Source organism: Pan paniscus, chromosome 2, assembly GCF_029289425.2.
Source record: "Pan paniscus chromosome 2, NHGRI_mPanPan1-v2.0_pri, whole genome shotgun sequence".
Lineage (NCBI taxonomy): Eukaryota > Metazoa > Chordata > Mammalia > Primates > Hominidae > Pan > Pan paniscus.
The window spans coordinates 65158137-66099854 of NC_085926.1; the positions used below are offsets into that span (position 1 = coordinate 65158137).

Here is a 941718-nt window from a genome sequence, read left to right on the forward strand (position 1 = left end):
GCAGCACACCAGCATGGCACATGTATACATATGTAACTAACCTGCACAATGTGCACATGTACCCCAAAACTTAAAGTATAATAAAAAAAAAAGAGTCTCTCAATACACACACACACACACACACACAAAAGAAACGGAAGATAATGGAATGACAAGAGATGAAGCAGCTGGTTCCTGCAGAGGCTCTTGTTTGATAGAAAATAGTAACAGTAGATTTGTCCTTGGATCTAGTGATAGGTTACCATTTACTAAGTCTCACTAGGTGTCGGGCCATATGCCAAACACAATTGTTACACGTTGTCACTTAAATTGGGCAAAGATATGATGCAGGCATGTTTGTGATCAATACCTCCATCTCCCTGAAACTCTATCCTTCTTAACTACATTATTCCCCTCCCCTTCTCCATCCTCCACCTCCTACTCCATGCCCTACTCTGAAACCTCCAGACTGGGCTGGGCGTGGTGGCTCATGCCTGTTATCCCAGGACTTTGGGAGGCTGAGGCGGGTGGATCACCTGAGGTCAGGAGTTTGAGACCAGCCTGGCCAACATGGTGAAACCCCGTCTCTACTAAAAATACAAAAATTAGCCATGCGTGGTGGCAGGCGCTTATAATCCCAGCTACTTAGGACGCTGAGGCAGGAGAATCGCTTGAACCCGGGAGGCGGAGGTTGCAGTGAGCCGAGATGGCACCTTTGCACTCCAGCCTGGGGGATAAGAGAGAGACTTCGTCTCAAAAAAAAAAAAAAAAAAAAAACTCTCCAGATTGGATGTTGAGTGCCACTGTTCTGCCCTTTCTTTCCCTGAAATCACTGCCTCATCTCTACTAGTCTAAAGCATCTGCTGGTCTAGACCTTGTCCCCTGACTCACACTTATTTACGCACAACAAAATCATTCATTCACTCTTCCATTCGACATGGAGTTAAGACTCAAACCCAGGCAGGCCAGCTCCAGCATCATGGTCTTCATCTCTCTGCTCTGCTAGCTTTAGTACACACCCAAGCTTTGATTTACACAAATCCAACATGGGTTCAAATCCCTGTGCTGCCAATTTCTAGCTGGATGGGACTTTTAGCGAGTCACTTAGCTCCCTAAGCCACACTGCCCTTATTTGTAAAAATGGGTTTACTGATGGTAACTATTTCATAGGGTTAATATGAGGGTTAAATTAAACAAGACAGGATAGCAAAAGCTCTTGCACAGAGGCTAGCAGATAGACATATTTAATATATAGAAGTTAACTATAAGCAAACTGCAATGTTGGCCATGAAATCAGGTTTCTGAGAAAAAAATTACGTTAATTGCAATATTTGGAAAGAGTTTGAAAACAACCCACATAAATGGTAAATATGTAAATACAGGGTTTCTATTGAGGTCAATTTTTCCCAAATCTTCCCCAATTATCATTTTATAAGGGACTAATTGAGGGCCTTCTGTTCCAAGAAGTAAGCATCTCCTCTGGTAAATTTTTCTCTGACCTGCTTTACTCTCTGAGGTATAATCTTCTGGTCTCCTTGATTCCTCCCAATAAGATTTAACATGGGAGATTATGTTATCATATCATATTCAAAACTTTGGCACAGTATTTGAAAAAAAAATAAAAGGATCCTCCAAGATCATCCCATCTGTTGTTTCTCAGTCTTTAATGTGCGTATAAATCACCTGGGGTTCTTGCTCAAATGAAGCTTCTGATTCAGCATATATGAGTTTTAGCCTGAGATGCTGCATTTCTAAGAAGGTCCCACACGATGTGATACTGCTGGTCTAAGGACCCCACTTTAAGTAGCACAGCCAGAAAGCCCTAGCTCTCAAATGTCCCTATGAATTTGAATCATGCAGACGTTTATAAAATACTGATGTCAGATTCTCACTCCCTCACCCTCAAGATTCTGATTTCACTCATGGAGAGGCCAGCATAAGCAATGGCAGTTTTTGTTGTTTGTAGCCGCACGTAGGCTTTCAGGTGAGAGGGCAGCACATTTTTTATTGGAGTATTTACAGATCATAAGTGCACAGCATGATCCTCCAAAACCAGAAAATAGATGTCAGCACGGAAATAAGGTCCAAATTGCTTTCTGCCAGGTGAAATCTCCAACCCACAGCTGCCACTTATTGGTTACTTACTGTGTACTATTAATTCTCTGCTAGAAGATACATATATTTCACTTGGCTCTACAGCAACCCTCTGGGGTAGGTATCATTAGACTCATTTCACATGTGACACTCAAAATGTTAAGCGATTACCCAAGTGAACAATAGTGAGAGCCAAGCTGGGATTCAAAACCAGGTCTTTCTGATGGCAAAGTTTGGTGAAGTTTTTGTTGTTGTTGTTGTTGTTTGTTTTTTGTTTTTTTGTTTTTTTAATTTTAAGTTCCAGGGTATATGTGCAGGATGTGCAGCTTTGTTACACAGGTAAACATGTGCTATGGTGATTTGCTGCACCTATCAACACATCACCTAGGTATTAAGCCCAGCATGCATTAGCTATTTTTCCTGATGCTCTCCCTCCTCCATCCCACCCTCCAACAAGCCTCAGTGTGTCTTATTTCCCTCCCTGTGTCCATGTGTTCTCATTGTTCGTCTCCCACTTATAAGTAAGAACATGCAGTGTTTGGTTATCTGTTCCTGTGTTAGTTTGCTGAGGATAGTGGCTTCCAGCTCCTTCCATGTCCCTGCAAAGGACATGATCTTATTCATTTTTATGGCTGCACAGTATTCCATGGTATATGTTTCACTCTTATTGCCCAGGCTGTAGTGCAATGGCATGATCTCAGCTCACCGCAACCTCCGTCTCCAGGTTTAAGCAATTCTCCTGCCTCAGCCTCCCAAGTAGCTGGGATTACAGGCATGTGCCACCACACCCAGTTAATTTTGTATTTTCAGTAGAGACAGGTTTTCTCTATGTTGGTCAGGCTGGTCTCGAAATGCTGACCTCAGGTGATCCCCAGCCTCAGCCTCCCAAAGCACTGGGATTACAGGCGTAAGCCACCGCACCTGGCTGTACCATATTTTCTTTATCCAGTCTACTATTAATGGACATTTGGGTTGATTCCATGTCTTTGCTATTGTGAATAGTGCCACAATGAACATATGTGTGTGTGTGTCTTTGTAATAGAATGATTTATATTCCTTTGGGTATATACCCAGTAATGGGGTTGCTGGGTCAAATGGTATTTCTGGTTCTGGATCTTTGAGGAATAGTCACACGGTCTTCCACAATGGTGGAACTAATTTACATTCCCAAAAACCATGTGAAAGCATTCCTATTTCCCAACAACCTCTCCAGCATCTATCGTTTCTTGACTTCTTAATAATCTCCATTCTGACTGACATGAGATGGTATCTCATTATGGTTTTGATTTGCATTTTTCTAATGACCAGTGATGTTGAGCTGTTTTTTGAGTTTTTTGGCCACATGAATGTCTTCTTTTGAGAAGTGTTTGTTCATGTCCTTTGCCCACTGATTAACAATTTTATTGAACTACAGTTGGCAAATCCATTGTATATATTTAAAGGGTATTATTTGGTGAGTTTTGAAATATGTTTATACCTAGGAAATCATAATCACAATCAACAGAATGACTATATCCATCTCTTCTAAAAGTTATCTCATGCTCTTTGCCATCCCTCCCTCCTTGTCTTCACCCCATCCCCAGGCAACCACTAATCTTTCTGTCATGATACCTTAGTATACATTTTCTAGAGATTTATGTAAATGGAATCATACACTACATACACTTTTTGGCTTATTTTACTCAGCACACTGATTTTGAGATTTATTCATGTTCTTGGATTTATCAATGGTTTATTCTTTTTCATTGCTGAGTAATCGTTCATTGTATGGATATACCACAATTGGTTTATCTGTTCACTGTTCATGGACACTCAGATTGTTTGCAGTTTTGGACTATTAGAAATAAAACTGCTGTGAGCATTCATGTAATATCTCTATGTTAATGTATGCTTTCATTTCTTTTGGGTAAACACCTAGGAGTGGAATGACTGAAACTATATATTTAACTTTTCAAGAAATGGCTAGACTGTTTTCCAAAGTGGCTGCACAATTTTCCATGCCCACCAGCAGCTTAGGGAATTCCATTTGCTCCACAGCCTTGCCAACATTTGGTAAGACCCAGGTCTTTTAATTTTAGCAATTCTAATAGATATGTTGTGATATCTCATTGTGGCTTTAATTTGCATTTCCCCATTAAATAAATAATGATGTTGAGCATTTTTTCATGTGCTTATTTCAAGTGCAAGCTTTTACACTCAACATCACTGTTTCTCAAACACATACAGTATGATTCTTCTTAAAAGAAAAAATAAAACCATATCAATCCCCAAAGTTCCTTTACTTTTATAATGATATTTAATTTTATTATAATATGAACAAAATACATAGCAACATAAAACCAGGCATTTTTATTTATAAGTTATACTTTTATTTATATGACTATAAAAAATTAAAACTTCAAACAAAACTAAAAATTCCCACTACTAGTAGTAATAATATGAAAGATGATGATTTTGCTGACCCTAAATCACCACTCGTAAATTTACATAAGTTGCTTATACAGTACCCCACAATAGTATATGGCCTTCCCTTGGCTAAAATTCATCATTTATGTGTAAGATCTGCCTTCGTTTTAGCCTGTGATAATCAAAGTGGTCTTTCTTGTCTTGGTTCCAACACTGCTGTAAACACCAGTGCAAATGTAGGCACTGGCATTGCATGGCAGTACTTGGTTATAAGGAGAACCAGATGATCCAAAACAGGCTTATATTGTTTTTGTTAGATTTTCATCAAAATGAAACATACAGTATTGAAATACCCTCATAACAAACAAGTCACCCTCCAAAGACAGGGCTACATTTCCAAACTTTAGCAAATCCCCTAGTTAGAAAAGCTCCACTCTATGATTCGACCCGTGCTGTCTTCACTTGACCACACACTTCCTCTGTCCCCTGCATCCGATACTCTTTGCTCTATTCCACAGCTCATTCCACAGTGCTAATGACTCTTCCAACAATTTATATCTCATTAAATCACTTGATCACCCCCACCAAAGAAATCCTGCAAGGAAAGTAGAGCATCACCCTAAAGTGCAGATGAGGAAACTGATGCTGATGACTCTAAGTGGGCCCTCCCATATTCACACAACAGAGCCTGGTGGATTCAAGACTCAGGTTAGATCTTCCAAGTTACATCTTATTTCCTACATCACATGACTTCCTGGCATTATTACTAAGAATAAATATTCTGGAGAACATACAAACCTGGGGCTTTTTAAAATAGCTCTCCTTATGATCAAACAACCAAATGTTTTCCACCCATTTTATTTCCACTAATCCAAAACAGACCCAGCATCCTTTTGCCTATAATTCATGTCTATTTTTCTTTGATTGTCTCTTTGTCCTCTCCAATAGAAAACACAAAGCTTTGGGCACACAAATGGGTATGACACAATCTAGCTGCCACCCACCACGTGGCTACTGTCCATCATGTGAAAACAAGGACCCCCTACCTCCCTCATTCCCACAGACGAGCCCCTGCTGTTCTTACAATCATACCGGCTTTCAATAGCCTCAGCACATTCACAACTGTCATTAAGGATGCTGTATTTCTTTTCCAGGTGGAAGTTTTCAAATAAAGCTCTAAAAACAATTACAACAAAACCACGACATCTGTCATCCATTGAGCCTTCATGCCAGGCCTTGTGCTGAGGGACCGCACGTGTCTCATCTCCATGCCACATCCCTATGAGGCAGATACTATATTACTCCCACTTAGGAGATATGGAGATGAGTTCAGAGAGTATAACTTGCCCAGTGTCACACAGCTAATAACCAGTGGAGCCAGGATTCAAACCCTTGTCTTTTAGGGACCAGTAATGTATGTGTTTAATCATTATGTCAGCATTACCTCTAAGAAGTCATCTCTAATTTCCCCAGCAATAGGAAATAACTCTTTCCTCTAAAAATGTGTAGCCTTTCATCTATACCCGTCTTCCCCTTCTTGGCACTTCTGATTTTGCATTATCTTTATTTGTGAGATCTATTTGCTCCTAAATGGCAATATTTGTGCCCAACACTCCTTGGGAGTCTCACACAGAACTTAGCACGTTGCCTTACCTATAGTAAGATTTTAGTACATGTCTATTATTTTTGCTTGTTTGTCTTAGCTGGCAAAATGGATGAGTAGGTAGGTAGAGGGCCTTGCTGTTTTCATCTGCCAAACATCCTCATTTCTTATTTCTCCACCACCATTACCACCTACTCCAAGAGTGGTTGAGCATGGTGTCCACTACCCTCCCTGATCACCTGGGCAAAATTGTTTCCTGATTTCCCTGCAACAGCAATTGATCCACAAGGGCTAGATGGTTCAAGAAGATGCCTTCTCTGTAGTCATAAATGGATACAGGTAGAGAGAAGCACCTCTTATTGCTGAGATGACTTAACTGGGACGATGTGACTCTGGAATGGTCACAGTTCTTTTCCTTTCATCTCGAGGAGGGATATTCTGCATATCCTTCATGTAGGATGAGGGAAATACAATTTGAACGTGTAAATTCAGCTCCTCAACACAAAACCTACCAGTTAAGTGAGCCACGTTTGGCTTATAGTCATTTGGGCATTGATGACTTCCAACTTCAAGCTGCCTGACAAACACCAGAAAACAAAGACCTAGATAAGGATAGTGTTCTTATTATAAATCATCACTCTCTGTATTATTATAAAACTGATGATGGCACATGAAGAAGACAGGTATGATATATGAGCATCATTCACTCTGTCATCGTTCACAGACCAAATGCCATTTAACACACCTAAGATGTCATGGCACTCACGTGGGTCCTCTCCACTGGTCTTTTACTGACACTCTTAAGTATTTTCCAAAAAAAAAGGAAATTATTTTCTTACCTAAAAGAAAAGTCTAAAGATGATTTCAGGGGAGATGCAAACAATGCCATCAAGCACCCAAGTCCTGCCTGTCTCTACAATCTGATTCCTCCAGTGCTGCCTGTCTCATAGTGGGCCCTTGGCAGCTCTGAGCTCTCTGTTCATGGATGTAAAATGGCTGCAGCAGTTTGAGCATCACTTCCTTGTACTGCACCATCCAGAGAAGGAAGCGAAGTCTTCTCTGGTAGTTCCTGCAAAAGAGCTTGCCAGAATTGAGGCCGTCAATCCCCCAAAGGCACATTACTAAGAATGGGTAATCCATTTCCCTCAAAGCAAAATTCATGTATTTTAATGTGAAGAGGAAGCAGAAGACACACACGTATACACACACACACACACACACAGAGAGAGAGAGAGAGAGAGAGCAAGATAGAGAGGAGCATAAATATGGCAAAAATTAACAATTGTTGAGTCTAAACATAAATGGCATATGGATGTTCCCTGTATTCATTTTCAATGAATGTTGAATGTCGGTAACTTTTGTGTTACAGGGAAAAATGTCACAGAGGTCATGAGCACCATTCATTAAAATTTTCAGCTCTCTGCTACCAAAGAACATGGTGAGTTTATACTTCCCAACTTCTTTGAATTTAGATATAGACAAGTGACTTGCTTTGGCCTATGAGATATGAACTAGTATCATTTCTAGAAGAAGCTTTGTAGGCCAATTTGTGATTCTCTATGTTCCCACCCACTGTTGCAGAGAGATCAAAGAAGCATATATCAAGATGAAATCTCCCTCAACCGCAGTCTCTGAGAGACCACATGAGAACAGCCCTCAGACAAACCGCTATGGTCATGCATGTAAGCAAGAAATAAGTCCTTCTTGTTATGCACCACCAAGATTTGGAGGTTGTTGGTTACAGCAGCAAAACCTGAATTATCCTAACTGATATAGAATAGATACTGTGCAGAAAAAACAATACTCCATCCTCTAAATAATTGGAAGCTTTAACCATGAAGTTTTAACTCCTAGACCCTTAGCTCAAATAGGAGCCTTCAAGCACATACTCAGAGCAGGCTAAAATATTGATTTTCTTCTTGTTGTTGTTTCAAAGTTACAATTAAATTGTAGCCCAATACCAAACACCATGTGATCACTATTTTAAGATAACTGTGCTGTTAAATAATACTAGGAAAATGATTCCAATTGCTGTTTCCTTCTTTCCTAACCACCAAAAATACATTCTAGAGTGGTGTCAGAGCAGTGTCAAGAACATTTGCAAAACTCTAGAATCTGTCCTCTTAAGCCCCATTGCCTGTCAGTGAGCAGGGAAGAGAAGTGGGAACATTGTAAAGTAAAACACTGTCCATTAAATCTCTGAAACTGTGAGGCAAAGAAAAAGGGAAAATATACCCGGTTCTTAGGAAGTTTCTAAGGAAGAATTATAATAGGCTAGTGGGATTGGAGTGAACTCATCAGCAGTACCAACCAGAGAAGTAAATGACTTCTCTTAACTACTTAGAGAGCATCTTTCTTAACCACTCAAAACTCTTTGCACAAGTCCACAAGCATTATCCACTGTGGCAAGAGGCCCTAGATAGGCCAGTATTGGATTTCTTAAAAGTAGCACAAGTGATCTCTCCAAAGAGAAATCATTAAAAAGTGGAGAAGTCACTTGGAGTCCGAACACAACCTGGAAAAAAAGATTCTCTGAGAACAGAGGAAGAATAGGCAGATGACTTGGTGGATAGGTCTGCATTTTTTGGAAGGAAAAGCTCATAAAATTTTTCGCAGTGATGGTCCCATGTTAGTTGCAGCATCTGAGTGGCTCTCATCTACTTCAGGCCTCATTGTCTCTGTTACCTCTCAAAAGTTCCTTCTGTAGCTCTGTCTGGAACAGTCAGCATTGATCTAAATTAACTTAGCAGAGGTAGAATCTAAGGCAAGCTGCCCCAAATCTGTAAGCCTCAGTTTCCCCATCTCTAAACCAGAAATAAAGCTGTTGTGATATTAAATGAAATAAAAAGGTAAAGTGCTTAGCAAGGTCTGGCACATAGCAAGAGCTCAATAAATATTTAGTTGTTATCATTATAAATTGTATGTCTTGCTTGGAAGAGTCCTGTAGGTCTCTACGTGAGTTGGCTGGCCTTTTCCTTTCTAACTCTTCAAGGGCTCCAGTCATTATTTTCTTCCTCCTTTAAGTCAAGGATATTAAACTGTGTGTCAGCTACTGTCCTCCTGGTTGGTGACAATGATGAATGAGACAGAGTTCTTGTCCTCCATGGACAACACACACAATGTGACGTGATCAGTGCAAAAAAGAAAAAGAAAGAAAGAAAGAAAAAACAAACCCATGGGCCACAGAGGAGGGACACTGGAGTGGGCTTAGATTCAGGTAGTCTTACCCTGAATGGGTGTTATTTAAAAGGCCTCCTCTCCCTAGGCCTAGCTCTTTTCCCAAGAGGATCTGCAAATACCACTCCACAGGTGTCAGGAAACAAAAGCACGACTCCTTACCCAGATTTAAGGGCTATGAAAACTGGAGTGAAGAAAATATCACCAGAAGGAGAAGAAACTCCTATTTTTTAAGGCATTGGGACCGGGGGATCGAGATAGGGATGTGGCCATGGATTTTTTTCCTTGGATATGAGAGATATTCATACCAAAAGCCCTAAGGATAGGGCTTCTATCCCAACAGACACTTCCCATTGCATGCTTGTGCACTTAACAGTCCCCCAGCATTTCAACTCTGAATTTATTGCTTCAGTAAAACCTGCACATTATATTAGCATGGCTATACATCCTGATTGGGCTAGGATAGTCCTGGTTTATACCTGTTGTCCTAGTGTAATTATTACTAGCGTTACTTTTCACTTTCAAAGTTGTCCCAGCTTGAATGATAAATTATACCTATAGAATCAACCTAATCGTAGTAAATCTCCTTAAATTTTTTTTACAGCTTATGAGTGTTTGGATGCTGAATTTTTTCTTTTTTTTTTTGAGATGGAGTCTCATTCTGTCGCCCAGGCTGGAATGCAGTGGCGTGATCCCTGCTCACCGCAAGCTCTGCCTCCCGGGTTCATGAAAATATTTTAAAATATAAGAGAAGTTAAACTCATTTGCAACATCATCTATATTATAGATTGACAGTCATGGTAATAATAAAATTGTTTACTATTTATTAAAAAGAAAGTATATCCTAGTCATTCTGACAGGTGCTTTCCTCATTTTATCTCATGTGTAAATATTATAGCTTCATTTGGGGCCATTTTCCACAAATGTGGAAATGAAGCACAAGGAAGTGACTTGTGGAATCTTCAGGGAGCAAATGGGATACTGTGGAGGAAAGATAAGGCATCCAGGAGGAAATGAGGAAGATAGCAGAAGAGACAGGGCAAGAGAGACAAAGCAAAGACAAGGAAGTTGGCTTGGTTCAAGGCCAATCATACTCCTTGGCTAGCACCTTGCAGACGTGGGAACACCAATGCTTCCTGGCTTTGGAGCTTGAATGAAACCTTCAGCTGCCCAGAAGCTAAGTGAAGCCCTGGAACCCTCTGACCCTAAAACACTGATAGCAAACACTTTCATCTCAACCATTCATCTTCTCCCTTCTTCTTGGCCCTGTACCAGCTCTCTAGAGCCCTCTAAAGCAATATCAAATTATCAAGAAAAGCAAGACTTCCAAAATCCAAGGGTCATGAGAAATGTATTCTAGAGGTCATGGCCTGCAAAATCCCTGATATGGCTCAGTTGCAGAGGGCTAATGTCCTATCTCTTCTCAGATCTCTGTCCACTTGCCAAGGTCACAAAGCACGGTCAACAGATCTGAGCCCTGGGACTTGGGTTCTGATCTCTCCTTGTGCACTATTCACCTATTCACATTCTCACTGCCACTAGCACAGAAGTTGCATTTCCAACACTATGATTAATTGAATCCCTCCAGGTTTCCACAACTAATCACATCTTCATAAAGTTTAATTTAACGTAATTTAACGTAACACTGCCCTCTTGTGCCTCACCACACAAGGGGCCTTTGTGAGGAAAAATTTATTTTCAATTAAAAATAAAACGTAACATTTCAGCACCCTATGGAACATTATGCTGGAGAAGTGGATGTCTTTCTTGTTTTTCTCCCTTCATGGTTTACCCAAGTCTTTTGTTACATTGATTTCCATCACTGATAACTGCTGGCCAAGGAAACCAATGCTAAGGACAGACTTCAACATAAATCCACATGTGATTATTTTAAAGTAGCATATGGACGGAAATAGCAAACAATGAATCCAGGCTGCCCGGGAATGAGGACTGCAGGAGAAACTGAGTAAAAAATCAGGAAATGAAAATAAAGTTATTAAATAGACTTGCCACAGCTGGCTTAGGGATTGCAATAGACTTGGTTAATGGGAAAAACAATCATAGAGAGCCCCTTAATTGCTTTTCTGCTGAGTTCCTTTCCACATCTCCATGTTTGCAGAGATTAACTAGGAGTTCTAATCACAACCTAAAACTCAACTCAGTCAGACAGATCAGAGAATTCTTTTTTTAAATGGGGGCATGCTCTGGAGACTTCTGAGCAGTGTGTCTCCTAAAATTGACAGTCAGTGATTCTGGTTTGCAAAAAAGTAAAGTATTTGTAAGGAATAAGTAATTTAAGGGCATAACCCAACATCAGATAACGCACAAATTGCCACTTTTTGAGCCTTATTTCTAGCTCAAAAATTGGGTCTTAGTATTTTTCTCTTGATTAGTCACTCCTCAGCACTCTGGGCAAGAAATGACGGGTAGGAAAATGATTCTGAAAATGCTGAACGTTCTATAAATCACTGAGGCAGAAAAAATGCAGCCGAGCTGACCTCTAAGATAAGAAGATAAAGACAGGAATTGCATAAGCCATGCCTCTGGAGGTGTGCTGCTCGCTCTTCCAGGAGAGCAGAGCTTCTGACGACTGTTCCATTTCCATTCGGTTTTCTTTATCTAGCCTCCATCCCCATGATTATCTTTGAAAATGTATGCTTTGGTCAGTGATGGATGTCTGAAGATTATGTACTTAGAAAAAAGGGGCCCATGAGTTTTTCCCCCCTCCCTTTTAGGTCATGCTTTGCTTTATGATCAGTTCTTTTTACTATGTCCAGAACTTTCAGCTTTGCCTAAGGCTCTGAAAATTTTCAATGTCTTGAACTACCAGAAAGCCTCTTTGGATAAAAATGATAGTATTTATCTGGGAGAGAGCCACTAAAAAAGTGTTTTTACGTGTTTTGTTTTGTTTTGTTTTGTTTTTGCCTGGCTTGTATTTACTAATGCTTCAGTAATGAACATAAAATGTTTATGCAATAAGAAAAACAAGCAAGTTTTTAAAACTTTTTTCAAACTTTCCATTTTTCAAAGACTTTTTATGGATTTGGATACTTGCAATTTTTTGCTTAAGAACTTTGTACCAAATTTGGGATGTTAAAATCATACCTTTCCCTTTATCATATATTATAGACATTTTTCTTTTGCAGCAGTAGCTATTACTATTAGATGTAGGGTGATAATCATATTCACCCAATAAATCATTACCTATTATGTATATAGCACTGAGGTAGTCAGTGTATGTGTACTGGGAATAGGAGAAATGACAGAGACTAATGAGATTCAGAGTTTTAAATACAGAAAAGCAGAAGAGTCATATCCACTGATAACTGCATCACCAAGTAGAAAAGCATCAGTACCACCAGAGAGGTGGAGATCGGTGGATCTTAGCCTTCCGTATGCATCAGAATCACTTTGAGAGTTTTAAAAAATATATACATGCAGATGCCTCTGTCCCTCCCCTGGAAATCCTGATTCCATCTGTCTGGGGCAAGACTCTGAATATTTGTTTTTAAAGTATCCTCAGGTAATTCTGATGTGTGGCCATGTTTGAGAATCATCAGTATAGCTAGACAGATATGGAGATTCAGAAAAACATGAAGTTATTTGCTCTAGGAAAGAATGAGAGGGTGGCTTCATTGAAAAGATGACATTTTAATATGTGTATATGCTGGTAGAACATATATGTGATATCATCCATATACCCAGGCCCAGATAAGCAAATTACTAGTTATCCTTAGAGAACTAAATAGACACAGTAATCATTCAGTGAAAGATATTAGAAATACTTAAAGACAATTATCAAACTCAGATATGCAAGGAAGCACTTGATATTCCATCCACCAAGGGTAAAGCACTGCTTGATGGAAAACAGAAAGGACTTAAAACTGTTGGAAGTTTGGAATTAGTACAGCTCTGCAGTTTAGAATTATAAAATGGTAAAATGAAAAAGTAGATCCTGTTGTTAACAGAAATGTTGCATTCAGCCTTTCAGCTGAGAAAAGGGGGCAGATGGATGATGTGACTGTGACAGCAGGACTGACATGTGCGTTGTCCTCCATGAATATCCCAAAGTGAGTGAGGGAGCTCTGATTGCTTCTCTACGCTTCTGCATTGCTGAGAGGGAGAGGAAATACAGGAGAAGGCAGCCCAGACTCTGCCATCAAAGACAACTGTGTTTACATCACTACAATTTTTTAACCCTTCTTGAAATTCACAAAAGCATCAAGGTGAACCTTCTAAATGTTGGAAGATGAATCTAGTTCCTAATCTCAGATGAGCAAGAAACGGTTTTTTCTATTTAAATCAAATTGTCTGATTCCCAGTGCCCATCTGACCATGGGCTCAAATACCTCTCAGTGCTTATTGCTGTTGCTGCCCTCCCAGGGATGCACCAACATCCCAGGGTCTTACCCAACCCCAAGCAAGAGAGTGGGAGGTGACACTTCGTCTACCCAATAGGGCATCTGTGGCACACTGTTTCCAAGGAGAGGTTCCGTGGCGGCTGTGCCATGCTGGTGACTTGACAATCTTGGGCTAATCCTGAGTCCTGAGTTTATGACCCCATCTCTGGGTGCCTTGGGTAGGCATCACTCCTCCCCAGTCTAGGGAAAAAACCTTAGATGGATCTGCTAACCTCAGTTCCGGCAGAGCTTCACCATCTTTAGGCACTTCCAGTTCCTACAAACACATCCTTACCTTCAATCCTTGACCTTGAACACCCTCCCTCTGCTCTACATGCTTAGACCCTTTGTCTCATCTCTTCTACAAACTTAGGCTTTTTGGAGAGGCAGAAACAGTATTTTGTTTAGGCAAATTTGGCTCTCAATCTAGGAAAACAAAAATGAAAATTAAAAAAGCTTAGTTAAGGAAATATCAAGGGCATGACTCCTCCTTGGAACAGAGAAAAGGGAAAAGGCAGGGAGAATACAGACTCCTCAAAAAAAATTTTTTTAAATATTTAATTTAAAGAGCAAACTGAACCACACAACTCCCTCAACTACAGCTTTTCACTGACTTGCCATCACCTATTATATAAAGTATCTCACTATTATTGATAAAACCATTTAAGGTGCTTTCCCTGCCTGATAAAGTGCTTTACAAACTTTAATGTGCATCAAATCACCTGGGAGTCTTCTTAAAATGCAGATTCTGATTCAGAAGTTCTGGAGTGAGGCCTGGGATTCTACCTTTCTAACAAGCTCCCAGGGGATGCGAAGTCTACTCCTTCAAGGACCACACTTTGAGTAGCAAGGGACCACAGCTTTCGCTTCAGATATACCACATATAAAACTGTCTCTGTAACATCACACAATTGTTTCTTAGTGGACTGTAGAATAACCACCTGCCTGAGAATTATCTAGGGCCTTTTGTGTCAAATGCTGGTTTTCTGGACCTCATCCCAGATCCACTGGTTCAGAATCTCTGTGGTGGGTCATGGTGTCTGTATTTTTTTCAAATATATTTTGTGTGTGTATCTGCATTTTAACAAGCTCTCTTGGTGCCTTCTATGCTCAGTAGCATTTAGGATGCATTGCCCTTGGTTTATCCATGATTAACTACTCAGTGTGTTCCTAAGGTGTCTTTCACCTGCCTGCCCCCAGGCCTTTGCATTGACTGGGGATTCTACTGCCAATGTCCTTACCAGCATCCTTCTCCACCTCTTGTCTATACATTTTACCTGGATTCTTCTTACTAACCCTTCGGAAGCCTTCTCGGTCCATTGCCAATCTGCAGTGGATACCCTCTGTGCTGCATTAAAGCATCCCATGAATACTTTGGTCCTCTTGTTTTGTCTATTGGAATGTCTCCCTCCAAGCTTAGGAGCAACTTGAGGGCAGAAAGTTCTTTATCATTTACACCCTATGGACATAACCAGATGGATGGATGATGTATGAAACAGATAGACAGACAGACAGAAAGACAAGACAAGACTAGATGGATAAGATAAGATAAGATTCTTAGATAGTGTGAGGTGGGATGAAATAAGATAGGTGATGGATAAAATGAATCAAGGGCAGATCAGTATTTCCATCCAGATACATATAGAAGTTTTACATTGAATAAAATTCTTAGGAGTTGTTTAAAATAAGTTTTGCTAAATGCACCAACAGATGTCAAGGTCAAAGCAGGGCTCTTCCTCCCAAGAAGAGTGCTGCACCCTCTGTTTTATCTTCAACACTGCCAGAGAAGTGACAATATAATCTCTCTTAAAAAGGCATTTGAGACTACCTTCTTCCAAAGTCCCATGCATGCACTTTTATTCACCTTTCTGTCATCCACAAAGTGCATCTCAGTTTCTGCCACCATAGCTGCTGTGTTACAGACTAAAATTTCAGGAGAAAGAACAGCTAGAATTTATTAGGCGTTTTCTGCCATCTAGGGACTCTACCAATCACTTTTACGTTAAATATGTCTTACAAGCTGCACAATGTCCCTAATGTATATTGCCAATGGGAAACTGAGTCTAAAGAGGTTAAGTCAGCTACTTCAGATCAAGGAGCTAGGAAAGAGGACGCAACTTGAGACCCAGGACTGTCTCACCCCAGAGGCAATGCTCTGAACCTCTGTGTCACTTCCCAGGGAATATGCTTTGGTCACGCATGGGCACAGCATTCAAAGCCTTTGGGACATTCACTGGGTAGACTTTCAGACTGTCACCTTTTCACTGGATGACTATGGGTCATTTTCATCATGGAAAACCTTGTGACTGAGAAATCTTTGCATCACTTCCTAGGAAGTAAATCACACTTCACCTAGCCCAGTTCCCATCCATACTTCTAGGATCTCACTCTCCCAGACGGTCTTCTATTTCTTGACTTCCATGTCTTCTTTTGTCAACACAAAGGGAAGAAGTCAAAATCAGCATGTGTTTTGTGGTTAGCAAATGGTACATTAATTAAACTAACCAAAGAATTCACCCAGCCCCAAGGTTTTGTTCTCAGTATTACTTACAATTTCTGGAAGAATTATGCTATCAGGTTAAAATCCACACAGTCTGTGGCTGCCATCTTGTTACCCAGGTGGTTGCTGAGGCCCTGTCTGCAACCACCTGTGATGTGTGCAACCTGTCTGCAACCTGCAATGTAGATTAACTTGGCTAAAACCCAACTACACTGCCCTCCCAATGGCTTCTACCACTTCCCTAGATCTCCTCTATCCCTAGCTCCTGCATTTGTTCCTTTTCCCTCCTTGTCAACCTAGATGAGAAATTCAGCCCCTTGCCAGTTTGTACAAAAGCAGTCTGAGAAAGAAGAAGAATGTATTGAAGGACACGGAACTGAGAGAGCAGTCACCTCAGATCTCCTGCCACATCACCCATCTTTCTCCTCACAGTCCTCCTCACTCAGTGCCCAGAGAAACCAACTTAGTTCCTCCTGAGTACATACAGTAACTACACCAGACCCTGCTGCACAGATACCAGACAACACTTCCCTCTTGCATCCTAACAGAACCCTGAAATTTTTTAGAGATTCACATGTACAAACAGCTGTGTGCTCCAGAGGACATTGCCCCTTACCAGCCTCAGGGACAGGTTTGACTTGTCAAACAGCAATCCCATTTCCCTTTCAGGGATTGCTACAGAAAAAAGCATGTGATCCAAATCTGGCCAATGAAACATAAGGGAAGATTTGCTGGGGGCTTCTGGGAAAAGTTTCCTCATTCATGGGAGACACACAAATAAGAAATTATTTCTTTTCTTCTCTCAGCTGTGGTAGTTGGATAGGGCACCTGGAACTGCTGCAGCCGTCTTGCTACCAGAAGAGAAGGAGTGACTTTGAAAATGACAGAGCAGAAAAGGAGAAAAAGCTCAGGAGATAGAGACAATGAATTCACCAAACCCATTTTATTTTTCTCCTGAGCACACAATAAACTACAGTTAACAACCACCCCGCCCCCTCCCCTGAAGTCAGGCAGTACCAGAAAATTGAGTCCTGACCAATGGATTGTGTATGAAAGTAATGTTTACAGCTTCTAGGCCTGGCCTTTAAAATGGCCTCGTTCATCCTCCCTATCCTTACTCTTTCTCCATCTGCAGGCTGAATGATGATAGGGTGATTGTGAAGCCATATTGAAGATGACAGAGCTATCACATAGAAGACGCCAAAGTTCTTGAATGTAGTAGAGGCCTCTATTTACATTAAATGATTACATGAATGACTAGTGTCTTTTTGTGTGTTAAACCAGTGAGATCTCAGGACTAATTTGTTGTTATAGCACATATCATTACTCAACCTGATTAATACAACCACATTCCTTGACTCCTGAATCAACAAACTCTGAAGTCTTTCAACCCCTAACCTTCCTCTTATGAGATAATACTTTACTTAATCCTTAAGCTCATTTGGGGCATTGTTTTCCTTTTTTCAGCCTAAAACATCTTAACAGTAATTCACATCTCTACAGTTCTGACCTTCATACTTGTATAACAAACCCATCAAGACGTTCATAGAACCAAGGCCAGGATCCACTCTGTTAAAGAAGATTATCAATGAATCTAAGAATTTTTTTTAACACTCTCCAGGGGTGGTCTGGTTTCTTTTTCTTTTTCTTTTTTTTTCAATTATACTTTAAGTTCTAGGTTGCATGTGCAGAACATGCAGTTTTGTTACAAAGGTATACAAGCGCCATGGTGGTTTGCGGCACCCAACAACCCTTCACCTACTTTAGGTATTTCTCTTAATGCTATCCCTCCCCTAGCCCCCCGCCCACCGAAAGGGCCGGTGTGTGATGTTCCCCTCCCTGTGGCCATGTGTTCTCATTGTTCAACTCCCACTTATGAGTGAAAACACACAGTGCTTGGTTTTCTGTTCTTGTGATAGTTGGCTGAGAATGATGGTTTCCAGCTTCATCTGTGTCCCTGCAAAGGATATGAACCCATCCTTTTTTATGGCTGCATAGTATTCCATGGTGTATATGTGTCACATTTTCTTTATCCAGTCTATCATTGATGGGCATTTGGGTTGGTTCCAAGTCTTTGCTATTGTGAATAATGCAGCAATAAACATACGTGTGCCTGTGTCTTTATAGTGGAATGATTTATAATCCTTTGGGTATACACCCAGTAATGGGATGCTGGGTCAAATGGTATTTCTAGTTCTAGATCCTTGAGGAATCTCCACACTGTCTTCTACAATGTGTAGAAGACACTCCCACCAACAGCGTAAAATCTTTCCTATTTCTCCACATCCTCTCCAGCATCTGTTGTTTCCTGACTTTTTAATGATCACCATTCTAACTGGCATGAGATGGTATCTCATTGTGGTTTTGATTTGCATTTCTCTAATAACCAGTGATGATGAGCATTTTTTTCATATGTTTGTTGGCTGCATAAATGTCTTCTTTTGAGAAGTGTCTGTTCATATCCTTTGCCCACTTTTTGATGGGGTTGTTTTTTTCTTGTAAACTTGTTTAAGTTCTTTGTAGATTCTGGATATTAGCCGTTTGTCAGATGGATAGATTGCAAAAATTTTCTCCCATTCTGCAGGTTGCCTGTTCATTCAGATGACAGTTTCTATTGCTCTGCAGCTCTTTAGTTTAATTAGATCCTATTTGTCAATTTTGGCTTTTGTTGCCATTGCTTTTTGTGTTTTAGTCATGAAGACTTTACCCACACCTATGTCCTGAATGGTATTGCCCAGGTTTTCTTCTAGGATTTTTATGGTTTTAGGTCTTACATTTAAGTCTTTAATGCATCTTGAGTTTATTTTTGTATAAGGTGTAAGGAAGGAGTCCAGTTTCAGTTTTCTGCATATGGCTAGCCAGTTTTCCCAACACCATTTATTAAATAGGGTATCTTTTCCCCATTTCTTTTTTTTGTCAGGTTTGTCAAAGATCAGATGGTTGTAGCTGTGTGGTGTTATTTCTGAGGCCTCTGTTCTGTTCCATTGATCTATATCTCTGTTTTAGCACCAGTACTATGCTGTTTTGGTTACTGTAGCCTTGTAGTATAGTTTGAAGTCAGGTAGCATGATGCCTCCAGCATTGTTCTCTTTGCTTAGCATTGTCTTGGCTATGTGGGCTCTTTTTTGGTTCCATATGAAATTCAAAGTAGTTTTTTCCAATTCTGTGAAGAAAGTCAATGATAGATTGATGGGGACAGCATTGAATCTATAAATTACTTTGGGCAGTATGGCCATTTTCATGATATTGATTCTTCCTATCCATGAACATGGAATGTTTTTCCATTTATTTGTGCCCTCTTTTATTTTCTTGAGCAGTGGTTTGTAGTTCTCCTTGAAGAGGTCCTTCACATCCCTTGTAAATTGTATTCCTAGGTATTTTATTCTCTTTGTAGCAATTGTGAATGGGAGTTCACTCATGATTTGGCTCTCTGTTCTTGGTGCATAGGAATGCTTGTGATTTTTGCACATTGAGTTTGTATCCTGAAACTTTGCTGAAGTTGCTTACCAGCTTAAGAAGATTTTGAGCTGAGACAATGGGGTTTTCTAAATATATAATCATGTCATCTGCAAACAGAGACAATTTGACTTCCTTTCTTCCTATTTGAATACCCTTTATTTCTTTCTCTTGCCTGATTGCCCTGGCCAGAACTTCCAATACTGTGGTGAATAGGAGTGGTTAGAGAGGGCATCTTTGTCTTGCGCTGGTTTTCAAAGGGAATGCTTCCAGTTTTTGCCCATTCAGTATGATATAGGCTGTTTTCTAATGGGATTTTCTTCACCTTTGGGAAGATCTATTTCTGTGCTTTTTTCTGCTTGATGGGTACAGTGAATTTTCCTAAGCAGCATCCTCTTCCAGCTAGCCAAGGAACCTATAGCAATGTGAATTTTAACAGTAGGCATTCTGAGATATCCCTCTAGATAAATTCACTGACGAGAGCTCCTTGAGCACTCACCTCAGATCTAGCATAAGTTAAATTTTCTCCTGAGTCTTATCTTCTCTGCACTTGGTTCAATAGCTTCCTCTTGTGAGGAGGGTCTTTGAATGATGCTACCTTCCTTCCTTGGTGGTTGATATGGTTTGGCCATATCCCAAATGTCATCTTGAATAGTAGTTCCCATAATCCCCATGTGTTGTGGGAGGGACCCAACACCACAAATCCCCATGTGTTGTGGGAGGGACCAGGTGGAGGTAATTGAATCATCGGGGGTGGTTTTCCCTATGCTGTTCTCATGATAATGAGTGAGTCTCATAAGATGTGATGGTTTTATAAGCATCTGGCATTTCCCCTGCTGGCACTCATTCTGTCTTGCCTGCCACCATGTAGGATGTGCCTTTGCTCCTTCTTCACCTTCTGCCATGACTGTGAGGCCTCCCCAGCCATGTGGAACTGTGAACCCATTAAACCTCTTTTTCTTTATAAATTACCCAGTCTCAGGTACGTCTTTATTAGCAGCATGAGAACAGACTAATACGGTGATGCACTTTTATCTGCTGGATGAAGGCCACAGAGTTGGCCTTACTCCCAATGCAAGTGTTCCATCCTTCTCAGCCCAGTGGCTCCATTGTCCCACCAGACACTGATACATCTGTGGGCCCACCCACACTCGAAGGGCTATCAGACTACCTCAATTGGTCCTCTTGCAGCTCCCATGGAATATTGGGACACAGTAGGCAGATACAGGACAAATAGAAAATAAAATATTTCTGACAAGCCAGAGTTACAGTACTGTGGGTATGTATGCCAAGCATCTACATATTCTCCCTCCTTATTGGACTTTCTCTTAAAATTAAATAATTTTTTGAGTTCCAATGTCTTTCCTGAAACTCCTCTTTTCTACTCCCTTCCCACATTAGAGCTTACCACTTCTTCCTTTGTGAATCCTGTCCTGGAACCTACTGTTCTTTGATGTACTCCTTGATGCAGCAGAAAATAGAGATTAGGAGCTTGGACTCTGGAGACAGACTGCCTTGTCTTGATTCCTAGTTCTACCACTTACTGGCTAAGTAACCATGGACAAAGTAACCTCTCTGTGCCTCAGTCTCCTCATCTGCATGAAGGGATAATAATAATACTACTGATTTCATTTAGGTAATGGTGAAAATTGAGGAAATTCACTGAGCATGGTTTGAAGAGTGATTGGAACAGTTAAGTGCTCAATAAATACACATGTAGCTATTTGTATATCTGTCTGTGCTTTCTCTTAGATTATAAATTCCTTGAAGTAAAGGACAAAATCTTATCTTTGTATTCCCAGTGTTAGGCCCTAAGTAATGCTCAGTATGTGTTGAATGAATGAATGAGAAATAAGTAACGGAATAAACTTCCAGGTGTATCTATGACTAATAAGCAATTATATGGAGACTTTCCCACTGACAACCATAGCTTTATAGCAAACAATTCCAGTATTTGTGTCATCTGTCATAACCCAAGCTGAGCTTGTCTTAGTTTTCTCTGCATCTGTGAGCTTTCTGATGCCAGTATGGATATTTCAGTCCTTTTTTGCCCACACCCTCCCCACCCCCTTCCCCAGCCCAGGTGAAAACATTCTGCCTTTCCAACCACAAAGAAATGAGTAAGCAAATTAAATTCTACTGTGAGGTCATTAAAAAAGATGGGTTTGCTCTCTCATCCTTCTATAGAAAGATGTTTGTAATAAAATGATAAAGATCGGGTAATAAAACTATATTATAGAATGCCCATTTTGGTAAAAATATACATTTTATACACTAAATGTCTAGACCCGTGGTTTTTCACCTATGGCTACATATCAGACCTTAAAAAACTAGTCCTGCACACTCCAGACTATTTGAATCAGAATCTCTGGGAATGGGCAACAGACACTGATATTCCTTAAAAGCTCCCCAAGTGATTCTAAAGATACAAACAGATATGTTATCAGAGGCTGTCTCTGCCTGGTGGAATTGTTGGTGTTTTTATTTTCTTCTCTTTCATTATCTTTTTTTTCCCCTCCTATAAACATGTATTGCTTTTGTGATAAGAAAAGAAAAAATCCTCACACACCATCAAAGTACAAGCGGAGACAAGGGTAGAATGGAGAAAATTTTCAACATCCACTAGCCCCTTACTAGACGGGAGAGAACACTGAAACTTCCTGCTGCACTGCTCGAATTGCAATCCCACACGGCCTCCTAGGAGGAGGTGGGGCACAAACACAACACTGTTGTATTAGGCTGTTTTTGCATTGCTATAAAAAAGATACCTGAGACTGGGTAATTTATATAAATTTAATTAACATATAATTTATATGTTATATAATTTATATAAATTTAATTAACATATAATTTATATAAATTACCCAGTCTCAGAGTTTTTGTTGGTGGTGGTTTTTTGTTTGTTTGTTTGTTTGTTTGTGTTTTGGAGACAGAGTCTCGCTCTGTCACCCAGGCTGGAGTGTGGTGGCATGATATGGGCTCACTGCAACCTCCACCTCCTTCCTAGGTTCAAACGATTCTTGTGCCTCAGCCTCCCGAGTAGCTGGGATCACAGTCATACACCACCACACATAGCTAATTTTTGTATTTTTTTGTAGAGACAGCATTTCGACATGTTGGCCAGGCTGGTCTTGAACTCCTGGCCTCAAGTGATACACCCATCTCGGCCTCCCAAAGTGCTGGGATTACAGGCATGAGCGACCATGCCTGGCCAGTCTCAGGTATTTTAATTAATTGGCTCACGGTTCTGCAGGCTGTATAGGAAGCATAGCAGCATCTGTGTCCGGGGAGGCCTCAGGAGACTTACAGTCATGAAGGAGGGTGAAGAGGGAGCAGGCACATCACAGAGTGAAAGCAGGAGCAAGGGAGAGAGTGGGGGGTGGGGAGGTGCCACACAGTTTTAAATGACCAGACTTTATGTGAACTCATTCACTGCCTCAAAGATAGGACCAAGCCATGAGGGATCTGCTCCCATAACTCAAACATCTCCCCGCAGGTCCCACCTCCAGCATTGGGGATTACAATTAAACATGAGATTTGTGCAGGGACAAACATCCAAACCATATCAACCATCCTGCAGATCCATGCCAACCAATGGAGAGGGCATTAAAGTATATACTAGCCGGCCCTAAAACACTGGACTCACTTTTGAAGTTTATTAACCCTCTTGTTAAAGCTCAGCTTCAACTGTTAATGGCCATCAGACCTTCCCCAAAAGAAGATGAAATGTGCACAGAAGTCCCCTAATAGTCCACAAAGCTATCTGATGATGAAATAGATGCCGATGGCTACTCTACAGACAAAAATATCCAATCCTATCTGATGCACAGAATTTGAAAATAATATGAGTTGTCCCCAGAGTTCAGGATCATCATAAATCTAGGTAGTTACATAAGTGGTGGGGTGGGTAGGGGGTCTGAGAAAGCTCACCCATAACACTTGCAGAGCCTGGGGTAAGAATTCAAATGGAAGCCCATAAGCTGTATGTCTATTTTATAAATCAGGCTTAAAAACTGTTAAATAAAATGTGTTCTGTCTCCCTACCTTGATGACTATTTTTTCCACAAAGATGAAATGGAAAATATGTAAAACCATGGCTTTTAAGTGACCACAAATCAATAACATATCAAAGGTGACTGAATGGAAAGATTATTGTACAGCTCTGAGTATTCTGTAAATGGGCCAGCAGCATTTGAATGAGTAATAAAATAAAGCCATACATAGTCATAAATTGTTACCTATCTATCCCATAAGCTTTACTTTTCTTGCCCTTATTTCCACAGAATCACTTTTATAATTATTTCACTAATATTACTATCAAGATTTTCACATTATCTATGTTCTACTAACAATAATAATTTAAAGAATTCTAGATAAAATGTAAATTATATTCACAATACACAAAATTTGAGAATATTTTTATTCAAAAGTTATATTAAAGTAAATGTAACAAGGTAAAAAGAATTATTTAAATTATTACTTAATGTTTTATCATTTTTATGTCTATTATACATTATTTAATAAACTATTTAATATTACTTAAAGTATTGCCTTCACATTTTGTCTTCTAAAATGTTTTAAATTATCTACTAAAATTAAAAGACAAAATTTAAAATAATTAATGGAGTATTCAAATTTTAAATCAACACTAAATAAAACAAATATTTTATTTAATTTTTTAAAATTCTTATTAAATATTTAATATTTCTTTTAAATCTCATTAAGCATGTAGAAATAAAACTACTCACAATTCTAATGCTTACTATTGAAGTGTGCAAATAATTGGCATTATGCTTCATTCACATTTTATCTAGAACTAAATAAATTGAAAATTGTTTAATATTGTACATTATCCCTTAGCTGCCTTATGTGACTGTTACAAATCCACAGCTGACTCATAAGTAGCCTTAAAACAAGATTCTTGGTATGCAAAATCTATTCTTGCATTTATGTTATCCAAAAGGAAGAATTTTACATGTTAAATAATATATCTGTTTTCTTACTTCTGTCTTACCTTCTGTCACTTAAGCCCTCCCGTACCGTGGAGCAGTGTCCCTGATGTAGGCAGTAGCACAATCCACAAAGCTCCAGGTTCAGCGACGTTCAGATTCAGTCATCTTTTGCTTCAGGAACCTTGGGCAAGAGAAGTTGCGAAGTGGTTCTCTGAGACCTGAGAGGTGCTAGTCATGGCAGTTGACGTTTAGGATTACAACTCTCCCTGTAGCAAAGCTGAGCACTGGATCATAAATGACAGATGTACTCATATATACTAATCGTGTGTGTGTGTGTGTGTGTGTGTGTGCAATGAAAATAAAAATTGATAACTGGGATCTACATTAAGAAGTTCTGTGTGTGTATGAGAGAGGAAGGGAAGGGAAAGGAAGGGTAAGGGAAGGGAAAGGAAGGGAAGGGAAGGGAAGGGAAAAGGAGATGAGGTTCCTTTAAATTAAGGGCTCACCCATAGCAAGGAGTCCCTCCTGTCTAAGTCTAAGGGTAAAACTGCATCTGAGAATGCCAGAAAGGATTCTTTGCTCAAATATATCTCCTTCACTGAAAGTTTGGTGAGAAGTGAAATATTTGCATAACCTCAAAGTCCCTTTCCTTAAAAAAATACTTAATTATAAAAGGAAGAAAAAGAAAAACTTTACAGTGAAGAAACCACTGATCAAAGTAAACTTCTCTTGTAATAGGAAGCAATGAAAAGAACACAGCACTGCTTTCTGTGATACTCCTGCCAATGAGGCATGAACTGAATCTAATCATGAGAAAACATCAGGCAAGCAAAAATCAAGGGAACCTTTACAAAGTAAATGAAGTGTAATATTCAAAAATGTCTCCAGCTTATGAAAACCAAGGAAAGACTAAGGAACTTTTCCAGACTGAAGACTTAAGAGAGATATGACAACCAATGTACCATGTGATCCAGGATTAGATCAAGTTTCATCAATTTTTTCAATAATATCCTTTATTGGATAATCCTTTTGCTACAAAGACATTACTGGAGCCACACAAAAAATAAAATACCTAGGAATACATCTAACCAAGGAAGTGAAAGATCTCAACAAGGAGAACTATAAAACACTGCTAAAAGAAATCACAGAAGACACAAACAAATGAAAAAGCATTCCATGCTCATGGATTCAAAGCAAAAATATTGTTAAAATGTCCATACTGCCCAAAGCAATCTACAGATTCAATGCTATTCCTGTCAAATTACCAATGTTATTTTTCACAGAATTAGAAAAAAACTATTCTAAAATTCATATGGAACCAAAAAAGAGCCTGAATAGCCAAGGCAATCCTAGGCTAAAAGAAAAAAACAGAGGTATGATATTAAATGTCAAAATATACGATATACGGTTTCAAAGTATACTATATACGGTTTCAAAATATACTATAAGGCTACAGTGAACAAAACAGCATGGTACTGGTACAAAAATAGATACACAGACCAAAGGAACAGAATAGAAACCACTGAAATAAAGGCTATCCTACTTCTTGAATAGGATACTCTTTCTGCATTGTTTATTTTTATCAACACAGGAAAGGACGCTCTATTCAATAAACAGTGCTGGAGAAAACTAGCTAACCATATGCAAAAGAATGAAACTGGACCCCTATCTCTCACTATATACAAAAATTAACTCAGGATGGATTAAAGACTTAAATGTAAGACCTCAAACTACACAAATCCTAGAAGAAAACCTAGGAAATACCCTTATAGACATTGGCCTAGGCAAATAATTTATGACTAAGTCCTGAAAAGCAAATGCAACAAAAATAAAAATTGTTAACTGGGACCTAATTAAGGAGCTCTGTACAGCCACGTCAAATATTAACAGAGTAAACAAACTACAGAATGAGAAAATATTTGCAAATTATCCATCCAACAAAGGACTAATATCTATAATCTATAAGGAACATAAACAAATCAGCAATAAAAAATGACCCATCAAAAAGTGGACAAAAGACATAAAAGATGAACTCAAACACATTTACAAGAAAAAAACAAACAACCCCATCAAAAAGTGGGCAATGGATATGAACAGACACTTCTCAAAAGAAGACATTTATGCAGCCAAATGACACATGAAAAAATGCTCATCAACACTGGCCATCAGAGAAATGCAAATCAAAACCACATTGAGATACCATCTCACACCAGTTAGAATGGCGATCATTAAAAAGTCAGGAAACAACAGGTGCTGGAGAGGATGTGGAGAAATAGGAACACTTTTACACTGTTGGTGGGACTGTAAACTAGTTCAAACATTGGGGAAGTCAGTGTGGCGATTCCTCAGGAATCTTGAACCAGAAATACCATTTGACCCAGCCATCCCATTACTGGGTATATACCCAAAGGATTATAAAACATGCTGCTTTTAAGACACATGCATACATATGTTTATTGTGGCACTATTCACAATAGCAAAGACTTGGAACCAAGCCAAATGTCCAACAATGATAGACTGGATTAAGAAAATGTGGCACATATACACCATGGAATACTATGCAGCCATAAAAAATGATGAGTTCATGTCCTCCGTAGGGACATGGATGAAACTGGAAACCATCATTCTCAGCAAACTATCGCAAGGACAAAAAAACAAACACCGCATGTTCTCGCTCACAGGTGGGAATTGAACAATGAGAACACATGGACACAGGAAGGGGAACATCACACACTGGGACTTGTTGTGGGGTGGGGGGAGGGGGGAGGGATAGCTTTAGGAGATATACCTAATGTTAAATGACGAGTTAATGGGTGCAGCACAACAACATGGCACATGTATACATATGTAACTAACCTGCACGTTGTGCACATGTACCCTAAAACTTAAAGTATAATTTAAAAAAAGAAGTTAAAAAAAAGACACTTCTCAAAAGATATACAAGCAGCCAACAAATATACCAAAAAAAATCCTCAACACCACTAATCACCAGAAAGATGCAAATCAAAACCGCAATGAGATACCATCTCACACGAGTCAGAATGGCTATTTTTAAAAAGGCAAAAATAGATGTTGGCAAGGTTGAGGAGAAAATGGAACACTTTACATGCTGCTGGTGGGAATGCAAATTAGTTCAGCCCCTGTGGAAAGCAGCTTGGAGATTTCTCAAAGAACTAAAAATAGAATTACCGTTGGACCCAGCAATCCCATTACTGAGTATATACCCAAAGGAAAAGAAATCATTCTACCAAAAAGACACGTGACCTTATTTATATGTTTATTGCAGCACTATTCACAATAGCCAAAATATGGAATCAACCCAGGTGCCCATCAATGGTGGACTTGATAAAGAAAATGTGGTATACACCATGGAATACTACATAGCCAAAAAAAAGAACAAAATCTTGTCCTTTGCAGCAAAATGGACGCAGCTGGAGGCTGTTATCCTAAGTGAATTAATGCAAAAACAGAAAACCAAATACCACATATTCTCACTTATAACTGGGAACTAAACATTGGGTGCACACAAAAACAAAGATGTGAACAACAAACACGGAGGATTCCAAAAGCAGGGAGGAAGAGAGGATGGCAAGGCTTGAAAAACTGTCTATTGGGTACTATGTTCACTACTTGGGCAACAGGATCTTTAGAAGCTCAAATCTCAGCATCATGCAATATGCAACAAAACCATACATGTACCCCTGAATTTAAAATTTAAAAAAGGAAAAAAAATAAATTTTTAGCCTGATGACTGGGAAAAAAAGACATTATTGCAACAATTGACAAAAGCTGAATGGGGCCTGTGGATTAAATGGTAGTCATTTATTAATGTCAATTTCCTGATACTGATGGTTGTATTATAATTATATAGGGGAATATTCTCCTTTAGATCAGATATACTCAAGTATGGGAGGATGACTGGGGACTATTTGCAACTTACAGGGGGAAAAATCTTTGTACTCTTTTTTCAACTTTTCTGTAAGATAGAAATTTAAACATTGTTTTTAAATCACCTAGGGTCTTATGGTACCTGAAATTCCACTAATAGTGACATTACTGGTCCTTTCCATTAGAAGAAAACTCCTCCAGGCTACTCTTTTTAAACTACTAGTATTCCTGAAGGGGATTAACACAGTCTGTTATCTATCATCCATCCATTTATTCAACAAAGATTTCACTCATCTCTTCAATAAATGTGTTTAGCACCTACTGTGTGTCAGGGACTACACTAGGCAGTAGGAATATGTTGGCAAGCAAAATTAGTCATGACCCTACCCCTTTTAGGCTTTTGATCTAGTAAAGAAGACACAAATTAATCCAAAACTCACAAAAACAACTATAAAATTCCAATCTTGACAAATATTACAAAGAAATAAGTGATGCTATAAAAGTGTATAATTGAGGAATGAGGAATTGACCTAGTATTTGTTTTGAGCACTGAAGATAAAAGGGTGAATGAGGTACTACATTTAGTTTTTAGTAGTTTACAGGGTAATAAAGGAAAAAACAAGAATAAAATAACATCATTGGGATGTGATAAATCTAATAAGAGTGACATGAAAAAAATACATTGGGAGCACAAAGGAAAGGTTGATCTTAATGTAAAGATCAGGGCCTGAAATCAGTGCCACCTGATCCAAATTATGAAAAATGAATAGGCAAGGAAATGCATCTGTATCCAAGAATCATGTAAGCAAGGGAGTGGGGGTGTGGGTGGGAATTGTGGCTCCTTAGGAGAGAGGTGACTATCACAGAGCACCTGCCACATAGAAATGAATATCACAGAGGGCCTGCCACAGAGGTGAATATTACAATGCTTGCCACGTAGAGGTGAATAGCACAGCGCCTGCCACGTAGAGGTGAATAGCACAGCACCTGCCACGTACTGGTGAATATCACAGTGCCTGCTACATAGAGGTGAATATCACAGAGCGCCTGCCACATAGAGGTGAATATCACAGTGCCTGCCATATAGAGGTGAATATCACAGCACCTGCCACATAGAAGTGAATATTACAGTGCCTGCCACATAGAGGTGAATATCCAAGTGCCTGCCACATAGAGGCGAATATCACAGTGCCTGCACATAGAGATGAATATCCAAGTGCCTGCCACATAAAAGTGACTATCACAGAGCACTTGCCATATAGAGGTGGATATCAAAGTACTTGCCACATAGAGATGAGTATCACAGTGTCTGCCACATAGAGGTAGCTATCACAGTGCCTGCCACATAAAGGTAATATCAAAAAGCACCTGCCACATAGAGGTGAATATCACAAAGCGCCTGCCACATAGAGGTGAATATCACAAAGCACCTGCCACATGGACCCTCTAGAAAGGTGCAGGCCAAGATATCACTGCAAACGCAGGTCAGGCTTGGATGCAGAAGGATCTGGATGTTGGCCATTTTCCCCAGGCAGCATGGAGCCACTAAAAGTTTGTAAACAGTGGAGTTGGATAGCCATTTCTTTGAAACTTAATTGCCCTAAGCTACAAAGTGGAGACTCCAAAATGTTAAATGAATAAATGAACGAATGCAGAAACAAGCCTTATATCAAAATAGCTGAATTCTTGAGAAAACTCCTGAGACAAGTACAAGATATAATGTAAGGCTTATTGCTGGTCCGGTCACCCCAGTTTTAAATGGCACAACCTCACTTGCCAAATACTTTACTACCACAAAGAGTTGGATTGTTCAGACTCCCACCCACAGGGAGGTCCAGGATAGGCCTGAAGGGAAGCTCTCAGAATCCCTCCCACAGACCTCTGACCAGTACAATGTAGATTTCTACGGGAAATAAGATGCCACAATCTTTACGTCAGTTTTACAAAGAGAGATGTTTTCCAGCTGTAAAGATGGTGCATATCAAAACACATTAGCTCACATAATTCCTAATCAGAACTCTATATCGCAGATGACAGAAACCCAACTCATACTAGAAAAAGTGAAAGAGAATCTATAGGATCATATAACTGAGGAATCAAAAGGGGAACAGGCTTAGGCACAGTTTGACCCAGGGTTCAAGCAAAATCAAAGGAACACTCCCCACTCCCATTTCTTTTCTCTTCTGGAATCTACTTCATTTCACTTTCAAATATGCCCTCGATTCATGGTGGGAAACCACCAACAGCAGCCCACATTCATATCCTGCATGTTTAGGATTCTTGGTAGTAAGAACAAGTCTCTTTTCATAGCTTTGGCAGAGGAGCCTTGGGGACGAGTCTTACAGAACCAAAATGGATCAATGGCACATCTATAAACAAATTACAGTGTCTAGGGGACAGATTAGTCTAACTGGTAGATCTGAGTCAGTGTGTACCATTGACTGCATTATTCCCTTACAGGAAAAAAAAAAAAAGTTCTGTTTCCATAAGAAACAGGATGATGTGGTGCCAGGCAAACACAAACAACAGATGTGGTAGATGTGGCGGATGGACTCATGCCTCTTTATTTCCTCCCTTTGTAGTATGCCTTACAGATGCTAGAGGCTAAGAAGCTAAAAACTACTCATTCAAGGTTCCCTCCAACTCAGGTTCACAATGGGCAGCCTCTGCCAACAGACACAATCATGCAAAATCTAGCTGCTTACACTACTTATTCTAGCAAGAGCATTCATGGACACACTTGTGAGATCCTTACAGATGGTCCCAGCTTCACGTGTAACAAGAAATAGAGCTCAGGAACCTAATTTGCTACTAAGGGTCATGGCTAAGGCAATGTAGTCTTGGAGCCACCAGCTGTGGTGGTGGCTTCCTAATCGTTACAAAAGATGAACTTTTTTTGGTAAACCACCTCTGTGACCGTTTGGAAGCCCAGCCTGCAGCCTGTTTGCTTAGTCTTTTCAATTATTGTGTAAGCCCCTAAATCTCTGTATATTTAATCCCTTTCAATTTGAATCAGGTAGAATATGGATCCTAACGCAGGTATCCACTACAATTTCTGAAGAATGCTGTACAAATAAAAGTTTGTTCTCATTCCTTTTTACAAATGATAGATTCATGGAATCCATCTTAGCAGAATCAGGCTATACCTTCCATGAGTTCATCCCACCATTTGTGGCCCCCAGCAGTTTTGAGATACCGTTTTCTTTTTATTTTTGACACCTTACAGTTCTATAATTCTCTCTTCTTCTTTATAATCAACTGTTAAACTCATCTCTTAAGATGTTAATTTTGGTTATTGCTATTTTCAATTTCTGTATTTCTGTTTTGTTTTAAAATACATTGTGTCATTTTTCCAATTTTCTGACAAAACATTTTAATTTTCTAAGCACAGTTATTTTTAAATGTTTTTGAACTTTCCAGCATCTGGGTGGGGCCTATCTCGTGCCAGCTGTTCCGTCTGTACTCACTCAATGTGTAGTCTTATGTGCCTGACTATCTGTGAGTTGTGTGCCTATAAATGCATTTTAAAAAGTGTTTGTAGAAATAATTTGAACTCAAATCATGCTATTTTCTTCTAAGGAGGATTTTTTATTTATTTTTGTCAGGCAACTAGAGGCATTAGAAATCTGGAATAGTACCTATCTGATTTCAGGAACCACCCAGATAATCCAAAGATGCGGATTCTAAGAATACAGTTTTGCTTCTGGTACACACTTTCTAATTAAGGGGCAGGCTTTTACATTCCCAATTCAATGTGTAGAGCTCTTACTAGGTTTCTACCATAAGCAGGTCCTGAACTATGACTTTTGCCACCTACTTCCAACTCCATTAGGCTGTTGAAAGTGCTGCTCCGGTCTCAGCTGCCTCTTCTGGAATCTGCAAGCCCACCCAGGGTTACAGCAGCCAAAAATGTTATTGTGCCTCTTTTGAGTACTTCTATTTCTTACATCTGGGCTCAATAATTCCTCACAACCTAGTTAGTTCCCTAAAGCCTTAAAACAGATTTTTTAATAGATGATATTTTGTCCAGCTTTCTGGTTTGTCATCAGTGAGAGGGTGGGTCCAAATTACAAAATCTGCCATAATCCAGGGGCATTTTACTTTTCTGGGATCCAGAGATAGCATTTCAAACCCATTCCAACTCAGATTATACAGCGAAACAACAAAACATTAGAAAGTTGTATAGAATGTCCCAACAATTTTATCCAAAGTGGTAGAAAATAAGTCTGGATACAGTCAAGGGATGAACCGTTTTGAAAAACTTAATGATATGGTTTGGCTGGGTCCCTACCCAAATCTCATCTTTAATTGTATCTCCCATAATTCCCATGTGTTGTGGGAGGAACCCAGTGGGAGGTAATTGAATCATGGGGGGCGGGTCTTTCCCATGCTGTTCTTGTAATAGTGAATAAGTCTCATGAGAGCTGATGGTTTTATAAAGGGAAGTTCCCCTGCACACGCTCTCTTGCCTGCTGCCATGTAATATGTGCCTTTACTTCTCTTTTGCCTTCTGTCATGATTATGAGGCCTTGCCAGCCATATGGAACTATAAGTCTATTAAACCTCTTTCCTTTTTAAATTACCCAGTCTCGGGTATGTCTTTATTAGCAACGTGAAAATAGACTAACACACACAATAACCAAAACTTTGGTCTTCCCTCAAACAAAACAGTGATTAAAACACTGTTGTCAAGGAGCAGCCTTTTCATGGTGAGACAGGCAATTCTCACACGTGAGGCAGCTGCTAGGAATGACTTCATTTCTGACAACTGCTCTGTTTCCTCCTTACTGCTAATAAGCTGAGAGATTCTGGAATGATTCTCTCAGGAAGCTTTGTGTGTGTGTATATGATCATATTTCATTTTTATTTGGCAGAACAGAAAAGATGATTGGGATAAAAACAATTTCTGCTCAGTGAGCAAAAAGAAAACAATAAAAGTAAGTAGGAGACTTCATTCAAACATGTTTTACAAAGAATTTAAGGTTTCAAAATATAGGAAATTTCACCATCTTGTGTATGTTTTGCTTTGGTATTTTGCAAAAAAATGCTTCTCCAGAGAAAGCCATGCCTACTTTTAGTATTCATCAAAGATCAGACCTGGACTAAGCCTAGATCTCTGAACAGTCACTTGAGAAATTATTTGCTTCTGCTATGACACTGAGGAATGACAATCACAGAGCTTAAAACCATTTGAGCGGTGAAAAAATCATAAAATAGCACCAAGGGAAGTCCCAGATTTTCTGGTTTTGCTTTATGGGCAAAATTTTTCATTCTGTTCTACAAGAAATAGAGTCCCCCAAGGCTATTCCTCTGGTAGATGGATTCATTATTGCTGAGAAATTAGAGTAGTTTCCACAAAATGCTAAAGGTTGTAGCGTTGATTATATTTATTAAACAACCAAAGATAAAATATCAGTTGCAAGGTTGTGGAAATCACATGAAATGGTTCATGTAACTTTTAACAGGTGGGGGAACAGCTAGACAGGCAGGTCATCACATTTGCATAGAAAAAAGAGCATTACTATTTGTTGTTATTGAGAGGTCCTGTAAATTATTGACAAGGAGATGATACTCAGAGCAGTGAGACACAGTCAAAGGACTAGCAAGTTAAAAGCCATATAACATAAATTTCAGAAAACTTAAAAATCTAGGCCTTTAAGGCCTTTGACAAAATTCAACAACCCTTCATGCTAAAAATTCTCAATAAATTAGGTATTGATGGGACGTATCTCAAAATAATAAGAGCTATCTATGAAAAACCCACAGCCAATATCATACTGAATGGGCAAAAACTGGAAGCATCCCCTTTGAAAACTGGCACAAGACAGGGATGCCCTCTCTCACCACTCCTTTCCAACATAGTGTTGGAAGTTCTGGCCAGGGCAATTAGGCAGGAGAAGGAAATAAAGGGTATTCAATTAGGAAAAGAGGAAGTCAAATTGTCCCTGTTTGCAGACGACATGATTGTATATCTAGAAAACCCCATTGTCTCAGCCCAAAATCTCCTTAAGCTGATAAGCAACTTCAGCAAAGTCTCAGGATACAAAATCAATGTGCAAAAATCACAAGCATTCTTACACACAAATAACAGATAAACAGAGAGCCAAATCATAAGTGAACTCCCATTCACAACTGCTTCAAAGAGAATAAAATACCTAGGAATCCTACTTACAAGGGATGTGAAGGACCTCTTCAAGAAGAACTACAAACCACTGCTCAATGAAATAAAAGAGGATACAAACAACTGCAAGAACATTCCATGCTCATGGGTTGGAAGAATCAATATCATGAAAATGGCCATACTGCCCAAGGTAATTTATAGATTCAATGCCAGACCCATCGAGCTACCAATGACTTTCTTCACAGAATTGGAAAAAACTACTTTAAAGTTCATATGGAACCAAAAAAGAGCCTGCATCGCCAAGTCAATCCTAAGCCAAAAGAACAAAGCCGGAGGCATCACACTACCTGACTTCGAACTATACTACAAGGCTACAGTAACCAAAACAGCATGGTACTGGTACCACAACAGAGATATAGATCAATAGAACAGAACAGAGCCCTCAGAAATAATGCCGCATATCTGCAACTATCTGATCTTTGACAAACTTGACAAAAACAAGCAATGGGGAAAGGATTCCCTATTTAATAAATGGTGCTGGGAAAACTGGCTAGCCATATGTAGAAAGCTGAAACTGGATCCCTTCCCTACATCTTATACAAAAATTAATTCAAGATAGATTAAAGACTTACATGTTAGACCTAAAACCATCAAAACCCTAGAAGAAAACCTAGGCAACACCATTCAGGACATAGGCATGGGCAAGGACTTCATGTCTAAAACACCAAAAGCAATGGCAACAGAAGCCAAACTTGACAAATGGGATCTAATCAAACTAAAGAGCTTCTTCACAGCAAAAGAAACTACCATCAGAGTGAACAGGCAACCTACAAAACGGGAGAAAATTGTTGCAACCTACTCATCTGACAAAGGGCTAATATCCGGAATCTACAATGAACTCAAACAAATTTACAAGAAAAAAACAAACAACCCCATCAAAAAGTGGGTGAAAGATATGAACAGACACTTCTCAAAAGAAGACATGTATGCAGCCAAAAAACACATGACAAAATGCTCATCATCACTGGCCATCAGAGAAATGCAAATCAAAACCACAATGAGATACCATCTCACACCAGTTAGAATGGCGATCATTAAAAAGTCAGGAAACAACAGGTGCTGGAGAGGATATGGAGAAATAGGAACACTTTTACACTGTTGGTGGGACTGTAAACTAGTTCAACTATTGTGGAAGTCAGTGTGGCGATTCCTCAGGGATCTAGAACTAGAAATACCATTTGACCCAGCCATCCCATTACTGGGTATATACCCAAAGGACTATAAATCATGCTGCTATAAAGACACATACACACGTATGTTTATTGAGGCACTATTCACAATAGCAAAGACTTGGAACCAACCCAAATGTCCAACAACAATAGACTGGATTAAGAAAATGTGGCACATATACACCATGGAATACTATGCAGCCATAAAAAATGATGAGTTCACGTCCTTTGTAGGGACATGGATGAAACTGGAAATCATCATTCTCAGCAAACTATCGCAAGGACAGAACACCAAACACCGCATGTTCTCACTCATAGGTGGGAACTGAACAATGAGAACACATGGACACAGGAAGGGGAACATCACACTCCAGGGACTGTTGTGGGGTGGGGGAAGGGGGGAGGGATAGCATTAGGAGATATACCTAATGCTAAATGACGAGTTAATGGGTGCAGTACACCAACATGGCACATGTATACATATGTAACAAACCTGCACATTGTGCACATGTACCCTAAAACTTAAAGTATAATAATAATATAATAAAATAAAATAAAAATCTAGGCCTTTAAAGTTGGTTGTTTTCTTATGGATGTCTGTAATAGAAAAAATATTTTCCTCACAAAAATGGAATAAAGGTAAGCTTTATGCCCAGCTTTGTCACTCACTAGTTGTACGAGTTGGTAATGTTTCAGTCTCTCTAAACCTCAGTTTTCTCATCTTTAAAATGGAGTTTATCACAATGAGATACCATCTCACACCAGTCAAAATGGCTATCATGAAAAACTGAAAAAATGACAGATACTGGCGAGGTTACAGAGAAAAGGAACATTTATACACTGTCGGTGGGAGGGTAAATTAGTTCAACCATTGTGCAAAGCAGTATGGCAATTCCTCAAAGAGCTAAAAGAAGAACTACCATTCAACCCAGCAATTCCATTACTGGGTATGTACCCAGAGGAATACAAATCATTCTACCATAAAGACACATGCACACAAGTGTTCATTGCAGCACTATCCACAATAGCAAAGACATGGAATTAACCTAAATGCCCATCAATGTCAGATTGGATAAAGAAAATGTGGTGCATATACCCCATGGAATGCTATGCATCCATAAAAAAGAACAAGATCATCTCTTTTGAGGGAACATAGATGGAGCTGGAGGCTGTTACCCTTAGTAAACTAATGCAGGAACAGAAAACTAAAACGGCATGTTCTCACTTATAAGTGGGAGCTAAATGATAAGAACTTATGAACACTATGAAGGAAACAATAGACACTGGGGTCTACTTGAGGGTGGAGGGTGGGAGGAGGGAGAGGAGCAGAAAAGATAACTATTGGGTACTGAGCTTAATATCTGGGTGATGAAATAATATGTATAACAAACTCCAGTGACAAGTGTTTACCCGTGTAACAAACCTTCACATGTACCCCCAAACCTAAAAAAAATTTTTTTTAAACTTATAAAAATTTGGTGAATGCAGCAAAGGAAGTGCTTAAAGGGAAATTTGTAGCATTGAATGCAAATATTAGAAAAGAAGAAAGATCTGAAATCAATAATCTAAGCTTCACCTTAGGAAACTAGCAAAAGAAGAACAGTTTAAATCCAAAGTAAGCAGAAGAAAAGAAATACTAAACATCAGAGAAGAAATCAATGGAATTTAAAATAAGAAACCAATAGAGAAAAATGATGAAATCAAAAGCTTGTTCTTTCACAAGATCAATAGGATGTTAAACCTCCGGCCAGGCTAACTAAGGATAAATGAAAGAAGATACAAATTACTAATATCAGAAATGAGAGAGGCCATCACTACTGATTTAATGGATATTAAAAGGATAATAAATATTAGGAAGAACTCTATGCCCACAAATTTGATAAATTAGATACCTCTTAAAAATGTAACTCTTAAGATTCAACAATGAGAAAATACACAACCCAATTAAAAAATGGGCAAGAAGTCTGAGTAGATACATCACCAAAGAAGATATACGGATGGCAAACAAGCATCTGAATAGGTGCTCGACATTATATGTTACCAGGGTACTGCAAATTAAAACAATATCGAGATATCACTACCACCTATAGAATGGCTAAAATCCACGATATTGACACCAAATGCTGGCAAGAATGTGGAACAACAGGAACCCTCATTCATGGTTGGTGAGAATGCAAAATGGCACAACTGCTTTGGAAGAGTTTGGTAGTTTCTTACAAAGCTAAACATGCACTTACCTTACAATTCAACAGTCACGATCTTTGGTATTTGCCCAAATGAGATAAATACTTATATCCAAACAAAAACTTGTAAATGAACGTTTATAGCAGCTTTATTTATAACTGTCAAAACTGAGAGGCAACCAAGATGTCCTTCAATCCGTGAATGCATAAGCAAACTGTTGTACAGCCATGCAATGGACTATGTTCCAGTGATTAAAAAAAATGAGCCACAGAGTCATGAAAAGATATAGAAGAACATGAAATGCATATTACTAAGTGAAAGAAACCAGTGTGAAAAGGCTACATATTGGATAATGCCAAGTATATGACATTCTGGAAAAGGCAAAACTATGGAGACAATAAAAAGACCAGTGGTTTCCAGGCATTCATGTTGAGGGAGGGAGGAATGAATAGTTGGAGTACAGGAGAATTTGGGGGCAGTGAAACTATTTTGTACCATACCATGATGGTAGATATATGAATCATACTTTTATAAAAACTCACAGAACTGTACAACAAAGAGTGAATCAATATAAACTATGTGCTTTAGTTAATAATATTGCATTAATATTAGTTCATCAACTATAACAAATTTACTACATTAATGCAAGATGTTAATAATATAGGAAACTGTGGTTAGGGGTGATAAATAGAAACCCTCTGTACCTTCTGTTCACTTTTTCTGTAAACATAAAACTGCTCTAAAAAGATAAAGTCGATTAATTAAAAAAGCAAAAAATAAAATAAAATAGAACAGGGTTTATAATGGTGGTCATCTCACAGGCCAGTTGCATACAGAGAGCTTAGAACACTCTTGGGCATGGAATAAGTGATTAATATTGTTATTGTTTATATTACCACATTATTAAGTTAGCTTGCCATGAAATCCAAAGTGCAAATGACAAAATAAAGTGGTCCCCAGACAAACTTGTAGTAATTAAGGAGGGAGGGAGTACAGTGTTTTAAGATAGGTTTGGGGGCATTTTGATAAACCTTCTTAAATCAAAATCCACTACTTCAAATTCAGTGATGTTAAGGAAAATGCCTCACTGACACTTCCCTCTGAAGTGCTGATTTTAAAAAAATGTTTTTTAAGCAAATAAAATGGTGAAATGCAGATTATATAGACTGAATAGGACCAATCTGAACAGAAACAAGAAGCCAGAATGCAAACGTGATTCTGCTCAGACATACTTAAAAGGAAAAGCTATATTCAAGTTGTCAGAAAGCTCTCTGTACAAGCAACTGTCTGGGTTCTCCTCCCATTTCTCTGACATTTCCATCTTTGCATCCTTGGTGAAGTCCTCTGCATCCACTCACTTCTTAGTTTGCACTGTTTCCAAGAGTCCTCGTGGCTCACTCTGCTGGATGACATGAGCTCATTGGGTTTCCTTCACTTGCACACTCTAGGCCCTGCCCTTGATTTGGCTTAAACTGAAAAGTGTATTGTTCATATAATTTTAAAAACCCCAGGGTATATGGGCTTTGGCACAGTGGAATCCAATTGCTTAGATGTATCTATCAGTAATCTATTTTTGTTATGTCTCAACTCTGCCTTCCTGAATGGTGGTTGGTTGGTTGGTTCTCCTCACAATAGCAAGTTGGCCAACAGGGGCTTAGCCCCATCAGCAGAAAAAGAGAGGGTTCCTTTTTCCAATGTATCCATCATGTATCTTGGAGCTGATTCTTACCAGACTGACTTGGGTCCATGCCTATCTTGGAACCAATCCCTGTGCCAAAGCAACAGAGGATACATTTACCCAGACCTCGGTTACATACCCACCTGCATAACAGGAAGTGGGAGTCATCACCTCCAAACTACCAGTCTGAGAGTAGAGAGGTAGAGTAACCCAAAAGAAAGAGATACATTCTGTTAGCAGAAAGAATGCTGTGCAGACAAAATAACAATTATTGCATATGCCAGATCTTCCCTGTTCTTGCCTCACCCTCTTCTCCCACTCCTCTGGGCACTCCCTGCCAGTGAATCTCAGTGGACACCCTGCCTCACCCCCACCCCTTCATAAGGGTAATACCCACTCATCCTGTAAGACTCAGCTCAATTATCCTCCCTCCAAGGAGTTTTCCCTGACTAATTATATCACCATAATCCCATGCTGGATTAGGAGCCCCCAACAATCCTGTGATTCTGTTTGCTTATCTCTGTCATGACACTTACACATTGATGTGTCAGTCTCCACTCCTGGACTAAACTCCTTGAGCGCAGGGACTATTTAACTCAACTTCATATCCCCTGAAATTAGCAAAGTATCTTGCATATAGTAGGCAAGCCTCACTGTGCAGATGAATTAATGAAAGAAATCAGCCTCGTCAGCCTCACTGTGCAAATGAATTAATGAAAGAATTTTCAACATGAGGTCAAATCCCAAACATTTACACACATGCACACAGGTGGTATTCAAAATGGCTAACAACCTGTAAATTCACAGACTCATCAGAAAGGACTCTGGCTGTAGAATCAGGACAGAGGCCTGGAGGCATCCTTCAAGAGCCAAGTGTTTCCACTTGGACACATCAAGCAGATCAAGGGGAGCCCCAGAGGGTACAGCAGGTAGCCAGAGGGGTACTCAGGGGCAGCATCTATTTACCAAATGCAATGAAAATATTTCAATATGTCATCAACTGGTACAGGTGTACTGATGCATACTTGGTGATTACCAGATGTATAGCTATTTGTGTGGGTGTTCATGTGTATAACATATTTAAATATATTGCATACACAGGTATGTATGCAATATGAGATTTCCATTAGCTTGTCTTTTACACATTTTTTATAATAAAACTTCTAACAGTACCCAGAAAGATTTCTGGGAAATGTGTCTTGGCCTAGAAAGATACAATAACTCCTTTTCCCAACCTAGTCTCCATCAGAGAAGCATCTGCTCTGACTTCAGCTCCCAAAACCAGAGTCCCCAAAAGATCCCGTGCAGATGGCTCCAAAATGACACTATTCTCAGTGCACATGCTCCTCTTATAAGCAATGTAGTCATACTCACAGCCTTCCCCCAAACTGGCATTTATTTCCCAAGAGGGTTCTGTACTCTTCTCTAAAAAGATGGAACGAACATTAAAGGTCTTAAGTGATCTAAAGACAACCAGGGTTAGGGAAACCTTCAGAGAAGCTAATTTTGTATTCACAAAGAAGGTAGCAGTGGTCAGGTCCTGCCAGTGGGTGAATTTACAACATATAATTCTTTCAGAATGAGATATGCAAATTAAATCAATTAAATCCTGGCTGTGCTTGGCCATTCTAATATTCACACTCACCACCACATTAATTGAAACAGCGCTGAAGGAGTCTTAAATTCAGGGTAATAAGTTGTGTCTGAGATAATCAACAGGCATTGCATTCATATCAAGGCTGAGTAAGAAATGCTGATTCTAAATCACTCAAGGATCCAGCACTGCATGCGAGAGAGGCTAGTCGCGTGGTGCTGATACCCGAGAAGGAGCTCTGTTTTTTAATTCTATTGACAAGAGACACAACTCACTCAGGAGAGGAGCTGTTTTTTTTTTTTTTTCTGACCACCAAGCAGGCATGAGGGTGACAAGAAGAGCAGTGCCTGAGACCTTGACTTAGCAAGAGGTGAAGGGAATAAAATTGCAGAATTTAAAAACGGGGCCAATGGCTAGAAGGCAAGCCAGAAAATGACTGCTACATACCAGTAGTAGCTCAAGACAGAAATGTGGGTGTTATCCTAGATTTATCTCATTCTACTGATCCCTCTGCACCAGCCAATTCATCACTAAATCCTCTTTTTCTGCCTCCTAACTATACCCTTAATCCGTCGGCTTCTATTGACAACCATTGGCCACCTCCCTAGATGAAACGCTTACCACATCTCCCCTACACTTTCGTAATTGCCTTTTTACTACTTTGCCTGATTTCATTTTTGTTTTCCTCCAACATATTCTCCTTGTAGAAGCCACAGTGGCATCTTATAAATAGAAATTTGATCATGTCACTCCTTGCCTTAAAACTCCTCCATGGCTTCCTGTTGCACGTCAAACAAAATCCCAGCTTTGTATAATATCATGATCCAGCTAGCCAAAATAATGGGCCCCTTCCTACCTCTCTACCTGGGTCTCAGTACCAAATATCCCCACTCCCCACCATAATCTTCACCCTCTAATTCCAGCCACATTGGTCACCCTTCACTTCCTCAAAGATTCCAAGCTCTTTCCTCCCCCAGAGTATTTGCAATGCTCTGTCCCTTCTTCCTGGAACATTCTTCCTCACTTCTCCCAGCCTCACTCTTGGTGTCCTTCTACGGCTTCCTCCTTCTGATCTTACTGGTCACAACCTAGATACTACCTCGTAAATGAGCCTTTCTCTGACCACCCATCCCAAAGAACATGTGTTTCCTCCTCCAAAACCCAACATCTTGCAACACCACCTCCCCAAAAGAGAAAGCTTAGTACCTTCTTCTAGGGTTTCCTCCTTATTCCCTTGCTTCAAAGAGACCAACAAACAGAAATCTCAGTTTTTACCCTAGCCATCTCAAGCCTGTGGATGCTGCAACAGTAGCAATGGGAGATTAAATACTCAGAAATCTGCTCCCGCTGGGATCCATTTCCTCTGTCAGCAGGCACACTCCAAAAGGGATGGCAGGAACCCACTTGAGCTGATTTGCTTTGAATCCAGTCAACAAGGCAAGGCAATTTAGCCTCATGTTTAGTACCACTTGCTTTACTAAGTACATTCTGACGAAGTTTTAATGACCTAACCCAGGGAGCACTCTATCTACATGTAAGTAAATTGGTTGAGAACTTTGATTTTCCCACTGGAAATCTCACTATTAATCCATGATTTATTAAGCCATTAGTCAAAGATTTCAACACCCTAAACATGCTGTCATTAATACTTAAACTACCTTCCTACTTCTCACCCTCCTGTTCCACTTCTTGGAATGATTTCTGGAGGCTGTTGCCTCTGGGTATCTGCTATACACCTTACTGGCATCTCCATCTCACCTTATGTTCTGCACACATACTCTTCAGCCTTGAACTCTGCATTATCCAAAGGGGCCTTAAAAGAATTGCCACCGTAGTCTTCGTGAATTTTTGTACTTCTTAATTGACTTCACCCACCTTGGCCCTGTAAGTGATTTTAAAATGCCCAGTAGTGGCTTCTCATTTTTCTCAACTAATTAACCTGTTTAGTGAGATCTGTCTTCTGCAAACTCATTCATTTTTACAAACAAGCTTGAGAATATGATGCAAAAGAAGTATATATAATGGAGAGTATCTCTTTGCCAAGCAGCCTGTCAAAAGAGATAAGATTCTGTATATATATATATATATATATATATATATATATATATATATATACACCCTTCTCTGGGGTTAAAAAATGAAACTCTTGAAGGAAAATAATAATCAAATTACTATTACCACTGTCATATTCTATTGAAAGGTATGATACCTCCTTTGTACTCATACTAGCATAGATAATAAGCATTATTCTAAAATTTAATGTTCTTTCCTTTTCTCTTTTGTCATTTATTCCCTTTATCAGAGTTCCTTAGTTTTAAGAAACCAAAACCAAGCTTCAATGTCTAAAGATAAAATGAAGTTTACCAGAAAGAAAGAAAAGACTCACAACATCAACCAGAGATTTAAGACCAAGGATTAGAAAATATTAAGGAACCACAGGACACTGGCAAAAGCTGTGTTTCAGGAATATTTTGGCCAGCTACTACTGCCACAAAACCGAAAAGATAACCATGCCTACTACTGCTGCCTAAGTGAATGTTATTGGATCTTTCATCTTTGTGTTATCTACTCAAGATAAAGTCCTTGGTGAGAGAATCTGATGGGCCAAACCTAGCTCATGTGCCCTTGACCCAGCAGGCAGGCAACATGGAGAAGGGGAAGCTGACCCTTGGTGGGGATGCTGTGGTACACTGACAGATCTCTCAAGACCCAGGCTCTCAATTCCCCCAGCTGCTGGGGATATTGCCTGCTGATGGTTCCCAGATAAATCCCTCCCCTGGAATTGTCCTCCACTGGGAGAAGCTGCCTCACCCAAGAGTACACTCTCTACTGGGGGCAGCCTGCATTCAATGCCTGGGTATGTTACTGGAAAGCGGTCCTGATCCAGATCCCAGGAGAAGGTTCTTGGATCTCATGCAAGAAAGAATTCAGGGCGAGTCCAAAGTGCAAAGCGAAAGCAAATTTATTAAGAAAGCAAAGTGGTGAAAGAACAGCTGCTCCATAGACAGAGTAGGGTGTTCCCGATAGTAACAGGAAGAACGCACCCAGTCTAGGTACAATGCTTGTTTATATACATGATAACAACAACAACAACAACAAAAAGTCATGGGGATAAGTGCTCTGCTACAAGGGTTTGTGATAAAGAATTTATTTTATTACTATATTTTGCAAGAATCGATATTATTATCTTTAAAGCAAAATTAGGAATGCTTCTGTTCTCAAGGTATTGGGATATCAGGACATTCCTGAGTCTGGGTCTGTTTAGTAAACATTATCAATCTGTTCCCTTAATCATAAACATCTAGAGGCTAGGAATACCTCACTTTCTGTGAATGCATTCCCGCAAGCCCCAGCCTCATTTTTCCTAGCCCTCACTGAAGATGGATTCCCCTCTGATTCTAATGCCTCTGACAGTTGATAAAGGAATACAAACGCCTGCAAACTGTGCCTCAATTTGGGATATCTCTGAAGAGCCATCTTAGTCTCAGAGCTCCTTGTGGAGTTGACTGAGGCCTTTATGCAAACTACATTACAGTTCAACTTCACCCTCTGCCCCATCCAGCTTTCCTCACTCCCCTACCTGTGTTGTTCCTAAGAGTACTCCCCCAGCGAACCACCTGCAGGCAAACATCTGTCTCAGGATCTGTTTTGACAGCCTCCTTCAGTTTTCCAAAAAGAACTACACATAATAGGATATTTTGCATAAATAAGACAGGGCATGGATACTGGGCAATCAAATAAAATGGCATATGTCCACTGCATGCTCAAATACTTTTCTGTATCAAGTAAGATGCTGCCATTAACAGTTGACAATTTAGAGTTTCATTTAGAACTTTTCTATGGAGTCAAGTCAGTTTCTCTACCCCCATTCATCCATTCCCTTCCCCCATTCTCCCTAGCTCACTCTTTCATATATTTAGATCTATATATTTCTCTCCATTAGCTCTTTCTCTAGAGATGATAGAAATAGCAATCATAATGGAAATAGAAATTAGATAGATGTGGAGATCAAGAGACTCAGAGATTAAGAGAGAGAGCCCTGAAGGCATTCTACTTCTCTCTGTCCTTATGCTCTTCTCCCTTCCTAGAATTCCTTCTCTTTTTCTCTCTCTCTGGCAGTATAAAATCCTACCTATCCTTATTTATAAAATCATTCCCTCACATTTAGAAAGCACTTAGATAGTTCAAAGTTCTGTAACACACTTCAATCGATTTGATCTCACAAAATGACCATGAAGAAAGAAGAACAAATATTGTTACTCCTATTTTACCTATGGGGATCCCTGTCTTGGAGAGCTTAGATAACTGGACCAGGTTCCCTTAGACCTCCTCCTCCATAATGTCCTTTGAGAATCATCCAATGCCCTTTGACTCTTCTCTAAGCTAGTGTAGTGATGGGAATACACTAACTGGATTCAGAGTCAGGTTTTGTTCTCCTGCTATTCCTTGGGTGGTTGTGTTTTGTTTCTGCCTAGAACTCCCATCCACCAACCCACCTGACTCTGCCCTGGGCTAGATATATGCTTCTTGAGGGCCAGGGCTGCATCTTTACTCCTACCACAGAGTACAGAATAGTAGAAGTTAGAAACCCAGGGTCCAGTCCTCGTATTAGTATTTCCCAGCTGGGTGACCTTGCAAGTCACTTAACCTTCCTGAGTCTTAGTTCCCTCATCTGTAAAAGAACAAATGCCTACTTTGCAAAATCATTGTGAAAATTACATGAAATAAGACATTTGGAAAAACTTACATGATCTGCCACACAGAGGTCACTTAATAGGGGATCATTTTTCCATCATTTTCACTTTCACAGTGCTAGGCATACCAAAGTCATTTTAATGAATATTAATTAACTATTAAGGGAAATGATGGTCATGATCATGTTAGAAAGAAAAGGTATGTAAAGAGACGAGCAATGGGCTTGAAAACAGCTGCTAAAAATGTTTAGTATTTACTATATGCAAGCCTAAATATATATTTCTATCACATCACCTTTTACAAAGCACCAGCTAACCTGTTTGCCTTTCACCCAACTGTGTATCAAAAAAATGGCCCCCATTTGTATGCTGGCTATTGTTACAGACTGTCAAGGTTCATTAATACAGTTTGCACTGTAAGTGTTACTGAAACAGTATTTTACGAACCGGGAGGGATATGGTTTGAATGTGTTTCTCAAAGTTCCTGTGTTGGAAACTTAATCCCCAATGCAACAGTATTAGGAAGTGGGACCTAATTAGAGATGAGTAGGTCATGAGGGCTCTGCTCTCATGAATGGATTAATGTTGTTATCTTGGGTGTAGAATAGTCATTGTGAGAGTGGGTTGTTATAAAAGTGAGTTTGGCACCTTCTTGCTCTCTCAAGCATACTCTCTTGCCCTTCAGCCTTCCAACATAGGAGGATGCAGCATGATGGCCCTCACCAGATGCTCCTGGACTTCACCTCTGGAAACATGAACCAAAGAAATTTCTCTTCTTTATAACTTTCCCAGTCACATATATTCTGTTATAGCAGCAGAAAATGGACTAAGACAGGAAGCAACTTTTATTTTAAGGATGTGGTAATGTCAGCCCACGGAATAAGTGATTCTCCAAAGTCACACAGTCAAAAAGTAGCAAAGTGGTAGCTAAAATTCAGATTATAGGAGTCTAGAACCCAAATCCTTTCCTCCATCCCACAAATGGGCCACATCATTTCATAGCCAGTTTACCTTTCTCTCAGACTCATGGTGAAAACTTTAGGTTGCACATCAAAAAAGATGAGATAAATGTTAATTTCATTTTGGCAAAGATTCAAAGTCACATGGTTGCCAGAAATGGAAACCCACTCAGGCTGCCTTAAATAAGAGGAGATTCATTTTAAAGAATCAGGAATATTTCATGTAATCTCAAGGCTCTTGAGAAACTGAAAACCAAAGGCTAACTCAGACTGAGGAAGCTATTTTCTCCATCTTGCTTTCTTCCCTTTTTGGCTGCCACATCGTCTCCTGGTCTCTCACTTTTCTCTCTCTCTACGTGTGCACATTTCCTCAAACCCAGCTTTCTCTGCCTCTTCAAAAACATGATTAAAACGTGGCTGCCTGGATGCCTTCCACTGCTTTCCAATTCTAATGCCTCCAATTAGCTAACTACCATTCCTGCATCCCAGTTCCAAATTCCCAGGTGAGAAAATCTGATTGGTTGACACCAGCCAATAGATGGACTCACCTTATTCAGCTCTCTATCCTCATCCAATCTGTTGGAGTCAGGGAGGAGTATAATTAGGTAATGTAATCATGTCTACAAGGTCATGTTTCTTTGTGTGAGGAGAATGACAATTTCTCAGAAAACGGGGCAGCCCAAAAGTAGCCCCAAGAATACCCTTAGATGTTAAAATGAATGTTTTGTCTCAATCATCTGGCTTCTCTTAAACAGCTCAATGATGGGCATCTTCACTTACACATTATGACAATCCATCCAAAAAAGAAATGTGCACTCTAACAGCACTGCAGCCATGGGGTTACACTACTCAGATGTCCCTTCGAGAGAGATGCTGGCGTCTCAAAGAGATACTCGCATATTCATGTTCACTGTGCAGTAAACACGGCACAAACAGCCAAGAGATGGAAGCAATGTAAAGGCTCATCAACAGATAAATGGATAAAGAAAATGTGGTATATACATACAATAGAATATCATTTTACCTTAAAAAGAAGAAACTCCTGTCATACATTACGACATGAAAGAAACTTGAGGATGTTATGCTAAGTGAAATAGACCAGTCACAGAAAGACAAACACCGCATGATTCCACCCATATGAGGTATCTAAAATAGTAAACTCAGAAACAGAAAGTGCAATGGTGGTTGCCAGGGACTAGGGAGAGTGGAAAAGGAGCAGTCGTGTTCAAAGGATGTAGAGTTCCAGTTTTGCAAGATGAAAAAGTTCTAGAGATCTGATCTGTTAGACAGCAAGTTGCAAATAGTTAACCCTATTGTATGTAAACTTACAAATAGTTAAGATGGTACATTTTACGTTATAGGTTTTTGACCATAATAAGAGAGAGAGAGAGAGAGAGAGAGAGAGAGAGATGTGGACTCAAGGAGTGCTATTAAGCTGTGAGTGTTTCAGAATCTGCACCAGTTTTCAGCCAAGACCACCCAGTTCCCAGGCACATTCCAGCCAAGCGCTCACTAACATTAGATGCCTCTACAGCCAATCTTCATGCCACTTCTCCCTGTGGGCTGTTCTGCAGTCTGTGGCTCTTCCTCCTTCTTTTCTCTTTACCTTTCATAGATGACAGACCTACTTCAAGGTCTGAAGCCTTTACCTGCCTGCTCCTGCCTCCTTCCTCTTTACCACTCATAGGCATTATCCCCAATAATTCTCACACTTCTACCTGTATCTCCTTCTCAAAGAACCTGTCACACATCACTCAACAGACCTATAAGTTCTCCTATACACCCATGAGAGAAAAAGGTATTTGTGTGCATGCACACTTGTGGCTAAGTACACTGGATGAAGCAAGCTAAACCCACACCCCAGGCAGCTTTAGCTCTTCTCTAGTCCCTTTGCACCTTTCATATGTCTGTGTTAACACTTAGTGCACCATGTCATCATTGTTCACAAGTCCATGATCTCAACTTGAACATGCTCCTCCAAGACTAAGGGCACACCCATATTTATTTCTGTATCCCCCAACACCTGTCAGAGTACCTGGTAGATGAGACACAAATAGCAAATATTGGAGGAAGGAAAGGGCAGGAAGAACAGAGTGAAGGAGGAAGAGTTAAAGGATGGGAACAATTCTTGGCATAACTTAGCTCACAGCTGATGTTTAAAAATGCTCTTCCACAGGCTGCATGTATACAGTAGCCTGCCCTTTTCTGTAATCCACCCAACAGTTAACAAATATATATTGAGCATTTGCTATGTGCCAGATGGAAAGATAACATGTGACTTACATATGTGGTCTCCATCCTGGGCATGGAAATACAGAGGCATTTGATTCTACCGTATGTAATGGATATCCATGTTTTCCCCTGCACAATTTGGTCAACAAAAAATCCCATGCACACGGTGCATTTTGACAAATGTGTGGAAGAGTGAGGATTATCACTCAGGAAAATGGACGTTGATGTCACTGACTGTCCTCCCAGGATGGTACTGGGAGATGTTCCACTTAGTGACTCATTAATCATTTTCAGGTATAGCCTGAGTTTTCTCTTCACTAATTATGTTGACCTTTCTGGAGGCAAAGATTTACACTGTGAATATATTTCCTGTTTCAAAAATCATCTGTTTGTAAATGAAATGGTGCTGTGGTGCCTCGGAGCATTCCTTTCATTTGGAAGGTTATCACATTTAAGTCATTTAAGACTTTAAAAACAATTGCCACACTCTTTCAAAACCTTGGGACTTTCTTCAAGAACAAATACTACTAAATACAGCTCGATTTTAGCTCAATCTTTAAAATTTGTTTTGCTGACTCATCCCTGCTCTGGGTGGATTTCTGAGTTGCAGAGTGGAGTGACCAGCAAGTGATGGAGATTTCTTTAGTTCAGTGTCCCTTAGCAACCATAATTTCACTTTCCTGTTGCCATAACAACTATAGCATGAACATCAAGGTCATCAAGCCCACAGAGCCTCTTTCAGGAAGCCAAGTCTCTCACACTTTCCAGGCTTCTCTTCTGTTTGCTCTCACAGGAGATGTTTTATAGAAAATGGCATTTGCTCCTCCCTTTCTCCACTCCACATTACTTTAGAAAGCAATCTATTTAAAGATGCAAGATAATCCATAATAAAAAAAGATGCAAAGACCTCCCCTGGTAGATTGAAATAGCCATTGCAGTCACTCATTTAAACTGTGCTACATCTTCAAATGGGTCTGTTTTAAAAGAATGAAAAGACAATATAGCAGGGGGCAGGATTTTGACATTCTCAAAGTCTTGGATTCCAGTATGACATTTGTCACGATTCTTAGTATCCAGGTTGTCTAGCTTACAGTTTCTGGAAAAAGGGGGAGGCTGAATTTGATGATCTCCAATGTCCCTTTCAGTTCTCACATTCCGTGAATCAACATTTAACACATCAGATTTTGCAAGAGCTTGCTTTTTAGATGGTAAACCAAAAGTAGTCCCAGCATAGGCTTGTCCACCTCACCGAAAACAATCAGCTTCATGGAACAAAAGCTAACAGCCCCTCTTGATGGGGGCTTTTGTGTTTATTCCTGCATGCCAGCGGTAGAACTGGCACTCCAGAAACATGGAATCACCTCGAATAGTTATGCAGCAAGGAAACTTTCTCTTCTTTGTGTTCTCTTTAGAATTATAAATAGTCGACATTAAACATAGTTCTTCATCCCAGCTACCAGGTAAAATTCAGGGGGATTAGCTAGATATTAACATTTGAAGATAGTGTAATTTCATAGCTCTATTAAAGCAGACAAATAAATCTCCCAGCTAAATTGTCTCTACTTTTGACTAGGAAAGAAGAGACCACTTAGGCTCTCATAGGAGTAGGAGATACTTAGTACATTCCAAATAAATCCTACTTGCCGAGCTTTCCCAGCCATCATTGTTAACCACAACCCTCTTCTGAAATTCTGAATGCTTGCTCACATAATGTAGCTCTCAATGTGTATCAAAGACGTTTGATTTCAGGGCACGTGCCCTGTACTCATTAATTGAATTGAAGTCCTCGCCTCTTTTTTCCTCACTTTTTGTCGACTGTTAACTAAGCAATAAAATTTTAAAAAAAAAAACTTCATTAGTTAAGAATAGTTCTTCTGGTATCGTGCTTAAGAGGCTGGTTTTTATTTTTTTATTTGCCAACGTATTTATGACATTGTTACATGGTTTTTCTTTTGTTTCCAAAAAGCAGTGTCAGCTGCGGTTGATGTTTGAAATTATCATCTGCCCCTCACTGGCTCTGCCAATCCTTACTCACAACAGAGTCATAACGCTTGCTAATCATGGCCTTCTCCCCTGGGCAGCAAGCACACCTTCAGAAGCTGCCCGAAGGGAATATGGCACCAAGAAAGCCACTTACATCTTGAAAGATTTTCCTGGGGAAAGGAAGGATATTGCAAGAAAGAAAGGCTGCTTCCTGGTTGCCTTTGTTTATTTCATCAGTGTTTTCTCTGGAGGAAAAAAATGACTCTTGGCAAAAGAGGCAAGACACCTGTGAAGTAGTCAGCGTTTCCTCCTGTAGGCATAGAGAGCTGAGTAATGTGTTCCATAGAACTGGAAGAAGATGACAGACAGACAGCAGATGATCGATATTTCATAAAAATTCTAACTAAAAGCTGATATCTTGCACATAGTGGGTATTTAATAAATTTCTCTAGAATGAATTCATGAATCTCAATGTCAGTAATTAGCATGCAGTGGGTAGAGGTAGAGTACAACTGCAACACTAAAGGATTAAATCAAATCCATCCACTTATGGATGACCCATATAATTGCATTGCACATTTATAATTGATATGGCATTTATGTTTCTCATGGCTCTGCCACACTGTCTCACTGCCACTCAACAGCCCCACAAGCAGAAAATTTTCCAACTCTCATTTTATAGGTGAAGAAACTGAGATGGACATTAAATAACATAATGGAAATTGGATTGCTAAAGGCCTACCGAATTGTGGTTTAAATTCAGTTCTACTGTTTCCCAGCACAGTGGCTTTTTCTTAAAGTGGAAGTTTGTCTACGAAATACAGTTAAGCAATTTTTTTTAAACTAACTGCGGCTGGGCACAGTGGCTCACGCCTGTAATCCCAGCACTTTGGGAGGCTGAGGCGGGCAGATCTCCTGAGGTGGGGAGTTCAAGACCAGCCTGACCAACATGAAGAAACCCCGTCTCTACTAAAAATACAAAATTAGCCAGGCATGGTGGCACATGCCTGTAATCCCAGCTACTCAGGAGGCTGAAACAGGAGACTCGCTTGAACCCGGGAGGCAGAGGTTGTGGTGAGCCGAGATTGCGCCATTGCACTCCTGCCTGGGCGACAAAAGCAAAATTCCATCTAAAAAAAAAAAAAAAAAAAAAAACTTAAGTGTATCAGTTTGGATTTCCCAAGAGAAACCATCTGTAACCACCTTTAGAGAGAAGGGTTTACTGGAAGAATATAAATATAAACAGCTCCATATCAACAGATGGCTGGAAGGAGAGGTTTAGGAATATTGGGATTCTGGGGGCCGATTTTGTGGGAGCAGGAAGCACAACAACGGTCTCCTTTCAGAAATAGTTTGATCAGAATATTGCAGCTAACAGCACTTGTTACTGTCATTACCCCCAATTGTCGTGAAAGTTCCTCCAAACATTTTCTTTATGTTTTTATCACTAGTTCAAGATTTAATATCTCAGATGAAAGTGCCCGATTGGTTGAGCTCAAGTCACAGATCCAGCTCCTGGCCTTTCAGGAGTAGGCAGAGGCAGAATTAGTTCTCTCTTTCCCACCTCCATGTTCAAGCTTCTGTAATAAGACAGAAGCCCACACCTCATGGAGAGGGAGTAATTCTCTAAAACGATAAAAAAAAAAAAAACTGTTAGCACTAAGCTTTAGGAAGATGAATGATTATTGAGCCAATCAAAGTCAAGTGCTTGCTATTCTAGGTTATACATAAATCTATTCTCCAAGATAATTTTACTAGGAAGTTAAAGTCTAGAAGCAGAGAGCTGGGCACCTGCCATTACATGGATACTTCTTGGGGTCCATTAGTTAAAGTAGTGAATACAGAAGCTAGTAGGACACATGAAACCCCACAACACCTTCCTAGCCTTGTGAGATGTGCTGGAGTCAGAGAAGAAGACATTTTCAGTGCTCCTTAAAGAAATAAGCTTTTACAAAGGCTTGTGTTGGTTAAGCCCTGCTCTGCACTGCAACATCTATCACCATGCTCTCCCAGTTCAGTCCACTTCACTTCACCATAAGAAGCCACAGCTCATAACTATAGTGGGGTTCTTAATAGGAAAGAAGTGAAGACTAAACCTTCACAGTTCATTTTTCCCTCTAATTTGGAGTTTGTCATTGTGGGCCTCACCCAGTGATCTAGTGAGGCCTGGATTGCACCAGCCTATCAGCTCTTCTTGCTAATGGCAGGTCCACACCCAGTGATCTAGTGAGGCCTGGATTGCACCAGCCTATCAGCTCTTCTTGCTAATGGCAGGTCCACACCCAGTGATCTAGTGAGGCCTGGATTGCACCAGCCTATCAGCTCTTCTTGCTAATGGCAGGTCCACACCCAGTGATCTAGTGAGGCCTGGATTGCACCAGCCTATCAGCTCTTCTTGCTAATGGCAGGTCCACACCCAGTGATCTAGTGAGGCCTGGATTGCACCAGCCTATCAGCTCTTCTTGCTAATGGCAGGTCCACTTCTTGGCTTCAGGGATATTTATCAGATGTGGAGGCATTTTGGCACCACATTGGAGACATATTAGTTTTGCCTATCCAGCTCCCTTTGGTCTTCCTTCCAGAAATAGCATCTGAGTCTGCCAGGAAGGAAACACACCTCCTCTACTCTCAGACCACATGGTCCTGGTGGGTCTGACCACACCTTCTTTTAATCGTGGCATAGGCATGAGCAAAACCGGACAACTGTCATCATCCTTCCCTCTGGCAATAATGATTCATTCAGGAAATGGGCATATTGTCCAGATTGGGCCAGTGGTATTTAAGTCTGGGATTTCTGATGGAAGATTTGAAAAACAGTCACTTTTTTACATTCAGATGACTAAAGTCTGAGGATGCTATCTCAGCTAGTGGCAATCTATTCACCATATGGTAATAGACTGCCTCAGAATAAAGATAACAAAGAGAGGCAGAGCTGAGAGATGGAGGAAAGCAGATTTTGAAACTCCCTACTTGAGCATTAGGACACATTCATTAGTGCATCCATTCCTGAGTCTACACCTGAATTTTCAATAGTGTGAGTCAATAATTCCTTTTTCATAATAGAGCCAATTCGAGTTGTATTTCTGTCCACACTTGTTCTCCACAAATAGAAGAATGACAAATTCATTCACTCATTCAGCAAATATTCACTGAGCACCTGTCACACACCAGGCCCTCTGGTAGGTACCGGGATGCTGTGATGTGCAAAACAGACATGGAGACTGGGGCTGGAGGGAGACATTAGTCAGGTAAACATACAGATAATATGCTTGGAGTGATTACGATGAATGGCAATGAGAAATAGAGTGCTATGAGACTGTAAAGAAGGCCCCTCTGACCATCCCCAGACACAAAAGAAAATTATGAAATGTCTGAAGTTAAAAAGAGAATGTTGATGTTAGAGAGCAATAGAGAGTCAGCTCTAGGACAGACCAAGGGCAGTGAGAGGCAAGCCAAACCAGCTAGGTAAGTTTCATTTGAGAATCCTCCTTTTTAAGACTCCCAACATAGACCTTGGATATAGTTGAGAATAAGAAAATTTAAGTCTTCCAGAGCAAGGAACACCGTCTACACTCTGAATAAAGACCTATCAGACAGAAAATCCTTAGCGACCCCAAACATGGTTAAGTTTGCTCTCAAGGAAGAACTCCATGAGCAACTGCCCATTTTCTCTTGTGTCCCCAGCATGGGGCAGGGCCCCAGTGCCTCCTGTGGGAGGCTGAAGAACCATAGAGCACTATCATTGTCCTTAACAGGCTCACAGCAATGAACAATAGGAGTAATGCATTTATCCAAGAGCATAGCTGTGAAATAGACAAATCATGTTCAAGGACAGTGACTCTCAGCAGAGAGAAAGGAGACACGTGAGATTTGAAAAAGGATTCCATATCATAAACCAAAAAAAACGACAACTATTTGGCTGGTGCAGAAACACAGAAGAAAGTTAAAAATATAGAGGAAACTTGGGTTTTAAAAAGGCCTAGAAATGCCTCATCTAGAGGAGAGACCCAGGGTAGTGATGGAAAGTAACCTTGTTGGGGACAAGGTCTTTGGGGTCAGTCCAATAGACCAGTGTCTGAATGCCAACACTGCCACTCACAAGCTTCAAGAGACAGGACTCTGGACATATTACTTCACTTTTCTGAGCATCAGACACCTCTTTTAAATAACAGCAATATTAATACTGCCTACTTCAGTGACTAGTCATGATGAAGAGAAAATAATTGGAAAGAACTTTGTGTTTACTGGTACACAGTAAACAAGGACTCTTAGCTATTGCCATTGTTATCATTGGCACTTTGATGGGTAGGGACTTTGATGGGTAGGGAAGGTATGGATAGATTGGGCTCTTAAGGACTAATATCACCTTAATAGCCAAATAATAGTTATCTTCTACAGAGAATTGATTGAGTGCCAGATATTATGCTGAGCTCTTTCCAACATTCGTCCTCAGTCCTTGTATGGTGAGGATGTTCTATTATAACCCCCATGTACAGATGCCATCACTGAAGTATAAAGAAGTTAGGTTACTAGTTTAGGCTCATACAGCTGAGAAGTAGCAAAGCAGGGATTGACTCTGTACATCTAATTCAAACTCCCCACACTTCCTCAGGTCTGTCCAAACCTAGGAATCCCCCTGGAGACTTTTTCAAAGACTTTATCTCAAGGCCCAGATCTAGAGCCTCCCATTCAGTAAGTCTGCTGGGAAGCCCAAGAATCAGTATGTTTAAAGCTCTCCAGGTGATCCTAGAGATAAAAAGAATCCAGAAACCCCAGCTGTAGGAAACCAAGGCCCTGGAAGAGAGTTAACTGTAGCCCCCCTCCTTCACCATGGCCTTCAGAGTAGACAGAGCCATGTCTCCCACCAATATCAAAGAATTGTTTTCCTGCAGTACAAACTCACTTGGGACCAGGTATAACTCAGCAGGCAGGGACTCACTCCAGGTGCCAATTCTCTACATCAAAGGCAAGAGTTTTCTCTGCCCAGGCATAAGGGCCACTCAAATATTAATTTCAGTCCCATTATAAATCATGAGTTGTAGCTTGTGACCATAGTCCTTTAAAATATCTTGAGCTTCATAGACAGATGAAGTCTGTGACCTAGCTCTTCCTCCTTTCATCCCACTCCCTCATACAATGTTAGGCTACCTATTAAAAACCATCCCTGGTCCCCCAGATCATGTTCGGGCCAAGGAGATAACCAATCTTCTCCACGTGACTCAAGGCCAAAAGGTCCCATTGTGATTCTCCATGCAGGCTCAGAGCAGAGGAGTTAATGGTGTAAGTGGTCTTGTTGTATGCTTGGCACAAACTCACTGCAACAAGTAAAAGCTCTATTGATTTTCTGGAAACACTTAAAATGAACTTTGCTCTCAGCAGGCAGATAACCAAGACTAGAAGTTGTTCTCTATAATCTGTAAAACCAACAGAGCTGAGGGCTGTGTACATGTGGCTGTCAGCTCAGTCCAAACGAAGCTACCATTTTCACCATATGATCCCAGCAAGTCATTAAAGGTGTGTGGCACCTATACTCATAGATTAATAACTCAGGAAAATGCATCCAACAGCATCCAAAGTCAATGGGCACCAGGTTAATCCAAGCCTGGACTGTCTATGCAGTGACACCACTCAGCTGCTAAATTCTTTCCCCCTTTTCTAGTATAACTTCCCAGCAGTCATTGCTGCTGCCTGCACAGCAATAAACCTTGTTTAGACAAGTGTTTGAAGCACATTGTTCACACAACAATAGAAAGAGAGACACTGAGAAAAAGTTCCCAGCTTTGACTGATGTGTGAAACAGCCCAAGGTGACATATTATAAAATATTTAGTTGAAACAATGCATATAGCTGGAGCCCTTGAGCAAATATAAACACTAGCACCTTCGTGGCAATTTCTTCATTATCGGCTGGTGGTTTTTCCATACTATTACTTTTGCTTCATCCTTCTTGATAGAGTACATTTTGAGACTTCCTCCACTGACATTCATGGATTTTTCATACAGATGTTTAACTCTGTTCAAGAAGCATAGGGGCAATGCCCTTTGAAGGCTCAAATGCCTTATTTTCTGCACAAGGGAAGGTTTGAGGGTAAGCAATGCTATTTGATGGCAATTTACTTCAGTCTGTGAGATGGAGCTCTTCAGGATGTGAATAGGCAGGAAAGCAAACTGCCTTTCAGCTCTATTCCCTCCACTCCTGCCTGGAATATGTATTTAAAACAAGCCACCAGCATGTTAAATACCCCATCCCTGAATTTCAGATGAACAAGCAAAAACCATGAAAGTAAATATAAGCAGGCAAACTTAGGGGATAGCTACTATAATATTTTTCTATCCCTATTTCTCTTTTCTCTACATAAATGTGCTAAATATAACTATGTGTCCTAAACTTACACTTTTGTGCCATTGGGGAAATTTATTCTCTTTTAGTAAGCGTTATTTCCATATTTTTACAATCTATTCCTTGTCTCTATTTTAAGCACATTCGAGTGACAAACATGTACTGAGCATATCCTTTGTGAAGAACACATGGCTCCTACTCATAAAAACCTAAAATCAAGGTAAAGCGTGCATCTCAGTCTTCCTTAGTTCTGCTAAAGAAGCAGCGGTCTTCAAATAATCATTTGAGTATTGCCATTTTCCAAGATATTGGGGCAACCTCCTGGTTTTTGTGTTGTTTGCTTGTCTGTCTGAGCTACTTAAGCCAACAACAATCTGTGGGTTGCAGGCAAAGATGGTCATGGGTATTAAAACCAAAATAACAGAGATAGAGAAAGGAAAAGAAATGAGCAGACAGTTGATGGTCATCTCCCATGCTTCCTCCCACTTCCTTCTCTACAGGCTTCCATTTTCATTTAGAGACCCACATGGCTCTGGGAAGCTGAGCCCACCCACCCCAAGCCACACATTCCATCCACTTGGTCACAATTCAGGAGTAGGTACGTATTTAAGAAAGAATGTTGGTTTGGCTATGAATGGGACAGAGAGCCAAAGTTACCATTGGCTTAAACAAGACCAAAGCTTATTTCTCTGTCACATAAAACTCAAGTTCGGACAATGGCTATGCTCTGTGGAGTCATCGGGGGCCACAAGCACCTTCTATCTTGTTGCTGTTCCATTCTTAGAGTGCTGCTCTTGTCTGTGTGGTCTCAGGATTGCTTACAACTAGGAAAGCTCCCATGTTTCCTCTTCTTTAGTTTAGGGGCAAAACACCAGAATTGCACACAATACCTTTCACTTATATCTTATTGGCTAAAACTTAGTCACATGGCCATGCTAGCAGCAAGGGAAGATGGAAAATATAGTCTTTTTTTTCAGGCATTTATGTGCCTGGATAAAATTCTATTACTAGAAAAGAAGCGGATAGAAGATATGAGAGGTCAACCCAGTAGCCTTTTCCAGGCTTGTGGCCTAGACTATTTTAGGTCCTCATGTTTTGGTTTGGTATCCTGAAAAACAGGTGCGTATTCTCCCCCAGGATGTATGGTTTACTGAAGTGGGAACTTGGCCATTGTTGCAGTCATAAGGAAAATGATCTTAGGATGATGACGACAGTAGAAGCAAGTGAATCTTAGAGAAAAGGATCTGGTTATCAGGTGATATTATAAACTTCTGGATCAAACTACATCTGAAGCTCTATCTCTAGACTTTTCACATATGCCAGCCAGTAATTCTCCTTATTTTCAAAAGCAGCTTGAACTAGGATTTTCTTACTTTCAGTTGAGATATCCTAAGATATATAGAGGAAAAGGGATAGAGAAAGAGATGGGGAGAGAGACTGCAAGAGAAATAGAGGAAGACACCAGATGGCCACTAACCCAAAATTTTAACAAAAGCCACTTTCAGACACAGGAAGGGTGTAAACTACTTACAACAGATGAGCTAAACATTAACCAAAACACAGAATGATCCAAATATTAGCAAAACTCCTTAGAACAGAGAATAGATGACAAAGAATAGCTGGTATTGAGCAGCCAAAAAGCATAATGTTTTAAATAATTATTTCCAAAGCTGCTCATATGAATTGAACTCTATTATCACATCACCCTCTTCTCTACTTCCTTCCATAGAGAAGAGTTTGTTGGGTGAAATAATACCCTTAATATAAAAGCCTCATTAGATTAGCAATTATTTTAGATCAAAGCCTTGGGTAGATGCCCCTGGCCTTGATTCTTTGACAAATTATATTGTGGTGGCCAATGTGAGGCCCTGAAAACTAGTTTTGTAATCTTCCAAGTATTTAGTCTAAGGCTCCTTCAACTCTTAGCCCTGAGGACAAGACCAAGCAATTACAACCCTTCTGGACTTTATTTTTCCCTAAGATCATCATCAGGAATTTATTAAGCAAATTTTACAATATAAATGCTGATGAAATAGGCACCATTTTTAGAAAACTAGGAAAAGAGTTTGTTTTTATTCTTACATAACTCAAGACTGAGTGAGACAACATGTTTGAGAAAATGCAAATCTAAGAGATGACAAAAATTAGATGAAAGAGATTGTGTTCTTTACACAATGAACTAGAGGTACAGCTGGAGTTAGAATTCAGATCTGCTTGTTTTGGTAGATATCTCACCTAAAATTCTTTCCATTTTATTGATGTCTAGACTAAGAAGATATAAGAGGAGGAGTAAGAACTGACAGTCATGTGGATTAAAATTAGTATTCTCCTATTGCAAAAGGGTTATTCAGATTCAAAAACAAAAGTCTGACATGCCAGTGGATATTTTTATGTATTATTTTGCATGTGAGACAGGTGGGAGATGGAGCCAGGCTGTTGAGTGCAGGTTACGGAACAAAACGCCCATTCATTTATTCCCCAAATATTGCCTCTAGCATGAACTGCTCTGGGTATTGAAGCTATGGCATTAAATAAAACAGAGTAAAACAACACTGTTCTCAGGGACCTTAGTTGGTGCTAAGGGCTAAGGAGAAGAAAATGTTGTAAGTAGTTTTGTGATAGCAGGAGAGGGGAGTCTGTTTTAAGTAGAGCAGAGAAAGGCTCCCAGAAAAGGTGACACATCCACAGTAAAGGAAGGGATGAGGGTGATATCAACAAGCCCTGCTTTTTTCCAAGATGCTTTAGCACACTTTCCTTTACTTGATAAGTTAGAGCTTTGTCAATGGTTATCCTAGCACAAGGGTAAGTGGCAAGGGTATTGTTTAAGTCAATCACGATTCACTCCCTAGGCTTCAGCACGTTGCTGCCCCAGTGGTTTTTTCTGAAAAAAAACATTTTTTCAGAAAAGCACCCATAAATTATGATGGTTTATTCCACTCCTGCCAGGCCCAACTCATCTAAAGTGAAATACTTTCATGATAACTGAAAAGAGTTACCATAATTGACAAGCTTCTATGTCAGAGAGACAAAACTTGCAGGTGAGCCATAGGGCAAATGCACATTCACCCATCGGAAGAATCTAACCTTGTTTACATCATTATTTCTCAGAGGCAGACAGATAAGTGAAATCTGGCTTCTTCTTGCTGAAGGCTCTTCAAGGACATCAACCAATAAAACCACTTGACAATTCAACCAAAGCATACTGTCACTGCCCCTACATACTTCTGATCTTGCTTCACTCACCATCATAATTCAGGAGACCACTTCATAGTCTGGGGAGGTACACAAAATGTTCTCACATTTCAAAACCACAGATACCATGCACCTCAGCATTTAGCATAGAATGAATCCCTTTTTTCATTATTTTTCAAATTTGATTTTTTGGGTTACTATTTCTCATTCCTTGTTGGGCCAGAGAGACTCTAGAGATAGAGTCTACAATGAAAAACATTTTAAAATCTAACAAAAGTGCAAGACATAGAGTTTTTTAAGTTAATTCAGGAAAAGTAGATGCTTTTTAAGAAACCTTCTTACCAATGAAGTCATGAGGTGGTATGGTGTGTTAGAAGAGCAGAGAGCATCTGAATCCTTGAATCCTAAGCCCCATGTTTCCAGGTATAAGCCCTTAGGCATGAAGCAATTCATCTGTGTGGGGTTGAGATATTTCCTGCCAAAATTATGGGTTTGGGTGGTGGGCTGGGATTGACCAAAAAACATGGTATTTTGTGTGGAAGTGCTTTCTAAATAGCTACATTTTATTGTGTGACCCGTATGTGAGAGATGCTACAACGCACCGTTTACTCTCACCTTATTTAAGCCCAAACTCTGTGGCAGGTACTGTTATCGCTATTTTATAGCTGGGGAAAATGGGTAATCAGAATAAATACACAGAAAATTATGGAGCCAGGATTCCAATTTGGATTTGTATGGCTCTTTCCACCAGTGGCTTATAATTTTCAATTCAGAATCTCAACAGGCAGAGTGGCACATGCCTGTAATCCCAGCTACTTGGGAGGATGAGGCAGGAAGATCGCTTGAACCCCGGAGGTAGAGGCTGTATTGAGCTATGATCATACCATTACACTCCAGTCTGGGCGACAGAGTAAGACTCTGTCTCCAAGAAAAAAAAAAAAAGTCTTACTAACACAGGCCATTTGGGGTTTCATAGTTTGGGGTGAAGTTTTAGGAGGGGAATAAAGTAACTGAAACAGACATAAGTTAAAAAAAATAAAGGGATTACACAACTGAAGTTACAACAATTTCAGAAGCCAACAATCTTCAGACAGAGAAGCATATTGACATTTTTGGACAGATATGGAAAACCAAAGACATGGGAATTACAAGGAGAAAATGTGCCTTTTAGAAATGAGGGGCAGGAGGAGGGAAGAACAGCACAAGCTGGGGGAGTAATTACAGCAGGACACATTTAGTCTCAGACAGTTCTTTGATAACCAGAAAACAACACATTATAAAGTTAGAGATTTAATACTCATAAGGCCATCATAGATAGAATCTTTACCAATGCTGGAAATAACTGAAAAACAGAAGCATGCAATTGACCACTTTCTGGTTTCTTTGATTACTCCAAGCTGTTTGAAGAGCTGATTTCTGGAAAGCATTTGAAAACTGGGCATACCAACCCTAACCATCTAATTGCCAATGAAGAAGAATGAATTACTCTGCAATTCTATTAAAGGTGAAAGAGGTCCCAGGGAACAATTCTAACAAAAATTATATTGACTTGGGATAAAAGCTTGACTGGTGACAGCCCAGACTACTACAATATTGAGCCTGAGTTCAAAGAGAGTATAAGAGCAACTTTATGTTTGGCCACTTTTAGACAAGGTTACAACCCTCTACCAAGTATATGCCAACTTATTCAGATCGGCATTCCATTTCATATACCCTGTCCTTTCCTTACCCACCAAAGAAAAAAAAATGCTACCATATTTGTTTACCCTGACATTTACCTGGCTGTGTTCTTAAGTTTTGCATTCAAGTCATTATTTTGGCCATTGTCTAGTGTCAGATAAATTTATGATGGAGCAGCACCGATGGAACCACTCTTCTGAAGTTGTGGGTGGTTGGTTACCTTATGGAACTCATTAACACCAAAATTGGATACAGCCTGAAAATAGAGGTAGATTGCAAGCAGATTCTGACAATTCTTGGATAACAGATCTTAATGGGTTATCAAGAAAAAAAAAAGTTCAACGATTGCCTATTGAACGTCTATTAGGGTTGTCACATAAGAAACAAGACATCCTCTTAAATTTGAGTTTCAGGTAAACAATGGGTAATATTTAGTAAAATAAGGTCCCAATGTAATAAGGTCTTAGTATAAAAAGATCCCAGTGAGTATATGGGGCATACTTCTACTAAAGAAAGGTACTGTTTGTCTGAAACTTGAATCTAACTGGTAACTGGCTTGCTTGTCTGCTTGCTTGCTTGCTTGTCTGTTTTTGCTAAATCTTGCAACTCCAGTCTCTGCTGGTATAAAATGCTATCTCACATGGGGTTGGTTTCTTAATTGGTAAGTATGGCAAAAATTGCCTATCTTAAAAAATTATCATGTGAAATCTTTTAAATTACTCAAAATCAAGTCTACTTGATTTTATATCATTGTGCTACTATATCTCTCAGTGATTCCAGAACAAATTATCTTACTTGAGTGTTGAAAAACTTCTCAGCTGAACACCAAATAAAGTTTTTAAATTGTATATTCAAATATGCTGTATAAAATGCTGTATTAAAAACATACATTGGCCGGGCTCAGTGGCTCACGCCTGTAATCCCAACAATTTGGGAGGCCAAGATGGGCAGATCACAAGGTCAGGAGTCCAAGACCAGCCTGGACAAGTGACCAGCCTGGCCGACACGGTGAAACCCCATCTCTACTAAAAATACAAAATTAGCCAGGTGTGGTGGAGGGCGCCTGTAATCTCAACTACTCAGGAGGCTGAGGAAGGAGAATTGCTTGAACCTGGGAGGCAGAAGTTGCAGTGAGCCGAGATGATGCCATTGCACTCCAGCCTGGGTGACAGAGTGAGACTCCGTCTAAAAAAAAAAAAAAATACATTGTCTGTTTCTTAGATTAATTAATGTTTATCAAACTAATGTAGCACTTTGTTTCAAATACTAAATAGCATACTTAATGACTTATAATGAAAAATGGCATTCCTCTACCCAACCTCTCTGGATACTTCAGTCCAATTCTCCATAGGCAACAAGCCCTCAATCCTTCTAGCTTTTTCCCTTAATATTTACTTTCATATTTATTTTAAAAAAAAAACTATGCCTTTTTGCTTTTTTTCTGGTATAATGAAAATTTTATTGTTTCTATTTGGATAACTGATTAAATGAAACACTGCAACATTTTCCTAACACTAAATGGAAAATTTTCAATTGCTCTATGAAGTTAAATTACACTTATGTCAATTTTTTTTTTAGATGGTCTCACAGTCTTACTGTGTTGCGCAGGCTTGAGTGCTATCATGACCCACTACAGCCTCAACCTTCTGGGTTCAAGTGATCCTCCCACCTCAGCCTCCCGAGTAGCTGGGACTTCAGGCATGCACCACTACACCCACCTAATTTTTGTATTTTTGGTAGAGACGGGTTTTACTATGTTGCCCAGGTTGGTCTCGAATTCCTGAGCTCAAGCAATCTGCCCACCTCAGCATCCTAAAGTGCTGGGATTACAGGTGTGAGCCACCATACCAGCCAACTCCTTTTTTCTGTGGAGTACAGTATGATATTTCAATACACATATGCAATGTACAATGATCAAATCAGAGTAATCAGCATATCCAAAACGTCAAACATTTATAATTTCTTTGTGTTTAGAACACTGAAAGTCCATTCTTCTAGCTATTTGAAAATATGCAGTAAGTTATTGTTTATCATAGTCACCCTCCAGGGCTATGGAACACTAGAACTTATTTCTCCTGTCTACCTGTACTTTTGTACCCATTAACCAATCCGTGTACTATTGTTTCTTAACTTAGCAATTTCACACATTATCTATACATTTTATATTACTTTTGAATCAATCTGTATACTGTCACCATAACTTCTTCCTTGGGCAATCCTTCATTTTTCCTGGAGGCAATCATTGTCTCAGAGTTGTCTTCTTTTTTTAATTTGTCTGATTTTCTAAGCCCAAATTGCTAATATTTTCCAAATGCCTCAACACCTCTGCCTTCACACCTATGAATAATGTTTTCCATTTACTTAGACACATCAGTTCCATTATTTTCTTTCCCAAAGACCTCCCTCCCAGAACTTCACATCCATTTCCTCTACTCGGGACCTGTCTTTCCGTGCCTGCTGTCCAGGTCACATCCTGGGTCCTGTCCTTTGCAGTTCTCCTGTCTTGAAGTGTCTGTTTCTGAATTCCATGTTTGCTTTTGTTGTCTTTGTTGACCCCATTATTAAACCACATCCTCCAGAATCTTCCTAAGGAAGGCTGCCCTAAAAGCAAATATTTTGAATCCTCACAAGTATGACAACACCATTTGTCTATCCTAAGTTCATAGGCTGAGTAGAATTTTAGCTTGAAGATTGAAGATTCTTTTCGCTCAAAATTCTGTTGCTCTATTGCTTCCAGTTTTCTGGATTGCTGCTGATGAGAAATGACTCCTGATACCCCATACGTGACTCCCGATACCCTGTACATGACTTATTTTCTTCTCTTAAAGCTTGCAGAACTGGCTCTTCAATTTTGGGGTTCTGAAACCTCATGATGATGTGCTTTCATGCAGGTCTGATCTCATCCATCGCACTGGGTGCTTATATTCATTTCCTAGGGCTGCTGTTACAAAGAACCACCAGCTGCGCGGCTTAAAGCAACAGAAATGTATTCTATTAAAGTTCTGGAAGCTGGATGTCCAAAATCAAGATGTCAACAGGCCTGGCTCCTGCTGGAGGCTCTGAGGGAGTATCTGTTCCATGCCTCTCTCCAAGGGTTGATGGTTGCTAGCAATGCTTGCCATTCCTTGGCTAAATTCGCATTATCACTCCAGTTTCTATTTGTATGAGGACTTCTTCCCTGTGCCTCTCCTCTATTTCTCTGTATGGCCTTCTTATAAGGACACCAGTCACTGGATATGGGCCCCATGCCAATCCAGTGTGACCTCATTTTAGCTACACTGATTACATCTGCTACTTATTTGGAAAGACTATATTTCCAAATAAGATCAAGGCGTGGAAAAACTCAAACTGTCTTATCCTCTTCTCTCACACCACCAACAACCACCAACACAGAATACCTCTGTGACCAAATGAGTGGGAGTTTTTCCTTACTCACCAAGCAGCAGGCACCAGCTGAGTGTCCCCTAATTTAATTCTGACACCCTCTACCTGGAGATAGAGTAAGATCCCACAGGTTGAGGGCTGTCCCTCAAGACTGCCTCCCTCCTCCCCCAGACCCCAGTGGCAAGTCCAGGCTTCTGGAACTTTTCACCAACTGCTCCAAGTTGGGGTTCCCATGCTTCCCTCTTTGGGTTTGATTAATTTGCTAGAGTGATTCACAGAATGCAGGGAAACACTTACATTTACTGGTTTCTTATAAAGGATATTACAAAGGATACAGATGAAGAGATGCGTAAGGTGAGGTATGGGAAGGGGTATGGACCTTCCATGCCCTCCCTTGGTGAGCCATCCTCCAGTAGCCTCCATGATGTCCAGCTATCTGGAAGCTCTGCAAACCCTGTCCTTTTGGGTTTTTATGGAGGCTTCATTACATATGCATGATTAATTAAACCAGTGGCCATTGGTAATCAACTTGCCCTTCAGACCCTCTCCCCTCCCTGAAGGTTAGGGGTGGGGCTGAAAGTCCCAGCCCTCTAATCCTGCCTTGATCTTTCTTGTGATCTGCCCCATCCTGAAGCTACCCTTGGATGGCCAGCCACCAGTCAATCAGTAGCATATAAACAGACATCATTTTGGTAATTCTAAGAATTTTAGCAGTTTTATGCCAGAAAAGGGGGTTGAAGACCAAATATATATTTCACAATATCACAATCACATTCTGAAGTTACAGGTCAACATAAATTTTGGGGGGACACTATTCAACCTGAGACAGGAATAATACAGGATGGTCACAGAATAGAAAATTCCAGGGGCAGTTTCACATGACTAGCAAAAGGAAAGTGTTGAAATATCTGCAGAACCTAGGGGCTAAGACCCTAAAATACAGAGTGTGGACCAAGCTGGCTAAGACCAACTGGACTCAACATGGCACTGAATTTGTCCTAGGTTTCACCTAGAACCTCATTATACGCTCATTAACATACTAAACATATACCCACCAGCACCATGACAGTTCCAGGAATACCCACATTTGGTGTAAAAATGGGTGGCATCAGTTTTGAGAAATCTCCACCTTTTTCCAGGAATCTTCGTGAATATTCCACCCTTTGGTTAAAAAAAGTCCATAAAGGTGAAATCCCATACCCTCTTGTATGTCTCTTATGTGATTCTCTCTTGAGTATGCCCACACTCCCCATTTTTTTTGTTGTTTGTTTTGTTTTGTTTTGATACAAGGTCTCGCTCTGTTGCCCACACTGGAGTGCAGTGGCAGGAACACGGCTTGAGTATGTATTTTTCACTTTGCAATAAATGTCTGTACTTTCAATATTTTTTTACTCATCCTTGAATTCCTTCTTGTGATGGGGTCAAGAGCATGGACACTGGCTGGCATCAAGGTCCCACCGGCATTTGGGACCATATCAAAGCCACTGTAGTGTTCATGAGTTCCTTTCATTCTGGAACTCACCTCCTTCACTTCCAGACATTTTTCTTGATTAATTGATGTTTTCCTTTCCTCTCTTTCCTCTAGTTTTGCTCCCTGAAATTTCTGTAACTTGCATCCCGAACCTCCTGGAATTATCGTCTAATTTTCCTATCCTTGCTCTCTTGTCCATTTCTTTTTGTTATGCCCATCTATGGAACTTTACATTTCAGCTTTAGTTTCCATTTCATTTCAGCTTTTTAATTTCCAAAAGTCTTTTCTTTTTCTCAGATTTCTCCCTTTTTTATAGCCTCTTGTTCTCATGTCATGGATGCAGTATCTTGTAATATCTCTGAGGAAATTAATTACTGGTTGTTGTTGCTGCTGCTACTGCTGTTATGTTTTTCTTTTCAAAGTTTTCTTGGGTTCTTACTTTGTTTCTGTTTCTTCCAGGAAGATAGAAATGTCTCTGTCTTTCAAGTTGAAGGCTTTCCTCAAACGTGTTGATCTTTTGATGTCCTTACTAAAAAGTGCAATACTAAAAAATCACATTAGAAGCTCTGTATGAATGGGAGAGTTTCACTTCAGTGTGCTGATACAATAACCTAATTCTCACATTCAGTTTCTCCAGAAAAGGAACACCTGGTCTCAGCCAGTCAGAGTGCCCCACACCTGTAATCCCGGCCCTTTAAGAGGTCAAGGAAGGAGGATCACTTGAGGCCAGGAGTTCAAAACCAGCCTGGGCAACATAGTGAGACTCCATCTCTAAAAAATAAAAATAAAAACAAAATTAGCAGGGCATGGTGGTGCACACCTGCAGTCCCATCTTCTCAGGAGGCTGAGGTGGGAGAATTTCTTGAGCCTAGGAAGCCAAGACACCACTGTATTCTAGCCTGAGCAAGAGAGTAAGACCCTGTCTCTAAAATAAAAAAATAAAAGAGCTCTTTCCCATCTTGCAAGATGGCGGGTGAAAAAGTTGAGAAGCCAGATACTAAAGAGAAGAAACCCGAAGCCAAGAAGGTTGATGCTGGTGGCAAGGTGAAAAAGGGTAACCTCAAAGCTAAAAAGCCCAAGAAGGGGAAGCCCCATTGCAGCCGCAACCCTGTCCTTGTCAGAGGAATTGGCAGGTATTCCCGATCTGCCATGTATTCCAGAAAGGCCATGTACAAGAGGAAGTACTCAGCCGCTAAATCCAAGGTTGAAAAGAAAAAGAAGGAGAAGGTTCTTGCAACTGTTACAAAACCAGTTGGTGGTGACAAGAACGGCGGTACCCGGGTGGTTAAACTTCGCAAAATGCCTAGATATTATCCTACTGAAGATGTGCCTCGAAAGCTGTTGAGCCATGGCAAAAAACCCTTCAGTCAGCACGTGAGAAAACTGCGAGCCAGCATTACCCCCGGGACCATTCTGATCATCCTCACTGGACGCCACAGGGGCAAGAGGGTGGTTTTCCTGAAGCAGCTGGCTAGTGGCTTATTACTTGTGACTGGACCTCTGGTCCTCAATCGAGTTCCTCTACGAAGAACACACCAGAAATTTGTCATTGCCACCTCAACCAAAATCGATATCAGCAATGTAAAAATCCCAAAACATCTTACTGATGCTTACTTCAAGAAGAAGAAGCTGCGGAAGCCCAGACACCAGGAAGGTGAGATCTTCGACACAGAAAAAGAGAAATATGAGATTACGGAGTAGCGCAAGATTGATCAGAAAGCTGTGGACTCACAGATTTTACCAAAAATCAAAGCTATTCCTCAGCTCCAGGGCTACCTGCGATCTGTGTTTGCTCTGACGAATGGAATTTATCCTCACAAATTGGTGTTCTAAATGTCTTAAGAACCTAATTAAATAGCTGACTACAAAAAAAATAAAAAAAATAAAAAATAAATAAAAGAAACAGCTAGTCTCTCGTCAAATTGGATAGAGAGAGTGGATAGAGGAGAGTATACTGGTGAAGCAGAATGGACAGGGAATCTGGGCTTTTATTGCTCCATTTTTTTTTTCAAATAGTCTCTCTGTGTGTTCAACCCCATTCATTACCCCTGCCCTAAGTAGTGATGTGTTAGATGAATACAGAATAAAAAAGGAAAGTTAGTATTTTTTAGGGCTTAATGTATACCAGGTATTTTCGCTGACTTTTAAAATTTTTATTTCTTATATTTGAGGGCTGCAATCAAACAAATCTTCTCCTCAAATATTGCCATTTGAGTGGATAAGAACGATTTTAAAAGTGTCTTACCTTATATATGATGTGGAAAGGAAGAGATGGCATTTGTTGGTAACTCGTCAAAGCTGTGTGGGAGAATTGTGGAACAGGTGTGGGATGAGGCTGCAGTAGTAAGTGGAGTTGAGAAATCCCTATGTGGTGAGGCATGCAATGCCAGTTGGGAAACAATATTGGTCTCGGACTATAGCTAAAGGCAATTCACGGGGTGAGAAGGACGGAGCCAACATGCTCAGAACACTTGTGGTTAAGAGCATAGCACTTGGTTTGCCAGGAGTCTGGGTGTGAGTCCATGTCTTCTCACCAACTCACGCTCCCATTCCTATCCATTCTGAATTCTCCATCACTGCTTTGAATCGCCTTCCTGCCTGAGCTTTTCTGAAGAGTGTCAGGCCTCACTGGACACCACCCCAATGCCTTCACTCCACATCACAACCCAGACAAAGGATAGTATATGCGTTCCTCTACAGATGGCTTAGAAAAGAGTGAACGGGCAGAGGGCAGAGGAGGGGAAGTGTACCCACAGCACTTCACAGAGATTGGCTGAAGATTGGATTTTGGCCATCCATGGTTTTTTAGTTGTCCTATTGGGGTTTTTTGTTTTGGTTTGGTTTGGTTTTGAGACAGGGTCTCGCTGTGTCACCCAGACTGGAGTGCAGGGGCGCGATCTCGGCTCACCACAACTTCCGCCTCCCAGGTTCAAGTGATTCTCCTGCCTCAGCCTCCTGGGTAACTGGGATTACAGGCATCTGCCACCACAACTAGCTAATTTATTTTATCATTATTATTATTATTTTGGTATTTTTTTAGTAGAGACAGGGTTTTACCATGTTGGTCAGGTTGGTCTCAAACTCCCAACCTCAAGTGATCCACACACCCCGGCCTCCCAAAGTGCTGGGATTACAGGTATAAGCCATTGCACCCGGCCAAAATTCAGTTATCTTTGTTTCCATTTTCTACCTTAAGAATTGTACAGAGACCATCATTTTACTGATAAATATATTTTGATAAACAAATCCAGAAACAAATGTTGCCATCCCTTAAAAAGACAGATGTGACTGCACATTTTTTTAGTACAGTTTGTCTTTTCTCACATCTACATATAGTTTGGACACATTTTTATAAATATATATGTATGTATGCACATACACATACTTCATATATGTATTTATATATGATGTGCTATATATATTATATATGTATAGATATATATTACATCTACAGTCATGTGTTACTTAACAATGGGGAATCATTCTAAGAAATGCATAGTTAGACAATTTTGTCCTTGTGTGAACATCAGATTGCACTTACACAAACCCAGATGGGCTAGCCTATACACACCCAGGCTGTATGGTATAGTCTATCGCTCCTAGGCTATAAATCTCTACAGCGTGTTACTGTACTGCATACTGTAGGCAACTGTAACACAATAAGTAACACAATTATGCATTATGTATATCTAAATGGTACAGTACATATTGTATAAAAGATTTAAAATGGTCCACCTGTATAGGGCACTTACCATGAATGGAGCTTGCAGGACTGGAAGTTGTTCTGGCTGAGTCAGTGAGTGAGCTGTGAGCAAATGTGAAGGCCTAGGACATGACTGTACACTATTGTAAGCTTCATTAGCACTATACGCTTAGGCTACATTAAAGGTATAAAAAAATTCTTTCTTTAATAAATTAACCTTAGCTTACAATAACTTTTTAACTTTATACACATTTTTTAACTTTTTGACTCTTTTGTAATAACACTTAGCTTAAAACAAACTTTTTGTACAATTGTACAAAAATATTTTTTCTTTATATCCTTATTCTATAAACTTTTTTCTATTTTTAAAACTTTTTTTAGGCCGGGCGCAGTCGCTCACGCCCATAATCCCAGCACTTTGGGAGGCCGAGGCGGGCGGATCACGAGGTCAGGAGATGGACACCATCCTGGCTAACACGGTGAAACCCCGTCTGTACTAAAAATACAAAAAAATCAGCCGGGCGTGGTGGCGGGCGCCTGTAGTCCCAGCTACTCGGGAGGCTGAGGCAGGAGAATGGCGTGAACCCAGGAGGCGGAGTTTGCAGTGAGCCGAGATTGCGCCACTGCACTCCAGCCTGGGCGACAGAGCGAGACTCCGTCTCAAAAAAACAAAACAAAACAAAACAAAACTTTTTTTTTCTTTTTACTTTCTAGCCTTTGTTGTTGTTGTTGTTGTTGTTAAAAACAAAGACATACACACACACATTAGCCTAGGCCTACAAACGGTCAGGATCACCAATATCACTGTCTTCCACCTCCACATCTTATCCCACTGGAATGTCTTCGGGGGCAATCAGACGCATGGAGCTGTTGACTCCTATGATGACAATGCCTTTTTCTAAATACTGCCTGAAGGATCCACTTGAGGCTGTTTCACAGTTAACTTTTTTTTTTATTAAGTAGGAGTACGCTCTAAAGTGATGATAAAAAGTAGAGTAAATGCATAAACCAGTAACATAGTCATTTATTTTATGTACTGTAAATAATTGTATGTGCAAGACTTTTATACTACTGGCAGCACAGTAGGTTTGTTTATACCAGCATCACCACAAACACGTCAGTAATGCATTGTGCTGTGACATTAAGACAGCTACAACGTCACTAGATGTCAGGAATTGTTCAGCTCCATTATAATCTTGTGGGATCACTGTTGTACATGTGGTTCATTGTTGACTGAAACAGCTTTATGCAGTGCATGACTGTACACATCTGTGTGTGCACGTGTGTATCATAAATTTACACAGATATATAGAGAAGTCAAAGTGGAGTTTGGAACGGTATCTACCAAAACTCTTAATAAAGGTTCATGGTAATTATCTCTGGAAAGGGCTGTTAGAGAAGATGTCCTTTTCACAGAAATACATCACTCAAATAACGAGAAAATAAAAGCAAAACTATTTCCATTTAGGAAAAAAAAGGCAAACTGAATATATGTGAGATGAGTAGTGAACATAAAACATCGAAGCAGAACCACAGAGAATTTAAAAGGGAAGGAAAAAAGACATTTATAATAGAGAGTGAAGGAAAAAATCATACTCTTAAAAAACTCACTAAACAGAAGATAACACAGCTTATGTAACATTCTCATAACAACAAAACTGAGGTCCTAGGTGTACTTCCTGGAGCATATTAAAAATACAGCTACAGGTTAATGAAAAGGCTGAGTGAAGGAAGTTAGTTTTAAGACCTGCAAAATCTGCGCAACCTGGAATTGCATTCCTATTAAGGAAGTGGGTAGCTCATACTTCCCCTCCCAATGTACCTCTTCATGGATATTTCTGACCACTTTCATTCTGATAACATGTTAAATTAGCCAATTTGGCCAAATTTACAAAAATAAATGGGGCTATGTATGCAATCCCACATCCAGTATAGAAGACAGCGAAGCCCAGATCTCTCTGCCGTAGTTCCCATATGTTCACCTCATCTCCCGTTAGTGTTCTGAAATGGATGGCATCATTGGAAAATAGTACAGGTCCCAAGAAGTAGAAAATCATCTCCAAGTTAGAAAAAAAAAAAAGACTGAGCTATAAATCACATAAAGGATGGAAGAATTCCCTAATGTCTTAGCTTTTTTCTTACTTTCTAGTCAGGAAAAGTTACTTTTACAGGAAAAAATTATTAAAGTTTTTAAGCTTTTAAAAGTTGATGAGTCAACAATGACAGATTAGGTTATTTGGACTAACTCTTCCACTAAAAACAACTAAAACTGACGTAGTAAACATTTTTAGTCCTTTTAACAGCATCAAAGAGCTGGCAAAATGAAAAAGGAAATACCAAGTACCAAAATAAAAGATGTAAATGGAAAACTTTGTAGTTGCTTTAGGTCTGAAGCCATTTGCCAATTTGGAAGGAACTAAGCTGTCCTTTTAATGGACTTGTGGTATGGAGGAAGCAATAACTAAAGGATGAGGCCCATTCAGTGTCGTGTGTCTAGTAAATCACCTCCATCTATAATACCCCAAGCTCTCAAAGGTATACAGTATTGGGGAACGGATAAATCAATATATCCAGCTATCTCCTTCCACCCGGGTAGATTGCAGGGAGAGATACCTTGGACTAAGAAGAGCTGGAGAAGAGAAATAAAGAGGAAGGAAGGAAAGAAAGAGAAAACATAGACAAATTGTCCCTGAGAGGAGGCGAAGCATGGGCACTTTCTCTCTAGGATTTACATCACCAATTTTGCAGCACCTAAGTGATCCAAGAAGTATAAACTATGATTTTAACTTAAATAGTTATTCAGTCATTGGGAAATACCCCATATAGAGTTGTTTAAGGGAAATAAACACTTCACAAAGACAGCAAAGTACTTAAGGAAATAATACGCCATGGGTGAAAACCAGCAGAAATAATGGACACCTAAGTATTTCAGATATTGCAATTATTAGACATAAATTATTAAACATTATGTTCTATGTTTAAAAAATAAAAGACAAACTTAGAAATAAATGCAGGGTATAGGAAACTAAACAAAATATCATAGCAGATTTGAAGAAGAACACGATTGAACTTCCATAAATAAAATGTACAATAACCAAAATTTAAAACTTAATGTATAGTATTGGGCCGCAGATCAGATGAAAAAGAACTAAGTAAACTGAAAGAGAGAATAGAAGACATTTATCCAGAATGCAGCACACAGAGCACATAATTGAAAAGAAAAAAGGCTCAGGAACAAGAATATAAGGAGGGGAAGTAAGAAGAGAGGGGAAGAGAAAACCTAATATACATTTTTAAAAACCTTTTTTAAGTGATATAAAAGAAAATGAGGTGGTGGCTCACACCTATAATCCTGGCACTTTGGGAGGCTGAAGCAGGCAGATTGCCTGAGCTCAGGAGTTTGAGACCAGCCTGGACAACATGATGAAACCCTGTCTCTATGAAGAAATACAAAAATTAGCCAGGCATGGTGGCGCATGCCTGTAGTCCCAGCTACTCAGGAGGCTAAGGTGGGAGAATCATCTGAGCCCAGGAGAGGTTGAGGCTGTAGTGAGTTGTGATCATGCCACTGCACTCCAGCCTGTGTGACAGAGAGAGACAGGAAAGAAAGAAAGAAAGAAAGAAAGAAAGAAAGAAAGAAAGAAAGAAAGAAAGAAAGAAAGAAAGAAAGAAAGAAAGAAAGGGAGAGAGAAAGAAAGGGAAAGGAAAGGAAAAGAAAGAAGAGAAAGAGAGAGATTGAGAGAGAAAGAGAGAGAGAAGGAAGGAGACAATATTTGAAGCATTAATGAAGAGAGAATTTTCTAGAACTGGTGAAAGATGTCAGTCCACAGATTCAAGAAGCTAAATGACTTCCAAACAGGGCATTTAAAAAAAAAAATCTTAACCTAAATATACCAGAGTAAAATCGCAGGAAACTAAAGTTTAGAAAAGTTTAAAAGCAAAAATATTTTTTTGGAGAAAAAAACACAGCAGTTGACTGATAGCTGACTTCTTAACAGAAGACAATAGACGAGTGGAGCTGTATTGTCAATTTACTGAAGACAAATAACAGCCAACTAAGAATCCTCTACCCACCTCCACCAAATCATTCAAGAACAAAAGTGAAGACATTTTTAGACAAAAACTAAGACTGCCTACAAAAATCTAATTCTAAAAGATAAACTTTAGGCAAAAGAAAAGTGACTTCAGATGGAAGAAGTATTAGCAAGAAGCGATGGAGAGCAAAGAACATGTAACAAACAAAGACTGAAGCATCTTTTCTTGGAAAGTTTGTAAACACATTTAAAAGTCTTGAAATAAACTAAAAGCAACAGCAAAACTTTAAATTCAAGCAGAAAGACTTCAGTAGTCAATATGGGGCTTCCAAACATGGGTGAAATAATTTTTAAAATGTGTTTTTAAAGGTTTGCAGGGGAAGAAAGGCAGGATTAAAATCATCATTTTTGAGACTTAGCTGTCTCCTTGACATTTGTGTTTTCTTAAATTTTCTTAATGGGTGTATTTTCCTTTTACTGATAACATTAGCCTTCCATTGGAATATGTCGCATTCATTATTTTAATAACGATTTCAAGAGAAAAGTTATAAATGAAGAAAGATGTACAGACTGTTTTCTGCAATACGTCATGTTCCCTTGAAGATTAATTGTTTAGATTCCAAGTCTGAACTTTTATATACGTAAATCAAGTTCTAGCTTAAAATTGCCCCAAATTAAATGCATAGCCCTTACCATGTCCTAGAAGGATATATCTGGTTCCTGCCTTTGGGTACGCTGTCTCCCAACAACCCTCCCTCTTCCTCACTGTCCAGATCTACGGCCTGTTGCTCAAGTATCCCAAGCCTGTAATTGCTTGAGGACCTTTGCACAGTTTTTGTTTTTGTTTTGTTTTCACAGCCAGGAATGCTCTTCTGGTTCTTTCTATGGTTGGCTTTTCCTCATCTTTCAGTCCTCATTTTAATGGTGTCTCCTCAGAAAGCCTTTCCTGACTATCCTCTCTAAAGCAGCCTCCCTCTCAGGTCATTATACCACTGTGCTGCTCATTTCCTTGGCACACTCATCATTCTCTCCAGTTGTCATCTTCACTTGTTTACTAGTGTCTTGTCTGTCTCTTTCCCATAGAAAATAAGTTCAGCTTCATGAACAAAGGACCTTTCCTGAGGTGTGTGGCATTGTACCTTTAGGTCCTAGCACTGTGCCTGACTCAACATAAGTGTGCAACAAATATTTGTTGAATATCCTTAAAACTGAAGACATTCTCATATTACTGACATTATTGTCTGACTTCAGGTGTGAGCCGCCTGTTCTGGATTGGGACTTAAAGAGATACCTGTAAAAGGAGCATCGAATTCAGTAGCTACGATGAGAAAAGCAGATATGATCAGCAGACATTTCCTGGGAGCTTACTTTAGCATCAGAGTTTTTTAAAAATATGTTATCATATATGAAAGATATATATAAGATTTCCTGTAAGAATAAAGTTTTATAAGGACTTTGTAAGGTCAAGATGGGCCTGAGTTCTAATTTTATTCTTCTACTTCCTTGCTGTGCAAATTTAGATAACTTAAGTAAACTCTCTCAGACTCATTTTCCCTATTTGTGAAATGAGGACAATAGAAATGACCTCATAGAGCTATGAGAATCAAAAGAGATAATGCCCGTAAAGCAATGGCTATGTGTGTGGCATATCATAGAAGCTCTGTAAATGTAAATATTCTTGCCTCGTTCCATGAAATAATGTTTGATGCACTCTGCTAGAGAAACTTATAAATAATATTTAATTCACACTTATTTTGAATCTATATAACCTCCCAAACCAGTGAAGTACTAACATTTTTTTTGACATGGTTATCTAACAATCCATGGAGAGCATTGCCCTACCAACATCCATACCCCACTCTTCCAAAAGAACCCCAAATTTATTTGTGGTAGTAATGTGCTGAGCTAATGCTTTAGCTCCCAGACCCTCAGAAGCTAGAGGTGTCCATGTGGCGTGAACCTGGCCAATGACATATATAAGTAGCACCCTCACATGAGACTTCCTGCAAGCTCCTTTGGCCTTTTGACCTTCCATCTCCTTCCTGCCTGGAATGTGAACACAACTCCTGGATGTACAACAACCATCCTGAGAGCATGAGAACAAAGCCACACAAAAAGGTATGGAAGGAAGGTAGAGGGAGTCGGAGTCCTTGATGCTATCACTGTACTGCCATGTCCAGCCCTGTACTGCCTAGTCCTGGATTACTTCTCATGTGACAAATAGCCGTCTTATTCATTTAAGTTTACTTGATTTTTTTTGTTACAAGTTAGGGTTTTGTTACAAGTTGGGATTCTCCAGAAAAGCAGAACCAAAAGAGATAGAGATAGAGATGGGGATAAATACAGATACAGATATATACAAAGAGATTTGTTATAAGGAATGTACTTACATGATTACAGAAGCTGCGATGTTCCAACATCTGCATTCAGTAAAGTGGAGATCCAAGAGAACCAATGGTATAAGTTAAGTCTAAGTCCAAAGGTCTGAGAACCAAAACAGCCAATGTTATAAGTTCCAGTCTGGAAGCCAGTAGGCTCAGACCCAAGAAGAGTTGAGGTCTTAGTTGGAGTCCAAAGGCAGGAAAAGACCAGTGTTCCAAGCTCCAACAGTGGGGCAGAGGAGTCTCCCCTGACTCCTGGGTAGGTCAGCCATTGTGGTGTATTTAGTCCTTCAACTGACTGGATGAGGTCCACTTACATTAGGGAGGCAATCTGCTTTACTCAGTCTACCAATTCAAATGTCAATCTCATCCAAAAGCACACCCTCACAGACTCACTGGGAACAATATTCAACCAAATACCTAGCACTCCATGGCTTAGTCAAGTTGATACATAAAATTAACCATCATACCTGCAGCCAGAAACAATGCTGTGATGTACCAGTCCAGACCACCTCATGGGCACCTGCAAAAGAAAATCCAAGGGTTCTTTTAAGAACACACTTTTTAGTTATGTGTTCTCTCCTCTTCCCATTTTATGTTTAGAAAGCCCACAGGAAGTGGAACGTGAACATAATCATAAAGGAAGTTAAGAATCATGAAGGAAATCAGGCTATGGTAGCTTAAAATGTGTCTAACCCCCAAAGAACAGCTATTGCAAAAATCTTGAGAATAGGTAGAGAGAGCACTGCCATCTCCTTCCCCAATGAGTCCCTTTATAACTGTTCCCAAAGGAACTTTGAAATCTCCAGTGTTGAACCCAGAGAGTGAGACATGAGCCACAGGTTCCCCTGCTGGCCCCAAGAGAAACAAAACGAAGTGTCTCATCAGCATTACAAAAGCTTTTACAATGTAAAATTCAACATTATTTTTGATCATTTTCTCTGATACTTTTGAATTTGTGTATAATGAGCACGTAAAGCACACCCTTATTAATACACCAGAAGTGGTTTTATAAGCCCAAAGGAAAGGTCCTAATTTACATGTGATGCTTGCTCACTCATTCATTTACTTGTTGGATAAATTACTGAATGCTTCCTAAGTGTCAGGCTCTGGGGACACAAAGCCAGGCACTTTGTAAAGAGGTTTAAAGAGCCAACTCTATCCTCTAAGAGTTAGTAATCTAATATTGACACTGATACACATGCAAATACATCCTGGCACAGAAAAAAAGAAAGAATCCTGGACATTCTTGAACCATGAAGTACTTATGTCACATACAAATTAGTTCACATGGAAGTCAATGTTTACAAATAAGAGTAATTGGAAATGGAATGAAATGTATGCGTATGCATACTTCCATTTCCAGTCTAGCTGAGCAGCCTTGAGTAAGTTACAAAGCCTCTGTGAGCCCCATTCTCCTCATGAAGAAAACGAGGGTAATAATATCCAACAATGAAGGAGTCTTTGATAATTAAAAAGCTAGTAAAGCATATAGTACAGTGCCCAGCACAGAGCAAGTGGAAAATGCTATTTACAGCTACTTCTACAGTGATGATGATTGCTCAAACATTAATTCCACTAATAAAGGGTTTGCACATTACAGGTATTTTTTTTTAACTTTTATTTTAGATTCGGGGGTACATGTGAAGGTTTGTTACATAGGTAAACTCATGTCATAAGGGTTTATTATACCGATTATTTCATCACCCAGGAATTAAGCCCAGTACCCAACAGTTATCTTTTCTGCTCCTCTCCCTCCTCCCACCCTCCACCATCAAATAGTCTCCAGTGTCTGTTGTTTCCTTCTTTGTGTTCATAAGTTCTTATCATTTAGCTCCCACTTATAAGTGAGAACATGCTGTACTTGGTTTTCTGTTCCTGCATTTCTTTGCTGAGGACTATGGCCTCCAGTTCCATCCATGTTCCTGCAAAAGAGATGATCTCATTCATTTTTAGGGCTGCATAGCATTCCATGGTGTTTAGGTACCATATTTTCTTTATCTGATCTGTCACTGATGTGCACTTATGTTGATTCCATGTCTTTGCTAATGTGAGTAGTGCTGCAATGAACATTCATGTGTATGTGTCATTATGGTAGAATGATTTATTCCTCTGGGTATAAATGGTAATGGCATTGCTGGGTCAAATGGTTGTTCTGCTTTTAGCTCTTTGAGGAATCACCATACTGCTTTCCACCATGGTTGACTGGTATTTTTAATTGATCAGGTTTATCCTTTTCCTACCAAAAAGTCAGGGTCCCAAAACTGTCCCTAATGACTCAGTTCTCATTAAGACAAAGTGTTTTGTTTAAGTAAATAAGTAGGGGGACTGGAGGTATAAAAAGAAACCAAATTAAGTGATTACTTGAATGCTTTTGCCATTATGGATTTAGCCACATCTGTTTCATGTTAACTACTGTGGTCTGCTAAAATTCCTGTCATCTCATTTCTCTTTAAATGAGCAATTCTGTATTGCTGAAATGTATTTTCTAGATCCTTCTTTTAATGTACTCATATTTCTGTTTAACACACTATTTATTTGTTCATTCATTCATTAAAAGTATTTTTCAGCACCTACTAAGAACCAAGCACGGTTCTGAGTTTAGCATTGTTAAATAATATCAACAAGGTAGACAGGTTCCTGATCCCAGGTATCTTAGTCAAGCCTATGTTCCACCAACAGTCCAAAATGTCTTTCTAGATCCTTTCATATCATGTACTTTCTGGTCAATTCTTATAACATTTCATCCCTTAAAGATGGTTCATATCATCTTTACCTATAAAATTTCTGTCTTTATTTATGGAATATGATTCATTAAGATTATTTTATTTCACTTCTGTTCTCTAATTCATGGTTTCTCAAGTTAGTGGGTCCCCTAACAAACCCTCTACAACATAAACCACAATTGATGTTTAATTTTGGTAGTTGAAAAACCGTTCGTGTCAAGGTTTGATTTAAAAATAAGTCATCCTCTGACACAAATTACATTCCTAATGTAATGTGATGGACACATTAAAAGAAGGCTTTCCAGTAAATTCCTTAGAGTTTCCATCAGCTCAGCATACAGGAGAGATTGAATATCTGCTCAAAGCATATGTTTATCAGGGACATATGTACTAACACGTGAGTTATTTTTTCAAGCAAGATTTTAAATTCCAAGTATTTTTATGTTACAAGACATTAAAGGCACTGATCATTCACCATATGAATTACAGCCGTGTACTGTGTGGGGAACCAGTGGGTAATTCTTTGCACATCAAAAGATGTTGTCTCTAAATGTACCACCCTCCCTCTCGGTGTTAATGCTGGCCTTGGCTGATCCCTCATGAAAGACTAGTATAATGTCTTTTTAAATGACTTTTTTTTTTTACTTATGTAATATTCACAAACTAGGTATTCAGGAAAAAAAACAAAACCTTAGCAAGTTTTTGGGAAGAGATGAAAGCATGTTCTGTTTTAAATGTTCATCTAATCCTTCATAGAGGGATAAAATAAACACATTTTCAAAAGTTCAGCAAAATTTTTCAGAAGTTCAACAAAAAATTCCTGGAAAGCTAAGAAGTGTCAGTTCCTTTCAGCCCAGCAGCACTGTCCCAGACAATGTTTAACACAGGTGGCACAAGGCCAGTAGTAATGTCCTTTCTGAATCATTTAATTTTTACCCATGAAGTAATTCATCTAGCAAGCTCTTGCCTCTTTAATCACCCACCAGCCCCTACCTGGCCCTATCATGATGATAAAATGCATTGCTGGCATCCTACTATCAGCCAACAGATAGGAGCACCCCTGGGTGCTCATTGGTTTGAAAACTCTCTGCCTTTCATACTGCCTGTCTCTTATGTTTGTCTGTCCATATTCCCAACAATCTGACTGTCTTAGTTCATTCAGACAGCCATAACAAAATGCCTTAGACTGGATCATTTATAAACAATAGAAATGTACTGCTCACAGTTCTGGAGGCTGGAAATTCCAAGATCAAGATAACAGCAGATTCTGTGTCTGGTGAGGGCCCCATTCCTCACAGATGGTGCCTTCTAGCTGTATCTTTATATGGCGGAGGGGGCAAACAAGCTCCATCTGGCCTCTTTTATAAGGGCACTAATCTCATTCATGAGGGCTCCACCCTCATGACCTAATCACCTCCCAAAGACACCATCTCTCAATACTACTGCATTGGGGATTAAGGTATTAACTTATGAACGTTGGGGGAACACAAACATTCAGATCATAGCACTGACTGATTGAATCTCTGTCTCTGTCTATTTCTATGACTGTTTCTTCCTTTCCCTTTAACTCCACTTCTCTGTCACTATGTGAGTTTCCCTCTGCCTCTATGTTTGCATATCTCTCTCTCTGTGGTCCTGTCTGTATGTATTTCTCTCTGCTCTTCTCTGTTTCCCTTCATCTCCCTTTCTCTTCTCACCTCTCTCTCTCACTGACTCTCTCTCTCTCACACACACACACAGCCACGCACACAAACACACACACACACATGCATGTGCACACAAACACATAAGGGCATTGTTGTTTTATCTTTATCATCAACCCCAAATAGACTGTTACATGTCTCCCACACTATTACAATAAAACTTCTGCCTGAAAAACAAGTTTCTATGTAGAGAAATTTTGAACATTATTAGAAAACAAAATTCCAATACCAGCACAAAGAAGTTCTTTATAGTCCTCTACATCCAGAATTTGACATGAGAACTTCAAACATAAAATAAAATCTGTCACTTAGACCATTGGTCCAAAATAGCCGTGGAAAGATTCTCAAATCCATAGGACATCTATCACTGGGTACAAACTGAGTCAGTTATACACCTTATATGTGGATTTACTATAATTTTCAAAGATATGTTATTCAAGGTTTCTCAGTGTCAGATTTGTGGAGGTCCACAATGGATGATTTCAGGGGGCTCATGAACCTCTTAAAACTCTATGTAGTTTTCTGTATATGAGCATTTTTCAAGAGAAAAGTCCATAGCTCCCACCAAGATTCACAAAGTACTAATAATAAGATTCACCAAAATACTAATAATAATCAGCCATGTGATTGTCATCTTCAAAAAATTATAAATTCATTGTAAAGATTTTACTTTTGGTCAATATATACCTTATCAACCAAGGGATGCTAATAGTCACATACCACCACCATCATATGGAAGTTCACAAAATATTTGACAATTAAAACAGGGCTAATCACAGTATTAAAGGCTTATAAATTCCACCTACAGGGAACTGTTTATTTGGCACTGCAGTTATTTTTTAATCTTTTTTATATTTGAGAACAATTTCTGACATAATTCAAATGCACCCCATCTCCATGCATTTTTACCTTCCTGAATATTTCCATTAGAATCTTTAATTTTCTAACATAGCTCTTTAAACAGACACTGATAAGAGAGGATAAAGACATGATGCATTTAGCAAGTAGCTCATTCTATTCTCTACAATTAGTCCCACTGAGGAGTTGAGTTAGATAAAAGTTGGGAAGGTTACCTATTATCTTGCTTCTCAATGCTTTCATTTGTGTGTACTGCTTCAACAACTCCCCAAATAATGAAACTATAGAAAATGGTCAAGGTTAATTCGATGCAGATACTGCACTTTAAATACAATTATCATTTCGTTTCTAAAACGCTTTTTAAAAGAAATGATTGCTTAGGAAATGAGTGAGAAGAGAATGGAAATGAAAACTGTATTTCTTAGCAAGTATGTGGGCTTCAGGAAGCAACAGGAGGCCAAGGTTGGAAGAGTACATTCATGGGTTCCACAATGCCAAAGGGTAAAGCTCTCAAACTGGCCTTCAAGGTTCTTCTGCAGGATGGAGCCCCAATCTTTAGATCCATCCTTATATCTAATGTTCCTCAACAGCCAATTTATCCCTTCTCTTCCTCCTTGAACCCAATATTCTAATAACCCTTCATGCCTGTGCCACGTGGCAAACTTCAAGGTGGCCACCATAACCCCCAACACCTGGTGCTCACCTTTCTCTCGTCCTGTCCCTTTGCATGTGTGCTCCTAACAAATAGAATGTGGTAAAGGTCATGAGATGTTACTCCCGTGATTATGTTATGCTATAAACTCTGTATGGTTAGCGGATCCATTTTGGAGTCTCTCTCTGTCTTTCTCATTCACTTTTCTGTCTGCTTTAACAAGCTGCCACAAACCCTGCAGCCACATGGGAATGAATCCTGCCAATAATTTAAGGGAACTTGGAAGTGGATCCTTTTCCAGTCACATCTCTGGTGAGAACCCAGCCATGGCCAACACCCTGACTGCAAACTTGTAAGAGGCTGAGTAGAGAACCCAGGTTCCTGCCCTATAGAAATTGTGAGATAATTAATGTATATTGCTTGAAGCTGCCAAGTTTATTACACAGACAAGGAAACAAATTAAGCTAGTGCTGTGCTGTCCTTCTAGAATGCTCTTCTTCTTTGGAAATCCTGCCCCTTTTTCAAGAATCAGATCTGAAATCTCTCTTTCACCTTTTTCTCACCTAAAACCTGACAATTTATCCAAGGACCTCCCAAGCAGTTTGATTTTCAGCCTCTTTTCAACACCGTTTTCCCACATGGATGACTCTGGGCCTTAATGTCTCACATGGTACTACATATTCCACAGGGATCATCACGAATTCATATGCTCAGTACTCCATTCTCTCTGCCTGATCGTTTCCTCATGATCTTTTGATGGTGCTTCCCTGGGCCTATCACACCTCCTTTTCCACCACTCAACCCTTCTCCTCTCTCTACAACAAAAGCAATCTCTAGCAACATTCCAAATTTTAGTGACACCCCCAGATTTAGACTTGTGACCCAGTTTCTTCTTGGCTTTGAATCCATGCTAATTTTCCCCAGCCAACCAAACCCTCTCTCACATGCTTAAATGGAGGCATGAGGGTTTAATTAGGAATCCTCCTGTTAGTCAGCAGCCTCTCCAGTCATCTCAACAAGGCCCTCGCTGTTGGCTCACTGGAGCAAACAGCTGTGAGACTGGTCTCTCACCAGCTACCTGGCTGCCACTTAAAATATTTCATGCTCAGAGGCACAAAAAATAAGCTCAGGTCTGAGTCCATATGCAGATCATGACAGGTCTACCTCACTTCACTCCACATGAACCTGTACACATCAGATGAGTGCAATGCCCACAAAATAGTACCTGGTATGTATTAGGATGGGTAAGAATTTAAACTGGGAAAGCCTTTTTGGAGGGCAATTTGGAGTACCTATCAAAATATAGGCGTTTGTATAGGGTGATACTCAGCAGTTCAAAAGAATGCTAGGACTTTTGCTTGCGGGAAGAGAGATTAGACACACTTTTTCCTATTTTTCCTGTTTAGTAAACTAAAAGCTCCGGACATTGTATATAACACAAATGTAAGTAAATTCTGAAAGGAGGAATGAAGAAGGCAAACCAGCTAGGGATCTGCGATCAAAGGAATGACATGGTGAGAAATGCCCTGGGTTTTCTTTTTGGCCTTATTTAATAACCCAAGATTTGGAGCTGAAGATGCTGACAACCCAATCTCCACATTAATATTTGTAACAGTCCTAATGGTCAAAACCTGGAAACAACCAAGATATTCTTCAATGGGTAAAAAGGTTAAACAAACCATAGTACATCTGTGCTATGGAATACTACTCAGCAACAAAAAGGAACTACTGATACATGCGACTACCTAAATGAATCCCCAGAAAATTACACTGATTGAAAAGGGTCAATACCAAAAGGTTAACTACTGTAATATGCCATTTATATAAAGTCTTTGAAATCACTAAGTTATACAAATAGAGGACATAGAGGACATTTAGTAGTTGCCAGGGTTTGAGGAGCAATTGGGGGGTGGGAGGGAAGTAGGTGTGCCAATGAAAAGAAAACAGGAGACATCATTTTGGTGATGGAAATGTTCTATATCTTTACTGTATGATGTCAGTATTTTGGTTGTGATATTAATTTAGTTTTGCAAGATGTTACCATTGTGTAACACTTGTGAAAGGGTACAAGGGATCTCTGTGTTTTTTTTTTTTTTTTTTTTTGTGGGAACTGCCGGTGAATCTACAGTTATTCAAAATTAAAAGTTTGGTTTTTTTTAAAAAAAGGAATACTATCTCTAAGCTCTCCAAGATGTACTGTTTAAAGAAAATTAAGTTGTAGAACATTATTTACAGTATGGCCCCTTTTATGTCAATATTAACTAACCTTTATAGGTACTTACAGTGTGGCAGGCACTATTCCAAGCCCTGTACACACATTCATTCATTTAATCCTCCTTATAAGTCTATGAGGCAGTCACTATTATTATCCGCATTCTACAGAGAAGGAAACTGAGGATCTGAGAGTTTCAATAACTCAGTCAAGGTCACTTAGCATATGACAGAGACAAGACTTGAACTCAGGCAGTCTGACTCCAGGATTTGTGCTCTCAGCCACTAACTGCATATTTCTACTATCAGTCTGAAATCAATTTTTACATGTACCTTAGTAGAAAAGGATCTTAAAGGATACACACAACCAGTGGTGTCCCTGTAAGCAAGCTTATTCTTTTGGAGGGGAAGTGGCCTGTAGTCTTTGCCAATGTCTATGATGCAAATATGCTCAATTTCAAGCTATTAACATGCTGTCACTAAACACAAGGGTTGCTATAAGCCAGCTCCAGCACATCACTGTACATTGTGTCACTGTGTGTGACACAACAAATCAAAATTATGGTGTCCTCAGAAGGGAAAAATGGGAAATTAAAGAGTTTAAAATGTGATTTTTTTACTTTGTATTAATTATTTGTTTACAATGAAAATATACACATTACTCACACATTTTAAAAATACAAAAAGAAGTAAATATTTAAAGGTGTATCCTACTGGCTTTGACCTTAAAATCCTTTATGGCACACCTCCTCCCAACATATTCCAGTGCTCAAAATACTTCAGTGTACCCATTACCTACAGGAAAATCTCTCAGGCCCCTTCTCAGGACACACAAAGCCTCTCAAGGGTTTGTCCTTGGCCTGATCCCAGGCTCAACCCCTTCCATAAACATCTATGCCTCAGATGACCTGCCATGCATTGTCACATTACCATTCCTTTGGTCATGCCATTTTCTGTTCTTGGAATGTCTTTTTCATCTCACTCTCATACTTAATGCTCCACAGCTGATATAAAACCTCCCACTAGGCTATACCATCCTTGATGGGAGGAGTCATTTCTTATTCATCTTTTTCTCATTTAATCCTCACCAAACCCCTACATGAGATGTATTTGTTAACTACTGCTGCCTAACAAATTACTTCAAAGTTAGTAGCTTAATGATATTTATTGTTTATGTTTCTATGGGTCAGAAATCTGGGTGCAAATGAATCTCTGCTTTACATTGTCTCACAAAGCTACAAGACAGGGTCACTGGGGCTGCAGTCTCATCTGAAAGCTTGACTGGGGAAGAATCCACTTCCAAGCTCACCCATATAGTTCTTAGCAGGACTAGATTCCTTGTAGGCTGTTGGCCTAAAGTCCTCAGTTCTTCTGTTGGCTGGAAGCCACCCTCATTTCCTTGCCATGTGGACTTCTCCATAGGGCAGCCCATCACATGGCAGCTGGATTCATCAGAAGCAGAAAGCAAGAAGAGTCAGAGAGAAAAAGTACAAGCAATCCAGAAGCCACAGTTTTTTTTTAAACCTGTTCTGTTTGTTTGTTTGTTTGTTTTAGAGAAAAGATCTTGCTCTGTCATCCAGGCTAGAGTGCAGTGGCACAATCTCTGCTCACTGCAACAACTCCTGGGCTCAAGAGATCCTCCTGCCTCAGCCTCCCAAAAAAACCTCTCTTGAAAGCGCTATTCCATCACTTTAGCCACATTGTGTTCATTAGAGTAAATCATTAGGTCCAACCCTCTGTCAAGCGGAGGGGAGTACACAAGGGCATGGACATCAGGAGGCAGGGGTCATTGGGATTTGTTTTAGAAGCTGCTGACTCCACAAGACTCCACAGCTGCTGAGGGGCAGGACAAATATGCATAACACTTCCAATATTTCTATACTGCTACACTACATCTGCCTGTGTGCATGACCTAAAATTCTCTATTTGCCATATGCATCAGGTTTTTTTGTTTTGTATTTTGAGACAGAATCTGGCTCTGTCATTCAGGCTGGAGTGCAGTGACACGATCTTGGCTGTCACTTGACTGTCACTTGGCTGCAAACTCCGTCTCCTGGGTTCAACTGATTCTTGTGCCTCAACCTCCCAAGTAGCTGGGATTACATGTGAGCACCTTCATGCCTAGCTAACTTTTGTATTTTTAGAAGAAATGGAGCTTCACCATATTGCCCAGACAGTTCTTGAATTTCTGGCCTATGTTATCCACCTGCCTCAACCTCCCAAAGCCTCCCTAGGGCTCCCAAACATGGCTCACATTACAGGTGTGAGCCACCGGTCCCGACTAGCCATATGCATTCTTTAAACAAATAAGTCTTGGATGCCTATAATGTGCCAGGTACTGTTCTGGGTGCTGAGGGACAGTAATAATGAAGCAGAAGAAGTCCCATCATCATGAGCTTACATACTAGGTGAAGGAGACAGACAACAAACAAACAAACCAAAAAATTAAATTACATCAGGTGGTAAACAGAGTAAGAATTGTAAAAGATGTTGGGGGGGATAATGGTCAAAGAAGGCCTCTCTGAGTAGAGACATGAAGGAAATGAGGGAGCAAGCCAGGAGGAAATGTAGGGAAAGAGAGTCAAGCAGAGGGAACAGCAAAGGCAAAGGCCCTGCAGTACGACCATGCCTGGTGTGCTCCGGGAACTGCAAGGAGGCCAGTGAGGTGCAAGGGAAGTCAACAAGCAAAAGAGAAGGTCAGAAAGATTGGCAAGGCCTTGAAGCTCATAGGAAGGATTTTGGTGTTTTAAGTGTGTCAGGAAGTTGCCAGAGAGTAAGGAATTTCTTTTCAAGATCCACTCATGTAGTGAGAGACCAAAGTATTATATTTCATGAGCTCTTTCTGACTCTTACTGTTGTCCTGACTTTGTACTGACAGTTTCTCTTCCATCTGTTTCAGAGGATGGAGGACTTACAAAATCGTCAGCCTGTGGCGTTCCCACAGGGCAAGGCTCACCATCATGAACCTAGTCTACTTGTCTCCTTGCACCAAAGCCTTTGTCCCTTTTCTCCTCTTGGATTCATTTGTGAGGTCAATGGCAAGTTTCCAACAAAACAGCAAAAACCTTGTTTTGTTTGTTTGTTTGTTTTTCTTTTTTTTGAGAGAGGGTCTTGCTCTGCCACCCAGGTTGGAGTGCAGTGGCACGATCTTGGCTAATTGTAACCTCTGCCTCCTGGGTTCAGGCAATTCTCCTGCCTCAGCCTACTGAGTAGCGGAAATTACAGACACGTGCCACCACACCCAGCTAATTTTTGTATTTTTAGTAAAGACAAGGTTTCACCACGTTGGCCAGGCTGGTCTCAAACTCCTGTCCTCAAGTGATCTGCCCACCTCGGCCTCCCAAAGTGCTGGGATTACAGGCATGGGCCACCATGCCCGGCCTCCTTTTTCTTTTTCTAAGCAAACCTCCTGATTTTTCTCTGAACAAACACCATCTAGTTTGGCGCAGAACACAGAAACACAGCCAAAACAAAGTCCAAACCCTGGTAAGACGAAAACAAAGTTGAGCCATCCGGAGCACCTGGGTCAGCAAATACTTCCACACTCTCCAGAGTGGACATACAGGGTGTCCTCGTATTTTAAAGATGCAAAGTGTCAATATATAAGTTTCTGAAACTATACTTCTTGCTTCGTCCCCTCCTTCAGATTCAAAAAAAAGTAAATCCACAACGCTGATGCACTATAGGGTAGACATGAAGCTGGATTTCTCAACCTTGGAACAATTGACACTAGGGGCTGGATAATTCTCTGTTATAGGGGCTGTGCCGTGCACTGTAGGAAGTTTAGCAGCAATCCTGACCTCTAATCACTAGATGCCCGTAGCATCTTTCCAGCTGTGACAGCCAAAAATGTCTCCAGACATTGCTGAATGTCCCTTGCAGCTCAAAATTGACCCAGTTGAGACCAATTTCCATAAAGGCTCAGGTGCATGTTCTTGGGCAAGTTACTAATTCTGTTTGGCCCTCAGTTGTTTGCCTAGAAAACAGAGAATAGACATGCCTAAGGACAGGAAGTCTGAGATCTCTGTCCAAGATCCATGCTTATGTGAATCTGTGATACTCAGTGAAACAATTACACTACATTGAGAGCCTCCATGTTTGAGCAACATGAAGGCACAAATTGAATCTTACACAGCTCTGTGTATTGTCTCGTCTAGTTTGTGACATACAGTAGGTTCTCAATAAATATTGGTTTAATTATGATTAAATATCACCTATATGGGTTTTCTCACACTTGGCACTATTAGATGTCCCATATCCAGCACATAGTAGATATTTAATAAAATTTTAATAGTGTTATTAAATATGGTGAGGTCACCTTAAAATCAGGTCCTTTTTAAATTCAGAAATGTTCAAGTTAACCAGCATTTACTGATCATTTACAATGATCCAAGCACTGGGGAGAAGGATATGAATGAAAATGGTTCTTGCGCTTTAGAGAATCATGATACAGTGGTACAAGTCAGCCCCGCATCACAGGAGACTCCACTCGACAATGAAAGATGCTATAGTCAGGTAACAGAGGGTTCCAAGTTTTGGTGAATCTTTTACTTGCATTGGTTCTCTGGAAAAATGTACTTTGGAGAATCCAATCCCATTAATATAAGCAATTATATTATATACAAATGAAGTCATTCTGTTCGAATGCTTCATGAAATGAATCACATCTTTCCTCACCTTTCTCACTCGATTACATGCATAATTAAATCTAGTGATGGTTTTATCTTGAGTGCCAACTTAGACACATATTGGTTTCCAGGAGAACTATGTTAAGGATTCTGAGGCCACATTCAAGCCCATTCTTAATGTCTGCCACGGATGCAGCATGAAGAAATAACTTCACTTCCAAGTATCTATCATACCTGATTTAACCTCTTCTTGATAAGTCAAGATTATATTATAATTATGGTCCATCATATCAGGAAATTACTTCATCATTCTACTTGCATGGATTCAAATCATTGGAATCATCCTGAACTCATCTTTTATTCTTATACATCACAACGAAATTGTCAACAAGTGCTAATGGCTCTACCATCAACAAAGACTCACCCCCACTGCTGCCACCCTGGCATGAGTTAACATCATGTGTCATCTCCTCCTATTCTTTTTACTGCCATACTCCTCCAACTGCTATTCCTTGAACCTGCCAGGAGCCCTCCCTACTCAGGACATTTTAACTCACTGTTCCCTATAACTTGCATGCTCTTTCTTTGCCAGGTAACCTCAGGGTTGATCCTTCCCTTTTGTATTTCCTCACTGAGGACTTCCCTGGTCTTCCTCTTTACAGTTGCAACTCCCACATCCTCCCCTTCTCCCTATCCCTTCTTGCTGACTTGTACATATTACTTGCGATCAACTGACATCCTATATATTTTGATTATGTATTTGTTTAGTGGAGACATCCCTTCAGGAAGCTGCATGAAAGCAGGATTTCTATCCATTCCGTTCACTGTTACATCTCCACCACCTAGAACAGTGCAGGCTCATGGTAATTGCTTAATAAATATTTACCAAATAAAAGAATGGATAAATAAGTGAATTATCAGAGCTATAACTCAATGAGATTTAGGAGTTCTTGGAGTTTTAGAAGCCTCTTTGTCTCTATACTAAATAACCTCATACCATGGTGCTGTGGTCATTTCACTACAGTCAATGAGTCTATCTAGAACTGCACTGTCCAACATGAGAGCCACTAGCCACATATGGCTATTTGGATTTAAATTTAATCTAATTAAAATTAAGTAAAATAAAAATTCAGCCCCTCAGTTGTACTAGCCACATTTCAAGTGCTCAATAGACCCATGTGGCTGGCCACTACTATACTGGACATTTCCATCACTGCAGAAAGTTCTATTGGCCAGTACTGGTCTAAAACATCCACTCCAGCTACCCCCAAAGTAATTAATTTTGTAATTTGAGGGACCAACCAAACAAGCTTGTTAAAACCATTCATAGTAAGAGCAAGCTGAATATCAGTCAAGGCCTGATGAATTTTCCTAGGAGGTTCTGTGCCTGTGCTTTCTGACCTATGCTTTATCCTTCAGGATCTTTTATTTCTTGGCTTTGATTTTTCATTGATGTTCCGGATGAGGTGTTAGGTAGATGGCCTGCAAATAGCAAGCTGCTACAGTATCACATCTTCCATGTAAAAAATGCCTCCTTGACTCAGAAATCTGTTTTGTCGGTCTTTGGAGATAAAGGACATGTGGCACAACTGTCAGAAGTAAAGATGGGACTGGAATAAGACCCTCTTTACGGCTAGGGATCAGAAAAGGGGTAAGTGGATAGGAAAATAGGAAGTGGACCGATTATGAAGATAGGCAGACAGAACATTATAACTCCAGTGGTTGACATTCACATTGTGAGAGAAACAAGTAAGAGGAATGTAGGGTACACTTACTATTTACAGCTCAAGGATTCTGGAAGACTCAGGAAGAAAAGGCATATGAATTTGAATGATCATCATCAGTTTTCATTTTAGTAGATCATGGGGCCCACGTCCTGGTTCATCACAGACATCTCCCATACATGTTATCTCTAATCCTCTTTAAATAATCCAGCCAAGCCATTTGCAGAGGTCAGGATGGGCAATGCTCCCTGAAAAGGAGTGATATGGTTTGGCTGTGTCCCCACCCAAATCTCATCTAGAATTGTAGCTCCCACAATTCCCACTTGTCATGGGAGGGACCCAGTGGGAGGTAATTGAATCACAGGGATGAGTCTTTCCTGTGCTCTTCTTGTGATAATGAATAAGTCTCATAAGATCTGATGGTTTTAAAAGGGGGAGTTTCCCTGCACAAATTCTCTCTTGCCCAACACCACGTAAGAAGTCCCTTTGCTCTTCCTTCATCTGCTGCCATGATTGTGAGACCTCCCCAGCCATGTGGAACTGTTAGTCCACTAAACCTCCTTCCTTTGTAAATTATCCAGTCTCAAGTAGGTCTTTATTAGCAGCGTGAGAATGGACTAACACAAGGAGATATTTTCCCTAGCCTGTGTTCCACTCTCTGCTCTCCAGAGGACAAATGAATCTATCACTGCTGAGAGAAGTCCACACTGCAACACTTGTAACTGTCATCTTCAGGAACAAACAAAGTCTTTCTCCCTCTTCTTGCTTAATTACAAACTGCTTTCAGATCCATGAAGGAACTGTAAATATGTCCTGATTGACAACAAGCCTTGAGATTGTGCAAGGCTAACATCAGAGGTTGAGTTCAAATGAGCTACCGATACAATCTGATCTGATTTTAAACCTGTTAAATAACCAAAGGAAAAAGTTAAGTACACTTCTCAAAAAATAAAATCTCAAGATGACCTTTAATTTGAAACTAAATTGTTATTTATTTAAAAAACATGCCGTGTTTTACCCTCCTCTTTTTTTCCAGTTCAAGACATTCTTTTCTCATGTCGCAGTCAAATGTTCCTATTGTTTTCTGAAGGTCATAGTCTTACATAGCCTTAACATGGTGACTTTTCACTATTTAATGTTTGTTTCATGAATAACATGATTGTTTCCTAATTTCTTTCCATGATTAATGGGTTCTTCCCTTATCTATGCCTCAATTTTCTATTTTAATAGGCTTGCCAGTGAATTTGTAAGGATTCTGAATAAATCTTGTTCATCTTTCTGTGTTCCCTATGGTACTTCATACAGAATCTGACAATGAATTGGGGTGTAATTGTTGAATTAATGAACAAAGAAATGAGTCGATGAATGGATGTCAGATTAACTAGGTGAAGAAATCATCACAAGTGCCTACGCATGGCCAGTCTCAGCATGGGTGTCCTCACTCAGATCCTACAGCCAGCAGCACATTTACCAATGGAGCTTCATTATCGTGCAGAAAAACCCTGCTTGCCCTGGTTCGGGAGTAAGTGGCGGCAGATGAAGGATGGGTACTATGAGAACACTGGAAGGCAACACAGCATTCAAACAATCCTAAGGACCAAGGGAGATGCCATGTCCCTGAATTGGTTAAAAAACAAAAAGTCTCTTTGGACTTTACCCAACTTTCAGACAAAGAACATTTGCAATAAGTAGAACATACCAGGAAACAAAGATGACCTGGGAATGCTCCCTTTTAAGTCACATATCGACAATTGATAACCTTGACTAAAATGGCTCTCAGTCACTCCTTCCCATCGCTTTCTAGGTGGCACAGTGAAATGAAGTCCAAGCTCTAACTTAGCAGGCCACCATGCAAATACAAATGCCACAGTGGCCATGCATCTGAGCCTTTGGAAAGGTAGACTTGTGGTAGGGGAAGAACTATGGTTTCTGGTGCCAGACTCCTGGCTCTGCCACATACTAGCCATGTGACCCAGCCAAACTACTCGACTCCTCTGTGCTTGGGTTTTCTCATATGCTAAATGGGGGTAATAATTGTAACTACCTTATGGGGTTAGAGTACAGACTGAACAAGTTGATATGTTCAGCGTTGTAATGTCAAGCACTGAGAACAGTGCCAGGCATGTAGTAAGCCATCAAAAAGTGACTGACACTACAATGATAGTGATGACGATGAGGATGATCTTGGGAAAACTGTACCTCAGTTATCGATTCCCAGAATGGGACACAGCTCATAATATAGATGTCTACTGAACAGACCTGGAGTGTGTTTATAATCCATATGTCCCACGGCACATTATAGAGCAACCGGTTCCACTGTATTTTCACATAAATATTCACATGTGCGAAGATTCTATATCACAGATGTTCTGGGCTGTCACCACAAAAGTAGGAGGCAGCAGAATATAGTGCTTATGACTCAGAATGGCATGAGCTCAAACCCCAGCTATATCACATATTGTCTATGCAGTGTGGACAAATTAATCAACCTTGCTTTGTTTGCTCTTTTACAAAATTGAGATAAAAACAGTGCCTGCTTTCATAGTGCTGCTGTGAAGATGAAATAAAATACTCCATTATACTTTTAAGTTTGTTGCAAGGACTTGTTCAATAGAATATAGCTATCACAATCTATCCTTTAGTTTAAAATGCAGAGGTAGAAGATCGATCTGTTTGAGTCCATCACAAGACTTTGATTCAAAGAACCATGGACCCTCTGAGCCAGAAGGGGTCTTCAGAATCATTTACCCCAGGCTCTTTCCTTTACAGTTGAGAAAACTTCCCTTCTCTGGAGAAGGGAAGTCGCTTACCCAAGCTTACCCAGCTGAAGAGAGGTAAACTGGGATTAGAAAGCAGTCCTGATTTCCTGGCCTGGGACTCTTTTACCAAGACTGCACTGACTCCCTGATAGAATTCAGCCCTCTTCATTCCCAGACTCTATTTTCTTTACCTTGTCCAACGTAACAGATGCTTCTAGTGTTCCTGAACCATTATCACTCAGCTTTCACCTCTCAGCTGGTGGCTTCTACTACTGGCGGGACATCTCAGAGATATGTTCTGTGCTGCCTCCCTGGGATTCATCCCTAGGGACTAAGCCAGTTTCCCCCAGAGGTAGCCTGCTCCCTAACATTCGTTGTAATGGCTTCCTTCTTTTCTCTGTCTCAATTCTTCATCCCCTTCCCAGTGCTTCCTAGGATCACCTTCCACATATACTACTTGCGCACAATTCCTTGCCTCACAGCCTGCTTCTGGGGAAGTACAACCTAAGACACCCACAAATTGAATAAATGTTTTTAAGAGAGAAAAAATGGAGGAATAAAATAACATGAAATAGTATAAAATAAAAGACTTTGGGAGAGTATATAGATGCAATCCATGCGTCACAAAGAGGTGAATCAGAAGCTACATGCGGGTCATTGGTGGCTACTCAGACTAGATCAACTCAAGCTCAGATATCTTCACATGTCTGTGGGTCAGATATTCAGTCAATGGCAAAGTCAACATACTTACTCCTCCTATGGACAACCCTGCAACACAGCACAACACAACACACAACTCTCTTTATCAACAACTATACCCACAACTCCACCATCCATAAAATATTCTGTCTGTTTTGCTTCTCCTAAAAGTCTTCCTCCTGCTATGTATTCTTCAAATAGAAATTCCTACCTTCAGGGAACTCAGTTAACTATTTGCCTTCCCCAACACACCAGTGGGGAGGGAAATCTATCAGACTGGTTCTGAGCTCTAGGTTTAGAAGCCAGGCAAGTTGCTTCAACTCCAGGCTTCCGTGTCACTACTAACTAGGATAAGCTATCTGGCCTCTGCAAACATCAGTTTCCTCACCTGTAAAGTGCAATAGTAATGCTTGCCCTAATAATGCTGTGATGATTTAGTAATACATTGTCTGTAATATACATACTGGCATAAGGGAAGAGTTTAACAAGCAGGAGCAGTAATAGCAGCTGTGGCTGTATTGTTATTGTTGTTCTATAAATGCCTCCCTCATTCCCATTGTCATGGCCTCCTGCAACTCTTTCCTGGGTGCCAGGCTCTCTCAGCTAAAGATTGTACAAGCAAGCCTTCCTCCCCTTTCATCACAAAAAACTCATTTGGAGTCTTTCTTTGAACCACTGAGGGAGAAGGGAAATACAGAGTCCTCTGAGAACACAGATGGCACACTAACCTTAAGGGAAAAGGCCTTGGGAACCGGACCAAGGGCCATGGAAAACTCAAGAAAAAAGCTATTGTGATGAAGTTGAAAGCTTCTTGCAAAAAATGATGCATGGCTTTCTGCTTCTAGTTTCAATTTCACTGTAGTGTTGCTAAAGATCTTGAAGAAATGATGTCATTTCTCCCGTCTTTGTATTCAGAGCAAAGCAAACTCACAGAGGAAATTCAACAGGGAGATGAACAGTGAGATATCCGTTTCAAAATACAATCACCATGGTGTCTGAATTCACCTATTTTGCATTAAGAAAATGAAATATTATTTGCAATCCTACATAAGCCCATCTAACAGAATAAGCTTGGTATAGTGAAACAAACTAACAGGCAAACAACTTCTGATTGTTAGGGTGGGCTAACTGGCATAACCAATAGACCCCAAACATTAGAGGTTTACTTCTTGCTTGTATAACAGTTTGGATTATAGGGTGCCAGGGGTACTTTCCATGCAGTCATTTGGAGGAGCCAAGCTGGCAGAGCAGCTACCATCTTCAAGATGTAAATTCCATGGTTGCTTGGGAGTTGTCCCCGTTTGAACCAGAAGGAAGAAAAAACAGCCCAGAAGAAGTGGGGGAGGCTCATGGGCTAGTGCTGAAGTGGAGTTCATGGCTTCCATGGACAGTCCATTGACTATCCCAGGGTCTCACAGAACTGAAACGAAGAAGAAAATATGACTGTTGGTGTCTAGTCAACAGTCTCTTCCACAGAAGTCCAGATTTTGATTCAAGAGCCAGGACTTCTAGACCTAGCTACTAAGTAACTATGAAAAAGCAACTCAACATCTGAATCCAAAGGAAAGGCTTGGGCTGCTTGACAACATGGATGGGGAGTATATGAAAGTCTCCTGGATGAACTGATCAAACTCCACAGTGAGATCCCAGTATTACTCCACAGATGTGTGTTACTGGCTGGGAATCACCAGAGTTGGGCTCCTGGCATGGGTGGCACCATGTAGCATCTTAGGTGGCTGAGGTGGAAATTATCTGGTAATATCAGATTCCTTTTTTTTTTTTTTTTTTGAGACAGAGTCTCACTCTGTTGCCCAGGCTCAGTGCAGTGACATAATATCAGCTCACTGCAACCTCTGCCTCTCAGGTTCAAGCGATTCTTCTGTCTCAGTCTCCCAAGTAGCTGAGATTACAGGTGTGCGCTATCACACCCGGCTAATTTTTATATTTTTAGTAGAGATGGGGTTTCACCATGTTGGCCAGGCTGGTCTCGAACTCCTGACCTCAAGTGATCTGCCTGCATCAGCCTCCCAAAGTGCTGGAATTTCAGGCATGAGCCACCGAGCCCGGCCTGGCAATAGCAGATTTCTAAGGTTACTCCCAGCTCTAACTTTCAACGATGAAAACTCATGCATCTACAAACAATGCATGAGAAGATATCAGTTTCTGTAGAGGATGGTAGAAGCTGTCATCTGTGCTTGTCAAGCACGTTCTTGTATCTCCTAGTTACAGAACACAAAGATCTCAAGTTGCACTGCATGCAAGCAGAACCTAGGTAAGGAGAGAGGGAGATAGATTCCTGCTGATATTATTTGAGATCCTAGATTCCAATGTGGCTGAAGGCAACAAATATTCAAACTTCCTCCAAGCGCACTTTGAATTATCCTCCTAATAAATCCTTCTCAACCTCAAGACCTGCCTCTGTTCCCCCCTCTATGTCCTCACACTGCTTTGTGAATCCCCCTACTATAACATTTGGCTTATAGAACTGGAATGACTTGCTTTTCTGGCTATCTTCCCCATAAATTCACAGCCTCTCCAGCACCTAATACAGTGACGTCTGCCCAGAACCTAATGCAGTGCTGGGCATCTAGCAGGCATACAGGAAAGTTTTTCTGAGTGGGTTTGTCCATTGAAAGTTTAAACTATGGGCCAGGCATGGTGGCTCGCACCTGTAATCCTAGCACTCTGGGAGGCCGAGGTAGGCAAATTGCCTGAGCTCAGGAGTTCGAGACCACCCTGGCAACGTGGCAAAACCCTGTCTCTACAAAAAAATATTTAAAATTAGCCGGGCATGGTGGTATGCACCTGCAGTCCCAGCTACTCGGGAGGCTTAGGCATGAGAATTGCTTGAACCTGGCAAGCAGAGGTTGCAGTGAATCAAGATTGCACCACTGCACTCCAGCCTGAGTGACAGAGAGACTCTGCAAAAAAAAAAAAAAAAAAAAAAAAAAAAAAAAAATTTATTACTGCAGAACAGCATTGAATTGTGAAGCATATGGGCTTTAGAATCCGAGCTCTACTCCTGGCTTTTCCACATACCTACCACGTGATACTGGACAAGTGACCCTGCCTCTCTGAGTCTTCGTTTTCTCTTTCATCACATGGGGATAGATACACAAGTTTCTTCATGGAAGCTCTTCTGCATGATGAAGCTTGTGAAAGGAGTTAAATAAGGTCACTTTTGTTGAGCACTTACCACAGTGCCTTTGAAAGTCCCGAAAAAAACATTAGCTGCTATTACTCTCACCATCACCATCATTATTGTCCATTCATGCTCTCTCAAAAGGCATCCAGGCCCTCTGTTAAAAAGCCATTACTGACTGCAAATTGCAAACAAGGAGAAACTACCCAGGTTTGAAGAGGTGATGCTTTAATAGAGGCTAAACATCAGCACAATGTCAGACTGTTCTGAGCCCCTGGAGCCAAGGCATCCATCAATCTGAACATGAAGACCACCATATGTACACTGTAATGAAGAGGCCAGTGGGGTGGGAGATCTGGCTTTAATCCCTTAACTGTCCAAACTTGGGCAAATCATTACACTCCAAGGCCTCAGTTTCCTCACCTACAAAATGGGCACAAAATGATCATATACACTTCCTAGGGTTATATGGGATTATAAATGAGAAATTGTATTGTCATGCCACTTTACAAAGCTTTAAAACTCAATACAAACGTAAGGGCTGTTGTTTTTCAAAGCCAGTTGTAACTGTTCTTCAGCCGATGCCCAGAAGAAAAGACTGGGCTGAGGCAATTCAACCTTAGCCAGGCCCAGAGTGCTCAGAGAATGAGGCTAGAAACTCAGTCAATTACCCAAACAATTTACCACAAACAAAGCCATGAGGTTGAGGGGATCCACTAATTAGCACACCCACTAGAAAGACATCTCAGATTCCTTAATGAGTGGCATCTCAGAGGCCCAGGGAAGGGAAGTATATGAGCCCAGGTCACAGACATAGGTACTGAAAGAAGCCTGATTAGAGCCCACTTGTGACTGAATCTATATGGAAACATAAGCACTAGGCTGGGGTTTTCACAGAGAGTAACAAGCCATATTTAAGATTTTCACTGTAATCCCAACACTTTGGGAGGCCAAGGTTGGAGGATCACCAGAGCCCAGGAGCTTAGACAAGATGGTGATACCCCGTCTCTACAAAAAATGTAAAAATTAGCCAGGCATGGTGGCATGTGCCTATAGTCCCAGCTACTTGGGAGGCTGAGGTGGGAGGATTGCTTGAGCCCCGGAGTTCCAGGTTTCATTAAGCGACGATGGCACCACTGTCCAGCCTGGGAGACAAATACTGTCTCCAAAAAAAAAAAAAAAGATTTTCAGTAAAAAAAAAATAGCTCCTAATAACAGTCCGTCACTTTAGTAGGTACTATTCATACTCTATTCTGAATCCTTCCACAAACTCTAAAATGGTAGCGTAAATCCCATTTTGTGGGGGAAATCGAAGCCCAGAGAGGTTCAGTGGCTGACAGTGGGTCACGCAGTGTTTATACATTTGAATCGAATTTGACCCAACACCTTACAAAAGCTTGAATTATTTCCACTCTGTGACCTCCTGCCTCATGTTCCATATATACTACTTCCTTGAAACATTGATTTTCTTAGTCACTTTCTCCTGGGCTTGGCTAATTTAAATTTTGCAGCCAACACAACTGCTGCTCAAATGTGATTCAAAGAGCTTCAGGGCTTCTCTCAAGTCGAAGACCTCAGAGGGATTATGGAGAGGGAACAAATGCAGCTTGTCTCCTAAGAAAGAAGTAATTCAGCCTAAGTGAGGCTAGAATCAGGCTAGTCTGCAGGCTACTTTCCCAGCAAGAGCCAAGGGAGGTCAAGGTTGACAGGAAATCCTAAGTGAGAAACTGAAGTGCTCAGCTGCACACTGTGAGGGTTGCCAAGAAATTAATTCATTGAGGAACAGGCTTTGGAGCAGAGAAAAGTACACCACTTTTGATAAGGGCAAAAAAGCAAGCCGACAGCAAAAGTCTGGGACCTTCTTCCAAGGAGAGAGTGGCATCCTTCATTTTGCAACCCTGGGGGTGTCCAGCTGGGGGCTCCCTCTAACAACCAGCCATCCTTCATCAATTTCCATAGTAATGATGGCTATTTATTCAGCATGAGAAATGAGCAGTCAATTGGTGAATGTGGGGAGGAGGGAGCTAGAGAAGCAGGGGTGAAATGGAATAGAAAAAATAAAATCTATAGAAACATTCAAAGGCTGAAGTTAAAATGTCCAATGTTAAAATACTGAAATGCCAAGTCTTTGAAAAATAAAACTGGAAGTAATCTTTAAGTTCAGAAAAGTCAAGAAGGCAAACGAAATGACTTTTTTTTTAAGTGCATCACTTTTGCAAGAACAAAGGACACTCACAATTTTACGTTCCTAAAAAAGAGCCAGGAATTCATGCTGTCTTTAAGTTAGGATAATCATTTCAAGGCTTCCTCTTATTGCCAAGTTGGCGCTGAAGGAGACTGGTAATTTTGTCTCGGAGGGGAAAGCTACAGAGAATGTGAGGTTATGCAAGCAATTAATCCAATATTGACAGTGGGGTTTGCTGATAGACAGACAGCTCATGTGTGATCGGGCTCCAGGCTGCCTAGCATTTCCACCTCACTTGTAGCCATATTTGAATTAGAAAGACAAATCAGAGGTGTTCAAGAAATAAGTATTTGGCGGGGAACTGGGAGTGGTGAGAGTTTCTGGATTTTAATGAAAATAGAATTTCTACATAGGAGGGACTGGCAACAGGGCATGGGGAAAGCATGGAAAATTGGAAGAAGAAAGCTAGGAAAATTGCCTTAAATTTGAATTCTCATAATCAGCACAAACTTTTCCTTGGATTGTATGTATATGTGCAGTAGCTTAAAAGGACTGATAGAAAACCCGGTGGCTTGTCTTCTCCCTAGCCTTGTGTGATCTTGAGCAGGTTAGCTAACCTCTCCAAGCCTCAGAGAGCTGTCAGCATATTTTGAAGGCCCACTCTGTGCTGGATATTGGCCTGGATGCTGAAGAACCAGTGGCAAACCAGGCAGAGCTTCTGCCCTCAGGAAGCTTATATTCGAGTGGGGATGAGAGACAAAAAACAGAAATATATGCTCAAATTCCAGGTAGTGTCAAACTGGATGAGGAACTACAGAGTGATGGAGGAAGAAGAGGGGAAAAGCCCTTTTGGAAAGAGTAGGTGGAAAAAGTTTTCTCAGAAGAGAAAATATTTGAGCAGAGAACTCAACAGGGCAGGGCTTCTCAACCTCCGCACTGCTGATATAAGGCCAGATAATTCTTTATTATGGGAGCTGTTCTGGTTAATGTAGGAGGCTTGGCAGCATCCCTGGACTCTACCCACTAGAAGCCAGTAGCAACCCCCTGTCCCAGATGTGACAACCAAAAATGTCTCCAGACATTACCCAGTGTGCCCTGTGAGGGCACTCCAGCTGAGAACCACTGGAAGTACAGTAGGAGAGAGAATGAAAGAGTCAGTTTTCCAGGTAGAAGGAAGGGCCAGTGAAAGGCATATAGGTGGGAATAAGCTGGGTGATTTAGAAGAACAGGAAGAAGTTTAGAGCACGTAGACTGCCGAAGTCAGAGGAGAAGGAAATGGTCAAAGGGAGAGTCAGAGAAGTAGTGAGGAACCAGATCACATAGGGCTTTGTAGATAGCAGTGGGAGGTTTGGAACTCGAGTGGCAAGAGAAACTACTGTAAGGTTTGGGCAGGAAAAGGATTTGACCTGATTACACCTTGAAAAGCTCACTCTGGCTGCTGTGTAGAGAACTGAACACAGGGCAGAACAGAAGCAACAGGACCACGTAGGAGGCTTGTCCAGGCATCAAAGCGAGACACTCGTTCTATAGACTGTGGTGATGGCAATGGGGATTTGGAGACGTTGCCAGATTTGAATTCTACTTCAGTGGAAGGACTGATAGAATCTGATGATGTATTGGATGGGAAATAAAAGGAAAGGAAGCCAAGGAATTGCCTAGGACTGGACATGAACAACTGGGTGGGGCTGCTGCCATCAAATGGGACTGGGGAGAACTGAGCAAAAGCAGGTTTGGGTGGAGGAATCAGTAGGCTGTCTTCTTGGGCAAGTCTACTTCGATATGCTTCTTCAGCATTCAGGTGGGGGGTTTGCACAATGCTTGACACATAGCAAGGGATCAGTCAAGGGGGCAAGAAGAGGGGAAAAGCAGACATGCCTGGACAATAACAGCATAAAATGATTTACATGATTTACTTTACCATGGTTTATGAACTCCTCATTTAAAGTATGCATCTCTCTCATATATTTCAATTAAGACAAATTTAGATAGAATTTTTTGTTTGTTGGTTTTGTTTTGTTTTAAACAGAGTCTCGCGCTGTCAAACAGGCTGGAGTGCAGTGGCACGATCTTGGCTCACTGCAATCTCCACCTCCCGAGTTCAAGTGATTCTCACGCCTCAGCCTCCCAAGTAGCTGGGATTACAGGTGTGCACCACCATGCCTGGCTAATTTTTGTAATTTTAGTAGATACACGGTTTCGCCATGTTGCCAAGCCTGGTCTCAAACTCCTGGCCTCAAGTGATCCACCCGCCTCAGCCTCCCAAAATGCTGGGATTACAGGTGTGAGCCACCTCACCCGGCCCAAAAATTTTATCTGTCTCATTCACCTGTACATTTTTGCTTCCAATCTTTTCCTTAAATATGAGAGTTGATAAGAGAAATTATTTGGGTATCTGGAATCCATCATCCACGAGAATCTTGGTTAATCTTCATGACTCTCCCTCTGTTTATTTATTAAGGAGTAAATCAATGGCAGAGTTAATTGAAACAAATCTCTTTAGAAAATTTTCCCTATGGTTTCTCACATTCCAAAAAAAGTTACACTCCTGGGAGAAAGATTACACACTCTGAGCTGTTAACTACAGAAAAAAAGTGATTTTTAAGGAGTTTAAGGGTGATGTTTATATTTAGAGCAAACTGGGCTCCCTGTTGTTGAGTCGAGAAATTGCTATTGGTCATTATTTAAATAACCTCCTGCTGATTCTCCATGGAGCATGCTGCACACACATGTCTCTGTGCAAAGCATCTCCATCCCAAGTGGGTGGCTGCAATTAAGAGCATCTACCACTGCAACTTCAGGTTTTTGCTTTTTATTTGAAATCATTGTTTTCTCTTCCTTGGCCATCTTAATCCATACAACACAGCTCTTCCAATTATTAGCACATGGAACCTTAATTTCAGATTCTCTGGGACAGGAGTTGGCAAACCTTTTAAACGAAAGGCCAGAAAGTAAATATTTTAGACTTTGCAGGCTGTACAGTCTATCCCAATTATGCAACTCTAATGTTGCAGTACAAAACCAACCACAGACAATATGTAAATCATCGAGTGTGACTGTGTTCCAATAAAATTTTATTTACAAAAACTGGCCATGGCTAGGATTTGGGCCATGGGCTGTAAATGGCCACTCGCCTCTGCTCTGGAGGATTAATCTTTTAGATGATATCCAAGTGTCTGTAGAGTGACTTCCAGGTACACAGTATAGCCCATATTAAGTCAGTCATTTAGAATACAGCTTCCAGCCAGGCGCCATGGCTCACGCCTGTAATCCAAACACTCTGGGAGGCTGAGGTGGGTGGACCACCAGAGGTCAGGAGTTCGAGACCAAGCTGGCCAACATGGTGAAACCCCGTCTCTACTAAAAATACAAAAATTATCCAGGCGTGGCAGTGCTAGCCTGCAATCCCAGCTACTTGGGAGGCTGAGGCAGGAGAATCGCTCGAACCCGTGAGGCAGAGGTTGCAGTGAGCCAACATCATGCCAGTGCACTCCAGCCCGGGTGACAGAGTGAGATAACATCTCAAAATAAATAAATAAATAAAACAAAACAAAAATACAGCTTCCAATAGACCTGTTGAAAATCTTTCGTAATACCTATAGGTAGAACTATAATATATTTTCCTTTCAAGTTTCATGTTAGGGATTTAGGCATTTGAAATTCCAATAGAGTAAGTATTTGGTGGTATATCAGTTATGCTTGTTATTACAATAGGGCTATATAATAAATCACTCCAAAACTTTGTAGCCCAAAACAACAACCATTTATCCGAAGTCTATGGATCACCTGAATTAATCTGGCCTGGTTTGCTAATCTTAACTGGGCTTGCCCAGCTGTCTGCAGTCAACTGGTAAGTTGGGTAGGGCTTGCTTGTTTCAGATAGCCTTGACTAGAATGACTTGGTCCTGCTCCACCTGGTCTCTTGTGCCCCAGCACACTATCCAGGGATTGTTCTCATGGCATGGCTGGAGTCCAAGAGTGAGCAAGACCAACTGTGTCAGAGAGCATGTGAAGTGTATAAGACCTTTTGAGACTTAGACCCAGAACAGTCATGCTCTCATTTCCACTGCATTCTTTTGGTTACAGTAAGTCACAAGGTTAGCCCAGAATTGTACTGAAACAGGACTGTAAAGGTTCAGGACAAAAAGAATTGAATACAGAGAAGCCCTTAACTGGGGTCATCAGTGGAGCCAGTCTACCACCATGACCACTCCAACACCAGCTCATTACTGGCATGCTTTCAGGATAGGAATACCACTTAAGCAGGGAGAGGGTGGGAGAATTAACTGATTGATGGATTCTTTGAAAACCTATGTTCTAATACATTAGATTTTTAGGATAGCTGAAAGATGGCATTGCTCATTTTCCCATATTTAACCACGCTTAAGAGAAGTGCTTTATAATTTTAAGGATGATTGCCACAGGATATGTCTATGTCGCAATGTTGGGTCTTAATAGAGACATCTTAAGAAGCCAAATGGCACCAAAATACTCCAGTTGTATGGTCAAATTAAAGGAAGAAAAAACAAAAAACAAAAGCCTGTCGGGAAACAAAAACACAATGCACTGTGCTCCCCACCTTCCTCCAGACAGCCCCCCTTGGGCATTGGATGCTTATTGTTGGCCACCTCAGTAGTCTGGACAAAAATCTTCCAGCAGGAAATCACATCAAAGATGTCTCACTTCTTTTGTAGAAAGCTCCATGGAAACATTATTTATTAGAACCCCTTGGCTGCAAGTAACAGAAACCAACTTGAGCTAGCTAAAGTGCTTAAAGGAGGAAGAAAATAAAAACACATCACAAGGATACAAGTTGTCTCTCAGAAGCCATGGACAAGGATGCGGCTGAGCTTTAGGAAGGGGCTGGAAAGCAGCCAGGGACCAAGAGAGTACTTTCCTCCTCTCATCTCTGCCTCCTTTATTTCTCTCTCTGCAAACTAGCTTTAGCCTATGTAGTGATAACTATGTGATGGAAAATGGCTGTCTCATTGTTCCTAGGTTTTATTTTTCTCAGCTGGGATTGAGCTAAACTGTCTTAAGTCCTAACTCCATATCCCTGAGAGATCGGACTTTATTTGCCCAGCTTAGCAAATAAAGTCCACTCTGGTTCAATCATCTATAGCCAGGGTCAGAGACAATAAACAAGGTTCCCAGGACCCCTCCTTTGTGGGTGAAACAGGCACTTAAGGGGTTGTTGGGAGTCACATAAGTATACGTCAAAAGAGCTTATGATAGGAATTCTCTCCAGTTTTAGGAAGAGATTTCAATAAGAAGGAGGAAAAGAGGTCAACCCTGTGATGTCATCAAAAGTCATGTATTCAAACTCTCTTGATTCCGCACAGCCCTTCAATTTTGTATGTTCTCCCACTCATCAGGCGCATTTGTGAGGATGATCTAACACACTGAGAAGATTACTAACAGTTTACCAGTGTCTTAGTTTGGGGGCCCTAAGCAGAAGCCTTCGAGTCAGAGATTCGAGGGCAAATTGCTTATTTGGGAGGTGAACCCAGTAAATGCCAATATGGGAAGAACAGAAGGAGCCAATGAACAGTATTAACAAGCAAATCATCCCTGTGGGCAACTGCGCTTAATCCTGCTGGGGAACTCTGAGAACAGTGTGGATTATCCACCCAAGGTCTGTCGATCATGGGTTGAGGGCTACTGGTCACTGCCAGCCTGCTGCCTGCATGAGGAGAGCTGGCTCCACCAGCCAGAGAAAGCTCACAGGCAGTGAAGCTCAGAACCTGGCCATGGGATGGAGGTCCAGTCGGTGTATTCTGAAACAGTTGCTGGCCATACCAGCAAGGGGAGTGGGTGTAACAAAATAGGGAAGGCGAACGTAGGTACATAGGTGACAAGATCTTACCTGCTTAAAAAGGCCCACACGAGGAAGAGGCAAGTGTAGAAGCAGTGAGACCGACCAGAAAGCTCTGTCATGAGTCCAGGCGCAAGATGCCAAAGTCTTGAAAGAGCATTAGTGGGGAGAAAGGAGCGAGCTGGTGGGCAGCTGGAAAGAGTTATAAGGAAGGAAGTGTTCACAGGAATTACTAATAGATCAGAAAGTGAAAAGGGTGACTCCAAGGTGGATTTGGTTTTGTTGGTTTTTATTTTGTCCTCTCTGGCCTTGAATGAGCAGAATTTTGTGAGGTAGTCCAGGCCAATTAGAAGCCAGGATGCAGGAAAGGGCCAGGCCATGCTCTAGGACTGGAGGCCTGGATCTGGGGTGAGTTGGGGTCTGATTCTGTGAGGCACATGCTGCCCTGTCTTTCAGCAATCAGTGGCCATCAGAAGCTTTTATGGGGGAAGGGTGCCATGATCAGATGTGTTTTAAAAGGTTATTTTGGCCAATCATGAAAATTGGATTGTTAGAGGGAAGTGTAGAGGCAAAGGGATCCAGGTACAAAGTTAACATAATCCCGAAAGAATGAGATGAGAGAGGAGGGTAGACTTACAGCAATGACATTGGCATTGATGCAGAGGGGTGGTCAAAAGAGTAGGTGATTGATTGTATGTGAGGTAAGTGAGAAAGAAATGGGTTAAAGAAGGCTCTGAGGTTCACCACTGGGTTGATAGGGAGGATGGTAAAGCTTTTCCCTGAGCTACCAGGCACAGGCAGAGAGGCAATTCCAAGAGAAGTCATTTTCTCTTTGGGAGGGCTGCCAGATACACTGCAGGAGGCCCAGTTGCATTTGAGTTTCAGATAAACAACAAATCATTTTTTAGGGTAAGTATGCCCCTATGAAATAATTAGGATATACTTACCCTAAAAGTATTTCACCTATTTCCATGTATTAGATCAGTGTTCCTAAACTTTGCTGCAGATTAGAATCACCTGGGGAATATTTTAAACTTCCAGACTGCACCATGCAGTACTTGGGACATACCCTCAAAAATGACTTGTTTATCTGAAATTCAAATGTAACAGAGCCTTCTGTATTTTTAATTACTAAATCTGACAACCATACTCTTTGGATGTGCTGAGTTTAAAGTGTCTGTGGGACAGAGTAAGCAGGTGGAGATATAGGTCTTGCATTGAAGGAAGAGGTCCGGGCTAGAAGTGCACACCTGAGAGTCACATATAGCAGATTATTCAGCCTCTGGTTTGCACACCTGATTGCACTTTGGAATCACCAGGAAAGATACGGGGAAAAAACAAAACTACTGATGATCAGAGATTCTCCGTTAATTAGTCTATGGTGCAGTCTGGAAGTTTGAAAGCTCCCCCATGTGATTCTAATATGCAGCAAAGTTTAGAACCACTGATCTAAGCAATGGAAATAGATGAAATCACCAAAATGGAAACGAATGCCCAAGAGGGATTCCTGGGGAGCCATCAGTGCATAAAGCGGGCAGAGGGACCAGGAGAAAACAAAGGGAGGGCACCCATCACAGGGGGAGGAAGGAAACATCAAAGCCAAGGGGAGAGAATCCAGGAGGCAGTGGTCCCCTGTGTCCAGGGCTGCAGAAAGGGAAGAGAGGAAAGGTAGCACTAGACTTGTCTATTAGGACAGGTGGCCTTGGTGGCTGAGGGCCACCAGGGGGCGATGTGGAAGCCAAATTGCAGGGGGTGAGGTGTGTATGAGTGGTGAGCGAGGCGATGCACCAGCTAACTTGGTATTCATAAGCAAACCCTTTTACTCCTCTTTTTCCTTATCTGAAAAGCAAAGAAGATGCCACCTTCCCTACTAGACTCCCAAGAGGACGAAAGTCAGATGAAAAACAAGGTGCTGTGAAATTTCTTTTAGCTTGAGGTTCCGGAAAGAATACAACACCGACTTTAGAACAAGCACTCCCAGCATCATCACCTCCCAGGTCAGTGACCATGGTCTTGATAGCAGTCTCTGAACCTCAGTTATCACAACTGTAAACAGGAGGTAATCGTACCTATCTTAATAGGTGTTCTGAGGAATAGATGGAGTCCCAGGACAGTGCCTGGCACATTGGAGGTGCTTTTTGGCTTCAATTTTTGTTTTTTTTTCAAACTGCAAAGGGCTGTGCAAATACAAGATGATGATAATAACAATGATGATGGTTATAAATGAAGAAGGAGGCAAACTCTAGAGGAGTTAAAAGATAGAAGCCACACAGAAAATGAAGATTTCCTGGATGTAACCTGTGGTTTACTTGATATTCAGCAGAGTCTTGTCATCATGCTTTCCTTTTCTCAAAAGGGCAGGGGCAGTAAGAAGGGAAAGAGGGGGAAGAGACAGAATGAATGAATAACTATGAGTGAGAGAATACACCATTTCTCTAATTTACCTGTTGGGGTTTCAGGGGTAATAACGTGAAGTCTTCCATCACTACTAAGGGATATTAATTTCCCTTGGGGTGTTTTCCTCTTCATCTCACCATTAAAAGAACCTGAAAATAGCTATCACAAATGAGGTTTGCATTTTTCCACTGCTGACCATGACTGCTTATTCCAATACCCTTCCTCCCACCGAACTGCTCACGTATGTGAGACGGCAGGCAGGATCAAAGCCACTACTCGGGTTAAAAATTGCCTAATTTGCCAAATTATAATAGAACTCAGAGTGGACTTCCTGTCTTCAAAGCACCTTACAAAAGTTAACTAATTAATCGTCATAACACCATGTGAGGTGTGCATTATTATTAAATTCAAGGTGAAGCTTTAGTTAGTGGCTGAAATTTAAATAAGGCCACTTGATAGAAGTAACCCAACTGAAAATGTAACCAAACATAGAATGGCTTTGGATTTCACAAACTGCTCTCCAAGAATCCTGTATGTTATGACTAAGAAATTGAAGACTCCCTCAGCAGCCATTGGAAACATAGAAAAGGAAATCGTTTACTGAGATACCCGCTGTTTCAAAGAAGCATTCAAATGAGCAATTTTGGAGGGATGCAGACTTACCTAAAATTACATCTTCCGCAAAATTAAGTTGTCAACGTTCTTTGAAATTATTCTCCCAATTGCAAGGCCCCAGCAAATCTTTATCATTTGGCTTAGAGCAGAGTTTCTCAACCTGGGCACTGTTGACACTTGGGGCTTCATATGGTTTGGCTCTGTGAGCCCACACAGATCTCACCTTGAATTGTAATAATCCCCATGTGTCAAGTGTGGGACCTCGTGGAGATAACTGAATCATGGGGATGGTTTCTCCCATGCTTTTCTAGTGAGAGCTGATGATTTTATAAGGGGCTTCCTCCTCTGCTCGGCTCTCATTCTTTCTCTCCTGCCACCCCGTGAGGACGTGCCTTCCACCATGATCATAAGTTTCCTGAGGCCTCCCCAGCCATGTAGAACTGTGAGTCAACTAAACCACTTTTCTTTATAAATTACCCAGTCTCAGGTATTTCTTCATAGCAGCATGAGAATAGACTGATACAGAGCTGGATCATTCCTCATTATGGGAGGCTTTCCTGTGCATTGTAGGGTGTTTAACAGCATCCCTGGCCTCTACCTACTGTATGCCAGTAGCCCACCAACCTCTTCCCCAAGTTGTGACAATGAAAATGTCCATAGATATTGCTAACTGTACCCTGGAGGCAAAATTGCCCCTGAGAACTACTACCTTAGACAAGAGGTCAGAGTATTTCTCTCCAGTATTGCACATATCCAGAGAGCCCCTGTAGATTTTTCAAAAAAAAGAAAATGTTTTTGTCTTCCCTGAGCCATTACTCTGATCCAAATGAACAAAGAATTTCAGATTTTCCCATGACATGAGGGGACTTGGGTGAGCCAGCACAGAGGGTCCTTAAAGATGCACAAAATGGTAAATGCTGAATTTTGGTAACTGGTTGCTACTCACCTAGACAACTCAGTCTGCAGAGCGACTGGAAAGAGAGCTGGAGGTGTCTGCCTGGGGCCCAGAGCTTTTTAAATCTTCCCAGGCTTCCCACTGGCAATGCTAATTTTCAAGGAAGGCTTGCATCCCACACAGGACATTTCTGGCCTTGCCTGCCTCCTCCAACTTTGCATCCTCAAATGCCGAATTCTCCCACTTTGTAGCTTAGCAGGCAGAGAAGCAGCTGAAAACCCTGTGGGCTATTGAGAATGAGTAATTGGATATCAGCCTTAAAAATAATCAATCCCTTCCCCCCAAATCCCTTCCCATCTCCATTTCCTCTCTTGCCTCCCCCTACCCTCAGAGGTAAAGGAAATCTTAATCACTTTTAGACCAAGGAGGCAAAATCATACTATATTAAGCTTTTTAAGAAAAAATGTAAAGGAATTTATCCCATGGCAGACAAAGTACAAAGTATTAAAGTATAGGAGATATATACATCTGCTATGTACTAAACTACCCCCAAAATTCATATGTTGCAACTCTAATCCCCAATGTGACTGTATTTGGAGATAGGGCCTTTAAAGGAGGCAGTTAAGGTTAAGTGAGGTCATACGGGTGGGGCCACAATGTGATAAGACTGGTGTCTTTATAAGAAGAGGAAGAGACCCCAGGGGTACGCACAAAGGGAAAAGGCCACCTAAGGACATAGTGAGAAGGTGGCCATCTGCAATTCAGCAAGTGGGCCCTCACCAGAAACCAACCCTGCCAACACCTTGATCTTGGACTTGCAGCCTCCAGAACTCTGAGAAAATCCATTTCTGTTGTTGAAGCCACACAGTTTGTGGTATTCTGGTATGGAAGCCCTAGCTGACTAATATGCTATAGAACACAGGTGACCCTCCATATCTGTAGATTCGACCAATCGTGGATCAAAAATATTTGAGAAAAAAAATTGTCTACTGAACATGTGCAGACCTTTTTCTTGTCATTATTCCCTAAATAATACAGTATAACTATTTACGTAGCATTTAGATTGTATTAGGTATTATAAGTAATTTAGAGATGATTTAAGGTATATGGGAGGATGTGGGTTATATGCAAATACTACACCATTTTGTGTCAGGGACTTGAGCATCTTTAGATTTTAGTATCTGCAGAGGGTCCTGGAACCAGTCCCCCATGGAGACCAAGGGATGACTGTACAATTTAGCAGTTAAAAAAAAGGCATAGATTCAAAAGATGAATTAAGTGGGAGAAAATAACACCACTGAACAATAGGTACATTACTATGCACTTGTAATTTTAGAACCCCACAGACAAAAAACATACACACACACACATATGCTTTTGTGCATTAGCAGATATCCTGACATGTCTGGAAGGAGCGTTCCAATATGGCAACAGTGGTTAGCTCTGGGAAGAGACTGGAATTGAGGAAGGGAGTGGTTAAGAGTTTTTATCTTACACTATTTGGACTTTTTTAAAAAAGCAAACTAATGTAGTATGCATTACTTGCATCGTAAAACAAAATATTAAGGGTTTTTTTGTTTGGGGTTTTTTTGTTTTTTTGGTCTCAACTGCTCTTCTTAGTCTTCTCAAAGCCTGAATCATGTTCTTGGTGACACCCACATCTGGCCCCTCCTGAAAGTAGCATAAAATCATAGAGAATATGGCATTCTTTCTGGTTTAAATTCTATAAATGGAGCAGACCATTTCCCACTGTTTCAGTGTAACCATCAATGACATAGTGGGGGAGGCGCACGAAGAAAGAACAGTTTCCTCAAAATCCAAAATAAAGCTCATTAATAGGAACAAGGATTGAGACATTTTAATTATCCAGGCATGCGCCTGTGGAATTTCTCATCCATTTTAATGGAATCCAGGAAGGGAGAGGGAATACATTTTTAATAAAAATAAAGAGTGAAACAAAAACCAATCCAGACAAAATACACCAAAGTAATAAAAATAACCCCCATGAAATAGGTTTCAAAAATAAAACTGAAATAAGTTGAGGGGAGAAAACATCATCAGCCAGACTCCTGGGGTGATTTCACAGGGCCCGTGACAGTGCACAATAATTTGGCACATCTAGCTACAGGAAATGGTTCCCGTGTTACAAGTTTCCAGTAAGACCAGTTAAAAGAAAGCAACTGGAAACAAAGGTACTCCCAGCCCAAATGTGTTCTCTGGAACCCAATTGTTGGCTCTGGTAGCAAGAATAAATAAAATATTTGCTTCTTTCTAAAAAGGAGAGGAGCACATCATTTTCCTTTCACATAGTTTGTGGTAATTCTAAGAGGTTTTAGGATGATCCACATGTTGAATGTGGGTTGTTCTCACTGCTTTTTATTTTAGCAATGGGGAGGGTCATTTGGTCCCCTCTAAATAGCTTTTTTTGGTCTCTCCTTTCTTCCTCTATGGGAATAGGCAGTGAGTTTTTGTCCCTAAGGCTCACAGACACATTTCAGTTCTTGCTTCTATTTCTCCCCATGGCTATGGTAGATCTTTAGTCTCATGGGCCTTCCCTCCATGCGTGGAATAAAATACACACCCTTGGCCATGAGGCCTTTGCTCAGGTCTTGCTTCCTCCTTGGAAAGAGCTCTTCCTTCTTGCCTCCCTTTTTTCTTCTATCCAGATTAAGTCCTCCAATTACAGACACTCAAGGGCACCACATACACTCCATAGCTGTTACCACAATTTAACTCAATTATCCAATGTCTGTCTTTCCTGGCAGATTCTGAACTTCAGGAAGGCTGAAGTTTTATTGCTTATGTTTGACGCTGAGTGCCCAGCATCAAGCCTGGAAAATAATACTCAGTACATATTTGTTAACAAACTGCTTTGGCCTGATTTATATTTTTAGAAGACAATGGAGTGAGTTAAGGTCATCTAAGGTATAATTTCCCAGGGATAAGTGGAAAATCTAAATCATAAAATTCCTCCTAGAAGGGGTGGCTATAGGGAGGACTGTCAAATAGATGGGTTGGAGAGATAGATGACATTTTCACTAGTCTTGACACATTCTGCAGCCAGTAAAAGAGATACTATCTAGTTCTAGATTTCATGACTATCTCAAATGTACTCTTGATTTCTCCTTTGGTCCCAAATTAGGGCTGGTCATATCAATGGTACCTTCTGGGTCACTGGACTGGACCAGTGTTAGAGTTGCTTACATAAATACTAGAGCTTCTAGGTAAATGACACTTTTTGTCAGTAGCATTTTCCCAAGAATATTTTTCCCCTAAATTTTAAGGCTTGTATGTTATTTTGGTCATAGGAATGTCACACTCCACTCATTCACTCATAACACAATTATTTTTCAGCCCCAAAGTTGCCTGCTAAAATTATTTGTGGGTAGAGATGGGGGCAGAGACATCATAAATACTTTGGAAACCAAGAACTTGCTAGAAATAATTTTCCCTCTTCATGACTGCTGATTGTTAACTATTCAATATTCTCTTGTTAAGTTTTAACATACCACATGTTCTATTTAAATAAGAACATAAAATATTTCTCAAAAGAATTTAAGTGAAAAAATACTATAGCTTAATCTTGATTAAATGATGGTGTTTCTGACCTGTTCTTGAGAACAATTGTCCTTATTAGTGAATAAATTCAGTGGTGACAGGAATGTAAAACAGAATTCACAACTGATATATACATGTCCATTATGTTTCTATTTGGCTAATAATTTTGTGCAAGTAGGAAGGTTTTTTAGTTTACTTTCGGAAAATAATCTCACACCATCTTTTCTTTGAGCTGCTGCATCATCGCAACCTTAAAAAGGCAAGCATAGACACCTTATGAAGAAAAGAGAAAGCAAAGCAGACACATTCAATCCCCATCAGGCTATGGGGTTAAAGCTGATGGACAAGGGCATGGCTCTCTATTAAAATCACCTGGGGCCTTTTATAAACCCCGGCTACACCCAGAGCAACCACATCAGAATCTCTGGAAGTGGGCCCAGGCATCAGCGCTTTTCAAGCTCCCCAGGTGATTCCAATGTGCACCCAAGGTACGAACCATTGGTTCAGCGGCTCCGCTGAGCCTGGTAACTCTCATCTGATGGGAAAAGGTCCCACAGACTGCAAGCACTTTGCTAAAAACAGCTGCTCCCAATAAAAGAATGCAAATTCTCAGTAACATCGGTGTCACCAGAAAAAAGGAGGATTAGGAGTCACAATTTATCTCTTCAAAACTATTTAAACAAACCACTTAACAGTACCAGGTTTTAAAGTATAAAGTTCTTCACTGCAGCATGTTTTTGTAATAACAATTGCGTGTCCATAGGGGATTGGTTAAGTAAATTGTGGTCAACTTTAGAATATGCAGCTATGAAGAGACAGCACAATACTTTTGTTTACTGAGTATACAAACTATGTCCTGGGCGCTACTCCAGGACCTTGGAATTCATCAGATTCAGGACAAAGATTCTTGCCCTCATGAAACTTAATGAAGAAACTTATACTAGAAGAGGCCAGCTACGTAACTGGCAAGACTTGGTGCAAATTGAAAATGTGGGGATCCTTATTCAAAAATTACTGAAAATTCAAAACCATGAGAGCAGAGCATTAAATCAAGCAAAGGGCCCTTCTAAGTGCAAGGCCCTGTGTGAGTGCACGGGTTGCATCTCCACAAAGCTGGCCCTGATTATAAAGGAGACAGGTGATAAACAATAGACATCTTGGGAGGCTGAGGTGGGCAGATCACCTAAGGTTGGGAGTTTGAGACCAGCCTGACCAACATGGAGAAACCCCGACTCTACTAAAAATACAAAATTAGCCTGGCATGGTGGCGCATGCCTGTAATCCCAGCTACTCAGGAGGCTGAGGCAGAAGAATCCCTTGAACCTGGGAGGCGGAGGTTGCGGTGAGCTGAGATCGTGCCATTGCACTCCAGCCTGGGCAACAAGAGTGAAACTCCATCTCAAAAAAAAAAAAAAAAAAAATAGAGAGACCATGAGTAAGCACATAGATTACACACCATGTTAGAAGGTGTTGAGTGCCGCGGTGGGGAAAAGAGTAGAACACGGGAAACAACTTGCAATTTTAAATAGGGTGATCAGGGTAGGATGCATTGGAAGAATGACAATTGAGCGAGGATTTGAATAAAGGGAGGGAGTCAGCCATGGATATCTGAGGAAAGACCAGTCCCAGGCAGGGGACCAGCTAGAGCAAAGCCCCTAAGGCTGAGTGTGCCAGAGTGGAAAAGAGGGGCCAACCCCATCCCGGAGGACCTCAGAGCCTACTCTAAGGACTTTGACCTTTCACTTGACATTTTAAAAGAGTAGCTCTGCCTGCTACAGGGAGAGGAATCTGTAGGTGGCACAGGGAAAAGGCAGAGAGAACCGTAAGGAAGCTAATCCAAGAGTAGGGGAGAGAGAAGGACAAAGAATGGGAATGAGTGACGTATAAGAGGCTTTATTTTTATGTGTGTGTGTATATCTATATATCCTAACTTGAAGAAATACCCACAATATGTAAGGTAAAGGAACAGTTCATAACATAGTAAGGGCTAATGGCCCATTTTTTCATAAAAACTATATATACGTACACATATACCCATACAGTTATACACACACACACACACACACACACACACACACACACACACACACACAGAGAAAGACTAGAAATGTCACGAATCAAGCTGCTAATAACAGTTATTTCTGTGGATTGGGATTGACAGGTGTAAGGAAGAATGTCACTTTTTATACTTTCCTGAAATGCTTGAATCTTTTATTGTAAATATGCATTTGTAAATATGCATTCGTATTGTAAATATGAATTCGTTTTGTAAATAAAAACTCTGCTTTTAAAAATGGGGTATCATAGGATTGAGTGGTTCCTTTCTTCACACTCAAACATGGGGAATGGCTAGCAAAGACTGGATAGTACATAGACAGGCTTCTGTAACTTGAGAAAGATGTGGTCAACTTAAAAAAAATGAAAATAAGATTAGGTTTGAAACAAGGATCTGGAAAAAAAAAAGGCTAGTAAGGTGGGAATTTGTAAACCTGTAGAAAACCCAGTAGAATAGTAAATGATGGACCTTACCTAACAGAAGAAATTGGGTACAAAGTGTTCTGCATGTATTAATTAAGGTATAGGGAAGAGAAGCTGAAGGATTTAGGGTGGAAATAAAATGAACTCTTTTAATAAGAGGAAGGTAAACATGGGCTTGGGGACTTCTGAACTTTGAGAACTGCATGGTACAGGAGGGGTTTTCATGGTAACAATTGCTGCCCTGGACAGCCCCGGTGCCTAACTGGATTCTTTCCACCTCTCTCCAAGTCCGCTCTCCCATGGTGCTGTGAGGCCATCTTCCTCAAACTTAAACCTGAGCTGGTCACCTCTCCCTCCCCGAACACACACACAGCTCGCCGGAGGCCCTGTTAAAACTCTTCAGTGGTCTTCTGTTATTCTGAAGTCTACAATCTGGAACAAGGCCAGCCTGGCACAACCCTTATTCCCTTCACAATGCAACCCTTCCCTTCTAGACCACACTCCCTTGCACTTGGGCCTTTGCTCAGCCTGCACTTTGTTCCTTCTTTCACTGATTAGCTTCCTCTTCCTTCTGGCCTCACTTGAATTATAACCTTCTTCAATCTGGCTAAATTTCCTATTAGTTGCTATCAGAGGACCCCGTGCTTCTGCTTGGTATGCAGTTTGCAAGCATTTGTCTTCTCCCCACCAACTACGAGCACTTGAGACCAGGAACCAGGCATTTCTAGCCCCCACCATGTACCTGGCACAGAGCTGATCTTCAATAAATGTGTTGAGGAAATGAGAAATAGAGTAGCAAGCCTTGCCTATTACACGTGTAGGAATGAGCAGCCTTTCTGAGATATTTTCCCTTCAATTCCACAATCTTATGAGACCAAAGAGAATTTATTCTCTGAGGGATAAATATAAAGTACAGCACTTAATGGAGTGGTGTTTAGAGCTCTGGGCTATGAAGACCATGCCTTTATTCCCTCCAGAGACATGACAATAAAGACTTTTCAGTTAGGTGGAAAGGTGATGCAGTCAAGGGTAGCAGTCGCATGCAATACTTGAGTATTTACTGTATAATTCAACAGTTATCACTACTTTGCTTAAATCCATGTGCTTGCCAAGAGATCTTGTGCTTTGGATCCATTGGACACCTAATAACTACACTAATGAAGGAAAGCCACACTCCTCTTGCCTCTGACAATGACCACAATGCATAAAGACATCACTTAGGGGTGGGAGGAAGTAGTCAAACAATTTTCACAGAAGATCCACTCCTGCAAAAAACACCCTAAATCATTGTGTTGGAGAGGGCATTTCCCTTCACATAAGCCTCTAATGATTTGTATTGCCAAAGCACTTGGATCTCACTGTGCTAAACATCCACGATGCTGATGGTGTTGCCTCAAAGGAGAAATCGCTTGGAGGAACTTGAAAGGGCTTTTCCTTTTATGATTAATGCAGGCCACCAAAGGTGGTCTCGGATTGCCCCCAGCTGGAAAAATCCTGACGGCATAATTGAGTCTCTGCACATTTGGTGTGGCTGTTTACGGCGGGCAAAGAACTGGCATGACATAAGGGCTTTACAAACAGCTTCAACTGTTGGTTAAGCCAGGGACCACTTTGAGATGCCATCTTTTATAAAGGAGATACTAGGGAAGTGAGCAGAGTTCATAATTACCATCCTGGTGACAAAGCAAAATACAGCAAAGGAGATGGGTTGGAGGAAGGCGTACTATTCAACAAAATGCCTTTTGAATGCCCAGGAGCTTAGGTCCTGGAGGAAAACCCCAAACACTAAGTCATAAAAAGGAACAACCAAAAACTGTGTGAAGGAAACTGGAAAGTTATTCAACACTACCTGATCCACCCCCATGAATGTTAGGTCACTTGAGAATGGTTAACTTTCGTATCTAGTGTGACTTGGGAGTATATCTAATTCCACACACATCTACCTCCTGAAGTTAGACTTAGAGATGACTTTGTCTCAGTTTTCACAGCACAGCATTTTGGTTTCATATTCCTCAGCAACGGTTAAGTGTAGTATTTTGTTGAATAGTATGTACTATACTATTCATAATTAAAAGGCCTTCTTCCCCATTTTAATAGAGTGAGAAAATAATTTTTTCTTACAGGCACGGTGGCTCATGCCTGTAATCCCAGCACTTTGGGAGGCTGAGTTGGGCAGATTGCTTGAGCCCAGGCATTTGTGACCGGCCTGGGCAAAAGGTCAAAACCCCATTTCTATAAAAATACCAAAAATTATTTGGGCATGGTGGCATGCCCCTCCAGTCCCAGTTACTCGGGAGGTTGAGCAGGGAGGATCACTTGAACCTGGGAGGTTGAGGCTGCAGTGAGCTGCGATCATGCCACTGCACTCCAGCCTGGGCGTCAGAGTGAGACCCTGTCTCAAAAAAAAAAAAAAAAAGTTTTTTTCATTTATTTTGATTGGAAAATAAACCAGGACAACAAAAAGAGTAGAGTACTCATTGCCACGCAGAAATCTTCCTCAATTAAAAAAAAAAAAAAAAAGTTTGTGTCATTTACTGAGGACTCTTCTGATTGCCAAAGATGTGTATCTATTCTTAGCTCTGTGAAGTATGTCCTTTTACAGATGAGGAAATGGAGGCTTCAGAGGAGGTTAAGGAATGTGCCCAAGAATCACACCAGAAGTGATGAAGCTCTTAGCTTGGCAGGATTTGTTTTATTATCAGGGTTCTGTGCTATACTGTGCTGTGCTGTTTAAACTTTCATGTGCATACGGCATAGCTGAGGATCTTATTAAATGTACATTCTGACTCAGCAGGTCTGGAGTAGGGCTGAGAATCTGCATTTCTAACAAGCTCCTCAGTGATGATGAGGCAGCTGGTCCACAGACCACACTTTGAGTAGCAAGGCACTATGCTATTGCAATGGCGTAGATCCTGCTCTTTCAACACAACGGCATTTCATCAAGTAGGAGTCAGGGGCCCTCAATTGATTACTTGACCCTGATGCATTTGAGACAACATAGAGACAAGGAAGATATCAATCCAGAAGCAATAGTGGTTGTGGAATGCATACATTTCCATGTATTTTTACAGTAAAAATGCATTAAAAAATCTTTCACAAAAGAAACTTAAAAAATACAATTAGGGTGTTGAGTCCTCCCCCCCCCAACATTCTTTCAGGCATCAACTGTGTAACGGAGGGAGACAAATTCCTAAATCATTTGATTTCATCATACAAAATACTCATCCATTATCTCTCATCAAGACATTTACATTAAGTGGGGGAGGGGGGCGGCGGGATTAAGGAAAGTAGGCTCACAAGAATCAGTTTCCAATTTAAGGTTACAGCAGTTCAAAGAAAACTATATCTTTCTGCATAATGCATAGTCCCTGTACAGTACAATATTTCCAAACAAATCTGATGTGTGGAATTCAGGTGAAACTGCCACACCAAAAAGTCCACGGATTGAGACAAGCCCAGGTGGGTAGCACATAGATTTTAAATTGTCAAATATCATCTTACAACAAGAAGGACATCAAGATGTTAACTTCAGGATATATTCCCAAAATCCACCTTGATTTCATTTATTTAAAACTCTGGATCACAATTGAGAGCATCAGTCATTTAACATCACAGATTTTGTTAGAACTAGTGAGAAGAATCCTAGCAGTGGAGCCCTGGGAATAAAATCTCCAAGTCAGCTCTTAGGAACTTGATGAAAAAGAACATCATTATTCAGTTGTACTCTTCCTCAGCCTTACTACAGCTCAATGTATGCTTTGTATGGAAAACTTTAATAATAAAAATAGCATTCACAGACTTTTCCCTCCTTTTTAGCTACAGAATGTATATTGTGTCTGTTCCAGGAAAGGAACTTGTTTTATAAATGTCCACACAACTACAGCTACTCATTCTAATGTTATGTATAAACCCATAAGTCAAATAAAGCTATGAACAATGTAATATTTATATATGCATAGTGTTTTATAAAAAGATTGGCCCACATACTGCTTTTCATCAATACAGAAAGAGCATTAAGTCCATAGCACACTGCAAGAAATAAATGAGTGAAGAACAGAGAATGCAAACAAGTGCTTAATAATTCGCAAGCAGGCTCACCATGGAGGAAATGATGATATTCAAACCAACTAAAGCTTTAGAGAATTACTTATATAGTCTCCCATTTTAAAACAACTTTACATACCTGATTTAGTTTACATTAAAATATATCCCCATGAATCAATTTGTTCCATATTCAGAAATATAAACACATATCACATTCCTCACAGCTAAATTTTGTCATAAATTCTCTTTTATACAAGAAAAAAAGGCAACAGTTGTTTTCTTTTTTTTCCCAACAGGCTCTATTAATTACAATTTTTAGCTCTGTACACGCAATGATTGGCTGGTTTTCTTTTTTTTTTCTTTTTCCTTTTTTTTTTTTCTTACAGTACCATGGGAACAACAGTGATTGACTTGCAAAGTTTTCTGTCTGTATGGAAAATGCAAAACAGTACTACAGAAATACACAATGCACTGTAAGCAGCGGTTTGCTGTAGTGGTCCAACAGGTATAAGCAAACATTTTGGCTCAGCTAGGCAGTAATCCACTTAAACCACATCCCGGGGCTACGGCCGACCCAACCACAGCTCCTGTGGGATCAAAAAGAATGGGTCTGTTTAAAAATAAAAATTGTTATGTTTTGTGCTGCTGTCCAAAGGACTCAAAGGACAGAGTCATGAGGCAGAAGTTTCCCAACCAGATCTAGAACCACTGGGACCACTTCCTTCCTTTCCCTTCTACCAACCTAGAGACTTGGACTATGGTTTCAAAGTGAAATTGGCATTTCTAACAATGAATACCCACAGCCCTCACTTCTTTAAATATCAACAGAGAGGTTCCTTCCACCAAGGCTCATTGCCTCCTCCCCAGTTTGGCAAAGGGCAACCATGGGCTTCTACTAAAAGGGAGGCGGGCATGCTCTCCAAATTGGGGATCTTACGTCTTCCTCACACCAGGCACACTGTCCCCCATTCCATCTACTATTCAGCCTCCAATCAGACGAGACAACACGAAAGATGCTTGTTGTCTCTTCCTCGTAGTAATTGAGCAAAGCTGTGATGGCATTGCCTTCAATGAGATTTTATCAGATGTCGGAGATGATCACGAACCTGACTGTCTGTGCTTGGGCTGTATTTGGGTAAAGATGGCCGACATTTTTGTCTCCGTGCCTTCCTGGGCCAGGGAGAGTACAAACTGTTTTCTGAACCAACTATAACTCACAATATAAAACTTCTTTGTGCTGCGCAGTTTAGCTATAAATATCCTTCATTTGCAATAGTAGTCTTGTCATAGAGTTTGCTTACTTTTAGGATCATCGGCAAACCTAATCCATCCCCAAGGGTCCTCAGCTTTTACAAATAAAACTTTGCATTTTTGCTCTTTGCTTTTAAGAAAAACTTCCGACTACAGTATAGCACTATATCACTACATGACAGTCTATATCAAATTAATTAAACTTAATCAATAAATTCCCTTACTTAGAGAAAATGATCAACAGCCCCATTTAACCAGGAGAGAAAAAGATTGCCCAAAAACGGGAACAATTCTTGACGATTCTACAGGTTACGTAGAAACAAAATTTATATCCCTTTGGGCCAGCATTTGGCAAATAATTTCCAAAAAAGTATGCATTTAAAAATACTTTCTTTAATATGATACATCAGGCACAATACTTTTCATATATATTTTTTCTTATAAGATTTCAAATGCATAAAATGTTTGTTGTTATTCATAGGATCACCAGGTGTCAGATGCTTCATTAGGTAAGAAACTAAATAATTTCAGGTTTGTGACTTTCCTCTTAGAACCTTTGACACGGTAAAGGTTGGAATGTGACTCAGCATCTCAGATACTGAGGTCGGTGCTACATTCTTTGTAAGGTCGCCTTCTCTGCTCCGGGGGATGTCTGGAACTTCTGCCGGCATCCTGTTTCAGATTCGCCTCTTCCCTTTCTCGGTGGCTGGCTCTGTCCTCTCTGTTCCTTTTGTCCAGGGACCGCTCTCTCCTGCGCTCGGGGGAGCGTGCGCGCCTCCGGTCGGTGGACTTGGCCCTGCGCTCGGGCGAGCCCCCTCTCCTGCGCTCGGGGGACCTCCTCTGCTCCAGGAGTCTCTCCAGAGACCGTCTCCGCCGGCTGGGGGAGCCGTCTCTCCTACGGGTGGGTGACCGCTCTCGCCTCCGCTCCGGAGAGACGTCTCGTCTCTTCTCGTGCTTCTCCCTCCTCTCCAAAGTGTTGTCGGCGCTGCGGGTGCCCTCCCTCCGCTTCTCTGGGGACCGCCTCTTGGGGCCGTTGGCGGCTGCCGCGCGCTCGGCCTGCGCGTCCCTCCGTCCCTCCGGCGCCCGGTCCTTGGGTCGGCATGCCCCGCTGTCGGGTTTCCTCGAAGTCCCATTCCAGGTGTGGTGTTCATTGGGTTGTCTGCTATACTCTCTGCTGCCTTTCGGATCCCTTGCGTGTGCCCGCTTTTCCCCATGTGGTGATGATTTGTGAAGATCGGGTGGGTAACTGGACTCCAATGACGGATGCTGCCGGCGGTCGGGCCCGGCCCTCACTTCCGGAACACCTTGTGGACCGGTGGCGGGGCCGTGGCGGTCGCTGCTGGGGTCTGCCAGGAAAATAAACGAGAGCAACAGTTGGGTACGAAGGTCCCTCGGCTCCTGTCCCCGTTCCCACCCACACTCGAGACCTCATTAGTCACAACAAGCAAACAACTGTTAAAGCAGTCAGACTCAAAGCCAACTGAATCTTGTTAATTTAAGGATAACTGCACGTAGTTAGGGTTAAAAACTAGTACTTGTGGCTTTCAGCGTCTGGCTGACTGAATGTTCTCCATACCCGAGACATAGATCATTAAAGAACTGACAAAAATCAGTCATGATTTGAGTCTTTAAAGGCACAATCCAAATAGTCTGTCTAGAGGCATGAAAATTTCCTCTCTGTAGCTATCCCTTGTTCTTCCTTTCCCACCCCCCAACCCTTTTCCCCTGCGCCCACCCCTCTCCCACCCCCAAGAAAATATTCTTTGCTTTAAAGAATACTTGTTTTGATTTACTTAAAAATAATTTAGGGTATTGATGTGAAGAAGGGGCACCTGGGAAGCTTTCTGGAGCAGGGCAGGAATCATCTACATCTTATCTGGGTGGTGATTAAATGGGCGCATACAGAAGTGAAAAATCTACTGCACTGTATATTCAGGATTTATGCATTTTACCATATGCAGAAGTATACTTCTATTTAAAAAAAAATCCAGGGTAGCAGGCAAAGGGGATTACAGAGGCAACATGCTGGCCAGATGTTGATGACTGGCAAATGGGATATGTACGCAAGGGCCCATTAAACTGTTCTATCTGTATTATTCAACTACTTTCTCTACTTTTGCACACATTAAAAAATAAGGAACTGTTTTTAAAAGGTGTTTTCTGATAGATAAAAGGTAGGGGAAGAGAAGCTGCTAGGTACACATTTGAGATTGGATGGGGGTCAAATACAATTTTTGGTTTAGAGGCACTTTTTCTTTATGATATGGGAGGCAGTCATAATGACATCTAAGAGCTTGGAGTCACTGGGCTGCTTCCTATAACATCAAGGTTTCTACAGGTTTAAAAGCAGGGCAGCCCATAATGGCCCCTATTTGTCATTATTCAATATTTGAAATGACAGTGCAAATGTTTTAGGCAGTGTCCTGAATTGAGGAGAGCTCTTTTCAAAGCTAGGATGCTTTGTTGCAACTAAACCCAACAAGTCATCCACATGACACCATTCCAAGCAAAGCACCTGAAACAAGGCACTGCAGTCTGGAGGGCAGACTTGTATGACAGTCAGAGACTAAGGGGTCACTGGGGCTCTTTAAGGATCTTTCATGAGCCAACAAGGTCAATATTTAGCAATTAACCTGTTTCATGACAACTTCCCAAAACCTAGAGTGGGTTTTTAACAAAAAGCAAGTGAAAAGCCAAAAGCAGGGGTCAGCCAACTTTCTCTAAAGGGCAATAGTAAATAATCTGGGTGTTTTGGGCCACACCATCTCTGTTACAGCTATTCAGCTCTGCCACTGTGGTATAAAAACACAGGCAACACAAAAGTAATGGGCGTGCCTATGTGTCAATAAAACTTTACTTACAAAAACAGGCTATGGACAGGATTGGGCCCATGGACTGCAGTTTGCAAAGAGATACCTGACCAAGCAGGAAATCTCGTCTTCCTATCTAGCAAAGCCCTATGATACAGGGCTCCATGATACAAGGTTCATTCTTTCTAAATACTGGGTTGGCTACGAGAATGAACAAAGAACAGGTTCTTAACAAAGGTCATTTGAAGATGTGGATACAGGAAGGCACTTGGATCACCAGTGGATTCTTATGCCTACTTTTAAGACAAGGGAAGGCAACACTTCAACAGGGTCAGCGTTGTACTTACAATTCAAAGAACGCAGGGTGCTCAGAATGAATTGCCAAACATATCAAAACAGAGCTAAGCAGAAGCAATGAGGAAATTAGGCCACAGCACAGAAACACCTAGTATTGATTGAGCTACAAACCGTAGTTTGATTATGGCCCATAAGGTAGAAGCAAGCCTCCCCGAGCTTTTCATTTCTCATACATGCAGCGATATTAGGAGGTATCATCGCTGTGGAAGGGAGGGCCCAGCACCAAGAACAGTCAGAGAGAAAGAGAAAGAGAGAAAGAGAAAAAGTTGAACATTTAGATTCCCTATAACACAGAGGAAAGAAAAAAAAATCTACATTTGTTAACATAGGGCAAAGAGAGTTTATTTGTCCAGTCAGACAGTCTAAGGCAACACTCAAATAAGGCTGCAGAGACCGCAATCGGAACAGTGACATTTTTAGACAGCCATAAGGTGACTCGAGAACCCAGACAATGAATGCATCCTTTTTTGTTTTGTTTTGTTTTGTTTTGTTTTTTCAAACAACTGGAACAATGACAGGCTGGCATAGGAGAGCATTAACAATAAACAACAAAAGAACAAAATCCCTTCCCACCCCCACCAAAGACCGCGGCAGTTAAATTAAGTACAAAAAACTCATTACAAAAATAGCCTCACAGAGAAGCAGGTTCCAATCAAGTCAGAAAAAAATTGGAACTTAACATATTATAACCCATTTGTGACTCTAATCAATGGAATTAGAGAGATTTAGTCCAAGTGACGCATGGAGACATTACAGTAGCACAACCCTGGCAGGTTCAACCCTTCTTGGAAAACCATGTATTTAAATGATCTTTATTTTTAGCCCAAAGAACATTTGTTAGTGTTGGATTTTCATCCTCAGTGCAACAGACATAGGTTTTGAGAAGGTACACAGGTTACTGACGATGACTCTCAAATGAAATATCACATCCAACAGAAGCATAGGGAAGACAGAAAAGGGAGACGATGTTACACAGTTTCAGTGGTATCAATACACCTAATGGTCAGAAGTTCAGTACAGTGCACAGCCACGGCATCTTAATGTTGTCAAAATACTTCCCCTGTGGTTGGCCATGTCTATAGGGGCCTTGTCTAATACCCACCCTCCCCCTGTACCTCGGACCCCTCGTATTTTGCACCTGTACAAATGTCCAACACCTGGGAAGGCTGGCCCTCCAAGGAGCTATCCTTCTCCTTGAGCTGCATCTGAATTAAACATCTCATCAAGTCCAAAATGCAACTGAGAATTGTGCAGAATGACTTTCAGAAAAGAGGGTGATAATAGATAAATCCCTAATAAAGGGGACCAACGTATCTGGGGACCATTCAATCACAGTTTCTATAGAAACTTTTGTAGACCTTTGGTTGGGAAAAAAAGCCCTACATCTAGGGCATAGCTTCTTTTTTTTTTTTTTTTTAATTTTAAACACAAATCTCAAATAAATAGGACATAATTATTATCATATACAATATTTTGCCATCAGAACACTAAGCTATGTAAAGATCATTGCTGTCTACTCAAATCAAGTCTAAAGATATGACAAAGGAACTCTATGTATAACCTGGCTTTCCTCATAGGAAAGGTATAGTCACATGTTTCCCTCATGATGAGCACTGGGAATTTATTTCATCCTTTATCATTTAAAAACATTATGGCTAATATATTAACAGTTTTTGTTTGTTTGTTTGATAGTAGTGGGCTCAGATGGTCTGATTTGGGGTAAGACACCAGTTGGGGGATGGAGAAGTGTTGTATACAGAGCATAAAGGAGGTGAGCAAAGCCCCCAAATCTCTCAAAATTTCATGCCTCTTAAATAAAGACACCAAGTAACCAAAAAGGAAAAAATAATTGTGCCTCAACATATCACTCAGGAAACCTGCTTTCCTGCTTCTTAAAAGGAGTATATAGTCATTTTGTGCTAACAACTGGATCTGAGGAACAGTTTGGCACAGTACAAACAAACATTCCTTCGCTCTTGGTCGGACTAGACAAAACGTTCTCTCTGATTATCAGAAAGGGGGCTATAAAGATCTTGTCTTAGGCCATGCCCCAGTCCACGTAAGCAAGCAAAAGGATGAAATGTGTAGAGATTTCAGAACAAGCGAGGCAAATAATCACATGGTGCGAGAGGCTGGTAAGACACTGGTGAATAGGGGAAACAAAAAAGACTTTCCTGCTGCCGTTCTGGAGACAAATTCATGGAGTCATGCCAGGGAAGGAAGGAATGTTTTCATAGTTTGACCCACCATATTCTGGTACTGAGCCGTCTCCCCGCTTCAGAAACAGACGAACTCTGCGGCCACCATTCTTAATCAGTTCTATAGCTCGAGAATGCTTCATGTTTTTGGTGGTCTCACCATTGATCTCTAAAATTTCATCACCAATCTGCCAAAGCAAAAGAAAACTAAGTGAGATTTGAAATTCATGTACGGATTCACCAAATGTTTATTAAGCACGTGGCAGAACATCTATTGCTTTGGAGGTGGCAGTGACAAAAACAAACAGAAATCCCTGCCCTCATGGAGATTATATTCTAAAGAGGGAAAGACAATTTAAAAAATTAGAAAACTACATATATGCCAAATTACATGAGAAAGGGGGGGAAAAAGCAGTAAGGGCATGTTAATGGTTGGGGTAGGCAGCTTTTAAGAAGGCTCCCATGATTTCTGCCTCCTTGCATTCACAACCTGTGTAACCTCCCCCTGCCTTTGAATGTGAGCTACGTCAAGTGACTTGCTTCTAATAAACAGAATATGGCAAACATGATATCAGTTCAAAGATCAGGTCATAAAACGATTTTGTCATCTGTCTTACTTGCCCTCTTTTCTTCTCTCACTTGTTTGCCCTGATGCATGTTATGAGCTATCCTCTGGAGTCCCATGATAATGAAATGAGGGACTGCCCTATAAGGCACTGAATCCTGGTAACAACCATGTGAGTGAGCTTAAAAAGCAAACCCTTCCCCAGGTGAGACTTCAGATGAGACCATAATCCTGACTGATATATTGAATGCAGCATTCACTTTGTGTCAGCCACTATTTTAGACACTGGAAATAAAAGAATAAATAAGACGAGGCAGATCCCCACTCAAATAGAGCTTATATTCTAAAAAGAGGAGGAATGGCACTGGCTTTCAAGTCTACAGTCTTTAATTTGAATCCTATCATTTGGTAACTGATTTGCTCCCAGTACTTTAACTTCCTGGAGTCTACTTTCTTACTTATAGAAGAGGCTGATAATACCACTCACACCTACCAAGCTGCTGGCATCAAATCAGGTAATACATGTAAACCTGTCATGTAAACTATACACCATTATACAAAGTAGCATAATAATATTTCATTTGATTAACTTTTTAAAGTGATTAAATTTTTAAAGTAATTTAAAGTAAAGTAATTTAAGGTAATTAACTTTTTAAAGTGATTAAAAGGCAAGGGAAAATAAATTCCTTATATCTGAAATTTCAAACAAAAAAAATATATACCACCATGTATCTCCCCTTGAATATATACATGCAAAAGAAAAGAATATGAGAGAAAGTGGTATACTGTTTGGCCCTGGACACTGTATTTTTACTACATTTTTCACTGTTTAATTTTCTTAAAACACATTCAATGCTCTACCTTCTCAATTTTAAATGTTAAAAAATTCACTCTGAAGAAACTTAAACATCAAGATTGTGGCTTAAGTGCAAGTGTTACGATCCTCACCCTTAATCAGTTTTTCCCTTTTTCTGCTCAGGCCCAACTGCATTCACTTTTTTCCTTTCCTGGCCTGACTGTCTTGATTTCTTTTAATTTGTTGTAAATGGCTCTCCATGGGCAATTCCCAATCTATGTGACCTATCTATGGGTAGATGATTTATGTTTTCTTAATCATCTAATCTGCCCAGGAGAACAGCACATTCATCTACAGTAACAGATATTAGCGAAACAGAGCAGAGTGGACTTTTGGCATTTATGTATTAAAAATTTGTAGCTCTTACTACAGAGCAACTCTGAATATTCATGCCACAGAGCCCTGGCTCTTTGCTAAGGCAGAGAGTAGACTTGCTGTCTCTGAGCCTAAGGTAAGACCACTGGTAACCAGCTAGAGGATAAGTAGACCTCACTGCCCAGAATCTACAGGGCCATATGGCTTTCCTGCTTTCTAAGCATCCCAGGGTACCCCAGAATTCCTGTCAAGTGATGTGCCTGCCCCATGACATTAAGCACAAAAACTACAGAAATGGGCTCTGAAAAATATCTACTTTAATATATTTGAAAGTAATTTAAATCCTTTATTCCCTATATCAACCCCAAAGAGTTGGAAGTGTTCACCTAACTTTAGCATCTATAATTAATTGTGCTTTAGGCAGAAATATTTGGTAGGGTAGGAGTCATGCACTTAAGAGAATCATGAAAGCTACAGAAAATGTAATTCTTATGAACATGAACATTCTAACCATATATGACAAGAATTCACTGCAGATGGTTTATTTGCACCTACCCCAGACTCCTCTCTCCACTTACCCTCATCTTTCCACACCTCTCCGCAGGACCGTCCTCTGCTAAGCGCAGAACATAGAGGTCCATGTTATACTCTCGGCCTCCTCGAAGGCTAAAGCCAAATCCCTTGGCTCCTCTTTCCAGTTCCACAGTGTAAAAATCTTGCTCCTATTTAAAGAAATTAAATGCAATCATTCTAGGAGAACTAATATCCATAGGACCCTTCCTAAACATTCTTGGCAAAAAGGCACAATCTCTATCCCCCTCTTGGTGACTCTTGTTTATTAATAATCTTGATTCATCCTCATTAATCTCAGAAGTCACAGATCCAGAATTTGAAAACAGTTATGAGCATGTCTATATGCATCTGTGTATTTATTATAACATATGTGGATTAAAATTTAATCAGTGAGGCTGTGATTTGCATTTGGGGAAGGACAATTCCTCATTACATGATACCAGCCACCTGGCTGCTGGATGCCCAGCCTCCCTGACCTGTGTCCAATAAATGCTGGCTGCGCCCATCATGAGGATACCAACAAAACCTCTCCAAATCCTGATCAAGGAAAATTATGAAGGGACAACTGAAAGCCCCCAGGCAACCAGTAAAGAAAGAACCCAGCTGGGCACTTGTAATACCAGCTACTCAGGAGGCTGAGACAGGATGATTGCTTGAGCCCAGGAGTTTCAGTCCAGTCTGGGCAGCACAGTGAGACCCGTCTCTTAATAATAATAATAATAAAAGGAATCTGTTTAATTTTGCATCACCCAAAGTTCCTCAAATTTGTTTCACCTGCTAGTATTTTCACACTCTCCCTCGCCATCCTGAGGACAGGCATTTTGGTCTATGGATCTCACCTTAAATTCTCAAGCCTGAAAAACACCTTATCAAAAAGACATTGGCAGAAGCATGTTTATGAATACTATGAGTAGATATTGGTTGCTTTGCTTTCTCTAACTGCCGATCTTTGTGACAATTACTGCTTTTCATTTTTTTTCCCCTAGAAAAGGCTATCTAGGAATATTTTAAGGTAGTAAAATAAAATGTTATTTCCTAGACAATCAAATGTAAGTATACTTTTGGTAAATCACCTCACAAAAGGTTATTTCTTTTAAATTAAAGGTGCTTCAAAAAATATCCCATAAAAGTAGCTTGAGAAAGTTGGAAGGAAATGTGCAAAGTATAGAGAAAAAAGAGACATGGTGCTCACCTGTGTTGCTTGGGGTGCTTTGAACTCAAATTGAGATTCCTGCTTTGGTTTGGTGGTATTCCTGCCAAAGTGAAAGAAATAAATATAAGAGCAACCCATTAGCAAACTGAGAAAGAATCAAGGACATATATTGTCATGCTGGGAGTTACTTTTTTCCCCTTTAACAAAGGAAACCAAAGTCATGTCTGACCTTGTCTCCTGGGTCCCTTGCTGAGAAGGGGTGTGTGTGGTGGTGATGGTGGCAATCTTCTCTGCATTGGTCAGCAAGGTGGCATTCGAGGACTCTGCAAAGAGGGACAGAGCATAAAGAAATGAAGACCCCAGAGAAGACATCCTCCAGCCAGGAGGTGTGCAGAAGCCCTGTATCTGAATAACAAGTGTGACTTCTCTGTCCCCATTTCAAGCAGTCTGACTTGAATTTCTAGACAATTAGGAGTTTAATAAACCATTTTAAGATCTTCTCTGATGTGGGTCATGTATGTCCCCATGACCCTCCTCCCAAACAGACACCTCCACAAATAAAACAGAGTTTGCCAAAGAAAACACTGCTCTAAAATTCTAGCCAAGGTATATGTTTCTCACTCCTCCCCTGCCACTGAAAAAAGGCAGTCCCATCAAAGTGCTGCACCACAGCAGAATTCTCTTCCAGAACTTTAAAGTCTGATAATTAATGTCTCTACCCATGTTTCCTGCAATTTATCAGCAATATTTAGTGAGTCGGCTTAATTTCCTCAACTGAATATTAAAATCAGAAGTGTACTAACAACTTGTTAAACACACATATAATATCCACTTTCTTTCCCACTGCTTTTAATAAAGCACACCTGAAAATATGGAACTCTTGACAGATCTTGTTTGGTATCACTCATGAAAAGTCCTATAGTAATAGCTATATGTTCTTTACTAATAATTTCTTCATTAAGACCAAGGCAAGTAGCAACCAACTATGAGCAAGTTGTATTTTTAATATTTAATTGTAGGTTGACTGAAACTCGTCATACATTTTCTAACAAAGAAAATGCTAAATGTGGTGTTAGGTTCCATTATAAGATTCACCTGTGCATGCCCATTTAATTCAGTGCACCATCAAATCTAGAAGTTACCAGGAGACCTATGGCTTATAGTAGGCACTTTCGTGTTTACTGAATACATGTATCTTCCCATCACATTTAACTATTATATGGGAAAATATGTTAACTATTCCAAACTGAGATACCTATAATAAATATCTTTCCACTGGAGTCCTGGAACAAAAGACATCCCACAAATCCCAACTACCTGTGGTCTATCTTCCATTTACATTTCCCAAGGATCTTACTCAGCTTTGGTCCGGCTTCCTGCTATTTTATTTTCATGACACATAGTGGTTAAAAGCATGGGCTTGAGATTCAGACCTGGGATCAAATCACCTTTTTTTTCTACTCATTAGCTGTGTGCCTTATTTTTCTCATCTGTTAAAATGGGGTGATGACAATAATTCCCCTCTCATGGATAAAAGTATATGCAATGTTTAAGCTCTGTGCCTGACATACAATAAGCACTCAATACACATTTATTACAGCTACTACTTTTTATTACTATGAGACCTTGTATAAGTTATTTAAGCTCTCTGCAAAAGGAGAAAGTCGAAATATGATTTCAACAGTTAATTTACTGCAGCCATAAAAGCCCATTATTCTTCTAGCTAAGGCACAAGAGTAAGAAGAAAATAACTAAATCAAGTGAATTGTTAGGTGAATCCCATTCATGTTTTGGGACAATGTTTCCCAAAATCTGTTTTACCAATCATTTCCTATGCACTCCTCTGAGTCTTTACTACACCAATATGCCTGTGACCGTCCAAGCTGGGGAGGTGGTGTTTCTCAGGCTTACTGGGAGACAGTTTAGCACAATGGTGACTAGGTCAGATTCTGGAGTCAGACTGTCTTATCTGACTTTGCATTCTATGCTCTTCAATTTCCTGGATGGGACTTAAGCAAAGTTACTTAAATTCTCAGTGCCTCAGTTTTCTCATGTGCACATTGGGAATAAGAGAATTATCTAAGGAAATTGGGGCAAAGATGATCCAAGAAGATTGTTTGGAATAGTGCCTGGCACACAAAATCTGCTCAGAAGTGATTAGCATATTTTTGGTACCATGTGTTTATTATTGTCATCATAATGTTAAAAGCATATTGTTCGTCTATTTTAATGACACTATTTTAACAGCAAATTATTTTCAGAGCTTTTGGAGGAAAACTAGCTCCTTCATATGACTCCCATTTGAGGGCAGTTAACCAGCAGAACCAAGGTGATGAATCAGTGATATTTTATAAAGTACGCTCACTGTGTCACTAAATAGGACAAACAAGCTGTATAGCCCATCGCTGTGACTCTCCAGAACTTTCATAAACACGTGTATTGGTCTTTTAGCAAACTTCATATTGCTCATTGCAATTAATTTTATGGAGACTCTCAGAAATCACCAGGTTGTTCAGGCCATGGGGAAATCACAATCAGGATACTAAAAAGAATGTCTCCTTGTAATCAAAGTGATTATAATCATTGAATTGTACAGAGTTTCCTCTTTACAGTTCTTGTGTGTTGTTGGTAGCCAGAGTTTTCTGAGCAGATCAGATTCCATTCTCAAACTATTTTTATTTTTCTGCTGCTTTCATAATTTGATGAGATAATCACCCAATACACAGAATTCCTTTATTATTTTTATTCCTATCTTTATTTGCTATTTTTTTTCCTCATCTGTATGTCTGTGAAACTCTTTTTTGGGTTGAAGCTTAATTTTAAGCATAGTAAAATTAACATTTAGCATGCAAATGTCGATTTGACCTTGCTGAATTTTCCTCATTTGTTGTTTATCTTAATCTATGAAGCACCACCATTTAATGATCGTTTAAACGTGCCAAGCACTGTGCTAAGTCCATTACCACATACTTCATTTGACTCTCACCACTCAATAAAATAGGTGCAATTATGGCCCCAGTTTACAAATGAAGACACTGGGGTGTAGAAAATGTGGGTAATACGTCTAAGGTCACTCAGGCAGCAGGTGGAGATACTGGGAATTAAACCCAGGACCTGCCTGACAGTGAACTTTTAGTTTTCAGTTTACATAGGAATTATGTGTTGGTATTGAGGAAATCATATCTAATTGGAACATTCCTTTCAAAAAAGAAATAATTTTATTTTACTGTATAAATACTACCAACTTCACCAAGCAGTATCAGAGATGAATTAAAATATGAAACACCCTGCTTTGATGGCTAGATTTTATAAGCCATCCTCAGAGCAGCACCAAAATAATTTTAGGTATACCCTAGATTTCCAGGATGTTTTTATACTATCAATAAAGTTATACTTGTTTTAATGAACTTTTACTTCTTCATTTGGAATTAAACCAGGATTGTATTTGCTGAAATGCTCTCTAGCGCTTTAAAATATAAAGATGAGCCCATTATAAAAAAGAGCTTTATCCCAAAGCAAAATTGACCACTTACAGTGGAAAAAATATAAAAGAAGGGCCTGAAACAAGAGTATGAGTCTCCCTGCCCTCCAGAAACAGTATTAGAAAGAGGTGTCAATTTATTTGACTTTTAAAACTGCAAGGCACATGGACAGATTAGGTACTTTATGACAAATTCCAGAAAGTACCCAACATCCTTTATTAAACAGTGTTTATACCTACTTTAGCTCTCCCAGAGGAGTGAAAATGGAGATTACTACACTTTCAATAGCAGTCATGTATCAAGAGAAGCAAATCCCAGCTCTCACAGCCCTGTCCAGGGACTATTCCAAATCTCGGCACTTACTCTTTCAACAGCAGCTTCCATCTTGGGTTTCAACCTATCTATCTGTGACAAGCAATTACAATTCTAACCTTGTTCCCATATTAATATCCTCAGCCTCCCCTTACGGAATCCACATTGAAAGCCAAGCAAATCAACAAAGGATACAATTATTCCTGTTGTAAATATTTTACTGGATAAACACGTATGTAATAAATATCTAAGGGCAGCATGGGAAAATTTGAATCCCATAAATATTTGAAAAGTTTTGGGAGACTTTTTACTATTCTAATGCCTTTGCCAAGGAAACAGCAATATCTATATGTTGCCAAGCTCTACCTCCTACATAAGCAAATACTTTGAATCAGAGTGATCTGAAGTGCAAATTTAGGACCATTATTCAAATAAAGCATTTTTAAGCTTCTAAAGATTTTCATTATATTGAACTTGATTCAATCTGATGGTTCCATGTTACCTGGCTCAGGGATCTTCTGTCCTTGTCTGATTAAAGTCTCTCTCCCACTCCATGGGGCATCTCCATACAATGCAAATGTTGTTTGACTTCTTAGATTTCAAGTTCAGATTCAGTAAGTTCAGCTATTCTCTGGGCCCTTCTGTGCTGCCATTGTGTATTTATTCATTCATCCCTTGCCCATATCTCACAGGAGAGAAGGTTCTGCCCTCCCCCATTGTCCACCCTGGTCCCAAAGAGAATCAAAGCAGTGAAGGTAAGGACTCCCCCAACCTTGGCCTGACCAAGGCTGTGAAAACACTCCTGCCAGACCTTCTAACATACAATAATGCCAAGGAAAGAGGAATCACATTTTGGAGGTTTTGTTGGAAAAGTCAGAGAAAAATGTGGGAAGCAGAGTGAGGGAAACTAAAGACTGAGATAAGTGAAACTGGAGAAAGAATAAGGCTACCGATGACAAGAGCAAAGAATTAGATAGCATGAACTAGACATGGAAATGGACTCAGAGTAGACTCAAGCACTGCACAAAGGACACAGCATCTTTTCAAAGGGCCTGCTGGGGTTTCGAGAACAGTGTCCCAGACGTGATGGATTCTTTTTTTTTTCTGGAGACACAGTCTCACTGTCTCCCAGCCTGGAGTGCAGTGGTATGATCTTGACTCACAGCAACCTCCGCCTCCTGGTTTCAAGCAATTCTTGTGCCTCAGCCTCCCAAGTAACTGGGACTACAGGCACGCGCCACCATGCCTGGCTAATTTTTTGTATTTTAGTAGAGACAGGGTTTCGCCATGTTGCCTGGGCTGGTCTTGAACTCCTGAGCTCAGGCATTCTGCCCACCTTGGCCACCCAACGTGTTGGGATTACAGGCATGAGCTACCATGCCCGGCCCCAGACGTGATGGATTTCTAAGAGCTTAGAAACCACTCTGAGTTAAGACCTTCAGTCTCCTTGTAGACATCATGAAACAAATGGTCTTTGGGCCACTTGATGAAGTAAATATTAGAGTAAAAGATCTGAAAGAGACCTGAGGCATAGGCACCTCCATTTTACCTTGGAATCAACTATGTCCAACACGCTTTCACAGAAAGGAAGTGGATCCAGTGTGATTATCTCTTCACTGAACTGTAATGCTCACTCTTTGTCTTCTAGGGGTTTGCAAAATCCTCCTGGATCTCCCACATCTTTTGAGAAATCTAACTCCCCTGCTTCAACTCTAATTTCCAAAATGCTGTTTCTCAGACCCACTTAAAATATGAGCATCACCATGAACCCGGGAGGCAGAGCTTGCAGTGAGCCGAGATCATGCCACTGCACTCTAGCCTGGGTGACACAGCGAAACTCCGTCTCAAAAAAAAAAAAATTGAGCATCACATATTCACCCTCTGCCAGACTTGATTCCCTTTACCTGGCTTCTGGCACTTACAAAGTAACTAGAGAAGAGGCTTATCATATCAACCAAATTCCTGAAACATCTTGGATGAAATCACATGCTCAGCAGAACATGTATTGCCTTAAAAAATATCAATCCTCAACTATGTTGTACCAGTTTTATGTTTACTTGTTTCTAACCAAGGTAGCACAAGATGTCTATGTGAATTTTATATTTCCTACGTATTTAAATTTTAAAATTGCCTTTATAATGCCAACTGTTATTGGATAATCCACCTTGCATGATAATTTTTGGTGTTCAGGCTTAAAAGTTTTTTTTCCAGGGTATTTTATTTTGTCTGTTCTGAGACATGGTCTCAGTCTGTCATCCAGGCTGGAGTGCAGTGGCATGATCAGGGCTCAATGAAGCTTGACCTCAACCTCCTGGGCTCCAGCCATCCTCCTGCCTGCGTATCCTGCCCGTTGCCCCAAATAGTTGGACTACGGGTGCAAGCCACCTCTCCTAGCTAATTGTTTTGAATTTTTAGCAGAGACGACGTCTCGCTATGTTGCCCAGGCTGGCCTGGAACTCCTGAGCTCAAGTGATCCTCCTGCCTCAGTCTCCACAAGTGCTGGGAATACAAGCGTGTGCCACCGCACCCAGCTGTGTATTTTATTAAATTAAGTCAACATCTACTATCTACACTGCAGAATAAGTCGCTTCTGAGTATTTATGTCTTTACTGACTTCAAACTTTTTCTAAGCTCTTCACTCAGGGAGTACTTTCTTTCCTTCTTTTGGATGTTCTCGTTCCCACAATAAGATTGACCAATTACAAACCCAGCAAGTCAATCCCTGGGTCCCGTTCTTTTGGGTTAGTCTGTTTGATATCTTTCCTTGATACGTTGATAAACGTGTCTAAATCCATACACAAAGCATACCTCGGAGATATCACGGGTTCAGTTCCAGATCATGGCAATAAAAAAGCAGGTATTCCAGTAAAGTGAGTCATGCAAATTCTTTGGTTTCCCAGTGCATATAAAATTCATGTTTACACTATACTATAGTCTATTAAGTGTGCAATAGCATTATGTTTTAAAAAACTACATACCTTAATTTTAAAATACTTTATTGCTAAATAATGATCACCTGAGCCTTCAGTGAGTTGTAAACTTTTTTTGCTGATGGAGGGTCTTGCCTTGATGTTGATGCCTGCTGACTGATCAGGGTGGTGGTTGCTGAAGGTTGGGTGGCTGTGGCAACCTCTTAAAATAAGACAACAATGAAGTTTGCTCTTCCTTTAATGAAAGATTTCTCTGCAGCATGTTGCTGTTTGATAGCATTTTACCCTAAGTAGATTTTTTTTTTAAATTGGAGTCAATCCTCTCAGACTCTGCCACTCTTTATTAACTTAAGTTGATTTAATAATCAAAACCCTTTGTTGTCATTTCCACAAAGTTTGCAACATCTTTACCAGTAGATTCCATCTCAAGAAACCATTTTCTTTGTTCATCCGTAAGAAGCAACTCCTCATCTGTTCAAGTTTTATCATGAGATTACGGCAATTAAGTCACATCTTCAGGCTCCACTTCCAATTCTACTTCTCTTGCTATTTCCACCACAAAGGAACTTCTGCAGTTTCTTCCTCCACTGAAGTCTCGAAACCCCTCAAAGTCATCCATGAAGGTTGGAATCAACCTCTTCTAAAATCTTGTTAATGTCAACATGTCTCCCATGAATCATAAATGTTCTTAATGGCATCTAGAAGGGTGAATTTTTTTCCAGAAGATTTTCCAAATCTTTCCAAATGGATTTTCCAAATCCATTAGAGCCATCACTATCTATGGCAGGTATAGCCTCACAAAATACATTTCTTAAATAGTAAGACTTAAAAGTCAAAATGACTTCTTGATCCACGAGCTGCAGAATGGATGCTGTGTTAGCAGGCATGAGAACAACATTCATTTCCTTGTACATTTCCATTAGAACTCTTGGGTGACCAGGTGTATTGTCCATGAGCAGTAATATTTGAAAGAAATTTTTTTCCCCTAAGCAGTAGGTCTCAACAGTGGGCTTAAAATACTCAATAAACCACAGCACAACATATGTGCTGTCATCCAGGCTTTGTTGTTCCATTTCTAGAGCACAGGCAGAGTACATTTAGCATCATTCTGAAAGGTTCTAGGATTTTCAGAATAGCCAGATGAGCACTGGCTTCAGCTTAAGGTCATCAGCTGCATTAGCCCCTAACAAGAGAGTCAGCCAGTCCTTTGAAGCTTTGAAACTAGGCATTGATGTCTCCTCTCTAGCTAGGAAAGTCTTAAATGACATCTTCTTTCAATAGAAGACTGTTTTGTCTACACTGAAAATCTGTCATTTTGTGTAGCCACCTTCATCCATGATCTTAATAATTAAATCCGCTGGAAAACTTGCTGCAGTTTTATATTTGCACTTGCTGCTTCCCCTTATACTTTTATGTTACGGAGATGGTTTATTTCTTTAAATCTCATGAACCAACCTCTGCTAGCTTCAAACTATCTTCTCTAGCTTTCTCCCCTCTCTCAGCCTTTACCGAATTGAGGAGTTAGGAACTTGCTCTGGATTGGACTCTGGCATAAGGGAATGTTGTGGCTGGTTTGACTTTCTATCCAGACCACTCACACTTTCTCCATATCAGCAATAAGGCTGTTTCGCTTTCTTAAAATCCATGTGTTCTCTGGAGTGGCACTTTTAATTTCCTTTAAGAAATTTTCCTCTGCAGTCACAACTTGGATAAATGTTTAGCATGAGGGATCTAGCTTTTGGCCTATCTCAGCTTTTGACATGCCTTCCCTCACTATGCTTAATCATTTCTAGCTTTTGATTTAAAGTGAGAGATGTGTGACTCTTCCTTTCATATGAAGAGTTAGAGGCCATTGTAAGGTTATTTATTGTCCTAATTTCAATATTGCTTTATCTTGGAAAAGGGAGGCCCAAGGAAAGGAACAGAGATGGGGAATGGCCAGTCAATGCAGCAGTCAGAACACATATGACATTTATTGTTTGTCATCTTATGTGGGTATGGTTTGTGGCACCCCCAAACAATTACAACAGTAACATCAAAGATCACAGGTCATCACAGCAGATATAATAATAATTAATACTAATAAAACTTGAAATATTGTGAGAATTACCAAAATGTGACACAAAGGCACAAAGTGAGCACCCGCTGTTGGAAAAATGACACTGACAGACTTGCTCGAAGCAGGGTGGCCACAAACCTTCAATTTGTACAAAATGAAGTACCTGCAAAGCGCAATAAAATGAAGTGCAATGAAAGGAGGGATGTCTGGACCGCATTTGGCTCTCTCAATCACTTCTCACTATATTTTCTGGCTTCCTTCATCCTTCCTATTAGGAACCTATGTTCTATCATCTTGTGACCACTTTCCTAAATTGTAACAGCTTTCCAGAGTGCTGAATTGGTGGAATGAACTCCAGACCAGTTGGTAAGTCACTAACCATGCATTTGAAGGAGGGTCAAGTAGACCATCATTCAAGAGGCCAGTGTTTTCCTCCACATTTAGTGTGGGATATTTTTGGTGCAGAGAAAGTTCTCTGTTCTTGGAATCAACAATTTTAAATTTTTACTGTTTGGTTTTGCATTTACCTTTTCCGTAAGGCACCGGCCATACCTTTCAAATCTTGAACTATAAAGTTCACTTTCTAGCAATTAGTATATAAAAATACTCATTTGGTAAATAACTTTCAGATGAAACCCTAATTTTCTTATTTTATAGATATATGGCATAGAGTTTTTATCACACTATCTTCATAAACTAGATTTTTTCTTGAGAAATACTCACTTTTAGAATATATATTTTACAACATGTATAGCAAGACTGAAAAAAGACATTTAAACATTTTGGGACAAGTGTCACTTTCCTCCCAAGAGCAAAGTCAGCTTAGAATAAAGTGAATATTCAGGAACTAATTCTCTAAAGGATCTATACTTCCTGACCTTAGTGTATCAACTTAACTTTTTTTTTTTTTTTTTTTGAGATGAGTCTCGCCCTGTTGCCCAGGCTGGAGTGCAGTGGCGCGATCTCGGCTCACTGCAACCTCCGCCTCCCAGGCTCAAGCGATTCTTCTGCCTCAGCCTCCCAAGTAGCTGGGACTACAGGCATGTGCCACCATGCCAAGCTAATTTTTATATTTTTAGTAGAGATGGGGTTTCACCATGTTGGCCAGGCTGGTCTCAAACTCCTGACCTCAGGTGATCCACCCGCTTTGGCCTGCCAAAGTGCTGGGATTACAGGCGTGAGACACCGCATTCAGCCTCAACTTAATTTTTATTAAACATGAATAATACAATGAGTATTGGTATTTTGTGCTGGGTAACTTTTTATTGTGAGGGCTGTTCTGTGTTCTGTAGGATGTTTTGAAGCATGTCTGACCTAACTAGATGCTACTCACACCCACTGCAGACAATGCCAATGTTCCCTGGGGGGCAGAATCACCACTTATATAAAAGAACCAAAGATTTGAATTTAACTAATCACACAAACAAATAAGGACAGGCCTAGTTTAATGCAGATACAATTTATCAAAAATATAGAGATTTCATTCTTTCTTCATTCACATCCAAAAATTAGGGACAAATCCAGTAGACACAAACTCTTAGATTCTCCCATTAAATAAAAAACTTTGATATATTCACTTATTCTAAAAAACCATAGTACTGGCTCTGAATTGCCACCATGCAGGTTTTCTCATGTCACCATATAATACAGTTCATATTATACATATCAGAGGATCTGTACCACCTGTATTAAAACTATTTTAGTGTTGAAGACAAGGACACAAAAAGCTAAATAAGTTGAGGAAAGGGTGAAGATTTTTCTGAAACTTTTTTTTTTTTTTTTTTTTTTTGAGATGGAGTCTCACTCTGTCGCCCAGGCTGGAGTGCAGTGGTGTGATCTCAGCTCACTGCAAGCTCCGCCTCCCGGGTTCACACCATCCTCCTGCTTCAGCCTCCCGAGCAGCTGGGACTACAGGCGCCCGCCACCACGCCCGGCTAATTTTTGTATTTTTAGTACAGATGGGGTTTCACCGTGTTAGCCCGGATGGTCTCGATCTCCTGATCTCATGATCCGCCCGCCTCGGCCTCCCAAAGTGCTGGGATTACAGGCGTGAGCCACTGCACCTGGCCTGAAACTTTTATATTTGCAGCAACACAGGGTCACAGGGCTAGAGGATTAATTACATAAGAGGGTGAGGTATGGGTTAGTAACAATGGCTCACGTTTACCTGATGGGTGTATTTAGTTAGGGATGAATAAAGCTGCCACTAAATTAATACTATTCAGTTACATGAACACTAATGAAAGAGAGAGAAAGAGAAAAGGAAAAGACAGAGACAGAGAGAGAGAAAAAGAGAGAGAGAGAGAGATAATAGGTATACTTTACCATCCCCAGGAATGATGCGGAGGGTAACTGTGTTTCCCGCTTCCTTGATTAGGTTCACAATGTCTGAATGGGATTTGTTGGTGATGGAACATCCATTTACTGCCAAGATCCGGTCTCCTACTTTCAGCTTGCCACAGCGGTCAGCAGGGCTCCCCTCAATAATCCGACCTATTTTGTGAGGCATAGCCACACATGCATTGCCTGCTTTGATATTGAGTTTTAATTTTTTTAAAGTTACGTGGGAATATAGCAAAGGGAAGAGAAAAAGGGTTGAAAAGGGAAAGAGAAGGTTAAGTGTTAATAAATTAAAGCATTAAGCAAATGTTATTAAAGGAGAGCTCTGCACCGATGGTCAAAACATTGGCAATACTCAGGGTGTCTGTATAAGGAGCTACTGCCCTGAAACTAGAATTCATTGCTGCCATCCTTTCCAGATTCAAAATTAGGGGAATCCCCAGCTTTCCTCCTTAAACCAATTACAAAATTTGGGATAGTTGGCAACTTCAAAGATTTTTAAGAGCCCCAAAACAACTGGCTGTTTGCTTATTTTGGGACTGCAAATGTGAAACCCAAGGCTGGGATGGATGCTTTTACTCATTCTGTGTTCATGTCACTTCATTTTTGCCAGCTGTTGTTTAAGCTTCTGCCAATGTTTTGTTCTTTCTCCATTTAGAAAAATAATCACTGGGCATCTGGTGAGGCATAAGAGTCTGCTAGCACCAAAAATTCAACCTGAAAACACCTGATGAACAAACACTCAGACTTTCTGCCTTCTCCCCAGAATGATGAAAACTTTAGAAAAAGGGTGTAATTATAAGAGATGAGCCAAGAAAGCACCCAACCTTGAAGCTTATTTTTCCTTTTAGGACCTTTGCTCAAGCAGCTAGTCTTATGTGCTTTCAGAGCGTGGCCCGACTGGTTCATTAGCTCTGAAATCATTCTCCTGCCTCACAAAAATCCCCTCAAAGGACTATGAAAATCTAGTACCTATTCGGGCTGAGGACATTGATCCAAAGCTAGGTTCAAATCATTCCTCACCCTTTTTCCTTTAATCATCTCCTTTCTCATCATCAGTTACTGCACATCCACAATATCAAAGACCGAGAAAAGTGCATTTGGAGAGAAAGGTTTATCGTGCACTTTGAGGCACTGCATGTCATTGCTAACTTCTAGAGAGAGGTGGTTGGCTTTGAGGCCTGACATAGGATTTCTAGTTAATCTAGTTAATCATGTATTGAGTTTCAAAGTTCTTATGCATATTCACCTACTTTAAGAATTTGTCTTTCTGGGGACTATGAAGGTAGTTATGCAGTTGAGTTACCTTTTGGAAAGGGTGACAAATAACATGAGGGACATTACAACTAACTGAGTAGGCTCTTCTGTCATAATTTGGACCTTAAGGGTAAAGTGTGTGGGAAAATGCACTTTAATTCCTTTGAATTTCAGCAGATTTGCCTGAGCTTGTATCACAGAACGGAACATCAAGGTAAGATAATTTTTAAAAGTTAACAGTCTATTAGAATACAATAGGTAGGTGTGCTGGAATGCTCCCATACTCAAATTCAAGGTCTTGACTAAGTTTAGTTGATCTCCAAGGACAACTGGTATAACAAAGGTATCGAACAGCAGGTCTGAGGAAAGCTCAGCAAAGCTCAGAAGCCTCATGCAAGGTATTAGGGAAAGTTTAATTTGTTCGTTGTAAGAGCCAAAAGAAAACAATCAAAGACCAAATTGTGAGTGTGAATACAATATTCATTATATAACACATAACCTGCCACTTGACATATTTGCTATTTCTTTCTAGAAGGTGAAACTGACAATTCTGAAATAGTTAGGAACGTCACAGGATGCATGGAGACAGTCAAACTGTAGATCTGAAGAAAATAATTTGGGATTTCTTTCTCCCCTCTTCCTTCTCTTTATTTTTATATTAAGCAAGAAAGTCTCTGAAATTAATTTTAAAACAAAACCAAAAAACCTTGCTTTGATGTCAGGTCATCCATCCATAACATGCTATGATGACTTTATTAATGTAGCTCAAAAAGCACTGTTAGTAATAGGCGTTTGTTACTGCAGCCACACATGCATAGACCTGGCTGAGTCACTGTCCCCTGTTAAACATAAAACTTACGGGGAGACAGCTCCAGCAGGAAGCAACACACCAAGATTAAATGGAGGCCAAGTGAGCTCTACTGGATGAGAATGCTAAAGGGTTGTAGCACCTTGCTGATTCTAGCCAGTTTCCATGTGGATAAGTCATTCAGGGATAGAGCTGAGGTACATGAAAAGCCCACACAGCCTGCACAGCCCTTCCCCTTCTCCCCTTGTATTCCATAGTAAGTAACAAATGTGCTTGGGAGATAACAAATGACTTTTTACCCAATCAGGAAGGTGGATCATTTTTGGAGTGTACATCTATAATCAATCCATTGCAATGGGAAACAGATTCATATATCACTAGTTTCTGCAATCATCTGGGTTTCTATTGGTCTTTGCTAGTGTACCCAGAAGAGAGTGAATCCTTCTGAGAAAGTGACAACTGTGTTTCTCCATACTTTGCTGAAACCCTCAATGTCTGGACGAGACAGGAAAATCGAATGACTCTTAACTCAGATTTTAACCAGACTTTAAATCAAGCAACAGTAAAAATATTATTTAAAATTAAAAAAAAAATTCCTATCGGGATAGAGTAGAGAAAGAACACAGATGAGGCAGACTAGCATCTCATGTAGTATTTTTACTCCTTACACCTCTGTTTTTCCTAGAGCATTTTTACAGCCGTATGCTCCTTGTAAAAAATCTTAAGACATTCTTAAGACCATTCTGAGGCCCTTGCAATTAGTGCTATTCTATTCAAGACCTTTCAAAAGCCTTGCTTTGGCAAAAACTGTAGACTCTGTATGCTGTCCAGGGGTTCCTATTCAAATTTCTTTTCTTTTCTTTTCTTTTTTTTTTTTTTTAAGACAGAGTCTCGCTGTGTCACCCAGGCTGGAATGCAGTGGCACAATCTCGGCTCACTGCAACCTCCACCTCCCAGGTTCAAGCGATTCTCTTGCCTCAGCTTCCCAGGTAGCTGGGATTACAGGCATGCACAACCACGCCCAGCTACTTTTTGTACTTTTAGTAGAGACAGGGTTTCACCACGTTGGCCAGGTTGGTCTCAAACTCCTGACCTCAAGTGATTCACCCTCCTCGGCCTCCCAAAGTGCTGGGATTACAGGCGTGAGCAACAGCGCCCGGCTGCTATTCAAATTTCACGCAAATCTGATGTATGCTTTAAGTTGTGTATGCGTGATCACATTCTCAGTGTGGAAGTTGAAAGGGTTGAACAAATATTCCCAACCTTCAAAAGGGAAAAAGCTACCAAATCAACTCCATCTCCAATTAAGTCTTTAATTACCCAGAGCAAGAAGCTATAAAGCATTTCTGCACGTGAGGTCTGAGTCAGCTTTCACTCGCAAGAGAACAAAAACTCCCAGGCATGGTGGGAAACCCTGGGTAATTTCACGTTCAGCACTCACCAAAGGTCGTGCCTGCTTCGGGCCTGCTCACCGAGGACACGATGACGAAGCCGAAGCCCTCGTTCTCCCCGCGCCGGATCTCCACGTCGTAGGGCTGCACCACGGTGCTGACCACGCCGCTGCCCCCGCCGCCGCCACTGCCGATGCCGCTGGTGCTGCCGCTGCCCGAGCTCACCGTGTTCAGCGAGTTCTGGCTGCCCTGCGGGGTGCGCTTCTCTTCTGTCAGCGAGGCCGGCTGGTTGCTACTGTGATGAGAGGAGGCTGGCGAGGGCACCTCGTTCTCGGTTTTGGGCACTGTAGCAGAGAGATGCACGCGTACATCACCGTGTCCTGCAGCCCCTCCATCCTGCTGCCCCTCCCTCCTTCCTGCAACTCCTGCTAGAAATCAAACGTGAACCGAGGGGAGGAGACAGCACCTGGTTTCACAAAACCTGGATATACGGATTGAAAGCAGCTTCTCTTGACAAATATTAACCATTCAGTATCTACGAACATTGATCCCACCTAACACCAAATGGGACTCCCAAATAGCGTTTGTTGTTTATAGCATGCTATATGTCGACATCCACACTCAGAATCAAGTTTGCAGCAAGATCAGCCTGCTGTGAAATATTTCCCCATTGCACAAAGGGAAGGGCCTAAGCGTAGGTGAGGGCTACACCCGTGAAGACCGCCATTTTGGCTTCATAGATACAACCTTGGATGCACGCTCACATTGTCATTACTTTCCAGTCACATTTCCACTCAGCTTTTTCCATCAGGCAACAAACAGTAAGGTGATGGTAACGTTGAGGCTACCCGCCCTATGTGGGGTTCATGACAACACCTGTGAGACATACACATGCTTCTCTTCTTAGCTTCCAGGTGTCAACATCGACTCTGATCACAGAACTGGATACACTGGCCTCCTTCTGAATTTAGTCACCATTCTAGTGTTACCATCAGACTGCGAGGTAAAGCACTCCTAAATAGCCAACACCGTAGGTGGAACCAACTATGCCAAAAAAAAAATGTGTGTTGTTTCCAAGTTTTGGATCAGACTGTATTTATTTCCAAAAGCTTCTCTTTTCATAGATTGTTTTAATTTTGGAAAAATAAGCATAACAAATTTTTAAACCATTTTTAAGCATATACTTGAGTGGTATTAAGTGCATTCTCATTTTTGTGCAACCATCATCATCATCCATCTCCAGAATTTTGTCATTTTCCCAAATTGAAACTCTGTACTCATTAAAAACTAATTCCCCTTCCTATTTCCTCCACACCCCACCAACCATCGTTCTGCTTTCTATCTCTATAAATTTGACTACCCTAGGTATCTCATATAAAGGGAATCAATATTTCTCCTTTTGTGACTAGTTCGCTTGCATAATGTCTCTTCATAGATTTGACACGCCTTTTACACAGAGCTAAAAATCCAAAATATTTAAGATTTAAAAAAATAAACCTGAAACAAACAAACAAAAAAATCACATTGCCTTACTATTTCTATTTGGGCCAGGGAAGCGAGATAGTTAGTTTCCATCTCATCTCAAAAACTGGTTCTAGCTGACTGCTTTTAGCTGCATGGAATAGTATGTTAAGGATTGTGAGGTCATAAACACACTGGAATTTAACATCTTAATTCTATAATTAATCATATACCATTTAAAATGGGTTATACTCTTTTTTTTAAAGAAGTTACCGATTAATTTTATCTGACAGGTATCTGTTTCACTAATATGAATGCCAAGAGAATTCATAATATTTCAGGTCATATTTCTCCAGTAATTCCACTGATATAAGACAATCACCTCTGCTGCATTCTGGGTTCTGCCTTAAAGGTTTCAAGGTGGGAGCTGCATCCAAAGGTGAACAACCAAGGTGTGTTCAACGTGAGCTTTCAAGGGAAAGGACAGACACTCACACAATTCACTGTCTCAAAATGGCAGGTTCTGATACAGCAGTAAACCATGAGTCACTAGAATGGCAAGGAGGGAATGCTAAAATCTGAAGGCAGTTGGAGGAAGGAGGAATTTCCGAGGGAAGAAAGTTATATTTGAGCTGAGCCTGAAAGGATATGTAGTATTTTGAGAATTAAAGTTCAAAGCTTATGGGCAGGAAGAAGGAATCAAAGCTGACCTAGAACTGGCCAGCTCTACAACTTTCTTGTAGAAAGAAAAAAAAAAAAATCTTGGTTTAATACATAGGACAGTAAGAAATCAGTAACTTTTTCATGAGCTTATTTTGTAGCACAAACCCGATTTTTGTTCCCTTGAGAGAATGAAGCTACAACTCTTCTGACTTTCATAATGACCTCATTTGCTGAGGATTAGCATCAAATGAAGAGGATGGCTAAGTTCTGATTTGCAAGGAGATAGAAGGGAAGTAATATATATTCAACTAGCCTTCCTCTGGAAGCCTTTGTTGAACATATGCAAACGGCACATTAAAGTACTTTAGAATGACAGTAATTTTTGCAGGGTTTGAGAGAAGCAAGCCATCTGGAAATTCTGAGCTTGATCACATTTGCAAACATTTGCTAAAATAGACGCTCAAGGAGGCAGACGCAGGAAGGAGGCCTTTTCTGTGAATAAAGTGACAACGCACTGTCTGAAGGAATGAATGAAATACATACCCGCAAAAACCACTTTACGCCGCACCGTGAGATTGACGTGGCCTTGCTTGGCAGCTTGTTGCATAAGCTGGACCACAAGCTGGTGTGATTTTCCAATTACTGGCGTCCCATCCACACAGATTAATTCATCTCCAGACCTCAGGCGGCCGTCAGTATCAGCAGCACCCAGTGGTACGATGTGACCAATATAAATCTGTTGAGTAATTGAACGATGGATGAAACATTGCTCTCCTATGTTTACTGTTACATCAATAGCCTTCACATCTCTGGGAACAATTCATTCATTCATGTCTGCAGGCATGCCGCAAACATTTATTGAGCACCCACTGTGTACAAGACATTGTGCTAAGCACTGCAACAATTCTTAAATGGTGGAAAGAATATTTCTTGCTTAGTTTCCAGATGTTTATCTGTGGCCTATTGATGACTCACTCTCTTTTTCCCCTTTGCAGATATAAATTACTTTTCTCCCTTCATTGTATACCCTATTCTTCTTTGGTAGCTACCTAAAAACTCTCTTTCCATAAAACTCTGCTAATTAAAATATTAATATTACTTTTATTTAAGGGTCTAGCATCATGCCTAGGAATAGGGAATCTGTAATAAATACTCTTAAATGAATGAATGAAGCAAAAGTTGGTTGGACATCTCCATTTTTGAAGTCTTTTAGCACCTGAAAGCAGAGCACTCTTTATAGTTAGTGTCTTGCTGTTATATTTGCCATTCACTAAACCTTAGCTAAAATATTTGTGCCTGCCTTGCCTTTCCAGCAGACAATAATGCTATAGTTACCTTTACGTGGCATTTATAGTTTACAAAGAACTTTGACAAAATAGTTGCTAAGAACATGAACTCGAGTCAGACCTTATTTGTCAGTCCCTCCATTTGGTAGCTCTGTGATCTTGGGCAAGTTAGTTAGCCTTTCTTTTCCTTGATGTGAAAACGGGATAAACTGGTGGGTTTGATGGATAAATGAGAGAATGTATGTTAAGAGCCTTTAGCACAGAACCTGGCACATAGTAAGCGCTCGATGAATAATGGCTGTTATTATCACAAGGAAATTAACAATACCTATTTCAGTTTTCTTTTCTTCCTTCAAAGGAACCCTGTTATGTTATTCTAAATTTATTCCAAAGTGGAGGACACTGAGGCCCAGGGAAGTTCAATGTTTCTTGACCCTTACTCAGGGTTCTTTCTCAAGTTTTGTAAAGGCAGGGGTCTGACATTCTCCAATCACTGTCTCATAAGGCTTTGCAAAGTACTCTCTGCACACCAGCAACTCAACATACAAAGCCTACTACCTGCTGGCAGAGTGAAGGGACCTGGCCAGAAGGACCAGGCCACTGTGATATTAGGTGATGCCTATTCCTGTTTTGCTTTCTGTTTTCATCTCCCTTGGGGGAAAGGGGTGGTCTACAGAGGCAGCTGCCACTTTTCACAAACACTCATACAAACTTTTTAGAAAGAATCTAGTCTCCTCTTCCTCAAGACAAAGAGAGCTCCACAAAACCCAATGAAAAACCCACACTACTCAAGATTAAAGAGTCAGTGTTGCATCTAGCTGGACTTAAATCTTGGTGATTTGTCACTGTCGCCAATTTGCTTTGAAGCCTTAGAAAAATATGCTGGGAAGAGAGACAAGCAAAAGACTCACAGGTTCCCCTGGTTCATTTCCACCCAGAATCCTAAATCCAAATCCAGTCTCTTTTCTCCAGAGGAAGATGTCCTGTTCCTGGTAATCTGGAACTGCAGAGAGGGGAGAAAAAAGAGAAGGATTATTTTACTGATAAGAGCAATGATACCCCCAAGATGAACACAGTTGCAGGACAAGAATGGTGGTGCTTGATCAGATGGAAGATTTTCAATATAGGCAAAGAAACAAAATACTCTGGACAGGTGAAATAATGGAAGACACAGGGATAAACAGTGGGAATAGTCACTGAGCCCTAAAGTTCTTCACAGGACTCATCACTGTTTGATAATTCTGAATCAAGCCCAAGCCATGATCCTTAACTACAAATAGTCAGCATTAACTGCTTTCCTCAGTATTCTTGCAAGGAGAATTAAGTAAATTAAAATTATTATGTGCCACACCACAAAGCAGGTGTCCATGTCCAAGAACACTCAGGCTAAGTCAGAGTCACCTCTGAAGCCAGATCTAAGGATTCTGAAGTCATGTTAAGTCACCAGATGTTTCCTCTACTAGAGGATGAAAGAGAACAGCTTGGTTGAAACAGACTTTCTGATTTATCTTTAAGTCACTTTCTTCTTCCTTAAAATAATTAAGGCTAGCAATGCTAATAGGCTTTGTTAGATCATTTTTGCCAAAAATACTCTAAAACATCCTAGTATTTCTGCATACAGTCAGTCCTCCATATCTGTGGGTTCTGCATCCTTAGATTCAACCAATCACAGATAGAAAATTTGTTAGACCTACAATGGTTTTAGCTGTGATGAATACGTACAGATTTTTTTCGTGTCGTTATTCCCTAAGTAATACAGTATCACAACTATTTACATGGCATTTGCATTGTATTAGATGTCATAAGTAATGTAGAGATGATTTAAAGTATATAGGAGGTGGGGTGCAGTGGCTCACAGTGGCAATCCCAGCACTTTGGGAGGCCAAGGCAGGCGAATCGCTTGAGCCCAGGCATTCAAGTCTGGGCAACATAGTGAGACCTTGTCTCTACAAAAAATAAAAAATGAGCCAGGTATGGTGGTGTGTGCCTGTAGTCCTAGCTACTCGGAAGCTGAGGTGGGAGAATCATTTGAGCCAGGGAGGTTGAGACTGCAGTGAGCCATGATTGCCCCAGTGCACTCCAGCCTGGGTGACAGAGTAAGACCCTGTCTCAAATAAATAAATAAACAACAAACAAACAAATAAATAATATAGGAAGGGGTGTGTGTGTGTGTGTGTGTGTTACACACAAATATTAGGCTATTTTCTAGGGATTTAAGCATCCATGGATTTTTATATCCTTGGTGGGGGATGCGGGTGTCCTGAAACTAATCCCCAGCAGACACTGAGGGGTGACTGTACAAATTTTATTAGGATTTCAATACTATTACCAAAATCAGCCAGGCCTCCAAATCCTTAAGATCAATGGTGATGACAAAAAGTCTATGTTAATGAATCATATATCTCATTGCCAAAATGACTGCTTTACTCTAGAATTTGCCTATGATATTTCAGCATTAAAAGTATTCATTCATTTTCCAGTAACCTGATATTTTACTTTCAATACTCAGCAATGGTCCAGGGCTTTAAAATGAATATCTTGTTTTTTAAAACAAATGCAATTTCCATAAGAAAATACTTACTATACATGAAATTGTTCTATACACCACTCTGTTACTTCACTAAAGTAAAAGAGTTATTTCTATTTAATTCTTATGTAATATTTTAATGTATACATAGGGTGTTTTATGACCTATAAAATGACATATCTTTTTTTTAAAGAGAAAAAAATCTATTTCAGTTGCAGTGAATCCTAAAGGAGATTTTCAAATGCTATAGTGCATACCTTCTTATTTAATTGACTGGATTTGGGGCTGAAGGAAAGCGCAGGCCTGATAATTTAATTCTTTTCTTCTCCAGTTTTGTACAATGGAATAGGGAAGAAGAAGGTGGATGTTTAGATTTCAGGTTGGCGAAGAGATGTCCCTTTTTAGTGATTCACCCACAAACTTAAAATGTATAGTGAATGAATACAGCAACAGAGAAGAAACCAAGTGACCAGTAAGTACAAGTCAGAGGAGTTTGAATCTGATCTTTTTACTTGAGCTATCTCAGTGCCAGGGCTGTAAATGGGTGCTTTCTATCCACTGCTTTTATTATAATTGCTGAGGCTAAGCTGCAAAACACCCAGAACATGGAGCTAAGCTACTGCACAGGACTCCCATAAACACAATTTGAGAATAATATTTTCTTGAGCACGCTAAGGTAACAATATTTTCTTTCTGTTCGAGTAGCTGGCTAAAGGATATTTGCTGTAATAGCCTCAATGCAACGACAAATTAAATCAAGTTGTGTCTCCGTCTTTGATTCACTCAAGCAAGAGGATTATTACTGAAATAGACCACTGGTGCTTTCCAGCCAGCACTGGGTTCCTGGCAGAGTCTGTTTCAGGTCTGCTGAGTGTGTGGCCTTTCTGGGAACAACGAAAGGGCCTCTGCAGAGACTTCCAGCCCAGACCCATTTTTCTCAGCATCATTTAACACCAGAACATTTGCCCATCCTACAGTGACACCAAATGTAACAAGTTTCTGCCTACTGTTGCTCATTTAGGTGTGAGCTAGCATGGTATGGGAGGTTGTGGCCAACAGATTTAGGCTTATCACACCGTTTAGGCCACATGGAAAAAAAAAAAAAAAAGCTTCGTTTCTTTCTGAGAATCAGTGGGAAAATGGCAAATTTATTTAAAGGTTTTCTGTTGAAAAGGAAGATGCCCACTGACACTAGGGATGTTAAAGACACAACAGTGAGCCAGGAAACACAGACATAAACGTCGACACACAGACATGTTACAAAGAAAGTCTTGCTACTTTAATTTTGGCATTTTAAGAATTCTACTCTTCTACCAACTAAATGCCATTTACCCCAATATATAACTTTGGCAGTAAATCAGTACTGAAACACATTATGGGATTATAAAATTTCTCTCTTCTGTGTCCTCTGAGGCCACCTCTTCTTAGAGGCATTGAAGTTTCTAAACTACTTCCCCCAAAATGGTTTTCTTCCTTACTTCAGGCAGATTTTATTAGAATTAAGTTTTTAGGCGGCAGTAAGGTAGAACCATTTTCCCAATATTAATATCACTTTTTTTGAGTGAGGCTAAATCAAATAGAGCTAAGAAAACCTTGTCCAATTTTCATTTGTAAGCCCTTGCATATGAACAGTTTCTGCAGTTAGTCTCCTTTGGGTAATGCCAGTGACAATTCAATAAAGCAGTCAAAAGACTTCCTTTGATAATTAGAAAGAATGGACCCACCAGATTTGCAGAGAAACTGCCTGGTGTCTCCATTACTACAGACAAACTAACACATTTCCAGACTTGACAAGGGCATGCAAAACCCTTTTTATTCCATCTTGTCTTTGGTTTGCGTTTGGTCAACAAGAGCTCCAAAGCACTTCCCTTCATGCCCCTTTTTTCTTCCCTCTCTTTTCTGAACTTCTCCCCAGGCCCCCAGACCAATGAGAACATCAAACAAGATGAATGAAAATGGAGAGACAAAAGTTTTCAGCGGATCCTTACTCGGACATTCTCCAAAATTCGTGGAATTGATTTCTCTCTCTCTCTCACCCTTGCTCAATCCTGATGCAGGTGAAGGTGACATAGCTGGAATATTAATTTCACAGTTTTGCAAAGCTTAATGTACATTCTTTCTCTTAGTTCACTTTAATTTAGTTTTGATTGATAAGGAACAGTCAGTTCAGCTTTCACAATAAAGGTCATGGCTGTTATTTTAAAAGACTATAGTTTGATTCCATTTTTTCTTTCTTTTTTTTCACAGTGCTTTACTTGTAAAAAAGGTAGAATTTACAATTGCACCATTGAGAGTTTCCTGTAACTCCTATTACTATCTTAAACTCTCCTTATTTAATGACATTCTAAAGTACACATTCTTGAATGGCCTTACTTCAATCATGGTTTGTCTAAACCCTTACTGCTTTTTGAAAAATTTAAGAATATTTGTGCTACCAATATACTACAGCATTTATTCAAAAGTGTATCAAGTCCAGGATGAAATTCATTCTTGTACTAATATCTGTTCAGGTGAATTCTAAGCATTTCAAGCCAGAATAGTCTTATATTTAGAGATGCAAATCAACGGATCTATCCGAGAACTGAACAAACACACAAATACAAACTCATAATTGCTCTTAAAATCTGGAGGTATATCTAAGCTTCTTAAGCTCACTATGATAAAGAAGCTCAATCGCCACTTCCAAACTTGTAAGCATGTCTCTCCAAGGCAGGACAGATTTACAATGTTGGTTAATAGGACAGTTTTCAGCTTTTTCTTTCCAAACTATATAGTGAACAGGCAAAGTTTCAACTATAAGCCTTATAATTTCTTTTGTAGTAAATGCTACTGGATAGGATCTGATTTTCCTAACATTTACTAATAACACTGCATCGCTGTCGTTTTTAAGATGTGCACAATTCTAGAGAAATCATAAAACAGGCAACATGGCTTTTAAAGGACTTCAGTGCTTGTCTTTGTTTTTAATTAAACATCGAAACCCTTCAAAAGGATTCATGAACACATTTGTAATTCAGACTGATTCATTCTAATACTGCTGCCTTGAGAGATGGCCATATCAAAAATATGGTACATTGCAACACATTTAGACCATATGAAGGAATGCGTTCACAGATTGTGTTAATCTCCACATTGCCCCTAATAAAAGAAAATAAAAAGAAAAATGTATTTCCAACAAAAAGAGGGTAATATGGCACAGTTAAGCTGCTGTTGCTGACTTCAATTTTCCTGTTTTTCCTGGATTACTCTGCTCATTTTACTGTCTTGGGGGGAGGGGGCAGGGAATCACATCTAACAAGGCTATACACTTTTTTCTCTTTGAAAGACAAGATACAAAACAACCTAAGAGAATGGCAGAAACTGATCTCAGATAAAGAAAAATACTGATTCAAAGACGAGATTGATGCAGGTTCATTCCTAGGTGCTGTGAAAATAAGAAAATCTGTGACAGATACTGAATAATTACCATGGGGGCCAGGGGGAGGTCTCATCATTATCCTCATTTAGTAGTGAGGAAGAAATCCATGTGAATGTTAACATCAATTAGGTTGCTACTATCTATCCGTCAACTACAGAGACTCCAATTACCAAAAAGGAACAGGTTCTCATTTGTGCTGCTCTATCCGATTCCTCAGATGTTAAAGAAAGTGAAGGAACAAAACTGGCACCATTCCTTTTTTTTTTTTTTTTTTTTTTTTTTTTTTTTGAGACAGTCTCGCTCTGTCGCCCAGGCTGGAGTGCAAGTGGCGTGATCTCGGCTCACTGCAAGCTCCGCCTCCCAGGTTCCAGTGATGCCTCCTGCCTCAGCCTCCCGAGTAGCTGGGACTACAGGCGCACGCCACCACGCCCGGCTAATTTTTGTATTTTTTTTAGCAGAGACGGGGTTTCACCATATTGGCCAGGCTGGTCTCCAACTCCTGACTTCGTGATCCGCCCGCCTCAGCCTCCCAAAGTGCTGGGATTATATGACTGAGCCATGGCGCCTGGCCCCGAATATTTCAGTCCGGCTGCCACCTGAGCAATTTCAGTACTTACAGTAGCTGGCTATGGCCACATTACATATTTTCCTTATTTTTTTTTCCTAGTGAAAACTTTTTAGACACATTTGATTAAGTCAAATTCTTAAGAAAATTTGCCGCCACCAGGGTAAAAATGGCATTTGAGCAAGAGCCTTCTATTAAACGGATGTTTTACAATTGTCCTGTCAACCCAGGACACCCCCGCCAGCCCTTCAGAATGCAATTCATTTTATCACAAAAAGATTCATACAGGAAAACTCAATCATAAATGTGTACTGTATTGAGGAGAGCAGGAGTTCGGTCAATAAAGCAATATCTCAACATTAACTGAAGTTGGGCCATTGACTGCACGAGCCACAAGCTCAGAGAGAAATGTGCGGGGAATGTGAAAATGCTCCTCTTTGGAAATATCTCTTAAATGGTTTTCTTCAGTGAAATCACTACAGTGAGCGAGGAGACACAATGAGGACAGAACCTGGTTCCTGGTTAGCATCCACTGCATATGAGGTCATTCCAAATGGAACTTCATTTCCTTTAGTCAGGCCTCAGGGGTACTTTAGGGGTGTCTTTCTAGTCAAGCAACTAAATAAGTCCCTGCTCAAATTAGTGGGCTTTTTGTCAGCAGAGTGAACTTGTAGCCAAAACAGCCTATTTAATTCCATGCATTGTGGTAGCAAGAAGGCAGTAATATTTCTCCCTTGAGGAGGAAAAGGATGAAGCCCTGAGTGACTCCTAACATTTGATAACCAGCAAGACTCCAGGCTCACCTCTGCCCCCCAACTGCTGAGCATCATTCAGTGGACTGACCAACTTTCCTCCTCAGACAAGGATGCTGGCCTTACTGCCCCATTTTGCTTGGGTCACAGAGGAGTTGACTTTCAGCATGCACCTCGGCCGGCAAAGGAAGCACAGCATGGCCAAGTCTGTGTGGTGGACAGGAGGCCGGGGACCCACACCTCACACAACCTCTCTGCCACGACTCTCGATGGGGACCCTGCTGAGCAGTGACCACATTTGCAGCTAGGAATGAAACCTGTGCTGAGGGGAGGATGAGCAAAATGATTCCCTTCACTCTTCCAGCTTCTCCCAGACCCTTCAACAAACCGAATCTCCACCATCACAACACCTCTCTCCTACCCCATACCAAAAAGAGAAAATGAGCCATCTGTCCTTCATAGCTGCCTCACCCTGACCATTATAAGAAAACATCAGAAAACAGCCACCCAACAACAACAATCAATTTGCATCGCCTAAAATTAAGGCATTTTTAGGAACTTTCATTGGTAAGATAAATGAATATTATTTATGGTGAATAGTTTTTGGAAATCATTTCATAATAAAAAGAGGTTAAACATGAGGGTGATATTATGTTTATACAAGCCAAGAAGATACAAAGTATACTATCACTGGCTCATATTTATAGAAAAGGTAAAGCACTGGATAAGTAATTAAAGCACAACCACTCACTGCTATGGTTTTTTCCTTTTTGTGGGGAATGTTTAGAGAGATTATAATGGTTAAAAAAAATTACCAGTATTTTTAAAAATCAAGAGACCACTTAAAAAGCATTTAATTTCTTCTCATTAGCCCAAAATCCCAGTCAAACATGTTTAAGTTCTATTGCATATCAGATTTGTGCTCAGAGCACATCACAATCTCCACTCGGAGAATTAATGAGACAGCAGCTCTTATCTACCATTCCTTTTAACTGAAGGGACGAAAAAAAAACCATTTTTACCCAGGGCATTTATGTGATAACCATCCACTTCTACCCCCTCCCCAAAGTGAAGGCATAGTGGAGACTCCATGAATAGCCAGCAGAGTCCACTCCCTCTGTGATACTTTTGCCTCTTGCGGATTTCACTTTATCCAGTTTACACACTGCAACTCATCTATTTTCAATAACCTTCAAGAGAAAGGTAGAGCCCTGCGGAGGGGTCAGGGTAAGACAGAGGCCAGGATGCTACTCACGTCGGTTTTCATACATGCTCCTGGACTGGGCCCAGATTTTAAAAGGATCTGGTTTTTTCTGGCCAGAGCTGTCAGTTTGATCTGGAGCTTGGGCCTCTGCAGGTGGGAACTCGGGGAGCACCTGTGTGCTGTGGCTTGGGGATGCTGTGTGCAGGCTTCGGTGGCTGGAAACACTGTGCTGAGAACTATTCTGACTGTCTTTCCTTTCCAGTGGTTGCTGAAAGTAAGCAAGTGAGAGGGGCAAGAAGAAAAGATTATTATTGGTTCTCTGAATGGGTGTTTTCCACCAGCTTGTCTTTGTTTAGCACTTTTGCATACATATACATATCAACAGTATTTTGGCTCCCACCTTTCTCCAGCTAATGCTGAATGTAGATAAATCCCCAGGTGATTGGCAGACAAACAGAGGGGTGGGCCAGATAGGAAGACATAATCATAACCCATACTGCTCTCTGGGCTACAGCGGAAAACAAATCTGATATTCATCACAGGTTCTCAGCTAAGACGCTATGCTCGTTTACTGCAAGATGGATCAGTTTTAACACTTTCATTTTCACAAAAATATGTGACACCAAATACCATGAGTGGTTTACGATAAGGCTATAATATCCAGAAGAAATATAATCAGGGCTAAAGATGCTCCTCAGGACTCCATGTCTTGTACCTTTTAATAATAAAATACCCAATTCCTCTCTAAGAGTTTGCTATCCATTCTTTTCGACTATTAAATAAAAGGAGGTCAGATCTTTTAAAAATCATGCCTAGTATTATATGTTTACTGATATTTCTAGGTGTAGAAATTACTAATATATGAAGAACTTCCATAATTCTTAGCTAATCAATTTTGCAAGCATTACACTTCACCTCTTAAACTGCCGATAGTACTGTTGGTTGAAAACCAAGATCAAACTTTGTATATGAGTTGGCCTCTGGGGGCCAGCCTTCTTAGATTTGCAACTTCTCCAAAGTCCAAGTATTATAATATTCAAAGGGGAAGAGTTCCATTTAAATTTCAGTTGAATAACCGAGTCCTTCTTCATTAAAATCTGCTCAGCAAAGACCCTTCTCATTTTACAAAAAGCTCTGTCAGAATGGGGAATGAATGGAGAGTAAGACTTAATGGAAAGGAAAATAGTGGGTAGAACAGAAAATAACTGTAGTTCTTATTTTCTCCAATAAAAGACTGTGGTAATCTCAGGTGTTTAGCATTCCCTATTCAAAACAAACAATCCTGCAGTCATGCCTCATATACCATAGACACCATGTCACTATACTTAGCTGATTTAAAGCATTGTATGGGGTAGAGGACAGGAAGGGGCTCTCCATTCTCTTTTATAGATCCTGTAGAGCTCGTGGTTTTAAAGTACTTTATAAGAGCTTTGACCTTGATCATTCTAGATCCCTGAAGTTCTTTACAGAGCCCAAATCTTCCACCAGGTGTTCCGATCAATCCTATCAAGGCCATTCTTCCTTGCTGTCTCCCCAAGTATCCTTCATCTTTCATTCCCCTGGAATTCTGCTGGAAATTTGCAAGGTCCCTTAATTTAATTCTCAGGTCCCTATACTTCCTCTCCTTCCAGTAATTGCTTTGAAACAAGTATCTGAAGAAAGCCCAAGGAGGACAAAAACTTCATTTGCTCTTGACTATTACAGATTTGAATGCAGGTATTGGCAAGGATTCAAAATTGAGAACAACTGGACATGGATTCAATGAAGGCAAGATAGACCGTTTAAAATTATACTTGATGTGCCTGCAGGAGAAATTTGAGGACCATATTCTAAGCTATCCTGGAGGTCTTGGGAAAACTGTTTGAGAGGCTTAATTCACTCCAATTCAAGGGGAAAAACATACACTGTTGCAGATGCCAGGAAAACACGCTGATGTTTGGGTGGGAACAAACACCATCATAATCCCACGTCACCATTTTTCTCTTTTGAGGATCAAGTGCTCAGCTGAGATTTGGTTGCCATTCCAGAGTTGATAGAACCTGGCTCTGCCAACTTCAACAGTTTCTCCTCCAACAGTGAATTAAGCTCCCAGGGCCAGAGTGAGAAAATGTAAATGATGGATACTATACTCATTTTCTTTTGCATGCACATGGGACTGTTGTTTTTTTTCCCCTCCTCTTCAATGTGGTCTTTACAAGGGTCTTGATTATAAACAACCATGTATAACATCAGCCCTTTTTTTGTGTGAACCTACATAACAACACATAGAAAAAATGGGATTATGGGTGGAGTTTTTCCCTCTTATCATTATACTTTCCCATATTACCTACCTTTTTTACTTTTATGGTGCATAGAGAATACTTTTTATAATCAAGACAAAATTTAAAGTCATTTTCATTTCAAAATGAACCTTGGTAAATAGAATTAACAGGAACTGCTACTTCCTATTTTTTTACATTTTAGTAATGTTTTACTTTTGTTCCCCTCTGAAGGGGAAAGATATTTTAAATGTAAAAGCAAAAAACTCAATAAAAGACCTCTGCATTTACCCTGAGAGTGGCATGCCTCCCTTCAAAGGACCACTCTCTTTTGGTTCCTCAAATTAGTAGATGCCAGATTGATTCCAGGGTCGGCCTATGAGCACTAAATTCTGACCCTGGAAGCTCTGGTCTCATCGTGTTGAAACTACGCTTCACAAAGGTGTGCACACTGCAGGATTACCTGCAGGAAACAGCCTTGTGCTGCTGCTTCTTTTGTAGGGTTATTGGCAGTTTCTGTTCCATTGTCTTCTTGGGCCATTACCTCCTGAAGCCTAACTCAAACCTTTTCCACTTGATCCCTCTTCCTGAACTGGAGAGAAATATCCTTCTGGCATCCCTGACCCACTGAGAAAGTCTGATAAAAGTACTGGACCTGTCTCCCAGAGAAAATGCGTATGTGCTTTTACATACATACCTGTACATGCGTGTGCAGAGATTCAGCATGTCACGTCATGGGTTTTTGAAACCCTCTCATGTCTGTCCCAGTATAATAAATCCCTGACATGGAAGACCTAGATCTCTTACATTTAACTGAAGAGATGGTTCCACCAGAAATAGAGAGTGCAAATGAAGTCTACTGGAAATGCTTGGGCCATTTTTCAAATTATAACACCCTTTCTCACCTCCCCAATAAATGACTCATTTAGGTCCAATTTAACACCAAATGACAGACACAATCTGGAATGAGTTTGCAAAACTGCCTCTCAGTCAAACTGCACCTCTGAGTCTCTTTTAAATGCCATCTAAACTTTATACCTCAAACTGGAAAATAAAAGTAAAGGAGCATCCTGAGAATGTGCTCTAAAAACTGTGCCCCCACTCAACTATCTCTAACTGGCATATATAAATGGCACACTAATGGGCTAAATACACAATAATCTGGAAGCTTTTTGGATGTTCTCCCTGCTAGGACTTAACCTCACTCTATGTTCCTTCTCAAGTTCAATTATGAAAACTCATTAATTTGAAGATATATTCTGTAATTTAATATCTTGTTGGCACTCTGGATTTTTTAAAACTATGCTGTGGGTGTGAGGGGAGTTCAAAGTAATTTTTTTTATTTTCTGTTAGCATGCTAATTAGCTATGAGGTTGTCCTTTATCTGGTTAGAGCCCAGAACTGTCCAGGAGAAAAACCATGTTTATATATCTCCCAAATTAAAGTCAACTTGTATGCATTTTCAGCAGTCTGGATCACCTCCCAGAAGACTAGGGGCATGAGAATACGTTCACTTCTGAACTATTTATGACACAGGAGCAGATTTGCATTTAATGCAATTGTATTTCACCTCATTTTCCTAGGTGAGACACTAGCCCAAAGACAAGTAGCTGTAGTTAAAAGTATACTTTTAAGCCTGTTAACGAAACCCTGTGCATACTAAGAACATGGAAAAATGGAAAAACCTAGTACACAAATGATATAACATCCAGCCCAGGCCTTCCTAAGTGTGCTGCCCTACCTGCAATAGATTTATTCACTTAACCCAATAAATACATAGGATCACCTGCTGTGTGCCAGATACTGAGGGAAACAACATGTAAATAAGGAATAGATGGTACCTGAGCTCTTGAAATTTATCCCTGGGAACATATCTAAGTGTGTGTATACATAGTGTGTGTAGATGAATATTAATCAAATATAATCTATTGATAGCAACACCCTGCAATGTCCTTTAGAAAGGTGGTAAAGAGAGGACTCTGGAAGAACCCTACTAACAGAAAGAGAAGGCTGGGCATGGCGGCTCACACATGTAATCCCAGCACTTTGGAAGGCCGAGGAACACAGATCCCTTGAGGTCAGGAGTTCGAAACCAGCCTGGCCAACATGGTGAAACTCCATCTCTACTAAAAATGCAAAAATTACCCAGGTGTGGTGGCATGCACCTGTAATCCCAGCTACTTGGGAGGCTGATGCACGAGAATGGCTTGGAAAGGTGGAGCTTGCAGTGAGCTGAGATCACACTACTGCACTCCAGCCTGGGTGACAGAGCGAGACTCCATCTCAAAAAAAAAAAAAAAAAAAAAAAAAAAGAGGGTGTGCTAAGTGGACTTTCTGAAGAACAAAAAAGCTAGTGTGGCACAGCAAGGGAGGGTGGCCTGAGAGGAACTGGGAGGCCACATAATGCATGAGCCCTGTGGGCTACGTAAGGAGTTTGGGTTTCATTCTTAGTTTCAAGAGGGGGAATCCATTAATGAATCTCAAGTGGGGATGTTCCAAGAGCCAACATGTTTCCAGAAAGTTTGGTGTCGCTACTGGGTGGTGAATGGATTGGTGGGGAAGAGGAGTGAATGCGGAGAGGCCAGTCAGGAAGCCCCAGGTGCAGTCAATGTGGGGAGCTGAGGTGGGCAATACCAGGGTAGCTGGAGTTACCCAGGAAAAGAACAAGTGAGGTCAGAAGACACTTTGTTGCCAAATTCAACAGGGATTGCTGACAGACTGAATGGAGGAGGCTTAGGAGCAGGAGAATGGAGGGGACAGGAGAGAAGGGAGGTGAAGAGGATCACCAAAAGGAGGAGAGCTTAGAAACAAGGATATCCATGCACCACATCTCTACTGTGAGTAACTGGTTGAGAAGGGGTGCCATATATGAAGATAGGAATTTCCAATGCTAATCGTTGTCATTATGCTGATATTTTTGAAGCAAGAGTCTTATTGCTGAGTCTCAATTCATAGCCAACTAGGAATATGGAAATGGGCTCAATTAAAAAAATTCCATAAAGGTCTTTGGCCACATGTTGGCCATGAACCTGTATCACAAGACCTTTTAAACTAAAACTGTACCAACCTCTCTGAAATGAATGATTCCCTTACTTACTGTCAGGCCAGGGAAATTGGGAAGACATAATGGTTTTTATAAATGGAAATGGGAAAAAAATCAACTCATCAGTATTTCCCAGAATGATTTCAAAATGTAGGTACTTAGAAAGTGAACTGAAAATATTTGCTTGGAAGAGCAAATGAATACAGACAGCACTTAGGAGCTTAAATGATTAAAAGAATTCATGTGGCTTAAAAATGACAAATCGATCCATTTTAAAGCAAAATTATTTACAGTTCACTTATCTGCAAAGAGCGAAGGCTACTGCAGCAATTTACATGGACAACAGGAAAAACTCCAAGTGCTGATGAGGTATTAGGCCAATGTCATTAAAGGGTGTGTGAAAATCAGAGACTCGAATCCAAGCCAGTGCAGAGGATGGTCATTCCTTTTGTTTGTTTCTTTTATCATTTATGGGTCTAAGTCAAACGATTTCTTCCAAAAAGGTGGGCGAGAGGAGTTAATGGAGAAGAAAAGGCAGGCACTGACTGGATATGAAAATGGGTTCTGGTTCACATTGCATGTTTTAAAGGAATGTAATACAATGGCAAAGTCCATCTTCCAGGGCTCCAAAAGGCAGAGAAGGAGAGTTGCCACGGGAAGTGAGAGGCAAGGAGACTGACTTAAGTGATCCTATGCCTTCACCCATCTACTACTCTCACTGCTTCTTCTTGTAGGCTGTAGAAGCTTTGATGGGATCAATCATCATGCTGGTTGTCACACAAGTGGCATCAGGGAAAAGGAAGACAGGTGCCACACAACTGTGTGAGTCTCAGAAAGAGGCAGGGTACATAAAACGGAATGATCTAGGCCAGGGTCACTCAGTGTGTGTGTGTAAAAGGAGTCTCTCCCTCACATCTCTTAATGACTAGTTTTCAGCAATTTCCTTTAGCATCTCTTGCAGGGGAAAGGGACAGAGAGGATAGTGGAACAAAAACCTATCACTGTGGCTACCCTGCAGACAGCTTGCTATGTCTGCTCTAAAGAGGCTGTTGAAGAGACTGCCTCTTCAATGTGGATGGGCACTGGATGCTTTGCCCACCATCCAGGGTCCTCTATATAAAAACTTTTTGTAGGATTTTTTTTTTTTTTTTAGTAAACAGGAAACTCTTGTCTCTTTAGTGAATATGGTACACTTTCTTTCATCTGACAATAATAGCTAAGTAAAGAATGTGGTTTCCTATGTTGCCTAGGCTGCTGGGGAACTCCAAAGTACTCCACACCTCAATCACAGCACTTATTCAATCGTGGGTATTGGCATTTTATGATGACTTATAAGTTATTATAATTAAGAGTGGAATGATTACATTATGTGCGTACTTGCTTCCATGTTATATTTCTGCTTTATTAATGCTCATCACACTTTAATCCCTATGAGGTGAGGATCTTTGTAGATCTGCCTGTTAATGTGGTTATTATTTCTCCCTCCCCATTTCCATGAGGGCAGGGATGTTTTCTGATTAATTCTTATCCAATATTGGCACTGGGTCTGGCACACATAAAATAATAAATACTTATTGATGAAATGACTGCATAAACATTTTGGAAATTTGTGACAATTAATCTTTTTTTTTGCAAGGAGCAATCAATACACGGTTTGTTTGCAAACTGCAAGAAGAGAGGTGCCATGACCACCTTATTTATTATAGTATTTCCAGTGCTTCACACCAAACCTGTTATTTAATGGGTTCTAAATACTAGTTTTCTGAATAATGGATGAATGAATGGATGAAAGATGAATATGTAGGTGGAGGAACAGATGGATAAATAGAAGATGATAGCTAGGTGTGGTGGCACATGACTGTAATCCCAGCACATTGGGAGGCCAAGATAGGAGGAGCACTTGAGACCAGCGTGGGCAAGGTGGTGAGACTCCCGCCTCTACAAAAAATATAAAAATTAGCCAGGCATGGTGGTGCATACCTACAGTCCCAGCTACTTGGAAGGCTAAGGCAAGAGATTGCTTGGGCCCAGAAGTTCGAGGCTGCAGTGAGCTATGACTGTGCCACTGCACTCAGCCTTGATGACAAAGTGAGACTTCATCTCAAAAAAAAAGAGGGGACAGATTAAGGGAGAATAGTTGGGAAATGAATTCATAGGAAAACGGGTGGATACTGACTTAAAATTCAGGGTTTGGTGTGATATTTAGTTTTAAATTCTCATACACAACATCCTTGTGGGTGATTTAGACTGAGAGTCTCAGTGAAATGAGTTTTCAGTCAGGATGATTAAGTTGGGCCACAGAATCAGTTTCCCAGAGAGGTCTAAAACCTGACAGAAAATATGTCTTGTTTTTGTCTCTGCTATTTGGCAGAAAAATCCCTGATGTTATGAAAGTCCAGGTATTAAATTAATAAATTTTTATTAAGATACTGCCATTGTCCCCAATGAGTATATAAACCACAATTTCAACATTTAAACTAAATCTTGCAGGTGAAATTGCTTATTAAGAGTAAGCTACAGGGACTATCCAGGAGAAGAAACAAGATAAAAAAAGATAAGTCCTTCTGTTCTAATAAAAACCCAACTACTTAATTTTTGAAAACCTTAAAAAAAAAAAAGGTATGAGGGCAAAAGGAAGCTGCCAGTCACATGAGCAAGCCAACATTGTCAGGAGCCTCTAATAAAATAAACAAAACAACCATAACACAATGGTCCTGAGCTAAGACCACTGTGCACATATGCACAGAGCTATTGCCAAATCTAAGTGAGTCACAACCCAGGTACAATCAGTGTGCTTTTAATTATGCATCCTGCATAATTCACCTTATGTGTCATTACTTGAATGGCTTTCTGGTACCAGGACATCCAGCTTCCCTGTGAATTCCCTCTGACCCCACCAGAAAAATCCCATGATCATCTGTCTCCCTGGCAGGACATCATCAAAATTCAAACTGGAAAAGGGAAACCACTTTCAAGCCACCTGTACAGAACTCTCACTGATCACAGACGTTAGCAGCACTTTGCATCCAACAGCAGCCCTTGGCCGACAGCTCCCAAATTTTGTACAGCAACTACCAGTGTGTGCCAGCAATGCTGTGAAAACCCTCAACCCTGTCCTGGCACAGAAAACAGGTAAGGACAAGCCCCAAGCTGGGGGCTTATTATTTTCTAACCCAGCAACACATCACTCTCTTAGCTTGTGGTAATTAAGAACCAGCAGACTATGGGTAAAGCAGTTGAGAGCTTCTTTCTTAGGAATGCAGCCCAAGTAATTGGCTTGCTGCTTGCTAATGATATGGCTTCTGCAAAAATTAACTGTCATAGGGAATTCTCTTAACTGACTTGGTGAATGCAGGTTCAATAGCTATTTGATAGCCTTTGAGTTCACCAGGTAATTCCAAAACACTTGGGGGAAACAGAAATGCAAATGAATTACAAAAATCCTTTTGCACACTAAATTTAAATGGAATGCAAAATGGAAAAGAACACCTTGCTACTTGACGTCATGCTACCTGTGCAAAACTACTATGTCTCCCTCAGCATACTCCTTGTTAAGACTCCATTCCATGTAGGGTGTGTAAAATAAGCCCATGTATCAACGTAGCATGGCTGGGGTGGGGGAGAAAAAAGGATGGTTCGTGCTAACTCAAGCTTATGAGACACATCTTCTGGATTTCCTTCCATTTTTCTGAAGGCAGATGGGTTACTGGCTATGACCAAGGGACAGGGAGACACACATGCACACATGCACACACTTTGGCATCTTTGTGGTTCCAATGTGGGCACCAACCAGCACTTTTCTGCCTGGACATTAACACACACTGACAAGGAAACCAGCCCTGAAGTCAAAGTTCCAATCACCACGGCACTATGCCATCGGAATCACATCAATTATTGCAGGTTTTTCTCTTTGGAGAACTTAAGAGTGAGGTTTAAAATGCAGGAAGCTCCCTCTCTCATCTCCTTAATAAACTTCTGCCTCATGCTGCCAGGCTTGGAGACAGGTGGAAAGAATTCAGCTGCAGCGCCGTAAGCCGCAAAGTTTTCAAGGTTCTCCCTTCCTGGATGGCACGAGGCTGTACATTTTCCCTCCCCCAAATCTTCTAAACCACATGGAAACATCCCTCTTTATCCTAATGTTAATGAATTGGGAAGCCCCTTCCACCCAGATCAATTTCACAGGCACTGGAGTTCCAGATTTTGAGTTAAGCAGCATTTTAATTTGTCATTAGTGCCCCGGGAGCATAAACCCATACCACCAAGCAAAACACTATAGCCTCTAAGCTATTAGCTAACATGTCAACTAGGTAATGCATCTTCAGGGAAACCAGATTGGAAAGGACAGCAAAACATTGATTTTTTTTTTTTTTTTTTTAAGAATCCTATACCTGCAGCATAATGCTGCTAAAGCTGGCAAAACAACAAAGGACATTTCTACAGCAAGGAAATGTCTTATTCTCAGTGCTGGGGCAGTGAACATTGTTTCATCTGAGCATGGTCACATATATGGGGCAGAGCAATTCTTCCTTAAACCTACAGGCTTTTTATTTTGTAAATAATTCATCCTCCGGCACCTAAGAAAGCTAAGGGAGAGAATGGGTAGACATGTGAACGGCTGGGAACACCAGTTGAGAGCAATGCTACTCACGGAGCAGGTGGAGCTTTCTTTTTTTCTCTCCTTCCAAAGGAAACAATAGCATTTGTATCAAGTTAAAACGGCTAAGAAACTCATCCCTTTGAAGGAGAGTGTGGATGCATTTGTATAGAGAAGATTTCAAACATGCATTCTTTATCCTGGCTCCTGCAGCCTGCCCACAAATCACTATACAGTTAAAGACAAGCCCAAATACCTTGTATAACAAACAGATCCCCAGAACTTAAGAAAATGAGCCCCGGCTCCTGTCTCCCCCATCCACTGTAAAACACATTTAGTGAAGTGAAGCCACACAGAGTACCCTTCCACCTCCAGCCCCCCACCATCCACCCCGGCCCCAACAAGCACCAAGTAACTGACAAGTCCTTACCGACTTTGGGCTCTTCTTGGGAACTGGCAGCCCTGGAAAAAATGCAACAAGGAGGAGAGGGGGGAAGAAATCATTAGCATATAAATGTTACCTTTTCCTTAAAGAACAATCCCCAGGTGTTCCATGGCAACCTAGCCATCTGCAGAGTTATGTCAGATTTCTCCCCAGCATCGGAGTTACCAGGCTGTTCATATCGAATCAAAGCAGAGGGAGGAGGAGAGCGAGAGGCAGGAGATCTATCTGCATTAGCTATGCTGACTTGTACTGCAGCAGCCTGGAGGCTGGGAAAAGAAATTCACAGACCTCAGCGGCCTGGGAAATTGAACACTTGGACAGAATCTCAAATGCTCTTCTGGATTAAGAGAGACTTAACTTACAATTAAGTCCAGGATATTTCCTTTCCACACGATCCACTTGTCAATTGAAACGGACCAATCAGGACAGAGGAAAGGGTATATATTTAGTTTCAAAGGAGTACATGGTTAAAATTAAAAAAATTTTTTTGGTCTTTTCTTTTTTTTTCCTCTGCCTTTCGGAAGAGGAAATGCTTTCTTTATTTGGATGAGCTCAATACCAAAACAAAGACGGATGCTCTTTTGCCAACACAGAATGCTAACAAATGAACACAAATCCAAGTTGGTCTAGGGTCCCCTCTGGATCATCAGCACATGTCTGTCTCAACGTCTGCCAGTCATCCAAGCAACCTCCTACTCACAGCTTGTTGGAAAGGAATGGAGCAGGACTAGCCCTCAGGAGGGAAAGCATGTCATTTGGGAGTGAAAAAGAAAAACTGCACAAAGCTGAAAGAAAAAGATAATAATGGAGAAAGAAAGGCAAAGGTGGTCATTGAATCCAGCTGGCTCTTCCAAAACCCTGTCCTTAGTGGGAGGGCTGGAGCTGGAAGGGACAAGTGATCTCCTCAATTCTAGGGAAGTCAGGAGCAATTGGGGGCAGACTTATGGGAAATCTACCACCAGGGAAGGGTGTGAAAGACAGGCGAGAAAGGAAAATAAAGCGTACACTGGTGTTTCAAAAGTAATCATTTCTACAAGCTGTTGCCTCTTTTGATTTTTTTCTTTGGGCAGGAGTTAGAATGCAAAATACAGATTCTATCTGTATAAAGCACACAAGAGATGCTTGGGATCTGGTGATGCTGCACTGGAGATTTCAACCTGTTTTTGAAAGTGATTCCTAGGGAGTGTGACGATCTCAACTCTTTTGGAAGTGACTTGTCAAACCATGAGCCATGCTGAGTTCAGCACAAGTAATATGAGGCGAGGCAAGGCAAGTGGGTGAGTAAGGAGGAAGCAGCCCAGATGAGCCGGCAGAGTGCCCACTGGGAGTGAGGCATGATGAGGATTACTCGTCGTGGGAGGCATGAGGGCACTCTCTGGCAAGGTTCCTTGCATCACCAAAATGAGGTCACCATGGAAGCCTGGCTCCCAGACCTCAGAGGGCATAAGGCACACTCAGTAGTTTGTCAGAAATGCAGCAGCCCAGGTCCCACCGCTGTGGGCCGAGGAATCCGCAGTATTAACAAAAATTCCAGGAGATTCTGATACAGAGAATCTGAGGACCATATTTAAGGAAACTCTGATATGGTAGAGTATTACTCTTTCAAATCAGGCAAACTCAGATAGGCATCCTTTAACAAAGTGCTTTGGGGCCCTCTCTGTCTCAGTTTCTCCATTTATAAAGGGAAAATAGTAAGACTCACTTCACAAGATTATTAAGATAATGAAACAAGAGAAAATGTTTAAAAGCCTCCTACCTGGCACAGAGGAGTTACTCCAATGTCTACACCTTTTCACCTTGCTTAGCTAATTTACATCATTCAGAAAGGAAGTGGTATAGTTATCTTGCACTAACTAGAGAAAAATCATCTGCTAAGCATATTAAAATATAAAAAAGATTATAGGAGAAAATATTTTACCTATGGATACAAATAACTGCGTTGAACAATTTTGATATGTCTTTATTTTTTAAAATAACGATTAAGTGCTTTTTTTGGCTTATTAATATGATTCCCTTAAGAAATTTTATTAGGTTGTATAAGTGTGGGTCACTGTATAAACTTCAAAATTATATAAGATGACATCTTTAAATTCATATTTTCCCCTAATTAAGAGAGACCTTCTTAGTTAATTGGAATCAGCAAGGTTTCACCATAGTTATCTTTTACTGCACTTGACTCTGCCCAGGATCCCAATGACCTACATGAAAATTTGGAAACAATCCCCCATTAGGTAAGCAGAGTCAGGGAAAATGGTTTCAATCTATACTCTGCTAATCATTTGTAAGACTCTGGCTGATCTTCAAATCCCTTCTCTTAAGAGCTTCATATATAAAATAAAGGGCATTTTTCATTCTCTAGCAATGCACATTCAAAGGTGCATTCACAACGATGTTCAGTGCAATATTGTTGGTAGAAAAGAAAACTGGAAACAACTGGAAATTCTAAAAAACTGTGGGGCAGCCAACCTACAAAGCTAGGTTAAAAGGAATGAGCTATCTCTACAGGTAACAACATAGTCTTTAAAACATAATGTTCAGTAAAATGCCACACTGCAGAATGGCAGGCACAGCAGGAGACAGGTGTTCCACACACTCAAACACATGTGTGGCTTTTGCCTTCCATGAACGTCCACATCAAATGGATAATGGGGATATGTTCAATAGTGGCAAGGAGGGGCAAGGATCAGAGGGACTCATTTAAGGAGACTTTAGCCTTATTTAGAATTCTTTTTTAAGACCAGCATTTTCACATATCACTGATGCAATAAAATACTAATTCAAAAATAAATATTAATTAATTAATGGCCTCTTCATTGTTAACTACACAAAGCCAACCAGTCTGAAGGATATGGGGGTAACCAGTTAAGGTCTATTTCCTCTGAGGAAGTAGTCCATGGAATATTCCAGAAGATCCCAGCTCAACTGACACAACAAACCGTATATTACAACAAATAAGAAAACCTTTGTTTAAAGAGGCATTTGTTCCTCTTTGCTGGCTAGTTGCTGAAAACCTTCATTTTAAAAAGCCACACCTTTTACAGCAGCCCAAAAGCAGGTTACGACCACAAATTAATATTTAAATAGTCAAAATCAAGAGACTCCACTTGATTGCTTTTTTAAAAAAGAACTCAAAGATTTGTTTTAGGCCCACATGGTCATTAAATCTTAAAATCTAATACATATGAATGCTGGAAAAACCTTACTAGTTTATAATTTATTTTAGCCCAAGCTATTCAGACGGATTGAAAACAGCTGGGAGACCTAACAGAAAAGACTCAAAAGGTCACTGCTTGCCAAGACAGAATGCTCCAAGACCTATCAAAGGAGATAGCGAGTATGTAACTGGTTAACTGCAGACATATCCCTACCAGCCAGGCCATAGGAAGCAACATCATCCCATACTTCATGGCATACCAGTGGTCTTCCCTAGACAAGCAAACACTTTGTATGCCTTGTGGCAGCAGGAAGTTTGTGTTCTACAAATCATGTCACATATCACATATAAGGCATACATATAAGGCATACGGCACCTGTCTTAATGGGCTTGTCTGGTCCATTCAGGGTAAGGAAGGGGAACTTTCAAAAGAGGCAGAAGAAAGAGTTTATGGATGGCAGCATCCGCTCTTAGGGCCTTAGAAGGCAGCAAATATTACTTCTAAGGGATCCCAGAAAACTTTTCCAGGGAAGTGTATGTTCACAGTGTGATCTGCAGGAGCGAGAAAAACTTGGGACTTGAGTATCTAAAGTTCTCTATTAAAATGGTGTCATTTTGGAAAAAACGAATGGCAAATTCTTTGCTAGTGACTGAGACCTGACCAACTAATGTAAGGAGGAGAAATCTGTTTTCCTCTAAATATCAAGGCCATAAACTATAACTAAATGGCAGCATGTCATAGTTGGTGAAATTTTATAATGCTTGTACACAAATAATTTATATGAAAAAAGTAAAGCTGTAACAGAATACATACCATTTTGCAAAGAAAGGCTAGAAGGTTATGCGCGAAAACAGTATTTTCTTTGGCTCATGGGATTATGCGTGACTTTATTAACTATTTTTAGTATCTCTACATCAAGAAAAGCTTTATTTATTTATAAATACACACATACATATCCACAGATACCACAATAAACAAAACTCTATACTGCTTCTTTTTTCTTTTTTTTGGACAGTCTCCTTCTGTTGCCCAGGCTGGAGTACAATGGTGTGATCTTGGCTCACTGCAACCTCCGCCTCCCGGGTTCAAGCAATTCTCCTGCCTCAGCCTCCTGAGTAGCTGGGATTACAGGTGCACGTCACCACGCCTGGCTAATTTTTGTATTTTTAGTAGAGACGGGGTTTCACCATGTTGGTAAGGCTGCTCTCGAACTCCTGACCTCATGATCCACCCACCTCAGCCTCCCAAAGTGCTGGGATTACAGATGCATGTCACCACGCCTGGCTAATTTTTGTATTTTTAGTAGAGATGGGGTTTCACCATGTTGGTAAGGCTGCTCTCGAACTCCTGACCTCATGATCCACCCACCTCAGCCTCCCAAAGTGCTGGGATTACAGGCATGAGCCGCCACGCCCGGCCTCTATACTGCTTTTTAAGATAAATGCAGCATATTTCAGAATATTTTGTTGCATTTTAAAATCCCTTGAGCATCACTGATCTCTATATCCTCAAAGAGTTGCTTACTTTTCCCCAAAATGAATGCATACATACAGTTTTATTAAAGAACCCTCATAGATTAGGACCTGTGCTTGTCCTACTGATTAAATGTAAATTCGGAAGAAGTAGGAGAGCTCAGCTGGGCTGTTGGGGAAACCAAGCAGAAGCCGAGCATTGCCATTTCAGCACTGAGACAAACAAAACCTGAGTTGCTGGGAAAGAGAGTGGACCTCTCTGGACCTAATTTCCTCCAGGTTTAAAGGAAGTGGGAATGCCAACCAACCTCACTAACTGAATGAATCAAGAAAAACTGCACAAAGAGGCTTTGAAAGGGTGAATCCTAAAGTGTCTGTCACATACAAAATGGATCTACGCATAAGAAAAATGTACTATTTATGTCATCAATTTACATTTTTTCATTGTGATATTCATTTCCCTCTGCATTTGGGTCTCCTGACTTCAGCATTTTAGTGGAAACATTTTGCTTTCCTCCTAAGCATTCCAACAAATGCTGTGTCACTAATCCACATGTCACTGAACACATGGGATACCTTACAGTTTCGCAAGGCAAATGTTGCAATAAAAACTGTCCTGGAGTTGGATTAGGTAATACAGTGTGCAAGGGGCAGGGAACCGTGTGTGTGTATATATATGTATACACACATACACACACAGTTATAGATCTCTCTCTCTATATATATATCGAGAGAGAGAGAGAAGGTGGGGGGAGAGAGACAGAGAGAGTAGGAGCTAGAGAGGGAGTCATCAGGGACCACTGAAAGCCACTGAAAGAAAATGACTGTGAGGTCTTGGTCAAGGGCTGGTCTTAGATACCAAAGAAGATAAAAGTACTTCTGAGCACAATCTCAGACCACATGAGCCTTCTCTGTTATTCGAAAACCTATCAATGCATAATTCTAAATGCAGGACTTTAAATTTACAATTAATTTTAACTCAGTAAACTGATCATTAGGAGTTTGTATTAAGGAAATAATCAGTCTTGCAAAAATTCCTATAAAAAGATGGTCGACACAGCACTATTTTAAGAAGATAAAAAATGGAAACAGGCAGGGCGCGGAGGCTCATTCCTGTAATCCCAGCACTTTGGGAGGCTGAGGCAAGTGGATCACCTGAGGTCAAGAGTTTGAGACCAGCCTGGCCAACATGGTGAAACCCTATCTCTACTAAAAATACAAAAATTAGTTGGGTGTGGTGGCAGGTACCTGTAATCCCAGCTACTCGGGAGGCTGAGACAGGAGAATCACTTGAACCTGGGAGGCGGAGGCTGCAGTGAGCCGAGATCACACCACTGCACTCCAGCCTGGGCGACAGAGTGAGACTCCATCTCAAAAAAAAAAAAAAAAAAAGGAAACAATCTGAACTTCCAAGAGCGGAGGACTGAGTAGAGAGATGTGTTATATCAATAAGATGAAAAATTATGAAACCATTAAAAATGAGCACAACAAAGAATATTCAGTGATTGGGAGAAATAATAATGATATAAGACATGAACAGCAGGGTAAAAACTGTGCATAGAATATATAAACTCATTGTTAAAAAGTGGATATACATATATATTCACACACATCATATACCCAAAGACTAAAGGAAATGCACTAAAATATTTTTCTAAACACTAGGATTAATAAGTAATTCATATTCTTATTTTCAGTATTTTCAAAGATTGCTGGATTTTACATATAATGTGGCAATAATCATCAACAGGATCAGTACTGCAGCCAATATGTAGCATGCCTGGACAATGGCACATACTGGCCTTAGCACAGTGCTAGATTAAAAAACAACTGGAGTTTGTTCTATCTCTCCTTTGGCTCAATGACTCACTACCATTCTACTGAAGTGTTTATGCTCCTAAATTACTGGGTCATGGCCTTGATTGAAAAATGTGATACAAAGCTGTTATAGCCCCTCTCAAGCAAAGCTGCACAGAAGCACATAATTTTGCATATAATTTCAGGGAGTCTTTGAAACCTTCACTAGTGACCCTCAGAAACCCACTCTATTGGGGCCTATAGTCCTTAAGTTAAATCATCCTTGTCCAAGTATATGGCTATAGCATTAGAAGCAATTCCTAGGGTGAGATTTACTTTAGCTAAGTTTTTATTTTCAGTAAGAGCAGCATATAAGTAGAGGGGCCAATGGGAAGGATCAAACAGAAAGGTAAAACTTGCATTGCTTACTTCGCCTTCTTTCTTGGAAAGATTTAAAAGACACAACTGAAAAAATTATGAGGAGAGGAACTGTATTAAAGAACACAGGTAATTTTCAGCAAAAGTGCTGCTCCCTGGTAAAAGGAATGTGCCTCCTAGGCCATGCTTTTATTTGTTGGGGGTAGTCGGATGATGAGTCAAAACAGTAAGAGATTATCGAGGCAAAGTCGCAATGGGGTGCAGGAAAGACAAATTGAGAACAATCTGAGACTTCCCCAGCCAATCAGAATTGATGATTATTTGACTGCAATCCAGTGGTTCTAAACAATGAACATGAATGGCCGGCAACCCTTCTAAAAAAAAGCCATCTGCATCATTTCCTGCCAACCAGTTTTTTGTTTTCTTTGTTTAATAGAGAATCTATAAGCCATGAAATAAATTTAAACTGTTCTCTCTGTACCAATAAAAAGCTAACGACAGTCCAGAAAACAGGAAAAGGTACATTCAGCCTTCACAGTTTCCACTGAGGGTAGGAAGGAAAACAGGGAAAATTCACTCACTCATGTAACCAAACTGTGCTGACAGCCTAGGAACTGGCATGAAATAAAGCAATGGGCAAGACCTACAGGGTCCTGCTTTCACAGCGCTCACATTCTGTGGGGAGACAGAATAAACAACTTAGCAAACAATTTCAGAGAGTGGTAACTTCTGTGATGAAAATGACGCAGGACAATGGAACAGGCTGTGCCGGGGATGCACAACTACTTTATGTTGGGTGATCATGCCAGCCTTTCTTGAAGAGACCGTATTTGAGCTAAGAGCTGAAGTATGAGAAGGAACCAGTCATGAGACCATTCATTCATACAAGATTTATTGAGCTCTGCCATATGCCCAGCAAAGCATCACTAAGAGATAAAAGTAAATCAGACATGGCCCCTGCCCTGGAGGAGCTCATAGTCTATTTTAAAAGAGAAAAAGTGAAGCAACCGTTTTATAATTCACAGTGGTAAGTGTTACATGCCAGGAGAGAAGGGAGCACTGTTGCTTTCAGGAATACAGGGAAGAGAAATCTAATCCGATATGAAGAAGGGGGCAGAGGGAGGAGCTGAAGTGAAGAATGGCTAGCATTTAATCGTGGGGTGGGGGAGTGGGTGGAAGCACATGCAATGATTGATGCTTGAGTGAATAATGATGATAAGCTTTTCTTGTTGTTGTTTTGTTTTAGCTAAATCAGTGTACCAGCATAAACTCAAGGCCAAGCTGAAACCAGAGTACATTTTCACTGAAGGACTTTATAAACACTATATATCACAAAATTGAACCCATAAAAAGGAATGAAAAAACGATCCCAGTTTGGACATGTTTGATTTTTTTTTTTCTCCTTCTTCTGGCTAAATACCATCATAACCCCGTAGCATAATTTTTCAATACAAATATGATACCAGCTGCCAAGAACATAAGTATCAGACCCAATGTCTCCAAAAAGATGAAGACATTCTTTCCTTTGGGGACTTAATAATGGTCATTATGAAGTATTTTGACCATCATAATTTAGAGAGATAGTTGGACTTCAGATGTCTGAAATAAGTAGCTCCCAAGGCAGTGTCAGCTGGCATTTTGTGAAGAAGATTAAGAACATAGTTGTACTGGTTTTACAGCTACAGAGAAGTCTGCTTCAATTACACAGTACACATAGTCTAATAAATATGTCCCAGTAGAAATAAATGGTTTGCAAAGCTGGTGATTCCTGATGGCTTACAGAGCCTTTCACCTCAAAGTCACAAGCCTTGACCTGGCACAGGTAAGAAAGACCTAAAGTCATAAATACCTTGGACTGCTCAAAGACCTGGGTAAGATGGATGAATTGTCTTCATGCAATTCCTGAGAAATAAATGGTCACTCCAGAGAAGGTGTCATTGAAATGATATGGATGATCCTATTGTTGCTACTCTTGAAAACATGTGAAGTATACCTAAAGGTTGAAAGCTTAGTGCAAAAATAACTAAAAAGTATTCAGAGCCTGTCTTTGACATAAATTTATTCTTCGTACCTGTGCTCTAAGTACTAATATCTTCTCATTCTGCAGAAGAGAAAACCAAGACACTGATGGTCAAGTAACATGGCCAATGTCACACAGTCAGGTGAATAGCTGGGGATACTTGGTCTAAAACCAAGCCTGTGCTTTTAAACTATATGCTGTCATTCAAAGGTTCCTTAATTATTTTGGTTTAGAGTCTACTATGATAACATTAATCCTATAGCCATTCATACATACCAAATGCATTTACAGAAAATTTTTAATATAGTTTTATGAAATACATGGACCTACCACTGACAACTGCTAGGTCAACGGGGTCAAGGTATCTAGGGCTCATAACTGCGACATGCATTTGGGAAGACAGTTCTTTTCTACAGATAGCCGAAGAGTGTATGCACAGTCAATCAATTTCTTAACACATCCCTGATATTTTACTCCAAGTCTCAGTACCTAAATCACTGGTCATTCAAGGCTACACATGCTAAAAATACAACGAGATCAGTCTCTGATTTGGGACAATGAAGCATGTCTTTAAAGCTACACAACTAACAGGTTGACTGGCCACAAAAACTCAGTTTCAAAGTGGGCAGGAGTTTTTTCTAGCTTGCAAATGTTTCCTGACACTACCTAATAACAAAATTTCTTTTTTTTTAATGGGCTTAGAGAAAAGATATGGAATGAGTCAGAAGTGGAGTGAACTATGCCATCTTCTCTCCAGAAAGGAAAGAAAAAGAACCGTTAACTAAAAACAACCACTAATTTGTCAAGATGTACCTACCACGAGGTCAATCTTTCTACCCTAGGTAATATTCCTACCAAGATCTACTTTTTAAGGGTAGAATTAAGCTAGTTTCTCATATAGTTCTAGGAAAGCTCTCTAACTTTATGTAAGTTAAAAATATTTGTAATTGTGGCATTTAGAAGTCGGGTCTTGTCTTCATCTAAAAATGCTTCTACCTCTAAGGAAGACTCCTTAACTACCATACCGACAACTTGAGGCTTCTAGTACCTATATTTCAAATTTGAATTGCTTTTTATGCAAATACTTAAGGGTTGACCATGTAACCCATTCCTCTTATCAACAGCTCATTCACAGAGGTCTCCCTAAGATAGGTGAAACTATGGTGGCCTGATAGCCCCATGCAGTTCCTACAAATTTGAGAGGGTGATTTTTAACTACATAGGATGTACGGGGGGATTATGAAACAATAGCTCAAAATAGCTCACCAAAAGAAAACACTGATAAGGATTCCTTTTCTGGGTTGGAAAAACAGGATGCTGTGTGGGCCCTTATTTTAAGGTCACCGGCCCCAAAGGAAAACCTATCACTGTAATTGGTGCTGAGAAGCTTGTAGGTTAAAAAATACATGCTGGGGCCCTTTTCTTTTGCTTTTCTGACTTTTAGGTTGTTTCTTATCCCAACTGCTTATTTTTAGTAATGTAAGTTAGGCTCAGGACCAAGATAGAAACCCAGAATAATATCCGGGCTTTTAACCTTATAGGACACCAAACCCCTGAAACCTAAGACCCTGCCTGAGGCTTCTTTTTCTCTCTCCCACCATATCCGTCTCCAAACGCATTCTGAATCCATCCAAGTTCATCTCCACTGCCACTACCTTCTCTTGCCTAGATGACCACATGAGTCCAGAAACTGGTCTCTGCTTTATGGTTTATCCTCTTTATTATCCGCACCGAGGCCAGAGACAACTTTATACAGCAGAAATCAGATTGTACTGTCTCCTGGCTCCATGTCCCTATGGCTTCCCAAAACCATTTCAATTAAAGACAAACTCTTTGTTCAGTGTCCCACTAAGCCCTCCTGGATGTGACCCTTCCTATCTCTTTATTTCCTCCTCCTGGACACACACTCCAGCCAGGTTGGCACCCTCCACTGCGGAACTGCCTCCTTGCAATTCTCCGGGCATTTTCTCTGGCTGCTCCCTCTGCCTGGAACTCTATGCCTGCAGATCTATGTGTGGGTGGCTCCTGCCTTTCACTCAGGACCCTCCTCAAAGGTGACTCTTTCAGAGAGCCAACCAGAGATCCAGGCAGGCTACCAGCAGATCTGAAGTGGCCCTTTTCTGACCCACTTTATTCACACAACCCAGTTTCTTTGTTTTCATTGAGCCTATCACTCTCTAAAATGACCTTGTTTACTTGTCTATTATTTATATTGTTTATTGTTTACTTATTGATTGTCTCTATTTCAGGGACCTATTCTATTTTATCGGTCTATCCCTAGAACAGTATCTGGTCACCAGTTCAATAAACACCTGTATCTCTCAAATGCATGTATGAATGTGCAGAGCTCATGAAATGAGTTTACACCTTGAAAGCCGCAGGAAGAGCTGATGAGGCAAAGGGGAGGAGCTGCTTGGCCTTTCTTTTTATAGCCATCATTGCTGCAGTGACTGTTTAACAGCTCTTGATCCTTGGTCTGTTCCTTGATTTATTGGTGAGCTGCCAGGTTCGGCTCAACTCACAACTGCCTCACTCAGCACAGAGAACAAGGTTCCGCTGTGCCACCTTGTGTCCTGACTTCCCATCACCACAGATGAGCTTTGGTCTCAGAACAAACTGAAAGCTCAGAGGGAAACACCAAACCCTATAAGCTCCCCACTCCAGCAAATGGATATGTTCTCAAGGATTCTTTGAGATCTAAATCTTCAGGTAAGGATAGCTTCATATCCTTACTTACTAAAGCAAACTTTTATTACAGCACTGGGTTCAATGCCTCTCAATGCCTCACTCTTCCCTACAAAAAGCGAACACATGCTGATGAAAAAAAAAATCTCAGGTCCTTTTCTCAGGGCAAATCCATGAATCTCTTGAGCAGTTTCAACAGACTGATTGATGTGATGGTCACTTTTTGTCACAAGATACTTCTGCAAAATAGGAAAATTTTCCAGCTTGCTCTGGAGGGGGGTACATTGTTTGGCAATTTCAATTAGCTTTATTACCAAACTGCTTAATTGCAACAGAGGCCATGCCTGGTACCATATCAAGCTTTACTCCAATATCTTAAATTTAAGAAATCATATAAGCCTTAGAAAACACAGGTCATGGTTAACAACAGCAAGGCGATCGGGCTTCAAGTCCTGCCGCACTGCGTTATTCAAAGTGTCTGCAAGTCAGACCTAAAGAAGTCATTTACTGAGGGGTCAGGTTTTCCAAAGAGCATGGACATACAGTGGGCAGCCCCATTCATCTCCCATGGAGATATTAAATGTCTTCAAAATCCTCTTGCTGAAAGAGTATCTGAACTGGTCTAAGTGATTATGTGACTTAGAGGAAAAAAGCTGTTTCCTTGACTATGTCAATTTCTAATGAATTGCTGCCCCATATAGCTATGAAGGGCAGGAGACGCTTGGGCTTTGTTCAGCTATTAGATTTCAGGTTTCGGTGAGGCAGTGCTCACCGTACCAATTGGATTTGCTTAAAGGCTGAGTACAGGAATCAGTTTCACCCACATACACCCCAACCCACACACTATCCCAGTTAGGACAAGCCTCAATTAGAAGTAACTTTTATAGGTCCAGTACATTGGAGATGCAGGAAAATGCAAGAACTGTGAGGCCCTTTAATGAAATATTTTAGTTGGGAACAAGATGTGTAACAAAGCATTGCATTTATGGCAGGGAAGAGTAAGTACAATGGAAACGAAATACATGCTGACCCAGTAAGCACTCAAGTCAACAACTTTCTCACTGTGGAAAATAAATGCCAAGATCCTTTTGCTTTCTCTCTTGTCTGATTCTGGCTATTTCCTATTGTTTATTTATTTCTTGGTAAATGAAGCTCTAATCAGGCTTTGAGTCAATGCAGATGGTGATCTTAATGCAAGCAAATACAACTTGAAATGAATTTTTGAAAGCTGCCATAAAGTTTCTGAGGCTGCTTTTTACATACAAGAAACCAGCTATGGATATTTTGGGGTGCCCTCGAGCACACTAAATGTGCTTGGTTCACCCAATTTTTGTCTTGCTTTTGGATTTCACTTCTCTGGGTTACCCCGATAACTTATATAGGACAAAAGAGTTTCATAAAAGGGTGTGACTAATAAATGCTGTATTACATAAGAGTGACGAATATAACCCTGGCCTTGAATCCGAACTCTTTCTTCTTGAATGAAGATCTAGGGGAAGCAATGATCAAAGAAAGAGGGTAGCTCCCATTTGCTCTTCCTGAGGTTTGGATGCCAGAGCCCCACTCACACATTACTTCGGCAGCTCTGCTTTCGTATCCTGTTCTATTCTCAACCTCCTGTGGGCCTTTCCCTAGAGCAGTGATTCCTGGATTTTACATTTCATAAGCCAGCAGATTTTGAAAACGTAGAACTGAGCAATTGATCCTAAGTTGCCAATTCTTTCTTTTGTGAACTAAGAACATTAAAAAGGAGGAGATAAATGATAACAACCTTTTCATAAGAAAAAAAAGAGGCACTGGGTGTGGTGGCTCATGCCTGTAATCCCAGTACCTTGGGAGGCTGAGGCAGGCAGATCACCTGACCAGCCAGATCAACATGGAGAAACCCCGTCTCTACTAAAAAAAAAAAAAAAAACAAAATTAGCCGGGTGTGGTGGTGCATGCCTGCAATCCCAGCTACTCGGGAGGCTGAGGCAAGAGAATCGCTTGAACCCGGGAGGCAGAGGTTGTGGTGAGCCGAGATCATGCCATTGCACTCCAGCCTGGGAAAAAAAAAACAAAAAAAAAAAACAGAAGAAGAAGAACATCATTACCTATAAAGAAGAATCTTTCATATTGGAAAATCTTCACTTCATGAAAAACCTACTACTCCATCCTGGTTTTTCTCATTATTGTTTACTGAAGGAGCATGCTGTCACAGACCAAAAGGAACACATCTCCTACCACCTTTCCTTCCAGGCTCTTCCTTTTCACCTTCCCTAACCTTTTCTCTACTCCAGACAACTAAGTCAAAGGTACTGAAAACAGGAGGTCTGCTTCAGCCTCTCCTCCACCTCTTTTCTCTTAAGCTCCACTCAATATGACAGAGCAAGGGGCCAGAAAATAAGAAACTCTTCATCAGAACAGGGCAGCGCTGAAGGTGTAACAGGCCCTCTTCTTATTCCATCGTCATGACAGTGCTGAGAAGGGTGCAGTCCTACCCATACTTCAGATGATAATCTGGAGGCTCATGGACATAGCCCAGGGCTGACTCAGGCTGCACTGCTGGGTGACAGCAGAGATCACGCTGGAGACCCTCACAGCTGACTACACTGCCACTCCGTTACTGAGGAGATGCAGAGGCAACACTAAGAAGAAGTGGGGAATTCTCCAATAAAATTTCTTCAATCCATATTCCACAAAAAATAACCCAGAAGTGGATTTCATTTGTACCTAAACAAACAGAACACAGAGTTTCTAACAAGCAAAACCAAATGGGTGTTGAAGGGGTTAAAGCAGTGGTTCTCAAGCACATCTAATTTTGCTCTTTAAAGGACATTTGGCCCTGTCTGAAGACATTATTGGTTGTTAAAACTGGGGAGACGGGGGTGCTACCGGCAGCTAGTGCTAGGTTATAAAACAGCCTTCTCTTCCTCCTTTAGTTACCAAAGTCTACGTGAAAGTTGATTTGCAGATGCAGACAAACTATATAAACATAGAATCCCATTAATTCATGGGCAGTGCTGTTATTTTTTCAATGCAATCATCTGCCATTTTGGTAAGTGGTATCTATGGCAAAAGTAACTACACAGAATGCAAGCCATTTTTAAATTTAGAAAAAACAAAAATACCTAAGAGCGTGTAGACCTAATTCCAACTATTTCCAAGCGATTTTTGAAAACAAATTCATGTTTATGTAACTATAAGAAAGCTTTTTAAAACACAGCTTTTACACAGGTTCATCATGCCAAGACCCCTTTTGCATACCGATTGCAAAAATAAAAGCCTAATTAAAAACTCAGGTTGCTGAATGAGTGGAGTCAACAGCCAATGCTAGGGAAAGAAAGGGATTCCCTCCATCACAAAGTCATAGCTGGTCCATGTTGCAGCTTCATAGTTATTATGAGTGCTATTCTATGACACAGTGGAAAAGGACCTTTAAACAACCTTGCAACAAATACAAAGATCACAAAAAGGGTCTATTAGAATTTTTCATGGCAAAGGTAATACACCAAATGAGATTTCTAGAAAAAGCATTAGGCATGAGACAGTGGGGAAGCTGTGATTAACCACACTGTATTTTTGATGTTTCCTTCACGGCACTCCTCTATAATGAGAGAATAGCACAGTGCTAAAGTTTGTTGAATGAATGAATGAATGAATGAATGACACTTATTGCATATGGTGAGGAACCAAAAATGTTGAGAACATTAGAAATGCAAAAAGGAACACTATTAACAAGAGTCTGAAATAAGCCCAGGCAACAACTTGGCACACAATAAAGGGCATTTTCCACGTTGCCAGTGGAATCATATTACTCCTAAGGGCTCCAGGCTATTTTTGAAGACATTAAGATTCTACCAGCAAGATGTCTGAACCAAAAAGGATTATGTTCACAAATAGGGGACATGATTAATATTTAAGCAGAAATACAAACAAAGGAAATACCAGGTAAGGTAGAAGTTTTAACTTTACAGGTGACACTGCAAAGACAGACTCAGTAAGCACCATGGCAAATACTTCCCTCCAGATGGTGGTAAAGAACGTGTGATTTCATTTGAGGGAAATGAAGGAAGGTGGGAACATTTTACACAAGGTAAACTCTGTCTCAGATAACGGTTTCAAAAATGCTCAGAACTGAAAAATGCTTCCGATAGAAGTAGGATGATATCTCTTGCAATAAAGAGAAGTTCAACAAAGTGAGGCTGCAAGCACACACTGGGGCCTGTCGGAGGGTGGCAGGGGTAGTGACAGCATCGGGAAGAATAGCTAATGAATGCTAGGCTTAATACTTAGGTGATGGGATGATCTGCAGCAAACCACCATGGCACACATTTACCTATGGAACAAACCTGCACATCCTGCACATGTACCCCTGAACTTAAAGTTGGGAAAAAAAGACTGATATAATGGAGGATGCTATCATAATAATATTCCTCATAGCAAAGACTTTTCAAATGGGAAACATTATCCAAAGTTGCTGACAACTAATAAACTAATTTTCACATGGAACCAAAGTAAGGGTAGGAAACAAACTCCAAAGTTAAGGGGGGAAATGTCTGATGATATATGGTTTCTCTTTTTTTTTTTTTTAAAGCATAAATTAAACCAAAAAGAAAAGAAAAGTTGCCAGTTACTGGGATTTTGAGATGATGGTGAAAAGAAAGTCCTAGGAAATGGATCCACAACAGGCCTGCACATTCATGTATGATATCCTTGCCTTTCTTGATGTTTTTGTGTATGCTGTCTTTGGGTCTCAAACTCAGGTGATTTGTGGGCCACAGGCACACAATGGGCAAGAGTAAGGACAGATGTAAGAAACAGCAGGCCAGGGGAAAGCTGGAATTGTTGGCTCCAGCTAAATGCATTCAGATCTGAAAATATTTTTTTTAAGACTGATTAAAAAATACATGATGAGTCATGTCAAATACTGCCCATGGACCAGTTGGTAACTTTAAATCCTTCCTATATTTCAAAGCACTGCTTTAGTCCAGCTGTTCTTAGCAGAGGGCGATTTTGCCCCTTAGGGGACATCTGTCATTGTCTGGAGATGTTTTTGACTGTCACCATTGGAGAAAGGGGGCAGGTATGTGACAGGTACCTACTCAGTAGAGACCAGGGATGCTGTTAAACATCCTACAAGGCACAGGAGGAGTTCCCGCAACAGATAACTGTCTGGCCCAAAATGACAAACTGTGGAGGCTGGGGCACTCTGCTCCAGTTCCAGTAGACTGTTGTCCATCCTCCGTACCCCACCATTCACCTATTATCCAAATATGTATGGCACAGACTCAGACTACATATTACTGACAGTAAAGCTCACTTGTTAGTCTTGCCTCCCTAACTAGACTGTGAGTACTATTTTCTCCTTATTTCAGAACTGTGCACAAACAATATCCTCAGTCCTTCATGAAGAACAAGAATGGGTCAAATGGAAAGAGGCTTGTGGCTATTACTACTAGGACTATGAAATTAAATAGGAAAGCCTCAAATAAATAGAAATTTCAATAGTTTGCTTTTAGAGGGAAAAAGAATGATCAAATCTAGTTCCATCTTCTGCACAGTTTACACAGACTAACCCCAAGGCCTACCCCTTCTCACCTATGTTGCATCCCATCTTCTTCCCCTTCTTAAATACTTCACTCCTGCAAAGAGGGAGTGCAATGAATCCTCCTTTCTCCTCCAATCATTACTTTCTTCCTGTCTTTTGAGTCATCCCTATCCATACACAAGAACGTTGTGGTATCTCTCATCTTCAAAACAAAGCAAAGCCCTCTCCTTTGACTTCACACCCGTCTCCAGGACTTGTTCCACTGCACAGCAGATCTTCTTCAACAGCTTACCCCAATCCCTATCCCACCTCCTCCCCTCTCCAGCCTCTCCAGCCCGACTGCATTAGTAGCCACACTTCATGGGTCCTGCCCTCAGGGGACGTTATGCCACAGGCAGTGTTTTCACCTCTGCAGGCCTCCACCTCTTGACCCATGAATGCTGCTACAATGGCCTTGTGACACTGTCTTCTCCTGGGTTCTGTGATACAACGCTTTCCTGTTCCTTCTTCTATCTGCGCTGGTCGCTCCATCTTTACCGGGGCCTCCTGCTCAGTCTGACCCTTGAATGGTGATGTGCCTCAGGGTTCTGTCTTGCACTTTTTCTCCCTCCTTCCTGCTCTTTCCCTCAGTAATCTCATTCAGCCCCATGGCTCTAAATAACCTCTGATTCTATCTTTTACAAACTTATGTGACTATGTTCCACAATGGGAAATACATTTTATAACACGTTCATACACACACACACACACACACATATATACACACACACAAGTGTATGAATGTGTTACAAATTGTATTTCCCATTTTATGAAATGTGTGTGTGTGTGTGTATGCATGTATGCATGCGTGGGTATACACACACAGTAAATATTTCATAAAAAAGGACTTATCTTCAGTGAGTGTGATATACTCTAATGTTTTGTGTTTCACTTCCAAGAAAAACACTGGGTGTAGCCCAATACATTGATTTCACAGCCCAGTAATAGGTCACAGCCCACAGTTTATAGAATACTCATTGAGACAATAATGGCTCATAAATGCGTATTTTTCCTGACCTAACCTCACAACCACCAAATCCCAGATTCCAGACAACTGCCTACATTTCTGTTTCATTTGGATGTCAAATGGGCTTTCACAATTAACAAGTGTGAGAAGAAACCCTTGATTTTACAGCTCAAGTCCTACCTGTTTCTACCCTGGGATCCACATCTCAGCAAAGATTCCTCCCAGGTCAAAAATTCTGGGGTCATTTTGGCTCCCTCCCTTTTCCTTTCCTTCACTTGGGGTCAGCAAATACAGCCCATGGGACACATACAGTTTTCTTGGAACACAACCAACCCATTCCTTTACATATCGCCTGCTACAAGGGCAGAGTAGAGTAGTGGGGACAGAGACTGCAGGGCCCACAAAGCCTAACATGTCTACCCTTCGTCTCTTTATAGAAAAAGTGCGTCCCCCCACTTTACAGTCAACCTATGGAGTCCTGCTGACTATTCTTTAGGCGTCCCAAGTCCCCCACTGCCGTGATCCTCTGTCTGCCCTACAGTCCAAGTTGCTAATACTCTTGCTTGAACTACTGCAAAAGCCCTCACAGGTCTCCCCTTCCCCTCCTGTTCCCCTAAAATACATTCTTCATATATATGCCACAGGGACTATCTGAACATGTTACTGAGAGCCTGTCCCTTCACCGTGTGAATCTGGACCTCACACTGCAAATGGAATTCGAACTCCAGGTCCTGGCCTCCAGTCTCTGACTTCAGCCATCCCCATCCCCTGCTCCCCTTTCTCCAGGCACACAGGTCTCTGTTCCAATTCTTTCTTAGGGTCTTTGCACTAACTGTCCCTTCCTGCTGGAGTACCGTTTCCTTCTCTGTGGTCACTCAAGTTTCACCTCTAATCTACAAGAGCCCCCTCACTGCCAGGCCTGCCACACCTGTTCACTTTACCTGCTCTGATTTGCTTCACAGCACTTTTCTTTGGCTGGCATGATTTTGTTCATTTGTTTATTTTTGCCCTTTCTCCCCTTCCCCTAGAATAAATGCCTCATGAAATCAGGAGCCTGTTTGTTTCATTTGCAGATGACGCTGCTCTATTCCCAGTGCCTAGACGATGACAGGCACATGATGTTAATGAACTTGTCCCCCAAAAAGAGACAACAAAGCAACTTCTTTATATTCAAATTCCACACTTAAATAAAAGCACAGAATAATAATTCTACAGCCTGCCAGCCAAGGGAATGAAATTCTACCACTCTTCCAGAAAGGGGAAGGGATGACACCACACCTTAATGAGAATTATAAATCACACACGAACACATTTGTAATAAATAATGCATATAAGTAAGTAACTCAATGCATTAAGTTTACCTTCAAGGAGAATGAGACATTGCTTTGTAGAACAAAAGTAAAAGTTTTAGGTGTGCCAACCACTTTGCATTGTGAATATAACAGAAATAAACCTCAAATCATCCAATAAAGTCTGAGTTGCATACAAATGTTAAATAAGTAAAGCTTGCTTAAGTTTAAAAACCATGAGATCAAAAATCCGTAAAGAAACCAGAATTCCTTAAGATGTGAAAGTGAGGAATAATTTTTATGCATTATATAATGAAAGACAGAATCAAAATAGAAACATTTTTATATTTATCTCATCTCTTGCTGTAAGTCATCTCAAATATAAATGTGACCTGTCAGTCTACAAAGAATTCTCAAATAAAATCCCTGATAACTTTAAACCATGGCAATAAATCAAAATAGCAACTTAAAACTGCATTATGAATAAAGGCCAGAAGGCTCCTTTAATACCAAATTGGAATGCCATCCTGTTTAGCATGGTGGAAGTGCTAGAAAATTTGCTAATTTTAACTTGAACAACTTTTAACAGCTAGAAGATGTTAGGCAGCACGTTGGATGTGACAAGAGGACTCAACTTACAAAATTATTAGAAAATACAAGCACCACAGATAGTGGTGAGTGAGGTCAATGAGTTTGAGATACTGAATCAATGAATCAGATAAATACACCAAGGAGACTTCAAAGTCTCCCCTTTAAAACAGACTTCTGACAAATTGTAACTTGCTGATAGCTCATATGGCAGATTATACATATTTGATATATAAAAATTTTAGTTGAGTTTTTCTTGTGTTTTGAGGTTTCTTCCATTTTTTAGATTAAAGGTATTTTAATTTAAGCTCCTTAAATAACATCAGTCTAGTATAAAAGCTGAGATGCTTCCCAGCCAGGTGGAGGTCCTGTAACCCGCTTATAAACTTGATGACACCATGCCAGGATTGAGAAAGTGGAGACTGCCCCCAAGCACTTACACTTTACAAGTCTTAAATCCTCTGAGTGTGAATTCCTTGCATCCCCTAACATCCAGTTAACACATATAAAGAACTCAGAGCAGTTACTAAACATGGAAATGATGTAATAAACAGGACCTATGTTTATTACTCTCTGCATAAAAATAAATCCATTAACTATGCACGTGCCTTCAATTTCATATTTTTCTTCTATTCAAATGTATAAAAACAAAAGAAAGGGTAAAATAAAGGATATCCAGCTTCTCACTTCTGAGGGTGCAATAATTAAAATCTCTAGAACTGTGCTGTGTAACAGTACTTCCTGCAATGGTGGAAATGTTCTCTGTCTACACTGTCCTATATCGTAGCCACTCGCCCCATGTGGCTATTGAGCTGTTGAAGTGTGGACAGATGGACTGAGAAACTGAAATTTAAATCTTACATAATTTTAATCATGAGATAGTGGCTACTTGACAAGATGCTGGAGAACAGGCTTTGGAACCAACATGATTCACTGACATGAAGCTCCCACATCTTGGCCTATGGACACAATGAACAATGCATCTACTAGCTGTTTAGGGCAGCCTGTGAACAGAGCACACGGCTATTGCAAACAAACAGACCCGGGTTCAGAGTCAGGATCTGTCACTTTTTAGCTGTGTGACTGGGGGGTGGTCAGTCTATTATAATGCTCACAACCTCAGAAAGTTCTCTCAGGATTAGCACTTATGAAATCAAAGGGTCCTGCATTAACTCATCTTTTCATTCAACGCAGATGATTTTCTGAATACCTATAATGGACTAGGCACCATTTTAGGCAGCAGGGATAAAGTAGTGATTGCAACCAAGTCCCTTATCTGAGGGGGATCACAGGTAGGTATAGTACATAAGAAGATCACGAGAACAGACAGTGATCGTGGGAGATGCTCCTTGATTTATGAGGAATGGTCACGGCAGACTCCTCAGATGAAAGGGGATGAAATAACCTCCGAGCCGAGGCCTGAAAGATGTGAGTGAGGAGGTCCTGTGGCTACCTGGGAGAAGAAAAATACAGACAGAAGGAGATGTAAGTGCTAGGGCCCTGACACAGGACTTTGGAGTTCACGCTTAATGATGGGAAGCTATTCTGACATGAGGACTGCCTTGATCTGATGTACTTTAAAGCACTGTAGCTGGAGGGCAGACTGGAGGAAGCACTGAGACCTGTTGCGAGGCCACTGCAAGGCCAGGTGCCCTACAATGGGTGGTAAAGGCCAGGGATGGGGTGAGATGTAAACCAAGTTTGAGTACACTGAGAAGGGAGAACTGGCAGTATTTGCTGATGGGAACATATAGGACTCCAACATTATTAAGATATCACTCTATACACAACCTGAATTCCCCTTTCTGGGGCCCTACAGCTCAATCTGAGACATTGTGGCAGTCAAGCACTTAAGCAGTATAATGTACAATTCATTCTCTGGTCCAAGACCAGAGGGCAAAGAGGAGAAGTGCCTGATCACTTGGGTTTAACTCTCTGTGCATGGCTTACCGTGGTTCTAATTATGATGGTTTTGTATCATTTCAGAAACACACACGTGCGTGCACACGCACACACACACACAGAGAAGAGCTAATGCTAATGATGCACTTAGCTAACGAGATTAGATACTGCTTTCTCTGTTTGGATCAATGACGATTTAATGAACTAAATATCGTCAGTAAATTTTGATGAGAATTAAGAGGCATTACTTTGCCCACAGACTTCAGGCTTTACTCATTTCTTTATGCATAAGATATAGTCCTCAATAATTATGGTACTGGAGCAATTTCTTGCCTGTAAGGAAGGAGGCTTTTGGGCAGAGTGTTTAAGCACTGTCTGGAGCCAGTCTTCCTAGGTTCCAATCCTAGCTTTGCCACTAACCAGCTAATTTGGGTAAACCACAGAAACTCCCTGGGCCTCAGCTTCCTCTTCTCCAAAATGGAGCTAAGATTGTATTTACTTCAGAGGACTCTTATGAATTATGATATGTAAAATGTCTAGAAGCATGCCTGGCACATTGTAGAAGCATTTATTGTTTTCATTCTAAATCTTATGCAGGTTTTCCCAACTAAAACAGAATTTTCTCCTTTGCTTTATACTAATTTATACCAAATTAAGCTGTGGGAAAATAAAAACAATTCCTTCTTGTATTTTGTCCTAGCATAGAAGCTAACAATCACTGCCTTCATTTCACAAGGATCCAACCCATCATCACATTGCAAATTGGTGGCAGTTTCAATGTGGTTGCAACAATGAAGTCTTGAAAGGTTTTATTTACCTTCTTGGGCATGTGTGTGTGCATGAATGTATGTATGTGTATTGCATGTATCATGGCAACACAGCTGGAACATAGTAAGTACTCAGGAAATGACAGTAGTGACATTATCATTACCATCACCACCACCATTTTCTTATCTAAGTTTTGCCTTTTAACTCTCATTATCATTTTTCTAGAGTTACAAAGTGTGCTTATAAAGCTAGAGGATTAATCTTCCATTGTGACTGGTGGATCAAGTTTAATTTATTCAGCTATGATTTACTGAGACCTTATCACTTGCCAGGTTCCCCAGGAAGTGCCAGAGACACAAGAGTAAGAGTCAAACACATTACTGCTCTCTAGGAATTTTAACATTTCATGAATTTATAATCAGACCCTGAAATTACTTAGCGGCCTGACCAAAGTATTCAGTATATGGTTTGTGCAAACTAGAAAGGAAAATTTCACTTCCATTACTGTTGTGATCAGCAAAAGCCAGTGGGAGATGGCACTCTAAATGAGCATCTCCAATAGCAAGTCCCCTTTCTATTCTCCTTGGAAGTAGAAAAATGTAGAATGTGGGAGCTGAAATGGACCTTAGGGAAGACTGAAAAGTCTGTCACTTACAAAACAGACTTTAAAAGATGAACATTACTCAGAAACGAAAATATTAAAATAAGCTTTATAAACTTATTTTCATCCAACTTATAGGTCAAAGAATCGAAACTAGAAGGGACCGTAGAGGCAGAAGCCTAACATTTTTTGCAACTCTGGTTGTATATCAGAATCACCAGTGGTACCTGGGCAACACAGTGAGACCCTGTCTCTACAGAACAATTTTTTAAAAGAGATTAGCCTCACAAGATGGCACATGCCTGTAGTCCTAGCTATTCAGGAGGCTAAGGTAGGAGGTTCACTTAAGCCCAGGAGTTTGAGGTTGTGATGGGCCATGATCATGCACTCCAGCCTGGGCAAAAGAGCAGGACCCTGTATCAAGAGAAGAAGAAAAAAAAACCTACTAGTAGAACTTCTAAAAAACAAAAACAAAAACAAAAAAACACACATGCCTAAACATCATACAATCTGTATGGCCCAGCTAGAACTTTTTATAAAAAATAAAATATTAATGCTTCCCCACCCAACTGCCACTATTGCTTTATCATGTGATGACTACTACGTCAGGAATTGGCACAAATGCTACCTTATTTAATCTATGTACATCATGCCCATTTTTTTCAGAAGTCTAACTAAGCTCAGAGAAGGCAAGTGACTTGCCTAAAGTTACAATGCAAGTAGAGCAGAAGCCAGGATTTAAACTTGCATCCTCTGTCTCCAGAGTCCTGTGGTCTTTCCTCTATACAACAATAAGGTCATCCCCTTGCATAAAATTTGAGCCAGAATGGAGTGCCTGAAAGATTCTCTAGCTCAAAACATTCATCTTTTAGATTAAAAAAATAAGTGTCAGGGTAGAAGTAGTACCCTTCTGAAGCATATGCAGAAGCTTACGGGCAGAGTTTGTACTCAAGGTCAGCTCCTGGTATCACAAGTTCAGTTTTCTTTTTAATACATGCCTTCTCTCAAAAGTAAAACATAGGATCTTCACTTGCATACAGTGCTGCCAAATCTTTTCTTGAAACAGAGTGTTGTGACTCAACATGAAATTACATCTTAAAGAGTGTCACACCTACTGATAGGTGTGAATTTGCCGAATATCCAAAATATTTGACACAGAGGGGCACAGGTAGTTACGCTATCTATATGAGCCTTTTTTAAAAAAAGTAAAAAGTCCTTATGGGACAAGTTCGATAGCTTTTACAAATTAAAAATAAAAATCCACAAACTAGTTTGATTTTCCAAACACTTCAAAGAAGTCTCTAGATGCACACTGATGTCAGGTGACAGGATTTCTGAATGCAGATGCTATGTTCAAAATAGAAGGGTAAAAAGCACTTTCCTGACTGGACAGCAGAGGGAGAAGGAGTAAGGACACACAATTGGAAGAGGGGAGCCAGACACAGAGAGGAACTGCCCTTTAAAAACCCGAGTGATCGACTGGCAAGCAGGGAGATGTTGATGAAGAGGAGATTTGTAAGCAAATCAGGACTGGTCCCGGCTACTTGGGAGTATGGATGAACACTGCACAGCAGCTCTAAGCCTGACTCAGGAAACTGTCTGACCCTGGACATTTACAAATGATATTTCAACCTTCAGCTCGATTTCCAGATGAGGGAAGGGGGATGGACTAAAAATACTAAAAATGAAATGTATCAGATCTTGACAAGAACAAATGTCAAAAACGAGCTCTAGAGACGAGGAATTAAAATGGGTGCTACAAACACAGCAGCCAGTTCTGTCCCAAAGTAAAAATGGCCCGTTCTTTAAAGCATAGAAAGCCACAACCTCACGACAGGAATTCCTGAGACTCATGGAACAGTGTAGATGAGTTTATCAGTCATCTTACTAGCAGTTACAAAATAAACTAGATTCATTAGAAAGAATCGGTAAAGTGGCCATTTACTTTCTCATTCAACCTAGCTGTTGTCTTGAAGCACCTTCATCAAGCCTTCTCATTACATCCCCACTACACAGAAGAGATGATTAAATGTCAGCCCTGATTCAAGCAACTAATGTATGGCAGAAACAAATATATTTATATGCCTTCCAGAAAGATTAATAGTATCTGGTGCTAGCCTGCCAACTGCAGATGTACAAACTTTCTATCCTATACATAAATCAAACACAAGACATATGGTGTATTTTAAAGACTGCTGATGTCACAGTGATTTTAAATTACTCATGTTCTGAAATAAACCATGTAGATGTTGATGAATATGGTAATATATTCCGGATTTTTCATATAAATGTTATAAAATGTAACAGCATTAATAAGAAGATGGCATTGGGAATTAAGAAGAGAGAATGCAAACATATTTAAAATCAAGGAGTATAGTCAGGTGTGGTGGCTCATGCCTGTAATCCTAGCACTTCGGGAGGCTGAGGCAGGTGGATCCCTTGAGCGCGGGAGTTCGAGACCAGCATGGGTAACATGGAGAAATCATTTCTACTGAAAATACAAAAATCAGCCGGGAGTGGTGGCATGCACCTATAGTCTCAGCTACTTGGGGGGCTAAGGCAGGAAGATCGCTTGAAACTAGGAGGTTGAGGCTGCAGTGAGCTGAGATGGCACCACTGCACTCCAGCCTGGGTGACAAAGTGAGACCCTGTCTCAAAAATAAAAATAAAAAATAAAATCAAGGAGTACGTTTCTATAATCAGTTGTTTGCTGGCTTAGGCGAATTCATTACAATATGGTTCTAATAAATGTGTAAGTTAGTTGGCTATAATGAAACTTTATGTTTGGTCTCCTTAGAAGTGAATCTAATGGGATAATAAACAACACATCAGTAACAGAAATGGGAAAGAGGATAGATGAGTTAGGAGAACAAGGTGGTTTGTGTCTGTCAAATGAGCAGTGGCTGAATCAGAGGTGCACCTGATGTACCAAGAATTATTTGAAAGTTTCCAGGTTGTCAGCCACAGTATTAAGCAATTATACAAAAATCAGTGTTATTCAGTTAAGTAGGGCAGAACATTGGACTGGAAACCACAGAGCCAGGATGAACAGCTCAGAACTACTGTGGGGTGGCACCTTCCTACCTCACAGGGAAGTGACAAATATCAGTGGAGAGGCACGTGCAGGTATGAAAGTGCTTTGTGTATCACTGATTCTTCTATAAGTGCCAGGTTTCATCATCACCATCATCATTATTGTCATAATCGTTCTTATACCCAAGTCATTTCCTACTGCATACATCTTGGCTACTGTTTAAAACCAGTTCCCTGAGCAGTCAAGTGATCTAGGTACAAGAAGAGACTTGAAAATTAGTTGGTGGAAATGACATTTTTAAAAAAATAAAATTTGCACAATGCCTTTTATAACTGCCTAAGCCAGGCTCATTGAGCATTTCAATTCACATAGACAGCTACTCTGTATTTTGGGTTTCCTTCAAATGACCCCAGCCATTCTGATCACAGAACACACAGGTTCATGAAAACATGAGAATCTGGCTGCTGTGACATAAATGAGCTCTCCTGTTGCAACAAACCAAAAAGAAGTCAAAGTCTGGTTCTTGATCTCTTTTCAAAAGGCCTGAATATGTTGTTCATGAAACAAATCATGGTAGCAAGGATCAGGGAAACAGCCATTCTCAGGCCCACTGTGTAAAACTATCAGTCACAACTAATCACATATAAGTATATATTCCAGGAGCAAGATATTTCAATATGGTGGAAAATATTGCTCAGTGTGACGTCCTGTGTTTTCTGGTGAGGCAGAGGGTGGGATACGGACTCAAGGAGAAAGGAGGAAGCTTAATGCCTCGAGATTTAGAATAACCCAGATCTCTGAGATCCTAAACTACTAAACGTGAGCATGTTGAGGGAAGTGTTTAATATGATTAGCAGACCTCTTGTTTCTGCCAAATAGAAATAATCACATACCTATTCACCTAATACCTATTCATTCATAAATACCTAAAAGCAGTCAGGTGTTGTGTTAAATGCTGGGGATAACAGCTGTCCACATGCATACATGGGCCCTGGCTTTATGGAGCTTTATATTCTAATGAAAGACAAATAATGAAAAATAAATAAAAGCATGAAATAACGTCTTGTGCTAAAAAGGTGATGATGATCAAGGTTATGAAAAACTGTGATAAAGATTATGCGGAAGTTTCACCATGGGAAAGGACCATTCCAGGCAGAAGGGACAGTAAATACAAAGGGCCTGAGGCAAGAAAAGGCTTGAAGCATTAAAGGAGCTCCATAAAAGCAGCCAGTGTGGCTAAAGCACCATCAGATGGAGGAGAGGAACATGAGACAAGGTTGGAGTGACCATAGCCACATTTTGCAGGCTATGCAGGCCAAGTTCAGGAGATTTAAAGATAAAGGTTATTATTTTTTATATATATATAAAAAACCTTTTTAGAGAATGGGGTCTCAATATGTTGCGCAGTCTGGACTCAAATGCCTGGGCTCAAGCGATCTTCCTGCCTCAGCCTCTCAAGCAGCCAGGACTACAGGTGGGTACCACCACACCCAACTTAGGTTTTTAAATCTTAACATTTTAAAAAGGCACAATCTGATTTCTGTTTTAAGGTATCATTCTAACTGCATATGTCTGTCATAATGTATAAACCACAATTTTTATGCTGAAGAGGTTAGTATTTGGAGAAATCAGTAGGCATTTTGAAACATTTAAATAAATTTAAAAAGCCCCCAGTGGTCATCTGAAGATGAGTAAGTTAAGCAATGAATTTGGGATAAAAAAAAAAATTCAAAGAACAAAACAAACCTACTTACCTCCTCGTTGCACCAACAATGTGACCTCACTTCCCTTAGGACACTCAACCAGCATATCCACCACTTGGTTGTGAGTTAGGGCCTGCACGTTCTTCTTATTAACTTCCACTATGAGATCCCCTTCTTTCAGGCCTCGGCACCTTGGGCTGTCGACAATCTGTTTCACTCTTTGGCCACCCCCACCAGGACTGTCTGCGATAGTAAAACCAAAGCCCATTGGCCCTTTGACAATATGAACAGTTATGAGTTCTGGCTGAGTGGCTATGGAGGAAGCCAAAGAAACAGTGTCATTAGGATAACCATGAGAACTATTTGAAGCCGCGTCCGCTGGGCTGCTTGGCCTGGCATCCTTCATGCCATTGACTTTGCCTGTTTTACTACTGTGGCTAGCTGGTGAATCATAGGTCTCTTGCCCATTCACAATAATTGGTTCTTTATCCAAAATGGCTACCGAGGTCACTAAACTTGTATTGGGGTCATCTGGATCAAAAGGCAATGGATAACCTCGGCAGAGTTCAAGGTCCACGCTGGCACCAATGGGGATGGACTGGAAGATCTTCACAACTTGAGCATGTGTGTGTCCCAAAACACAGGTGTCATTCACACTTACAATCACATCCCCTGTAGAAGGCAAGAGTGTGGGGGTTAAGAAAACAGCACCCAGAAAATTGCCATCAGTATTATAATATCTTCCACTAATATAAAGCTGAACTGAAACTGCATGTGGGTGTGATACTATAGGGTATAAAGTGCTTCTATTACTGATTTTAACAGCTAATAAAGTGTTCTTTCAGCACCTAGTGTCTTCCCTGCTAATGAGAATGTAATAATCACTCACAGAACATTGGAGCTTTCTCCTAAAAAAAAAATCTCACTGCAGAAATCCAAGTTTAGAATTCATTTATTTAAATGGGGATCTACATTTTTAGTAACTTATTGCTTTACTGTACTCAAACAGTTTCCCAAAGTTAAAATGACTTCACAGGTTTTAATCTGTCCCAAGGGATGAATTTATATAATGTGGAGACCTGGCTCATTCTCAAGGTGTTTAAAGGTATAAACATGTGCAATCATGACGTTGTTTGGTCTTGCTCAAACAAACAACATCATGATTGCACATGTTTATCTCCTGGTTTGGAGTCTCACCACACAGAACACACTAAGGCCATGTTGACGCTACCTGTTTCCATCTTGCCATCCAATGCAGCAGGACCATCTAGGACCAAGCTCTTGATCTGGAGAAACTCATCAGGTTCATCCCCTCCAACCACCGTGAAGCCAAAGCCACGACTGCTTTTCCGTAGCTTTGTGTGAATGAACTTGCCTTTCAACTCAGAAGGGTTTCGTGTAAAAAAGGGTTTGCCTGGATTAAAATAAGAAACGCATAAGGAATGTCACCACTGGTGAAAAGGAGAATTAAACAAGATTTGAGAAAACATATAGATAATTCTTCAAGCTTATGCCCTAGAGCCTTTGGGCATATAGCATCTTAAGAAAGTCCTCTCTTAATTTGAGGAATAAGGATGTTCCTAGGCCCCAATGTTGATGGAGGGAGGTAAAGCATTGAGTATGTCAACTCCAGGGTCCAAAAGAAACTACAAGAGAGGGATGAAACTAGTCCCTGTCAGGTGACACACTTCTTGGTTTCCATTCATGTACTTTGACAGGAAGTGAGCTGCCACAAACCCCTTCACAGAAAGTGGAACTGGTCTGTTTTATGTCTTTTGTTTTGTTTTAATTTTATTTTGCTATATGGCTTCTGATGTGCTGCTTTGGGCCTGGCTTCCACTTGAAAAACCAACAGAACAAAAACTTAAGTTTTAATCAAATGGAAAATCCAGGCTGAAAATGCACAGATAATACCAGAAAACATATTATAGTCACAAATAATAATTTGACAAAAATGTAGAATGACTATTTTCAAAATTAAGGGTCATCACTTTGAATTGAATTCTAAATTCAACTGATTTTTTCCTATTTATCTGCATCTTTTATTAAATTTGTGATATAGCCAACGTATGCCTACGGCTAAGATTTACTGTTTAAAACAAGTTTAGGATATTTGTTTAAAAAACACAAACCAAAAAAACAAACAAAGAAACCCCACACACACACACAAAAAAATCCCTAAACTAAGTAGTTACTAACAGTAGCCACACAGCTCCAAATTCAGCTGTCTTATTTAAAATAAATTAGGCTGGGGGTGTGGTGGCTCATGCCTGTAATCCTAGCACTTTGGGAGGCTGAGTCAGGTGGAGCACTGAGGTCAGGAGTTCGAAACCAACCTGGCCAACATAGTGAAATCCTGTCTCTACTAAAAAAAAAAAAAAAATACAAAAATTAGCCAGATGAGGTGGTGGATGCCTGTAATCCCAGCTACTTGGGAGGCTGAGGCAGGACAATCACTTGAATCCAGGAGGTAGAGGTTGCAGTGAGCTGAGATTGCGCCATTGCACTCCAGCCTGGGCAACAAGAGCAAAACTCTGTCTCAAAAAGATAATAAAAATAAAATAAATTTACAGATAGAGATATCGCTAAATTACTTCCAAACATGCTACCTAAGGTTTTATTGAGTTTTCTTGATACATTCACAAATAACATTTTGAACATAAACCAAAACGTTTTCTTTTGGGTTTTACTAGGCACTTCTCTGTAATTGAGAAACTTACTGGAACTTCTCTGATTATCCCAAGTAGTAGACCTAATTTCATGAGAAGCTTCTTTCATCTCTTCTAACTTTACTTACTTCTTATACCCTGTCCTTGCCACACTCAGCTTCTCCATCTGCCCTGTTTCTTTTCTATCAAAAATGTTATCCAAAACAAAAAGAGAGAGAGGAAGAGGGAGACATTAGTCCCCTACACCCCTGCACTAGGAGCCTGGCACCTAGGAAAGAAAGTTATTTTTGGTTAGTTATATCTAAAAGAGTTTAAAAGGTCTCTGGGCATGCATACAATTTTTGATTGCATATTTTAAAAGTTTCTGGCTCTTGCAAAGAAGGTTCTTTTAAATTGCCTGCAATCAGAGGTCCTTTCGCTAACCTGCTCTCTAGCGCAGTCCCAAAGCTTATTGGAAGGTTGACAAACTACAGCCCTGTCATAGTGGCTAAAGAAAGGCAAGACTTACAAGGATTCGCCACGCAAAGTCATCTGCCAAGGCGTTGGGAGGGTGGTGTCACTTGCACCAAGAGCTTTGGGGAGACAGCTGCCAAGACAATTATCAGATGGAAATTGAGGTGAGGTAAGATAACCCCCAAAGTTTACTTTAGGGGGAGGAGGGTGACTGGCCTACACTCTTGTAGCAGGTGCTGCTAGGGCATTCCAGGGCCCTGAAGGGAAACACATTTCAGTTATGCAGAGACATCAACAGCCATTACCTTCGCAGCAAGACCTTCCCTAACCACCTTACTAAAAATTGCAGTACCTCCAACATTCCCAATCCCTTTTTCCTGCTTTATTTTTGTCCTTAGCATTTACCACCTTCCAAAAGAATATACATCTTACTTATTGCTTTGGTTTTCTTACCATCCCCAACTCCCATGCATGAGTGGCATTGATATGCAGGTACATAAAACCACTAGAATGTTAGCCCCATGAGGATTTTTATACGTATATCAAGTATCTAGAATATTGTCTGGTACATTTTATGTGCTCCAAAAATTTCTGTTGAGTGAGAGAATGAATGAACAAATAAAAGCACACAGAAATGATATTTATCATGTCTTTGAGAAGGCTGAAAAGAGGTGTTTGGTTGTTGGAGCTTTTCACTCTTACTATAGGCTAAGTTAGAAAACGTGAAAATGTGCCTGGCAGTTTATCTAATTTAAAAAAAATACATTAGCATATTTTGTGCTGAGAATGTTAACTTAATAAAGACATGAGCAGAGCTTTGAATTTATACGACTGACTTCCTTTTCCAATGTTTAACAAGGGAAGGAAAATCAGAGGGTTTCACATTTATGCACATTTTATTACTTTTTACGTATGGGTGGATCATTAGTTAATGTAGCTTTTGGAAAGAAATGCTTTTCACCCCATAAGCAGTGGAATTTGGAGCTCTCAGCTGCAGCCCTGTGGTACATGTAATTTTCTAAGATCCTAACCTCTGTTTACCAGTCACCAGCGGTAAGACTTGGTTGTGTCTTACCCAGGGAAAATCCCCTGGGTAGCTTTTTAAAATGTACTCATTTTCAGTTCCTTCCTTAGACTCACTGATCAGGATGTTCTGGGTCTTGGCCCAAAACTCTGCACCTGAATGAACCTTAGGTGCATGTTTCCCTGCCAGGCTGGGGGGAGGGGGAAGAAATGTCACTTCTTGACACTAGTGTTTAAATACCCTAGACCAGTACCATCTAATGGCACTTTCCGTGATGATGGAAATGCTCTGTACCTGCACTGTTCAATATGGCAGCCACTAGTCACATGTAGCCACTGAGCCCTTGAAATATGGCTAGTGAGACAGAAAAACTTAATTTTTTGATTTTTTAACTGTAATTCATTTAAATTTAAATGGCAACATGTAACCAGTGGCTTCCATACCGAACAGCATAGATTTAGACTACACAAATGAGGTATCCCACAAAAACTAAAACAACCAAAAACCTTTCAACCAGAAGTTAAACTATTCCTCATGTATAGTGTTCAAATTTGTGCTCTGCTACTTAGTGGCTATATGGCCTTGGGCAAGTTACTAAACCTCTCTGCCTGAGTATCACAAGTATAAATGGAGGTAATGATGATACCTATTTCACATGATAGTTGTGAGAAACAACCATGGCAGATAATGTAGGTAAAGTGCCTGGGAAGGTACCTGGCACATAATAAGAGCTCAATAAGTGAGTTATTGTTTTGATGGCGGTGGTGATAGAGTGAGTGTGGTGGAGGGGTAGCTGCAAAAATCTCTCTCCAAGCATAAGCTTGAAGCTGGAGAGTTTTCATAAGAGCAAATCTCCAAATTATCACTTGCTGAGATTAGAAGTACACTCTTGATCAGGGGAGAATTTAGTTGGCCTGTGAACTCGGCAAAATTGCTACCAAACAATCTCACCAAATTAGCTATATGGCTTCTTCCTGACAGTCTATCAACACTAGATACTGCCCAAGATACAAGACACTAGACACTAGATGGCTAATCAAGACACTTAACCGGTAGGCAGGTAACCCAGAGTTATAACCAATGAGGCTAAAGTCTAGGTTAATGTTTATTGAAATCACAGCTTGGAGCCAAATGGTATGGATTTTAACTGGTTTCTTTGGTATCAGTTATATTCCAAAGATTATAAAAGTGCTTGAAACGTGTGGATCAACAGAGAGACTACACAGTAGAAGGGTGGTAAGAATAAACGAGTCAATCTCAAGGAGAGTTCAGTGAGCCTGAACCTTCAGACACTATTGAATGGTATTTGGAAGTGGGGCCTTTGGGAGGTGATTATACCATGAGAGTGGAGCCCACATGATGGGCTAATTCTTATAAGAGGAAGAGAACTAGTATTTTCTCTCTCTACTCTGCACCACATGAGGATACAGTGAGAAAATGGCCGTCTATAAACCACGAAGTGGACCCTCATTGGACATTGGATCTGCCAGCACTTTGATCTTTGACTTCCCAGTCTCCAGAACTGATAGATAAATGTTTGGTGTTTAAGCCACCTAGTCTATGGCAACTTGTTATAGCAGCCTGAATGAAGAACCAGTGGATGTCTTAGTCAATCATTAGATGACTAAAGAAACAAGGAAGAGATATAAGGAAATAAGGAAGAAGAGAAAAAAAGAAAAAGAAAAAAAGGCTGAGTTAAAGAAAAGTAAGAATCTGAGATGAAGTGTCTAATACAGACAAATACCGTCTCAATTCTTAGTTGGTGCACTAAGCATTTGGCACTCAGAACCTGAACCTTTACAGCTTTAATTTATTTAATTTCTAAGATAATTATGTAAGAAAGTCTGGTTGGCTATTCTATATGTATATGTGGATGGATGGATGGATGGATGGATGGATGGATGGATGGAAAGATGGATGGATACTGTTTCACTCAATAATAATGTCATCAGAAAATGGATATCAAGGGATTATGCCTAGTTTGGGATTATCTCACAGTGAAAAAACAAAAAACAGAGAATCATAGTCTCTTGCCTCCATGGGATTTAAAGTCTAATGAGGAAACTATTGTTAAATAATAGCACACAAATGAACACTAGTTATAATGGTTAAATTTCATAAATGTGAAGTACAGGATGGTTAAGAGTAAACATGGTAGGGTAATCTAGCAAAGACCTGAGGTGAACAGGAGTTAGCAGAGTAAGAAGTAGGAGGAAAAGACAACTGCAAACAGAAGGAACAGCCTCTGCAAAGGCTCAGAAGCGGTTCACAGTTTTGCTGGTTAAAAGAACTGAAAGGAGGCTAACTTACTGTGAGAGAGGGGAAGGTAAGAAGGCATGAGCCTACAGAAGGAATTTTATATTTACAAAAAACCCCACAAAACTGAGGACTCCACGGTCATGTTGATACTAATCAACATTATTATCTACTATATCCCATCTTTATTAAAGCCATTATCACCATTAAAAAGTGCATTCATGCCAGAAGAAATTATTTTACATAAATTGATACTAATTCTAATCTAGTGACAATGTCAGCTAGCAGAGAAACAATTTCTTTCTTATGAAAATTATAATGAATTAAAATTAAAGAAATGAATTATTCTACTTATCTTTTATATGTAACACAATTAAATCTCTTTTAAAATGTAGAAAGGAAGACAAATTTTATAGTATTTTTATTGTTTCTGTACCACAAACATTCCCCAACTCTGTCAAACATGATGCTTGTTTAAAAGAAAAAGAAAAAGAAAACTAAACACAAATATTTTCTATAATTTAAGAGTAATGAGGCCTGAAAGTTGCAAGGCTCTGGAACTTCCAATTTTCAAGAATAATCCTCTATAAAGGCCTCATCCTATGTGTGAATGTAAACAAACAAGACCTATTGAAACGTTGTAAACATGCATAAATACCAAAACCGCAGCAAGAATAGGGAATGAGAACTGAAAACACAATATCAAACCATTTTCATTTATAGGAAAGTCTTAGACAAAACCTAATATGTTGGCTAGACTCTTGAAATATCTAATGCTGAGTTTCAGATTTATCTTTTTTAACATACTATTAAATATCTGTGGTCTCTAAGTCAGTGATTCCTATCTCTGGGATGGGTTTGCTCCCCAGAGACATCTGGCAATGTCTGGGGACAATTTCCTTGTCACAATGAGAGGTGGGCTGTGTGCTACTGGCATCTAGTGGCCAGGGGACATCTCACAATGCCCAGGACAAACCCACACAACAAAGAATTACTTACCCCAAAATGGCAATGGTGCTGAGATTGAGAAACGTTGGTTTGAATGATCATTTAACAAGTAGTCTTTATTTTTAAAATATTACAAATAGTTGGAAAAAAAATATTCAGGAAGATTCCTAATTTTTCTTGACAAGTCTAACAATACATTTATCATTGTTTTCATTATTTATGGTTTTCACTATCAAAGGAATGACTTGGGAGTTATGAGATTCCACTTTTCAAAATACCTTTAAAAAAATTAGATTTTGAGCTAAAACCATGACACAATTAGAAAGACAAGTACTTTACCCTGAAGTGGAGCTTCTCTGGCTGGCTCTGGATTGCTTGGAGGGTGGTTTGGAATAACAGGAGGCACAAGGGCTGAGTGATCTTCTGTCCACTCTGTGAAAAAGAAAAGAAAGTTTCCTATTTTTCCTTCAAATGGCTCATTGAGTTACTTATGATTCACCTTATTATTAATAATACTCAAGGCAATAAACCAAGGGCAGATAGCTTAGATTAAAAAGAAGTTGTTATCTGACCTCATTCTATGAAGCTCTTTTTTTCTTGTCTAAGACGTTTTGGGAAAGAAATATTACCATACAATGAATAAGAACTCCAGTTCTCTCTGGCTGGAAAGTCCAAAGTGAAGTCAGTTAAAAAATGTCAGGAAAGACATACAGTCAACTAATGGCAGCTGTATAAGGGAGAAATTTCTCTAATGTGATTCAGACATAAGCTGGGCTGCTGAGGCCAGCTTGTCTTAGGTAGGGAGGAAGATGAAGGTAGATTTCAGCAGTTTGCTAAGGGTGTGCTCTTCTGTTATCTCTGAATCCAAATGAGACCTATTACAAATACTCCTGGGTCCTAATTGTAGTCTTATTCACCTTGGAAGGCCAGACATAACTCACAGTGAGTGACCCTTGAGATGGCACCCCAGAATCACTTCCAGCTCAGCTAACATATTCAATTGTACATTCTCATTTGCAAACTGCACTTTCTAACACTACCAAGTTTCATCAGCTCAGGAAAGATACATTAAAAAATTATTTTTAGACAAAAAATAACAGATGTTGATAAGGATGTGGAGAAAAGGGAATGCTTATACACTGTCGATGAGAATGTAAATTACTGCAACCTCTATAGAACCACCATACAATCCAGCAGTCCCACTACTGGGTATCTGAAGAAAAAGAAATTATTCTATCAGAATGATACCTACACTTGTATGTTTACCGCAGCACTATTCACAACAGCAAAGATACAGAATCAACCTAAGTGTCCATCAGTGGATAACTGGATAAAGAAAATGTGGTATGTATGCCATGGAATACTGTTCAGCCATAAAAAAGAGAATAAAATTATGTCTTTTGCGGCAACATGAATGGAACTAGAGACCATTATCTTAAGTGAAACAACTCAGAAACAGAAAGTGAAACACCACATGTTCTCACTTCTGAGTGGGAGCTAAATAATGTGTACTTACGGACATGAAGTGTGGAATAATAGACCATGGCAACTCGGAAGGGTTGGTGGGGGATGAAGGATGATAAATTACTTAATGGGTACAATGTATACTATTTGGGTAATGGTTACACTAAAAGTCCACACTTCACCACCACTTAATATACCCATGTGTCAAAAGCTGCACTTGTACCCACTAAATGTATATAAGAAGAGTTCTTTTTAGCTAGAAAAGAGACTAAGGTAGATAACATTTCAATGGGTGAATGTACACAGACATACATACCTACTCTCTCTAAATTGTACAGTCCAGGGCAGTGGTTGGCAAACTATGGCCCACTAGCCAAACTGGGGCCAATTCCTGTTTGGATACAGCCTGTGAGCCAAGAATAACTTTTATTCTCAAATGGTTGAAAAGTAATAAAAAGGAGAATACTTTGTGACATATGAAAATTACATGAAGTTCAAATTACAGTGCCCATAAAGTTTTATTTGAACACAGCTACACCTATTCATTTACATAATGTCTACAGCTATTTGCATACTACAATGGCTGAGGTGAGTAGTTCTAACAGAGATTGACTGTTTGAATCACGAAGCCTAAAATCTTTATTATCTGGCTGTTTACAGAAAAAGTTTGCCAACCTGTAGTCTATGGTTTATATTTATTATATTCAATATTATAGTAACAGAGGCATTATACTTGATATTCTATTTGATATTCACATATTATATTGATGGGAGTATTAAGTCTATGATTCTAAAAGATCACAATGAAAAACTGGGGAAAGCCAGAGTATCTAGTAATAAACGAATGGCTAAATAAAGCAGAGGCATTCATGAAATGGAATATTATGTCACCATTAAAAAGTATAAGCTAAATCTATATTAGCCAACTTAGTAATATGTGCAAGAAATAAAAAGTGAGAAAACAGGTCTCACATACATACTATATACGTATAAATTATTATCAGATTTTTGTTAAAATATGCGTATATGTATATCCCTAGAAAATTTCTGCACAGGGCTTATCTCTGAGAATGGGAAGGGGGCAACCAGGGGAGAATTTAATGTTCTATACTCCCGAATTGCCCATATTTTTACAAAGAGCATGAATTCGTCTGTAATTTTTAAAAGCACCCAAAACTACCAGCTCTTTCTGATTCTTTACATGTAATGTTCCTAAAATTAAAAGTTAGTTTCATGCCCAGTAACTCTACTTAAAGTAAAAATGCTAAAAGTGGTTTGGATTTAGCTACCAGTTGCAATGCAAATACTGCGGGGGCAAGAGATTTCCTCCCCCATCAGAAAGTTCTCTGATCTAATGATGCTCCTTTCTAAATTAAAATGGAGATTTGAGTGACTTTGAATTAGGATCTCCACTTTGGCCATCCAGAGGAACATGGAGAGGGGGTTCTCTTCCTCCCCACAGGACATCAACTCTTCAGTGTGGCAAGAGAGGACTCAATCATCAAGGCCAGTTCTTACCACACGAGGGTGTCAGCGCTCAGATTTCACCCCATGCTCCCCTGATCAAGAAAAAGCCTAGAGGAAAGAGGCCAACCTTCTGTCTGCTGCTGCTGCTGCTGCTGCTGCTGCTGCTGCTGCTGCTGCTGTTGCTGCTGCTGTTGCTGCTGCTGCTGCTGCTCAAGCTGCTTCTTCCGTTTGGCTTCTAGAACCGGGTTCTCATATTGTGTCTTCCTGTTGATGTGGCTGGGGAAGACAGCAAATAGTATTCAGCTTGAAACAGTTCATTCCACCAGCAAAATGCCAATCAGACCAAGTCCCTGGAATCAAACTGAGCAGAGCAGGTGGCCTGAGATGCTAACCCTCGTGTGTTAAAATGCTCAGTTAGAAAGAGGAAATAAAAATGAAGTTTCCATTACTGACTGCTTATATGCACTAAGCACTGGGCTACCAGTTTTATATGCATTTTATTTAAAAGTCCTCAGTAAATGCCAGGAGGTAAGTCCTATTTTTATTCATATCTTATGAATAAGGAAAGTAAGTGTCTGGGCAGTTAAATACTTCACCTAGCATAATATAGCTAGTTAGCAGGAAACAGACATGCAAGCTCAGGGTTGTCTGCTTTCAAATCCCAGGATTTTAACCACTGACCCCCCTCCAAATGTCCAAGATACCACCTGACAGGGGAAGCTGCTTTAATTCAATAAGAAGTAGATTAAGGAATTATTGAGACATAAGATTAAAGTGGCTATGTGACATTGTCTGTAACATACAATGCCAGAACTGCTGTGTAACTGTCTGCAGTAGGGTTCACAGAAGCATAAGCATTCATCCAAACAATGAAGTTAAACAAAGAACTCGACTCACATCTGTTAACTATTTTGATCACTAAACATAGAGGCACAATTAAAAGTACAGGCCTTAGGCAGAGAGAATCCAAATAAAGTTAACCTAAGTAGATGTGATGTGCTCAAAATGACAAAGATCCAAACACTTAGACGGCTACAAAACTAATTATATATATACACATATGTATGTATACATATGTATATGTGTACATGTATACATATACATATATACATATATATGTATACACACATATGTACATATATATGGTACATATATGTGTGTATATATATACACACACACACATATACAAACACACACAAGCATATACGTATAAATATACATTATTATTTTTTTTTTTTTGAGACAGTCTCTCTCTGTCACCCAGGCTGGAGTGCAGTGGTACGATCTTGGCTCACTCCAACTTCTGCCTCCTGGGTTCAAGCAATTCTCCTGCCTCAGCCTCCCGAGTAGCTGGGATTACAAGCGTGCATCACCATACCCGGCTAATTTTTGTATTTTCAGTAGAAATGGCGTTTCACCATGTAGGCCAGGCTGGTCTCGAACTCCTGACCTCAAGTGATCCACCTGCTTTGTCCTCCCCAAATGCTGTGATTACAGGCATGAGCCACCATGCCTGAACTTATTTTTCTTAATTCAAAATAATAGTTTATTAGAAATTTAGGAGCATACTATTGTGATTATTTAGAACTCTAAGTTTTTTAAAAAGCTAGGCTTTATTTTTTTAAGCAGGCTTATCAATAGAAAGGATAGACTGATTGCTCTTAATTTCTATTAAAGGCCTACATGTTTATTTCCTAATTCTTGTAGCAATTTCATCCTAAGAAATGGTCTACCATTAACAGGCACATGAATCTGAAAAGACAGATGGAGAACTGTGTGGTAAGATAAAAACTTGCCCCTCAAACTAGTGTCTTCACCCTTAAAAGCTTTTGTCATCTGTTCCTGCTCTCTCTTAATGCATAAACTAGTTGAGGGACAATTCAAAATGAGCTTCAAATAGCAAAAACCCTACAGTACATCTGTGAGAAAGATGATCTTTGGGGCACACAAAAGAAATTTATTTTCTGAGGGTCAGAGGGGCAGCCAAGTTTGCCTCTCCGATGCCCCATATTACCAATCCCTCTTGTTAGGCAAAGTGGAGGTAAAAGTTAGTACTGGCCAAGGACACTTGCTATATTGAACTCATAATTTCTACAGTAAGATGCTGGGCATCTATTTTATGGCCTGGCACTTTTTTCGTCTTGTGTTCATATCACCAGGGTATTATACAAATGACTTTTCATCACCAGCAGCATAAAGGAAAGAAAATATGACAGTTACATCTTCAGTGTGGCAGGTACGATTATGTTTCTACAATATTTATATGGCATTTGCTTCTTTCGAAGGGACTTTTATTAGTTACCTCTCATTTTTCTCAGAGGAAACTATATAATACAAAGCTTTTCTTTTTTTCAATGTCCTAACTTAGTATCATCCTATCAATCAACAGTTTTGATGAAAGGAAAAAGTGGGAGCCCAATGCTAGAATAAGGCACACAGTAAAGTCACGAGGGTTTTAGACTTTTAAAAATGGGAAACCAGAACCTCAGGCAAGAGAGAAACAAAGAAACACACAAAGTCTGCATCCTAGGCTAGTTCTCCATTTTCTCCTCAATCCTGGCAACATTTCATAAATTACCGTGGCTGAACCTTTTGAAATGTATGAATGAATAAAGAAGTAATTGCTAAGGAGTTCAGATCTGGGTAGAGCAAAAAGTAGACAAATCAGATACTCCTTGTAAAGATAAACAATCCCTCTTTATCTGGTCTACTGAATCCTGGCTTTTCTCATTCATTCATTCATTCAACTAATACTCATTAAGTACCTGCCATATGCCAGGACCATGTTGGGCCTTTGTGATGCAGTGGTGAACAAAAGACATGGATCCTGACCATGTGAATTTAATAATATGATTTGCTATTTTCAGATTTATTGAATATTTTCTCATTCATTAAAATATGCATACATATTTTCATCATAAAATTAATATTGTTAATTAGTTTGTGCCTTATAATGATGTCAGGCTGTACTTAACACAAATGTACATAATTACAGAGAGGTATAAACTAATGTGTGGATTGTGAATGGGCACTTACTCTACATAGTAGATACCATAGACAGGGTCTTCAATCTTTTCCCAACCAGCAGGCAGTTCTGAAAAATAAAAGAACACTTAGGGCAAGAAGAGCATATTCTTGAAGAGCCTGGGTGTTTTCAACAATTGAGTTAGGCAAAAAGGGAAAGACTCATAAAAATGCTTTAAATCCAATTAAAACTGTTTATCCTAACCAAAAAAAAAAAAAGTATCTATTATTTTATCAGTGTATTTTTCTACATGAACAGCAATTCTTTATCTACTGGTATTTTATGCAAGAAAATAAAACTTAATAAAATGCAGCCTTTATTCTAAATCACTATTAAATTAGATTTTAGTGAAAATATAGGTTAAACTTGCCTTGAATGCCTAGTTCCTATCTTAAATGTTTACGGTTTTCTCATTTTGTTCCTAGGCCATCTTATGACACAAGCAAAAATGGATGAAAATTAATGTTTCATTTTCAATACAATAGTGTTGCTTTGCTCTCCTTGAAATAAAATAAAATCTGCATGTTATCTTCTCCTTGTTCCTAATGAAAATGCAGTTGGGTTTTTGAACTGCACACAGCTATCACTCAATTGCTATCTCTGGGCTGGCCCATCTTTCTCAGCACTTAACCTGTGAAAGCAGTAACACAGCTCCTGATCCCTAAGAGCTCACTATCTAAGGTGGATGATTTTATTTCTTTAAATGTGGTGGTACAATGGCACTGGGGGATGTATGTGCCTTTCTGAAAACTCAGCCATGCTCTACAGAACTTCCTAAGGTTTCATATCAAAGGCCAAAACTTTATTAAACAGGTAATAGTTCTGTCTGAACAAGAATCTGTTGTGGAAAGGCCCACTGCACCATATTATTTTACTTGGTGAAAGAAGGGACTAGGTTGTGGTTTTTTTTTTGTCATTAAACAATCCTTTCAGGCAGAACAACAGTTATTCAACTTAATTTTAAAGCTTCCCTGATACACGTAGTCAAGGCAAACTTATGTAACACCACACTCTAAAGTGAATAATTAGTCCTAGAAGTAGCTATTAAGACCAACTTTGATAGAATACTACAAACTTGAAATATTTGAAATAGATGTTTGTTTAATTCAAGGAATCATGTGGTCACTAATTTAAATAATGATGTCATCAGGGCAGAAGGCTTACATATACCACAAACAGTTCCAGACTGAGGTGGAGGCATGCACATGCACACAAACACATACAGGCTAATTACTCAAAGTTTATGTTTTGTTCAGATTTGGCTGCACATCAAGAGACATTAATTTCATGGTTTTTGCTCCACATGTTACTTGTTTGCAAACAAAGGGACAGGTTTTCCCCCCTTTTCTTCTAAATTAAAAAGAAAAAACATTTAGCAAGTTTTAAAGAAGTCTTTGACTTGTAGGAGACATAAGCTACTAAAATGCAAGACAGGTCCAATTTGCAGATGTTGATACAACTTGGCATTTGTATATACTGAGTCTTGCGGACCGATGCAAATTGAATGCCTAGGAAATGCTTTCCCCTTACAAAGCTGGAAATTACCATTTAAATGAAAATGAACCAGGAAAATATTACCAAAGAGTTGGGAAATCGAAGATTAAAAAAATGCAAATTGGTGCACAGTCATACATTTGTATAGGGCAGAAGGGTGGGTGGATGTGAGGAGACCACATTAAGTTTCATAGAAACACCATCTCTTTTCAAAATCTGCAACCTGAGATATGTGGCCTGATTATCTTTAGATAAAACAGGGGAAATACTAAGCTTTCAAGTTACTCAGTTATTAATTTGACAAACATTTGTTGAATGCGTACTTTTTGCCCGAGGGTGTGTTAGGCACCAGGGACACAAAGACAAACGCAAGTGCATCATCTAAGCAGAAAATTCAGCCACGTGGTATGTGCTTTGATGGAGGGCTGAGGAGGGTACTAGAAAAGAAGGTACCCGTGACTTCTTTTCTAGTGCCTAGTCAACAACTTAATATTCTAGAGTTGAAAAATGGGTCCAGTCAACTGGCATATCTGGACATTTGTCAGTTTAAACACATCTTTTGGAACAGATGAGCAAACTCCAGAAATTGGAAAGATAGTTTCTCACTTCCAATGTGGTCATTAACTTAATCATAGAAATTAGTCTCCTAATGCTTAAAATAGAAATGGGTCATCGATTTTAAATAGGAAGATGTTTGTCCTAGAATTTGCCATTTGGTTCTAAAAGACTGAAAAAGGCAGAAAATATTTAAGTCCAGAATGACATTATAATTTTTTAAGCAAACACTCTAAAGACTCTTAAAAAGGAATCCTCGTATGACTAACCACAGTCAGGGAGCAGATTAGACTGTACAACCTATCACAGAGATTTGAAGTGGCTAAGATCCTTTTGGCATTGCCCAGATATAAGATTGAGCCTTAGTTCTTTCATTTATCTCTACTACTCTGTGGCCTTGGGCTACTTACTTAACATCTCTGAACCACATCTTTCTCCTGGATTTACCTCAAAAGTCAATGGTGGATTAAACAAAGATACTTCTGAACACTTAGCACAGTTCCTGGCACATAGAAAGTGTCCAACAAATGGCAGCTGTTCCAGGAAAGCACAAAAGGAATAGGACAGATGTCTGTGGCCTGTGTACTTGCTACTCCTGCCTCTGAAAATCTCATGCTGCACTGTTTTGTCTCCAAAGAGCAAACATTGAGCAGTCAAAGGTTCTAAGTTCTTTTCAAAGAGATTTCTCTGTATATAGATTGAAAATCATGTTCAAAATCAGAGATACATTTCAAAACTGTGACTTAGTTTTGGGTGGGAGGAGAACTTACTTTCTTGGCTCTATCTCCCCTAGTTGGTTTCACCACATGAATACCCTATAATTCCAAAAGAAGGTTCTGCAGGTGCTTTTTAATTCTGGGGAGATGTCTGCAGAGGACGTGATAAATTCTGCAAACCAAAGTACATAATGGAGCAACTGACCCAGCTCAAACAACAGAGTTCAGAAATGACAACTCTATAATCAAATGATCTGTGTCCAATACCCAAGCCAACTGCCCACGCCTCTCAGAGGGCGATTACAAAGAGGGTTTCCTTGTCACATCTGGAATTACATTGTTCACTGAAAACCTGACAGTTGCTATTGTTTGAAATTAGGACCCTCTTATTAAGAAAATGAGCAGTGAGCTTGTCAACAGAATCTGGAGTGAATGCAACAGAAAACAGTGTGTGTGCACGTGTGCTACTCTTTACACAGTGGACATGTGCAGGCAAAAATCAAAGGTTTTATCTCTACCCTTCCTACAAGAACACATTTGGGCCATTTCTATAATATAGAACACATTCCTCCCTTGTGTTGTGTTAATGGAAAAAAGTACCATAAGAAAGTACTGAAAAATCCAAGAAGAGGGAATTAGGTAATAAATAACAACACTGTAAATAGCTAATAGAATGTGCTGATCACAGGGACAAATATTAAAACACGCTTTCATTAAGTCACCTCATAAGCACCATGGGAGCTACTCTTTTGGCCCCTCTTTATGGATAAGGAAAGGGAAGCTAAAAGAAGGTGAATAGCTTCTCTAAGTTTGCATAGCCAGTAAGCAGGGGAGCCACACAGTTTGATCAGAACCCAGAGAAAGCCAAGAGAACTCATGTTTAGAGTCTTTAACAGCATAAGCAAGTCACCACGATATCACAGTTACATGTGGGTAAAATGCAGAAACTTCTTTCCTGAAAATTTCAAATTCAAATTTCCAGAGAAGCAAATAAGGTTGTGCTCCTGTACACAGCTGTGCTATCTCCACTGGCTGCCAGCAGACAGCAGAGTGATCTCTCACACCTATTACTCAGGTAGCAAGAGTGGTTGAAATTGGCTGAACAAATGATTAAAACACTCATTTTGTGTCTGGAAAACCTATTTCTGTCTCTTTCAATTACTTTATCTAATATCATTGGATTGACAAATTCTTTTTTCGATCAAATTTAGTTTCAGATTGTTCTATCATTCAGGGTGAACCTTAAGTCATCCCTCTCACAATGACCACAAAGGCAACTTATTAAACATCTTTAAAAATAGATCCATCAATAGTTATTGACCATTGTTGGCATGTGCATCAATTACAACAGACTGGTTCCAAATGTTAAGAAAAACAGAGCTTGGTTCTATTCTATCATAATTCTAGCCAACCATGACTGATTATCTTTATCTCACGTAACAAAAATAAAGAAAACCAAATGAATGCAATAATCTGTACTAAATAGACTTACATTTTCAGGTCTTTAGGCAATCTCAAAAATGCCAGGCAGATTCAATAATCTTAGTACAGTTCCACTCATACTGATGTTAAACAATCTTCTACTTAAACAATCTTCAATTGCTAAAGAATCTTCCATCAGCCGAGGCTTTCATCAACAATTTAGCTGAAACTTATGCTTTCCTATGTATCCATCAGCAAATGTATCAGACAGAATGCAAACTAATTTTAATGTTGTTCAAGGTTGAACATAAAGGACTGAACGTAATAGCAAACATAATTCAATATATTCCAATAGCAAAGAAACAAGAATTTGGCATCATCTGCTAGTATAAATTATTCCTAAGCAACAATAACTAGAGTAGTCAAGACTTGATTTGCATTGACACAACTCTAAGGCAAACAGTACATATAGGTGTTGCATCACTATATAAACAACCACTCACTATAATGGCAAGGTCAACAACACGTGGTCTGTGACGTAATAACAACACAATCCTAAGACTTAACTATTCAATTCCTCAGTGACCTTCTTTTATTGCAAGTGCTCCTATAATGCTCCTTAAACTAGTCTTAATTGATTTTTGTTTGTTCTGCTTGGCTTTTTTGTATTACCCAAATAACCATCCGTACTAAACAAATAAAGAAATAAGACTGAGACAGGTTATGCCAAAGTTCAAGGGACACAGCGAGCATCTCTTGGGTTCTTTCCCAATCCTCACTTTACAAGACTACCCATTACCAATTTGCTAACTCTCGTTCTAGTCTCTGTTCAGTCAGACATTTTCTTTGTAAACATAATGTATTACAACTCCGCGTGATGTCTGCAGCCAGACATGCAGGTTGTAAGACTGACCTTTCCTGGATAAGCTAGAATGAAAATCATAATTGGAGGAGTGCAAACTAAAGAAACAGAGGGATTAAGCAATTCACTGGGGAAGAAAACCATGCAGGCCATGTCATGCACGTGTCATGCAGCAGCAGCAGGCAGGGAGGGTTTACCTAGTTCACTGTCCAGCTCCTCGGTGTGTACCCCTTCTTCTCCAAAGGAATAGCAGGAATGAGACAGAAAAGAGAGAAAGCAAAATTCAGACACCAGCACCAAGAAAGGAAATCTCCTCAGGAAAACAGCAGCAAACACATCACTCTAGTTCATCCTTACCTGCATTGTGGCTTATTTCATTGGCTTGGATAGTAAACTTGCGACCTCAGTGTAAATCACAAAACGGGAAGAGCTGATATTGGCAAAATAATTACATGGCTCATTTCCTTGCATGTCAAAATAGGATTTGATTGGTTGTAAAAGATCACAAATACCTTTGCGGTTTCAATGTTCTTAAGTGGGAAGTCACTTATTACAGACCTTATTGGGAGTAAACAAAGCTGTTAGACCTTTCATTATCAGTCCTTTTAATCCTTCAATAATCCTCTAATCAGTGAGGCAATTATACTCACAATTAAAGCATTATTTAACTTACAAGTAACAGTGCTGCTTGAAAAATGGAAGGTGAGGTCAAATTGAAAGTGCAGACTGTATAATGAGCTAACTTTGATGTCTTTCAAAAAGGAGCTGGAAAGATGAATTACGTCAAGATAAAATATATCAAAGAAGAAAGCCTTGAAAACTGCCCTGAAGGAGTGTTGGGAGGCATTTAACTGGTTTTGTGAGAAAACACATACATACACACACACACACACACACACACACACTTTCTAAGTCAAGCAGCTCAGAAATATTAGAATTAAAATGTCCTCAAAAATTTCAGGGAGCAAAACAAGTCCAAATCCTTTCTGTTCTTGACCTCGTCCTCTTGCTGTCAGTAAAACATTTTCTTATTATTGAGAAGAAAACATGGGAGAACACACAAAAATCATTTCATACATAATGTTTCCCCAGGGTCAGGGCAAGTGGCTCCTATAAGCTTCACAAACACAGGAATTGAGCCTGTTTTCAGTACCACAATATGCTCAGTGCCCAGTGTAGCCTTCTGCACATGTTAGGTACTAAATATTTCTTGATGAATGAATGAATGAACCAATCAATCAATGATTGACTTAAATAACCAACATGGGCCTAGACACCTTGTAAACTCTTGATTTGTTGTGGGGTGGGGGGAGGGGGGAGGGATAGCATTAGGAGAAATACCTAATGTAAATGACGAGTTAATGGATGCAGCACACCAACATGGCACATGTATACATATGTAACAAACCTGCACGTTGTGCATATGTACCCTAGAACTTAAAGTATAATAATAATAAAAAAATGATCCCACTGCCAGCGGTAAGTTTTGATTGGCACCGTTTCTTAAAAGGAGAATCTAATTTACACAAAGTCATCTGTGAAAATGCCCATTTGGATATTATCTAATGTCTTTGGGAACATTTGTTCACTTCTTCAGTAGTTATTTATCAAGACCTATGATGTGCCAGTCACTGTGCTAGGTGACATATCAAAATGAACACAATCAGGGGCCAGGCGTGGTGTCTCATGCCTGTAATCCTAGCACTTTGGGAGGCCAAAGTGGGTGGATCACCTGAGGTCGGGAGTTCGAGACCAGCCTGGCCAACATGGTGAAACCCCGACTCTATTAAAAATACAAAAAAATTAGTCAGGCAGGTGGCGCTCACCTGTAATCCCAGCTACTCGGGAGGCTGAGGCAGGAGAATCGCTTGAACAGGGAGGCAAAGGTTGCAGTGAGCAGAGATCATGCCACCACACTCCAGCCTGGGTAACAGGGCGAGACTCCATCTCAAAAAACAGAATCAGACATCTCTACTTTTCCAGAACAGGAGACAAATCCAAAGCTCACACAAATAAAACTAAAATTAAAACCATGATAAGTTCTCAACAGAGTAAGATACATGAGTGACCTAATCATATTTTTGGGGGCAAAGTCATGGAAAAATTCCCTGAAGTATAACCTGAAGGATATGCAAAGTTTAATGTCTGTTGTATTCATGGACACATTCGAATACCTAGGATGCATGTGACATACAGAAATTGTTCAATAACTATTGTGAAATGTAAGAGTATAGTGAAATGTAAGCGTATTCTAAGAGAGAAATGCACATTTAACTGACATGAGGCAGGAACTCAATGAGGACTAGTGGGAATGAAGAGCAGAGAGCAGAGAAATAGTGTGAGAAAACCTAGAGAGGCTGACCACACAGGGCTCAGAGAAGCAAGCTATGGACCTGGCATTTCCTAAGCAGACCCTGTGGAGGTTGTCGGCGATAACATCATCACATTTACATTTTAAAAGATTTCTCCGAGTGCAAAATAAAAAGGAGAGTGAAAAGAGTCTGTATGGGAGATGAGCATGATCCCAGATGAGAATGGAAGATGCGGTGAAAAAAATAGTGAATGGATCCAAGAGATATTTAGGATGCCAAGTGAATTCAGCTGGTTCACGGGTTAGAAATAGGTGTGAAGAAAAGTGACATATCAAGGGGGAATTTTGAGTATGCATAAATTTACCATGAATGGAGACAGGAAACACTTTGTATATTATGTAATTTGGGGGGAAAGATCATCAGTTTTAATGGTTTTAATATGACTAAGTCGAAGTATCTTTGAGACAATCGTTGACATTATCAATCACATGGATTACAATATTGGTCTGGAGTTCAAAGGCAACACTGAGGGCTTCTAACTGAACTGGACACAGCAGTGACAGAAGGAGTCATTCACTAACATCAAAATCTCAAACCAGTTTCTCGATTTTCTGAGATAGGAAATAGAACATATTAAATCTTTATAATAATTAAGTATGATGCTATACTGTTACACCTCATATGTATGACCTACAGAGAACAGAAAGAAATACAGGGACAATATTTGCAACCAATATGTTTTTCTGCTTTGTGTTATAAATAATAACAAGGCAGCTTTGCGTTAACTGGCAACAGAAAATGCAAACTGATACTTACCATAATCTGATTATATATTTATACTGTTTGTGTGTACAGGCACACAGATATACATAGAATTTCTACTAGAAACAGAATATATGAATTCTAATATTAAAGAGATAATTATAAACTAACTGCATTTGGTATGAATACATTCTTGTTCCAAAGGAAATAACATTAACACAAAAAGATAAGAATTTTAAGAATTAAAAATTACTAGATTTGGTAACAAAAATGTCAATTCAATACTTTTACTCTATGTAGTTTTTCTCAGTAAAAGCTATTGCAGTATTCTATCACTTATAATATTGTATTAACAAGCATTTTCATACATTCCCAGAATAATTACAAAAGGGATATTGACATTGAAGACCCTATGGTAATAAGTGCCTAAATTGCTTTCAAAATCATAAGGCATCAAATAATGATTATTGTTCCATGAAATTTTAGGGTTGAATGTGTTTTATGCTATGATCTTTGAAAACTGGTTATTTATGTTCAGGTTGAGTAGTCATTATCCAAAATGGTTAGAATCAAAAGGGTTTCAGATTTTGCATATTTTCAGATTGGAGATACTTGTGTAATATACTTACTGGCTCAGCATTCCTAATCCGAAAATCCAAGATCCAAAATGCTCCAGTGAACATTTCCTCTGAGCATCATGGTGACACTCAGAAAGTTTTGGATTTTGGAGCCTGTTGTTGCTTTGTTTGTTTCTTTTAAGACAGGGTCTCTCTCTGTCACCAAGGCTGGAATGTAGTGGCACAATCACAGCTCTCTGCAGCCTCCTACTCTTGGGCTCAGGTGATCCTTCTGCCTCAGCCTCCCAAGTAGCTGGGACCACAGGCACATGCCAACACGCCTAGCTAATTTTTGTTTTATTATTTGTAGAGTCAAGGTCTCACTACATTGCCCAGGCTGGTCTTGAACTCCTTGGCTCAAGTGATCCTCCTGCCTCAGCCTCCCAAAGTGCTGAGATTACAGGTATGAGCCACACCATGCCTGGCCAGTTTTGGAGCATTTTGGACTTCAAATTTTGGGATCAGGGATACTTAACCAGTATTACATGTTAAACAGAATACTGAAATAATCAGTATAGTCTATTATCTCCCAAGCATGCAAAATACCAGAGCTGAATGAACCTGTTCTATTCCTTCTTCAGGAATCAAACAAAGCAACCAAGATAAAACAAACATCTTGGTCATGCCTCCTAAGTTAGAAGGACTTTTGTTTCCATTTGAAGTAACTCAGATAAATACCGACACAATAGTCTATGTCATTTAATGTAATCTGCAAACCATGTATAATAGAAGGATCATGGAGTGCAAGGTTTTGACAGTACTATACTATAAAATACTGCCTTGCATTTTCAAAAAATCTTCAAGTTTATATATACAACCATTCTGCACCATAGGACAAATAATAAAGTTCTGTTATCTTACAGTAAAATACATATTTAATAATTATACTACTAATTCACATGCCCGCATTGAATAATGAGTAGCAAAGCAGAGCGAAGCAAACCATTTCCCTTTTCATTCTTCCACATCAAAAAATAATTTTGGTAGAACTTGGGATAGACGTTGGTGTACTGAAAAGGGACACACTAGCTCTGTTTCAATTTTTTTTTTTTTTTTCATTTTGGAGAAGTAGTTAGAAAACCCAAAGCCTTGAAATGAACTTTTTCAACAAAAGCTCTTACAGCCAGTTAGTTCATTTCCAAGATTAACAGGGAGAGTGGTGCTCTAGGTAATACCTCAACCTCTGTCTCAAAAGAATACACTTACTACATATTGTGGGTATACTCTAAGTTACACAGAGATTCTCAAACATGTCTAGATCTGTTTCCCCTACCTCCAAGACTAGGGAAGTATGTGAAATATGTACAGTTCAAGAAAAACTCCCAACTTTTCCCCCTAAGACTTTTATAAGATAGGGTTAAACCTGAGAATGTGTGACTGACCAGACCATCTTTGGTTTCTTTATTCCTAGAGACTTTCTAGAATTTACTCTAAGTTCCTGAAGACAGAGGACGTATCTTCATTTGAACAGTTTCTGACTGTTCTGCTTCTAATGGAGATATTAGTAAGCATCTGTCTTTATGTGTAAACAAATTCTTCTCTTGAAACAACTCTGACTTTCTTCTTGCTTTTGTAAACCACAGTCCATTTAGCAGAAATTGGATTACCTTTTAAAAACTCAACATAAGACCGGACTGACCTGGCTACGACTCTTTAAAATTTGCACATGTGAACAGTGCCCCCAATTCACTTAACCCAAGACCTGCCTGGCCCCTTACCATCATCTTCACACTCTTCCAGAGGCTTCTGCTGCTTGTTTAGGCACCGAGGGTCTAACCAAGATGTTGTTTTCGTGTTATGGCTGCAATCCAGAAACAAAAATAAGAAATTTGTTTGAAAAAAAAAAAAAAAAAAGCAAGAAGCCCAATGACAGAATTACACACTCTTGAATATTTCTTCCTTAACTACAACAAAGATGCTTTCCAACAGCAAATCCAGAGCAGAAGAGAGCCTGAGTTTAGAATTATAAAATGGCTTGGGGAGGGTCTTAGGTAGGCTTTTTACTTACCTAACATATGATTATTCAATTACTGAAAGCTTAAAAAATAATACCAGTTTTATTTTTGAAAAATAAGTTACAAATGATACCACTTGCGTATACCATCTACCCTTGTCTAGATTATTTTAGGCTTTGCATTTGCCACAGAGAAAACTTCAATTTATTTTAAGTTTATCTATGACTCGAGTCTTGGATGCTGAAACTCACAAAGAGGGCTGATATTTCATTCATTATATTACATAAGAATTCTCATGACAGCATGAAACTACCTTAATTCACATAAATGACTCAAAACTACCAATACACATCATTAAATCACAATGTCCTAAATTATGCTTTGGACATAATGAAGGCAGCCCCAAATTACTCTTCATAAATAGAATCTGGACCAAGGATAAGCTTGGAGAGGCTAAACATGTCACTCAACTGCCTTTTAAGGGATAAAGTTCAATTCTAGATGAAGTATTTCAACAGATGGTGACTGGGGCCCTGCAGATTTGAAAGTGTAGAGACACATTCCCAAAGATATCGCCATTCAATCATATTAGAAATGTCACCAGAATGGCTGGAAGCATTCAGCTTTTGTGCTTCCCAAAGCAGTGGCTGGGACAAAGTTCTGCTTGAGCCCCCAGGGCACCATGCAGCTAAGTGGGTGGGGCAAACAACTCCAGTCCAGTAGTTCTGGCTACAAACTAGACATGAAAACAAATTGGAAATCATCATTCTCAGTAAACTATTGCAAGAACAAAAAACCAAACACCGCATATTCTCACTCATAGGTGGGAAATGAACAATGAGAACACATGGACACAGGAAGGGGAACATCACACTCTGGGGACTGTTGTGGGGTGGGGGGAGGGGGGAGGGATAGCATTGGGAGATATACCTAATGCTAGATGACGAGTTAGTGGGTGCAGCGCACCAGCATGGCACATGTATACATATGTAACTAACCTGCACATTGTGCACATGTACCCTAAAACTTAAAGTAAAATAATAATAATAATAAAATACTTGTTTTTTTTTTTTAAAAAAAAAAGAAGTTTTTTAAAAATTAAGTTCAGGCAGTAACTTAAAACTTTTTTTGAACTGTGACATTTTGGTTGTAAATTTGGGAGTTGGCAGGGAAGAGGGGTTGCCAAAGTTCTTTATTTTTGATTCAAACCTTATTAATTGTCAAAAAAAACCATATGGCTTAAGGAAAAAACAGAATCTGCGAATGTATACACGTCATATCAACTATGTTAAAATAAAAATAACAAAAGCTAATATAGCAACCACCACCATCACCACCACGTATGACTGCCAGAATCTGTTCTTACAATAACCCTATGAGAGAAGTATTATTAGCATTAAAATTATTGCTCCCCATATTACAAATGAGAAAACTGATAATAGAAAGGTAAAGCAATTTGTCTAAGGACACCCTGCTGAGACATCACAGAACTGGGAATTAAACCCAGAGAGTTTTGCACTAGAATCCACAGTCTGCACTACTCCTACACAGTAAGATAGTAACAAGGATCATTGTTAGGAGAGGAGATTATGCAGGATTAAGAAAAAAAACTGTGTTTAAAACAAAAATAACTGTAGATTCACATTCAGTTAAAAGAAAGAAGAGAGATCCCACACACCCTTTATCTAGAACCCATCAATAATAACATCCTGCAAAACTATAGTACACTGTGACAACTAGGATACTGATACTGACACAGTCAAGATACAAAACATTTTCATCATCACCAGGGTCCCTCACGTTGCTCTTTTATAGTCACACCTGGTTCCCTTCCAACCATTCCCCCCAACCCTCTTCTTAATCCCTGGTAACTACGAATCTGTCCTCTATTTCTATAATTTTGTCATTTCAAGAAGGTTATATAGCGCTGGGCATGGTGGTACATGCCTGTAACTCCAGCACTTTGGAATGTCAAGCCAGGTGGATTGCTTGAGCTCAGGAGTTCAAAACCAGCCTGGACAATGTGGTGAAATGCCATCTCTACAAAAAAATACAAAAAAATTAGCCAGGTGTGGTGGCGCACACTAGCCAGGTGTGGTGGTGCACACCTGTGGTCCTAGCTACTGGAGAGGCTGAGGTAGCAGGATCACCTGAGCCCAGGAGGCAGAGGTTGCAGTGAGCAGAGATTGTGCCACTGCACTCTAGCCTGGGTGACAGAGTGAGATGCTGTCTCAAAATAAAATAAAAATAAAAATAATTTTAAAAAGAATGTTATGTAAATGGAATCATTGTATGTCTTACTTTATGACTGGCTTTTCCCCTCAGCATAATTCTCATCAAGATTGTTGTATATATCAATAATCAATTCTTTTCATTGCTGAGTAGTATTCCATGGAATGAATGTATCACAGCCTGTCTAACCACTCAAAGACATCTGGATCATTTCTAGTTTTTGGCTATTTGGACAAATTTATTATAAACATTCATGTACATATTTTTGTGTGAATTTAAGTGTTCACTTCTCTGGGATAAATGATTACGTGTGTCATTGCCAAATGGTATGAGCTGCATGCTTAGTTTCTTAGGAACTGTTTTCTAGAATGCCAGACAATCCCACCAGCAATGGATGAGAGATCCAGTTTCACTGAATTTTTACCGTCACTTAGTGTTGTCACTATTTTTTACTTTAGCCATCTTAATAAGCAAATGACATCTCATTGTGGTTTTCATTTCCATTTCCCTAGAGCTAACTAATTCTTTCCCTAGGGCTGAACTAATTTTTTCATGTGCATATCTTCCATCTATATACCCTTTTCAGTGAAATGTCTGTCCCTCTGTCCCTCTCTTTAGTTCACATTCTAAATGAATGGTTTGATATTTTTTTTCACTCCGGAGTTTTGAGAGTCCTTTGTATATTCTACATACCAGTCCTTTTTTAGGTGTGGAGTCTGTAAACATTTTCTCTGTAGTTTGTCCTTTCATCCTCTATCAGACTCTTCCACAAATCAAAAAATTTTCATTTTAATGATGTCAAATTTATCATTTTTTCTTTCTCAGGGATCTTGCTTTTGATGTCTCTTTGCCTAGCCCTGTATTTCAAAAATTTTCTGGTTTTTTGGTTCCCTAAAAGTTTTATTGTTTTATGTTTTACATTTCAGAGTCTGAATTATTTGGGGTTAATTTTTTGATATGAAGTGTGTGGTTTAGGTGGAGGTTAGCTTACATGCCTCTGGTCGTCCACTTGCTCTTGGACCATTTACTGAAAAGGCTATCTGCCCTCCATTGGATTGCTTTCAAATTGAATTGCTTTTGTCAAAAATCAGTTGGGCACACTTATGGATCTATTTCTGGGTTCTGCCTTCTGTCCCATTAGGTTATGAGTCTATTCCTTCACCAACACCACACAGTCTTTATTATTGTGACTACATAATAAAGTCACAATATGTAAATTAGTACATTTGATATCAAGCAGACTAATTACTATGACTTCATTCTTCCCTTTTGTAATTGTTTTAGCTATTCTCTTTCCTCTGCCTTTCCATTTATATTTTAGAATAAACTTGTCTGTATCTACAAAAAGACTGAGATTTTGACAGAAATTACATTAAACCTGTATATCCATTTGAGGAGCACTGACATCTCTATCAATTCTGAGTCTTCCTGTCTGTCCATGAGACATTGTCTCAAAATAAAATAAAAATAAAAATAATTTTAAAAAGAATGTTATATAAATGGAATCATTGTATGTAATACTTTATGATTGGCTTTTCCCCTCAGCATAATTCTCATCAAGATTGCTGTATATATCAATAATCAATTTTTTCTATTGCTGAGTAATATTCCATGAAATTAATGTATGACACAGCCTGTCTAACCACTCAAAGACATCTGGATCATTTCTAGTTTTTGGCTATTTGGACAAATTTACTATAAAAATTCATGTACATGTTTAAGTATATCTCTCCATTTATAAGGAACTTCTTTGACCTCTTTCATTAGCATTTTATAGTTTACAGTATATAAGATCCACTATATGGTTTGTTAGATTGACACCTGTATTATGTTTTTGAGCAACTTTAAATTATATTTTATTTTTGATTTTGGTAACCAAGTATTCTAATATATAGATATACACTTGCTATTTAATAAATTTTAAATTTTTGTGGGTACATGGTAGGTGCACATATTTATGAGGTGTAGAAGATACTTCGATACAGACATACAATGTGTAATGATCACATCAGGGTAAATGAAGTGACCATCTCCCTCAAGCATTTATTCTGTGTTACAAACAACTCAATTATATTCATTTAATTATTTTTAAATGTACAATTACATTATTATTGACTACAGTCACCCTGCTGTGCTATCAAATACTAAATCTTATTCATTCTTTCTATTTTTTTGTAGCCATTAACCATCTCCACTTCCCCCTTACCACCACTCCACCACCCTTCCCAGCCTCTGGTAACCATCATTCTACTCTATCTCCATGAGTTCAATTGCTTTAATTTTTAGTTCCACAAATAAGTGAGAACATGTGAAGCTTGCCTTTCAGTGCCTGGCTTATTTCACTTAACATAATGACCTCCAGTTCCACAAAGGTTGTTGCAAATGACTAGTTCTCATTCTTTTTTATGGCAGAACAGTACTTCATTGGGTATATGGACTCCATTTTCTTTATCCATTTATCTGTTGATAAACATTTAGGTTGTTTCCAAATCATGACTATGGCGAATAGTCCTGCAATAAACATGGGAGTGCAGATATCTCTTCAATATACTGATTTCCTTTAGGTATGGGTACATCCCTAGCTGAATCATGTGATAGCTCTATTTTTAGTTTTTATGTTTTCTTTCTTTTTTTTTTTTTTTTTTGAGGAACCCCCAAACTGTTTCCCATAGTGGTTATACTAATTTACATTCCCACTAACAGTGTGAGAAGGTTTCCTTTTCTCCACATCCTCGCCAGCATTTGTTATTGCCTGTCTTTCGGATAAAACCCATTTTAACTGGGGTAAGATAACTCATTGTAGTTTTGATTTGCATTTCTCTGATGATCAGTGATGTTGAGCACCTTTTCACATATCTATCTGCCATCTGGAGTCTTCTTTTGAGAAAGGTCCACTCAGATCTTTCCCTCATTTTTCAATCAGACTACTAGATTTTTCCATAGAGTTGCTTGAGCTCCCTATATATTCTCGTTATTAATCCCTTGTCAGATGGACAGTTTGCAAATATTTTCTCCCATTCTGTGGGTTGTCTCCTCACTTTGTTTCCTTTTCTGTGCAGAAGGTTTTTAACTTGATGTGATCCCATTTGTCCATTTTGCTTTGGTTGCCTGGGCTTATGGGGTATTACTCAAGAAATCTTTGCCCACTCTCATGTCCTGGAGAGCTTCCCCAATGTTTTATTTTAGTAGTTTCATAGTTGGAGGTCTTAGACTAAAGCCTGTAATCCATTTTGATTTGACTTTAGTATATGGAGAGAGATATGGGATAGTTTCATTCATCTGTATATGGATATCCAGTTTTCCAAACACCATTTATTGAAGAGACCATCCTTTCCCCAATGTGTGTGCTTGGCACCTTTGTCTAAAATGAGTTCACCGTAGATATATGGATTTGTTTCTGGTTCTCTATCCTGTTCCACTGGTCTATGTGTCTGCTTTTATGCCAGTACTGTGCTGCTTTTGTTACTACATCTCTGTACTATAATTTGAAGTCAGGTAATGTAATTCCTCCAGTTTTATTCTTTGACTCAGGATATATTTGGCTATTCTGGGTCTTTCGTAGTTCCATATAAATTTTAGAATTGTTTTTTATATTTCTGTGAGGAATATCTTTGGTATATTGATAGGGATTGCATTGAATGTGTAGACTTCTTTGAGTATATGGACATCTTAACAATATTGATTCTTCCAATCCATGAACATAGAATACAACTACTATTTATATGCTTATCTTTTATCTTGCAACCTTGCTGAACTCGCTTATTATAAAATTTTCTTGGTACGTTTCTCATGATTTTCTACTAAGATAACCATATAATCTGCAAACAGGTAGTTTCATTTCTTCCTTTTCAAACTGTATGGCTTTTACTTCTTTATCTTGATTCATAACCCTGGCTAGAAATTCCAGCATGATGTTGAATAACCACGGGAACAGCTCAGCACTTTGGGTGGCTGAGGCGGGTAGATTTCTTGAGCCCAGGAGTTGGAGACCAGCCTGGGCAACACAGAAAAACCCTGTCTCTATAAAAGCTACAAAAAATTAACTGGGTGTAGTGGCATGTACCTGTAGTCCCAGCTACTTGGGAGGCTGAGGTGGGAGAATCACCTGAGCTCAGAGAAGTTAAGACTGCAGTGAGCTGCGTTCACACCACTGCACTCCAACATGGGCAACAGGAGTGAGACCCTGTCTCAAGAAAAAAAAGAAAAAAAGAAAAAAGAGTGGGGACAGCTGACATCCTTGGCTTGTTTTCACACTTGCAGGGAAGGCATTTCATCTTTTCACTATTAAGTATAATGTTGGCCATTGGTTTTCTGTAGATGCTCTTTAACAAGTCAAAGAAATTTCCCTTAATTCCTATTTTCCCATGTGAAGAGTGCTGAATTTTGTCAAATGCTTTTTCTGCATCAATTAACATGAGCATTGATTCTTTAGCCTGTTAACATGGTGGGTTACACTGATTGATTTATTTGAATACTGAGACAGCCTTGAAGCACTAGAACAATTCCCACTTGATCATGGGAAATTGCTGATTACTACTTACTAAATTTTGTTAAAGATTTTTTGCGTTTATGCCTTTCTTGTACTGTGTTTAGTTTTGTTATCAAGGTAATATTAGCTTCATAAAAATAACTGTAGAGTGTTCTTCCTCTTTTATTTTCTGGAAGACATTATGTAGAAATAGTGTAATAGTTCAATATTCCTTTTTCAGGAGTTCTTAAATATACAAATTCATCCCTCATTATCTTTTTTTTTTGTGATGAGTGACTCCTCATTTAAGCCTGGGAATACTACTTGCATTACTTATTTCTTCTTCTTTTTTAAAAAAATTATACTTAAGTTCAGGGATACATGTGCAGAACATGCAGATTTGTTACACAGGTATACATGTGCCATGGTGTTTGCTGCACCCATCAACCCGTCATCTACATTAGGTATTACTCCTAATGCTGTGCCTCCCCTTACCCACCACCCCCCGACAGGTCCCCTAGTGTGTGATGTTCCCCTCCCTGTGCCCATATGTCCTCATTGTTCAACTCCCACTTATAAGTGAGAACATGGGGTGTTTGGTTTTCTGTTCCTATATTAGTTTGCTGAGAATGAGGGTTTCCAGCTTCATCCATGTCCCTGCAAAGGACACGAACTCATTCTTTCTTATGGCTGCATAGTATTACATGGTATATATGTGCCACATTTTCTTTATCCAATCTATCACTGATGGGCATTTGGGTTGGTTCCAAGTCTTTGCTATTGTGAATAGGGCTGCAATAAACATACGTGTGCATGTATATTTATAGTAGAATGATTTATAATCCTTTGGGTATATACCCAGTAATGGAATTGCTGGGTCAAATGGTATTTCTAGTTGTATATCCTGGAGGAATTGCCACACTGTCTTCCACAATGGTTGAACTAATTTACACTCCCACCAACAGTGTAAAAGCATCTCTCTGGCATCTGTTGTTTCTTGACTTTTTATTTATTTATTTATTTTTTGCGATGGAGTCTTGCTCTGTCGCCCAGGCTGGTGTGCAGTGACACGATCTCGGCTCACTGCAACCTCCACCTCCCAGGTTCAAGCAATTCTCCTGCCTCAGTCTCCTGAGTAGCAGGAACTATAGGCTCGTGCCAACACACCCGGCTAGTTTTTTGTATTTTTAGTAGAGATGGTGTTTCACCATGTTAGGCAGGATAGTCTCGATCTCCTGACCTCATGATCCGCCCATCTTGGCCTCCCAATGTTTCTTGACTTTTTTTTTTTTTTTTTTTTTTTAAGACAGAGTCTCACTCTGTCGCCCAGGCTGGAGAGTAGTGGCGTGATCTCGGCTCACTGCAAGCTCCGCCTCCCGGGTTCACGCCATTCTCCTGCCTCAGCCTCCCGAGTAGCTGGGACTACAGGCGCCCGCCACCACGCCCGGCTAATTTTCTGTATTTTTAGTACAGATTGGGTTTCACCGTGTTAGCCAGGATGGTCTCGATCTCCTGACCTCATGATCCACCCGCCTCAGCCTCCCAAAGTGCTGGGAATACAGGCGTGAGCCACCATGCCCAGCCTGTTTCTTGACTTTTTAATTATTGCCATTCTAACTGGCATGAGATGGTATCTCATTGTGGATTTGATTTGCATTTCTCTAATGACTAGTGATGATGAGCTTTTTTTCACATATTTGTTGGCCACATAAATGTCTTCTTTTGAAAAGTGTCTGTTCATATCCTTTGCCCACTTTTTGATAGGGTTGTTTTTTTCTTGTAAATTTGTTTAAGTTCCTTGTAGATGCTGGATATTAGCCCTTTGAATGGATAGATTCCAAACATGTTCTCCCATTCTGTAGGTTGCCCATTCACTATGATGATAGTTTCTTTTGCTGTGCAGAAGCTCTTTAGCTTAACTAGATCCCATTTGTCAATTTTGGCTTTTGTTGCCATTGCTTTTGGTGTTTTAGACATGAAGTCTTTGCCCATGCCTATGTCCGGAAAGGTATTGCCTAGATTTTCTTCTAGGGTTTTTATGGTTTTAGGTCTTACGTTTAAGTCTTTAATCCATCTTGAGTTAATTTTTGCATAAGGTGTAAGTAAGTGATCCAGTTTCAGTTTTCTGCATATGGCTAGCCAGTTTTTCCAACACCATTTATTAAATAGGGAATCCTTTCCCCATTGCTTGTTTTTGTCAGGTTTGTCAAAGATAATATGGTTGTAGATGTGTGGTGTTATTTCTGAGGCCTCTGTTCTGTTCCATTGGTCTATATATCTGTTTTGGTACTGATACTATGCTGTTTCGGTTACTGTAGCCTTGTAGTATAGTTTAAAGTCAGATAGCATGATGACTCCAGCTTTGTTCTTTTTGCTTAGGATTGTCTTGGCTACATGCTCTTTTTCTGGTTCTATATGAAATTTAAAGTAGTTTTTTCTAATTCTGTGAAGAAAGTCAATGGTAGCTTGATGGGGATAGCATTGAATCTATAAATTACTTTGGGCAGTATGGCCATTTTCACAATATTAATTCTTCCTATCCATGAGCATGGAATGTTTTTCCATTTATTTGTGTCCTCTCTTATCTCCTTGAGCAGTGGTGTGTAGTTCTCCTTGAAGAGCTGCTTCACATCCCTTGTAAGTTGTATTCCTAGGTATTTTATTCTCTTTGTAGCAATTGTGAATGGGAGTTCACTCATGATTTGGCTCTCTGTTTGTCTACTATTGGTGTATAGGAGTGCTTGTGATTTTTTGCACATTGATTTTGTAGCCTGAAACTTTGCTGAAGTTGTTTACCAGCTTAAGGAGTTTTTAGGCTGAGACGATGGGGTTTTCTAAATATATAATCATGTCATCTGCAAACAGAGATAATTTGACTTCCTCTCTTCCTATCTGAATACGCTTTATTTCTTTCTCTTGCCTGATTGCCCTAGCCAGAACGTCCAGGTGGTGAGAGAGGGTATCCTTGTCTTGTGCCAGTTTCAAAGGGAATGCTTCCAGCTTTTGCCCATTCAGTATGATATTGGCTGTGGGTTTGTCATAAATAGCTCTTCTCATTTTGAGATATGTTCCATCAATACCTAGTTTATTGAGTGTTTTTACCATGAAAGGGTGTTGAATATTATTGAAGGCCTTTTCTGAAACTGTTGAGATAATCATGCGGTTTTTGTCATTGGTTCTGTTTATGTGATGGATTATGTTTATTGATTTGCATATGTTGAACCAGCCTTGCAGCCCAGGGATGAAGCTGACTCGATCGTGGTGGATAAGCTTTTTAAAGTGCTGCTGGATTCGGTTTGCCAGTATTTTATTAAGGATTTTCACATCGATGTTCATCAGGGATATTGGCCTGAAATATATGTGTGTGTGTGTGTGTGTGTGTGTGTGTGTGTGTGTGTGTGTGTGTGTCTGCCAGGTTTTGGTATCAGGATGATGCTGGCCTCACAAAAAGAGTTAGGGTAGAGACCCTCTTTTTCTATTGCTTGGAATAGTTTCAGAAAGAATGGTACCAGCTCCTCTGTGTAACTCTGGTAGTATTTGGCTGTGAATCCGTCTGGTTCTGGGCTTTTTTTGGTTGGTAGGTTATTAATTACTGCCTCAATTTCAGAACTTGTTATTGGTCTATTCAGGGATGCAACTTCTTCCTGGTTTAGTATTGGGTGGGTGTATGTGTCCAGGAATTTATCCATTTCTTCTAGATTTTCTAGTTTATTTGCATAGAGGTATTTATACTATCCTCTGATGGTAGTTTGTATTTCTGTAGGATCAGTGGTGATATCCCCTTTATCATTTTTTATTGTGTTTATTCTATTCTTCTCTCTTTCAGGGATGCCCTGGCCAGAGAGGAGGAATCTCCGCCCCTTATTATCTTGAATGACTTTAGGGTCCATAGTGACTCCTTATTTAATTCCTAATATTGACAATTTGGTCTGCTCTCATTTTTTCTTTGTCAGTCTTATTAGAGGTTCTTCAATTTTTTTAATCCTTTTGAAGAATCAGCTATTTCTTTCATTGATTTTTATCTATTGTTTTTCAGCTCTTGACAATTTCTCCTCTTATCTTTATTATTTCCTTCCATCTTTTCGAGCTTAAGTTATTCTTCTCTTCCCAGGTTCTTGCATTGGGAGTTTAGATTGTTAATTTGAGACTTTTCCTCTTTTCTCATATATATGTTTAGTGCTGTAAATTTACCTCTCATCACTGCCTTGGCTGTGTCCCACCTATTTTAATGTGCTGTATTTACATTTTCATTCAGTTCAATTTATTTGCTTATCTTTAATTTCCCTTGAGACTTCCTCTTTGACCCATAGATTATTTAAAAGTATGTTGTTTAGTTTGCTTCTAATTCATTGGAGATTTTCCTACTGTATCTGACATTAATATGTCAACTCTTGCTTCTTTCGATTAACATTTGCAAGATATATTTTTCCATCCTTTACTTTCAACATACCTATATTGCTACATTTGAAATCATGCATCATAGATAGCACACAATTAGGTCATGCTTTTTAATTCACTTTGCCATTCCCCATCGTTAAAGTGCTGTATTTAGTTCAATTTATTAAATGTAGTTATTGATATGTTAGGGCTTAAGTCTTCCATTTTGTTTGTAATTTTCTTTTTGTTCTGTTTTTCTTTCCTCTGTTTTATTTCTCTGGCCTTTCTGTGGGTTACATGAATATTTTAGAATTCTGTTTTTATATATCTACAGTACTGTTGAGTATATCTCCTTTGTATAGCTTTTAAGTGGCTGCTTTAGGTACTACATTACATATATATGCACACATTATATATATATATATAATCTATAAATATATTTTATATATCTTATAGTCTACTGGCATCATCATTTTACCGCTTTGACTGAAGTAGATAAACCTTATCTCCATTGATATTCTTTTACCCTCCCTCACTTATAATGAATTATCTTAAATATTCTCTCTACACACATTTAGAAACATTAAACAGTATTATTGTTGCTTCAACACTCAAACCTAATTTGGAAAATTTAAAGAGATGCCAATTATATCTCAATAAAAATGGGAAAAAAGAAAACTCAAAAGGTGAAGAAAAGTATTTTATTTATCTATAGTTTTACTTTCTCCATTCTTCTCTTTTCCTCATTGTTTTTTTTTTGTTTTTTTGTTTTTTTTTAGAATTTTGGTATTGTTTTAGAATTCTCTTTTTGTTTAGAGAACATCCATTGGCCATTTATTGAGAGTAGGCCTGCTGGCAGCAAATTTTCTTAGTTTTCTTTCGTCTATTTTCATTTTCCCTTGATTCCTAAAGGTTATTTTCACTGGATGTAGAATTTTGGGTTAATTCTTCTTTTCTTTCAGCACTAGAAAAATGCTATGCCACTTCCTTTCGGCCTTTGTTGTTTCTGATGACAAATATGCTGTCATTTTACTTGTTTCACTAACACACATAGGGTGTCATTTCTCATCGCTTTCATCCTTTTTCTGGTTTTAGTTTTCAAAAATTTGACTATGAATGTGTCTTGCTGTAGTTTTCTTTGGGTTCAGCCAGCTTATTGAATCTGTAGGTTTATTTCTTTTGCCAAATTCAGAAAATTTTCAACCATTAGTTCTTCAAGTACTTTTCTTTTCAGTCCTACCCACTTTCTATTCCCCTGGGACTCCAATGAAATAAATGTTAGATCTTTTGTTACTGTTCCAAATGCCCCTGAAGCTCTGTTTGTTTGTTTGTTGGTTTTCTTCCCCCAGTTGATTTTCTCTCTGTTGTTCTTATTGGGTAATTTCTATTTTCAGGTCCACTGATTCTCTCCTCTCCCCACTCTCTTCTGCTGTTCAATCCATCTACTAAGCTTTTTGTTTTGGCTACTGTATTTTTCAGTTGAAAATTTTCTACTTTTTTAAAATCATCTATGGCTTTGCTGAGACTTTCTATTTTTGGCTGAAACATTCTAATTTTCTACTTGGCTTAAGCATGGTATAACTGCTTGCTGAAGTAATTTTATGATGGCTGCATTAAAATCTGTTAGGTAATTCTAACAGTGCTATTATCGCTATGTTAGTATCTACTCATTGCCTTTTTTCACTCATTTTGATATCTTCCTGATTCTTAGGATAATAAGTGATTTTTTTTATTAACATGGATTTTTTGGTATTACATTATAGGGGTCTGGATCTTAAACCTTCTATGGGCTTTTCCTAATATGGCCGAAAAGAGGAAAGGGGGCTATCTGTTACTTTTAGGTGGGGTCTCCATTTGGCTTTTGTTGACACCGGAGAGGGGAATGGGCTCCTTCTTACCGCTGGGTGGGGATGGTGGCTTGAGCTCCCCACCAGGCCTTTGTTGATACCAGCTAGGCTGGGAGGGGTAGGACTATCTCACTATTGCTCCCAAGCTGGCCTCTCTGACTCCACAGGGAGAGGGTGGGCTCTTCACCATTGGATGGGGGTAAAAATCCTGATTCTCCTCTAAACCTCCTCTGACACCACACCAGTGGGGAGGAAGAGGGTGTTTCATTACTGCCAGGTGGGGTGGAAGTCCTGAGTTCCTTCAAGTGGTCTCCACTAAATCTATGTGGAAATAAGGGGAATTTCCTTACTGCCTGGATGCAAAGTGCCAGCTCTACACTTGGCCTTTTCTGACGCCACCCAGCAGGGAGGTTTCAGCTCCTAGTCCCACAGCCTGTCAAGCTTCTACCCTTGGGGCGTAGCACCACAGGTTTTTCTGCGCTGTTGCTGGAGTAGAATGGTTGTTGGATAAAAGTTTTCTGTTTTGTAGGATGCCCCTTTCCTGATCCTTTGGCTAGAGAGAGCAGGCTTTTATCAGGGCTTTATTTGCCTCTATCTGTAGGCATTTCTGGGTTGCTGGCTCTTTAGCTTTAAGTCTGGATAAATGGAGTAAAACAGAAAGGGAACTCACCACCTAGTATTCCTTTGATCCCATGCTCCCTAGCCAGTCTGTCTTATTTGCTCTTCCTTTCAAAGTCTTCTTATGTTTGTTTTCTATACAATGCCAAAGGTTTATAAATCCATGCTTGATTTTTTAATGTTCTTTTAAATTTCTACTATTTCTTCAATTTCCCAAAAACTATAAAACAAATGTGTATATATTTGCATGTGAGTGTACATACACGTACATGCATAAACAAGGTAGATCTGGTTCTAATGCGGTTTAATTTGCTATTCAATGGAAGATATCCTAAAAAGAAGTGTTTCGGAATGAAAAACACATGAAAACAAAGTAACAAGTATATATAATTTAGGCTAAAATATAAATGATATGTATCTAATCACTTAATATATATGAAATTTGATAGTTGCAGCCCAAATCCCATAATTATCATTAGCCACATTTTTGTATAAGTTTTCTACTAAACTTTAGGTAAATGAAACATTGGCTTCACATCAGCTAAAACCTAAGTTATAAAAAGTAGGCAAATCACTACATTCTCTTGTAAGCCAGCCATAGTTTAGGAGGCCAGCATCCTGCTAACCATCAAGATATCCAACTTCCCTTTTTCCAATATATCAAGTCAGTCTTGAACAAAATTACTGGTACATTCTTTTCTAAGAATCTGAGTTTCACAGATTATTCTGTACCAGGAACACCTATTATCCTTCCCTTTTCTCAGCGTAATTCCTCTTTACTAATGTGACATAATTTCGAAGGCAATTTATTGCAAAAGCTAAGTAAAAAATCCTGTTTATGGTTGGCAACCATTTTTATAACAATGTTTAAACTCCTCAGAATAACCACAGACAATGATGATGAAAATGGTAACAATAACGATAGTGATCACTAATTAGTACTAGCCCAAGAACTTTAGCTTCTCTATCTCCTCTAATTCTTACAACAGTCTGACAAGGTAGGTACAATTCATAATATTCAAGTCCTCTTTTTATATATATGTATAGAAAGCTGAGATGCAAGAAGTAAACTCAAGTTCCTAAGGTCAAATAAATTGTAAATGATGGAAACAACATGACCCTTTAGTTGAGCTCTTAACTAATACACTTCTTGACTCTCAAGAAAAGACTGCTTCTTTTATCCTTATCTTTAAAAAGCATTTGTCATTAACATGAAGACAGAAACATGGGTTGTCCCCTCCCTCTGGCTGGAAAATAGCACAGAAGCTCTATTTCACTTATCTCAGAACTCTTCCCGGGTAGGTTCTCAAAGAGGGTATTCTTTTTTTTTTTTTTTTTTTGAGACAGAGTCTTGCTCTGTTACCCAAGCTGTGCAGTGGTGCAATCTCGGCTCACTGCAACCTCCACCTCCCAGGTTCAAGTGATTCTCTTGCCTCAGCCTCTCAAGTGGCTGGGACTATAGGCATGCACCACCATACCTGGCTAATTTTTGTATTTTTAAATAGAGATGGAGTTTCGCCATGTTGGCCAGGCTGGTCTAGAGTTCATGACTTCAGGTGATCTGCCTGCCTTGGCCTCCCAAAATGCTGAGATTACAGGCGTGAGCCACTGCACCCGGCTGTCAAAGAGGGTGTTCTGAGATCCAAGCCTTTTCTCTAACTCTCATATGTTTAGAAAAATCATACTACCTAATTTTCATTGTTTTTTCTAATTATAAAACATATGCTAAGTATGTCAGGCTTGGTGACTCACACCTGTAATCCCAGCGCTTTGGGAGGCTGAGGCGGGAGGATCACTTAAGCCTGGGAGATAGAGGCTGCAGTGAGCTATGATCATGCTACTGCACTCTAGCCCAGGCAATACAGTGAGGCCCCATCTCAGGAAGGGAAACAATATATAAATAAATAAATAAATAAATAAATAAATAAATAAATGTGTGTATACACACACACACAAAGTATAAAAAATTCACAATGCATATCAATGAAAAATGTGGTTAGAAAGTAAGTTATTTACTTAACTCAAACCCAACTGTTAATAGATACTTCTAGAACTTTCTGTGCCTAGAACTTGATCTACATATTAACAGAAACAAATGTTCACAGAGAATAGATGTAGGATATGTGTGTATACATGTATAATTTGCAAAATTGAGATCCTTCTCATAGTTTTGTGCAATGTCCTCCCCTTTGTTATTGTTGACTTAACAGTAGATCAATTTCAATCTATACGAGTATAATAGATGAATCTGTGGTTTTTTTTTTTAATTTAATCAGCCATTTTCTTTTTCTTTCTCAGTGGTACATTAAAACATGGTGAATCTCAATGATAGGATAATAAAGTCAAAATACTGCATTTAAAAACTGACTACTGTTGGTTAGGAAAACCACATTATCTTAGATTTTCCAGAATGGTTTCAAATGTCGGCTTTTTTTTTTCCTTTTCAGAAAAGCTAGTATTTACATTTTATAAATCTGAAAGACTTTCCTGTCTGTCTGTTCTCAAACCTAATTCATACACCTTGCACCATGTAAAAATATTAACTTGCGCATTACAGACCTAAACACAAAATGTAAAAAATGAAAATATTTACGACTCTGTGTTAGGCAAAGATTTCCTAGCTACTACAGCAAAAGCACAATTGACTAAAAAGAAAACTGATAAATGAGACTTTATCAAAATTAAGATTTTGATGGAGACAATGAACAGAAAAGCCAGACTTAGAGAAAATGCATACAAATCACATATATGATAAAGGAATTATATCCAGAATATATGAAGAAGTCTTAAAACAATAAGGACACTGTAGTTCAATTAAGGGAAAAAAAGCAATATATTTATTTTTAATATATTTATTTTTAAATATATTAAAATATTTAAATATATTTAAATATTTATAAATATGTTTAAATATATTTAAATATTTATAAATATATTTAATATATTTAAATATTTATAAATATATTTAAATATTTATTAAAATATTTAAATATATAAAAATATATTTATTTTTAATGGTTAAATATGCTCTTTGAATATTATGTCATAATTTCTATATACCATAATTTAGTTGTCTAAACCTTTAGGGAAATGATTAACCTTATGCTTCCTCAAACTGTTGAGAATCGATAAGCAGATAATAATTAATTACCTTTTTATGCAAAACTTATTAAACCTTATTAAAAAATACCATCAGTGGGTGATCAATCCCTTAAATGTAATTTACATTGGCAACTGCTAGACAGAGGGAAGGAAGGGAAAAGAAAGAGAGAGAGATTTAGGTAGAAATAATGGTATACTTTACTCTATAAAATAGACTTCTCCATTTTCAGTATAGGCCATCTCCCAGTTTTCAGGTAGAGGACCTAAATTATCCTCTGCAGAAAGAGGTAGGTATTGAGGGAACTTCTGAGAAGGGTCCGTGATGGGAGCAGCGATGATGCTACTATTCACAGGTGGTAATGCTGTTTCTTGGAGAGTGTGCTCGTCTTGTTCACCAGAATCGGCTGCTTAATCATGTGAAGAGGTGAGAGAGAGAGAGAGAAAAAAAAAAATGGTATTCAGCAATCATACCCCATACCCGGGAAGTATGCAACTATACACATCTATATTCTTAAGTGCTCTTATCCTTTCCTAATTCCTGGCCATTAACTCTTACTTCTATTTTATTTAGATGTCTGTGCCTTAATTAGAAAGCATCAAAATGATCAATGAAATTTATTTTACTTAAAAAGAAGGGGGAAAAAATCCCAAGTAATGCATTGCTCACAATCCTGGAAATGTCAAAGAAGAAACCAATTCATGACTCAAACTCTTAAACTAAGAAGGCCATCAAAACACAGATGGATCTGCACCCTCATTCCATAGGTATCATTTGATTTCATTAGTCAGAAGATGTTTGGGCACAAAAAAGTATCCAGGGTGAAAACACAGACACAGTGGCATTACTATCCACTCTTGTATAAATGATTTTATAAGTTATTTTTATATTTGTATAAATATTTTTGGTAGACACTGGCAAAGATCAAAGAATGGTTAATTAAGCTGAAACGTATACAAAAGTTTAGAATATGGAGAGAGCTATACCAGTGAGTCAGATTGGAACCTCTTTTGAAAAAGTTATCTTCCTGTGAAAACCAAGAGTTACCCCCAGAACAGTATCATGTGGGTGGACTGATATGACTTGAGTCTTAAAAGAAGGCTCGAAATACTTGAGTCTCCTTGCCTTCTTATTAACTAGAAACATCAGGGGTGATGTCATCAAAGTATCCCCGAATGGCATTATTGACATTCTGGTTGAATTTTTATAGAGGCCGATGATATTAAATGTCAATCTCCACGGGGCTTTAAAACTGAATAATCAGGGTATGTAGTGAATTTCTATCTCCCACAGTAATTCTGTAGACATTTCTGATTTAGCAAAAACAGAGTGAAGAATGATAAAAGGCTGTTTTCAAAGCTTTCTCTGATGAGAAGCTCCCAATGACACACATGAGAGTAAAGGTAATCTGAAAGCTGGATGGAAGACATGCCAAGCCTACTAAACTACCACCACCACCACCAATAATCTACCACCCTTGAGGAGGCTGCCTGTAGGTATTCCCAGCCCTGCATCTATTTGCTCTTCTCCTGCTAGCACCACTCAGGTATCCTTGTGGTGCCCCTCCCCACTCCAGGTCCACATGGTCCAGGACGTGACCTACTCCTGGCTCTATATCATACTCCTTGCCAATCAGGAGTATTCTACCATTTTTGTCTTTGTTATTAGGTCAGGAATAGGTACATGATCTAAGGCAAACAAATTTGAATGTCAGACATGGAAGATTTACTGGAACCATGAAGCCAGAGGTGGTCGCTTGAGGCTGGAGCCTATTTGCTAATAGGTTCTCATGCTGCAGGTGCTGGAGCCATCTTGACAAAGCTTGACATGACCTGCCAGAGAATTAAGTCCACACAGAGGAAAGGAGAGGTGAAAGATGAAGAAAGTCATCTAATATCCCTGACTGAGCCTCTGATCTCTGATTTCATACCTGAAATCAAGGATGCCCCTCATTTTGTTTGCTTGAACCCCCAAATTCACTTTCCTGCTTAAACCAATTTGAGTTAGTTTTGCAACTTGCACCCAAGAGTGCAGATTAATAGATCAACTATAAGTAAGGGAACAGAAAGGAATTAGGCCAACATAGAAGAAAAATTTAGAAATGACTAATCAATAACAAAATAAATTCAAAACCCGGCAAGAATTAAAGGAGTCGCCTTTAATTCTCTAGAAGCCAACAAAGATTCATTTCTGGCATATCTTTGGAAGGTAGACTTTTCACACTTAAGTGCATAAAAGAATCACCTGGAGAGATTGTTAAAATGCATATTTCTGGCTCTGTCCTCCAGGAAACAGGTTTGGGGTAAGGTTCCAAAATGTACACTTTTTAAGTACCCAGGTGATGAATATTCAGGTGGTATAATAACTACATTTTAAAGACAAAGACACTAAGAGTTCTCCCATGAACTAAAAGAAAAAATGATGTAGAAAACCAATTGTTTAAAAAGTTCTAATTTCAGTTGGGAATTACTTTACCTGCTTCTTGGTTTGAACCTGTCATTTTCCAGAATCACCAGAACCTCCAGCTCTTAGGACAGGTGTTGCCCTGCCGCCAATGAGCAGAGAGTGGTGCAGTCTCTGGCTACACACTCCTCCATGCACCAGTGCCAGGCCAGAGATGCAAATGAGACGTGTAGAGAGTGGGTCTAGGTTGAAGGGAGCTGGGCACTCAGTGCCAGACAGTTTGTGCCCTGGAGGAGAGTGCACCTGGGGTTGCCAAACTTCTGATTTTTCAAGACAAGTTGGAAATCTGTATTTTTATGTAAAATCTCCCAAGTTTTCAATCTTAATTTCTTTAAAAAATAATGCAGTATGACATCAGTGAAAAATGAAAGGTCATGATTACAGACACTGACCCTGGAGCCACACTATCCGAGTTTGAATCCTGGCTTTACCATTTACTGATGTGGGCAAAGTACTTAACCTTGTGTGCCTTCACTTGCTTAGCTGGAAAATGGGGACAAAAACAATCTCTACTTCACGGGGTTGTGGGGAGGATTAAATGGATAAGGTGCTTAGAATAGTGTCTAGCACATAGTGAGCCATAGTAGGTAGTTGCCAGCAGCAAAAGTACCTCTATCTTCATCAAAATTATGATTAATTTTGTCTTCAGGCCAGACCTGTCCCCCAGCCTGCAAATACATTACAAATAGGTAGAAGAAGGATAGGTTATAACATCAGACCACAGATTATAGTCTTGTCTGCTTCTAGCTGTGTGGCTTTGCCTTTCTGAGCACATATTTCTCGACCTGTAAAATGGGCACAATGTACATGGCATAAGAACAGACTTAACACATGCAAAGTGCCTGGCACCTGGGGCATGCTCAATGGGTGCTTGGGACTGAGACTTCTTATTGCAACTACAACTGTCCAAACTCGGTGACAGCCTTTTCAATTAGGAGGCAGTAAACTGTTAGGATGATAAGGAGAAAGAATAATTTCATTTGAAAATTTTAATTAACCTATTTTAATAGAAACTGGATATAACAGGAAAAGGGTAGTGCCACTACATATGAAATGAGATGCACTCAATTTAACACTGAGTGTCTACATGTTTACAAAAAAAAAAAAAAAAAAAGTCCTGCCAATGTTCCCAGACAATGCGTGAAGATGGAATATTAGCTCTCTGGGAAAATCTCTTAGTAATTTTAATTTCCTGGAGGAAAAAAAAAATCCCTTCAGCAACGAGATCTTACTTTAAATTATCCAAGTATTTGTTTTTATTTTATATGCTTTCCATATCTTCTTCTCAGCTCAACAGAATCTGAATCTCATTCTCTGAAAGAAAATGGAAAGTCCAAAAATGAGCTGCTGGCACAGACACACGGCAGACTCAAGAATTCACAGCCTTAGTCATGGTTTTGACTCTGACACATGCTGTGATTTCAAAAAAATCTTTTGTTGGGCATGGGCATGTGCCTGTAATCCTAGCTATTTAGGAGGCTGAGGAAGGAGGAGTGCTTGAGCCCAGGAGTTTGAGACCAGTCTAGGCAACATAGTGAGACCACATATCTACAAAAAATTAAAAATTAGCCGGGTGTAGTGGCACGTGTCCATAGTCTCAGTTACTGGGGAGGCTGAGGTGGGAGAATCACTTTAACCTGGGAGGTTGAAGCTGCAGTGAGCTGTGATTGAGCCACTGCACTCCAGTCTGGGTCACAGAACGAGACCCTGTCTCAAACAAACAAACAAAACCTTTCATTTACCAAAGATTTAGGAGCACAGCCACCACTTTCTTACTAAAGGTTACCAGTGAATCCAAAGAGGACAGGTAGAATGGAATACTGGAACAAGATGGAATGGGGAGACAGGGAACCTGGTTTTCCCATTGTTCAGTGGTGTAACAGGTACACAGTCTTTCAGGGTTCTCATCTGCAAAACTGGGAAGGTAATATATGGATTGCTTCTCTCTCAAGATTTTCAGGTGGTTTATGGAATACACGTAAAAATCGTTTGTAAAACAGAAACGAACATGAATGACATTTTTATTAATAGTAAATCAGAAGCTTCCAAGCATCTATACACACACACACACGCACACGCACACTCACTCACTCTTGGGGACTTTTCAAGGTGACTTCAACAACATAAGCCAAGTCAAAGAAGATTTCTGAAGCTCGTTTTAAATTATACATGCTTTTAGGTTTATGTGTATCTCCCACTGTGTACAACCAATCATGATCTCTGAGGCTCCATAAAGCTGACGAACTTGATTTAAAACACAAATAGCATACTAGGTGTGCACTCAGGCTGTGGAATCAGACTTTCTGGGTTGCAGTGGCAGCTCTGACCCTCCCTCACCGGTTTTGCGATACTGGACAAGGTATTTGACCTCCCTGGTATATGCATAGAGAACTCAGCAAAGTGCTTGCCATATAGTCCATACTTGAGAAACATTAGCTCTTATAGAAATGATTGTCTCTTAACTTTCCAAAGCAATGCTTTATCACTCTCTACCAACAAAAAAGAAGTGTCAGCAACCTAATGTTTAAGAATATCAGGGATTATTGGGAAAAAAAAAAAAGCCTAGAAACATGATTAAGTAATGTTTTGATGTCTCTCAGAGGTGTTCATGAATGAATCTGTTACTTTTTAGTTGTGGTGATTTGTTACACATTTTCTTTCTTCTTTCTTTTTTTTTTGAGATGGAGTTTCACTCTGTCACCCAGGCTGGAGTACAATGGCGCAGCCTCGGCTCACTGCAACCTCTGCCTCCGGGGTTCAAGTGATTCTCCTGCCTTGGCCTCCTGAGTAGCTTGTATTACAGGCACCCGCCACCATACTCAGCTAATTTTTGTATTTTTAGTAGAGATGGAGTTTTACCATGTTGGCCAGGCTGGTCTTGAACTCCTGACCTCAGGTGATCTGCCCGCCTCAGTTTCCCAAAGTGCTGGGATTACAGGCATGGGCGACCATGCCGGCCCTTGTTACACACTTTCTAAGTTGTCTCTCATAAACACAATATTTTTGCAAAAGTCTTTGTTTGTGTATATATCTGTGCTTTGGCCAACAGTGTAACTCTACCTTCATTAAGCCCACATAGGAAGTGTTCTTTCTCAAGGGCTCTTTTTAGGTCAATAATTTGGGCACAATTTGTAGAAGACTGTCCCATTGCTTTGTGTTCACAGTCAGTTCCATGGTGAGCATCTGGGATGACTGCTCACTGTTCAGCTTCTGCCTTAATCAATGACTGCAGAAAGGAGGGGTGGGCTGCCTTCCCAGATGCTTCTGGCCAATAGGCTCCTTGATCTTTTGTCTGCACAGTCCCAACGTTACTTAGGCGTCTTAGTGAGACATACCTTCTTCAAAACACTCAAGCAAAAGGCAGCTAAGATAGAAACAGCAGCAAGTTATTAAAAATATCCTGGTAAATATAATATTTAATGGCTTCATAATATTTCTACATTTTGATATGATGCTCATGCCTTTATCATAGCTGGCCCAAGCAGAAGCCGACACCTCATTATGCCACTGTCACTTTACATGCAAACTGGCTGGTGGATTCCTATTTAATGTGGTTCGGAACACAAAATGCTTTGATACCACTAGTTTCACATACTTATGGACTGGGTAGTGATAATTATTTGAAAGATTTAGCATGAGTTAGTGTATGACACATTGTCAGCTGTCGCAGGTATACTGTTGTAAGTGAGGGGACAGTCAACATGCTCCATACATTGTGAAGAGGTCCCATCACGTCCATATCTCAAGGCCACTTTTTCCTCAGTGCACCCTATTGGCCTTCTTGGTATCAGAGAAGAACGTGAGGAACACAATCAGGTGTCACCTGGCTTTCTGTTTTGTGTGGAAACTAATCATCAGACTGATTTTGGCCATGATGATCTGGGCCCACAAGTTGTTCTAAGATGCCAGGATTTCAAGTGGGGATTTTATGAGGTCAGATTTTCTGAGGCATGGCTTCTAGAGAGAGAGATTGATAGTAGTTAGAAACAGGAAATTGCATCTAGACTTACAGTAAACTACCTCTACTTTGTTCCTTCTTTCTACCAAAAAGTCTATTTAATAAATAGAGGACAAATACAGGCACACAAGCTTCTTGGGGACCACCCAATCTGCTTGGCAGAACTGTTTTGCTGCACACTACCCTCAAAGTCTTCTGTTTCTGTGACCACAACTATGGTTTAGGTTATACCATGATTTGCTATTCTTATTATCAAAATATCAAGGCATTAAAGTATGAGATTTTTTGAAAGAAATGTTAACATGTTTCATGATCTGTTTTCATTTTGGTAAGGGCCACTATAAACAGATGAAAGATTCCTAAATGAATGAAAACAGCTGATTTCAATTAAAACATAGGTACAAGGTGGCAAATTTCTTCTAGATATTACAACTATTGGGCAGGCACTGGCCTAACCCATTCTAATTGAGAAAATAGAAATTTTCATGGAGTCAAATTCATACAGCTAAAAGGGGAAACTCAGAAATGATCCAATCCTAGCGAGTCATTTTACATATGGATGAGTTAGGCATAATGTTTCTAAAAAGACAACTACCAAGAGCCAAGCCAGGGTAACAAACAAATCTCCTCTGTCTTTACCTAACACTTCTTGCACAAATGTTTGGCTATCCTACTGCTATGACAATAAACTCATCCAAAAAATTTTATTTCCATTTGATAAATTTTAGTCCTCTGAGCTCAGCTAATAAATTTTTAAAAACCTAAGTGAGGCCCATACAGGTTGCAAACAGCATTCATAAATAACAAACTTTTCCTAAATATTCTGTTAGAGTTGGTAGCACAGGGGAAAACAGTCTACTCATCTCCACCTTCATTGGGGCTGATGCTAATCAAACAATGACCAAAGTATGATAATGTGAGAAAAGGCCACTATGGGAGAGGATAATCTCATATGTTGAAAATGGATAACTTATTCATGGCTATAACTCTAAAATATTAAAGGCAATATTTAAGTACAGTAACAACAGAAGAAACAAGGTGTTCTTCTAATCCACAACACTGTAGACTGAAGTTACTCCTATCTTACTCAGCTGTTACATTTGGAGTTACTATGTAAAGTCAAATCTTCATATAGTAAAAAATATTCTTGAGCTCTTCTGGGTCACTGCACTAACCCAAGGAACACGCAACATTATTATTATTATTATTATTATTTTTTTTTTTTTTTTGAGACAGAGTCTTGTTCTGTCACCCACACTAGAGTGCAGTGGTGCAATCTCGGCTCACTGCAATCTTTGCCCTTCAGGGAACACACATCATACCCTGTGAATGGTACCCCCTGGAGTTGTGCAGTACTCAGCCTGTATGGCCTTACCCAAAGGCCTTGTCCTTGAAAATCCCTTCATAAAATACAACATACCTAAGCTCGGAGGTAGACAGCCCTGAATATGGATAAAATATATATAATACAGTCAGTAATACATAGGCTATATAATATAGAATGCATATATAGATATAATGTTAGAATGTTACTTTTCCATCTTTCTCCCTTTTAAGGCATATAGCAATTTTGCGTAAGTTAACTGAACACATAATATCCTTCCATTATATCTCTGCTTTCAAAGATATAAGAGGATGCTGCTGGCCTTCTATACAGCATCAACTGACATTAAACTGATAAAACACATTCTCATATTTTGCTTCATAGCAACCAGCCATAATGATAGAGATGCTGCAAGTTACCCCCACCAAAAAAAATCAATGAACAAAATACAGGTATTTATATACATATATCATTTTGAAGAGAAAGAAACCATGCTGATTTCTCATTTGCCTTCTTCATACATTCACCCCCAGCTCCTTTAAGGTATTCTGATGAAGTTAAAATATTCCTGTAAAGGGGCATGAAAAGAAGACCAGGGAAAGGACCATCTCTTCTGCAAGCACTGTGTGGTCCAAGTTTGAATTTTGGCGACTCTACAAAATCCCTCTTGAGAACAGCATCCTTTTCAAAACTCTATGCAGAAGCCTCCTCGTCATCCCTTCCCCAGGTCCATTGAGGGCAACATGGTCTGACCTTTACCTGTAAAGCTGCTGTTCATTTCAGGAACGTCATCCTCCTCCTCATTCTCCGCATGGACTATGCCAGCATTTTGCATATCATTGTAGGACTTGGTTCGCTTCGGGGTCGACTGCTTAGAGCCAGACTGAAGGCTGTGCAAGGCATCCGTCGTGATCACTTTCCCACTGACTGGCTGGCTAGGAGGCTTGGGTGTCCCATAATAGTTTCCTAGGTGATGGAGAGACACATTTGCATGTTTCAAAAGGAATACTTTGTGTTTTTTTTTAAGACTTCACATCCAAATCTCTAGGCACATTAAAAAAAAATTAAACTAGAAAACCAGAACAAACTGTATTTTATTTCTGGAGTGGGTTAGAAAAGATGTCTTTCCTATCCAGCTAGACACAGTAATTTCAGATGGGAAGAGGAAAGCTGTATTGTTTTAGTGCAAAGAACCTACTAGGGCTAAAAACAAAGGAGGCTATGCTGAATAGTAAACCTTCCTCCTCATTACATTTGAATATCAATTGGTCATCTTTTTACATATATGCACCAGCATAATGCTGAATCCAATTTAGAGCAAGCCTCACAGAAGATAAAAAATTCATTACTGCCGGCATCCTTACAGGCCTAAAAAGTTGAGGTCACTTTCCCTTAATAAGGGGACTCGTCAAGAGGGAACCAGGGCAATATTTAAAAAGGAGGACAGTAAACCCCACGTGGAGCCTCTTTAGCTGAATGGCAGGCTTGACTCTCAGAGTCGTGCGGGGTAGGAAAAAACCCTTGCCAAGCTTTAACAGAAAACCCTGTGTCAATGGTGGCACCCAGTATGGGTCACTCTTCCAGTAGTGGCCCATCTTCACTTTCAGCCACTCTTTCCCAGTTTGATTTAGGTCCCACTATAGTGTGCTATGTGACTCTCACTTATACATAAATAGATTTTTACATTTTAATTTTTTTATTTTAATAGATACGTATATTTTTAATTTGCCATAGAGAAATCTCACTGGTAAGTTATGATAGCAATATAAAGTTTGCCTTTAGAATTTAAGAGAAAAAGCAATACTTTAAAAAATTGACTTATTTTTCACTTGAAGTTTAAAAAGACAGTTTTATATAATAAGAAATTAATCAGCTGAATACATAATAGGGATGGTAGTAATAAGAGTTTCCTTTTGAAAAGTTAAAAAGTAAGCTATTTTTTAAAAGTTATTTTAAAGATAACATTAAATAAATAATACATGTTCTCATATGAACAAAATCATAAAGGGTGGTTCATCAAGATCAAAGTTTGAAAAACACAGTTGATAATCAATAATATTCAGTGGCTACATAATAAAAGACATCAACCTTAGAATGCCATCGATCCATTTACCACTTCACATCTTTTAGAGTAAGGCCAGGAAGACAGGAAATGATTCTGAGAAGCTGAATCAATCCTAACTAATGTTTGTAATTCTATGCTTAGTAAAACAGAATTTGTAAATAATAATAAATCCTGTACACACTGTATCTTCCCAAGGATCCAACCCCATTGTCTAACCTCAGTACATAGTTACATAACAAACACATTTTATTACACAAGCACCAAAAAAAAACCCAAAAAACCACAAAAGGAGACGGTAATAGCCTGGTCTCCGTGAGACATACAGATAATAAAGAATTTGCTTCTCAGCAGGGTACAGTGGATCATGCCTCTAATACCAGCACATTGGGAGGCTGAGGCGGGCTAACCACCTGAGCTCAGGAGTTCAAGACGAGCCTGGGCAACATGGTAAAATCCTGTCTCTAAAAAATATACAAAAATTAGCCAGGCTTGGTGGTACTCTCCTGTAGTCCCAGCTATTGGGGGTGCTGAAGAGGGAAGGATTTCTTAAGCCTGGGAAGTCAAGGATGCAGTAAGCAGAGATCGTGCTACTGCACTCCAGCCTGGGTGAAAGAACTAGATCCTGTCTCAAAAAAAAAAAAAAAAAAAGTGCTTCTATCAGGCTTTATTCTTATAAATAAGGTTTCTTTTTTTTTTTTTTTTTTTTTTTGAGATGGAGTCTCGCTGCATCACCCAGGCTGGAGTGCAATGGCACGATCTCAGCTCACTGCAACCTTCACCTCCCAGGTTCAAGCGATTCTCCAGTCTCAGCCTCCCAAGTAGCTGGAACTATAGGCATGCACCACCACGCCTGGCTAACTTTTTTGTATTTTTAGTAGAGACGGGATTTCACCATGTTGGCCAGGTTGGTCTGGAACTCCTGACCTAAGATGATCCACCTGCCTCAGCCTCCCAAAATGCTAGGAGTACAGGCGTGAGCCACCATGCCTGGCCAATAAGGTTTCTTTTTTAAGATAAAAAGTTTTAAAATTTTTAAAAATGTTTTTTGAATCATGAAAATTTATAGAGATACACACCCACTTTCTTTGAGAGGAGTGTAATACTCTGTATCAGCAGGAAAACTCAACATACACATTTTTTTAAATGCAGTACATGAAAGAGCATCACGTTCAAATTTGAAGGGTGCCAGGTAGAAACCTGATACGCACATTCTGGTGGCTTATACTCAACTCAATCATTCAAGTGTTTTCATAGGAAGTAATCTATCCTTATCTTCAAAAATCTTCTTTCAGGTTTCCAACTTACAGGCGCTAGAATTGAGTCGAATCACCTTGAAGAAAGGCATCTCACATGTGTCTTTAGGGGCTAACACTTGAGCAAAGAAGAAATTAGCACGTGTCAAACAAGAAATGCACTTAATCTTGCATTTCTACAGTGGTTGTATCAAAGGATGTCTCCTGCCTTCATTGAAGGTGTAAGTAACTAGGCCAAACTGTTAACTTTCTCATTAACTGAAGACTCTTTAGTGAAGTTTAGGAAAGTACGATGGTTAACTATTTTAAAAATAATCTGCATAGTGAGAAAAAAAGGAGAGAGACAAAGCTCTAATGAATTTAATTTTCATTCCTTAATCATTATTATATGACGACATCATGTACATTTTCAAGTTAGATGTTAAATTAAGGCCAATGTCTATAAATAAGAAACTTCTACTGAAAGATGTGGAACCCCTCCCTCGTAATTTTTATATGCATAATTTCCTAACCATATCACTCAGTTTCAGTGCCATTAAACTGAAGTAGCATTCATAAAATTATTAATCACTTAAAATCAATGAAAACTTCAACATCTGCATTTATGGCAGAAATAATAAGTGCTTGGAGAATAAAAATTCCACTTAACTTTGACAAATATGTGTGGATTTTCCATTAGGTACCTACCCTCACTTTTCAAGTTCAAAATCTTTCTTAAGTTAATAAATGATTAGCAGATTTGTTAATGCAATTACATACAACCCAAAACAATCCACTTGTTCACAATGGTTTCCTGTTTCTGAAAATTAGTTTAACATTGACTGGAGGCAGATAAAGTAGATAATATTAGATTGAACCATATGAAATTGCTGTTGTAGAAGATATAAACTGTCAAACATAAGCAATTTCACTGGCTTTAATCTAATGAGTGGCCCATGAGCAATACTGCAGAGCCTTGGCACACCATATCATGGGGTAAAAGGCTTGGAAGAGACAGCTCAGAGTTGAAAGCCCACTACTACTAACTGGCTGTGTGACTCTGGGCCAGTCTTTGTCCTCCTTTAACTTGGGATTCTAAGAGAACCTAGTTTACACCTAGAATAGCTGTTAGGAAGACAAAATGAGACGGTCTGCCTTTAACCTATGCTGAAGTCTGCCACTATGGTGAGGGTAGATAAATGCTACCTAAAGTTGCTATCACATGTTTTCAGTCTTTAAAATGACACCCATACTACATTGTTTTGAGGATCAAAGAGATCATGTATCCAAAGTGCTGCACATGGTAACTGAGCACTAAGCAAGCAAACCTGTCAATAACCAAATAACCAAGTCTTCTAACACTCAGTCTCTCTAGTACTTTCTCTGTGAAATGGGAATGGTAGCACCAGCTGTAGCAACCTCATAGGATTATTGTGAAAATTAACTAATGCAGAGTTTTCAAAGGCACTCTGTAAACTATAAGGTGTTAAATATGAGATAGTGTTATTATTATCCAAATCTCTCCACTATTTCTTATTTCCCATACTGAAACCTACAACCTTTACAGAAAAGTTTCTGTCTAGTGGTTTTCTAACTGCAGAGTGTTCAAACTTTCATACAGCACTGTTTTAAAATAATTTGGATTAGTGACCAACATTTAAAATTAGAAAGCTTCTAGTTAAGTCTGGATTCTCAATGCTGTTTGACAAACTGTAAAGTCTGGTTCCAGGGACTCCATCTCTTATAGGGGATGTTGAAAAGCAAGTATGTGTCTAAAGCCAATTCACATGAACATACTAAATCAAGGATTTCTGCAGAGAAATTTTTGCTCCTCCTCTTGGTTTTGCCTGACCCTTGACAGACAAAGATCTTGGACCCCATCTAGAACAGTGCCCTCAGGCTACTGCAATGCAAGGGCATGGGCAGATACAGGGGCATGAGCAGAGGCATGAGTAGATGTAAGAAAACCTTAAACTTCAAAAAGTCTTCAATAATTCACAGATTAGCCTTTGAGTGAATTGATTTTTGGAGAGCTTGCTTTCGGCCCTGGGCTTTTGGACAAAAACTCTGGCTGTCTTATTTCAACTCTGGCTGTCTTATTCTGCTGTGAACTGCCCTTACCATGCAGCAATGGGCAGGATGGGTCATGCTTGCTCCAGTTTGCCACAGTCACCAGTGGTCTTCTTTGCCTCTATGTACCCTCTTACCTGACCTGTCTGGCCCCTCAGGCATTTGAGTTCATGACTCTAACCTTCCAGAGAGTATTCCACCTTTGCAATGGTTTGCACTCTCGTCACAATCAAGCAAAGTCTAGCCACAGCAGAAACACAAACCTTACAAAGTCTAGCCATGTAGAAACACAAACCTTACAGACAGTATGCACGACTTAACGGTATTAAATAAAAATCATCTGAAAAATTGTAAGTGATTAAAAACTTAATTGGGGCTATCACTTGGCAGGCTGCGCAGTGTCTAGGAGCCGTGAGGCTGATTGTCCCACAGGCTCTGCGTTATCCAACACACGTTTCCTGCAGTGGCTGGGCTCCCTCCCAAGTGGAAACTTGTTCTCTCTGCTGCTATTTTCAGAACTGGTTCTACAACAAAACTCAACAGGGAAGGTAGCCAGGGAGGAAAGCTGAGGGCAAAGGAGGACTTAAGAGGAAGCCACTGCTGGCCTTAATTAACAAGCAAAATCTCTGGCCAGGACAAAGCCAAAGAAAATATTTTTCTGACACACATTTAAAAATTAATAGGCACTGCAAATCAATTTTTAGGACTTTATAAAATATTTAAGGAGGATTGTAACCCTGGAATTTAAGCTAGGACGAATCAAACCTGTATGGTTTTCAAATTATACAAATTTACTATTCATTCATTCATTTCCTTACAAAAAACCTTTTTAATGCCAGGCATGGGAAATACAAAGTAAAAACTGGACTGAAACACGATCTTCACAACCATTCTATATGGCATACATCAGTTTTGTCAAGCTTCAATGTGCAAACAATTAAATTACATTAAGTAATGATCAGGGTGGGCCTGAGATCCATGGATCACTGTTTGTGTAGCAAAGCCATTTGGGACAGAGAAAATCATTCCTCTTTTGCAGATGACAAACATAGAGGCCCAAAGTGGCAGAAACGCCTGCCATGGAGTTACATGGCTGGTTCAAGGTAAATGGGGGTGGGAATTGCAGGTACTTGTCTGTCTTCTTCCTATGAGACAAGCTTTTGCAAATAAGCCTGAGAACAGGATGGTAGTGACCACCTATGGCTGGGAATCTACAGCATGCATTTTCAACAGGGGCAATATCACCCCCAAGGGGGCAAAAATTGTTTTCTTTTATGGGGGGGAGAGAGGTACAAAAACCTTACTCTCTTTATGTATAGTGCAAATATGTATAGAGTACATGAATACATGGACATCCAGCATATCTGATTTTGCCTTGGCCTCAAGGTCCTGAGTGGTCTGCCCCATGCCCACTCTCCAAGCACTTGTCCTGATTGCCTTCACCTTGTTCTTTTCGCTCTGACCTCACTGGTTGCCTTTCAGCCCTCAGAATGTAAACTATGCCCCCTTCCCCCATCTCACAGCTCTTGCACCCACTCCTCCCTCTGCTGCTCACCCTGTTACTACCTGCTCATCCTCAGCAACAGTATCTCTGACCCCACAGACTAGATCAAAGCTGTCCTTATCAGTTCTTATATGTTCTCAAGGAACCACATACCTCCCCTTCCTAATGCCCTTTATTGTATATAGCAGACTGTTTAATTAATCAGTACCTGTCTTCACCTCTAGACTATAAACTCAAACAGGCCAGGAGCCACATCTGATTTTGTGTACCGCTGTGTTCTCAGGCCTGACGCAGTGCCAGGCACATACTATTACCCAGTAATTCACTGCAGAATGAGTAAATGAATAAAGGCAGATAGTGCACATGACTTCCAGCCTGGGATCCTCCTAAAAACCTGTATTGTGGATCCAGTTTTTAATAGCATGACTCACAACACTTTCTTTCCAGTCCGTCAATTACATTTGAATTACCAAGATCTGCATCACTTCGCTTTGCTACTTGCTTGCTCAGCACATGATAGTTCCTTCATAAAACTGCAATACTTTCTTTTTACTCTTCCTTTTCCTACCTGCCCCACCCTACAAAAATAGGATGTTCATGCACAGAAGGACAATAAACCACTGTTCTATAATTAGCAGTTTGTTCTTGCCAGTGCCATTTGGTTTCTAATACAAGACCAAACAGGACAACATAAGAGTTTCACGACCCTGAGTGAGGTAAGGGACCTCTCTCTCTTCAGCCTCACTTCACACAGTATAAAGACAAAAATCATGGCAACCTAATAGGTTTTTGTCAAGATTAAATTAGATAATGTGTATAAAGCACCCAGCACTGTGCTTGGCACAATGTTAGCCTATAATCAACTCTGCCAGTCTGCAATCAGGCCTGATGTTGTAGACAGATAATAGGGTTAATGTGTAAAAGAGTGTATTATCACAACACATATTCAAAGAACAACATTTTTTAAAGTTACCTTTATCGTGCACATATTAAGTGTCACTATGCATATATTCACTTACTCTAATCTTTATAAACAATCTTACAGAAAAAAAGGCATCAATATTCCCATTTTCACATAAAGAAACTGATATTTACACAAGTCAAAGATGATGACTGGCATTTAAACACAGATTAGTCTGTCTCTGACATCTACGCTTTTAACTCCAGGAATATTTGGGGATCTCTAAGCAGGGAATTAAAGAAAACTTCACCAGCTCCCCCCATCTTCATAAGCAGAAGAACAGCCAATTATAGCACAGATTTCATTTGGTCACTTTCAATATCAACAGAAAACATTCTACGACAGAGTTTGCCAACAGAGCTCATCACAACAGACTGCTTCTAAGGCCTGCCAAAGAACAGGACTCTAGACAGTCTCACTTTCTTTAACCAGAAACAAGAACTCTCTTCACCCCTATTTTATCTCTGTGTCCCCAAAAATTATACCATTGGCAGCTGCCTTTTTGCAGACCTTCTAGGAAGCAAAACAATAACATTATTGAATGCTGACATCCTCTTCCCAATTAACATGCAGAAATATGCAACCCATAACTCCAATTTGAAATGTCACCCTGGCACTGCACTTCTATGCTGAAGGAAAACCTTTGCAATGCTCAAAGTGTATAATCAGCCTCTTCTACCCAGAGGCATTTGTAAAACAGCCATGTCTGGACCCCCACCCTCCACTGAATAGTTCATCCCTTGTAAACTCTCTCCTAGAGAAGTCCCAAGGGCTGGCTGAGGCAGTGACCTGTCTTGCAGAGCAAAAATGTCAACAGAAAAAAAAAGAAAAGCAAGGGAAAAGGGAAATGGTTCAGCTGATTTATTTTAAGCACCATATCAAATAAATAAGCTCAGTGCCACAATTAGGAAGTTGGGCCAAGTTGGAAAGATGTGCTTATTCTTGTCTTCTTTACCTTGCTTTGATGCCAATTCTGTTCAGTGACAGAATGAGGAGCTGGTTCAAATTGTAAAGCAGAGATCAATGACAAACTCTACTAATAACTTCTATGCCTTGTGAGGGATGATAATCAGATTCTTTACATAGCCAGGAAGGGGCTCTACTCTGTTGGGAGTATAATGCTACTCTCAGCATTACAGCTGTCGGTGGATAGAAAGTTTCAGGATGGAGTCCCTGCCCCACAAACCTACCCCAATTATAGTATTTTTTATTTTCACAAATGGTACCACTATCTATCCAGTAATAGAAGACAGAAACTAGGAGTTATCTTAGGAGGATTGTCATCATCTGTCTTTTCTACCTCGTTCTCACAATAACCAATACATTAACAAATTCAGCTTTTCACATAAATATCTCCAGATTCAGCTGACTATTTACCACCACCATCACCAACGTGGTTCAAAGCCAACTCCAACTGTGGTTGCCAGATGAAATGCAAGACAGGGTGTTCCGCGTTTTTATTTGCTAAATCCAGCAACCTAACTCCAGCTCAACCATCAGATCTCACTTCAATTACTACTTCTACAGAGGTACTTTTTCTTGATTCCACAGACATCCACTCTCCCTGTCTTATGGTCTCCTTTAAAGACCTTCGCACACTTACAATTGGATATTCGTTTATTTAAATAAAGTGTCTTGTTCACTAGACATTTAAGACCCATAAAGACCGTGACCACAACCATATCTGCTTTTGTTCGCATTTTATCTTTAATGAATAAATGAATGAACTCACAAACTAGTAACTGAGGCTACAAAAGAAGCATTACTTTTCAGGCAAAGGGAAATAAAAGCATCCCAGTCCTGCAACATTTGGCCAGGCTATGTCCCTAACTCCCTGAAGTATCTTAAAGCAAGCTCTCTCTGGATTTCAGTTCTATCATCTGAAGAAACTAACTTTACTGCATTTCCAGCTGTAAAGTCCTACAACCGACCAATGTAAATCAAGCAAATATTGGGCCTGAAAGAGAATTCTGAAGGTTACTGGGCCTTGAGGCTTCACTGGTTCACTCTATTTGTCTGCCATCTTGCCTGTCATAGAATGTATCCACAAAAGAAGATCACCACTCCTCTGCATAACATCCTCTTTGGGAAGATTCAACATGATGATTCTTTTTTAAAGGAGCTTAACTCTTAAGACCTGCTTTGCTTTGTGAAGTCAGCTGGTGAGGACAGAGATCTTGTTGAGCAGGTCCTCAACCTTCCTTTCAGAAGCTTTTATTCTAAAACTGGAGCCACCAGCCATGTGTGGCTACTTAAATTTAAATGAGTTTATATTGAATTAAAGTTAATTTGAAACTTGGTTTCTCAATCACAAGAGCCACTGGCTGCCATAATGGACAGCACAGAATACTGAACATTCCCAGCATGGAAGGAAGTTCTTACGGGATAGCAGTGGTTCTAAGGGAAACTGGGTGTGCTTGCTTCCCCTCCCTTTCTAGAAGCCATCCTTCTAGTCCTCTCTTGGTTCATCCTCACATCGTTCTCTGTGGATTCAGGCCCCATGGCCCATGCTGATTACTAAACTCAAACACCATCTCCCAGCCTCTCACCTGACCTAACACAGTCCTCCCACAGCTTCGCCTCCTCTAGGGAGTCTGCCAAAACTAGATGAAGCTTTCTATAAGCTTCTGGAGCGCTGTGTAGTTTCTCTCAAAACACTCATAACCTTTTTTCTTTTTTTTTTTTGTTTTTTGAGACAGGGTCTCACTTTGTCGCCCAGGCTGGAGTGCAGTGGCACAATCTCAGCTCACTGCAACATCTGCCTCTTGGGTTCAAGTGATTCTCCCACCTCAGCCTCCCAAGTAGCTGGGACTATAGGCATGCACCACCAAGCCCAGCTAATTTTTATATATTTTTTGGTACAGAGGGGATTTTACCATGTTGGCCAGGCTTGTGTCGAATTCCTGACCTAAAATGATCCGCCTGCCTTGGCCTCCCAAAGTACTGGGATTATAGGCATGAGCCACTACACCCGGCCTACTCATCACTTTTCTTAAAATTGTTTACATTCATTCATTCATATATTACACAGAGTCTTGCTCCTGTTGCCCAGGCTGGAGTGCAGTGGTGTGATCTTGGCTCACTGCAGCCTCGAACTTCCCAGGATCAGGTGATTCTCCCACCTCAGTCTCCCGAGTAGCTGGGATTACAGGTGCACGCCACCGTGCCCAGCTCATTTTTGTATTTTTTTATAGAGATGGGGTTTTGCCATGTTGCCCAGGCTGATCGCGAGCTCCTGAGCTCAAGCAATCCTCCCACCTCAGCCTCCCAAAGTGCTGGGATTACAGGTATCCGCCACCACGCCCAGCAAAATTGTTTATGTTTAATCTGCCTCATAAGACTGAGTGCAGGAAGAGTGTAGACTCTGTGGCCAGAGTGCCTGAATCTGAATCCCAGCTCTATCTTTGATTTACCATGTGAACTAAGAAGAGATTACTGGCATTTCTGGGCCTCATACTCCTCTTCTGTAAAATGGACATAAATAGAACCTACCTCATAGGCTTGTTAGGAAGATTAAATGAATTTGTGCGTACAATGCACTTTGAAGAGCACCTACTGGGTGCCACACAAGCACTAGCAAAAATAATTAATTAAAAAACATAAGCACCTTCAAAGTCAGGTAGTTTTGGTCTACTGCCCTGTACATCATATCCCTTGCCTCACAAAAAAGTCTGACCTGAAATAAAAGCTCAATAAATATTTGTTGAAATAAACTATATATGCATTAAAAGGCTTGCTTTAAAACTGCGCTACCAGAAACTTACCCTATAGTTATGCTCATAATTGCGTAACAATATACTTGAAGCACTGTTTATAACACCACCACCAAAAACAGAAGGGGGAGGTGAGGCAGGGGACATTTAAAATGTCCATCTGCAGGGGGCTGGTTAAGTAAGTTATATATTTACAGATAGACAGACAGATAGGTAGGTAGATAGGTAGATAGATAGATAGATAGATAGATAGATAGATAGATAGATAGATGTAGATATATATATACTCATTCACTGGGACACTATGCAGCATTTATAAAGAATGAGGTGAAACTGTATGGGGTAATGTGGAAAGATCTCCAGGGTATGTTAAGGGCAAACGGCAATAACAGAGTGAAGTGAACAAGATATACATATATGTTGTGTACATATAAGTTTTCTGAATATTTGCACTAGCATCTTTAATAATGGTTACCTATATGGAAGAGGGGAAACAAGTAGGACTTAGCTAGTTTTAAGGCTTTTACTGTAGGAACTATTCCATCATGTACACTTATTACTGTTACTTAAACATTTATATATGTCTTGCTTTAAAGAGTGCTTTGTGTTGTTGTGGTAGACTTTTCCTCTCTGGAACCAGCAGAGGTCTGGAGAAAGCAATTTCAGGAGGGGAAAAAAGATGGTGAGTACCTGGGAAGTAAATAAAGACATTTTACTGGCAAATCTGCTGGTTTACTGCCTAGTAGAGGGGAAAGGGATCCACTATGGGAGCAATTTTGAACTAGGTGCGTGTAAACACAAGAGCTAATGCTGAAGGAGAGCTTACATGTGTCAGACACTCTGCTAAGCCCTTTCCAATTATTGTCTCATTTAGCCCTACCTCTGAGGAAGCACTATTATTATCCTCATTTTACCAATGGGAAAATGGAGACATGCAGCATTAAGTAACTTGCCGGAGGGCACACAGCTCAATAGCAAAGGGGCTGAGAATCAAACTCAGGCAGTGTGACAGCAGGGCTTGCATGCTTGTTAGCGTCCACCAATAGACAGCAGCCACCATCAAGGGACTTGTCCAGGGGAGGCAAAGACAGAGGAAGTTCTCTAAATGTCTTTCCAGCCCTACTCCGATGAGGGTATATGGCATTTAATAAACATTCCATTTGGCTCTCAGCTTTTAAGAGTCAATATGATATACTCTGGTCAGTTCCAAAAAATTATGAGCCATCTCGGCCAGGCTCGGTGGCCCACGCCTGTAATCCCAGTACTATGGGAGGTCGATGCAGGCGGATCACGAAGTCATGAGATCGAGACCATCCTGGCCAACATGGTGAAACCCTGTCTCTACTAAAAATATAAAAACTTAGCCAGGCACAGTGGCATGCACCTGTAGTTCCAGCTACTCAGGAGGCTGAGGCAGGAGAATCGCTTGAACATGGGAGGCGGAGGTTGCAGTGAGCTGAGACTGCGCCACTGCACTCCAGCCTGGGCGACAGAGCGAGACTCTGCCTCAAAAAAAAAAAAAAAAAAAAAGAAAAATTATGAGCCATCTCATATGGTAAGGAAATTTCGCTGCTAATAGGCCAAAGGCTGAAGAACGCTGTACAAATGGGTTAGAACTGGAAAAGATTAATCCTGCGCCTAAGAAAATTCCAATTCCAAAATAACTATGCAACATTCACAAAGGCACCGTTTTCTATAAGACAATCAGACATTTTCTGAAAACCATTCCTCTACTGCTATACACCAGGAAGTTAGCTTCAAGTACTAATGGGTTATTTTCCTTAGCTTCTTAGTTATATCTAGGATATTCTTTGGGTTTTTAGGAAAGAGTGTAGGATCTGAGAGTCACACTGAGCTGGGTTTGGTTCCTTCTCTAGCATTCTAGAACTGGCTGTGCAACTCTGAAATAGTTATTTAATACCACTTGGCTTCAGTGTCCCCATCTAAAAATTCAGTGAAGATAATAGCCGCCTCTGTTGCAATGATAAAATTAAATGAGAAAAAGAACTGACTCCACCTATATATCATTTGTTCCATTAACATCGAATAAAGCGAGTTTACTTTCCATCTTCCAAGTTTTTCCTTTCCGACCCAATCCTCTTTTGCTTTGTACAACCACTCCCACCCCAGCCTCTCCAAAAATGCAAATAGATGTTTTATATATTTGACGACTGAAGCCCCCCAGATGGGCATAATAACTGATTGCAGATGAGGACAATTCTCTCTCTGCTAACCAAAGAGGAGTCACACATGCTCTCCTCTTCACATGTACAACATGTGAGGACAGCATGCTGACAACATGTTGAAGAAGCTCCTTGTACCTTCCCGCAGCCCCCCTCCCTTCCCTCTATACACTCCTAGACCTCGATTATTCTCAGACCCCTGCCCAGCCCACCAGCCACCCAGTCACATCCCAACATGTAGTTTCAGGAAACTAAGCCAACTGATAATTAGCAACACTCAAAAACAAACAAACAAAAATTCCGGATTCATGAGCAGGAATTTGATTAATATACACTGTCTACTGTATATTCACAATTTGGAAAGGAGCAGTATGTACAAAGACAATGCTCCTTCCCGTCTTCTCCAAAGAACATCAAACCAGAAACAGCCATCTCTAAGATTCATGATCATGATATGAGTGTTAGTCACTGTAACAGGAGCAATTATCACATTAAAGCTATAATGTCCCTAATAAAATAATAATCTACTTTGTATTTACCCTTTATGTTTAAGTCTAAACTTTAAAATGCCCCTGTGAATGCCTAATAAATCCAAATTTTAAAGAGTTTGTAAAGAGATACACATAATAACTTGACCAAGTTAATAATCTGCCCTAGTTAATAGTATCATTACACCCCTTCTGCCTCAAATAATAACACTCCAAAAAGTAATCAAGCTATAATACTGTTTTCAGAAAAACATGACTTTTTTCCACCACATTTGGCTTTGACCCAGCAATGGGATCTGATCCTATGGATATGTTTGCACCTGTATGAAATGATACATCCATGTCATTCAACTCAGCAGTGTGTAGAAATATGAAACATTGAAACTGACTCAAATATTTGTTCAGAGGGAAGTGGTTAAATAAATTACGGTATGCCCATACAAAGGAATTATAATTTTTATAATTATATTTCAAAAAGAAGAAAACCAGAAGTGCTTTATTACTGAATTGCAATGACCTATTAAGACATACTGTTAAACAAAAAGAGCAAGGTCCAAACAGCATGTACTATATACTACCTTTTGGGGAAAACTGGGAAGAAATGGGACTATCCATACAATAGGCATGCACACATGTACATATGCATGTGCACACGCATGTCTGTATTGACATAAACTTCAGAAGAGTAATCAGATTATTTATAATATTGAATGCTAAATCAGGCAGGTGGGAGACAGGTATATGAAGATTACTTAGCTAAATATTTTTAAAATAATCTGCTTTCCTGTAATCCCAGCACTTTGGGAGGCCAAGGCGGGCGGATCACGAGGTCAGGAGATCGAGACGATCCTGGCTAACACGGTGAAACCCTGTCTCTACTATAAATACAAAAAATTAGCCGGGCGTGGTGGCAGGCGCCTGTAATCCCAGCTACTCGGGAGGCTGAGGCAGGAGAATGGCATGAACCCAGGAGGCAGAGCTTACAGTGAGCCAAGATCACGCCACTGCACTCCAGCCTGGGCGACAGAGCGAGACTCCATCTCAAAAAAAAAAAAAAAAAAGTTTGCTTTATGAATCACATAAAAATACATTAAAAACCAATCAGTAGGAAAGTGATATTTTATTTCTTCAAGATTAAAACAACACTACTTATAGGGTCACATTTTGTGATTAACCATGATTCTTCCTTCTCTCCTAATACCATACATGTCCATATTAAAAACAAAACACACCCACATACTTGAATAGGTAAATTAAAAAAGAAAACTCCTAGTGAAAAACTAAAACTATTTTTAAAGAACTCCACAAAGCCTTATTCCATAGACTTTATCTATTATTCGTCATATTAAGGTGAACTGCAATCTCCTGTTATTTGTTTAGACCTCCAGATTCCACCAAACATTTTTGCCTGGATGGCTCTGGCTCCTCTCAAGTACCCAGGAGAGAAGCGTTTTATGCTGTCATACAAGTAACTCACCTTCATAGGTGCCGACTTCCAGAAGAGTCCCGCTCTGCTCGAGGTCCAAGAACTCCTTCACAGTCAGAAAGTTATAGTCCACGCCAGGCACTTCTCCTTCTCTGGGAGATCGGGTTGTGCCTGTAGCAGAAAATACAAAGGCACAGCAAACCATCAATCAACTAAAACAGGAAGTTCCACATCCAGGTGTAATTAAAATAACCTGTTCAGTAAGAGGGCGTACCTAAGACTCTGCCGCCTCATCTGCCCAGACAGGGACACAGTAAAGGCAACTTCTTTCTAATACAACACAACAGCATTCTCATTTCCACACTCTAGTGCCTGGGACCCCAAATGGGAGAGAGAGAAAACCAAGCACAGCTGGGTAACCTAGAGAGAGTTTTATACCATTTTTGATAATGCACTGAATAAAAAAGGTGAACTGGATTTTATACAGACAACATTCACAGTCAGCAGCTTTTACGACTCCAGTAAATACTAAAAACGTATCCACCTTAAGCTCAGAGCCTAAGGGGTTTGTGTTTTTATCACAGGCCTTGAGATTCTTGTATTCCTCAATACAACCGGCAAGTTCCAAAGCCCTTTAAAGAAAACGACACTTGCTGCATAAACACATCACCAGAGAAATATGATTGCCTGAGATCTGTGGTTGGACATCTCCCAGGGATTAAAATGCTGCTGCTCCTCATGTAATTAATATGTTGGGCAAAAAGAGGCCATCCATGAATTCTGACTAGGGAGAAAGGACGCTGCATTTGCTAGAAAATTCTCCCCCTGAATTAATCTGGTCATCTTCTCAGTGGCTAACAAATGTAACGCTTCCTCTTATGAAATAATGCAGAGCATCCAGAGTAAAAAAGTCACCCAGCTCAGGTGCTGGGCTATGGATCTATCATTTTAGCCCAATCTCAGTCAACAAAGTGGAAGCAATGAGCAGAATGTGGTTTACACATAAGTCAAGAAAGGAAAATAAACCAAACAGCAATTATGTACCATGTACTAGGAGCCTATGTTAAATATTATGAGACGAAAAAAAAAGCAAAAAATGTGATTTCTGCTGTTACATTCAACAGAGCTCATTTTGCAAGGCATTATTACCTGTGGTGGTGATTTAAGGTCAACGTTTTCCTATATAATAAGCAACGATATTTCCCTATGTCTAGGATCTCTTCGTTGAAATGTAATGCAATTAAATAACCAACTATATGTGCCTAGTGGCGCTGAAGTTCTTAGCACTGTGCAGTCTCTGATCACCTGCCCATGTGAATAACCGCATCCACGCCTACACTGGATATTCACAATTTTCATAAGTCAAAAACACTCAACACTTAGTACACACTTTACTCAGGCAAAATGTATTTTTAGTGCACATAATTCTTCTATCTGAAATCAGAATATTTTAAATAGCTGCAAATTGGGCATAGGATGGTTATAGTATAGATGTTTGCTTCTCATAATCAGCATGCTAGAACCTTCAGGTTAAAAAGTCTACTCTTACACTGTTTCCTAATTTGTTCCCGTTTCATGCCTCCCCTGGCAGGTGATGACAAATCCCTTGAGGTAGTTCACAACTTTTAAATTTACATCTCAAGTGTCAGGCACAGGAAACATAGAGACAGTATCATATACTGTTAAAGAACAGTGGTCTGGAGCGGGAATCCTAGGTTCATGGTCTGCCTCTCCAACCTGTGGTCTTGGACAGGTTCCTTAGTGTCTATTTCTCAGTATCCTTGTTTGCAAAATAGGGATAGTAATAGCACCTAATCCATAAGTTTGTTGTGTGTATTGAATGAGATAATCCTTTTTGAGGGCTTTGCTCAATAATTTTTAGTAGACATTATAGTTTATGTTTTTGTTAGAATGAATTGATAGAATCTTATCGTTCAAATCCCACTATAATAATCTGTTATTATATACATATATATATATCTGTTTATGTATATGTGTGTGTATTCATGGCATTATATATTGTATTTATTCAACAAATATTTACTGAGGCCCCAACACATGCCAGGCACTGGGAAAACACTGGTGAACAAGACAAAGCTCATGCCCTGATGGAATTTATATGTTACTGTGAGACACAGAAAACAAATATGTATATAAATAAATATAGCATATAATATCAGGAGGAAATCATTCTTCTACAGACTGAAAGATTAGAAAGTATCTCAGAGCAACATAGGTTAAAGGTTTAGACAGTGTCTTGGAGGGAGGGAGCAAGGGAGAAGTAGGGAAGCTATATTAGCTAGGTGATGAGGAAGAGCCTGGCTAATAGAAAAGGTGATGAGGAATGCATCCAGGCAGAGGGAAGGGAAAAGGCTTTGATACGGGTGTGATCTGGTGTGTTCAGGGAAGGGCAGAAAGGCCAGCATGGTTGCGGTACAGTGACGAAAAAAGGGCTGGAAACGAAAGCAAGCGGCAAGATTACGTAGGCTATAGAAAACACTTCATATATTATTCTAAGGATAATGGAATGTCATCCTTAGAATGGTTTTCAGCAAGGGGGTGCCTTGATTTGGTTTTTCTTTTATTTTCCTTTTCAGAGACAGAGTCTCGCTCTATCGCTCAGGCTGGAGTGCACTGGAGGAATCACAGCTCACTATCTCCTTGAACTACTGGGCTCAAGAGATCCTCTCACCTCAGCCTCCTGAGTAGTTAGGACTACAGGCACATGCCACCACACCCAGATAATTTTTTTTTTTTTGTACAAATGGGGGGTCTCACTATATTGCCCAGGCTGGTCTCTAACTCCTGGCTTCAAGCAGTCCTCCTACCTTGGCCTCCAAATTACTCGGATTACAGGCATAAGCCACCACACTCGGCTTAGTTTTCCTTTTTAAAGCTCTTTGACTTCAAGGAGAACAAGTTTTTGGAGAGTAGGGCGGGAGGTGGGCAAGAATAGAAGCAGGGGGACCAGTTGGGTGGTTACCATAGTGTCCAGGTGAATGGTAATCAAGATATGGACTAGAATAGGACAGAAGTGATAAGAAGCAGTGAGATTTCTATTACAAACATGAGTATTTTAAAGAGCTACAGCATAGTCCATAGAACAGACATATTAAAAGTAAAACCCATCATCAAGGTATTAAGCGCCACATGCATTAGCTATTTATCCTGATGCTCTCCATGCCACCCACCGATGGAGGACAGAGAGCATCAGGGGGATGGAGATGCACCAGGATAAACAGCTAATGCATGTGGGGCTTAATACGAAGATCAGGTGCAGCAAACCACCACGGCACATGTTTACCTATGTAACAAACCTGCATGTCATATGTAAGTATCCTAGCACTTAAAATAAAAATAAATTTAAAAAAGTATGTCAGCTCATCACACCATGCTAGGTCTATATTTTGAAGACAAAACTAATAGAACTTGCTGATGGATTGGATGTTATATGTAAGAAAGACAGAATAAAGACAGAAATACCTATTTTGTGACCTGGGCAAATGGGCTGTGCCATTTGCAGAGATTGAGAAGGCTGAGGGGAAAGGTTTTGGGAAAAGGGAAAATCAAAAGTTCACTTTTGGACATGTTAGGTTCACTAATAGACACCTACGAGCAGAGAGTTGGAGCACAGCTGACCTTAAAAGTCTGAAGGTCAGAGTAGAGGGTGGAATGTAAACTTAATAATAATATTAAGAGTGATCAGTTGATTAGTAAACCAATGGCATTTGAAGGCAAGAGACAGAAAGATAAAATCTACAGAGAGAGTTTAGGGGAAAACAAGCCAAGAAGTTTGGATTGAACACTAAGAACTTTTAACTTTTCGAAGATGAGAATAAGAGAAAGATCGTCAAAGGAGACTAAGCAGCAGTAGCCAGCAAGATAGGAGCAAAGGAGGAGGGTGTGATGTCTTGGAGCCAAGTGAAAAAGCTGTTCAGCCAGCTACCTCTAAAACACAAACAGTCTACATCACACTGGGAATTCCAGTGCAGTGCAAGAATAGAATCTCTTTGAAACTTGCTGTGAAAGGATCTGTCCTAAATATGTTCTATATGGCAACTCTCATATTCAGCCTCCATACCAAAGTTCCATTAACTTAATCCATCTTGAAAAAAAATGAGGACAAAATAAAACAAAACAAAAAATGTGTTGAGTTTCATAGTCTTGCCAAACTAGACAATGTTAATTTTTTTCTCCTTCTGCAGCCATCTTTGCCACTCTTTCAATGATGTTTTCAGATCCAATTTGTCAGGTTTACGTTAAAGACAACAATCACCCTGGGGTCTTAATTTCCTGAGAGGATTCAAAATAATCAAGAATGTCAAAAATGCTGCATTTCAGCAGAAACATCAAACTAGCAGATACCATTTTTCCATGTAAATAAATATGCTTAGGATGCCTTAGAGCAGCAGGGGAAGGGAGTGGGAGGGCGGGCAACTCTCCACCCACAAAACGTTCAGGGTTTATTACCCAGACAAAACCTTTCCATGCTCAGGCTAGCAGGAGGTTTCCCAGCTATCCTCTGAGCAGCCCGCCCTGGGTCTGGGCCAACCTGACCAGGCTCTATTCACCGATGTTGTGGAGAAAAGGACCCAGGGAGGGGACCCCGCCTTCTCTTTTCTTGTAGCAGAATGACAGGCTGCTGGCTGGACACACGCCTGGCAGATGGCATTTCAAAGGGTTTTCAGGAGCCATCTGGGTTGGGTACAATTATTATAAACCATGCTTCTAACAAAGCCAGAAGGGTTACTTCCTGACAGAAGACGAGTAAAACAAATTCTACCATGTTTCTCAGGGACAGCGTACTAATATAAAAAAAAAAGAAAAAAAAAAAAGCGACCAGGCTGACAAACTGGGATTTTCCTTAGCCTACAATACTGCCTTCTCTTTTTCTAGCTAGAAATTGGGCCAACGATATTTTGCAGTTATTAGCTTTAAGCTAATAATAAGCACAGCGTCCAACCCCCCAAAAAAGAAAAAAAATATATAACTCTGGGAAAAAAATAATAGCTTCCATTTCTCAGATGTTCACTTATGTCCCAAGCAAGCTGTTAAGCACTTAATCAATACTATTATTGTATATAATCTTCACAAGAAACACAGAAGTAAGGATTATTATTACCCTCATTTTATTGATGAAGAAGCTCAGACTCAGAGAAGTAACCTGCCCAAGGTCACATAACAAGTTGGGCAGAGCCATGGTCTGTCTGAACACAGGCAATGTGACAGCAGCATCCCTCATCCTTAACCATCACTGTCTGATGGAACGTGTCTTCATGGAAATGTTCCATATCTGTGCTGTCTATCCTGGTAGCCCCTAGCCACATGTAGCTATTAAAAAGTGGCCAGTGTGATTAGGAAACTGAATGTAAACTTTTATTTAATCTTAATAACTTTAAGTTTGAATAGCCACATGTGGCTAGTGGCTACTGGACTGGTCAGTACAGCTCTCAACCATGAGAATATCTGAGTTGCCTTCATTACACTACATCCAGTACCATGTCCCAAACAACTTCTAGCACTCAAAATAAGAACAAGAAACATACTTACCTGAAACAGCATGACATCTCAAACAGATAGAAGAAAACCACTCTTGAAAAAAAAAAAAAAAAACTCTCATATGCTTTGAAAAACTATCTACGCAACTCCACGATTTGTTTTAAAAATTCTATTGATTCCTATTGGCTGTGGTCTCCAGGAAAAACAAAAATGTTCTTAGATATTTGTGACAGCATGGTTTGTAGCAAACAAAACAAAAAAGACCAAAACAAAAGCAGCCCTCCAAGACACAGAAAAAATGAGTGTCCACGAATATGGAAATGATTGAATGAAATATGGTTGATCCACCCTTGGGAAAATGTTTTAGCTATGTAATGGTAAATGGTAAAGAATGGTTAAATTGGCCAGTTGCAGTGGCTCATGCCTGTAATCCCAACACTTTGGGAGGCCGAGGTGGCCAGATCACGAGGTCAGGAGATCGAGATCATCCTGGCTAACACGGTGAAACCCCATCTCTACTAAAAATACAAAAAATTAGCCAGGCATGGTGGCAGGTAACTGTAGTCCTAGTTACTTGGGAGGCTGAGGCAGAGGTTGCAGTGAGCTGAGATTGCGCCACTGCACTCCAGCCTGGGCGACAGACTGAGACTCCGTCTCAAAAAAAAAAAAAAAAAAAAAGAATGGTTAAATCTACATGCAGTTACCTGAAGGAATGCCTTTAATGTGCACTGAAGTGATACAAACAAATTACAGAATAAGATGTAAACTATCACTGCATTTCACTGAAAAACAGAATATGGCTTGTTTTACAAGTTTATGAGTTTTATGAGTTCACATATTTAAATGGGTATAATAATACTATTCCCTTAACAGTGGTAACCTCAGGAGGGTAGCTTCAGAAATGGGAAGAGATGAAATGATTGTTTAAACAACTCTCATGCTCCAAATGGTATCAGTAGGCAGGTAACTGTCTTGGCATTTTATAAACTGAATGAAATCATTATTTAAGAAATATTTTAAGACCTGATTCTTGGGTATTTTATTCAAGTACTTTCAACAGTAACTTAGTCCTCACAAAAAAACATGCAAACAACTTATAGACTCCAGCTGAATCACACAAACAATGTTTCAAGGTTTCCTATCTCATAGAAAGCCAGCCTCAAGGTCAACAATACTTTACTTGCCTTACCGATGAATAGGAATATACTACAAGTAGATTTGAGAAAGTGGTACTATTTTTTCCACTTGATTTTATTTTTAAACCCCAAACTGCTCATCACTTAAACAGATTGCTTTTTAAGTATTTAAGTACCTCCAAGATTTGTACTAGAATAGTGAATATCAACCCTTCCCACCACTAGATAATAACTTAAGTAATTAATTTGAGCTATGTCCTAGTGAGTATCTCAGAATGAATTAGCAATGCCCCCAAACCTCATCCAGTAAAGCTTGAGTGGCTATCTGCTTCTTACACACATTTTATGGTTCATAAACTTGCAGTGTATCTGGCTTCAGAGACTCGTACTGAGGAAATGATAAAGTGACCTTCCTTATCACTGAAATCCACAAACCATGACTACAAAAAGGAAACTGGACTGGGAACTTGTCCGCGCTATCTTTTTATTCTAGACATTCTCTTGAAATATCCAGTTGAGGCAGAAAAAGAAAAATCCTACTGGTGAAATTCTGATAAGCCATTTCCCAGTGCTTCACCTTCCCAACGCCATCCGGTTTCAAGATGTTGAGATCTCACTCAGCAACTGTCCAAACGGTCTTATGGCCAGACTGTTAAAGGAAAATAATCATCCCACAAAGATTAAATTGTCAATATTCCATGATATCACCTGCTGTTAAATTAATCAGGGTCCTGCTTGTCAAAATCTAACAAGATTTCAAAAAATGACAGTCACTGCAACTGCTTACGTGTTAAGAACAGATCATCATTTTCCTATTCTAACACAATCATTTGCATCTGATAAATATCCAGAGTATCAGTTGGATATCCAGGACAGCCTCATGCAGTTCATTCTTTAGCTGATAGAGCTAGAGCACAGCAGAATGTATTAGTCCTCCAAATTCACTCAGTTACCTACCTCTTGCACAATTTTTGCCATATATGACAATCAGCGCTACAATTTACTTGATATCTATCCCTCAAATCAAACTGCCTTTTGTGGTGAAACAGACATCTTATTTAATATTAAAAACCCCTTCTGAAACTGCTTTTAAAAAAAAATTAAACAGGCCAGGTGCGGTGGCACACACCTGTAATCCCAGCACTTTGGGAGGCTGAAGTGGATGGATCATGAGGTCAGGAGTTCAAGACCAGTCTGGCCAAGATGGTGAAACCCCGTCTCTACTAAAAATAGAAAAATTAGTGGTGGCAGGCACCTGTATTCCCAGCTACTCAGGAGGCTGAGGCAGAGAACTGCTTGAACCTGGGAGCTGAGATCGTGCCACTGCACTCCAGTGTGGGCAACAGAGCGAGACTCTGTCTCAAAAAAAAAAAAAAAAAAAAAATTTAAACATATTTGGGTAAAAAGGAAATACTTAGCCACCACAAACCTATTAGAATGTTTAAAAATGTTTCTGTAATACCAAATGCTGGCAAAAATATGGAGCAACTAGAACTCACATGCCTTATTGGGAAGAATAGAAAATGGTACAACCATTTGGGGAAAGAGTTTGGCAGTTAGTTAAAAAGTTAAACATAAATTTCTCATATGACCTAACAATCCCACTCCTAAATGTTTACCCCCAGAGAAATGAAAACATATTCACACAAAACCCCATACACAAATGTTTAGAAGAGCTTTATGCATAATCAACCAAAACTTTATGAAAACAACCAAATGTGGTTCAATTGGTGAATGAATTCACTGTGGCACATCCCTACAAAGAACTACTGCTCAGCAAAACTACAGATACACACAGCATGGACGAGTCTCACATACATCATGCTCAGGGAAAGAGAAGCCAGACTCAAAGATTACACACTGTATGATTACTCCATTTATATTCTATATATTCTATAGAGATGGAGAATCAAGCAGTGGTTACCAGCTATGTAGGGTGGGAGCAGCACAGGTAATTAGGGAAAGGAGAAGGACACTGTTTTGTTTCCTGCCTGCGGTGGTGGTTGCACGACTGTGCTTTGGTCAAAACCCATAGTGCACACCACGAATGGTGAATTTTACTGTGTATAATTTTTTAAAAAAGGAAACATTTAGCTTTACCTCAAATGGAAAATCAGTTTCATCCTGCCATAAACAGTAAGTAACTAAAAATAAATGCAACAAAAATAAAGCCATTTTGTTTTATCTGTAGCCTAAGGCTCTGAGCCTGAGGTCTGAATTATCCTATTATCACAAAAGGGGATTGACAAACATTAGAAATATCTTAGATGCCTATTAATGTCAATTTGAGACTTTCTGCTTAGCATAAGTATAAGGATTTGTCTTCCTTAGTTTGGACTGTTATAACAGAATACCATAAACTGGATGGCTTAAACAATAAGCATTGTTGAGACAGACACCTGGAGTCCCAGCTACAAGGGAAGCTGAAGTGGGAGGACTGCTTGAACCCAGTAGTTCAAATCCAGCCTGGGTAACATAACAAGAACTGTCTGGTGAGAGGACCCTCTTCTTGATTTTCAGACAGCTGCCTTTTTGCTGTATCTTCACATGGCAGGAAATGAAAGCCCTTCCCCTTTTTACATGGGGCATTAATTCCATCATGAGAATCTGACCTTTGGTTAATTAACTCCTAAAGGCCCCACCTCCAAATACCATTACATTAGGAATTAGGGACCCAAAGGTGAGAGAGGGAGACAGAAGGGTGCGTTGAAGCAGAAACAATTCCAATGTGAAAAGAAAAGGTGTGTGGGTAAGGTGGTCATGGTGCCAAGGAAAGGGCTGAAAGAAAATCTATGGCTCATACTACTTTGGAGGGTGGGAGTGGTTAGAAAACGAACAGTGGAGAGAGGGGGTAAAAATCCATGATACAGGTAATCCCAGATGAGACAGCTATGCAGACTCAAAAGGGTCATGTGAATAAATGTGACTCAAATTGTTAGTGTCACTAAGCAACACACACACACATACACTGCCCCCTCCCCACTCCCAGGTGTGCTGTACCTCCAGCAGAACAAAGTTGAAAAGGTAAGATCCTTGTCTTCTAAGAACTTGGAATCAGTTTAGGTCTGTGTCTAATCAGAATTGATGCCTCATTGTAAACGAGAAAGCAGCTAAAAGAGACTTGACTGATTGTCATCCCTATAACACATTATAAAATAAACACGAATAAAGAAGGCCAGCCTCCTCCTCAGGAATCAGGGGAAGTTGTTGAGTTATTTAACACTTTATATGTGGTGATCTACAAATCACTTCACAAGGAAGCAAGGCCACTCACGGCAACATAAATGGATCCTTTCTAGAAGCACCATTTTGAATAATGGGGCATTCTCTGTCCAAAACTCTCAACTATGATAACAAAGGTCAGAAACAGGACCCTTATTTTTTCTATCCCAGATCTCAACACAGTAGTGTCAGTAATTGTGTCTCATAAATGGAATAATGCCAAGCCATTCAACAGCAGGTGTGTAAAGACAATTATTTTATTCCAGCTATAACTTGCATGTTTGGGATCAGCAGACCCTTTCAGGTTCCATCTTGCATGGAAGAACACTGTGTGATGAAGGTATTGGAATCTCATTTTAAAAACCACACCTACAATACCTGAAATAAATAAGGACTTGGCATTTATTCCATTGTGCTGACGATTTGCAAAAGTGGCCTAGACATGAGAGATGGGAAGCATCTGATCTGGTTTTCATGATCCTACTTCTAGCTCTTTTCTCTATAGCTATGACATGGGATGAAGGAAAAGAAGTTTTGAGTGCCAAATCCAAGTAGCTCCACAGGAACTATTCAAACCGTCCATGTATCCTTTTCCTGGAAGCCAGGTGCTCTCAGTTAAGTGTAAACATGTTACCTTTCAAGGAGATCCACATTATGTCAAAGAAAAATGTGAACCTTCCAGATTGTTGAATGAATCATATAATACAAAAAGAGAGTATATGTCTGTCTAGGGCAAGCAAATGGTTCCCAGTAATAAACAAAAACAGCAGCTCAAGGAGCTGATGTAAGAAGAACCAGTCTTGATCCAGCTCTGCCACTAAATTAATTATGTGACTACCTTGGAACATTCCCTTTTATGCACTCAATGTCCTTATCTGTAAAACAAAAAGGGTAACTACTGCTCTGACTATATCACAGAATGATTGTGAGACCAAATACATTCATGTGCAAGGATACAAACCCCTCAGCAAATTAAAGGCATTAGAAAATTATGTTCATTTAAAAAATCTGTATTTAGGTCAACGTCTATTCTTTATATGCGTTATCTCAGTTAATCCTTGCAACAACACTATAAAGTAGGTAATATTATTATCCTATGTCACAGATGAGAAAACATGCACACATTATGTGACTTGCCAAGAATTACACAGCTGGTAAGTGGCAGGACCAGGACTTGAAACCAGGTTTTTGTTCCTAGGTGGGAACTTCTGTACACAAAAGAAGACATTGGGGAGGGGTGGGAGGATAAACTAGTGGAGGAGCGAGGTGCAGCTGAATTTCCACAGCTCTTCACCCAGGGTTGAATAAATCAACACTGTCTTCATCCAGGAAACATAGCGGGGAGGTGATGGAGTTGACGGTCTGGGAGAAGAAAGCTGGTAAAACCCTTCCCCACAAGCTCTTTGATCCCAAACCTAAACTGTCAGGAACTATGTCTTACTGCCTCTTAACCAGAATACTGAGGAGGACCAGAAAACATTCCACAGGAAAGTCAACTTGAACCTGAACATTAACCATTTTTCCTCATTTTTCAGGGAAGGGAACTTTGGCACATACAAACTCATGGAAACCTCGCATTCATTAAAGTCAGGAACATGAGAGTTCTCAGGTTGTAATTGATTCATTTCAAACAGTATTAAAAAGCATCCAGGAAATAAAGGATAAGAATCTTCAGCATTAGATACACATTTATCAGAAATCAACTTTTGAGGATTATCCTTGAGGCATTTTTGTTCCAAGAGGGATTCAAGAAACCATTAACGCTATATCCTAGCGCTAAAAGTTGTCTATGAGAAAAGGGGATGAGAGCGGATAGACTCTCTCCATTATGGCAGGTAATAATACTTTCACTTTCTCCGATTAATTATAGCAATTGTTTGTGTAAAATGGAATGAACTACTTCCAACGATTTCAACCAGATAATTTTCAAAAGCATATTAAAAGAAAATAATTATTTTGGTGAAAAGCTGTGATTAATTAAGAATATCAAGTTTCCACAAATTAGGTGACTTTGCATGCTCAATGCTAAATACTGAACGTTTCTAATATTCGGCAGCTTTCTTGCTTAGTTAAAAAAAAAAAAAATAACTGGGGCCAGGCATGGTAGCTCACGAGTTCAAGACCAGCCTATGCAAATAGTGAAACCTTGTCTCTAAAAAAATTTTTTAAATTAGCCAGATATAGTGGCACGTGCCTGTAGTCCCAGAAACTCGGGAGGCTGAGGTGGGAGGACCACTTAAGACCAGCAGAGGTTGAGAAAGCAGTGAGCCATGATCGTGCCACTGCACTCCAGCCTGGGCGACAAAGTCTAAAATAATAATAATAATAATAATTGGGAATGACTGCTAATAGCTACATGGTTTCTTTGGGGAATAATGAACATTATTTAAAATTACATCGTTTCAATGGTTGCACAGTTCTGTGCATATAATAAAAACTAAAGAATTATATACTTTAAAGGAGTGAATTTTATTATGTATAAATTGTGTATCAATAAAGTTGTTAAAAAAACTATTACACTGCAGAGATATAAAGATGGGCAAAACATGATCACTGTTCTCATAAATATTATAATTTAGTTGAGGCATTGTTACATTTCCATAAATAATAATAAATAGCATAATTTACTCTTCATCAATTTAACAGCTGCTTTCATTAGTCCTCCCAATATGGGAACTTAAAGAGTGAGATCAGCAATCACTGACCATGTTATGTCATTTTCCTAAAAATTGCAGGGATCTAAAGCTCTTTCAGAATGTCAGTCTAGAGAAACTGTTACAAAATCTACAACCAGATTTGGTGAGTTCAAATCTCAGCTCTGGTATTTGCAAACTGTGCAACCATAGACAAGGTAAACATTTTGGGTCTTGGTTTCCTCATCTCTAAAATGGGAATAATAATAATGCATGCCTCATAAGACTGTGTGAGGATTATATGAGATAACACAGGTAAAATGCTTAACCTGGTCATAATATGCATTCGGTAAGCATTAACCATGACAACAACAGTATCTGCCCACGCCCGCCCCCAACAACATACTCTGTGCTTCTAAAGGGAAACGGTTATGGAAGAAGGAAGACTATGGATCACTTACTATATCTCTAACAAAGAGCACAGGTTTTCTATACATAATGCCTAATTTAATTCTTCCAAGAGGGGTATATTTTCCCAACCTTGAAGAAATTTTCCATCCCTAATCACCATTTTTCAAAGTCACGCAAGAATCTATATAGCTCCTAACCACAACTTTTTGGATTATCTTTCAATAAGAAATCACAAAGTCAACACATTCTATAAATACCATCATTCTAGTCATTAGCCACTAGCACGGATCCATAAGAAAATGCCTACTTATTGAAATATAATGTCTAAATTTGAGGATCTCAATTGCCCTAATTCCATGTTAACCATGTTATTCTTCACATAATCAAAGCCTTCTATAATTAAATGAATGTGATATTTATTGAGCAAATATTATATAACTGGATATAAAGCGAGAAATAAATTTGTATCAAGTACTAAAACAAAGCAATTACAATAGCAATTCAAAACAGATAAAAGAAAAAAGGAGTTTATGTCCATTTAACAAATACATTCGTTCTCAGTTGACATAGGCATGATAGTTCTGAAGCCTTCTCAAGTGTACAGCCAAATAGTCACGAACATGTAAATTTTATTTTCACTCCCATCAAGTATACATATGGCTACATCAAAGTAAACAAGAGGAAATATCACAGAGTGCAACATAGAACTTGTTGAAAAAATAAAGAAGAATTGGGTACAATACTAAGCCTACACCAAAGAAAGGTACACTATAGTACTACCTATGCATGGTCTTCATAGTATTGAAGAAAACTTACTGGGGCAGTAAAATTTCTAGCCACACAGCAGTATCATGTTGAAGCAGGTCTACAGAGTAAGTAGCACAAAACTGAACATATCTTTCCATTTGTTAACACATGCTTTTTTCCCTCATATTTATAGTGGTATTTACCTTGAAGGGGGTTTAGATTTGGCATCAAAAACTCAAACATTCAAAAAGTGTCTCATGAGCAAAGGCTGAGAAACATGAGCATTTAAATATCACATAAAATTGTATGAGGATTATATGAGACAACACATGTGTTAGCCTGGTCATAATATGGGTTCTCAGGCAGTTGATTTCACTCTTGGGACTCTGGTGTTGTTTGTAACATGCTTATGTTTTCCCCCATAAATAATGACATCAGCAGATTCCTAGAAAACTAAACTATAGCTTTGATTCCCAGCCCCTTCCATTACCTTATCTAATGTTTGCCAATGATCTCTATAACTATAAATCACAATCCAAAAATATATGGACTTGGAGCAACAGCAAAATCATTTAGACCCAGCTGATTAACTGTTATTGCCCTCATTTCAATTAGTTCATGTCTCAGTGAGCAATTACATTCTCACATTATGTGGTACTTCTCTGGCTACAACTATAGCTCATTTTATGTTATGGACTATATAGTTTCTAGATAGATGAGTCATAGAAATTATTTTTTTTCAGTCTCATTGTTAAGCCAAATTAGGTAGCTTTTAGAGGTGATTTTTTTTTTAACAACAGCAACATAAAAAACCCAATTACTAATGCTTCTAAACATTTGCTTGGAAAATACAGACAGTGAGGAACAGAAGCCTGTGCTGATGTGATAAACCCAAGTTCTGGTCTTTACCCACACTGACTTTAAAAATAACTATCTCATTAGAATACTATATGAGGTATCAACGGTATTATCAGAAAAGTAGTGGCCAATTTTTAAAAAATAAAATCGGCCGGGCGCGGTGGCTCACGCCTGTAATCCCAGCACTTTGGGAGGCCGAGGCGGGTGGATCACAAAGTCAGGAGATCGACACCATCCTGGCTAACACGATGAAACCCCGTCTCTACTAAAAATACGAAAAAGTTAGCCGGGCGTGGCAGTGGGCGCCTGTAGTCCCAGCTAGTCGGGAGGCTGAGGCAGGAGAATGGCGTGAACCTGGGAGGCGGAGCTTGCAGTGAGCCGAGATTGCGACACTGCACTCCTGCCTGGGTGACAGAGCGAGACTCTGTCTCAAAAAAAATAAAAATAAAAATAAATAAAATCAAGTAGCTTTTATTATTATAAGTTACTTTGAATTATTATGTTATATAAAGACAATAGTCTTTAAATAGAATCTAATAGAAATTGGGCCTTTTCAAACAAGCCTTCCTTATTTCAGAGATGTCAGGTGAGTGCTTTGCCTTCTAAGACAGTCACATTACTTTAAGCCTATAGGATTCTCATTAATCCAAGAACGCAGATTATGCCTTTGTCGTCTATTCAAACTGGACCCAATGTGAGTCCAGATAAAATCCAGTCAATGAATCTGTATTAGAGATAATTTTCATTAGAAGGAAATGGGTACCTTTGTTGTGACATATAAATAACAAAAGAAAAAACTGGGGAGTTTTGTTTTTGTTGTGTTTTGTTTCATGTGTATTAAGTGAGTGTCATTATCACACAATGCTTACTGGTTCTCACTCTTGGGTTCCATCTGATTTGTCATCCCTGTCAACAGCAACTGCTGATCAAGGGCAAAGAGAGGGCAGAGGCAATCTTTATTTCCTCCATTTGGCAGCAGGGTAAGACTGCCATTAGCTTCCTGTGAGCCAGGGAAGACCTGGTGATACGATGGATGATCCTGGAGCTCTTACAAGAAGTTTTCACCAGATACTTGCCTCTTAACCTATTTACCTAGCAGTGAGGCTCTCATTTTCTGGGAAACCCACATTTTTGCCCAGAGGGAAGCAAAGAGTCAAAGTGTTTAATTGAAGCTATTGCCTTGGCCTCCAATGGGTTTATTGTTTCAAAACAAAACAATCAAAATAAACAAACAAACAAAACACAGGTATTTAAATGAACCAGTAGGGAAATCCAGAGAGCTCCTAATCTCAACACATAACATATGTTACATTTGAAGAGAGCAATTTTTTAAATTAACCACTTTATAAAATGTTGTGCAAGTATTTTTTGTTTTGTTTTACATAAGCAAAACAGAAAATGAGACATCTAAGAAAAAAGAAGTGGCTTTCTAAATGCTTAAATGAATACTAACTAATGTCAATGAATGACACTTACACTAAAAGCAAGCCATGGAAAATAAAAAATTCACACAATAGGGCCTGATCAAATTTTTGGTAGTTGTCCCTTATTTCTCTTTTCAGATATAAAAAGTTAATGCTGTAGACAATGTAGAATCTACGAAAGAACACAAAGACAACAAGTACCCCCACCATCCAGAAATAAACCCTATCAACAGTTAAGTATCCAAAGTCCATGGCACCAACCCATGGCCCAGGATGAATTCTGGGAATCTTCAACCAAACTCTCAGCCATCAGAATTGTCACTTGCCACTTCAGGCTTCATTGTAATCAACACCAAATCATATGGTCCAATACTTTACAGAGAAAAGGTATTGCTATTTTTTACAACCATAACAGCAAGCCTGGCACTTACATGCTTCAGGTTACACAAATACTGAAAATGAGGGTGAGAACACATCATAAAGTTTATTGGAGAAGTCAGTACTGACTGATGCACAGTCAAAAATCTTTACAGGGGCACGGGGAATTGAAACAGCAGAAATTATCAAAAACAATTTCTTGCCCTAGTTTTCAAGCTCTGGGTCCTTTAAGAAGTGTAATAATAAGCTGGGTGCAGTGGCACACACCGATAGTCCCAGCTACTCAAGAGGCTGAGGGTGAGAGAACTGCCTGAGCATAGAAGTTCAAGTCCAGACTGGACAACATACCAAGACCCTGTCTCCCTCTCTCTCTCTCTCTCTTTTTTTTTTTTTGAGATGGAGTTTCGCTCTTTTGGCAGGCTGGAGTGCAGTGGTCCAATCTTGGCTCACTGCAACCTCCACCTCCTGGGTTCAAGCGATTCCCCTGCCTCAGCCTCCCAAGTAGCTGGGACTACAGGCATGCGCCACCCCACCCGGCTAATTTCTGTATTTTTAGTAGAGACAGGGTTTCACCATGTTGGCCAGGATGGTCTCGATCTCTTGACCTTGGGATCCGCCCGCCTGGCCTCCCAACGCATTGGAATTACAGCCATGAGCCACCGTACCTGGCCTACCCTGTCTCTTTTTAAAAGTATAATAATAGTAAATAGTAGCATGCACTTAACTAATAATAGAGGTCTGTTAATATCACTATCACCACAAAAGAGTTATAAAGCACTTACTACATGTCAGGCACTGCAAGTACTTTGTACTCTCTTTTCCCCTACAACCTTATCATAATCATGAGCAAAATACTAAAATAAGCCCACTTTTCAAATGAGGCTTTGGAAAGAAACATAGTACATCCCACCTCTTTAAGGGGGCTGAACTGGGATTAAAACCCAGGTTTTCCTACTCTGGAAGCTAAGCTCTAAAATTTTACACTACCTGGCTTCATATCTCATTCTGCATCAAGCATGTTGGCCTCTATTCTTAGACTACTCCAGAAAGAATCCTGCCTCAGGGCCTTTGCACTTGCTATTACTCCTCCCTACAACACTCTTGTCTCAGTTGGCCACTCTTTCTCAAGACAGCCCCAATGGTTGCTCCCAAACTTCCTTCAAGAATTTGCTCCAATGTCACCTTCTTGGTAAAGAGCTTCCTAATGGCTTATTGTAAACTGTAAGCTCTTCCTCCCACCCTTGAACTACCTATCCTGCTTTATCTTTCTCCACAGCACATATCAACATCTGTGCTGGTTATTAAACTAGTGGCTTGGCTCCAAATCTACCCTTCCAAACACTCTTCTGCAATGCTCAAGTTAGGAGTCTACAAACCGTATTTCCTAGGATTATTCTGCAATAGGGGAAAACTGAAGAAGGTGGGAGGTCAGAGTGGACTAGCTACTTCCCATATGTTTGCTGTTCCTGTCAGTATGTCCCCAGCAGAGGCCCTTCGCCCTGGCAGCATAAGTTGGTTCCAGTCTCCAACTCCTGAGTCAGTCTCATCGCATCCTAAGAGGTACCAGTGCCACCTTCTCGGACATCTGAGCTCTCTGCCACAGGGATCCCTCCTCTGAGCCTCGAGACTCAAACAACTCCAAACTCTTTTGATCCTCCCACACAACCATGCAGGCTGCTTTCTGAAGTTATTTCCTTTGTGTGACCTCAGAGCTCTCTTTCTGCTTTTTCAGATCTCCAACACCAATTCCCTATAATAGAGTCCCTCTGTTGAAAAACCTAGTACGATTTTTGCTTTCTTGACTGGACCCCAAATGATATACTTAATATGTAATAACTTTAGATTTTTAAACAAAATTAAGAAAGTAATCCTTCCACAGTAGCATTAGAACAGAGGGTTTTGTCTGTCTCATTACTGTTGAATCCTAAGCACCTGGAATAGTATCTGGTCCATATTAGGTGCTGAATAAACATCAGCTGAATGAATGTATCCCTCTAGTTAGTAGCTTAAAACTAACCAGAAGACATTGTCTAGGTTTCAGCCTAAAGACTATCTTAACCCCAAGGGCTTCTCTGACCCTAACTAAAGTAGATCCCCTCTAGTTCTCCTTCACAGACCACTGCATAAGTCTACCACGGCACATTTTACAATCTGTAAAATGACTTTCTGTATCTGTATATTTATTTATCTTTCTTATTCACCATAATATTAACATCATAAGAGTTAGAATTGTGTCTGTCCCACTACATCTTCAGTGACTAGCGCAGGCTAGGCACGCAGTAATTGCACGATTTTTTGTGGAAATAAAGGCACACTGGGGCTTAACTTCACGAGAAAATAATCATTTGGACATTTTATTGCTCTTCCCACAAGAAAAGGTAGGAGATGGGAATTAGTAGTGATCTCAGTGGGATCCTGTACCCTAAACTCCTTGATGTGACTTGGAATCCCAAATAGCTGTTAAGCCAAATTTGATTTGATGGTATTATGAGACATTGTTATAGTCACAAATTAAAATACTTCACAAACATCGACACCATGAAAAATTAAAACTTGTGTTGAAATCCTCTATGGTTTCAGCAAATATGTACTAAACACATACTATGTGCCAAGTAATGTTGAAGATGGTAGATGCAGCAAAAAATAAATAAATAAATAAACCGAGTTTACGTCTCCATGGAGTTGATATTCTAGTCAGTAGAGATACACATTAAATAAACTAGTAAATATGCAATATGTCACTTAACGTGAGGGAGAAAAAGCAGAATAAGAGTGGTAGGAAATTTTCAATGGTAGAAGTAGAATTACAATTTTACATGATGAGGGAATTCCTCACTGAGAAGGTAAAATATGCACAGAGGACTAAAGGAAATGAGAGCAGGAGCCATGGGCCAGGCCTGGAAGTGTTCTAGGCACAACAGGTAACACCAAACGCAAATGTCCTGAGGCAGGAGCAAGCTATGTGTTTGAATTACAGTAAGAAGCAGAGTGGGTGGGGTAAGAGAAAGATGTTATTAGGTTAGGGCAAACATAATTGCGGTTTTTGCCATTACTTTCTTTATTGCACCAACCTAATAGATCAGAGAGACAATGAGGACTTGACAACACAGAGAGATAGGGGCCACCATAAGGACTTTGTATCTTATGAGGAAGATGGGAAGCCACTGGAAAGTTTTCATCACAGGAGTATCATGATCTGACACACACACACACACACACACACACATATATATATATATATAATTTTTTTTTGAGATGGAGTCTTGCTCTGTTGCCCAGGCTAGAGTGCAGTGGTGCGATCTTGGCTCACTGCAACCTCAGCCTCCTCAGTTCCAGTGATTCTCCTGCCTTAGCCTCCTGGGTAACTGGGATTACAGGCACCTGCCACCACGCCTGGCTAATTTTTGTATTTTTAGTAGAGATAGGGTTTCACCATGTTGGCCAGGCTGGTCTCAAACTCCTGACCTCGTGATCCACCCACTTTGGCCTGCCAAAGTGATGGAATTACAGGCATGAGCCACCTCACCTGGCCCTGACTTAGATTTTAAAGAGATCACTCCATCTACTGAATTGAGAATAAACTCTATGATGGACTAGAGTGGAAAGAGGAACAACAGTTTGGTGGTTATTACAGTAATTGAAGTTACAGATTGTGATAGGTTATTCTTCCCATTAAGATGTGGAGTCCAATTCCACCCCCTGTGTATTTGTGTTGGCCTTAGTGGCTTGCTTGATTGAAGGAATAAGGCAGGCATGGTGCTGTGTTACTTCCATGGCTAGGTGAGAAGAATACTTGCAGCTTCTGCTTTGGTCCTTTGGCACAGCAGCTCTTAGAACATAACTGCCTCACTCGGAGAAAGCTGAAGAGACCCACAAGGAGAAAAAAGGAGGCTCCCAGCCAACAACCAGCACAGCTTTGCAGCAAAATGAGTTGGCCATCTTAGAAGTGGACTGGCTAGATCCCGTTGAACCACCCCACCTACTCTTCCTGAAACAGACACAAGCCATCCCGCTGAGCCCTAGTCAAATTACAGATTCATATGCAAAATAAATGCTTATTATTTTTTAAGCCACTAAGTTTTGGAGTGATTTGTGATACAGCAACAGATAACCAAAAAAAGAATTCATGATAGCTCAAACTAGCCGTAAGGGAAAAGATAGTTCCTAATGCACTTATGTGGAAGATCCTTCAATAATATGGTTAAGAACTTGGGGTTTTGGAGCCAGAAAAACTTATATTTGAACACAGTTGTATCACTTAACAGGTAACCCTTGGCAAATTAATTAGTTTTCCTGAACCTCAGTCAGTTACCTCATCTGCAAATGGGAAGAGTAATGGGGCCTAGTTTCTTGAGATGTTGTGAGGTTACGAGGAGATAATGTATGTAAAATGCTTTGCCCCATGCCTGACACTTAATGAGTATTCAAAAAAAGTGAGCTATTAATAGGATTGATTTTTTACCATTTTAAAAATGGCACCATATCATTCAACATTCTCAAAAATGGAAGCTTCTGTGGCACAACTCCCGGATTTCCATTACATTAAGAGGCCAGATGCAAAAAGAGTTATAGTCCCAGGAGAAACAAGAGCCACAGTTGACTAGCCATCTTCTATGCATCAACAGTGTTTATTAAGATGTCATAGGATTAACTGCCAGACTGCCTTTCAGAAGCCTTTCGTGACTTATAAACCATGGTAGTCCTGGGAGATAACTCAATATTACCAACCCTCAGCAAAATAGCTTTCCAAAATTGTAACACTATCACATCTATTTTGGCAAACATATTAGCCAATTCAGTGGAGGGCAAACTATTATGACACCAACTTAAGAGATTCTGCAAATTCAAGGAGAGGAAAAAGGGCATGATTTTATCAATCCATCCCAAATCTTGCTGCTGACAATTAGTGCAAACCCCATTATATAAGTCTAGATGTGAGATGTAATATCTACCACAGAGAGTGGAAGGGACTTCAAACAGAAGGATCAATTTACCACTTTATTAACCTAAGCTTGATAACAGATCTCTGTTACAGATACTACTCACATCCCACTTCCACTTTATTACAGAGATTACGCTGAATAGAGAGCTGATTTTTAACAATAAAAGTCTTTCTATGGCCTTTAGCCAGAAGCAATAAAATTCTGACCTCACAGCTATAACAAAACAGAGAAACCTCCTAGCATATATCTCTATATTAAACAACCAGCCTTCAAGATATATCACTGGAAGGATGTTGGAAAGAAATGCTGCTTTAAAAATATCAATAGCCCACGATTAAGGAGCAAGTACAAGAGATGTTTAGAATTGGTTTAATAAATATTTAAATACATATGCCAACATGCCATTAGTTTATGAAATATAGATTTCAGGGAATATTGACTTGAGGCCTGTATTACTTACTGAGTATTAATATACAATACAATGAATATTCATGGACAATGAAAATTCACTATTTTAATGTAAATATGCATACCTGAGTTCCTGAGTGATTTACCTTCCTCTTGGGTCGTTGTTACATGGTAATAAATGTTATACTCTTTGCCATACATTAATGAGTCATTTCAGGCCCAAGAGCTTTATGAAAAGTTGAATGTTATGTTGTAAGGCATTAGAAAGTCATTATAGGATAACAATCAGAAAACTCAGTTTTTACAAAGAAGCTACCATTTCTCTGCTGATGCATAAACCATAGCTTTGCTATTTTAAAAAAATTATAATGGTGATTAATCTAATTGCTTATTTCAATGGGACTTAATGTATCTGGGATGTGTTCCTCTGACATTTCTATTCTTCTTCATAGCTACATAAGCTTAAGGTAATGATGAGTTCCCAAATCTCTATTATAACAGAAAAGTAGCAATACAGAGGGAATACTATCACAGAGGAAAAATATCCAAACAGAATTTCGTACCCTCCTTCACTCTTACAACGGCCTTCACCAAGAGCAGTATTTTCTGCCACAACATGGCCTAAAAGTGTTAATATATATCCAGCAACAATGAGATATGAGTCAAATAATGTCAAAAAGCACTGAGTTCAACCCAATTAAAAAGAATTCTTCACTGCAAGACTTCTCAAAGGTGTTGAATATGCTGATATTAATTGAGAGTTTCCCAAAAGAATAAACTATGCTGTGTTTACCCAACTCTTTCTTCACGGAGCATTTCATAGGACTAGTGTTCTATAAGCACAAGCATAGGCTGCTGGAGTTTAAGTACCACTTTCCCTAATCTCATAGGTAACTTACTTGGGTTTTTAAAGGATCTCTAAATCAAGAAAGGATTCCTGTTCTCATTTTCTCCCCTCCATAAAGCCAAGTTTAGGATGAAATCTCACAATGATGTATGAGAAAGGGCACACTTTCTAGACCCAGTGTACAACAACAAACACATATTTAATTACATCACTTACCGGTTTAAAGTCCCTCCAGTAGCTTCCCAAACTCTACATAGTAAAACACAAATTCTGTCAATCAAGCTTTTGAAAGTTTCTTTATGACCTCCTCATCGTTTCTTCCTCAGTCATAGGTGTCAGTACTCAAGACTTCAATTTGGGTAGTTTTAGCTCCCCACAAACCTCTCCCCAAAGTAAATGCTTCAAAGGCAGACGAGCCCTGGCTAATTTAGCTGAATGTGGTACTTCTGGCACTTACTTTGATTGTCTGCACTTGGAGATTCTACACCTATAATTCCACTACCAAAAAAATATTTATGCCACCAATTCCTGCTGCAGTAGGGGTGGGAAGACTCCCATATGTTTTTTTGGCTTCAGGCTCAGCTTACACATCACTTCCTCCAGGAACCTTGTCTGATACAAAAAGGTTGGGCTTAGTATCATTACTATGGGTCCTCAGAGCATTCATTCCTTTCCCACACTTTAGAATATCCCACTCTCCATTGGAATGACACCCTTACTGATCTCCTCAACCAGAATGTATATTTCCTGGGTGCTAAAGATGGAGTCTAAGCACACATATTATGTTTGCCAAAGAGTCTTTTATACCACAGTCAACCAATAAAATACATATAATCTTACTGTGTATGATACTATTACCATATTAGCCAATTATTATTGAACTAATGCATGCCCACCATTTATCTCAAGAGTAGAAAACTCTAATTCAGATAATAGGAATGTTTCATGAGGCCATGCTCTAGTTTACACAACTGTGAAAGTTCAACAGAGGGTTACTGGAGTCACTATAAACACCATTTAATGTGGCAACCTTAATAATATAAGCAAGGTCAGAAATTTTAAAAAGGAAGAGAGGGAGGCGAAGAGAGGGAGGCAAGGAGTGGGGGAGGGAAGAAAAAGCAAAGAATGCAAGAAAAAAAAGAAAGTTAAAGAGTAGTGTTGTTTCTCCCTGTAAATGAACTTCTGTCCTGGAGTGACCAGGTGACTGGAGGCTGTTCTCCCACTAGTCTCTGTTTCACATGCATCCTGTTCCATGGAGTGTTAGATATTGCACAGATTAAGAGAATTTCAAGGGAAATCTTGACCTCAAGCAATTTTGTTTGCCTCATGTGCTTGAAAAGGAACTCATATGTAAGTTAGAACTCAACTGCACAAGTATTTTAAGAAAGAATTTTTCTCTCAGTCCTGGAAATAACTGGAAGTGGTTAGAAGTGAAACACAAACAGTAATTAGCCTTAGGGGTAAAAATATCCCTTCTACAATTTTGTATCATTTAAAATCACCAGCACAAATACTTTCAGAGTAGGAAGGCTGGGAGTGCACGCTACAGAAGAGCTTATGATGTCCTATTACTGCTGTCACCAACAGAAATTCAAACGCAAAGATCACATGAAACACAGACCTCAAGTTACTACAGTGTTTGTTACAAAGCAAAGGCTCAATGAAACTTTGAAAAAGGAAGAGAGGAAAGCAGAAAGGGAAGGAAAGCAAGAAGAAAAGGAAGGAAAAATGGGAAGAGAAAAGGAAAAAGAAAGAAAGGTAGGAAGGAAGAATGAAAAGTTGATTTTGGTCTTTGGGAAAGTTTTGACAGCAATCTTTCATAACGAACATTTTACTATATACTCTCAAATCACAAAGTTGGTGTACAATGGCAACAGGCAATACTACCCAATGGAAAATATCTGATGCATTCTATCTGGAAACGATGGAGTCTCTCATAGGTTTCAAGAGAAGAAAAACAATTGCCATAGGTAAAACAGAAGTACTCCTTTCTAATCAGCAGCTCATAAAATTGCTGTAAGAATGTCTAAGCAATAATGAATAGAAAGTTTCTCTCACACAGGACTGGGAACTTACAGGACTTAATATATGTTAGTCATGTTTCATTACTCTTATAGAAAAGTGAGACATGTAGGGTAAATTGGACTGTCTTTTGTCAAATTCCCAAAGCAAATATGGAAGGGTTTCAGTGCATCATTCAATTCCACAGTGGACCATGCTCAAATAGAAACGAGGATGTAGAAACAATGAATAAATGCATCCCAGTCGACAAAGTGTCAACACATCCTACTCTGCTGCCCTGGTGTGTGAGTCTGAAAATAGTGAAGGGCATTGAAGTTATGTAGACTCTACTGCAGAACCAAGATAGGCTGAACGATAGATCGCAACAGGTGGATATCTGATACATACAGAATTCCTAGTGGTCACTCACATTCTAACTCTCTCTCAGCTCCAAGGGGCTCTCTCTGGAGGTTGGATCTCATCCACAAGGTTTTGGCCAGGATCCAGAAACATGTAATAGGAAAACTGGCAAAGGTCCCAACCCAGCCCATTAATGATCTGCAAATGGTACCCTTTAGATCAAATACTCAAGCCACAGGACTTGGAGGTGCAGCCTCATGTTTGTCTTCCAGAAACAATTATTTCACCATCAAGGTTCACTTGTGCTGCTTGCTAGAAATCATTCTCCTCTCCCCTTGGCTCCAGCACCCTCAGTCATAATTTCAAACACCTACTTGGAATTGCATCCCTAGACTCAAATTTACACATTCTCATCTCCCTATAATGCACCCATTTCCAGCTCACTGCCATCAATCAGCAAGACTGCCAGACGCTACTATCCCACTGCACCGATGTCAAAGCCACACCACCTCTCTATGGACAGACACATGCTGAGCAGAGGAGTACCTTTCTCAAATCTGCAACTCTGCTTCAATATGACCCTCACAAACACCCTCAATCATCAGTAGGTTTTTCTTTTTCTCTCTTCTCCTTTACAGTATTTGTAGCCAAACACATTGTCTGCTGTACTGGGATAATCTGCAGAGAAACAACTGACTAACCTTTGGAATGCTTTTAAAATCTGTAGAACTAAGATACATACGTGCTACCCAAAGATTTCATCCTCACTGAGGAATCAACAGTAATTTGAGAAATGTTCTGTTTGGAATGTTGAGTTTTTAAGTCCACTAATATGGCTTCTAAAATGGTAAAATAAAATGGCATCTTTACTTTCAACGAATGCTCTGGTCTGGAATAAGCACTGTATAATCATCTGAGATTATAATTACATGGTCATTCAATTACAGTCACAGAGAGCCCCTGAGTTGTAAAAATTTATGAAAAAACAAAAGAACAAAACAACTTACCTTGTCAATAATATAGCGGTAGAATGTGCTTAACTCAACATCTGGGTTTTGATGGTGGGAAGCCACTTATTAATTATACAATTAGGTATCACAATTGTACAAGTATACAATTAGTAGGTATTATTTCCTGAATACCCACTGTGTTCAATCAGCATGCCCCATATAAGGGAGGCACACATTGTCCCCTGTTTTAATTGCTTACTTTGCTGGGGACTTCAGTAACTTCACCAAGTCACAGGGGGAAATCACAATTTATAGAAAATGTACATGGAAAAAGGCTTCCTAATCTTTGCAAAAACAAAGAATCTTTTGTTATATGTAATTAGTTTTTAAATAACTCATGGTAAATTCTCCACTTTTATCATAATCTACATCACCTAATAAATGTGATTTGCAAGTGAGAAATATTTATTGTGCTTTTCCACTCCAGTGGCGGCAGGGTGGGATATATGCTTGTTTCATTTTTCTTTTTTTCCTGCCCTCCTTGATGTTCAGTTCACTGTGAAGGAGTTGTTGACATCTTTGCCATTTTTTGCCAAAATGACTGCTCAAATTAAGGTAACTTGGGAAGTTACTGCCTGTAAAACAAATGGGGTGTCACTGAAATGGCTATTCCTTGATTGTATTTCATTTGAAATTTAACAAAGTCAGAGAGATGGGTCCCACGAGCATACCTCTAGTAAAAGCTCCAGCTCTTACTTGCAACGTATGTTATGCAGCAATTATGCTACCAAGCTGCCCAGAATTCTTTATCTGCATGCAAATTAGTTTATATGTGCTACAGCTGCCATTATGACAGTATTAAAGAAAGAATTTGGTAATGAAACTATCCTCTTTATGGAAATGCAGTTCAATTACCTTAATAACACATTGGACATACCTGCAATTGCTTATAAAGTGAAAAGCCCAATTCTCTCCTCACATGCCCAGACCACTGTATTTAACCCACCTTCTCATCACTTTAAATACAAGAACAACCAAGAGGGGGATTTCCAGGCCACCTTTTACAGGCCTGACTCTTTCAGTGCTATGATGGGAGCATTCCCTCAACTGACATTGTGAGTAACTTGGTGATTAAACATTCCTACAATCCTCCAATAGTTAAAAAATTAAACGGTCATCCAACCCACAGCTGTTAGCTCCCAGTTTTGCCATCAATCATTAACAGTAACTCCTGGGACCTTCAAAGGCCACCAGCAGGCAGGAGTGAGAAAGGAAAAAAGAATATTAAGTCCTTAATTCCAGGCCTGAAAGATACATATAAAGCAAAGAAAGCAGGCTTTAAAAAACTCTAGAATGGTTATGATATTTTAGGAAGGCTAAGATTCACGTATCTTCTCTTCTTCCATTGGTGATTGTCTTGACTTCTCAAACAGCCAACCTAAATCACTGCTTTTAGGCTGAGATTGCAGAGGATGAGCAACAGCTCCTTTGTCACACCAGTGGCTCCTTTTAGGAAGCAAAGTCCCAGCCCTTAACACTGGCATTTCCACAGCTTGCCGAACTTGGGATGCTACCATAAGAGCACTGAGTCTCACACCTAACTTACATTGTTCAGAGTTAATTATATTTCAGGGCTGGGTACGGTGGCTCATGCCTATAATCCCAGCACTTTGGGAGGCTGAGGCAGGTGGATCACTTGAGGTTAGGAGTTCGAGACCAACCTGGCCAATATGGTGAAACCCCATCTCTACTGAAAATATAAAACTTAGCCAGGAGTTGGCCGGGCGTGGTGGCTCACACCTGTAATCCCAGCACTTTGGGAGGCCAAGGCGGGTGGATCATGAGGTCAGGAGACCGAGACCATCCTGGTTAACATGGTGAAACCCCATCTCTACTAAAAATACAAAACATTAACTAGGTGTGGTGGCAGACGCCTGTAGTCCCAGCTACTAGGGAGGCTGAGGCAAGAGAACAGTGTGAACCCGGGGGGCAGAGCTTGCAGTGAGCCGAGATTGGGCCACTGTACTCCAGCCTGGGCAACAGAGCGAGACTCTGTCTCAAAAAATGTATATAAAAATAAAAATAAAAAATAAAAACAAAAATAAATTAGCCAGGAGTGGTGGCGCATGCCTGCAATCCCAACTACTCAGGAGGCTGAGGTAGGAGAATTGCTTGAACCCAGGAGGCAGAGGTTGCGAGATCATGCCACTGCACTCCAGCCTGGGCAATAGAGCAAGACTCCATCTCAGGAAAAAAAAAAAAAAAAAAGTTAATTATATTTAAGAGAGATCATAAGAAGTACCAATTGGCAATTTTTTAAAAAGTGGGGTGGGGAGTACTGATCTTCACATAAAACAAAGGTATTTTTACAGACTGCTTTTTTTCAGTTGGGTGAAAGACTACAAAGATTTTAAGAGTATCATAAGTTAACAAAAAATGGCTTTTTAATTTCTCCTTGCTCCACTGCTATCATTTACATCAAGAAAAAAACTGAAACACCTTGAAAAAGGTGTTCTGAAATTTAGACTGAAAACTAACAAAAGCACTTTATTTTTACCTCGCTTTTCTTTCACTCCACGTCAACTGTCACAAATTGATATAACATTGCAAAATTCATCCAATATTGCAAAATTTATCTAAGCGTTTCTCAAAACTAAGATTTTCAACACAGCGAAATTGCTGTCAAACATGGTGCTACTTTACACAGCCGAAGTCCTTCATTCATTCATGGAAGAGATTCAATAGATACACCATGGCAGGACAGGGACTAGGGCCTAAAGTCACCATGGATATATAAGGAGATGTAGTGTCTGTCCCCATGGAGTGGAAACTCCAATGAACTTATACCTCTCTTTAGTAAGATACAAGGCGGGTCACAGAACCATCTGTATCTCAATTTCTGAACCTGTAATGTGAAGAAAATATCACCTATCACAAAGGGCTGTTGTGATCATTTCAATTTGATAATCTATAAGAGTTAAGCACTTTGCAGGATGTGTAGCAGAGAACAAATGCTCAGCAAATGTCAACTCCCAATATTTCCCCTCTTCTCAAGGTAAAAACTGGCCCCTGTACCAAAACATTATTTTACCATTCAAAATACTATGGAGTCAGGCGTAGTGGCTCACACCTGGAATCCTAACACTTTGGGAGGCCAAGACAGGAGGATTGCTTGAGCCCAGAAGTTTGAGACCAGCCTGGACAATAGAGTGAGAACTTGTCCCTACAAAAAAATTTAAAAATTAACCAAGCATTGTGGCACACATCTCTAGTCTCAGCTACTCAGAAGCTGAGGTGAGAGAATCACTGGAACCCTGAAAGCAGAGGTTACAGTGAGCTGAGACTGCACCACTGCACTCCAGCCTGGGCAACAGATGGAGACCCTGTTTCAAAACCAACCAACCAACCAACAAAAAACAAAAACAAAATATTGCCATTAAGTAATGCCTAATTGGTAAATATTCTCTTTTTAAAATAAAAAAAAAAGCCTTGGACTTTCTGCTCCCAGGTTAAAAGAAAGAGATTTTGAGTAGATACTTTTCACATTTTGGTAAAATACACTTAGCATAAAAGTCATCATTTGAGCAATTTTAAATTGTATAATTCAGTGACAGTACATTCATAATGTTGTCCAACCATCATCACTATCTAGTTCTGGAACATTTCATCACCACAAACAGAAACTCCATACCCATTAAGCATTAATTCCCTGTTCTCCTCTCCCCCAAGTTCCTGGCAACTACTATGAATTTGCTTATTCTGGATATTTCATACAAATGGAATGATACAATATGTACCCATTTGTGTCTGTCTTCCTGCAGTGTGATGTTTCTTATAGTGAAACGTTTTCAAGGCATGTAATGTGGCATGTATCGGTACTTAATTCCTTTTCATGGCTGAGCAGTTGTATTCTCTCACATGGATATACCACGCTTTGTTTATCTATTCATCAGTTGATGGACATTTAAGTTGTTTCCAACTTTTGGCTACTGTGAATTATGTGCTGTTATGAACATTCATGTATGAGTTTCTATTTAAAAATCTTTTCAATTCTTATGAGTACATACCTAGGAGTGAAATAGATTTTACCTATGTATACACACACATAGATAATATATGGGTACAGACATAACACACATAAAAATGTATATACACATATAATATACACACATATATACATAAATATAATATATACACAGTAGCTCATTTCTGCAGTAGTAAGCCTTTGCTATACTTGCCTGGTTAAGGCCTTTCCCTCTCTTTCTCCATCATTAGCTGATCTTGACCCTCTCCCACCTTCACATTTGGAATGTCTTAAATGACTTTAAGTCCTCTCCATATCCCACCTGTTTACATATTACCCATATATGTGTGAGAGTGCCTAGCTAGGGATTCAGTAGGTATTTGTTGGAAAAAAAATGCATGAATGAATGAATGAAGCAATACCTTGCATATAGCACAAATACAGCAAGCACCTGTAGCAAGATCAACGCCATAATCATATCCAAGGTTAAAATAGAGACGGTGATCCCTAGTGTTCAGAGTGCTACTTTGAATGTCACTTTCTGGATACCTGTCATTAATGTCATCCATGTCATTGAATTAGGCGAGTGCTAATTCATCCACGTCATTGAATTAGGCGAGTCTTTCACTCCTTTTCTCCATCACAAACTCCTCCAGAACCATATAGCACAGTGGCTAAAAATATAGGTTTGGAGAGGCTGAGGTAGGTGTATTGCTTGAGCCCAGGAGTTCTAGACTAGCCTGGGCAATGTAATGAGACCCTGTCTCTACAAAAAATACCAAAATTACCCGGGTGTGGTGGTGTGTGCCTGTAGTTCCAGCTGCTACTGGAGAGACTGAGGTGGGAGGATTGCTTCAGCCCAGGAGGCAGAGGTTGCAATGAGCCAAGATTGCACACGACTCCAGCCTGGGCAACAGAGCAAGACACACACGTATGTGTGTGTGTGTGTGGTGTGTGTGTGGTTGGTGTGTGTGTGTGTGTATATATACATATACATATATATACATATATATACACATATATATACACATATATATACGTGTATATATATATATATATATATATATATGGAGAGAGAGAAAGAGGAGGGGTGGGGTTTGGAGAAAAACAGCCCAGTGTTGGAATCCCCATTGGCTCTGTTATTATTCATAGTTCCCATAAATTTCTATTTGCATCTCTGAAAAATAAGGACAATAATCCCCATGCTTTGAAGTTGCTATGAGAATTAAATGACATAAGTCATGTGTAATGCTTAACAAAGTGCCTGGCCCACAGATTAATGGTACTGCTTACCATTAATTAAGTAGGTTCCTAGCATAAGCAAAATCTCTTTTTTTACATTAAATTCTCTCAGGACACAAAAAAAAAAAATCTGAAAAAAATCAACCCCAAATGCTCCAATCCAGACCTACAGCTTTATATCAATATACTAATGGATCTCAAATTGTATCTCAAATTTATAGCTAGGGTTGTCATCTGAGCAACAGACTTGCCTATCATCCAACTGCCTACATGAAATTTCCACTTAGACCCGTAAGAGACAGCTTAGAATTAATACAGTGCATGCCTAATACATTATCGTCAGGGGAACTCGGGTGAAGGGTACACAGGAACTCTACTATGCTTGCAACTTTATATGAGTCAAACTATTTCAAAATTTAAAATTATAATATTTATTTAAAATAATAGTTATAACACACAATTATTATTTATAGTATAATACTTATTTCTAGTAATAATAAGATTAACATTCTCAAACTGAACTACTATAGGTTTGCTCTCTGGCTCCAATTCCCTATCCATCTTTGTAAATGAACCACTGTCCAAACAATTGCTCAGATGAAGCACTTAGGGCATCACCCTCAAGTGGAATAAAATAGCATTAAGAACATACATGCCTTGGGGCCAGACTGCTGGGTTTGAGTCATGGCTCTTCCAGTTTCCAGCTAAGTGACCTCAGGCCAGTTCCCTGACTTTTCTATATTTCAGTTTCCCCATCCATAAAATGAGAATAAATAGAACCTATAGCACACAGTTATTATACAGATTAAAAGAGTGAGTTAATACACTAAAGTGCTTCAAATGGTCCACTTCTCATTGTAAGTTTTCAATAAAGAATTAGCCATCACTATTATTATTTTCCCTTAGCCCTGCACTTACATCCAACATGTATTCTAAACCTGAGCACTTCTCACTCTCTCAGCGGCCAACAACTCTAGTATAACCCCACCACCATCATCAATTCCTATAAATCCGTAGAGTTCCAATCATATCTCTGTTCCCAGCCTTCTCCTTCTAGGATTCATTTTCTGTAATAGTTAGAGAAAACTTTCTAAATCCTAAACCAAATCATCTTATCTTTTACTCCAATGGTTTCTATTCAATGTTCCAATCATTTCCTATTGGGAGCAATTTTTTTGAAAAACTCTTAATAGTGGCCTAAAAAATTCTCTATGATCTCACTCCTGCTTTCTTCCCTGACCTCATCTGCTTTTGTTCTCTTCACTAAGACACAATGGCTTTGAGCATGCCAAAGCTTTTGCACTTGCAGTTTGTGGCATGGACTGCGACTTAATCTCCAACATTCATTCTCCCGTGCTTTCGAACACTCAATTTGTCAGGGCCACATGATGCCCTGGAATACAGACTACATATGTGGCCTACTGGCAGCTAGACATAACCAAACAATTACATTCTATCAATGGGATCTAAGCAGAAGTATGTGTAACTTTCAGGAAAAGACCTTAAATAGAGAAGGCACATCTCTCTTTTGCTCTTTCTGGGTCAGACTGGCTACAGTGCAAAAACAGCAGCCCAAGCTTGGAGCGTGTGTTTGGAAAAATGCAATTAACAAGAGAGAAGGAGCCAAAATCTGTGGAGGGAAAGGCAAAACTACAGAAGGAATCTGGGTCCAGGTGATCATCAAGCTGCATCATCAGCTCTAGGTTACTTACCTTGGAGAAGAAGAAACATACAACGCACTCCTATCCTGTAAGCTGCTTTAATTTATGATCATTCCCCTTTTCTTTGCAGAGCAATTTTCCCCATGGATCCATGTGTGGCTGCCTCCTTCTCACTGGCCAAGTCTCCCATCAAATGGCACAATGTTAGGGGTGTCGCTGGTTTAGCAGGACCTTCTCTCTCTCCTGATCTATACCATGTGACTCTATGCTTTCTTGTTTGCAGCATGTGATAGCACAGGAATTCTTTATCTACTTTGTAAATGTCTGCCTCCTTCCACCTAAAGATAAACTTTTGGGGGGCATCCACTGTAGCCCCGCACACTTAGAACAGCTCCTGGATTGCAAAAAGAATGCAATCCCTATTTTTTGACTGGCTTACTTATGGTATGTTGAATGACCTGGCTTTGTGTTTCTTCCAAATACTGGGTGGTTTTCCTTCTCATCTCAAATTAGTAGATTTAACTCAGTCCAACATTTATGGAGCACTTATTGGGTGGAGACACTGTGGTAGACACTGGAGAAATAAAGACAAAAGGAGGTGTGGTCACTGACCCCAGGGGCTTCATAGTAACACTGCAATCTGCTCTTCTCATCACAGAATCAAATACTGAAGGAATAGATAAGTTGACAGTAACTTTTGCGTTGTGTTTACTGAGGAAGAAACTCAGACTGTACCCATAATTGTCATTTTTGGATCCATTTCTTAAACACACTGCAATCATTACTTTAGTGTTGTGACTATCACAAAATATGGACAACTTCCAAAATACAGTTTCAAAAGGTCATTAAATACGTAATTATTGAAAAATTCCATCAGTGTACCATGATCGCCTCAAAATCACTTTCTAGAATTCAAAGACTTTCACTACCCTCTGAGGAAAGTGACATGTAGAATTCTACCAAAACCATGTAGAAAGCTATATACAGAGTTCTTTTAACAAGACCAAATATTCCCCCAATGAGGCAGCTTCTAAAAGATCTCCTCTATCAAAACATTCTCTGAGCATTAGAATCCATGTGGTTAAGACCATTTCTTGGTGGAGGCTTTAAAAATTCAACCTGCAAAGTCTCATGAAATCATCCCAAATATTACATCCACCCAATCCAAAATTCTCCACTACTAGGTAAGATCATTCATGAGACCTTATATGGCTTATGTAAATTCTAGACTCAGAATGTTTTATAAAAAGCACAAGCACTAGCTTAGAAGTGGATTCTCTGGCCATACTCAAGACTGGAGATGACTGAAGCCTGACAGCTTGATTGCAAGCTTGTGAGACAGAGAACTACCCAGAACTACCTAAGCCAGATTATGGATTCCTGTTCCTGGATTCCTGACCCTTAGAAACCTGGTGAGAGAATAAATGTTTGTTGTATGTTTGTGTGTGTGTGTTTCTACAGCATGATCACTGGCAGTCCTATTTCCAAATTATACACATACCATAAGTGCAGGGCTCATGCCTGTAATCCCAGCACTTTAGGAGGCCAAGGTGGGAGGATCATTTGAGTCCAGGAATTTGGGACCAGCCTGGGCAAGATGGCAAAACCTCATCTCTACAAAAATAAATAAATAAATGAAAATCAGCCAGGCGTAGTGGTGCACACCTGTAGTCCCAGATACTCAGGAGGCCGAGGTGGAGGATTACCAGAGCCCAGGAGTTCAAGGCTGCAGTGAGCTGTGAATATACTGCTGCACTCTAGCCTTGGTGAGAGAGTGAGACCCTGTCTCTAAAAAAGAAAAAAAGAGTGCGGGATTTGGAAAGAGAGAGAGATCAGAGTTTGAAACTAGCCCAAGCCATGTTACTTGGGCAAGTGTCTTCATAACTATTCCATGCCACAGTTCCCTGAGAGTGCCTGGCATACACATACAGTAAGCACTCAATTCACATTGACTGTGATGTCAGTGAGAACACTGACGATGATGGCAAGAGAGCACCAAGATTTGAACCCAGGTCTGGCTGCCTCCAAATTCAATCCCATTTCACTATTTCTTGTTCAGTTTTTTCATTCTTGGCCACCAATCCAGGGCATCAGTAGGAGGTTTCAGCTCTGATTTCTAAGGCATGGATGCTGCCGAGCCTCTAGGGGGTGAGTTTGCTCAACCCCATCACCATGGCAGGTAATTTGTGCAACAGAAAGGATAGAGATTGAATGGAGGGGAAGTGCCAACTCTCCATGTGGGGGACAAGGCACCATATGGCCCAGCAATTAGGAAGGAAGAAGACTGCCAAGGACAAAAATAACTCTGGCAGAATCCAACACGGCTGGTAGAAGTCAGCCCAGGTCAGCTCCTTCTTGGTGGTGTTGTTCTTGTTCCCCAAGGGACTCTACTGACACTCCTTACCATGAATTTGAAAAAGATATGAAAGAGGAAAAGGAAGTCTGATGATAGTGGAGAGTTCTAATACCAGCTCATTAAAACAATTTTCCTTTTTCCTAAAAGCCTGGTGCACGAATAGCTCTTCAAAGGGAAGACGTGCTTCAAGAGATTATTGTTAACTTTGAAGAAGCTTAACAACCTCACTCTCCTTGTCTCTAAAAGAAGGCAGGTGAACTAAATGAGATGCCTTGTCTCTTGCAGCTCTGAAATAAGCTGCTGACTCCAGTCAATAAGCCAGAGATAGCAACAGGAAGAGGAAGAAGGAAGCTGTATAGATTCAACCCTACCCATTTTCTACAAGTAAAGTTTGTGTTCAAGAAAAAGAACAGGGAACAAGGACTCAGTGAATTTCTGTAAGAATTCAGGCATGCTTCACACCAGGAAAACAATGAACACCATACTCTTTCAAATCTAAAAAGCAATCCAAATGTTCAGTTTCTTTCTCTTCTAATGGAATGAAACTATCAATGGCATTCAAATACCATCACTCATTCAGCTGAAAGCTATTTTATGCATGTAACTACAAGGGGATGATTCAAAGGAAAAAATGTAAGGTTTTATTTGGCAAAATGAAAATTAATATTTCTTAAAATAGAGATCAGTTAGGTAACCTCTATCTTAATTATGACACTTCAATATTTTTTCTTGACAGCTTAAAGTCAAAATCACCCTTCATTGCTGCTTCTTTGGTTAAACAGCAGCTGAGGAAGCTGGCTTGAGTTTAAGGACCATGTTGAATTTTTTAAAATATAGAGTAAGACACTAGAATAAACACCCACTTGGTGAGGTGCTCACACCATGAGAGGCACATGGGAACTGAAAACAAATGGAGAAATCCAACTCATGCCTAAACTCCTGTTCACTTTGGGACCTTTACACACCATATGCAAAGGCAGCTGGCATGGACTGTGTTATTTACATTTATATGTTTTCCCCTGAACTTTAAGTTAGTACACACTGTTGATTTTGTGTCTGTTACATACATATATACTGATGTTTCCCTGTATATTTTTGTTGTTGTTCTAATCTTATCATCCCTACTAAGCTACAAGTTCTGTGAAGCCTAGATTCATCTTTGTATAATAACTCCTAGCATACTATAGATTCCTAGCTTCTAGAACTTCCCATATCGGAAGGTCTCAGGAAACCTGCATGGGATAATATGAATGAAAATAAAAAGTGACCTGGATACATACATATCTCTCTCCCTGAAATATTGCTAGAGCATACCCTTCCTGGGCATTTGTACAAAAAAGATAATGAGCATTCTGGCTGGCTCCTTTGCAACAGTTATAAAGGCAAAAGGAATAAAAAAAGGATTCCAGGGTCTTTTCAAAGGAGCTAATAGGGTAGGGTGGGATTTATATTAGAAATGCACTGTTTCAGTCTATCTAGTCACTATTACCCATTTTCTGGCCACCAGTTCCCGGCTCCTGAGGTGCACGTGACCCTGAGCAAGCTAATCAGCATGATCCATTCTCTAGTCAAAGTGTTCAGGGCTGGCCATATGATCCTGGTTAATCTAACCAGATTCAATCTTGGGACACTGGTTGTAACCATTGAGAAAAAGGAGAAAAAGAAATTCACTTTCCATGAAGGATGCTAAGCTTCAAGGATGGGACTCTAACACTGCTAGGAACAATCCTCTTCCCACCAGAGATAAGACTGAGAATGGCACCAATACAGCAGAGGGCAGAAGACAGATACAAGGACAGATTGCTAACATGTTTTGGGTACCCAGAGACAGCCATGCCTGTAGGTAGTTTATCTTTGGACTTTTTCATTAGGTAAGCAAATAAATTCTCTTTTCTGTTTGAGTTTGAATTCTTCTGGCTATGACAATGGAGTGAATTTTAAGTGAAACAGAAGTGTTATGGAGGATTGCACAGGCTCATAAAACTCAAGTCCTTTACAATATATCCCAACCTACGCTGTCTAACCTCCTCTGCCATCATCCCTCATCCATTCTGTGAATTTCAGTTCTAAATGCACTCCACTATACACTGTCCGTGAATAGATCAAACACATTTATTCCAACATGCCTTTGCTCAAGCTATTACCTCTCCCTATGAGATCTTTCCTTCTTTCTCTGCCCAGGAAACTCCTATTGATCCTACAAAGTCCGTTTTTCTGTGGAAGCCATACCACTCATAAGCAGGAGCAGGCACTCCCTTCTCCATGTTCCCTTTCACTCCTTTCTCTGTGTTCCCTTTTGCATTTTCCCCATAATTTATGGCACCTTGTGGCATTTGCCACATTGGTTCACTGTTATTTATTCATGTGTTTCTCCCCAAACTGTAACTTATTCATCTTTATCTCCTCATAGTTTAATGTTCAATAAGTGAGAAGGAGGAAAGAATGGCAGTGGGGGAATGTTATGGTCATGCAGAGCAAAGAAGGATAAACTCTGAACAAGAGTCTTCAGAACTTGGGTATACCTTGCAATAAAAACAATAATCAGGAAATCATTGCTGGATTAAAAATGACCTCCCAACTTTTCGCCTTCCACTGAAAAAAATCACTAGATTTGTTAAGTGAATGCAAAGGAAACAATTGTTATTTAATAGTCAAATTAGGATCTCATGCTGTTCCCCAACCCCCTGAAAATTACACATTTAAAGAGACAGATTATGAAGATAATTATCTTTTAAATGTATCAAACATGGTGGCTCACACCTGTAATCCCAACACTTTGGGAGGCCAAGGCGGTCGGATCACCTGAGGATAGGAGTTCAAGACCAGCCTGGCCAACATGGTGAAACCTCGTCTCTACTAAAAAAATAAAAAATTAATAAAAAAATAAAAATCAGCCAGTGTGGTGGTGGGTGCCTGTAATCCCAGCTACTTTGAAGGCTGAGGCAGGAGAATCGCTTGAACCCAGGAGGCAGAGGTTGCAGTGAGCTGAGATCACACCAATGCACTCCAGCCTGGGCAACAAGAGCAAAGCTCTATATCAATAAAAAATAGAGACATAAATAAAATAAATGTAAACAGTTATGTTTACAACACCCTCTGCCGTTTCCACTAACTTATAGGTTGGAGTATAAGGATAAAATCAGAAGACAGCATTATTGGGAACCAGAAAAACAATGACCTCAAGACTTGTAAATTCTCCATATAAACACAAAATACCACAGCTAAGAATAATGCTTTCAGTGGCATGGACTCAGGGGATATTCTCTGGCCAGATTAAAAGATACACACCATCCTTCCATGTGGTGATAAAAAACACTGATCTCTATCTACCTCCTTCTCTGTCATCCAAAAACATTTTTCTCATGTGTTCAGCATTTTCTAAAACAAGTAACTATGCAGAAATTAATTCCCTACAGTTAAATTTATACCAAGTTAGGCTGGCATTGAACTGCAATATACTAAAGCTCTTAGAAATCTGGCAAATACAATATGAAGGATATCAAAAGAAGCCTGTAATTGAGCTGAAAAATTAATTATAGCCCTAATGTGATTCTCTTCAATCAGGAAGGTCCACTAGATGCCATGCTCTCATCTAACCCTCAGAGCAACATTAATATCCACACCAGACGGACAGGAAGGGCAGCAGTCAGACCCAGAGCAGACTCGTTTCTCTGTTTGATCCTCAACATTTTTCTTTTATTAACTAAGACACACATACCAACCATAGTCAAGCAGTCATACAAACCAACTACCAACAAACAGACACACATACCAACTGCCTACTGTCAACCAGAAACACATACTAACACCGGCAAACAGAAACACATACCAACTACCGTCAACCACAAACATGTACTAACTACCATCAAACAGACACATATACCAACTACCATCAACCAGAAACACATACCAACTACCATCAAACAGACACACATAGCAACTACCATCAAACAGAAACATATACCAACTACCGTCAAAGAGACACATGTACCAACTACCGTCAAACAGGCACACATATCAAGTACCATCAAACAGGCACATGTACAAACTACCATCAACTGGAAACACATACCAACTACTGTCAACCAGAAACATGCACCAAGTACCAACAAACAGACATACACACCAACTACTGTGAAACAGAAACACATACCAACTACCATCAAACAGAAACAAATACCAGCTACTGTCAACCAGAAACACGTACCAACTACATCAAACAAACACACATACCAACTACTGTCAAACAGACACATACCAACTACCATCAAAAAGACACACACCAACTACTGTCAACCAGAAACACATACCAACTACTGTCAAAGAGAAAACCTCTTCTGCACAATATTGCCAAGCAACCATCTGAAATGGATACCGTGTTCTCTGGGACCAAGAACAAACAAAAAAGATGCCTGTGTCCTTTTAACCTGTATCCTCATTTGTGATCATGGCCAAAGCAGAAGTGCTCAATGAGGAGGGTGCAAGGAAATATACTTGTATCAAAAGCCTGGCCAGGCTTTCCACACTATTCCTAGACACAAAGGGAGCTGGTTTCCTGGGCACTCTAGCAGACTGTGGCAACTATTTAGCATATGAAGAGAGGCCTGTGCCTTTACCCACTTTCTGGAAACAAAAGCAGTCTGTCGTCAATATAAATACAGTTTACATACCAATGCTTTCTAATTAACCTTTCACCACAGTAGTTTTGACCACAAGTGCATTTTCCTTCTTAGCCTCAGGAACCTGGGAGAGCACTAACCCTAGGCTTCTCAGTCCTTGCTAATGATAGGTTTCCAGGGGCTTTAAACAAAGTTTGGATTTCAGGATCAGCTCTGCCACTTACTACCTGAACTCAGGCAAGTAAGGTAACCTCTCTCACTTCCCCTACACTCACTTCCACAGAAAAGGCTTAACAGCTTTCTCATAAGATCAATGGGAATATTAAACATATGGAAAGTGCTTAACATCAAGATAGGCTCAAAGGAAAAGTCACAAACCACATACAACAGCAACTTATGCTATTAACAACTTATGCTATATGTTATGTTCAGTAACTTCTAAGCTAAAAGGAATATTCTAGATCAGTAATCACAACCAATAGGAGACAGACTTCTTAGTTTATACATGCCTTCCTGGACTACTGTATCTAAAATTACATCAAACCCCTTTATTCTCTACCCCCCTCACCCTGATTCATTATTTTACATAACAGCATATATCACTTCCTGGCATTTTATATTTATTTTGGGTGTTTTTTTCTATATTCATGCTCCATAATGCAAGCTTGGTTGAATTCACTACTATATTCCCAGTGCCTAAAAAAGTGCCTGGCAAACAGAGACCCTCAATAAATACCTGCAGGATGGTAGAATGAATATATATTTTAAAAATATAGGGGGCTATCAATTTTTACATTTGTTTTGAGAGTGGGTTGTATTTTATTAAAAGGATTTTTGATACTGCAGGTTGCTTTACATCTAAAATGGACTTCTTATATTTATTCAAAAACTATCTATTGGACAGAGCATTTCACAAAGCTGCTTGCCAGGTGCTAAGAAAGAGGTAATGATTCATCAGAGTATGCCCTTAAAGAGGTTTTAGTTCATACACACTGGGTTGCATCCTCAATGCACAATCATTCTTCCTTCACTGGTAAGTGCCTCTCTCCCTTCTTCCACGTGGTGACTGCAAATGCAGCCATGTTGGTAAAATATAATAACCAGTCTGCTGTGAGAGAGGAAGGAAGCAGATGTGCTGGGAAAAGCAGCCAGGCTGAGAGAGGGATTCAGGGCTCCCCGTGATGCAGCAAGCCCCAGGGCCCAACTGTTACTAAATCTGGATGGTGTATGTATCAAAAACAATTTTTAAAAAATAATCAGACAAGACATAAAAAAGTTTGAAAAGATATATACTTTCCAAGGGAAATCTATCCTAAAGAAAAAAACTGAAATCTGAACATATATTAAAACACTGATCACACAGAAATATAAACTACCATCAGAGAACACTATAAACATCTCTACACAAATAAACTAGAAAACCTAGAAGAAATGGACAAATTCCTGGACACAAACACCCTCCCAAAACTAAACCAGGAAGAAGTCGAATCCCTGAAAAGACCAATAACAAGTTCTGAAATTGAGGCAATAATTAATAACCTACTAACCAAAAAAAGCCCAGGACCAAATAGATTCACAGCCAAATTCTAACAGAGGTACAAAGAGGACCTGATACTATTGCTTCTGAAACGATTCCACACAATAGAAAAAGAGGGACTCCTCCCTAACTCATTTTTTGAGGCCAGCATCATCCTGATACCAAAACCTGGCAGAGACAAAACAAAAAAAGAAAATTTCAGGTGCATATCCCTGATGAACATTGATGCAAAGTCCTCAATAAAATACTGGCAAACCGAATCCAGCAGCACATCAAAAAGCTTATCCACCACTATCAAGTCAGCTTCATCCCTGGGATGCAACTCTGGTTCAACGTACGCAAATCAATAAATGTAATCTATCACATAAACAGAACCAATGACAAAAACCACATGATTATCTCAACAGTTGCAGAAAAGGCCTTTGATAAAATTCCACACCCCTTCATACTAAAAATTCTCAAAAAACTAGGTACTGATGGAATGTATCCAAAATAATAAGAGCTATTTTTGACAAACCCACAACAAATATCATGTTGAATGGGCAAAAACTGGAAGCATTCCCTTTGAAAATGGGAACAACACAGGGATGCCTTCTCTCACCACTCCTATTCAACATAGTGTTGGAAGTTCTGGCCAGGGCAATCAGGCAGGAGAAAGAAATAAAGGGTATTCAATTAGGAAAAGAAGAAGTCAAATTGTCCCTGTTTGCAGATGACATGATTGTATATTTAGAAAACCCCATCGTCTCAGCCCAAAATCTCCTTAAGCTGATCAGCAACTTCAGCAAAGTCTCAGGATAGAAAATCAATGTGCAAAAATCACAAGCATTCCTATACACCAATAATAGACAAAGAGAGCCAAATAATGAGTGAACTCCCATTCACAATTGCTACTAAGAGAATAAAATACCTAGGAATACAACTTACAAGGGATGTGAAGGAACTCTTCAAGGAGAATTACAAGCCACTGCTCAAGGAAATAAGTCAGGACACAAACAAATGGAAAAACATTCCATGCTCATGGATAGGAAGAGTCAATATCGTGAAAATGGCCATACTTTTCAAAGTAAGTTTTAGATTCAATGCTATCCCCATCAAGCTACCATTGACTTTCTTCACAGAATTAGAAAAAACTACTTTAAATTTCATATAGAACCAAAAAAGTGCAATCCTAAGCAAAAAGAACACAGCTGGAGGCATGACACTACCTGACTTCAAACTATACTACAAGGCTATAGTAACCAAAACAGCATGGTACTGGTACCAAAACAGATACATAAACCAATGGAACAGAACAGAGGCCTCAGAAATAACACCACACATCTACAACCATATGACCTTTGACAAACCTGACAAAAACACACGATGGGGAAAGGACTCCCTATTTAATAAATGGTGCCAGGAAAACTGGCTAGCCATATGCAGAAACTGAAACTGGACCCCTTCCTCACACGTTATAAAAAAATTAACTCGAGATGGAGTAAAGACTTAAACATAAGACCTAAAACCATAAAACCATAGAAAAAAACCTAGGCAATATCATTCAGGACATAAGCATGGGCAAAGACTTCATGACTAAAACACCAAAAGCAATGGCAACAAAAGCCAAAATTGACAAATGGGATCTAATTAAACTAAAGAGCTTCTGCTCAGCAAAAGAAACTACCATCAGAGTGAACAGGCACCCTACAGAATGGGAGAACATGTTTGCAATCTATCCATCTGACAAAGGGCTAATATCCAGAATCTACAAGGAACTTAAACAAATTTACAAGAAAAGAAAACAAACAACCCCATCAAAAAGTAGGCAAAGGATATGAACAGACACTTCTCAAAAGAAGACATTTATGTGGCCAAGAAACGTGAAAAAAAGGTCATCATCACTGGTCATTAGAGAAATGCAAATCACAACCACAATGAGATACCATCTCACACCAGTTAGAATAGCGATCATTAAAAAGTCAGGAAACAGCAGATGTTGGAGAGGATGTAGAGAAACAGGAACATTTTTACACTGTTGGTGGGAGTCTAAATTAGTTCAACCATTGTGGAAGACAGTGTGGCAATTCCTCAAGGATCTAGAACCAGAAATACCACTTGACCCAGCAATCTTATTACTGGGTATATACCCAAAGGATTATAAATCATTCTGCTACAAAGACACAGGCTCATGTATATTTATTGCAGCTCTATTCACAATAGCAAAGACTTGGGACCAAACCAAATGCCCATCAATGATAGACTGGATAAAGAAAATGTGGCACATACATACCATGGAATACTATGCAGCCACAGAAAAGGATGAGTTCATGTCCTTTGCAGAGACATGGATGAAGCTGGAAACTATCATTCTCAGCAAACTAACACAGAAACAGAAAACCAAACACCACATGTTCTCAGTCATAAGTGGGAGTTGAACAATGAGAACACATGGACACAGAGAGAGGAACATCACACACTGGGGCCTGTCGGGGATGGGGGGGCTACAGGAGGGATAGCATTTGGAGAAATACCTAATGTCGATGACGGGCTGATGGGTGCAGCAAACCACCATGGCACGTGTATACCTATGTAACAAATCTGCACATTCTGAACATGTATCCCAGAACTTACAAGTATAATAATAATAAAACACAGGAAGATGTTTATCACAGCTATTTAAAAAGGAAAAACCAATCATTTTAGACAGAATAATGAATGAACACCTTTCTATTCTCATATGACAAGATACTATTGATTAAAGATATATTTGGAGGAAAATCAGATTATATAAGAAATAGTCATGATAATCATGTTAAACAAAAAAAGCAGGATAAAAAACTACATACACAGGATAATACCAATTATCTATGTCTTATGTGTACAAGTGTGTATATGTGTGTGAGTATATATGGGGAAAGGGAGAGGTGTAGTAGACACAGAAGCAGATATATAAAGTAGATATATCCAGATATTCATGATTATTACTGGATTATAAAATTAATGCATATTTTTCTTTTATTCTTGGTGCCTTTTATATTTTTATATTTTACAAATTATAATAAATGATGACTACTTTATTTTAAAATGCTGTATTTTACCATAAAATACTACCCAATGACTCTGCAAAGTTCTTCTGTTTGTAAACAACTAAACAGCAAATGCTTCCAAGACCATTAGGAACATACCTGTAGTTGTGCTAGTCAACGTATCACTCAATGCAGCAGGGATAATGCACACTGTGGGGAACTGGGGGATCTCAGAAAGAGGAGATTGCAAAGAACTTTTATAGGATTTGTGCATGTGTTGGGTAATTTTATGTGATTTGGGGGAGGGTTCAAAGAAGTAGGGCTTTGTTCTACACTAGATGCTGTTAAGACATGGAGGTAATTCCATGATTGTGTTTCCTAATACATCTTAGCTAGCATGCAGAAAGAAGGAAGCAATGCTACAACTCTAATATTTAAAGAAGCAGCAGTCACTCATACTAGCCAGAATGGGAGGATGTGTGGTCTTTTTTGTGGTTTGGACAATTTTCATGTTTTGTCTGTGTTAAGGCATGATTACCAGGGGTCTCGTTTTTGTTCTGATCCATCACCAAGCCACGAGCAACCCCAATGCCTAACTGATAGCACCGGGCCAGTTCCTGAATAGCAAAGAATATATAAGCTGTCAGAAATATTCAGAGGCAGGTAGTATGATTAGGGTTATTTCTGAAAACAAACATAATGCAAACCTGATGGGGTTATTTTGTAGATTAAGTAATACATGTGAGTGTGATTTATAAATATAAACAGCCACATGCATGTTACCGTGTTGCTAATATCTTCACCATCACTGTCATTTATATCAATCCCATCTAGTGCAGGAGGATCTATATCTTTGGAAAGGGGCGGGCTGCAACAGAAACTTGTGCATTAGTTTCAGTTTACCAAAATGGTTAGAGATGACGGAAATTAAGACCTAAATCTTAGAAATGGACACATATGAAAATTTCAGACACAACTCTTAAAATACGCATCCCCTCATAATGTGTCACTTCTGACAAATCCATGAGAAAGCAAAAAATTTAACACCTATCCCAAAATAGAGTAATTTAAAAGAAACTTGAGAAATGGAAAATGTGGGCAAAGGTGAAGTGGCATAATGTCAGCAACTTACTTTTGATGGTTCAGCCAAAGAGAGAGAGAGAGAGATGGCATACCAGTAACATGTGGTGTATATATGATATTAAAAAGGTAACATTTTAAAAATGTATATACATGGAACTCCTGAGGACTTCTTCCTGTATTCTCATGGGTCATTTCACACTTTGGAGACTACCTTAAAAGACCTAATTACAAGAGGTCAGAATAGTGGAATTGTACATAAGATGTGTGTCAAAGGCCAGGAAGTACCCATAGTGACGTAAAACTTCCTTACTTTCAGACAGGCCTTTATTGTGATGAAATTATAAATTCTTAGATGACTCATATTGTAGCTATCTATTCAGTCTTAAGTATCTACAGAGTTCCTAAGAAGGACCAAGCTTGATCTAAGGTGTCAGAGGTCCATGAAGACTTCTCCAGAGGCCTCCCTCATGAGCAATCTCTACAGGCAGGATGATGCACCATTTATTTTATAGGAATTCCATCTAGTAGACACCCTTCCCCTCAAAAAAATGTGATGATCCCATCAAAAGCTTGCAGGCACTTAGCCATGGCGAGAAAATTAAACAGCCTGTATGTAGTAAACGGGTCACAGAAAGGGTAGGTTATGCAGAATAAAAAATAAGACCAAACTCAGGGGAACCAGGTCCTCTGAAATTTTATTTTTAATTAGTACATGGGCATAATGGGGTATGATAACACACACACACACACACACACATACACACACACACACTCAAACTACAAAAATAAATCTCCCTCTGTCCCAACCCTAGCCTTCCAGTCCCTCCCCAGAAACAACCAATGTTTTCTATGCACACGCACAATTGCATATAAACATACATTTAAAATCATAAATGGCCACTAACTATAGACGCTGTTAAATACTTTGCTTTGTCTCGTTGAACAATATTCACTCGTTCATTTACTTGTCATTCAGCAATTATTCTAGGAACCACTAAAAAAGCAGTCGAAACAGACAAAACTCTTGCCCCCATGGAGGTGGTATCTCAATGGGCCATTCCATACAGCATATAAACAATACGTCATTATTTCGATAACTGCATATTCACTCTATTGTAAGTACATGCTACAATGTACAGTCCTTTATGGATCAACATTCAGTTTGCTTTCTACTCTGCACATTCTTTTTTATAAACATTGGGCTTGCAGCATCCTCTTCTTTTATAAGCAAATATTTTGGCCAAACCCTGAACAACTGTTGAAAACACGTTCATCTATGTCAAGGCTGTATTTTGAAAATGCCTCATTCAATGACTTAGTTTTCACTTATCAACATCTATAAAACCACATCAGAGAAGATATTCATTCAAGAATTGTTTAACTAAGTTAAGATTCCAGTTGATTATTTGCAACAGTTTAGCAAATTACCTTACAGTTTTTAACAGCCTATGAAGAAAGTAAATGTCATAGTCAATCCATTTTTTTTCCTTGCAACTGTTAGGTGTGGTGTTAATTCTCCCAGCTGGTTTTCAGACAGCTTTAAAATTAACTTTGAAGTTTCTCTAACCCTTAAAAAAAAGTCAATGATTGCTTTGCCAAGAAAAACAGAGCCCTTACTGAACAAGTCAGAATTCACTAAGGTCTTATAATTTCAAATGTAGACCTTCTGGGCACTGTGTATGTGTATATATGTGTATATATGTATGCATTTGTGTATATGCATACATGTGAGGATGCATGTACATGTATGTAAGCTAACATTCATAGAAGGTCTATGATGCACTGCAGCTGAAGTAGTAACGCTGAACCACTGTTACATCAATCCATCTTACAAAATAAATACATAACCAATACAAGAGTCCATGCTGACTTATAAAACAATAACCCCAAGATTTCTTGAGCACCTAAAATGTGTACCAGGCTCTGTGCTGTTTTAAGTGCATCTCTTATGCAAAATAACTCAATGTAAGGATAGGAAAGATGACTCTTACAGTGGCTTAGATACTTTGCCACGTTAATTCAACCCCTAAGCGATAGAGCTGAATGTCAGCGTAGACAGCCTCTGCTTTAAAATCTCTATAAAGGGTATGACACTATTGTAACTTCTAAATACATCTGATAATATCTGCTTATAAATTATGAGATGGCATTTTATATCTATTATCAGAGTATAACATATCATGTAGGATTTATACAGGTTACCTTATGATTTTTATAAATGTGGGATCCATTATTCAACCCACATCTACCTACTCCACAGCTGGGTATTCTTTTTTGTCACCTCAAGGTACCCCAGAATGAAACCATGGAGAAGTTGTACTGCCCACTTTCTGCAAAGAAGCAGGGTTAAAAGCAGGAGCTCTGGAGGGCTACTGCCTAGATTCAAATCCGAGCACAGTCACATGGTAGCTGTGTGCACTGGACAAATCCCACTTCTGTTTATCTGTTTAGTGGGAACGATATTCTTGGTGGCTGAGTGTATTGAAGAGGAATACATATATGAAGAGCTGATAGCAGTGTTTGCCCTATGTTTAGGTACTCCATACAGCTTGCAACTATGGTTATTTGCCCATATTCACTCCATAACAGAATTACAATCAGGTATGTTCTATCCCAGACTCAGGGCAGAGCCTGGAGTTCAAACATACCACATGTTGAGAAAAAAGGTCAACTATGAAGTTCATTAGGAGCTTAGAACAATGAAGAAAAGTTAAGAACAATGTTCAAATGAGGAGTAAATGAAGTAATTGAGGAACTCCAAAACTACCATCCCAGAGCTCCTCAAGCAAAGGTCTCCAATAACCTCCTGCAGCCCTGTGGCAATAACCAGCAATAACCAGCTCTGCAGACTGGAACCCACTCAGTCTGATGTGAATACGCTTTGCTCTGGAGGAAGAAGCTCTGCTCATGGCAAACAGGCCTGATTGCCAGAAGTTACATTTCCTGTGAGTGAGCAGGGAAGCCACAGAAACTAGAGCCATGGGGTATTGGGGGCATCCCAGGTGAAATGAGACTCTCACCACCTCAGAGGAGCCTTCCGCCCACAGATGAAGCATCCCAATGAGGGACAAGAGGGGCAGCTGGCACACAGCTCGCAAGAAGGCCTAGGCACCCTACCATCCCCTCTCCCTGCACTGGGGACCACCAGAGACTCAGGGCCAGGGGAGAAAAGTGGCTCTACAATAAGGCTCTGCACAAAAGGGCCTCCCTTTTCAATTCCTCTCCATTTGCTCCAGCTGAGCCCAGCTTTATGCAAACAACACTCTTTTTTTTTTTTTTTTTTGAGACGGAGTCTCTCCGTCTCGCCCAGGCTGGAGTGCAGTGGCGCGATCTCAGCTCACTGAAACCTCTGCCTCCCAGGTTCAAGCTATTCTCCTGCCTCAGCCTCCCTAGCAGCTGGGACGACAGGCATGCGCCACCACGCCCGGCTAATTTTCGTATTTTGAATAGAGACGGGGTTTCATCATGTTGGCCAGGCTAGTCTCGAACTCATGACCTCAAGTAATCCGCCCAACTCGGTCTCCCAAAGTACTGGGATTACAGGTGAAAGCCACCATGCCCGGCTGCAAACAACACTCTTAAGCTCAAAATGCAGGCTACTGGACGGGTGGGGTGAGCCAACAGTTCATTAAGTGGCAGCAGGCCAGGGAAGCGGGGACGGCGGGAACGGGAGGCAGCAAGGGGGAAGGGAACCTGGCTCTCAACCCACTGGAGCCAAAGTAAACTGTACTCCAAGGGACCCCGGCCCTAGGCGGAACGAGCCTGCGGCTGATGGGCCGCCCGCGTCTCCTTGCACCTGCCCTGGCGCCGCAGCCAAGGCGGCCCCTGCTCGGGCCCTGCGCTCTGGGGCGCGGGCCGAGATGCTCGCCCAAGAAACATGGCTGTCTGGAGCCTCCGAGCTGCGAGCGCCGGGTGCGGGAGGGACGCGACCGCCAGCATGGGGAGGCGGGAGGGGGGAACTTGAACGCCCGGGCGGGCGGCAAGTGCAGCGCGTTCCAGCCGCTCCCCGGCGCGGCCACTTCCTCGCCTTCTCCTTCCTTCCCTTTCCTCCCTCTTTCCGTCTTCCCTCTTCCTCATTCCCGCCCAGTCTCCTTCCTCCCTTCCTAACCCCCTCCCCTCCCCTCTTCCTGCTGTCACTTCCAAACCCAAGGACAAAACCGTTACCTGCGCGCCCCGGAGCGGCCCCGAAGTTCGCCTCGGTCACTGCCGGAGCCCAGGCGCGCGCTCGGTGACCGCCCGCCTCATCCCCGCGCGTCTGAGCGGCCCGGCAGCAGCTGCTCCTTTTATGGGGCTCGCAGGCAGTAGGCTCGGCCAGGGTGTCCCCAGCCCGCTCGGGCGGCAGCGGCGTCAATGAGCGCTATTCACACTCCGGGCTGCGGCTGGTACCCCTCTACACGCCCCCCGGGAGTGCGCGACTGCCTGCCCGCCCCTATCCACAGGGCCTTGGACGGGGGTGGGGGTGGGGGACAACTATGGCTTTCAGGGCACCCACTAGGGGAGGGGAGTCACATGGTTCTGGCCCTGGGTAGCCAGGGTAAGAGGGGCCCACCAAGAGCTGCTACCACCTTGAAATGAATAGGGAGGTGCCGGTCAAACACTGGAGTGTGGGGTTGACTTCGAAATACAGCAGGAAGAGAGCTGAACCTTTCATTATCATCATCATCATCACTATTTTACTTATGATTATCATTAAATAGCATCTGCCATTTTATTAAGTGATTACTATGAGCCAAAAAATTATCTTCTGGTACAGAACATTTTAAAAGCCTGTGTGTTCTGGGTCCACCACCTGGCAGTTTGGTTAATACAGACAGAATCACATCTTCCCTCTTCTCAGTGGAAACCTCTGCTGGCCCCATTCCATAGAAGAAAAGCTACCCACATTAGCTCTGCATTCAAGGGCCCTTAAGTTTCTATCCTGGTCCTACTCTTTAGCCTCAAATCTGATGAATCTTACCCTCAAGAGACCCCAGGAGGGGGTTAAGTATTTGTCTTTTTATTAAAGATCAGAAAGACAAAGCTCGGAGAGGTTAAGTAATTGCCAAAGGCCACTCAGCTAAGAAATGCTGGAGCAATGCCCCAGGTCAGTCCAAGTTCAAAGTCCTGGATGTTGGTCTCTCCATGCTACTGTTTTTAGTAAACTTCTAAGGCCAAGAGGGCATCACACCCTTTTGAGTTCTGGATGATATCTCACCTCTTCACTGGCAAGAATAAAACTTGAAAGAAATTGGACTCTCTAGGCCAAGAAGAAAATCCCAGAGAGCCCTGTTTGAACCTGTCACGTCCGGGCAGCTCTTCCTTTTATTCATATACAACTTTAGTTTTAGTTTCAGGTGGACCACAGCAATAGTGATGGGAAATAATCAATTTGACTAAACTGGGATTAACCCCCAGCATGCTCACATCACTGCCTGGAATGGCAAGAAGAAATAGAATTCCCAAGGCTAAGCACCATAGCTCATGCTTACAATCCCAGCAATTTGGGAGGCCAAGACAGGAGGATCACTTGAGCCCCCAAGTTTGTGACCAGCTTTGACAACAGAGGGAGACCCCATGTCTACCAAAAAAAAAAAAAAATACAAAAATTAGCTGGGCGTGGTGGCATGCACCTGTAGTCCCAGCTACTTGGGAGGCTGAGGTGAGAGGATTGCATGGGCCTAGGAGTCTGAGGCTGCACTGAGCTGTGATTGTGCCACTACACTCCAGCCTGGGCAACAGAGAACCTGTCTTAAAAAGAAATGGAATTCCCAATGATAGGTTTGGCTCGGTGTCCCCACCCAAATCTCATCTGGAATTGTAATCCCCATGTGTCCAGGGAGAGACCTGTAATCCCCATGTGTGGAGGGAGACAGGTAACTGGATCATGGGGGCGATTTCTGCCATGCTGTTCTCATGATGGTGAGTTCTCAGGAGATCTAACAGTTTTATAAGGGGCTCTTCTCCCTTCGCTTGCTTCTCTTTCCTGCTGACTTGTTAAGGCGCCTGCTTCCCCTTCTGCCGTGATTCTAAGTTTCCTGAGGACTCCCCAGCCATGAGGAACTGTGAGTCAATTAAACCACTTTCCTTTTTTATTTTTATTTTTTGAGACGGACTCTCACACGGTCACCCAGGCTGGAGTGCAGTCGCACGATCTTAGCTCACTGTAGCCTCTGCCTCCTTGGTTCAAGCGATTCTCACGCCTCAGCTCCCCGAGTGGCTGGGATTACAGTCACGCACCACTGCGCGTGGCTAACTTTCTGTGTTTTTAGTAGAGACAGGGTTTCACTGTGTTAGCCAGGATGGTCTGGATTTCCTGACCTCGTGATCCGCCCGCCTCGGCCTCCCAACGTGCTGGGATTACAGGCGTGAGCCACCACGCCCGGCCCACTTTCCTTTATAAATTACCCAGTCTCAGGGAAGTTTATAGCAGTGTGAAAATGGACTAACACACCCAAGAAGAAAGCCAAAAGCAATTATTTGTTATACTTCACATAATACTAGAATGATTTTTCCATGTGACTTACAGAAGCAGAAGACTATACAATCCACACTAAGCATCTGAAACAGACCTTCCTTCACAAGTGTGGAAATGCATAAATGCATTAGCTAAGAGAGTGAGTAACATCACATTTACTCCTGTCTCTTTTTAAAGCAGACAAAGAGGAGTAATTTGACATGAGAGGTTCACCAAAGCAAAGCTGGCACAATTTCCCTGTGTGAGGCTCATCAGAGGACTAGATAAGCCTGATGCTGATAAGAGGCAGAAAAGGAATGTGTAAGTTGCTAACTCCAAAGTGGGGGAGGCAGTGAGATATTCCTGTCAGAGTGAAAGTGATTTTCAATTTCAAATAATTATATTAGGTCATTCATTGTGTGGAATGGAGTGTCTGTAGTACACGGCATTCCTGCTGAGAGGGTTCTCAAAGGCTGAGGGTTAGGAGGCAGAAAGCCTGTAATTAGAAGCCCTGAAGCACCCACCCTCTCTGATGAAGAGGATTGGAGTATAGCCTGTCCAGGTAATAGGGCTCAGCTCAGGAGTGTGTATATGTGTGTGTGTGTGTGTGTGTGTGTCCCTGTTCCAATTTCCCAACATGAACATCTAATTATGCCAAATCTTATAAGCTTCAGGGGAGTGGGAAAATGAGAATTAAAAGCAAACAGTGATTTAGAGAAGAAAGGTATTTGAACCCATTTCCAAAAGAAGCTTCCATTTAATACAGGGGTAAAAGAGTGGCTTATCCTTTGAAGCAGCCAGCAAAATTCCTAACCACTCTTGGATTCTGAGCTACACAACTTGCTAGTTTCATTTGCACTCATGATAGATTTTCTTAGAAGCCCTCTCAAGACTATGGGTAAATGCAACTGGGGACAAGAAAATGAGGGCTTGGTGGTGATGTCACCATTCTTTTGTCTGTCTGCACTCATATAGATGAAAATGGGCCTCCTTTGAGCAAATCTAGCTTTTCTTGGGGCCCTGATCCTATGAATTACTTACTTCGGGAAGGGCCTGTGAAAACTGAAATTTGCATCTGCCTATAGAGGGAAGTTTAGGAAATCTAACTTAATTCATTCCACAGCCACTCTTGACATGACATATGAACCTTCAACCAGATGCATGTGTTATGCCTTGGTTTAATTATGAGATGAATTCATAGGTTTTGTGTAATATCCTGATTAACTTATGTCTCCTGTTCACAGATGGTAAACGTAAAATTTCTCCAGGAGAGGGAATTATATCCTCCAGCAACTTGAGGTTTTTGCTGATCTGTTCAGTGTGGTAATACATCTAAGGGATGTTTAGTCCCCACTTCAAACATAAATAGCTATTCCTGATACTCAGATGAAAAAGAAAAAAAGATGCCTTAATTATAACTTCACTCAACTGCATTAATACCATTCTATTTAAAATAACAATACTGAGTTGTTGGGTTTTTTTTTTTTTGAGCCCCTGAAGATGGATGGAAAAATTAAGTCTGATTTAATCTATCAGCTATGCATGGTATAACAATATTAAGTCATACATTTGGAGTGTAAGTAGCTAGAGGTAGTTTCCACATCAAACTCACTTGGCCACCCAGAACTTACATTCTCTGTGGTAGGTATGAGTCTTGTCCTACATTTTGGTCATGTTCATTTATTTTTTAAGTGTAAACAGTATTGCCCTAACATTAAACAGAATGAATTCAGTTTGGCTTCAAAAAAAAATTTTTTTTAATATAACATCCTGTCTCCTTTATTCACTCAACACATTTTTTTAAAGCACTTCATATGTGCTGCATTGTTCTAGACAATGGAGATGTAACAGTGAACAGACACGGTGATGATGGTCAGACCTGTGCCTGACCAGAATCCTGACATCAATGTTGCAAGTGTATATAGAGTGCACTATAATTATCAGCCCTAATAACAGTGGTGCAAGGGGACATATTAAGACAAATGAATGAATAAGCGTCCAAAAGTTTTTCCCTGGTTTTAGGATATGCTATATATTTTTTCCATGGACTTTCTATTTGTTTTTTAATGTGAGTAAGGTTACAAATGGACAGCAATGAACTATGTTTAGACCTTGGACTCTGCAGTCTGTCTGTCCTGAGTGGGTATCCCCATGATCCATACTCACTTGGGCTAATTCTCAGTTTCGCTAATTCTCATTATCTCTATTACAAAATACAAATGAAGAAACTGAGAATACTTTCCTCGAGGTAATGTTATAAAATTAAATGAGACAATATAGGCAAATCATTTGGACTACAGTAGTGTTGCTCACCCTTTTCTTCGTTATTGCTCTAAGCAATGAGCTTTTTTAGATTTTTTTCTCCTAATCAACCCCTGCTTTCCAGTGAAATTGTAATACCACAGATATACTGTGTATCTGTTTAGGTATTGTAGGTAGATCTGTACTTTCTACATAAAAAGGGTAAGTTTTGTTTCACTCCCTAAGAACCAGTATTCACCTCCCTTAGGAGAGACATCACTTCCCTTTGAGAAGGCATGGTCAAGAGTCACTTTGGACACTATGTGATATAGAGTCATGCAGTGCTTGCTAAATCTTAGCAAAATAACAGTAATAATCATCAAAATAAACATATGATTCTATATCCCTAGACTAGAGAAGATCTGAATAAAGTCTGGTAAAAGATGACAAGAGGCACATCAGCTCTGACACCCAGGAAACCAAAGCCTGAATCCAACAACAAAGAGTCTGTTGGAGGCTGGGGTTGAGCATAAACCAAGAAGACCTTCTTACTTTCTTACCGATGGGAAAAAGAGAAGACGCAAAGCATCAGGGCAGCTGGACAAGGGTGATCACCTCTTAATGAGTCAGCTAAGATTACCCATCATTTACACATGCAAAGAAGAAGCAACACGACACCAAAGTGCTCCAGAATAGATACTTTTAGGCACAGTTCATTTTGCCTGAAAAATCCTCTTTCTACCCTTCTGTCCATCCAAGTCTCATACCTACATCAAACCCACCAAAGGTCCCACTTCCTTCATGAAATCTTTCTAGCACAAAGAACCCTCAGTCATCAGACAACCCTGATTTAAATTGAAGGGCATTCTATGGAATAACTAACCAGAACATTTCTTCAAAAGTGTCAACATCATGAAAGAAAAGGCAAGACTAAGGAACTGTCTCCGTTGGAGACATGACAAAGATATGCAATGTGAGACACTGGATTGGATCCTGCAACACAAAAAGGACATTAGTGGAGGGGAAAATGGTGAACTCCAAATAGTCACGGTTTAGGTAATAGTACTGTACATGTTAATAGTACATGGTTTAGTTAACAGCCAATGTTAATTTCCTGATTTTGATCATGATACCATGGTTATGTAAGATGTCAACATTAGGGAAAGCTGAGAGGAGAATAAATGGGAACACACCATACAATTTTTGTAACTTTTCTCTAAGTCTAAATTATTTCGAAATTAAAAGGTTTTTTTAAATGGTGATTTACTCATTCAATTTTTTCAACAAAAGTATTTTAAAGGCCCACCCATGCTAGGCCCTTCCAGAGGCTGGGGAATCAGCTATGAACAAAACAAGACAATAATCCCTAATATCATGGTTAACATAGTATTTTCCGGATTCCCTTCTGCCTCAGAATAGCTATGAGGCCATGCTTTATAAGTCTTATCCTGTCCACTACTGCCATGTCAAATTCATCTGCTCTTGTCATATCTCCTCACATTAGGGACAGGATATGGCTCCTGTTCTCTGCCTTTTGCTCATAGGAGTGGATGGGGAGGTGAGCTCCTATGTCCAATGCCTGATATGTAGCACATGCCTAGAACACTGCTTGAACATAGTAGATCTTTGATAGGTGAGAGGTGGTGCCATTTAAAAAAATATGAACACCCAGCCTGGTATGGTGGCTCATGCCTGTAATCTCAGCAATTTGCAAGGCCAAGGCTGGAGGAACACTTGAGCCAAGGTCAAGACCAGGCTGGGCAACAAGGTGAGACCCCGTCTCTACAAAAAAATAAAAGAAAATTGCCAGGCATAGTGATGCGTGCCTGTAGTCCCAGCTACTTGTGAGGCTGAGGCAGGAGAGTCGCTTGAGACCAGAGGTTGAGGCTACAGTGAGCCATGTTCATGCCACTGCACACCAGCCTGAGAGAGCAAGACCCTGTCTCAAAACAAAACAAACAAACAAAAAACCAAACACCCTTGATACAGAGCCTGATGGAAAATAGGCATTCACTTAACATGTTTCTTGCCTAGAATGTAAGAATGATCAGCTGTTGGTCTCTGCGGACTCTCAAATGTTATAATTTTATGACACGTTATGCTTGATTCTTTGACAAATAAGAATGTATGTGTGTTTCTGTGATAGGGAGAGATTGTATGAGAGAGAGTTAGTGAATTAGTTTGGAAGTAGTGGAACAGAGAAATAGAGACCTGAACTAGTACATCCCAATGGACCTTAACACTTCAAAACATAAGCTGGTACTTAAAAGATTGCATCTTCTCACTTTGAAAGACAAGAATGATCATCAAAAAAGAAACACCAAGAAATCTCTGATGTACTTTTTCAGACATTAGCTACTTACACAAATTAAAGTTAAAAACCAAATTTGTCATATGGCTTTAAAAATGCAACATGCTTTTGTCGCTTAGACTAGAATTACATTTTTCTTGGAAACACCTCCCTGCTGGTCCCCATGCCCTGAACCACCTGAGACATTTACTCACTACATATAGTGATGTCTCTAATTTCAAGATCAGTTCTGTAATGTATTTCATAAGCCTGGTCCGCTTTCAGAGTTCTCATTATCAGTGAATGTCATTTGCATCCATCTCATTATAAAAGCTAAAGCCTGAGAATTCATCCTGGACAACTCTCTTCACTTTGTCTTTAAATTCTGACAATTTTCCTCCTACATATATTTCATGCATTCACTACAATTTCTCCTGCCAATGTTCTCATCCACCATGATCTTTTGCCTAGACTACTATAATAGCTTTCAAGCTGGCTTTCCTACCTATAATCCACACTGTTACAGAAAGCAGAGAGATCTTTTTAAAAAGTAAAAACCAACACAAAGTAAATCTGATTATGTCATTCCAACAGCTTGAGTCTCCAAAGAACAAGATCCTTAATATGACCTAAAAGGACATGTCTTTTTATGGTCTGGTCTCTGCCAACTGCTGCAGCATCATCTCTCAGTATATGATTCCAGACTTGTTCTGCTCAATCCGCACTGGCCTTCGTTCACTGTTTCAGAACATTCCATGCTCTGACCACCTGGGAAAGGCTCTCTACCAAAGTACCCTTCCTTCCACCTATTTATTCTTTGTGTGTCAACTTGAACAGCAACTTATCAGAAGAACTTTCCAACAAATCCCCAGACTCGGTATGTTGTTGACCTCCAAGATGGCCATTAATGAGCCCCATTTCCTGGTATTCAGACTCTTGTGTATTGTCTTCCCACAGTGCACAAAACTGGTCTGGATGACTAATAGAATATAGGAGAAGTGACAGTATACCACCCCTAAGATTAGGTTATAAGACACTGTCCCTTCCACCTTGGTTCTGTGCATTCTCTCTGTCTTCCTCTTGGAGTATTCACTTTAGGGGAAGCCTGCTACCACGTGGTAAGAGCCACACATAGTGAGGAACTAAAGCCTCCTGTCAACAGCCATGTAAGTGATAATCAAAGTCCATCCTTCAGCCCCAGCCATGCTTTCAGATGACTGTATCCCTGCCTGACAGCCAGCTGTATCCTCATGAGAGTTCTTGAGCCAAGACCACCCAGCTATACCACCCCTGGATTCCTGACCCTCAGAAACTGTGTGAGATCATTATATATATCGTTTTAGCTTTCTCAGTAAGCAATTACCTTAAAACTTAGCAATAGATAATGAATATGCTTGGTTAGATGCCTCTGTCATATCCTCTTGTGGAATCTTGCTCCTTTTGCATATCTCACTTGGTAATTACATATTTGTTGAACTAAATCGATCAGTGCCAGTCTCCTCATCAGTTTTGTCTCCTAATCTTACCACAGTATTTCCAGAACTTTGTGACAGGCCTCAAAAACATTAGGTGGGTGAATTAATTGTCCTAGCAATACAACTGGAAGACTTCCCTTCAATCACTTAATTGCTCTGATAAATTTGCTTTTGGTAGGGAGTTAACATGTAATGTGAGCCCTAAAATCAGTCAGTAATTAATAGAAGATAACCATGTAGAGAGGTCCCCCAACCATGGCCTCATCCACCAACAGTTTCAATCTGCAGTATGCCTTCAATAGGGAGATAAACTGCCTTCTACCCACGAGTCAATTAATAACAATAAAATAGGATCTGATCCAGGTCTGTCCAGACTGCAGTCTCTCTACTGTCACTGTCTTACAGATCTATGAGTCCAGGGCACCAATAGGCTTTCTCACCCTTGAAGGATAATTATCATCATTCTCATGTTAAGTACAATGTCCTGCTTATTAATAGACGTAGAGGCTATCAATACCCAATCAGGAGTCCAAGTGCCCCCATCTGTTTCTAAACGTTTCCATTTTTAATTGGTTGATTTTTATTTTTCATGGATGACAGACACTTTATTGGCCTCCTCTCTGGAATATTATGACTATTGGTTGCAAGTGGAAAGAATTACTAAGCAAAATACAGCCAGTAGTATCACGAAGAGAGCAGACAGGCCATCAGCACACAATGTTTAATCAAAGCTGATGATAGCTGAGGCAAGAGGATCACTTGAGACTATGAACTTGAGACCAGCCTGGGCAACATAGCATGACCCTGTCTCTTTATTAGAAAAAAACAAAAACAAAAAAACAGCTGACATTAGATCCTGTTATCTTCTTACATCATTCTCTCTCATTCGTTTCCTCAAATTCAGGTATTATGGTACAGAAAAGCTAAGTTTCACTTCCACGAAACCCATGAGTTTTAGCCAACACTTCCAATGGGTTGGCTGATTTTCAAATGGGGTGCATGCTAAAAACAAACAAACACACAAAAAAAACCCTGCAGATTTGGGACCCCATCCTGATCTACCGAATCAGAATTTCCAGAGGACGAGCCTGGCAATCTACAATTTTAACCACCAACTCAGAAAATAGATTATATTACCAGACATAAAAGCTCATATGTCACCTAAAACCACTTCCATTATAATAAGCTACAAATCCAAATATTTGTTCTAAGTCATATGACAGAAAACTGAGGAAAACAATGAATCTTCTAAAGCAAAAAACTTAAGTAACTTCATTCTCAAGTACTACTCCTCTGCTAGATTAGGCTTCTCACAAAGGAACTAAAGGGCCAAATTATACATAGTGCACACGTGACAGCTCAAGTCCTTTTCACAATAGGTGAAGTTTAAAAAAAAAGTCTTACAACAACAAAGAAGACAACAGAATTCTTGTTGGAGTCCATTTTCCTCAGTGAACTCACAAAAAGCTGACTTTAGTATCTCTTTAAGAAAATCCCTTTCAGAAGCTGAGCATCTAAGGAAAATTAGCAGAAATGTTATTTTCTCATGTCAGTTATTCATTACATTAAATAACATTATGTTCCAAATTAGAGGATTAAATAATCCTAACAGTTTTCTTAGCCAGTCTTTCTCATCCTTCATGGGTCATGAAGAAGAAGGAGGTTTTGACCACAACTCTCAAGCTACTTTTAAATCAATCTATCTGAAAATTTCAGGGATACTTCCACCTGATTGAATGAGTCCATAATATTTTCAGTTTCCAAAATACTAATCATAACTTGAAAATATTTATCTACATATTATTTTAAATTTTTTAATTTAATTCTACTTGTTTTTCTTTGCCCTCTGTTGAAATAGATTTCTCTCTAATATTCTAACATTCATACAGTGCTTACTGTGTGCCAGGGGCTACACTATGTGATTTCATCCACTACTTCTTTTAATCAGTCCACACTCCTACAAGGTAGGGATCGTTATTCTCTTTTTATAGATCAGAAAGTGGAAGCCCAGAAAGGCTACAAAACTTGTCTAACTTCTCTTGGCTCATGGGTGACAAACCAGGATTTAAAACACATCTTGGCCTGGCATGGTGGCTCACGCCTGTAATACCAGCACTACGGGAGGCCAGCAGGAGGATCCCTTGAGCTGAAGACTTCGACACCAGCCTGGGCAACATAGTAAGACCCTATGTGTATAAAATATACAAAAAGCTAGCCAGGTATGGTGGCATGCAACTGTAGTCCCAGCTACTCGAGAGGCTGAGGTGGGAGGATCATCTGAGCCTGGGAAGTCATGGCTACAGTGAGCCAAGATTGCACCACTACACTCCAGCCTGGGCGAGAGAGTGAGACCCTGTCTCGAAAAACAAACAAATGAAAACACACATCTGACTTCAAAGCTTGTCTGTTTAGCAAAATACAAAACTCCATATATATATAGGATAAAATATTTAATATCTTCCCACTGTGAAATGAATAATACTATTTTAAGAGAAATATTTAGGGGATTCCCTGGTACATATCAGTGTTGATTTTCTATCACTTTAGTGAAAGTATCACATTACTGCCGCTAAATCAGCCTGTTTTGAATTAAAAGCGTCCATTATGATGGTGCACTGAAAAATGTACTCCTCTTAACTGGATTGTTTGTAATACAAAGGATAAACGCTTGAGGGAAAAGATACTGATTTTCCATGATGTGATTATGATGCATTGCATGTCTGTGTACCCCATAAATACATATACCTACTATGGACCCACGAAAATTTAAAATAAAATTTTTAGAGAATTTTTTAAATGTACTCATCATCTTTTCTATCCTTTAATAAGGAGATACTATAACTGCTAGAACAAATTCTAAAGATAGTTCTAGATTCTAAAGGAGCCGGTCATCTGCAATTAATTTAATGAAACTGGAGGAAATGTAAACTGTTTCCTGCTACTCCCACTCCTCTCCCCCTCCAGATAGGAAAAGAGGGACATAGGAAAGAAACAGCTCTGCAAAGGACAAAGAAAAGCCACCAAGTGAAACCCATCTGGTACAAAGTCACAATGATGAGGCAGGCCAATGTGGGTGGGTTTTCTACTATGGTGCCCACTAAAAACAACAAAAGACATGTGGCAAAATCTCCAAACACTAGGGAAGTCTGGGAGGAAGACTGCTCAGTGATTAGTCCAGATGGGAACTACTACATTCGCTAATATGAGCATCAGAGAAAGTGATCCATAAATTTTTGCATCAGCACAAACGAAGCCCACTTTTTAAAAATGGTTACGCCAGTAGATCCTTCCTTCAGTAATTCTTAGGGATACAAAACAATCAGTATGGCAGATATACAGGGAATAAATAAAAACAAGCTGTCCAAGGCACTTAGACAGCGTTAGACCTGGTACTTTCCCTGTTTCCCTAATGGACTCTGTACCTGAGGTTTTTGTCAAGACTTTGCACCTCCAGGTAGAAAAAGCTTTTATAGATCTTCAAACACTGCTAGGAAAACTTGGAAATGTGACAGCTATCTTCTTTTTCTATCAATAAATCTTCCCTATTTGGCAGAGCTATGAGTTATTCATAGCAGAAAGATCATTTTATTAAAGTATTTTGAGAGCTTTTGTTTCCCCTGTATTGTTGTATTTTCTCCCTCACCCTTAACAACAGGACACCCAATCTATGGCTGGAGCAAATGGTACTAAGAACTCTAACAGGACTAAGGAGGGGATTATTTGCAAAGTCTTGAGCCTTAAGGAACGAAACCCACCACTCAGAAAAATCTAAACACAAGAAGCAAAATTCAAGGAGGTGCTTAACTTGAACTCAAAGGATCCTGAAGTGTTCAGGAACAAGCTTAGGGGGTCTATGAACACCCTGAAAATACATGAGACATGAGACAGATTAAGTATGAAGTTCTGGTTTCTTCTAGAAAAGACTCAGAATCTTGAGATGCACAAGCTGAAAAGGAGTTTTAGAAATAATTTACATCAACTCTCATTTTATACATGACAAAACTAAGACATACAGATGTGATATTTACCACCTTCATTGAAAGAAAATCAAATGAGTTTCTCACTTCTTAAATCAAGCCATTGCTTTATAAAACTTTATTAGCAAGTTGAGACAGAGTCAGTCAAACTACAGCTGGGCAGAAATACGCAACTCAACTCTAACAAACCAGTGATTCACATTAATTTAACATACAGTAATCCCCCCAATCCAGTTTCACTTCCTGTGGTTTCAGATACTCTCGATCAACCACAGTTTGAAAATAGGTGCTTATGGTACAATAAGATATTTTTCAAGAGAGACCATATTCACTACATGTATTTATTCACAATAAATTTTATTACAGTATATCATTATAATTGTTCTATTTTATTAATAGTTGTTAGTCTCTTACTGTCCCTAATTTATAAATTTAACATAGGTATGTATGCATGTCATAGGTATGTATGTATAGGAATAAACAGAGTATATATAGGGTTATGTACTATCTGCAGTTTCAGGCTTCCACTGGGAGTCCTGGAATGTACCCCTGTTGATAAGAAGGGGACTACTGTATTTTCTAAAAAACAAAACCATAAAACTTACCACGTTTTATCAAATCTGAGGCAACAATTATAGCTTATGAAGCAACAAGGCAGAAGAAATACTGCCAATTAAGTTACAGAATGCCACTCATCGTAGAATGCATTTTGATTTCTGAAATGTTAAAATGTAGAACACTATGCATCTTAGAATTGATAAATATAGTATTGTAAAAAAGTAATGACTTATAGGACTCTTGGCTTGTTTTGTTATGCTTTGTTCTTTGTTGTGTTTTTTGTTTGTTTTTTAGAGACAAGCTCTTTCTCTGTTTCCCAGGCTATAGTACAGTGGCAAGATCATAGCTCACTGCAGCCTTGAACTTTTCGGCTCAAGCAATCCTCCCATCTCAGCCTTCTGGGGAGGTGGGATTACAAGTGCAAGCCAATTTGCCAAACTGATTTATGACTCTTGAAAGAACACAATATGGTAAACTTCCTTTTGTAATAATTAACAGGTAAGAAAGAACTTGTGGGACATCTCATAAATTAAAAGCCCTTGTTCCAACACAAAAATGAGACCAGTAAACGATGAGTTAATTCTTGCACAAAGCAAGAAATCATATAAAATTATTCATACGTATTTAAAGCATTTTATTTTAACACACACAGTGTTCATTCTTGCATCCATCTTTTAAAGTAGATTAACTTTTTTTGAACCTAGGTTCCCTGTTGGGATCTGTAGTATCTTTCATGATATAAACCATACTTATAATTCAGTGTCTATGATTTCTAATTTGGGCTTATTTGAAACACAGTGATAATGTAAACACACTTGCAAACCAATTTGAGTGCTTTAGATTTTTTATGACTTCCCTTTATATTTTACAGTCTTTACGTACACCTAATTTAACAGCAATTTTTAAGCAAGAGAACTTTATTAAGTGTCCTAATGGATTCCAATAAATTTTCAGGGAAATATCAGCTTTCCCTCCCCACTTACATTTCATTGGTTTACATAATATTTAATTAAATTATATTGTTAGAGTAACAATGATATAAGCAGGTTTGAGAACAAACAACAGACTATTGGACAGCTTGCAGCTCACAGTGGGAACATCAGTATGCAACTGAACACCAGCTTTCAAGGTGACACTCAATGATTCTTGCCCCCAGGTGTTCAAGCTCCAGTGTAGTTAGTCCCCCTCCCACATGAAGAGAGCTGGACTGATGTTGCAGAAATGATGGAATGTGATTCCTGAAGTGAGGTCATAAAAGACATTAAAACTTCCAACTTGCTCTGTCTTTGGTCTTTTGTTCTAGGGATGCTGCCTGCCATGCCATGAGATCCCTCAAACAACCCTAGGGAGAAGTCCACATAGCTTCCTGCCAAAACCCAGTGTGAACTGACCTGACATGTGAGTGAGACACCTTGAGAGTGGATCAAACAGTCAAATCAGACCAACCTGGATTTGAACCCAGACTCAGCCACTTAGTAGCAGAGTAACCCTGGGTAAGGTTACTCTGCTCTCTAAGATTCAATGTTCTCTTCAGTAAAATTGGTTGATGATGGTGCTGATTCATTAGGTAGTTACTAGGAGTTGTTACAAATTCAAGACAAATATTGCTGGCAATTGATAGTTACTGACTGCTTACTTGTATGAGACCAGTATGCCAAGCCTTTATATTCATATTCATTATTATCATGGTCATAAGCCTTCACAGTCCTTCTCATTTACTGAAGTAGATAATGGTGCCTGGCACATGGGAAATACTTAATAAATGTGGCTTCCAGCAATGGCACATGTAATGACATTTAGGCTTTCATGCAACTGGAAACTGGGCTCCTAGGGAACAAGATGCATATCTCCAGAGGCTGAAAGGGCCATCGGAGCTCCTACATTTACGCTTTCCCATTGTTTCACTCTTCTCAAAGCCGTCCTCCTGACTAGGTCAGGAAAAACCAACTGGAACGGAGTGCAGGGCTGGCAAATGACCTCATGAAGCCTGGACCAGCTCTCCTGCCTTAGACAAGGCTACGAAAATGGATAACAAATCTTCTAAGAAAAAAAAAAAAGGCAGAACAAATCTATTTTCAAGATTCTTTCCCTCCTTTTACAATTACAATGTGCTGCATGAATGTCCTGATTTTAATAATTCCACTGCCATCTTCTGCCCCTGTTTTTGGCCTTCTTCCATATCTAATTCTGATTTTTCTTGTTTGCTGAATAGATCTAGCCAAGGCAAAGAGACAATGAGATGGCATAAGAATGAATGAGATTTTAAAAAGAGATGGCTTATAAATAACTCCCTGCAGAAATCTTGAAATAACTGTGGACAAAGAATTGTCATCCAATTTACAATAGTAACAACATGAAGACCAAAAATAAATAAATAAATAAGTAAAAATTGTAGGCCATGCAGTGGCTAGTCCTGAATCCCCTGGGAAATTAAACATAGACACAGCCTTGTCTCATGTTCAATAGCAACGGAAAGATTTATTTGTGTGCATTCCGATGTCCTAACAGTACTCTAACCTGCAGCTAGGGTCTTTAGCAGAGGGACTAGTTGTCAAAAGTGCTCTTAAATGATATCTCAGTTTTTTTCTCATCATTAAATGCCTGTGTGAGAATAAGTTTACTGGCCCCATTTCTGCCATCAATGGCAGAAACACAATATGCTTCCAAAGCCTGTAGACCAAGTGAGGTGACAACTTAGAGATGAGCCAGTGGGGGCTCCATCTCCTGAATACTCTTACCCAGAGGACCTAAAAACAATCGACCTTCAGTCAAGGCCAGCTGAACTGCTGAGATATTGTGACGATTATTTCATTCTTTCCAAACCTAGATAACACGAATAGGCTCCAAAACAAGCCTGCAAGCAGATCAGCATACACACGGGTGCACACACATATATACGGGCACAAACAATTCATTAAAGGTGAAACACATCTCTAGTGACAGCTGAGCAAGAGAAAAAAGGTGCATGATTTAAGACATCTTTTTCCATTCCCTTTTCTTCAGTATCTGATGCAGTAGCTTATGTCAGGTGCAGGCTAATTCCAATAGAAAATAATTATTTTTATCAATAGTCTATCATATTCCTTAATGTTAATCCACAATATATAGCCAAACCTAGTATGTCAATACTAATTAGAAATACATAGGACCATTCATGGCCAGAAAATATTTCAAGACAGTAGTAGTTAAGAAAATCAAAAGCAAAACAAAAAACAAAACTCAGTGGTCATTTGTGTTCACGGTTGTTAAAGTCAGTGTTTTGAGTGACTTCACTTCTCAGATCCTCAACTTCTCCAGTATGACAGTGTGGCTCAGTTTGGACAACACTACTCTCATTAAGAAACATTGCTTATGGTTGGGCATGGTGACTCATGACTGTAATCCCAGCACTTTGGGAGGCTGAGGCAGGCAGATCACTTGAGGTTAGGAGTTCAAGACCAGCCTGGTCAACATGGTGAAACCCTGTCTCTACTAAAAATACAAAAATTAGCCGGGTGTGGTGGTGCACACCTGTAATCCCAGCTACTCTGGAGGCTGAGGCAGGAGAATCGCTTGAACCCAGGAGGAAGAGGCTGCAGTGAGCCAAGATCACATCACTGCACTCCAGCACTCCAGACTGGGTGACAGGGCGAGACTCCGTGTCAAAAAAAAAAAAAAAAAAGAAACATTGTTATCACACAACGGACAGTGGATTTGGAGGAAGTCCTTACCATATGATGCAACAGTAATATTTACAGGCAGAGAAAAATGTCATAATATTTTAAGTTTGTGGTGGCTCACGCCTATAATCCCAGCACTTTGGGAGGCCGAGGCAGGAGGATCACAAGGTCAGGAGTTCGAGATCAGCCTGGCCAATATGGTGAAACCCCATCTCTACTAAAAATATGAAAATTAGCTGGGCATGGTGGCAGGCACCTGTAGTCCCAGCTACTCAGGAGGCTGAGGCAGAAGAATCGCTTGAACCCGGGAGGTGGAGGCTGCAGTGAGCCGAGACTGCACCACTGCACTCCAGCCTGGGCAACAGAGCAAGACTCTGTCTCAAAAAAAATAAAAAATAAAAATAAGGACATAAAGCAAGTTTGGTTAATATAGGCACATGTTACTTATCTACATATATTATCTATGTACTCAGAAAGGCATGAAGGCTATTAACATCAGAACATTAACAGGGACTAAGTAGTAAGATTCAGGGTGATTTTTATGTCTGCTGTTTTGCTCACCTTTTTTTTTTTCCATAGTTAACACAAATGATCTCTGTAATAGTTACATGTAAATGGCAGCAAAAGCAAAAAGCATATACCTCCCACTAATAACCCAGGGAAATCTGGTTCCAAAGTTAAGGTTTTGTCTAAGGTGGCATACATACTCAGAAGTCAGTTTTCCCAAGTCCGTGTTACTGGGTTTTTGTTTGTTTGTTTGTTTTGGAATGTGGATCATATAATTGTGTCGAAGAGTTTAGTCATTCAGCAATAAATAACCCAAAAGACAATACATTTTTAATTGTATTTTTAAATGACATTGCTTCTGAAAGCAGACAAAACTGGCAGGACCTCTGAGATGTCAGAAGAGGCCCAGGACACTCATAATTTTTGAGACCTCTCCTGACCCGGTGATCCACCCGCCTGGGCCTCCCAAAGTGCTGGGATTATAGGCATGAGCCACAGCATCCGGCCATCTTTAGATATATTAATTAAAATCTTGTGAATGCATCTACATGGCTGTACATCAACATTGTTTGGAGATCATGATAAAAGTCTACATTTGAGGCCATTCCTGCTCCCTGTTCCCTTCACAGGGAGGGAGCTGACTTGTAAAAAGTATGAAAAGGAATGACATACAGACACTTTTAAGTGGCATTGCTTCTGAAAGCAGACAAAACTGGCAGGACCTCTGAGATGTCAGAAGAGGCCCAGGACACTCATAATTTTAAGACCTCTAGTATGAGATAGCTAAATGTGGTTTTAAAAGATGAGCTTTTTTTAGATATATTAATTAAAATCTTGTGAATGTATCTACATGGCTGTACATCAACTTTTGTTTAGAGATAATGACAAAAGTCTACATTTGAGGCCATTCCTGCTTCCTGCTCCCTCCACACTCACGCTGACCATGTAAAAAGTATGAAAAGGAATGACCCCCACTGACCATGAAAAAAAAAATTACACAGGCAAGGCTGATGGATAAAGACCAGAAAATAGCTCTAACAGAAGGACAACTACTAAAATTTAAAAATAAAAAAAGTCCTACTACGGAAAGCATTGACGGAAAGCCCTGTAATTGTATCCCAAATCATTTCATCACATCTAACCAAAGAAGAAAGAGGAAAAGGATGGCTGGGCACAGTGGCTCAAACCAGTAATCTCAGCATTTTGGGAAGCTGAGGCTGGTGGATCACTTGAGGTCAGGAGTTCAAGACCAGCCTGGCCAACATGCGAAACCCCATCTCTACTAAAAATACAAAAATTAGCTGGGCGTGGCAGCACACACTTGTAATCCTAGCTACTTGGGAGGCTGAGGAAGGTGAATCACTTGAACCTGGGAGGTAGAGGTTGCAGTGAGCCATGATCATGCCACTGCACTCCAGCCTGGGTGACACATGGAAACTCTTTCTCTAAAAACAAAAACAAAAAAAAAAGGGAAGCTCATGCAATCTTCATACGTTGCTGTAACGTATCCCACTGGCATGTTATGTGATATTTATATTTAATTTAGGCTGAACATGACTCTAACAAATCTCTTTGGTAGTTAAATGTTTCCTTCAAAGGGATATCAGGATATAAATCCTGAGGTCAGAATCCATGTCAATTCCAACACAGAAACCTTTCAAAGCACAATCCTAAGGGAATCTATTTACCGGGTAAAGGACACAACCAGAGGCACTTAACGTGGAAGACTGGTGAAGGGCCAAACTCCCACCCAAAGACCAACTCATCATTCATTCTTCACACATCTGGGTAAGGAGCAGGCCAGGCACTTGTTGATATTGAAGCAGGAATTGTTTCCCCATCTCATTTCCCTCTCATTTCCCCAGTTCGTATCTCAATCTTCGTGGCAATAAAAATATTTTTTGACTGGACACTTTTTTTTTTCTTTTTGGTTGTGCACAGGAGCTAGAAAGCCCTTGTTATATCCACGCAAGCAATATAGGTGATTCCTTGTTATGGTTGGTCAGGTAAAACCTTAACCATCATCAAATCGGGGCACATAATAGTGTCAACTTGGTGAAACGGTGAGTCGGGGAGTCACTGCATATAAGCAAGGAGCTCTCACTTGATTATACTCATGCTCTGCTCAGGTTGGCTGATTTGCCAATAGATTTAATTTCTATAGCAGTGTACTGGATAATAGGGACTGCACACTCAAGTCTAAAATGTATTCATTCGTTCTACACCTGTTTAGCGCCTGCTCTGGGCAAAACCTTGTGCAGGGTGCTGTATGTTGGCTCCCAAAGGAGAAGGATTGCTGCCAAGTTTGCTCTAGGGCTTGAGCCATGTTGACTATTAAATACCAGTTCAGGGTGTTCAGTAAAGTCTCTGATAATGCTCCATAAATTTCTAATTAGTCAAGCCTTTAAATAGAAAGAGGCCTGTCATTTTATTGTGATTTCCAGGGTTACTTTATCCTCTGCATTTCCAAAGTTTCTATGCCCTATAGCAATGAGTTCATAATAATATCCACGTATAATTTTATTTTCCATATAGAGCAGTTGACATCAAATAGCAGCCCATGTGCTAAATCCAGCCAGCTGATAAATGTTTTGTTTGGCTCACACAGTACTTTAAATTCTTTTTAAAAATAACTTGCCAAGCAACCCAAGTGCCTATAGATAGATGAATAGATAAACAAAATGTGGTACATACAATTCAGCCTCAAATAAGAATGAAGTTGTGACACATGCTACAACCTGGATGAACTCTGAAGACATTATGCTAAATGAAATAATCCAGACACAAAAGGAAAAATATTGCATGATTCCTCTTATAAGAAGTACCTAGAATAGTCAAATTCATAGAGACAGAAAGGAGAATTGTGGTTACCAGGGGCGAGAGGGAGGAGAATGGAGAACTGTCATTTAATGAGTACATAGTTTCAGTGTAGGACGATGAAAAAGTTCTTGAGTTGGATGTTGATGATGGTTGCACAATAGCATAATGTATTTAATGTGACTGAAATATGCACTTAAAATGGTTAAAATGGTAAATTTTTGTTATGTATATTTTACCACTATAAAAAAGATTGAAAAAACCTTCTCCACTTATACAAATGAATATGTGTGCACTGTGGAAATCAAAACAGTAGGTAAGTTTAAAGTATATAAATCCTTCCACAATTTTTAAAGGATCCTTTAAGATTTAAATGTTTAAGATGGCAGGCACGGTGGCTTGTGCATGTAATCCCAGCACTTCGAGAGGCCAAGGTGGGAGGATTGCTTGAGCCCAGAAGTTGGAGACCAGCCTGGGAAACATAATGAGACCCTGTCTCTAAAACCAAAAAATAAATTAGCCATGCATGATGGCATGCGCCTGTAGTCCCTTCTACTTGGGGGGCTGATGGGAAGATCTCCTGAGCCTGGGACGTCAAGGCTGCAGTGAGCCATGATTGTACCACTGCATTCCAGTCTGGGCAATACAGCGAGACCCTGTCTCAGAAAAAAAAAAAAAAAAAAAGTTTCAAGAATATTTATCTGGTGAACTATTTTTACTGAAATACTTGAATTATTTTGACTGAAATACTTAGATGGGACAAGGCAAGGAGGACTTTGCAACATTAGAAAGATGAGAGGTAGTATACTCTCTCAACCACTAGGTGAGCTCTTTCCATTCCTACAATGCTTCTTTCTTCTTTATTATTATTATTATTATTATTCTGAGACACAGTCTCACTCGGTTGCCAAGGCTGAAATACAGTGGTGGGATCTTGGCTTACTGCAACCTCAGCCTCCTGGGTTCAAGAGATTCTCCTGCCTCATCCTCCAAGTGGCTGGGATTACAGATGTGCACCACTATACCCAGCTAATTTTTATGTTTTTAGTAGAGACAGGGTTTCATCATGTTGGCCAGGCTGGTCTCAAACTCCTGACTTCAAGTGATCCACCAGCCTCAGCCTCCTAAAGTGCTAGGATCACAGGCATGAGCCACTACACCTGGCCTTTCTACAATACTTCATAAAAAAAAAATGTTTAATCAGCTCAGATTAAAAATATAACAATGAAGAAAAATTATATATAGCTTAGAAATTAAAAGTTGCACTAAAGTATAAAGAATGTCAAATATTAGGAATGCCATTTATATTTAAGGCTTATAAATCAGATTGAACACATGGAAATGTTTAAAAATGAAATTATATGATATCCAGGATTTGCTACAAAATAATTCGGTGGCAGGAAAATAAACCAGAATGGTGATACAGATGAAATAAGATTGGCTAAAAGTTGACCACTGTTGAAGCTACATGATGGGCATCTGGGCATCTAAGTTCATTGCACCATTCTTTTGACTTATGTGGAAAAAATCCAGATCATGTTACATATAAAAACAAAATAAGCAAGAAATAGAGACTAAACTCTTTTTCTCACTCTCCTACCCCGTTTCAGGCTGCCTGGTTGTTTGGGGGGCTCTTTCAAATACAATGGTTCAAAAGAACTGCCAGGACAAAACAAGCAAACCAAACTCAATTACCGAATAACACTCAATTTTGCCAATGGTATCTGTAGAAACGGAAGCTTACATTTTTTTGGAAAGCCTCAAAATCAGATGCACTTACTAATTTTGTTAACTTGAAGAGAAGAAACAGAAAAGTCATCTCTTTTTCCAAAAACCTATAAACCAGTTTGCTTTTTATTGCTTTTCCGTACAATTTTGAACATGAATTATTTCCAGAAAATGAAAAACCCAAATGCACCTGCCCACATTTGGGATTAACGGCTTGGAAAATTCTATTTTAAAAATTGCAGTGAACGAAACAGAAGGTCATTTTCCTCCCTTTACTCAACTGTATACAAATTATTTTATATAAGTTTTCATCAAGGCAATACAAATATATGATACAAATTTTTCCTCAAATTTTGTGTTTCAGAAAATGTGGAAGAAATAAATGCTCTTTAAATGGTATTTTAAATGACGAATACATGTAATGAGGGCTTATCACTCAAAGAAAATGGTATAGTGTTATTTATAAAAGGATCCAAATGATCTTAAATTGAATCCCTAGCTAAAATTTCAGAAGACTAACAAGTCTTACTACTTAATGAGTTCACTAAATGTATCCTTTAAAAGCAAGTAATGATTACTAGAATATACCATAGGTTTATTCAGAAAAAGCGATAAGCAACCAACTTCTCTGAGTAATTTATTACACTTTATTTTAGACAATAGGTCAAATAATATAGCAAAGGGCAACTAGATTTCAAAAAGACGTTTGGTAGGGTTTTTCTATAAAGGAGGAGCCATGAGTAACAGGACAACTACACCCATAGGTGTAGTTGATGAATACGTTTTGAGAGATGTCACTGGCCTCTGTGTTTGATTTTGTCCCATTAATAATGTGCACATGTATTAAACAAAAACATAAATGGCATGCTGACCAAAAATAGCTATAAGACAGTACTGATCATTTGATGCACAAAATTAGGCACCAAATGAGGGCTTTAACTCATTTTTTCAGTTTTGGCAAATATAGCCAACCTCATAACAGATTAAAAAACAAAAGTTCTACTCTTTGGGTGGAGATAAAAAATAAGCATATATGCAAAAATTAGAAAAAAGTATACAGGAGAAAGGGACAGAAAAAGATTATCCTTTAACAGGACAGTAATGTGAAAAACGAGGAAGGTAATCATCCTATTTAATTCTGACTAACAAAAATGAGGCAGAGTAGACTAGTTTACAATACTGAGCATTTATTATGTGCCAGGTACCATCCTCAATACTTTAAGAATAATATCTTATCAATATCACCCTATAGAAAGGAACTATTATTATCTCATTTTTATAAACAATTAAATTAAGACTCTAAGAGGTTAGAGGATGATCTAAGGTCAAATGACCTTAAATGAGGAGAGCTGAATTTGCCAAGGCTAAGAGGGCAGTTAATGTAAACACCAGGAACTAGGAACAAGCGAATGGTGTTAAAGGGAAAGAAAGCCAGCCAATGTTTCCAGAGTGCATTCTATTGCATTGCACAAAATGAGGGGAAACTGAATAACCAGCTGGGGAGTTACTACTGTCCACTCCAGGGGAAGAAAGACTGCATCACAGGGTCACAGACATCTATCCTTCAAAGTAGTTAAGCAGAGGCAAGAGGCTGCCTGTCAAACACGGAGACAGGACTCAGGCATTGAGTGCAAAGTTGAACTAGAGACCTTGAGTTTCTCTGATCCTATAAGTAGAAGCAGCCATAGTAGTGGTAGTAGAAATTACCATTTATGATATGGTGTTTTCCTTTATTATCCTTTAACCTTATAACAATATTGTCCCATAAGTATTATTATGTTCATCTTAAACGCAGAGAAATCAAAGGCCCACAGCAGGTCCAGGATTCAAGGTCAGACCTGACTAGTTACAAAAACCCATGCCCACTACACTACCTGTTTTCCCCAAAGCAGCAACTAGATCATAGGAACATTCGATTTGTTTTCAGAAGGGCCAAACTCTGGCCAAAGAACAGATTGTTTCTCTCCAACATTTACATTTCTCAGAGGTGTAGTCTATTCAAGAATTTTAATTTAGACTTGCACGTATTTTGACAAGTAAAAAAAATGTTATACAGATATGAAGACAAAGTTACTCATATTATCCCTACCTGCCAATTACATTCCCCAAATAACCAGTGTTAATATTTTTGTGTTTGATATTCATTCCTTTCACAAAACTATAAACATAGATACATATATAAACGGTTAATTTATTTTAATCAAAATAAAAACAAACTGCACATATTATACAACTCATTTTTCCTACTTAATATTATAGACATATTTAAAATCATTAGAACAAAAAAACTGCAAACCAATATTTCACATGAACAAAGATGCAAAAATTCTAAATAAAAATTTAACCAATCATATCCAACAATAAATAAAAAGCATAATACATCATGAGCAAATAGGGAAATAGAGTTTATCCCAGTCATGTAAGATTATTTTAACATTGGAAAATCTATTAACATAATTTATCACACTAATAAATTATATATCACACTAATAAACTACATAAAATCCACATAGTCCTCTCAGTAGACACAGAAAAAGTATTTCAGAAACTCCAACATTTATTCCTGATTTAAAAAAAAAAAAAAACTCCTGGTAATCTATAAATGGCAAAGAACTTCTTCAACCTGATAAAAAGAATTTATGAAAAACCTACAGCTAACATCATAGTTAATGGTGAAAGAGTGAATATTTTTTCCCTAAAACTGAGAACAAGAATATCTTCATTACCCTTTTCTGTCTAACACTTTACTAGAGGCTATAGCCAGTGCAATAAAGCAAGAAAAGGAAATAAAAAGCATTTAGAATAGAAAAGGAAGATGTAAAACTTTTATTATTTCTCAGATGGCATGGTTAGCTGTGTCAGGGTTTGGCAAAATGTGGCAGTTTTGTTATTAAGTTTCATAAGAACACAGTCACACCCATTCACTTGTGTACTATCTACAGCTGCTTTCATCCTACTAACTACTCAACTACCATGGGCAGTTGAGTAATTGCCACAGAGACACACAAGCTTAAATTATTTACTACCTGGCCTTTTAAGAAAGTTTGCTGACCCCTGATCTATGTAGAAAATCTGATAAAATCTACAATAAAACTACTGGGAGTAATAAGCAAGTTTAGACACACTACAGAATACAAGATCAATATATAAAAATCTATTATATTTCTTTCTGCTTGTAACTTGTAATCAGAAATAGAAATTTTATTTTTTATTTTTTAACTTTTATTTTAGGTTCTGGGATACATGTGCAGGTTTTTACATATATATATGTATATATATACATATATACATATATACATATATATACACATATATACATATATATACATATATATACACATATATATACATATATATATATACACATATATATACGTATATATATGTAAACTGCATGCCATGGGGGTTTGCTGTACAGGTAATTTCATCACCTGGGTAATAAGTATAGTACCCAATAGATATTTTCAGGAACAAAAATTTTAACACAGCATTTATGACAGCAACAAAATATATAAAATACCCAGCAGTAAATCTGACTGGAGATGTAAATGACCTGCATAGAAACTAAAAAAAAAAAAAAATGTACTGAGAGAAATTTTAAAATCTACCCTATTCATGGGCAATACTTTTAAAATGTCCATTCTCCACATATTCATCTGTATCTAGATATTCAATGCAATCCCAACCAAAATCCTACCATACGTTTTGTCAAAATGGACAAAGTGATTCTAAAATTTACATGGAATATTGAAGGACCTAGAATAGCCAAAACAAATTTGAAAATGAAGAATAAAGTTGGAAAACTAATAGTATCTAACTTCAAGACATTATAAATCTCCAGTAATCAAGACAGTGTTGTACTGGTGTAAAGGTGAGTATATGAGTGAAATAAGCCCTCACATATATGGACAACTAATTACCAACAAAGATGCAAAGACAATTAAGTGGAGAAAGGAAATCTTTTCAACAAGTGACACTAAAACAATTGGACTTCCACATTTTAAAAAATTAACTTCAACTCGGAATGGATGATAGACATAAAACTAAAACCGAAAACTATAAAACTTATAGAAGAAAACTTTTGTGACTTTAGGTTAAGTAAAAACAGATATCACACCAAAACCACAATCTATTAAGGAAACAATTGGTAATTTGTATTGCTTCAAAGTTAAAAATCTCTGCTCTCCAAAAGACACTGTTAAGAGGATGAAAACATAAGGCACATATTGGGAAAAAGTATGTACAAATCATATATCTGAAAAAGGTCTTATATTCAGAATCTACAGAGTTCCAAACAAAACACCAACTAAAAAGAGAGTAAAATATTTGAATTAAACACTTTAACAAAAAAGACAAACGCATGGCAAATGAGCACATGAAAAATTAGTCATTATAGAAATAAAAATTAAAACCATAATGAGGTACCATGATATACTATTAGAAAGGTTAAAGTTAAAAAGACTGACCAAAGTAAGTATTGATGAAAATGTGGAAGAAGTGAAACTCTCCTACACTGCTGGGCAGGAATATAAAGTGATGCAATCACTCTGGGAAGGTTAAGAGATTTCTTAAAAAGAGAGATGACCATGTGACCCAGTAATTCCACCCATAGATATTTACTCAAGAGAAATGAAAGCATACATCCATATAAAGACTTACACACAAATGTTCACAGCAGCTTAATCTGTAATAGACAAACTAGAAACAAACCAAATACCTATCAATGGGTGAATAAACAAACAAAAGATGATACATCCATACCATGAGATACTACTCAGCAACAAAAATAGTGAGCTGTTGCTATATGCTACAACATGAATGGCTCTCAAAAAATTGTGCTAGTGAATGATGTATAATTCACTATTATGCTACGAATGAAGTCAGATTCCTCATGCCACAAAAAGAATACATACCACATGATTACATTCACATATAATTCTAGATAAAACAAACTTAGCACCAGATAACATATTACTGGTTGTCTTGAAATCGGGAGATACAGGGTAGAGGAGAGTGATTATAAAGGAGCACAAGGACATTTTTGGGGGAGCTAATGTATGTTCGTTTTCTTAATTGTGGTGCTGGTTTTATGGGTATATGCACAAGTCAAGACTTATCAAATCAAACATTCTAAGCATGGACAGGATATTGTATATTAATTCTACCTCAGTAAAGATGTTTTTAGAGTCATTAGATATTTGTCTAATTTTGTTTTCTAATTACTTTATGTATATATACACACAGATTTTATAAAACGTAGAGCATGCATACTTAGCATTTTTAGCAGTTTTCTGTTTGCTTCTTGTTTCTAAATATCTAATTAATCAAGTAACACGTATTAATAACCTGTTTGATAATAATTCTAACAGTGGCCCTCTGAAAATTCAGCTCAGGGTGCTAGAACAATCAATATAGTGACACCAATATCATGACATGTGTGACACATTAGCATGAAATTAGTGGTGATCCTTGTCAATCCTACGTAGACAATGCTAATCAATCCCCGCACTCTTCCTCTCCGAGCCTGAATAAAAGATTCCAGCTCTAACAGGCTGGAGCTAATACAAATGGTGAACCCGCTCTGCCGTCCAGGGGTCTTGTTGATGATGCTGATGATGCCTGACTGAAGTAGGCAAATACGTTTTTATCTTCATCTTTTTACCAGGCTGTCTCTGTGCTGTCTTGTTGCTTTGCTTAAATCAAGAAAAATGGGCGTTGTATTGCTATCTGCATTTTGTCTTGCATTTAAGTAATGGTTTCCTTTAAGAGCCAATTCAGAACTCGTACATTCCAGGAAGCCTCCTATTGACTAAGCTCAGGTCATAATAAACTTGACTTTTTCTGAATCCTTTCAATACTAGATTCCTTGCTAGACAATACCACATTGAGGTATCTGCCGCCAGGATTATTCTCTGAGCTTCACTTTTCTTACCTGTAAATTGATACTTATACTGCAGAGTTGTCTTCAGGACTAGAGATGATGTATGGTTACCCCTGGGATGTAAACTCCACAAATTCAGACATTTTGTCTAGTTTATATAACCCTAGTACCTAGAACAGTGCCAGACACAGAGTAAGTGTTCAACAAATAGCTGTAAGTAAATATGTAAGTAGTCTTTCACATATCATGGCACATTAAGTTCGATCTACATACACACTTAATACTCTGTAATAACTCAGCTACTTGAAGACAGTCACCCTGGCTGCTCTTTTTGTCCCTTGGAGTTATATTTTACTCAGGTTTCTATAGTTAGAAGTCAAGGCAAATAACAAGGCAGAGCTGGACTAGAGTGAAACAAATGAATCATAATCCTGGAATGTAAATTTAAAGGATACGCCAAAAAAACCCTCCACATATGAGAGAAATAATATTTCATGCAATATTTTTTAAAATAAAAATAATGCAAAGAATCCATTATGAACAAAACATCAGTTTTAAACAAAGGCAAAATCAGAACAGTGCAGGACTGAGCCATATCAAAGCCTGAGGCAAAATGAAAAATCAAACACGGCTCCTATCTTCACTTAAAAATAATTTTGATTAAAAAATATTACATTAAAATATTATTTATCCTGATTACTGAGGTTTCTAGCACTCCCTTCAATTATGTGCCGGAGGTGAGTGCCTCCCTCGTGTCACCCCAATCCTGGCCCTGCACAGCTGTCAAAACAGTCCTTGAAGAATCCCTTAAACTATCCACAAAATATAATATTCTACTCTCACTAAATTCAACACCACCAGTTTGCCTTTAGTGTTAGAACAGTGCTACCATTCTCCAGGTGAGCCCTGGATGAAGAAGATGGCTTACACTTAAGGAGCCAGGCTGTATACAAAATGTGTGTCTTTACACAGCAGACTCACACTTGGCTCATCAAGGTGCTGATGCCATGGGAGGCTCCTGGGAACTGAGAACAGTCGAACCATGTCTCTCATCTCACCCTGGCTCAGGCACAGACTCCAAGGCAGGCAGAATCAACCACATTCTTTTATTTGTCTTTATTCGCTCCTGTTTGTGCTCTGTCTCTGTCTCTCTTTCTCTCTCTCACACACTCTCACACACGACTTGTGTAACTTGAATGAATAAATAATGTGATTCTACTGGAAATGCAATGCTGCCTGCCCCTTGGCCTTCTACCCAGCATGCCTGCTTGTTGAGCGACTGACGGGTTCTGCCTCCATCCTCAGGAGCCTCAGCTCCCACAAATCACTAGTGATTTCCTCCAGCCGCCAAGACAAAGGCGACTCTGGCAACCAGGCTATGTATTCCTTTTGCTTTCCCTAAGCACCCATACCATGTTGCTTCCCATAAATTCACAGTTTTATCCTGAGATGAAATCGCACCATTTCTGCCAGGAATCACACACAGAAACATGGTTCTGTTTTGTTTCTGGACATGCTGTATTTGATAAAATTAGAAAGAAATCACCCTACCAACATTTGCACACAAGAAGAAAGGGAAAAAAAAGAGGAGGGTGAAAAATCAACCAGCTATGAGATCCAGTATAGAGAAGATATCAGAAAAACATTTTTTGCAGGTTCCAAATCTTGAAGTATAAAACTATCCTCTCCTATTCTTCTTTGTTCCCACTTGTGGCATCTAGCCAATCACTAACAAATATAAGAGCTGCATGCCAACTTCAGTAAACATATTTAACCCTACAAGGAGAGACAGTCATGGGGGAAAATGAAATCTTCATGGGTCCAAGTCTCTCAATGAGAACAGATATTCAGGCCGGATGCCATGACTCACGCCTGTAATCCTAACACTTTGGGATGCCGAGGTGGGTGGATCACTTGAGGTCAGGAGTTCAAGACCAGCCTGGCCAATATGGTGAAACCCCATCTCTACTAAAAATACAAGAAATTAGCGGGGCGTGGTGGCACATCCCTGTACCCCCAGCTACTTGGGAGGCTGAGGCATGACAATCACTTGAGCCTGAGAGGTGAAGATTGCCATGAGGTGAGATCGCGCCACTACAATCCAGCCTGGGTGACAGAGTAACACTCTGTCTCCAAAGAGAGAGAGAGAGAGAGAGAGAGAGAGACAGAGAGACAGACAGAGAGAGAGAGAGAGAGAGAGAGAGAGAACAAACAGATATTCCCTGCAAGCTCTCCTAAAGCGATGCATTTTTTTTGCGGGGGAGGGGTGGGGGTCACTAATACAAAATATAGACTTGGCACTGAGCCTCCCAAAGCAGAAAGAAGATTGGATAATTATGTTCATACACATATCCATTGTGTATGAATCACATTGTCCAGCCCCACCACTGTGCAAATCCTGGAGTCAGAACATCTCAGATTCTACCAGCTCATCCCAAGTATTTTCCAGATAAGGTAACAGAGGCTTAGCAAGACCAGGTGACTTGTCTTACCTAGGTCATGATGGCAGCAGGTGCAACCATCTACCCAAGCTTCTGCCAAAAAACTAGGATGCTTTCTGCTGCTCTGTGGTGGGACCATTTGATCCCAGGACTGCCACATATTTGGGCCTTATACAGTTCCTTTCTGTGGTTAAGTGAAGTGATTCCCCATGCCCTATGACTACCAGATACACCACACTACACAAGTGACTTCCAAAATGCAGCCAGGAGTCCCCACAGTCACAAATGTCTGTTCTTAGACCCTCTGAGACAACTGTAACAGGGATAAACACAAATGGAGAATGATCCATAAAGAACTCACTCACTGGCCGGACGCAGTGGCTCACGCCTGTAATCCCAGCACTTTGGGAGGCCAAGGCGGGTAGGTCACCTTAGGTCAACAGTTCGAGACCAGCCTGGCCAACATAGTGAAACCCTGTCTCTACTAAAAATGCGAAAAAGTAGCCGGGAGTGGTGACAGGAGCCTGTAATCCCAGCTACTCGGGAGGCTGAGGCAGGAGAATCACCTGAAACTGGGAGGTGGAGGTTGCAGTAGGCCAAGATCGCACCATTGCACTCTGGCCTGGGGAACAAGAGCGAAACTCCATCTCAAAAAAAAAAAAAAAAAAAAAACAACTCGCTCAGTATCATTGGGACATTAAAAAAGCCAATGAAACTAGACAAGCTCACTGGCACTCTTTTTTCATTAATTACTGTATCTTTTTTCTGATTAAAAATTATAACAATTTCACATGATCTTATAAGACTATTAGCTCTCTGAGGGCAAAGACTTTTTCTGCCTCGTTCACTGGTCTATCCCGAGTCCAGGTCTTAACTCCATATTAAATAAACATTTCCTGAACAAGTTTTAAAAAGAAAAATGTATCTGTTCATTGAGAAAGTCCTGAAAACATAGAAAAAAAATTTAAAATGAAGCAAACTCTCCCATCAATTAGCAACACAGAGATAGCAACTGTTAGCACTTTCCAGAATGTATTCTGTACATGTACATACAAGTTTTCAATCTAATTTGAGATGAGACTATATAAATAATTTTGTATCCCATTTGGTTTGTCTTTTCTTTTTTCTCCCTTTTTTTTTTTTTTTTTTTTGGCCAAGTAATCTCGCATCTTGCTTTTAATTTTAACCTTCTCTTCAGTTCTCTCTTCTTCAATTCAAGTGCAATGACAGCTACAGACATCAGAAATGAGCAAATCGATACACAGTGACCCAAACACCAAAAGTTCTTCCTGGAGTCAAACAACTTTTGCAGAATGAAAAGAATCCTCTGAACCAGTTCTTCCTTACTCCTAACGCAGGTTATTTTTTTCAATTAACAAGTCACGCAAACACCAGGACAATCACAGCTGTACTGAACTTTGTGGTATTTTCTGCACAGAAAGTAAATATATCTTTCTACCAAAGCATGAATAAAGAAGTGAAGGACAATAAAAAAAAAATATGTGGCAGATACCAATCTTGGGCTATCAGATTACTCAAGCACCTCTGAATGCTTAAGACTGACAAGTCGCTTCTGTAAGAATCACAAATTTTTTTGTCAGTTGTTTCTCTTACAGTGTGCACACTGGTTTCCACACATTAATGTGTACATTTCAATTCAGCTGCCTTCCCTGGTGATACCTCTGCCTGCATATCTAATAGATATTTAGATTCAAAATACCCAGACTTAAACAACTATCTTCCCCTTCAAATGGGCTCCACCTGCAAGCCTGTCCCATCTCAGTAAAGGATGACTCCAGCCCTTCTCTGAGCTTAGGGCAAAAGTCAGGATTTAATATCATCCTTTTCTCCTGTCTTCCTCTCATACCTCCCATCAAAAATATCTACACACCCTGTGCCAGCTCCCATCACCACTCACCTTGATAGCTGTGCAAGCCTCATAACTGGTCTTCTGCATCCAAGTTTGACTCCCTACAGTCTGAGAGGCACACTCTATATCCAAAGAGCATCCAGAATCATTCTTTGAAATGTTGAGTCAAAAAGGGGGCAGCACAAAGGACTTTTCTGGAATGATGTAGTGACGATATGACTTGAATATGAACCTTTACTAAAGATCACAGAAATGTACATGAATAAGAGAATTTTACTGTCCAGTAAAAAGGAAAATTACTGTAAAAGAAAAAAAAGGCAAATGAGGCCACGGAAGTTCTCTGCTCAAAAACCTATATTGTACATGCTGAAGTTGCCACATGACCCGATTCTCTATTACTGCTTTAACTTCATCTTCTAGTACTTTCACTTCCTCGGCTCACTTTGTCCCAGCCACACTGTCCCCGCCCCCTTGCTGCTATTCATACAATTTAGGCATGGTCCTCCCTTAGTGACCTGGCACTGGCTGTTCCCTTTACCTGGAATCCCTCTTCCCCTGCCATTTGTGAAGTTAATACTCTCCACTCTATCTCTTGCACAAACATCACATTCCTAATTAAGCCCTACTGAAACCTGCCATTCATCTCCCATCAGCATTCCCAATACCCCTTACCTTGCTCTACTTTTCCTTTTCCATTCACAGGTATTATCATTTTCAGATATACCATATAACTCACTTACTAATACTTTGCAGTCCTTATGTAACTCTCCCTTACTGACCTCCAGCTAGAATCTTAAACTCCTTGAGAACAACAATCTTCCTTCCAATCCTGAATATATTCCTGACACTTAGAAAAGTGCCAGGAACATAGTAGATGTTTGATAAATATCTTTTGAAAAAAAGTGTACACAACTGGAACCTAGTGTATGTCAGGCATTGCACTAGCCCCTATGGTAGATTCAACATGTAAAATGACTGTTATTTTGTTAAATAAATGGGTTGGCCTACATCATCCCCCAGTCCTCTCTAGCTCATAAATGCATTCCAAGTGAGTGTTTTAGACATGACTATAGGCTGTACTCGAATGTAAGTGCCCTGAAGGCAAGGATTTTAGGCTGCTTTCCAGCTACTGCATTCCCTGCCCTAGAACAGTACATGGCATAGAGAAGCATGCAATATTTAGTGAATGAGTAAGCTCCCTGTGAACAAGGAATAAGAGTCTTGTATGTGTTATGTTTCTGATTCTACCCAGCACATAGGAAGAGCACCAGGCACGTGGGAGAGGCTCGGCCCTGGTTATGTACTCTACCTAGTCTCCTCATGGTTGGTTCAAAAAAATCACAGTTAGCAACAATATGCACAGGCCTTCCTCAATATTCTCAGGAGTAGTAATGGAGAGGATGATTTTAAACATGCTGCATAAGCGCTTTACTTCAGGTGGCAGCTCTTTGGAATTCCTATTAGGTGCATCACATCAAAGAGCGGCTCTCTGATGTTGACATGCCTGACGATTCTGAGTACAAAATCCAGGTCAAATAAGACTTCTGTTGAAAGCAAGCTTCTCCAGAGAAATTGCAGGGATTTCCCTTTGCATCCTGGTTACTTCAATTCTCTGTCTTGAACTTTACACCAAGGCCACTACGACCCCAAAGCCTCATGGAAGTCACCTCAGCAGTCACCTACTCCAATCACCTCTGACTGGCCATGACTGTTAAAGGTTTTGCTTCCATGAATGTGTGTTTTCCAAAGATACATACACCACATCAGCAAATGAACGCTGACATGAGACATGACTTCTCCTTCTACAACTTCTAGAATTACAGGTATCATTGTCACACCAGTCCATGAGCACTGTGCAACACAGACATAATGTAAACCACATATATGATTTTAAGTTACATAATGTTAAAAATAAGTCAAACCAAACAAGTGAAATGCACTTAATAGTGTATTTTCTCTAACCCAATATATCCAAACTACTGTAATTTCAACATGAAATCAATATAAAATTATTAATGAGATATTTTGCCTTTTATCTCTCATACTAAGTCTTCAAAATTGGGGTCCACTTTATACTGACCACATATCTCAATGGCCCCAACAGTCACATGTGGCTAGTGACCACTGACCTGGACAGTGTGAGTCCAGATGTCAAGCACCTTCTCTCCCAAGTTGTTATTGCTGCTCTTAGATTTACACTATTTAGGGATCTTACAACTGATTTTGAAAGTCTTCTAACCTATGATGACACTACTTTCATTACTCTCTGCACCAAAACATGCATCTTGCAAGACAGTTGAATGAAGCAATGTTACAGTGGGAGAGGGCTGCTAACTAGGATAGACTTACCCTGTCTCTCAGAGTCATAAATAATATATTTGTTTCTCTAATCTCTAACTAGAACCCCATTTTGTTGAATTCCAATGACATTCCTAAGATTCTAAGAATGATGTTTCTTACTGAAAGCAGGGAAATGGGAACTAACTACAAGGTTTTTTTGAAACAGCTCTGCCAACACCACCACCAAAAGATAAACTGAACAGCAACAGAAAGGAGGTTGAAAGCAGGAGAAAGTTCAAGTACAATCACCTTCTCACTATAAACTGCACTCCCGTGGACCAGCTCTTAGTGTTTGAACAGGTACAAAATGAGGCTGAAGAAGAATAGGGCTCTTTAAGGACTCAAAGGAATGATCTAACCAAGTTTTAAATGAAGAAGAACTAAAGAACACATTCAGGTTAGGTGCTAATTCACCAGGTGAAAGTTGTTTTGAAAATCTATACTAAGAAAAGCTCTGTCATTTTCTCCCTGAAGATGAGATTGTGGCCTCTACTAGTCTTTCAAAGGTGAAATGGATCACAAGAATATGAAAGGCAGTTCAATCTGGAGAACTTTCCACAGTGACAGTGGTGTGAAGTTCACAGCAATAAAATAATAATTAACACATCACAGCACATCCAGACTCTGACATTCTCTACCCCTATTTCCATTAGTCAGGGCCTCAAAAATCTACTCTTGAAAAAAAAAAAAAAAAAAAAAAAAGGCAAACTGGCTTAAAGTGAATTTTTTTCCTTTCCAAGGAAGGTTGTTATCAAGCATTGCCCAGCCTACAGAATGAGCTACTCTGGCCTAATTCTGAAAGCTGACTCAGCAGAGACCAGTTGGAACAATGGTTTTCAGGAGGCCAATGCTGGAATTGGTGAGGCTCTGACAGTATCCTGCCAAAGTCAGCAATTTCTTTAAAATAGGGTCAGCTTATAGGAACCCAGATGCTATATCTACTGGCCTGGTTTCTTGGAGAAAGAAAAAAACCAGACTACAACATACCCACTATCCTAAAAACAGCCAAGACACAACTGGCAGCAACCTCAGTAGACCTGAGCGATAAGCAGTGTTTGACACAAAGCTGGGAAGCCATTGATTTACTTCGCAATTACTCAAAGATTTCACATTCAAGTGGACGAGAAACCTAGGAACAAGACACAGGTCACAGCTCTTTTGGCCTTTGAAAAAACATATAAAAGCAGAAGGAAGGAAGCAAGTACATCACATCCCCACATCTTTATGCCCTCAGCCTACCTAAAAATAAATTTGAAGTGTGTGGTACAAAGATTATCAATGACTACAGCACTAAAATAAATGGAAAATGTAATAAAGATATAGTTCAACAAACATTTCTAGATTCAGGATAGTGCCTCGCAAAACTATATTTGTGATATTCTTGCCAAGTCAAGTATAACAGTACTCATTTTTATCTCATTCATTTATCCATTCGACCAGTTCATTTAAGTCTTTCTTGTACCAGGTACTGTGCTAGACACTGGTGCTATAATGGGAAACTGAACCCAACAAGGACCCGCATTCAGGGACTTTCATATCCATTGTGAGAAAGGCAGACGGGCCAAATTGATTCACATAAGTCAGTAAGACTTATTGATGTGTAATAAGAACTACCATTCAGTGAATGCCTATCATGTTTCAGGTTCTATGTGAGAGACTCATTTAATCCTAACAACATCAGCAATTAGTCATTAAGACCATTTACAGATGAGGTAACTGAGCCTTACAGAGGTCAAATGATTTGCCAGGGTCATTCAGACAGTCAAGGACAGAGCCAAGATATAAACCCAGATCTGTCCAACTCCTATCATAAGCTTAATGTCTGAAAATAAGATATCATCTTGGTATTAAAAAAATCAGGCAAATCAATGGTGAGCAGGACTGACTGACAGCTTGTGCAATGCATTAAAATGTATGATTATAAACAACCCAATTTTAAATGTGGATAAAGGATTTGAACAGACACTTCACAAAAGAAAATATACAGATGGCAAATAAGCAGATGAAAACATGTTCAACATCCTTAATCATTTCGAAAATGCAAGTTAATATCACAGTGAAATATCACCACACTGCTAGAAAGGCAAAGAAAAAATGTTTTTAATTTTAATACCAAGGGCAGATGAAGATGCAGAGCTTCTGTAACTCTTAGATGTTGCTGGTGAAAATGAAAAATGGTACAGTCACTTCGGAAAAAGCTTGAGAGTTTCTTATGAAGTTGGACATATATGTGCCATACTACACAGAGATCTCACTTCTAGGTATCTACCAAGCAAAATGAAAACCACTGTTGACACAAATACCTATCTAATACATATTTAGTTATCTCTCTGGCCCTCTGAACCTATTCTCTTGCTGTCTTTGAAGTCTCCTTTAGCAACTTTATTCTTAATTCCCAAAAATGAGAACAATTCTACTGTCCTTTAACTGGTGAATGGCTACACATACTATAGTATATTCATACAATGGAATAATATGCAACAATACAAAGGAACAAAATAATGACACAAGCAAAAACATAGGCCGAGTGCAGTGGCTCACACCTGTAATCCCAGTACTTTGGGAGGCTGAAGCAGGAGGATCAGCTGAGCCCAGGAGTTCGAGACCAGCCCTGACAATATAGTGAGACCCTGTCTGTACAAAAAATTTAAAAAATTATCAGGGCGTGGTGGCGCATGCCTGTACCCTCAGCTACTTGGATTACTGTGGTGAGGGTATCGCTTGAGCCCAGGAGGTTAAGGTTGGAGTGAGCCATGGTCATGCCACTGTACTCTAGCCTGAGCAACAGAAAGAGACCCTGTCTAAAAAAAAAAGCAACAACATGGATGAAGCTTAAGTCCATTTTATTAAGTGAGAAAAGCTAAATCTAATACTTTTATACACTAGATTATCCCATTTACATGATATTCAGAAAAAAGGCAAAATTATTAGGAATAGAAAATGGATATAATTGCTTGGAGGAGGTAGAAAGGATTGACTACAAAGGGTCAGTAGAAAATAATTTTAGGAATGCTGATTTTTAGGGGTGATAGTATTATTATTCTATAGTTTGAATGAAGTGGTAGTTACATGATTGTATGTAACTGCTGAAACTCAGAGCACCGTATATCAAAAAGAGTAACTTTTGTTGCAAGTTAATTTTCAAAATGAATACAATTTGCTTCAACAAATGTGATTTGAACGACAGAAATTAAACACAAAGATACACAAAAATACACAAAAATACTAAATACACAAAAATACACAAAGATACACAAAAATACTAAAATTTTGCCTAAAGCCATCCCAAACTACAAGACGTATTCTTAATGACAAAATGTTGGAACATGAACAATTTCAAATTGGCAAGTAACAGATTTTTTTTTTTTAACACCTTCTCACTGGTTGGCAAGCAGAACAGTTCGCTCCAATATCTTCATTCTGCATTCTGGAAAATGCAAACAGGCCACAGGGAAGCTTCTGGTATGGGCGAATGAAGGTTTCTCCTTAGCCTGTAACAGGTCACAAAAGCTGATGCAGAGTTTTTCTTCACAGGAGAAGCTAAAATTTCCCAAAGGCTTGCTGCTTTCCCATTATGGAAGAGGCACTGTAAGAACAACCTGGTGAATTGCCCCCGAGATCCCTATCTATTGCTGTGTGAGGGCTTTGCTTTTGAGGTTGGGGTTGAAGCTCATTTGAAATCTTTGACATTCCCCAATAAGATATTGCTGGGCCCAAGACTTTGCTACTTTTTTCTTAATGCCATTGGGATACAGATGCTCCTCGACTCACTTTGGAGTTATGTCCCAATAAACCACTGGTTTACTGGGAACACACCTAACCTACTGAACATCATAGCTTAGGCTGGCCTATCTTAAACGTGCTCAAAACATTTACGTTAGCCTAGAGCTGGGCAAAATCATCTAACACAAAGCCTATTTTATAACAAAGTGTTGAATATCACATGTAATTTATTGAATACTGTACTGAAAGTAAAAAACGAACAGTTGTGTGGATACTCGAAGTATGGTTTCTACTGAATGCATATGGCATTTCTTTGCCATTTTATTTTATTATTACTTTTTTCTTTTTTTTTTTTTTTTTTTTTTTTTGAGACAGGGTCTCGCTCTGTCGCCCAGGCTGGAGTGCACTGGTGCGATCTCAGCTCACTGCAACCCCTACCTCCTGGGCTTCCACCTCCCAGCTTCCACCTCTCAAGTAGCTAGGACTACAGGCACATGCCACCATGCCCAGCTAATTGTTCTTTTTTTTGTAGAGATGAGGTTTCACCATGTTGCCCAGGCTGGTCTCAAACTCCTGAGCTCAAGCAATCCACCCGCCTTGGTCTCCCAAAGTGCTAAGATTACAGACGTGAACCAAGGTGCCCAGCCTACTTTACCATTTTAAAGTTGAGAGATTGAGTTGTAACTCGACCAGCTGTATTAACCACACCCTCCCTCCCTTCTTCGCATTACAACACAATGAAACAACAGAAGCACTCAATCAGGGAGTAACTCTACAAAATGTATGGCAAGCCTGACAGAAGCTCAACTTCCCAGTGTTGGGATCCATCTGGATCTCAATTCTCCAGCACACATTTGGTTCTTTCCCCACGGCTCTAGAGCCTATTCTCCAGCTTTCCTTAGAGGCTCCTTTTCTGAACAGCCCCAAAGCGCTGGCTCATCTGCCTACCAAAGGCTCGCTAAAAACCCATATTACAAGCAATTCAAAGCATGAAATGAAAATTGATGCTTTCAACTCCTATAACGATGAAAACGGGAAGCTGCCGGAAACTCTATGCTCCTTTATTTTCCAAGAATATAGATAGCCTTCCAAGAATATAGATAGTCAGTTTTCAAGAATAGAGATAGCAGCATGTTATATGAGATAAGCACTTGCTCTAAGGGTGAAGCATTCCTCCCTAAATTTGACCCCATTAAGGTGGAGCGTTTGCATTCAAAGGCAAGTCTGGTAGGGGTGTATTAATAACAAAAAGAAAAAATGCTACCTTCAGAATCAACACTGACCAAAGATGACAAACTACTCCCCATATGTAAAAGGCACATTAAAACAATGAGTGACTATGCCCTTCAGTGTGAATCAAATCACATTTTTCAATCTAGGCAATGTAGATGAAAGTCTCACCACTCTAATGGTGAGATGGGCAGTTCTAATTCTATCTCTGTGCAGGTTAAGTATCTGTAAAATGAGAGGATTGAACAGAAATAACACCTCTGAGTTCTCTTGCAATATTATGTTCTATAGTTCTAGGACTTAAGGAAGTACAAAGGGCAATGTACTGTCTGTCATTCTCTACCAAAACAAAAGTTCCCCAAGGGAAAGAAGTGTTAATTATTGTACCCTTGGTACCTTGCAGAGTGCTTGGCATATACAACATGCTCAATAAATTTTTATTGAACGAATGATGAATTATACTAGAGTCAGGATAAGTTTGCCTGGCTCCATCATTTGATTATCGGGTTCCGTAATTAAGAAATAAATATTTATATACCTAAATTGTGACTTCACGACAGACCCTAGGAACACAAAAATGTATGAGACACTGAAGTTATCCTTAAACTTGTATTCTAGATAGTGAAACAAGAAATGTTAGCTTAAGAAGAGAACCATCTAGGAAGTAAAGAGTTTTCTAATGTTGTTAGGTTCAGAGCAGGGATAGGTCAGAGTAAACAGTTTACAGTATGCATGGACGGCTTCCTGCAGTATGTGGACAGAAAACTAGGGAGACAGGAAACTTGAATAGTTGAAAATGATTTAAAATGATGGCAAGAAGGATTCATTTCCTTACAATGGGGCAGTGAAATAAGGTGCTTCTATATTTTTATATATTAACAAGATACTATGAAAACAGGTTCAAACTTAAACACGCTGTTTTGGACAACCAGTTAGGCCACTCCCAGGCTTATAGATCCCACACTCTGCTGGACAGCCCACTTGCATGCCCCTTGTGACTTTCCCATCTACTAAGTCACCCTTCCTAGGACCATGCATGTCATCTTGGACCTCTTCCTCTCCCTTGCACTTCCTGCTCCAGTATTCACCAAGTCTTTTCTCTCCCTAAATATTTATTTATTGGGTATCTCCCCTATCTTTCTTGCCTTAGCTTGGGCTTTCACTTTGACCACAGCTTCCTTGTTGACCCCCCCTGCATTAACTTCATTCCCTAAATCAAGGGTTGGGAAATTTTTTCTGTCAAGGGTCAGATAATAAATAGAAAATAGGCTTTGGAGGCTGTGTAGTCTCTGCCACAACTACTCAACACTCCCACTGTGGCATAAAAGCAGCCATAAAAAAAATACAATAACCAGATGACCAGGTTCCAATAAAACTTTATTTACCACGACATGCAGTGGGCCAAATCTGACCTCAGGACCCTACTTGAATGACCCTTGCTTTAGATGGTTGCCAGGGTGGTTTTCAAAAAAAAAAAAACAAATAGTACCATGTGACTCTCCTAAACTCTTCCAAGACACCCATCACCCTCAGGATAAGTTCCAGGCTCCTTGGCATCTCTGTGTCCATCCCAGAGTCTGTGTCTCATAACTCTTAAAACTGCACACTCAACGATCCATGACTTAATCCCTTCCCAGAAACACCAGCCTCTTATGACTTGATATACACATGGTTGGGTCCTCTTCCAGGAATGTCTTCATTCCCTCTGAAAAACTCCCATCCAGCCTTTAAAACGCATCACCAGTGTCTCCTCTACTATGAAATCTTCCCTGACCTGAATTCTAGACAAAGACAGGTCAGTCTCTGTGCTCCCCCAGCACCTTGACATACTTCTCTTACAACCCATGTGACGGTGGGATGTCATTGGCCATGTATGTGTCTCTCACCACCACCAATTCCCCAGTGAGGGTAAAGCTATTTTGTACATCTTTGTATCTTTAACACCCAGCATAATATCGGGCTCATAAACATATTTGGGTCATAACAACTATTTGTTTGATTAATCGGTAAAAAAATCGTAAAGATTTCAACTTGGTACTCCTTTGACCTTGTATAACTGTAAAGAAATCTGAATTCACTCGGTGCTCTTAACTATCTTGGTTGGGCCAACTATTTTAATTCAACACTTGCTATTAAAACTTGTCCAAATGTCAGAATAAACTGTTTTTTCTGAGGATGATATAATTCAAAATTTCCCCTTTTAAAGGAGATGTACTTTAAAACTGCTACTTAGCTGTCCCCCCCATTCGTCTTTAATTAGCTGCTTGAACAATGCTGAATATATTACATCCTTGCAGAGAGCTAAGTCCTCAAGCAATTAGTCTGTCCTACCAAATGTGACCTACATCACTACTGTGCCCAGGATAGGCAAACCTTCACAGGACAGGATAAATTCCTACATCTTCCAGAATCTGGACAGAGCCTCTAAGGCCAAAGGAAACATGAACTTGCGGTAAAGACTATAAAAAGTCCATGTTTTTTCACCTATCAAACCAGCAAAACTTTAAGAAACAAGAGAATGAACATGCTTACACATGCTGATGAGAATGTAAATTATATAATTCTTTTAGTGGAACAATTTGGGAGTTTTTCAAATCCTAAAATGTGCATTCTCTTTAACTCAGTGATGCCACTCTCAGGAGTTTAACTTACAGAAGAATTCACAATACACACAAAGCTATGTGTGCAAGGATGTTCCTTTCATCACCATTTCCATCATTCAAAAACTGGGGAATGTTGGGCTAAATCATGGTACAGCAAAATTTTCCATGAACTCCACCATCTACAACCACTGCCTTCTTGAGAGTCCTGACTGTCAAGCTCACCATGTCCAAAATGAAACTCCTGATCTTAAACTAAGAGATGACCCACCCCCGCCTGGTGTCCCCCATCTAGCAAATGACTATTCTGTCCTTCCAGTTGTTCATGTTAAAAAGCAAAAAACCAAAACCCTTGGAGTCATTCTCAATTCCTCTCTTTTTCTCACACCCCTCAGGTCATCCATCAGGCATGAGTCTACTCTCAAAATATATATAACCACTTTGTACACCTCCACTACCATTACTCTGGTCTGGCCACTATAATCTCACACCAGGATTATAACAACTTCCTGTCATAACAACTTCCTGTCAGTGCTCTCTGCTTCCGCTCCTTCGGAAAACCTCATCCTACTACCTTCAGTGAGGCTCTGCGAATGTTCATTGGGAGCATGTTACTGCCTGGATCAAGACTCTGCAATGGCTCCTATTTCATTCTGGGTGGCGTGGTTGGTTAGGGTCTAAAATGTCTAGCATAATCTGTCATTCTTCCTTATACTCTGACCTCTCCTCCCATAGTTCTAACCCTTGTTCACTCTATTTCTGCCACTCTGGCCTCCTTGCTGTTCCTCTGAAAATGCAGGTACCAGTTCTGCCACAGGGCCTTTGCACTGGATTGGCTTTTACCCAGTTATGCACATGGCTCCTTCCCTCATGCATTCAGGTTTGCGCTTATATGTTACTTTTCCAGTGAGGTCGACCCTTGACACCTTGAAAACTCTATTTAAAAACTGCAACATGCCCAATCTCCACACTCAACCCCCTTACTCTGCTCTGCTTTTTCCCTCGTATAATGTCCCACCTTCTAATATACGAAATGATTCACTCAACTATTACATGTACTGTTTTGATTTCACCTGACTAGAACATAAACCCTATAAGGGATCTTCATCTGTTTTGGTTGATCATATATACCAGGCAGGCAGAACACAGTTCCTAGCACATAAAGGTTGTTAAATAAATACTTGTTGAATAAATAAATATATCTTAGTGTTTCTGTGAGGACTAAATCAGCCAGCCCTAGCACATAGCAACCTAACAAAAGTAGGTTCCAGTTATTATTAGAAAGAATAAAGTAGGCATGCATCTACTGACATGGAAAGTTGTCCAGATGTAAAGACAATAAGAAAAGTCAAGTTGTAACTGAATACAAAGTGTGCAACTGAACTAGCATGCAAAGGAGAGTTAATAGAGCATTATCAATAATACTGAAAAAATAGAAACATGCTAACAGGTCACCATCAGGGCAAGGGTTAAACATATTATACCATCTTCCCACCATACTTGGGGACATTAGGTGGTTGTCACCAGGAATAAGGTAGGATATTTGTGTTACATATTAAGATGTCAATTTCAGATGGGGAAAAGAAATTGACTTACTGAACAGGAGGTAGAGTGTGATAGCATCTTCTTTGAAAGAAAAAAGAAAAAAGCTATGTGCATATATATATTAGTGCAGAAAAGTTAGGAGGGAAACAAAGGAACACACGTACATGCAATTACTTTTGGAGAGTTGGACTTCAGAAAGAATGAAGACTAGTATGTAATTTTATGCTGCATTTTTCCATTGTGCTTGACTTTTCTGCAAGCAACCAACCCAACTTTTGTTTTGCCAACCACAGTAACTTCTGGGAAAAACTTCCCATAGTGGAAAGATCTCATTTTAACTAATCATTTCTACCTTATTCCCTATTCCCTGATCTTATTAGAAGTAAATTAAGATGCGTTCTAATACAAGTTACAGGAGGGCAGGGGGTTTTTATATTTTGTTGATGGGGCTATGATCCCCAGTGCCTAACAAGCGCCTACCACATAGTAGGCACTCAAATATTATAAGTTATTCTCAATATAAGGTCACCTTGAGGTAAAATTATAAGTAGTAAATTAAAAAGTCCCAAGCTAGAAAGGGATATAGCAAAAGCATGCATAAACTGGAGTGTTAAGCCTCATAAAAAGGAGTTTAAATGTTTACAGACTTTTTTTGCTTCCCTTTCAGGTCACTATCTATAATCATGTATTTTTAAAGCAACTCTCTTTGGCATGACTCCACAATTAATGAGAAAATTATAGCACTTACTGTCTTATAGCCAAGTTATTTCATACAGTCGTTGTCAAATTTGTAGATTCCCACTGATCTAATCTTTATTGTGGCAAAGAAATATACCCAGTGCAATAATTCAGATGCGAGGACTAGTAGATTGTGAAGGATTGGGGGGAAAGGAGATTCTTTAATCAGGCGAGCAGTATCAACTTTTCAGAACAATTCAACAGTGAGCAGAAATCTAAATGCTTTTTTACTTCCAATAGAATATAGGATAAACTATCTGGTTGGTGGAAAATAATATCTATCATTAAATACAAACAAACCTATGTTTCATTTTCTATTTTCAAAATGATTTTTCAAGGAGCTGTACTTTTTTGCATTGCTTTGATAATTACAATAGCACTCTAGGAAACAGCCTGAACTTCATAATGACTGCATAAGGTCAAAGTTCTTAATGTGTCCATTCATTCAAGTATTTATTGAACATATATTACCTGCTAAGCATTGTGCTTAGGACTAGATATAGAAATACTGGAAACATATTGATATCTCATTATATGGATATAGATATATTGGGATATTGAAAGAGAAATAATTTAAAAATCTCCACAAACAAAAGCCTCACAGAATGGAATTAAAAGAAATATGTTTTTTTTTTTTTTCCTGCCCTTTCAGGTCAGATAATCATTTAAAAATCTTTTCACTCAAGAACATTCAGCCTGATGAGTCACTTTCAAGCCCAAGACCTCCCCTTTACTCTCATGCCTCAGATCTTCTCAAACATTTTGGTAAAAGTCAGGTAACATTTTCTCCATCCTGTTTTTATTCTTGAATCTGGCCACCTATCAAAACTTTAAGGATGTCAACCTCCATGGATGAAGAAATAATAATCAGCAACAGCAGCTCAAGGACTGTATTTGAAAAAACAAAACCAAACCAGATATCTAGATGGCATCAGTCATCAACTCACTGGATTCTTGAAAAGCAAATGGATTGAGTGCCATTTTTATCAAATGGAATCACTTGTCAAACAGGTTTACCAATAACAAAATGGCAAATCCCAGATCCCACTATTTAGAAACATTGTTTAGTCATAATTTTCCTGAGTGTTGACATCCCAAATTAGTCATGTAAATTTACTGAAGGCCAACAGTAGCAGAAACTTGTCAACAAGACCAAGGAAGCAAAGGAAGGCAGCATCTTTACATTTTTAGTGTTTATAACACTTCAAAAGCCTAAAAGTCATCAACAGCTGGCCTACTATCAGACACAGAGATCAGCAGAGTTACTGAATTAATGGCTGGCATTGTTGCTTTCTTCCCACCAGACATCTCAAAAAATGCTATGACAGTTTTTCTGGTGCCAGAGGGTGTCAGTATGACTGCGAGGGATGTGCTTACATTCAAATATTTGGGGTCTGATTATCAACATAAGAAATTTTTTTTTCAAAGGAAGAAACAAACATGCTGAGAAAATGGTGATTACTAAATGAACAGAATTTTGTTATGCAAATACAGTTGCAAAGAAAAAGAAATCTCTGCAGTATTCTGATGGGGGGGTGTCTTTTGATTTAGCTTTTTCTAGTACTATCAACTCTATATTTACTTTCAGCTTTAGAAACCCTTTTACCTTCAGTGCTCAGTGTCTCCCAAATTCTATTCCATGCAAGCCTAATAAGCCAACATCAGAATAATGCATGGGTCTGTGTATTTATTTACTGAAATCATTAAACAGGCAGTTTCAGTTGGTATCACATCACCTGCTTTATATTACGCAGCACAGGGTCAAAGAGAAATTACAATTAAATTTTTCAATAACTGGTGTCAATTAAGCACGGTGTTTAGCTCCTTTGTAAATATGGAGATCTTATTCTCTCTGTCTTCTTTTTCCACTCCTCTACCCCCATCCATATGCCAAGAATGAATAGAAAACAAGGGGAAAGGAGAGGCTGCCTCATCAGAAGCCTTTGCTAGATGTGTCTTAGTAAAATCAGCTATAGTCATTACTTCTATTGCACCATTAATTCATGGGCATAGTTTCTGTTCTTATACACAAGAATGTCAAAGATCCATACAACTGTTTATCACAAAAACAGTCTTGGGTATCAAACGTATAGGTTCAAAGAGCTCCTTTCTGTTAATAAAGCCCATGTGAAACTGTTTTGCCACAAGCTTTTAGAGAATCTAGACTCAGGGTTGGTAATTCCAGTGGACACACCAGGGGCCACCTCACAAATTGCCTCTTCTGGCCACAGTTAAACTGAAGAGGCAGTGAGGCTCTAGTCTCCCCTGGGGGTGGTTTCGTATCAAACACACATGCCCATGCTTTTGCTCAGCAAGGATCAGGAGAGGAGCCTCAAGTCTAATCATAAGAACAGACCGATTTAAGAGCCATAACTGAGTAAAAAGAATAACGGACCGATTCCACGTCTCTCTAGCAGAAACACAACGAATCCAAACACCAAACCTCAAGCATCTTTTTAAACACAGAAATACAACTTGAAATATACAGCCTAAGAAAGAAACTACATAGGGAAGCAAATGGGTAAGCTTCAGTTTTTAACTCCCTGGGGTGGGTAAGGATGGGGGTGAGGAGTTAGGAGTATCCTCATCAAGAATCCTTTCCCTCTGCCCCATCCCCTTTCCCAAAGCCAAAAGAGGAAAGGCATTGAGAGACAGGGGCAGACTGCTTCTGTTTGCTCAGTTGAGAAATGGAGGAATTGAGTCTCTGTTGATACCATTAATCTGCTAAAGCTTTCAACAGCACTAAAATTCATTGGCAAGTGACGAGCTGCGCCTTGTTGATGAGTTTCAGTGCAAGTTAAATCACGAAAAGAATCCGACTTCATATCTAATTAATACAGGCTTCCAAGTGATCAAAAAACAACAGTTTTTCAGAAAGTATGAGCCCTATAGATGATAAAAGACAAGCTTTTCTCAACTAAGAAATGCATTTATTTTCCCAGAACCCCAAAGACAGTATGTCATTCCGTGGGTTACCATGTGCATATGGAGTTTTTATGTTTTCAATATAAAAGTCACAATGCCCTCATGCAAAAGCTTCCTGTTTTACTGAAACCCCCAACAAATATGTCCGAATCTTTTGAAAGCACTGAATACTCATCCAAGAGGAGTAGTAAAACAAACAACACTATAAACCAGCAAGGGTTATTTGGCTAGCACACACTCATAAGTAGTCTCCTAATTGATTCTCAATTGACAGGGTGTTGAGCACGGTAAACTCTGGGAAAGAGAAAAGGGCCCAACATACCTAATCCTTATAAATAAGCTATATATACCCTCAAATAATTTAGTTCAGGCACAAATCCACTCCCTTTGAGTGTGAGACAAAGTCTATATACCAACACTGTGGACAAGACAGCTTCCTTGTACACTCCATTGCCCCCTGGTACCCAGGTCAGTTAGACTTAGGACTTAGGAAGAGGAAGGGAGGCATAGCCTTCCTGAATCTTCAAAAATCCCCCAGCCTTCCGGGTTTGGCCCATTCACTTACAGAACCAGACAGGGAGAAAAGCCTTTTAGCTCCCAAGCACTCAGCAAGCCAGACTCTGGATTCTGTTTTCTGATGCCCACAGACATACATCTCTTACCTAGATAACACAGTGCTCTAACATACAAATGTTAATTTCCAGGAAGCAAACTTAAAAAGCCTTCCGCATGTACATTCTTCCTTTTAGAAATAGGAAAAAGGACAGAGGAGAATCGCAGCCCTTCCGTTTCTTATTTTCCCCGAGAGCTTACAAAGCCCTCCAAAGTGCAAAGGCATTTGCCCACCGCGCTGCCCGGGGAAGCAGCTCTCCCTCTCCCCCGCCTTCCCCAGCCTGGGCGCCGGAACAATGCAGCAACATACATTTACCAACACCTGCTGGAGCCTATTAATATGCACGGGGACGTATTGATTTTTCCCCCCTCCCTTCCCCTGCCCTCCACACTGAGCAGGCTTTCATCTCCTCCTTTACCATCCATCAGGAACTCATTTCGCCGGCCCCCTCCCCCTCCCACCCCCAGTCCCCATTCAGCCGAGCCCCTCGCTCCAAAAGCCCGGGCTGACGAGCACACTTTGGAATGCACTTCATTAAAATTTAGCTGCCCGATTCCAACCTGCAATGCGGAGGAGGCAATACAAAGCGCGCGCCACACTTCCTCCAGCATCCCCTTCAAAAGCCCCATTGTTCGCCAGGCATCTGCTCCAGAGCCCGGCCTCTCCCTATCCACTGACCTCTGATTTTTTTTTCTCCCCCCTCCCCCTTCCTCCCAGCCTGGCCAAACGGGCCTGCCTGGTGAATTAAAACGCAGCCGCAGCCATCTGGCCCTCCCAAGCTGGCCGGGTTTCTCCCCGCCCCTCCTCCCTGGTCCACACACCACACACGGCATCTTCACCTCCATGGATGTTCCCACAACCCAAGCTCAAACCTCCGGTGGCAGGGAGCCTCTGCCGCCGCCTGCCTGTCTCCAGGCTTCCTCCAGCAGCGGAGCGTTCGAATCCAGAAGTGGGCAGGGGGCGGTGGAGGGGTGGCGAGAGATCATGGACCACTTGTACTTGCCTGCAAACCCCAGCCCAATCGCCAAGATTAATCCTTCCCTTTGTGAGCCTGAAACCGCCTCCCACCACGCTGGTCCTCGGCTCTGCAGCGGCTGTAAAGAGAGGCGGGGGTGGGGGGGTGGGACCGAACCCCTTCCTAGGAGAGCTGGGGGCGCCTCGGCCACCTGACCACAGAGCGGTTTTTCGAGGGAAGAGGTGCTGGCAGCAGGAGCAGCTGATGGTGCGAGAAGGGAGAGAAGATGCCCAGGCTTGCGCCTTTTATATTACTGGCGACATTTCTAACACATGACAACAATTTCCATCTGTATTTAAGCCGGGAGTGTGAAAAAAGAGCATTACATCACAGAGCCCGGGCTCCTAGAGGCTGCCGGATATCTAGGCCGGGGGGATTAGGGGGCTGCACCTGCGGAGGGGGCGGGGACTGAGCGAGCCTCTCCCTGCTGGGGCGTGTCAGGTCCCCATCACCCGCATGGCCCTGTGGGAGCCCCTGGGCATGGAAAGGCGGGAAATAGGGTTGCCCCATTTGCGACATGCTGGAGGCTGAGTGCATGAGTGGGTGGGTGAGGGCGAGGGAAGGGGCGTGACTCCCTTTCTTGGTTAGGGATACAACCCTGACTTCCCAAGAGCAAGGGACAGAAGTCCCTTCTGATGAAACTGACTTCTGCCTTTCTGCCTCTTCCCCAACTTTGGAAGGAATTCCAATAGATAATAACTCTTATGTTTGAAATAATTGTCTTCCTTTGGAGTTAAACTAAAGACGATGGAGTGGCTTAGAAAATGAATTTGAAGGATCCACTTTCAAGGAATTGACACTTCAAGAATCAAGGGTACAATCTGACTCAGAATCAAGCTGCTTCTTTACTGCGCAACTCTATGTCATTAAAACTCACTGTTTTTAAGGAGTGATAGGATAGTGGATAGGGAGAGGCTGGCCTCTGGAGCAGATGGTTGGCAAACCTGCCTCTTTAAAAGATTCTCTAAGAGCCGGCGGTATCACCTCCACCCTGTTTCTTTTGAGGGATCCTTCCTCTTCATCCACCTTAGTGAGAAAACTTTATTGAGAGACCTCTAGCTTTGGAAAGGTAAGTTTTCTCTATTTTCAAATGGTCAGTCATTGCTGAAGCTACACCTTGTAGCAAGAGAGTGAATGCCTCCAGACTGTCAAAGAAAGGACGCTATCCACTGCCTTCCTTCTCATAATCCAGGTGCTACAGAGTCACGTGCAAGCATCCTCCAAGAATTCATTACTACAACTTGGACAGGAGGAGATGTTCTGAGAGGAAGAATGCCAAGAAAATAGGGCAAGAGGGGAAAGGAGGCAAGGGCATACCTCCTTCTGGGGTATGTTGGGGGAGGCAATGCAGAAGCTAGATTACAAATGGGTGGATCATAGGATGGCAAAGCAGGCTTTACGGGTGCGGGAGAAAGGTGAGAGGGCAGTGGGCCATTTAGATAACAAGGCAGCATAGATCTTTCCTTCGAATGCAGTATCGGCTGGATTTCATAGCAGATGAGAAAATAAATGTTGTTCCTTCATATTTGCTACTCAGTAAACCTAGGCATGTCCATCTGAAAAATCCAGGGTGTGGAAGGACAGCATGTCTAAGGCCCCTTTTCCTTCTAGTCACTCACTGTGGTCAAAAGACTCAATACTGGAGTCAGACTCACTAGGTTCCAACCCCATCTTTCCATTTTCCAGCTGTGTGACTGTAGATAATTACTTGCCTGTTTCCCCTGGTGTACAAAATGGAACAAAAACTCTCTACTTGTTATACAGATCACACATACAAAGTGCTTGGTACAGTTCACCATACATAACAGGTGCTCACTAAATGTCACCTATCACTACTGCTACTATTATGATTGTTTCTATATAAAACATCTCAACCAAATGAAAGTGCTCATCTTCTACTACTGAGGGGACCTGCAAAATGGAACAGCTCCCAGGGCTTCAATTAGTGAAATGCAAACACCAGAACCCTAGACATCCTGGACCTGCCAGAAAAAAGTGAGTAAGATGTCTCAGAAGAAACACAGATTCACTGGCTTCATTCTTGATTCACATCTACTTGCAGGAAGGTGAAAGGCCTTAAGAGTTACATGCAAAGTATTTGCTTACATGTTTTGTTTGAGAGAAACAATAAACTTAAGGGAATACTTTATCAACCATGTACATAATACATACGAGGGCATTTACATTACTTTTCCTCTCAATCATTATTTTTAAAAATGGAAAAAGAAAAGCAGATACTACATAAAACTTTCAAAAGCCTTTAGCCACAAGCTAATGCTGAAAAATGGAATTTGTATTTTATTAGTTTTCCACAAGAAAATGATTGTACAGTACAAATTAAATTGCTCTTTTGCAAGGAATCTGCATAGAGACTTCCCTGAAGGGAACAAAAATACAAAAGGCATTCTTTTTATGAGAGAAAGAAGGGAACTTTTCTTCAATAAGTATTCAAGGATGTAGCTTTCCAGTCTTCAATAGGGAGAGAAAAATAGCTGTCATTTTGGTTAGGAAATATCCCTAATAATAACAAATTATTTTCAATCAGAGCTCCAAAGACCAGGTTTCTCTATGTGCAAGAGAAGCACAAGGAAAAGAGTCCATGAAAATCTACTTGGTTTTTCTCAGAGGTGTAGTATCTTGACACACTCGATCTCAAAAACCAAGGCTCTCCCAGCTTGTGTGGTCTCCAGCATAAGCCAGGAGAGATGCTTAGTTGCATTTCTTTTAAAGTCTCTTTTGTCGCACACACAAAATTAAAACTAGTAGGTCCTGGGCTAGCCAGCTTCATGGGTGCCTGGCTTATAGAGCCCAAGGGCAAGCTATGGCTTCAGTGCCTTGAGAGCACAGTTTAGAGAGGCAGTGAAATGTAGACACTTCTTTACTGGCAATTTTTGAGAAATAACTGTGAGAAAAAGGCCAAGAGTTTCTCTCACTGAACACATTCAAAATAATTAGAGAAATGTTTAGGAATCAGAATAAATGCTGTGGAAAAGTGACCACTTGCGAGGCAGTAGAACATACTGGTTATGAGAGTGGGATGTGGGGCCAGACCAGTTCAAAACCCCACCTCTGGCTTTCTCAGTGTGAACCACTGGGCAAAGTTGACCTTACAATGACTCTACTTTTTCACCTGTAAAATGAGAGTAAAAAGAGTTCCTGCCTCATGGAACTGTGATGAAGACTAACTGGGTGAATAGAGGGCATGGTACTTAGATCTGAGTTCCTGGCACAGAGAAAGTGCTGACTAAGTATTATTACTGGCACATCAACACGCTAACTCTTAGGTGTGGATTCCCTCTAAATGCTTGCTCTGCATATGTTTTTCCACAAATATTTATTGAGCACATACCAAGCATATAGCTCTGTTGGATATAATAAAGAGGTAGAATACATCCATGGGGTCAGAAAGGGGTTTTATAGTTTGTTTTTTTAGCAGAAATGTCCTTTGGATAAAATATGAACTCACATAACACAGGCCACATTCACTGACTAAAATGCAGTAAGAACAGCCATTAACAGTCAAAGGGAAAGCAAAAATTCATAATAAAACCTGCAGGATGTACCCATATGCCCACACAGAAGGAAATTATAGCCTTAAATGCATTTATTAGAGAATAAGAGAGACAGAAATTAATTATGCTTTCTACGCATGATGCTATAAAAGTTAAAATGAAATAAATTAAAAAACGAAAGTAGAAAATTCAACAGTGTTGGGACAACTGGATATCCACATGCAAAAGAATGAAGTTGGACCCCCACCTCCACACCAAACACAAAGATTAATTCAAAATGCACCATGGATCTAAAATTATAAAACTCTTTTAAGAGCAAGATAAAAAAGCAGTAAATCTTTTTTATCCTGGGTGACACCAAAAGCACAAAAAAAAAAAAACAACAGAAATTAGACAGATTAGAGTGTATTAAAATTTAAAACTTTTGTGCTGAAAACAATATCACCAAGTTAGTGAAAAGACACCCATGGAGAGAAAAAAAATACTGGTGAAGCATTTATCTGATAAGGTGCTTGTATCCAGAATATGTGAAAAACTTCTACAACTAAACAATAAAAAGACAAATAATCCAATTAAAAATAGGCAAAGGAATTCAATAGGCATTTCTCGAAAGACAATACACAGATGGCCAACAAGCATACGGGAAGATGCTCAACAAATCAAAACCACAATGACATCCCATTCATACCCACTAAAATGGCTATAATCAAAAGGACAAGTAAGTAAAGATGTTGATAATTGGAAGTGTCCTGTATGCTAATATAAAATGGTTTAGCCACTTTGGAAAACAGTCTGGCAGTTCCTCAAAAAGTTAAATTTATGATATGACCACATGATTCCCTCAGTATACAGCCAAGAGAAATAAAAACATACATCCACATAAAAACATATACATGAACGTTATAGCAGCATTATTACTCATAATAGCCAAAAAGTGAAATAATTCAAATGTTCACTAACTGATGAATGAATAAAATGTGGCACACCCATATGAGAGGATACTATTGGGCAATAAAAAGGAATGAAATACTGATACAACATGGATAAACCTGAAAACATCACGCTGAGTAAAAGAAGACACAACATGTCACATATTGTGTTATTCCATTTATATGAAATCCACACCATAGGTGAATGTATAGAGACAGAAGGTAAATCAGAAGTTACCTATAGCTGTGGGAGTTAGAAGGAAATGGGATGTGACTATTAATGCGTATAGGGTTTCTTTCTCGGGGTGATGAAAACATTCTATAATCTTGTGGTGACAGTTGTACACCTTGAGAATAAAAAGTAACGATTTTTTAAAATAGGTCAATTATGTAGTATGGGAACTATATTTCAATAAAACTGTTTTTAAAAGGTAGAAAGAAGAAATAATGAAATTAAGGTAGAAATTTATACTGGACACTGTTGGCAATAAGGAAAAAATAGAGAGAAAAACTGTTTCTAGGGAAGCACTATTAAAATAGAAAAACCTTTGGCAAATAGGACCATGAGTGGGGAAAGGAGAAATCATATATAATCAACCTTAGGAGCAAAAAAGGAGGCAATACAAATATTAAAAAGATTTATTTTCATGTATAAGAGAATACCATGTACAACTTTATACCAATTAATTTAAAATCTAGACAGAATGGATCATTTTCTAGAATAACAAATTAATGAAACTATCTTAAGAAGCAATAGAAAATGTGAATAGAGCAATGACTGTAACTAAAATGAAATTAAAGAACTATCTCCCCCTTCCCTTTTCCTAGCTACTGCAAAGAAAAAAATACATACCAGGCCAGGATATTTTATGGACAGATTTTACCAAGCTTTCAAAGAAAAGTGTGATACCCTTTATGCAACTCCAAACACACATACTTTCCATACTGTTTATTATATATTTTCTACAGGTTCATACATATTAAGAATAATTAGAAAAAGATCTCAGATGAATATTTAAAAAATGATAATCTATGATTACCAGACCAAAAAATATATATAGCACAGTGTTGAGATGGTCAAAGGGGACAATGAAATTCATGATGCTGCTTCCATTTTGAATAAAAAAATTTATATGACAATCTACATAATAAAAATTTGACAGTTATTTGGAATAAAAAATTAAGGTATTATTTGGAAACATGCATTAAATTTTCTGTCTAGTTGATTGAACCATAGAGCATAGATAAAAGGGAGGCATTACTGCCATCGAACAGAAAGTTATTCTAATTGTAGGTAAAATCCCTAAGAAACTGAAAAGTCTCCTACAGGCTGGTCTTGTAAACCTGAATATAAAGTTAAAGCAGAACTAACAAAAAAGAATAGCCTTGTCTTTCTTTGTGTTGCTATAAGAAAATACCTGAGACAGTCATTTATAAAGAACAGAAATTTATCATAGTTCTGGAGGCAGGGAATTCCAAGATCCAGGTGCTGGCAAGTTTGTCTGTTGAGGGCCTGGTCTCTCCTTCCAAGATGGCGCCCTGTTACAGCATCCCCCAGAGGGGTAATGCTGGGTCCTCACATGACAGAAGACTGGAAGAAAGGAAACCCACTCTCTCAAGTCTGTTTAAAAGGATCCTAATCCCATCCATGAAGGTTCCACCCTCATGACTGAATCACCTCGGAAAGGCCCCATCTCTTACTACATATTGGCCATTATGTTTCAACACGTGAATTTTGGGTGATACATTCACATTATAGCACTTTGTAATTTTCACAATATCAAAATTTCCTTAGTTCTAAGATGTGATTAATTATAAGATTCAACTTTCAATTTATGGCTTTTCAGGAGAAAAGAAAACTACGGCATTAAATATGCACATCTATGTTTAAAAACATCCAAATGCAAAAAAAAAAAGTATCTGAGGATCAAGAAATATTGGTGTTATATCACAAAGAAGACACTAATAAAAATGAAAAACACTCTTCCAATGATAACATTTTAAGCTATGTTGGATTCTACAGCAAAGTTGTGCCTGGATAACGATGTTTAGTTATATATTGACATTAATGTATAATGATTATTTAAGAAATAGCAAATACTGCTGGAGAAAGGCAAGCAAAACAAAAGTGCCTCAATTTATCTGATGCTTTTTAAATTGGCCAAGGGCCTAAAAATAATAACAGAGAAACGATATCAGAGTTGCTACTGTGGATGTTTTTCCTGGCTTGTGGAATACGATGACTTTCATATAATGTCAAAGACAAATAATAAATCACTTCACAGTTATTTATATATTCACAGAGATGGGGGTTTTCCTTATAAGAACCTTTGATTTCCACCATATAAGAAAAAAGAAACCAAAAACACCAACTTGAAATGCTATTTTCCTACTGGATTTTAACTTGAATTGCCACAAATGTGTGAAGAAGTGAACTGCTTATTTTAAAAAAAAAACTCCATTGACAAGTCTCTGGCTTTTATTAGTCAACTGGAAAATCAAGCAGCAAATGGGGAATAAACAAAATTCCTATGACTGTAAATTTCAACAAGAAGTGAAAATAGAACAGATGTGGAACATTTTCCTTAATGTGTCACTATTTAGCATTACTTCCCTCCAAGGTGCAAAAGATGACCATCTTCTTGGAATGTACTCAAATGGGCTCTTTTACAGGCTTTCCAAGAAAACACAAAAGCAGCAAGCTTCCAGTTGTTATGCCTGAAAATGACTCATGCCATGAAAATATGCAACTTAAGATAGCTAATGAGAGAAGAACCATTCTACAACAGCTCTATCAAAGATAAAGTTCCAGAAACTTCAAACATTTATTGTACAAGGGATGTCATAACGACCCTTTAAATTTGTATGACGAGACCTCACTATAAATGACCTGTTTTACAAGACCACATCCACTTATCCTTAAAATTGCACAATTTACAATGAACCTGTGCTGGTATCATCCTTTTGTATTTTGTGTTGTGACTCTTGCTGGCTTCAGAACACAAATTACGGCTCTCGACATCATGCTCACCGTGTGCATCTTTGAAAAATTTCACCTGTGCAACTTTACACTACACTCACATACCAGCCAAATGAGTTCCTGAAAAAATCTGCCACAGTGAATAAATAAAGGGGGGAGAAATGATAGATTTGATACTTGCTGGGGAGTATGATGTGAAAGTAATTGTGCTTCCTGTAGGCCATGCACAACTGTAGGAAGTGCTCATCTTCCTGCAGACAGACAAACTCAATGATGGAGACCCTAAGAGTTGGCAAAAAAAGAAAAACCAGCCCTTGTAGGCCAACCAGACCCTTCTAGAGTGTCTGACCTACTTTTAAAGCATGCTGAAGGGCTTTCAGCAGATAAGAGTTAATGAAGGAGAGAGAAAAAATAAGTCTACAATATCACACTTACTATTTAAGTGTGCCCATCAGTGTGCCTTATATTAGTAAAGTATACATTGTCCAACTCAGGTTCAATGGTAGATTGCTTATATAGGAAACGTATCTCAATTGCAACTGCTCTAGGAAACATCAAATATTTTGACGAAAGAATTACAGAATCAAACTCTGAAATGAAAGTCCACATCTACCCACAACCCAGAGAGGAGATCCAGCGAGTCCTACTGTGTGCAGGGTAGTTACATGTAAAACATCCCTTCCCTCCTCCTTTGCATCCATTCAACTCTGCCTACTAAATGATTATTTCAATTAGCACAGAATGTGCATTTCTACTCATCAGATACATGGACATATTTTTGCAGTTTGAGCACCTACTATGTGCCAGAGCCTCTCTTGGTGCTTTTCATGTATTATGTTAATTAACTCTCCCTACAAGTCTATGGGGATAATACTATTGTCCCAATTTTATAAATTGCAAAACCTCGGGAAGGAACTTATCCAAGATCACAAAGCCAGAGAACAGAAGGGCTATGAGTCAAACACGTATCTTTCCACATCCAAAACCTATGTTTACTCAGCAACCACTGCACCGTGCCTCTCAGTGCCCTGAAGGTTATTTTACTTTTACTTTCTTTATTTTTTTATTTTGTTTATTTATTTATTTTTTTGAGACAGGATCTTGCTCTGTCACCCAGGCAGGAGTACAGTGGCACAATGTTGGCTCACTGCAACCTGTGCCTCCCAGGCTCAAGCAATCCTCCCACCTTAGCCCCCAGAGTAGCTGCGATTACAGGTGTGTGCCACCACACCCGGATATTTATTTATTTATTTGTTTGTTTATTTTTGAGATCGAATCTTGCTCTGTCACCCAGACTGGAGTATAGTGGCATGATCTTTGCTCACTGCAACCTCCACCTCCAAGGCTCAAGTGATTCTCCTGCTTCGGCCTCCTGAGTAGCTGGAATTACAGGCACCCACAACCATGCCTGGCTAATTTTTGTATTTTCAGTAGAGATGGGGTTTCACCATGTTGGCTAGGCAGGTCTCGAACTCCTGACCTTAAGTGATCCACCCGCCTCAGCCTCCCAAAGTGCTGGGATGACAGGTGTGAGCCGCTGCACCCAGCCCAGCTAATTTCTGTATTTTTTGTAGAGATGGGTTTTCACCATGTTGCTTAGGCTGGTCTCAAACTCCTGAGCTCAATCAATCCACCTACCCTGGCCTCCCAGAGTGCTGGGATTATGGGTGTGAGCCACCCTCCTGACCTAAGACTACTTTTCCTGACAATTCTCTTGAAACCCAGATTCTGGTCAACACTGATATGGGTTTTTAAAGCAAGCTCCAATAACTGCCTAAGTCCCTATGATTTTTTTTTCCCATTCTGACATTTTCTATATATTTTGAAAATATATGTATATGTTAAATAAATAACGATAACATAATTCACTGTAATATGGTTTGGGATGCCCGGGTAATCCCCAACACTCATGAATCTAGTGTGCAGATGGACATCCAAGAATAGTGCCTCCCTGTCAAATAGCTGGTACCTACCCCAGTCTCTTGCAGAGAAGAAAATTCTTTTCTCCTGACTTTCCCCTTCCTGCTACAGGTCACATCACTCCCTGAAACTGCTATTGTATATGCCCCTGAAGCAACTTTTCAACAGGCAACAGTAAAGGCAGGCAATGCCTCTGTTAACAGAAGTGGTATCTTCATCATCTTCAACATCATCCTCACTCCCATCATGACCATTACACATCACAGCAGCCCCCATTATATAAAGTGCTTACAGGAGTCCAAGCACTGTTCTAGGCCTCACAATAACCCTTTAAAATAGGCATTGTTATCTTTGCTTTGCAAATGAAAAAAACTGAGTCTCTGAGAAACTGACAAGAGAGTGAGAGGAAATAAAACACAAAGGCCACTGACTATTCTTATGTGCTCCCTACTACTACCCTGGACAGGTAAATTTCTTTAATTGGGTCCTATGTCTATATTTTATCTTATTCTCTCTTTTTGGAAACTCACTTCTGGTCCTCATTTGTTCCCATTACAAGAAAAATTTCTTAGGGGAATTGACATGACCTCAAGTGTTCCTTTGAACAAATCAGGTGTTTCGGCCTACTGCGTATTATGCATGCGGCCACTGTCTTTCCTTTTGTACTACAAGTATAAAAAAGAGAATAGCACATAAGAAAAGAGAAGAAAAAAATGTCAGAATAACTTAATGAACTGTTCACCTAATTTAAGAATAGGTTTAAAAAAATGTTTTAATACTACTTACTTATGCCATCTGTGTGCCTGGAACTATGCTTAGGAACTCACATACATTTCCTCGTGTGATTCTCACCACAACCTACAAAGCAGGTATCATTAGCCCCATTCCATAGAAGCACCTCAAAAAGGTTAGACAACCAGTGCAAGCACAGCCAATAAGCAACAGAGTCAAAATTTAAAACCCAGTTTTTTCTACAAATCAGAAAGCAAATGACAATCCGATTAAAAAGACAAACGGGGACCGGGTGGAGTGGCTCATGCCTGCAATCCCAGCACTTTGGGAGGGTGAGACAGGCGGATCACCTGAGGTCAGGAGTTTGAGACCAGCCTGGCTAACATGGTGAAATCCAGTCTGTACTAAAAATACAAAATTAGCCAGGCGTGGTGGCAGGCGCCTGTAATCCCAGCTACTAGGGAGGCTAAGGCAGGAGAATCAGCCAGGAGGCAAAGGTTGCAGTAAGCCGAGATTGTGCCATTGCACTCCAGCCTGGGCAACAAGAGTGAAACTCCATCTCAAAAAAACAAAAAAACAAAAAAACAAAAAAAAAACGGACAAATGGAAAAACACTTGAATAAAAACTTCATGAAAGAGGATATCCAAATAGACAATGAGCATTTGAAAAAGTGTTCAGTATCATTCTACATCAGAACAATGCAAATTAAGATCACAATGAGATACCACTGCACAACCACCAAGATATGCAAAAATTTAAGACTCACAATACCAAATGTTGGTGAGGATGAGAAGCAACTGGAACTCTTACACGGTGTAGGTGTGAGTGCAAACTGGTGTAACTACTTTGGAAACTATTTGGCAATATTTATTACAGCAGAACATATGACTACACTGTAATCCAGCAATTCTACTCCTAGAATTGTGCACACATGTCCATTGTATAAGAATGCTCACAACAGTAGCTAAAAACTGGAAACAAATCAACAGAAGAATGGGTAAGCAGATCATAGTATATTCATACAATCAAAGACTACACAGCAATTAAAAAAATCAAACTACTGCTACATTCAAACTACATGGATGAATCTCAGAGAGTAATGTTAGCAAACAAAGTTACAGCAGAAGAATACATACTTTATCATTCCATTTACATGAAATTCAAAGACAGGCAAAAATAATCCAGGGTGATAGCATCAGAATCGTGGTTACTTTTGGGAAGGAAGGGAAGCGTTCAATAAGAGGAGACACAAGGGAGCTACTGAAATCCTCAGTGTTCAAAATATTGACCTGGGTAATGGTTATATGGATGAGTGTGCGTGGTGCATGTGTGTGTGTAAAAATTTATCAAACCATGTACTTAAGATTTTTATAACTTGCTATATTTATTTTATCTCGATCTCTCTCTCTCTCTCTCTCTCTTTTTTTTTTTTTTTTTTTTTTTTTTGAGATGGAGTCTTGCTCTGTCACCCACGCTGGAATGCAGTGGCCTGATCTTGACTCACTGCAACCTCTGCCTCCCGGGTTCAAGCAGTTCTCCTGCCTCAGCCTCCCAACTAGCTGGGACTACAGGTACGTGCCACCATGCCCAGTTAATTTTTTGTATTTTTAGGAGAGATGGGGTTTTACCATGTTGGTCAGGCTTGTCTTGAACTCCCGACCTCAAGAAATCCACCTGCCTCAGCCTCCCAAAGTACTAGGATTACAGGCAAGAGCCACCGGTTTTTTTTTCTTTTTTTTTGAGAAAAGGTCTGGCTCTGTTGCCCACCCTGAAGTGCAGTGGCACGCTCATAGTTCACTGCAGCCTCAACCTCCTAGACTCAAGTGATCCTCCCACCTCAGCCTATTGAATTGCTAGAACTGCAGGTGTGCACCACCATACCTGGGTAATTTTTTGTAGAGATGGGGTCTCCCAGTGTTGCCCAGGCTGGTCTCAAACTCCTGGGCTCAAATGATCTGCTCACCTTGGCTTCCTGAAGTGTTGGGATTATAGGCGTGAGCCATCATGCCCTGCTTCCTTCAGTTTTTTTAAAGGGTCTCTGTTAGAACCCGCATATGACTAGCACAAGCAATTGTTCACAATCGTTGCATTCTACTGCCAGAATCTGGAATAAGAGAAAGAAATAGACCATTCTGAGGTAGAAGGAAAGGAAGGAAAGAGAGAAGGGGAAGGAACTGGAAGAAGAGAAGGGGAGAGGGAGAGAGGAAGGGAAAGAGACTTTGATGTGCCTAGACAGGCCAGACCCTTAAGTATATAATACAAATTCAGAACAAAACAGCAATTATTATATCAACAACATTTTTTTTTACCTACTCCATGTTCCTTAGATATCTAATTGTTTCTTGATTTATAAATGATCCACTCAACAGTGAGCTAAGAAGTTACAAAATTCCCCTACAGCATCCTTGACTCAAGTGGATTGGAATGGGGTATCTAATTCTGAAGCAATGCATGACACTGAATGCCCACCTTTCAATAGCTCGCCTCTGGGAGAACTAGAATTGAACATCAAACAAAAAAGTTAATGAAACCTGTATTAGCCACAAACTTCTATCCACTGGGGAAAAAGCCATCTAGATTCCCAGAATTAGCTAGGGTCAGGCAGGCAACACTGATAGAATTCGAACAGAATTTCAGTCCACCTGATGATTTCACATGATGTCTTATTTCCAAGTCATATTATACATTTAAAGAACACTTTACCTACAACTCAGGCAACTTTTTTTTTCAAAATTCCACTGAAACAGATATATCTTTTTTTTCCCAAGTCACTAATTAAGTGAACTTGAGACTGTGTAAAGCCATTTCGAGATGGAAATAAGGAATATGTATCCCTCAAGTCAACTGATGAAATCTAAGAACACAGAAACTGCAACTCCAATAATTCTATAAGGTCTGTTTGTAATCTTATTGTATGAGACGGGAAAGGAGAAAAATGTCACGTTCATTTAGGTACATATATTGTATATAGTATATATACCTATATATATAGCATATATATACTATATACTATATATATAGGTATATATAGTATATAGTATATATACAGTAGATAGTAGATACTATATAGTATATATACACTATATAGTAGATAGTAATATAGTAGATAGTATATACTATATGGTATATATACACTATATAGTAGATAGTACACATACTATATACATATATACATACATATAGTGTGTATATAGTATATATACTATATATACACATATAGTGTATAGTATATATACATATATACATATAGTGTATAGTATATGTACTATATACATACATATAGTGTATAGTATATGTACTATATACATACATATAGTGTATAGTATATGTACTATATACACACATATAGTGTATAGTATATGTACTATATACACACATATAGTGTATAGTATATGTACTATATACATACATATAGTGTATAGTATATGTACTATATACATACATATAGTGTATAGTATATGTACTATATACATACATATAGTGTATAGTATACTATATATAATATATAGTATACTATATACATATATAATATATAGTATACTATATACATATATAATATATAGTATGTATACTATATATAGTATAAATAGTATATAGTATATATACAGTATTCCATCTATGCTGTATATACATATATGGTATATATGTGTGTATACACACGTGTAGTACTATATACTATAGTATATACTATATATACTATATACATATATAGTATATATACTATATATAGTATAGTATACTATGTGTATATACTATATGTACATATATGTACACTATATACTATATATACTATACATATATACATATATACAGTACACTGTGTATACTGTATATACATATATAGTATGTATGTATACTGTATATACAGTATATATAGTATACTGTATATACTGTATATATACTATACATACACACATGTATACACACATATATACTACATATGTATATACAGCAGATAGAATACTATATATACTATATACTGTATATACACATATATGACACTATATATACTATACTAGTATATACAGTATATATATACTAGTACTATATATACTATACTATTACAGTATAGTATATATAGTGTCATACATGTGTATATACAGTATATAGTATATGTTTATATACTGTATGTGTATACATACATAGTATATATACACATATATAGTCTGAGGAAAGAAACAGTGGTGGTTATTAGTGGGGGTTCTTGTAACCAACCTGACTGAGCTGCAGTCCTATTCGATAATTGTAAGCCAAGCCACTTAACTTTATTAGCCTCAGTTTCCTCATCAGTGAAAATACTAATAGTAATTACTTCCTTTATAAGATTTCTACAAGTATTCAATGGGAAACTATAATGAAAACACTTAGCATAAACTTGGTATTCTGTAAGTGCTAGATTCTTGTTTTAATATGTGCACAATATCTTTCAGGCTAGTCTCTCTATATTTTAATGAACATGATCTATCAAGGTAGTAACAAAATCTCAATTCTAGACTAAAAACACTGATATAAATAAGGGGGAAGAGAGACAAAAACATAACTTTCACATATAATCCCTTCTCCCAAACTATAGTTGTTTGATTATTTTTTATTTTTTGGTATAGGCTGATTTTCCTTTTATAGAAAATATCAAATTCACAGAACAGTGCAAGAATAAGAATAGTACAAATAACACCATACACACTTTACTCAGGCTTGCTGGTTATTAACATTTTAACCTACCAGCTTGTCATTTGTCCTCTCTCTCCCTCCTCCCACACATAATATATTTGTAACCATTTTTAATGCTTTGTAGCCATTTGAGCATAAGTTGCATCATTCACCATGGCCATTTACCCCTAAATACATTAGCATGTATTTCCTAAAAATAATGATGTTATTGGTTAATTTTAAATGCAAAAGAAAAATATGTCATTGATCATTTTAAAAGTCTACTTTACTCATATTGTAGTGAAAATAACACAATTGACGTTTTCTTGTTTAAATTTTGGGCAGTTCATTCCCCAACACAAACTAGGTAGGGCAATCAGAACACAAATGGTGAAATTTCCTTACTTGGACCACAGAAGAAATACACACAATCCACTATAGAAGCCAGAAATTTTACTTACGTTTATTGAACACATTTGATACAAGGAAATTTTTTAAAATATATTATTTCTCATTCTCTTGACTCAAATGATTCTTGGGAAACTAAAACATCCTTTCCTCAAAATAAATAATACATGGTAAGGATACTGTGAAAACTTTCATGTGCCTTCAAAAATCGTCATGGAAATTGCTTTATAATTGCAACAAATCTTGATGGAAAATGTCAGCTAAAATTATAAAGCAATTAAATAAATTAACATGACTGCCAAATAGATATATTAGTATCCTACACTCAGCCAAATACTAATCCATATGTTATTGGGAGGAGACTCTTTTTTAAAATTTACTATGTTAATTTTTAAAAATGGTCTTTAAGGTGATGGCAGGCAGAAAAATAAACCAAGAGCTTGGACTGTGGAGGTGGTTAGAACTAGGTTTTAATCTGAGATCCATCATTATTAAACTGTGCCTCCCTGGAGATGCCACTACCTAAGCTCTCCACACCTCAAATGCTGCACTCATACTACAGAATACAGAATACAGGACTGATAACACTATGCCCTACAGGGTTCAGAGATGGCTAACAAAGCTTTTAAATCACTTAGCACAGTGCCTGGTGCATACAGTAAGTGCTCAATTAATGATAGATGTTATTATTAAGTGGTGAGGTCTGATCTAACATGTTTTCACAAGAAGATTATAAATTACCACAACTCTAATTAAATTTAATCTAAAACTCCCATGGCTTTCCCTTTTTCTACATCCCTGAGAACCTTAGAATAAAGAACACCAGCCAAACCATGTTTATTTGAATCTATTAACAGACACATATAAATCAAGTCCAGTGTTATGAGCTTTTACGTTTGTAATTTTTTTCCCATTTTTTCTCCAATAGGACTCTATCCACTCAGCAACTATACAATGGCAATTAGGGTTAACAACGTATAACAAGAAATACAAAGAAACAGAACATTGGGGAATTAGCTGATGCTGGGAAAAGGCAAAAAATGTGCTGTTTCAAGCATGCCTATTATTGGCTAAATCATCCAATTATTAATCTTCACTATATTCTTGCCTGGCATCTAGTGTTGGGTTGTTACTCAACAAATGCTGGAAAGTCAGTTTTTTAAAACTTAGCTTGTTTAAAGAAAAAAAAGAATCTTCATATAAATAAGGCCTCAAAGCCTAAAGAGAAACTGAAAAGAGTGTTTGGGAAGTCATGCTAGAAAGGGAAGGGAAAGGGGTAAGGAAGAAGGATCAGTCTTAACAGAGGGCCTACAAAGTATCAAGCTCATGGCTGGGTGCGTCCATACTTCTTCTAAACATCAGTAAAGATAATGAGGAAACTGAGTCACAGGAAGCATGAGTAACCTGCCCAAGCCAACAAAACTGGTAAGTGGTAGACCCTGCCAGCCTCTCAGGTCCACCACACCTGAAAGCCCATCACATTTGAATGTTCTAGACTCAACAAGACAAGCGCTAATGACACACAGGGGCAGGGCATGAGTCCAAGTGTACTATGCTGAATGGGCCCTGAAAGGTGGCCTGAAGGTGCTGGAAGGGCCCTTCCAGTGGTTCTCTTTTCCATTACATATGCCATTGTGCTAAAGTAAACTAATAGTACAAATGGCTGTAAAATGCAGTGGTTTAAGATAATAACTTTGGGGTCTACCAGACTGAAATCAAACTCAGCTCTGTAAGTGTATGCACTTGAGCCGCTATAAATCTCATTTTCTTCATTGGAAAATGGATATAATAATAGCTTACACTTCAAAAGATTAAGAGGATAAAAGGAAATAATGTAAGTAATGTGTTTAACAGAGTTCCTGACACATTGGGCATACTCAATAAACACAACTTGGTTTTTTTAAAAAAGGTATCAATTTTTAAATTAGAAAGCATGGTATCAGATGAGTTACTCAGCCTCTCTGCTCCCCCTTTACCTCATATGTAATGACAGTAATAACTACCACTAGCATCATGGTACAACTAACCAAACAATATTTGTAAAGTACGTAGGCTCTTTACTGACAAAGAGTGATGAATGCCAGCTGCCCTGTCTAGTGCAGAATTTAGAATTTCAGAGCCGATCTTAAAGCTTTAAAAAAATGGTTCTAGATAAGCTGTAAGGAGAAGGATTGATAAAATACATAAGATCAAAAACAGAAATAAAAAAGACCCAGGCATGGTGGCATGTATCTGTAGTCCCAGCTACTCTGGAGGCTGAGGTGGGAGGATCACTTGAGCCCAGGAGTTGGACGCTGCACTGAGCTATGATCATGCCACTGTACCCCAGCCTGGGAGACAGAGTGAGACTGTGTCTCCAGAAAAAAAAAAAAAAAAAGAAAGAAAGAAAGAAAGAGAAAAAGCAAGCAAGAAAAAGGTAAGAAGGTGGAGTATCAATAGAAGTAACTGACATGGACTAGAATAAACAAAGCCTTGTAATAAATGGCATAATCCACCCATCACAATGTCAGTTTTATTACTGACAAAAGCTACAATGGAGAAAATGGCTTTAGATCTTTGTTAACAAGGGGACTGTTAATAAATCACCCCCAAAATTACACTTACCAAACCCATTCCCCAGCAAATCTCAAAACCACTGTCTTCCCCGTGAGACCCACCCAAAGAAGATTTCCAGCAGGGATGGACAGTGAATGCACGCTTCCCTGGGATCAGACAGAGCCCCCAAGAGAACAGGAATTGTCACGGTCAGGAATGTCCAGGTGCTTCTCATAAACTCACTAACAGGAAAACTCACTTCTCCCCTAGCAAGAGGTAAATATAGATTCCACACTTCAATGCTCCTGAAGGGGCACTGTAGAAATGCAAAGTGGTTTTCTGCTGAGTTGTCACAAATATGGGGGATACTGCTGGCATTTATGAGGAGGGTTCCAGGGATGCTCCAAGTTCCTCAATGAATAAAACTCCAGAATAACAAAGAACCTTCCCGCTTCCCTCACCACCTTCCAGTGCTCCATTGGAGAGTCCCATGGATAAAAATGTGTTTACACTTATCTGAGCCCATACTCTAGCTCCAAATCACATCTAAACAAAAAGTATTGTTATCTAATCTCAAGATTTTTTAATTTGGCACAAAACTCCTTGCCTGGACTATTACCTTACTTTGTGAAACATAAATCATAGCTCACCTTATACATGGTGAAATAGGAAACCACGTACAAGCAGTGCAGTGATATCCTTGACACAGTAACGCCCTTGACATGGGCAATCTTGTATTTAAAGTGATTTCTATGTACATAGTTTGTGCTAAACATTATGAGGAGTACAAAAACAAATCAAAAGCGTAAGAATTCGTTGCTAGCCATGAATGTCCTCTGTTGGAACATCCTCTTACACAGGATAATTTGGACAGAACCACATTTAAAGTCACAAATATATGACGGACAAGGGAACCTCATACCACAATAAGAAACATTCACTTCTTTGTTCTAATGCTTGTCTTCTTAAAGGAAGCCCAATAGCAAACCGATGCACAGCAAATAAGTTTCAATGGAGAAGGACAGGTGTAAGCAGTCAAGGGGTGGGTCAGTAGGTGGGAGGAGTCCCCGTATCACAGACAAGCCAAGGGCACATGGGAAAATACAGTCATGATGGGTAGAAGAGAAGGGGAGAAAAAGAGTAGAAAGCTGATCAAGATAAATGTTGTTTACATTATACGCAACAAACATCTGTGGTTAAATAGAAAAGGGATAGAGTCGAAGAGTTCAGACCCTTAAGAGTTTGTGTACTTTAGGTGAAGCCAAAGTTAGAGAGATGACATGATAGAGAAAGAGAAAGGGACAGAGAGAGATATCATGACAGAGGATCCCGTAAACAGTAGGTACCCAAAAGCTGGAGAGCTATTGCTATTGTTACTAGTCATAGTTTTGCCACAGGCTAGGCTTTGTAAAGGCTAAAGCAATCCTTTCAGACAGCCCTTAGTTTAGATGGAGGACAAGGGCAGAGAAACAGCAATAGAGAGAAAGTTTCCAGTGACCTTTATCTCTTTATCTGATCAGTCCTATGATGCTTGCAGAACTCTCAAGTTCATGAGTTATGACCGGAAGCATTCCACCAGTGTCCAACACAACCTGAACACAGGTATGCACATTCCAGGAGACAAACTATTTTCCAACATCCAGTTCTTTATCCTGGACACTTGCTGACAAATAGGTCTAGTTCATGTTATCAGCTCTAATTGTCAAAGATCACAGGAAAAGTGGTTGATTTTAGGCAAGCCATCCTGGAAACAACTATGTTTAAGAGAAAACTGTAAGTTCAAATAGAACTAATGGTAATTTATGGTCCCATTTAAAATAATAGGCAATGATAGCAGATACTAAAATGCCCTTTTGAATATGGCTATCATATAAAGACCAGTATCACCTATGTTTACCACATCAAATTTAAATTGCCTTGTAGATCAAACACATGTAATCCCTCTGTAAAGTCCTTTAAGTCAATGATCAATACCTCTTAGACTGGTTACAATGGTCTCAGTATTGGGAAGAGCCTTGATGAACAAAGTGTTAAGCTGCAGAACAAAACTGACTTATCCTTTCCTCTTTTAGGCAACCTTTGCTTGAAAAGAAAGATGACAGTTGAGTCCAGAAAAGTGAGGAGGAATGGGAGGGGCATTGTACAGCATTCCAGAGAACCAGCACTACTGGGTGAGTTGTATCTCGTTTTGACAGCAGCAGTATAGTAAATGACAAGCCCTGTCAGGTAATGCATTTATCTTCATGGGAAAAGCGGCCATTCCAAAGCAAGAATCTCAGATGTTGTCACATCAGCTAGGACAAGAAGTCATAAAACAAGAAGGCTATCAATGCAGGAGGTATGGTGATATCTAGACTACAATTAGGAGGAGCTGTGAACGGGCACTCCAGCTCCAAGCTCATGGGAGCTTTGACAATTTTCTTGTGTGTTTCGATTACCAGCCAAGTAATTAGTGAAGTCCTTATCAGTCATCTATGACCCTTTTTGGGGCTCAAGACTCTGACCTTCCTTTTATTCTGAAAGCGTTATGGTCAAAGCAATTCTGCTGTTTTTCTCAAATGCTAAGTAAGGAAGAAAAAAATAAAAGAAGAAAAAGAAAGAATATCTTTTTCCATTTCTTCATTTGTTCATTCGTTCAACAAATACTTATCCTATAGTCCAGGCACTAAGCTAGGAGTGGCCTGGTCACTCAGTTAGATATGCTGCCTGACTCATGAAAGTTAGAATCTAATTAGGACAGGCAGGCATGCAGCAGGCACTACAATCAGGCACAAAACAGGCATGAAGGAGGTCACGGAGTGCAGCTTGGGGAGTGGGGGGAGACAGCAACAGGCCCAATCTGCAGAAGCAATGGAGGACTTCGTGGAGGAAGTGGCATCTGGCTAAAACTTAAAAAGAAGACTGTGAACTGGTCAGATAGATAGGCAGCGAAATACGAAAAAATAATATGTACCCATTTATAAGAAGACACAAAGTGTGTTTGGAATATGAAGTTTGTAGGGTTGAAGTGCAGAGTGGGAGGGGTTGGGAATGTGACCAAAACTGGAGGAGGAGAAAGAGAAATATTAGCCAGATGGTTCTGAGGAATGAGAGAAGTAGGCATGTTTACAAGCATTGCAAAGGTTTTCCACAGGTACACAAAGAAAAGATCAATGGAAAATAAGATAAACTTAGATATGCTAAGAAAATCATGTAATGATTTTTTAGAATCTGAATAATTATTATTAAAATTATATTGTACAACCAGTGAATTACTTGAACATCAGAGAGAATAAACTTATTTTTAAGGTTTTGTGCCTTCCATTGCTCCCAAACCCAACAGATAAAACGTCATTATTTTAAGCAACTAGAGCTCTAAATTCAGCCATCAGAAACTTTTTTTTTTCTTTTACTCTCAATAGTCTGTTTGTATATTACTCTAATCAGGCTATTACTAATAACACCCAACTTGAGAGTTACAGATAACTGGTTTAACCCTGACCATGCTACTTGCTGTGTGACCTTAAGCAAACTATTAACCTCTCTTGAGCCTCTGTTTCCTTTAATAAGACTCACCTTATAGGACTGCTATGTGTATCTGGTAAGACAGTGGTTGAGTCAGTACTACTATTTCCATTTTACTGAAGAGTCAACAAGATTCAGAGAGGTTATGTGACTTGTGCCAGGCCACACAGCCAGCAGAGCAGCCCTCAGACTTCACAACAGGCCCCTGAACTCATTCTGCAACTGCATCTCTTTTCTGTTGGGGTTTTTCTAGTGGTATTTTGAATGGTAAATATAATTAAATTTCAACTAACGTGCCCTTTCTTCTTACTGTAGAAATAATAAAAGTTCTTGAATAAAGGGAAGATAAAAGGGGAGTGGAGAATAATAATAACTGTAACAAAAATAGCACTGGATGAACACTTTAAACGGGTAAGTTGTATGGTGTGTGAATTATATTTCAACAACGCCGTTACAAATTTTAAAAAGTAAAATAGCAGCAGATGAGGAATGAGTAATATGGCATTTCAAATGGTACAATTTTGAGAAAGTTCAATTTTGTTGCTTTATCTTTTGGCCAGTAAAACAGGGGTGCTATTACCCGCATTTCCTTTGCCAGAGAATTAAGATAAACTGAGCCGTAAGTGGTAAAGTGTGCTATGATGCACATACAGCTCCACTACATTATGGCAATGCTAAAAATAACCTGAGAATGAAGGAGCTTTATTTCTTCATTTCCAATGACCCATGAGCCTCCTAAAATGTACAGGGAAAGACGTCTACCCCCACCACAAGCACCTGTTCATGAGGTCATCTCTTCTCAAAATACCGAAGTCAATGAAATGTCAGTGGCAGGAAGTTCTGGAATATACAGATTACACGAGCCCATTTCCCTGCAGCACAGTTACATCATCATCAAGAGAATCCATTCCCCAAATCCACAGCTTCCTAATCCATTAGCACAACAGGCTGGTGGAGAGCTTGGTTTTCTCAGTCACATGGGCCATAGAATCAAAATAAACACAAATGTGGCCAGAGTAACATAAGTCGAAAGAATCCCAAGTAAGCCCCAGTCTACTCATGTTCAAAGGCACACACACTCCACCAGACTCCAAAACAGACCTCTTCTGAATTTCCTTCCCATTTTATGAAGAAAGTGTAAAATGAATTGTTACCTGTTTTCTCTTTTAGTAGGAACACCATTTCTGCTTTCCAAATTCCTGATTTACTGGTTTCACAGCCATAAAACATCAATGCCAAGGGGCTTTATACAAGCAAAAACAAACATGATTTTTCCACTGTTGTTAAAAGACAGAGTTCATTTTTTGCCCCAATTCCTACATAGTGGTAAGCCTAAAATCAAGCCATTTAGCTCACAGTCAGGTCCAATAAATCAGTGGAAAAAATAAATGGGAGAGCATGCCAAAATGTAACCATGGTAACACCACAGATGCATCAAGAAATGGTGTGCTCATTTGCTTCATCCCCATTTCTTAAATTGGAATCTAAGTAGGGGAAAAATTACACAGAGAACAATCATGATTCTGCAATTACTGATTTCTGCAAAACTGTATTCAACCTGCTGTACTATAACTTCAGAGGCAGCTACAGGGCACCTATGAAAACAGCCCTAGATGACATAAGAGTTAAAAAGACCAGATCTGCCACTTACTGACCCTCCCTGTGACTTTGTTTCTTCATCCGTAAAATGGGTGGTAAAGACCCCCAACTTCAAAGGGTTACTATAGGAGGAATGCCTGACAGTGCAGAAGAAGCAGGGCAATGGTGAACTCAGGAGACTCGAAGCCCTGATCACCTTTGGCTTTGATTTTATTGGCTTCCTCATTGCCTCAGTTTCTTGATTTGTAAAAATAGAATGATAATCCCTGCCCTACCTATGTGATTAGCATTAGGAATTAATTATTATTAAGCCAAAATATAAGAAATTACTACAAGGTTATTACTAGGACTACAGTTTATAACTTCAATGCTAAAAGACTAAAAGAACTGAGGACCACAAGTTCACATTAACATATCATCACAACCTCCTCTCCGTCAAATGCAGCTTAGCCACTCCATGGACAGAGGCAATCTTGGGGCCCTGTCCCAAGTTACTTGCAGCAAACCTCTTCTCCTCTCATAGCCTCTGTTTTATTAATGAGTAAAATGGAGAGCCAGGGGCTATTCTAGAATCTGATCTACGGAGGTTATCATCTAGAACTATAGTCTAAGTCCTTTAAAATCTACAGAATGCCTGAGATTAGTTCTGCTTATTCTTTTACAGAAAGAATTAGCTAATGTTTATCAGAAAACATTAGCACTCTAGCATATCATTTGCAAGTTTTTTTTTTAAAGAAAACCATTTATAGCAAACAAATCATAGAAATAAACACGATACCTTGAACATTAAATTATTCTTCCTTTCTTTTGCTGGTTCAAAAAATGATATGTCTAGGAAAATAAATTCCAAACTTTGAAGGACTGGGTGATAGAGAGGAGAAAGGAAAATTCTAAGTAATAAAACCAGAATCATTCTTCCCTTGTATTTTAAAAGAAATTAAACAACCAGGAACACAGTGTGCCACAGTACAGTGATACTTCCCTACAACGGAGCTGCCAATTTATCCAACCATAGACAGACAGACAGGCTGCCTTTCTTTACAGACACTCTGCTTTCAGCATTCCTATGTTCTGTGTCTTGTTTTTTCAGATTTGGTGTAATCTAATGGTTTGGGGGTTTGGATTTTTTATCTGTGGAAATCATTTCTTTGAACAAAATTATACATAAAATGCTGACTTATGAATCTGATGAAGTTGGCAAAAGGAGAACCCTGGGAAGGAAGACAGAGCCCACTGGGGTATTCCCTTCACTGGGGGTCTCCACAAAGGTCAGTCCGAAGGCCGCTGGCCAGGTCTACTCCATTAATAACAGCAAATGTTAACATTTACGGAGGCTCACAGCACACCATTACCTTACAAAATGCCTTCTGTGCCTGATCTCATTGACTCCTCATAGCAGTTCCATGAAGCTAGTCTTACTAACACGTCCTTTCCACTAATGTGAAAAGTGGGCCTTACAAAGGGTAGATAATTTGCCCCACATTGCAGAGCCATGACTGAAACCCAGGCACACCACGACGCTGTGTTATTGAATTATGATTTGCTTGAGTTAAGGAGTCACTCAGTAGGCCAACCACCGGGTGTTCCAGAACCAGTTGTTGAGATCTCCTTTCTCCCCTGGACTTTTCACACACACACACACCCAGCAGTGAGATGCCAAAGTCTGGCTACTTACAAGGCACAGCATGGCGGTAAAGGTTATCCCTTATGGTCTGCTGGAGCTCATGATCAGGAGACCCCTTCTGGAATCGCTGATTGAGAAAATGTCGCAGGTCCTTGTTCAGCCTTCCTCCTGCAGGAAATACATAAAATAGACATACCACATCAACACAGGGCCTCCTAGAAAAGAAGTAGCCAAGAACTGATTGCAAGAAAGCCACAGGATGCAATTCTAGCCTGCCACCCCTAGTCATTAGGAGGATGTACTTTAGATTTTCCTCTGCAGGGGTAAAGTCAAGCCAGAATGTCATAAAGATAAAACAGCACTGGCAATGCATTAATTTGGAGATCCTATCTCACATAATACTAGAAGGCCAAAATATCAAAGTGTTTAATGTAGGCTATTACATTTAAATATGTGCCATAGACACTTGTAGACACTATTACTAGAAGTATAAATTACTGAAACCTTAAAGAAGACAATCCAGCAATAACTGTCAAATCATAAAATGTTCTTTGACCAGGGATTCGAATGGTAGGAATTTACTCTACAGGTATACTTGTAATCTCTTCAAATTTCCATGAACATTTACTACAGCTTTTTTTACTTTTTTAATTTTTATTTTTTGAAATGGAGTCTTATTCTGTCACCCAGGCTGGAGTGCAATGGCGCGATCTCAGCTCACGGTAACCTCCGCCTCACAGATTCAAGCGATTCTCCTGCCTCAGCTTCCCGAGTAGCTGCGGTTACAGGCACCCACCACTACACCTAGCTAATTTATATATTTTTAGTAAAGACAGGGCTTCAGAACCATGTAGAACAGGCTGGTCTCAAACTCCCGGCCTCAAGTGATCCGCCCGCCTCGGCCTCCCAAAGTGTTGAGATTACAGGTGTGAGCCACTGCATCTGGCCCTACTATAGCTTTTTTTATGACGGTAAATAAATAAAAACAAAGACCTGGAAACAACCAAAAGGGAGCAATTAAAGCACAATTCATCCATATAACAACTACTTTGCATAAGCTAGATTTTCATGGGTTGACATTGGGAGAAAATGTGTGGAACTGTGCATAATGTCTGATTCCTTTTCTGTAAAAATGAATTTGGAAAAGGAGAGACTGGTAATAGGAGGAATCATATGAAAGTTTTAACAACAGTTTCATGTACAAAAAAGGACTTGAGCTGGGGATAAATAAGTAGACTTCACTCTTCATCACACAGACAGAGAGAGAGACATAGACATAGACATCTCCCTATCCTGTGTTGCTTTTCAAACACTAAATGTATGTTGCTTTGTTGTTGTTGTTGTTGTTATTGTTAAGCATAGTTATCTAAGTGAGTCTGTGTTTATTTCTTTGCAATTCTCTACACTTAAGAGAACAAAAGAAAAGCTAAAAATATTATATTATCACAAAAATGTGTCATAGAAAAGAGATACATTTGAAAAAATCATAATCACAAATTACAGTCTACAGGATCAACAGAAGGCTTGTAGATCAACCTAACTAGCATTCACTCTTAATGGAGAAAGATGCTTCAATGACAGCTAAAAATAACTAGGCTGAGACTGTCTTTCCATTTTTAGACAAGATACAAATTAGGTAAGAGCATTTTTAGCCTTAGAGAAACAATGCAGCAACCCAGGAGTCACGTGAGCTACAAAACTCATGTCTTCAAATGGTAACTTCCCTATGGTCAAAAAGAGTAAATCATGAGGATGACAGTGATGGTTAAGATGATGGTATTTCCTACCTAGGGCAGGAAACTACTGATCTTTACTTTAATATCACATTCAATATAAGATTCCAGCTACACCTGCTCATTTTGAAATAGATAATAAAACCCAATTTGAGCTATTTTATTTGGTATTCTATCTACTGTTTCAAGTCACCAAAAGGAAAAATACATACATTCAAACCAATCTTAGGTCATTCAATCATTCATCAAGTATTTACTGAATGAAGACACCTACATGCCACATGAACCCACCCCCCAAAAAAATCAGCACAAGGTTTGAACAGACAGTTCACAATGGAATATATGTGACTATTAAGCATATAAAAAGATGTTAGACATCATTAGTCATTAGAGGAAAAATAATAAAATCACAATGAGATCCCACTAAATAACTACTTGAATAACAAAAATTAAAAAGACTGAAAGTATCAAGTGTTGGCAAGGTTGTAGAGAAACAAGAACTCAAATATACTGTTTAGCAGGCATAATGGTTCGTCCTCTTAGGAAAACAATTTGTCAATATCTTAGAAAGTCATACCTTCAATAGCCAAGTGACCCAACAATTCCACCCTTATTTACATGAGAGAAATGAAAACAAGTCCACAAAAAAAAATCTCGTAGATGAATCTTCACAGCAACTTTACTGACAAATAGCCAAAAATTGGAAACAACCCACATGTCCATCGAAAGGTGAATGAATAAGCAAACTGTGGTATAATCAAGCACTGGGGTGTTACATAGAAATTAAAAGAAACTACTAATGCATGCATTAATACTGATGAATCTCAAACACAGAATGTTGAGCAAAAGAAGTCAGACACAAAAGATAAAATATTGCATGATTTCATTCATATAGAAAGTTTTGGGATGGACTAAAAAATTTTGGAACGGACTAATTTATAGTGAGAGAAAACAGTTTAGTTGTTACAGAGAGCTGAAGGTAGGTAAAAACTGACTGCAAAGGGCATAAGGGAATAAAATCTATGGATCTATGGGTCTTCCCCATTGGAAATTGAGAAAACAGGGTGAAGGACTTCTATATGATTTCTATACATGGAGGATTCTATACACGGGGCCTCTATATTATTTTTTATAATATCCTGTGAATATATAATATTTTTAACATCAGTTTTTAAAATGGGGAACACAAGGGAAGATTCTGGAGGAGATGCCAATATAATACTTTCTTTTTTTAAGATGGAGTCTCATTCTGTTGCCCAGGCTTGTGTGCAGTGGCACAATCTCAGCTCACTGCAACCTCTGCCTCCCAGGCTCAAGCGATTTTCATGCCTCAGCCTTCCAAGTAGCAGGGATTACAGGCATCTTCCACCACGCGCAGCGAGTTTTCATATTTATAGTAAAGATGGCGTTTTACCATGTTGGCCAGGCTGGTCTCGAACTCCTGCCCTCAAGTGATCTGCCCACCTCGGCGTCCCAAAGTGCTGGGATTACAGGTGTGAGCCACCACTCCTGGCCCCAATATAATATTCTTGATTGAGATTAATAACATTGGTTTATATATTTGTCAAAATTCACAGAACTGTATACATAAAACAAGTATGTTTTATTATATGTAAGCTATACCAATAAAATCGATTTCAAAAGTTTAAAATATATACAATGATTGGATGATTGGATGAGTACTATGTGTGAGTCAATGTTCAGGTTGCGTAGTTCTCTCTTTAGAGAGTTGAAGTAAAGGAAAAAGAAAGTAAATCTAGGTAGTTAAGCTAGACGTGCCTACTTCTGAATCCTGGCTCAACTGTTTATTAGCTGGTGAGTCTGAGAACAGGGCTTAATCTCTGAACCTTGCTTTCCTCAACCGTAAAAATAGAACACTGATGTAATATTAGCTCTGTCACAAGATTGTTGTGAGGATTAAATGGGATGATACATTCAGACAGTGCCTGGCAAAAAGAAAACACTCAGTGAAAGATGGAAATTATAATTATGATGTTGTTGAATGGACGATTATTGAGGTGAGGGGGCAAAGAAAGAAAATCAGTTCAAACATGAACTCTTACTCTTCTTTAAAAAAATCCATGCAAACCAAATTTATTCTATTGGCTTAGAAATAGCCAGAAACAAAATATAGACCTAAGGAGATCTGGATGAAAGGATATTTCTAGTGTTTCTAGAAGTGAATAAAAATCTACCTGTGCTAAAATAGTGTGGACCTATGTAAACTCATTAATAAACATTTAGTGTGTGGTTAATGTATTCCAGGCATTGTGCTGGGGCTGAAGTTCAGGAAATGAAATCAACTAGTAAGTCACTGATATGTGATCTCTCTACCTGCTAACTCCAGCTTGAGGTATAAGGCACTCTTGAAATTGAGTAAAAAAATAATGTTTACCAGCAAAATTCCCATTGCCTGCAATGTAGGGTTTTAAATTTCTCTTAGGTGACAAGAGTTCTTGACATTAAAAAGACACTAACATTTATCATTTGAGCCATGGCAAAGACGTCTATGATATCCAAAATGCTTAAATCAAAAGCAACATTCCAAAGGAGTTTTCAGATACAGTAACTTTTTATCACATATATAACAAAGATTTGTACATCCTTATGGATCATATGTGGTAACTATCAAGATAAACCAGGGACATATAGATTGGAAACCATTTTACTTTTTTTATTTTTTTGGAGACAGAGTCTCACCCTATCACCCAGGCTGGAGTGCATTGGTGTGATCATGGTTCACAGTAGCCTTGACCTTTCAGGCTCAAGCAGTCCTCCAGCCTCAGCCTGCCAAGTAGCTGGGACTACAGGCATGCACCATTATGTTCAGCTATTTTTTAAATTTTTGTAGATACAGGTTCTCACTATGTTGCCTAGGCTGGTCTTGAACTCCTGGGTTCAAGCAATCCTCCTGTCTCAGCCTACCAAAGTGCTGGGATTACAAGTGTGAGCCACCATGCCCCACCTGGAAGGCATTCTTAAGTATAAGCTCTTGGTTTACACCTAAGCTTATATTCAAACTAGCCAAGGTAGCTAGGGTTTATGGTCATCAAACTAAAACTCCCCTCTACTGCAGATGTGCAAAAAGACAGAGTTTACTATGCTGCCAGTTAACATTTACTCTGAGTTCCATGACATTTGGACATGAAAAGCCTCAACCTTCACATTCTATTAAAAATACTGTACATTTTGGCATCTAATCTCAAATTAATTGCCAATTATTCAAGAGACATGTCTATAAATTGTCTACTAATTGTCAAGGGCAGTGAGCCAATAAAATAAGTTGGAAGACAGTTTGTCATAGCATCTTCACTTTCTTTGAAATTCAAGATTTATTTTGTAAATAGAAAAGAGAACATAGGTCAGAAATACAGTCATACACTGTACAGCAAAGTTCCGGTCAAAGCTATACTTACCATGGGTCCAAAATTACAAGGCTGTATTTTTTCTGTACCTTCTCTATGTTTGCATATGTTTAGATACACAAATACTTACCATTGTGTTACAAATGCCTACAGTATTCAGGAAAGTAACATACTGTGCAGATTGTAGCCCAAGAGCAACGGGCTATACCTTACAGCCTAGGTGTTTAGTAGGCTATACCAACTAGGTTTATGTAAGTGCACTCTATGATGTGTGCGTGACTAAATCACCTAAGGCCACATTTCTTAGAATGTATTCCAGTCATTATGCAACAACACATGACTATATATAGAACTTTTTCCAAGAAAGGGATTCAGAGTTTATTCTAAGACAATTTTATATTTTAACTGAGGAAAATGGGGCTTAGATGCTCTCTTGATTTGCCGTTATTTTATATTTCTGTATCTTTTTTTTTTTTTTTTTTTTTTTTTGAGATGGAGTCTTGCTCTGTCCTCCAGGCTGGAGTTCAGTGACGCGATCTTGGCTCACTGCAAGTTCCGCCTCCCGGGTTCACGCCATCCTCCTGCCTCAGCCTCCCGAGCAGCTGGGACTACAGGCAACCACCACCATGCCCAGCTAATTTTTGTATTTTTAGTAGAGATGGGGTTTCACCGTGTTAGCCAGGTTGCTCTCGATCTCCTGACCTTGTGATCTGCCCACCTTGGCCTCCTGAAGTGCTAGGATTACAGGCTTGAGCCACTGAGCCCAGCTATATTTCTGTATCTTATCTATATATCTGGAATTCTGTGTCTTTTAAATTTACAGCAATGTAACTCTGCTTTTCTCACCCACATGAGTTTACAGAATGTTAATCATGTTTGATGGATGTAATTTTTCTTATTTTAAATGTTGTGTAATATTCAATATTAAAATAAACCAAAATTTATTTATCCTTCATAGAAAATTAAGCTATTTCCAATATAAACAATGCTGCTATAAATGTCACTGTAATGCCTCCCTCCCCTAATTTTTTTTTAGCAAATGTGTGCGGTTTTTCCCTCTAGATTATCTAAACCTGAAAATGGACATAGATATCTTCAACTTATCTTAACATTTCTGAATTCATCCCAAAATGGTGGTACCAATTTGCCTTTCCATAAATAGTTTTGGTGGTCCTGTTTTCCCACACTTAGGCCAACATTGGCTATTGTCACTATCTTTCAGGTCCCCAAGACCACTCCTGATTGGATGATTCACTAGGAAGATTCGGAGGACTCGTTATATAGTTGTACTCATGGCTATGGTTTATTCCAGCAAAAAGATACAAAGTAAAATCAGCAAAGGAAAAAGTCTCACGGAACAAAGTCCAGAGAAAATTAGGTGTAAGTTTCCAAGTATCGTCTCCAAATGGCATCACACAGGACACACACACATTCCCCAAAGAACCCATATGAAAAGCTGCCCACCGGAGAAGCTCCTTAGACACCCAGGGCCCGGGAGTTGGTCATGTAAGCAGCCTTTGCCTGGCACAAAATAAATCTCCAGACTCTCGGGGAAAAAAAGCATAAATGATAGCATTTGGGCATGCAGTCTAGACATAGCGAGCCACTCTTACCGGTTATCAGAATAGAAGAAATTCCCTGAAATGCAAGTTCCCAGATGCCAGCCAAGGGCCACCTTAGCGTTCCATCCAGCTGCCACTAACTCTTTTCTGCACATTCCAACTTTATAAATGTTTCCCAATCTACTAAAGATAAAATGATATCTTGGTGTTATATTAATTTATAATTACTGATTACAACTGAGAGTGAGCATTCTATTATAGTTTTTAAATTGTCTTTTATGTTTTCCTTTCTGTGACTTGCCTGTTCACATTTCTTATACGTTTTCCTATTAGGTTATCTAGTTATTCTTGATAAAGAGATATTCTTATATATTCTGGATAGGGTTCCTTTAGCACTTATTTATGGTATAAATTTTTCTTGCCATTATTTAAACATGAAATGATCCCCTAATATAACTAAGTTGTGTCGTGTCTCTTTTTCTGTCACATACCAACTCTTACCAGAAGCATATTTTCAAGGTGATGGATGATGAGGGGACCCTGCTTGGGCTGATCTCTATCTCCTAGGATAGAGATCTGAAAAGGAATGTTGCTCAGTAGAAAGAATCTTTGTGGTCAAGAAACCAGGTTTCCCGAGAGAACACTTTTGAGTCTTCTTAATGTATCCATCTGTGACCGAGAGGGCAGAATACAATTCCCTGTGTGTATTGCATGTGCTCCACAGCTACATCCACATCCGGAAGGTCGAAGAATGGTATTTCATTACAATTAGAATTGACACTTTAATACAGTTCAAATTTTCAATGCTAAGGAGAACCTGCATAAGGATTTTGAACTAATCACACTTTCAGGTGATTCTGCTTTAGCACACAATTTCTTCAAAAAAATGATTATAGTTGTAGGAAAAGTCCATTTATTAGGGCAACAACAAATGGTTTGTACTGCAGTGGTGCTATTACAGCAAAAAAAAAAAAAATCCATCAGTTCAGCACTTCAGTTTTATAAAGAATAGGATTTTTTAAAAACAAAATTATAAATTGAAAAACAAATTAGCTTGCTTTATAGTCACTCAAACTTACAATCCAAAATTCATTTAAGTGAGCTTTATCTGAAAAGGATGTTTGCTACTTGCTTTTTCTAATATATTTTTGTATATTTTTTTCTTATTGTAAAAGCAATATAAATCACTGGAGAGTTACCCTTTAATGGGTGCAGAGTTTCACTTGTGGATGCTGAAAAAGTTCTAGAAATGGATGGCAGTGACGGATGCACAACAATATAAATGTACTTAATGCTACAGAACCACATACTTAAGAAAGGGAAAAATGGTCAACTTTATGTTATATATATTTAACCACAATGAAAAAGCAATATGAATTAATCACAAGATTTTAAAAATACACAAACGTACAACAAACAAAGTTAAAATCACCTGTGACTTCATTTACAGCACAATTAATATTTTGGTATGGTCTCCTCTGTATGCCTATGTACCTATAAACATACATGCACACTTATAATACACTTATACATTTGGGGAGTTTCATTCACTAATTCAACATGTATTTATTAAGTGCCTAGAGCTAAACACCCTGTGAGCCCTGAGGATGCAACAAGGACAATACAGAGCCCCTGAGCAGCAGGGTACATGCCTGCTTTAGGAAGGATGAACAGACATGACCTCCAGGCAGAGACAATTGTTAAGGTGAGAACTAAAGGAGGATGAGAGGCTAGCTAGGTCTCCAAAGTGTTGGGGAAAGACTATTCCAGGCAGAGTGAACGGCATATGCAAAAGTTTCGAAGGAGGAAAGAGGTTGGTATGCTAGAGAAACAGCATGAAGCTCAGACAGAGGGTGGCTCAGGTTGAGGTTAAAAAGAGAAGCACTAGTGGATAATGAAAAATGTGATATCTATACACCATGGAATACTACTCAGCCATAAAAAGGAACAAAATAATGTCTTTTGCAGCAACCTAGATGAAGCTGGAGGCCATTATTCTAAGTGAAGCAATGGAAAACCAAATACCATATGTTCTCACTTATAAGTGGAAGCTAAGCTATGAGGACAAAAAGACATACAGAGTGATTTAATGGACTTTGGGGATGTAGGAGGGGAGATTGAGAGGGGAGTGAGGGATAAAAGACTACACACTGGGTGCCTTGTGCACTGCTTGGTGACATGTGCACTCAAATCTCAGAATTCACCACTAAAGAACTCATCCATGTAACCAAAAGCCACCTGTACCCCAAATACTACTGAAATTTTTAAAAAGAGAGAGAGAGAAGCAGTCGCCAGACAATTCTGTGCCTTGCAGGCCATGATAAAGAGCTTGCATTTTATTCTACGTGTGTAAGAATGCACTGAGAGGATTTGAGTCATGGAGGTAGAGGACGTGGTCTAAATATCAACGTTTCTTTTGCAGTTGTGTAGTGTGTATGCACACGCAGGGTCCTGTGTAGAGGTGGAAGTCAGAAGAAGCCAGTAGAGCTGATGATCACACAAGTCCTGAAGTGGCCTAGACTAAGGGAGTGTCTGGGAAGAAGGACAGGAAGGGGCAGAGAAGAGATGTAATTTAAAACTAGAACTGATACAGGTTGGTGACATGATGGAGGAAGACACCACATGCAATGGAGTCAAAAAGGAATCCAGTGTTTGTGCTTAACTGGTAATGAACAGCTTTGAGCGGAATACAGAGATCTATTAGGTATCTTTTAAGTGTAGGATGTGTGGGATCATGCCACATATATGGATTTATATCTACGTTTTCTAAGAAATAATTCATAAGCATTTGCAATATTAGTGTACAAAAATATAGTTTTAAGGGCTACGTAGTATTTTATCTCATCAATTCATCACAACCTATTTAACCTATTACCAATTAGTAGGCATAAAAATTGTTTCTACTTTGATTATCCTCCTTGAACAAAATCTATCTGTGTACTTCTGATTATCTTCTTGAGATCTTTGAAGTGGAGATATTGAAACAAAAAGCACAAAAATGTTTAAGGCCCTTGATACAAATTCCCTCCAGAAAGATCATATTAGCTTTCCTTCTTCCAGCTTTATTTTAAATGGCTCCAAAGTAGGTACGTAAACTCATGGCAATATTATGAGTTTCATGTTAATAGACATTTGTGGCCAGATGCGGTGGCTCATGCCTGTAACCCCAGCACTTTGGGAGGCTGAGGCAGGTGGATCACATGAGGTCACATGAGGTCAGCAGTTCGAGACCATCCTGGCCAACATGGTGAAACCCCACGTCTACCAAAAATACAAAAAACTAGACGGGTGTGGTGGCAGGCACCTGTAATCCCAGCTACTTGGGAGACTAAGGCAGGAGAATTGCTTGAACCCAGGAGGCAGAGGTTGCAGTGAGCCAAGATCACACCACTGCACTCCAGCCGGGGCAACAGAATGAGACTCCGTCTCAAAAAAAAAAAAAACAGACATTTGCATGTCTTTCTTTAAAACAACTATTATACATAATGCTGTAATGAAAAACTTTAAACATAAAATTTGCTGAAATTTCCTGGAAGTAGAATTACTAGATTGATGAGTATGAATATTATTTTAAAGGTTCTTGATAAATACTCACAAAATGCTTTACCTAAAGGTTACGGCAGTTTCTACCAAATCTGGAAGAAATTCAGCATCACTCAACTGACAATTACAGTGTCAAAATGAGACTAATTTTTCACATTTTAATTATGGTTTTTAAGAATTTTCCACCAATAATTTGAACAGATGTCAACAATGTATTAAAGAGACCACATGATGGTAAAACTGTCCCCTTTCATTTTGAGAAACTGCTTGTTCTAGTAAGAAAATTAATTTGGAGTATGGCTTAGTGAGAAATAATGAATGACTGCCATGATCATATTCATTCAACTAAAAAAACAAAAACTCTCACATCTAAAAAATACACAAATAAAGAACATTCAGTGGATCTGTTCTTCACACAATTACTTCCAACCTCCCTTCTCTAAACATTCAAGCATTGGTCTAGGTCAGGGGTCAGCAAAATATTTCCATAAAAAGCTAAGATAACTATTTTCCAGCCTTGATAGTGCACATGAACTCTATCCAACTGCTCAATTCTGCTTCTGTAGTGTGAAAACAGCCATTGACAATATGTACATGAAGTTGTTTTTCAATGAAAGTTTATTTACAGAAAGAGGCAGATTTGTCCCTTGGGCCATAGTTTCTAAATCCTGGTCTAGATGTTGGTCATGCCTCTTCAGGTAAGGAATTCTCCTTAAGTAATTGTTGGGGTAGAGTTCAAGTAATACTTGGTGTGGAGGTGGAGGGTGTTCCTTGTCTCCCAGGTTAGTCTATGCCAGTGGTTCTCAAAGTATGGTCCCATGAGACTGGCAGCAGCAGCAATACCCAGAAACTTACGTGAAATAAAAATGACTGGTCTCTACCCCAGGACTTGATAGAATTAGAAATTCTAGGGGTGGAGGTTCAGCAATCTGTGTTTTAACAAGCCTTCCAGATGATTCTAATACCTGCTAAAGTTTGTGGACCAATGGTCTCAGCCACATCAAAACGTCCTAATGAAATATGAGGAGCTAGGCTCTATTTCTCACAGCAGGTCCTCATCTCTTGCTAATCTCAAGTGCTGCCACCCCACTGTGCGGCTGACAATAACACACACCACACATGACTCCAGACAGGGGGTACCTCAACACACATGCAGAGATGGAAGCTATTCCCCGAGTGGTACAAAGACTATTGTTCTTTTAGTCATGTTTCTGTAAAAGTTAAAAAATACAAACAAAAAAGAAACGTGTGGTGAGTGTGATGTGAGAGAGAGGCTGCGAGACAGATTTATGTATGCTGATGAAGCTCAAGAAGCTACTATTTACATTTAACTCCCCACATGAGCAAGCATGAAACATTTTGCTAGCACTTCAGGAAATCCGCTTTATTATTATTTTCTGCCTGCCTTCTCTGTTCTTTTCTCTTGGTGAATCTTTTTATTATAAATTTCATCCCGCAGTGAGAAAAAATTTGAATTAAGCATGGAAAGAAAAGCAAGATTAGGTTTAAATTCCATCATCTTGATTTTTTCATTATTTACAGCCTTTGGTGCTTCTTGTATTTATTCCAGTTACACTAAGATAGTGGAATAACATCTGTTCAGAAAAAAAATAAACAAAGGATTTATATACAGAAAGCAGAAAGACAATGTTCCCCTACTGGTAAAGTAATATAGCTGATGTGAGCTTATGGCATGCCCTCGTAAACAGCTGCATGGCCTCACCAAAAGCTGAAATCAAGTGTCTCTACATTCAGAATGCTGAGTGGAATCTAAAGATACAGTGTCTGTGCCCTTTGAGAATATTCTAAATTCTTGAAAAGATACTCTATTAGAATTCTAACTGGACCAATTGGACTCGAGATGACAGCGAACATTGATTAAGCACTTTCAATGAGCCAGATAGCAATATGAAGCAATAACTTTATAATCCTTACTCCCACCCAATGAGATTACTAGTCTCATTTTACAGAAGTATAAACTGAGGCTCAGAAGTTGCCCCATCACCCAGGTAGCAAGCAACAGAGGAGACGGGACTCAAATCCGGGGGAGTATGACTGTCTGTGTTCTTGACCAGAGAGGTCTAGGAAAGGTTCACAATCAGAATGATGATAAAGACAAACCAGGAAGCACCAGTATAGAAAATAAAAGCAAAAAACCAACACATATTCTTTCTATATTCAAGTTCTTGTACTTGCAAAGGTTTTTAAGACAGTGCCTGATTCTGGGAAGTCTCCCAAAAGCATAGCTGGTGTTGTAGAAATCTGTTGATATGATCAATGTCCCCACAGAGTGTGTTTCTTTCAGTAGTATATGGTTAAGAGTGCTGAACTTCAAGCGAGGCTTGATTAGTTCAGATCGAGGCCCCAAATTCACCAGCTTGCCTTGGGCATGTTGCTGAACTTCTCCGAGCCTCAGTTCCCTAATCTATCAGGTGGGGATAATAATAGTATCTGCTCAAAAGGGCTGTGCAGCTTCATGAGATCATGCACTAACGCAATATCTAGTATAACACATAGTAAGTGTGCAGTAAATTGTTACTTTTACCAAGGCTCATAACAATGCAGTATGTAAGCTTGATTAGATCTGGAATTAAAAAAAATAAGAACAACAGAGACGTTTATGGCTCAGCTAAGGGAATGTTGACTATGAACTCAAAGTTCGATGAAGTTACAGAACGAATGCTGATAAGTGACAACTGCATCATGGCTTGTAGGAAAATGTCATCATTTTGTGGTAATTTTTGGTTATTTGGGGATGAGTTATCATGATATCTGTACCCTAAACTCAGATAACCTAGCAAAATGGAAATAGGTGTAAATATGGACAGATGGCATGGGTGTAGCAAGATGTTAACAGCTGGTGAATCCTGGTGATGGGAGTACATATTTTGTTGTTTTTTCAACACTAGCGTGGGTTTGGAAACTTTCAAAGTAAAAAAGTAAAATAAAATATATATATATTTCTGAGACAGGCTGGAGTACAATGGTGTGGTCATGGCTCTCTGCAACCTCCACCTCCCAGGTCCAGGTGATTCTCCCACCTCAGCCTCCCGAGTAGCTGGGACTACAGGTGTGTGCCACCACATCCAGCTAATTTTTATATTTTTAGTAGAGATGGGATTTCACCATGTAGGCCAGGGAGGTCTCAAACTCCTCACCTCATGATCCTCCCGCCTTGGCCTCCCAAAGTGCTGGGATTACAGGTGTGAGCCACCGTACTCAGCCAATAATTATTTTTAAAAGCAGTTGCAGTCATAAGGACACTGTAAAACATCTATGTGAATCTCAATATAAAAACCAAAGACTGACTTTCCTTCTAACCTGCCACATCATAAAGTTGTCCAAATGGCCCTCTCAATGCCTACCATATGAAGAAACCAAGAGAGTGACATCTGAATGGCACAGACTTCCAGAGAACACTCAGCCAAGGCATAAAAGCAAGGTTTGTTTCCATGAGCCAGCACCCAGGGGTAAAGCCTTGTACTCCAGGGTTTTAGGAATCTGCTGACAGGTAAGATGTTTTAAATGTTTTTATGCGAATACAACTGAGATCCCATTGGTATTCCACAGCCTTGAACATCCATAGTAATTAACACAAATGTTCTCCTACCCTCCCAGCCTCACCCCAATTTATTCACAGACTGGAATAGATAATCTGGATTGCAAACTGTATTCTAATATGATCTGACGTCATTCATGCAACAGTTGGCTGGGGCCAGAGTTCTAGGTGCTCTGACCTACATTGGGAAATCTCATTCTGACTGCATTACAGTATAGCATGCCACTTCAATTTCTACTGGACTGTGAGAGCAGAAACCACTGTGATACACACATCATTTGATGGGTCTGAAAAAAGTGACACAATTTCCCATCAACAGAGCATCCTTGAGTCTATTCTTTACACAGCGCCTCTCTTTAAATAGTTTCAAAGTCAGAAACAAAAGAGAGAGTCACAAGTAATCGCCACGGTCCCGGGGCAGAGGGAGGAAGAGGGGTAAGGGAGGAGAGGGGCACCTATTTTATGTAAATGTGGTTGTGTACAAGTTCTAGACTTATTTCATATGTTGCCAACCCACTAAGTTAAACATTCTCAACCCATTAAGATTCATCTCTCTGATTGACCACAGCTCTCATATTTCAAGAATGTGGTACATAAGTGCTCTTATTTAAAAAATATTTAGGGGAGAGAGTTCTAGGCTGATTATCAGATATTTCTAATCTCCATAATTCCATAAACGATTATAATTTTCACACTCCACTATTTTCATTCCACCTCACTGTAGTCTTCCAGCTGCTATTCAAAAGTGATTATAAATAATGGGGCTATAAAAGCCATTCAGTAATTAGGACACTCAATGGCCATATGCCAACCTTGACAATGGAAGGTGATTTATGTAAGACAACCCTATCACATCTGCCATCCTGGTTTCCCCTCTGACAGGCTCACTGGTCACGTATTAACATTGCCCTTAATGATCATTTTTTTCTTGACTAAAGAGCAAACTGGCAACCCAAAGTTCTACAGCTTTTTTTTAAAACTATGTTTATAATGGAAAACACACACACACACACACACACACACACACACACACACACACACTAAGCCATTTATTTTCTGTCTTGTCATTTAACATATCCAGAGAAAGGAGAGAAGGCATAGAATGAAGTAAACTGGATCAGGTAAAAATCCTGGCACTTGCCATCAAATAGGAAAGACCTCAATGAATTCCAAGTACAAAAACAAAAAACTTCAGACCTAGCCGACCAAATCTTATCCCCTCAGCACAAAGGCTTCAATATACACAAGGTTAAGCCCATTGCAGGCTTTGCCTAGTGTTTCTCAAAAGGAGTACCACTGTCATCTTGGGCAGGACAATTCTTTGTCACTGTGAATTTGTTCCATGAAACTCTGGACATTCAGCATCCCTGTTCTTGGCAGCTCCAAACTAAATGCATGGTGTATTCCCTAGTTACTGTGACAAACCTAGTGTGACAGTCCCACCGAGGGGATGGGTAAACATATAGAAACTGGGGACAGTTACACTTAAGTGCCCCTTTACACATATGTGGAATCTTCTTTCTTATTTTTCTTTTAGAGCAAAGAGCATATTAGAAAAAAAAAATATTGCAAGCTGCGCATGGTGGATCCTGCCTGTAATCTCAGCACTTCGGGAGGCCAAGGCAGACAGATCACTTGACCCCAGGAGTTCAAGACCAGCCTTGGCAACAAAGCACAACCCTGTCTCTAAAAAAATGTAAAAAATTAGCTAGGTATGGTGGTGCATGCCTGTAGTCCCAGCTACTTGGGAAGCTGAGTTGGGAGAATCACCTGGGCCTGGGAAATCAAGGCTGCAGTGAGACATGATGGCATCACTGCATTCCAGCCTAGGTGACATTGAGACCCTGTCTCCAAAAAAAAAAAAAAAAAGAAAGAAAGAAAGAAAAAAAATTGCAAAAGGGCTTATATTGGGGATGATTCCTAATTGTTGAGATTTGATATGCGCATGCATATATTTCCGTACATTTCTTCTAGCACAGGGCTGTTGTGCAAGAAGCAGCAGGGTTTAGGGCTGGGAACACAGGTATGAGAGGCTTTCTCTGAAAACTGTATCTAAAAGACACTGCTCCCTCAGTGTCTGTTCTATTGCTCTGGTTTATTGCATTCATAGCAGTTATGATTCTTTGAAATTCTTATTTATATATTTATCTTGTTTATTGTCTGTCATCCCCACACCCCCAAACCATGAGAGTTTCCTATGAAGACTGAGATCCTCTTAGCCTAGAATAGAGTCTCTTGGCCTACAGGAGGAGCTGGTATAGACTATGTGACTGAACAAGTGAGTGAATAAAGGATGATGCTGCTAATTAAAATGACACAGGCAGTGGCTAAAGCAGAACTAGGCAGACCTATGTTCCCATCCTGACTTTGCCATCTGCTGCCTCTGTGTGTTCTTGGGCAACTTACTTAATCACTCTGGGTCTCCATTTCCTCATCAGAAAAATGGGGATAAGAATACCATCTACCTGACAGGGCTGTCATGAAGACTAAATGAGAATATACAAAGTAATGCTCACTAATGTGAGCTACCCTTTCCTTCATCATCTGACTTGAAAGTGACATGATTCAAATATATCTTTCATGAAATTCTATTCTCCAAGAAGGTAACAGAAAAGAATTTTTTTTAAGATTCATGATTATGACAATGTACAAAACAAATGAGTTAAACAAGCCAGCCTTTCCATATCTCCAGACTGCAAACTAATTAAAACTGGTGTGTTATCACCAGATTGCTTTCACACACCCGCTTCTGTTTGTACTACACTGTATGGCCGAAGGTGTGCAGGCAGAGACAGAATTTCCTTCCTTCCTCCCACCTCAGGCCTCAAGTAGCTGGGACTACAGGAGTGCGCCACCATGCTCTCCTGATTTTTTTTTTTTTTTTTTTTTTTCAGACAGAGTCTCGCTCTTTCACCCAGGCTGGAGTGCAGTGGTGCGATCTCAGCTCACAGCAACCTCCTCCCAGGTTCAAGTGATTCTCCTGCCTCAAGCCCCAAGTAGCTGGGACTACAGGCATGTGCCACTGCACCCAGCTAACTTTTGTATTTTTAGTAGAGATGGGGTTTCACCATGTTGGCCAGGCTGGTCTTGAACTCCTGACATGAGGTGATCCGCCCACCTCAGCCTCCCAAAGTGCTGGGATTACAAGCATGAGTCACCAGGCCCGGCCGTGGCTAATTTTTTTGACTTTTAGTAGAGACAAGGTTGTGCTATGTTGCCCAGGCTGGTCTCAAAATTCTGAGCTCAAGCGATTCTCCCGCCTTGGCCTCCCCAAGTGCTGGGTTTACAGGCATGAGCCACTGCATGCTGCCCATTATTTTCATTTGCATTGCCCTGATGACTGACAATGTTAGTCTTGTCAAGTACTAACAGAAGTGTCTTTTCATTTGTTAAGTTTCTATTCAAATTGTTCATCAGTGTATATTGGTTGTCTTCTTAATGTTGACTTGTAAAGGCCCCTTATATATCCCTCATATCAGTCCCTTGCAGAAACACATTTTTCAAGTATTCTTTCCCAGTCTGTGGTTACCAATTCATTTTCTTAATGATGCCTTTTGATGAGTGGAAATGTTCTATGTTGAAATGAGGTCTAATTTATCAATTTTTACGGTTATTTTTTCTCTATTATTAATTTACTACAGATGAGTCAGAAAACAAAATAATGAAATAGAAGAACTCTGGGCAAGGAGTCAGGGGGCCTGGATTTGAGACTTAAATCTGCACAGGTATCTGAGTTTCGGGAAGTCATCTGGGAGGGTTGATTTTATGTGTTAACTTGACTGGGCCACAGCATGTCCAGGTATCTGGTCAAACAGGATTCTGGGTGTTTCTGTGATGGGGTTTTGGGATAAGGTTTACATTTGTATCAACGGACTGAGTAAGCCAGATTGCCCTCCTTAGTGTGGGTGGGCCCATCCAATCAGTTGAAGGACTGAATAGAACAAAATTACTGTCCTTCCTCCAAATAAAAGAATTACTTTCCAGCCAGGTGCGGTAGCTCAGCCTGTAATCCCAGCACTTTGGGAGGCTGAGGTGGGCAGATCACCTGAGGTCTGGAGCTTGAGACCAGCCTGACCAACATGGAAAAACCCCGTCTCTACTAAAAATACAAAATTAGCCAGGCGTGGTGGTGCATGCCTGTAATCCCAGCTACTCAGGAGGCTGAGGCAGGAGAATCACTTGAACCCAGGAAGCAGAGGTTGCAGTGAGCCAAGATCGTAGCCTGGGCAACAAGCACAAAACTCCGTCTCAAAAAAAAAAAAAATACTTCCGTCTGACTGCTTTGAGCTGGGAATCAGTTTTTTCCTGGGTTCAGACTAGAACTGAAACATGGGCTCTTCTTGGGTTCAGGTCCACCAGCCTTCAAAATGGGAGTACCATCAGCTCCTGTGGGTCTTCAGCTTGTCATGTGCAGGTCTTGGGATGTGCCAGTCTCTATAACTGTGTGAGCCAATTCCTTAAATGAAATCTCCTTCTCTCTATATATACATCCTACTGGTTCTGTTTCTCTAGGGAACACTGACTAATACATCATCTACCTCCTTTAGCTCCAACACAGCATGAAGCATTCTACTCAATTCTTAATGAATATTGCTGGAATGTCTAATACATCGGCTCTAATTCACATATCTATAAATGAATAAGTTGGATTCGACAACCCCAGAGGCCTCTCCTGTTCTAAGAGCCTCTGATACTTATCTTGCTCTCACCTTTCCATTCCAATGACTCCTTTTCCCTCAGGTGTCCTCCACCAAAATTAATTCAGCTGTGCTTCTCAGAAAAAGTGACAAAGCTCCCTCCCAGCTAATCAGCTTAGAAGTAATTCTAACAGGCTCCAGCTACATAGAAACCTGTTCTGCTTTGATTGTCCTCACCTTTTTGGAAGGAAGCTGAAGAGTTCACAAAAATTCAACATTGTTGTATGTTTATTCACAACAAGGGTTGCAGCAGTTGAATTCTCTTAACTTCCTCTCCGAATATATTGCTTATATACTGACGTATTTACCCGAATCCTAAAATAACATTTTAAAACTGCAAGGAAGATACCAAATGCACCAATAAATCCAACTAATGAGTGTTCCTATTAGGGAAGAAAGTCCCTGACACATTATAGTTCCCAAAACACAGAAGGAGATCAAACACTTGTCACTGAAACAAACTGAAACAGGTCCACACTTCAGCCTTTGGGAACTGTGACACCCTCTTTTTTGTTGCTTGATTCCAAACCAGTCCTTATGAGAAAGAAAATTATCTTTACCCATTCATGTGACTTTAAATAAATTTTGCAATGCCCTTTGAGACCAAACCACACCCTTGGAGATACCAAACCGCAATTGAGAATTTTTGCTTTCTAATAAGCCTATATTAAAAAATAAAAAGTAGGTGATGGTGACTGAGAGCTATAGTAAGAACCTGAAGGGATTCAGTTCACTAAGCTTCCCCACATGGCTCTAACAGCAAAAGCACAGAGCTGCTCTCTCTTGGGGTCCTGGAATGTTCTAACGACAAGGCATCAGCCAGGCTTACTCAGAGTGGAAGTGGCAACCGAATGTTGCTACCTCTAACACAGGGATGTAAACTTCAATGAACACTGAAATCACCTGGGGCATGTCTATAATAGCACCAGCGCTTAGGCCCCCACTTCAGACCAATTCCGAATCTATAGGGAAGGACTAGGCATCGGTATTTTTTTTCTAATCTCCACTAGTAATTCCAAAGTGTAGCCAGGGTTCTAAGCCTAGCCTACTTCTCAGACTGTGAATTCACAGTAGATTCACTAATTGTCAAAATATACACACAGAATCTTCTGTTGATAGAGCATCCTGTATAATCTCCTAAGATGAAGTGCCCTTAGCTTCAAAGAAGAAATATAAGACTCTGAACCAGGTGCAGAGAGTGGGACGGGAGTGAAGAACATCAATGAGATAAGGACGTGGAAAAATTCTAACACCCTCTTAGAGTCACAGCCCTGGGAATTAAAATCGTGTTTCTGCCTGCCCTGACTAAGGAAGAAAACTGAAATTAGCTGGGTAGAAATTTAATCTAAAAGAATCAGGAGACTCCAAGTGACCTGTACTTTGATGTCTCTCACTGTGGCTCAGCCACGCTTTTCTCTTTCACACCAATTCCTGAGAAAAGTCATCAGTAACTGATACGTAGTTTGAAGAACAGACATCAAATACAAAGGATGGGTTAGGGGCCCAAGGCTTCCGCCAGGCTGTGATCGATGACAAGGAACAAGGTGAGAAAGGGCCTGCTGGGATCACAAATGCAGGGCTTTCCCACACTGAAATCATAATAATGATGTCTTAAAAGTTGCACAGGCTGACTTCTGAAGCTGCACAAAGCACCAACACATTTAGAAAGCACTGGAAAAGATGAAAGAACAAATAGAAGGCTCCCCAAAATTAAACACAACTCAACATGACTGCTGTGAGCTGGGTAATTATCTCGTTGATGGATTCTACACTCCAGCTAACACTGAACCATGTGCTACCTCAAAAGGTTTCTTCAAGCACCAGCACCAATGAATGCTTGCAGCCACTCCATATCTTGATCAAGCCCTTCAGTGCTCATAAGAACAATCAATTTTCTTTAATGAGACATTATTCTGCCACTGGTCAAACATGCTATGACCATCAAACCTTCTATCCGGAAGACTCGAAGGGAATGAAAAGCCTTTGAGAATTTTACAACAGCAAACCAAAAATACTTAAGGCTAGCAGAAAACCATCTTCTTCAACCAGATACCAAAATTTTGAATAAAGTGTTTTTATAATGACTTAGCTAGACGTCCGCCCTATCTATAACCTTGATATGTAAGCTCTGTTTATACATACTGAAGTCATACTGGTATCTCAAAAGTTCAAGCAAAATCAAATCATGAAAGTAAATCAGTTACATTTTCTATCCTTTTTCTTGATAAAAAGAAGGCTAGCTTAACATTTGCTTTTCTCCCCATAATTAGAAAGATTCTGGAAAGAGAAAATGTAGTCAAACAGGCTTGAGCAGAAAATAGCTTTTTTAAAAAGTGCCTTATATAAAAGAATAACAATTAAGGAATAAAGCTCCATCTCTCATTTGATAGGTATTACCTGCCTAGAAATTAAATCATACTTAGTGCTTTCTCTAGAGAAGACTTCTGTTCCAAAATGAGGGTCTAATGTTTTGAGTGGTGCAAGCCAAATCAGCTTGAAGAAACAGAAGGCTCTGCTAAGCTTTAGCAGAACAAGCCCTAACATAATATGCCAGAGAACACGTTTGACAAAACAGAAGTAGAAAAATATTTTCAAAATCAGTTCTTGGCTTAAATATAGCATTTGGCACCTCCAGTAAACACAGAGGAGAAGATCTAACTTGGTAGCACCATGTGACTTTCTGAACTGCAGCAGACCAGATGGTGGGGTGAGTTATTCATTTCTCAGCTCCTCACCCACTTTTCCCTTCCATTAGTGACTTCTCAGTTCAGGGTCCCTTAGAAGAGCTGGAAATAAAAGAACTGGATAAATACATAGAACTAGTTTTCTTAGTACTTATTATTCTACTTTAAAACCATGATACTAGCAAACACCTCATGCCAACTCAACAGCTCTTGTTAGTAAGTGTTCTGAATTATACAGTCAAGTCAATGTCTCATTTGCTATCTACGAAAAATAAAGAGGGTGACACTTCCCCTTCTGTAAAGATAGGGCAGACATACCTTTCCCTATTCCTCCCACTAAGTACAACTATAGGCCTTGGATCTAGGAAATTAAGATGTCTGAAATGTAAAGAGAAAAAGGCAGACCAACTAGGAACCTTGGGACAAACCTCAACATGGTGATGAGTTTCATGGGTTTTCTTTATGTCTCATATATCCCAGAATCAGAGCTGAAGAACCCAGGAATGGGTAAAAACCAAGTGGGATGAAGGAAAACAACAACAACAACAATAAAAAAGCCTGTTCTCTCTAGCTAAAGAATTAGGGAAGAAGGAGGGAAACTGGCAATAAAGAAAACTGTTACACAATAACGGCTCTACTTCAGCCAAATACCACAGAAAAAGACTATACTTCCACCACCACCCATGCCAGCAATGACTGAATGGGGAGCTTAGAATTCCGCCCTTTTCATACGGTATTGGGGTCACCTAATCTCTGCTCCTCATTCTGGGCTACTGTCAAAGAAGACTGAGTAAAGACAGAATCTTCGACCCCATGGGTGGAATCTCTTCTTCTCCCCACATCCCCTCTTCCTTATCCGCTCTTCGTCATCTTTGGAGACCCCAGAGGAATTCAGCACTTCTGCCCCACATAGCAGTAATATGAAGTCATTCCTCCCACTGAATGTCAAAGGAAGAAGAGGAGTGGGAAACCTAGGCTTCTACCCACACTGGACTGTAACAAGGTCTCATATCCCCTTCCCCTAACAAAGTGGTGTCAGACAAAACCATCTAAAACAGAAGGTTTAAGTAAGATTCAGTCTCATAACATAATATGCAAAATGTCCAGATTTTAATTGAAAATCACTCATCATATGAAGAATAAAAAAAACTCAACCTGAATGAAAAAGGCAAGATGACAAAAATGTTACAATTATCTGACAAGGATTTTCAAACAGTCATCCTAAAAATGATTCAAGGAACAATTATGAACACACTTGAAACAAACAAAGAAGTATAAAACCTCAGCCCCCCCCCAAAAAAAAAAAAAAACCCAGAAGACATAGCAGGGCAGGAAGCTAAGACGAGCAGATTTCTTGAGCTCAGGAGGTTGAGGCTACAGTGAGCAGTGATCATGCCACTGCACTCAGCCTGAGTGACAGAGTAAGCCCTGTTTCAAAGAAAAGAAGACGAAGAAATAAAGATAAATAGAAATTTTAGAACTATAAATTATAACCAATGAAATAAAAAGCTCAGTTGATAGGCTCGACAAGAAAATGGAGGAGACAGTAGAAAAACATTAGTCAATTTGGAGGTAGGATATTAAAAATTAAAGGCCACGCACAGTGGCTCACGCCTGTAATCCCAGCACTTTGGGAGGCTGAGGCAGATGGATCACTGAGGTCAGGAGTTCAAGACCAGCCTGGCCAACTTGGCAAAACTCCATCTCTACCAAAAATACAAAAATTAGGCGGGCATGGTGATGCACACCTATAATCCCAGTTATTTGGGAGGCTGAGGTAGGAGAATCACTTGAACCCGGGAAGCGGAGGTTGCAGTGAGCCGAGATTACACCAGTACACTCCAGCCTGGGTGACAAAGTAAGACTCCATCTCAAAAAAATAAATAAATAGAAAGAAAAAAAAAACAGTGAAAATGAAAAAAGAAACAGAGCCTCAGGGATCTTTGGGACTCTAACAACAGACCTAAAATTTGTGTCACTGGAGGCCCAAAAGAAAGAAAGAGTTAAACATTTACTTAAAGAAATAATGACAAAACATTTCTTAAAGTTAGCAAAATATATAAAAATAGAGGTTCAAGAAGGTCAGCAAACCCAAAATAGAATGTTTTAAAAATCCACACCAAAATATACTCAAATTTTTGAGAACTGAAAGAAAAAAAATATTGAAAGCAGTGAGAGAAATACTACCTTACATAGAAAAAATAGAGTGACAGTAAATTTTTCATCAGAAACCATGGAAACCTAATAGAAAAGGGTACAACATTTTTCAAGTCCTAGAAGAAACGAACTGTCAGCCCAGAATTCTATATCCAGTAAAAATATTCTTCAGGAATGTAGGTGAAATCAAGAGATTCTCAGGTAACAAAAAATTAATAGATTTCATTGACAGTAAATGTATCCTAAAAAGATGACCAAAGAAGTTCTCCGAAATGTGGTTATAAAAGTAAGAATTTTAGGACAAAAAGAGGGAAGAAAAACAATGAAAAGAGTAAAAGTACAAGCAAATACATTTCTTTTCTCCTACTGAGTTTTCTAAATTAGGTTTGAAGCTCAACTATCTGATGTGGCTCTAAGAGTACATGGAGGAAATATTTCAGACAATGATATTATAAACCAGGATGTAAAGAGACGTAAGGTTTCAGCAATTCAGCCAAACTGGTAAAATGACCATTCTACATATAGATATTTTATATACTTTTGAGTATATCTATTTTTATAGCCCTTTTAGTATTATATATAATGTAACACATAGAGCAATACTAAAAAGGCTAAAAAGAGATATACTCAAAAACATTATAGATAAATCAAAATAGAATGCTAATAAATGCTCAACCCACAGGAAGAATAAAAAAGAAAATAAATGAATAAGACAGAATAAATGAAAAATAAAAAATAAAAAGACATAATTTTTAAGGCTTAACATGTCCATAATTACATGAAGTGTAAATCACCTAAACTCACCAATTAAAAGACAGAGGTTAGCAGAGTAAATTTAAAAACATAACCCAACTATATTATGTTAACAAGAAACTTGCTTCAAATATAACACTGTAGGCATGGTGAAAGTGAAAGGATAGAAAAAAATATGCAAACATTAATGAAAATAAAATAGAAATGCTAAGTTAATATCAGACAATGTGGACTTTACAGCAAAGAAACTTAACATAGACAGGAAGAGACATTATGTAATGATAAAGGGGTCAAACCACCAAGAAAACATAGCAATCCTAAATGTGTGTGCACTAAACAAGAGAGCTGCAAAATACATAATGCAATAACTGATAGAACAGAAAAGAGAAAGGAACAAATCAACAATCGTTGTTAGAGACTTTAACATCTCTCTCTCTTTCTCTCTCTCAATAATTGGTAGAATTAGAAAATTTCCAAGATGTAGAAAAACTCAACACCTTCAAACAACAGGATCCAAAAGACATTTACAGAACAATCGACCAAGCAACAGCAAAAAGCACATTTTTTTCAAGTGCCCACAGAACATATACCAAGATTGACCATGTTGTGTATGATAAAACAAATCTCAACAAATGTTAAGCGTCGAAAGTATACAGAATGTGTTCTCTAAATAGAAGAGAACCAAACTAGAAATAATTAAAAGAAAAATAGGAGTAAACCTCTAAATGCTTAGAAATCACACTTGTTAAAACAAAACTCATGGATCAAAGGGAAAATCTCAAGAGAAATTTTAAAAACACATCGGCATAAAAAAACAACATGTCAAAATTGTACAATTACAGGTAAAGCAGTGCTAAAGGGAAAATTTACAGGGATCACATTAGAAAAGAAGATTCAAATCAATAAACTCTCTTATCACCTCAAGAACCCACAAAAACAAGAACAAAATAAACCCAAACAAGGAGAAAAGGGGAAATAATAAGGAAAAGAGAACAAATCAATGAAAGTAAAAACAGAAAACAATAAAACAAAGAGATGATTCTTTGAAAAGACCAAACAATTGATAAACTTCTAGCAAGACTGACAACAGGGAAAAACCGACCTAAGACACAAACTGCCAACAATATGAAGCAAACAAAGGATATCACTAAAGACCTTGCATACATCAAAGGATAAAGGAATATTATGAACAAATCTACAAACATACATTTGACAACTGAGATGAAATGGAGTTTGAAAAACACAAACTACCACTACTCATCCCATATAAAATATATAATTTGGACAGTCTGAAAGCTGTTAGGCAAACTGAAGAGAAAACAAGATTTCCCAATTTATTTTATGAACCTAGTATTACTCTGATACCAAAACCAAAGACAGTACCAACAACAACAACAACAGTGGACCAGTATCTCCCACAAACCTACATGTAAGCATTCTAAAAAACAAACAAACAAACAAAAAACATCTCACAAACTGAATCCAGCAATATATGAAAAAAATATACACTATGACCAAGTGGGGTTTATTCCAGGGATGCAAGGTTGGTTCAATACCTGAAAATCAATTATTATAATCTACAATATTAATATGTTAAAGAAGAGAAACCACATGATCATATCAACTGATTTAGAAGTATTTGATAAGATTCAACATTCTTTTATGACAAAAACTTTAAGAAAACTACAAATATGCAAGTTCCATTCTTTATGTGAAATTAAAAAAGAAAAGAAAGAAAACTACAAATAGAGGTATCTTGCTGGTAAAGAATACCCAAAACCCTACATCTGACATAATAATTCATGGTGAAAAATGGAATACTTTTCCCCCTCAGATTGGGACAGCACAAGGCTCTCACCACTGTTGTTCAACAAGGAGCTAGAAGTTCTGGCCAAAGTGTTGGCAAAAAGAGCCAGAAAAGTAAATAAAAGGCATATAAATCAGAAAGGAGGAAATTAAACTGTCTTGTTATTCCTCAAATATCATGATTATCTACAAAGAAAATCCCAAGGAATCTGTTTTAAAAACAAAAAGCCTCCTAGTACTAATAAGTGAATGCAGAAAAGTCACAGGATACCAGATATACATCTGAAAATGAATGTATTTCTTTTTTTTTTTTTTTCTTTTTTGAAACGCTCTGTCACCCAGGCTGAAGTGCAGTGGCACTATCACAGCTCACTGAAGCCTCAACCTTTTGGGCTCAAGCAATCCTCCCACCTCAGCTTCCAGAGTAGCTAGTACTACAGGCCGTGTGTGTGTGTGTGTGTGTGTGTGTGTGTGTGTGTGTGTGTGTGCACAGACAGGGTCTCATTATGTTGCCCAAGCTGTTCACTAACTCCTGGACTCAAGGGATCTTCCTGCCTCAGCCTTCGAAAGTGGTGTGAGCCACTGCACCTGGCCTTAATGAATGTATGCCTATATATTAGCAATGAACACAATGAAATCAAAATAAAAAGAACATTTAGGTATAAATCTAACAAATTCAGTACATGTTTATTGAAAACTAGAAAACAGTGATGAAATTAAGATCCCCTAAATAAATGGTGATGATACACCACAATCAAGAATTCAAAGAGTCGACACAGTAAATATAGTATAATTCTCTTCAAACTGCTAGGTTTAACGTAATTCCTATCAAAATCCCATGAATGTTTTTGTAGATATAGACAAAATTATTCTAAAATTCATATGAAAGGCAAACAAACTGGAATAGTAAAAAATTTTGAAACTGAAGAATAAAGATCAGCTTACTTGATTTTACAACTTAATATATAGCTACAATATTTAAGACTACGTGGTATTGATGGGGATGCAGACACACAGATTAATGGGTCAGAATCCAGAACTCAAAAACAGATTCATTCAAATATGCCCAACTGATTTTTCATGAAGACACAAAAGCAATTCAGTGGAGAAAGGATACCCTTTTCAACAAATGATACTGAAACAATTGGACATTCACAGCCAAAAGAGGACAAATGTTGACTTAAACCTCATATCTTACACAAAAATTAACCCAAAATGCATGGTAGACTTAAATATAAAACTATAAAATGTGTGAAAAATGATGTACACCTGTAATCCCAGCAACTTGGGATGCTGAGGCAGGAGGATCACTTGAGGCTAGGAGTACAAGACCAGCCTGGGCAACACAGTGAGACACCCCACCCCAATCTCTAAAAAAATACAAAAAATTAGCCAGGTGGGGTGGTGTGCACCTGTAGTTCCTGCTTCTTGGGAGGCTGAGGCAGGAGGGTTGCCTGAGCCCAGGATTACAAGGTTACAGTGAGCTGACTGCATCACTGCACTCCAGCCTGGGTGACAGAGACTCTATCTCTAAAAATTAAGCAAATAAAATAAAGTAAAATGTGTGAAGTCTTTGGTATCTGGATCTAGGCAAAGTTTTCTCACACCATGACATCAAAACCATAATCCATAAAAGGAAAAAATAATGAACTGGGCATTATGAAAATTAACAACTTTTTTTCCTGCAATAGGCTCTATTAAGAGGATTAAAAGACTGGGAGAAAATATTTGCAAACTATATATCTAACAAAGGATTAGTGTCTATCTAGAACATATAAAGAACTCTGAATATTCAATAGTAAAACAACAATAACAAATAACCCAAGAAGAAAATAGATAAAAGATATGAACAGACTCCAAATATGAACTTTTCACTAAAGAAGATACTGATGGCAAATAAGCATATGAAAAGATGTCTAACATCATTAGTGATTAGAGAAATGCAAATTAAAACCACAATTAGCTATTACTACACACCTATCAGAATGGCAAAAATATTGACAACACCTAATGCTGGCTAGGATACAGAAAGCTGGATCACTCATACGCTGCTTGTGGGGATGTTAAAATGATATAGGCACTCTGGAAAATAGATTGGTAGTTTCTCAAATACCTAAACACAACTACCATTTGACCCAGTGCTATAGTTTAAGTGTATCCTGCCAAAAATCATGTTTTGGAAACTTAATCCCCAATGCAACAATGTTGAGAGGTGTGACCTTTAAGAGGTGATCATGACTGGATTAATGCTATTATTTCAAGAACAGGCTGGTTCCTCATAAAAGGATGAGTCTGCATTGCACCGCATGCTCTTGCATAAATGCTCTGGTGCTCTTCCACCCTGTGCCAGATGAAGGCCTCTTGACCCTGGACTTCTCAGCCTCTGGAACTATGATAAATAAAATTCTTGTCTTTATAAATTGCCTAGTCTGTGACATTCTGTTATATCAATGCAAAATGGACCAAGACACCCAGCAACAGTACTCCTTGACATTAATTCCACAACAATGAAAAATCATGCCCACACAAAAATCTGTGCACACATGTTTTTAGGATAGATGGTTAAACAAACTGTGGCACATCCATATCACGGAATACTACTCAGCAATAAAAAGGAAGGAACTATTGATACATGCAACAGCCTAGAGGAATCTCCAGGGAATTATACTGAATGAGAAATGCCAAATGGGGGCCTTCTGTGTAGGCAAGGGACAGAGTCTCCTGTGGAGGGAGCACATCCCTGTGTTAACACCTTGATTTCCAATGTCTGGCCTCCAAAACTGTGAGAGAATAAATATCTGTGTTTTTAAGCCAACAAGTTTGTGTTAATTTCTTACAGCAACCACAGGAAATGAGTATACCAGCCACATCAGCGACCTGGGAACCTATTAGGAATCCAGATTTTCAGGTCCTGATCCAGACTTTGTGAATCAGAATTTGGATTTAAGCAGTGCTCCCAGGTGATGAGAATGCAATTAAAGTATGAGAGGCATTGACATAAACTACTATACGATTCTTACAATTTACAGCAATGACTTCTGTACCAATGTAGAAAGCATTTAGTTATCAACATGTGTAAAACAAGTAAGGTGCATTTCTGAAAAATGCATATTTTTAGTTTTTCTTAGTGTGTATATAGTCAAAAGTCTGAATGAAAATAAGCAAGACCAAAAAAATTGTTGCTTTAAGGTGAAGGGATTGTAACTCCCCCAACCCCACCTAGTCCTCATTTTATTCTCTATAATTCTACTAATTTATTTTATGATAACTTTTTTAAGGCCAGCAGACTTACATGAAGATTGGCATTTGCCTTTTTTGCCCACTGCTCTTCTAGGATCACGAGTCATACAGTAGAATGAAATCCCACATTATGGACTTATCCAGGCTCATTAACAACCAGGTGTACAAGGAACCTGCCTGGTTTTAGCCAATTCAACCTCATATAAGAAGAACAAAACAAAACACTGGTCCAGATAATTATCTTTTGAAGAAACACCCAAAGCAGTTCAAACACACCCTGGAGCTAAGGCAAAGTAGCCAGTAGAGCCATACTCCATGGGTCTACATTTATTCCAGGATGCAGATCTGGCAGCTAGAACCCCAGGAAACACTCAGTGCCTTGATGGTCATGGTGGTTAGCTGTGCACATGGAGACCTTTCCCTGTATATTGCGGCATGTGGACCTGCACATTAAGCTCACTTTGCCAGTCATGTGGAATCAGCATCCACCAGACAATGAAGTCAATTAACTGTTCATCAGTGAGTCAATTGTCAAATTATTTGTCTCCTTCTTTTTCTCACTGCAGACAGACATCCCAGGCATGCCACCCTTGCATATGACACCAAGAAAACACCACCAGATATCCAGAGGATCCAAGAGAGAATCCTTTTTTGCATATTTGAAGGCAACAATGTGCCCCATTCACCTCCAAAGTTAATTTTTCAAATGATTTGGCCTATAAGTCAACCTTCTCCCCACTCATCTCAAAGTGACTACATTTCAGACAAACTTTTCAGCTCATCTTTGGAGAATGTATCTCTCCAGTTCAAACATGCTCTAGGAATATTTATATGTAAACATCTAAAAACGTATCTTCTCTAGCTATTATGCTGAAGGACAAAAACCCCACTCTAATTAAAGCACTAATGCTAAGTTGGATGAACAAAACAATATCTACTTCCAAACTTCAACAATTATTTATATACATGCAATCCAAAATGAAAACTAAATGAGAAATGGTTAAAATGAGTTTTATTATCGTGTCTAGACTAGTCACGCCTGTGCAGTGGAGCCATTATTTAAATATTTTTAAACTCTGATTATCAAAGTGGGTAGATAAATAATTCAACACTGTAAAAATTTTTGTTTTCACTTCTAGATATGTTGCCATTGCCAATATTTAAATGTTTCAAGAAGAAAATAGGATTCATAGTCATTCAAAGTGACTAACGGGGAGAGATAACCTACAAAAATAAATTATCACTTTAAATCAGGGCTCTCAATCTTAGTACTGTTGACACGTGGGACCAGATAATTCTTTGTTGTTGGGAGAAGGGGGTCTTGCTCAGCATGTAGGATATGTTAGCGGCACCCCTGGTCTCTGTCCACAAGACACCACATGCCAGTACTTATTGCCTACCAGCTGGTGACAACCAAAACCATCTCCAGACATTGTCAAATGTCTCCTGGAAAATAAAATCACCCTCAGTTGAGAACTACTGCTTTAACTTAGGGACTAGGGCAACCTAGTTGAATTCTCAAATGTAACTCAACTCTCCTTTAGCCCTCTAGGGATTTCGTGGTTTGCAAACCCAATAGAATGACTGTCACCATTTAGCTTCCTATGACCACATTTTAGGAATCACCTGAGTTTTAGTAGGTTTTCATGTAATGCAAGGCCATGGCGAGGCTTTACAGGGACTGAAATAATGGCAATATTAACTGGCCACTGGTTTTCAAGAGACTAAAGATGTAATTCGGAAGGCTGACACCAATGACCAGAATTATTATGGGGCATACCTGAGAAAGCCATGATGCCCAAAACTTTGGACAAGAAAGCTATAGTCCTGGCCTGTTACTATCAAAAATATGACCACCTATTAGCCTAAATTGCTGGAGTCCAGGACATGTGAGTCATCAGAAGTCTACCAGGAGAGCTTATCCGGCAAGAATCCGGGTCACTTGTAGTTTCAGAATAATCTCAATGAGATGAGAAACCTTGTATATTTTTGTTTCCTTCCCCAGTGGAAATATGCATTAACATCACAACTTGAGTAGGAATAAACAGCACCTTCTTGGACCACAAAGTCACCTTTGACTCCCTCCATCTTCCATATCCTTCACAATGTATCAACTGCCCAGTTCTTCTAATTCCACCTCCTGTACAGCTCTTGAATGAGCCCACTCTTTTCCAACACACCTTTCACTACTAGACCATTACAGAAGCCTCCTAATCAGTCGCTTACTTTCCACTTTGGCCCCTTCCACCAGACATAAAGCAATCTTTCTAAAAGACGAATCTGATTCCCTTTCTCCAGTTTGCATTCTTTCATGGGCTTTCCGATGTGCTTAGAATAAATTACAGACACCTGCAAGCTTCCGTGTTATCAGGACCATGACTTAATATAAGGAGTCATGGATGTGGGGCACAGAACACAATGTCATGTGCAATGAAATCACACTTATGCAGGGTTTTGTACTACAGGAGTTTATAAAACCCGAATCATTGATAGCACAAATTGCATTTAACAATTCCCTAAACTTCCAGAATCTGGACTTTTGGGAACTCAAAAGCCAAGAATCAACCCCTCTAAGTTTCTCTTTGCATTTCTATTGTGCCCTTCCTAAGGCAGTGAAAGGGAGTTAGGCCAAGGTTATTTTAAATCTAGCAGGGTTGTGAGTTGGGGAAGAAGAGGCATAATTAACAAAATTTCACTCTCTCTTTCTTTTTATAAAGAGTTTTTGTTACACTGGTGGAGTCTCATTGCACTTACCATGTGACTCCAGTATATAAAACACAACTCCAACTATGTTCAAAATATGCATACACATAGGCGTTATATTTCCATGGTGAGGAGGAGGGGATTGCTACACACAGTGAAATATGCAAGGCAAATGAACTAGAAAGAAATACAGCCATATGTGAACAGGAATATCTCTGGATGGTGAGATTAGAGATGATTAATTTGATTCTCAATACTTTCATGTATGTTCCACTATCAATAATGGAATTTTTTTAAACTCTAAATGGTTACTTTAAGTCTTTATATTAATATATGGACCTAGATATAGAATACATGGCAAAGGTCACATTAAATTGTTTTAGAATGAAAAGATTTATCACCTGCCCTGATTCTTCTCAGTTTGCAGATCTTTATGCCCAGATAACAGTCCCAGAATGGAAACTGTTGTCATTTGATGCTTTCACACGTCATCCCCAAAATCAATCATCTCTAAGGTTTTTAACATACACACGGAGATATACAAAACTGAGGGCGTAAAAATGTCCAGTGAATCTGTTAAGTGTTTGCAGTTGAATATTAGTGCCTGTGTGCCGTTTTGTGGAATGGTGACCTATCATGACTGTAAACAAAGAGAGAAAAACAGTTATGAAGTATGGCAGCCTCATAATAATCAGTGAAAAGCTTTCTCTGCCAGCACTTTCAAATAGAAGATTCCATGAATATTAAAAGCTTCAAATTCAAATCTCCATTCAACACACACCACTGAGTCTCTTTCTGTGTGCTAGTGACATATGAGTAATGACTTTTTTTTTTTTTACATTGAAGAATATCCTTTTCATTATGGGTATAACATGATGAGTGTGATTAGATACCCACTTGCTAAATGTTACATACTCTCTCCTCTACTCACCCAGAATCTGCAGTATGAGTCTTTGTCAGGGCATGAAGTGAACATCTGTGTGGGGCCCACCAATTGCTCTGTCAACTGCCCACTGCATTTCTTTTTCTAAATTTCTGAGTGCTGGGCTCAAATGTAAGAATACAAGATACATTGACTTTATTGCCCAGTTGTTATAAAAATGTAAAAGTTTAAGCATAGATTGCCTATGGAGCGATTATATGTGTTTTATAATTGTCAAATCATTTAAATTCAAATGAAAATGCATCTTGCCATTACCCAATTTATTTTATATCAATTTCAAAAGGTGAATACTGGCTCCAGCCTTGGAATAGCAAGCCCAGTTGCAAACATTATAGGAGTCTTTATAAGCTCCCTTTATTACACACAGTGTGTCTTCCTACCAGTGTAAAGCAGGGTAGAGTGGAGCGGGGATGTCTCATTCAACTTCCCGGCCTTCTAGCATTATGACAATATGATGACTGTGAGGACAGACAGAGACGTAGAGTGGAGAAAAAACAGTGTCTCACCACCTGTAGTCCCAGATGGCATTGGAAGATACTTCAATGTAAACCCATAAAGGCTCAAAAAACACATAAAGCAATGTACTAATTAAAAGGAAAAAAATCTACATCCAACCATACATAGTTATGGTACAGATTATTACATACACAGTCAACTGTGACTTCTGAAATATAACTGAGTCAAACTCCAGCAAAACACAGATGACAAAATAAAGAGCTCTTCTGTTCCTCCTTCCACTGATGGTACAATGGAATGCGTACAGATTTATTAATTCAAAGAGTTTTCCCATTTTGCTCAACTTGACATGCAGAGGAGAATTTTTGAGTTGTCATCATCCATCACCATGATAACTACAATTTATTGCTGGACAGTGCTAAGTGCTCACATACATTATTTAATTCAGTCCTCACCACTCTTTGAAATGGGAACTATCATTACCTCAGTCAGACAGATTAGAAATGGAAGCACAGACGAGCTGAGAAAGTTGCCCAAGTTCACACAGCTTAGTAAGAGGTAGAAATCGGATTTGAACTTGAATGCAACTGAATTCCAGCTGAATTCCAATGTTGAATTCCAATGTCCAGTTGAATTCCAATTCCAATGCCCAGGTAAATTCCAACTCCAGTTCAGTTCCCACGTCCAAGCTCTTCCACACTTTGTGTGAAAAGTCATGTTATTTAACAGAAATAATCTTTTCAGGTTTTATTTCTGTCTCTCTTCAAATCTTGGCTACATCTTGAATTCACTGATAACCCAGAAAGCTCTTGTGTCAGACATTAGTGCTGCCTATGTATGCATGAAGGTGTGGGCCTCCTCACTAACCATTCTGGATTTCAGTTTCCTAATAAAAATATAATCTCCTAATGTCATCAAGTCTGCAATGGGGACAGAAAAATTAAGTTTCAGAAGTGTTAAATTTGAAAAAAAAAAATTCCCTCAATATCACCAAGGAAATTCTGGACCATATATTGAGAAAATTTTGTTCTTCTTAATCAGAAGTTAGAAAACTTGCATCCATCTCCAAGCCCCTTTGCCTCTGATGCAGTTTACTGTCTCTTAAACTGCCTATGACACTGAACTGGCAAGGGTCTGTTCCATTTGGCCTCCCGAAGGGCTTAATATTGGAAATGAGGTGAAGTCTGGTGTCCGTTTTCAAAGTGTCTCAGATTAAAAGGGAACCAAATTTTATATGCCAAACCATCATTAAACACAAAACAATACACGTTTTAGGTGCTTTTCAATTCTAAACCTTATGCAAGTAAAATGTTATGGAATATAAGAGGTTAATGGAATAAGACAACATCAAAGGAAAAAGAACACTTGAAAAACTTTTAGAGCAAACTTCTTACTCCGAGGGGGGGTGGGAGGTGGATTTGAAGAAAGGCCACCTAACAAAGATGGGAATAAAGGATATTTATTGTACTCCACATCAAACATAGAATATATCAAGAGGTATCAAAAAAGAGACACAAGGCCAGACCTAGTGGCTCATGCCTGTAATCCCAGCACTTTGAGAGGCCAAGTGGGCAGATCATTTGAGGTCATGAGTTCGAGACCAGCTTGGCCAACATGGTGAAACCCCGTCTCTACCAAAAATACAAAAATCAGCCAGGCATGGTGGCATGCATCTGTAATCCCAGCTACTCGGGAGGCTGAGGCAGGAGAATTACTTGAACAGTGAGCCAAGATCACTCCACTGCACTCCAGCCTGGGTGACACAGGAGGACACCATCTCAAAAAAAAAAAAAAAAAAGACACAATAGCAAAAAAGATGATAATGAGGATAAGGATAACAATATCATTGGCTAATATTTATGGAATGTCTACTACATGCCAAGTATTGGGCTAAAAACTTTACATACATCCCCTACCTGGAATCCACGCAACATCCCTAGGAAGTAGGTACTATTCTTATCCCCAACTTAAAGATAAGGAAATGGAGGTAAAGGCAGGCTAAGTGTCTTACCCAAGGAGATACAATAAGTGTGGCACTGGGATTCAAACTCAGAGCCAGTGGTAATACTACCTTCCAGGTAGGCAAATAGAAAATTGCCTTTGAGGCCAGGCGTGGTGGCTCACACCTGTAGTCCAAGCACACTGGGAGGCTGAGGTGGGAGGATCACTTGAGCCCAGGAGTCTGAGACCAGCCTGGGCAAAACAGTGAGACCCCCATCTCTATCAAAAAAAAAAAAACACATAAATTTGTCTTTGAATTAAGAGGAGTGGGGGAAGTGTCCTCTATTTTGTGCACACAACAGAGAGCAACATGTAAAGCCGTAGGAAGCTACTTATTTAGGGAGCCAGTTGTACTTATTGCCCAGATGAACACCACTCTCTGTTAAAGGAGTCAGTAACTTGAATCCCTAGCAGCTGGGGAATGACAACATCACGAAAGTTTAAAAGAAATTTTTTTTGTTTGTTTCCTTTAAAATCTTTACTTGGCTGCATTCTAAGCTGAGCTTTGTCTGGTAACAATGAAATTTGCTCCTAAGTTTGGAGCCAAGTCCAGTAAAAATCAAACCACCTTGCATGATGACCCCCAGTGAAGTGATAGCATGAAAACTTTGGTTTAAATCTTGAGTCTGCTACTGAATAGCCAAATGATACTGGGAAGGTCACTTACATTCTAGGACTGAAATTTTCTCATCTGTCAAACTAGCATAATAATACCTTCTTTAGAAGGTCACTGTTAATTGAAATAATGTGTGTGAAATGGTTTGCACAATGTCTGGTATAATTACCAATGAATCACCAAGTGTGCACACAGAAAATAATTTGAGGTTTAATGTTAATTTAATATGCTAGGACTTTAAAATGATGTGGAAGTCACACGAAGGAAAATCATGAACTTTATCACGTGTTCCCTGGGGGAATGAGCCTTAATGCTGAAAAGAACAATTTATATTAAGAAGGTACAATGAGGTGATGGTTATAATTAACTGATTTTGGCTCAAAATCACTTTAAAACCCTTCCTTTTGGGTTCTAGAGAATGTTACAGTTCTCTTTATAAATATCACTGTTGACTTTTAATAAGGACACGATGGACCAAATAGCAATACATCAGTACAGGAACAAAACTTCCTGCATTTGCTATTCAGAGAAAACCAAATGATCTGGTAAAATGTTGCTATTTTAACAGTCCGGTTTGACTGTTTAAAATGTTTAGTTGCTCTGTTCTCCAACACAATGTATAAGCACTGAGATTCCAGTTACTGGTAACCAAATTGTAACACTGACTGAACAACTGAATTCTTCAGACCAGTTCTTCTGAAATGTTAATACGCATCTCAATTATCTAGGGATTTGGTTAAAATGCTCATTCTGATTCAGTAGGACTGGGATGAGTCCTTACATTCTGCATGTCTAAAAAGCTCCCAGGTGATGCTAATGCTGTTGGTCCCTGGACCACAGCTGGGAGGAGCAAGGCTATGGAACACAAGTTCTCTCCCTCTCTCTCTCTTTTTAATCCAGCTTTGACTTGTTCATCCGTTCACAAGCCATCTTTTGCCCTCCCATCTCAGAGGAAGTTTCTGTCCAATGTCAAAACGAAGTGAAATAAGTGCAAAGCACAATACTGTGTCCAGTCTAAATCTGAGGGTTTTCTTGCCCTGTATTTTGACATATCCACATGAGCATGCAATAATGCACAATAAATACTAGAAATCAACTAGAACTTATATCCACACCTTCTCTACTTGTGGATTAATGATAGTTGCTTCCTTTTTATGCGCTTCTTGCCGGCTCCTCTTGTACAATTAATGCCAACAACAGCCAGGTAAGTCCTATTTTTATCCCTATTTTATAGAAGAAAAGGGGAGATTCAGTCAGACTAAATAATTTCACCAAGGTCACCCAGATAGGAAGTACAGAGCCAGTCTGACTCTCAAGTCCATGTTCTTAACCACTGTGTTATGAAGTACAGTTACCCGAGAACTTCCAGTTCTGTTTCTGGAGGAAAAAAAAGGACATGAAAATGAGGCAGGAATAAAACAGGGTGATCACAGGAGAATGGAAAATTCCAGGGAGTAATTTCACATAACTAGCAAAAAACAGACTACTGAAATAGCTACAAAAGCTATGAGTTGATAAGACCCTGAAAAACAGGCATGGACCAAGCTGGCTAATACCAACTGGACCCAACATGGTGCTGCATTTGACCTAGGTTTCACCTAGAACCTCATTATATGCTCATTAACATACTAAACCACACACTCACCAGTGCCAGGACGGTTCCAAAAACACTCATATTTGGTGTAAAACTGGAAGGCAACATAGTTCAGAGAAATCTCCACCTTTTTCCAGGAATTTTCATGAATATCCCACCCCTTGGTTAAAGAAACCCATAAAGATGGAAACCGCAAACCCCACTGCATGACTTTCTCCTGAGTAAAACCGTACTCCCCTTTCTTAAGTATGTATTTTTCACTTTGCAATAAATCTTGCTACTTGCACTATTTTCTGCCTCATCCTTGAATTCCTTCTTGCAATGGGGCCAAGAGCCTGGATATCAGCTGGAACTGAAGTCCCACCGGCGTTTGGGAACCTCCTCCAAACCAAAACCACTCTCTGTGTCACAGTGATGTTGGCCTGGGTTCTACATTTCTCAACCCCCAATCTCCAAATGAGTGGATGGCAAAGGTTTCCAGAGTTTGGTTACAATCTCTCCATGCTAAATCAAGATCATAGTTTATGACAAACCCAGAACTACACTGACAAGACACAAATTACAAGTTAGCCACATAGAAAGCACTCAACCATTTAATCTACCTGGTATTTACAAAATGATTTTGTTACGCCAATTGTTACATGTTGTGGGGCAAATACAAAAAAAGAGAAGGCATAATTTCAGCTTCAAAGAAAGTCCAACTTTCTTAGAGGTAAAGGTAAAGTTCATTGTGGTGAACTTTTACCATAGTGAGGTAAAAGTTCATTGACTTGTTGATTCATTCATTCCACAAATATTCACTAAGTGAGTGTCTCATGTCATGCATTCTCTAAGGCACTAACGCCATGAAGGTGAACATGGTAAACGGGCTTCGCCCTCTCTGAGTTTATAGTCAAAAAGGACAGATAGACATTAAATGCATAATTATACAAATAATCACAATAGTGGTGAACACTACAAGGGTGAAGTACAAGATGTTCTGTGAAACTTGACCTTGTCTAGGGGCACAGACAATACATCCTAGGAAACTCAGACAAGTTTAAGATAAACAAACATGGACATTGATTAATCTTCTACAGGGAGGTCTAGTTACACAAAGTGATGGTCCTCTGACAACTCTGAAATCAACGCATTCAATGCAAACAAAGATTATTATTGTCTTCTGGAAAAGTTTCCAGATCTCATTAGGGAAAAATGAACCCAATTTTTGTTCTTAACATATAATTACTTCAAACTATGGTTAAACTCACAGAAAGCTGGAAAGTCAAAGTTTTCTGACATCTGTCTTCTAATGATGCTTTTCACTTTCAGATTAAACAAATTCTGCTATAATGAAAGAAGATGAACAGGGACCATCATCTCTATGGGAGGCCACCAGGTCTCGCCTTCCATAATAAGCTATTACAATACTTTGGACCCATATCCATAATGCCAAAGGACCAATTATTATTAGAATCTTAATTCTGGGAACAAGATGGGTAGAGAAAAATGCATCAAGTTCAAGCAAAAATACACTCATCAAACTGACACCTCACAGGCACATCAAACAAAACACTAAACTACACCCCAGGATTCCAAGATGAATACTAATTTTCTAAAGTAAATTAGGTAACCTTCAGGACACAGAACCATCTTTCCTGACATCAGTTTAGAGCTCTAAAAAATAAAAAACAAATTGAAAAGCCCCCAATGTATATTCTTACACATATTTGCTCACAGGATGGTGTATAACTAGATTAATTGTGAGTATATGTCCCTGAGGGTAGAATTAGCCTTTCTGGATCCCTAGTCTAAAATCTAGAACGAGTGGGGAGAAAAGCAAATGTCAGGCAAAACCCCCATTATCATATGTAAATTACAGAATGAGTGATTTCCTGTCAACAAAATGAATTCTGTATGTTGTTTTGGAAGTGGCACCTTATTAAACACACAAGTCATTTTCATAATTAAACAAGGGCAAATGCAGAGGAAAGAAGCCATTTAAAATGGCATCTTGGTTTTCAGAGGGAAAAAAGTGAGTCCAAATAAACCACAGTAACATATGAATAACCATCAAGCCCTGCTGTATGGTTAAAGTCTGAGACTTTCGTCAAGATGTTTGCATTGGAATCCTGGCTTTGCTTCTTCTAAGCCGGACACATTGAGCAAGCCACTTCTTGTTTCTAAGCCTCAGTTTCCTCATTTGAAAACAGAGGATAAACTTACTGTGATGGGAAGTATATGAAATTCAAAGCATGACACCTGGCACTAGTGTCACCTGTTTTTAGTATTCTTAAAATCATCTTTGTATTTCTTTTTGTTTTGTTTTGTTTTGTTTTTTTCTGTTTTTTTTTTTTTTTTTTTTGAGATGGAGTCTCGCTCTGTTGCCCAGACTGGAGTGCAGTGGCGAGATCATGGCTCACTGCAAGCTCTGCCTCCTGGGTTCACACCATTCTCCTGCCTCAGCCTCCCGAGTAGCTGGGACGACAGGTGCCCGCCACCATGCCCAGCTAAATTTTTGTATTTTTAGTAGAGACGGGGTTTCACCATGTTAGCCAGGATGGTCTCGATCTCCTGACCTCGTGATCCACCTGCCTCAGCCTCCCAAAGTGCTGGGATTACAGGCGTGAGCCACCATGCTCAGCCTCATCTTTGTATTTCTTTATTATTGCTGCCAAGAAAAAAACAGAGGAATTACCAAGAACTTTAACAAGTTCAGGATGGAGGCTGAAGTGGAATAAACCACAAGGTGAAAGAAAGGAGAAAAAAATAAAAATAATCAGAACACTGGGTACATTCTGTGCCCTCTCTCTCCTTCAATTAACAAGTAAGACATACTCAGTCCATGCAGAAGCCAAATTGTTTACATATGACATTCAAATGAGCAGCCTGGCCTGGGTTTAAATGAAAATGTACTCGTCTAAATTAGGGAGCAGCAAACTTTCTATAAAATGCCAGACAGTAATTATTTTAGGCTTTGCAGACCATACGGTCTCTGTAGCAACTACTTGATTCTGCCACTTTGTGTGAATGCAGCTATGGACCATATGCAACCAAATGGCCATGGCTGCGTTCCAGTAAAACTTTATTGGGACAGGTGTGGTTTACCAATCACTGATCTAAATAGAAGTTTGAGAGGTCAGTATGGCAGATATGTTTGTTTGTTTGTATGTTCTAATGATGTTTCTCTTTTCTATTGTATCAATTTAAGTCGTGCAATGTGATGTTTTGATATGCATATAAGTACTGATTATTATAGTCAAACAAATTAACATAGCCATCATCTCACATAGTCACCTCTTTTTTTGTGTCAACAGTACCTAAAATCCCCTCTTAGCAAATTTCCGGTATATGATATTATTAACTATAGTCCTCATACTATACATTAGATTTCTAGACTTATTTACTACACATAACTACAACTTTACACATTATGACCTACATCTCTCCATTCTGCCCCAACTCCCTGCCCCTGGTAATCACTATTCTGCTGGTAGACAGGTTTTGTTCATTGTTTTCCTAACCAATGTTTCTGTCCACTTCCTGAAGTTCCATCTTCAGCTGTGAGCAGGGGATGGATGGTAGACCAGAGACGGGTGCTGCAGGAGCCAAGAAGACCCTGTTTCAAAGGAGGTACACCTACCCATGCCTAGCACATACTGGGAATTCAATACATATGTCCACGATGTTTTATTTCTTGAAAAGGGAACTAAAGGGTAACAAAGTGAGATTGAAAATAATATACAAATATAAATTTAACATAGTAAAATGTCAACATGTGTGAAGTCTGGGAAGTGGAAACGCAAATGTTGGTTATCTGTGCTTCTGAGACTACCAGGGTTTTTAATTTCCATATTGCTACAGAAGGATATTTATGTATATTTAGCAGAAACATCAAAGCATTGGTCAATTGCTACAAAAATGTCTAAAGTTTTACTCTCATTTTCTGTTCTTGCCTTCCTCTGGACTGATAATGGTTTTACCGTAGTACCAGTCCACAGACCACACTTTGGGCACTGCTTATATTATTTTTTCCTTATGTTTGAAATATAGCACAATTAACATCTTAAAAATAAAATCAGAACGGAGGAGTCAAATATGGAATCCTAAAATTCTGAGGTCATGAAACCAACTGCAGAAACGCCAAACTAAAGGGCTTTGTGTCTTTACAGATTACTTCATTCAAGAGGTATCTATTGAGGGCCCACTGGGTATCCATTCCTGTGCCAGGGTTCAGGACAGTGAGCAAGCCACAGTGGCAGCCCTTGGGGAGCCTTCAGTTAGTGGGGAACTTTTCAGCCTTGACACTACTGACATTTGGGGCTGCCTTTTTCTTCCTTGTCAAGGTTCCTTGTGCACTGTAAGATGTTCAGCAGTATCTTTCACCTAAACCCACTAGGTCAGTAGTCAGCAGTAGTACCTCCCTGAGTTGTGATGGCCAAAAATGTCTCCAGACATTGCCAGATGTCCCCTAGGGATCAAAAGCAACCCCACTGTGAACCACCGACCTATAGCAAAGGAATGATAGTTACAGTTAATAACAACTATAATATGTCAAGTCGTGTTGACAGATAGGGCTTTAACCCAAAAATGTTAAATCCTCATGAAGAAATAATGTTCATTATGAAACATATATCTCAACTAAGTGATACTTATGATCATTACAAATGGTAGGCTACATTCATACTGCTCCATGCCATTGCAACAGTTCCCAACTACTACTGCAATGGGCTTCAGTGCTGAACAAATTGTCACCTAGGATATTTCACAGAATGCTCATAACAGGTTCGCCAAGAAATTATTACAGTACGTATTTCATGAAAAACTAAACAAGAGATCCAGAAAAAATAAGCCACTCGCATAACGTGGCCCAGGTAGACACTATACTCAGGTTTACTGTCTCTGAGTCTAGTAACATCATTACTACCACCAATAACAACAAAGGCTAACAGCGCTTACTCAGAGAATATGTATATGTATAAGCTACTGTTCTCAGATCATAATCTCATTTAATGCTCGTAACAACCCTACAAGATAGCTTCTGATATTGCCACATTTTACAGACGAAAAAACCCTGGCCAAGATAAATTAAATAACTTATCCAAGTGGCAAAGGGGAGGAATTTGAACTCGACCACACCAATGGTTTCTCATTCCAGTTTCTGTGGAGAAAAATAGTCAATCTTCACTATTAACAGATTCCATATTTGCATATTTGCCTACTCACTGAATTTTATTTGAAACCTCAAAATCAATACTCATGGCACTTTCACGACATTTTATGGGCATGTACAGAGCAGTGAAAAATTGTAGTTGCCCAATGAGTATGTTTCCAGTGGAGATCAAACAAGACCATGGCCTGTCCTTCTGTTTCAGGTCTCACACTGTGAACAAATGTGCTTTTTACATTCTATTTAGTGCCATTCTTTCACATTTTTGTGCTTTTTGATGGTAATTTCTCTGTTTAAAATGACCTCCAATTGTAGTGCTAAAGTCTATATAGTGTTTCTAAGTGCAAGAAGGCTGTATATGGCCTATATTTTTGCTTCCAAGCAACAACTGCCCTAAACCATTAAAAAAATTCAAACATCTTTCATGTGGCCTTGAAAAAGTAACCCCACCCAAAATTCTAGCCAGAAGTCTACCTGCTGAGGCAGAAGAGCCTTTGAGTACTAATCATAGATACACTGACTTGTGCTATCAATCTAGAGCAAGTGTTCACCCTTGACTCCCTGTCACACTCAGCAAATTTCCTACCTCTTTAAAACTTAACAGTCTTACAGAGAAAATGGTGTGCTGGATATGCTTCATTCAGGCATGAGTTACAGTGCTCTTAGCTGTGAGTTCGGTGTTAATGAATCCACAATAATATATGTCCAGAAAAAGAAAAAGGAAATTGGCTGATCTGAGGCCAAGCCACAGATTGCCAAGGTAACATCTACAGTGCATGATGAGGCTATGGAAAAGACGGAAAACAGGCTAAATTTGTGGATTTGTGAGACGAAAAATTTGAAAAAACATAGTGAACAGCATTGCTGTAAAGGATCAGGAAAGTGTTCAACCCTTCTCAGTGACATCTTATTATAAAGAAATACTGCATATGTGATTTGAAAGAAATGAACATTAAAGTGTCATTAAACAGAAATACAAGTAAGATACAATGATGTATTGATCAGTTGATGAAAATGTGACCAGAAGTTCACAGGAACCTAATCCTGTATTTCCCTTAGCAGATCAGTATTTGCTAATTAAGTGTTCATGGTGACTTTATACAACATAACTACACACAGACACAAAAACAAGAACTGACAGTATGTGGATCACTCTTGGAACATTTCCTGGGCTTTCCCCTCAAAATTCCTAAATTTCAACAGTGGGGCCCAGAAATCTAAATGTTTTAACGGCTCCTCATCCACAGACCCATGTTTATGAACCACTGTGATACATCATGCTAACAAAACAAACAAAAATCTTTAAAAAAACTATTCTTGGGCCTACTTTTGATAAATTTGTATACCATAGAGCGCCTTACAGTTACAGAGGGCTCATGCTGTGAAATTGTTTGGCTTATATCCTTGCTTCCAGGCCACAACTTCTTTAAACCATTAAGGAAAAAAAAATTCAAACACTTTCCATATGGTCACTGAAAAAGTAACTCCACCCAGAACTCTAGCCAGAAGTCTACCTGCTGAGTTAGGAGCCCTTCAGTACTAATCACAGATACACTGACTCATGTTGATCAGTCCAGAGCAGGGATTCACCATCAACTCCCTGTTACTCTCAGCAAATTTCCCACCTCTTTAAAACTTTCCATGTGTGTGTGTGCATTCACAATGTACTATTATCTTAGTAGCCAGGGCACTGTACAAAGAGCAGTAAAAGATAATCAGAGATACTATAAATAGTTATTTGGAAATATACTTCCTTAAGAGAATGATGACAAGACTCATGCTCAGGATAGATTTTTATGGCCATCCCCAGATGCCCAACAATCTTTCTCTCCAGTATAGAATTCTCCAAAGGCTATTCCACTGAACACAAGTCAGACAGAATGCTTTGAGACGAAAAAATTCCAAGGCAGGTGAGTTTGGAAAATGCTGCTTATTATAAAAGCTTATAGACATTCAATCACACATTAGCATAGTAAAGGCTCTGAGAAGCCCTGAAGGGAAGATAGGAATGACACATGTCTAAACTATGTTTCAGTTAGCAATTCCCAAACTGATTTGACCATGTGTTTCCTTTACAAACCTATAAGTTCCAGGAAACAATGCTGAGAAGTGCTATTTTATTATCTTGGTGGTGGAGGCCATAGAAAAAGATGAAACAACCTCCCCCTCATGGCCATTTCCCCATTCTGATGAAAATTCCTTACCCTTATTTCTCCAGTGCAAGGATTCATCACAGATCAATCACGGAGACAGCTTTGGACTCTTCCAGAAATTCCACAGCTGCACCCTTTGCTCATGACCACAGGCAAGGTCCACCATTAGGGGGGAGATCAGCGCTGCGCTTCAATACCCTTTCCTCCATGAAAACATCCATCCCAAACTAGATGAAGCCTTCAGACATACCTACAATTATCCCACTGGGAGAGATGAGCATGAGAAAAACAATGGTCTCCTGCAAGATAAACAGCAGTGTCCTATTTGTTCGCAGTGAGTGAAAATGGCATTCCTTCTGCCCAGAATGAGAACAGAGGAAAAAAGGTGTTCAAATTACAGACATTTTCATTTTCAAAAATCATTTATCTAAATTATTTGATGTCATGAGGAAGGCTCCCATGAAGAAAGGGCAATGGGCTAGGCCTTGAGGGACAATTCAAAATTGGGAAAGTAGGACTAGAGTATGTGGGTGTCAGAGGTGGGTGGACCAGCATGGGAGGGGAGGTTTCAAAATGATTTAAATAGCATGAACAAATATAATACAGAACAGAGTTTGGTTCATCAGAATTCCACGGTGGCCGATTCCTGGGAGAAAAGCAGCCAGAAGGTAAAACTTAATTATACTTTCCAAGGCCATCAGAGATGCTACCGCATGAGAAGTGTGATGTGTGTTTCGCACAGAATGGGGAAGGAAGGGCTGCATGTGTGGGACAAGTGAGAGCACCAGGAGGAATGACTGTGTTCTCAGGATGAATTCTGTACTCTTAAAGAAGAAACCAATTGAATTTTATTTTATTATTTTATGAGACAGGATCTCATTTTTTCACCCGGGCTGGTGCGCAGTGGTGCAATCATGACTCCCTGCAGCCTCAACCTCCTGGGCTCAAGTGATCCTCCCTCCTCAGCCTCCTGAGTAGCTAGGACTACACCAACACACTCAGCTAGTATTTGCATTTTTTGTAGAGATGGTGTTCTGCCATGTTGCCCAGGCTGGTCTCGAACTCCTGGGCACAAGTAATCCACCCCCCTTGGCCTCCCAAAGTGCTGGGATTACAGGCATGACCCACCGCACCCAGCCAAGAAGAAACCAATTTTTTTTAACACTCCCACCTGCAGCTGGACATGTGTATGGCACAGTGCAAGAGATTTTCATCAAGTATAGCTATGTACTAAGAGTTTGCTCCCTGTGTAATGTTTTTGTTAATTTAATGAAAATGTAAATTAGTAACATCAGGTTTTTCTGAGAGATAATAGTATAATGTTGAGGTTCAGACCATGAACTCCAAACCCAGGCTGCTTAGGTTCTCATCCTAACTCTGTCACTAACAAGCCGTGTGACCTTGGGCTAGGCATTTAAACTATTTGTGCCTCAGTTTTTGCATCTGCAAGATGGGGATGACAATAATACAACTACACCAGAAGGGTTGACGTGAGGTTTAAATGAACGAATACACTTAATAAGGCACTTAGCATAGTACCTGGCACACAAGTGCTATTAAATAGTTGTGCACTGGAATAAGCTTGTACTGGCTCATGAGAGTCAAATGTTAGCACCTCTTCCTACCTTCGTACTCAGAGACATCAGTCATCCCCTGCCAGAGCCAGGTGTTAAACATTTATCAGCATACCACACAAACATCATATTTTCAAAAAGTTTGTGTAAAAATGGAATTAAAAGATAAAAATTAAAAATATAAACTTTATTTCTCAACGCAAGCTCCAACCAGTTCAAAACTCTCTTGTGAGTGATGAACCAACCATTTAGTCCTTTTTTTTTTTTTTTTTTTTTTTTTTTTGACACGGAGTCTCACTCTGTCGCCCAGGCTGGAGTGCAGTGGTGCAATCTCAGCTCACTGCAACCTCTGCCCCCTAGGTTCAATTGATTCTCCTGTCTCAGCCTCCTAAGTAGCTGGGATTACAGGCATGCTATAATTTTTGTACTTTTAGTAGAGACGGGGTTTCACCATCTTGGCCAGGTTGGTCTTGAACTCCTGACCTTGAGATCCACCTGCCTCGGCCTCCCAAAGTGCTGGGATTACAGCTGTGAGCCACTGCGCCCAGCCGCCATTTAGTCCATTCTTAAAGAACTGAAGGTCCTGGGAATTTAACCATGTCAATGTCGTCTTTTTTTACATTATCTTTATTTATTTGTTTATTTTCTTGAGATGGAGTCTCGCTCTGTTGCCCAGGCTGGAGTGCAGTGCAGTGGCACAATCTCGGCTCACTGCAACCTCCACCTCCCAGGTTCAAGCAATTCTCTACCTCAGCCTCCTGAGTAGCTGGGATTACAGGTGCCCGCCACCAAGCCTGGCTAATTTTTGTATTTTTAGTAGAGACAGGGTCTCACCATCTTGGCCAGGCTGGACTTGAAATCCTGACCCTGTGAGCCATTGCACCCAGCCTTTTTTACATTTTTAACTGAAGACAAAAATGGGTGTCCCTTACAGACTTTTTAAGATTAGAAAACAAAAAGAAGTCACAAGGAGCCAAATCAGGACTGTAAAGTTGACTCATGATTTCTCATTGAAACTCTTGCAAAATTGCTCTTGTTTGATGAGAGGAATGAGCAGGAAGGAACATTGTCATGGTGGAGAAGGACTCTTTGGTCAAGTTCTCCCTGGCATTTTTCTGTTAAAGCTTTGATTAACTTTCTCAAAGCACTCTCATAATAAGCAGATGTTATCATCCTTTGGTCCTCCAGAAAGTCGACAAGCAGAATGTCTTGAAGAGTCCAAATAACTGTTGTCAAGACCTTTGCTCTCGACCAGTCTGCTTTTGCTTTGACTAAACCACTTCCACTGCTTAGTAGCCATTGCTTTGATTGTGTTTTGTCTTCGGGATTCTACTGATAAAGCCATGTTTCATTTCCTGTTACAATTCTTCAAAGAAATGCTTCAGGATCTTGATCCCACTTGTTTAAAATTGCAGTTGAAAGCTCTGCTCTTGTCTGCAGCTGATCTAGGTGCAATGGTTTTGGCACCTATCCAGTGGAAAGTTTGCTCAACTTTAGTTTTTCAGCCAGAATTGTGTAAGCTGAACCAATTGAGATGCGTATGGTGTTGGTTATTATTTGTGCTGTTGTCGGTCCCTTTCAATTAGAGCACAAACAAGATCAATTTTTTTCCTTGCAAATTGATGTGGATGGTCTGCCACTGTGGGCTTCATCTTCAACATCATCTCATCTTTTCTTAAAATGAATTATCCATTTGTAAACTGTGGATTTCTCTGAGCCATTGCCCCCATAAACTTTTGGTAAAGCATCAGTGATTTCACCACAAATTTGATATTTGTTCTTGCTTTGATTTTAGCAGAATTCATGTTGCTCGATTAGAAGTTCTTTTCAAACTGATGTCTAATCATTCTTAGTACCTGAAACTAGATCCTGTTCAGCTACTTTTAACAATTTAGTATGAGTTTCTTGTGGGGAAAAAAAATTGAAATCCATGTATAGTTGTATCCTATTGTGTATTTTCCAGGAACTTTTTGAAGACTCCTCATACATATGCATATACATACATATGTATACATACACACATATATAACACATATGCCATGTATATATATACATATATACGTAAGTGCTTGGCTTCATTATTGCCAACATTGAAGTTTTTTTTTAATATGACTCAAGCAGAATCTGAGTTATTTGAATTCCTGGCTTTTATGTAGGTTTCATGAAAATTTAGAGGTTGCTCTCAAATCCTCAACCCCAAAATAACTATTTATAGAGTATCATCAATATGTCTGACATAGCTGTAGACATTATGGACTACAGAAGAATTATAACAAAGGTCTTTACCTGTAATGAGTTTACAATCTTGCTAAGATTTTTTGCAAAGCTAATGAACCACATAGTTGGTACGTGTTTCTTTTTCTGGGATCATGTTTGGTACCCATGGAGCTTATCCACTGTTAATCTCTTCCCCAGGAACCTCAGTGGTCTCCATAGTTAATGTAGATAAATATAGCCCTTGCCCTGAAACTGGGCAAATTTGCTACTTATCACTCTTACTAGATATATACAGAAAAATAGCCAAGGTAAACAGGCACATATACAACCACATTCATATTCTTTAATTAAGTAAAAACCGACAAGCATGTATTAAGCCTCTAGAATGTACCAAAGTGCTTTATGTAACTTTCTCCTGTTGGGAGCTATTCATTCACTGTTTTTAGCTGTTTTATGATGTAAAATAACTGAAACTTATGAATTGTAATGATGTTAATATTTATCATAATACCTAATGCTTATTGAGAATGTAGAATCAGCCATGCAATTCTTCTAAGCACTTTACATTACTCCTCACCACAACCCTGTGAAGTAACTGTTAATATCCCCATTTTACAGATGAGACAACTGAGCTTCAAGAGACTGATTATGTTGCCTAGTACTACAGAGCTGGTAAGGGCTAAAATTTGAAACAGGATTTGGCACTCTAGATAGAGCCAATGCTATGAATCACTGTAAAGCAGGTGTTTCTCAATCTTGGCACTACTGGCATTTGGGGCTGGATAATTCTTTGCTCTGCATTGCTATGCACTGTAGGATGTGCAGCAGTATCCTTGGCTTTTACTGACTAGATACCAGGAGCAATCGACATTTGTGACAATTAAAAATGTCTCCCATAGGAACCAACTCACCCAAATGAGCTGGCCAAATGGCCCCTGGAATTCAAAACTGCCACCGGTTGAAAACCACTGCTATAAATTAAAAGAAAGAAAGTAGAGGAATTCCTAAACCTGGCTACATATTAGAAATGCCTAGGGTATATTTTTAATGGGTTAAAAATGCAGATAGCAAGTCTTATCACTGATTCAGAGAATCAGAGTGTCAAGGGGTCCGATAGAATAGTCCATCATTTGTCACCAATTAGTTATGTCATCTTGAGAAAGTTACTTGCCCTCTCTGTGCCTCAATTTCTTTATCTAGCTACTGAGTGGGCAAAGCTAGACTGTGTCAAACCTTTCCATGGCTAACAATCCAGTCTGTGAAATCACTCAGATACCCATCACTTCCCTCCTTGACAGGCTTCTATTCACACTGCACAGGGAGGGTGTAATGACCAAAAAAAGTTCCTACAACTCCAATCCTCATACAACTATAAGGAAATCTGGCCAAAAGCTGACCCACGATAGACTTACAATCAGTTCACCATAGATACAAAATTGGGCACAATTATCACTACAAAAAGGTTAGTTTCCACTTCACACACCTGAGGTAGGTAAAAATTGAATCCCAAATTGGAGATGCAATTTTCCCATTATGCAAAGTGGTTGCTGCATTCCTGGGTGGAAAAAAAAAATCCCCAAACCAGTATTGCCATAAACTGAATTTACTAGAAACCTTGACTCCAAATGACACTGGGGAATGTGCTCCTCTTTTCAGATTCATGAAATGCTTTCATGTCATTTAGGAAGCAAAATGCAAAACAAAAAAAGTGGGCATTGTCTACACTTTAGACATGGAGGCTTTAGTCTGACAATCCCAGATCCTATCTCCAACCCAAAACAAATCTGTTCCATGGCAAGAAAGTACTTTAGAGAATTAGTCTTTGCTGTATTTGTATATGCTAATTAAGCTCCAAATGAGAAACTGCTGATGATAAATCGCTGACAAAGAAGCCATTTAAAAAAAAATTTACTAATTTATAGATATATCAGATTATATCGGTTTAGGTCACACTTACTTTATATACCCATGTGTAAAAATAGGATGAAAATGATTACATTTGAAAGTGCCTGGGGTTGTTAAAGTAAAAATAGGAACAATCTTCATTGAAGAGGGGGAAAAACATCCTTAAAAGGATATTGAATAGAAGGGTGTCTGTAAGGCATGGAGAAGAAGGAGAAAATGTCCTGGATTATGAAACCACAATAGAATTCTGCTCAGAAATTTCATGTTATCAATTCAGTTGATCAGATACCAATAAATCCATTTACTAGAAACTGATTTCAGAGGAAACAGACTTGTAACTATAATTCAAATTCATTCCTTTAAAGCACGTACTACCAGTGCACTCTATCAAGGGTGGGCCCTAGCCACTATTAAAGTGTTAAAAGAAATTATTTCAATTCTTTATGAGTATAAAATTATAGTAGAGGGGAATCAATTAATCTTAAGTGATATGCCACCAGGCCATAATCAAGTATGATAAATTGCTTTCTTCTATCCTAGTTTCTCAATGTATGTGTTATGACAGGTTCTGCAAAGGTGAGTATTAAAAAATATTTGTTCCCAACTCAAAAGGGCATCACATAAATGACCGCCAGCGCCATCTGTCGGTGGTACACAGAGCTGTTGCACTTGTGCCTGGGCTTGCGAGTTTTTGTTCACCTAAATTAAGATTCGATGACTGAAGTTTTACATGTGGGACAGCATCCGTATACTACTCTAAGTGGTGTAGTGCAGAAGCTCTTAAACATTTCTCCTAATGTTTATACCCTTTTACATGGCCAGACACAATGAATTTCTTCTAATGATCTGGAGGTGAAGCCTAAAATAACTGCCTCAAATTTCCTGATGTCTTAGTTTATCTTAAACTTTTAAACGAATCTTGTGCTGTATACCAGAGTAATTTGTGTCTGTTTTTTTACGTAAAAACATGTATAAAATATTTATAGTTCAACTACTTAACTTGTATGACCAAATATTCGGGTTAAACAGATAATTTGTTGAGGTGAACCATATTTAGCCCCTGCGGCATATTACCTTGGATACCTACATCCTCCAGAGATACTCCTACTCCAATTTGAGAACAAGTAGGAACTCAGCTCTGCCACAGCCTGCTGTGTACCCACACTGAGCCTCAGTTTCCTTATCTGTGAGGTAAGGACCATGGACAGGATCTCTAAGGGTGCTTCCAGCTCTGACATTCTCTGAAACAACAGTCATTTGGATCTTCAGACACAAACACCTCACTCATCTCACTACTGGTGAGCCCCGCGTGCACATTCCTATAACATGTGGGCACAGAGATTTGTAAACTATATTATTGTATGTCTAGTTCAATAAATATTATAAATAGGCGTTTCCTATTTCACCTATAGTCCTAAAAGCTTATCTATTCAAGTTGGCAAAACAAAAGCATTTTCTCCCTCGTTCTTCTCATAAGCTAAATGGAGGAATGCCTTCTATTAGAGTCACCTCGTATTTAAGCATACACAGCTGGGCGTGTGGCATGTGCCTGTAGTCCCAGCTACTCCGGAGGCTGAGATTGGAGGCTCTCTTGGGCCCAGGGGTTCAGGACCAGCCTGGGGAACATAGCGAGACTCCATCTCAAAAAATACTAATAATTTAAGCTTATACGATAGCTCAATAAGGTTAGGTCTAGTGTTCAAGAATGCAACAGGAGATGACATTAAAGATATAAGCAATGACCATAACAAAAGAGCTCTTAAAAATGATGTTAAGTAGCTAAGATTTCTGCATGTTACGGCCTGTGGATTTTGGGTGTTTGACAAGCCCAACAAGACAATACACAAGCACAGAGAAGCCAATCTCAGCCCTATCAGCATGAGACCTTTGGTTAAGATTCTTGCCAAAGCTGAAGAATTCAAGCCCTCAAATGTATTTTCAAGAACCAGTCATTTTATTTCTCCCCTAGGATCACAGACCTTCCCAAGCCCATGAGGTGCCTGTGAAATTCCACATATGGGAACTATATTTTTAGGAAAGGGGCCAAGGTGTCAGAGGCTATGCATCACAAGAACAACCCCTTCTTTCTCTTTTACTAACACAGTTTGGCTTTCCCTCGTTTCTAGCAGCAGTTAATTCCAAGGCTTTATGTTCTCAGACAGTTTCAACACTGCCTTTCCCCTCAGAGTCATCACCAAAATAAATTTTAAAAAATTGCAGTGCGCCCTTCACTTTTTCAGTATTCCCACTCCTGCTGGCCCCAGGTGTTCTCTGGTTTGAAGGTTGCCCACTACGCAACCCGCTGTATAATTCAGAACCTGGTGCACTTCCCAGGCACGTCAGTAGTCTAAATTTGTACTACAGCAAAAGCTTCAAGGGCTTAATCAATTACAGATCAAATATTTAAAAATGAGGATTAATCTCATCACTGCAGCCCAACAGATGCATTTAGTGTTAATAAATAAACTTCAAACTTCCTGTAGACACTGAAAATGCATTCCCAATTTGCCTTTGCTCCTGGTTCCCAACAGACAGGAGAGAGGGCTCCATTGATATTCCAGAGCTGCACTTTCCAAGTATTCATGTGGCTGGCTCTGCTGTATCTCGTAAGATAAAAGAATCAGAAATCAGAGGAAGAGAAACATTCTGACCAGACGCTCTCTGATCTCCCCAACAAAACTTCAACCACACTGTCAGTCTCAATCACAATGTGTGGGCACTGAGATTCATGAGGCCAAATGAAAATAAAATTATGATATTCATTTACGTGGGTGATGGAAGGGTGGATGAAAAGCTCCATATGTTCGGAGTTTCAAGTATAATTTGAAACAGCAACATATCAGCCTTAAAAACAGAACCTCCATGGCCTCCAAATTTCAAGAATAGTAGAAGATGCTTGCCTAGAATAAATCAATTTGGAAAGCTGCAGTCATCAATCTCAAAGTAATTTCTACCAAAGTATAAATGGTGATTTAAAAACGGGGGAAATGCCAGAAAAATACCACTTGAAAGTTTTATTAATAGTACATTATAGAACACAGAAAAAATTATTTATTAGAGAACTTGTGAAGAATACACAGAGAAAAACTCAGATGAATTCACAAAATGGGGCAGCACAATGAATTCACCAGTGTATTAAAAGCAGAACAAAAAGATAAACCCATCACAGACCAAGTAGGTCTTAATTCAAAAATTCAAGGAGCCATCTAATGAGGTGGCTCATTACAGCGTCACAGCAGCACATGTACCTCTAGTTTATGAATTTCAACGATGTAAGCTAAAAACAAGACAAAATCAAACAACAACAATAACAAAACTGATAACAATTGTCTTTGATAAAAGATGGCTCTAGAACACAAGCCAACCACTTCATATGGGTTCAACCAAAGAAACAACATTCTGTTCCAATACTGGAAAAAAAAAAATTGGGCTGAGCTGCTCTTACTGAGAAATGCTAGAGCACAAACAGGGATGATTTAATGGATTTTCAAAGATAATTATGGCAGGACTCAATTTTCACCTTGTTTGACAACTTTAAGCTACCCTATATATGTCAATAGTTTGGAGGAGAAAAACCACATGGTTATCTCAGCAAAGAATGTAAAGAAAGCATGTGATAAATTGAGTTCATATTTTTGACAAGCTTGTAGTAAAAGCACAAAGGCTATTTGTAGCATTATGTTTAATCGTAAATTTTGGAAAAACCCAAATATACATCTATATGGGCACAATTACAAAATTATGGTGTTTCTCTATACAGAGAAACTCTACATAACCATTAAAAAGAAATGAGACGCACTCACACATGATAATGATGAGGATAGATGCAAACTGAAGGACAGGATGAAAACCTTAATCACATTTTCATAAAAGCCATGACATGTACACACACGTGTCTCTATTTAAACAGCATGAAAATACATAGAGCAAATAATCATGACTGCAATAATCACGGTTAGTTCCAAGAAAAGTAATTGGAGCAGGGGCTTTTGGTTTATAAATTTCTGAATTCTCAGATTTTTTTTAAAAAACGTACTTCTTTTGTTAATTTAAAAAATAAATCTGGAGAATAAGGAAGAAAAACACTCCAATTAAAAATGCAGAATTGGACCAGGCCAGAAAGGTCATCTAGGAAAAGCTGTGTCCAGCATCTCCATCAAAGGAGAAAATACTCCTTTTTATTCATACTCAGGAAGGAGGTGGCAGAGTTCCTGGCTAATCCGGTCAATTGTTACACAAGCTAAGCAGTGCAAAAAATTCTACCTTTTATCTACCCCCTTCTTCTCATTCTCAACTCCAAGCCCAATCCTTTTATTCTTTTCTCAGAAGCTTTAGAAAACAGATGGTTACACCATCCTTTGAATCTATCAATGAATCACACAAAATCAACAGTGTTTTTCTGGAGGGACACTATTGTGTTCAACAATACAGAACGACATATCCCAGTTTGCTCCCCACATACAAACATACCAGATTCCATTACCAATGAGCTATTCAAAGGGATTTTACCAGATGTACTTAATTTAATTCAACAATTATTAATTCAATGACTCCCGTGCTCTTGGTATTTTATTATGAGCTGTGCAGGACCCTTTGGAAATTTAAAATTTTATGGTGGAGAGGGAAATACACGATGAGAAAGAGATAAACAATTCAGGGTAGTTTAAGATTAGGAGAACGTGCAGACATTATAGTTTTTGAAGCACTAGGAAAATCTTTAGAGTTCAGACTAGGCTAAATAAGGTGAGGAGATAAACATTTAGGATTTTTTTTAACTTTTCATTTTTCTATTTTTAAACGTTATTTTGTATTTTTGTTTGTTTACTTAAAAATATTTTGGGAGGGGATTTTTACTATTGGCCAGCAAGGGTCAAGGCAGGGGTATAGAGCAAGGTGGAGATGGGAAGACTAAGAGGCTTCTGCAGTCACTAAGGCACAAACGCCAAAGGCTGGGTTGAGGGTAGGAGCACAGTCATCGAAGACTTGACCTGGCTCAATGACACACTGGCAAGGTTTGGATCTCAGTGACCAAAGGGGATTTTCATGTAACTGACAGATGCAATGAAGAAAAACATTGAGCAGAGTGCTTAAGGTATCAGAGAAGAATCTCAGCATGTGGAAACAGGAAGGTAGTTAAAAGTCAACACTGGACCCAGACTTATGATTCAAGAGAGAGAATCATCACTTTGTGTTCCTTCACTCTCCACACCTCACAGCTTTCTGTAGTTAGTATGGGAGTTTGGTGGCAACTTCTGCACTTTCTCCCACTCTTTCGTATCCACGTCAAAGGTCAAACTCTTCATATGCCAAAAGAGGCACCTTGGCCGAACCCGAATCCACAAAGGAATGCACTAAATCACTGGAAGTGCTGCACATGAAGACAAAAATCCAACACCATATTAATCATTGGCAGGTTGTATTTCCTGTCCCTTAAAAAGTTAGCCACTTCACTGTTCACAAAAGCAAAGACTTGGAACCAACCCAAATGCCCATCAGTGATAGACTGGATAAAGACAATGTGGCACATATACACCATGGAATACTATGCAGCCATACAAAAGGATGAGTTCATGTCCTTTGTGGGGACATGGATGAAGCTGGAAACCATCATTTTCAGCAAATTAACACAGGAACAGAAAACCAAACACCGCATGTTCTCACTCATAAGTGGGAGTTGAACAATGAGAACACATGGATACAGGTGGGGAACATCACACACCGGGGCCCGTCAGAGGATGGGGAGCTAGGGGAGGGATAGCATTAGGAGAAATACCTAATGTAGATGATGGGTTGATGGGTACAGCAAACCACCATGGCATATGTATACCTATGTAACAAACCTGTATGTTCTGCACATGGATCCCATAACTTAAAGTATAATGATAAAAAAAGAAAACCTTTAAAAAATAAAATTAAAAGGTAAAAAAAAAATTAGATGCTTATACAGCAAAGTGAGAGTAGTTTTGCATTTTTTTTAAGTATCTACTCTGCAAACCAAGAAATTAAATAAAGCTTTGTTGCTAACAAAACAAAAGAGCTACTTGGTATCAAAAAACATAATGGGATTAAGGGAAACGTACATACAGATGTCCACTGGCCCTGAGTGGAGGGAACAGATCATGTCAGGGAATAGGTAACTGGCACTTCCTCAAGTCCACGCCACACTCCTGGAAGCATACTCATATCTGGTTAACTGACACTAACCCACAGCTTGCCTCACTGAGAGCAGGAAGCCCAGAGCCGTCCTTTCTTCTCTTTCCTTTTGCTCATCAGCACTGCTCTTTTCAAATTTTGTCAGCCTGTTGTGTTCACGCTCCTTGAACAAGAAAACTGTCATTTGGCGTGACATCTCTCTCCTACCCTGGAACTCAACAGGCTCCTGAAAACCTGCAAAATTCCAGACATACTTATTCTGTGAATTTTGAAAATCTCTTACTCATTTTAATGTATCCTTCTATGATGGTGATTTTCTATCCGCATTGACACCCAAATGAATAATTAAGAATCATCCCATCTTCCAACTTGAATAATGGGCGTAAATAGTGACAGAATCCTTTTTTACTTCCGTGTTCCACTTATTCAGGTTTTCCTCCTCAATCATGTTGTTTAATTTCTCGTCAGCTAAGCATATCTTTGGACAGACAAAGCAATTGTCCTCTATAGTGTGTCAATTCTGCAGTGAAGGTTTTCTGTTTACCTGCCTACTTCCTTAGCTCAAAACAAAACAAAATAAAATAAAAGTCTCATACTCGACTGTCACAAATACGCTTCATTTTCATTGTGTTTGATATATGAATTCCATACAGTGAGACGGGTCTTAAAATCCAGCACTCAGAGACTACTTCATCTCAGGACCACCCTTTTACAGACAGCCATGCTGATAAGAGCTATAGCTGACATTTCCTAAGGATTCTTTGATAAATTTCATCACTTCCTTAACTGCATTCCTATTGCTTAATCAAGATGCCCCTGGGGCCGGGCACGGTGGCTCACATCTGTAATCCCAGCACTTTGGGAGGCGGAGGCACAAGAATTCCTTGAACCCAGAAGGCAGAAGTTGCAGTGAGCCAAGATCATGCCACTGCACTCCAGCCTAGGTGACAGAGCAAGACTCTGTCTCCGGGAAAAAAAAAAAAAAAAAGTCCATGGAAAGAAAGGCTATCAAGAAGAAAGGAGAACGGCAGTCCAGGGCACAGAACCACAGAACCAGATACAGGGAGCATCCTCAGGAGGTTCTGCACGCTGCCTGTGACTCAAGGCCCACGACTCTTGGTCGGCGGTTTTCAAACCCACTGTTGTCCAACAGGGGTGGGGGGAAATGTCACCAAAAATTGTGTTAATAATTGTTGCTGGTTTGCAAATTATTTTTATTTTTCCTATAAACTAGAATAAATCTAGGACATGTTTATTTAAAACAGTACTCTCGGTCTTGCATGCCAATATGGCCTAGTTTCCATGAAGCTGGCTTGGGTGGTAGCAAAGACTAGGACTACTGTAGGACCAGGGTATGGCCAAATAACTCATATTTCAGGCTTACTTCTTAAGTGGGATGAAGGCATACAGGGTCCTTGCTTAGAGGGTAGAAAGATTAGTTCTCTCTCTCTTTGATCCCAAAGCTTTTTCCCTTCTAAGTATGGGGACAAGAAAGCTCAGACAGCATCCTATAGACAAAGGCCTTACCGCTCTCACTTTTTTCTTTGTACATTTTCTATTCTTCCATGACATTAGGTAGTATGGGTCTAGCATCTCCCTTGGATTACAATGCCCTACCCATCCTCATCTCAGCCTAGACCCATCAAGGGACAGCAGCCCTCAGCAGGTCTTCGACAAGCTATACGGCACCATCTCTTGCAGGTCATTCATTTCTTCCTTTTGATCTGTCTCTGATTTGAATATGATAAGACTATGGTGACCATACCATTTATCATTCAAACAGGAGAGCTCTTGTGAAGGAGAGCTTATTGACTGATCAATTGATTGATGTATTAATTTAGAGACAGTCTCTTGCTCTGTTGCCCAGGCTGGAGAGCAGTGGTGCATCATAGCTCACAGAATCTCAACCTCCTGGGCTCAAGTGATCCTCCTGCCTCAGTCTCCTGAGGAGCTGGGACTACAGGCACACACCACCACACCTGGTTAATTTTTCTTTTTTAATTTTTAGTAGAGACAAGGTCTTGCTATGTTGTCCAGGCTGGTCTTGAACTCCTGAACTCAAGTGATCTTCCGGCCTCAGACTTCCAAAGTGCTAGGATTGCAGGAGTGAGCCTCAACACCTGGCCTGAGCCACCACACCCAGCCAGCACTTCAAATAATATAATTATGATATGATATGATATGATATGATATGATATGATACTTTAATAATTATTAAAATCATAATAATGATAGCAATTATGGGACAACCAGGCACACATACTAGAATTATCCTCCCAGGCAAGTTGAAAAAATATAGTATGAGTTTTTCTCATAATGGGACGGAAAGATTCAGTATTTTAGTTTCGGAGTTGGGAAGATGAAGAATTGATTTTGGCCTACTTTAGATTTTAAGCCATTCTGGCAAAGGAGTTCTCCATAGGTCCACAGATCCAGACCTATTTAATCAATATCTACAGTGGGGCTTAGGGACAAAGCACCTACATTCTTGTATTTTGATTTATCATCTGTGCATTAGTGTCTCAGGGACTTTGAAAACAGGGCTTAGGTACTATTTTGTCTATTGGCTAAAATGCCATTATAGTTACTTAAGCGCAACCACTTCATTATTTATAACACCAAGAATAATTCTAAATCCTTTCTCCCTGAATTTATTCCCTCTCTCTTCCAAAGACCTGGGTCTCATTTATAGACCACAATCTACAAACATCTGCCCCAAATAAGCTACGCCCATAATTCCATTTCTCACGAGAGTCCCTGGAAAGTAACAAAGCACCTAAATGACACTGAAAGATAAAATCCTTATTTTATCCTATCATTATTTTAGAATGTGAGTTATATCATTTTTTTACTCTAAATGAACCACCCAAACATTTTTAAGAAAAAAGCACTTCATATGTTTATATATCCAACTGGGACAGACATTACAATTTACACTATCATTTTGCTGTCACACTGTTTAGAAACATTTTCCATAGAAGATAACCCCTGAAAACTTTCTGTATAAATAAATACTAGCAGACCCTCTGCACTTCTATTTATGTTCAAGTTTACTGAGACTCAGTGCAAAGCCATCTTGCTTTTAAACAAAGCACTCACAGATAACAAGTACTTTCCATATCTTCATCCCCATTCTCAAACATATGGCTAAATTTGAACAAAATGAAAAGAACTTAAGAATTAGATGCCCAAGTGAGTAGATGATACCAAAGCAGAACAAGTTCACAGCAAGATGTTTAATAAGAGTTTTGGCTTTTTTTGTTTTTTTGTTTTTTTTTATTAATTAAAAGATGAGGTCTCGATAGGTTGCCCAGGCTGGTCTTGAACTTGTGACTTCAAGCTATCCTCCCACCTCAGTCTCCTGAATAGCTAGGATTACACACACATGCTACTTTGTCCAGCTGAGTTTGGCAGGTTTAAGGGGGCAAAAATAACATCATTCACATCCACAATTTTAACTTCTAGGGTTAGCTTTTAGCGTACTCAGAGGAAAAAAGAAAAAATTCCCTGGAAAAGGGGAATTTATTTCCTTTAGTAAAACAAAAACCCCTCTGGAGAGAAACCTAGAAAATGAATCCAAGATTCAAAAGTAGCATCAAGGGTGGGCATGCAAAGCCAGAAAAGGAGACCCAGTGACAACAAGCAGCCCAGCCCCTGACTAGCAAAAATACTCCCTACAAAGAAGGAAGTGGGAGGAATCACTCTGCCCAATTTTAAGGCCCATCATTTAACCATAGTAATCAAGACTGTGGTACTGGCAAAGGGAAAGAGACCTAGATCAAGGGAAGAAGAATGTAGAACCCAGAAATGTAGACCTAAAATATGCCTAACTGATTCTTGATAAAAGTTCAAAAAGCATTCAGCAAAGTAAGGATATAGTCTTTAAACAAATGGAGCTACAGCAAGTGGCCATTCACAGGCCAAGAAAGGAGCATTGACCTGCCTCTCACACTTTACACTAAGTCAGTTGTGACCTTTATCTCTTACACCAAATTTACTTGGCATGGCTCATGCACCTAAATGTAAAATGTAAAACTATACAACTTTTAAGAAGAAACTTAAGAAAAAAATCTTTAGGATATAGGGCCAGAGAAAAAGTTACTAGGCATGACACCAAAAGCTTGATCCACTCAAGGAAAATTGAATCTAATCAAAATTTAAAACTTTCACTCTGTGAAAGCCCATGTGAAGAGAATGAAAAAGAACAGTAACAGGCAGAACACAGAGGATTTTCAGGGCAGTGAAAATACTGTGTATTACAGCGGTCCCCAAACTTTTTGGCACCAGGGACCGGTTTCATGGAAGATAATTTTTCCAACGGATGGGGACGGGGAAGGGGATGGTTTCGGGATGAAACTGTTCCACCTCAGATCATTAGGCATTAGATCCTCATAAAGAGTGTACATCCTAGATCCCCCACATGCACAGTTCACAATAAGGTTCACACTTTTATGAGAATCTAATGGCAATGCTGATCTGACAGAAGGCAGAGCTCAGGGAGTAATGCTTGCTTGCTGCTGCTCACCTCCAGCTGTGCAGCCCAGTTCCTAACAGGCCACAGACCAGTACCACTGTGTGGCCTGGGGGATGGGGACCCCTGGTATACAATGGTGGATACATGTCATTATAAATTTATCTAAACCCATAGAGCTATGTCGTTTATGTCATCAAGAGGTAACCCTAATGTACCCAATGGATTTTGGGTGATAATGATGTGTCAGTGTATGTTCTCCAACTGTAATGAAAGCATCACCCCCATGGGGGATGTTGATAATGTGGGAGGCTGTGCATGTACAGGGGTAGGGAGTATATGGGATACCTCCAGACATGTCTCTGAATTTTGCTGTGAACTTAAAACTGCTCTAAAAAAATAAAGCCTTATTAAAAAAAAGAAAAGAAAAAAAAGACAAGCTATAGGCTGAGAGAAAATACATGCAAATCACACAGGTGACAAAGAACAAGTATCTAGAACATATAAAGAATTCTCCAAAGTCACAATTGAAAACACAGATAATCCAATTAGAAAATGGGCAAAAGACCTGAAAAGACATCTGACTGAATAGGATATATATATATATATATATATATGGCAAGCACATGAAAAGATGCTCAACATCATTCGGCATTAGGAAAGTGCAAATTTAAACCACAATGAGAGCACTTCACACCTATCAGAATGGATGAAATGAAAATATTGACACCACCAAATGCTGGCAAGGATGTGAAAAATCTGGATTACACTCATACTGCTGGTGAGATGTAAAATAGTATAGCCACTCTGGCAAGTACTTTTATAAGAAAACTCACACTCATGTAACTGCAGCACTTTGGGAGGCCAAGAAAGGTGGATCACTTGAGCCCAGGAGTTTGTTTTGATACCAGCCTGGGCAACCTAGAGAGAGCCCATGTCTACGAAAAAAAAAAAAATAAAATTTAATTATCCAGGATGGATGGCATACAGCTATAGTCCCAGCTACCTGGGAGGCTGGGGCAGGAGGATTGCTTGAGCCCAGAAATCTGAGGCTACAGTGAGCTATGATCATGCCGCTGGATTCCAGCCTGAGCAACAGAGACTGTCTCAAAAAAAAAAAAAAGAAAAGAAAAGAAAAGAAAAACTAAATATTCAACCTGCAACTGTACTCTTGGACATTTATCCCAGAAAAAAGGAAAATTTAAATTAAAAAAAAACAACTGCAACAACCACCAGTATGCCAGCATTCATAACAGCTTTATGTGTAATAGCTAAAAACTAGAATCAGCCAAGATGCCAAGATGTCCTTCAACAGGTAAGTGGTTAAACTGTGGTATACACATATCATGAAATACTACTCAGCAATAAAAATTATATATTCCATTAATATAAAATTTCTGATATGACCAAGTTTCAGAAATTGAAGACAGATTAGTGGTTGTCAGGAGTTTGAAGGGAGCCAGGGGAGAGATGGGTGTGGCTATAGAAGGGATTTTGGTGGTATTAGCACTGTTCAATATCTTGACTGTGGTTGTAGATACATGAACCTACATGGGTGAAAAAATTGTGTATAAATCTAAATACACACATACGCACAAAAAAGTATAAGTAAAACTGGGGAAATCTGACTACACTTGGTAGGATTTTTTTGGTTTTGTTTTTTGAGACAGAGTCCTCCTCTGTCACCCTGGCAAGAGTGCAGTGCCATGATCTCAGCTCACTGTAGCCTCAACCTCCCAGGCTCAAGCAATCCACTAACCTCAGCTTCTCAAGCATTTGGGACCACAGGTGCAAGCCACCACACCTGGCTAATTTTTTTTTTTTTTTTTTTTTTTTTTTTGGTAGAGATGAGATTTTGCTATGTTGCTCAGGCTGGTCTCAAACTCCTGGGCTCAAGTGATCCACCAGCCTCAGCCTTCCAAAGTGCTAGGATTACAGGCATGAGCCATCATGTTTGGCCTGGTAGAATGTATTAATGTCAATATCCTGATTGCAATATTATACTATAGTTTTGGGAAATTATACCACTGGAGGAAACCAAACTAAGTGTAGAAGGTCTCTCACTGTATTATTTTGTAAAACTGCCTATGAATCCACAATTATCTCAAAATTTTCCATTAATAAAGAAGTGCTGAAAATTAGTATCATTAAGACGCATACTGCATAACAGAAGTGAAAATACCAGCATACAAAAGTAGTGAAACTATTCTAATTTTGTTAAAATGTGAGCACATGCTTGTATATTTCTTCATTTAAAAAAAAAAAAAAAAAGATTAGGAGAAAATTCCAGTTAATACTTGTCATTTCTGGGTGGTAGAATTACACATACCTTTATTTGCATTTTAACTTTTTCCTCAAATTTTAAACTTAGTTTTCAAACAGTCTCTAATGAATATATCGTTTTCATATTCCAGTGTTATAAAAACTGCTTGATATCAAAAGCAGAAAAATCCATCTCATATATTTTGTATTACACACAATGTCAAAGAACGTAGCTTGTCTGAGGACTAAAATATTTTCAGTTAAGAAACTATCTGAGGTGGTCATGTTAATTTAGAAGTAGCAAATAAATACATCTTTTGATTCAATCAATAAAACTCACCCTACATATTGCTATTTTCATTTGATCATTTCCATCAGTTTCTATTTTAGTAAAAATAAGGCTTTCAGGAAAACTGAACTTCAGAGGAGTATGTTGCTCTGAATAACTGCTCTCTTGCCTTTCCAGTCCTGGAAGAATGCCAGTGGTCTCTGACACTCAAGGACTACTGAGAGAGACAGAAATTAAGCTGGAAAAACACAATTCAGTCTGTGGTTACTAGGAAGTTAGACACGTTTTCTTCCCCTGAAAATTATCTCCATTTGCTTCAGATTCTTCACAGGCCTCCACTTAACACCCTCTCGCAGCACGGTGCAAAACAAATCTGTCAGCTGCAAATATGGCCATAGAAACTTTTTCCCCAATTGCTAGGGAAACAAAGTGAACAGCAGAGAAAACACCTCCGGCAAGACTGTACGGCTCTGCTGTCATGTTCTGTGCAATAACTGTGACTCTCTACTTGATTTTCTTTGGCCCCTGGCTCTGGGGACAATTTGCTTGAACAAACTAGAGGCAGTCATATCACACCTATGAGTCATCTTATGGCCTGTTCCCATTCATTGGCCTTTGGATTTGGGGGTTCTCCATAGATGGTATCTCTCCTCTGGGCATTTTGGAAATCTGTAGGGGTGTTTTTTTTTTTTTTTTTTTGGCAGAGACTCGGTGTCACCAGGCTGGAGTGCAGTGGCACGATCTCGGCTCACTGCAACTTCCGCCTCCTGGATTCAAGCGATTCTCCTGCCTCAGCCTCCTGAGTAGCTGGGACTGCAGGCGCACACCACCAAGCCCGGCTAATTTTTTTTATTTTTAGTAGAGACAGGTTTTCACCGTGTTAGCCAGGATGGTCTCGATCTCCTGACCTCATGATACTCCCGCCTTGGCCTCCCAAAGTGCTGGGATTACAGGCATGAGCCACCGCACCCAGCCCTGTAGGGTTGTTTTCTAAATGCAGAGAGGAAGGGGATTGTTGCAGCAACTGGACACCAAAACTGGGATTTAACAGGCAGAATCTCTTAATGAATTGTGCTACGGCATGCATGACTTAGGACTGTCTCAGTGGACAGGAAGTGAAACGCCAAGCATCTGAACCAAGACTCTTCCTTCATTTCACATAAAAACAAATGCACAATATGTTTTTTATAGTTTTAATACACATCACACACTAAACCATGCAAATTTAGAGGAAACTGCTACTTTTTCTTTGTAACTTTACTAAGAGTTATCATTTTGGAATATTGAATCTCCAACAGCAAGGTCGTTTCTGGTTTACGGTAGCCCATTCGATGAATCTGTAGCAGGTGCTTTTATAGCTGAAACATTCACAGTGATTCTATGTATAGGTGTAAGCATCTCACTACTTCATTAAGTCCTAAAAAGTCTTGCTACTCAAAACGTGGTCGTGGAACAGCAGTACTGACATCACTTGGGAGTTAATTAGAAATGAAGAATCTCCAGGCCTGGTGGCATGCACCTGAAATCCAAGCTATCTTGAGAGGCTGAGGCAGGAGGATCGCATGAGCCCAGGAGTTTAAGACCAGCCTGAATAACACAGCAAGATCCTGTCTCAAGATTTTAAAACAGAGGGGGGCAGGGGAGGAAGGGGTGATTGATGCGGCTTCCATTTGGAATTTAAGGCACCATGAAGAGTGACAAAGGTCATGGTTGTGGTGGACACTTGGGCTCCAGAAGAGGCTCAGGAGGAGAGTTCAGGTCCTTTGTACCACATATCCCGTTTGATTTCTATTTGTGTGAAATGGCCTTCCCCTGGGTCAAGCCAACACCTGATGCAACTTCCTTCAGTGAGGCCTTCCCGAAGAGCAATCAGGACCCAGCTCCTGATTCTGCTGAGCAGGCCTCTTACTTTTCCCTGGTGACAAAAATAAACAATGTGATTGACAATCTGTGGCTCCAGGGACATCTGAAGTGCAAATTGAAGAAGTTGGATAGGTGGGATCCTATAAAAAGAGAATGGTCACTACAGGCCACAGTGCAGCTGCCCCGCTGGTAATACACAAGATTCTGCCAAGGCTGGAAGCTGTTGCTGCCCTGGGAAACAAAGTCGGGGGAAGCCTGAGAGCACAGGATCCTTCTGAAGTTTTGACCATGCCTACCATGCTGACGAAACTGGCTTGGAAATCAGTTCTTCTGATGCTACAGTGAAGACTGTCATTACAACAGTGCCACCCAGTCTTCCAAAACTGGACCCAGAACTCCGTTTGGATATCAAGGTATTGCAGGGTGCCTTAGCAGCCATTCGGCATGCCCGCTGGTTCAAGGAAAATGGTTCTCAGTTCACAGTTAAAGTTATCATCAGACTACTGAAGGACTTGAGGGTTTCGTTTTGCTGGCTTTGAGCCCCTCACACCCTGGATCCTAGGCCTACTAAGTCATTATGCTGTGATAACCCCAACAGACAGCCTTTGGCCCTGAACACTGCACATAGGTGTTGCTTGCAGATTCTAGGTGCAGGACTGTTCCTGCCAGGGTCCATGGGTATCATGACCCCTGTGAGAGTGGCAACTTCAGAGTACACACAGTCATGACCCTAGAACAGCAGGACATAGTCTGCTACACAGCCCAGACTCTGGTCTGAATCCTCTCACATGGTGGCTTTAGGAAGATCCTTGGCCAGGAGGGTGATGCCAGACATCTTACTTCTGAACTATCTACCTGGGATGGAGTGATAGTAACACCTTCAGAAAAGGCTTACAGTAGTCATTAGAGAAAAAGGAAAGGGAGGAAGAAGAGAAGACAGAAGAACCACCTCAAGGAGAGGAAGAAGAAAGCATGGAAACTCAAGAGTGACCTTCCCTTCACTCCCTTTCCTACCCAAGGGGGAAGATTGAGGCTTAAGGTAGGTGCTACTGGTAGGTGCCACTGTGCTTTATATGGTGACAGACATTTCCGTGGGGTAGGGAAGATAGCAGGAAGGGAAATAAACTCTACAGAAGTGTCATTCCACTGGGTTTTGACATTGGCTTAGCAGCCAATATCAAATGTTGGTATCCTTCTTCATTATAGATGAATGGCATTATGACCTATGCCATTCATCTACAATGAAGGAGGATACCAACATATTTTCCTAATATTCTAGAATCCCCACCTCCTGAAAACCCCTCTCTTAACTAATACTTAGCAGGATGAATTATCTATTCATCTTATATTAGGATAATAAAGGGAACACATTGAAAATATTTATTCCAAATCAGAGAGGCACTGACTTGAGAACTACTGAGTAAGAAACTATTGACACTGGCAGCTCTGTTTGTACCTTTATTTTTCTACACTATCCCTACTCTGGAAAAACAGACTGCAAGAGAAGCAAATGTAAATTTTCCTCGACTATGATTTTTGTGCCCCAAATTGTCCTCACTGAGGCAATGCGATGTTATGTCACTAAAATGTGGCATCTAATGCAACTTGACACTCACAAATGGAAACATCTGGAAACACACAGTCCCTCTGAAACCCAGACATCAGTCTCTTCAAGGGAAAACAAATGCTCTAGGAGCACTTCCCTTGAACAATCTTTTTACTTGATAAAGCATTCCACCTTACTGCTTCTCACAAGGAAATATGCCTTAGCTTTTATCAAAGTAAGTTCTGTTTTGAACCAAAATAAAGACAAGATTGGATTTTCCCAGGATACAATAAAACAGACCTGAGTTCCATGTTCCTAACTGCTCAATTCTACCAAAGTGTCCCACCAGCAGCTCAAATACACTTCACCTTCAAATTCGCACTCAGTATCTTCTTTCCTAAACCTACATTTTGTCCTTTGCTCCCTATTTCAGTTAATGACCCAAAGTAAATAAAAATAAAAAGCCACTCCAATCTCCTAGTTCTACAATAATAAAATATCCTTCGGAATTAACTACGTGCCAGGTCACAGTGACACCAAGGCAAAAGACACATCATCCCCCTGGTGGAGAAGCCCACAGACAAGGAAAACTCCTGGGCTGGTTACAGTTACATCGTCTGGAATATTCAAAGTCATCTTGGAATCCTCCCTCTCAACCGCTTCCCACAGTGAAATGTCAGGACCTGTTAACTTTATTTTTGTGCCAAGTGCCCATTGATTTACTCCATCAGCAACTAGTCATCTAACTAACCTAATTAGCTGCAACTTAACTAACTAGAAGGTCAATTAACTGAAATCGTTTTAATTCAATTCACAGGAAAAAAGGTTTTTCACAAGCCAGCAAGCTAAGGGCAAGTATACGGGATACCTGTCATTTTTACCCTCCAGGCATACACGTCTGCTGCTTCTGGCCGCAGCACCTCTATTTTCTTCTGGGGATCTGTATCCCGTGCCCCTTCCCCGGCTCAGCACATGTTGTTTCAATGAGGTTGACCCTACTCCTTGGCACAAGAGCTGCACACAATCCAGGTCTGCCTACCACAGCAATAGGAGCGGCTGCAAGGAACGGACGCACTGGGCCCAAATCAGCCAATGAGATTTAAATCAGGGACTTTGTTGGAAGGATAGGAAATAAAGGTTTAATTTCCACTGCAAAAGTAGAGTACACTACATGGAGTCTATTTGCTTACACGGCAAATATATTCCTTGAGAATCAAATGAATACAGAGGAAGAGAAAAACCAAGGGACAGAGAAGGGCTGAGTCCTGGTGACACACTCTTAGCTTAAAAACCCCACTCCTGATACACTGTCACACTGTTATTGCTGTAGACAGTTGGAGTTGGCTTTCTGACACTTTTAAATAAAGTCTTAACAGAAATGTTTTAAAATGCTTTGTTTAAAAACTGCTGAATTTTTTTAGTGAAAAACAGCACTAAATATACAACTCTTTTTTCTTTTTCTTTTTTTTTTCTTTGAGACACAGTCTTGCTATGTCACTCAGGCTGGAGTGCAGTGTCACAATCTCGATTCACTACAACCTCCACCTCCTGGGTTCAAGCGATTCTCGTGCCTCAGCCTCTCAAGTAGCTGCCACCATGCCCGGCTCATTTGTATTTTTAATTTTTTTTTTTTTTTTTTAAGTAGAGACAGGGTTTCACCATGTTGCCCAGGCTGGTTATGAACTCCTGACCTCAAGTGATCCACCTCCCAATGTGCTGGGATTACAGCCTCCCAATGTGCTGGGATTACAGGCATGAGCCACCACATCCAGCCTAGATCTACATTTTAACCACTATTATAGTCTATGTTAAAAATTGATATTTTGAATGATGCCTATGAAATACCATGATATAATACTATCATATTCTGAGCAAAAGAAATTCTGACCAATATGCCCCACTTACCAAACTAGCAAAATGTCCACCTAATTTTAGACTGTCAAGAGTGACCATCCTGAGAGTATTTCTTAGGACACTGGTGCCTTAAGAAAAAAGGGATTCAGCCTGGGTGTGGTGGCTCAGGCCTGTAATCCAACATTTTGGGAGGCCGGGGCAGGCGGATCACAAGGTCAGGAGATTGAGACCATCTTCGCTAACATGGGGAAACCCCGTCTCTACTAAAAATACAAAAAAATTAGCCGGGCGTGGTGGCGGGCGCCTGTAGTCCCAGCTACATGGGAGGCTGAGGCAGGAAAATGGTGTGAACCCGGGAGGAGGAGGTTGCAGTGAGCCGAGATCGCGTCACTGCACTCCAGCCTGGGCGACAGAGCAAGACTCCGTCTCAAAAAAAAAAAAAAAAAGAAAAGAAAAGAAAAAGAAAAAAGGGGTTTCAGAGCAAATGTATGTGGCAAAGTCTGCATACCACACAGCCCCCTCTTGGGAAGTCAAAATGTATGAAATAGCAAAAACCACAATTACTTTTGCACCAACCTAAATACATTGACACATTATGGGCTCTGTAATATTCTACACTGAGAAATCTGTTTTCCTTCTTTGACCACATAACTTCCTTTTATAATTATTATTTTTATTTATTTTTAGCAAGTGTAAACTTTTAGCAGAACATTATGTTCAGCAAAACACTGAACTCAAAGGCCCACCAGCTCCATCTTAAACAAATTCCTATTCTAGTCTACTGCTGTATTGAGAAAAATGAAAAAACCTTGAATTTCCAAATCTAACAGAACTTAAATCTCACTACCTCAGTGTGTATCAAAATAATATAGCTCCAGAAGTTATACTGTCAGCATCATAGTACATTTATCAATTCTGTATTTGAGACTGCTGTGGTGTGTTTACATCTGAGCAAGAAGAAAAAGGCATGGCTAACTGGACTGAAATCGTTCCAGGAAAACAAGTGCTTAAACCAGTTCCAACCTAATTAGCTTCTCACAAAACCTAAAATCCTGCTTGATGCAACCAAATAGCCATTATTAAATCAAAATCCAAAGTGCTACATTTCAGAACAGAATAAAATTCAAGTTGTAGCTAATTACTCCAAAGTCAAAATTTAAATATTCTGTATTTGTGATTGAATTACGTGACTCTAACACTACTTGAGCTAAATCAAGTAGACAAGTATAGGTATATAAGACCTTTTTAAAAAAAAATGTGATCTGGACATTCCTAGATCAGATGTTCTAACTTAGCACAGTGAGACACAGAACTCAAGGAATAAGCATCATTGAGAAATCTCAATGTTAGAACATGTGATACAAATCCATGTTTTAAATGTTTCAATGGTCAACAAAGACAGATATCGTTTATTCATTGATTCATTCTTGCTTGTCAGCACATATGAATTCATTTAGCAGATATTTGCTGATGGCATACTCTGGGTTAAGAACTATACTAGGTGATGGGGACAGAGCCTCCCCTCATGTTATGGGTGGAACTGTGCCTCCCTGCCAACCAAACTCATATGTTGAAGTCCTAGCCCTGAGTCCCTCACAAAAAGCCTACAGTGGCCTTGACTTACCCTACAGAGTCTTATACAATTCATATATCCCTGAGAGATAGCCACTGCCATCATCAACATCATCATCATCACCATCCCCATTTTGTAGATAAGGAGGCTGCTATGGTTTGAATGTATCCCAAAAATTCATGTACTGGAATCTTGTCCCACAGTGCAACTGTGTTGAAAGGTGGGACCTTTGGCAAGTGATTGGGTCATGAGGGCTCTGTCCTCATGAATGAATGAACGAATGGCTTATCGAGGGAGTGGGTGAGTTGTCATGAGACTGAGTCTGTTACAAAAACCAGTTTGGCTGTCTCTTGTGAGCCCCCTTGCCATGCTATGTCCTGAGCCACCTTGGGACTGCAGACAGTCCTCACAAACAAGAAGGTATTCATCAAATGCGGTCCTAGACCTTGGCCTTCCCAACCTCCAGAATTGTAAGAAATATTGCTTTTTTGAGACAGGGTCTCAACAGAGCAGACAGGGTCTTGCTCTGTTGCCCAGACTGGATTACAATGGCACAATCATGGCTCACTGCAGCCCTGACTTCCTGGGCTCAAGTGATCCTCCCACCTCAGCCACTTGAGTAGCTAGGACCTACCATAGGCATGAGATACTATGCCTGGCTATTTTTATTTTTTTTAAAAAATTTTTATACAGATGGGGTCTCCCTGTGTTGCCCAGACTTGTCTGGAACTCCCATGTTCAACCAATCCTCTCGCCTCAGCCTCCCAAAGTGCTAGGATTATGGGTGTGAATCACTGCACCTGGCCACATAATAAATGTCTTTTCTTTATAAATTACCCAGTCTCAGGGATTCAGTTACAGCAACAGAAAACAGACTAAGACAGAGGCTAAAACTTGAAAAGGTTGAAAACTTTCCTAAGATCATGTAACCTTTAAATGCAGAGCAAGGACTTGGACCCTTGTCCACAGTGCCCCCATACAACCGGGTTCCAAGGCACCTGGACCATAAAAATATAGCACAAGAATTGCTCATGTTTCTAAGCAGGCCAAGTGAGATTCTAAAGACACTGGAAACTTGAAAAAGTGAGGGAAATGCCCACAATCATAATTTCCTGGAGGAGCTTTAATGCCTTATTTGAAATGTCTACTGTCCTCTCACCAAAGAGGAATCCAGGTTAGCCTCTTTGGAGAGACCAAAGGCGGCCTGATCCAAGAAGACCAGCAGATGTTGAATTTTGACAGGGTATCCATATTCAGAACAGTTTTTTTTTGTTTTTGTTTTTGTTTTTTGTTGTTGTTGTTTTGTTTTGGAGATGGAGTCTTGTTCTGTCACCCAGGCTGGAGTGCAGTGGCACGATCTTGACTCACTGCAACTTCTACCTCCCGGATTTAAACGATTCTCCTGCCTCAGCCCCCGAGCAGCTGGGATTACAGGTGTGGACCATCATGCCTGGCTAATTTTTGTATTTTAGTAGAGAGGGGGTTTCACCATGTTGGCCAGGCTGATCTCAAACTCCTGACCTCAGGTGATCCACCCACCTCGACCTCCCGAAGTGCTGGGATTACAGGCATGAGCCACCGTGCCCAGCCCAGAACACTTTCTTAACGGAGGACCAAAAAAATGAGTAAAATATACAGACAGGTTATTTTTTAATCAGCAGAAAATCAATAAAGATGAAAACTGGTGATGTAAAATAGAGCCAGATAACTAACTAAACAAACAGAAAACAAGAGGCATTGAGAATCAGACTTCCTACATTCTGTAATACACTCAAACTCCTTTTAAAAAGGTTATATCTAAGCCATAGCAGCTGTGGTTATTATTTTCATATAAATACTTAAGAAGTTTCATACACTGCACTAAGCAGTGTGCCTTGAGCAAATCACTTAATGTTTCCATGCCATGGTTTAATCTATAGGGCCAGCATCTACCCCACCTGTCTGTTGTGGGGATTAATTGAAATGGTATACATAATGTGCTTTGGAATATGCCTGGCGGGTAGTAAGTGCTAAAAAAAATATGAAGTGTTCTCATCACCACCACCCGGGGTTCAACCTTCTAAGCAGGATTTCTTCAACTCCATTTTTCAGATGAGTAAACTGAACCTTAATAAGCCATCCTCAGGGGTCAGAGAACAAAACGGACTTAATCAGGACAGTTTCGGCAACACCAAAAATTGATTCTGGCTAAGCCTTCAGCTCATTCCCAGCAATACCTGGAAACAGCTACAATGTGCTGCAAATAGTAGTGCCCAGATATTTCCACCTAACTTGTACTCCTGTGACTAACCCCTGAACTGCACTACTCAAAGCAAGGTCCTCTAATGCATAATAAAACAAATGTACTAAAAGGCAGAAATCTATTCATTACAACCAAAGACTTCCATAACAAAATACTGTAATTACTACTCACTACCTGGCTGGCTGTCTCTTTGAACAGGCTGAGATAATTGGTTTTCTTTATATTTTATTTTTCCTACTGAATTACTTTTTTTGTGTGTATGTATTAGCCACTACCACATTCAGGTACAAAGTGTGAAATTTCTTGCGCATATAAAGCTGCCCGTGCTCAAGGGAATATTTAGTAAATTAGATGGGCATTTATTACCAAAAATTACGCAGGAAGGAAAGGGAAGAAGGTCCCCAAATTAATAATCTTATTAATACACAAATGCCATGTGAAATCCATTCTCTTCTACTCCCCTGAACAATTCTCTTCAACAGAGATAACCGATAAGGTAGAAAAAAGAGGGTCAGAGAGAACTGAATTCAAGGAAGAAAGACAAAAATGGGAAAATGAATACAGGATAAAAGATGTATTTTAGGTGGGAGACTGTTGGGACAAAGTTCGGCCTGATTCAGGCATCACCCCCATTAAATAATAGATGTGGCCAATCTTGTCCCAGGGAGGTAAGACTTGCAGAGTTCACCTTATGGAAGCAGATCATAAGGATACATGTGAACCAAAGGAAAACAGAAGGAGGTCCTGGATATCCTCCCCTTCAGTCCTCCTAGCTCCAGGGACCTTGGAACTTGTACTTGCTCCCTCTGCTTAGACTGCCCATTCCCTGTTCTTGAAAGGGCCAACTCCTTATGTTCCAGGTCTCAGTCACATCCTTTTTCTTCCCAGGACATATGATCTGAAATTATGAAGTTCATCCATTTATAGACTTGCTTTTTTTACGCTCAATAGGTATTGCTGGGGGATGAATGAATCTACAGTAGACACCTAGACCTCTTTTAAGGAGAGATAAGGCACTGGAAAGCCATTTGATATTTGAATTGCTGGAAAAGAAATAAAAAGACTTCATTTGCTGTGCAGATTCCAAGGGCTCTCAGTTCCAGCTGCAGGCCATGTCGGGAAGTTGTCCCAGTCAACATCCAGGACACTGGGAAAGGCCTCTGTGGTTGATTTGTGATGTCTGCCATGAGTGTAGCCACCAGTATTTGTGCTTTACTCACTCTTTACTCACCCTACATCACCTAGGATACTTTCCTTGTTGCTATCCTCCACAAGCAGCCAGAATGACCCTCCCAAAGGTAAGGCAGATGCTATCACAACACTTCTCAAACCCTCCAACAGCTCCTCTTCTCACTCAAGATAAAATCCAATGGCCAGTCACCGTCCATCTCCCTTCCCACCAAATGGGTTCCAGTTCACTGGCGTCTTTACTATTCTACAAATACAGTGAGCTCACTCCTGCCTCCCTATCTTAGAAGCATTTTCCTCCATCAGAAACATTCCCCTCCCCTAACTTTCTGCAGGTACCTATTCAACTCACCTTATCAAGGAGGCCTTCCCTGCTCACCCTATGTAAAGAAACCCTCTGTCTCCATCACTTTCTGCCATTTCATTCAGCTTTAGTCTTCTTTATAACACCTTCCACTTGAGATACATTTTTTAAATTATCTGTTTTCTTCATTCACCCTTTGTAGCCTCCCCATCCAATACCTTTATATTGGATTTTATCCAATATAAATATAAAGGAATTTTATCCTTTATATTCATGGGGCATCTCTAACACTTAGAACAGTAGTTGATACATAAGGAGTCCCCATTAAATATTTGTTGAATGAATAAATAAATGTATTCCCCACTTACAATTAAAATGATTAAGGCCATTTTCATCTAAAGAATAGCTTAACTGCCCATGAAAATACATGTCCATGAGCTTCATGTTTTGTTTCCCTCCTGCCAGATACCAAAAACAGAACTTCCTAACATTTGTGGCAATACAATAAAATAAAATATACATTTGGATTCTCAACAAAAATTAATGTATCACACCATAGCATACATATAATAAAGAAACAAGAATAGGGGAAAAGCCAAACCCTTATAATTTTTCCCTAAAGGAGTGGTTCTCATAATGTGATCCCTGGACTCAGCATCAGAAGCCCAGAACACTTGCTAGAAATGCAAATTCTTAGGCCTTGCCCCAGACCTACTGAATCAAAAACTCTGAAGGTAGGGCCCCAGAAATCTGTATTTTCACAAACCCTCCAAAGCACACTCAAGTTTGAAAACTACTCCCCTAAAGAAAAATGTGAGATTTTAGAAACTGATTTTTAACTACATACAATTTTGACATCTTTGGTTTGTACATTAAAAATATGACATTCCTTATAAGATGGTTGAGATAGCCTCTAAAGAATCAATAGCAGGCTGGGCGCGGTGACTCATGTCTGTAATTCCAGCATTTTGGGAGGCCGAGGCGGGCAGATCACGAGGTCAGGAGTTCAAGACCAGCCTGGCCAACATAGTGAAATCCGGCCTCTACTAAAAACACAAAAATTAGCTGGGCATGGTGGTGCACTCCTGTAATCCCAGCTACTCAGGAGGCTGAGGCAGGAGAACTGCTTGAACCGGGACCCAGGAGGCGGAGGTCACAATGAGTGGAGATCACACCACTGGGCACTCCAGCCTGGGCTACAGAGCGAGACTCCATCTCAAAATAAATAAATAAATAAAAATAATAATAATAACAATAGCAAATTTCATTCTACCATTCAACCAAATTATAATTTTGAATAGTAATCATACATGAATTGATCTAATGTTTTAAATATTTTCCTAAAATCAAGCTTTGTATTCCATGGCTGCCCTGGATCTACTTATAAATAAAACTGAACAACGACATCTGATTTCATCCTAATGTTGTGATTTCTTTGGGTAGCAGTTCTGATAATTAGTAGGGATCAACAAATTAAAAAATGACTGTAACACGTCGTATAAGAAACCCTCAAAGGATAGAAAATGTGAATCTCTAACAGTCTCACATCCAAAAATTTCACCAAACGTCTTTACCTGAAGCTGTTTCTTTAATTGCTTCTAATGAAGTCGATGCATGTGTTAATTAAATATTAAGTGCAAATGTGAGTACTTCTAAGAGGAAGTACAGCTCTTCAGGTCACCAACATACTCCTTACCCACCAATCCTTTAGAACATGAAGGCTGGGACCCCCAAATCACTCATTCAACCGCCCCTTTTTAACACAATGCGGCCACCATCAGGGGGCTCATTACCAACTTGGAAACACAAAAATTATGTCCCCAATATAGCTTAAGGGCAGTTTCTAAAAACAGGTTTTTAGAATATTAATTGCTGGCCTTGCACTAAGTGTTATTCACATATTATTTAATTTTCACAATAGCTCTGTAAGGTTTTCATGTATCCCCAGTTTACTAATGAAAAAACTGATGTACCAATAGATTATCTGAAATTCTCATAAAAGAAAAGCTCTAACTTGATTCCAAGTAGCTTTTTTCTTGAGACAGAGTCTTGCTCTTGTCGCCCAGGCTGGAGTGCAATGGCGTGATCTTGCCTTACTGCAAACTCCACCTCCCGGGGTCAAGCGATTCTCCTGCTTCAGCCTCCCGAGTAGCTAGGATTACAAGCATGCACCACCACACCCAGCTAATTTTTGTATTTTTAGTAGAGACGGGGTTTCGCCATGTTGGCCAGGCTGGTCTCGAACTCCTGACCTCAAGTGATCCGCCTGCCTTGACCTCCCAAAATGCTAGGATTACAGCCGTGAGTCACCGTGCCCAGTTCCAAGTAGCTTTTAATGCAAGGTTCACTTTTCTTTTTTTTTCCTGTCACACACATGGCTCCCTTGAGCTTCTAAGACAGACCCCAAATAAAGGCACTTTTATTATAGGACTGAAAAAGATGTGACTAGGAAGAGCTTGAATAAGAACTTCATTTGCCAAGAAATGGTCTCTGGTGGACTCAGATTTTTCCCTTTTTTCTTCCTTGATGCTCAGAATCACAGCTGTACATTTCTAACAAAAAGATATATGAATCAGAGACAGCCAATATGAGCAAAAGAATAAAATAGAGGAGAAAATAGTAAGAAATGGCTGCACTGGTAGCCGTGATAAAATTTTAATTTGAACATTTTCTGAGAACAGAATTTAGCTTATCAAGCGCTATGCAAATTATATGCAAATCCCACACAATGCCTGCATATATTCCCCGACGCTTGTTATTTTATTTATTTATTTTTTTTGCTCTCCCTAGGATGTGGCCCTTAGGAAATCTACCCCCTTGGCTCAGCACTCTGGATGGAACATTTGCTATACTGAAGATGACAAATCTGAAGGTTTCTGATCAGTATTCAGTACCTATGTTTACGAGCGAGCCCACTGGTCCCCCATAATAGCAGCATTAAATCCAAATATCAAGTGGAATTTATATACATATATTTTTTAAGTGTCAGCTTATAAGGCCTCACCCTAGTTACAGGCAATCTTTAGCCACCCTGCTTCTTTAAAAATCAACGCACAAACACAACAAACCACCTCTTGGATGTAGTCATTAGGCAGAAAGAGTTTCCACAGTGGAACCCAATACTGCCATAACCTTTAAGGTCAATGTTGTAATTTATCATGGGACCATGTGCAGGCTACCCCAGGAGACATCTCTCACATGGCAGAGGTGACACACACGACAGTAAGGTGTCAATTTTACAATATATATGCAGAATCCAGGCCAGAAGCTATTAACTAGTCTTGCTAGCCTCTTCTCACTTTCTAGAATTAATTACCAAGCCCTCTCCTACTGCTTGTTCTTTAAATGCTCTTGACTCTTCTACACGCCTTTGCATCCTTCAGGGCACAGCCTTAAAGCTCCCTTCTCTGAGAGGCCTTCCTTAGCTAAAGAAGATAACCCAATTATTTTCTGTTAGGCCACCTGTATAAGTACTACAACCACTGGTACTTATTTTGTTTGTTTTACTTACTTATCTCCTTCAGGATCTGAACTCCTTGAAAGCAGGGACCCTGTCCATCTTGACAACCAGGATATTCCTAAAGCCTTAATGCACACTTATCAAATAAATAAATAAATAAGCAGCTCCTCCTTTTTATTTCCACCTCCAAAAGCTTGGGCTCAGCATATGGTGGTGAGAAACCGTCTTCCTTAGATCTCTGAGATGCAGGACTACCCCCTGCTGAGAATGATGGAAGGTACCCGCCTTCATAGAATACTTGCAAGCAGAATCTGGAGCAGAGACACTGAGAGGACGGGCTTGGAGAGGCAGCCCACCCTCCACGTTCAGGAGCACCATGCTGCACTTGACAATCTGCCTCATTTGGCCTTCAAGGCATGATGCACATCTCTCTACTGTTTTGGCAGGGGGTGGCTGGCTTTCGGTCTTTGCTGCTATACGTGCTTCCTGACTACTGAACCAGAAGATGAGCAAATCTGACAACTGCTCCAATGCCCAGTGAGTTTAACTAGAGTAATGAACACCACAAGGGCATCTGCTGGACGCAGGAGTAGGGTGTAAGTGAGGACCCATGACTGGCCAGTCAATGGTCTATTCAAATGCTAGCAAGATTGCCCTGGACAAGTTTTCTCCCTGATTAGAATAAAGACCCAATAAAAAAACTTGTCTAAGAATATTTAAATATACTCCAGGTGCCCTTTCTCATTTCATTAGATGAACTGCCCTTAGGCAATTCTACCCAAGCCCAAGGCTTCAATTGCTCTTTCTCTGCTGATGGATCTTCCAGCCAGGACCTTTCTTCCTGAGCTCCTCCCAGAAATCCAGCTGCCTCTTGGACACTGCTACTTGGATATCTTGCAGTCATCTCAGACTCAAAATGTGCAAAACTCACCTAAGGTCACACTAATAGAAAGTGGCAGGCTAATTTATAGTTTAGATGACACCAAAGAATATACACAGGCTTCCCAGTGTGCCCAGATGCCTCCACCTCATTGACGGGGATGCCTGCGGGAGAGTAGGAGGGAGAGTGCCATTGTACCAACTTGCTTGGGTAAATGAACCTCAGGAAAATGAGTTCTAGATTAGTAATAGCAATGAGGATGTCAATAAAATGCTACCTGACCTCCCATTAACCCTGGGAACTGTTAACTTCAGTGTTAGCTAGGGATTTCTTAGACATGCATGGGCTTAAAGTTGTTTCAAGAAATTCACTTGCTTAGAATTCAGTGAGTTTTTTTGGGAAGCTGGTACAATCTGAACAACCCTTTTTATTGCTTACCTTGCGTTTTAAGGGTCTCAGTTAATGAAGTATCTCCTAGCACAGGGGATGAGAAGAGGGGAAAGAAGGCAGGGCATCACCAATCCACTACTCCCTTTTACTAATCCTCACAGGAAAAGACCATCCTACAACATCCTCCAAGTCCAGCTGGCTATCTGTTCTGCCTCATTTCTTCTATGTTTTATTCCACCAACACGAACAGGCTGTTTTCCCCAGTCCTGAACAGAGCTCTGTCCTCCTTAGGAGACACCTCATTTGCAGTTTGTTTCCAAGCTTCAACTCATTCCAATGTTCTTAGACACAGTTGTTACCAAATGAGCACCAGCCCCAGGTGTCAACTCAACTGCCATGCGAGGAGGGAGCATCTACCCTTTCCAGTGGGAAGCTCAAATCGGGCTGGCTGTCCTAGATTGCCTCCTTTCCCCAAGCTTCCTACGGGGTTTCTAGACATTACCACTTGCCAGGTTTCTCCTGCCCTCGATCTTCTCTGTTCCTTATTATCTCTGTCCGGAGAGATTATTTTGAATTGAAACTTTTCTTCCTCATCTGACTTGGCACCAAGAACTTGCACATTTGACAAAAGAGTCAATGGGGCTTATGTGGTTTTTAAAATTTAGGAATGCTATGGTAGTCACTTCAATTTTCTTTTTCAACAATCATTTTAATCAGTTCCTGAAAATTTGTGTGCATTCAAGTGCATGACGACATAAAAATTCATTTAAAAAAAAAAGGCACAAGTAGCTAACACTTTGTAGAAATGCGCTTCTATGGTGAGCTAAATCTCTCTCCTTCTTTTCAGTCATCCTCTAGACCCCGTCTCATCCCAGTCTGCAGTAGATGTGCACTTCTCATATTTACCTACCCTTCCCAATAATCCCTATTTTCCTTCTAGACTCAAGACACGGCTTTCTACTACTACACAGACTCCTCCGCGGTTTCCTCAAATCCCCAACCAATTAAAAATGGCTCTGCCTGGCTGAATTTCTAGAAACCTTTGCTGAGGTTAAGGATCAGTCACAATTCATCTTATATTACTTTCATACAAATACTAGATAGGACAGAAATGCAGAGAATTTCAGAAGATTTTGCAAAAACTCTCATTGTTATGGTTTTAAGTCAAACTATGTTCTTATCAAGGCCTATTTGAAGAAAAAAAAATTTCTAAGCTTACATTTGGATAATAAAGTGCTATTTTAAGTACTTTAATGTTTTCAGAGTATGTTAGCTTAACTGAGTATTTTCTCTGCCCTAGAAAATTTCACAAAGTGGTTAACATTCAGTGGCACACCAAGGCCAGCTATGATGTGCTTTTTGTATTTACTGAAATTCTAATTAAATACAGAGTATCTTAGTAAGCCCTCAAGAGGAGCAATACCAACAATACATTATCCCTTAAAAAAGCAACTATGAGCATTCACTGAATTGTATACTTTAAAATGGTTAAGTTTGTGTTATGTGAATTTTACCCTGATTTGTACAAAAAGAAATTGTACAAGGTGCAAGTCAGTCTACACAACCTCTGATGGTAATGCTTCTTTATTCACATGGGGAGCAGCCATGACTATCACATTCAATTGCAGAACCCCTAATTTATGGCTTTGAATAATTCTCAAAAGCTAAGTCATAATAGATCTTGGGACATTTTCACATACCCCTAGATAATTAGACATTAATGTGTCCCATTCCAAAGATTACTTGAGTTTGGAAAAGGAATTTCAAAATCAAATGACTACAAAAGTTTGAGCTCACTAATATGAAACGAACTTCTAAGTCTCTTGTTCAGACAGGGTTAATGTATAGGTTTGGGGCTAATCCTTCCTCTCAACAGAGAATCTAATGGAGTGTTAGCATTAATGTTCTTATTGATTGGCAAAATAAATTCTTATGGTGAAGATATATTTCCTTATCTGCAGTATATTTCTGTAGATGAAATGTGGTATCATACAAACCCAGCTCTGAGTCCATGAGTAACAAATCCTTCTGTAAAGTACAAACTGACTGTATTTGTGAGAATATGCCTTTCAGCACTTTCTATTCAACAGCTCAGCAAACTAAGTTCTCCAATTAATTTTTTTTTCTAATCAATGTAATGAAAACATTAGCACTTTTGCTACATTTTGTCAGGAAAACCACTAGTAGATGGTACACAGGCTAGTTTAAATTTCATTTTGCTTTCCAAATGGGATTTAAAACAAAATAATCTTTACCAAATTGATGCTTCTGTCTGAAAGGACCAAAATTTATGTTTTAAAAAATGCTCTGAAATAGCAAACCATGGCAACTGTTGACATGAATGAGCTAAATCTGAGCGGAACTCTTAAAAGCCTCACTGGAATATTTAGCAACTATTCCAGAAAGACTAAGGCGCCATACCATAGCCTCTGCCTTCCCTGAAATTACCCAGCCTCCACTCACTGACTTAACAAATGTGCACCCAGCACCTCCTGGGTGCCAAGCACAGTGCTCTGAACGGGAAACTGTCGAAAATGAGCCAAAGTCCTCTCTCTCAATGAGCTGGCAAACAGCATCACAACAGACTGTGCCAAATAAGGACAGAAGAAGGCTTGAGGTGGTTAGGAGTCCAGAATATCCTGGAGAGGAGTGAAAGATAAGGAGGATCCAGACAGGGGAGGAGAAGGGAAAGAGATGTGGAGGGGAAATGGAAATGCAAAGGTCCTGAGACAAAGCAAATCTGACAGCATTACTGCCATCATGTTGACTACAGCATAGTGGATGGGTGGGTGGGGGGAACAGTATGGGATGGAAATGAAAAGGCAAGCAGGAGCCAGAGACCACAGGACTCTCTCAGCCATGGTAATAAGTTTCAGCATGTTATTTTAATTGCAACAGGAAAACACTGAAAGACTTTATTCAGGATGCTCAATTTGCTTTAAATCCTAGTCCTATAATTCCATCTCACAAGACATAAACAAAAAATGTCCAAAACCACCTGTGGGTTTCATTCATCATTTCAAGTGAACCACCGTCTCAGCATGGCAGTCGGATAAACTAAAGACTTGGCAAAAGATTTCGGGGAATGACAGCTCATTGATCAAACACGAATGTGTTTGCCGTAGTTACTGTAGATGTTGTATAAACTTCTATTCCCAAAGTCTGACCAAACCTTAGATGTAGGCAACTTTTCTTCAATGCTGATTGGCAGGGCTCTAATGTGTAATCTAAACAGTGAACCTGCCATTTCACACTTCCAAATTAAATATTTAATGACTCATATGTTTCAGGGTTGATGCTATGCCACATAGAAGCACTTTGTCAAGAATCAAACCATGCAATTGAGATGGCAAAAGAGCACAGTGGCTCACACCTGTAATCCCAGCACTTTGGACGTGCAGCCTCGCCTCCCCGAGTGCCAGGGCAACCAGCCTGAGCCACAGCGGCTCCCTATCCCAGCACTTTGGGAGGCTGAGCCAGGTGATTGTTTGAGCCCAGGAGTTTGAGACCATCCTGGGCAACACAGTGAGACACTGTCTCTCTAACAAAAAAAAATTTTTTAAAATAGTCAGGCATGGTTGTGCGTGCCTGTAGGCCCAGCTACTTGGGAGGCTGAGGTGGGAGGACTGCTTAAGCCTGACAGGTTGAGGCTACAGTGAACCATGATGGGGTCACTGCATGGCAAACTGGGTGACAGAGTGATACCCTATTTAAAAAAAAAAAACAAAAAGTTGGCAAAAGAATCCCTGGAGAAAAGATAATTATTAAGCCACAAAGATAAAAAGATATTTCACCAACTATGGATTTTACACAACTTCTCAAGCTTCTTTCTCAGTGAAACCTTTAAACTATATTGATAGCTGAACCAGAGAGGAAAGCAAGCCAATAAAATTAGGAGGTCGCTAAAAATCCAAAGTCATGGCCATGCCAATCCAACCTGCGGCTGTAACTGTGTGAAGAATATAAAACTGGCAGATAGAAAGAATGAGGTAATATTGGATAAGGTATCAATGTCTACACATTTTAAAAGCATCTCATCATCAAAGAGTATGGAATTGGACATAGTTCTACATATGTCCTATTTACCAAAATAATCACCCCTATAAATGTAACCCACTTCCTGGAGATGAAAAATAATCTTTAGAATCAACCTGACAAAGCCAATGCCTCTCTTACCTGAGGTTCAAGACAGGACAATGATTTACAGACAGGACCCAACCTGGCTTTTCCCCCCTTTTAAATAAATCAATGGCATTTAAATATGGAAATGAATTGTTAAAAGAATAAAGAGATGGTAGTAAACGCCAAAAGAAGAGGAAGGTTAGCTTTCGTTGGGATAAGTAACCTCTGTCCTCTTGTAATTACCAGTGAGAAGCTCTTCTGTGCCTGAGGAAAAGAGATAGAACAGGCTCAGAGGAGCAGCCAGGTGCTTGCTTCACTGATAGAGGTGAGAGACCCCTCAGAGATGAAGAAGCAGAGATGGACTGGGAGATGCCACTGCCTCACTTAACTCAGAACATCTCTTTCTTTTGAAACTTGAATTTGGGGAGAAAGTGCTCAATTATTTCTTCTAGTTAAGGCTTGGGGGCAGTCAGGTGGGCAAATCAGTCATTGGTGGTGGGGAGGAAAGAAAAAAGGAAGGATGAAAAAGTGAGAAAAAAGGAAGGGAGGGAAGAAGAGGAGAATGATGGGAAGAGAGTAAAAAGCAAAAGAAGAAAGAAGAGAGAAAGATAACAGGGGGAAGGACAGAGAAAGAACAGACAAGAGCTAGCATTATATTTCTTGTGATGGCTTCCAGACAGACTTTGCCATTCTTCTCAATCAACCCTTCCCTTCTTTCTTCTTTTTCTTCTTCACCAAATTCCAGGATACCTGGGTAGGTGATGAACATGAGGAAAAAGAAGAAATGGTAAATCCACCCAAGCAGGAAGGAGTAATTTCCAACTCTATCACCCATCTCCCAATGCCCCACAAATTCTGTGGCCTTAGAGGGGCAAACTGAGGTTTTATAAAGGTTAACAGAGGTTTTATAAGGGGTCCAATTTACCTGGACCTCAGAAGAGGGACAAGCCTGCACACCTGGGCTTTGGCATAACAGAAATTATGCTTAAAGCTAGCCAGTGATTTTCAAGTAAACATGAATATGTATATACACTACACGGCCGTTCTCTTTTGGTGACAGAAATGTGCTCAGCATTCACATCATTCTCTCTTGGTTTTTTCCAAGTAATGAAAAGGGGCAACGAGAAAATGTGCAGCTCAACACATTTCTTACACCAATCTCCAAAGCAAGGGCAGTCAGTGGCATGCCAGAAATGAAAACCTGCTATCTCTTTTTTCTCCAGTCCAATGCTTAGCACTCTGGATTACAGAGCCTTCAAAAGTTTTAAGAACACATATCTTTGAAGCTGTCTTTTGTCAAGTCTCTGTCATTAAAAGTGAGTTGACTAACCTACCTCTATTAATACATCTGAGGTCTCTCTTCATCTTTAAGAGCCACTGAATAGAGCAAGATTGGAGGATAAAATATTTAAACCTCTTTTAGGAACATCATGGGTGAGTTTTGGGAAAGCAAAGATACCAAATTAGAGACAACAGGAAACGTCAGTAGTCTTACGGCATTTCTTTGCCAACATGAGCTTCTAGCAAGACCAGATGCACTTCGGATCAGCCTTTCCATACCTTATCCATTAGAGATGTCATTAAGCACATTGACACCCAATTTTGCCACCTTCATCTGAATATGAGAAGAGTGCTCATTTCACGTTTTCACGTTGCATTTGACAGATTAAAACTTGAAGATATGCTTTTGTCAAGCAATTTGAAAAGAATTTTTGTAGCTCTAATTGATGTACAGAACTCGCCTCTACATTAATTGAAACATAAACCATAACTGGTGTAAATCAAATCATGATTGATACTCTCTTGCCTTGAAGTATCTGGTGTGAATTAAGTTATGAGAAACACTGCATCCCAAACCAGTGACCTTACAATCAAAGCTTCTCCAAAAAGCTGACTTGGTGAGCAAATAGTGAAATGTGCCACATAAAGCCCAAGCTTTTGACTTCTGAAAGTTGTCTTTTGTAGACTACCTTGTTGTTAGAGAAAGTATGTTAAGAGGTTACTCCCCAAGATTTCACAAGCCTTTTTTTAAAGGAATGGTTTTAAAAAGCAAAATACTATAATAAGGCAAAATAGAAGGCAGACAAAAAGGCAAGCTTAAACTAGGTAAGTTTAGAAGATGCCTTTACTTGGTGAATCACTTATTAACCTTACATTTCTTTTTTTTTTTTTTTGAGACAGAGTTTTGCCCTTGTTGCCCAGGCTGGAGTACAATGGCGCGATCTTGGCTCACCACAACCTCCACCTCCCAGGTTCAAGCAATTCCCCCTCCTCAGCCTCCCGAGTAGCTGGGATTACAGGCATGCACCACCATGCCCGGATAATTTTGTATTTTTAGTAGAGATGGGGTTTCTCCATATTGAGGCTGGTCTCGAACTCCTGACCTCAGGTGATCCACCCACCTCGGCCTCCCAAAGTGCTGGGATCACAGGCGTGAGCCACCGTGCCCAGCCTTAACCTTACATTTCTAAAGCACTAAGAAGTTTCTAGATTTGAGTTAACACTATTATCTCTTGAAGCTCATATACCCTACGAGGTAGACAATGCAGATAGATACAGTGATTCTCATTCCACACGTGAAGAAACTGATTTTCAGAGACTAATTTGCCCAAGGTCACACAACAAATCAAGGTAGAAGCAAAACTTGAACCAATGTCTTCCAGTGTCCAGTTCAGCACTTTTCAACCATGCCCTTCTTGACTAAGGAGTCCGTTTTAAATATATGCTTTCCCAATGCCCATTGATACAGACTTTCTCCCACTTTTCTACCATTTCTCCAACTGTTCCTTTTTTCTCTCTGCTTACCCTCCTTGTTCTGTCCCCTAAATATAGACCTTCAACTGTTTGCCTTTTCTTTTTGTAACTCATCCCACTAGATGGGTCTCATCCATTTTCATAGCCTCTTTGAAGACAATGAAGACAATTCCCAAACCTACTGGTTCCAGTCTACACCTTAAACTCCAATGCCACATGTCCATTCAACAACTAGTCACCAAACACCAAGTGTGTTCTAGGTACAGTGTTAGTTTTTTGTGGATGATGCTGTGAACAAGAGAATAAAAGTTTCTGCCTTCATGAAGCTTGCAGTCTAGAAGGGTTGAAATAATTACTAGTAAGAAACAATTACTATGAACTCTATTATGCCAAGGTCAAATAGAGAAGGACATTCAGAGGAAATGAGGTTGAAGTTTGGAAGCCAGATTTCTTTGAATAGACCTCAGATTTTACTTTGGAACCACATAAACGTTTTATTCAAATGTAAAAAGGTTTTAGATAAACAATCTCTAAAAACAGTTAATTCAAAACGCCAAAATTTGAGTTTATATCCATAACAAGATATATCTACAGACAAAAAAACACAAAAAAATCTTTAAGCAATTCTCTGCTATGAGCTTAGTTTTGTCCCCCCAAAATTCATCTGCTAAAATCCTAATCCTCAGTACCTCAGAATGTGAATGTATTTACATAGGCCCTTTAAAGAGGTTATTAAGGCAAAATGAGGTCATATGGGTGTGCCTAATCCAATACGATTGGTGTCCTGAGAAAAAGAGGAGGTTAGGACAAGAATGAGCATGTGTCCAGCAGAAAGACCAGGTGAGGACACAGAGGGATAACAGCAGGAGTCTGGCAGCCAAGGAGCAAAGTCTCACAAGAAACCAAACCTACTAACACCTTGATCTGGGACTTCTAGACTCCAGAACTGAGAGAAAACAAAGTCCATCGTTTAAGCCACCTGGTCTGTGATACCTTGTTACGGCAGCCTCGGCAAATTAATACAATCCCCATATTGTAGACTCTCTGATCATATCTCCTTCAGAACCCTTACCATATTGCAATTTATCTTTTATTCTTGTGATTTTGGATTGATATCTATCTCCCAGGCTATAAACTTCATGAGGACAGAAAGAGAGGGTGTTTCTCCAAAGTGCCTAGCAAATGGTTGGCTCTTGTGATGGTTTAAAAACACAGCCTAAAAATTCTGTTACACTCCTCCCATTGAAAGGTAGGGTCCATGTGCCCTTCTCTTTAATTTGGGCTCTTAGACTTGACCCACAGAATATGACAGAAGTGATTTTTGACAGTTTCCAGGTCAAAGGGTTAAGAGAATTCCAGTTCCTCTCTCTTAGATACTCAGTCTTGGCGCCCACCCACCATGCTCTGAGGAAACTGGGCCGCACAGGGAGGCCATGTGTAGGTTCTGGCTGACGGTCCTCACTGTCAGTCCCAAACAATGCCAGCAACAACTGCCAGACATGTGAGTCAGGAATCCTTCCAGATGAATCCAGCTGCAGCTACCATCTGGCTGCAACCACGAGAGACACCGAGCAAGAAAAAAAAAAACAAAGCCATGAGTGATAATAAAATTGTGTTTTGTTTTTGTTGTTGTTGTTGTTGTTGTTGTTGAGACAGAGTTTCACTCCGTCACTCAGGTTGGAGTGCAGCGGCGTGATCTCAGCTCACTACAACCTCTGCCCCCAAGTTGAAACAAGTCTCATGCCTCAGTCTCCTGAGTGGCCGGGACTACAGGCACACACCACCACACCTAGCTAATTTTTGTATTTTCAGTAGAGACGAGGTTTCACCATGTTGGCCAGGCTGGTCTCAAACTCCTGGCCTCAAGTAATCCACCAACCCCGGTCTCCCAAAGAAATTGTTTCAAGTCACTATGTTTTGGTGTGATTTGTTATGCAGCAACAAATGACCTAAATAGCATTCTATAAATATTTGCTCAATAAAACACTTTCTAGGAATTTTCTACAAATGCTGACCCTAAATGCTTTGGGATGTCTCTGCAAACCTCAGGAAGTGACCATCACTCTACCTTTATTCTCTCACTGGTAGGCTCTCCAATTAAATATTCATTCAGGAAACTCATAGCTAGGAAAGGAATCTTACTGTTCAGTTTTGACCCTAAATACAGCCTAAGCTTTCAAAATGCAATAAAGACAGAAATTCCTACAGAGAGAATAGCTTTCCAGGCCCCTTTCCTTCTACTCCTGAGCCAGTTTCTGTTCATTGGCATTTGCAGCAGGCCCTGCAGTTTGTGGGCATAAAACATTCTGGTTGCTTGAGTGATGCAACATCACCCTGTCTTCTGCTTCCTCTCCCTGCCATACCAGCCTTAGCAAAGCTGCAGCCATCACCATGGAAACTAGCCCGGGAAGAAACTCAACATTCTTGGTCAAACCCTCCGTGCTGTCACCCACAGGGAGCTCTGGAAAGAGAGCCTTGTATTTGAGTAAAAATGGTTCTTTCAGATTCTGGGAGGTAACCATTGTTTTCCCCCTATCAAGCTGCAAGAGAAATTTTTAAAAAAAAAGAAAAAAAGAAAGAAACTCTTTTATTACAAAGTCCCTTCTAATATAATACTGGCTGTCTACCCTGTGGGAACTACTAAAACAAGTCAGACAGAAGCCTAAGCCCCAACAATTTTTGAGAACTGGGCTGATTCTACCACTAACCGAGAAGGGCAGAGATATATAATAGTTAAGCACAAGGCTTAAGAGCCAAAGAGACTTCAGTTCAAGTCCTGGCTCCATTACTCAGGACCTGGTAAGTTCATTCATTCATTTATGTATTCATTCAGTAAGTATTTTGTGTGCGCCTACTACGTCACAGGTAGTTTTGTTAAACACTGAGAAAACCCTGGGGTACAAAACAGACATGGTTCCTAAACATTTACCACATGCCTGCTTCCTACCACCAGGCACTAATTTAGCTGCTGGGAAAACAAAGGTGAACAAAATAAAGTCCTTGAATTTAAAGAGCTTTCACTCCAATGCTGGAAAAAGAGGAAGAAAAGTTAAAATAAAATAACATTATTATAAGAACCATGAAGGGGACATACGAAAAGCTCAAACAAAAAATCATAAAAAGCACCTGACTTTGGAACTGCGGTCAGAGCAGGCAATGTTGCTTGAACTCTTTAAGTCTTGGCTGCTCTATCTGTAAAACAGGCATGCCACTGCACTGGGTTGACGTAAGGGTTAAAATTAACCCATGTAAAGCGTGTTCACAGTGCTTGCATACACAGACGTTCCGTAACTGGCAGTTATTATCAATATGACACATGAAAGTGCCTTGAGTGACTCTTCTAGGGAGAGGCATTCCTCCAATGGCCCTGACCCCTGAATGTTCCTGCAAAGAACACTAAGGCCTGAACACCCTCTGCCTGGACCACTGCTTGGGGTTATGTTCGCAGTGAACAATCTTGAGAGATGAGGTAATGTCTCTATCCAGGAAAGAGCAGGCTTGCAGTACAAGAGGCAGATTCCCCCAGCTCAGGGTTTCTCAGCGGCAAAGCAAACTCAGTGTGTACAATCTCCACCTGGGCCCCTTCGAATCACCCTCCTCAGGATTTGGGGAGCATGGGAGCCTACGTAAACATGATGCTCATGCCACTTGCTGTGCTGTGAGCAATAACAGCCTTTATCTCTGACCCAAGAGTCTCATGTTGGTTGCCAGCATGCATGAAACTGTATAATAGGCTAAATTATTAGCTTGTAAGTAGGGTTAAAAAAAACCGAAGCCTGATACTGTCTCTTAAGAATCATCAGTGAGCCTCAATTTAGCTTTTCACAGGTAAATCAAGTCCTCAATCATTTCTTCTCTGACATCACAGTCTCTTTTAAGGACAACTCTTAAGTGCCATTATCATAAAATGAACACGCGCACACACACACACACACACCCCCCCCACAACACCAACTTAAATCATCTGAAATGTCTGTTTACCACTGCGACCAAGCCTGGCAGTTTCTTCTGTTCCTCACTACAGGAAAAATAGTATAGATATTAATGATGGTGTCTTGCTCTCCCCGAAACTCAGAAGAAGCAGGGACCACAGACACAGGTTTAGAATCTGGACAAAGGATGGTGACAAAGATATAAGATGGGTGGGATGGGGAGAGGGGTAGAGATGGTGGGGGGTGGGATGGCCAAAGAATCATACAAAAAAAGAAGGTGAGAAATCTAAATGTGGTGTAGTATACAGATTTGCTTTCAAAGTGAAGACTTACCTAGGAAGAAAAATGACCTCAGACATTTTAATCAGCAATGCTTTGCAAAAAGGCATTTTCTCAAGGGCATATCACTTTTATCAGATGCTAAATCGGTGTAACAATTTTCTGCATCCCAGATTAAAGTAAAAAATGCACAAACAACAATTATAGTTTTTGCAGGTCATAAACATTTTCTTGGTCCCCTTATAGCATTTTCATCCTTCTCTCCAGGTCAGGATTTTGATTTTTTGTTTTGGTTTTAATAATACAGGTGTAAGTTCAATTTGCTATTTCTTGCTATATATGCCAAAAGCTCAGAATTTGAAATGCATTTTTAATTAAGCATACTGCTGGGAGTTTGGAAATTCCAGTTGGACCAGCATTTGTCTATTTCATCTTGACTGCAGAAATCAACACTGCTTTCCTCTCTGATTACCACTTACTCCTAGGGGTCACGTGCACATTCCAGGGAAGGAAATGGCAGGTACAAAAAGACACGTACACACAAGCACCACCGTTTCAGACACACATTTTGTTTGTTTAAAAAAGAAATCACTTGGGGAAAGGAAGCAGATTTATCACTTCTCTCAGGCACTCGCCATGCTGTGGAATCATTTCATGTCAAAGATAATTGCATCAATGAAATATTTATGTGCACTCATTATATGAAAACACTTCATTTTATAACCAAAAATTTGTGCTGCTTAAGTAAAAAAGCAGGAAGAGTTTAGGTTGTAGAATTCCTTCCGTTTGGGATTTGTAAATTTGTAAATTTAGTAAACCAAAGCCAAGACAGCTGCACATCTCAGTTGAGATGTTCCTTGGAGCAACAGAGGTGTTGGAAGTGGTTTGTTGAAGTAGAGCTTTCAAAAAGTTTGTGTTACAATCAAAGGTATGCGAGACTCAGTTCTGTTTTCTAAGGCCTGTGAAAACAAAAAATTATATTCCAAAAAAAGCATTTACAAAATTAAACCATTCGAGCCCCCTCGAATTGTTTTAAAGGCATCCTCTTGTCCTCAACTTAGGAACTGATGTATTAGACACCATCTTCTTAGGACTGAGACACTGTATCAGATTCAGGACTAGCCTAAGGATCTGGGATAGTTTCACACAGAGAATGATACAGGGACTGTTGTGTATGCTACAGGCCAGCTGATTGTAATCCCAAAGGGATTTGTGTAATCTGTTAGAAAACACACAGACCTCAGAATACATGAGGCTGTGAACATAAATATATTTCATCCTGAGAAACTGCTCTGAGAAGGAAAATAAAAATAATAAATTCTTCTCCATCTAGGATAGATTTATCAGTCACTTACCTCGATGTGCAGTGCACAAAAATGAGGGGAAGGGAAGAGCAGCAATTAGGCCGACACAAAGGCAGACTATCTTATTTCACAGAGTGGTAGGAACAGTGGGGAACAGCAATTCCTTTCTTGCTACCTGACTCTGAAATTCCCAGCTCTTTAAAATCACTTAATTGCTTATCTTTGCAGGGAATGTTTACTTCCTTTCTCAGTATTCTCTCTCCCAAAGCTCTGCCTAACAATTCTTGTGGTAGTTTCTAATAACTCTTCTTCATGGGACCCAAGATAAAACGAAAGAATAAACTCTGCATTCAGTGAGTACACATGGAGGACACATCACTGACCAGGCTTTGTGTTAGGTGCTAGGGGTTTTAAAAAATCAGCCTAGGAACTGCAGCATGATTTAAAAAGTGGTTTTCCAAACTATGTCACAGTTTATCACAAAATCTTAGTTGCAGCAACTGGAAGTCAAATCAACTTGCTCAAGCCAAAAAGAAAAATATTGGTGAATGCTGTAGGCAGAATAATGGCTCCCCAAATACGTCCTCATCCTGCTCTGCAGGATCTGTGAATATGTTCCCTTACATGGCAAAAGGGACTTTGCTGATATGATTAAGTAAAGGACCTTGAGATGGAGAGACAATCCTGGATTATCTGGATGGGCAAATCACATGAATCTTTTAAAAGAGGAGGCCCTTTCCTGGCTTTAGTCAGAGAAATATATATGATAACAGAAGCAGGCTCATCTAAAAGACAGTGAAAGAAAGTTAATATAGGACAAATAACCGAAAAGTCAAAGAGTTGTCTTCAAACCCAGTTAGACTCAACCAGTGGTTCTCAACTGGGAACAGTTTTGTCCCTTAGGAAACATGTGGCAATACCTGAAAACATGTCTGATGATCACAACTAGGGTTGGGGGAACGTGTTACTGGCACCCAGTAGGTAGAGGCTGGAGATGCTACTCAACATCTTGCAATATCTAGACATTCCCCTATAGCTTCAAGCTCAAAACTTTCCATTCCAGGAATCCCTTCTTAGATAGGTCTGGCAAAAGCCCTTGAGTTGATTCTGTTTGGTCCAGCTTAGATCACCCTCTGAATCCTGAACTAATCACAGTGGCCATGAGGATGGAGCACTACCCTAAGTGCCCAAGCTTGGTCATCTGCCCTCCCCTAGGGCCAAAAGTGCTGAATCAGCTCCAGCTCCACATAAACCTACTGTAATAGCAGAGGGTGGTCACCAAGAGCAAACAACATAAGAAAGATTTTTTTCCCCTAAGTTTCTACTACCATGGCAGATTCTGTCTAACCAAGTGGGCAGAGTTACTGCGGAAGGTTTTTATGAACGCTCTATAACATCTTCCATGCAGAAATCCCTGTACCTACACTCGGGACCTTGAATTGATTGGTCTGTTGACTCTAACTCCTGATAAGGTGTTCTACAAGGTCACAGTGACATACAACTGATAGGCTATGTCATCTGTGGTTAATGTGACATCATACAGGTCAACACAAACTTTTTTTTTTAGAGAAAGCCATGACCGGGCATTCTAACAGCAGAAGCAAGTTACCCAGTATTGCCAGAAACATTTTGGCTGGACCTAAGAGATAGCTTCCTAAGATGATGAAAAAAAAGGATAACTGTGAGAACTTTTTGCAATTTCTTTCACAGAACATGTTTCCAGCACGAGATGGAGATGAACCAATCTTTGAACAGCCATATCAATATACATTTGAGAACAGAAATGACCTCGTGCCCCAGTGCAAATCCTACAATGTTGTACCTTTGCTCTATCTTTTCCAATCTACTTCTATCACACTTCTATTCTCTGCAAATCACAGGCGGTTCACTTTAGTTACATACTAGTAATGCATCTTGCCTTTAAGTTATTTCACATTTTCATGACTCTGGTATAAACAGCCGAAGTAGCCTGTGATGAAAGATGACAAAGATTTCAGAGCACGTTCTCAGATCAAATTATTACAGGATTCACATACAAATACGTGTGCCTAGAAACTGATATAACACTGAGGACAACATAAAAACGGAGATGAAAAAAAATCCTTTTTCATATGAATCTCCCAGAAACAACATATTTGTCACATTTGTATTTAAATTTCCCAAGTCAGGTATCATGAGGCATCCTTTACAGATTTCCATCTGGTCTTTCCAATTGGGCTGAGGTATTTTTCCTTCTTTTGTTTCCTTCCTCCCTTCCTTTCAAAAAGCACTAAAAGAAAAGGTCAATTCCCTTTTCCTGCCCTCTCTCTGCTCCTCACCACAGCCTATATGTTGTTCTTCAGAACTTCTACCCAGTAGCACATAACCCTACCAAAAAAAAAAAAAAAAAGACACAAAGCAAACGCCCTAAATTGTTGAATACTAAAAACAATAAAAAAAATTTGAAAAATAACTTTTTAAACCAAAACATTATGTATTAATAACAAAAGCATCAGAAGACAGATAAATACAAAGAGATCCACAAACAGCAGTCTAGCTACATAAATGTAACCAAGACACTGCTATAGATTTATTTGAATTGGGCTTATATGGATATATATTACATACAATACATACATACATATATATACACGTGTGTGTGTGTGTGTGTGTGTGTGTGTGTGTGTATACATATATATATATCTGGGCTTACCATATATACATTTTTGTAGAATGTGGATATTATACAATGTTTAATGTATATTTTAAATTAAAAATATTATGTATGATTTTTGTAACTTGCTTTCTACAATTTACATCATACATTGTGAACACTGTTATATATAAATAAATATTCATCTATAACATCATTGTTAATGCATAGTATTTTATTAGAGAAGTACCATAATTTATCTACTCAACCTCTTTTTTTTTTTTTTGAAACAGGGTCTCACTCTGTAGCCCAGGCTGGAGTACAGTGGCATAATCACAGCTCACTGCAGCCTCAACCTCTCAGGATCAAGTGATCCTCCCACCTCAGCCTCCCAAGTACCTGGGACCACAGGCACACACCACCATGCCAGGCTAATTTTTGTATTTTATTGTAGAGAAGGAGTTTTGCCATGTTGGCCAGGCTGGTCTCAAACTCCTGGGCTCAAGAGATCCATCTGCCTTGGTCTCCCAAAGTGCTGGGATTACAGGCATGAGTCACTGCACCTGGCCCATCCACTCAACTTCCTATCTTGCACAGTTATGACAGCAGTGTCAAATTTAAAAATGTTACAATTCAGATGCACAAAACAAATGCAACTTCTTAATTGTCTATAGTTTATTTAACCTTCCTTAAGAGCTCTTACCCTGACAGGTAGCGGAGTAGTGCTAAGTTATTGTTGACAGTATCTCAATTTCTTGTGTTTTAAATGGAGTCTTTGGGTGAAGTCACTGGAATGTAAGTACCATGAAGGCAAGGATTTTTTTCAGTTTCATTTCCTGCTGTATTCCCAGTATCTACAGTAGTGCCAGGCATAGGGTAAGTATTGGATTAATATATTTTAAATGAACAAATCCATCTCTTTTTTTAATGTGAATGCAAGTCCTCCCTACAATGACATCCAGGTATCTGGGAGGCTCACACAATCTTGTGGCAGTAGGAAGAGGGTTCCTGTGCTGGTCACCGAGTCCTCTACTCTCTCTGCTGTGAAGTACCTTACCTGCCAGGTTACCCACTGTATGCCCCATGGGCATCTGACACTGAAGTCTACCCTAGAAGACTTGGCTCTGTTCTCCAGGCTTGGACTGAGTGCTACGTTCTCTCTTACCAATTCCATCCTAATTTAACCCCCTCAAATTCTGACGAACCTCTGGGCCTCAGTCCCATCCCCCAACCAATCCTTGACTTAGACCATCTTAGCCTGTACTTCTAGAATGTTATCTCACCATCACTAAAGCATCACCCATGGTAAACTCACAGGCTCTCTCCTCAGGAACTTATACATCCCCCAAGAAACACGTAAAGCTTCCCTTTCATACCAAGTGGGAGCTGAGGAAGTTCAGGATAGATAGATCTCTCAGGCCTTCTCTCTGACTGAGCCTGATATGCTCTTATTCTTTTTTTGTTTGTTTTATTTTTTTGTTTTCTTTTAGAGACAGGGTCTCCCTCTGTTGCCCAGGCTGGAGTGTAGTGGTACAATCTCAGCTCACTGCAACCTCCACCTCCCAGGTTCAAGAGAACCTCCCACCTCAGCCTCTCCAGTATCTAGGACTACAGGCGCACAACACCACGCCTGGCTAATTTTTTGTAGAGATGGGGTTTCACCATGTTGCCCAGGCTAGTCTCAAACTCCTAGGCTCAAGCAATCTGCCCACCTCAGTCTCCCAAAGGGTTGGGATTTCAGGTGTGAAATCCCACCTGAAATCCCTGGCCATTCTCCTAAACTTACTGAGCTGCTGTTAACCTGTCTTGGTATGGGATGGCCCTGCAGTGTAGCCCTCCTAGAGTTCCAGAGGTAGTGAGACCAACACCCTATTGCTTTTAACTAATATGTTTGCCACCACTCCCAGCATACACTGGAATTCTGACTCCAGGGTATAACATAACACACACACATACATATTTTGTTACTTCCCTCCCTTTCCATCTTCCTTGATCCCCACACTCCACTGGGCCTGAAGGGCTGGGCTCCATGTCACTCTACCTCTTCTGAGGCAGGGACTTCCCTTACTTATAATTCATCATCCAAACCAGGATGCATTTGAGAGTAAAAGGGGTGCTACTGATAATTAGGTCAGGATAAGGTGCATGAATTAGAGCTGTCCTAAGCAAGCTAGTAAGTGTGGTCACCCTAGTTACATTAAACTTGACATTCAAGTTCACTGGGCCTTGTTCTTGATATGCTAATGCAGGCTTAAGGGATTTAGAAAATCTTATTTTGGTAGACAAAACTTAAGCACTGACTCCTTCCTGCCTTCCTGCTTTAAGAATCATAATCCCTTGAGGCAAATGGATGCCTCTGGGTGTTGGGAAAGAAGGTCATTTACACAGAAATGTAAAAGAGAAAAACATATTAATATACTCGAAAGTACTACTCCTCTTATTTATGCTACTCCAAACAAGGTGACAATGAACACTTATGGAATTAAATCATTGCACACTGCCTCAGTTGGCTTCCTTAAAATGGCTGTTTCTGTTTGTATGTTTTGTTTTGTTTTCTGTTTTTTTTTTCCAAGTAGGCTTACATAGACTTGATTTCTAATTCTGGAGGTCGACTAAGGAATCTGTAATTCCCTACTTTCCCAGTGTGTCTCAACTCTGGGCTCTCGACTATCCAGTTTCTTCTTCCTGGAATGTCCTCCCACATTCTCACTCTGCCCTTACAAGTCTTGCTTTCCACTATGAGGTTTCTGTTGCTGACCTCCTTCCCTCCTCCAATCCTACTACTCACGGTCAGTTGCTCTTTCCACAGTGCTCTCACAGGAGAGCAAGTTCCATGGCTTAAGAACTGAGTCAACCAATTCGTGCAGCAGTCTTGAGAGGTAGGTGGAATATTTCTACTTTGAATATCAGGAAACTAAACTTAGTATGTCGTGATACAAGTACTCACCACAGTTGATTTGTCACTATCCACCTTACCTAGATTTGTTTAAGAATTAAATGACCTAGTGAATGGGAAAACTCTGGGAAACAGATGAGAAGCCGGACAATAAAAAAATTACTTTGGGGACCAGGCACAGTGGCTCGCACCTATAATCCCAGTACTTTGAGAGGCGGAAGCAGGGATGGACAGATCACTTAAGCCCAGGAGTTCGAGATCAGCCTTGGCAACATGGCAAAACCTTGTCTCTGCCAAAAAAAAAAAAATTAGCTAGACACAGTGGCATGTACCTGTAGTCCCAGCTACTCAGGAGGCTGAGATGGGAGGATTGCTTGAGCCCAAGAGCTGGAGGCTGCAGCGAGCCATGATCACACCGCTGCGCTCCAGCCTGGGCCATAGAGCGAGACCCTGTCTCAAAAACAAAAAAATTACTTTGGACTCATCTTCTTTCTACATGGTTGTTAAACTCTGTGATAACAAAGACTAAATTTTATCTAAATCATAAAATATTAGTGTGACATGAAAGCCTCAAGAAATTATGAACAACGTTAGCAGAAGTTTCACATGAGCAAATTTAGCCCTCCATAGGCCCACATTTCTGTAAAGGAACAAAAGAAACACCATGTGAGTTTCCAGCCACTTCTGTTTCTAACGGTGAATACTTGTGGGGGTAGGGGAGGGGTGGAGGGGCTGGAGGGAACTTGAATACTACCTTTGATTTTTATAGATACAAGATGTAGATATCTGTTGTAGTAAAAAAAAAAAAAAAAAAAAAAAAGTCACAAATGAGAATTTGGAGCTCAAAGATCACTGAGAAGGAGCAATGATATTAGGACATCCCTCATGGACTTAGGTTGCCCGGACTGTCATCATACAGGTCAGAAAAGGATGTCAGGAAGGCGCAATGGAGAACCTGCCTTAGAGTCTGAACTAGTGGCCAGTGCTCAACAAAACCTAGATGAACTAAGAAGAGACACAGTTCAGGTCAGAGTGCAGCTAGGAGTGAAACCCCTTGTGGCACTGTGGGTACACCTCGGAGGAAGTGTGTGTGTTTATAAGCATCTTGTGTCTACAAGAACATCTTGTGTCCATAAGCTTATTGATGAAAAGAGCTACATCACCAAGATGCTTCAATCCTGGACTTTTCATGCAGAACATCCAGTATCTGGAAGGTGTTAAGAGTTTCCCCACCCCAAAGTAGCTCCAAAAGAAAGCTGACAATCTCTAGAGGCAGAAATAATAGCAAGAGCCATCTCTTGGCACCTCTGGCTGTAGAATCTCCTCAAGCAGCAGTTTTCAAAGTTTCAGGACTCATTTATACTCCTCAAAATTATTCCTTTCCAGTCCTTTCCCTGCTCATGGTGTTTGTCACAAAGGGGACTGGGTTCTATAGATGTTATATGTGTAACATATCTAGCAACATCAGTCGACACAGATAATAAACTGGGATCTGTGTTTCCTCTACACATATGCTCCTCTTAAACAGTACATTCTCATTAACTTCAGAAAGTTAACAACAACAAATGGCAAAATTAGTACTTTTGACGTGTAAAAATGCACATCATAATCACAGTTTTGGTGGAGAACTTATGCTAAAGTGAGAGTGATCATCTTAATTATATAGGAGGGTCTCATTAGAGCCTCAAGTATTTCATCTTTAGTGAGAATCAGCATGAGTGCAAGAGAACTTTGTGTGGAAATTAGCATGTTTGGGGACTGGAAAAAGTAAAAATCTACTAGGTGTACCTGTGAACACACACATTTCAAAAATCCCATCAATTGCACACACATACATCATCATTCCAAAGAAAGCAACTTAATACTCTGAGCAAAGCATTGACAATGATATGCCTGAACAGACAGGTTTAATTAGCCCAAACACTGTGTCTTAAAAAAGACAACACATGTCCTTGAGCTTTCTTCCACCTCAACAAGGCTTTATAAAAGCACATGTGTTTGTATATAAACTCACACTGTCCTGTGAAAATTATAATGTAGTCATGGAGAGGGATGCTAACAGAAATGGTTACCACAGCAACAAAAATCATCACCACACTAAAGATGTCTGATTCTGTTTCGTCTCTCAGGTTTTTGTCAGAATGGCTTGCTCAAGTTATCCTTCAGCAGTCTAGAAGACAGCCCTTTCAGCATGGGACTACCATTATTCTCAATCACCTGAGCATAGCCATAACTTCACCTGAGTATAGTCATAACTACAAAGTCTTTGGGTAGGAAATTTTACTGGATACCTGGATCAGATAAATCTATACTGCCCATTAGAATGGATGCTATCTGAAAAGAGGGCTTTTCCCCCGTTTTGTTCATTGGTGAGCCACTGTTATCTAGGATAATGCCCGACACATACTAGGTGCTCAATATTTGTTAAATATATGAATGATCACTGTATTAGTCTGTTCTCATGCTGCTCTAAGGGCATAACTGAGACTGGGTAATTTACAAAGGAAAGAGGTTTAATTGGCTCACAGTTAAGCAAGACTTGGGAGGCCTCAGGAAACTTACAATTTTGGCGGAAGGGGAAGCAAACATGTCCTTCTTCACATGGTGGCAGAAGAGAGAAGTGCAGAGCAAAGAGGGGAAGAGCACCTCATAAAACCATCATATCTCGTGAGAACTCACTCACTATCATGAGAACAACATGGCCAAAATTGCCCCCATGATTCAATTACCTCCCACTGGGTCCCTCCCACAACACTTGGGGATTATGGGCACTACAATTCAAGACGAAATCTGGGTGGGGATACAAAGCCTAACCATATCAATCACCATGAAAAACACAGCATAAATTAAAATCCCAGCTGAAATCTCTCTATTTCATTTTTAAATCACAACACCCAGGATTTGAGTCAAAAAAACTCAATATTTCAATATGCTTAGAAGGAAACAACTCCAAATGAGATTCCTTTGCAACACAGTTTGATTCTTTATCCCTTTCAGTTATAATTAAGTCATTCAATTGAAGTAGGACAGTACAATGGTTAAGTGCATGGACTCTGGAACAATAATGTCAGGATGTGAAACCAGGCTCTATCTCCTTATAGCCGTGAAGGGACCACTTGACTTCTGTGTACCCCAGTGTCTCCATCTGAAAAACAGGGAGAGTAATGGGACCTATCTCAAACATCAGCTATTACCATTTGAGTACACACTATAGCTACAAAGATGAATAAAACATCCTTGAGTTCTTATTATACCACCCCCCACAGGGTATTATAGATCTTGTTACATGTCTAACAAGACAGCAGGAGGACAGAGGTACAATTATCAGACAGTCTTCCATTGTCTCAACTCTGCCAAACCCTGGTGGCTGGGGCTCGACAACTTGGTCACTGAGAAACTAAGGCTGGCAAGTAGGCATGTAGACTCACCTTTTGACATTCTCTGGCATAGCATGGAAAAGAAGAAATGCAAGGGACTTGAGTGTCACCAAGCTAACAATGCTGAAAGACAGGAATCAGTACATCTCCTTCTTCACTCTGCCAGATCCTGGAATAAGTAGCAGCACATTCCATTCCAGTCTACTTAAAATGGGAGCAGCACAGTCTTAGCCGATGATCAAAGACAAAAGATCTAGAAGTTAGAATTTCAAGACTCTCCAAGCTGGTTGCTCCAACATTAGAAAAGTCTATGCATAACAGGAAAAAGGTTGGAACTCAAATTCTGAAAAAAACTTGACTCCAGGTAAGTTAATTCATCACAAAAATAAAGGAAAGAAAGGGAAAAGATAAACTATTATTTAAAGGGTTAACAGTCTAGTTGCTTCTCAAGTATTTTCTGAAGCCAGTTTAGCAGGGTTAAAGTAATATATATGAACATATTCTTGGCAAAGTGAGTATAGTAAAGAAATATGAAATTATGCAAAGACTTGTTGAGATTAAATGAATTACTGCTGCATATGAATCAGTCTTTTTTAAAGAAGCTATATAGTATAAAATAGACACAGTCTTGTCATTGATTAGATTTACATTTCCATCTTATTTAAGCTATGCCACCTGGAGAATAAGATAATTCAATGCTTTTTTATATAAAACACCTTGGCTTAATATTTCACAAGGAGAAACTTTGATTTTGAATTAAATTATGACAAAATGGAAGTCTAGGAGAATAGAATATTCAGCATACAGGACGCTAACCATTCAATCTGGTAAAGATATTGAGTCTCTGACAGTGAATAACTATTGCAATGTACATTTTCCTACAAATGAGAAGTAGATTCAGAAACTCTACCAAATCTTTGAAAATCACACAGCAAGGCAGGCATATATTGCCCTATTTTTGTGGTTATGTTGAGGTATCAAGTTTCTGCAGCATTCACGAAGCCCAGAAATCCCTAAATAATGCCACCCTCAGTTCACTGGTGATATCTCAAAAATGGCTAGAGAGAATTATTGTCTTTTATACATACTGATCCGAAAGAAAGCTGTAATTTCTGTAGGACACCATCCACAAGTGTGCTATAAAGCACAACTTCACCAGGGTTCCTAGAAACACCGATGCCCTCAGCTCTTGGGGGCCTGGGTAGGGTTTCAGGCACCTAGGGACCTCAGAATGGTCTCTTATCCTACAAGCATCTTGATAGGGCTTCAAATCCCCAGGCAAGTATCACCATTATCTGTTATAGCCATGGCATGCAAAAGACGAGAGGCAGAATGGAACAGATAAAGGGAGATGGATAAACAGGTTGAGTATCCCTAATCCAAAAATCTGAAATCCAATATGCTCCAAAATCCAAAAAAAAAAAAAAAAAAATCCAAAATCTAAAACACTTCTGGTCCCAAGCATTCCAGATGAGGAATATTCAACCTGTAATTCCACACAATGTTAACAGGAATTTGGAAGAAAACAAAATATATGGGATGGAGAAAATTCTGTGGCCAAATATGTGTAGGAAGTAGTGAGACAAAGTAATAGAAATTTCTTCACTGTAGGATTTACAAAAATTCTTTAACATGCTGATAGAACATGTTAAAAGAATATGATACTGCTGTAATTCAACAACTTATTTGACAGCACACTTATTTAAATGGAATTTTACCAGAGTTAGGAATTCACAGAACACAGTTTGAAAACCACTGCTTTACACATTTGTGTTACCTGATAAAAGGACTTCAATAAACATTTGAGTTACAATCGAATTATTATATATATATAAAGAAACAGGGAGCTATTCCATTTATTTATTTGTTTTTGAGGTGGGGTCTTGCTATATTGCTCAGGCTGGCCTTGAACTTCTGTGTTTGAGCAATCCTCCAGCCTCAGCCTCCTGAGTAGTTGGGACTACAGGTGTGTGCCACTGCCCCTGGCTCTATGGGAGTTACTCCAAATGAAGCTTCCAATGAGGAAGATATTTTATGATAAACTGAATGTAACCTGGGAGATGTGAGTAATATATGTGAATGGCCTAAATTAATTCTGTTATTTTACTTCTAAAATATTCCAGATGCATTCACACATTGCTTGTTTCCCTTTCTTTTGTTTCAATCAATGAGTAACTATGAGTGCCTCCTATATGCTCTAGGCACTGGGACACCCAGTCTCCCTCAGAGAGACAGACAAGATGGATCAACAAGGTAGGCAAGACGGAGCTTCTATTTTCACAGAGGCAGACAGATGATAGGAAAGCAGATATATATTATTCAGAAGTGAAAATTATGTTATACTTTTAAGGATGATATATCAATCCGGGTGATGTGAGGGAGAGTGACTATAGGTGGAAATTTGGGTGGGAGTACTATTTGAGAAGAAAGTCAATTAGTACCCCCACCCAAAATAGACCAGGAAACATTTCTAAAGGGATATAGTCTGTTTCCTAATACAGGTTCAGGCAACTTCAATGTAAGCTAACATAATGTATTGTCAGAATAGCATTTTCTACACTCAGGAAGGGTCTGGAAGTCTGGAAGGCTATTCTAAGGAGGTGGCATAGGAACTGAGTCTGGGACCACGAGAAGGCATCAGTCAAGAAAGATCTAGGGAAGGAGATTCCCATATGAGGCAAATGACAGGAGCAAATGCTTTGAGATGGAAAAGAGCTTGGGGAAAACTCAGAACAGGATGATTGGAGCTGGAGCACCCTGTGAGGCGCAGAAGGTGGCCTAAGATGAGCTGGAGATGCAAAGAGAGACAGACCACATGGGATCATAGAGCCCATGGTATGGAATTTGGATCTTTGTCTGCAGGAAGCTGCTCAGCAGTTTTCAGCAGGAAAGTGCTATGACATGATTTCTGTTGTTAAAAACAGCTGCTGCTGTGTGGGAAACAGCAAGAAGAAAAGCTGAAAAGATGAAGAGAAGTAATTCACCCCTAAACATGGTAAGTTACCTCCTCAAACCCCAGGGCCTAAAATTCCAAATCCTGGAGAAATAAGTCAAACTAGACAGTCATTCAGCTAAGCAAAGAGCAGGTGTTCTGTGGCACAGCTGAACTTTTACCCTTCAAACAGTATTGTCAGAAGAGATACAACTGTCCCAAAGAAATGATGCAAAGAAAAAACTGTATTTTTTTAAATATTATTTTGTCTAGGACACCACTATTCTTAACACTTTTTTTTAAATCTTAAAGGAACTTGGGGATAAAACTTTTTTAACTGCATAAGCACTATTCCTCTAGTAGAACTTGAGTGTGTAATGAAGCCAATTATTTTTTAAAATAGTAAGGCTTTACTGTGATTCCTAATCAATACTCATATGACATCTCCTCACAAAATGATCATTTACTGTGTTTAATAACTCTTGAGATTAAATAGGAATGACATGCAGTAAAACCTGACTAATTTTGATCCGATTAAATCAAGTTTTGCAAAAATATGGACCTGGCATGGTCTGAATCTGTGTTCTGCATTATCCAATAAAAACAAATCTGTCCTACAAATTAGCAGTTAACAAAAAATGGAACGGGGGGGGGATGATATTCACTCTGAAGAAAACAAGCTATCTACAAGTATATTCATACAGGACCAACACACTAATAATTATAAACTGCTTATCTATTCATGACAGCAGGTCACTCCAAAATCTCTATTACATTATGTAAGCATACGTTGAGGTTGCCTGCACCTACATTAGTAAACAAACTATATTCATTTAAAAATATTTCCTGGCTGAAAGTTCTCAATGACTTCAGCTAACAATACAGTTAGGATCAAAGTTTGAGGTTGGCTAAAATCACACGAAATCACTATGTATGAGCATTTTGAGTATAATACTATGCACAGTAGACAATATAAAACATAAAACATACATATTTTATACAGTCATTTAAGATTTGGTTTTATCTGAATGTCTAAGTGAACTAACTTCCAGCCAAAGGTTTAGAAACAACACTGAATCTAACTCAGGGAAGAGCCACTGCCAATCCTGCTTTACTAAACATTACAACCACTACCCAGCAAGGCCAAATTCCTTGAGCAAATGTGTGTTTGCTGACCCTGGAACCCATCTTTGAAGCTCCCCATCGCTAATGAAAAGTGAACTCTACTTCCTGACCTTTTCAGCTGTTCTGGGAATCCAGCCATAACCAGAGTCTCCCAAGAGAATCTCTGAATTTGTCTACTGCAAATACAGCACTGCAATCTAAGCAGGAAACTGAAATAGATTTTAAAACAAGCAGTTAGCAACAAAAGGCAGAACATTAAAATCACCATGTAATACAATCCTGCTACCACTGACCTTTGGTTATATAAGTAGTTCAGAATGACTTGATTGAATAAGAGATGCTGTATTACTTTCTTTCTGTCACTAAACATTTTGGGGCCTCATGTTCAATTAAAAATTAAAATTTGGCCACACATACCAAGAGTCTAATTACATTTCTCAGCATCTGTCTTTCTTTCCAGGCCAAAAGAAAATATTTATGAAGAGCAGATTGAGACAAAATATACTGCTGTGGAATTGGTGAATATCTCCATTACATCATTTGCCTTTTAGGTGGTTTATCAGTTAGGAATGCTTTTGGCTGCAAATAAGAGAATCTTTGCATACCAGTAGCTTAAACAGTTAGTGGCTTATTTATCTCACAAAATCTGGAAGTGATCCCTGGGGTTGCTTCAGCTCTTCAACAATGCTATAAAAAAAAATGGCTTCCACCATTCTCAGCATGTGAATTTTCTTCCCCAAGCCTGGCACCTCATTTTCACAAGATGCTACTGCCTTTCCAAGCAACATATCCTCATTCAAAGCAGGAAGCAGGAGACAGGGGCAAAATGACTACCTTCATGAGTATCCGTCATTTTTACTGAGGAAGGGAATCTCTTCTACTTCCCCTCATGTCTCATTGGCCAGAGCTGGGTCGCATATACAACTCTAGACCAGTCACTGGTGTGGCAGAATGGACTGACCAGACTGGCTTAGACCAACTGTGATTCACGATGTATGACCTGGGACAGGCCTGCTTTGCCTGAGATCAAGTAATTGTGCTGACTAGACACAAAATCAGGGGTCGGTTAGTGGGAACAGGGGGAGATACTACTGAGGAGATAAGGACAGCATTGTATCCCACAAATGTTTCCTAGAATGGAAAGATCTATGGATAAACAAATGAATAAATGGTCACTAAAAGAAAAAAGTAATAGTTCATTTTTGTTTTCTCTACAGCAAAATATTGTGAGAGGCTGAAGTGTTGTCAGAGCTGTAGAACAGAATCTGTTATTGTCTAACTCTCCCCACCACCCCCCGGGGTTTATTTTTTTTTTTCATTTTTAATAAGTGAAATGGTTACCTCCATTGTAGTTTTGCCAAATTCAATGAAAAGAATCACAATGAATCAAGTTACCTCTGGAGGCAACTTCTAGCCCCCAAATTTAGTTACTGGATAACTCAAAAGGTAACCACCGTGCAACAGGGCATTTCTTCCAGTTTCCCTGAAGGGTGATCAAAATATCCATTTAAAACATATAACACATACTCCATGATTTAATGAGTGGTATATAAGTAAAAGGCTGAACTTACAAATACTTTCAAGAGAGAAACCCTGTCTTCAGAATGTAATAGCTTTGGAGCGAATATGGGAATGTTTGTTTGCCATGTCAGACATACATAAAGGGAATTTTCGTTTTATGGCTAAAAACACCATCACACAGTCCACCTTAAAACTTGGCTCCAGTCGAGTTAAATAGAATTCTAACAGCATTTAAGGAAATCTACGACGAGGCATGATGGCTCATGCCTATAATTCCAGCACTTTGGGAGGCTGAGGTGGGTGGATTACTTGAGTACAGAAGTTCAAGACCAGCCTGGGCAACACAGTGAAGCCCTATCTCTTAAAAAAAAAAAAAAAAAAATTAGTTGAGCATGGTGATGCATGCCTGTAGTCCCAGCTACTGGGGTGGCTGAGGTGGGAGGTTCACTTGAGCCTGGGAAGTCGAGACTGCAGTGAGTTGTGATTGTACCATTGCACTCCAGCCTGGGTGACAGAGTGAGATTCTGTCTCAAAAGATTAAAAAAAAAAAAAAGAAATAAATAAATTTACATTATCATGCATAAATCAGCCATTTTTAGTGCTTTAAATAATAAATGGTGCTCTTAAAATTCAGCCTATAAGCAACCTGTGCTTATTTATCCCCAGGATTCGAAGACTGATACTAAGAAGAATGTTAAATGTGGATAGTAGCCAGAATTGGAATATAAGGTGTAATCTCCATTCTTGCTAAGTTTACAAGCACAGGACAGAATGAAGGTCTAAATTTTAGAAACTGTCATGTAGAATATTGTCAGAGTTGATTACTTGTGGTTCAGATATAATACTGGGATACTGAAATGTCACAATTAAACAATTCTATTTTAAGTATTATGAATATTTTTCCCCTTTAAATTATATAGCTTCTTGGTAGAAAACATTCACATATCAATTTAGCAAATTAGCCCCTGCTGAACTGTTCAGAAATAAAACGAATTCAGTCTCAGCATAAAGAAGAGGGCACCAACCTTAGAGAGATAACAGAATCTGGAGAAGAAAAGTTCCTGCCTCTTTTCAATGTCTGTGTGCTAGGATTGCAGTCCAGGTGCTCTGCACTTAGGCAAAACACACAGACAAGCCAGATTTGGCTACTCTCATTTACAAGACATGAAAACTTGCAAAGACTTTGTACACAAACCCACTTCCCATTAGACTGATCCTTGGGGATACTGATAAGCAGTAACTAGTAGAGTACAACCTCATCCTTCCTGCCACACTTTCCAAGAGATCCCAGGATTAGCTATGCGAGAAAGGGAAAGAAACGGTTTCTGAATCATTTCAAACCAGCAACCTTCGCCAGACTCTCTAACATCAAGCTGCTCTCTGCTACCCTCTAGAGGATATCAGCATTACAACAGTAAAGAAGAAGAAAGACTGCTAATCACAGTGCGGCACTTACCTAGAAAACAAGAATGTGAAGTTGAATAGAATGAGGATTCCTTCAATATAATACACAAAACTCTTTTGAGACTTCTGTTTTTAGTATCAACTATCATAACAAAATTATGCAAAAATCCTGCTACAGATTATACATCACAATTAAGCAAAAGTTATGCATATCTTCCCTCATTCCCCAAGTCTGATCCACTTCCTGGAGTTTGTACTAACTCAAAGCATTAAACTATATGCTAAGAAGTATCTTTAAGGTCTGGGAAAAAAAACTATGACTCTGATTCTTGAATTCATTGATGAGAAACTTAAATGAGAAAAATGAACTAGGTGTAAAATATCAGGGAATGATGAGGACTGTGACAAACTGGGGAATCTCCTGCCCCATTAATGGGGTAAGAATCTATTAAGTTCTTGCTGATTGTCTGGACTCAGGGTTCCAAGATCACTTGTTTTTTCTGTCATTGTTGTGGGTTTTTTGTTTTTGTTTGTTTTTTTGAGATGGAGTTTCGCTCCCAAGCTGGAGTGCAATGAGTGCAATGGCGCGATCTTGGCTCACTGCAACCTCCGCCTCCTGGGTTCAAGCAATTCTCCTGCCTCAGCCTCCCGAGTAGCTGGGATCACAGGCATCTGCCACCACGCCCCGCTAATTTTTTGTATTTTTAGTAGAAATGGGATTTCACCATGTTAGCCAGGCTAGTCTCGAACTCCTGACCTCAGGTGAGCCGCCCACCTCAGCCTCCCAAAGTGCTGGGATTACAGGCGTGAGCCACCGTGCCCAGCTGTGTTTTGTGTTTTTAAATGAAAAGCCAGAAAATTAATTGTATGTAAAAATCTCTATATTTTAGAATGTTTGACCTCAAAACACTGTACTAAGAAAAACAAATAATGAAATATCTTGAAGATTTAGCCCATCAGAGCAGACATTTCTGCTCTCAGATTATCTGTCAGTGGCAACTGCAATCCAAGAGAAAAACCAGAGAAGGAAACCTCATCCATCTCTCACACAATGAGAGTCATCCTATCAAAAAACCATCTGGTTTATAGGGACAGATGTAGCAGATGTGGTAATTTGAAGACCGTTTAAATCTTCAGCCAGTCCCTTCCTTGGATGTTTGATCTTAATCTTGAAACAAAGTGGCTATATTATATGGCATATTAAGGCATAAATAAATCACTGCAACCATCTAGGATATTTCTTCCTTGCCTGCTCAGTCCAGAAGCACAGAAGATAGTCAGATGGACACTTCCAAGAAGGGAATGGAAGCAATGAAACCACCTTCACATGTTTGTAGGAGGCCATGTCACTACAGCTGTTGTTAATCCGCTCCCAGGGAAGGGCAATGCAGGTTTGCTGTTTAACACCGAAATTCCTGCTCTAATTCTGAGTGTTACTTTTCTCCATCTTGGGTCTGATTTAAAATCCAATCTACTCTTCCTATCACTATAATGTCCCTTTCTGAGGTCCATTTATCTTTCTCAAAAAGAAGAATATCGTCTCAGTCGATTTTTCCCATAGCTGACAGGGTTTGGAGAACAGATATAGCAGATGAGGATGCCAACTCATTTTTCATCTGCAGGTTAAAAACATTATCTTGACTGGGTGCAGTGACTCACACCTGTAATCTCAGCACCTTGGGAGGCTGAGGCAGGAGGTGGGAGGAAGGCTTGATCCCAGGAGTTCGAGCACCCTGAGCAACACAGGGAGAGCCCGCCTCTACAAAAATTTAAAGACTTGGCCAGGTATGGTGGCACTTGCCTGCAGCCCTAGCTACTTTGGAGACTGAGGCACGAGGATCTCTTGAGCCCAGGAGGTCGAGGCAGCAGTGAGCCGTGAACACGCCACAGCACTTCAGCCTGGGCAACAGAGTGAGACCCTGTCAAGAAAAAAAAAAAAAGAAAGAGAGAAAGAGGGAGAGAGAGAAAGAAAGAAAGAGGGAGAGAGAGAAAGAAAGAAAGAGAAAGAGAAAGAGGGAGAGAGAAAGAGAGAAAGAGAGAAAGAGAGAGAGGGAGAGAGAGGGAGAGGGAGAGAGAGAAACTGTCTTGTCTACATAACCTTCATTATCATTAGTCAAATCTCTATTTCAACAGCATTGAAAACTCTTTAGTGACTGTTTCCAACACAAATATATGACTGCTGAAGATTCCTGAAGGAAGCAGAGTTGTTAAAATCTAACAATAAGCGAGTCCTCTTGAATGCGTGTATGGATTTATTACAAATTTCCAGGGAAGCTAAATCCAGTGTCACATCTAGATAAACAGCAGGAGGGGAGGACAGAGAAGGAAATGGTGGGGGGGGGGGGTGAAGAGATGGGAGGTGAGGGGAGGAGAAGGGAGGAAGAGGGCGGAGGGGAAGGGAGCAGAGGAGAGGGGAGGGGAGCAGAGGGGAGGGGAGGGGGAAGGAAGACAAATCCTAAAATTATCCTATAGATCATTACAATTCACATAAAAGCTTCTCTCTATTAAAAAAGAAAGTATATACCTATGCATACAATTGAGTTACTTGAGAATCTGGCAAAAGACCCTTATTATTTAATAATAAATTACTCCTGAAACACAAAGCTAAATTTAAATATCTATGAATGTCATTTAACCTCTGAAGATGTTTCATCAAATACATATTGGAATCATGCTGTATTCCTAGCATTTAATTTTTTTCTTGAAAATGAATGAATAAGAGCCATGTAGACTGCTTTAAAATTTCACTTTATAGATTGCTGTCTGCAAGTGTTCTAATAATAGACAAATGGAAACAGAAGTTACAGATTTTTGCGGGGATTCTCATTTTAAAAGTGGATAAAGCCTGTTTTTAAAAGTGTGTCTGCACGTGTGTGTGTGTGTGTGTGTGTGTACAGGAGATCAACAGAAAATATAAATATTGGAGGTGATTCCTAAGGTTATGCAAGATGGTGAGACCTACATAAGAACCAATAAGATGAGTGAGATCAGCGAGATTCCATTAAGTTGATCTATCATGTAATATTGTCAACAGATCCAGGGCAATCTGAAGCCTCCACAGATGGTCAGACAGCACTGAATTTGGTATTCACGGCTCTTGCTAGGGATCCGTCCAACCCAGTGAATGATCCTTGAGCTAGTATAAAAATGCAACCCCCAGGCCCCAGAGCAGCACCTCAGTTATCATTATTATCAACAACCTACTGAAGACAAAAAGAAAAGCAACATGTGCTGACCAAGGAGGCTCCACAGTTAAAGATTCTCCCTCTGCTAAGTTTCACTTACAACAACAAAAAATTTGACTTGCCAATACACATATATTAACATTGATGTCCGCTGCCACTCATTAAATGCTTAGAATGTGCCAGGTTATCAAGCACTTTACAGGCACCATGTCAATAACTGAAGCCTCTGTGAGGACCATTCTTACCTCCACAGTCAGATTTCATAGAGGCCCATGGAGATTAGATAGCCTGATCAAAGTTCTACTCCCAGTGAGTGCCCGAGCAGCAATCTGAACCCACATCTTCATCTCTAAAGACACTGCTCTTGCCTGAGACACTCCAACAATTAAATCTCCCAGATGCAGAATTTTCAGGAATAACACTGATATTTTTGAAAGTGAATTCAGAGAGCCGAAGGTTCATCCTCTGTTACCATCATTCAATTCTCTTATGGTTTTCTATGGGTCTTGCCACAAGAGCACTTTGATTTCTATCATTCTATTTCCAACCTGTAAGAAAAGTTCCCAGCAAAAGTAGCAGCTTCATCTATGTGGGATCTTCCAGTGGTGACTTTTAGATCAATGGAGTTCCAGGTGACAAGAACAGAGACTCCTTTTAAAAGAATGCTATTTGTATTAGTCAGGGCTCTCCAGAGAAACAGAACCAATAGGACATATATATACAGATATATAAGAAGAAGTTTATTTATAGGAATTGGCTCACATGACTGGCTCATGTGAATTGGCCAAGGAGTCCCACAATATGCTGTCTGCAAGCTAAAGAACCAAGAAAACTGGTGGTATATTTCAATCCATGATGGTATAAACTCCCAATCCAAGCCAGAAGGCTTGAGAACCTGGGGTGGGTAAGGGCAGCACTGGTATAAAGCCTCCAGAGACCGAAGACCCAGAAACCAAGAGCTCCAATGTCCAAGGGCAGGAGAAGATGGGTGTCCCAGCTCAAGAAGAGAGAACAAGTTCGCCCTTCCTCCATATTTGTGTTCTATCCAGGCCAGCAAAGGACTGGATGATGCCCATCCACATTGGTGATGGCAGATCTTCTTTACTCAGTTTATTGATTCAAATGCTAACCTCTTCCAGAAACACTCTTACAGATAAACCCAGAAATAATGTTTTACCAGCTACCTGGGAATCTCTTAACCCAGTCAAGATAACACACAAAATTAACCATCTCACTATTAATTTCAAAGGCAACTTCATTCCTAGAATACCACAAACACCTTTGTGCCCACCAGCCAGAACTGATTGTTAATACTGTCATACTTGCATCAAGACTTTTTTTTTTTCTTTTTGAGACGGAGTCTCGCTCTGTCCCTAGGCTGGAGTGCAGTGGCGCGATCTCGGCTCACTACAAGCTCCACCTCCTGGGTTCACACCATTCTCCTGCCTCAGCCTCCTGAGTAGCTGGGACTACAGGCACCACCACCACGCCTGGCTAATTTTTCGTATTTTTAGTAGAGACGGGGTTTCACCGTGTTATAGCCAGGATGGTCTCAATCTCCTGACCTCGTGATCCACCTGCCTCAGCCTCCCAAAGTGCTGGGATTACAGGCGCCCAGCGCATCAAGACTTTTAAAATGAATGGATGGATGGACAGATGGACGGACGGGTGGATGGATGGACAGATGGATGGATGAATAAATCAGCCTTAAATTTAATGAATAAAAGCAACTTCTTCCAGTAAAGAACAAGTCAATGTTTGGAACTAATTAATTTATTCACCAGGTATGCCCTGAGTTAGAATCCAGCAATGTGCTAAATACTGGGGATACAACCGGAAATAAGACAATAATGTAACATTGTTCCAATACAGGAAAGCAGAGAGCATTGTGGGAGCATGGCAGGTGGTAGCTCACTCACAATCACTGGCTGCCATATGGTGCCCGGTTTTCCAATACTTCCAAGAGGCAGAAAATAAAGATTTTACATGGGTAGGTGGCTGGGGTCAAACCACAAAGGTCCAGGCTAATCACGTCAAATTACAACCAATGAAAGATTTTAAATGAGGAAGTGAGATCACTAAATTCTACTTTATCAACATTACTCTACCCACATATGGCAAATGGGTTGGAAGGGGTGAAGATGGAAGCCTGAAGTTTCACTTAACCAATTACCGAAAACAACACACACACACCTCTCTCCACACACACACGCCATTAGCGCATTAAACCTGCCTCATTAGGACTCCTAAAATCAGATTCCACATTCCCTTACAATGATAATGATGTTAATAATATTTTCTGGGCACTGGTCATCGTGTGAGGGACATTACTCATTATCTTAATTTAATGCTCCCACAAATCCTAGGAGGTTAGTATAATTACTATCCCCATTGTACCACTGCAAAAACCAATGCTTGGAATTGTTAATGAGCTTGCAAAGGTCATACACCCAGTAAATTGAGATATTGGGATCTGAACCTGAAAACCCTGAATCTGAACCCTTTGTTTCTAACAGCCATGCCTACTTGCCTCTTCCAGGGAAGGTGGACAGGGCAGTGATAAGGGTGTCTGGCTGTAGGGCCACACATTATTTTCACATTTACTGTTAAGGTCTCAGGAAAATCCCAGTGACAGTGGGGAGAAAGGATGGAAAACTTAATTACTGTTCATTATTTTGCATCAGTTAAGAAATAATCTACTCTCTCAACTGTTATCAATAGACATTCTGAAAACTTCAGGAAACCTCTATCTCTATAAAACCACTGCTTTCAGCCACTAAGGTCAGGTCGTGAAAAAATACGTATTAAGATTTAAAAATTTTAGGCACATAGTGCTAAGTAAATAAAAATCCACTTGTAAATATGTGACCCCTTTTTGTATGCACACATCCACAAACACTAGAAAATATAAACAAAAATGTTCAGCCATTAACTTTGAGATCACTATTTTTCCTTCTTTATGCTTTTCTATCTTTCCTAAGTGTTTCAGATTTACTGTTTTTGTAATGGGGGAAATACGATTCAATGACAGCTTTGGGGGAATAGTGAGAAGAGTTTAATGCCTTTTGGGCTGCTTCTGAAATGCACATTTTGAAGCTCCTTCTATAATCATGTAAACAACATCAAAGACTATGGTTATGATCACAGAGAACTTGATCAACTGTGGAAACTGCAGTTCCATCAAAATAAAAGAGGTTGCTATTATTGATTTTTATTTATTTATTTTTTTTTAAGATGGAGTCTCACTCTGTCGCCCAGGCTGGAGTGCAGTGGCGCGATCTCGGCTCACTGCAAGCTCCGCCTCCCGGGTTCACACCATTCTCCCACCTCAGCGTCCCAAGTAGCTGGGACTACAGATGCCCGCCACCACGCTGGGCTAATTTTTTGTATTTTTAGTAGAGACAGGGTTTCACCGTGTTAGCCAGGATGGACTCAATCTCCTGACCTCCTGATCTGCCCGCCTCGGCCTCCCAAAGTGCTGGGATTACAGGCCTGAGCCGCCACGCCTGGCCTATTGCTTTATTTATTAAGCTACAACATTTGATGAGAGCATTTGATGAAATAAAAGGTTCTTGTTGTTGGCTCCTGCAGTTGTGTCAATCTTTAAAATTTACAAAAGAACTTAAAAACCTAATAGGGAGTAATTCTATCTTCCTTGAGCTACAATTTGCAGAGTTTTTAAAGAAGCCACGTTGAGAAGACTCATTTTTAAACCGTGCTTCTGTACTGGGGTAAGTTAACGGCTTTAATGCTGAGGAATATACCCTAGGATCACAACATGTCATAGACATCAAAGGACGTGTTTCATTTGTGAATAAAATTTATTATACATCAGCAGAAAGCTTTCAACAAGGAGATTCACACTCTAGAAAATCCACGGACGTGGAGACCCAATCCAGGCTGCAGACAGTTAATCCCCATGACCAATTTTAATCACCCATTCATTCAACAAATAACTAATAAGTGTCATGCCCGGAACTAGGTACAGCCTAATGAGGACAGCATAGAGGAGGTGCCACCTTGACAGAGTAGGATGTTCGGAATCCACTGGAATGCAGTCTACAAAATGAATACTACGTGGCTTTCATTGCCCTTGTTCACTCGCATGGGGATATGATATTTAAATATATTTATATCAAAATGCTTAGAATTCTACAATATTTAACACTGTATCAAGTCCAAGAAGAACAAAGGCTGTTCTTCAAAGGTTCCTGTTGTTGCATATCAATAACAAAAACAACAGCAACAGCAGGCCTTACTTTGGAGCACTTTCAATGCATCAGGTTCCCTGCCAAATATTTTACATCATTATTTCATTAATTTTAAGAAAAAATTCTTAGAATTCCTGCGCCCACGTTTTGAGACAATGAATGCATCTTTTTCCCCATTATGAAAATCCAATATACCCAGAGCCTGCTTCTCATTTTAATGAATACTTTTTTATGTAGAGCAAGTAAGGGTTTCAGAGCCAGACACATCAGAATGTGACTTGGGGCTCCACCATGAATGTTCATATGGGCTTTGGGGCAAGCTCTGTGGTCTCTGAGCCTCTCTGTCCTCATCCCTGAAATAAAGACCCCAGTCGCTTTTCCCAGAATTCTTCAGAGGATTAAAGGAGATATTGTGTGAGAGTGAATGTGTCTGTGCATTGCCCAGTATCTGCTGTGGTGCATGCACAACAGCTAACTTTATTCAAGATCCCACTTACAACCACACTACTTCATGCGCTCTCAACCTTTTACTGAATTCCATTTCCAATGAACTGTCCTAAGACTCATATCTGATTTCCACAGGATTCTGCTGAGCTGGTAACCTTCTCTTTCCCTGCATCTGTGAAAACCTACAGCATTTGTCATACAGTCAATCAGAATGTAGGAAACAGGCTTAAGAAGATGCTGTTAATTGCAGAAACCTGCTGATCAACAATATGTCTGGGAAATGTTTGCAAACAAACCCTGAAACATCTGTCCACATAAAAGTCTGAAAACAGATATGAAAATTAGCTTTTGAAGAAAGGAGTAAATGGGAGACAGGGTTAAATAAACTTCATTCTATCAATTGCTTAAAAAAAAAGAAAGAGACCCTACATGACTTCTCTCTACAAAGATATCTGCATATTTTCCTGGATGCTAGATACGTCTAGGCATACAAACATGATTCATACCACATCATCTCATTATCACTCTTGAGATCACTTGTTAAAATAAATAATGTATCTTTTTTCCCATGGTGATAATATTCATATTCTAATGTTAAAAGTTCAGTCCTTTCAAAATCCATTCATTTGCTCAACTTTATACCAAGCTTTTACTATGTGCCTGGTACTATAAAATCAGGATATAGTCTAGAAGATTCCTAAGTGTTTGTCCACCAAGTTCTTTATATTCCACCATCTTCCTTCTAAATCACCCAAGAAAAATATCTCTGAAGCAGTCCTCATCTCTGTCAGTATTTAAAATATCTAGGCCGGGCGCAGTGGCTCATGTCTGTAATCCCAGAACTCTGGGAGGCCAAGGTGGGCAGATCACCTGAGGTCAGTAGTTCGAGACCAGCCTGGCCAACATGGTGAAATCTCATCTCTAATAAAAATACAAAAATTAGCCGGGCGTGGTGGCATAGGCCTGTAATCCCAGCCTACTCGGGAGGCTGAGGCAGGAGAATTGCTTGAACCTGGGAGGCGGAGGCTGCAGTGAGCTGAGATTGTGCCACTGCACTCCAGCCTGGGTGACAGAGCAAGACTCCATCTCAAAAAAAAAAAAAAAAGTCTAAAAGAAAAGTCTATTCGTGTCACTAAGGGTTTTGTTAAAGTAATTATTTATTTTTTCTGTCTCTAGGGTATATTTAATACATATTCATTTTTTGTGTTGGTTCTCAAGTCTTGAGTGGAACACATTTTAATATAATAAAATAAAGTCTGGGGAAAATTAATTTACACATAAAGATAATATATATTCACCAAGACACCATGATTATGTGTGGGCTTTGTTATTCTAAAACTTTAAAATAAAAAAAAAGTGAGACTTAACATTCCTTCATTAGACTTCTAATAAGGGGATGTATTTGGGTGTTTTGTTTTGTTCTTGGGAATGAAAATTTCAAATTGTTCATTATATTTCAAATCAGTTTTTAGGAAAGGCCAAAAGCTTCATGGGCATCTCCCTAATAGAGAAAAACAGTGAAAGCTAACTTTTAAAATGTGCTTCTAACAGTTTGTTCATGGCCAGGTTTCTTCTAGCTAGTTTTCAGGTTTCAGAACTAAATGCCCCATATCAGAGAATTTTAGGACCAGATGAATAGTATAGAAGCTATAGATCACCCAATGTCTCTCAAAATATATCACAGAGAACTGGTTTGCACAGGTTAGACGATGTGACTCCAGATTTTGAACCCCATTACTGGCTTCTACCTCCCTCCGAGGGCCCAAAGTATAACTGGCACATAGCAAATGCTCAGTAAATGTTCGCTGAATAAATGAAATGGGGAAGTCAGCATAACAAGAATAGGCTGAGAAAGATTATAGTGGCACTGTTTTAAATGAATGAGTCTGGTTAGAATGAAATCTTAAGTAGCTGACCAGGCTGATGCAAAGGTTCCAATTGTATGGAAACATGCTTAAGAAAGAAGACTGAATTAAAGAAGATATAGACTGATTTTATAGAAGATATAGACTGTATTATACTCTAGGATCCTAATTTCAATGATAAGAAAGACTACCAGGAAATGTTTTTGTTTTCTGTTTTTTTTAATAAAGGTAAGAAAAAGGTGCGAAAGTATTAACAGTGAAATCTCCGAGGGGTGGGATTATGGACAATTGATTTTGTTTTCCCTTTTTAAAAATTACATTAACATATATAAAACGAAATTTGCCATCTTAACCATTCTTAAGTATGTAATTCAGTGGCATTAGTAACATTTACAACATTATACAATTATCGCTACTATCTATCTTTTTCATCACCTGGAAGAGAAATTCTTTAACTATAAGGCAATAAATTCCCCATTCGGTCCCTCCCTCCAGCCCTTTGGCAACCTCTAGTCTCCATCCTGTCTCTCTGAATTTGCCCATTCTAGATCTTTCATACAAGTAGAATCATACAGTATTGGTCCTTTTGCATCTGGCATATTTAACTTAGCATAATGTTTTCAAGGTTTTTCCACAAGTGACTTTTTGGAAAACTATTTTCGCGTATTAAATTATTTTTTACAATGGAAATGTTATATGCAGGGAACCAGAATGCTTTGTGTCTCAAATAAGGTGTAAGCCACAGAGAAACAGAAGCAGGAAAGAGAAGGTATCTCAAGCAGGAGGAATGAGACAGGCAAAGGGGCACAGGGCAGAGGACAGACAGTGCCCCCAGAATGGCACAGGGAGCGGTGTCAAGGATTAGTGGTCAGTAAGTCAGACTGCACCTCTGAAATCAGCCTAGCAGACAACACGTGAGATATAACCAAGATCATCTTGCACAGTTCTTACCACAAGATCCAATCCACTGACAAAAATACAGAGCGTATTACTTACAATTGGAAGCCCTAACTTTGCAGGCAAGCATATTTTGCATGAATTGGCAGGTTACAAATGAACATAAGAAGACAGCATCTGTCAAGTCCCTTAGGAAACCAGGCAGAACCAAATGTAATTCCTTACCTGAAAAACATAAACACATAACACACATTACAATTCAATAGGCAAATTTTATGCCTTTCTTAGTAATTTAAGACATATGTTTAATCAATTATTTCTTTTTCTCATTGCAAGGTGCCTATGGCAAGTGGATATTGAATTCTCTTTTTTCCCCCCCCCCTTGAGGTAGAGTCTCGCTCTGTGGCCCAGGCTGGAGTACAATGGCACAATCTTGGCTCACTGCAACCTCAGACTCCCAGGCTCATGCAGTCCTCCCACTTTGGCCTCCCAGTAGCTGGGATTACACGTGTGCACTATCATGCCCAGCTAATTTTTTGTATTTTTTATAGAGACAGGGATTTGCCATGTTGCCCAGGCTGGTCTCGAACTCCTGGCCTAAAGTGATCTACCCACCTCAGCTTCCCAAAGTGCTGGGATTACAGGCATGAGCCACTGCACCTGGCCAGATAATGAAATCTTTTCTTTTTTTAGATGGAGTCTTGCTCTGTCACCCAGGCTGCAGTACAGTGGCACAATCTCAGCTCACTGCAACCTCTGCCTCCCAGGTTCAAGCGATTCTCCTTCCTCAGCCTCCCAACTAGCTGGGACTACAGGCACCTGCCACCACGCCTGGCTAATTTTTGTATTTTTAGTAGAGACAGGGTTTTAATATGTTGGCCAGGCTGGTCTCAAACTCCTGACCTTGTGATTTGCCTGCCTTGGCCTTCCAAAGTGCTGGGATTACAGGTGTGAGCCACCACGTCCAGCCCTGAATTCTTAATTCAATGCATATTTTTCCCTGATTCAAGACTAATTTGATGTAAATGTTTCTATATAGGATGATAAATTCTCCTATATAGGATGATAAATGCTCCTGATGCAAGTATATGGAGTCACTATATCAAACATAACTCAGAAATAACTATATCATTGACAGTATAATTAGTCATTTCCAGGACATAACAATCACATAATCAAATGGACCCTCAAGTCCTACTTGAAATCTCATCCAACCCCTGAATTCACCCGTCCTCTTCTTGGGTATCTATCCATTCACTCGGCACATCTAGTGAGCACAAACTACCCTTGCTGATGACATGGAGGGGAAAAGCATGATTCCAGCCATCAAGGGCATTAAAATATAATATAGAAATAAACTATATTCAAGCCTCTTCCCTCTTCACTGGTGAATATCTGGAAAATAATTATATTACTTTGTACTGCTTCTGCCTAGTCAATCACTGACTCAGTAAGTATATTCAGAGCATTTCTCTGTGCTAGGAATACATAATACAGCAGCAAACAGAGCCCCATCTCTGGCCTTGGGGAACTTACAGTCTAGTAGCAAATACACATATTTTAGTATAAGCACATGTAATGGGAAGGCCAAACAGGGTGATCTAGTCTGGGCTAATGGAAGACGCCTTGATGAGGCACATTTAGAGTGAGATCAAAGCCAGGCGTGGTGGCTAATGTCTGACATTCCAGCTATTCAGGAAGCTGAGGCAGGACGAATGTGTGAGGCCAGGAAGTCAAAGCCAGCCTGAGCAACAAAGTAAGACCGTGTCTCAGTCACCTAAAGGATGAATAGGAGTTAAAGCATCATTTAGGCGTATGAAAGTGGTTCTCAAACTGTGTTCAGGGGACCCTCTGAGGAGTCTTAACACTTTTTCAGGAGATACATAAGCTCAAAACCATTACTTAATCATGCAAAGATGTACATGCCCTTTTCACTCTCATCTTACAGTTGTGTTTTCCAGAGGCTACAGGCCTGAAGGCAGAAGCAGCAATGAGAACCCAGCTGCCCTACATTAAACCAGACTGCCCAGAGATGGCCAAACATCTAACAAAATTCCACTCTTCTCACTAAATAGTTCTAGAAACTATTTCTTTAAAAAATGTTACTTATGTTAATACATAATGGGGATATTATTGTGATTTTTTTAAATGAATTAATACACATTTGTAATTTCTCAATTTCCATTTCTAAAAAGGTAAATATGCAGGGAATAAAAGCTCTTTGGTGTCCTCGAGTATATTTAAGAGTCCAGAGGGGTGAACAGCGACTTCAGTTAAGTGATGTGTTGATATAGATTCATCAATGGTAACAAATGTCCCACAATAATGCAAGATGTTAAGAAGAGAAACTGTGGGGGAGGAGGAGAAGGCGTCCATGGAGACTCTACTTTCTGTGCCATCTTCCTGCTAAACCTAAAACTGCTCTAAAAAATAAGGTCTATTTAAGGGGGGAAAAAAAAGAGTCTAAAAGAATGTCAAGACCAAAAAGTTTGAGAACCACTGGCCTACAGAAAGGCAGAAGCGAAGCCAGCGGGCGAGGCAGGGGTGGTGGGCAGAGAAGCCAGTGAGCCAAATGCTGGGAAACCAAGACTCGGGGTGCCAGTAATTAGGACCAGAATGTGCCTCTAAACACAGTTTTTAAAAAGATATTGCTTCACAGCATTCCTGCCAGAAACAGGACTCCTCCTCTCTCCGAAACTGATGATAGCTAAGAGGGACAAGGAAAACCTAAGAGTCTCAGAGGCGGTCAGGCTCCAAGCATGGGCCAGGTGCTCCTTAGTAGCCAAATTTAGACATGAAGATTTTTCAAGTTTGCTCTTATTTTATTCCTAAAGGAATTAAGGTGTCGTTGTTATTTTAATATCTGTTAGGTAACAAAAACTGCCCTCAAAGAGTTGCTGAGAACAGTGACATTAAGCGGGCCCCATGCCCACTTTCTTGTGTGTCAAGTAGAACACTAAAACTGTGAGCCACAGAAATATTCTGATTCTCAAGTTCAAGTCTTTTGGGGATGATTAATGCAAAGCCCAGGGTAGGATATGGGCCTTTAGATGTTCTGGCTCTGCTCTAAGTTAAGATTTTCTAAAACTGAGCAGGAACCCCCAGAGAGTCCAGAATAGAAGGAAAGTTATGTATCTATTCATAGGATAAGAATTTGCAGCTGCCGCTTTGTATTGCAACACAGTGAGGGGCAGGCTAGGTTCACCTGTCCTTCCATTGTTTCAGCTGATACTTATTAAACACCTACTGTGTGCCACATCTGATGTCAAGGACCTGGTGACCAAGTTGTAGGAAGAGATTTAAAAAACAGGCCACAATTATACAGCTTGACACATGTAATAAGAGAGATAAAGAAAGGATGCTACGGGCCCCCAAAAAGAAGGACATGAGGGGCATGACCTCCTGGGGGAGTTATTGTCAAAATCAAGGCCTGGTGGGGGATTAATGTTTGGCCAGGTTAGTAAACAGTGGGGTATACAGCACTTAAGACTGGAGAAATGACACGGACAAAAGGGCAGAAACAACACAGGATCCCAAAGCAGCCCTGGGAAGGGGGATAACACTGGAGGCAGGAGAGTAATAGGGGTGGCAATGGTGATCCAGATGGCATCCTCAAACAGGCCAGCGGCAGTAGGGGTGGACAGTAGATGTGTTAAAACTGACAGAGCTCAGGCACTACTATAAATGGCGGTATGGGAGGAATAAGAGGAACACAGCACAGCCATCCAATTCTCTACAGTGGGAGAGTTGATGGGCTTCCAAGACTTCATCATGTTAAGATGCAAGGCTCTCAGTGGTAGCCAGCAAACCTCAGAGATCATGATAGTGAAGGTTAAATGAAGAGAGTGCCCAATGTCTGTAAGTGCATGATGCAATTCATAAGAGCTGTTGTTACTGTTACCATAGCTATCCTTATAACTGAGCATCCATCAAATAAGGTGAAGGTGATGTGATTCTATGTAAAACATGACCAAAATCAGTTGCAAAACTGTTCTGTGGCAACCTGGATGAGATGGGAGACTATTATTCTAAGTGAAGTGACTCAGGAATGGAAAACCAAACATCATACGTTCTCACTCATAAGTGGGAGCTAAGCTATGAGGATGCAAAGGTCTAAGAATGACACAATGGACTTTGGGGACTCAAGGGGAAAGGATGGGAAGCAGATGAGGGATAAAAGACTACAAACTGGGTCCAGTGTATACTGCTTGCATGATAGGTGCACCAAAATCTCAGAAATCACCACTAAAAAACCTACTCATGTAACCAAATACCATCTGTTCCCCCAAAAACCTATGGGAATAAAATAAATATATAAAACCAGGTCTAGTCTGAGTTAAAAAAAAAAAAAAAAACTGCTGTGGGCCAATCATTCGTTATGCAAATGAGGTTGAGGGTTATAGCCAGTAGAAATGATACGCTGAATCAAATGCTGACCAAGCAAACAAAAGTGGAGGCCTCAAGATATGTTCTGGAATCCTTATTTTTAAAAAGAGGTTTTGTTTGGCCTTCCCAAGCAAGATCCAGATGATACAGAGCTTACTTTTTCCATCTACTCCATAATGCAGGGGGAAGCATTTAAACTCAAAATGATGGTGCAATGAGAGTTGGGGTCAGGGAGGCTGCAGCACAACAAACGAGGAAAACCCAAACTCCTGGTGGCCAAGGCTCTGGTTAAGGGCAGGCAGAGTAGAAAGGGGTTCCTGAGGGTGCTGAGGCTGGGACACATTCTGCAAATTAAAACCAAATGGCAGAAATCCACTGGCAAACACCAAAACAAGATGGTCCCGTAATTGGCAAAATAATAGTTCGTGACCCCAAAGCAACCATCCTGTAATTCTGGTCACTGTGCTGATGGAGGGCAGGAACAGAAATCTGGAGAACCTAAAAGGAGTTACATATGTGATGAGGAGGTTGGGAAAACGGGCTTTTTAAAAAGGGAACAAGTACCAGGGATTTATATGTACAGTGGTGAGAAACGGATCTTTAATGATGATGCTTCTCAAGTAGAAATGCATCTCCCTCTAAGAAAAAATCTACCACTACAATCAAATTAACAAGCTAGATGAACTGTAGAATGAGTTCATAAAGTTTACAAAAGACCTAACAATATAGTTCCTCTAAATAGTGATTTGATTTGTTTAACAAATACTGGTTCACACACATTTTAGAAACATATGCAATGTAATTAGTGACTATGGGAATCAAAACTCTGAGAAGTCAAATTTTGCTGTGTAAATCAGAAGTTCTCCAAAGCAGTCAACTAATAGCCTGCATTTCCCTCACTTGAGGTAAAATGCTTACTTTGGAGTCCAATCCCAAATCTATAACATTAGAATCTCGGGTTTCAAGAATGTGTTTTTTTTTACAAGTTCCCCGCAAGGTATTTTACATACACTGAAAGTTGAAAGCCACCAAGGGAAAGCAAGTAGACCTTGAAGGAAGGGCTCTTACATATTAACTCTTCTCAATCAACATACGAAATATAGTACTACTTGAAATTTTTGCAGGAAAAGAAAGAATATTACAGTGCTAGGTGTCATGAGACATTAAAATAACTTACCAAAGTGGCTTGAAACCTTTCTTTATATAAGATGCACTGGGCAAGTGATTCAACTTCTCTGAACCTGTTTCCTCATCTTTAAAATGGGGATTAAAAACAGTTTCAGAAATTTGTGATGAGGGTTGACCCAGCTAATGTGTTTATTGTGTGCACACGTGCCTGGCACTGGGAAACAGCTTGGTGAGTATAAGCTATAATTATTTCGGGGAAACATCTGATTAAAACGGTAAAACTAGTCCTGTATTCAAAAGATGAGAAAGGTATCGATCCCATTTCTGCCCTTACTCTAGCTCAGAGACCTGAAATAAATGTAAAGATCCTTCAACTGGAGGCTTCTCATGAAGAAAGAAATTGTCCTGCCCCCTGCTGGGCAATGGTGCACTGACAGAAAGAGCCTGAGAGATGTTCCCGGCATCACAGCCAGGCTGGAGCATTCCTATTGTGTGGCAGGGTCAGCTTCAAAGAGCACACAGTGTCTCTCCCTTTGTCTACTTTTGATGTCTCTTTTCAATCTAACATTATGATGTTGCACTGACCTTCGGAGAAAAGGGCACTGTTCTACACGGTTCTGATAAGCCGCTTTCTAAAAAACACTTCCTGGATGCTAGCAGTATGGATTTCTTACCAAGAGGACAAGACGATAATCTTGTCATTTAATAGTGGCCTTAGGAAAGAGAGAGATGACAAAGGCAGTTTCCAAATGTCACTGAAGAATGGTCTTTGCAAGTATCACTGAGTCAAATGTGGGCAGTGTGTATGTAAGGATGTATGTGTGCAGATTTACATATGCATGTGCATTCCATATATATGTGCTCTCTCTGAAGAAAATATATTAAAACTCTACATTCAATTTTATAGTTTAAAAGATATACAATATTTAGAGTCAAAAGACTTGATCTCCATCCAATTTTTAAAAATTTCCTTCTTTATTCTATTCTTTTACAAACAGAATTTCTTATGGAAGAACTTTTTAAAAAGCTACTTATCCTTAAAGATATCATCTGATTTTTTTGTTTGTTTGTTTTTTTGGAAACAGGATCTTGCTATGGCACCCACGCTGGAGTGCAGTGGCACAATCTCAGCTCACTGCAGCCTTGACTTCCCAGGCTCAAGCCATCCTCCCGCCTCAGCCCCTCCAAGTAGCTGGGACTACAGGCGCAACTCACAAGGCCTGGCTAAATTTTTTTTTGTAGTTTTTGTACAAACAGGGTTTCACCATGTTGTCCAGGCTGGTCACAAACTCCTGCACTCAAGCAACGTGCCCTCCTTGGCCTCCCAAAGTGCTGGGATTACAAGAGTGACCCACCGCACCCAGGCAAATATACCTCTAAAGATACTTAGAAGTAGCTTTAAGATCAGATTCAAAACTCAGCCTCTGTTGTTTACTTTAATATGGTGTTAGGTAAGTAACTTAGCCTCTCTAAGGTTTAATTTTCTTCTATAAGATGAGGAAATGCCTACTTAGGTTTGGTGTGAGGAATAAATAAAATAATGCATGGGAAAGTGCTTTATAATTGGTAACCAATCGAATCAATGTAATTTAATGTCAAAATTAATGACATAATTAATCCAAAATGGTTGTTCTCCACAAAACGTTAAAAATAATCTTGTAAAATTACATCTATAATCTCAGAGGTATAATTTCTAAGCATACAGAAGCAAGCTACTAAGGTTATGGTGTCATGCAGGCATGTATTTTTGGTTGAGGACAAGGCCTTGATGTGTGTTCACAAAGACTCTCTTCTTGATCAAACTTTAGTCTGGTTCCTATGAGCCCTCTTTTTTGACTAGGCCTCAACCTTAACCCCTGTCCTTTCTTTGGCTGGCCAGCCCAGTCTTAGCAAAGAATCCTACTCAGCCATATCCCACCCCGACTCGAATCCTTGACATCTTATCATCTTGGCCTGCTTTCAGCAAGAATCCTGTTAGGTCAGTGCAGCCAAAATCTTTCTACCTCTGATATCTCCTCTTAGTCATTTTCCATCCACTGACCTCCCCTCACACCCTCCCTTGCTCATTAGCTATAAATCCCACTTGTCCTGGCTGTATTCAAAGTTGAGCCTGATCTCCCTCCTCTACTGTAATACCCCTATTACAGCAGTCCTCAGTAAAGTCTTCCTGACCATTTTAACAAGTGTCAGAATGATTTTTTTTTCCTCAACAATGTCTAAAAGAGAAATAGGGAAAGAAGGAGGAACTTACGTCATAGTGCAACACCAAAGACGGCAGAGACCAAGATAAGAAAATCTGGGAAGATCTGTATATCCTGAACTGAAACTGAGTGCCCGAGAACCACAGGGATACATTGTAAATACACACACTCAGCTCACTTTGTGAGACCTAAACTGTCCAGGCTCGTCAGAATTTGTGGTATTATAGACACTCTGCCATCATCAACCCAATGAGAAAGCTGAGAAAAACACTAATATGAAGCACTCTCCTGCATATTATCTCACTGAATCTTCACCAAAAACACCTATGAACTGAGTACGGTTATTATCTCCATTTTATTGGTAAAGTAACTAAGAGTTAAAAAAGCAATCTGTCACGCCTGTAATCCCAGCACTTTGGGAGGCCGAGGCGGGAGGATCACCTGAGGTTCAGGAGTTCGAGACCAGCCTGACCAACACAGTGAAACCCCATCTCTACTAAAAATACAAAATCAGCCAGTCGTGGTGGCACATGCCTGTAATCCCAGCTACTCAGGAGGCTGAGGCAGCAGAATCGCTTGAGCTCGGGAGGCAGAGGTTCCAGTGAGCCAAGATCGCACCACCACAAACTCCATCTCAAAAAAAAAAAAAAAGGTAATCTGTACCCATGTTATGTAGCTGGCAAGTGAAAGAGTCTAGACTCAACCCCAGGCAAGTTGATTCCAAAGCCCATTCTTTTAATCACCACACAAAACTGCCTCCCAGGAAGTAATATCCAGGAGAAAGAAAAGTAAAGCTGAAATTCTACGAAAAGCAGAAGGGTCCAGAAGGAGCGAACCACCTAACTTTCGGATCATAGGCATGGGAAAGGACCACACAGCTGCAGGTATAGGCTGTAGAGAATGTCTGACTGAACACAGTGTCTAAAGAATGAATAACTTATTGTGCCCTCTGCATTAGTTATAATTATACAAAATCTTTCTCATTGATCTTAGGGATTCCCAAAGAACTTTCTTCAATTCCCCATCCTCATTTTCTGTTTGCTTGAAATCTATCACATGATAGATATTACTAAAATATAGTGACTTTTTACCAATGATTTTAAAGGATAAAAGCAAAATCCACAATTCCTTCTTATCACTGAGAGACAGAATTTTGATCACCGCAACAAAGAATCAAGCAAATATGCCACGATCAGATGTAAAAACAATGGCACATTTACGATTAATTTCCATCCTCATTCAAGTGATGTAGGAAAAAAATAATGAGCTAATTACTGAAGAAAGGAAAAAATAACTATCTAAAACATCTATCAAGGACTTATAGGGCACAGGAAAACTCATTCAACCAATTTTATGCTCACTCACTTGTTTTGGTCCCCAGATTTCTGTGTGTAATATCACTTTTCAAGATCAAGAAAGTTATTCCATAAGCTTTTGAAACAAGTATCTTATTAGATGTATTTCATGATTCACTTTTTGATGTTGAGCCTGCCTTTTTATCACTGCCACTTTCAAAGGCAATGTCTTAAGGAAAATAGTTTCGTGTAAACTGGGTTTTCCCCTTAAAGGCAGTGCTAGTTTTAGGCAGCTAAAAGAACTAAAGCTTTGGAGAAGGCCCACTGGGTTTTCAAATAGTTTATTCTCACTATTTCAAACCAAATATGCCAAGTTACAAATGAACATATGGCAACATCTTAGCCAACCAGTTTGGATTACTGTCGAAATCGGAGACTAAATCTTGGAGATTAAACTTATTTGGAGTAAGTATCAGCTAGTTTTCTATGTTTAAAAGGAAGTTATCTTTCATATAAAGAGAGGTGAGGAAGGGGCTGGCCACTTAAATAACTGTTACACCACAAATAGTATATTTATTTATTTATTATTTTTTATTTAAAATTTTTTTTTTTTTGAGATGGAATCTCACTCTGTCACCAAGGCTGGAGTGCAGTGGTGTGATCTTGGCTCACTGCAACCTCCATGTCCTGGGTTCCAGCAATTCTCCTATCTCCCTAGTAGCTGGGATTACAGGCGCGTGCCACGAGGCCCAGCTAATTTTTGTACTTTTAGTAGAGATAGGGTTTTACCATGTTGGCCAGGCTGGTCTCAAACTGCTGACCTCAGGTGATCTGCCCGCCCCAGCCTCCCAAAGTGCTGGGATTACAGGTGTGAGCCACCGCGCTCGGCCACAAATAGTACATTTCCATTATATCAGCTAATGTTTACAATTCACCCAAGGAGGTAGTTATTTCTGACAATCAAAGAGAAAAAGCTTAGAAAGCTTAAGTCATTCAGACATGTTCAGGGTCATATCTGATATGATCCAACCCATACTCTTTGCTCTATACCGTTGGTCTCTGATATCAGAATATTCACTCAAGCATGTGAAAGTGTATCTGAATTAAAAATCACTATTTTGTATAGAGTACTTCGGGGGCAAGGGAACAGTGGGGGTGGTAATTAGAATTCATTTCTTCTAGACAGTCTGTGATAGGATTTAGCATCAAGTGGTAGGAATTTACACATAGGCATATAAAATGAATAAGTCTTCTAAGAAAATGTAAATGAGACCCAAGTTTACAACTATATACGTTTATGGCCTTCAGGAAGGTTAGCATAATGCTGTAATATTTTCTCATGTGAATAATGAAACTAACTTACCCACAATTGAGTAAGCCTAAAAAAAATTCAGGCAACAGCTATTCTGCAAAGTTACCATTATTATTAAAATAAAATCTTATTAACCTCATGCCAACTCATTTCAGATAGTTCTAATTTGAGAAAACTGTTACCCTGCAGGCAACCTTATGCATTATCATGCTGCAATATAAACACTGAATAATCTAAACCTAGATAAATCAAAATCTGTCATTTCTGATCACTTACATTTCAAATTCATAGTCTTAACCATTTCTTACTTCTAGATAAGCTCTCCCCTTAAGTCTTTAAAATAATTTCAACTTTCACAATGAAAGATTCCAAAGATTTTCTATAACTGGGAACAACTACACAATGCTCGTGAAGTTAAAAATTATCGTGTCGGGGCTTATAGACTTCTCTCTTTTCTAACTTAGTTCGCTCTGTAATTGATCCCCTCTTACAGAGAAGAAAAGGGACAATTTGATGTAGTTTTCCACTAGTGGATCCCTGAGAAAAAAATAAAGAGTTAGAGACTAAACTCTTCTAAAGATGGCCAGTGGGGAAAAAATTGTGTGCATTTTTACACAGCATAAATAAGTTAAATGGTGGTGCATGTCGGTGTGGATGAGAACAATGTTCTCACAAGTGATGGGGATCTAAAGAAAAGAGAAGCTGCAAGATTTCAGTAAAAGTTGCATGTACTAGTAAATTTAGAACACTTTAAATAGCTCATAAAAACATGAGTAAAGGGCATACTTCTCATGGGGACCCTGCTTATTTAAATAAAACCCTGCCCTAAGACAGAACAGGAGCATGGCTTTATAAATGATACATGTTCATCCCAGCGTCTGGCTCCTGGTGTCAGCAGAGGTCTCTACTGTAACAAGTCTTTCATAAGCATCTCTGTACATCCTGAGATATGTCCTTTGCCAACTGTACACACTCTGAAGTGCATTATGGTGCCACAGTCTCTTCCTGTAAACTACCTTTATGAAAAATTACAGTCATATTTCCAGATGACATATTCGGAAGTCATCAGGAGACAGTCTTACCTTCAATACAGAGTGTTCAGAGAATAGAGTTAAAATGAAAGCTATACAGCCTCAACTAAAACAACATAATACCCACATACACAAACACACCATCATACAAGGAGGACACTTTATTACCTATCCTTGATGAAAAACAGAATTCCTCTGGTAATGAACTTATATCTGAACCCATACACGGAATGCCAAATTTGAAAGTATTTTAGTTAAAGAAAATAACTCAAATACCATACTGAAATAATTCTTTTCAGACACTTAAGAAAACATACTGCAGAATCTCATAATCTATCACAGCTTTGGGTTGCTACCTCCTTGCCGGGAGGTTTATAAAATCACTTAAGAGCCCTTCTCAAATTATGTAGCTTTCCATTTGCTACTTTTTAACAGTAACTTGGAGAGAAAAACATATTTGATTGTCTATGTTAACTCTTCTAATTTTCACTGAGTTTGAGGGCACAAGAAGCACTGACTTATAACCATTCCAGAGGACCAAAACTGGAGGCCAGGGACCTTCTATAGAAAAGAGGTTTTCTGAAATTTTAAAATAAACTCCATTGTAGCTATATAACCGGTGGTCACATTTTTCAAAAATGTACCATCAATTAAATTTCTGGCCGGGTATGGTGGCTCACGCCTGTAATCCCAACACATTGGGAGGCTGAGGCAAGTGGATCACCTGATGTTCAAGACCAGCCTGGCCAATATGGCGAAATCCCATCTCTACTAAAAATACAAAAATTAGCTGGGCACGGTGTTGCACACCTGTAATCCCAGCTACTTGGGAGGCTAAGGCAGGAGAATTGCTTGAACCCAGGAGGCAGAGGTTGCAGTGAGCCAAGATCACACCATTGCACTCCAGCCTGGGCAACAGAGCCAGACTCCATCTCAATAAATTATTAATTTCTATAAATAGAACCATACCCTCCTAATGACTTAAACCATCTTCTCAGAAGTGTTTCAGTTTATGCAGGAACTATTAACTGCTTCAACTTTTAGGTTTCTCAGCCACATGATTTAAAGAAAGAAATCCTAAAATAAATTATTTGAGAAATTAAGTACTCATTTCTGCTTTCTCTGGTTTATAAAGTTAAGACATTCATTGGTTTAGAAAGCAAGACAAACTTCAATTTTAACTAAATGTATCACCCAATTTCCCTTAAACAATAGAGACACATAATCTTCTCTAGAGAGATACTTTAGAGCGTTTCTTCTCTTTCCAGAAACTTCCTTCAGGAAAAACTGGCTTGAGAGACCCATTTCTGTGATGTCACAGCATCTTACACACACAGAGCTCTAAGGCACCTCAAATCCTAGGGTCAAATTAACTGGGTTCTAACCAAAACAACAACAACACTCGCTGACTTCAAAGGTCTGTTGACTCGAGGAGATAAATCTCCCAGTCCTAGTTGGTTCTTTTCAGAGAGGTGCAGAAAAGACCCCCTAGAATGGAGCTGTTGAGCCAATCACCTTTCCACAGCAAGACATAAAGCGGAGCATCTGGGGAGAGAAATAAAGCTTACAAACAAAACTCGGGGAAAGGAGAAAGAGAAAGGTCATTCGTCCTTTTCAAAGATGCTTACTTACACTGTTGATTTGATTATACTCAAAACAACCCAAATATTAGACATCCAGTCTGACTGCTCTTTTCTTTTAATCACTTGGAGCTCATTTCTGAAAATAGCACTCTGGTCCTCAGTGAGCCAGATTTTGCAAACTGCCCATACATTTCCCGTTATCACATTTTACCCAGTCTGCAGCATATTCATAATATGTTAAGTAAATTAATTTCCAATATATATTCCCAAAGCAGCGGTTCTCAACTGGGGGGGAATATCATGCCCCAGGAGACATCTGGCAACATCTGGAGACATTATTGGTTGTCACAAATGGAGGATGCTACTGGCATCTAGTGGGTAGAGACCAGGGATACTGCTAAATACCCTACAATGCACAGGACAGCCCCTACAACAAGAAGTATTCGGCCTCAAATATGGCAAGGTTGAGAAACTGTGAGAAATCAATTAATAATATTTTTGTTGCCTTCATTCAATGAGGGCAGTGTTTCTCAAAAACGTAAACTTTCTGACTCCAAACTCTTTACTGACTCCAACAAACACCTCCAAGAATTCTGAAAAATAGGCAAATGTTTACTTAGTCCCCACATTTTAAAAATAAGATACTCAAGGAACATATATGCTGGTGAATGTTAGAATTCAAATGTTAAATCCATCTAATCCTTGCAAGCTTTCTCATATATGATCTCATACATATTTTCTTTACCACAGCCCCAGAAAGGAGAACTGTTAGGCCCAGTGCAAAAAAATAAAAATAAAAAGGAAACTGAAACTGAAGGAAGTCAAAAGCAACTCGTCTAGAGTCTCCCGATGGGTGAGCAGGAGAGCAAGGAATCGGATCAAGTCCCTAATTTTAGTGTTGTTCTTCTCAATACATGATGCCCTCCTCTAGGACAGTTTTTAAAATATTGAACTGAGCTGCTAAAATTGTAACCATCTCATCCAATGCCATATATTCATGGATGTCATTTAACCCGCCTAACTGTCAGTCTCCTTATCTATAAAATGGGGGTGTGTTGTGAGGAATAGAGGAGATAATGTTCCTTACATCTGTGCTTAGCACAAAAGAAGCACTCAACTAGAAAAGGCAGCTGCTCTTGTTATTCTTATTAGTGGGATCTCAGGACAATGTGTGTCATTATACCAGAACAGTATTTGAGCAAGCAACCAAAAGGTTGGGATAGAAAACCCAACACACAAGAAAAGCATCTACTGCAAAATACTATCTATCTCAGTCAGCAGCGTGGGTGGGGGGTAGAAGAGGCTGATTTCAAGTTATATGGAGCACAAGACCGAACAAACGGAAGTCTTGAACATTTACTTGCATTTATTTCCTTTTCTGTTATTAAAGGCATAAAAGAAAGGTCTTCATTTCAACGTCATGGGGCAAAGCTGGGGCTAACAAGTGTGTGCTTGAAAGTGAAATGTGTTCCAGTAAAACTGACAGAGTCTATACTTCCTTATTTAAAGAGGTAGTGAAGAGGTGAGAAAGATTCAAAAGGGGGCCCATTTTTATTTAAGTGATATAGCACTGAAATTAAGATTCAGGGCTCTAGAATTAGCCCAGATTCAAATTTTGGCTCTAGTGTGTAACTAGCCCTGACTATTAGAAAGCTACACAACCTTTCTAACCTTCACTTTCCTGAGCAAAAATTGGAGAGCACGAAAGTATTTCCTTCATATAATAGAATCGTGTTGGAAGTCAAATGGTATAATGCAGGTCAAACTCTCAACATAGGGTCTGGAATACTGCACATGGAAAATAAATGCTAACCACTGTTACTATGATTGTTGTCATCATTGTCTTCAACCTCCTCCTCCTCCTCCTCCTCCTCCTCCGCCTCCCCGTCCTCCTTTATAATGTCCAGCTCTATGTCTAGCTCACAGGAGGTTCACAATAAATGTCTGCTGATTAATAATTGTTTATGACACACTAGATACTGCTCTAAGAGGCAGTGACTACTATTATTCTCTTTTTAAAGGAAGAAACTGGGGACCAGAAAGGATAAGAAACTTGCCCAAGGTCACACAGCAAGGAAGTAACAGAGCGGTAATTTTTTTTTTTTTTTAAGAGATGGGGTCTTGTTCTGTCACCCAGGCTGGAGCGCAGTGGCACAATCATAGCTCACAGCATCCTAAAACTCCTAGGCTCAAGCGGCAGGAATACAGGAATACAGAAGATAGGAATAGATAGCAATATAAGACAGGAATACAGGCACACACCACTACGCCCAGCTAATTGTTTTATTTGTTGTAAAGATGGGGTCTCCCTATGTTGCCCAGTCTGGTCTCAAACTCCTAGCCTCAAGTGATCCTCTTCCTTTGGCCCTCAAAGAGGTAGGGTTACAGGCACGAGCCACTGGCCCAGCCTAGAGTTATAATTTGAGCCCAGACGGTCAGGCTGCAAAGCCTCTGTCCCTAGCTACCACACAACACTGCCTTATGATAGAAGAAGAGTGAAAAACAGGGTTTAAGGAAGTTCTCATGAACATAAAATCTCAACAGATGAGACCCCTCTGAGAAGGAGTGAAAGAAACCACACTCCTGAGATGGCCAGTCAGAGGGAGGCTTCCTAGAAACACTTCTTTGAAACAAGGGGTAGAGGTAGGCAGGAAACAGTCTTTGCATGCAGTGAGCTTGTTTGCCATTTTAAACATATGTAGCGCCCATAGACGGATAGGTACCCTGAAGACAGAATCAGAGATCCCAATCACTGAAGTTACGCAGATATCTGAGGATGAAAGAAGGGGGCCCTTCCACAGGATAGATGCAGCTAAACAACTTATGTGATCTGGAATCTTCAAGTCCTCTTGACTTTCACCAGGCACATTCAATTTCCAGAGCGCCCTGGGATGTACTAGGCAAAAGATGGTATGTTTTAGGGAAAACAGCTCTCAGACATCCCAACTTAACATCCATATGATTGTGAACTAAATTACAGGGTAATAATTATCAGATACGAGATTAAAATGGAAGATTCTTGTCCTGTCCAACTAAAGAGGACAAATGGAGTCAAATGAAGAATACTGTTAGACATTTTTATAAAGGATAAATTACATTTCCAATAGACCTAGTACCAGTCTTGTCAAGTAAGGACTTTCAGAACTGCAGCAAAATGCTAAATTCCAACAATGTTAAGCCATTTCCTATAGTAATTACATGAGGTTTCATTTCTAACCTCTCCAAACGCTTTTATGTCTGTCTCCTTTCTAGTGGCAAACACAGGGAGGTTAAGAGGAGCAAGCCATTTTGTTTCAAGCCAGCCACAAACCAAATGCACAATGCCACAAAAGAAGTCTTTATTCCATCAGCCAGCGGGTTCCTCATTAACCAGCCGAGAATGAACCTAGAATGCACAATTTCGTGTTAACCACAGAAAACAGATGCCCATGATAGCTGCAGGTAAAACTGATTGTTTTTGCCTCTCAGTACCACTCACTAGGGAATGTGATCTGTTTCATCTCCACCCTCCCTTCAAGGACTGCTGAGCTCCCAAGTGCTTGTGAAAACAAGTCAGGTGTGGGGATGGTACTGTGAGAAATGAAAAATGGTCTTGACAAGATGAAAAGCTGCATTTTCCATCTTGTTCTTAAATGGGCTTAAATAGACACAAAATGGGGACTGCTTAACCCTTCCGTATCCACACCTCAATAGAGCAGAATGGAGTAAGTGCCTAAAAAGTTTTCAGGAGGTCAGCAGGGTGGTGGTGGGAACTGCCTCATTTTTTCTTTACGGTAACTCACTATCCAGGGCTCACAATACCCCAGAATGGCTGCATTTCACTAGGTATAAGCCACTTCCAGCAGCCAGCGCCTGCCAGGAGGGCAGTCTATGAACAATCACAGCTCAAGTGGTTCCTTTCCCCCTCCAACGAGAATCACAAACGCCTCCTGAAGTGGGTCCCACTAACAGTTCAGCTCCTTGAACACCCATTTCTTCCGTCTCAGATTTTGAAAGTCTAAATAGTTGGTTAGAGACTGCTGATGATAAAGGAGATACATGTAGCAGAGGCGACTTGCAAGGCATTAGTTCATTCTCCAAACACCAGCCTCTCCTACGAATCTCATTACTGCACAGCAGGTGGACAAGTGAAGTACAAAGAATAGGAAGGCGGGAAAAAAAAACAGGAAGAAAAAACACACAGATCTCCAAAGGATGCCATCATTATTTTACATTATAATGATCCCAAGAAAAGGGTGAACTACTCATTGTTCATTTGTTCATTCACTGGAGAATCATAAGCAGGGCCCAGGGAAACAAAAATGCTATCAGTAACAATAATTACTTTGTTTCTATTTGTTTCTTTAGTTATATAACATGGGTGTGTTATTATAGGTTAGGCACTCTGCTAAGTCCTCTACATGATTTTCTCATTGAATTCTTACAACCACCCACTGACATAGGTATTACTGTTTTTCCTGTTCTATAGATGAGGAAACTGAGGTCCTCAGAAATTGAGTATCTCACAAGGTCACACAGCTAGTAAGTGGCTCAGATAGGACTGAAACTCTGGTCTGCACAGTAATTCATACAAGCATCACTCTACCACTTCCAGAATGTGGTCTAAATGCAGGCACAACTTTATATACAAGGATATTCATTGCAACATAATCTGGAACCAATAATGGAAACAACATCTGTTTCCCAAAGTAGGGATGGTACATTTTTTGAACCATCACTACTACTTTGGGGAACAGCCATTCAAGGGGATATCTGCAGTGCAAGAGGCTCTCTGACCCCACTCTTTTCCTTCCTGAAAGCAGTGATAAAACCCCCATGTGCAAGTATCGTCCCTATACTAGTAGGAAAGTCACATTCGTATCATCAAGGATGGGAAGCTGAGACCAAGAGAGTTCTGTATAAACAGACCTTGTTAAAATAATTCTCACCTTCCTTCATTCTCCCTACATAATTCAGTTACTTTTCCAGAATTGCCTCTCTGTGTTCAACCAAATATAAAAGTATCTAGGTTTTGCCACTTCCTTAGATCTATATTTCCATATAAGGGTTCCCATGTCACAAAAGACTTATATTACATAAATTTGTAAGCTTTTCTCCTGTGACTCTCACAGTGCTTTAATTCTCAGGCCTGGCTGAAAAAAACTAGGAAGGTGAAGGTAAAAGTTTGCCTATCCTACAATAACAACATTTACATAGCACACATCACTTATCAAGCACTTTTTATATAGTAACTCATTTAATCCTCAAAACAACCCCCAGAAAACTGAGGCATAAAGAAAAAAAGTAACGTTCCCAAGTCACAAAGCTGCTAAGCACAAGGGCTGGATTCCAACCCAGACTGTCTGAATGGGATATCTGTGCCCATAAGCATTTCCCTACACAAATGGTAACAAAATAGCACAGTCTTCTAGGTGGAAGCATAGGCATATTTCATATCGCACAAGTGCTTTAAAAAAAAAAAAAAAGAAAGAAATAAAAGAAAATCCTGAGGCCAGGCACAGTGGCTCATATCTGTAATCCCAGCACTTTGGGAGGCTGACGTGGGAGGATCACTTGAGCACAGGAGTTCAAGACCAGCCTGGGCAACATGGAGAAACCCCATCTCTACAAATAAATAAAAAAATTAGCCAGGTGTGGTCGCTGGCACCTTTAGTGCCAGCTACTGGGGAGGCTGAGGTGAGAGGATCACTTTACCCTCGGAGGTGGAGGTTGCAGTGAGCCAAGACCATACCTCTGCACTCCAGCATGGATGACAGAACAAGACCCTGTCTCAAAAGAAAAAAAGAAAAAAAAAAAACAAAACCTTGTTGTTCAAAAGAATTATAGTTTGGGTATTAACATGGTCTATGGTCTTCCGTTTCCTTTTATGATCAACATGAAATCCTTAAATACAGTAATAAAAATTTCTAGTTCCACACCCACCCACCCACCATAAAAAAGAATGTAGACGTGAAAATGGCATGATACTTAATGATCAAGAGATTCTCAGGTAAAAATGTAATGCAAGCCAGCATGATATTACTTATGGTTGTGATTCATTCTCTATGCTTCTCCCACTCCTGTCCACTCCCCTCTCCCCCACTATTCAAAAAGGAAAGGAAAAGCTGGATGTCTAGCTCTGACATTGCAAGGGTTGCTGATATTCTATTTTACTATGTTTGCTATGTTTTCAAAAGAACCAACATTTTAGAAGAAAAGGAACATCAGTTTATTTAATTTGGTTCTTCACTTTTTACTCTAAATCAAAGTTCAATTTACCTTAAAGTTTTAAAAAAGGATGACAGCTGAGGCCTTTTGGAAAGATCACCTCACTCTACAGAATGCTTAGGGGAAAAATTCATCAAAAGCAGACAGCAGACATCTACCATCCACCATAAATCAGCTTCCTTTTTCTTTTTCTTTTTTTTTTTTAAGCATCTTCTTTAGAATGCAGTCAGAAAGTCGTGTCATTTAGCTTGGCTTTTTGAAAGGAATTTCAGAAATTATTTTAGTTTCTGGAATAAGCATAGGTGTAAACACACAGATTCAGTATATGCCTGAAGCTTGTTGATTTCTCCTAGATATTTAAAAACAGAACTGCTTGTTTTGTCCTTTTTTACTTGGCTCACAAAGTGACATGGCAACAGACTATGTACTAATTTTCTGGGGTTTCAGCACTGAACCAAGAAGATGGCAGAAAAATGGATACAATCATTAAAGAAATTATAGGAACCAAATTAAGTCAACCTAACAGTGAGGCTGATTTTCATAAAGGGCCTGTGTCCGCAAGGTAAGGAATGCATCATTCCCGTCATGGAAGTCAATGGATGGCACCTAACATGGTGTCCTCAGTGCTACAGAATTTATCTAACATTATCTGACTTGCATGTTCCCATTAAAAGTATAACATATGTGATCGACTGTTGTAGAATAAAAACATTTGGCAAAGACAATGAATCCTACTTATAGGTCTGGTTTTGGGAATGAACCTTTACCAAAGGAGGGGAAAGGCTACTGATCCCATGATCCCATAACAGGATTGCCATTAAGCACTTTTTTATTTGAGGTAAGGCCAAGCATTTGGTTGTGGCACTGGCGGGACAACTATAAAGAAACCAATGTTCCACTGCTTATTAAGCTCCAGAGTCTCATTAATGCCCTTTACAAACTTAGGAGAGGTGTACTACTCTACCTTACATAATAAAGAAAATTGAATTTTAAAACATTGAAGTAATTTATCCAAAGTCATTTAGCTAGAGAGTTGGAAGAGTCAGGATGCGGGCCCAGGACAACCTAATACCAGATACATGAGGCTGTGGTGCCTTTCCTCTAACCTTAAGTTGCTTTGAGAAGTTTGAGCTCCTGCTCTTTAGAAATATTCAACCAGAGGCTGTATGGCCTTTTGGAATTAATTTTGTAAAGAACTTAATCACTGGCTGGGGAATGCTAGTGATTCCTTCCCCATGAAATCTACTGATATTTCCATTATATGAGTCAATGGACAGTCTTCAACATGGGTTGCCATTTTCGGATTTCTCTGTCTTTCTCAATCTTGCTTCTAAGCAAGGCAATGATTCTTCCTATACAAAAGTCACTTTCTGCAATATCTGCCTAAATTTTTAAAACATTTGTGAACCCTGGTAGTATCACCAAAACATCTGCTGACCTAACTAAATAATTTCATCTGATCATCCCAGCCTCGGTCCCATCTGTGGCTTTCTTCTCCCTGCTTATTAAGTTGAGATGAGTAGGCAGGACTAAAGTATCCCTAACATTTTCCTGCTTGTTTATTTAACAGCTATGGATATTTACATTTGCCTTCCTAACATATTTGGTATTAATTAAAACTCATAGATTTAGCACAGCTCTTTCTATATATAAGGCACAAGTCAACAAACTAATCTTCAAAAAAACTTCATTTGGGTAAAGTGGGGGATACCTTCTTCAACTCAGAAATCGGGAGTTTAATAAGCTAAGGCTACATTCAATGTAGTATGTTATATAGAACAAGGGAGAAGGAGTCCCAATTCCTGGCCTGGTGGACAACAGCTAGAATATACCCAAGCTATTGTGATTCTTTCCGGGTACCATATTTTAGGAGGAACATAAACTAGATTGTTTCCAAAGAGGATGTGGATAATAGAAATTCGAAACTACGTTGCAAGGGATTGTACAGCTATTCTCCATGTTGGTCAGGCTGGTCTCAAACTCTTGACCTCAGGTGATCCGCTTGCTTAGGCCTCCGAAAGTGCTGGGATTACAGGCATGAGCCACGGCCCTTGGCCGCAAGAATTATCTTAATCACAGTCATTATTATAACAGAATAAGAGGCCAGGTGCGGTGGTTCACGCCTGTAATCCCAACACTTTGGGAGGTCAAGGCAGGTGGATCACTTGAGGTCATGAGTTTGAGACTAGCCTGGCCAATCTGGTGAAACCCTGTCTCTACTAAAAATAAAAAATTAGCCAGGTGTGATGGCAGGCACCTGTAATCTCAGCTACTCAGGAGGCTGAGGCAGGAGAATCGCTTAAACCTGGGAGGCAGAGGTTGCAGTGAGCCGAGATCACACCACCGCACTCCAGCCTGGGTGACAGAGCGAGACTCCATCTCAAATAGTAATAATAACAACAGAATAAGAGAAAGCACACTAGCCTGGGGATAAAAGATGCTTGGGTTCTAGTCCGAATTTGGTTGGTAACAAACTACCGTCTTGGGCAGCTCATATTGCCCTCTCTGAGTTTCCATTTCTCTCTCTTTTTTCTTACATAAGTGCATGGTCTAGATTAGGTAGCAGGAATGACAGAATCATGACACGCAAAATCAATCTGCACACATGTTCTGTCTGGTTAGCATGAACTCTCCAGATCATCAAGTCTGCCTCTCTATTTATCAATAATCACCTATTCACACATTTAACTTACCTGCCTGACCCAAGCAAGAGTGTTATCCCCCAAGTTCTATTATATTTCTTACAGATCCAAAATTATATATAGTATCTCTTTCTGACTCACCCACAGTTTAGTTTTTTTTTAAATAAAGACTTTAGGCCAGGGCAGTGGCTCATGCCTGTAATCCCAGCACTTTGGGAGGCCACATTAGGTAGATCATTAGAGGTCAGGAGTTCGAGACCAGCCTGGCCAACATGGTGAAATCTCGTTTCTACTAAAAACACAGAAAAGAAAAAAGAAAAATAAATAAATAAATAAAGACTTTACTCAAAGCATTTTCAAAATTCCTGTCATCCTAAATTGGAGAATAGTTTTATAGTATTTAGAAAGCTCAAAGACATTCATCCTTCCCTCAAGAAAGAACTTCCCCTAAATGAAGCTCTGACAATTGTTACATGAAATTTATGTTAGGAGGCCATTGTTTTGGACTGATCTCCTGCACTAGGCCCCAACAGAACAGACCAAACCAAAATGGGGTTACTCATGCTAAGGTTCCATTCACCAAAACAAAACGAAAGTGTCTAAGCTTAGGAGAAATGACAAAAAAGATGACAGCCAAATCCTCAGGCAGTTCTAGCTGGCATGAAAGGGAAATCACCTCTGCTTTAACCCTTACAGGAAAAGCAATCTGATGTAGCTGAATGTAAACCAAACCACTTTTTGTATTATGCAATTTCATTGTTCCTGGCTTAAGCTATCATATAAAAACTGACCATTCTGCCATGCCCAATGGAGTGCCTTTTCTAAATCTTTGGATGTCATGCTCTCCAATTCATGAATTGCTACTAAAAGCAAATAAGATCTTTAAACTTAATTTGTTGAAATTTTGTGTTTTAACACAACCAAAATAGGCAAGCATTCTATTCCTACTAGCAACCCTTTACACAAGTTGCTTTAAAAATTACTTAAGAAGGCTGGGTGTGGTGGCTCATGCCTGTAATCCCAGCACTTTGGGAGGCTGAGGCAGGCAGATCACTTGAGGTTAGGAGTTCTAGACCAGCCTGGCCAACTTGACGAAACCTCGTCTCTACTAAAAATACAAAAATTAGCCAGGTATGGTGGTGCCCACCTGTAGTCCCAAATACTCAGGGGGCTGAGGCAGGAGAATTACTTGAACCCGGAAGGCGGAGGTTGTAGTGAGCCAAGATCACGCCACTGGACTCCAACCTACGTGACAGAGCAAGATTCAATCTCAAAAAAAAAAAAAAGAAATTACTTAAGTATACTGGTGCCACCATATTAAATTCAAGAAGTGGTAAAGCAAAGGTTGCTTGTCTCAGTCAAGTTTTTTCTTCATTGTTTGGCTTCACTAAAGTACCAAAAATAAAACTATTGAAATCAAATAGCAGAAAGTTAGAATGCTTTCTAAAAAACTAATCACTCCTGCAAGGCTCACATAATAACAGCCAGCTATGGGTAGAATGACTTTATTCACATCTATTAATAAATGGCAAAGATGAAATGCAGCAGTGGAGGCTCAGATTTTTCCAGTTGTGGTAGAACACCCAGGAGTCCCAGTTTGAACCTTCCTACAATTTAATTTTTAATATCTCTGCTTTAGAAAATACTACAGTGGCATTACTTTAAAGAAATCATTATCTTTTAGAAAATGTGAGAAATGTGTTTAAGAAGATAAAAACTGCTCCGTACAGAGAATAATATTTTCCCCTTTAAACTCCAGGGACAAAGCAAATTTTCCAGTGTCATTTTACTGTAGCCCACCAGGATTTTGACAAAGCAAACCTAGTGCTAAGAAACTCCTTGAAACTTGAAACCAGCAAAGAGCCTCTTGGTAACTTAAATAGATGAATTTCAATTTTAAAGCCACTGTGCCTGAAAAAAAAGAAATGCCTTTTTTAAAAAATTGCAAAATTTGAACTCAATATTGGCTTTCTTACTGAAGAAAATAATAGGAAAATATTCTTTAAAAGTTGTCGATCTGTTTTTTTCTGATGACAAAAATAAATAATGAGTAGACAAAACCAAATGATTACTTAGGTATATAATCCTCATATATGCATATAATGGGGTTTTTACTTGGTTTTCTTTTGATCTTTTTATAAAAATGAGCTCACATTGCACATGCACTTTGAACTTCCTACTGAAAGTTCATAAGCGTAGCAGAGCATGATGTTGTGTACCTGTAGTCCCACCTATTCAGGAGGCTGAGGCAGGAAGATCATTTGAGCCCAGGAGTTTTAGGCTGCAGTAATCTATGATCGCACCACTGCACTCTAGTCTGGGCAACAGAGCAAGACTCTAAGAAAAAAATATAAAATAAATAAAAATAAAGTTCATCAATATCACACAAAGCCTCCTAGAAATAAACAGTCCCAGGCCCCATCCAGGTACAAGCTGCAATTTCACAGCATTTCAAGGTGATGGACATGCAATTGAAAAATGAAGAAGCCATAGCCGGGAAGATACTTTATGGAACACCATTCCCTATTTGACTTTGATGATAAGATGTAGATGTTGATAACACGTGTCTCTGGACACCAAGGAAAATAAGTGTCTACCTGGGTTTAAACATGTGCCTACTATCTCTATGTAACAGTGCCTGTTAAAAGCAAAAAAGGTGAGAAAGCATCTTCAAGTTCAGGTTTTCGGATAGAAGGTGGCTGGAAAGAGCTTTCCTTTGTTGCATCACTTCCCCAATAAAGTAGCTTGAATAACCATCAATGAGATAGCCTCTCCTGTCAAAACCTCCAACTAAAGTCACCGTATCCAACAGGGCCCTTGGGCAAAGATGTTCACTTTCAAAATTCACCATGAGGAGATTTACGTGCCACCTGGGAGGATTGCTATCTTGGGCCCATGACGCTATTACTGCTCTCATGAACTTATTACTGAGAGGACAAGAAAGGTGAGAGAGGCAGAAGAAGACACATCACTGGCAAAAACTGCTCTGTCTGCTTACCATGAGTTTACTTTAGACTCCTGCCTGCGGAAATACAACCAGTGTGTCAAGGCCTATGTGGCCATTCAGCATTTCCCAGAGAATCTATGACTTCTCCTAGTTCCAAAGACTGTCTCATAGAAAACTAACATCAGAATTCCCAGTTTTTTCATCAAAATTGGTCAAGCACTAATTATTAAAAGTATGAAAAATGCTACCATATGTTCATCTTTTAGTTGCCTTCTAGGTACCGTAGGGCATTGGTGATTTAAGCTGCCATCCATCCTGCCACATGCAGGAAGAAACTGACACGAGGAAACCTACTGGCCAGCTCTTGTTCTGATAATGTCCAGCAACCCTTAATAGGGGCAAGGTACTCTACATGCCTCAGTTTACTCTTGTGTAAATGATACCTGTGTGCCTCAAGTGTTTCTCAAAGTATGACTCACACACCATGAGAGCTGAGGGACAGGTATGAAAGACGCTTTTAATAGGTAATGTGAGCATTAGAAAAATATTAGATGTTTGCATATAGGCGTATCCTTTTTTAGTAAATTATTATTCATTTATTTACTTATTTATTTTGAAGTGGAGTCTCGCTCTGTCACCAGGCTGGAGTGCAGTGGCACAATCTCAGCTCACTGCAACCTCTGACTCCCTGGTTCAAGCTATTCTCCTGCCTCAGCCTCCCAAACAGCTGGGACTACAGGCATGTGCCACAATGCCTAGCTAATTTGTTATTCTATTTTTAGTAGAGACGGGGTTTTCCCATGTTGGCCAGGATGGTCTTGATCTCCTGACCTCGGGATCCACCCACCTCGGCCTCCCAAAGTGCTGGGATTACAAACGCAAGCCACTACGCCCAGCAAATTATTTTATTTTTAAAGAAGATTACTGGGCAGGGTGTGGTATTACAGATTACACCTGTAATCCCAGCGCTTTGGGAGGCCAAGGCGGGCAGATCACCTGAGACCAGGAGTTCGAGACCAGCCTGGCCAACATAGCGAAACCCCGTCTCTATTAAAAACTCAAAAATTAGCCAGGCGTGGTGGCATGCACCTGTAGTCCCAGCTACTCAGGAGGCTAAGGCAGAAGAATCGTTTGAACCCAGGAGGCGGAGGTTGCAGTGAGCCGAGATTGCGCCACTGCACTCCAGCCTGGGTGACAGACAGTGAATCTGTCTCAATGTCTCAAAAAAAAAAAAAGAAGAAGATTACTCAGCAAATATCAGCTCAGATAGTAGGTGAATATGAGGTGGAAAGTCCTAAAGGTGTTTCTTAATTATTTCAGGTAGTATAGCACCATGGGGAATTGAGTATCTCTTTACAGAACACAGGGAAACATAGAGATATTTTATTTCATCATAAATAAAGAAAATTTTACAACTGTGTAATATAAAAGCACAACCACAGTTTACATGTCTGCAATTTGTTTAAAACTAGCTATCAAAATAAGGTATAACCAGCCTTCTCCAAATGTGATTAATAGTTATTTGCTATTTAGCTTATAATGTTTTATGTTCTGCTAGCATTAGAAAGCAAATAAGCTAGTCAGCACAAAAAATTTTGAAACCTTTAATAAAAAACAAAATCTAATGGATTTAATTTTATTCAATAAGCCTCATCATTATTTGACTCTCCGTCAGCCTAACCCAGGAATCCCCAATGCTGTATGGAGCATGCTATGAGAAGCAGGGACTAGTTGGAGTCTGAAGTCCATTCTATGATGCTAGATCATGTAAGACCTTAATTTATGGTTTGACTATTTTAAAAGAATAGTGTTGCATCTTTTATAACCTGGCCAGGCGCGGTGGCTCACGTCTATAATCCCAGCACTTTGGGAGGCCGAGGCGGGTGGATCACAAGGTCAGGAGTTCAAGACAAGCCCGGCCAAGATGGTGAAACCCTGTCTCTACTAAAAATACAAAAATTTGCCAGACTTGGTGGTGGGTGCCTGTAATCCCAGGGAGAGGGTGAGGCAGGAGAATCGTTTGAACCTGGGAGGCGGAGGTTGCAGTGAACTGAGATCATGCCACTGCACTCCAGCTTGAGCGACAGAGCAAGACTCCGTCTCAAGAAAAAGAAAAAGAAAACAACAACAACAACAATATAACCTATTAGGCCCAATCCCTTCCTTGTAGGGGCCAATTTCCTCTTTCCTCATAAAAACAGAGACTTTATGAACCTGTGTCTCCCTGTTAACATTGTCAGATCATAGAGAAAAGCCATTCCTTCTTTGTCTCTTCTGCACTGATTCAGGGGGGACTCGAGTACAGCTGTCCATCATGAGACCCTGGCTTTTTCACCACAGGAGTGGGCATGGGACCTAGGATGGCCAAACACCACCAATGTAGGCAAAAGACCCAACTGAGCCAACTGAGTTCTCTGCAGAGAATGATCATGGTGCTAGAAGGGAGGGACACCTCTTTCCCTGGGATCAGCAGCCATAAGAAGGAAGTAGGCCAGGAGCTGCCACATGGAGAACACTTCGTGAGAGTGAAGCAAACACAGAGGAAGCAAACAGGGAGCAGAGAAAAGGAAAACGAGACAGCATAAGGATAAGCTTCATAAATCAGGAAGCTAACAAACTTCAGGCTCACTGAGGGCAGTATTGCAGGTAAATGAGTCTAAGTTTGAGACAAGACATGTTTCCAGGGACCTGGTTTTACGACCCAGTTCCTGATTACTGCACAGGCTGATGAGAATTTCTTGCATTTACAAATGACAGAAAAGATGCACAGAAAGCAATTGACAGCATGTGAATTTAAGGAGGGGAAGCAATGGGAGTAGGCAAGAATTGAAAGACTACCAGATGAAAGTTACCAGGAAGCACAGAGGTCACGAGGTCTGCAGAACTGGGTGAAGATACAGACTCCACCTCACACCAGCCTCCTCTTTGATCTACCACGGACCAGTTTCCTCATCTGGTAAATGGCAAAAAACTCTACCTGCCTGGCAGGACTGTTGTAAGAAATAAATGAAATCATATGTGTAAAGTATTCATAAAAGTACCTGACAGAGTAGAAAAAGAGCTCTCAAGTTCTCACCAACCCTGAATCACTATGATGTAGGAGTAATATATTAAAACAACAGCCAACACCCCCAAAAGATTAACAACCTTAAGAGTTGGGGGTCGGGCACCATGGCTCACACCTGTAATCCAAGCACTTTGGAAAGCTGAGGCAGGAAGATCACTTGAGCCCAGGAGTTCAAGACTGGTCTAGGCAACACAGTGAAACCTCATCTCTATAAAAAATTAAAAAATTAGTCAGGCATGGTAGTGCATGCCTGTAGTCCCAGCTACTCAGGTGGCTGAGGCAGGAAGATCACTTGAGCCTGGGAGGTGGAGTTTGCAGTGAGCTATGATGGGGCCACTGCACTCCAGCCTATGCAACAGAACAAGACACTGTCTCAAAAAAAAGACAAAAAGAAAAAAGAGTGGGGGTGGGATCACTGGTAGGTAAACTCAGAATATACTAGCATAAGGTCTATCCATATCACTTGGATTGTCTGGCTCTGATGCTGATATATATGCCTTGGAATTCTAAGTTACAGTCTCCTTGTTTATGATCTAGAAGTTCACAAGCCTACCTTCTGGAGAACATGGTGAATTCAGAAGGAAAATGTAACTGTACTCTAATTTGCTTTCTTTGGGTCTCAGACTGCCTTGATTCGAGTGTTTATGCCTTAATCATACTTGAGTCTTTCATTTTAATGACTTTTTTAAATTCGATATAAAGATTAAAATTTTTATATCTCATTGTGTTTTCCTTTTAATACAAATTACTTGTGGTTGCTGAACAAGGTACAAATTAGAACAATTTCTTCCCGGGAACGATATGAAGGAAACTTCACAGGAAGAGAAAAAATTCCAAAGGATAAACAGGTTTATTACAGAAATTACACACTACAGATTCCCATAATGCTAACCATCCCAGTAACTAAGTGGCACATGGGCATCTGTTTCCATAGCCCCAGATCCTCTGGCTAGTTAAAAAAAAAAAAAAAAAAAAATTAATTGCTAACAATAAGGTTTTGTTCTAACATTGGGTGAAACTTTTCCTAGTTATGAGCTTCTATATCTGACATATAATTCCAGCTAAACCAAAATTCTGTTTTACACAAGCAAAGAAGTCCTGAGCAGGGTGAAATGGTAGTTATCATCTTTGATGTTACTGTCAAAGGCGTGGAAGATACTTATCTTAATACCACTGTTGTCTCCACCATCTCCCTGTGATGTTTTTCACCCATGAATTTATTGAAAATGTATTTGAAATGAGCAAAAATTGTGTCCTGTATCCCTCTTGGATAATTAGTTTCTGAAGTCCATGTTTGTTATATATTCAAAATCTTCCTGGGGCAAAATTCTCCTTATTTTGAATGTCCAGGTTTTGGTGGAAAAGAATTTATAATAAGTGCTTTCATACTTTCCTTATAATCCTGTTGGCTTGTGTCCCCTAAAAACTCAGAGTCTACCAAGCTTTTGTTTACATAGTTTATGGATATACTGTGCACCCATTCTTAACCCTGACATTTCACATCTGCTTGCCTAAGAGAAACGGCATACACAAAATGTTTTCCTATTTGGTGATGAACAAGTACATGGAACATATAGATCACAAGTGATTTTTACGTAAGAGGAAAACAAGAAATTCAACCAAAGAGCCAACTAGTACTGGGCCTATGTTCTGTGCCTAACAAGGGGTTCTAAGATACACTAACTCGCCTTAGGCAGTAGGGAGAAGACTTTGATTTCTTTCTTCACTATTGATTGCTACATGAGTCAATTACTTAGCCTTTCTAAGCTTCAGTTATAAAGTTAGGATAAAAATGTTGTCAACATCATGGGATAGTAGTGAAACGAGACAATGTATATGAATTTCATAGTACCCAGCATATAATAAGAGCTCAATAAATATTGGCTATTTTTATTATCATCATCATTCTTATCAACCCAAAGAGCCACGTGAATGTAACCTACAGACTGATTGATCTCAAATGCATTTTTTTAATTCTAAAATTTCTGAAATCCTGTGAATATAACAAAGTATTTTCAGGCTGGGCGTGGTGACTCACACCTGTAATCCCAGCACTTTCTGAGGCCAAGACAGATAGATTCCTTGAGTCCAGGAGTTTCAGACCAGCCTGGGCAACATGGCAAAACCCCATCTCAACAAAAACATACAAAAAAATTTGCCAGGCATGGTCATACATGCCTGTAGTATCAGCTATTTGGGAGACTGAGGCAGGAGTATCATTTGAGCCTAGGACTTGGAGGTTCCAGTAAGCCTAGATTGTGCCATTGCACTCCAGCCTGGGCAACAGAGTGAGACCTTCTCTGGAAAAAAAAAATTTTTTTTTAAGTGTTTTTTTCTCTTCTCACCCACTCTGCCAAAAAAAAAAAAAAAAGCATCTTAAAGAAAACATAGTTCATTATGTGAATGGATATGCAGACAAAAAATGTGCAGTTACATACACCAAAGTAGTAACTATGGTTATGAAAGGTAATACTATATAGTTCTTTTTAACAGTGGTTTCTGGTCAAGCACAGTAGCCCACACCTGTAATCCCAGCATTTTCAGAGGCGGAGGTGGGCGGGTTGCTTGAGCCCCAGGAGTTCAAGACCAGCCTGAGAAACATGGTAAAACCGTGTCTCTACCAAAAATATAAAAAATTAGCTGGACATGCCTGTAGTCCCAGCTATCCAATGGCTGAAGTGGGAGGATCACCTGAACCTGGGAAGTTGGGGCTGCAGTGAGCCATGATCACATCACTGCACTTCAGCCTCAGTCACAGAGTGAGACCCTGTCTTTAAAAAAAAAAAAAGTTTCTAATTATTCTTTGATGAATTTAAATTATTTGCAAAACAAAAACATTAAACAAACATTTTTGCCATAAATCCCGTACTTACTTAGTGTGCCCCAAATCTAGTCAAATAAATTACTATAAGAATTTTTTGTTGCCCTTCCTACTTAGTTTGCAATTTTTGCCACTCCTTTTGAAATTGCTCATCCTCCTGTCTTCTACATAGGTGGTGCAGAAAGTATTTTAAAAATCAATGTAGCATTCTTTACTGCTTGCTATATGAAACACTACTGGCAGATAGTTGGGTTTCTTTTTTTTTTTTTTTAATGGCTTCTGAATATTTTACGTTCCATTAATTAAATCCTACTCTCAATTGTTTTTTTAAAAAGGCCACACAAATATTAATGTCAAAAAAAAGTGATTAGGTAGGAGAATGGAAGATATATGTCCAAAAATTTTTCAAAGCCTCTGAGTCCCAGGAAACACAATTTTTAAAAATGGTAACCCTTATTTAAACACATAATAAAAAGAGATCTTGTCAAATATATTAAATTATAAATTGGACATCAGTTTTGTACAGGCTGATTTCTAAACTGTAATAGAACACATCTGGGGTGATTTTCTGGCTCTCCTCGAATATTTGGTTTTCCAGGCAGCTGCAGGAAATCTCTGGGCAGACACACTACTACAATAATTAATGCCAGCTTTCAGGCATCCCAATGAAAAAGAATTCATGACAGCAACAGAAAACGGTACTCCCCCCGCAACACACACACAGAATAACCACGAACTTAATGTAAAACATGAATCCACAGGCCTCCAGCCTGGAGCAGCTGAAAGACATTTGTGTGATTCATGAACAAAGAGTCATTCGATCTCTTCCATCAGACTTTTCTGCATCTCAGCCACTTTTGTTTCTATCCATCGCTGGCTGCTTCATTCATACCCTGGTTATGTCTGCACTGAACAGGGCTCCCTATTTCTATTATACTACAGGTTCCAACAAGGAACCTTCTTCTACCCTCTCCTTGCTTTCATCTTTCATCTCCCTGAAGGGCACTGGGGCCTAGCACAGCACCTGGAACATAGTAGATGCCCAACCAAGGCTGTGGGTAGATGGACTGTAGGGTAAGTGAGCATGTGCAAGGATAAAGAATGTATGAACAAAACGCAAACAGTGAAAACTCAAAGACTTTCTGGATTCTAAAATTATATTTATTAAGGGAAATATTCGACTTTTGAGAAGCAAACATACAGATAATGTGCCCACTAGCTGTGTGACCTCAGAGAAGTTCCTTAGCCTCTCTGGGCTTCAGTTTTCTCATCTATAAAATTGAGACCCTAACAGTGCCTAATCAAGTGGTTGCTGTGAGTGTTAAATTAGTCACCATTTGTGATGTACTTAGACGAATGACTGGAAAATACTATGTGTCAAGAAAAAAAGTAAGTACTGGCAAATAAATATCAGGTTCATTATCACCATTTTACTAAAATAAAGGGACTATATTTGGCATAAATACCAAATGGACTTGAAAACCATGCTCATGGCAAAGTGCGGTTGCTTACACCTGTAATTCCAGCACTTTGGGAGGCCAAGGTGGGAGGATCACTTGAGCCTGGGAGGTTGAGGCTGCAGTGAGCCATGATTGTTGTGCCACTGCACTCCAGCCTGGGCAACAGAGTGAGACTCTTATCACAAAAAAAAAAAAAGAAAGAAAGAAAGAAAGAAAAAGAAAAGGGAAAAGAAAAATATGTTCGGTCTCCTAAAAGACAGAAAACAAATGTATACAGCTGGTTTCAAATCCCACCTATTTGACTGCAGTGCTGTGTAATTTCTGGACCTCCATGTAAACAATTTGTAAATGGAATTATCATAGTTCCCATTGCATACGTTTTCTGTGAAAGATTAAATTAAATTATATAAAAAATTTAGCAAGAAAACTGGCATGCAGTAAACAATAATCCTAACTAACACTACTATAGTTCTATTAGAGAGTGTGGTAAATCATGATTAAATAGGTATGCATAATAATTCATATGGTGGGCATCATTTATTCAGACATCAAATACTTAATGAGTACATACATCATATTAGGCCATTTTAGATACTGTATTCTTTAAAGCCCCACAACAGCCATGTATACACAGTTTACAGCACTAACTTAATGAAGAAAATATTAATTTAAAAAGAAAAGTTCGGCCAGGTGCAGTGACTCACGCCTGTAATCCCAGCACTTTGGGGGGCCAAGGCTGGCGGATCACCTGAGGTAAGGAGTTCGAGATCAGGCTGGCCAACATGGTGAAACCTTGTCTCTACTGAAAATACAAAAATTAGCTGGGCATGGTGGCGGGTGCCTGTAATCCCAGCTTCTTGGGAGGCTGAGGCAGGAGAATCGCTTGAACCCAGGAGGTGGAGGTTGCAGTGGGCCAAGATAGTGCCATTGCATTCCAGCCTGGGCAACAAGAGTGAAACTCTGTCTCAAAAAAAAAAAAAAATAGAAAAGTCTTTTGAGAAATGTAGGAAGGGTTCAAAGGGAAGATAACATTTGTTGAATATCCAGCACATTCCAAGCCCCATATAGTGCCCTTTACATATGCAATCTGTGTCCTCACTCCACACCCAGAAGATGGAGACCATGACTTCAATTGCACAGGTGAGGAAACAGCAGTTAAGCAACTTGCCAGGACCACTCAGGTCAAAGAGCCACAATTCAAACTTAGACCTACCTGGCTTTTGACTCTAGATTTCCGCCCAACTTCTTAACATTTGCCAAACAGAAAAATACTAAGATGACTGAAGCCAGTCAAAATGTGTCTTCACTTTTAATGACTTTTAAAAAGACAACTCGCATCTTGGATCAAGTTCCTATTAATAATTTTCCAAAGATTCCAATATACTCCAGAGGTCCTCAACCAGGGACAGTTATGCCCCCCAGGGGACATTTGGGGATGTCCAGAGACATTAATGGTTATCACAATTAGGAAGGTGCTAGTGTCATCTAGGGGTCGAGACCAGGGATACTGCTAAATAACCTGCAACACACAGAACAGCTGCCTGCTCCCAAACCCCAGACAATGAATTATCCAGTCCAAAATGTCACCAGTGCACAGGAAAAGAAACCCTGTAGCAACCCACAAAATGAAAATTTTTTGACTTTCCAAAAGTTGTACTTTGCTTAGTCATGCTCTAGAATTCCACAGGAATAACCACTTAGCCTCACTCATTTTTTTTCTTCACTATTAAGTTTACGCTTCAGTACACATTACTGCCAGTATGACCTCTTCCATCACACCCGGGGCTCTGGCAGCGCTAATGTGAGTGGCCCTCTTCTCCATGTAAATGTGCACAAATGGAATATTCTGGTCTCAAGAGAACACAAGCAGGTCCCAAATTTGCTTCTGGAAGGGCTCAGCCCAAGGTAAGAAGGGCCGGGAGGGGACTATATCAGATGCCATACACTAAAGCACTCAACATTTTTCCAAAAATAATTCATCTTCAACCCAGCAATGCAGTTTTCTTTGCCTGTGTGTTCTTGCATAAGGAACTGTGAGACGATTTAAAAAGCAAACTTTAGAAAGGTAAAGTTGAATCTCAGAACTTTCTAAGACCAAGAATTGCACAATCGCTTGACAGATTTATCCCCTAATTTGATAGCCTCTGCCCCTTCCCAGAAAAACTCAACTAAAGATTTATAAGTCTACTTAGATGAAAAGTTCTCCTGTGGGAACACAAGGCTTCTTTTAAAGTCACAGTCTAATAGTCTAATGAATTTTATTCACACCATGGAGAGAAAGATCTTGATTCCTTAAGGTCTCCAAAAAAGATCTATCTTTGGAAAGTGACAAGTATGATGTTAAGCAAAAGTGGTAGCAAGTAACTCTAACCTTTTTCTTACCAGCTAGTTCCTGTTATTGATTACATGTGATGGGAACATTTACTATCATGAAAATAACAGCACTAACAAAGAAAAAAAAATGACACTTGTAACACAGTCCTTAGTTTCCTAACACATTTGACAAACTTGAAAAGGGGGTGGTCCTGAGATCTGAGAACATGCTATCAATTTTTTTGGGGGGGGGAAGGGCAGGGGGGACATCATCTCACTCTGTGGCCCAGGCTGGAGTGGACTGGTGCAATTACGGCTCACTGCAGCCTGGACATTGTGGGCTCAGGTGATCCTCCCACCTCAGCCTTCTGAGTAGCTGTGGACTACAAGTATGCACCACCAGCCCTGGCTAATTTTTGTACTTTTTGTAGTGACTGTGTTTTGCCATGTTGCCCAGGCTGGTCTCAAACTCCCAGGCTCAAGTGATCCCCCCGCTTCAATCTCCCAAAGTGCTGGGATTACAGGAGTGAGACATCACGCCCAGCCTATGCTGTCATCTTAAGATACACTGATTAATTTCAGTCAATGCTTAATTCTGAAATTACCAACTTGGCCTAAATACTTGCAAAAGCACTGAAGAAGATTTAAAGCAAAAGTTCTATAACCACAGTACTAAGGAGATTCAAATGACTAACAATGAGGTCCAAAACTATTGAGAGAAGAGCCTTGGAGAGCTAACTTGCATATGTATTCACAGAAAGTCTCAGTACTCAAACTCAAGATTACACAGGGTCAGAAACGGTTAACAGCTGACTTAAAGTTTCCTCTTTGAGTGAAGAATCCATTTTCGAAAAAAAATTTTAACATTAAAAATAAATCATTACTTTGATCCAACAGATGAATAAGCCCCCTGTACAGTTTATGCTCATTTGCAGACTTGATTATAAAAAACGTAGAAAAATTAAGGAAGGATGGCCACCACATTATCAACCATGGGTTACAGAAGGGGGTTGATGAGAAGGAAAAGAATCTAGCCCACATGGGGCAGAAGAAGGGATTTGCACTGCTTATCGTATACTATGTAAGGGCCATGACTACCGGTGATTTTTCTGTTTTATGTTTCACTACTTTGCATATTTTATTTTTTAAAAGTTTGGATGGGCCGGGCACGGTGGCTCACACCTATAATCCTAGCACATTGGGAGGCCAAGGCAGGCAGACCAGTCTGGCCAACATAGTGAAACCCCATCTCTACTAAAAATATAAAACTTAGCCAGGCGTTGTGGCTCATGCCTGTAATTCCAACTACCCAGGAGGCTGAGGCAGGAGAATTGCTGGAATCTGGGAGGCAGAGGCTGCAGAGAGCCAAGATCACGCCACTGCACTCCAGCCTGAGTGACGGATCAAGATTCTGTCTCAAAAAAAAAAAAAAGAACAAAATTTAAAAGTTAAAAGTTTGGATGGAAAACAGAATAGTACCTGCACACAGAGCCTTCCCAAACAGATACTGACACAATACAAGGTATCTGACAGCATTCATTGAGTATACTTACATGTGCTAGGCAGTAGTTGCTAAGGGCTCCATTTGATCATCTGAACATTTGATTGTTTCATCTTCGCAACTGCCTATCTACCTTGATCAGGAAATGGATACATTTTTTTTTAAGTTCCGGAGTACATGTGCAGGATGTACAGGTTTGTTATATATAAACATGTACGTGGTGGTTTGCTGCATGGAATAGGTTTTTTAAAACTAAATACAGTAGTGGTTTGTTTCACAGAAATAGATTCATTTAAAAAATTATTATACAAATTATATAGCAACTGCCGCTTTTCAAAGACCAAAGATATAATGAAATTGACTTGACATTAAACTCGTATTATACATAATTCAGTTTTCATCTCATGGCTGAGAGGCCATTACAAGATCCTAAATAGCTTCTGGCCAATAATGGCAACATCTATAATAATAACAGCTACCACGGAAGAGATTTGCTAAAGGTTTCCACTGATTCTCTCATTAATCTCCATCACCCTGACTCTGCAACTATGCAAACACAGAGAGTACAGGCAGCTTTCCTAAAGTCAGTCAGTGGAAGGCTGAACCATCTGACTGGAGAGCCCCCCTCACTATAAACCTAAGATTGTTCTGTAAAAACAGAGTCGCTGGTAAACAGAGGGGTCTCCTGGGCAGATTGGTAGATTTCACTTTCCCATATATTCTGGGGGATGGCATGCATTTCATGTTCATTTATCACATGTCCCAAGTCTAGAGCCCCTAACTATCAAAGGGAAACACTTGTCAATCACAGATTGTAGAAATTATCATTAGTAAGCATAATAGGCAGAATAATCACCCCAGAGATATCCCCATCCTGCTTCCCAGAACCTGTGACTATGTTACATGACAAAGGGGAATTAAGGTCACTAATTATGGTGACCTTTAAATAGGATTATCTGGGTGGGCCCAATATAATCATAAGCATCTGTAAAAGATAAGACTGTAGATGAATGGCACAGAAGGATACAACGTTGCTAGCAGGCTTTGAAGATGGAGGAAAGGAGTGTCCTTAGGTTGGAAAAGTCAAGGAAACGGATTCTCCCATAAAGCCTTAGGAAGGGAACACAGCCCTGTGACAACTTGGTTTTAGCCCAGCATCACCAGTCAGAACTGTAAGATAATAAGTACATGTGTGTTAAGGCACTCACTTTGTGAAAAAGTGTTACAGCAGCAAATAAGAAACTAATACAGGAAGTAACTACTGAGTTATTGTTCCTAACCCTTTTGGATCAAAGGAGAATAAAAACTATTTTTTAAAGTATATGGATTTCTTAAGCAAAAAAAAAAAAAAAGTTAGATGAAAGGTTCATTTTTCAACACTGTAGCTTAGGTATAATCATAATATATTGAAGGACTCTGTTTAGTCAAGTTGATTTGTTTTCAGGTGTAATAACTACAACAATTAACATCTACTGAGCTTTTAATATGTTTGCAATATAAGTGTTATCTTATTAAGTCCTCACAACCTTTGAGCCAGGCACTATTAGTACTGGGCCATCTGTGAAAAGTCATTTCACAGATCAGAAGCCTAAATGTAAGAGCTAAATTATTAAACTCTTAAAAAAAGAGAGAGAGAAAAATCTATTTCATGACCTTGAGTTAAGCAATGGTTTCTTAGATATAATCCCAAAGCACCTTTAAAAACAAAACAACAACAAAAAAAAAAAAGAAAGAAAAGAAAAGTTGGATGACATCAAAATGAAAAACTTTGGTGTTGCAAACAACACCATCAAGAAAGTGAAAAGGCAACCTACTGGGGGAAATATTTACAAATCACATATCTAATAAGTGTCCAGTGTCCAGAATGTATTAAAAAAAAAACTCTTACAATTCAACAACAAAAAGAAAGAATAGGACAAATATTTTAACAGATATTTCTTTAAAGAAGACATACAAGGGACCAACAAGCTCAGAAGCACATGCTCAGCATCATTACACAATAGTGAAATGCAAATCAAAACCACAAGACACCGCTTCACACCCACTAGGATGGCTACAATCAAAAAGGCAAAATAAGGCAAGGCACAGGGGCTCACGCCTGTAATCCGAACACTTTGAGAGGGCAGGTGGGAGGATTGTTTGAGGCCAGGAGATCAAGACAAGGCTGGACAACATAATGAGACTCTGTCTCTAGAAAAAAAAAAAAAAAATTTGTCTTGAGACAGGGTCTCAGTCTGTCACCACCCAAGCTGAAGTGCAGTGGCATGATCAGAGCTCACTGCAGCTTCAATCTCCTTGGCTCAAGCAATCCTCCCACCTCAGCCTCCCCAAGTGGCTGGGACTTCAGGCGTGCATCACCATGTCCAGCTAATTTTTTTTGTATTTTCAGTAGTGATGGGGTTTTGCCACATTGCCCAGACTGGTCTCAAACTCCACGGCTCAAGCAATCTGCCCACCTCGGCCTCTCAAAGCGCTGAGATTACAGGTGTGAGCCACCACACCCAGCCTGCACCAAAAAAAAAAAAAAAAAAAAAAAAAAAAATTAATTTAAAAAAAAGTGCAGGCCGGGTGTGGTGGCCCTTGCCTGTAATCCCAGCACTTTGGGAGGCTGAGGCAGATGGACCACCTGAGGTCAGGAGTTCGAGACCAGCCTGACCAACACAGTGAAACCCCATCTCTACTAAAAATACAAAAATTAGCTGAGCATCGTGGCGGGCACCTGTAATCCCAGCTACTCAGGAGGCTGAGGCAGGAGAATCCCTTAAACCTGGGAGGTGGAGGTTGCAGTGACCTGAGATTGTGCCATTGCACTCCAGCCTGGGCAACAGAGTGAGACTCCATCTCAAAAAAAAAAAGGTGCAATAACAAGGAGTAATGAGCACACACAGAAATTGGAACCCTCATCATTGCTGGTAGGAATGCAAAATAGTACAGCCACTTTGGAAAACAGTCTGGGAGTTCTTCAAAAAGTTAAACATGGAGTTACCACATTCCTAGGAGCAATCCCACTCTAGGTATGTATACAAGAGAAATGAAAACATATGTCCACACAGAAACTAGTACGTGGATATTCATAGCAGTATTACTCATAAGAGGTCAAAAAGTGGAAACAACCCAGATGCCTATCAACTGATGACTGGATAAAAAACATGTGGTAGGGCCGGGCGCGTTGGCTCACGCCTGTAATCCCAGCACTTTGGGAGGCCGAGGCGGACGGATCACAAGGTCAGGAGATGGAGATCACGGTGAAACCCTGTCTCTACTAAAAATACAAAAAATTAGCCGGGGGTGGTGGCAGGCGCCTGTAGTCCCAGCTACTCGGGAGGCTGAGGCAGGAGAATGGCGTGAACCAAGAAGGCGGAGCTTGCAGTGAGCCGAGATCGCGCCACTGCACTCCAGCCTGGGCGACAGAGCGAGACTCCGTCTCAACAACAACAACAAAAAGAAAAGAAAAAAAAAAAAACGCGGTATAGTCAAACCACGGAATAATATTTGGGAAGAAGAAATGAAGCACTGATGCATGCTACAACATGGATGAACCCTGAAACAAGATAAGGTGAAGTAGCACATCACAAAAGACCACATACTTTACAATGCCCTTTAGATGAAATGTCCAGAATAGGGAAATCTGTAAGAGATTTGTGGCTACCTAGGGCTTGAGAGGGTGGCGGTGGAGGGCAGAGAAGGAAATGACTGCTAATGGATATAGGATTCCTTTTGGAGAGGGCAGAAATGTTCTAAAATTAGATTATACTGATAGTCGCACATGCTGTGTATCTATTAAAAATACTAAATTGTACATGTTACATGAATAAGTTGTATGACATATTAGTTATATCTCAATACCGCTATTTAAAATGTGATTTAACTTCTGTATCCCATATGTATTCATGAGTTACTTACTACCTAATTTTTATTTAAGGAAGTAGGTGTTTAAGAAGTATTTGTAGGAGAACCGTAGATAACCACAAGAGGGCGCTTTCCTCACAGCTACAGAAAAAGGAGTGTCTAACATACACGGGTCCTATTTACCAATTTGATTTCATTCTTCCCCCTTTTCTTGGACGGAATGGGGTATTAGTATGTTTCATACAATACATTAAAGACAATAGTGTCACCAAGGTTGGTGACAGGTTGAAAAATCATGACTTATACACAGATAAAAAGTAAATGTTTAAAATTAAACTTCAGTAACAGAAACTACGGATAATGTTGCCTTGCATTCATTTCCTTCACTTCTTGTCATACAAGAGGTTATACAAACTTATTTGTTTAGGATAAAATTCAGTGAGATAATATAAATCATCACAGGAAATGAAACATGTTATAAATAGGTGGTCTCTGGTTCTCTGTTCTATCTCTAGCACCTGGAACCATGTCTAGCATAATTGGCACTCCATAAATATTTATTAAATGAATGAGATAAATGAATGAATGAGTGAAATCAACATTTCTTAAATTTCAGAAAAAATTTCACCTACCTTGGAGACTACATCAAAATATTTCTTTTCACCCATACCAAACATCACAATCATATCACTGAATAAGTATCTCTGAAACAAGTTCACAGAGACATTGTGTGAAATCAAGTGTAATTTTTTAGGCCATGAATCCTTCCTGACCTCCCCCTTATTCCTGCTGTCATCTTAACTTTTTTTTTTTTTTTTTCTTGAAACGGAGTCTCGCTCTGTCACTCAGGCTGGAGTGCAGTGGTGCAATCAGGGCTCACTGCAACCTCTGCTCACTGCTGCAACCTCTGCCTCCTGGATTCAAGTGATTCTCCTGCCTCAGCCTCCCGAGTAGCTGGGATTATAGACACCTACCACCACACCTGGCTAATTTTTATATTTTTAGTAGAGATGGGATTTCGCCTTGTTGGCCAGGCTGGTCTCGAACTTCTAATCTCAGGTGATCTCGCCACCTTTTCCTCCCAAAGTGCTGGGATTACAGGCATGAGTCACCACGCCCAGCCGATCATAACTTCTTTTTTTTTTTTTTTTTTTGCCTTGAAATCAACAACTCTGAATTACTTCCAGTTTGCATTCTGTGTATTGAGACCCACACCAAACTGAAGTGTCACCCAGGCTGGCATGCAATGACATGATCACAGCTCACTGCAGCCTCAACCTCCTAGTCTCAAGTGATCCTCCCACCTCGGCTTCCCAAGCAGCTGGGTCTACAGGCATGCGCCACCACACCCAGCTAACTTACTGTATTTTTTGTAGAGACAGGGTTTCCCCATGTTGCCTGGTCTTGAACTCCTGGGCTTAAGCAATCCTACCACCTCAGCCTCCAAGAGTGCTGGGATTACTAGCATGAGACACCACGCCTGGCCCAAGAATTTTTTTTTTTTTTTTTTTTTTTCTTAAACAGAGTCTTGCTTTGTCGCCCAGGCTGGAGTGCAGTGGCACGATCTCCACTCACTGCAAGCTCTGCCTCTCGGGTTCACGCCATTCTCCTGCCTCAGCCTCCCTAGTAGCTGGGACTACAGGCGCCCGCCACCACGCCTGGCTAATTTTGTTTTTGTATTTTTAGTAGAGACGGGATTTCACCGTGTTAGCCAGGATGTTCTCGATTTTCCTGAACTCGTGATCCGCCCGCCTCGGCCTCCCAAAGTACTGGGATTACAGGTGTGAGCCACCGCGCATGACCCCAAGAATCTTTTAATGCTGATCAACACATCTCTCTCATTGTGTTACCTTTTGTATTCCTACTTAATGTTTTTCCATCAATGCACCTCCTACTAAGCCACAAGCACAGAACATTTCATTAGAGGAAACCAGATTCTTCTCCTATCTCATGTTTCAAGGGGTCTGACATCAGACTAATTTCTGGAACAATAAAACTGCCCCTATTTCCTCCCCAGAAGCCACATTCAGTTACAAAAACTTTTACTCTAAGCTCAGTCACAACAAAAGTTAGGCATGGAAAGGCAATCTCTGAAAGGTTTTTCATTTGGGATGTGATGAATGGGTGAAGGATGAGCTTTTACAGACACAGGGCCCGGTCATCTTTAAGACACCTCGAGTTTATAAGCCACTGGAGCATTTTCATAGCAACACAGTATAAAAGAAACCGGATCACCAAATGATAAACTCAACTTGAAAAGTCTTCCTCTGCCGTTTTTTTAGTGAACAGTCTACTGTCAAAACAAAGATGTTATGTTTAGTCGGTTCTAGGCAGCCCAGAAACTTTAAATAGAATGCCAAAACACATTGTGTTTGAGTGACAAGGGAACTAACTCTCACACATCATTCACTCATATTCCTCAAAATTATTCCGTGTAACTGAGGGCTATACTAGATGCTGGAAATATAACAGCAAGCAGGGCACGTTCCCTCCCCTCTGGGACTGCACCGCCTGGTAGGCCAGATGGACAAATAAATGAGCAATAATAAAACAGAGTACACTGTCAGGGACAAGTTCATGGTGTTATGGGAACACAGGGGTTGAACGCCTAATTAGCCTTGGGTGGTTAAAAATAACTATAAATGGATATGATAACACCGCTGAATGTTAGGAGCCATTAAAATATGGGGAGAAAGGCATATTTCTCAGAAAATAATAGCCTGTGCCAAGGACTGAAGACATGACAGCTCAGCAAGTTCAAGAAGTAAGAGAGAGCTCAGGATGGTTGAAACCAAGCATGGAAAGTGACAGGGGTTAAGAAAGTAAGCATGAGCCAATCAAGAAAAAAGTTTATTTAGTCTTGATCCTTAGGGAGTCATCCCTGCAATGGCCTGCAAAGTTACAGGTTGCATTTTTCCTCTTCCCCCACTTTTACTAGACCTTTCTAGGTTTCCTTGAGGTCAAACCAGAAGTCTCAGAAGTAATTAACATAAATTGAAACTCAACTGTGCCCAAGTAAACTCACATAAAACAATGATGAAAAAATCTCCAAAAGCCCATGTGGGCAGGGCTAGCAAGTCACACATATGTTACAAGTGCTTGAAGGTTTTTCGAATGTTTTTCAAATGCAGTTTGTCCTGGGAATCACACAATGATCCCACACGCTTTCTCATCCCAATCTTACAAATATTAATTTTTATTTAAAGGAGAATGGACTAGCCAAGGTCTTGAACTCAGGAACAGAACTCTGGTCTAATTCCAAACATCATTTACTTGCCACCATAACAGCTGCTTCCTTCTGGAAGCCAGTGGCTAGTATGTACCTACATTATGACCACTTTCCCCTATGCATTTTAGATTATTCATTTCAAGCTATTCTAGGGAACTGCTCTTGCAGTTCTATGCCCAAGTTCAATCCTATCACGCCCCATCACCAGCTGCGTTGCAGAGGTCTGCTCAGAGTTCAAAGTTTGGCTTGCACTCAAGACCCTCTGTGGCAATAAAATCAACTCTACGGTAGCTCACTCTAAATTACTTCCAGTTTGCATTCTGTGTATTGTGACCCACACCAAACTGAAGTGTCTCAGAAAGTATTAAATAAATCAGTGTTCAGAGAAATGAGGCAGCCTCAAAGGAAAATAATATTAGCTCAATACTAGCCATAAATCAACCATTATGTGTGGGAGTTGCTCAGTGAAAATACAAGGAAAATTTAGAGAAGTTTATTTATTCCCAAAGCCCCAAGCTCACACAACAAACAAAAAATTAAAAATAAATAATGAGGCCAGGTATGGTGACTTTTGCCTATAATCCCAGTGTTTTGGGAGGCCAATCCAGGAGAATCAGTTGCAGCCAGGAGTTCAAGACCAGCCTGAGCAACATAGTGAGACCCCATCTCTACAAAAAAATGTAAAACATTAGCCAGGCTTCACGGCACCCACCCGTAGTCCCAGTTACTGAGGAGGCTGAGGCGGGAGGATTGCTGGGGCCTAGGAGGTGGAGGCTATAGTGTGCTATGATTGCACCACTGCACTCCAGCCTCGGTGGGAGTAAAACTCTATCTCTAAAAAAATAACAAACAAATGATAATAAATAAATAATGACCAAAATGTCCAGTCAGTGGGGAAGAAAGGAAAGCAAGTACATAAAGTAGTAAGATAGTGCCACCAGTCCTGTGGTATTCTTCCCTCCCCCACCACTCCCAAAGGATGCTTAACGTTCCCTAGTCAAGAGCTCCTCTAGGCTGTAATAAAAGCCCTTGAAAATCATACCGGGGTGGCCAAGAGAATGGCACAGATCCTGAAATCTCCCCACTACATTCTACAGTTCCAGGACAAGGAACATTTTGCTTGGCTATAAGGCCCCTCAGTTCCAAACATTACTGAGTATCATTTAATCCTTTAGCCAATTCCCATTTTACACTTGAAGCAGATGATCACCAGAGAAGTTAGGTAAGTTAAAGTTAATTGGCCAGTCTAAGGAAAATTCAGAAATAAAATCCAAGTCTCTGAGCCCAAACTAAGGAAAATTCAGAAATAAAATCCAAGTCTCTGAGCCCAAACTTACTGAGCCACTTTAAGTATTAAAGGACAGAACCGAAGCACGTAAAGTGGCTGATTTAGCCGGGATCTCCCTTGCCCACGGCCCTATGGCTGCAATTAGGGACCTAAAACTGATGAGCACTAGGTGGGGTTTATGGAGGACTCCCTAGAAAAAAACAAAACAAAAACAAAAACAAAAAAAGTTTCTTTTTCAAAAGTCCTTGAGCAATATGCAATCTCAATAACTTGGACAAATTTTCCTGTCTTTGTTCTGTTTTCCACAAAAAGGAAGCATTCTGCACACAAACAAAAATCTCATAGTCCATGAGATAAAGCTATTGCCCAGAGTGCTCAGGATCAGAAACATTATAAGCAGAATCAGTAATGATTATTAACGTATTAAACGTATTCCATGTCTTTTACTTCAAAACTTACAGACCTAACTAAAGATGTCTAACAGAAAGATTTTCTTTTTAAAAAGCCAACAACTACTTGGGAAGAAAACTAGTTGTATATGTGCTTAACAGGCTAGGCAAGTTTACGCTTACCCCGATTTCACGAAATAAACCCAACGTTTAAAAGCCAAGATGCAATACTTAAAATTAAAAAGAACTATAAGACCACTGGCCCATAGTAAGAAAAAAGGAAAACAAAAGATAAAACGATTTGTTTGACCTTCCGATCCTATTGCCTTCTTAATTACAACAGTTCACATAATTGGGAAGGAAAGAACAAAAAAGACATGGAAGTCCACTGAGGCCTCCTTGCAAAATAGTTGTCCAGCAAAGCTCTGCCTAAATAAATCTTTTATTAACCTAGACTCCACAAGTTTTTAATCCAACCCCTTTGAAGTCCAGTAACGGTCCTTCTCCTTTTACTAAAAGCCAAATTAGATGGCCATTTTAAGGGTTAATGCTCTTGAATGGTTAGGCAGAAGACAAAAAGACTGCCTATTTTTCCTACAACACAGAGTTAGATCTTGATAAAGTAGCATTTTATAAGTCCTCTGGAGTCAGCTGTAGAAGGAAAAAAGTGTCAAGCTCAAGCTAATAAAGTGGGAAAGGGGTAGCCCAGACCCAAAGCATCATGACATTTCAGCTAACAACCTCAGCCTCGCGGGGGAACATGTTTGTGCTTTTCGGTTCTATAGTCGTACAAAGCTGGTACAACGAAGATTGTGCAGGCTGGCACGGTGACTCATGCCTGTAATCCCAGCACTTTGGGAGGCCGAGGCAGGCAGATCACTTGAGGTCAGGAGTTCAAGACCAGCCTGGCCAACATGGTAAAATCCCATTTCTACTAAAAATACAAAAATTACCTGGGTGTGGTGGCATGCGCCTGTAATCCCAGCTACTGGAGAGGCTGAGACAGGAGAATCACTTGAGCCCAGGAAGCGGAGGTTGCAGTGAGCCAAGGTCACATCACAGCACTCCAGCCTGGGCAACAAAGCAAGACTCCTCAAAAAAAAACCTTAAAATAAAAATAAAGAATGTGCAAATCAACATGCTTTATACGTGCAATTCTTTTAAAACAGACACCCCACACGGCGCGTGCTGTCCATGCCTCCATTACTGCCAACCTCTCTTCGCTCCAAGCCAATGACTGGTGCAGACCCAGCCTGCGTGGGAAGAACACACACTCTCCTCCTTCGAAGCTGAAAAACCCAAGAGGGGCGCATCAGACAATGAAGACACAAATTCTAGGTACAGTCAGCCCTTCGTATCCATGAGTTCCACATCTATGAATTCAATCAACCTTGGTTAAGAATATTCTTAAGCCTACAGCCTGCTGATATCACGATAGACATTCAAAAGCACACTGCTGAAAAAATACTAATATTAGAAAATATTTAAGGGACATTACATGGAAGAAGGCTACAAATGAGAATATTTATTATACTGGAGGGTATACAGTTACATATTTTAAACACAGAAAAGAGAAAGGGAGGGAGGAGACAAAGAACATGAATAAAAGAATGGGAGAGAAGGCAGGAAGAGGTGGAGGATGGTCACAGAAATGAAATCAATACCATATGCTATCCTCCATCCCAAATTAAATTAATGAGGAGATAAACGTTCTTATTGGTAGCTTATGGGTAGTGTTTACTCTGTTTCGTGTGTGTGTGTGTTTTTCCATTTGCCAAATTTTCTACATTGAATATATATTACTTCCATAGCAGAAAAACATTCAAATATATAGATAAGTGTTCTGGGTGTTTCTTTAAGGCTTTTTCAAAAGGACAGTCTGAGCTGGGACCACAGGCAATGCAATTGCCTTCAGGTGCCTTTTCAAAACACAGATCTTAGCCCCATCTAAATCCTTTTACACTAGTTCTCCCTTATCTGCCCAGAAAACATTCCAAGAACCCCAGTGAATGCCTGAAACCATGAATAATACCCAAGTCTATGTATTTTTTTCTATACATACATACATACATACATACTTCTGATAAAAAAATCAATTTATAAATTAGGCACAACAAGAGATTAATAATAGCTAATCATAAGATACCTATTAATAAAATAGCTATTAATAGAAAACTAATAAAATAGCCATTAATAATAGCAAGCCAGAAGCAGTGGCTCATGCCTATCATCCCAGCACTTTGGGAAGCTGAGGCGAGAGGATCATTTGAGGTCAGGAGTTCAAAACCAGCCTGGCCAACATGATGAAACCCCGTCTCTACTAAAAATACAAAAATTAGCCGGGTGTGGTGGTACACACCTGTAATCCCAGCTGCTCGGGAGGCTGAGGCAGGAGAATTGCTTGAACCAAGGAGGAGGAGGTTGCAGTGAGCCAAGATCATGCACTCCACCCTGGGTGACAGAGTAAGACTCTCTCAAACGATGATAATAATAGTAGTTACTAATAACTATTTTAAACTAATACAGTTTTTTATTAAAACTAATAGAATAGCTAATAATATATTGTTATAGCTAGCTATATAGCTAGCTATAACAATATAATAAAAGTAAAATAAGGATTCCTTGAACACAAGCACTGAGATACTGTCCCAACTTATCTGATCAGCTACTAAGTGGCTAACAGGGAGGTGGCGTATACATCATGGGTCTGATGGACAATGGGAGGATTCACGTTCTGGGGAGAATCTAGTAAGATGACTCAAGGTTCATTACACTACTCAGAACCACATGCAGTTTAAAACTTCTGAATTGTTTATTTCTGAAAATTTCCATTGGATATTTTCAGACCACAGTTGACCGTGTATAACTGACACCACGGAAAGCAAAACCATGGATTGGCGCGGGGGAGGGCAGGCACTACTATAAATCACAACCTCCGAGGTAAGAGCCTGGTTTTTGCATTTTAAGTCTCTCTCAGGGAGTCTCATGCACACCAAAGTAGGAGAAATAGGGCATTTGAGTTTGGAAAACTGGTTACTCATAAGGCTGAATTCTGACCCTAGAGATAAGTCTCATCCACCAGCTAAGTTGAATGTATGTCTTTTATTGCTAAGAAACTTTTTGAGGACTGTCTCTGGAGAAGTCATGCTTGGGAAGACAGGGATGTTGGAAGGCACAAGGAATCAAGGTGGAAATTGCTGGCAGGGCTTCATCACATTATCAGGTGTGCACCATGCCGGCGCTCTCAGGGCTTAGCCAGTTTAGCCAGGATAGATGGAACACAGAATGAATCTATCTGTGACAACTTTTCATAAGATTATTCAGGCCCTGGCAAAAGATCTACATGTTGGTCAACTGTAAACAATGACAGCTAGTGAGATGAACTCTCATTCACAGAGTCTGGGGCAATTAAACCAATTACTTTCCACTGTGAATCCCAGGATCTCAGAAATGCCAAAGGAGAACAGGAACTTAGAAATTATCCAAACCCTTACCTTTTACTGAGAAGAAAAGCAATATAACTGAGGCATGGAGCTGGGAGCTTTAATCTTCAAAGTATTTATAAGCAGTTGAGAGATACTCTGGATAAATTAAAGAATTAGAATAACCATTGAGCTCACTTCAAGGGTTAAGCCTAAGAATCTGAGTTGAGATACTGATGAAAGCAGCTGCGAAAATGCCTGCAACTGCTGGCCTGGGTGGAGCAGCTGCAGATCTGCATCTGTCTGGGAGGACTGCATTTCCAAGACAGTCTGTCCACTAGTCTCTCCTTTCAGTTTACCTTCTCCCAACTCTGAAGGAGAATCCAGTTAAGGAAAAGATCAAGAAAATATATTGCACAGCTATATCTCTGCACCAACATCATATAGACAAAAACAACTCAATTTTCTGCTATTTGATGCTGGTTCTTTATAGATACAGATGCTGCGTAAAGTTTCTGTTGTCTAAGAAGTTATACAACATTCTCAATTGATGACTAACCACTGTAAACCTGCTGTCTTTATGTCAAACCCACTGCCTTCCTTTCTCCTCGGAGCAAGACGGCCACCATATCTGTGATTTATTGCGCTACCACAATACAGAACACGACTCGACCTGGACCACACCCTAAGGCTAGAAGACAGCAGTAACACTAAAAGGATGAGACGCAAGCCATTGCCAGAAGATCTGGAATGGCCATTTTCCTTTTCGTAAAAGGAAAAACTCAAAAATTGGACCTAATCAAAACTAAAACTTGTGCTCTGTGGAAAGAGGCTAAAAAGACAAGCCACAGGCAGGGAGGAAACATTTGCAAGCCACAGACTCAACAAAAGACTGGGACCTAGAATACATAAGGAACTCTCAAAACTCAACAGCACCTTTTCCTCAGTTGCTGCTAAGGCATTTGGTCCTTCTGAGGAAGCTCAGGACCTGATGGGGTATGGCCTTCTCTTTATCCAGTGACTAAGACTGCGCCCAGCAGCCACTTCTGCAGCCCCCACCCATAACGCAGCCTCAATCTCTGAGCTCACCTGCATCCACTCATTCTGAAGGACAGTGAGGTGATAGTCACAGAATGAAAATCAAAACCCTCATTAAAGCAGCTGGTGTCAATGGTGAACCTTTCTGGCCTAGCCAATGTCAGCCTCAGGAGCCCCCTCTGCTGTGTAGAGAGCCTCGGGGACCTGCCCCACAACCAGCGATGCCCCAGCAGGAGACCCTATCCCTCCACCCTGCTGTCCTCACTCAGAAAAAAAGAGGGGGCAAAGAAAAGAGAATCTGAGGAGCCCCACGATGACATGGGCCTTGGTCTTTTTGACTAAATCTTTTATGTAATATGTTCAATAAAAAGCTAAACAAAACACAACAAAACAAACCCTCATCAGGAAAAAAAAAAAAACCCACAAACTATCCGGGTATAAGATGGGCAAAATATATGAACAGACATTTCATCACAAAGGATATACAGACAGCAAATAAGCACATGAAAAGATGTGTGCAACATCGCTATCCAACGACGCAAATGACTAATGCTAATGAGATACCACCACGTACCTATCAAAACAGGTAAAATCAAAAACAGTGACGACAGCAAACACTAGTGAGGTCACAGAAAACAGTTTGACACTTTCTTATAAAAGTAAACAGGTGACTATCATGTGACCAGCAATTGCTCTCTTGTGCTTTTAAATGAAAAAAGGACATTTATGTTCAAACACACAAAAACATTTGCGTATTTCATACACTATGAACATCTGCATATGAAATACACAAAAGTTCATAGCAACTTTATCAGTAATAGCCAAAACTACCATCAACACAGATCTTCTTCAATAGCTGAGTGGCTAAAAAAAAAGTATGGCTTATCCATACCATGTAACACTACTCAGCAATTTTAAAAAATGAACTGCTGATACACACAGTAACCTGGATGACGCCCTCAGGTGGTTACGCTGCTTGAAAACCATAATCCTGGGCTACATACTGTGTCATTCCATTTGTATAACATTCTTGAAATGATAAAATTATAGAGATGGGGAACATATTAGTGACTGAGAGGGGTTTTGTAAAATATTACCATTGGAAGAAATTATGCAAAGGATACACTGGATGGCCCTGTAGTATTTCTTATAACTACCTGTAAATCTCCAATTATCTCAGAATAAGAAGTTTAACTTAAAATGAAGGCTGCTGTATTTGGGTCTCCAAAGAAACAGAAACATAAGATAAGATACACACACACACACACACACACACACACACACACAGAGAGAGAGAGACAGAGAGAGATAGAGATTTAAGAAATTGGTCAGGCCGAGGGGTGTGATGGCTCATGTCTGTAATCCCAGCACTTTGGGAAGCCTGGGCAGGTGGATCACCTGAGGTCAGGAGTTCAAGACCAGCCTGGCCAAAATGGTGAAACCCCGTCTCTACTAAAAACACAAAAATTAGTCAGGTGTGGTAGTGCACACCTGTAATCCCAGCTACTTAGGAGGCTGAGGCGCAAGAATTGCTTGACCCCAGGAGGCAGAAGGTGCAGTGAGCAGAGATCGTGCCACTGCACTCCAGCCTGGGTGACAGACTGAGACTCTGTCTCAAAAAAAAAAAGAAAGAAAGAAAAGAAAAGAAATTGGCTTCACAGGACTGCGGAGGATGGCAAGTCCAAAATTGCAGAGCTGGCACAGGCCGGGGTCCCAGGGAAGAACTGATGCAAAGACACTCTCCAGGCAGAATTCCTTCTTCCTCCCAGGAGCTCTATTTTCTTTGTCTTTTAAGGCTATTTTCTTTTAAGTCTATTTTCTTTTAAGGCTTTCAACTGATTTGATTGATGAGGCCAACCCCCATTGGAAAGGGTAATCTGCTTTGCTCTGAATCTATTAATACCAATGTAAACGTTATTCTTATCTAAAGAATACCTTCCCAGCGACATCCAGACTGGTGTTTCACCAAATACCTGGGTACCGTGGCCTAGCCAAGTACAAACAAAATTAACCATTACAGCTGTTGTTTCATCTCTTTTCTGCTGGGCTTTTGGTCACTAAGCAGAAAATATGAGGGGAAACGGACACACTGGCTCCCACAGCGGTTGGTCTCTGACATCAGCTATATCTATGTGGGGCAAGTTAGCTATTAATAAGTTTTGCCATGAAATAAAATTAAAAGTATTTATATTCATTTACTTTAAATCTTTTTAAATGCCTAAACCTTCTGAATAATAATATGCTATTCCTAATGCTCTAACCAAGGGGTTGGCATATTTCATCTATAATAAGGTGCCGATAGTAAATACTGCTGGCATTGCAGACCATATGCTCTCTACCCTAACCTCTCAATTCTGTTGCTGTCATGGGAAAGCGGCCTTGTACTATACATGACAAATGGGAATGGCTGTGACTACTAAACTTTATTTACAGAAACAGGCTGTGGGTCAGATTTGGCCTCAGGGCCATAGTTTGAGGATGCCTCCTCTGTTACCAACAAAATTTCAGGTACTTTTCATTCTTTCTCTCATCTTCCAAGGGTGTGATCTTGGATTGAAACTAATCATCTGTATTTTTTTTTTCCAACAGCATTTACTTTTCATCCAGAAAACCTTAGCTATGCCTCATGAGTTCTGATTACCTATTAAACATGAAGCTCAAGTGATTATTTGCTGGTCACTTTTAAGTGTTTGGAAAAAAATATTAAAGCCCTCAGTCTCTGAGATACAAGGCAAGCCCAATTAGTGCAGACAATGTAAGCCATTATCCAGCTGCAATGGTCTCTTACATTTTCAAAAGAAAGAGTGGAGGCAGGTAAACACTAGCCCAGTAAACATTAAGGATGCATCTAAGGAAGCTTTAATAGGGACAGGATACCTGTAAGGAGTCTATGACTCACTACATTATTCTAGAATAGTTTTTTAATTACTCTGATCTATGTATGGCAACTGCTGCTTCTGATTAAACAGATTTAAAATGAAAAGAAAGAAAACAGAAACCGGCCAGGCACAAAGGCTCATGCCTGTGATCCCAGTACTTTGAGCGGTCGAGCCAAGCAGACTGCTTGAGCCCCAGAGTTCGAGACCAGCCTGGGCAACATGGCAAAACCCCATCTCTACAAGAAAATTAGCCTGGTGTGGTGGCAAAGGCCTGTAATCCCAGCTACCTGGGAGATTGAGGTCAGGGGATCACCTGAGCCTTGGAGTTCAAAGCTGCAGTAGGCCATGATCACACCACTGCACTCCAGCTTGAGCAACACAGTGAGACCCAGTCTCAAAAAAAAGAAAACAGAAACCTAGTTTCTATAAATACTAATATTTTAACCAATATTAATATTTAAGAACTTTGAAGAATCCAGAGCATGGACAGGAAAAATAACACAGATTTCTAGTGGAGATTATTCAATGTATGTTGGGAAGTTTTGTCATCTAAGGATACACTCAAATCTAAGCGTAACCTTGGATTGGACTGTGCTGTACTGTTTATGGGCATTACAGCTATGGAGCAACAGCCGTTGAAAGGAATATAGTTTGTCTCATTTCTAAAATGCATCTTCAGTTCTTCACCTTAAAAACATAGCCTTGGCCGAGTGCAGTGGCTCATACCTGTAATCCCAGCACTTTGGGAGGCCAAGGCAGGCAGATCACGAGGTCAAGAGATGGAGACCATCCTGGCCAACATGGTGAAACCCTATCTCTACTAAAAATACAAAAATTAGCTGGGCATGGTGGGGTGTGCCTGTAATCCCAGCTACTTGGGAGGCTTAGAAAAGAGAATCACTTGAACCTGGGAGGCGGAGCTTGCAGTGAGCCGAGATCACACCACTGCACTCCAGCCTGGGCAACAAAGCGAGACTCCATCTCAAAACAAACAAACAAACAAACAAAAAAACACAGCCTCAGAAGCACTGAAAATGACAACCCCTCGCCCATTCCATGCCTTTCTTCCTCGCGGGAAACATAAGTCATCAGGACCCATGGAGCAGACATCATTCTGAAAGGCACATCAAAGACACTCTGAAGTTCCAAAGTAAGCCGCCAACTGTAGGCCTCGGGCCAAGATAGGTGTAGGGGTGCTGCCCTTTACCATGGCTCTTGCCTCTTTACCATGGCTTAGGAAGGATGCCCTGGGTTTCCTTAAACTTCGCAGATTCATGCTGATTGCAGTCAAAATAAATATTCCCAGGATCTAAGGCAACCCTCTTTGCGAACTGAAATTTCCTTTCATGAAAAGAATTTCTAGAAATACTACAGCTACAGTAGTCCCCCAATATCCACGGCTTCGCTTTCTGCAGTTTGTTACCTACGGTCAACCACAGTCCAAAAATATTAAATGAAAAATTTCAGAAATAAACAATTCTTAAGTTTTAAATCATGCACCGTCCTAAGTGATGTGATGAAATCTCTCACCATTCCACTGTGTCCAGCTCAAAGGGGAACCGGCCTTTAGGACAGCATTTCTACCCCATATACCCTCACCACCCATTAATCACATAGCGGCCACCTCAGTGAGCAGGTTGACTGTCAAAGTATCACAGTGCTTGTGTTCAAGAAACCCTTATTTTACCTAATGATGACCCGAGAGTGCAAGACTAGTGAGGCTAGCAAGTCAAACAGTCAAAAGGGAAGCTGTAATGTGCTTCTGTTAGTGAAAAAGGTGAAAATTCTCGATTTAATAAGCAAAGAAAAAAATAATATGCTGAGGTTGCTGAGCTCTATAGTATTCTATCTGTGAAATTGTAATGAAGGAAAAAGAAATCCGTGCTACTTTTCTGTTGCACTTCAAACTACAAAAGTTATGGCCACAGTGCATTACAAGTACTTAGTTCAAATGGAAAGAAAAATGTTTGGGTGGAAGACATCAACAGAAATGGGTTCCAACTGACTGAAACATGTGGCACCAGGAAGCACCGAGCCTATACAAAGACTTCAGCAAGGGATCCCCTAAAATGAGTGACACTAAGTTATTTGTTGCAAGTAGCGAATGGTTGTGCAGATTCAAGATAAGCTTGTACCGAAAAATACAAAAATTACTGGAGAGTCTCTATCTGCTGATGAAGAAGCGGCTGTCACATTTCCAGCAGAGTTGAAGAAGCTGTTGATCTCATTACTGTGCCTAGTTTATAAATTAAACTTTATCATACATATGTATGTATGGGGAAGAGCAAAGTATACTATAGAATTTGGTACTATTCCATGGTTTCAGGCATCCACTGGGGGTCTTGGAACATATCTCCTGCAGATAAAGGAGGACTACAAATAATAAAAGAGCAGCTGACATGTCAGTTAATTGTAGTTTTAAATGAATATGAAAACAAAACTCATATTTATGTGTTTTTTAAAAAATATTTATTTGGGCTGATGTTTCCACAACTTTTGAAAACTCTGTAGTGTATTGCACATTTTCCCCTCACATTAATAATTGTACCGAATGCTTTACATTTAAATATTCTTCAGCTGAGAAGATGCCTGGAAGTTGAAAAAAATAGATAAAACAAGCAAGCATATTATTTAAACACAAATAATGTACCATTTTAAAATAAGTTAATACTACGTTTCCCAATTATTCAGACTTCCTGAAGGTTCCGACTGCCTAATTCCAAGTCTACCACTTACTTTGCTGAATGGCGTTGGGCATGTTACTTTCCTCCCAAGTTTCAGTTTCCTGATCCATAAATGGAGAGCCTAATAATACCTGCTCCATATGGGGTTCTAGTGGCGAACAGGTGACTTAACACATGTAAAGCATTCAGAATAATGCCTGGCACGTGGCAAGCCTTTAGTAAGTGCTAATCCTGATCATCAGCTTCTTTTTCTTCTTCATCATTAATTTGTGGTTCTTACATTTAAAGGTGTCAGAGTAGTTCAATGTAGGAGCAAGCAAAGTTTTAGGGGTGGCATGTTAAATATTAAATATAATCAATCCTTCCCTCCCCTTGGAGTATTTTCTATACACTGAAGAGTATCTTTTAGTAATTGTGAATTTCTTTTTTATCCCCACAAAGAGTTAGAGGGAAACCTTAGCAAAACCAGACATTGTGTATCAGTGAGTCCAACTGTCCAGTCTCATAGTCTTTATAACCCAGCAAACAGGCCCAGTGAACAGGTGCTTGGAAGGGCAGAACATGGACTGCTTCAAACAATCAGAAATGCATCCAATAAGATGTGAACTCCCACCATGGGAAATACGTTTTTAAATTAGATTTAAAAAAAAAAAAACTGATGTAAGAAATTGGCAAAATTGTTGCTTCTGAAAAGGAGTGATAGCAAAAACTAAAACTAAAAATAAAATAAAATTTTTAAATATGTATCCATTCCTATGGTTTCCAAGTATTTTGATGTTAGCTTCTACCAGGACTGCCTGGTATTTTTCTCATATATTTTCTTCCTTTATCTTAGAGTGAATCTATTTGTCACACAGTTTATTGTTCCTGTTAGGTTGGTGCAAAATTAATTGTGGTTTTTGCCATTAAAAGTAATAGTAAAAACCGCAGTCACTTCTGCACCAATGTAATATTTCCCCTGGGATAAAACAGAGTTGGATGAATCAGGTGCTCACAGGCAAATCTCCCTGGAAGTTCCTACTTAGTTCTTCTCCTCTGTCACTTTATATTTATTTGCAAATTGTCAAGCACCATTGGTTTATATTTGAGATACTTATGAAAATGAGAGATAAAGAATAATTTCAGGTAAAACTCTTCTTGGCCAACACAGATCTAATGTTTCCAATGAAATAATCACTTCCTGAAATGGAAAAAAAAATAGGAAGTCAAGAAAAAATACAGATTTCAAGAACAGCATGGGTTTAGCTTCAAGTTAAACAGAAACATTGATGCAGACAATACCAATCATTTGAGTCTTTTGAGATCTAATACAGAGCATCCAAAGGAAAGGTCTGATGAGGGAAAGAAAATCCAAAGTTTTGAAATGGTCAAAGTAGCTAGGTCTTGAAGTCAGGTGCAAAGTTATAACATTCTAGAAAAATGTCCGGTCGCTTAAGTCTTAGATTCCATCAAAGTGATGACCAAATTTAGAGATGAATAACTGTACTTGGATCACTTAGCAGAAACAGCATTATAGGCCAACTTGGCTGGAAAAAAGCTCTCCATTATCAAGATCTGAGGAAGATCTCTGCAAATCCAGGTCTCCATCTCCCTGACAGCCTCCTTCACTTTCTAACAGCTCCCCCACCAATCACTTCTCCTACATTCTAACCCAATGGCTCTCAACTCTTTAAAAAATGCAGATAGGTTTTAAAGTTTAGTGGAACCTAACATGACAGTAATTATATTTTAAATATCTGTTGGGTAAGAAAATGCATAGAAACAAAAACTTTTCAATTCACTATAAGATTTTCTATTTTATTAACCCCTAAAGCAGGGGTCCCCAAACCCCGGGCCACAGACTGCTACCAGTCCATGGCCTGCTAGGAACCCAGCCACACAGCAGGAGGGGGGCAGTAAACTAGCATTACCTCCTGAGCTGGGCCTCCTGTGATATCAGCAGTGGCATTCAATTCCCAGAGGACCATGAAACCTATTTGGAACTGCACATGTTGGGGATCTAGGTTGGGCGCTCCTTATGAGAATCTAACTAATGGGTGATGGTCTGAGGTGGAACAGTTTCATCCTGAAACCATCCTCCCTGCCCCACTCAACCTCCTGGAAAATCTGTCTTCCATGAAACCGGTCCCTGGTGCCAAAAAGGTTGGGGACCACTGCCCTAAAACATCTTCATTCCGTTAAAATTTTTCTGAGAGCCTGCTATGTGCAACGCATTATTCTTAGCATTTGAGGTACAATTCTGCCCTTAAAATTCTCCTCCTTCCCTCCCTCCCTCCTTTCCATATCCTATCAGAAAAGGTCTGAACAAAATGGTTATTCTGATAGGAGAATTCTAAATACTATTTGGTGGGACGGATGGGGGAGACAAGGAAGATGGAGGCAACTCTCCATTCCTCCTTGGGGTTGTAATTTTTCACCACGTGAACGCATTCATGAGTTACTCGTGTAATTAAAAATAAAAGATGGTAAACAGAGCATCTGTGTAAGAAATGTCTAGAAAAATAAAAAGTCCTTTAGAATTACTTCAAGGCCCTCTAAAAATGTGCCCAAATCCACATTGCACCCTGGGGTTCAGAAAGCAGTGGCTCTTGCAAATTGTTCATATCAATTCAGTTGAATTATCTGGTAGCAACACTCAGGCAAGTACCATCTTTCTTTTGTTCATTCCTGTAACATCTATCAAGTACACAATACCTGGCATAAAACAAACACTGAATTAGGTAAATATTAAATGGCTGACTGAATGGATGACTGAAGAATGCCTAGTTTCCTGCCTCAAGTACCGAATGCCTAACCATTTTCCTTCCACAGTGACTTCAACACACTCTCCAAAACTCCACTCAAAAGATCATCTCGTTTGTGTGTGTGTGTGTGTGTGTGTGTGTGTGTGTGTCTTCTGTTGGCATCTAACTCATCTATGGTGAAAAGCACAAATTTCATCTCTACAACCTCAACATTTTCTACTGATACAGACACCCATGTAACCAACATGCAGATGAAGATAGAGAGAGGACATTACCAGTACTCCCACCACACTCCTTCAATATGGCCTTATTTTAATAACATCTTTGCCCATTTTTTTGTTTCTTTGTTTTCTGCTACTTGCAAAATCAAAGTATTTCACTTTGAATAAGATAACAGCTAAATGAGCTGATTTTTTTTAACTAGAGTTAGCAAACATCTCTAATCCGGTAAAGTGATGTCAATTAAAAATAGTATTAGGAATCCTGCGATATTATAACAGCAGCTGACAATTTAACACTGTTTGGACTAAAATACTGTAGGTGAAATTTACTGTAATAGAGATTGTACATATGAAAAAATATCAAAGGTTTCTAATTTTAATACATTTTACCTCAATGCTCAATGCTTAAATAATTTTCCTTTACATGCTTACTGACTATAAATAAAAGATAGACTTAAAATTTCCTAAAAGGAAATTTTAGATGTGACATTACATGACCTCTCTACATTCTCATCTTTAAATTATTCCCTGTGAAATCTTGTTCAATCCATCATTTGAGAATGTCAGCAGGAAAAATAATTTCTTTTTTGTTTTAGTTTTAGGTTCAGGGGTACATATGCAGGTTTGTTATATAGGTAAACTCGTGTCATGGGAGTTTGTTGAACAGATTATTTCATCACCCAGGTACTAAGCCTAGTATCCAACAGCTATTTTTCCAAATTCTCTCTCTCCTGTCACCCTCTACCTTCCAATAGGCCCCAGTGTCTGTTGTTCCCCTCTTTGTGTCCACGTGTTCTCATCATTTAGCTCCCACTTACAAGTGAGAACATGCAGTATTGGTGCTGGAGGCCATTATGCTTAGCAAACTCATACAAGAAGAGAAAACCAAGTACTGAAAAATAATTTCTTAAATGAATTTTGCATATGACAAAAGATCTCACACCTCCTCTAACTCAGAAACAATAACACGAGTGCTTCAACAAAAATTGTAACCAAGATTCATGAAGACTCCTTAAACCTTTAAGACAATCATGATAGATTAACAAGAACCTAGCACAAACTGAGGCATCCCTAAATTCCACTCTGCATCTTTCCAAGAGAAAACTCTAAGAACATTCAAGTCCCCTTTATAACACTGAAGAAATTCGAAAAACAAACATTCATCTTACTGATGTAGAAGAACAGAAAAGCATCACACTATTAGCTCCTCCAATGGCCTGGCAGAGACCCTGCGTGGCACAAGCCACAAATAAGAACATTCTAAAGAATTTACCATTTTGCAAAACAGAACATTTCTCAGATGGCTTAGTAAAAAAAAAAAAAACACACACAGTGACATCAGAACATTAAGAGAGGGGAGAGATTTTCAGATAACATCACTGACTGGTATAGGCAATGTATTTATATCAATAAATTGATATAAATTTATTGATATAAACTGATATATATAAATATTGATATGAATTGATACAAATTACATTGATATTTATATCAATATGTTATATTGATATAAATTATATTGATATTATATCAATACATGTTATATACTGATATAAATTGATATTTACATTATTAAATCAAGTTTAGCCTAAAGCTGCCTCTTTACATATTTTAAATTTGGTCTAAAGGTTTTTCTGTACATCATGAACTATAGCAAGTGGCGATGTAAACGGACCGTAGCCTACACTTGTGCCAATCACCAAGTTTTTCCCAATCAAATGTACCCAACTGTACAGTAATCAAAACAGCATGGCACTGGTACCAAAACAGGCACAAAGACCAATGGAACAGAATAGAGATCTCAGAAATAAGGCCACACATCTGCAACCATCTGATCTTTGACAAACCTGACAAAAACAATCAATGGAGAATGGATTCCCTATTCAATAAATGGTGCTGGTAGAACTGGCTAGCCATATGCAGAAAATTGAAACTGGAACCCTTCCTTACACCTTATACAAAAATTAACTCAAGATGGATTCAAGACTCAAATGTAAAACCCAAAACTATAAAAACCCTAGAAGAAAATCTAGGCAATATGATTCAGGATATAGGCATGGGAAAAGATTTCATGACAAAAACATCAAAAACAATTGTGAACAAAACCAAAAATTGGCAAATGGGACCTAACTAAACTAAAGAGTTAATGTACAACAAAAGAAACTATCATCAGAGTGAACAGACAACCTGTGGAATGGGAGAAAATTTTTGAAATCTATCTATCTGACAAAGGTCTAATACCCAGAATCTATAAGGAACTTAAACAAATTTACAAGAAAAAAACAAACAACCCCATTAAAAAGTGGGCAAAAGACAAGAACAGACACTTCTCAAAAGAAGTCATTTATGCAGCCAACAAACGTATGAAAAAAAGCTCAACATCACTGATCATTAGAGAAATGCAAATCAAAACCACAATGAAATACCATCTTATGCCAGTCAGAATGGCAATTATTAAAAAGTCAAGAAACAAGAGACGCTGGCGAGGCTGTGGAGAAACAGGAATGCTTTTACAGTGTTGGTGGGAACATAAATTAGTTCAACCATTGTGGAAGACAGTGTGGCGATTCCTCAAGGATCTAGAACCAGAAATACCATTTGACCCAGCAATCCCATTACTGGGTATATACCCAGAGGAATATAAATCATTCTATTACAAAGGTACATGCACGTGTATGTTCACTGAAGCACATTCACAATAGCAAAGACATGGAATCAACCTAAATGCCCATCAACAATAGGCTGGATAAAGAAAATGTGGCACATATACACCATGGAATACTATGCAGCCATAAAAAGGAACAAGATCATGTCCTTTGCAGGGACATGGATGGAGCTGGAAGCCATCATCCTCAGCAAAGTAACACAGGAACAGAAAACTAAACACCGCATGTTCTCACTCATAATTGGGAGCTGAACAATGAGAACACATGGACACGGGGAGGGGAATAACACACACTGGGGCCTGTCAGGTGGGGGACAGGGGAAAGGAGAGCATCAGGATAAATAGCTAATAGATGCAGGACTTAATACCTATGTGATAGGTTCATAGGTGCAGCAAACCACCATAGCAAATGTTTACCTAGGTAACAAATCTGCACATCCTACATATGTATCCTGGAACTTATAAAATTTAAAGAAATTTTTTAAAAATTAAAAATTTTTTTCAAAAATATAGCTGGTCAGGCACGGTGGCTCATGCCTGTAATCCCAGCACTTTGGGAGGCTGAGGCAGGTGGATCACGAGGTCGGGAGATCAAGACCATCCTGGCCAACATGATGAAACCCCATCTCTACCAAAAATACAAAAATTAGCTGGGCATGGTAGTGTGCGCCTGTGGTCCCAGCTACTCGGGAGGCTGAGGCAAGAGAATCCTTTGAACATGGGAGGCAGAGGTTGCAGTGAGCTGAGATCATGCCACTTCACTCCAGACTGGCAACAGAGGGAAACTCCATTTCAAAAAAAAAAAAAAAAAAAATGTAGCCAACTGTTCGAACTGTGTTTTAATAGGGCAAACGCCAAGCTGTAACCAATTCAACTGTTACTGTACCTCACTTCCGTTTTCTGTACGTCACTTTCCATTTTTTGCCTGTAAGTCTCCCACCACATAACTGCGTTGGAATCTCGGAAACTTCTCTGGCTCAGATGGCTGTCCAGTTCACCAATCATTCATTGCTCAATTAAACTCCTTTAAATTTAATTCTGCTGGAGTTTTTATCAATATCAATTTACTGATACAAATGAATTGTCCACACCAATCAATGATGTCATCTGAAAATTAGTTTATATCAAACTGATCTAAATATACCATGCCTGGACCCTGTCCACTAGATGCCAGTAGCACACCCCATAGTTTGTGACTATAAAAACTGTTCTAGACATTCCAAATGTCCCCCTTGAAGAGAGGAGGGAGGAGACAGTGCAATAACCATCCATCATTTGAGAACTACTGATTTATACTGATGACACAGTTGATGATGATAATGATGGAAACATCATCATAGCAATAAAATAATAAAAACAATTTCCTCCTATTCAGTACTCTACTCAGATGCTGTGCCAAGTACTTTATATACACTTTCTTCTGTAAGACCACCCTATGAGACAGGTATTCTAATTTTCCACATTTTATAGTAAAGAAACTGAGGCTCAGGAAAGTTAAATGCCCTATTTAAGGTCACACAGTAAGATGCTGCCCTAATCTGTTCCTGTTGCTATAACAGAACGCCTTAGACTGGGTAATTTGTAAATAACAGAAATTCACTTCTCCCAGTTCTGGAGGCTGGGAAGATCAAGATCAACATTCCAGCAGATGTGGTGTCTGGCAAGGCCTTCATCTCTGCTTTCAAAACAGAGCTTTCTTACTGTACATTGACATATAGGAAGGACAAAAAGGGACCAGGGCTTTCTCTTCAACCTCTGTTTATAAGGACACTAATTCCACTCATGAAAGCTCCACCCTCGTGACTTAATCACAGCCTAAAGGCCACACCTCTTAATACTATCACATTGGCAATTAAGTTTCAACACAATTCCGGGGCAGGAGAGGGACACTTTCACACCATAGCAGAGGGTGACCAGGGGTTCGCAAACAAGCCTAACTTACAAGTTCATAATTTTAACTAACATGCTATATATTGCCATCTCCACCACACAGAGAATTATGAGAGTGCTCTGGGAACCCAGCATCCGGCTATCCCAAACAGAAGTAAATGGAGAACACAGTACCCAAAAGATACAACAGATAATGTCTGGGAGTGAGTGAAGAAGGCCGCCACCAGACTGCAAATGCTCATGTTCCCTATTAATAACATGTGCTTTAAACACAACGTGATAATCCTCAGAGCAACCTCTCAAGATAGATACCAGTATCTCCATGTTACGGATGAGAAAACTGAGTACAGAGCGATTGAGTAAATTATCCAAGATCACAGGGCTGTTTTTTCTGATGGAGCCAAGATTTAAAATGAGACCCAGCCAGGTGTGGTGGCTCACGCCTGTAATCCCAGCACTTTGGGAGGCTAAGTTTGGCGGATCACTTGAGGTCAGGACTTTTTTTTTTTTTTTTTTTTTGGCTCTTGTTGCCCAGGCTGGAGTGATCTTGGCTCACTGCAACCTCTGCCTCCCAGATTCAAGCAATTCTCCAGCCTCCACCTCCCGAGTAGCTGGGATTACAGGCATGCGCCACCACGCCCAGCTAATTTTGTATTTTTAGTAGAGACAGGGTTTCTCCTTGTTGGTCAGGCTGGTCTCGAACTCCCAACCTCAGGTGATCCACCCGCCTTGGCCTCCCAAATTGCTGGGATTACAGGCATGAGACATGGCGCCCAGCTGAGGTCAGGACTTCTTGACCACCCTTGTCAACATGGTGAAACCCTGTCTCTATTAAAAAATACAAAAAGTCAGGCATAGTGGCACGCTCCTGTAATCCCAGCTACTCAGGAGGCTGAGGCAGGAGAATAGCTTGAAGCTGGGAGGCAGAGGTTACAGTGACCCAAATCGTGCCACTGCAATCCAGCCTGGATGACAGAGCAAGACTCTGTCTCAAAAAAACAAATAAATAAAATAAAAGTAAATAAATAAAATGATACTGGTCTGACTGCTGAGCCTCATTTACTTCCAGCACAATGATTTTATGGGTCAAGGGACAATATTAATGTAAGCAGCCAGCACGCTCTCAGCAGGAACTGACACAAGTTACATACCCATGGGACCCACTGCATGATGAGACCTTCACGACACCAACAGAACTCCAGCATCATTCTCCACCCACCTCACAAATTGGGGACCATTCTGCTCTTCTGTCACTCAAGAGGACTTGCGCCGCACACAGGACCTACATGGGTCTCAGCTTTTTATATCTCATTTTAAGTAAAAGCAGATTTTTTTAAAGTGCATTCTCCTCTTACAAGAACATTAATTAACTTCTCAGCTAAAACTCTGCTGGGAAATGTGAGGTACAGCAATGATGTGTCTCCATGGGTAATCTAAAAGGGAAAGGAAATAAGGGGAGATTTACGCTGGGAAAATGAGAGTAATACTCAGAGTGCGAATAATCTAAAGTACAGACATTTAATCTGAGAGAAATATTTGGATATTGGGAACTCCAAAGGAGAACTCAGCCAATGATTATGGTCCACAGGGCCCATGGGTAGGTTATTAAGAAATGCGTTTACACTGAAATACTATGCTACACACAGACAGCAGAGCAGCGTAAAAAGGTTTCACACAGCATTCCCAGCACAGACAATGACGATGTGCTCTAATAACTGGGATAACTGCCCACAGTGGGACCCTAAACTTGTTTCCGGACACTTCAGCAGGTCAAGTGTAGAAGAAAAATTTAAGACCACTAGGACATGGTAACAGTTGTCACCATTTCCAAGGGGAAGCTGAAAAAGAAGGTGAGAAAACTTTATGTAAAACTTTATCAAGATGACAGAAATTCAGTTCTCCAACGTCATCCATTTCAAGTTCCTATAGAAATAATACTGCTTACCCAAGTCAGAGGACTGGAGCCAAGAAAGGTGACAGAGAAGAGACATGAATGGGGTGGGAAAGAACAATTTAAATTACAGGTCTTCCAGAAATACCTTCTGCCCAGTCCCACCATCCTGCAGAAATCCTGAACAATCAAAAAACTTTCAGCTGTGATGGAAAACTAAACTCAAACTAAAGATGGGACGCTCTCATTTAGTGGCCTAGTGACATGCCCAGCCCTGGAGTCCTGAGGCCAGGGAGAAGGTCAGTTGCCCAGATAAAAAGTGGCGCCCAGTTACCAAAGGAAGGGAAATGGATATTATGCAGGCAAAACAGATACACTGGACATTCCATTCCGTTTTGTCTTGCACAGAAATTAATGACTCCTGTCCAGTTCCTCTTTCTACAAGAGCTCACAATCTGTCTTCAAAATTCACCTAGGCTCCTTTCCTCTCTAGTGCCCTGCTATACACCCCCACTCTGAATTCCCCACCCCAACTCTTCTCCCACTGCTGCTCCTACACACACAACCTCACATATATCCTCTCTCTCTCTCTCTCTCCCTCTCTCTCACACACACACACAGACACACACTTCTCTATCATTTTCTTTTATTTCAGGACTTATTTACCAAAGTATCATGGTTTCAAGTATGACAGAACTATGAGCCAGTACATGAATTTATCCATCAAAAAGTGCTATCAAAATCTTTACCTATAATTTCACATATTAGGTAAAGCCATTTTAACTCAAAGAAATGCATGCTAATGGTGGAATTTTAGATACTTTGGCACATTGGGCAAGCCCAAGAGGACCCTTCTCCCAAAGACATTCAATTCATGCCACAGAGAGAGGCTGCCTATGAAGTCTAACTAGCAGAAGGCCTCTCTCTTTTATCCAGTCTCTATCCCATACACCCAAACGGCTCATGAATGTGGCAGTAATGCCTCTACCAAGAAAAGTAATTCAGTACTTCCAAAAGGTTATTTTAAGACAGACTGTTAAATGAAACATGAGTAATTCCATTACAGTGCTGATTAGGAACACAAGTCAGAAACTGCTCCAGACAAGAAACTCGTAACCACAACAACAAATGGAAAACGAACTCCAGCGTGGCTCCCTGGAGAGAATCGAATGAACTGATGGGTGTTTTCCTTGTCTTATTTCCAAGGATCTAATAAAGGTTTCATCTCTGTCAGGAATGGTGGGAGTCTATCGCCGGGGAAGATGATGGCAGCTCTCCCTTGGAGCTCTTGCATTTCTGCAATCAGCCAGCGAGGGAAAGCCCGCACTCCACAAAATGCAAGGAGTAGAATCCCTCCCCAGGCCTACTGACTTTCAACTCCAGCAACCTATTTAGGTCCCTTCATGGTGCACACACACCTCATAATTGACTTTGTTTTGTTATTTGTGGACACATTTAGCTCTTTCCTCTTTCTCTTCCATGAGATTACGTATTTCAGGAGGGCTCCAGGCAGTACCTTCATTACCTTGCAAGTACATGGCATATAGTAGTACTTAACACATGTTTGTTGGGATAATTAATCTGCTGATTTCTAAACAAAAGATTGATAAACAATTGAATGAATGGTCACACATGGACAAACGAAAGCACACTTGCCTTCTCAATCAAGTATTGAATGTTAGGTTCTGAAAACTAACTATAGAAAATACAGTATCAAAGTATGTATACAGAAAAGCCAAAAACTGCCACACAGCCTTCATTATTTTCCTACAGGCAACTTCATAGGATAATCCTTGCATCTTGGCTCTTCAACATTTGAAGAGCACCTATTGTGATAGCAACGTCTTATCACCCAGCCTCTACTGACATGAACAAACAATGAAAGACTATATTCACTGACATTCCCCGGTAAGAGGCTAGGAGACTAGTGTCTAAATGTTGGGTTGCTTTTTTTCTTATTCCATTAGACATTTTTAGATTCTCAGCCAAGCCCAGAAGCCAACCCTCTTCTTGGGAAGCTTCCTGCCAGATCTCCATGGGGAGCCCCCAGGCAGCCATATTTGGACTGGGAATCCAACCTCCACTCATCGACCAAGAGCAGTCACCTGACACATGCTTGGCAAAGCAGAGTCTCTTTCTAAGGAAATGTGGAGCTATGACTGAGAGCCAGCTAGTCAGTCTCTGTGGGTTCCTGAAACTGCAGAACGAGCTAAGGGTTATTCATGTTTTCTTTCACATGAAAGCTGGGCTGCAGAGAAAGAGATAATGTAGCAAAAATAAATAAATAAATACACAAACAAAAAAAAACAAGAAAAGCAGAGCCAAGACAGAGAGGTAAACTGATAATCTTTCAGGTCCATTCCTAAGTACCAGTCCATTCTTGCCCAAGTGGCATGAGCTAACCCTGTAGCTTTATTATAAAGAATCCCCCCTTGTTCTTTTACTTAAGCTAGTCATTACCAGCTAGTTGATTATAAATAACATGTATAATCTAATTTCCTGAGAATTTTTAAATCTTTTGTATGTTTATGTGTGTGTGTGTGTGTGTGTGTGTGTGTGTGTGAGAGAGAGCGTGCACTCGCAGCTATAAACACAAAACTATTTCTTTTTGCGCAAACTCCCACAAAAACTCGGGGGGAGAGGAGGTAATCTCATGATCTCTGCATTAAGCCAGCCTGAAATTGATCTGTGTCTCTCTGTAACTCAAAGCCAAGCTATTTAAATAGCTCTCAGGAAACGCTTTTTCCCAGACACCAGACACATAATAAATACTTTTTTTAAGTGTAGGAAGAAAAGAATAATATACCACCAACCTGACTAATCTTATCACATTCCTGACTCAGTACAGATGCAACATAAAGGCTGGCACAAAGCGGGTATTCTAAAAATGTTAATTGTTGCTGTTATTGTTATTATTTACCTGTTCCTGGCCCAGTGCTCTCCAGCAGGGCTAGCATGATGGGGGCACACACTGCTGTGAGCCTAAATACATTACGGTTGAAAAAATTACAAGATTTTATAATTTTATAAAATCTCTCTCTCTCTTTCTTTCTCTCTCACACAAACACACACACACACTTGTCTATCATTTTCTTTTATTTCAGGACTTATTTACCCAAGTATCTTATGGTTTCAAGTTTGGCAGAACTACAAGCCAGTACTGAGCAAGGACCAAATAAAATTATAGGATCATTATAAGAGTTAGCAATGATACATTCTATGTTCCAAAGAAATGCTAGACCACATTAAATCAATGATATAAACTGACTGGTTAAAGTTAGTTTACTTTTTTTTTTTTTTTTTTTTTTTTGAGACAGAGTTTTGCTCTTGTTGCCCAGGCTGGAGTGCAATGGTGCAATCTCAGCTCACCACAACCTCCACCTCCTGGGTTCAAGCGATTCTCCTGCCTCAGCCTCCAAGTAGCTGGGACTACAGGCATGTACCACCACACCCAGCTAATTTTTGTATTTTTTAGCAGAGATGGGGTTTCTCCATGTTGGTGAGGCTGGTCTCAAACTCCTGACCTCAGGTGATCCGACCGCCTCAGCCTTGCAAAGTGCTGGAATTACAGGCTTGAGCCACCGCGCCCAGCCTAGTTCACATTTTCTAAAAGAAAAAAAAAAAGTCAATTTCTTTTTTATTAAAGAGAAGCAATATAAAAATACACAGTCACAACAGCATTCAAGGAAACGAAACCATCTTCATTCTTCTGAAAGAATCCAAAAGGAGTGAGAGGTGAACATGGCATTTGCACATATACCTGAACTGACTTCCAAGCTATCCTCTTTGTCTCACCAAGCGCCACACCCCCATTTCTCCCAGCTTGTTCATGAATCTAGCATGGACTGGGTGAGGCCTGTAACAACTGAGGCTCCTTTTATTGTTCACTCCTCAACTGGCTGCTCCAGGAAATCCTACAGCATGGCAAAACCATCCTTAAGCAAAAGCTGATGGAAGGCAATTTGGGGGAAAAGGAAGAAAACAAGGAAATAGGAAGGAGATGCGAATTATGAAAAAAATGACCATTAAGAAACAAATCAAATGGACAAAATGAGCTTCTATTTAGGGCCTATGAAATTAGCAACTACTCAGAAAAAATATATACTACAAAGTAATGGTGGGGATATAGAAAAAGAGCAGTCTCAGAGTTGACTATGGGTAAGTAACTTGTTTCAACCTTTCTGGGAGGAATTTTAGCAATGCACATCTCTTTAACATATGTATCATCTTTGACCCAGCCATTCCACTTCCAGAAATTTATCCTACAAAAATAATGAGAAATATGCAGAATGCTTAGGGTACATAGATGTTTAGAACAGTTAAAGTCATAAAATGGTATTTATAATAGGGAGATAATGGTGCCAATCTAAATGTTCCATATTAATGGAGTGGTTCCCTGAAATATAACCACACAATTAAGTCCAGGGTTCTTCAAACTCTATTCTGAAAAGCTTAATGAGTCTCTCGGACATATCTAAAGGTACCTTGCAGGAGTAATGAATGAATCCCAATAAATAGGTCTTGCTCCCATTCATCCCAGACTTAGTCATCCTCATAAAATTATGGGTACGGAAATGATGCTACTGCTTAAGCAACAAACACAAAATGGTTAGATGCTAAGGACTATTATGCAGCCATTATAAATCATGTTATATAAAAATATACACAAACTAAAAAGAACAAGTGGCACCCCAGTATCTAGTAAGCTTCAGAGGAGATCGGGTCTTTAGTAGCTGCTAAAGATGTAGATTACCCTGCCAGACACAGGGTGTCTCATCACTAATAAACTCCTAATAGTGGGTATCCTTCTTTCATATTCATCTGCATAAAACAGTCATGATAAAATTCATTCTCTAAGGTGGTAGTAAAAATTAGTTGAGATGATGCATGTAATGGTGTTTACCTCAATGACTGGTACACAATACTCCATCATAGAAGTTCTTTTAATGTATATCAATCTAAGGCTTAGAATTTCACATTTACCAGTATTTATTCCTCACCTCTCATTCACACAGCATTTGAAATCATCATCAGCTCAGACCTCCTGACTTTCATGGAAGGCATCCATGAAATCAAGTCTTTTATAAAGTCAGAAATGATTTCTTTTGCCCAGAGGATTCCAGTCTTTGAACTACACAATTTGGATTTTTTGTTCTGTTTTGTTTTGTTTTTCAGCTAAGAAAGCAAGCACTTCATTTCTTAAGCAACCGCACCTCAGCACTAACAACCCCAGCAGACTATCTTTCCCTCAAAATCACCGGACTACTCATAGAATGCTCAGAGCATCACAGAATCTTACAGAACTCTTTTATACAGAAAAATATGGCTATCATCTTTTTATGTCTCTAAGAAATGACAATAATTCAGATTTCAATTCTATAGTGATTTGATTTGATCATTTTAAAACAAAAACATAAAATGGTTCATTTATATAACCAGTTGCTAAGACTGTTGGCATTTTAATAGGCAGCTTATGAAAACATACTTTTTGAAAGAAAATACTAATATCTACAGAGAGGAAAAGGATGAATGAAGCTCATAAAATTTAACTGCATTTTAGTTTTGATTTGGGAAAGCTGCAAGATCATCCACTTGGGAAACACAGTCCATAGATCCACAGCTGTATTTCTAAGTCCTGACTCATACAGTTCCCAACCAGTTGCTGCCATGAGAGCCCCTTCTCTAGAGGGAGACGGCAGCGTTCGTATCTGCTCTCTCCCTGCAACCTGTGCTGCCGAGCTAGTGGAAATCTCAATGATTCAAGGGGCTGAATAGAAGTTGCTTTCGTCAAAAAGTCTGACAATTCTGGGGCCCATGATCTGGGAATGAAATATCTGTCCTAATCCAGCCTGGGGCAAACACATGGTTGTTGATTGCTTTAAAGAACGAAGCACTACCAGCCTTAGCTGTTTCTCAAGAGAAAACACCTGCTAAGGGCATTTTCATTCATTCCAATTGAGCAGTTTCAAGGATCTAACCAAGAAAGCAGAGCAAGCAACTTCTGGTAGATAAGAGCAGACTCTATAGATGCCTTCCTACCCCAAAATACCTACCCCTCCCCCAGCTCACTGGACAGGAGTGCCTAAATTCCCACCTTAATTCGCCATTGGATATATTAAAGAAAATATTTAAAAGTTCCCTAACAGAGCAAAATCCATGAAGTCAAATCATATAGTATTATCTTAGCAAGAATGTTATTTTAAAATAGCATATTCTATACTATTAAACATGTAATATTTTAAAATATATTTTATTACTTGTCATATACATTTGAAATATTAAAATTATATCCTAAAATATATTTTTATTAAGGGCTTATGTGCCAGAGACTGTCACCAGTGATTCATATACCTTATCTTAATTAATCCTCACTTGTTTCAAGGCAGGTGCCAGTGTCCACATTTTACACATGAAGTAACAAAAGCCTGGACTGGCTAAATAACTAACCAAAAGCTACTCAGCTAGTAAGAGGCAGAACTGACTCCTCAACGCAGAGATCTAACATACTCCACTGCCTCTCTCTAAGCAGAATTCAAAGGAGGACAAACGAAAAGAAAGGTACTAAGTTCAGGAGACACTGATTTGTATATTAAAAAATAAAGTATTATTGTCTACAATGGTAGTTGTGAAAGTTGGCAGCTGATTGGAATCACTGAGGGCATTTTTTCAAATAGTGGTGCCTGGGTCCGAGCCCCCTCCCCCTCCCAATTCTGATTCTAATTGGCATTTTCAAACACTCCCCAGGTGATTTTAATGTAGAGTCATGGTTGGAAATCACCATCTAGAAGGATTTGGAGTAGAACTTAAATGTTCATAGAGGACGCTAAGTGAACAAACAAGGTTTTGGAAATCTCTAGAACAGGACTATCCAAAAAAAAACACTTTCAGTGATGAAAATGTTCCATAATCTGCACTGTCCAACGTGGTCGCCAATGGCAACAATGGCTACTGTGACTAAGGAGATGAATTTTACATTTCATTTCATTTCAATGAATTTATATTTAAATAGCCACATGGGGTAGTGGGAACTGTACTGGACAGCACAGCTGCAGAGATCTGTCAATGTGCCTCTGCTTTATTGATGAAATGTGTCAACTGAGATGTTGACCGTAAACAAAGTGGCAAGTGCATGAGCTCTTACTGTCCATATCAATTATTTGACATGACCGATTGTCCAAAATGGAGCTTTGTTAACAAGTCAGATGCTCTGAGTAGCTAACAGGGGGAAAAAAAAAAAAGATCAATGCCATGGAAAATATGTCAAATATATTTAGCTAAATACTCTTTAAGGACATAATTCTTCAGGTCAGTGTTAATTTGCTCCCTATAATGCAAGAACCAGTTGCTAGCCATGGCCAGTATAAATGCCAATAACATCACAGTAATGCAGAGGAAAGAAGAGAATTTAGGGATGTAAAATGTTTTGTCAACAACTTCTGCTGTTACTGTGGGTCAAAAGAATCTTTTCTTTCATCTTCATATCTTTGGCACCTACTCCAGTACTTTAAATATCTATTCAATGGACTAAAAAATAATTTAATGATAGCGGAATAATGGAGCATTTATCCATTATCTTGCATATTGTAGTCAATCATACATGCAGAATAAAAGGGTTTGGACATAAATTGCAATTCATAAAAATTACCAATATGTGTCACTTTTTTTTCAATAAAAATTTGTTTCCTACTTAGGTGCATAACATGCCTGTGTACCAAGCTATTATACATTCCTTAATTTGAACTACACGACTACATATGTCAATGGACTAATTCTGAAGATGTGCATATTCCCCAAAATTTTGATATAAAATTATATGCTTTTTTAAAGGTCTCAGATTATTTGAATTTTGTATATCAGATGTTCACATATATTATATCTGAACTTAATTTAATTTAGAAATGCTCTGCAGTAAATTATACTTAGCTAATTGTACGTATAAATCCCTCCATAGTTAAAAATAATTTTATTATATTCTGAATGGAGCTTGCAAAAAAGAAAACATCATTTATGGCTCTACATTTGCCTTTATACGCAGTAATACTAAAACCCAGGCATGGTACCAATCTACATGAAAACAAGAGCTTAGCTTCAAAAATTAAACTGCCTGGAGAGGAAAAGCTAAAAACATACTGATATACTTCTTGGTCCAATAATATACTCGCATTTCCTCCCATTTTTCCAAGATGAAGCCAGGTTAACAACTGAGTAATGTTAGAAAAGAAAGAGGGAGAGTGATTAATGACACTGAAAATGTGTAAAATGTGCTCAATTCATCAGTTGCTTTGAGGACACAACTCTTTTGGACCATTCCTACTCTGCTCTATGTCATCAAAGTAACAACTACTGCTGTGGTCTCAGTAAACACCACTTTTATCACAGTAACAAAAAAGGAGGCTTTGCCTGTGTTTTTAAGCTAATGACATTGCAAATGTAATAGAACAAGACACAATGGTCTAATAAAAAAGAAAAGCTAATCCTAAAAGAAATTTGGACTATGATAATGGCTTAAAACAGTCAATTCCAAAGCAAGAGACCATGGTAACTAATTGTTCCATTCTAGTTACACAGGGAAAGCCAAAAGACATAATGCATTAACTGCAGTTAGAAAACAACTAAGTAAAATTATGAGTGTGTGTGTGTGTCTCTCTCTCTTTGACTTTCCTTTGTTAAACAGAATTATTTTTAAATCTGCAGTCCTTAAAACACATACACACATAATATTCTATGTTACTCAAACACTGTCCCAATCCAGAAAACACTGATTAATTAGTCCTCCATGATTTATCACATACATTTTTCTACCAAGCATTCACTGTGCTATTTTGGTTAGTTTCTATGTCTGTCTCAATTTAATTCAACAAATACTTACTGAGGCTCCATTTGCCAAGCACCATACCAGGTGCTGGAGACCTGATAATAAACATGGTAAGTTTCCTGGTCTGATGGAACAGCATCTAGATTTACAGCTGAATAAAGGGCTGAGTGCTAAAGAGAGTAAGCACAGCATGCAGTCAGAACAAACAGAGGGGGTCCAACCCAGATGTGGGAGAAAGGAAAGACTTCCCAGAAGATGCAGCCCAAACAGTGAATCCACATTAGCCACAGAAGATGCAGAGGGGCAGAGGGTAAGGAGTTGAGAGCACTGCTGGCCCAAGAAATGACTTGTACAACAGCGCAGCAATGGACAAAACACTGCATGAAGGAGGAACCCAACGTTTAATAACTCAAGGGGAAGGCAGGGAGTTCAAGATGAGGCCAGAGAATAAGCAGGAAGTAGTCACTGAAGAACTCATACATCTTATTGAGGAGTTTCAACTTTTATTCTGAGAGCACGAGGGCACCAGATTTGAGTTTTATAGGACAATTGTTACAGCAGCCTTGCACAGAGAAGACTGGAGCGTGCAGGAAGCCAGAATGTGGAAGACTCCTAGAACACTAGCTCCCAGAAAGTAGTTTATCACAGCTCAACAAAAGATCAATAACGTTGATTGAATTCCATTCATACTAGAAAACATATCTATTTAACTGTACCCTCAGAAAAATTTATAATTCCATCATGCTTTATTAACAAGGCATATGGTCCAGGAACAGTGGCTCATGCTTGTAATCCCAACACTTTGGGAGGCTGAGGAGGGCGGATTACAAGGTCAGGAGTTCGAGACCAGCTTGGCCTACATGGTGAAACCCCATCTCTATTAAAAATACAAAATTAGTGGGGTATGTTGGAGCATGCCTATAATCCCAGCTACTCAGGAGGCTGAAGCAGGAGAATCACTTGAACCTGGGAGGTGGAGGTTGCGGTGAGCCAAGATCGTGCCACTGCACTCCAGCCTGGGCAAAAAGAGTGAATGAAATTCCATCTCAAAAAACAAACAAACAAACAAACAACAACAAAATAAACAAGGCATATGATCTCCCAGCAATAGAATATGTGATTTTAACTGTTTTATCATTGCTTAATTCACTTGACCTAAATTTTATGCACTGTACCCCTTCCCTCCACCCTCACATTGGTCATCCTAGTGACCAATGTATACAAGTGAATAACAGCAGGACAGTTAGGGCTAGAGAGATCTTCCTTCAAACCAAGTTAACTCATTTATTTACAAAGTTGATTACATCAACTTAAATGCTGAAATCCACCCCAGCATTAAGGCAAAAAAAAGTAAAGTTGAGGCTGGGCACAGTTGCTCACACCTGTACTCCCAGCACTTTGGGAGGCCAAGGTGGGTGGATCATGAGGTCAAGAGATCAAGACCATCCTGACCAACATAGTGAAACCTAGTCTTTACTAAAAATACAAAAATTAGCTGGGCGTGGTGGTGCATGTCTGTAGTCCCAGCTGCTCAGGAGGCTGAGGCAGGAGAATCGCTCGAATCCAGGAGGCAGAGGTTGTAGTGAGCCGAGATCACACCACTGGACTCCAGCCTAGCCACACAGCAAGACTCCGTCTCAAAAAAAAAAAAGGAAGGTTGAGGAATAAAGGCTGCTTAGGTCAACAGAAACTATCAATTCAGAAATTGCTAAGCAGAATTATGTATCTTTATATTAAGCAAATATACTGCACTGGCATGTGTATATAACTCAAGAATCATCCCACTGGACAACTGGGATGTTGTCCCAACATTTTATTAATCAGTTGATTGACCTTTGAACAGACTTACTAGAATACCTGACAATCAGCAACCAAACAGAAACAAATCTTTACTTCCACACAAGCAAGGTTTCAAAGTGAGAAGAAAAAAACTGCCACACTTGAAGGCAGTGTTATTTACTGTGGCAATTTTTTTTTCAGCCTTTCAGCTTGCACTACATAAAATTTACCATTATCAGGGAGATCCTCAGAGATGAGCCCCTGGTACTTTTCTGCTACAGTTTTAGAAGCTTGTTCATTCATTATCCTCTGAGATTTATCCAGGATTTCTTGCTGTTTACAGCCTATCTGTGGTGATCACATCTCATCTCCAGTCACCTGGGCAGTGTGATCCTCCATGTCAAGGGGCTGATGGATACAAGGGGTAGTTATGGCACAGGGATCTCTTTTAAGTCGAGGAGTACTGCGTCCACCCTACTTTAGAAACATACACATTAGGTGTCCTTAATCTTTCGGGGTCATGAGCCTATGGTGTCACAACTCCCTAGAATCACAAAATCTTGAAAGCAATTTCTTAAGTCTATTCATGCACCCCTCAATGTAGGTGGATTACCTAGGATTCTTCAGGTCACAAGAAAAAGGAAATCTAAATCAAACTAACTCAAGTTCCCTAACCCCCAGGACTCTGTTGTCTTAAGTAAATAATGTGCTTCAGGCACATTTTGAGTAGTCTGCATCATCAAGGCTCTCTTCACTTGGGGCTTTATTTTTAGGATCCCTGTGTTAGTACCATAGCAACTAACTGTTCCAGGTCAATATCCTCCCAGATTCAAGGCCACAGGAAAGAAGGTGGTACCCTTCTCCTGACACACCAACAAAACTCACAGTAATAATTCTAATTTTTCTGACTGGGTCACATGCTTGTCCCTGAATCAATCACTGTAGGCAAAACGATGTTATTCTCTATTTGCCCAATCTTGGGCCACGTGCTGACCCCAGGAGCCGGGGGTCAAATCTGCAAAGGAAAGGGTGGTGGTAGTTAAAGTAAATCTAGGAGGCTCTTGGGGGAAGACAGGTGCATGGGTGCTAGTTACAAACTCCCAATCTACAGACTGAATTTAAGTAGACTAAACCTTTGCATTGGAATCTTAGTATCACAGGATTGTAGAACTCAAGGAAACAAAGTGATCTTAACCAGCAATTCTCAAAGTATGAACCTGGGGTCCTGGAGTTCCTGAGACCTTCTCTGGACTCCCCAAGATTGAATCATTCCCCTGCCCTGTTTCAGGCCCCGAGGTCTCCCAGAGTTTGGTCATAACATATATGTTTATGTGACTGGTATCCTCCCCATGACTACAAGCTCCATATAATTAACGTCCACGTCTGCCATGTCTGCTGCACGCCTGGCATGCTTCCTGGAAGTCAACAGTGTCTCCTGGATGAGAAACTGAATACATTAAAATACAGCCATAACACCTGGATATTTCCTTGGACCTTTATCTGCAAATGCTTTCTTACCAAGTGAACCACTAAAGACTTTGTCAATCCAATCTTCTCAGAGGTCTAAGATGTTACAAAAGTAAAGACATTGGATTCTTACCCACCAGCATGGCTCTAGCAGCTATTATGACAAAGCACGGAAATCACTCCGAACCTACAGCCAATGCCAAACCAAAAGAAGCAACATCATCATCACAATACAGTCATCAATTTACCTGGGCAAAGGGGATGCTTGGTTCCCCTAGGACTTCACACATTCAGATGTGGGCAAAATTTAAGACAAGCAGCTAAGATACCAGAGGGCAGAGAGTGAGATGTCAGTGATGATAAGGCAACTCAAACCCTAACAAGGCATGATGGCTTAGACACACTAATAAACCCTGAGACAAATATGATTTTTCAGAAGTTCTTTTCCACATTTCAAGGTGACCGTTTCAACCTGACCAGATCACTCCTTTTATTCATTCATACAAAGATGGAAGGCATCAAGTGCCTTTAACACCTACCAACCTAAAGGAAATACAGAGAGCAGAGGAACATGTAAACTAACACCACGGGGATGGGATCAGGTAATCCACACTATGGGAAACTACAGGGCAAACAACCCAGTTTCTTCAAATATAAATTCCAGGAAGAAAGAGAGATGAGGAAGTTCAGGAAGGAGGGGAGAAATGAAAAAGGAATTTAATAGATAAAAAGAAACATAAAAGACCAATTGTATTAGACTGTATATTCAGTTTTGTATATTGCTATAAAGAAATACCTAAATCCAAGGCAGGCAGATGACTTCAGGTCAGAAGTTTGAGACCAGCCTGGCCAACATGGTGCAACCTCGTCTCTACTAAAAATACAAAAATTAGCCAAGTGCGGTGGTGCATGCCTGTAATCCCAGCTACTCCAGAGGCTGAGCCAGAAAAATCACTTGATCCCAGGAGGCGGAGGTCGCGGTGAGCTGAGATGGCACCACTGCACTCCAGCCTGGGCAACAGAGCGAGACTCTGTCTCAAAAAAGTAAAAAATAAATAATAAATAAATAAACAGAAATACCTGAGGCTGGGTAATTTATAAAGAAAAGGGGTTTACCTGGCTCACAGTTCCACAGGGTGTACAGGAAGCATGATGCTGGCATCTGCTGGGCTTCTGGGGAGGCCTCAGGAAGTTTACAATCATGGTAGAAGGTGAAGGGGAGAGCAGGTACATCTTACAATGGCAGGAGTATGAGGAAGACAGAGTGTGAGGGTAGAGGTGCTACTCACTTTTAAACAATCAGAGCTTGCGAGAACTCACTATTGTGAGGACAGTACCTAGTGAGATGGTGCTGAACCATTTGTGAACCATTGCTGAACCTGCATGATCCAATCACTCCCACAAGGCCCAAACTCCAACACTGGGGATTACAATTTGACATGAGATTTGGTGGGGACACAGATCCAAACCATATCACCAACCAAATACAATGTGTGCACCTCACTTAGATCCTTATTCAAACAAAGAGAAAAAATATTTCACAACATTTGGCAATTAGTAATTTGAATACTGGATATTTGACAACTAAGGTATTACAGCTAAATTTTTTAACTTTAACTGTTTTAATCATATATGTTTAAAATACCCCTCTTAGATGTAAATATTGAAATATATATCATATAAAGTGATTTGACATCGAAGAATTATTTCATAATAAAATAGGAAGGATGAAGCTAGTGGGCCTGGACAGAATTAAGCAGAGTTTGCAAAAGTGGATGACGGTACAATGGGGTGTCTTATGTTATTCTGTCTACTCTTTCTATGGTCCATTATATTTTCTAGAGGAAAAGGAAAAAAACTTCCTCAAAAGCAGGGATGTTAGCTATCTTGTTCTGTTCTATTTCCAGTGCCCAGCACAGTTCCTAATACATAGTAGGAGCTCAATAAATATTTGTTAAATGAAGGAGAGAACATTTCTTATTCATTCCACTAGTCCAAGGCTCATGGGAGCAATGTGGTATGCCATATAAAGCTATATAAAGCCTTCCACAGCCTGCTTCTCCTGACACACACATTGCATACACTGTTGTCAACAACCTATCTTTATTCTCTTTCTCACTGTCATTACTGTTACACCTCCAGGTGGCTTCTCCTGCAGTACTGACAGCTTTTATACCTAATCTCTATTTTTATGAGAAGGCAATAAAACAGAAAAATCCTACCCAAAGCAATCTACTTTTAAAAAATAAAAAATATTTATTGAGCCTGTACAATGTGCCAGAGCTGACCTATAAGCACTGAGGATGCTTCGTGAACCTTCCATTTTTAACGATGGACACACGCCTCCTTCCCCAATTTCACCAATGAGAGGTCATAGTGCACACTGGACTCCAGAATTTAAGAAACTGGGTATGAATCTTGGTTCTGCCACTTACCAGATGGTAGGACATTGGATGAATCATTTAAACTGTGCCTCTGTGTCCTCACTGATAAAATGAAGAATCTTTTAAAATCTATTTCCTAGAGCTCCTACCACAATGCCAAGTACAAAACAATCAATCAGGATACTGATTATTTTTACCACACAATTTTTTTCCTTAGGAAAATTTTAAGAATTGTTTTAATTAAAAAAGGATTAAAAGTTATTTTGCCAAGTCACCCATGCCTAGCCTACGTCCCTGTGAATTTGGAACTTGACATAATTTCAGGAATCCCTGCTCTGCCTTTTCCCTAAGCCCATGTGGGATCTTGGAGGACGGATGTAAATAATGGCCAGAGCTGCAGATGTGCAAATAGCAGGGCTTGCTTTCACATCACATCTGGCCTGCTTTCCAATTCCTAGGTGGCCAAGAGTGATTCACAAGTCCAAAGCAACATGTCTTCAATGAACATATACCATTACATGAGTGGGAGAAAACGAGGGGCCCAGCAGGTATAGAGGCCCCAGGTTAATTCCCAAACTACAGCTGTTAGAAAACATGTGAACAGTGCTGGAGACCTTAAGAAAGCTGCATATACAAGCCAACTAAGTTGTAGAAAGAATTTGTGTGTCTTTATCTTCAAAAATAAATCCGTCCTCTGCTATCAGCTGACCCAATCTCTTTCCAACATTAATGAATTCATGAACAAAGAAACAGACACAGTAGCCCTCCATTCCCTCCTTAAGTTGTCTGCCTAAATACCTTCTACATCTAAAGTAGCATTCAGAGCTTGGGGGTTTTACCCAGAAAGGCCATGTTACTACAAGTCATGGCTATTTTCTTGCCTACCAATAATTTAACCTCTTAGTAAGTTATAAGAAATATCTCTTTACTGAAAAATGTCATATTTTTTTCTGTCTTAACCTCTTTTGCTACCAGACACCAAAGCATCTGTGGGAATATTTTAAAATGTTGTAAGATTACATGGATACTAAATACTTCAAAATTATTCCCTGAAAGAAGCATGTCTGTACTCCCTGCCCCCAATGAGCAAACACACACACAAATGGCTTAAGGTAAAACACCCATAAAGTAAAGAAGAGGGAAGAGTAACTTATCTTCAAAAGCGCAGACACAGAAAATGTATTAAGCGCTCTTAGAAAGCATATTGGTCTGAGATGTTTTAAAAGTTTATCTTTCAAAATCTAAGCCTGAGGTTACTTTTGGGAAAACTAATTTAAGCATGAAAAGAAAAGAGCTTATAGCTTATCAATTAAACATTTTGACCCATGGCACATTCTTTTTTTCCACTAACAGGCAGGGACTCTTCTCATCTTTAGAATCTGTCTCCCATTTGAACAATACTTCTTTTAAAGAACTATCCTTAAAATCAATTATTTAAATACTTTAACCTAAGCAGTGGTTGTGCTGAAGCTGGCTTGTATTGGCTGACAAAAGTAGCACTTCTCCCCAACTTCGCATTCAGTGACTTCATATTGGTAGTCTGAAATCAACCATGGTGGATACATTGACACCATGGAAATCAGCAAGTGCTATAAATCAGAGCTCTTTCTTCCCTAGACAGTCAGTAGTTAAATACTTCCTAGCTACTAGTGAGGCTAAAATGCCCATCAAAAGGGAAATGTTAAATAAATTATGGCACAGTCATGCAATGGACTTCTAAAACACCTAAAAGGTAATATAAAACTATATATTCATCAATGAGGAAAGGTGTCAACAGTATTTTTAAGTTAAAAATATAGATAATTTTCAGCCAGGCGCGGTGGCTCATGCCTGTAATCCCAGCACTTTGGGAGGCCAAGGCAGGCAGATCACGACATCAAGAATTCGGGACCAGCCTGGCCTGTATGGTGAAACCCCGTCTCCACTAAAAATATAAAAATTAGCCAGGCGTGGTGGTGCATGCCTGTAGTCCCAGCTACTCGGGAAGCTGAGGCAGGAGCATTGCTTGAACCCGGGAGGCAGAGGTTGCAGTGAGCCAAGATCGTGCCACTGCACTCCAGCCTGGGCGACAGAGCAAGATTCTGACTCAAAAAATAATAATAATAAAATTTTTGAATTTTATATATATATGCATATGTATTTTATAGGTATACCACTTTAGTAGTTGTATATATGTGTAGATGTGTATGTGCACATATATACATGCATGGTATACACATATACATGCATGGAAAAAAATACACCAAATGGTAAAAACACATTATCAATGACTGGAAGGATTATGACTGAATTTTGTTTGCTTAATTTTACTTTTCTGAATTTTGCAAAGTTTTTAGAATGAACAGCTATTATTTCATAACAGGTAGGAGATCATACTAAAACTTAAATAAAAAGAAATCAATATTATTATACTGGCATAAGCATATGCATTTCAATGCCAGTATTATGAGCTACTTATATTTGGGATAAGAAGTAGAAGGGAATATTATTTTTAAACATGTGCTGAAAGAGACTGGATATCAGCATTCTGTGCAAATTCTTACCTGTTACTTTTGGCTAAATGAGCTTTCATCTGCCTCTGGGCTAATTAAGTATGGCTACTCAGTCTGATGAAACTTTGAAAACAAAACATATACAATTGAGAAGAATATTTTTCTTACTGACCTTAGTTATTATTACATATGCTGGCCTTCATCATTCAACAATTGGTACATTTTGTGCCCAACTCAGAAGACCAGACCCAGCCTGACATTTATCAGCATGGATTTTAAAAAACTGTCTCTAATTACATTAAGGGCACTGTATTGAGACATCAACGCTTTTGCAATTAGGATATGCTAACCATCTCAGATCCTCCATAAACCCTTTGTAGTGGGTTTTAAAGATGGAAAACACGACTAACTTTAGATTTCAAATAGTTCTCTTTCTAACAGTTTTTAAACACATTATCAGTAACATTACTGAGAGGAATAAGGAAGCCTTTAAAAATAAATAAAAGGAAATTTATCCATTCTAATAGCACTGCTCTCAGCAATGTTCTTCAGTTTCTCCTCATATTACCTGACCTGCTCTAATATGAATTTGTGCCACCATCCCCCGGTCTGCTGCTCCTATAACAATGTTTCCTTATTTCTCAAAGAAGTTCAGCATCAACCTTGGGGTTCACTTTCTATAATCCAAAGTAATCACCTGATTAAAGGTTTTTAAAGTAAGGATTTGCTTCATCCAGTCCCAAGGAACCAGGGGCTGGTTACAAATCTAAACTTTCACAACTATCTGGGTAGCTCTCCTTTTTTTTCTTTCCTATATTCTGTGCTTCTCCCTGATACGGGAACAAAACAGCAACATTCATGACCAAGAGCCTAAGAGACTTTCAGAATGTCGAAAGTTGATGCCAAATTGGGAAGTAAGACAGTAAGTGGGGAAGACGTAGGAGACAAAAACAACTACTTCCATTTATTAATCACTTTACACTATGCTAGGCACAGCACAAAGAATACTACAAAAAAAATTTTTAAGTCTCTTTATGTTCATAAACCTCTTCAAGAGGCAACATTATCACTTGGAACTTAGCAAAATGACATAATGCCAAAGTCACACACAGCTAGTTAACAACACAGCCAAACTGCTCTTGCTCCGAAGCCCACTGCCTTAAGCTCTATACTCTGCTCGCTCCACGCAGTCCAGGGTCTAAACTTTGAAACGCCTTGGACCTAGGATGGCTGAATCAAAAGGGTCAAACACAGATGGGTCAGACGCACCCTTACTTCAAGCTCTACTCAACTACATTCTCTTACACTAAAGTCCCAAGCTACAAGCTTTTGGCATGGAAGAAGCTGCATAATGTTGTTGAGATAATTATTACAGAGAGGGATACTTTTTCTCTTGTCTCTTTTCAGTACTCAGAAGTATATTTATATTCACATTTATATAACATTTAAGTTATTTTCCCATTATATTATTCTAATTGCCTGCAGCAAAAAATTTTTTAATGTTATATGTAAAATTAATAGCATCTTTATGTCTATCATGAAAACAGGCTGAAATCCATCCAAAAAGATTCCCTGAACATTTCCTTCCAGATGAACCAGGAACCACTCACTCACACAAAATACATGTTCAACTAGAGTTGATTTTATAAGATATTAATTAACATAGCTTCATTCTGCAGTGACAAGAGCCCATCTGCTTTCTTGGCATTGGAGAAGTGATGGACTTCAAATCAGCTTAAGGGAGGCTTGAGTCTGGAATGACTTCCATCTGCAACTAGTTCTTATCTAGTTCTACTTTTCACTGTTAACTCAGCATATCTTATCTGACTTCTTCAACTGGCCAGAGGAGGACCATCAGGTTCTGTCCAAACCTGGTGAACATCAAGCACCAACATCACAGGCTAACTGTGGAGCTGAACTTTTATAGGAGGAAGGAGAAGGTCTATCCCACAATAAGATTTCTCACCACCCAAACTCAAACACTTTTTTATGGCTAAATCCAGTCTCTGTACTGTTGTAGTTCTCCAGGGTAGTATATCTCACATCTATGTATTCTTTAAACAGCTCCTTTTTTCAGTTAGCAGTAAGATGGGAGACTGAAATAAAAGGAATGAGCCCTATTGATGTCACTAAGTGGTTAATGATAATGCTGTACTTTCCAAACCCCAAGGGCAGAAATCTAAGCAAATTAACACAGTTTAAAGTTTTAAAGTCAAGTAACAGGCTGAATAATGGCCCCCTGATGATGTCCACGTTCTCATCTGCACAACTGCAAATGTGTTACCTTACATTACAAAAGGATTTTGCAATTTATGGTAAAGGGTATGGACCTTGAGATACGGGGATTACTCTGGATTACCTAGTCGGGCGGATCTAATCACATGAGTTATTAAAAACTGAGAACTTTTCCTGTTCTATCAGAGAGATGGGACAGAAAGAGAAAAGATTACAAAAGGAAAAGGAGCTCAACCCTGCTGTGGCTGGCTCTAAAAGCAGAGGCAGAGGGCCATGAGTCATGGAATGTGGGTGGCCGCTAGAGGCTGGGAATGGCCCTCCACTGACAGCCAGCAAGAAAAAGGGGATCTTGGTACCACAACCACAATGAGCTGATTTTGCCAACAACCCAAAAAACCAAGGAAAAGGATCTTTACCCCAGAACTTTTAAAAAGGAACACAGCCCTTTCAACACCTTGATTTTAGCCCATTGACATCCACGTCAGCCTTCTGACCTTCACACATATAAAATAATAAATTGTGTTGTTTTAGCCATTCTGTTTGTGGTAATTCACTATAGCAGCAACAGAAAATTAATATATAGGCTCAGGCAAAATGAAGAGCATTTCTGAACACCTTCTTAGCCTCTTGGTCTTTAAAATCAAAAGGAACCAATTGCATAGTGCTATGGTCTGAATGTCAGTGTCCTCCCAAAATTCCTATGTTGGAACCTAATACCCAGTGTGATAATATCAAGAAGTGGGGCCTTTGGGAAGAGATGAGGTCATGAGGGCTCCGCTCTCACGAATATGATTAGTGCTCTTCTAAAGAGGCTCAAGGTTGCTTTCTTCCACCCCTTCTGGCATGTCAGGAAGGCACAATCTATGACGAAGAAGACCTCCCCAGACATCATATCTGCTGGTGCCTTGATCTTGGACTTCCCAGCTCCCAGAAGTGTGAGCAATAAATTTCTCATGCTTGTAAATTACCCAGTCTAAGGTATTTTGTTATAGCAGCCCTAATACACTAAGACACATGGTATATTGCTTACAAATGTTTTTTAATAAGCATGAGAGTTGCACAAAACCTCATTTGCAACGTCTGCAATGCCAAAGACAGCTGTAGGTGTTGGGGAAAGTCTCTGAGCCATTACTCTCAAAGATATTAAATCATTCCAGGCTATTCTGAAAGCCAAAGATAATTAAGCTTGATCAGGAATCTCAAGTTTTTTTCCAGTGTAATATGTTTGTATAATGGCAAAACTATGGCATGGATCCCTACATAAACAGCTGTGCTTTCAGTAGGTGTTGACTGACTCTACCTCCAATTCTACTTTGGATTCAGCAATGCTTACAAATAAACTGTTTTATTAGTCACAACGGTATCTACATACAAGTGAACAATGACATTCCAGACACACGTGAGATCATTATTTATGCAGATGAAGCCTGGTACACATACAGAGGCAAAGACCTTTCTGAGTTCTGACCACCAGCACTGCCCAGATCTTTAATATGAAAGCCAGTGTCGTGGATTGAAAACTACCATTAAGGTCTTGGCACATACTGTGTCAGAGGGAACATCTGTTTGAGGCATCACAGTTTTTCTAATTTCCACCTTAAGGATAAGTCTGATTTTGGAATCAAATCTTCCTGAGGCTTTCTGTGTAATGCTAAAACCACACCTGGGGAAAATCTTATGAAAGGAGAGAGAGAAAAAAAAAAACACAGAGAGAGAGAAAGAAAACATATAAAGTTCACTTCCAAATAAAGACATGGGGTAGCTATAGCTGGCATAATTTAGTTTATCAGCAACCAACCAATGATTGGTTCAACCACGGCCCCAGTAACAGCTCTCATGCAAAACACAAAATATGTTTAAATCAATGCTAAGTTAATGGGCTGCCACAGCACAACTTCTCTCAGTGGACACTATTTCACACCAGATTTCCATAGCCAGATTCTATATCAGACTTCTTATCAATAGAGGTGCCTTAAACAAGACTGACTTATATTTGCTATCAGTTTTCCACTGATTTATGATTCACAGTATTATATTATGCAATCTGTTAGACAGATTTTAATAATCAGATGTGTCCAAGTGATGAAACATGGGACTGCTTGCCCAAACTTTACCAAGGTTGTAATACCCTCCATGTTTTCAGTAAGGTAAATATAAGGAAACAATGGGACCTCCATTGTTTACCAGGAGTCCCACTTGTGACATCTGCTAATACAAATGAAAAGATTTATAGTATTAAACTGAAGCAAACAAGCATGCAAAATTATGGAGAGGGTGACCATGGGTGGTTTTAGAAAGGTTACACAATATCTTTAAAATGTAAACACATTTAGACTCTGCCAGTAATCAGCTATATGCACTTTTAGCAATTGGACCTCTCTGAGCTCCAATTGCTAAATGATATTCCCCTTTATTTGTGAAATGAGGAGACTGGTCTGCATTTGATTCTGCATTCTAAATTCATGAATGCTAAGTGAATTGGCAGTGTCCCTAACGATGACCTTTTTGTCCTGTTCCTCACTTCTAACTTCATGCTAGAAGCCAGCACATTACTCTGCAACTTGCCACTGACTTAATGGACAACTTCAAGCAAGTGTCACTTCCCCAACAAGCTTCAGTTTCTCCTTCGCTAAGAGCCTCCTCCGCTAATTCTGAGGAAGATGAACAGGGCTACCTGGCAAAAATTTTTTACAGAATCCAAGTAGCGTTACCTGGATGTTTTGCATCAAAAACTAAAACAAGTACAGGCTGAAACCCAAAGCTAGTGAGTTCATATTCCTCCGTGCTTTTAAGGATGGAGCATGTGAAGAGCAGAAGTATAGAGATAAAGCATCTTATTGTATAACCACATACACGGTTGAACTTAACCACTCTTCCAAAGTACACAAAATAGAACACTTAATCCATAAAGGAGATTTGAAGACTGGCCTCTAACTCTTGAAAGTTGGCACGCTACCACTATAAAAATGCCGTTTTTGAATTAAAAAGCAAAGAACTAAATGACTCCTGGTCTTAAGATTCAGGCAGGAAACTCATTGAGGCCAAAACAAAAAAATTCCACATAGATTTTTGCAAATATTTAAAAAACATCTACTGGAGAGAATTTACTTGTATGAATGGAAGTTTTAGATAAAATGCCTCTCTGAAATACATTTGCTTTAAAGAGAAAATAAAAGGTGGCAGTCTCTACTACAGATTTGAAATTAAAAAAGGCAAATCTGAAATGTGCCACCACATATGTGGGCCACAAGGTTACAGATTGCCAAAGTTGCAATTCACATACTTTACCCATTCCTGGACTTACTGAATGTTGAGTAATAATTGTGGGGGCCTTGCCTTTCATATTGTGCCAATAATCTCGAGAGACCTTACATTACCATTTGTCAGGAGGTCTTTAACGTTTTGCTGTCATCATTCAAGAGTGCCTTTTGGTCTCTGATGTTTCCAACCAGCCCTCTTTTTCAGAGCACCTTTCTCTTGACTGCCCAAATATTAATGTTTAATTGCAGCTGGAAAGGCAACAACTGCACAGCCATCAGCATAAATCACAGTGCAGATCCACTAGGCACCACATTTAACTGGCAGAAATGATGTCTCCCAAATCAGTGCCTGCAAATGCAGCTGGTTCTGTGCAGTCTTTGTGCCTTATAATTTGGTTAAGCCCTTTACAAATGATGCCAAGGGAGCGGCTAAGAGAGATTCTTCAAAACAATAAAGACTTCCAGTGTGGTTTTAGCACATGTAATGAAACTGAACACACTGAAAAGAAAACTCCTAGGGAGGGAGAATCACAAAAGAATAAAAGGCTTACAGCAATTCCTCATAACCAAACTGCTAGCATGTCTCTGAATACGACATGCTCTTCCATGCCTATCTGCTTGGCAAGTAACTTCTGTTCATTCATCTTTCAGGACTCCTGGATGAAGCTAGATGCTCCCTTCTCTGTGCCACAAAAGCACTCAGCCCAAAGCTTCTCTTCCAACAATTACCATGTGTTTTGGAGCCATTCATTTTTCTGACCATCTCTCTCAGAAGACTTGAGCCTCTTATTTCTATACCTCCACATCCTAGGGCAGCTCCAGGCATACAAGAGATATTTAATGTTTACTGAAATGACTACCCATCAGGCAAAGCATCTGCCTTCAATCTAACCATCATGGTCTCTGTCCACTTCGATGAAAATGGCAAACCATTATGGATACTATTTTGTTTTCAAGTCTGGTTATTATTACTCAATGTGGTGGAGCTTGAATCCTACTCACTGCTTTCACCCAGTATATGACTGTATCAAGGAAGCAGATTAAATATGCATTCTTACTATATTTCACTAAAATTCTCACAAGAATTCTACAATGGTGCAATTACATTCCCATTTGTATGGATGAAGTAAATGAATGGAGCTTGGGAAGGTAAATAAATGACTTTTCCAACATCTCCAAACAGGTCAATCAGTAATAGTGGGTGAGGACTGGAATGGAGGTCTACTGAACTTCTTTTTTTTTTTTTTTTTTTTTTTTTTTTTTTTTGAGACAGAATCTCACTCTGTCACCCAGGCTGGAGTGCAATGATGTGATCTTGGGGTCACTGCAACCTCCGCTTCCCGGCTTCAAGAGATTCTCCTACCTAAACCTCCCGAGTAGCTGGGATTACAGGCGTGCACCACTACGCTCAGCTAATTTTTGTAGTTTTAGTAGAGACGGAGTTTCACCATACTGGCCAGGCTGGTTTCAAACTCCTGACCTCAAGTGATCCGCCCGCCTCGGCCTCCCAAAGTGCTGGGATTACAGGTGTGAGCCACCACGCCTGGCCTAGGTCTACTGAACTTCTACACCCATACAATACAATCTCTCTGGCTTCCCCAGTAGCATCAGAGACCAATAGCATAGTTACAACTCCAATTCAAAACAGAAAGACTGAAGATGAACTTTCACTGAATGTGCAAGTATATGTTCAAATATCTATTTACTAGTGTAATCATTGATGACTTACCTATTTGTAAGTCTTTACTATGTTATATAAAATAGAGAATATTCATTTTTAAATTCCAGGCTTTATGAGATTTTTGTTGTGTTATTACAACCAACTTGAAGCAAGTACCAGCTTTTTTCCACAAGTTAGGTGGCAGGCTTCAGCATGCTTTTGAGCATATTCAACCTATTACAATCTGAGCTCCCAGAAAAGTTTCCTTAATTGAGTCAACAATTACATGAAGCCAAAAGTTGGCTGAAAAGAGAGGAGCTAGATCTCTTAGTTCCATTTGCATGCAGGAAAAAGTTTATGAACTTTCACAAGCTCCCCAGTGCCTTTCTGTAGCAGTGAAAATATCTTTAGATTACTAGTACACATGACTAGCTATGTAACAGAAATCTACAGTCCATTTGCAAATTCTTACTCAGCACCTACTTCCCTAGGCACTGGGGATCCTGTGGTGAACACAACACATGTAATTCCTACTTTTCTGCAGCTGAAATTCTTACGCCTAACACCAGCTGATAGATAAACAACAAAGGTAACTTCAGATAATAAGTGCTAAGAAGAAAATAACAGGACGGTATGAAAGTAAGAGGAGGTAGGAACATGAAGATATTAGCCAAAGGAGGTTCTGTAAAGGCTACTTTAGATTGGGTAATTACAGAAATTTCTGAAATGGCATTGAATTTAAAGCTCAGAATGAATCATCCAGGAGAAAAATCTGAGGGAAGAGCATTCCACACAGAAACCTCAAACAGTGTGAATGAGCTTAACATGTTCAGGAAATAGCTCAGGAAGTCCAAGTAGCTGGAGCTATCTTTCTCTTATTGATTTCTACTTTGATTCTACTATGGTTGGAGAATATACTCTGTATGACTTCAGTTCTTAAATTTCATGCTTTGTGTTACTGCTCATAATATGGTTTTTCTTGGTATATGATCTCTAGGTGCTTAAAAATAATATCTATTCTACTTTTGTTGGGTGGAAGGTCTATAAATGCCAATTAGATTCAGTTAGCTGATGGTGTTGAGTTCTTCCACATTTTTGCTGATTTTTCTCTCTAGTTGTTCTATCAATTATTGAGAGAGGGGTTTTGATGTCTACAACTATAATTGTGGATGTATCTATTTCTTCTTTCATCTCTAGCAGTTTTTGCTTCACATATTTTGCAGGTCTTTTGTTTGCTGCATAGGCATTTAGAATTGCTATGTCGACATGGTGGAATGACCCTTTTATTTATCATTATAAAACGTCCCTCTCTGTCTCTGGTAATTTTATTTGCTATGAAGTCTACTTTATCTGACGTTAATACAGCCATTACTGCTTTCTTTTGATTGGTGTTTGCATTACACACCTTTTTCCATCCTTTTACTTTGAACCTGCCTATATTGCTTCATTTGAAGTGAGTTTCTTGAAGACAGCATATAGCTGGGTCACGTTTTAGTCCACGCTGCCAATCTCTTGTCTTTCGACTGATGTTCTTAGACCATTTGCTTTTAATAAAACTGTTCATCTGTTAGGTCTTAAGGTTTTTATTCTATTTTTTGTTTTCTGTTTCTTCTCTGTTTTTCTTTTCTCCAATTTACTTTTTCTACCTTGTTCTGGGTTACCTAAACTTTTTTAAAAGCTCTATTTTGGTTGGTCTATAGTATTTTTGAGTGCCTCTCTGGTACAATATTTATTTTACTGTATCCAGGGACTAAGTACTATGTAACTACCTTATTCACATCAAGGAAACAAGAAACTACAGTTATATGATAAGGATGTTAAAAAATTCATTGGTTCAGACTTGTCTGGCAGGAAGAGAAAATAGTGTTAAAGGGGCCACTTAATAGCAATGACAAATGTACCAGCAAGTTAACTTGTGTCAAGCAAGTAGAGAAAATATTCACTTTCAACCCAAAGCCAATGAATTTCCTAATCCCATGCATTTGCATTTCCTGAGTTTCTGATTCTTGCCACTTTAACAAATAGAACTCACGAGTACGATAAAGGCCATTCATGATAAGCCGGTGTTTGAAAACAGACGACTATATACAAGAAATCAACGACTCTGTCTGGTGTATTTACTTTCATTGCCAGATAATATTTGCACTAATATTGTATTTTTGTAGTGAAAAACAAGAAATCTAAACTATTTAAATGTAAATGAGAACATTCTTATTTTACACTATTTACAGACCATTATTTGGCAGATTTAAGAACTTATATTTACAATTTTAGCACCCTCTGCACCATATATAGACTCTGCCGCCCTGTGCTTGAAACCAGAATGCAGCCCTTCTGTTCAATCGCCCTGTTTCTCCCTTGCAGATTACATTAAGCACCTTGTTTATTCCTGTTTTAATTATAAAAATTGGTATGGTAGATAAGAGATGAGAGCAGAACTGAAGTCCACATCACTGCAGGCAAGCAAGCTGGGGGTTACCTGCTCAACTGAGGACCCAGTGTCAAGGCACAAGTTTGGTGGCTTGTGGCATGTCATCCACATTTCCCAAGGGGCACACTGCTGTGCTGTCATCTACCAACCAGACATTGCATTGAGCAGGTTGTCAGACCAAAGATGGAAGGGAGGTACAACCATTCCCAAGTAAGGGGTAAAAGGTACAGTGCATAACATTACAAAGCCAAAGAAAAAATGATGTTGTCGTTGCAAAATGTGAATAGTTTGCTCCATGAACACATGCAAGATCTGAGTCAGAAGAATAAACCACTCTACTCAGTGATATGTTGGATGGTAACAAAGAAATAAATCTAACTCTGCAGGCACAGTATAATCTTCATTCACCTTTCTGGTTTCTTAAAGAATCTCTAAAGTATAAAATGGCTGAGGACTAGTGGCTTAGTGATAAGGATCGTGAATAAAGGACAAAAATAAGGAAGCACAGGACAAAGACAGGACCAGATGGGTATGACGAGACCAATAGGAAAGATGATGGTTGTCTAAAGAAAGGGAAAGAGGCCGGGCGCGGTGGCTCACGCCTGTAATCTCAGCACTTTGGGAGGCTGAGGCGGGTGGATCACGAGGTCAGGAGTTCAAGACCAGCCTGGCCAGGATGGTGAAACCCCATCTCTACTAAAACTACAAAAATTAGCTGGGCGTGGTGGTGGGCGCCTATAATCCCAGCTACTCGGGTGGCTGAGGCAGAGAACTGCTTGAACCCAGGAGGCGGAGGTTGCAGCCTGGGCGACAGAGCAAGACTCCATCAGAGAAAAAGAGAGAGAGAGAGAGACAGAGAGAAAGAGAAAGAGAGAAAGAGCAAGCTGTGCTTTTTGTGGAGCCATCACTTTTGTAAATATCTGGTGCCAAAAACACCACACCTGCAATCATCTGCCCTGGCTCACTGTCTTTGAAACTGTTAAATTGTAATATAAATGGGAGGTGTTATAATAAGAAGAATAATGCCACCATCTTACATACCTGTGACCTTTCCTCACAGATAGGTCCTAAATGTGACACCTTTTGGAAAAGGTTCCTAAGAAGTAACTACTGACACCATCAAGACAGAAAAAATGAAGGTTTTCTTCAATGCCAAAAAAAAATCAAAAACAGAGAACTTGCTTCTCCACGAAGTATTATGGTACCTCAGCTCCAAGAAGACACAGGTAAGCTATGGGAATCACCTCCTGCTAGAAATAACTCCAGGCAAAAAGGCAGATGTGTGCCTTCCTGGCCCTGCCCTGCCATTTCTACAGCAGCTGTCTGAACAACCCCACAGATGAGTATCAACTTCAGCTGCCACACCTGCTGACGGAAGATAAAGCACAATATGAAAATAGGGATGGTTGATGCCACGACCTCCCAGAGATAGGAGAGTTCCTGGAATTCTTCCAGCAACATTCTCCACTGCCCACACACCTGGAAAGTCAGATGACCATTATATCTGTCCAGCTCACACTAGGGAACCACAGCCAGTAGATGCCTTTGTCCTCTGCTTCTATAAAATATGCCACGACCCCACCCAGCTGCTTACCCAACCATGGGGGCCAACCTCCTGATGCTTGGTAACAGTGAGCATCTTCTCTAAGGTATAAACACTAAATATGAATGCAAAGCGCGAAGTAACTCAAATTTGCCATTTTCTTTCTTTACATTTTTCTTTTAAAAATCACAGGAGTGGTTTCAGTCAGCATTTAAATCTATGTTGGTCTGTTTTGCTCATCTCTGGTGTCCTGTTTGATATTTTTAGCTAGTTCCTAAAAGGCACAACCTCAAATTTCACACTTCCTTATTCGTCTTTAAAGGTCTAATACAGGGTTTCTCAAACTCAGTTTGACCAACCCATGAAGGTCTTATTTTTAAACTTTTTATTTTGAAAAGATTTTAGGTTTACAGAAAGTGGTAAAGATGGAACAGATTGGGAGGCCGAGGCGGGCGGATCACGAGGTCAGGAGATCGAGACCATCCTGGCTAACACGGTGAAACCCCGTCTCTACTAAAAATACAAAAAATTAGCCGGGCGTGGTAGCGGGCGCCTGTAGTCCCAGCTACTCGGGAGGCTGAGGCAGGAAAATGGCGTGAACCCGGGAGGCGGAGCTTGCAGTGAGCCGAGATCGCGCCACTGCACTCCAGCCTGGGCGACAGAGCGAGACTCCGTCTCAAAAAAAAAAAAAAAAAAAAAAAAAAAAAAAAAAAAAAAAAAAAAAAGATGGAACAGAGAAGTTGTGCATACCCTTCACCCAGATTCTCCCACAGGTTCCATCCTACATAACCGTAGCACAACTTCAAAGCCGGAAAACTGGCATTGCAATATTTGGGTATGAGTTCTATGTTATTTTATCACATAAAGGTTTGTGTAACCACCACCCCAATCAAGATACACAACTGGCTGGGCACAGTATTTTACTAAAAATACAAAAAAATCAGCTGGGTGTGGTGGCGCACGCCTGCCATCCCAACTACTAGGAAGGCTGAGGCAGGAGAATCACTTGCACCAAGGAGATGGAGGTTGCAGTGAGCCGAGATCCCACCACTGCAGTCCAGCCTGGGTGACAGAGTGAGACTCAAAACAAAACAAAACAAAAACAAAAAAGATACACAAATATTTCATCACCACAAACATCTCCCTTGTGCTACTCCTTTAGTGCATACACACCTCTCCACAACATGCCTGGCAATATTATGTTTTCATCTCTATAATTTGATCATTTCAAAAATATTACATAAATAGAATCATACAACATATGACCTTTAGAGATTGTTTTTTCTTCACTCAGCATAATGCCTTTGAGATCCATCCAAGTTATTGTGTATATCAATAGTTTGTTCCTCTTTATTGTTGAACAGTATTCCATGGCATGGATGTACCACAGTTTGCTTCACCGTTCAGCTGTTGTAGCACACTTTAGTTGTTGAACATTATAAACAAAGCTGCTATGGACAATCATGTACAGGTTTTTGTGTGGACATAAGTTTCTATTTCTCTAGGGTGAATGCCCAGGAATATGACTGGGGTCCTGTTGTAAATGTATATTTAATTAATTAAGAAATTGACATATCATTTTCCAGTGTGTTTGTACCATTTTACATTCCCACCAACAATGTATGAGAGACTCAGCTTCTCTGCATCCTCACCAGGATTTGGTGTTGCCACTATCTTTTATTTCAGCTGTTCTCTGTGTAGTAATAACACATCATGGTCTTAATTTGCATTTCCCTAATGGTTAGTAATGTTGAACATCTTTTTAAGTGCTTACTTGCCATCTGTGTTGTCTTTTGCCCATTTTATAATTGAATTGCTTGGTTTTTAATGTTCAGTTCTGAGACATCTTTATAAATTCTAGATGAGTCCTTTATTAAGTCACGCACTGCATAACATTTCAGTCAACAACAGACCACATATACAATGGTGGTCCCATAAAACTACAATGGAGCTGAAAAATTCCTATTGCCTAGTGATACTGTAGCCATCATAAGATTCTAGCTATTCATGTGTTTGTGGTGATACTGATGTAAAAAAAACCTACTGTGCTGCCAGACATAGAAAAGTACAGCACACACAATTATGTACAGTGCATACCTGATAATTACGATAAATGTTACAGTTAATGTATTTATTATATTATACTTTATATCATTATTTTATAATGTATTCCTTCGACTTTTTTTTTTTAATTGACTGTAAAAGAGCCTCAAGCAGGTCCTTCAGGAAGCATTCCAGAAGAGGATATTGTTACAGGAAATGACCGCTCCATGAGTGACAAAGGCGCAAACACATTCAATGGAGGAAGGACAGTCTTCAACAAATAGTGGCAAAATAAGCTGAGCCTAAGCTCATCTTTAAATAAAAATTAACTCAAAATGGATCAGAGATGTAAATGTAAAATATAAACTATAAAACTGTTTAGCTAAAACACAGGAGAATACCTTCAGGACATAGGGCGTGGAGAAGAATTCTTAGACACGACATTGAAAGCATGATCCATAAAAGGAAAAGACTGACAAACTGGACTTTATCAAAATTCAAGACTTTTGCTACACAGAAGACCTGTGAAGATGAAAAAATAAGTTATGAACTGAGAGACATTACTTGCAAAACAAATATAGCCATGTTGTAAAGCATCTTTACGACGTTGAGTCTTCAATATATGCAATGAGGTATCTCTCATTTAGATCTCATTTAGATCTCATTTATTGTCTTTAATTAGCACTTTATAGTTGTCAGCATACTAAATCTGGTATATATTTTGTTAGAGTTATACCTAAGTATACCTTTTTGTGGAATTGTAAGTGGTATACATTTTAAACTCAGTATCCATGTGGTCATTGCCAGTATATAGAAATAGTATTGATTTTTGTAAGCTTATCTTGTATCCTGTGACCTTGCTGAACTCCTTTATTAGTTCTAAGATTTTTTTTTTTTTTGGTAGATTTCTTAGGCTTTTCTCTGTAGACAAAGATATCACCTGCAAAGATGTAGTTTATTTCTTCATCTCCAGAGTATATGTTTTGTATTTCCTTGTCTTGCCTTACTACCCTAGCTAGAAATTCCAGTACTGTATTGAATAGCAGTGGAGAAAACGGACATCTATGCTTTGTTCACTGCCTTAGGCAGAAGGCATTCGGTCTTGCACCATTAAGTACAATGATAGCTCCAGGTTTTATGTAGATACTCCATATTGAGTTTAAAGAAGTTTCCTTCTATTCATACTTTCCTGAGAGATTTTATCATGGATAGGCATTACATTTTATCAAATAATTTTTCTGCATCAATTGATATAATCATGTGATTTTTCTTTCTTAGCCTGTCAATAAGGTGAATTACCTTGATTGATTTCTAAATACTGAACCAGCTTTATATCCCTAGAATACACCCTTCTTGGTCATGTTGTAGTACAATTCTTTCAAATAGTGCTGGCTTTGATTTGGTAAGACACTTTTAAGGATTTTGGTGTGGGTGGGGGGTGGCCTAGATTCATGAGGGATATTGTTCTGTAGCTGTTTGTTTGGTTTTTGTTTTTAGTATTATCTTGGTCTAGTTTTGATATCGGGATAAAACTAGCTTCATAAAGTGAGTTAGAATTATTTCCTCTTCTTCTATTTTCTGGAAGAAATTATATAGAGTTGCTATTAATTCTTTTTTAGACATTTGCTACAATTCTTCATTGAAATCATTTGGGCCTAGAGATGAGGGAGAGCCAAATTACAAATTCAATTTCCTTAAAAATAATAGAGCTATTCAAATTATCCATTTGATAGTAAGTTGTGGTAGTTTGTGCTTTTCAAAAAATTGGTCCATCTCATCTCAGTCATGAAATTGATATGCGCAGAGTTGTTCAGAGTATTATTCCCCTAGATGTTTTTGGTATCTGCATGGTGACATCAACAGTGACAGCCTCCATTTTATTTTTTATATTAATAATTTGTATCTTTTTTTCTATTTGTTAGTCTTGCCAGATATCCGTCTATTTTATTGAACTTTTCAAAGAACTGGCTTTTTGTTTCACTGATTTTCTCTATTGTTTTCTGTTTTTAATTTCATTGATTTCTGTTATCTTTATTTCCTTTCTTCTGTTTGCCTTGGGTTTATTTTGCTCCTCGTCTTCTAGTTTCTTGATGTAGGGGCTCCAAACTGTTACTTGAAATTTTCCTCTTTTCTTTCTTTCTTTGTTTTTTTGTTTTGTTTTGTTTTGTTTTGCTTTTTGTTTTTGTTTTTATTTTTTTGAGATGCAGGATGGAGTACAGTGGTGCGATCTTAGCTCACCACAACCTCCGCCTCCCGGGTTCAAGCCATTCTCCTGCCTCAGCCTCCCAAGTAGCTGGGATTACAGGTGACCGCCACCACACCCAGCTAATTTTTGTATTTTGAGTAGAGAAGAGGTTTCACCACGTTCACTAGGCTGATCTTGAACTCCCGACCTCATGATCCACCCGGCTCGGCCTCCCAAAATGCTGGGATTATAGGCATGAGCCACCGTGCTCGGCCAATTTTCCTCTTTTCTAATATAAGCATTTAGTGTCATAAATTTCCCTCCACCAGCCTTTTTGAACCAACACAGGGTTCACAGGAACCTAACTGTATATTCACATTCCTTAGCATCAGGTCCCGAAATTTAGAGAATAAAAGACCATATTACAACTGGTTTGAAATGAGCCAACTCACAATGCCTAAGGCGCAACTGGGGTTCATTTCAAAAAACAGGATCCTTATCTACTTTGGTACTATAGACAAGAAGGAACTCAATCTTACTAACAAAATATCTAAATAATAAGTAAATAAATATCAGTTTGAGCATTTTTATCAGTCTACCTTTCCAGTTCCTGCTCCAGACCTCCACTATATGAAGTGTATTGACTCAAATTTTTACTGCCATTTCTCAAACGTCAAAACAGATGTCAATGCTCTGAGTCATGGAGCCCTTTCCTAGAGAGCAAGAAGTAACTGATCTTCTCTCCTGGGTGTCTAAGAGATAACAAAAAATACCATCTTTTTGTAACACTACAATTTACAATCCAGTAAGGGAGGAGGTGTTAAAGATTATTTAATCAAGTAAAGGAATTCACACCTGTTTTCTCTTTCTTTTTTAATGTTCCATATCCCCTGAAATTTTATAAATGTGTACTTTTTTTTTTTTGACACGGAGTTTTGCTCTTGTTGCCCAGGCTGGAGTGCAATGGCGCAATCTCGACTCACCACAACCTCCGCCTCCCAGATTCAAGCGATTCTCCTGCCTCAGCCTTCCTGAGTAGCTGGGATTATAGGCATGTGCCACCACGCTGGGCTAATTTTGTATTTTTAGTAGAGACAGGGTTTCTCCATGTTGGTCAGGCTGGTCTTGAACTACCGACCTCAGGTGATCCACCCACCTCGGCCTCCCAAAGTGCTGGGATTACAAGCATGAGCCACTGCGCCCAGCCATAAATGTGTACTTCTAACATAAAATTTAATCTGGCTGAAACAAATATTTGGACCATAGCAAAATGCTTCTCTATAATTTGTTCCTTCCTTTCTTTTTTTCTAGCAAGCTTCAGAGCCAACAGGGCGCTTCTCCTGGAAGGTGAAGTCATGGTGACCTACTGCTCTTTATTCAGTCTGACATGTATGTTAATCTTCTCTACTTACTCTTAGACTGTGGAATATGATCCTTCCAATGGGAGACAGTGGCTTTTCTCTTACACTTTTCCCTGTCTCCTCACCATAAATAAAATGAAAACTGAAACATGTCTCCCCTACCAAAAAATCTCTGTCCCTTCTTACACATCCATAATATATAGCTCCTACAATGGTCTTCAATGATCCCCACCTCCTGGTATTCATAACCCTGAATACTTTTCTCTCCATAAATGTAGTATTGGCTTATTGACTCAATTCTAATAAAAAGAATTGATCAAAAGTGATGGATGTCACTTCTAAGATAATGTTATAAAAAGATTGTCTTCTGTCTTAGGTGATCTCTCATTATCTCCTGGATCCTTTTTCCTAGAAGGATCCAGATGCCATATTATGTGGCAGCCCTGTCAAGAGGTCCACGGAATGAGGGACCAAGGCCTGTCAACCAGGAGAATGATCCTGGGAAGAGATTCCCCCACCATCCCAGCCAAGTTTTCAGATGAGACTGCAGCCCAACTGACAGTCTGACTGTATCTTCATAAGAAACCTGAAACTCAGGATCCCAAGTTAAGCTGTGTTCAGTTACTGACCCATAGAAACAAGGAAATGCTCAATGCTTGTTGTTTTAAGCTAAAAACTTGTGGGGTAAAGTAAATAAACATCAGTTTGTAACATAGCACTAGATAACTAATGTACTTTCTCAGCTACAGACTTCCACAGCCAAGATTAAGACTTATTTACCCATCAGTTAACTCACTCATTTCCAAAGACCCCCAGATTCTAGAGGACCCCTTCTTCGTTTCGCTCTCCTCATCAGGTTCCTGGTATAGGGAAATAAGTCATCACCATGACTTAAACAGTGTGGACTGTTTTGTTTTGTTTTGACATCAAAGCAACCAAAACAGAATAGAACTAAAAGAAAGCAAGGTTTAAACTTTTAGTCCAGTTTCAACTCCAGTCTCAGCAAAGCTCTGAGAGAAGAGAGTTTTATGGTCAAAAATGTTTGGGGCTCTTCCCCTAAATGGCCTGAGGTGAAAATGGTTCACCATTCTCTTGACCCAGAAACCCCCACAAAAAGCATGCAAATTGACAGGTTAAAATTTTCATTTTCACTGCAAGAACACCTGTGGAACCACCCAGGCCATCGAGGGTATGCAGATATGAAAGCCACCAAGTATCTAGAAGATGTCACTTGACAGAAGCAATGTGTGCCATTCCAAAGCTACAACAGTGGAGTTGGTAGGTGTGTCTGGGCCAAACAGTGGGGCTGGACACAGGGTCGGTGGCCCAAAAAGAGTGCTAAATTTTTGCTGCACATGTGTAAAGATGCAGAGAGTCATGATGAACTTAAGAGTTTGGATATAGATTCTCTGGTCATTGAGCAGATCCGGGTGAACAAAGCACCTAAGATGTGCTACAGGACTTGCAGAGCTCACACGGTCAGATTAACTGATACACGAGCTCTCCCTGCCACATCTAGATGATCTTGACTGAAAAGGTACAAATTGTTCCTAAAGCAGAACAGAAGGTTACACAGAAGAAAAGGATATCCCAGAAGAAACTGAAGAAACAAAAACGTATGGCACAAGAATAAATTTGGCATAAGATAAATCCAAGTAAAACAATTTTAAATGTCTGGAGAACACTACAAGCTATGTCCTCTTCTCAGAGAGCCCTGAAGTTTTAACATATTGAAAGCTCTGATCTTGCCAAAGAACTCCACTTAACTTCAAAACACACCCTCCACACACATCATGATCAACTGAGATCTTACTGAACCAGAATCCTAAATGGCATACTTCAGGAACAGGGGTCCAGAGAAGCAGTTCTCAAAGTGCAGCTTAAAAAGAAACTGAAAACCCAATTCATGCAAGACCTAGGGCTTATTTTAGAGCGTTTTCCAGTGCAGATTGGATCCAATCTAAACACATAGAATTAAATTACGAAAAATGATACAGACTATTACCTACCAATCACCCACTAAAGGACACCCCAGGGATCCCTAACTCCACTCTTAAAGTTTAGGAAGACATCAGCACTCTTTGTGGCCATGCATTAATTTGCTCAACCCTTTCCTTCATCTGAGTATTTCTTCTGCCCATTGAAATCCTTGGGCATAGGCGGGGCACGGTTGCTCACACTGTAATCCCAGCACTTTGGGAGGCCGAGGTGGGAGGATCAAAAGGTCAGGAGTTCGAGACAAGCCTGGCCAATATGGTGAAACCCCGTCTCTATTAAAAATTAGCTGGGTGTGGTGGTGCACGCCTGTAGTCCCAGCTATTCAGGAAGGTGAGGCAGGAGAATCACTTGAACCCAGGAGGCGGCAGTTGTAGTGAGCTGAGATTGTGCCACTGCATTCCAGCCTGGGCAACAGAGGGAGACTCCATCTCAAAAAAAAGAGAGAAGAGAAGAGAAGAAAAAAGAAAAGAAAAGAAATCAATCCTTGGGCACATAGATTGTCGTGGTTAAGATGATGGGCCCCTGGAGTAACGATGAACTTGCTATCTGACCATCACTTACTATACATGTCAACTAATATCACTAAGTTTCACCATCTTTATCCAAAAATGAGCATAATAATAATATCTACCACACTGGAATGCATGAGATAATTCTTGTTTAGCTTTGGCACAGTGTCTGGAACAGAGTAGGCACTCAAAAAATGCCACCTATTGCTACATTTTTCATCATCCAATGCATCAGATCTTAAATTAACCAATTTTAGTTTCCAGCCGGGTCCAAACACCTCAACATATTTCTACCACATCACTCACAACTGCACCAATTTCATGTCTTTGCTATGCCTTTGCACTGCCAGACTGAAGAACTTGATGTGTTAAGTTCACTCCCATGTGGCAGCTCTTAGCTCTTCCTCCCCATCTGTTCCAGCCACACCTGTCTCGACCTTCTCTGGTTCCAAATGACAACCTGAATTTTAGAAGTTTCACAGTCTTTTACGAAAGGTAAGTTTTGCTGTTTTGCTTCCAGTATCATTCAGGATGCCAGCCAATAGTTTGCTGGCCTTGTGATCCGCCAGACAAGTTAACCTGCAAAGCCTATCAGATTCTTTTGTCCTTTTCTGGTTCAAAGATGAAAAGCAGGTAGACGGCCGGGCTAAAAAAGCTTAAATCTTTCTTTTATAAAATTTGGGAATAAAAGCCTCAAACCAGTAGTAACAATGCCACTTGTTACTTGGCAACAACACTTCATTTGCCAAGGTCAGAAGCCACCGAAACTGACTTTGTGCATGGGTAGACATACACAGAGCAAAGGAACAGGGACCAGGCAGCTATAAATCCAGCAGCCACCAGCCCCTCCAACAGAAGGCAGTGGTTATGTGAAAGTATTATTTTCAAGATCATCACTAGAATCTATGAAAATGACTCCTAAAGTTGGCTAGAGTCTGCCTGAAAACTAGTCTTATTCTAGGATGCAAGCCCTTGTGGTAGTGTGGTCTCAAGTGAATAGCAGCTGGAAAGGGAAACTTCACCCCAAACTCTGCAAAATTGCAAATCAAGGGCAAGGTTGAGACAATGGATGCAGGTTTGGCCTTTGAGTGACCTTAGTAAGTTACTTAGCTACTCTAACCACACTTCATTTGTAAAACAGGGTCATGATCTAGATCTTCCAGAGTGTTACAGTTAAATGATGCTCTGCCACCAGATTCATAATAGGGCCCCACAAAGGTCCTTATAGTAAGTCTGAGTAGCAACTGCCTCAAAGTACCAGCAGTCATGATCACCAATATGTTTTGAGCACACACTCTGTAAAAATATGTGCTTTCCCCTTGTAACAATTCTGAAGCAGGTTCTGTTATTATTGCCACCACAGATGGCATTAACTGAAGGTCTGAGAGGTAAAGTAACTTACCCAAGGCAGCTAGGAAATGGTACAGCTAGAACTCAAATCCAGGCAGTCTAATTCCAGGGCCTATGGTCTTAGCCATTATACCACATTGCCTCTGTGAGGAAGCATTAAATACATATTTGAAAGGATGGATGGGTTGACAAATATAATTATCTGGTGCTTTCATCCTCTGTGGTCCTACTCCCCCAAACAAAGGAAAGAAACATTGACTTGTTCTTTCAGATTACAAAGAATAGCAATGTCTTACAAAAAAAAAAAAAAAACCCTAAGCACATTTGTTTATACCAATTTTAAGACAATTATTTCCTAAACCAAATTTTTACTACCCTGAAGTTGGGTACTTACGAAAACACTGCCAACATAATGAAATGACTGTGCAAAAAGCAACAGCTGATCACTAGAGGCAATTTTCTTTCTTATAAATACAAAAATCCTATCAGCTAAAAGAATGTAGCATGACAAATCACAAATCAGAGACAGAGTCTTCTACATGAGGATTTAAAGCTCAAGAATTTCAATGTACTTAATAACATAAAATCTGAGGCAGATGGCTCAATGTTTTAGAATTCCCAAATTGTTAAGGGTATCCTGGATGGAAATACCCTAGCTAGGTTTCTATTTCTTTTCTGGCCAGCACCACCTGGTGGTTTTTTTTCCTCTAAAATCTAAGTCCCCACAGGCCATAAAATTAAGATCTGGACAGCATTCTTGTTGTCAAAGTGATCCATGGAAGAAATCTTTAATTTCATATTCATATAATTCTAACTAACATATTAAACAAATTTTATTTTTATCCATATGGAGATAGTCTCATCTCTAGTGCATTCTCTTAAATATATTTATCAATGTGTATGATAAATATCAAAATACATGAATTTAAAATCCCGAGAGTACTCTTGAGCTTACACATCATGGGGAACAACCAACACATCATTCAACTATCATTCATTCATCCCCTCAATCGTTTATTTATTCTTTTATGCTAAGGATGCAGAGATGATTTTGTATAAGTTAAATGTGCTTTTGATGATGAAATTCCACTGGGTACTACACTCTTCACTATTTTACAAGTGAGGACACTGAAGCTCAGCCTAACTAAGGAATTCGTCTCAGGTCACAGAAATAGCAGAGCTGGGATTTAAATATAGTTTTGGAACCAAGCATGGTGGCTCACACCTGTAGTCCCGGCAACTTGAGAGACTGGGGTTGGGGTATACCTTGAGTCCAGGAGTTTGAGTCCAGTTTGGGCAACACAGTGAGACTTCAACATTTTGGTTGATCTTGGATAGCTCAGAAGTGATCAATACCCTTCCCCGATAGAAGAACAAAGGAGACAACCAGAGAATAAGAGTTACCCAAAGGACAGGAAATTCATTTGCCCAATTTATTACCAGAATTAAAAAGAAGAAGTCAGAAGCATTCCACTTTGTCAGACCACGTGTCTCTGTTTGGTTTACTGGAAGAATGGTGAACATGGGAACTGCATGTTATCCTAAATGAAACTTCATATAAAAGAAAACCAAATGAGAAACATATGGAAGAATTAAAGTGGCGAGCTAAGTGAAGCAAAGCGAAGCAACTTAGAATGTTTCGTATCCTACGCTGGTTCTGAGCAGGCTTAATAAGAAGCTGACTTCGATATCTGATGGCCTGAGAATCTACTTCAGCACTGAAGTACACTTACTCCTGGCCCCATGGACCTAGGCAATCTTTAATTAAAATACACTGAAAATAACTTGAGGCACAGTTTGCACAAAGAAAACAACTGCTCTCTTAAGTTACCCAACATAAGTTGTATTCTTTTTTTTTTTTATTTTATTTCTAAGCTGAGAGTTTTCACTGAAGGGAAGAAACTGATTTTACAATTAATTAAGAGATGAAAAACCTATATCTTAGCAGTTAAACACCTGGGTCCTAGACCCAGATAGGCCTGAGTTTGAGCCCAGTCACCTGCAAGCTGAATGTTCTTGATCGTTATTTAAACTCTCTTAGCCTCAGGTCCCCCATCTTCAAGTGGAGAAGACTTCCTGCCATAGTACACACCACAGCAGATCACCAAATGTGATCACCACAGCTCTCTGCTGCTGTGGACACTTCCTGGCTTCCTGATTTGTGAGTGAGTGGGGCCATGTGATTGGTTCTAGCCAGTGAGTTGTATGCAAAAGTGAAGCAAATCACTTGCAGTCCAAACACTTAACTGGCAGCTCAAGACTATTCAGAGCATTCTTTTTTTTTTTTTTTTTGAGATGGAGTTTTGCTCTTTTTGCCCAAGCTGGAGTGAAGTGGCGCAATCTTGGCTCACTGGAATCTCCATCCCCAGGGTTCAAGTGACTCTCCTGCCTCAGCCTCCCGAGTAGCTGAGATTACAGGCATGTGCCACCACGCCTGACTAAGTTTTTGTATTTTTAGTAGAGACGGGGTTTCGCCATGTTGGCCAGGCTAGTTTTGAACTCCTGACCTCAGGTGATCCACCCGCCTCAGTCTCCCAAAGTGCTAGGATTACAAGCATGAGTCACCGCACCTGACCCAGAGCATTCTTTTCCCTTCTGCACAAACACCAGCAATGTTGGGTAGCCTCTTTGTCAGTCTGAATGACAGTGATGAGCACAGTCCATCTCCCTACCATTGACCTATTTGCTGCACAAGTATCCTAAGCTAAAAGTAAACTTTCATATATATATATATATATATATAATCAAATATACATATCATCAAATATACATATACATATATCATCAAATATACTATATATCATCAAATATACATATATATACACATATATATATCTCACTGGGATTTGAGGGTTGCTGGTCTGTTATTGTTAGATGTCTAATACTGACTGATAAACTACTTCATAAGCTGGTTGTAACAACTAAATGAAATAAAGAATAAAGCCTGGTAAGATGTCTGTAAGTGCTTAATAAACGACATTTTGTTGCTGCTGTTAAGAAACAAGCATTTCTTCTACACAATGGTTAGACTGTGTATTTTTCATCATATCTAACGGAGAAAGAACGTTAACTGAGCTAAAATACTTTCTCCTTCCCTTTTTTCCAGGTTCCACTAAAGATTTGATGCCAGTGTTTGGGAATCTACAGAAATTTAACCCCAAAGAAACCAGCTCTCCCTCTCTAGATTCAACTTTAAACTGCACAATTTCTCTGAAATGCAGATAAATTAGTCACTTTACTAATTTGGTTCAAAGCAAGAATATGTATCTGAAATTAATTTATCAATTATGTACTATATCATTTATATACTATTATGATCTAGAGTCATACCCTATTTTTTTCTAAATCACTGATATTAGAAGTGAAATAAAACATTACCAGCCAAACTTGTTTGAATACCCTATTTCTTTATATATATAAAAAAATAGTGCTAATTTAAATGTATGTTAGGGAACATACTAAGAGTTTGAACCCATGTGTTTGTGTCATGCTGTAAATTATGGTAAATGCAGTCCCCTTCTTTTGCAGTATATAAACTAGGATGACCAACTGTCACAATTTGCCTAAGTCCTGACCACTTTTAGTATGGAAAAACCTGGAAACCATATGCAAACTTAATCCCAGTTTGCCCGGCGCTTTCTGGGTTTTAAAACTGAAAGTCTTGCATCCCAGGAACACTCTCAATCCAGGGTAAACCAGGATGGCTAGTCATCCTAATGCAAAGATATCCTTGAAGTGTCAAGATAAGCAAGACACCTCTTCCTGGAATATAAAGATACAAGGGAGGAACATTACATCATCTAAAAGAGTTTTCCATTAAAACAAAGATACATAACAGAATACGATATAAACTCTGGATGAACTTTTAGAATAGAACTCAAGCTGTCAAAGTAATGTTGGGCTTTTTGTCCTCTGTTTTTACAGGGGCACACTGGAGAAAAAGACTAATAAGCAGTGCTTTAGAAGAAAAGCCACTGACACAGAAACAACCAGGATGCAACGTTCACTCCCTCCCTTACTTTCTCCACGGGCTGAGAACAGTCATTAACCTTGCTCTAGGCCCCAGTCAGGCTACCTTTAATTTTAAAATATGCCTCAAGCACGGCGCGGTGGCTCACACCTGTAATTCCAGCACTTTGGGAGGCCAAGGCGGGCGGACCACCTGAGGTCAGGAGTTTGAGACCAGCCTGGCCAACATGGTGAAACCCTGTCTCTACTTAAAATACAAAAATTAGCCAGGCAGGGTGGCAGGTGCCTGTGATCCTAGCTACTTGGGAGGCTGAAGCAGGAGAATTGCTTCAACCCGGGAGGCAGAGGTTGCAGTGAGCCAAGATCACGCCACTGCACTTCAGCTGGGGGACAAGAGCGAGACTTCATCTGGAGAAAAAAAAAAATGCCTCATTAGAAGGCAGGGACTTAGCTTTGTTCACTGCTGTATGCCTGGTACCTAGAACTTTGCCTGGAGTTTGACTAAATGAGTAACTAAATCTCTCAGCCAGGGATAAAACTAATATCCACATCAGGATTGCTGACGCTATCAAAGAAGATCATATACATAAAAGTGCTCTGCATATTAACAAGAACTGTACAAAAGTGACTATTATCTTGCAGATCTCTTGATTACCTTATTGTCTCCCACACAATGACTTATGAGTATTATGTTGTTGCCTTATTTGGATTTTGATGGGCACTGGTGATGGAATGTAAGCTTGCAAACAAAATAAAAAAAAATCTGTTAGGTTGCCAGGCGCGGTGGCTCACACCTCTAATCCTAGCACTTTGGGAGGCCGAGGTGGGCGGATCACTTGAGGTCAGGAGTTTCGGACCAGCCCAGCTAAAATGGCAAAACCTCATCTCTACTAAAAATACAAAAATTAGCCAGGCGTGGTGGCATACACCTGTCATCCCAGCTACTCAGGAGGCTGAGGTAGGAGAATCGCTTGAACACAGGAGGTAGAGGCTGCAGTGAGCCGAGATGGTGCCACTGCACTCCAGCCTGGGCAACAGAGCAAGACTCTGTGTGAAAAAAAAAATGTGTTAGGCTAACACGTACATACACATACAAGATGGCCACATATGTTTGGAAATATTTTCAAAAATATACAGGCGGAAGTCGAATGTTTATGTTCAGTAATATAAAAAAGTTTAATCGAAGAAGTTTTAGAACATATGCATCATAAGGAGGAAGATACTGCATAGTTTTGATCTGCGAAAGAGGCAAGAACGGGGGAAGAATTTGAGAGGAATGTGGATAAAGGCCAAAAGCTGAATCATATGGGGAAGGTTTTTAAGTAGGAATAAAAGCAAATACATTGAGCTAGAAGTGGGAAGGCTCAAGGAATTGTGGGCCCAAGGTAAACTTGTCAAACCAGGAAGATATCTGGTTGGGCTGTGAACAGCCTAAATACCAAGCAAGTTCATGCATCATCACTACCTATATCTGTCCTCCTTGGTGGCCCTATCATAAGGAAGAAATCCTTGCGAAGGTTATCCTGCTGGTGTCTTCCACAAGGTAACAAGGTAGCTGGCGATGGAAGTAGCATTGCTGTCTAGGATGGGCTCTCTACACCTGGCCAGCATCAGTTTTGAGCCTCCCCAGAAAGGAAGAGGAGGGTAGTGAGCAAACATATCTTGCTTGTTACTATCGCTCTCACGTTGTGTTTCAGATGGTGGAACAACATGTGAAACTCTACCCAGTAGGTAAACACTAGACAGACGTGCGTATATACACACACCTCCATTACCATAAAAATGTTTGAAGACACACTTAACACCAATTTTTTTTTTTTTTTTTGAAACAGAGTTTCACTCTTGTTGCCCAGGCTGGAGCACAACTGCATGATCTCAGCTCACCGCAACCTCTGCCTCCCGGGTTCAAGTGATTCTCCTACCTCAACCTCCCAAGTAGCTGGGTTTACAGCCATGCACCACCACGCCTGGCTAATTTTGTATTTTTAGTAGAGACGGGGTTTCTCCACATTGGTCAGGCTGGTCTCGAACTCCCGACCTCAGGTGATCTGCCCGCCTAGGCCTCCCAAAGTACTGGGATTACAGGCGTGAGCCACTGCACCTGGCCGACACCAAATTTTAAGTAATTGGCAAAGTATCAGAAAATATTTGTGGTTTTGGCTGGGCGCGATGGCTCACACCTGTAATCCCAGCACTTTCGGAGGCCGAGGCGGGCAGATCATGAGGTCAGGAGATCGAGCCCATCCTGGCTAACACGGTGAAACCCCGTCTCTACTAAAAATACAAAAAAAAAAAAAAAAAATTAGCCGGGTGTGGTGGCACATGCCTGTAGTCCCAGCTACTTGGGAGGCTGAGGCAGGGGAATCGCTTGAACCCAGGAGGTGGAGGTTCCCTCTGGGAACCGAGTGCACTGAGCCGAGATTTGTGCCACTGCACTCCAGCCACGGCGACAGAGCGAACCTCCGTCTCAAGAAAAAAAAAAAAAAATTAATTGTGGTTTCTACTCTGGGACACATCAGCAGCATCTCTGTTAATTCATAACTCAAGATTTAAAAATAAGTCTTCAGATTAATGATAGCCCAACCCAACATGATGTGGTAAACAGCTCAACTGAAACTATAAACATCACCTTGCTTGTGTGATATAAATAGTTCTATAAGTACATATTTAATGCATTGATAGGTAAATTCCTAGTAGGGCAAAAACAAGATCTTAATTCATTCACCTATGCATACTTTGTGCTGACGAAATTTTTAACATGAGTTCCATCCCTCAAATATTTCAATATCAAAAGTCTAAAATGCATACCATGCTTTTACCACCTGCTGGGAAGTTGGAACGTATCAAAACGTATTCATTTCTCAGTTCTGCCCACACTAACTTCCCCATTAACTTAATATTAGGGAGACAAGCAATGAATTTCTGGATCAGTAAGTAAAACCCAAGACGTATCCAAAAAAGGGCAGCTGAATGCAAGGAAACAAAAGCAGTCTCTATCCTCACAAGACCATATTTTAGTAAATGATTTCAAAATGCTTCTCTCTGTTTGATGCATTTTGCTGCTAATACTCAATACGGAAACCTTCCAGGGAGAAAGTGGTTATCTAAATCAAGAAGTGCCCCGGCAGGCCAGGTGTGGTGGCTCACATCTATAATCCCAGCACTTTGGGAGGCCAAGGCTGGTGGACCACCTGAGGTTGGGAGTTGGAGACCAGCCTGGCCAACATGGTGAAACTTCATCCCCACTAAAAATACAAAAAAATTAGCCGGGTGTTGTGGTGCACACCTGTAGTCCCAGCTACTCAGCAGGCTGAAGCAGGAGAATCACTTGAACCAGGGAGGTGGAGGTTGCAGTGAGCCAAGATCATGCCATTGCACTCCAGCCTGGGCAACAGAGCGAGACTCTGTCTCAAAAAAAAAAAGTGGCCCTGACAAAAACAGGTTAGCTGTGTAAAAATTCTAATCTTGTATTTAAAGGTTTAAAAAAAAAAAAAAGCATCGGCTACTCAGGAGGCTGAGATGGGAGGATCCCTTGAGGCCAGGCATTTCAGAAGAGTCTGGGCAACAAAGTGAGACCCTGTTTCAAATTTAAGACAAAACACAACAAAGAAGTAGCAGAAAGAAACAAGGAGACATGAGTACATGCAATACACTTTCTCCTTTTCACTCAAGGATTTTGCTGTCCCAGTAAATGTGACAGTGCTTTGTACACACAACTTTGAAAGAATAAATGGATGAGGCAATAATGTGCCTCCATCTCTCCATGAAAATCCTGAGTTCTCCTCAAAAGCTCAGAAATTCCCATGCCAGCGTTTTCACAACCACCATTTCCGTGTGATTAAAATAAACAGCCACCTTTTCTGAAAAATGGGTAACTTTGCAATATGTTCATGGAAAAGCTCAATGCTGTTCTTACAAATACCATTCAAGGAAGTTTTGTTTGGAAGAATTTGAATAAAATGTCCCACCAGAGGGTGCTCAGCCAGTGGGTTCTGCAAATGAGGCACACACCTAAAAACACGGCTAGTCTCTGTCACCTAAATGAGCTGCTGTGGCCTGGCTCACCTGGTAGCACCATGACTCACAGTTCCTGCAAACCTCCCAGGGTGCAAAGCCATGACAGATGGTCACACTACTGAAAGGGGAATACCTACAACCACAACCAAAGGGAGAAGTCCACAGAAGTCCACAACCAAAGGGAGAAGTATGACACCTTGGAAACGTAAACAGCATCCCCTAATCAAGGGTTGCAAACTCAAATGTCTACAGGGACAAGGAAGGTAACATAAATAACTACATACAACATCTGCTGGGTATTATGCAAGAGGGGATGGATGGTGCTGGCTGCAGCTGCAGAGGGTGTGCCACACCTGAAGGATAAAAATTATTATTTAAGCTCTGGGCTGATAAAAACCTGCCCAAATCCGTGGGGGGCGGGGGTGAGTTTACAGCCTGAAGCACTTAGCACCCTAACCAGCAGACAGGATGTGCTCATTAAAAGATGCCATTATAAGCAGGAAGCCTTGTGAGTCCACAAGAGAAAAAAAGGCCTGTGAAATGTTTGCTTAGAGATCCACAGAAAGAGATAAACAGTACCAAAGAAATGGGAGGAAAGGGCTTGGTGCGATGGCTCACACCTGTAATCCCAACACTTTGGGAGACAAGGCAGGAGAATTGATTGAAGCCAGGAGTCTGAGACCAGCCTGGGCAAGCTAAGACCCCATCTCTACAAATAAAATAAAGTAACTTTAAAAATAAAATAAAATAAAATGGCCCAGCATAGTGGCTTGCACCAGTAATCCTAACTACTCAGAGACTGAGGCAGGGGGATCACTTAAGCCCCAGAGTTATAGGCTGCAGTGAGCAATGATGAGACCACTGCATCCCTGCCTGGGCAACAGAGTAAGACTTTGGAGGAGACGGGAGAGGGGGAGGAGAGGGGAGGGGAGAGGGCAGGGGAAAGGGGAGGGTAGAGGGCAGGAGAGAGGGAAGGGGAGGAGGAGGGGAGAGGGGAGGGGAGAGGGGACGGGAGAGGGGAGGGGAGGGGAGAAACAGAGAGAGAGAGAAAGGAAAAAAAGAGAAAAGAAAGGAAAAGAAAAGAAAACATAATTAAATAAAATCAGAAAGTAGGAGATAGCACATGTAGATTTGTAAGAACCAACACCGGACAGCCCATTAACCCCCATAGATACATTGGCTCTGGTGGGGAAAAGCACCATGCCAATCCAAGCAAATGTAAAATGAAGCCTTTCATTCATGTGTATCCACTCACTCATTCTTTCCCTCACTTACGCAACAGATAGTCACTGGAAGCTTCTCGCACGCCAGGCACCCCTGGCTCTGGCCTGAGGACATGGTGTTAGACCAACACAGGACTCTTCCAGAGCTTACTGTGTCCAGCACTGACCAGCAGAATTTTCTTGATGATGGATGTATTTTAGATCTGCTTTGCCCTATATGATTGCTACATGTGTCTACTGAGCATTTGAAATATGACTATGGCAACTGAGGGACTGGGTGGGGGGAGTATTTTATTATGTTTAATTTTAACTAATTTATATTTCAATTTAAATAGTCACATATGGCTAATGGCTACCATAGTGGATAGTAAAGGTCTAGGTAGGGTGTCCAGGCATCGCCCTCGGGTTGGGGAGAAGAAAAAGCAAAAGGGAATAGAAGACTCCAGGAGAGTAGAATGCAGGTTTTACCTCCTTGTATAATCATAACTTTCTATACCAATCAAATGCACAGCTTTTCCATTCCTGCCTCCCACAACCCTGTAACATACCCTCCCACATGGCAGAAGTTAAAAATGAATGGCAGATGGTGACAAACACTCAATGTCCTACTCAATAAAGTGTGACCAGAGCAAGACTCAATGAACTCAGGTATCTGATCCAATTTGACCCAAACTGCAACGCTGCCCAATGCTGTGTCCTTTCCTCACAGCCCTGCCTGGAGAAGGTCATTGGGTGACACAGATGCTGCATGACTATAGAAAACAATGATTCTAAGACAACACGCCAGGCTTTCCTCCCCTCCATTCTGACATATCTCAGATGAACAAGCAAGGACATCATCACATGCTACACCTCAATGTCAATGGCACTTTTTCAAGAGGTCAGTGTGTCCCCTCCATACTGATGCCTGGGACACTGAACTTGGGAGCTGATGGTCTTAACCCTCTCTGCAAAACTACAACGGTCTCTTGGCTCCAGCCAGCAGCACAAACTAACAGGACCTTGCCTCTCCATGGGAGTTTCTGGGCATGCTCAAGTTCATGAGACGCCTAATGGAAGGGGAACTCAAATCGCCCATGGATCCAGACTTCCTTTTCTCTTAATCCAGTGACATATTAGAAACTGTCAACTAACCTACCAGAAACACAGGAATCACATGAAAACAAATACACCCTGACGGCCCTGTTTACTTGACAGGAGTTGGCCAGCTCCAACAGAGGTAATGGGGCTTATTGGGGCTCATGGCCACTGCACACGCACAGGCTACACCTGGCAGAAAGGCACCCCTTCTTTCTCAATAGGAGTTGGCCTTTGTTCTTAAGGTCAGTTGCCAGAGTCATGGTCAGAAGCATTTAGAACAGGAAACAGAGCTAATCTTTACAAGGACTGGAAAGCAGTTTCCTGGAGAAAAGAAACATGAGAGAGTATAGCACAAAAATCTAGGACTGGTTCAGATTTTATGAACCAACAAAACACAGAAATGCTACCAAGTAATGCTGCAGAGATGTCCTATTCTTCACATTTGAAGAAGTCAAAAATTGATAAACTTTTGTTCATTATCACCCTATGATTGTTTGCAAATCAGAAGACTTTCTTAGCTATTCTCTAATTTACACCTGCTAATCTTTGCATTACTCCAGCCAGGGAAGCTATCATCAGCCCCAAATCACACAGAACAAAACAAAAGCAGAGGGTCCTGCTGGGTCACACAGTTCAGGGTCCAAAGCTAATAGCTCAGGCTGCCCTGGTAGAGATATTTGCCATACCATATCGTAGAAAGCTGGTCAGCAAAGCTGTGATTTTTAGCTCTTTTGCCAAGTATATCGCCCCTTGGAAGACCTTATAAAAGTTTATAAACTTTAGATGCTGTCTTTGGTGAAATTTTTAAAACTGCTATGTACTAGGAAACTAGCAAGTGGTGCTGTAGTCTGCCACCCACATAGATGGGACAGACACAGAAGGGCCTGCTTTACCTGTGTGACATTCGTTTCGCAGGGACACGGTGAAAACATCCCTTAGACATTTAAAAAGAGGTAGGAAGGCAAGAAGGGGGGAACAAATGGGTCTAATCACACAACATTTAGGTGATTAGGCAGGGATTCATGAAAACCTAGTGTTTTAAATAGTATTCATTCTAGCCTGATATGGTGCTTGTGCCTATAGCCCCAGCTATTCCGGAGGCTGAGGTGGGAGGATTGCTTGAGCCCAGGAGGTTGAGGCTGCAGTGAGCCAACATTGTGCCACTGCACTCCAGCCTGGGTGACAGAGAGACACATTGTCTCAAAAACAAACAAACAACAAAAGTAATATTAATTCTAAAATGATGTTAACAAATATAATATTTTAATAATGGCCTAAGCATAAATGCCATCCTTAGCATCAAACAAAACTCATGACCAGCAGAAGTTTCCAGAAGACTTCAGAAAGAACTCACTGCCCCATGTTGACATAATACGAAGTGATGTTGTAATTTATAAACATAATGATTAGGAAAAGGAGCTCAGCCTACCATCTATGACACAAGCCAGTTGTGGAGACAACACATCAATGGGTCTCTGCTGCATTCAACTAATTTTTTCATCTTGTAGATCTGTGACTCTGATTGGCTGGGTAATGCTATTAATAAATTGGTAAAAGATAAGAACCAAGATTTTCAAAGTTCAAATAAAGAATAACTAAATAATTGCTTCTTCCCAGAAGGAAATGAAGATTCTTTTCCTTTTAAATCTGTTGTACTCTTTATCTCATCACAGGATCTAATTATGAATATCTATCTTTGGAGAAGAGGAAAGGAGGAGGAAGACAGCCTTGTGACCAGAAATCTTTGCTTTTTAAAACCACCAATGACCTGGTCTAATTATCTCTGCAAAAAAACTCATCTGTGATGACATGGGGTGAAATCACAGTGCAATTTTCAAGAAACATTTTATGCAAATATATCTGCTCCAACTGCATATAAATTAAAATAGTAATAAATCAAATCCTATTTTCTGATTGGCTTGTATTATTATTTCAGTTAATTCCTCTTCCTTTCTGAATGAGCTAACACCAAGTTTCTCTGTATCCACCATAAGTATAATCGGAGCCATCAAACTTAAAGAGCAAGAAAGGGAGGGATGAGAAGAAGGGATCATGTAAACGCTGGCCTGCTGTGTGCCAGATATTGTGCTATGTGCTTTAAAAATGCTAAAACTGGTTAGGCATGGTGGCTTTATGCTTGTAATCCCAGCACTGTGGGAGGCTGAGGTGTGCAGATCACTTGAGGTCAGGAGTTCGAGACCCGCTTGGCCAACACGGTGAAACCCTGTCTCTACTAAAAATACAAAAACTAGCTGGGCATGGTGGCGCATGCCAGTAATCACAGCTACTCAGGTGGCTGAGGTGGAAGAATCACTTGAACCCAGGAGGTACCTGGGCAACAAAGTGAGACTCCGTCTACAAAAAAAAAAGAGCTAAACTTTATGGGAGGCCATTGTTTTAGCTGAGCACCTGCATTAGGCCCCTACAAACCAGAAAAAACTGAAACTCCATTTAGCATGGAGTCACTCATGCTAAATGCCACATAAGCAAATTAAAACTTTAAGGAAGCAGGGCTGGGCATGGTGGCTCATGCCTGTAATCCCAGCGCTTTAGGAAGCTGAGGTGGGTGGATCACCTGAGGCCAGGAGTTTGAGACCAGCCTGGCCAACGCAGTGAAACCCCGCCTCTATTAAAAATACAAAAAATACAAAAATTAGCCAGGTGAGGTGGCACTACTCAGGAGGCTGAGGCAGGAGAATCACTCGAACCTGGGAGGCAGAGGTTGCAGTGAGCTGAGATCATGCCACTGCACGCCAGCCTGGGTGACAGAGCAAGACTCCATCTCAAAAAAAAAAAAAAAAAAAAACTTTAAGGAAGCAGATAGATCCCCCAAACAGACCAGGTTTTCTTGAAAACAGGAGATTCCAGTCTACCTGAGTCAGCAAAATAAGTAGGTCCCCTCTGCTTTAACCCTTACCAAAAAGTAACCTATGCTAACCAATCAGGTGTTTTTTTGTTTGTTTGTTTTTTGTTTTTGTTTTTTTTTTGAGACACAGTTTTGCTATTGTTGCCCAGGGCAATGGCGCGATCTTGGCTCACTGCAACCTCTCCCTCCGGGGTTCAAGCGATTCTCCTGCCTCAGCCTCCCGAGTAGCTGGGATTACAGGCACGCACCACCATGCCTGGCTAATTTTGTATTTTTTAGTAGAGACAGGGTTTCTTCATGTTGGTCAGACTGGTGTCGAACTCCCCACCTCAGGTGATCCACCTGCCTAGGCCTCCCAAAGTGTTGGGATTACAGGTGTCAGCCACCGCATCCAGCCTAATCAGGTGTTTTTTCTATTCTTCTATTTCCCCATTCCCACCTAACAAAACTCGCTGTTCTACTACTGCCCAGAGGGAGACCTTATTCTATTTTGAAGGAGGCTGCTCAGATTTATGAATCACAAATAAAAGCCAATTAGATCTATAACTAAGTTTAATGTAATTTTGTCTTTTGACAAATATGTGATTGTATTTAATCCTTATATCAGAACTGCAGACAAGGGTACTGACAGAGCCATCTTTACAGATAGAGACACGGAGGCAGAGTTGATCAGGGGCATGTCAGAAGCCACCGATCCGGGCAGCCCGCGCGTTCCCCTCCCTCCGCACCGATTAAAAAGAGGAACAGGTCCTCGGAGTGTGCTGCAGGGATCTCTAACAGGAGCCATGGGGATCTGCCATGGTAACGGCATGCTCAGCCAGGTGCCAGAGAAAGGTCCCCTAGGATTGTGTCAAGAGTCTGTCCTCCCCATGGCAGCCAGTGCTGCTGAACAGATTCCATGGGGGAGAAAGGCAGGATGCGTGCGGTAGGTTCACGGTGAGGAATTTTCCCTCTTCCATTTCACCAGCTTCTTTGAGAAGGCAGATTGTCCTTCAGAGATTTAAGCCAGGTCCGACACGACAAATACATTTGTCAAGCCATTTCAAAGTAACAAACAATAATCATTATTTTACCCATTACTTCTAGGGTAACATAGAGAATTCGAATTCAAATTCAAATTCAAATTCAAATACCATTTCAAAGTAACAAACAATAATCATTATTTTACCCATTACTTCTAGGGTAACAGAGAATTCAAATAAGAAGGGCATAGGTTGTTCTTTAATGAAGGTTCTTATTTTCAGCAGCATCTCCGTGGATGTGAGAGGGACAGCCACAGCACAGCCACAATGCGGCCTTTGAACATGGGGCCAGGGTCACACTCAAAAGGATGAGTGACAGAAAGCAAGCCCCCCTCGCTCTAGTTTTCCAGCTGCAGGGAGGCAAGGAGCTGTATTCCTTATCAGAAGTCACAAAGTGGAAACGTGGAGGCTGAAGAAGGCTGTTGCAAATATTTGGCGTGCCAACAAAATGTTTGTTTGATTTTTAATTAAGTTCTGAATTTCTTATACCAGGTGTGTACTCTCTGGTCCAGTCACCACCCCACCCACAGGTTCTGACCCTCTCAGCCAGGCCAGTGTCACTCTTGAGTTACCCTCTTGACTCTAAAGACTTGGAGTTTGCAATCCCTGTTTTATACAGTCATGGAGAGAAAAGAACTAAACCCCTTATCTACAGAAAAAGTATTACCCCTCTTACTAACACCTCTTGTATATAAACCACTGAAACTGGGTATGTTAGTACTGTAATAGGGAAAATAGACTCCAGAAGAGATTACTATAAATAAAGATGGGTAACAGTGCAGCATGAACAGAGAAGAGGGAAATCCATCTCTGTCCAAGGAGGCAATGAAAAGTTTCAGAGTGAGGAGCCATCTGACCTCAGTCATAACAGTGAGTGGGAGCTTGCAGAGGGAAGGGGCACCATGAAAAAAAGACACTCGTACAATGAAGAGCAGAGTGACTCAACGGCTGAATCACAGGGACTGGGCCTTCATTGTCCCGTCTAAAATGTGGATCTAACTTTCCTTGAAAAACCAACACAGAGCAGCCAACAAAAACCCTTATAAAGCAGCTTGTTGAGGTATTAGTAGGCATGTGCAGTCCACAGTGCTAAATCATGTCAGGCATCATAAGATGGCAGATCTGGAACAACTGGTAAGACCTCTTGCACAAAAAGTCACACAGACCATGCCCTGTCTCTCTAATTGGCACCACCAGGCTCCCAGAACTGACGTCTTATTTATCTTCAATTCTTCTCTTTGCACTATGTCTAATGAGGCTCTGTCCACCTCATGTAAGACATGGTTCTTTTGTTTACCTTATCTTCTTTATGAATACCCAGAAAGGTAATATTGCCTAGCAAGAGGCATTCATTAGAGGTTAAGAGCTCACACGCTGGACTAAGACTAGCCAGGGTCTGAAAATCCTGGTTCTTTTCTCAGCAAGCTACCCCATAAGCTCAGTTTTTTCTTCTATAAAATGGGGAAAGAGCAGTACCTATTCTCATATGGTTGATGTGTATTAAGTATTTAACAGCACCTGCCACAGAGTTCATACTCAATAAATGTTAGACTTCATTAATCTAATTACTCATGCCTTCCCCATGAGCCCTCTTCCCTTTCTGTCTCTGTGTTTCTCTCCTCTAGATCATTCTCAACATCAGCATCATCACAATTAATTTGCCATAAACAGCAGCACAGCAGGATCTACCACTCTGTTCCTCTTCACCCTGCACCACACACCTAGTTTCTATTCCACAGCCTCACATGTAACGTGGTGGGACCATGTAACTGGGTTCTATAGCTAACAGAAATGTGAACTGAAGTGACATGAGACCATTTTGGGCTTGGCTTATAAAAAACTTCATGACAGTCCATGTTCTCTCCTCTTCCACCAGCTCATCACAAGTGTGCATAGTGGCATGGGAACCACATGCTGCAGATGGCAGAGCCACAAAATGCAGAGCCTAGAGCCCTGAATCACCACTTAGAAGAGAGTCACCTGCTAATTAGAAACACCTCTTTTGGAAATTTTGTGAAGAAAATATAAATTTCTCACAGATTAAGTCACAGAGGTTCTGGAGTTTCTCTGTTACGGCAGCTAACATTACCTTTCTCCATTCTTAAACATTTGGTATGTTCCCACTATCTACAGAATGAAACCTGACCTCCCTAGCATGGCATTCAAGGTCTCCCCCAATCCAGCCCCAGCTACTCTCCAAGCCCCTTTCTCACCATGAAGCCAGTAATGTACCTAGTACTTTCCATAAGTACCAGGCATTAATAAACCTTCCCAATCCTCAAAATCTTTGCTCTCAGAGTTCCTTCTATCAGAAAGGACCAAATTCCTTAATAGTTGACAAAATTCAGATCAATCTTCAAGGAACAGTTCAAATACCATCTCCTCTGAGGAGCTCATGTGATACTGGTTACCATGTCTTCTGGCTACCAGAATAGACAGAACAGACTATGCTCACTCCTTTACTACAAGACTATTACTTATGATATATAGCCAAGTGTCTCTCTGTGTTTTCACACTACTGAGGACTTCTGGAGAGAGAGGCTAAGAGCCTTTCAATTTCATATTCTTAATCCTTAACACACTAGCTGGAATGAGTAGGAACTTGGTATGTTGTATAGGGTAAATTTAAAATCATAAAGAAATAAGGGCACATTCCACGTATCATTAAGTAGTATGCCCAGAAATGACTACTTGGCCTCAAATATCATAAAAGTGAGACCACTTCCTTGATGTAAGTTCTTTGCAGGTCAATTACCTTTGTCGACAGCCCTGGTTGAGATATACAAATGTGGGTCACTGGACATAAGAAAGACAAATGAGAACGTTGGCAAATTCAGACAGATCCACTCTACTGCTAGACTAAGAGTTCAAAGCCTCTAATCCATCCATCAAAATGGATAAAATAGATGAAAAATCAGCAATAATCTAAACGCAACCCCAAATGACTTGATACATAAATTATGGCATATCCATAAATTAAATATTATACATCTATAAAAATCGACATAGTCCCCTCTTTTCCTACCCCAATTCTACCTCCACATGTTAGTCTTCAGATTGTAGCTGAAGTGTCATTTCCTTAGAAACTGGTCCCCTCTGTTAGGCACTCCCAGAGTAACTTTCCCTCAGAGCCCCTTCACATTGATTTGGTATAATTATTTGATTATTGTCTTGCTCTCTAACTACTACTAAATAAATGACAGTGGAAAGAATATTTCTCTTTTTTATTTGTAAATAGGGTGAGTGAATGAATAAACATTCAACAGAATATGAAACAAAATGAAAAAAAATGTAAACCAAAAAAAATTAGGTTATATAATAGCATGTATAGCATGATCCTATTTTGTAAAAACATTATACCCATCTGTCAACCTAAATACATACACAGACACACACAGACATAGAGGAACGTATAAATAAATAACCTGTATAACCTAAATTTTGGAAGATTTTTCACCAAAAGCTCAACACTGGATTTTTCTAGCCAAGGTTGAAAGGATCTATGTGGAGTGATCATGACCTCATTCAGGCTCTTCTTTCTCCCTGGTACAGGCCAGGGTTAATTTCCTACTAAGTGATGGATGAAATAGCTTTCGTAAACATGTGGAGGAAGTGGCCTGCTTTCTTGCTTTGCTCACCAACTACAAAAATGGCAGCTGTGATGGGGAAGCCTGGACTGTCAAGGCCATCCATCAGCCACAGCGAGATGGCAGACTCCATGTCACGTGCCACACAGCTACGCTGGCCACATCCAGCCCTGCACAGCTGCATAGCAGAATCAGGAAAAACAGTACTTTTCATTCTGGTTTCCCAGATTGAACCAGGTTACTACAGAGAGGAGAAGGTGAAGAATGGAGTGGGGAACAAGACTCTGCCTCCGTAACTCTGCCACCTGCCTCCAAGCTGTGGGAGGAACACCAGGTGGCTCTTCATGGCCATTCGACAGAAATATTAGACTAATATGGAAGTCCTGCCTACTCAACCTGCCACTGTCCAAATCTAAACTACAGTCACAAAATGAAGATTCTACTGAGGCTACAAATATTGGGAAAATCAATATTTTTAAAGGCTGGCAGGGATAAAGAAAGATATGCAAATGGTCATCATTATCAAAATGATAAGACACTAAGCAACACTCCTCTTCAATACTGTAGATATACACACCTGTAATTATGCCATCCACACACCTACGTACATACAGAGAGGGTTGATATAACACACGGATAGACACTAAGCAGCACTCCTCTTCAATATTGTAGATATGTACATCTGTAACTATGCCATACACACAACTACATAGACACACCTACAGAGAGGGTCTATATAACATACGGTAATGTTTACTAAAAAACCAGAAGGAAACCAAGTCAGCATAAACTCACATTCTCTGCCCTTTGATGGTATAATTTTCTCCTAGATTTTTACCAAATAAATAGTCTAGGATGTGAGCCAATATAAAAAATCAGAAAAATCCTAAATGGCACCTGTTAAACTTCAAAAAAAAAGCACCGACCACGTGCAGTGGCTCACACCTGTAATCCCAGCACTTAGGGAAGACAAGGCAATCGCTTGAGCTGAAGAGATCAAGACCTGCCTAGGCAACATGGTGAGACATCATCTCTACAAACAATACAAAAATTAGCCAGGCGTGGTGGCACACACCTGTACTCCCAGCTACTTGGGAGACTAAGATGGGAGGATCACTTGAGCCTGGAGGCAGAGGTTGCACTGAGCCAAGATCACACCACTGCACTCCAGCCTGGGTGACAGAGTGAGATCCTGTCTCAAAAAATAAAAATAAAAAATAAGCACTTTGCAAGTGTTTTTTTGTTTTGTTTTGTTTTGTTTGCAATGGAGTTTCACTCTTGTTGCCCAGGCTGGAGTGCAATGGCGCAATCTTGGCTCACTGCAACCTCCACCTCCCAGGTTCAAACGATTCTCCTGCCTCAGCCTCCAGAGTACCTGGGATCACCGGCATTCGCCACTACACCCAACTAATTCTGTATTTTTAGTAGAGACAGGGTTTCACCATGTTGGCCAGGCTGGTCTCGAACTCCTGACCTCAGGTGATCCACCCACCTCAGCCTCCCAAAGTGCTGGGATTACAGGCGTGAGCCACCATGCCAGGCCATACTTTGCAAGCTTTTAAAACCACAATGGCAGCAGCTGACATGGAATGATGTTCATAACATATGACTGAGAGAAAAATAGGTTTCAAAACATTATGCACTGTTTTGATTCAATTTTTGTAATGTAAACATATAATTTACAATTATTAAGTAAACATGTAATATATAAATACATTAAATATATAAATATAAAACATGTAAATTATATAAAATATATACTATGTATAAAGAATAACTGTGGCTGGGGGAATTGTTGATATTTGCTGTTTTCAATTTTTTTCTACTTTTTTTTTTTTAACAGAGTCTTGTTTTGTTGCTCCAGTTGGAGTACAGTGGTGTGAACATGGCTCACTGCAACCTCAACCTCCTGGGCTCAAGCGGTCCTCCCACCTCAACCTCCTGAGTGCCTACTTCTTTTTTTTTTTTTAATGCAATGTGCATTTAAGAGGGGAAAAAAAGCAGTAACAGAAAAAGGAAACACTAAAAGAAAAAGGAAAAGAAAATCCTAGGCTGGGATTCAGAAAAGCAGGTTGATCTAAGATCTCAGTAGGCCTTGAACGACTATTCATAATCCCTCCCACCCAACCGCTACCTGCTCCCATCAACACAGAAAGACCAGGCAATGACAGACTAACCTGTATAACCTGAACTTTGGAACAAAAGAACTAAAGAGATGCAGCATCTCATTTATATATATACATAGGGCTGACATATGAATTCCACTGTGGGTACTGCCTACTAAACCTTTCTTACATTCTCTGTCACCTCCCCTCATCCCAGAGGTCTAAACTTCTGTCTTCTAAGTTTGATTGTTTCCTAAGGCACTGCCATGTTCATCAAATCAGCTAGGAAAACAAACAAACAAACAAACAAACATAACTTGTGGTCCCTTACCAAGAGCAAAAGAAGTCAGCTACTCGGTGTAAACAGGGAAGAAGGGAGGCATCACACAAGAGTGGATGGTGGAGACTGTGGTCAATCAGCTCGACTGCTGCTGGCTGTCCCGGACAGGATGTGAACTCAGCAACATCCACCTAGCTTCAGATCTTTTTAAAGAGAAGCTGAAGACCTAGATGTCTGGGAAATCTCTCTATTTTTCAAGGGTCCATGAGCATGCCCTTGGGGTGAGTTGCTTAGTTTCCTGATCTGGAAATTGGAGACCATTAAGAACATGTCTCTCACAAGGTTGTTGTGAAGTTTCAATGAGTTAATCTATCCAGAATACCTAGAAAGTTACCAGGCCCAGAGTAAGCATTTGGCACTCATCATCTTCCAACCACCAGCATCCACAGGCCACCAGTTTGCAACCCCTGGGCTGCTACTACCTGAGGGCCAGGGGATCCCTGAGGGACGAAGATATGCTATCGTCATTTGTCCAATTCCTGGCACACTGTTGGCAGCAGCATTTTCTGAACACATCAATCAACTGTAGAACAATTCCTAAAAAGTTAAGCTCCACAGCGCTTTTCTGGCATCATCAACCCAGTTCCCCTAACTTCAAAGGGTGTGACTGGGAGGCCAGGCATGGTGGCTCACGCCTGTAATCCTAGCACTGTGGGCGGCCGAAGTGAAAAGACTGCTTGAACCTAGGAGTTCGAGACTAGCCTAGGCAACATATGGAGACCCTGATTCTACCAAATAATTAAAAATTAGCCAGGTATAGTGACCCACGCCTGCAGTCCCAGCTACTGTGGGGGCGAGAGGAGGTGGTGGTGCTGAGGTGGGAGAATTACATGAGCCTAGAAGTGCAAGGCTGCAGTGAGCCATGATCTCACCACTGCACTCCAGCCTTAGCAACAGAGCGAGACCCTGAATCAAAAAAGGGGTGGGAGTGGGGGTATGAGTGGGCTGTACAACAAGCACAATAAGACAGCTCCACACCCTAGCCCCCAAGAAGCCCTGCCATTTACTGTGCTTTCTGAATTCCACTCTGCACTGGAGACTCAGGGTCCAGGAGTCTGAGGAGGCGTCAGGTCTGAGGAGGATGGGAACAGATGGCAGTCCCAAAAGTGCCTCCTTGTAACCACTGATCTATCAGGAATCCATAAGCTGCTCCTCCCTGCCCTGTCATTTGCTTACAAGTCTGCCTGCTGAGAAAAATCCCCATGAGTTCTTAGGGTCCATATGCTGTTCTGGAAAGTTGGCCCTGTTTCAGGTAGAGAAAGAAAGACGCTCCAGTGCTTTCCTACCACAGCCTCTCCTCTGGCCTAGGTTCCAGTTACCTTTAAGAAACTAACTGTTATCACAGCCATCTTGCCAGTGAGGTTTACCTTGAGGCAAAACCTCAAATGATCCTGCAAACTGAGGATGGATGACAGTGATCACCACTGCACAGTAAATACTCAACATGTGTGAGACCCCAAACTAAATGCTCTCAGCAATCCTTACATCAACCTTTGGGCTAAGTATGAATATTCCCATTTCACAGAGGAGGAAAACAAATCTCAAAGACGTGACACAACACACCAAATGTTGACGGGTAGAGCGCAGATTCAAAATGCTGTTTGACTCTGAACAGAGGGCCTGTCATGAATTCACCACATAACCTTCTAGACAGACTCCCTGCGCCCTGGAAAAATGCCTTAGTGTCTCATTGTATCAGTTATGGGGTATCACAAATGCACTCAGCATATATCTTTGGGAGAATGCTTACCCAATCCAGTCTTTCCTGCTCTTAATGCCAATGGAAATCTGTCGGCATTATTCCCTTGAGCACCTAATTATATGTTGGGAGCTAACTAATCTCCCTCAAAAAACCACAGGCCATTAGAGGGCAAGGGTGACAAGAACCATTCCTACATGACCCAGCTCAGCAAAGACTTGTTAAATGAGTTCTTAAACAATTGTAGCTAGATTCTAAGACAAAGTAGCTTTTTTCAATACTTTGCATATTTTTCTGAATTCTTGACTTCTCGACAAAGTCCACCCTGATCACCCCATGTAATACTACCACCTGCTACCTGCCTGGACATTTTCAACCCTCTGACCCTGCCCTACTTTTTCCTTTGCCCATAACCCCTATCAACTTCTAACATACTTCATAATTACTGCCGGGCGTGGTGGCTCACGCTTGTAATCCCAGCACTTTGGGAGGCCGAGGCGGGCGGATCACAAGGTCAGGAGATTGAGACCACGGCGAAACCCCGTCTCTACTAAAAATACAAAAAATTAGCAGGGCGTGGTGGCAGGCGCCTGTAGTCCCAGCTACTTGGAGAGGCTGAGGCAGGAGAATGGTGTGAACCCGGGAGGCGGAGCTTGCAGTGAGCCGAGATCGCGCCACTGCACTCCAGCCTGGGCGACAGAGCGAGACTCCGTCTCAAGAAAAAAACAACTAATTGATTATGTTTATAATGTGTCATCTATCCTACCCTACCTGCCATCCCCACTAGAATGTATAGATCCCAAAGGCAAGACTGGTGTTGTTGTTGTTGTTGTTGTTGTTTGAGACAGAGTCTTGCTCTCTCACCCAGGTTGCAGTGCAGTGGCGTGATCTCCGCTCACTGCAAGCTCCACCCCCCAGGTTCACACCATTCTCCTGCCTCAGCCTCCCGAGTAGCTGGGACTACAGGCACCCGCCACCACACCCGGCTAATTTTTTGTATTTTAAGTAGAGACGGGGTTTCACTGTGTTAGCCAGGATGGTCTCGATCTCCTGACTTTGTGATCCGCCCACCTCAGCCTCCCAAAGTGCTGGAATTACAGGAGTGAGCCACCGCGCCCAGCCAAGACTGTTTTTTAACTGATGTATTCCAAGGGCCTACAACAGAGCATGGCACATAGTAGGCACTCCATAAATATTTCTAATCCAACTGAAATGAAATGAGGATCCTGGCCGCTTGGTGTCTCACATTCCTCACCTGCAATTAAGCGGTTGTAGTGCTGCTTATTTCATGAGAATGAGAAGGCAAGAGACACATGTGCAGCACGTGGCCCAGTGCTGGCACGCAGTAAGCATTCAGTGCATCTCTCCTATTCTTTACCCTAGAAATCGAAATCTGCATTGCATTCTGTACCTGGCTTCATAGCTCAGGCCATTGATTACTACCCTCAAGTTGTTTCTGAATCTGGGAGAGCCATTCTTCATTAAATGCATTTCCTCTTAGAAAGAGCGATTTGTTCTACACGGATGCTGAGCATTTATTTCTATCATAGACAGGAGCCTATAATGTTGACAAACGTGCGTAATGATCAGTAAACAAACACAGGAAGGGCAGGGACTGAACTTAATTTAATAGGCTGCCTGAGCACTGAGATACTTTTTTTTTTTAATTCCCAGGATCCAGCGTCAATTCAATACTGGAAGCCTGGGCCTCCAACAACCCTTCAGTTTCATTCATTAAGTGAAAGAGAAAGACTGTCCAAATGATAGGGAAAGCCTGTGTAGCAATGAGCTATTCACATTCTGATCTCCCCATGCACCCTGATCTCTTCTTTAGGACCTAGAGGGCAAGGGTGTGTCTTAATGCATCTTTCTATCTATCCCCTGGCCCCGGCTCCATGAATGGACCAAGGCAGTGACTCACTAAAATGAGAAAGAGAGCAGGGAAGGAGGGGAAGAAGACAGGGAGGCAGAAAGGAAGACAGTAAGAGAGTCAAGTCAAGTAGAGAAGGAGGGAGGGAGAGGAGAAGGGAAGGAAGACAGAGAAAGACAGGAGAGAGGCAGGGTGGGGAGGGGTAGGAACGAGGGTAGAGAAGAAGGAAAACTAGGACTGTTCATAGTGGGATTTTACCATTTTAGTGAAAAAAAAAGAAAGAAAGAAAAGGAAATGAAGAAAGACTAAGACTTTTATATGTTCCTACAAGTGTGAAAAGATATTCAGGCCGGGCATGGTGGCTCATGCCTGTAATCCCAGCACTTTGGGAGGCCAAGGTGGGAGGATCACTTGAGCCCAGGAGTTCAAGACCACCCTGGGCAATAAATTGAGATGAGACTCCATCTCATACACATATAAATATACGTACAAAATTTTTTTTTTGAGACACAGTCTCACTCTGTCATCTACGGCAGAGTGTAGTAGTGCGATCACAGTTCACTGCAACCTCTGCCTCCCGGATTCAATTGATCCTTCCACCTCAGCCTCCTGAGAAGCTGGAACTACAGGCACACACCACCACGCCCAGCTAATTTTGTATTTTTTCTAGAGATGGTGTCTCACTATGTTGCCCAAACTGGTCTTGAACCCTGGACTCAAGCAAACCACCCTCCTCCACCTCCCAAAGTGCTGGGATTACAGACATGAGCCCCCACGCCCAGCCTAATAGTTATATTTTTAAAACAAAAAATATATATATTCAACCAGGTAACACTGAATGCCTCAAGGTGGAAGTGAGGGAGAGTTGAAACTGGGGTTGGGGGTTGTGGGAGAGAAGAATGCATGCACTCTTTCTTCATGCACCTGTGTAATTAATGTTTGACTTGCTCCAGGATTGGGACGGCGTGACTGCAGCACAGCCAGCCAGCTGAAAGCACAACACTGAGAAAAGCAAATTTGGGAATTGCTGAAGGGGAAAGAGAGGAAAATAACTGTGGAATTCTGGGTGCTTCCCAGGAGGCCAGTATTACAGCTTAGAGGCCAAAGCAGTCAGCAGTCAAGAGCTGGCATGAGGCCAGTACAGCTGGAAACACAGCAGGTGGAGTGAGGTGGAGGGAAGGAACACGCAGGCTCAGGGATCCGGCTTAGGAAAAATCAGGCTGGGGGACTTAAAGTAAGGTGAGGAGGAATCATAACTACTTAGGTTTACCTCTGTGCAAAGTTTTCTACTGAATGCTGGGACAGAAACTCAAAAACTTGCCCTTCAGATAAGGCTAAATATTACAAAAAGAAAATTTCCAACTTTCCTTTCTCCCTAACCCCACGCAGTCATTGTCCCTTACTGGACCAGCCCAGAAAGCCCTGAATGAATCACTGGCTGCTATTCTATTCTGCCTAGGTCGGTAACAGTTCTCCACCTGTTCCTGTCTATAAGCAAAGACATTTTCTTTCATGTGTGTCTGCCTCCCAGTCTCCTGCAGTCAATACATTGGTGTCAACTTATCAGAGTTCTCGCTCTACTAACCAGTTGTGTGACCTGGGGACTGACCCTCTCAGACTTCCAAATTCCTAAGTGGGAAAACTGGGAAAATTAACAGAACATAGCTCATAGGGTTGTTGTAAAGATCAAATTAAATAATTACATCAGCACAATGACTAGCAATGGAAAGCCCTCGGTAAACGTGAGCTGTTACTTTTAGGCAATGCTTCATATACTGCTCACAGTCCCTATAATACAGGTGCTTGTTAGAGTTGACTTAAGTTTTCTAACATTAAGTAGCTAGTAAATGGCAGAGCTAGAATTTGAATCCATATTAAAAATTTATGTACCCAACTAATAATTATTTTGTCTCCAACTCTTCCTCTCCACTGTCTTCCCTTTCTTTAATACATATTAGCCTGTCCCCTTCTCCATTCTACCTTCATCAATTTCTCTTTCTCTTTCCTGTCCCCAACCTGCACACACTGGAGGCCGCAAACACACAATCTAAGCACAAAGCTGAGTGTGAGATTAAAACAGAAGAGGATACAAATCAGAACCTATTGGCAGTGTCTTCTAAAGCCAAACAAATGAAAGAAAGGAGTGCTTATGTCTACCAAAACACTCAGACAATAAATAGAGCAGCTTTATTGAAAATAGCCCCAAACTACAAGCTACCCAGATGCATATGAATAGAAAAATAAATATTTTATTGTATGTACATGCAAGTGAATATTATACAACCAATAAAAATGAACTACTGACACACACAACACAAGGGTCATGTCTCCCAAACATACTGGACAAATTAAGCCAGACATAAAAGAGTACATACCATAGTTTTTATTTATTTGAAGTTCATGAGCAGGCAAAACAAATATATGGTAATAGAAGAACCGGAACAGTGCTGACCTCTTTAAGAGGAGAGCACTGAGTGGGAAATAGCACAAGGAGTCTCCCAGGGTACTTATGATGTTCCATATATTAATCTGGTGATGGTTACACAGTAATACCTCAATTAAAAGGTCACGAAGTTGCACTTAATATTAACACACTTTATGTATTCTAGACTTCAATTCTAAAAAAAGAACAAAGGTAATAAAAATAATCAGAATCCATTTCACTGCAGAAGTTTCCAAGGTTCTGGGGCAGCGGCCAAGATGGCGAGCTTTGGTGCTGTCCGTGGGTAAAGTGCTGATTTGTCTCTTGGCTGAGACCTTAGATAACCTCATGTATGAGAAGGAGAAGGAGTGGATCAGGACACATCCAGTGACGTCACAGCCAAGTACATCTGCTGCTCTCTGGACCCACAGCAAGCTCTCAGGCCTGCAGAGGTTTGCAGCAAAATCTACAGCAAAGCTCTTCCACAGCTGAGCTGCTTGTGCTTACTCTACGTAGTGTTCCTGTGATAACCCTCAAAGTTAATTCCTACTGCTTATTTTCTGGCACATCTGATGCTTTTTACTTGGTACATTATGGCACTTTGGTTCTCTATCTTCTCCTTATCTGAGAAAGGCTTCATGCCTCTAAGATGTTTATTCCCTCTGATCACAAAGGTTTCAGACAAAGGGGGACTGCTGAAATCCACTCATTTCGTTATCAGGCACGTTATTGCATTATTACATTATTACACTTTGTGGGAGAGAAGGACAGCATGTGTAGAGACTGGACAGTAACAGTGTGTCAAGACCTCTGCATATTTGATTTCAACACAGGTGCCAAGAAAATTTAACAGAAAAAGAATCGCCTTTTCAACAAGTGGTGCTGGGAAAACTTCACATCCACATGCAAAAGAATGAAGTTGGGACCCTTTCCTATGCAATACACAAAAAAAATGGACCATATACCTAAATATAAAACCTAAAACTATGAAACTCTTAGAAGATATAAAAGTAAATCTTCAAAACCCTGGGTCAGGTGAAGCCTATTTAAATATAAACCAAAACCACAAACAAAAGAAAAAAAATAGATAAAAGTTTTGTGCTGCAAATGATACCATCAAGAAAGTGAAGATGCAGGCTAGGTGTAGCGGCTCACGCCTGTAGTCCCAGTACTTTGGGAACCCAAGGCAGGCAGACAGCTTGAGCCCAAGCATTCGATATTAGCCTGGGCAACACAGCAAGACCCCATCTCTACAAAAAATACAAAAATTAGCCAGGTGTGGTGGCATGTACCTGTAGTCCAAACTACTCAGAAGGCTGGGGTGGGAAGATCATTTGGACCCAGGAGGTGGTGGATGTAGTGAGCCGAAATCTCACCACTGCACTCCAGCTTGGGAGGTAAACTCTGTCTCAAAAAAATTTGTTTAAAAAGCCTCTGTCTCAAAAATTTTTTTGAGAAAGTGTAGATGACCCACAGAATGAGAGAACATACTTAAAATCACACATCTGATAAAGGACTTGTAGCCACAACATATAAAGAACTGTTACTCAATAATAAAAGACATATAACACTATTTTTAAATGGGCAAACCATCTTAACAGACATTTTTCCACAAGATGATGTACAAAAGACCAAATAAACACATTAAGAGATGGGCAACATCATTAGCCATCAGGGATATACAAATGAAAAACACAATGAGATCGACTTCATACACCTTTGATTGGTGTACGAAGACAGGCAAGTGCTGGTGATGACGTGAAGAAACTGGATCCTTCATACACTGCTGGTGTGAATGTAAAATGGTGCAGCTGCTTTAGGAAGCAGTCTGGCAGTTACTAAAAACTTAAAGAGTTTCCATTTGAACCAGCAATTCCATTCCCAGGTATGTACCCAAGAGAAATGAAAACATATGTTCACACAAAAACCTGTACATCAATATCCATAGCAGTATTACTCACCATAGCCAAAAACTAGGAACAACCCAAATGTCCTTCAACTGATGAATGGGGAAAAAAATATGTATCTATAGAATGGAACATTATTTAGCCATTAAAAGGAATGAAAAGCCAGGTGTGGTAGCTCACATCTGTAATCCCAGCACTCTAGGAGGCTGAGGCAGGAGGATCACTTGCAGCCAGGAGTCTGTGACCAGCCTGGACAACACAGCAATACCTTGTCTCTACAAAAAAACAAATAAACAAACAATGGAATAAAGAATTGACACATGCTACTATATAAATAATACTGAAAATACTATGCTAAGAAGCCAGTTGCAAAAGACCTCACACAGCAGTTCACATTTATATGAAATATAAATAGCCAAATCCAAAAAGACAGAAAACAGATTTGTAGCTGCCTAGAACTTGGGGGTAGGGGAGTGATACAGAAAAGGTAAAGGGTTTGTTGTTGAGATGATGAAAATGTTAAGTTAGACTTCAGAGATGGCTGCACAATTCTCTGAATATATTTAAAGTATTTAGTTGTAAACTTTAAATGAGTGATTTGTATGGTATTTGAATTATATCTTAATAAAGCTTTTATGTATTTCAGAAAAGAAAGGAATCAGGAAAAAGGAGAATAAATGACTACGAAATTTACAAAATGTTTTTTACAAAACCCTTAAGGATACTGAGGTTGCATGAGGAAATGGAAAAAACACATGACTATGACCAATGTCAGAGGTGCACAGATCTATTTGTAGCTCTGCCTCTCTGTATCGATCAGCCCCATGACCTTGGTAAAGACACTTATCTCCTCCAGGCCTCTCTGAAAATGAAGGACTACAATAGGTCATACTGTAGTTCCCTTCCAGCCCTACTATATCCTCATTCTTAAAGATGCATTACAGATTAGTGACCACAGCCTAACATAATAATGAAGAAGAAGAAAAAGGAATAATAACAGCTAGTACTGACTGAGCTCTTACTTCACGCCACTGCTGTTCCTGTCTCAGCTCATTAAATTTTCACAACACCTCCCTGAGACCGCTGTTATCCTCATTGCACAGATGAGGAACTGTGGCTGAGAGGGGATGAGAGTTGTGGAATCAACATAGAAACCAACCAGTCCACATTAAAGCAAGTGGACAGAAAACAGTAAGAGGGAGGAAACCAAGAATTCGTTTTTTAAGGGACTGATGGATTCTTTAATAGGTTTAGCTATGCTGTGAGGGTTTTTCAGTTCTGCTGTGAGGGTTTTTCAGTTTTGCTGGAGAGTTTAGGGAAGAATTAGAGATGAGGATGAAGAAAATTAAGCAAAAAAAAAGCAAAGCATTTTATTCACGTCATAAAAAAGCAATACAGCTGGGTACAGTGGCACATGTCTGTGGTCCCAGCTACTCAGGAGGCTGATGCAAGAGGATCACTTGGGCCCAGGAGTTCAATGCTACAGTGTGCTACGATCACGCCTGTGGACAGCCACTGCACTCCAGCCTGGGCAATATGGTAAGAATCCATCTCCTAACCCACTCACCACCCCCACCAAAAAAGGCAATATAATTATAGTGTCCTATGTGGCTCAGCTGAGAAATGCTGATGTACTGATACTACTATGTAGTTAGGAATAAGGTAGACGGAAAAAAGTGTGGGTTTTACAGAGTAAAACAAAATTAAATCCTCAACTTCTTTACCAGGGATAACAGAAAATAACAATAGATAATACCTAAAATTGAAATCACAATAAATATAAATATGAACATATCATTTCTAAATATAGAGGGAAATGCCAGAAGGAACAGCTTACAGAGTTAAAGGTGGTGCCCTCTGTGATGTCACACTGAAGAATGGGCAGCAGTGATATTAAAGATTAATGTTTTTGTGATAAATCTTAAAGTACTTTTGAATTTCTTCAGATTATCTGCACGTATTATGCTTTAATTTTTTTTTTTTTTTTTTGAGACAGAGTCTTGCTCTGTCGCCCAGGATGGAGTGCAGTGGCCCAATCTCAGCTCACTGCAAGCTCCGCTTCCCAGGTTCATGCCATTCTCCTGCCTCAGCCTCCCGATTAGCTGGGACTACAGGCACCTGCCACCACGCCCAGCTAATTTTTTGTATTTTTAGTAGAGATGGGGTTTCACCATGTTAGCCAGGATGGTCTCAATCTCCTGACCTCATGATCCGCCCGCCTCAGCCTCCCAAAGTGCTGGGATTACAGGCATGAGCCACTGCACCTGGCCTATGCTTTAATTTTTAAGTAAAAATTAAATTAACACAAAACAAAAACCTTATCCAAGTTTAAGCTGGGACTCAAATGCAAGCATGAGTCCAAATTCCAGGCTGTGATCAACATACTCTGTGGTCCAACTTATGGGACCTTTTCCCATATGGGATTTATATAAACTGCTGTTGGAGATGCCTTTATACAAATTAAGTAGTTTTTGACATAATCACCAATATGAGTCAATGTACGGGAGAGAAGAAATGAAACTCTACAAGGTACAACTCCCTCTTTACCAACAAACACGAAACTGGGATGAGTAACATCTCAGGGCATGGACTTATACAACACTTAGGGCACAAACATAAATGTTGGCAGCCTCCCTGAAAATGTGAGCAGCTCTCAAACGCCCACAGATATTTTAATGTGTTTTTCTCCACTTGTATCCACGTAGAGAGGTTCCCCAGAGATGACCTCAATTTGAATCCAGAAGAAGACAGCATGCCTCTAAGACACTTGGAGAAAGTGTCTTAGCTCTCAGACATGAAATCAGTAAGGTAAGAAGAAGGTGGGAAAATATTTTCCCACCAAAACAGTCACCTGTATTTTAGTTTAACTGATTCCCAGGTTCAAGCAATTCTCCTGCCTCAGCCTCCCAAGTGGCTGGGATTACAGACACCCACCATCATGCCTGGCTAATTTTTGTATTTTTGTAGAGACAAACTCAAAAGCTTTCTGATCACTGGAAAAGAACCTGATCATCTATGAGAACAGAACACCCCATAACAAAACAGGAACATGGGGCCAGGCATGTGGCTCATGTCTGTAATCCCAGCACTTTGGGAAGTCAAGGTAGGAGGACTGCTTGAGCCCAGGACTTTGAGACCAGCCTGGGCAATATGGTGAGACACTGTCTCTACAAAAAGTGTTTTAAAAAATTAGTCAGGCACAGTGGCGCACACCTGTGACACCAGCTTCTCAGGAGGCTTAGGCAGGAGGATCACCTGTGCCGAGGAGTTGGAAACTGCAGTAAGTCATCATCACACCACTGCACTCCAGCCTACATGACAGAGTGAGGTCCTGTCTCAAAAAAAAAAGGAAAAAAAACACAGGAACACGGACATCACAAAACCACACTGGGCTTTGGACGAAAACCTCACCTAACACGGTTTCCAGGCTTCAAGTCAAAAGTTGGATATAAGAATGCAGACTTGGCCGGGCACGGTGGCTCACGCCTGTAATCCCATCACTTTGGGAGGCCAAGGCGGGCAGATCACCTGATATCAGGTGTTCAAGACCAGCCTGGCCAATATGGTGAAACCTTGTCTCTACAGAAATACAAAAATTAGCCAGGCATGGTGGTGGGTGCCTGTAATCCCAGCTACTTGGGAGGCTGAAGCAGGCGAATTGCTTGAACCTGGGAAGCAGAGGTTGCAGTGAGCCAAGACTGCACTATTGCACTCCAGCCTGGACAACAGAGCGAGACTCAGTCTCAAAAAAAAAAAAAAAAAAAAGAACGCAGACTTATTTTTTTATTTGCCAAAATAAAGAAAAAATAAATTATTATTCTCTACCATCCTCGAATAAGTGTTTATTATACCCCAATATTAGAAGGAAGAAATAAAAGTAAAAGATAAAGCACACCAGTGACAAAATGGATATGTTTCCCACCATAAATGCATATTTCGTTTGTGGCAGTTTAAATATTACACTTTGCTTCAATGCTGTCTGCTGGCTACAAATAGCCCAGGGCCCTGCTCCTGATCACAGCTCAAAGGAAGGCTGCCTGGACTGATTTAATGACCATCTCTGACCAGAAGCTGCCTCCAATTTATCTACGAAACAGGTATAGGTAGGGGAAAGAGCAGAGGTGAGTATGGTTTTCTGCAGTGGGCAGTTTCCTTCTCCAAGGCCTTCCTCCACATCATTCAGCCCACCTGACTTCCTTTCACCTGCCCCTGCTGCCTGAGCTCCAGCTAGGGGTTGCAGTGATCAAAGTCAATACAAGCCTCACTTTAGAATGGCTTCCATATCATCAATCCACGTTTGAAAAACAACCACCAAAAAGACTTGTGCTCATTGGTAAACAAGAGTATCCCCACCAGGCAGGCCCACAGCCTAATTGGGAGTGAGTCAGCTCATCAATGCACCAGAGACTCGGCCGAAAATTTCTCAACTTGTTGATACAAAGCTAGACATTAAGGTGGAAGCGGAGAGCAAAGAGAAGCATTTAAGTTCGCTGGGAGTCCCAGGGTCCAACATTAAGCCCCCTGTTTTCAGCAATCATTTTGCATTGCTAAGGACAGTGGAAGACCTGGCCCCAATCCACCACAGTAGGCAGAATCTGAATATGGGAGTAAAGGTTCCAAGCAGAGAGAAGTCAGGCGATTAAGGGAAGAAACAGGTCTCTTTAACAATTAAAGCCTACCTTATGATCATGTTATTACACTTGGAATAAATGTTGTAACGCGCTAGGAGATATCATGCTTAAAGCTTCACATATCATAACAACCTTGGGCAACCTGACCACCTGTGGCATAATCCCAGCTCTACTATGTGCTGGCTGTGTGTTCTCAGACAAAGTTCTTAACCTCTCTGTGCTCAGAATCATCTGTAAACTGGGAATAATCATGAGTTCTACAACTCAATTTAGAGTTATAAGGTTTGAAGTTGATAGTCTAGGTACAATACCTGGTACACAGAAAGGAGCAAAATGGTAGCATTATCATTTCATGATGGTTATTATTATTATTCCCACTTTACAGACTAGGAAACCAACCTTAGAAAGAATCACAAATTTGTCTCAAGTCACACAGCTGATAAGTGGGCTGAACTGGGTCTGTCTGATGAACTCTGAAGCCCATTCTCTAATTACCTATTACAGTCTCTCCTCTCCCCTTGTAGTTCCTGCCCTCGTCATCCCTAACAGACACATGGCATCAGCTACTAGAATCTGTGTGATTAAAAAGTTGGGCGCAGTGGCTCACGCCTGTAATCCCAGCACTTTGGGAGGCTGAAGCAGGAGTTCAAGACCAGCCTGGGCAATATGATTAAACCCACTCTACTAAAAATATAAAAATTAGCTGGGTATGGTGGCACACACCTGTAGTCCCAGCTACTCAGAAGGCTAAGGCAGGAGGATTGCTTGAGCCTCGGAGGTAGAAGTTGCATTAAGCTGAGATTGCACCACTGCACTCCAACCTGGGTGACAGAGCAAGACCCTGTCTCAAGAAAGAAAAAAAAAAATAGTCTTGGAAGAAAATTCCTGTGAAAACCCATACAGTAGTAATGATAACAGTAGTAACAGTAGTGCTGGCAGTGATGGCTGCTGTCATCATCACAGTAGTAGCCAAAATCAGTGACCCTTAGCGCATGTCACTGTGGGCTAAATGGTATATATACAACATCTCATATACCCTGTCAGGAAGGACTCCATGTGTCACAATTCAGCCAAAACATCAGGGATTTGGAAATGGTATCACCAAAGGAGAGCTATATGTTGGCAGGACAATTATGAACAAGAAATACTGCTGACTGGTCCCAAAACAAATATCTTTATGACAGATGAGGTGGGAGAATCAGCATATGAAATGGCCATGTCATAAAAGTAGCATTCCACGCATCAAACTTGAGGAGATGATAAACGGCTGACAACTAGATTCCACCGGGAGAACATCCTCACTAGCCCATCACAGCAGCAAAGGCAGGGAAGAAACACTTTTAAGTTTTATTCACTTAGTTCCACTGCACTGAGAGTAAAATCCAAAGAACTAGTTGTAACCTCCTGAATTAAAGAAAAGATAAAGATACTACTGTTGGCCTGGGACACATCTCAGCAATATCTCATCACTTTCGTCCTCTTCCGCATTTTCATGGGAAATAAAATATCTCTGGCGTGTGTGTGTGTGTGTGTGTGTGTGTGTGTGTGTGTGTGTGTGTGTGTGTGTAACAGGGTCTCCCTCTGTCACCCAGGCTGGAGTGCAGTGGCATGCTGCCACCTCTGCCTCCCGGGCTCAAGCGATCCTCCCGCCTCAGACTCCCAACTAGCTGGGGCTACCTAATTTTAGTATTTTTTGTAGATACAGGGTTTCTCCATGTTGCCTAGGCTGGTCTTGAACTCCTGAGCTCAAGCGATCCACCTGCCTCAGCCTCCCAAAGTGCTGGGATTACAGAAATGAGCCACTCTGGCATCTGATTTTAACTCTTCTGCACCCTGAGATTAAGAAAGGCAAGCACTGGGACTTGTTCACTGCTAAACACCCAATACTCTTAGATAAGAGAGTACCTGGTATTAGGAAACAGATAATAAATATCTGATCAATGCATAAATGATGGATCTAAATCTCTTGACAAAGCCAAGTGCAGTGGCTCACACCTGTAATCCCAGCACTTTGGGGGGCCAAGGGAGGAGGATCACTCAAGGCCAGGAGTCCAAGACTAGGCTGGGCAGGGTGGCAAGACCCCATCTCTAAAAAATTTTTTGTAATTAGCTGGGCATGGTGGTGTGTGCCTATAGTGCCAGATACTCAGGAGGCTGAGGCAGGGGCATCACTTGTGCCCAGGCGTTGGAGGCTATAGTGAGCCATGATCTCACCACTCTACTCCAGCTTCGGTGTCAGAGCCAGACCCCTTCCTCAAAAAAAAAAAAAGTTAGGACTTCCATATGAGTATAATAAGCTCATCACACATTTGTAAGCTCATCAAATGATTTTTATTTTGTCTTAAGAACATCTAGGTGTACAGGAATGTGTTCTCAAGTCTATGGGAGGGGGATTCAGCTCCTAGTGTTCATCCAAGCACTTTTTTTTAGCAACTGGGCTGAATAGGAGAGGAAGCCCTTAAATTCCTTTCTTCATCTAAGTAGGTTGTGGTCAAAAAGGCATAAGAGCCTCTGGAAAGCCAGTAGAGGAAACGGCCCTAGCTAGGCAGTGCCCATCCAAGGCCTGTCAAGAGGAGATCAAGTTCTATCACAGATCAAATGACAACACTTCCTATTCCCCAAGCAACCTTCAGTTTAGGAAACTCCTGACTTCCCCTCTGAGGCTTGCCAACAGGGAGAAATGCATTAAAATGCAACAATAAACATTCTATCCAAAGAAAGCTGGTTTTCTTTCTGTAAATTCATAAGCAATCATTTTGATCTCTGTATCATTCTCTGTGAGGTGGGTTGATGTGAGTTTCTTGGGAAACACCCTTTGTGAGGCTCCTTGGGATCACTCTAAGATGTACCTTTCAGACAGGCTTCTTCAGTTAGTAACAGAAACCAACTCTGACTAACTTAAAGAAGAAAAAGCTGTTTGCTACATGGACACAAAAGACAAAGCTGAAGAAATCGCCTTAGGAAGGTAGGAAATCAAAATAACTCTAAGGACCTAGGCAGCAGGAACTAGCAATCTCTTCTGTTCACCTCTGCATGAATAGTTTTTATATCACTCAGTTCCATACTCAAATTCAGGAAGAGTATGTCTGATTGACAGAGCTTAAGTTACATGTTTTCCCATCTACAGGATGGCAGGGAACCTCAGTTGGCAATCCCATTAAGACTAAGGGAGACATTCCTCAACTGGGGGGAAAAAAGGAGGAGGCAAGAGAGAGAAAGAAAGGAAAAAGAAGAGAATAAATCAGAAAAGAAAATGTGCACGCCGGAAATGCACAAGTTGGCCAGGCACAGTGGCTCACATCTGTAATCCCTGCACTTTGGGAAGCTGAGGCAGGCAGATGGCTTGAGCTCAGGTGATCAAGATCAGCCTGGGCAACATGGTGAAACCCCATCTCTACAAAATATCAGAAAAAATTAGCCAGGCATGGTGGTGTGCACCTGCAGTCTCAGCTACTTGGGAGGCTGAGGTGGGAGGATCACTTGAGCCCAGGAGGTTGAGGCGGGAGGATCACTTGAGCCCAGGAGGTTGAGGCTGCAGTGAGCCATGATCACGCAACTGCATTTCAGCCTGGGCAACAGAGCAAGACCCTGTCGCAAAAAAAAAAAAAAAAAAAAAGAGGAAAAAAGAAAGGAAAGAAAAGGGAAAAGGGAAGGGAAAGGACAAGTTGACCTCACAAACAAGCAGTCAGGTATCTTAGCTGCCCCTAACCAGTGGCCTGCATCAACAATTTATACACCCATTTATCTCCCCAGTTTCTTTTAACATTCCAGTCATTTCGTGGCTCAAGCTGTAGTAAAACGTCACAGGTCTGGAAATACCACAGCCACTCAAGTGAAGAGTACAGTTTAAAAGCATATGTTCGAAATGAACCCAAAATATTAGCAAATGGCATAAAAAAGGATTCAGCCATTTTACTACACAACAGTTATTGAAGTTGGATTTTGTGTTACCTAAACAAGTTGAAAAAAATATTTCACAAAACCCTCCTCCACAGAAGTTGTACTAGCAAATTCTAGTCTAAAAGAAGTAAAATCAAATAATTCTGAAACGCGACCCTCAAGAATAAACAAGAATATATATTTTATAAACAGGGTGGGTCACAGTAAGGAAGAATTTAATATGTGCTAGACAAATAATTCTTCACAACAATTATAACAAAGACTTATCTCTGGAATTCTACAGAAACTGGCAATTTGCTATGAGATTCTACTTCTGGAAGACCACCCAGTTTAAATGGAATGTGTCCTTTACTGAATTATTAATATTCACAGTTTTCAAAAGATATTCTATGAAAAAGAAGTGTTGCTTTAAACACTGGCATCAGACTATCCAGTTGTGAGACAAATGACACATTCCCGAATTGCCACTGCCTTTCCCACTGTTCTAACCCTCTCCTCAGTCTGATTTTCCCTGTCTCTTGCCCTCAGACAGAGGGAGAAACAATGGCTGCAGCAGTAACAACTGTTTATCTTAGGTTTTCTGTACACATGAATTGCCTGTGGGCGTTTTGCAAAATGTGACTCCCCCGAATAAACTACTGGAGCCAGAACATTTCCTGTTCATCAGAAAGAAATAAGCTTTTCAGTCTTAATTCCCCAGTCTACCAAAAAGAAAAAAGAATTCTTTCTGAATCATTCCCTAAAAGGCTTTTAAAAAAAATCAGAAAGAAGGAAAATGAAATGAGACTCTAGCAGAAAAGCAAGACAGAATACACTTATCTTAAAGGGAAAAGAACAAGAATGAAAAGAGCAAGATAAACAGAGAGTAGAAGAAACCAACCACAGGTTTTATTAAAGGGATTTCAAGGTGATGGTCAACTAATTAGATTCCTGAATTCACAATGTAACAGAATGAAAAACATGTCCGAATAAAGCCTACCAACTCTCTCCACCCTGCCATGTGCTGCCTTTTCTCAGATACAACAAGGAACTAGTGACACTGTGCATATAGCACATAGCGATACTGTGCATGAGGTATCCAAGTGCAGACTCATTACCGATACACAAGGAAAAATTGTACCACATGGGGTGGAAGAACGAAGGGAGAACTTGACCAAGCTCCCATCTAGAAACACACAAGATAGGTGAACAATGGCCAAAAAGTACTTCCCTTAAATACAAAAAGCATGGCATCAAAATGTGAGATAAAATTAAGGAAGAGAACATTTAAGACAACTTGAATCCATTTTCTAACTACTAAAATACTGAGCTATTAAACAACTAATTTTGCTATCAAATGAACAAAGATTTTCTTTTCTTTTTTCTTTTTTTTTAAGATTCAGGGGGTACATGTGCAGGTTAGTTACATGGGTATATTGCATGATGCTGGGGTTTGGGCTTCCAATGATCCTGTCACCCAGGTAATGAACACAATCCCACCAGGCATTTTTCAACCCCTTCCTCCATCTCTCCATCCCCACTTTGGGAGCCCCAGTGTCTGCTGTTCAATGTTAGTTCCCACTTATAAATGAGAGCACATGGAATTTGGTTTTCTGTTAGAGGAACAGAGATTTAAGGACTGGAGAGAGTATAAGAAAATTTGTATTAGCATGATATGTACCAAAACCTAAAGATCTATAACCAAGTAATTCCACATGTAATATTTGTCTCAAGGAAATATTCAGAGATATATAAGGCTGTATGCACAAAAATTGTTCATCACATCATTGTTTATGAAAGCACTTCAGAAACAACCTAAATATTCCACAAAAAAATCACATATAAAATAAATTATAAAACAGTCATAAAATAGATACCTGGATGAAAAAACGTTTTCAGGTCGGGCGCAGCAGCTCACATCTGTAATCCCAACAATTTGGGAGGCCGAGGTGGGCAGATCACCTGAGGTCAAGAGTTCAAGACCAGCCTGGCTAACACAGTGAAACCCCATTTCTACCAAAAACACAAAAAATTAGCCCGGTGTGGTGGTGCGCATCTGTAATCCCAGCTACTTGGGAGGCTGAGCCAGGAGAATCACTTGAACCCAGGAGGCAGAGGTTGCAGTGAGCTGAGATTGTGCCACTGCACTCCAGCTTGGGCAAGAAAAGCAAAACTCTGTCTCAAAAAAAAAAAAAATAGTTTTCACATATATTGTGAACATTATTCCCTATCAAGTATAATGAGGGGGAAAAACAAAACTCAGAGTGTGTGATATGGTTTGGCTGTGTCCCCACTCAAATCACATCTGGAACTGCAGCTTCCTTAATCCTTACATGTCATGGAGGGACCCAGTGGGAGGTAACTTAATCATGGGGGTGGGTTTTACCCATGCTATTCTCATGATAGTGAATAAGTATCATGAGATCTGACGGTTTTATAAAGGGCAGTTCCCCTGCACACGCTCTCTTGCCTGCCACCATGTAAGACTTGACTTTGCTCCTCCTTCACCTTCCACCATGATTGTGAGACCTCCCCACCCATGTGGAACTGTAAGTCCATTAAACCTTTTTCCTTTATAAATTACCCAGTCTCAGGTATGTGTGTACTAGCAGTGTGAGAACGAACTAACACAGTAGGAAATGGTTATAATTTATACAATAAATGCTCATGTGCTTATAGGTGGCATCTGTCTGCATGTGTATACATGCATACACACATATACACTCATACTACATAATACTATTTTAAAATCAAATGTTGAATGGTGGTTATCTCTGAGCGGAGATGTTACAGTTTTATTTATCTATATTATCTAACTATGCAAACAAGTATAACTGAAAGCAAAAATCACCTTACAAAGAATAATGTGCTATATACTTAAGTAAAGTTTAGAACTGTAATGGGCCAACCTTTCATTCCATTGAGAAATAGGCTCTTATATTCCGTATCTCCCTATTTTGCATAGTTTTATTACCTAATAAGATACTGTTTCACACCAATTCTGCACAGAAAGTTCATATGTAAATGTCCTATTATTAGCAAGATTATATGTTGTATTTTTTGACAGTCAAACTGCATAAATGGATGAGGACAAGAAAATATTCTAAATAGCAATTTTTTTTCATTTGGTGCATCAAAGGGATTTTTCATTTAATCTCAAATAAGCGTGTCTCAAGATTCTCTTTTTAAAAAAATAATAAAGGCATGATCTTCAGCAAAGACTGAGTTACCTACAAAAATACATTCTCCCCTTCCTCCAAACTCTCAGTTGAGCATATGGCTGCCCTGATTAAAGGCTTTTGTTGCAGCTAGTTATGGCCACACGAGCAAGGTCTGGCTTATGAGATGTGAGCAGAAGCACAGTGTGTCATTTCCAAGCCGTGTCTGTGAAGAGAAGAGACCTGCTCTCCTCTTGTCTCCGTCTCACTAGCCAGAATGCACAGGAGGACAATATCTCTATAATGACAGAGCAATATATGAGACAGAATCTCAGTCCCCAACCTTGCAGAATCACAGTAGTGTAGGACTGTTACATGGCTAGACCGTTACATAAGGTAGAAATAAACTTCTACTATATTGAAGCCACTATGATTTGAGGTATCTGCTAATGCAGCCAAACCTATATGTTGGCTGATACACAGAAAGCTTGAACAAAATAACCAGTATTGAACCAGTAAGCTATTAATTTCTCCTACCTGATCCTACACATCTCTTCTCCAAAAAAACATTTCAGAATGGGTATACACCACTGTCATTTCTTAATAATTTAAGAAAATAAAGTACCTAGTTAATGTCAAAGGCTTCTGTGCAAACTCATAAAATACAAGGTGCACTTAAAATAAATATAAAATACTGATTAAGAATAGTCTAAGTTGAAACCAAGATTCTCAGACATGAGTAAAATAAGTATGTATGCCATCTCAAAAAAAGATTCCAAAGATCATATGCATATTTTTATCTGTATAGAAAAATTGAAAAAATATATCCCACACTGGTTGCCTCTGGAGGATTAGAATTTTAGGTTGAGAACAGAAGGAGATAACAGGAAAAATTTAGTTTTCTACTTTATATTCCTGTGTTTTATTTGAATTTTTGCCATAAACATGTATTACTTTAGTAATACACAAAAACTACAAAAATAAAGTACATATTAGAACTCTGTACAGCAGACTGATACCAAAAAAAAAAAAAAAGGGCAGGGGCAAGAGGGGGAAATAAAATTTCTATCTACAAATAAAACCACAGCCTTCTGAATTCTGGGATGTAAATTCACAAATCTGTAACTTCTATTGTGCATTAAAAAAAACTATAACATACCATAAAACGTGAATCTATTTCTTTAACTTCCTTACCTTTAACAAATACCACAATTTCTCTTAGACAGAGACAGTAAACATAAAACTCATGAAAAACTAAAGAGACAGAAAAATAAAAATTCTATGTCTGGTTAGGACGTTAATAAGCTCACAATCATAGGACACCACTATTATCTAAGGCACAGTGTTTTCAATTTGGATAGTAAGTCAGTTCATCTTTGAGCTTTGATCAATGTCTTAAAGCTTTCAAGACCACATGAGGATATGGTACGTTGCCCATTATCTCACTTACTGAGTGACCTATTATTCATTGAACTTATTTCCACACAAGAGAACAGCATAGATACAGTATCCTAAATGATCATGCACATAAAACACGCATTAACATCATATTCATCGTTAGCAACTATTAGAACCTGTATATTACACTCTCAATAACTGACTGTATCATTCAAGTTGATATTAGTTCAATATGGTATATTCTGTGTTTCATAAAGAACCTATCACCAAACTAAGATTTTTTGAGATCAGCAAAACCCAATCTTTATAAAAGGTGCCCAGTTGATTAGCGAAATTACCTTCTCTCTACTGTGAAAACAATTCCCACTATCCAACCTGATGGTAAGAAAGCTGCTACATAATTGTGTGTGAAGGCCCTGAACTTCAAACATTCCTAGAACAGATTTTTCCTAATGGTGACAGGACTTAAAATCTAAGAAGCCATATGAAGCATCAGAACCCATCTCAATAACTTTACAAAAGCACAAGAATAGTCAAGGAGAGGTTGAGAAAGGAAGACTATGTCTTTCATCTTCAGAGTCAGAGCCAAGGGAAGTACTGAGCAGGGAATTAGTATATGTCTAGCACTGGCAACCAAAGTATTCAAGAGGCCCATTATAAACCTTTATGTCCAAAAGAATTCCTATGAGGCTACGTTAAGAAGAAAAACATGTTGGAATACATTGCAAGTTACCACTGGCAGATGTTAAGTAAATAAAATTATACAAGTAGTAAATGGGATAAAATTTTTAATGAAATTAGAAATGAAAGGAGATTTAGAATTAAAACTAGCAACTGGATTCACAAGTCTTAAACACGCACATATACACAAGTACATACACATTTAAGAATCTTTAAGATTTTTTTTAAACACTCAAAAATGAAATACTGATTTTAAAGAACTAAAAGCTTTAATTTCTCCTTTCTAAAAAAAAGAAAAAAGCCAGAAGACTGGCCAGGATGCCCAAGACCTTCCAATTCAATGCTCCCAAAAACTATGAACCACAAAATCTGACAGATGGAAAATGGTTATTCCAAGGGGTTTGGGATTCTACAGGTACACCAGAAATTATCTGTGCGCTAAAAAAATGTGAGTAAAAGTATTTTCTATAATACACAGATGCCATATATGTGTGTATGTTTATGTATATATTTATATATGTGTGTATGTATACATATGTAACAAATGTAATATTACAAAGATATAATGTATAATGACCTCTACAGGCTAGTACTATTCATTATCAGATTCATAGCAGTTTTCCAAAACCAAGAGACGCTAAAAGTACAACTAATATTAAGTAAGCATCTGTGAAACTTTGAAGCATAGCCTCTAAAAGACTGAAACCACCACACTAATCCAGAGTGATCCTTCAGTTGACCTGGCTGATATAATGTCCATGGGTCAGAGTGAGATGGCTGAATTAAATAAGCAAAGAAAGTAATCATCTGATATGTAGGAGAGAATGTGGGCAAGGAGATGGGAAAGATCCATCACTTTAAAAAGGCAAGAACCCCTTCTGTTTCTGTCTTTTTAGAAGACCAGTTGCTGCTACATATTTTGTATCTGCACAGACTTTTCTCTTCTGGGCTTAGCGACACACTCAACATTTTCAGTACAGAGTCATGATTCTCTGTTCTCTCCTCTATTCAGCTACATCATGAGTCATAGTAATGACTATTCTTGAATACCACTGGTGACGTTCAAAAAATTCTAAGCTCATGCCAACCAACTTTTGAACATCTGTGAGGCAGGGGAGAAATACTCGCCTAAAAGCTGCTGCCAGAAACAGTAGTCTGCATTCCAAAGTCAGTGCAACACAGGAGTTTAACTTGGGAGGCCTTAACATAACAGTAAGTAACACAACAGTGAAAGAATCTGTAATAATAAGGAAAATAATAATGTCAGTTACCATCTATTGAGAGCTACTATATTGAGAAAATTTACACTCATAGTATGGGGGCATGGGGGGTTGTCAGGTAAGGCTTCCTGGAGGGGGAGCCACCTGAGCCAATACCAAAAAGATAAGCAGAATGTACTGCTATATACAGAAATGTATTGGTATGTGTTCACAACAGAGAAGCATGAGGATGCTGCCACATGTATGAAGATGGTCACTGCAGTGTTCCTTATAAAAGCCAAAGCACACAAGCAACCTTTGTGCCTTTCAACAGATTGTTATCTTAATGTCTACCTCATGCTGTTCACAGAAAAAAATAAAAGTGGGCAACCAGTTCTCAGCTCCAGATGACATTAAAAACTCATGATACGCCGGCCAGTCGCGGTGGCTCACGCCTGTAATCCCGGCACTTTGGGAGGCCGAGGCGGACGGATCACGAGGTCAGGAGATCGAGACCATCCTGGCTAACACGGTGAAACCCCGTCTCTACTAAAAATACAAAAAAAATTAGTTGGGCGTGGTGGTGGGCGCCTGCAGTCCCAGCTACTCGGGAGGCTGAGGCAGGAGAATGGCGTCAACCCAGGAGGCAGAGCTTGCAGTGAGCAGAGATAGCGCCACTGCACTTCAGCCTGGGCAACAGAGCGAGACTCCGTCTCAAAACAAAAAACAAACAAACAAAAAAACTCATCATATGCCTTCCCAACTCACACACAGGCACACACACACACACCGAGGAGGTCAGAAACATGTTCTTGTGCATCCAACTTCAAAACATTAAGCTTTATAAAATTCAACAATATTTTTCTCATTTCATGTCTGAACAAGGCCCAGCACAGATCCAAGGACCAAAATTTCCCAAAGGACTTGCAAGAACATTCCAACTTTAACACCACATCCAACGCAAACACTTCTTTAAAAGAACGAGCACATTCACATAGCCAAAAACTCAGGAGTTGAACAAGTCACAAAATATCAGCCCATCCATTTATAAGAGGTAAAAGTTGAGAACCACTATGGTTGAAGGATCTTGCCCAAGGCCAGTCATACAGCTGGAATGGCAACCCAGATTCCAATTTTAGAACTATCCCAATAAGCTACATTGATTGCACTCCTCCTATTGTATTTGTCAATAGCCAGCTGGAACAGCACAAAATATTAACTTGGAAAGAAAAACAAGAATAAAATGTATCGCCTCGTTTGTTTAGACAACAAAACGTATTCCAGCCTGGGCAGTGGTTCACACCTCTAATCCTAGCACTTTGTGAAGGCTGAGAGGCAGGAGGATTGCTTGAGGCCAGGAGTTCAAGACCAGTCTGGGCAACACGGCAAAACCCCATCTCTACAAAAATTACAAAAATTAGCCAGGCATGGTGGCATGCACCTGTAGTCCTAGCTACTTGGGAGGCTGAGGTAGGAGGATAGCTTGAGCTCAGGAGGCGGAGGATGCAGTGCGCCATTACACTTCAGCCTGGGCAACTGAGTGAGCCCCTGTCACAAAAAAACAAACAAAAAAAAAAAAAAAAGGAAAGAAAGAAACCAACAACAAGAAGAAAAAAACTATTCTAATGGGTTTGTAACATGGACAACTACTTGCTCTTTAAAGAATGAGACAGATAACTATAATGGTACTGAGCACCTATTACTGAGCACCTATTACAAATTTACTGAGCACCTATTACAAATCTGGTAATATGCCAGGCGCTACCACCCATCACTGACCAATCACTGAACTAGGACTTAGGTAAACACGATCAATAAAACCCTTAAAGCACAACTGGAAGAGAAGCCTGGGCTGCTAGCACAATAAGCCCCAACAAACTAAAATGTTAGATTAAGGGATAGAAGTATTTTCTACTTCATAAGTTAATTATACATTACCAAGGTTACTTTTCCCAACTATTTTGCAGGAGTCAACATGATACACAATGTAACCAAGGGTGACAAAAGCAACCATACTCCGAAGTATTCAGCAAAATACTTGACAAGCAACATGCATGACAATAGCCCTAAGGTGGTGGAAGACGGGGATACAAACCCCTGTTGTCTGGGGCCTGTTGTGGGGTGGGGGGAGGGGGAGGGATAGCATTAGGAGATATACCTAATGTAAATGATGAGTTAATGGGTGCAGCACACCAACATGGCACATGTATACATACGTAACAAACCTGCACGTTGTGCAAATGTACCCTAGAACTTAAAGTATAATATATATATACATATATATGTGTATATATATATACATATATATGTATATATATACATATATATATACATATATATGTATATATATACATATATATGTGTGTGTGTATATATATATATATATACCCGTGTTGCTCCAATTTAAATTTGTGACAAGTAACCAGTTATTATAGGATTATGCTGGACAATGAGATACACCCCCTCCCATATTGTTCTAAATAGATACTTTATACAAAAAACTCATTATAGATACTCATTATATAGAAAACACAGTCTTTAATTAGAGTCTCTGAAATAGCTATTCCCCATCCTTAATTAGGTAACATATAACACGAAAACTTCTGATCACAGCCTGATGGGCAGCCAATGGGCAAATTCCCTCAAGGTTCAGTGACCCTAACTGTGAAGCTATTTTTCTTTAATTATGTTACAGAAAAAGATGTCTCAATCCATGGTCCTCCTAAGCTTCAAGAGGAAAGGCTGGGAGGAAACTCATTAACTTAGTTATGATCGTCTATATTTCAGAGAGGAAAGAAAAAGAGAAAACTTTGCATAACTTTTTGATGGACATAAAATAATAGCAGAATCAGATTTTGTTTAAGATAATAATAGCAGAATCAGATTTTATTAAGTGGCATACCAACATTTTATTAAGTGGCATACAAGGCATTCTTGTGTTTATTTTTTAGAAATTATCAAAACCTACCAAAGCAAATCTAAAGAACGTATATAAAAGAACTTACCTAAAACATTAAATTAATGTTAAGTATAATTATAACAGCAGCTAACATTTATGTATTAGGTGTTAACTGTTCAACATTACACATTGTTTTAATGTCTCCCAAATCAGCCTAACAGTAAGACTTACCTGGGGCACTTAATCACAGAATCCCTGGAAATTCTAATTCTGTAGCTCTGGGATGGGTCCCATTATTTTAAAAAATGCATTACAATCATTCTTATGACCAAGCTAGGTTAGGAAACAGATTCTCATGGGCTCTTCTTTAACAATGACAGGAAATAGGAAACACTATTAGACCCATTTGACAACTGAAGAAACTGAGGCTTAGAGAGGTCACAAAGCCACCCAGGGTCAGAGGCAGAAACAAACAGAAATGTGAGCTCAAATTTGTAGCTTTCAGCCTGAAAGTAAAACTGCAATCATTGTTCCTTTCCCCAGGTAACACACCAGAGAAGGACACTAACAACCTCAATTTCAGGGACGATAAAAATTAAGTAACAATCCATTCTTCTCTTATTATCTCTCTCAGAGTATCTAAGAAGGCTACACTGGTAAAAGGCTACAGTGCAGTTTCTGGCACATAAGTTACTGAAAATAAGATTTCTTTACTATCTCCCATCCTTCATCCCTTCTTCTCTACTGATGTCCTCTAATTGGAGTCATTAGTCCTCTTTCTACCAAGCAAAGCCAAAGGTTCCCAGACATATACAACCTCAGAAAAAAAAATGTGAAATAAATGGCAGACACTAACATCAGATTTACTATTCATTTTTCTTTTTTTTTTTTCATTTCATGAAAATTACATTCAAACCGGTTTCTTGCCTGGAGAAAAGCACAAAACAAAATTTACATAACTCCTTTAAAAATCAAAACACAATTAACGTAAGTTTCTTCATGCATTCTCAAAAATCCAACAATATAGTTTAATAGAAAATAATGACAAGCAACATTTATTGAGCGTATCAAGTATTAAATCACTAATTCTCATCAGAAGTCCAGAGGGAATTACGTGAGTCCCATTTACAATTAAGAAAACAGACACAAAGAAGTTACAAATTTTGCCCCAGGTTACACAGTTACTAAGTGGTAGAGACAGTATGCAAAATTAGAAGAAGAACTACTATTTGAATTCATGATTTCTTTATTACAATTATCTACTGCTGCGTAATAAATCATCCCAAAATATAACGGCTTAAACTAACAACAATCATTTTATTATCTTTCACAATTTCTGTGAGTCAGGAATTTGTACAAAGCACAGCTGAAATGCTTGTCTCTGCTTCCTGATATCTGAATCTTACACTGGGAAGACTGCAGGAAACTCAATGGCCCAGGGCTAGAATCATCTGAAACCTCAGGTGTGTTTCACCTCCCCTGGAACACTTGGATGTGGCCTCACCATTTGGCTCCTTGAGCTCCCCTGCAGCCTCCTAGCTGGTTTTCAAAGTCAAGTGTCCCAAAAGAACCAGGCAGAAGCTATACCACCTTCTATGACCCTATCTTGGAAGTCTCACGGCACTGCTCCACCATAATCACATGGCCACCCCTCCATACAAAAAGAAGGAACGAGACCCGCCTCCCTATGGAAAGAATCTCAAAGTTGTAAGAACAGCATAATTTCTGCCACAACCCCTAAATAACAATCAATAATATCATCCCTACCTACTAGTGAGAAAATGGAAGTTCAGAAAGGCTATGTGATTGCCCAAGGTCACACAATAAATAATGGCATTAAGATGCCAACACAGGCCCTTGTGACTCCAAATCCTGTACAATTTCCATTACATCATATTTATAAAACATTCCATCTAAACTGAGTTGTTCCTTGGTGAAAGCTAGGACACATCCATCTTTTAAAAATAATAATAAAGTGAACCATTCCACCAAAAATATGCTAAAAGGATATCCAAATATAAATTATCAAATTTGGAAAGGCAGCAAATGGAAATCCTAATCTAAAGCATTCTTAGTTTACCAGTGATGTCAAATGTTAGCATTTTCTTTGTTGTTGTAATTGAGGATTCGTGTAAGAAAAGAGAAACAAAATACCAAGAGTATTCAGTAAGGATAGTCCTTGAAAAGACTAGCAATCACTTAGGACAGTGGTGCAAACCATCCAATTAAGTCTAAATAGGAGATACCCAGGCAACACAATGAAACCAATGAGCTACAAACTCCATCTGATGCCAAAACTAAAAGGGGAGTTATCACTCATCACCATCAACTGCTTTTGAAAAGGCCAATCCCAGCTATGAGTGTCTCTTCTGGCATGGGAAATTTCATAACACATCTTTATTGCCGGCTGAGGCCACTTGCCTCATCCAGATTCATTGCCTTATGAAAATGTGCAATATGAATGTTTACTGTTGTCATGGAACCTTCACATGAGTTCAAAATAACACACACCCATCACTGTGGCATTTCCAAACAGGACTGAATGGTTGGAAACGGAGGTGCTAGCTAATGTTATTTATTAAAACAAATAAAAATGTCTCTTTTATTTTAGATATCTGTGATGTTCATGGAGGACTTGGCAATATGTGCATGGTTGTGCACAATCTGATAATAAATCCTTCAGTCCTTTATTTTGCCACTGGTTAACTAAAATGTCAGACATAAAGGCAACTGCACTTCTTTAACAAATGTGTCTTCTTCTAAGTGGGCAGTGTCAGCACTTGTTCCCTAGACGGGTTCACAGCTAGTACAACACACAGAGTCCCCCATTTAAAACTTCAGCACCTCTTCTCCAGCCCCTATTCTCTCCACTCAATGTCTTAGCCATGGGCATTAAGGAACACAACATGTGAAATATACAGGCAATTTGCTGGTCTGAGTTTGTGTGACACCTTCAGGTTTCAGAAATTAAACTGCCACCCTCAGGGTCAGAGACCAGAATTCTCAAAAGTACTACAATTCATTCGAGAAGGCAAGGCATGGTAGACACTACCTTTGTCTTCAAACAATAATCTAATTTTTTCTTTCCAAATCCCTACAAAGACTCTTTATATGATCAATGACCATCTATCTATCCGGCAGCTTTCTGTATCAAAGGGAATAACTTAACCTAAATTCATTATAGTTTCATGTGCCAAGTGCACAGTAATGGCTAAAATCAAAGTCATTGAGATGATGAAGCCCCATCCAAACTTACGTCAGTTACCCTCCATTTTAACATTGAAAAACAGTATTTATCAGTACCATCAATATATTTGCTTCTAAACACTTTTTCCTCAAAGGGACTTTTCAATCATCAAACTATAGCTGGCATTAAATCCAAAAGAATATTCAACTATAACAAGTAATATTTCCCTGGAAAGCTATTAATTATTCAGCATTCCTTAGCTGCCTAGAAGCAGATAGATACCCAGGTTGTTCTTTGTTGGAAACACTCACTCAGCGCCCCTGCCCCCAGCTTGCAGAGGAATACAGGCTGACCCACTACCATTGCATCTCTGTAAACCTCAAGAAGTGATGCTGCAAGGACCAGCTCAATAGTACCTAACAGCCTGGCTGACATGGGGAAGCCCCCAGCCAGATCAAAATCTCCACCCACTGCGGTATTTTTCTCCCTATAGGCAATAGACAAAAGGCCAATGTTCCCACTCACTTTAAATTCAGGCATAAGTAACAGGACTCAGACAAGGAAGAAAACTGAAGTCCCAGTCAAAACTGAAACCCACCAGCGTATATAATAAGTATTTTTATTATTATCACTAACAGCAGTAATCACGACAAAAAAAAAAAGTACAACCATGCCCATGGCTGACAGGAAGGTTATCAATCGAGGACAATTTGGTTATATGTGGTTTAGGAAGAAGAAAAAAAGACTAGAAATTATCAAAACCTTGGACTCAGGAATATCACATCTGGGGAGCTTGTCCAAGAAAACTACGAATCATGTGGACAAAGATTTAGCTACAAGGACGTTCAACACAGAGTTGTTTAAAACATGAAAAACTGGCTGGACACGGTGGTTCACACTTGTAGTCCCAGCTATGCAGGAGGCTGGGGCAGGAGGATCGCTGGAGCCCACAAGTTTGAAGTTACAGTGAACTATGATTGTGCCACTGCACTCCAGGCAGGGCATCAGAGACCCCGTCTCAAACAAACAAACAAACAAACAAACTGGAAACAACCTAAATTCCCAACAATAATATGGACAGTATACATCCATACAATGAAATACTAAGTAAAACTTTAAAATGATAGTGTAAAAGCAGGTGAGGCTTTTCTTTGACATGGCAACATGTTCATGATTTCACAGGAAATGAATATTCAAGTAACAAAATGTATACTGTTCAATATAAATTTTGATTTTATACACCTACACATAATACACCTAGAATAATACAATTGCCCCTCCATATCCGAGAAAAATTGGTTCCCAGGATCCCCTTGGATACCAAAAATCCACAGATGCTCACATCTCTGATATAAAATGGTACAGTACTTGCATAAAATCTATGCACATCCTCCTGTATAATTTAAATCATCTCTAGATTACTTATAATACCTAATACAATATAAATGTTATGTAAATAGTTGTTATACTGTTTTTTTATTTGTACTATATTTAGTACATCACTAAAGAATAAAACTGGTTATATTTGATAGGTGGAAAAACAGGTGAGTTTTTGGGTTAGCTCTTCCTAATAGTTCTGTAATAAACATGTACCACACTCTTTTGCATTAGAAAATTAATGGACTTTAATTCCAACACTTTGAGGGGCCAAGGCAGGAGGACAGCTTAAGCCCAGGAGTTCCAGGCCAGCTGAGGAAACACAGCAAGAACCTGTCTCCCAGAAAACCCAACACCGCATGTTCTCACTCACAGGTGGGAATTCAACAATGAGAACACTGGGACACAGGGTGGGGAACATCACACCCTGGGGCCTGCTGTGGGGTGGGGGGCAGGGGCGGAATAGCATTAGGAGAAATACCTAATGTAAATGACGAGTTAATGGGTGCAGCAAACCAACATGGCACATGTATACCTATGTAACAAACCTGCATGTTGTGCACATGTACCCCTATGTAACAAACCTGCATGTTGTGTACATGTACCCTAGGACTTAAAGTATAATTAAAAAAAAAAAAAAAAAAAAAAAAAGAACCTGTCTCCACAAAAATTTTTTTAAAAAATCAGCCAGGCATGGTGGTGTACCCCTGCAGTCCCAGCTACTAGGGAGGCTGAAGTGGGAGGATCACTTAAGCCCAGGAGGTTGAGGCCGAAGTGAGCTATGATAGCACCACCGCACTCCAGCCTGAGCAACAGAGTAAAATCCTGTCCAAAAAAAATAAAAAAAGAAAGAAAGGAAAGGGGAGAAAAAAAAAACTTAATGGAAAGTATTTAAGCATTTCAACAACATTCTACCACAGGGATCACTTTTAAAGGCATACTGTTTTCAGAAAGACAGATGTTTTCTCCCTAAAATTAACTTGCAGTCGAAATCCAAATATTTAACTCAAGATACAGCCATAAACAGCTTTTTCTCTCTGTAGGACACTTAAGAATAAATGCTTGTGATTAGACTGACCACCAGCCAGAGAGTTTGATATACGATTCGGTTTAATGTTTTCTACAAAAATCCCTGCTCAAAAGGATTCTTCTCAATGTATCTATTTCCACCTGTTTCCTGTATTTGTTTCTCCCCAAAATCCTACCTTTCTATGGCATAACATCGAATTTTTATTCATCCCAAATAATGGTCCACTGAACACTTTAAATAAAAGGCGGCTGGGTAGTAGCTTGGAGATAAAGCACTATTTTACAAAACCCTAGGGAAAGGCAGTAATATGGAAGAGTTTAGTGTGGTATCATAAAAAGTAGGCATTTACTTGTAAAAATTAAATGCACACAGGCTTGTTCATTTGTATGTGTACATATGTACGTGTAAAAAAGTTATATACACAAATAAACAAAAACAACAAAACAAAACAAAAGAACCCTGAAATTCAAATTGTTGACAGGTATAGAAAATAGGAGTAAGTTCATGGCTCCTTCATTTGCTATGTCTCATTTCACAAAAGTTCCTATTATTTTGAAACACTTAGTATACAAAGTCCTTCAAAATATACTGACATAGAAAAGCAAATGAAAATGACAGCAACCAAAGGCAAAGTAATAGTTAATAATAATATATTGTATAGTTTCAAATAGCTAGAAGGAAAATATTGAACATTCCCAACATAAAGAAATGATAAATGTTTGAGAAGATGGATATGCTAATTACCCTGATCTGATCACTATACATTATATGTTTTCAAAATATCATATGTACCCCATGAATATGTACAATTATTATTTGTCAATTTAAGTAAATATATTTTTAAATAATTAAAGAAAATTTAAAAAAAATTTTTTTTGAGACTTGGGTCTCACTCTGCAGCCCAGGCTGAAGTGCAGTGGCACAATCTTGCCTCACTGAAGCCTCAACTTCCCAGGCTCGGGTGATCCTCCCACCTCAGCCTCCTGGGCAGCTGGGACTACAGGCACACACCACCACCATGCTCAGCTAATTTTTTTGTAGAGACGGGTTTCGCCATGTTGCCCAGGCTGGTCTGGAACTCCTGGGCTCAAGCAACCCTCCTACCTCAGTCTCCCAAAGTGCTGGTATTACAGGTGTGACCCACCACGCCCAGCCTAAAAGATGTTTTAAGTAATATATTCTAAATGGATGTCTTTCAAAACAGAAAATACATTCACAGTGGAAAAAGTAAAATGTGAGGATTCAGCTCCAGGAAAAGAGTCATCAGAGGAAGGAAGTTCATAACTACTCAGGTCCATTTTCTCTCTACAATTCTTACTAATAACATGTCCCATTATGACCATTCCGCTGAAGAAATCAGACTTATCAAGAAATGAAAACAGATCACAGGAAGGCAGGGGAGGAAATGTCAACCTCAGAAAAAACTGAGATCATTTCAGAGGTGCTGACAGATAATGGAAATGCCACCATGGCAAAACACTACCATCCTTTTGTGACATAACTGGGATAAAAATCCCTACAGACAACAATACCAGGGGAATAAAATTAAGAGAGCTGAAAACAGAAAGAACAATTATGACCTGTTCTCATGTTTTATGCTGGAAAAATGAATTTGCAGCAAGGGCCTTGGTGCCAATGTTAATTCTCCATACATATGGAGCCCCAAAGATATACCTAATACAGTTTCATATATACTTCTGCTAACTTGCTTACATTCTGAATGGGACTTTCAAAGGGGGATAAAGTTAAAACTGGATTAAGGAACCCAAATTAAAATAAACCCTTCCTGATGCACTAATTTTTCAGATACCATAGAAGTCTTGGTCAAGTCCAAAGTGAGAGTGCTAAGATGGCATTGCACCCACAGAAATACAGATCTTGCTTCCAAAGATGAGGGGAAAGGAACATTTTTCACATATCTTGCAGTTAATCACTTACATACTTAGATCAAAGGGAGTAACCAAAGTTCCAAAAGAATTTCAGATTAGCTTTTACATTATCATGTGTCCCATGATTACAATTACCTGGACCCAAAAAAAAAATGAGCTTTCTATGCTAATGGATTTGTCTTGGGGACAAGAGATAGGCAGTATACACCCATCGTCATGCTTTGCACGTTATTGCAAGGACACACGCAACATCGTGTCTTTCCTATGTCAGGCATCCTTGGACTCATTAACTCTTAAAAATCCCATCCATCACCCAGGACATAAAATGTAAAAGTCACAACATCACTAACCAACCTTCAAGATAACTTCTCACTCACTACAATGAACATGATGTGTAAGAGGTAGACAGAAAACACAGTGTTATAATTGGGAAGAGGTGATAAAGGTGTGAGCAAAAATTAAAAGAGTCATGTATTATTTGCCTAGTGTTAGACTTGAAAAAGGGCTTAGTATATGGTAAGCACTCAATAAATGTTCACTTAATCATAATATACTAGTACAGAATTACTTAGCCATATCTGTCTGTCCAACACCACGCATATAAATACTCACCATTTGACTAGGTTTTGATAAACTTGAAATTGGCGTGAAGAGGGAGTTAGTAAGAGGCCCCACAAAGAAACACAAAAAGGCAACTGTGGTGAACACCACCAGGTTACCAGATGAATACCCTGTCTCCCCAGTCTTCTAGCCATTTTCTTACCCCTATAGGTTACAAAAGACATACTTTCAGCCATCATTTTCGCATAGAACGCCATTACGCTGGCCACAGGTGCAGACATCTGACCTATTATGAACCAACGAGAATCCTTCTCCCTGGTATTTACAATCAGGACTAAGAGATTCCAGCTTCAGTCTGGATGAACCCTTGAGAGGAAGAAGTATATGCTAGGAGTGTGGACAGCCAGGCTCTGGGAAGCAGATCAGTCTATTTTGAGAGAACAGAAGAATGAAGTAAGAGCGCATTCAGCAGGAAATGAAAAATACCTACAGAAAAACCTGATAAGGTTCAAAGTCTTAGTCCCGGGGTGTTTCCAAAACTGGCCTACACTGGATAACCCTTACCTTGGGTATGCTTCAGATACCCTTACAGTAAACATCCTCTTTTTATTTTTGCTCAAGAGCATTTATACTACTTGCAACGCAGAGCCCAACATAAAGACTATTCCTCTCTAACCAAAACAATCCAGAGACAAGGAAAAAATAAAAGATGACGCCACACAAAAGGAAGAGCAAAATAGCCCAGGGTGGTCTTTCAAATGATGAGGAATCCACCATGCAGGCCCAGACCAGAGACTGGGAGCTCAGAGAAAGTGTATGGATGACATTTCTGTTCATCCTCGGTGGAAGGGTGAGAGTCACGTGGTGACGAAATTGGCTGGAGATATGAGCGTTGTTTTTACAATGTTTTAGTATCTGTGAATACCACATTCTTTTCCTTTCTTGTACAGTCTTGTTTGAAACTCTGGCAAAACGCTGCAAAGGGGAAGCAATTGGAAGTTGGCTGAGATGAAGTTATGTGATTTCAATTAAAAACATTCTCTCACTTGTGGCTTGCTATCGCTGTGGAAAATAAAGAACTGCAACGGCAAGGTTTTTTCCCTATTGAAAATATTTCTGTTAAGCTTCAGAACGGTGAAAATCATTTATCTACATACACAAATAACTTCTGTTCAAGTTATATCGGGGCTCTGGTCCAATCCCCAGATTCTGCGAAAAAGGCAGATTTTGTATAGACTAATTCTACTGTTCTCATTTCCTCAGCACCCTCCACAATTTTGCATGTATACATCCCAGAATGCCTAAAAACTCACAAATGCCTGCTATCCCACAGGGTTCCAATAATTAGCACTTTTACAAGTACATCCTTATTTTGCTGCAGAAAATACTTACCAGGTTTTAAAATTCATTATTTTTTTTAATACATCATTTTCACTACACAAAAAGAACTACCAAGACTGGTCTCCTCAAAAGGATAACATACTTCTTAATGTTTCCCCATGATATTTATTAAACGCTAAGGAATGCAAAAATAACATATATTTGTGAGAGTTCTCTGATATGGATTAATTATCATTTCTAAATATAGCAATAGTAGGGAATAAATGTCTGGATTTGCTTATGTTTACTAAACAATAATCTTACAGGTTGGTATTTTACTGCTTTACAAATACGAGGGAGACAAACAAGCAAAGCTGTAGGAGAGAGAAAACTCTCACATCACAATTGTGTCTGCCTAGAGAATCAGGTTCCTGAACACTGCTCCCACCTCCAAAGTATCTGACAAGGAGGGAAGCCACAGACTGCTCCCAGTCTGAATGCAAGCCCAACCTCATATAGTAGAATGAAAACAAACTCAGCCAAGATGGCTCCTTAGCAGTAAAATTCGCAGCAATTCAGGAAGATAGCAGCCCCTAGACACGGACTTGAGAACTTGAGAAGGCAGCCACAGCCCAGCCCCTTGCGTATGCAAAAGTAAGCTCCTACAAGTCATTCATTCCTGCAGGAAGCACCCCTGGCCCTCCTAAGAATCACAGCAGAAGGGCTAAGTTTTAGCTGTGAAAAGACAGAGCTTGAGCTCTCTTACCTGTACCAGCCTGTGGCTCCCTCCCACTTATTCCAATTTGGGACAGGCATCCAGGGCTCTTCCTGCAACTCTGAACGGGGCGGATCCTGCTAAGTCTCTGCTCGTACCTGAATGCAGGAAACTGAGCATGCTCCCCATCAGGGAGCAGCACTAGGGCAGGACACACGCCAATACCTCCAGCTTGGGAATCAGACCACATCAGCAGCATCACCCTGCCAACATTACCAGGAAAGCAGAGAGAAAATGAAAATTGCCTTAAGGAGCTTTAACAAAATCAGAAATTAAGGATCAAAAGGAATAGAATGAAAGGGTCATAGGTGTCACTAAATGGCTAGAATGAGAACACCAAGGTCAATCCAGTAAAAATCAGCAGGGGTTCTCAGCTCCAAGTCTTTTTTGCGGGGAGTGGTGGGGAGAGGTATCACTCTGTCACCCAAGTTAGAGTACACTGGTGCAATCTCGGCTCACTGCAGCCTCAACCTCGCAGGCTAAAGCAATCTCCCCATCTCAGCCTCCCAAGCAGCTGGGACTAGGACTACTGGCACACACCAACACTCCCAGCCAATGTTGTTTATTTTTTGTAGAGACAGGGTCTCTATGGTGCCCAGGCTGGTTTTGAACTCCTGGGCTCAAACGATCCTCCCACCTTGGCCTCCCAAAGTGGTGGGATTACAGGCATAAGCCACCACAGCTTGAAGTCTTAATATAGTATAGGAGTGGCAAGTGGAAGCTTGGACTAGGAGTCCTGGGTATGTATCCTGGATGCCGTTTCTAACTCAGGTGTGACTGTGGGCAAGTAACTTCTCTCTAGAGTTCAGTTTCCTCATTTACAAAACCAGGATAACAGCAATGCCTACTTCCTAGGGCAGCATAAGAATGAAATTTCTGACACACAAAGAGCACTCATGAAATGTTCTTATCAAATGTAATGCAACACACACATACGCACATACACGCATGCCTGCACGTACACACACCTTCTCCAGAGATCAGTTGCCCTAAGACAGAGGGAAAAGAAAGTACTTTCTGAAAGGTTTTGTTTTTATCCTTGCCAGTCAGCTTGATTTACTCAAACTTCCTAAGTGCTTATTTCGATTTGCCTAAAATCAGGCACAGAAAATAATTCTAGGCCAGGCGCAGTGGCTCACACCTGTAATCCCAGCATTTTGGGAGGCCGAGGTGGGAGGATCACCTGAGGTCTGGAGGTCAAAACCAGCCTGGCCAATGTGGTGAAACCCTGTCTCTACTAAAAATACAAAAATTAGCCAGGTGTGGTGGTGCACACCTGTAGTCCCAGTTTCTTGGGAGGCTGATGCAGGAGAATCGCTTGAACCCAGAAGGTGGAGGTTGCAGTGAGCCGAGATCGTGCCACTGCATTCCAGCCTGGGTGACAGAGCAAGACTCTCAAAAAAAAAAAAGAAAGAAAGAAAATCATTCTAATTTCCTCAAAACCATGTAAATCTAGCAAATTAGAAAGGAGCACAGACTACTTAATCTTTGAGGAAGCTGTCAAGATTGTGCCATAACTTTTTGATTCAGTTCTCAACTTTCCAACTAATTCCAGACAGTAATGAGACACCACTACCCTGATGGCTGATATTTCACAAAATATGCAGCAAGGAGAGCCCATGAGGGCAAGAATGGCCTGGAATGACCAACCCTATGTCAGTTTCTGTTTTGCCTGCTTGACTCTCAGGATTAGAAGGGTGATAAGGTCACACAATCTCAGGCCCCTTCTCACCTACCACATCTTCAAAGAGACATCCACCCTCTGATATATCAAACTGGGTGACAGGAAACTTGGTTCCTGCTAAAACCCCTCCAGTGAATGGCCACTGCCCTTAGAACAAAATCCAAAACCCTGACCACGGCCTTCAGGGCCCTGCGGCCTGGCCTCTGCTGCCCTCCCCAACCCAGCTCCCACCGCTCTCCCCCAGACCTACCCTCATCCAACACTCCAAGCTCTGCCCACTTCTAGGATGTTGCTTCCACCATCCCTCAGCCCAGAATGCCCTTTCTCCATCAATCCTATCTCTGGCTTTCTCATTCTCCAGGTCTTAGACCACCCTGGCTAAGACAGATCACCTACCCACCATTCAGTTCACAAGTATCATTGACAAAATAGTGAAGAGTTTAATTGTTTACAGCCTGCCTCCCTCTCCTCACTAGACTGGAAGCTCCAGGAGGGCAGGGCCATATGCTGGTCATCATGTGGATGCAGCACCTGCCACATGGGGAGGGTGACCAGGCACATAAGGTGGTGACTGCCTCTTGAGGCTGCCCATCTCCTCTTTGGACAGCATTTGGGGACAAAGCTTAAGCATGTAACAGGACAAGAAAACGCCTCATCCTGGAACTTTCTCTGCAATGGAAATCAATACGATTCAACAAAATTAGGTACTCCATATAGGGGATCTTAACCAGAACCCCACATTACAATACACAGGGGAGCTTAAAAATTATACTAAAAATAAGAATAACACTAATACTGATGCCTATGCTATATCCCCAAGATTCTGATTTAATTGATATTAAATCTGGTTTATGTGATTTAAAGGATATGATATTCAACTAGGGTTGAGAACTACTGTTTTAGAGCACTGCTTCTCAAACTACTTGTGAGAAAGGACCAGCTGTTTCTTATTTCCCAAAGTATCAAAAGATAATAAAAATTAATGACCAGAAAAAACACAAGCACACCCTACAAAATACAAGACCCAACTTTTAATTATTAAACTCAACAGACAGACAACTGTCTTGTGCAATTACATTTCTTTTTCTTAGCCTGGGCAACCTAGTGAGACCTCATCTCTATGAAATATTTTTTTTTTCTAATTAGCTGGGCATTGTGGTGTACACACCCTGGGTGACAGAGTGTGTACACACCCTGGGTGACCTTGCCTTAAAAAAAAAAAAAAAAATTCTTTTTCTTCTTATTTTTTTAGAGACAGGGTCTCACTCTGTCGCCCACATCAGTCTTGAACTCCTGGGCTCAAATGATCCTCCCACCTCAGTCTCCCAAGCAGCTAGGATTACACACTCAGCCAATTACTATTACATTTCTAAATTCTAAGTCTCAATTTCTATATTTATACCATTGTGCACAGGTTAACAAAAACAGACTTTGCACCTCAGCTCAGGTCTACAGAGCAAATTTAGAGTACACTACTCAGAAGTTACAGAAAAAGGACAAAATGTAGTCTAACAACTTAGTTGAGGACTGCACTCTACTCAAATTATACTACACAGTAGTAAATGACTACATATCTAAGCAGGAATGCACCACACAGATCAGAACAGACTTGTCATCTGACAGATTTTTGTGGTGCTTTCCGGATATAAGAAAGAGTTCTCCAAGTGTTTTTAAAATACCGAAATAAAAGAGTTTCTGGGATGGTTTATCCACAATTAAGGCATTCTCTTATTAAAAACATAACCTTGCTTTTGCTCACTTGGTTTCCTTAACATCACTATATTTGAGCATGTGTTTTCCATTAGCTAATAATGCAGAAGTGTGTCATTCTTCTCCCTGAAAATATACTGTTACTATGAGGGCACATCTTGAAAATGGTAGCATCTAATAATAAAAAGAATATATTACTCGAAATAGGACTAAACTAGGAAAGGGAGACTGATGGTCTGAAGTGAATTCAAGGATGGGAGACATCAATGTGGGTTGGAATAGCACGTAAAAGCTCCATGAAGAAGGAAGCACCAGGGCTGGGTGCTTAAAGAGAGGTTAGGATGAGGCAGGCAGATGGGAGCAGGGAAGGAATTTCAGCCCAGTCTGAAGGGCAGCATGTCCACTGGTCAGTTTAATACAGGGCTGAACCACAGCAAGGGGAAGATGCAATGGGTGGGCTTCTTTTCCCAGGGGATATCACCCCCCCCTTTCTTCCAGGCCCATTCCTGCCCTCCACAAAAGTATCCACAAAAGTCAATGTTTTCATTAAACTCTCAAGGGAAATGCCAAAGACAAAGAAAAGTTTCAATAATCAAAATCAAAATCTACAGCCATCTTAGCTGGGTGTGGTGGCTCATGCCTGGAATCCCAGCACTTTGGGAGGCTGAGGTGGGCAGATCATTTGAGGTCAGGAGTTAGAGACCAGCCTGACCAACATGGTGAAACCCCATCTCTACTAAAAATACAAAAATTAGGTGGGCGTGGTGGTGGGCACCTATAATCCCAGCTACTAGGGAGGCTGAGGTAAGAGAATTGCTTGAACCCAGGAGGTGGAGGTTGCAGTGAGCCAAGATCACGCCATTGCACTACAGCCTGGGCAACAGAGCAAGACTCTGTCTTAAAAAAAAAAAAAAAAAAAAAAATCTACAGACATCCTAGTAAATTTTGGCAAAAAAAAAAAAGAAAAAGAACTTGACAATGTACTTCTGGACCTGAACAGTGGTACAGAAATGAGATTTCCCTTTTGTCTCTAGCATTGATCCACAAATTCAGTGAGAAAAATCTTGCCTCTTGTTTACAAAAAAAAACACTCCACTTGGTGAAGACTAAGGATTTGTAAAAAGAAATGGCTCGATGACAAAATTAACATGAATTCTACTCTACTGCCTAAGGAGAGCCCTTAATTAGATTTTTCAAATTGCTAAAAATATTACTGCTTAACTCCCTTTGGTTTCAAATATAGCATGATGCATAGTATTATTGAAAATAAACATTTTATTAATATATATGTTATTCCCATGGATCCTTGAGATAACCCTAGTGGGTGGATGAGATTATCCTTTTCACAGGCTGAGACCTGGTAAGGCTGAGTTATTTGCTCAAAGTCCTACAGCTTGTCAGTGACAAAACCAAGACTTAAACCCAGGTCTCTGCTGTCAAATCCTTTGAAGGTCACCACATGCAAAGTACTTATCCCCCCACACCCGCCTTCCCTGGAACTTACAACAACTCAGCCAGTAAAGCTTTGGCTATGGAAATATAAACAACGTTGGAAGTAAAATGGGCACATTAAAAGCAAAAGCACAGATTGGTTAAAAATCTAGGAATCCACTGCCTTCTGGAAATGACCAAAAGACTTTACCTTTTTCAGGTTGAAGTCTTCAGTGGATCTGGTGTTTTGAGATGCCCAGTTCTGAATTCTCATTCAGAGTTGCCATAGCTCCCTCTAGGTGACTTCACAGTAACCTCCTGTGAGCCTGAGGCTATTCCTTCTCCACCCCAACTACCTTCTCAAGCATCTGATGGTCTTTTCAGGCTTGTTCCTGCCTCAGAGTCTTGGTGTTTGTCACTGGCTTTTTAGGAAACATTCTTGTTCCCAGTATCCATTTGCCTGACTTGGCCCCATACTTGCGTCTCAACTCAAAATGTCCCCTCTGCCAAGTAGCTAACTAGGAATACCCTGTCACGTGTTACCCCGGCTCCATCACTCTCTGTGGAATCCCTCTGTTTCACTTTCTCTCTAGTGCTTATGATTATCTGAAATTCTTATGATTCATGGAGCATGCAAATACCACACGAGCACAACTAAAAAAGAATCCAAGTTAACACAAGAAATACACCAAACGCCACTCATAAACAAACATGCCCTGAAGGAAAAGTTCTTATCAATGAATCCAAAATAACAGAAGACATCAAATACTGAATATTTTGCTAGCTCACATACACCACACAATAAGAAACATTCAAAGGTAGTATACGCAGAAAATGTCTACGAAACAACAAAACACCAACCTCTTTTTCCTGGTGTTGAACACTCTTCTCTCTGCCAATACTGTCCACAATAATCCTTAATTTTTTTTTTTTTTAATCGAGACAGAGTCTTACACTGTCACCCAGGCTGGAGCACAGTGGTGCAATCTCAGCTCACTGCAACCTCCACCTCCCGGGTTCAAGCAATTCTCTGCTGGGATTACAGGCACCCACTACCACACCCGGCTAATTTTTTGTAATTTTAGTAGAGACAGGGTTTCACCATCTTGGCCAGGCTGGTCTTGAACTCCTGACTTCGTGATCCACCCACCTTGGCCTCCCAAAGTGCTGGGATTAGAGGCGTGAGCCACTGCACCCGGCCAATCCTTATTATTTCCAAATGAAACAACTTTTAATTCCTGCAAATCATCTTCTAGATTTTTCTCTCCATGAAATAAGTGAGGTTGCAAAAATCAGCTACGTAAAAACTAGTATCTGAGCTGTCCAACGTAAAGGATATTAGGACTCCCTGGCCGACTTCCCCTCTGGAAAATGCGGATCAGTCTTTCTAACAGACTCCTGGGGCAGCTCTCCAGCATGCCTTATCATTAGAGGACTCTCTTGGTCATTAACCATAATGACCACTCATAGTCTACATTTCAATCTGCAACACAGTGGGGCAGACACTCAGAAGTCTGCTCATTCTCAGCATGTTATGCTGACATGAGTCAATTTTTTAATAAAAGTCGTAAATTTATGGTTCTAAAATATAGAGAATGACTTCTAGTTGTGATCAAATAACCCATTTTCTAGGGATGGTCTTTTATAATGCCAATTCCATGCACAATTGGGAATCAAGTTAAGGTGTGTCTATGACCAGGTAGAGTATTCTCATTACCAAAACCCTTCGCTCACAGTGCCTCATGAAGCTACCCTCAAAATGTACTCAAGTATATAAATTTTCTCTTCCCGTACTGACACCATCACTGAAGGGCTAGTATCAACATTATTTCCATAGCCCACCTTTCAGGAGTTAATATAGTCTGGGCATGGTGGCTCATGCCTGTAATCTCAACATTTTGCAAGGCAGAAGCAGGAGGATCACTTGAGCCCAGGAGTTCAAGATCAGCCTGCACAACAAAGTTGAGACCCCATCTCTACAAAAAAAAAAAATTGTTTAATTAGCTAGGTGTAATTAGCTACAGCACATTCCTGTAGTCCAAGTTACTTGGGAGGCCAAGGTGGGAGGACTGGCTTGAGCCTGGGAGGTTGAAGCTGCAGTGAGCCGTGATCACACCACTGCACTCCAACCTGGGTGACAAAGCAAGACCCTGTCTCAAAAAATAATAATTAGGCCAGTGTGGTCGTGGGCGCCTATAATCCCAACTATTCAGGAGGCTGATGCAAGAGGATCACTTGAGCTCAAAAAGTCAAGGCTGCAGTGAGCTGTGATCATACCACTGTACTCCAGACTGAGTGACAGAGTGAGACCCTGTATCCCCAAAAATTAAAAAAATGTAAAAAGAAAAGAATGTAAATTAGCTGCTGCCCGCTTTATTTCAGGGATGTGGGGACTCCAAGCAAGATAATCAAACCCAGATAGTATCTACACCAGCGATCACTAACCTTTTTGGCACCATGGACCGGATTGGTGGAAGACAATATTTCCATGGGCCAGGGGTGGGGGATGGTTTGGGGACGAAACTGTCCCACCTCAGATCATCAGGCACTAATTAGATTCTCATAAGGAGCGCACAACTAGATCCCTCACATGTGCAGTTCACAACAGGGTTCACACTCCAATGAGAATCTAATGCCACCACTGATCTGACAGGAGGCGGAACTCAGGCAGTAATGCTCATTTGCCCACTGCTCACCTTCTGCTGTTCGGCTCAGTTCCTAACAGGCCACAGACCAGCATCAGTCCATGACCTGGGGTTTGGGGACCCCTCATCTAGCTCATAACCTTCTGTCTATGTTTGGATAATATTACCTTAAATAACTGAATATAAAACAATAAACATGTTTAAGTATTTGAGGCTGCCAAAGTGAAGAGTTACAGAGTACTTTTGTTAAGAGATAGATATAATTGAGAATCTCAAAATTGGAAAAAGATCTTTTATCCCCCCATGAAAAAGTTATCACAATGAAAACACATTTAAAAATGAGGATAAATGCAATGCTGTACTGTTGAAAATACACAAGTCTTTCAAATGCATATTCCAAAGGAAAAACAAGCACCCTTGAAAATCAATCACTGAAAAACAACCAATAAAGTACGCCACCATTGCAAATGGCTTTCCTGTTTACATACTAATCGAAGTGGTTGTTGGGGCAGCACGATGCCAAACACTGATACGATGGAGGACATGGAAGCATGAGATAGCTGGGAAAGTGATCATCTAATCTGAGAAAAGAGTCACTACTGCTTATTAAAGAACTACTTACTTAAAACATCCTGCGTTAGAAACGAGTGCCCCCAACCTCCATCAAAACTCTACAGTAGCTTCCTATCACTTTCAGGCCATAATCCCAAAATACCTCTTTAATTTTACTTCTCGACATGAAGGTCCTGACCTAGTAGTTAAATCTCTGCTCATCACCTATCCAACACAGTAGATGGGTGTCTACCTTGAGGCCTCTTTCAGACATGGTGGACCTTTTTTTTTTTTTTTTTGAGATGGAGACTCGCTCTGTAGCCCAGGCTGGAGTGCAGTGGCATGATCTTGGCTCAATGCAACCTCTGCCTCCTGGGTTCAAGCGATTCTCCTGCCTCAGCCTCCTGAGTGGCTGGGACTACAGGTGCACGCCAGCACACCCAGCTAATTTTTGTATTCTGAATAGAGACGGGGTTTCACCATATTGGTCAGGCTGGTGTCGAACTCCTGACCTCAGGCGATCCGCCTGCCTCGGCCTCCCAAAGTGATAGGATTACAAGAGTGAGCCACAGCGCCTGGCCTGGACATGGTGGACTTTTGCTATCCAACATCTATTTTCCCCATTTCTGATAGAAGCAACCCAGTTTTGTCAAATGAAAATAACTTATCTCCATAGGCTGGTTTAGACATTTTACTCAAACTGGGACATTTGAACGTTTGTCCATGGAATTTGAATCTCAAGCAGAAAAAGACGGAAAAGGGTTGGAGTTGGCTCATCCTCCGGGGGACGCTCTACAGAGATGTGGCTTCAGCTCCCTCCACCAGCAGCCCCAGAGCTGCCCAGCGTCCACCTTTCTGATCCCATTTTTCAGGTATTTCTCAGATCCTGTAAACTGCTCCATGTATCTATTGTTTGTTTACAACAAATTTATTTTCTGCTTAGGGTGGATTCAGGGTAGATTTTTTTTGCACTTAGGACCAAACTATATCCTAACTTGCATGCTTATTAAAGTCATTCTTAAACCTTGGGATCAAAACTCAACACCCCTGATTATTTTTAAGCCCTTCAAAGCCACACCCCAACAGCATAACTGCTCTCTTCAAAACTTTTATATAAGCCTATTATGTATTCTTACTGTTTTCATTTACCCATGCTCCAAACAAATTACCAAATCATACTTTTATAGCCCATTGGATTATTTCCTAGCATCAAACTTGGCACCCAGAAGGTGATACAAATATTTTTTATCTATTATTAAAGTTTCTGTGTAAGGCACTGTGCTTAGTGGCTTTCTGTTCGTTACTGCATTTCATTCCTCATTATAGGTAGGGTTATCCCATTTGGAGGATAACCAGTCCAAGGCAAAGAGATTAACTTGCCCAAGGACATTCACAGCTACTAAATGGACAAACTGAGATTTAAATCCAAGTGTGCCCTTGAAAGCCTAAATTCTCAATCACTGATGATAGAACTTGAAAGGGAAAAGGTAGGTGTGAAAATAATTCTATCTTAGACATATTTATTTTGTCATCTCTCGAGTCTAGATATGAAACTCTGCCCACTGACATGTTCATGAACCCAATCTTGAAAGCTATTTAAGTTTAAATGAAACAATGCATTACTTCAGGTAAATGGAAAACAAAGAAAACTCTGATCTCAAAAAAAAAAAAAAAAAAAAGAGTTCTGCTTCCTAAATCATACACATCGTGTTCTCACACTGTAGAATTTCTCTCTAATCTGCTCTGACAAAACCAAGTCAGGGGCTGGGGAGACTTGAACAGCAGGCTGAAAAACTGGAAGAGCCCAGTCTGGGATTAAAAACTAGCTACAAGGGGATAATTCACACATGGATCATTACGATTCAGGGATGGTTAAAAGCAGCTCACATCTGGTTTTATTTGGGCTCCCTGTTTCGTCTAATAAACAAGTACATGTTTAAACAAACAAAAACAGGTAACAAAAAAATGTTTTTCAGGTCACACGCAAAGTAGGATTAGTTTGGAAAAGGAAGACCAGCACCTGGAAAACCAATTTCACTTAAGTACCTCACCAAGAGACCCTGACCAAGTGACTTAATCTCTTAGGACCAGTTTCCTTAATCAAATGTGAAAATAAGGTTTCTTTTTTAGTTACCTTAGAAGATTATTATGAGAATCAAAAGAAAGCATGAACATGGAAAATTTTATCAACTCTGACAAGACATTAACAAATATCCCCAGAGGAGGTCAAGCAGGCCTACCTGAGTCTACAGGTGGAAAAGTTTGTCAAATACACTATAAATAGCTACACTAGGTACAAGTCACGAAAGGAAAACCAGACACAGCACCTGTATCAGCAAACAACCTATCAGACATCATGAAGAATAAAGTAAACTTTTATCTAGTTTGATCTCTTTAAATACTACCAAGCCATAAGGGGCTGGGCGCAGTGGCTCACACCTATAATCCCAGCACTTTGGGAGGCAAGGCAGGCAGATCACTTGAGGTCAGGAGTTCGAGACCAGCCTGGCCAACATGGTGAAAACCCTACTACAAAAATTAGCCAGGCGTGGTGGTGCACGCCTGTAATCCCAGATACTCAGGAGGCTGAGGCACAGGAGGCGGAGGTTGAACCCAGGAGGCAGAGGTTGCAGTGGGCAGAGATTGTGCCATTGAACTCCAGCCTGAGCAACAGAGCAAGACTCTGTCTCAAAAAACAAACAAACAAAAAACAATAAATAAACACTTCCAAGCCATGAAGTTCAATTCTTTGAGAACCATTTTTTCATATTTGACAAAATTGCATTTAGATGGAATTGGGATTATTCCTCCTCCCCAACCCCCCAAAAAAATCCAAAACATGGTTCAATGCTTTCAGGTAATTTCTACCTAAATTCTGACCTAAATTTGGGAGAGGCAACCCCAAAGTATGGCCTGTAGAAAGCTAATAGGTATAGGTTGTTTCGGAAGATGGGGAGGTAGTGTTCAGAAAGGAGAGATTCCAGAAAGGGTTCTGTTAGTTCACTAATTTGGGAAATGCTGCATTGGGCAAAACAGGTTCCTTAAACACAGTACTGCTTGGAGCATTTACCATGAGATGCCTTTCAAATCCCTAACAAAGTATTGGAATAAAAAGCATTTTGCAAACTGATTTGCAAAGAGCATCCTTCAGGCAGGTGTTCCACAGAAAACAAACTGAAAACACAGCAGAAGACAGTTAACAGAGGAAATACAGGGAGGAGAAATTCCTTCGGAACATACCGTATTTTTTGAAGGCCATGTGAGTAGAGTACCATGGAGGAATTCTACCACTGACTGTGTATCCCAAGGTCTTTATCTTCAATTCAAGGGGTTCTAACACTCCTGAATATTCTTGGCAATTTAGAAAACACTCACATGGACCCAGAAAGCAATTGCTTTAAACCCAGAGAGACCATTAGAAAGGACAAAGGGAGACAAAGAGGGAAGAAAAGAGGATCTGAGACCCTGCTTTCTCCCCTAATGCTTATTAACAACTAATTGGCTTTCATGTTTTCTCCATTAGGTTTAGCTTCATGATCAAAATCACCTCAGGGCATACTATAATCAACCAAACGTCAGCCTTCAAGAGATGCACCATATGACTACATCCACAGGTCAGCATACATACTCAGCCAGCATAAACCCGGCGGGGACTTCTACCAACAGAGGGCCTCCTGTGAAAAGCCTGGAAAAAAAAGTCAACTCTCTGTTGCATAGTGAGCAACATAAATCCAGCAACATTTATTTCAGAACAAAGATCGATCTGTTAACTAATTAATCTGAACCCACAAATGAACACATTCAAACTGGGGTACTTCCTGGTTTCATCACAAATTCAAATGCCATCAGGGGCCATGCAGATAACCTCAACTAGTGAAGCAGACAATGTCTGAAAAAGTAGAGAATTATGGAGACTAAGAGGGGACCTGAGAGTTCAAGCCAAGCCTCAAGGCATTCACGCTCAATTCAATTAAAACACAGTGCTGACTCTAGCTCCCCTCAGACAGAACAAAACAGGTGCAGTCCAAATTCAGCCCACAGGCTACCAGTTTGAGAGCTCTGGGAAGGCCACCATCCTTAAGAGGATTTGAGCCTAATGTTCGACAAATGCCTAATGAGCATATTAAATTTACAAATCACAAAGTTGAGAACAGTATCAACCCAAATGTGCCAAACAAATTTGCTTATGGTGGATGGATATTTACAGGATATATGTACATATACAAAGGGTTTCAGCACTGTACAACAGAGTTCAATGGCTTAGAGTAACCTGCTGCGTGACCTGGGGTAAGATATGTTATTTTTCTGAGCACCAACTTCCCCATCTATAAAATGAAGATAATAGCACCCCCTTGGGATAGTAGTGAAAGTTACACAGGAATAAATTTGTAAAGCTCTCAGCATGTAGTAGGCACTCAATAAATGATAGTTGATTTTTTTTTACACAGCATATTTAGGCTAGTATTATAATGCATATTTAGAACAATTCATTCAAGGTCAAAGTCAATCTCTTAGGCAAATTGTGTGGTAAATGATGTTGATCAGTCCCTTGCAAGAAACTGCTTATCATATGACCAGTCTCACTTAGCCTCTTGCCACACAGAGGTCATGAAAGGATCCTGGTGCCATCTCATGGTAATGCTCAGAGCCCAGAGGAGATACAAATGCTAGGACTGTTCACATTTGAACAGCAGCTTGTACATATTTAGCATTAATTCTGTTAAATATTTTTAAATACTCAATTCAGAAGCATAAATCCAAACACCAACGGGATGCTAACACATCGCTCCATGCCAAACACCTTGCAATGTGCACAGTCATTTGCCCTCTAAAATTCACACCTGTTCAAGTTACTCTTCTCACCTTGTCTTCCAGCAGATGATCTGCACACTTGCCCCTTTTTAGACACTGGCTTCTTTCTCCTACAGAAAATTTAAATTCCAAATTGTTTGGGTCTTTTTCTTTTTTTTAAATCCCTGAAGAGACTGGACTGGGAAGAGGAAAAACGATGAATAACACACAGGTGCTTCCTACCTAATTAAAAGAAAAGTTTACAGCTGCACTGGTTGTGAATCATCCCTCTGGGTTATCCAGTGTATCCTTCAAGTGGCACGTAGTTCCATCAAGAGCCATATTCCATATGCTTTCCTGAAAACTGCCTTCTGTTTGCTTGGTAAAATGATGACTATCAGGTAACTAATGGCATTTTATACTTCCTGGCTTTCCTCTCTATGGACAAACCAGTTCATTTGTGCTTCCTTATTTCTAAAAATAAATAACCCTGAAAAAAGGACTCAAAACTTAGTGAATCAAGCTTTGATTTATGTTGAAAAAGCAAGATGCAAATTTGTGTATTTATTATCATTTCTGTGTAAGAAATACATATACATTTATATGATACACATATAAAATGTGAATATATATAACATGTATATATTTATATACATATAATTTATAATATTCAATACACAGTATATTATATATATATTCATCTATTTCTTTCTTTTCTTTTTTTTTGAGACAGAGTCTTGCTCTGTTGCTCAGGCTGGAGCGCAGTGGCACGTTTTCAGCTCACTGCAACCTTTGCCTCCTGGGTTGACCCGATTCTCATGCCTAAGCCTCCCAAGAAGCTGGGACTGCAGACACATGCCACCACACCCAACCAGTTTTTTTTGTATTTTTAGTAGAGACGGGGTTTCGCCATGATAGCTAGGCTGATCTCGAATTTCTGGCCTCAAATGATCTTCCCGTCTCAGCCATTGTATTAGTCTGTTCTCATGCTGCTTGATAAAGACATACCCAAGACTGGATAATTTATAAAGAAAAAGAGGTTTAATGGACTCACAGTTCCATGTGGCTGGGGAGGCCTCACAATCATGGCAGAAGGCGAAAGGCACACCTTACGTGGTGGCACGCAAGAGAGAAAATGAGAGCCAAGTGAAAGAGGAAACCCCTTATAAAACCATAAGATATTGTGAGACTTTTTCACTACCACAAGAACAGAATGGGAAAAACCACTCCATGATTGAATTATCTCCCACCAGCTCCCTCCCACAACACATGGGAATTATGGGAGCTACAATTAAAAATGAGATTTGGGTGGGGACACAGCCAAACCACAATCGCCTCCCAAAGTGCTGAGATTACAGATGTGAGCTACTGCACCCGGCCTATATACATGAATTTCTTACTTAAGTACATGTATCATACACACACAAACACACACACACACACATACACACACACACACCCTGCCACTACCTCCAGAGAAACCAAATAATGAAATAATGAGGATAGGAGAAGACAGTTGTCAGGGATAAGATCTACTGTTCTCATTGTATACTTTTTAAAATCTTGGATAATCATACACGTAATATATTAATGGTCCAAAAAAGTTAACTTTGACTTCTTTAAAAATTTGTCTGGACTGCCAGGTGTTTTCTTATATTTTAAATTTATAATGTCAAAGGTAATTGAAATAATCTGTTTTTATTTCTTAAGCTTATCCTTAGACATTTCTACCTTCTTACACATAAAGAGAGAACCATCTAGAAAGATACATATTATACCATTAACTCTAAAGGATGAGGAGTTACGTGGGGCTACAGGGTTTCCTTTCTCCTCTATCCTTCTACATCACTAGTAGCACTTTTGAAACTGAAAAATAAAACCAACAATGAGATACCACTACACACCTATTAGCAAAGCTAAAATCCTAAACACTGACACCACCAAATGCTGACAAGGATATGGAGCAACAGGAACTCTCACTCATTGCTGGTGGGAATGCAAAATTATATTGCCACTTTGGAAGACAGTTTGGCAGTTTCTTATAAAACTAAACATAATCTTACCACACAATCTAGCTAGCAATCATGTTCCTTGGTATTCAGCAAAGGAGTTGAAAACTTATGTCCACACAAAAACCTGCACATGAAAGTTTATAAAAGCTTTATGTGCAATTACCAAGTCATCCTTCAGTAAATGAATGGATAAAAGAACTATGGTACATCTAGACAAGGGAATATGATTCAACACTAAAAAGAAACACACCATCAAGCCATGAAAACACATGGAGGAAACTTACAAATGCATAGTGCTAAGTGAAAGAAGCCAATGTGAAAAGGCTACATACTATATGATTCCAATTATCTGACATTCTGGAAAAGGCAAAATGATGGAGACAGTAAAAAGATCAAAAGTTAGGGGAGCGGGGAGATAACTAAGTAGAGCACCAAGAATTTTTAGGCAGTGAAACTAGTCTGTATATTATAATGGTGGACACGTGTCATTACATATTTGTTCAACCCTATAAAATGTACAACACCAAGAATGAACCCTAATGTAAACTAAGGTCTTTGGGTGATAATGATGTGTCAATGTAGGTTCATCAATTGTAACAAACGTACCACCTTGGTGGGGGACGTTGATAATGGGGGAGGCTGTGCACAGGCTGGAAGCAGAGGGTACATAGGAAATCTTTGTACCTTCCTCTCAATTTTATTGTGAATCTAAAAATGCTCTAACAAAGTCTATTGTTTTTAAACAGCTACTCAGAAAAATAAAAGAATGAAACTAATTTTACAGTTACAAAGAGAATATCTACACACTGAGGTAGGGTCAGAATCAGTAAACATGAATTCCTATCATTAAGCATTTTTATTAAATCCCTAGAAGGGCATCTGTAGTTTAAGAAGAAACTTACATAACTCTCTCAGGTCAATTTTCTGCACTCTACTTTTGCTTCTCTTGGTTAAAAATCTGGGGTTGGGACATATATTCACCTGTGCATTATACTCTTGCTCCAAAACATTTTTTTTTTTTTTTTGGTGAGACGGAGTCTCACTCTGTCACCAGGCTGGAGTGCAATGGCGCGATCTCGGCTCACTGCAACCTCTGTTTCCCAGGTTCAAGCAATTCTCCTGCCTCAGCCTCTCGAGTAGCTGGGATTACAGGTGTGCACCACCACACCCAGCTAATTTTTTTATGTTTAGTAGTGATGGGGTTTCACCATGTTGCTCAGGCTGGTCTCAATCTAGTGACCTCATGATCCGCCTGCCTTGGCCTCCCAAAGTGCTGGGATTACAGGTGTGAGCCACCGCGCCCAGCCTCCACAACATTCTTAAACTGACTTCTTTTGCCAACAAATGAGTTGTTTTCATCCTACTGCTTGGTGACTACGCAGGTCAGCTTAAAATTATTCTTCGCTTAAATTCAAAGAATTTAAAATGCTCTTCTCTTCAAATTATCCCTACCAACAAATAAATGCAAGTTAAGGAGAATGCTTACAAAAAGTTAAGAGGAGTTCAATTATACTGCAGAGTGATCTGGTTTTCTTAAGGAAGGATAATAATCCTCATTTTCAAAAAAAAAAACAAACAAAATGTAAACTAGCCAAAAGGGTATAAAATTGGAATCCCAAATTATTCTGGGAAACAATACTGTGCTCACAAGGGCACTCACTACACATGAAAGCAGATAGTATGGTTAACATTGATCTGTGAAGACTGAAGACTATCAGTTTTCATGATCCTTGCTCAACAGAATTTCACTGGCTTTTCCTTTGGAGAACGCTAAATTAATTTCATTGAATTTGAGGGAGCTTTCCCCCCAGGAGACAAAATGCTGACTTCTCATTCTGAAGTTATAAATGTAAAAACAATTTGATTTTCTACTTCTTAACCTCCAAAATGCTTAACACAAGGGCCAGATGTAATGGCTCATGCCTGTAAATTCCAGCACTTTGGGAAGCTAAGACAGGACGATCGTTTGAGCCCAGGAGTTTGAGACCAGCCTGGGCAACACGGGGAGACCCCATCTCTACAAAAAAATTTTTAAATTGGCCAGGAGTGGTGGCACACTCCTGTGGTCCCAGCTACTTGGGAGGCTAAGGGGGAGGATCTCTTGAGCCCAGGAGTTTGAGGTTGTAGTGAGCTACAGTTGTGCCACTGTACTCTAGCCCAGGTGACACAGCAAGACCCTGTCTCAAAAAAAAAAGAAAAAACAAACAAACAAAAAACAAACAAACAAAAAATGCTTACACAAGAGAAGGTATCAGGAGGTAACTTGGATATATTTTCATTCTCTCATTCTCTCTCTTTCTCTCTCTCTCTCACACATTTTTCAAGTTAGAAAAAGGCATCGTTCCCCCATTCGAGGCTTTGTTAACAGTAACCATTATACACTGCTGGAATAATTTCTCTCATACAGTCTGTTAGCCTGCTTCCTGATATCTAACTACTGCTTTAAACACTAGAACTCTCAGTTTTAGCCAAACATCACAGACCTTCCATCATCTTGACCCCTTTTAACTTTTTTCAATCTTATCCCATTGGTCACCAACTTAAGATTCCTGGAAACTCAGGAATGAAATAAATCTAAGTGGTCACTTGGTCTAACTTCAGGTCCGATGTTTAAATTCACACAAACTTCTCGCAATGACCCAGACTAGACTTGGAAAGCTCTGAATCAGTGAACAAACCACATTTCTTGGCAGCCACACTTATTTTAGGGAGTTTTGCACATCACAAATTACCCACAACAGTCCTGTTCACATCCTTTAGGGCCCACACAGAATGTGGCCGACTTCATTTACACATATTAGCCATCTATTTAAAGAGCTGGTTTCCACCTGCATCCTGCTGTATTTTTTCCTTCCAGCTAAACACCTCGACCTGTGCCCTCAATTTCTCAAAGACCCCTGTGATAGTCATTAAAAACAGTGATATTAAAAAACAAGGGCTCTAAAATTATCTTCTTTTTAGTTTTAAGCAGTGGGGAACAGAACATATTGGATCTTCCATCAAATTCTGACAGTCACACACAAACACCATATGAATTTCTAATCCTGAACCATCTCTTTTTAAGGTATAATACATGTGTCAGGTGAAAACCTAATCTCTCTTCTCCTAGATTCAATCACCTCAAGGCATTCCATATTTATAAGCTTCACTCTCTTCTGGGACTTAAGAAATATTTTTAAAACAATATAGTACAATTAAATTTAGCCCATTCTTCCCCTTCCCAAAAACATTTTTAACAACTTTTATTTAATTTCACATTTCAGAAGAAAATGAAAATTACGATTAATTGAATTACCTTCCCCCCATGGGTTTTAATTTATATGACAACATTTACATTTGGTAAGAACAAAATGGCAGGGCGCAGTGGCTCACGCCTGTAATCCCAGCACTTTTGGAGGCCGAGGCGGGTGGATCACGAGGTCAGGGGTTTGAGACCAGCCTGACCAACATGGTAAAACTCCGTCTCTACTAAAAATACAAAAAGTAGCTGGGCCAGGTGGCGGGCACCTGTAATCCCAGCTACTCAGGAGGCTGAGGCAGGAGAATTGCTTGAACCCGGGAAGCAGAGGCTGCAGAGAGCCGAGATCACGCCACTGCACTCCAGCCTGGGCGACAGAGCAAGATTCTGTCTCAAAAAAAAAAAAAAAAATGGAATTGGGCTGCAGTTTTTAGTTACAATTGACGCTACTGCCAAACTGAGTTCAGTTCAGAAGTTATAATTGCACAGAAAATGCAAACATATAATCTTGACTTTTACTATCATTTTAACCCACTGCAGAATTATTTAACAATGTTTGCCATGTTGGAAGAAAGCTACTACGTGGTATTTTGCTCAGGCCAATGTATAATTAAAAAAATTGATTTGAGAAGATAAGATTATTAAATCAATCTGTGTTTTAGCAATGACGTATAACTTTTTTTTTTTTGAGACAGGGTCTCACTCTGCTGCCCAGGCTGGAGTGCAGGGGGCACAATCTCAGCTTACTGCAATCTCTGCGTCCCGGGTTCAAGTAATTCTCCCATCTCAGCCTCCCGAGTAGCTGGGACTACAGACATGCGCCACCACGCCTGGCTAACTTTTGTATTTTTTGGTAGAGATGGGGTTTCACCATGTTGGCCAGGCTGGTCTCGAACTTCTGGCTTCACGTGATCCTCCCACCTCAGCCTCCCAAAGTACTGGAATCATAGGCATGAGCCACCGTGCCCGGCTGACTTATAATTTTCTTAAGATCTTTACCACCATATTGGAATAACCTCCAATCAATACAGAAGCTCTTACCACTCTTTTAATCCATTCCTCCTCAAGAAAAGGTCATTCCACAAAATCAATCAAAGGAGAATCAATCAAAATGATTGACAATTGTCTGTAGCCTGCTAGTAAAAGTTAAAGGAATACAGAAGAAAATCAGGAAAGAAAGTTAGCCTGAGCCCAGGAGGTTGAGGCTGCAGTGAGCCACGACAGCGCCACTGCACTCCAACCTGGGCAACAGAGTGAGACCCTATCTCCAACCACACACAGACACACACACACACACACACACACACACTACACAAAAGGAAAGAATATACAAAATACATTTTGGTTAGATATGAAAAACGAATAATAATAATTATAGGAGTGTATCAAGTACCTGCCATGTGCTAGCTCTGTGTTAACATGGTTTATCTCCATCACTCATTTAACCTTCAAAATCGCCTAAGATACAGGTACTATTATTAGTTCCCTTTTACAGAAACAGAGACTCTAAGAGATGAAATGACATGCACAAGGTCACACACAAAAAAACAGCAGAGACTAGACCTAGATTCATGCATTAGCAACCAATGCAAGAGTTAAAACCTGGTATACCGGGGTTGAATAGCATCCCCTCAAAGTTCATGTCCACCTGGAACCACATGTGACCCTATTTAAAAATAGGACCTTTGCAGATATAATCAGTTGAGGTCATAATGAATCAGGGTAATCCCTAAAACCAATATGACTGGTGTCCTTTTACAAAAATGAGCAGATACTCAGAAACATGGACACACACAGAAGGAAGACAGCCATGTGAAGAGGAGGTAAAAACTGGAATGACACAGATACAAACCAAGGATGCCAAGGATTGCTGAAAACCACCAGAAGCTAGAAAGAGACAAGGAAGGCAAAGGATCTATAGATCCTTCAAAGGAAGCAAGGCCCTGCTTGACTTCAGACTTCTAGCTTCCAAAACTATGAGAGAATACATTTCTGATGTTTTAAGTCACCCAGTTTGTGATATTTTATTACAGCAGCCCAGGGAAATGATGACACCTGAGAAGAGAACATGATGAATCAATGGAGCATTGCAATGCCAGCACTTCATCCCCAAAGAAAATTGGTGTACAGAAAGGAGAGACAGTAATAAGAACCAGCCAGTTGGAAGATCAGCAGGTTTCTGTCAAATAATAACCACTGGCGTATTTCCTGCTCCTTCCTAGAGTCTTTAGAAGACACAACTTACAACTATGTCTATGAGGAACTCTGGTAGGACTATACATAATAGGAAAACATAACATTTTTTCTTGATAACAGGAACATCTGGCTATGCTGAACACAAGAGATTCAAAACAGAGGAGATTTGCAAATTATAGCTTCCCTTAGGGCTTAGAAGTGCTTAGATAAAATTTGATTATTCCATACTGGCCTGCAATTTTGACTCCAAGATCCCAGGATCACATGCCCCAGGCAAAAGATTTCTAATTCTTCTATGTAAGACCTATACTTGCTCTATCCATTCCATATGTATCCATCCACCCATCCATGCATGCAAATGTTAAGCTTGCATTCAATAAACATCTTTTTTTTTTTTTTTTGAGATGGAGTCTCGCTCTGTCACCCAGGCTGGAGTGCAGTGGTGTGATCTCGGCTCACTGCAACCTCCACCTCCCAAGTTCAAACAATTCTCCTGCCTCAGTCTCCCGAGTAGCTGGGACTACAGGCACGCACCACCACGCCCAGCTAATTTTTTGTATTTTTAGTAGAGATGGGGTTTCACCATGTTGGTCAGGATGGTCTCGATCTCTTGACCTCGTGATCCACCCGCCTCGGCCTCCCAAAGTGCTGGGATTATAGGCATGAGCCACCACGCCTGGCCTCAATAAACATCTTAAATAATAAATATCATAAAAAGCCCACTAGGTACCTGGCACTGTTTTGTCCTTGGAATAAATATGACAAGTATACGCCATATCTGAGGGAGTCTACGCTCTAGCAAGAATGAGAGACATTCAACAAGTAACTTTAAGTGAGATGAGAATTAACAAGGAGACATTAAGGGTGCTATGGGAGATAAGAGGTAAGGTTGGCCAATCACATACAGCTGTACAGGGGGTACACTGCACAAGCACATTTGGCCAAGTAACATGTTGGGCCTAAGGTACAGCTCTCTCCATATGCACAAAAGAGCGTTGTTTCCTCATTACCACAAAGAAGCAATTCCAACTAGCATCAGCTCTGAAACTGTAGAGGATAAGCACCTAATCTTGCAGCATCAATGCACCTGAATTTTATATTAAGAGTAATATTAACAGAAAATAATTAAAGTGTTTTTTAAGTATTAGACTCAGCTGTCCACAGAAGCAGAAGCAGTAATTTATCCAACATTATTTCATCTCTTGGGTAATACTAAAATAATTCAAGATGTATGAATAATTGAAGCTAAGACCATCGGTAAAAAATGCCATTATGGCTCTTTACCAATTGACACTCATTTAAAACCTTGATTTAAAAAGTAGCATTTTCCATCATTTTAACTTTAGGAAGATTTAAATGATTTATTAATCAAGTGCTCTTTCACTGGACTAAAGTAGGATCACAAGCCCTATTCAAACCTGTCTTTCCTTTCCACATATCAAATTCTTGCCTTCCAGAGAAGCTACTAAAATGCCCGAATTAAGAAAGGTCGGTCTACAGCAGTGGGATTGCATCTCCCTCTCCAGAACACTGTCAAATTAGAAAATTAAGCCTGTCACTTTAAGATACATGAGTCCCATTTCAAGAATTTCTAGCATCAAACCAAGCAAGAATATCATTGGGAGGTGAATTTATATAACACAAGGATTCTAGGAGAAGCCATCATTTCCGTGGCAGGAATCAGAATGCTCAAACAACATGAGGCAAGAATGAGGCCATCCCGCATCCCCAAATTATCTACCTGTAAGTCACAGCTTGCTTAGAGTACTAGAGCAGGTTTCCCAGATTGCTTTGGTGGGCTCTTAATTACCGAAGGTCCACCACTAAACCTGTCTCTGGTCAGATTCGGTTAGGAAACCCCACATCCCACACTGCCCCTCGCTGCTCCATGCTTCAGTTTTCTTATATATCAAATGAGAATAAACAGCCATGCCTACCTCATAAGACTGTTGTGGGAATTTACGAGTTAATCCATGTAAAGTACTCACAGTCATGCCTGGCACATAGTTAAGTGCTAAATAAAAGGTAATTGTTATTATTATTTTCTTTTGTAGAGCATCTTGATGAATTTCTGTCCATAAAAACCCTCTGAGAGAAGTCATGAAAACAAATAAGTCTGTTGAGCTTTACATATGCCGGTCTTAGCCAAATTTGTCTGACCACAAGATCCTTTGATCTCCCCATAAAACATTTTCTATCACTGGGGGAGCTCAAGTCCTGTAGAGCTCACCATGGGATACACTGCCCCATGACGACTGTGTCTCTGCCTCGTCTACTTCCATTGCTCATCCAGGAATTGAGAAGACTTTATCATTTAAGCCATGAGATGGCTGAGGAAGAAAAAACCAGATGCCTGTTTAAGTCACCTTTAGATTTCCACTTCTTCTTCCACTGAATTGTCCTTGATATTTCCTTTGGAAATAAATTCCAAGGTAATAAAAGGCCTCAGTGCAGGTAGTGTTTTTTTTGTTTTGTTTTGTTTTTGTTTTTGTATTACTTATACACAAAAAGCTGGCTGAAAGGCCAAACAGAATGACAATAAAGGGCACCTTGCCCAGATTTGATGTAAAAAGGCCCACCTTGACCCAACAAGGACAACTGCAAACAACCCAAGGCCAGTGGCCACATAATTCCCTGATGCAGAGTTAAGAGAAAAACAACAGGAACTTTGTTCACTATAGTCACACAATACTGGTTATTCCTCTTTCTATTTCTATAACCTAGAACACTAAATACTCCTTTAACAATTAGAACGTTTGTTAGATTGATAAAAATGAAGAACCCCAACCTCTCAAAAAAATAATAATAGCTCTCTCATATAACCTTAACCATCCTTAATGGACTAACTTTTTTTTAGACAGGATCTCCCTCTGTTGCCCAGGCTGAAGTGCAATGGGGCAACGTTGGCTCACTGCAATCTCCACCTCCTGGGCTCAAGCCATCCTCTCACCTCAGCCTCCTGAGTAGCTAGGACTACAGGCACGAGCCACCACACTCTGCCAATTTTTGTATTTTTTGTAGAGACAGTTTCACCATATTGCCCAGGCTGGTCTTGAACTCCTAGGTTAAAGCGATCCACCTGCCTCAGCCTCCCAAAGCGCTAGGATTACAGGCGTGAGCCACTGCACCTGGCCATATGTACTCATATAATCCTCACAACTACCCTTTGAGGTAAATGCTTTTATCTCCATTTTGCAGATGAGTAAACTGAGGTGGCAAGTACTAAGTACCTTACTCAAGATCACACAACTAGTAAAAGAAAAATTCAAATCAAAATCGTTTCTGTTATTTAGTATGTCTTTAAATGAAGTCATTTTTTAACTTCAATAGATTTAACCTGAAAGGAAATTTTATTACATTATTATGTGTTATCACCTACACTAAATAGAAGGTAGTCTGAAAAATAAATACAATGTAAATAAAAGAATGTTACTGTTACCTAAAAACTGTCATCTGCAGAAGATCCAAGACTGAAGTCTTCTTTCTCTCTCTCTCTCTCTCTCTCTCTCTCTCTCCCTCTTTCCCTCCCTACACCTCCCTCTGTCAGAGGGGTTTGAAAAGAGCAACTCCATCTTGAAAAGGGGCTAGATAAAATAAGACTAAGACCTGCTGGACTGTATTACCAGTAAATTAAGTCATTCTTAGTCACAGGATGAGATAGGAGGTCAGCACAAGATACACGTAATAAAGACCTCGCTGATAAAATAGGCTGCAGTAAAGAAGCCAGCCAAAACCTACCAAAACCAAGATGGTGATGAGAGTGACCTCTGGTTGTCCTCACTGCTACACTTCCACCAGTAACATGACAGTTTACAAATGCCATGGCAACATCAGAAAGCCTATATAGTCTAAAATAGGGGCCGGGCGTGGTGGCTCACACCTCTAATCCCAAAACTTTGGGAGGCTGAGGCAGATGGATCACCTGAGGTCAGGAGTTCAAGACCAGCCTGGCCAACATGGTGTAATCCCCATCTCTACTAAAAGTACAAAATTTGCTGGGCGCGGTGGTGCACACCTGTAACCCCAGCTACAGAAGAATCACTTGAACCCAGGAGGCGGAGTTTGCAGTGAGCCTAGATTGCGCCATTGCACACCAGCCTGGGCAACAAGAGTGAAACTCTGTCTCAAATAAATAAATAAAAATGGGGAGAAACCCTCAGTTGCAGGAATTGCCCACCCCTTCCCTGGAAAACTCATGAATAATCCACCCCTTGTGTAGCATATAATCAAGAAATAACCATAAAGATGGGCATCCGGCAGCCCTCAGGGCTGGTCTGCCTATGGAGTAGCCATTCTTTTATTTCTTTACTTTCTTAATAAACTTCCTTTCATTTTACTCTATGAATTCGCCTCAAATTCTTTCTTGTGCAAGATCCAGGGACCCTCTCTTGGGGTCTGGATGGGGACCCCTTTCCGGTAACACCTCTGCCTTTTCATCTCCTGAAAAGGTAGATTTGCTAGTGCAAGAAGATATTAAAGACTCACAGGCACCAAACTAACATTTTCTCCACCACATAATCACGCCCACTGAATGTGACCTGCAAAGGGTCTGTCTCATTGTAGGATCCAAAGCCATTTAATGCCACAAGTGTGAACTGCTCCCAATGCCCTCACCCATCACAGGTGGTCCCACACTGGAAAACATTGCTTCAAGCAGCATTAACAACTAAGGATGTCACAAATGTAGATTTGCCAAGAAATCAGGGTGCTTCTGTAGGTTTTTTACATAATGAGAAATCACAGGTATCAATGTAAAGTACTGCTTTTAGGTTCAATCAATCATTGGTAAAATGATACAATGAGGAAAACCTGGCTTGGCTGGCAGTTCCTGTGGAAAGGGACTGTGGTTTGGGCTGACCACAAGATCAACATCAGCCAAGAGTATGACAGGGTTCTGAGGTGAGAGAAGGGACTCTTAGGCTCATTCCTAACCTGTCAGGGATTGAATCAAGGGAAGGGAGATCCTGTCCTCACAGTGAGCCAAGCAGACCACACCTGGCGCTCAGGAAAATCAACTACTTAACACAGCATGTCCTTTTCAGAAAAAGCAATCAAGAATGATGAGTATCTGAAAATTAAGCCACTTGAGGAATATGATCACCCTACTTAAAATTGCAACCCAAGTCCCTTCAGTATACATAATCCCCCTTACTCTGTTCTTTTTTTTCTTAGAATTTTCACCTCCTAATATGCAACACGAGTTACTTTTACATGAATTTATTTTCGGCCCCACTCCATGAAGACAAGGATTTTTTTACAGCAGTGTTCACTGATGCACCCCTGGTGTGTAGAGCAATGACTGATACATATTAACACCAGACAGCCAACTGTGTGCAACTCCTCCGAATACTAGGTTCACTGAGTTTACAGTGGTCACTTAATACTGGCCGTGGGGGGAGCATTTACACAAAGGAAATTGGCAAACACTACAATCAGTGCTGCCTGCCCAGAGCTGGTTCTTAACCATTAACTAGCACTGACTGCACTTGCTCTGAGAACTTGAGGCAACAAGAACATAAGAATGAACTTAAAGAAAGTTTTTCAGATATTGAACTGGTACCATTGTTTCAATAGAAACTGGATGACCTCATTTGTCAGGAGCACATGAGATGAAATCAATGTATTGCTTTTCCGCTGGCCTCAACTGCTCTATGAGGGCAGGAATCTCAACTACATCTCTCAACATTGTCACAGTGGCAAGCAAGTAACTTTGAGTTACTTGCTGTATTCAATTGTTTCCTTTCAGCCAAAAGACTAAAATTCTATAGTACATGTCAAACTACATTAAGTCTAATTTCCACGGTTCTAATCACTAGAGAAAATGGGTCAATGCCTTCTTTTAAATATGAAATGTGTAGTTTCCCTTTTAAAACCTACGTTTTCAAATAAAAATGCAACCACAATGAGAGCTGTTACATAAGGAAAACCACACCTTGCAGGATGCCCATTATTTCAGCCTCTAAGCAAAATAATGAAACCTTCTCTGTACTTCAAAAGGACCCCGAAGATGACTGAAACAGTTTTAATTAAAAATGCAATTAGCATGAGTTTTCTGAGATACAATGATAATGGGTGGGCAGGACATAAGAAGCTATCATTGATGCTTCAGCTTATTTAATGAAAAAAGCAGGCCCAGAACCACAGAGACTCACACCTATAATCCACCAGTTTGGGAAGCCGAAGCGGGAAGGATCACTTAAGCCCAGCAGGTCGAGGCTGCAGTGAGCCATGATCCTGCCGGTGCACCCCAGCCTGAGTGACAAAGGGAGACACTGCCACAAAAAAAAAGAAAAAAGAAAAAAACCTGTGACAATGAACCTGTTTGTAGAGCACCCCTGTTTGGGACAACCTATCTATATACCTCATTCATCCTTTCATCTCAATCTAACTCAAATTCATTTCATATGCAGGCTTTCTAAAATTGACAAAAACTCAGTCATCACACATGCAGATATCAAGGATGATTTTTTTTTTTTTTTTGAGACCGAGTCTCGCTCTGTCACCATGCTGGAGTGCAGTGGCGCGATCTCAGCTTACTGCAACCTCCACCTCCCAGGTTCAAGCGATTCTCCTGCCTCAGCCTCCCAAGTAGCTGGGGCCCCCAACTACCATGCCCAGCTAATTTTTGTATTTTTAGTAGAGATGGGGTTTCACCATATTGGCCAGGCTGGTCTCGATCTCCTGACCTCGTGATCCACCCACCTCGGCCTCCCAAAGTGCTGGGATTACAGGCGTGAGCCACCGCGCCCAGCCAAGGAAGATTTTTACGTCAAGAATTCAACAATGCAATCCACATAAGATACTAGATAATTCTATCTTGAATAACTTGAGACCCTTTCGGGGCACAAAAGCCATAAAAGTTTAAAACTCCAACAAATGCCCACAAACAAAAGGGCCTCAAAGAGCAAATCAACCCATGGTAATAACTCAGGGTAAGAAGCTGAGTACACCAAAGGCCTGTGGAATGGAGAGTGGGCTGGGGAGAAATTCTGGGGTCTAATCCATTCTTTGACTTTTACTAAGAGTTATGAAACTCTGGGCAAGTCACTTGAACCAAGTTGCAGTTTCCTTTATCAGCCAAAGAGGAAAATACTTCCCCTGTGTATCTCACAGCTTTCCTAGAAGGGCAAATCACATTAAAAATGATATTTCTAGGCCGGGCGCGTTGGCTCACACCTGTAATCCCAGCACTTTGGGAGGCCGAGGCGGGTGGATCACCAGGTCAGGAGATCGAGACCATCCTGGCTAACACGGTGAAACCCTGTCTCTACTGAAAATACAAAAAATTAGTCGGGCGCAGTGGCGGGCGCCTGTAGTCCCAGCTACTCAGGGGGCTGAGGCAGGAGAATGACGTGAACCCGGGAGGCGAAGCTTGCAGTGAGCCGAGACAGCGCCACTGTACTCCAGCCTGGGCGAAAGAGCAAGACTCCGTCTCAAAAAAAAAAAAAAAAAAATGTTATTTGTGTCTAAAGGAAAAACCAAGGTCTTTCCATTGTGTCTCAGTCTTTACTACTAACTTCCCCAAATAAGATGGAGACGTATTTATCAAAATGTCCACTTGTGGCCAGGCACGGTGGCTCACACCTGTGGTTCTAGCACTTTGGGAGGCAGAGGCAGGCAGATCACTTTGTCAGAGGTGTTTGAACCAGAGCAACTCCATCTTGAATAGGGGCTAGGTAAAATGAGGCTGACATCTACTGGGCTGCATTCCCAGGAGGTTGGGCATTCTAAGTTACAGGATCAGATTGGTCGGCACAAGAAACAGGTCACAAAGACCTTGCTGATTAAACAGGTTGCGGTAAAGAAGCCAGCCAAAACCCACCAAAACCAAGATGATAACGCAAGTGACCTCTGGTCCTCCTAACTGCTCATTATATGCTCATTATAATGCATTAGAAGGCTAAAAGACACTCCCACCAGTGTCCTGACAGTGTACAAATGCCACGGCAACATCAGGAAGTTACCGTATACGGTCTAAAAAGGGAAGAACCCTCAGCTCTGGGAATTGCCCGCCCCTTTCCTGGAAAACTCATGAATAATCCACCCCTTGTTTAGCATATAATCAAGAAGTAAACATAAAAATAGCCAACAATCAGTCCATGCTTCTGCTCTGCCTACGAAGTAGCTATTCTTTTACTCCATTGCTTGCTTCTTTTGTTTTTTGAGATGGAGCCTCACTCTGTGTCCCAGGGTAGAGTGCAGTGGCACAGTCTTGGCTCACTGCAACCTCTGCCTGCCAGGTTCAAGCCATTCTCCTGTCTCAGCCTCCAGAGTAGCTGAGACTACAGGAGCGTGCCACCACGCCCAGCTGATTGTTTATATTTTTTAGTAGAGATGAGGTTTCACTGTGTTAGCCAGGATGGTCTCAATCTGTTGACCTCGTGATCCACCCGCCTCAGCCTCCCAAAGTGCTGAGATTACAGGCATGAGCCACCGCGCCCGGCCCTCCCTTGCTTTCTTAATAAACATGCTTTCACTTTGTGGATTTGCCTCAAGTTCTTATGTGAGATCCAAGAACCCTCTCTTGAGATCTAGATCGAGACCCCTTTCCAGTAACAGCTTGAACACAGGAGTTCCAGACCAGCCAGGGCAACATGGCGAAGCCCTGTGTCTATAAAAAGTACAAAAATTAGCCAGGTGTGGTGGCAGACACTGTAGTCCCTGCTACTTGGGAGGCTGAGGTGGGAGGATCATTTGAGCCCAGAAGTCAAGGTTGCAGTGGGCCGAGATTGTGCCACTGCACTCTAGCCCAGGTGACAGAGCAAGACCTTGTCTCAACAACAACAGTAAAAGTCCACTTGCATTCTTGTGCTCTCTTCAACTTATATTACAGAGTAGAAAGCAGTTCCGCTATTATTCCTCTCTGTGGCATATAAAAACCTGCCATTACGTGTGGATTTGAACCCAATTGTGGGTTCAAATGAAACAGATCATTTGAAACACAATGAAAATCACTACCTATATTGTACGAATGACTTTTCATTGCACCGTGACTAGAGAAGGGTAAGTGTATACACCAACTCATAGAAAAGCTTGATGACACTAAACTACCTGCTCTCCATTGTAATACTATCACATTTTTAAATACTTTACTGAAACTTGGAGTTACCAAATAGTCCAGAAAATCAGCCACAGAGATAAATCAACAGATTGAAAATCCAAACACATGGAAACAGGGGAAAAAATCGTATCGAGTTTTCTAACGTTTGTGGACACAAATACTTACAAATATTTCAAAATACTTCACTAAACTATTTTATTTGTTAGGACAGAATGCCTTGAACTTGCACTCTTCTGATACGACTTGTAGATTATTTTCTTACACATTTTCTCTCCCAATCAACACAAAATAATGCAAACAAGGTCTGTTCGAAGACTGTGGATTATGTTCTTTTCAAATTACTTGAACCTGGGAGGCGGGGGTTGCAGTGAGCTGAGATCACACCACTGCACTCCAGCCTAAGCGACAGAGTGAAACTCAGTTTCAAGAAACAAAAATAAAAAAGAAAGATTAGGTAATATGTTTTCTAAAACTGCTCTCTCCCATAGCAGGTAACTTTGAGGTATGTGTCTGCCCCCTAGGTTTCTTCTTTGGAACACAATCCCCTTCAGCATTCCCACCATCCCCAACATATACATACCATCAACAGAAAAAAGCTCCGGGCAGCCCTAGAGTTCCACCCACCCCAGCAATGGCGGATTGCCTTAGGCATGGGCACCTAATTGAAGCTCTACCTATGAAATTCTCTCTTTCCAGGAAGCTAAACCACAGAAACTCTCTGTGACTAAAGCCATCATATAATAAGAGAGCCAAAGGGGCTTCCAAATTCCACCTTGTAGATGGAAAATCGGAGAAAGCCCATCTAGAAAGAAACATAATCAGAGGAAAGAAGATCCTTCATGAGGCCCTCTCCATCCTTCCCCTTGGGTTCCATGAGACTTTGCCATCTCTAGATAATAAATTATCCTTCCTGCTTAGGCTATTACTTGCAACCAAAGCTGATTCATAATTATGTTTAAATAAAGTATGATGCTACATTACTCTATACCAGACTACATTTACTTAACAGTCCTATCTTTTCAAAGTTTAAATCTTGATATGAAAGAGAATATCATCTGCCTCTAGGCAGCACCTAACCAAATGCTCCATTGAAAATCAGGCATTCAGGGAAGCTTACAGTTATACTTGTTTCAATAAGTATTTTGTTTAAGTGTGTATGGCTGAAAGAACCTGTCCCAGGACTAAACTCAATATTAATCCACTTGAAGACAAAAGCCCTATCTTAGCCTTGGAGTCCAGAGAGAATGCAAAATGGCTGAAGTGCAGTGGCCTAAAACAATAAGCATTTATTATCTCACAGAGTTTCTACAAGTAAGGAACAGTTTAGTTCGTGGCTCAGGATCTCATGTGGTTGCAATCAAAATATTGGTCAGGGCTGCACTCATCTGAAGGCTTGACTGGGGCTGAGGGATCTGCTTCTGCTTCTGAAATGGTTCACTAATATGGCTGCTGATGAGAGACCCTGGTTCCATGCTACGTGGACCTTTCTCATTGGTTGCTTGTCTGTCCTCATACTATAGCAGCTAGCCTTCCCCAGAGTGACAGATCCAAGAAAGCAAGGCAGAAGCCACAATTCTGTTATGACCTAGCCTTGGGAACAATACTGTGCCATTTCTACCACATACTGTTGGCTTGAATGTCAGTCCTACTCAGCTTAGGAGGAGTCCATACAAGGCCATGAATATATGGAGGTGAAAATTATCGGGAGGAGAGGAGGGGTCTTGGAGGCTAGCTACAATTGGCTAGATTAGGATAGATACTCCTTGAAACTCCAAAGTTACACTAAATATAGTATTCGGAGTAAAAGAAGAAAGATATCTTAAATGAGCCTGTTTTATTAATTGTTTATCATAGTATGTATGCACAGCAGAAAATAAATGTATTATAAACATATCCCCATTCCGGTCAGGTGCGGGGGCTCATGCCTATAATCCCAGCACTTTGGGAGGCCGAGGTGGGCAGATTACCTGAGGTCAGGAGTTCGAGACCAGCCTGACCAACATGGTGAAACCCCATCTCTACTAAAAATACAAAAAATTAGCTGGGCTTGGTGGTGGGCATCTGTAATCCCAGCTACTCGGGAGGCTGAGGCAGGAGAATCACTTGAACTGCGAAGGTTGCAGTGAGCTGAGATCGCGCCACTGCACTCCAGCCTGGGCATGACAGAGCGAGACTCTGTCTCAAACAAAAAACAAAAACAAAAACAAATCCCTATTCCTTCAAAGAGGTGAATCTAAGTGAGACACCAAGATGTGCACAAGAATAATTAGAGGGCAATTAGGGTAATGAACTGATTCTTTTTTTTTTTAATATATATTTTACCAATTTTTTTTTTTAAGATAGGGAGAGGATCTTGCTGGGTTGCCCAGGCTGGTCTCAAACTCCTGGCCTCCAGGGATCCTCCTGTCTCAGCCTCCCAAAATGGTAGGATTATAGGCATGATTCTAAATACAACAGAGATTCAGAAAAAGAAGAAACAATAGGTTGGATAAAGCAGGGGAAAGTCTTTCTCTGTTCTTTACAAATAAAGGCTTACCTTCAGGTGGCATCTTTAACCATCTATTTTATAGACTACAAGTAGGACTTTTTCCAAACATTCATTTGACGTTAGCAAGTGATTTAACAGGACTAATGGTGCAGTACATTTAAGAAAAAGGCTCCCAACCTAATTATAAAACCGAGTCCCTCTTATATTGGGCCATTTAATGGTGCCAGATTGTGGGCTGAGAAGAAAAAGTTTTTTGTTTTTTTTTTTAAGGGGAGGTTGTGGTGGGACATTCCAAAGGGGGACATTGAAATCCTCTTGTGAGCAAACATCAGTAAGTAATCTGCACCAATTTAATCTGCATTGCACAAGTATTTATTTAATCCTATCTATAGTAAGCCACTGTGGTTGGTACAAACACAGTAAAGAACAAGACAGATACCAGTCCTGCCTTTATCAGGAAAGACAAAACAAAAACAAAAAGTAAACATTCCAATAAAGGAATGATTAGTGCTATTATGACAAGGAAAGCATAGGGAACTACTCGATCAAAGAAGAGAGGTTACAGTTCCCCAAATCTAGGGTGTTTGGAAAGGAAGAATATCCTTAGTAAATGACATTGACGCTAAAACCTAAACTATGTATAGCAGTCAGCTAGAAAAAACAGGCAAGAAAGAATATTTCAGGTGGAGAGAAACACATGTTTTCAGGCCAAAAGCTGGAGAACAAGGTGAGTTTAAAGAACTGAAAGAGGTTTAGTGATTACAATGTTGAACAAAAGGGGGCATGTGGAATGAATAAGAAGAATGGTTTTGTAGATTGAATTCTCTGCAGCAAACTCCATCAAGAGGTAGAGGTCAGGCATGGTGGTTCACTTTGGAAGGCCGAGGTGGGCAGGAGTTCATGATCAGCCTGGGCAAAAAAGTGAGAACCCATCTCTACCAAAAAAAATGTTTTAATTAGCTGAGTGTGGTGGTATGTGCCTGTGGTCCTAGCTACTCGGGAGGCTGAGATGGAAGGATCACTTGAGCCCAGGAGGTTGAGGCTGCAGTGAGCCATGAGGCTGCTACTGCACTCCAGAGTGGGCAATAGAGCGCAATTCTGTCTCAAAGAAAAAAGAGGTAGAGTCTACTACCTCACTCTTTGAATTTTGGCTGGCCTGGAAGTTGCTTTGACCAATAGAATGTGGTAAAGATGAAACTGTGTGAGCTCTGAAGAAAGGGCCTCAAGGGGCCTTGCCACTTCCACCTTCCTGCTTTTGAAATGCTGCCCTGAAACTGCCAAATAAGGAAGCCAGTCTAGCCTACTGGAGGAAAATAAACCATTGTGGAAAAGACACCAAGGTGCCTCAGAGGACAGCCAGTACCAAGGCCAGAGACATGTGAAGGAAGTCACATCAGAACTTCCAGCTCAACCACCACCCAGGTGAACTCGGCAGATGAGTAAGCCCAGGTGAAACCAGCCTAAGAACTATCTGGCCAACTCACAAAATGATGAGCAATAACAAATCATTGGTTTTCTTTAAAGCTACTAAGCCTGGGGGCTTTGTTAGGCAGCAGACAGAAAAAAGCCAGAACACACAGGACCAGGTAAAGGACTTCAACTGACCTTCATCCTAAAATCAATGGAAAGCCATGGAAGGGTTTTAAGAACAGAGTGACATAATCCATTAGTACCACAGACACAGTACCTAGGCCAACAAACCTCCCAAGGCCCTAGAAATATCAGGAATATGGTGGGAGGAAGGGAACTGACTGCAAAATACAAAGAGAAACAGCAGAATCAAAATTCCTAAGTGTAACCCACAGCAAGTCAACTGCAAATCAAAAATTCCTAGGTAGTGACCAGGTGTAGTGGCTCACGTCTATAATCCCAGCACTTTGGGAGGCTGAGGCATACCGATCACCTGAGGGCAGGAGTTCGAGACCAGCCTGGCCAACATGCCGAAACCCCGTCTCTATTAAAAATACAAAAATTAGCTGGGTGTGGCTGGTACACGCCTGTAATCCCAGCTACTCAGGCAGTGGGCCAAGATCGCACCACTGCACTCCAGCCTGGGTGACAGAGTGAGACTCCCTCTCAAAAAAAAAAAAAAAATCTTATGTAGATATATATATATTATATTTCATCAGGAAGGTGGGTACATTTTAATATGTTAGTCATAGAAGAGGGCAATCTCCAAAGTACCTTACACCTTCAAAGTCTTGTGCGGGGTGTGTGTGTATGTGTGTGGTGTGTGTGTAGACAGGGTCTCACTCTGCCATCCAGGCTGGAGTACAGTAGCACAATCACAGCTCACTGCAATTTCAAACTCCTGGACTCAAGCAATCCTCCCACCTCAGCCTCCTGAGTAGCTGGGGCTACAGGTGTGTGCCACTGAGCTCAGGTTCAAAGTTGTTGTTGGTGGTGGTGGTGATGGTGGTGGTGGTGATGGTGGTGGTGGTGGTGGTTGTTTTAATCTCTACCTAATTTTCTCCACAGACAGTATCTCCTCCTGATGATTAACAATTTTGTATAGCTTACCAAGAGCAAAGCCTACACCACACCCACTGTCCCAGGAAGAGAATCTCATCAGGGAAATAAACTAGCAATAGACAAGGAGGCCTATATTCTGAAATCTGAATTCCAATAGCAAGTTATTACTGTTTGAGATTTTGAAGAGCTGTCAAAAGAATGGCAGCCTGACAAACACCTTGAAAACTCTTGCAGCCTATTTGCAGACCTCAGCCAGCCCCACCCTGACACTTCTCCCTTGCCCTTTTGCCTCAGATTTCCAACGCTTGCTAGCTTTGTCTGTTTTGAATGGCAGTGCTCAGTGTTCAGCTAAGGAAATCCTCTCCTTCCCCAGCTGGCTCACCAGGAAATTGTTTAGAAGTCAGGTTTTTCCTGGAGGTGGCCCACAGGCCCACAGAGAAAGAGAGAGGTTGTGTCAGGGGCTGAGAGCACTCCCCTGGTGAACCAATTTGTGGATGATGGTCTGACCACAGGCCACCGGCAGCCTCTGCGGTGTGTAGCCAATCAGGGTGCATGTGTGTTTGCTAGGTGGCTTGCTTTGGATAAGCACAAGCACAACTGGCTATGCCTAACCTGCTAAATAGAATTTTTAAGCCACTTCTTTTATTTTGTGGGTTTTTTGTTTTTTTTTTTTTAGTTACAACTTAATTAACTTCTGACAAGGAGAAGAGCCTTACTGCAGACAGTAAGGTTTGATACCAAAAAAAAGGGAAAGAGATAAGTAATGAAACTACACCCAAATTAAGTAAGATTTTGCCTAAGGGACATTGTTCTGTTAGATGATTACTCCAGCCCAAATAAGAATTCATCAGGCTATCATTCCGTTTGTTGGAAAATAAAATATGGCATTTATTTTTTTAATGTACTTTTATAAAAAAAGAAAAAGAGACATTATCAGAATCAAGAGAATACGGATCAAGCAATACTCTATTAGGAAATAAATGGCTGACCAGATAACTTGACCTTAAAAAGTATATTCCATATTATGGGTCAATACGATCATTCTTCCTATCAAATCCAAGTGCATACAAGGAAGACAGACTTCAAGCTACCAAGAACATTCTTCAATTACCTAAGCTACAAATAAAAATAGAGCTTCCATGAGAAATAAAGAATTAGGTCAGTGGATACCAACAGTTTCTTTCCATTTAAGTTAACTAAAATGTTACTTGGGGAAACAATTTTGAAATGTGCTTTAATGTAAATGTTATATTAAATTAATATGAATATTATAATATATTAACATAATTATACTAAATAAATTAATATAAATATATTAAATGAAGTAATATAAATATTATATTAAATATATTAACTTAATATAAATATTATATTAAATATATTAACTTAATATAAATAAAGGTCTTTAAGGACCTTTAACAACAAGCTCTGTTCTCACTTATCTGTTCAAGGTGATTCGAGTACTATTAATATTTGCAGGCTGGAGATGGACAAGATGACCAACCTCTGAATGTCCCCTCCGTCTTATGAGGACATCGTTAAAAATGACAACCTCCCTACTCGCCAAGAGACTTGACACTTCTTCCTTTTCCGCACTGAGACAGGACAATTTAAAGCCCAGAATAAAATAAATTAAAATAAAGTATCAAGCATGCACCTCTTTGAATGAAGATTTCTCGTAATAAACCTAGGCGGGACATCCTAATTATCTAAGGCCTGAAGATGTTCTTCAGTGTAACAATGACCTAAGATTTATTTATAGTTTTCCTGAGCCTCATTAAACATTTCCTGCAATGAGACCACATCACTGAAATCATTTTATTGTGATAGACTGGCAGAGCACAAGGGGAAACAGTCCTCAAAGACAAAAGAACTGGTGGGTGTCTTTGTAGCAGAGGGCAGTGCATATTTTTTTAGTGAGGATGCAACCATTGTAGGTAAACAGCAGGAACTCTCTTCTGATGCTATATCCTGTCCTGTTTAACTCATTAATTTAGGAGACCTCAGCCACTAGAGTAAAACACTAGCACTAGTAATTCTTTTGCGCCCCCATCCCAAAATCAATTTATTATAATTATATTGCTAAAGAAAAAGAAAAACACATAAACTAGTTTACTTTGAACTAACATGGATTATGCATTAAATGGGCTACTAAGTCATCAATGAAATAAATTCTTTTGAAGTTATTGTGGCCCTACAGTTGTACATGAAGAGTCTATTTCCCTTTTTTAAAAAAAATGCCTTTTGTATCTCCTGCAGGTTTCCACATTTCTATTCCTATGGGCAGGAAGACTCATACAGCCAAATGTTTAGTCCTCATTATTAAAAAATATACAAACATTTCACCAGCAAGATCATTATTTCATAGTCTTTCATGTTTACACTGTAGGGGGTAAAATCAATAACTCAATGTGAACTCCGCACAAATTACCAACAGCTAAATGTAGATGATGACAGTGGATCTTAAATTACTCATAAACAAACTGAATAAGGAAAGGTATCCCAAAGAAATATTGTCAAATAGCCCTAACGATGGTTCATTTTCTAACTTCAGAAAAAATATTACAATGGTGAATGTGAAATTATGAGCCCATCTAAATCATTAAGTAGGAGTGTCATAGGCTATATAAAATACCAGCTCGTACTTCTCCATACTCAGACAGGCCCTCCGATCTTCCCTGGAATGTGTCATCTGCATCTAAAACCCAGTAAGAAAGGAAAGGGAAATCGATTTGGGGAATAAAAAGACATAAGTAGTCATGGTATCAAGTCTCATGAGGGTTTGAGTCTAACAAGGTTTGGGGAGCAAAGCTGACATTCCTCATAGTATTTGAACATTAATAAGCACATTGTGGACAGCTGATAAATGCTTGTTCATAATATTACTAAGTTTCTGGATTGTTTTACAGTCCCTGGAGATAAAGGAAGAATAAAACAAGAAGGAAGAATCATTAAGTGACTAAAATGAAAAAAATCAAAGAAGAATCTTGAAATATGAGTGTGGCAGAGGCTGCAAGTTGCCTAATTATTTTCAGCCCTACCTCTTTAATCCTTAGAAACAGAATTTCTACATCACTGGCAAACATGTGCCAGGAGCTAGGCTAGGCCACCCTTTAAGAGGGAAAGCAGTGAAGCACTAGAATAACACCCAGGGGAGTGTTCTCCAAACCCTCCTACCTCTTATTCCAAGCAAAGCAGAGAGCGCTTAGGGAAAGCAATACTAGGAATGGCTGCTCAAAGAATTTACTCTGTATGCCACACTCTCAGAAGAAATTAGGGGATGTTTTAGTCCGTTCATGTTGCTATAACGAAATATCATAGACTGAGTGACTTATAAATAACAGAAATTTATTTCCCAGAGCTCTGGAGGCTGAAGTCTAAGATCAGGGTTCCAGCACAGTCAGATTCTGCTGAGGACCCTCTTCTGGGATGTAGACTGCCATCTTCTCACTGTATCTTCACGTGGCAGAAAAGAAAGTGAGAAAGCTCTCTGGGGTCTGTTTTATAAGAGCACTAATCCCATTCACGAGGGCTCCACCCCTATGATCTAAATACCTCCCAAAGGTTCCAACAGTCCCACTTCCTTACACCATCACATTGAGGGTTATGATTTCAACATATAAATTCTGGGGAGATTCACATTCAGTCTATAACACGGGTCCCATTACTTTTCTACTGAGATTGTTTCCTCAGCTTTAGTATTGGTAACATTCTGAATTTCATGGAACTATTACAAGGAGTAAACAAAATAAATGTAACCAAAGTGCATATCAGACTGCACGACCCAGAGGCAACCCACAAGGTATTAACCATGATTTAGTTTGTTCATAGCACGTTTCAGTGGAAGATCTCTCAACTCCTCACAAACCCCAAACCTTAAACCATCCCCTCATATTCAACAATTAGGGAAACTCTAAGAGGTATTACAGTTTTCCTGGCAACTGACACCATATGTCACCTCTTCCCTCCACTGCTTCCACCCTCAAAATTTGTAATTTCACATGAAACAGTATTCAAGAAAAAAACTATAAATGGAATCAAGGTACAAAGAATTAGAATTATATTGCCCCTGCTGGGCATGGTGGCTCATGCCTGTAATCCCAGCACTTTGGGAGGCTGAGGTGGGCGGATCACCTGAGGTCAGGAGTTCGAGACCAGCCTGGCCAACATGGTGAAACCCCATCTCTACTAAAAACTACAAAAATTAGCTGAGCATGGTAGCAGGTGCCTGTAATCCCAGCTACTTGGGAGGCTGAGGCAGGAGAATAGCTTGAACCCAGGAGGTGGAGGTTGCAGTGAGCCAAGATTGCGCCATTGTACTCCAGCCTAAGTGACAGAGAAAGACTCCGTCTCAAAAAAAAAAAAAAGAATTATATTGCCACTAGTTAAAACCAAGACAGTTCACTAATAGGAAATGGCATCAGATTGCTCCAAAGTAGGCTTCCTCAGCCTTGGTACTATTGACATTTGGGGCTAGTTATTGCTTCTGTGCACTGTAGGATGTTGAAGCAGTATCCCTGGCCTCTACCCTGTAGATGCAGTAGCACTCTCCCAGTTTTGACAACCAAAAATAAGTCTAGATTGCGAACTGTCCCCTATGGGGACAACATCCCCACCCCCACCTCCCCTTAAGAACCACTGCTATTTGAACACCACTGAAATGAAAACCCCAACTTTAAAGTCTAAAGCTCTTGAGTTTGGCTTCCTCATAAATGAAGAAAATAACATCCTCAGAAATAAGAAGTGTTTCCCAATGGCTGTCAGGCATTAAAGGAAAAGTATTAACTTTCTGTTGTTGTTGCTGCTGTTGTTTGGAAAAGGGTCTCACTCTGCTGACCAGGCTGGAGTGCACTGGTGCAATCTTGGCTCACTGCAGCCTCTGCCTCCCCGGCTCCATTAATCTTCCCACCTCAGCCTCCTGAAGCTGGGACTACAGGCATGCGCCATCATGCCCAACTATTTTTATTTTTTGTAGAGACAGGGGTTTTGCCGTGTTGCCCAGGTTGGTCTTGAACTCCTGGGTTCAAGTGATCCGCCTGCCTTGGCCTCCCAAACTGCTGGGATTATAGGCGTGAGCCACCATACCCAGCCTTAGCTTTCTTAGAAAATGCCATTTTCCTTCCTGACCTGTGACCAGGAGCTTTACCACATAGCATGTTGCTATATGCACAGCACAGTCTGAGAGAAGTGTTACTTTAATGGCTGATATAATACCATTTGCAGGAAAAAAAAAAAAAAAAAACACGTACAAAACCACCAAAAGGAGAAATCCTGACATTAGTGAAATATTCAGTTGTAAACCAAAAGAATTCCTTACTGAGAGTGATTGGCTTTCACATGCTTTGCCCAGAAATGAGCAAATGATATCTGAAGACGTTTTATCTGTGCCCTGGAGAACTACTATCTTTTAATAGCCTCAAACAGACAGTTGATCATTCTGGGATTTGGACATGATTTTCTTGGTCTCCCAGCCCCATTACCCGGGGGCCAGAAAAAACATTTGGCATGATCCCAACTCTAATATAAAAGGGTTGGCTCCCTTTTTGGGTTCTAACTACCACTGTTAAATATGAGGTCAAAGTTCTAATGACTACTGTCACTTTCTGATTTTACACTTCAGTAAATCATACAGAATGTTAGCAAGTGCCTCACTTTCCTCATCCATAAATGGAGATAATAGCACCTACACCCTAGAGGGTTGTTATGCAGATCAAATTTTGTTTTGAGGATCAGTATTTGTAAAATGCAGCCAGGTGCGGTGGCTCACCCCTATAATCCCAACACTTTAGTAGGAGGCCAAACCAGACAGATAACAAGAGGTCGGGAGTTCGAGACCAGCCTGGCCAATAGGGTGAAACCCCATCTCTACTAAAAATACAAAAATGAGCTGGGCGTGGTGGTGTGCACCTGTAATCCCATCTACTCGGGAGGCTGAGGCAAGAGAATCCCTTGAACTCGGGAGGTGGAGGTTGCAGTGAGCCGAGATCATGCCACTGCACTCCAGCCTGGGTGGTGGAGGGAGACTCTGTCTCAAAAGAAAACAAATTTGTAAAATGCTCACAATACTGTTTATATATAGCAAGTGGTATATAAGTGCTTGTTAAACAAATACAATCTATATAACTCTGTTATTTGATGGAGAAATTATAATGTTTACAGTTGCATTCTTCGTGCCAGATTGGCTGTATTTTTGTTTTGTTCTGTGTTTCTTTTGCTGGGAGAAGATGGAGAAACATTCTTTGAAAATGTCCCTTTTTCTCTCTGAACCTTCACTCATGCCCTAGAAAAAAGAAAATCATCTCAGGGCCAGGCACAGTGGCTCACACCTGTAATCCCAGCACTTTGGGAGGCCAAGGTGGGCAGATCACAAGGTCAGGAGTTTGAGACCAGCCTGGCCAACATCGTGAAACCCTGTCTCTACTAAAAATACAAAAAATTAGCTGGGCGTGGTGGCAGGTGCCTGTAATCCCGGCTAGTCCAGAGGCTGAGGCAGGAGAATCGCTTGAACCCGGGAGGCGGAGCTTGCAGTGAGCCAAGATCATCATTGCACTCCAGCCCAGGTAACAGTGCAAGACTCCATCTCAAAAAAAAAAAAAAAACTTCTCAGGAAACAATACCCTACTATATGTGATGCACTAATTGTGTGTGTGATTGTGTGTGTGTGTGTGTATATATATGTGTGTATATAGATCCTGGTTTGTAATCCACAGTACAGATTTCACTACAGTCACTAATCTTGTCCTACAATTTGAAAAACACTGCTTTAGATGAGTATTCCAAGAAGAATATTCTGTAGAGAAGCAGTATCACAACATATTAAAGAGTTTCATGTTCAAGAAAGTTTGAGAAAGCCTTACTTTGTACACCTTAACAACAGTACAAGTCATTAGATATCCTGCAATTAAGAAATGTATTCATTCTATAGAACTCAAAACTTATTTGTGAACTGGGCATTGTTTTCCTCCACTGTGACAGGGCAGCATCATATAGCTTGTGGGCCAATTTTCATATTTCTCAAATGAAAAAAGTTGAGTTCCAGGAAAAAAACATTCTTTCTGACTGAATCTAAAAGTGCCTAACTCTGTGCCTAACTCAAGTAGCTGCTTAAGAATCCTGGTTCAACTCCATTAAGCAGTTTTGCCATTTCTTAGTAAAATTTAATAAAAAGTGACCCTGGATTATTTTTCCCTTAAAAGGGAATGTTACTTGTTAAGCAGGTAAGATAGCAGAAATTGAAAGTGCTCAGCTAGGTGCAATGGCTCAGGCCTGTAATCCCAGCCCTTTGGAAGGCAGAGGCAGGAGGACAGCTTGAGCCCAGGAGTTCAAGACCAGCCTGGGCAACATAGTGAGACTCTATCTCTACGAAAAATAAAAATAAAAAAATGAGATGGATGTGGGGTACGTGCCTGTAGTCCTAGCTGCTCGAGAGGCTGAGGTTGGAGGATAGTTTGAGCCCAGGAAGTTGAAGATGCAGTAAGACATGCTCATAGCACTGCACTCCAGCCTGGGCAACAGAGCAAGACCCTATCTCAAGGGAAAAAAAAAATAAAGTGCTATTTAAATGCTAATAGCTTTCCAATGCCTTTTTTTGAGAAAAAGAACTAAGGAAAGGAAGAGCAAAAGAGAGAAAGAACAGAAGGAAGGAAAAGGAAGGGACGGAGGGAGGGAGCCATGGAGTCCTTTGGATATTAGATCTCCTGTGTGCAAGAAACTTCTAGAAGTATGACCAGCTCACCAAGGAAATAGCTAAAAAATAAAACAAAGATATATGTCTAAATTTCATACTCTTTGCAGCATTACAGAATAAGGGAAGATAGTTGGGGTAGAGAGGTGGATAATCCAACAATAGGGAAATGGTTAGGTAATAAAGAGAGTGTCAATTTTGTCCAACAGCATTAAAATATAACAGCCAGGCAAATATTCTTTATGTAATATTAGCATTCATTCATTATATTGAGGATATCCATTACATAATATTGCTGTGATGGGGCATGAAATAGAGGACGGGAACCAAATTCATCCATCATGTTACAACATATATGAAAAGCAACAAGGAAATTGGAAACAAGTGGTGTGTCCGTAGGGTAAGAGTGCTCAAATCTGGGAGCACCAATGGATCTGGTGGGGAAGCCCTTTTTAAAATGCAGAGTCTGTGGGATCTCTCCCAAACATCCTGATTTTGAAGGCTAGGGTGTGCTCAAGAAACTGCATTCGATTTTTTTGTTGTTGTTTTTAACTTTTACTTTAGGTCCAGGGATACATATGCAGGTTTGTTATATGGATAAACTTGTGCCATGAGGGTTTGATGTACAGATTATTTCATCACCCAGGTACTAAACTTAGTACCCAATAGTTATTTTGTAATGACCACCTAGGAGATTCTGAGGCTGATGATCTGGGGACCACACATTCATTTCACGAAAACTTAATGGGTATGTAGTATCTGCTGTGAAAGCAAACTAAGTATAGCCTGAGAAGGACTCTGTACTTTTATATTTGAGTCCTTGTGGACCAACCATAACCTAACTTAATAGGTAGACAAGGGTGAAAAACTAATTTAGGAGTATGCGGCTGTAACAATAGCTGAGTCTTGGCCAATCCCAGTAGCCATGCTTCAACCAGTCATACACTGCTGAGTGTTCAACTCTTTTTCAAATAAGGCAAATGCCAACGTGTAACCCATCCAGCTATTTCTGTATCTCACTTCCGATTTCTGCATGTCACTTCTCTTTTCTTGCCTATAAATTTATTCTGACCACAGGGCATCCCTGGAGTCTCTGTGAATCTGCTGTGATTCTGGGGACTACCCAATTCATGAATCATTCGTTGCTCACTTAAACTTCTTTAAATTTAATTCGGCTGAAGTTTTTCTTCTAACACTGCCAATCCCTGTTCTAGGTGCTAGAGACAGAGCAGTGGCTAAAGGCACACTTGAGAGGCAAGCAATAAAGTGGTAATCATTCTTTTAAAATTCTTTAGTATTAAAATAGTATTTATTAAATAAATTCCCTGAAAAAAAATCAAGAGCCAACATTTTCCTGCTCTCTAATTTATGTTTTACTTAAGAGGAAATGTACCTTAGAAAGCTCTCTGGGCCTGGCCCTAGGGTCCGCCTACAGCATGGACACTGGAAGGGGGTGGCCACCTAGGGTATCTGTCCAAGTGAGGTCCTGGCACTTCCTGCCATTCCTGCATGCCCACCCAGGGCACTAAGGGTGATGACTGGGAATTAGAAAGGGTGGTGATGAAGAAGGAATAAAAAATGTGTTACTTCAACTCACAAGAAACACAAGTTAAAGAACTTTCGGGAACTACAAGTCCTCGTCAGCGTCTTGTGGGCTAATGACGCTGACCTCCCAACTTGGTGCCAGTTAGAATTTCCTCCCTGCCTTTTCTGCATTTCATCATTTATTTCCTGGTTTGGAATATTAAAACTTCGCTTACATCCTGTTTTGGTCCCTTTGTGTTTTTTTTTCCGTTGGGCAGAAATTTCAGCAACCTCCTCCAGGTTAGAGAAAAGTAGAGCCAAGGGTGGCAATGACTTTCAGCATGGACGAGAACAGCCACCAAGAGGGGAGAGCTCAAACCTATTTGTCTTGGCAATGGCATTCAGTGAGCTGCTGGTTATGTCATCTGCCTACAAGTAGGCCTCGCTGTTTTGCAGTCATCCATTTCCCAATAATGGTATCCTGACACCACACACGCACACCCAGATCTGGCAGCGCACCCACCAGCCTGCGCTGACTCCAGAAGAGGTAGGGCCAGGGACAAGAAAACGAAAAACAATCCACATGAAACAGATCACTTAAGAATGTTAAATATTAAAAATGCTGTTTTCACCTGCAGAGTAAGAAAATATAGGAAAAAGTGGATAGCTGGAGAATTTTATGCAGCTAATGAGTTTATACAGTTTAAAAACACGCTTTTGAACTAAAATCTAAAGTGACAAAATCACGAAAGCTAAGCAGTATGCAAAACTCTACAACTAAAGTGTTTCATCTCAGTATTTTATATGAATTAATTTCAATTTACAGCTAAACGTCAAGGCAAATTTGTTTCTTTTCTATCTTGTGTTATGTTTGGTACCCTAAGGCTTTTAGACACTGAATAACTTATAAACAAATAACATCTCATCCTCATTGTTATGTAAAATAACTCCCGAGCTTGTGTTTCCTGTAGTTCTTCAAGGAAAGAGGATCCTAATGTTGAAAGAAAATTGTATCGGTAAGCCATAGCAAATGGTTCCTAAAAGCAGACTAACAAAATGCTAAGATAATAGGCCCCTATCATTTTATATTTATGGTTTTATCTATAGTAATTCTAGGATTAGAATTTGTAATACCCCAAACAGCATATGTAAGGTATAAATATCCCGTAAATATATTTAAAACCTGGAAAAATTATACAATCAACCTAAAATGGAGGAACACAAAGAATAATACAACATGTCTCTAAATTCTGACATAAATTTAAAGGATGAAAACTCCTATATTTATATTTTTAAATCATCAAATGAATACACTGAGATAAGCTATAATAAAATTATTATGCTCAATTTACACTAATTATAAATTGTACGTTTCTGATTAACTGTTGAGGCTTTCAAGTGAAAGCTTTAATCAGCAATATCAGTTTTTTGGTTTGTTTTTCTGAGACGGGGTCTCGCTCTGTTACCCAGACTGGAGTACAGAAGTGCAATCACAGCTCACTGCAGCTTGGATCTCCTAGGCTCAAGCGAGCCTCCCACCTCAGCCTCCTGAGTAGCTGGTACCACAGGCATGCACCATCATGCCCAGCTAATTTATTTTATTTTTAGTATTGATGAGATCTCACTATGTTACCCAGGCTGGTCCCAAACCCTGAGCTCAAGCAATCTTCCTGCCTCAGCCTCCCAAAGTGCTGGGATTACAGGCATTGAGCAACTGCAGTGCCCAGCAATCAGCAATATCTTTCTCTTTTTTTTTTTTTTTTTTTTTTTGAGACAGAGTCTCACTCTGTCACCCAGGCTAGAGTGCAGTGGTACGATCTTGGCTCACTGCAACCTCCGCCTCCCAGGTTCAAGCGATTCTCCTGCCTCAGCCTCCTGAGTAGCTGGGATTACAGGCACATGCCACCACACCAGGCTAATTTTTTTGTATTTTTAGTAGAGAAGGGGTTTCACCATGTTGGCCAGGCTGGTCTCAAACTCCTAACCTTAAGTGATCAGCCCACCTCAGCCTCCCAAAGGGCTGGGATTACAGGCATGAGCCACTGCACCCAGCCTGGCAATATCTTTTTAAAAATAATTGCTGCTAGCAGCAATGGACACTCTGCCCTGGAATATTATATCTCCAGCCTTCCTAAATGACTCCCTTGTTTCATAAAACCCCAAATTTTCTGCCTTTTCTTTGAGACTTTCTTCATTAATGAAAGTTCTCTTTATTGCAATAGCCTAAATAAAAAGCCCAATACATGTGCCCTTTTATTATACTAAAACCCAAATTGTTCAAGTAGAGCTTATGGTAACTTTTAAATGAGATTAAAAATCACTTGGCCGGCCTCATGAAATTACAATTTGAGTTAGGCCCAGAAGCCTGAAAATTTTGGAAAGTTCAGTAGGGTTAACCCAAAAAACAACTAAATCCAGGTTTAAATTTGGGAAATCTTTTCTTTAAAAGAGAAGGACACAATTCAAACTGGCTCAACTTATTCAGCATACTTATAAAACAAATCACTAAGTCTCAAATGAGTACATCTATCTTTGACCCACAGACTTAAAAAGCTATATATGCCAAGAAATAATATTTAAGCAACTGTTAAAATCTGTTAGGATTTTAGAATTGTAAAATCCTTTGGCAGTCAACCCATTCTACAGGGCACGAAGACGATGCTGCAGATACCTATCCATGAATTATGCAGTTCAATTTTATGTCCCTAAGCCAAACAACTGAATTGAATTCTCCACAGTCTCTTCCAACTGCCCAGTAACCAGCCTAAGAAAGGTGACAAGAGCAAAGCAAATGCAGCACAGAGAAAAAGACAGGCAAAGATGGCAGCTGTCATGTCTTCACATTGTGCTGTCAGACACTCTATATTCCTCAAAGCATTTGTCACCTCCGGAGCACACTTCCCATTGCTGCCATCATGACATTTGGCTATAAATTTTTATTCACTCCACTTATTAAAATGCAAGGCCCTTGGTCCAGAGCACGTGTCATATCAGATACCTTCCCATCACCTGCACAATAAACCTATGCAAGCTGTGTCCAACATTTGTGTCCCTATATTCTAGAATAATGCTTAACACAGAGTAAGCACCCACTAAACATTGTTGGACGAGGTGTTAAAGGTCAATTGCTATTTCTGTTGTTATTACTACCAGCTGGCTGGAAATTGCTAAGTTCCTGTTAGGTGCAGACTTAAGAAAACAAAACAGAATTCACTGACAAATGTTATCTTTTGTCTCAATCATCATTTAGACTTGACCAAGTTTACTGCTTCATTTTACCAAGACTACAATCCCTCAAAAGAAGGAAATGTACTTTTTATTGTTGGTCACAAGCCCTAGCACAGTATAATATTCAACATGTCCAGCATTCAGCTGAAGTATGAGACATGCCTCCAAGTTTCTAAGGCTGAAAAGAGTTCAACTTTCTCTCCAAAGTGCTAAGATATACCACAAGTGCTACATGGGGAGAGTCTACTTACTGGTAGGATCTAAACTTAAACCTCCACATCTACCTAAATTCCCAAGTTTTTAAACTTTTCTATCTAGGGAAAAAAGTTTCTTTTACTTTTATATCTTGGCTCCAGTTTTATATTTAAACTAGATTGGGGCTGGGCACGGTGGCACATGCCTGTAATCCCAGCTCAAGAGTTTGAGACCAGCCTGCGCAACATGGCGAAACCCTGCCTCTGCAAAAAATACATAAATTAGCCGGGCAGAGTGGCATGTGCCTATATTCCCAGCTACTCAGGAGGCTGAGATGGGAGGATGACTTGAGCCCAGGATGGGGAGGCTGCAGTGAGCCGAGATGGCACCACTGCACTCCAGCCTGGGCAACAGAGCCAGATCATCAAAAAACAAAACAAAACAAAACAAAACAAAAAAAAACCAGAACTAGCAATATTACTGTTTTTTTTTTTACTTTACAGCTTGTCAATTTTAATCAAAAGAAATGAAAAGCCACATTCAGTATTAAAGTTAAACAAGTTAGGAGATGAAAGTAGACTAGACCACCCAAGTGGGTAACTTAGCACTGGCTGAAATTACCTAGCTTTAGTTCAGAGACCACTCCTGAAAAGGAAAAGACATTTCTAACAACTTTAGCCAAAGATCTGGGTTCTTTGAAGCCTCAAAGAACCCTCCTGGTAAGGGTACTCTGCATAGATCTGCATATTCTCCCATGGCCCCAAAAGACTAAAAGCCCAGGCTTGTACCCCGCCCTCGCTGTTGAATGATCCTCAGAGAAAGTATGTTGAGAATCCATGAAAAACTAATTTAAAAGATTAAAATGTGCCCTGCAGCTCACCCTCTCTAGAAAACACTACAGGAGAAAAACAAACAAAGAATATAAGCAAAGTACTAAAAATCCCTATGTAAATTAAACTCTGTTGTTATACCAAAGATTGCTCAAAGGAAAAAAAATTATCATCTTTCCAAGAATTTGTAAATCCCTCTTCAACTGGTTGGAACGGAAATTACAAAATGCTACCCCCCACTGGTCGGCAAAAGCCACCACTTAAATGGAAATGCTTCCCTTGAATCACATGAAGTCCCAGACAGAGGTATGCACTGTGTACTGTCACTACCAACATGAGGACCAACTCAGGGACAGATAGAGTGCAGGGATACCTCAGGGCAGGGGTGTCCATTCTTTTGGCTTCCCTGGGCCACATTAAAAGAATTGTCTTGGACCGCACATAAAATACACTAGGAACAATGATAGTTGGTGAGAAGAAAGAGAAGGAAGGAAGGAAGGAAGGAAGGAAGGAAGGAAGGAAGGAAGGAAGGAAGGAAGGAAGGAAGGAAGGAAGGAAAGGAGGGAGGGAGGAAGGGGGGAGGGAAAGAAAAGAAAAGAGAGAGGGAAAGAGAGAGAATCTCATAATATTTTAAGAAAGTTCATGAATGTATGAATTTATGTTGGGCCGCATTCAAAGCATCCATTCAATCACTGTTTTCTCCTCCCAGAGAATTCTGCATGTAGTCAGGCTCTGGAGCTGCATGGTCCAATATGGTAACCGCCAGCAGACCCTGAGGACTTGTCATATACCTCACATGGCTGAAGAACTGAATTTCTCGTTTTATTTCATCTTCAATGATTCAAATTGAAAATACTCAATGCTGTTAGTGGAAAACATTTCATTGTGTTTGGAACCACCTGAATCTACTTTTTCAGTGAAATTTTGTTAAATGTAAAAACAGATCAAATGTTTCCAATGAAACTGTTGCATCGAAATGGAGATATACTCTGAAGTATAAATTACGCATCTGATTCAAAGACAGTATGAAAAACACGTCAAATATCTCACAAGTAACTTTTATTATTTTATTATTTTATTATTGACTACCTGTTGAAATATTATTTTAAATATATCTAATTGAATAAAATGTATTATTAAAATTAATTTCACTTCTTTTTTACTCTTTTTAAAGTAGCTACCAGACAATTTTAAATTACAAGTGGTTCGCATTATATTTCTATTGGACAGAACAGCTCTAGAGATTCCAATCAGCTTAAGCCTTCAACTTTAAAACTCCTTAATCATTTTTATGCATGGAGTTCTTTGGCAGTCTGGTGATGACTATTATTACCTCAGAATAATGTTTATAAATGAATAAAATATGTAAGAGTCCAAAGGAACCTAATTATACTGAACTGTAGTGAGCAAAATATTCTTAAATAATAATGCTTTTTCTTAAGGCACTGAAGAACAATAAATAAATAATGGTGAATCTATTAGCTACTGTAGTGATAAGTGTAAATGAGATTGCAATGTGATATTAAAATATCTGAGATTCCTACTGACGACAAAGTCATAAGTATTGCTTCTGTCACTGTGGTTTGTTGCCTACATTCATAATTCAAGGAAATGCTCAAATTCAGTTAGGGGTTAGTGAAAGTGTAGATAGATAACTCTTAGCCCACCCAAATTTGCAGATCCCCTATTTCTCTGACAGACTTTTTGGGGACCCGTGGATTCCAAGGTTAAGAATGCTGTTTTAATGCCTGATGAATCTGTGTGTCTGTTTGTCAAAGATGACCCCCATTCTTAGGATGTAATTTTGCCTTGGCTCATTCCTGTTAATTTGGTGTTCATGACTCATAATTCCTGTTTTTGACCACAACTAAACCAATATTAGAAGGAAGTGCTTGCACTTGTTTTTTTTCCGATACTTTTGCTCTGCAAAGGGAACAGGAAGAACAGCAAGGAGTGTATATTTAAAAGAAAAGAGCACCTTAACTACGTACCAAAACACAATTCTTTTGATCTAATGATTAATTTGTGTGTGTTAGAATATTTACCAACCAGAAAGACCACATAAGGCCGGGCACGGTGGCTCGCGCCTGTAATCCCAACACTTTGGGAGGCCGAGGCGGGTGGATCACGAGATCAGGAGATCAAGACCATCCTGGCTAAAACAGTAAAACCCCATCTCTACTAAAGATACAAAAAATTAGCCAAGCGTGGTGGCGGGCGCCTGTAGTCCCAGCTACTTGGGAGGCTGAGGCAGGAGAATGGCGTGAACCCAGGAGGCGGAGCTTGCAGTGAGCCAAGATCATGCCACTGCACTCCAGCCTCGGCGACAGAGCGAGACTTCATCTCAAAAACAAACAAACAACAACAAAAAGCCACATAAATATCACTGGCACTTCATATAATTAACTGTACAAAGTATTTCCTGTTGTTTGTCTTGACAAACACTTTCATAACACTTACCATGTGCAGATACTGTTCTAAGGACTACAAATACTAACTCTGCAATCCCTAATACAACCTATGAGTCAAGTACTATTATTATCCCCCTTTTACAGATGAGACAACTGAGGCTCAGGGAAAGGTTAAGTAATTTGCCCAAGGTCACAGAACTGGAATTCCAACAGAGAGCAACTGCCTATGGTGTTCTCAAAGGGAGGGCAATGCCAAACGAAAACAAGCAACAAGACTCTACTCATTGCAAGTGAGCAAAGGTTCTAATCAAATCTTCATTCTTGCTTCCAAATCACTTGCTGAAAAATTAAAACTAGATAAGTAAGGACAGCTGCCTTTATACCTTCTGGCCTATTCACAGGCAGATTTCCAGACGAAACCAAAGGCCTTCATGAGGAAAAACAAAGCTCCTCAGTCTCAGGGCAGCTAATGCTTGGCCTGGCATTTTTTCCACTCTTATCTAAAATATGCTACAGGAGAATCTAGGCCCAGTGATAAGCCAGGTTTCAACTTCACCTCCCCAGCCTGAGAGCGATTACACACATACTTGGGATTTAACCAGCAAGAGAAGGACACGGAAACCTGGGTCCCTCCGAGCCCAGTCTCTGTTGACACTGTTGCCAGGGCTGAGCCAATTGCACCAGTGTCAAGAGCTCCACAGGGAGGTTTCAGCAGGGAAACCAGCCCTACAGGTGTATCCAGGGAGGCAGGTGTACAAGGCCACATTCTTTTCTCCACTGAACAAATGAAGGTTTGTCTCCCTGCTGTGCGGGGCTCACAGGGCCAGATAAATCTCTCTCAGACAACAACCTCAGCACAGAAACAGTGTAGCTTGCTGCCACTCTGTAGCACCGAAAGTAAAATGCCAACCACTGAAAGAGAGAAGCAGATAATGTTACAATAACATTTATCTAGAAAGGCAATGATCGTTAGGTAAAATTTAACTATGGCAAGACTCTTTAGGACAGATAGACTCAAATGTTTGTGGAACTGAAAACCTAGTGCTACCTTTTAAAAGGTTTCTTGGACTAATTTAAAAGCTTCATTTGGCTGTGTGAACTGGCATTCCCTTTCTAAAATGATAGAGTCCCAGCGGTAGCTATAATGTTAAATAAAATGACTTCATTTCCTCCAGAGGAATATTTTTACCCCAACCCCCCATACTCTGGCACTCAACTACTCAAGACTCCAACATCAGGGGGCAAAAAGTCAGGCCTATTAGGCCTGGATCGTTCTCAGATTAACAACCTTGGGGGAATAATCCTATAAGAAAATATTTTCAAGATTTTGGGTAATAACATTTTTGGGCCAGATGAAATTTGTTAGAGTTTGCACTTCTGTTTCTAAAAACCTCTGAAGCCATTTGTTTCCCACAGTTTTTCTCAGAAGCTATTTTGTGGGAAAGAAAGCCAGGGCCTAGGCAGCAGGCCAGCTAGAACGGGGTTGCTCAGAAAGAAAGCCAGCCCCGGCAAGCAGGAGCGACATGGGCAGCGCTCGCCAAGGTGGTTAATTTTTTACCTGGGTAGAGCCATAGGCACTGACATAGAAAATGTCTGTGACACGGCGGATCCGGAAACAGGCAAGATGCACAGGCAGTGGAGTGTCTGACCCCAGGTTTGTTGCTTCAAATTACAAAGGAAGTTATGCCAAACTGAAATAGTTATCTACAGAGAGAAGGAGGAGGGGCGGGGTGTGTTGTCAGGCGGCACGGCGGGGAAATGGCAGTGCTGCGACAGAAGACCTCGACTCTGGACTACACAGCCTCGTACTCCAATCTCAGTTCTGCCACTTGTTGCTGGAGGAATCTTAAGTCAAGTTTCTTAAACACTCTCTGCCTCAGTTCCTTCACCTATAAACCACAGGCCCCAACCCCCAGGGCTGCTGGGATATATACCAAGCAGGTACTCAGAACAGTGCCTGGCACTGAGGAAGTGCCAGGTAAGGGCAGCTGTTGCTATTTGTGCAAATTCTGACATTTGTCATTCTGAACATAACCCTCATAACAAAAGAGGTACAACTGTTACCTCCAGTGAGAGATGAAAGAATTGAGACTTAGAAAAATGAAGGAATTTGCTCAAAATCATGCAGTTAGTAAAAGACTACCTGTTTGTGAAATCAGAGCCCAGCAGTTTTAACCTCTCTCATCTGGTCTTTCTTCCCTTACTTAACTTCCCGAAAGAGAGAGACAGAGACAGAAAGAGAGAATGAGAGGTGGGGAGAAACACAGAGACAGGGAGGAGGGGGGAAGCGAAGAAAACACGTTAGAGGTAAATAACTTTTTAAGCTAATAAAAAATAACCTTGGCCAGGTGTGGTGGCTGACGCCTGTAATCCCAACACTTTGGGAGGCCAAAGCAGGAGGATCACTTGAGCCCAGCAGTTCAGGGCCAGCCTGGACAACACTGCCTCTTAAAACTAAATAAATAAATAAACGTAATTAATTGCAAATGAAATTCCACCAGGCCAAACTCTCAGTGGCTACATAGTAAGTGGTTACACCTCTCCTAGCCTCCTAGACCAGTTGCACCTTGATTCTAGCTGAGTTTCACTAAGCAGGGCAAATGAAGCAGGAGAAGGCTCGGAGGGAACCCACCTGAAATGAAGCTCAGCTGTCTTTGAAGAGTCTATCTATTCTAAGGCTCAGGAGTGGTGGCATGATGAATATCGCTGCTAGGAGAAGAAATGCAAAACCATATAACATTTTTGCCTTTCCGTCCTTGAAATGCCTTACAATTTCCCTTGGGAAAAAAAAAATTGTCTTGTAATTCTTATTTTTCTTTACTTCACTTTTTCATTTCCAGAACTGCTATGGTTCTGGTTGAAGTATCAGAATGACAACCATGGATCTTCTACAATGCCACCATCAGTCTCTCAGCAATTGTAGCAAAGAGAAAAACAACACCACTGAGGCCGCCAGTCACAATATTTACCCATGCCGGAGTGTTCTGTTTGTTTTCGGTGGAGGATGCAGAGAGTAGATAAACGAAAAGCAAAACTTCTCTGTGTCAAAACACAAGCTGAAGATGATTTCCTTCTCCACTGCCCATGTATGAAATATACACAAATCCAGGGCAGCCCTGGGCCGAAGGAGTGTTTATGGTTCTGCCCGGCCATAAACATGCCAGCCTTCAAAACACCAGGACATCAAACAAACAAGGCAGTTCCAGAAAGGATATATCGACTTTTGACGTCTAATGCTCTGGGTGAAATAACTTTGTTTCCCCTAAAAATAGATAAACTAAAATAAATATAAGAGTATTCTACAGCAATGTAGCTAGCCACATCTTCCTGTGACTCACTGTTTGATAATAACTATGGGCCAGGAACTAAGTGCTTTTTGGTGGAATGACTGATGCTCTTCATACCAACTCAGTGAGGAATTTAAAATGACATCCCTTTGCAGATAAGGAGACTGAGTCTCAAAGAGGTAAATAACTATGTAGGTTTACATAGCCTGCCACCGGCATTTGGACCTTGGTGTGTGAGATTCTGTAGGGTGAGGTCTAACAAAATGGCCCCACCTTCAGTTAAGGATTCAAATGATCACCTAGTAGCCCTTCAACCAGGGTTAAAGCTAAACTCATTCAGAGTTTCTGGCTCTAAACCTCACTCTCATTTCTTTACAGTGAAACACAGAAATTTAAAAAATTCAAAGTAGGCATACTTTCAGGTGGCTAAAATTAAAAGATCATCAATACCAAGCGCCGACAAGGACGTTAAATAATGGAAACCCATAGACTACTCGTGGTAACATAAACTAGAAGAGCTGGAACACTGCTTAAAATTACCTATTGAAGGCAGGGCATGGTGGCTCACACCTGTAATCTCAGCACTTCAGGAGGCTGGGGCGGGAGGATAACTTGAGGTCAGAAGTTCAAGAACAGCCTGGCCAACATGATGAGACCCCATCTCTATATAAAAAATGCAAAAAAATTAGCCGGGCATGGTGGCACACACCTGTAATCCCAGCTACTCGGGTGGCTGAGACAGGAGAATCACTTGAACCTTGGAGGGAGAAGCTGCAGTGAGCCAAGATCACGTCACTGCACTCCAGCCTGGGTGACAGAGTGAGAATCCTTCTCAAAAAAAATTATGTTATTGGGATTAGAAAAATGCATAGTCTAACCCAATCCTACAAGTCCACTCTGGGGCATACCCTAGAGAAATGAAAATACATATATACCAAAAGGCATAATGACAGTATCATAATTTGTAATAGTCCAAACTACAAGCAACACAAATCTCATCAAAAGTAGGACACATGAGTAAATGTAGATATATGCATGCTATAGTATTATACAGAAGTCAAAATGGGCTGGGCACACTAGCTCACATCTATAATACAGTACTTTGGGAGGCCTCGATGGGTAGATCACTTGAGGCCAGGAGTTCAAGACCTGCCTGGATAACATGGCAAAACCCTGTCTCTACAAAAAAAAAAAAAAAAAATTAGCTGAGGATGGTGGCACATGCCTGTAGTCCCAGCTACCCGGAGCGCTGAGGTGGGAAGATCGCTTGAGCCTGGGAGGTGGAGGCTGCAATAAGCCATGATTGCACCAATGCACTCTAGCCTTGGCCACAGAGCAAGACTTCACCTCAAAAAAAAAAAGAAAAGAAAAGAAAAAGGAATGAACTACAGCTACATGCGACATGGACAAATCTCAATACAATGTTGAGGAAATGAAGTCAGGTATAAAAGAATCCATACTGAGTGAATCTATCTGTACAAAGTTCCAAAACAAGAAAATGGGAATAGAGGTCAGGACAATGGTTACCAGGGAGTGAGCCTACCCGGGGGCTTCCTGGTTGCTATTATGTTTTAGTTCTTTGTTGTTGTTGTTGTTATTGTTTTGTTTTGTTTGGGGATGGAGTTTTGCTCTTGTTGCCCAGGCTGGAGTACAGTGGTATGATCTTGGCTCATTGCAACCTCTGCCTCCCAGGTTCAAGTGATTCTCCTGCCTCAGCCTCCCAAGTAGCTGAGATTACATGCATGCAGCACCACGCGCAGCTAATTTTGTAGAAAGGGGGTTTCACCATGTTGTTCAGGCTGGTCTCTAACTCTTGACCTCAGGTGATACACCCGCCTCAGCCTCCCAAAGTGCTGGAATTACAGGCGTGAGCCACCGCGCCTGGCCTAGTTCTTGATTGAACTGTTGTAACCCATGTGGACTGACTTTGTGGTAACTCATCCACTGCGATTTATGCCCTTCTCAATCAAATGACCTCCCTCTCCTTCCCTCTTCCTCCCTCTTAAAACAAAAAAGTAGGGACATTCATAAAACCTTCAAGTCTAAATCAAGTTTTTGAGACTTACACAGGAAAAAATAGGTACAGTGTAAGACATTCTAAATTTAGCTCAATATTCTTAACATTCAGGAACAACTCTATGGAGAAATCCCTTCACCCTCCAATGTTCAACTCAGCAACATTTTAAACTCTGTTCACATCCAATAAAGACCTGCTTATTGTATCATCAAAAAGGTATGCATGCAATCCATCTCAAGAAGAGGCTTACCTGCACAGTGACTAGGGTTTACTGCAATGACAAAGTCATTTCATGCCTTGACTGAAAATAGCCTTAGACTGGGTAAAAACTGGGCATTCTCTGCAGTGGTTCCTAAGAGAAGCTGAGGTTAGTGTGGAATTAAATATCCTTATCTGCATGGGTAGACTTAACTTCCAAAAGTCGTACAGAAGACAACAGAGTTCCGGGTAATATGGCCCATATATCGGAGGTTTAAAGCTGATGCCCATGGTGCTTGTGAGCAAAAATACACATTTAGCCAGGCGGGGGAGCTCAGGCCTATAATCCCAGCACTTTGGGAGGTCAAAGCAGGAGGATCACTTGAGGCCAAGAGTTCGAGAGCAGCCTAGCCAACATGGTGAAACCCTGTCTATATTAAAAATACAAAAATTAGCTGGGCACAGTGGCGTGTGCCTGTAATCCCAGCTCCTGGGGAGGTTGAGGCATGAGAATCGTTTGAACCCCGAAGGCAGAGGATCCAGTGAGCTGAGATCGTGCCACTGCACTCCAGCTTGGCCAACTGAGTGAGACTGTAACTCAAAAAAAAAACAAAAAAAAAAACACATTTTGCCCCTTGTCCAGAGTAGAAAGAATTGTGGTGCTTCTTACAACTGCCAAAGCCAAAGCCTGAATGAGTTCTAAAAGTCTCTGGAAGTTTCTGAGGGCACAGTCACTCCAAAAGATACAAATCGTGGGACTCTGAACTAGCTTTGTTTGACAGCCCCTTCCTTTGGTTAAATTCCAAAAATATCTCAGGCTCACCTCAAGCTTACTGCATTCAAACGTTCTCTGATTTCTCCTTCCTCTCTACTGCATCCTTTGTCTTCTACTCCCTTAAGACATTATTCCTTTCCTACTTGCCCTTTACTCAAGTTGTCTTTATCCTCTTAGCTATACAATGATTTAATTCAGTACAAAGAACATCACTATTCTACCCATCACTGATTCCCCAGGGCAAGGCACTATGTCTGTGCACAGTAAGTGAGTGATGCTCTTTTTGTTATTTTGGTTTTTCCTTTTTTGAGACAGGGTCTCTCTCTGTCACCCAGGCTGGAGTGCAGTGGTGTGATCATAGCTCAGTGTAGCCTCTACTTCCTGGGTTCAAGATCCTCCCACCTTAGCCTACTGAGTAGCTGGGACTACAGACATGGGCCACCATCCCAGCATTTTTATTATTATTAAGATTATTATTATTATTATTATTATTATTGAGACAAGGTCTCCCTATGTTTCCCAGGCTGGTCTCAAACTCCTGGACTCAAGTGATCCTCCCATCTCAGCCTCCCAAAGTGCTGGGATTACAGGTATAAGGCACCACGCCCATCCTAATGTCTTAATGGACAAATGAATAAATTCTCTTTTTTTTTTTTTTTTTTTTTTTGAGACAGAGTCTCACTCTGTCGCCCAGGCTGGAGTGCAGTGGCACAAACTCGGCTCACTGCAAGCTCCACCTCCCGGGTTCACACCATTCTCCTGCCTCAGCCTCCAGAGTAGCTGTGATTACAGGAGCCCGCCATCACGCCCACCTAATTTTTTTGTATTTTTTAGTAGAGACGGGGTTTTACCGTGTTAGCCAGGATGGCCTCGACCTCCTGACCTCATGATCCACCTGCCTCAGCCTCCCAAAGAGTTGAGATTACAGGTGTGAGCCACCGCGCCCGGCCAATAAATTCTCTTTTAATACTAGCAACAACAGAGACAAGTATCTTTCTGTTCTTGTCAAACCAATGACTGCAGCTCTGTATGTTTCCGGAGTGATTTAAACTTGCCAGATGAGCTTTTAGCCAGTCAAACTCATTTTCCTTTGAGCCTAGATTCCTCATGTGGAAAAGCTCCCAGAAAAGCTTCACTAGATAAGAAAAAAGTGATGTCTAGACAATTCTGCTTTAGCCTTCTGCTGGGAAAACCTCCAGCTCTTTCACTGAACCTCATACAACCAAATCATAGTTCACATTTCACAGATTCCTCACCAGGGTTTTGACATCTTGGGGGAAAAGAACTGAAGAAGGGTGGGCAGACATCTGACTATAGAGTGGTTTCTAATAAAGCAATAAGTACAAACAATTCCAAGAAAACTAGGATGTCACTGGTCCTTGTGGTCACCAAACAAAAAGGATAACTGTCCTATGTAAGGACACTGAAGAGGGGGAAAAGTGCCTAATCCTAATTTAATTATAATATTTTTTCCTATAATCAGAGAGGAGAAAGTCACCCAGGCTTGAACCCAAAATTATAAATTTCATTGTCCACACAAATTGTACAAGATTTCCCTTGAGCAGACTGCAGGGAGGTGGGCTCTTGTTATCCTTCCTTCCTTTCAACTCTTCCATTTCTGTCTGTAATTTCCCCACCTTTGTTTCCATATAACTTCACCATCCTTGCTCCTATATGGCCACAAAGAAAAGAAATTCTGAGAAAAGAGTTGAAATACCCCAGTTAAATAGATTCCTTCCTTGTCTATTAAGAAGACATCACTCTTATTTACTTTCTGTACCTTGGCTCTAAGCTATAAGTTCATCTGTCTTTTCTATGCTATAGGCAGTACAGAGCATGGGCCAGCCTGAAATGGCAGGCCTGCAAAAATTGACATGCCAAATGAGAAATAAGTAAACTTGCTTTCAACTAACATGAAATCCCAGAATAACCTTTGAATTTCCATGACACCATTCATCTAGGGATAAGAGGGGAAGGCAGAAGGGGGCATTCCTGTGTCCATTTGGTATACCCCTGCAACAGGCTATTACCACTTACTGCAATGCATTAAAGGTAGGACAAACAGCTAGGAAACGAACTGGTCTCTGTCCAGTCAAAGAATTAGTCAACACAAATCTACAGAAGTAAGTCACCTTGAGCTTGGTACTATCTACCCATAATGCATTTCCCCTCACCTCTTTAAATTCATTCAATTATTCATCCCCTCCCTTCCTAGGTGGTAACTACAACTGTTATTTTCAACTCCAGTTCCTTATGCAACACTGAAAAATGCATAACTGAACTGTACACTGTTAACTAAATAGATGATCAGTATAATAAAGAGTCCTCATGTAAATTAAGGAAAATATGTAAAAACCCCCCAAAAATCCACTGAAAAATCATTTGTGCATTCAACATAGAAAGACCCTTAAATATGCTATGCAGGGTATCTTAGAAAATAATATTAAAATGAAGCCCTCTTGGAGAAACTAATGACTTGTTTTTAAAGGTCTAGTGAGTGCCTAGATAGTGCCTTACTAAGGCATTCCGCAGAAAACAGGGTTCCTTGTATTCAACGCAGTCAGGAGGTGAACTGATATCAAAGAACCACATCCATTCGTGTCATTTTACACGTTTCAAGAAACAAACTTTCCAATAAAGACAGACTCCATTCCTCTTCCCCCGACCTTCCTGTCAGGCTTCCCTTAATAAAGTTTCTGCCAGATAAACATCATGAATGTTCCATTGTGCTGAGAAGAAAGAAGTTTACAGCAAATTGCTTGGTTAGAGCTATGAGTCTGGGAGCCACCTAAGCAAATCAGCTAAATGCTTTGGAAAAAGCTATTTCCAAATTGGGACAGTTTCCATGAAGTGACTGGGCATAGTCTTCATGAAGAGGTTGTTTGTCTCCTCCTATCTGGCATATCAGTAGTTTCAAGATAAGAAGAAAGCATATTTGGACTGTTTGTTCTCATGGACATTAATCTGATTGTATTTTTTTTTTTTTTTTTGACGGAGTCTCTCTCTGTCGCCCAGGTTGGAGTGCAGTGGTGCGATCTCCGCTCACTGCAAGCTCTGCAGTGGTTCACGCCATTCTCCTACTCAGCCTCCTGAGTAGCTGGGACTACAGGCGCCCGCCACCATGCCCGGCTAATTTTTTTTTGTATTTTTAGTAGAGACAGGGTTTCACCATGTTAGCCAGGATGGTCTTGATCTCCTGATCTCGTGATCCACCGGCCTCGGCCTCCCAAAGTGCTAGGATTACAGGCGTGAGCTACCGCGCCCGGCCTCTGAATTGTATTTTTCAAGTGTACTAAAGTTCCTCCAGGAGCTACACACACAACAAATGTACTTTCCAACTTGCTTATTTAGGAAGATCAGCTTTGTTACATCAAAACGTCCATTAGAAAGTCATGACACAGGCCAGGCGAGGTGGTTGACGCCTGTAATTCCAGCACTTCAGGGGGCTGAGGTGGGAAGACTGCTTGAGGTCAGGAGTTCAAGACCGGCCTGGCCAACATGGTGAAACCCAATATCTACTAAAAACGCTGGGCGTGGTGGCCCACATCTGTAATCCCAGCTACTCAGGAGGTTGAGACACAAGAATCACTTGAACATGGAAGGCAGAGGTTGCAGTGAGCAGAGATCATGCCACTGAATTCCAGCCTGGGCAACAGAGCGAGACTCTGTCTCGTGGAAAAAAAAAAAAAAAAAAGCAGAAGAAAAAGAAGAAGAGGAGAAACGAAAAAGAAAGTCACAACAAAATGAGCAGAGAAATTAGGTTTTACCTCGAGTCAGCAAAAAAAAAAAAAAAGTTAAAACAAGATGAGTTTTTTTTTTTAAACACTGCATACAAAAAAATGAAGTAATTTGTTCAGAGAGTTCTGCTGTTAAAATAATGACAATCTGGCCAGGTGCAGTGGCTCACGTCTGTAACCCTGGCACTTTGGGAGGCCAAGGCAGATGGATTGCCTGAGCTTAGGAGTTCGAAAACAGCCTGGCCAACACAGTGGGAAAAAAAAAAAAAAATTAGCTGGGAGTGGCATTTGTAGTCCCAGCTACTGGGAAGGCTGAAGCAGAAGAATTGCTTGAACCCGGGAGGTGGAGGTTGCAGTGAGTCGAAAGCGCACCACTGCACTCCAGCCTGGTCAACAGAGCGAGACTCTGTCTCTTAAAAAAAAAAAAAAAAGTAGCTCGGCCAGGTGTGGTGGCTCACGCCTGTAATCCCACCACTTTGGGAGGCCAAGGTGGGTGGATCACAAGGTCAAGAGATCCAGACCATCCTGGCCAACATGGTGAAACCCCGTCTCTACTAAAAACACAAAAATTAGCTGGGCATGGTGGCATGCGCCTATAGTCCCAGCTACTCAGGAAGCTGAGGCAGGAGAATCACTTGAACCCCTAAGGCGGAGGTTGTAGTGAGCCAAGATCGCGCCACTGTACTCCAGCCTGGGTGACAAAGCGAGACTCAGTCTCTAAATAAATAAATAAATAAAAATAATGACAATGTAATGTAGGATGGGCAGTTTGTAACTTTTCTATAATAATTCTTATATGATTTTAAAAGGGCCCTATGCAAACTACTTTAATATGCACTATTTTACTTGAAATAGCACAACACTCCCAAAACAGGAGAAAAATTTCATAAAGACAGAGAGCTTTGCTTGTTGTATACATTTATTTATTTCAAGATTTGGCACAATGCCAGGGATAGAGTGGTACTTAATGATATCTGTGGACTGAAGGTCAACACTTTTTCATATGTTAGACAAATACAGCTCATAATGATTAAGAAATTTGTCTGAGACCACAAGGCTGGGAAATGACTAAGCCAAGCTTCCAATGAAGGGCAGTGAGTCAGATTCCTGAGTCTAGTTCATCTAATAGAATTGTTAAGGGTGTTAACATTAATCTTTACTGCATCACATTTCTGCAAGGAAGCTTTGAGCCACCATCCTGAAGACTAAGAAACCAACACAATTTTAACCCATTAAGCATAGCAACTGCCCTGCCCTGTCTTTCAATATCCTGTCCCTGTCTCATTCACAGTGTACCTCTGCCCCCAGTAATTACCTTAGCGTCAGAGATCCACAAACAAAAACAATGTTAAGACTTGAGAGAAGCCAAATCACTCACCTGCTGAGGTATGGCAGCCCTAACTGTGAGAGTATCACCTCCCTACTGATATCAAAATCAGACCCTACAAAGGAGAAAGAAAGGTCATCTGAAATCACCTTGACACTCCAAACAGGGACTTATATCTGTGGGTCAGAGAGTGAATGAGTCATAGAGAGAAGAACACTTCATAGAACAGGGCATGAGTCACTGGTTCCTTTCTTATTGAGATAGAAAGAAAGGTATATCCTTTTATACCTCTTGGGGGTAGTGCGGGGGCGGGGGGAACCACCATCTCTTTCATTTGCTCCCATTCTCATAGCTCCATGAACTGTCCACAAGTTATCACCGGTGAGTATGTGGTTCTCTTTTCAAGGCAGGGCTATCGCCCTTAACTTCCACTCCTCTCCAAACTTCAGGTTGTTTAGCACTAACTCCACTCAGACAGATTTTTTGAGCAGCTGCACACCTTTGTCTCCCTGACCAGAATCCCCAGGAATCATGCAAATCCTCAGGCATATCCTAGGTTCACTTTCAGGGGATTCCCTGAGGATGCCCCTTTTTTATGTTCATCAGCCTTAGGAAGCCACCCCCAAGTCCAACAGATACACAGTCCCCTTTTTGTGGATGTCCAGGCCACACAAGAAATGGAAAGAATTTCAATAAGAAACCCTCCTGGAAACTATATGCATATGCATATCTACTTCTAGGTACTGATGATACCAAGAACTCTTTCATAAAGACAAGCACATCAGCCAAAGCCCCAAGGCATAATTAGCCTTGCTCTAAAACTTTCCTAAGTGGCCAGAATCTACTGCATATATTTTTCTTAGCCAAGAAACAGATGTAGAGTATAAATGGTTTTCCACTGAGTACCTTCAAAACAGATGCAACTATTTGGTAAATGTTCCATCTGCCCAGAGTATCCATTGTCAATGGAGACCAGACATACAAACTCCGAGGATCATTTAATTCAGTGTTCAAAAGAACTTCCATCATTTGCATCCCAGCCTCCTGACTTTTGCCACATATGGGTACCACTTCTACTATTCCACTTTACCCTTTTTAAAACCACTTTCTTTTCATGTAATTAAATATATTTTAAATGGAAACTTCATATCACCTCTAGGAATAGACATGCAGAACCAGCTGCCATAAAAATAAAGTAACTAAAAGCAAATACATTGAAAGCAAAATCTTGCCATTAAAAGGTATGGTCTCTCAATTAGGAAGGAAAATTAGCAAATGTTAGGGGGTGCTGAAGACATATTAACACCTAATAGAGACTTATTTGATGTAATCTCAAGAACTGAGAAAGGACTAATGGAAGAGGAGGAAAGGAATGAATTTGAACTGAAGCAGGAACTCAAGTGAGAAGACAAAATCTGAGGACTCCGTTTCACCCTTTTTTTTTTCTTTTTGGTTTTGTTTGTTTGTTTTTGAGACGGAGTCTTACTCGGTCGCCCAGCCTGGAGTGCAGTGGCTCACTTCAACCTCCATCTCCCAAGTTCAAGCAATACTCCTGCTTCAGTCTGCCTAGTAGCTGGGATTACAGGAATGCACCACCATGCCCAGCTAATATTTTGTATTTTTAAGAGACGGGATTTCGCCATGTTGGCTGGGCTGGTCTCGAACTCTGACCTCAAGTGATCTGCCTGCCTCCACCTCCCAAAGTGCTGGGATTACAGATGTGAGCCATCACGCCCCACCAGTCACCCTCCTCTTTATACTGCTTACTATGGGCTACTTCTCAGAGATAGAAGACGGTATCAATGCCACAATCTAGGGTAAATGACCAACTGGAGTGTGGTTTGTCCTCAAAACTTCCGTGTATAAGATAGAGTCAGTAGTATACTTATTTCTATTTTCTAACCTTCTTCCCACAAAATATTTTGGACAACAAACTAAGAGTAATTTGCTAGCATCTCAGAAGCTAAACAGGTGACCAATGATGGCACTGCCAAAATACCCCATGGTAATTCCTATTCAGCTAAGTCAGTTAAAGCCCATACAGCAAAAGCCCTCTGAATTGGAAATACTAATGGAAGGGACAGTATTTTACCAAACCACAAAAAACAGCAAGGTGTTCTCTCTTCTGCAAGACTGACTTTTCAATAGCTAAAAGTTACACCAAAATAATAATAATAATAAATAATAATAATTAGGTGCGTCTACCTATTTGTTTTATTCAATCACAGAAATCTCTGCCACCTTATAGAATCCTGAAATTTCTGCATCTTGTGACTGACAAAAAGAGAAAGGGCAACTACTGGGAGGCCAGGGCAGGAGGATTGCTTGAGCCTAGAAGTTCGAGGTCACAGTGGACTATGATGGCATCACTGTACTCCAGGATAGGTGGGCAGGGGTAGGGGGGAGTGGGGAGTGGGGAGAGTGGGGGCGTGGCCAAAGCCTAGAGATTATGGCCATAGAAATAAAATAGATTTGTGATCAAACCCCATTGCTGCTAATTACGAGGCATCAGCTTGCTCATCTGCAAGTGGGGATAATCTGCTTAAGGTGGTTTTGAAGACCAAATGAGGCAATGTACATAAAATGTCTGGCACAGTACCAGGCACACAGTTGCTTCTCCCTAAAATCCATGACACCTACTGAATTAGTCTTTTTTAAATCCATGAAATGAACATTACTTTAGCACTTACTCTCCTTCATATACCAAATAGTTAATAGACAGTAACCGTTGTTTTAAATGTCGTACATGTATTAATACACTGAATCTCACAAAACTCTATGAAGTTAGCACTATCGCGATTTCCATTATACAGATGACAATACTGAGGCACAAAGAGGCTCAGCAACTTGCCCAGAGTCACAGGGTTAGTGGACAGTAGAGCCAGGATTCAAACCTAGACAATCTGGCACCACAGCACATATTCCTAACTACCCATACCATGGTGCCTTTGAAATGCTGGAGAAACATCACTGAAAAAGCCCAAAAAGGTAGACAGAGTGATAGACAGTTGGACAGCTATGTGATAAAACAGCATGGTAAAATGTCAGTGGCAGAATCTAAGTAGCGGGCATACAGGTGTTTGCTAAAAAATTATTTCAACGTTGCTGTATGTTTAAAATTTTTCATAAGAAAACATTGGGAGGAGAGCAAGGAAGAGCCCAGAGTGTCATCTCCTCCTCAAAAATGGAAGCGTACTGAAAAAAAAGGTTATGCCAATAATGTCAGGATGAAAGGATTTCCCCACCCCCACCTGCCTCCCCTCCAAAAAGTATCCCAGTTAAAATCTATAGGCCACAGATTCAAGTTACAGGTTGCCCCAACTGGGGCCAATGGCTGAGAAAGAGAGAGAAGCAGATGGGCTGTAAAACTGGGTCCTCTGCCAGCTAAGCTAGAGAAACCATCTCCCAATTGAAAGTGTTAATGGAAATGCCAGGCCAAAGCAGTCGACAGGAAACGTTTCTTGACACTGTACATGCAAACAAATATGGCTTCTCCTACAAAGACAAAGAATGCAGTGGTCCAACCAGGCCTGTCTTTAAGTACTGGCAAGCACCCAAGGCAAGTTAACAGATTTCAACTTCTCAGGCTCTATAGATGAGTACCAGCTCTTGAAGACCTCCCAGGGGATGGAAGGGAAGGAAGAGTGAGGAAGGGGATTTCATCCAGGTGAAGCTGAGCCAGCGATTAAAGGGGAGGAGGCGTGAGTCTGCAGCGGTAATGCCCACCCCTGGGGGTCAAGGAGGAAACTGAGGCAGTGCTCTCAAAGGAGACAGGTTATGTCTTTCAAAAATGCTCCTATGACTGGTGCTGTACGGAATGTAATGAGATAAACCCTTGAACTGAAAGCCTGACAGCTTCTAGAGTAGGTCTAAGGGAAGCAAGTAAGTGAGAGACAGAAATGGAAAGAAAAATATGGTAAGAAAGGGAATTAAATTTTAGGCATGTTCTTATACAGTTGGCAAAAGTGAAAAATGATGCATCTTTTTGAAAGAGCAATTTGGCAATATCGAACAAAAACATGAAATGTGTCCACCTTTTGAACCAGAAAAGTCCACTACTGGGATTTTATTTTACAAATGCAATTATAAAGGTCAAAATACAAGGATATATTACTGATTCCAGCATTATTTGTAAAAACAAAAGTCTGAAAAGAACCTTAATGCTCATCAGCAGAGGACAGGCTTAATGAATTACATACAGAACACTGATTCAAAGGTAAACTCCAAGTCATTGAAAAGAATGGAATCCATCTTGGTGCTGATGGAAAAAGAGCTCTAAAATGTAGCTGTAAACGTGAAGTGGAAAAAAACAAGGAGCAGAAACTCATATACACATATCATTTTTAAAATAAGGTGTGCGTGTATATGCACAGATTCTCTATATAATATATATATTATATTTTTTTAAAGGAGAGCAAGAGAAAGGAGGGGAAACAAGTATACTTCTATATGTATAAACAATTCTAGGACAAGAAACTGGAGAAGTCAGGATATTAGAGACTTTTCACTCTATACCCTTTTTTATTATGATTGAATTTTTTAATTCTACAGTTTTCTCACTTTAAATTACATATATACGAATATTCTACATAAGACCATTTAAAATAACCTTTTATTCATAAGAAATGTAATGGTTTGTTTGAAATTTAGTCATAACATCCCTGTAAGTTTCATGCAATTAAATGCTTATCGTATGCTAAACATTTGATGAGACGACCTTAAATCCAAGGTAGTCAGAGAGCATATTTGTAGACCAAGTTTTACATGGGATACAATCAAAAGAAGGACTACGTAATTTGCTGTATTAGGAACATTTACCAAAAGGCTAACACTCAGCTCAGAGTAATTCAAGCGAAAGAGTAAAGTTATTATCACACTGAGGTCCTTCATAAAACCCAAGGGAAGAATTGAGGCTAGTCTGGAGAACAAGGGAAGTGAAGACTTGAACACCGTGGGGAGTCTCTCCATCTTCATGACTTCATTTCCTCTCACTGTACAGTAGTAGCTTCTTCCACATGCCACAAAACATTGCTCCACAGTTCCTAGCTGTTATCTGTAACCATTTCACCAGGAGCGGAGGTATTTTTCAAGTTTGGAATTACTGGCATTTTGGCTGGTATGGTTCTGTGTTAGGGGCTGGGGGGTGGCTGTCCTGTGCATTGTAGAATGTTTATCAGCATCCCTGGCCTCCATTCCCCCTCCTCGTAGTTGCAATAACCAAAAATATCTCCAGATATTGCTAAGTGCTCCCTAGGGGATAAAATTGCCACTGACCTGGGAGAAACTGAACTGCTTGCTCATTCACCTTCCCAAGTGCTGGGGAAGGACACTGACTGCCTAGCTTTTGGATCAAATGTGGCTGAATAACTAGAGCACGCTTGCACTCACAAGGTGACCCCTTCATAAGCTTGTGGTTTAAGGAGTTGTTGCTCTTTACCACTGCTATAGGGCTTTCCCTAAACCCTCTAAGTCAGTACTGTCCAACACAACTTTCTGCAAGAAGATATCCATCATGTGCTGTCCAAAACAGCAGCCACTAGCCATGTGGGGCTATTAAGCACCTGAAATACAGCTCCTATTATCGAAGAACTGCATTTTAAAATTTTTTATTTGACTTTCATTAATTAAATTTAAATAGGCACATGTAACCCTCAACCACCTAATAGAACAGCACAGCTCTAAGTACTGAGAGCATTTAAGCTCCTTTAGAACAGTTGCCAGCATACCATGGGGGCTTAATAAGTATTTGTTGAATAAAGGAATGAATATGATTGGGCTCAGGGTCTTGGTTGGCAAAAGTCATTAAACCAACTCAGATGGTTCCACCCATAGGAAAAATGGGAACTCAGTGAGAAAGGAGCAGAAACAGAAGCAACCCACTGTCCATCAACAGATGAATGAATAAACAAATCGAGGTGTGCATACATGGCAGAATATTTATTAAGCTCTAAAAAAGAAGACTATTTTGACACATGCTACAACGTGAATAACCTTGAAGACATTTTGCTAAGTGAACTATGCCGATCACAAAAGGACAAATACTCTATGAGTCCACTTATATGAGGTACCAAGAATAATTAAATTCATAGAGCTAGAATACAATGTTGGTTGCCAGGGATTGGGGGTACCAGGAAGTGGGGACTTAATATGTAATCGATAAAGAGTTTCAGTTTGGGAAGATGAAAAAGTTGTGGAGAGGAATGGTGGTGACGACTGCACAACTATGTAAACATAACTAATGCCACAGAAGTGTACATGCAAAAGTGGCTAAAATGGTAAATTTTGTGTCAGGTATACTTTACAATTTTGTTAAAAAAAAAAAAAAAGAATCAAGAAAGCTTAATATGGTATGGTGGACTGAACCATTGCTCACAATTCTTTACAGCATCCCTATACTCCAGAAATAAATGGAACAAACCTGAACCCAACCCCACACTCTGGAGCTAACACCAGCCAATCCACACCCTAAGTAAAGCTACCCTACAAAGCTATGACTGAGATAATGAGATCCTTGCTGTTGCAGGTTATGGGTTCCAGGGAAGTTTGTTACACAGCATGTTTATAGCAAGAGTCAGATACATTAAGTCTCAATGGTCATGGCTTTGCCACCAAGAGAACATTCAAATAATAATGAATATTTGCCACAGTGTGGCTAAGGATCAGCTGCATTCTAAAACTACAGATAGATCAGTTTTAAAAAATAAATAAATAGGCTGGGCACGGTGGCTCATGCCAGTAATCCCAGCACTTTGGGAGGCCGAGGTGGGCGGATCACGGGTTCAAGAGATTGAGACCATCATGGCCAACATGGTGAAACCCCGTCTCTACTAAAAATACAAAAATTAGCCAGGCATGGTGGCGGGCGCCTGTAGTCCCAGCTACTCGGGAGGCTGAGGCAGGAGAATCACTTGAACCCAGGAGGTAGAGGCTGCAGTTAGCCAAGATTGTGCCACTGCACTCCAGCCTGGAAACAGAGCGAGACTCCGTCTCAAAAATACATAAATAAAACCATGAACTATGACATTTGATGAATCATTATTTAAAAGGTCCACTAAGCCTCAGATCCTTGAAGAAGGTGGGTCCAATGTAGAACTGTGCTTCATTCCTTAAGAGTCTATGGATTATGGTCTTAAGTGACGTTGAGCCTGAAGAAAACAAACCCTGGCACCTCTCATAACCCATTATGATCTCTGGAGACCATCTGATTCTAAAGAGATGCAATTTGAAATGCTCCCTGAAGCACTTCAGGCCTCAACATTCTCGTTAAATTTCCCCTTTCAGCTGTCCCTGGCAGTCACTCCAAGCTGGCAGCCAACATCTTCTACTGTCTGCAACCCTCCACCCTGAAAGGAAATAAAATCTACATCCAAGTCAAGCACATGTTTTCACGCAATTCAAAGAAAGCAAACTGTGAACAACCTGAGGGCTCACAGGAGCCCTGTTATCATCTACAAAGACTCGTGAAGCAGACTCGGCCACATCATCACTTCCACAAGACACAGAAGCCTTCCTGCACCCTGCTGGGAGAAGCCCTCCCAGCTTCCTGCCTGACACACTTCCCTGGACTTTAACCAGCTCTACTTCTCTCCACCTCTGTACCAGTGACCAAGGACCAGAACCAGTTAAGATTTTTATTTTTCCTAAGGAGCAAACTTCTTACGCTGCTTCACCCCAAGAGCTCAATGGAGTTTCCTCTTGGGCACACTTAATAATCATGTTGTACCTCAGCAAGAAGGAGCAGATAATAAAATCCAAAGGCAAATAGGACAAGCTGTTAGCCAGGGATGAGAGAACTAGCAAAGGGCAACAGACTATTCTAGGAAATAAGAAAGGAGGTGCTTGGGCAAGGCTTGCTCAGGCCCACCTTCCTCCAGCCTGGCAGCCTGACTGGTCCCTAATTCTGCCACCTCACATTGCAAAGCAGTTCTTATCTCTCATTTGAAAAACTGACAGGGACAGAAGACAGCAGACAAGAAGTCCACACACACTAGCAGCAGAAAAGAAGGTGAAGGAGAGAAGACCATGGAAAGAGGTTTATAACATAAAGCCAATGTTGCTAATTCAAATTGTTAACTATTGCGAGAAAGGAGCAGAGAATATATTTTAGAAAATGTTCAGCAGAAGAAATTTTGCTGGTTAATTGACTACATCTTGGTAGTTTTAAATATTTTCTGATGCAGTCAGGTTCCTATGTCTAAGACATATGCCTGTGACATATACATGTTTCTTCCTTTATTAAAATTATAATAAATTAATTAATTAGGTATTCCTTTTAACTTTGTTTCTATTATGTAAACAACTTCTGGGCAGTAGGCACTATATGATCTTTACTCGGCCAGAGCCATTTCACTTCCTTTTATTTGCAGTTTCTATTCAGTCCAAAATATCATGTATTTTTGCTAAAATCATTATGATCCCCCCTGAAGGGCTAGGACTGGGTGAGATCAGCTGCTAACAATAAGAATAACGATGAAGAACAACAAGGGGAAAAACATCAAGAGAAGCAGTCAGATACTCAACTATTCACGGTCAACATTTATTAGGCACATATACGCATACACTTAATCCTCAGAACAACACAAAAACATGTTTGTTTTATTCTTATTTTATATATGGAAAATAAGCTCAAATGAGTTCCAGCAAGTTGATAAAAGTTAAACATATGAAAGACAGCGGTGCTCCTACGAAAGCCAGAGCCAATCAATCAAGTCTTGTTCTCCCAACCACTTCACTAGTATACTACCCCCTGGTGGTTACCAACTACACTTTTACTCAGATGAAAAGTAAGACAGTCCAGGTGTGGTGGCTCACACATGTAGTCCCAGCTACTTGGGAGGCTGAGATGGGATGATCACTTGGGCCCAGGAGTTGGAGGCTGCAGTGAGCTATGATCATGCCACTACACTCCAGCTGGGTGACACAGTGAGACCCTGTCCCAAAAAATAATAAAATAAAATAAAATATAAAATAAATAAAAGGCAATTTGTTCTCCTCTCAGCAGAACAGGTGCCCCCTATTCTCACTCATCTCAGCCCCCTTTCCTAACAGTCATCAAAATGTTATGAGATAAAGTAAATTTTTGTTAAGTTCTCTAACCTGGTATTTTCTACTCTTTTTTCTTCATCTTCAGTACCTTTGTAAGGGAAATAGAAAAAATTTCCTTTGGGTTGTACACTATTTAATAAGATACACCATTTAAAGTTCTGACTATTGCAGCTCCCATGATACTCTGATACAAATTTGGCCAAACCACGCTTTAAGGGCTCTGTGTACACACAGGAGATGGTATAAGTGAATGTCTCCTAGCCAAACTATGCACTCCCGAAGCATGGTACTGCATGTCACTACACAGCCATATAAACATATGCACAACAGAGCAGCTAAGAGCTTAGATCTGCATTTGAAATTCACCTTCAATTCTTACTGATTTTTGGACTTTGTTCCTAATTATTCTAAATCTTAGTTTCATTATCCATAAAATAGGGATAATACTTACAATTCCTTATGAGGATTAATAAAAGAAATGTACATAAATTGCTTAGCACAGAGTATGGCATAGAGAAAGCACTCTATCAATATTATTATTTATTTGACCCAAGTCTCATTTTCTTTCTTAAATTCCTTAGTACCTTTTTGTTTTCAGAACAATTCATATAATCAGGGAAAAAAATGTAAACAGTGAAGACAAATAATCCACTTAAAGCATTACATAATTTATAAATGCTGATGCCATAAAATATGCTTTGCATTAATTTCATCTAAAATTCAGTTTTATAGTATACATCAAATATGGTTTAAATGGATGTTGATTGTTCCTTTTTTAGAATTAGCATGAAGAATATAAAAAAGGAAAGGTACAGAAAAATAAAATCTTTCTTATTTACTTCTAGAATTCAAATTTAATACTATGAAAGTAACAAAGTAGAATTCAACTCTTGTTTTGCTGAAGACAACTAGATATTTTGCTCCTTCAAAGCATGGATTGTGGCAATCATCTTAGCATCCTAATCACTATGCACTGTTCCTGGGAAATAGTAGGCCCTCAAACATTTATTGAAAGCATAAAGAGTGAGCAAATGGGAGAGTGGGAGGGAAGAAGGGAGAGTGGAAGGGAAGAAGGGAGGGAGGGAGGAGTGGATGGGTGGATGGGTGGGCGGGTGGATGGGTGGGCGGGTGGATGGGTGGATGGGTGGATGGGTGGATGGATGGATGGATGGATGGATGGATGGATGGATGGATGCATGGATTAACCAACCTTATGTTGCCAGTTTGTATCAGTTATTTATTGCTGTGTAACAAGTAACCCCAGTCTTATTGGCTTCAAACAATAAGCATTTATTATCTGACAGTTTCTGTGGGTCAGGAATCCAAGACTGGCCTAGCTGGGTGGTTCTGGCTCAACATCTCTCACACCTCTGCAGTGTTAGTGGGGCTGCAGTCATCTACAGCCTGACTGGTCCAAAGGATACTCTTCCAAGCTCATTCGCATGGCTGTCAGCAGGGGGCTTCAGTTCCTCACTGTGCGCGCCTCTCCACAGCACTGCTCGCAGCATAGCTTCTCCCAGAGCAAGAGATCCAAGAGAGAGGGAAATAGAAAGGATGACTAGGACAGAAGGCAGATTTTTATAACCTTATCCTGGAAGTGAAACGCCATCATTAGGCTATTGGTCTCACAGACCTGGGAACAGACTGCACGAAGGTGTAAATACCAGGAGGCAGGGATCATTGGAGGACATCATAGAGGCTGTGGAGTTTGAAATAATCAAATCTTCTAAATTGCAAAGCCAGTAACAAATTAACATAGTACCATAGGCAGGGTTATTTTTGTACAGCTGCAAAAACTTATTCAAATCATTCATATTATGTTGCAAAGATTAAAAGGGAAATAGCTATTTAAAAAAAAAAAAACAGTAAATATCCATGAGAAATGTCAACTTGGATTTTCTTCCTAACCCAAAAATGATTGAAATGTTCTTCCTGCCCAACTTTCAACTCATGGCAATAGTTCGTTTTCATTCTAAAAATTCAAGACTTGACTCAGCAAACACATCAGTGCCAAGAAAGCGAATTTCCAAAATTATGTCTGTCTCTTTATGGAGCACAGGCCAAACTTAAAGGAAAAAGAATTTAGACCACAAAATAATCTGTCATTTCTAGTCCTCATACCAGCATATTGAAATGGTGGGGTCTTCGACATTTTATATAAGGCATAAAATATAAGAAAATACTTTCTAGAATGCCTTATTACCCAAGTCTGAATTGAAAGATGGTTTTTAGGCCGGGCACAGTGGCTCAAGCCTGTAATCCCAGCACTTTGGAAGGTGGAGGTGGGCGGATCATTCGAGCCTAGGAGTTCAAGACCAGCCTGGGCAACATGGCAAAATCCCCTCTCTACCAAAAATACAAAAATTAGACAGTCTCATAACCCAATCTCAAAATAATAAATAGATAAAAATTAAAAATAAAATAAAATAATAAAGAAAGATGATTTTTGCATCACCAAATCTTTGCACTGATTTCTCTCTAGTTTTTCCTTTGCAATGAAATGTCACTCAGACTTGGACTAAGATTAAGTCATAACTGACAGCTGTTGACTCTCTCAAGCTCTTCTCTGACCGTATCAAGCCTGAGTATCCTTATTTTGCACATTTTTCCTTATGTAAGATGCTTCTGAGGGATGGTGGCAGTGGCTGGCATGTACTAATATAAAATACTTCAAATTATATTTTTGAGCTGGAAATTCAAGAGAAACAAATACCAGGCTGAAGTCAGTTGCTACTGAATGATGGAGAATCTCCATTCCAAAGGACAGTCTTTATTTATGGCTTCATCCTAGGTTGGTGCCTTCAAAGTTGTCCTTTGCAAGTGTTTCATCCCAGTTCTACCCTGAGTGCCAAGAAGCCAGGAACATTTGGTGAACTCGGCTATGTCTCTCTGCACTGGTGGTGACTTTTTGCTGCTCCTCCCTAGACAACCCCTATGTGACATAAGATGATATTGTAAAAGTCATAAGATATTCACGAATTAAGCAAACCATCACCAATACCTTAAATGATGTAATTACTTATATACAGCCATTTTTTAAACAGAGTGGGATGAGGGATGCTAAGATGTAGGCCATACAAAATTTATTTAAAAGATCTTTTTTGGGCCAGGCATGGTGGCTCATGCCTGTAATCCCAGCACTGTGGGGAGACGGAGGAGGGTGGATCACTTGAGGACAAGAGTTCAAGACCAGCCTGGCCAACATGGCAAAATCCTGTCTCTACTAAAAATACAAAAAATTAGCCAGGTGTGGTGGCGTGCTCCTGTAATCCCAGCTACTCAGGAGGCTGCAACACGAGAATCACTTGAACCCCGGAGGCAGAGGTTGCAGTGAGCCAAGATGGCACCACTGCACTCCAGCCTGGGTGACAGACTGGGACTCTGTCTCAAACAAACAAAAAAAAAAACCTTTCTCACTAATGAGTTTGTCGATGGCTAAAAAATATTTTGATCATGTTCTGCAGTTAATTACCCTCACGTTTTGACTTTGAACCAAACTCAATTACATACAAGAATTAATCGAAACACACTTAGCTTAAGGCACAGGTAAACCATGAAGAAGACTTAGAAGCTGTGCAGTGTCATCATAAATTAGCAGAAGTTTTATTACCTGCCCTAATTCAAATTACATGCTTTCACACTTGCTTTGTTCAAAAGGTACCACAGGTAGAAGGCATCCTCAAATGACAGCTTCATTCTCAGTGGTGTCTCTTACAGGTATTTTCAAGCAGAAATTGTGCACATATTACAAGTTAACAAGAAATGGAAACCATCTCAGCAGGTAATCTTTCAAATCCCAATTCCAGGAAACCAAAATGTCAATTAAAGCACCCTGGGCTTTTTAGTGATGCTCAATACCTACTTATAAATGATTGTGATGTTATAGGGTTTCTTTCCATCTAACTTGTGCTTTAGGCATCTCAACATTGGAAAGGAGACCATAGGTCATCATGGAGTCTAATCCTTTGGCTCCACCACCATCCCGCAGTGGCATATGTGAAAGGTTGTCAACATCATCACTTTGTTGTCACTGTCACCCTCAACCTACGAGGACTCCACTTGACTTCATCCTGAAAACACACTTAGGTACAGGTAAGTATGCTTTCAGTGTCCCAGAACAGCCTATTCGAAACCAGATCACGCCACCGCTCAGCTGGACCTGCCACCCTTAAAATAAAATCAAAACTCGCCCGGGTGCAGTGGTTCATGCCTGTAATCCCAGCACTTTGGGAGGCCAAGGCAGGTGGATCACCTGAGGTCACAAGTTCACCACCAACCCGGCCAACATAGTGAAACCTCGTCTCTACTAAAAATACAAAAATGAGCTGCGCATGGTGGCACACACCTGTAGTCCCAGATACTCAGGAGGCTGAGGCACAAGAATCGCTTGAACCCGGGTGGCAGAGGTTGCAGTGAGCCGAGATCACACCACTGCACTCCAGCCTGGGTGATAGAGTGAGACTCCATCCTCCTGCCACTACCAAATAAAAAAAAAGAGAAACCTCATCTCCATGACCTGAAAGGCCCTACAGGCCTCCATCTCCTGTTTGTGCCCAACTTGAGCCACATTCATCTGCTAGTTCTTCCTCAAACCTGCCACGTTCTTTGCCGCCTCGGTGAATTGTTGGCACTGCTCCCTCTGCCCGCTGTCCTCTGCCCCCAGATCACCAGGAGACCAACTCCTACTCAAAATCCAGGTCCTGTCTCAAGTTTCTAACTTCCAGAGAGGCCTTCCCTGACCAGTGCATCTAACACCTATTGCATTACCCATTATCTCTCAAAACTAGCTGTTATTTTTTTCCGCATTTATTCACTCACATGCCTATTACATGCCATATGTGTGCACATAAGATGGTAAGCTTTATAATAATAGCAGCTGATCAAAGCTAAAGCTTACACTGTATGGAAAATTTACTATGTGCCAGGCTCAGTTCTAAGCACTTCAGTTTCTCACAAGCCTATAAGGCAAGTAAGAATATTGTCCTCCTCTTACAAATGAGAAAACTAAAGCACAAAGAGGTTAAGTAACTTGTCCAAGACACACAACCACTAAATGGTAAAGCTGGGATCCAAGTCTCGAAGTTTGTGGCTCTAGAATCCACACTGATAAGTAGGACATTCTGCCTCCTTCCCACAAAAGCAGAGACCTGCTCTGCCTTGCTCACTGCTGAATCTCCAGGAGCCTAGAATGCTTGGAAGAGAAGGCCAGGGGAGGGAGCTGACTGTCTCCTAGCCTAGGTGGACTTCCTTTTTCTCTCCTATCATACCCAAAATACTTCCAACCCAGGATCCTATCCCCCATTGCTAACACTATCCTCAGTTCCATCACTGCAAGTGTCATCTGAAATCCTACAATGGGGTGACTCAGCTCAAAATTTCTTTTTTTTTTTTTTTTTCTTTTTGAGATGGAGTTTCACTCTTGTTGCCCAGGCTGGAGTGCAATGGTGCAATCTCAGCTCATTGCAACCTCCGCCTCCCAGGTTCAAGCAATTTTCCAGCCTTGCCTCCTGAGTAGCTGGGATTACAGGCATGCACCACCACACCCAGTTAATTTTGTATTTTTAGTACAGACGGGGTCTCATCATGTTGGCCAGGCTGGTCTCAAACTCCTGACCTCAAGTGATCTGCCCTCCTCAGCCTACCAAAGTGCTGCGATTACAGGTGTGAGCCACCACGCCTGGCTCAGCTCTTAATTTCTTCATTCACAAAGCAATAATTTTGAGGACTCAGAAAGCATCTCTTCCTTCATTCACTGAGCCCAACTATCCATCTCAGTCACGTTTTTTTAAAATTCTAGAAAAAGAAGTCAAGTTAGAAAGAACAGCCAAAGTTTTTTTCTTTTCTTCCCCCCCCCCCGCCCCCCCACAGCTACTCACAGAGATATCAAGATGTCTGGAACAGAAAATAAGGACTGAATATTAAACTCACCCAGTTCAATTTTCTTACAGTAATTTACCAAATAAGGCACAACCTCAGCCTACAAGCCCTTCCTTCTACTCCAGCTTCTATTTGGGTCATAATATATCTATCTTCAAATGATCACATTCCCGGGGTGGAAAGGTAGCCTGTTGCTTAATCAAAACGTCATCCAACAAAAACCATTCTCACAGTTAAATTCCGTTTCCTTCAGGAGCAGTTGGCTGAAAGCTCGCTGGGACATGTGGTTTCAGCTATTCTTACTCTTCAGGGAAGTGCTATTTTTCTTCAAAGCAACGTAGCCCAGCAACCCCAAGGAAACCTGATTAACTTCTTTGGTGATGTGCTAGTAAAACTCACTGCTGTCTTGCTTCAGGGAATTTTAATGGCAGCATTTCTGTTTCATTCATTAGAACCTTGAAGTACCCAAAGAAATGAATATCCTTTCTCTTTCTTTGTTCCTCATTTTGTTTTCAGAATGCAGGTCAGGATCAGAAACTGGGAACCATGTGACACCTCTGCAAAGAGTCGATAGGTAGATAAACTTGATGGCTTGCAATCCAAAGGGTGCTCATAAAGGAAAAGCTTATGTGTTAATAGGACATGCCAATTACTCCAGTGTCGGGCTGCATAGCTCAGATGGCTCCAGCACCAGGCCAAGAGACCAAAAATTCAGAATCAGTCTTCTCAATAAACTGTGAGCTCAGCAATATTCCAATATGAAGCAGCACCCTGGACTCCAGAGAGTCATCTTGAAAGTATGTGCGGGTGATTCAAGAGGAACTGGCCTCTAGAGTGGGTCACTACAAACTGACCACCATTCCCGGAAAAGCTGCTGAGCATGTGGCCTTCAGCACGTGGCCTTGTCCCTGGGCAACCGACACATCTGGATGAGGGTGGGACAAGTGAACAGTGGTGGGATTAATGATACAAGCAAACAGTGGTGGCTTTAAGGTCCAGCTTTTAAAAAGCTGGGGCCAAAAAGTTAGGTGTTTTAAATTCTGGGTCATGCCCCTTATTAGCTGTGTGACACTGGACAAATTACTTAGCCTCTCTAATCCATACTTTTGGAGATCATTTGAAATATAGCACATAGGTATATAAAAATAAACGGGTAATGGCTGGGCGTGGTAGCTCATGCCTATAATCCCAGCATTTTGGCAGGCCAAGGTGAGCCGATTACCTGAGGTCAGGAGTTCAAGACCAGCCTGGCCAACATGGTGAAACACCGTCTCTACTACAAATACAAAAATTAGCCACGCATGGTGGTGCACACCTATAATCCCAGCTACTCGAGAGGCTGAGGCAGGAGAATCGCTTGAACCCAGGAGGCGAAGGTTGCAGCAAGCCAAGATCGCCCTACTGTGTACTCCAGCCTGGGCAAGAGACTGAGACTCCATCTCGAAAAAAAAAAAAAAAAAAAAAAGGCAAGATAGAGAAGTCATTGTGACTTAGCACAGAGTTGCTAATCAGTAGCTGAGATGCAGACTGGTTAAATGATGGGTATATATAAGAGAACTAGTTAGTACACAGGTCCCCTAATGTTTGGTATTGTGGAAGAGGCCCTGGCCTGAGAGTTGGAATGCTCACTTATTAGTGCAAGCACAGCCACAGGTTATATCTGTGCTGTAGAGCTTACCCTGTCCAATGTTTATTCTACTTAAATCTAAATAATTACAATTAAATGAATTAAAATGAAATAGAATTAGAAATTTAATTTCCCAGTCGGGTGCAGTGGCTCATGCCTGTAATCCCAGCACTTTGGGAGGCCAAAGCAGGCAGAACACTTGAGGTCAGGAGTTCGAGACCAGCCTGGCCAGCATAGTAAAACCCAGTCTCTACTAAAAATCCAAAAAAATTAGCTGGGCATCAAGGTGTGTGCCTGTAATCCCAGCTACTTGGGAGGCAGAGGCAGAAGAATCACTTGAACCCGGGAGGCGGAGGTTGCAGATCACGCCACTGCACTCCAGCCTGGGTGACAGAGTGAGACTCCATCTCAAAAAAAAAAAAAAGAAAAGAAAAGGAAAGAAAAGAAATTTAATTTCCTAGTCACACTAGCCACATTTATTTCAAGAGCTCAGTAGCCATGTGTGGCTTTTAGCTTCTATATCAGATAGCTCCACTGTAGAACATTTTAAACATCACTGCAAGTTCTGTTGGACAGTACTGCTTTAGCAAGCAGGTGAACCTTTTGGCTCCCACTTCGGCTTTTTTGAGGAGTTGGTAAAATATGACCATTAAGCATAACTTTGGAGTTATGCTGACTTCAGATTCTGATTCTGGTTTCTCAAATCCTGCCTGACATTGAACAAACAACTTGCCTTCAGTTTCATCATCTGTAAAATTGAGATAATAATAGCCCCTCACAGACTTATAAAATATTATATGAGAGATTGTATTAGATATATGTGGTTAGTTCTTCATATGGTTTGGCTGTGTCCTCACCCTTCTCATCTTGAATTGTAGCTCCCATAATTCCCACGTGTTGTGGGAGGCACCCGGTGGGAGATAACTGAATCATGGGGGTGGTTTCCCCCATATTGCTCTGGTGGTAGTGAATAAGTCTCACAAGAACTGATGGTTTTATAAGGGGAAACCCCTTTTGCTCGGTTCTTATTTTTTCCTTTTGCCTGCTGCCATGTAAGACATGTCTTTTACCTTCCACCATGAGTGTGCCGCCTCCCCAGCCATGTGGAACTGTGAGTCCATTAAACCTATTTTTCTTTATAAATTACCTAGTCTCAGGTATGTCCTTATCGGCAGTGTGAGAACAGACTAATACAGTATTAAATGCTCAAGAGATAGCATGTATGTATTTTACATAGAGTTTATCATTTGTATCAGGTCTTGTAAGTCGAGGCATCTGTCGGCCTCCAGAGACCAATCTCTTAAAACACTTTCTCCCCTTGCAAGGTTGGAGACTTTAACTATGTAACTTAAAATAAAACAGTGAAGGAAGATTTTTCCTGCAGTGCCATTTTGACCAGAGTTGGATTTACTCTAACAACAAGTGCCTGCACCTCTTGGCCGAGTTCCCTGAGCATCGGCCCTCTCCTGTGGCTTTGGGAAGAGGTCTTGACTTAGGAAGAAGGCTTCCATGATCCCCTGAGCCTGAGACTGGCCTGGGGTTTTAATTCCCACCCTCTGCTTATCTCTTGGCCGACATTTGGGCGTGCCACATGCCCCTTCTTTGGTGCAAGGTCTATCATCTGCAAGGTGCATTTTACAGAAAAAAAGGCAGAGTCCTGTTCTTGACCTTTCTCCTTCTCACCAGGGAAATGCTTCGTGCCATCCACCCTGGGCAGAAGTCCAGAGACACCTGGGCAACTTCCATGGTGCATTTAAAAAGGGAAGAAATGCCAGAATACAGCTGTAAAAATGATGGTATATTTTAAATATCAATACCTAATAAATCAATGCTTTTAATGCCTACATAATATGCCATGTGGAGTGACTGCCATTACGAGACAATTATGGTCTCATAAAAAATATTAATTATCAGTGTCTTGTATTGTAGAGTGTGTGGTCTGGTAATAGGGCTCATGTGTAACATCGTAATGATTGTATTGTCATTTCAGTCACCATTATAGTGACTGTATATCTAAGCTCAGTAGGCACCAGTGCCAAAAATCTACATTTGAAGCCCTTTGTGACTGATGCATCCCAGGTACTAAAAGCTCTCATGAGAGGTCCTGAGAGCACAAGTCCTGGCTTACTTCAAAAAATATATATTTTTGTTTGTTTGTTTCTTAACAGTAAGGAAAATGATTTTTTATTTTTTTATTTTTCTAAAGACAGGCTCTCCCTCCATCACCTAGGCTACAGTACAGTGGCACAATCATAGCTCACTGCAACCTCCAACTCCTGAGCTCAAGGGATCCTTCTGCAGCAGCCTTTTGAGCAGCTGGGACCACAGGCTCATGCTGCCATGCCCAGGTTATTTTTGTTTTTGTTGAAATGGGGTCTTGCTTTGTTGCCCAGGCTGGGAAAATGAATATTTTAATGCAAGGGGTTTCTTAGAATAGAGGAAAAGTTCAAGGCACATCATAAAGTAAAACTTGTTTGCCTTCTGACATAAATATTTGCTTTTCTTTATATGTGCATATAATTTATTTCTCTGGTCTTGCTTTCTGCTTCAGTAGTTACTGATTTATGAACCATTGTTTAGTAGTGCTCTCCTTTGAAGCTGGGGAAAATTAAGTGACGTTCTTTTATGTGAATAATGTAGAGTACAATGAGACTCTCCGAGGCCTCTCTGTGAAATGACTTTAAAATCACTGGTAAGAGTTTCAACTCTGGACTTTTCTGTCTTTTAAAATTCACTCACATAGTTTGGATGAAAAGAATTTCAACAGACAATGAGATTTACATAGCCTGATTCTAAGTTTCGGTGCTTTTCTCCAAATAGTTTCTTTTTAGGTGAATATTATGTTTTAAAATTTTTTAAAAATGAAACTAGAGTTTGATAGCAGTCTTTTAAATAAGTCATTTCCCCACCCCTCCTTATCTCTCTCTCCCTCCCAATTATTCTGTCACTTATTCACTGATGCCCTGGCTAACACAGTCACTCAGCACTCCTCCTAGAGGGAACATTAGTTGACAGTGGCCGCTTCCAGGGTGGGTAACTGCCAAATTACTTAACTTCTTTATGTTTCAGTTTTTTATATTTGTAAAATGGGAATAGTGATGGTACTCACCCCATAAGGTGATTATAATAGTACAGTTTATAAGTTGGTGGGAGGTTTGAATGAGTTAATGCATCTAAAGTACTTGAAGTCGTACCTAGCACCCAGGAAGTACTCATGTTGTCATATTTTACTCATCAAATAGTAATTGAGTGCCTTCTTAAAAGGTAGTGTAGGCCGGGCACAATGGCTCATGCCTGTAATTCCCAACACTTTGGGAGGCTAAGGCGGGTGGATCACCTGAGGTCAGGAGTTCAAGACCAGCTTGGCCAAGATGGTGAAACCCCATCTCTACTAAAAATACAAAAATTAGCCAAGCATGGTGGCAGGAACCTGTAATCCCAGCTACTTGGGAGGCTGAGGCAGGAAAATCACTTGAAGCCAGGAGGCAGAGGTTGCAGTGAGCCAAGATTGTGCCACTGCACTCCAGCCTGCGTGACAGAGTGAGACGCCATCTAAAAAACTAAATAAATAGTGTGTTGGGTACTAGGAACCTGGTGGTTAATAGAAAGATGCGGTTTTGCATTCATGGATCCTCAAACACACCATTTATTTATTAAAAATTCTGTTGATACTGGGATGTAAGTGCTTCATGGAACTGTGATGACCAATCTGCATGTTCATATTTCCCCTCCCCTTCTTTTAAAACACGTTTAATATTTTCAAAATAAAATGTGTGTGTGTGTGTGTGTGTGTGTGTGTGTGTGTGTGTGTGTGTGAGACAGGGTCTCACTCTTGTCGCCCAGGCTGGAGTACAGTGTTACGATCACCACTCACTGCAGCTTCAGCCTCCCCAGCTCAAGTGATCCTCCCACTTCAGCCTTACTCTCGGGAGTAGCTGGGACCACAGGCATGCACCACCATGCCTTGCTAATTTTTTTTTTTTTTTTTTTAGTTTTAGAGATAGGAGTCTCACTATGTTGCCCAGGGTGGTCTTGAACTTCTGGGCCCAAGTGATTCTCCAGCCTCAACGTCCCAAAGTGTTAGGATTTACAGGTGTGAACCACCATGCCTGGCACAAAATACCATTTCATTCTCAGATTAATTTTGTACCACGGAGACAAGGGGAAGTTTTCTCTTTTCTTTGTAGATGAAGCAACTTGAGGACAGATATTTGGAGGTCTTGTCTGAGGTTCATTTAAAATGGGGCAGAGGGCCCAGGCCTTCTAACTCTCCATCCAGTTCTCTGTAGTAGCCCTTCCCACCCCAGCTTTGGTAGTGATGTCAACCCCAGTGTTTCCTCATTTACTGAGCATGTGTGACTTTCAAAAGGCTCTGTTACTCTCTTGATTTCTGTGAGGAGCGAGATAGCCATGACTTTACCCTGACCATGTGACTGGAAACATACTGAATATTATTGGATGGAGAAGTTCACAGTGTTTCAGAAACACATGACAAGTTATTGTTAACATTATATGAATGGGAGGTGGCAGGTCAAGTAAGGCAAGAGAAGCATTCAAGCTGACACCTTGTTCATGAATTTAATCTCTTATGAGAACAGCTAGAATGATCATAGTGGCCAGTTTGGTAGCCTGATCATTTTGGTCATATGCAGAAATGTTCTCAATGGACTTTGAGAGTTAGAATTAGTTGGTATACAGGCTCCTCCTTGGAAATGTACACACCAAGCAATTGAGAAAAGCTGGAAATGCACCTGTCTCAAGTCTCATTGAAAATTCCTTTAGGTATCATACTCCAAAAGATTACATGGAATTGAACATTTTTGAAATAAGGACAGGACTAATAGACTTTCTTAAGTGGAAATCTCTCGTCTTTTTTTCCCCTGGTACTTTGAAAACTTAAAATAAACATCGTTTCCAGTATTTGATGGTTTATTTACTAACTACCTGTTTGGAGGAAATGTCATAATGTCTCAGAACAATGGAAGCTCTGGTCACAAGAGAGCAAGGAGAGGGGGTGGTTTTCAGTAGTCAGTTGGGATAGACCCAGTTTGGCTCACATTTTTTGCATCTCTGAGTTCAGATGAAAAGGATAGTGAGTGGCACTGCAGAAAACCCAAAAAAACTGGAAATAGAAAATGGCAATTTTGAAACTAAAGCAATTAAACTAGTGCCCCATTTGAACATGCTCAGTGACTTGGCTTAGAACTGTTAGTCAAGAAGAATGTATTAAATGCTGTATTTGTAAAGACGTCTTCCCTAGTTGATAGATTCTCTGCCCTTCATTGGCTTTTGGAGAATCAGCTCAAGGGTAAAAGGGTATAGGATAGAAGGAGCAAATGGGCCAGATGTTTGTGGTCATTTCCTTCCATTTCCAGCCAGACATAGCTGATTGATCATGGTGCCTCTTCTCACTAAACACAGACATGTTTGCAACATCATTCTCTATTGGAATTGGCACATGAAACTTATATACCATCCTTGATAAATGACATTGTTTTTTTCTGTTGATGTAGTCCCAATTTTACCAATATTAACTTTAAAAAAAAAAAGATTGTCTTATCTTAGTAGAAATATCTAAGCTCAGCTGAAGAAACAGATTATATAAATACCCTTACAACCTAAACGCTAATTTTATCCCTAGATGAGTTGAGATGTGCACCTGAATTTGTCTCTTGCATCTGAATCAGGGCCAATTGCTAAGCTCTATTAACAGAAGTATGTAATTAAGATAAAGGGCAGGAGCAGGACAGCCAATCCTAAAACTAGCTCTTGCCTTGATGTTCCCCAGGTGCAAGTGCACACAGCCTTGGTCCTTTCATTCTGGATGCACCCGATTTCCTTTTCAAGATGTGTGCAGGCCTTACCAGGATTTCCAAAAGCTTGGTTCTGGCTCAGGTTGGGAAGCTGAGATTGTTTTCTCCTGTGGGATGTTATTCGTGTTTGAAATGTCGTCTGGCACCTTAGAAGCTTTTTGCGTAAATATTCTTTAAGATAGGTGTCACATTATTTATGTTTAGCTTGTGATAGTCCAATGGTCTTCTTACAAGCTGTTTCTGGACTGGTACTTTGAGAATAATGTAATTTTTATCAGCTGTCCATTCTTTACAATGAAGGTAAGTAGTGCAATTAAGGAAGGGATTTTTTTTTTTTTTTTTTTGAGACAGAGTCTAACTCTGTTGCCCAGGCTGGAGTACAGTGGCATGATCTCAGTTCACTGTAACCTCCACTTCCCAAGTTCAAGTGATTTTCCTGCCTCAGTTTCCAGAGTAGCTGGGACTATAGGTATACGCCACCATGTTCGGCTAAATTTTTACATTTTTAGTAGAGACGGGGTTTTGCCATGTTGGCCAGACTGGTCTCGAACTCCTGACCTCAAGTGATCCGCCTCGATCTCCCAAAGTGCTGGGATTACAGGCGTGAGCCACCGCGCCTGGCCTAAAGAAGGGATTTTAAGCCTACCTGTCAAGGGATACCAGTATAGCTACACATTTCACTCATGTGACTTTGGGAGGGAAGAGCTTGAACTCTGCTATTCCTAATGTGCATCCTTGGGCAAGGCATGCACCTTGTCATGTGCTCTAGTATCCTAGATGAAATGGAGATGGCATCAGTACCGACCCCTCAGGGTTGGTATAAGGATTAAATCAAAGACATAACAGACATTTGTAAGTCAACGAACACAGTGCTTGGCATATGAAGCTAAGATGCAGGTAACTGCACATTAGAGATGGGAGGCCAGGGTAGGAACTAGGGTGAGGCAGGTGAGCCACTTACCTTGGGTGCAAAATTTAAGAGGCACCAAAACCCTCAAGAATTAAGTAAGAATTAATGCAATACTTTCACTTCTTCCTTCCTGCCTGCCTGCTTTTCTTTCCTTTCTTTTTTAAGGCAGAGTCTTACTTTGTCACCCAGGCTGGAGTGCAATCGCATGATCCCCACACACTGCAACCTCTGCCTCCTGGGCCCAAGCAATTCTCCCACTTCAGCCTCCCCAGTAGCTGGGACTACAGGTGAGTACCACCATGCCCAGCTAATTTTGCATTTTTTGTAGGGATGGGGTTTCCCCACATTGCCCAGGCTAGTCTCAAACTCTTGGGCTCAAGCAATCTGCCTGCCTTGGCCTCCCAATGTATTGAGATTACAGTCATGAGCCACTGCTCCCGACTACAGTACTTTTAAAAATAAAAATTAGTGTGGTAAAGTCCATCACGAATTACATATCAAAACTGTAAATAAATTCAAGGACTGCCCCTGCACTTGCGTGCCCCTGCCTCCTAGTGTTATAAGGACAAAATAAGACCATGAATCTGAAAATGGGTTGAAGATATAAGTGTAAGTTATTATCTGAACACATTGTTAAAAGCTTAAAAAATGAACAAAACAAAAAACCTCTCAGCTTTTCAGAGCCTATTTGGGGCTCAAGACATTCCAATCAAGTATGAAAACAAAGTCAGTAAGTACCAGGAAACATTCAGGGACCCCTACAAGTTACTCAAATCTACACTTGTCCCGAAATTCAGGATATCCATTTGTGTTGGTGACATCCTATTTTTTTTCATTCAACACAGAAGCCAGAGTGGTCACCTATTTTTGAGGTGAAAGTTAAAGCAGGCATAACTGTGCTGTTGACCATGTTGGCAACTGGCCCCAGTGAAGGGGGTTATGCAGACAATACCCCTAAGCACAGTGGCAGATTGGGAGGGTGGAGGTCTCTCCTCAGTCACATCACTCCAGATGAGCCATCAGCGGCTGCAAGGCAAGATTTCTACTAACAACGTAGAGATGTGCCACTTCCAGGAATCTACCTACAAATGAGGGCAAAACCAGAGTTAACCTACCATAGCAGAAACACAATAAAGAACACAATGAGATACAGTGAAAGGGAGTCTAACCTCTAGAAACCATAATCAGATCAGCCTGTAGTTTTTCCTTGAGTTGTAATTAGCAGCTGTTGTTCAGTTCAAGCATTAAGATGAGCCCAGCTGTCTCATTCTGAGGACAATCAACAGTCCAAGAGCAAAAACATGGCACAGCTTCTATCATTATAATTAGAAAGAACTCATTTTTAAGAATTATCACACCTAATATGAAATATTTTGTCCTCAAACTTTTCCTATTCTATTTTTTATCACCACCCCCACCCACTGACTTATTAACAATATTTTTATGCCCTGATTCCCTGAAGACAGTTAACAGACCATTTTAAAAATATATTTTCTCATTCGACCCTTACTCAATTCTGGGAGATATGCCTGGTAAGGATTAGTCTCCCCATCTGACAGCTGACTTAACTAAGGCTCAGAAAGATGCAGACAACTGCCTGTAATCCTCAAGTTAATAAGTCGAAGGACAGAGCCTAGAACCTAGGTTTGCTCAGTTTTATACCAACGCTCCATCACAAAATTACACATTTAAAATGCTTCCTATGCAGACACTATTCAAAGCACTGTCACTGCCTTTATATAACCAGTAAGCCTCAAACATGGAAGATTTTAAGAGGATTTATATAGAAATAATGTAAAACATACATTCAAACAGGTAGAGAGTGAAGATGGGAAGGATATTTGACCACATTCTCAGCTCCGTGTTTTTAAATTCTGGCTGCACACTACACTTGTCCAATGAACTTTTTATAAGTTCTGTACGCCATTCCCATAAATTTTGATTTAATCAGTGAAGCATGAGGCATTGGTATTTTTTTATATCTTCCCACATGAGTCTAATGTAATGCTACTGTGGAGAACCACTGCTATAGGTCAAAGATTAGTATAAACAGTACATGAGCCAGGAGTGGTACGTGAGATGAATTTGTAATACCAGACATAAATTTATTTTTATTTATTTATCTATTTTGAGATGGAGTCTAGCTTTGCCACCCAGGCTGGAGGGCAGTGGCATGATCTCGGCTCACTGCAAACTCCACCTCCTGGGTTCAAGTGATCCTCCTGCCTCAGCCTCCCGAGTAGCTGGGATTACAGGCACCAGCCACCACGCCCGGCTAATTTTTGTATTTTTGGTAGAGACAGGGTTTTGCCACATTGGCCAGGCTGGTCTCGAACTCCTGGCCTCAAGTGACCCGCCCACCTCAGCTTCCCAAAGTGCTGGGATTAACAGGCATGAGCCACTGCACCTGACCCAGACATAATTTTTTAATGTTATACAGTTGTTGTGTTCATTTTACTGAATATTTGGGGAAAGTTAGCTGTCATATAAAACCTATGATTTTACAGTTTTTACAGACTAAAGTTTAAAAAGTAATTTGATTGAAAGAAAAATATAAATAAAAACTGGTTCAGGTGGTACACAGATATGAAGAAATTAAGAAAGTAGTTCAAGAATGACTAAAGTCTAGAGATCTGATGATGATGATGATGAAGAGGATTATCTTGTGAGGAAATAAAGAGGAAGTAGCAGACACAGGAGGAAGAGCTGGCAAGACCTGAGTGAGATTAACGTGAGGCAGGGGAGGGAAAGAAAGAGTTAATACAAGTCACCACGGCAAGGTGCGGGATCATGAACTCAAGTTCAGCATCTTGCTCCAAGTACTATAAATACCAGGCAGGTTCTCGGTCAGCATTCCACCACTGGCAAAAATGGAAAAGTTAAAGATTAGGGAGGTTACTGAGGGAAGACCAACATCTAAATCAACCGCTCAGGCTTGTTCCCTAATGAAAGATTTACAAGTCTCTTAGGATGGGTACCGCCTACCAAAGAATGACCCTCTGGTAAGGGAGACTCTCCTTGTTTAGCTGAAGCTTCTAACACCAGATGAGCATAGCTGTCAGGCCATTCTCAAGCACATGCTTCAAGATTCATTCTTCAGATTTCAGCTCCTGCTACGGCGTGACATTCCTTTGAGCCGGTTTGCCTCTTAGCACAGAGTAACTATGATGAGCCTGAACCCAGTATAACGTAACATTCCTAAAGGCCAAGTGTTGTAAACTGGACCTGCTCAGAAAGAGAATGCTGACTATAAAAACTTAGTCATCTTCAAATATATAGGCCATTGTGCAGAAGAACTTAGGTGGTATATATACAGATACAGAAATAAATAATGGTAAATCATATTTTGAGAAAAACTATTTCCTTTCTAATTCTCTATCAAACCTTCTGATTTTGAATCTCAGATCTCAGCTGGATGTGGTGGTGCATGCCTGTCGTCCTAGATACTTCGGAGGCTGAGGCAAAAGAATCACTTGAGCCCAGGAGTTTGAGCCTGCAGGGACCTATGATCATATCACTGCACTCCAGCCTGGGTGATGGAGTGAGACCCTGTTTCTAAAAAATAAAAGTAAATGAGGCTGGGCACGGTGGCTCACACCTGTAATCCCAGCACTTTGGGAGGCCAAGGTGGGCAGATCACTTGAGGTCAGGAGTTGGAGACCAGCCTGGCCAACAGCGTGAAACTCCATTTCTACTAAAAATGCAAAAATCAGCCAGGCGTGGTAGCATGCGCCTGTAGTCCCAGCTACTCAGGAAGCTGAGGCAGGAGAATTGTTTGAACCCAGAAGTTGGAGGTTGCAATGAGCTGAGATCTGCCACTGCACTCCAGTCTGGGCGACAGAGTGAGAGACTCTGTCTAAAAAAAAAAAAAAAGGTTAAAAAAAAAAAAGAAAGTTAATGATACTGTAATAATATGTGAATATGGCAAAACTCATGAAGGTGGTTTCCAAGTGACTTACATTTGAAACTTCTGCCTCCAATACCATTTCTGAGTGTCCTTCCTCAATGGTACTATGAAAATGTTCCTCTCCAATGTCAGTATACTTATGAAACCTAGGTGACAGAACCAGACGTCGCTTTTTCTTGTTCCCAGGAAACTGAGGAAATAGCTTGGGTGAGCTAATGCAAGCAGACTATCTCCTGGCCTGTTTCTGATGCAATGAAATTCTAATACTTAACAAACACGACAACATTTTAAGACTTTGCTCTGACTGACCAAATATGAGTTTTGGTCTAGATATCTTTCTTGCTTAGACTCTTCCCTAAATAACATGGTGGTATCAGTTTAAAAAATAAATCCAGCCCAGGCGCGGTGGCTCGTGATTGTAATCCCAGCACTTTGAGAGGCTGAGGTGGGTGGATCACCTGAGGTCAGGAGTTTGAGACCAGCCTGGCCAACATGGTGAAACCCCAGCTCTACTAAAAATACAAAAGTTAGCTGGGCATGACAGCAGGCACCTGTAATGCCAGCTACTCGGGAGGCTGAGGCAGGAGAATTGCCTGAACCCAGGAGGCAGAGGTTGCAGTGAGCCGAGATCGCACCACTGCACTCCAGCCTGGGTGACAAGAGCAGAACTCCATCTCAAAATAAATAAATAAAAATAAAAATACATAAATCCGAATGCCATGAGAAACAAGCATGCAAGATGATGGCATGGAAGGGTTTGGGTGCCAGAGAAAGTCGGAGTTTGGTCATGGGTAAGTTAACCTCACAAAACCATAACATCCTCAAGAAGTTGTAGGAGAATCAGATGAAAAAATGTACAGAAGGTACCTCATACACTAACTGGCGTATAATAGGCACTTCATAAATGTCAGCTCTCCCTTTCTTGAATAACCCACACAGTTGCACATCTAAGGAAACAGTGACTCACCTATATCTTGACAAAGACAGTCCTTCCATAGATTATTTAGTACAAGTATTTCCTCTACTCCTCCAGATCCTTGAGTACTAGCCTTTATTGTCTGTGGTGAAATAACATGGATTGAGTGCAGTTTGCATTGAAGAAAACCTGAGCAAAAAACAGTGAACAACTGTGGTAGCTATGTCTTGCCTGCCAGAAAGCAGTACCTTTCCCTTGATTTCCATCACTCTGCTTCCCTTCAATACCAGGACTGTCTAACCAAAGCTTTCCAAGGACCCTTCCAAGGGGATCTTGTTAAAATGCAGATTATCATCTAATACATCTGGGAGGGCAACCAAAATTCTGTATTTAAGAAGCTCTCGGGAGATGTGAAAGCTGCTAGTTGGCACATGGACCATATTTTGAGTAATAAAACCCTCAATACCACCAACGCCTTCCAGATCCAGGAAAGACAACAAGGGAACGAGGGGCAGAGACTTTATCAGAAATTCCTTTCTCTTTCCAAGAATCTGGGCATCATTTTGGCTTTTATTGTTGTTGTTATTGTAGGGTTTCACTCTCTCACCTAGGCTGGAGTGAAGTGGCATGATCATGGCTCACTGCAGCCTCAATCTCCTGGGTCAAAAGATCCTCCCGCCTCAGCCTCCTGAGTAGATGGGACTACAGGCACACGCCATCATGCCTGGCTATGTTTTTTTTAATTATTTTTAGTAGAGGCAGGGTCTCACTATATTGCCCAGGGTGGTCTAGAACTCCTGGGCTCAAGCGATCCTCTTGCCTCAGCCTCCCAAAGTGCTGGGACTACATGCATCTGGCTTCCTTACAGCTTTATTTCCAGATGCTTCATATGGAAATGAAATGTCTAAGAGCATCCCATTTAACTGAGAGCCATCACAGCAGGCCACATGGAGCTGGTTATAAATGACAGATTACTCATTTTCTTTTTTTTCCTTTACATGGTTTTACCAGCAACCCATCTGATACCAGTTTCCCCACTGAGGCTTAAAATGACACCTCTGCCTCACTTATTCCACAGGGTGTGGACCTATGTTGACAGAACAAGAACCCATGTAGCTAGAGGTGGGTGATTTGCAGTAGGAACCCACAGGCAATTAGAAGAACCAGCAAGCCCTTACTGAACACCTACTGAACAAGAATAACTCACAGAGAAACACACTTCACACATTAGTCTTTCATTCAACAAATAGTTATGGGGCACTAATTGGGTGCCAAGCACTGTTCAAGGCTCCATGGACTGAACCCAAAAACTTGTTCACCATTGTAGCCTTTACACCCTTGATACGCTTAATTTTCTTTTAATCAAATTGAATGAAACTTGATCACAATAAGCCTGTGAGTTAGGCAGTTCAAGTGTGATCTCATCAACCACTGTGTGACATCATCTTACATCATTTTCAGACTCTGTGAAGTAAGCATTACCTGTAGCTAATAAATCACTCACACACACACATAGCTTGGGGTCAGTAAGTCAACTTCTCCCAGGTAACACAATTACCTAACCCTGGAAATGAAACAAAATTCTACCTGAATGCAAGGTTCATGCCCATAACCTCTAGTCTGTGCTCCCTCCCCATAGAAGAAAAGTAATTCCCTGCCTGCCCTCAAGAAGTTTACCATCTCATAAATAAGACAGGACAACCCACAGCCAGGAGACACTAAAACAAACATGGTAGGCCGGATGCAGTGACTCAAGCCTGTAATCCCAGCACTTTGGGAGGCAGAGATGGGCAGATCACTAAAGGTCAGGAGTTCGAGACCAGCCTGGCCAACATGGTGAAACCCCATCTCTACTAAAAATACAAAAATTAGCCAGGCGTGGTGGTGGGTGCCTGTAATCCTAGCTACTTGGGAGACTGAGGCACGAGAATCACTTGAACCTGGAAAGCAGAGGTTGCAGTGAGCCGAGATCACACCACTGCACTCCAGCCTGGGTGACAAAGCAAGACTCCATCTCAAAAAAAAAAAAACACTGGTAAATGACTAAAGCATGAAAGTGAGTGGTTCCAAGATGCAATGCTCTAGAACACAGCACAGAGTGAGAAACTCAGTGCCCTTTTCAAAATACTTTCAACTTAGAAATGCTTATTAGTATCTCCCCTCCTCATATGCTAAGCACCCCCTGAGGTAGACAGGCAACCCAGATGGTCCACCCTGGGTGCTGACTAAAGACTTCTTGAATGTATCTGTTTCAATTATCTACTGTTTTATATCAGACTACCCAAAACTTAGTGGCTTAGAACAACCAACCACCATTTCATCTCTCTTACAACTCTGTGCATTTAGAATGTGAACAGGGAAGGCAGTATCTTCTGTCTCAGCTCCCTGAGCGATCTGTTGGGGTGAACCATCTGGGATCCCAGCTAGAATGGCTCAGACAGCTGGGTGCTGGCTCAAATTGCTTAACTGGAATCACAGTATCATCACTTCTGCCACACTCTTAAAGTGGTGCACAAGCCCTGTGTACCTTCAACAGGAGGGGACTCTCTAAGCACATGAAGTGGGTTTCATTGAGGCTATCTAGCCAATAGCTGACTGTAACTTACACACACCAATGAATGAACAAACTTCAATCACTGGCTCCATTCCTCTTTCCTCTGTCCTCCACAAAGACGAGTCATTTGCAGAGAGAGGAAATTAACTCATTGTTTCCCTTAACCATGGGAAAGAAACAAAGGGTTAAGTGGTCAGGTGCTAAACCTGAGGGGCATGGAGTTCTTAGACAGAAAGCCCCTCCACCCACATATAAGTTTCTCGGGGAACAAAAACATTATCTGTTCCCCACTGACCCTCAACTCTTGCCCATACTGCAGGCCCTAGAAAACTCAGAAGGAACCGTGATCCTCTGATGAGTCACTCAGCCTTGGCTTCTCCCTGGTGAAGACAGACAACAAGAAACACATTTCCATAAAGGTGCTGAGATAAGCAAAAACATAAATAACAAATGCAATATGGTCTAGAGATGGACTTGTTACACAATGGTGCTGTCCAGAGGAGTTCAGCAATAGCCAATAATTACAATGAGTCATTAGTAGGTGAGTGGCTCACACCGTCCCAATGCAGGAGAGCCAAGAAATAATAAGACAGGTCAATTCAATCCCACTGAAAGCTCAAGTTAATAAGAAATTTAAATATTTTTCAAAGAGTAGAGGTGATACAGACAAGAGGACACATCCTTTTCATCCATTTCCCCATAAGGATATATGGCTCCCTTAAAGGTTTTTTTTTTTTTTTGAGAAAGAGGTCAGATCCTAAATGTATCACTAGGCCCCAAACGGTAAATTCAAATCCTATTCAAACTATTGTCAGGGAAGGAGAGAAAATGACAGACCAGCAAGCACATTCCTGAAGCAGCAAATTTAACAACCTCCCATAATCTCTTCCAGCTGAGCATGCGCTGCTCCACCGGGCCCTTCTATTCCCATTTGTAATTATTCAGTGCATTCATTTCTATCCTCCTCAACAGCTATCTAAGTCTGTTCTCTGGGAATCCTGGGAATATTTTCAGACAAAAAATTGTGCGGCAATTAAAAAGCTAGCTGCGTGTGGTAGCATGCACCTGTAGTCCTAGCTACTCAGGAGGCTGAGGCAGGAGGATCTCTTGAGCCCAGGAGTTTGAGGTTGTAGGGAGCTATGATCATGCCACTGTACTCTAGGCTGGGTGACAGAGCAAGACCCTTTCTCAAAAAACAAAACAAAACAAAAACGGGATCTTTTTCAGCTTTCTAAAAAATAACCAGAGTTCTAAGAATTTGGGTCCCAGAACCTACAAATGTAAATTGGAATCTAGGACCCACCATTCATTAGTTAGGTAACACTATTGAACTTCACAACTGGGCAACTATTGAACTTCTCTGAGCCTCAGTTTCCTCATCTAGAATATGGAAATAATTACAGCACCTACCTCCTAGAATGTTAAGGAGGATAAAAAGAAAATGATACCATGTATTTCAAGGTCTTCACCTGCAACACAGAACACAATAAGCTCTCAATAATTGCCAGCTACTATTATAACTTGTCTTTTTATACTGCACCTAACCCCAAATTAACAGTGCAACACTTCATTTTTTTTTAAATCTCATAATTCCACCCCATTCAATCCTAACTAAATTTAAAATACACACCAAAAACTAAAAAAGAGATACAGGCACAGCTGCCAAATGGCAAGTAAAAAGCCGTAATTTTCCATCATTGGAATATATTTAGTGATAACTATAAATGAAAAACTAAGTGGGGGGGGAAGCGAGCCCCCACTTAAAGTTACCCTTCCAGTCTGACAGTCTGAAAACCAAAAATGAAGTCAGACTTCCGCTCGCTTCACTCCTTTCCACTCCCGTCTGTCAAAGTTGGGTGGAGAACTCCCACATTTCCTGTTCTGAGCCCGGAGCTCTCTGCCAGGTAAAGCAATAGACACTCCAGCTTGTGCTGGGACAGCTGGGACCATCGGAGGGCCGGGCACTCACAAAGCTTCATATCATTCTTTCTAGGTTAGTTCTGATGAAATCAATACCCTGAACTGAGGGCCCCGGGCGGCCAAGATAAAAGATTAAGTCATCAAATGACTAGCATACTTGCTTCTTAACAAGCAACTCTTGTGGTTGTCATACACGAATGACGTCATCTCCAACACACACCTTGTCAGGTATTCTATTCCCAATTTTCTCACAGCTGAAAAGGAACCAGACTGCTGACTTTCTCAATTTGCTTAGCAGAGGCAGAAATTTAATTGGGATATATATGGTTCTTTAGATTTTCTTCTGCAGATTATTTTGCCTCCAGCACTTTACATTCCCCAGGGAATGGTTTTTGTTGTAGGGGGTACTTAAAAATGCATCTAGGTACCCACCCTACCTCAGTGGAAGTGGTCTGGCAGCACCTCCTCACATACCCTGACCACCAGCAGCACTGTGCAAGACCTTATACAAGATCCAAACCACTAAAACCTCCACCGACTTATCCACAGACCAAAATTCAGATTTGCCAAGATTTATAAAATGATTGCAATGTCATGCTACAAAGAAAAGAATATCGGCCTCACAGAACACAGTAAAAATAATATCAGCCGGGCGCGGTGGCTCACGCCTGTAATCCCAGCACTTTGGGAGGCTGAGGCAGGTGGATCACGAGGTCAAGAGATCGAGACCTTCCTGGCCAACATGGTGAAACCCCATCTCTACTAAATATACAAAAAATTAGCCAGGCGTGGTAGCGGGCGCCTGTAGTCCCAGCTACTCGGGAGGCTGAGGCAGGAGAATGGCATGAACCTGGGAGGCGGAGGTTGCAGTGAGCCGAGATCGCGCCACTGCACTCCAGCCTGGGCGACAGAGCGAGACTACGTCTCAAAAAGAAAATATCATATCCATGATGAAATTTCATGGAGTTCTGTACCAAGTCAACCTACCCACCATCTAAAATTCTCTTGTTCAACTATTGCTTTTGTGTTTCCTCTTTTCCCTCTCCACACACACCCCCGCCCCCTCGACACCAGGAACCTAAGACCCATGAGAGCAAGGACTGTTCGCCAACTCTAGTCTCACAAGACAAGGCAAAATAGTAGTTGTTGGCTGGGTGTGGTGGCTCCTGCCTGTAATCCCAGCAGTTTGAGAGGCCAAGGTGGGTGTATCACTTGAGGTCAGGAGTTCAAGACCAGCCTGACCAACAGGGGGAAACCCCAGCTACTCAGGAGGCTGAGGCTGGAGAATCGCTTGAACCCGGGAGGCAGAGGTTGCAGTGAGCCAAGATTGCGCCATTGCACTCCAGCCTGGGCGACAGAGCTAGACTCTGTCTCAGGAAAAAAAAATAAAAATAAAACAGTAGTTGTGGTGGATTCCGTTATTTTTTTTGGCAAATATTCTCTCCCTCCTCCTCCCCCAGCCTTCATGGGAAGACTATACTTCCCTGACTTGCTTTGGGTATGTGCTGAAATGACAGTGTGTCATGTCAGTCCCAGGACCAGGCTGCAGAATGAGACACATACAGCAGAGTTTCCCAGTCAACTTGCAGACCCCTGAGTGTGAGAATACTTCATGCTGAATGCCACACAGTTTAGGGTAGTTTGTTACATAGCTTTTTTGTGCCAAGAAATGAGTGATACAGCAAGCTCTCAATAAACATTTGCTGAAGTAACAAATGAAAAGACTCAACTTGTTAGCACTTGCAAAAACCCATTAATTGTGACAATTCTGCAACAAATCAAGTATTAAGCCTAGTTTTTACTCTAGAATATACTCCTTTAATAAAAACTACATATTTAGAGGTTAAGATTTAAGAGACCAAGACTAATCTGTTAGGCCTTCCTTATTTGACTAGAGCCAAAAGATAATGATCACTTATCCCATTTGTAGATTATACTCTGAAACCATTTGATGGGTTTTTTTTTTGGTTTGTTTTTTTTTTTTACCCTTTCCTTTCCTAAAATGTTGGTGAAGGCTTCAAGCCCATAAGATATTATACTCTGAAACCATTTGATGGGTTTTTTTTTTGGTTTTTTTTTTTTTACCCTTTCCTTTCCTAAAATGCTGGTGAAAGCTTCAAGCCCATAAGATACCAATTTTTACAGGGTACTATTCCTTTCATCTAATGCAAAAAGCCTTGAAGCTCATAAAAATGAGGCTATAAACTTTTAAGGCACATAGCTTGTAGGGTTAGTGTTGATGTATTTCCATTACTTGAAACATTTAATGGAAGTAGTTTTACAGTTCACTTACATATTGTGTTTACAGTTATTTCATTTCTTAACAGAGAATAGAATCACATCTAAATGGGGATAAAATCGCATTACATTTTATAAGTACCTTTTCATTCTGACCCTTTATCACTCAAGGTAAGGGCTATAAAAGAATCCCTTTTTTAAAAAAAAATTTATTTGAAGTTCCGGGGTACATGTGCAGGATGTGCAGGTTTGTTAGGTAGGTAAACATGTGCCATGGTGGTTTGCTGCTATCAGCCATCCCTTAGGTATTAAGCCCAGCATGCATTAGCTATTTTTCCTGATGCTCTCCTCCGCACAACCCCGCACTCCCTGACAGGCACCAGTGTGTGTTGAAAACAAGCCCTTTTTCAATGAAATTATAATTTAGGGGGATAAGGAGAGGAAAGACAGGCAGAAATGAGAAAGAATCAATAAAATCTGAGAGCAATATGCTTCCTCATCTATGGTACTGATATGCTTACTTTCAATGTGCCAAGCATATGCAATATCAAAATTTCACATGTATAGATGATTATGACCTACCAATATCTTTCTTTACCCCTCAAGTGTGAGGGGAAAAAAATGGGAAAAGCACCTAACAGAGTCTTCAGGCCTTATGGCAAATATATGGTGAAATATTCCATGAATAAAACAAGTCTATTTTAACATATACTTTCAGACCACCTTGGGAAATTTATCGTTTTCTCCATCTCAAATCACTTTCTACACATGGTATTAATGTTGGTTTATTCCTTTCTTTATTATCTGATTGCTAAGTTCCCTTTTAAGCCACAATAGGACACACCAATGCTCCACAATCGTTTTGCCATCAAGAACTAATTGCATCATGTTTTGCAAATACAGCCCAGTTTGAGAAGTCTGTGTTCCCCAACTGTGCTTACGAACTAATAAGTAACCTATCTGCCCCCGAGAGAGCCACTGTAACCACACAGAGTTAACCTTACTCTACCTAAAAGTAAAGAAACTTGACATTTTAGTTAAACTAGGTAACCATATCTTGAGAAAATGTACTCTTGTTAATCAGGTCTTGTTCCCCCCACGCTTTTTTTTTTTTTTTTTTTTTTTTTTTTTTGATACGGAGTCTCGCTCTGTCCCCCAGGCTGGAGTGCAGTGGCGCGAACTAGGCTCATTGCAAGCTCCACCTCCCGGGTCCACGCCATTCTCCTGCCTCAGCCTCCCGAGCAGCTGGGACTACAGGCGCCCGCCACCATGCCCGGCTAATTTTCTTTTTGTATTTTTAGTAGAGACAGGGTTTCACCGTGTTAGCCAGAACGATCTCGATCTCCTGACCTCGTGATCTGCCCGCCTCGGCCTCCCAAAGTGCCCGGATTACAGGCGTAAGCCACCGCGCCCGGCCCTTGTTCCCTTTTAATGATAAAACAGCTTGACATTCCTTCCCCAGATGCCTTTTAAGGCCTCCAATTGGGCTCAAGAAACCAGGCTGGGAGGTGATGTTCTGTTTTAATCCCTATTTCTCCATCTCTTTCTTCCTACCCCAATTAAATTTTCTTATTGAAATAAACGCAGGGTTTAAAAAAAATTTTTTTTAAAACCTAATACGACTAAGGCAAAAATAATCCCAACACACATACTGTGATGCTTCTACCTTGATTACTTACCAAGGGTAAATAATGGCACAAGATGGGCCTTGTGGGAAATAAAAGCTAAAACTGTCCAAAGGCACCAGACATGATGAAAGGTATTCCACACTGGAGTATTTCAACCAGGAAGCAGGTGAGCCAGAGAGCTCTGCTCAGCCCCCATGGTGGGGCAGGACTCAGCACAAGGGGCTTGGCCCAACATGGGCAGTTAATGAGTGTTTACTTCCTGTCCATGACAGGGCAACATCCTGCATCATAGGCTAAACCTTTCATATCAGGCTTTTACAGAAGGGCAGCAATTATTATCCTCTCAGCCCACCAATTTTAATGAAAACCCACGGCAGGCCAGGCCCTGTCTAAAGTGCTTCACGGCCATTATTTCATTTAGTCATCCCAATGACCCAGTGAACAATTAGGAAATTGAGGCTCCAAAAGTTGCAGTCGGCATGTATTAAGATATTATAAAGATGTCTTGTCCTGGTGCTGGAGATACATAGCAAAATGGAAAAGATGAAATTATTCTCTTCCAGGGACCTGCTATCAAATAGGGGACACAGAAAAGTCTTTAGAAAATAATAGAATGTAGTTAGAAGAAACAAATTCAGGGTGCCCAGAAAAGGCCCCTAAGTATTTGGGGGTGGAGGATCTCAAGGCCATGGTATTTGAGCTCAGTCTTGAAGAACAAGTAGGAATTGGTTTGATTAGGATGGAATAGGTGAAGGGGGATGAAGACCTCCCGGGAGTAAAGAACTCACCTCAGTGAGGTTTTCGAAAAGAAAATTTTAAAATAAACTTTGAATATTCAAAAAAGATATATAATATCTAAAAATTATTATGATTATGCTAGATCCAAACCACTAAAACCTCCACCAACTTATCCACAGACCAAAGTTCAGATACGCCAAGATTTATAAAACGACTGCAATGTCATGCTAGAAAGAAAAGAGTATCAGCCTCACAGGACTCAATAAAAATCTAAAATGTAAACACTTGACAGACAAGATCCCTCTGAATCCTCACAACTGGAGGAGGCAGGTCCGATAATTATCCCTGTTTTATACAGGGGGAAACTGAGGCTCAGAGAGGTTACATAACATGGCTTAAAATCACATGACAAATAAGCAGACCCCAACCCTATATAATGCAGAAACTTACATGTCCGTGGCCTTAACAGTTGCTCCTACCTGCCCTTCCAATTTTGCTTCCTGTCCAGTTCATAACAATGTGTCTACCTAACAAAAAACAAGTAGTCTGAAGAACAATGGAAAATTTTGGACATCTGTGCCAATTTTAATTAAATAATTGCTTGTCCACAGGCCAAGCTGAAAAACACGGAAGCTGAAAGCTCTCACATATATTAAACAAAAGTGATCCTATATGATCACTAGCAAGGTCCAAACCTTCCCCTTGCCTCAGTACTTGTTCCCAAAGCAAGCTCAGGTTTGATCAACCACTTCCTGCCTCAAGTCTTATAAGCCCCAGTGTGCTCAGACCTTCTGAAGCCACTTGACAGGCTTCCTGCCTCAATTTCATAGATTGAGTCTCATAAACAAAAACAAATGCCAAGCACAAAAATCTCTTGGCAATAAAGGGGCCTGCATTAGTTCTCCTCAGGTAAGGATTAACTTCAATATTTAGCTTAGAAATAAGGCATTTTAAGCCGCTCTGTCTGGGAGGGAGGTGGGGGGGTCAGCCCCCCGCCCGGCCAGCCGCCCCGTCCGGGAGGGAGGTGGGGGGGTCAGCCCCCTGCCCGGCCAGCCGCCCCGTCCGGGAGGGAGGTGGGGGGGTCAGCCCGCCGCCCGGCCAGCCGCCCCGTCGGGGAGGGAGGTGGGGGGATCAGCCCCCCGCCCGGCCAGCCGCCCTGTCCGGGAGGTGAGGGGTGCCTCTGCCCGGCCGCCCCTACCAGGAAGTGAGGAGCCCCTCTGCCCGGCCAGCTGCCCCGTCCGGGAGGGAGGTGGGGGGGTCAGCCCCCCGCTGGGCCAGCCGCCCCGTCGGGGAAGTGAGGGGCGCCTCTGCCCGGCCGCCCCTACTGGGAAGTGAGGAGCCCCTCTGCCCGGCCAGCCGCCCTGTCCGGGAGAGAGGTGAGGGGTCAGCCCCCCGCCCGGCCAGCCGCCCCGTCCGGGAGGTGAGGGGCGCTTCTGCCCGGCCGCCCCTACTGGGAAGTGAGGAGCTCCTCTGCCCGGCCACCACCCCATCTGGGAGGTGTACTCAACAGCTCATTGAGAACGGGCCATGAAGACAATGGCGGTTTTGTGGAATAGAAAGGGGGGAAAGGTGGGGAAAAGATTGAGAAATCGGATGGTTGCCGTGTCTGTGTAGAAAGAGGTAGACATGGGAGACTTTTCATTTTGTTCTGTACTAAGAAAAATTCTTCTGCCTTGGGATCCTGTTGATCTGTGACCTTACCCCCAACCCTGTGCTCTCTGAAACATGTGCTGTATCCACTCAGGGTTGAATGGATTAAGGGCGGTGCAAGATGTGCTTTGTTAAACAGATGCTTGAAGGCAGCATGTTCGTTAAGAGTCATCACCACTCCCTAATCTCAAGTACCCAGGGACACAAACACTGCGGAAGGCCGCAGGGTCCCCTGCCTAGGAAAACCAGAGAACTTTGTTCACTTGTTTATCTGCTGACCTTCCCTCCACTACTGTCCTGTGACCCTGCCAAATCCCCCTCTGCGAGAAACACCCAAGAATGATCAATAAAAAAGAAAAATAAATAAAAAATAAAAAAATAAAAATAAATTCGCATTTTCAGAAACACTGGGCAAATTTGCAGAAAAGAAAAAAATACGTCTGGATGGGGAGGGGAGATTTCACTGCATTAAATGTTTCTATAATAAATAATTCCCTGAGGTACCAATTTTAATCACTTGACATTTTGTTTCCTTTTAATGCAAACATACACAACACAATACTACCATTTCCAATTTTATTTGTAAGGATCTAGCTCTTAGGTAGGAATTAGGGACATTTCATGGGGTGGGGGGTGGTGGTGAAGATCTCTGTCTTTTCTGAAATGACTTGATGCTGCTTAAAACTCACCTGTTCCACATAGACTATTTTTCTTTTCTTTTTTTGTTTTTTGGGGACAGACTCTCACTCTGTTCCCAGGCTGGAGTACAGTGGCGCGATCTCGACTCACTGCAGCCTCCACCTCCCTGGTAGAGGGATTCTCCTGCCTGAGCCTCCCGAGTAGCTGGGATCACAGGCACCCGCCACCACACGCAGCTAATTTTTTGTATTTTTGGTAGAGACAGGGTTTCTCCATGTTGGTCAGGCTGGTCTCGCACTCCTGATCTCAGGTGATCTGCCCACCTCAGCCTCCCAAAGTGCTGGGATTACAGGCATGAGCCACTGCACCTGGCCTATTTTTCAAAAATAGTGCTTCTGATTCACTGCACTTCAAAGGTGGCCTTCCTGGTATTTTCAGGTACAACAAGCATAGTAAGTGCCATTTGTCCAGACAGGTAAATTGCACCTAATGATTGACACTAACAGGAGAATTATTAATAGTACAGAGCTGGAATTAACAACAACCACTACATACACACACATATACACAGTCCCAGGGAGTATTAGATCTATATTCATGTATTTAGGCAAAACTTCCCTTTGAACTGCTTTGATCCATCTGCCCTGAACATATGAAAGAAGAAGAGATAACTTTGATACCTGTAAGACTGTGAAGATGAACAGGGCAGTTGGTGCAAAACTACAAAGCCCTTTCCCCTTGAACAGCAGAGTCACAGGGGCAGCCATAAACCCTAATACAAACTCTTCCCTCCTTCCCTCTCCTTCTTACCAGCCATTCGCCACCACCTCCCCATGTGGAGACAAGCACACACCACAGCAACTGCAATTCAGCCACAGAGTAATGGAGAGTGGAGATTTGGCTTGTTGATTCAAGGTTAAAGAGGAGAGGCAGGACATGCACGGTGGCTCATGCCTGTAATCCCAACACTTTGGGAGGCCGAGGTGGGTGGATCACAAGGTTAGGAGTTCGAGACCAGCCTGGCCCAACATGGTGAAACCTCGTCTCACTCTGTTGCCCAGACTGGAATACAATGGTGTGATCTTGGCTCACTGCAACCTCCACCTCCCAGGTTCAAGCGATTCTCCTGCCTCAGCCTCCTGAGTAGCTGGGATTACAGACACACACCACAACGCCTAGTTAATTTTTGTATTTTTAGTATTCTGTATTTCAGAGATGGGGTTTCACATGTTAGCCAGGCTGCTCTTGACCTCCTGACCTCAAGTGATCCACTCACCTCAGCCTCCTAAAGTGGTGGGATTACAGGCGTGAGCCACCGCACCTGGCCAGCTTCAACTGTTTTTAAGGGTAACTTGTTAACTGTGTAGAGCAAATTCTCACTTTTTTGTTTGTTTGGTTTTTGGTTAGTCAAGTAAAGTAGTGAGAGTAGAGAAAGAACAAAGAAATCTGTAACCAGTTGTGATCAACCAGTTGTAAACACCACTGCACTCAGACAAGCTGTTTATTTGTTTATAATAATAGTAACAAGAGAAGGCGGGGGACATCACAATAATCTACTCCCACCCCCTTTGTAAACTAAAATGCTACTTCCTTTATACCTGTGAGACTATCTAAAACAATTCAGAAGCTGACGCTCCTGTTCGCCAAAACAGATGTGGGGAAAAAAATCCTGCTCGGATTTTATTAGAAGGCAAGGACTTTCCTCATTCTCTCTCTCTGGTTACTAATGCTCCAAAATAAGCCACCTCAACTTTGTGGCATAAAACAACCCTTTCATTATGCTCACGGTTCTGTGGTTCAGGAAGTCAGACAGAAATGGGGACAGTTTGACTCCACAGTGTCTGGGGCTTCAGTTGTGGGTGACTTGATGGCTAAAGGCTAGAATATCCGGAGGCATCTTCACTCACATGTCTAGAGGTTGACACTGGCTGTCGGCCGAAACACCTACACGTGGCCTCTCTGCGTGGTCTCTCTGTGTGGGCTTAGTTTGGGCTTCCTCATAGCATGGTGGCTGGGATCCAGGAACAAGCATCCCAAGATAGCAAGGCAGAAGCACATGGCATTTTTACGGTCCTGCCTCAAGAGTCACATGGTGTGACTTTCTGTCACACTCTGTTGGTCCAGATAATCACAAAGGTCTGTCCAGGTTTAAAAGGATGGTATATAGACATCACCTTCCCCACTCCCATGGAAGCACAGTCAAGTTCACATTGTATCTGGCATGGGAGCTATTTTTTGCCACCATCTTTGGGAAAAAAATGCAATCTGCCATTGCAGACAAACCACTGATAGATGAAATCCCATGAACAAGGTAAGTCCAAAAATTCTGAGTCTCAGGCATCTTCGACTATCGCAGATTTAAAGCAAACTCTGACAGGCAAAAGATCACAGGAGAGAGCTAGAAGAATGGGGTTTTAGCCACAGAAGCCCACCAAGGTGCCTTTGAAGCCATGATTACAAACACTACTCCTGGCAACAATTAGAAGGGTCCTCAACATATATTATTGTATATACCTTTGCTGTTTTATTGCAGCTTGGTTCCTTCTGTATCCCATTGACATCTGATTTAATGTACAAGAGTATTAAAACATCTGCTGAATTATAATTCCAAAGTTCAGATGACATCAAGATAAAATCTATGAAACTATGAATTTGCCATGTTAAATCGCTTTTTTATTTTTAATGGATCACAGAAGGCAGCTGTTTTTAAAGCAGTCCCATATGCAAAGCTGTGGGTTAGGTTTAACTAAGAACCAATGTGACCTACAGATCTTTGAATGTGTTGCAAGGGAGACCACAGTCTTCAATAATGCTGCATCTCCCAGCAGGCTGCTTTTGGGCCAAGCAGGAGATGGGGAGGCAGAGAAGATCATCTGCAATGAGTGGCCCATATCTTGATTTTCTTTTGTCTCAACCTAAAAATAATACTACAGGCTCTTCCTATGTTTTAAGAACAAAATAGGCCCACCTTTCAGACTTCTAGTTACATCACTAAGCAGGAACACCATTCCCATCAGGATAATATCCTCATCTTATAAGTAACAGCCTCATCCTCAGCTGTTCAAAATCAATATTCACAGCCTCTTCGCCTCTCCTCACCCACTAAGAAAATCTTTAGCACTTCCCACTCAGCACTAACCCCATTCCTAAATCTCCCACGCCTTCCCCTTGTGTCTTACTATACATATTGAGGCCATCAGTGTGTGTGAGTGGAAGGGGGGAAATCAAAGGGAGAGAAGAAAATAGATGAAGGACAAAGACAAGGAGAGAAGATGACACAAAAAGGAATGGCAGCACCATGCCAGGGAGAGATTTGGTAGAGGACAAGAAACATACCACAAAGAGATCTTCCATGCATCTCCCATGGATCTACCAGGAATCTAGAGATGGAATGACGACAAATAAACAGAGAGGGAAAGGGCACTTAGGAAGGGCTGCAAAAGGGAATCACCTGACTTCCAATAAGATTGCAATCACTTCTAGGGTTGGTTCCTGGACTGGATTTCTTTGAATGACACACTGGGCCTAGAGTCAGTCACTTCAAAACTCTGGATTTACTTGGGTTATGTTGAGCTGATAAAAAATTACATTTAGAGAGATCAGTAATTTGTTAAGTGACAACTCAATTCTTCAGATCACTGAAATTTGTGACTTTACCACTACCAGACACAGCCAAGTAAACAGAAATCTATCACATTCATTTAGCCCTTATTGTCTATTGCTCATGAGGATTTAGCTGTTCACCAGACAGGAACCAGCAACCAGTATGGAAGCACTTGTGTGGCTGGCTGCTATATGAATAATGTCAGCAAATGTGAATTAACTCATGAGAGGCTGAAAAACTATTACTGCCAGTATTGGATACGACAGAAAATGAAATCCCACCTTCTAAAGACAGAAAGTTGCCCAGCATTTTATTTGGAATGTTAAAGTCTTAAAAGCTTCTCCTAAAGTCAAACAAGTAACTTTTCACTTGTGACACATATATACACACATATAGGTATATATGTATATGTGTTTATGTGTAGCTATATATGTATATATGTGTGTATGGGTATGTATATGTGTCTATACATATACATATGAGTAAGACAAACTAGAATGGTTTATTTTCAGCATATGTCAAACCCTAGGCAATGCTGAAGTAAAGCTTTTTCATCTGTTTAGACTCTGATCATCCTATGGTACCAGAACTTAAAGGAGGTTTCTAATGATGTCACATATAATACTGTTGTTTAAAGAAAGTATGACATAAAAACATATCAACACACAGACACATAAATAAAACAGGGGAATGGGATTATGAGTTTTAAATTTTTGTTTCAGTTTTTTCTTGGTTTAGCGGTCCTCTCTTTGAAGAACATGCTTTTGTTTTGTTTTGTTTTGTTTATTAGAGATGGAGTATCACTCTCTCACCCAGTCTGGAATGTAGTAGCTCAATCATAGCTCACTGCAACCTCAAATTCCTAGGCTCAAGTGATCTTCCCATCTCAGCCTCCCAAGTAGCTAGAACTACAGGTGCATGTCACCATGCCCAGCTATTTATTTATTTATTTATTTATGTAGAAACAGAGTCCCACTTCGTTGCCTAGGCTGGTCTCAAACTCCTGGCTTCAAGCAATGCTCCCACCTCGACCTCCCAAAGTGCTGAGATTACAGGCGTGAGCCACCACGCCTGGCCTGAAGATCACATATGTCACGTAAAGTCTATTAAGCTCGACTACACTCAGGGTGCAGTGCAGATGCTGGGTCCCATGGCGCTCAACAGGGAAGGAGTCCCTGGACCTGCCTTGGTAGAACTTTATCAGTTCTATCTCATTGTCTCTTTTAAGCCCCACGGCGATCCTATCTTCCCAATGACACACTGTCTCTTTTCCTATATCATTAACAGGTAAGAATCAAGTTGTAAACAGAAGAATTAGGAAGCCAAAAAGCAGAAAAGCTGAGCAACACACTCAAAATCTAATCGGTGCCTGAGAAATCAGGAATTGACTCTAAACACTTGGACACAGCATGTCACCAACACAGTCCAACTCTAGTGAGGAGGAGGAGAGCGAGGAAGAGGAAACTCAAGAGCATAAATGTGCAGGATAAGGGAAATGGTGCAAGGCTGAAGAGAAATTCCTTAACGGCATCCTAAGCAGCTGTTGTCAGTAGGTCTGTTGCTGATGCTTCCGAGGAAACATTTCAGGACCATTTATCAAGGGAACTGGTAGTAGTAATATGGATGGGCTTGACTCAAACAAGAAAATATACTGCAGACAACAAGGAACATAGCTCATAAGTGAGATGAGCCCTAGTACAGCAATAACCATTTCAGTGTATTTGCTATACTTTCCTTAGGGCAGAAGAGAAGGAAAGATACTAAATTGGAGGAGGGAAGAATGTGTGCCCCACACACTAGTCCTCTGGAGCTTATCTGGCTCCATAGATTTTTTTTTTTTTTTTTTTTTTTTTGGACGTAGAGTCTCACTCTGTCACCCTGGTTGGAATACAGTGGCCTGATCTCGGCTCACTGCAACCTCCGCCTCCCAGGTTCAAGCGATTCTCTTGCTTCAGCCTCCCAAGTAGCTGGGACTACAGGCATGTGCCACCATGCCCAGCTAATTTGTGTATTTTTAGTACAGATGGGGTTCCACCATGTTGGCCAGGCTAGTCTTGAAATCCTGACTCCAGGTGATCAGCCTGCCTCAGCCTCCCAAAGTGCTGGGATCATAGGTGTGAGCCACCATGCCCAGCCTGGCTCCATAGATTCTTACTATTTAGTATAGTTCATAGGACCAGCATCAGCATCACGTGGGAGTTTGTTAGAGATGCCCAACCTGGGCCTACTGAATCAGGACCTGCATTCCCAGATAATTCACAAGCACAGTCAACGTGTGAATTTACAATGCTGGGCCCTACACCATCTGGTGAACCCAGAGATTTCAATCTTTTCCTCATCTCCTCCTCCATTTAGTCTCTAAAACATGAGCACCCACCACATGTAGGCACTATACCTGGCAGGCACAGCAATGCCCTTGACCCTCACGCAGCTCAGAGCTGGGCATTCTGGGGAACAGACACAACCCATACAACCACAAATGCACATAAAGATACAACTGAGTGGCAAGTGCTGCAAAAGGGAAACACGTGGTCTTATGAGAGCATTAAACAAGATGAGATTCTGTCAGGCCAGGATCCCTGGAGAAAATGATGTTAGAATTGAAATCTGCAGGATGACTACATATTAAGTAGGAAGAGTATGGGGGGCAGGGAACAGTGTCCAGGCAAAGAGGAAAGGCTTGTGCAAAGACCCCATGGCATACCACATTACAGGAACGACAAGAGAACACCACATGTACAATGAAGCTGGCCAGGGGGGCAGGGGCCAGACTATGAGGGCTCTTGTAGCTCTAAATACTTTGATCCTAAGAACAGAGAGAAGCCCTGAGAGGCTTTAAGCAGGGTATGCCAGGTTAGAGAAAAGAAGATATAGGCAGATCCCAGGAATTTTACTGAGGAAGCAGGACTCAGACCCCAGCTATCCCCATTTGTATAAAAGTTTATCTTCCCTTTCCTTCTAACCCAGGGCCGTATCAGGCGTAAGCCGGCCTGCCTGCCACCAACCCCACAAGACAAACTGAGCCCCTTTCCTACCAAAGAAATAAGCAAGAAGTGCCCCAATGCTAAAGCAAAAGAAAAACACACACAAAGATGAATATGCCTGGTGGCTGCCCCAGGACATTGGAGGGAGTAAGGCATAGTACTTCAGACTCTTAAAAATAAAGAATATCCGGCCAGGTGCGGTGGCTCACGCCTATAATCCCAGCACTTTGGGAGGCAGGCGGATCACCTGAGGTCAAGAGCTCGAGATAAGCCTGGCCAATACAGAGAAACCCCGTCTCCACTAAAAATACAAAAATTAGCCGGGCGTGGTGGCCGGTGCTTGTAATCCCAGCTACCAGGGAGGCTGAGGCAGGAGAATCACTTGAACCCCAGAGACGGAGGTTGCAGTGAGCCAAGACCATGCCACTGCACTCCAGCCTGGGCGACAAGAGTAAAACTCTGCCTCAAAATAAAAAAAGTAAGGAATATCTGAATTCAAGACCTGGTTCTACCCCTGACTACCTACACAAGGTAAACTTTCCAAGGCTCCTAAGAATGCCTAACGATACCTACATAATAATGTTACTGAGAGAATTAAACAGTAGTGTCTACAAAGCTCTAAGCATGAAATTTAACACATAGTAGGTGTTCAATAAAAAATGTATATCTTTACACAGCACTGTGGTTCTCAACCTGCCCTCATGAGCACATTAACTCTTCAACCTAAAAGAATCATTGTTGGCTGGGTGCAGTGGCTCACATCCATAATCCCAGCACTTTGGGAGGCCGAGATAGGTGAGGTAGGTGGATTGCTTGAGGTCAGGGGTTCCAGACCAGCCTGGTTAACATGGTGAAACCCTGTCTCTACTAAAAATACAAAAATGAGATGGGTATGCTGGTGGGTGCCTGTAATCCCAGTTACTCAGCAGGCTGAGGTAGGAGAATCGCTTAAACCCGGGAGGTGGAAGTTGCAGTGAGCTGAGATTGTCCCAGTGTACTCCAGCCTGGGTGACAAAGTGATACTCTCTGTCTCAAAAAAAAAAAAAAAAAAAAAAAAAAAAAGAATCATTGTTTATTTTTAAAAACAATAACGACTAACATATAGAAAATGCTTAGCCACAACATTAAGCAATGCTAAGCATCACATGTATTAGTAAGTCATCACAATAACGCTATGAAATGGGTGCTGCTATTAACTCCATTTTACAACAAAAAGTATACAGAAAGTAAGGAGCCTGCTCAGGTACTGAGTGTGAGTCTCTGTTCTGTGGTGCCTTGGCCACTCCTCAGGGCTCCCAATATGCATATCCCTAGGCAATAACTTGGGCAATTCACAAAGTGCTTTCCCCCTTATTCTAGGTCTCCTTGAACCACGGAACTCTTAGCATGATATTCACTGATGCCCAACAAGCCTGCTTCACTCAAGTAAAAGGCTGAATGAAAGAAACTGCCTCTTGAAAGAATCTGATCCTCTGACCAGGGTGCAGGCCGGCAGATGATAAGAGGCTGAAAACAAGCACACTTCTAGGCGTTCCTCACTTACACCATTATAATGAAACGAAGCCTTCTCTGGCTATATGGGGCTCTGATGTCATTAGTAGGACAGCTCTTTGAAAATCCCAAACACCCAAATTTTGATAACATCTAACTTTCTTTTCAGAATTTCCAGTTTGTGGTATTTGGAGAAGTCCCATAACCCCTACATGAACCGAACTGTGTTTATTTCCAAATTTTCTGCACACCACTCACTACCAACTTGGTGTTTACAAAGCACCTTTGCCCTCAGGATTTCCAGGCAGTGATAAAAGCATAGAGCAAATATTTTATGGCCGGTCTCATCCTAGTGCCGTAGGGGGTACACAGAATGCCAGCCAGCTGTAAGCAAAGGGGCAGGACTTGAAAGCTTTCTCAGAGGAAGCCAAGTGTTACCTGTGGTATTTAAATGGAAAGAGGCCTGTTGAGTCAAGTGCCTTCCCAGGGAACTGGAGGGACACCAATTTGCCCAAAGTCATCCCTGGCTGGGGAATATAATAGAGGGCTAGAGTTCAGACTTTTCTTCCAGCTGATGATTCATTTAGGACAAAAGAATTTACCTTTCCTTTCAACTCTCTGTGACAAAAGGTTGGAGATACCAGAGGAAGCCAATTCAGCTAGCTTCAAGGGTGTCCCCACATGGCAGCACACATAAATGCGCCAAAGGGAAAATGAAAGGGAACGGCCCAAGTATTCTTTTCTCGACAACAAACGTTGCAACAGTCCTAGAGCGACGAAAAGATAGGTTTGAGAACTAGTCAAACATGAGCTCAAATCCAAGCACACCCACTTCCCAGATGTGTGTTCTTGGTCATGTTACTGAAGAAGGTGGTGCTTATTAAGCCAATTACACACACACAAACGTACACCCCTATGTCACATGCCCACATGCAGTGAACACTATGCTGTACTATGCCACCCGCCTCCAGGATCCCCCTCCAAGACTTGTGTTGGCTGCAGAGAGTCACCTTCCCTGAGGTCACATAGCCTTCCCAGAACAGCCGCCTCCAATCCTCGTTGACTTGAGGGTATACAAGCCTTGCCCTATCATCCCAACACAGGACAATACTGAAGAACCATCTCAATGTCAGAGCTTCCTGCAGGTCGCCTGGGCCTTGGTTGAGACGACTTCACAGCCTAACTTCTCCTCCAGCCCAATTCCTTCAACAGGAATTGATCCCAAAAGCATTCCCTAACCAATGTCCTATATGGTAATCATCTCTGAGTTTGCTTTCCAGGAAGCCAGACAATATGCTGAACAACAACAACAAAAAAAAACTGGAATGAGAGATAGTGAAGTATGGCCAGGTAATAGTATTAAGTTATTTGGATTGTCCTTTTTTCAAGGTCAAGTAAAATGCAATTCTAGCGAAAAAAATGAGTTAACTTTTTTAAAGGGCAACAGGATACCCAACAGATGTCCAATACTTCCTTTTTCCTTAGCTGTAACTCCCCCTACATCACACAACCTTGTCTATATCAGATTTGCTTTTGCTTGTTTTAGTTAGGATGGGCAACAAAATGGTATTTCAAAGTTACATCCTTCAAATTCAAAAGAATGACAGCCACTGAAACATTCTATACTCAGTTAACCCAAAACACCAAACTTCCAGATGCATACAGGCTTTAATCTGTCAAACTTTTAAGTAAACTTTTCTTGGACAAGTTATCAAGTAACATCTTAGAAATTATTTTTTTAGCAGAGGGCAAATAAAAAGGAATTACACCATGATCCACTCAACTTGAATAATACAAACTATACTTTATGCAGTAAACATTCATTCCAAGTTTTTCCTATAAATATAAATATGAGAAGAGGTAGTATTAAAAGTTCCATATCACCAGTCTTACCTTGAAACACAAAAAAATATTAAGACTCAGTAATAACTAGCTAATTTCAGAAAAGCAGAGGTAGAAATGGATGAGAGATAAAAACAGACAACCATTTGGGAGCCTGAGGCGAGTGGATCACTTGAGACCAGGAGTTTGAGACCAGCCTGGCCAACATGGCGAAACCCCATCTCTACTAAAAATACAAAAATTAGCTGGGTATGGTGGTACACATCTGTAATCCCAGCTACTTGGGAGGCTGAGGCAGGAGAACAACTTGAACCTGGGAAGCAGAGGCTGCAGTAAGCCAAGATCGTGCTACTGCACTCCAGCCTGGGCAATAGGGTGAGACTCCATCTCAAAAAAAAAAAAAAAAAGAATAAATAAGGGGACAGATGTGAAATCATCTAGCACAGTGCCTGGCACATCAGAAGTGCCCCTGTAATGTCCGGTAAATCTGAATCACTGCTATTTTTTAACTGCAGCTCTTTCCCACCCATCCCCATTTCCTCTAGGGTTTTACTGGGAAGCAAAGAAAAGAGGAACCTAGCCAACTCTGAAGCCCACTCTAGGTCAATAGTTTGCATGTAGCTCATTTAATAATTTTAACTCCTATTGTGTCTAAATTTATGTTTGAGGAACCCAGGGGTGGGGAGGGTCACAGTTTTAAATTTTTTTAAAAGGTGTGTTGTTTTCCCAAAGAAGAACTTCAATTCTGGCTGGGCGCAGTGGCTCACGCCTGCAATCCCAGCACTTTGGGAGGCCGAGGCGGGTGGATTACCTGAGGTCAGGAGTTTGAGACCAGCCTGACCAACATGGAGAAACCCCATCTCTACTAAAAATACAAAATCAGCCGGACATGGTGGCACATGCCTGTAATCCCAGCTACTTAGGAGGTTGAGGCAGGAGAATCACTTGTACCCAGGTGGCAGAGGTTGCAGTGAGCAAAGATTGCGCCACTGTACTCCAGCCTGGGCAATACAGTGAAACTCTGTCTCAAATAAAAATAAAATAAAAAAAAAAAAAGAACTTCAATCCAACTACCTTGGAGCCAAATTAAAGAAAAAGATAGAGGCCAGATTCGGTGGCTCAAGCCTGTAATCCCAGCACTTTGGGAGGCCAAGGTGGGCGGATCACGAGATCAGGAGACCGAGACCATCCTGGCTAACACAGTGAAACTCCGTCTCTACTAAAAATACAAAAAATTAGCTGGTCGTGGTGGCGGGCACCTGTAGTCCCAGCTACTCGGGAGACTGAAGCAGGAGAATGGCTTGAACCCAGGACGTGAAGCTTGCAGTGAGCTGAGATCGCACCACTGCACTCCAGCCAGGGCAACAGAGCGAGACTCTGTCTCAAAAAAAAAAAAAAAAAGAAAGAAAGAAATGCAAACATCCCCACTAGGTATTTGAAAAAGCATGTTAGGGCCAATGCTACCCACTTTTCTCAGACAATGAAAACATCGTCAATGATTTGACTGAAGACTTATTTAAGTAAAACGGAGATACTCATACACCTGACGAAAAGAAAAAAGGTAACTTCTCCCCTGATAAAGACCATGCAATGGTGGCTCCGCAGTGAACCACTACATAATGTATCAGGGCCATCTTCCTCAATTTCCCTCATAAAAATAATACCTGCTTGCTGTAAACTACACCAACGAGTCACCTGTGTCACAGCCCATTTCCCATTTCTGTTGCCCCAATTCCAATCCTCAGAGGAAGGTAGGGTAAACACATAATTCACCATCCAAAGCAGTTCACCAAACACTGAAAGAGGGTACTATTAATAATTATACCAGAACAACAGGTGTAAACCAGATATTTCCCAAACAAACCGAGACATATGGTCACCCTTCTCAGAGGTAGCCACAGGGAACAGATCCTTGTTGTTCCAGATCTTTTTTTATTTTTAAGGCACACACAAGCATACCCAACCAGCTCAGCAGTAGCTGTGATATAACAATGGGATCATCCTATAGATGCTGTCTCTTACTTTTTTATTTAATATATCATCATCTGTTTACACGTCAGGACAGAGATCCACCTCACTTTTTTAACTGACTACAGAATAAGCCACTGTAGGGAGATACCACAAAATTTTTCAACCACCCACAACACATATAAGCCAACTTGAAATTTTTGTCTTTACAAGCAATGCTATATAGAGAACACAGCCCCACATATATCTTTTATGAGTTTGAGTATTTCCAGAGAATAGGTTTCTAGTGGTAGAAAGGCTAGGTCAAAATGTTACCATTTTTAATAGGTTCTTCTCAATACTCTCCAAAGAGGCCTTATCAAATCATTCCAAGACCAAGAGTTAATGAACACTTGTGAAATTCTGCCAGGCTGGTAAAGGACACATGCTATCTCATTCCGTCATTTTCTTAAATGTTAACTTAAGACACTCTGGGTCCATGGTACACTTGGAATTTTCCTGCCTCCAGGCCTTTGCTCCCACTGTTGCCTCCACTTAGAATAACATTCCACCCCATCTCTATAAATATCCTACAGACAAATACTACCTTCCCCTTAAGGCCAGTTCTAACCCTAACTGACAACAAATCATCTCTACATGATCTTTTCCTTCTGGGAATGCCTGCAGCACTGTTTAATCCTGCCCCACCACCATCCCCTCACCCAGCACCCTCTCCCAGACCAGACAGGGTGGCTCATGCCTGTAATCCCAGCACCTTGGGAGGCTGAGGCAGGAGGATTGCTTCAGCCCAGGAGTTCAAGACCAGCCTAGGCAATATAGTGAGACCCTGTCTCTACAAAAAAAAAAAAAAAAAAAAAATCTAAAAAATAAAAATAGAAATACAAAGACATAATACACATGTACTAATTGATAAATTAAGACAGCTATGGTAAATAAAAAAAAGCTTTGGATATATAAAAGACCTGGATATAAAGCCCTGGCTCTGCTGAGCCCAGTAAAGCACCTTACGTCCTGCAGGCATCCATTTCCTCATTGATAACTGTGGACGCAGCCAACCCCCTCCCAGCCTGAACCTAAGAACCTGGTTTGTTTCCCAACTTTGCCTACCATTAACAGTAGTGAAAAAAAAAAAATCTTAACTCCTCTGTGCCTCAATTTCCTACTCTCAAAAATGGGAATGATTATAACACATTTCATAGAGCTGATTGAGAAGTAAATGAGTTGATAAAAAGCACTTCCAGCAAAGGATGGCATAGAGTAAGGGGTACATATATGCTAGATATTCTATAGCTACTGCCTTAAAATAACAATTAGATGAGATTTTTTAAATATGCCAAAAAGTTTATAAGCAATAAATGTCTAGTAGCTTAATTTTTATCCCATCTACACTGGAATAATCAACAGAAAGAAAAATTGACCAAACCAGGCAACTACCCTGACATAAAGTTTATTGGAAAATGTCTATACGCATTTTCTCTCTTTCTATCTGTACATCAATCATTCCAGAACACTAAAGACTCAGGGATCACTTAATTGCTCTATCATCATTTGTAGCTTCCTACAGAGTGGTGACTAAATTGAAACTTCAAGAAATCGAAAGGAAATAACATGAGGACATAAAGACAGTATACTTAGAATGTGTTTCTATCAAATATGCTCCATATAATTTGGTCCAACAAATTCAGCTCTATAAAATCTCAAAGGAGGTAGTGGTGCCAGGAAAGAAGATAAAAACCCAGAGTGTTAAACAGAAGTGTTTTGAGTCAATTACGAAGTCTATTCAGCGCCTCCACAAGCCTAGAATCAAGTGATCAGATTCAAAGGAGGAAAACTGACAAAATTAATATGGTAATAACTATCAGTTATTCAGTGTTGCCTTTGCTCTGTGTTCCATGCCGAGAGTTGACTGCATCATTTCATTGAATCCCTGTAGCAATCATATAAGATATGTGCTCTTATTACTGCTACTTCACAGAAGTAAAAACATGTACCAAAGGCCACATAGCAAGGAAGCAGCAGGACCAGATTTGAACCCGGACTACATGAAATTCAAATCCTGTGCACATAATTACTGAGCATACAGCCTCCAAGCCAGAAAGGTGGAAGGGTCGACTGGGTCAAAGCTGATGGCGGGACTGAAGAACAGCTGACCAATACACACACCCTTTGCAAAGAAGAGACGAGGACACGTTGCTGGCAAGGCTCTACTCTGGCAATATGTGCCCCAGCACCGGAGCTGGAGACTTTGGGTAAGTGGTGCTCCGGAGAGACCCAGGGAAAGTCAGGCAAAACTGAGCAAGAAAGAAAAGCAGAATGGAGGAAGTCAGGACATCAAGAAAATCTGACTCCACCTGCTTCCAAGGGGAGTGGGAAGATAAAAGTCAAATAGGACAAGGTGGAAACAACCCAATCTCCATCAACAGATGAAGGGTGAGCAAAATGGGGTACATACACAATGGAATATTATTCAGACTTTAGAAGGAAGGAAATTCTGACACGCTGCAGCGTGGATGAATCTTGAGGACATTACATTAATTGAGATAAGCCAGTCGCAAAAGGGTAAACACTGTACGATTTCACTTATATGAGGTATCTGGAGCAGTCAAATTCACAGAGAAAGAAATTTAGAGGTCACCAGGGGCCAGGGGAAAGGGGAATGGGGAGTTGGCAATAGGCACAGTAGGAGAAGATGAAAAAGTTCTGGAGATGGATGGTGGTAATAACTGCATAATAACCTGAATATACTTAATGCCACTTAATTGTATAATTAAAATGGTTAATTTTATGTTATGTTATGTATATTTTACCACAATTTTGTTTAAGTCTCATAGAACCTTGCTACGTTCATGAAGTGCCAAGTTGCACTGCCGGGAACCCCAAGGAGAAAGTAGGAGTTAGTCAGTGCGGGAAGACGCAAGCACCTGTGTCTCAACACGCGCAGGGCGCGGCTGCAGATGGAAAAACCAGGAAGCTCCGCGCTGCAATGAGCCAGGCTCGCAGTGAAACCATCGCCAAGGCACCAACGTCTCCCTCCCAACGGAGGGTGCAAGGAAGGGTGCCTGGCCTCAGCTTTCTTGAGATCAAACTCCAGGGGGTCACCTACCCTTAATTCACACAATGGTACATCACACCCTGAAGGGGATCCCGCCACCTGTCACCAGGCAACAATGCAGCCTCCTGACGAACACCAAGCTAGAGGAAACCCACCGCTGTCACCTAATCTGCTGTCACCTAATCTCAGACAAGTAACAACTTCCAAGGCTCAGGGTTCTGACCGCTAAACTGGAGAGGATGGTACACACACTTCACAGCACGTGCTAAGGATGAAGGATGGTGCACGTGTGGCCCTCAGTGCAAAACCTGAGTAAAGAGGCACTAAATCAAGCTCCACTATTGTTATCATCCGTATAGCTCTACTCTCCTCAGTTTTCACTTTCATACATGAAGCCCAACAGCCAGGTGACAGGACAGATTGGGCAGGTGAGAGCTGGAAGCCATCCCAACTTTGAAAAGAAAGGACTCTTACGCAAACACAAAGAAGGAGGCAGAAACCATTAGAATAGTTAAACAATGAGAATGCTGAGAACCAACAGGCTGAGAGAAAAAGCAAACATCTTTACTCTTCTTTGGGAATAAATATCTGTAAATTGCTTTGTCTTGGACTCATTTATTTTTCCTCCTTTGATCTTGGTCAGAGATGCGGTCCACAATTTTTGGTGGTTGTGCTTCACGCACACACAACCAGGAGACAAAGATAAGGAAGGACACTTTGGTGGTGGGGGGGGGGTGTGTCTGCACATGCCCATTTAATGTTGTTTTCTTTTACAAGCCTGGCTGGAACAAAATACCTTTAACCTCCACTACACCCTCACCCCAACACACACAGGAGCAGCCCCTGCATATTTTCACACGTGTAACTTTCTGCTACCACCAGGGGATGTAAAAGCAGAGTATTTTCTTCCAAAGACTGACTGCCTGGTTAACAGCATTTGGCCATACTCTAGTACCCCAGAGGTGACATCCCATTCTCTACCTTCCAACCAGGGTATTCAGTGCCAGGAGTTAAACCCTGGGATTCCAAAATTCTAGGCTAAGTGGCCTCCAGCCAGGCACAAAGAGCCAGGCATTTTTTTTTAATAGATGCAGAAACTGAGGCACAGAGAGGTTAAGCAAGTAATCAAGGTCACACAGCCGGTAAGGGGTGGTGAAGGAATTGAAAATAGGCCAGTGACCACTGTAACCACTAAACTATCTTGCCTCACATGGATCATGATCACCATCCCTTGTGGCTAGGTTCCAGGTGGACTTGGTACAGCCTTTGGTGGCCGCTGATGGGCTGGTGACCCTCTTTGCAGCCTTCTGCATTCTGAGTGCTCGGGGTCTTAATCAGCCACCTGAGCTCTGACTCTCACCTCACTCAGCACAGCATGGGTTGGTCTCATCACTTACCTCCCAGCCTCCTCTTTCAAGTCATTGCTTGTCAAGTTTTGCAAGAATGAGAACTGGCTGTCTGATCACCTCTCGCTCTTCCCTTTGGGAAGCCACAGTGTGTCTCCATTGTTCCCCAGAACTGTTCAAGGCTTCCGGTAAATTCTCATATCTTCCCTGAGCCATATCCAATTGGAAGGTACCTACCCACACCAAGAAGGATGCCATCTTGATTGGTTCATTCATTCACTCATTCATTCCACAAATGTTTATGCTGCTCAGCTGCCAGGTACTGCCTGGCCATAAGTAGAGTGGAATACATGGATTATGGATCAGATTCCTGCTCTCAAGTGATTACACTCCAGTGGAACAGATAATAGGCAGACTAACTTCAGATGGTGATGAGAGCTAAGAAGAAAATAAAGTGAGCTCAGGAGATGGTGAGTGAATCTATGGGGAATTCTGTGAGAACTAGAAGGCAGGGTTTCCCAATCTTGCTGCTATTGGCATTTGGGCCAGATAAATCTTTGTTGGCAGTGGGCTCTCTGGTGCATTAAAGGATGTTTACAGTACCCCGACCCCTACCCCTCTATATACCAGTGGCACTTCCCAGATGTAACAATCAAAACTGTCTTCAGACATTGCCAAATGTTCCCTGGAAAGGCAACATTACCTCAGTTGAAAACCACTGATCTTGAATACTATTTAACAGCACAGGCTCGGCAATTAGAACCAGATTAGAATTGCAGTTTACTAGCTGTTAAGTTAAAGCAAATTACTTCACCTCTCTAAGACTTGGTTTCTTCATCACTAAAATGGGTTAAATTTTATCTACTTGCAAGGTTGTTGCAAAAATAATAATAATAAGATAGTGTCTGTGGAGAGTTTAACAAGAGCTCAGGTAACAAATGATCAATAAATGGGAGCTGTATTTTTTAACTCATCGGGTCAAGTTAAAACTCATATCCAAGGAGTCCACTCTTACCTCATCCATACTCAATTGCAATTAAATTTCCCATGGCACCTGTCCAATTTGACCTTTCTCTAAATCCACCATCCCATTGGAGGTAGCTGTCAGAAGTGGGGATCAGTTGGTTACTTGACCTGGCATCTATTCCATGGCTTCTCTCTTCTCAACAGCACCTCCCTCTTCCTTAGGGAACCATGTTTTGCTCCCAGTGCAACAGTCAAAAGGCCCAGATAAGGACTGACCCCACCCCTTACTGCAAGTGGGCACCAATTTGCATAAGCATCAATGATTAGGGATTGCAGAACTAAGGCATTCAGCACACAGTACATGACGTTCCTCTGGGTCTCTCTCTCCCTGGCTGTGAGTAACAAGGCATATCACCCCTGTTTGCCCCTGTTATCCATCTGCAAATAAGAGCCATCTTGGCCCGGCACAGTGGCTCACGCCTATAATTCCAGCACTTTGCGAGGCTGAGGCAGACGGATCACTTGAGCTCAGTTTGAGACCAGCCTAGCCAACATGGTGAAACTCCATCTCTATTAAAAATACAAAAATTAGCCGGGCATGGTGGTGCACGCCTACAATCCCAGCTACTTGGGAGGCAGAGGTAGGAGAATCGCTTGAACCTGGAGGTTGCAATGAGCCAAAATCACATCATTACACTCCAGCCTCGGTGACAGAGCGAGACTCTATCTCAAAAAGAAGAGCCATTTTGAGGCTCAAGACAGGAGGAGGGTGAAAACAGCAGCTCTGAGAGAATCAAGGCTGTCCATTACAGACACGTAGGTTGTACTTCACAGGTAGTCAATACAGACTATCGGCAGCTCTGAAGCAAATTACAGAGATATTGGACCCATACCCTGATTGAGCCATACCTGAAGCTCCATCCTTCTGAAATTCTAAGTTATATGCATCAGTTCATCTCCTTTGCTACCTAAGCCATTTGAGTTGCATTTTTTTAAATTACTTATAACCAAAAGCATCAAGTGATACAACAGTTTAACTATACAACCTCGGGGTAACACAGAGTCTCCCACCCTGCATAAAATACTCAAGTTGAAATCACTTTTCAGTCATCCATTATATTCACTCATTACAGGTGCTGGAGACAGAGCAGTCAACAGGAGAAAACATCACCCCTAACCTACTTCACCTGGGACAATGAGCGCACTACCATATGCTGAGCTTAAGAAAACTGTCATCGGTAAATGTACCAATTAAAAAGAAAAAGGCCAAAGGACACTAAAACATGATCTACCCCAAGCTTTCAAAGTTAAGAAGCATCAACCCAACGTATCACTCCAACCTTGTCTTGGAGCAGCTGGATGTGACACCAAAGATCTCTGTAACTGTCCTCACTATTTGTGGAGGCACTGTCTTCTGTGCCATTCAATATGGTAGACACTAGCCACAAGCAGATAGATTTAAATTGTGTGTCAGTACAATGTAAAATTCAGTTCCTCAGCCACATTACAGGTACACAATTGCCACATGTGGCTAGGGAATAAAATATTGCAGTGTAGATAAAGAATATTCCATCATCACAGAAAGTTCTATTAGTCAATGCTGTCTTTCCACCGGAGTTCCCTTTCTGCCTTAAAAGGGCAAGCATGGTACAGAGGAAAAGGTCCCTCTAAATTACTAAAACCCTGAAGCAAGAAAATGAACTTCCACAAACACATATGCACACACCTAGCATTTGCCCCCTAGAAGAACTTGCAGCTCAAATAACTCAATTTGTCTTTCTATTCTTGACTGCCTCCCACAATCAGTGTTCATTCGAGTGTACAGTGGGGTCTGTTACCATCACTTGTTAGATAACTGGAATTGAAAAGGCCAATATTTTAGAGCCTGGAGCATCACACGCTGGACTTGCCACATTCAGCCAGAGCACCTTTAAACACTGGATTCACAGAGTCCACACCCCCAGGATTCTGATCCCGTAGGTCTGGGCTGGGGTCTAGTAATCCCCATATTTAACAAACACCCTGCCTGATTCTATGTAAGTGGCTGTTCTGTGGACCACTCTTTGGAGTTGGAGTATCAGGACTGTGCTGAGCAGGGAGACATGAGTCAGAATCACTAATAAAGCCACGCCCCGGTGACTATAACTTGAAAACTCTCCCAGGTAATTCTGATATACTTTCCGTTCACCCAAATCCAATGTGTGGGGTACTGTGTTCAAAGTTGATGATTTTCTTCAAGAAGCTGTGTCTGCAATCTGTTAGCAGCCATCAGGTGAATATAAGTGCCTGGTAACAGGTGCACAGGACTGCAAATTTCCCCCGCAGCCTTTTCCCGAATGTCGCTTTCCCTTCTGGAATTCAGGCAACAGGGTGACTCACCATGTTGTATTAAACCCCATGGATAAGCTCCTTCCACCAGAAAAAAGCCTCCAATCCTTACAACCAGCTCTCTTATTCCCATTAATGGCTTCTTCTCACAATTATCTTTCTTTGGGATAATTTATTTCACACAGAATATCTTGAGCTTACATTTTTAGCTAAAATGTCGCAGAAACAAATTCACATTGCTTAAGAAAGCCAGGGCCTTTCTTCCCTATGGCAGTAGTTTCCCACGGAGTTGAAGAGACATACCTAGGCAACAGCTACATGAATTTTTCCTTTGCTGGGCATCCTATTTTCCCGATTTTTCTCTTATAAATAATGACACGTGTATAATATATCAAAATTGAGATAACACTTTGTGTCTTCAAAAGTTTTCGTTTTAATTTTAAAAGAAAAATAAATTTATAGGGTTAATAAATGTGGCTCATAGATTCAAATAGGCAGAAGCCAGGACATTTCCTTGGATGTAGGTATCCGAAACAACAGTCTCATCTGCTGTCCTTACACTGGAATGAACAATTACTGGGGATTTTTTTCCATCTTTGCCTAAACTCAAGATTCAAAGTCCCAAATTAACCCATAGCTTTTGGACACGTGTCAGCCACTTGAACATGGAATCTCATTGTCTCTGTTACCTATTGCCATTATAATGCCATATAATGAACAATCACGAAACCTCAGTGGCATATAGCAATATGCATTTATCACATATGCACCTAGAGTTCACTTAGGGTCAGCTAGAGTGCTCTGCTAATCTTAACTGAAATAAAACAGGTTTCATATACACTGTGGAGGAACTTAACTGTGCATTTGCACTGTGACACGGCTAGACTCTTTAACAAAGACGAAAGCACAGAAATTTAACCTGGGATCGCCCAGCCTGAAACACCATGAAATATAAGCTTTTTGTGCCACATTATCCTTGAGCATTTTATAGTAGCAGAAAGAAGTCAAACTTCACACCAAGCTAGGGGACTTCTGGGTGCTCCAAAAGCAGTGACCACAATGAAGGAAGTGGATTGGGGCATACAGTAGTCTAAACTTGAAAACTCTCCTAAGTTGCATCTCACATCAGAAGTTCTGGATTACATATAGAATATCCTATCTAAAATCTGAATTCCTAGACAGTCTATTGGAATGTTCCATTCTGATATGGAAATGGAGGGGGAAAGGGGACTAGAGAAGGAGAGAAAAGACACAAAATACAAGTCCAAACCAAGTAAGATTTTAACCCTGCATTGGACTTTTGCTGACAATTTTATAGTTTTAATTTAATAGAGGACCTTTCTTGGCTCCTTGATAGAAAAAAAAACTGCACTGACTAAATTTCTCATCTGAATTACCTGAATCCCTTTCCTCATCCTAGTGCAGCAAACCTGGTGCCCGACATGAATTATGCAATGCAGAACAATCCATTATGCAGGCAGGAAAGCAAGAAGGGCTACACTGGTTTGCAAAAAACGAAAAACAAAATTCTACCATGTAATGCTGGCACTGAAAAACAGATGCCTACCAGTCTTAGAGGTTAATAATGTTCTGACACTGTCCACTCCTGGGGTAAAGGTTAGGGTCCCAATTTATCTACAGAAAGTCCAAACAAGTTGTATTATTAGGAACTTTCCTGCCAAATTTAAAACCTCCCTAAATGGTATACATAAACTTCATTCGTTCTTGTTGGTAAAGCTACACATTTCACAATCAAATCACTTCAGGGCAGAGAATAGATTCTATTCCTGTACTAAGAACTCAAATTCATGTGAACATCAATTTCAAGATGTGACTTTGCACCCAGTTCTAAGACCCGGCAGACCAGGGCCCTGGGACAAAATATTCCAAGAATTATGATCAGCTGTCAAAATATACTCTCTCCCCAGCTCTTCATAACTTGAATTGGAAAGCTGTCACCAGCTGGGCCTCAAATAAACCTACATGGACTATAATGCCAAAGTAGACCACTTCCAAAATGTACTATTCATTTCAACACACATTTCCTGACCCTTTTTGTGAGTTGGTCAGTATCCTGGGCCCTGAGAATACAGAAAGAGTAACGCAATTACTGCTTTTGGAGAGATGAAGTATGAGAGAAACCAAGTGAGAGACAAATATATAAACAAGGCATTGCAAGCTTGTCATCTGAGGACCAAATATGGCTCCCAGATGTGTTTTGTTTGGTTCACTCTTTTTTTAAAAAAAAGAAAACTTTGAACCAGTGCTTTAAAACTGGCAAAGTTCATTAAAAAAAAAAAAAGAACAGGCTTCTGGGGTCTCTTGAAAACCTGACAAATCTACACTAGAAACACTGGGCCAATGTTCCTACATGGCAGCAAGAGGCCAAAGCAGAACGGCAGCTTTTCCCGTTGAACAGAATAAGCCCTTCCAGGTAATCCTAGTCCCCACCACTCCCTAATTGTCCTTTAAAATACTACTCAGTATCCAGCCGGGCGCGGTGGCTCACGCCTGTAATCCCAGCACTTTGGGAGGCCAAGGTGGGCAGATCACCTGAGGTCGGGAGTTCAAGACCAGCCTGGCCAACATGGTGAAACCCCGTCTCTAATAAAAATACAAAATTAGCTGGGTGTGGTGGTGCATGCCTGTAATCCCAGCTACTCGGGAGGCTGAAGCAGGAGAATTGCCTGAACCCAGGAGGCGGAGGTTGCAGTGAGCCAAGATCGCATCATTGCACTCCAGCCTGGGCAACAAGAGTGAGACTCCGTTTCCAAAACAAACAAACAAACAAACAACTTACTACTCAGTTTCTGACTTGTGAAGACCACCATAAATAAACAATTCCAGTAGAAGGTATTATCTTCACAAGTGAGATAAGTGAAAAATTACAGGACTCTCAATATACAGCCAGAAGGGATATTAGTTAATATATTCTCTGCGGGGGTAAAATGCTGATGGATACCAAAAGTCCTAAAAAGAAATAATTCATGTGAGCCAACAGCTTTATTTCTAGATAGCTATCCAAAGAAAATATCTGAAGATGTTCGCTAAAATCTATGTATGAGGGTAGTCATCAATATGTTATATAAAAGAGAACTGAAAACACTCTAAATGTTCATCCTTAAAGTAGAGCTTATTATATTATAAAGTAACCAAAAATAAATTTTGCAGTCACTGAAATAGTCAACTTGATCTACATATAGTATTTTTTTAAAGTCCATGATTGGCCAGGCACGGTGGCCCACGCCTGTAATCCCAGCACTTTGGGAGGCCAAGGTGGGTGGATTGCTTGAGCCCAGGATTCTGAGACCAGCCTGAGCAAGAGAGTGAAACCCTGTCTCTACCCAAAAAAAAATTAATTATTTGGGCACAGTGGCACCCACCTGTGGTCCCAGCTAGTCAGTAGGCTGGGATGGGAAGATCGCTTGAGCCCAGGAGATACAGGTGAGCCAAGACCGTGCCACTACACACCAGCCTAGGCGACAGAGAAGTAAGGCTCTGTCTCAAAAACAAAAAAAACAAAAAAACAAACAAACAAACAAACAAAGTCCATGATATGCTGTTAGGCATGAAGAAAACTCCCACCCAAACAGCATGTACTGTACAGTCTTATTTTCATAAGAAAAAGCCCCCCCAACTTCAAAAGTATATGTTTGTGTTTCTGTTTGTGTGTGTGTGTGTGTCTGTGTGTGTGTATGTGTACGTCTGGATAAAAACAGTGTTAACACATGTATTTCTCTGGGGTGGGATTACGGGCAATTCGGACATATTTTTCTGCCATATTAACATATTTCTGTATTGTATACATTGTTTAAATGAGAAAAAATTTAAATTTCACCAGGAAAATACATAAGCTGTGGAATCACAGACCAATTTTAGATAGTGATTGATAGTCATATAAGGTCACGATACTATTTAAGTTTTTAAAAGATTAGAAACCAAAATCTAGATGCCTACGCTTTTTATAAAATAAAATGTTAAAAAAACACATGCTGCAACACCGGAGAAAGCTTTTTTTTTTAACAACTTGATCTTGAGTTTTGAATTCTTAACTAACTCACACAGACTTAAACAGGCTGATAGATGGAGGAGGAAATGAACATGCTCTCCCTATCAGATGTAAATTCTAACGCTTGGCCAAGAATCCAGGTGGTATAATACTATTTAAACCAGGCCAAGGTGGTACCTTCCACGGCCACATTACATAAGCAACAGGCGCAAGCAGATGCACACATCTGGCCAGAATAAAGGCCCTCTAAGACCTTCAACATAATTAATTCAATATTTTTCTCTATAGTTCAAAATGCTACAACAACTGGCAGACAACCATCTTAAATCATCACGGAAAAGTCAGACATATGGCTAAGTATATTTAATATGCCTTAAAAATAAGACATGGATTTTCTAGCCAACAAGATCTTAGACAATTTTTTTTTTAATTTTGCCTACTCATTACCCTCAAAAAGAATTCAATTCAACAGATATTCCTGAGTACCTACGGAGGGCAGAGACTACAAAGATCCATAAAATAAGGATGTTGCCTTCAAGAAACACATAATCTAGTATGGGAGACAGTTGGGCAAAACTATAGTTACAAGGCACCATTGTGACTCTTTGAAATAATGAAGTGCATGGAGGATAGAGAGAGGGAACATGGGAGGAAAGAATGGACAGTGTTGGTGAGACTGATCAGAGAGAAGAGGAGATGGCGGCAATTAAGCAGAATTGCTTGAAAATATATAGCAGCACACCGTTTTTTGGCAGGAAACACTTTGGGAAACCATTTTTTATTTATCGGACTATCTTCCGTGGGGTCACCAAGCATGTTGTACTGTCTCTCTGGCAGCAAAAGGGCCAGCCTAAGACCAGTGTCTCTACATTGACATGAGGGCTCCAGGCTATGGGGTAGACACATTTCTTTCTTTTTTCTTTTTTTTTTTTCTTCTTTTTCTTAAAAAAAGAGAGGATCGGCTGGGCGCGGTGGCTCACACTTGTAATCCCAGCACTTTGGGAGGCCGAGGCGGGCGGATCACAAGGTCAGGAGATCGAGATCATCCTGGCTAACACGGTGAAACCCCATCTCTACTAAAAATACAAAAAATAGCCAGGCATGGTGGCGGGTGCCTGTAGTCTCAGCTACTCGAGAGGCTGAGGCAGGAGAATGGCGTGAACCCCAGAGGTGGAGCTTGCAGCGAGCCAAGATCGCACCACTGCACTCCAAGCTGGGTGACAGTGAGACTCCGTCTCAAAAAAATAAATAAATAAATAAATAAATAATAAAAAAGAGAGGGTCTTTCTCTGTCACCCAGGGTGGAGTGCAGTGGTTCCATCACAGCTCACTGCAGCCTCGGACTCCTTGGCTCAAGCAATCCTCCCACCACAGCCTCCCTCCCTAGTAGCTGGGACTACAAGCATGAACCACCATGCCTCTGCTGTCAAGGCATTTCTAACATGGAAACCTAGAGTAAGATTATTGGAATCAGGTAGATCTCAGTTTGAATCTCACCTAGGTCAGCAGTCAGGGAACCAGGAGAACCTGACTTCTCAAGCTAATTTTCTCACAGCTGAAATGAGAATAAGCTCATCTACCTAGACAAACCCTTAACCTGGGTTTAAGTGATATATCAGAGGAACAATAAATAATGGTTACAATTACTAGCATATCCCTCCTAACTCAGATTCCCAGTATCAAGCATGGAATCATGCCTGTAGAGGGGCTTTCTCAACCTCAGCCTTACTGACATTTTGGGCTGGATAATTCTCCCCTGAGGGGCTGTTGTGTACATTGTGGGGTGTCCAGCAGGGTCCTGGGCCTCTACTCTCTAGATGCCAGAAGCAACCCTCTCCTTAATTGTGACAACCAAAAATGGCTCCAGACGTTGCCAAATGTCCCCTGGGGAACAAACTTGCCCCCAGCTGAGAACCACTGATTCAGAGGCACTAACTGACGTACCTCCATTTCTCAGCTGAAAATATCACAGCTGGCCAGGCACGAAGGCTCATGCCTGTAATCCCAGCACTTTGGGAGGCCAAGGCAGGCAGATCGCTTGAGCCCAGGAGCTCGAGACCAGCCTGAGCAATGTAGTGAAACCCCATCTCTACAAACAAACAAATAGCCAGGTGTGGTGGGTGCATGCCTGCAGTCCCAGCCACTCAGGAGGCTGAGGTAGGAGGATCGCTTGAGCCCAGGAGGTGGGTGTTGCAGTGAGCTGAGATCAAGAAAAGAAAAGATCACAGCTGCTAGTAGGGTAGGTACTTCAATGAGCACCACTTAAGAGCCAGGCAGGGTAGTACAAGTTTTACATACATTATCTCATTTAATCCTTACAACCACTTTATGACACAGGTAACATTCTCATTTTCAACTGGGAGAACTGATGTTCTGGGAGGCTAACCTGTCCCTGGTCTCTCAGCTGGGAAGTGGGAGAGCCTGGATTTGAACCCAGGCGGTCTGACTCCAAACCCTTATGACCACTAAGCCCCACTGCTTCCCCAGCCATTCCTGATGTAGGAGCCCAGACATGATACCAGGAAGATGAGAGGACCACAGAGTCCCATTCTCAAGAATCATCGTTGATGGTAAAAGCCTGCCTGAACACCCAAGAACTCGCCCTCCCTCCACACTACCACAACCTGCGACCTGCGAACAATCATTAAAAGCAATTCGTCACCGAGGACAATGTGGGAGAAGCTCGGGCAACTCAAATCTCCGTGAGGTCCGGAGGCTTCCTTCCTACTTGTCTGAACTAATCCAGTCTCAGCCTTTCAAAAAGGCAGCATCTGAATCAAGCAGAAAAAAGAGTGTTTTTTTTCTAGACTTGAAAAGCTCTCCAGAGAACTGTACACTGCAATCTCCATCTCTCAAGAGATTCTTTCTTCTCTCCCAAGGGCTTTCAAATGGGGAGCATTCAAACAATTACAGAAGCCAACATTTATTGAGCACTCACTATGTGCCAAGCCCTGTGTCATGTGGTTTACTTTCTACTTTTCCAACAACCCTAGAGAGTAGGTATCATTATTATCCCCATTTTCCGAGGGGGAAACCTGGCACAAAGAGGTTCAGCATCTTGCCCCAGAACACTCAGCTCATAAAGTGTAAAGCCTGCCTCTTCACCCAAGCCAACCTTGGGTCCAAAATCTGACTCTATGACACATCAGTAAATTGCTATTTGTGGATCATTTTATGAACAGTACTACGGTCCTGATGACACTATATATAGCAGTAATTTTGAAACATGGCTTATAATCAGGGCACGATCGCCTTTTAATTGCACCATCATGCCCCTGTCCATAAATAGAGCCTCGAGTCTTGTCTCATAAAGGAGTAAAGATTAGCCTTATTGTAAGAAGCATAACTGTGGCCCATTAAACGGACACACAAATGCCTCCGTCCGCAGTAATGGTGGGGTTGATACCTTAGCCATGAGAATGTAATTATCTTATGGAACTCATCTTCATGACACTGGAGATGGTAACAGAAAAAGTCTATACACACAGCCAGAAGAACCTCTCAGTCTGTTTGGGGTGAGAGAGTCTGCAAAGTTCCATGACACACTCAGCACGGGGCTGCCTTAGACACACAGTGGTGACTTGCTCTTCAAAGCACCTCCATTGGCCTTCTTGACTCACTGGTCTCACCTCTTCCTTGCCCTGCTGGAACTTCCTGGGAGCACCTCCCAGATAAGCCCTGTGCATTCAAATCCTGACCTAGAGTTGCCTTCTAGGGATTCATGTTGGTGGGGAGCACACAGGACTGAAAGTGGACTGAGGCCAATGACTTGGCTAAGTAAGGGATGCTGTGCACAGACCTATTCCTAACTCGACAAGATCCTCATGGTGACTCTAGTAGCCTCGGCTCTCCTGTTTGGATCAGCCACCTGGTACCCCTTGTTACCGTCATTTCCCAAATCAAAGTAACCTCTGAAAATCAGGACACTCAATTAATTTTAAAGTCAAGGACCTCTTCCATGCAAGGAAACCTAAAATTGGAAATGTGACCTTATCTCTGACTCCAAGGAGACTCCAGTGGACTCTTCCCTCCCCTTCTTGACAAGAAACCAAGGACCCACATGTTCTTACTTGTAAACCCATAATACTAAGACCAACTGAAGCAGGCCAGCAATGTTCACTGACTTTAAGAATATTCCTGGATCAATCGGCTAAGCTCTATTTTAGCCCCAGCCATTGACTGTAAATGTTAAACTCTAACCAACTTTAATGTGATCCATCATCAGTCACCTAAATTTTCAGGGACTTCTATATATCTACATTTTCAGAGGTAACTGACCTCAGGAGAGATTTATTCTAGTTCTAAACTTGACTGTAAACATTTAACAAATACCCAAGCAAGTACTAGGCACCATGCACTGTTTTTGCTACTGGGGATACTGTGGGAGAACAAGACAACATTCCTGCCATCTCAGAGCTTACATTCTAGAGAAAGAGGTAAAATAAGAAATTTACTTGTGGTGAAGTGATCTACATACTATGGAGTAAAATAAAGCTGAGAGGGGGAACAGGGAATGACACATGGCAGTGGAGTTATGGTTTTCAATAATGTGCTCACAAGAGGCTCACTGGGCAGGTGACATTTCAGAAAGACTTGAAGCTCAAGAGATAGCAAGCCTGTAAGATGATCAGGTGGGCACTAGCAGGCAGGACAGAGAAAGAGAAGTAATATCCATAGGGCAGGTCACGGGCAGCCTTGGAAGTCACTATAAGGACTTCGGCTTTCACTCAGATACAGAGACTACAGAAATGATTAAGAATGGATTATTCCATTATGTAATTACTGAGCCATAAAAAGAGAAGATTTCTATTTAATCATAAAAGACACTGCTCAAATTACATTTTCTAATTTTGCTACATGCCTTCGGAAAAGTTGACATCCAGAACACATTAGACCCTCCATAGGACACTTAACTAGAAAGCAGAGTCAATATGATAGGACCAACCTTGACATCTGTTGAAACAACAAAATGAATTCATAAGAAATACTACATCGATGCCGACCTCCATAGGGGAGAAGTCTAGCAATGCACCAGTGTGTACTAGGGATTTTTCAAGGTTACAGATCTCACATATGAGCTGCAAAAAGACAGGCAGGCATGCAGTAACCTACTTTTTTAGGATGTGAATGTCAGCCCTTAACGAATTTGACAGCCTTTATTCTCAGTGTATACAAAATCAGTATATCCTGTTACTTGTATATACAAACTCAAGGAAAGGGCCACTAACACCAGAGAGTGGTGCTTTGCATTAAATAACCCTCATTTACAAAGCAACATCCTTCATGTAAACCCTTGTGGTAAGGAGATGTCAGAATGTTTTCTCTTATAAACCACTTAATTCCCCTTGGTGGATATCATCAATTCTGCCATCTAAAACCAGCTGGGTAATGAATGCCAAGAAACACGGCGAGCCAACTCTATGCCATTGCCACAGAAGGTCAAGTTAATCTATTTTTAAATAACACAGCCAATGACAAGGGGTGGCCACTGGAAACGATGGACAAGTGCGTTGTATGTCCTTGCTTCATTTTTTGTAAAACCTGTACAGTGTTCCACAGTGTAACCTAAAAATATCCTTCCAAGAGTGGTCTTTTGGCACCAAGAACAAAAACAGGTTGATTTTTGAAAGTTTAAGTAAAAAAAAAAAAAGACATAAATACAAAGTACAATTTAAGAGCGAGAGGGCTAAAATTGGATTGTGTTCTGTAGCAAAGATCTGATTTGCTATTAGCCAAAAAAAAAAAAGTACACAGGGACAACGCTGCAAGAAAACGGAGGGAAAGAATCATTTTTAGGGATGAGGACACAGGTCCCACATCAACAAAAAAAATCCTCATCATCCTGCCTGCTGAACATCTGAAATTTCACGTTTAGAGGCTCACTTGTTAAACTTCAGTTAGATTCAACAGGCAGAAATACTTGAATAGGATTCATTAATCCTTGTCAGTCATTTATAGCCCAGTATAAATTATTAAGACACAGAAAGCCAGCTAATTGGAAGATCTGATTATGAGAAAGTGAAGACCTCCGGATCCTAAACAAGAAGTAAAAGACAAATCGAGAGAAAGGGAGGAAAGATGTTGCAAGTGGCCTAGTTGCACTTACCTTCCAAAACAATGGAATAGTCATTCACGCATCCAACCAATTTTAGTGAGCACCTATTATTTGTTGGGTCTTTTTTTGAGATGAGTCTCGCTCTGTCACCCAGGCTGGAGTGCAGTGGCGTGATCTCAGCTCACCGCAACCTCCACCTCCCGGGTTCAAGCAATTCTCTGCCTCAGCCTCCCTAGTGGCTGGGATTACAGGTGCCCACCACCACGCCCGGCTAATTCTTTTTTTTTTTTTTTTTTTTTTTAGTAGAGACAGGGTTTCACCATCTTGGCCAGGCTGGTCTTGAACTCCTGACCTTGTGATCCACCCACCTCGGCCTCCCAAAGTGCTGGGATTACAGGCATGAGCCACCACGCCTGGCCCTGCTGGGTCTTTTTTAGACACTGAGAAATACAGCAGTGAACAAGAGAGACAAGCTTCTTGTTTTCATGGAACTTCTATTCTCATGGGAGGGGAAACAGACAATAAAGAAGAAACAGGGCCCGTTGCGGTGGCTCACGCCTACAATCCTAGCACTTCGGGAGGCCAAGGCGGCAGGCGGATTGCCTGAGCTCAAGAGACCAGCCTGGGCAATGTGGCGAAACCCCATCTGTACTAAAATACAAAAAATTAGCCAGGCATGGTGGTACATGCCTATAATGCCAGCTACTCGGGAGGCTAAGAATCAGAATTGCTTGAACCCGGGAGGCAAAGGTTGCAGTGAGCCGAGATCGCACCACTGCACTCCAGCCTGAGCAACAGAGCGAAACTCCATCTCAAAAAAAAAAAACAAAAAACAACAACAACAACAAAAAAAACAGAAGATAATACGAGATTGTGTCAAGGCTATGAAGGAACAAACAGGGTGAGGGAATGGCACTTTACTCAGGGAGCTATCTTTTGTGTGTGTGTGTGAGATGGGGGTCTCACTCTGTCACCCAGGCTGGAGTGCAGTGGTACAATCTTGGCTCACTGCAACCTCTGCCTCCTGGTCTCAAGCGATTCTCCCACTCTGCCTCCCGAGTAGCTGGGACTACAGAAGTTCGCCACCACGCCCAGCTAGTTTATGTATTTTTTGGTAGAGACTTCACCACGTTGCCCAGGCTGGTCTTAAACTCCTGAGCTCAAGTGATCTACCCACCTTGACCTCCCAAGGTGCTGGGATTACAGGTGAGCCACCACAAGGGCACTATCTTATATGCAGTCTGTGGTGTGTGGGGGCCAGCTCACATTGGCTTGGGAACAGCAAGTATACGCATCTCTTCCCAACTCCAGCTATGCTATAAATCAGGGTCTACCCACTACTAGCACTGGTTGTTAAGCATCTTGCAGCACACCAGAAGGAGGTCACTGAGGAGAAAGAAGCAAGACCAGAGATTCATGAGAAACCAAACAACTCTGAAAGATAAGGCCCTGTGTTTTAAAATGAGAGTTATTGTCATAAATTCCAATGAATCAAAACAATACCAAAACAAAAAACCACACAAAGAACTATATTCAACCATATGTGATCACAATTTCCCTCATTACAGTGAGGGGAAGGGTCTGGTGGTGGTTTGGTTTGGCTTTTAAATTGTATCTCTTTTATTATCTCCACACTGCTACACATACACAAAAAGTAGAGGGATAGTTACAGTTCCTGGGTAATCTGAAAAACCACAAAATTCACCTGCAAAAATATGTAAGCATGACCTGTAATACACCACTTTGGGGAACTACAATCATACCGTTTTAAACCTTTGGAGTCTGGGTGATTCATGGAAACACAGGATTTCACGAGCACAAATAACCTGAAGAGGCTCACCCACTTATTTTTGGCATAGAGAAATGTAGGCTCCAAGAATGTGACTGGCAGAGCTTATTCTAGAACCCAGGTCACCTGTCTCATCTGATGTCATCTTCTCAATTTTGGTCTATACCCTAGTACAGTAGTTCTTAAAACTGAACCCTTGAATCCCTTAATAAGCCCATCAGAATCCCTTGAGGGTTTATTAAAACACCCCATGGTTGTTACCCCACCCCCCAACCCCAACCCCATCCCCCGCAAAGCTTCTGAATTGGTAGAACTAAGGTGGGGCCCAGGAATCTGGATTTCTAACCAGTTCCCAGGTTATACTAATGCCACTGGTCTGAGGACCTCACTTGGAGACCTACTGTCCCAGGAATTGGGAGCACAGGCTTTGGAATCAGACAGAGCTGAATTGCAGCTCTACTTCTGCCACTGTGGTATGACCCTTGGAAAAGTTATCCAAATTCTCTGAACCTCAGCTTCTAACATCTGAGTCCAATTGTAAGGACTGAAAAAGAGAATGCCCACGAAGCATCAGCTTAGCCAAGCGCCTATTATATTCTAAGGCAAGATCTTAATACATACTAGCGACATCTTATATCCTGTATCAAAGTTTCCTTAATTACATTTTTCCGAAGCATATACTAGGACGGCTAAAATTCAAAAGACAAACAAAATCAAAGATTGCCAAAGATGTAGAGCAACTAAAACATTAATAACAGCTTTATTCATAATAGTAAAAAATGGTAAATATTCCAAATGTCCATAAACAAGCAAAAGGACAAACTGGTATGTGTATATAATGGAATATTACTAAACAATAAAAAAGCCAAATGAAGAACACATGCAACAAAACGAAATCTCCAAAATATTTTGTTGAGTAACAAAAGCCAAACACAAAAGAGTACATACTGCATTAGTTCATTTTTATGAAGTTTAAGACAAAACTATTCTATGGTAGATCTACGGTGCAGGGGGAGGGGGGAATTAACTGGACAGGAACATGAGAAAAATTTCTGGGGTGATGAAAATGTTCTCTATCTTCATTTGAGTGATTAACATGAGTGCATACATCGCTTAAAACTCATCAAATTATATATCTAAGATATGCATTTTACTATAGGTAAATGATACCTGAATACACATAATTATATATAACTTTGTAAAGGCATTTTATGACAAAGTACTGTCTTCTCCATTTAAAATGAACCAACTCCAACCTGACAAAGGACTGTCTTCTCCATTTAAAATGAACTAAGTCCAACCTGGCAGATCCATTGAGTTTGATTCCTGCACAATCCAGTCCTGCCACAGACAGTTTTGGTCCATGTATCTTTCCAGAGAACTGCCATGAAGTAGAAACAGAATTTTCTCCCACCATGTAGACAGTATCCAGAGTGACCTGTGTCCCTGGAAGTGGCTAACTTGGGATGCAAACAACACAAAAGTAGTATTTTTCTTTACCATATACCAAGTATGAGCCTGCTTGATATGACTTTAAAAGGCACAGTAATGAAGACACATTAAGAGCAATTCTGTCATACAATCTAAATCATATTCTCAACATGGAAGAGGGAGCAGAAAACTGGTGAAATGGTTTCTAGGGCCATCATTACTGGTAACGAAGACGTCAGAAGATCCAACTGTGCCTGTGTAATTATTACATGAAATAGTCACTTTCAGATTGCAATGAATTCCAGGCCATTCAGGTTTCCCAATCAGTATCATATTTCTATCCCATTACAAGTAGATTCACATCCATCCATCCATACATACATATACACACACACACACACACACAAATACACACGCTCGCCCCTGCTGTGAACAATCTGTGCACAAGGGGTGAAGAGAGCTAACACCTGGAGACACTACAGTTTCCTTTGAACTCAGAGATGTCTGTTTGCAAACCCACTTGATTATCTCACCAAGCCTTCCTAAACTCCATGATGAGAGAGCCCTGGGACATCGCCTCCCAGAGATTTGGCAACTAGTGGAAGGAAGAGACACAAGCCCATGCAGCATCTTGCACACTGCAAACACTGCAAGCCAGCCCCTATTCAGGACCTGTTAGACACTGCGATGCATCCCCCTAGTTGGGCAGGTACCCTTGCCTGTCCTTCCTCCACCCTTTCTCCAAAATGGTCCTGAACTGAGACCTGCAGCTGCTCCCATCCTATGCCTTCACACAGTATTTTCTCTACAGCCCTATCAAGTCATAATTATCCAGGTTCCTGACACTAAAAACTAGTTTCAGAAATAAATAGCTGCTAAAATCAATTCAAACATAAATAGCTAATCTTTATGGAGCACTTACTATGCACAGGCACTGTTGGGTGCACTTTCCACGTGTTAGCTTATGTAATACCCACAGGAAAGCCAGTGTGAGGAAGACGCATTGTCAGGCCAGGAAAGGTTTTGAACCTCAAGCAAAACCTGGAGAGGTATGCCAGGAATGAGGCACAATCTCTCCCTTTAATGAGCTCACTACCTTGTATGGAAATGAGGACCTAACTCAGAGTTCAGAGTAAGTAAAAAAAAACCACAAAGTAGACATTAAAGGAGCCCAAAGGAGGAAGAATTTGTGCATCCTAGCAGGATTCTGGAGGGCTTCTTGGAGGAGGTATCCCAGTGGAGAATGAAGTCATAAATACAAGGAGCTTTCCATAGCTAAGTGTCAGCTCCTCAGCTCCCAAAGCTGCTAAAAGGCCAGGCGAGTCCCCCGCCCCCTCCTCCATTTCATCTGGAGCACGCCTGTTTCCGAGAGGACCAGCTAGGCCCAGCCCTTCCTTTGACACATTCCTCCAGCTGCTGCCTGTCCTTATGGAAACACATGGGAACTTTTCACCACGTTCAACTTCACCACTTCCTTCGGTGCTTTCACTGGGGAGAACCTGCGTCATGGCACTTGCTTGCACAAGGGAGCCCTTTAAGGGCCTCAGTTGGTCTCCATTGGGTTGACATGAGGACAGCCCCTTGTCTGTACCAAAGTGAGATGTAAGGGACCTACATCACCAGCAGCCACCAAATGCATCTTTTAAAAGGCCTCTACAGATTTCTGAGAGAGGAATTTGCTTCCACTCCCTCCTCAGGAATCAGCCCCTCCAGTGCCGTAGGGTCATCCCCCCACTCCTTCCTCCTCCATACTTAAGGCTCTGCAGCAAGGGCTCAAACCTCGCTTTTGGCAACTGTGTGACCTTGAGCAAGTCACTTAACCAATATCAATCCCAGTTTCCTTATCTCTAATTTGGGGTATATAAATAAGAACAACTCGTTCTTAGAACTGTTGTGAATTGGAGTGAGATAGTGCAAGTAAAGTATTTTACACAGAGCCGGGCATGTAGTAAACCAACAATGAATAGTAGCTTCATTTTCATCATCAATAATGACGATGATGGTGGTGGTGGGAGGGTAAACTTGGACCCGATTCGAGCTAAAAGCAAGCACCCCTTCCCCCTCTCCCCCTCCCAAGTCTATGGCTGGGCCACACGGTGGAGACACATGCGTCATCCGGCTGAGGGGTGAATGCAGGCTCTTCTGGCGGCGGGCTCAGGAACCGCCAGGCAGTGGTGTCCTAGCTCACCTGGAGGGGTCGCGGGGTGAAGCAGATTTTCTGATGGGGGAGGTCCAATAAACTACAGACCCTCTCTTTCTGTATACCCACTCAGCAGGTATGGAAACTGACTCGTGGCCAAAGAACGCCAGCTGCATCCCTCCCCCAAGGAGCCAGGACAGCGTCCACCATGCCCCTGACTCAGTTCCCCAACTCTCCCTCGGGTGCAGGCGAGACTGCGCTGCACTTAGTGGCGGAGATAAGAGGTTGGCCAGCCAGGCCTGGGAAACGTCCCCCCGCTACCTTGCGCAAACCCAGCCCCCTCTTCGAAACGCAGGTGAGCAAACAACCCTCAACCTCGCAACAACTTTGTGTATTTCACCGCCACCACAGGGCGCACGGCCTCAACTTCTCTTCACTGCGCTCCGAGGAGGGAAGCGGGAAATCGAGAATGAGGGGCAGCCCACAGACCACCCTCCTTTTCTCGGGGCGCCCCCCAAAGGCGCGCCCTGCCTTACCTTGTCTGACGGCCTTGAAGGTGACGGCCTCCTTGCAGCTGTCGATGACCCCCAGCACGTCATAGCGGGGCAAGCCGGACACCCGGACCCCCTGCACCTCCAGAAGCAGCTCCCCTTCGCCCAGCCTCGGGCCCTCGCCGCCGCCGGGAAGCCCCGCTGCCTCGACCGCCGCCACCGCTCCGACGTACGGAAACTCCCCGTGCTCCGCGCCTCCCAGCACCGTCACCCCCAGCTCGCCCTGGGGTCCCCGCTTCACGGTGCATTCGTGAACCCTGCTAGTCCAGTGGTTCTTCTTCTGGATCACTTTGGACATGATGAGTTACACCCCTCCTCCAAAAAAATAAAATAAAACGAGAGACAGGTGCCCCCCACAGCACGAGCCCCCAAGCGTCCGCCTGTTCATGGGAGAAACATCTCTCCCCAAATCACAAAACAGGAGAGAGAAACTTGGCAGCCTCGCTCCCCTGCACACGCTCGCGCACTCAAGCCATCATAAAACAAACTTTCTGGGCTTCCCCGCGAGCCCCGCACAGGCGCCTGCGAGCTTTGTTTGCATTCCGGTACCTCTGGGTCCACGTTCCGGCGCCCGCCCGTGCTCTCCCGGACCAGAGTCCACTCTGCGCCGCTCGGGTTATTTTTTTTCCTTCCTTCCTTTCTCTCTTGCCTTTTACAAATGCGGTGCCTCCTCTTTGCCTCCCGCCCGGCTCGCCTCTCCTCGCTGGCAGGCTGTTACTGAGTGTGAGGGAAGCCCTTCCAGCCAGTTGCCGGGAGCCCTGAAGACGCGGTGGCGGGGCGGCGGGGAGCAGGGCGGGAGGTAAGTGCTCGCGGCCCCTTTAAGCAGATACAAAGGCTCGGCTTGTTTTGTTACAGTTCATTCTATTCCGCGCCGCGGAGCGCAGCGGCCGGCGACAGGAGACGCGCGCGCATGCGCCCCGCGGCCGCCAGCCGGCCGGCCCACCCCTCCCCTCCTCCCCGAAGGGAGAGATTCCAACGTGCTTCCCGATGGGTCCTAAAACCGACCGGCCGGGAGAAGGCAACTCCCCCCCACCCTTCCTGAACCCCTCTCCTCTCTCCTTTTCTTTCAGTGCCCTGGACTCCGCGGATTCCTTTGGGGCTGGAGGGCCGCACACGTGTTTTACTCCAACTGTTTGCAACTTTTGAAACCCGGGCAATCTGGCTTTGGCATTTGAAAACCATTTCAAACAGGTGGGGGTTGGGGAGGCTGCCACACTCACCCTGGCGCTCACACTCACGCACACGCGCACGCACTCGCGCCGGCCCTAAGCCTCCTAACCGCCCTCGGCCAGTGGCTGGCCAGGCTGTCGGTCACCCAGCCCGGCTGGTTCGCCGCCCCCCTCGCCGCAGGTCCCACTGAAACCCCCGAGACCCGCCCCGGGGCGCTCGCCGCCTCCCTGCCTGCCCTGCGCTCGCGGGTTCGGGTCCTGGCGCGGGGTCTGCCAGGGTCTCTGCGACCCGGGGGAGGGGGACGGTGGGATCCTCCGGTCCCCCAACTGGGATCCCTGTGCGGGTCACACGCGCTCTTACACACACCCGCATCCTTAAACTTTGGGACCAACTTTTTAGGACACGGGAAACTACAGGCAAGAGAGAGAAGCCATGGGGCTAGTGTGGGTTCAGGTCTTCAACCAAAAAAGAGATCCCTTCCAGCAGAGACTGCTGGACCCAGTCAACCATCTGCCCCGGCCTCAAGTTCCTGGCAGGGCCGAGAAGCCTGCGGACCTACTCCGGGGCCAGGAGATAAGGATCCCCGCCGGGCGCGGACATGCCCTGCGTCCTGGCGCCCGCGGGGGCGTGAGAGAACTCGGAATTCGCAGCCCGGGGGTAGCTGCGGCCTCCGGAGGTCGCCTGGGGTGCGGATAGAGTGACTTCTGTCCCGGCGAGGTGGAGGACAGAAAGACTCCCGTACCACAGGAAGGCTGCCCTTCCCAAATACTCCTCAAATCAGGCTGCTGGGTAGTCTCCCCAGCAGTTTGTTTTCCTCTTTAGTGATGTATAACTTTTGTTCATCTTTGGTCACAGGAGAGATTCCAAGAAATGAGGGGGGTACGTTGAAACGATGAAGAAAGGATGGACACAGCAGTCGAGGTTGAGAGGTAGGCTCGGGGGTCCACCCTTGTGTGACCTTGAGCAAGCTTGGTGACCTCCGTGCCTCCGTTTCTCGCTGATCAAATAAGTAGAACAAGACCTCACAGGGTTCTTGGAAGTATTACGTGGGAAAACACTTATAAAGTGGCAAATAATAAAAACTCATTATATTCTTAATAGTAGTATTACTATTTGGGAAGAAAATTAGGAAATCATTTGGGGATTCAAGTTAGGAAGTATGATAATTTATCCTCTCCTTTCTAGAACTTAGAAAATATGGGCATACTTTGTGTGTTTGTTTTTTGATGGTGGTGGTCGTAGTGGTAGTGGTGTTTTTAGAAACGTGGTCTTGCTTTGTCCCCAAGCTGGAGTGCAGTAGCTCGACTAGCTGATTGTAACCTCGAACTTCTGGACTCAAGCAATCCTACCACCTCAGCCTCCTGAGTATCTGGAATTACAGGCACATGCCACCATGCCCAGCTAGTTTTATTTTTTTGATTTTTTGTAGACATGGGGGGGTCTCCCTATGTTGATTGCCCAGGCTGGTCTCAAACTCCTGGGCTCAAGCCAACCTCCTGACTCAGCTTCCCAAAGTGCTGGGGTTATAGATGTGAGCCACCATACCTGGTTTAGGCATACGTTTAAACATCCTTTTAAAGCATTGTAGGGTGCTATTCTAAGCTAATAAAAATAAGGAGGGATGTTGATGCTTCTCTCTTGGGATATCCAGAACTGAAAATCCCATTGCATTGTTGTGTTTCTGAAAAAAGGAGGTGACCAATTTTCCATGGCTTTGCTTGGTGAGAGGAACTTTGTCTCCAGCTTTTTTTCAGCAGCAATCTAGGTCAATATGAACAGCACTTCAAAACATAAATTATCAAACCCAAGCACAGATCCAGCCAATCCAAATGTCAAGGAAGGGCTAAGTCATTTGAACTTTTAAGGTTCCCTTGTGTTGTTGGTACACAACGCTGAGCACCATAGGTTTAGTATCTTGATTCCAAAGCATTGTTTGGGTCCCAGACCTTTTTGTCAAATAAACCTGTGATCCACATCTCTGTGTAAAATAAAAACTCAAGGAGGTCAGGACACTTTGACAGTTTGGTTTACTGATGTATTATTCCCAGTTCCTAGAATGGTGCCTCGTACTAGCAAATGCTAAAATATTTGTCAAATGACTCTTTCCACAAAAATGTACATTTTTACTTTCCATGTTAGTGGGGAGTCACAGATTCCCCTGCAAATCATTAGTAAGCTTAGTAAGCTTAACCTTGTGTGTTTCCCCACTTTGCCACTTCATATTCTAGTAAAGTGTAATTGTTTGCTAAGAATACCTGCAACCAACCTTGAATTAGGAGTCCCCTACCTCTCCACTCAACTCTCACCTCTGCCTGGGGGAGTCCAAGGGCTGGACAAGACCAGGCGTTTTGTGATTCCTCCCAATGCAACAACATCCCCCTCTTGCCAGGATTCCAGGTGTCACCACAGCAGCTGAGAAAGGAAAGAACTTGGAATTTAGCATACGTCAGGTTTTAGATGTGGAAAAGCCCCAAAAGAAGAAGTAGTACCTGTGGGCAAAGAGGGCAATATGGAGAGAATAGACATTATTCTAATTCAGGAAAAGGAAAAATAATTTGAACCTTCAAAGTAGCCAAGGCTGCCAGTTTCCAGGATGCTCCCTCTGCATCTTCCCGGCTGGTGTTTCACCTGGTCTAGTTCCTGTGTTCCAGACTGGAGAACTTCAAGGCAGAGATCATCTCTCTCCTATCCAGCCTTTGAAACCTCAATACCAAAAACCATGAACCATGCCTTGTGTGGAGTGTGCACCATACACAGTTGTTGAGTGAATTGATGAAGTGTGACATGAAATTGTTGAATAAATGGATGAAGTATGACATGAAATTGTGTAATATGTGACCTTTGATCCAAAGCCAGTTTAGATTTGGTTGCCAAAACAGAGGTATTTATATTAGGTTGGTGCAAGAGTAATTGCAGGTTTTGCCATTACTTTCAATGAAAAGAGCTTACAGTTATGTCATTGTGAAGTAGATTTTTCCTGAATAGATCTAAGATCCTAGTATTCTGACTTGTCTCACTTTAGCTATGAATTTGGCAATACATTCTTTTGGGAGAAATAATGCTATAAAATACCTAACTTTCAAGCTTACTGTGTATGTCAGCGTAGTGATGTGAGTTGGGGGTTTTTTTGTTTGGTGTTTGTTTGTTTGTTTGTTTGTTTGTTTGTTTTGAGACAAACTCTCGCTCTGTCATCCAGGCTGGAGTGCAGTGGTGCCGTCTCGGCACACTGCAAACTCAGCCTCCTGGGTTTAAGTGATTCTCACGCCTCAACCTCCCAAGTAGCTGGGATTGCAGGAGTACACCACCATGCCCAGCTAATTTTTGTTTTTTCAGTAGAGACAGGGTTTTGCCATGTTGGCCAGGCTGGTCTCAAACTCCTGACCTCAGGTGATCCACCTACCTCGGCCTCCCAAAGTGTTGGGATTACAGGCGTGAACCATGGCGCCCAGCTGATGTGAGTTATTTTATGCAATCACCACAGTTGTGTAAGGTAGGAACTATCAGGAATGACCTTGACTTTATAACTGAGGAAAATGAAGCTAAGAAAGTGAAGAAACTTGCCCCAGAGCTTAGAAGTAACAAAACCAGAAAGTGAACCGGAGGCATGACCCAAAACCCATGCTCAGAACCACTGTAGTCTGAGAGGATAGGATGTGGCCATTTAGCATATTTGGGTAACAGCATGCTCTGGACTCTTGAATCTGCTACATAGTGTATACACAGTAATTAAGTCCCCCTCCTTTCTGTCTCTTCACTTTAATCTAAAGGATACAGTGTTTCACTCCAGAACTCAATCTCCTGTTCTCCATCTGTGGGCTTTGAAGATTCAAATAATTCAGGAATGCAAAGAGAATTAATTTGCAAACATTTCTACAGTGTTTAGGCTGCAGTACAGGTGACATGCCAAACAGCCTTATATTATTGCATAAGCATTTCAACAATGAACTCCTAATACAGAGGGTGGATTCAGCTGAGAAATAAACTATAACAGAATAAACACTAGACAAATTAAGATCTTATTTGTATATAGCTAGTTCTACTAGGGGGAAGAAAAAAAAACGAATATGAAATGTGCATTTCTTTCCCTTCTCCAAAATATATTTCTTTCCAAAGTTTTCCAGTTGTGATTAAAGAAATGTGTCATTGCAGTTTAAAGTGGTAATTTTCCTCCTTTTTCTGAAAATATGAGGATGGGAAATAAGTTGGTCAGTTGCAGGGGCAAAGGAGGACATATAAATTGGTTATTTTTTTAATTTCTGAAGAAAGCTATCAGGAGGCATACATTAGAGGTGTTAGTATAAATAGGTTATATACAGTAGGGTAACCGACTCCAAACAGGTAACTCAGAGCAGAAGACCAGTAGGGGAGATTGAAGCCAGGGTAGCTTCCTCTGACCATAGTATTCCTCCCTTTAGTACTTTCAGCTAAGCAAGAAAAAATAAAATGTTGTACTTTGGCAAACCAAGGTGGATGATCACTTGAGCCCAGGAGTTCGAAACCAGCCTAGGCGACATGGTGAAACCCCATCTCTATAACACATACAAAAAATTTGCCAAGTGTGGTGACATCCACCTGTAGTCCCAGCTACTCAGAAGGCTGAGGAAGGAGGATTGCTTGAGCCCAGAAGGTCGAGGCTGTTGTGAGCTATCATTACACCATTGTACTCCAGCCTGGGCAACAGAGCAGGACCCTGTCTCAAAAAAATAAAAATAAAAAACAAAATAAGTCTGGGCACGGTGGCTCACACCTGTAATCCCAGCACTTCAGGAGGCCAAGACAGGCAGATCACTTGAAATCAGGAGTTCAAGACCAGCCTGGCCAACATGGTGAAACCCCATCTCTACTAAAAATACAAAAATTAGCCAGGCGTGGTGGCACACACCTGTAATCCCAGCTACTAGGGAGGCTGAGGCAAGAGAATCGCTTGAACCCAGGAGGTGGAGGTTGCAGTGAGCGAAGATCGTGCCACTGCCCTCCAGCCTAGGTGACACAGCAAGACTCCATTTCAATAAATAAATAAATAAAATATTAAATTGTGTGACAATTGTGTGACTTTTCAAGACATCATATATGAACTATTATTTTAATAGCCCAGGAAGTAACTCCAGGAAGGGTTTAAATCCTGGTTAATGTTCTGTTTCACTTAAGTGCAAAAAATAAATAAATCATGGGAACTGGAATATTTGGTTAGACTTTTGGTCTGAGGAACCAAGGGAAATCAAAAAATGTATCACAAGTATCTCTCCTAAAATTTCCCAAATGGTTCAGCTATATAAAACACTAAGTATCTCAAATTATCCTATCATCCTCCATAATTCCACTGAAACTATACCTGATGGTTTACTAATACTAATTTCCTTGAGAACAGGAAACTCATTTTCCTGAGAACAGACGTGTGTACCTCTTTTATATTGTCTCCCATCAACTTTGTCAAAATATGGTAATTAGAACATGGCTTACTCTATATTTCTTTTTTTCTTCTTTTTTTTTTTTTTTTTTTTTTTTTTTTTTGAGACAGGCTCTCATTCTGCTGCCCAGGCTGGAATGCAAGATCACAGCTCACTGCAGCCTCCACCTCCCAGGCTCAAGTGATCCTCCCATCTCAGCCTCCTGAGTAGCTGGGACTGCAAGTGTGAGCCACTACACCCAACCTTCCTCTTCTTTATTGTATATCTTTATCAATTTACTGTACCGAAACAGAACTGAGAGGGAGAAAAAGGAAAATACACATTGAAACTAAGGGTTAAATGCCCATATGTTTTAAAATACCATACTAATATAAATTTTTGCAAGAAATTTTTAAAACAGACAAGTAAACAGGCACATTAAATTAAATCATTTGTAATCTTACCACCAATAATTAACCACTTTTTATATTTGGTGAATCTTATACTGGACCTACATGAACTTGCATTTATTACTTTCAATAATTGAATAATATTTTATTCTCTGAATGTTTCCAAATTTATTTAATCTTAATAGTCCATTGATGATCAGGATTCTGAAGAAGGCTAAAATAACAATTTGTATTAGGGTGTTTTTGATTGTCAGCGACAGAAACCCAGTTTAACTACCTTAAGCAAAAAATGAAATATATTACTCCATGTAAGTGGCAAGACCAGAGGTGAAACTAGTTTTCAGTATGTCTGGATGAAGAGGTTCAAGTGACATCCTCAGCTTTCTCTCTCTCTGTGTCTTGATTCTCCTTTGCTGCCTTGCCCTCACCCTCTCCCACTACATACAGATGGGTCTTCTCCAGCAAGCCAGGAAAGATAGCTAGCTACAAGCAGCCTACATGATCCAGGTTTAGCAATCCCAGCCAAAAGGAGATTTTCACTAACAGGAGGGAAAAGGAATAGAGAAACTTCAGTCTCTAATAAAGCAATTTCATTTGTTGAGGGTAGAGGTAGAGTCTGCCTACTTTGCGGTGGCTTTCACAATAAACACGAGTTATTCAAAAACCTCATCAGCTGCCTAATCAAGCCTGGCAGAGTGTTTGGGGCTCCTTAGGGAAACTTCGTCGAGGTGGGTTCCTCTGCAGACTCTTATCATGGTCTCCTTTTCTGTAGTTACCTAACGGTTCCAAGAATTCAAGTATAGTGGGAGTTTGATTTCAATCAAAGCTGCAGTGGTTGGCCCATATTTTTATAGATGTTTTGAAGATATTCTAAAGCTGGCAACACTGCAGGATTGAACCCCTTACAATGGAAGCCAGTCAAGTATTATACTTGTTTAATGCAGATGGCTTGTTAAACTACATAACATTGATTTCAAATGTCCCAAAATGAGTCTTGAGTTTCTCTGAGGCTAAGCTGAAAATAACAATTAAATATCCCATGATGGCACATGACAGTTGGTAGATTGTTTTTATTCATTCATTCATTCATTTAGCAATTTTTTTTTTTTCTTGAGACAGAGTCTGGCTCTGTCTGTCATCCAGACTGGAGTGCAGTGGCGCAATCTCAGCTCACTGCAACCTCTGCCTCTTGGGCTCAAGCCATCCTCCCACCTCAGCCTCCCTAATAGCTGAGTCTACAAGTACACACCACCACGCCTGGCTAGTTTTTGTATTTTTTGTAGAGACGGGGTTTTGCCATGTTGCCCAGGCTGGTCTTGAATGGTCTTGAATTCCTGGGCTCCAGCAATCTGCCCATCTCCGCCTCCCAAAGTGCTGGGATTACAGGCATGAGCCACCATGCCCAGCCCAGCAATTTTTGTTTGTTTTGAGATAGCATCTCACTCTGTCACCCAGACTGGAGTGCAGTGACACAATCATGGCTCACTACAGCCTCCAACTCCTGGGCTCAAACAATCCTCCCACCTCAGCCTCCCACATAGCTCAGCCACAGGCGCACACTAACCAACCTGTCTAATTTTTTTATTTTTTGCAGGGACTGAGTCTCACTATGTTGCCCAGGCTGTTCTTGAACTCCTGGCTTCAAGCCATTCTCCCGCCTCCTCCTCCCAAAGTACTGAGATTACAGGTGTAAGCCACCACATCTGACTTTTTTTTTTCTCCAAGCAATTCTCCTGCCTCAGCTTCCTGAGCAGCTGGGATTACAGGCACCTGCCACCATGCCCAGCTAATTTTTTGTATTTTAATACAGACTGGGTTTCACTATGTTGGCCAGGCTGGTCTCGAACTCCTGACCTCAAGTGATCCGCCCACTTCAGCCTCCCAAAGTGCTGAGATTACAAGCGTGAGCCAGCATACCTGGCCACAGCTGGCCTTTTTTTTTTTTTTTTTTTTTTTTTTTTTTTTTTTTTAGCAATTATTGATTAAACACTTATTTTGTCAACTCCTTGTAGGGACTGATGGCACAGCACTAAAAGACACTTCCCCCCGCTCCCGGAGGAAGCCTACCTCCTAATTTGATATTGAAACAAGAAAAAAGATCAGTACTTGGTAAGGTCAATGACAGGGAAACCCAGGTTACCGTGGAGGACATCTCATTAGGGAGGATTTTAATTTGTAAACATGGCATTAGAAATTAAAAGTGCCATTGTTAGAAGAATTTCTTGCCTCCTCTCCTCTAATTTATTTTACAAGTATTTTGAGAAGTGAAAGACAAAGTCCAGCTTTATGATTACATTATGATACTCAAAGATATGTTTTTTGGAGGCATTCACAGAGTTCTGAGGTGGTTAAAGTTGCCCACGATGTGAATATATGGTTCCATAAAGGACAATGCTATCTTGCCACAAAGCTGATCCAGCAAACACTAGGTGGGGTTTTGAAAAATGACTCGGGGAAATGAAGCAATCTGGAGTCTGAGTAACCTTGCTCCTTGAGCTGTGCCATCTTTGGAAAATTGGCCCCCACCAAACTGTATAGCCAGATGAATGAGGACTCAGAAAGATAATGTATTACTCACTTTCCAGATTTAGCACGTTCCTAGAATTTTAAACTCATTTTTATGGACTGTTGCCTAACTGAGGGGAGGCTTAGACAAACCTAGAGTGGTTATGAGCAACATCCCCGGGGGAGTCAGTGCCCAAATTTGGAGTCCTTGTGTCCTGAACATTCCTGACACTCCTGGCTTGGAAATTCAGCCTGCCCGAGTTGGAGTACCCCAGGGATTTTAGATGCAGCTGAGAACTGCTGAATTAAGCCAAGTGTTGGAAGATCCTGCAATTTTCATTATTAAGTTAGCCCTCTGCTTTATTGAATGCACAAGCTGGCATATGCTTGGGAATGTTTCTGCTTCCAAACTCACAGCATCTACATTTTTCAGATGTTTGACCTTGATCTTGTGACCTTGCCTCTAGAACTCTGAGAGTGCTGGGAATACTCACAGCTGAGTGATGGAAGCAAAAACTAGACAACAATCTTTTTTTCTTTTTTAACTCACTTACAATACAGGGTTACCTGGCTTGAGACTAGACTGTTTTAGACTAGACTTACCTTCCTTAAGTTATTAATTTTATCATATAATCTCAGTATGACTTCACTTTTTGAATTGATACCACTAAAGCCTGAAACTATTAAAGCTATGCAATCTTCTTGCTAAGGCAAGCTGGCATTTCCTGATACTGCTATCCAGATAGCTGAGAACCTTCTCTAGAGTCATGTTTTTCAACCTCTTCTGATTGCTGTTTGCAATAGGAGATGTATTTTTATCACTAGCACACACACACACATACACATATATACATATGGTTGAAACAAACGTTTCACGAAACTATAATTATCCTTTCTGGGCCTGTCACAGTGGCTCACGCCTGTAATCCCAGCACTTCGGAAGGCCAAGGCAGGTGGATCACTTGAGGCCGAGAGTTGGAGACCAGCCTGGCTAACATGGTGAAAACCCGTCTTTACTAAAAATACAAAAATTAGCCAGGCATGGTGGTACATACCTGTAAACCCATCTACTTGGGAGGCTGAGGCAGGAGAATCACTTGAACCCGGGAGGCAGAGGTTGTAGTGAGCCTAGATAGTGCCACTGCACTCCAGCCTGGGCAACAGAGTGAGACTCTGTCTCAAAAAAATAAAATAAAATAAAATAAAAATTATCATTTCTGCCTACAATGCCCTATGCCAGGAGTTACAACCCATAGTCAATCCATTCTTTTACCTATCCCTGTCTGACTCATGAGCTAAGAATGGCTTTACATTTTTAAATGGGTGAAAAACAAATCAAAAGAAGAATAACATTTATATGGAGACACATTTACAACATGGCATGCACTGCTACAAATCTTTGCATTTACTGTCACATTAAGTCTTTACAATAATTTGTCTTTGTCTTAACAAAAATCATGACCACAATAGCAACAATGGCTAACGTTTTTTGAGGGAGTGCTCATGGTGCTGAGCATTTTGGTAAATGCATTATGTGATGCATGTATTTAATCCTCTGCACCCTATAAGGCAGGGAGTATTAGCATTCCCATTTTACAGGTGAGGAAACAGAGGCCTGATAAGGCTATGTAACTTGCAGAGCATCACAAACCTAGGAAATGGCAGTTGGGGTTTGATTCTAGGTTTTTCTGCTTCTGGGTCAATGATTTTGACTACTATTTACCTTGGTAGCTCCTTGCCAACTTGACCCACAACATGGACTCGATGAATATTTGAAAAATGAATGAATACATGCGTGAATGAATGAAGGACCTTGAGACGGAATGATGGTCTTCCATGGATCCTAACCAACTATGAGAACACAGACAAATTAGGTGATTGTTCTGTGCTTTTAAATGTAGGCTGAGCATGGTGGCTCATACCTGTAATCCCAGCACTTTGGGAGGCCGAGGCAGGCAGATCGCTTGAGCCCGGGAGGTTGAGGCTGCAGTGAGCCATGTTTGTGCCACTGCACTCCAGCCTGGGCAACAGAGCAAGTCTATCTCAAAAATAAAATGAAGTAAATGCAAGCAAACAAAGTAAACATCTCATTTATTGAGTGTTTACAATGTGCCTAACACTGCACATAAGTGCTTTCAATGCATTTTCTCATTTGATCCTCATGACACTATAAGGTAGATGCTATCCCTGTTTTAAAAATTTAGAATGAGGTTCAGAGAGATTAAGTATCTTGCCAAAGATGACATAACCAGTATTCAGACCTGTTGTCACTGAGACTAGGACCAAGACCATGTTCTTAACCACTCTGCTATATACTTCCATTTATTAATTTCTAACATCCCTGTAATATCTACCCTATGGTTTTAAGGCAAAATAAGCAATGTGCTAGAGCCTTCATTAGTAATTATAGTGTGAGCCGGGTACAGTGGCTCATGCCTGTAATCCCAGATAATCAGGAAGCCAAGGTGGGAGGATCCCTTGAGGCCAGGAGGTCGAGACCAGCCTGGGCAACAAAAGGAGACCCTGTCTCTACAAAAATAAAAATTAACCGAGCATGGTGGCGTATGCCTGTAGTACTAGTTACTCAAGAGGCTGCAGTGGGAAGATCCCTAGAGCCCAGGAGTTGAAGAATGCAGTGAGCTATGATCACACCACTGCACTCCAGCCTAGATGACAGAGTGAGACACCATCTCTAAATAAATAAATAACTATAGTGTGCTCCAATGACATATTTCTCTATCAAAAAATTTAAGGCCTAAGACAGAAGAAGTGGAGGAAGCATAGAGATACCTTCCAGTACATTTTACGTGAGGATTGTGTTACTAACATACTGTTATATAATCTTTGCAGATTTTCTATAAACCCAAAACTTTTCTAAAATTAAAATTTATCTGAAAACACTCTGAAGCCCATGAAAAATATGTTCAACATCATTAGTCATTATAGATATGCAAATCAAAACCACAAGGAGATACCACTATACATCCACTAGGATGAGTATATTTTTTTTAAAATGAGAATAACAAATGTTGGTGAGAATGCAAAGAAATTGAAACCCTCATACACTGCTAGGGAGACTGTAGAATGGTGTAGCTGCTGTGGAAAACAGTGGGCAGTTCCTCAATAAGTCAAACATAGGATTACTGTATGACCTAGCCATTCCACTCCTAGGTATATATATATACCCAGCAGAACTGAAAACAGGTGTGCAAACAAACCACTTGTACAAAAATGTTCATAGAAGTAACATTCACAACAGCCAAATTCAGAAACACCCAAATGTCCCTCAATGGATTAATGGATAAATAAATGTGGTATATCCATACAATGAAATATTATTCAACCATAACAAGAAAGAAAGTACTGATACATGCTCAAACATAAAACAACCTTGAAAACATTGGTGAGTGGAAGAAGGAAAACATAAAAGACCACATATTGTATGATCGCATTTATATGAAATGTCCAGAATAGGCAAATCCACAGAAACAGGAAATACATTAGTAGTTGTCAGGAGCTGAAGACAGGAGGAGTGAGGATGGTGCTGCTTAAGGGTTATGGGATTTATTTTGGGAGGGGATTAAAAGGTTCTGGAACTAGATGGTGGTGATGGTTGCACAACATTATGAATTTACTAAATGCTACTGAGTCATATACTTTACAATGGTTAAATGGGGAATTTTATTTTATATGAATTTTACCTAAAATTCATTTAAAAAAAAAAATGGCCAGGCACAGTGGTTCACGTCTGCAATCCCAGCACTTTGAGAGGCTGAGGCGGGAGGATTGCTTCAGTCCAGAAGTTCAAGACCAGCCTGGGCAATATAGTGAGACCTGTTTTTTCAAAATATATATATATAATAATAAATTTTAAATACATATATATTTTTTGAGACAGAGTCTTCCTCTGTTGCCCAGGCTGGAGTGCAGTGGTACAATCTCGACTCACTGCAACCTCCACATCCCAGGTTCAAGTGATTCTCCTGCCTCAGCCTCCTGAGAAGCTGGGATTAAAGTTGCCTGCCACCACGCCTGGCTAATTTTTGTAGTTTTTAGTAGAGACGGGGTTTCACCATGTTGGCCAGACTAGTCTCAAACTCCTGACCTCAAGTGATCCACCTGCCTCAGCCTCTCAAAGTGCTAGCCACTGTGCCCGGCCTAAAATAATTTTTAAAAAACCACTCTGGCAACATTACAAAGTTGTGACATATTAAAATAATATAGAATGTGGTATACAATATAAACATATAACTTACAGAAAATAAAAATATTATAGTGCTCAGAACATCTTGATTTAGAGCATGGGTTTTTTTGTTTGTTTGTTTGTTTTGAGACGAAGTCTCGCTCTGTCGCCCAGGCTGGAGTGCAATGGCACGATCTCAGTGAATCTCTTTAACCTGGAAGGCAGAGGTTGCAGTGAGCCGAGATCATGCCATTGCACTCTAGCCTGGGCAACAGAGCAAAACAATGTCTCAAAAAAAAAAAAAAGACTTGCCTGAGGATGTCTAGACATTATGTGAAAGCACAGGGCTTTCATCCTGCCAGTTATAAAAGCCCATGCTCAGCCAGGCATGGTGGCTCACGCCTATAATCCCAGCACTTTGGGAGGCCAAGGCGGGTGGATCACTTGGAGTCAGGAGTTCAAGAACAGCCTGGCCAACACGGTGAAACTGTGTCTCTACTAAAAATACAAAAATAGCCAGGTGTGGTGGCAGGCACCTGTAATCCCAGTTTCTTGGGAGGGAGCCTGAGGCAGGAGAATCGCTTGAACCAGGAACTCCTGACCTCAGGCGATCCACCCACTGCAGCCTCCCAGCATGCTAGGATTACAGGCATGAGCCCAGCCCTCAGAGAAGTCTTATAACCTATATCAGCTCCACTGTCCTCAACCATAAAATGAGTATGATTGCTATTATTATGAAATACTTTTCACATGAGGTGTCATTTAGCCTAACAATAATGATGTTGATGGTTAATATATAGTTTGTTCCTTTCTTTCTTTCTTTGTGTATGAATTGAGTGTTGCTAATCTTCTTAGTGATAACTACATTAAAAGCAAACTGATCTGGGTTTAGGGAGATAACAATCATATTTTGAATGGCTTTTATCTCCTTGAGAGGCTTCCTACATCCCAGAAAAGTATTGTGTGAATAGATCTTTAAAGTAGTTTCCAAAGGAGTATAGCAATGTACTATAACTATTATATGGCATTATGTTGAAATTTAGGCTAAATTGTTGTTACTAAAATTTCTAGGCTGATTCCAACCTGTTTCCAAAAACAGCTATGAAATTCGGAGGTGATAGGAAAAACTTTATTAAGAAAAAAGATACCTACTTCTCCTTCCCTTCCCCTGAGGATAACTAAGCTGTCACCATGAATACCAAGACTGCTATTTCTTCTTGTATTTGCATATGGCATCCTCCCAGGTAATTTATGGAGCAAATCCTGACACAGCTCCAGGAGAAACCATATAGCTCCTTTAGTATCATTAGTAAGTAAAAGACCAGAACATGTAAAGAGGGAGAGGAAATTCATCTCCCAAAAGATTCAAGCACAAGGCTCTCTGTTCCATACCCTCTACAGTCCCTCCACCCACACAACTCAGACATTGTATGTAAGAGAATGACACTTCTAGAACCCTGCCCTCTAACCTCTGCTCCTTTTTTTTTGCTCTGATTCTCCTGGGAGTTGAGGAACGCTGGAAAATAACTGCAGGGTTTGGCTTCCAGTTGGTTAACCCTGATGCTGATTTCTCTGTGGGACATTTTCAATCTCTGTTCTTGGCAAGAAACTGCAGAACTACAAAAACTGCCAGCTGAATGAAAATATGTTGAAGAGCAAGGGGGTTGGGAGATATGGAAATTTGGGGAGTGAAGGGTTTAACACTATTCCCATTCCTGTTTGTACATTCTAGTCTAACCACCAACTGTAAGAAAGTTTGACTGACATTTGACCAACTGGATTAACATCATCAAAAGGGCTGAAACCCTCTTTCTATTTTTTCATTTTTTTATTTTTAATTTTTGAAACAGGATCTTACTCTGTTGCCTAGGTTGGAGTGCAGTGGCATGATCTCAGCTCACTGCAAGCTCCACCTCCTGGGCTCAAGCCCAGGAGATACTCCCACTTCAGCCTCTGGAGTAGCTGGGTTTACAGGCATACACCACCATGCCTGGCTAATATTTGTATTTTTAGTAGAGATGGGGTTTCACCATGTTGGTCAGGCTGGTCTTGCACTCTTGGTCTCAAGTAATCCGCCCGCCTCGGCCTCCCAAAGTGCTGGGATTATAGGCTTGAGCCACTGTGCCCAGCCCCCTCTTTCTTATTCCATTCTACCTTACGTGACTCCTCCAACTAGGTTCAATGCCTTGTATTTGTTTTAGCAGCACCTGTACTTCCTCATGCAGGCATTCCCAAAATATTTGCAAGGCTTATCATGTGCGGCACCTTAGGTAATGATTCGTCCTTTAATTCAATAAATATTTATTGAGCACCTAAGATATGTCAGGCACTTTTGAGCTAGTGGGGGAAAAGCCCTTAACTAATTGGGCAAAGGCATTCTTCTCATGGAGCTTACATTCTACTGTGGCAATACACAAAGTAGAAAATAGAGTCTCTGAAGATAGGTGCTATGGAGGGGGAAAGGGGGACTTTTGATGCCCAAGGTTAGGATTGTTGTTATATACAAGGTGATAAGGGGAAGCCTCGTGGCTAAGTTCAGAACTGAGCAGAGGTTTGAAGACAGTGAGAGTGTGGACCAAGTAGCTATCTGGGAGACAGTGTTCTGGGCAGTGGGATCAGCAAGAACCAAGGCCCTGAGATGACAGTCTGCTTAGTGTGGCATGGAAAAGCAAAGTGGAAAACAATAGGCAAATACTCTTACCCTCATGGGGCATAGAGTCTGGTTGGGGAGACAGATAGTAATCAAATATCTGCCTAATAAATGTCTAATTCTAAAGGGACTGTGTGCCAAGAGGAAAATGCAGACATGGCTGGAAGACACTATAAAGACACCTGATCGAATCTGAGGGAAGGATTCCCTTAGGAAATGTAGTTTCAACTGAAATCCAGAGAAGAAGAAGTGATTAATATGGTACTGGAAGAGGCCAGGCCTCCCATAGTGTTGGGATTACAGGCATAAGCCACTGCACCCAGGTTCCTTTTTTTTTACCAATCATCCTCAATATTAAATATTATTTTTAGTATGTATTTCCTAAGAACAAGGATATCCTTTGTGTCTTGTGACAAGAGACAAAATAATTGAGCAGGCATTGAAAGCCTTCATATTCTCAGAAAAGTAGGTTTTTCCAGCAGACATTAAACATACTCCTGCAGGCCAGGCGCAGTGGCTCATGCCTGTAATCCCAGCACTTTGGGAGGCTGAGGCCAGAGGAACACTTCAGGCCAGGAGTTTGGGACCAACCTCGCCAACATGGTAAAACCCATATCTACTAAAAATACAAAAATTAGCTGGGCACAGGGTGTAATCCCTGTAATCCCAGCTAGCAGGGAGGCTGAGGCACGAGAATCGCCTGAATTTGGGAGGCAGAGGTTGCAGTTAGCCAAGATCCTGCCACTGCACTCCAAACTGGTTGACAGAGCTAGACTGTCTCAAAAAAACAACAACAAAAGAATATGGTACTGGAAGGGTGTTTCCCTTATAGAGGGAACAGTCTTTATTCACAGGGGTGAAAAGAAACAGCTCTAGTTTTAGGAAATAAAAGATCCAGTGTCTGACTTGCAGAGAATGAGGGGGGAGGCATCCTTGAGGAGCTGAAAGACAGGAGCAAGGGACAAATCACACAGGATTTCTTGCAGTTTGTATGTAGCTGTTTAAATAAATATGTTTGCCGTCTGCCTTCCCTGCTGGACCAAGCTGGGCAAGGGGTAGGGGGGCAGCTGGGACCCTGTCTTGTTAACTACTGCATGCTAAGTACCTACTCAGAATGTGGCACACAGAAAGGGCACAGTTTGTATTTATTGACTGGCTGACTGGCTGTCTAACAACTCAAACAATCTGACATAACCATCTGAAAGCCTCAATAGTGAAAATGCAGCTTGCATTTTGGGAGTAGTTGGTTCTGCCAGATTCCAGGTTTAGAAAAGGCCAGCAAATTCGGCAGTATTCAAAGCTGTGATTTCTATTTCAAAACCACAGATAGAAGCTGACCATGACCATGGGGGAACTCCTTCCATGGGGGAAAGGAATCCAAATGGCACATTCATGATACTGAGTTGGGGCAGGGTTTCTATCTTGACTTGGTGATTGTGCATATCTTAGATGGGTGCTCCTTTGCTCATTTAATACTTTGTATTAATAAGTAAAATGACCCCATGGTAAAACAGTATTCTTTTTTCTTTTTTTTTTGAGATGGAGTCTCACTGTCACCCAGGCTGGAGTACAGTGGCATGATCTCGGCTCACTGCAACCTCCGCCTCCCGGGTTCAAGTGATTCTTCTGCCTCAGCCTCCCAAGTAGCTGTAACTACAGGTATCGGGGGAAATTCAGCCAGATATCAGGCAAAATTCACCCCTGATATTTCACGTACCTTGTTTTCTATTTTCCCTAAGTGTCGGCCAGTTTGAGAAATAAAGGGACAGAGTACAAAAGAGAGAAATTTTAAAGCTGGGCGTCTAGGGGAGACATCACATGTCGGTAGGTTCTGTGATGCCCCCTGAGCCATAAAACTGGCAAGTTTTTATTAGTGATTTTCAAAAGGGGAGGGAGTGTACAAATAGGGTATGGGTCACAGAGATCACGTGCTTCACAAGGTAATAGAATATCACAAGACAAATGGAGGCAGGGCGAGATCACAGGACCACAGGATGGGGCGAAATTAAAATTGCTAATGAAGTTTCGGCATGCATTGTCATTCATAACATCTTATCAGGAGACAGGGTTTGAGAGCAGACAACCAGTCTGACCAAAAATTTATTAGGCGGGAATTTCCTCGTCCTAATAAGCCTGGGAGCGCTATGGGAGTCTGGGGCTTATTTCATCCCTACAGCTTGACCATAAAAAATGGCCACACCCAAGGGGGCCATTTTAGAGGCCCACCCTCAGGGACGCATTCTCTTTCTCAGGGATATTCCTTGCTGAGAAAAATAATTCATCGATATTTCTCCCATTTGCTTTTGAAAGAAGAGAAATATGGCTCTGTTCCGCCCAGCTCACCGGCGGTCAGAGTTTAAGGTTATCTCTCTTGTTCCCTGAACGTTGCTGTTATCCTTTTCTTTTTTCAAGGTGCCCAGATTTCATATTGTTCAAACACACATGCTCTACAATTGGTGCAGTTAACGCAATCATCACAGGGTCCTGAGGCGACATACATCCTCCTCAGTTTACGAGATGACAGGATTAAGAGATTAAAGTAAAGACAAGCTTAGGAAATGACAAGGGTATCCACTGGGGAAGTGATAAGTGTGCATGAAATCTTCACAATCCATGTTCAGAGACTGCAGTAAAGACAGGCATAAGAAATTATAAAAGTATTAATTTGCGGAACTAATAAATGTCCATGAAAGCTTTACAATCCACGTTCTTCTGCCATGGCTTCAGCCGGTCCCTCCGTTTCATGTTCCTGACTTCCCGCAACATACAGGGAAGTAGTCCCAGTACTTTGGGGGGCCAAGGCTGGTGGATCCCTTGATGCCAGGAGTTTGAGACCAGCTTGTCCAACATGACAAAACTCCATCTCTACAAAAATACGAAAATTAGCCAAGTGTGGTGGCGCATGCCTGTAGTCCCAGCTACTCAGGAGGCTGAGGCAGGAGAATCACTTCAATCCAGGAGGTGGAGGTTGCAGTCACCTGAGATCATACCACGGCACTCCGGCCTGGGCATCAGAGCAAGATTTTCTCAAAAAATAAAAATAAATAAAATATGCTGGTTGGTTGTACTTGGAATGCAGGGACAGAGGCACCCTTCATTCTGCACAGTTTGGTGATGATGGTATAGATACAGGGCCTGGTGGGGTGGGGGGCGACTTTTTTTTTTTTTTTTTTTTTTTGCCACCAAGAGAGGATCCAAGCCTGGGGACAGTGTTAATTTAGAGGAGGCCAGATTGAGAGAATTGAAGAGAAACAGTGGTCAAGCCTGGAATCAAATCACATGTGAAGCATACTCTGCTTCCAGACTTTTCTGCTAGGTAAGGCCCTAGATTCTATTTATTGTTTAAATTGGAACTTCTGTAACTGGTAGCCAAATTGTCCTAGCTGGTAAGGGTGATAGAAATCCAGAAACAGTTCTGTGCACTCTAAAAATACAGCAGCATCTATAGAATATCAGAATGAGGGTGGAATTGCTCCAAGATCCATCTTCTTTTAAGTTGTTTTGTTTTTAAGTGAAATCTTCCAAGAGTTTATCCCTTAAATATAAAAATGAAATTTTGAATAAGTAAAAATATGTGTGTTTTTTTAGAAAAATGCCAACCGTACAAAGAGGTATACAGTGAGAAGAGGGTATCCATCCTACTCATCTCAGTTCCTCTCTCCAAAGGCAACAGTTTAACTGTTGTTGCACATTTCTTTGTGTGTACTTTCTGAGATATTCTGTGCATAGATCTTCCCTTTAATTTACACAAATGGTACTATATTACCGTTGCTGTTTTTGCTCAGAAATATATCTTAGAGGTTGTTCCGCATCAGAAAATATTTAAGCTGCTTCTTAAACAGGGCAACATGACTAAAATTTTTCATTCTTCATTTTATTGCTATGAACCCTACCTGTAAATGGGTGGCGGGGGGGAATTTGTTTGTTTAATCAGTGAAATGAAGCAACAGCAACAAATACCTTCACAGGTATCTGAGGAAGTGTATTTAAAATTATTAAACAGCTGCAAACTATTTCATTTTTTGGTTCTGTAATTTATTTAACCAAGCTCCTACAGGGAGTCATTTAGGTTGTTAACTTTTTTTTTTTTTGAGATAGGGTCTTGCTTTATAACACAGGCTGGAGTGCAGTGGTGCAATCACAGCTCACTGTAACAGGAACTCCTGGGCTCAAGAGATCCTCCTGCCTCAGCCTCCCAAGTAGCTAGGACTATAGACACGCACCACAACACCCAGCTAATTTTGAAAGTTTTTTATAGAGACAGGGTCTTGCTATGTTGCCCAGGCTGGTTTTGAACTCCTGGCCTCAAACAGTCCTCACACTTTGGCCTCGCAAAGTGTGAGATTACAGGCTGTAACCTTTAGCTACCATATACAAAGCTGCAACAAGTGTTGTACATGCTGCTTTGTTTGAAAGCTGTATCAACTCTTCTAAACAATAGCCTATGTAAACACAGGCTGTTGAACCAAAAGTTTAAATTTGAGATGCTGAGTAGAAGAATTCAAAAACTGGGTTTGGTTGCTTAGTTTTTGGCATATAACCCTCTTTTCTCCTACAAATAGATAGATTTCTTTTTCTCATTCATTGATCCATCCATTCATTTATCAACAAATATTTTGGGGCACTCAGTATGTGCCAGGGAGTATTTTAAGTGCTGATTGTTACCTCCAGGGCCTAATATCACATGCTTATTTAAGAAGCAGGTGATGGGTCCAATGAATGTCTAGTCCTCTGTGGTTATTTAGACATATTAACACAAGCCATGCAACACATAACAATGTTTCAGTCAGTGACAAATCACATATACAACATTGGTCTCATTCAATTTTAGTACTGTATTTTTACTATACATTTTCTTTCTTTCTTTCTTTCTTTCTTTCTTTCTTTCTTTCTTTCTTTCTCTCTCTCTCTCTCTCTCTCTCTCTCTTTCTTTCTTTCTTTCTTTCTTTCGAGACAGGGTCTTACTGTTTCCTATACTGGAGTGCAGTGGTGTGATCATGGCTCACTGCAACCTCCACTTCACGGGCTCAAGCAATCCTCCTAACTCAGCCTCCCAAGTAGCTGGAACCACAGGTGTGCACCTCCACGCCCAGCTAGTTTTTTTAAAAAAAAATTCGTCAAGACAAGAACCTCATTATGTTGCTTAGTCTGGTCTCAAACTCCTGGGCTCAAGGGATCCTCCTCTCTCAGTCTCCCAAAGTGCTGGGGTTACAGGCGTGAGATACCAGGCCTGGCCCATTTTCTATATTTAGATATGTTTGGATACACAGATACTTACCATTCTGTTGCAATTGCCCAGAGTGTTCAGCACAGTAACATGGTGCACAGGTTTGCAGCCTGGGAACAACAGGCTATCCCATATAACCTAGGTGTGTAGTAGGCTGTTCCATTTAGGTTTTTGCGAGTGTACTCTGCGATGTGCAAAAAATGAGGAAATCTGCTACCTACACATTTCTCAGAACATGACCCCCTCGTTAAGCGATGTGTATCTGTACTTAAGAGACTGCCTATGAGAGTTTTACAGTGATTTCAGTACTCAATCTTGGACGTGTACTAGAAGGGGGTCATTTCTATGCAAGATTATTCAATACTTTTAAGTGAAAAAGGCAGTATGAGCCCAACAAATGTATCATTTATTGAGCCTTTACTCTATAGAGATAGAAAGCATTTAATAACTAACTAGATGTTATCTCAGGAATGGAAGTGAGTCCTATAGTTTGTTCCTTAATTCATTGCTACAATATTGTTCATTTTGTGCTTTTAAAAAATATTTAATTTCCTCTTGATTTTTACCAACAAGTATGTAAGAACCAATTTTGGCTCAGTATTTGCCATTTTTTTCTACAGTTGCAATATTCCATTTCATCATGTAATCCTCAAAAATATTAAAACTCTGAGAAAATAAGAAGCATTGATAAGAAAATGATTCTGAACTCTTCCTGTGGCCTAGATGCATGGTTTCTGACAAATTAATGTGTTATTAAAATAACTGACCTATGAGAAAAATCTGTGATCACATTCATTACAACCAGAACTGGAAAGATCTATTAGAAATTGATTTACATCAAGCCCATCTTTATAATCCCTTGTCTCATTCTTTACTTTCTGTTTATGCCTTTGCCAAACTTTAAAATGAAGTATTTGGCTGGGTGCAGTGGCTTACGCCTGTAATCCCAACACTTTGGGAGGCCAAGGCAGGCAGATCACTTGAGGTCAGTAGTTCAAGACCAGTCTGGCCAACATGGTGATACCCCATCTCTACTAAAAACACAAAAAATTAGCCACGCATGGTGACACACACCTATAATCCCAGTTACTTGGGAGGCTGAGGCAGGAGAAAAGTTTGAATTGAGGAGGCGGAGGTTGCAGTGAACTGAGATCGGGCTACTGTACTCCAGCCTGGGCAAGAGAGCAAGACTCCATCTAAAAACATTTAAAAATAAAAATAGAAAAATAAAATTAAATACTTAATCGTGTGATTGTTTCTCTTGTTTCTCCTTGACTGGACTCTGAGCTTCATGAGATCAGTGACTGAGTCTATTTGTCTATCCGTTTTCTCTCTGTGCCTAACACATGGTAGGTGCTGAATAACTATTGGTGGAATTTATTTGGCCATGTGCTTATGATTCAAATATACTAAGGTAAAATTAGTTTGTTTAATGAAATTAAACTGAAACAATAACATGACAAAAATTAAGTAAAACAAGCCAGGCATGGGGGTGCACCCCTGTAGACCCAGCTACTTGGGAGGCTGAGGCAGGAGGATCCAGAACCCAGGAGTTCAAGGCTGTAGCGTGCCATGATTGTGCCTCTGAATGGCCACTGTGCTCCAGCCTCGGAACAGACTGAGACCTCATCTCTTATAAAAAATAAAGCCAAACAATAATTGAAAATAAAATAGCTAAGTTAGTCACCCAGTGAAAATAAAGGAGAAGCAACATGGCTAGGCCTATGAGTTTCTTTATTTTTTATTCTATTGATAGGAACATTTCCTGCAGCCAAGGGAAAGTAAATTCATTTGTTTAATGGGCAAAATGAAGCAACCACCTTCATAGACTTCTGAGGAAACAGGCTAAAATGATTGTGCTCTATATAATATCAAAGAAATGTGAGAGAACCCATAATAAAAATGACAATCTGATACACCCAAATGACCCCTTTCATCTTAAGACCTTGAGACATTTTGCAAATGATAATTATCTCTTACATCATCTCCATGAGGTAAGAATTTTCTCTCCATAACTGAGCCAACACAAAGTTATTTCTTTTAAAGTCCCAAGTCATGGCTGGTATTTGAATCCTTCACCTCCTGAGATATGTGTAAGTTAGCATATAAATCACATTGTTAAATGAGGAAAAAACTTTAAATTGGGGCAAAGTTATGTTTGACCAATCAAGAGTCTAAGCTCATTAGGGACTTCAGATTACAAGTAAAAATTCCCCAATGATGAATAGAAATAGGAATGGACTGGGGGAATTTCAGGATAAAAATCTGTTCAGTTTTACCTTATATTTTAATGACATTTTCAATATTTGGATGGCCTAAGAGATGAATTGACTTCAAAACACATTCTGGAACGGCGGGTGACCTGGTGCCAAAATAAAGAATATCTGACCAAGTATACATTCCCAGGGGAATGATAATAAAACCCTAGACTGGGAGAATGTTTCCTTTTATTGCCCAAATCCATGGAAATTCACCATGGCGGATCAAACTTTTAATATTTGGTCACAACGGGACATCATTCTTAATGATACCCAGCTGCACAGGGTGTGTGCTCGGAATTTTCATTCCTACCTTTGTGCTATTAGGAATGCTGTTTTTTATATGTATGTAATTTTTAAACTTCTTTTCATAAATCATTACAAGTGTCAAGAAAAATTATAAGAATAGTATTAAAAAACTCTCACATCCCTTTTTCATAGATTCACAAACTGTTAACGTCTGCCTATTTACTTTGTCATTTGTCATATGCAAAACTTTTTTTTTTTTTTTTTTTTGAGTTGGAGTTTCATTCTTGTCACCCAGGCTGGAGTGCAATGGCATAATCTTGGCTCACCGCAACCTACATCTCCTGGGTTTAAGCGATTCTCCTTCCTCAGCCTCCCGAGTAGCTGGGACTACAGGCACGTGCCACCATGCCCAGCTAATTTTTGCATTTTTAGTAGAGACAGGGTTTCACCATGTTGGCCAGGATGGTCTCAATCTCTTGACCTCGTGATCCGCCTGCCTAGGCCTCCCAAAGTGCTGGGATTACAGGCGTGAGCTACCGCGCCTGGCTGCAGGTAATTAAATATTGATCAATATTTTTATTGAATCTGCCATCTATCCTCCAATTTTGTCAATTGACCCAAAAAGAACTTTTGTTGCATTTTTTTTCTTCAGTACAGAATCCAGACCAAGGTTGCATGTTACATTTAATAATTATGCCTCCTTTGATTTTGATCAGTTCCTCAGCCTTTCTTTGTCTTTCATGATAATAACATTTCTGAAGAACACAAACCTATTTTAAAATGGCTTACATAGACTTTTTTTCAAGAAACCTAAATTTAATGGTTGTTGCCATTTTTCAGTTAACAGTTTTCAATGGTAACTTTGTAAGAAAAGGAGAGATGAGAATTACATAGCTTTTGACTCAGTACTGTCACTGAAGTCCATAATAAATCCACTTGTATATATGATTTTTTTTTTGTCGGGGGGGATGGAGTTTTGATCTTGTTGCCCAGGCTGGAGTGCAATGGTGCAATCTTGGCTCACTACAACCTCCACCTCCTGGGTTCAAGTGATTCTCCTGCCTCAGCCTTCCGTGTAACTTGGATTACAGGCACCCGCCACTACGCCTGGCTAATTTTTGTATTTTTAGTAGAGACAGGGTTTCACCATGTTGGCCAGGCTGGTCTCGAACTCCTGAGTTCAGGTGATCCACCTGCCTCAGCCTCCCAAAGTGCTGAGATTACAGGCATGAGCCACTGTGCCCGGCCACATATATAATGTTTTAAAGCAGTGCCTGGCACATAGGTACGTCTCAATAAATGTCCTCAAGGGTACACTGTTTCTCCCTCCCATCCCCAACTCTATGCTCCCTGTGAGTGAGGGGCACACATTAATCTTGGTCATTTTATCCTCAGTATCTAATACAAGGGCTGACAGTAGATTGTTGAATGAATGACTACCCCAGGGGTGAGGAAGTGTCCTCAGATGTGTTAAATGACAGCATCTCTTGTTTTCCTTTCTTTTAGAGACAAGGTCTCAATTTTTTGAAATGGTTATTTACTTTTGGTGTATTTTCTAGTGTTCATTAAGTCTTCGACATTTTCTTACAGGATTATTTGTCTTTTTATTACTGATTTATAGGAGGGTTTTTTTTTGTTTTTTTTGTTTTGTTTTTGTTTTTTTAAAGAGACTTTCTCCCCGGCTGGAGTGCAGTGGCACCATCATAGCTCGCTGTAACTCCTGGGCTCAAGTGATCCTCCTGCCTCAGCCTCCTGAGTGGCTGGTATTATAGGCATATGCACCACCACGCCTCCCTAATTTTTAAATTTTTTGATAGAGACGGGTCTTGCTATGTTGCTCAGGCTGGTCTCAAACTCCTGGGCTCAATCATTCCTCCTGGAAGCTTGGTCTCCCATAGTGTTGGGATTACAGGCATAAACTGCTGCCCCCAGCTTCCTTTTTTTAAAAATCATCCTCAGTATTAAATATTATTATTTTTAGTGTGTATTTCCTAAGAACAAGGATATCCTTTGCGTCTTGTGACAAGACACAAAATAATTGAGCAGGCATTGAAAGCCTTCATATTCTCAGAAAAGTAGGTCTTCCCAGCAGACATTAAACATTCTCCTGCAGGCAGGGCGCAGTGGCTCACGCCTGTAATCCCAATACTTTGGGAGGCCGAGGCAGGCAGAGCACTTGAGGCCAGGAGTTTGAGACCAGCCTGGCCAACACAGTGAAACCCCATCTCTACCAAAAAAATTACCAAAATATTAGCTGGGCGTGGTGGCACGGCTGTAATCCTAGCTTCTCTGGAAGGTGAGGCAGGAGAATCACTTGAACCGGAGAGGCGGAGGTTGCAGTGAGCCAAGATTGCGCCACTGCATTCCAGCCTGGCAACAGAGCGAGACTCCGTCTCAAAATAAAATAAAATAAAATAAACATACTCCTGGAAATAACATTTTGTTTACTCTCCAAATGCTTAAAATCCTCTGACATCGTATGTATTCTGTTATATTTTTTCCTTAGGTCATTTTAAATATAATTTTCTTCCCTTCTCTTTTCATTCCTTCTCTCTACATTTTAGGATACCGAAAACTCATTAACTTCGATTCTGCTAAATTAAAATTTGTGGAGTTTTTGAGCAATTCTTTGTCCTCTAAACATGCTAAGAGAATTGTGAAAAACTAAGCATTTGTAAGGGTGCCAGGCTAGTCTACTTAAGGAAATCAATAGTGCTTTGCTTAGGCTTTATTTACATATAAGTGGTTGGTTAATGGCAAATCTCTGTATACTGTTATTTAGTTACCATTTAGGGGACCCTTACTGTGTTTCTGTGTACCTGCTGTAATCGCCACACATCAGTGTTTCAACAACAAACAAGGTAGTTGATGCTCAGAGAGAGTAACTAGCCCAAGGTCAGACAGCTGGTAAGTGATTCAGCTGGGATTTGAGCCCAGGCCTCTAAATTCCACCTTTGCTAGATCACTCTGTGCCAGACTAGTTTGATGTGCATATGCAGGTCCTTGTCCTTACAGTTCTTGCCTTACAGCCCTTGGTAGGCACATTGAACATGTACTTAGTTACCAGCAAAGCAATTTCACACACACACACACACACTTTCCTGAAGGCACATCGACAAAAATAAAAAAAAGAAAGAATTAAATATATGTTGTTTCAAGAAAATCAATGACGTAGTATTGGCGGGAAAACTACAACTTTGGCCTTCTTTTCAGGCAGCTTTTATTTTACTTTAGGTTTTTTTTTTATTGTTTTTGTTGTTTGTTTGTTTTTTGAGACAGAGTCTCACTCAGTCAGCCAGGTTGGAGTGCAGTGGTGTGATCTCAGCTCGCTGCAACCTCCACCTACCAGGTTGAAGTGATTCTCCTGCCTCAGCCTCCCTAGTAGCTGGGACTACTGGCATGCACGACCGTGCCTGGCTATTATTTGTATTTTTAGTAGAGATGGGGGTTTCACCATGTTGGCCAGGCTCGTCTCGAACTCCTGACCTCAAGTGATCCACACTTCTCGGCCTCCCAAAGTGCTAGGATTACAGGTGTGAGCCACTCATAATCCCACCGAGCCTGGCCATAAGGGGGATTTTATTTTGAAATACCAAGTAGGGTATGGGCATGGCCATCAAAACCTCGTCAGTCTTTAGAGCCTTTTGAAGTTCTAACTCCAGCCCTGGGTCCTTTAAAAGTAAGAAAACTGCATTTCATTTAAAAATATTATTTTCATTGCTTCAGGGAATGCTTCCCTCACATTGAGTTAATGATCTTTTCCTGAAAAGTTCGGTTGTGAGAGATTTTGCTTTTGAATTACCCAATGCAGAGCACATTCTGAGTGATTAGAGGGGGCTCCTAAGATAAAAGGAATCACCTGATAGAAAACACACTTTGGTGCTTAGGAAGAGTTGCAAATGGAGGAGAATTTGGGGGCAGCATTACTTTCTGACTTTTCATGGTTTATATTTGGTCAGTTAAGGATTTAATTATTTCTTCATATTCTGATAAAGTGCCCTTCTGAATACTTAATAGCCCACTCTGGATACTTGATTTTTATTTCTTTAAAAATCCTTTTTTTTTTTTTTTTTTTTTTGTTGGTTGGGTGGGGTGGCTCACACCTGTAATCCCAGCACTTTGGGAGGCTGAGATGGCTGAATCACCTGAGGTCAGGAGTTTGAGACCAGCCCGGCCAATATAGCAAAACTCAAACTCTACTAAAAATACAAAAATTAGCCGAGCATGGTGGCGGGCGCCTGTAATCCTAGCTACTCGGGAGGCTGAGGCAGGAAAATCACTTGAACCCAGGAGGCAGAGGTTGCAGTGGGCCAAGATCACGCCACTGCACTCCAGCCTCGGCGACAGGGCCAGACTCCATCTCAAAAAAAAAAAAAAAAAAAAAAAATCCTTTTTTTTTTTTTTTGGGAGAAGAGACTGGGAGAAGCATGAAAGGAATTTTATTAACTTATTTAAGGGGAGAACCATAAAACTGTCTATCTACCCATATTTTTTATATTCCTTTTATATAATGTATATAATTTACTGTTCAGAAGTATGATTGGTTTCATTTAAATCATATGCATTTTCTAATTATTGCTTGCCTCAAAAATTATGGGAAAGAAAAGTCCTGAGCCATTTGGCACTTCACCTACATAAACAGATGAATGAGTGTTTTATAATAAACATGTGCATGTTTATAATAACAAGTGAGATTTTCCTGATAGGCTGGTAGCAGTAACCACACCGAATATTTGCTGAGTAGTTGCTATTTGCAGGCACTATGAGAAGCACTTCACTCACCTAATCCTTACCTCAAACCTCAGAGGCAGTTACTGCTATTATCCTGTTTTGTAGATGAAGATAATGAGCCTCATTAGGATTACTTGTGAGCTAAAACCCCCACAGCTAGCGATCCTATTCAGTCCGACTTCAGATGCTACACTTTGTTTGGGATCAGTCTCTGTTGTCAGGATGGATAATTGGAAGGGCACTAGAAAGGATTCAGGAAACCACAGAAGGACCTGTTGCAGCTGTCTAGCTAAGAGATGATGGAAGCTGGGACTAGAATTTTGAAGGTGAAAGTATAAGGAAATGGAGGGAAATGGTTAGGTCTCGGTAATGGCTTTGATACGGACATGAGGAAGAGGATGTTATTGAGAACTGGGTTTTTGTTTGACATGGTGGAGGAAAAACATCCATCAAAACTTAGCCTGATTCCTTATTAGAGAAAAGCCAGTCAGAATTAGTGGAAGATAAGGAATGAAGACACATTTTAAAGAAAACAGTTTCATGATTTTCAGGAAAAAGAACCGGGCTATAAAATGATTTCCACGTCTGCCCTGAGCACTTGCGCAACAGTTAGAAACGGTGTGCAATTGGCTGGGCGCGGTGGCTCACGCCTGTAATCCCAGCACTTTGGGAAGCTGAAGCGGGCAGATCACGAGGTCAGGAGATAGTAGCCATCTTGGCTAACACGGCGAAACCCCATCTCTACTAAAAACACAAAAAGAAATTAGCCGGGCGTGGTGGCAGGCGCCTGTAGTCCCAGCTATTCCGGAGGCTGAGGCAGGAGAATGGCGTGAACCCGGGAGGCGGAGCTTGCAGTGAGCCGAGATCGCGCCACTGCACTCCAGCCTGGGCGACAGAGCGAGACTCCGTCTCACAAAAAAAAAAAAAAAAAAAAAAAAAAAAAAAAAAAAATGGTGTGCGATTCAAGTATCAGTTGGACCGCAAATGGTGCTTCTCAAGTGTTTGAAGGTGATTAAAAGCACTTTGTTTTCTAAGCCGTTTAAATATTCCCTTTGGAAATCTTGTTAAACTCATTTGCTTCCCAAACTCTTTCTCTTTAAAAAGAGGAAAAGATAAACTTCAGCTGAGCCTCTGTCTCAATGAGGCTTTACTCGATTAGAAAATATTGACCAGCTGCATTAGCCCGTGTCTTCTTCTATGGTCAATAGAGTTACTTTCCACAGGCGCCGAATCTGCAATCCACAAAGTCTCAGCTGGTGTTAATGACGGTTTCAATGACTGCTCCAGCTACTATTCTGCATTCTGCCAAATAGGCTGATGGGAAGAGGGTAGGGATTAGGGGCAGAGTCTCATCCCATGCCTTGGGATGGACAACAAATCCCAGATCCTGGAACCATATTGTGGTAAAGATATTTCCCCTAACACTTGAATACCTATTCATGCTAGGCTTCTGAATGTATTACCTTTAGTCTTCACAACCATTAGACAAGAATATTTTATTTTGTCCATTTTGCAAATGACAGAATCAAAACTTCAGCCCTGTGTATCCAAATGTCTGCTGGCCCTCTTTACCTGTGCATCATACTAGCAACCAACCAAACAACTAATTATATTCTTTTTTTTTTTTTTTGAGATGGAGTCTTTCTCTGTCACCCAGGCTGGAGTGCAGTGGCATGATCTCAGCTCACTGCAACTTCTGCATCCCAGTTTAAGTGATTCCCCTGCCTCAGCCTCCTGAGTAGCTGGGATTACAGGCATGCACTACTACGCTAGCTAATTGTTGTATTTTTAGTAGAGACAGGGTTTCACCATGTTGGCCAGGCTGGTCTTGAACCCCTGGCGTCAAATGATCTGCCCACCTCGGCCTCCCAAATTGCTGGGATTACAGCTGTGAGCCACCGCACCTGGCCAAACAACTAATTATATTCTTTCCTTCCTCCTGTTATTGATATGACAGCAGCCATCTATGATTAGAAATCTGGGCTCATTCTTGATTCCTCCTCTCTCTTAACCTAAATAGACCCTATCAATTGCTAAATTTTAATGGTTTTCCTCCTACTACGTCTGTATTAGTTTTTTGGTTTTCCCTTTGTATTTGTTTACTATGGCTGCTATAAAAAATAACCACAAACTTTGTGGTTTCACACAACACAAATGTATCCTCCCACAGTTTGGGTGGCCAGAAATCCGAAATGAGTCTTACAAGTCTAACATCAAGGTGTCAGCAAAGCTGATTCCTTCTGGGGGCTCTAAGGGAGAATCCATTTCTGTATCTTTTCTTTTCTTTTTTTCTTTTTCTTTTTCTTTTTTTTTTTTTTTTTTTTGAGACTGAGTCTCGCTCTGTCACCCAGGCTGGAGTGCAATGGCGTGATCTCAGCTCACTGCTACCTCCACCTCCTGGGTTCAAGCAATTCTCCTGCCTCAGCCTCCTGAGTAGCTGGGATTGCAGGCACTTGCGACACCACGCCCAGCTAATTTTTGTTATTTTTAGTAGAGATGGGGTTTCATCATGTTGGTCAGGCTGGTCTCGAACTCTTGACCTCATGATCCGCCCACCTCGGCCTCCCAAAGTGCTGGGATTACAGGCGTGAGCCACCGCACCTGGGCCTCGTGTCTTTTCTAGTTCCTGGAAGTCACCTACATTCCTTGGCTTCTGGCCCCTTCCTTCTACTACATCACTTTTTCTCTCTTTGCTTCCGCAGTCACATGACCTATTTCCTCTCCTACAGTTAAATCTCATTCTGCTTCCATCTTATAAGGGCAATTGTAATTACATCTTGGGCCCACCCAGATACTTCAGGATAATTTCCCCATCTCAATAGCCTTAACTTAATCACATCTATAAAGTATTTTTGCCATGTAAAATAACATTCACAGGTTCAAGGGTTAAGACATGGCCATCCATGGGGGTTATTTTTGAGCCTACTACAACCTCCTAGCCTGATTCACTGTGTCCCAATCTCTCACCTCCTAGCTGGCCTCCATACCTTTAGTTTAATTCTTATTCCCTCCTCCACCCATGATTTACAGCAGTGGTTCCCAAAAGCAGGTCCATAAACTGAACCCTTGGGAAGGTTGTTAAAAATACAGGTGCCAGGGGAGGGTTAGAAGGGGTGAGGGATTAAAAATTACCTCTTGGATATAGGGTACACTGCTCTGGTGAGGGGTATACTGAAAGCCCAGACTTCACCACTATACAGTTTATCCATGTAACCCAAAACCACTTGTACCACTAAAGTTATTGAAATTTTAAAAAAAGATATCAACTAGCAGAAAAAACAAAACTAATCACATGATTCTGTTCATTAATACCCCTTATAATCTTCTGTTTTGCTTCTGCATATGTGACCAATATAAACATTTTTATGTTAAAAACAAAAAATAGGTGCCTGGGCTCTATCCCTATAGATTCGGATTCAGAAAGTCTAGTGGATCTATGCTTTATAACTTACCACCTGGCCAGGCGCAGTGGCTCACACCTGTAATCCCAACACTTTGAGAGGACAAGGTGGGAGCACTGTTTGAGCCCAGGGGTTTGCGATCACCCTGGGCAACACGGTGAAACCCTGTCTCTACAAAAAAATCAGCCAGGCGTGGTGGCGCACACCTGTAGTCCCAGCTACCCAGGAGGCTGAGGTGGGAGGATCACCTGAGCCTGAGGAGGTGGAGGCTGCTGTGAGCTGTGATCACGCCACTTCACTCCAGCCTGGGCAACCGAGTCAGACGCCATCTCAAAAAATAGAGTAAACGAATAAGCAAAACTTTACGGCATGTTGAAGGCTAGAGAATTGCTATAGAGAAGAAACTCAGGATCGGAATTTAAGAGAGTGACCCATAGGAGAATTACCATAAAATTGTCTGCATAACAACCACACTGCTTTTACGTTGCCTCTTACAGATCAATAAAAATAGCAAAGTTTTCTATTTCTGAGGTGTTTTCATTCATATATTACATAGTTTTAAAACAATTGTGTTTTAAATTAGAAGTAGCTTTCAGGGATTGATGCAGGTTAGTGACGGGAGAGAGAGAAGGCTAAAACCTTCCTGCTCCACATCCCACCTTATTATCCTTTTGTTTTTCTCATGCCCAGTTAGTTTTGGGGACCTCTCATTCTGACTATAAACTTATTAAGGACAGAGATTGTGTCTCATTCCATATATAATCCCCAGCACCTAGGACACTGTTTGGTATATCGTTGGCATTCGATTAATGTATATTCAATAAATGTTCAATTAATCGATGAACAGATGGAATAAATGCTAGTACAAAAGACTTTGTTGGCTGTGCATGGTGGCTTACACCTGTAATCCCAGCACTTTGGAAGCCGAGGTGGGTGGATTGCTTGAGGTCAGAAGTTCGAGACCAGCCTGGCCAACATGGTGAAAGCGCGTCTCTACTAAAATGAAAAAAATTAGCTGGGCATGGTGGCAGGTGCCTGTAATCCCAGCTACTTGAGAGGTTGACACAGGAGAATTGCTTGAACCCAGGAGGCGGAAGTTGCAGTGAGCCAAGTTTATGCCGCCGGGTGACAGAGTGAGACTCCGTCTAAAAAATAAAATAAAATAAAATAAAAAAAGAGTTTGTTGAGTTGTTACTAAAAGACAACCTACATTGATGAGAACCCAAGACTAGGGATTAAAGGATCTGTTGGTTTGGGTGGCAAAGATGGGCGGATTGCTTGGCCTAGGAGTTTGAGGCCAGTGTGGGCAACATGGTGAAACTCTGTCCTTACAAAAACCACAAACATTAGCTGGGCATGGTGGCATGTACCTGTAGTCCCAGCTATTCATGAGGCTGAGGTGGGAGGTTTGCCTGAGTCCAGGGAGGTTAAGGCTGCAGTGAGCCATGATCACACCACTGCACTCCAGCCTGAGTGGCAGAGTGAGACCCTGTGAGCATTTGCTGTTGAAGAGTGTACAGATGCCTGTGATGCAAGCCTAAAGTGAACACAAACACTTCTAGGCAGTCAAAAGCCAAGCAGACGTACATTAGTTTGTATCTGTCTAGATATGGGATATACAGATAATAGCAAACACCTGAGAAGCACTTACTATGTCCCAGGCACTGTTCTAAGCACTGCACATGTATTAACATGTATGTGTATCATCTCATTTAATTTTTACAAGAACCTTAACATCTCATGAAAATTCCATCTTCCAATGATGAAATAATGTAGTTAAATAACTTGCTCATGGTCACAAAGTTAGGGAGTGGATTCAAACCTGGGCAGCCTAGTTCTAAATTAGGTAACAAGAGAAAGTAAATATGCTGAGTTGTATAACTATCATCATAACACAAGCTAGAACATTGTCGTTAACCCAGTAAGAAGCCACATGCCTGACTAAGTTAATCCCTCTTCCCACCTCCAGCCATAGGAAATCACTAATCGACTTTCTGTCTCTATAGATGTATTTTTCCGATACATTTCATGTAAATGGAATCGTACAGCATGTGCTCTTTTGTGTCATCTTCTTTCATTTAGCGTATTTTGTAGATTCATCCATGTTGTAGCATGTATTCGTGGTTTTTTTTTTTTTTTTTTGAGGTGGAGTCTCGCTCTGTCACCCAGGCTGGAGTGCAGTGGCATGATCACAGCTCACTATAACCTCCACCTTCTGGGATCCATTGATCCTTCCACCTCAGCCTCTTGAGTAGCTGGGACTACAGGTGCACACCACCATACCTAGCTAATTTTGTGTGTGTGTGTGTGGAGACGGGGTTTCACCATGTTACCCAGGCTGGCCTTGAACTCCTGAGTTCAAGTAATCCACCAATCTTGGCCTCCTAAAGTGCTGGGATTACAGGCATAAGCCAGTACTCCTGGCCTTCTTTCCTTTTTATGGCTGAATAATGTTCCATTGCGCAGCTCTACCACATTTTGTTTACCCATTCACCAGTTGATGAATATTTGGATGGTTTCCACTTTTTGGCTATCATGAATATTGTTGCTATGAATATTCATGTACAAGATTTTTTGTGGATATATGTTTTTATTTCTCTTGGAATAGATTCTTAGAAACGGAATTGCTTGATGGTATGGTTGTTTTGTTTACTTTTGTTTATGTTTAATGTTTAAGAAACTATGGCCTGACATTTAAGCCAAGATCTGAAGGCTGAGAAAACACAAGGGTAAAGGAAGGGAAAATGTTCTACGCAGTGAGAAAACCACTAGTTTCTGTGTTTCATATGTGGTATCCACAAAGAAATAATTATTCTATTTTGTGTCTAAAACCCCATGCAAAATAGTGTTATCAAAGGAAATCTGTCCATTTCTTATGATGATAAATGTGCCTACATCACAGCCAGGTAGCCTTTCCCCAATGTGAACTGAAATATTCTATGAGAAATTGTTACAAAAACAAAATCCAAACTAATTAAAAAAAAAAACAAGACAAAGCAAGCAAACGAGCAAAACCCCAAACTCTGGCCCTGTTAGTCTTACATAGAGGGTTGTATGCTAAAATGTCCATGACTATTCCTTCTATTCTGTCTTCTTCTGTTTCAGCAAGTTTATCACCTCAATGCAGAGCAATAATATTTGCAGTCTGAAAGCCTCAGCTCTGTTTGCATTGCTTCCCAGAATAACGGTGTTCGGTGAAATGGAGGAAAATAATCACACTCAAGCCATGTTTTTCCAATATGCTTTCCCCCTTTTTGTCAAATTGTGTTAAGGTTTTGTATGTATGTATGTGTTTTCCCTTTCTACGTGCTTTTCAGTGTGAGACAGAGCAAGTATTCATGACTCTGGCAGTTCAGCCCGTCGGTTGAGTACACAATACATTGGTTAATCCAAGGTGACCTGCGGGTTGAAACTCCGTTTGCAAAGGCAGCTGCAGTACAACCACCAGGCAATTACGACATTATAAGCCATGAGTGTAAAGCTAGAGAGATAACTTCTAAAAGGCCCCAAAGAGTTTTTACTTCTTAGGCTTATGACCAGAAATTCATGGCACATTAAGTTTTCCATCTGAAAGCTAGGAGAATCCCTTGTCACAGCTTCTAACTTCTAAGAGATTGCAGAGAGAAAATGTCAGGATTTCTCTGGATGAAAAGTATTCTCCAAGTATAGTGATAAAATTCCAGCTTCTTCTCTGTACTTTTAAGATTAAATAAGAGGGAGGGAGGCCAGGCACAGTGGCTCATGCCTGTAATCCCAGCATTTTGGGAGGCCGAGGTGAATCACCTGAGGTCAGGAGTTGCAGACCAGCCTGGCCAACATGGTGAAACCCCGTCTCTACAAAAACACAAAAATTAGCTGGGGGTGGTGGTGGGCGCCTGTAATCCCAGCTACTCAGGAGGCTGAGGCAGGAGAATGCCTTGAACCCAGGAAGCAGAGGTTGCAGTGAGCTGGGATCACGCCACTGCACTCCAACCTAGGCAAGAGAGCAAGACTCCATCTCAAAAAAGATACTAAATAAATAAATAAATAACAGGGAGGGATTGGTGGTATATCTGGGGCTATGGTTTGGATGTGGTGTGTTTGTCTCCAACAAATTTCATGTTGAAATTGGATCCCCAGTGAGGTAGTGTGGGGAGGTAGGGCCTTGCGGGAGGTGTTTGGATCATGGAGACAGATATAACAGTCCTTGCTCTCTCAGGAATGGATTCGTTCTCACGAGATTGGTTGTTATAAAGCCAGGATGCCTCCAGGTTTGATCCATCTTCACACGTGTCTGGTGCCCATTTGACTTTCTCCACCATGTTTTGATGCAACTCAAAAGCCCTTACTAGACCAGGAGCAGTGGCTCATGCCTGTAATCCCAGCACTTTGGGAGGCTGAGGCAGATGGATCACCTAAGGTTAGGAGTTCGAGAACAGCCTGGCCAACATGGTGAAACACTGGCTCTACTAAAAATACAAAAAAGTTAGCCGGGAGTGGTGGTGGGTGCCTGTAATCCCAGCTACTTGGGAGGCTCCGGCAGGAGAATCACTTGAACCTGGGTGGCGGAGGTTGCAGTGAGTGAGACCACACCATTGCACTCCAGCCTGGGCGAAAGAGACTCCATCTCAAAAGACAAACAAACCAAAACAAAAGCCCTTACCAGAAACTGGGGAGACACCAGCCCTGTGCTGCTTATGCAGCCTGCAGAACTGTGAGCTAAATAAACCTCATCTTTATAAATTACCCAACCTCAGGTATTCCTTTATAGCAACACAAAACAGACAAAGACATCTGCTTAGAGGACAGTAGTGGCCATTGTTTTCATCATCCACTTAAAATTCTTGCCCCTGTCTTTTAGAAATGGCCTGTTGGTTTTCCTTTGTGTAATAATGACATTCTCAAATTTGTTTGATTTGGTTGATCTGACGCCACTACTATGCACCGTGGGTAGGCACATGACGCAGACCTGAGTAACTGGAGAAAGGCCTGTCCCTGTTCACAGTGATTGGCTCAGAAATGGGCATGTAGCCCAAACTGGGTTCATGAGAAGCCTGAGCTTTTGCTGAAAGAGTCGGGAGAGGTACCCTCTTTCCTGTGGGTTGTCAGGCTGCTACTAAACATCTTCTCTGGTGCAAGGGGGTGCCCTGTCTATAACAGGAGAGAATAAAGCAAACAGAGAGGAAAGCAGGACCCAGAGATGGAGAAGAATAGTGGCATCATCTCAGAATCAGGAGCCAGCTATGCTGACACCTATACAGTCCTTGGACCATTTGACTTTAAGCCAGTAATTTTTTCTGTGTTGTTTGGATGGGGGGAAGTTCTGCTACATGCAACCAAAAAAATTCTGACCAATTTAGGGGCCACCCAAAGCTCAGTGTAGTGCCAGAAGAAAATGGATTTTCTCCCTATTTTTAACCCCCAACTTTGTTTTCGTTTGTTTGTTTTTGTTTTTTCGGGACGGAGTCTCACTCTGTTGCCCAGTCCAGAGTGCAGTGACGGGATCTCGGCTCACTGCAACCTCCGCCTGCTGTAACCCCCAACTTTGAATCAACATAGGAATTCCAAAATAATCTCATCACATGAAGTTGGTTTCAGGATGTTTTTGCTTTACCTATATACAGGTGCCATACATAAAAATCTCAGCAGGTAGCCAGGCACAACAGCTCACACCTATACTCCTAGTGCTTTGGGAGGTCAAGACAAGAAGATCGCTTGAGCCCAGGAGTTTGAGATCAGCCCAGGCAACACAGCGAGACCCCATGTCTACAATCAAATAAAAAAAATTAGCCAGGCATGGTGGGGTGTGCCTCTTAGTCCTAGCTCCTCAGGAGGCTGAGGTGGGAGGATCACCTGAGCCCGGGAGTTTAAGGCTGCAGTGGGCTATGATGATGACACTGCACTCCAGTTTGGGTGACAGAGGGAGACCTTGTCTCTAATAAATAGATAAATAAAAACTTAACAAGTTAAAAGTGAAAGAATCCCAGTGACTCGTGACCTAAAAAGGCAAAGTAACTGTCCCAGGGCCAAATGTTGTATTATGATTGAAGTGTCATGGTATCAGAGCCTTCTACTCTCTTTCATTATCTTTAGTGAAATGGGTTTCAAAATCTAATATTGTACACAGAAGTGGGTTATAAAATCAACATGTCAATTACCAAATAATGATCAACTTAAAAAAAAAGTAAAATAGGATCCATAGCATCAGAACACATCACATATCACTTCTTGGCCTTTTGGCTAAGATCTAGTGCAGAATACATCACATATAATAAGGATAAGTAATATTTTATCAAGTTTGTTTCCATGGTATATAAACATAAATATATATGCACATACATGTAGATATCCAGGGAGTGAGTCTGATATGTATGCCATACTTTTTAACTGTGGTTCACTGGCTAAGCTTAAAAGCTTCTTTTGTGCATACTTGGATTTCCTTTATAAGGATGTTTTCATCTAAAAGGAAAAAAAAAGTATATTTTTCATACCAGTAAAGGGTCACCTGGCATTCCAGTCAAGCTAGCCCACGTGGATGGCCTGGATTCTAACAAAGTTTCTGTGCCTGAGTTATGAACACAACATTTTTCTGTTTGTCTTCCACACCACTGAGCTACCAGTAACAAGAGTGTGCTTTTGGAAGGCTTTTGGGATTCTTTGGGGAATGAAAGTGCTGCATAAAATCAAGTCTGGTCTGTTTATGGATGTAATTCCCTGTGCCCAGAGATCAGGATGTGCACTGCGGTCTGAATTACATTGCATCTGATTCTCATTAACTGCCTGTGATTTTCCCCCTGGATCCGGTTTCTCTGCCCTTTCTGAATTACTGTGCACATGGCTGGCTTCTGCAGATTGCTCAGCCCTGGTCATCTGCAATTGAGTCCACTGCTCTGTTATAACCCATGCTGCAATTTGAGTGGACCCATATCAGAAGTGTTTTAGGCATAAACATTCTGTCTAATGATTAAAGGCACTCCCTAAGCTAAATGCTGCTCTTTAGAGAGTTTATTACCAATCACTATGGAAAAGGGATAGATTTGATTTCTTAAGTCTGGAGAAGGAAAGCTGGACAATAAGTGTGTATTACCAAAGCTTGTATGATGCTGTCGGCTGAATCGTTTCCTCCTCAAATGCATATATTGAAGCACTAACCCCTAATATGATTGTACTTGGAGGGAAGGCTTTGAAGAGGCAATTAAGGTCATAGGAGGTCATAAGGGTGGGGTCCTAATGCAATAAAATTGGTGGCCTTCTAAGAACAGGAAAAGAGAAAGATCTTGCTCCTTTTCCACATGTGCAATGCATGCACCTGAGGAAAGACCAGCACATAGTGAGGTGGCCGTCTGCAAGCCTGGGAGAGAGCCCTCACTAGAACCTCATCTCAGGCTTCCAGCCTCTAGGACTGTGAGAAAATTCAGGTCTGTTGTTTAAGCCACCCGGTCTACAGTATTTTGCTATGGCAGCCTGAGCTGAATGACAGCTAGCAAGCAAGGCCTATCTCAATCCTTTTTTAGTACCAGAAAAAGGTTGCAGATTTCTTATTAACCTAATAAATAAGTATATAGTGCCTACTATGTGCCAGGCATGTTCTAAATCCTTAACAATTATTAACTTGTGCAATCTTCACAACACACTCAGTCAGGATGAGCTAAGTTATGCTGCAGTGACAACTCCTGGATTTCAATGTTTAGAACCTCATGTGTATATTTCTCCCTCACACTTGTCTCTTCCTTGGATCTGGTAGGAGAAGGTAGGATAGGGGACCCTTTTACCTGGAAATGATACTTCCCTTGTGCTCACTTTTCTTTGGCTAAAGCAAGTCACAGGCTTCCTTTAACTTTGAAGATGGGGACATGCTATCCTGCCATGTTTCTGGAAGGAAGAGAACCAGACACATTTGTTGAACAGCAAAAATGACTACTGAAACCATTTTATGAAGAATATGCTTTTGCTGTTCTTATTTTACAGATGAGAAAACAAACACAGACAGTTTGTGTAACTTATCCTAGATCACAAAACCAGTAAACAGAGTCAGGTTACCAGGCTTAGCAAATCAAAATACAAGACACCCAGTTAAATTTGAATTTCAGATAAACAACAAATAAATTTTTAGCAGAAATATGTCTTAAATCTGCATATGGGATATATTTATACTAAAAAACTATTTGTTGTTTATCTGAAATTCAAATTTAAGTGGGTGTCCTGTATTTTATCTGGCAACCCTAAGCCAGGCAATCCTCAGCCAGGATTTGAACCCAAGTATTTTGGCTCCAGAGATGAATATTCTATTCAATACTGTTCTTTTGCTTCTGCAACCTTCTTTTGTTCCTCTGCTGATGTTAATTTAATATTTGTTCCTGAACCATATGAATAAGGCTGAAAGCAAATTTGAGGTCTTCTCTATGAGGATGGGGATAAAGAGCATTTTGGAAATGTTTTCCCACTGATAGTTTCACGTAGAGTCCTGGGAGCTGGGGTGCGGGGGCCTGGGGGTATAGGAGGAAATGGAATCTCTCCTGTAAAAGTGAACCTGTCCACTTTCAGATGTGTCTAGTGATCTGCCTCCTAATGTTTCTTAGCTAATGGAAGGGGAAATGTGGGGCAGATAATCAAAATGACAGTTAATCCCCAAAACTTTCCCCTGTGACTTTGAAGTGTGGCATGTTTGCCTTTTAAATTTTGAGGCACTTAGGCTGATAATAAAATTAGTTTGCATTCTCTGACCACAGTAATTGAGGATTCAGGCTTGAGGAGTTGGCTCCACACCAGTGGTAGACAGTGGGCATATAATTATGTATGTGAAATGAAAAAGAAAATTATGTATGTGAATAGGGTGAGTCTGAGGGGGAGTGTAAAGCCAGCTTAAGACCACATTTTTCAGATATTTTCCCACAAGGTTGATAGTCGATATGCAAATAAGTGTTTACAGTGATAATAGTTGATACATGATTAACATTTAAGAAATACTTATTAATTGCCTGGCACAGAGCCTGGTATAAAGTAGAAATTAAATATTTGTTAAATCAATGAATGATTGACACCCTATAATGTAGATGCTCTCCATTGCCCTATTTTACAAATGAGGAATCGGAACTTAGGCTCAGTGACCATCTGATTAAAATCAGGCTATCTTCTTCTTCTTCTTCTTCTTTTTTTGAAACCAGGCCAACTGCTAAAGATCTTTGGGCCTAGGCAAGAACTTTGATTTATCTGAGAATTAGTCTGCAGAGTTCGTAGTTCTTGATTACTACTTCTCTTGATTTGAGTTGGCCTTCAAAGAGTTTGAATCAAGCAGCTGAAGCTTGTGACTCATTCCCTCTATTAGGAATAATGGCTAATAAGCAATTAGGAAGAATTGATTAACATGTCTGAGCCCTTGGATAAAAAAATAGCTAAGTATAGAAGATTAACATTTCATTGCTGCTATGTGGCCCGAGTTTCACTTAATTCCCTGCAAAAGGACACAGAAACCTAGATGAGGTTTCAAAGCAAGGGCCAGTCATCATTCAGTATTCAAGGGGGATTGGTTCTAGGACCCTGGTGGGGAGTAAAATGCAAGGATGCTCAGTCCCTTTAATTAAATGGAGTATTATCTGCATATAACATATACACATCCTCCTGTATACTTTTTTCTTTATTTTTTATTTTTTAATGAGATGGAATCTCACTATGTTGCCCAAGCTGGGCGTGAACTCTTGGGCTCAAGCAATCCTCTTGCCTCAGCCCCAGCAAAGTGTTGGGATTACAGGCGTGAGCCACCACACCCAGCCACATCCTCCTGTGTACTTTAAATTATCTTTATATTACTTATAATACCTATCCAATGTAAATGCTGTATAAATAAAGTCAAACATCGCTTTATAATGGGGATACCTTCTGAGAAATGCATTAGAGTATTTCCTCATTGTTCAAACATCATAGAGAGCACTTATACAAACTTGGATTGTGTAGTCTACTACACACATAGGCTGGATGGTATAGCCTAATAGCCTGTTGCTCCTAGGCTCAAAGAAACCACCTTCTCTGTGAGGCCTATTATGAAGACTAATTTCAGGTATTAACATTGGAGATCCCTCAGTACCCCCTTATTGTGTGCCTTGGTGCAAGAGCCAAGGAAAAGGAAAGTAAATGCAAGTATGAAGAAACTGTTTTTGGACAAGAGGCCAACATTGACATGTTCCTTTGGCTATTTAATAAATTTCGGCGACCCACTAGGGATATATGAATAAGCTGGGCATACACACCCCATAGACTTTAACAGAGTAGCGGAAAATAACAGTTAGTATTAATTTCTATTGAAAATCCTTTTATTTAGTCATTACTATATCCCAGGTTCTGTCCTAAGTTATTTATCATGATTTCATCTTTTAACTGTCCAAACAGTCTTGTGGGCTGCTCTAACGCTGCTGGTGGGTACACAGCTTGGTAATGCCACTTTGGAAAACTGCTTGGCAGTATCTTCCACGCTGAGTGTATGCAAACCCTATGACCCAGCAATTCTATTCTTCCATATATACTGAGCAGAAATGAATACATGTGTTCACCAAAAGACATGTTCTAGAATATTCATAGCAGCACTGCTAGTAATAGCCCCAAAATAGGACCTACCCAAATGCCCATCAACCTTGATTGATTGATCGATTGATATATATGTGTATATATATATTTTTTTGTTTGTTTGTTTGTTTTGAGATGGAGTCTCGTTCTGTCGCCAGGCTGGAGTGCAGTGGTGCAATCTTGGTTCACTGCCAACTCTGCCTCCTGGGCTCAAGGGATTCTCCTGCTTCAGCCTCCCAAATAATTGGGATTACAAGCCCACACCACCACGCCCAGCTAACATTTATATTTTTAGTAGAGACTGGGTTTCACCATGTCGGCTAGGATGGTCTTGATCTCCTGAACTTGTGACCCACCCGCCTTGGCCTCCCAAAGTGCTGGGATTACAGGCATGAGCCACTGCACCCAGCCAATTGACTGATTTCTTAGTTGATTGTGAGTTAATTAAAAGGCGCATTATTCTGAGTATTCTGAGTGGGCCTAAATTCCTCAGGCTGGAGCCCCTTTCGAAAGGGCCAGTAACTTCACGCGGAGGGATTTCCTTGCTCCTCTGAAGTGGTGATACAAACGGCCTACGGAGAGGAGCGCTCAGCAAGGAACCGTGGGGCCCTTTAGCAGCCGAGAACAGACATTCGCTGACAGTCAGCAAAGAAGTGGGAAATTCAGTCTTAGGAACACAAGGAATCAAATTCTGCAAGCATCTATATAAGCTTGGAAGAAGACCCCAAGCCCCACATGAGGATGTAGCCTGGCTGACCCCTTGAATTCAGCCTTATGAGAACCCTGAGCAAAGAATCCAGGTAAGCCATGCCCAGACTTCAGACCTGCAAAAACTGAGACGATAAATTAATGTTGGCTGGATATAGTGGCTCACACCTATAATCCCAGCACTTTGGGAGGCTGAGGTGGGTGGATCACCTAAAGTCAGGAGTTTGAGACCAGCCTGAGGAACATGGCAAAACCCTGTCTCTACGAAAAAATAAAATTAAAAAAATACAAAAAATTAGGCCAGGCACGGTGGCTCACACTTGTAATCCCAGCACTTTGGGAGGCTGAAGTGGGCAGATCACCTGAGGTCAGGAGTTTGAGACCAGCCTGGCCATTATGGTGAAACCCTGTCTCTACTAAAAATACAAAAATTAGCTGGGCGTAGTGGCGGGCGGCTGTAATTCCAGCTACTCAGGAGGCTGAGGCAGGAGAATTGTTTGAACCTGGGAGGCAGAGGTTGCAGTGAGCCAAGATCATGCTACTGCACTCCAGCCTGGGTGACAGAGTAAGAGTCCGTCTCAAAAAAAAAAAAAAAAAAAAATTAGCCAAACCAGGCATGGTGGCAGGTGCCTATAATCCCAGCTATTTGGGAGGCTTAGGGAGAAGAATTGCTTGAACCTGGGAGGTGGTGATTGCAGTGAGCCGAGATCATGCCGTTGCACTCCAGCCTGGGCGACATAGCGAGACTCTGTCTCAAAACAAAAAAACTAAAAACTTACCAAACACCACCTTTTTCTCTAAGATGATATGTAAAAGTCTTTCATGTCTCAAATTCTTTGCATATGCTTAAAATGATTTTTATTCTGCAACTCCTAATTGAGAGGTAGTTGTTTCCTTGTCTTTCCTACTCATTAAAAAAATCTATACATTATGTTATAACTAGTTTAACTATCAACCTTTAAAAGGGTAAATAAATTATGGTATTGTGGTATATTCACCCAGTGGAACACTATGCAGCAACGCAAATGAATCATCTGCAATTACATACAAAAGATGAGTATATTTCACAAACATTCCATTTTTATAAAGTTTGAAAAATACTGTTAGACACTGGGTAGTGGTTAGTCTTAGGGGATGGTGAGGCAGGCAGAATTCTAAGGTGGGGGACATGATACCTGCCCCCTAGGTTGCTCCCTCATATAATCCCTGTCCCTTGAGTACAGGTGCAACCTGTGACTTAGTGGGGTATCCCTCCTGTTATTAAGGTCCCTAATCACTGAGGAGACTATCATGGGTTGACCTGTCCTAATCAGGCAAGCTCTTAAAATGAGCAGTTAGAGGTCAGAGACAGAAGTCACAGTGACAAGGTGCTTCTGGCCTGGAAGGGACCCACAGTTGTGAGCTGTATATGGGGGCAGGAACCACACAGCAAGGAACTGGGCAGCCTGTAGGAGCTGAGAGTGGGCCCCTGCCAACAGCTAGCAAGGGAGCTGGACCTCTGTTATACGGCCACAAGGAACTGATTCTGCCAGCAACTGCAACGAGCTCAAGTCCTGAATGAGAACCCAAGCCTTGGCTGCCACCTTGATTGCTAACTCGTGAGACCTGAGATCTATCTAAGCTGTGCCCGCACTCCTGACCCATGGAAACTGAGATAATAAATCTGTCTTGTTTTAAGCTACTCAATTTGTAGTAGCAGCTTACATCGCAGTAGAAACGTAACACAGAGGGTAGGGATGAGAAGGAGGCTACTGGGCATTGAGAGTGTTCTGTTTCTTGATCTAGGTGATGGTCACACGAGTATATTTAATTTGTGAAGTTTGTATTTTACACTTAGGATGTGTACACTTTTCTCTATGTATTATACACTTGATACAAAGTTGTTTAAAAATGAATCTTTTGAAATAGGTTGTGTATTATAATCTCTGCTCTACGGTTGAGGATATGGAAGCCCAGAGACACCCAAGCTCAGATCTGCCTGAATTCACTGTGCTCTGTGGTCTCTATTGTAGCCTACCCCTCTTGTTGATGGTCAGATAATATAACTATCCCCTTGGTGGTGCTACTTTTTGTAAAACACTAAAAAAACAAAAAAGGGGAGGGGAGTAACTCTTCAGAATGAGTCAGACCTTTGATATATGTCGTTTTGATTATTCAGGGAGCCCTGATAATAATTACAGTCATTTTCTAGTGGTGCAGTAAGGGACCTCTCATAATGTGACCTTTTATTGCTGTCCATTGCCCCTCCTCCTTCCGGGGACCGGCAACAAATATATCTACTAAAGATTCTGACTTTTGACCCTGCCTGTCAACAACTGAGAAGGAAAGGAGAAATAGAGAGGTAAGAGTTCACCCAAGGTGTGTTTGTTCAGGAAAAAGTATTTATTGCACCAGCACTTTCTTTAAAAAAATGCAACAAACCAAAAACCTAGCAACAGTCTTTCAAAGATTACCAAAATAATATTAATAAACAATCATTTAAACAGAATCAAACAACTTCAGAAATTATGCACGTAAAAGTTTAAAAATTATCCTCCTTAAAAATAACAACTACTGCCGGGCGCAGTGGCTCATGCCTGTAATCCCAGCAGTTTGGGAGGCCGAGGCAGGCAGATCACCTGAAGTTGGGAGTTCGAGACTAGCCTGACTAACATGGAGAAACCCCGTCTCTACTAAAAATACAAAATTAGCCAGGCGTGGTGGTACATTCCTGTAATCCCAGCTACTCGGGAGGCTGAGGCAGGAGAATTGCTTGAACCCCCCAGAGGTTGCGGTGAGCCGAGATGGTACCATTGCACTCCAGTCTGGGCAACAAGAGCGAACTCCATCTCAAAAAACAAACAAACAAAAACCCCACAAAAACAAAAAACTGCAGTATCCCATACAGTAGCCAAGTGTAGATATTGACCACTTGAAAGATGGTCTGAATTGAAATGTGCTATGTAATACACAGAGGATTTCAAATACTTAGGAAAAAAAGAATGTAAATATTTCAGTGGCATTATATTGGTTATATGTTAAAATCATAATTTTTAGACGTTGGGCTGCATAAGATATATTATTAGGAACTAGAATATACAAAATTTCATCTGTGACTCATTACATTTCCTTTTGGATGCATTAATCTAGTATATTGTAGGTTCTTCACAAAAGACATATACAAAGTAAAAAAACTAGGGCTTAAATTTTTTTTTTTTTGAGATGGAGTTTTGCTCTTGTTGCCCAGGCTGGAGTGCAATGGCATGATCTTGCCTCGCTGCAACCTCCGCCTCCCGGGTTGAAGCGATTCTCCTGCCTCAGCCTCCTGAGTAGCTGGGATTACAGGTATGCACCACTATGCCCAGCTAATTTTGTATTTTTAGTAGAGATGGGGTTTCACCATGTTGGCCACGCTGGTCTCGAACTCCTGACCTCAGGTGATCCGCCCATCTTGGCCTCCCAAAGTGCTGGGATTACAGGCATGAGACACTGTGGCGTCCTAGGGCTTTAATTTTATAGCATCATTATTAGTTTGGTTTTGTTTATTGTTGTTTTAAGAGATAGAGTCTCCCTATGTCACCCAGGCTGGAGTACAGTGGCACAGTCATAGCTCACTGTCACTTCAAACTCCAGGGCTCAAGCCATCCTCCCTTCTCCTCCTCCTCCCAAAGGATTACAGGTGTGAACCCCTGGGCCTAGCCCATTATTTGTTTGTTTATTGTTGATGTTTTTGTTTGTTTGTTTTTGAGGCAGGGTCCTGCTTTGTCACCCAGGCAGGAGTGCAGTGGTGCCAACATGGCTCACTGCAGCCTCAACCCCCTAGTCTCAAGCAATCCTCTCACCTTAGGTCCCAATATAGCTGGAACTACAGATGTAAGCCACCACACCAGGCTAATTTTTGTATTTTTTGTAGAGTCAGGGTTTCACCATGTTGCCCAGTTGGTCTCAAGCTGCTGAGCTCAAGCGATCCTCCCGTCTCAGCCTCCCAAAATGCTGGGATTATAGGCATGAGCTTCCATGCCCGGCCTCATTACTTATTTTTTTAATTATCTTTTTTCTGATTACAAATGTATCATAACATAGTAAAAAAGATTGGAAACACAGAAAAGCATACATTAGAAAGCAAAAGCTCTCCTTTAAGCTGAATCATTTTAATTAACATTATAGCCTATATTCTTATAAAATATATATATAACTACATACTGTACATGATTCATTATATAAACATTATTTTGGCTAAATGTATCATGGAGTTCTTTCTATAATAATATGTAGGTAGATAGTTCACTATGTAAATGTATTTATTTCCCCAATCTCTTATTGATTTAGGTTGAGTTTTTTCTTTCTTATGAAAACTGCCATTGCTACTGATGATCCCATGCATACATCTTTTGGTACTTGTTCAGTTATTTCCTTAGGATCCATTCCTAAAAATAGCATTCTTGGGTCAAAAAACAGAGATGACAAATTTTAGATTCCTACAGTGCCTTGTTAGTTTGTGTTTTACTCTTAACAGTAAGCTCTCAGGCTTAGGGACCATTTATTTTTGGTGTATTGCACCCTGCATGGTTGTGGGCAGGGATCATCTCTTATGGGTTCCCCTCTCACTCCCCACTTCCATACCCTTTTCAGCTTTTGAACAAGTTGAGGCTAAAAGATGGTTCAGGTTTTGATTCTTTTTTTTTTTTTTTTTTTTTGAGACAGAGTTTCCCAGGCTGGAGTGCAATGGCACGATTTCGGCTCACCACAACTTCCGCCTCCCGGGTTCAAGCAATTCTCCTGCTTCAGCCTCCCTAGTGGCTAGGATTACAGGCATGCACCACCATGCCTAGCTCATTTTGTATTTTTAGTAGAGATGGGGTTTCTCCATGTTGGTCAGGCTGATCTCGAACTCGCGACCTCACATGATCTGCCCGCCTCGGCCTCCCAAAGTGTTGTGATTACAGGCGTGAGCCGCTGCGCCTGTCCCAGGTTTTGATTCTTTAGAAAAGAAGTTGGTTGGTATCCTTAGGGAAGAATGTAATTGAAATGACCATGGACTTTTAAAATTCTTGGTCCTGAACCATCTCCTAGGGCACTGTCCAGCTTACAGGTGGCTGCTGTAGGCTCAAGTGCTGCTGTCAGTTTCAACCAGTTTTGAGCTAAGTGGTGGAGTCCCACATGGCTCAAGAGTGCAACCTATGGCCAGGCGCAGTGGCTCATGCCTGTAATCCCAGCACTTTGGGAGGCAGAGGTGGGCGGATCACCTGAGGTCAAGAGTTCGAGACCAGCTCGGCCAACCTGGTGAAACCCTGTCTCTACTAAAAATATAAAAATTAGCTGGGTGTGGTGGTGGGTGCCTATAATCCCAGCTACTCGGGAGACTGAGGCAGGATAATTGCTTGAACCTGGGAGGCGGAGGTTGCAGTGAGCCAAGATTGCGCCACTGCACTCCAGCCTGGGTGACAGAGCAAGACTTCATCTCAAAGAAAAAAGAGTGCAACCTAAGTGTAATGACTCCTTAGAAGGGGGCTGTGGGCAAGGCAAGCACTGACACTAGCTTGTTTGGTTAAGTCCCTTTGATTAGGACCATATAAAGCAAATTATTAATGGAGTACCATGATCATTTTCACTGTGGATGAATCTGTGAATGTTAATAAATGTTTGGTGTAAGAGAAATCTCATTGCAACACAGATAGTTTCAACCTCCTTGCCAAGTGCTTGGGGCTTGGTGTCTACTCTAGAAATGTTATTATGTTGAATTGACTATGAAGAAATACTAAATATCAACTAGCCAGGCACAGTGGCTCATGCCTACAATTCCAGCACTTTGGGAGCCTGAGGCGAAAGGATCTCTTTGAGGTCAGGAGGTTGAGACCAGCCTGGGCAACATGGTGAAACCCCGGCTCTACACAAAATACAAAAAATTAACCAGGGGTGGTTACTCGCGCCTTCAGTCCCAGCTACTCAGGAGGCTGAGGTTGGGGGATGGCTTGAACCCCAGAGGCAGAGGTTGCAGTGGGCAGAGATTGTGCCACTGCACTCCAGCCTGGGAGACACAGTGAGACCCTGTCTCCAAAAAAAAAAAAAAAAAAAAAAGTGAACTAGCCCTAGCACTGGTAGGATCAGGAACCATAACGTAAGATAGCTAGTCATATCACATTCTAGAAATGTGCTTCAGTCCTACCATTTGAACAATTCTAGGATTCAAAACCACAAGATTAATGGTCTTTATGATATATTTTTTTCATGGGGAAAAATGAAAATGTCAGCTACCAGAGTTCTAATAATACTTTTATCATCAATTCATAGCAATCTTACTGTGTTACCACTTCAAGGAGTGCCTGGAAATTAGTATATGCTCAATTGCTCTAATTAACTGAAATGAATGCCATGTACCCAATTATTATGCTAGTAGAATGTGTCAGTTTATTGAAAATATAAAGCTATTCTGTACTCTGGAAACCTTTTCTCGGATGACAGATATATAGCTCTAGAAATTAAAACCCCATAGGTTAACATTCTGTACAGTTTTTCATGTTTTTTTTTTTTTTTTTTTTTTTTTTTTTGAGGCAGTCTCACTCTGTCACCAGGCTGGAGTGCAGTGGCTCCATCTCCACTCACTGCAACTTCTGCCTCCTGGGTTCAAGTGATTCTCCTGCCTCCACCTCCCAAGTAGCTGAGATTACAGGTGCCCACCACCATGCCCAGGTAATTTTTGTATTTTGTTTTTTTAGTAGAAATGGGGGTCTCACCATGTTGGCCAGGCTGGTCTCAAACTCCTGACCTTAAGTGATCTGCCTGCCTCAGCATCCCAAAATGCTGGGATTACAGGTGTAAGCCACCGTGCCTGGTCGAGACTTTTTTTTTTAAACTGGCAACATGGCATCCACTAGAGCACAATGGAAATGTTCTTAGAAGGGCTTGAATAGTTTCTTCCAGACTTTGGAGGAAACCTGACTTATATGGAAAAGCCTGAAGGTGAGAGGCTGATGGGAACATTGTGGTGGCAAAGCCTATAGGGTGAGCTTTGAACCAAGAGGGTGGATGCCCTGTTGGCATGGTAGCGTTGTTTTAATCTCTTGAAAGAACCCCACTCTGCAGAAGAGTGTAGCAGAATGTGGCAGTATGGGCTGTACCACTAGAGTAGGCCAGGAAGGGCCACATAAGCAGTCAGCAAAATAATGCATTTACTAAGGAAATTGGTCACCATAAGAAGTCCCTAGTTTGGGCTGGGCAAAGTGGCTCACGCCTGTAATCCCAGCACTTTGGGAGGCTGAGGCAGGCTGATCACTTGAGGCCAGGAGTTCAAGACCAGTCTGGCCAACATAGTGAAACACCATCTCTACTAAAAATACAAAAGTTAGCCAAGCACAGTGGTGCATGCCTGTAATCCCAGCTACTTGGGGGGCTGAGGCAGGTTGATCACTTGAGGCCAGGAGTTCAAGACCAGTCTGGCCAACATAGTGAAATACCATCTCTACTAAAAATACAAAAATTAGCCAGGCACAGTGGTACATGCCTGTAATCCCAGCTACTTGGGAGGCTGAGGCAGGAGAATTGCTTGAACCTGGGAGGCAGAGGTTGCAGTGAGCCGAGATCGTGTCACTGCACTCCAGCCTGGGTGACACAGCCAGACTCTGTCTCAAAAAAAAAAAAAAAGAAGTCCCTAGTTTGGGGGTGTGGGGGATGGTGAGTCTCGAAAGACTGATAAAACTGCCCCAGTAGGAAAAGAGGCAATGTTTGAGATATATCACCAGTTCAGTGAGAACATATTGTTCCCTTCCATAAGCTCCTCTCCCACTCCCAATCCCAATCCTATGGGGTATAGGAGTATCAGAGAGTGGTTAAAAAAGAAGGCAAAAAGGCCAGGCACAGTGGTTCACACCTGTAATCCCAGCACTTTGGGAGGCTGAGGCAGGCGGATCACTGAGGTCAGGAGTTTGAGACCAGCCTGGCCAACATGGCGAAACTCCATCTCTACTAAAATTACAAAAATTAGCCGGGTGTGGTGGCGCACACTTGTAATCCCAGCTACTTGGAAGGCTGAGGCAGGAGAATTGCTTGAATCTGGGAGGCGAAGGTTGCGGTGAGTTGAGATTGCACTACTGTACTCCAGCCTGGGAGACGGAGCGAGACTCTGGCTAAAAGAGAGAGAGAGAGAGAAGGCAGAACAAGGAAAGAAACAACAAATCCCTCTTGCTTTCTCATCTGGGGTTAGGTCTGAGCTGCTGGAGAGAAAAGCTTGACTTGAATGAGAAACTGAAGTTTTGCTATTACACTACATTGGTCATTTGTAGTCCTGAAAATGATTGTTACTACTTGAATGTTTTTGGAGATGCCAGGCAATCTGCCCTGGACGTTCAGTTGGGGTAGGGAAGGAAAACACAACAGAGAAAATTTGAAGATAGCAATGGGGGAGATGAATTTACTTCCTTCTGTACCTTATCAAACCCAACTCATTTAATTAGCCAGTTTCTCCCTATAAACCCCCATTACCATGTAAAGTGTATTTCAGTTATATGCAACATGAGATAACCTGATTGACAGTGATTGTGTGTGACTCATTAGTTAGAAATCCAATGAAGATTCCTTGCTAGAACCAGGTGGTTCTCTTTGGACTAAACAGAACACTGGTACATGGGTCTGCAGCATCAGTATCACCTGGGAGCTGCTAGAAATGCAGACTCCCAGGCCCTATCCCAGACTTACGTCATCTGTAGCTTAACAAGATCCCCCAGGTGATCCATATGCACATTAGAGTTTGAAAAGCATTGATTTGAGAACTCAGTATGTTTTACATTTTCTCCTAGACAGGAAAATCCTCATTTTGACCTCAGTATTGTGGGACCCTGAAATGGAAGGAGCTCAGAATCATGAGATCTGAGCCCTACCTGTGTTATGCTGGTTGAATCATTTCTTGGATTCTCCAACATTTTTGTAGTTGTTTAATCAGATGAATTATAAGGTCTCATCTGGCTCTGACATTGTGTAATTCTAAGAAATTTTGGTTGAAGCGAAAGAAAAAATAAAGCCTGGTTAAAAAATTTAATAAACCTGGTAACAATTTGATGAAAGAGCCACTACAGCTTCACCGTGCCGCTGTGCAACTGTGATGGAGGGTATTGTCCATGAATCCCTGCTCATCACTTCGTCGTTTGTTAGCCCAAATGAAAAGTCTTTTCCTGTTTAATAACAATTATCCCTCCTGTATTGAGGAAGAAGCATATTTGATAAGAAAAGAAGATTATTGCTAAAACAAAATGATATTTAGAGTGGCGGGCTGCCAGCAGCTACCAAATCATTTGTATTGGAATGATTAGTAAATTCTTTTTTTTTTTTTTTTTTTTTTTTTGAGACAGAGTCTTGCTCTGTTGCCCAGGCTGGAGTGCAATGGTGACATCTCGGCTCACTGCAACCTCTACCTCCCGGGTTCAAGCAATTCTCCTACCTCAGCCTCCCAAGTAGCTGGGATTACAGGCGACCACCACCATGGCCAGCTAATTTTTTTGTATTTTTAGTAGAGACAGGGTTCTGCCATGTTGGCCAGGCTGGTCTCGAACTTCTGACCTCAGGTGATCCACCCACCTTGGCCTCCGAAAGTGCTGGAATTATAGGCATGAGCCACCGTACCCAGCCCAGTAAATTCTTTATTTGGAAAGTAGCATATGTTTTTTTTGATGTGTAAGGATTTTTTTTTTTTTTTTTTTTTTTTAGAAAGGAGAATTGCTCTGTTGTAAAACAAAGATCACACACAGACATAGAACAAACTCAAATTTGACCTCGGTAATGCAAGTCATGTGGTGGTGTAGACAAAGAAGAATGCTAGAGCCAGTACTTAAGAATATATTTCAGGTGCATCGCTGATTCACTGTGTGATGTTGACAAAGTCTTTTACCTCTTCTATTTCTCAGTTCTGCTACCATAAAAGTGATTGAACTGGATTATTCCATCCTGCATATTAATTGCTGTTCCTGATAGAGGCTGCCTGGAACTTTGGGTTGAGAAGTACAGCAGGGCCTCAGCAAGCTCAGTGGGAAAGGATCAATGAATTAGGCATGTCTGCTATGGGTGAGGCAATAGGGAGTGACCAACTAATTCCATTTGTTTGCAAATTTCTGGGTTAGGACCTTTCTGAGGACGTTGACTATCTTAAATGTTTTCATCCTGAAAATATTTTAAAAGGGTTTTATTATAGGATAAAAATAAAGAGAGAGAGACTGATTTCTAGATTTATTATTGCTTCTTTGTTTTTGTTATTGTTTTTGTTTTGAGTCAGGGTCTCACTCTCACCCAGGCTGGTGTGCAGTGGCGTGATCACAGCTCACTGCAGCTCCCGCCTCCCTGGCTCAAAGGATCCTCCCGCCTCAGCCTCCCGAGTAGCTGAACTACATAGGTGCGCACCACCATGTCCGGCTGATTTTTGTATTTTTTGTAGAGATGGGGTTTCACCATGTTGCCCAGACTGGTCTTGAACTCCTGGGCTCAAGCAAGCTGCCTGTCTTGGCCTCCAAAAGGGCTGGCATTACAGGCATGAGCCACCACACTTCTTTGGAGTCTTGCAACAGCTTGAAGTATATGTGTGTTTTCCTGTTCTTGACAGCAACTTGCAGGACAAGCTCTGAAGAGAAGGAAATCTGCTTGGATTTAAAAGATATTCAGTGTGAGACACCAGATAGGCTGGAAGTGATTTATGAAACGAGTTCTCTGTTTTGTTAAAACATAAGATTGTTGTTCCATTTGGGGACCTTTATATGAAACAGATGCCTAATCTATAAATCAGCCACCCTGCAGTAAGGGAGATGACATTTTAAAATAAATTATTGTGGATCCAGGAAGTAAAAGTGTGGATGAACAAATTTTTATTGTCTTCTGGGCATAGGAAACATCTTATCAGTCATCTGTTTGGGACGATCTTCCCCCCGATGCTTATTAAGGGAATTGGTGATGAGGAAAGAGTCGAAAGTTCTGTCTAGAAACTTGTTCTCTGACCTAACAAGGCACTTCTCAGGTTTGACAGGAACAGCGGCAGAATTGTGGACTTTTCCAGCTTTGTCAAGAAAGCGCTGCTGTTGTGTTTGGGTTTCAGTTTCAAATGTAGTCCTCCAAAGGAAACTGGATTAGAGTAGTTTGTAGAGTTCAGAGAAGGAATACATTTATAGTTGTTGGGTTTTTTCCTTTTCTGTCGAGCTCTTCAGTGGGTCTACTTTCTACTTCCCATTATAAAAATGAACATTTTGGCGGGGCATGGTGGTTCATGTCTCTAACTGAGGCAGTTTGGGAGGCCGAGGAGGGAGGATCACTTGATCCTAGGAGTTTGAGACCAGCCCCGGCAACATAGCAGGACCCCGTCTCTACAAAAAAATAAACAATATTAGCCAGGTGTGGTGGCGCACCGTCTGTAGTCCCAGCTACTCAGGAGGCTGAGGTAGGTGGATTGCTTGAGCCCAGGAGTTTGAGACCAGCCTGGGAAACATAGGGAGATCCTGTCTCTATGAAAAATATAAAAAGTAGCTGGATGTGGTGGTACACACCTGTGGTCCCAGCTACTCAGGAGGCTGAGGTAGGAGGATTGCTTGGGTTTGGGAATGGAGGCTGCAGTGAGCAGTGATTGTGCCACTACACTTCAGCCTGGGTGACAGAGCAAGACTCTGTCTTTTGTCAAAAAAAAAAAAAAAAAAAAAGAAAGAAAGAAAGAAAAATTTCATTGTTTTCATGTCATTTCTTGACTGTTTGATAGTTTTCTGATAGTCAGCTAATGATCATTGTCTCTGCACCTGAAAGCCGCAAGTTCATTCATGTATTCATTGGTTTAGTAAAAAGTATTCATTTAACTCTGATGGAGAGGAAGACATATGGCTGGCCACCCGGGTTATAGTGATGTTTATAGAAGGCATGCCCCATCTTCAAGGTTTACAACCTAGCAAGGGACCATAAATACAGTATATCCAAAGTGACAGGTAATTCAAATATGAGTTCCAACTGATTTTGGAAGTCTTTTTTCATTTTAGAAGACATTAATCATTTTCTTTAGCTTGATTTAATTTTTTGAGTTGATAATTTAGTCACGTGGTTCAAAAATAAAAGTGAAATCAAAAGTCTTACTCTAATTCCTGACCCAACCTACCTAATTTCCTACCCTTCGGCCTCCTGTATGTAACCACTCTTATTAATTTTCTGCATAGCCTTCTGGTATTTATTTTTGTGCAGATATAAATTTATTCTTATTTTCCCTCCTTTTACGTAGAAGTTCGCATACTATATTACTGTTTTGCATGCTACCTTTTTCACTTAATTGTTTTCCTGTGACATTTCACAGGGCATAGGGAACTTCATTCTCTTTTTCATAGCTGTGAATATTGTGTAGAAGTACTGTGGCTTATTCACCCACTCATCTCTAGATGAATGTTTGGGTATTCCCAGCCTCTGGCTCACACACAACTCTACAATCGATACAAGGGTGTATCTGAAACTTCATGTAGTGCTGGTTTAGGTTTAGCTGTAAAACAAATTCCCAGGAGTGAAATTGCTGAGTAAAAAAATAAATGCATTTGTAATTTTGATAGGGATTGCCAATCAGCTCCCCAAAGCGTTGCACCATTTTGGACTCTCACCAGCAATGGATGAGAGTGCTTAATTCTACTATTGATTATAAGATATGTTGTAAAACTTTTGGATTGGATATTTGCCAACTTGATAGGGAAAAAAATGATATCCCTGCATAGCTATGATGTGGATTTTTCTAATTAAAAGTGAGGTTAGGCCAGGTGTGTTGGCTCATGCCTGTAATCTTAGCACTGAAAGGCTGGGGTGGGTGCACTGCTTGAGCTGAGGAGTTTGAGACCAACCTAGACAACGTGGTGAAACTCTGTCTCTACAAAAAATAGAAAAAGTAACCAGCTGTGGTGGTATGTGCCTGTTGTCCCAGAAACTCAGGAGGCTAAGGTGGGAGGATCACATGAGCCCAGGGAGGTTGAGGCTGCAGTGAGCCATGATCACACCACTGCACTCCAGCCTGGGGAACAGAGTGAGACCCTGTCTCAAAAACAAAACAAAAATGAGATTAAATATCTTTTTCTATGGTTAAGAGACCCTTATATTTTTTTTGTGTGACCTGTCAATGTCTTTTGGTCATATTGCTATTGCTTTGTTGATTTTTTTTCAAAATTTCTCAGAGGAAAATTTAGTCTTCTTCATGAACATTTATTCTAAAGATCTTTTTTCTTTCTTTCTTTCTTTCTTTTTTTTTTTTTTTTTTTTTTTTTTTTTTTGTGAGATGTATCTTGCTATGTTGCCTAGGCTGAACTCACACTCCTGGGCTCAAGCAATCCTTCTCCTTCACCTCTCTAGTCTAAGCTAAATTCTCTGTATGTGTGTACTTGTTTAACCCTCAGCAAGCCTGGGAACTGAGTATTGCCAGACTATTTTTAAAATGAGGAAACAGAGGTTCAGAATAGTTAAGTGACTTCAGGCCATACAGCCAGGCAGAGGCAAAACTGATGTCTGGAATCAAGTTGGTCTTACTGCTAAATTCTATCCTCTTAATTGCCCAGCTTTACTGTTTTTCTTAGGTGGATGCCAGAGTTAACTCATTCAAACTGGTTTTTGTTTCCCAAACACACAAGATGATGGAGGAGTGTGTTGCTGAGCTCATGTTTGGTGGTATGTGAGACTCCAGCTGGGATAAGAAACACACCATGTATAATCCACGCAGTGAATAATCCCCAGGGAGATTGATTGCACACTTCCCCCCTACCCCGGAAAGCCTTATGATAGTGTGACTGAAGCCAAGAAGAAACAGAAATGACACATGGCTGAAATTACACAGGAAAAGGATCACATTGAGGCAAGCGTCATAAGATGCACATGGCCACTGTGAACCAAGCATGTAAATCAAACATCACCAAAAGTGGTTCCCATTAGAGGCCCAGAAAAAATTTTAATGTTGCAGTTATTTCTGCTTCTCCTGCCTTAAAGGAGTTGTAATCACCGAATGAGCTCATCTTGCCCACTGTGCAGAAAAAACCAATTCACTGAGACAGTGGTATTATAATAGAGAAAGAGTTTAATTAACTTAGAGCTAGCCAAATGGAAGGATGGGAAGTTTATTACTCAAATTTAGTCTGTCAGAATTCAAAGACTGGGGTTTTTATGGACACTTTGGCTGGCGGGGGATAGGGAATGTGTGCTGCTGATTTATTGGGGATGAAATTATAGGAATGTGGAAAATGATCCTCTTGCACAGAATCAGCCTCTGGGTGGGGACCACAGGACCAGCTATCATGAGCCATGGGTCCAAGTGAAGTCAGTTGGTCACTAGAATGCAGAAGTTTGAAAAACATCTCAAAAGACCAACCTTAGGTTCTACAATAGTGATGTTATCTATAGGAGCAACTGGGGAAGTGGGACCTCCAGCACAGTAACCAATTATAGAAGGGCAAGTTACACTTACATTTTTAGCAAAATTCAAGCCACTCCTATAATTCTAATCTTGAGGCCTTTGTTTTGTTTTGTTTTGTTTGAGGCAGAGACTTGCTGTGTCACCCAGGCTGGAATGCAGTAATGCGATCATAGCTCACTGCAATCTCAAATTCCTGGGCACAAGTGATCCTCCTGCCTCAGCCTCCTGAGTAGTCAGGACTACAGGCACTTACTACCATGCCCAGCTAATTTTTAAATTTTTTGTAGGGATGGAGTCTTGCTTTGTTGTCCAGGCTGGTCTTGAACTCCTGAGCTCAAGCAATCTTCCTGCCTTGGCTTCTCAAAATGCTGGGATTACAGGCATGAGCCACTTTGCCCAGCCTGTGGCTTTTCATTAGTCTTACAAAGGCAATTTCAGTCCCTGAACAAGGAGAGTGTCAGTTTTAGGGAAGGACTATTATCATCCTTTCTTGAATGTTAAACCATAAACTAAATTCCTCCCATGGTTAGCTTGGCTTGTGCCTGGGAATAAGCGAGGACAGCCAGCCTGTGAGACTAGAAGCAAGAAGGAGTCAGCCACGCTAGACCTTCTCACTGTCATAATCTTCGCAAAGGCGGTTTCACAGGCTTCTGGGAAACCTGGATTATAGGAGGTATCTGAAGTCCATCGCCAACTTCTTTCTCAAACAGCTTGGCCAGCACCTGGAGATTTAGGAGTTCTTGGGAAAGATGCTTTCTCTTCCCAACTTTCTATGCTCATGCTGTGGATAAAAAATTGAGCGGGCCCCAAAAGAGCAAAATAGATGAAATCGTAGTTCATTTATGGCATTTGACAAATCTGCAAGATTCGATGCAAGTGCATTACTAAATGATTAAAACCCCAGGTTCTGCCCTCCGGGAATGTGTGAGAGTATTATATTACTTCTGAATAATGTAACCACTGCAGTTTTCTGCCAGTTCAAAAATATAGCCAAGATGCCCTTTTTCACTGTATTTACCAATGACATTCTACAAGCCATCTTCCTTGTAGCAAGTTTCCCTATTTTCTTTTGCTTTCATTTATTATGATTTAATAAAAATTGAATCAGTGGATTTAAGCTTAATTAAAGCTACTGTCATGTTTTTAAGCAAGGTAGCAGGTATATATGAACGCATATGCTAACAAGATTCAGGAAGTGTCTCCTGGTACAGTCTCAGAGATACTGGGAATTAAATGGATCACTCACACATAGGAGGGGAGTCAGAATGGATTTGGTTTTGCTGAGAATTTAATTAAAGTTTTCATTAGGATATAGAAGTTCAGCATTCCCCTGAATAGTGTATGTTCAAAAGTGGAAAAAGTAGAGGAAATAGATTGTTGTTCCCAATGCTTCAGCTTGATGTGTTAGGAGAGCTTGCAATAGTATAACCAGGGAGATCTTTGGATTGTAAGCTGTATCATCGATCAGGGGTTGGCAAACTTTTCCTGTATCAGGCCTGATAGTAAATATTTAAGGCTTTGATGTTCATAAGGTCTTTGTTGCAGTTATTCATCTCTGCCGTTATAGTGTGAAAGAGTCAGAGACAACACATAAATGAATGGGTATGGCTTTGTGTCAATACAACTTTATTTATAAAAACAGACTTCAGGCACATCTTGGCCCAAAAGCCATACCTTGCCATAGAACAAAGCTTGGGTGCTTTCTTTCCTAGGTAGGAAATCCTGCACTGGGTAGTACCCTTAGATTGTAAGACAGTGCTTTCATTTGTAATGTGTATGATTGTCTCCAGCCACACAATTTTAGAACAAGTCACCAGCGAGAGGACCATGAACGTGGCCTTCACCATTTCTTTATTTCCATCGTCCTTCTTGCTCTCACCTCCTTTTATGCATGTCATTTATTTGATACTTCCTTTATCTCTGTCACGTGCCTCTATCTTTTCAGTTCATTTCTACTTTCCTGTTAACTCTAGAGATGGTATGAGGAAGGAGTTAGGCATTTGGACCCAAAGCTCACTCATACCTGGGTTCAAATCTTGGCTGAGTCACTTATTTAAGAAGTTTTTTGTTTGCTCGGATTATGTTTGTCTGTCTTTCAAATGAGGCTCAAGGTAGGTAATTCATAAAGTTACTGTGATGTTTAAAAGAATATGAATGATGCTTTACAAATTAGTAATCAATAAATGCTAAAGATACTCACAAAATATACCTAAATTGTTACTACTATACTTTGTAATTTCTGACATTCTACTTTTATGAATCAAATTCTCAATTTCTTCCAGACTTTCATATTTGTTTATGTTGGGAGCTGAAATGTCCTCAGAAGAAAGTAACTGTTTTGGTTATTATTAAGCTAGATGATGAGGGCCAAAACCACAAAATAACAGTGGCTTAGACAAGAGAAGCTGGTGTAGAAAGAATGGTGCCCAGTATCAAAGCCCCTTCCATCTGTGTCTCCTACTTCCATTCCAATGTGTCTGCTCCAGCTCCTCGAGCAGTTAAGCAATCAGAGAGGTCAGGGCAGAAAGGGCAGAAAACGAGAGGCTTCCATAGACAACCAGTGGCTCCCTCAGGCACTCTCCATCACATAAACCTGTTTTACCTTCTCCACTGACTGCAATCGTCTTGTGTTTTTGTTTACTTGTTTATTGTCTATTTCTTCTCAATAGAATGTAAGCATCAGGAGCTCAGGGACTTTGTCTTATTTGCCACTGTTTTCCCCACACCTGATACAATGGCTGGTACTTTGTAGACACACACTCAACAACTTTCCTTCTTTCCTTCCTCCTCTCCCCTCCCCTTCCCTTCCCTTCTCTCTACTTTTATTTTAGATTCAGGGGGTACAAGTGCAGGTTTGTTACTTGGGTATATTATGTGATCCTGAAGTTTGGGTTATGAATGATCCTGTCACTCAGGTACTAAGCATAGTATCCACCGGTTTTTCAGCCCTTGCCCCCACTCCCTCCCTCCCCCATCCAGTAGTCCCCAGTGTCTATTGTTGCCATCTTTATGTCCATAAGTACCCAATGTTTAGCTCCCACTTACAGGTGAGAACATGCAGTATTTGGTTTTCTGTTTCTGTGACATTCACCATCTTTAGAATGAATTCCAGAGTAAAATTATTTTGCTTTGACATAATAAAAGGATATCCTTCAAAGTGTTTTGTGTGTAGTAGGTCCTCAGTGAAGCCACCTGGAATGAGCAATTGAACAATGAATATAATACCAGTCAGCTTAGATTAGTGTCAGATAATAATAATAGTTAACAATGATTACATGCCAAGGAATATGCAAAGTGTTTTACATGCTTTATCTCATTTATTCCTCCAGTAAACCAAGGACAGTAAGGAGTAATAGTTATCTCACCTTAATGATAAGAACATTAGATTTCAGGGAAGTTAAATACACTGCCGAAGGTATACCATTGGAAAAAAAACAAAACAATAACAACAACAACACAACAGACCCAGGACTTGCACTAGGTATATCAGATTTTAAGGCTGGTGGTCTTAAACAGTAGGCAGCCCACAGAGGACACTGCTAAACTATGTGAATCCATGAATCCATTAAGATGATTTCCGGATTCCTGGACTAATTGCAATAGAAGATGTTTGAGGTGCAATAGACCAGTTTCTAATATGTGTGGCAAAGTAATACAAAGAAGCACTTTGCTAAGAAATTAGTCATTGTCCATTGACTTGACAGTGAGTCTATCTGAACTTGTTCTATTATCTTGTTATGATTAGTGATAGATCAACTTAAATTAAAGGGAAAGTTAATGAAGTGAAACCCAAAAGTTAGCCAAAGGAGAAAAAAAAGTCAAGTTGATAAAAGCTGGACTTGAGGTTTTTCTTCCAATATTTGAAGTCTCATTTTTTTTAAAATAAAAAAGAACTAAGTGTCCAAAATTTTCTTTAATTAGGCATATTTTCCCTCAACTTTTATTTTAATTTCTCGGGTACATGGGCAGGATGTGCAGGTTTGTTACATAGGTAAACATGTGCCATGGTGATTTGCTGCACAGATCAACCCATCACCTAGGTATTAAGCCCAGCATCCACTAGCTATTCTTCCTCATGCTCTCCATCCCCACAGCCCCCCGACAGGCCTCAGTGTGTGTTGTTTCCCCTCATGTGTCCATGTGTTCTCATTGTTCAGCTCCCACTTACAAGTGAGAACATGAGGTATTTCAGTTTCTGTTCCTGCGTTAGTTTGCTGAGGATCATGGCATCCAGCTCTATCCATGTCCTTGCAAAGGACATTATCTTGTTCCTTTTTGTGGTGTTTAAAAAATAGCATGCAGCTAAATATGACCAGAGTTCAGGTTTTAACAATTACAGCTATAGAAAATAACTCAGAATTCATTTTTAAAAAAATAAAAGTCAAAATCTTCCTGTTTGAGGCAATGTGGGATGCAGGAAACGTTCTGGACTTGGAAGTTAGACACAGCCAGCTTGGCAATGCTTGCTTTGCCAGTTTCTGGCTGGGGGGCCAATGTCTTCTCATTTCCCTGAGACTTGGTTTCCTTATCTTTTAAAAAAATTAGAATGGTACTATAATTTCCTCTGCTGTTAGGTCATGAAGGATCAACGCCACCACACCCGGCTAATTTTGTATGTTTAGTGGAAACAAGGTTTCACCATGTTGGCCAGGCTGGTCTCGAACTCCTGACCTCAAGTGATCTGCCTACCTTGACCTCCCAACATGCTGGGATTACAGACATGAGCCGCTGCATCCAGTTTTCTGGACTTTTATTAGGAGCCTAGCTCAATGTAAATCACTGAGCTTACTCCTCAACTTTTTTTTTTTTTTTTGAGATGAAGTCTCACTTTGTCACCCAGGCTGGAGTACAGTGGCGCTATCTCGGCTCACTGCAACCTCTGTCTCCCGGGTTCAAAGATTCTCCTGCCTCAACCTACTGAGTAGCTGGAATTACAGGCACCCACCACAATGCCCAGCTAATTTTTCTATTTTTGGTTGAGACAGGGTTTCACCATGTTGGCCAGGCTGGTCTCAAACTCCTGACCTTAGGTGATCTGTCAGCCTTGGCCCCACAAAGTGCTGGGATTACAGGCATGAGCCATTGCGCCCAGCCTTACTCTTTAACTTTACTTGGCTGAAGTAAATCTGTGTAGGTTTTTATCAACACTTAGAAAAATTCAGGAATAACGTACCTATAGCAAAGTGCATAAATCTTAAGTGTTCAGTGCTCTGCATAATTTAAACATGTACACATGCAGCATGCAGTGGCTCATGCCTATAATCCCAACACAGGGAGGCTGAGGAGGGAGGATTGCTTGAGCTCAAGAGTTTGAGACCACCTGGGCAACATAGAGAGACTTTGTTTCTCCAAAAAAAAAAAAAAAAAAAAATTAGTTGGGCATAGTGGCATGTACCTGTATTCCCAGCTACTTAGGAGGCTGAGGTGGGAGGATCGCTTGAGCCTGGGAGGTGTAGGCTGCAGGGATCCATAATGGCACCATTGCACTCTAGCCTGGATGACAGAATGAGACTCTGTCTCAAAAAATAAAAATAAAAATATCAGTAAGTAAATAAAGTATACAACCACATACCTCCAACCCAGATCAAGATGGAGAATATTTCCAGCACCCAGGTTTCCTCATACTCTTCCTAATTGGTACTTCCTCCAAGGATAACTAATATTTAAATTTTTTGTAACTTTTCATTTTGAAATAATTTCAGCCTTACAAAAAAATTGCCAAGTAGTATAAAGTATCCCTGCCTACCCTTCACTCACCTTTCCCAAGTCATGAAATACTTATAAAAACCAGGAAATTAACATCAATAGAATTCTATAGACCTTATAGACCTTTCACCAATTTTTCCACGAATATCTTTTTTTCTGGTCCAGGATCAATGCCAGGTTCACACATTGTATCCTGTTGTTATGTTTCTTTAGCCTAATGCAATCTGGAACAGTTCCTCTGTCCTTCCTGTCTTTTATGATAGTTTAAGAGGCTTGTCAGTTATTTTAAATAATATCCCTCAATTTAAGTTTGTGTGATGTTTCATCATGATTAAATTCAGGCTATGCATTTTTGGCAATGCTGTGACAGAGATCTCATGCCCTTCTTAGTGCTTACTATCTGGAGGTACATGATGATGTCTCACTGGTAGTGATGTTAGCCTTGATCACATGATAAAGGCGATATCTTCCAGATCTCTCAACTTTAAAGTTATTATTTCTGCCTTTCTAATTAATAAATATCTTGTTGGGAGATATTTTGAAATGATGCAAATATCTTGTTACTCATCATACATTTACCTACTAATTTTAGCACCCATTATTGCTGTTTGCCAAATAGTGGTTCTCTACTTTGATCATTCCTTCTACATTTATGAATTGGAATTCTATTGTAAGAAAGAGGTATCCCTTCTCCCCATTTAATTTTTTTTTTTTTTTTAAAGACTGAGTCTTGCTCTATTGCCCAGGCTGGAGTACAGTGACGTGATCTCAGCTCACTGCAACCTTTGCCTCCCAGGTTCAAATAATTCTCCTGCCTCAGCCTCCCGAGTAGCTGGGATTACAGGCACCCGCCACCACACCTGGGTAATTTTTGTGTTTTTAGTGGAGACGGGGTTTCACCATGTTGGCCAGGCTGGTGTTGAACCTCAAGTGATCCATCCGCCTCAGCCTCCCAAGGTGCTGGGATTACAGGCGTGAGCACCCGGCCTACTTTTTTTTTTCCGAGGCAGCCTTGCTCTTTCACCCAGGCTGGAGTGCAGTGGCGCGATCTCAGCTCAGTGCAACCTTCACCTTCCAGGTTCAAGTGATTCTCGTCCCTCACCCTCCTGAGTAGCTGGGACTACAGGTATGCGCCACCACGCCTGGTTAATTTTTTGTATTTTTAGGATGGGGTTTTGCCATGTTGGCCAGGCTGGTCTTCAGCTCCTGGCCTCAAATGATCTGCTCGCCTTGACATCGTAGAGTGCTGGGATTACAGACGTGACCCACCGCGCCCAGCCCCCATTTACTTCTTTATTCAATTATATACTTAATATTTAAATGTATAACTTAAATTTTATATACTAAATATAATTTAATAAGTACATTTAAAATTGTTTTATAATTATATATGTTATATATTTATTTACCAACTATTCATTTAGTGTCAGCCTGTACTCATGGTTATTTTCTTTTATTTTTTGTGTTATAACCCATCACTGCCAGTGTTTGTTGCTCACATTGTCCCAGCTTTGGTCATTGGGATTGCCTTCATGCTTGCTCCTGTGTCTACTTTCTGCAACCATAAGATGTTCCAGACTCGTCTTGTGCTTTTCCTGCCCCAGTGCTGGAATCAATCATTTCTTTAAGAAGCTCTTATTCTTTTTAATAATAAAAAACTAGAGATGGGGTCTCGCTACATTGACCAGGCTGGTCTCAAACTTATGGCCTCAAGTGATTCTCCCATCTCGGCCTCCCAAAGTACTGGGATTGCAGGCATGAGCCACTGTGAGCAGCCAAGACACCCTTATTATTTTCACTGGGGAATGGCATAGAGACAGACCTGGGCTCATTGCTTGTGAGGTGTCATTTCTTTTGTTGCTTCTAGGTCCTTTGAGCAGAAAGCACTTGGACACATACATGTGTATACTAACATACACACGCATCTACTTCTATTTCTACATCTATCTGTATAGCTGTGTAGCTATGTCTATAAAACTGTGGTTCTGGCTGGGCGTGGTGGCTCATGACTGTAATCCTAGCACTTTGGGAGGGTGAGGCGGGAGGATCGCTTGAGCTCAGAAGTTCAAGATCATCATGGGCAGCATGGTGAGATCTTGTCTCTACAAAACATTTAATAATTAGCTGGGTGTGGTGGCACATGAACACACATAACATAGCTTCAGAGTTGCTAATCCATACCCCTCTGAAGATAAGATTTAACTAGAATACAATATTTGTGTACATTTTTTTAGTCTTGTAATACGTAGCAAAAAAAAAAATTGTGTTCTAAATTTACTTAGGTTAGTTTGCTCAACCCCTACACCCAGTAATTATTGTCGGTAGTATCTCAGTTTTATTTGTTAATGTTTGTATTCTGTTTGTTTTCTCCCTACATTCTGGTTGATTTCAATTATGTATTTATTTCCTTAGGATGTAAAATATTACCATGATTCTGGAATCTAGAACTATACTCAGAAGTATGTCATTCTCCTTTCATATGTTCCACCCCACTCCCATTTCCCCATTCTTTCCACCCCATTTCCACTTTTCTGTTGTTAATCAGTCTCATTAGTTTCCATGGTGTCCATCCCTTGTATATTTCCTTTCATCTCCTTCTTTCTTACACAGAGGTAGCCTACTACAGATACTCTGTTTTTTCACTTGAAACATGCTATTGGAAATTACTTTATACCAGTTCATTGAGAGCTTCCTCATTCTCTTTTTACAGCAACACAATACTCCATTGTGTGAGTGTGCTTCAGTTTATTCATCCAGTATCCCATCTGTGGGCATGTAGGTGGTTTCCAGTATTTTACAATGACAAACAATGCTGTAATTATTTGTGTGTATTTTTATATTGTTGGAAATGTGTCTCCACTATGAATTGCTAGAAAGGGAATTGCTGGCTCAACATGTTAGTGGGTAGTTTTGTCAGGTAGTTCCAAATTCCCCTCTGTAGGGATTGTACTATCATGTATTTCCATCAGCAATGTATGACAGTGTCTATTTCCCTATGATCTTGCTATCAGAATGATTTGTCATACTTTTTTTTTGAGACAGGGTCTCGCTCTGTCACCCCTGCTGGAGTGTAGTGGCTTGATCATGACTCACTGCAGCCTCGACCACCCAGGCCCAAGTGATCCTCCCACTTCAGCCTCCAGAGTAGCTGGGACCACAGGTGAATGCCACCATGCCTGGCTGATTTTTATATTGTTTAAAGAGATTGGGGTTTCACCATGTTGCCCAGGCTGGTCTCAAACTCTTGGGCTCAAGTGATCTGCTCACCCTGGCCTCCTAAAGTGCTGGGATTACAGGAGTGAGCCACCACGCCCAGGCTGTCATACCTTTTGATTTTTACAAATCTAGCAGGTGGGGAATGGTATTTCAATATAATTTTAATTTACATTTATCTAATTGGGGGGCAGTTTGCACATCTTGTCAACTGTACATCTGTACATATGTATTTTTAAGGACCATCTGTACATATGTATTTTTTGTGCTGAATTGTCTGTCCATGTGTCTTTCCCCTTCTTTTATCAGTTTTAATCTAATTTCAAAATGTTCTCTCTCTCTTTTTGGAAACAGAGTCTTGCTCTGTTGCCCAGGCTGGAGTGCAGTGGCGTGATCTCTGCTCACTGCAACCTTCGCCTTCCGGGTTCAAGTGATTCTTGTGCCTCAACCTCCTGAGTAGCTGGGAGTACAGGCGTGCACCACCATGCCCGACTAATTTTTTTTATTATTTTATTTTCGTAGACACGGTGTTTCACCCTGTTGCCCAGGCTGTTCTTGAACTCCTGAGCTCAGGCAATCTGTCCACCTCAGCCTCCCAAAGTGCTAGGATTACAGGTGTGAGCCACCACACCCAGCTAGAGATATTAGTCTTTTTTTTATATATACATATTGCAAATATTTTCTTTAGGTTTGTCCAGTTGTCTTTTTGTCATACATAATTGTTAATGTGTATGACAAAATACACATTATGCAGTCAAATTTATCCCTCTTTTACTGCCTCAGGATTTTTGAGTCATTATAAAGTCTTTCCCTACATTAAGGTTAATGAGGAATTCACCCATGTTTTCTTTTAGTATATGTATAGTTTTACTTATTTTTTCCTTTTTCATTTAGCTTCCTGGGCCATTTGGAGTTTATTCTTGTGTGTGATGGGAAATATGCATTTAATTTTATCTTTTACAAGTGGCTATTCATTTTTCTCAGCCCTATTTAGTAAAAATCTGTCTTTGCCCCAGTGACTTGAAGTGCCATCTTTATCATACGCTAAAAGTGTTCATTTCAACTTGAATCTATATTTGGGCATTTTATTCCACAAGTCTATTTGTCTTTTTTTTTTTTTTTTTTTTTTTTGCACCCGTTGCACTGCTTTGATTATAAAGTCTATTGGTCTGGTGAGGCAAGACCACCTTTGAAATTTTTCTTTTTCAGTGTAGGTAACAACTCTTCCTGACTTCCATCACCTTAGATTGAATTTGCCTGTTTTTGAACTTCATGTAAATAGAATCATATGGTATCTGTTATTTTATGTCTGACTTCTTTCATTTGATCTTGTATCTGTGAGATACATTCATGCTGTTGGAAGTAGCCGCACCTTGTTCGTTTTCAGTATTGTGTCATATTTCTTTGTATGCCTCTACCACAACTGATCGATCCGTTATTTTGTTTATACATATGTAAATTGTTTCCAGTTGGGTGCTGTTGTGAAGAAAGCTGTTATGAACTTTTTTTTTTTTTTTTTTTTTTGGCACACCAATGCACACATGTCTCTCAGAATTCCTAGGAGTGAAATTGCTTGGGCATAGGATAAATGAATATTTAGCTTTGGTAGATGATACCAAACAGTTTTTCAAAGTGTTTGTACCAATTTGTAGTCCCACCAGCTATGTATAAGATTTTCAGTTGTTGCATAGCCTTGCTAGCACATAGTATTGTCATTCTTTTTTTTTTTTTTTAATTAAAAAGTAAACTTTAATGTCGAAAATGCAAACCTGGGGAAGGCAGAAAGATCACACACAAGGCTGTCACTTCACACTTGGAAGGTTGCACAGCGGCCCAGACAGTGGAGGGGCCGGGAGTATTGTCAGTCTTTGAAGCTGCCTTAAAAGAAAAGAAAAGAAAGAAAACCTTGTATGACATAATTCTTCTTCCTCTTGAAACTCAAGAGTCATTTCCAAAACAGGAAATGGCTAGAAACAAAACAAAACAAACCCAGCAAGCCCCATTTTTTAAAACACACCTAACAAGTTACTTATGGCAGTCATAGGTTTTATAGAAAAATACAGAAAAGCTGTTTTGAGCCTAGATCAAATGTAGCAGGCAGTTTGTTTTTTACCCCAAAGCTATTTTCAGGCTGGGCACAGTGGCTCACAACTGTAATCCCAGCACTTTGGGAGGCCAAGGTGGGTGGATTACCTGAGGTCAGGAGTTCGAGACTAGCCTGACCATGATGGTGAAACTCTGTCTCTACTAAAAATAGAAAAATTAGCCAGGCGTGGTGGCACATGCCTGTAATTCCCGCTACTTGGGAGGCCAAGGCAGGAGAATCGCTTGAACCCAGGCGGCAGAGGTTGCCGTGAGCCAGGATTGCGCCACTGCACTCCAGCCTGGGCAACAAGAGCGAAACTCTGTCTCAAAAAAAAAAAGCCATTTTCTCCCTTTCTGTCTTTCTAGCAGGACCTCAGTTTTGTCCAGCATGTTCAGCAGGCAAGGTGATCTTATCCCTAGCTTAGGGGCGAATCTTGTTTCATCTAAGCTAATCAGGGCTTTCTCTTTTTTTTTGAGACAGTCTTTCTCTGTTGCCCCAGGCTGGACTGCAGTGGTGCGATCTTGGCTCACTGCAGCCTCCACCTCCTGGGCTCAAGTAATTCTCCTGCCTCAGCCTCCTGAGGAGCTGGGATTACAGGCACGAGCCACCATACCTGGCTAATTTTTGTATTTTTTAGTAGAGATGAGATTTCACCATATTGGCCAGGCTAGTCTCAAACTCCTGACCTCAAGTGATCCTCCAGCCGCAACCTCCCACATTGCTGGCATTACAGGTGTGAGCCATGGTGCCCAGCCCTAATCAGGGCTTTCTTATTCCTCTCACCAGCAATTAGCTTAGGGATGAGCATGTGACCCAGGCTGGCTAATAAAATATGAGATATGAGGAACACTGGCATAGCTCTGGAGAGGAGGGCTCCTGGGAATGGTTTTTTAGTGCTAAAGAGACTCCAGCAGAGACGGCCCCTTTTTGCCTCCGGATGTGGTATGTCTGGATGTGATGCCTGGAACTGCAACAGCCATCTGGCTGCTAGCCGAAAATGAAGCAAATCCATGAAAGAATCAGAACAAATGGAGGTGGAGTCTTAAATACAGGATCTGGAACCTGCCATATTCCAAGTTTATGTGAAGTAACAAATCCACCAATTGTTTAAGACCATTTGAGCTGGGATTTTCTATTACTGACCATTCCACCTAATACCCCTGGTACTGGGCTTTGTTAGAATAACATAGAATAACAAAGGGGAGACAAGGCTCTTACTTATCCCCTGCAAATATGTTTTAGCAACCTCCTCTTTGTTCTAAACCAGTGGTTTTCAATCTTTAGCATGCCTCAAAATCACCTGGAGAGTTGATTAAAACAGCTTGCTGGACTTGGCTGTCAGAGTTTCTGATTCAGTGGGTTTGAGATGAGGTCAAGAATTTGCATTTTTAGCAAGTTCCTAAGTGACTCTGAGGCTGCTGGTCAAGGGACCACACGTCAAGAATGATTATTCTAGAATATAGACACCATCTTACTGCATTTAGTAACATTTTTTTAAAAAAAGTCAAATAATGTATATCATGGGCTTCTTTTTCAGCTTGAGAAATATAATTTTTTTTTTTTTTTTTTGAGACAGAGTCTTGCCGTGTCATCTAGGCTGGAGTGCAGTGGTGTGATCTCGGCTCACTGCAATCTCTGCCTCCTGGGTTCAAGCGATTCTCCTGCCTCAGCCTCCTGAGTGGCTGGTACTACAAGCATGCACTACCATACCCAGCTAATTTTTGTATTTTTAGTAGACATGGGGTTTCACCATCCTGGCCAGGCTGGTCTTGAACTCCTGACCTCAGGTGATCTGCCCACCTCGGCCTCCCAAAGTGCTAGGATTACAGGCATGAGCCACTGCGCCTGGTCAAAAAATAGAAATCTCTATCATCATTTTGAATGACTACCTAGTATTGCATCACGTGGATATACTAGAATTTATATAACTGTTTCTAACAGCATATTCTGTTATTTTGTGGGGTTTTTTTGTATTATTATATTAACATGAACAACTCTATCGTAAGTATCATTTTATAGTAATCCTAACTGTTTATTAATTTCCTTAAGGCAAATTCTTACAAGAATTGCTGGATCAGAGGGAAATGTTTGGGTTTTTTTTTTTTTTTCTCATATCGTCTTCGTAATCCACCTAATTTCTACTTCCAGATATATTGCCCTTAGATTTAGATATTTTGCCAGGGGACTTCTGGTTGATCCTGCCTCAGCTGGTCAAGGCCTTGGCCATTTGCTCTGTAGGGGTCTTTCTTTAATGTTGCAAGAGTTGAACACTAAAGATAGCACTGCCAGGCCTGGGCTAGCTCATTCCTAAGAGTTAATTTAAAATTTTTTACCAGGAAGAGAATAAAAGCCTGGGAAGTTCTTAAGACTTCTGTCTTTCTCTACATCATGAGAATTTGAGCATACTTTCTGTCTTTGTCATATTTCTGTTTGAGAATAGAGGCAACCAACTGCCCAATACTCCAAAGAGATGGAAAGAAGTTGCATTCAGATGTCATCTGCCCATCATCTCAGGCATGAAAGAAAGTCATCCAGCAGAGGGAAAAGCTGGGTCCAAGTTATGTCTTTATGCTCGACCATGGAAGAATTTATTTTCAGATGTACTTGCCCTCCTAAATCAGAGCAGCACTTCTAGTTTAGCTGGGACTTCTAGTAGAATTCAAAAAAGTGTCCTCAGTTGAGTGTGTTGGTTCATGCCTATAATCCCAGCACTTTGAGAAACCAAGGAGAGTGGATCGCTTGAGCCCAGGAGTTTGAGACCCGCCTGGGCAACATAGTGAGACCCTGTCCCTACCAAAAAGTAAATTAAAACAAAAATTAGCCGGGTGCAGTGGTCCACACCTGTAGTCCCAGCTACTTGGGAGGCTGAGGTGGGAGGATCACTTGAGCCCACTGCGTTGAGGCTGCAGTGAGCCATGATTGTGCCACTGCACTCCAGCCTGGGCAACAGAGGAAGACCCCATCTCAACAAAAACCAAAAAACAAAAAACAAAAAGGGTCCTCACCAGAAGAGAGCTGGCAAACAAAATACAAATTAAGACTGGCTTTGGCTTGAGTTCTTTAGAAAGTAGAGCCTGAGGCAAAGCTTAAGGTGCCTAACGCAATTTTATTTTTATTATTATTATTATTGTTCATTTTGTTTTGTGTTTCTATAGAGATGGAGTCTTCTTGCTGTGTTGCCCAGGCTAGTCTTGAACTACGAGGTTCAAGCAATTCTCCTGCCTCAGCCTCCCAAACTGCTGGGATTACAGGCATGAACTACTGCACCCAGTCCAATTTTATTTTAAATATAAAAGTTTGTGTCTCTTTCACTTAAAAACACAGTATTGACTGGTTCATTATGCCACTGATATGTAGCATCCAAGATTGTTCCAACTCTTGCGAATTCTCAGCCATTGTGTGGGGTGGAGATAGAGGAAGAGAGAGAAAGAGAAAGGAAAGGGAGGAGGAGGATGATAGAGAGAGAAGGGGTGTTGAGGGAGAGGTATAAACTTGCTTGTTTTTAGGGGCATTTTCTGGAATTTGCGTATATCACATCTGCTCACATCCCACAAGCAAGAACTTGGTCAAATAGCCATTCAGCTCAAAGAGTTTGTTCTGTATCTGTGCAGTCATGAGGAAGGCACTACAATTTTGATCTGGGAGTTTCAAACCCAGGGAGATGGTGAGGGCAAAAGACAAGCCAGGCAAGGAAATACGTGAAGCAAGGTGATGCTTTCTATCTCAAGCCAGTCATGAGGAGACACGTGGGCTGCTCAGCAGGCTTGTTTGGTTTGCACACAGTTCTTTCTGCAAGGGTTACAGAGGGGAACTATGACTGGAAATAGTCCCTGGGAGAGGAAAAACAGGAGAGATCCATCTGCTCCTCACCCTCCTATCTTGCATTTCCCGTTGGTTTGTTCCCACTGGCCGAGGCTTACGCCCATAAGGAGCAACACCTCCTCTCTTCCTGTTGTGTAACCCGTCCCCTTGGCAACAGTTCAGGAAGCAGATCCCACACCCTGGGAGTGGAACGGTGACCCACGTGAATGGGGGGCATGGACCAGGAGAGGGGAAGCACCTGAGAAGGTTTACCGGGTCTGTGTTCCAATATATTACTTAATGGCATTTTGAGTGGAAAATAAAAAGGGCTTTGCTGAAGACTTTTCTAACTGATGTCCATCTTTTGGAGTCCCGAGTTGGTTTCTCAGTACCTTGCAAAAAGAACTAATTGATCAGAGGCTGATAGGTAGAAGGGCGTCTCCCTTGATCTTCGGCCAAGAATTCTTCTAGCCTAGGAATGTTTTTGTTAGACATTGCAGAAACCTAAATGAGGTTTAGGACAACCCATGGATGTCCATTAGGATGCTGTAGAAAGTGTTCTCTCCCTCCCTTCCTTTCTTCATTTTTTCTTCCTCTTCCCTTTCCTCTCCTGTTCCTTCTTTCCTTCCTTCCAAACGGGAAATTTTACTGTGATTACCTTTGTTTTGTTAAGAAGCTTGAACTCTTTCATGGTATTTTTCCTAGAAAACAAGCAATGTGCAAACTGGCCTTTCCATATGGCATAGAATATGGACTACTAGCCAACCAAGTTAGAATATACTTTAGGCTGCCTTTGTCTGGGCCTGACATATTTCTTTACTGTGAACCTGTGAACTTAGAAATGCAACTGAATTAGGTTGGGCATGGTGCTCACACCTGTAATCCCAGCACATTGGGAGGCCTAGGTGAGAGGATATCTTGAGGCCAGGAGTTCAAAATCAGCCTGGAAGACAAAATGAGACTACGTCTCTACAAAAAAATTTAAAAGCCGGGCATGGTGGGATGTGCCTGTAGCCCCCAGCTATTTGAGAGGCTGAGATGGGAGGATTGTTTGAATCCAGGAAGGTAGAAGGTAGAGGCTGCAGTGAGTTGTGATTATGCCACTGGGCAACAGATAAGCAAAAGACCCTTCACCCAAAATGAGAAGAGGCTTCAGTGGAAGCATCTGGCTGCTCTCCAGTGACCTTTAAAAACAGAAAATTGATCATATTGGCACAACTGCTGTTTGAGAGTCTGAATGCGTAGTGACTAAGCTCACATCCTCTAGATTCAAAAGCATCACATTCTAAATCTTCCTCTAAGTATCTCAGTGAACTTGGGAATGTTACTGAACACTTCGACTCAGCTTTATTTGCAGTTTAATGGGCATTATAACACCATGCAGTATTATAATAGTATCTGTTACACAAAATTAGCCAGGCCTGGTGGCATGTGCCTGTAATCCCAGCTACTCGGGAGGCTGAGGCAGGAGAATCACTTGAACTCGGGAGGCAGGCAGAGGTTGTAGTGAGCTGAGATCATGCCATTGCACTCCAGCCTGGGCAACAAAAGTGAAACTGCATCTCAAAAATAATAATAATAATAATATCTGTTATACTGCTATCCACCTTACATGGGTATTGTAAGGGCTAAATGAGATAAAACATGTCAGGCTCCTGGCACATAATACATGCTCAGTGAATGGCAGAAGCTATTGTTTTCATAGTAGTCGTCATCATCATCATCATCATCATCTTATTGTATGGCTTACTATTGTTCCATTGAGGATTGCAGAATAAAATGTTGACACTGGTCAAGGTATTTAACATTTGAGGGTCTTTAGTGACCTTTCATCTCAGTAAAGGGAGACTAGCAATTATCGTCAGGTATGCAGGCACGTGAGGATGGTGCTTGCACAGTATCAACCCCTCAGTCGTTGGTTTGTTACAGGTTATACCACCATCATGTTGAACTTTTTAAAAAAGTATCTTAGCCCTCCGATCAAAGGGCAAAGGTGCTTACCTCCAGTTTCTTTCCCAGTGTCTTGTTATGAAAACTTGTGCCGGGCACGGTGGCTCACGCCTGTAATCCCAGCACTTTGGAAGGCCAAGGCGGGCAGATCACCTGAAGTCAGGAGTTCGAGACCAGCCTGGCCAACACGATGAAACCCCGTCTCTACTGAAAATACAAAAATTAGCCAGGTGTGGTGCCAGGTGCCTGTAATCCCAGCTACTTGGGAGGCTGAGGCGGGAGAATCGCTTGAACACAGGAGGCAGGGGTTGCAGTGAGCTGTGATTGCACCACTGCACTCCAGTCTGGGCAACAGAGCGAGTCTCCATCCCCAAAAAAAAGAAAACTTGTAAATGATGTTCGGGGTTTGTTGAAATCCCCGTGGAGGTTCCAGGTCTCATCTGCACACTAAAACATTCTCCTTGTCTGTGGAAGCTTTCTGGTGCTCTAGCTTAAAAGGAGCACATCTGACTTTCTAATTCCAGTCTTTATCTTAATTAAAAAAAAAAAAAAAAACACCCAAATGCCTTATGTTAAGTTTATTAGGGCAATAATGCTGTGGTATTGCTAATTGCTGGCAGGCACATCGATCCATTTGTTTGCCTTACCCTAGAGTGATTTTACAGTTATCAATTCTATTTGTTGGTTTCTAACAGAAAGCCAGGGCTTATCCCATAAATTCTGCAGCCGTGGAACTAGGAACATTAGGACTCTTCCTGCCTATTTTGGAGCATATATCATTGCACTGGCTCGCTAACCCCAGGAGAGATGTATTACAGATGGAGTGTATGCCCCATAAAATAAAGTGTCATATCTTCTTGACGCAGCAATTCTTAGCTGCAAAGACAATGATTCATCTAGTCAGTGCCAGCTTCTAAATGAGAAAAAAGAAAGAAAGATGATTAGGAAGATTCATCCTTTGACTCTCTCTCTCCATTTCTCTTCCAAGCCTACTTTTAGAAAACCACTAGGTTCCAGAATCTGCATCATGGGGTCTGAACTTTCTAGTTCTTGATCCTCAAAGGAGATAAAAGTGAAAGGAGAGTGCATCTTCTGAATAGCGTCCTGGGGAAGGTGGGCTTTGTGAAGTAACCAGTTGTGTACGAATGAACAAGCTGGCTGCCACTCTCCTCTCTCACCTCTCCTCTGGCCTCAGTTCCTCCCTACCTTCCACCAGTCCAACCACAGTGGTCTCCTTAAAATGCCTCAGATACGCAAGTTCTTCATGATGACCTGGAGCTCTTTCCCCAGTCTCATGGCTGAGACTTTCTCAGCACAAATGACCACTTTCTCGGAGAAGCTTCCCCAATAACCCGGCTGAGAGGAGCTCCCACCCTATCCTGACAGTACTCTTTTAACACTTTGCCCTGTTGTATCTTTTCCTTAATGTACTAGCTAGAGTCATGGCTTTATTTACTTGCCCCAGTTTGTGCTTTTTAGTGTTTTTCTCATCTAGAAAATAAATCCCATGAGAGCAACAACCTCATTTGACTTTTTCTCTACTCTACTCCCAGGTACTGGAAGGAATTCTAGAATTTTTTTCCTCTGTTTTTAATATATTTTTAAATTTTTAAATATTAACTTAAGCTCTTTTTCTTTCTTTCTTTTTTCTGAGACAGGGTCCCCACTCCATCGCCCAGCCTGGAGAGCAGTGGCACAATCTCAGCTCACTGCAACCTCTGCCTCCCAGGCTCAAGCGATCCTCCCACCTCAGCCTCCCAAATAGCTGGGACTACAGGCATGCACCACCATGCTGGGCTATTGCTTTGTATTTTTGGTAGAGACAGGGTTTTCTGATGTTGCCCAGGCTGGTGTTGAACTCCCGAGCTCAAGCAATCCACCTGCCTCGGCTTCCCAAAGTGCTGAGATTACAGGCATGATGCTTGTCTGAGATTGTAGAATTTAGTAAGTACAAAGAGTTCTTGATATGGGCTCAGATGATTTGGGTGGCAGTTCCAGAACTGTGTAAATGTGGTCCAGTTTCCTGTCTTCCTAAGTTTCATTCCCTCATCCGTAAAATGGGAGTAATAATACCTACCTCACAGAGTACTTGTGAAGATCATTGGAACAATGATCAAGAAAAAAATATATGCATATATTTTTTGAGACAGGGTCTTCCTCTGTAGCCCAGGTTGGAGTGCAATGGCTTGATCACAGCTTGCTGGTCTCAAACTCTTGGGCTCAAGCAATCCACTTGCCTCAGCCTCCCAAAATGCTAGGATTGCAGGCGTGAGCCACCACGCCTGGCCGATAAAATATTTTTTATTCTGTTACTGGTTTTACACTTGGGAGAGATATGAGAGTTTCCTAAAGGACCTTGATAAATGAAAGAATGACAATGAAATATCATGATACTGAAAGGGGAGCTCTCACAATCTGAGACAGGTGGTAAAATTTAAGATGCTTATCCCACCATATAGAAAGTATGGAAATTGATACCCCCAAGAAATTATATCAATTGACTGTACAGATTCCAGAATGTTAGAGCAGGAAGATTTGTTAAGATATAGTTGAGTGATTTTTAGACGTGGGTCTCTGGAGTACTGGGGTTTTGTTGGAGTCCTCTGGGATCCAGGATATAGCGGGAAATAGCCAGGAAAGAGGAGGAGCTGAGCTGATAGAAATACATGCCCCATCTCCCCTAATTCAATTAGATTAACTGCATTTTATGCTTTTTTTTTTTTTTTTACATTGTTTCAGAAGCTAGTTATTTATTGCTCAGAACCCTTCCCTCACTCTTTCTTCCTGACCCTGATTTTTGTGTGCAGGGAAATGGGCTCAACCTCAAGCTATGGAGTGTAGTCAAGGTCATTCATGACAATCCTCTTCCTCAGTTTCTCAGTCTCCCTGGAAGCTATGGATTGGCATATGACCCAGTTTTAGCCCACGAAATGTGAGAAGAAGCCACTTTAGCAGTTGCTGCTAAAGTTTTTAGGAAGCTTTTATTTTCTTACTAAAAAGGGACATATGTGGCTGATATGGTCCTTTCCTGTCTTCCTCCTCCCTTCCATGCTAACATCATGTCTGCCACTACAACAGCAATCTTGTGACCATGTGGCTGTAAGCACAGGAATGCCTGGAATCTCAGAAACATTGGCTCTGACCTCCGTGAGTCACTGAACCAATTCCGGCAACCACCTGGCTCCAGACTTCTTGCCATGTGAGGAAGAAGCCACTATTGTCTAAACCAGTGCAGAGTTTTCTGTCACTTGCGTCTCAAAAAGCATTCCTCACAGATATACATATATTGTGCTTCCAGATAAGATTTTGTTTAGGATTCTGAGTCTAAACATAATTTGAAATCTGATCTCATACCATCTTTTCATTGTAGAGAGATAAGGTAACAGTTTCAGTTGTCTGTTGCTGCATTACAAACTATCTCAAAACTTCCTGGCTTAAAACAACAGCTGTTTTGTTACCTCTTAGAATTCCGTGAGCTGACTGGGTTCAGCTGGGCAGTTCCTCTGTTCCTTGGGATGTCTGCATTGCCTACAGTTACCATGAGGCTCAATGGGCTTGTCTAATGCCTTGACAGGAATAGTCAGAAGGCTGGGCTCGGCTGGGACACAGGTCCTTTCTCTCTCCTCATGCAGTTTCAGAGCTTCTCTCTGTCTACATGGCCTCTCCATGTTGACTTCGTACATGGCACCTTCACACCCCCTAAAGCAGAAGCCACCAGGCCTTCCTAAGGCTTAGGCCCAGATCCAGCTTTGTGTAACATCTGCGACATCCCTTCGGTTAAAATGAGTCAGGTTCAAGGATAGAGGACTATCTGAGGGCATAAATACAAGAGGTGTGTTTTATGGGAGGCAATCTTTGCAGATTAGCTACTACAGAAACTGAGACTTAGACTGAAAAGTAGATGTCTAAACTGATAGAGTCGTAAGTATTTAAATTAGAACATCATTGAAGGGATGAGAGCTCCAAAGCGGGATAGAATGGGAGGGTGGAGGGGACAGGCAAGAGAAAGGACTTATCCTCAGCCCAGGGTTTTTAAATCTCAGCAGTGTTGACATTTGGGGCCAGATAATGTCTGGATGGCTGTCCTGTGAATTGTAGAATGTTTAGCAGTATTCCTGGCCTCTACCTGGATGCCATTAGCATCTCCCCTCCAATTTTTATTTTTTATTTTATTTTTTTGAGACAGTGTCTCGCTTTGTCATCCAGGCTTGAGTGCAATGGCTTGATCTTAGCTCACTGCAAGCTTTATCACCTGGATTCAATTGATTCTCCTGCCTCAGCCTCCTGAGTAGCTGGGACTACATGCAGGCACCACCACACTCAGCTAATTTTTGTATTTTTAGTAGAGACAGGGTTTTGCCATATTGGCCAGGCTGGTCTTTAACTCCTGACCTCAGGTGATCTGCCCACCTCCCAAAGTGCTGAGATTACAGGCGTGAGCCACAATACCCGGCCTCCCCTCCAATTTTGACAACTGAAAAAAATCTCCAGTCAGTTGCCAAATGTTCCATGGAGGCAAAACCACTCCCCGGTTGAGAACATAGCCCTAGCCTTAGTGATGTTTAGAGTATATCTATAACTACACAGAAGCCCAGCTGTCTTACATGTGGGTCAGGCAGCATGTTTATATTCTTAAATTCTCCCAGTGGGAAATGAAGAAGGTAGGATACTCAATTTCACACTCTGGTCCACATGTTTTATGTGGACTCTTCACTTTGGAAAAAGCCTTTTTAGTTTTGCTGTAAGTTCCCCAACTTGACTTTTTTTTTTTTTTTTTTTTCCCTGAGATGGATCTCGCTCTGTCGCCCAGGCTGGAGTGCAGTGGTATGATCTCGGCTGACTGCAACCTCCACCTCCCAGGTTCAAGGCTGAAGCTCCTGCCTCAGCCTCCTGAGTACCTGGGATTACAGGTGTGCGCCACCACACCTGGCTAATTTTTGTATTTTTAGTAGAGACAGGGATTTCCCCATGTTGGTCAGGCTGATCTGAAACTCCTGACCTTGTGATCTGCCTGCCTTGGCCTCCCAAAGTGCTGGGATTACAGACGTGATCCAGCGAACCCAGCAATTTCACTTTTAAGGTTGTGTCTTCAAATGAAGCCTGAACTGGTGGTCCTTCATTGCCAGTGCATTGCACTAAGCACTTCCCTTCCTCTCTTTTAACCAGGAGTCATCCGCAAATAAGTAGGTGGATTTTAAAGCCGTGGGACTGGGTGACATCAACTAGAGAAATCAGAAGATGAAGAAAGAAGAAAAGCTGGTGGCTTAGGCCAGGGTCTACCCTGAGGCCTTCTAACTTTTAAAGGTAAGTGTGTATGTGTATACATACATACATATGTATACACACATATCCCAGAAACTAGAAAAATGTATATGTACGTATAAAACTTTTTTGGTTTTCTCCCTATATTTATACAAACATATATATGTATATATACACAAATACATATTAATATATACACGTGTGTATGTTATATGTGTACATGTTTATTTTTCTCATATATATATATATACGTATATTTTTTAGACAAGGTCTCACTCTGTCACCGACGCTGGAGTGCAGTGGCCTGATCACAGCTCACTGCAGCCTCAACTGGGCTCAGGTGATCCTCCTGCCTCAGCCTCCCGAGTAGCTGGGACTATGGGCGCATGCCACCACACCCAGCTAATTTTTGTATTTTTTGGTAGAGATGGGGTTTCGCCATAATACCCAGGCTGATCTCAAATTCCTGAACTCAAGCAATCCGCCCACCTCAGCATCCCAAAGTGCTGGAATTAACAGGCATGAGCCACTGTGCCCAGCCTATTTTTCCTATTTAATTGAAGACCAATTTATATACAGAGTAAGAAGGAAGGAACTAAAATAATTCTGGATCTCATAGGGACAATGCAAAAGAATCAATCTGGTCACTGCTGAGTCCAGTCTTGTCATTGTCCCCTCTAGAATATTAGGGGCAAATGTATGAGCTCCAAGAATCTCACGTGCCTTGCTCAGTGGCTCGTGCCTGTAATCCCAGCACTTTGGGAGGCCGAGGCAAGCGGATCACGAGGTCAGGAGATGAAGACCATCCTAGCTAACATGGTGAAACCCAATCTCTACTAAAAATACAAAAAATTAGCCGGGCGTGGTGGCGGGTGCCTGTAGTCCCAGCTACTTGGACGCTGAGGCAGAAGAATGGCGTGAACCCGGGAGGCGGAGGTTGCAGTGAGCCGAGATCGCGCTACTGCACTCCAGCCTTGGGTGACAGAGTGAGACTCCGTCTAAAAAAAAAAAAGAAAAGCGCATGGCGTGGAGTAAGTGCTCAGGATATTGTGAAAGGAAAATAAAAACTCTGGGACCCTCATTCACTAAGCCAAAAGGAAAAAATTCAGCTGAAAGCTGAGTCATGATGCAAGCAACTGCCTTTCATTTTGTTCCTAAGCGGATAGCAGCAGATTAAAGGTTAAATGTCTCCACTCTGTGTTCACCTTATCTTGTGGAAAGTGACAATTTATTGAGAACAAGAAGGACACATAGCAAGCTTTTCCCTTACCTGCTCCTTTTCTCTTGCAACGTGTGGATTCAGGAATGTGACCGTACCCTCCCTGTTTCTCCCACAGCCTGCTTTTCCCCTTTAAATATTGAAGCCTTCAAAGTCATCTTTGGAGAAAGGTACAGACTTGTCTACCAGGTGTGTCCTCAACTTTGGCAAAATAAACTTCTAAAGTGATTGAGACTTGTCTCAGATACTTTTTGGTTTACAATATGTTTGTCAAATGAGTGAGTAAGTATCTGTGCTGCAAGGCAAAGAGCTTTAACATGGAGAGCCTGATGACATGGGTGGCAGGTGCAGCTCTGTGTGCTGTCACTGGAGTGGATGCTGTCAGTGCCCTGCTCAAATCCCCTTTACTTAGAGGGGCATCCATCCTCCAGCTGCTGTGAGCTGTGGCTTCATCCAGGGGAGAGATGATGATGACTTAGACCAGGGTGTTTATTGTTAGCAGAAGTGATAGAAGCGGTTGGATTCTGGATACATTGTGATGATGGAGCCGACAGGATTTTCTGGTGGATAGGCTACAGAAAGTGAGAAAAAGAGAGCATGCAAGGATGAAATTCAAGGTTTTAGGCCAGAGCAACTGGATAAATGGAGTTGAAATTTGCTGCAATATGGAAGACTGCATGAGGAACAAGTTGGGGGTGGGGGGTGGAAGGACAGGAGTCAAGTTTTGGCCAGGCGAATTTCAACATATGTATTAGACATCCAAGAGGAGAAATTGAGTAAGTAGTTTAATAAGCGAGTCTGGAGTTCAGGTGAAAGGTCTGGGCCAGATATAATTTGGGAGTTAAGGATATATGGATGATGTTTAAAGCCATGAGACTGAAAGAAATTACCAAAGGATTGAGTGTATTTGAGAAGAGCAGAGGAACACGGGCTGACCTTGAAACTTTAAAGGTAAAGGTTGGGGCTGGACGTGGTGGCTCATGCTTGTAATCCCAACACTTTGGGAGGATGAGGTGGGAAAGTTGCTTGAGCCCAGGGGTTTGTGGCTGCACTGAGCTATTATCTTAACACTGCCCTCCGGCCTGGTCAACAGAGTGAGACCCTGTCTCTTACAAAAAAAATAGATAAACAAAAAGGAATCAGAGGCTGGTATGGTGGCTCACGCCTCTAATCTCAGCACTTTGGGAGGCTGAGGCGGGCGGATCGCTTGAGCTCAGGAGTTCAAGACTAGCGTGGGCAATAGGGTGAAACCCCATCGCTACAAAAAAAAAAAAAAAAAAAGCCAGGTGTGGTGGCATGTGCCTGTAATCCCGGCTACTCGGGAGGCTGAGGCAGGAAAATCGCTTGAACATAGGAGGCAGAGGTTGCAGTGAGCCAAGATTGGGCCACTGCCCTCCAGCCTGGGCAACAGGGCAAGATTCTGTCTCAAAAAAAAAAAAAAAAATTGATAAAATAAAAGACCCATTGGTACCAATGGGTCTCTAAGATTTATTTCAATTATCTTATTTTGCAATTCTCTTGGGGTTAATAAGTTTCTCAGTCTTTTCCCAAATCTACAAAAATTAGTGTATTTCCTTATAGTTACCCATCATTGGAAACAAATTGCTGCTGTTCCAGTTATGTATTGATGCATAACACACTTCACCAAAACCCGGTGACTTAAAGCATCAACCATTTTCTTTTCTTTTCTTTTCTTTTCTTTCTTTTTTTTTTTTTTTTTTTTTTTTGAGATGGAGTTTTGCTCTTTTGCCCAGGCTGCAGTGAAGTGGCACAATCTGGGCTCACTCCAACCTCCACCTCCAGGGTTCAAGTGATTCTCTTGCATCAGCCTTTCAAGTAACTGGGATTACAGGTGCCCTCCGCCATGCCTGGCTAATTTTTGTATTTTTAGTATTTTTGGCCAGGCTGGTCTTGAACTCCTGACCTCAGGTGATCCACCCACCTAGGCCTCCCAAAGTGCTAGGATTATAGGTGTGAGCCACCGTGCCCGGCCCCCGTTTTCTTATATGTCATGATTTCGCAGGTGCAGAGAGTGGGCTGGGCTGGGCTGGGCTGGGTGATTCTTCTAATCTAGTTGGAGTATCTGGAATTCTGTTGATAGTTTTCAACTGGTTGATAAATTAATCTACTCATGGAGTAGGAATGTAAACTGAATCGTGCAGCCAAGCATGTAAGAACATATGAGAAGTACTTACACTATAGTGTGTAGGAAAAGAAGGTTGGGTATTCCTGGGGAGAATATTTCAGTCTTCTTCACCTCCTTGGCTATTACAGAAGTGAAGGGAAATGACTGGAAGTTTGGTAAATTGCAGCCTAAATAACAAGAGACAATTTTCTAGTGTGCAGAGAAAACAATGCCATCGAATCCTGGGCATTCCTCTAGTTCATCAGTCTCATCTCATCTAATGATTAAGCCTTGACCTTCTGAGCTGAGGATTCTTGTGTCAGAAGCCACAGTTTTACACATTTCTGCAGGAATACTTTCCAAGCTTTTCCAAGGAAGAAATTTTTGTTTCTTCTGCTGTGTTTCTGCAGCGGTTTCCACTCACAGGAAGTCCTAATTATCTGAGGAAAACTACCACTAGATAAAAACACTTTAAACGAGGGGCAAACTTCAGTACATAGCATAGGTGAGTGTTTGGGGTGCACGCAGGTTCAATGGGAATTTTTCTTGAAAGAAAACAAAAATAAAATTATAAAAAGAAAGTTATTTTTCTTATTCAATAAAATGTTTCTGATTGCAACTACATGCAAGAGGCAAAGAATGAAGTGTTGATTGTTTTGTTTTGAAGAAAAGTTAAAAAAAAAATTTTTCAATATAGTGAGACCTTTTCTCTACGAAAAAATTAAAAACTAACTGAGTGTGATAGTGTGCCCCTGTTGTCCCAGCTGCTTGGGAGGCTGAGGCAGGAGAATCACTTTAACTTGGGAAGTGGAGCCGAGATCACGCCACTGCACTCCAGTCTGGGCCACAGAGTGAGACTCTGTCTCAATAAAAAAATACATATATTTTTTAGAGACACAGTGTTGCTATTTGCCCAGGATGGTCTTGAACTCCTGGCCTCGAGCAATCTTCCTGCTTCAGCCTTCTGTTTTACATAAAATTTCAATCAGTAAAATTTTATAAGATGTGACAAGTCATCCCTCACTCAAGTGTCACTTTTTCATCCCAATAAAGATCAGTTTTGTAGTTATATACACTCATGTACACATAGCTATGTATGTGTATGTGTATGTATGTGTGTATATATCTATATATATACACATATAAATATGTAAACACACTCTGGGTCTTCAGTATTTTTAACTTTTTTGATCTATAGTATACTTAGAGAAAAATGGCCGGGTGCAGTGGCTCACACCTGTAATACTAGCACTTTGGAAGGCTGAGGCAGGAGAACTGCTTGGGGCACGGAGTTTGAGATCAGACTGGACAACATAGCAAGACCCCATCTTTACAAAATAAAAATTAGCCAGGTGTGATGTCACGTGCCTGCAGTCCCAGCTATTGAGAAAGCTGAGGGTTGAGGATTGCTTGAGCGCAGGAATCCGAGGCTACAGTGAGCTATGGTTATACCACTGCACTCCAGTGCCAGTGACAGAGTGAGACCCTGTCTCAAAAAAAATGAAAATAACTGCAGAAAAAGTCATAAGTGCACAACTCAGTGAATTGTAATTTTCATAAGCCATTCACACCCAGGTTGTCAGCACCTAACTCCAGAAAGAGAACATTATCAGCCTCTTAGATGCTCCTCTCTTATTCAAAAGCAGTCATTATTCAACTCCACCCCCACCGCAAGTAGCAACTCTCCTGACTTCTGACAGCATAGATGAGTTTTGATTGTTTTTGAACTTCATAGAAAGGGAATTGTATTTTGTTATCTGGTTTCTTTTTCTCCATATTACATCTGTCAGGTTTACATATGTTGTTGCTAGTACTTTTTTATTCATTCTCATTGCTGCGTATTTCATAGTATGCATATACCAACTTTTCTCTATTCTGCCATTGATGGATATTTGGGAAGTTTCCAGTTTGAGGCTTTTATGAATAGGGTTGTGAATGGGGTTCAGGACATGCTACGTCTGAAATATGGCACCTTGGATTTGAGAAAACCACAGAAGCAAGAAGGTCTCTCTGATCTGTCTCACCCTTCTCCCCTAATGTAGTCCATAAAAACTAGCTGACCTTCCCCTGAAAGTAGGTGATTAGACTCTCCTTCCAGAGAGGTCCTCCCTATACCTGGAGGAAAGGAATGAAGACACAGAGATGCCAAGAAGAATCTGAAGAAATAGACCTTGTAAATTCCCCCCAGCTTATTCCCATTAGATCATACCCTTTTGTCCTCCGATTATAATTTGACATGATTCTTCATAAAAGTACACACTTGTATCTGTTTCTTCAGGTCTTCTTTTGTGACGGCTCCCATGTCACGTAAAACTTATATGAAATAAATCTGTATGCTTTTCTCTTGTTAGGTCACCTTTTGTTACAGGGGCCTCAGCCATGAACCTTGTGATGGGTGAGGAAAACATCTTACTTTTTCTCCCCTACTGCTGCTAAAAACATCATAGTATGTGAGTTTTAGCACACATGAGTATCCATTTCTGTTGGGTCATGATGTAGTTTTTCTTGCTTATGAATCTGTTAACTTAGTCAGATACATCCAAAAGTGTTGCTTCAATGACATTTTGCCCATGGTTGGAAACATACATGTTCAGTTTCATGGACATTTATATACTTTATGAAAGAATACACAGTGATTCAGCACTAAAAAGAAAAGTTATTGTATCCACGGTTTTCACAGTTTTTGTGGCTACAGAAGTAAAGTAGCAGGGTGCAAATGATGTTATTGAAACAAGTATTTGTCAAAGGAGGAATGACATCAATTCCTCTAAGTGTTTTGTGGAAGGAATCTAAGAAGACAGACAACCTCAAGGAGATGAAGCTGCCAGTTATACTGAGTTCATGCTGTTTCTCAGATATATGCAAAAGCATTTCCCATCACACATCATGCAACTGAAGGCAGGAGAAATGGCCAAATTCCTTGGAACAGATGAAAGATACTTCAGCCGGGCGCAGTGGCTCATGCCTGTAAAGCCAGCATTTTGGGAGGCCAAGATGGGCAGATCATGAGGTCAGGAGTTTGAGACCAGCCTGGCCAACATGGTGAAACCCCATCTCTACTAAACATATAAAAATTAGCTGGGCGTTGTTGTGCATACCTGTAATCCCAGATATTGGGGAGGTTGAGGCAGTAGAATGGCTTGAACCCAGGAGGCAAAGGTTGCAGTGAACTGAGATCGTGGCACGGCACTCCAGCCTTGGCGACAGAGCAAGACTCCGTCTCAAAAAAAAGATACTTCAAAGCAGGGAAGAGCTGATGTGTCTCATTCATGTATAATGCAGGACTGTCATTAAGACCTTGCGTCATATTTAAGTGGCCCCATTTTTATTCTTCCTTGGAGGTAGATAAATAACAAGGCATTTAGTAGCTATGATGTCTTATAATTGATGAAGTATGATAATCAGAATGATCATATTAAAGCTGTAATTTATTGGTCCAAGCATTGTGCTCAGCAATTTACAAACATTCTCTTGTTTAATTTAATTCTTCACAGCAGTCCTATATGGTAGGTAATATATTTTAGCCTTAGAGACATTAGGCACCTTGGGCAAAGATACATTGGTAGTAAGTGATGAAGCCAGGACTCAGACCTGAGTGTGTGACTTTGTGAATGCTGACTCTGCTCAGCACCTGGAGGTCTGAGGTTTTCCAGCTGCTCTACTGGAGGATGAATTCAACTGAGGTGACCAGGGACGGGAAGATCATGCTGGCATTGTGTCTAGGCAGTGTTCTTCACTCCAGCTTTGACAGTCATAAAGCTACCACTCTGACCCTAGCTCTGATCATTTATTACCTGCACTAGTTGTAATAGTTTCCTTATTAGAAGTTTCCCTGCTTCCAGGCCGGGTGTGGTGGCTCTTGCCTCTAATCCTAGCACTTTGTGGGGCTGAGGCAGGAGGATCATTTGAGCTCAGGAGTTCAAGATCAGCCTGGGCAACATAGTAAGACCCTATCTCTATTTAAAAAAAAAAAAAGTTTCCCTGCTTCCAACATTGTGTCCTATCACCCATTCTGAGCACAGCAGCTAGAGTGAGCATTTATTGATTGATTGTTTGACTGATTGATTGATTGATTGAGACAGGGTTGCACTTTGTCACCCAGGCTGAAGTGCCGCGACACCATCTCAGCTCACTGCAGCCTTGACCTCCCAGGTTCAAGCGATCTTCCTGCCTCAGTCCCCCAAGTAGCTGGGACAACAGGTGTGTGCCACTACACTGGGCTAATTTCTGTATTTTTAGTAGAGACAGGGTTTTGTCATATTTCCCAGGCTGGCCTCAAACTCCTAGGCTCAAGCAATCCACCCACCTTGGCCTCCCAAAGTGCTAGAATTCCAGGTGTGAGCCATGGCGCCTGGCGTGAACATTTAAAACGTAAGTCAAGGCCATACCCCAAACCCTCCAAAGGCTTCCTATCTTGGCATAAAAGCTGGAGTGTGTGGGGTCCTACAAGACCTTGTGCCATGAGTCTGTGTCACTCTCTCCATTCCCTCCCTCAGGTACGGCAATCCCGGCCTCCCTACATATCCAAACTCAGGGTCTTTCTCACTTTGTGTCCTCCACCAGGAACAGAGTTGGAGACAAGGATTTGAATATAAATTGTTTATTTGGAAAGTGAAGGAAATTGGGAAAGGAGATGGAAAGGAAAGGGTGTGCCACTCAGCCAACTACCCCTGTGGGCAACTGATCTCAATTCCACTGGCAAGGTTTGGGAGCCGGTGTAGAGCTTGCACGTCAGGGGTGAACAATGTTAGCCCTCCTGAGGGGCCTGTCTCAGGCCTGGGGTAAGGCAGGGTCCGGTGCCCAGAGAAGGCCTTCAGGCATAAGGGGTGCTGATGCTGGTCATTTGACATCAGGCTGGCACTAAAATGGGAAAACTTGAGGCATACGGTCAAGACCTTGAAAATGTCCACGACAGGCCCACAGATTTGCTCTACTGTCTGCCTAGAATATTCTTCCCTCGCATAGTCCCATATTGCTCCCTTAGAACTATATTCAAATGACTCTTCAGGGAGGACTTTTGTGATTCTCTTCTTCAAATTGTCCCCCAACTCCTAGCACACACATATATCTTGTTTATGGTCTTTCTTCTACCACTAAATAAAGGCACCACGTGGGCAGGCATTTTGGTCTGTTACATCTGCTGCTTTATCCGCATTGCTTGGTATGGTGTGTGCTACATAATAGGAGTCGGTGTGTGCTACATAATAGGAGTTCGATAAATATCGAACGAATGAATGAATGAAAGGTCATTTAGAAACTCTATTTTCTGCGTCTATTGTCAATTGACTTGGAATCCTTAGGAATGAGGAATATGGTTAATTGGCATCTTCGAACTCCAATATATATCTATTATTTTATATTAGGGCCTGATGGTGAATAGCCTTCAATCTCACCCCCCTCCACAAATGTTGAACATCTACCATGTGCCAGACACTGTTCAAATTACTAGGAATACTGCGATATATCAACTGGGAATGACTTTTGGCAGGAAATGACAGAAACACCGACAGCAATGGCTTATACCAAATAAGGGTTTTATTTTTCTCCTGTAATTAGAAGTCTAGACACAGACAGTCCAGTGCCTGTGCAGTGGCTCCAAGGGGCCACTGGGGACCATGCCTGCCTCTACCTTCTCTATGTGGTCCCAGCTTGCTGCTCTCCCTCCAGCAGTGTCTGCATTCCAATAAGGAAGGGGAAATGGAAGGGGAGAAGGTGTGTTCCAGAGGATTCCTCCCTCCAGGATGCTTTCCCGAAGAGCTCTACACAACAATTTCTGGTCGTATCTCTTTGCACATCTCGTGGCTGCCCCTAGCAGCAGGGGAGCTAAGAAATGTAGCATTTGTTTGCTTTTGTTTTCTTTGATGGGCTCATTGTTTTCTGTAAACAAACTTGGGAAGTAGGGTACAATTAAATGCATCTTGAGTAGGTGACTAGCAATACCGTCCATAAGACTAATAACCATGTTCTCTTGAAGCTGTCACTATAGTGCAGGCACACAGAAAACAAGGAAGCAAACACACACCAACTTGTAAAAAATTCCAAATGTAATAGCCACAAGTGCTGTGCAGGGTCCTTAATAATAAGGGGGAGTTAGAAGTTGACTCAGGTTCTATATTATACCTGGGAGTCAAAGGAGCAGCTCTCCAAGGAAGTGACATCGGAGCTGAATTCTGAATGATGAGGCAGAGGCAACTTTGCCAAGATCAACTGTGATTTTACCGATCCTTTGTTGGTTATAATTTAATCCCAGTCAAGAAAGCATATAACTATGTCTACCTAGTTCTTTAAAATCCAGCCTTCAAGATGTGGGATAAATCATCCTTATTTTTCCTAAACATTCTCTCAGAGCCGTAATGAGGTTTTTTTCTCCTTCTGGTGCTTCTCTCTCCCCTTCCCTTCCCTCCCTCCTCTCTCTCACAGATAGCAAAAATTAAGGTGGTTCCTTGACAATAATGGTAAATGATCACGGAATGGAGCATGAGAGGGAGTTTTTGCTTGTTGTTGTTTTTGTTTGTTTGTTTGTTTTTGAGATAGAGTTTCGCTCTTGTTGCCCAGGCTAGAGTGCAATGGTACAATGTCGGCTCATCTCAACCTCCACCTCCCAGGTTCAAGCGATTCTCCTGCCTCAGCCTCCTGAGTAGCTGGGATTATAGGCATGCGCCATCACGCCCAGCTAATTTTGTATTTTTAGTAGAGACAGTGTTTCTCCATATTGGCCAGGCTGATCTTGAACTCCCGACCTCAGGTGATCCACCCACCTTGGCCTCCCAAAGTGCTGGGATTACAGGCGTGAGCCACCACACCCGGCCTTGTTGTTTTTTAAAGCCTAACAATGCTTAATGTGGCTGGGGCAAGGTGGCTCACACCTGTAATCCCAGCACTTTGGGAGGCCGGGGTGGGCAGATCACTTGCAGCCAGGAGTTCGAGACCAGCCTGGCCAACATGGTGAAACCCCATCTCTACTAAAACTAGAAAAATTAGCTGGGCGTGGTGGCTCATGCTTGTAATTCCAGTTACTCAGGAGGCTGAGGCAGGAGAATGTCTTGAACCTGGGAGGCAGGAGGTGGAGGCTGCAGTAAGCCAAGATCGTGCCACCGCACTCCAGCCTGGGCGACAAAGCGAGACCCCATCTCAAAAAAAAAAGCTTAATGCCAGAAAAAAAATTTTTTTTTCAGGGAAATAAGTGAGATATGGGCAATTTATAAGAGAGGGAATAATTCTAGGAAAATTCTGTTTAACCTATCAGCCAGTCTATCAAAGAAGAGGATCTCTGTGGCATTGGGTGAAACTCTTGGTATGCCACATTCTAATCCACATAGCCTTAAAAGGGCTCTCACATGCTCATGTTAGTAAGTCAGTTGTTATGGAGAAAGGTGCTTTTTACATCTGCAAACCTGGCTAGTCACGATAAGCAATTTAAATGTTACTGAACCTATTTCTTCTTGAGACTGTTGCTGTATGGTTTCTTGCTGCCAGCTGTTTTCTCCCAATATTTTTATGCTCTAGTTATCCTTTATCTAATATATGCTACACATGCAAGCAAACCCCTTTGTGTGTGTTGAGAACTATAGCTCCTATAAAATTCTGGCTAGACCCAACTCAGCAGGTATGTTCAAGTCTGCTTGCAAGAGACTCAACAGGGTGAAGGGTGGAAAAATGTCAGTGAACATTGTGGTTGTAATACCACTTTACTTCACATTTCCCAGTGACTTTTTATGCTTCATATAGAAATGTTCAAAACATATCTCATTGCATTTCATTTTTAGATTGCAGCGTGGTTGTATTGTTTTTCCCCTTGTACTTTAAAGACTAAGTACACTTTCATCCCAGATATTACCAAAATCATACAGATGATTCAGCACTTAGACAAAACTGCCTGATAATTTTCCATCTTTATCATTTTTCGTTCTTGACCTGATTCTTTTGGTATTGTGTAAGTGCTGCCTAAATGAAAAGTTTTTCTTTTTAGTTTTAAGAAATGTGTGTTATAGGCCGGGCGCGGTGGCTTACACCTGTAATCCCAGCACTTTGGGAGGCCAAGGCGGTTGGATCACAAGGTCAGGAGATCGAGACCATCCTGGCTAACATGGTGAATCCCCGTCTCTACTAAAAATACAAAAAAATTAGCTGGGTGCGGTGGCGGGTGCCTGTAGTCCCAGCTACTCGGGAGACTGAGGCAGGAGAATGGTGTGAACCCGGGAGGCGGAGCTTGCAGTGAACCGAGATCGCGCCACTGCACTCCAGCCTGGGCGAGAGAGTGAGACTCCACCTCAAAAAAAAAAAAAAAAAAAAAAAAAAATGTGTGTTATAAAGCATTCAGACATGTTAATATCTTTATTATACTTTATTATACATAACTCTTTTTTTCTTTGTTTGGAAGTCCCTGCTCTTTAGCCCATTGCACAGGCAACTGTTGATAAAACACATAGTCTTTTTTTTTTTTTTTTTCTTTTTGAGACAGGGTCTTACTCTGTTGCCTAGGCTGGAGTGCAGTGGTACAATCTCTGCTCAGTGCAGCCTCAACCTCCCAGGCTCAAGCAATCCTCCCACCTGAGCCTCTTGTGTAGCTGGGACTACAGGCGTGCACCACCATGCCCAACAAAGTTTTATATTTTTTTGTAGAGGCGGGGTTTGGCCATGTTGCCCAGGCTGGAAACCTTATAGTCTTAATTTCTGATTTCTATGAGTTATTCACGCAATAACTCCACTTATAGAATAAACATCTAAGATGAAAGATTTTGATAACCAAAATTGGTTTAAAATGTTACTGGAATCATTTAAATAAATTAGTACATTAATATGAAGGAGTTATTTGCAATGATAAGCAACCATGTTCTTAAAATATTTAATGAAAAAATGGTACTGATGTCCTGTTGAGTGAAAATAAGGAGGTTATAGAATGTTATTACTAGATGATTTCAGTTTTGTAAGATGTATTTTAAAAACTGGAAAACAGCCAAGCATGGCGGCATGTGCCTGTAGTCCTAGCTACTTGGGAGGCTGAGGTGAGAGAATTGTTTGAAGCCACGAGCTTGAGGGTGCAGTGAGCTGTGAGTGCGCCACTGTACTCCAGCCTGGGTGACAGAGTGAGAACCCATCTCAAAAACAAAAACAACAGCAATCAAAACAACCTTGAAAATAATATATCCAAGTATTAACCACTGCATGGTGGGAATTTGAGTAATTTTTACTTTCTTATTGTGTTTTCTTACATAGCTGGAATTATTATTATTATTATTATTATTATTATTATTATTATTTTTTGAGACGGAGTTTCGCTGTGTCGCCCAGGCTGGAGTGCAGTGGCGCGATCTCGGCTCACTGCAAGCTCCGCCTCCCGGGTTCAGGCCATTCTCCTGCCTCAGCCACCCGAGTAGCTGGGACTACAGGCGCCCACCACCATGCCCAGCCAATTTTTTCTATTTTTAGTAGAGACAGGGTTTCACCGTGGTCTCGATCTGCTGACCTCGTGATCCACCCGCCTCAGCCTCCCAAAGTGCTGGAATTACAGGCTTCAGCCACCGCGCCCGGCCATAGCTGGAATTATTTTTAAAATAAACATGTAAAGCCAATTTTTTTTTTTTTTTTTTTTTGAGAAAGAGTCTTGCTCTGTCGCCCAGGCTGGAGTACAGTGGTGTGATCTTGGCTCACTGCAACCTCCACCTCCTGGGTTCAAGCGATTCTCCCACCTCAGCCTCCTGAGTAGCTGGGATTACAGGCATGCACCACCATACCTGGCTAATTTTTGTATTTTTTAGTAAAGACAGGGTTTTGCCATGTTGGCCAGGCTGGTCTCAAACTCCTGACCTCAGGTGATCTGCCTGTCTCGGTCTCCCAAAGTGCTGAGATTACAGGCGTGAGCCACCACGCCTGTCCGTAAAGTCAATTTTAAAAAGAATACAAGCTTATTTTTCAATAAAGAGGTAATGCATAAGGGAGAAGGCATCAACTTAGAAACTGAATAGATGTGGGTTTAAATCCAATTAAGCATTGATTATACGGTCATGAACCTCATAATGACGTTTTGGTAAACGAAAGATAGTGTATAAAATGGTGGTTCCATAAAGATTATAAAGGAGATGAAAAATTCCTATTGCCTATTGACTAGCCTTTAACATCAATGGCACAATGCATTACTCCCAAGTTTATGGTAATGCTGGTGTAAACAAACCTACCGCACTGTTAGTTGTATAAAACTTCAGCACATACAATTATGTAAAGTACATAATAGTTGATAATAAACGACTACATTACTGGTTTAGATATTTACAGGATATGATAATTTTTTATTTTTTGAGACGGAGTCTTGCTCTGTCACCCAGGCTGGAATGCAGTGGTGAGATCTCGGCTCACTGCAACTCCGCCTCCCGGGTTCAGGCAATCCTCCTGCCTCAGCCTCCCAAGTAGCTGGGATTAGAAGCGTGCACCAACACTCCTGGCTAATTTTTGTATTTTTAGTAGAGATGGGGTTTCACCATGTGGGCCAGGCTGGTCTCAAAATTCTGACCTCGAGTGCTCTGCCCACCTTGGCCTCCCAAACTACTGAGATTACAGGCGTGAGCCACTGTGTCTGGCTTCATTCTTCTACTTACATATATAAAAAATAAGTTGGTCTGGGGCAGTGGCTCATGCCTGTTATCCCAGCACTCTGAGAGGCCGAGGCGGATGGATCACTTGAGGTCAGGAGTTCGAGACCAGCCTGGCTAACATGGTGAAACCCCGTCTTTACTAAAAATACAAAAAAAATTAGCCGGGTATGGTGGCTCATGCCTGTAGTCCCAGCAACTCGGGAGGCTGAGGCAGGAGAATCACTTGAACCCAGGAGGCGGAGGTTGCAGTGAGCCTAGATTTTGCTACTGCACTCCAGCCTGGGCGACAGAGCAAGACTCCGTCTCAAAAAAAAAAAAAAAGTCAACTGTAAAACAGCCTCAGGCAGGTCCTTCAGGAAGTATTCCAGAGGAAGGCATTGTCCCTGTAGGAGGTGACAGTTCCATGCTTATTATTGCCACTGAAGATCTGCCACTGGGACAAGATGTGAAGGTGGAAAGCAGTGATACTGATGATCCTGACTGTGTAGACCTAGGCTAATGTATGTGTTTGTCTTAGTTTTCAACAAAATTCAAAAAAAAAAAAAAAAATTTAACATTTCAAAAATAGAAAAAAATACAGAGTAAAGATATAAAGAAAAAAATTTGTACAGCTGTACAATGTGTTTGTGTTTTAAGCTAAGTGTTTTTACAAAAGAGTCAAAAGTTTAAAAAATTAAAAAGTTTCAAAAGGAAAAATGTTACAGCAAGCTAAGGTTAATTTATTATTGAAGAAAGAAAACAGAATAGGTTTTCTTTATACTCCTTTATAATCTTTATGGGACCACTGTTTTATATGCTATCATTGACCAAAACATCATTATGGGGTGCCTGACTGTATAATAAATGGTTAATTGGATTTAAACTCACATCTATTCAGTTCCTTTTTTTTTTTCTTTCCAACTTTTAAGTTCAGAAGGTATATGTGCAGGTTTGTTACATGGGTAAATTGCATGTCTCAGGACTTTGGTGTACAGTTTATTTTGTCACTCAGATAATGAGCATAGTACCCGATAGGTGGGTTTTTGATCCTCACTCTCTTCCTGCTGTCCATCCTGAAAACTTTTAAAGTAAATTTAGTGTAGCCTAAGTGTACAGTGTTTATAAAGTCTACAGTAGTGTACAGTCACGTCCTAGGCCTTCACATTCACTCACCACTCACTCGCTGACTCACTCAAAATAACTTCTAGTTCTGCAAGCTTTGTTCATGGTAAGTACCCTATACAGGTGGACAGTTTTGAGCTTTCATGCCATATTTTTACTGTAGCTTTTCTGTTTTCATGTTTAGATCCATAAATATTTACCACTATGTTGCAGTTGCCTACGGTATTCAGGACAGTCACATGCTGTACAGGTTTGGTACCTAGGAGCAATAGGCTACACCATATAGCTTGGGCGTGTAGTAGGCTATACTAGCTAGGTTTGTGTAACTTACACTCCATGTTGCTTGCACAAGGATGAAATCCCCTAATGATGCGTTTCTCAGAAGAGTATCCTGGTGGTTAAGCAACACATGACTGTATATGTAACCTGAAGCTCTCAGAGCTTCCCTGTCTTCATCTATCAGCCCAGGGAGAGGAATCAGTGGTTCTCCAAAAGCTGTACCTCTTTCCATAAATACAAGGATGAAGGGCTGAGATGATGGCAGTTAGAATTATATTGAGAAATGGTAGCGGGATCTGAGAAAGCAAGGCCATGAGTTGAAAGCAGAGAGAAGGCGGTTCGAGTGGAGCCCTGATGAAGTTCATGCTCATGGTTGCCCAGCCATTAACACGGGCTCATCACATCTGTTTCCAGATTGCTTCTAGAACTTAGCTACCCTCGTTCTATAAGATGGAATGAAAATGCGTACTACATACAGATCATGAAAAGACGCAAAGAAAATGCATCTTCACATTGCAGGTACTCAATTAGATTTATTTCTAATACTCACCGCCACCCACAATTGGAAGGAAAGAAGGGCTAGAACATTAAAGTTTCTATTTGTGCTGAGACTGCAACTTGGCTATTTAGAAGTTATTTTAGCAGACTTCCCTCCAGTGGAAAAACAAAACAGGGATAACTAGTTTGACTTGGTCTTTTTTATCTCTTTCCATTTAAACACAGATATCCTGTTGTGATAACCTTTGACACTTTATTACATGGCCGCAGTAAATAATAACTGCCTTTATTTTGTAATGTTAGCCCTGGTTACACAGCACCATTAATTACTGAACATAAAAGTTGAAGTTTTTGTGAATAGAAGGAAATGTTATTTGAATTCCTTTGCTGGGTTCACTAAGTTTATCTGAGGGCTTGGGTGGTTTAAATGGCGAAGAGAGAATCATCGAGTTGTGTGTTTGTCACAGAGAAGTGCCCCCGCACCAAAAATAAGAACCAGCCACTCTGGGGCCAGTGGGAAAATGTTGACAGACTTGCAGAACTTCACTGGAAATCTGAGTTTGAGTCACGATGAAATTAAGAAATCAACTTCCAAACACCCTCAAGTTACCTTAATTGCTTAGAGAATGTATCTTTAGTTACCTTTCTCACTATAAAACAGTACTTTCTGTTATTGAAATAGCGTTTAAGGACTTGCAAAGGAATGACTTAAAAATCACTAAAAATCATGTCCATGTCTTTGGAAAAAGTCTTGGAAATGTTTTGCCATCAATTTCCATATTGATCAGGACACTGAGTTGGAGATTTTGTCACTTTTCTTCTTTGACAGTTGTCATCCTTTGTCAATATTTCTTTTCTTTCCTTTTTTTTTTTTTTTTTTGAGATGGAGTTTTGTTCTTGTCACCCAGGCTATAGTGCAATGGCGTGATCTCGACTCACTGCAACTTCTGCCTCCCAGGTTCAAGCGATTCTCCTGCCTCAGCCTCCCGAGTAGCTGGGATTATAGGCACCTGCCATGACGTCGGGCTAATTTTTGTATTTTCAGTACAGACGGGGTTTCACCATGTTGGTCAGGCTGGTCTCGAACTCCTGACCTCAGGTGATCCAGCCACTTTGGCCTCCCAAAGAGCTGGGATTACAGGAGTGAGCCACCATGCCCGGCCTGTCAATATTTCTTAAATAAGGAAAAGCCTGGTTTTATAAAGTTCAAATTTTACTGAAAATTGTTTTTAATTTTGTTTTTGTATTATCAACTTTTAATTAACTTACCTTTGAATTTCAGAAATGTTTTTAAGTTTGTTTCAGGGCGATTTTCAATTTACTCCTAGTCTTTCTGAAACTTAGCTTTAGTAAAATATAAACATTGTAATACGTTACATGCTCAAATCCTACAGTTGTAGAATTTGAAGCGGCCTTAAAGTTCATGTATTCCATCTCTCCAATTAGTTAATCACAGTATTACAGAATCATTAATGTTGGCAATATTTTAATGTGAACAATTGTTAATTGTGAACAATTGGCTGGGTACAGTGGCTCATGCCTGTATTCTAAGCACTTTGGGAGGCCAAGGCAGGTAGATTGCTTGAGCTCACGAGTTTGAGACCAGACTGGGCAACAAAGTGAGACCTATTCTTTACAAAAAATAAAAAATTAGGTGGGCATGGTGGCATGTACTTGTAATCTCAGCTACTTGGGAGGCTAAAGTGGGAGGATCTCTCTTGAGCCTGGGAGGTTGAGGCTTCAGTGAGCCCTGATGGCACCACTGCACTCCAGCCTGGGTAACAGAGCAAAACCCTGTCTCAATAAAAAAATAAAATAAAAAGGTAAGTTTTACAGATCCAGTCTTAACATAAGTATAAGGCAAAATTTAAGACTTTGGAATAAATAAAAGAGATATTCTTTTGGAATATTCACACTGGATATTCTTTCAATGAAATACCTGTCTTTAGAGACCACGTAATCCTACAGGGATATACATCTTGGTCTTTGGCTAAGCTATTTTACAAGTCTGTTGAGATAGAAGTTAACTTGAAAAGTGTTTTACTATAGATTTCTGTATTGATCACAACAATTCAGAAATTGATGATAAAACTAATAGTAATGCAAATATTTCTTGTTCATAATCATGAAAGGAAATTCTCCTCTCTTATTGTGGAAATAAACAGTTTTGTGTCTACTTGCAAATTTATTTCAGTGTTCCCATCTATATATGTATCTGCTGTTGGACTTCTCCTTTGAATGAATGATAACATTTCGGTGGTTCACTCATTAGTAATGAGTTAAATAAAATGTATTCCAGATGTTCATTTTATGTCTATATGATAGTCATGATTTTACCTTTTTGGGAAAATTATCCTTTAACCTAAGATATACAAATGGCCAGTTTATAATTAAAAACTACTTATCACTCTCCATTGGCCTATAGATGAAGACATTGAAGTTTGGAGAAAAACAGGGTAAGCATGTAATAAATAGCTTAGCTGGATTTGAATCCATGTCTATTTCATTTCTAAAATGGTATTCTAACTCATTGCACTGCCTCGTCACTAAGAAATAACATTTTTGTATTTTAAAAGATGGCTTTTAGTTTCATGTTCCAGTTGATGCTTATATTTCCAAAACAATCATGGTAGTGAAATTTGATTTATACATTCTTTCACCTAAGCTCTGGCTTTCAGCCGCTAGGTTTCTCTCTTCTGCTTTGACTGGGATATTTCTCTTGGCTTTGTATCAAGTAGTACTGTGTTTTCAAAGCCTCCATGTCATTTACAGTATGCATTAAATTGTATACAAAGCTTTTCCCTTTCAGGACTTGTTAAGACCTTCTGTTTATTTCAAGAAGAAAGCCTCAGTGAGGTGCTATGTCCCTCTCATACTTGCTAGTCTCCCTTTCATAACAAAGAGAGAGCATAACAAAGAGAGTTGGAGCTTCCTCAACAATAGTATATAAATTTTTGTTTTTATTTTGCTTACTTTATGGTTATCTCTTATTTATGGAAAATAATTCTGATTTGCATTTATGATAATAGCACAAAGCTTCTTTTAAAATAAATTTCAGTTAAAAATCAGTTGAGATAAAGGAAAGCATTAATTAAATAGCTTGACTAATAGATGTGAGCTCTTTCCTGCCACCTTTTCCACCATGTGAGGATGCCATGAGAAATCACCATCTATGGAACAGACCTTCACCAAACACCAAATCTACCTATGCTGTGAATTTCTTTTTCTTTTTCTTTTTTTTTTTTTTTTGAGATGGAGTTTTGCTCTTGTCGCCTGAGCTGGAGTGCAATGGCGCGATCTCAAACTGCTCACTGCAACCTCTGCCTCCCAGGTTCAAGCAATTCTTCTGCCTCAGCCTCCCGAGTAGCTGGGATTACAGGGGCCTGCCACCAGGCCTGGGTAATTTTTTGTATTTTTAGTAGAGACAGGGTTTCACCATGTTGGCCAAGATGGTCTCAAACTCCTGACCACAGGGGATCCACCATCCTTAGCTTCCCAAAGTGCTGGGATTACAGGCATGAACAACCACACCCAGCCCCACACTATGATCTTGAACATCCCAACCTGCAGAACTGTGAGAAAAAAATTTCTATAGTTTATGAATTACCTAGTTGGTGGTATTTTGTGAGACCAGCAGGAATGGCCTAAGACACTCATAGAGTCACTGTGAGAAGGGAATAAGATGCTCTGTGTGACTGTGAGCCTCCTGAGGTCAGAGTGTGTCTAACTCATCTTGTTATTCCCCACTCCTAATACAGTTCCTAGCACCTAGGACTCCATAAGAGCTTGTTTTCTTCTTTCCTTTGCAAAGCTAGTTAGTATAGTCACATGAACATTTTCTTTTTTCTTTTTTTTGTTTTTTGAGACAGTGTCGCTCTGTCACCCAGGCTGGAGTGCGGTAGCCCAATCTTGGCTCTCTGCCACCTCTGCCTCCCAGGTTCAAGCGATTCTCCCACCTCAGCCTCCAGAGCAGCTGGGATTACAGGCGTGCATTACCACACTCAGCTAATTTTTGTATTTTTAGTAGAGACAGGGTTTCACTATGTTGGCCAGGCTGGTCTCGAACTCCTGACCTCAAGTGATCCACCCGCCTCAGCCTCCCAAAGTGCTGGGATTACAGGCATGAGCCACCATGATCGGCCCACATGACCATTTTCTATAGCATTATTAAACAGAGAGTATTGCATGTGAACACGTAAAATAAACATGAGCATTTATAATGTTTTATTTTTCCTATGGTGATCAAAGCTGTTCAATATATACATCGTATACAATGTATACATCTGAAGTATGGAAATATGCAATGAAGGAAGAAAAAAAATCATCCCACAAATCTCACCCCCCTTCAGACACATCACACTCCAGAGCAACCACTCTTAATTTGATAAATTTCTCTTTTTTTCTATAATTAAAAATATTATACACTTGAGATCCTAGTATACATGCAATTTTGCAACCTGTTATTTTCTCCTAAGGTTAGATTTTGCTTGGCACTCAAAATTCATCCAGCATGATTTTTATTGTTTGACCTACATTGGGGCCTTTCTTTCCCATCTGTCATGGGGTTGGCCAACAGAATGTCAACCTGTGAATTCTCTGGTAAAATGTTTCCAAATGACAAATCAGACAATTTGGTGGGAGGATTGATGCAGGGGGAGGGTGGGTAGGGATGTATTGGGGTAGGGAAAGAGGGAGATGAAGGGAGGCAGTTAAGGAAGGAGGCATGGGAGAGAGCCAGAGGTTCCTCTTCACAAACCGTATTGGGAGGTCCTGGATACGGGCATCGGTTCCTTGGCAAAGCTTGGAAGCCACCCATTAATCTTGTACTCCCTCTGCTGGCTTTGCTGAGCACAGCCACTGTGTGATTAACGTGAATAGTAATGGTCCTGAGTCCACTGAAATCCCCCGTGATGAACAGGAAAGACAAACAGTCATTCTTTTTGAGATTCTTTTTTATAAGATCCAAGTTCACACCAACAGGAGTAGATTGATTGATTACTTATTCAGTTGAAACCAATTCAAATTGCTGCCCCACCCCTCCTGTCCTCCTCCCCTCCCCATCCTCTTTTCCTCTGCCCCAGGAGAATGAAATTCTAAAGTTCTCAGCTTTTCCTTTCAAGATTCTTATGATTCTCCTGATGATCTCACTTCTCTTTACTGTATTTTGCTGTTGCTTTTCTCTGTTTCACCTTCCGTGCCACCCCGCCCACCTCCTTGATAGTGCCATTTGTGAATAAAAAAGGAATGGTGAAACCCTGCCTTTGCTTTGCAAAGCAGGGTTGCATTAGCTCCTCTAATTCTGCAGCCTCTTATTTCTCCATTTTTGCTTAATTCAAAGTTGTTAAAAGCTTTTCAAAATAGGTGTATGCTCTACTTGACAGTTGTGAGAAAACAATGCCTCCAATAAAAAGAAAGCAAGATACATTTGCAATTTCCTTTTCCATAATTTATAGTGATTTAGCTCCCCCCCATCAGGAGATAAAAAATTCTTTGGGAACAATTTTCTTTTAATAGCATCATCTGAAGCAGCACACATTTCTTTTGCGGTCATTAGAGCTCCTAGCCTACAAAACAGTGACTGAAGATTGAATTAGATTTAGAGGGAGGCTGCCTGTATCACATAAATAAACAGGGCCCTGGCCATTTCATTACAGAACTTAAATAAGCAGTACAGATGGTCGGCTGCAGTGTTACACATGCATAACCTATTTAAAAGATGACATTATAGGGTCAGAAGCATTAATGTACTCACAGTGTCATTTGTTTACTCTACTTGAGTTACTTCTTTCACACTGAGCGCTAAAGCCATGGGTCAGGCAAATTATTGCAGGCAGTAATGCAGACTAGATGAAAAGATAAGGGAATTATTGAATGATGAGAGCATAAACACTAAATTAGTTTAAGGATTTATGGCCCCAAGCTTAACCTAATAGATGTTATTTGCTATTGATCCTTCTCATGGTGTTGTAGGTGACAAAAAACCCAAAAACCTCATTCGTTTAAGCCCATCAAGAAAGGTAATTAACTTACTAACTTACTGGCTCATGGAACTGAGAGATCAGAGCTTCAGGTATGGCTGGTTCTAGTGCTCAGGATGGCTGTCAGGTCTGTTCTCTTTCATGGTGGCTTCATTTGCAGGATGCTCTCATTACTGGTGTTCAGATGCTCCATGCCTATGTATTAACACTTGCAAGTCCAATGGAAAGAGGTTCTTTGTTATTCTAGCAAAAGATCAGGAATTACATCTCTTGACCAATTTTGGATATGTGCCTTTTCTGAACCAATGATTAGAGGTGGAAGAATGGAATGTGTATTCCGTTGAGTCATGTGCCCATCCTGTGAGCCCTGAGTTTAGGGCAGGGGTTGGTGGAGAGGTGGAAGAATGGAATGTGTATTCCGTTGAGTCATGTGCCCATCCTGTGAGCCCTGAGTTTAGGGCAGGGGTTGGTGGAGTTTGTGGATAGCATCACCAAGACAGCTAGACTAGGAGAGGGTGGCTCCTCAAAGAAAAAATCCACATGCTACTAACACAGGAAGGTGGTGTGGAAGCCAGGTAGGCAAAATGGGATTTCTAATCCTTCAACCAGTGCACTTCAGAAAGGATCACTCACTAGAACCTTTGAATGAATTCAACTAACATACAGGATGCACGCTGAGGTAAAAACTAGAAAATGTTCGTAAATCTGTTCATTCACCTGAGGTTTCTGTTCCAAGTTAAATCTATTAGCAGGCAGGACTAGCAAATATTCTTCATAAGTAAAACTACCTTATCGGCACCTGTCTTTTTAATGCTACCACTCTATGTTTACACTTTCAAATTTCCCAGTTTCTCAGATGACAGAAGGAATTCTTACTGTATCACATCCCTCCATCTGTTGAATTAAACAAAATGCATGCCAGCCCTTTTAACAACTGCGGTACTAAAAGGGTCAAGTGAATGTCAAAGGCATGATTGAACTAACAGGTTCCGGACTGCCAAGTCCCTTGCAAGACTTTAGAAATGTTTCTTGCTTTTAACTTCTGCTCTGGGTCACTTACTTGTGGTTACTGTGGTGGTGCCACCAGCTCTCTGAAATTTCTTACTAGTCAACAGACTACAATACTGAAAGGAGCTATTGTTACACTTCAGTATAGAAACAAGACACACACACACACACGCAAATGAGCACATGTAAAACAGTGAAATCCAAATGAGGTAGACAGATTGTATTTATGTCAATTTCTTTGTTGCCATAGTATTCTATAGTGTTGCAAGTTGTTAGCATTGGGGGAAACAGGGTGAAGGGCACACGAGATCTCTCTGTATAATTCGTTATAATTACATGTACATCTTCAATAATTACCAATTTTTTTTTTCTAATTTTCTCGAGCTGGGGTCTTGCTGCATATATGGTCTGGCCTCGAGGGTTCAAGAAATATGTCTGCCTCAGCCTCCCAAGTAACTGCAACTACAGCCATGTACCACCACACTCAACTCCTACCAAAGAAAGTTTTCAAATAATTGCGTAAGACAAAAAACTAATAGAAATAGGATTGTCATGAGGATGATAATGATGTCCTGTGTCATCTTGATGAAAGCAAATCTTTGAAATAGTGTGAATTTTTTTTTTTTTTTGAGTCAGAGTCTTATTCTGTCACCCAGGCTACAGTGCAGTGGCATGATCTTGGCTCCCTGCAGCCTCCACTTCCTGGGTTCAAGTGATTCTCCTACGTCAGCCACCCGAGTAGCTGGGATTACAGGCATATGCCACCACACCCAGCTAATTTTTGTATTTTTGATTAGAGACAGGGTTTCGCCATGTTGGCCAGGCTGGTTTCGAACTCCCGACCTCAACTTGATCTGCCTACCTTGGCCTCCCAAAGTACTGGATTACAGGCGTGGGCCACTGCGCCGGGCTTGAATGTATTCTTTTCTTCCTGCAGACTCAAAGCTGTGGATGGAAGTTGTTGAAGCCCTAGGCTGGATTAAGAATACTTTAGATTTAGTCATGGCAAAGAGTTCTGAAACAAGTTCTATCAATATGTAGTTCAACAAATATTTATTTATTTTCACTTTCCTTTATTTAAATTGAGATGAAACTTGCATAACATAAATTAACCATTTCAAAGTGAACAAGTCAGTGGCATTTGGTGCATTTACAATACTGTGTAGCCACTGTCTTCAATTCTGAAACATTTTCATCACTCCAAAATTAAACCCCATACCTATTTGGCAGTTACTCCCCAACCCCACTCCAGCCTCTGGGTGACTCCCAATCTGCTTTCTGCTTCTCTAGATTTACCTATTCTGCACACTTCATGTAAATAAAATCATGGAAGATATGATCTTTTGTGTCTGGCTTCTTTCACTTAGTGTAATGTTTTTGAGGTTCATCCAGGCCATCGCATGTATCAGTATCAGTACTTCATTCTGATGGTGTTCAGGACCCACTACCCTAAAATATGGCACCTTGGCATTTGAGAACACTGCAGAAGCAGGAAGTTCTCTCTGACCTTCCTCCCACCCTTCACCTTTGAAGTAGACTATAAAAGAATTTTTTTTTATCTTCTCCTGAAGTAGGGCATAAGGCCCTCATTCCAGAGATGGCCACACTATACTCAGAGAAAAATGCCCTGTCTCTAAGGACACAGGAACTCAGAGAAGAACCTGAACAAACAGGCCTTGCTAAATTCTCCCTAGTTGATTACCATCAGTTTACACCCCTTTTGTCCAATGGTACTGCTGCCTGACTATCCATTTGTCATCAAACCTAAGCACAAAAATGCATAGGTTTCCCTGTTTTTTTTGTTTTTTCATTTAAAAAGTCTCCCATATCACATAAAATTTGTATGCTATTCTCTTGTTAAGCTGTTTTTTCTCTTTTTTTGAGACAGGGTCTGCCTCTGTCGCCCAGGCTGGAGTACAGTGGTGCGATCTTAGCTTGCTGTAACCTCAAATTCCTGGGCTCAAGCAGTCCTCCCACCTCAGCCTCCTGAGTAGCTGGGATTACAGGCAGCACCACTATGCCTGGCCAATCTTTCTTTTTATTTTTTGTAGAGATGGGATCTCACTATGTTGACCAGGCCAGTCATGAACTCCTGGCCTCAGGCGATCTTCCTGCCTCAGCCTCCCAAAGTGCTGGGATTAAGATGTGAGCCACCGTGCCCAGCCTAAGCTGTCTTTTATTGCAAGTGCCTCAGCTATGAACCTAGCAATGGGTTAGAAAATAAATCTCTCCTCTCCTACAATTTTCTTTCATGGCTGAATAATAATAAAAAAATTGCCATTATCCATTATATCCATAGTATGAACATAACACAATTTGTCTATCTATTCATTTGTTGATGGACATTTAAGTTGTTTCTACCTTTTGGCTATCGTGAATAGTGCTGGTATAACATTTGTGTACAGGTATGGTTTTCACCACCTGTTTCCAATTATTTTGGGTATATACCTAGGAGCGAAATTGCTGGGTCATATGACAATTCTGTTGAACTTAACAAATACTTACTGAGCAACTGCAGTGTTCCCTGTAGTGCTCTACGTGCTGGCAACACAATTATTGAGCCAAAAATTCAGATCCCTCCTTTTCTGGAACTTAATTTCTAATACCACAGAGAAAGGCAATAAACAATAAGCAGGAATGGTACCTAATTTGTGATGCAAAATGCAAATGAGGTCCCTCGTTAAAAAAAAAAATTATTGGCTGGGAACAGTGGTTCACGCCTGTAATCCCAGGACTTTGGGAGGCCAAGGTGGGTAGGTTGCTTGAGACCAGGAGTTCGAGACCAGTCTGGACAACATAGCAAAACTTCATGTCTACAAAAAATACAAAAATTAGCTGCGGGTGGTGGTACACACCTGTAGTCCCAGCTATTCAGGCTGAGATAGGAGGGTTGCTTGAGCTTGGGAGGCAGAGGCTGCAGTGAGCTGAGATCATGCCAGTGCACTCCAGCCTGGGCAACAGAGTAAGACCCTGTCTCAAAAACAAAATTAATAATTTTAAGATGAGAACAGCGAAGCCTTAAACCAAGTGGGGAGTCCTTCTAAGTAGGCACAGTGTCCTGAGAGACTGCACACATTGTTGGCCTGTGAAGCTAACACTGACAATAAGAAAATACAGTAATTTCAGGTGTTAATCACACACGAATACACAAAGTGGGGTAATATGATAGAGAACAAATATAAGTGGGAGAGCTACTTTCAATAGTTAGGAAAGGCCTCTATGAGAAGCTCATATTCAAGCTGAGACCTGAATGATAACAAGGAACCAACTGTATCAAGATCTCTGGGCAGCGTATCCAAGCAGAGGGAAGAGACTGAGCCAAGAATGCAAGCCTGCAAGTTCAGGAACCAAAACAATGTCACTGTGGCTGGAACTGGGTTATCTTTAGCCTAAGTGTAAGTACAGTTTCTAACACCACAATCCTGGAGGAAGATTTGGGCCTCTTTTCTGGAATAAAGACAGTGAAAATCAGTCTTGGTAACATCAAACTCTAGACCCGTGATTGTCAGTGAGCATGATATAGCACACCGGTGTTCCCCAAGCACTTCTCAGTTAGGGCCTAGATTTTGCCCACTGGGTACAATTTATTTTGCATCAACTGAGAACACAGAGTATCTGTCAGAATGCTGAGCTGAGGATTAGCTGGTTGTGGTGTGTGTGGAGTACAATTTGGTACTAACGAGTGGTAAGAAGCATACCATAATGCCAAAGATTGTCTACTGGGATGTATGCAGAATGTGAGGTTTCTGAGAGCCAAGTCCTGGAAGTAAAGGAGGTTGCACCGAGGCTGAGAAAATAGAGTGATCATTGTGCACACGTTCATGGACCCCACCAGACGTTAGACTGACTGGAGTAGACAGTGCATTGCAATCATTGCTAACTCATTGAGTGTCTTTTCATTTCTTTAAGCATGCCTTCAAAAGCTCTAATAATCATAAAGTTCTGAGAAAACGTGGAGATCATGACTCTAGACAACAATTACAAGAACTGCATAGGTGAAAGAGTCAGATGTCTGGCTGACCTAGCAGTTCTCTTTGCAACTGAGGAAGGCCACGCCAAAGAAGTAAGGTTACATCCAGGCTGAGACTTTTTCAGAGCCACGAGGGAGTGGTGAGTGAGTCAGAGAAATGATGCATGCCAGAAGAAATCCCTTAAGAATTACTGTAAAATCAATGGATTGGAAAACTGAATTAATGGGGCTGGGGACTGTTTATTAACAATGAAAAAAAATCTATATTTCCCCTGTCTTCTCTGAGCAATATTAGAAGCTATGAGAGAGGAGCAATGAATATCATGTGAAAGGAGAAAGTGAAGACACCAGATCACCTAAATGATTACATGGAGTCTGAATGGCTCATAAGGTTTGCATGAGTGAATGTTCCCAGTCGTTTTGGTGGATAAACACTTTGCTATCCTAGATCACTCTGAATAACTTGGGCCAATAAAGGCAGTCATACTTATTTCAAAGGACACCATATCAGGTTCTAAAGTGGCCTTCAAATTTATTGCATTTGTGGAAGTACCAACTGGTGAGAATAGCATTTGTGATTGGTTTCAGCCATGCAAGGGAGTCTAGTTACAAGATAATTCTTGGTAGGGGACAGGGTCCCAAATCCTTCTGCTTTGTTTAAAAAGCATTGCTGAATCAGCATTTGATTCAGAGTGTACAATATATAACTTTTGTGTTTTTTAAAATACTAATCAGTATTGGCAATTTTTAAAGTTATAAAAAGTGAAGTGCCTAGGAAAAATGTTGTATTCTCATTTAAAGCTAAATAAACAGATGGAGATAGAAATTAGAAGGTGTTCCATCTTATTTCAATTTTCTTTTTTCCCCACTATTATGACAGTTAAAGAAAATCGCTGAAAACTAGTCAAATCCAAAAATATTCCTCACATTTATTTTTCCTCGCCTGAGTAAAATTTCAGAGTGTTTTGTTTACAAATGAAAACTTTAAAAGTAATTATTTTGTAATTGTTTTGAAAAAAAGCAAATAACTAATAATAACGTTCTACAAACATAAAGTTAACTTTTGTGTGATTAAAGTTTAATCTAAAAACATTAACTTTCTATTACCTGTTTAACATGAAAGTAGACCGTTTTTACACATTTTTTATTTTTGAGAATTTTCCATTTAAAAATCTAATAATTGGCTGGGCGCAGTGGCTCACACCTGTAATCCCAGCACTTTGGGAGGCTGAGGCTGGTGGATCACCTGAGGTCAGGAGTTCAAGACCAGCCTGGCCAAAATAGTGAAACCCTGTCTTTACCAAAAATACAAAAATTAGCCGGGTTTGGTGGCGGGCACCTGTAACCACAGCTACTTGGGAGGCTAAGGCAGGAGAATCGCTTGAACCTGGGAGACAGAGGTTGCAGTGAGCCAAGGTCCCTCCACTGCACTCCAGCCTGGACGACAGAGCGAGATTCAGTCTCAAAAAAAAAAAAAGATAAAAATCTAATAATTATTCCACTTTCGCTATATAAAAAAAACCTGTGTGTGTATGTATTTACACACAAAGAATATAATATGGAAAGTTATATCCCAAAATGTGAGTAATCATCACATCTAGGTGGTAAGATTCTGCTTTTTTTGTATTTTCATATTTTTTCTATATGAATATGTATTATTTGTACTTATGGGGGGAAGAGAAAACTAATATAAGCAAAGCATTAGTTTCTAATGTAACTGTAATTACATTAATTCAAATTCTAATAAATTACATTAGTTCTAATTAATGGGTCAAAGTCTTGGCTATGAACAGATAGCACATTCAGGATTTTTAAAAAAATTTCAATAGCTTTGGGGTTATAATGGTTTTTGGTTACATGGACGAATTCTGTAGTGGCGAATTCTGAGATTTTAGTGCACTCATCACCCAAGCAGTGTACATTGTACTCACTATGTAGTCTTTTATCCCTCACTCACCTCCCACTCTCCCCACTATAGTCCATTACATCAGTCTTATGCTTTTGCAGCCTAGTAGCTTAGCTCCCACTTATAAGTGAGAACATACAGTATTTGGTTTTCCATTCCTGAGTTACTTCACTTAGAATAATGGCTTCCAGCTCCATCCAAGTTGCTGCAAATGACATTGTTTCATTCCCTTTTATGGCTGAGAAGTATTCCACGGTGTATCGTCCCTTCCCTTCCCTTCCCTTCCCTTCCCTTCCCTTCCCTTCCCTTCCCTTCCCTTCCCTTCCCTCCTCTTCCCTTCCCTTCCCTCCTCTTCCCTTCCATTCCCTCCTCTCCCCTCCCCTCCCCTCCCCTCCCTTCCCCTGCCCTCCCCATCCCTCTTTTCTTTTCTTTTCTCTTTTCTTTTTTTCAGGACAGAGTCTTGCTCTGTCTCCCAGGCTAGAGTACAGTGGCATGATCTCGTCTCACTGCAACCTCCACCTCCTGGGTTCAAGTGATCCTCCCGCCTCATCCTCCCAAGTAGCTGGGACTACAGGCACTCACCACCATGTCCAGATAATTTTTTATTTTTTGTAGAGATGGGGTTTTACCATGTTGGCCAGGCTGGTCTCGAACTCCTGGCTTCGAGTGATCCACTCACCTCAGCCTCCCAAAGTGCTGGGATTACAGGTGTGAGGCACCATGTTCAACCCACATTTTCTTTATTCACTCGTTGGTTGATGGACACTCAGGTTGGTTTTATATCTGCACTTGTGGATTGTGCGGCTATAAACGTGTGTGCATGTGTCTTTTTAAATATAATGATATCTTTTTCATTTGAGTAGATACCTAGTAGTGGGATTGCTGGATCGAATGATAGATCTACCTTTAGTTCTTTGAGGAATCTCCATACTGTTTTCCACAGAGGTTATGCTAATTTACATTCCCACCAGCAAAGTAAAAGCCTTCCCTTTGCACCACATACACACTAACATCTATTGTTTTTTTGACTTTTTTTTTTTTTTGAGACAGAGTCTTGCTCTGTCACCCAGGCTGGAGTGCAGTGGCACGATCTCAGTTCACTGCAACCTCCGCCTCCTGGGTTCAAGCCATTTTCCTGCCTCAGCCTCCCCAGTAGCTGGGATTACAGGCGTGTACCACCATGTCCAGCTAATTTTTGTATTTTTAGTAGAGATGGGGTTTCACCCTGTCGGCCAGGCTGGTCTGGAACTCCTGACCTCGTGATCCGCACACCTCAGCCTCCCAAAGTGTTGGGATTACAGGCATGAGCCACCATTCCCGGCTGTTTTTTGACTTTTAACTTATGGCCATTCTTGCAGGACTGAGGTGGTATGTCACTGTGGTTTTAATTTCCATTTCTCTGATGATTAATGATGTTGAGCATTTTTTCATATGTTTGTTCTTCATTTGTATATCTTCTTTTGAGAAATGTCTATTCATTTCCTTTGCCCACTTTTTGATGGGGACACTCGAGATTTTTAAAAAAGGAGAGTCAAATGGAATTTAACGTTTGTGGAGAGAAGTGAGCAGGGTTAAGGAACCATCAGGGCATGATAAAGCACCCAGGGGCTAGGAACTGGGAAGCTGTTACCACCCGTAGACACAAAGGCAAAAGGAATGGGAACGTGTTTCCAGAGCCTGGAGAAAGCTTGGGGCTGACAGGACCATGGTGAGGATGGAGGGCTGAGGACAGAGGGGAAGCACCCTAGCTTTCCTTTCTCCCTCCTAATCTCAACCCAGTGAAAACCAAGTTAGGCCCTCCTAAGAGGCTGGCCTTGACTCACTGGGCATGGTGAAGAGCAAAGGACAATGAATGTGTTGGATAAATGGAGAATAAGCTGTGCTGGCAGCACATTGTGAAGATACATTCTCAGCTGTGGGTTACCTCTCATACCTTTCTACCATTTTGAAAAAGGAATTAGTTTCCTTTTATTCCTTCATTTTCTTCTTCCTGGTTCTTTATAAAATTGATCTTTTAAAATGTAGAGATGTTGCCCAGGCTGGTCTCGAACTCCTGGGCTTAAGTGATCTTCCTGTGTCAGTCTCACAAAGTGTTAGGATTACAAGCATGAGCCACTGTGCCTGGACAAAATAAACTTTACGTGTCTACCAGAGACCACTTTCTCAACATAGGAGCATTAGGGTTTGAATGCATCTTAACAATCATTTATCAAGGACAGACATGGTAGTCATCTGTTAGTTTTTAAAAATCTATCCTTTATTCCTTCTGGGGAACCTTCTCTCCCCAACACTGTAGGATGTAATCAAGAGCACCTGCTTCCTTTGCTGTGGGGTGCGGTGTGACTCAGGCTGGATAAACAACATGCCCCGTCTCTGTGGACATGGGGATAAGTGGGTCCATGACCCATTGGGGCCACTCAGAGTTTTTTTTCCAAGGAGTGACATGGACTCTAGAAAATAAAGTATCTCCTTATGTATCAGGAACTGTCAGGATTATGTTAAGTCTGGAGCTTTCAGGAGCTGGAGTTAGGCAGCTTAGGAGTGCCTAACTTTTTCACCCTGGACAGCCTTTTGGTGAATATTGCCAGCATGGAGGGAAAAAGAACTGAAAGATGGAAGAAGAACACAGGTTAGGGATGACATAATTCAAGCACCTGACCCTAGCAGCCAGAAGCTAGCAAAACCCCAGACATCTGTTTTATGTGCCAACAAATTTTCTTTGCCTCATATGTTACTTTGAGGTATATTTCTCACAATTGAAACTGACAGTCCTGACTAATAGAACCTCCCATGTGGAGGCTGAGGGTAATAGCAGTTAGAGTTCATTGTGCTCTTACGTGTATTGTTTTCATTTATTCTTATAATAACCCTTAGAAGAAAATAACATATGATTATTGCCATTGTCCAGGTAAACAAACTGAGGTACAGAGAGGTCAAGTAATGACACTAAGGGACTAAATTGTCATTCAAATCAAACCTTTGCTCAACTGTAAAATGTGTGCTCCTAATAAGATAACTATATAATTTATCCTCTAGATTGGGGCAATTTGATAATGACACCGGGATAACAGGCACAGTCTTGGACTGTCTGAGGCACACTGCAAGTCACTTAGCTCTTCACCATTCCACCATGACTCTTGTGATCCGTGTTTTCCTGTTGAGGAAACTGAGATATGGACAGGTTAAGTAACTTATCCAAGGTCATATGACAGAGTCCATGGGTGGGGAGGAGAAAGATTAGGGGAGGTGCTGCTTGGCCAACCTATGTTTATTCTGTGACCAAACGTGGGGCTTTTCAAGGTTCATAGGCTCCTAATGCATGGATCAATACAAAGACACAGAAGATGGAAATTCTGGCCATGTCAAAGTCCTGTCTCAAAGCTCCCAAACCAGAAGATCTCAAGGTACAAAGGTGACTTTATTAAAAGGTAGTGATTGAGCCACTAGAATAACAAAAGCATTAACTTAAAAAATATATAACATAGGCCGGGCATGGTGGCACACACCTTTAATCCCAGTACTTTAGGAGGCCAAGGAGGGCAGATCTCTTGAGGTCAGGAGTTCAAGACCAGCCTGGCCAACATGATGAAATCCTGTCTCTACTAAAAATACAAAAATTAGCTGGGCATGCTGGTGGGCACCTGTATTCCCAGCTACTCAGGAGGCTGAGGCATGAGAATGGCTTGAACCTGGGAGGCAGAGGTTGCAGTGAGCTGAGATCACCCCAGTGCACTCTAGCCTGGGCAACAGAGCAAGACTCTATCTCAAGAAAAATGATATATATATATATATAATTATATATATCATGGCACTTGGAGGAGCAGTAATTAACAGGATGAGTTTGGGCTGTATTAGAAGCTATGAGGTAGTAGTAAATGAAGTAGCTTGTCCCCTGGACCAGCTGGACATTAGAAGTATAAGAAGTAGTAAATGAAGACATCTCTTCATCCATTCACAAAATCATCTGGATTTTTCAGGACTTATTGGATATTTGATAGACCCTCTGTTTTAGATTTCAGAGGCTGGTAGTGGGAACCAAGCTGCTCCTACTGTCTTTCCTTTGGGGTCCCTTTTGGGTGTGTGTGCCTGTATGGAATGGGGGACACATGGGGCATGTGCCTAGCACTGTGCTATGTACTTACACAGTCACGTTCTAATGCCACCCCGGGAAGCAGGTACTGTCCTTATGCTATTCTACAGACAAGGAAGCTGAGCCTCACTAAAGTTAAGGAACCTAGGCTAGGCTATTCACCCAACACATATTTTTCACATCCTTCTCTGGGCCAGGGAATGCTGTGGAGTGCTGAGTGCAGAGTGATGACAATGTTACATGTAATTCCTGCCATTGTGGCACTCATAGCAAAGAAGGTATGTGCCAAGTCAGCCTTACTCCACTACTCCATTCTGCCTACCACCTCCAATAACAAGTGGGCTGTGGGCATGCTAAGCAAAGCTGGTCTACTCTGCTAGGTTACGAGGGAAGCAGAGGGCAGGGAGTGGGGGAGATAAGAACAAAAGGCATTGGGAGCCCAGCTCAGGTTGTGTCTCACTACCAAGCGACGAGCTGGGCCATGCTAGCAGGCAATGTATTTAAATGCAGCGCTTGCTTTCTATTAGTTTGCGGTTCAAGGGAAAAAAATAACTCCAACTTGGCTTGTAATGTGTTACACAGCCTGACCCTTAGCCACCCCTTTAAGCTCATCTTGAAGTTCCATGCCCCTTTAAGCTCATCATGAAGTTCCATGCCCAACTCTCTGCACCCCATGCTCTCTGTTCTTGTGGCAGCTCACTGGGTTAATCCTGCTCCTTTCTCCATGGAGGGACTTACACATCATCCTCTCCTTCTGACTTGGGTACTTTCCTCTTTACCATCCCCATCCTTCCAACATACCCTTCTGGTCTTCCTGGGGCAACTGTGCCTGACCACCCTGATCAGGCCTCATGTACCTCTCCAGCGTAGTACTTACATAATTGGCACTTAACATTTATTTATGTGAATAAGTAATAACTGTCTCCTCAAACAGACAGCGAGCTTTTTAAGAGTAGGGACTATTCCCCTCTCTCTTTTTTTGCTCACTTTTAAATATTTTAAATTTTGTTAAATTTATAAATGTAGTGCTAAATATATCTTTGTAGAATGAGTGAAAGAATGAATGGATGGATGAAATAGAGGTGTTACTGACTATGTAACAGGGCATCTAATCAAATTAGGGAAGCCAATAACGATGTCCGGCTTTTGCTTATCATTGTCTCCCTATCACCTAGCCCAGTGCTTGAGAGATCCGTTATCTAAGCAGGTACTTCTAAAATTTTGATGTTTGTACCAGTCCTCGAAAATCTTGTTACAATGCAGCTTCTGATTCAGTAGATCTGGAGAGGAGCCTCAGATTCTTCATTTTAAACTGCTACCATGTGATTTTGAGGCTGCTGGCCCAAGGGCTACACTTTGAGTAGCAAGACTCTTAGCGATATAACATAGTTGCAAGAGGATATTAGCTTAGAGCAATACATCAGTGAGGATGCTTTTGGTTGCAAGTAAGGGAAACCCCAGATCAAAATGACTTACTTAAAAAATAAAGGTGATTTATTTTGCAAATGAAGAGGCCTGTGACAGATTGGAATTCAGACACAATTTCACCAAGGCTCCAGCTCTGTTTCTCTGTGATTCTCTTGGTGCTGCCCTCCTTGGAGTGTCCTTTTCATTTTTTGGCTGACTTCCTTGATGGTGGCAAAATGATATCAGCTTTTTCAGCTGTCACATCTCCATATGGTATCATCTAGTGGAAATAAAATCATCTATTCCCCCAGCCATCAAGAAAAGGTCTAGTCTTAACTACAGTTTGACTAAATTAGGTTATATCTGGGGTAGGGTGGGAGGGAATTTGTAATTTATTTGGCTGACGTTGTCTATTTGCTAGCTTCAGAAGTGGTAGCTTATATTGTCCTAGCTGGGTCCTGATGGTACACAGGTGCTCAAGTGATCCCATCTTGTGCCTTGGGTGTTTGTACATTTCATGAAATCACAAACACATACAGGGACCCTTGCCTTCAAGCATCCACCTAGGGCAGTGGTTCTCAACTGTGGCAGTTTAGAATTACCTGGGAAACTTTTACAAATATAGATGTCTAGATTTGTAAAATAAGTTTCCTGGGGCAGGACCCCAATGATCCAAGTTTTTAAAAGACCCTTGAGGGTTTCCAATGTGTAGTTAGGGTAGGAGCCATTTACCTAAAGCATACTTCTCACTCCCCAGGGGAGGGGATTTTCTGTTCCCCAGGGGCCATTTATCAATGCTTGGAGCTATTTTTGGTCGTCACGACCAAAAATTACTACTGATAACTTTTGGTGTTACTACTGATATCTAGTGGGATGGTGCTAAACATCTTATAATGCACAGAAAAATCTCTTTTCCCCTACACAAAGAATTACTGGGCTTAAAATGTTGATAGCATTGAGGTTGAGAACACTTGATCTAGAGGGACAAGATGTTAGAACCAGTTATTTATTTGCAATATATTCAGGCATACTGATAGGAAAACATACAGTATAGAACCATGGTTTTCGAGCTTTATTGCCCTTAAGAATTAACAGGAGTGCCTGTTTAAAACGAAGTTTCCTGAAGCTTGACTCCCTGAAGTATAGATTCTTCCAGCCTGGAGTGGGGTCCAGTCATCTAGATGTTTATTCTGATAAAGTCGCTGCTGCTGCAGGTGGCTCTGCAGACCGCGCTTTGAGAAACACAACCGCAGAATGCGCAGAATTTCTTTTAATGTGTGCTTTCAGGTGTGAACCCAGGCAAAGTCCAGAAATAGCATCATGAAAGGCAACATCTTGAGCCAGGAATGCAAGTCTCCTGGTGGAATTTCAGGCACCAGCAGTGGGTGTGGAGATATTTCGGGCTGCTAAAGCCCTGGCAGCTCTTCCCCTTGCTCCTTGCTGGGCTTGGTCTTGTAAAGCCAAATGAAAACCCCAGCTAGTTCACGATCTTGTCTTCTTCCGAGGAAAGATTTGTCTGAAGACAGTGTTACTGCTTCCAAAGCACCGAGGGAGCTCTGGGGGTTTTATTGACATTCGTTTTCACAGCTCTGAGAAGGTTATTTCTATCCTTTCTGTCCGTAATGTGAGATGATAGGGGAGGAAAATAAGATTCCGTCAGGAGTGCGTGGTTTAGCCGAGTCCTTTCACGTAATCGTGAGCTGTGATGAGCTTGGTTGATTCTGGTCTGAGCCTCTGGGAAGCTCTGTAACCAGGCTGTTTATCGTTTCACTGCAGTGCCTGAATATAAAACTCGGGCACCAGACCCTGGCTGTCTGGGCAATTTGGGTATGAGACCGCAGATCTCACAAACTTCAGCCATCCACCCTGTCTCCCTGTGAGACCCCGGGCATTTATACAGCACTGCAGATAGACCCGCTGAGACCCACACTGTAGCAGCTTCAGCAGAGGGAGCTGATTAAATGCCTCTTTCCTTTGCTGCTTGCATTGTTTTGGCAGAGATTATCCTAAAAATAGCACAGCCCAGTCCTGCCTGGATGCCTTCTGCCTCATTTCTGCAGGGTTGTACGATGTGTATTATTCTTCCACACTTACTGTCTCATGGAAGAGGCAATATTCTGTGGAGGAGGAAAATGAAAAACCCTGGGCTTTGGAGACAGAAGACTGCCTTTCAATTCTGGCTCTGCCTCTGTCCAACCTCGTTTTCTTTCTTTCTTTCTTTCTTTTTTTTTTTTTTTTGGTGACAGTCTTGTTCTGTCACCCAGACTGAGTGCAGTGGCGCCATCACAGCTCACTGCATCCTCACCTTCCCACACCATGCCTAGTTAATTTTTGTTATTTTTAGTAGAGATGGGGTTTCATCATGTTGCCCAGGCTCATCTCAAACTGCTGGCTCAAGCGATCCACCCGCCACGGCCTCCCAAAGCGCTGGGATTACAGGCGTAAGCCACAGCACCCGGCGGGCCTTGTTTACTTTGGATAAGTCACTTAACCCTGGCGAGGCCTAGTTTTACTAGCTTGCCTATAAAATGGGCATATTCTAAGACCAATCTCATGGAATCATTTTGAAGGTAAAATCAGATAAAGTATGTATCAGCTCTTCAATAAACAATATTATGAGTATTCCCTATTCTGAGCAGACCATGCTGTCCATCATCTCAATTATGGCTTAGGTGTCTTTGTTTAGCCCAGCACCATTCCTGGTACACAGTAGGCAGCATGTGCTACAAAGTTAAATTCATTATGTCTCTTCTTGTCTTTATTTGATTAATAGCTGTCATTCCTGCTAGAATTCCACAAGGGCAGGACAGTGTCTAGTTTTTGCATATCTGTGTGCCTTTACCTTTTAGCCCAGAGACCAGTTCAATAAATACTTGCTAAATTAACAAATGAATGAGTGAAATATGTAGCCGGGCGTGGTGGCTCATGCCTGTAATCCCAACACTTTGGGAGGCCAAAGCAGGAGGATCACTTGAGCCCGGGAGTTCGAAACTAGCCTGGGCAATGTGGTGAGACCCTGTCTCTACATAAAAAAAATTTAAAAAAATTAGCCAGATGTGGTGGTGTGTGCCTGTAGTCCCAGCTACTCAGGAGGCTGAGGCAGAAGGATCACTTGAGCCCAGGAGGTTGAGGCTACAGTGAGCCACTGTGATTGTGCCACTGCACTCCAGCCTGGACGACTGAGCAAGACCCTGTCTCCAAAAAAAGGAAAGAAAGAAAAGAGAAGAAAAAAGAAAAATGCATTCAAGTCAGCAAATATTTTGAGGATGGCTCCTGTGTGCTAGGATTTTGTCATTAGACATTATTTGTTTGCAAGAAATAGAAACCAACCAAACTAATGTGAATTGAAAGAAATAGCCAAGTCTGGAAGTACAGCCAGGTCTCCAGGGACTAGGTGAAAAACTGAAAAACCAGCACACTCAAATCAGCAAGTTCACTTGCCCAGACTCTCTCGCTCTCTCCCTACTTCCCTCTTCTCCTCTCATCTCCTCATATCCTCTCTGCAGTTAGTTTTATTCTTCTCTTCAGTTGCATACAGGCTCCTCTGCTTTGATCATACATGTGACCAGACCACTCCACTCTCTCATTTTAAGCACTGACTTTGACTTAGGAACCAGAGTCTCTGAGTCCCAAACCCAAATTTCTAAAAAAATGATGAGTGTCTTAGCATAGGGGAAGACTCAATTCCAGGTACAAGTAGATGATGTTGGGGAGATAGGGAGGTCCTCTGATCTGCCCCTCACTGTTCAGGGGCTCCAGAAGCAGGGGCTCAGATGGAAAGCCGGGATACAAATTCCAACAGGGAGGATTGGAGACTGAGAGGTGATCATTGGCAAAAGCCCATCAACAGCAAGGGCACAGTGCTGAGCACTGGGGTACCATTCATTTATTCCAGAAATGTTCACTGGATGCCTACTGTGTAACAGGCACTGTTCCAGATGCTGGGGTTACAGCAGTAACAAGGAAGATGACAAGGATCCTGCCCTCCTGGAGCCCTTATTCTACAATGCAAACAAGTCAACATTCCAACAAACAAGTATATGAGCAACAGAGCTTCATTTCTCCAATAAAGATTTTCTTCAAAGCGGAGAAATTAGCAACATGATATAGGGTGATAGGGCCAGGGGTGGGAAGGGTTATTTTGATTGCCACTTAGTGTCCTGTTCTGTCATACTGGCCAAAAGTACTAAAAGCAGTGCCAAGATTTGGTTCTTCGGTTTATAAAGAAGGGCATAAGAGTAGAGTCCAGAATGTTCCTTGCAATTCTCCTTATGCTTGTCATGATGTGGGGTATAATTGGAGGCAAACTATCTATCTTGGGACTGGAGAAGAGACAACCAGGCTCTGGGGCCACCCTTTGTAACTCTTGTTTTGGAACCTATCAAAAAAGCTCTGAGTGGCTCAGAACATGCCACACTCCGAGATCCACCTGCCTCTGATTGGGTTGGGGCCTGCCTAACACAGGCTCTGGGGAAAGTAGAGGGAATGTAGTGGGTGAAGAGAGCTGACCTGTTCACTTCAACTTTAGGCCTCTTAGACTTTTCCCAACAGGCTTCCATGGAAAGGATGCAACTAACTTCAGGGCAGTTCCGTCACCATCCTTAGAAACAACAACTGGCCGGGCATGGTAGCTCATAGCTGTAATCCCAGCACTTTGGGATGCTGAGACAGGAAGGTCTCTTGAGCTCAGGAGTTCAAGACCAGCCTGGACAACATAGTGAGACCCCATCTCCACAAAAAATAAATAAAAATTAGCCAAGTGTGGTGGCATACAACTGCCGCCCCAGCTGCTTGGAGGCTGAGGTGGGAGGATCACTTGGGCCTGGGAGGTTGAGGCTTCAGTGAGCCATGATGGCCCCACTGCACTCCATTTTAGGTGACAGAGTGAGACCCTGTCTCAAAAGAAAAGAAAAGAAAAAGCAACAACTAATGCTTAATATATGCTAGGCAATGTTCTAAAAGCTTTGCTTGCACGCTGGGGGTAGTGGCTCATGCCTGTAATCCTAGCACTTTGGAAGGCCATTGTGAGAGGATCACTTGAGCTCAAGAGTTCCAGACCAGTCTGGGCAACACAGTGAGACTCCATCTCTATTAAAAAAGGAAAAAGCAAAGCTTTGTATGCATTAATTCACTTAACTTCTACAATTATACTATGAGGTAGGTACTATTGTTATCCCCATTTTACAAGTGAAGAAGTCACACATAAAGCTTCTATAACTTGCTCAAAGTCATGTGTAGAAGTGGACTTCAAATCTAGACATTTCAGCTCCAAAATCCATTTTTTTTCTTATCAGTAATGCCTTTTTCCAGGTGACTCTGAGCCCTATCTCTTGTACATAGAGGCTTCCAACAAAATTTTGAACAATTAAATGACTACATCACACTTACAAGTTTCATTGCATTTTCTACTACATGCCACGTGCATATCTGGTATCTTTCATTTTAAACATTTATTTAAAAATTTTTTTTTGAGACAGGGTCTCGCTCTATTGCCCAGGCTGGAGTGCAGTGGTGCAACATGTCTGATGTCTTTCAAACTTTCTATTCAAATTCAGAAAAGGAGCGTGAACAACCTCTGATTTCAGGTCAAATGCAGATTATGTTTTTGTTTTTGTTTTTATTTTTGCAACTCTTCCATCAAACCATTATAGTCTGGCACCTATTGAAGGGAGAATGCGTTGTGTTATACTAGTCTTCATTTAGAGACAAGATTGGTTGCAGAGAGTACCCCTTGAATGTGGAAGGTGAGAGCAAACTATTAAACTACTTAGCCAAAAATCCAACTCCACAGTGGAATTTTAGGCATCAGAAAGTATGTGGGAAGTATTTGAGAGTACAGCAGCCTTTTTGAGGCTTCAATATTGTTTGATGCACAATATGTGGCCTTTATGCCTGGCTTCTTCAACTTAGCATAATATGTTTAAGTTTCCTCTATGTTGTAGCATGTATCATTCTTTTTTATAGCTTAATAATATTCCGTCGTATGCATATACACCATTTTATTTACCTGTTCATCAACTGATGGAAATTTGGGTTCTTTTATTTTTTGGCTATTATGAATAACGCTGTTATAAACATGTTGTATAAGTTTTAGTGTGGATGTTACATTTTGAATTTTCTTGGGTACGTATGCAGGAATTGAATTGCTGGGTCATACATTAACTCTATGTTGAATATTTTGAGAAACTGCCAACCTGTTTTCCGAAGTGGCTGCACCATTTTACATTTGCAGCAGTGTAGGAGAGTTCCAATTTCTCTATAGCCTCGCCAACACTTGATATTGTCCCTCTTTTTGGTTATGGGCTGGCAATTCACGCAGGCATTGAGTTCATAGATTGTTATACAAAGTGGCTTTCGTTTTATTGGCTGAAGGAAAATAGGATTTATTAATCTGTTTGTTTGTAGAGGGGCAGAGGGAAGAAGGGAGACATGAGGACAATCATGAGTGTTGTTGCCCAACCTTGTTTAAGGAATTGGTCTTGAGTCTCAGAGAAGAGAGGAGATATAGTAAAGCCCAAGTTCCTGAAGCCTGCTACGAGTCTGCACACAAGCAGGATGCACTGGGATCCAAGTGACCAGGTTCAACAGCGTAGGGGACCTTCCCCCATACTGTGGGACAGCATGCAGGGGGAGGTGCTGAGGGACATCAGTACATCAGGGACAGCATTGCCACATGCCCACAGAAGCATGGGGAGGATGTAGAGTCTGGGAGCCCTCATCAAATAGCTACTAGGCAGTGGCTTCCAAGAAGAGGCCATGATGCAAGAACACATGGCAACATGGTGGGCCCATGTCCTGCTTTAGGAGCTGGGTCAGCAGGCGAGGGATGTGAACCTCTGACCCACAGGCCGGCAAACACTGGGACAGTGTACATAAGCCTTATCTTGAAGGCCCTGTGCAAACCAGTGTTTTAATTTTATTTGTTCCTTCTAGGGAATGCTAGGCCTGACAATTACATGGAATTTTGACCCTAATGAAGAAAGGGGTGATATACTCATCCATGACCTATTAAATCCTCATTTTTCCACCAAGCCTGGTGTTTTTCATTACTGTTTTACAGACTGGAAGAAAATAGATTTTGTGCCATGTAAATTATGTTGAGTTTATGGTCTCTTGTGGGAAAGCCAGGGCTGATTCCTCAGAGGATGTTTTATGCCAGTCCATTAGCATGAGGGCCTTATTGATGAACCAATAAAGCATGCCCTGCCACATTCTTGGAATGGAACCTCCTAATTCATCATTAATATTCAGGTAAAGCACCACTACATTCATCTGATTTTCCTCCCGTGGTAATTGCTGTTTAATTTCTATTTTATTAGCCAGATTAGTAAATCTTGGGAGATACTGGTTCCAGGCATGTACTCGAAAAACCTGATAGGTCTTTTGGTGTTTGTAAGCTAATGATAGCTTCCCGTGAACAGCAAAGCCTATAGTAACTTTTGGTGCATTTTGAACCCTAAGGAAAGCCCTGCCACTATCTCATTCAGGTCCCAGGCAACCCTGAAAGGTAGGACTAGGCAGCTGTCTTTCATGACACCCCACTGTAACTACATGAGGAAACTGAGGCTTGAGAAGGGTAGTAAGTGATGAAAAAATGGGTCTTGGCCCTGATTCGCTCAACTCTATGAAAGACCGGCGCTGCATTAATAAAATATTAATAACGAATCTTTTCTTTTTCTTTTTTGGGACAGTCTTGCTCTGTCACCCAGGCTGGAGTGCAGTGGTGCAATCTGGGCTCACTGCAACCTCTGCCTCTCAGGCTCAAGTGATTCTCATGCCTCAGCCTCCCAAGTAGCTGGGATTACAGTCATGCGCCACCACACCTGGTTAATTTTTAAATGGGGTTTCACCGTATTGGACAGGCTGGTCTCGAGCGCCTGACCTCAGGTGATCTGCCTGCCTCAGCATGCCAAAGTGCTAGGATTACAGGTGTGAGCCACCACACCCAGCCTAATAATGAATCTTGTCAGATGGCTTTATTGACTTGATTTGTCAAATCAGTTCTGTCCCCCATTTCACCACCACTCCAAACAGCCAGTGGGTAAAAATACTGCTTCAGAAGCTAATGCTCAGAGCCAAAACACTGTCAAGATGACTGATCAATTCCGTTAAAATAAAGTTCTGCTCAAGGAAAGAAGTTTTAAAAGTCAGATGTGAATGTGCGAAGGGGATGCATCTATTCCCAATACACCTGGCCTTTCCTCCCCTACAATATTGCAAAATGAATTATTCTATGTGCACAATAATGTGTGACAAAACTTTAATTGACATATTGGCTTAATACAGAATTATGAAAATTACTAGTAATTAAAGGATCTGGGGATGATGGCTCATGCCTGTAACCCCAGCACTTTGGGAGGCTGAGGCAGGTGGATCACTGAATGTCAGGGGTTCGAGATCAGCCTGGCCAACATGATGAAACCCCGTCTCTACTAAAAACACAAAAATTAGCTGGATGTGGTGGTGCACGCCTGTAATCCCAGCTACTCAAGAGGCTGAGGCAGGAGAATTGCTTGAACCTGGTTGGCAGGGGTTGTAGTGAGCTGAGATCATACCACTGCACTCCAGCCTGGGCAACAGAGCAAGACTCTGTCTCAAAAAAAAAATGTAATTAAAGGGAACACTTAGCTGACAGAGTTTACAAAACTGAATGTATTCAAGAGCTCTTCATTTTCTTTCCCCTCCTAATTGTTCCCTCTGGCTGTCACAGCTTTTAATGGTTTGTTATCCATATATTAAATAAGCCGATTCAGTCTAGGTATTATTGGGTGGTTGCAATTACCAAAAAGATAGAAAAGGATTCAATTTTTTGGTTGTTGTTGTAAAAAAAAAAAAAGAACTTCTTTAATCTTGGACTTGTTTCTTGAAACTGTCAATTTGCTCTATGACTGATGGTTGCCTGAAAAGTGGTGACCAACTTTTTCCCCATGGAATCAGCATAAACTGGATCTGGGCTGTAGCAGGAGAGCCAAGGTTAGATATCTGAAATTTTCCTGATTGCAGACTGCTACCTTATGTAAAGAATCTTCTTCCTTTTTTTCTTCCCACTTTCCCTCTCACCAATCTTGACCCTGAGTCCCCTGGGAAATGTGATCCAGAAATGGTGAGCCACAGAAGCAAGAGAAATAATGGGAAACCCACTAGAAATGTTTCTCTGACTGCTAATGAATCCAGGGTCAAGTATGGGAAATGCTCAGAATCTGTGACTGCATAGGTCTCATGAGGTGTAGATACTTCTATTCGAAGTTAGCGAGTTCAGGTAAACTAGGAAAATGCGACTCCAAATTCATGTCTTTTCTTCAGTGAGAGAGTTTTTGTTTGCCTGAATTATCTGGATGACTGACATAATATTTTTTCATTCATATCTATGCATTCATCTATGGGCAACATACATTTGCCTTTGATATCCCAGGTATTCAGGTAAATATTCATGGTGCAGAGAGACACACAGTCCCTGACTTCAGGACCTTCCATTGTTCACCCCTCAAGCCACCTCACCAACTCACACACTAAGATGAAGACAGACCCAGAAAGGAGACAATTCCATATGATAGCTGTTTTGAAAAGAAAAATGAACGATGGTGTGAGAGTGTCACGGCTGGTCTTGGGGAATTCATGGAAGACTTCCAGAGCATGTTAGTATGCTTGGGCTGCCATAACAAAGTACTGCAGACCTGGTGGCTTCAACAACAGAAATTGATTTTCTCACAGTTCTGGAGCCTAGAAGTCAGAGATCAAGACATTGGCAGGACTGGTTTCTCCTAAGGCCTCTTTCCTTGGCTTCCAGATGGCCATCTTCTCCCTGTGTCTTCACGTGGTCTTCCCTCTGTGAATGTCTGTGTTCATCCAAATCTCCTCTTATTATCAGGACATGAGTCACATGGGATTATGGACCACACATATGACCTCATTTTACCTTACTTACCTCTTTAAAGGCCCTGTCTCCAAATAGAGTCACATTCTGAGGTCCTGGGGGAGAGGACTTCAACATGGATTTTTTTTTTTTTTTTTGTGTGGTTGGGCGGGGGAGGGGGTGCACAACTGACCCAAAAACACAGGAGAAGTGACTTCTAAGCTGGGGCATCGAAAAAAAGCAGAATTTAGTGTTCCAAAGGCACCCATGTATCAAGGCCTAGAAGTGAGAAAAAGTGGTCCATGCAGCAAACTGCAAGTATTTTGAAATGGCTAGAGTCTAGATGTGATGTAGAAAGCAAGAAGACTTGAGACTAGAGCTCTGGGAAGGGCTGAATCATGGAGGTCTTTGTCATCTGAGTTAAAGATGGGACAATAGGCACATGGAAGAATTTTAGGCAAGAGGATCATACTTAAATTAACATGATATCTAAAGACCACTGCTGGGCGCATGAATGCTTAGCATGAGTCCTGCAGATGCAGTCTCTTGGCTGTCATCACTCATACAGGGACATGAATTGTGGAGGTGGTGAGGATAATAAGATTCCTTGCACATGGAGGTGAAGTTATGAAAACTCTTTTGTATAGATGCTCCCATTTCATCCTCACAAATTAACTCCAGTTCACAGCTGAGAAAGCTTAGGCTCAGAGAGATAGAGGAACTTGCTTCATTAAGGCCACAGAGCGAGCAAAGGGTCAGCCTGGATTGGAACTCTGGCCTTTTTTCACCTTTCACCCTGGCTCTTTCTAGGAAATCAGCCTCCTTTCTGAGGAGTGAACCGCATCTCTAGCTTGTCTTCCAAGAAGCCCTGCAGTGCATATTTCTTTGTGGTGTTCTCGACATCCTTGTTAAAATGTTCACTCTTTTAAAGAGGAAAAAAGCTGCTATTTGAGAGGCATTTACTGCCATAATTACAGCCATGATTTGGTGAAGTTGAATGAGAAAACCCCAATGACTTAAAAGACAAACCACGTTCCATATGCCACAATCTGTCAGGGACCAGCATTTGACGGGAAACAGTTTGATGGAAACTTTTCTGTTGTCATTTCAAGAGATAGACGTGTTGCAGAGAACCACTCTGCAACATTGATATATTTTTCTCATTATTGGGTTGTTTTTCCAACCACTTTCATGTGCTATCTTCTCATCTTTTTTCCCTGGTCCTTTGTCATAACCTTTCTCCCAAAGGGCTAGGGGCTGTCTGGACTCTGGATACCATTAACAAGATCACATTTATTTCATCTCTGTTGTCTGCACCTTTGCAGTCCCCAGAACTATTTTGTCTAAGACAGATCAAGAAATCATTCTCATTATGCTCTCATGACTTCTACATTTCAATTAGGACCAGAAGAGATGTTAGTGATTCTCTCTAGGCCTGGCCAGCCTGAGACAGAGCTCAGATTGCTACAGTGCCCACCTCCTCTTCACTGTCTTTATAGTTCCATCTCACTTCTCAACCCACTGTCTCCAAGTCCTCTCTGCCTTGACCAAAGTCTGATTGAGCCCCAAGATGAATCTGAAGTTTTGCATGACAATTTATGGTAGAAATTAATATCCTAATAATCATTTATTTAGACTAGTGGTTCTCACCTGGGGATGATTTTGTGCCCCAGGGGGATATTTGGAAGTCCCTGGAAACATTTTGTTTGTTACATCTGTGGGAAAGAGATGTTAGTAACATCTAGTGGGTAAAGGCCAGGGATGCTGCTAAACATCCTTTAATGTACAGGGAAGCCCCCATAGTAAAAAAGTTATCTGGCCCAAAATGTCAATAGTGTTGGGGTTGAGAAACTCCGATTTAAACAATTAATACTTAAAACTTAATTATATTCCAGGCCTTATTGTAGAAATAGAAGATTTTGTAATAAACAGGAACTTTGCTCTCTAAAATTTTATTATCTAGAGGGAGCATATATCATTTAGAATTTTTCCAGCTGCAATTAACAAGATACTCAAAGAATTTCCTAAAGATACTTGAAATTTTCTCATGTAACAAACATCTGGAAGTTATTTTAGGATTGTTTAATTGGACAACTCAACAAGGTCAGGTATCTGGGTGAGCTTCCCCAGAATATTTTTTGCTTTTCCCTCATGGTTGCAAAATAGCTGCCATAGCTCCATTCTCACAAATAACTCCCAAAGCAGGATGGATGAAAGGCATAAGGGATCTCTTCTGATATATCAGTTTTTTTTTAATGAGGGAGAAAAATCCTTTCCAGAAGCCCCCCAATGCCCAATAGGCTTTCTCTTATATCCTACAGGCCAGACTTGGGATACCTTCCCATTCTTAAACCATTAAGGGCAAGTTTAAAATAGGATTACCGTCAATGACTTGGACTAGGGATCAGCAAACATTTTCTGTAAAGGGCCACATAGCAAATATTTTAGGCCTTGTATGTAATATATGATCTGTGTTGCACATTCTTCTTCTGTCAATTTTTACAACCTTTAAAAATGTAAAATCTATTCTTAGCTAATGGGCTATGTAAAAACAGGCCGTGGGCCATAGTTTGCTGACCCCTGGAGAAAGGGCTTTCTAACACCTGCACAAAATCAGGGTTCTCTTCACAACCCAGTTATCATGGTGGTAACTGGATCTGCCACAGAAGGGTGCACAAGTGAATGGTAATTATAACGCAGTGGGACAAGTGCGATGACAAGGATGCATGGAAGAAGCTGTGGTAGCCAGCCTTCAAGATGCCCCCAATGATCCATGCCTCTAGCATTCATGCCTTTGAATCAGGTTGGTTTCTTGGACTAATAGAAGTGACAGTATGTGACCTCAGAGACTGTATCCTGAAAAACATTGCTACCTCTACCCCAGTCTTGAGGATTGCCCATTCTAGGGGAAGGTGGCTGTCATATTGTGATGACACTTAAGTGGCCTCTCCACAGGCGACACAGTGAGAAACTAAGGCTTTTCACCAACACCCACCTTCAACTTGCCAGTCATGCGAGTGAGCTGCCCTGGAAGTAGATTCTCTAGCCCTAGGCAAGCTTTCAGTTGACTGCAATGCTGGCTGATATCTTGACTGCAACCTCATGAGAAACTTTGAGCCTGAGCTACTCAGCTAAGCTGCTTTTGAATTCTTGACTCACAGGAACTATGAGATAATACAGATCTATTACATTAAGCTCCTTAGTTTTAAGGGTGATTTTTAATGCAGCCATAGATAATGAATACAGAGGTTTCTGAGAGAGTGGGAATGCCTTAGTCTCCAGGCTCTTAGAATGGCATCTTTAGATACTAGTAAGATGGTGAGGTGTAGGGGTGGGGGTGATGAGGGAAACAGCTGGCTAGGATTCGGGAAGCCTGGAACCTCTAGTTCATTTGTGAACGTGAAACAAACTAACTCACTTCTTTGGACATCATAAGCAAATCCTGGGAATGAGAGGATGAATAACTGTCAGAAAAATGAAAACTATCAAAAGCATATGGAATAACCTATATACTGTGATATAAGGCTCAATTCTGTGTTCTCTGAAGTAGTATATAATTTGCCTTTTCCCCCCATCAATCTTGAAAAACAAAATACGGAAAAAATCCATAGTGCCTGGAGAGGTTAGACAGGAGTCCAGGTGTCCAACATTAGCAAAAACAACATGCAAGGAGTGGTAATTCAGGACCAAGGACAGCAACCTAATTCCCTACCCCCACCACCCTACCTCTCCCCACCACCCCCATCCCCACCCCACAGACAGTTTTGGGCTTGGTATACACTTTCTGGCATCCAGAAATATATTCTGTGATATATAAAATTAGAACAGTTGAATTTTATTGTATTTAAAACTCAGCTTTGATATTCTGTAAATTCTTGATTCTGGGTTATTTGCTCTGCTCTCAAATCTCTATAAAACGCCTTCAGTTTCTGCCAGCGTGGAAGGTCAGTCCTATCTATCAGATGAACATAGAATTGAAGGTGACATACTGATCTGACATCAGTTTACTAGGAAAAGAAGACAAGCAAAGGGTGCTAATTTATTTCTTTTTATTTGGCTCCCTTTATTGCTGTGTGCTATCATTTGCCAAGCACTGCAGGAGATAAAGAAGAGGAAGTAGCAGATTTTTCCTTCAGAAAGTTTGCAGTCTAGAGAAAGAATGACAAAGACTCAAACAACTCTCCTTGCTGCATTTCTTTTTCCTCCTTTAGTTAGACACTGTATTTGTCCCCTAAATAAGACAGACTCTCAGAGAACGATCTTGTAACAGATAGTTTTACTTCGATGTGAATTTAATTCATTGTGTTACTGTACAATTTACACCTTATCTGTCTTTTGGAATGGAAGGCTTAATCTTCGGGCAGAGATTTGAGGCATTAACAGATAATTTTTAATTTGGTCAAGTTCACCATTAAAGTTTCTTCATCTGCAAAATAGGGCTAACAATATTGGCACTGCCTATTTGTAGCTTTTGTCAGCTTAGCACTCCCTTTTCCATTGCTGAATGAGTACCCCCAACCCTAATTCTATATGGCTGTGGTTGGACTGTCAATCATATCCAGTGCCTGGCCACTGGAATGGCCACAGACATGAGCCTCATCAATGATGATATGGTTTGGCTGTGTCCCCACCCAAAACTCATCTTGAATGGTAGCTTCCACAATTCCCACGTGTCGTGGGAGGGACCCAGTTGTGGGAGGTAATTGAATCATGGGGGTGGGTATTTCCTGTGCTGTTCTCATGATATTGAATTAAGTCTCACGAGATCTGATGGTTTTATAAAGGGGAGTTTCCCTACACAGGTTCTCTTCTCTTGTCTGCCACCATGTGAGATGTGCCTTTCACTTTCCACCATGATTGTGAGGCCTCCCCAGCCACGTGGAACTGTGAGTCCATTAAATCTCTTTTTCCTTATAAATTACTCAGGCTTGGGTATTAGTCCATTTATCACCAGTGTGAAAATGGACTAATACAGATGGTAAAGGGTTCCATTGTTCATAGAGATTGGTTCGAGGAAAGGGTACATGGCCAAAGTAGGGCCACTTAGACTTTCCACACGATCTGACATCCACTTCATCTGGACTTGCAATCTACAAGGATGATGTAAGCTTTAGCTGCCTGTGGGAAATAATCTGCAACAGGAGAAAATGACACTAACATGTTAAATATAACAGAAAAAATGAAGCCAAGAAATAGGGAAAGGAACAATAGAGAATGAGAGAGAATAATAAGAGAGGTAGTTTGGCTTCTGGATCTAGCCAGACCTGAATGCATCACACTTTATATAGGCCAATAAATTCCCTTGTATGCTTATGCAGGTTTAAGACATGCTTCTTTGACTTACAACCACAAAGACTAATATGATAACTATAATAGTTATCATAAGGACCAAGTAAAATAAAATTTTTGAAAGCCCTACACAAAAGATGCAGTAATGTTCTCTGGGAGCTAACACTTTAATCTTTCCACATGTCTCTAAGTGCTTAATAAATATTATTTCATTCAATTCTGTCCTGCAACCTTAATGCCCTGATGATGGGGAAAACCTTCCATTTTCTTTCCCTTGACATTAAGCTAATGCATTTCATCTAGTAAATTTCTCAATAAACTAAATAATAAACGGAAAGATCTCTGTGTTATTTCAATATGGGTTAAAAATATATAGCTACTCTGGCTGGGTGCAGTGGCTCACGCCTGTAATCCCAGCACTTTGGGAGGCCGAGGCGGGCGAATCACCTGAGGTCGGGAGTTCGAGGCTAGCCTGACCAACATGGAGAAAGCCCGTCTCTACTAAAAATACAAAATTAGCCAGGCATGGTGGCACATGCCTATAATCCCAGCTACTCAGGAGGCCGAGGCAGGAAAATAGCTTGAACCCGGGAGAGAGAGGTTGCAGTGAGCTAAGATCATGCCATTGCACTCCAGACTGGGCAACAAGAGCAAAACTCAGTCTCAAAAAAAAAAAAAATATATATATATATGTATATATATATATGTGTGTGTATATATATGTATGTATGTGTATATATGTATATATGTGTATATATATGTGTATATATGTATATATGTGTATATGTATATATGTGTATATATGTATATATGTGTATATATGTATATATGTGTGTATATATATACATATATATACACACACACACACACACACATATATATCTACTCAAAGTTGAATGCCACCAGCTTTTTACATTACTTTATAGGAAGAACCTTCAGGGAACCACTACTTTGGTGATGTTTTGTTAAATGGCAGTGAAATGGCTGCTGTTGCGGGTGATAGAAAACTCTATTGCTGTCCTCGACTTCATCTGCACTAAGATGAATCCATTATAGCAGCATTCCTGAAATTCTGAGGCAGGATAAAAACTTTCGCAGTTTTTAAATTAATGTTTTCCTTCTTTTTTGGTTCTTTAGAAAGTCTTGCCTTTATAAGGCATTTTTAGAAAGTCTTGGAGTTTTGACTTATGGTCAGAACTGTAATTACTTTTATTTTTTTCCCCAAACTTGAAATATGCCTACTAGAAACATGAGACTTTGTCTTTCTTCCAAAAATAAGCTTGTGTTTGGAATATAATTTAGAGATGTTGAAGATTTACTGCTTTAAGTAAAAGCAGGGACTGAGGCAGGATCTAAAAGTTGGGTGCATGTAAGCTTCCAGTTCATAGAGGTAGTTTGGGGCTGTCCCTCAAGGAACAATTTAGTTCGGCAATTTCTTAAAAATTGATCGATAGCCATGCAGGTTTTCCTGATAGGGTATTTGATAATTGAAAAAATGGCCAGATATGGTGGCTCACGCCTATAATCCCAGCCCTTTGGAAGGCCAAGGAGGGAGGATGGCTTGAGCCTAGGAGTTCAAGACCCAATTGAGCAACATAGCACGACCTGGTCTATACAAAACATTTTTTAAAAATTAGCTTGGCATGGTGGTGTGTGCCTGTAGTCCCAACTACTTGGGAGGCTGAGGCAGGAAGATTACTTGAGCCCAGGTGTTCGAGGCTGCAGTGAGCTATGATCGCATTACTGCTATTCAGCCTGGGTGACAGAGCAAGACCCTGTGTCTAAAAGAAAAGAAAATCCTGGTTCCTTCTTGACATCTTACTTTTGGCTTCCTAGATTTTCATTATTACGCAGGACCAGAGTGTTCTTAAAAATCTATTAAGTACTTACTAAGTAGTTATTAGTACTTGCTCAAATTAAATATCCAGAAACTGAACTTAGTGCAGTATTAGATTTACTGAAGCCTTAAATTCAGTATTAATTTACTACACTGGTCCTGCCTCGGTTTCTCATTTAGACCATTCCCTTACCTGTTAGGGCTTTGCACTTGCCATTTCCTCTGCCTTGAAGTGCCATTTCTGAGTGCTTCACACTGTTGGCTCCGTCCCCTCACTTAGGTATCAGCTCAGCTGACTCTCCAGGGATGCCTTCCTTGTCCCACCCCATCTAAAATAGCCACCAGCCATTCTTGGTTACCTTACCCTGTTTTATTTCGTATGTTGCTTTTTCATGTTTATTGTTGGTTTCACCCTTAGAATTTCAGCTCCATGAAAAGGGCCTGGTTTATCTTGATCATATCTATGTCACCAGTGCCTAGAAACAATGTCAAATGTATACTAGGCACTCGATAAATATTTGTTGGATGAAAAAATCTGGCTTCTATGCAACTTCGCATACTAGCATGCAGATATTAGCTTTTTACTGAACATTAGGAGGAACTATGGTGTGATGCTGAATCAAAAAATGATTGCAGATTTAAAAAACTATTTTAGAGTCACTAATCAAGAAGAGGGGATATTCACTTGGAATTTACAGATATCTTTAGATGTCCATGAACCCTCTGAAATTATATGTATATTTTTCTGGGGAGAAGAGCAATAATTTTCCTCATACTTCCAGTGGGATGGGTGGCACTGGCTGAGGCCGACTTGCTGCTAATCTAGACTGACTCTAACCCGATTCTGCTCCACAAAATCACACACTTGGGCAACCAGTATTTTTGCTTTGCAAGCTCGGGCACCCTGCATTCAGGTTCTAAGCAAGTTCCAAATTAAGCACTTGTATTGCCTTTGTGGTTTTACTAATAATCTATTAAATAAATACTTGAAACTACTTAGGTATCTAAGCAGTTTGTGTAAAATATGCAAAAATGGAGCAGGAAATATATTTTGAAAATTGTGCTAATTTCTCTGTTGTCCAAAACTGTGCATGGCTTTACACCTCAGGTATGACTGAGGCACTTCAACATAATTTGCTTCTAATGTCAATCCTGTAGATGCCTAAGATTTCAGAGTCTGGAATCAGATAGATTTCTATTTGAATCTAGGACCAACCACTTTGTGTTACTATGCACAGGACACTAATCCTCACTGGACCTTAGTTTCAGCATCATAAAATGTCACACCACACTTATAGAATTGTGATGAAGAGCACATGGTACTATACGCCAAGCACTGCTGTAGCTACTTTATATATAGTAACTCAATTTTAATACAATCCTCCTAAGAATGTATGAGGTATGTCATCTAAGAATCATTGCCATTTTATAAATTGAGAAACTGAGGTACTGAGGAGTTCAGTCACTTAACTAAAGACACACAGCTGTTAAATATCCCTGCAGAACTCTGCTATTCCATCCATCTATAATCCCACAGTGCCTGCCACACATAGTGCCGGACACATGTAGTGCCTGCCCAGCACACAGCAAACATTTAATAGATGTGATTATTGTTTCATTGAAAACATTACTTTGTGTTAGAAGAGTTGGCAGCAGAGCTATCCCCAACATGGTCTAATCCCTGAAGACATTATGAATATTTTACATTTGTGGACCAGAATGTAACATGGGTAAACTGAGATTGGAACGCAATGTTTTTGTAAAAAATTTCTCTTAGTCCTTGGTAACAGTGACAAATGTGAGTGGAGTCCTCACATCTGGTTTTGTGGCATGATTTTGGTTATGATGCTGTCTGCTCATTCTAGTCAGGTTCTCCAGCCATCCCTAGCAGTTATTTGGTCTCTTCAACAATAACCTTTTAATAAACCTTCCCCTACTTTTTTTGTTCTCTTAAACATGTTCTATTGCTTGCAGTGAAGGACCCTGAGATTTTTCTTTTCTTTTTTTTTGAGCAGAGTCTTGCTCTATCACCCAGGATGTGGTGCAGTGGTGTGATCTTTGCTCACTGCAACCTCGGCCTCTCAGGCTTAAGTATTTCTCATGCCTCAGCCTCCCAAGTAGCTGGGACTACAGGCACACATCACCATGCCTGGCTACTTTCTGTATTTTTAGTAGAGATGGGGTTTCACCATGTTGCTCAGGCTGGTCTCAAACTCCTGGCCTCAAGTGAGCTGCCTGCCTTAGCCTCCCAAAGTGCTGGGATTACAGGCGTGAGCCACTGCACCCGGCCCTGAGATGTTCATTTCAATTGTTCTTTAAATGTTGTAGAGCAGCTTACTATGTGCCAGGAACTGGAAATACAGAAAGGAATCACACAGAAAACATCCCTTCTCTCATGGAGCTTATGTGAAGATGGCGCTACTCTTCCTTACCCGCTTTCCTGTAAAGTTGTCTTTTTTGCTGGTTAAATATTCCCAGCTCTCTCAACCTTTCCTAGGTGACACAGTCTTATTCCATCAACATCCTGCGCTCCCCTCCTCTGATGCTTGTAGGTTAATGGAGTATTTGTGAGGAATCTTATGTAGCAAGTGCTAGAAACTCAATCAAATTGGATTAAGTTTAAAAAAAATGTCGGGCACAGCGGTTCACACCTGTAATCTTAGCACTTTGGAAGGTGGAGGCAGGAGGATCACTTGAGCCCAGAAGTTCAAGACCAGCCTGGGCAACATGGCAAAACCCTGTCTCTACAAAAAATACAAAAATTAGCCAGGTATGGTGTCATGCACCTGAAGTCCCAGCTATTCAAGAGGCTGAGGTGGAAGGATTGCTTGGGCCCAGGAGGCTGAGGCTGCAGTGAGCCATGTTTGCACCATTGTACTCCAGCCTGGGCCACAGAGTGATACCTGTAAAGAAAAAAAAAAAAAAGGAAAAGAGAGAGGGAGAAAGAGCGAAAGAAAGAAAAAAATAAATTATCAGTTCAGGAAACTAAAAATTCTAGGGTAAGCCTCCTTCAGGCAAGGCTGGTCGGGGCTGTATATTAGTGTGCTGGGGCTGCCATAGCAAAGTGCCATAGCCACAGCCTGGCTGGTTTAAACAACAGAAATATATTGCCTCAAAGTTCTAGAGTCCAGAGATCAAGCGTCACCAGGGTTGGTTTCTTTTGAAGCTGTAAGGGATAATCTGTTTTTGCTTCTCTTCCTGGCTTCTGGTAGTTTGCTGGCAATTTTTGGTGTTCCCTCGCATGCAGCATCCTCCAAGTTCTGCCTTCATGTTCACATGGTGCTCTTCCTGGATGAGGATGCATGTCTCTGTGTCCAAATTTCCCCTTTTTATGAGGACACCAGTCATAATGGATGAGGGGCCCACCGTAGGCACCTCATCTTAACTAATTACATCTACAAGGAACTGATTTCCAAATAAGGTCACATTCTGAGGAACAGAAGGTTAGGGCTTCAACATATGAATTTGGAGGCGGACACATTTCAACCCCAACAGGCTTCAACAGTGTTTTCAGAAATCTTTCTATCCATCTGTTGGCCCTGCTCTCTGTGTTTACTTCATTATTGTTCAGGCGCTTTCCAAATTGTGATAAGCTATCAGCAGCTCCATAATCGGAAAGATGCATTTTTTGTCCAATTGTAAGAAAAAGTCTTAGAATTGTCTGTGGTTGTCCTGACTTGGATCACATACCTGTCACCAACCCGATGCCTGTCTGGGGATTGGAAGATTCAGATTTGCCATTCCTGGGTCACATGCTTTCCCCAGGAGCTAGAGTTTAGGTCAGCTCTAATGGTATAACGCAGATTGAGAGTAGAGGTAGGGTGAGGGTCCACAGAAGAAAAATAGGGTACTGGTACCAGCAGAGGCCTCACATAAGTGGACAAGACCTGACCACTACAGTCTTGTAGGTAATGCTGTTCTGCTAGCTTGGTGCCATCCAGGTTCATAAGCCGGGAGTGGATGTTTAAGCTTGCTAGGCTTCCTTTGTCTTCACTTACTTGAACTTACATCATCTGTAAGGTGCCTTGCAGATGTGGAATTTTCTGATTCTCTTTGATGACTTACTTAAACTTCCTTTCCCCTCCTTGAGTAGCATTTGATCCAAATAAAGACCAATTATATAAAAGAACATAATTGCCTTTGGTTAAAATGGAGTGAGTTTTACTGGGGTTTGATTTGCATTCCTCATAGTGACGCAGTGTCTGCTACCTGGCACTGTGTCTTGATAAGAATAACACGAAAGCTGGCTGGGTGCAGTGGCTCACACCTGTAATCCCTGCACTTTGGGAGGCCAAGGTGTGTGGATCACAAGGTTAGGAATTCGAGACCAGCCTGGCCAATATGGTGTAACCCTGTCTCTACTAAAAACACAAAAAAATTAGCTGGGCGTGGTGGCGCATGCCTGTAATCCCAGCTACTTGGGAGGCTGAGGCAGGAGAATCATTTGAACCCAGGAGGTGGAGGTTGCAGTGAGCCGATATCGTGCCACTGCGCTCCAGCCTAGGTGACAGAGCAAGATTCCGTCTCAAAAAAGAAAAAAAAAAAAAAAAGAAAGTCTAACAAAACCATTGGTAGAATGGGCTTGCTTTAAAATATTAAGTAGCAGAAAACAGATAGGATGCTCCTGTTCAGTATTCCTCCAAACAAGACTTACTTAATTCTTCTATGATAGATAGTTCCTGAACAGCTCTCTCCAGAAAATTCAGAGTTCCCTCCAACTCCTTATCAGAGAAAAGCAGTAGCTTAGGAAGTTGTACCTAAGTTTACAGAGCTTAGAACACCCATATCCCCCCACTTTTGCATTTATATCCACATTTCCATTTTGCACCAAACTTTCTAGAAGCTCACTCATTTGACAAGGCTCTCATGAGAAAAGAGACATTGTGCCTTAAGCACTTATTAATACTCATCATTATTTCTAAATGAAGGCCAAAATGAAATGATGTCAGGCTTATGAAAATGCTCTATGAGGCTAGGCGTGGTGGCTCATGCCTGTAATCCCAGCACTTCGGGAGGCCGAGGTGGGCGGATCACGAGGTCAGGAAATCGAGACCATCCTGGCTAACACGGTGAAACCCCCGTCTCTACTAAAAAAAACACAGAAAAAATTAGTTGGGCATGGTGGCGGGCACCTGTAGTCCCAGCTAGTCGGGAGGCTGAGGCAGGAGAATGGCGTGAACCCGGGAGGTGGAGCTTGCAGTGAGCCGAGATCGCGCCACTGCACTCCAGCCTGGGCTACAAAGCAAGACTCCGAGACTCCGTCTCAAAAAGAAAAAGAAAAAAGAAAAAAAAATGCGCTATGAAAAGTCACAAAATATTGCTATGCAGAGGATGCCACTTGAAGCTCTAGAGATGTAGTCAGTACAGCTTGGTCCACCTGGCACCACACCTTCATTAATCCAGAAAATGAGTAGAATTGCATGTGGACTTACATGTTAAATGAAGCCCAACTGGTACACTGGACATAATAGTGGTTTGCAAACCTGACTTTTAGATTCCTGCTGTATTAGGGATTGGTCAGGATTCTCCAGAGATACAGAACCAACAGGACATTATATGTATATGTATATATATATACACACACACACACACACATTATATGTATATATACACATACATATATATACACACACACACACAGATTTACTATATAAAGGTTTATTTATTTATTTACTTTTGAGATGGAGTCTTGCTCTGTCACCTAGGCTGAAGTGCTGTGGCATGATCTTGGCTCACTGAAACCTCCATCTCCCAGGTTCAAGTGATTCTCCTGCCTCAGCCTCCTGAGTAGCTGGGATTACAAGTGCATGCCACCATGCCCAGCTAATTTTTGTATTTTTGGTAGAGACACAGTTTCGCCATGTTGCCCGGGCTCGTCTCAAACTCCTGACCTCAGGTGATCCACCCGCCTCGGCCTCCCAAAGTGCTGGGATTACAGGCATGAGCCACCACACCCGGCTATAAAGGTTTATTATTAAAAAATGGCACATGTGATTATGGAAATGGGAAGTCCGAAGATCTGCAGGGTTTGTCAGCAAGCTGGAGACTCAGGAAAGCCAATGTTGTAAGTTCTAGTCTGCAGGCTGGCAGGCTTGAGACCTAGGAAACACTGACATTTTCACTGAAGTCCAAAGGCAGGAAAAAACCCAATGTCTCAGATAAAAGGCAGCGAGGCAGAAGGAATTCTCTCTTACTCTAGGGAGGGCTAACCTTCTGTTCTATTCAGGCCTTCAACTGATTGCATGAGGCCCACACACATTAGGGCGGACTATCTGTTTCACTCAGTGCACTGGTTTAAATGTTAACCTCATCTGAGAATACTGTTTGACCAAATATCTGGGCATCCATGGCCCTGCCAAGTTGACACATAAAATTAATTATCACCCATACAGACATGGCATAATATCTATCAACAGGAACCACTCAGCAAAACAGTAATGGTTGTTAAATTAAAAAAATATTTTCCTTTAATAATTAGAAAACCATCAATGCACTTGATCCTTTTGCTTGAACATGATGTTTGGAAAAACGGAATCTTTGAAAAAACACACCTGGCTAACGCTTTTAATCTTGAAATTGGTACCCTACCCAGTTGTTAGGGTAGTGTTTCATTGTATGTTTGGTATGGAGTACAAGAATAAGCTACATCTCTAATTAATTGTTTTGAAAAGCCATCTATGAATATCTATAGCACAGAGTTCTTTAAGAAAAAAATATTCTGGTGTCTTCCATCGAAACTAAGAAAGTGTTGAGATGTTATATAAGCATAAAGAACTAGGAATGATGAACGCTCTTGTAGCCAGAAGGGGGAAAACACAGAGGAAGTGTGTGGATGGTGGCATCCTTTAGAAGTGACAGTCCTTGCTTCCTATAATGCTCAGCTCTAATATAAATGCAGTGTATGCCTCGCAGCCTAGTAAATCAAAAATACATTTGAACCTTATTGATCAACTAAAAAAAATCAAATCAGTCTTCTAAAACCTATTTGCAGTTACAGGATATTACCTAAAAATTGAGACTATTGAGGGGAAAAAACGGTAGCCAGAAAACAGGGTGTTAGAGTTTAGCAAGTCTCAGACTTTTGTGTTTACTTGACTCATGGTTTGAAAGTCTAACATCAGATCATACCTAACCAATAACATAAAAGGTATTATTTGTGGATGGGACGCAAAAGACACCTCATATTGTTATTTCTCCTAAGTGTCCTCTCCTGATTTGTAGAATCCGATGAGTGTTTTATTTTTGGTTGCCTTAATTGGGGAAGGGGTGAAAGGTGGTGAGATGAAAAGGGAAGGCCCTGGGAAATCGACCTTCTTCCCAGAGACAGCATGAAAGGGTAGAGGGATCTAGTCTCTATTTCTAACAGATAATTAAGCCTGTTATCCTGATGATAAATAACCTTCGTAGGTCTTTTTCTGGCCCTATAGAGTAAAGTCTCCCTCTAGCTACAAAGGCAATTAAGGTAAACAAAATCACACTTAGGCAAAAGTGAGATTATGGCTGGAGTCTTCCAGAAAATAACTGTCATCCTCTGTCTCCGTTTGGCATTGGAAGCCTCATATGTTTAATCAAAAGAAAGGCCATCTGGGTTGAGGGAATGGGCAGTTAACTGGGTTCACTGAGAACTGCAAATACGCTGGGCACCACAGTGAAGTCAGCTGACATGTTCTCTGCCCTGCAGAATGTTGGCAATGCTGACATAGTTGGACTGAACACAATAGATTATCATGTAAGTTTAAGCAATCTGAGTGACAATGACAAGTAACAAGAAGGCTCTGAATATAGAAATTATTCCAGAGAGACGACTGGAAAGAATGGAGTTTTGCACATAAAGAGAATCACAGCAGACTCCTAGCAATTGTGAAGATACAGAAAGTTTTCATCAGCAACAACCCACAACACTTCCTAGTTTCTCCCACTCACCCTTTGAGCTACTGACCTCTTCCTTACCAACTCCTTGTTCCCCCTCCACCTCACATTAAATCCCCACTGTTGCCTTTTGCCCTACGTAGAGCCTATGCTGTGGGTCCCTTTATTTCTCACAACACACCCATCGTCTGTCCTGTGACTGCCCAGGGGATGGGAAGGAGCGAGATAAATAAGGGACCTGAACACTGTATGAAACCACCTTAGGTTGTGGACACATCCTTTGAAGAGTAATGCAAAGTAAAGCTGACTTTTTAGATATGAAGTAGGAGACAACACTTTACCGTAAATTTACTGAGCATCTACTATGCACTGGAATTTTAGAAATACATGTGGCTCTTTCCCTTGAACTGTAATCTGGTATAGGCCACCCAGAAAGGTGTTGACTTTTTCATGCTGCTGGGCAGCTGCTCTTTTATTCTACACACAGAAAAGAACGTGGAAAGATGAATGGCCTAAATAGAATTGATATTGTGTGTGTGTTTGTTTGGGGCTGTAAGAGATGGGTGACTTCAAAGATGGTGACCCCTTGTTTGGAATGTTCTAACTGAGACAGCTCGTGGGAATTGGAAAACTTACTCTCCCCATCATTCGTTGAATTTCAGGAAGCAGGGCAGCACTACTCCATATAGTCAAGTCAGATTCATGTGTAAGGAAGACAGAGGCCTGCTACTAGCTGTTGTCCAGCTTCAATGGTCCTAGCTGGAGGCCAGGTTCAGATGGCCCAACAGTTCTAGGTGGGTGACTGAGCCCCACGGAAGTGTGCACTGTGTTTCTTTCCTGTTTTGCTTCAGCACCTTTTCTGAAGCCTTCCTGGCTCATGGAAGGGATAGCCTAAAGTGTGGGGAAGTTAGTGCCCTGAGGCCATCTTCAACCAATGGGGAAGAGGAGCTTGCAGATGAAGGTTCCATCCCCGCCTCCAGGGGCAGCGTTTCTGGGCAGCGTTTGGTGCACTTTTCATGAGGTACTGACAGACGTTGTCCCTTGTTGTCCAAGCTCAGTAGCAGTTTCAGTAATGCACATTTATATTGGCTTCCACTGCCCACCGCCCCACTTCCCTCACTCTTACTTTCTGGGTTCTCCTGATAGACTAAGAGCATACAAGTCCTTATCTTAGGGAGTCCCAAACTGAGACATCGAGGGAGTAGCATTCCCTGATAACATTCTGTAAAGTGTTGAGATTCTAGATATCTCTCAGTTACTTTGATTTGTTAACGTTATGAATCGTCTTATCCTGCTAATTAAAGAGATGGAAATTGTTTTAAAAATTAAAAAATTTTAAATGTCAGCAAGTAACATAGAAAGAAAACCTTCAAGAAAGTATAATGCAGAAAGAAAAATTAAGTTGAAGAATGATACCGTCAGGTATTTATATAATTGTTTAAAGACACACAAAGCAATATCTTACGTTATCAATGGCTGCTCATATTTGTGGTCAAAGGATGTTTTCCAAATTCCTGGTGGTGGTGGCTTTGGGGAGGCAGACAGGAACATGAGGCTTGCAAGCAACATAGAGAGGATTTCAGCTTTATCTGTAAGTTTTGTCATATATTTGAAAGCAAAGATTGAAAGGACAGCTGAAAAAATTGTTAACATTAGATTCTTTTAGTTGGGAGATACACAAACATTTGTCATATTTTTCTCTCTTACGCGTTTTAAAGTTTTCCCAAATTAAATAAAAAGTTAAAGCAGCTTTAAATGTTTTTAAATGAAATTTGGCAAATTCAAAGCTTTGAAAAAAATTAAGATGACCTATAAATTTAGCATCAAGCCCCAAGCAAAATTGCCGATTTGATATTGATATAATTCTCCAGGTGTTTTTTCTAATTTAATGTGTGTTTATTTGAAATGCAACTATGTGTTAGTCTTGTTGTATCTTCAGACACTCAGAAGTTTCATTGTTGACTATGGCAACATTATGAAATGTTTCCCCCTCAAATTCATAAGGCAATATAAGTCCAGCTAACAGAGAAATTTAAAGAGTATATCTAATTTATTTTCTGAAAATGTAAGATTAGCACTGTGAGAGTAAATATGGGATATGACTTAGTTCACAGTCACATAGATAAGGTTCTCAAAGTAAAGAATTTCTGTTCTTTCCAATGCAGAATTTTTACTGGGAATAAATCAAGTTCAACTATACTTCTATATTTCCTCTATCATCCCTCTATAAAGCTATAACATATACACTTTAGTTTATCTTCCATAAGAACTTCTTGTTACTGGGCTTTTTTTTTTCTTTTTATGATTACAAATAGCCTTCATTACATTTGCAAACTAAATCCAGAGTTTGGAATCTTGTGCATGGCTGCAACTTGGTATTATTTAGTATTATTGTTATTAATATACATGCTGGGAGACAAGAGAACATTTTGATAAATATTCATAAAATGTGCCAGATTGATGCATAGTTACAGTATCTATTTGCACAAAGCAATGCCATGAACATATGACTCACAAGTTCTGAAGTCTGATACTGTTAGATAGATTGATGCTGGTAATTTATCATGTGCCGCCAGGAATAGGGAGATGAATTGCAAAACCCTTTACTGGCTTCTGGCATCCAGGCAACAAACTTCTCTTGCCTTTCTCTCTTTGCCCTCAGATTCATCAGCATCTCTGTGAAGTAGGATTCAAGGATGAAGTCAACCTAAAACTTTTTCTCTAGGTTTCCAGGAACAGACTGGGAGGCGTAGTTATGAGCAGACCTAAATAGAAAACACTACAGGGATACAACCACAATTTATTTTCCTCTGAGGCTTTTTTAAAAAAAAGAACCCACACTTTTGCATGCTGCAAATCTTTCTTTCTCTGTCTCCCTTTGACCCCAACCCCTACCACATGGGAACCAGAAACAATAAGTTTCTAATGGCCTAGGAGAAGCCAATGCAGGGGCAGGGAACATGCCGCAGAGCAACGGAAGTGATTTCAAAACTCTTGACTCCTTCAGACCCACCAGCATCAGAAACTATAGATAGGAATGGCTGGCAAGAGGGAAAGGTGGGACAGATCTTTCCACTTCTTCAGAATGCTCTTGAGCAGGAGGCAGAGAACAGAAACATGTTCAATGTTTTGCACAAAACCTGCTTCGTTCCTTCACAGCAGAGCTGCTTGGCATTATGGGAGAGCAGTTATCTGGGCAGAACTCAGAGCTGAAAAATTTTGCTGCAGTGCCTGTTGTTGACCTGAGGAGATTTTTTTTAAAAAAATCCTTCATTGGGGGCGGGGTGGGGGACAGAGAGGGGAAGTAGACAAACTTTTTATTTTTTGGAGTATTTATCTATTGCTTGTCTGTTATGGAATGAAACGTGTCCCCCTCAGATTCATGTGTTGAAGCCCTAACCCACAGTGTGACTGTATTTGGAGACAGGGCCATAAGGATGTAATTAAGGTTTAATGAGGACTGGTGTCCTTATAAGAAGAGAAAGAGACACCAGGAGTATACATACACAGGAAAAAGGCCATGGGAGGACACAAGGAGAGGGCAGCTGTCTACAAGCCAGGAAGAGAGCCTTCACCAGAAACCAACCCTGCTGGTACCTTGATCTTGGACTTGCAGCCTTCAGAACTGTGAAAAAATAAATTTCTGTTCTTTAAGCTGCTTGGTCTGTGGTATTCTGTTTGGCAGTCCTAGGCAACTAATACAATGTCTTTTAACACTGAAAGGCAGATTGAAGTTCACTTGTGTGTGTGACAAGGCATTGGATACATATTAAGGCCTAGCAGGTAGTGGAGTGGTTAAAAGAATTGGCTGCTGGACTAAGGTAGGCCTGGTTCAAATCCCAGTTGATCACTTACTAGTAGTGTGACCTCCAGCAAATTACTCTGTGTCTTTATGTTTCCTCATCTGTAGGAGAGTAACAATAACAGCTTATATCTGCAAGATTGTTGTGATGTTAAATACTTTAATGTATACAGAGCATGTCGTAGTTACTGGCAAACGGCACCCTAAAAAATGCTAGCTACGACACTGAGCACCTCATTTGTTTATAGTAGTTTCAGTTTACAAAGTACTTCCATAGCTATTATTTCATTTGATTTTTACAGCAATCTTATGAGATTAGTTGGGAAGGAAATCTTACACCCACTCAAGGGAGGAAGAAACCAAAATTCAGAGAGGAAAGGAACTTGTCCAAGCTCAAATTTCTAAGAAAAGTAGAGCCAGGCTTCAAATCCAGATCCCCTGACTCCAACTTCAGTGCTTTCCTCACTAAATTTGCAGTCCCTCTGAATTCCTCCTTCCCTGATCCCCTCCCCTTGTCTTTTTTTTTTTTTTTTTTTTTTCACCAAACATGTATTGAGTTTCTATCACATTCCAGGCATTTCCTCTTCTTTCCCTAGACCTGCGTGTCTTTTCTCTTGTTCGTTTGGACCTGGATGTTGTGTGTGTGTGCATGAGCGAGCCTGCCTGGGAGCGTGCCCGTGTGCCCACATTTGGGCATTGAGGGCTCTCATTCTCCCTAAGGGTGACCTTGCCTTGTTTTAGCTCAAAGACAGCACTTGGCTTTCAAGGATATATTATAAATAGAGCCTTAACAGCACTCTCTTTTCTTATCTGAAAACTGACACGAAGCACAGGCAACTAGGACAAAAAGAAAGAGAACAGGGTCCGTGGTGGAGCAGATAATCAATATCTTTAAATGATTCGAGAGCAGAAGTTCCCAAAGGGGAGGTGAGAAGAGACCTGAAAATGACAGCCTGAGGAAGTTTGTTGGGCTCTCCTAGGGAGTGAGTGGTAGGGGGGGTGTTTGAAAAAGCAGATTTCATATTGCAATTTGTTATTTAGAAAAATGTCCCCCAAAAGCTGTTATTCTCATAGTACAAACTATAGAAATTAAAGCTGTCCAGAATCTTTTTGACCTTTGGGATTATGTAAGAGTTATGGCAATTCCCAATGAAACGGGAGGTGGCCTCTGAATTGTGAGAGCTGAGATCATCACTGTGTATTTTTAGCCATTAGGGATTTGAATCTAAAAAGCTGGAAAACACTGTTTCATAGAGTCTTCAGAAAAGAAGCAAGGCCTAAAAGTTGCAAGGAGTCAATGCTTGAAAGGTTCCCATAGAGTTTGAAAAGGCCATAAAACCTAACTCCCCTATTTTACAGATGAGGCAACAAGAGAAGTCGCTGGCACAAGATCTAATGCTTATAACAGGATTGGCTGAGCCCAGCATCGGCCTCAACCTGCAGTGGGCGGGGGGGGGGGGGGGGGGTATCAGTAGAAAAGACCAGGGAATCTCCAACAAGTCGTCCTCTGCTCCTAATAAAGAGAATTAAAATGTGCCTTTAGGAGGCTGGGACCAACCCCAGGTCACTAGCTCAATGAGCCTGAAGGATGCAACTGGGGAGGCATTTGGAACACAAAAGCAGATACTCCTGCTGTTCTAGATGGCTTCCTAAGAGCCAGGGTTCTTCAGTTCGGTCTTTCCAAGGACCTAAAGTAGTAGGTTGGACAGCAGGGGATGCGGAGGATCAATGAAGCAGCTGTTGGCTTTCGGTGCATATAAATAATGCACCTCTAAGGCCTAGGGTGTGTTTTGGTTATTCTACACAACAAATACCCAAAAAGTGTTGGTGACCCTTGGCCTTGCATTTCCCCAGACTCTGACCCACACCCTGACCTTGACCTGACCCTCAGCCTGAAGCTGACCCTGAACCTAATCCTTTCGCTGACCCTGACCCTGATTTTGAGCCTCCTGTTGAACCATAGCCTCAGCCTGGCCTGCCATTCACTCTGACACAGGACATGACCTTGTCCTTCATCCTGTTTCTCACACTACCATGACTCTCAGCTATGCTCACCCAGACTCTGACCCTGACATGGACTCAGATTCTCACCCTCACAATGAACTTGTCTATAGGCAGACTCTAACTCTGAGGCTAACCCTATGCTCACCCTGAATCTGATCCTAATCTTGAACCTGACTCTCACCGTGTCCCCAAACCTATGGCCCTCACACTGACTCTGACCTTCACACTTACCCTCTCAATTTAACCCTACCCCTTACCCTGATGCTGACATTGACCTTTATCCTGATGTTGACCCTGGACATATACCTCACACTCCTTCTGAATCTGACCTTAATCCTCACCATGACATTCACAATTACTCAGATCCTGAATCTGACCTTCATCACGATCTTGACCCTGACCTTGATCTAGATACTCACATGACTCTCTTCCTGACTGAACTCTGACCCTTAACCTGAACCTCACACTGATTCTCACCATGATCTGAGCTTGACACTGAACGTGATGCTAAATAAGCACCTGACCCTGAACTTGGCTCTTACCCTGATTCTACCTTCATCCTCACCCTCACCCTGAGCTTTGTCTGACCCTTACCTTAATTTTTTCCCAAACCTTAATTTGAACCTGACACGTATCTAATGTTGACTCTGACCCTTACCCATAACCTACTAGACACTCAGTCTGACACTAATTTTCATTCTCACACTGGTGTTGACCCATACTCTTACCCTTACCCTTTCACACTCACCTTGAACCTGGCCATAAATCTGGCCCTGTCTCTGAACCCCACCCTAAACTTTAACCTTCAGAAGACCCTGCTCCACACCCTCCCCGTGACTGAGACCCTGAATCTGCCACTGTCTCTCAATTTCTCATCCTCACTCTTACCACAGCTCTAATACTTATTCTGACCCTTACCCTCACTCTGAATTTGTCCCTAACCCAAAACCTGTCTCTGACACTGACTTTCACCCTGAACCTCACCATAACTCTGACCCTTGGACTTTCCCACCCTCATCATGACCCTGATGAAGCTATGACCCTGACTGTAGCCCTTACCCTCACCCTGATATGAACAGTGACTCAATCCCGACCCTGACCCAGACCATCACCCTATCACACTGGTCTTAAATTCATCCTCACCCTGAACCTGACCCAAATTCTGACCCTTACCCTTGTCCTGATCATCACTATGACCTTGAAAAGACCCTGACACTCACAGTGACCATCAAATGATTCTACTTCACCATTACCCTAACACTTTAGCTGGGCCAGACACTCATCCTCATCAGGACCGTTATGTTCACCTGACTCTGCTCACCTTGAGTTTACTATGTATTACATGCTTACCTTGAGTTTACTATGTATTACATGCTCAACCAAATCCTCACTCTAAACCTGACCCTGACCTTTGTTCTGATGTTCACCCTAAAATTGGCCCTCATCTGGCCCTCCCTCTTGCTCTCATCTTGTATCCATAATCCTGCCCCTAAAATTATCTCTGACTCTGATATCATGCTGACATTGACTCTAACCATCCCACCCCTCTAAAGTTACCCTAAACTTAAATTTCAACCTGTCCCTGGTCGTGACCCTGACCAACAACTCAACTTTGACCCTGATCCTGACAGTCAACCTGACACTGACTCTCACCAAGACTCTGACATTCACACTGAACATCAAACTGACTATACTGAGTCTGGCTTTAAAAAGTTGTGGTAAAATAAATGTAATATAAAATTTACCATCTTAAACATTTTAAAGTATACAGTTCAGTGGCACTAAGTACATTCACATTGTTGTGCAATCAATCTCCAGAACTCTTTTCATCTCGCAAAACTGAAACTCTGTACCCATTAAATAACAACTCCCTCTTTTTTCCTTTCCCAGACCCTGGCAACCACCATCATACTTTCTGTCTCTATAATTTTGAGTAATCTAAGTATATAGGTGGAATCATACAGTATTTGTCCTTTGGTGACTGGATCATTTCACTTAGGATAATAACCTTGAGATTCATCCATGTAGTAGCATGTGTCAGAATTCCCTTCCTTTTTAAGGCTGAATAATATTCGGTATATACCACATTTTATTTATCCATTCATCTGTCCATGGACACTTGGGTTGCTTCTACCTTTTGCCTGTTGTGAATAATGCTTCTATAAACATGAGCGTTCAAGTATCTCTTTGAGACCCTACTTTCAATTCTTCTGTATATATACCTAGAAGTAGAATTGCTGGATCATCTAGTAATTTTTAATTTTTTGAGGAACCAACCATATTGTTTTCCATAGTGGCTGTGACCCTATCTTTTATGCTGAACTTTACCTGACCCTGTCCTACATCCTGACCTTAACAATGACCTTCTACCTGATTTTTAACCTGAACTTCACCCTGAATGTGACTGTCATGCTGACCCTAACCATGACACTGTCTTGACTTTTACCATGTCCTTACACTGTGCTAGAGCCTGACCGTGGCCCATACTATTAACCTCACACTGACCCTGACTCTGTATTTTATACATATACTTACATTCACCCTGACTCTCACCTCTCTTTGACCATGACTTAGACCCTCAAATTAACCCCTACCCTGTATCTAAATTTGAACTAGACTTTTACTTTGATCTTTTTCAGACCTTTACCATGAATCAGACCTCAACTTAACCCTTACCTCACCATGATTTTACCTTCACATTCACCCTGATGTCAAGACTAAAGCTGACCCTTATCCTCACACAGAACATGACCCTGACCCTCACCATGACCCTGTCCATGATTCTGACCCTGACACGCATCCTGACACCGACTCTGATTCTCACCCTCACAATAAGCCTGATACTAACCAAGACCCTGATGCATACCTGACCCTATTCTTCATTCTGGCCACCCGATACTTACTCTGATCCTTAACCTAAACCCGCGTGATATTGACCCTCTATCTTGTCCCTTATTCTAAACATGACCCTCACGCTGACCCTGATTTCCACCCTTATGAAGACCCTGACCCTCAACCTTTCATACTGACTGTCATCATCAAGATATTATCTCACTCTGATCCTGACCCTAAACTGGACTCTGAATCTGACCCTCAACTTGTTCCTGACCATTATCTTCACTTTCTCCATTGACCTTAAATGAAATCTGACCATGATGACACCTTGAAACTGACTGACCTCCCTGCTGCTGAACTTGACCTTTATTTTGTCCCTCAACCTCACCTTAATCATCACTCTGACCCTGACCAGCACTCTGACATTGATCCTGAACCTTACCTGACCCTAACCTTTACCCTGACACTGACCCTTAACCTGATCCTTATCCTAAACCTGACCATAAATTTGAACTTGACCATCAATCTGACCCAGATCATAAATATGAAAACAATTGGGACGCTCACCATATCCCCAAACCTGAGCTGACTGAACTTGATACTGACCATAACCCTGACCACCTTCATCCTTACTCTTACCCTGAGTCACATCATGACTCTCACTCTTACCCTGACCTTCACACTGAACTGACACTCAACCTGACTTTGACTGAGTCTCACCATGG

The 941718-nt window shown here is 40.6% G+C and overlaps 2 protein-coding genes, 1 long non-coding RNA gene and 2 pseudogenes across 51 annotated transcripts; 3 read left to right on the plus strand and 2 right to left on the minus strand.

The window, feature by feature from the left end:
* The first annotated feature begins 68127 nt into the window (after window positions 1-68127).
* LOC100976413 (large ribosomal subunit protein eL6) lies at window positions 68128-69098 on the plus strand. The gene has a single exon (XM_008963989.5). It carries the CDS (start codon window positions 68162-68164, stop codon window positions 68894-68896), a length of 735 nt encoding a protein of 244 aa, XP_008962237.3. The 5' UTR covers window positions 68128-68161; the 3' UTR covers window positions 68897-69098.
* A 50289-nt stretch (window positions 69099-119387) lies between these two features.
* On the minus strand, window positions 119388-794779 carry MAGI1 (membrane associated guanylate kinase, WW and PDZ domain containing 1). Of its 49 annotated transcripts, none has more exons than XM_003811595.6 (25): window positions 793528-794779; window positions 381629-381745; window positions 259282-259401; window positions 244348-244554; window positions 236048-236249; window positions 218965-219047; window positions 213753-213788; window positions 208518-208575; window positions 205609-205757; window positions 202890-202982; window positions 196432-196614; window positions 195252-195872; window positions 167258-167289; window positions 156984-157200; window positions 152982-153065; window positions 149378-149469; window positions 147724-147916; window positions 145107-145400; window positions 141586-141786; window positions 130707-130800; window positions 130517-130577; window positions 129330-129473; window positions 127065-127203; window positions 124929-125017; window positions 119388-122996 (listed from the first exon to the last, which is right to left on the minus strand). In XM_003811595.6, the coding sequence occupies exons 1-25, from the start codon at window positions 793838-793840 to the stop codon at window positions 122940-122942; spliced, it is 3879 nt and encodes a 1292-aa protein (XP_003811643.3). In that variant the 5' UTR covers window positions 793841-794779; the 3' UTR covers window positions 119388-122939. The 49 variants fall into 49 exon arrangements, with proteins under 49 accessions (XP_003811643.3, XP_008962235.3, XP_034812736.2 ...); XM_008963987.6 differs by having other exon boundaries at window positions 141586-141789; XM_034956845.4 differs by having other exon boundaries at window positions 236048-236252.
* Window positions 436190-448305, plus strand: LOC100975405 (interleukin enhancer-binding factor 2-like; annotated as a pseudogene).
* LOC134729984 (uncharacterized) lies at window positions 527872-545410 on the minus strand. Its single transcript, XR_010111568.1, has 2 exons — window positions 536267-545410; window positions 527872-535364 (listed from the first exon to the last, which is right to left on the minus strand). It is a non-coding gene; the product is annotated as an uncharacterized LOC134729984 (long non-coding RNA).
* On the plus strand, window positions 573529-598716 carry LOC129397410 (large ribosomal subunit protein uL22-like; annotated as a pseudogene).
* Window positions 794780-941718: the final 146939 nt, after the last annotated feature.

Excerpts from the sequence above, each read along its gene's own strand:
- LOC100976413 (XM_008963989.5), top strand. The coding sequence starts at position 68,162 with ATGGCGGGTGAAAAAGTTGAGAAGCCAGATACTAAAGAGAAGAAACCC.
- MAGI1 (XM_008963972.4), bottom strand. The coding sequence starts at position 793,840 with ATGTCCAAAGTGATCCAGAAGAAGAACCACTGGACTAGCAGGGTTCAC. Across the intron at positions 219,048-236,047 it reads GGAGAAGTCTATTTTATAGA|CCATAACACGAAAACAACAT; the intron begins GTAAAGTATACC and ends TCTGGATTGCAG. Across the intron at positions 122,997-127,064 it reads CGGCTCAGTACCAGAATATG|ACCCCAGCAGCGACCGCCAC; the intron begins GTGGGTCAAACT and ends TTTTCCTGGCAG.